The following is a 984,118-nucleotide window of genomic DNA, read 5'->3' as shown; positions in this document are numbered from 1 at the left end:
CTCTCTCTGAGGGTCCCCCTGTTCCCTCCTCCCTTGTATGGTAACGTTGTGCCCCACCGGCACACACCTAATTGGGTCTCTTCGAACACAAAGGTGTTCGGCAAGATTGACAGAAACTAAAACGATTGTAACTTACCATATTACTACCTCTCCTTTCTGCAAAACGATAGAACCCGAGTTGGTAATGAAAGAAAGGACAGGTAAGACGACTGATGTCCCCTAATCTGACCTTTTTATAGGGGGACTATAACGTCAATGGTCTTCTGTTTTTCAGTTCATTAGAAATGCAATTCCCAATGCCCAGATTGCCTCACCCCTCTGCACTTAAGTGCGAATGTCCAAAGCGTCCTCGCTTCTCCCGATTGACCCCAGCTCCCTGTCCAAAGCGTCCTCGCTTCTCCAGATTGACCCCAGCTCCCTGTCCAAAGCGTCCTCGCTTCCCCCGATTGACGCCAGCTCCATATCAGCTATCCCCGAAGCGTAATTGATGACCTTGATTAACCGTCGCTCCCCAAGAAGAGCATGTTTAACCGCTGCCCACCTCTCATGATGATAACCCCCCTGCTTGCAAGAGTTAGCCGACCCCGAAGGGAAATGTAAGATTGTCAGTACTTGGGTTAAAAAAAAGGGTCGAGTCTCTACCTAAGGACTCGATTCCGAGTTTGATATAATACACTGTCGATAGGAGTCCGATTTCTCTCCACGTACGTCACGAATGAACGCCAAATAGGCTTACGAATACAGTGGAAATGCCCTCCTACCTACTCCATAATTGATGACTTCTGACTGTGACCGATGAACCTATCCCCCACCTACTTAGGATTGGGGACGGAATTGAGATGTATAAATGTCTTCTCCTGCCAGTTTTTCTAAAACTTGTTTTGTACCCATTCAAAGATACAATCACTGGAGGAGAGGAGCTGGACGTGACGCACAGCCTGGCCACAGATCATGAAGCACGTGTGACCGCGACCAAAGGTGGAGTCGCAGAGCAACGAGACGCGGGACGAGGCACCACTCTCAAACTCGGCAGATGAAGGAATGAGGGGCTGCCTTGAAGCCCTCGATTTGCTGACCCACTCGTGCCTGAAGTCCCCGTCCCTTTTGAGCCCGACTGATGGGCCTGCCTGCTCGTCGTCCTTTGCTCCTTTGGTCCCTTGGTGTGTTCAAAGATCTGATCCCACTCCGCCCTCTCTTCCCTTGATTATTCAACAACATCACCCTTTTCGCATAACTTTTGACTATAGAATAAGGTTTTGCCACGGAAGAAGAAAGACACACAGGTGCCCAGCATGAGGCACCCCTAAGAAGATCAGTTAGGAAACAGGACTGTGATCTGACAGCAGAGGACTGATCGCACCCTGCAACGCGTAAGGATGAATCCGAGCTGGACCTATAGCTCCACCGCCGGTGCTCAACAGCGCCAACAAAAGAAGACGGACTCTGTTAAAAAGACATTGTGACGAAGACCCCCCCTTCCTGAACTTTCTACTCACCCCCTTGACTAATTGCTTGTATCGAACTGAATTCCTCCCTCAACCATTTTGTATTGCTTTCTAAGTTGTTTCATCTGTCACTCATGTATTTAGTTGTCCAAAAGTTTCTTATAGCACTGACAAGACCCGAAGGTATCAGAGTACTTTTACTGTATGTTGATGTCACCGGAGAGAAAGTCTGAACTTGATTCTATAATGTTTCGGAACATTTTTCTTGATTGACCCCGACTAAGTATTATGCCGATCTCTAGACTTGTATGAATAACCCAACAAATGTAAAATCATATGTACCGCATTCCGCCAATCGTATCGACTGTATAGAAATGAACTAGCTTATGTAAAAAAGCGGCGACTGTTGAAAATGGCAATGTATATGTACATAAGCGGCGTTCATTTGTGTTCACTGTACCCCTTGTTGTAAGCAGAACGGATATCGCTAAACCCTGACTGTATTATCCCGCCAGCATAGACCCATGCACACACGTACACGACAGCCATTTTAGGCACCATGGCCTCTCTGCCCATTTGTTCCCGACACCCCTCCCCGCACGCACTGCTCATGCATCGGCCACAAGACCCTCTCCCTCTGCGTGACCCTGCTCTAGAAGTAGCCCTCCTGCTTGACCCACACCCCCCATTTCCTCCCGAGAACACCCTTCCTCTCAGCTGACGACCCCCCCCCCCCCCGGCTGCACTTGGCCTCTCGACCCGGTCCCAAGTCCTAAGACCAATCCTCGTGAATGTACACCCCCCCTTTTCCTGCCCAGCATAACAAAACCGTGATACACCAGCCGAAGTGCCCGATCTTATCGCCTGCCCAACCCTTGATTTGATCATCCCCTCCTGCCCTCGTGTCCTGTAGGAATGTCCGGCTGAGAGATCACAATCTCTTGTTACATTCAGGAGGGGAGGATGACATCTGATCGACTGGTATGGGAATAGGCCTGAAGCTGGGATTCCAAGCATGTTTTTTCCTACTTCAAAGTGTCTTTATTGTAATAAGGAATGTTTGTGCATCATAAACATGTGTATAAAAGACGAAGCCTCAGAGAAAAGTTGATAGAGTGGGGTGGGTGGGAGGAGAGAGCACCTCCTGAAGACACTATGCGAGTGTCCGAAATGACAGGCTCTCCTCATGAGAAATAAAACTCTGTTCTTGTTTTCCTGCTTCCAGCGCCCGTCTCTTTATTTGGTAATTGTTCAAGATGGGAACTAAGAGGCGTCCTGCGCCAGCAGCCTGGGCATCAGGTGCGTTATGGGCTGACTTTTCCACAAAGCCTTATCAAAGGGCAAATTGTCAGGCAAATTCTAAGGCTCAGAAGCTCTGGGAACCACACTCTCCTGGTGCAAGCAAGATGAATTGAGCTTGGTCTATCCGGTTCTTCTTCAAACTCAAGGAAGGAGAGGAATCGATGAGAGGGCATACAGGAGCTCCTCCCACCATTCCAGCCGAAACGCGTCTCCTAACAAGCACCTTAGAAGAAACTCTAGCGCACAAAATTACTGACTCCTAAAAGTGGTGAATACCTCTAGCCAGGACTTCCCCTAGTTTTTGAAGGCACCCTACATCACCTCAAGATGGAGACGTAACTTGTGATTTGTCAGATACCCCTTGCTCAGTTCATCCGCTCTAGCATTCAGGGACCCTGCCAGTGGTTGCCAACCAGGAAGATGTTATGTTGTTTCACCCACCTCCAAAGGCACAGAGCCTTCTTGCACAAGGCCCAGGGCCCTACCTACCCTGCTGTAGTTCCACCTGGCTGTCATGCTGTCTTTGAGAACTTGTACCAGCCTCCGTTAGATGAATGGCAGGAAGGATGTGAGTGTCAAGCGGATCACCTGAAGAGCCAATAGGCTCATGTGGAGTAGGCTCTCAATCAGAGTTGAACCCTCTTATCTTCACCTCCCCAACCTGACCCTCCCAACCCAGCTACGATGCATTTGTCACTGCTGTGAGCTTTGGGGGAGGACGGAAGAGTGGCCTTCCACGGTTCAGATCAGTATCTGTCAGCCAGCATAGCAGATTATAAATCATCTCCCTTGAGATCAGAACAGAGTCCGAGAGCATGATGCTGAGCCCACTGGATTTGAGGTTCCATTGCAGGTCTCAATTGTGCTTCATGGTATTTTGAGCAAGAAGGATACATGAGGTCAATAGCCCATAAAGCCATCCTCACCGAGATCATGACTGATACAGAAACATTGGGACTATACTCTGAATTTCCAGGATTCATGGCAGCGAAGCATAGGTCTTGAATGGCACTGTGTCCAGAACTGACCTAAAAGATTGAGGGCTCGTTGTCTCTTAGTGGGCCCAGTTGGAATTCAGTTTGTTGATGGTGAGACCGAAAGATGTCAAGAGTTCACCTCTCAACTGGAGGTGGTCAAGCCTGACTGTGGTTCCACTCCTAGGGGTTCTTGGAATTTCCAGCCTCCCCTCCCTGGCTCTAGCTTGTCTGGGGACACAAAAGATTAGTATCAACCCCTTTATGAGTGTGTTCAGATAGAGGCTTTGTCATGACCAATTGTGGTAGGTGACAGCTCCGCCCCCTCTCAAGTCAGAGATGGCCTATGCTGTCAACACCTATTCAATCTTTGTCTCACTGTCTCGGGGCAATACACAAAGACCAACTGCCAGCTACAAATAGCTATGTGGCCCAGATACAGCCCTATGGGACCAAACGGTTAGGAGAAGAAAATGCCAAATTTCTAAAAGTGGTATTTTCAGAATTGTGGCCTAAAACCCAACTGCCATTAAAGAGAGCTTTAACGTACAATTCTTTAGACAGCAAATTCAAAGCCTGACAAAAGGTTTAATTTGCCAGGTTGAAATGGCAGTTTGAACTGCACACACAGGCTACAATGACAGACCTGAGACAAGTTTAAAGGGCTACTCAAGTGCCACAATAAGCGCTGTAGAGTCACTAGTAGTATTTAATTTGTGGGCCTTGGGTGCATGTGGTAGCATTTTACAATGGACTTAAAAGTAAATGAAATGTGCCAATTGGGTGTAAGCCAATTAAAAAGCAGGATCACTTGAGCACTGGCTAACAGCGATAAAGTGCGCAGAGTCCCAAAAGCCAACAAAAACAGGTGCAGAAAACAGGAGGGTGAAGGCAAAAAGTATGGCAGAAGGGCCATGTCCAACACTGTCCATCATACGTTATCTGAGCTAGAGAAGCACAGAGTCTGTGATCAACATCTTTTCTTCCAGTCTCAGCACGGTATGAAGCCTGTCCTTTTTGGAGGGGTTTAATTCCGTAGCACACAGTCTAATAGTTTTAGAAGTACTTGGAAGAAGGACAGAAGTTGTGAATGGAGCTCTGAATTTGCATCAGACGGTGTGAAACGAGAGGAACTGACATCAGCTCGCAGGGATGGTACTTACAAATGGCTCAGCTCTGTCACTTCCAGGGCAGTGAGGAGCCAATGGGGAAACGCATTATGCCACCTGCTGGTGTGCTGCAGTACTGCAGTTAAAGTCCTCCTGATCCAGTCTTGTACCTGGGGATGTTCTAAAGGTGAGGAATCTGTTGTTAGAAGTATCAATCTTAGACAGTGAAGCCTTAAGGATAGGTGGTAAAAAGGAGCAAAGAGTACAGGTAACTTAAAGAGAGCAATCAGCAAACAAATGCATAAAAACCTCTCACAAAAGCAAGTAAAGGAAAGCAAAAGAAACAGTTAAAAACGCAGCAACAGCAAAGTTACATAAGCAAAAATCAATATGTCATACCATAGGAATCACAGAAAAAGGGAGGGAAACAAGGGATAAAGGTGCAAAGAGGTAAATAATGCAACAAGGATGAATCCTTGAATACTGCACTGCAACGGGCAAATGGATACAGGGCCGGACTGGCAATTTCGGGCACCTGGATACAAACCCTTATATTACCACTAGTTCTGATGTCGTTGGTAAACCGGAAATGCTTCTCGGATGCTCTGGATTGATATAAAAATACTTCCTGTGGAGTCGTTTTGGGTGCGTTAGGGTCTTCTAAACAGTGTGAGTCATCTATGAGATGAGCTGAGTTTCGTTCACAACCTCTCCTGCAAGAAGAGTTGGGGCTATATTATATATAGGACGTGCTTACACTGTTCATGCCACAGCGCATCTTTAAGTAGGTGCGCCGTGAGCAAACAGGGAACGTGCGTCGTATTACAGTAAATGCCCTGCACCCAGAGAAGCCGTGACTCATACTGCACTGGGGGCAGCAAATTCTAGAGAAATAGAAAGCGGCTGCTTCAAAGCTGTTCCGTTATTCACTATTCAGGAGGCATGCCGCTTGCAATTTAAAGAGGAGGAGAGATTCCCTTGCAGGCGTGTGCAGTGAGTGACTGGACCTGCCTGCAAGGGGATGTCTAGGGGGCCATGGGACCCCCTTTCTTCCCTCTAGAGGGCAACCTTTAGAAGGTGCAATGAAAACGTGCCACATTTTTGCGGTGCACTTTTAGTGCACCTCCTAAATGCATGTTTGCCTCCGAGCTCGCATCCATAATATGGCACAGAGGCAGAGTGATTCCTTCATTTGCTTGGGGACACATCCACATGCACATGGGGGAACACCCTCTAATGATAGTGCTGGCGCTAAATGTACACCAGCCCTATCTGTATTACAGAAGTCGCCTTCCTTCTGTAATACCTAATTGTCCGGGGGCCCACAAAGTGGGCACACATGCCATTTGCGCCCTAGGGCCCTCTCTGTAATAAGCCCCTTGGTGTCTAAAATATGGGGAGAATCTCATCTATGCTACTTCCTCTTAAAAACTGTTGGTGAGGAGCTGATGTGGAGGTGAGGTAACTGCCATCACACCCTTCCTTCCTGTCTCCCTGTTGTGAGGGCCAGGAGCTGCAAACTGGAAGATGGGGTTGCTGCCACAGGAAAAGGATGCGACAGCCCATGGCATCACCATGAGGCCTTGAAGCTTCACTATATAAGGCATGGGTGCAGTCAACCTTCAAACCATGGCCTGAAACAGGGAGCGAAAGCAGTCTGGGGCAGAACTGCAAATGAGAGCAGGCTCACTGCTGCAAGCCTGAAGAGGGGGCAGTGGTGCAATATCCTGGCTCTGGGCAGATTCACTGCAGAGGTTCACATGCTTTCTTGTTAGCATAGAACAAGGTGCAAATAATCTTCTCATGCTGCATTTAGCAGCACACCTTAAACCTGGTCACTCTTGCATCTTAGCTCTCTTGTAACCAAACCCTGACTCATCAAGGCACTCTAAACAGCTGACGTTCACAGCGTGCTCGTCTACATGAGGAACATCTAGGCGGTCACACAAGGTAGCCTGCCTGCTGAGATGTGCAAAACCTCCCAATCTGTCTTTGTTTGACGGCTGTACAGGTCTGCCATGTGGAAAAGAGGTAAGGCCAGACCACAGAACTAGGAGAACTAGGAAGATGGGAGAGAGGTTGACTAGGAAGGCAGACAATCAATTGGAGGATCAGACTGAGGAGGATCAAAACAATCAGGATCAGAGGTATAGTGAGAGGATGCCCCTGATCAAGACAACCAGCAGGTATGACATGAAGTGACAGAGTTCTGAGAAGTTAGGCCTCTAGTGTGAGCTGTAATCAGAAGGGCTCAGAACATGAGTCAGTGGCAAAGACTTTGCTGTGTGTTCCTGAGAACCTAGAATCTGCACAGACGCAAGGAGAGTGGTATCAAACACTCCCAACTTTGGGGGTATACAGGTATCAGAGCAACAAGACTTCACTTGGTTGGAAATTGGAGAGGATAAAATGGCAGGGTTCAGTGCACCCTGAAGTATTTGTAGAGAGACAGATTATCTTAATGCTAAAGTACAATAGGATGCGGTACCTGCCATGATAGTACAACAGATAATCTGGATCTGTTGAGAGTTTAGCTCTTAGAGGGTAGTTCGCTCTTGAAGAACAAGTTACCTACCTTCGGTAAAGATATATCTGTAAGAAACATTAGTTAGTTACAGATTCCTTACCTTAGAATTACCCCCAAGAGTCAGACTGGATCCAGACGTTTTTCGTAAGCAGTATGTCTGCGCGTCGGAAGGTGGCGTCGGCTCCGCATCCGTCATTGGCGTTGTGTCACCGGGATACGGTCGTGGTAGCTGACGTCAGTTCGGTACACAACTTTCCGCACCAGAAACGCAGAGCCATGCAAGACACTGACCACTGGTGCACAAAACTAGGGCCCTGAAAGGATCATCCTAACCCTAAAAATCAGTTCGCAGAACGGGGAGGATGGGTGGGGCAGTAAGGAATCTATAACGAACTACTGTTTCTTACAGATATATCATTATCGAAGGTAAGTAACTTGTTCATCTGAAAGAAACACGTTAGTTATAGATTCCTTACCTTAGAATAGATTCCCCAGCAATACCAACCCCGGAGGTGGGTCTGCGAACCAATATTACACCAGAAAGTCCTAGTGAACAGAACAGCCAAAGAAGCCGTCTCTCCAGACTTGACTGTCCAGGCAGTAGTGTTTCGTAAAGGTGTGCAACGATGCCCACGTAGCAGCCTGACAGATGTCATTCGGAGCAACTCCTCGCCCTAAAGCAGTAGTGGCTGCCTTTGTCCTAGTGGAATGGGCGCGCAGCCCCACTGCCGCCGGTAGGGCGGCAGGATGGGGATGTGAAAATAAGCATCCTGCAAGTCCAACGCTACCATTCAGTCTTCTTGGTAGAGGGCAGAAAAGACCTGAGCAGGGGTCAACATCTTGAACTTCTCCTTCCGGATGAGCGATTGACGTCCCTGAGATCCAAGATAGGACGCAGGCCCTTGTCCTTTTTTGGGACCAGAAAGTAGTGGGAATAACAACCACAACCTACTTCTGGGACAGGAACGCGCTCAATGGCTCCCTCGGCCAAGAGAGCCATAACTTCCTGCTGGAGAAGGGCCAGATGATCCTCCGACATGCGGTGGTATCGCAGTGGCATAGCTAGAGGGGTAGCCTTGAAGGGGAGGGAGTAGCCCCTTCGAACTATTTGTAACACTCACCTGTCCGACTCGATAGTGTGCCAGTGGGGGAGGTGATGGCGGATCCTGCTGCCCACTGGCGTTTGATGGGCCTGAAAGGTCAAACTAGGAGGGTTTGGAGGGTGCGGCAGAGAGGGGGTTGGTGGAATGGCCCTCCTGCTGGCCGCCGGAACCACAACGGTTGTTCCCACGTCCCCGGCCGTGCGAACGTTGGGTAAATTGCTGCTGCCTGTGGCTCTGGGCGAGACGTAGGGGGTGACCCCTTTCAAAGCCACAAAAGGGGCAAAAAGCAGACTGTGCAGGGCGGGTGGAGAGGCCCAAGGACTTGGCCGTAGCCCCTGAATACTTGAACCACTCTCGAGCGTTGTCTGCTTTGTCGCCAAAAAGGCGACTGCCATCAAAGGGCATGTCAATCAAGATGTTCTGGACATCCTCCGAAAAGCCAGTCGACCTCATCCAGGCATAGAGACGCAGTGCTACTGACGTTGAAATGGTCCTGCCCAGAGAGTCGGCGGAGTCCGGCCCACAACGTATGGTAAACGTCGCTGCATCCCCCCCGGCGGCGACAGCCTGGGAGAGCACTGCCCAGGCCTTCTGTGGACACTGAGGCAGCACCTGTGCAATCGTATCCCACACAGAGTGCGAATAACGACCCAAGAGACATGCAGTGTTTACCAATCACATTCCTACAATGGCAGAAGAGAAAATCTTCTTCCCAAGATGGTCTAGCTTCTTGGATTCCCTTTCCTGTGGAGCGGTAGGGAAAGCACTCTTGGAAGTGGAGGCTTGGCCCACCAAGCCCTCCGGGGTGGGGTGTTGGGAAAGGAAAGTGGGGTCGCCCAGAGCCGGGCGGTGGCGTCGGGCAATCATCCTGTCCACGGGAGCCCCCGTGTTGGGCCTGGACCACGTGCCCAGAAGGACGTTGGTGAGGGCCTCATTAAAAGGCAGCAGGGGCTCCGAAGAGCTCACAGCCGCTGAAGCACCTCTGTCAGGAGGTTAGTCCTGAATGCCACGGTAGGAAGCTCGAGGTTGAGAGCCTCGGCCGCCCTACACAACACCACTGCGTACGACTCTCCCTTCTCCAAAGCCACGGTAGGAGGAAACAACATGCCACGGTCAGGAGAGGTGTGAAGACCACTGGCATCCCCCAGTTCCTCTCTCCAGTCCTGTTCAGATCTCATCTGATCAGTTAAATGGGTCACCTGACCCCTCGCAGTTCCCCTCATCTTCCTCAGGTTGCCAATCAGAGCAAAAAGGGACCTCAGGAGTTAACAGGAGCACAAAACCCCCTCTCCGTGCTGGATCCGGCATCAGGCGACCCAGGTCGGGCTCCAGGTCCACATCGGGATGGAGGCTGGGGTCAACGCCGGCCAGGGACACGACCGGTGTCGGTTGCGGTGCCGGAGGAAGCGGCGCCGGTGGAGGTGTAATGAGATCAACCGGCGCCGATCCGGATCCAGGGCTGCAGCAGACGTCAGAGTAGGCCTAGATCCCCCAACTGAGTCTGAGGGGCACGAAGGCGCGCAGGCGGGTTTGGGTCACCCAAAGATGCATGCATCGCTTCGTAGAATGTACACGTTTGGGTGGGAGTCGCTCCGGGTCCAGGGAAGGGAGGGAAACTGGAAGCTGACTACTCAGGCTCTGCACAGGGGAGGAGCACCGCCCGCATCCCTCGCCGCATCAGCCAACCGACGGGGAGAAGTCAAAGAGCGACGATGCTTCTTCGACTTCTTTTTGTGGTTCAACTTACCCGATCCCGAGTGCGTAGAATTCGATGACTTGGACGAGTGGTGGTGGCTCCGCGACCGGTCCCTCAACCTCCCTCGCGACCTCGAACGGCACAGAGCCGACTGCCGGCGCTCAAGCAGCTTTTGGGACCGCTCCCACAAACCCTTCGGCGCCATTGACCGGCAGTCGGAGCACGACTTGGGGTCATGGTCGAGATCCAGGCAGAAGAGACACACGCGATGCAGATCCGTAACCGACATCAGTCTTGAAACGGGTCATCCCTCGTACACCAGGTATTCCTGTTGTGGAAATGGTAGGATTTATCTACCAAAGGGAAATCCAGGTTTGGCCAGAACAAGCATCCCAACTGCTTCGATTTCCTCTGGTGAACTCAAGACAAAGGACAATGGAAGAATAGGACTCTCTAGAGCATATGGTGAAAGCAAATCACCAAAGAATAAATTCAAGTACCACCGGAGGATATGACTCTGTCCTGAGAGTGGATCACCAAAGGAACAACTGTAGTACCACCAGAGGATATGACAGGAGCGCTGGGATTTCTTGAAACTCCTGAACTGAGAACTACAAATGATTCCAGGAAGTGCCTCCAAATGTCAGGGGACAAAGAACTTGGTTATTAAAGAAGGTTACCCAAGTGCTGAGAAAAGTCTAGCAACTCATAGCTAGGCAACATGAGTCCACACTCAGTGATTATAGGGTTTACTGTGCATCACAATGTATAACACACCTTTATTCAATACAAACTCAACAATAACACGTCATTTCAAAAGTGATAAAATATAGATTTATTTGTGAGAAACAATACACATTTCTAACAAAAAACAACGCATAAACGTACACAAAGAACCAGGCCTGCAATTGTTTCTACCTGCGAAAATGCCATTATTCTTAACTCTAGAAGTCTCACCCTTTTTGATCGAGGAACTGGAGAATCTGACAGGGAGACGCCATGTGCTTACCTAAGCACTTTAATGTCTAAATATGTAAATAAAATCAGGCCCAATACAAAACAAAATTATAGAACTACCAGCCCCGCCTTGGTGGAATGATATTTTCACCCATAGTGGCAGAGTAAATAAATGTTTACCACTATAGCCCTATCAAGTTAAAACATGCTTTTTCGAACAGTTAATGTAAAGGCACTCTTCAATAATAGTCTTGTCAGACTTTGATTGTGTCAGATAGTACAGGGTCTAGGAACAGGCATGATGTCAGGCATCCATACACTTCAGCATTTAGGAAGACCTAAATCTTGTCCATCCGCCAGCCAAGTACAATACATCGAGAGCGTAAAGGAATTAACTATAGGTGGGACCCATCAGGCTGAACATGACATTATACAGGGAAACATGGAATAAATAAAACCACATTTGATCCTATTCTGAACATGCATTCTACGGGAAGAGTAGAGACAATACACAAAGAAGTAATCAGCAAGGGACTGACCTGTGAACACAATAGGAACCTCTGGCTGCCCTATTTTATTTACCAGCAGCATCCAAGGGGCCAAATGTCTTCCCGCCAAGGGCAGTATCCGAGCAAGAGGAGCGCTGAACTTATCCCATCATGATGTGCATGGAACTACACAGGGAGAGTAGGGAATTAAGTAAATGCCCACACCATCTGTGGTACCATACTTTGGGGAGAACAGGGGGAAGTGTACAGGTATGTCTCATCAAACTGGGAATGTGCTTTTCCCACCTGGAGAATATCACAATTAACTAAATCACATTCCATCTGATTGCAAACATGATGCATACTGCGAAAGAGAAGGAAGTCATGTCCCATAGTCTTTGAATACAGCTTCCACCGACAGTTGGCTGGAATTAATTACAGACATGAACTATCAGGCTCACCATGTGCCATATAGAAGTACAGGTCTGATCACAGCCACAACCCTCTGATGATTTGAAGGTACCTGTACTGGGGGAGTACAGATTTAAATCTGATAAATCGAAGACATCTCTCATCAGGGGATGTATGTGCTGTCTTACACAGAGGGGGAATAAGGAAACCGGGAGAGTACAGGAGTGCACTAAAGATTTGTCCCATCAAGCAGGGAATATGTCAGATTTTGGGACAGTGCCCAACATACAGTACTGAATATGTTACATTTTGGGACAGTACCAGAATTATTTAAAGGTACCATATGTTGAGACAATAATGAAATTAACAAAGGCGCAACCTGTTAGTCAGCGACTGCGCCTAGAAGTGTAGAGGTTTCAAGACACAGTCCACCAGGTTTTTAGTGTGACTTGAAGAGGGAGAATGAATTAAGATCTCCATCAGTGTATGAATATACCCAGGTTTGTAAAATAAGGAATAAAGTAAAGATGTATCCCACCAGGCTGTGAGGATGCCCTGAAATGAGAGTATACATGATTTACCTAAAACAAATTTTATTAACAAAATATACGCCGCATTAGGCTCTATATGTACCTAGTGACTTTCTGAATGAACTGAAGGAACATTACATTTAGCAATTCTTCTAACATTCCAAATTTTACCATCTTGTGTCATAAAACTATTGAAATATGTTTTAATAACTCTGATAGGTGGTCCAAATTTGTATGACTTCAGAATGAAAGTGAAAGAACCTTCTTTTGTTGTTGGTGACTGGGTAAAAATACGTAAACCAGGGTTCAATGTTAAAGGGTCATCTAAATTTGGACCACCTATCAGAGTTATTAAAACATATTTCAATAGTGTTATGACACAAGATGGTAAAATTTAGAATGTTAGAAGAATTGCTAAATGTAATGTTCCTTCAGTTCATTTTAACTCTTGTAAACCTAACATTTCCACGGATACGGATTCCATTTCTTCCAGAATTAAAACTGGTGGTAGAAATATCAGAGCTCCCATTAGAATGAAAGATTATGTTTAATTATTAAGGGAAGGGATGTGTTATATTTCCTGCATTGTATGTATGTTTCTTTAAATGCCTATAGAACTTTCTGTTAGCTTGGATTTTTATCTTTTGTCATGCATTCTAAATTCTAGTCAGATGACTACTAGCCACTGACTGGATGAGCTGTATTGCTCTTGCTCTCTAATTAAATCCCTAATTTTTATATATCAATATTTTCTGTGCCTTCTTGGAACTTTACATCGTTACTACAGTCTATGACTGGGAAAGACAGAATGAACCTGAGGTAGGCCGCCTCTGGCTTTCTACTTGCAGCAGCTGTGAATGTTCCCTACACGTTGAGGAAGGAAGGACACAGCCAAGCAGGAAGCATCTGCGTTGTACGCAAAGAGCAGAAACAACTCAAAGCGTACTTCATCAGGTTTTGAAAGTGTTTCTCACTTGGTGTCAATAGTAATGAACTAACGATTGATCCTATCAGACTCGTACATGCGCTGGAACAGTAGAGAATTAAGTAAGGGCACTTCCCATTAGTACATAAACATGTAGATTACGGAAATACATAATAACAGATGACCTCAAGCTGTGAATGGGCCATATATGGTGACTGTAAGCATCCCAAGTACTGGGAGCATGAAAGAAGAACTATAGACACATTCGGTCTCGCTACAGACATGCTGTATGGTGGGAGAGTAAACAAAATGCACGGAGACACGCCATATCAGGCAGTGACAATGCTGAAAACTAAGGGAAGATGGAATTAACTAGAAAAGCTGTAGGCTATAAATTTGCCACACACCAAAAAAGTAGAGAATTAACTAAAACATGTTGTATCCAGCTGTCGAACAGCCTAAACCTGGAGTACTAAAATGTAATACTGGCAAATCTCGTCCAGCTGTAAATCTGTTGACTGCTGGACGAATACTAGAAGAAATAATGACACATTCGATCAGAAAGTGAATGCCAACGAATGAATCTAAAAATGGCCCCCTCGAGCTTTGATTTTGCGGCATGTGATAATTACAGGAATGCCCTGGAGGTAACGTAGAGAGTAGGAATGGGACCTACAATGCAAGAGTGCAGGAGGGGTGTGAAAGGTACACAAAAGGCGCATTCCAATAGGCCTGTAATATCCCACACACTGGGAGAATGTAGAGTTAACTACAGCCAGGTGCAATTAACCTGTGACTCTACTATACTGTGTGAGAGAACAGGGATGAACTAAAACGAGACCCATGGTACTGAGAATGTGCTGCATCGCTCTGCAAACATGACTTACGCTGGGAGAGGACAAGAACAAGAGAGACGAAATGTGCCTCATTTAGTGAAAGCAAGCGAGGAAGGTAGGGAGCAACTCGTGAATAGGCTTTCCATGGACCATGGCAAAGAGAATGGAGACCTGAGCCTCAAGGCCGGCAGGTGAAGCTAGGGAGCAACGCGTGAACAGGCTTTCCAAGGACCATAGCAAAGAGAATGGAGACCTGAGCCTCAAGGCCGGCAGGTAAAGCTAGAGAGCAACTCGTGAACATGCTTTCCATGGACCATAGCAAAGAGAATGGAGACCTGAGAATCAAGGCCGGCAGGTAAAGCTAGAGAGCAACTCCTGAACATGCTTTCCATGGACCATAGCTAACAGAACGGAGACCTAAGCCTTAAGGCCAGCGTGAAGCTAGTGAGCAACTCGTGAACATGCTTTCCATGGACCATAGCTAACAGAACGGATACCTGAGCCTCAAGGCCGGCAGGTGAAGCTAGGGAGCAATGCATGAACAGGCTTTCCATGAACCATAGCAAAGAGAACGGAGACCTAAGCCTCAAGGCCGGCAGGTGAAGCTAGAGAGCAACGCGTGAACAGGCTTTCCATGGACCATGGCTAACAGAACGGAGACCTAAGCCTCAAGGCTGGCAGGTGAAGCTAGGGAGCAATGCATGAACAGGCTTTCCATGAACCATAGCAAAGAGAACGGAGACCTGAGCCTTAAGGCCGGCAGGTGAAGCTAGGGAGAAACTCATGAACAGGCTTTCCATGGACCATGGCTAACAGAACGGAGACCTGAGCCTCAAGGCCGGCAGGTGAAGCTAGGGAGAAACTCATGAACAGGCTTTCCATGGACCATGGCTAAGAGAACAGAGCCCTGAGCCTCAAGGCCAGCGTGAAGTTAGGGAGCAACGCGCGAACAGGCTTTCCATGGACCATGGCTAAGAGACGTAGACCTGACCCTCAATGCCGGCAGGTAAAGAAAGAGTCTTCCTGAGTCAGCTTCTTGATTTCCAGTTGCAGTTTTTCTATTTCCAGAAGCAGCTTCTTCTCCTCCAGCTGGAGATTGCGCGACTGCTGCATGAGGATAGACTTCAGGCAGACCTCCTCCTCACTCTGTGAAATCCCCTGGCACTGCAAACATGGACTTCCACTCGGCTCATCAGGAGCGTCACCTGAAACAAAGAAAGCATTTTATTAGAGCTCACACTGGTTCCATCAAGTCTCAGATCCTCCAGCTCCATCCCTTGGCTTCACAACAAGGAAACATCCTACTATCAGTTATTAACTCCACACATGAATATTTAAAAAGGTGCAACACCAAGGCTGGGGTCACACTGCACCCAGGTGCTCGTGCATGGAAAACAAAGAATCAGCACAAAGCCCAGCAGTTTGTAAATGCCCCCAAACCTTGAAGTTGCTTCTTTTTCAGTGTATCAATATTTCGACCTGAAATGATAATTGCACTGATTTAAGCCTACAATCCTGCATAGGAGATTATCTTTAATGCCATTAAAATACCCCTTAAGTCAATATTCCTTGCACACCTTCCGGATATGTTGGCCGAAGTCCTGATAGCTCAAAGTGCACCATCTGTACCCCTAACCTGACAGGGTAACAAATGGATTCTGCAACCTCCAAACAGGCCAACCCTAACTCCCGACAGAAATTGTGGTTACCGATCTAGTACCCTTTTGTTTAGTTACTTATGCATACCCCAAGAGATACACAAGAAATACACAGTAAAGTGTTTCAATACTTATTGAAGTATTGTGATTTTTGAGTAAAATCATTGTGCTGCAATAATCAATAGAAGGAAACATGTGATTAGCATTAGGAAAATGGTGAAAATGATGAACAGTATATGGTTGCATGAAAGTACTGTAATGTAGTGTACTCCTACTTAGTGCATCCTAAACCTATCAAGTCTAGGGTGAGTGAACCTGCCAAATCCCTGTAGGGAGATCTAACTCCCCGTTACCTGTGTGTTAGTGTCATCAAGCTGCCCGTCTTGGTATAGAGCTAGACAGCACCTCTTGCATGAGGTAAACAGGATTCAGCTGAGCTGGAATTCGAGCATGGATCAACCTCTCAGTGCCGCAAAATGCCCTTCTGTCTAAACAAAGGCTTGACGATATATATCTATATATGCTTGTTTCTATATATAACCAGTAGCCACAATAAAGCTTACCTTTGAAGCATACCTGAGTGTGCTAGAGCCTGATATATATATATATATATATATATATATATATATAACAGGTTCCAGCACACTCAAGTTTGCTTCAGAGGTAAGCTTTATTGTGGCTACTGGTTATATATAAAAACAATATCCTCTATATTACCATGCTGAAGCCCCAGTCAGGCCACTATTGTTTATTCAATTGAGTTAGCTCTGACGCAGAGCTGCCAAAAACAAATAACACAAATACAGAATATTCAAGGTGCTCTGAAGTTTTATTTGCTACAAACATATATATATATATATATATATATATCTTAGAACACTTCACTCGGAAATGAGGCCGCTCACCACCGCAGGTTGGTTTCCAAAACCTTTATTTGAGAAACATGCAGCTCACAGGTCCCGTGTTATCATCCTTGGCCTTACGCGTTTCGAAGCATTGCCGCTTCTCATCAGAGGCCGCCTCACACGAATCCAGTTCATTGCGGATACCTCCCCCACGTGCTTTTTTATAATTGCAATTGGCCTCAGCTGTGCCCAAATTTCAAAATATAGTGTTTGCTGGGAGATGTAGTCCTTTTACAACTTTTTTTACCCTCCAATGGGTTCGATTCATGTGCGCCAATTCAGGAACTTTTGTGCCCTCCAGTGTGCTCCGGGCTTGTCAGCGGCATGTTCAATTCTGCTACCTGCAGCGCCATTGCAGAGGAAGCTCGTTCTCTCCCCCGCGGTCCTTAACCCTTCTAGGCAGTGCGATCCCTCCACGGCCGGAGCCACCGTGATAAATCTTAGAACACTTCACTCGGAAATGAGGCCGCTCACCACCGCAGGTTGGTTTCCAAAACCTTTATTTGAGAAACATGCAGCTCACAGGTCCCGTGTTATCATCCTTGGCCTTACGCGTTTCGAAGCATTGCCGCTTCTCATCAGAGGCCGCCTCACACGAATCCAGTTCATTGCGGATACCTCCCCCACGTGCTTTTTTATAATTGCAATTGGCCTCAGCTGTGCCCAAATTTCAAAATATAGTGTTTGCTGGGAGATGTAGTCCTTTTACAACTTTTTTTACCCTCCAATGGGTTCGATTCATGTGCGCCAATTCAGGAACTTTTGTGCCCTCCAGTGTGCTCCGGGCTTGTCAGCGGCATGTTCAATTCTGCTACCTGCAGCGCCATTGCAGAGGAAGCTTGTTCTCTCCCCCGCGGTCCTTAACCCTTCTAGGCAGTGCGATCCCTCCACGGCCGGAGCCACCGTGATAAATCTTAGAACACTTCACTCGGAAATGAGGCCGCTCACCACCGCAGGTTGGTTTCCAAAACCTTTATTTGAGAAACATGCAGCTCACAGGTCCCGTGTTATCATCCTTGGCCTTACGCGTTTCGAAGCATTGCCGCTTCTCATCAGAGGCCGCCTCACACGAATCCAGTTCATTGCGGATACCTCCCCCACGTGCTTTTTTATAATTGCAATTGGCCTCAGCTGTGCCCAAATTTCAAAATATAGTGTTTGCTGGGAGATGTAGTCCTTTTACAACTTTTTTTACCCTCCAATGGGTTCGATTCATGTGCGCCAATTCAGGAACTTTTGTGCCCTCCAGTGTGCTCCGGGCTTGTCAGCGGCATGTTCAATTCTGCTACCTGCAGCGCCATTGCAGAGGAAGCTCGTTCTCTCCCCCGCGGTCCTTAACCCTTCTAGGCAGTGCGATCCCTCCACGGCCGGAGCCACCGTGATAAATCTTAGAACACTTCACTCGGAAATGAGGCCGCTCACCACCGCAGGTTGGTTTCCAAAACCTTTATTTGAGAAACATGCAGCTCACAGGTCCCGTGTTATCATCCTTGGCCTTACGCGTTTCGAAGCATTGCCGCTTCTCATCAGAGGCCGCCTCACACGAATCCAGTTCATTGCGGATACCTCCCCCACGTGCTTTTTTATAATTGCAATTGGCCTCAGCTGTGCCCAAATTTCAAAATATAGTGTTTGCTGGGAGATGTAGTCCTTTTACAACTTTTTTTACCCTCCAATGGGTTCGATTCATGTGCGCCAATTCAGGAACTTTTGTGCCCTCCAGTGTGCTCCGGGCTTGTCAGCGGCATGTTCAATTCTGCTACCTGCAGCGCCATTGCAGAGGAAGCTCGTTCTCTCCCCCGCGGTCCTTAACCCTTCTAGGCAGTGCGATCCCTCCACGGCCGGAGCCACCGTGATAAATCTTAGAACACTTCACTCGGAAATGAGGCCGCTCACCACCGCAGGTTGGTTTCCAAAACCTTTATTTGAGAAACATGCAGCTCACAGGTCCCGTGTTATCATCCTTGGCCTTACGCGTTTCGAAGCATTGCCGCTTCTCATCAGAGGCCGCCTCACACGAATCCAGTTCATTGCGGATACCTCCCCCACGTGCTTTTTTATAATTGCAATTGGCCTCAGCTGTGCCCAAATTTCAAAATATAGTGTTTGCTGGGAGATGTAGTCCTTTTACAACTTTTTTTACCCTCCAATGGGTTCGATTCATGTGCGCCAATTCAGGAACTTTTGTGCCCTCCAGTGTGCTCCGGGCTTGTCAGCGGCATGTTCAATTCTGCTACCTGCAGCGCCATTGCAGAGGAAGCTCGTTCTCTCCCCCGCGGTCCTTAACCCTTCTAGGCAGTGCGATCCCTCCACGGCCGGAGCCACCGTGATAAATCTTAGAACACTTCACTCGGAAATGAGGCCGCTCACCACCGCAGGTTGGTTTCCAAAACCTTTATTTGAGAAACATGCAGCTCACAGGTCCCGTGTTATCATCCTTGGCCTTACGCGTTTCGAAGCATTGCCGCTTCTCATCAGAGGCCGCCTCACACGAATCCAGTTCATTGCGGATACCTCCCCCACGTGCTTTTTTATAATTGCAATTGGCCTCAGCTGTGCCCAAATTTCAAAATATAGTGTTTGCTGGGAGATGTAGTCCTTTTACAACTTTTTTTACCCTCCAATGGGTTCGATTCATGTGCGCCAATTCAGGAACTTTTGTGCCCTCCAGTGTGCTCCGGGCTTGTCAGCGGCATGTTCAATTCTGCTACCTGCAGCGCCATTGCAGAGGAAGCTCGTTCTCTCCCCCGCGGTCCTTAACCCTTCTAGGCAGTGCGATCCCTCCACGGCCGGAGCCACCGTGATAAATCTTAGAACACTTCACTCGGAAATGAGGCCGCTCACCACCGCAGGTTGGTTTCCAAAACCTTTATTTGAGAAACATGCAGCTCACAGGTCCCGTGTTATCATCCTTGGCCTTACGCGTTTCGAAGCATTGCCGCTTCTCATCAGAGGCCGCCTCACACGAATCCAGTTCATTGCGGATACCTCCCCCACGTGCGTTTTTATAATTGCAATTGGCCTCAGCTGTGCCCAAATTTCAAAATATAGTGTTTGCTGGGAGATGTAGTCCTTTTACAACTTTTTTTACCCTCCAATGGGTTCGATTCATGTGCGCCAATTCAGGAACTTTTGTGCCCTCCAGTGTGCTCCGGGCTTGTCAGCGGCATGTTCAATTCTGCTACCTGCAGCGCCATTGCAGAGGAAGCTCGTTCTCTCCCCCGCGGTCCTTAACCCTTCTAGGCAGTGCGATCCCTCCACGGCCGGAGCCACCGTGATAAATCTTAGAACACTTCACTCGGAAATGAGGCCGCTCACCACCGCAGGTTGGTTTCCAAAACCTTTATTTGAGAAACATGCAGCTCACAGGTCCCGTGTTATCATCCTTGGCCTTACGCGTTTCGAAGCATTGCCGCTTCTCATCAGAGGCCGCCTCACACGAATCCAGTTCATTGCGGATACCTCCCCCACGTGCTTTTTTATAATTGCAATTGGCCTCAGCTGTGCCCAAATTTCAAAATATAGTGTTTGCTGGGAGATGTAGTCCTTTTACAACTTTTTTTACCCTCCAATGGGTTCGATTCATGTGCGCCAATTCAGGAACTTTTGTGCCCTCCAGTGTGCTCCGGGCTTGTCAGCGGCATGTTCAATTCTGCTACCTGCAGCGCCATTGCAGAGGAAGCTCGTTCTCTCCCCCGCGGTCCTTAACCCTTCTAGGCAGTGCGATCCCTCCACGGCCGGAGCCACCGTGATAAATCTTAGAACACTTCACTCGGAAATGAGGCCGCTCACCACCGCAGGTTGGTTTCCAAAACCTTTATTTGAGAAACATGCAGCTCACAGGTCCCGTGTTATCATCCTTGGCCTTACGCGTTTCGAAGCATTGCCGCTTCTCATCAGAGGCCGCCTCACACGAATCCAGTTCATTGCGGATACCTCCCCCACGTGCTTTTTTATAATTGCAATTGGCCTCAGCTGTGCCCAAATTTCAAAATATAGTGTTTGCTGGGAGATGTAGTCCTTTTACAACTTTTTTTACCCTCCAATGGGTTCGATTCATGTGCGCCAATTCAGGAACTTTTGTGCCCTCCAGTGTGCTCCGGGCTTGTCAGCGGCATGTTCAATTCTGCTACCTGCAGCGCCATTGCAGAGGAAGCTCGTTCTCTCCCCCGCGGTCCTTAACCCTTCTAGGCAGTGCGATCCCTCCACGGCCGGAGCCACCGTGATAAATCTTAGAACACTTCACTCGGAAATGAGGCCGCTCACCACCGCAGGTTGGTTTCCAAAACCTTTATTTGAGAAACATGCAGCTCACAGGTCCCGTGTTATCATCCTTGGCCTTACGCGTTTCGAAGCATTGCCGCTTCTCATCAGAGGCCGCCTCACACGAATCCAGTTCATTGCGGATACCTCCCCCACGTGCTTTTTTATAATTGCAATTGGCCTCAGCTGTGCCCAAATTTCAAAATATAGTGTTTGCTGGGAGATGTAGTCCTTTTACAACTTTTTTTACCCTCCAATGGGTTCGATTCATGTGCGCCAATTCAGGAACTTTTGTGCCCTCCAGTGTGCTCCGGGCTTGTCAGCGGCATGTTCAAGGTAGCAGAATTGAACATGCCGCTGACAAGCCCGGAGCACACTGGATTCGTGTGAGGCGGCCTCTGATGAGAAGCGGCAATGCTTCGAAACGCGTAAGGCCAAGGATGATAACACGGGACCTGTGAGCTGCATGTTTCTCAAATAAAGGTTTTGGAAACCAACCTGCGGTGGTGAGCGGCCTCATTTCCGAGTGAAGTGTTCTAATATATATATATATATATATATATATATATATATATATATGCGGTGGTCGACTCCGCATTATCCGACACGCCTCCCGTTCAGGTGCTCCGCTGATAGTCGACACTGGAGGTGGAGTTTGGTGTTAGGTGTTACGTGCTGGATGCACACAGCGGCGCCCCCCCTGCCCAGGATTTCTTTCGTGGATTGGGGAGGGAGCGGCATCTTGCTGGTGAAGGTTCCTCTGGGAGATGATTGCCGCCAATTGCTATGTCTCCCGTGGCAGAAAGTAGCGGACTCAAAAGCTGGCAATGCCGGGGCATAATCGTGTGTCCGGACCGGTCACTGAACCAGAGTCCGTGTTTTGAGACTGCCTGTGACATGCTGCGGGAACACGAAGGACAATGAGCATGCGTGGGAACTACAACTACCAGCTAGCATAGCGCACTGCAACAGGAGGTGGCAAGAGCGGTGCCTCTAATTGGATTAACCAAGCTCCAATGGGACTATAACTGGCAGGCTATGACCCGCGCACAAAACAACATTTGAAAAGCACGAAGCTGGCAATGAGGAAGGCAAACGCCGAAACGCGTCTGCCAGGTGTTTTATCAACTTTGCGTCCATGAGCTGGTGGTAATAAATCCTTACCTGGAGAAACCTTTATGCATGTGTCGGACCCGTTCTTTCTTGTGGAGGCGGGACTGGTGGCAGATGTTACATGCGGTGGTCGACTCCGCATTATCCGACACGCCTCCCGTTCAGGTGCTCCGCTGATAGTCGACACTGGAGGTGGAGTTTGGTGTTAGGTGTTACGTGCTGGATGCACACAGCGGCGCCCCCCCTGCCCAGGATTTCTTTCGTGGATTGGGGAGGGAGCGGCATCTTGCTGGTGAAGGTTCCTCTGGGAGATGATTGCCGCCAATTGCTATGTCTCCCGTGGCAGAAAGTAGCGGACTCAAAAGCTGGCAATGCCGGGGCATAATCGTGTGTCCGGACCGGTCACTGAACCAGAGTCCGTGTTTTGAGACTGCCTGTGACATGCTGCGGGAACACGAAGGACAATGAGCATGCGTGGGAACTACAACTACCAGCTAGCATAGCGCACTGCAACAGGAGGTGGCAAGAGCGGTGCCTCTAATTGGATTAACCAAGCTCCAATGGGACTATAACTGGCAGGCTATGACCCGCGCACAAAACAACATTTGAAAAGCACGAAGCTGGCAATGAGGAAGGCAAACGCCGCAACGCGTCTGCCAGGTGTTTTATCAACTTTGCGTCCATGAGCTGGTGGTAATAAATCCTTACCTGGAGAAACCTTTATGCATGTGTCGGACCCGTTCTTTCTTGTGGAGGCGGGACTGGTGGCAGATGTTACATGCGGTGGTCGACTCCGCATTATCCGACACGCCTCCCGTTCAGGTGCTCCGCTGATAGTCGACACTGGAGGTGGAGTTTGGTGTTAGGTGTTACGTGCTGGATGCACACAGCGGCGCCCCCCCTGCCCAGGATTTCTTTCGTGGATTGGGGAGGGAGCGGCATCTTGCTGGTGAAGGTTCCTCTGGGAGATGATTGCCGCCAATTGCTATGTCTCCCGTGGCAGAAAGTAGCGGACTCAAAAGCTGGCAATGCCGGGGCATAATCGTGTGTCCGGACCGGTCACTGAACCAGAGTCCGTGTTTTGAGACTGCCTGTGACATGCTGCGGGAACACGAAGGACAATGAGCATGCGTGGGAACTACAACTACCAGCTAGCATAGCGCACTGCAACAGGAGGTGGCAAGAGCGGTGCCTCTAATTGGATTAACCAAGCTCCAATGGGACTATAACTGGCAGGCTATGACCCGCGCACAAAACAACATTTGAAAAGCACGAAGCTGGCAATGAGGAAGGCAAACGCCGAAACGCGTCTGCCAGGTGTTTTATCAACTTTGCGTCCATGAGCTGGTGGTAATAAATCCTTACCTGGAGAAACCTTTATGCATGTGTCGGACCCGTTCTTTCTTGTGGAGGCGGGACTGGTGGCAGATGTTACATGCGGTGGTCGACTCCGCATTATCCGACACGCCTCCCGTTCAGGTGCTCCGCTCATAGTCGACACTGGAGGTGGAGTTTGGTGTTAGGTGTTACGTGCTGGATGCACACAGCGGCGCCCCCCCGGCCCCCCCTGCCCAGGATTTCTTTCGTGGATTGGGGAGGGAGCGGCATCTTGCTGGTGAAGGTTCCTCTGGGAGATGATTGCCGCCAATTGCTATGTCTCCCGTGGCAGAAAGTAGCGGACTCAAAAGCTGGCAATGCCGGGGCATAATCGTGTGTCCGGACCGGTCACTGAACCAGAGTCCGTGTTTTGAGACTGCCTGTGACATGCTGCGGGAACACGAAGGACAATGAGCATGCGTGGGAACTACAACTACCAGCTAGCATAGCGCACTGCAACAGGAGGTGGCAAGAGCGGTGCCTCTAATTGGATTAACCAAGCTCCAATGGGACTATAACTGGCAGGCTATGACCCGCGCACAAAACAACATTTGAAAAGCACGAAGCTGGCAATGAGGAAGGCAAACGCCGAAACGCGTCTGCCAGGTGTTTTATCAACTTTGCGTCCATGAGCTGGTGGTAATAAATCCTTACCTGGAGAAACCTTTATGCATGTGTCGGACCCGTTCTTTCTTGTGGAGGCGGGACTGGTGGCAGATATATATATATATATATATGCCGCTATTGTTTATTCAATTGTGATAGCTCTGACGCAGAGCTGCCAAAAACAAATAACACAAATACAGAATATTCAAGGTGCTCTGATTGAGTGCCCACGAAGTGGTATTGTAAGCAAAACTGATTTTGAAGAATATTATCTCAAATGTGCACGCAAACAAATGTGTGTCAAATGTCACTGTGTTTAGGGAGAGAAGGCAACTTAGGAACGTGAGCATGTAAAAATGGTGTTTCTTAACCAGGCCTAATACCTCCATGTGACATTGCTAGAAATAGTGGTACACAAAAATGTGCTTTCAACTAGGGAGGAACATTTTTGCACTAGTTCTAGGTGGTGGAAAGGCAGACTGAAGCAGAAAACAGGAAGCAAGAGAGGAAGTAGGTGAGAAACATGGGTGAAAGAGGGTAGAAGATGTAAGACGAACAAGTTACTTACCTTCGGTAACGATATATCTGTAAGAAACAGTAGTTAGTATTAGATTCCTTACCTTAGAATATCCCCAGGCGTCAGTCTGGATCCGGAAACTTTTGCGTAGCAGTACCCCTGCGCGTCGGTAGGCGTCGTCTGCAGGCGTCCCCTGCGGCTCCGCGTCCGTCGTCGGCGTCGTGCACCGTGATGACGTCGCTGGAGTATATAGACGCCGCCTCCGCGCGCTGACGTCAGTTCTTTGTACACAGCTTTTCCGCGCCAGAACACGCAGAGCCATGTGAGAAACAACACTGGTGCCATTTGAAACTAGGGCCCTGAAAGGGATGTCCTTAACCCTAGGTATCAGTTCGCAGAACGGGGAGGATGGGTGGGGCGGTAAGGAATCTAATAGTAACTACTGTTTCTTACAGATATATCGTTACCGAAGGTAAGTAACTTGTTCATCTGAAAGAAACAGGTTAGTATTAGATTCCTTACCTTAGAATAGATACCCCAGCAATACCAACCCCGGAGGTGGGTCTGCGAACCAATACAATCCTACACCAGAAAGTCCTGGAGGACCGAACGGCCAAAGAAGCCATCCCTCCGGACTTGACTGTCCAGGCAGTAGTGCCTCGCAAAGGGGTGCAGCGAGGCCCACGTAGCCGCCTGGCAAATGTCCTGCAAAGGGACTCCCCGGCCCAGGGCAGTAGTAGCCGCCGTGGCCCGAGTGGAATGGGCCCTCAGCCCAACAGGAGGCTCCTTCCGAGCCAAAGAGTAGCACGCTTTGATGCACAGAACGACCCACCGAGAGATGGTCCGTTTATGTACCGCCCGTCCCTTCTTCGCACCCACGTAGCCAACAAATAGTTGGTCATCCACCCGGAACTGGCGTGTGCGATCCATATAAAATGAAAGCGCACGTTTTGGGTCCAGGCGATGGAGCCGCTCTTCATCCTTTGAAGGATGCGGAGGCGGGAAGAAGGAGGGTAAGGTGATGGACTGCCCGATGTGAAAAGCAGAGACTACTTTGGGCAGGAAAGAAGGTCTAGTTCTCAGAACCACCTTGTCTGGATGAATGGACATGAAAGGAGGTTTGACAGAAAGAGCCTGGAGCTCACTCACCCTCCTGGCAGAGGTGATGGCAACCAGGAAGGCCGTCTTTAAAGTCAGGAGACGGAGAGGACAGGAATGAAGTGTCTCAAAGGGAGCGCACATCAAGAAGGTCAGAACCAGGTTCAAGTCCCACTGAGGCATCACGAACGGAGCAGGTGGGTACATGTGCGTGATGCCCTTCAAGAATCTCGTTACAATAGGGGACTTGAACAAAGAAGGTTGATCAGGCAGCCTTAGAAAGGCCGAAAAGGCAGAAAGGTAGCCCTTGATAGTGCCCAGAGCAGAACCCTGCTGGGCAAGAGAGAGAAGAAAGAGGAGAACCTCGGAAAGAGGGGCAGAGAGAGGGTCCACAGCCTTTGCTGTGCACCATGCCACAAATCTGTTCCACCGGCAGGCGTATACCGACTTTGTGGAGGGACGCCTGGCTGCCAGAATCACATCACAAACCTCAGGAGGCAAGTCAAATGGCCTCAACTGTCGCCGCTCAATCTCCACGCATGGAGGTGGAGACTGGACAGGTTCGGGTGGAGGACCGTCCCCTGCTGCTGCGACAGAAGGTCCTCCCGAAGGGGCAGGCGGATCGAGGGACCGACTGACATGCTGAGTAGCTCGGGATACCAGTACCTTCGAGCCCAGTCCGGAGCCACAAGGATAACTTGGGCCCGGTCGCGCCTGATCTTCTTCAGCACTCTGGGCAGAAGTGGTATAGGCGGAAAGGCGTACAACAGACCGCAGCTCCACTCGCGCCGAAAGGCGTCGCCGAGCGAGTGCCGTCTTGGAAACTCCAACGCGCAGAACTGATGACATTGCGCGTTCTCTTCTGTGGCGAATAGATCTAACCAAGGCTCTCCCCATTGCAGAAAGAGGCCTTTCGCCACGTCCGAGTTCAGACGCCATTCGTGATCCACCGAGCACCGACGGCTGAGTTCGTCCGCCCTGGCGTTCAGAGAACCTGCCAGGTGTTGAACCGTCAGAGTCACGCCCTGACGTTCCAGCCATTGCCAGAGACGCAGAGCCTCCTGGCAAAGGGTCCACGACCCCACTCCGCCCTGCTTGTTGCAGTACCACATGGCGGTGGTGTTGTCCGTGAACACCTGCACTACACTCCCGTTGACAAAGGGGAGGAATGCCTTCAGTGCTAGGCGAATCGCCCGCAGCTCCAACATGTTGATGTGGAGCCGGGACTCCGCCGGAGACCAGATGCCTCTGATCTCCGCCTCTCCCAAGTGGCCTCCCCAGCCCTGGAGGGACGCGTCCGTCACAACAACGTGCTCCGGTTGGGGAAGGGAGAGGGATCTGCCTCTGACCCAATCGCGGTCCGTAAGCCACCACTGCAACTGTCTCGCAGTGCCCTCCGAGATCAGGACATGGTCGGATAGGTTGCCTTGATGCTGGGCCCACTGAAACTTCAGGTCCCACTGCAGAGCCCGCATCCGCCACCGGGCGTGATGCACCAGAAGGATGCAGGAAGCCATCAGCCCCAGCAGCCGCAGCGTCAACCTGACCGAAACCCGGGAGAACGGCTGAAAGATCGGAATCAGAGCCTGTATATCCCGGACCCGCCGTTCCGGAGGATAAACCCGAAACTGCGCCGAGTCGAGAACCGCTCCGATGAAAAGGAGCTTTTGAGAGGGACACAGGTGTGATTTCGGCACATTGATGGAAAACCCCAGCTCGTGCAGGAGGTCTGCCGTCATCTGAAGGTGGTGGACGACTGTCTGGGGCGAGCCCGCCTTCAACAACCAGTCGTCGAGGTAGGGGAAGACTGAAACCCCTAACCGGCGCAGATGAGCTGCGACCACCGCCATCACTTTCGTGAACACCCGTGGGGCGCTGGTAAGGCCGAATGGGAGCACGATAAACTGAAAGTGCTCGTGGCCTACCGTGAACCGCAGGTAACGTCGGTGGGCCGGCAGGACGGGGATGTGAAAATACGCATCCTGCAAATCCAACGCCACCATCCAGTCTTGCGGGTCCAGAGCAGCCAAGACCTGAGCCAAAGTCAACATCTTGAACTTCTCCTTCCGGAGGAAGCCGTTGACGTTCCGTAGATCCAAGATAGGACGTAGGCCCCCCTTGTCCTTCTTGGGTACCAGAAAGTAGTGGGAATAGCAACCACACCCTACTTCTGGCCCAGGAACGCGCTCGATGGCCCCCTTGGCCAAGAGGGCCGTAACTTCCTCCTGCAGAAGTGTCAAGTGGTCCCCCGACACACGGTTGTTCTGCGGTGGCATGGCTGGAGGAGTGGTCTCGAAGGGGAGGGAGTAGCCCCTTCGGACGAGCTGCAGCACCCACCTGTCCGATGTGATAGTGCGCCAGCGGGAGTGGTGATGGCAAACCCTGCCACCCACTGGCGTCACATGGGCCTGAAAGCTCGGACTAGGAGGATTTGGAGGCTGATGCTGCGGGGGGAGGTGTGGTCTGACCTCGCCGTTGTCCCCGACCGCCTCCATGGCGGAATCCACGGCCGCCACCGCGTTGAGAAGTGTTCTGCGGTGCGTGGCTGGCAGCACGTGTGGGACCGCCCCTTCCTTGGCCACGAAAGGAGCGAAACGAACCCGTTTGCTGGCGCTGGGTCGAGAGACCCAAGGACTTGGCCGTGACCCTGGAGTCCTTGAAGCGCTCCAGCGCGTGGTCCGCTTTGTCGCCAAACAGGCAACTGCCATCGAACGGCATGTCCATCAAAGTATTTTGGACATCCGCCGAAAAGTTGGCGGACCTCAGCCAGGCGTGGCGACGAATCGCCACCGTCGTGGACATCGCTCTGCCCAGCGAGTCGGTCGTATCAAGACCACACCTGATGGAATATCGTGCTGCGTCTCGGCCTTCAATCATAGCCTTGCCGAGCCTTGCCCGTACCTCCTGCGGGCATTCTGGCAGACACTCCGCGACCGTATCCCACAGAGAGTGGGTGTAGCGGCCCAAGAGGCATGCGGTGTTGCAAGACCGCAATCCCAAACTCAGGGACGAGAAGACCTTTTTCCCATACTGGTCGTACCTCTTTGATTCCCGGTAGGGCGGGGCCGACGGGAATGTGGTCTGGGAAGTTGAGGCCTGGATCACCAGACTCTCAGGGGTGGGATGGGTGGACAGGAACTTGGGGTCGTCCAGACACGGACGGTGGCGTCTGGCCACGTTCCTATCAACAGGCGAACCTGAAGCGGGCCTGGACCACGTGCCCAAAAGAACGTCAGTCAAGGCTTCGTTGAACGGTGAAGTGGTGTGAAGTAGTGAAGTAGTGTGGCTCACTGGTTAGAGGCGGCAGACCCGAGAGCAGAGGACGGCCCGGGACCAGGGTTCGATTCCCGGCGCGGCAGGTTTCTGGACCAGGGTCAGCGGACTCGATAATTCTCTCGCCTCGGTGCCCACTCTGATCAGCGTTCACACTCGGCAACTCTGGGCATTAGCTTGCCTCATCTTCACTAACGGCCCCACCAGACCGCCAGGGATGCCTGGTCTCACCCTGGAGATACCCATTAAGGGACCATCTCTCAGGGAAGCCAGGAAGGGTTTCGCAGCGGTCGAAGCGCCTTGGGACCCTACGGGTAAGTAGTGCGCTATATAAATGCCTATACATTTACATTTACATTTACATTTACAACGGCAGCAGAGGCTCCTGTGGGCATGACTGCGGTTTGAAGACCTCAGTGAGGATGTTAGGCCTCACGACCGCGACGGGGAGCTCAAGGTGTAAAGCCTTGGCAGCCCTCATCAACACCACTGAATAAGCAGCCCCAGCCTCCGAAGCCACAGTAGGAGGCGAGACAAAGCCAGGGTTAGGAGAGTCGTCCAGACCACTGGCGTCACCCAAATCACCTGTCCAGTCCACGTCGTACTGACACTCGCATGACAGAGGGTCCTCAGACCCCTCCCAACCCTCTCCGTATTCTACATCATCCCCATATTCGGAGTCAACAATGTAGACCGGCTCCTCGGGGTTCATGGGCCCCATCGGCGTCGGACTCGGCGTCAGGCGACGCCGGTCCGACTCCGCGTCCGGAGTCGGAGAGGAAAGGGGGACGGCGCCGCCCGGAGCCGGCGCCGGAGCACCGGCGCCGCGCGGGGGCGGCGTCGGGGGCAACCCCGATGGAATCGGCGCCGGAGAGGCCGGTAGACCAGCCGGCGTCGACCCTGAAGGACCCTGCGGCGCCGGGGTCGGAGCCGCCGGCGGCGGCGTAGTCGGAGCACCCGACGGCGTCGGGGCAGGGACACCCGGACCGCTAGGGCCCCCGGACGGGAGCACAGGGCCCAAAGGCGCCGTAGGCCCCGTCGGAGGAGACAGTGCCCTCATGGCCATGAGGAACTCCTCTATCTCCTCACGCGCCGCGCCGTGCCCAGGGACCGGAGGGTATGGAGCAGGCCGTGCCGGCGACTCACGCGGAGCCGCGGGGTCACCCGAACCCCCGGCCGCATCGCGCGAGCGTTGGGGGGGAGTCGGGGGTACGATGACGACGCCCCGACTTCTTGTGTTTCCTACCTGAGGAACCAGAGGAATGGTGACGACTTCCGGAGCGTTCGTGATGGCTCCGCGACCGCTCCCTCGACCGCTCCCTCGACCTCCGGCCGGACCGGGACCGCTCTCGACGTGGGGCCGACACCCGCAGTTCGAGTAGCTTGCGGGACCGCTCCCGCCTAGCCTTACTCGTCAGGGCCCGGCAATCGACACAGTCGTCCACGGCGTGGTCGGGGCCTAGACACCGGAGGCAGAGTCGGTGATGATCCGTGACCGACATCGTGCGGTCACAGCCGTCACAGTTCTTAAAACCGGGCATCCTACCGGCACCGAAATAAGAATCAAAGATTCACAAAAAACTTTGGTCAAAAGACCGGAGTACTGCACTTCTCGGATCTGCGCTAACTGGCGCGGAAAAAAGAAGAACTGACGTCAGCGCGCGGAGGCGGCGTCTATATACTCCAGCGACGTCATCACGGCACACGACGCCGACGACGGACGCGGAGCCGCAGGGGATGCCTGCAGATGACGCCTACCGACGCGCAGGGGTACTGCTACGCAAAAGTTTCCGGATCCAGACTGACGCCTGGGGATATTCTAAGGTAAGGAATCTAATACTAACCTGTTTCTTTCAAATAGGTTGGGTTAGAATAAGGCATGTGGGTGAGGTGAACAAGTGTGAGGGATGTGAGGGTAAGAGAAGATGGTGAAAATAAGCAAGAAAGGGAAACAAGAAGAAAAAAAGAAGAGAGAATTTAAAGTTGAAAAGGTCACCAAGAGAAAAGGGGGGGATGGAAAGAGAGTAAGGGAAAGGGGGAGGAAGGGATAGAATAGAGACAGCAAATGGGTGAAGGCTGAAGAAAGAGATCAAGAGAGTGGAATATGGAGACTAGCTGACTGTTAAGGGGGAAGAATACAAGAGCAGCATAGAGTTCAGTTCTTTGTTTTTGCCATATTATCTTTATATGGTCATATTGGATACCTCACCCTCCATCCAACACCGTAGCATGAGTAGGAAGGTCTCTCTATAGGTATAGCAAAGGCATAGCCTGTTAGATTTTAGGTCCATTGGCTAATGAGCATGCAATTAGAAGCCTTAGAATTTACAGGATTTGAAGGCACTGGACTGCAGAATATGCCTACAAGAGGAGTTATATAAGTTACATCAGGACTCAGTGTGGAACTGTCATGATGAGACAGAACAGCAGTGAAAGCTTTGCGAGTGAATGCAGAAGGGATGAAAGAAAGCTGTCAATAAGTGTGCTGACATTGAATGTTACCAAGATTAGAGTGGTGGCAGCACTCACAGTCACTCAGTCATCCACCTATCACTATGGCAGAGCAGAAGAATAATAGAGGAGTCACTATAATGTTCGTGGAGTGCTACTGAGGAAAGCAATAAAGCTCATCTCTAAACAAAAAAAAGCATTGACAAAGCTGATAAGTCTTGCCTTCGCAAGATCTATTGCCTTTGCAATTTTGTTTTTAATTTCAACCATGTTGCACAGCAGTCACACTGCTGTGCAGCATGTCTTAAAAGACATTAACAAAGCCAAATAGTAGAGCTATTTGACCCTGCCAATTTTTTTTTGCTATGCTGGACAGCAGTGTGGCTTCTGTGCAGCACGACTGACAGTTTGAACCCCCCCCCCCCCAAAAAGCAATGCAATGGTCCGGCCAGCATTGAAGTCCTCATAGTGGGTTTGTTCTACTTTCAGCCATGCAGTACAGTAGCGCTGCTGTTGTACAACATAGCAGAAAAACATTGACAAAGCCAATAAATCTTGCATAGGCGAGACCTTTTGGCTTAGCCAATGGTTGTTTTAAGCAAACACCATACACCATGCACAGAGCTCGGGTTGCACGTCTTTATTCTTCAGCATGCAATTCTTAACTGAACACATTGCGTTACAAACCTTATTAACCACACCCAGCCACAAACATCAGATTACATAATACTTGTAAGGAGTCTGCCAATGACCACCTGAGTCTTAATGCACATAAACACAGGACACAACATCTCCCCTTTGTTAAATGAAAAGTACGATCAAAATATATAAACATTACAACTCCTCGATGAGTTATTGAGTTGGTCGCATTAGCCTTACCGATCTAGCTATACAAGATAAAGGAAAGGCGTATTTATCTGGCATCTCTGGAGAAGAGTCGGATGTTTGACTTGGACACTCAGGTGCACTTGACTCACTCACGAGGTCTGGAGCTAACAAACATCGAGTTAAAGGTTTAAATTGTGACAAGTCTCTGAATATGGATTTTCCAGGTCGTTGGCCAATTACCATATGTCCTTTGCTCACCACAACTCTTAGAGGTTCATTATCAAGTGGAGTGTCCGTCTTGCGAGTCCACTTTTGCTTAACAAGAAGTCGGTCTCCATTCTGTGTCTTGAGCGCATTGGTGTTCATCGGCGTCAGCCTTCATTTTGCATTGGCGAGATGTGTCAGTGACACGAATCTCGTCAGTGTTTATTGACCGGCTGGTGGTCCATTGTGGTATCTTCATTCCAAAAGGTCTCACAAACAGCAAGATGGCAGGACTTTCTCCTGATGTGAAATGAGGGCTGGAACAGTAGGCACAAAGGGCTGCGTGTAAAGCAGACTTGAGGTTGATGCCTTCCAGTGCAGCATGTTGAACCATCCTTTTCAAAGTGCTCATAAATCTTTCAGCGCCATTCGCCTGTGGCCAGAGAGGTGTACTTTTCTGATGTTTGATGTTCAAATGAATAAGAAAGTCTTTGAATTCTCTGCTATTGAATGGTGGACTGTTGTAATATTTGAAAATGGAGAGAACACCCCATGAATTGAAAATGTCATCTAGCCTCTTGATGTCTCTGTGAACGATGATAAATCTTCCACTAGAGGAAAACATGAGTACTCATCAACAACTACCATGAGATTGTGTCTGTTGATGGGGGATCCGAAGAAGTCAACCTAAATCCTCTCCCAAGCTTGCTTATGTAGATCCGACATGGTTAACGGGTGCTGAGTTATTTTAGGAAATACACAGTTGCACAGTTGACAATCTAAGCTCCCTTTCAACTAATTCTTCAAGACGCGAGAACCATATTCTATACAGGAAGGCTCTTAGTTGCGGCAATGCCACGATGTCCTTCATGTGCCAATAAGTTGTCTCAGGCTTTGAGGGATAACTTTTATTGCCCCAATTAGTATGGCACCATCATGTGTAACAGAAAGTTCTTCACAAACATTTTTGAATTTCTGGTATTCAACATCATCTGTAAAATGTTGAGTATACTTCCTCCAAGGTTGTGTTGTAATGATTTCCTTGAGCTTAAGCATGTCTTTATCATGATTAGTAGCTGCCAGAATCTGTTCAATAGAAATAAGACACAATGTGTCTCTGAGCATCGGGCTGGCCATTATGTTTTCACCCTCAACTCCACCGGGCTTGCCTCCACCCCAATTACTGTATGCAATTTCAGATCAAAGGAAGCCATTTCAGTTGCATTTTCAAATGTGTGTTTTATTTTCTTGAAACTTCCCTTCAGATTCGGATGACCATTCAAACAGAACATCTCGTTATTGCAGCATGGTCACAAATTCTGGAGTGCAAGTAGATGACAATGCTTGTACCTTTTAGAGGTCAGGAGTCATCCCCTTTTCAGAGAAAATATGCCCAGAGAATTTAAATCTGTTTTTGTGAAATTCACACTACTTAGCATTTAGTGTGAGACATGTATCAGCATGCAGATGGCATACTTGTGTGAGTGCTCTGTCATGTTCCTTTTGTGTAGCTCCAAACACCATTATATAATCACTGGCTAGTGTGCTTCTGGAACTTGCTGGCGTCCATCTTTTCGTCTCTTCATGATGCACTTAGTTTCTCTTTCGCTTTGCAAACTGTTATGAAATGGTTTTCCTTCTCTCAGCCATTGCATATTTATCCGACAGCAGGACATTTACCTTCATGTGGAAAGGAGAATCCAAAGCAGAAACACAATTTCTTTTCATCTGCAACGTCACTTGGTGGGCCTCTGCCTTGTGTTTCTGCTTACTTTTCATGCTCAATGCGGATTAATTTTGGGTTGTTCCAGCTTCCATATGCAAAGCTTGCTGATCAGCACATTGCTCCGCTATTGCAGCCATGAGCTCTTTCTCCAAAGTGAGTGTTTTTCTCAGCATGCATCTTTGGAATGAGCCAGCGAGACAAACATCAATAATTCTAAGACGCATGGCATCTTCATCACTGAATTAATTGAACTTGGAGTGATTTACACAGCAGCGGCTTATCCGCTTTGGTGGAGGATAGCAGGGCAAATGAAAAATAAAATGACAATCATTTTATTTTTCGTCCTGTAGCCAAGTCTTGGGGGGCAAGACCACAGCACTGCAGCATGGGGAGGAGTGGTGGGCACAACGGTTTGGATGTCTGTCTTAGGATGGCCAAACTGTTATGCGCACTGACATCTCTTCAACCCAGCTATGTTAAGGGGTGGAGGGACCAGCAGACATAGGCTCCAGCTCCTGATGTACCACAAAACAAGCCTGTTCCACCCAATCCCAACACTGTTCTCATGTGTATGAGAGCAGCATCTGAATTGGCCGTAGGGAAGTCTGGGAGCTTCAGCCTGGGCCCAGAGGAGCAGCAAGCAGAGCGGCAAGTAGAAGACCAGCAGGTACTATTTTTTAATTGTTTGTTTTATTACAGGCCCTTTTCACCCACATCCCTTGCGCAGCCCAACCATAATTCCCTTAAACCAACTGCTACTGGCTTTATAAGCGTATCTAGTCTCTCAACAAACTCATCCATCCTCTCACCAGGTTGTTGTCTTGCTGGGTTGAAAGTGTATCTTTCACAGTCGACATTTGGTATTGGATTGAACTTGGCCTCTAACATTTTCTTGATTTGACAGTATGATATTTCACCAGCTTGTGATATCTTCTTTATCACCATTTGGATTCCGTCACCTGCAAGGTTCTTTAAGTATTTGATTACCTTTTTATCATCTGCTTCTTCTATAGCATCTATGAAGTCATCGAACATTTCGATCCAGGCAGTCCATCAAGCACCAGTATTCTGATTTTGGCGGTATCGAATGGAGGTGATTGTTTCAGGAACACAGCGGCATTTTGTGCTGTTTCCTACTGACATCGAAAGTATGTGCTGTTCAGGCAGCGTTTGATCTTCAGCATCACTTGGCCCGGTGACACCTCTGCAAGCATCAGCCGGCTCACTGGTGCTTGGGTCGTCGCGCCCAAGCTGAGGTCGGTGGGGCCCATCTTCCTTCGTCACGGTGAGTAATGATTTCGCTTCTTGCATGTGTTCTTCATTGCTCTTGACTTTATGCATTATACCTGGCTGTCACTGCCTTTAGCACTTCTTTCTGCCTGGTTTTCACTGCCTTTTCCGTGTCTGCTATGCATCGATGCTGGCTCTGTGTTATGGTGTGGTGTAGAATCTCTTTGTTTGGCCTAACCAGTAGATTTTTGGCAGGTTTACTGACTGCTCCTCAGTAGGGCTTTCATATTATTCGAAGGCCTCTCAAAAGCTGGAGTTGCGCTTTGACTCCACATACGCCAACTGTAGACTGCGTCTTAAGGCACATGTGGCACGCACAAGCAGTTGGACCACGGCAAGAATGGGTTCTTTGGGCAGTGGGTTCCCTCTGTGGTTATGCTGGATAAGCAGCTACCTACATCATTATCATATGTAATCTCTTTATTGATGTCATAACTACACCTTCACAATTGATTTATTAACATTCCTGGTTTCTCAAATCTGCTTGAAAATGCACAACTTGCCCAAAAAAGAAACGGCTCGAGATCAGGATTGCCATTAATAATCAGAATTGATTTCTACTGGGGGGAACATGGCGGCCAGCTAGGAGCCGGTCGCGGGAGTAGCTTGCACTAACCTCTTCTTTTGGCTTGCTGTGCTCCTGGTGCTGTGATGTAGCGGTTTGCCAGCGGGGGCAGGCTGGCGTTTTCACGTCCGCTTTTCCGGGGCCTGTCGGATTGCCGCTGATTTGTGCTCGTTGAGGCCGCGTCTCCTCTGAACTTCGGAGCTGATTTGGTTGCGGTCCCGTCCTGCCCCGTCTGACTGTCTCGGGCCCCCAGTGGTGTTCTCGACGAGCCGGTTGTGGCGGCGGGTGGGAGCCGCGGGTGGGTGCAGGTGGCGAGCAGCGGTTTGGCTGCTTTGCAGTCCCCTTGGGCGCCTTCAGTGTCTGCCGGCCGGAGCTTGGGGCATTGGTTCTTTTCTTTTTTGGACTGGGAGTGGAGCCTACCGGAGGAGCCCGAGAGAACGGAGGTCAGGAGCCTTGAGTCTGGCGCGGTGGGGTTGGTTTTTTTTTGTTTTTTTTCTGGAATTGATGGTGCTAATCAGACTGGCATGCGTGCTTAGTATAGGTATGGGGGTTCTGAGAAGCAAACCGGGGATGTACCGGTGTAACTGCTGTGGCAAGGACTTTTCTGAGGAGACCATTTTTTTTTTCTGTGAACGAAATAAAACTTAGTTGGAACCTGGTATAAACCTGGTATAAATTTGGTATAAATCGATTTATGTCAGAGCCCCAGCAGTGTTTGGTTATTTTTCACTGGCACATAGCCATTGTTAGCTGCCACTATTACCATTACTGCTTCTGTTTTGTATCAGATTAGGGCGGCTAGGAATTGGAGGCTGGATGCTGGAGGGCGCTGCTACATATATGCAGTGCAGCGGTGAAGAGCAAGAGAAAGTTGAGCTTAAAGTCTAAAAACCTAAGGCTTAAACTTTTAGTTTATTATAATAAAAGGGAGCCTTAAGTCTAATACAAGCTGTTCTGCTCCGGGTTAGAGGCATTTTAGCAAGTTCGGGCATTGCAGTTCCCTTTCTTTATTTCTTTCAGTCATTCTCTCCACCCTCTCCCATTAACTTGATGTGTGGAGGGCCAGTCTTAGCCTGTCTTAGGGCTGCCAGAGTGCTTGGTGAGTCGCGTCGAGCTCGTCTCCGCTGCTCTGAGCCAACCAAGCTGATTCCCTGTTATCAGATATCTCAGGGAAAAGTCCATACACATTATGGGTGCTTTATTTCATTAAGTTCAGGGAGCACAATTTGGCCTCACACGGAGTGTTGTGCTGATCCTCTAGTTATCTGGAAACCTCGCTGCTTAGATATATGCAGCCATCCTATTGAGGTTAAGGAGGAAGAGCTTAGGCATGACCCAACTCATAGGAGAGGAACTAAATTCATGGAGTTAGCTCCCCAGCAGTGTGGAGGGAGGACTCAGTTATTTAATGAGGGTTGCTTAGGGCAACAGAATTGTAGTCCCTTTTCTTCGAGCAGTTCAGCCCTTACCAGTGAGACTCTTCAGGGGAAAATATATAAATGAAGTACCTTTTCAGGTAAAGAGGCTTTGCAGTGTCAGTCTCTACCCCCTGGTCGAGTTCTTAACAAGCCAAAACTTAGGAGTTAGCCCAACAAGCCTAGTAAGGACAGCAAACTGACTCCTATCAAGGTGAGGAAGAAGAAGGTTACTCAAGCCCCAGCTAGGGTGACCCCATCTTTAAGGTCTTATTTTAAACTGAACATGCAGGGCAACAAGGAAGGAGAGAGGCAGGGTGAGAAGCAGGGAGCAGCCCTGGTTCAGAATACCAAGTCACCAGAATCGGTCATTCTCCCAGCAAATAGGTATGCAGTTCTTTCGGAGACCAGCCTCCTGGCCGATCTCTCGGCGGGGGGAGATACTGATTTGAGCAGTACTGATAAGAGGAATGGAATTCCCGACAGTGGTCAGGAGACCACAATACCCAGCTCAGACTCTATACAGGAGATGCTGACACAGCTGTCCAGAGAGATAAAAGAGCGTTTTTCCATCTCTGAAGTAAATAAAACAAAGATTCAAGATACGTGTTCCAATTTAGAGGAAAGTATTGCTGCATTAGCACAACGTACCAAGGAGCTGGAGAAGAAGCTGGGAGAGCTCACGTTAGATGTAAAAGGGAACACTTTAGAACTTAGTAGGCTAAAGGAAAGAGAGAGAGACCTCTCAGAAAGACTGGAGAGACTTGAGAATAATTCCAGAAGGAACAACATCAGGGTTCTGGATGTAGCAGAAGGCCTGGAGGGGGATAACATTAAGGTTTTTGTTATTGGGATTTTTACTAAATCATTTCCCCAGGTCGTCTCACCATCTGTCTGGGAGGCAGAGATTCAAAGGGTCCACAGGGATCCATTTAAGCTTAATCCAGGTTGGAAGAAACTAAGGAAAATCTTGGTGTACATCCAATCGTATTCCCTGAAGGAACAACTACTTGGGGCTGCGTTGAAGTTTAAATCTATCCAGCTACAAGGTTCAACCTGTAGAATAAGATCAGATATTTGTCGCATTACAGAAGACAGAAGGTGGGAACTGGGTAAGCGGATAGACTCATTGAAAGAATTAGGAGTGAATGTCCAATTAAGATTTCCGGCTTTTTATGCTTGATAATAAGATGTACAATTTTAGATCCCCAGAAGAGGTGGACAACTTTTTGTTACACAAACAATCAGCAGCTAAATAAAAGTGAAGCACTGAGTTCAATGAAGGGAGCATAGCAGAAAAACATTTTCTTTACAATTTTCTTTTTCTTTGAGGTTAGTGGGCTAGGTCCCAAATTGGCAAAATGGATTTGCCAAGGAACAGACAGGGAGGGTTCCCTAGGGTAGAGTGGGTGGGTGATGGGCTGCCACATGTGTGTGGGTGGGGAGCATTGGGTAGAAAATACAAAAAAATATCCAAAATATGACCTCATATGACTTAATTTATATCCGTGATCTCAGTCTGGGTGAGAGTGAGGATTATGAAAGGTGATAGATCTGGGGTAGAGTCTCTTGAGATTTTAAGCTGGAATGTGAATGGTCTGAGAGTAAGGAGGAGACAGCGACTGGTTCTGCAACATCATAAAGATTACCCGGCTAGGATTCTTATGCTTCAAGAGACTCACCTGCTACAGTCAGAATGCAGAGGGTTGTTCGGGAATCTAAGATGGGTGGGGAAGGTAATTGCGTCTGATCAACAATGTTGTTCAAAGGGAGTAGTTATAATTATTAAATCAAATGCAGAAGTAGAGCTTATTAAGTCGTAAACAGATATTAGAGGAAGGTGGGCAATAGCGGAGGTGAGGGGACATGGTATTAAATAAACTTAAGCCAATTATTATGGTCCTAATGAGGATGATATCGACCCTTTGAGTAACTTGTGTTCAGCCTTGGTGGATTTTGATGCCCCCTTAATTTTAGGAGGTGATTTTATCATTCTGCCTAATAATAACTTAGATAGATCTTCTCCCAGAACACAAATTGCGGTACCCCGCCTAAAAGCGTATTTAGTGACGATGCTAAAATTTTTTAACCTCTGTGACATTTGGAGGGAAAAAAATGGGAGAGAAGAGAGAGTACTCCTTTTATAGTAAAAAGAACCACCATTATGCGAGCATTGATTACATGTTCATTGACCTTTCTGAGCTAGAGTTAGTAAGAATAATTAGATATCAACCAATCCATATCTCGGATCATGGTGCTATGATCTTAAATTTGGCCCTTCCTTTGGAGCCTTCCTGAGGAGATGGACCTTGAATAGAAAATTTCTTTTGCAACCGTCGACTCCTGAGTTTTTAAAGAAAGAGACAGCTACCTCTTTCCAAAACAACCTAGATTCAGCACCTCTGCATATAGTGTGGGACGCCTATAATGTTTGGCTTAGACGGACCTTAAAGGGGGCCGTCACCGGCTGGGCTAGAGTAGAAAAAAATGATATTGAAGAGTTAGAAAAGCAGCTAGCATCGGCTGAGACAGCCCTAAAAAGAGCGCAGATGCCCGCCCGGAGAAAAAAATCCCTCGAAGCCAGGGTAGAGGATCTACAGAGGAAATTTAGGCTTAAAACCGAAGCAATAATGCTTCAAAAGTGGGAGGCAAGCAAGATAAGCGACTTCGATCAGGGGGAGAACTGTGGTAAACTACTTGCTATGAAAAGTAGATCTGATAGGTCGCGTAATTTTATTAATAAGATCAAGATAGGAGCCAAAGTGGTAGAGGAAAAAAGGGATATTGAGAAAGCATTTGTGTGTTTCAAGGCTTGTATAGGGAAGAGTTATCGGTTGAGAATGAGGTCATCGATCAGTGGCTGGCTGGAAAACAACTACCAAAATTGGATTTAGCTAGCCAAGCAAATTTGACCCAGGATATAGAGGAGGGTGAATTACGTGCAATTTTAGACAAAACTAAGAAAGGGAAAGCAGCAGGCTCGATCCAATCCCAATCGAAGTCTATATGTTAATACTAGATGAAATAATCCGATCTGGTTGAGAGTGTATGACGAGATCAATTCACTGCCGGATTCCTGGAATGAGGCGGTCATTACGCTAATCTTGAATACGGGCAAAGATCCAATTCAGTGTAAATCTTACCGCCCTATTTCACTATTAAATTGTGATTATAAGGTTTTTGCGGGTGTGTAAATGCCCTTTTTAGCAAGATAGTGGGGTCAATCATCCACCAAGATCAAAAGGGTTTTTTACCGGGCAAGCAGATGCTGGATCTGGTGTATTCCTTAATTGGCTCGGTTGACCTGGCAACAACATTAGGGGCCTCACTTTCAATCATTACGGTTGATACTGCAAAAGCCTTTGACCAAGTTAACTGGCATTTTCTTAACAACACTCTAAAGGCTTTTGGGTTTGGAGTTAACTTTAGGGAAGTTCTTAATAAAATATATAATTCCCCCCCGGGCACAGATCTTGGTTAATGGTAATGTTTCCGCCGCAGTCTCGATTCAGCGCGGTACAAGACAAGGGTGCCCATTATCACCAATCCTCTTCGATTTATACATTGAGCCTTTAGCTCGGAGTCTAAAACAGCATGATAACATCTTACCTTTTAAAATCAACAGGTTTACCAGGAAGATTGCTCTGTATGCAGATGATCTTATTTTATTTTCCTCCAATGTTAACTAGACCCTATCTGAGCTAATGGCTGAAGTACAGTCATTTGGGGATGTGTCAGGTTATCAAGTTAATAGTGACAAAACCGAGATTATGGCTTGGAATACCTCTGCACAGGGGGTCAGGCTTTCTAAAGAATTAAACTATTTGGAAGTGATGGTAACCCAAGATATAGGAAAGATCCCCAAAACAAACTTGGATAAAGTCTCTAAGGAGGTGGAGCTTTTACTGAAGAGATGGCAGATTCTACTGTTATCTCACTATGGGAGAGTAAACCTGATCAAAATGTGTGTGCTCCCCAAATTTGCCTATCTGTTTAATAATATTCCCCTGGAATTTGATTAAACCGCTCTTTTGAAAATACAGGGTAACATCTCTTCGTTTGTATGGGCAAGTAAAGATATTGCGTTATCCTGGAAGCAGCTTAGGCGAAAGATGGTTAAGGGAGGCTTGCGTTTGCCGGACCTTCAGTTGTACTGTTGGGCATATCAATTAAAAAACTTCAGGATGCTACTATTAAAACCAGATAGCTCCTTGATTGGTAGTATGTTTAAAGCCATGCTCTCAGAAATGGATAAGGTAGGTTTTATGTACACATTTGGAGCCCCTAAATACTTTAAAAAGATTAGGCTTAAGACTTTATATATGGCGGCTAAACTATGGACTGAGTGTCGAGCTGTTTTAGGACTGCCACATTACAGTGATTGGGCTCCAGTGTGAGACTCCCCAGGAACGACGGAATGCCTTATAGACAAACTATATCAGCCAATAAAAAAGGCCGGAGTCCTATTTTGGAAGGACATAATGGTTGGGAACATCTGTCATCCTTGGGAAGTATGGTGGAACCTTACCAGTGGAGCCCTTTCTAGATTTAAATTTTACCAAATATCTTCCTGGTATAGAAGTTTAAACAGGTTATTGCCCAAGGACACCTCCATGGACGATGAGCTGCAAGACCCAAAGGTTAAAAAAAGGAAGTAGACTGTTGGTACCAGCATCTTCTTGAGGCAGCAAATAAGAAAATGGAAAGCCCATATCTGGTCTGGGAGAAGTGCTTGCCGAGTTAAGATCTGGAAAAGTTATAGCAAGTATCTTTGGAGATTTTATATTCACTAATTAAATCAGCTGCACTCAGGAAAAATCATTTCTTCACACTGCATAGGATATACTGGACGCCTTTGAAGCTTGCGAAAATAAGGGGAGGTGGAGAGGCTAATTTTACGAGATGTGGAGCCCCAAACGCAGATGATGTTCACATCTTCGCTCGTGCCCCCGGATCCAAGAGTTTTGGGGAGGCGTGGGTAAGACCTTGTCTGATCTATTGGGCATGGAGGTCGAGGTAAGCCCCTCTCTTATTATTTTTGGTATTATATTGAAGCCTGATGGTCTGTTGGAGTTCTCAGGCCTCGAGAGTAAATTGGTATTTTATCTCGTCCTGTTGGCAAGAAGGGAGATCTGTAAGCTTTGGCACCAGGACCTCCCACCAATTTGGAGAGCCTGGTGGAATGTGGTATGATATTTTAGAGACGTGGATCAAAAGGTTTATCAAAATAGAGGTAGGGGCAGATTTGGGGTTGTTTTGGAACCTGTTAGATGGTACTGTAGGTGTTTAATCTACCTGTGCTATCCGATAATTAGACCTCTCGGTCAGCTCCCGATGAGTAGTGTGGTCGGGTGCCACTTAAACACCATCAGCTGAGTCCACATCCCTTAGATAAAAACGGCAAGGGCGGTATAGGTTGAGAGGTCGTTATATCTATGGAGGTCATATGAGGAAAAAAGAAAAAAAAAAGGATGCTTCTACAAAGTTATTTAGTATTTCACCAAAGGGTAGAAACCACCACTATTCTCCAGGCTGGACTAAACCAACGGTTTATACCTAAATCTTTATGCCTTGATCAACATCAAATTGATCCCGTGGTTGGATGCCAACCAAGAGATTTCAAAGCTATAAAAATTCCGAAATGCAGCTGTCAGGCAACTACTCAAATTCAATATCAAGTCACTTGCGTCCTATTCTTTCCCAAACTACTTCATTGGCTACCTGTGGTCAGATGCATCACCTTCAAATCTATGTACATTGCTCATCACACCATGGATAGATCAGAACACTGCTTTCTATAGCATAAAGTATGTATTTCTCATCAAGTCAAAATATTTTGATTTAGACTGGCCCCACTGTTATCAATAAATTGTGCATTGCGAGAAACTCTTTCTCTGTCCAAATTGCTAACATATGGAACCCTCTTCTGGCAAGAATAACAGCTGTTGATAACTATCCTAGAATCCAGAGGGTTCTAAAAACCTGGCTCTTCCACGTATATAACAACTATCCTAAAAATTAACCCAATAATGGATAGGTATCAGTGTGTGTGTGAAGCATCTACTCTGACCCTGTTCCTTATCACTGAAAGATTCAGTGAAGTGCAGATGTACCTTTCATCCCCAAATGTCACTCACATCATCTAACACCGACCATATAGGAAATCCTACAAGCAATACATGGACTCCAATAAGGGCGCCCAAGAGGCCTAAGCTATTCGAAAAACATTGTGATTCTATCAGGGGGTATGAACTCTATGTAAATGCTATCTATACAATACATGTGGTGTGGTGAAAATAAGCTGTGTAGAATAAACCAAAATAAATAATTCTATTGCTAATCAGTTGAAGGTAATGCATGCAAAATGGAAAATGAGCAACTATTTACATGGTTCAGGGCGTATTAATGCAGGGCACAGTCCCCATCAGAAAGTGTCACAACTTGAATGCATTTGTTCTCCAAAGTTCTCCAAAGTTCTCCAAAGATGCACCTTTTGTCAGGTTCAATTATGAAATTGCAATAGTCTTAGTAGCCATAGGCTACAAAGCGATACCCAGGCAAGCACTGACACTGCAAGTTACTGCCTTTGCCATAAGCATTACATGGGTACTGGTTAAACAATCATCGTCAACAGTCAAATGGCAATAGATCAATTATTTGCTCTAGTCAGTAAATTAAATGTGTACAGCGTTGTAAACAAGGGGAAGAGAATGTAGCCTTACGGCTAGAGTAGTCGACTTCGAAGCTGAGGAACTGGGTTCGAGTCTTGGCAACCATACTCAATATCCTGTGATTCGCGGCAAATCACTTAATCTCCCCGTGCCTAACAAAAATGAATGTGTCTATCTGTAACGAAACTGGTGCTCATGTAAAGCGATGTCTCGGGTCTAGTTCGCGCAATATAAAACTCTAAAAAAAACAACTTTAAAAAAAGAATTAAATAAGATAGTGACTTGCACCGACAAAACGGCAGAAGATACACCATGGAGATGTATCGCTAGATTATATCATCAGTGAATGTAGTCTAAGTCAGACACTGGTACATGTACCATTAGCGGACATCTTTTGCACGTGAAACATTACACAAAAATGATCTCTTACTTTAGATATATTTAGATCAGCAGAATAAGCAATACTTGACTGACACATATATGTCTACCTGAAGATTAAATAAATGCGTAATAGATTCTAATACAATGTGTATTATTTGACAGTTAAAAAAATGCAGTGGAGAAGATGGTATAGAGAGTCATGTTCTGCAATACAAAGCCTGATTCGGAACCAGAGTGGATACAATTCCGTTAGTCCCTCCTATACAAGATACATGTCAGACAGAAATAGTATTATTTACATGAAAGAGCTACACTGTTAAACTGTATTCAAGCCTATTGATAGATTTAAGATGGTCTACCAGTTAAACTCCTGTATACCTAGATCTGTTGTCAAGTCACCAACTCACAGGCTGGTAACAACTTGTTCTATGACCTACCAACTATTTCGCATGCCATGTGTTGGTGTGCCGATAACTATTGCAGGAACACCAAATAGTCTAAATCCGTTTGTGGGTTGCAATTGAAGGAGTAGTTTCTGTCCTGTAACTCCAGTTCTGTAGTGGGGGTATCTCTGTTATAGTCATAATCTAGTGAATAGTCCCGCCCACGTGCGAGGACCCCGGCAATCAAAAATAATCTCTTAAGTTGTCACAAAATTGCAGAACTGCAAAGACACTTAAGAGAAAATTTAAAGGCAAATAATGCAGTCTATATCCACAGGCAACACTGTCCAGTACTTCAACTAGAAATTCCACCAAAAATCCCACAAATAGCACAGCCTGCCCAGTTTCTCCCATAGAGAAACTTGCCTCTACTAGTAAAAGCCTCTGGAATGATAGAGAGGTAGGCATGGACAGACAAGCCCCATAGGCTGCCATTATGTGGCTTAAATAGGATACTGTGCCTTTAAGAGAACTTTCCAGAACTTCTCCCAGTATCCCAGAATGCACAACAGGTCCCTCTTACTTTCAGTTCTTTTTGAAGGCGTAACACGCCAAGACCTGTAGCATTCCTTTCATAAACATCTCTCTACACCGGGGAGGCGGGCGGGCGCTTATGACTATAACAGAGATACCCCCACTACAGAACTGTAGTTACAGGACAGAAACTACTCCTTCTGTAGTAGGGGATCTCTGTGTATAGTCATAATCTAGTGAATAGTCCCGCCCATGTGCGAGGACCCCGGCGATCAAAAATAATCTCTTAAGTTGTCACAAAATTGCAGAACTGCAAAGACACTTAAGAGAAAATTTAAAGACAAATAATGCAGCCTATATCCACAGGCTACACAGGGGCTCCTCGAGGTCGAGGACCGCGAGAAAACGGTCGACGCAGAGGAGGAGTAGACGCTCTCCGTCGAGGACTGACCGTTCGTCGTCGAGGAAGAAGCACTCGACGTTGAGGAGGCGGTGTTCGACGCTGGAGTCGCGGGTTCGACGTTCGGCGTCGAGAAAGCGACGCTCGACGTCGAGGAGAAAGAGATCGGCGTCTCTGAGGTTTTCCGCCTCTCCTAAGCGGCGCAGAAGGAGTTCTGGCGCCAAAAGTCACGCTGGGTCTGGTGAAGGACGCCGGAGGCGTCGCTCACATACTGGAGGGTCTGGTTCACAGTCACCTCCCCCGAAGAAGTCACCGGGCTCGGTGTACTCGGTGGTTTATACACCGCCTCGGCCTAAGACGCCTCCTCCTCTACCTAAGGAGGATCCTCCCATCAACCCTCCACTACCTCCGCTTCCTCCAGCGGGACCACCTCTGCCACCGGTCCCACCTCATGGGCCCACTCCTCGGCCGAAGATACCTCCTGTCCTTCCACCGAGATTGGTGTCACTGCCTCCGCTCCCTACACCGCCTAAGGGGACTCCAAAACCTAAACCCCAGGATAGGCCACGGAAGACGCCTCCACGGAAACCTGCGAAGCGCCCACGTACTGGGAGATCGCGATCACGTTCCAGGCGGAGGGAATGATCGCGCAACAGGTCGTCCACACGGTCTAGACGGCGCCACAGGAGGCACAGGTCTCGTTCCCGGACAAGGTCTTCAGGGACCAGGGACTATTCTCCGACTTTGTCGGAATCACCGGAAACAAGGGTTTCACCGATTGATGATCTGGTGTCTTTCCATGACGTACTTTTACGAGGTGCAGCAAAATTGGGCATCTCTTTCACGGACTTTCCTGCCGCAAACCGCCGCATCATGCATCGGAACCAGTGCGGCTCCCGGTGAGAGCTTTCCGATGTTTAAACGCGACGCGCTTAATGATTTATTCTGCTTGTGCCGCCGCCTCACATATTTCCATGCGGCCGCCATTTTGAGAATGTGCATTTTAACACCTGTGCTCCTCTTATCTGCGATTGATGCCTCATGAATGACTTCTTTTACTTCATTTACAAGGAAACTTCTTCTATCTGCTACACATTTTACAATACCTGCTCCAGGATAATGGCTCACTGTCTCATTGCATTTTATATGCTTTTGCTCGACTGAACATTTTATATCTCATCAGTTTGTCTGCCATTTTAGATAGGAACTACCTGTTTCTTCCTATGGTGACAAATTTCTTCTTTAAGCTGCAACTTTTTTGACAAAATTTCCTCTTTGCATCCTACTGAAGAGTACACATTTTTATTTTTCTGTTGAACTTTGTTTATTTCAATGTTTTTCTGCAGCTTACCTTTTTCAGTTCTGTTACCTAAATATCTCTGGATGTTGCACTGACTAGAACTTTCACAGGGCTGTTGTTGGCATTTTCTTGGATATTGGCATATTTACTGCGCTTTCTACATCCTGAGGATTTGTCTATGGTCAAATTGTGCACTCCTAAGTTTGTTTTTGTTCCTTCCACGCCTATCCCTTCAACACAGTCTTCTTTGTCCTCAACGTCAAGTCTCTCTCCTCCTAAAGAACAAATGGCGAATGTTGCTCCTAATCGCTCCTCTGCGACACGTTCCACCTCAAATAAAACTTCTCCTTCTGCTACGTCTTCTAAACGTTTGAAGCATGATCCTCCTTCTCCTGATAAATCATCATCGCCTATATCTATGGAATTGATTTTAGAGGAGATTTGCGCCTTACAACCATTTGTTGAAGAAACAAACAGCAGATGCAACTTCTGGAGGAGAAGTGGACTACTATGGACAATAGAGTGTCGTCTATGGAGCAACAAGTTGCAGAAATACAAGATAATTCACGTCGCATCACTTCCTTGGAAAAGTCGGTACTTGCTCTTCAACAACATACTGAGGACTTAGAAAACAGGAATAGGAGGAACAATCTACGTATTTACGGATTACCAGAGTCTCTGGAAGGTGACAATCCTGTAACATTCTTCACTTCCTTTATTCCGAAACTCCTAGACATGCCAGTATCGACCTCTCTTAGCATCCAGAGAGCCCACAGACTTGGTCCTCGGTCATCTGGTTCCACCTCATCTAAACCACGAGGCGTCATCATTCTTTTCTTGAAATTTACGGATCTTCTCTCAGTGCTATCAAGGTCCTTAAGGACCTTATGACGAAGAGGGCCTCCGCAGCTGAAATTTGCACTAACTCCCACTGCGAAAGTTTGGCTGCCTTTTTTATTCAAAAGGTTCAGGCAATCTACCGCTCTTTTTCTACGGGGATGCAAAAGTCGGCCTTAGATGGCTGCCCGAGGGTTGACGATGTGACTCTGGACCTGCTGGCCCCCCTCTCTGAGGAGGGGTTTGAGTTACTGAGCCAAAAAATTAAATCTGGCTCCCCAATGGACCCGCTTAAGCCGGTCCAGTTCAAGAGCATGCAGGCCTTATGTCGCACACCTATGCTAGCCCTTATCAACTTATCTTTGTCATCAGGAACTGTGCCCACTAGTTGGAAGCATGCGGTAGTAACACCCATTCTAAAAAAGCCTTCTTTAGACCCGGTCAAACCAGAGAACTACTGCCCCATCTCACTGCTGCCGTGGGCCGCTAAAGTCACCGAGGCCCACGTGAATGGGATCCTGGCTGACCATCTTGCCAAAGCTAATATCCTGGATCCCACCCAAAACGGATTTCGTGCAGGTCACAGCACGGAGACTGCCTTGTTGTTTATGACCGAACATCTGCGTTCCGTGTTGGATAGCGGACGAACAGCGGCACTCTTGTTGTTAGACTTGAGTGCCGCGTTCGATACTGTATCCCACGATTACGGCGGTTAGAGGAAGTGGGCGTTAGGGGATCCGCTCTTCGCTGGTTCCATTCATTCCTCTCAGATAGATCTTTCCAGGTTGCTATCCCCCCCGGGAAATCCACCTCCTACCCGCTCACACTGGGGGTCCCACAGGGATCATCGTTGAGCCCCACTTTATTTAGTATCTACGTTAGACCGCTGGCTGATGTAGTCAAACGCTGGGGCCTGACAATGGTCTCCTATGCGGATGACACACAGCTGGCGGTCACGTTAAGTGGGGACTCAGCCGGGGAGGCCCTCAAGTTCTGTGAGGGGCTTCGTGCGGTAGCCAATTGGATGAATCAGAACTGTCTCCAATTGAACACTATGAAAACAGAGGTCATGGTGTTTGGTAAGCAACCTGGATGGTGGAATGACCTCTGGTGGCCTCCTGAGCTTGGAATGATCCCAACTCCTGCTACAGAGATAAAGAACCTTGGAGTCTGGCTGGATCCCTCCTTGAGCTTTATTTGTCATACTGAGAGGGTAGCCGCTACCTGTTTTGGTGTCATTAGAGGCATCAGGCCGGTATTGAAATTTTTTGATGCCCCCACCAGACAGCTCGTGGTTCAGGCCTCAGTGCTATCTAGGATAGACTACGCCAGTGCTCTGCTAGCAGGGACCAACCAGGCGGAACTAAAAAGGCTGCAGCGAGTACAAAGCGCTGCGGCTAGAGCGGTGGTCGGCCTGCCTAGGAGATGTTCGGTCTCAAGAACATTGCAGGCGCTCCACTGGCTTCCTGTAGCCAGGAGGATCGAGTTCAAGGTGCTTTGCCTGGCTTTTAAAATTTTAAAAGGTATAGCCCCACCCATACTGGTGAATCTTCTGACCCCATATGTTCCCTCCCGACCCTTGAGATCGATGGATCAGAATCTGTCTGTGGTCCCACGTTTTTTGCTGAGTAGGACTGGCGGCCGCTCTTTCCGAGTGGTAGCCGCAAAACTCTGGAATTCCCTCCCTGCGGAAATTCGAGCACTGGAAGATCTTCTCCAGTTCAGACGTGCGATTAAAACAGTACTTTTTAATAAAAACATCTGATTTGGCAGCTATATGCAATGTTGTGTTTACCTTTCTGGGCGCCAGGACGCCCCTTTGCTGGGGCAGCTGTGCGCGGTATAAAAGTAATTAACATAACATAACATAACATCTGCAGCTTGAGCTAAAAGTCAAGTATCCTGGTTAGGACAAAGAGTCTTTCTATCTCAGGATGTATCTAATATCACTGCTGCTAGATGGAACGAGTTTTTGAATCTTCGAGCGCCTTTACGATCTTTGGGAGCTAGATTCGGTTTATTTCATCCCTAATCTTCAAAGTCACTTATAACAACCAAACTTGGACCTTTCAAGATCCAGCAGAAATTAATAACTTTATTCACATTCACACCACTAATACTCCTGCAACTGGATGATTATTTAACATAATCACCTTCCACAAGATCTTTACAGTTGCTTGTACTGGCTTAATATAATGTTGTTTTGGTTTTCCTTTCTTAGAGGTTATACGATTTTTAGTCAGTCAATATTTGATATTGTGTTATTTCTGTTACTTCTCTCTGTTGTTACGCAGACTGTTGTCCAGTTTTATGTGTCCTAATGTGTTTCTTTGTTTTTATATTACAGATTCATTGACGTGTTTTCTCTCAGCCCATATGGCCGCTTTTCTTCATTCCTCGTCCTGACGCGGTTGGACTCCTGTTGTTGGGTAGTTCGTCTTGTTAAGTGTCACCACCCCCTGTTGTCTTCTTTTATGTTCACCTCCGGTATGTACCTTTCAGTCGTCCTCTTTGGATATGCACTGTCTCTTTTTTTGCTATCCTTCTTTCTCCCTCTCCCTCTTTTCCTTCTTTTTCCTTCTTCTTTACTGAATATACCTATCTCTCTACCAACTTTATCCTTCTCTCATGGCTTTCTCAATACAAACGTCCCTTCTTTCGTCCTATTTTCTTTCCACGCCTTTTCTGATGTTTTCTGCTCTCATTGCTTTTTTTGGTTTTTTCTCTCTCCTTATCTATCGGCAAAATTAGCAATTTTTGGCATTGCCTTATTTTATGTGTTATTGCTGTTTCTACTTATATCAGTTTTATACTGTTTAGTAATTCAGAGTTATTTTCTGGAATGTAAAAGGTTTTATTAGCCCAATGAAATGGCAGAGAGTCCTCTCTCATTTAGCCTCTTACAACCCTGATTTGGTTCTCCTACAAGAGACCCATCTTACAGAGGCTGAATCCCTTAAATTAAAAAGAAATTGGGTGGGTACTGTTTTGTTTTCGCCTTCCACTAATAAGAACAAGCATTTACAATGCAATGGTTTCGCCTTTGGAAAAGTTATAACTATTGGCATTGTAAATGACAAATAATTTTGTATTTATGTGTTGGTTTTGAAAACAGATAAATAAATGGCTTTGTCATTTACATTGACATTAGCTTAATCTCTCGCAAATGTGAGCCCTATTGAACCCTACGGACGAGCTTAGCAGACAGCAATTACTACCACACACACACACCCAGAGCCACACACACACACCCAGAGCAACACACACACACACCCAGAGCCAGCCACACACACCCAGAGCCACACACACACCCAGAGCCACACACACACACACACACACAGAGCCACACACACACACACACCCAGAGCCACACCCACCCACCCAGAGCCACACACACCCACCCAGAGCCCCCCCCACACACACCCACCCAGAGCCCCCCCACACACACACCCACCCAGAGCCACACACACACACCCACCCAGAGCCACACACACCCACCCAGAGCCACACACACACACACCCAACCAGAGCCACACACACACATCCAGAGCCACACACACACACACACACACACCCACCCAGAGCCACACACACACACACCCACCCAGAGCCACACACCCACCCACCCAGAGCCACACACCCACCCACCCAGAGCCACACACACACCCACCCAGAGCCACACACACCCACCCAGAGCCACGCACACACACTCAGGAGAGCAAGCACAGCGAGGGGGCAGGGAAGCAAGCACAGCGAGGGGGCAGGGAACTAAAAGTAAAATACTAAAAATAAAATATTCCGTGTCGCAATTAAAGTTACCATCACTGGTTAATGACTGTAAAAACATCATCATCACCTATGTACCGAAGGGAGGAGTAAAGAACCTCAGGATGCCCTTCAGTGTAAAAGTCTTCATTGGCTTAGGGTGCAGGTGGGCCTTACTTGTGTTTGAGCCCGCAGGCTCTAAAGCAACTATGCCCAGATGCGGGAGTCCCTCCTCGGGGGACTCGGTACCAACCATGCCCAGGTGGAGCCCTTGTGGGCTTTAAATCGGAAATGCCCCTGGGAGCCTCTCAGGCTCTCACTCAATTATGCCCCTTGAGCCTCTCATGGGCTCTCGCAACAAATGTGGGCCAGGAGCCTCATGGGCTCGGTAATAAAAATGCCCCCTGGGACCCTCGTGGGTCCGCTCGTTGCCAACCTCCACGAAGGAATGAAGGCCGTCGCCAGGTGGATGAAGGCTAGCCATCTGTAGATGAACTCGGACAAGAAGGAGGTCCTCATCCTCGTCTCCAACCCTTCAGCCTGGGACGACTCCTGGTGGCCGACGGCACTGGGGGCAGCCCCGACACCAACGGCTCCAGGTTCTGTGATGAACTCATTGCGTCACTGGTGCCACAATCAACCTATCACCTCTTCAGAGTACAGATACAAATTGAACTTTCCATGGAAGGCATGCATGAGCTGGGCCGCAGCAGTGAGAGGCCACAACCGTCAAACTCTTTCTCACTGAAGGCAAGTCACAGAAAATGTCTACTGGCCGCACTCACGAATATAAGCACACTCGTGACTAACTACCATCCTACCGCAGAAGATCTAGGAGTGTAACTTTATCCATAACTGCATACATAACCCATAATCAAGAATATTCACTAACTGTACCACAACTTGTATGCACAACAATTCGATAATGAAACTAGGTAACATAGTAGCAGTAGGAAAATCTAAGAAAAATAACCATAGATGGAATAAAACAAAGAAAAGACAAAGACAAGGGAGAGGAGAGGAGAGGAGAGGAGAGGGGAGGAGAGGAGAGGAGAGGGGAGGAGAGGAGAGGAGAGGAGAGGAGAGAGAGGAGAGAGAGGCGAGGAACAAAACTCCACTTTAACAGACCACTAAGATGCTGTGGGGTGTGTTTTTTCCTCATTGCTTCCCATCCAAAAAGCTGCCTCCGTGTGCCAAGCACTGTGAAACAGTGTACTACTGAATGCTGGTGGTACAGGAGCAACAAATAAAAGCAATTTGCACACTAGCTGGAATATTGAGAGTGGGGGTAGCCAATCATGTTCCCCAGACTGTAGTCAGTGGATGTCAGTCATGGCTCTAGGCCCCATCTGCCACAATAGACAAGTGCCTTTTTAGAAGGAATAACTATATTGTCAATAAAATGTTAAGTATTAACCTATACCCAGGGCCACTGGAATTATGTTACTATGCAGCTGCTGTGTCTTTCGCAAAATTGTGGATTTGGCACATTTGCCTCAAAATCCATCATCTGCTGCATCATTTGCAGATTTTAACAAAGAAAAGATTCTAGTACAAACAGACCAAAAGTTACTAAAAGTGTGGCAACAAGCTTCCGACATAGTGGTAAGCCTTTGCAGACTCGTCATTTATCAACTGCTTATTTCTGTATTTCTGGGTTAAATTGTTAGTAACCGGGTTAAATCTTTGCCCAAACAGTGTTACCATGAGCAAAAATTACAAACGAAGTAATACTATCACAAAAAGTGTTGCATTATTCTGCATAATTTGCATTTTTTCCCACATAATTTAACCAACCCTGCCACATAATTTGGCCCTACAGTGCCGCATAATTCCAATGTCCCTGCCTATACCTCCTTAGGAGCGCCCTGAGGTGCGGGTCCATTAGCCAGGCGAAGGCCAATAATTGGCTTCATTGACTGACTTTGTGTTCAGTAATTTTAAATTATATGGCTTGCCAAATGTTTCAATCTGAGACACTACATCCCACATTATTGACTAGTTTTCAGCAATATTTCTTCCACTTCTCTTTACTGATTTTTTCCCCCTTGTTTTGGATGCCTGAATATCCCGTATAGGATGAACATACGAAAACAACATGTTTTTTTCAGAAAAGAAGCCCATTTAGCTTTGCTAAGAATTGAATAAAGTACAAAACCTATTTTTTCATAAAACTTCCCAAAAGCCAGCAACGCGTGTGTCTTGCACATGAGTGCTTCGCTGTAGCAGTTACTGCATGAATTGCCACAGATATGTAAATGAAAAACAGACCAGGATTAATGCAGAACGCTTTCCCTCTCGGGAAAAGTGTTTGTCAAGAAGATGAGCGCGGAGTGTAAAGCGAAGCCACAACTCGCACGCGTTTTCATTTGTGTGCGGTTCGTTCTCTGCACCGAGTGTGAAAATAAAAAAAAAATCATTCTGTCAGCGCAGATGTGTTTTTGACACTTTCGCCATCACCTTTTCTGCAAATATGGTAATTTCGAAGCAGGGAAGCAAGTTGAAGAGCAAGCGCCTGAAGGCGGGCGAGCTTGAGGTAAGCAAAGCAGTCTACCCGTGGAATCCGTGCTGCGCCGATTCTTATGTGGGAGAAGGCTGTAGATTCACGGGCTCCTGCTCTCTTTTCACCTCAAGAGGTAATTCTACTTCATGGGGCCCCTCCTACAGGGGTCCTTTCAACAGCGGCTCCGCTTTATTTTGGGCCCCTGCATTATTCCGGATGGACCCGTTCTATTGAGACTCCTTCAAGGGTCCTTTCCTTAAGGATCCCTTTATTATGGATCACTTCTAAGAAGATCATTTAAAGAGCGGTACCTTGAATACACCCCCCCCCATTACAGAGGTTGCAATGGCCATACACAAAACATTGATGGCTTCCTAAGTGTTAAAAACGTTCAAGTCTTCACGCCTCCCTCCGCTTTCCCCTCAGGCCATCAAACTGACCATTCACTGGAGGACTTCCACAGGCCAGATATTTTCAATTCTATTCGTGAAGTGGACAACACATGAGCAGGGGGTCCAGCCGTCAATGTCATTTGCCTAATAACAGCTGTGTGTGGGTGCTTAGAAGCGACTGAGCTGCGGTATGTACCGCTAGATAAAGCCTTCACTATATACTATAGGAATTATTCGCTCTACACCATTTAACGTAAAAAAATAAATAAACACAGGGGCATATTAGCAAGAAGCTTGTTAAAATTATCGCCGTTTTAGCGGTAGGAAACTGCCGCTAAAACGGCGATAATTTTAACAAGCTTCTTGCTAATATGCCCCAAAGTATGTGAGTGGTGCTGAACCAATCCCAGACACTTGAAACACCAACCCGCTGCCGTCAATCACAGAGCCCGGGTGCCCCTCGTCTGTGGACGCCTCTTCCCAGCGCCATTAGTACCCCTGCGCCCCTTTAGTTGACACCGGGCCTGGCATCCCTGTGGGGTTCTTCCAGAGATCTTGAAGTAAGGAACCTTCCTCTGTAGTGTGAAGTTTCAATTGTGTTCACACACCGTGCCTCCGGTGACACGGCCTCGTGCTCTATTCCCCAGGCGCTACAGCTCTCGCAACAAATGTGGGCCAGGAGCCTCTTGGGCTCGGTAATAAAAATGCCCCCCGGGACCCTCGTCGGTCCGGCACAAATGCTTCCGCTCGTTGGAGTCCCGCTCGCGCTAGAGCCTGGGGACCCGAAGAAACATCTGCGGCGCTGAGCCTCTCGGGGCTCTAGAAACAAGAATGCCCCGCAACCGTGGGAGCGGCCCGCTATCAAGTGGGGCCGCTCGTGGTGAAGGCACCGGCGGAGTGCCACCTCACTCCCTTTCCCCCCCAGTCGGCTTCGACTCACCGGCTTCCGTGGGGGGGGGGGAATCCTCTCTCCTTGCTCCGGTCCCGCTCCGATCGGGTCACTCTGCTGCCGGCATGCGGGACTCTCTGGCTGCCAGTCTGCTTCCTTCACCGGGCTCTCGCTGGGGGAGCCTCGGGGAGAGACGCTGGCTACACTCCGGTGGTGGAGGAGCACGGGGTAGGCTCCCGTAGACTTCCTGCCTTTCTCTTGGCCAATAGCTTCCTCCCAACCGGGGGAAACGGAAATGGAGCCTGCGAGGCTCTTCTCTCTGTCCCGGCCGGCCCCGCCCACCGTCAGGCGCGGCGCCGGCTTCAGCTCTTTTCCTCTTCCTTCGTGGCAAGACGGGCGAGAAGGCATCGGACTGGGAGGGGGGTGGAAGAAACGGGGAGAAATGCCGCGGCTGCGTGATCAGCGAGAAGGCATCGGACTGGGAGGGGGGTGGAAGGAACGGGGAGAAATGCCGCGGCTGCGTGATCAGCGAGAAGGCATCGGACTGAGAGGGGGGTGGAAGGAACGGGGAGAAATGCCGCGGCTGCGTGATCAGCGAGAAGGCATCGGACTGGGAGGGGGGTGGAAGGAACGGGGAGAAATGCCGCGGCTGCGTGTACTCGGCTCTGGCAGGGCAGGGAGAGGCTGCAGGAGGTTCCTGATGAGAAAGGAGCATTACGTGAACCCACCCGCTCGCCCTAGCTCCTAGCAAAAAATGGCGGCCACAAACATCCTGTCGAAAAAAAAATAAGACTACAGCCACCGCTGCAATGACGGCAACAAAGGGGCGGGATGAGTAAAAATGGCCGGAATGCCCCCGAATCTGCTCCGCAATTGACGGACAGATCTCTGTCCCAATGGCTAGCCTCCATTTATGGAGCTAGCCAATGGAACAGAGGGTGGATTCCCAAGCCACTCTACTGTTAACATAAGGTTTTCGCCTGCGCCGAAAAGCTGCGCGGTGCGCAGCTTTCGCCAGGCGAAACCTAAAAATGGTGTTGCTATTTTATGTCCCAAGAAATTAAAAATGTAAAGTTTTGTCGCAGGAGAACGATGCTGAGGGGAGGTGGATTCTTGCTAAATTATTAGTTAACTCAGTTCCTTTAACTGTTTTTAATTATTATGGTTCCACACAACCTGATTGTTCCTTCTGACCTTCAATTACTAAGAAATGTATTCAACATAAAGATGACTCATTTATTTTAGGTGGCGATTGTAACCAGGTTGTAGATCCATTCATCGATCGTAAATCCACAGTTCGCTTTATTCCTCACAAACCTCACAAACAATTTCTCGACACCATATTGCAGTCACATCTTATTGATTCTTGGAGGCTCTCTCATCCTGATACTTTGGACTATTGTTTTTTTTCTCCTCCCCATGCATCTCTTTCCCGTCTTGACTACATTTTCCTCTCTCAATCTTTATCTCAAAACTTGCTCTCCTCCTCTATTGAACCCATAGTGATTTTGGACCATGCCCCTGTTGTAACAGACCTTGATCTACTCCCACCACACCTGAAGTCTCCCCGCTGGCGCTTTAACACTTCCCTTCTTACTGATCCACATTTCTCTTCTTCTTTTTGTACATTTGCTAATGATTTCTTTTTTATCAACTCCGCTCCTAATATTCCTCCTCATATTCTATGGGATTCCTTTAAAGCCACTGCAAGAGGTTTCATAATTGATTTTGTCACTAAGAAAAAGAAACACTTTCTCCAGAAACAAGACTCCTCATTAGCTCATATTAAAGCATTAGAACATACATTTTATACCTCCTCAGATAAGTCTGTACCACCTGATCTTTTACGAGCTAAATTGGAGTTTAATAAGTATACCACTAATAATGCTTCTTCAATACTTCTTCGAAGTAGAGCTCGTTACTATAGTGGTCGAAATAAGTCGGGGAAACTTTTAGCTAACTATCTCAAAGCTCGTAAAGAGCGTACTCTTATTGTTTCTATCTATTCTTCTGACAATACTCTTCTTCACAAGGATACGGACATTCTTGACCAATTTCGATAATTTTATCAACACCTATATACCCCAGAAACTCCTCCCACTTCTTCCCTTATTCAAACCTATCTTGAAGCACTTCCTAAACCCTCTACTTCTCATCTTAATTTTTCAAACCTTGAATCTGATCTCTCATTATCTGAACTTTCCACTGCCTTGTCTACCCTTACTAATGGAAAATCACCTGGCCCAGACGGTTTCCCCGTTGAATTTTATTTACATTTTTCTGATCTCTTACTTCCCAAACTTTTATCTCTTTTTCAATCTTTCTATTCATCCGGTAAGTCTGAGGGTACTTTTCAAGATGCCACTATTTGTCTTATTCCTAAAGATGGCTGTGACCCTCTATTCTGTAAAAATTATCGTCCGATATCATTAGTCAATGTGGATTATAAATTATTTGCCAAATTGCTTGCATTACGTTTAGACCCTTTTATGCCGCATCTAATTGGTAAGAAACAGTGTGGTTTTGTTAAGAGTAGACTTACTTCCGATAACTCTCGTCTTTTTCTTAATGTTCTAAATAAGGCTTCTTCTCTTTCTATTCCTTTAGCTGCTATTTCTGTTGATGCAGAAAAAGCTTTTGATAGAGTCGACTGGTCCTTTTTGTTTGCTTCCCATCATTGGTACGGTTTTGGGCCTAAATTAATTTCCCTTATTTCCCTGTTATACTCACCTAAAGCTTCAGTTCTTGTGAATGGCCAAGTTTCCTCATAGTTCACGGGGGGTTCGACAGGGTTGTCCCTTATGCCCTCTTCTTTTTGTTCTAGCTCTTGAGCCCTTTTTATCCTCTATCCGTAACAACAACTCCATTTCTGGTTTTCCTTACGGTGATAATCAGTTGAAACTTTCTGCTTATGCAGACGATATTCTTCTATTTATTTCTGATCCAGAAAATTCTATTTTTCCTTTATTGTCGGAGTTCGAATCCTTTTCACAGGTCTCAGGATATTAGATTAATTCAGATAAGACGGAAATCCTTCCCCTCACAAATTCTTGTCTTCCTCATCTCTTTTCATCTACCGGGTTTGCCTGGAGTAGTATGAAGATTAAATACTTAGGCATTTGGGGCCAGATGTAGGTAGCCAAATACCGGTCGGTAACGGCCCAAAATCGGTAAAATCGGCCGTTACCGACCGGTATTGAGAAAAAGAGATGTAGGTGTCAAAAGTATACCAAATCGGTAAATATGAATCGGTAAAATACCGATTCTGTATTTTCCGAATACATATTTACCGAATCGGTATTTACCGATACCTTATTTACCGAGTCCTTATTCACCGAATCGGTAAATAAGAAATCGGAAAAAAATGCCCATCGAGATGTAGGAAAGGCCAAAAATACAGAATTTCATGAAAATCGGTATTTAAGAGTCGTATTTACCATGGACTGAAAGCAGGTGGTAACCATGTGCAGGGTATAAATAAGGGCCCAAAATGCAACAGTGTTGCTAAAATGGCGGCACTCTATGTGATTGCGAGGAGGTGAAGGCTACAGGCTGCAGGTCTGAGGGTATGGCAAAGGGAGGAGCAGGTGTACAGGCAGAGGATCACTCTGTTCCAATTGACTGAGCCTGAGATACTCCAGAGGTACAGGCTGCACCCCAGAACCATCATGGACCTAATAAGGGACCTCCACCCATACCTGGATCACCCAACACCCAGGGCCCACGCCATCCCACCCCATGTCCAGGTGCTGTGTAGCTTACACCTGCTGGCCTCTGGGAGCTACCAGAGTGTGATAGCTGCAGTAGGAGGTGTATCCCAGAGCTGTCTGTCACGTTTTTTCAGGAAGTTCCTGGATGCCTTGACGCAGAGAATGGGACATTACATCCGGTTCCCTGACACACCTGCGGAACTTGCAAAAACCAAAACTGATTTTTATGGACTGGCACACTTCCCGCATGTGATGGGCTGCATAGATGGCACCCACATTCCCCTATGCCCACCTGCAGCCACCGAACACATATACAGAAATCGTAAGTCTACGCACTCCCTCAATGTGCAGGTGATATGCAATGCTGGCAACATCATCACCGACAGTGGCCAAATTTCCTGGGAGCATGCACGACTCCTACATTTTCCAGAACAGCGGAATTTACACACGACTAGTTGCTGGAGATTTTGGAGACGGATATCTGCTAGGTAAATAAGTGTAACATACCCTGTGATGAATGGCAGCTGAATGTGCAATGTGATTGTAACTCATGTACCTCTCATTCCCTCCCAGGTGATAGTGCATATGCCCTGCGTTCCTTTGTGCTCACACCGTACCTCAACCCAACCAACAGAGCCGAAAGGCGATACAATGTGGCACACAGGTCTACTCGCAACGTAGTGGAGCGAACATTTGGACTCCTCAAGAGCAGGTTCCGCTGCCTCCACAAGCGTGGAGGTGCTCGACAGTACACCCCCATCCTGTGTTGCAAGATAATAGTGACCTGTGCCATTTTGCACAATCTTGCTACCAAGGAAGGCACAGAGGTGGAGTTGACACATCACGAGAACATCGATGATGACCAAGAACATGCAGAGCCCCAGGCAACAGCCCCAGCAGCACTAGATGGTAGATTGAGATGGACAGAAATACACGTCGATATTTCTAGGTAATGTATGACACATAGACAGGTGTAGTGTTTGACAAGTGTAGTTTAATCTTCGCTACATCATCATAGTCACATCGGTAAAGGCTTAATTATTCTAAGTCAATGTCTCTGACTGCTCCTGCTCAGTTGCCGTCACTGTGTGCAGTTGAGTCAATCAGCATCATAGGTCAGTGCTTACGTCCACGCACCACATTGTACGATTGTTGAGCCTGGCTTCCAGATTCCCTGCTGGGGCCTGACTCTGCATGGCTGCGCCTGCCGCTCCTGCGCACCTCCGGAACTGGTGTGCTAGAGCCACTCCTGCTGCTTGACCCCTCTGTCTCCTCCACACCCGTGTCACCAGCATTGCCAGTGTTAGTGTTGAGCATCTGCTCCATCACAGAGGTCACTCTTCCCATGCCCCGTGTCAAGTCTGTGCAGCAGTGCACTACTGCATCCTGCATGGAAATAGAGCGTCTGCACAGTAGTGAGGTACTTGTTGCAAATCTGTTCATGGCCTTTGTTTGTTGGCGCATATACTGTCGATCACTGGCACGCTGCAGATGATCTCTGTCCAGCTTATCCGACAGTACTCCCATGTATGTGGAGATGTCTGTAATCCCCTTTGCAATGACATCCAGACTTGATGCAATGTGGCCTATGCCCTTGTCCATGTTGGACATTTTACTGTTTATGCAGCGAACCTGCCTATGCATGGCTAACAGTGCTTTGGCCTGCTGGCGCTGTACCTTCACCATTGTGCCCTCCAGGCCACAGAAGACGCTCTCCCCTTCCTGCCCCTCCCCACCCTCATGTGCCCTTCTGCCCAGAACACTGGTGCGCGCAGCGCCTGCTGCCATCGGTGGTCCAGCCCTGTCAGCCACAGGTGCATTCCTGTGGGGGATATCATCCTCATCCTCAGATTCAGAGGTTTGCAGGATCCTCTGAGGGGGCTCCTCATGCCTACTTGCCCCTCCCGGCATGGACACCCTGGACATTGCAATGGGTGTGTTTGACAGGTCTGGAGATCCAAACAACAGAGGTGAAAGTGGGACAGGTGTTGTGGGTCGGTCTGGTGATGAGGCTGCCTGGGTGGTGTTGTTGCCTCCTTCTACCGCGCTGTGACCAGATTTTCTCTTCTCTTTCTCCCCTCTCTTAGGTGCTGGTGCCCTCTCCTCCCTTGAACTGCGTGAGGACTCTCCTGTGGAATGAAATTGACATAGGGTCAATGTTGTTGTTCATCTGTGTGTAGTTCATAAATAAATAGTCTACACAACTTTGCCCAGTGCACAATGTGTGTTTGGTGATGTGTGTGGCATGCCTTGCAGAGTCATGTGGTGGATGCTTTGCATATATGTATTCATTACTACGTCTACAATGATGCATTGCTGCCATCAAGTCTGAGTTGTTATGCAGTATGATGAATCTACACAGTGGGGTACAGGGTCAGGTTGATGGTTGTGGATAAGGGTACATGCCTCTTACCTTGCTTCTTTGTAGCTTTTGCTGTGCTGTCCAGGTCTCCTATACCATGGATGCATTCTGGCTCCATGGTGGTTTCCACTAGCTCCTCAATCGCTGTCAGCTTAGGTGCTTTGCTCCTGCCACCTCCAGTCTCACCAGCATCCTTTTTCTGGGCTGCAATCTTTTTTTTTGTCACGATGCGCAGGTCATACCACCGCTTTTTTATGTCCTCAATCTCCCGGTGGGTCACACCAATGGCATTCACTTTGCCCTGTATGGATATCCAAATGTTCCTCTTCACAGTCTCTGCAACATGCAGTGACTGTCTCCCGAAAATTTGGCTGTAGTGGCTTACAATTTCCTCTACAGCCACCTGTAGTTCCTCTGGGCTGAACTTGATCTTCCTTTTTCTCTCCCCACCATTCTTTTGGCCTTCGTGTGACTCCATTCTGTAGCACTGCTTGCCTGTGGATGCTCTGCTCCTCTCACCTCTGCTAAAATGTTTGTTCTGTTGGTTTGCACCTGCATGGGTGTGGCCACTCCCAGGTACTGGGGTGGAGTGCTTCAATCTGATTGGTTGGATTCTCAGGGCCTTGGTTGTGGGATGTAGAGGGGGTCCCTGATTGGTTGGCAGGCTCACATGGCTTGTTTCAAACTCCCGATTCGGTATTTACTGATTCGGTAATTACCGAATCTGATTTATCCGATTCTGTAAATCCCATTCATTCCTATGGGCCAGGAGGCCCATAGGGATGCTTGGGTTTCACCGACTCGGAATTGTCCGATTCTGTATTTACCGATTTGGATTACCGAGTCATACCGAATCGGTAACAATTACCGATTTTTTTGCTACATACCATTTACCGATTCAGAAATACCGATTCGGTATGAGTCGGTATTTATGAATCGGTAAATGAAAATTACCTACATCTGGCCCTTGATTCTCTAATTCTATTCCTTCCTCAGTCAAGTTGAATATGTCCGCAGCCTTATCCCGTATTCAAGCGGCTATCACCTACTGGAATCCTCCTCTTTTCCTTTCATGGTGGGGACGTCTGGACTCCATCAAGATGATGATTGCCCCCATATTAATTTATGTTTTTTCCATGTTACCCATTCATATTCCGATTACCTATTTTAAACGTATTGATTCCTGCCTCTCGAAATTTTTTGGAAAAATAAAAAATCTAGAATTTCTTTAGTAGCTCTTCGGAAATCTAAATTTAATGGTGCTGTTAACTTTCCAGACTTCCGTCTTTACCATAAATCTTTTTCACTACGTCAGGCTTCGAGATGGGTTGCATCTGATCTCTCTCCCTTCGCTCCTCTTTGGCTCCTCATTGAACAAACATTATTGTTACCCTTTTCTTTTAAGGAAGTCATAGGTTTTACTGCCAAATCTCCATATACTTTATCTCCCCTTTTTAAACATACTTCTTCTCTTTTAAACCCTTGCTTCACCCTTCTTCCATCACACGTGAATCTTTTTTACTCACCCCTATTTGGTATAACTCTCTTATTCTTCTTAATTATAGCCCCATTTTCTGGTTTACCTGGCGATCAAAAGGTATTATGTGGGTCAATCAACTCTTTGATGGATTATCCCCTTGCTCCTTCCCTCAATGTTGTCTCTTATTCCATTGCCCTCGATCCTTTTTACAAAAATGTACTATTCTTATGGCTATTATTCTCGATCGTTATTACTCTCTTCCTTCTTCAGCGCCTCTAGTTCCTCTATCTCCCCTCCTTCCAATTCTTTCTGCCCTACCTAAGGCCTCTCTTATTTATAAATTTTTCTCTGCTCCTAATCCAGATTGTGTTAAATCTAAATTGGAACTCGCTTGGGAGGTGGATTTGGTATGTTCTTGGTCTGTTGCCCTTTGGGATAAAATCTGGTCCAGACTCTTAAAAATTTCTCGATCTGCTTCTCTCACTCAATCCTCAGCCTTTCTGATTCTCTCGACCTTCCACCACATTCACATGGTCTTTTCGATCTCATGCTTGCTCTTGCATTTCAACACATCTCTTCTAATTGGAAATCCCTTAAAAATATCTCCATACAAGCTTGGTGGAACTCCCTTTGCCACTTTCACAGACTTGATGTTGCCTTTGCTTCTTCCTGTAAGCCATCACGTAACATGGATCTATTCTGGTTGCCTCTCACTTCATATTTGGACCGTATGTCCCGGAAAACTCTTCCGCATTTCAACTCAGAAAATTTTAAACCACCTTGAAGCTCCTTGACTCTCTCCTTTTTACCACCTTTTACTAGTTGCTTCTTTATGTATGCATCATATTTCTGATTGATAGTATATATTGTTTATTTATACCTTATGTTTATAGGCCATAATTGATATTTATATATTGTAATGCTATCTATTATCCCTTCCCCCTTTCTTTCCTTCCTCTCTTTCCTCCTTTCCCTTTGTCTTAAAACCTCAGAAAATGCTTTTTGTTGCTTAAGCTCGATGTCAGCCTTGTTCCTGTTCTAGATGACTTGCAAAGGTATTTCCTGTTTTACGCTGATGTCTTTATATAATAACAGTTCTCTAACTAAAGCTTTCAAACTGGAGAATGTTATGGCAAAAATCAGTCTGTCTTAAATGGCATTCTATCTGGTCACCAACTACTCGAGCAGTACCATGCACATTTGCGGGCTTGGCTCATCAAGTTGTTGGACAGTGAGGTCAGTAATGTTTTGTTGAGAGTTTAGACACAAAATGTTGGCCAGTCCAAAGGGAGAAGCTGGGGTCAGGGTGGGCATATGTTGCAGCCTTGGCAGTTCACTAGAAATATTTGCAGTTACCCTGCAAAAATGTATACATTCACAAATAGCATTCAGAACATCAAGATTGTGAGAGGAAAAGAACAGTTCATTCGATGCATTAATTCAACTTTGAAAAACAGAAGTACATCAAATTGCACACACTAATTTGTGAAAACACTCCAACTTGATTGCGTAGCTTTAAACAGCGGCGGTTTCTTCATTGGAGCGTGGGGGCATCGCCCATCTGTAGTCATAAAACAAATTTAGCCGTGCATGCGCAAAATGCTCGAGCAAAGTTTACTTTTAGCAGTGCAGCAGACAAATGTGAGTGTAGAGGGCAGACTATGAGATTGGCAGGCACCTAGGGGAGAGGTGCGCATGTCGGGTTGGACAGGTGCCTTGCTCCGTCCAGCCCGACATGCACACTTAAACCCTTGCCTACCTAAACTATGTAGACGCCCAGGGGATTGCTGCAACAGCCCCCAAGTCTCCTAAGTAGCGTTAGCAGCGCCTGCCCTAGCCAATCATTGCGCTGCTCTAATGCTGTTTCCTAACGTAAACAGCAAGGGAGCAGTGCAATGATTGGCTCAGGAGCTGGGGGTAGGACTAACGGTCGGGCTGGTAGTCAGCAGTTCCGTGCAGCCTGGAGGGAAAATCACAAGACTAGTGTTCTCTCTGTGACGGCCACTCTTGCTTTGTGTCGTTGTCATCTGGGTACTTGCAAAGGGGAATTCACGAAGACAGTATGTTATTTTTTCGTTCCATTTATCTGTGTGCTCCCCTCTTTGCTTCTATCCCTCCAACTCCAGGTCAATACAAAGTCATTTTAGATAGCGGTCTGGTGAAATTGAAAACAGTTACTAAATATATGTATTACTTTACTACAGCTATGACGTAAAAGTGTGGTATGGTATAAGCTACATTTTGTAATTTTGATAACAATGGTCCTTTAATTGCACTTTTATGTGATATTTTGGTAACTTTCGAACAACAGAAATAAATAAACCCTGCAATAGTGGCGGTCAAAAAAGCCAGATTATTAGAATATGAAAATAGCTGCTGGGTTACACGAACAGCGTGCAATGGTGCAGAAGAGGCGTAAAAGTGAAAAGCTTCAATGTGAATAAATGCAATGGGGGCTTGGAATTTGTATAAACGTTTGAGCCAGCTGATGTGTGACCTGTAACTGGGCTGTGTGTGTGTACTGTATATGGGTTCTAAGTGCATCCAGGGCCTTTGGGATCTGAACACCAGCAGGAAAGGCAGGCAGGTTTCAAGCCGCAGCAGCACGAGGGTTCAGTGATGCACAAGATGTGTGTGTGAATAACTGTGCGTACACCCCACTGCCGCAACCCAGCAATGGGAATTTATATACAGAGAGGCCTAACCTTTGGAGCAGGAAGAGAGGGTCCTCACCAGCTAGAGGCAGTGAATGTGGGAACGGACTGCGATAAAAAAGAAGGGAAAGTAGGAAAGTAAGCTTGTGCGTGTGAGAGGCAGCAGAATGGGGAGGTGAATGATTGACAGAAAGAACTAGTGAAGGGGGAGTCGGTATAGAGAAAGATCTCAAGTCTGAGGAGCAAGAGAGGGAGAGATGGGGGAGAGACTAGAGGGCACGAGTGAGGGAGCCAGAGAGAGACATTGAGAAAGAGAGAGAGAGAGAGAGTATGGGGCACAAGTGAGGTAGGCAGACAGGGAGATTTGAGGATAGAGACAGAGAGAGAAAGAGAGCGAGGGAGATTATGGGAACGAGAGGGAAAGGAAAGAGATGTGGCAGAGACAGAGTGTAGAGGGCATGAGAGGCAGCCATAGAGAGAGATGGGGATGGAGACTGTGCCTCGTTAAATAACATTGGCACTAGTCTGGTGGCACATTGTTCAGAAGCTGTCCCGGAGGATTGCTGTTCCGCAATTATGTGTGTTGCAGCGGCCAAGGACGTGTGCAGATCGAGGTCGGCAGTGTAACTGAAAAGGCACTTTCTCCACTTGGTGTTTAGAGAATAACCTAGGACCCTATGTTTTGCTAACGATGTGCTTTAGCCGGGCTGAGAACACTATCAGTAAAAGCATGATTTTCATCGCCCTCCACTGGTTTCAAAGCGCAAGAATTGGGTCACGCATCAACCTTATACGAACGAAACCCAACAGACAGTGTGCACTGTACAAAAAGCATTCCCAATGCTTCCACACACACTTTTCTATAACCGGTCACTGCAGGATTGGATTGGGATCAAAAGTAGGCCCAGGCTAATGGGCCGGCCCAGTGAGAAACATAACACCTCCTCCCGGTTGGTAAAAGGGAGATAAGAACAGAGGCCCATCTGCCTCTGGGAAGGCTGCTCAGGCCCCCATGCCGGGTTGCTGGTGCCATCTGAAAAGCACAGACTCAGCCTAAGGTCAAATCGGCCAGCACAATTCTGGGCAAAAAAGTGGGCCACAGCTGCCTGCAATTCAGTTACTGGCCCATTACCCAAGTGCCCACATGACCATGTGTTTAATGAATTGTGATGACGACCGCAGGGCAGCATTGGACCAATAAAATCCTGCCGGTCGGCAGGGTAGGTCGGCAGGGTAGTATTGGTCCAATGCTGCCCTGCTGGTCATCATCACAATTCATTAAACACATTTCTGCAGTTCCAAGCTGATTACCAATCTGCTTTGACTTATTAGCACTCAGCAGAGAGGCCGAAGACTGGATGGGCATAGAGCCTGGGTTACATGTCTTGGGGGGCACAGCCTGAACGGATGAACAAAATAGTGTGAAAGAATGGGTTCTTTGGACAATGGGTTCCCTCTGTGGTTATGCTGAATAAGCAGCTACCTACATCATTATCATATGTAATCTCTTTATTGATGTCATAACTACACTTTCACAATTGATTTATTAACATTCCTGGTTTCTCAAATCTGCTTGAAAATGCACAACTTGCCCAAGAAAGAAATGGCTCGAGATCAGGATTGCCAGTACCTGGAGGGGAAAAAAATCGGTGGGTTTTATGATTACATCCTGGAAATCCGATCAACAGTTCCCGTATATAGATATACTACCCAACTGTTACATTAGAAATTAAGTTTTAGGATTACGAATAGGAACAAATCTTTGCTATATGAATGACGGGATAAAAGAGGTTATGATGGACTCGGAAGGAAATTGCACCTGCAACTTAGGCACGAAATGCGATATTTTGCACATATTATTAGATTGTCTCAAGGTCCTGAACACATGGAAACTGTTATTACGATCAGTATTTTTAAAATATGGTATAAAGAACAGTGCACAGGCAGCAGAATTGCTAACGGAAATGACACATTTGCACAGAGCATGTGCACTGGGGAGATTCATGCTTGCAGTTAAAAACGTTTTTAGTGTTTATAAACTTGGGATTTTATGAAGTTCATTTTAGGATAAGAAGTAGATTAGGAAATGAAATAACTATTATGGCATTGTAATTTTATTGTGTATATACGATTAATGATATTGTATTATGAAAAGATGGGAATGTTCTTTTTATTTTATGTTTGAAGACTGAAGGTCTAAATAAACATGACCTTTTACTTGACTTGACTTGCACCACTTGCCTACTCTTTTTAGAAACTTTCTCAGCAGGAGACCCACCCTGAACCTCCCTTATGGTGGTCTGGCACACTCACTCACCACCGGGCACTTATCCTGAACTTTTATGTCTCACCACTTTCAAAGGTCACCAGCTGCCACTGGCTTTAAATATGTAAATATATATATATATATGTATATATATATATATATATATATATATATACTGCACTGCGCTGTCATCCTGCAAAATAAAAACAATAATTTTTACCTTCCTGGATGCTGGCTCCTCAAAATGGGGTAACTCAGATGGTGGATTTGTAAACGGCCGATCCTGGTCGTGAAGAGCCCTGCCACATGGAAGTGGACCGAGCTGCAGTCACATGGCGAGCAGCGTAAAGGGCAGGAAGGTCGTGTTGCAGGTTTCACTTGCAGCGCAGAGACAGTGGCACAACTTCCAGGCCCACTGTGGTTTCAATTTTTGAACATTCAACACTGTGTGTAAGCAGCTCACTGAAGCAACACTAACGGGACTACAAGCACCAGCAGGCTCGGGCAGAGTCACGCCCACGGAGGCAGGTGTTAATGATTTAGGTTGCCGGTGCTTCACTCAGTGTGCAAAGGAGCCTCTGAAGAAATGCTGCAGAAGCATGAAACCCGTCAGGCTGCTAAATGAATTTGGACTTTGTTCTGACTGCACTGCGCTGTCATCCTGCAAAATAAAAACGATAATTTTTACCTTCCTGGATGCTGGCTCTTCAAAATGGGTTAACTCAGATGGTGGATTTGTAAACGGCCGATCCCGGTCGTGAAGAGCCCTGACACATGGAAGTGGACCGAGCTGCAGTCACATGGTGAGCAGCGTAAAGGGCAGGAAGGTCGTGTTGCAGGTTTCACTTGCAGCGCAGAGACAGTGGCACAACTTCCAGGCCCACTGTGGTTTTAATTTTTGAACATTCAACACTGTGTGTAAGCAGCTCACTGAAGCAACACTAACGGGACTACAAGCACCAGCAGGCTCAGGGAGAGGCACGCCCACAGAGGCAGGTGTTAATGATTTAAGTTGCCGGGTCTTCACTCAGTGTGCAAAGGAGCCTCTGAAGAAATGCTACAGAAGCATGAAACGCGTCAGGCTGCTAAATGAATTTGGACTTTGTTCTGACTGCACTGCGCTGTCATCCTGCAAAATAAAAACGATAATTTTTACCTTCCTGGATGCGGGCTCTTCAAAATGGGGTAACTCAGATGGTGGATATATATATATATATATATATATATATATATATATATATATATATATCAATGCTCGAAGGTGTCCACCTTTGAGTAGCACGCGAACAGCAGCTTGGTTTATGTATAGGTGAGGACGGGGATCCACTCGTAGACGCCGCTCCGTACGGGATCTGCCCGACGCGTTTCGAAGCTCCATTTGCTTCTCTTCAGGGGCTTTAACGGAAGCGGTGTGCGCAACGGCCGACCCACTTCCCCATTTTATATATAACACACCCACCGATGGGAGGCTCAAATGAGACTGTGCATTCTGGGAAGTGTGGTCCGGGAAGCACACAATCAAGTCCTGTATGGACTCCACAAGTGGGCCCGTCCTCGATTCCAAGTACGACTGCTGCTTCACTTTAGTGACCCCCAGGGTGCCAGGGTGGTGCATACTCCGCGGCTGGACGGCCGCGTATAAATCAATGCTCGAAGGTGTCCACCTTTGAGTAGCACGCGAACAGCAGCTTGGTTTATGTATAGGTGAGGACGGGGATCCACTCGTAGACGCCGCTCCGTACGGGATCTGCCCGACGCGTTTCGAAGCTCCATTTGCTTCTCTTCAGGGGCTTTAACGGAAGCGGTGTGCGCAACCGCCGACCCACTTCCCCATTTTATATATAACACACCCACCGATGGGAGGCTCAAATGAGACTGTGCATTCTGGGAAGTGTGGTTCGGGAAGCACACAATCAAGTCCTGTATGGACTCCACAAGTGGGCCCGTCCTCGATTCCAAGTACGACTGCTGCTTCACTTTAGTGACCCCCAGGGTGCCGGGGTGGTGCATACTCCGCGGCTGGACGGCCGCGTATAAATCAATGCTCGAAGGTGTCCTTTGAGTAGCACGCGAACAGCAGCTTGGTTTATGTATAGGTGAGGACGGGGATCCACTCGTAGACGCCGCTCCGTACGGGATCTGCCTGACGCGTTTCGAAGCTCCATTTGCTTCTCTTCAGGGGCTCCTCACCTATACATAAACCAAGCTGCTGTTCACGTGCTACTCAAAGGTGGACACCTTCGAGCATTGATTTATACGCGGCCGTCCAGCCGCGGAGTATGCACCACCCCGGTACCCTGGGGGTCACTTCCCAGGATGCACAGTCTCATTTGAGCCTCCCATCGGTGGGTGTGTTATATATAAAATGGGGAAGTGGGTTGGCGGTTGCGCACACCGCTTCCGTTAAAGCCCCTGAAGAGAAGCATATGGAGCTTCGAAACGCGTCGGGCAGATCCCGTACGGAGCGGCGTCTACGAGTGGATCCCCGTCCTCACCTATACATAAACCAAGCTGCTGTTCGCGTGCTACTCAAAGGTGGACACCTTCGAGCATTGATTTATACGCGGCCGTCCAGCCGCGGAGTATGCACCACCCCGGTACCCTGGGGGTCACGAAAGTGAAGCAGCAGTCGTACTTGGAATCGAGGACGGGCCCACTTGTGGAGTCCATACAGGACTTGGATGTTAAAAGTAAATTTTAAACCTACTTCATTGTTGTTCAGTATTCCAATATATTCAATCAATTTCTTTTTGGACCCTTTCCAGAGGACGAAGAGGTCGTCAATAAAGCGGAGCCATAACACCACATCCGTGGTGTATGGTTCGTTTTCTTCTCTCCAAGCTATGCTCTTCTCCCACCATCCCATGGTGAGATTCGCATAGCTCGGAGAGAAGGACACGCCCATGGCACATCCACAGATTTGTGCATATATTTTCTTGTTGAAAAGGAACACATTGTTCTCAAGACAGAACGTTATCATATCAATCAACATATTGGTGTGTCCTAGCTCCGACATCGGCCTTTGTTTGAGAAAATATCTGATTGCACTTAGACCAATATCATTTTGTATAGACGTATAGAGTGATACCACGCCTATTGTGGCTAACCAATATTCTTGTTGCCATTCTGTTTCCATGATATTTCTCAAAAAGTCCCCAGTATCTTTTATAAAGGAGCTTAGGGTTGGAACTATCGGTGCCAAGAAATGATCCACATAAAGTGCCACATTTTCACATAATGACCCACAACTTGAAATTATCGGCCGTGCCGGAGGTTTGTGTAGAGTCTTGTGAATTTTTGGCAAAAAGTAGATAGTTGGGACTATCGGATATTGTACTGTAAGGTAAGCTTTTTGTTCCTTGCTAATCAGTCCCTTGTCATGCCAGTTGCTCATGTGGTAGCTGTTTATAGTTGGTCATGTCATTTAATTGACGATATGCTTCTTCAATGTAATCCGTTTTGTTTTGGATCACAATGTTGCCCCCTTTGTCTGCTGGTTTGATTTCAATAGCAGCATTCGTTTGTAAAGCATTCTGGGCTCTATGTTCCTCCATTGTTAAGTTCCTTTTCTTGTAATTGTATTCTTCATAGTTTCCAAATCTGTCACCACGAGATCGTGAAATGTATCTATGCGGTTACCTGGATGCAGATTAGGACAAAACTTTGACTTGTTTTTCAAGTTCGTTCTCAGATGCGTACTTGATGGAATTCCCATCTCAGAAAGTAATTGAGTGTCTGTTAGTTCCGTTTCAGCAACTTCATGTATTAACTCATAGGCACTTCTCAAACCTCCTGCGTCAGCAACTGTGAAGTCTTCTTGTTCTTCATCCCGATTTGATTCAGCAGATGTTAAATTGTCGACTCTTCCAGTTCTGTCTTTAGGAAAAAAAAATGTACGTTTGAGTTTACGAACAAACTTATATAAATCTATCCGAGTTTCCACCGCATCTTGGTGTTTGTCCGGACAAAATGTTAGTCCTTTCCCTAGCAGTGCACACTCAGTTGCTGATAATTGATGGTCCGATAAGTTAACATTGAGTTTGGGATCATTTTTTGATCTATACTGTTTTCATGACTGTTCTGTTTCGTAGTCGGTATCCTTGATTTCCTACTTCTTCTGGTTTTCCGCCTTGGACTCGGCCTCCCGTCTGACCCCTTCCTCCTCCTCTCATTCTCGGGTTTCCCCGTCCTCTTCCTTTTACCTTTGGATTCTGTTGGTCTTTGTAGAGCATCTGCATTTCGTCTAAAAAAGACATCTTTTTGAAGCCCATAGATCTTTGTTCGTCGTCACTTAAATCAGATTCAGTCTCACGTAGTGAGATGTCTGGTTTATTATGTGCATTCTGAGGATGTGATTGTTGTTGTTGCTTTAATGCGTCAAAACGTTTGGCAAAAGAAAAGATAGTCCCATTTTCAAAATCGGACTGATTACGTATACATTTTCGTTGTTTTCTTTCTTGGATTTCGTTGTCATGTTCATCCAAGTTTTTATCCATGATTTGTCGCAAATTGTTAACAATATCCTCACTTTCTCCCAAGGCTGTTATTTGTACTTCTAGATCCTTGATTTTTATATGGAGCTCTTCAATATTTTTCTAGCATATTTAATGATGATGAGAATCATTCTATTTGAACAGGCCATGTTGTTTTGCCCCCACTCTTCCAGCATTTCTGGGCTAGTGTCGGGGTGATTGGGTAACGTAAAGATGCGTAAGCCTCTTGGTATTAGGCCCAACTCAATGTATTTTTCCAAGGTTATCACCTCCCAGCTGCGTGAGATCTCTTTTCGCAAAGCTTTTTCCAGTTTTTGAAATAATTGCTTTCTGGTGGGATTAGCACATTTCGTTACGTTGTCTTTAGAAGTCATAAGCGTTGCGCCTGTTACGGATTTATTAAATATACTTTCTGCCTTTTCTAGGCGTCTTGCCGCTCTTTTTTCCATTTTGCCTACACACAGGGTTCAGTCTTTAAAGCGAGTGAAGATTTGTATTCGTGTCTTAAAGATCATTAGACAGACAGAAATGCGTTTAGCTTTCTCAGCGTGACAACGTTGTTTCTTGTGGGGAACGATCACGTTCGTTTTCGAACGGGATTGCCAGGAACAGAATTGACTTTAAGTGAGTGTCTCCAAGTTTTATTTCACTCGAATAGGAGGCTAGGTACTTGACGCCAAGCTAGACTCTCGTAACACCCTGTAGTGTGTTTTATCTAGGTACCTGAATCAATATTCTATTCTTTGCCCTTGTCCGGTTATAAATCAATAATATCCCTGCAACGGCATAGAAACCCTTTTTCATAATTCGATCATAGCGCATGCTGTCACATTAAGCAAGCCTATTCCTCCAGCCCCCTAGAAAGCACACCGAGTTCTTAAACAAATCCAAGCCTCCAGCAACCTGGGAAATCCCCGCTGCTATTGTTTTGATTTCGTCCGATAACTCCTGTAAAGCACTGTAAGAACGACCAGTTCTTAGTGACATCTTTATTGACGTCTTATGTCCATCCTTACGTCAAACCCGGCACCTTTCAGGTATAAATATACCAACGTTGCCTTAAGCAAACACACGGTGGTAATCCTGGAGCAGAGCAGCTACTACTTCCGAAGAGCCCAGCTGATGCGAGAGCCCACGGACACTGCCCCTCCCTTTTGACGAGCTGAGAAAGACGCTGTCTTTTCTCTTGCCGAGAAATCTAGCCTCCGGCGTTTCCAGCCTACCCTTGCGGGTGACTGGGAGACCGAGTCCTGAGAGAGAGATACCAGCCCTCCTGCCTTCTAATACCCAGGTACTGAACTGACTAAACCCTTACAGAGAATTCTTGAGTCAGATTCTTGGCAAAACAAACTTAACTTAAACTGCTACTTACTTACTCCCTCCCATGTATTAGGGTTAGGTCAGGTACACCGGGGTAGGCGTAGTTAGAAGCACCAGTTGAGTACGATTAGTCAATGTATATATGTATGTATCTATTTTATCCATTTTAAAGTATCATATGGCTAAGAAACCATATGAATGCTTTTACAGTATTATTTTATAATCCTGCTTTTACTGTATGCACTTTACTTAACTATAAGTATTGCAATTGTAGCAATTCATTTCTCTTGTATGAGGAAAGAGACTGCTCAATAAATAACACCTTTTATTGAAAACGCCCGTCTCTCTTTTTCTCTGCAATCTGGTGAAACTAAGTACGCACCTTTGACTGAGTGAAATAGCTGTCTTTTGTTTTCACACGACTCTAGAGATATATACTCTTATTCAGGGAGAGCAAAGTTGTCATGTTTTATGGTTGTCAGAAACTAAATCCCTTCTTGTCTATCCAGGGAGGTTAAACTCCTCCTCGCTTATTCGAGAAAGTTTCTAGTGAACTCTGAGCTAGCTGGCAAAAACTTAAGTCTAATATAGTCAGTAAAGACCTAGATAACCTCAGTCATACGTCTACACTACTGAAGATATTATTCCAATGCGCAGAGCCTATTGGGACTATAGGAACTACACTACATGGCGCCCAACGTTTGGTAAGGCGATAAATCTAACGCAACACGTTAGAGTAACTCAGTCGTGCTTTTTCACACAGACCCTTTCTCCCGTAAATACTCCAAAGACGTCTGGAGTGGGTCAAAGGTTAAAATCCGCCGGAACTTAGTAGAAAGAGATTTCTATGTATAGTTTTTGGTTTATTCGACGTTGAAGGATACAGTGTTCCAAAATATTGTGCACCTAATCTTTGTTTACTTGAAAACTTAATCTGCAACAAAAAACCTTCTTGTCAGTAAAATGTCAGACAATGAAGAAGAAAGGGAGGCAGCTAGAATAGCAGCTCGTCTCCTAGAGGAAGACACAAGTCTCCTACAGCAAGACCCGGATGCACTACTCATCCCGGTCAGCATAAGAAAAACTATAACTCTTAAACTAATAGAAAATGGACTAACATTGAGAGGTGGTACAGTCATATTCGTAATAGAGGCACATGAATATCGGCAGACAGAGGTATTCTATTCATGGATAAACTTTCCAGCAGCAAACGCTGTCACACATGAATTCCACTATTACAAAATAGAGGAACCACCGGATATCCTCACCCCTTTCGAGGAGGTGGAAATCCCATTAAAATACCAAGAGCACCTGCTCTGGTTTAAAGGCGCCCTAAAACATAATATTCACATCACCAGGCTCGGTCCACTAGGTAGACCAGGAGCAACATGGCCGGTTCTAGCCAGCTACACACCACATCCCGACATTGAAAAAAAGTCAATACCAGAACTTTTGGTACAGTTAAAACAACTGATTAAAATACATAGACAATTAGTCCAATATGTAATGCGGACTTCAACAGTCCAACCAGCTATTAACATTCCACAGCTGACCCCTCATCAGGGGAACACAAACAAAATTACACCACAGAACATAGAGACATGTCTGGGTAAAGTACCCGCAAAACGGGAACAAATCCCATTCTGGTTAGCACAAAAAATCACTCAAATAGAAGCAGTATTTCCGGATACTACCCCTACTGAGAAACACAGAATTCTGACTATCTGTCTTCCAATGGGGATCGCACCACATGTGGAGGACTGTGACACTTGGGGCACAGTCTTTGCTTCCATTTACACAAAAACACATGGTGTTCCGTCCATGGCGGTAATACCCGATGTGCTAAGACAGATTCAAAATGAATACGGTCCAGAACCTGCTTTAACTCTGGGTATGAAATTACTGAAAGACTTCAAGCAGGTCTCAGCTTTATTATTATCTAACATAAAAGGAGAAGCAGCATCTGTGGCGATCCGCCAGAAATTGAAAGAAATAGATATAGCAGAACAACCATTTGAACTTGCCAGAATCATAGAAAAATCCTATGAAGAACTAGGAAGAGATAGTTTGGGTGGGAAACCAGTAAAACCCCAACTAACTGAAAATCCTGAAAAAAATATTTATTAAAAATAATTTAAACACTCCAAAAAAGAGCTGGGATGGAAATAAACAATCCACTCCCAAAGAAAAAAGATTCCAGTCCAGAGGAAAGTCTCCTCGGCGGAGAGAAAGATCTCCGGACCAAGGACACAGGTCTCCCCAGAGGGAGCCCTCTGAGAAAAGATACAACCTTAGAAATAGGGATAATTTGAAGAAACCTGATAGATATCAAGATATTGATACACGTCCCTCTCGATCTTTTCAGACTTCCTCGCAGAAATCGGAAAGAAGAGGACGGTCAGAACACAGGGAAGAGCACGTCAAGTCCAAAGACAAGGAAGCTGCTCATCAAAGTAACAAACTACAATTTCCAAAAAAGAAGGTAGCCAGCATTAAAATAGTCAAACATGCCGAGGATCCTGAGGACACAGCTGAAAAACGGAGAGTGGGCTCAGACAATTCTAGACAGCGCAGCAGAAGTGAGCATAGCTCGCAAGATCCTAATGAATCATCTGGAGACAGTGGACACGAATGAATACATTCAGGTGGAAACTGCAGATACCAGAGTTAGCAAACCTCATAAAATATACGAAATAACATTACGTATAGAGGGAGATAAGACTAGGAAAATAAGGGGTCTATTTTGGGATAACCTCTCCAAAGGCTATGACATCCTTTTAGCTGAAAAAGACTGGCCACCGGAGTTTGTCAGGGAGTGTCCTCATGGCGAAGAAATGATTATGCCTGCCTTCTCAAATCACATTCCAATTCATAAAAAATATACACTTGCAAGAAAGTGGGCAGTAGCCCAAGCACCTGCATTATATAAAAACCATGTTGGATGGGATGAGGACTCTCCTCCTCACAAAATCCAGTTAAAAAATCAACCAACTGCACAAAGGCAGTACCCAATTAAGCAAGAAGCTAAAAAACAGGTCAGGGAGATCTTATATCAACTTGAATACCAAGGGGTGATTGAAACATGCACCTCACAAATGAATAACCCTTTGTTTCCTGTCTCCAAGCCAGACGATTCATATCGTCTAGTTTTGGACTACAGACACCTTAACTCATGTTGCAAAACTTTTGGAGTACAAAACTCACATAGTGCAGCATTAATGAATAACATCGTGCGCAAAAAATACAAAACAACATTAGACATCTCTAATGGATTCTTTTGTCAAAATATAGCACCTGAAAGCAGGTATTTGACCGCTTTCTCAATAATGGGCTCGCAGAAAAATTCTGTCGACTCCCACAGGGGTTCAAGAACAGCCCAGGATTATTCTCAGCAAGAAATGTATGATGATGAGGCATTATCTTATGTCGATGACATCTATCTAACAGATGATGACTTGGATACTCACTTGAAAAGAGTGAACACCATAATACTTGGGTTCGCAGCAGAGGGTTACAAATTCACCTTTAAAAAGTCACAAATTGCCCATCTAACTGTCCTGTTTTTAGGATATGAATGATCAAGTGAAGGCAAAAGCCTGGCAGACAACTTCTTAGAGAAGTGCGCGGTAATCCAAGCACCAAGAACGCTGAAGAACTTACAATCAATTCTAGGTTTCCTGAATTTCGGAAGAACTTACATTCTAAATTATGCAGAGAGGGTTAAACCTCTATATGAACTAGTAAAACCTGATTTTAAAATAATCAATTGGACTCAAAAACACACAGAAATTTTGAGATCATTGCAAACAGACATGTTAGCTAAAACAAAATTGCAAACACGCGATAACACACGCAACCTTGTGATTCAAGTCATCCCAGGAAGATGCGGATTCACATACCTAACCTCTAATGAGGGAGAAAAGGTACCAATAGCATACAAATCACATTTGTACACAAAAGCTGAAATTAAATTTAGTTCAAGGGCAAAAATTCTAACTGCGGTTAAGACTGCGGTAGCAACAGAAAGAGCCCTAGCACAAGGTAAACGAATAATCATCGTTACACCAGTACCAGCTCTAGAAGCGGTAACAAAGGCAAGCATTCCAGATGCTAAAGCGCTACATCCTAGATGGATCCAATGGGTTAATTCTCTTGCTGCAACAGACGTGGTCTACGAATTTGATCCTAATTTAAAAACACAAGAATTTCTCCAATATGAATTTGAATGTCCTCTGCCGACCGAAATCCTGCCTCTTGAACATTACGGCTGTATAATATATACAGACGGATCAGCACAGCCCGCAGTTGGGGGTAAACAAGCTTACAGTGCTGCGTGCGCGATTGTTAAAGGTCGCTGGCACGAGGGAAAATTTAGACCACTGGTCACTAAAACACAATCTCTAGGGGATTGTACAGCTCAGCGAGCCGAACTACTGGCTTTTAAGATGGCTCTTGAAAATACTGATCGCGAATTCCCCACACTCATAGTGTGCGATTCATATTATTGCGTTCAATATTATAATGAATACTTGCAGAATTGGGTTCTAAATGGTTTCAAAGATGCGAAGGGTGGCACAATCAAGCATAAAACGCTTTCGGAACAAGTAGTTCTTTTACAAAAAGAACTACAAAAGACTCACGTGATACATACACTGAGTCATCAACGTGATGGCGTTCACGTTGCGGGGCACTCATTGCCTGATGAGGCCGCGAAGGCAGCTGTGCAAACGGCTTCTGTAGCTGCGATCACTCGGTCAAAAACAGAAATAGACAGCGACATATTACAAGCTGTCAGTGCTACAGTAAATAATGCGATAAAAACACTCCCGAAAGGCTTTCCAGTAAAGTACTCATAAATAACTGATGGGAATAACGTTCCATTTGCTCGAATCCCTGGAGTGGGGGATAGGGCAATTCCAAACATGGAACATAGGTTAGGACTAATTATAGCGGCACACGAAGGGCTCGCCTCTGCACACGCTGGTGTCTCGGCCACAGTATCATTATTAAAACAAAGATACTGGTGGCCACAAATGAGAAGACAAACTAGGAACTATGTTCTAGATTGTGAAATATGCCAAAAGATGAATGTTTCGACGGTAAAAAGACCAGCGCAGACGCCCCTTCTAATCTCAGATAAACCATTAGCGTGTGTTTACCTGGACCACTGTGGTCCCTTACAAAGGGATGGCAACTATAAATACATCATGGTTGCAGTGGACTCCTGCACGAGATTCATTTGGATGTGGCCCCAGCGCTCGGCTGACGCCAGAACTGTTATAAAAGATTTGCGAGTCTTTATCGGCACATACGCAATTGGTATGCTACACTCTGATCAGGGTCCTGCTTTTAGCTCTCGAGCTTATAAGGAGGCCATGACCAGCATTGCATTGCGGTATTCTTGTCCCTTCCATCCTGAGGGAAACGGGCTTGTGGAAAGAAAAAACCAAGACATAAAGCAATCTATAACGGCAAAGGTATTAGGTTCGGGTGTTGGGTGGGTCAAACATTTAACAAGTGTCCAACGTAGTCTTAATAATCTGCCAAGAAATTCTCTAAAAGGTTTCAGTCCGTACGAACTATTGTTCGGGACTAGAATGCATATCCAGGACCTCGATAGTCAAACTTCAGTGGTAGAAAGAAAATGCTTTGATATCAAGATCGTTTGGCTATTTTACAGGACTTAAATGAAACAAGAAAAGACCTGAGCAACATAAAGTTGAAACAACAGCCAACAGCCACTGAAGAGAAACCACCTGTCCCAGCAAGGCCTGTCTGGATTCCAAAGATTGGGGATCTGGTCGGAGAGAAAATCGCGGTGAAGAAGGAATTTGGGCCTTCTTACAGAAAAGCAGTACCTGTCTTAGCTGTCAACGGAACAAGATCAGTTGTACTAACGCCCCTTGCTGGTAAAAAGGAGAACCGAGTTGTATCCATCGACCTGGTTAAACCACAATCATGTGGCCAATAATAAGTAGTAGGCCAAGTGGACTCCCAAGAAGTAGCAGAACACCAAAGTTTGCTACAAATCAAGAGGTTCAAACTGAGAGACTAATCACATTTGATAAACCTACAGTGAATCAACAAGGACTATGCAACAAAGCCATGGAACTTATGCCTCTTGAAACCCAAATTGCAACAATTCGTCAAGAAACACCTGTCTACAACGATGTAGCCACAGACTATACTAATAAAACAAAGAAAAATCCAGAAGCAATTCCAATATTTGACAGAACTGCGTCAGGCTACTTCAACTTCGATGATTTTTCTGAGGATCTGAACGAACCTGAGGAACAGCCGACAAAAACAAAAACTCTTAAAGACAAAACTAAAGAACTCTTTCATCAACTAAAAGAAACCTATCTGATTTCTCCATGGATTGAATTTTGGGTGGTGCTAGGTGTACTTTTCCTCCTGCTTTGGCTCATCATGGTGCTATGCTTGGGACACTTCATTGAGGGAAAATATGTTACAATGGACACAGCAAGCCAGAACATCAACCTGGTCCTAGAGCCACACAAGTCTTCACACATCGAGAAAAGAGAACTTTCTTCAGTAAACTTCACAGCCAATCCATTACCCGGTGGGGTAGCATGGGACAAAACAGAGTACGATATATATGGCCCGGTCGAGCTCTTGAAGTATCCTCATCAATTTAAGGTTTCATTAAGTGACTTTGTAAAACTGAGTACATTCTCTGATGATTGGGACTTTGAAAGTATTAATGATATGATGTCAGACTTAGTTATGTCAGCAAAATTTACAGAACATGATTATTTACAGGGTTCATCAAATTATGATCAGATGTACTACTACAACCACTATGGTAACCATTATTTGCATAAATCTGCTCAGCCTAGAATTTTTTTAAATTATAATCAATGGGAACATTGTGCAACTCCACCAAAAGGTAGTTCAAAAACATTTTATGAGAAGTTCCCATACTTCTCAGGGTTTAACACAAGTGAAGCAGAAACGTTTTATTTCAAATTGTTAAATAAAACAGGAATGAAAACCATGCTGACAAATACAAAATTAATCTATTCAGAAACATTTTTTGAAAAAATGAATACATTTGGTTTTGATTTTTGGAATAATAACATTGAAACAAAAACGATCTGGGGTACTAAAGATTGGCAAGTCCAAGGTATAGAATCGTTATTCAGAGCCTGCATGATCCCAGAACAAATTATAATTTTGAATGACACAATTCAACAAACAACCTGTCTTGGCCTAGCCAAAATTAAAGACTTAAACAAACCGTCTATTCCAAAGCCAACACCTGACAGTAATAGCACTACAGATGTTGAGATAGACGTAGCCCATATTTGTAACCAAAACAGAACACATCCTGATTGGAAAAAATGGTTGATCTGGCCCACAGACACAAATAACTGTCAAGATAGATTCCTGAAAAAAATACAGGGGTTCAAATTGACCAGGCCAGACCCTAGATACTCCCAGCGACAACATCCAGGGATTGTAACAACATACAGTGTGGGTAAACTATGCCTCGAATGGCTACATACATCCACACTGGCAGAAATTAAGCAACACTTAACTTTACTTAAAGAAGGTGCTGACTTGCGTGATTTCCTTATGGGACCACGCAAACAGCGTCAAAAACGTTTCATAGCGGCCTCTATATATGCAGCTTATAACGAAGCTTGGAAAGTAACTCAAATTAAAACAGCAGAGAAAATACGGGAAATTGACTGTATTAATTTGGAAAAATCACTTTCTGTTGTGGACAAGCGGTTAATGACTCTGTCCTCCAGAATATATTCACTGGACAGTATTGTATCATCTGCAATCGATATAATAGAACAGGACATGCTAATGTTACAACATGGTCAGTCCCAATTGTGTTCTATTGTACAGCTTGGCTGGACGTTACAAAATCTGCGTTCAGGCTACGTGCCTTGGCGTTTAATCAACACAACGTCATTATTCTCTATCTTTAACCTTACTGATATACAAATCAGCTTGGCACAAAAGGGTGCAGAATATACAATTCTGAGCATTGAAAAACGTGAGAGATTACCATTGACAATGTCAGAACGACCTGTCATTGAATGGATAATACACGGGATAATAACTATTCCGATAACAACTTTCCAATTTCGATACTGCCAACAGTATATACAGGCAGGCCAGTATGAAAGGTTGGGTAAAGGATACATCAAGTCATCATGGAAATTACCTTACACACACACATGTTATAGTGAAAAAGGACAGAATGTATTTCTTAGTGGTGATAATTGTGAAAAATCACTAAGTGGTATACTTCTGTGTCAGGGCATAAATTTGCATGGGGCCTGTGAGGGGACTTCAAATAACCTTTCATGTCACCAGCTTGGCACACCCGCAACTCGAATAGAGCCATTCTTTAGACGGCTTTCTAACGGGAGCTACATTCTAATTGTGGACCACAGATGTTGTGGCCTGGTGCCAGGAAAAGCTTATCTCGTAAGTGTAACGTCCAGGGTCACTTGCTGTGAGCAAGTATTGTATCCCAACGACACTCCAGACAGGGAGGGAAAAATGTGGCCCAGCCTGAAAATCTCTTCTATTCGAATTGATACTTTAAGCAGAATGAAGTCTGTTCTTCTACAGACGCCAGTGCACTTGACGTCATCAAAAGAAACGTATGATCTCCAAGTTGCAAGGACAACGGCAGAGATTCATAACCTTTTATCAACAAATTGCCCCCTACACTTCGCAGAAATGCTACATGAAATCTTAAACATTTCTGATACGAATGGTATCGCGAGTGTATTTAAGACAATTTTTTCGGGAGTGTTGACACCTTTCAAAGCAGTCCTGGGCATCTTTCCTAATTTTGTCCATTCACTCTTTGGCGGCCTTCCACTCCTGTTGGGACTCGTAACAGGCATTTTATTTTTGACTCTCCTGCTTCGTTATGGCAAGCCATGTCACAGACAAGACTCCAGCAACAATGGAAGAAACGATCCTAGCTATACGCTATCGGGACCGCATAACTAAAGTCCTTGGATTAGCCCGGCCAAGAGATCTGAATATGACCTGGTTTCTTTCATTCAGACCCATCTGGCAGAACTGTATCTTACCTGTGTTAAGATGTATGCTGTTCGGAGAAGAATGTGTGTTAGACGTCTGTCTTACACTACAATCAGAAGTACCATTGGATACAGATACTTTGCTCAGTCCAGTAAAGACTCATACATCGTGTTGTCCCCAGCGGTTACCAATCCTGATGACGGCATTCGTTGAGACTTCCCCACTGCGATTGAAGGGTAGTGAAGTGCAAGATGAGAACAGCATCAACCAGGTACGACCCTCTGTGAGCACTGCTGATCATGTCATCGATGATAGCAATCATGCTCACGATTGCACAGTTGCGGCATTTTCCAACTTGGTCGAACTTTCACCTGAAGCGGTAAACTGCTTTTTTGAAAGTCTGTCTGAAATGATGTTCTCCCCCGAACAGAAAGAATAAACTCTTAAGCAAACGAGCACTCAGCGTTCCCTGAACTCTGAATTTGGCCTTCAGCTTTGAAAAACAAAAGCTTCTGAAAATATTTGGAACTGTTTTGACTTCTTCCCTTGAAAACGAAACAATTTTTCCCCGATTCCAAAATATTTACTTTTTTTTGGCACTCATCCTCTGCTTAAAGTAGAACTATTCTTAGAGAACAGAGCTTCTATTTTTAGGAACTCTAGAGACTATATATTAACTCAGCCTCTAGCATATTTACAAAAAAACTGTATTTAAATGTGATGGAATGGTCTCGCACTTTTCTTTTCTGTATTAAGAGCCATTTCATGTGTAATTTTCGCAAATCATTCGTGCTGATATATATGTGCATCCTTTTTAACGAATGATTACACTGCTTGAAGGCATACAGTACCTATACTCATTTTCGTGTATTTCGCATATACCATTTCAGATGCAAAATAATGTATTTTGGGGTGGATCGGTATACACATGCACCATTAGATATGTTTACTATTGCTTAGTTTAGTAATTATGGACATGAATTCGTGGAGTGGGTGTAGTGTGTTTTATCTAGGTACCTGAATCAATATTCTATTCTTTGCCCTTGTCCGGTTATAAATCAATAATATCCCTGCAACGGCATAGAAACCCTTTTTCATAATTCGATCATAGCGCATGCTGTCACATTAAGCAAGCCTATTCCTCCAGCCCTCTAGAAAGCACACCGAGTTCTTAAACAAATCCAAGCCTCCAGCAACCTGGGAAATCCCCGCTGCTATTGTTTTTATTTCGTCCGAGAACTCCTGTAAAGCACTGTAAGAACTACCAGTTCTTAGTGACATCTTTATTGACGTCTTATGTCCATCCTTACGTCAAACCCGGCACCTTTCAGGTATAAATATACCAACGTTGCCTTAAGCAAACACACGGTGGTAATCCTGGAGCAGAGCAGCTACTACTTCCGAAGAGCCCAGCTGATGCGAGAGCCCATGGACGCTGCCCCTCCCTTTTGACGCGCTGAGAAAGACGCTGTCTTTTCTCTTGCCGAGAAATCCAGCCTCCGGCGTTTCCAGCCTACCCTTGCGGGTGACTGGGATACCGAGTCCTGAGAGAGAGATACCAGCCCTCCTGCCTTCTAATACCAAGGTACTGAACTGACTAAACCCTTGCAGAGAATTCTTGAGTCAGATTCTTGGCAAAACAAACTTAACTTACACTGCTACTTACTTACTCCCTCCCATGTATTAGGCTTAGGTCAGGTACACCGGGGTAGGCGTAGTTAGAAGCACCAGTTGAGTACGATTAGTCAATGTATATATGTATGTATCTATTTTATCCATTTTAAAGTATCATATGGCTAAGAAACCATATGAATGCTTTTACAGTATTATTTTATAATCCTGCTTTTACTGTATGCACTTTACTTAACTATAAGTATTGCAATTGTAGCAATTCATTTCTCCTGTATGAGGAAAGAGACTGCTCAATAAATAACACCTTTTATTGAAAACGCCCGTCTCTCTTTTTCTCTGCAATCTGGTGAAACTAAGTACGCACCTTTGACTGAGTGAAATAGCTGTCTTTTGTTTTCACACGACTCTAGAGATATACTCTTATTCAGGGAGAGCAAAGTTGTCATGTTTTATGGTTGTCAGAAACTAAATCCCTTCTTGTCTATCCAGGGAGGTTAAACTCCTCCACGCTTATTCGAGAAAGTTTCTAGTGAACTCTGAGCTAGCTGGCAAAAACGTAAGTCTAATATAGTCAGTAAAGACCTAGATAACCTCAGTCCTACGTCTACACTACAGAAGATATTATTCCAATGCGCAGAGCCTATTGGGACTATAGGAACTACACTACAACTCGCTACAGCATATGCGGAGCGCAACACAGATAAGTATGGCGGATAAAGTATGTTGACTTACCCGGGAGACTCCCGTCGCTGTAAGTGTCCTCCGACACTCCCAGTCGGCGCTCTACCGGTATCCACCAACACTTATTGCGGGTTGCAATCCATATCGTTTCGTGATTAGTTCTCGTCCTGCTTGTTGGTCAGCGTCTATGGCAGCAAATAATGCATCCTAATCTGCTGCATGGAGTCTTTTGTATAAATAAGAGAAACAAATGATGGAAAATTGTTTGTTTACAGTGATCAGGGACAGTTTCTGTCCGAAACGCGTAGGTGGGGATCCTACAGAATTAATAAACCACAGAAGAACCTTTAAGTGGTGTGCGGCGTCTTCTTGACTGAAGTTTTATTTGCTACAAATATATATATATATATATATATATATATATATATATATATATATATATATATATATATGCCGCTATTGTTTATTCAATTGTGATAGCTCTGACGCAGAGCTGCCAAAAACAAATAACACAAATACAGAATATTCAAGGTGCTCTGATAGAGTGCCCACGAAGTGGTATTGTAAGCAAAACTGATTTTGAAGAATATTATCTCATATGTGCACGCAAACAAATGTGTGTCAAATGTCACTGTGTTTAGGGAGAGAAGGCAACTTAAGAACGTGAGCATGTAAAAATGGTGTTTATTAACCAGGCCTAATACCTTCATGTGACATTGCTAGAAATAGTGGTACACAAAAATGTGCTTTCAACTAGGGAGGAACATTCTTGCACTAGGTCTAGGCGGCGGAGAGGCAGACTGAAGCAGAAAACAGGAATTTGCAGCCCTCCTCCATAAAATAATAATATATAATTAGCCATGCCCCGGGGGCTGGAGACACATTGCTAGAAATAGTGGTACACAAAAATGTGCTTTCAACTAGGGAGGAACATTCTTGCACTAGTTCTAGGTGGTGGCGAGGCAGACTGAAGCAGAAAACAGGAATTTTCAGCCCTCCTCCATAAAATAATAATATATAATTAGCCATGTCCCGGGGGCCGGAGACCCCGTGCAAGGAATTGAGCACGGGAGGGGGGGCCACGCGGCCCACTTCCCATAAAAAAATTGAATATGTATACTCCGCTTATTGTCATCGTACCATAAGCACACCCTTCTGATAACGCGCTGAAGGCTAATTGGCTGTCAAGTGGTTGTCAACATTCGAAACTAGAAACTGTTGGCAGCCATTTTATGTGTCAGTACAAGGGAGGCTGAAGAAGCGTGTGAAATGTGTGTTTAAAACGTGAAAAGAGGAGAGTAGACACACCCTGATCCTCTAGGTCTCCTCAGGGAGTCCCACAAGGTCTCCCAGGGCCCCTATTTTTTGGGGAAAAATCGCAGGGTGCGCGTATGATCCGCGCATTCAAGCGATATTTTTTTTTTAAAAAAAGACGTGGGCTTCCGCGCGTCTTTTGTAATTTGTATTCTTTCAACTGCTTAGAGGAGATGCAGTTGTGCTGGATCAGTATTACAAGTATACAGTTATCCATACATCAAACATACAATCAGAGTATTATTATGACAATAACTGTCACATACACTGCTGTTTATATTTTTAGTTTGTTGGACATATATCATTGAGAAATATATTTACTCATCACCACACCCATAAAGAGATCCACTCACCCAAACAACTGTTTCCACATACAGTCTTAACCTCATATACTTACTAAATCAACTATTTACACATCTTTCCACAGTCACACACGTCCCACCCAACCACACACACATTCATTCACTATCCCATACAAATACTCATTTAACTAATAAATAACTAATGTAGACTTTCACATAGGTAGTAACCAACTTATGTAGTAGTTTACACAACAAGAGATAGAGTGATACAGGTATTCATACAGTTGAATCACTATGCCATATATTTAGTGAGACACTTAAAATTCCTCACTTAGACAGTCACTCACATTGGTACTAAATCCTCCATTCACACACTTATACATCCACTTGGTCTTCAAGGCAGATTGCTATATATATATATATACGCCCTGCCTTTACAACTACGCAGGGAACCCAATCTACTGTCCTTCAGGAAAGGCCAAAAAACTGAGCTTTTCAAAATCTAGCACTTGCTCCCTGCACCTTCCACGCGTCTGTTCACAGCGCTAGTACGCCTCCGGGTAACTACCGCGCTTTATAAATACGCATTCCATTCCATTCCTATATTTAATACATATTTAAATAACGAATCAAAACCACTTTCACTGGATGATGTCATTGATGAGGTCATCAGTGATGTCATTTAAGATGTCATCAGTGATGTCATCAGTGATGTCACTGACCATGTCATGAATGATGTAAATTGTGACATCATCAGCAGTGGATTGCGAGCGCGCGAGTCATAGTTAGTACAACTAACTATATTGGGGGAATTTCAATGGTTTTATACGAGTGAAATGTGTAGCTGACTATAACACCCCTAAAATCTATGGTTTTTTCAATGAATATATATATATATATATATATATATAGTCGCACAATCCACCAATTCTCGGTCGATTAACGGCAAGCACACGGATATCCGATTACAAAAAGTGTTTATTTCCAAGCCCCCTTCACCCTTGACAGACGCGTTTCGCTTTGAGCTTCGTCAGTGTCAGTTTGTGCCTTACAGGAATCGCCATTTTAAACCCCACCAGGCATTGCAAACATTCAACAACATAGATGATGGTCAACTCTAGTAAACATGGTGGCCATTTTGAAGTGTCTCATTTTCCATCTTTTACAGTGTTTAAAAAGGCGAATATAAAGTGCTTCAGTGCAAATTAAAAACAGTGACAGCAACAAACATATCATTATTCATGTGCAAGCTTCATTCTTTGTAATTTATCACATTATTTTTACATTGTCCCCTTGTTTCAACCTAAGGTTCTTTAGTTTTTTTAAAACCATTGTTTTACAAATCACGGGGTGTATCCCCTTATTTGTTCTTGTGAGGTCACATTTTCTCCATATCTGACTTTTTGGGACCCATTATTGTGCCCTGAATGGGCTAATTTTCAGCTGATGTGTGTGAGAGATTTGTCATAAACAATGCACAATGTCACAATCCTAAGGAGTTATGGTCGTACAGTCAAAATTAATGTTGTTATTCATATTCCAGTTTAGACAATGGGAGAGCAACTCATCGCTTTCTAGAGGTGTACCTACATCTCTTCATCATTGTTAAGACCCCATGTTGTCATAGTTTTGAGGTCGATGATATATCTAGATTCTGCGATGCGGAGTGCCTTTTCCCTGTCCCCCCCACGTTCTGAGCGACTAATTTGGTCTATGCAGTAAAAACTGAGAAGATCCCTGTCGCTGCCATGGAACTTCGCGAAATGCCGGGCTACCGGATAAGCTTTATCCTTATTCGCGATAGCCCTCATGTGCTCTAAGATCCTCAGTTTGGTGGGGTTAATAGTACTGCCTATATATCGCTTATGACTGGGGCACTCTAAGCAATAGATGGTATATTCTGAGTTGCAATTGAGATGTTTGATGATTTTTCTGTTTTGTTTCTCATCTCCTGTCCTTCCTGGATATTCTTTTACTTTTTTGCTGTACTTGCAGGCTTTGCAGCGCAAGCATGGATAGAACCCCTGTATACTGCTGGTGACCGGGGTTTTCGTCTGTGGGGAGAAATGGCTGTGAATTAAATGATCAGAAAGAGACTGGCACCGACGATATGTAATCATCGGTCTATCTGAAAGATGTTTCCTTAAGATGTTATCTGTATGCAGGATGTGCCAGTTCTTCTTAAATGAGTGGACCAGATCACCTGATTTGTTGTTATATGTGGTGATCATTCTTGCCTGATCACCTTCTGGTTTCGCCTCCTGCACCACTAGGAGATCCCTCCTATTAATAGCTGATGCCTTCACAGCTGCCTGTTGTAGAATGCCTTTCGAATAGCCCCTAGCCAGGAACCTACTCTTTGCATCTTGTTTGGCATTCTGGAAATCTTTCTCTGCTGTGCAATTTCTTTTGAGGCGCAAATATTCACCATAAGGTACGTTTTTTATTAGGCTCCTAGGGTGATAGCTTGCCGCGTGTAGCACGGCATTGCCCGCCGTAGGTTTTCTATACAGTCGGGTCTGGAGACTATTATTCTCTACAAATACCTCTAGGTCTAAATAACATACACTTTTTTCACTGATATTGCTGGTGAATCTCAGATTCAGGTCGTTATTGTTCAGGGAAGCGATGTATTCCTCCGCCGAGGTCCTATCGCCCCGCCAAACAATAAAAAGATCATCAATGTATCTAGTCCACATTAAGATCCTCTCACTCCACACCTCATTGGTCCCTCCCCAGGCCTCGTGCCTCTCCCACCAGCCCACGAACAGGTTCGCGTAGCTGGGGGAGAAGCACGAGCCCATAGAAGTACCCCGTATCTGTTTGTACAGTTGACCAGAAAAAAGGAAAAAATTGTTATACAAACAAAATCTAATCATGGACAGTATCATGCTGCTATGTGTCTGAAATTTGGCATGTTTTCTATCTAGGAACCATTTTGTTGCCTTTAGTCCGTTTTCATGATTTATACACGTGTATAAATTGACAACGTCCAATGTTATTATTGGCATGCTTGGTTCCCAAGAAATATTGTCCATGATCCGAAGGAAATCTTGTGTGTCCCTCACATAGGAGGGTAAGTCCTTCACAATGGGCGCTAGATATGAATCAATGAAGCGTGAAGTATTTTCCAACAAGCTCCCGATTGCAGAAACAATTGGTCTCCCTGGTGGTCTTCGGGCATTTTTGTGGACTTTGGGTAGGTGGTAAAAAGTGGGAAGTATCGGAAATTCACAGTGGAGAAAATTGAATTCATCTGTACTTAACATACCATCTTCTTTCCATCCATTTAATAGGGTTTGATATTCTATGGTACCTTTCACATATTGGTCTTTCTTTACAGTGATATAGCACTCTGTGTCTTGCAGTTGTCTTAGTGCTTCTAGTTCATAATTCTCCTTACTAAAGATGACGATATTCCCACCTTTGTCCGAGGGCTTTATCTCTATTGTTTTATCCTTTTTCAGAGCTTTTATTGCCTCCCACTCCCTCCTCGTGATGTTGGAAGTTCTCATATCCATTTTTTCTTTTCCCATTTTGTCCAGGTCTAACAATACAGCTTCATTGAAGACATCAATAGCATCATATATATATATATACATATACTTGCTCCAAACTTCCGCGGTGTGCCACCGCAAAAAGACAAGCACTCAGGGTGGCGAGCTCTAAAGTTTTATTTGTGAGCTCACGGTGTCCAGACACGTTTCGGCATTCGCCTTCGTCGATGGTAACATGGCGGTGCCGGAACGGCCGTTTTTTATGTTTACAACTCATTGACACTGTTAATGGACCACATAACCCAATTCATGGTCGCCATCTTTGAACATGCAATCAATCATTTACATAATGCATGGTGACGTTGCACATCAACATACTACATAACCATTATGACATGCTGGTTAATCGTGGCGTCATTATTTATAATCGGGACACATTTCATTATTATGTGCACAGTTTGCCAAACTCGCGCAAATATATTGCCCGAACATACTGCCCACAGATGGGCTGTCGGAAGTGTTCAATGCTCTTTGGCTGTCATTACTTGCTTCCAACGTCCCTATCATCATCTAGCCCTGGCATGCTCTAATACTCTAATCTTGGCCTGGTGTATAGTGCTCCCGACATTCTTCAACCCACACGGGCACTGTAGACAGTACACCGTGTAGGGAGTAGTACAAGTTAGGAATTTATTTATCACCTTAGGTTTCTCTATTCCTGGTACTTTGTAGGTTGCCACTTTCCTACTTCCCATACAGGCTTTACATTTTTTGCAGGGATGAAAACCCCTAACATCTTTGGCAAATCCTTCCGGCTCCTTTCTCTTGAAGCTGCACGTGAGGCTATCTCTAAGTGACCTGGCTTGACGGAACGTTAATAGGGGTCTTCTTGGAATATCCATTCCAATGATAGGGTCCATTTGTAGCAGGCCCCAATGCTTCCTAAATATCTGCCTGAGTCTCGTGGCATCTTTCGAGAAGGTAGTAATCATCCGAAAACCTGCCTTCCCATCTTTCTTTCCACTCTCCCCAGTGCGGATTTCTAGTAGTTTCTCCCTTTTCAGATGATCCACTCTAGTCTTAGCCCCCTCCAAAGTCTGTATACTGTACCCCCGTTTACGGAATCTACTAACACATTCTCCCGCATATTTCTCAAAGTCTGCATCACGTGTGTTATTCCTCTTTATACGGAGTAATTCTCCGTACGGGATGCTATTTATCAGTATGCGACGAAGGAGAATGCCGAAACGCGCCTGGACACCGTGAGCTCACAAATAAAACTTTAGAGCTCACCACCCTGAGTGCTTGTCTTTTTGCGGTGGCACACCACGGAAGTTTGGAGTGAGTATATTTGCGGAGGGGAACATCCGCTTGAAAGCACCCGCCCGTGAGTGCAAGGACTCAGTGCAATCTTGGAGCGAACATATATATATATATATATATATATCATCGAGTGCCTCTACTGACGTGGCTCTAGGCTGTCACCACAAAAAAAGTTCAAGAAGATCTTCAAGACCTGGGAAAATCGAGTGTACATTTACTGCTGTTATTCGAACCTGCTAAATCTTGTGTATCAATGAATATCTAGTTTCAAATAATCCCACATTTTACATTTTGGGTTGTTAAAAAGAGACACAAAAAATCCAACGGTCAGATTCACAAAGAACCTCCAGAGTCATGGAGGAGTCTCTGCTGTGACAATTCTCATGGCGTAGATTCCACCTCGGCTGCGGACCCTCCGCCACGACCATGGAAGCTCTTTGTGAAAGGGGCCCCAAGTGCAGAAATCAATATTCATGTTCATCATATTAAGTGCATTCATATTTCTGATTCCTGTTCCATATATCTAGTGTAACATTTCTTGTAAAGATTAACTTGTATACCACGGTTGTAAATTCGCCGAATTAACAGAATACAAAGCATCAAAGCAACCTTCCAACAACGCATGCCATCAATATATATGTTCACACACCACACATACTCATAACTTCTGAATGAAATATCAGGTTCATGTAAAGAACGAGTGTTAAATACAATGAGTTCGACTTCTTTTCCCAGCGTCCATGAAACAGACATTTTGAAAATGGTGCTCCTCGTGACACAGGACATTCTAACTTAACTGCCCTTCACAGAACAACGAAAATGCAAGTCTTTCCTCCATGTCCACAGTAACTGTTTAAAGACCGTCTGTTGAGCAGCCAAACATTACCGCCTTAACCATGGCATGTGACGTTGAAAGACATTGCTCAGGACCAAGGGCGGATAAAATTATTGTCATACTGCACCGCAGCGAGCGAGCGTAGCGAGCGAGCCCGAACAACTTAAGGGGGATTCGGGGGGGTTTCCCCCCATGAAAAGTTTTTAAAAAGAGTGGACAAATGGTGCATTTTGAAGCAAATTTGAGAAAGCAAGAAGGTTAATAAAGCAATTGTTGAAGTGCAGTTATTACCAGTACTGGTTATTACAATAATAAGGAGATGTCATATAACATAGGTAGCTGCTTATTCAGTATAACCACGGAGCTTCATAACAGACTCACAGATACAATGCATTGCTGAGTAATATCAAAGGAAGCATTTTGCTATTAGCCACAGTGCTGTACCAAGAGTCCAAGAGGCAATGTGGAAACATGAAAAAGGAATAAGGTGCTGAAAAATATCCTTATAAGCTTCCCAGCCCAGGACATGAGCTCAGCAGCACCCACAAGTTTAAGGGGCATACCTGCCTCGCCCAGGGAACTGGAAACCAAACACAGGGGAGTATTACATGTTTAACACGCCAGAACCCAGCTCCCCATCTTCAGTCTTCAGGTCACCGGTTTCAGACACTTTTGCCAAGACCCTCTGTGGGCGTGGGAGTAGGGACGACCGTGACACCAGGTAATGCAGGTAAAGAGGGTTTTATTTTTAGACTGCTTTTGTACACAAATGTCCTTCGCCTCCTCTGGGTCAGTCTGTCACGGGGGAAAGTGCTGGGATCCGTGGCGGTGTTCTTCTCACGTCTGTTGGTGAACTTCAGGGAGTCGTCTTGCGGGACAAACGCCGGCTCCGTGACATGAAAGGGACCAACAAAGAGGGAGGCCGTTAGTTCAGGTCCTCTTGGAGTATATGCACCTGGGTGCCCGGGGGATGTGAGGATAGACCGTGTGTACAGTGCTTTCTCTTTCTACAGTGCACGGTGAACGAGGGGTGGTGGGTAGGAGGTGAGGCACAGGGGAGGAAAAAGGAGTATAGAGGCAAGGAAAATAGACACAAGGGAGAACGACGTACAGGGGTTTGTACACTATTTATACACGAGCACTCCGGCTCCCCACCCAGGCTGCCCACGCCGCCGTACCTGTGACAGCCACACTCCTCCCTCGGGAGTGTGGCACGGCGGTTCACGGGGTCGTTGGCCTCCTGGCTCTCCTTCCCTCTCTCGCTCTCCGTCTTCTCCGCGATGTTCCTTCGGGTGTGGTATCTCTTCGTCTCCTCCGCTCTGCTCCGCTGTTCCTTCCGCCTTCCGCTCCTCCGGGGTGAACAGACACCTCGAGTACATTACTTCCCGGCTCTTAACCAATCCGGTCTCGCTGACGTCATCCTGGGGCGGTTTCTCCTCCTCGGTTAGGGACGCCCATTTAAAGGGGCCGCTGAGTTCGTCCTCTTCTTCCAGGTAGATCGGACCATCCGTCCATCTGTCTGTCTGGAAAGAAGGAGACGGGGTAGGGTCAGCAGGGCAAGGACTCCACCAGTCCCGAGGGGTACGCTTTCCTACCTCTACCCCGTTACACCCCTCCCCCCCAGGATTCGCCCGATTGGGTTGAATAAGCATCCTGGAAAGGAAGTCTGCGTTCCCGTTGTCTGTTCCTTTCCTATGTATCACCTTGAAGGCAAAAGGTTGAAGAAATAAAAACCATCGGAGGATCCTAGCATTCTGTGTACGGTTTCTATGCATCCACTGCAGTGGGGCATGATCTGAATGGAGGACGAAGGCTTTTCCCTCCAAGTAATACCGTAGTTTATCGACAGCCCAACGGATTGCCAGGCACTCCTTCTCAACCGTGGGATACTTCTGTTCCCTTGGGTGGAGTTTCCTGCTTACGTAAAGGACAGGGTGTTCGATTCCGTCTGCCCCTTCCTCGGACAGCACAGCCCCTATGCCAGTATCAGAGGCGTCCGTAGCCAGGGAAAAGGGTTTCTCAAAGTCCGGAGGGATTAGGACCGGGCTTACCGGGCTTGTAGTGATAGCATCCTTTAATACCTGGAAGGCTGTACTGGCTTCCTCAGTGGGTGGGCTCGGTAGGTTGTTTCGGACCTGTTTCTGCATGAGGTCAGTTAGGGGGGTGGAGAGGGCAGCGAAGTTCTTAATAAAGCGTCTATAATAACCTATAAGGCCCAGGAAAGCCCTCAGTTCTCTCTTGGTCGATGGGAATGGAGTCCTGGTTATGGCTCTGATCTTCTCCTCCTGTGGGGCTATAACGCCTTCCCCCAGCATAAACCCCAAGTACTTCACTTTGGGAAAAGCCGCCCTTGACTTCTTCGCATTGATATGCAGTCCTGCTGCCTGTAGGGCGGTTAGGACTCTGGTTATGTGACCCAGGTGTTCGTCCCATGAAGTGCTAAAGACGACTATATCGTCTAGGTACACTGAACTATACTTAGAATGGGGTGCCAGCACTGAGGTCATTAACCGCTGGAACGTAGCCGGGCCTCCATGTAACCCGAAAGGGAGTACGTTAAACTCAAAGAGCCGATCTTCCGTTGCGAATGCCGTTTTGTGTCGGTCCCCTTCCCTTAAGGGTACCTGCCAATACCCTTTGGTCAGGTCGAATGTCGTGATATATCGTGCTTCCCCTATCCGTTCTATCAATTCATCCACCCGTGGTATGGGAAATGCGTCGAAGGATGAGATAGAGTTCAGGGCCCGAAAGTCCATACAGAAACGGGTCGACCCGTCGGGTTTTGGGACCATAACTATGGGGGAGGCCCAGTTGCTCTTTGAGGGTCTTATCACTCCTAGTCTGAGCATGTCCTGTACCTCCTTCTTCACATCGGCCCTTTTGGCTGCTGGTATACGGTAGGCCTTCTGTTTGACTACCTGTCCTTCCTTTGTGTTTATTTGATGCTCTGCCATGTGGGTACACCCCGGGGAGTCTGAAAACAACGGGGAGAAAGGTTGTAGAGTTTTTAACAGTTCCTGTCTTTCAGTTGCAGTCAATTCAGTATTTACTGGGAGGTGTTACAAGGTGGACCGGGTGCTACTAGATGGGAGAGCTAGATTGGAATTCCTGGGTGGCTGTCCTAACCATCGTTTGAGGAGATTGATGTAGAAGGTCTGTCTCCTGTTAGGGGACATTTGCAACCTATATGTCGTCCGCCCAATGGTGTCTATGACCTTGTAGGGCCCCTTCCACTCGCTCCTGAACTTTTGGGCGGAAGAGGGAAGGAGCACCAGTGCCCAATCCCCTTTCTCTAGGGTGCTCCACTTTTTGCCTTTATCGTACAGCCGTCTTTGGTTGTTTTGTGCTTTGTCTAGGTTCGAATAGGCCAAGTCACGTAGCTTACCCAGGCGGGATAGCAACTGCTGGGTATATTCCAGCAGGGTTCTCTGTTCGGCGGCCTCTTCTCTCTCCCAGGCCTCCCTGGTGATCTCGAGCAGAGACCTGGGTTGGCGGCCGTATAGGAGCTCAAACGGTGAAAACCCCAAACTACTCTGTACTTGGGCTCTTACCACATATAGGGCCAGGGGCAACATCCGATCCCAATCCTTCGTCTCAGCGCTCAACAGTTTTTTTAGGGTTGTTTTTAACGTCCGGTTATACCTCTCTACGAGGCCATCCGTCTGAGGATGATATGCGGACGTACGGATGTGGCGGAGATCCAGTTATTTACAAACTTCTGCCATCATCCGGACACAAAGGGAGTCCCTTGATCCGTTAGGATCTCCCGTGGAAACCCCACCTGTGAAAACAGCTCCACCAGCTTGTCTGCCACGTTCTTTGTAGTAGGTGCGCTGAGGGCGAAGGCTTCCGGGAACCTTGTGTTATAGTCCACCACTACCAAGGCGTAGGTGTGTCCACGTGAGGTGCGGGGTAGGGAACCGATGAGATCCATCCCTACCCTTTCCCATGGGTTGCCTATGATTGGTAACGGTTGTAGGGGTACGGCCGGAGGTCTGGTGAGGTTTTTCTTCTGGCACACCTCACACTGTCTGCAGTAAGCCTCTGCTTCCTTGTAGATGCCTGGCCAATAAAAGAGCCTCAATATAGTCTGAGTCGTTTTCTCAGTTCCGCTATGCCCGGCCGTTAAGTAGGTGTGGGCATAGAACAGGATCTGTTCCCTACATTCCTTTGGCACCACTAGCTGGATGGGGTCCCCTGCCTTCCCTTCCTGTACAGAAAGTCTTTTTCTATCCTGAACCTAGGGTACCCTTGTGTCGGGGTAGTCTGTGCAATGTAGGCCGCCTCCCAAGCATTCATTAGGGATGAGTCCTTGGCCTGAGCGAATTTGAAGCCTCTATCTAGAGCCCAGGGTTCTATGGACAGATAAGCCCCGGCGGGGTGTTCCTTTAGTTCTCTTTTAAACAGGGATAGGAAATCGGGGTTGTCGACTCCTATGATCAACTCCTCCGGTAGGGTTCCCACCACTCCCACCTTTACCGAGCAGGGGTCCCTACCGATCGGGTGAAGGGTTATGCGGGCCATGGGGTAGGGCTTTACGTCGCCGTGCACACATCTAATAAGTACGATACCATCGTGTCCTATCTGGGAAGGGTGCAGCAGTCGTTCCTGGATGACTGATTCCCTGCATCCCGAATCTAGTAGGGCTTTCACTTGTTTGTGGTTTACTTGTATCCTTACATAGAACGAGGGGCCCATTTCAGCGGTGTACATCACGGCTTTGGGTATGTAGCCAACCTCCATGGGTTCTTCGGGGGGTCTTCGGTGGGGGCACATCCTGGCTATGTGGCCCCATTCACCACACTCAAAGCATTGAGGTCCCTTCGTTGAGGGCGCTTCCATTCGGTAAGGCCGCGGTTTGGGTGGCTCCGGGACCGTCTTCTTCCTGTCCGTTTTGGAGGGGGTTATGTTGGTCTTGCCGCTTCTGTCATTGTCCCATGGAAATGATCGAGGGGCGGCCCTGGCATAGTTTGCTGCCATCTCGATGGCCTGAGCCGCTGTCAGACCTGGATGCTGTCTTAACCACCTCTGGGTGCCATATGGCAAGGCCTCCATGAACTGTTCAAGTATGATACTGGTCATAACTTCTTCCTTACTCCTGCTTCCCGGTCTTAGCTATTTTTCTGCAGCCTGGTTGACTCTTAGGTACAGGGTCTTGGGATTCTCTCCCGTGTTTCCCTTCTCTTCCCTGAAGCGGAGTCTGTATGCCTCCGCATCCATCCCTAAGTGGTCCAGAATCACCTCCTTGACCTCGTAGTAGGAGGAGGTCCCGAAATGATTGGCTACCTGATAGGCCGTCTGGGCCTCTCCTGTCAGTAATGGCGCCAAAAAGAAGGGCCATTTGTCCTCGGGCCACCCGCATGCCCTTGCGGCCCGCTCAAAGTTCAGGAGAAACGCGTCGGGGTCTTCCCCGGCCACGTATTTCTGCAGAGCTACTCCTGATGGGTGTGGACCGAAAGGTCTCTTGTCCACGTGGGTTGCGGTGCTTGGGGCCTGGACCGCCTTTTGTATATTGTCCATTTGTAGAGTCATGGTTGTGCGAAAAAGTTCCCCGTCAGCATCCGCTGTGTTGATCTGTTGTCCAATAGCCCATTCTAGCTTCTGTTGTCCATCTATTAGAGTTTGTATAACCTGGTCCATCGCCATGGTCGGTTCTGAGGGGGCGGATCCCACTTCTGACACCAGTGTGGGCGTGGGAGTAGGGACGACCGTGACACCAGGTAATGCAGGTAAAGAGGGTTTTATTTTTAGACTGCTTTTGTACACAAATGTCCTTCGCCTCCTCTGGGTCAGTCTGTCACGGGGGAAAGTGCTGGGATCCGTGGCGGTGTTCTTCGCACGTTTGTTGGTGAACTTCAGTGAGTCGTCTTGCGGGACAAACGCCGGCTCCATGACATGAAAGAGACCAACAAAGAGGGAGGCCGTTAGTTCAGGTCCTCTTGGAGTATGTGCACCTGGGGGCCCGGGGGATGTGAGGATAGACCCTGTGTACAGTGCTTTCTCTTTCTACAGTGCACGGTGAACGAGGGGTAGTGAGTAGGAGGTGAGGCACAGGGGAGGAAAAAGGAGTATAGAGGCAAGGAAAATAGACACAAGGGAGAACGACGAACAGGGGTTTGTACACTATTTATACACGAGCACTCCAGCTCCCCACCCAGGCTGCCCAACGCCGCCGTACCTGTGACAGCCACACTCCTCCCTCGGGAGTGTGGCACGGCGGTTCACGGGGTCGTTGGCCTCCTGGCTCTCCTTCCCTCTCTCGCTCTCCATCTTCTCCGCGATGTTCCTTCGGGTGTGGTATCTCTTCGTCTCCTCCGCTCTGCTCCGCTGTTCCTTCCGCCTTCCGCTCCTCCGGGGTGAACACACACCTCGAGTACATTACTTCCCGGATCTTAACCAATCCGGTCTCGCTGACGTCATCCTGGGGCGGTTTCTCCTCCTCGGTTAGGGACGCCCATTTAAAGGGGCCGCTGAGTTCGTCCTCTTCTTCCGGGTAGATCGGACCATCCGTCCATCTGTCAGTCTGGAAAGAAGGAGGCGGGGTAGGGTCAGCAGGGCAAGGACTCCACCAGTCCCGAGGGGTACGCTTTCCTACCTCTACCCCGTTACACCCTCATCATTTACATTATTGACTCATGTGATTTCAGCGGAGAACCTATTCATTTTGTGTGTACCCAAAGACCATAATAGAGCCTCTTTCGTTCCCCAGCACACTGGCCTGAAATATATCATTGCATTGCCCTTTATTATCCACCTCACAGTAACCCAGAGTGATCAATAGTACAATATATCTTTTCAATTGATTGTTTATCTTCTTTTATCATTATTTGTCGAAATAAACCTTTTTTAAACTTAACTTAAAAAAAGAAATACCCCCGAGCGCCAGAGAGCCCCTCTATGCCCAAGGCGAGGCAAGATATTCCATGGAGGAGAAGGACAGGTGTTCTGGCAGGAGCCAAAGATCCAGAAGGAGCAAAGTTTGAATGACGATTGAGGGCATCATGATGGTAGTGAGGTGGGAGGGAGTGCCTAGAGGGAGCCAAAAGCATAAACCTCAACCCTGCACATCCAAATTGCCCTGCATGGTGGAAACAGAACACATGCAAAAACAAAAGCAGAGCGAGAAACGATGTACCACCAGGTAGGTTTGTCTTTGGCACTTGTCATGTATTTTTTCGTACAGCAGCAATACAAAGTTCTTGTGTCTTTTAAAACCTAACTTCCAGACCCATAATCTGTGCCCCCTTTCTTGATTGCCATCATACATTCATTAAACTACTCATACAGTAAAGCAAATTTCCTGAGGGAAATTATTAAAACTCCCTTCTCCTCCATCAGCCACCTGCCACCTATAGCGCTATTTCTTTGTGTATTTTGGGATGTGCGCAACTGTCTTTCCTTTTCTATAATCCTTACTCCTAAAATTGCAGTTTTGCAGCATTTAGTTTAAACCAACCTAACCCGCAACAAAAATGAACTGAACGTATAATCGGATAACATGAAAGTCGATGGGGATATGACTACCTAACAGTCGCGGCTCGCACTCCAAAACTCGCGGGGGGAAGTGGGGTGTTGTGCACGGGGGAGATTAAAAGAATTATTTATTAGGTAAACTAAACTTACCGGGTCCGCGCCGCCTCTGCGAGTCCTGGGACGGGGTTCGACTCCTGCGTTGGCGTCTTGCCAAGTACCGCCTGAGTCTTTCTCAGCCAATCCAGATGCTGCTCCAGCAGCGCCAGGATTGGCTTGAGCAGTAGTGCGCATGTTCTGTTTAGGGCTTAACATTTTTTGCGACCTGCCCGGACATGAGTACTAGGCTGCTCATTAGAAGAGCGGCATAGAACTACTCCTGTAGTGCTACCCCGCCCCCTTCTGAGCCGACTGCCTCCGGCTCCGGCGGCCTGGGATAGATTGCATTGTGTGAGTGAGACGAGAATCAGAGAGAGTGACTGACGGCAGCGCTCAGTTGGGGGGCAACGCCCAAGCGCCCTAATGGACGCACCGCCCTGCTCAGGACATGTAACAGTGAAGGGGACTGCTCCACATGCAGCCTCAACTAAAAAACACATTGCTATGCAGCGAGGATATTTAAACATTATCTGGCAACACATACCTGCACAATCCATGTCAAGCGTCGATGAGGGACCCCAATAACACTCTTCTTTGTTATTTTCAATGTCAAAGGAGGACTCCTCACCCTGTGAAAAAGGATACACAATGCTCCATTTACAACATTATCATGTCTAAAATGAGAAGGCTACCTGTCAACAAACATTTTAGCAAGCTCTAACTGGGGAAACGCCAATGTGCATTTATGGATTCCTGGCCCCTCAATGGTTTCATATTTGTGTCTCCTCTTATCTAGGCCAAAGAAACATGCAGATGCAGCTTCAAATGCCCATTTGTAAGGCAAATCGAAAAGTATTTATTTGTCAGAGAAAGAAAATTGTTCCTAAAGCAAAAGGCACCAAAAACTCCCTTAGCAGTCACTGTTGCTTCCCTCTTTGTAATTACCACTGAACGGAGGTCACTCACAAGGGAATTCATGCTGAAGGGAAGCAAGGACAGAGGCATTACCTAGAGAAAGAGGATCAATTATGAAACACTTTGTGATGGAGACACTACTAACTATTAATATCTGAGGTAGGGCCACTCAAAGTTTGATTGCTCACTGACAAGTTAATGCCAAGGAGCTGAGCCCCTGTACTGTTTTAGAGAGGGACAATGAAGGGCATAGCTAAAGATATGCGAAGGCAAATGGACACATTAACCCATGGCAGAAACAGTGCACAATTTAGTTTGCCCTGGCCACTGCACCAAAAGTATTTTAAGGACCAGGACCCATATTGAAGAAAGTGCCCCGTGGGTGAAACAGGCGGTAGCACCTACTCTGCGTGCCGGTTAGAACTGACAGCCTTAGGGTGGTCTTTCCCCCTAACATTTTGCCTTACTGGGATTGGGTGACAGCTGAGCGTTGTGTATTCCCCCTAGACTGCCACACACAATTGGGAGTTTATGTGAGACCTGATGGGTTACTCAGCCAGGATGGGAAGGAGGAGCTGTACTCAGCCTCACTTACACCTGACTAGGGTGTGTCCTTTCCCCACACATAGGGCTGCATACCCCCTTTTAGTGAGTCTGGAGCCAGGGCAGGTAGGGAGGACCTCTGTGCACTTCAAAGGCCTGTCTTTGAAGTTTCCCCCACTTCAAAGGAACAACTGGGCATAAGTACTGGACCTCAGACACCCACTTCAGTACCCTTCTGGACCTATGACTACTCTGTCAGGAAGAACAACAGCTGTGCTGCTCATGAACTGCCACTCTGCTGGACTCCACCTTGCAGTGCTGCCTGATTTTATCTTGCCTAGGTGAGAAGGACTGAACCTGAAGCACCTGAACCCAGAGTGACTCCAAGGGCTAGCTGGCTAGCCTCCTGATCTGAAGTCTCAGGGACATAAAAGACTTCCAATCACCCTGCTTCTGCACCTGCCCCTTCAACAGTATCCTTGACTTCAACGTATCCGGATTTTGCACTGCAGACTGGCCTTTGCTGCGTGATGCATCCTCAACCTGAATCGACCCAAAGCTTTGCAACCTCGGATTAAAGTACTTTGGTTTAGCAAGCCTAACTGGGCCCCTGTAGCTGGCCAGCGCTCCATTGCAGTCAGCCTGTCCTGGTCCGGCACGACCAGATATCCCACTTTAAAGCTTTGCACTTCTTAGGACTAGTTTTACTTAAAACCTTTAAAATTCGATATTACAAGTGCTACCTACTGGATTTTTGTTGTTTTGGTCTTGTTTATTTATTAAATTAAATTCTATTTTACTAACCTAGTGTGGAATCTGTTTGTGTGGTGTTTTCAGTTTTACTGTTTGAAGTGCTGCACAAATACTTTACACATTGCCTCTAGGTTAAGCCTGACTTCTCTGTGCCAAGCTACCAGAGGGTGAGCACATGCTAATGCTTCTTACCCTGACTAGGACTGTGGTTGCTACTTGACCAGGGCTCATACCCCTGTCAACCTACAACCCAATTTCTAACACAGCCCCTGAAGCGCTTTGGTGTTATAGAAGGGGCCAGAGATGCTTGTGCAGCCCCTTCTGTAGTACAGATAGGCTCTGGCGCACATGTAGCACTAGCACTATCGAGAGAGGGCGTTCCCTCATTTGCATGAGGGCGTGGTGCCAGACGGAATCACTTTGCCTCAGCACCCGCATGGAACATTCAGCAATGCTAGCCGCCGTGCACTCCACCTTTACGATCCTTGGGGATCTCAATATCCATTTCGACAAGGGTGAAGACGAACTAGCCGCTGAGTTAATATCAGACTTGGAAACCCTCCAGCTCAGACTGCAAAGTAGGCACCCCACCCATACAATGGGTCATCTCCTGGACCCTATCTTTTCTAGCATTACCGATCTTATGACTCTATGTCCTACCCCGCTACCATGGTCAGATCACTTTTTAATCTCATTAAACTGGCGGCTTCCCACCATCGCGCGCCCCAAACCTTCGGTTAGCAAACCTACTCGACCTTGGGCCACACTAGACCTAGAAAAATGGAAGTATAATTTGGAGCAATCCTCCCCATCTCTAGTCCCTGACCCTGATTTAGCCGATCTCCAGTTTTTCTAAATGGATTGAAGAGTCACTGGACAAGACTCTGCCAAAAAAATCCACCTGCAAACCTCGGGGCAAAATTACCTCGCCATGGTTCGCCCAGGAAATACGCCTCTTAAAAAAGATCTGCAAAAAAACCGAAAGAGAGTGGAGAAAAAACTTTGACCCTATGAAAAAACTAGAATATAAACTCACGATTCGCAATTATAAAAAGGCTCTCAAAACTGCTCAATCAAACTTCTTTGAGGAAAAAATCAAATCATCAACTAACTCATCTAGGGCAACCTTTCAAATTGCTAAAAAACTTCTCAAAACCCCGGATCCCCCTCCCCCCGTTGAACCTTCGGTCAGCCGGTGCAATGAACTAGCTGAATGTTTTTACTTAAAGATCAAGAACATCCTCAACTCCCTCCCATCACAAATACCAGACATACCCTCCCGTTCCAACCAGTCCAGCTCCATTCCACATACGGGCGAACCTCGTCTAACTTGGTTCACCCCCATGACTATAGATATTCTATCCTCTATACTTCACACAATTAAAAGTGGATCCCCATTAGACCCGGCACCTTTTAACATCTTAAAATCAGTTGCCCCAACCATCCTTTCGGGCATGGCAACACTGATTAACACCTCGCTGGCCCAGGGTATTGTCCCATGTACCTGGAAAAAAGCAACCATTAAAGCCCTAATTAAAAAACCGTACCTAGATCCTCTAGAGTTAAGCAACTTCCGTCCGATATCCCTGCTCCCAGGCATAAGCAAGATCGCTGAAAAATGTGTCAACCGTCAACTCTCGAACTTCCTTGAAATCAATGATCTCCTTAGGTCCTCACAAACTGGCTTTAGACCCGGCCAGAGTACGGAGACCGCGATGTTGGCGGTTGTCGAAGAGGCGAGAAAGATCATTGTCGCAGAAGGAACAGTGGCAGTGATCCTCCTGGAGCTAAGCGCAACCTTCGACACCGTCAACCACTCGATATTGGTTCATAGGCTCAGGGACCTCGGTATAGCTGAGACGGCCTTGCCATAGCTGGAATCCTTTTTAACGTTTATATGTCCCCCCTTGAGAAAATTGTCACCCCATTTGGAATGAAGCATTTAATATACGCTGATGACACCCAGCTGGTGGTCTCTCTCAGTCAACATAACCCCCCCACTAATCTTTACACCTGTCTCAGCGACATCACCGAATGGATGAACATGTCCCATCTCAAGCTCAATAGTGGAAAGACGGAGATCATGGTCTTGGGCAACCAATCTCACTTCCGCCCTGAAACTCTGTGGCCACCTTGCATGGGCACACCACCTAACCCTAAACATGAGATCAAGAGTTTAGGAATCTGGCTGGATGAAGATCTTAACTTCTCCACCCAAGCAAGGAAAACAGCCGGTATTTGTTATGGCCTCCTACGGACGGCTAGAAAAATCCTCCCCTTACTCCCGGCCCAATCTCAAAAACTATTGATCCAGGGTCTGGTGATGTCCCGTCTGGACTACGGCAATGCCTTATATTTAGGGGCTCCTAAAAAGGTATTGACAAAACTCCAAATGGTGCAAAATACTGATGCTCGGCTGCTTACAGGAACACACCGCCGCTGCTCAGCCAAGCCAGCCCTCAAGGCCCTGCACTGGCTGCCCATTCAGGAAAGAGTGCACTTTAAGGCTCTTTGCACTACCCATAAAATCTTGAAGGGAAAGGCCCCACCCATTCTAAAAGACCTTGTCACCCCCTACAGGACCAACCGAATTCTCCGCTCTTCACACGACAATCTGGCATCCGTACCCAGGATCAAAAAACCCGCTCTGGAGGCCGACTATTCGCATATAACGCCTCCAAGTTATGGAACTCACTACCTTCTGACATTCGGGCCCAGCCCAATCTTCTTCCATTCCGTAAGGCACTCAAGACCTGGCTGTTCCCATAACACTTCTTCCTCAATATCTTCTGTCATACGTATCACTAGCGCTGGGACGCTCACGGGCAGCCATGCGCTTTAAAAATCTGTAAAAAAAAAAAAAAAAAATATTACGGACGTGGGCATAGAGGCAAACATGCTCTTATGAGGCAGACTGATAAATGCACCAAGAAAAGGTGGCGCACTGTCAGTTTTCCTGAGGACAGCTCTCACAAGGGACCCCCTGGCATGAATCACAACCAGGATAAAGGAGTCTCATCAGGACTAAAATGATGGGGGAACATCTGGCTTACACAACAGTAATATGAATATTGTGGCTGAGTAATTCATGCCCAAAAATAACACCCTGGTAAAAGTGCCAACAATGACATAATTGCTCAAGGCGTGTAAAGTTCCCGAGTGAAACACCCGGAACAAAATAAGCGCAGTGTTCTGAGCGCGGTATGGCGAGGACGGCAACCCGTAGTTCCAAGAATCAAGGCCCGCCGGGGAGAACTCTTCCCCTACACCGCTAACCAGCTCGGCAGCGAAGACCATCGCTGTCTTCCCTCAATGAGTATAAATGAAGCAACACTACCCTCTAGAGGCTAAACGTAAATTCAATATTTAAATCAAATTCCCTGAGAAGGAAAACAAAATCAGCATCAAATTAATCGAAGGATAAACCCAAAAACAGTTAAAAACGTTGACCTAAAATAATCACACTGACATTATTTTCTCAAGATTGATCCCTATTATTCCAAATAGTTCTGAGATAAACCTATTGAGCACAGTCCTACAGCAGCAATACTAACACTATTCTTTACAATATTTGTGTGTGGAAGTGGGAAGGTAACTGGATAAAGGATGTCAGCCTGGGCTTTTGGTGTAAATGCGGATGCTACTCTGATGTACCCTCCCTTCACCTCGACAGGCACCCCAACACTGTTTCCACCAGGACACTGGCAGGCAGCACCAACATGAATGGCTTTAAAGATGCTTTGGTGCTGCGGGAGTTGAGGATAAGGAATGTTCTTGCACACCGCCTGAAACGTAAGAAGCACGCCTCTAGGACGCTGTGTGATGGCACTGCAGCACCAGTGGCCATTCACAATGCCACCATTGCCAAGTAGAGGCCTAAAGTTTGTTTTAAGACATCCACGACAACTACAAATAGGTCGGGCCTGTTGCTAGTCCTTCCACTACTCATCGTCCAAGAGAGTACAGCGAGGGCGGTAATTCTAAAGGCAAAATACCAGAGCAAAAACATTCCCACCCAGTCTAGCCCTCTTATTTGGCTTTCTGGGTGCGACGAAGTGCACGAGGCTTCATCCTTTCCATTACATCCGGCGCCTCAGGATCTTTGTGCCAGAAATGGCCGCCCTGCCCTGTCCCTCAGTCTGCCTATAAACTACTGGCACTACGTGGGCCGTTGCAATAGTGAGGTTCCACAGACCTTCTCTATAGGGTAGCAACAGCTCTGCTGTTAGCTCAGATGGCAACACCATTTCGGTGAGAAGCTCTGCATAGCTCAGGAGATATTCAGTATTTTCGAGAGTTTTAATATTGACTCCTGTAAAAGAACTGTATTCCTGTGTAGGCAAAACATAACCTTATTGGAAAGGAACCTCTCTGGTGACTAACTAGATCAACCATCAATAAATCCTTATTAGAATCCAAAGGGAGTTAGATCTGCCACTTAAGATAAGGGTGGAAGAATTAAAATGCGCCTCAAAACCGAACCCCTAACCTGGCAACCCCCTGTCATTAAGGCCCTTGATTCACTCTGGAGTCGTAAGGCAACAGGATTTTAGTGCATTCTCACATCTCAAATTCAGGTTGGTCACAGAAATCCTAAACCTACTGAAACATTCGCCTCTAGTGTCCCAGCCCCATCCTCCCACAGCATAGAGGATGGTCCGAAGCTTCCACTGTCGCACGGTAGGTACTGTGCTGAAGTCAGAGGACAGTGGGCTGCGGCAGTGAGAATTCATTTACTGCCTTGCGGCCACATTATTGAATATTATGTTCCATAGTGTTTTTCTTCATAACAGCGGCCATTTTGAGATCGCGGGTGCCAGTTTCTCACATGAATCATATTTGATCTCTTATCGTAATTACAACACTGATGAGCCATTTTCTGTCAACTTGAAGGGAATGCTTGAAACACTGTATTCACTTTTGCATATGTGCTATTATAATATTTATTCTTCAATGTTTGAGTTTCTCCTTTGAACATAATCCAGTTAGTACAATCCTATTGGTGAAAATTGATTGCAGGCCTTTTGTGGAAGTAATTACTAGATATAGGTTTTGACGTGTTATATTATGTGCTGGCTGTACACTATTGTGTATGGGCAGAACAAGAAAAAACTTTCTTTACAAAGGCATAGTGCTTCAAGCAATCATTTAAGGTGCTTTGGTAATGAGATGAATTTCCCTTCTCCTGGATTATCCTGAGGTTGATTCCAAACAGATGGATGTTCCTGTAGGGGCGTACCTATATCAAGAGCTCCTCCTACAAAGAAAGTTTCTGCGAATTCAACATCAACCATTAAAAGGGCATAACAGATTAGCCAGCTCTCATTAAGCCTTGTCCCAGCCCTACTATGGAAATTATTTTAGAGGACATTAGAGCCATCTAGTCCTTGAAGGAAGAAGCACATAAAAGATTAGGCAGATTTGAGGATAGGCACTTTTGGAGACTAGACTTTCCATTGTGGCTCTCACAGTAAGTGACGTTGATGATTTAACCAACACGAATTTAAAGATCGAAAGTAGGGAGCTTAAAAACATACCAAAGACCTCGAAAACATGAACCACTGAAATAGCCTATTGAGTGCCTGAGAATGCAGGCGACAACTTGATTACTTCACTGAATTATTGGTTTACAAGAACTTTGAAGGAATTGGAATTTTCCTCTTTCGATATTTAAAGGTGTGACCCACTCAGCAGAAAAGTGGCGAATATTACAATAACATCCAAACCAATTGGTATTCCTGTTCTTTTTGATGAATGTACAAATCTGTTAAAATTGCATCAGCTGCCAATAAAGGAACATCTCGCGTGGACAGGAAACACATATTTTATCCTGTAAGATGTGGCTAAATTAACACCAGTGAGAAGGAGATAATTGTTTGAATTATGGCCTGCTTTTAGATGAGGTTGATTCGTCCTTGCTCTTTTAAAGATACACAAAAAGCCAAAATTGTTACTTATACCGATCACACCAAAACATACATTATATTCAGAATGAAAAAATACACATGAAGATACAACTCAACATGACTGTTAATATTCACCTGACATACACCGTTGCTTCATTTAATTTTAATGCAACACAGTATTAAGTTCATGCGTTCTCATATTTTAATGTATTTCGATGTTTCTCTTTACTAGGTGGTTGTCCTCTATTATCTGTCAAATAATGTTGTTATCTCTTATTAGATATTTTAGCTAAATGGGTGGAAGCCTTTTTGTTGCAGTTGTCTTCCCACAGAGTTCATCATCCTTTATTCTCCTGTTTTCTTTACAGGTGTAGTTATCAGTCTCTTTTTTTATCTTTTGTGTTATCATATTTATTTTTTTCTTAGTTTTTGCAATCTTTTTCTACTGTCGTTCTTTCTTAGATGTATTAATATTTATCTTTAATAATGTATGGCATGTGTGCATGGCAGGGGTGCAAGCTATAATTTGCCCTGTAAACTGGTGAATTTCACTCATCATTTGGTTTTAAACATAAGATTTCATTTCATCACCAAAATATAATATCACTTATGTCACCTTTTCTTTTTTCACTTACTGCTTATGACCTCACATATTACATTACTCAGGACATGTTAAATTACATCACTGATGACATCTTAAATGATATCATTGAATACATCAGTGGTGACATTACTTATAATACCATAGCATAGAGTTACTGGGAGAACATGCTGGGTGCACTGCATGGAAATAGCAGATTGTGATTGTGCATGTTCAGTGGGATGGTGCATCTTTTGCAAACACTAAAGTTTAAGGTGCAATTAATAATCCATGTTAAACAGGGTAAACCTGAGCAAATGTGGGCGCTGGTGTAGTGTTTCAAAGCAGAATATTCTTTAATGCCAAAACCTATTGCAAAACAATCTGTGCGCAAGTCCAAAGCTTGTGATGACATTTTATTATCGACCAGTGTATATATGGGAATGTCAATACACACAAGATGATGGACGGAATGTTGCACAATGGCAAAACATTCACCTCCAGTCACAGATCTGGGTTTAATCCATCGTTATTTTGCTCACCAAGCCACCCCAGTTCAGACATGGGTATGCAAATCAGTCTTGACCCTGTGCCTCATGGGAACAGTCCAGACCGAACTGCCAAGCCATGTCTTCCCTGGAACGGAATCAAGCATCCTAGGACCGGTTTCTGGCTATCAGCCGTCTTCAGCCAGGATAGCTTGACTCCAGTGGCGTAGTGAGCACGGGACCCACGTCTGGGCATACCCCTCCCACATAGGGTGAACAGCAAAACACACAAGATGATGGACGGAATGTTGCACAATGGCAAAACATTCACCCCCAGTCACAGATCTGGGTTTAATCCATTGTTATTTTGCTCACCCAGCCACCCCAGTTCAGACATGGGTATGCAAATCAGTCTTGACCCTGTGCCTCATGGGAACAGTCCAGACCGAACTGCCAAGCCATGTCTTCCCTGGAACTGAATCAAGCATCCTAGGACCGGTTTCTGGCTATCAGCCGTCTTCAGCCAGGGTAGCTTGACTCCAGTGGCGTAGTGAGCACGGGACCCACGTCTGGGAATACCCTTCCCACATAGGGTGAACAGCAAAACACACAAGATGATGGACGGAATGTTGCACAATGGCAAAACATTCACCCCCAGTCACAGATCTGGGTTTAATCCATCGTTATTTTGCTCACCCAGCCACCCCAGTTCAGACATGGGTATGCAAATCAGTCTTGACCCTGTGCCTCATGGGAACAGTCCCGACCGAACTGCCAAGCCATGTCTTCCCTGGAACGGAATCAAGCATCCTAGGACCGGTTTCTGGCTATCAGCCGTCTTCAGCCAGGATAGCTTGACTCCAGTGGCGTAGTGAGCACGGGACCCACGTCTGGGCATACCCTTTCCACATAGGGTGAACAGCAAAACACACACGATGATGGACGGAATGTTGCACAATGGCAAAACATTCACCCCCAGTCACAGATCTGGGTTTAATCCATCGTCATTTTGCTCACCAAGCCACCCCAGTTCAGACATGGGTATGCAAATCAGTCTTGAACCTGTGCCTCATGGGAACAGTCCAGACCGAACTGCCAAGCCATGTCTTCCCTGGAACGGAATCAAGCATCCTAGGACCGGTTTCTGGCTATCAGCCGTCTTCAGCCAGGATAGCTTGACTCCAGTGGCGTAGTGAGCACGGGACCCACGTCTGGGCATACCCTTCCCAGATAGGGTGAACAGCAAAACACACAAGATGATGGACGGAATGTTGCACAATGGCAAAACATTCACCCCCAGTCACAGATCTTGGTTTAATCCATCGTTATTTTGCTCACCAAGCCACCCCAGTTCAGACATGGGTATGCAAATCAGTCTTGACCCTGTGCCTCATGGGAACAGTCCCGACCGAACTGCCAAGCCATGTCTTCCCTGGAACGGAATCAAGCATCCTAGGACCGGTTTCTGGCTATCAGCCGTCTTCAGCCAGGATAGCTTGACTCCAGTGGCGTAGTGAGCAAGGGACCCACGTCTGGGCATACCCTTTCCACATAGGGTGAACAGCAAAACACACAAGATGATGGACGGAATGTTGCACAATGGCAAAACATTCACCCCCAGTCACAGATCTGGGTTTAATCCATCGTTATTTTGCTCACCAAGCCACCCCAGTTCAGACATGGGTATGCAAATCAGTCTTGACCCTGTGCCTCATGGGAACAGTCCCGACCGAACTGCCAAGCCATGTCTTCCCTGGAACGGAATCCAGCATCCTAGGACCGGTTTCTGGCTATCAGATGTCTTCAGACAGGATAGCTTGACTCCAGTGGTGTAGTGAGAATCTGCATTGAGAACCTATTTAATGAACACAACACACACAGATATTTTTTCACATAACACACGCCTAGGTAAACTACACCCTAAACTCCAAGCCTACACGAACCAGTTTGACAATGGAGGATAAAAACGGCCTCACGTTCGGAGAAGAAGAGATTGACAGGATCTTGGCAGCAGTAAATCCCTTTGAAGGCTTGAGCAACACCGAACCAGGCCCTAGCGTAGCAGATTGGGAGGAGCTGACCAATCTCAGAAGAACCCAAATAAAAGCAGCACTCCATGGCTTACTGAAGACGGAATATCTGAGGGGCAAAGTGGCATCACAGGGCCTCATTGTTAAAAATGAGCCTTTCATTTTCCAAAATGATATGCAATTCAAAAAACACTGGTCACTCATATCGTGGCACTGCACGAGGGACTGGCTAGTATTCACTATAAAAACTGCCACCAGGATTGCCCAAGAACTTAAAATTAATATCCAAAAACTAGAGGTACTGCTCAAGTCATATCAATCACACAGTGTCCTCAAGAAACGCCTAGAGGAACTGAACCAACAGATGACAGATTTTGAACTCACTCTGAAACAGAGCAAATTCAATAAACTATTAAAAGACAAAGAGCGTTTCTCACATGAGAGAGCATATCCCTACATATGAGAGGGTTACCTCTCAAAAGACACAACGAGTTACCAGGATAGTGATGTATTGGATTGCAGCTCAAACGGGTCTAACTCTAGTGGGCACCAATCGTACAAATATCAAAGAGGGGGCCAGAGACAACAAAAACAGTTCTACCCTAGACAAAGGGGATGGAGAGGCTATCAGGGCCCTCCTTTATACCAACCATACCAAGGTCCACCTGCATTCCAACAATATCAGTATGGTCCTCCACCAACTGGACCCCACTATCAACAATGGGCCCCTGAATATGATGGAGGTTTCTACGGGCCTCAACCTTTTTTAAGGTCGCGCACGGGGCCCCTACGGGGCAGGAACAAGAGGGGGAATAATATTATGTGGCAAGGGGGACCAAGCGGACCCCCGTGTGGCAACCAGGAGCATGACAGGCGCCCTCCAAAACCAACCGTCCACCAACAAGAGGGGGACCTAGGGGTCAACATAACACCCTGGCCTAATGATGAAGCATGACACCAAGGGTCCTTTGGGTGTGTGAGGGTTTTTTAAAGAACACTGTGTGCTCCCCACCATTGTAGGGACCACCCGAACATAAACTTGATGTGGATTCTCTTTGTTTATTTAAATTTGAAAAGGGAGAACTAATCCACTTTATTTCTCTCCTTCCCCTTGTTGTCATATTTGTTTGTCCCAAGCTTCACATGCATGGTACAACAGCACCATGGAGGTGATGCTCGTGCTGGCTCACAGGAAAAAAATATTTGTTTGCCCTGAGGGTGCCCCCTCTGAAACCAATGAAGACGCACTGCCTGAAGCTCAACATTGATAAGACTGAAGTACTGATATTCAGAAACAACACCTTCTCGTGGAACAACACCTGGTGGCCCCCTGAACTCGGACCCACACCATCACCGACAGATCACAGTCACAACCTTGGCATAATTCTAGGCAGCACACTCACCATGAAACAATAGGTCAATGCAGTCACCTCGGCCTGCTTCCACACCCTTCACATACTCCGAAAGATCTACAGATGACTCCCCGCTGACCCCAGGAAAACCGTCATCCAGGCAATATCACCGGCCGACTCGACTATGGCAGTGCACTCTATATGCAGGAATCTCCACCCAACTCCTGAACTGCATACCATTCAGAACTCAATACCAAGACTCATCCTAGACAGCCACAAAAGGCCCCACATCAACGCCACCCCCCTTTCAGGAACCTCTACTGGCTCCCAGTCCACAAAAGACGACAGTTAAAGATGCTGACACATGCCTACAATGCCCTCCGTGATCAAGGATCTTCATACACCAAGCATTGCCTGAACTTTCACCAACCCTGCAGACACCTGCGTGTCGCCACCCTCGCCCTAGCACACACTCCTCGCATCCATCGAAGCCACTGCGGCGGTCACTCCTTCTCCTACCTCGTCGCCAAGTCTTAGAACGACCCCCCTACTCCTTCAAACACCATCCTAGCTCACGGATTCATAAAGGGACTCAAGACATGGCTCTTCCACTGACAGCAGCAGAATCCTTGCATCTGGATACCCTCGCCAGTGATTAGACTAATAGAAGCGACAGTGAGGGCCAAAAGACTGTGGCACAGAAAACAACCAAATTTATGAGTTAATTTCAAACGAAAATGTCTTATCTTGGTCCGTTGTCCACTCAAACCCGAAAAAAGATCCGCCGTCCAGAGATCCAAAAACTGACCAATGTTACTCCAATGATTCGAGGGAGTGGAATCCAATTCATGAAAATATCACAGGGTCAAAAATTGTTGATTCCCAATTTTTTTCTTTTTATTCAAGTATTAGTCACACATTGACGACAGTTTCAAAATTAATTCCAATGTTCCAAGCAAATCAAAGATGATCAAAATGACATCAGACAGCCGACGCGTTTCGTCCAATGACGGACATCATCAGGGCTTTCAAACACGTCTCTAAAGACACTTTTCTTTATCCAGTTCACATCAAATTAATAAGCAACAATGCTCGAAATCTATGTACTATGTCTATACAGCTGTACTACCTCTACTTCCCTTGTTCTTCCAATGTATCTGTAAAGATGAGTCCAAAGCAATTTGTAGGAGGAAGTAAGCTTTACTTAAATAGGCATACATAAGAAGACCTCCAGCTCCTTCACCAACCTCTTCTTACTGAGCTGCACTTCACAACATAACATTCTGAGCTCCTAGCAACACGCTCAGTATTCCATTAAGCATAGATCCTAACACATCTCCCCCATTACAAATACAAACAAAATACAAGGTAACCTATACAATATGATTTAACATGTTCAATAAAGATTACATTTAATGAAATAATAAACATTAGGGAGTAGGACATTTTGCAACAATACCACTACTCCAAGCAGACCCATCACTCAAAATAAGAATGTTTCTTTTGACACATTTCACTTGTTTAGGTTGTGAAAACTTACTCTCTCCTTTAATCACTATACCACCCTTCTTAGTCACAACCCAATCACCTACTTTTATGTCATTCTCACGCACCCTCATTCTCAAATTATATGATTGAGCAGAATCTCTTTGCCGTTTATCAACACTACATTTCACACCCATACGATCAACCCAAACACACTCTTTGTTCCTCAGCCAACCCGGAACCTCCTTTGTACCAGGTTCCCGTCCTTTAAGGGAAACAAAAGGCGAGACACCAGTAACTGAGTGTGGCGTGACTCTATAAGACCACACCATTTTCTTGAGTTCATCTGACCATGCTAAACCGTTAGCAAGAGATAATTGAATATTTTCCATCAACAATCTGTTAATCCTTTCCACAAGACCATTAGCCTGCGGTCTGAATAACGCAACTCTCTCATGACAGATTCCCATACCATCCAAAAATTCTTTAATTTCTCTAGAAACTAACTGCACCCCGTTGTCTGATACTAGAGTTTTTGGAATCCCTTCATTTAGAAATACTCCTTCCATAAAACCAATCACTCTCCTGGTATCAATATTCTCAGTAGACTCCACCACAAACCACTTCGAGTGATAATCCACCAGAACCATCAAAAACTTATTACGAACACCCAATTTGGAAATTGGACCAAGAAAATCAATAGCCAATTTTTCCCAGGGACGTGCCGGAAAATCAACACATGAAAGTGGAGGTTGCCTAACGATTTTAGTTTTATCGCTACCAGCACAGGCATAGCAATTTTTAACCAAATCATCTATTTCTCCATCCATGCCCGGCCACCAGTACGACTCACGAATCTTCCTCTTTGTCATGTTTCTCCCTAAATGACCTTCGTGTGCCAAAGTCATAACCTTAGACCTAAGATTGCATGGTGGCACCAACCTGTTTCTTCTCCACAACTTACTTTCTGAAACACTTAATTCACCCTCAACATGATGAAAACCTTTTAAACGAATGTCAGCACTAGACTCCATAGACCATCCCTGAGAAACATTTCTTATGACTATTGACATCACCTGATCTTCAGAAATGGCAGATTCCCATTCTGCTTTATCAAATGCCAAGATTTCATTACAACTAGCTACAAAGTCATCATTTTCTAAATCCTCACCTACTGACTCAATCGGCATTCTTGACAAATAGTCTGCAACTACATTTTTCTCACCTCTGACATATTCCATCTCAAAATTGTACTCTAGCACAGACAGAATCCACTTAGATATCCTGGGAGTTACATTTCCTTCCAAACCTCTTCCTCCCTTAAACAAATGTACAAGGGGTTTATGATCTGTTCTCACTTTGAAAGGCAAACCTCAAAGAAAATATCTGAAATACTTTATTCCCCAAGTGCAAGCGAGAGCTTCCCTCTCAATTACGGAATAAGAAACTTCAGCTCCCTGAAGTCTCCTTGAAGCAAATCCTATGATCTTCTCCACACCATTACAAATTTGGGACAAAACTGCACCAATCCCTACAGCACTAGCATCTGTGGTGACTAAAGTCTTAGCTTTCACATCAAAATGACCAAGAGTCGGTGCATGCACAGTTCCTTCTTTAACACACTTGAATGCTTCATCACAAACCTTACTCCATTTAAATGTAACTCCATTCTTCATCAACACCCTCAAAGGTTCTACAACATTGGAAAATCCCTTTATAAACTTTGAACAATATTCAGCTAAACCTAAAAAAGACCTAAGCTGATCTTTGTTGGACGGTATAGGAGCATTGTTAATCACAGAAATTATACTCTTCTTAGGCCTAATGCCAAGGCCAGATATCTCATGGCCCAGATAAGTCACGCTATCTCGTTTTAATTGACACTTTTCTTTCTTTATGGTCAAGCCATTATTTTCTATTCGTTCCAACACTTCTGTTAAGACCTTATCATGATGTTCACAACTCTTCCCAACAATCAACATGTCGTCTTGAAAACATAAAACATTCTGTAATCCAACCAAAACTTGTTGCATTACTCTCTGAAACACCGCCGAGGCGGACGCCAATCCAAAGGGCATCCTACGATACCTAAACGCACCCAGCGGAGTCACAAAAGAAGTGAGATATCGTGATTGTTCATCCAAGTCTATCTGGTGGTAAGCTGCAGACATGTCAATCACACTAAAAATCACACAACCACCCATAGCACTTAACATCTCATAAATGTTTGGTAATGGCTGCCTGTCCACCCAAATGTTCTTATTTAGATCTCGGAGGTCCACACAGACCCGAATTTTAGCCCCACCATCCTTAGGTGCGACGACAATGGGGGCGAGCCATTCAGAGGCCTCAATGGGCTCAATAATTTTCAATTTTAGCAGTTTATCTAATTCATCTTTAAGAGGGGCTCTCATTAAATGTGGAACATTTCTAACTCTATGAACTACTAGGACCGCATTCTTTTTTAGAATGATTTTGTGCGAAAACCCTTTTAATTTCCCCAAATTGTCAGAGAAAACATTGGGAAATCTTCTCATGATGTCAATCTCAAAACTGTCAATATTAAGGACAGAAAGTGAAGAAACTGGGACAGCAGCATTAGGATTCAACACAATACCTAAATTCTTCTGGTGATGCCATCCGAGCAAATTGGACCCTTGTTTTGTAAGGTAAACTCGTCCAAATACTTTCCTATTTGAAAAACGTATTACCATCCATTTAAGTCCAATGATGTCTATAGTCTTCCCACTATAACCTACTGCTTTAATATCTGGTGCCCCCCAAGAAGCAACATCACTATCATTTCTCCAAACTTCAATGTACATATCTTTAGATAACAATGTATAAAGGCTTCCAGAATCAACTAACATTTTAACATCTTTGGTCTGAGGATGTTTCTGATCCCTGCTATCAAAATTAATTAAACAATGTGGTTTTTCTAATTTATATGTACTCTCGGAAGGTATATCAACAATAGAGACATGGTCTTGGATACTTTCATTGTTAGGTAACCCTTCAACACATAACATTAATTCTTGAACATTCTCGCAACAATCATCAACCTCGTTGACATTTTGTGTTTTAGCATTACAAACTTTTGCTAAGTGCCCCCTACGACCACACGTTCTACAAATAGCATTTCTGGCCATACATCGCGTACTTGAAGCAATATGCCCTGGAGCCCCACACCTGTAACATTTGATTTGACGAAAGTTTCCTTGTTGTTCACTATTACTTGGACGATAAGTTGGAAATTTACTAGTAGATTTAAAATCAAATTTTGCAGTAGGCTTGACAATTTTAGTCTCATCAACATTAGATGAAATTTGAGAAACCTTTTCACTATGCTCAGACACCTTTACAGTATCTTTAGATGCAATCAAATTGGTACACTTGTCCATTTCTTTAATCCATAAGTCGGTATTTTCAAGCCCCTTAGCCATTTGTATTGCTTCTTCCAAAGTACAGTCTCTTATGAGTAATTTTTCTCTTACTTTCTTGTTATTGGTGCACCTAACGATTTGGTCTCTGATTAGAGAATCACCTAAATCTTTAAATTTACACTTTAAAGATAATCGCCTCAAAGCTGCAACATAACTAGAAATGTCTTCATCGCTTCTTTGTACACGACAAAATAATTTGTGTCTTTCTAAAACAGTGTTGATTTTAGCCACAAATCTTTTCTCTAACATCTGCATGCTCATTTCGTATACATTAGTAGGTTGACCATTACCAATACCCAAGGATATTTCTGGTAAATCTTCGTAAAGTCTCCTGCCTTCTACCCCTAAATTCTGAAGTAAAATTGCTTGTCTGCGAATCGGTCCAAATTTGTCTGCACCGGTAGCAAGAATGTACGTTAAAAACCGTTTTTTCCATTCTTTCCATGGGACATTAGGCTCACCAGGTGTAGGCAGAAAGGAAGGAGGAGCAGCAAATGATTGATCAGCCATGGCTGTAGTGGAAAAGTTGTAAGTTCCACACAATAGTTACTTTAGTGGTTGAACGCTAAATAACAAGAACAATGTACTTACAACTTTCTTCCCACAAAATATATACCAAGAACAATGTGCCCAATGAACAATGTAATGGTTACGACTGGTCAGCAAAATGTTGTTGCGATCGTTTTATGTTTTTGTCCGTTGTTTTATGCTTTGCGATGTTGTCCGTCGTTGTGTGCAAAATAAACAGTATATTAGACCAATTCAAGATGGCCGCCACGTTTCTTCTACGCTACGCAGCGTGATGACGATGGCATAGGTCAGGCGGTGATTGCGGAAGCAGCAGGAGAGGCGCGAGCAGGAGAAACGCTGGAGCTTGGCAACAGCAGTGCGAGGAGCTCTTGATGACGGCGTTAGGGACAGCGCGCTCAGGTAGGCAGTTTCAAGCAGTTCAAAAGATGCAGATCGGGATAAAATGAAGGTTTGAGAATTTTGCCAATTCCAAACAAATCCACAACTATCGGCAATCAAATCCAAGTAATTCCGCAATTATGGCAATCACCAGCAATTCTTCAATAATTGATAATGTTATGACGCTTAGGCAGACAAAATTAAACAGTTTGAAGTGGCACAAGTTTCTTGTAGGTTCTCGTAAGAATAGAAGAGGCAGCTTAAGATCTTTAAAATCCACAAGTTAGCAGGAAGATAAAAGTAGAAGATCCATATCCAGTAAAATAAAAATTGAAGGAGTAAATGTATACTACCAGCTCCAGGTAGTATCGTCCAGGGGTGGAGGTCAAAGGCAATCTGTCCCCTGCCAGAGTAGTTTCCCTTGTCGCCAGTGTAAAGATGAGTCCAAAGCAATTTGTAGGAGGAAGTAAGCTTTACTTAAATAGGCATACATAAGAAGACCTCCAGCTCCTTCACCAACCTCTTCTTACTGAGCTGCACTTCACAACATAACATTCTGAGCTCCTAGCAACACGCTCAGTATTCCATTAAGCATAGATCCTAACAGTATCCTATTATGTACTCACTATAACTATCCACCCTTCCCAACAAGTATTAACAAATCTCAAGGTGACTCAATATTTCCCTTTGTTTCTGTATCTGCTCCCAAAAAAAAAAAATTCTAATTCTTCCATCAAGGTTCTGAGTCAATCCTATTGAATCATCTACGGGAAGTCTCTGTCCGTGGCGACGGGCATCTCCTCTGGCACGAGACAGAGACAGAGACTTCCCGTAGATGATTCAATAGGATTGACTCAGAACCTTGATGGAAGAATTTGATTTTTTTGGTTATGATTTCTATGCCTAGGATATGGTGAGTTATACCTATATTAGGGCATGAATCGGGAAACTTACAATAGGGTCCTAAATAATACATAACACCCACTCCACGATATTATGTTCATCAAAGTTCAAGCACTAAATCATATAATCTAGAGCATGTGTTTACAACCCCCAAAGAAATCATATAAAATGCATTTGAAATGGTTGCACACGAAAAAATGAGCATTTTTGTATTGTACATATGTGAAGGAAATGACTTCACAGTAAGCATATGATATGGTATTAGTAATGTTAACCGAATGAATCACGAAAATTACATTTATGAAATGGCTCATAGTAACAGAAAAAAAAATCGAGACCATCCCATAGCCGAATATACAATTTTTTTTGGTTTAGATTAGGCTAATATTGCTTCTAGGAAGTGTTCAAGGAATTCCTATTCTCTAAGAATAGTTCTACTTTAAGCAGATCAATTTTATTATTTGGGAAAAAGTCAAATCAAATCTGTCATAAAAATAGAGTTCCAAACTTGGTAGCTTTTTGTTTTGAGAAAATGAAGGTCGAATTTCAGAGTTTGAAAGAATGCTGTGTGTCAATTTCAAAAGTCATTCTCGTTGTTGGAGAAAACATTAAGTCATCAAGGCTGGCAAAGACATCGTCTACCACAGTAGATGAAAGTTCAACCCTTCATTAAGAAGGTCAATTGGGCACATGTGTGAAGCATCGCCGTCAGCGTCAGTTGCCGCGTTAGCAATGTTCATACCACATGGTTCCTGTGTGCCTGTTGATCCACGTATCTCACCTCCAGTTGGATTAGTCGGTGAGACCTCAATGAATGCCGTCATCAGGATTGGTACCCGTTGGGGACAACACAACACATGAGCCGTTACCGGACCCAGTAACGTGTCTGCATCCGTTGGCGCAACCGATGGCTGTGTTAGACAGATATCTAACAAGCATTCCTCTCCACAAAGCAGGCATCGTAGAACAGGTATGATGCAATCTTGCCAGATTGGTCTGAATGACAGGAACCACGTGGTATTCAGATCTCTTAAACTAGCCAAGCCAAGGATCTGTGTTCTGTCACGGTACCTCATCGCCTACAGCGCATTTTCCATGCTGGCTTGGGTATCGCTGGTGGCTGGATTTGCCATAACGGAGCAGGAGGAATAAAAATAAGATCCCTGCTACGAGTCCCAAAATGAGAGGCAGGCCGCTGAACACAGAGTGGACGAAGTTAGGAAAAATGCCCAGGACTGCTTCATAGGGTGTTAACAGTCCCGAAAAAACCGTCTTAAATACATGTGCAATACGGCTGGTATCAGACATGTTAAAGATACGACCTAACATTTCTGCGAAACGTACTGGGCAGTTTGTTTATAATAATGCATGTATCTCTGCAGAGGACCTTCTAACTTGCAGATCATACGTCTCTCTGGACGAGGTCAGAGGCACAGTTTTTTGCAAAAGAATGGCTTTCATTCTGCTTAAAGTATCAATTCGTAAAGAAGAGATGTTCAGTGAAGGCCATAGTGGCGTCTCCCCGTCTGTCTTACTTTTAGGAAACAATACTTGCATACAACAAGTGACCCTGGCTGACACAGTGACGAGATAGCCTATTCCTGGCACCATGCCACAACACCTGTGATCATTGAGCATAATGTAGCTGCCATTGGAAAGCTGCCTGAAAATTGGATCTATCACCACAGTGGGCGAACCCTGCAGGTGGCAAGAAAGGTTATTGGAAGAACCTTTGCAGGCCCGTGTAAATTAATACCCATACACAATAGTGTACCGCTTAGTGAGTTTTCACAATTTTTACCACTAAGAAATACTTCCTTTCCCCACTCCAACATTTGTGTGTGTATGGTAAATCCCAGGTCAACTTAATGTATTCTTCACCCAACCTTTCATACAGGCCTGCTGGTTTATGTTTTAAGCAATACTGACACTGGAAAGTTGTCACTGGTATCGTGATGGAGCCATGTATTATCCATTCAACTGATGGTTTCTCAGAAACGGTCAATGGTAATCTCTCCAGTTTTTCAATGCTCAGCACCGTATAGTCTGCTCCCCTCTGTACCAACGAGATTTGTTTATCTGTAAGGTTAAATACGGTAAACAGTGACATAGTGTTGATTAGACGCCAAGGCACATAGCCAGAACAAAGGTTTTGCAACGTCCAGCCTAATAGCATTATAGAGCGTAATTGAGACTGGCCATGTTGTAACATAAGCAAGTCCTGTTCCATTATGTCTATGGCAGAGGATACAATGCTGTCCAAAGAATAAATTCTGGACGACAGAGTTGTTAACCCATTGACAACTACAGAGAGAGATTTCTCTAGATTAATACGATCAATTTCTCGTATTCTTTCAGCTGTTTCCATTTGCGTGACTTTCCAAGCTTCATTGTAAGAAGCGTATATACCGGCGTATATGAAACATTTATGACGTGGATTAGGAGGTCCTAGTAAGAAGTCTCGTAAATCAACGCCATCTTTAAGCAAAGATAAGTGTTGTTTTATTTCTGGAAGTGTGGATTTCTGCAGCCATTCAAGGCATAGTTTTCCTACACTATAAGTGGTTATTATCCCAGGATGTTGTCTCTGGATATATCTTGGATCTGGCCTAGTTACTGTGACCCCTTATGTCTTGTTCAGGAATCTATCTTGACAGTTATTCGTGTCTGTGGGCCAGATTAACAATTTTTTCCATTCAGGATGTGTTCTGTTTTGTTGTAAAATATAATTAACGTCTACCTCCTCATCTGAAGTCAAATTACTATCAGGTGCGGGTTTAGGTATGGACGGTTTATTTAAATCTTTTATCTTAGCTAGGCCAAGACAAGATGTCTGTTGAACAGTGTCATTTAAGAACATCATTTGTTCTGGGATGATGCAGGCTCTAAACAATGCTTCTAAACCTTGTACCTGCCAGTCTTTTGTGCCCCAAACAGTTTTTGTTTAAATGTTGTCTTTCCAATAGCCAAAACCTAAGGTGGACAATTGAGCAGAAAAGGCAGCAGAATATATTTGTTTAGTATTTGTCAACATACTTTTCATGCCTGTCCGATTCCCATTTTTAAAGTAAAAACTTTCTAAGTTTGTAACATTAAAACCTTTAAAATATGGAAATTTTCTAAGAAACGTTTTAGAACTACCTTTTGGAGGTGTTGGACAATGTTCCCATTGAATATATCTTAAAGCATTTCTAGGGATGGCAGATTTATGCAAGTAATGATGACCAAAATGATTAAAACAATACATTTCTTCATAATTTGATGAACCTTCTAAGTATTCATGTTTTGTAAATTTTGCTGACATTTCTGTCTCAAAGTCCCAATCATCAGAAAATGTACTAGGTGAGACGAAATCACTCAAGGAAACCTTAAATTGATGAGGATTCTTTAGCAGCTCAACAGGGCCATAAATGTAATAATCAGTTGTATCCCATGCTATTCGACCAGGTAGTGGGACCGCTGTGATGTTCACTGATGACAGGTCTTGTTGTTCACGATGAGATGATTTGTGTGGTTTCAGGAGCAAGTTGATGTTCTTACTTGCTGTGTCCTTTTTAATGTGCTTTCCATCTATCAGCTTTCCCAAACTTAAAACAAGAATGAGCAATAGCATGAGAAAAAGTACGCCTAACACAATCCAAAGTTCAACCCATGGTGAAATCAGATATGTATTTGTAAGCTCTTGACCAAGTTCCTTTACTTTTTCCTTGAAAGATTTGTTTTCTGGCATAGTTTCAGCTTCACTGGGATCCTCAGAAAAGTTATCGAAGTTGATAAAATAGCCAGAAGGCAGTTCTGTCAATAGTTGGTATTGCATCCGGATTATTTGAAATCGCTGGAGTCGCTTGTTCCCATGACATGTTTGTATAGTCAGATGCTACATCATTGTAGACGAGGGTTTCTTGACGAACTGTTATTTGGGTTTCAAGAGGCACAAGATCCATGACTTTGTTACATAGTCCTTCTTTTCTCACAGCAGGTTTATCAAAGGTGATAAGTCTTTCAGTTTGAACCTCTTGGATAGTAGCAAGATTTGGTAGTCTGTTACTTCTTGGGATTCCACTAGGCCTACTACTTATTAGCGGCCACATGATGTGGTTTTACCAGGTCAATTGACACAGACCGGTTCTCTTTTTTTCCAGCAAGGGGCGGCAGTAACACTGTTCATGATCCGAGGACTGATAGAACTGGTATTGGTTTTCTGTAAGAAGGCCCAAATTCCTTCTTGTCCGCTACTTTTTCCCTGACCAGATCCCCAATCTTTGGAATCCAGACAGGTCTTGCTGGCGCAGGTGGTTTTTCTTCAGTGGTAGTTTGTTTTTCGCTGGTATTGCTTAGACTTCTTCTTATTTAATTTAAGTCCTGTAAAACAGCCAAACGATCTTTGATATGAAAGGATTTTTGTTTCACCACTGAAGTATGATGGTCGAGGTCTTCAACCAACATTCTAGTACCAAAAAGGATTTCATATGGAGTGATTCCACCCAGAGAACTTCTTGGCTGGTTATTAAGACTACGTTGGACATTTATTAGATGTTTGACCCACCCATCACCCGAACCTAATACCCTAGCTGTTATAGATTCCTTTATGTCACGGTTTTTTCTCTCCACAACCGAATTTCCCTCATGATGGAATGGACTAGAAAATCGCAATGCAACGCCCAAGCTGGCCATGGCCTCCTTGTAAGCCCTAGAGCTAAACGCAGGACCCTGGTCAGAATGTAGCGTGCCGATTGCGTATGTGCCGATAAAGACTCACAAATCTTTTATAACAGTTAGAGCATCAGCTGAGCTCTGGGGCCACATCCAAATGAATCTCGAGCAAGAATCCACTGCGACCATGATATATTTATAGTTGCCATCCCTTTGTAGGGGAACAAAGTGGTCCAGGTAAACACACGCTAGTGGTTTATCTGAAATCAGAAGGGGCATCTGTGCCGGGCGTTTCACAGTTGAAACTTTCATTTTCTGGCAGATCTCACATTCCAAAACATAGTTTCTGGTTTGTTTCCTCATGTGCGGCCACCAGTATCGCTGTTTTAATAATGAAACTGTGGCAGAAACACCTGCATGTGCAAGTCCTTCATGTGCTGCTAAAATTAGTCCTAACCTGTGTTCCATGTTTGGGATTACTCTATCCCCTACTCCAGGGATTCGAGCAAAAGGAACATAATTCGCATCAGTTATATATGAGTACTTGAGTGGAAAGCCCTTCGGTAGTCTTTTACCGCTGTCTTTTATTGAAGCAGTGACTGCTTGCATTATTTTGCTGTCTATTTTCGTTTTTGAACGAGTAATAGCAGCTACGGAAGCCGTTTGCACAGCTGCCTTCGCGGCTTCATCAGCCAATGAATTCTCTTCAACTTGAACGCCATCACGCTGAAGACTCAGTGTATGAATCACGTGAGTCTTTTGTAGTTCTTTCTGCAAAATAACTACTTGTTCCCAAAGCATTTTATGCTTGATTGTGCCTCCTTTTGCGTCTTTAAAACTATTTTGAACCCAGGTCTGCAGATATTCATTGTAAGGCTAGACGCAGTAATACGAATCGCACACTATGAGTGTGGGGAATTCGCGATCGGTATTTTCAAGCGCCATCTTGAAAGCCTGTAGTTCAGCTCGCTGAGCTGTACAGTCTCCGAGAGATTGACTTTTTGTTACCATAGGTCTGAATTTACCATCGTGCCAGCGACCTTCAACAATCGCGCACGCAGCACTGTAAGCTTGTTTACCCCCAATTGCGGGCTGTGCTGATCCGTCTGTATATATTATACAGCCGTAATGTTCTAGAGGTAGAATTTTAGTAGGCAGAGGACATTCTTGTTCGTATTGGAGAAATTCTTGTGTCTTCAAGCTATTGGTACCTTTTCACCTTCATTAAAGGTTAGGTATGTGAATCCGCATCTCCCTGAGATGATTCAGATTACAAGGTCGCGTACATTGTCGCATGTTTGTAAGTGTTTTGTTGCTAACATGTCTGTTTGCACTGAACGCAAAATTTCTGTGTGTTTTTGAGTCCAATTAGTCGGTTTGAAATCTGGTTTGATTAATTCGTAGAGAGGTTTAACCTTTTCTGCGTAATTCAGAATGTAAGTTCTTCCGAAATTTAGGAATCCTAGAATTGACTGTAGGTTTTTCAGCGTCTTTGGAGCTTGGAGCAGCGCACATTTTTCTAAAAAGTTTGCTGCCCGGCTTTTGCCTTCACTTGAAAGTTTGTATCCCAAGAATAGGACTTTGAGGTGGGCAATTCTGGACTTTGTAAAGTTGAATTTATACCCCTCAGAGGCGAATCCAAGTATTATGGTGTTCACTCTGGTCAAGTGCTTGTCCAAATCATCATCTGTAAGATAGATGTCATCAACATAAGATAATGCCTCATCATCAAACATTTGTAGTAACTCTGTTACTCTGGCTAAAAATAACCCTGGACTGTTCTTGAATCCCTGGGGGAGACGACAAAAGTGTCTTTTTGTCCCCATTATTGAGAAAGCGGTTAAGTGCCTGCTTTCTGGTGCAATGTTTTGACAGAAGAAACCGTTTGAAATATCTAAGGTAGTTTTATATTTCTTCCGAACGATATTATTCATCAGTGCTGCACTGTGTAAATTTTGTACTGCAAAATTTTTGCAACAAGAGTTTAAATGTCTGTAATCCAAAACTAGACGATATGTATTGTCTGGTTTGGAGACAGGAAACAAAGGATTGTTCATTGATGAGGTGCATGTTTCAATCACCCCTTGGTATTCAAGTTGATCTAAGATCTCCCTGACTTGCTTTTTAGCTTCTTGCTTTACTGGATACTGCCTCTGAGCAGTAGGCTGATTTTTTTAACTGGATTTTATTGAGAGGAGAATCCTCGTCCCATCCCACATGATGTTTATATAATGCTTGAGCCTGGGCCACAGCCCATTTTCTGGCATAAGTGTATTTTTTATGAATAGGAATATGATTAGAGAAGGCTGGCACAATGATCTCTTCACCATGTGGGCACTCCCAGACAAATTCAGGCGGCCAGCCTTTTTCAGCTAGAAGGATGTCATAACCCTCTGATAGTTTTTCCGAAAAGAGTGCTTTTATTTTCCTAGTTATATCCCCCTCTATACGGAGTGTTACTTCATATAACTTGTGGGGTACACTAACCCTGGTGTCGGCAGTTTCAACCTGAATGTATTCATTCAGATAAACTGTCTCCAGATGATCCTTCAGGATCCTGCGAGCTATGGTGACCTCTGCTGCACTGTCCAGCATTGTCTGGGCCCACTCCCCGTTCTTGAGTTGTGTCCTCAAGATCCTCGGCATGTCTGATTTTAATACTTGCTACCTTCTTTTTGGAGAATTGAGCTTTCTTATTTTTTGGAACGTGTTAAACGTCTTTGGACTTCACGCATTCTTCTTTTTGTTCTGACCGTCCTCTTCTTTCTGATTTCTGAGAGGAAGTCTGAAACGTACAAGAGAATGTGTATCAGTATCTTGATATCTATCAGGTTTTCTTAAATTATCCCTATTTCTAAGGTTATATCTCTTTTCAGAGTGCTCCTTTTGAGGAGATCTACCTCTGGACGGAGAACGCTTCTTTTTAGGAAGTGACAGTTCAGTGTTCTCCCAATTCTTTTTAGGAGTAGTTAGATTGTTTTTGATAAAAACTTTTTCAGGATTTTCTGTTAGTTCAGGTTTTACTGGTTTCCCTCCCAAACTATCTCTTCCTAGTTCTTCATAGGATTTTTCAATAATTCTGGCACGCTCATAGGGTTGCTCAGTAATATCTGTTTCTTTTAGCTTTTGGCGGATTGCCACAGTTGCTGCTTCACCTTTAATGTTGGCTAATAGTATAGCCGAGACCTGTTTGAAATCTTTCAGTAATTTCATACCAAGATTTAAGGCCGGTTCTGGACCGTATTCATTTTGAATCTGTCTCAGAACGTCTGGTATTACAGCCATAGACGGTACTCCATGTGTTTTTGTGTAGATTGAAGCAAAGACTGTACCCCAAGTGTCACAGTCCTCTACGTGTTGTGCAATCCTCATGGGTAAAGAGATTGTTACAATCCTGTGTTTCGCATGAGGTGTACTATCGGGAAATACTGCCTCTATATGAGTAATTTTCTGGGCTAACCAGAATGGAATTTGTTCCCGTTTTGCGGGCAATTTACCAATTACTGACTGTATAGTCTGTGGTGTGATTTTGTTTGTGTTCCCCTGATGAGGGGTGTGCTGTGTAATTCTTACAGCTGGTTGGACTGTTAAGGTCCGCATGACATATTGTACCAATTGTCTATGTATTTTAATTAATTGTTTTAGCTGAGCTAACAATTCTATATCTGTCATTCTTTCGATGTTAGGATGTGGTGTATAGCTGGCTAGTACCGGCCATGTAGCTCCTGGTCTACCAAGTGGACCGAGCCTGGTAATGTGATTTTGATGTTGTAGGGTGCCATTAAACCAGAGCTGATGCTCTTGGTACGTTAGTGGAATTTCAACGTCCTCGAAAGGAACGTATTCCGCTGGATGTTCCTCCATTTTATATTAGTGGAACTCATGTGTTACTGGATTTGCTTGTGGAAAGACAATCCATGAATAGAATACCTCTGTCTGCCGATATTCATGTGCCTCTATTACAAATATTGCTTTACCACCTCTCGATGATACTTCATTATTTATGAGTTTGTAAGTGATAATCTTTCTTACATTTTCCGGGATGATTATAGCATCCGGGTCATTTTGTTGGAACCCTGTAACGTCAAAATTCGGTTGGGCTGCAGTTCTTGCAGCTTCACTTCCCCCGGGATTATCCTCGACGGACATTTTGTTAAGAAGTTTTGCAGAGCAAGTTCCAAGGAAATAAAGATAAGGTGCACAATATTTTGGAGCACTGTATCCTTCAACATTGAACAAACCAAAAACTAATACATAGGATTTTTCGTCCAACTCAGTTTAAGGCGGATATTTTATCCTTTAAACCACTCCAGACGTCTATTGGAGTATTTTACGGGAAAAAAGGAGTCTCTGTGAAAAGCACGACTGAGTTACTCTAGTATCTAGCGTTAAATTAGTGCCTTACCAAACGTTGGGTACCATGTAGTGTAGTTCCTATATTCCCAATAGGCTCTGCGCATTGGAATAGTATCTCCTGTAGATTAGACGTAGGACTGAGGTCGACTAGGTCTCTACCGAATATACTAAACTTAATTGTGTGTGCCAGCTAGCTCAGAGGCCACTAGAAACTTTCTCGAATTCACAAGAAGGAATTAGTCTCTGACAACTGCATAAACATGACAAATTTGTTTCCCCAAGATAAAACGTATCTTCAGAGTTGTGGAAACAATAGATAATCATTTCACTCAGTCAATCGTGCATGCTTCGTTTCACCAGAGGTGCATAGAAATAGATAGACGGGCGTTTTCAATAAAAAGGTTTGGGAGAAAGCCATTACAACGCGGGCTTTACACCGCGCTACCATTACGACACAGCCATCACAACGCAAGTCGTTACAACGACTTGCGCTGGATGGAGCTATATACTAAGGAATAGTATGGTTTACTATTCCAACACCTTACCTACTGTTACGTAGGCTGGAGTTGGAATAGTAAATCATACTATTCCTAAATCCAGCACCTCCAGCGCAAGCCGTTGTAACGACTTGCGTTGTGATGGCTGCGTCGTAATGGTAGTGCGGTGTAAAGCCCGCGTGGTAATGACATACAGCCAAAAGGTTTTAATGAACAGTCTTCTTTCTCAAGCATAAGAAATTAACTGCTACAATCGTAACAATGATTGTAAAATATAATGCATACAGTATAAATAGTAGAATAAAATAATACTGTAAGAGCATTGATTGGTTCCTAAACCATAGATAAATACATACATAAATAACAGAGGCTAAAAGTACTCAACTGGTGCATCTTAAATATGCCTACCCCGGTGTACCTAACCTAAGCTTAGTACGAGGGAAGAAGTAAGTGAGGTGTAGCATAAATGTAGTATTCTTTTTGCAAAGAATCTGCTCAAGATTTCTCTAAGGGTCTAATCAGCTCTGTACCTTAGTTTAGAATGAAGAAGGCTAGTCTTGGGACTCGATTTTCCGGAAACCCGCAAGGGCAGCTTGGAAACACTGGAGCTGGATTTCTCGGCAGGAAAAAAGACAGCGTCCCTCTCAGTGCGTCTGCTGGAGGGTCGGCTTCCTTCGGCACTTATTGTAGCAGGCTGCGTCGGACAACTAGATAGTCGAACTGCTCCAAACCACCTTGTGTTTGCTTGGGCAAATGTGGGCATATTTATACTTTGAAGGTGCCGGGTTTGACGTATGGTTGGACATAATAACATCATCAAAGAGTCTCAGTTCTTTGAAAACTCCATGATTTCTTGGATAAATCATTACTCAAGCGAGGGGAAGTCCCTGACTGCTGAAGGCGGGTTTTTCCAAGAAATCGTTGTGGATTTTCGGAACTAGGGGAGGTAGCCCTGCCGTATTTGGGCTGCATGAGTTATGCCTAAATATGGTTATGATTTCTAAGCTTATATAAGGATTTGGTGAGTTATACCTATATTAGGGCATGAATCGGAAAACTTACAATAGGGTCCTAAATAATACATACCAACACTGCTTCTCGATCTGCCAGATCGGTCGCCACTAGGAAGCTATATTTAGGTCTGAGTGACGAAGATCGTTATTTGGTTTGCTTATGAATTAACCGCGTTTCACGAATCTTCACAAAACTTTCCAAATAAAATATGAATCTACCTCAGCTCCTTCATGGAAAAGTCCGGGGTGATCCGTCAAGCGGGGTTTCAGAGAAAAAAGGAGGCTCCCAACACCAAATGTTCCAATGAATTTTCCATAGACTTGTTTAGGAAGCGATACTGCAAAAACTGCTGAACGGAATTACACCAAATTTGGCACGAAGCTAGATCTTGACCCAGAAAGTGAGCCTGACGCCTGTGGGAGCAAGTTAGACCAACTGGGGGGGAAAACACCCTAGGCCAACCAGAACACTCTGGCAGTGAATGGAAATTTCTCCCACTTGATAAAAACATTGCTGACATAATTATAGCACTTCAGCAGATTGCTTTGAACTGGAAGGATGATACGCAAAAATCATGTTACTTGGTGTAATAATGTATGTTTCGATCACAAAGTAGATAGCTTTAAGTTAAATAAATGGGTTCCTTCAGACAAGAGAGAAATTATGTGGTTTCCATTTACTATGCATGTCTGTATAACTCGATTAATGGTATTCAGAGAATGACTGAGGATGTCTAAGTTCAAGTATACTTCATTTTCTTAACATTTTTATATATTCCTTGATCATTATGTTAATAGCAGTTTTTTGTCTTTTGACACTTTCCCTGTTTCTTCTTCTGCATCTTTTTATGTCTTTGTTCATTTTCTCTTTACTTATTTGTGTCTGTCAGTATTTCATTGCTTTATATTGCTATCAAACTACACATTTTGATCATTTATGAATTGCTTATTGTAATTATCCTAATATTCTTATCATTGCTATGTTATGGATATTTTCTCTGATGGCATGTCTGTAAGTTAAATCCAATATAATAAACTAAAGCTGGTGACTCCAAAAGCTGAAGAATCACTCGTGCAGACAATATGGACATGTCTTGGGCCGAAGTCACTTTCAGAGCCATTACAAACATTGCTCCAGAGGGCGTGTCAGGGATGTGAGGCTAATTAATATTTGTTTGCAACATGGGGGTCGATTACAGGGCGTCGGTGGCGGTCCGACCCCCGACAGCCCTTTGGTCCGACCACCAGATTAAAATTTTCGGCGGTTGAACCCACTGCGGACGAAGGGTAGACCACTGCATGAAAGGATCTCTAATCCGACGGGCGCCAGTTGGAATCATATTCCCAAATGGCAGCGGTGCTGAAGCGACATCACTGTCAGGATTAGGATGTTCCTTTCCAACAGCCTTTTCATTTCTGGAAGCCTGCCATGAAAAGACTGTCAGAAATGGATTTGTGGGCCCCAAACAGGGCAGTCGTCAGTTGTAGGCCACTGTGCAGTGGTACTGGGGGCAAATGTATTGCCTGCACTCACCTCCATGCACCGTGTGCTATGCAGGATATGGTACATGGCACACGATCCATGGACGTGAAGGAGGTGCCCCTTTTCCTTGGCGGCAGCACAAACCGCTGTGATAAGGAGCACTTGTAATGCAGCGTTTGGATTGTCCTGATGCCCTGTGGCTATGGTGAGCGCCTATAGTGCCTTCAGTAGATACAAGCTTTGACCTTTGGGCACGTTACCAAATGCCCAAATCCCTTACTTTTCTAAGCTGTGTTTGTATCTCACAAACAAAATCTGTTTGCAATGACATAAAGCATTTCTTAAGGCAACCAAAGTGTGTAGGGTCCTGTAATTGCCATATTGATAGAGAACCCAGCAACATAGATCTGACTTTTTTTGGGGGAGGGCATAAAAGGGGATTTTTCACTCATTGTGGATGTGCCCTGTCTTTCCTGGCCTTGAGGTGTGCTCCCTTTGCCATTAGAGGCTACAGTGAGATTTTAACACAAAGCTTTGTGCACAGACCAATTTCAAAACTGCGAACTGGCTCCAAGAGCAACAATATGCAGTTTTTTATAGTAATTTGAAAATTTGGACGTAAATAACCTATATTTTCTGTACATTTTGTTCCTGTTAGTTTTGGGTTTCTTCTAAAACTACTTAACAGCGTGGCTTGAAGCCCATGGAAAATGGGGGCCCGAGTAGTCTTCCTTGGGTCGGCGCGGGACGCCAGCAGCATTACGGCGACTCCTTCACCGCAGGACCGTCTTGTTCAGAGGAGGATTCTGCGACCTCCGATGCAGCTTTTCTTTGACACGTGGCTTTCATTTTCACCGCGTAGCCTTCTTCCCGTCGAGCGGCGCAGCTCTCCTCACAGAGCCGAACGCCATTTGGTGCACATGATAAGGTGCAAAGCTGACGCTTTGAAGAATGCTTTTCTCCTTGGGAGGAGGAAGGCCTACGAGGAGCAGGCAAGTAGCTTCCTCATCGCAGTGTTATTTTGTATATGTGAAATTATTACACTTTTGGCCTGCCTCGAATCATCTGGTCCTGCCTCACTCCCATTTCCTCATTGGATTTATCTCTGCGTGACTTGCAGATTTGGAATGGTGGTGAATCCATTCTCATGCCTGTCTGTTGTATGAGCATTTACCTCCTTCTTCTTCACTTATAATGCTGGATTGCCTGTTTTTGCTCTGAGGTGCGCGCTTTAGCGGTGCAGGTGGTCTCCATTGACCCTATATTTTGCTGCCTCTATGGGACGTTTGAAAAAAGAGAAATAATCACTGACACCCTCTGCTCATAGTTAGAACTCTCCTATTTTATCTAAATTCTCAAAAATTTTTTGGTTTCTGTGCACAGAGGAAATTCCTCATCAAGCTCTAATGAGGCTCCTGTTTTACCTATTACTGGGCACGCTACTACTAAGCGTTTGAAAAAGGATGTCTGATTCACTACAAAATCTCCTCTGATTGCTTCTATGGATCTTTTATTGGAAGAAATACGTACTTTGAGGCCCTTTATGGAGGAAAACAATGTTAAACTGCAACATCTTACTGATAGATGGTCTCAGATGGAGGAAAGACTTAGTATGGCGGAGCAGAATATTGCATCCTTCGGATCCACTAATAGCAAATTAAATTCTCTTCAAACCCAGGTGTCATCTTTTCGACAAAAGATTGAAAATCTCAAAAGCAGAAGGAATAATCTCTGCCTATATGGTCTGCCCAATGTCTCGGAAGGTCCTGAGCCTATCACCTTCTTTAAATCCTTTCTTCCTAAACTTCTGAATATGCCAGAGGGTACTCATCTCAATATACAGCATGCTCATAGATTAGGCCATCAGTCAGTGGCTGCTTCCACCTCATGAAAGCCTAGAGGAGTTATTATGTACTTTCTTGAATATTCTGACCTTCTTAAAAGTCCTGGCAGCAGTCAAGTCATTGAAACATATTTCTTGGTTAGGTAACCCTTTATATTTTTCGACGTTGCAAAGGTCACTGCTGATAGGCGCAAAGAGTTTCTTAATATGAGATCAGATCTTCGTTCACTTGGCTTGTTTCACCCCTGCCAGTTCAAGGTTACTTATAAGAACAAGACCACTACGTATGAGTATCCTGTCAGATTAAAGAGTTTCATCAATACTTGCAAGATAGACAATATGGATGGATACATCAGGAAAGTCTGCATCGTGACTGGTTTTTCATGTATGCACTCTCTCTAAGATCTTTGGTTCAGTAGCAGGCCATACATATATTGTGTTTATCGTGTTTTAATCTATTTTCTTCTTCTTCATGTTGATAACTGAAGCATTTTCCCTTTTCAGATGTGTTACTAATAATATTAAATGTTAATTTATTTACTTTTCTTGCAGGTATTTTAGCCTAGTTTGTGATCGTCTTATGCAAAGTTCACTGTGCTCCTCTCATGCCTTTCCTGTGGACTCTCGACGTGCCATCTGTTCCATGTGGTCTCATCCCCCCCGTCCCCTTCTTGGAATTCTAGTTTCTATAGGTATGTTTTTCTCTTTTTTTACTCTCTTATTATTGTTCTCCCTTTACCCTAATGGATCTCTTTTCCTAATTTATTATCTCTTGCACTTATCTCACTGCTGCTTTTTCTCACTTCTTGATTATTTCAATTGCTTTTTCTCACTTCTTGATTATTTCAATTTCTTAGTCTCCCGTTCTTATTATATACAGTTATTTGGTCTATACTAGTCATTTCATGGTCTGCATTTTGTTTTTTCTTTGGTCTGAGATGTTTGGTTTTCTTGAATTTTGCTTATGTCTTTAAAAATAATTTCTTGGAATGTCAGAGGTTTAAACTCTCCTATTAAGAGACAGTGTGTCTTATCTCATTTAGCTCAGCTTTGTGCCAGTATAGCCTTAAGTCAAGAGTCACAAATACATAACATGAGTCCTTAAAACTGAAAAGAGGTTTGGTGGGTGATGCATTTTCTTCCCCAGGAGATGGTAAAAGGAATGGAGTTATTTCTCTATGTTATAAATCACTTTGTACTCAGTTGTTCTTCCTGGAATTTGATGATGTGGGTAGATGGCTTTTTACTAAGTTGTTGATTGGGAAGGTTCCAGTCTCTTTGTTAAATGTTTACGCTCCCATCGTTAAGGATTCCCATTTTTTGTATTGCCTGGCCAAGTTACTCGCAAAGTATCCTGGATAATTTTATCCTTGCTCGTCACTGTAACCAGATTGTAGATCGTTTTATTGATTGTAACTCAACCGTCTCCTTTACACCAAGTGAAGCTCACAAACTCTTTGTCTAGGCTATTAGGCAATGGAAATGGACAGATGCCTGGAGGCTTTGCAATCCTACCTTAAGGGAGTACCCTTATTTCTCCCCTGTACATCACACCCAGTCTTGAATTAACTATTTTTTGTATCACATAATGTTTCACAATCTCTATGCTGTGCTGATATTGGTTCAAATCTAATATCTGATCATGCCCCTATTTCCCTTCAGCTGGATTTTCCTATTCATTCCAAATTCCTTGAAGATGACGTTTTATAAATTCAGTCCTTTTAGACCCCACTATTGCCTCCTCCTTTGATTTGTTTTTTCATGAATATTTTCAACTTAATCAATCAGATAATATGTTGTCAGGACTCATTCATACTAAACTTCAATTCAATAAGGAAGCTACAGATAATGCTTCACTATATTTGTTAAAATCTAGTGCAAAACTTTTTGGTGGTCAGAATAAGTCAGGCAAAGGATTAGCGAACTATCTTAAAGTCAAAAAGAACAAGTTACTTACCTTCTGTAACGATATATCATTAAGAAAAATAGGTTAGTTATAGATTCCTTACCTTAGAAATAACCCCAGGTGTTACACGGGGCCCGGAAAGTTTTTCGTCAGCAGTACCCCTGTGCGTCGAAAGGTGGCGTCAGTCGGCTTAGCGTTCATCGTTGGTGTTGTGGTAGGCGAGATGGCATTGCGGTAGCTACTTAGACTCCGCCCTCGTGCTCTGACGTCAGTTCTGTACACGACTTTCCATGACAGATGCGCAGAGCCACACATGACACTGACCACTAGTGCACACAACTAGGGCCCTGAAAGGAAGTCCTTAACCCTAGAAGTTAGTTCGCAGAACAGGGAGGATGGGTGAGGCGGTAAGGAATCTATAAGTAAACTATGTTTCTTACTGATATATTGTTACAGAAAGTAAGTAACTTGTTCATCTGAAAGAAACAGTTAGTTATAGATTCCTTAACTTAGAATAAATACCCCAGCAATACCAACCCCGGAGGTGGGTCTGCGAACCAAGTTCACACTAGAAAGTCCTGGAGAATAGAACGGCCAAAGAAGCCATCTCTCCGGACTTGGCTGTCCAGGCACTAGTGTATCGTGAACGTGTGCAGCGAAGCCCACGTAGCTGCCTGCAAATGTCATTAAGGGGGACTCCACATCAGTAGTAGCTGCCGTCGCCCTGGTGGAATGGACGCGCTACCCCTTCTTTGCCAAGGAATAACAAGCTTTGATGTACAAAACCACCCATCTACAAATGGTCCGTTTGTGCAGGGCCCAACCTTTTTTGGCACCCATGTAGCCAACAAAGAGCAGGTCATCCACCCGGAATTGTTTTGTGCAATCCAAGTAAAAGGAAAGCGCACACTTTGGATCCAGACGGTGGAGCCTCTCTTCTTCTTTGGAAGGATGCGGAGGCGGAAAGAAGGTGGGCAAAGTGATGGTCTGCTCAAAATGGAAAGGAGTAACCACTTTGGGTAGAAAGGAAGGACGAGTTTTAAGGACAACCTTGTCCGGATTAACAGTCAGAAAAGGAGGTTTAGAAGAAAGAGCTTGGAGCTCACTCACCCTGCGCGCAGAGGTGATGGCCACCAGAAAGGCAGTTTTCAAAGTCAGAAGCCTGAGAGGACAGTTATGTAGCGGCTCAAAGGGAGCGCAGATAAGATATGTAAGAATCAAATTCAAGTCCCACCTAGGCATTACGAAGGGAACAGGAGGAAAAAGATGAGTTAATGCCCTTAAAGAAGTGATTTAAAACAGGGGACTTGAAAAGAGAAGGCTGATCAGGAAGCCTAAGAACGGCTGAAATGGCCAAGAGGTAGCCCTTTAGAGTGCCCAGAGCAGAGCCTTGCTGGGCCAAAGAAAGGAGGATCAAGAGTATCTCAGAAAAAGGGGTGGAAAGGGAATCCACAGCCTTTGCTGTGCACCATGCCACAAGTATGTTCCATCTGCAGGCGTATACCGTCTTAGTGGCAGTACCCCTGGCTGCCAAGATAACATCACAGACTTTGAGAGGCAGGTCAAACCACGTGAACTGCCGCCGCTCGATCTTCACGAAAGGAGGTGGAGGCTGGACAGGTTCAGGTGGAGGACCGTCCCCTGCTGCTGCGACAGAAGATCCTCCTGAAGAGGCAGTCTGATTTGAGGATCGATGGCCATGTGTAGCAGCTCGGGTAACCAGACTCTTCATGCCAAATCCGGAGACGCAAGAACGACTTTGGCCCTGTCGCGCCTGATCTTATTCAGCACTCTGGGCAGAAGAGGTCTAGGCGGAAAGGTGTATAGAAGACTGCAACTCCACTCGTGACGAAAAGTGCAGCCTAGCGAGTGCCGCCTTGGAAATTCCAACGCGCATAATTGCTGAAACTGCACATTATCTTTGGTGGCGAATAGATCTAACCAAGGCTCTCCCCACTGTTTAAAGAGCCCTTGCATCACCTCAGAGTGAAGACGGCATTTGTGATCCATCATGCACCTGCGGCTGAGTTCGTCCGCCCTGGTGTTCAGGGAACCTGCCAGGTATTGAACCACCAGGGATATGCCCTGATGTTCCAGCCATGTCTAGAGACAGAAGGCCTCTTGACATAGGGTCCATGACCCCACCCCGCTATGTTTGTTGCAGTACCCCATGCGGTGGTGTTGTCCGTAAACACCTGCACTACTCTTCCCCGGACAGAGGGAAGGAATGCTTTGATTTGATTTGATTGGGGGATTTATAAAGCACACGAATGCCCACGGGCGTCTTGGCGCTGATGATCTGAACTACAGAAGTGAAAAGAGCCTAGCGGTGCACAGTGGTGGTCTAAGCTGAGAAAAGCCAGGTTTTCAGGTTTTTCCGAAAGGCCATCAGTGAGGGGCTGTTTTTTAATTCCATCGGAAGCTTGTTCCATGTTTTTGCTGTATTTAGTAGGAAACTTCTTCCCCCCCAACGTAGTTGTTTAAATCTGGGGGTTATGAGAAGTTTAGTATTACTTGATCTTAGTGTCCTGGATGGTTCGTATGGTTTTAGATTTCTCTTTAGGAAGTGAGAGCCTGATCCATGCAGTGTTTTGTAGGCCAGGCACGCTGATTTAAACTAGCTCCTTTTTTCTATAGGGAGCCAGTGTAGACCTCTCATTTTTTGGGCCACTGGTTCAAACCTGGGAATGTTCAGTACCTGCCGCGTTCTGCATCCGCGGGAGTTTTGCTAATAGCTGTTTTTGTAAGCCTGCATAAAGTGTGTTTCCATAATCTAATTTTGAGAGGACCAGCAAGGTGACCAGGGTTTTGCATGTGTCCGGTGGAATGTATGGCAACAGCTTCCTGATTAGTTTTAGTGTGTACCATACAGGGGATGCGAGTTTGTTTATTTGGTTCTTAAAGGTGAGTTTGGAGTCGAATGTGACCCCAAGGTTCCTTACGTTTTCGACTGGCGATGGAAATCTTCCGAGGCTGTCGGGCCACCGGTTGCTAGCCCAGATGTTGGGTTCAGCCCCCAGGAGCATCACCTCCGATTTGTCGCCATTAAGTTTTAAGCAGTTAGCCTGCCTCCAATGACTGACCTGGCCCATGCAATGCCTAAATCTTTCCGCAGTCTCGGTAGTGTTACCTGAAATTGCCACCACTATTTGGGTGTCATCCGCGTAGGAGAGTGGGATGAACCCGCAATTTCTAATGATGTTGGCTAAGGGGGCAACATAAATATTGAACAGGGAAGGGCTCAGCGAGGAGCCCTGTGGTACCCCCCAAGGCAGACTGAAGGACCTTGAAGTGAATTCAACAAGCTGAACCGAGAAAGATCTTTCTCCCAGGAAGGAGGCCAGTAAGGCAATTGCTGATGAATGTAGGCCTATTTCCTCCAGCCGGGTTAGGAGAATCTTATGGTTAACAGTGTCGAAGGCCGCCGACAGATCTAACAAAATGAGGGCGGCCTTCCCCCCTGCGTCCAGTATGCTCCTAATTTCCGCCGCTGCCATCAATAAGGCAGTTTCTGTCCCATGTTCCTCTTTGAGCGCAAGACGAATCGCCCGAAGCTCCAAAAGGTTGATGTGGAGCCCGGACTCTGCCGGAGACCAGAGGCCTATGATCTCCGCCTCCCCCATGTGGCCGCCCCATCCCAGAAGTGATGCATTGGTCGCCACTGTGAGCTCTGGTTGTGGAAGGGGGAGGGATCTGGCGTTGACCCAATCCTGGTTTGTTAGCCACCACTGCCATTGGTGTGCAATGCCCTCCGAGATCTGGACGCAATCGGACAGGTTCTCCTGATGTTGTGCCCACTGGAACTTCAGATCCCACAGCAAAGCCCGCATATGCCATCTGGCATGGTCCACCAGCAAGATGCAGGAGGCCATCAGGCCCAGTAGCCGGAGGGTCATCCTGACCGGCACCCGGAATAGAGGCTGAAAGATCAGAATCATGGCTCAAATATCCTGGACTCGCTGTTTAGGAAGATAGACCCGAAACTGCGACGTGTCCATCACTGCCCTGATAAAGAGGAGCTTCTGAGAGGGAGTCAGGTGTGGCTTCGGCAAGTTGATGGAGAACCCCAGTGAATGCAGGAGGTCGGCAGTAGTCTGGAGGTGGGAGACGACAGCCTGGGGCAGTCAACAGTCAGTCGTCAAGATAGGGGAATACTGGAACCCCTGATCTGCGCAGATGAGCTGCAACCACCGCCAGCACCCGAGGGGCACTGGTAAGGCCAAAGGGGAGCACGGTAAACTGAAAATGCTTGTGGCCTACCGTGTACTGTAGGTAACGCCGGTGCGCAGGCAGGACGGGGATGTGAAAGTAAGCGTCCTGCAAGTCCAATGCTACCATGCAGTCTTCAGGGCGGACAGGACGGGAGCTAGCGTCAACATTTTGAATTACTCCTTCCGGAGGAAGCAGTGGACTTTCCTGAGATCCAAGATAGGACGCAGGCCTTTGTCCTTCTTGGGCACCAGAAAGTAGTGGGAATAACAACCTACTTCTGTGACAGGAACTTGCTCGATGGCTCCCTTGGCCAAGAGTGCCGAAACTTCCTGTTGGAGAAGAGCCAGATGATCCTCCGACATGCGATGGTACTGGGGTGGCATGGATGGAGGGGTAGTCTCAAAGGGGAGGGAGTAGCCCCATCGGACTATTTACAAAACCCAACTGTTCAACGTGATGGTGCACCAGTGGGGGAGGTGATGGCGAATCCTGCTGCCCATTAGCGATTGGTGGCCCTGAAGGGTCGGACTAGAATGGCTTGGAGGCTGTGGCAGAGGGGGCTGTGGTGGACTTGCCCACCCGCTGGCCCCCAGAACCACAGCGGTAGTTCCCATGTGCTTGCGCTGGCCTGTGGCTCTGGGCGGGACATGGCGGGCACACTTTCCGTAGTCACGAAAGGGGCAAAAAGCAGACTGCACAGGGGAGGTGGTGGAGAGGCCCAAGAACCTGGCCGTAGCCCGAGAGTCCTTAAAGCGCTCCAGCACCTTGTCTGTCTTGTCGCCGAAAAGGCGACGGCCATCACAGGGCATGACCATAAGAGTGGATTGGAAATCCCCCGAAATAACAGTTGACCTCAACCAGGCGTAGCGTCGAAGGGCTACCGACGTAGAAATCTTCCTGCCTAGTGAGACGGCGGTATCCAGACCACAGCGGATGGTAAACTTTGCTGCGTCTCTCCCTTCAGCAACTGCATGAGAGAGTACTGCCCGGGCCTCCTCCAGGTACTGGGGCAGCACTAGTGGTACCGTATCCCACACGGAGTGGGCATAAGGGCCCAACAGACATGCAATGTTTACTGACCGCAGTCCCAAGCTGGAGGAAGAAAACATATTCTTCCCAAGATGGTCCAGCTTTGTGGATTCCCTATCAGGTGGTGCAGTAGGGGATGCATCTTTGGAGGGGGAGGCTTAGACCACCAAGCTCTCAGGCGTGGGGTGTTGCGAGAGGAAAGTGGTGTCGCCCTGAGCCGGACGGTGGCTTCGGGCAATCATCCTTTCCACAGGTGCCCCTGTGTTGGGCCTGGACCAGGTGCCCAAAAGGATGTCAGTGAGGGCTTCATTAAACAGTAGCAGGGGCTCCAAAGAGCTTGCTGCCGATTGAAGTACCTCTGTCTGGATGTTAGTTCTGACTGCCAGCGTAAGTAGCTCGAGGTGAAGAGCCTTGGCTGCCCTATGCAACACCACCGCGTACGACGCTCCCTCCTCCATAGCCACAATAGTAGGATGCATTATGCCAAGGTCTGGCAAGGTATCCAGACCACTAGCTTCACTTAGTTTCTCTCTCCAGTCCAGTTCGTAGCACAACTGGACAGTTAAAGTGTCTCCAGGCCACTCCCAGTCCTCCTCACCTTCCACTGGCTGGCAATCTGGTCTAAAAGAGCCAGGGGAGAACAAGGGCACAAAAGTACCCGTAGGCACCGGATCCGGCGTCGGTCGACGACGGTCCGGCTCCGTGTCTACATGGAGGCGGAGGTCGATGTCAGCTGGGGACACAGCCGACGCCAGCTGCGGATGTGGTGCCGGTGGAATTGGCGTTTGATGGAGGTGTAACCAGGTCAACTGGTTCCGATCAGGATCCAGGCCTGGATCCAAGGGGACCTTGCGGCACCGGGGCCGAAGCCGCTGGTATCGAATGCCCATGGCCCCCAGCCGAGCCGACGGGACTCGAAGGTGCACCGGCGGAGACGGACTGCCCAAAGATGGCATGCATTGCTCCGTAAAATTGGCGGAGCTGTGCAGGGGTCGCTCAGGGCCCCAGGGAGGGAGGGAAACTCAGAGTCGACCCTTTGGGCTCCGCATGCGGGAGCGGCACCACCCGCATCCCTCGTCGCATCAGCCGACCGACGGGAGAAGTGGAAGAGCGACGATGCTTCTTCGACTTCTTCTTGTGCTTCGACTTACCTGAGGAGTGCGAAGACTTTGATGAAGACTGGTGGTGGTGGCTACGCGACTGGTCCTTCGACCTCCAATGCGACCGGGACCTTGAATGGCACAGAGCCGACTGCTGGGCCTCGAGAAGCCTTCGGGACCGCTCCCGCAAAGACTTCGGATTCATGGTCCGGAAGTCGTAGCATCGTCGCGCTCCACGCAAAACCGGCACATGCGGTGCGGATCTGTCACCAACATCAGGCAGCTACAGGAACCACAGGCCTTGAAACCAGGCATCCCTCGTGCACCAGGAGTCGAAGACTCAGCAAAAATGGTGTCGACAAAAGTTGAGAAAAAGTCAGTCAAAAAGTGACTGGAGGTACCGCTCTTTCTGGATCTGCGCTGGCTAGCGCGGAAAAAGAAAGAACTGACGTCAGCGCGCGAGGGCAGCGTCTAAGTAGGTACTGCGACATCATCCCGGCGGCCACAACGCCAACAACGAACGCAGAGCCGACCGACGCCACCTTTTGACGCACAGGGGTACTTGCTGATGGAAAACTTTCTGGATCCAGTCTGACGCCTGGGGGTAATTCTAAGGTAAGGAATCTATAACTAACTGTTTCTTTCAGATTAATAAATTTAGAATTGAATCAATTATGGATGCACATTAAACACCAAAATATATAGATTCCGAAATGGAGGAATTTGTACTGTTTTATAAATCTCTATATACACCAGATAACACAATGTCTGACTCAGACATTTCTCACTATCTCTCTACTATTCTCAAACCTGCTGATAATTGCACTGACCTTTCATCGTTGGAAATTGATATGTCACATACTGAATTACATACTGCATTGAACACACTCAAAAAAGATAAAGTCCCAGGCCCTGATAGGTTTTCTGCTGAATTTTATTCATATTTTGCTAAGTTAATTCTCCCCAAATTGCAAGCTCTCATAATTTCCTTTTCACATTCTTGTAGGTCTTCTAGTTCCTTTTTGGATGCTTTAATTTGCCTTATCCCTAGAGACGGAATGCAAAAATTGCAGGCCTATTTCACTAGTCAATGTTGATTAGAAAATATTTTCAAAAGCTTTAGCCTTGCAACTTGACTCATACCTTCCTCGCTTGCTCGGCAAAAAACAGTCAGGTTTTATCAAGGTACATTATATTTCTGATAATACTCGTTCATTTTATGATATTCTATCCAAGTCTTCCCATAAGTCTGAACCTATAGCAGCAATTGCCTTAGATGCAGAAAAAGCATTTGATCGGATTTATTGGCCCTTTATCTTTCATACTCTTAAATGGTTTGGTTTTGCCCAAAAATTATCTCCTTTATTTCTCTCCTTTGTATAAACCCAAATGTAGCTATTTGTGCTAATGACCTTACCTCTTCTCATTTCACTTTAGGTAGGGGTGTTAGTCAAGGTTGTCCTCACTCCCCTTCTTTTTAATTTAGCTTTGTTTCCTTTCCTTTCCAAGTTGAGACGGAATCAGGATGCCCATGGTTTCCCCTTAAATAATTTGCAGATTTTATAAGCAGCGTATGCTGATGATATTTTATTGTTTTTCTCCCAGTCTTTATCTTCACTCCCTACTTTTCTACAACAAGTTGCCTCATATAAAAGGGTCTCTGGATATACATTGAATGAGAAATGTGAAATACCACCCTTGACCAAATTTACTTTTAAAGATGACTCTGCTGTGTTCAACTTTATGAGGAGTCCTCATCATATTGAATATCTAGGGTTATGGTTTATCCAGTCTATTTCAACTTCAATGTCTTTACACTTGAAAAAATGCATACATTAGTTAACTACTCTGATTAGTAGATGGCATCCTTTATACCTCTCTTGGTGGGGTTTACTTGATACTATTAAAATTATACTGACTTCTATTATATTATATATTTTCTCTAATATCCTGATGTCCACACCCCCTAAATCCTTTAAAAGGATTAAATATATTCTTACTTCGTTCCTATGGAATTATAAAAAATCTTGCATGTTCTTGCTCAAATTGACTAATCCAAAGTCAGAAGGTGGAGTACATTTTCCAGATGTTCCAAAATATCACAAGGCATTCTTATTGTGTCAAACATGTAGGTGGTTCTGCTACCTCAACTGATTGCCCATTATGGGTTGAAGTTCAAAAATCCTTCCTTTCCCCCCTTCTCTTTTCAGGAATATCTATCTTTCACTCGCAAACCACAATTCCTCTCTATGCGGATTTTTAAACATTCCTGCAAATTACTAGATTCTATTCTTCAGTACACACCTACCGATTTTAATACTTTTATTAATTCTACTATTTGGCATAACAGGCCCATATTAGTTAATAACAAACCCATTTATTGGAAGACCTGGAGAAACAAAGGCTTGCTCTGGGTGCGTCAGCTTTCTGACCATAATATATTTTTATCCTTCTCTCAAGCTCATTGTCTCTTTAATTTTCCTCCTTCTTTTTAAAGTACATTTAGAGTATTACATAGGGCACTCTGCATTGCATATGAACAAACCCAGTTTCTCTTTCTTCTATCCCACCCCCTAACAGTCCCTCCATACTTATCCCCGGGTATCTACTATATACTTCTATCTACTTTCTTTTGTAACTGATAGGAACAAAACAAGTGTAGAACTATTTTGGGAGTCTGATTTGGGGGTAGACTGGTCAATTCCCCGTTGGACAAAAATTTGGATCAAGATCAAGAAATCCTCTAGAGTGGCAAACACCATGCAATCTTTTTTCTTTATATATAATAGACTCTTACTAAGACCTGTGGTCTTGCACAAAATTAATCCTGTTACTCCTGACACATGCTGGACATGTTCTTTAGCACATGTTGATTTAAAACCCCTGCTTTTTGCCTGCTCTTCTGTGTATCATTTTTGGAAACAAATTTGGTCCGAGATTAACTTAAATTTTCATGCTACATTTCACTTTTTTCCCCTAACATTTTTAAAGGAAGTCTATCTGGTGACTATCTGGTGACTGGGGTACTTCCTCACTTAGCACACGTATTCTGTCACCAAGAATTGGAAGGACTTTTCTAAATTATCTTTCCAAACACAGTGGTATGTAGTTTGCTATAATCACAGATTAGTTACATTCTGTGTTTATCCTCTGTCTTTGGCTTAAGTTAACGGTCTCCTGTTATACAATTTTTAGATGATAATGCAAAGCGTTACTTTGTACGTTCACCTGCTCAGCAAGAGGCTCTTCAACCTCACTGACTTTCCTTTTGTATTTATTAGATATAATTAAGCATGTTTCTTGTTCATATTGCTATGTGCATGCATATACTGTATTTGCTCCTTTTCTTTTTAATAACCAAACAAAGAAGGGAGAGGTGTGGCGCAGCGGCCAGGGCGGCAGACTCCAGAGCGCGGGGCTCACTGTTCGATTCCCAGCGCCGGTGGCAACTCATCCCAGCACCCTGTGACTCTGGGCAATAGCTGGCTTAATCTCTCTGTAGGCCCTCAGCGCCTTGAGACCCTTAGGGATGACTAGTTCTCGCTTTCCAAATACCGGGTTATTTTTTATTTCAGACCATGCATGGTTTTTTCCTCCCTTCAGACAAAATGTTTAGATATGTGTTATTGATTGTATGACTATTTCTTATTATATTGTATTATATTTTTGTGTTTTATTATATTTTCAATAAATTCACTTTTAAACTTTAAAACTGCTTAACAAAGTTGCTCTGAACCTAAAACATGATTTTACATTTCACAAGTCTTTTAGTGATTTTTACAGTGGTGGTGATAATCTGTGGAAGTTCGAAAGGAAAATTCAAGGTAACATCATTCATGACTAACACCTCCCTTGCCCTTCACTAACCTACTGGAATTCAACTGATAGTTATAGTAATCTGTAAAATGAGAAAGCACTTACTTGAATTTCTTCGGCTACGCATGAAAAATCTTTTGATGCAGAATTTCTCTTCATCTCACTGACAATCAAGCGCCGGCCTTCATACATGGTGTAGTTTAGTTCCCTGATGGCCAGCAGTACATTTTCCGCATCGCCGAGGTCCAAGAAAGCAAAGCTAAACAAACAGTTATTTCCAGAAAATTAATTATCCAGTGTGCGTATTAGTTACAAACACAGGAGAATCTTATCAAATAGGACCACAGAGAGAGTGACCAGCATCAAAGATCCCCACATGGTCCAGATTGTTAGCCGGTACCTAGAAACATGGAATTTGACCTCACTGTAGGTAAAATGTATTAATGTATGTTTACTACCAATAAGACCACAAATTATATAATTGATGACATCCCTCTCATTGTTAACAACAGTGTATGAACAAAGATAATGTGTGATGGAGAGTGCATGCACACACCCTCATATGGACATTAGCCTCTATGCACAGCTGTTGCCTCTAAGCAGAAGGCTGACTGCTGTGACAAGTATCCAGACCTAGTTTGAAGGTGTGAGTAGACTTTGGATCCATACTTTTGCAAGGACGAATCCACCTGAACTAGCGACACATAGCTTGGCACCTGAATGAGGACGGTGCTGCCCTCTGCTGGCTCCATTAACCCTGTAAACATAAAAAATCTCAGATTTTCAGGTAATGAAAGTAACGGGCACACTAGAGAAGAAAGAGATATATGTGTATGAACTTATAGAGGAACGAGGTGAAAAGCACCGTTCCTTTATAAGGTTATGGAAATCCGAGGTGACTGCAACATCCTTACCATGCATGAAAGGGAGTACAATATTCCTCATAATACATGGTTATACAATCACCTTTTCCACAAACTAACTAAATCTTTGGTTAGTCGTTTTTCAAATGGAATGTTTGCAAACAGGAAGAATACAAATACAATCTCTAGTGCAAAATGTAACACATCAAAAAAGGTGTTGGATATTTGTTGCAAAAAAATATTAGAATCAGTTAAATACAAGTTAGTTAAAAAAAATTGTGCAGTAAAAACATGCAAAAAGAGTCTAAATGTCCTATAATTACCTAAGGAGTGCAAAATATAAAGATGTTGCCACAGATATCTACTTCTGCTTTTTACTGTACAGCTTGAAAAACAGCATTAGAAGGAAAAGCAACATTCTGTTATATTCTATTCATACTTAGTTATATTGTGGAGATCTTTGGTGGCTCTATTGTTGGAATCTCACTGTCTCCTAGCAACTTGTTAAATGAACATTACAAAGAAAGCGGTTGATGTGGGAGGCTGTGTCCACTTCTTCTCATGTAGCTTTAATAAATCTGCAGTTAAACTCACCAACACCCTGCATGATTACTACAAAACTATTGGCGACGTCTTAAAGCTACATTCTCCCACGCGTATGATTTATTTCAACAAAAGAAGTACTATCAAGAGTTACTCCTCATCTCATTGAAACTTCAACTTTCAAGCTTCAAAACTCCGTTTCATCTCTGAAGACTACTCATTGTTGTAACTCTCTGAATCCTTCTACATTCTTGTGGTTCATGGGAAACACGGTAACCTAGGATTTCCTATTTTCACCTGGACACGGTAGGCAATTTTCTTCCTCACCCTTGTACTATTTTCGAGTGCCATAAGACAACAATTATTTCCTTTTATTTTATGACTGTTGCTGACGCTTGTAGAGGAAGGTGCTTGCTTGTTTAAATTTAAATTTTGCCAAGCTTTAATTTCCTTGCCTTATTTGGGAGAAGAGGACGGTACAACGTTCAATATAATTATTAACCTCTGGCATTTACTATTTGGAGAGGAAGGTGTATGCATATTTCACGAAGTTGCCAAGATTCAAGTGTGAATTTGCCAAGTTTCAAGGTGTCTCATTCACTTTATCGTAAAGGAAAGTCGGAGCATCTTTTAAATTTAACTTTACAACTGTTGGGATTCACTTATTTGGAGCGCGTTCCTCCGAACGTTCTTCTTTGTTGACAGACCTCTCATCTTCAGCCTCATTCTGGCTTCACCCAAGCCTCTTTCAGATGTTCTACGTCACCGCGTTAACGTAGAGGCCATCTTGGAACAGTCCTGTTTTTCTTACGCTCTGCTCTTTCAGTGCGAGCTGTCACTTCACGCTGTTTTAAAGGCGTGTTACTTCAGTGACACGCACACTATTTGGCAAAAGCGTGTTACTTCAGTGACACGCACACTATGTGTTTATTTCCGTGACGCGCACACTGTCTTCTAGACGCGTGTCATTTTCCTTGACACGAACACGAATGCTGTTTTATATGCACCAGTTGTTTTTATTGATATGCACACTGTGCATTTTCTTCTGTGAAACGCACACTGTTCTTTGAACGCGTTATTTCTGTGACACGCACACTGTCCTCTAAACGCGTGTCATTTCAGTGACATTTCTTTTTTTTTGCATTTAAGTATCTGACACTATATTGTTTATTTTAAATTCAATTACACGCACATTCTGTAATCTCGTGGCCTCTCACATTTCTTAGAAGGCTGGACATTTCGCAAAAGTTTGTTTAAAAAAAAATATTCCAAAAGAACAGCTGTTTGTTCCATTGATTCAGAAAAGGGGGTGGTGATGAACAGAGTGTCTGAATTAAGCAGACCACTATTACCCAGTCCAAAGATCAGGGCTTGATCCATCACCGTTATTTAGCTCACTGCCCCATCCCAGCTCAGAACCTGGCTATATGCAAATTAGTCTGTCCCTGGCCCAGTGCATCATGGGAACAGGGCAAACCAAACTACCAAGCCAATTCTTCACCAGAAAGGAGACAAGCTTCCGGGGACCGGTTTCTGCCATTCCAGGCGTCGTCGGCCCGGCTTGCTTGAATCCTGATGGAGCAGTGAGCAAGGGACTCATGTCTGAGTATACCCTTCCACGCTTATGGTGGACAAAATGATTCAGAAAAGGGGGTGGTGATGAACAGAGTGTCTGAATTAAGCAGACCACTCTTACCCAGTCCAAAGATCAGGGCTTGATCCATCACCGTTATTTAGCTCACTGCCCCATCCCAGCTCAGAACCTGGCTATATGCAAATTAGTCTGTCCCTGCCCCTGGTGCAGTGAGCTAAAAAACGGTGATGGATCAAGCCCTGATCTTTTGACTGGGTATGAGTGTTCTGCTTAATTCAGATGCTCTGTCCATCACCACCCCCTTTTCTGAATCGTTTTGGCCACCACTAGCGTGGAAGGGTATGCTCAGATGTGAGTCCCTTGCTCACTGCACCATCAGGATTCAAGCAAGCCGGGCCGAAGACGGCTGTAATGCCAGAAACCGGTCCCCGGAAGCTTGTTTCCTTTCCAGTAAAGAATTGGCTTGGTAGTTTGGTCTGCCCTGTTCCCATGATGCACTGGGCCAGGGACAGACTAATTTGCATGTAGCCAGGTTCTGAACTGGGATGGTGCAGTGAGCTAAAAAACGGTGATGGATCAAGCCCTGATCTTTTGACTGGGTATGAGTGTTCTGCTTAATTCAGATGCTCTGTCCATCACCACCCCCTTTTCTGAATCGTTTTGGCCACCACAAGCGTGGAAGGGTATGCTCAGATGTGAGTCCCTTGCTCACTGCACCATCAGGATTCAAGCAAGCCGGGCCGAAGACGGCTGTAATGCCAGAAACCGGTCCCCGGAAGCTTGTTTCCTTTCCAGTAAAGAATTGGCTTGGTAGTTTGGTCTGCCCTGTTCCCATGATGCACTGGGCCAGGGACAGACTAATTTGCATGTAGCCAGGTTCTGAACTGGGATGGTGCAGTGAGCTAAAAAACGGTGATGGATCAAGCCCTGATCTTTTGACTGTGTATGAGTGTTCTGCTTAATTCAGATGCTCTGTCCATCACCACCCCCTTTTCTGAATCGTTTTGGCCACCACAAGCGTGGAAGGGTATGCTCAGATGTGAGTCCCTTGCTCACTGCACCATCAGGATTCAAGCAAGCCGGGCCGAAGACGGCTGTAATGCCAGAAACCGGTCCCCGGAAGCTTGTTTCCTTTCCAGTAAAGAATTGGCTTGGTAGTTTGGTCTGCCCTGTTCCCATGATGCACTGGGCCAGGGACAGACTAATTTGCATGTAGCCAGGTTCTGAACTGGGATGGTGCAGTGAGCTAAAAAACGGTGATGGATCAAGCCCTGATCTTTTGACTGGGTATGAGTGTTCTGCTTAATTCAGATGCTCTGTCCATCACCACCCCCTTTTCTGAATCGTTTTGGCCACCACAAGCGTGGAAGGGTATGCTCAGATGTGAGTCCCTTGCTCACTGCACCATCAGGATTCAAGCAAGCCGGGCCGAAGACGGCTGTAATGCCAGAAACCGGTCCCCGGAAGCTTGTTTCCTTTCCAGTAAAGAATTGGCTTGGTAGTTTGGTCTGCCCTGTTCCCATGATGCACTGGGCCAGGGACAGACTAATTTGCATGTAGCCAGGTTCTGAACTGGGATGGTGCAGTGAGCTAAAAAACGGTGATGGATCAAGCCCTGATCTTTTGACTGGGTAAGAGTGTTCTGCTTAATTCAGATGCTCTGTCCATCACCACCCCCTTTTCTGAATCGTTTTGGCCACCACAAGCGTGGAAGGGTATGCTCAGATGTGAGTCCCTTGCTCACTGCACCATCAGGATTCAAGCAAGCCGGGCCGAAGACGGCTGTAATGCCAGAAACCGGTCCCCGGAAGCTTGTTTCCTTTCCAGTAAAGAATTGGCTTGGTAGTTTGGTCTGCCCTGTTCCCATGATGCACTGGGCCAGGGACAGACTAATTTGCATGTAGCCAGGTTCTGAACTGGGATGGTGCAGTGAGCTAAAAAACGGTGATGGATCAAGCCCTGATCTTTTGACTGGGTATGAGTGTTCTGCTTAATTCAGATGCTCTGTCCATCACCACCCCCTTTTCTGAATCGTTTTGGCCACCACAAGCGTGGAAGGGTATGCTCAGATGTGAGTCCCTTGCTCACTGCACCATCAGGATTCAAGCAAGCCGGGCCGAAGACGGCTGTAATGCCAGAAACCGGTCCCCGGAAGCTTGTTTCCTTTCCAGTAAAGAATTGGCTTGTAGTTTGGTCTGCCCTGTTCCCATGATGCACTGGGCCAGGGACAGACTAATTTGCATGTAGCCAGGTTCTGAACTGGGATGGTGCAGTGAGCTAAAAAACGGTGATGGATCAAGCCCTGATCTTTTGACTGGGTATGAGTGCTCTGCTTAATTCAGATGCTCTGTCCATCACCACCCCCTTTTCTGAATCGTTTGTTCCATTGAGTCAGATAGTTACTCTGACTCTGAAATTGTATCTGTTGTCACATGTGAGAACAATCTAGAAGGTAACAGTTCCAAAATTGTTGTTGAGGGTGATCCAGGTTCTTGTAGAGATCCCATTGTTAACATTACTATTGGTTCACACACTATCAAACTTCTTGTAATTTCTTGAGCTAAAATAACAATGATAACTCAGAGACTTTTCGAGGATGTTTGGGAAGGGTCACAATCATTATTACCTCCTGATAGATCACCTGTATCCTATGAAGGACGGAAAATTGACCTTTTGTTTTTTTTTTAAGACAAACTAGTCTTTAAAGATAGAACTATAAGAGGAAAAATGTATGTTGCAGTCAAAGGACTCAACATTCTAGGATGGTTTCATCAGGGCCTTTTTGGCATGATGCTTAAACCTGGGCCGGAAGAACAGGTTCTTGTTGTGAGTAATGATGATGAGTGTCAAAAATGGAAGGACACATTTCCTAAAGTTTTTGAACAAAAACTTGGTAAAATCAAAGGTTTTAAACAGAAGATTGTTGTTAAGGAAGGGGCTATTCCAGTCAAACACAAGCTCAGAGGAGTTCCTTTTCGTGTTAGAAAAGACTTAGAAAATGAACTACAAAATCTTTGTTCTAAGGGTATCATTGAACCCACTGAGTCCTCTCTCTGGTTGTCTCCCTTAGTGGTAGCTAGAAAGAGGAGTGGGGATCTTCATGTTTGTGTGGATCTCAGATCATTAAACAAGGAGATCTGGATAGATTTACATCCTTTACCCAAAATTAATGACCTTTTGGCTTCCACTAAGGGAGCGTGTTATTTCACTAAGTTGGATTTGGCCAGTGCATACCACCAGGTTGAATTAGATCCTGGATCTCGCCATTTGACCTCTTTTGTTTCTCATTTAGGTACATTCAGGTATTGTTGGATGCCTTTTGGACTTGCGTCTGCTGCCTCTGTTTTTCAGACAATCATGGGGAACATGCTTAAAGAGGAGGAGGATGTTTTGGTCTTCGAGGATGATGTATTAGTATTTGGGAGAGATTTGAACTCTCATAACATGACGTTGGACAAAGTTCTTTCTCTTTTTGAGACGAATGGTGTGTCTCTAAAAGAAGAAAAATGTGAATTTCTCAAATCTAGTGTGGAATATTTAGGCCATGTGGTTTCTAAGGATGGTGTGAGCCCTAAGTCAGGTTTGCTTTCAGCCATCATGGATGCCCCTTCCCCTAAGGACAAGGCTGGTGTCAAATCGCTTTTGGGTCTTTGCGAGTACTATTCCAGATTTATATCTAATTGTGCTACTATCGTTAGACCTATCAGCAATCTACTTAAAAAAATGTCAAGTTTCTTTGGTGTGAAGAATGTGAGGGTGCCATTAACAAGATCAAATCTTCTCTAAGTAAAGATTCGTTTCTTAAACCCTTTGATAGTAACCTTTCTTGTTGCATCACTGTTGATGCAAGTCAGGTGGGTTTGGGTAGCATGATAACTCAAATTGACAGAGATACTGAGAACACTGTCGGTTTTTCTTCCAGGGTTTTAAAATCAGCTAAACTTCAATACTCTGTTATAGAGAAGGAATTATTAGCCTGCACGTGGGCAATAGAGAAATTTTGTTATTTTGTATGGGGTAAGAGGTTTTTACTGCAGACTGACCATAAGCCCTTAGTGTCTATTTTGAGTGGTGGTTTGAGTAAGTGCTCTACTCCCAGAATTTTATGCTTGGTTTCGAAACTTCTTCAATACCAGTTCGATATTCAGTACGTACCAGGTGGGAAAAATGGTTGTGCTGACTTTTTGTCCAGGTTTCCAGTTAAGTCCACGATTTCTGATAGAGTCGATTTACGGGAGCTGTCAGAAGAAGATTGTGAAGACTGCTTAGTTGCAGCTTTAGAAGTTTTGAGTTTGAACTTATGTTCAGAATGTGAATGGTTAAAAGCCATTGAGTCTGATTGCATTCTCAAAGAAATTATATCTCATGTAGTTGGAGGTTGGCCTAGAGAGAAAGTTGTTAATGTTCTTCTTCAACCCTTCCTGAAAAGTTCAAGATGAACTTACCTTAGAAGATGGGTTACTTCTTAGGGGTGACAAGTTTGTTCCTCCTCATGTTTTTCGTCCTGAAATTATACGTAAAGCCCACGAAGAACATCTTGGGTCTACTCTTACAAAACATCGTGTGAGGGACACTTATTGGTGGCCCAGGATGGATGCTGAAATTCAAGATGTTGTGTCTAATTGTCATATTTGTGGTACTTCTGACAAAACTCTCAAAGTATCTGTGCCTCCTCTTTTACCTATAGAGTGTCCGGATAAGCCTTGGTCAAAATTAGGCATAGACGTTATGGGTCCTTATGACAATCTGCAGGATGGATTACGTTTTGTATTAGTTCTTACAGACAATACGTCTAGATGGCCTGAAGTAAAACTAGTCAGAGATGCTAATACTAAAACCATCATATCTTTTGTTAAAGAGATATGGTTGAAAGAAGGTTGTCCTGAAATGCTTATTTCAGATAATGGTACTCAATTTGTGAGTCATGAGTTTCAGGATTTTCTTTCTGAATCGGGAGTAAAACATTGCAAAACCTCGCTATATCACCCACAATCCAATGGATTGGTGGAAAGAATGAATAGGGTGATTGGAGAGTGCATAAGATGGGCTAGATCTGGTAACCATGATGTTCGGAATGCAATTAACAGTCTTATTTGGTCTTACAGGACCACACCTCATTCGTCCTCTAAAGTTAGTCCTTTTGAATTGCTTAGAAGAAGGAAAGCCAATAGTAACTTTAGACCTGCTTGGATGAGCACATGGATAAAGTGTGAATCTGATGTCAATAAATTGATGCCTGCTGTGTTAGAAAATGTAAGGGAATCACAAATCAAGCAAAAAAAGGTTTGATTTTAAGAAAGCTACCAAACTGGTTCCTCTTGTGATTGGCTACATGGTTAGAATTAAATCTCCTGTGTGCACAAAAAAAGGTGTTTCTAAATTTAGTGAACCTTTTCAGGTTCTCAAGATTGCAAAGAATGCTGTTAAGGTCTCGAGTGGACATTGGTGGAATCTTAATAGAGTTGTGAAGGTTCGTGACAATGTAAGACCTGTGAAGGTTCGTGACAGTGTTCATCTGAGTTCTAGTCAAGTCTCTGGAATTGTTAGACCTATTGGTTCAGAATCCAATTTTGTCAGACGAAGTCACAGGGAAATTATTAAGACTTGCAAAATATAGAGATTAGTTTTTTTAGTTTTGTTGGTTTTTCTGTTTGTTATTTATGTTCCTCCTAATTTACTTTTTATAGATTTGTACTACATTGTTTGGGAAAGAGGGAAGATATGTTATATTCTATTCATGCTTAGTTATATTGTGGAGATCTTTGGTGGTTCTATTGTTGGAATCTCACACAGCCAGATTCATCATTCTCCCGTTTTGCGAGCCCCTAATAGCGATTCATAAGGAATCGCTATTAAGGACTTGCAAAACGGGATTCATGTAGGAATTGCAAAAAATATTGCGATTCCTATATGTTCCTTATTTGCGATTAGCAAATTGCTAATCGCAAATAAGGAATAACTCCCTATGCATTCCTATGGGCCTACAGGCCCATAGGAATGAATGGGGAGTTATTCCTTATTTGCGATTAGCAATTAGCTAATCGCAAATAAGGATGCGATTTCAAGGGTGCAGGGGTGTCCAAAGGACACCCTGTAACACCCCTGAAATGTAATCTACATTGGTGTTGAGCACACACATGTCCAAAGGACATGTGTGTGTGTAACATGCAACTTAGAAAAATGCATTTAAATGCATTTTTCTAAGTTTTTGCTATTTACCACGAGGTCTGACCTCTCGGTAAATAGCGGCCCAAAATTGCAATTTCGCAATTTTAAAATGATTCATGAATTGCATTTAAGGAATCTCAAATAGAGATTCCTTAAATGCAATTCTTCGCAAATGTGCGAATTCTTTAATAGCGAATTTTGCATTTGGGATGATGAATCCCAAATGCAAAAATTGCACTCGCAAAAGGCAAGATTCTGAGAATCTTGCCCTTTGCAAGTGCAATTTAGCTTGATGAATCAGGCTGACTGTCTCCTAGCAACTTGTTAAATGAACATTACAAAGAAAGCGGTTGATGTGAGAGGCTGTGTCTACTTCTTCTCATGTAGCTTTAATAAATCTAGTTAAACTCACCAACACCCTGCGTGATTACTACACATTCTTTACAAATCTGCTTTAATATAGCCTTAGAGTCTGACGTAGCAGGCTCTACTGGCCATTAAAGGCCTGCTCCAGCATTAAAGGACCGAGCCGGAGGGATTAGGCCTTTAATGGTCTATAGAGCCAGCTAGGGAGGGCTCTAAAGCTATTAGAACATTCTGCCCTTGACGGGTGAATGTTCTAATTTGTAAAACGAAGGCCTCACATAGCCCGAGACGGTTAAAAACCCCTCGGGTTCCGAGAGTCCTTTGTTCACAGTTGTTGGTGAGATCAAACATTGTAATGTTGATGCTCTTGGCTTCTACCAGCCATTAAAAGCCTGGAGCACTCCCTTGTCTTAAATGGATCGCTCAACATTCCAATGTTCTAAATATTCTGAGTGACCTGACCTGCATTTCCTCTTTGATGTTGGAAGCAGGCATTGTGGCATCAGAACTGTAATAAGCTAATACATAATTTCTTTATAACAGGTGGCTGGGTGCTTCACATGTAGCCTAGTGTATGGAAACTAGGGATAGATTTTTATACAGGGACTGCAGAATCAAAATTAAATAAATATATATAGTCTAAAAAAACAAAGATTGAAGTGATGTTAGAATTAGGTTGTGAAGCCACACAAAATGTCAAATTAAAGAGTAAAAACAAAAGGTTTGTGAACTGCATTTTGGAGTAAGCAAGTAGTACTCCTGTAGCACTACTTTACACACTACAAAAGTTGTTTTTTAAACTGGTCAATAGAGTAAGTTGAGAAGCAGCAGCATTAGTGATGTCATTAATGATGTCATTTTACATGTCAGTCAGGGATGTTATCAATGTCATTTAACATGTCATGAGTGATGTCATATGTGCGGTTTTAAGCAGTGCACTGGGGCACAATTTACAGTTAGCTGAACTATACCTGAAAAATGTCAGTGTTTTATTTTTAGTTCTCAAACATTACTGTTTATGTGGCTTCACAACCTAACTATAATATTATTTAAGCCTTTGGTTTTTCAGTGAATTTCTAGTTTTTTTTTTAACAGAAGTTAAGATTGTATTTCCTTACCCAAATAGAAAATCTATGTAAATGGGGCATGCCTATTAGCAGTACAAGTTTGGCAGAACGCCTGATCTCTGACCAGAAGTTGTGCCCAACTCCGTAAATGCATCCAATCTAATCTAACCACATCTACACACAAGCTGTGTATATCTGTTGAAGAAATGGGATGCTTACTTTTTGGGGTGGCAGAAAAGGGAGGAGGTTTATGTGCTTTTTTGTCTATTTCAGACCTTTTTTGTTCAATTGTCTTTGTAGTTTATTGTTTTATTGCAGTTTAGAACTCCAGCTTTTAAAATAAAGTTTTTGTTGTTCAATGCTGTTTTTATTTATTTTTTATGTTTATACAAGTTTCTGTGATGCTCCTTCAACAGGCCCTTCAATGATTTTACAAACACTTATTTGTCTAGCCTGAACTGACAACTTGATGGCATTTTTTCCAGTTTGCTGCAAAATACTGCAGATCTTCGTCGCCTTCCTCCTCTTTTTCTTGTCGCAAGACATCAGCGGGAGCAGTGTCCAACTGTTAGACATGGCCTTCTTAGGGGTATATCCCCGAAACATTTAGCTTTTTTGTCATCCTAGTCGTAACCTACTCCCTGTTTATGACCCTAGAACTTGGGGCAAGTTCCCACTGTACTGCAGTGGGATGGTACGAGCATTCTCCCGACATCGGTTAGGAGCGGGGGTACCTGGGAGATTGGATTAAGTGTCTTGCACGGGAGAGCCCTATTAAAAGGTACACCAGATACCCAGGGCGACCCAAACACGCCTAACCAGAATGTCTCCTACTCAGGTTGGCATCTCCACGGGTGAACTGACCTGGAGAGGGTCTCCTCTAACGCAGGAGTGGCTCCAGGGTACGTCATGAGAAGGTGAAGCTCGGGGTAGGTGTTTGTCCGGGTGGGAGTCTGAGAGTGGCCGCTGCCCAACAGGGGAGAACACCTAGACGGGGTCCTCGAACCTCGGGGGTCAGGTTCCCTACATGGAACATCTCCCGGGGTTGCCGAGGCTCCTGTGTGGACGTACAGCCAGATCTCTTCCCCACTGGTGGTGTAGTGGAGAAGTGCGCGCACCCTTGCTACCTCTTGTGGGAACAGTTGCATAGTGGAGGGGGTGAAACGGATTGTCTGCCTGTCTAGACAAGTAGTGGGCACACTGGTAGCAAGGCTGTGCTGGACCCTAGTCCGGCCAGATGGTCTTGGTAGGCCTGAGCCCCGGCACCCGTGATGTTTCCAGGCCCCCGCTACCAGTCTGCCAGGACGGGCTAGTATGTGTGTTGGCACAAAGGAAGTGCTTTGAGCGGATCAGGACCACAATGGTCGGTCGTATTGCGCATGGACGGTGTCCATGGGTGTCCTGGAGACTGCAGGCTGAGGTGCGTACTGAGTCTCGCGTAGAGCCTTAAGGCTCTGGGCCCCTTCCCACTGTACTGCATAGTGAAAGTGCACGCACCCTTCCGACACATGTTGGGAAGTGGGGCAGACATGATATTTGTAAATGCAGGTCAGGCCTGCCATTGCGGCCTGGGTGCACACTTACACCTCAGGTGTGGGTAACTTAAGAGTCCGACCTGCTCTGCAGGCTGGTGTGCACACTCGCACGGACTGTGCATCTCAAATATGAATCTGACCAGCCATGGCAGGTCTGTGAGAGCGACTTTGCATGCATACTCTACTTATCCTATAATAAGCCCGCCGGAAGGGGCCCTTTCACCTCCACTTCGCTGGAAGTTGAAAGGCTGGACAGGCACCTAGGTGTTCACTGCCCAGGTAGAACGGAAGATTCACGAGGGTTCACCTACTAAGGAAGCTTGCTCTTCCCTTAGGTTAGCCTGGGGAGAGTTGCGCCTGTATTTCAAGCTGCATTAATGAATTGCAGTGGCACAGCCTTGGGATTGATTCGCTAGGCCAACCCCGTTCTAATGGTAACAGTGGCCTTGGCATATCTTGGGTGGAAATTCCACTTATAGAAAGTGGACATTTTGATGCATCAAACTCTGTGTACCATCGCATCTGCCGCCAGTCAAACCCAGAGGCTGGGGGAAGCCCATCTGGGCATTCCCCAGCGACAGCCATAAATCATTGGGCAAGCAACTGAGATAGCCGACCTCTGCCATTAGTGGGCTTGGTGGAGTTTATGGGGTGCAGAGATTGTGACACCTCGCCTCTGGGGCCAGGGCACGGTCCCTATAAAGATAGAGATCTGCATTCCGCAGCCTCTTGGAAGACAGGATGGAGAATTTACGGGACACATTTGAGGTTACACACCTCAATCCATGTGTGCCTAGTCTTTTATGGCCACTGTACACTTGCGATGAGCTGTGGAGCTGTGTGAGAGTCACCTCAACATGACTACAGGCCATCAAGCAAGCTCACTTGGTAAGACGCTGGATAAATCAGTGTAGAGAATATTCTGAAGCCCTCCAAGGTGCAGTGAACAGCGTCCGGCGAAATTGGCAGAGGAGATTGGAGTTGGTAGCAGTCAAGAAGTTCTGACAGTTTTGTTTTTTGGTCTGAACAGTGCATTTAACTCTGGTTCGAGTTTGTGTGGAGAAGGGGGATAAACCTTAGTGCGGAAAGGAAACGTGCACTTTAGAGCCATTGTTTAAGACCAGAGGGGGAGTATGTGCTGGAAAACCCACCGGAACTGGGTGATGATGAAAGTAAAGGGCTGAATAAAATTAACATGGTTATCAAGAAGTTGGATGGCCATTATCTACTCCGATTTAGTATATTCCCTTGGTAGGCGTGTACAGAAGTAAGAAGAAACTGTTGAGGCATATGTTACTGCCTTAAATAAAAGTAACAAAAGTAACAGCAACATGCACATTTGGAGCTTTGGACAAGGACAGGATTCATGAACAGTTTGTGCTCAGCTGTAATTCAGATGAACTAAGAGAAGTTGTATCTTAAAGACGAATCAAATTGCCTCTGCTATACATATGGAACATTTGTTATGTGGATGTGAGTGTGGTGGAAGTGAAAGGAGGAAGTAAAACATACAAGGTGTCTCAAGCTTTTAAAGGTAAATGTTTCCGTTGCGATTTGCCTGAGTACATGCAAAATAACAAAAAGTGCCCAGCTGTGAAAACTCGGTGTAATCGTTGTGGACCTAATGGACACTAAATTAGGGGCCAGATGTAGGTAAATGTCATTTACCGATTTTTAATTTCCGAATTTTACCGATTCGGTATTCAAAAATCGGTAAATGAGATGTAGGTAAAAAAATCGGTATTTTTTACCGAATCGGTAAAAGTCGGTATCGGACTTTCTGTAATTACCGAATCGGCAAATACCGAATCGGTAATTACCGAATCGGTATTGGCCATACAACCCTATGGGCCAAAAGGCCCATAGGAATGCATTGAAAATACCGAATCGGTAAATACCTAATCGGTAAATCCCGAATCGGCAAGCAAGTAAAAGTGAAAGCAATGGAAACAGCCAATCAGGTGCCACCACCCTCCCCCACCCTACCAGGGAGTGTCAACCCAGGCAGCTGCAACTCATTAGAAGGTTCTGGAGAGGCAGTCAGAGCTGAGCAGAGAGACAGAGCAGCAGGGAGAGATTTGTTTGCAGTGCAAGAGAGTAATAATGGCAAGCAGCACAGAGAGCCAGAAGGCTGAAAGAAAACGAAAATTAAAGTTCAGCAGCATGGAGCTGCAGGTACTGATGGAGGAAGTGGTGAGGGTCCACAAACAGCTTTTTGGCAGGCTGTCCCTCACAGTCAGTCAAAAGAAAACTGTGGCTTGCCATAGGGGAGAAGGTGAATGCTGTGGGTGTGAGCAGCAGGAGCCAAGAGGACCTGAAGAAAAGATTTTACGACCTCAGGAGCCTCACCAAAAAAAATGGCAGAGATCCACAAGCAGGCTGGTGTGACCGGTGGAGGCAGGAACCCAGCGCCCCCCCTGACTGACCTTGAGGAACTGGTGGCCTCAACCATCGAGCCTGACAGTGTTGTGGGAGTAGGAGATGTGGACAGCTCAGCCAGAGCTACTAGAAAAGGTAAGAGGCGTGCGCAGCATGACACCCCAAAGCAAACTGCTTCCCTTTAGCCTTTGTGTACAGGCCAACCCCAGTCCAGTACTGCTAGCACTATACATGAGCAATGCATTATGGGAAATGTAGTCAGCAAATGTAGGACCACATGTTAGTGCACACAAAACAGCAAGGCATTGAAAGCCAATCAGAGTAATGAAAGTGAAATGTGCAATGCATTTATTGTAGTGACTGTAAGACAATAGCGCTCAGTGTACATACGCTTCTTTATACCTAGGGCCAACATCAGGCAGTGGACCATCTGCATCACAAGGAACTGCACCAGCGAGGGAGGAGAGTGTTGAGGCAGGGCCAAGCCCCGCAGAAGCCTCGCAGGAGGACGAAGACGCCACTGCTATCTCCCATGAGGATGACACTGTTCGTCCCCTTGTGTTTGCCCACTCCCCACACCTTTCCCAATCCCCCCCATTGGTGTTCTCACCTGAGAACTCCCCATCACGGTCCCTGACAACACCTGCTACCTCACCAGCCAGGAGGAGAAATGTGGCCCCACTGAGAGTCATGGCGGGAGGTGAGGGTGAGGCTCCAGCAACCATACTAGTCACTCCTACTGCACAAGTGAGCACCCATCAGTCCAGCAGCACTCGCAGCCGCCAACGCACTCCCAGCAGTGCAGGTCCACCTGGAGAGGGCACTGTGTTCCGTGGCCTTGAGGGGAGCATGGTGCGCATCCAGCGCATGCAGGGGAAATCGATTCAGGCTTGCTACCGCCAATTTCGAATCCTAAATCAGCAAATGGGAGACATGGCCAAGGGCATCAGTGATTTAGTGGAAACCAACAGGGAGGTTGCAAAGACCAACAGTGACATTGCATCTGGAATGCTTCACATGACCACCGCCATCAACCAGCTGTGCGCAAAAATGGATACCCAGGAGCACACAAGGCGCAGGGATGCGCGTGTGCACAACAGGGCTATGAACCGGCCTGCCACGGCAACATCCCAGCTATGCCGTAGGGGCGCCAACATGCAGGAGAGCCTCACGCAGAACACCGCGGAGGTAACCAGGGGCATGGGCAGGATCACCAGTGCCCTGGAGGCCATAATCATCTCCCATACTGCTGTGAATCCTGCCCTGGACGTGGCTAAGGCAGACGACAGCAGCAGCCGCAGCAGCCCGGCTAGCGCAGTTGTTGAGCCACGCCGGAGCACCAGGCGCTCAGCTGAGCCTGCAGGCCACGCTGAAGGGAGTGAGCAACACCCCAGTGGCTCTGCGAAGCACGGCCGCAAATGACATTGACAGTGTGGGTGAGGCAACCTGGGACATTAGCAGTCCCCACGTTCCAATACTTATTTTTTGTTCCACATCAGTGCATGAACGTTGTAGCAACATTAAAAATTGTTTTTCACATTCACAACCTGTCTGTGTCTCTTTACTCACTCAGAAATAGTTGTCTGTAATCTCCTCACGTCTGTATCTGCCATCACTTGGTGTTGACACTCCAGCAGGTTGGGTTTCTGGCACAGCATTGTCGTCATCATGATCCTCGTAGTCTGACAACTCCACCTCAGTGCCCTTCTTCACAGCAAGGTTGTGCAACATGGCACAGGCAGCAATTATCTTACAGCAGGTGATGGGGGTATACTGCCTTGCACCTCCACTCTTGTGCTAGCATCTGAATCTGCTTTTCCATATGCCAAAGGTTCGTTCTACTACATTCCTTGTGCTTTTGTGGGCCCGGTTATACCTCCTCTGCCTGGGTGTTGAGGGGTTGAGGTAGGGGGTCAGTATGAATGAGCGGAGGGCATATGCACTGTCTCCTGGAATGAAAAGGGAATACATTACTCACATGCATGCATGTACTTCTTACTGCAATTGGTATGATGGGGGTCTGACACTGTGTCTCACCTAGGAGGTATCCTTCACCAAATTCCCCTGCAGCCAGCTGTGCATAGATGCCGCTGTTTTGAAATATGTAGGAGTCGTGGGTACTCCCAGGGTATTTTGCCACTAGGTCAGTGATGGCGCACTTTGCATTGCAAATCACCTGCACATTGATGGTGTGCGTTGACTTCCTATTCCTGTAGATGTATTCTGTGGCAGCAGGGGGACAAATGGGGATATGCGTGCCATCAATGCAGCCGATGATATGGGGAAATCTAGCCATCTGGTAGAAGTCAGATTTGGTTTGAACCAGTTCAGCATGGGTGGCAGGAAAAGAAATGTAATGCTCCATCCTCTGCAACATGGTGTCAAGGAATTTGTGAAAAAACCTTGAGAGGCTGCTCTGGGTCACCCCACCCGCCACAGCAACCACGCTCTGGTAGCTCCCAGACGCAAGCAGGTGGAGGCTGCACAGCACCTGTACATGGGGTGGAATTGCATGTGCCCTTGGGGTAGTGTGCTGCAACAGTGGTTGGAGGTCCCTGATTAGTTCCAAGATGGTGTCTGGATCCAACCTGTACCTCTGCAGTATCTCTGCCTCTGTGAGCATGAACAGGGTCACCCTCTGCCTGTAGACCTGCTCCTGTCTCAGCCATTCCCTCTCTCCTTCCTCCTGTAGCCGTAGCCGTCTTGCGATGACATAAAATGCCGCCATTGTGCAAACAGCATTGCATTTTGGGTCCATTTTTATAGGCTGCACCTGGTTACCACCTGATTTGAATCCATGGTAAATACCGACTCTTAAATACCGAATTTGAAGCAAATTCGGTATTTCAGAGCTTACCTACATCTCATTCTTCGATTTTTCCTATTTTATTTACCGAATCGGTATTTTACCGATTCGGTACTTTTACCGAATCAGTACATTTTCCGATTCGGTAAATATTCCGAATCAGTTTTTTTACCGATTCGGTAAATTTTCCAATTCGGTAAATTTTCCGATTCGGTACATTTTCCGATTCGGTACATTTACCGATTTGGCCCAATTTCTATCACCTACATACCGATCGCTCAATACCGCTCGGTAACGGACGAAAATACCGATTTTCGGCCGTTACCGACCGACCTACATCTGGCCCTAGGTGTTTTAAAAGTAAACTAATGAAAGTGTTAGATAAATAAAAAAACAGATAGTGTCTGTGGCAAATTGGCATGAAGACGCTAGGCAACCCTACTGATAAGGTCTTGATGGAGTGCTCGGAGGTTAAAAGCCATGTTTGATTTGTGCTCACTAATTAATATCATTTCACAAGGGTTATATAAGAAGTTATTTGAAGGGCATGTTAAGTTAAAGAGAACGGACACCAATTCAGAGGAGTATGTTAGACTATTGAAAAAAATGATTGGTTTTATTGAGACTCACATAAAATCAAAAGGGAGATTATCGCTTGGAAAATTATACATTGCCGTCAAAGGTGATAGTATACTTGGGCGGCCTCAAAAGAAAGAGTTGGGTGTTTACAGTCACCTTAATGAGAACCATCAAGTTTGTGTGAGTCAGGTGATAGATGGTTGCATGGATCTTCCTAAATTTAGTCTGATGTGTTTAGCTCAAATTTAGGTTCTTTAAAAGGGGACGATCATTGAATAAAGTCGAAGGAGGGAGCAATTCCTGTTGTGGTGAAGGCTAGGAGAATGCCATTAAATGTAGAGGAAGATGTAAAAAAAAAAAAAAGAGTTGGATAAACTTTGTGATCAAGGACTTATTGTACAATGTGGTTGGCACTAGTGGTTGTGTGGCACACAAGTCGAGTGGTAAGATAATGCTTTGCATTGACCTCAAGTGTCTTAATAAAGAGGTCATTGCTGGCACATTTTCCATTCCTAACTAGGCAGATATGTTGTTCACTGTGGATGGTGAAACATTTTTCACCAAAGGTGCCCTGGCATCGGCCTTTTACAAGGTTAAATTGCATGAAAGCTCCCAAGATTTCACTGCATTTTATTACAATATGAGCTCATGTAAGTTTGCGACCATTCCTTTTGGACTTGTGCCCATAGTGTTCATATTTCAGAGAGTGATGGCAAACATGCTTGCTGATTTTAGATGACATCTAGATTCATGGCGGATCATGGGTAGAAATACACTGAGAAGTCCACAACGTCTTAAGGAAGTTGGAAGAGTCAGGATTGACTCACTTATGAGAAATGTAAATTTGATAGAGAGGAAATTTCGTACTTGAGACATGCTATCTTTAAGGAGGGAGTTAAGGCCAGGAAAGAATTGGGCGAAACCATGTGCAACCTGGAGGCACCTGTGTGCAAAGAGGAAATAGTTTATTTCCTAAGAATGACTGAGTTTTATAGTAGAATTATTTCTAACATCTTAATTAAGTTGTTGGCGTTGAGAGGTGTGATCAAAAAGGGTTTTGAGTTTGTGTTGAGTGATAAATACACAATGGAATTTGAAGAACTAAAAAGGGAGTTAGTAAGAGCTCTGAATATACCACAGTTTATTCCTGGAAAGGAAACTGTCACAGATGCTAGTAGTAAGGCTTAGATGCGATGCTACTATAGGAGAGTGGGGGAAGAGCGTGTATCATCATATAGGATGTTATCCGATGCACAGTCTAACTACTCTGTTATAGAGAAAGAGACTTTTGCCGTCAACTGGTCAATCAAACATTTTAGGTGTTTCTTTTGGGCAATTGTGTTCACTGTGAAATTGGATCATAGGCGCTTTATGGCAAATCTTGTTTTAAAAATGGTATTGATTCTATTTCTCCATGCATACATAAGTTGGTGGTGGAATTCCAAAAATACACTTTCAATATTCATTATATCCCTGGAGCTGCCAATGGTGAGACTGATTGCTATTCTAGATTGCTCAAGATGCATGCACAGGAAGGAATAATGAGAAATGATAATGGAATGAAAAAGCGTTTGTGTTTTAGCACTCATTAAGTGGACACAGAAGAAGAGTGGGAGGGAGGCATTGATCAAGATGTGGTTCTTACAAAAATGTTGTGAGTGTTTGAGTAGGGGCTGGCCTGAGAAGAGATTGGTGCATTAGGAGTTGCACATGTATTTGGAAGTGAAAGATGAGTTGTCATTGTGAAATGATTTGCTGTTTAGGGCCAAAGATTAGTTGAAAATGCATTGATGAGGGAGCATGAGGGGCATCTTGCGATTGTCAAAAATAATGAACGTTTGTATGATGACTACATGTGGCCTGAGCAGGATGTGGAAGTGCAAAAGAGGATTTATCAATATGTGTTGGTTAAAAATAGTGATAAAATGCAGTGATAAAGTGCAGGTCACTTGGGCACCACCCTTGCTGTGCAGGGAGTACCCAATAAGGCATTGGGAGGAAATCTCAATAGACATTATTGGGCCAATGAAAGGAATGGTGGTGACTCCATATTTATGGGTAGCAATATCTCTATTTTCAAGCAACAAATTTCATGTGCCAGAAACACTTCTTCCAAGCCTGTGATAAAGTTTTTGCAAGGCCTATTTCTCCATGAAGTTTTTCCTTGTTCTTTTCTGGAGGACAGTGGTGTACAATTGTGCTTGAGGGAAGTTGAAACCTTTCTGAGACTTGTTGAAGATGACTGAAAGACAACAGAACATTGTATGATGGATGGCGGAAAGCTTTATTTTGACTGCAGAAAACATGTGATGAATGTGGGTGGTATTTTGAGAGTTTGTGCTCCGGTGGGGACTGAACATTGGTCTAAGTTCACCAATCCAAGGAAAGTTGTGAAATTGTATAATCATGTGGCCCAGACCAGTGATGGTCGCATATGGAATTTTAGTCATGTTTCCAAGATGCAAAAAAGACTTGTGTTGGAGGTGGGTGGAGGATGTTCTGAAGCTACAAGTTTCTGTGTACTAAATCGGACAAGTGTCACTGCTAAGAATCTCCAGGAGTATATTGAGTCCCCACAGAGAATCTTGAAAAAGTTAGACAATCACCACCTTAATTGAAACATTATATTGTGATATTTGCCTGCTTCTGTTTTACATTGTTATTTGATACGTTTGGTTGGCTGCTAAAGAGGAAGATGTGTAGTGCCTGTACTATTGCTATGTCATTCAAGAATTGAGTTTTTGCGGAGGTAAAATAAGCTATGCTCACCTCGTATGCCCATTCTTTTATGGCCACTTTACAGATAGACAATCTCTGCCCTCTTTTGATTAGAGCTTGATTTAATTGCACTACGCAATACTAACTTTTCATTTTAATCACAGAGAATCCTTAACACAGTTAGTGTTAGTGGCAAAATTACAAAACGATTGAGGGGAGTCGAAAGTTGTTTAATTTGCAAATTACATGGTATAGGAAATGACTGGACCACTGTCTGATCACTGACTGGACCAGTATCTGAACATCGTCAGTGCCACAATATTTATTTTTATGGAAGTATTAAACAAGTTACTTACCTTCGGTAACACCTAATCTGGAAGAGACTCATTCTAGAAGCAGATTTCCTACCTTAGAACTATCCCAAGGCGTCAAACTGGATAAAGACATTTTTCTTGAGCAGCACCCCTGCACGTTGGTGGGTGGCATAGCTCGGATTCGCGTGGCGTCATCTGTGCCAGAAGTGAAGTGGACTGTCCCATTAAGACGCCACCACAGCACGCTAACATCAGTTACTTTTCAAAAATTTCCATGACAGAAGCGTAGAGCCACTGACCACTGGTGTGGAATGGTTGTGTGATGGAACAAAACACGCCTCAACAACGCATGCCTGAACCACACCGTCTTAACCATGACCTCGTCTTTACAATGCATGCCTTTACCACACATGCCTTTATCACGCAATTTTGTGGTAAAGACATGATTGGTAAACGGACATGTGTGGTAAAGATCACAGTCCTGCCCCTCTGCCCTGAGCCCTAAAATTTTGCACCCCTGCAGTTTATTCTACCCACCCCAGCCCTATAAACTACCCTGACCCCCTATCCTGATCTTTAAAATCCAACCCCCTAGCCCTACTAAACGACTACGACCGCAGTCCCCCTACCTGAGCCCTAAATCCAGCCCCACCCCCTAAAACCTAGCCCCCCACCACCGCCCTCCCCGAGCCCAACTGCCTCCTCGACATAAAAACTGCCCCTTTCCTGTCCCCTGCTTTGAGCCCTTAAACTCAGCACCATAAAAATTACACCGACCCCAGCCCCCCTTCCTGAGCTAGGGCTCAGGGGGTACGTTTTAGGGGTGTGGCTGGTTTTAGGAACCAGCCCCCACCCCTAAAAAGTACCCGACCTCCCCCTCCCCCAGCACAACTACCCCTTAACCTGCAAACTGCCACTTTCTTGTCCCCTGCCCTGAGCCCTTAAACTCAGCCCCCTAAAAACCACTCTGACTCCAGACCCCCTTCCTGAGCCCTAAAACCAGCCCCCACTCCCTACACCCAAACACTCCTCCTCCCTGCTGCAGCCCAACTACCCCTTGTCCTGAAAATTGCCCCTTTCCTGGTCCCTGCCCTGCCCTGAGCCCTAAAACTCTCAACCCCGACAACCCTGAAAACTACCCCACAACCCATGCAAAATACCCCCATCCCTCAAAACCCAACTTACCTCACCACGTCGGGTCCTCTCCCAAACCTCCCTCTTCTGGCTCCGCCGGCCAGCTAGCAACTAGGCCACGCATATGCCTTAACGAGGCAAGTGCATGGGTAAGGCCCTAGAAATCAGTTTGCAAAGCGTGAAAGATGGGTGGGTTGGTAAGGAATCTATTGCTCGACACGGTTTCTATCAGATAAGGCATACCAAAGATAAGTAACTTGTTCATCTGATAGAGACTTCTAGCCGCTGATTCCTTACCTTAGAATAAATACCCAAGCAATGCCTCCCCAGAGGTGGATCTGTGGTGCAATTTGCCATGAGAAAGTACTGCAGAACTGAAAGGGCAAAATGCTCATCCATACAGACCTGACTGTCCAGGCAGTATTCTTGGTAAATGTGTGCAGGGAAGACCACATCGCCCCCTGGCACATATCCAGGATCGGAACTTCGTGTGCTAAAGCAACTATTGCAGCTTTAGCTCTGGTAGACTGAGCATGCAAACCATCAGGGAGTTGCTTCTAAGCCAATATGTAGCAGATTTTGATAGAAAGCATGATTCATTGTGAGATGGTCCTCTTCTGTACGGCCTGTCTTTTCTTTGCTCCGACATAACTCATGAAGAGTTTGTCTCCCACCCGGAACTCTTGTGTGCAATCAAGGTAGAACGACAACACTCTTTTTTGGGTCCAGGCGGTTGGCTCCTCTTCCTTGGAGGGATGAGGCGGAGAGTAAAAGGTAGGCAGAGTGTTAGATTGGCTCACGTGAAATGGAGTGACCTCATTCGGGAGAAAGGAAGCTCACGTACAAAGCACCAGCTTGTCTGGGCAGTTGTTCGGATAGAGTCTTGATGACAAGGCCTGACGGGGGGAGGTAAAAAACTGTTGGCTGTCATTGCTCAAGCTCCACGCACGAAAGCGGAGCATTGACAGGTTCAGTTGATGAACCTCCCCTGCTGCTGTGACAGAAGAGCCTCCTGAAGAGGCGGCCTGATCGGAAGACCAATGGCCATGCTCAACAGCTCGGAATACCAGACCCTCTGTGCCCAGTCCGGAGCCAAAAGGATTACTTGGGCCTGGTTGTTCTGATCTTCTTAAGAACTATGGGTAGGAGTGGTATGGGTGGAAAGACATACAGGAGGCCTGAGCTCCACTTGACACAAAAAGAATGTACGGATGAGAGCTGCCTTGGAAACTCCAGTGTGCAGAACTGCTGCATTTGCACGTTTTCAGTGGATGCAAACAGATCTAACCCAAGCTCTCCCCACTATTGAAAGAGACGTTGCACCACCTCTGGATGGAGATGCCATTTGTGATCAGTGAGACATCTGAGTTTAAGTTTGTCCGCTCTGGTGTTAAAAGAGCCTGCCAGATGTTGAACCAGATGCCAGATGTTGAACCACCATGGATATTCCCTGCTGTTCCAACCATGTCCAGAGACAAAGGGCCTCTTGACAAAGGGTCCATGACCCACCCACCAGTTTTGTTGCAGTACTACATGGCGGTGGTTTTGCCTGTGAAAATTTGCACCACACTTCCCTGGAAAGAGGGTAGAAAGGCTTTCAATGTCAATCGAAAGGCACAGAGCTCCAAAAGGCCAATGTGGAGTCCAGATTCCACCGGAGGCCAGAGTTCTCTGATCTCTACGACTCCCACATGGCTGCCCCATCCCAGCAGACAGGCATCTGTCATTACTGTCAGATCTGGTTGGGGAAGGGAGAGAGGTCTGCTGCTGACCCAATCGTGGTTCGTAAGCCACCCCTGCAGGTCTTCCGCAGTTCCCTCCGAGATCTGGACTATGTTGGAGAGATTCCCCATATGTCGCGCCCAGTGAAACTTCAGGTGCCACTGTAGAGCCCGCATAGGAAAATGGACATGACTCACAAGCAGGATGCAGCAGGCCATGAGGCCCAGTAGCCTCAGAATCAGTCTAACTGAAATCCAGGATATCATAGCCTGAATATCCTGGACTCGCCATTCGGGAGGATAGTCCAGAAACTGCACAATGTCCAGAACAGCTCAGATGAAAGCGAGCGTCTGAAAGGGAGTCAGGTGTAACTTCGGTACATTGATAGTGAACCCCAGTGAATCCAGGAGGCCCGCTGAGTTTGGAGACGGGAAAAAACAGATTGGAGCGAGCCCACCTTCAACAGCCAGTCGTCGAGATAGGGGAAGACTGGCACCCCTGATCGCCGCAGATGAGCTGCAACCACCGCCATCACCATGGTGAACTCCAGAGGGGCACTGGTGAACCCAAAAGGGAGAACAGCGAACTAAAAGAGCTCATGGCCCACCGTGAACTACAGGTAACGACTGTGGGCAGGCAGGACGGGAATGTGGAAATATATACCCTGTAAATTTAACACTACAATCTAGTCTCTTGGGTCAGGGCATACAGGACCTGAGCAAGAGTGAGCACCTTGAACTTCTTCTTGAGGAAGAAATTGACAGAGCACAGAACAAGGACAGGACAAAGGTCTCCATCCTTCTTGGGTACCAGAAAGTAGCGGGAATAGCTACCACAACCTACTTCTGGCACTAGCACTCCCTCTATGGCTCCTTTGGATAAAAGAGCTGTCACTTCCTGGCGGAAAAGGGATAGGTGATCCTCCGTCAGGCTGCCGTAAGGAGGTGGCATAGAGGAAGGGGTAGTCATAAAGGGGAGGGAGTAGCTCCTGCAGACAATCTGTAAAACCCACCTATACATTGTTTTGGACTGCAAGTGGGGCAGGTGATGACAAATCCTGTGGCCCATTAGGTGCCCTTGATGATATACGGGCAGATTAGTAGGGTTTGGAAGCTGCGGTTGCTAAAGGGGTGGTGCACTGACCCAACCACTGGCTACCCGACCCAGGGGGCAGGGAGGAACTGCTTCCAGGGCCACCCGAAGCTGGGAAGCTAGCGCATCATGGTGGTTGGACGGTTCAGGATGCAGCTGTATACCCCTTCCGTGGCCACATAAGGGGCGAAAGATGGATTGAGGGTGACGAGGAGCCACAGAAAGGCCCTGCGGCACCACACCTGGTTGAGGACTACCGGCTTTTCTGAGGATGTCTAGTCATCACTCACAGGCATTCACTTTGAAGGCTCCCGTCTCTTCGGAGACCAGGGACAAAGCAGGACATCATTAAGTGCTTAGTTGAATGGGAGAAGCAGTTCAGAAGGAGACACTCCCGGTTGAAGCACTTCTGCCAAGGCATTAGTATTCACTGCCGCTGAGGGCAAGCAAAAGTCCAAGATCTCAGCCACCCTCTGCATCACCACTGTGAGTCACTCTCCCTCCTCCATAGCCAGGGTAGGGAGAGAAAGCATGCCAGAGTCTACAGAAGTGTCCAATTCATTGGTTTCACCCAGATCCTCACAGAGTGCGGGGAACCCTCCCATTCTTTCCCGAGTTCTAGCCCACAGGAATAGGGATCAGGCCGTACTTTGACTACATGGCGGCAGAGTCAGCATCAGGTGATTCCCCTCCAGCTCAGCGATGGGAAATAAATGGGGTTGGCACCGCCAGTGGGCACCAAGAGCATAGGCCTCGGGACAGGCACTTGGGAAGGGCGACATGGCACAACAAGTGCCGATCCTGATCTATTTGTGGATCCTTGTGGCCCAACCGGCCTCGGAGGAGCGCATGGATACAGTAGGGCCCTCTCGAACCCAGAGGCCTGAAGGCACGCCGAAAGTAATGAGCTGCCTATATATGAGGTGCATAGGCTCATAAAACTTTTTTAGTTGGGAGGGGGTCACTCTGGCTCCTGGAAACTCGGAGCTGACCCAGGCATTGCCTCAACCAGGGAGCCAGGCCTCGAGTGATTCTCACTTCTGCAGACGGATGACGCGAAGTGGAAGCACATTTAGGCTTCTTCTAGTGTCGGGAATTACCCAAATAACTCAATGACTTTGAGTCCAACAATTTCTTGGACTGCACCTCCCTTCTTCTCGACCAGAATCTAAATCGTTGCAGCATCGCATGTCGAGCCGCCATGAGCTAAAGTGATCGCTCCCTCAAGGCCTTCGGGTGTATGGCGCAGCAATCTGAGCAGGCCTTTGAGTCATAGTCACGCTTGAGGCACCAGCCATTGAGTGGCGACAGGTGCCGCAATCAATCAATCAGTCAATCAATCAGGGGCTTGTATAGCGTGGGTACTCACCTGTGAGGGTGTCAAGGCGCTGGGGTGGGGGGCTGCTGGTCATTCTGGGTGTAGGATCTTTCGAAGAGCCAGGTCTTGAGGTCCTTCTTGAATTAGGTCAGCGACGCAGATTGCCTGAGGGGCAGGGTGTTCCAGGTCTTGGCGGTGAGGTAGGAGAAGGATCTTCCTCCGGTTCTGGTCTTGTGGATCCTGAGGACAGAGGCTAGGGCGAATTGGGTGGAACAGAGTTGTCTGTCGGGTACATGGAATGCGAGGCAGTGGTTCAGGTAAACTGGCCCTTTATCATGGAGAGTTTTGTAGGCATGTGTGAGGAGCTTGAAGGTGATTCTCTTATTGACTGGGACCCAGTGGAGTTGTCGGAGGTGTTGCGTGATGTGGCTGCAGCGGGGGATATCGAGAACCAGTCTGGCTGCGCCGTTTTGTAAGTTCTGTCGTTTCTTGAGCTGTTTCTGGGTGTTGCCGTTGTCGAGTCTGCTAGTGATGAGTGTGTGTGTGACAGTCTTACTGTATTCTTTGGGGATCCATCTGAATGTCTTTCGAAGCAGGCAGAAAGTGAGAAAGCAGGCTGAGGAAACTGCGTTGACTTTGGCGGTTCATTGTGAGCGATGAGTCCAGTATGATGCCGAGTTAGCCTGTGTGGTCTGTCGAAGAGGGAGGGGATCCCAGAGTGGCTGGCCACCAAGAGTCGTCCCATGCTGAAGGGGTGAGTCCCAGGATGAGTACTTGAGTCTTGCTAGAGTTGAGCTTGAGGCAGTTATCTTTCAGACAGGTAGCAAAGTCCTGCATTCCGCCGTGGAAGTTGGTTCTGGCGGTTTTGGGTTTGTTGGTGAGGGAGAGGATCAGATGGGTGTCATCAGCGTAGGAGATGATGTTGAGTCCGTGGCTTCTGACAATGGCTATAAGGGGGCCATGTAGACATTGTAGCGGGTGGTGCACAGGGAGGAACCCTAGGGCACTCTGCAGCTGATCTTTGTAGGTTCTGAGAGTTCTGAGAGGAATAGGGGTAGTCTGACTTTCTGAGTCTGGCTGGTCAGGAAGGAGTGGATCCACTCCTGTGCCTTGTCACGGATGCCGGCGTCGTGGAGTCTCGTGATTAGGGTGTGGTGCGAGGCGGTGTCGAAGGCGGCTGAGAGGTCCAGAAGGATGAGGGCTGCGGTCTAGCCCCGGTCAAGGAGGGAGCGGATTTCGTTGGTGGTGGCGAGGAGTGATGCCTCTGTACTGTGGTTGCTTCGGGAGCCGGATTGGGAGGTGTCCAGGATGTGGTTAACTTCGAGGAACGTGGAAAGTTGGGCATTGATGTCTTTCTCGATGACCTTGGCTGGGAGGTCATTTGGATCTGAGGACTGCTTCTTCAGCAGGGGGTTGATCTCGGAGTGCTTTCAGTCGTCAGGGAAGGGGGCAGTTTGGATGGAGCAGTTGATGGTGCGGCGAGGCTGGGGGTGATGGTGGCAGCTGCTCTGTGGAAGGATCCGACGGGACTCCTGAGTAGATGCTCTTTATGGTCTTGAGCATGTCCTCCGTTGTGAGTGGGGTCCAGGAGAGCAAGGTCTGTTTGGGTACGGAGTGGTTGCATGGGTGGTGGCGGGTAAAGTAGCAGCATGTTTTGGAGTCGAAGCTGTCGTAGATCTGCCTGATCTTGTCGTGGAAGAAGGTGCCAAGTTTGTTGCAGAGAATCTCCACCCACGCACACAACAGCAAGGAACTCTTCAGCATCATCAAGGAGTTCGCCCAACCCACCAGCGAGTCTACCGACATCCCTCCCTCACAAGACCTCTGCGACAAACTCAGCACCTTTTTCCACCACAAAATCAAGAGCATCTACGACAACTTCGACGAAGACAACCAACACACTGAACCCTCACCAACCACCCCCGACACCCGGAAACCAGCGATTGATGACTGGACAGCCCTCACCACCGAAGACACACTGAAGACAATGAAGTCAATCCACTCAGGGGCCCCCACGGACCCCTGCCCCCACCACATCTTCAACAGAGCCGCCGACACCATCGCACCCATGCTCCGCCACACCATCAACCGCTCCCTGGCGACTGCCTCGTTCCCCGACGACTGGAAACACGCCGAGGTGAACCCCCTCCTAAAGAAAACCTCAGCGGACCCCACCGACCTCAAAAACTACAGACCCATCTCCCTGCTCCCGTTCCCAGCGAAAGTCATCGAGAAAGCCATCAACAGCCAACTCGCCACATTCATTGAAGAACACAACATCCTCGACTACTCCCAATCCAGCTTCAGAAAAAACCACAGTACGGAAACCGCCCTCCTCGCCGCAACAGACGACATCCGCACCCTACTGGACAAAGGAGAAACATTAGCCCTCATCCTCCTCGACCTATCAGCGGCGTTCGACACAGTCTCCCACCGCACCCTAATACGCAGACTCTATGACGCAGGAATCCAGGACAAGGCCCTCGACTGGATCTGCACCTTCCTCTCCGGCAGGACGCAACGGGTCAGACTCCCCCCATTCCTCTCGGACCCCACACCTACCACCTGCGGAGTCCCCCAGGGCTCCTCCCTCAGCCCGACGCTCTTCAGCGTCTACATGGCTCCACTTGCCCCCATCGTCAGAACCTACGGACTCAACATCGTGTCATACGCAGACGACACCCAGCTCATCCTCTCCCTATCCAACGAGCCCAACATCGCCAGACGCAACTTTCGAGAAGGCATGGAAGCCGTCGCCAAATGGATGAAAAACAGCTGCCTACAACTAAACACCAACAAAACAGAAGTACTCATCATGGGCCCAAACCCCGACGCCTGGAGCGACACCTGGTGGCCCACCGCCCTCGGAAACCCGCCAACACCCACAGACCACGCACGCAACCTGGGAATCATCCTGGACTCCGAGCTCAAAATGGACCGCCAGATCAACTCTGTCTCATCTTCCTGCTTCCACACCCTCCGCCTCCTTCGTAAGACCTTCAAATGGATCCCCCTCAAACACCGAAAGACAATCACTCACGCCCTGGTCACCAGCAGACTCGACTACGGCAACGCACTCTACGCCGGAATAAACAAAAACCTCATCCGCAAGCTACAGAACATCCAGAACGCCGCCGCAAGACTGGTCCTCAACCTGCCAAAACACTGCCACATCTCCCAGCACCTGCGCACACTCCACTGGCTCCCCGTCGAGGCGAGAATCACCTTTAAGATGCTCACCCCCTATGCACACAAGGCCCTCCACGGCACCGGACCAGCATACCTGAATAGCCGACTCAAATTCCACGCACCCCAAAGGACCCTACGATCAGCTCAGCTCTCCTACGCCGTGGTCCCCCGCACCAGAAAGACCAGATCGGGAGGCCGCTCCTTCTCCTTCCTCGCTGGCAAAGCATGGAACGCCCTTCCGCTCCACCTCAGACAGACAACATCGCTCCCCATCTTCGCAAGAAACCTCAAAACCTGGCTCTTCGACAGACCCCCTCCTTGATGGAATGGAACCTGCACCCCCCCACCCCTAGCGCCTTGAGACCCTTACGGGTGAGTAGTCGCGCTTTAACAAACCCTTGATTGATTGATTGGTTGATTGAGGGAGGGATGTCTGTGGTCTCGTTGTTGGACCTGCAAACTCCTTGATGATGGTGGAGTTCTTTGCTGTTGAGTGCGTTGATTCTGATTCTGTCTTTGAGGGTCAGTTTCTTTGTGGGCTTGATGAGGAGGTGGTGTGCGTTGACAGCGAATTTGAAGGTAGAGTGGGTTTCCAGGGTTTCTCCATCTCTTCTCGAGTCATGTGCAGGTGTGTGTGGATTCGTGGAGGGTGGTAGTAAACCAGCTGGCTTTCTTGCAATGTTACTTGCCTCGTCTTTCCTTGAGGGGTGCCAGTGTGTCGGCGCAGTTAGAGATCCATCGGTGAAGGTTGCGTGCTGTGGTGTTGGTGTCCATTGCCATTGGCGGAGGGGTTGTGCTGAGGGAGTCGATGAGAAGTACTTTGATGGCCTTGATCCCGCTGCAACAAGGTGGGGAGGGGGGCGGTGAGGGAGGTGGTGTACGGTGGGTGTAGCGAAGGTGAGAAGTACACAGTGGTGGTTGGTCCAGGAGAATTTGGTAGTGTGGTTGTAACTGATGTACCTGCTGGTGGAGAAGACAGGGTCGAGTGTGTGTCCAGCTGTGTGGGTCGGTGTGGTGACTAGCTGCTTGAGTCTGATGTTGGTGAGGTTCTTCAGTAGGGAGGCGGTGTTATGGTCACTGGGCTTGACCATGTTTAGGTCTCCAAGTAGGAGGTAGTCGGTGGATGCGAGAGCCTGAGGTGCGATGAGGTCTACAAAGGCGTTTGAGAAGGGTGGTCGTAATCGGGGGGCCTGTAGACGAGGGTGCCGCGGAAGGTGATGTTGGTCTGGAACTGGAAGTGGAGGTGTTCCATGGTGTTTTCGGTGGGTCGTCAGTGTGCGTGGTCAGTCGGATGGTGTTCTTGTGGACGATGGCGATGCCTCCTCCTGGGCGATTGGGGCGGACTTTGCGGGTGATTTTGTATCTGTCGGGGATGGCCCTGGCGATGTCCGGTCCGACGCAGGGGTTAGTCCAGGTTTTCGTTAAGAAAGTGATTTCAGAAGAGATGAAGTTGATGAGGTCCCGGATTTCTGGTGCGTGTTTGAGGAGAGACCACACGTTGAGGAGGACACAGTTGAGCTCATCAGGTGCACTGTTGGTCTGCTGGGCAGGGAGAAGAGCTGGCGTATTGGCGTGGGTAAAAATGCGGCTGCAGTTCATGCAGGCGAAGGGTCCATGGGTCTACTTCAGTGATGCTAGATGACAGGCGGTGTGGTGTCAAGGATTGAGGGCGAGAGGGTGTTGATGTTGTGGAGGTGGAAAGTCTGGGAACCAGGGTCCCTGGCGCTGGGCTTCGACCGGGCGCAGACGGGCTTGCCTTTGTGCAGCAGCCATTAAGTAGTGATGTGGGGGAGGGACAGGACAGCTGGAAGGTGTAAAAATGCTGGAGCAAGAACGGACACAGGAGGGGAGGAGGGGCCGGGGGTGGGATCACGACGAGGTAGAATACAGGAAGAAAGGAAAAAGCTAAGCCAAAAGGCAGAATAAAAGAGAAAAGGAGACAGAGAGACAGAAAAAGCAAAAAGAGAGAAGGACACTGGAGGGTGGCAGACTGCGGGGGATCATGACGGCAGGTGCGATGAGGGAGAAAGCAGGAGTAAAAGGCAAAGCCAAAAGGCAGAATGAAAGAGAAAAACAGAAATAGAGATCGAAAAAAAAGAAAGAGAGAGACAGAAAGGCAGTCAAGCAGCAGAGCAGTGACTCTCTACCACTGGACCACCAGGGATGAGGTGCAGGCAGGAGCCTTTGGGTGGAGGAGGGCCTTGACCTCCTGACCTATGGGTCAGCAGAAGCAGCACACGGGAGACAGCAACAGCTACCAGACGGAGCTGCGCTGTGAAGGAGCAAATCTACTACAGGATAGTGGACTGCAGGGGTTGAAGCCGACCTTCTTCGATGACATTCCTACCAACCAGACTCTCAAGAAACTTTGATAAACGTTGGAAAAAGTTAGTCAAAAATTGACTAAGGTGTAGCTCTTCCCGGATCTGCACTGACTGGTGTGGAAAGAAAGGAACTGATGTCAGAGCGCTGGGATGGCGGCTATCTAGGCATTTGTGCACATCTCTTCCGGCTCGGACAACACACGGAGCCGAACAATGCCATCTACCGGCGCGCAGGGATAATGTTCAAGAAAAATTTCCAGGTGCAGTCTGACGCCAGGGGATAATTCTAAGGTGAGGAATCTGTGGCGAAAGGTCTATCAGATACATCTGACTTCCTCTTCTGAAGTACCGATCTACTGAGGCAATGATACGCAGCTTTAGCTCCAGGGTCGTGATATAACATTTACAATTTTTTCTCAATTGGTAACACTTGAGAAACTACCCAGGGAATGTAACTATATCCCATATGGGTACAATGTACAGAAAACCCTCTTTGACACCTCTGTAAGAGACTGTTCTTACCCAAACGTCCTTTGTCCTAAATGATGTGTTTGATCCTCCAAGAGAATGAATGAAACATGTCGACACGACAAAATATCAAGGGTTTACTTCGACACTCAGTCAGTTATTTTTAACGTTGAGGAAGGGGGAGGTCAAATGAAGTTCTAAAACTCAATCTCACACAGATTTGAAAAGGCTTTCAGGGTGACAATTTATGGGGCAGGTGTTCTTGGCGCATTAGATGGGGAACATAGAGAGGGCAGACTTCAGCAGCGAGAGAAAGCAGAATAGGGTTGAAAGCAGGATAGAATTCCAGATTATGAAGATCACTTTGACCCTCTCAGCACACATAAGCAAACCCAAATATGAAGCAAGCACCAAGGTGCGGTTGAGGGTTTGGAGTCCTTCATCCACTCTTTTTCTTTCCGTGGAACCACGTCCTCATTAATATAGTGTCCTTTCTACTCAGGTACCTACCATATAGACATCACGTAGAATTCATCTCAAGAGGCTTTTCCCTCTTTTTGAATGCCCATAAAATGACTGAGAGGGTAGTTACTGCCTCTTTAAAGTTTCCCTCACATACCCCATTTTTCAACCCTGATCTAACCCTGGTCCCTCGGATTAGTGCAGCATCAACAAACAGTTTTACCTGCTGAAACAGATTAAATGAATCCCGAGCGTATTTCCTTCCCTGCACCGGGTCTTCATAGTGAATCCGTTTTTTTCATCTAGCCTGGTGCATGTAGAGTTAACGTTCTAGCGAACGCACGTTGCGTCACCACGCGACGTGCCGGCAGCCATCTTTAGGATGCGCGCGCAGGAGGTGGAGAAAAGAGCGCGAGTCACGGAAGCAGGTTGCACCGGCTCGGCGCTCTCTGGAGTAGCGATTTAATAAACACAGCGTGCCACTCCACCACAGTGTCCTGTCATTACTTGGGGGGCAGAGCAACATTACAATGGCGACGAGGTCGGGATGACGTCCTGGAGAAAAATAATAAGGAAAATACCTGAGTGTAATGAAACGAGCAGGGCAGCAGTGGACCAAGGCCTGAAATCAAGAGCCAGACGCACCGCACGAGCCAACAGCCTGCGAGCACCATCAACCACAGGCGAGTGTACACCAGAGAGCGCGGCAGAGCCTGTATGCACAGAGGGAGAGTCAGTGGGAACATTGGTGCCACAAAGTGAGCGCGTGTGGAGGGGCGGACGACCTTAGACACCCCGCCACACCTACTGGAGAAGGGCAGGAGCACTGGCGACCTTTGGGAAGAGCGAAGGGGAGAAACAGTAGCCCCCCAGCACAAAATAGAGAAGCGAGGGCAAGACAGTGCACCAGGCAGCCCCAAAAGTCACGGCGACACCCCACCCACAGTGAAGCGCGAGAAGATGAGCGCACAGGCAGCATCAGCGACGGCCCCTGTGCAATTCTTACCCAAACCAGGAGAGCCACTCATGAAGTGGGAGGACTGGCGAGACTATATAGACAACTTCATTGAAGTGCTAGAAGACGAAAACGAGGAGAAGTTCTCAAGTCAAAGGAAGAGGCGAATATTATTACATAACCTAGGCCCAGAGGGGCTCAGGATCTTCAAGAACCTCATACCCAAACAACGAGGAAGTACGGATGACGATGTGTATGCCCACGCGATAGAGGAATTGAATGAACACTATAAACCGGTGGTTTGCGTTTCAATCGTCAGATACAACTTCCAACAAAGAAAGCAGAAACCGGGGGGGAGGAGCCAAGCTCGCGATCGTAATGGTCGCTCTGTAGCTCGGCTCCGTCAGCCTTCCGGCCTGACTCGCAAATCCTGCCATATATCCTGCCCCGGGACGATGCACTCGAGCAGAGATTGAAACGCAACGTGTTGCTCTTACTCACCGTCTGACCTGGAGGCTCCTACATGCCGCGACTCCGAAGTTGTGCCCCCTGAGGAACCAGGGCCTCCGCGGTGATGAAGCCGGGGCCTCGCCTATTGGACCCAGCCTGGCATTGTTGTACGCGTCGGCCCCGGCCGAGAGCGTGAGCCGCTGGCGGGAGACCGTTGTGCGAACATTCCGGTGGTCCTGATCCGGACTTGCCTTGGCGGCCGTGGAGCTGGTGTGGGGCACGGTGCACCGAGGGCTGCTCGTCTGGAGGGGGCCCCCCTGCCGCGGCTCCGTCCATCCATCCATCCTGGAGCTGCGCGCCCGGGATCTGCTCTTCGACCACGCCAAAGGTATTGCAGGCTGCAACCCGACTTTGGCGGCTCTCCTTTCGGCACCAAGGCTGCCATAGCGGGACCCCCTTGGTTTCTGTGGAGGTCCGCATCTGAGGCCCTGATCCGGGAGTCGTGGGAGGTGGTGACGAGCCTGACTCCACAAAATGGCGGCCATCGAGATAGACCGTGGATATCCTCCGGACTGCGGACCTGGATTATTGGACTGCACGGGGGCCTGGACATGTGTGCGCGAGCCTACAATCGGCGACGTTCTGGAAGCACTGCGGTCCTTGCATGCGGCCTTGACCCCCATTGCCTCTGGGGTATCGGTGCGGTCCGCCGCCATCTTAGAGGGCCGGTCTCTCACGGTCCCCTTTCGTCTCGGTGATGCTTCTGCCTCACCCCCCTCGGCCGCGCTGAGAACTACTGCCACTGGCCGTCGACAGGTATACGAACGATTGGCTTCTGAACCTCCTGCGCTTCACTGTTTGGAGTTTGGGGGCCCGGATGTCGTTCTGGGGTCGGATCCTACTCGAGTGTCCGAGAAACATGATGGCTTGCTACATCTATTTGCCTTGATGAGGTCGTGTTCCTGCTCTGCAGAGGAGCCCCCGCTTTCCCGAGCGGCGAGACTGAACTCCTGTCTTTTCCTGCCCCTGTTAACATTGTTGGGACACTTGCACTGTATACCCGGACTTTTGATCTTTTGCTTATGGATTGCCCTCCCTGGCCTACGTCTTCATCGGACTATTTTTTGTTCGTGTGATTGCCTTACACCGAGTTGTTCGCTTCTCGCTGTCGTATGGTGGGAGTTGCATGTAGCTAAGGAAGGCCTGGGGTGAGATACATTGCTTCCGGTGGATTGCTGGTATACATATCCATGGCGAGCTTTCCCGTGTGCATAGTGCGGTGGGTGACCCCCTTGTACGTTTTATGATGCTCGAGTTGTATCGCTTTCGTCTACGCGTATTACGATTGACTGGTTGGGCGGAGGGCTGAGGCCGTCCATTTTGTTTTTACTTCTTCACTCCTCCCTCACATCTTTTTTGTCTTCTTATTCTTCTTTTTGTCTCCTTATTCTTTTTCTCTTTCGTGTTTCCTACATTTCGGGTTCGGGATAAGGGCGACAGGCACGCTGCTGGGGGGGTTGGCCGTAGCCTTCTGCAGGGGTGCTGGGTGGGATGGGTGGGATGGGTTTTCTTTCCCGGTTTATTTTCCTTTGTTCTATGGCCCTTTTGTATCCCTTTATAGGAGCGCCGCGGCTGTCCCTGCCTCCCGGGGTATTATAGGGATGGGGTCTGGATTGCTGCTTCTCTCCTTTTGTGGCTATGCTGCGTTTCAGTGCCGACTTCCATCCCTTCCTTGTTGCTAATACTCCTGCTCTTTCTGTGTCCTTACTACGGGATGCTTGTCTCGGCGCGGCGCTCTTCTCTTTCAGTCTGTATTTTTTTCTTTTTCCCCCTTTTCTTTCCCCTCCCCTTCTCTTCCTCTCTCTCCCTAGGGTTAGTATGACGGGTTGGCTTTAGTGATGTTAGTGTTCCGGTTCCATCGTCCTATCTCTGCTGTGCTATTGGGTGGTAGAGGTGCACACGATGAGTCTACTTGTATGTTGATTTGAATTAACCGCATCTGCTTTCGTACTGATGTAGACTGTAGTGATAATTTTCCGCATTGCTGCCCCTTTAGTTTTCTTATGGCCAATAGTTTGCTCTGGGAACCTGGATTCATTTATACTGTATCCGAGCCTGTTATACTCCTTATTGTAATATTATAAAAATTAACCTTCCTTCTTCCTGTTTGTGGGCCGTCCAGATTCTCCCCCCCCTTCCTTTTTCGAACTGTATTGACTGCATATTATCCTGATTGTATCTGTATATTTTTCTTCTGTATTTTTTGGATTGCTCTATTGTATCGTGGCCGGCCGGTCTGGTTGTAGGCCCAGATTTGTATTTCCTTTTTGTACAAATAAAGGTTTACAAAAAAAAAAAAAAAAAAAAGAAAGCAGAAACCAGGGGAGTCAGTGGAAGAGTACGTGACAGCGCTAAGGAAGTTGGCATCCACGTGCAAGTACGACACTTTTCAGGATGAATTTATCAAGGATCAGATTGTGATGCACACCACGAGCACTGCGGTGCAAGACAAGCTGTGGGCCAGCGGAGAGCTCACGCTACAGGAAGTAATGGTGGTGGTCAAGAGAGCGGAAATGGCGCGAAGATGCGCAGAGGCGGCAAAAAGGGAGACCGCAGCGAATCCATTGGTGAACCGGATAGGGGAGGAGGAGCCCCGCAAAGACTACAGAAGCAAGGGGGCCATGCAGAAAGGACCAAACAAGTGGCAGGGAAACCCAGGACCACCGGGAAAACAGACGGGGAACAACAAGAAAACATGCTACAGATGTGGAAGTTGGGCACATGAAGCACACGACAGGAAGTGCCCGGCGTTTCGCGCCAAATGTATGTACTGTGGAATCGTAGGTCACTACGAGAAAGTGTGCCGCAGGAACGCTTCCAGAAGTGTGATCAAGTACATCGACCAAGGACAGGAGGGCACAGAGGAGAATGACCAGGAAGAAGTCGACACTGTGCTCTGCATCTACGACCAGGTATTGAGTGTAGACGGAAAAAGATCAACCAAACCAGTGCTGGACATGACGATTGGAGGAGTACCGATAAGCATAGTGGCAGACACGGGATCGCCCTACACCATAGTCCAGAAAGCGGTGTGGGAGGAAACCTTTGAACCACATTTGGGCCCAGACTTGGAGAGACTAGACATCAGGCCGGTCACGTACAATGGAGATCGCATACCCATGCTGGGATGCCGCCCGCTAAAGTTTGAGTTAAGGGGACGCACAGCCAACTGCAAATTGTACATTTCTGAAAGGGGACCATCAGTACTAGGATGGCTAGACCAGGGCGATCTGGGCATCAAACTGGACCCGGGTGGTAAGGAACAGATCCTCCTCACCGAGCCGGAGGTGTGGCCAAACCTGGAAAGGTGGAAGGAAGAGTACCCCAAGGTATTCTGAGGTACGGTGGGAAAGCTCGAGAAGTTTGCACACAGATTTGTCCTTAGAGCAGACGCCACTCCGGTGTCCCACAAGGTGAGGAATGTACCCCTGGCAGTGAGGGAGGCGGTACAAGAAGAATTACAAGGATTAGAAAAAAGAGGTATCATTGAACCAATCACGTGTGCTGAGTGGCTGGCGCCACTGGTCGTGGTCATGAAACCAAATGGAAAGGTCAGGCTATGCGCGGACCTACGCGAGCTAAATAAGAATATTGTGGTGGAGAAGTTTCCCTTGCCAAGGATTGAGGAGATGTTGGCCAAGACGAGAGGGGTCAAGTGGTACTCCACCATCGATTTGACATCAGCGTATCATCAGATTGCACTACACCCGGAGAGCAGGAGGTTAACTTCATTCATTACCCCCTTCGGGTGCTACCAATTCCGGCGCATGCCGTTTGGACTAGCTTCGGCGGCGGCGGTGTTTCAGAAGTTGATGCACCAACTGTTTAAGGATATGGATGGCATCCAATATTTCCAGGATGATATCCTGGTGATGGGACGAGACAAACTAGACCACAATGCCAAACTAACCAAAGTGCTAAAAGTGCTAGAAGAGAAAGGCCTCACAGCGGAGTGGGAGAAATGCCGCCTAGGCATGGAGACGGTGACGTACTTGGGGCATGAGATTGGAGTGCAAGGGATCACCCCCAAGGCAGACAATGTGAAGGCGATCAGCGTAGCGCCACCACCAGCCAGCAAGGAGGATGTTAGGTCCTTCTTAGGAATGGCTGAATACTATAGTAAATTCGCGCAGCACTTCGCAACAAAGACGCACCACATGAGGAGACTGACAAGTGAGAGCTCAGTGTTCAACTGGACAGAGGAAGCACAAAGAGAATTTGAGAGCATAAAGAAAGATGTGGCAGGAGCAATACCCTTGCAAGGATATGACCCTCATGGAAATACGGTGCTCACAACGGACGCCAGCGATAAAGGCTTGGGTGCAGTTTTGATGCAAGATAGGGGGCAAGGAGTGATAGACACACTAAGCTTCGCATCCTGCACCTTGAACGACACAGAAAGAAAGTACAGTGTCATCGAAAAAGAGATGCTCGCCGTAGTGTGGGCAATGACGAGATTTAGACAATTCTTGTGGGGCACTCGATTTCAGTTAAGGACAGATCACAAACCCTTAGTAAAGGTCTTAACCTCCAGTGGGCATGAGAATGCCACCCCCAGGATCTCAAAAATGACGTTGAAGTTACTGGAATTTCGATACGACGTGGAGTACATCCCTGGCAGTCGGAACAAAGTAGCAGATTATCTAAGCCGGTCGGCAGCCATGGAACCTGGAGAACGTGGCCAAGCTGGGGAAGAAGAGATGGTAGCCCTGACGGAGGACCAGGAGAAAGTCATCAGCAACCAGGAGTGGAAGGAAGCATACGATAAGGACCCGGCTATGCAGGAAGTAAAATTGTGCATAGTGCAAGGATGGCCGGAGAAGAAGCGCATCAAGGAAAATCTACATGCGTACTATGAGGTCAGGGAAGAACTATCGGTGGATGATCAAGGAGTGTTTGTTTATAGGGGGGACAAGGTCATTCCCCCAGCGGACATTGTTCCCAAACTGCTGGTGATACTTCATGAAGGCCATTTAGGTATAGGAAAAATGAAACTGAGAACCAAGCAAGGTTACTGGTGGCCAGGTATGGACATAAGAGCCGAAAGGTATGTCAGGGATTGCCTACAATGCCAGGGAGCCGACAAGACACTCAAGCCATTGCGACCGGCGCTGGGAAAATTTGAACCCCCACAGAACCCATGGGAGGAATTGTCTATCGACATATTGGGTCCCATCCTGGATGGGCAAGGCATTCAAAAATATGTGTGTGTTTTGGTAGATAGATACTCGAAATGGCCTGAGATGAAGGTGGAGGAAGTGAGGGACACAGAGACGATATTAAGATTCCTAAGTGACACATTCGTGAGAGAGGGCATCCCGAAATCTATCCTGAGTGACAATGGTCCTCAGTTCACCTCAGAAAAATGGATCAGCTTCATGGAGAGAAATGGGATCCTTTCCAAGCACACATCGATCTATCACCCGGCGGGGAATGGGCTCGTGGAACGGTTCAACCGTGTGGTGATGGGATCCGTACAAGCTGCGATATCCAACAACAAGGACTGGGAAAAAGAGATATGGCAAATGATATGGGCGTACAGGATTACTCCCACAGGAACTGGATATTGTCCCTTCCAAATCTTGAGGGGAAGTGACCCTTTCACGAGAGACAATCGAGTGTGGAAGGAGAAAACCATAACCAGCAAGTGGTCCCCTGCGGTGGTTCAGGCCAACTTGGAGAAGGCACAGGCGGTCTATGCAAAGCACTACAACAGGCGAAGAAACGTGAAGGATACTGGATTAGAGGAAGGTGAATGGGTGCGAGTCAAGTTGGCGACCATGCAAAGGAAGGGGGATAGCAAGTATAGTAAGCCCCTGCAGGTGAAGAAGGTGTACAACAGAGCGGCCCTGTTGAGTGATGGCAATGTATGGTCGCAGGACCGCATGGCAAGATGCAACAAAGTACTACAGTGGAACCGAGCTGGACAGGACCTAGACAGTGAAGAGGAGTCCAGGGTGAGAGACGAACAAATGGATGGAGAGATGGACTTGGGAAGTGAGGAAGCCAGTGAGGAGCAGGACAACGGAAGTAGCCCCGGAGCGGGAAGAGTATTGAACAGGAGTGGAGCGGGGGAAAGCCAGGCCGCGCTGGACAATGGAGAAGGTGGCGCAGAGACTTCTGAAGGAGAGGCCATGGCTACCCAGATAAGACTGACCCGCAGGGGAAGAGCAGTGGTGAGACCAGCCAGGTTTCGAGACTTTGAGATGAACGGCGGACAGTGAGTTACTTGTTTCTTTGTTGGGAAAAAAGGGAGATATGTAGAGTTAACGTTCTAGTGAACGCACGTTGCGTCACCACGCGACGTGCCGGCGGCCATCTTTAGGATGCGCGCGCAGGAGGTGGAGAAAAGAGCGCGAGTCACAGAAGCAGGTTGCACGGGCTCGGCGCTCTCTGGAGTAGCGATTTAATAAAAGCAGCGTGCCACTCCACCACAGCGTCCAGTCATTGCTTGGGGGGCAGAGCAACATTACAGTGCATGAAAACGGCATCTATCTAAGAATTCACGTATGATCCATAAAACGGATTCATAGTGCACAGAATTCCACTCCGAGGGGGCATAGCTGGAACTGAATACGTTTAACAACTTCAGTGGCCTATGGTCTGTTTTTCGCTTGTCCTGCAGAGCTTGTTCACTGTTTTTTGACATAAACCATGACCCCTTGCGCTCCTCATCTAACTCTCTTCTTACAGGATCAGCCTGGTGACATGCATGCTTCTGTGGTGACGCTTTTCATCTTACAATGGCTGGCCAAGTAGTTTGACTCTCATAAGGATAAGAGGCAACAAGTGCACGCATGGCATCAAAGTTAGTCAAACCTCTTGCACTCAGAGTTTCAACAGAAGCCTCCGTTCTTGTCCTCTGATCCCTGTGTGGAGTGAACAGGAGAGGAAAGCTGCGGCACTGGGTACCAAGGTTGCCGAAAGAAAAGGAAAAGAAGATTACACTTGCTTGCCTTTCTCAAAGCGTAAGACGGGACTCAACAAGCAAGTGCATCTTTACCAGATATTTGCGTCCTCCTACACAATACCCACGCAAGCAGGGTACAAATTTTCAGGTTAAACCAAGCCTTCGCAGCTGCGAACATATGAAACATAGAGGAATATTGAGCATATAACAATTCAGTGTTGAAAGGTTGGGAGATGTGCATTACCTCATCATCGAACTGTACTACTCTATTGTGTGCACTCCTTGGCCCTGAGGCAGCTGGGACTGAGTGGGACTTGGTTGAGTGGGGCAACAGACGTGGGCTTAGATTGCAAATACAATGTACATATGGCATGAGGAGTTTGTAATCTGCTCTGAGTTGACAGTGCCACTATGCCAATCCAAACTCTTTGGTGCTTGTGCTGCAATGGGCCATTCACCTTCTGGGTAGGAGGGATAACTTCAGGATCCAGGTGTATCTTCAAAGGATGAATCCTATTGGAAACTCTCTTATGCCTTCATTAGGTGGAGGGGAGGATAGAGGTATAAAGAAATCTATTTTCTTGAGTTTGAAAGTGGGAATACAGATAAACAGTGCATTCGAAGACAAAGAAAGCAGTTCTTTTCAAACGTACTTCATGAGAATAGGCGTAAGTTTCATACTTAAACAGTGTACTTAACTTCAGCGCCTTAAAATTCTCTGTCTCACTATAGGTTCAAGGTCATTCAATAGTAAGTAATTAAGTACTTTTTTTCTAAAGCGCATGAATGCGAAGGCGTATTAGTGCTAACAATGCTATCACTGACCGAGTAAAGGAGGAAGTTTACTTGACACTAGAGACAAAGAGGCAGGTCTTCAAGGATTTTCTGAAACACAGCCTATTTGTTTGAGACCTCAATGAGAAAGGCATGGAATGCCACAGCTTACCAACCAGATGGAAGAAACATCTAGCACTCAAATTTGTCTTCTTTACCTTGCACAAAGCCGCCTACCGGGCAATAGATGATCCTAAACCACGTCGAGGGAGGAGCTACGCTAGGAAACAAGATGGCCGCTTAAGCTCCCGGCTCCGCCGACCTCCGTCTTTAGCCGGATGATCCTGGCACATATCCTGATTTTACGCCCGACCTCCGTGTGGATGAATAGTTGCAGAGCTTGATGGTGCAATCCCGAGAATTTTACCGGCTTGATTCATAGTGCTCAGAATTCCACTCCGAGGGGGCATAGCTGGAACTGAATAAGTTTAACAACTTCAGTGACCTATGGTCTGTTTTTCTCTTGTCCTGCAGAGCTTGTTCACTGTTTTTTGAGAAAAAAAGACATAAACCACGACCCCTTGCGCTCCTCATCTAACTCTCTTCTTACAGGATCAGCCTGGTGACATGCATGCTTCTGTGGTGACGCTTTTCATCTTACAATGGCTGGCCAAGTAGTTTGACTCTCATAAGGATAAGAGGCAACAAGTGCACGCATGGCATCAAAGTTAGTCTAACCTCTTGCACTCAGAGTTTCAACAGAAGCCTCCGTTCTTGTCCTCTGATCCCTGTGTGGAGTGAACAGGAGAGGAAAGCTGCGGCACTGGGTACCAAGGTTGCCGAAAGAAATGGAAAAGAAGGATACATTTGCTTGCCTTTCTCAAAGCGTAAGACGGGACTCAACAAGCAAGTGCATCTTTACCAGATATTTGCGTCCTCTTACACAATACCCACGCAAGCAGGGTACACATTTTCAGGTTAAACCAAGCCTTCGCAGCTGCGAACATATGAAACATAGAGGAATATTGAGCATATAACAATTCAGTGTTGAAAGGTTGGGAGATGTGCATTCCCTCATCATCGAACTGTACTACCCTATTGTGTGCACTCCTTGGCCCTGAGGCAGCTGGGACTGAGTGGGACTTGGTTGAGTGGGGCAACAGACATGGGCTTAGATTGCAAATACAATGTACATATGGCATGAGGAGTTTGTAATCTGCTCTGAGCTGACAGTGCCACTATGCCAATCCAAACTCTTTGGTGCTTGTGCTGCAATGGGCCATTCACCTTCTGGGTAGGAGGGATAACTTCAGGATCCAGGTGTATCTTCAAAGGATGAATCCTATTGGAAACTTTCTTATGCCTCCATTAGGAGGAGGGGAGGATAGAGGTATAAAGAAATCTATTTTCTTGAGTTTGAAAGTGGGAATACAGATAAACAGTGCATTCGAAGACAAAGAAAGCAGTTCTTTTCAAACGTACTTCATGAGAATAGGCGTAAGTTTCATACTTAAACAGTGTACTTAACTTCAGCGCCTTAAAATTCTCTGTCTCACTATAGGTTCAAGGTCATTCAATAGTAAGTAATTAAGTAATTATTTTCTAAAGCGCGTGAATGCCAAGGCGTATTAGTGCTAACAATGCTATCACTGACCGAGTAAAGGAGGAAGTTTACTTGACACTAGAGACAAAGAGGCAGGTCTTCAAGGATTTTCTGAAACACAGCCTATTTGTTTGAGACCTCAATGAGAAAGGCATGGAATGCCACAGCTTACCAACTAGATGGAAGAAACGTCTGCCACTCAAATTTGTCTTCTTTACCTTGCACAAAGCCGCCTACCGGGCAATAGATGATCTTAAACCACGTCGAGGGAGGAGGGAGGAGCTACGCTAGCAAACAAGATGGCCGCTTAAGCTCCCTGCTCCGTCGACCTCCGTCTTTAGCCAGATGATCCTGGCACATATCCTGATTTTACGCCCGACCTCCGTGTGGATGAATAGTTGCAGAGCTTGATGGTGCAATCCCGAGAATTTTACCGGCTTGATTGACGGAGTTATACTGTGTTTTAATTCTCGGCCTAGTCCAGCTTGTGACCGGGGCCTCTAGTACTGGCCCAGCCGGGTTTCAGTTGAACAACATCGGCCGTGGGACTCGAGTTGGGTCCGGTCTCCCGCAGTGAAGGTTATCCATGCCCGATTCTGATGGCGGTCATTTGGTCTGGTTAACATCGAATGAGTGATGACAGGACACGTCGGAGGCTGTGAGCGGGGATCCCCGTCCTGGAGTTCCGGTTTGCCGCCGCCGGGGTTCGATGGGTTGGGGTCCTCGCTCGCGGTAGCGGAGTACAGATCGCTGTCGTGTAATCGTTAAGTTGCCCTCCACTGCCGTCCGCTCTGCTCTCGCTTGTTCCCCCGGAGAACCCAGCCCTCCGGGGAAAAGACCATGTTTGAAATTGAGCGAGCGGAGATGGGTCAGACGGAGTGTGAGCCGTCGCTGAGGACCATGCTGGCCGCCATCGGCGCACTACTCTCGCAAGTGGAAGCCATTGTCCGCAAAATGATCGTTGGTGCAGTTGATACAGGGCGAATGGGACTGGACTCAGATCCATTGCATGACCCGACATGAGCTGAGTTTTCCACGGAGTACATTGAGACGGAGGATGAGGGCCCCATGCAGAAAGACGTATTGACGCCCGTGGTCAGAGCGCGGCTAAATATTTGCGAACTTGGGACTTCGAAAGGATCGCTACAACCGATACTGCTGACGACTGAGGTGAAACCACTTGTTTCTCCATTCCTGGAGACTTTAAGAAGCGACCTGCGGTTTGCAACTCTGTCTTTTCCCTCCCTGGCAGTCTTATTACTTTCACGGAGGAAACAACATCGCGACTTGATGTCGGTGAGGGAGAGCCTATGTGTGGTTGGGGTTCTCAATGACTTAATATTTTTGACTTATTCCAGACTGAACTTCTTTGAACTCCTTTCATATTTTGATTCTCCTGTGAAGGCGGTGGTTCTACCGTACGGAGTTCACAAGAAAGATCGTAAGGGCCAAGGATGAGGTTGACTGATTAGACCTGATATCATGACTTCAATGGACACGGGATTTGCTACCATAATGCTTGTGGGAGGTTGGGCGGTATTTACAACTTCCCCTGTTTGTTTTGCCTGTATCTTCTGATGTTTTTTTTTCTTTTTCTATACTACAGGGGTTGTTTAGTTCTGGCGGGGGGGATGGGAGTCCGGGAGCCTGTATGACGATTTCCTCCTCCATTTTACTACTTTTAGTATTTAGTTACTTGGGGCGACAGGCACACTGCTAGTTGGGGTTAGGCGACAGCCATAAGCAGGGGTGCAGGGTGGGTGGAAGGGTATATTGTATTGTCTTTGTTTTCGTTCTTATGTTCTATATCCTATCCATATCCTGACAATGGATGCCTTCCTAATGGGTTATCCTGCTTGGTGGGCGGACGGGTCTTGGGGGTCATAGTGTTTGCACGGTTTCTTACAATGCGTCGCTTTTTATTGCTCCGAGCTGGGTGCGGTCGAGGTTCTGTCCACTGCTCTACCTTATTATGCTCTCCTGCCACTCGAAATTGCCTTACTCATGATAATCCTGTTCCTATGGGTGGTGGACTTATGAATAATGCCGATTGGACTGGATTTATTATTACTGTACTTTATACGGCCGCACTCCAGTACCATCTCATGATTCAGCTTCTGCCTTGGGGATAATCCGTCTATTTCTCACCATATGTTTGTATAATTGTTGCTCATTCCATGATGTAAGACACCTGCTGTTGATTTTTCCTAATTAATAAAAAGATTTATAAAAAAAAAAAACACGTCGAGGGACATGCTACCTAGGTAATTCTGGAAAATAGAAGGTCCAGATTCCATGCAGAGCATTATGTATGATGCATAAGGCTTTACACTTTACCCTATAGTGGACAGGCATCCAGTGTAGGTCCCTAATGCTCTTTGATATAGAACTAAACTTTGAATTTTTAAGAGTAAGCTGGCTGCCGCATTTTGCAAGGACTAAAGCTTTGACTGCAAACACTTCTGTGTTCCCAAATAGAGAACATTACAATAGTCTATCTTCGACAGAACCAAGGCAACTATTACCATTTTGTGTAAATCTGATGGAATGAATGGTAAAATATATTTTAGTATCTTCATACGATAAAAACATGAAGATGTAATATGATTGATCTCTTCTGAGAAACAAAGTTAGTCGTTAAGCAATAAATGCCAACATTTTTCACTTTTCGAACTGGAGATGGACACGGACCTGAATCGGCCGGCCACCAAGAATCATTTCTAAAAGAGGTGTTGTTTCTGAAGAGTATTACCTCTGTTTTCAACATGTCAGAGAGAAAAGCCTCAGAAGGTTAAACGCTTAACTAATACAAATTCAATGGTGTGGAATTCCTCACGAGTGGCAGACAAAGTACACTACATTATGCGGATTACAAAGATTAAAGGGAACTGGCACCTTCATTTGGATAAAAACAAAATGGATACTCCAAACAAGGTAGAATTAAGCTAGGAAAGCCTAATTTATGGTTTACTCCAAGGCCCTAAGACTGACAACAGTTAATATTAAAATCATGTAAGGATGCAAGACTCTTAGTGAGACAACGGAGACCTACCCATAACCACCACTCCAACATATCAAGAAAAGTGTGATTGAGATACCCAAATTCCAACTTCTCACTCACACAGCTCATGACTTCGCAAACACGTACACACACTCCCCCATCCTTGACGAGACACTGTTTTACCAAAAATCTACCACTCAGCACCCACATCCCCCCACCCGCAATTAAATGCATCATTAGCATGCCTTCCCCAGCAAGGGTCATTGGACTGCCCAATCAAAGTATCCTTTAAAAAACCCTTGAAATCTGTTCCCCACCGAATGCAGGACTAATGAGGAGAGGGAAGTTTCATCTGTATTGACCAAACAAAAATAACTTCATCATCTGTACCAAAGCGCATGAGGCTTACGGCAACATTTGGCAAATATTGAAATACAGAGCTGTGAGCATACCAATATTCTCTCTAGGTGAACATTCAGAGTTATGGAAGCGATAACAGTTTCTATGATACAAACTGCAATACAGTCTATCGTACAACATATAAACTGGGAAAATTGGCAAGTTACAATCTTAAATCGTTGATGGTGCCAATTATGCAGAAAAATCATCAGATTTAGGAAAGGAACAGATTACTTACCACTTCTTTCCACACTGCACTCTTTGAAGATCCCTTGGGCGGTATTTTGCAAACAGGCGTCGAATACAATCCTAAAATACACAGCAAAGACAAGTCACTCAAGGTGAGTCTCAGCAGGCAGGACCTCTCAGAAGATGCTCTCAAGAAATAAGGTCTGTGCTCTCTGACAGAAAACCTATGGTCAATGACATCAGTCTGGGAGCTGTTTGCAACCCCCAGCAAACACTGGCTGCATTCTATAAGATGTGAGGGACTGATCTACCAAGAACTGATCCACCAAGCGATGAATACAGGGCTAATCAGTTCTCTGTGACAATATTAGCCCCAAAAACTACACCCAGAGGTACCTCCGACAACTGGAGGTAAAGGTCAAAGCATGATGTCTGTGTACAGGAATTGACAGCAGGAGAAACGCCAAAAATGATGCTGAGTTCACCTTTCACCTATCACATCACGCTCTCAATGCACCCTTGCAGGAAAACCTGAGTTAAATCTCAGCACACCTTCTGTTTACTATTTACTCTTTTTATTTTATTTTTAAGATCTGGAGTTACAATATACTTACAGGGGGCTTTCAGACAGCCCTCTTCACCGATTGGTCTGTTATTATCATTCATCTTTTTCTTCTGCCCAATACCGGTACAAAAGGGGGTGGTGATGGAAGGAGCATCTGAACCAATCAAACACTCACACCCAGTCAACAGATCTGGGTTTAATCCATCACCGTTCTTTAGCCCACTCTACCACCCCAGTTCAGACACGGCCATATGCAAATCAGTCTGACCCTGTGCCTCATGGGAACAGTCCAGCCCGAACTGCCAAGCCATGCCTTCCCTGGACCGGAAACAAGCTACCTAGGACCGGTTTCTGGCATTACAGCCGTCTTCAGCCAGGCTTGCTTGAATCCAGTGGCAAAGTGAGCAAGGGACTCACGTCTGAGCATACCCTGCCAACTTATGGCGAACAAAGCGGTACAAAAGGGGGTGGTGATGGAAGGAGCATCTGAACCAATCAAACACTCACACCCAGTCAACAGATCTCGGTTTAATCCATCACCGTTCTTTACCCCACTCTGCCACCCCAATTCAGACATGGCCATATGCAAATCAGTCTGACCCTGTGCCTCATGGGAACAGTCCAGCCCGAACTGCCAAGCCATGCCTTCCCTGGACCGGAAACAAGCTACCTAGGACCTGTTTCTGGCCGTCTTCAGCCGTCTTCAGCCAGGCTTGCTTGAATCCAGTGGCAAAGTGAGCAAGGGACTCACGTCTGAGCATACCCTGCCAACTTATGGCGAACAAAGCGGTACAAAAGGGGGTGGTGATGGAGGGAGCATCTGAACCCATCAAACACTTACATCCAGTCAACAGATCTGGGCTTAATCCATCAACGTTCTTTAGCCCACTCTGCCACCCCAGTTCAGACATAGCCATTGGGGAAGTGAAGCATATACATCTAATTGCTGAATTGCACAATGTGAAACCAGGAAACCTGGGATCATTCCTGACTTTCCCCTTGACCAAACCATATGATCCTAGGCAATTCTTTTTAGGTCGAGCCTTTGCAGCGCATGCGCTGCAAAGGAAAACGACCTATTCCGAGGGCTTAGGCTTTTCAGCCAAGCACGTGCACACGTTGCCATTGCCTTCAATGGCAACGTGTGGCAGTCAGGAGATCCACTCGCGGGAGCACGCGGCCCATCTGGTCGCAATTATTGCTCCCGCGAGTGAATCCCTTTCCCCCTGCTGCCGCGCGAGCGCTGTTCTAGTTGACAATGGATACCTCACGGCATGTGTCGCAGAATTTTTATAGCGCTTGATACTGCTGACGAGGCTGCCCAGCTCTCCGGTTTGCATGTTTCCATAGCGCTCTTTAGTGTGTGGTTGGCAACATGTTGGATGGAAGTGGTGTTAATGAAGACGGGAGTAGGAGTTTCAAAGACACGTACGTGTCTGCAACTTCTTTACCTTCACTTGCCTATCTTTATAATATAACCCAACCAACGTTCTATTTATTCAACGTTTATTTGCATGGCGCGCGTTCTCTCATTTTTTTTGTCGTTGCAAATTTATATAGCGCGAACTCGACCTGGAGGTATTGGAGCGCTTTACATGAGCACCATATTTACATTACACATTCGGGCACAATGTTTCTAAATATCAATCATCTCTGATGCAAATACAGGTTCATATGACAAGTCTCTTCCTCACTTCAAACTAATCTATTCCATGCCCTCCATTCAGGTCAGTGTGGGTCTCCCCCTCTCCTCCCTTCACGTGCTAACCACGCTCCGTACCAACCTTCGCGTGCAGCCACTCTCCAAATCAGCTTGCCGGTGCGTCTGCACATTCCAGTCTGCCGCCCACAGAATGAAGCCCGGCTGCAGGTACGTGGACCTACCCAGCTCGGGGCACACCTTCCCCTCGTCACCACTGAAGGCCTCTTCTGAGAGGGCAGCTTGCGCGAGCCGCGCCAGGGGTGCCCGCCGCGAGACCCATCAGTGTAATGCACCCACGCACCGGGCCCCGAAACAATGCAGCTGCTGAGAGATGTATGAGGAGCTGAAGTTGCTGGCGCGAGCCCCCCTCAGGCCAGGGCGCAGCTCCTCCGCCGTGAGTGACAAGTGAAAGGCTGAATCACAGGGGAATGGGCGATGAGTTATTAATGGTGAGAGGTAACACTACCTGGGAGACAGGCTGAGAGGGGGAAGGAGATTATTCATACGCGAATAGTTAACAGCTGTACCTACTGCTAATCATTACACGCATGCCACGAACTGCAGCTGTTCGAGCTCGGCTCATCCAAGCACCAACAACTTGCCTGTCACCCAAATGCAAAGCATCACGGCAGATTAGGGCGGGAGAGGGCTGAGCAGCGTGAGGCACCACCAGAACTGCTCCTACAACTGGATGCAAGGGGGACAAGGGGGCACTCTGCCACCCCAGTTCAGACATGGCCATATGCTTCCATATAGCCATGTCTGAACTGGGGTGGCAGAGTGGGCTAAAGAACGGTGATGGATCATACCCAGATCTTTTGACTGGGTGTGAGTGTTTGATTGGTTCAGATGCTCCGTCCATCACCACCCCCTTTTGTACCCCGTTATTTTATATACAGGCACTGTGGTGTGGTTTGTGAGCATTGTTTTTTTTTCTAACTGCATTTGGGAGGTGCCTCTTTCTTATATTTGCATCCCTGGATTGAAGTTTCTCCATTGCAACTGTTTTCCTGGTGGACGTGGTCACGTTTGTTTACTGATACCCAGCTACAGTGGGATGGGTATGGGCACAGTGCTTCTTGATGAACTGGGATCAATATGTGGGTGTACTATTCTGCAATCCTGGTCTGCTGTGCTATTTTTTTGTTAGAATATTTGTATGTCTGTCCTTTATTATGTTTCTTCAGATCTTAGCGTGTGCTACATATGGACGTTACTGTCCGTCTATCTGGTTGGTGATATTGCGCTCTTGTACTATTTGCAAACTGTATTATTATGGCTCCTGTATAGTGTCGGACTCTATAACCTGCCTTTACTCAACAGGATCTTTACTATACCCAATAATATTACTTAATACTAAAATAATACAAAGGTTGCATCATTTGAACTTGCCATTCGAAGGTCGCACGTAACATCATGTAACATGCAATGGCTGCCTTAAGCAGCGGATCTGCTGCCAGTTCGTTTTATGTCTGCCCCACTGGACTGACTACCTAAACAAAATAAACCGCTAATGTTATTCATTTAAATAGAAAGGTCTGCATTACTGTTTAAAGCATGGTTATCAGGTCCAGTAAACGGGATGTGCGGATCACAACAGGTGAATACACCAGTGCACCCACATTGATATCTTCAAGATAAAGACCTTTTGAAATGAGCAAAGCTTTAGTTATAATGAAAAGATTCTTGTAAACTTGTGACTACGTTTCTGTACCAAGAAAACGATGGAAGAAAACACGAAAAGTGTGATATTTTGCGGTAGGAAGATTTCGGCTGGAAATGAAAGTTTTCAGTGCTCTGCCACTCTGGACATTTTCAGGAGTTGACCAGCATGATTAATCAGTCCTTTGGTGGTGTTTTTGATGCTCTTGAAAAGTTACTGTAGGGACCTAATGCCTTTGCTTGTGAGATTGTCTAGACACTGCAGCTCTTCCATCATTCTGAGAAACAGTAATGAACTGACCCGCTGTTCTGACATTCTAAGAGCGCGCACCGTCCCAGGCCTGCCAACACCTCCAACTGTTTTCAGCATCAACTGCCATCCGAATTGCCACTTCACTTCGGCGGCTGCCAGTGCCTCATCTCCCACCTTCTGCTTTCATTCCCTAATGCAAAGCAAGCATTGGAATAGCCAATAGGTCTCGCCTTTGGGACCTTATGAGTATTTAGTTATGCAGCACAATATCATTGGTGCAACAATATCAAGTCTTGCATGGCTAAACACTTATAAGGTCCAAAGGCGAGACCTATTGGCTATGCCAATGCTTGTTTCACTTTGCCTCCTTTTTAGGTCTCGACTACGCAGCGCGCAAGCGCCGCTCTGGAGTCACCATTTGGAATCGCTCCGGGCTTTTGTTCAAACTCGTGCATGTTTTGCACTTTTCCCTATTGGTACTTGTGCAAGTTGGGTGTTTCCCTTGCGGGAGCGAGCAGCAGCGCCATCTCTTTTCAATGATCTTGTTCACGCTTTCGAAACAGATGGCGCCGCTGCTCGGTCCCGCAAGGGGAATGCTGTGCGTGTCTTGCCCCCGTTTGAAGCATTATCTGTGTGCTTCGTCCCTCATGGCGGCCCTATTTATCTGCTCGATAGCAAGAGCTGACCATGCACCTTGCCTGTATTCGTGGATACTTTCACAGGTTGTGCATTTTATATTTTAGCAGTATTCCCTCGCCCAGCGCGAGGAGTTGGGTGATTTTTTTCCAGTGTGTCTTTGCATTAAACTTTGTTGAATTAAGAAAAAAACTAGGAGGCCGGAGACATGGTTCAAATGTAAATCCTAGAACGCTTTGGCCAGTGTTTCGGGCCTCATGTTTCTGCATCAGATATTTACCAAGAGCAAGCGAGGGAAAACCACAAAATTCAGAGCAAAGGAAGATAAAATCAGAAAAATAGTCTCAAAGAGAGAAAGCAGGAGTCTGCGATGTTTTAAATAAAGGGGCAGGGAGTTTCTGGTAGTGGATTAAAGAGGCTTGAAGCGGTTTAAGACTACAGCGGCCATGATTTTCGGCACACCGATATTTAATTGCACCAGCAGTTAGCTTCTGAGCAGAGCTTCGGGCATCGGCTCTCTTTCTTTTACAAATTAAGCACTGACTTTTGGCATGCGAGCAGACTCAGGGAACACACAGGTTTTTATGCTGGAAAGCCACAAGAGAGGAAACCTTCCAAGGCATTATTTGCACTTTATTAATTTATTTTCTAGAGCACAACTCCTACAAGGTGTTGTGGTGCTGAGAAGAATAGAAACCTATTCAACAACTAAAAATTGAGATTTAGATGAGAACTAAAAGCGTTTGAGTTCTTTTAGGCACTCATAGGTTTCAGCAGTTCTCAAAGCTAGAGGAAGATTGCTTCAAACCTCAGATGTCAAAGAGACATCCGAAAGCTTGAGTACCAGAGTCAGTTTTATGAAAACAAGAAATCGAGAAGAGGCAGGCCGAAGAACTGTCACTTTGGTTAAAGGACATTTCTAATCAATAATGACTACTTAGTGAAATGAACGATTTGCATAAGTAACCAACTTGCTGCTCACTACAAAACTGTGTATTGAATTGGCCAAATTCGGCCATGTTTTCATCCTCCACACAGAGCAAACTGTGCACAGAAATATTATCAAACAGTGTTTTGTGATTCTACCATCTCTCTTGAATGAGATGTTCTTGTTAAGCTCTGGAGGAAGCCTTCCTCTGTAATGTAACTGGTCAAGGTACTTCCTGCTCAATGCTCAGAGAGCCCATTCGTTTCATACATCTGACACTGTTATATGTGTAACTAGATTTGTACTGTCACATCCAATGACATTAGGGAAAACAGGGACTAATAGCTATTCATTTCGGGGGTTGTATTAGGTATTGCTGCATTTTATTTTGTAGTATGAGTTGCTGCACCTATGTATCATTCTGCTCCTCTCATGCTGATTGTATGATTTCTACTGTATATTATGCTATAAAAAAGGGCTTCTATTGGAAGTGGGCCCGATCTGCGTTCCTAATACTTTGAGAGCATACTATTATATCTCATGCTGTATTTGATTGAGCTTTATCCTAATTCTTTATGAATGACTACTATAATTTTGCCTTCTGTAATAATCTTAAATTTGTAAAAAATTGTTCATAGTTTCTAACTTATACCTGAATCAAGAAGGTTAATTTAACTGGCTATGCTATTTGATTTTTATAAAAACTTTTATTAACATTTTGCATCGTTACATTGTTGAGGAAAAAGGAGGGATATTTCATCTTAGTTGGTTTCACATACTTTGCAATTTTCAGAATTTGTACATAAAAACAGTTCTCAACACATAGTACGGTCAATTATCTGTGGTCTTAACAGGACCCTGTGGGATTCCCCCGTCACCCTCACTCCCACCCCCACTCAAGTCCCCACTCTTTGACGGAGTTCTCAAGTGCCCCTATGGTCTTTCCATGCCCCCCATACCTTTGTCCATTTCTGCGCGCATCCCTGGCTTTTGTATATCACCCGTTCAACATTTTGTCACCAATCTAAGTCTGACATCCCATTGCAGTATCCCCGAAGGATCCGCCCCCCCAATATCCTGGCTATGTTTCTCTTGGCGAGTCCCGGAGCAAGGGTCACACATATTTGATGATACTTTGGTCGGGGGGTTTCTCCGGATATATTCAATAATATTTCCTTTGGGTCGAGTGGAACTGTACCCGTTATAACCTGAGATATGGTGTCAGTGACTTCCTTCCACATGGCTTGAATGATTGGGCATTCCCCTAGTATGTGATAAAAGGTGGCTTCTTGACTGCAGCCTCTGAGGCTCAGGGGTGTGGGTGTTTTCCCTATTTGGGATTTATTGACAATATTAACCTATTTACGTGTACATCTTCTCATATTCTCGAGGACAACATTGCCCACAGGATGTAGGCACTTTATCTACAGATTATCAGATAGGATGGTGTTGACGCTTCAGCCCACATGCTTACCCCTTGAACGCCTTAATGACACATCTCAAGGGCCCAAAATCATGTGTGCACATATTACCGCAGAAGGATGTCAAATCAGAGTCCATGCCTGAGGGTATTGTTATGATGGCAGAGACTTGAATGGTCTGGGTGTAGGAACATCATATCAAATCATATCCATGTACAGTTAAACATAGGAGTCCCGGGCCTAAATCTGAACATAACTGGACCTCTTCCTAACTCTCCTCTGGCTAGGTGCTATATCATTTAGGTAACACGCTCATGTTTGTTTAGAATCAAGCATTGAAATGTAAGCAAAGTTTGCAAATCATTTATTCTCTAATTTTCTGATAATAAACAATCCTTTGTTGTTCGGCGAACAGACTGGCTGGTGAATAGACTTTTAAAAAAAGAATGTTCTTCTGTTCATGTTTGAAATATCTCTAAAGCCATGTTCTCCAGTTTCCTCGCCAGCCAATTAGAGAGGAACCCTACCACTTACAGACAGATTAGTAATGCTAACCACAATCAGATCAAATCAGAACATGCATGGATTTGCTTTCTTTTACTAAAAGTTCTACAGTTGTTTTGTTCACATATATGAGACTGGACTTATGGAATGGTGATCAGGCGACATATTCCCCTGCATTCTGAAATGCGAGGAAAATAAATATATGGGTCCCAACCGCCTCACAACCATATTACTTGCAAGTGATGGCCTAAAATAAACATCCTCCTTATAGAAATTCCATACAAAATAAAAAATGTAAAAACGACTTTGTCAGTGTGATCTTTTGGCCAACTGCTAAAGGGCAATTATTCGACTGTGGGTAGAAACAGAAAATATGGGCTGGTGACATATTTTCCTTTAATACTGGGTTTGTTTTTCAAATGAATACAACACTGGCACCTGCAGAGTATCCACAGGGGTTTTGGGAGGAGAGGTTAATGTGCAATAGGCGGTCAAATCCCTTAACCTTTTACCTGCATGCCTGGCAACAAGACACTCAGAAGATCAATAAGTTGGTCACCTTCCCCATTTTAATTTCATTAAAAATGCAAAGTGGCCCCTCAGCGAGATACACAGTCCAGCCAATTGGTTGGAGGCCACCTGCTACCTACATATAGATTCGATACTGTGTTTGTATTATGAAAACATATATTTAGCATGTATTCTCATGATCACTGGATTGGTCACTGCCAACAAATTAGACCCCAAACCAGTACTTGAGTAGAAGGAACGCACTGGTTGGGCAGTGCGAGGACTTAGCGGCATAGTCCAGAAAGAGAGTTGGGAGAAACACTCTGCAGGTGAGTGTGTGTGGGCGGAGGCTTGGGTGGGGACACAGAGTGAGCAGGGAGAGAAGCACCATATAGAAACTGTAGGAGAAACAGTGATTCCTGCGTTCCTTGGGCAATAGCTGTGCTGTGTTTTATCAAGGAATGCCAAGCCCCTCACTGGAGAGAACGGTCTGAGGTACAAGGAGTCTGCGTGCACTATTAAGTAACGTAAATTCAACTACTGCAGTCTCAGGCTGGCGACCAGTACACCGATCATCTGAAGTTTAGTATTGGAAACAAACATACGGCCTGCATGTCTGGTATACCCCAAGGAACAGCTGGAGGTCGAACGTTTAGGCCATCAATCAGCTCAGTGGGATACATAAGCCTGTGAGAATAATGTAAACAAACAAAAACCCAATTTGATATGCTCAGGCTGTGATGCAGGAAGTTGGTAGGCCAGACCAGGGAAGGTCACTCTTTCATGAGGTAGGAGGAAGTAAACGTCACACCTTGGGAGGGAGGGTGCAAAAAAAAGGAAATAGAAGTAGCAAAGTTACCTTTTTTATGTTATTTGGTAGATTCCCAACATATATTCGATGGGCGGTCCGTTTCAGTTCTGTAAAAAGAAAAAAGCTCACATGAAAACCTCAAAACCTTTCAACAGAGCTTGCTCACTGGTGCAAGTATCCAAGAGGTTCCATTTCTTCAGGCTTCCAGGCCTGGTTGTGTCTGAGTGCAAAGAAATGCCCCAAGCAGAGCAAGTGTTAAAATATGTTCAAAGAGGTAAGCATTGGTAAACTTTACACACTCACAACCCTCAGTGCTTTTACCTTCTAGAATCTAGGGGTCAACGACAACAAAAGGCAACAAGCATTGAAAAGCCATTAGGTGTGCTTTATTTAGATATGTTGCACAGCAGCACATGCTGTGCAACATGGCTTAAAAGTCAATAAAAACAGAACACCAGGCGCGGCCAGACTGACTGTGTCATAAGGCTTTTTTCTACTGTGCGACATCTCTAAAAAAAATTATGAAGTCTAATAGCTCTGTGAGAGTAGGAGGGGGAGTAGAGCGAGAAAGGAAAATAACACACGGGGTGTGGAGAGGGGTTGGTGGTAGACAAGTAGTAGGGGAGTGAGTTCACAAAGAAAATGGACAACTGGATGGGGAGGGTGGCAAGCAACATGAGAGGGGTGAGGAAGGGAGGTTTGGGCAAGATCACGAATGCGGGATCGAGTCAAGAGAAGCACTGGATGGGGGACAACGGACGGACTGCAGGCACTTATTGAGAGTGCGTGTCTAAAAGTAAAAAAAAAAAAGTACCTCAGGAAGTGGGCGTCTAGTGGAAGGATCCTGGCCACAGACCGGAAACTATAGTTGGTCCATACTACACTGCAGGCGTAGAAACTCAAAGCATAGGAGGAAGCAGGGAGCAGCTACCCAATAAGAAGCAAGAAAACAAGAGCAATGTGTAAGCCAATCAACGGTAAGAAATAGTTGGGCTCTAAGTCACCTTTATGCTTTTAGTCCACAAGAAGGAGAGCACAAGTGCTGCCTGCAGGCGAAACCTAAAATGTCCTGATGACTGCTGGAAATACGTGCCCAGAGACATTTTTAAGGCCTGTGCAATGTGGGCTCTGGCCCAGGGCCCCAGCCTTTCAGGGGCCCCCTGATAGAGCTTGACGCCTTTAACCAGGCCTCTGCCCTTCAGAACTTAACTTGATATCCTTCTCGAGCTGATGTGAGTGCTCCAAATGACATTCACAAAGGTTTGAGGGGGCGGCATCAACATAAAAATGCACATATACACCATTGCTACTCTAATGAATTGATCTTTTTGTTTTCTATTGGATAAGTAAATATGCCAATGTTGATATATACTGATGAATCAATATTGCAACTTAATAAATGTCTTGATTAATGTGGCGCACTAGTGAAGACCACCTAATATATGCAGGAACTAGCAGTCACTAAGTATGTGAAGTGCCTTTCACCCAAATTCTTAGCAAACTGTTTTTTGAGTGCTAATATACTTGTGTGGCAGTCAAATGATCACCGCCTTATACTATGGGCTCCGGTAGGAAGAAGCAAAATGCAAACCGAGAGAGAGAGCAAGAGCTCACGCACGCGCGCACACACACACACACACACACATACACACACATACACACACACATGCACAAACACACAGAACCTCTTTCAGAGGGTCAAAGTGCAATCAGGAGTTACAGGGCCCAACCATGGGTTTAACCCTTTTACTCATGAGTTCCTGGGGCCTGAACTACTATGGGCTATGAGTTACATGACCAAGTACCACCCCTTCAGCTCTTGACTCTCAGTGGTAGCGTGATATGAGCAGCCCAAGACACAAGACTCAAAACAGGCTCAGCAGCCCCAACAAATGACTGTCTAGCCAGATCCTTGCTTTTATGAAAAAAGTAGCATTTATATATAAACACAAAGTGAAATACACACACAACAAATAATATACACAGTTGTCATAAGGTCTGCACTCTAGTGAAGTCCAGATAAGATCCTGACTCCAACTTCCCGGTCTAAAGATTATGGCTATTCCCCATTTATGTGAGGCAACATTCAGGCTAAGCCCGCTAGTGAGTAAAATTCTTGAAATTTCCGAGATGGCTTTCTAAAAGTCCAAGTACCTCAGGGCCATTGGGCGTCAGTCAGAGCAAGTTATCCCAGCGGCCTGTTAATCATTCTTACCTGCTCTCTCTGGTGTTATGGAATGGAAAGCCAGGGCACATGTTTGTAGCTCAGGGGTGAGCACAAGTCTGGATGCTGTGGGCCAGTGGCAGTCATCCACAGTGCTTCTCCAGTTGTTCGGTAAGTCTTCCTGAGTCCGGTGGCAGGTCTCGGTGCTTCAAGGTTTGGGTGATGGACTCGATCCTCTGCTTAGGTAAGTCGTAACCCAGTATGCTTCACTGTCACACTTTGTTCATGAGTGAAGGCCCTCTTTCTTCACCACAGCCCCCACCTGGCATACAGGGGTCGCAAACTGAGGCACACATAGCGACGGCCCCTCCGATTCACAAGACTGTACAAGGGAGGGTCCTCTGGTTTCAGTGGTGAGACAGATGCTGGCGCTGCAGGGTACAAGGCAAGTGGTCGTGATTCTCCTGGGTGAAGTCCCCTCATCCAGCAGGGAGACTAGTAGGTGATAGCCCTCAGTCCTGGTCACAGCTGGCAGAAGTCTGAGCTTCTCCACTCTATAGTCATTCTTTTTTATGTCTGCCTTAGGGACAGCTTTAGCTGTTTTGCCAAAAATATCATACAAAACTGCATCTGTGCTGTAAGTCAACGTGCTTTCACTGTTGTCTTTCAAATTATGCTCCCACCGGCCACAGCGCAAAGTATTGATCAACAGAGTGACCCACAATGGCCATTAGATGCTTTTACTTTTAGAGACTGTATTTTGTCCTGGCACATGTACACATACAAAGAATGTGGGTGCGAGACACACTGTCACGACCTAGACTAAGTGCACTGCTGGGGTGAATCTATTTCAAACTTATTACATGAATATTTAAACACAAATTCAACTTCTTACATGCAAAATAATTACACATTGCAAATCATCATAAGTTTATCAATGCTTATATAAATTCAATGTTCATTGATAATAGTTATATCTTGTTTTTCATGTCTTTTGTATTTAAATACTATTCAATGAAAAAGTCATTCTCTTGGTGCAAAAACATGGACTTGGCGATGATCACTGAACAAACAGTATATGCAAACAGGGGCACCCCACGGAAATGGAATAAAATTTGGACTATGTGGAACACTTACCGGGGAGATATTTGTGACCCACTGCCAGAGTCAGAGGGGGATAGTTCAGAAGAGGAGGAGGAGGAGGAGGAAAGGTGAAGACGTAGTGGGTACACTAAAGGGGTGATGCGCTATGCACACAATTACCAGAGACAGCTGTTAATGCTTACTGTGATTATACTATGCTGGAAATTGTCTGATTTATGCGGTGATGTGTACTGTCACTTGCTTATTATTTCAATAAAAACAGTTAATAAAAAAGAAAAAAAAAGTAATTCCTTCATGACTAAATTCATTACTTTTTTCAAGGTTCATAAATTTGTTATAATGATTACATCAATTTAGTTAACATGAATATACTGATGACGGCGATTGATGGTTGTTGGCCTGTTGCATTTCGGGACGTGCTGTCCCTTCCTCAGGGGCCGCTGTAAATAAAGCAAAATAGAGACACAATATAATTGCACATTTTGTGAAATCATGATACCATATCTATATTTCTATCAGGTTCAGATGAGTAAAGCCATCTAAAAAATTTGAGTCACACAAGTTACAACATGCAACATATTTTAGATATAGCAATCCAAATCCAGTTTCCTATATCTGCCCTATTTAGTTATACAGAGTTAATCAACTCATTTACAGAAGAGTACTCTATTGTTGCAAGGATAAAGAAAGTAGAGGTAATCGTGTATGAAAGACACGGAGTGCAAGTTATCGCCTTCAATTACTACGTGCTGAGAACTACAATAAAAAGACAAAAGAGTAAGCACTACTCAGTGTGGAAGTGAGAGTGGAAACAATATGCTAGCGTGTCGCATGCGGCCAACCGGTAAGTGGGGGACACAACTACCTGCACATACGTAAGTCCAAGAATAAAAGTGCGGGTGAAAGTGAAGCCGAAGTGACGCTGCTTTCAATCATGCATGATAAAAGGAGGGAACTGACCGTCGTTTGAACACGAAACGTGGGGAAGCCACGTTGATATAAACCGTTGCGCCAAGTCGTCTGTAAAACAAATACACCAAGAGCTCAAAAAACGTGCTGTGCAAAGGTTTATAAGTAATGTGACCGCTGTGCGGTAAACTCGCGAGGTACATGTGCAGGTCTGCTCTCGAGTTAATGGGTCTACAAGAAATATAAAACTGAGTCATTACTGGATACAGTAATCAGAATTGGTATCGGAACAGTGAGGACATACAACAAAAAGACACTCAGCTTTGTAAAGGATGCTCGTATAGATAAACGGGATAATGCTCTGAAGCTCAAATGCTGTAATGGTTTGAATGCGGCTCGAAAGACCGCGTGCCATAAAACTGTTCCTGATCAAGTGAACGATACTAAACATAAACGACAGGAGTGCTAGGTGCTGAAATGTGCACGGCGGCCATCTTAGTGTGGTTAATGTGATGTGAATAAAGTTGTGTGAAACATTGCGAGCACAGCGAAACTAGTGTGAGAATCTGCACTAAGAAAATCTAAAAACAGTCCCCATAACAATAGTACTAAACAGGTTCTGGCTAAACAATATGCATAAAAACACTGGCGTTTACTGAGTTTCTGAAAAAGAGAATCCTCAGAGTATAATTACTTTGAAAGTTAACACTTTCTGTTTATCTCCAGTCGATGAACAATACATCTGATATTCAAGGTGAGGAAGTGTTCTTCTGATCGGCATCATTTGTACCGGGACTCCATTGCTTTTTCATTGCCATCTCGTGTCAAACACTTCCACACGACCCACCTGGTAATTTCTACTGATGCCTGAGGAAAATTCTAACTGACACGACAAAAACCATCTTGCAGCCTGCATTTCTGCCCAGGAACTGTCGCACATCCTCCCCTCCCCCCCCATTCTTTGCAGTTCAACTGAAAGCCACGAGACACTCACACCCTGAGTAGATGATTTATTTTCCATCTCCTGCTCCCAGCTTGGTAAACATCCTTGTCACCGTGATCTGGTTATCTGGATAATGGTCTGACTGCTGGCCCTTGATCAGGGTGATTAAACAATGACTTGAAAGTCCAGGCTTTGATCAAGGCAATTGAACAATGACCTAAAAGACTGAGCCTTGATCAAAGCCGAGTGAACAATGATTTGTGTACCAAGCCTTGACCAGGTCACTATCTACAAACATCGTCTGGATCTGGTTATCAACTGCAAACACTACCCTGATTAAACAATGAACTAACAGCCAAAAGACTGGAATGAAAAAGTATAAAAGGCTTGTAAGCTGCAGAGTGAAGCAGCAGCCTCCTCTGTCTGGTTTCTGACTAGTTTGAGATTCTGTTCCATAGCCCGGGCTTTTGAATAAATCTCGGTTCCTCCTGCAGACGAAGGCTCCTGTGTCTCCTTTTACTACGTATTAAGGGTATGGAAGATTTGGGCGGTTCCTCCGCCGCCGAGACCCAGTAAGAGGGTTATTCCGGTTCTTCAAATGGCGCCCGAACAGGCACTCCACGAGCACGAAGGTAAGGCCCGGTGGATGTGAGGGGGTGCACGGAGAGACTCCGACAGAGGTACCCTACCCGAGGGATTCTTGCAATCCGGTAAGCCGAATGACTCGCCCGCTGTTCCTCCCCACCCGGTCTAGGCCACTTGACCGTGTTCTCGCTGGAGTCCCCTAGCAAATAATTTCTGGAGCAGGACACAGCCCTACGTCTGCAGAAGAGAACCACCCCTGTAAGGTAAGGGTGGACTGATCACCCACTAAGTCTGTATGATTCTGTTATTGACTTTCGCAAAAGCCAAGCTGTTATTGACTTTTGCCAAAGCCAAGTAAGCAAGGTGAAAATGTTAAAAAAAAACGCTGGTGTCGGTTCTGTATGAATTCTGCTGTTATTGACTTTTGGAAAAGCCAAGCAAGCGAGGTGAGTTTTTAAAACCCACTGGTGTCTGTTATCCATTTTTAAGTATGCCAGTCAGTAGTAAGTTCAAGAAATTATGTTGTTGTATGTGTACGCAGGACTCCCAGCTGGAGGCGGCTTGTCCGCTTCCTCCAGAAGGGACCCCAGGCCATACGATGTATGTTAAACATGGCCCTTCTGCCATAATGTTTTCCTCATTCTGGGTGAAATATACAAAACAAAGTAATGCAGAATTACAGTGGCCACTTTATGGCTCCTTTAATTCCCAAGTTCTCGCAAACTTGGAGGAACAATTAATGAAAAGAAAAACGCGCCCGTCTATGTTTGAATCTGTCCGATTTTGGAGGAAATAGATAGAGCAGAGAGCTAGAAAGCAGAAGGCTCAAGAAAGGAAACAGGAACGTATGTCAATGGCCGATCATGTCAGAGAAAATTTACAAAATCAAATGACAAAGTCAGTAGAAATAGCCGATAGGGAGCATGGGGCCTGGGTACAAAAATGTTATCCAGCTCGTGAGGAGAAAGGAAAGGGCCATATGGAAGGGGGAGAAGAAGGTGATTCTTTGCTTGATTCCATGCTAGAAATCCCTCCTGCATATGCCCCAATGTACCCTGCCCTGACGCCTCACACCCCGCATGTCCCGTCGCCACCGCCCATTCTTGCCCCCATTGCCCCTCCTACTACTCTCCTTGTCACACCATCTCTCCGGATTTTCCTATGACACAGTCCTCGCTGCGGGAATGACAACAAGTCTACATCCGCTCAACCCCTGCGGCTTTACCCCTACACGCCCTTTTCCTGCTTCCCCGTGGTCTACAATTAAGCAGGATTTATATAAATTGTTGAATTCCCCCCGACTTGCCTCCTTGCGCTCTGCATAATTACAAAAAGGGGGTGGTGATGGACAGAGTATCTGAGTTAATCAGAACACTCCTACCCAGTCAACAGATCAGGGCTTGATCCATCACCGTTTTTTAGCTCACTGCACCATCCCAGTTCAGAACCTGGCTATATGCAAATTAGTCTGTCCCTGGCCCAGTGCATCATGGGAAGAGGGCAGACCAAACTACCAAGCCAATTCTTCACTGGAAAGGAAACAAGCTTCCGGGGACCGGTTTCTGGCATTACAGCCGTCTTCGGCCCGGCTTGCTTGAATCCTGATGGTGCAATGAGCAAGGGACTCATGTCTGAGCATACCCTTCCACACTCATGGTGGCCAAAATAATTACAAAAAGGGGGTGGTGATGGACAGAGTATCTGAGTTAATCAGAACACTCCTACCCAGTCAACAGATCAGGGCTTGATCCATCACCGTTTTTTAGCTCACTGCACCATCCCAGTTCAGAACCTGGCTATATGCAAATTAGTCTGTCCCTGGCCCAGTGCATCATGGGAACAGGGCAGACCAAACTACCAAGCCAATTCTTCACTGGAAAGGAAACAAGCTTCCGGGGACCGGTTTCTGGCATTACAGCCGTCTTCGGCCCGGCTTGCTTGAATCCTGATGGTGCAATGAGCAAGGGACTCATGTCTGAGCATACCCTTCCACACTCATGGTGGCCAAAATAATTACAAAAAGGGGGTGGTGATGGACAGAGTATCTGAGTTAATCAGAACACTCCTACCCAGTCAACAGATCAGGGCTTGATCCATCACCGTTTTTTAGCTCACTGCACCATCCCAGTTCAGAACCTGGCTATATGCAAATTAGTCTGTCCCTGGCCCAGTGCATCATGGGAACAGGGCAGACCAAACTACCAAGCCAATTCTTCACTGGAAAGGAAACAAGTTTCCGGGGACCGGTTTCTGGCATTACAGCCGTCTTCGGCCCGGCTTGCTTGAATCCTGATGGTGCAATGAGCAAGGGACTCATGTCTGAGCATACCCTTCCACACTCATGGTGGCCAAAATAATTACAAAAAGGGGGTGGTGATGGACAGAGTATCTGAGTTAATCAGAACACTCCTACCCAGTCAACAGATCAGGGCTTGATCCATCACCGTTTTTTAGCTCACTGCACCATCCCAGTTCAGAACCTGGCTATATGCAAATTAGTCTGTCCCTGGCCCAGTGCATCATGGGAACAGGGCAGACCAAACTACCAAGCCAATTCTTCACTGGAAAGGAAACAAGCTTCCGGGGACCGGTTTCTGGCATTACAGCCGTCTTCGGCCCGGCTTGCTTGAATCCTGATGGTGCAATGAGCAAGGGACTCATGTCTGAGCATACCCTTCCACACTCATGGTGGCCAAAATAATTACAAAAAGGGGGTGGTGATGGACAGAGTATCTGAGTTAATCAGAACACTCCTACCAAGTCAACAGATCAGGGCTTGATCCATCACCGTTTTTTAGCTCACTGCACCATCCCAGTTCAGAACCTGGCTATATGCAAATTAGTCTGTCCCTGGCCCAGTGCATCATGGGAACAGGGCAGACCAAACTACCAAGCCAATTCTTCACTGGAAAGGAAACAAGCTTCCGGGGACCGGTTTCTGGCATTACAGCCGTCTTCGGCCCGGCTTGCTTGAATCCTGATGGTGCAATGAGCAAGGGACTCATGTCTGAGCATACCCTTCCACACTCATGGTGGCCAAAATAATTACAAAAAGGGGGTGGTGATGGACAGAGTATCTGAGTTAATCAGAACACTCCTACCCAGTCAACAGATCAGGGCTTGATCCATCACCGTTTTTTAGCTCACTGCACCATCCCAGTTCAGAACCTGGCTATATGCAAATTAGTCTGTCCCTGGCCCAGTGCATCATGGGAACAGGGCAGACCAAACTACCAAGCCAATTCTTCACTGGAAAGGAAACAAGCTTCCGGGGACCGGTTTCTGGCATTACAGCCGTCTTCGGCCCGGCTTGCTTGAATCCTGATGGTGCAATGAGCAAGGGACTCATGTCTGAGCATACCCTTCCACACTCATGGTGGCCAAAATAATTACAAAAAGGGGGTGGTGATGGACAGAGTATCTGAGTTAATCAGAACACTCCTACCCAGTCAACAGATCAGGGCTTGATCCATCACCGTTTTTTAGCTCACTGCACCATCCCAGTTCAGAACCTGGCTATATGCAAATTAGTCTGTCCCTGGCCCAGTGCATCATGGGAACAGGGCAGACCAAACTACCAAGCCAATTCTTCACTGGAAAGGAAACAAGTTTCCGGGGACCGGTTTCTGGCATTACAGCCGTCTTCGGCCCGGCTTGCTTGAATCCTGATGGTGCAATGAGCAAGGGACTCATGTCTGAGCATACCCTTCCACACTCATGGTGGCCAAAATAATTACAAAAAGGGGGTGGTGATGGACAGAGTATCTGAGTTAATCAGAACACTCCTACCCAGTCAACAGATCAGGGCTTGATCCATCACCGTTTTTTAGCTCACTGCACCATCCCAGTTCAGAACCTGGCTATATGCAAATTAGTCTGTCCCTGGCCCAGTGCATCATGGGAACAGGGCAGACCAAACTACCAAGCCAATTCTTCACTGGAAAGGAAACAAGCTTCCGGGGACCGGTTTCTGGCATTACAGCCGTCTTCGGCCCGGCTTGCTTGAATCCTGATGGTGCAATGAGCAAGGGACTCATGTCTGAGCATACCCTTCCACACTCATGGTGGCCAAAATAATTACAAAAAGGGGGTGGTGATGGACAGAGTATCTGAGTTAATCAGAACACTCCTACCAAGTCAACAGATCAGGGCTTGATCCATCACCGTTTTTTAGCTCACTGCACCATCCCAGTTCAGAACCTGGCTATATGCAAATTAGTCTGTCCCTGGCCCAGTGCATCATGGGAACAGGGCAGACCAAACTACCAAGCCAATTCTTCACTGGAAAGGAAACAAGCTTCCGGGGACCGGTTTCTGGCATTACAGCCGTCTTCGGCCCGGCTTGCTTGAATCCTGATGGTGCAATGAGCAAGGGACTCATGTCTGAGCATACCCTTCCACACTCATGGTGGCCAAAATAATTACAAAAAGGGGGTGGTGATGGACAGAGTATCTGAGTTAATCAGAACACTCCTACCCAGTCAACAGATCAGGGCTTGATCCATCACCGTTTTTTAGCTCACTGCACCATCCCAGTTCAGAACCTGGCTATATGCAAATTAGTCTGTCCCTGGCCCAGTGCATCATGGGAACAGGGCAGACCAAACTACCAAGCCAATTCTTCACTGGAAAGGAAACAAGCTTCCGGGGACCGGTTTCTGGCATTACAGCCGTCTGTCATGCCAGAAACCGGTGAGTCCCTTGCTCACTGCACCATCAGGATTCAAGGAAGCCGGGCCGAAGACGGCTGTAATGCCAGAAACCGGTCCCCGGGAGCTTGTTTCCTTTCCAGTGAAAGAATTGGCTTGGTAGTTTGGTCTGCCCTGTTCCCATGATGCACTGGGCCAGGGACGGACTAATTTGCGTATAGCCAGGTTCTGAACTGGGATGGTGCAGTGAGCTAAAAAACGGTGATGGATCAAGCCCTGATCTGTTGACTGGGTAGGAGTGTTCTGCATTAATTCGGAATACTCTGTCCATCACCACCCCCTTTACTGTATCGTTTTGGCCACCATAAGCGTGGTAGGGTATACTCGGATGCGAGTCCCTTGCTCACTGCACCATCAGGATTCAAGCAAGCCGGGCCGAAGACGGCTGTAATGCCAGAAACCGGTCCCCGGGAGCTTGTTTCCTTTCCAGTGAAAGAATTGGCTTGGTAGTTTGGTCTGCCCTGTTCCCATGATGCACTGGGCCAGGGACGGACTAATTTGCGTATAGCCAGGTTCTGAACTGGGATGGTGCAGTGAGCTAAAAAACGGTGATGGATCAAGCCCTGATCTGTTGACTGGGTAGGAGTGTTCTGCATTAATTCGGAATACTCTGTCCATCACCACCCCCTTTACTGTATCCTTGCGCTCTGCAGTCAGCTTTTCGTCCCTTCGAGAAAATGACCTACAAAGGCAACAGTGTGAAGTTGGATAAATAACGGGAATATTTATGCCTTTAAAGAAATATGGTCCACCTTTTCCCAGTGGACGATTATGGAACAGACCACCTGGGCTGAATACATGTGTACCCTGGTCATGCAAAGATTTGAGAATGCGCTTATGCAGATACCAACCGGATTAATGGACCTTAGGGTGCAAATAAAAAGAGGCGATGTTCAGGGAGAGGGGATGCTTAGCACTATGTCTGGTTTAATGGTTTATCGTGATATGACCGATTTTCCCATCACCCCTCTAGAAACAGCTATGCCAATGAGAGAGGCGGCTACCGTCTTTGTTAACGCACTTACCGATGCCAAAATAGTGGCCGAGGGGCTGTTGAGGCACACTGCCGCAGGCTTTGGGTTCATGTTCCTTGGAAAAAGTCAGAAGTAATGCATTTAAAAGGACAATTACCAGATCCCCGGAAGAATCTGGCTGCCTTTTACAGAGAATTAGGTCAGATTATATCTGCAGGTACTCTCGTTCTTGAGGATATAGATTTATTTTTTGGTACAGTTGTCCCCACTGAAATTTGGGACAAAAGTCGACATACTGACCATGAAGTGGCATTGGGAGGTAAATGGGCTGACCTAGAGGCTATGGAGGAAGCAAGGGTAGGAGGGACTAAACCAGAAGCTGCCATCCTGACTTTGCCCGGTAAAATAATGACGTTTATGAAAACACTTTTGCCGGAAACTGTCATTAACTGGGATAAAATAAACGCCTGTAGGCAGCGAAAAATGAGAATGTGGCTGACTTCTTTACCCGTTTTGAGACAGACTACAAGGGACATAGTGGTTTGGATCCCTGGACCCCTGGTTCTGGCCCAGTGTTTGTCGATAAGTTTGTCAGCAACTTGCTTCCTGAGATCTCCGCCAGGCTCAAGAAAGTTGAAAGTACGTGGTCTGCCCAAACTATGACTGGTATTTTGGCTATTATAAAGAAGAAGAAGACCCGGTCACTCGTTTATTGGTTCTGCTCCATTTTTATTTAGGGCAGAATCTTGCACTCAGGTGTTTAATCCTTATGTGCAACCTATAAAAGTAAATGCAATGAGTTTTACAGATACTGTAACTGTCCGAAGAATTACTTGCTGTCCTGCACTAGAACACATATATTTACAAACTCAAATTACACATCACTTAGAAAGACAAAAAGAATTACACATTTAAATAACTGGTATCTTGGCTATGGCACAATATCACGAGAATAGGGAGAATGAGGATAGAGACAAGGAAAGTAAGAAGGTTAGGGATCTTACGACTAAGGAACTTCTGCAGCAGGCTTACCCTCCCCGAGGTCCCGATGCCCACGGGAATCTCAGACCTCAACCCCAACCCCCTCCGAGGGCTCTCCAGTCTATCCCCTCCAGCCCTCAAAGTATGGGAGCCCTCCAAACAGATCAGTGTGCTTATTGTAAGGGGTACGGCCATTGGATAGATGAGTGTCCTGTGTTAGCTAAAAACATCCGAACAGGGAAGACTCGGCCTCGCGCTCCCAGGGAGAAGCCGATTAGCCGACCATGGCCCGCCCCATTCACAGGATAAAGAATGTAGGCCCAGGGATGACGCCCCCATCCGGCTGCGCCCGGCCAATAGGTTTGATGGGTACGAAGCAACACGCACTTATTACAATGATGATTATGATGAAGTTGATGAGACAGGGTCCTACCAAGCATAGGACAGCCAGGAAAGGGGTATTACCAGAGTGCAAATTCCAGTGGATCAAAGGGGCCCGTATGTTCAAATGTCAGTTGTGGGGAACGATCAGAACTTTCTTTTGGATATTGGGGCCACCAGGTCTTCTATTGCACGTCTGTCAGTCCCGGAGGTACCCCTTTCTGGCAATTTGAATGTCTCCGTGGGTTTTGCAGGAACACCTGTGACGAGCCCTGTCTCCGAACCCCTTCCTCTCGATATTGGCCCTGCACATGTTGACGCTCCCTCGGTCCTTACTACAGGTTGCAGTGAAAACCTGTTAGGCATGGATTTACTGAAAGCTCTGTATGCGACCATATCATGTAGTCCCCAAGGTGTATCTGTAACTATTTCCCCCACCGCAGCTTCCTATATGTTTCTGTCTGGTCCCCTCCCACCAGAATTGCAGTCTTTACCTTCCTCCCTCTGGGCATCATCAGACACTGATGTAGGGTATCTCAACATATCCCCTCATGTGGTACGCATCCAGCCAAGTGCACTTCTCCCCCGCCTCCGGAAGTATCGACTGCCCGCGGAAGGAGAAATGGCCCTTTTAACAATAATATCTGAATTAAAGGACAATGGCGTAGTGGAGGAGACACGTGGCAATATCTGTAAAAGTCCCATTATTCCCGTTCTTAAAAAAGACCAATGGAGATGCTCTCTCCCCTAAAATATACAGATTTGGAATTGGCCTTAGAGCCCTTAACAAAATAACAATCTCCCAATATCCTGTTGTCCCCGACATTACAGCCCTCTTAACGATGGTCCCTTCTGATGCAACGCATTCTCTGTCATAGACCTGAAGAATGCTTTTTTCAGCATTCCTATACATCCTGACAGCAGACATTTTTTTGGTTTCTCCCTTGGTGGGCGGAGCTTTAGATTCTGCCGCGCCCCTCAAGGTTTCACCGAGAGCCCCAGTATCTATAGTCAAGCCCTAAAAAGTCAACTAGATTCCTTGGAACTCCCTGATAATTCCACACTATTACAATATGTAGATGAACTCCTCATTGCTGCAAATTCTGCCCCAGCATGTAAAGAAGCTACTCTCTGTTTGTTACGCTACCTTGCCCTCCATAATCACAAAGTCTCTTTGAAAAAGCTTCAGTCTTGTCAAGAGAAGGTGACCTGTTTAGGTCATCTCCTCTCGAAGGAGGAAAGGCAGCTCACCGCTGATCATGTAGCCATTATCAATGCTATGACGGCCCCACGAACAGAGAAGCAGGTGCGAGCCTTCATAGGCCTAACATCATACGTATGTAGACAGTGGATTTCCAATTTTTCGGCCATGGTCAAACCTCTCCTTGCCCTCACCACCAAAGACATATCAAGCAGTTCCTCTCCATGGACTAGAGAGCATGCACAGGCCTTCCAAGATTTAAAAAAGGCTCTGTGTACTGCTCCAGTCCTTGGTACTCCTGATTATAACAAAAAAAAAATTATTTTTGTACATGAGACAGATGGCTGAGCATGCACTGTCTTGACCCAGATGTTCGGAGGTCACCATCGACCATGTGCCTATTTTTCAGCCACCTTAGATCCTGTTGCAAGGACTCTCTCATTTAGCCAGCACCTGTTTAGTATTATTGTTATGGGGACTGTTTTTAGATTTTCTTAGTGCAGATTCTCACACTGGTTTCGCTTTGCTCGCAATGTTTCACACAACTTTATTCACATCACATTAACCACACTAAGATGGCCGCCGTGCACGTTTCAGCACCTAGCACTCCTGTAGTTTATGTTTAGTATCGTTCACGTGATCAGGAACTGTTTTATGGCCCGCGGTCTTTCGAGCTGCATTCAAACCATTGCAGCATTTGAGCTTCAGAGCATTATCCCATATATCTTTACGAGCACCCTTTACAAAGGTGAGCATCTTTTTGTTGTATGTCCTCACTGTTCCGATACGCATTCTGATTACTGTATCCTGTAATGACTCCGTTTTATATTTCTTGTAGACCCATTAACTTGAGAGCAGACCTGCACAGGTACCTCGCATTTTTACTGTACAGCGTTCACATTCCTTGTAAGCTTTGCACAGCACGTTTTTTTTTTTTTTTAGCTCTTGGTATATTTTATTTTACAGACGGGTTGGCGCAACGGTTTATATCAACGTGGCTTCCCCATGTTTCTGGTTCAAAAGAAGGTCAGCTTCCTCTTTTTATCATGCATGACTGAAAGCAGCGTCACTTCGGCTTCACTTTCACCCGCACTTTTATTCTTGAACTTACGTATGTGCCAGTAGTTGTGTCCCCCACTTACCGCTTTGCCACATGCGACACGCTAGCATGTTGTTTCCACTCTCACTTCCAAACTGAGAGGTGCTTACTCTTTTGTCTTTTTATTGTAGTCCTCAGCACCTAGTAATTGAAGGCGATAACTTGCACTCCGTGTCTTTCATACACGATTACCCCTACTTTCTTTATCCTTGCAACAATAGAGTACTCTTCTATAAATGAGTTGATTAACTCTGTATAACTAAATAGGGCAGATATAGTGTTGGACTTGGCCCTTTTGGCAGGTTCACCCCGAAACTTTTTGCATTTGCCTAGCCTGTTTCTGTAACCTGGTGTTGGTGATTTTAGGTTTCTGCACACTTTTCCCTGTGGCCTAGGTGTAAAGTGCGTGCGCTCTCTGTGTATGTGTGGTGAGAGTGGCCTGCCCTCCCAAAGGAATGCATGGGGAATATGTGTAACCATGGTAGTTCCTGATGTGAGAGGAGTGCAGGGTCAAGTTTGGTATGTGCGAACTCGTGAGATTAAATACTGCGCGATGATGTGCGCAGATTTATTGTGTCTACTGTGGAAGTGCCACTTCTAGAAGTTGGCATGTCTGTGTAGTAAATGTGAATTGACTGTCTGGCTTGTGATTGGCTGGAGCTGGCAGGTGTGCCTGGCTCCAGGAGTCAGGATGGGTCTGCCCCGGAGGTGAATGTAGAGGTCTGCATGTTGATGGCAGGGAGGAGTGCACCTGGGACCTGAATAGGGCTGTGTGTTCCCTACACAATGCTGGCTCCACCCCCTGTGGTGCGTCTGATGTCCCTAGCCTGGCCAGTGAAAGGGAGTGCCCCTAAACCAGGTGTAGCTGGTTCTCCCATTGCCTGCACCTGGGTAAACAAAGGATTTTTGTGTATAAAAGAGGGGTTGTGACCCCATGAAAGTGTTCTTGTTTTCCTACTTGAATCTACCAGGCGCGTGCTGCTGCTGGGGCCCAGGGGAAGGCTTGCCTCCCCGGGCCCTGCCCTGTCCCTGGATGCCTGCTGGAATTCCAGGACCTAGTTCCCTTTGGTGTTACTTTTGCCAAGGCTTGTTGCAGGCCTAGTGCCCTGGGAGCGCGTTATTTTGAATCGGACCAAGAAGAGGAGCATGTCTGCTCCGCTCCACGGCCGTGATCGAGTGCAGGTGCCCACCCTGCATTCTGGCCGTTTTTGGATTTAATACAGCAGGTGCCCACCCTGCGTCAGCATTTTTGGATGGAGGCACGGGTGCCCACCCCGCTCTCCTGCTGCTCATAGGGCGGGTGCCCACCCCGCGGTTTTCCCAGAGGAAAAAGCCTGCTCCTGGTCGCTACGGCACGACCAGGAAGTCAGGCACATGTGCGATGGACATGGGTGGGGCTTCCAGGACGAAAGGGAAGCCCAGCGAGAAAAAAAAATGATGGCGCCGGTGAGCAGGGTTCCCATATGCTGGGGAGAGCCCTGCCTGCGCCCCAGTGAAGCCCCTGGTCCCTGGAGGGGGGCCCGGGTGAAGGGAATGCTGCGGAAGGGCGGCTGCGTGTCCAGAGGAGGACGGGAGCCTACCCCGCCTCCATAAGCCCTGAGAGGAAGTCCCGGGTCCCATGAGGGGGCCCGTGTGAAGCCAGGAGGACCGAAGGGCTGAGGCAGGTTGGCGGGGCTCCCGTGGCCGAGGGGGAGACCCGTGTGCTGCCCGGGTACAGAGCGGCACCAGAGCAGAGTCCAATGCAAGGAGTGCTGCGGGGCTCCCGAGAGTGAGTGAGAGCCCATGCCTTAGCTCATTTTCAGCTGCCCAGCAAGCAGTGGGCAGCTGCACCGTTTAGGCGCAATCTTTGAATGAGAGTCCTGGAGAGGGACAGAAGTGGCACAGAGGTGCCAGGCCTTCCCCAGCTGCACAGCATTTAGTGCCAGCTGCAGCGTTTAAGCCCCAGTTGATTGTCCTCAACTGCCCAGCAAGTAGTGGGAAGCTGCAACATTTAGGTTTGCGCCGGTGGCGCATCCCTGACTGGCGCTGCGTTTTCAGCGCGCCCTGACATTCTGGACACAGGGCATTTGAGCCCCTTCTTGATGGCCAGTTGGCCAGGGGGACTGGTAGAGGAATAGGGCGCAAGGCCCTTATGTGAATGATATGTGCTTTAAATGTGGTGCCAGGAAATGTAATAAATCTAGTATGTTTTACGCACCCTGTGTTGATACCTCTAGAGATGGTTTTACCTATGGAGGTTTGTGTTAGTGAGAGTGTCCTTCACTGTGATTTACGCCCCTATATGTGAGTTATACTTAGGGGGTAGGGTCTAATGTGTTTAGACTAGTGATGAGATTGCCTACTGTATTTATACAGGGTAGGCCAAATGTGATTTATGCGTAATGTGCAATGCCTTTATGTCTGTGATACCTCTAACTGTGTTTCATACTTAGGAGGTTGTTATGCCTGGTCAATCAATCAATCAATCAGGTCATTTATAGAGCGCACTACTCACCCGTAGGGTCTCAAGGCGCTGGGTGGGAGGGGGGTGCCGTTATTGCTCGAACAGCCAGGTCTTGAGCTTCTTCCTGAAGGAGAGGTGGTCTTGGGTCAGGCGCAGGTCGGTCGGGAGTGAGTTCCAGGTCTTGGCGGCCAGGTAGGAGAAGGACCTTCCTCCTGTTGTCGCTCTTCGGATGCGGGGGACGGCGGCGAGGGCGTGGTTGGTTGATCTGAGGAGGCGCTTGGGAGTGTAGAAGTTGATCCGGTTGTTGAGGTAGCTCGGGCCTTGGTCGTGTAGGGCTTTGTGCGCGTGGGTGAGGAGACGGAAGGTGATTCTCTTGTTGATCGGGAGCCAGTGCAGATCTCTAAGGTGTCCGGAGATGTGGCTGCGTCGGGGGATGTCGAGGATGAGTCTGGCCGAGGCGTTCTGGATCCGCTGGAGTCTCTTCTGGAGCTTGGCGGTGGTTCCGGCGTAGAGGGCGTTGCCGTAGTCCAGTCGGCTGGTGACGAGGGCCTGGGTGACCGTCTGCCTCGTCTCGGTGGGGATCCACCGGAAGATCTTACGTAGCATGCGCAGGATGTTGAAGCAGGACGAGGAGACGGCGTTTACTTGTCTGGTCATGGAGAGGGAGGAGTCCAGGATGAAGCCCAGGTTGCGTGCGTGGTCCGTCGGTTTGGGTGCGGTGCCCAGGGCGGGGGGCCACCAGGAGTCGTCCCAGGCGGAGGGCGAGGAGCCCAGGATGAGGACCTCCGTCTTGTCCGAGTTCAGTTTCAGGCGGCTGGTCGTCATCCATTCGGCTACATCTCTCATCCCTTCGTGCAGGTTGGCTCTGGCGGTGGCGGGGTCGTTGGTCAGGGAGAGGATCAGCTGGGTGTCGTCGGCGTAGGAGATTATGTTGAGGTTGTGTTGGCGTGCGATGGCCGCGAGGGGGCTCATGTAGACGTTGAAGAGGGTGGGGCTCAGTGAGGATCCTTGAGGGACGCCGCAGATGACTTTGGTGGCCTCTGACTTGTACGGTGGTAGGCGGACTCTCTGTGTTCTTCCGTCAAGGAAGGAGGTGATCCATTCCAGTGCCTTGTCCTGGATTCCGATGTTGCCGAGGCGCTGTACTAGGGTGCGGTGGCAGACAGTGTCGAAAGCCGCGGAGAGGTCCAGGAGGATGAGGGCCGCTGTTTCTCCGTTGTCCATCAGAGTTCGAATGTCATCGGTGGCAGCGATGAGGGCGGTCTCGGTGCTGTGGTTCGCTCGGAAGCCCGACTGTGAGGGGTCGAGGGATCCATTCGTCTCGAGGAAGGCGGCCAGCTGTTTGTTGACGGTCTTCTCGATGACTTTGGCCGGGAACGGGAGGAGCGAGATGGGACGGTAGTTCTTGAGGTCGGTGGGGTCTGCTGTGGGTTTCTTGAGAAGAGCGCTGAGTTCGGCGTGCTTCCAGCTCTCAGGGAAGGTGGCGGTGTCGAAGGAGGTGTTGATGATGTCCCGCAGGTGGGGTGCGATGACAGCGTCGGCCTTGTTGAAGACGTGGTGAGGGCAGGGGTCAGTCGGAGATCCGGAATGGATGGAGTTCATTGTGCGGATGGTGTCTTCGGTGCTGATCGGAGTCCAGGTGCGGAGGGTGGTGGTGGGTGGCGTTGTTGCGGTTGTGGCTTGCGTTGGTTGGTTGCTGAAGCTGTTGTGTATGTCCGTGATCTTGTTGTGGAAGTAGGACGCGAGGGAGTTGCAGAGGTCTTGCGACGGGGTGATGTCATTGTTTCCGGCGTTGGGGTTGGAGAGCTCTTTCACGATGTTGAAGAGTTCCTTGCAGTTGTGTGCGTTGTTGTCCAGTCGGTCCTTGTATGTATTTTTCTTGGTGGCGCGGATCAGTTAGTGGTGTTTCCGGGTGGCGAGCTTGAGGGTGGTCAAGTTGTCCGTAGTTGGTTCCCTTCTCCAGACTTTCTCGAGGGCTCGACAGTTCTTCTTGGAGCTCTTGAGTTCGTCGGTGAACCATGGTGTTTTTCTGCTGCAGGGTCTGCTGGGTGGGGTTCTCAGAGGGGCGAGTTCGTCCGCGCAGTTGTTGATCCACTTCGTGAGGTTGTCGGCGGCCTGGCTGGGGTTCGCTGAGCTGGCGGGAGGGTGCTGGCTCAGGGAAGCGGTGAGCTGGTCGGCTGTGATCTTGTTCCAGCTTCTTCGGGCAACCTGTTGCTGGTGGTGGTGGATCGTCGTTCTTCTGAAGGTGAAGCGGACGCAGCTGTGGTCCGTCCAGTGGAGTCCTGTTGCGTGGCTGAAGGTGACGTCTTTGCTGGATGAGAAGACGGCGTCGAGTGTGTGTCCGGCGAGGTGGGTGGGGGTGGGCACCAGCTGCTTGAGTCCGAGGTTGGCGAGGTTGTCGAGCAGGCTGATGGTGTTGTGGTCGCTGTTGTTCTCCAGGTGGAAGTTGAGGTCTCCCAGGAGGATGTAGTCGGCGGAGGGGAGGGCATGCGGGCTGACGAAGTCGGCGATGTCCTCGCTGAATCGTGTGCGTGGCCCCGGGGGTCGGTAGATCAGGGTGCCTCTGAGGGTGGTGTTCGGGTTGGTGTGGATCTGGAAGTGCAGGTGTTCAGCGGTGGTTAGGGTGTCGTCGGTGTTGGTTGTGATGCGGATGGTGTCTCTGTGGATGATGGCGATGCCTCCTCCCGTCTGGTTGGCGTTGCGGTCCCTCCGGACGATCTTGTTGCCCTCTGGGATGGCGATGGCGATGTCGGGGGCTGAGGAGGCGTTCATCCAGGTCTCGGTGAGGAAGGCAACGTCAGGGGCGGTGGTGTCGAGGAGGTTCCAGAGTTCTACGGCGTGTCTGTGGACGGAGCGGGTGTTGAGCAGGATGCACTTGAGGTGGTTGCTGCTGGTGTTCGGCTTGGCTGGTGCAGGGAAGGTCCGGATGCAGGTGAACTTGCAGGCGTGGCAGCTGAAGGGTCCGTGGGTGTGCTTCGGGGCGGCTCGATGACATCCTGGGATGCGGCCGGTGTTGAGTGCGATGAGCTCGGCGGCGGTGTAGGTTCGTCTGGTCGGCTTCCGTCGGTGGGGGCCAGGGGTCCTGGCACTGGGCGCGGTCCAGGCGCGGACGGGCGCAGACGGGCTTACCTTTGGCGCGCCTTCGGCGCACAAATGGCGCGCCCGCTGCGCGTCAACACTGCGCGTTCGCACGGTCGCCATTTAAGGCGAAGTGCGCGGGTGGGCGGGGCAGCTGGGAGGCGGGAGCGGGGAGGGAACAGAAGGAAAAAAGGGGCGGGGTCGGCGGTGGTGGCGGGAAGCGGGGGGCGGCGAGGGAGGCGGGAAACAGGATGGAGGACGGCCAGAAACTAAGAAAAACAAGCACAAATTACAGTCAAAACGCTTAACACGGGCAAAGACTAAGAAAGATAAAAACAAGCACAAATGACACTCAAAGAACGCTTGACACGGGCAGAAACTAAGAAAAATAAAACAAGCACAAATGAATGGCAAAACAGAACAGAGCAAACGACAGCAGGGTCAGCCGGCACCTAGGCAGGCAGCGAGGCAGAGGGCACAGCACAGGGGCACACGCAGCAGCTGGTGGCCGTGCGGCGCGGGGGTGTCCCACAAGTGGGTCACACTCACCTGTGTCGCACGGTCGCCATTTAAGGCCAAGTGCGCGGGTGGGCGGGGCAGCTGGGAGGCGGGAGCGGGGAGGGAACAGAAGGAAAAAAGGGGCGGGGTCGGCGGTGGTGGCGGGAAGCGGGGGGCGGCGAGGGAGGCGGGAAACAGGACGGAGGACGGCCAGAAACTAAGAAAAACAAGCACAAATTACAGTCAAAACGCTTAACACGGGCAAAGACTAAGAAAGATAAAAACAAGCACAAATGACACTCAAAGAACGCTTGACACGGGCAGAAACTAAGAAAAATAAAACAAGCACAAATGAATGGCAAAACAGAACAGAGCAAACGACAGCAGGGTCAGCCAGCAGCTAGGCAGGCAGCGAGGCAGAGGGCACAGCACAGGGGCACACGCAGCAGCTGGTGGCCGTGCGGCGCGGGGGTGTCCCACAAGTGGGTCACACTCACCTGTGTCGCACGGTCGCCATTTAAGGCCAAGTGCGCGGGTGGACGGGGCAGCTGGGAGGCGGGAGCGGGGAGGGAACAGAAGGAAAAAGGGGCGGGGTCGGCGGTGGTCACAGGGGCACACGCAGCAGCTGGTGGCCGTGCGGCGCGGGGGTGTCCCACCTGGTATATTTTATATTAGTGAGGTTATGTGTCCCTGCATGATCTATGCTATGGTGATTAGTATTGCGTAGTGTGTACCTACCTTTTACCAGTGGTTACTGGTTGTGTTCTATAATTGTTATTTGGTGCTACAGTTACTCTAAGTGCTATTTCTAGTAAGTGCTGATCCTGACAGTGGCCCACATGGCCCTGTCCTGTGTAAATAATCCTGTGTGAATATTGCCCGTGCCAGGTGGCACAATGTATATTGTATGATTACTATCTGATGTGTTTTAAGAATACAAACGTTATTTTCCTATAACCTTGTGTGGAGTTCCTTTTGTAGTGTGCCTGGGATGTTGTTGCTGTGTGCGTGCGCAAATGCTTTACACATTGCCTCCGGGATAAGCCTGTCTGCTCTTGCCAAGCTACCAAGGGGGTGAGCAGGGGTTATCTTTGGCGTGTAACTCCCTTGCCCTGACTAGAGTGGTGGTTTCTGCCTGGCTTTGGCGCAAGCCTTAGCCAACCGGACATCCCAGTTCTAACATATAGGAAACTGGATTTAGATTGCTATATGTAAAACATGTTGTAACTTGTGTGACTTGAATTTTTTAGATGGCTTTACAAATCTGAACCTGATAGAAATATAGATATGGTATCATGATATCACGAAATGTGCAATTATATCATGTCTCTATATTGCTTTATTTACAGCGGCCCCTGAGGAAGGGACAGCACGTCCCGAAATGCATCGGGCCAACAACTATCAATCGCTGTCATCAGTATATTCATGTTAACTAAATTGATGTAATCATTATAACAAGTTTATGAACCTTGAAAACAGTAATACATTTATTCATGAAGGAATGACTTTTTCATTGAATAGTATGTAAATACAAAAGACATGAAAAACAAGCTATAACTATTATCAATGCATATTGAAAGTATATAAGCACTGATAAACTCAAGATGATTTGCAATGTGTAATTATTTTGCATGTAAGAAGTTGAATTTGTGTTTAAATATTCATGTAATCTTTAAAAAAAAATAAAAAAATATTCATGTAATAAATTTGAAATAGATTCACCCAAGCAGTGAGCTTGGTCTAGGTCGTGACAGTGTGTCTCGCACCGACATTCTTCGATTCAGATATCTTAGGCATATGCAGCCCTATGACACCTAGCAGCGCGCGACAGATAGAACACTACCTGCTTCACTTTAGCTAAAGTTAGACAAGCATTCCACAAATAGGTGTGCCAGTGACAATCCTTTTCTTTAAAATAATACATGTACACATACACCTACTAAATTGTTCAACTAGACTACAACTTTGAAGGCACTTACACTTTCCCGTTACTTTTATTCTGTCTGTTTTCTCAACTATTTCATTAACAAGTAGGACATTTATTGTAAATTGTAATGTTGACACCTCAATATCAAATAGCTTTGGTATATTTATTTAATCTACAAAAAATGGGCATAAGTCATTAGAGTAGCTAAAGTATATATGCAAATTTCTAGGTTGAAGTCACGCCTCCTCAGGTTTGTGACTGACATTACAAGCACTCGTATCTGACTTCAGAGGGACCTCTAGTAACGACCTGTGGAACTGCAATTTAACAGCGGAAAATAGATTTGTCAGAACTGCTGTAATGTTTGCAACTTCAGCCATCCTCTCATTAAATTGTCTTTTCTTTCCTTAGCACTTTTTCAGACTCTTATTATGTTGGCTCTTATGTATTGGATTATTTGCACTAAAATAAAGGAGGACCTTTACAGTTGAGATGAATTTGATTAACCAGCTGCCCATGTATGAAGAAATGAAGATACCTCGATGATGAAGAAAGGATTCTGCCACTGTCATGCAGGTCGAGATGATTTCAAGCTGATGTGCAAGATCTTAGAAACTAGTACTATGCTCTGCTGATATTGAAATATCGTCTGTGTTTCTAAGGTGTGTATGTGTTTTATAAGGTGCGATATCTGAATTTATCAGCCCTGTAAATGTATAACACCCATTCAATGCAAATGGTGTTGCCTGGAACATAAACCTCGAGGGAAACCATCATTCTGAACATCGCTACTGTGTTCCATAAACATGGTTTTCAAAATGGGTATAGGCCAGAACTGATACATTTGCCCCCTTTTTTTCCTAACAAACCCCTCCGTTCCTCTGTGTTTTCACACTTTCTCAACTGCTTCATTGGTGGTAAGCTCTGCATCTTCTGAACTAGTGGGTCCAACAGAAATGTTCTTGACAGCCTTGGGGGAACATTTGTGTTTGGAGAGTGAACGCTCAGTTTGCATCTGTTCCGAGCAAAGATCGATATCTAGTTGTCTTCTGATATATCCTGTCATGGTGGAGGAAAGACTGCAACTCTTCCTACTATCTGATTACTGAGTGATTTGGGTACAGAGTTTCAATCCGTGACGTTCTTGGCCAGTGTTGCGCAGTTGGTGGCTTTCCCCGTCACTGAAAGATGAGCTGTACCTGATGGTGCTTTTGAGGATGCCGGCCCTGGTGCTACATTTGACCCTAACATGTTTGAACCCACAGGTTTCTACATTCTGTGTGAAAGTTATACCTTTGGGAATTATGTTCTTTTCGTTTTCACTTGCATTTTATTCTTCTTATTTCTTTACCCACATTCGTGCCTTGAAATGCAGGACCAGCGACTTCTTTCCTCTGAATTTCTTAGAAGACTTTGCTACAATAACTTATGAAAATATCAGTAAGGTCAATTGTCATAGCCGATAATGGGGACATATCATAGCCGAAACAATCTAGTAACATTTATGAATGTGGCTGATGTTTAGGATGCTATTCTGCCCATAATGTTCATGTGTTTGCTCATCTCCTCTGGGAGCTCCCAACGTGTTAAAGGGAACACTGCACCTCCTCCAGCAGCAGACAGAAAATAAGACAGTGAACTGACTCTCTGGAACATCCGATCTTGGCCAAATGGGTTACATTTTCTTCCTGCCAGTGCCAGTGCTTTCCTAATCAACAGACTTAAAAAAAATCTCTGTTGGGGATTTACAAACCTTGGTACAAAAGGAACCAGAGGCCTATCAGATGTCTGCACTGGCAGAACTAAAGTGTTCATATTTGGCTTCCGAAGTCCTGTTTGATGCCCTGTGGAATAATAATATGTCTTCCATAAGGGAGATCCCTGACAGGACCATCCCCAAAGTCAAAGCAGAATACGACCCACAGTGACATCCAGCGCATGACTCTCAGGACTTTCATCTCTTCGCCATTGTCAGCTGACATGGTGGAGAGCTGATCTCGGTTGCCCTGGCGAGATGCCTAATTCTTAGGTCTAACAAGGAAGCCAGTGGGCACTCCTGAGAAGCAGACAATGCAACCAGCAATATGTTTTAAGCCATAGCTTACATAGGCTGTGGTTGCTGCTGCCGTTGGAACACGCATTGGTAAATGCACTAGGTTCTGCCTATGTGATTATTAATAAGCTGCTTTTTGTTGTAAGTTGTAGCTTGCTGAGCAGTTGTACAATATAAAATAAAGAAAGTCTGTTAAAGTGATATGACTTGTTTATGTATAAAAAGGCATTATACTGTGCTGTTACTAGTGGTATTGTGCGCATAAGTAATAGTAAAACTGTGAAAAATGAAATGAAAATGTGCGGGTAAGTAATAGCAAAAGTTTGGAAAATTAAATGAAAAAGGGAAATAATAGAATGAATTGATGTAACAGCAATATTGTCTATTTAGGAGAGTTCTGAAAAACCTGCTGCACCATTCAAATCACGCCTCTAGTGCCTGCAAGATAACTGCATTTGTGGCTGCCTGTTTAGTATTAACAATATAGAAATATTTGGTGTTTGGAGGAGTTATGACAACTTTTGGCCCCGGTGCCACTGCATCTGCTGCACCATTCAGATCATGGCCCTATTCCGTGTAAGGTAACTACACATGTGAATAGATCTCTAGTAGTAAAATATTGCAAAATCTGGTGTTTAGAGGGGCTCCTGGAGCCTTGGGCCTCGGTGTCACTGCACCTACTGCACCATTGAAATAATGACCATAGTGCCAGCAAAGTAATTGCACTTGTGACTGACTGTTTGTACTGAAATATAGCCAGGAAAACATAACTTTGAAAACCGGAGCCCTAAGAGGTGAGGTGAAGAGCAATAGTGTGTTTTGTAATTGAAATGTGGGTGACAACTTTGTGCATGTGAATATACGATGTTACATCGCGGTGTTCACACTGTGATACCTTTAAAACTCAGGCATTACAGCGCAAGTCGTTACAACGACTTGCGCTGGAGGGCGCTGGACTTAGGAATAGTATGATTTACTATTCCAACTTCAGCCTACGTTACAGTAGGGAAGGTGTTGGAATAGTAAATCATACTATTCCTTTGCTTAGAGCGCCATCCAGCGCAAGTCATTATCATTGTAATGACTTGCGTTGTAATGCCCGCGTTGTAAAGGTATTGCGGTGTGAACACCACGATGTAAACGATGTTTCCCTGTGCATGTATAGTGTAAGCCTTTAATCTATGTTAGTAAACCATACGGAGGCGTAACAAAAATGTGCTGAGTCCAACAGTTAAACATGCAGAATAGAGCAAGTGTATATTGGCCCAGTGGTGTATGTTTTTACTTTTGTTGTGTGTATGTTAGCATTTTCAATCGGGTGGTAGTTGTGGAAAAGAAAATTGACCAACAGTAAAAGGTAATTTTTTCACAATGCTGCAGTTAATGGCTTCGTTTTTAGGTCTCGCCTGTCAATGCGCATGCGCATTGAGCAGAACGAGACTATAGAGGCTTAAACAGAGCTTACCTACACTGGCGATTCACTGGCGATTTGATGAAGTGCATGTGCACTTTTAACTCAATGCGCAAGCGCAATTTGTTAAAATGCGTGTGCACAGCATCAAATCGTCAGCTTGGTGCCGCCAGCAGCTCTTCCCGCTCCGCCTCAGCCCAGCCATTCTCCTCCCCTAATTACCCCCTGCTGCATCAAAGGCTTTTTCACGGCCGGCCGGCCGTGTCTCCTTTTCTTTTTAGCCCATTTTCCACCATAAAATAAGTATTTTTTTGCTTGACACTTTTTTTTGTGGTGATGGCCGTGCAGTCATACGTTGCACTGGGCGGCTCTATGCAGGTAATAAGCGGACTGGGTTAATTTTCCTGATTGCCCATGGCTCGCCTTCCACCTCCGCCCGTGGCCACGGCAAATCCAGCGATTTCGAAAAACCTTAAGATATTTTTCATTCAATTTAGACATGTCTTCTCTAAATAATTATCGTTCCGTTTTCTTCTTGTTAATTTTGGCTTTCCCTCTTTCTGCTTTATGTTAGGAGCCCTCCTCCGACACTCCAAGCACAAACACAGTCCTTTGTTTTATTTGTTGCTTTCACCCTCCCACCTTTCGAGCACAAATGCATTGGTTCCCTTCCCCCACCTTTTCCGAGTGCATCAAGTTAGGCAGCAAGAGGCCCGGGCACCCACTCCGCCTCAGATCACATTCAAGGTGCTCAGTTGCCCACTGGGTTGCTTACCGACGGATGTGGGTTCTAATCTCCTACAGCACAGACATCGCCATGGGGCATCAGCGAGCGTATCTAAAAACATTTATAACTGTTGCAAGTACAAATAGTACGCATGCAACGTTTCCCTTCCGTCGCTGTTTCTTTTTAATTTGGTCTTTCCCTCTCTGCGCTGCACATTAGGAGCCCTCCACACGCAGCTTTGGGGTTCTCAGCACCCATGTACATGCTGATGTGACGCTGCTACAGCTGTATTACACTACGTTCTCCTCACCCTCCACTCTTGGTAGAGCTGCGCCTTGTGTGTAACAAGTGGTGTGTGTGCATCACAGGCAGAGCAAACGCAAGTGACAGCGACTTTAATTAACGAACACCCGTAAGCAATCTCATCAGTAGCCATGCTTCCCCAGTCTTGCTGTCTGTGTGTATCGCTGTGAGTCACTGTGTCTGTTTTAATGTATCTGTCAGTGCGCACTGGCTTTTACTTATATTGTCTGCTGTGTGCTTAAAGTATATCTCTGTGTCGCTGGGTCCGTTTGCAGCGTCATTTCTCTGTCACTCACACTTACCTGTTTGCCCATGTGTTGTGCGTGTCTCCATGTGCCTCTGTTTCCTTTTCACGTCTAGAGAATGGTCTGTTTATTGTGTCTGTTTCCGTGAGTCGCACCTTCACGCTGATTACCTGTCTTCATCTGTGTGTGTGTGTTCAGCTCTTTGAGGATCTAGCTTGTGCCGGTGGTGTGTCTGTCAACCCGTAAGCTCATCGGTTCATTCATGTGTGTGTCTTGGCGCGATCAACAAATCCAGACTTCTCTGCAGCAGCCTCGGCCTCACAGAATGAGCCGTGTTTACAGAATACACATCTGCAGGAATGAACACATCTCGGCAAGGACGCGCAACACCCTGTGATTCTGGGCAAATCACTTAATCTCCCCGCGCCTAATAAAAATGAATGTGCCTCTTGTAACGTTACTGGTGCTATGTAAAGCGCTCTGATACTCTATACCTTTGAGTCAAGTTTGCGCTATATAAAACGCTAAAAAAAACACCAACCTTTCCATGAGACCTGTCCCGGTGTGTGCATTATCGTGCAGTTAAAGTATAGAAGATGCATGCACAGTACCATGGTTTTCTCTTGTCCATCTTCCCGTTTTGACATCCGTACCACCTTCTTCATTGCGCTTTATGTACTTTCACCAGTGCAAAGATAATACGTCTCCTCTTTCACAATGTGTGTGCTGGTGTTAGGATATGCCACACTGACATTCCAGGCCTATGTTACCCAGTGTGCACGTTGGAGTGTAGGTGCACGTCTCAGCGCGCTTAGTATGGTTGCATACCGATATTTGCCCACTTGTGCTGCTGCATAGCAAAGATGTTTATGCTCATACATATATTGTAATCTGATCCCATCCTAGCCGTGCATTTTATTTAATTGACTTACTTTTGTTTTTTGTAAAATGAATAGTTATAATTCAACCAAATGTTAACTTTATAGCTTTAGGTAATTTACATGTTTAGTTTTGTACTTTTTTACATGTAAAAAGTTTTAGCATTAAAAATTAGAAACAACATTAGGTCATTATCCTTTATAACATTTTACACAACATTGTAAGTTTGCACATCAAATACATGTAAACAAGGACAAAACTAAACATGTAACTTTACTAATGCTATAAATTTAACATTTGGTAGATTTATAACTATTCACTTTACAAAAACCAAAATTAATACTTTTATCATTTGAAAAAATATAAACGAAAAAAAAAGTTTTACATTTGCAACACCAAAAGGTCAAACTCTTCTATTGCGAGACCTATTGCATTTTCAATGCTTGTTTTATTTGTTTGTAATTGTTAGTGGTTTGTGTTCTTTTGGCCTTTTGCGTCTGTATTTTTTTAATACCTATTTGTTTGAAAAGTGGTACAACTTTGTAAGTAAAGGAATATTTTGTAAGTTAATAAATGTTCGCAATACAATGTAATATTAATTACCTGGGGGCTGAATAATACTTGCCAAACATTTGTAATGCTTTAAGCATTTGTTGAGCTCTATAAAGTCATAAACAATGATTAAAGGCACAGGGTTAGAAGGTGGAAAGGGTTTCTGCGAGAAGAGATCTTATCACACAGTTTAACAATCCTTGAAGTCTAGACCATGATTTGTGGTCACACTGTGGCAGCAACATATGTGATGTTTATGGTGTAATGTGGAAAGTGAAAGCCGTGCAGCGTACCACAAGAAAATTAGTGCATCCAGAGAAAATAATCAAAATGTTCACTGAAACAATAATAATAATAATGTTGCCGTGCCGGATACATTTCAAAAGCTCGTTTCAATGCATGCAGCCAGGGAAAGTAAACACAATTCGAGACACAGTTTCAATACCTGCAGCCAGGGAAAGTAAACAAATAAAAGTTGCACACACAAGCAGATGATCACAGTACTTTGGCGACAGGAACTGATAAGAGCCCCCTTTTAAGATATATTAAATACAAGAGATTTCACTGTGCTGACTTATACTAGACACTCCGGTTCCTCACTCGTAATTAATGATGCTGCGCAGAGAGCATCACTCAGTCCAGGGCCTCTCTCCAAGGTGGGACCCAGCCCAAACCGGATGTGGGAGGCCCTAACAACATTCCAGTGGCTACTGTTGTTGGATAGGCCAGCAGAGAAACAACATAAAGATTGCCAGTCTTTGTGGTGGCCCTCCCTCCTTCCCAGCAAACTAAAGTCAGGAGATCATCAAGACACGGGCCACTCTCTGACATCATGTGAGTGACCCGGCCCAACAGGGAACCTAGGGAACCTATGTCAGAGGAGCCCCAACAACATAAAACACACTTCACGCGGCGCCAGTCTTGCAACCCATTTCACCGTTTTGAGTAACCCCGCAGGCGCTGCTTGATCCCGCGCTGCCATTTGTACCCAGGCTTAAAACTTAAACTTACTTGGGTTGTAACACACTCTGCCAAGGCTGGCCAGGCTGCAGGCACTGGCAGGCTCAGGCCGCGAGCCACTGGCAGGCTCAGGCCACGTGCCACTGGCAGGCTCAGGCCACGAGCCACTGCGTGCCCCTGCAATTCGGGTTTGCTGCTCAATCCGCACCTCCAGGCCATGTTGTGCAGGCTGTGCAATGTTCATATTTTGCAATCCACAGGGATTAAAAGAACAAAATTGGGGGGAAGAGCTTTCAGCATTGCAGCAGCGCGGCTTTGGAATGGTCTTCCCACTGATCTTAGACAGCTGGAAGATCTGCTGCAGTTTCGAAAGAAAATAAAGAACTCTCTTTATCCCAAAGCATAAGCATTTCGAATGAAGCATGGCTTCTTTTCAGCGCTTATGATGGCAGTGCACATGTATCTCAGCGCCAGGATGCCCGTAGGGTTAGAGTGCGCTTTTTAAGTGCTGATAACAATACATGGACTCTACAGATTCGATCCACTTGCCACCGATATAAATGGAATCTTGTATGAATGTTTTACTTCTTATTGCTTATATGTCTGACAATAAGATCTGTATTGTTCAAATAACAAAATGCCAATATGAATAAGTTTAAGTGCTGATAAATATAACAATAACACATTAAAGTGCTTTGGCCTTCGCCTGTAACCTTCATTGTATTTTTTTTTTTAATCAGTGAATAAAGGTTTTAAATCTGTTTCACATCTTGATGATAAAAATTACCTTTGCAACAATCACATGATTAGATGACTTAACTATGAAACCCACTATTGGTAAGCTTATCTTTGCAAACAATTTTCAACTTATAGGTGTGGGGGCACCCATCAGGCGACTCGAATCCACCTGGGTTTGAACCACTGGACAATAACAATAGCAGATTAATCAAATACAAGACTGAAACAACTTTGCACAATCTGTGCCTGAACAGAGGAACGGAGAAGCTTGCTTCGTGCCACATTTAATGTAAAGGGAATATGTACTTGTTGACATGCACACACTGAATACACAACTAAACATTACATTTAAAAATGTATGGTACAAGCAGAAAATAAGCGTGAAAAAAAATTACTTACTGACTCTACTTTATAAATGAAATTGTTACTAGCATAAGCATTGTGTCAGTAAAACCTCCCTGTTCTTAAACGCATCGGCTGACATTGATAGCTTTTTATTAGTTACAAGAATGTGTGCGTCGAGCCTTGTGTCAAACCACATACATCCACTCCACTGCAAACCAAAACACATAGGTTCTTGTATTTATGCTTATCCCGATTAAATTCATAGTGGATAAGTACCCACACAGTCAAAACTTTCATAATTACCAGCCCCGTACAGGAATCATAACTATGGGCCATACATTGTTACGCAGTCCCAATGCTCCCAATGCTCAATTTGAAAACATTTTGCTTTCTTTTTAGGGAACTATCAATTGCTTTTCAGATGCCCTGATTTCATGTTCACATCGTTTGTCTGCACCTTTTGAGTTCCTTGTATTAAAATACATAATAGTGGGTTATATTCACGAATTTGAAACTGCTATTAGCTAGACAAAGTGAAATACTTTTTCATAGTAAGTAATGTTATCAGCATTGCTGCCGATTCACCAAAATGCCTGGGGTAGTGAAAGTGAAATCATCCAAGCATTCAACCACGGATGACATCACAGGAATAGCATCACATTACTTTTTTGACCCTGAATAGAATATGTTGCCACATGACCTTTGACATAATGACATTAAGGTAATGAAACTGCTGAAATAAAAAAAACAACCATAAATGAAGGATTAAACATTAAGTGCAAGATTTAAAAAAAAAAAGGTTTTGAAAGCAGACACACATCAATTTTTGTACCAGACATATATATTAATATGTAGATGTGTATGTTGAAGCAGCTTTGTAAATAGTTTGCATTAGTTTATTAATCTATACATTAAAATATATACAAATATGTATATTCCCTGGAAAAAACAAAGTTGTAAGTAATGTTACAGGTAGGCGAATTTGAGAGCTAACTGTAACTTGTGCCCTCGCCATGCACTGCTTATGACCTCACATATGACAACACACATGACATGTTCTATGACATCATTTATGACATCTCAAATTACACAATCCAATGAGCGAGCTTGTTTGTTATATTGTTACATAGTGGTGGGTAACTACCATATTACCTTTCTACCTAATTCTAATTTTGTACAGCCTGTATCCAGCTAATCGGTATAAGTCTTTACAAAATGCACATGCTCGTTATACACCCTAGAGGTGTATAGGCATTGAACAAGTTTTAAATCTTTCTATTGAAAACTAACTCAGTGGGGAGGTGACAGAAGAATTGTGTTCATTATGTTTCACACAAGTTGTTTGGGACTGCAGAACAAGTTACCAGCAGGGCAAAGATACTACGTGCAACATACTCAGTATTGTAAGCACCCTTGAGTAATTAGACAGAATTGCTTCAGCATGACAATTTCTACTTAACAAAGAAGATTGTGTGCACCAGGTACTAACATATATACATGTGCTTGTTTTGCTTCAGAAGATTGGCTATCTGTAAGGTTTTTACCACAGTATGAAGGCTGAAGTATGATCTATAGCACCTTCAGACCTTGGTTATTTTTAAGTGAACAGCCGTTCTTTGACAAGTTTTGCATACAACATACCCAGTGCTTAGTAGATACTTTTTATTACTCTGTGGTGTATTTCCTGTGAGAGTTCCACTGTCAGCAAACAGTGTGGTACAGAGTAAATTCTCTCCATAGAGTAAACACTGTTAACAATACCCACTTTTCTACTACTATCTAATTACTTTCTCAATGTAGGTTCAGTGACTGTCAACAGTTTGATACAGGTTAAGAGTATCCATAGTAGGGCATTCATTATGTAACAGGGCTTGAGTATCTGGAGAACCTTGGTTTTCCCTGAACAACTGTATACAGATTGAGCACTGTGTGCAGGATAGGTTACCCTTTCATCTGTGGTTCATAGTCAACTTGAACTCGGCTATCGATGAAATGGATGGAACAGGGTCAATGTTGCAAATAGCACAAGCTGGTTTTAACCATGGGAGTTGTAAGTATAATAGCAGTAAGACACTTCATATTAGGCTGAGCTATGTTGAGCTTACTTTCATAGCTCTAATGGTATTCCTGTTCAAAGAGCAATGTGTACAAAAAAAGCTTATGTATTGTAATCAGTGGTGTCATCAATGATGTAATTTGAGATGTCATCAGTGACGTCATAAATTATCGAATAGAACGTTATGAGTGATGCCATATAAAAGGTCATAAGCAGTGTATGGGGGGGGTGCAAGTTATAGCTAGCTCTTCTAACTATAACTGGTGAATGTCTTCTTTTTTAAATTGAAAACGTTAATGTTGTCTTTGACAAATTCACCTAACTATAACCTTACTTTAACCTTTATTTTTTTTCTGTTAATTTCTATGGTTTAAAAGAAAATAATCTCTTTTCATCACGCTCAACTATAACATTACGTTAACCTTTGTTTTTTTGAGTGAATTTCGAAGGCTTTTTTTAACGTGAAGTAGTGTACAAGTTACTTACCTTCGGTAATAATGTATCTGGTAGAGACGATTCTAGCTGCAGATTCCTTAACGTAGGATTATCAGAGTCCTTCTTTTCCGCAAGCAACGGGGATCCGGATTGAGTTCCCTTGACCTGTTTTCAGGCCTTGTTTTAACGCCTTTGCGTTAGGAACAGTGTGCAAATGCCTTCGGGTTTCAAGACGTGTACTTGTATGCATCAGATGTCGGCGAGGGACCCTCACCCTATTTGTATGTGGTGTTTGGGCAGGCACCATGATTCTACGGACTGCTACGCTTGTCAGCATCTCAAGCCGAAGTTACGGCAGGAGAGCCAGATGAAATTGCTTTCGGCCGCTTGTCCAGATTGGTCTCGTCACCGCGTCCATCCCCTACCTCAGAAGGGTCCAGAAACTGCAGATTCCGACTGAGGCATCGTCCTTCACCGAGGCCCCATGGGCGTCGCTCGGCCGCCGGTAAGTCCTACAGCTTGTCACTGAGGCCTTGTCCTCGTTCTGCATAGGGTGCGGGTTCCTCTCGGGACATGCGCCTTCGGCCGTCGCCACCCTATCCGCCGTTTCCTGGCATTAGGTCGACTAGAGTCCAAATGGAGGCCTACGCTATGGCTCTGCAGGCTTCTTTGGGCCCCCCTGCTCTACCTGAGACGTCTGCGGATTCCTTGCCGTGCGTGGGGCCTTCCACGGACTCGCCAACAAGTTCAGCTTCATGTTTTGGAGGTGTGGTGTTGGCGAGGTGCAGCACTACCGGGTTCTCCTCTTCGACCCACGGCATCCCTGCCTCGCCGCAAAACCCTGCGGGTTCCCTGGGGTGTCGCAGGAGGTCGCCAGGACTCGCGGTTTGTCCCCAAGTCCCCCTCGGTCCTCTGGGCAGGCAGCTGTCTTACCGAAGGCCGAGCCAATGCCTTTCCGGCACAGATGGCTTTCCTCCCCGGCCCTGGCGGCGCCGCGGGTGTAGGCCGGGACCCTGGGCGCCTCCCCGAGTCCCAATCGGTCCTCGGCACAGGCGGCTGCCTTGGCGGAGGTTGAGCCAGTGCCTTTTTGGCGCTGTTCATTGGCCACTTCCGCTTCCACCCCACCCCTTTACCCTGTCAAGCACGTGGTGGTGGAGGTCGACTCGGCTCCCCTGGGGGCCACTTCGGCGCCGATAGAGAACACACTGGTGCCCATGGCAGACTCCACTGCGCTGTCCCGGCGTTGTGTCCTCGACTCCTCTCCGGATGTCCCTTCTTCTCCAGAGGTTTGTCATCTCCTTGTCTCCTCTTCTCCGGAGACTGGAAGCCGCGTCGTTGCCTTTTCCCCAGCGTCTTCCTGGGCGGGCTCTACGCCGTCTCTGCGGCCACAGCCCCCGGACCCTCTCTTCCGCACCTCGTGGTTGGTTGCCCCGCAGGCTTCTCTGCCTTCGCCGGAGACCCCTCACTCGTTCATGGGTCTTCCATCCTACAGGGGATGGCCGTTTCTTCCTCCAGCAGGGCTCGGGGACGGGCGGCTTAGTTTGCAGCCTTCGCCCACGGAAGAGTTGCTCTCTCCCCTGCGACGCCCTATGAAGGCGAGTGTAGCCTTGTTCGGGCCATTTCCATGGCTGCTGGCATTTTGCAAATGTGCACCCCGGTCAATCCATTCCCTCCGGACCATTTTTTGGAGGTTCTTCACCTGGTGGAAGGGAGCTGCTTCTTTCATTTGAAGCTTCGCTCCACAACTCTCTTCTGGGGGCCTGGGGGCATCCTGCTACAGGGGATCCGGTGCCTCAGCCGCTCCTCCACCGCCACTGTCCTGCCCCACATGATCCAGTCTGTCTTTTTTCCCACCCTTCGGCCCAGGGCCCTGTCCTGCACTCTGCTTTTCCTTCCTTGCCTTCAGTGTTGCTCCCTCTGTCGCAGGAGGGCTTGTGGTTGGACTCCTGGGGGCATAACATCTTCGCTTCCACTAGTGCTGCTTTGCGCGCGCTCAACACACTTTGTGTGTTGGCCAGGGCTACCTCCAGCTTTTGGGATTCCGCGGAGTCCCTTTTATCTCTCTCCTCCCATGAAGGTGTCTGCGCTGATCTGCGGCACCATGTGCTGGATGGTCGGGAGTTAGCTGCATTTAATCTCTCCTCGGCCTTGGATGTTTCTGATTCTCTCGGCAGAGCTATGGCGAATTCTGTGGCTCTCCGCCGCCATGCTTGGTTGTGGAATGGCATATTTCCGGAGAATATTAGGGAGCGTCTTGTTGATCTGCCTTTTGATGGGATTCTTTTATTTAACACCCACATGGCCTCCACCATTCGACGACTCTTTGCGGGGCTCCGTCCTTCTCCCCCTCCGTAAGCTTCGGCTTTTCGGTCCTCAGGTGCCTTATGGGAGGCGTTCATACCACCTTTATCTTTGGGCCTAGTGTTTTGGTTGGCCCCTTTGTGTGTTCTGTGTGACTTGGAATGCCTTCAAGGTCCTTAAGTTGGCTCCCCTGTACTGTTGGCTGGTGGTACAGCCCTTTAGCTTGTGTGTATTTGTTGGCTGTTAGTGAAGCTGTAAAGGTCCTAAGGTTGGACCATCTGTGTAATTTTTGGCTGATTGGTAAGCCGCCTGTGGTGCTACCCAAAGGTCCTTTATGTTCTTGACCTCTGCTGCAGGGTTTATTCCCTAAGAGGTGTTTTCCTTCTTTTGTTTTAGGACATGTCATACCCTAGGTGGGGTACTTGAGCTATTGTATAGCTCTGTCCTAAGCTGGGCGGGTGTGGATACCTTCTTGGGTTCCTCGTCTTTCCTGGCGTCACTGTATATCGCTTGGTGTGGTCTTTTTTTCTTCCATCTTAGCGTGTGATGTATTCCTATAGGTTCTGTATCGATCCCCCTATTCCTGACCCTATTCTGGTTAACAAGTTAACTAGCAGCCATCCCATGAGGCAGAAAACCCCCATGATGCAGGAACCGTTATCTGATAAAGCCACACTACGGCACAGGAACGTGTTATCTGATTAGGTCATAACGCTTGCCATCTAATTAGACAAGCGATATTCCTCCAGCCCCTGATAAGGCATACGGAGTTCTCAAAACAAATCAAACCTATGACAGACCTGGGAAAAACCCTGCGGCCATTGTTTTGATTTCACCGAGAACTTCAGCAAAAGAATGTGCTAACGACCAGGTCGTATGACATCCTTATTGACGTATCCATGTCCATCCTTACGTCAATCTCTGCACCTTAAAGGTATAAATATTACCGATATTGCCCTATGCAAACACACGCGGTGGTGACGAGATCGGAGCAGCCAGACTTGCCGAAGCCCAGAGCAGAGCAGACCCCGCTGGCGCAGCCCCGCCTTCCTGACGCGCTGAGAACGAGACGCTGCTTTCTCCTGCCGAGAAATCCAGCTCCGGCGCTTCCGGGTAGCCCTCGCAGGCAGCCTGGGATATCGAGACCAGAGACGAGAGATACCATCCCTCATTCATCCTAGATTCCAGGTACAGAACTGAATAACCCCTTGCAGAGAATTCTTTAGTCAGTCACTTGGCAAAACAAACTTAACTTAAACTGTAACTTTCTATTCCCGCCCACGTATTAGGCTTAGGTCAGGTACACGGGGTAGGCGTAGTTAGAAACACCAGTTGAGTACGATTAGTCAAATGTAAATGTGTATGTATTCATTTTATTCATTTTAAACCTTCATATGGCTTAGAAACCATATCAATGTTTTTACAGTATTATTTTATACTTCTGCTTTTATTGTATGCACTTTACTTAACCATAAGTATTGCAATAATATCGATCCATTTCTCTTGTATGAGAAAAGAGACTGATCAATAAATAACATCTTTTATTGAACACGCCCGTCTCTTCCTTTTCTCTACAATCTGGTGAGACTAAGAATGCACGTACTGACTGAGTAAAATAAGTCGTCTTTTGTTTTCACACGACTCTAGAGAAACACTCTTGATTAGGGGAGAGCAAAGTTGTCATGTTCTATGGTTGTCAGAAACTAAATCCCTTCTTGTCTATACAGGGAGGTTCAACTCCTCCTTGCCTATTCGAGAAAGTTTCTAGTGAACTCTGAGCTAGCTGGCAAAACCCAAAACTTTAAGTCTAATATCGACAGTAGTAGACCTAGTTAACGTCTGGTCTAGGCCTATACTATTGAAGGTATTATTCCAATGCGCAGAGCCTATTGGGATAATAGGAACTACACTACATGGCGCCCAACACGTTTGGAAGGGCGATAAAACTAACGTAAGACATTCAGAGTAACTCAGTCGTGCTTTTTCACTCAGACCCCTTTTTTCCCATAAATACTCCAAAGACGTCTGGAGTGGGTAAAAGGTAATATCCGCCAGACCTCGCAGGAGGAAACTCCTATGTATGGTTCTTGGTTTAGTCAATGTTGAAGGATACAATGTTCCAAAATATTGTGCATCTAATCTTTGTTTCCATAAGAAACCTGATCTGCAAACAAACTAAATAACCTTCCTGTCGGTAAAATGGTAGACAGTGATGAAGAAAGAGAGACAGTTAGGATAGCAACTGAACTCGCAGCAGCTGATAATGCACTGCAAGACACAGACCCGGATATAATACTCATCCCGGTCATCAAGAGGAAATCTATAACTTTAAAACTTATAGAAAATGGACTGACACCTAGAGGTGGCACAGTCATATTCGTGATTGAGGCACACGAATATCGGCAGACAGAGGTATATTATTCATGGATACATTTTCCAGCAGCAAATGCTGTAACAAAGTACTTCCACTATTACAAAACAGAGGACCCTCCTAATGAGTACACTCCTTTCGAGGAGGTGGAAGTACCACTTAAATTTCAAGAGCATCTGCTCTTATTTAATGGCGCCCTAAAACATAATAATCACATCACCAGGCTCGGTCCATTAGGTAGACCAGGAGCGACGTGGCCGGTTCTAGCCGGTTACACACCACATCCAGACATCGATGGGATGTCTGCAGCAGAGCTTTTAACACAGCTAAAACAATTAATAAAATTACATAGACAATTAGTCCAATATGTGATGCGGACTTCAACAATTCAACCAGCAATTAAAATTCCACAGCTGACCCCTCACCAGGGGAACACAAATAAAATTACACCACAGAACATACAATCCTGCCTAGGTAAAGTGCCAGCTAAACGGGAACAAATACCATTCTGGTTAGCACAAAAAATCACCCAAATAGAGGCGGTGTTTCTAGACACCACCCCGTTAGAAAAACACAGGATTCTGACTATCTGTCTTCCAATGGGAATCGCACCACACGTGGAGGACTGTGACACTTGGGGTACAGTCTTTGCTTCCATCTACACAAAAACGCACGGTGTTCCATCCATTTCGGTAATACCAGAAGTGCTAAAACAAATTCAAGACGAATACGGTCCAGAACCCGCTTTAACTCTTGGTATGAAATTACTAAAAGACTTCAAGCAGGTCTCGGCTATATTATTAGCCAACATAAAGGGAGAAGCAGCAAACGTGGCGATCCGCCAGAGGTTAAAGGAGACAGATATAGCAGACCAACCAGCTGAAATTGCCAGAATTATAGAAAAATCCTATGAGGAACTAGGTAGAGATAGTTTAGGTGGAATACCAGTAAAACCACAACTGATTGAAAGTCCTGAAAAAATATTTTTTAATAATAATTCAACATCACAAAAAAAGAGCTGGGATGGAAACAAACAATCCAATCCTAAAGAAAAGAAATTCCAGTCCAGAGGAAGGTCTCCTAGGCGGAGAGAAAAATCTCCGAACCAAAGACACAGGTCACCCCAAAGTGACCCCTCTGGGAAAAGATATAACCTTAGAAATAGGGATAATATAAAGAAGCCTGATAGATATCAAGATTTTGATACACGTCCCTCTCAATCTTTTCAGACTTCCTCGCAGAAATCGGAAAGAAGAGGACGATCAGAACAAAGAGAAGAGCACGCCAAGTCCAAAGACAAGGAACCTGCTCATCTAAAAAAGAAATTACAATTTCCAAAAAAGAAGGTAGCCAGTATCAAGGTAGTTAACAATGCCGAGAATACTGAGGACACAACTGAAAAACGGAGAATGGGCTCAGACAATGCTAGACAGCGCAGCAGAAGTGAGCATAGCTCGCAAAGTCCTTATGAATCTTCTGGAGACAGTGGACACGAATGAATATCTTCAAGTGGAAACTGCAGACACCAGAGTTAGCAAACCTCACAAAATATATGAAATAACTTTACGTATAGAAGGGGATAAGACTAGAAAAATAAGGGGACTATTTTGGGATAATCTCTCCAAGGGCTATGACATCCTTCTAGCTGAAAAAGACTGGCCACCAGAGTTTGTCAGGGAGTGCCCTCATGGCGAAGAAATAATTATGCCTGCCTTCTCAAATCATATCCCAATTCATAAAAAATACACACTTGCCAGAAAGTGGGCAGTAGCTCAAGCTCCTGCTTTATATAAAAATCATGTAGGATGGGATGAGGACTCTCCTCCTCACAAAATCCAGTTAAAATCACAACCTACTGCACAAAGACAGTACCCAATTAAGCAAGAAGCTAAAAAACAGGTAAAAGAAATCCTAGATCAACTAGAATACCAGGGGGTGATTGAAACTTGCACCTCACAAATGAACAACCCTTTGTTTCCGGTCTCCAAACCAGACAATTCATATCGTCTAGTTTTGGATTACCGACACCTTAACTCATGTTGCAAAACTTTTGCAGTGCAAAACTCGCATAGTGCTGCACTAATGAATAACATAGTGCGCAAAAAATACAAAACAACATTAGACATCTCTAATGGATTCTTTTGTCAAAACATAGCACCAGAGAGCAGATATTTGTCTGCATTCTCAATAAATGGCACTCAAAAACAATTCTGTCGGTTAGCCCAGGGGTACAAGAATAGCCCAGGGGTATTCTCAGCGAGAGTAACAGAATTACTACAAACATATGATGACGAAGCATTATCTTATGTCGACGACATATACTTAACAGATGATGACTTGGATACTCACTTGAAGAGAGTGAACACCATAATACTTGGGTTCGCAGCAGAGGGTTACAAATTCAACTTTAAAAAATCCAGAATTGCCCATCTAACAGTCCTGTTCTTAGGATACGAATTATCAAGTGAAGGCAAAAGCCTGGCTGACAATTTCCTAGAGAAATGTGCCGTACTCCAAGCACCTAGAACACTAAAAAACCTACAGTCAATTCTAGGCTTCCTAAATTTCGGAAGAACATACATTGCAAATTACGCAGAAAGGGTCAAACCCCTTTATGATCTAATAAAACCAGATTTTAAAAGAACCAATTGGACTCAAATACACACAGGAATTTTGAGATCCTTACAAACAGACATGTTAATTAAAACAAAATTAGAAACACGTGATAACACACGCAATCTTGTGATTCGAGTCATCCCAGGAAGATGCGGATTCACATACCTGACCTCTAATGAGGGAGAAAAGGTACCGATTGCATTCAAATCACACTTGTACACTAAGGCTGAAATGAAATTTAGCCCAACGGAAAAAATTCTTACTGCAACACAGACAGCTATAGCAAAAGAACGAGCCCTGGCACAAGGTAAACGAATAATAATCGTGACACCAATACCAGCCCTAGAGGCTGTAACAAAAGCAAGCATTCCAAATGCTAAAGCGCTCCATCCGAGATGGATACAATGGGCTAATTCTCTTGCTGCAACAGACGTGGCATACGAATTTGATCCTAACTTAAAAACACAAGAATTTCTCCAATATGAATTTGAATGTCCTCCGCCGACCGAAATTCTGCCTCTAGAACATTACGGCTGTATAATATATACAGACGGATCAGCACAACCCGCAGTAGGGGGTAAACAAGCTTACAGTGCTGCGTGCGCGATTGTTAAAGGTCGCTGGCACGAAGGAAAATTCAAACCAGCTATCACTAAGACACAATCTCTAGGCGATTGTACAGCTCAGCGAGCTGAACTACTGGCGTTTAAGATGGCGCTTGAAAATACCGATCGAGAATTCCCCACACTCATAGTGTGCGATTCGTATTACTGCGTTCAGTCTTACAATGAATACTTGCAGATCTGGATTCAGAATGGCTTTAAGGATGCAAAAGGAGGCACAATCAAGCATAAGATGCTCTGGGAACAAGTAGTTCTATTACAAAAAGAACTACCAAAGACTCACGTGATACATACACTGAGTCATCAACGTGATGGCGTTCACGTTGCAGGGAATTCATTGGCTGATGAGGCCGCGAAGGCAGCTGTGCAAACGGCTTCCGTAGCTGCCATCACACGGTCAAAAACAAAAATAGACAGCGAAATATTACAGGCTGTCAGCGCTACAGAAAAGGATTCGATAGAAACACTCCCGAAAGGCTTTCCAGTAAAATACTCATACATAACTGATACAAACAATGTTCCTTTTGCTCGAATCCCTGGAGTGGGGGATAGGGCAATTCCAAACATGGAACATAGGTTAGGACTGATAATAGCGGCACACGAAGGGCTTGCTTCTATACATGCTGGCGTCTCAGCCACAGTATCATTATTAAAACAGAGATACTGGTGGCCACAAATGAGAAGACAAACAAGGAACTATGTTTTAGAATGTGAAATATGTCAAAGAATGAAAGTATCAACGGTGAGACGTCCAGTGCAGACGTCCCTTCTAATCTCGGATAAACCATGAGCCTGTGTTTACCTAGACCACTGTGGTCCCTTACAAAGGGATGGTAACTATAAATACATCTTGGTTGCAGTGGAATCATGCACGAGATTCATATGGATGTGGCCCCAGCGAACGGCTGACGCCAGAACTGTTATAAAAGATTTGCGAGTCTTTATTGGCACATACGCAATTGGCATGCTGCATTCGGACCATGGTCCTGCTTTTAGCTCTAGAGCTTATAAGGAGGCCATGGTCAGCATGGGCGTTACATTGCGGTACTCTTGTCCATTTCACCCTGAGGGGAACGGAATTGTTGAAAGAAAAGACCGTGACATAAAGCAATCTATAACGGCAAAGGTATTAGGTTCGGGAGCTGGGTGGGTCAAACATCTAATAAGTGTCCTACGTAGTCTAAATAACTTGCCAAGAAATTCTCTGAAGGGATTCAGTCCGTACGAATTATTATTTGGAACTAGGATGTTAGTCTTAGATCTCGACAGTCAGACTTCAGTGGTGAAGGAAAATAGCTTTGATATCAAAAGATCGTTTGGCTGTTTTGCAGGACTTAAACGAAACAAGAAAAGACCTGAGCAACATAAAGTTGAAACAGCAGCCAACAACCACTGAAGAACCACCACCTGTCCCAGCAAGACCTGTCTGGATTCCAAAAGTCGGGGATCTAGTCAGAGAAAAGATCGCGGTGAAGAAGGAATTTGGGCCTTCTTACAGAAAAGCAGTTCCTGTCTTGTCTGTCAACGGGACAAGATCAGTTGTACTACCGCCGCTTGCTGGTAAAAAGGAGAACCGAGTTGTATCCATCGACCTGGTAAAACCACAACATGTGGCCGATAACAAATAGTAGGCCAAGTGGACTCCCGAGAAGTAGTAGAACACCAAGATTTGCTACTAACACAGAGGTTCAATCTAAGAGGCTAATCACATTCGAAACGCCTACAGAACTACAACAAGGACTATGCAACAATGCAATGGAACTTAGACCTCTGAAAACCCAAATAAAAACATTTAGCAGAGACACACCAATCTATAATGAAGTAACAAACGACTATGCAAGAAACAGTAATCCTGAAGCAATTGGAACAATTGACAGAACTGCATCCGGCTACTTCATAAACTTCGATGATTCCTCTGAAGGCTTCACTGAATCAAAAACACAGCCATCAACAAAAACCTTTAAAGATAAAGTTAAAGTACTTTTGAAACAACTGAAAGGAACATATCTAATTTCTCCATGGATTGAATTTTGGGTGGGTTTTGGTGCATTTATCCTCATACTTTGGCTCATCATGGTACTAACTTTGGGACGCATTATTGAGGGAAAATATGCTAAAATGGACACAGCAAGTCAGAAAATCAACTTGATCCTCAAACCACACACATCTTCACACGTCGAGAAAAGAGAACTTTCTTCAGTCAACTTCACAGCCAATCCTATACCGGGTGGGGTAGCATGGGACAAAACTGACTACGAAATTTATGGTCCGGTTGAAATCCTGAAATATCCACACCAAATTAAGATCTCGTTGAGTGACTTTGTAAAACCAAGCTCATTTGCTGATGATTGGGACTTTGAAAGTATAAATAATATGATGTCTGACTTAGTAATGTCTGCTAAATTTACCAAACATGATTATTTGCAGGGTTCTACAAATTATGATAGTATGTACTGTTATAACCACTATGGTAACCATTTTCTACATAGATCTGCACAACCTAGAAATGTTTTAAATTATAATCAATGGGAACATTGTGCAACCCCTCCAAAAGGAAGCTCAAGAACCGTTTATGACAAATATTCATACTTTTCAGGTTTTAACACAAGTAACGCCGAAACATTTTATTTCAAATTGTCAAATAAGACAGGGACAAAGACCATGATAACAAACACGAAATTGATATATTCAGACTCATTCTTTGAACAAATGAATACTTTTGGTTTTGATTATTGGGACAAAAACGTTGAAGTAAAGAGTGTTTGGGGTACAAAAGAATGGCAAGTGCAGGGTATAGAATCATTGTTTAGAGCCTGCATGATCCCAGAACAAATTATATTTTTAAATGACACTGTTCAACAAACTACCTGTCTTGGCTTAGCCAAAATCAAAGACTTAAATAAACCGTCTATTCCAAAACCAACAATGAACAGCAATAGCTCTACAGATGAAGAGATAGACGTAAATTATGTATTAAACCAAAACAGAACACATCCTGATTGGAAACAGTGGTTGATCTGGCCCACAGATACTAATAACTGTCAAAACAGATTCCTGAACAAAACACAGGGGTTCAAAATGACCAGGCCAGACCCTAGATATTCCCAAAGACACCACCTACAGTGTGGGTAAATTATGCCTTCAGTGGCTACAGACTTCCACACTGGCAGAAATTAAGCAACACCTAACTTTACTTACTGATGGTGCTTACTTGCGTGATTTCATTATGGGACCGCGCAAACAGCGTCAGAAACGTTTCATAGCAGCCTCTGTATATGCAGCATACAACGAGGCCTGGAAGGTGACTCAAATTGAGACAGCAGAAAGAATACGGGAAATTGACCGTATTAATTTGGAAAAATCACTTTCTGTAGTGGACAATGGGTTAATGACTCTGTCCTCCAGAATTTTTTCTCTGGACAGCATTGTGTCTTCAGCAATCGACATATTATCGCAAGACTTACTGTTGTTACAACACGGTCAGTCTAAATTGCGTTCTATTGTACAGCTTGGCTGGACGTTACAAAATCTGCGTTCAGGCTATGTGCCTTGGCGTTTAATCAACACAACGTCACTATTCAATATCTTTAACCTTACTGATAAACAAATCAGTATGGCACAAAAGGGTGCTGATTATACAATCCTGAGCATTGAGAAACTCGAGAGATTACCAGTGACAATGTCAGAACGACCTGTCAGTGAATGGATAATACATGGGATAATTAATATTCCAATATCAACCTTCAGGTTTCAATACTGCCAAAAATATATACAGGCTGGCATGTACGAAAAATTGGGAAAGGGGTACATTAAAACAACATGGAACTTGCCCTATTCACATGCATGTGTCAGTAATAAAGGACAGAAAGTGTTTCTTAGTGGCAATAATTGTGCAATGTCACTGAGCGGTACACTTCTGTGTAATGGAATTAGTTTGCATGGAGCCTGTGAAGGGAACTCAAATAACCTTTCATGTCACCAGCTAGGCGCACCTGCAACAGAGATAGAACCATTCTTTCAAAGACTCTATAATGGGAGTTACATTCTAATTGTAGATCGCAGATGCTGTAGTCTTATGCCCGGGACTCCTTATCTCGTAACTACGACTGCGAAGGTCAAGTGCTGTGGACGCTTATTGTTCCCCAGCTCCCTTCCAGACAGGGAGGCAAGGGCATGGCCCAACTTGAAAATTACTTCTATTCGAATAGATACTTTAAGCAGAATGAAAACAGTGCTTCTTCAGACGCCGACCAGACTCACGTCATCAAAAGAAACGTATGATCTCCTAGTCGCAAGGACGACTGCAGAGATTCACTCCTTATTATCAACTAATTCCCCCATACATTTCGCAGAAATCCTGAATGAAATCTTAAATATTTCTGATACCAGTGGAGTCTCAAAAGTATTTAAGACAGTATTTTCGATGGCATTAACACCATTCAAAGCCATACTGGGTATTTTTCCAGATTTCGTCCATTCGATTTTTGGCGGACTTCCCCTCATTTTAGGACTAATTGCAGGAATCCTATTCTTAGTCCTTATATTTCGTTATGGCAAACCATGTCACAGACAAAACACCTGCGACAAGGGAAGAAACAATCCTAGCCATTGGATACCGGGACCGGATATCAAAAATCCTGGGACTATCCCGGCTTAGAGACCTGAACATGACTTGGTTTCTTTCATTTCGACCAATGTGGCATCGATGTGTTTTACCTGTATTAAGGTGCTTGCTATGCGGAGAAGAATGCGTGTTAGACACCTGTCTGACTTACAATCAGATGCGCCAATGGATGCAGAAACATTGTTGAGTCCAATAAAGGCTCATGCTTTGTGCTGCCCTCAACGGCTACCAATCCTGATGACGGCATTCGTGGAAGCTTCACCACTACGATTAAGGGGTAGTGAAGTTCAAGATGAAAGCAGCATTGATCAGGTACGACCTTCTGTCAGCAATACTAATCAAAACGTCAATGGAAACAATCATGCGCACGAATGCACGGTTACATCTTTTTCCGAGTTAGTGGAACTCTCCCAGGAAGCTGTTGACAGCTTTTTCGACAGTCTAAATGATATGATGTTCTCACCAGAGCAGAAATAGAGACTTTTGAGCAAGCTCGCACACGGCGTTCCCTGAATTTGGCCTTCAACTAGAATAGCAAAATACCATGAACACTTTTCCCTCCAGTTCACGGACAGCAATTTTTTCAGCAGCCCCAAAAAAATTTTACGAATTTTTCGGGACACTTATTTTCTGCTTAAAGTAAGAACTATTCTTAGAGAACTAAAATTTCTATTTTTAGATCCTTTATAGACATTAGCTGCCCGCTGGTATGTTCATAATTATTTTATTCTGTGATGGAATGGTCTCGAAACTTTTTTCTGTATTAAGAGCCATTTCATGTGTCAATTCTCATATACAAATTAGTGATAATGTATAGATATGCGTGATTACTTTAGCATTATTCTACAGCTTGAGTGCATATATTACATGTGACTGTTTTTTCCGTATATTTGATAATTTCAAAATGCATTTATGTATTTTGGGGTGGTAAGGTATACACGATACTCTACAGTATGTTTTACTATGCATAGATTCGTAAATATGTCCATAGTTAGCGTGGAGTGGGTGTGATGTATTCCTATAGGTTCTGTATCGATCCCCCTATTCCTGACCCTATTCTGGTTAACAAGTTAACTAGCAGCCATCCCATGAGGCAGAAACCCCCCATGATGCAGGAACCGTTATCTGATAAAGCCACACTACGGCACAGGAACGTGTTATCTGATTAGGTCATAACGCTTGCCATCTAATTAGACAAGCGATATTCCTCCAGCCCCTGATAAGGCATACGGAGTTCTCAAAACAAATCAAACCTATGACAGACCTGGGAAAAACCCTGCGGCCATTGTTTTGATTTCACCGAGAACTTCAGCAAAAGAATGTGCTAACGACCAGGTCGTATGACATCCTTATTGACGTATCTATGTCCATCCTTACGTCAATCTCGGCACCTTAAAGGTATAAATATTACCGATATTGCCCTATGCAAACACACGCGGTGGTGACGAGATCGGAGCAGCCAGACTTGCCGAAGCCCAGAGCAGAGCAGACCCCGCTGGCGCAACCCCGCCTTCCTGACGCGCTGAGAACGAGACGCTGCTTTCTCCTGCCGAGAAATCCAGCTCCGGCGCTTCCGGGTAGCCCTCGCAGGCAGCCTGGGATATCGAGACCAGAGACGAGAGATACCATCCCTCATTCATCCTAGATTCCAGGTACAGAACTGAATAACCCCTTGCAGAGAATTCTTTAGTCAGTCACTTGGCAAAACAAACTTAACTTAAACTGTAACTTTCTATTCCCGCCCACGTATTAGGCTTAGGTCAGGTACACGGGGTAGGCGTAGTTAGAAACACCAGTTGAGTACGATTAGTCAAATGTAAATGTGTATGTATTCATTTTATTCATTTTAAACCTTCATATGGCTTAGAAACCATATCAATGTTTTTACAGTATTATTTTATACTTCTGCTTTTATTGTATGCACTTTACTTAACCATAAGTATTGCAATAATATCGATCCATTTCTCTTGTATGAGAAAAGAGACTGATCAATAAATAACATCTTTTATTGAACACGCCCGTCTCTTCCTTTTCTCTACAATCTGGTGAGACTAAGAATGCACGTACTGACTGAGTAAAATAAGTCGTCTTTTGTTTTCACACGACTCTAGAGATACACTCTTGATTAGGGGAGAGCAAAGTTGTCATGTTCTATGGTTGTCAGAAACTAAATCCCTTCTTGTCTATCCAGGGAGGTTCAACTCCTCCTTGCCTATTCGAGAAAGTTTCTAGTGAACTCTGAGCTAGCTGGCAAAACCCAAAACTTTAAGTCTAATATCGACAGTAGTAGACCTAGTTAACGTCTGGTCTAGGCCTATACTATTGAAGGTATTATTCCAATGCGCAGAGCCTATTGGGATAATAGGAACTACACTACAAGCGCAGCTTGCACTGCTCCAGGCTCTGTCCTGCTCTGTATCCGATGGTGTTCCTATCGTTTGTCTACAGGGCTTGCCTGACGTGCCTTTTGTCCCTCTTCAACCTCTGGATTGCCAGACTGACTTTTGTGATGCCATCTACGGCGTTGTCGTAATGTTTCCACCTTGTTATCCAGCGTTTCGGCCTGGTCCTTTGCCTTGTGTTCCAGGGGGGCTAGGATAATTCTGGTGTTCTCCTCTGTTCTGGTTGACGGCTTTAGGTCTATACTACAGATTTCTCCACTTTAGCTTCTGGCCGGTCCCACTTCTTTACGTGGGTCAGGTGGTGACTCTGGGGCAGTCCTTCTCTGGGGCTTGTTCAGGGGTTCCCTTGCCTCTGCCTTCATCTTGCGTTTGGCTGCTCTGGGCACACTACTTCATAGTATTTGCCAGCTGCCTGCTGCGCATGCCTGGTCGTTGCGGTCCACCTCCGTGGTCTTCAGAGTGTACCCATGTGCTCCTGTTCCTTACTCTGTCGGAGCTTTACGCGACTGTGTCTCCCTTCACCCGTCTGCGCTTCTCGGCTGTGGGGCCATTCCTGTCTTGTCCGCTGCCTCGGGCTGATGCCAGTTCAGCTGTCCCGTTCGCTGGGTGTGTTCTTCTGTAGCGAGCTCTGCCTCCGTTTCCACCTCTTCTCCTTGGATTTGCGGGTGGTTCTTTTCTTCCTTTGGTACGCTCTTGGTGCTGTTCGTCCCTCTGGGGTTTCTGGCAGACGCCCTTTGCCCCTTGGGTAGGCTTGTGGTGTCCTGGCCTTCCCTTCCCCTTGTTCTTGCTTACTTCTGCTTGGTGGCGGCTGGGCCGTACTCCCTGCCCCATGGCACAATCCCTGTTGGGGCCCTGTGTTCTTCCAAGCTGGTCAGGATCTCTCGCAGACCCTCCCTCCCTCTGGGTATGGCTTTTCTACGTTAAGGAATCCGCGGCTAGTAGTCTCTATCAGATGTACAAGTTACTTACCTTAACGATGTTTCTGGTAGAGACGATTCTAGCCGCAGATTCCTTCATGTCCCGCCCTTCCTCCCCGTTCTGCGAGGGCCTTCAGCTTGGTCTTCTGCACTCGCCTCCCTCCGGGTGGCTTGTCTTCTGCGAGTGTCCTCTTTCACTTCCTCCCTGGCAGGGTGCTTCGTTCTGTTTATTTGTTCCACCCCTTCCTTTCTGGTACTTGGACGGTAGGTTCATGTGTACTGCTGCATCCCTATACCCTGGTTATTACGGTGTGGGGCCTACTCATAATCTTCTCCCTTTTTCATTGCTTGGGGTCTCTGACTCCTCGGGTTGGGGTCTCAGCCCATAGCTCTTTACAGGGGATACACAACCTCCTTGATGGTGTTGTTTTGGGGTCGTTTGTCGTTTCTCATCTGTTCCGGATTTGTTCCCCTTCACTGGTTTAGAATGTGGGTGCAGACTTTCTGTCATCTGTTATGACATTTTTCACATGTTTTTCTGCTTCCATGGTGGATATCGCCTTCGCTTTGCAGGGTTGCTTCTCAGAGGAGGTGCTCTGCTCTTTCTCTTCCATGACTTTCAGTAACAGTGCCTGGCACCGTTCCTAATGGTGCTGTTCCTCACCATTCGCTTTTTCCTTTTCTGTTTCACTGATGATTTTTTCGCACACTGTTCCCATACTCTCACAGTTTTGTTTGTGATGGCTCCGCGTTGTGGTGCGGAAAAGTTCTCCGAAGAAAACTGATGTCAGCTCTACGGGGTGGGACTTATGTGACCTCGCTGACGTCATGTAAGCGGACAGCGTCAGTACGGAGTCACGTGGTGCCGTACCCCCGGCGCGTGGAGATGCTGTGGCAAAAGAATTTCCGGATCCAGTCTCACGCCTGGGGATAATTCCACATTAAGGAATCTGTGGCTAGTAGTCTCTATCAGATATTTAGGGCGAGATGTACTTAAAATCAAATGTGTGAGTCCTTAATAGCAAATTTTAACGATTCGCTATTAAGGACTCGCAAAACTGAATGTAGGTAGGAATCGCTAAAATATTAGCGATTCCCTAATATTCTTCAATAACGAATCGCAAATTGAGATTTGTTAATAAAGAATACCTACCCATTCATTCCTATGGGCTAGGAGGCCCATAGGAATGAATGGGAAGATTCACTATTTGCGATTCGGTATTAAAAAATCGCAAATAGCAGGAGCTATTTCAAGGGTGCCAGGGTGTCAAAAGAACACCCTGTTGGGTCTATTGATAGTACACCGGCACTGCCTTCAGCCGTCCAACACCAAAGGAAGACACTACCAGTCTCTCCGTCCCCACTTTCACAGACGCAGCGCATAGCCAGCAGGAACCCTAACACCTCGCAGGGAGGGAGAAGCGGCAAGAGGGACTCGCTGGCCCAGGAAGCAACAGCGCCAGCCAGCCCCGCCCCCTTCCTACCAGACAGACAGACAGACCGGGACAAGGGCGGGACTGTCTGTGGCCCTCCGAGGCTGGGCTGGGCCACCCCCCCAACATTTGTACTGCCATATCAAGGTACTGTCCTATCTGTTTCTGCTAAATGGGGAAAAGGAAAAGCATGGAAGGCGGCGCAGAGGGACCAAGCATGCATACAAAGAGGAGAAAGTCAAAAAAGCTTAAGAAAGCTGCCAAGCATGCCGGGGAAAATTGTGTAATGACCCGCATAGACAAACTGATAGAGGAGTGTGGTGTTCTACTAATTTCCAAACACCCCACCGATCAGAGTCTGGATGTGAGTAGTGGGGAAGACGTTGGTGAATCACTAAAGAAGTGCACCAAGCGGGGCTTGGTAGTTGTTCCTGAGGAAAAATCAAAGTGAGCGAAATCTTGATGAAGGACATGTTGATTTAGGAACCTTCGAGAATGCTAGTATAGAACCAGACACAGAAGCAACCTACCCTACCCGGGTTGACCCAATTTTACATTGTACAAATAGGTTCTCTGTTCTCGCTAATACAGATTGTTTAAACCTAGAGAGCGGGTACTCCTTAATTCACCCAAATATACCTGAGGCTTCACAAGGAACCAGGGAAGTACCGCAGGGGTGTTCTTCAAATTTGTATGTTTCCTCTTTTGCCAATGGGGGTGATAGTATTGCTCTGTGTATTGCTCTGTGTAGTGTGGTGAATCGATTATGTCATCTCGTTGAATGCATCCAACTTAAGATCGAAACTTTATCTACAAAATTGTATAATGTTATCTCCAACTCTAGCTTATGCCATAATTGTTGTCTAGCCAAAAAACAGCCGAGTCCTACATCTACTGATCAGCAAAAGGCAGCAGTACAGCATACTATGACCTATTATGGGAGGGGCAGCTTGCTGAGACAGGCTGAGACAGGCTGACACCTTATATAGTGAAGTGGCCGGAGTCAGAAAAGGGACTCCGAAAGCTCCGCTTATAAAAACTACCAAACATCCACATATTGAATCTAACAAAGTACTAGGGAATCCTAAGCCGAATAACAGATCTAGTAACAGTTCAAATATGTCAAAACATCCCTCTAGCAAGACGGCAGACAGAGGTCCTCCACCCTCTCGCACTGCCCCTGTTGATTTATCAAAAGTCTATATGGTGAATGTTCCAAAGCTGAGACCAGGGAAGGACACAGAAACACGTGACTCCCTGACAAATAAAGCCATTCATTGGATCAGACATACCAGAGGATATCGATCTGTAATCAGGGAAGATATATCCAGGGCAATAAGGCTCTCGCACCCAGGTGATTGCATTGAATTGTCTTTTAAACATGAAAACCTGGCACAAAACTTGATATTATTGGAATATAGATCCTACTCCTCTGATCACTCACTTATACAAATGAGATCTTCTCCCCCTCAACAATGGTTCAATGAAAGGGGCAAGCGACCATTGGGTGAAGGGCAGGGTGGTTCGTGCCTGGAGCTCAATGATTGACTGGCGCTGATAGTAATGGGTCCAGCTCACCTGGCCACATTACACTAGAGACCCCAACCATGAAAGGAGATATCACCCTCGGGATCCCACGTACAATGGTAGTTTCTGGGGTGACGGACGGGGAAGATAGTCTATTGCACCAGAGCTCAAATGCAAACGCCAATTTCCCCGAAGCCCTTGATAAATTTGGCTCAACTATGTCTTGGAATATTGCCGGGCTGAGCACTAAGTTCCAAAGCCCGGAGTGGGCCTCGTTCATTAGTTTGTTCACCATATGCATATTCCAAGAAACATGGCTACTTGATTCCCAACATTTTGTTGGGTTTTTAAACTATAACGTCCCCGCAGAAAAAAGTGAAAGAAGGCGACCCTCAGGAGGCCTAACAGTCTGGGTTAAGCAGGACCTAGAAACCATTGTAAAAGTGCTCCAGACGAACCATAAAGATATACAGATTGTAACACTTAAATTTAAACAGGCTGAACCTATAGACATTTACAATGTATGCCAGGAGCACAGGGGGGAAGAAATCAAGTACTTTCGCTGCCCTTGAAGATCTAATTGAGAAATACTCCGCTCAATCCCATATAATTGTTGCGGGAAATTTTAATAAAACATTCGAACCACTGACAAATGGGGAGTGTAACTTAACAGAGGAGGAGGAAAGGCAGTGGGGGGTGCCTGAGCTGGAGCCAGTGAAGAGCAGGACAGACCTGGTGATCCAGATTAACTCTATTTGCTTAAACAAAGGACTAAGAGCGGCCAATGGCAGGACCCTAAAGGATAAGGCAGGTGCTACCACCTTTAAGAGTGGTTCCAGAGAAAGCAGAATTGACTATATATTAGTCAATCTTGAAATGTGAAACCATCTAGAGGTTATGATGGTTATTGATCGTCATGAGAGCGATCATAATCCTCTATGTATGGTTCTGTCATACTGGAAAGCGCCCATGGCTCCTGAGGGTCTGAGTGACGATTCCCCCAAAATATTGTCCTCACTAATGACATGCGCCATCTAAAGTGGGCTAAAGTTGTCGAATGTCAGGCAAACATTGATTTTATTCGAAATAAGTTGGAACAAGCGACTAGGGAGTTGAGTGCCTGTACCATCACTCAAACCACAGTAGTAAACAGAGAAAATGGTATCAAAATACACGAAAACCTGTTCTCCCAACTAAAAAAGTTAATTTGTGAAACCGAGCACGCTAAATAAAGCCCTAATTAACAATTCTCCTTCTTGGTACACCAAGGAATGTAGAAAAGCACGTTCAAATCTAGGGCAGGCTATTAAATCAGAATCTAGTTCCAGTGTGCGCCTTGCAAGGGGTGTTTATAAAACAACTATACTAAAATCCAAGCGTGCTTGGGATGAAAATAAGTGGGGTGAGCTTAAGGAGGCTAGCTCAGCCAAGAACTCCAAGCAATTCTGGAATCTGCTAAGATGGGGACCTAAAGTCCGACCTGAAAAACCACAAAATTGGGTAGCTCAAGACGATTGGGTGGCCTATTTTAAGCCCCAATATGCTAAAGGCATGGAACCACGCCTAGAACACATAGGAGGGGTTATATACACTACTTGGAAGGAAGATGCGTTTACCAGTGGAGATATTGAAAGCGCTCTAGACTCTGTCATACCTGGGAGAGCGCCGGGAATAGACGGCGTCCCAGCAGACATCTTCTTATATGACAGAGAACCTTGGGGGAGGTATATATTATTACTGGCAAATATAATAGCAAAAGGAGCACCCATACCCGAATCCTGGAACGGGGCGGAAATTATCCCAGTTTTTAAAAAGGGCAACAAGTCACTGACCGGTAATTACCGCCCAATTAGCCTGATCGATACCATCCAGAAGATCTTTGGCAGACTGGTATTAAATAAGGTCCAGGAGTGGGAGTGCGAGATGAACATTCTATCCCACCTTCAAGCAGGATTTAGAGCCTGTATAAGTACAGTCGACCAAGTACTGCATTTTGCTATGCTCTACTGGAAGACTGTCCAATTAGGTAGGGGTAGCTTATATGCTGCTTTCATTGATTTAAGGGCAGCGTTTGATATTGTTCCGCGTTTAAACCTGTGGCTAGTTCTAAACAATATGGGTATGCCTCCTGCCCTCCTCTCCCTAATCATTAAACTCCACGAACGCAACTTTGCTCAGATAAGATGGGGCCCTCCTGGAAGTGTTACTAACCAGTTCCCAGTAGAGAGGGGGGTGCGCCAAGGCTGCCTGTTTTTTCTATATATCAATAATGTGGCAAAGGTCTTGATCGAAGCAAATATTGATGCTCCTACCCTAGCAGGCGCGAAGGTACCAATCCTAATGTTTGCTGACGATTGTCTTACCATTTCCAAGACGCCAAGTGGTCTACAAAAAGCACTACGGATTTTTGAAGCTTTTTGTATTAACCACGGACTGGAAATGAATGTTTTAAAATCAAAGTTCATGTCTTTTAACCAACACAAGTCATTCAGGGGAAAAATACTCATGAATGACTCACCCTTGGAGCAAGTCAAATCATTCAGCTATCTGGGTGTTACCATCCAGCATGACCTGCGATGGAACAAACAGATAGACTTAGCAACGCTCAAGCACCGGCAACTGGCTGGGGCACTGAATAAAGAACATGCTAAGTCTCTGACAAAGCCAGTGGCCCCGGCCATTACCGTTTACAACGCAAAGGCGGTGAGCGCTGCACTCTATGGTGTAGAGATCTGGGGGTTTGGGAACTTAAATAAGCTGACAGGCTCTGAAAATAGGTTTTTATGCAATCTTGTCAATCTACCGCAGAGCACCCCCATGGGCCCCATTTTTCAGGACCTGGGTATGAGACCAATTGAAATTATTGCTAACCTTCACCCAGTATTATACTGGAGGCGTTTATGGTCAACACCCAAACTACAAATATTCGCCATGGGGCTCATGGACATAATTAAAAGTGATGTCTTCCATCAGGTCAAATGGCTCTCTGGAATTAGAGCGATTCTCAGGGAGCTGGGCTTTCTGGAGATATGGGAGGATCCGATTAATGCCACATTTCCAACAAAAAAGGTAATTAAGAGTTTATATTGGGGATTGATATCCTCTAGAGCCTTTAGGACCACTGCTCCACTTTCACTCACAGGGGTTTTTATGGAGTTCAAGGATGAGACTCTATTTGAGCCATTCTGGGACGACATAACAAAGCCACTGGATAGGAAGCTCTATTTTCAATTGAGAATTGGTAGCTTTCCCGTTAGAGCATTTACATCTAGGTGGACAAGTGGAGGAAATGTCTCATGCCATTGTTGTTCGGATCCCCTGGAATCGATTGACCATCTACTTTTTGGGTGCCCTGCATACTCCGCTCCACGTAGTGTCTGGTTGTGACCAATGTGCAAATTGCTGGGCACAAGGAGTGGAGTAGCGGCCACCAGAATTATCCGACAAGTGCCAATCCTCTAGTGTATACAGCTGTGGCTAAATTTCTAGGTTGGTAATGGAATATTAGAAGCAAAAGGATAAAGGAATAAGTCATTGAAAGTCTATTTTTGACTACCTGATGTTTACAAGTGTAAGTGTATTGTAATTATTTTAACTGTCATGAATTTTTATTCTATTTTTATGTATTTTATTCCTATGTAATGAATGAATTTTATTGCTACGCTTTTATGACAATCCTCGAATAAAGCTTGTTTGACTGACTGACGAACACCCTGTTGCACACCTGAAATGTGCATGTGTGCACATGTGGCGCACATACATGCCCTAAGGACATGAATGTGTGCCACATGGCAAGGGGGCGTGGCTCCGGCAAAGATGGAGAAGGACGTGCCAGGGTAGAGCTCTGCCGGAGGCTCCCCCAAACAGGCCCTGTACTCTGTGTGAAGATTCCCTCGGGGGCCCCTGTCGGGTGCAGGCACAGCAGAAACGCGTCCCGGACCCTCGTTGCTGGTTTTTAGCTGGTTTGGATTCTGCCCCGTGGACATCGCCCTTATGGGTCGGCTGAGGCGCGATCCCTTTGGCGGGCATGACTCAGGCGAGCTGCAGAAAATGGCACAGGTGTAATGAACTGGTAATTACGAGCTATGGCCACTTGCCCTGCTGCCGTCAGTCGGAACGATTGTGGATGCGAGGTGCAGTGTGACCGGACCCCCACTGCATCCCCCACCCCTACCTTTGTCTACCATGACTCCTGGGTCGACTGCTGGCCGATGAATCGGGCGGAGGCGTGCCGTTTGTGGATGCGGTGCCCGGACTGCTCACTAAGCTGTTGGCCTTACGGTGCACTTGTACTTTGCGTGCCCCCACTGACGAGGGGCACTGGAGACTGTTTGCCCGGTTGCGGGTGACGCAGCTACTGACGGGCGACGTGGCGGGTCTGGGAACCCAGTTGAGCCATCTGTGCAATTTTGCGCAGCGCCTCCGGTGTCGGCTGCGCTTTGGTGAGGAGTGCGAGGAGGAGTGACTGGCAGGGTCACAGTTTAAGCGACTGAAGCTGCCTTGGCGCCCGATCAGCTGCGGGGGGGCCGCGGACGGGGGAGAGCTGTGGCTGCATGCCCTGCTGCTATCCTGAGCACATCGTTGTGTGCTGTGATGTGGATGTTCTTTCCGGACTACACTAGCCAGGTGCAGAGGCAAAGACACTCCTTTATGGCAGTAAAGAAGCGTCTTCGGCAACACAACCTGAAATATTCACTGCTCTTACCAGCGTGCTTGCGGGTAGTGGCAAGTGACAAAATGCATTTCTTCTCTACACCGGAGGAAGCAGAGGATTGGCTGGACACCTTCACCGCTATGGGACCTCGAGACGCCTCTGTGTCGGCCACCTTGCCAAAATTGAGGGGCCCCTTCCGCCGCCGTCGGAGAGAGAGAAAATAAACGGGAGCCCGGACGACGCCCTAACCAGTGATGGGACCACACACAGACTTAATTCTGAGTGGACAACGCGATGTCTTGCAGGCAGTAGCAGAGATCAGTGGTTCTTAGGGGGCTGAGGACGCATCAAATCCCAGCCAACGTGACCTGTCCATTGATGATGAGCAGGTATATGGTCTGAAAAACTCGCAGGACTCGACTGAGCAGCCGGACATCACTCCACAGACAGCTGACATCATCATATGAACATTGCAAGACTTTATCCTTGATTGGACTACAAACTGAGGTATTGTGATGTATATGTAGAAGTATCCAGTTGTTAATGATGTGTTCATGTGAGGAGGACACTGTTCAGTCTCCGAGTCGCATGTGGATCGGTGAGTGACATCATGTTCTTGGATGGGAGGGAAGGGGTTGATTTCATGCTTTGTCACAGCTGCGCAAGCACCAATATACATTGTTAGCCTAGAGGGGATCCCCGAGCTGGGGCACATAATTTGCTTACATTATATTGCACTATGCCTGAAGACGGGGAGCCTCTGGAACATTGGACACATATAATGTTAATCACCAGTACGTAATACGCAACGCACCCCCCCAGGTCGTTTTGACTCTTGCCTCTATTGAGGGTTTGGACGGTTGCTTGTTGCACCATCTCCCTTTTGGAATTTTTTATGTTTATGACATTGTATTGGTTCGTTATGAGATATCCTTTATTGTATACCTTTCTCACCCGACAAAAAAAGCCATGAGACATCATGTTGGGGAAGTTGTGCACTGCGGGTCATATATACTGTGTGAGTCTGCTGGGCTGCTAAAGACATATGGTCCGTTCGTGTTAGAAAACATGTCTGCAGTTACAATTTGGACATTAAATGTGCGAGGCATGCATATACGGTCACTTAGGTATCAGATATACTCATACCTCAAGAGACATCACATACAAATAACTCTCTTGCAAGAGGCGCACCTGGCCTAATCAGGAATCCAACGCTTGCACCGCCACTGGCGTGGCCAATTATATGGCACGGGGTATTTGGCATATGCACGAGGCGCGCTAATCTGGTTGCGACCAGGGGTCCCACTTAAAATCACACAATCGTTGACAGACGCAGAAGGCAGATACGTGGTGGTGAGGGGCACGCTGGATGGCAGACAGGTTGTGATTGCATCGCTGTATGCTCCCAACACCGACCAGGCAACCTTTTTTGATGATATGTCGCAAGTCCTAGCGCCATGGCATTATATACCTATGCTTCTGGGGGGAGACTACGACAGCGTACTTGACGCCACACTGGACCGCTCCTTTCCACCCCTTCTGGGCACAACCACACATACTGCCATGGAGGTGCTGACTAACTGGGTGGGGCAGTGGCGTCTCAGGGACATCTGGAGACACCGTAACCCCCATGATAGGGTGTACTCCTACTACTCCGGTGCTCACGGTCTACATGTACGATTAGACCGATACATACTTTTGGAGGAGCTACTTCCGCATGTGTCCGCAGTCTATTATTTAGGCAGGACACATTCAGATCATAACCCGCACATTTTGGAAGTATCGTGGGAGCACCCCCGGCCACGTTACTAGATGCACCCTTCAGGAACCTGTTGGCCACACATATAACACATTACTTTGAAGAGAATACTGGCACCGCCACGACGCCCAAAGTAGAATGGGTTGCATTTAAAGTAGTGGTTAGAGGTGAATGTCTTGGCATGCAGGCGGGTACACGAAGACAGCTAGAGACTGAACTCACACATCTTGAAAATGACTTGCTCCAAAGGGAGGGAGAGGCTGTAGAGAGCGATGGTGGGACATTTGGCGCGAATCAGGGGGGAGCATTCCAGATTACTTGACTGACTCCGCAATTTGAACTACGCAGCACACTCGGCGCGCATCCACCATATGTGAGACAAACCTGGCACGTTGTTGTCGTGGCTAATACGACAAGACACAGTTACCACACCTGTGACATCTATACAAAATGCACATGGCGACACGGTTCATACCCAGAGAGACATACACAATGCCTTTGTAGAGCATTGTTGTATAGGTGTTGCCATGATGTATAGGTCTTGCTTGCGAGCTACGGACACAGTCATACAGGAGTTTCTCTCTGCTCTGACACTGCCGCGGCTGACAGAGCATCAGCAGGAGGAACTGTGTCCTCCTTTACTGCCAGATGAACCGCGGGATAGTATTTTCTCTCTATCGAATGGCAAGCCTCTGGGTCCGGATGGACAACCGGCCGAATTTTTTAAAGCCTACTCCGATATATTAATACCAGAGTTGCAGCGGGTATACACAGTGGCCCTAGACGACTCGGCCCTTACGCTCACGCAAAATGAGGCAACGCTGATCTCCCTCCTGAAACCAGGCAGGGACCCTGAAAATCTTGTTTCCTATCGTCCACTGGCTTTGCTGAACAGACTATAAAATCCTTGCCTCCGCCCTAGCTAGGCGTATATTCCTGTTTGTAACAGCCCTGGTCCATAACGATCAAAATGGATTTGTCCCGATTAGGAGCACCTCTCTTAACATCCGTAGGTTATTTAGAGTTCAGAAAAATGCAACGGAGACATGGCCATGATCTGGATGCTTAGTACTAGACCTGGAGAAGGCCTTTGATTCGGTGGAGTGGCCCTATCTTGCAACGGTGCTGCGTAAATACGAGCTAGGAGACGGATACTTACAGATGGTGCAGTTATTGTACCAGCGACCCATAGTACGGGCCCGCACAGGCAAGCTCATGTCTGGTGCAATCAGGGTCAGACGTGTAACTAGGCAGGGATGCCCTTTGTCCCCATTGCTTTTTTCCCTTGCCATGGAACCTCTGGCGGCTCTGCTGCGAGAGATTGAAGCAGACTGAGGTATACCCCTGGAAGATGGTCTCCACACGATGTCCCTATATGCTGATGACCTGCTGCTGTACATGAGAGACTTGCATGTTATACCGCCAGCTATATCCGACATATTCCGTAGGTTTGAGGAAGTCTTAGGCCTTAAGGTAAACTGGGCCAAATCGGGCGCCTATTCTTTTCGCGAGAATATGGACGCGACTGATATAACAATAAATGGTACGGGGCTTGCCTGGTACCCGACAATGTTTAGATACCTGGGCATATACATCTACAGATCCCCAGCAGACATACTGGAGGGCAACCTGGTATGCGTCATCTCCACCATATGGGAGCAGATACAATCTTGGAAGACTCTGCCACTAAATGTGATGAGTCGCGTCACCCTAACTAAGATGATAGTATTACTCAGACTATTGTATTATTTTGCAAATCTTCCGGTATATGTCCCGGTGCGACTGTTTTGGGAGCTGGAAGGGTTAATCAGAGGTGTAATATGGAATGTGGGGCAGCCCAGAATAGCGCTGCAGAAATTATATGCACCACCGGAGTGTGGGGGTTTGGCAGTTCCTCACCTAGTATTGTATTACTTAGCTGCACAGCTACAATGGGTCGCAAAGTGGCTAAGCGGCAAGAACCAGGCAGATACTACCACTGAGTCGTATTCGTGGACACAGACACAAATCTATAGCTTATTTCACCCACTGGCGAAATTTACCCGCCCGACACAGATACATATAGAGTTTGCCCATAGATGCTACCGAAGGAGCCTCCAACTTACAAAAGACACTATTCCTTACACCCCAATTCTGCCGCTGGTCGGTATGCCCCGAGGCAGAGACTTTGTAACGGACGTAGCGCTGGCGCCCTGGACTGAGGCAGGAGTGGAGACACTGGGAGATCTATCCCCGGAGGTTGCCTTGCTGCTCTTTACAACCCTGACAGCGGATACTGCCTTGCCGGAGGGTCAGTTCCTTCTACATGCAGCCAACATGCAGACATTGACACTAACATGGGAGATTTGACAATTGAGCCACAAACACATCAGTTGCTGCAGTATTTGCATGTGATGGGGTAGGGGACACATGTGATTCATTGGCGAGTGCAGGCCCTGCTTACACACGAGTTAAAGCCGCCACAGAAACTCCGGGCGCGATGGGCTGAGGATAGAGGTCAACCCTAGACAGATAGGGACTGGGAACGTGTCTTGGCCAGTGCCACACACATACTGCGTAATTCACATCTCAAACTCATACAAACGTATATATTACACAGAGCGTATCTCTCGCCGGACAAGATCAATAAATACTTTAACATCACCGTCTCCGCTTGCCCAAGATGCCATCTACTAGATGCTGACCTACTACACATGCTGTGGTCCTGCCCCCTACTTCACTCCTTTTGGCACACAATAACGGAAACTCTCGCCAGCAGCACCAACACCGAGGTGCCGAACACATGGGAGGTTTGCATCCTGGGGTTTTACAAATGAACAAGAGCTAACAAAGTAAGCTCTAGATTCTGTGACTTAGGCTTAATCACTGCGAAATGGTTGATAACCAAGAGATGGAAGCACAAAGACCCTCGACAGCACCCCACTGGCTAAAATCCCAAGAAAATTGGGCACAGGCAGAGTGCACCATTCTTCATAGGGAAGAAACAGCTGGACTGCATAAGTTTCCTATCACACAGGCCTGGGATGACATTCTGAAAGCCTAATTCGGAATTGTGTGCTCCCCCCCGTGCAGCGGGTGGAAGATGATACCTGATGAGCTGCCTGGGTGGATCAGATAGGCCGCATATATAAGGCACCTTTAGCCATGACTGTTCGGTTGGACAATGACCCCGCATTCTGTTATGACACTACATGGACACGCCCTTGGAAGCATGACACCTTGGCATCCACGCAATCACATACTGAACAGGAAAAGCAACTCAAGTCTGCTAAAATGCACACGACCCTCGACATTATTCTACTCGACAGGCACATAACACACTAGATACATGTTTCTTTGTGTACTTGATATCTCCTTTTGTTTTGCATTTATTTTATGTTTATTAGTTATGATTCAAATGTTAGAAAATGAAGATATCTTGCAATCGGTGATATTGTTCACTTTCTATCACCCATGCTTTATAGTCTATTGTTATTCAACAATTGTATTGCACACAAGTCATACATAATTGTACTAACAGACATGTTTGCATCTGACTAATTATTGTTAGGAGAAGTTACATATGATAGACATGTCCTGCCCCTCAATTGGAGGTGACGGTGTACATGGGTTTCATATACCAATACAAATCTGCCAATGCACGTCACATTCTGCGATACAGAGGTAAATTACGCTGTGGTTACAAAGTGGTAATATCTGGAAATATATACATGATGACACAGCGATATTGATCTTGTATGTAAGTGCAATAGATATCTATGCTTGACTTTAGTCATCAATGGAGCGCACACCGCTTGCCCCTCCTCCGGATCGCCCCTCGGGACTCTGGTACGTGTAGTTCTGTAGTGGATCACCCAGGTGGGTGCAAGTCGGTACTTGTTGGACTGATGAATCTCTAGACCCGATACATGTCCCGGGTTTTAGGATATCGCCCGAGACATGTCTCGGGTTTCGGGATAACTTCCCTCATCAGTAGAGAAAGATCGTTAGGGGTGGAAGAGAAGGCCGCCACACAACCGTCAAAGGCCTCGATGCCAGAACCGGCACGCAGGTGCGTCGTCCAAGAGCCCGTCGGCCCAAAGCTCAAGGGAGCCATATTGTGTTCAGTCATCAATGGAGCGCACATCGCTTGCCCCTCCTCCATATCGCCCCTCGGGACTCTGGTACGTGTAGTTCTGTAGTGGATCACCCAGGTGGGTGCAAGTCGGTACTTGTTGGACTGATGAATCTCTAGACCCGATACATGACCCGGGTTTTAGGATATCGCCCGAGACATGTCTCGGGTTTCGGGATAACTTCCCTCATCAGTAGAGAAAGATCGTTAGGGGTGGAAGAGAAGGCCGCCACACAACGTCAAAGGCCTCGATGCCAGAACCGGCACTCAGGTGCGTCGTCCAAGAGCCCGTCGGCCCAAAGCTCAAGGGAGCCATATTGTGTTTAGTCATCAATGGAGCGCACACCGCTTGCCCCTCCTCCGGATTGCCCCTCGGGACTCTGGTACGTGTAGTTCTGTAGTGGATCACCCAGGTGGGTGCAAGCCGGTACTTGTTGGACTGATGAATCTCTAGACCCGATACATGTCCCGGGTTTTAGGATATCGCCCGAGACATGTCTCGGGTTTCGGGATAACTTCCCTCATCAGTAGAGAAAGATCGTTAGGGGTGGAAGAGAAGGCCGCCACACAACCGTCAAAGGCCTCGATGCCTGAACCGGCACGCAGGTGCGTCGTCCAAGAGCCCGTCGGCCCAAAGCTCAAGGGAGCGATATTGTGTTTTGTCATCAATGGAGCGCACACCGCTTGCCCCTCCTCCGGATCGCCCCTCGGGACTCTGGTACGTGTAGTTCTGTAGTGGATCACCCAGGTGGGTGCAAGTCGGTACTTGTTGACTGATGAATCTCTAGACCCGATACATGTCCCGGGTTTTAGGATATCGCCCGAGACATGTCTCGGGTTTCGGGATAACTTCCCTCATCAGTAGAGAAAGATCGTTAGGGGTGGAAGAGAAGGCCGCCACACAACCGTCAAAGGCCTCAATGCCAGAACCGGCACGCAGGTGCGTCGTCCAAGAGCCCGTCGGCCCAAAGCTCAAGGGAGCCATATTGTGTTTAGTCATCAATAGAGCGCTTGACTTGTTTGTATCGAGAAAATGATAAAAATGCAATAAAGATATTCAACAAAAAAGTGTGCTTTTTTAAAGGAAATTGCTAATTACCACCAACTTGAAGTTGGTGGTAAATAGCGATTCCTTAAGGCTAAAGTGTACTTTGTTTTGTGCTACTTACATTGCATTTAAGGAATCGCAATTTCCGATTCCTTAAATGCAAGAGCAAAATAAGGAATCGCAATTTTGCGATTCCTTATTTTGCTAGTAGGTTTACACTCACCTACATTGCTCTCAGCCAAATACCGATTGCAAATGCTGAAATTCTGCGATTTTCAGCGCTGGCGATTGGTATTTGGCCACCTTAATTACTATGCATGAATCCAACCCCTGCCCCACTCGGCCAGCGGCCAGGCCCTGCAGCCAGCCCCGCAAATGCAGGGCACGGCCGGCGGCCAGCCTCTGCACCCAACCCAACACATGCAGCCAACCCTGCACTGCGCACAGCCTTCAGCCATGTGTGCCCAGGGTTGGCCACAGGGCCTTGCCCCGGAGACCACATCTCCCAGTGCCTTTTTGTTAAAGGGGGGGGGTGGGGTCACCCTCCTAGACCCTCATTAGGCCCTGGGCCCCCCCTACATTAGCCTGGTTAGATACTGGGGATGCCATCCCCCAGGGCCACTCATTTACATACAGAGGTGGGAGGCATGTATGGCCCTCTGCCACAGGCCGATTCCAGCCTGGGGACCCATCTCCCGGGGCCTGGCATGATTCTCAAAGGGAGGGGAGTATGTGGCCCCCTCCCAGACCTTTTTTAGGCCCTGGGAAGCCCATCCCCCAGGGCACAGTGTGATTTTTGCGGGGAGGGAGCACGCGGCACCCCCAATGTCAATTTCGGCCCCAGGTACTACATCCCCATGGGTCTGGCATGCTTTTCAGGGGGATGGGGCATGTGGCACCCCCTCCCCCGGTCTATTGTGGACCCGGGGACCAAATCCCCTGACGCCTTGAAGCTTCAAGGTGGGTGCCCTGGTGCCCACCCAGGACACCCATCATACTCTTTTTGGGGTATGCAGCTGGAGACAGCATTGCTCCCACCCAAGGGAGCAGCTACAAATGCTACTGTCTCTGGGCGGGAGCAATATTTTGATCTGTTTGCCTGCCCGCATCAGATCATAAGTCTGCTCCCAGCAGGCAGGAGCTTTTTCAAAGCTCCCACTGCTGGATTCAGACTTGGTGTTTGCTCCCACTTGGTGGAAAATTTAAAACTGCTCCTGCCAAAGCGAGAGCAAACACAGGTATAGGAAAATGCAGTATTATGTCATGTGTGGTTTAGACCCCACCATGTAATACTATCACGATATCCCAAAGATGGTCCTTGGATTCACACAAAAAAATCATTAGCTCAATCTTGGTGGTGTGGCAAAGAGTAGTCAGGCTTCACTAGAGGAACATGTGTTAAGCATTTCACCAACATGATCGATATGTAATTGACACAACTTAAGAGAAATCCGATACCAATTTATAAAAATAGAATGTATTTTTATCTTAATTTAGACAGCAAAACGAGCAGAATAGCATAAATATAACCGGAGTAATAGAGTTTTGAAGCAATATATAATCAGTGCAGAATAATACAGTGAACCTTTATCATTGAGGTCAATGGGTAAACCACTAGTGACAATCGGTCACTTGCAGGTCGAGTTGCGTGGTACACTTGCAGGGTAAAAGTGATGTGGGTTACAGGACCAACAGGCAGTTCAATTTTACCAGGCCCGTGGAGCCCAGGTGAAGAGTTGTCCTGGCTGTCCCTGGTGCTAAAGGTGAGCAGTTGGGGGGCTGCTTTTACCATTGAAACGGTGCTGTATGGGAAAAAGATGCACAAACACAACAGGGAGGTTACTGACATAGGTCAAAGGTCGAATGGAGTTTCCTCTTGATGCAGCGTCGAGTAAAGGGGTCGGTTGCTGGACTGACAACCAACAACCTTTGGCAGCGGTAAGTAGAGCAGAAAGTAACTTCAACTTCCAGTGGTACCGGGGAATGTGGAAGGTCCCTGAATCTTCTTGGAAGGCAGGACTACAGTTCCCACAATGCACTAGACTATCGGGATTTGGACGATCCCTCCGAGGGCCTGATAGCCAGCAACTATTTGATCCAGAGCATTGTTTTACCTGCATTTTGCAGGGGACTTGTGGCACTAGTCTGAGGGTAGTTCAGGCTTCCACAGGGGTCTCTGTCCATGGGAACTGAGATATAGCCTGGCACAAGTCTCGATCGGCAGTTCCCAGAGCATTGCCACAGGTGTAGGGCATCCATCTTTTTCTTTGTGCAAGTCCTGTTGTAGCTGACACAGGTCTCTTCTTCTGTCCTCTTTGATGCAGGTTGTTCAGAACTGAGGTTCTGGGGTCAGCGATGTCCCTAAAATCCTAGATTTACGGAAGTTAGGGGTGTGGGAGCAAGTAGCCAATGGGTTGATAGTCTCTGCTGCTAGCCTGGCCCTGAGGTGACCACATCCAGGGTATGGATCACCTTTTCTCCCCAGAACCCTCTATACTGCCATTCCTAAAGATGGCAGCAATCTAATTTTAATGTAAAGATCAGGCTGCCCATCCTAGAGGTGTGGCTGGCCTCCTGGGGGTGTACACCTCCGTGACTAATTATTTTCCCATCTGTCCAGATGCAAATATGCCTGGGGCAATGGGAGGGCTGTTTGCTCCTATGTGAGTCAGTCCTGAAGCATATCAGAGGTTGTGCAGCCTTTCAAGAACACCGCCTTGATGGGCCACTTCACAAGCCTGCTTGGGAGGACCTCCTTCCTGCCTAAACCTTTGTTCCTGACTCCTGGGAGCATTCACACTGACTGACAGGAAGTCAGAATCCTACCTTGGTGGCAGCAAACACAGAAAACACACGCTTTCCAGTCAAGGGCACAGAGAAGCTGGGGCAACCAGGTGGGCAACCTCTAAGAAGTTGTACTTCAGTCATTTTATGCCCTGTGTTTACCGCTGATTATCTGTGTTCGTTTATTTTCCACTTAAATTGTTATTTGCCCCCAACATCTATACACATTTAGGAGCCATTTGGACATGTGACACGCAGTACTTTCCATTCAGTGCATGTCATGGGATCCATTACTCTTTTCTCATATCAGGTGTTTTTACTTGGTCCGTCTTTTATTTTCGCACTACTTGCTTCCTTAAACACTCCTCTCTTCCGCACACCTACGCTTTCCCGCTGAGACTCGTTGTTTGAGCGAGGCTACCTCACTGTTCGGGTAAGATTCACGCTCCCGTACTTTGTTTATCATTGGTTGTTTCACGCTTCTAAGCCACTAGAATAACGTGCACTAACCGGGTGTTGTCTAACGGCGATCCCCACTTGCACTATGGTTTAACTTTCGATATTGCTCTCTCTTAGGTTATACCGTATTTCTCACCCAGTGTTTTCTTCCACCACTTTCGGTTTTCATTTTTATTCGGCACATCTATTTTGCACCCACGTTTTTTCTGGTCTCCGATTGCACTTTGGTTTGCCCATGTATTTTATTGTTTACTCTATCTTCCAACTCCATTTAATTTAATTTAATCTAACTTGAGTCATTTTAGAGGTTAATGTTGTTCCCCCCCCGAAACAGTGTTTGGTTTCCTTACAGATTATCCACATTCCCCTGATGAAGGGACTTGTGTCCCGAAATGCATTGGGATTTGGGACCATGAAAAGTTTGTGGTGAATTACTTATTGAACACTATCTGAGTCTATATGATTGGAATATACGACCCCTTGGATTAAAATTATTCTTGAACTACTATTTGTTTTTTGAACTTGAATAAACTTTGCAAAATTAGAGGTTAAATACCTAATCAGGAGCACCGTCAGGATTCAGTGTGGGAATTTCCCACACTTCTCTAGTATTAGTCAACCTCTAAGAAAGCCATCTGGATGCATACTACAACGCCCCCAACAGGAGATTCGTGTCAGGAGGGAGGAGACACGTTGTTTTATACCAAACATGACACATTCAGGCGATACCATAATGGAATTTCCAACCTCAGGTTTTCCAGGTGCCAGTCCATGTTATCCTATGGACCGTCTACCACCTTGAGGGAAGGAAGGGAGGAAATATAGCTTTGGAGGCTTAGTAGTATATTAAATCTTGCCTTTTTATAAACTATTTACATAATAATGAAAGTACAAGACAGTGAAAACTTGTAGAAGGAATTAGAATCCCGGGTGGGGGCAAGGATGACATTATTTCCAGTGTTGACAGGCCCAGAATTAACTTCTTTCGATCTTTTCATCTTTCACAGCATCCTGAGGTGTGGGATCACCGCCACTAAGATACGAATAGTATGGTGAGAATGACAATATCCTTTCTATCTAATTACTTCTCCGTCCCCAGATCACCCGAGGTGTAGGAGTCTTATTTTCTCTATGCTTCTCTTTTCTTGGACGTTGTGCCAGAGCAGGTGCCCAGCTCATACTTTGAGTATTCAGGTAAGTAAATAAAATAAATAAATACCTTTAAAAAAACTGAGTGTGCACAAATAAAGAGTAGAAGAAAATAAGTAGCTTTTTCTTCTCTCAGCTTTTGTCTGTGAGGTTAAAAAGGGGCTTTCTTAGATCCCCACCATAATGGAGACTGTTTTGTCTATTGCCGGTCTCTCTAGTGCTCCCCATTATGTTTTAGACTTTTGGCTTCCCCAGCAGCTCCTCGCACTCACCGCACTAGCTGCTGCAGCATCTCTGGCGGCATCCATCAGGCGGCGGCGAACCACTCCTCTACTGGTTCCTCCTCTTCATTGGTATCCACGTAACTTTCTCCTTCCTCCTCCTCTTCAGGAATGTAGGTATTGGCATGCCTTTTTCTCTCTCTCCCCTCACGCTGTTGGTGTCAGCATTTTGATCTCCTCCTTCCTGCACCACCTCACTTCTTGCTTTTTCCTTGGTCATAGTGCTTCCCATCCTACCCCTCATTCCTTGCTGGGATAAGTTTGTCGTTAGTTTTAAAATATTATTGGTTTCTGCCCTCCCCTTTTGTAACAGTCCTTCTTTCTTTTGTAGGTCTTGCTGCCTTTGCCACCTGCCATGACTAGAAGATGGACGTCGCGCACCCGAAACAGGTAAGGAGACGGGTTGGGTTGGGGTTCTGTCACACACTTATAGTGTCCATTAATGGTAAATGGCAGTATAACATCATATAAGCTTGCACTTACATGTCCACACCTTTGATATAATTCACCCTGCCTCCTGGCCTTTATGAGGCCTTCCTCAGGGGTGACTGGCGTATATCACAGAGTCAAAGTGATTGACCCTTTCTGAACGGCAAACAGAAGGAATAAGATGATTAAAGGAACTCTCTAATATGAATTGCTCTTTACTGGGATTTTCACAATTAGGAAGAGGATCTGATCTTCTGTCAAAGGCCTGATCCTAGAGAACAAAAAACCCTGATGAAGTCCCTGTGGGACGAAACGCGTTAGCTGAGCTGAATGGACTACTTCTAAGATAAAGCATTGTTTAAATTAAATTGGATTCAAAGAGATACACAAGACTCCAGAGTTCCTACTTTGAGTTGGATCTATATGAACTATTGGAGAAGCAATATAATACTTAGATTTGATGATAGGACAATCACAGACTGATTTTTAACGCTCCTTTTTCTTTGCCGTATATCAGAGATAGTACACTAACTTTGCCACACAAGGTGAGGGTAAAGTCGAGTTTGAGCAGTTTACACTGCTACTGCAGTCTGCAATAGAAGACCTGCTGTCATTAGTTTATTTGGGTCACTCAGGGTGGCACAAACAGTGCTGCATGTCTTGGGGACCCCTTAACTACCCATGCCCTGGGTATCACTGATACCATATACTATGGACTTATATGGGGGGTAAAGTCCTTGTCAATTTGGATTGCAAATTCATACATACATTTTCAGAGACACAACACTGGAACTGGGGTCTGGGCAGCAGTCTCAATTGCACTACCAGAGTCATAACCATTAGCACTGGAGCAAAAAGTGTGTGTGTGTGTGTGGGGGGGGGGGGTGTGACATTACAAAATCGGCACTTTCCTACAACAGATTTACCTGCCGGGGTGGGCTCCCCAGGACACAGCTACTGAGCAGGCTTGGGGGGGATGGGATCTCCAAGGCCAATCATGGCTCAGGGAGGGGGGATGCATGCCCCCTCTTCCCATTTTTTTACATTTCGGCCCCACAACTGGGCACACCGGGTCTTTTGAGGATTGGGCAAAGGGCTCGCCTAGGAAACATGTGTTTGCTCCTGCCTGATGGGAGCATTTTTTAATCTCCTGCCAAGTGGGAGCGAACACAACGTCAGCTTCCAGCAAGTGGGAAGTTTAAAAATGCTTCTACCAGCTGAGAGCAGGCTTGTGATCTGTGTCTGTGCCCACACTGATGCGGGCTGGGAAACAGATCAAGAGATGACTCCCCCCGGGGGAGCAGCATATGTAGCTGCTACCCCCAGGCGGGAGCAATGCGGCCTCTCTCCCACGCTGGGAGCCAGCTAGGAACGCGAGGGACTTGGGGCTCCCCCACCCGCTGCCCACAAGTGTATGGTGGGCTCCCTACTATGGAGAAACTGTGCTTGACATAAAAAATGGGAGCCTGACCCACCCGATTTCACTGTGAAAAGGATGGAAATTTTTCCTAAATTGAAAACGAAGTTAAACAGTGGCAAGGGATGAGAGATGGAATACTTGCATTCCTCTTGCTGGTTCAGTTTTCTAAGAAATCTTACAAAATTAATAGGAAACTTTTTATTTTTTAAATGCATCCCGTTTTCCTTTAAGAAGAACGGGCTGCTTTCAGGGGTGTGGAATTTAATAAAATAGGTAGCTTCATAAATCTACCTGTCCTGTAACTAAATCCACTTGCCCCTTTAGTATCACGTAGTGCAGTGACAAATAATGGCACCAATCTCATTTTATAAGAACTCTGATAATAGCCTCTCTGATTATGCCAGGGCTCACACTGTAGAAGGGTTTGAATACTAGCAATTGCCTTATTTTGCCACCTTTCTGCTTATCTACATACTGGGGCTAGAGATAGTGGTAAGCAATGATTCCAAGGTTGGAATGTCTTTTTGAGTCTGTATAAACCTACTAACTTGCACGTTTTAGTGGTATTCACCGGCTCTTCTCTAATCTTTTCCCAAACTGAGAAAGGTTAGAAATTTACTACTGACAATGACAGAAGGAAAATGTCTTCCTGGGTGGGGAAAAATGTGGTTGGAGGAAAAGTGAACTTATAAATGCTCAACAGATTTTCGAAGGAGCAAAACTATGCATTCATATTTGGTAGTGCTAAAATGCAGCTCCTAATTAGGCCTGGCATTAAGCAAGACCTTTTGTTTTTATAAAAAATGTATCTATATATTAACTGGCTTTACTGTGAGTGACAGCATTCTTCTCTTTTACATGGAGCATATCGAACACATAGTTTTGTTCAGTGCCAGGAAATACTGTGGCTATGTGTGCTTTGAGACCAAAAACTTTTTTTCCAATAGTTGTTGTAATGGTTAGGACCCAGCATCTCCAACAACAGTAAAAGTTTACATAAGCCATGTCAAAACAAGACACGCATTGACAAAACCAAAAGGCAGACCAACAAAGTCAGACCTATTGGTGTTGCGAGTGCTTGTTTATTTTCATGTTTCCCATAATCTTGTTGAAACTGGTTACACTGATTTTATATTATGAATATTTTTTAGAAAAACTAGCATGTATCCACACATTTTAATAATTGATGCTTCACAGAAATGGTACCTAAAATTTCACAGTAGTTTAGCAAAAAGGAGGGTAGGGTTTTAGAGGTGGCTTGGGATGGTTACAGTCTTAAGAATAAGAGTTTCTACAGTGGGTACCTGCCTGATTTGTGCCGTAAAGAACATAGCACAGGACACTTTCAAATTGTTTCTACAGTGGTAACTTGTGCGATTTCTGCCATAAAGAACACCGCATCAGAACACTTTCACATTGTATTACTGTCTCTCCTGAGAAGTTTGCAATGTTAGCTGTTCCTGGGTTTAGTACCTTCCAGTGGTAACTTCCCCATGTATTCACTTGCTCTGCATGTGATTTCTTTCCAGCAGAAGAAAAACTGTCTACCCGACTATCTAGCAGTAAAATTCTCGGCTCTCTGCATTCATTTAAAGTTCAACCTTATAGCAAGGTGTAGAGGCTCCGGGAAAAGAAAACAAATCTAACACACAGAACAGACTCATGGGCCTCTACAAACATTTGCACCCTGAAAACAATACATCTTACTGAAGTCAAGGAGCGGGAAGCCCCATCAATCTATCCGTCCCAAACAGTAGGAGGATTTCTTTAGACCAATTTATCCTACAGTCTCAACTTCGTTTTTCTGTCAATTGTTAATGTGCCTATTTGTATACATTGCATATACACACACACACTGTCTAGCCACAGTAGCTCCTCTAACTAGTCACCTCTGCCAGTACATTGTAGGTAACCATTCCATATTTTTGCCTTGTATCAGCACACAATTCATCTGGTACTTGCGGGAATGTGGCTTAAAAATCATCTGCGAAACGAGGGTTCTGAACCTCCAACCATGACTCACTTTTAGTTAACAACATTGTGTGATCCTGGGCAAGTGTTTTATTTTCCTGGTCCTCTGTTTCTTAATCTACTAAAATTGGTAGTACTTAGTAGTAGTTACTAAACGCTACCTAAAACAACCGTATATTGCTAAACAGCACAAGAGCGTTGGGTTTAACCAAAAATTAAGTAATGTTTGCAGGGGCGATGAAGAGTTTAAGGCTTATATATGGCTGTAAATTAGAGGAAGGTGCAGGCAGCATATTGAGACACTCATGGGTGTTTGTGGGTGAGTTTGACGGTACATCCTTATTTAATGAGAACTGAGCTGGCCCTGCTGTAGCCCCTTTGTAGGCCTCAAGGCATGTAGACTTGTGCCCTGGCACTTCAAGAGATCACACTCCAGTTAGCAACCCATGTTTCCTCAAAGCCATGCTTGGCAGTGCACAAAAAAGCATTTGGATTTCCTCAGTTCAAAGGCAAGGCTTTGGTAAAATCAGGTAATTTAAATGAAGATGTACACTGAGTGTCTTTCGTACACATATCTTCACAGCACAAGTCGGGGGTGGAAGAGGGTGGGCTGAGTCCCCCCACTAATCAGAGGGGACACCATCATGTTTTGCCCAAGGCAGAAGGAAGCTCAGGTATGTCCCTTTTACAACTGTATGAAAACCCATGCAGCTACCTAGCATTTTCATTGCTTTTCCCAATGGCAAAACATATGCCTTTGTGTTTATTTGCAATGTGGCTCACGGTAATTTGTCACTAGACAACATCTTCCTACTCCAGAGGAGCCCATTATGGGGTTAACTCACGGGGGAATTGTCCACCATTGACACATTAATTTCTTTACAATGTTAGAAGTCTGGTGTTTTGCGGTGTTACAAATTACATCAGGATCGAAACACATAACACCTAAAAATTTGCTCTGTAAAAAATATACAAGAAACACCTTCTATATACTCATTGAAAACTGCAGTTTTTGACTGTAACAAGAAGGGTGTTTAAAAATGTCACTTTGCGTCCCCTTTTTTGTGTTTGGGAAACCAAATGATTTACAAGAAGTAAAACAAATACAAAACATAGTTTAGCATTTCACTGAATATTTATATTTGTTATTTTTGTAAATCTCATACAATCCGGCGACCATTTCGGAGGGCTGACAAAGCCTAACAATATTAAAAACTTTTTTTCAAAATGCTAACTTTTAATGCACCTCACAAGACTGTAACATTACTTGCTGTGACATCACTTCATGTGATGTCTCTGTGCCTTGCCTACGCTAATTAGTCCACGAGAGATTTTCTCTAGGACTTGTGCCTTGCATACCATCACAAACCTGTCTATAAAAGCAGACTGCTGAGCTCCTTCTGTTTTCTTTTTCCCTCTTCTCGTTCCTGGTGCTGGTGAAGGGACACATGCAGAGCACCTGGCTATCTAGAAGAACAAGCTGATGAACAGCACCACGCCCACCAAATAAGCCTCAGGTGGGTGAAAGGAGCATAGTGCAGGCACAAACAGAGACACGAGGGGCCCAGTGAAAGGACAGAAATGGGGGTAGGCCGGAGGCCTATATGAAAGCGAAAGCCCCATGGGTAAAGTAAGCAGCTTTAACCCCTTGGCTGCTGGGGCTATTCCCATGCTGTGCTGGGGGGCGGCGCGCACCGCGCCCCCATGCTCATGACGAGCTCAGCTCATCATGAGCTGAGCTCGTCACGACCACGCCCGTTTAATGGAACGCTCAGCACAGCAGGGGAATTAGCCCAGCGTGCGAGCGTTCCACGGGCCATGACGAGCTCAGCTCGTCATGAGCACCGGAGCACCGTGGCTCATAAAGAGCTGGGTTCGTCATGGGCATGGGAGGGGTTAATGTAAGCCAGCGAAAAGATAAGACATAAGAAGCCAAGAGGAGCGGGCCAGGGCTGTCCGAGAAGGGGTAGGAGGAGCAGGCACCATGTGAGACATAAGGTGCACAGGGAAGGCAAAGTATGAAGGGAGGGGCAAAGAGCAGCATGAGAAGGGAAAGCAAGGCACTTTACTGTAGGCCCAGGAGGCGAGGGTGAAGAGAGATCTTGGGGCCTTATGAGGCCCATAGGTGGAACAAAGAATAAAAGGCAGGGATCACGGGTTCAAGTCAGAGCAGGGACCTAGAAGCAGATAAGCCAGCCTCTTACATGCCTGTGCTGCAGGTGTTCTGGAGCTGCAGAAGCTCGATGTTTGCCTCATGATCGAAAAAAATGAAAGGACGACGGGAGGGCCTGGAAGCCACACAAGAGCCTCAGGGAGAAAGCAAAATGCCTGTTACCTGATAATGTTGTGGGTGTTCCACACGGAGCTGCAACTACGAGTTACACTCCATCCTGTTGGTCTTTTGCTCAGAGAAATGAAAGTGCAGGCCCCAGCTTTTGCACTGACCCTTTCACTGCCAATAAACTGCTCAAAGCCCAGCCTTGATCAGGAGCCACTGATAGAAAGGAAAGGTGAACCAGTGGAGCGAGCTAATCCCCCCTCATCCAAACCCAGTCGTGACTGCACTGCAGACCATTAGTGCAATCACAGGCCACAACATTTCAGCACGTAGTGGCATGTAGTTCATTCAGAATTATTGACTGGCTATGACCAACAGTGTTGAAGAGCTGTGTATCGGATTACAGCAAGTCTTTGTCTACTTGTCCTTGGGACAAAATAGGCATTAAAACTTCTTGCCCTTTGAAGTTCTACTTAATAAAATGTTTAAAAAAAACAACAAAAAAAACTTCTTGCCCTTGTGAGAAATCTAGATGTCTCTGGCGTCGGGAGATACAAATTCCCCACCACTGATTGCTTTATTTAAAAAGAAATCACAGACATGGTGGTCTGCAGTCCCCAGCAGGCCGCCATCTCCATGCTAACAGTCCATGCTTAATGAGTCGCAAATCGTGACCTACCCCATGAATATTAATGCAATAAGTCATCTGTGAACCAATTGGGAATTGCAAAATATCTCTGAGACACATTAGTACATTTCAATTTGAGATCCGCTAATTGTGAGTCGCTAAAAATCCCAATTTGTGAGTTGCAAAATAAAATGGTAGCACATGTGGCCCTCTATTGGTTTACCCTGACAGGGATTGTGCTAGTTGCTTGAACGGGGGTCACCCCCCATTTAACCAACAACCCAATTTCTCACATTTGGTAAAAGACATATAAGGTTGGTTGAGAGCTCTACAGAAAGGATAAAGCACCACTTTTGAGAATGATGAGAGACAATGTTGGTGACAGTGGGGTGTGAAGGAGTATGTGAGAGATAAACTGGAAGAAGAGGTATAGCTCTAATTCAGGATGAGAGCCACATAGGAATGTGTTTCAGTGTGACAGAATGAACAGATATTTGTGAATAATCAAGGGGGGAGGTTTTACAATGCAGAGGGTTGTATGATGAAAAACATGAAGGTTATACGTCTAGCTGAAGAGAATAAGAGCGGATGTGGGCTCAGGAAAGAGACCTTCTGTAATGGACAGACGGAGTGAACAACCAGATAAGTGGGTTCACATTTACACGTCGACAGTACGACCCTCAACAACAAGCACAATGTAAGCCTAAGGACTATCTCTGCTACCTGAGGCTCAGGGCTATGAACTCATTATTACTCCAACTGCACCTGTTGGACACTGTCAACATAGTAAATTTAACACACTGAGTAATATTATATTGCTGTTAAATATACAATAATAGAAATAAATAAATGGAAAGTGGTATACAAAAAATGTAATAAATGAAATCCAGATTCTTGACTTACCTGGCTGTTCATCTTCTTGCACTGCACAGCAATTATACACATCTTCATTGCCTTCAGCTTCCATTTTTAGTGTGGCTTCCTGGTAATGCAGACTGTCACACTGTAAACAGAAGATATGCTAATCATAAACATCTCTGGATGCCAGGTCAGATGCCTGGCGGTGTCTTGAAATTAATGTTTTGATCGCAATGCTAATAATGTAATGGTCTTGAGCCTCACTTTCTTTGCAGGCTGCTATGTACAAGTCACCGGGGTCAGTTCCTGTATCTCTCACATGGACAGAAGTCTATGTTAGAGTCATTAGGGGTTATGGAGTTAAAATGTACTCACTAGCCCTGAAAAGCACTAAAACCCCTGGGGGTACCTGGATTGCACATTCCATGAGCAACAGGATTTGAACTGTTTGGGGAAAGACACTCACTTTGTAGCCCACGAGGTTGCGTGGGGGAGAACCTGTAAACAATATGACCTTTATGTGATGTGTACACTTATAATATGTTTGAAGATCAAATGAAAAGAGTAGATACAAAATGTACAATCTAAACGAGCACAACAGTGTGCCAATTAGATACTGCACTTTTAAGGAACTCCAGAGGCTGCTGGCATTGCCAACACTCTGTGCAGTGCAAAGTCAGGTCAGTGAGGCAGTTCATTTTGAATTAAATAGAGTGAAAGTATTACTGCCTTTACCACCTTTTCATCTTGAAAACACAATGCTTACGGTTTGAGGAAGAACACCAAGAGAACCAGGTTTACAGGTAAGAAACTTTTCCATATCTGTCATGGTATTCTCTCTGATATTCATAAACAATAAAATGACGCAGCAAGCTAGCTATTGCTCAACCCTTCAGGAGGACTCTAAGGATGATGCAGAAGAGGTAAAACTATTCCTACACAAATAGAATACGCAAAGGCATGACCTACCAGAGTATCTCTTCTGGAGTAAGGGTCTATGCAGTAAGGCTCGCCAAAAGTATGTACCTATCTCCATTTCGCCTCTTTGTAAACACCTGGAATTGGCACATTCCACAAGGCAGTAGTAGTAGCTGTGTCACGTATAGAATGTGCATGTTGTCCCCAGAAGGTGTTGGTTAAGATTTTGGTATCAAGTGCTGGGGCGGGGATTTAGTTTAAAATAAAATAACGGTTACAACCATCCGGCCTAATTCCCGCTTTCTCTCGGATGGATCTTCGCCGTGTTTTCAGAGAAGAACAGCAGCTGTATATCACATAAATTATCATACAATCGAAAATTATTTTCAGTCAATTATGAGAGTTTGTTACGAGTTAAATGGTTTTATTATTCAAATATTTTAGTAGTTTATCTGTACTGCCAATCGCAGGCTAATTGGTATTAATCTAAATTATCAATATATGGCAGAATTCAAATTCAATATTAATCGGGTAATATTATAAATGCATTAAAGTGAGTTCCATAAAGGATTGGGAAGAAAATGGTGTCAATTAGAACCCATAAAGGGTTACAGATCGAGAGTGAGTGAGAGAAAAGCATAAAGCTTTAGCATTACAATTCAGCTATATAAATCAAAATATCAATAAAAGCAGAACTTCTCATAGCAAGAGGTTCAGAAAACTCAGTAGAGTGTCACAGCAAGTGGCATACGGTCTGGGTCTGGAAGGAGTGTGGGTTAAAGTGTTAACCTACTCTAGGATCCCACACTAATATAGACAACACATATTATCATTGCTTTAGCTTACGGCGTTCTTCCTTCTTCAGCCAGCCATTCGTCTTACAATGCTCTCATGGGAACAGGATCACTCATCGTCTTCTCACAGAAAATACAGTGACCCTACATAGTAGCTTACAATGTTGATCCCATGAGGGAATATTCATCTCTTTATCAAAATCTACATGTTAATTCTGCACATCTATGAAAACCTTTGTTATTTTCTCAATGTTATAAAAATGCTGCCCTAATTCCCCCCGCTGATGCTTTTCTCACCATCACCATTTCTTCACAAATTAATCTTTAGAGCTCACTCTCATTCTCAGTTGAGTCTTTTCTCTTTCTTTTCAAACTCTCAAATTCCTTTAACCTTTTGTATTCTCGCTTAATGTGATCATTTACTTCTAATTGCCTCTTTATTCTTTCATCTCTTTCTCTGACCATTCTTCTATAAAGATAATATCAATAGCCTTTTAAACAAGCATTGGCATAGCCAATAGGTCTCGCCATTGGGACCTTATAAGTGTTTAGCCATACAACAGTTAATGTTGTTGCAGTAAGGATATTGTGCTGCATAACTAAATACTTATAAGGTCCCAAAGGCGAGACCTATTGTCTATGCTAATGCTTGTTTCAAAAGGAGTTGAAAAAAAGGAACAAAAAAATATGCTAATATGTTTAGAGTGAACACTGACACTTTATGCCTCACTGATAGTGACTATACGTTTACTTATATACTGGCTAAATATTAGGTATTTTACTTAGTTTTTTACATGTAAGAGGAAGTTTCCATACTTAGAATTTACGTTTCCACATGTAATTTGTTTGGAAATGTAGTATATTATTAATTTTCTTCATTCAAGATGGCACTTCTAATTTGATTGAAAAGAACTTTTTTTTCTGTGTTTTAGTTTTTCAACCAGTTGAAAAATGGTGCTTACACAGGATGCCTGGTACACGCATAAGACTGAGATAATGTGATGGTGGGATAATATTAGAAGAAAGTAATAATTTTCCTTGCTCCTTTGGCAGTGGCCATGCGTCTATTGATAAAGTTGTTCACTATTATGCATGTTGTTATTTTAAATAAGACTCTGGGTATACTACGTGGCTCACCGTAGCTCGCACTCATTTAGTTATGAAGAATAATTTCTACATGCAGACAAGAACTTGTTGAACAGTAATATTGAAGAGTCTTGGCTTCGTTTTTTTTTTAAGTTAGGAGTATGATACGTTTTTGATCCACGGAATTTGGGTTCTTACACAAATATCATTATACGTAGATCTTAATACGTACATAGTGGAACTCCCCAGCTGTGATCATTTGCAATTATTAGCAGCTTGTGTCCAATTATGTGAGTACATACAGCCCCCTGGTCAGTTTTGATGTTAGGAGACTCTGTGGCTTCTTACACTTAGATACTTTAGATCATGTGGGACGAGAACGGATTCATATAGATTTTTTTTGTTGGATAACGAACAGCAATTGAAGGCATGTGTTCCGAAATGATGTGCTCAATGGGTGAGGTTCAATTTTCGCTGGGCTGTGGTGGTCACCATCATGGTTACACTCGGTGTATGGTAACATATGGGAAGCAAGAGGATATTGTTTTTTTGTCATATAAACTTTAATTAGCGTTGTCTTCTATATTGTGCTTTTGGTATTTTAGACATAGATACTCTTCTTGAACCATTAGTATACAGTGGCAGACTACAATACTCCGGTGGGTAATTCGTATTTTCGAAGACGTGACGAATGTCTCCCTTTGGCAGCACTACAAGTATTTATTTCTTACTTGTGCTCATCTAGGTTACTTACTCCAAATGCCTAGCCTCATCACTATATTTGTAACCTACACGCTGGGCGATGGATACGGGTAAGAAATAGTTCTAAATAGAGCATGAACCCTCTTACTTTGGAATGGAGCTTACAACTGGTATGAGCATGGACAGTAGATCTGGTCACAGGGTGGTGACACGGGCATACTTTAGTTTAGAGCCCAGCAGTTTATATTTTACATATCACATGTTGAGGATTCGTTATACTTGGGTGTAGGAATTGGGCTAATATATACTGCCATGCTAAGGGCAAAAAATCTGTGTATATTTTCTAGCCCTGAGGAAGTCTAGGTGATGAGGTTGAATGAAACACCTTGGCTAGAAGAGTTTTTACAGAGAAAAAGGAATAAAGAATACTACCTGGAAGAATGGTCTACAAATATTTGTCCATGTTCCTCTGTGTGCATTAAAGGATTGTAATTCACGTTTTGGGTTCTGCCTGAACTTGTGGGGTACAGTTGTGGCTGCTCCCCTTCTTGCTTTAGAACCTTGGGAACATTCTGAGATCCTTTAGGAAGTTGTTTGCGCTGACAATACTCTGCCACTTGTAAAACTGTTCAAAAATCTACTTTATACAGCCATTAGACCAGACACCTCAGATTCAACACCAACGAATGCACACAAAACACCACCAAAGCAAGTAATGCAAGGTGGCACCAATCCTGTACCTGGATCAGCACTATCCAATCGGTTACCAGACTCTACACTGATCACTCCTCAGAGTGACTCGAGTGCACAGACCAGTGGAGTAATGATCTTCACCCTCTTTACATGGCACCTTTCTCACTTGGCACCGGCAGAGAAATTAACTCTTGAAAAGCAAAGCCCAACTATTATGCCTACTGCAGACTCACGTTAGCATCAGCACTCTGTATAACAAACCCATACACACGTTCACTCATGCCTTGGTCAGGCAGCACATGACACTAAGACAAACCGTTCACAAGGGGATCATTGCACACCTGGCAATACAACAAAAATCAAGAAATTACCAGCAATATGCTGAATTTAGAAAAGTAAAAAGCATGGGAAAAGTAAATAGCTCTGGGGTTAATATGCTAAAGCTGTTAGTGTAAACAAATTAGAGTGAAACACAAAGGAGGAAGCCAGCAAGAGTAAACAGAGAGCTACATTTCTAAAGTAGTCCCACATGTAGTTCAATTTAAGCATGTGAGTGGCTGCAGATGGGATACACTCAAAGCACCAATAACATTAGGTGAGAGATAAACAATAATCCACTTGATTGAGCCAAGACGAGAATGGAAGTCTGAGGCGAATGAGAATGACAGTCTCTGGTCAATGAGAATGACAGTCTGAGGCCAATGAGAATGACAGTCTCAGGCCAATGGCTTATCATAAAAAGACAAATATTGATAAGGGTGGACCAAACGAACACTATATCTATAGTGTTACTAGTAGGTCTGCTTGTCAGCTGTGCTTTCAAACCCCAGGCCTAAAAAGTACCAGAATCATCAGGTTTCATAGCCTCCTGAGTAGACCCCCAAAGGTTGCGTGACTACACATCACAACTGTCATTGACATACCCATCAAAAATAAAGCTGCATCACAGGTCAGCCACTAATGAGCAAATTCTCAATGTGTGCACCTCTCAAAGTATCTTTAGGAAGAAATGAAAGCGACAACGTACCTCAGACACTTTGTTATACTATGATTTATATATCACTTGATGCCTCTCAAGAGGCACTGTAAGATCTTGGTTGATGGGTCGGACGCAACACCCTAGGTGAGCTTAGTTGGAAGCATGTGGAGTTGGAGTGTGGTCTGTGTGTGACGTGTATTTGTGCTGTGTTTGAAGATCAGATCATATTGAAATCTGCATATGAATACACACACATCATAAATATGCTTTCAACTTAATTACAAATATCCTCACAAATGAGAATATGCAGCAAGAGACGAGACACGAGAACCATTAACGGATTGCGATGTGACGTGTACAACAACAGATTATTGTAATGAGGGAGACCCTAAAGGATAACAGTGAGCGATAATAATGAAAACTCTCGCTTTAGAGCATACAAAACTCTTCTAACACTGCGATAGTTAACTTGACAGCTGCCTAACAGTCATCTTTCCTAATGCGGACGCCCACTGTACACAGAGTAGTACAATGCACTACTCCGAGAAGGTTACTAAACTGAAAGAGGCATTTTTCATTTACCACGAGTGTTCACGGTCGGAGACACACACACAAAAGTGCACAGAACATATTCTTAAAATAACCCTTACCAGAAATTAATCAGAAGTTAGAACTGTCTAGTAAGTACAGCACTATACCAGGATTCTTTGCCCTCTCTGAAAACAAGCACCTTTAGGTAACCCTCCAGACACCAACTGTTCGTGAAGACTGAGCCAAGCAGTTACACGTGGAACAAGTATACTGTAGTTCCAACGAAACCAAAAGTGTCCAGTGCACTCGCGTCCCACAGGGGCCGGATGTTGTCTATGGTTCAGTCTCCTGGTTACATACTTGTTCCACAACTGACACATGTACTGAACTTAATATCCCTTTACACGAGCATCAGAGGGCTAAGCTCAGCATGGATGCAGAGAAAAGGCTCAACACAAAGCCAAGGGGAATGTGCAAAGGTGTGAATCCGAGCAAAGATGAATCTTAGTAAACAAGCGTGCGCACCTTGCGCTCACAAGTGGGGGGAGTGCAGCCGAGAGCAGGGACGTGCAGCGTTTCCCTTGCGGGAGGGAGCGCAATAATTGATACCAGAAGGCACACTCACTCTCGCAAGGGAATCACCAAACGTGCACGCTTTGCCATTCAAAGCAATGCAATGGGTGCACGTTTTTGCCCGCAAAGCTGTGCCGATGGCTAAAGTTTTTTTTTCCTATGCAGCACATGCGAGACCTAAAAAAGAAACAAGGTCAGTATGCAGCACCCTATTATTAATATCGACCGTAATATAGCCCTACAAATTAATTTTCCAGCACTTGCAAACCAATTTCCAATAACAGAAATTTATTTCACCAAATATTCTAAAACCCCAGGAGTTTCTAATGATTCTAATTCAGGTTTCAGATTTGAAATGTTCTTTGTGAATTGTTTTACTCTCATCTGATATGTATGAGCAGCAATGCTAACCTTTCAGCATCTTGCAAATTCCGCCTTTCTCTGCAAGTAAAATGTCTAATGCTAAGCAATTTTGTAAAACCATTGATCTAATAGCCACTAATTCTGTATTTACAACTACTAATGCTCCAGATGTAATGGCTGCCAACTTGTCCACAACTGTTGAAAGCTTTCTAGTCTTCTCATCATTCAAAATATTGGTGGTATGATTGCTCAAAAAAATCCCCAACTAATTCTGTTCCGTCATGTAAGCTCTGAGTGTGTTTGTGTGATGGTGTCGCTGTTAAAGCAGCTGTACTATATACATGGTACATATTCGGAGTAAGCAAAGCTAAATAGCAAATACCCTCATAGTCAGTTGGTAATTGAAAATAAGCACCCGGTCCATGAACAAAATAGACTCCTGAAATTATTTTCTCTCCCTATAAAATTTGCCATGTTTTCCCCATAATTTTGAAAATGTGTTCACAACTACTAATACCCCCATGCCAATTTTCATTTTGGTTTCTTCTATTGTAAACACATATATTTCCCTTTTCTCTTCCGTCTAATTTTAAATTTGGATTGATCAACTTGTTTTTATATTCTTCTTCCTTGCTAGTAATTTTCAAAATGCCTTCCTCTCTGTTTTTACTACGTGAAATGTTTATGTTCCTTCCCTCTAATATGTCAACAAAAAAAGAGAGGTCTGTGGTAAAGCAGTAACCACTTGAAGGAGCAAAGAGATTGGGAGAAAAATCAGTACTTGACACAACTTAGGTAGGTAAGAAAGCGCTCACACACAGACCTGGTCGATGTCATGCTTCATCATCGGGCCCCACCAAAAAGGTCTAGTACCTTTTTGGTGTGCTGCGACGCCAGAATTACTGCGGAGCAGGTTTCGTGAAGTAGACGTGCAGTGAGGATACTTAAAAGTGTCTAATGAGTATCAAAAAAAGTTTTTTAATATTAGATCCCTCAGACACAGTTAAAAGTTATGTGATTGGAATGATAGCCAAGTGAAAAGGTTTGGTTAATTCCAATTATTCTTAATATCAGTCGACATGTTTCAGCCTATGAAACGGTGTTAATTTACCAGGCATTCTTCAGGACTCATGTTGTATAATAAACCCTGGTGGTATGAGCGCTCTAAGGCTCACCCTTACCTAGGGACGTGTGAGTGAAAAAAAATAGAAAAGGTGAAAAAAGTGCAAAAAAGGGAAGAACGGTTGCTCATTCCCAGTCACTCCTGATTTAGGAGGATTACCGCACCTAAGGAGAAAGAGGGGACAAACATACATAAAAGACAAAACACACAGTTAAGTTGTTGGTCTAAAATGTACATCGTTGGTGCTGCAAACAAGTGGGAGAATAGTGGATGGCGTATAAACATTATAGTTATCACCAACCTTCATACCCCTATAGGAGATGCCAGTTGTACGTAAGGGTGACGTGAACTAGAAGTGTATTAAAAACAACAGGAAGCTAAAGTAGTTTAAAAACACCGGAGTAATCTACTCCTATGGTAGGATCAATGGACCAAACGGTCGGTGACCCCACCCATCACCTAATGAACAGAAGTTGATATAAACGTCTCACTTTTCAATTAGATGCAAAATGCACCATGGGTCACAGGAGGGGTTGGAGGCTTACTTGGCACACCCTGTCGGATAAAAAACAAGTGCAATCCACGAAGTGGCAGGTTAGAGATTGGACTATCACCCAAGGTACTTATCTTGGAAACGTCGTAAAAATGCGTGGGTAGACGATGTAAACTCACGCCCTCAAAGCTCGGCACCCGTGTGGCACCTAGCTGTTCCTCAGACTGGACCCCGAAGACAGAGATCGGGCTGCTTGCAGTGTTTATGAAGAGGCGCCGCGTAACTCGGTCTGGTTCCGGGGTTGGGCGTGGTACGCAAGGAGAGTGGGCGTGGCCATGTCGCAAGAGGCGCCTGGCTCGCCCGTGTACCCAATGAGAAGATGGACTCAATGAGGGGTGTGTCATGACGTACGTAGCGGGTAATCCAATGTCAGTGCATCCAAAGGGATGATGACGCGCCGCCTTATAATCCTGGAGAAGGGTGCACTTTGAGGTTGTCATTGGTTACCATAAACAGAGTGCAGAGTATACTAAGCAATCATACCGAAATCACGTGGAGCGTGGTGTAAGTAACACCCTTTATTGCTGAATCTTAACATTGGGCAATAGCATAATTGAGCAAACACATCATTCTGGCTCTCACCCACTCCAACCAGTCAGGGTACATGCTACTCCTTGTCCTTTCCAACCACTTGAAAACCGAACAACGGTTTATTTAGTTACTAACATCTTACGATGTCATACGATGCACTGATAACGTCGTGATGGATACCACCGGCTTTTTCAGTTAACCGCACTGCCCAGCGCGATTCAGTCTCGCTGTGTACATACATGTTCCCCGTAATACAAAGTCTCTTCTATCCGTGTTACTTACACCACGCTCCACGTGATTTCGGTATGATTGTTTAGTATACTCTGCACTCTGTTTATGGTAACCAATGACAACCTCAAAGTGCACCCTTCTCCAGGATTATAAGGCGGCGCGTCATCATCCCTTTGGATGCACTGACATTGGATTACCCGCTACCTACGTCATGACACACCCCTCATTGAGTCCATCTTCTCATTGGGTACACTGGCGAGCCAGGTGCCTCTTGCGACATGGCCACGCCCACTCTCCTTGCGTACCACGCCCAACCCGGAACCAGACCGAGTTACGCGGCGCCTCTTCGTAAACACTGCAAGCAGCCCCATCTCTGTCTTTGGGGTCCAGTCTGAGGAACAGCTAGGTGCCACACTGGTGCCGAGCTTTGAGGGCGTGAGTTTACATCGTTTACCCACGCATTTTTACGACGTTTCCAAGATAAGTACCTTGGGTGATAGTCCAATCTCTAACCTGCCACTTCGTGGATTGCACTTGTTTTTTATCCGACAGGGTGTGCCAAGTAAGCCTCCACCCCCCTCTTGTGACCCATTGTGCATTTTGCATCTAATTGAAAAGTGAGACGTTTATATCAACTTCTGTTCATTAGGTGATGGGTGGGGTCACCAACCGTTTGGTCCATTGATCCTACCATAGGAGTAGATTACTCCGGTGTTTTTAAACTACTTTAGCTTCCTGTTGTTTTTAATACACTTCTAGTTCACGTCACCCTTACGTACAACTGGCATCTCCTATAGGGGTATGAAGGTTGGTGATAACTATAATGTTTATACGCCATCCACTATTCTCCCACTTGTTTGGAGCACCAACAATGTACATTTTAGACCAACAACTTAACTGTGTGTTTTGTCTTTTATGTATGTTTGTCCCCTCTTTCTCCTTAGGTGCGGTAATCCTCCTAAATCAGGAGTGACTGGGAATGAGCAACCGTTCTTCCCTTGTTTGCACTTTTTTCACCTTTTCTATTTTCTTTTCACTCGCACATCCCTAGGTAAGGGTGAGCCTTAGAGCGCTCAGACCACCAGGGTTTATTATACAACATGAGTCCTGAAGAATGCCTGGTAAATTAACACTGTTTCATAGGCTGAAACATGTCGACTGATATTAAGAATAATTGGAATTAACCAAACCTTTGCACTTGGCTATCATTCCAATCACATAACTTTTAACTGTGTCTGAGGGATCTAATATTAAAAAACTTTTTTTGATACTCATTAGACACTTAAGTATTCTCACTGCACGTCTACTTCACGAAACCTGCTCCGCAATAATTCTGCCGTCGCAGCACACCAAAAAGGTACTAGACCTTTTTGGTGGGGCCCGATGATGAAGCATGACACCGACCAGGTCGGTGTGTGAGGGTTTTCTTACCTACCTACGTTGTGTCAGGTACTGATTTTTCTCCCAATCTCTTTGCTCCTTCAAGTGGTTACTGCTTTACCACAGACCTCTCTTTTTTTGTTGACTTACTATAACTATAAGAGGGTGTCCTAACTCTCCCTGCCTCTCTTCTTGTTGGTACACCTTCCCTCTAATGTCATAATAAACAATTTCTCAACAGGTCTCAGTAAAAAGATGAAATTGTTTTCGTATGCCTTAACAGAATTTCTAAGCAAACACAGGGAGTTGATGGACGGAGCGCTGAAACTTCACAGCCAGTCACAGATATGGGCTGAATCTATCATCGTTCTTTAGCTCTCTTTACCACCTCAGTTCAGACTCAGCTATATGCAAATTAGTCTTGACTCTGTGCCTCATGGGAACAGTCCAGCCGGAACTGCCAAGCCAAGTTTTCCCTGAACTGGAAACAAGCATCCTGGAACCGGTTTCGGGGTAACACCACTCATCAGCCAGACTAGCTTGAATCTAGTGGCAAAGGGAGCAAGGGACCCACATCTGGGCATAGTCTGCCAACTTAGGGCTGTTAGAACTGGCACCATTGGCGTGGGTCTCCCTTTCTTTTTTGCTTTGGCCTCCTTTGTTTTTTGTTGTGGGTTGGACTCCGTCCTGTTCTAGATGCTTTGGGCACTTTGCCACTTTGTCACTGCAGTTCAGTACCAGAGTGCAAGTGCTTTCTTTGTAAATTACTGTTGGTGTTTCCATGATTGGCTATTTGATTTACTAGTCAGTCCCTAGTACAGTGCACCGTGTGTTCCCAGGGCCTGTAAATTAAATGCTGCTAGTGGGCTGCAGCACTGATTGTGCCACCCACAGAAGCAGGGTGTAATGTGTAACTCTGGCCTGCCATTGCAGAGCCTTTGTGCAGTCTGGGACTGCCATGTCGACTTAGCAGGTGCACACACTTGCCAATCGCTAATCCTTCCCTACATATTAGTCACCCCTAATGGAGACCCAGGGCACCCCTGTGGGCAGGATGCAATGTATGTTAAAGGTAGGACATGCCCTGATGTGCATGGCATGTCCTGATATTGAATTACTGCCAATTACGTTTTTCACTATTGCAAGGTTACCTGTTCCCATAGGACAGAATGGGGAGTTTTTTATAACATCTTAGAAACATAACTGGCCCTGGGAACAAGGTAGAAAAAGAAAGTTAATATGCCTGAACTCAGAATGTTAAAATGCATCTTTTAGTGAGGGTGATTTTTACATTCTGTGTTTTTAGAAAGTAGGTTTTTTTTGTCTAACCATCCAGTTTACCTCTCCTAGGTTGGTGTATTGCATGTCTAGCTTTTGGATAGCAGGGGCTGCAAAGGGGCTGTGGCTCCAGAAGTCTGACGAGTCAGGGCTGGGCTGAATAGACCTGGGCTGCATTTGGAGTATGGGGAGGATATTTCCTTTTCACCTAAATGGGCCTTGTCTGCCTTCAACAATGCTGTCTCCACCTCCTGCCAGGAAGCTGCACCAGTGAGGACAGAACTGCTTTTGGCTGGGTACAGACACTCTCTGCCTTCAGAGAACAAATGATTTGGGGGTATAAAAAGAGGGACCCAGACCCCAGACTTTTAGATCCCTTCTGGGCAGTCAAGAGGAACCTTTGCCAAGGAGAAGAGCTGGATAAGCTGAGGAGGAATACTGCCCCTGTGATGTTTGCTGTTTGGGGTTGGCCTGCAGTGGCTGCTTGCTGCCAAGTAAAAGAGAAAAGGGCTTTGTTGTTTGCTTTGTCATCTTGACGAAGATCTCCAAGGGCTTGAAACTGAGCTCGCCTCCTGTTCTGAAGTCTCAGGGAAACAAAGACTTCACCATCAGTTTCCCTGCATTTCCTTTCTGGGAATTCCAACCTGCAAAGAGGTGTCTGCTGCTGTTTAGGACCTCTGGAGACTGTTTGTCGCTGGGAGCTGGAAAAGGGAGACATCGTTTACGACGAATCCATTTCAACGTGGTACTATTACATCGTGGTTTTACTATGCAAGTTGTTACATTGGCTTGCACTGGAGGGTGCTATAGACTACGGAATAGTGTAAATTACTGTTTCCAACACCTTCCCTACTCTATGTAGACAGGAGTTGGAATAGTAATTCACACTATTCCTTAAGTCCAGCGCCCCTCCAGCGCAAGTGGATGTAACGACTTGCGTTATGAAAACCGAGATCTAACAGACCGCGTTGAAATGGCCCTCGTTGAATCGTCATACATCCCTGGAAAATCAACACTACAGCGAAGAAGCGCGATGCATCCGTACCGATTTCCAGCGCATCACCGAAATAATCATCGCAGCGCCTGCCGCGGCTCGAGAAATTGCCGCACGGCACATCAGGTGTAACGACCTTCGAAGTCTGAGATCGCCCCTGATTCCGACACAAGCCTGCTGTGCGGCTGCACAAAACCACGCAATGTACCGGATCAACGCACTGCATCAAGGCGCCATGACTGTTGCATCGTTGGGGGGCGCAATAAAAAAATGAGAAACAGACGCATCAACTCCCCACGCAGTAAGGATTTGACGCATCACCTCCCCTGCACTGCAGTAAGAAATAGACGCATCACCTCTCCTGAGTGTAAGGAACAGACGCATCACCTTTCCTGTGGCCGTTTTGTTTGTTTCGCGTGACTCATCTAAGGTACTTTGGAGATAAACGTTGCATTTACAACTTCCATTGAACTGAACTATTCTACCGTTTGGAAGCCTTATTTTTTAATACTGTATTGTGGATTTTTGTGGTTTGGTTTAGATAAAGATTACTTATTTTTCTAACCTGGTGTGGTGTCCATTTGTAGTGTTTTCACTGGATTACTGTATGTGTTCACAAATGCTTTACACACTGCATCTGAGATAAGCCTGTCTGCTCGTGCCAAGCTACCAAGGGGGTGAGCCGAGGTTATTTTAGGAGTATATCCCCCCCTTACCCTCACTAGAAGCCTCTGCCAACTAGAGACCCCCATTTCTAACAAGGGCGAACAAAGCAAACAAAAAGAGATGATGGATAGAGCGCTGAAACATTTCAGACAATCACCGCCAGTCACAGATCTGGGTTGAATCCATCATCGTTCTTTAGCTCACTTCGCCACCTCAGTTCAGACCCGGCTATATGCAAATCAGTCTTGACTCTGTGCCTCCTGAGAACCGTCCTGCCGGAGCTGCCAAGCCAAGTCTTCCCTGAACTGGAAACAAGCATCCTGGTACCGGTTTTGGGGTGATACCCCTCATCAGCCAGGCTAGCTTGAATCCAGTAGCAAAGCGAGCAAGGGACCCACGTCTGGGCATAACCTGCCAACTTAGGGCAAACAAAGCAAACCCAAAGAGATGATGGACGGAGCGCTGGCTTGGCAGTTCGGGCTGGACTGTTCCCATACGGCACAGGGTCAAAACTGATTTGCATAGGTCTAAACTGGGGTGGCATGGTGAGCAAAAGAATGGAGTAGTTTCTGTCCTGTAACTCCAGTTCTGTAGTAGGGGTATCTCTGTTATAGTCATAATCTAGTAAATAGTCCCGCCCATGTGCGCGGACCCCGGAGCAATCAAAAATAATCTCTTAAGTTGTCAAAACATGCAGAACTGCACAGACACTTAAGAGAGAATTTAAAGACAGATAATGCAGCCTATATCCACAGGCTACACTGTCCAGTACTTCAACTAGGAATTCCACCAAAATCCACAAACAGCACAGCCTGTCCAGGGTTTTCTACAGAGAAAACCTTGCCTTTAACAGCAAAACCCTCTGGAATGATAGAGAAGAAGAAGTGGACAGACAAGCCCCATAGGCTGCCATTATGTGGCTCAAAACAGGATACTGTGCCTTTAAGAGAACTTTCCAGAAGCCTCACAGTATCCCAGAATGCACTGCAGGTCCCTTTTACTTTCAGTTCTTTTTGAAGGTGTAACACGCCAGACCTGTAGCATTCCTTACATGAATATCTCTCTCCACCGGGGAGGAGGGCGGGCGCTTATGACTATAACAGAGATACCCCTACTACAGAACTGGAGTTACAGGACAGAAACTACTCCTTCTGTAGAAGGGGATCTCTGTGTATAGTCATAATCTAGTGAATAGAATGGCAAGCCCATCCCCACACCAAAGCGGCGGTGGAGAACAGAGAAATAACACCACTACCGTGCGAACAGATTTTGCAGCAAAGCCTGCCCAACCTGAGCATCTGCCCTGGCATCAGTGTCCAGACAGTAATGCTTAACAAAGGTATGGACCGACGTCCAAGTGGCCGCCTTGCAGATTTCTGCAATTGGAACATTACGGAGCAAAGCAGTCGTGGCAGCTTTGCCTCTGGTGGAATGAGCCTTAGGTTTACCCCCTAAGGTCTTATTAGCTTTTTGATAACACAATTGTATACAGGACACAATCCACCTCGAGATGGACTGTTTAGAGGTAGCGAGACTGGTCCTGACCGACCCCTAATTGATAAACAATTGGTCTGACCTACGCATATCCTTGGTTCTATCCAGATAAAATTTCAACACTCTCCTAACATCCAGGGAATGCAGAGATCTTTCCGCTGGAGATGAAGGATTCTGAGAAAAACGTAGGTAAAGTTAAAGTCTGGTTAACATGGAAATCAGATATAACCTTTGGTAGAAATTTAGGGCGAGTACGCATAACAACCTTATCAGCATGAAATACAGTATAAGGTGCTTGGCAACACAACGCCTGATTTTCCCTCACCCTGCAGGCCGATGTAATGGCCACGAGGAACGCCGCCTTCCAGGACAGGTGCTGCAACGAAGCCTTATGAAAAAGTTCAAAAGGCTCCTTCATCAATCTGGACAGCACCACGTTCAATTCCCATGAAGGCGAAGGAAGCCGGACAGGAGGGAACACTTTCTTCAAGCCTTCCAAAAAACCTTTGATCACAGGGATCTGAAAGAAGGAAGTCTGTGAAGGCCATTTCCTGTAGGCAGTCAGCGCAGCAAAATGAACCTTAATGGAATGGACATTAAGGCTAGACTGTGCCAGGTGTAGAAGATACAGAAGGATGACATCTTCCCTACACGTCGTTGGGTCATAATCCTTGGACTTGCACCAGATGCAAAACCCCTTCCACTTGTAAGCATAAGACTTCCTAGTGGAAGGTCGCTTAGCCTCCTCCAGTATGTCCATACAATCTTCTGGTAGATTCAAATGGCCATATTGCACTCTCCCAGGAGCCATGCCGCCAAACTCAAAGACGAGAAGTCGGGGGGCAACATCTGCCCCCCGAACTTCGTGAGAAGGTCCGGCCTGCACGGCAGCTGTATGTGAGGAAGGAGAGACCGGTGAAGCAGGTCCGTGAACCACCACTGCCTGGGCCATTCCGGGGCAATCAGGATCATCCGCGCCCTGGACTGGGACAGCTTGATGAGTACTGCCGGAATCAGGGGAATGGGTGGAGAAGCATACAGAAAGCTGTTCGCTAGTTAATCCGTAACGCATTCCCCAGCGTCCCCGGCTGGTAGTACCTGGAGGCGAAGTGTCGGCAATCGCTGTTTTCGGCGGTGGAGAACAGATCTACGTCTGGAGTCCCCCACCTTCCGAAGACTCCTCCTAGTACTTTGTCGTTTATGACCCATTTGTAGTTTTCCTGAATCAGTCTACCCAGTGCGTCTGCCTGAACATTCTGCATACCTGGCAGATGGGTAGCCGTTATCGTCAGTCCTCTGGCTAGAAGCCAGTGCCAGATCGCCTGCGCCTCCTGCGACAGAGTGCGCGATCTCGAACCCCCCTGCTTGTTGAGGTAATACATCGTGGTCGTATTGTCCGTCTGTACAAGCAGAGAGTTGGTGTGGAAGGACGGCAGAAACGCCTTCAGTGCCAAGTGAAAAACTCTGAGTTCCAGGAAATTGATGTGATACGTGGACTCCATCGGGGACCACGTTCCTTGTATCTGTCAGTGCTCCGGAATACGCCCCCCCAGCCGTGGAAAGACGCATCCGTCACGATAATCTGTGTGGGAATGTCCTTGTGAAAGGGAACCCCTCTGAGGAGATTCTCCGCTGAACACCACCACTTCAGAGACTGAAGAGCACGCAGAGACAGTTGTATCTTGTCGTCCCAAGATCCTTTCCTCTGATCCCACTGATCCTCCAAGCACCCCTGCAAAGGTCTCATGTGCAGCCGTGCGTGTGGCGTGAGGAAGATACAAGAGCCCATCGACCCCAGTAGAGAAGACACCGTCCACACTGTTGTAGATGGAGCGGTCATAAGAGCCTGAGCCTTCCGAAGGAGTGATAATCATCTCTCCTCTGAAGGAGACACGCTTGCTGACAGCGTATTGATGGAGGCTCCCAAGTACTGTATGCACTGGACCGGAATCGGGACAGACTTGGACATGGTGATGTGCAACCCCAGCTTGTTCAAGAGAACGCACGTCTTCTGGAAGTGTGTTTGAGCTTCCGAGAAGGAGGCCTTGATCAACCAATCGTCCAGGTACGGGTAGACAAACACCTCATTTTTCCTCAGGTGTGCAGCTACCACTGCCATGCACTTCGAGAATGTTCTGGGAGCAGATTTCAGCCCGACTGGCAATACTGTGTACTGATCATGATTGGCGCCGACTTGGAATCGCAGGAACGTCCTGTGTTTGTGTGCAATGGGCACATGGAAGTACGCATCCTGTAGATCTATGGCACAGAGCCAATCTCCCTGTTGCAGCGGAGGATAAACCTGATGCAACGACAGCATGCGAAATTCCTCTCTCTCTGCGAATCAATTTGTTTGCTTGTCGCAAATCCAGAATGGGCCTGAACTCTTTCTTGTCCTGCGTGCGAACCAGAAAGAACCGGGAGTACAGACCTCTTCCCCTTTGAGACAGAGGTACATCTTCTATCGCCCTTTTCCTTAACAGGATATCGCCCCCGCCTGGAGCTCGTGCAGCTGAAACCGCGAGCTGACCGGAGGAATTGCTGGCGGAGAGCTGATGAACCGAAGACTGACTCAGACACAGCCGGCCTTTGTTCGCCGAGGAGCATCAAGCTCTCCCGCGTATGCGCACAATATACTTGTGAAGCATTAAATGGCGGCCCGGGACCACAGACAAATCCTGGGGGGATAAACGCCGCTATAGAGGGCAAAAGGCCTCAAGCCGTTTTCGACGCCCCAAACCTACAGCCTTCCAAAAGTCTCCGATTCAGACTTCTTGCGGGCCACTCACTACCCTCATGGCAGCCCAAGGGTTGCCCAAAGAACGGGAGAGTAGAAGCACACTGCAGAGCAGCAGGCTGCAGAGACGCCCGACGAATACAAGTACGGCAACGTAGGACAAACCCACCATACCTGGGGGTCGGCAGGAGAGAAAACTCCGCTCCGACACCGATGCGTAAATCTGAAACTATCAGTCCCTTTAGACTATCTCTGGTAAGGCTTCCCTCCTGTCTCTCGGCAGGGGAACCATTCATTCGTGAAGAAAACACCCCCACACAGGGATCTTACCACAACGGCCCAGCAACAGCGGGCGACAGCATGATGTCTACATGCCACCACCCCTGCGACCAAGTCAGGAGTACGTTCAACGCCAGAACCTCCTGGCAGGTGGTAGTGAACGAAAGTTAAGTACAGCCAAACAGTTAAGAGTCGGAGAGAGACTCCCCGTACTCATGGAAGACACATCCCTGGCATCAAGGCACGGGGGTTCGCAGACTGAGGGGCCAAAGGCCCCCGGGGTGGTAGGTGGGAGAGGGAACCTAGAGAATTCCGAAACATCCCCGGTGATCTCACCAGTGGTGGCAGAGCAGGAGGCGACCTAGCCGATGAGTAGGTATGCAAATACTCAAAACTAAGCAAAAGGACCAACGTCCCTCGCTTACACGAGGTGAGTAGCCACGGACTCCCCATCAGAAGGGTTCCTCGACACTGATCAACTGCTCGGCGTCGTTTGTGGACGGTGCCGGGAACACAAAGTCCCTTCCTACGAAGAGAGGCTCACCACGGGGCGAGGCCTGGAACAAGACCCAGGCGTCAAGCGCCGGCCCATGACGTCGACCTCACTACGACGTCACCATCCCTAAGACAGTGACTGTCTCTACGACAACCAACACTCTGACATCAAAATGTCACTACGGTGTCAACCACCGAGACGCCGAGCCATCCATAACGGTGACGTCTGGACCCAACGGAAGATAGCGGAGCCCAAGCGATCAACGCCCCAAAAGGAGCATCACTGCTCCTCGACGTCGAGCGTCACCGCTCCTCGACGTCGAGCGTCACCGCTCCTCGACGTCGAGCGTCACCGCCCCTCGACGTCGAGCGTCACCGCTCCTCGACGTCGAGCGTCACCGCTCCTCGACGTCAAGCGTCACCGCTCCTCGACGAGGCACTCCATCGAGGTCGAGGCACTCCATCGACGTCGAGGCACTCCATCGACGTCGAGGCACTCCATCGACGTCGAGGCATCTCCATCGACGTCGAGGCACTCCATCGACGTCGAGGCACTCCATCGACGTCGAGGCACTCCATGACGTCGAGGCATCTCCATCGACGTCGAGGCATCTCCATCGACGTCGAGGCATCTCCATCGACGTCGAGGCATCTCCATCGACGTCGAGGCATCTCCATGACGTCGAGGCATCTCCATGACGTCGAGGCATCTCCATGACGTCGAGGCATCTCCATGACGTCGAGGCATCTCCATGACGTCGAGGCACTCCATGACGTCGAGGCACTCCATGACGTCGAGGCACTCCATGATGTCGAGGCACTCCACGTCCTCGAAGCTGACCGGAACCGCGTCTTAGCTCAGACGTGCCCTTACCGGGGAGAACCCCAGAGGTTACAGCATGGGACTCGGTAGAGGACCCACCCTCTCCTTACCCAGAGGCTGAAGATGCCTTCAAACTCCTCTGTTCTAAACCTGGGAGCCTAAGCTTCCCAGAAAAGAAGTCACAGAGAAGACAGGTGTCAAAAGACACAGGCAAACACAGAATACAAACCTGTGAGCTCCAGCTTTGGTCTTTAGTACAGCTGCAGACAAAGCACTTTTCAGACTAGAAGTAGTATAAGACAAGAATACTGCAGAAATTCTGCCAAAAAACACAGCAGAATGTAGATAAAGGCCAAAGACATCGAGTGAAGCTGTAAAAATCCAAATTTATCACAAAAATAATATAGAAAAAGCTCAAAAAAGAAGAGCTAATGCTCCAGAGTCCTGCTAGCAGGAGCCGGAAAAAAGAACTCAAAGTAAAAGGGACCTGCAGTGCATTCTGGGATACTGTGAGGCTTCTGGAAAGTTCTCTTAAAGGCACAGTATCCTGTTTTGAGCCACATAATGGCAGCCTATGGGGCTTGTCTGTCCACTTCTTCTTCTCTATCATTCCAGAGGGTTTTGCTGTTAAAGGCAAGGTTTTCTCTGTAGAAAACCCTGGACAGGCTGTGCTGTTTGTGGATTTTGGTGGAATTCCTAGTTGAAGTACTGGACAGTGTAGCCTGTGGATATAGGCTGCATTATCTGTCTTTAAATTCTCTCTTAAGTGTCTGTGCAGTTCTGCATGTTTTGACAACTTAAGAGATTATTTTTGATTGCTCCGGGGTCCGCGCACATGGGCGGGACTATTCACTAGATTATGACTATACACAGAGATCCCCTACTACAGAGATGGAGTTTACCCAATTCTCCTGACTGGGGGTGAATGTTTTGATTTGTTCTGCATTCCATCCATCAATTGTGTGTCTTTTGCTTTCTCACCCTAAGTATGCTGGGTATGCCCAGACGTGGGTCCCAGGCTCACTGTTTTTGAGATAATGTGGCGTATTTGCGCCCCAATCCGGCCGCACAGCATTGCTTGATGCATAACATTAATGCTATAATTAATCCACTTAGTCGAAAGAGTTATTCAAATTTCATCCACAACTTTTCATCAGTTCATCATTGTTCATCCGGTCACATGATAGACACTTATGGTCACATATTATCCTTAATGCTGTAGACATGCCTCCTGGCCTTATCTTAAAGCATGGAATGTTACATAAGTATTCCTCCGTAGATAATTTTTGTCACCCAATGCATTTCGAGCCTTTTTCAGCCCTTTGTCAGGGGTTATCTACACATACAACACTTCTGTTAAACTCTATATTACATTATTCATGCTAATAAACATTTACTCAAAATGAACAGAATGTGAAAAGTGCATGCCTCAGTTTGCCCCGTTCTCAATGTTTTGCCCGCTGAATTCAATGCATTTACCACTAAATTAAATGTTCGCTCTATCATTCCCTCAACCTTCTTTCGTTATTTTACCATCACTTTACACACACTCAACTCAATTCACATGTTTGAAACCATTGTTGTTAATCCAAATGTCTCTTTTAGCCAGACCTGCTAAAGCCAACCCTTACCTTGAGCAAATGTTTTGGTGACTGGTTTCATCCTGTTCTAAACCATTCTGAGTGCCCGGCTGTCTCACTCTATTTCACACACCTTTGTTATACCCCGCCCCTTTATGCTTTCCTCTACCTCTTGTGCTGAAAACTGCACAGCCCAAAGTGCACTACGAAAACTATTTAAGGGAACCCATTTATTTCCTGTTCTGCCCCTGTGCTTCAACTCGTATGTTATACATTCTCATGACTTTTATTTAATTTGTGTCATGCTGTTTTTAGTGAGACTCCTTTACTCCACATTCCTCCTTTGTGTTTATCACCACTATTAATCAAGTCCGTTCTCTGAATGCACTACATTCCCTATCCCCTGTACTTTCACTATAATGTATGCCTTCCATTCCTAAGCATGTGTCATCTAACACTGTTCATGTTAATTTTAAACATATCGTTTTGCAAACATTTTAACATTGAAATTCCCCACCCACCCGCTGGTATCATTTTAAACGTTGGTTACGTCGCATGTCATTTTATCGCTTAACCGCGGGCTCACTGTGCCACTGGATTCAAGCTATCCTGGGTGATGAGCGGTAAAATCCCGATACCGGTCCTAGGATGCTCGTTTCCGGTCCAGGGAGGACCTAGCTAGGCAGTTCGGGCTGGGCAGTTCCCATGAAGCACAGGGTCAAGACTGATTTGCATATGGCCAGGTCTAAACTAGAATTGCATGGTGAGTAAAAGAATGATGGATTTAACCCACATATCTTGACTGGGGGTAAATGTTTTGATTTGTTCTGCATTCCGTCCATCAATTGTGTGTCTTTTGCTTAACAGAATTTCGAGGCATGGATGGTCTAAAATAATTCCAAGCTGTATCTATTTCTTTTGCTGGTCGGTGTACGCTTATGCGCTTCAGTAATGGAACTCTTGAAAGAAGCAGGTCATAGTTTACATAAAAATATTCAAAGTGTTCTCGCCTATAAACAAAGCTAACCAAAATACTACATGTGGTTGCGTGTGACAAAGGTATGTGGTGGTATGTAACTTCTGTGCAGCTGATGAAGGTAAGCGGGCACAAATGTGACAGTTCTTTGCATCTAGTACCTGTGTGTATTCTTGTATTAACCTAGAATAAATGTTAGTGGGAAATTTATCTTTTGAATAACCTTGAAATGAAGCTTTAATTTAGTTTCATCTATTTTGTGAGTAGGTGTCATAGGAGCATATGTAGAATTAATTCTGTCAATCTCTAGTGTGAAATAAAACACTATTAGTATTGTTATGATTACTAACACTGTTACAAAAAATGTGATAACCATAACAATATTGCATCTTGCTCTATTTAGGAAACACACTAGTCTCCAGTCAGAATGTTACACAAAATATATCTGCAATAATTCAACAGTTCGATTTCAGCTTATTCTCTTACAGTTATTTCTTTTAGATTTGTTTTACAGTCGTCTTCATATAGTCATCCCCATCCCTAATCAGTCTTTTGTACTTTTTTATTCATTAGGGTCTCTAAATTCTCATTTATTTTCCAAAATCTTGTCAAAAAGTTTTTTTTGTTCCCCAATTTATTTCTAGTGTGATGTCATGGGGCCTCAATGAGTTCTGATCTCAAACGAAACAATTCTTTCACTGGCACATTTTATCACCTGATTTGTGTGGTAGGTCCATTCAGATGCAGAATACCCTTGATGAGGCACTCTAGCTCTTTTCAACCTTCTTAGGGTCTGCTGATCTTCTTCCATGCCACTTACACCTCTTGACTCTGTTTCTTCAGCAATCAGCGGTATGCGATCAACTGTCACACGGGTTCTCAATTTCCTTTGTCCAAACTTTTGTGGCAATTCAGCATTTTGGGTGATTCTTCTTCATCCAGCAGTTGTTCCTTCACCCACATCTTCTGCTTGTTCTGGTGTTGTCTCAATTGTCATCACTAGTTCAGATCTTGCCTCTTCTTCTCCTTCAGAGACTACAATGCCACTTTGTGAAATAACAGGAATCAGGGTTGATGCGACAGTCTGCACTTCTTTACCCCATTTTTCTTCATGTTGTTGTCTCTCTTGCTGTATTGCTCCTTGCATTATTCTGCCACTGGTGCTCTAGGTTCTCGCTCAAAGAACATTATCTCCTCATACGGACTCCTTACTGTCTGAGAGTGCAATGCATGCACCCAGTTTCGTACACCGGCAAATTTAACAGCAGCGTTTGTAAAGAGAATCACATTGGAATGGATCTTTCCATTTCAGTTCCAAGCAAGACTTTCGCATGTGCTTCTTGACTAACACCCAGCCGCCAGGACTGAGGTCATGTCACTGTTCCTGATGTGTGTTTAGAGTAGCTGCTTCAACCTGGATAGAGACAGAACGGACCACATTGGCCAGTCGTTTGCAGTAGTAGAGTATCATCCCATCTGTGATATTCAAAAGTGCATTTGCAGGTACAGCAGGCAATCAGTTTGCATACCCCTTCAGTATCTTGTGTGGAGATTACTCTCTCTTCCTGTCAGAAACACTTAATAGACACATCAACACCAAATGTAAAGCATCTGGCCATTTCAGTGATGTGGAAACGTCTTGCAACATCTTGATCTCTTCCAATGTGTCAGTAACTGACAAAATTGAGAAAAGTATCCTCTTCAGATTAATTTGTATAAGGCCCGTTAAATGTGCACACCATAAGTGTACAATAAAGTGCCACTTCATCTGCAAATCTGTTTCCAACTGTGACATATCCATTGCCACTTCTGTGTGCGGCACATCTAACAACCCTGATTCTGTAGGCATCTGCAGTGCCTCAAGCAGTTTTCCTACATGTACCTCTTTTCTAATTGGGGTACCAGATGAGGTCATGAAACATCTCTATGTCTCCAACTATCCAAAATCCTTGAACACACCATGCCATATTGGCTATCTGTAAATATAGTCATTCTCGATGGGATTTTAAACTACAGGTTCTTGTAAGGGCAATTCATTCTGCATTTGTGCTGACTTAACACTTTGAAGCTAGGACGCTTCTACAACTTCTTGGATTGTACAGACAGCGTAAGCTGGTCTCAGGGTGCCTTCATTGTTTCTCAGACATGAGTCATCCACAAAGATTAAAAAATCAGGCTCAATCAAACGTTGATCTTTTATGTCTGGCCTTGGCTTGGTGCATAAACCTTATGACATCTAGACAATCATGTTCATCTTTATATCCTTTGGTATCCATTGTCTAGAGTAGCCAACCACTCCCAGTAACTTTCTGACTGCTCTCTGTTTTCTGGGTGAGCTAATCTGTAGGGTAGTCTCCACTCTCTCTGGTGACACCTTGCTCCTTTCTCAAGTGCTGGACTTCTTTTTGACAGTATTGCAGTTTACTTGGAGACACTTTATGTCCATTCTCAGACAGGAGATGTAATGTAATTGTATCTGGTCTGTAAGCTTCTCATGTGTCTGAGGACAAGCAGGTCATGAATATATTGCATGGGAACTGATTTTTAAGGCATCTGCCGAGATTCAACAGTCTTTTTCAAGATCTGTTTAAAAATGGATGGGCTCTCTGTATAACCTTGTGGAGCTCTGTACCATGACAAAACGGTCTCTCTGAACACAAAAGAGAATAGAAATTGCCTGTCCTCATGCAATGGAACCGAGTAAAAGGCACGACACAAGTACACAATGGTAAATCATTTTGCAGTGCACAGAATTTGAGAAAGTATGGTGGTTGGATTAAGTACAACAGGATAACATGCAACAACAACACTGTTAATCTTTTGAAGGTCTTGCACAATCTGATATTTACCATTAGGGTATTGCAAACCCATGATCAGAGTTGCAAGGTTTTCTGACAGCTTTTTTAAAAATTCCCTTCTTCAGTATATCTTGAATTACTGATGTAATCCCCACAACTGTCTTTGGTGTTAAACTGTATTGTGGTATTCTCGGATGCACAGCATTAGGTTTCACTGAAATTTGGACCAGTTCTACACCTCTTATTAGTCCAATGGTTTTCCATGTAAAGTCCCATAGTTCTGGGTACACAGTATCTTTTAAATCAGGAGGCATGTCATCTACGGTCCACACTGGATACAATCTTACAGCTGTTTCTCCGCGGGCCATTTTAGATTCAACATCTTCATCATGAGTCTGAAACTCGACACCATCCGGTGAACAGTAAATGGTGCAATTTAACTTGCACAACATGTCTCTGCCTAACAAATTACAGGACTTGAATTGCAAACCACAAATTGATGGCTTTTCTCCTAGGAACCAATTTTTGCTGGACTTTTTCTGAAATTGATTTTGTTAGTTATCTGTTTATTTGAAACTCCTACAACTTGGATCTTCTTTCCTGAGAGGAGTAGGTCTGGGACTACCGCTGCTCCAACAAACTTCTCTTTCTACAAATGGTTAACTCTGTTCTACTTCTAAGACTGCGTCAAGCACGCAATCCCACCCCTCCACCCCCGGGCACCTTCACTGGGGATTATCGGAGCCGAAACTGTCACTTTCTAACATATGGTCCTGTTGAAATTGGTTCTGATTCTGGTTTTAAACTGGGTTTGGATTTCCTTTGGACATCTGATTATTATTAAATCTAGCATTTCCCATATTTTGCCGCACCATCAGGGCTTGTGTAAACTGCATCATTGGAACCTGTCTCTGCATTGGCACTTCCATTTGCTGAACTGGTATGTTCTGCATTTGCACTTGATTTCTTCCTTGCATTTGACAATTTCCACTCATTCTATCTGGATTTAATCTATACTCCCTCTCCCAATGCCTAATTTTGTTACCGAAATGACAAAAAGTCATTTTCTTTAGCGTTGTGACATCTCACACGAGAATTCAGATCAATCGGAACTCCTCTACCCTGTGAAACCCCAAGTCCTCCTTGAATACCTTGAGTCTGCAAACTAACACTTTGCATGCCAGTCTGATTTCCTACTAACGACTGATTCTGAAAACCTTTTGAGACAAATCTCGTCTGGGCAAGCATAAATATCTACTATAACCTTTTCTGTTTCAACTCTTGCTCATTGCTACAATATTTTGCATATCTCAGATTCTTATCTAATGGCTCTGTTTGCCAGCACATTACACTCTGTTGTATGTGCATACTAATCTCTGGTCTTAACCCAAGAATGAATTGAGACACAAAGAATTCCATATCACTCTGTTGGGATGTGCACATCCACTGTGTTGTTGAAACACCTGAAGCAATGGCTCATAGTAATCATGCACTGACTGTTTCGGCTCTTGTGAAGTTCTTTTCATCTTTACCCGGTCAGTATCTTTTGGAGGAACCTCACCTTTCAGAAATGTAATCACCTCATTGTATTTATCCATAACCACAGGAGATGGCGAATTAGTGTGCCGCGGTGCTCATGACGAGCTCGGCTCGTCATAAGCACAGCGCCACCGTGCTGCATGATGAGCCGAGCTTGTCATGAGCACTGCGGTGCCGCGCGCGGCCACCCTCCTCCCTGCGTCGCGGGGGAATTAGCCCTGCGGCGAAGGGATTAATGGAAAAGCTGAGACTTCTCCTTCGTTTGCAAGTGGCTTATTATTTTCTTCAACTGCCACTTATAGTTTCTTTTTCTTTGCATGTTTTTTGCCTATTTCCACTCTCATTTTTCACAGTCATTTCACCTATGTATGCATTTTACAAATCCAGTAATGTGTAACCGCATTCCTAAAAAACCCGTTGTCTCAATGACTTAATCGTTCAATTGTGTCCTGAAACTTCTCAGCAATGGGGCAATTTTGTAAGATTGACTTCATGTTTTCAGACTAATTCAGTTAATTTATCCGAGTAGCTGCTGCATACCTAGTAATTGCTTGGCTCAAATATATCAACTGCAAAAAACACAGTTGATGGACAGAATGTAGAACAATGTCATACATTCACCCCAGTACAAGGATCTGGGCCTAAATCCATCGTTTTTTTGCACTCCACACCACCCTGGGTTAGACACTGGCTATATGCAAATCAGCTCTGACCCTGTGCCCCATGGGAACAGTCCAGTCCGAACTACCAAGCCATGTCCCTCCCAGACCGGAATCAAGCATCCAAGGACCGGTTTCTGGCTATCAGCCTTCATTCAGCCTGGATAGCTTGACTCCAGTGGTGTGGAGAGCCTGGGACTCACGTCTGAGCATACCCAGCCCACTCGGGGTGAAAATTGCAAAAAACACAGTTGATGGACAGAATGTAGAACAATGTCATACATTCACCCCAGTACAAGGATCTGGGCCTAAATCCATCGTTTTTTTGCACTCCACACCACCCTGGGTTAGACAATGGCTATATGCAAATCAGCTCTGACCCTGTGCCCCATGGGAACAGTCCAGTCCGAACTACCAAGCCATGTCCCTCCCAGACCGGAATCAAGCATCCAAGGACCGGTTTCTGGCTATCAGCCTTCATTCAGCCTGGATAGCTTGACTCCAGTGGTGTGGAGAGCCTGGGACTCACGTCTGAGCATACCCAGCCCACTCGGGGTGAAAATTGCAAAAAACACAGTTGAAGGACAGAATGTAGAACAATGTCATACATTCACCCCAGTACAAGGATCTGGGCCTAAATCCATCGTTTTTTTGCACTCCACACCACCCTGGGTTAGACACTGGCTATATGCAAATCAGCTCTGACCCTGTGCCCCATGGGAACAGTCCAGTCCGAACTACCAAGCCATGTGCCTCCCAGGCCGGAATCAAGCATCCAAGGACCGGTTTCTGGCTATCAGCCTTCATTCAGCCTGGATAGCTTGACTCCAGTGGTGTGGAGAGCCTGGGACTCACGTCTGAGCATACCCAGCCCACTCGGGGTGAAAATTGCAAAAAACACAGTTGATGGACAGAATGTAGAACAATGTCATACATTCACCCCAGTACAAGGATCTGGGCCTAAATCCATCGTTTTTTTGCACTCCACACCACCCTGGGTTAGACACTGGCTATATACAAATCAGCTCTGACCCTGTGCCCCATGGGAACAGTCCAGTCCGAACTACCAAGTCATGTCCCTCCCAGACCGGAATCAAGCATCCAAGGACCGGTTTCTGGCTATCAGCCTTCATTCAGCCTGGATAGCTTGACTCCAGTGGTGTGGAGAGCCTGGGACTCACGTCTGAGCATACCCACCCCACTCGGGGTGAAAATTGCAAAAAACACAGTTGATGGACAGAATGTAGAACAATGTCATACATTCACCCCAGTACAAGGATCTGGGCCTAAATCCATCTTTTTTTGCACTCCACACCACCCTGGGTTAGACACTGGCTATATGCAAATTATCTCTGACCCTGTGCCCCATGGGAACAGTCCAGTCCGAACTACCAAGCCATGTCCCTCCCAGACCGGAATCAAGCATCCAAGGACCGGTTTCTGGCTATCAGCCTTCATTCAGCCTGGATAGCTTGACTCCAGTGGTGTGGAGAGCCTGGGACTCACGTCTGAGCATACCCAGCCCACTCGGGGTGAAAATTGCAAAAAACACAGTTGATGGACAGAATGTAGAACAATGTCATACATTCACCCCAGTACAAGGATCTGGGCCTAAATCCATCGTTTATTTGCACTCCACACCACCCTGGGTTAGACACTGGCTATATGCAAATCAGTTCTGACCCTGTGCCCCATGGGAACAGTCCAGTCCAGCCAGAAACCGGTCCTTGGATGCTTGATTCCGGTCTGGGAAAGACATGGCTTGGTAGTTCGGACTGGACTGTTCCCATGAGGCACAGGGTCAGAGCTGATTTGCATATAGCCAGTGTCTAACCCAGGGTGGTGTGGAGTGCAAAAAAACGATGGATTTCGGCCCAGATCCTTGTACTAGAGTGAATGTATGACATTGTTCTACATTCTGTCCATCAACTGTGTTTTTTGCAATTTTCACCCCAAGTGGGCTGGGTATGCTCAGACGTGAGTCCCAGGCTTTCCACACCACTGGAGTCAAGCTATCCAGGCTGATGAAGGCTGATAGCCAGAAACCAGTCCTTGGATGCTTGATTCGGGTCTGGGAAAGACATGGCTTGGTTGTTCGGACTGGACTGTTCCCATGAGGCACAGGGTCAGAGCTGATTTGCATATAGCCAGTGTCTAACCCAGGGTGGTGTGGAGTGCAAAAAAACGATGGATTTAGGCCCAGATCCTTGTACTGGGGTGAATGTATGACATTGTTCTACATTCTGTCCATCAACTGTGTTTTTTGCAATTTTCACCCTGAGTGGGCTGGGTATGCTCAGACGTGAGTCCCAGGCTCTCCACACCACTGGAGTCAAGCTATCCAGGCTGATGAAGGCTGATAGCCAGAAACCGGTCCTTGGATGCTTGATTCCGGTCTGGGAAAGACATGGCTTGGTAGTTCGGACTGGACTGTTCCCATGAGGCACAGGGTCAGAGCTGATTTGCATATAGCCAGTGTCTAACCCAGGGTGGTGTGGAGTGCAAAAAAACGATGGATTTAGGCCCAGATCCTTGTACTGGGGTGAATGTATGACATTGTTCTACATTCTGTCCATCAACTGTGTTTTTTGCAATTTTCACCCCAAGTGGGCTGGGTATGCTCAGACGTGAGTCCCAGGCTCTCCACACCACTGGAGTCAAGCTATCCAGGCTGATGAAGGCTGATAGCCAGAAACCGGTCCTTGGATGCTTGATTCCGGTCTGGGAAAGACATGGCTTGGTAGTTCGGATTGGACTGTTCCCATGAGGCACAGGGTCAGAGCTGATTTGCATATAGCCACTGTCTAACCCAGGGTGGTGTGGAGTCCAAAAAACGATGGATTTAGGCCCAGATCCTTGTACTGGGGTGAATGTATGACATTGTTCTACATTCTGTCCATCAACTGTGTTTTTTGCAATTTTCACCCCGAGTGGGCTGGGTATGCTCAGACGTGAGTCCCAGGCTCTCCACACCACTGGAGTCAAGCTATCCAGGCTGATAGCCAGAAACCGGTCCTTGGATGCTTGATTCCGGTCTGGGAAAGACATGGCTTGGTAGTTCGGACTGGACTGTTCCCATGACGCACAGGGTCAGAGCTGATTTGCATATAGGCAGTGTCTAACACAGGGTGGTGTGGAGTGCAAAAAAACGATGGATTTAGGCCCAGATCCTTGTACTGGGGTGAATGTATGACATTGTTCTACATTCTGTCCATCAACTGTGTTTTTTGCAATTTTCACCCCGAGTGGGCTGGGTATGCTCAGACGTGAGTCCCAGGCTCTCCACACCACTGGAGTCAAGCTATCCAGGCTGATAGCCAGAAACCGGTCCTTGGATGCTTGATTCCGGTCTGGGAAAGACATGGCTTGGTAGTTCGGACTGGACTGTTCCCATGACGCACAGGGTCAGAGCTGATTTGCATATAGGCAGTGTCTAACACAGGGTGGTGTGGAGTGCAAAAAAACGATGGATTTCGGCCCAGATCCTTGTACTAGAGTGAATGTATGACATTGTTCTACATTCTGTCCATCAACTGTGTTTTTTGCAATTTTCACCCCAAGTGGGCTGGGTATGCTCAGACGTGAGTCCCAGGCTTTCCACACCACTGGAGTCAAGCTATCCAGGCTGATGAAGGCTGATAGCCAGAAACCAGTCCTTGGATGCTTGATTCCGGTCTGGGAAAGACATGGCTTGGTTGTTCGGACTGGACTGTTCCCATGAGGCACAGGGTCAGAGCTGATTTGCATATAGCCAGTGTCTAACCCAGGGTGGTGTGGAGTGCAAAAAAACGATGGATTTAGGCCCAGATCCTTGTACTGGGGTGAATGTATGACATTGTTCTACATTCTGTCCATCAACTGTGTTTTTTGCAATTTTCACCCTGAGTGGGCTGGGTATGCTCAGACGTGAGTCCCAGGCTCTCCACACCACTGGAGTCAAGCTATCCAGGCTGATGAAGGCTGATAGCCAGAAACCGGTCCTTGGATGCTTGATTCCGGTCTGGGAAAGACATGGCTTGGTAGTTCGGACTGGACTGTTCCCATGAGGCACAGGGTCAGAGCTGATTTGCATATAGCCAGTGTCTAACCCAGGGTGGTGTGGAGTGCAAAAAAACGATGGATTTAGGCCCAGATCCTTGTACTGGGGTGAATGTATGACATTGTTCTACATTCTGTCCATCAACTGTGTTTTTTGCAATTTTCACCCCAAGTGGGCTGGGTATGCTCAGACGTGAGTCCCAGGCTCTCCACACCACTGGAGTCAAGCTATCCAGGCTGATGAAGGCTGATAGCCAGAAACCGGTCCTTGGATGCTTGATTCCGGTCTGGGAAAGACATGGCTTGGTAGTTCGGATTGGACTGTTCCCATGAGGCACAGGGTCAGAGCTGATTTGCATATAGCCACTGTCTAACCCAGGGTGGTGTGGAGTCCAAAAAACGATGGATTTAGGCCCAGATCCTTGTACTGGTGTGAATGTATGACATTGTTCTACATTCTGTCCATCAACTGTGTTTTTTGCAATTTTCACCCCGAGTGGGCTGGGTATGCTCAGACGTGAGTCCCAGGCTCTCCACACCACTGGAGTCAAGCTATCCAGGCTGATGAAGGCTGATAGCCAGAAACCGGTCCTTGGATGCTTGATTCCGGTCTGGGAAAGACATGGCTTGGTAGTTCGGACTGGACTGTTCCCATGAGGCACAGGGTCAGAGCTGATTTGCATATAGCCAGTGTCTAACCCAGGGTGGTGTGGAGTGCAAAAAAACGATGGATTTAGGCCCAGATCCTTGTACTGGGGTGAATGTATGACATTGTTCTACATTCTGTCCATCAACTGTGTTTTTTGCAATTTTCACCCCGAGTGGGCTGGGTATGCTCAGACGTGAGTCCCAGGCTCTCCACACCACTGGAGTCAAGCTATCCAGGCTGATAGCCAGAAACCGGTCCTTGGATGCTTGATTCCGGTCTGGGAAAGACATGGCTTGGTAGTTCGGACTGGACTGTTCCCATGACGCACAGGGTCAGAGCTGATTTGCATATAGGCAGTGTCTAACACAGGGTGGTGTGGAGTGCAAAAAAACGATGGATTTAGGCCCAGATCCTTGTACTGGGGTGAATGTATGACATTGTTCTACATTCTGTCCATCAACTGTGTTTTTTGCAATTTTCACCCCGAGTGGGCTGGGTATGCTCAGACGTGAGTCCCAGGCTCTCCACACCACTGGAGTCAAGCTATCCAGGCTGATGAAGGCTGATAGCCAGAAACCGGTCCTTGGATGCTTGATTCCGGTCTGGGAAAGACATGGCTTGGTAGTTCGGACTGGACTGTTCCCATGAGGCACAGGGTCAGAGCTGATTTGCTTATAGCCAGTGTCTAACCCAGGGTGGTGTGGAGTGCCAAAAAACAATGGATTTAGGCCCAGATCCTTGTACTGGGGTGAATGTATGACATTGTTCTACATTCTGTCCATCAACGGTGTTTTTTGCAATGGCTCAAATAAATCAGCACTTTTTCATGGTACTGAATCACATGTTCAAGATCTAAATGTCCTCTGATTATTTCTTCTAGTTCTATTTTTAACCTCGGGACATTTAACAGTCTTTCCTTTTCTGTCACCTGTATAATAAGAATCTGATTTTCTGCGCTTCCAGTCTTTTTATTATCTGTGGTTGCTTCAATCCATAGGCGAAAAATCCCATCTTCATACAGGTTAGTCTCACCATGTGCTAGTGGTGTCATAAAGACAATCCTTCTCCCTTCTTTCAATGAACTGTTTGTGGTGGTGTCCAGGCAACAATTTGTGATGTCGGAGTAAACCCTCCAACATGTGTTCTTCCAACAGTTCCTTGAACTACAGCATATAGAATAACATTAATCAGAGTAGTTGTGTGAATCTCCAAATGCTGTGCTTTTATGACCCTAGCAACAAGACCTGGTACAGATATAATGGAAGCAGAAGCACAAGGAGGTATTACTGTAGGAACATTATCAACTCGGGCAGGCATCACATTTGATCTAACAGGTTGTACAATAGGCTGTCATCTGTAATGGTCTTTCAATTTTTATTACATTCGGGTCAACAGGGGCTATAGCCACTGTCACATTAGATGTCAAAGTACCCTCAGTGTTTGTTACAGGGGTCACATAAGGTGGTGAATGCGCGGCTAACAAATACATCCAAAATTTCATTACTTGAATCCCGATGGATTTCTTTCCATCTTTTTCATCCTTTTTATCTTCATTTCTCTGTGCTTTATTCTTTTTCATCTTCTCAGGCTTTCCAGTAGTAATAAATGGGTACTGTCTAATTCCCTCAACTATGGCTTTCCTCCATCTCTGTTGTTCTTCATGCCATTGAGCATCTGTATAATTACACACTAGTCTCTTAGTTATATTCTGGTATTTCTCTTTCTTCTTAGCATGTGCTACTTTCTCCCAAGAAGGTAATGCTTTGTACTGTGTGGGGTTTGGTGGTGGCTTTATCTCACATAGGTTTTCTCTCAACATATCAATGATTCTTGAATCAAATGTACAGAATTTTGGAAAACCAAAGAACCCTTTTTTCAGTGATCTTGCACCATTGACAAAGCCACAAACAAGTATGCAAACCTACATTCGTTGACATATAATGTGCTGGTGTACCCTCAGTAGGTCCCTCTTCACCTTCCTGTACTGGAATAGTTACACAAAACCTATAAGCGTTTTAAACATGTCATGATTTCAGATTATTCAACAAATAGCAATGGCATATTTCAAGTCCCCAATGTCTCGATTCAGTTCCGTATATGTTACATTTCTTGTCTCCAATCCTGTTATAGCTTTAATACATGAAACCTCATTCCCAAATCTCAATGCTGCACTTACAGAACAATTGACCTATGCCAGAGATCACACCATGAAGTGTGATCTCAATCCATGCAGCAGCTCCTCCTCCTTTATAATTTTTTCTTGTACACACAATTATACTCATATAAACAAACGTAAATGAACAATCTTCATCTGCTCCTCTAAAGAAATACAAAAGGCAATTCAACAATCTGAATATTTAGGTTTTGACGCCCTCTGACTCTTCCACCCAGAAAATTTTTTAAGCACCTAAATGAAAAATAGAGGAGCAGGAAATCAGCCTAATAAATGTAGCTTCACCTTTGCGCATTAGGGTCTGCCAACACCAATCAATATTAGTAAATGCACAACAATTTATTATAATCCCTATGTTGCGGGGTTCAACAGGGCCTGTGAATAAATGCCTCCACTTTTTAATATGCATGTAAGCATCTTTTTAGACAGTAACTTTTTACATGCTTTGCACATACATGATAGCACATTCAGGAATTATTCTGCAGGCAGTACATTTCTTAGTAGGCATATTATCAGGTTGCTAAGTACACCCCTTCCAAGGCTAAGAACATTGTGCATGATGCCCTTTTTTTTAGGTATTGTGGCGTTAACCGCACGAAGCGTGGTCTCGCCAGAGACCTTTTGTTAGCGACTCTGCTTTCCAGGAGACAAGACTGGCCACACACATGTGAAAGAGTCGGAATTGAGCGGGCCACGCGCACGCGAACGCGCGTTCCATTGAGCAGCTTATGGTTCCCTTCCAATGCGTGCTTAGAGAGACAGTGCTTTCACTTTGTTTAAGTTTCGTTTTTACTGCTGTCCAGATGGCTCTGGGAGTGCGCGGTTCGAGCGACAGTGTTGCCAGTTTTCATTTTCTTTGCACACACGCAGAGACATACACATACGCACACACACTAGCGCACATACACGCACGCATACACACGAGCGCACAGAGACACCCCCCCCCGCTGCACACACACAAGAGCGCACGCCCACACACACACGAGTGCACACACACACACGAGCGCACAGAGACAAAACCCCCCCTCCCCCACCGCCACCCCCCACTTCAACTAAGCCCCACTCACCTCACTCCGGACTTCAGCCGCCACCGCGGGGCTCTCCCTCGGGCATGGGAGCCCCGCGTCACCACTGCTCCTCTGGCCGGGCACTCCACGGGCTTCCAGCAGAAACGGAAGTCCCGCCCCACGGCAGGCTTCGGCAGTGCACGCGCACGTCTATTCCTGCTTCCGCTCATTCCGCTCTCTCGCCCTGGGGTCGCATATCTGGTATGGGTTTTACCTTTTTTTTACAATAGCGATCGTTTTTTTGTTATTGTTATTTATGTAATGAGAATTTGTATAGCGCGAACTTTACCCGAAGGTGTTGCTGTCCAGTGGTTAGGCTCTTGCCTTCAGTTTCCAATTGAGAGGGAGCCAAGGTATAAGTGCTTGTGGTGATCCAGCTGTTAGGATTTTTGAAGGTTTTCATCAAGTTGCTCGTGTGCTTGGGCTGATGCTCGGAGAGGGTGGTAGCCCACTCCTCTTTTGAGATGCTTTTCCAGCTTCAGTGGGCGGTTCCTGGGGTGGAAGGTCTGTGATGGTGCCAGATGGGTATACTGAAACTGACAAGGGTGTAGTCTGTTCATGTTATAGTTGCTCGCTTATCAACTGTGATGTTGCTATCGAGGAGAAAATTGGGTCCAAAAGGGGTCCGGCAGTGTGGGTGGATTCATTAACGTACTGAGTGAGGACAAGGTTTGCAAGATTTTCTAGAAGGGCCACAGAGTTTGGGTTGGGATGTCTTCTAGGTGAAAGTTAAGGTCTGTATAGGTGGTGCAACTGATGGTATCTTTAAATAAGATGGCAACTCCTCCTTTCAGGCTTATGCTGATGGTCTTGCCTAACGATCTTATAGTCAGCAGGAATGGCAATAGTGACGTTCGGTGCAGAAGTTAGGTTTAGCCATGTTTCTCTGAGAAAGAGGAGGCCCAGAGCATGATTGTGCAGTAATTGGCATATCTCCGTGGCATGCTTAGGGAGCAGGCACGGGTGGAGGAGCATGCATGCAAGAATGACATGATGTTTAGATGGTGTTTCGTCTGTGTGAGCGAGAGGTGTGCTGTTGGTGCGTAAGTGGTGGGTCTAGGGTGTGGGAGAGTGCATGAGAACTTACAGGAGGTGCAGGTGAACGCTCCTTTTGTATTCTGTGGTGCTGTATGGCAACAGTTCAGTAAGCAGCAGCCAGTGTTAAGAGAATGGAGAAGTGCAGCAGAGTATTGGTATGCAGGGGGTGAATCAGGGTTCCAGACGCTGGGCCTGGTACAGGCGAGAACGTGCACAGATGGGCTTGCCTTTGGCGCGACCACTGCACGTCCGCACTGCAGCCGTCATTAAATAGGTCCTGGGAGTAGCACAGGATACAGTGGGTGAGAAGCCAGCAATGTCACTTCCACTACACATGGATGATGGAGAATCAAGTCCTCTTGTTTAGCTTCTTCATTTAAAAAGAGTTTTAGCAGTGATGTCACTTCCGAAGCAGATGAATAATAGGAAGTTCAGTGACGTCACTTCCTGTGCAGATGGATGAGGGAAATTAAATCCTCTTGCTTGGCTTCTTCTTTTAAGAGAGTTTTAGAGGGAAACAAGTGATATCAATTCCTGTGCTGCTGGATGATGTTAAGTCCAGTGATGCCATTTCCTCTGTAGTCATCAGGAAGTCATATGTCCATATTGTGGATGCTCAGAAGCCAGGCAAACAAGGCCAGCAAGTCCAGGCTGGGATGGGTAATCCTGCCTAACATTCTGGAGAGCAGGTCTGGTTTGTGCTGGAGTTTCTTGTGAGGTTGTTGCAGATACTGCTAATGCCTCAGCTAATCTAGGGCTAGAGCTATGAGGATCATCTTCATCTTACACCCATTACTTTAGGCAGCAAGAAGAATTGTGGAAAAGTGTAGGCACATTTTCTCATTCAGTCTATCAAAAGGGATTTACGCCTGGCCCTAAGTTTTGGGAACACGGATGCAAAGGCTTGGCATCTTCTTTTTTCTCCTGTACGGAATAAATAAGTCTATCTGAGAAGTGCCCCATGTTTTGTAGTATGCTATAGTGTAACACCCATACTTCTTGTTCTCAAAGATGTCTAGCAGATTTATTGCTCTAAGAGAAATATTATAGTGTCAGAGCAAGTGTGATTCCCTTGAAAGAAGTAGATCTTGTTCCCATGCTCACTGATATACTGAATGGCAGTTGTACTACTAGTTTGAAATAATATGACTGTTGCAGAGATGGAGGAGGGAAAGGCTTCAGAGCCAGCCTAACCCTTTCCATGCGTTGGACGGCCCCCGGCCGTCTGACGTCACAATGGGCTTGTGCGGAGGTCGGCCAGGGGCCGTCCGAACCCTGCCCACTCATTATTTTGCCCGCACCACAGCAGAATTCGCGCCGCGGTCAACGGGTTAAACAACCTCAATTCAAGCAAGCTGATTTGTTACAGCTTCATCTTTGGAGACTATACTCCGATGTGGGTACCCCCAGCCTTCCAGGGAGTCAACTGTGACAACAGAGACTGTGGTGTGAGGTTTCTGGAAAAGGGCTACCTTAGGCATGGTACCTCGCTTGCTTGCACCTCCACTTGATAGACTGATGGCAGGCTTGTTGAGTGGTATTGTCTTTTTCTAGTCCCTCGTCTTCTGACACCATTGATCTTCTAGGCATTCATGTAGTTGGCATTGGGAACTAGGAAAATGCATGAAGCTATGCTGAGCAGTAGACGCCCTTCAAAATTGGACGGGGGCCATATGGCCACCCCGGGCACTACGTCTTATCCAATTCAAATATCTCCACCGGGTCTACTTCACGAGGGTCTTGCTGTGGAGGGCAGGTATATTGGCTTTCCTGGTATGCCTTAGATGTGAACAAGAGGAAGGGACACTAATGCAAGACGCCATCTTATGTTATTGGGGTTCACATTGACAAAGAGAGATATCGCCAAGGCGTGGAAGGCGCCGGCGCCACCCTCGGTGACCATGTGGAAGAGGGGCCTGGACTTTTGTATGGGCTTAGAGCTCCCTATCTTTAGGTCAAGAGGGTGCCCGCAGAAACACTTTAGGATATGGAAGCGGTGTGCAGATTATCTGGGCTGCTGCTGAAGGCAGTTGCTGAGGGGGGTCCCCTTCATCCAGATTGATGTTGCCTCGTTGGTGCCAAGGGTATGGGACTTGTATATATGAGGGAGTGGGTGTAGGTGGTGTGGGGCAGTGTCGACTTTCAATTGGGGTTAGGAGGTTGTATGTGCGACTGTGGGTGGGGGGAATGGTTTTTTTTTTTTTTCTCTTCTTGTTCTTTAAAAAAGGTACTTTTCATCTGTATCGCTTTTCTACATCCTTGATTCATTTTCTTTCTTTCTAAAAAGTCAAAGTCATGATGTTGTATATTGATTGTGCAGAGGCCTCTGGGTTACAGAACCCTGCTATATATGTGTCATTTAATAAATAAAGCCTGGTTTAAAAAATAAAAAAAACACCTTAGAAATTTACAGAAAAAGCAAAGGTTTCAGGGACGTTATAGTTAGGAATTAGCATTTAACAAACCTTAGAAATTCACGGAAAAAACACAGGGACATTATAGTTAGGCTGACATTTCACTTGTACAAAACCTGTGAATTTCAGCCGTTATAGTTGGCTGAGCTAACTAGAACTTGTGCCCCGAAATGCACTGCTGATGACGTGACATATTTCATCACTGATGACATGGTCAGTAATATCACTGATGACATCTCAAATGACATAACTATTGACATCATCCACATAATCGCTGATGCACCTACTGACACCCCAATATAATCTTTCATACACCCACTCCAAATTTCAGACTGCCATTCTCGAAACCATAGGCACACTAATACCAGTAAGTACATACCCACTCACTGATTCATAGGTCTACACACATATCCACTCACTCACCCATACAGCCACTCATATAGTCACTCACCAATCCACTCAAACACTCGCACACCGCCACTCACTCATCGAGCTACTCCCACACCTAGTCACTCACCCAGAGTCAATCACACTGCCACTTACTGACCTATACAGTTATACACACATCACCTCACTTATTCTGACTGTATAAGTAACTGATTATACGTGTCTCAGTGAATGTATGGGTGAATGTCTTTATCGGCCTGTCAGTGTGTAAGTGGCTGTATGGGTTGTGAGTAGCTACGTGAGTGTGTACATGGGTCATTGATTGGTTGTCTGAGTACCTTTATGGGTGCCTGAGTGTCTGTGTGGGCGGGGAGGGGTGTGTGACTCCATGCATGGATGTGTGAGTGGGTGATTCACTGGTGGCTGTGTGGGTGATTGAGTGTACTTATGGCTGTGTAAGTGTGTGAATGCATGTCTCAGTGGTATATGGGTGAGTAGCTGAATATGTGAAAGGCAGTATATGTGAGTGTTGGAGTATATAAGTGACTGTATGTGTTAGTGAGTGAGAGTGGCTGTATGGCTGAGTGTGTGCTTGTGTCAGTGATTGTATAGGAGAGCAATTATGTGTTAATATCTGTATGAATAAGTGAGGTTCCCTGAAGGCCACCATCACTGTGTTTGCAGGCCATTCACAATGGGTCGCAATTTGCGACCCTACTCATGAATATTAATGAGGCAGGTCCCTTGTAACATATTTGAGAATCGCAAATAGTGTCTCAGACGCTGTTGTACATTCCAATTCGCGAGTCGCCAAACAATGTAATTTGCGACTCACAAAATCGAATTGTCGTACATCTAGCCCAGTGTCTCGAAATTTCAAGGTGAATATTAAGGTTTTTTAGACTAAGCAGAGCTGAAGGTTTCAGGAGCAACGGGAGATTTTGATGAGTGTTTCGGAGGCCAGGAACGAGAAAAATTTACTTTGCAATATGGGGTTTAAATTGTTGAGGCAGGTGGTTATCGGATTGATGGCTTTCGCTATGTTTTAATTCTTAACCCAGAGGTTCATATTAATGTAGTGCTAGGCATGCTACTTTGAAGCTGTTGTCCGTAAGTAAAGTTAAGAAAAAACAGTCCACACATCGGTCGCTACAGGAGATATACCTTTCCTTCATGAAAAAAAATCACATTAAAAAAAACCTTTGTCTTCTTTGGGAAGCCCCAGTTCCACTATTAAAGGACAGACAAAGTCCTGGATTTATGCAGCTAGATGATGCTGTTTCCTCCATCTGAACTAACAGATCAAACCAAGCACTGACAGGTCCGAATGTATTTCTGGCTAGTTTGAGAGACCAGACTGTCTCCTAGCTCTCTGTGGCTAGGACTGTAGGTACAGAGTCAGGCTGAAACATGAGTTTAAGCTAAGAGACCAGGCTGTCATGACTTCAGAAAGATGAGTAAGGCTGCAAGTGGCAGTAGAAAGGTTTTGGCATCTGCACTTAGTTATTTTAATACAACAAAGTTCTTACCAAAAAGTCTTTCATTCTGTTGGAATGCTTTAGCTTTGCTAAATGCTTCTTTGAACCACCAACAATCAAAGGCCTTCCTTCATATATGCTTTTGTTCAGATCTCGGATGGCAAGGGAAGCGTTTTCTGCATCCCCAAAGTCCACATAAGCAAAGCTAAGTGAATAAAGCAGAGTTCTGTCAGAGTGAGCAGTACTGTTCAGCAATAATTTTACCATCTAGTATGATTATTCAAATTGCAATCTCCACTTCTTGCCTTCCCCCAAACAGTGTCACAGTGACACTAAACAAATCTCATCATTCTCACGCCAGGATACCCGTAGGGTGACAGTATGCGCTATATAAGATCTAAAATCAATCAATCAATCACTGATCCAACCATCACCCAGACCTAGGCCAGAATGCACTGCTAGTCTATACACGCCCCTAAAGCTATCACTCTGTGAGTACACAACATCCGCCACATTCGAACATCAAGAACCACTGTTCGTGCACAACACCAAGTCTGTCACAGGAGAAGGTATCATGCGCCCACAAACCATTATGCAACACTGAAACCAAAACTCTAAACGTAGCCCTCTGAAAAGTGAGGCTATCATTCACATTCCTATGCAGGGAATAGCTCAAAGCCGCCTCAAATCTGACAATGCTAGAGTTGAGAGCATCATCCAAAGTGTGAAGTTTAGTGTTCAGTGAGGCAGACATGCACAAACGGAATTATTCTTCGACATGAGAGTAACTCCCTACTCTTTATATGTGCTTTTACAAGGTTTAAAAGTATTTTTGGAAATAGGAATTTCTCTTTGGAAAATAATTGATCAGGGATGTTGGAAGTAGAGTTATTCTATTTTGATGAATATTTACGAAGATCTCACGGTAGAGAACTAACCGTTATGGCTTTAATTAATATGTAGACCCAGATGGCAGAATAAAGCAATTTCTTTTGCTAAAGGAAGAATTTTCAACAAGTCTTAAGTGATATCAATGAAACTACCCTCAGAATGTCAATCTTATATATCTTTTTTTAAATTTTGTTTATTTTTATTGGCAGCAAGGAAACAACATCACAAATTATCTTTAAGGTATCTTATACCGTACCACCTACACAATATAAATAGGGAGAAAAGAAAAGAAAAAACAGAACCACATTAGAGGTACATCCCGATACATGTATAAACATTCCTGAGACAGTATATAATAATTATAATAAACTTGAATCTATATTCCTACTTCCGTGTGGTTTCTCTTCAGATTATATATTACGCATTTGATCCATCTGATCTATTGTCTTTATGTATTTAATGCCAAATGCCCCCATATAGTATTATATTGTATTGTATTTATTATTTGTATCGCGCAACTGTCACCCTACGGGTATCCCTACGGATATATAGCGTCCAATTTTGTCAACGAGCGAGCTCCTTGTGCCCTAGCTAAAGCTTTCTCCATTTATTAAGTTTCCCTCACTATGACCCACCATTCGCCTGTAGTAGGAGGTTTCGAGAAAATCCAAGCCCTGGCGATGGTAAGTCGGGCAGCAACTTGTAAAATTGCGATAAGCCTCTTCAAGCCTTGACTTCTTTGTAACTCAGCATAATTTCTATAACTGTGTGGGGGGAATCTACCCCTAGTCGTTTCCTCATTGCCTGACCTATCTTCTGCCAGAAAGGGTCTAGCTCCGGGCAAGTAGCAAACATATGTACTAAGCCAGCAGCATATATCCCACATTTTGGGGCATTTTTTCGGATCTCCTCTATGACCCTCCTGAGCCCAACTAGCAATCTTCTCTGGGGTGTGGTAAAGCATACAAATTGTGTGAAATTGCTCTAGTCTTAAGTTAACAGGGTGAATTGACCCTTCTATATTTCGTAATGCCTGAGTGATGGTTATGGGAGTAACATTTATGCCCAAAATCTTAGTCCATCATGCCACAAGCTGTTCACACCCATTCTGCCTAAAATTACTGAGACACTGATACATAGTACTAATTACTGAATTCGATGTTTCCGCCTGCAAACAGTCTCATGTTTCCGAACAAGACACTTGCGTTGAGGCTAAATATTTCACAAAGTAGTCCCTGATTTGAAGATACTTGAAAAACATTTGGCCAGGAAGATTGTAGAGAAGCTGCATGTTCTTAAAATTGCTAAGGCCCTTACAGTCATACAGCCCAAGTGTTGAATCCCATGCCTAGCCTAACGCCTACTAACAGTGTCTTAAAATACCGCCGGTAGCATGGGGTTACCCCATAGTGGGAGCATGTAATGAAAGAGCGACAGAGTACATTTAGCAGACATAGCACACCATATATACACACTATCTCCAATAGTCTTAAACCTAACCCTTTTGAAATAGTTAGGGTTTTTAGTTTTATATAGAAACATTCGACGTTCAGATCCCAACCGGTGAGAAAAGTTTTGATTTTTGCGATCTAGAAGGCTACGGAAACGTCCTGCAAATACTGCCCAAAAATAAATTTTAATATCCGGAAAACCAAGATCCCCCTGATTATACAGGAGTTTCAGTAAATCTATTGCCCGTCGAGCATTTTTGTACCCCCAAATAAAGCAGCCTAACAGTCAATCTTATATATCTAATACTATACTAGCAAAAGACCGCACTTGACTGCATTAAAGGTGTTCTACTACTAAATTTGTATAAAGTGCCACCTCAAAACTTACAAAATTGGTCTCTTCTTCAAATAGGATAGGCCATCACCATTGCAAACTTATTGTATCGGTTTTGTGCAGAGTCTAACCTTACTATACTTATTCCTCAAAAAGGCAAGTAACTCACCACTACCTCCCTTTCTATTTTTAATTACAATTTTCATCACCTCCATGGTCAAACTGTTAATCAAAAATGTTGGCATATTGTAAGACGAGCTTACTACTCCAATAATATAGCAACCTTGATAGCCTTAGCATAGTGCAGTCCAGCTCCTGACCTTAAATGTTAACTCCCAGATAGCTGCAACTGAGTTCTGTTCCTAGCATAAAGTCTTCTCTCAGCTGATGCTACAGAGCATCCTCAAAGTCCAAAACATGTACAACGCTTTGGCTTCAAAGCGACAAGTAATCAGCAGGAAGGAGGCACATGATGCATTGGGTGAGAGGAGGAGGGAGCATAAAAGAACTATAAGTAGTAAAGGAGGGAAGAGGTTACAGCAATATCAATTTCGTCTTGATTGTGGTCAACTTCAGGAAGGAAATACAATCTATGCCTGAGTGACAGGGAATTAAGTCTTTAAGGTGGTCAATGCCCTAGGCCACTGATATAATTTTGAAAGGTGAGCTTTCTCTATGTACTAGTGAACACTCGTGTCTTGCGAGCTAGGCGTATTTCCTTCTTTAAACTTGGCATCAGTGTCTAGGCACTACAGTTTGTAGGATACCTTTATGTGTAGGGGTATTAGATTAAGGAAAACATTTCCTATATCCCTTAAAGTTCTATCTCCATGTTTCCTGTTGACATCGTGTGGTTGCCAACAGGGCTTTAAGTATTGGAGGATGATTGGCAATGATCTTCCCAATGACCTGCTCCAGGAATACTAGGTAGTTATGGAACAGTTGTTTAGAAGGCGATCTGGGTTGAAGCTGGGCTGCTTCATGACAGGCTTGTTCGGGAAAACACATTTGGCTAGTGATTTGTTGACAACGTTTAGTAGCAGTGACAACGATTCGCAGAGACATCCATCACAAGCGATGATGTTGTCTGCATATGAGGCATCTTGCAACAATTGGTGCAATACAGCTAAATTGCCAGAGGAGAGAGAGAGGTGAAGGCAGTACATTGGTGATATTTGGGTTGGAATTATCAAGATGATGGCTGCTGAAGTACTGCTGATATTGAGGATTTGGACTAGAAGTTGTGATGGACTACTGTAAACTCTTCAGTCAAAAAAGATATTGGAACAACTTCATGAGTTTGGGCTTTCTGGCGTGAGGGGAGATTTTGGGAGTGCAAATGGTTAACGTGATGTGAACTGTGCATATCAAAGACCAACATCCCAAGTGCAGGTAAACTCTTGCAATGCACAGCACAGTGCGCTCAGCACACAAAACTCTTGACATTTTCTCTTGGTGATGCTTCAGCTCCAAAATCAGAGGAGAGTGAAGATGCTACGGGGACTCCACGTTGAAGGGCCAAGGGGCAACCTTAAGGCCAAGGAAAGTTAAGTGACCATAATCCAAATTAAAGGAACCACCATCTTTTACTACACTTGTTGCATTTCACGCGCCGTTTACAATCACATGGACTCCATATATGTGACACAATTGCACCACACAATTCTGGGGCAGGGAAGAAAGAGGGATGCAGTCTTTTTACTCAGCTGCGAAAGAGTAAATGACAATAAAGGAGTGCGCTGCCAGTCTGCTTTTCGTAGGTGTAAATTATAATAGATGTTTTTTTGACTACTGATTTCAACTCCACAGTGCAGACATCTGTAACCCCTAAAGGTGTCTACCCATCATTATAGTAAAATCTGTACGGTTCCCACCAACTCGAGGGGTCCTTCTCAGAATATATGTTGCATTATTTGTGCATGTATTGTGAATACATGAATACTGCAGGTTTAATAAATGGTGTGTTTGTGGGGATATGTAACATGTCAAACAAGATGGTGTTTCCATCTGGTAGGATTAAGCATCAATGTGAAGGACCTGCGCTGTACAGAGAAAGCACACCTGGGGTGGTCCTCCATTTAGGCTTAAGCAATCAGTCTAATTGCGCCACTAACGCCTGTATTGGGTGCTCCTAGATTTTGGGAAAACCCTGCAATATCTGCAAGGATGTGCATTAATTTGGAAAAGGTACCCATCTGTCTTCTGGTCTCGCCAGCATCTTTTGCCCACTGCTGCCTCCTCCCATGTACATTCAGAATTGACTCATTAAGAACAGCCTCCTGACAAAAGTTCATTCTGATACAGGAAAGCCTTGCTACGCTCCTTGTTCCCGTGTCTAGAAGGGGTTCTCTTACTGCTGGTGTCTCTAACCAACGGGGAGATCAATGTGTATAGAGTGAGTTCTGCAGTGCTGCGTATCATTGGATAGAACTGGTGGTAACTTTATTATATTGCTGCTAAGCTGCTTTATGCAGTCCTGTTCTCATGTTGCGGCCGATCTTTCCTATCAAAAACTCTTGGCATCTCCACAAAGGGGCTGGCCCTATGCCTTGCTGGGCAAATGGCAACTTGGTCTAACTTCAAAGACACTACCTACACCTCAATTCTCAATTGCTGCAGTCTTTCATATAAAGATCACCAACAAAATGCAGCTCCTGGAAGTACCAGGTTGCCTTTGGTACGCAATAGTGAGGCGAATCCCTAAGCATTAATATACGTGTTCCCATTGAGGGAGAAGAGCATGTACTCCAAGCACTTAAGGAGTCATATTCACAAACACAAGACAGTAGGATTCAATATACATCACAGTGGTACTGGAGGACATTGTTGACTCGATTTATACCACCAACTCATCTGGAGACAAACTTCCTGACAAATGCCTGATCTTCTAAGGCAATAAAACTGTGAGTGACAATAATGCTGCACTGAGCAACAATTTCTACATACGTCAAAGGGAGCTGTATAAGGGCCTGAGAGGTTGGAGTGTTTAGTGCTGAGGTAGAAAAACAATGTCATTAATTGAAGCCAGGCACTTAGAGAACACCTGAGTATGCTTGCCACAAAAATAAACTGCTATTCAATGCCCAAGGTGTAGCACAAGCGTCTACTTTATCCCCAACTCTTTTCAATTTGTACATAGGACCTTTAAAAACAGTCAACCTTCTCCTATTATCTCAATGCAGACGATACGTAGTTATATCTAAAAGTGTCATCTCAACACCAAATTCTCTTACAAAATCAAATTCTTAAGTGGCACATAAGGTTATTTGTCTTCAACCATTTTAAGCATCTTTGTTAGGATCAGTGGTGAGGATTATGCTTTCTTCCTTCCCTTTATTCAAACAACAGCCATTTTCAAAAGAATTATAACAAGCATTGGCATAGCCAATAGGTCTCGCCTTTGGGACCTTATAAGTGTTTAGCCATGCAACACTTGATGTTGTTGCACCAAGGATATTGTGCTGGATAACTACACACGTATAGTGTCCCAACCGCGAGACCTATTGGCTATGCCAATGCTTGTTAGTGCTAGGTGTGGAACCCATTAATGAAGCAAAACACACTAAGTAGGTAAGGCTTCATCGTCCTATAAAACTACATGAATGTATGTTTATTCCATAGGAGGCTTGGCTGTTTCTTCCAGGATTTCTTGCATGTCAATTGTCAGATTTTTAAAATGATAAATAAAAATGTTTTCGTGACTTTTTGCCACTTTTGCTTGTGGGCAATCAAGGGTTAAACATCAAAGTGGGTGACAGGGCAGAGACAGCCTTTCAAATGCAAATGCAAGCATGCCATTTCTAGTGAGCTAACATTAATTTTCCTGAAAAACACAAATGGGCTGGTAAAAAGCCAGACCTGAACTATGGAAGTAGCAGCAACTAAAGTGTGTGAAGAGACATGAAAAAAGAAATATAATGTACAAGCACCCCCTTCCTGAGCCCATTCTTTGCCTAAAGGATTGTGTTACTTAGGTGGAGCTCCTGAAACAGGCTCTTCTTTTAACAAGTGGAGCTCACGCTGCATGTGCTACCATTCGAGGGCCACCAAAAGTCCCCTGAGACACTTTGCTAGACCCACAACTGTGTTTGTCACTGAGACTGACTAGTCCCAGCTCACACGTCAAGTAGCCCTTATATATATATGTGACTTATGTCTGCATCCACAAGTCCTTTGATCTAAAACCCAAATCTGGCACTCATTATGCCTGAGGTGCAGTAGGAGATCTTAGTGGTGGTCCCAAGTGCTGGAGTAAGCAAGGAATCACACAGCTCTCCATGGGTGAGGTCAACTGTGAAAGAATTGTATGGGAGTATGACCGCTATTGCGCTGTGCGGTCATGACCGCTCAGCGCAATGGCGCATCCCCCAGTGTGGCTCATCTGAATCATTCTTTCAAATCAGACAAACTTTCGCATTGTAATTTAATTTGAGCCACATTGTTCTCTTGATTCACTGTATATATTCAAACTCTTTCACACCATGCGCCGTTCATGCTGATCACAATTGTCACTTGCGTCTCCACCCTTGTGTCACTTGCACATACCAAGCACCAAGTCCAATTCGGGTTGTTTTGTTATTCATTTATGTACAGTGCTGCTACAACTGTGTTTCTTACTTTTTTCGAATTATAAGATGCCATGAGCACGGTCCAAAATGAATCGAGTCTCCTTGTTTCTGTCCACGTAATGCTTTTCGCATACATGTCTAATTGTCTCTACAGTAATACCCCCTTTCTCATGTGAGGGCATACCTCGCCTAAAAAAGTTAGGAAGACATTCTCCTAGTGAAACAGCCTCCCGCGAGTGAATAATGTCATGTCATTCAAATTTTTCCAAAATTCTATCAATTTTTTTGGAACACGAATGTTGTGAATTACACAAATGTTGTGGTTAAATTTAAATTTTCGTCTGGGCCTAGAATTGACCTTCTATATAACCGACTCGAAGTACCATGCTTCCTAAACATAAACTTAGACACAGACATGTCGTCCTCAACCAGGCCTAGTAATAGCTTCATGAAATCACAAGGTCTATCAGGGACTCCACAGGCATCTCATATCTATCCCCTCTCGTGTTTTTTACAGGAAGATGGAAATCACGCCTGGCTTGTGCTGCTCTCACTGGTGCTGAGCACTGCCCTTTCACAGGAGGCTGAGGAACCTGACAGCTACACGGTAAGAATGCAGCCAAGTGCCCGCCAACAAACCAGGTGTCGGTTTTCGAAGGGCGGTGGCCCCACACCAGGGCCACATATTTATAGTTATTATATGGAGTGACGAGCATTTGTGGGGTATGCCTCCTACAACATGACATGGCACTTTACTTTTACGCACCAGCATCCTCTTCCTGACCTCGACACTTCGGAAGAATCTAACATTAAACAAATAGGGGTGCTACCTTTCTTAGAAAAATCTACCGCCCACTGGGTCATGTTTTGTCATTCTGAAAAGAAGCTGCTACTTTAAAAAGAGATTATGAGAAATCATCCTTTTTCTTTTTAACAGGGCCAAATCGCTCTTGTGAGCTCGAATAATCATTAGGGAATAGTTTTATTTATTTATTTATTTGAACGTTTTATAAGGGGCGAACAAGACCCTTGCGGGTATCAGATTGCTTTACAGTAGATGTGTATAGGCATAACAAACAATAAAATTAAGCAGGACCATAAGAATAACATCAGGAAGCTTAATAAAACAAAAGGATAAATCAAACATTAAGGATAAACAGGACCATAATAAATAGCAGCAAAGACAATCACAGATAGAAGGAAAAATCAGATAAGGTGCAGAACCGGACCGGTCGGTCTGAAGGGTGATGGTAATACATTGATGATAAAGACGTCAAATAAAAGGAACAGACTATACATATAAAAAGCAAAGCAGTGAGGTGCACAGCAAGGGCGAAACATGTGGATCATGGTAGTGGCAAAAATTGATTAGGTTGATAGGTAGGCTGAATGGAGTAGGGGTTCTCACAGTCATGTGAGGCTATGTTTACGTACATTTTGCCATACGGATGCCTTTTACTTCCAGTTTGAAGGAAGAGGTGGAGAGGTTCAGTCTTATTTCTGGTGGAAGGGCATTCCATATCCTGGGTGCCGTTCCTGAAAAGGAACCATTATGAGTGTTTTTCTTATTGAATTTTTGTGGCTTCAGAAGGAGGTTTTCTGCACTTCTTGTTGATCTTGACCCTCCAGATATTGTGAGTTTTTGTGTGAGATAGTTGGGTGCATTATGATGTAAGGCCTTGTGCGTCATGCAAGCTATTTTCAGGTGGATTCTGGCTTCAAATGGCAGCCAGTTTAAGGTTTTAAGATCCGGGGAGATGTGGGCCCTTCTTTTCGAGCCAGTGATGAGACTCGCTGCCGCGTTGGTGGAGGCTCTTAGAGGAGCTGTAGTGGCTTTGGGGAGACCGCGTAACGAGACACTTCCATAGTCCAGCCAAGGTAGAACTAGAGCCTGAACCGCTAACTTGAAGTCATTGGGAGGTAGGAAGGGCTTCAGCTTCCTTAGTGTGTTGATCTGAAAGTTTGCTCCCTTCGTTGCATTACTAATATGCTTCTGCATATCGAAGTTACAGTCCAGAGTTATACTCAGAGATTTCGCCGAATCCTCAATGGTTGGTTGAACATCGAGTGCTGTGAGGTGTTTGATCAAATTGTGCATTGTGGGGACTTTGGCGGGTGGGGCAATAAGGAGGAATTCAGTTTTTAACGCATTCAGTTTGAGGTGATTCACTGCCAGCCATGTTTGGGTGGTCTTAAGAGTATTGTTAAGCAAACTAATGTCGTCCAAGGTGTTAATCTTGAGGTAAAGTTGGGTATCGTCGGCATACATGTGAAATTGCATGTTGGATGTTTGTAGCAGATCGGTGAGTGGTTGCATGAATAGGTTGAAGAGTGTAGGGGATAACAAGGAACATTGTGGGACTCCTAGCGTAACAGGAACTGGTTTGGACAGGATGTTGTTGACCATGAAGTTTTGAGTCCGGTTATGCAGAAAAGAGGTAAACCATTTAAGCACTGATCCTGAGAGACCCATTCTGTGTTTCAACAGATCTATCAAGTGTGAGTGTTTGACTGTGTCGAACGCTGAGGAGAGGTCTAGTAGGAGCAGGAGGCATGCTTCGTTTTGATCAAGTAATTGAAGTGCATCATCAATGATGTGTGTCATGGCTGATTCCGTGCTGTGATTTGCACGGAAGCCGGATTGGTGTTTATTTAGGAGGTTGAAGTGATCGATATGTTTTGTCAGTTGGTGATGGACACATTTTTCCAGAAGTTTTGCCAGGGTGGGAATATTGGAGATAAGGTGGTAGTTGTTAAGGTCCATGGGGTCAGCTGTGGGTTTCTTAAGGATGGGAGACACCTGCCCCACCTTTAGGGAGTCAGGGATGCAGCCTTGTTGAAGTGAGCTGTTGATGATCTTGGTCCAGAGGGGTAGTAGCATAGGTGTAAGATCTTTAACAAAATCCAAACTAGACTAGCAGCTGTTCAAATGTATTGGCAACACCCCAGCCATAAAAAAACCAAGCAAACTAATCCCACTCATTAGGAAACATTTAGAAAACTCGGTGAGCTGTCAATTTAAGATGTCCTTAAAGAACAAACTGGTGCAAAAGTATGAAAGAAATCCACCTATAATCTTTAGCCCCAAAATCCCATAGACCAGGGTCAATGGCAACGTGTCGGAAGAGATAAGTCTGTAACAAACGCTCCCATATATCGGTACTAGCACTATATCCCGGAACTAGACAACAAAAGGAACTACATTCTATTAGTTAAAATATTCTTTTGTAAAAACCTTTCAACAGATATGTATAACTAATAACAGTGGGATGCAAACTCCCTCCGCTGCAGCTGACTTAAACATGCACACCCCTGCTTTAGGAGATATAGTCAACACTGGCCCAGCAAGTACAAACAAGCGCACGCGCCTCATGCTAAAAATGGGAGGGTTGAGGGGAGTGCAGCCGACAGTACACAAAGCATTTCCCTTGCGGGAGCGAGCCAGGAGCACAATGTGTTTGTGAGTTAATTACAAACATATGGTGTTAAGCTCTCTACCGTAAGGGAATTGCCAAACGTGTGACCGTTGCCATTGAAGGCAATGGAACGCATGCACGTTTTTGGGACAAAAACCAAAGCAATAGCTTAAGGTCTCTTCCCTTTGCAGCGCATGCGTGCTGCCTAGGCGAGACCTAAAAACTAACATTCCCATAAGCACTTGCTAATACAGCAAAAGTTATCAACGAATAATGGATCAACAGTCCAAACAAAGTCCCTTGTCTGTGTTGAAGCTCTCTCTTTCTTCGCTGTTCGCAGCCACAGATAAGTCCTGTGTTCTTAACTGCTCCCTGTGACAATGTCATTATTGTGCTGAATGGCTGTGGTGAAAGGGTTTTAATTAAATGATGTGGCCAGGGGAACGCTTTCCGATCCGTGTGTCTGCATTGTCATTTGGGGATGGAGCGTGCGGTGCAGTCCACCGCCCACTAGTCGGCACGGTGCACAGCATGGCTCTTGGCTCCATAGCGCACATTCTTCACATTCTGATGTGAAATTGACAGTGCCGCCACGGTAGCCAGCGAAGCCTTGTCCCCAGACTGGAGACAGACTCCAAGTGCATCAAGGTCTATATACAGCTTTGAGCAAATTTTGTTACGCCCTCATGGGTTCTGTTTTTCATTTCTTGAAGCCCAGCAGGTCTTATAAAATTTTCAGTGGCCACCAAGGCCTCTGTGGGAACATTGTTCCAGGACATTACCCCAGTAATCCTAAAGGGTTTGTGTCCCTAGACTTAGACCCTATAAACTGTACGGCTGTTCCCATCCAAACACTACTGGACCCCAGTACAATATCAGGCTGCACTGCGCCTATTAACCTATTAACCTTGGTGCCTATGTCATGCAGATGCCTGAGGGCACACTTGGGGAAGAGGATCACTTGGCTTACCTCCCCTGGAATGATGATTTCTACGAAGCTGGTGATGCCTCTATTTAAAGAGCAGTGGCGGAGGCTATGGCCCCTATGGAAGAGCGCCAGGCTTGGCAAATAGCCCAGGAGTGTGCTAGAGCCCCCAAGTCAGACTGGGAACCTGCGTACCCATGGGGCCACCATTCCCCCCTTAGGTGCCACAGGGTTCAGGGCCCTTCCCTCGTAAAAGAGGCCGGGAAGCTGGGGTGATCACAATGCAGTTGCATGCCTAAAGCAGGCATTTCAGGCCCACCCCCCCTCCACCTCCCAAAAGGCCCACTCTGAGCACCCAGAGCCAATGATAGGGCCCTCCTAGCCTGTTTCCACTGGATGACTCAGACGATGCAGCAGACCCTCTAAACCCTAGAGCCCCTCCCCTGACCCAGGCTCTGATATTGGACCTCCTACCTCTGAAATGGAGATGGACATGCTAGACCTTGGCGACATCCTGTATCCTAGATCCTCCGAATGATCCAGTGGCTAAATAAATGGTAGGGCAACTATGCAAGCCACTGAAGAAGGAGGCTGCCTCAGAAATAGAATTTAAAATTTAATAGCTGACATAGTGGAAAGTTTCAATTATATTTAGGATTCAGAGGCAAGGATTATACTAACATCGACCTTTCTTGTGACTAGTAAGTATACATTTTTTGTTGTACTTCTTTTAATGTATGTTTCTATGAGAGGCCAGACTTGGGTCAATGGTGTTAAAATGGTCAATGCTGATTTTGGATTATGCCTGATAGGATATCTATAGTCCCATTTGCTGATAATATTTGCTCATCTGCTAGGAATTGAAGTAACTAAACAAGGTGTCTTATAATCGTGCAGTGCCGTAACTCAAGCAGAAAGGGGGAACTGCAACACTGTCAAGCGACTTTTTTTGCACTGTTAGTTCATGATTGGTTGTGAGGTTTTGCTGTATTCACAAGTGCTTATGAGAATGCTAGTTTTTATAATACTGTGAAAATGGCTGCTGTTTGAATAAAGCGAAGGAAGAAAGCATAATCCTTGCCACTAATTCCTTGATACAATTGAAGCTTTCTGTTAAGTCAGCTAGGAAATTCTGCATTCCTCCTAATCTACTACTCATCATTCAACTCAGTCCAAGTTTAGCAGAGTTCATTAAACACCTCAAACTGCAAATCCAAAACCATTAAAAAATTAAATCTGCTATGATCGCCTTCAGCAAGAGTCTGAATCTTCAGGCGCACATTCATTACATAAACGGAGTGCACAACATCATCTCAACCTTCTTACAACTAGCACACTATTCATCCAAAATCAGATTTTCTAAATGTGGTGGAAATGCTCTTCACCTCTAGACTTGACTATTGTAATTTTCTACTCACCAGGGTCCCTCAAAGTGCACCCAGCCCCAATTAAGGCTATCCTCAAGCCTTCAAGTTTCAGCAAGACTGATCTCAAGAGTGGGACACTTTGATCACATTACTCCAGTGCTCATCGCTCTCAAATGGCTCCTGAATTAAGCTAGAAGCATCTTCACAATTGTCTACATTACAGACAAAGCCTTGCACCAAACATCTGGAGCAGAACCTTCTTCTTGAAACCTCCCAGTCTAGATTCCACAGCAATCACAGCACTGAGATCGCAGCCAGTGACGACATGCAAGCTCTCCTCAACCGAGGAGAGACAGCAGACCTGATCCTCCTCGACCTCGGCATACATGGGGATGCTCTCAAATGGACAGCCTCCTTCTTCAATGAAAAAACACCGAAAAACAGCATTTCATCTCCAAACCCACGGAAATCTTCTGTGGTGTACCCCAGGGCTCATACCTCAGCACCCTCTTCAACATCTACATGATAACCGTGGACAACATCGTCAGAGCGCACAAACTAAACATCATATGATATGATGACGACACTCTACTCATTCTCTCCCTCTCCTAGGACCCCACCACCAAACGACCCAGCTTCCACAGGTGCATGACGAGCATTGCCAACTGGATGAGAGATAACTGCCTGAAGCTCAACACTGACAAAACAGAAGTCATGATCTTCGGTAACACCACTCCCTTGAACACGTTCTTGTAGCCCTTGGAACTGGAACTGGCACCCACCCCGTCGACACACGTCAGAAACCTCGGAATCATCATGGGCAGCATGACCATGAAGTCCAATGCTTCTTGCCTCTCAGCACCCTATGAAAAATCTTCAAATGGTTTCCCCTGAGCACAATATGCACCGTCACACAAACCCTCATCACTGGCAAACTGGACTAAAGCAATGCTATCTACTCGGGGATCGCCACTCTCCTCCTACTGGGACTACAGACCATTCAGAATGCTGCAGTTATACTCTACCTTGACCTCCGATGGACCTACATCACCCCTCACCTCAAAGAACTTCACTGGAAGATATGCCATTTCAAGCTGCTCACCCATGCATGCATACAAAGCCTTACACAAAAAAGGACCCTCCTACATCAAGCACGCCTGAATTTTCACCAAACAGCCAGGAAACTACGCTCCATGTCCCTCTCGCTCTCCCATACTCACTGCATCAGCAGAAGCATGTACAGAGGGCGCTCCTTTTCCTACCTCACAGCAAAGACATCGAATGGCCTACCCTTGCAGCTCCAGGCCCACACTTCCGTACTGGAATTCCAAAAGGTGCTCCAGACCGAACTATTTGACTGAGTCACTCAGACCCTGCACATGCCTGGATACCCTCTCAGGTGATAAGCGGCCCTATACTAATCGACTGATTGCATTGTTGCAGCCCAAATTACCAGGCTCAAACACGCTCCCTGTCTGCTGATAGATACTTTTTGCATAGTGCTGAACTATTATTTCCATCTACACTCAATCAGGTTCAAGAAACAACAAACATTTCCCAGTCCCTCTCTCGAATTTCTTCCAGAATATGGAAATCGATTACTCTGGAGATATGCACAAAACTCTGGTATGAGGACTTCAAAAAGAGCTTAGAAATGTTACTGATTCAGAAATACCTACTCAGAAACTTCTTTAACACATCTATGAACATGTAAATAGATTTTCGCTTTGCTTCCCTCCGGTGACAGTAGTATTTGGTTTGTACCTGCTGAATAATAATCATTGGAAAGTGTTCTGACACCCTTGGGTCTCGTACTTGCTACAGAAAAATGCTAATATATAAAATTAGTAAATATATGAAGCTCCTTATAACGATCCAGGCAAGCCCCTGTCCACTCTAGTAGAACTGCAAGTTAGTAGAGGTGTATTACCTGGCAATAAGTTTGCAATGGAATCATGCACAGTGGCCACTGTCCAAACGATGTACAAAATATTAGCACAAGGGAGCCAGCATTACCCATTTTGGAAGCCAGTGCGGTAGTCTGAGCAAAAACTAAGTGCTGGCTTTCTCATAAATATAATGCTTTCTCCAATCCTGAAGAAGAGCATTTGCCTTTTTGTCCCCTTTGGTTTTCAAAGTGTAAAGATGTGACCATTGACTGCTCTCGGACAAAGATCAATAGAAAGCTGTTTTTACTCGGGGACTGCCAGACAGGAAGATGGTGAGGTGGGAATTTCAAAGGAGCAGGGGGAAGCATACTCTGAAACACAATGGCAACTTAACACTTCTCATCAGGCGAGACCCGTTTCAGGAAGTGGGCAGGGCAGCACAGATTTCCAAGCTCAGTGAAGAAGAACACTTAAGGATGCTCCTTTCATCAGATCGCACCAGTATTGTGTGTTTAGCAGCAGAACAGTGAGCATAACTAGCCCTAGGAACTAAACGAAGAGTGTCCATCTAGGTGGACATTGTCAAACTCTGAAAAGAAATTAAATGAACAGTATGACTGTTCAGTACCAACAACATGTTTTTACCCTGTGTACAGAAGTCTTGTGCTCTCTGCCTACTGCTGCAACCACACTCTATCTTCTAGGTAACGAGGGCTATAAACCTGCACTGCATTCCACAGAGGGAAATCAGTTTCTCCCTGAGACTCTAGCACACAGGCACAAATAGGCAACAGTATAGCTCCATCATATGCCACCCTTTGGGTGTTGGATATGGTAATCTGTTTATCATCCCACTGAGACTGCAGAGTTCTGTTAATAGGTTTCCATAATGCATCTCCCTTCAAATCCCTTCAAGCTGTAAAACAGTGCACTGAACCACTCACAGCATTCACAATACTCAAAGTTGGAGGGCAAAACAATCTAATTATTCTGAAAGGTAACAAAGTCCTCCGAATCGGTAAGATGTCTTTCAAAAAATCCAGTCTACTCCTCACTTTCGTTAATATCGAAGAGCGCCCCACTAAATGTGACAAGCACATCTAGAATCCTCACCACTTTACGCCAGACTGTATCCTCTGCACGTGTCTCGGAGAATACTTTGCAAACAGGAGCAGGATGTGTTCCTAAAAGATATAGCATACACAAGACATTGAATGGCCATTTGACAAGGAAAGTGTAGGAGTACATGTGATGTTGCCAGACTATAATTCGGGTGCACAACTTTGGTCAACTAGAGCTGGAGCCATGCCAGATTATCACGATAGCAGCATTAGAAACAAGTACATTTGATGAATGTAAATGGGAATCATTGGTTCATCGTGGACCTATGCTGGATACTGCATATCTGTGTGACGTTAGGGAAAGCTCTGCTGTGTAACATGTATCTCTGTCGTGTCTGTGTGACCAGAGGGAGATGTCTGCTAAAGACGTATCCAGTAAGAATTGACTGACATGACTGAGACACATACTGAGAGAAATCAAAAATGTGAAATCTAGATTACATAAATGTTAACTTTGCTATGGACTCAAATCATAATATCTGTAAGCAAGATGATAACTCCCTATTCTGGCCCAGACTTGTAATTTCTGCGTAACCTGAAAAGGCATGAGCCTATAAGACGTGGGTAACACTAGTTACAGCTCTGCAGCCCAACGTCTGTGCCTCGAAGAGCTGCTGAACTTGAGTTGTTACACTACCATCTAAAATCTGACCTAATTAGATCTGTGAAACTAAAGGGATAATTTTGCTAAACCTCAGCCAGCATCACCAGTGTTAGCTTGGAACAATTATGCTTGTAATATTTTGTTCAATACCTTAATGTCTAATACATGCAACCAGAGTCATAACACTATGATCTAAGGGCTACTCCTGTGAGGTTGATGTTGCCTGAGGGATAGCTCCTGCCTGTACCATCAGTTCAGTGATGCAATTAATCAGATATTGTCAGGCGTGCCTTTGGGCACTAACCGTCATTTACAGTTAATATTGAATTATTAATTAAACCTTTAAAGGAAATATGATCACACAAGAAGAAAAGGAGTAATAAATGTGCGGAGTAGAGGTAAACTAAAGTGAAAATATACTTATAACACAGAAAACAACCACAGGGAGTTAGGCACTGGGTGTACTGCAAAGGCACACAGTAAAACTTCCAGATGCAGCAAGCCCATGGGTATTCCAAATTCAAATAAAATATTCTGAGAAAAAAATAACTCACACTTTACCTTAGATATGTTGCTCGGCAGATTTCCAACAAAGACTATATTCTCCGGTCTCGATTCTGTGCAAAAGCATAACATCAGGTGGCATGCAGACAAAAAAGTTGGAACGGCTTACGGTTATATACAGGCAAAGCTCACTGTGTGGCAAAGACATCTGAATATTATTTGCAGGCATGTTTATATGATAGTCTTTCAAAGGAAGAGAAGCATATTGGATTTGAAAAGAGGCAAATCATATGACTGAGCAGGAAATTGTTAGCGTATTAGTGACTGCTGTATCTTGTCTGTAGGGTACGAACCCAACAGTCAAGATATAGCAGCCAATATAACATTCTAAACCTGAATGGATCCTGCCCCAACATGGCTGGAATGTATACTTCTTTTCAAATTAGTTAATTCTAAGTAGGGTATTCTGTTTTAGGTTAAAACCTATACTAACTGATAAAACCCCACCGAAAGGGAAACAGCCCAAATTAGTGTAAACAGATGAACACTGATAAACACCTGCACAACAACAAATTAAAATTCCATTTAAAGAAAGGAAAGTGAGGAAAAATGAGTAATTTGTACTGCTTCCTGAGAGGGCTATTGCGATATAACTTTGTTATACATAGTGGCAGCAAGAAAGACTGGTCTATGAATATTCAGCTTGTGTTTTGCTGTTTAGGTATGGCACTCAAATTTAGTTTCTTCAATTTGTTTCCTCCAGTTCTGTGCGCTTGGATTAAGAGTGCAGAGTCAAGCATGTTTTAGGTCTGATCTGATTATTATACACACTGAAGAGAATCTGGTAAAATTAAAATCATAATTGATCTATTGGTAGTGTTTAATTCTTTCACTGACAGGTTAAATAGCTGACTCATACAAATGTTGGTTATTATATACTAACACATTTATCAACATAGACAGATTGGGTAAAACCTTTTCAGCCCACTTTTCTATCACATCGCTAATGATAACAGGTCAACTGCCAAACACAGGCTTTAAAAATTAAATGCAAGGTATAATAAAAGGTACCTGTGAAAAGAGTGCTGTCATTTTGCACATGGGCTAGTGGTGAAAACATTACATAAAATTACCATTGTTATGTGTGACACAATCAGCTAATCCTGTTTTTTTACCCAACGGCACTTTAATAATGGAGTTTCTGAGCCTCCAGTTATAATGTTAACAGCTACATTTCAAGCCCAAGAGTACAATGTGATGTCTGTTAAAAGGTCAGGGCTGACCTAAAGTGAGACATATTCCACAGGGATACTTGGAAACTACAGTTATCCATACAACAGCATCATCACTTTAATGAATCAGGCAAAGAGGGCAGAAAAGCAGTGGTGGGCATGCTTAAGGCATAGCGTTTCAGGTGCCTACAATGCAAGGCTAAAAATCAATCTGGGGTAATTCAAAATCTTAAAGGTTTCACAAAGTACAAATACATAGGCATGGTTGCCCGCCACTACAATGTCATAATAGTCAGTAAGAATTTTTTATTAACACATTTGTATACCGCACTCTTCCTTTTTTAATCTGTTTTAGTCCTGTAAACAAGACAGAGTGAGAATGAGAAGCAATGAGACGTGAGAGACAGTAATGAGATGTAAGGGACAGTGCAATTCACAGACGTTCTATGCTGAAAACAGCCTAACAAGTCCATTGCACACACTGCCTATGGGAAGACACTACATACCCTGCATTATTATTTCTTTAAATTAAATATGTGAGGTATAACAATCACTTAAAAAAAGGTTTGTATACACTGGAAAAACATAGTTTTTATCTATTTTGGGCTTTAGGCAGCTGAATAAACAGTGATAAGCATGGATTACAAAAGGGTCAGAAAATATTGAGAAACCACTGAAATCCATAAAAAATAAACAATGAAAACAGGAGAACCTAATTGTAAGCAAGACACACACATGCTTGAGAAAGTTTATGTGGCCTTACTTCTACAATAGTAGGCCTAATTGGAAACAGAATCAGAATAAAAAGAAGCAGTGGCAAAGCAAACAGGTCTCACCTTTGTGGTCTTCTGGCTTTGCCTCTGACATTTAGTGATGCTTTACACCATGGGTAATCGCAAACATTTTCCCAGGGGTAACAAATTATGGTCTGTTGTGCAGTCAAAGGCTGCACTGATGCCAGAAGGGTGGGTGTCAGGGGTCAGGTGGATGCAAGGTGGGTGTGGGTGAAGTGCAGGATGTACATAATGTGGAGTCATGGAGTTTTTTTGAGGGTTTTATTCCACATCGCCCTCCAAATTACACCCCAGTCTCTAAAAGAGATACAGATTTGATGTTCTTTTCTTATCTTTAGAAGTGGGTACCATACCCAATGATTCCCTGACGCCTCTGGAATCGAGAAACAGCCTGCTCTCGCGAAGGCCATGCAATTAGGCTACAACATACAAAAGGTATGCAAGAGTCTAAAGGAAAGTTCTGTAAACATCAGCATACATTTTCTGAGTTTTATTATAGCACAATCTCTTTCGAAGGACATTGGAATGCTTTACATGAACAATGGTTACATTACAGAAGGCCAGGTTTGTTTTTTAAACACAGGGAGACTAAGTGACTTGCTCAAAATCACAAAATGTTGAACGTGCGCCAGGACCGGAACTTAGTTGGCAGCTTTGGCCGTTGGGCCATGTCTCCTTCAGTTACTGCGCTTACATTTCAAACTGATTAAAGACGTTTAGGTAAAAAAAAAAAAATGAAAAAAAGTAGCAGCCCTTCATATTAAATATAATTGGCGATAAATGTGTGTCATTGAAATAGTAACAATTGAACTATGCACACTTCTGCAGTCTATGGTTATTGGTAACAACCAAAAGAACTCCACATTGGCGGCAGGATCATGGCATTGCAGCACTCTCCAAAGTGTATACATATATGAACAGCCAAACAATTATCTCAGCTGACGTGATGTTGGTAAGCAAAAAGGAACTTTTAGTGGTCAAATTGTTAACAGATCACAGGAGAACAAAATGCTTTAGGCGCGAGCTCAAACTGTTCAGTTAAAAATAAATACATGTAATGTGGAATGTCCCGCTTTGGTTCCCTGCAATCCCATAACCCGCTTATTGTAATAATTTTTGGGCATTTAAAATGTGACTTACTTGCCTTCTACTCTAGATTGTTATGTTATGTTATGTTAAAACTGGTTTTATATACGCTCAGCTACTCCGAGGAGTGTCCCGGCGCTTCAAAAACCCAAAGCAAAAGTCAGGCACAGATAAAGAAACTATTGGACAAACAGCCAGGACTTCAGCTCCTTCCTGAAAGCTAGCAAATTAGCACTTTTTCTCAAGGAGGCTGGCAAGGAGTTCCAAAGATGAGGTGCCAGATGTCGAAAGGAGCGGCCTCCTATGCGAGCTCGTCTGATGACCGGAACGGATGCCAAGGCCAGCGAGGCTGACCTCAGCACCCTAGGTGGCAGATAGAAAGCCAACCGTTTCCTGATGTATTTGGCCCCCGAATCATGGAGCGCTTTAAAGGCAAGCGTGAGCGCCTTAAAAGCAATCCTTTTCCTGATCGGGAGCCAGTGAAGGGATTTCAGGAGCTCTGTGGCCCTGGCTCTCCGATGGAGGCCAAAGATGGCTCGTGCCGCAGAGTTTTGCACTATCTGCAAACGTGAGAGAAGATATTCCGGTAAGTCAAGGTAGAGCACGTTTGCATAGTCAAGACGGGAGCCTATTAGGGCCTGCACAGTAGTTTTCCTATGATAAAGCGAGAGCATCGGAAGGAATTTTCTGAGCATTTTGAGGAGGCCAAAGCACTTCCCTACCAGATCAAGAATCTGGGGCCTCAGCGTAAGGCCGTTGTCAATCTGGACCACCAGATTCTTGGCCTTGGATGACGTAGCAGCGGGAGGAAACATGGCTGAAGGCCACCAAGACTGCCACCAAGGGTCAGATGGGCAGCCAAAAAAGAGCACCTCGGATTTGTCAGAGTTGCACTTGAGGCTGTTATGTTCAAACCACTCAAATACAGCCCCAAGGCAGCCTCTGATCGTCACACCATCAAAGTCAGAGCCCTTCCTGCAGGTGAAAAGGAGCTGGGTGTCGTCCGCGTAGGAAACGATCTGGGCACCAAAAGACTCCGCCAGTGCCGCCAAGGGAGCCATAAAGATGTTAAACAGAGTAGGGCTCAGAATTGAGCCCTGAGGCACTCCGACCTCAAGAGGCAGCACCTTGGCAGAGAACGGAGGGGCCCAGACCGTTTGGCGGCGGCCCGCTAGAAAGGACTTAAACCAGCTGAACACCGCTCCCCGTAGCCCGATCTCTCTGAGTCTTAGTAGGAGACCGCTGTGGGGAACGGTGTCAAAGGCCGCCGACAGATCCAACATTACCAGCATAACCTTGCCACCCACATCAAGAACCTCTTTGATGGCCTCTGTAACTTCTAACAGCGCGGTCTCCGTGCTCATATTGGCACGGAAACCCGACTGAGTGTCATGCAGGATGTTATTGTTTTCCAAGAAGTTAGAGAGAGAGGAGTGGACGTGCTTCTCAACCACCTTAGCTAATGCCGGGAGGAGAGAAATGGGCCTGTAGTTGGCGTGTATGAGAGGGTCCAAAGTTGGTTTCTTTAGAAGTGGCAGAATTAGAGCCTGCTTCCAAGCCTGAGGGACCGCTCCAGTGCTCAGAGAAAGATTGAGCACCGGGTTAACTAGGGAGTTGATAACTGGAGCTATTTTTCTGAGTAATTTTGCTGGACAAGGGTCCCAGGGAGAACCAGATTTTAATTTAGAGAGAAGATCAAGCGAAGAGGTAAAAGTCAAAGGCGGAAAATTAGACAAAGTAGGGCCACCACCGGTCAAGGGCAGGGGCGAGGAGGCATTAATACCCGAAACCGTCACCACGCTAGGAGGCCGGAAAGAGTTCTGAATAGATTTAATTTTAGTAGCAAAAAAATCGGCAAGTTGGATAATCCAGGATTCAGAATGAGAGTGTGTGTGCACACTAGCAATGGGCGATGTGAATTCCTTAACAATAAGAAAAATTTCTTTGCTAGTGTTCACGGCAGCCTTGATTCTTTTTGAAAAATAAGCTTTTCTTTCAGACAAGATGTTGCTGTGGTACAGTTTGATGGAATCCCTATACACGATTTTGTCTGATAGGTCATAATGTCGGCGCCAGGCCCTTTCAGCTTTCTTACATATTCGCCGCATCTCAGAGAGAGCGGCAGTGAACCAAGGGGCCGAGGCCCGACTTGTAAGTTTACGGGATAAAGTCTCTGGGGCTAATTCACCGAGCCTCTCTACCAGCCATGTTTGCAGGAGGTCGAGATCAACCTCTAGACTACCTGACAGATGGCAAGGGTGCGAGGATAGTGCATGCGCCAGCATGTCTGGGGATACTCGATGAAAAGCTCGCGAGGCCTGACGGGGGCCTTCCTGCGGCCTAGGAGGAGGTTTGTCCACCAGAGGGATCTGAAAGTTAATGAAGTAATGGTCCGACCATAGGACAGGTGTCGGAGGGGACATGCCAATTGGGATGGTAGAGAACACTTGATTAAGGGTATGACCTTTATTATGTGTAGAAACGGCGAGATAGGGCAAGAGACCTAATGGTGATGTGATATCGAGGATCTTCATAGTATCGGCATCGGTTCTAGAATCCATGTGGATGTTAAAGTCCCCAAGAAGCATGCAGTGCCCCGTTTTCAGACAGAGTGCCGAGACCACTGCAAGGAGCTCTTCGAAAAAAGAGCCAGAGGGGGTCTATAAATTAATAGGCCAACGCAGGATTGGTGAGGGGACAGGGATAGGGAAAACCCAAGGGACTCACAACCCTCGATGTCATTCGTTGGAATGATGGAACAGGTGACGCGCTTGTCTACCACCAGAGCTATACCGCCTCCCCTTCCATTTTTCCTGTCCTTCCTGAGAATGATATAGTTAGCGGGAATGGCGGCCGCTATGTCCGGACCCGAGCCCTTGCCCAACCAAGCCTCCGTTAGGAAGAGACATAGTGGGTTTACCTCAGACAGAAGATTATAGATGTCCAAGGCATGCTTACTTAGGGATCTTGTATTAAGAAGTAAACAGGAGATGTGTTTAGACCGATTACCAGGAGTAGTGGCAGGGGTATGCCACGGCCGCCAGCCGCAGCCGGGACAACGCCTTTCATTATGAGGCCCGCCAGGAAAAACACTACCGCAATTAGCCATACTGCCCCTCAACAAAGTAAGCTCAGATGCCGAATATGTAAGCATGATGGCCGTAAGCGGGAGCAGAGGCAAACAGCACCGGCCGCACCCGTCCGCCTCCGGGACGCAGACGGGCGCAGATGGGCATACCTTAGGCGCACCTTCGGCGCGAAAGAGGCGCATCCGCTTTACGCGTCGGCTGCGCAGAGCAGAGGGCCTCTAATTTTATACCTTCGCAGGTAAAGTGAAGAGACCGCACCACTGGTCCGCCGACCAGCGTGCCAGACTCCCCTAAGATGGCCGCTAGCTGAGTAGGCAGCCTACTGATCCCAGAATGCCCTACGGCACCTCATCGGCCGTGCGGGTATGGGAACGGGAAAAGAAGCCCAACGCGATACAGCTGCGACCAGGCAGAGGGGTGAAACTAGGAAAGAGGCAAAGTTAAGCAAAGAGCGAGATGACACCCGGGTTTCCGCCTCAGGTGTTGAAAAAGGAAAATAAAAAGGAGTGAGGAGTGCACAGTCAAAAGGTAAAACACAAAGATAACACTTTAAAAGTGCTAGCAATCAGCGTGAGGTCACAATCATGCCGCACTAATGGTGAAACTAAAGGTGAAAACTTAGTGGTGCTAGCAGTTAGCGCGCAATCCAAGTAATGCAGCACTACTAGTGAGATTTTAAGAAGCGCTAGCAGTCAGCGCAGAACGGTGATGGATTAGACCCAGATCTTTTGACTGGGTGTGAGTGTTTGATTGGTTCAGAAGCTCCGTCCATCACCACCCCCTTTTGTACTGCGTTAATGTAATAAAAGGCGAGACCTATTGCATTTGTAATGCTTGTTTAAAAAACGTTTTCGGCAACATACTCAAAGGGGAAGGGGTCCCCTGGGGACTCCTCTGCATTTGCGAATGGCTTAACATCAATTCTGAATTGGTGGCTGAAAATAAATGTTTTGCGAGCCAGATTTCTGTCATAAACATTTATACATACTTTAAGGAGTCAGTATTTGAAAAAAGCCCTAACACACCCCTTCAAAAAAGTGATTCCTTTGTGTTTACATTACCCATTTAACAATACTGCAAACATTTCCGGCATCGGTATCTGGTTTATCACCATGCCTTTAAAGACCTGCTGGAAGGGAGGATGAAAACAGCCTTAAAGGCATTGCTTGTTAGAGGACACTGCGGGCAGAATCAGGAATTACATTCACGGAGACAGATCCGGCAAATGAGGGGCTGGGTTTGTATTTTAGATTTGTACTTTTATAGCATTTCTTAGTGACTTAACGTGCCACGGATCGGGGTAGAAGCCGTCTTCGCTAGGTAACCTTTTTAAAACCATTTAAATCAGTTTTTTTCTCCTGTGAAGTGTGAGGGCCAAACAATAAAGAATTTTGCATGCTCTCTGCGTATGCGGATATTGATTAGGGATGGGCGGACTTTGCCTAATCGCGTTACGCAAATCTCCGCAAAACGGTAATAAATCTCTGCGAACACGCAGCAATTCCACGAACATACGGAATTGCTTGTTCGCAATGCTTTTTTCCTGTTCGCAATTTCTGTTTGCGTGCTCGGGACAAAATATCTCGCGAACACGCATTTTGAGAACGCAAACAAGCAAAAAATTTCGCGAAGTGGCGAAACGCAGAATTTTGGGCAATTTCATGTTCTCCGCAGAACACAAAATTACCCAAATTCCGCGAGTGGAACGGAATTTACCACCCAGGCCTAGTATTGATGAGACAGACTCATACTAAGCATCAGCTGTTGCAGCAACATTAGATTGCCATCTAGTGGTGGCAGATAATTGTGCCGCTCCCGGGTATTATGAGGAATGCCAGCTTTAAGAAAATTAAATAAAATGGACGAATCAATAACTGTACTAGCGCTAAATCAAAACAAACTCTTTTGGGAGGGGCCGCTGAGGAAGCACGCTTTCAGAACCCATCTGTGGCCACTGTCGGTGCTGCAAAGAGAGAAACAAGAGTGTCTGAGAAGAACATTTTGGCAGTATCAATACATCGACGAAACATCAGGCAGTGAGTGCCCTTCGGACCACTCGCCACTACTACCAACCCTAACCCACTATAACAACAGAACTCTGGATCGAGCTAGAAATCTTTATGAAGTCGGGCTTCTGTAAACCGTGTATTCAGGAGAGCTGAAACACACACATAACTGCACAATATTGCAGCAATGACTGATAGCAGATAGACATGAAATGTGGCTCAAAATCAGAAATGTTTGCACCGGCTCCGGGATGAGCACCAAGCAAATTCTTTACAAAGAACAAAAGGAGTTTTGGAGCAGGAGCTTGGAATATATGGCTTTTGATACTTTAATGCCTTAAACAGCTGTCTTACAGTGTCACGTGTCCCCTACTACATGGGTGTTCCAGACGGTAAAGAATGGCCGGAAAATGATCTACCTACTAGTGGAAGGGACATGCCCAACCGACACAATACTAAGTTACTTTCCTTCGGTCACGATCTTTATGTCGCTTACCAGGGGACAAGTCCTAAACAAGACGGCTTAGCGAGTTAAACTCTAGCCACTGACATCGCCACTGATCTGCAGATCAGTATTAAAATCCCACTAACGGCACCCCAGCTCTCTATCCCTTTCTAGGTCGATTAAACAAATTGGGCACTAGTTACAGCGCTTCGAAACGAAAGCTGCAATGAATTAAGCGCTACACTGATTAAACCAGTCAGCCGCGGCACCCGTGCTCTAATTATACCAAATGTAAAGAAATAGATGTTTGTTTTTATTTCTTTACTTTTGATATAATCGCGGCACCCGCGCTTTACTTTTAATGTTCTAAGTAAAGCACAGGTGCCGCGACTATACAAAAAGTAAAGAACTAGAAACAAACATCTATTTCTTTACTTTTGGTATAATTGCAGCACCAGCACTTTACTTAGAACATTAAAAGTAAAGTGCAGGTGCCCCGATTATACCAAAAGTAAAGAAATAGAAAGAAACATCTATTTCTTTGCTTTTGGTATAATCGCGGCACCCACGCTTTACTCAGAACTTTAAAAGTAAAGCGCGGGTGCCGCGATCTTGCCATGACACATACTTTTCTATTTTTCTGCCGTCCCACTTGGATGGCCTCGACCTGACTTCCTTCAGCTGAGGCAGTCGGAGCGGAGGATCGATGGCCACGTGTAGGCTCGGGATACCAGACTCTTTGTGCGCAATCCGGAGCCAGAAGGATGACTTGGGCACGGTCGTGCCTGATCTTCTACGGTACTCTGGGCAGAAGTGGTATTGGCGGAAAGGTGTATAGAAGACCGCAACTCCACTCGTGACGAAAAGCGTCACCTAACCAGTGTCACCTTGGAAATTCCAACGTGCAGAATTGGTGACATTGTGCATTCTCTTTGGTGGCAAATAGATCTAACCAAGGCTCGGCCCACTGCTAAAAAAGACCTGTGCCACTCTGACTGAAGATGCCATTTGTGATCCATCATGCATCTAGGGCTGAGTTTGTCCGCCCTTTCTTTCAGTGAACCTGCCAGGTGTTGAACCACCAGGGATATGCCCTGTTGTTCCAGCCATGACCAGAGATGAGAGCCTCTTGGCATAGGGTCCACAATCCCACCCCGCCTTTTTGTTGCAGTACCACATGGCGGTGGTGTCGTTCGTGAATACCTGCACTACTCTTCCCCGGACAGAGGGAAGGAATGCATTTAGTGCAAGACGGACGTCCGAAGCTACAGAAGGTTGATATGGAGCCCAGACTCCGCCGGAGACCAGAGGCCTCTGATCTCCGCTTCTCCCAAGTGGCCGCCCCACCCCAGAAGTGATGCATCCGTCACCACTGTGTACTCCGGTTGGGGAAGGGAGAGGGATCTGCCGTTGACCCAATCCTGGCTCGTTAGCCATCACTGCAATTGCAATTGACGTGCAGTGCCCTCTGAGATATGAATGCAATCGGACAGATTCCCTGATTCTGTGCCCACTGGAACTTCCCACCTGGAACTTCAGGTCCCACTGCAGAGCCAGCATATGCCACCTGGCATGCTCTACCAGCAGGAGGCAATGAGGCCCAGCAGCCTCAGGGTCATTCTGACTGCAACCCGGGATAAAAGTCAACATTTTGAACTCCCTCCGGAGGAAGCGGTTGAACTCGCTCAACTGCACGGGAGAGCACGTCCGGGCCTCCTCCAGGCACCTGCGCTACCGTATCCCACACAGACTGGTGTACAGCCCAACAGACATGCGGTGTTTACCAACCGCAGTCTCAAGCTGGAGGAAGAAAACATCTTCTTCCCAAGATGGTCCAGCTTTTTGGATACCCTATCAGGTGGAGCATTAGGGAATGCGCCTTTGGACGTTGAGGCTTGGACCATCAAGCTCTCAGGGTGAGGTGTTGGGAGAGGAAAGTGGGTTCGCCCGGAGCCGGGCGGTGGCGTTGGGCAATCATCCCATCCAAAGGATGTCAGTGGTGCCAGTAATATCGGTGCCGGTGTTATGAGGTTGACCGGCGCCGATCCAGATCCAGGCCTAGATTCAAGGGGACCCTGCAGTGCCGGGGTCAGAACCATCGGCGTCGAAGGCCCAGGGTCCCCAGCTGAGTCCAGGAGGCCCGAAGGTGCACCAGCAGAGTCGGGCTGCCCAAAGATGGCATGCATTGCTTCGTAAAAGCTTTAAAGCTGGGCAGGGGTCCCGGAAAAGGGAGGGAAACTCGGAGCCGACCCTTAGGGATTCGCATGCGGAGCCGCGGGAGGGGCACCACCCGCATTCCTTGTTACGTCAGCCAACAACAGGGAGAAGTCAAGGAGCGCTGATGCTTCTTTGACTTCTTCTTGTGCTTCGACTTACCTGAGGAGTGCGAAGACTTCGAAGACGAGTGGTGGTGGCGGCTCTGCGACTGGTCCCTCAACCTCCTGCGCGACCAGGACCTTGAACGGCGTGGAGAGGACTGCCAGGCCTCCAGAAGCTTTCGGGACTGCTCCCGCAAAGACTTCGGATTCATGGTCCAGCTGTCGGAACACGACTTGGGATCGTCGTCGTGTTTCAGGCACCACAGGCACACGCGGAACGGATCCGTCATCAACATCAGTTATCGGCAGGAATCGCAAGCCTTGAAACCGGGCATCCCTATCGTGCACCAGGAGTTCAAAGACTCAATAACGGTGTTGACAAAAGTCGCCAAAAAAGTCAGTCAAAAAGTGACTGGAGGAACCGATCTCTCCGGATCTGCACTGGCTGGCGCGGAAAAAGAAAAGAACTGGCGTCTAAGTAGCTACCGCTACGTCATCCCGGCGGCCACGATACCAGCGATGTATGCAAACCGACCGACTCCATCTTTCGATGCACAGGGGTACTGCTGACGAAAAAATTCTCCGGATCCCATCTGACGCCTGGGGGTAATTCTACAGGTAAGGAATCTATAATTAATTGTCTCTTCCAGATCTAATATTCATTGTATTATTATGATTTAGATTTATAGTAAAGCAATAGCTGTTCGTTTTGAGGAACATGTTTTCCATAGTAAATTTGACAGCAATAGATAAGTTCACAGGCTATATCTTCTAATCTGACACTTTGCAAATACTAATGCTTGCAGAACTAGCATAAATCCAAAATAGTCGAGCTTGTACAATGCCAAGCAATCTCCTGCCCTCAGCTTTTGCATGTTGTGAAACAAGCAGCTCATGTTTGGTTTTGTTTTCCTAATAATGACGGATTCTGTACTTTGATAACAAAAAAAAGGAAGTCTCATTGAGAAGCCATATATAGTGCTCCCAAATGGCCTCACAGCGGACACAGCCTGCAGATTGAAAAGCAATTAGCATTCTGGCTTGTGATAATTAACCACAGTATGGAAGGCTCATGTTTAACGAAAATGTAGCTACCACTGTGCCCAGTAATAGGCTTCTTTAAGCAATTATATATTTGTGGTTCTACCAGCTCTCTGATTTCCCTCGCCACTTATCACAGATACTGTTGGAAAGAGAGGCATAAACATCCACACGCTTTCCCCCACAGCGTATCGAGGCTATGGTTATACTGAATAGGCAGCTCCCTACTTCATTATCATATGAAATCTCTTTATTGATGTCATAACTACACTTTCACAACTGCCTTATTATCCTTCTAGCTTACTCAAATTTGCTTGAAAATTTAACTTTTGACCACTCTTTTTTAAACGTTTTCTTGGGATGAGAAGCCCCCCAAGCCCCACTTATGACGGTCAGGCTCACTCGCCACAAGTCACTCATCCAGAATTTTACACCCCCACCACTTTCAAATGTTACCAGCTGCCACTGGATGTTAGTGAGAGTGCACAGATTTCTATTTCTACCATCTAACAGAAGTCCTTTGGACACACTGCCAATGGGAAGGCCTTACTCCTTCAAATGAAATGTGTGTGTTATAACAATCAATGCATAAATAACTTACTTGTAAACACTGGAAAAGATTTTGTCTATTTTGGTTGTTAGGCAGCTGAATAAACACTGATTAGCACTGATTTTAAAGGGGTTGGGAAAACACTGGAAAAAACAGCACTGAAATCCACAAACAAATAAGCACAGAAAACAGAAAAGTTTAAGTATGCTGTTTCACGTTATTTGAGCTTTTTCTATGAATAAAATCAATTCATAAGATCATGGGGAGTTAGGAGACAGGGTGTTTGGAAGATAGTCAGTGTGGAAGGGGGAAACAACATTTACAACGCAACTTTTACAACGAACTACCATTACAACGAAACTTTTACAACGCAAAAACTTTTACAACGCATACCATTACAACGCAGGATTTTACAACGCAAGTACTTTTACAACGCATACCATTACAACGTAAGTATTGGTAAGTATATAATTATTTTTAAAATATTATATGTTTGGGTTTTTGGGTAAAGGGGTATTTTTAGGGTTCAGGGTCAGTTTTCAGTTTTTGGGTAAAGGGGTATTTTTAGGGTTCAGGGTCAGTTTTCAGTTTTTGGGTAAAGGGGTATTTTTAGGGTTCAGGGTCAGTTTTCAGTTTTTGGGTAAAGGGGTATTTTTAGGGTTCAGGGTCAGTTTTCAGTTTTTGGGTAAAAGGGTATTTTTAGGGTTCAGGGTCAGTTTTCAGTTTTTGGGTAAAGGGGTATTTTAGGGTTCAGGGTCAGTTTTCAGTTTTTGGGTAAAAGGGTATTTTTAGGGTTCAGGGTCAGTTTTCAGTTTTTGGGTAAAGGGGTATTTTTAGGGTTCAGGGTCAGTTTTCAGTTTTTGGGTAAAGGGGTATTTTTAGGGTTCAGGGTCAGTTTTCAGTTTTTGGGGTACAGGGTTAATAAAATAAAATTATATTTAAATTAAATTAATTAAATGTAATTAAATAAAAATTATTTATATTTTAATAATTTAAATTAATTTAAATAAAAAAAAATATTTTTAGGGTTCAGGGTCAGTTTTGGGTTTTTGGGGTACAGGGTTAATTTGTAAAAATAAATTAAAATTATATTTAAATTATATTAATTAAATAAAATTACATAAAATTTAATTATATTTTAATAATTTAAAATAATTTAAATTAAAAAAATATTATATACTTACCAATATTTACGTTGTAATGGTATGCGTTGTAAAAGTACTTGCGTTGTAAAATCTTGCGTTGTAATGGTATGCGTTGTAAAAGTTTTTGCGTTGTAAAAAATTTGTTGTAATGGTAGTCGTTGTAAAAGTATGCGTTGTAACGTCATACATCCGTGGAAGGTGGAAGGACCAATGTGCGATCTATAGATTGTCCTCTGTTACTGGTTTCAAAGTTGTGGAATAAAAAACACAATTTACAGATACAGTCTATATGTTTAAAAGATACTGATTTCACAAGTATGGGTAGGACTTTGCTCAACTGCTCGTATACAAACTGAAATACATTATTCACCCATTATGAATGCTATCCTTCACTTTATTGCAACAATAACAGGGTAATGGATGGAATTCTTGAATTAATCAGCCTCAGGAAATTACTTTGTCTATTGTTTTTCACCCACTATTAAACTCTAGACAAAGGATGTGTATATGTATATATGTGAGTGTGTGTTTATATATATATATATATATATTCACTGAAAAAACCATAGGTTATAGACCATATATAGTTAGGAATTAGCATTTAAAAAACCTTATTTTACTCACACAAAACCATTGAAATTCCATATATAGTTAGTTGCACTAACTATATATCGCGCACCCGCAATCCACTGCTGATCATGTCACATATTACATCATTCATGACATGGTCAGTGACATCACTGATGACATCACTGATGACATCTCAAATGACATCACTGATGACATCACTGATGACAACATCCAGTGACTGTATGTTTCTGTAAAGTTAAAATATGTCTTACATATTGAAGAATGAGTGGATGTATAAGTGTCTGGATGAAGGATTTAGTAGGTGCGTGACTGACTGTATGAGTGAGTGATTAAATGTGTCTCACTGAATGCATGGGTTAGTGACTAAACTGTCTTAATTTGTGCATCATTATGTCTGTTGTGATGTAAACTGCTGCATGTGTTGATCATTAGCTATACGAGAGGCTATATGTGTTATTAATTGGTTGCCCAAGTATTTCTATGGGAGATTGAGTTTGTGTGGGGGTGGCTGGAAGGTGTGTGACTCTATGCATAGATGTGTGAGCAGTTTATTCACTAGGTGTATGAGTTCAAGACTGCATGTGGAAACAGCTACATGGGCAGTTGACTGTGTGCATGAGTGTATTGATGAGTGAATGGATATCTCAATGCTACATGTCATAGTAAGTACATATGTTAAACACAGTACATGTGAGAGTTGGCATATATAAATAACTGTGCATGAGAGCCACTGAATGAGTGAGTGGTTGTATCGATCATTGTGAACTTGTATCAGGGATTGTATAAGAGAGTAAATATGTGTTAGTATATGTTTCAATAAGTAAGGTGTGTTTAACTGTATAGTTGAAGAAATGGAGGTGAGATTGTTTCTTTGCATGACTGACTGGGTGTGTGAGTAACTCCATGGATGAGTGGCAGTGTGTGAGTGTCTGTATACACTGAGTGTATCTAAGGTTATATTAGAGTCTGAAGAGGTTTATCGTATTAGCACAAGAATGATGTCAAATGAGATGTCATCAGTGATGTCATCAGTGATGTCATTTGAGATGTCATCAGTGATGTCATCAGTGATGTCACTGACCATGTCATGAATGATGTAATATGTGACATGATCAGCAGTGGATTGCAGGTGCGCGATATATAGTTAGTGCAACTAACTATATATGGAATTTCAATGGTTTTGTGTGAGTAAAATAAGGTTTTTTAAATGCTAATTCCTAACTATATATGGTCTATAACCTATGGTTTTTTCAGTGAATTTCAATGGTTTTTTAATAGCAAATATCATAAGCTGTCGAATGTCAAGTACGTGGTAAGTAAAAACATTTTCGTGTTTATGCACACTGATCTGCTTTGAATGCTGCCCCCCACCCCTCATTTCTATTAGGAGTACTCTCTCTTTGCAGATAGTGAAGGGTAGTTAACGCAGGCCTTTGCCCCCGTTGCCCCCGTTGTAATCCGTCGTGCCTGCTTCTCTCTCCATTTGATTGATTGTTCTCTTTGGTTCATTCTCTATTTACAAACAAGCACAGAGTCGCAATACTCTGTTTAGTCTTTGCAGATAGCGAAAAATCGTGTAAAAAAACAAAAGGAATCGAGCAAAATCAGTAGGCCACTAATGGGATCTCTTTTTGACCTCCCTAAAATAGAAACATTAGGAACAACCTGTTGATAATACCAATGTGTATGTACATAAGCGGCGTTCATTTGTGTTCACAGTACCCCTTGTTGATTGTTTGAATCGAGCATTGAATTGTTCGAAGTTGATTCTCTTAAGAATCTTCTCTGCCTGCAAACGAGGAAGAATAGGAATATTTTCTCTCCCTTTGCAGATAGTGAAGGGTAGGTAACGCAAACCTTTAACACGTCGTGCCTATTTCGTTCCTCATTGATTGATTGTTTCCCCAAACATTGACTGTTTGGGAATTGGTTCTTTTTGGAGGTATTCCCTGTTTGCAAATATACGTAGGAAAATCTTTGCAAATAGTGAAAGGGTACGTAATGCGGACCTTTCTCCCCCGTTGTAATCTGTCATGCCTATCTACTCCCCACTGATTGATGCACCTGTTTCACCCGGACCATTTACTAGAGATACGTCATCTGGCCCGACCAGAGAGCACCCCTAGTGAAAAGGACATATGCAATAATAACGAAGTGATCACTGTATCCTGTTAACAGAAACTTTAGCATGAAACAACCTGGAAAGAAAAGAATAGGAAAACAAAAATCAGTAGGCCACTGATGAACATGAACTTTTATTAAACAACGAACAAAGAAACGATAACATAACGTAATGATAAAACCTATTAATGTCCTAGAAACAAGAAAACGTTAAAATATGCCAGTGGTGAGAGACCAGAAAAACAGTAAGAGAAACCAAATCACCCCTCGCTGTCCCACCGCCTGCCACGCCAAAAAAATCGATAGACTAGGGAAAATGCAAGTCAGTAGAACATCCGCCCCCACTCTGGAAACTTCCAAGGTGGGGCAGGGTTGCGGCTACGCCCAGCCGGGAGCAGCCCATATAAGGCGGGTCCTGCTGCCACGCCTCGGCCAGGAGATCCTAACGTAGGGTGTAGCCGGAGGAGAGGCCGAGGCCAGCGGGACCCGGCCAGGGGATTGCCTTTACAACGCTGAACAGTTGCAGGGGGGGGGAATGTCTCCTCGACCCTCCCCTCTCTCTCCCAGTCCGGCCGCGGTGGCCCTTGACAGTTTCAGGTAGTCCCGCCACATGCTCTTCCGGTCCGGCCACCAACGGTCGGGGGGCCGAGGCCGACGGGATCCGGCTGCAGCCGATAAACCAAGAAACCCGTTCATGGGGCCAGAGCCAGGGGCGTCCGGCCGACATCTACCGGAAGCCCGGCTCGAAGACGGACGGGACACTTCTTCTTTCTTGAATAATGGCTGCGACAACACTGGGGGGGGATGTCTTGCACATGCCTCCCACCCCCCCCCCCCCCTCGTCCTCATCGCCTGGTCCGGCCATAACAAATCTCAAGCGAGACGCCGTGGGGTGCACTGGGAGGGAGAGACGGTGCGAACAGGCCTCTCCCGCCTCCCCAGGTGGAGGCTTCCCAGCTGCACCCTCAGCGCTCCAGGCGCCCGGAAAAGGGTTCTTCTACTGTGGCCATGCTGCAACGTCTCGCCCGGCAGGGTGGAGCCCGTCCGCTCATTTGACCCCGCGATCGCCAGTAGCTACCGAACTCTCAAAATGGCGGTCGACCTGGCAAGAGCGGGCCCAGCATAAAGAAATGGCCCGGTCACTGGTTGACTCCACCACCGTAGTCCTCCACGACCTTGAAGATTCTAGAGGAGCCGCGGGAGTCTCCGACCCCCGATGGGGAATGACTGCCATGATCGCCCGTGGAGTGATGAAACTGTATCCGCGGGACGTCGGCGCTCCCATGCTGGCGCCAGCCTCACTTTGAATTACTAGAATCCTGCAGACCTCAGTTCCGGTGAAAGCACAGTGTGACCCGGTAGGAAAAATTGTTGCACCCCCTCCCCTTTTTGACTGATAGTTCAAACCACCGATCCTTTCCTTTGCCCTTTTAACGGAACTTTGGACTGCCTCCCCCTCTTTTACATTTTCTAGAGAAAACAAAACATTAACCACTACATTAGCATAGCAGTTGACACCAGAACTGTATTCAAATTGAAAACCAACAACATCTTCAACAGAATCCTTTTTGTTTCTGCTGTGACCCTGCTACAGCACAGGCATTGTCCCCAGCAGTAATTCTGCAATGCCGGTAAGAATAGCTGTGGTGCCTACTGGACTCACTCACCCCCGCGGCGCCCCACGCCGTTATTTGCTGGGCGGCAACTTACTAGACATCACTTTCGTGCCATCTAGATTTCAGCGCGTTCTGCTGCCTTGGAACTATTCGCACAACAGACTGCTACTGACGACCCACCCCCAGGCAACATCTTCTGAATTTTCATAATTTGAAAGAACTAGTAACATGTCCTCATCAGGAATTCAAAAGAAATTGCCACGGTCTCGTCTTTGTTTAAATGTTTTTACTGTTTTTGTTTTGTTGTATATATTTATATGTTATTAAAGTTTTATATTCCTACTACTTTGTTGGAGTGCTATATATTTTTAATGTGACACATAATTGTAAAAACTTTGATGTACAAAGAGTCATTCCTGGAATCTTCCGCTTCAGGCTCGGTCCCCTCCCCAATCACAATACAGGATGGTTTTCAGATAGTAGGAACACGTGTGGTGTGACGGATCTCATCGGGTGTGGGCCTTGATCTACTATAACTCCTTTGAAGAGGGGTGATTCTTTACAGCTGGGGCCATAAACTACATCTGCAGGGCTAGGTGATAGCCTGGACAATCGGACACAGAGGAAGAGGAGTGTCAGAGGGTGCGGTAGTGAATAGGGCGAAAGGGAGGTGTCGGGCGGGCACAGAGTGTGATTTTCAGGGAAGAGCAGCGCAGATGGGGGGAGGTTTATTGCCGATGCATAAGACAGAGAGCGGGGGTGACCAGTGCCTGGGGAAGATGCTTGCGAGGGTGGGGAGCCATGCTACGAATCGACAGCGTGCAGAGAGTGGGTCTGGTCAAGGCATCTAAAATGGCTGCCGTGCACGACAAAAGTGTGGCATTTCAAAAAAGGCAAGATGGCGCAGACAATGTTTTTCAACACTTCCTCATTTCCTTCGAATCGAACGTTAACAGACGTTGGTGCATATTACCAAAGTTAAGCGATATTTATCGCTAACGATGCTTACCAACGAATTTTTTACCGCTAAGCATCGTCAGAAATTATCGAAGATAAACCTTGCTATTATCAAGGTTTATCGCAAATGCGATAATAAACGGCCGCAATGCATGAATATCGCAAAAAAGTCAGCGATATTCATGCATTACCGAGCTAATGCTCTTAGCCATGTTATCCACCTCCCATTGGATAACATGGCTAAGAACTGCTCAGGGCAGGTGTTACTTTTTGGAGATATTCGCGCTTAGCGCGAATATCTCAAAGTTGGTAATAGGAGATAGATATCTTGCATGTTGTAATGCAAATTATTGTGGTATATGGAACTCATACCATAATCTCTCAGGAAAGCAGAAACTGATCCTTTTGGGACCGCCTAAAAAGGCCTAGGGGGTGAGGGGTACTCTACTTTGCCCCCTTTTCACGTTCCGAACTATTTTATTTTACTCTCTTCTGTAATTACACAAAATAGCAGCGATAAGATGCATCGGAGACACACAGTGAGAGAAAGGAGGCCGGAGATGAAGAAGAGATGTCAAATACACATTGGAGATAATATAGTGGCAGAAGGGAAGTAAATATGAGTAAACTTACCATGTAACATAAAAATGTTGCACTCTATACTATAAGTCTCATTTTATACTACAATCACTTCGCTACAACCTCATAAATTAAAAATAAAAATGAATAATGTCTCAAACAATTTTTGATTTCTAAATATAAATTTATTCTTCAGAATTTTCTAAATTTGAAAGAACTAGTAACATGTCCTCATCAGCAATTTCCTCATGAAAAGTCTGCAATGATGATTCTTGTAACTCTATGGTCTCCAAACATTCGATAAATTCGCCATCAACAGATTGATCAAAAAAATCATTCAAGTCATCTCCTCCTTGTGACAATATTTCATTATTGGTGCTGTCAATTTCAATCAATGTAGTGGAATCATTCAAGTCATCTCCTCGTGACAATATTTCATTATTGGTGCTCTCAATTTCAATCAATGTAGTGGAATCATTCAAGTCATCTCCTCCTTGTGACAATATTTCATTATTGGTGCTGTCCATTTCAATCAATCTAATGGAATCATACAAGCCATCTCCTCCTTGTGACAATATTTCATTATTGGTGCTCTCAATTTCAATCAATGTAGTGGAATCATTCAAGTCATCTCCTTGTGACAATATTTCATTATTGGTGCTGTCCATTTCAATCAATCTAATGGAATCATACAAGTCATCTCCTCCTTGTGACAATATTTCATTATTGGTGCTCTCAATTTCAATCAATGTAGTGGACAATTCAAAAGAAATTGCCACGGTCTCTTCATTGTGAGCCATTTTATTTTGAAATTGCTTGCTGTAAATTGCAGAAAAAAATAATCACTTTCATTTATCGTTTTTAGTAATACATAATATAAAACTAACTTTATCAAGTATTTAGTATAACAGAAGGACTGCAAATAAATAACAGAAAACATTTTTCAAATTATCTTCAAGTGTACAACATAGTTCCCCTTACAAATTAACAACTCACCTTTTTAAAAGTAGGAGAAGTGTTAGTACTGTGTAAATCAAACACCAGAAATTCACCACCAAAAATTCCTCACAAATGTACCTCAGAGAGTAGTATCACAAAATGGCTGTGGTTTCCTCTCATTTGACATATATACATAACCAATTAACTTTCATCACACACAAATACAAAACCAAAGTAACATTTTAATTGGTTCTAAATTTCAACACTTTCAAATGTGTTTTCCCCATGCAATTTTCCATAGGACATTTACATACGTCTACAGCCTGAATGGCTGAACGGAATTACACCAAACTTGGCAAAATGGTACATCAAACCTAAGAGGTCAGGAAGGATCTACTATGCCCCCTTATGGTCATTTCCCCCTTCGCTTTGGCCTCCTCTTGTCTCTCAATCCTACCGAGAGACAAGATGGCGGCCGCTACGGACTGTTTGGAATGTTGACAGACGCCGGAGAACCAATCAGCTTCGCAAAGCTCCGTAACGCGAAAAGTACGCGAAGCGGAGCGCTGTTACAGATATATATCTTTTTTTGAACGTTAATTTCTCAAAATCCACTGGAGCACACATATTGAGACCTAGCAAAGGCACATCGGGCTACCAGTCCCTAATATTTTACCAAGTTTCGTGCAAATCCATTCAGCCGTTCGATTATTATTATTATTTTTTTTTTTTGCCCCGCGGGGCCCTTATAAAACCTCCACATCAAACCTAGGGGGTCAGCGAGGATCTACTATGCCCCCTTATGGTCATTTGCCCCTTCGCTTTGGCCTCCTCTTGTCTCTCGATCCTACCGAGAGACAAGATGGCGGCCGCTACGGACTGTTTGGAATGTTTACAGACGCCGGAGAACCAATCAGCTTCGCTTCACAAAGCTCCGTTGCGCGAAAAGTACGCGTACTGGAGCGCTGCCCGGTCCGCTGTTACAGATATATATCTTTTTTTAAACGTTAATTTCTCAAAATCCACTGTAGCACATATATTGAGACCTACAAAAGGCACATCGGGCTACCAGTCCCTACAATTTTGCCAAGTTTCGTGCAAATCCATTCAGCCGTTCGGGCTAAAAGTGAGGCCAACCGCCCTATGGAAAACTCAATGTTAAAAACACGTTTTGGGACCCCCCTTTTTTCTCGACCCCCCCTGGACGAACCCCCCCCCCCAATTTTCAGGGGCTGCTCAGAAACAAAATGTGCCATTTTCCTGAAAATTTCAGCCAATTCCGTCCACAAACGCCAAAGTTATTTGACATAGAATTTTCAAAAATCCCATAGAGAAAAAATCCTAACTATATATACCTACTGGCGACCGCCAGTAGGTAATATATATATATATATATATATAAGACACCGCGTCTGAGCAGCAGGCAATTCTTTCTCACCTCACCCACAGCAAGCGTGGACACGGACCAGCAGGTAAGTGCAGTAATTTTATTTGCTATATGTCGCCATAACGTTTCGGCTCGTCCAAGCCTTGTTCACATGACAATGTGATATTGGCAAACTTTGAAATTTAAAGTGACAGTGCTTAATTCAAACTGAACCACGTGATAATGCTAACAACGGACATGGAAGAGTTACATCAGCCCTTAGGCACTTGGCAGCAGATTACCATAGTCAAATTTGATAATTTAATTACTTTACATCAAGTTGCATAAAACAGTAAAGTTAGATGCCATAAATAAACATATTGTTTGTCAAAATTCATTTTTCCTTCGATATCAGTGTATATACACACAGTGCAAATTCAGTCATATCGTGCAAAATGGCATCTGTGCAAAATACGCTATTGTCAATTTATTGGCCCGCATGAATGCAAACATTGATAACAAAGTCGGTACTTATCATGTGTATGACGTTTTCCTTAATGTACAATATTATGTATCAAATGGGTGATAGGCTAAATCCCAAAATCTATCGTCAATCACAATTAATCGTGCAAATAACTCTTAAAGTCTGTTGCGGAAAACTATGGACTTATGTAACTATGGTTCCAAATAACAATAGTTATTGTTCTTTTACCAACTTGTTACCTCTAGGCCTAATGTGCAAATATGCTCATATCGTGCAAAATAACACTTGTGCAAAATATGCTGTTTATCAACTGCCTTATTAAACTGAATGAGGGAAAATATTAAAATATCGCCGTTGTGTAACGGGCAGGCCATTATACACAGTGCAAATGAATATGGATCATTCAAATGAAGGGATGAATCTCAAAAAGCATCATTTCCTTTTCCGTTCGTGGCCGTCGCTACCTTCATTGTGCCTATACCTACTATCTGCGTGCAAATGGTGTGATGATAAACTATACGTGATGGTGTCAGTTAAAACATCAAACATTCGTTGATTCTTAGTTTACTTCAAAAATATGTTCATAAATATCTCACAGTATTCTTATATCTTTTAGTATATATATTATGATAGCCTATAGCTAAATTGGAAATTCGTGCTACGTTAGTTCACCAGCTAAGTTTGTGTCCCTTCAGAGTCTATCGTGTGCTGACTGATTTGGCTTTTTAAGGCATGATAAATATAGACAATTCTGCTTATAGACATACTCCAGAGTCTTCAGTTAGAATCATGTTCTGTGAGTACCTAGCCCCAGAATACCCCACTTAAATTTCCCAATCATGTATCTAATATAGCGTTATAGTGTCCATCAACAATTCCTACAGTGGTACGGTCCTGGTTAGCTATTATATAAATAAATAAGTATATAAATATAAATATGAACCCAGCATTATTTGGGTTAATAAATAAATGAATATTGTAAAAGATCCTCACGTTTCATCTATAAGTCACTAAAAAGCAGAATCTACCAGAGTAGATTAGCAGCTTGTTTCTGAATCAATCTAAGTATCCTTACAGGCATTGCCCTCTAATGATGGGAAATATACTGATTTAATGTAGGGCCAGATATTGTCCTAACTTAATCAGGGAACGGGGACTTAAATCAAGCATGTGTGCAAATCTTCATTGATGTTGAGGCCACCCGGGGTCTTGGAATCTAGCTGGAGAATGTATCTTGTCTCTAACTTTCGAAGCTTAGATTCTCTGTCACCACCCCTCCTGTTGGATGTGACCGCATCGATGACATAATATTTCAGGCCCTGGTTGTTACTGTGGTGTGCCTCCCTAAAATGCCTAGCCACCGGGTAGATGTTATCCTGGTTGGCTCTGGCTCGAAGATGCTGTAAAATGCGCTTGTGCACGGCATGCTTAGTACTCCCCACGTACTTAAGTCCACAAGGGCATCTAAGTACGTACACCGCATATTCAGTTTTACAGGTTACTACTTTACTGATTTTGTGTTCCCTGTTGCTGAACGCATCTGTATAGGTTTTCATGGTGACTCCGTGAGTACAGGACTTGCAGGTTTTTCATCTATAAAAGCCACTATTGGTCTGGAGCCACGTTGTTTTCTCAAGTGTTTCAGGACTGGTGTTGACTAGACTGTCTTTCATAGAGGGAGGCTTACTAAATGTAAGAGAGACTTTGCGAGATAGGGTTGGCCCTATGACTGGGTCACTTAAAACAGTCGGCCAGTTTCCATTAATGATCCTGTAAAGATCAGAATGTTGCCTACGGAAGCCTGTGATAATTCTGAACGGGTTAGGCTTGCTACCCCCTCGTACATCGCAAATATTGTTGGCTTGTGTTTCTGTTTGTTCTGTTGTCTCACGCATGCCAAGGAATACCTATCTGCTATGCCTCATAGATTTTGCTATAGCACTGTCGATGGAGTGCCCTCTCACGGAACCTGAGTTTGCTAGCAAGCTGAGCCTGCTTTAAGTCCTGATCATTGCTACACACCCTCCTGAGGCGGAGCATCTCTCCTGTACGGAATACTTGCGATTAAATGTGCAGGGTGAGCGCTGCCCGATGTAGGATCGTGTTACCAGAGGTGCTCTTTCTAAACAGTCTAGTTTCTATATTGTTGTTGTTAATCTACACCTCCGTATCCAGGAAAGTAATAGTATATATATATATATATATATTAAAAAAAAATGTTACAGGGACATTATAGTTCGGCTCAGACTTCACTCATAAAAAAAAGTGCATTTTGGCAGCTATAGTTAGCTGAGCTGACTATAACTTACACCCCCGCAATGCACTGCTTATGACCTCATATATTACATCATTCATAATATGGTCAGTGACATCACTGATGACATCACTGAAGACATCATCCAGTGTGTGTGAGTGTTTTCTAAAGTTTATGAGTGTTAAGCATATATACAAAGGTACTACAAAAGTTAAAGTAATACACTTTCCTTACTACTAATGAGTGATGATATTTGTAACATATATTATGTGAGTAGCTGTGTGACTGTGTGTATCCATGTCTGAGTGGCTGTATGAGTGTGTGAGTGGCTGTATGAGTATATATGTAGGTGTGTGAGTGAGTGGCTGTCTGAGTGACTGTACTGGTGAGATAGTGGGTGTGTCAGCGGCTGAATGGGTGGGTGAGTGGCTATATGGGTGTGTGAGTGTGGCTGTGTGGGTGGGTGAGTGTGTGTGTGTAAGTGACTGTAATGTCTTGGGTGTTGAGTGAGTGGGTGCCTGAACTGTCATGTCTTTTAGGCTAGTCCTGTCATGTATACCCCTATTACATACATTTGTCCCATCCACATGACAATAACGATTCTAAACAAGTGACCTTTTACCTAGTATCTTGCTTCTGTCTCTTCAACACCAGGCACTCAATACTCTATCATAATCCCTGTACCTGATGAACTTAAACATGTCCTCATGCACAGTATGATTATTCTGTATAAGGGTCACCACTTTTTTCATCCTTGGACAACAGCCAGCTGTGCATGATAGCGTTTATTTGGAAAAACATTTAAGATTGTTTTCAAAACATTTAAGATTGTTTCCAAAACATATCGATTCTAGAAGAAACCTTGGAGTGCCCACTCTAGCATATAAGACCCTGATTGTCAGGCTCCGCCTCTATCTCTTCGGAGCTGTGCTGAAAGACCCACACCTTCCCCCGAAGAACTACCCCAACGTCTGGGTTAAAACACAGACCATTAAGGCAGTTTCACCGGAGAGGGAAAGGAAGGGAACAGCGGGGAGGGAGATCTGGAATGACAAAGGAACACGCTATTAGAATAAATTCCCCCCGTACCCACTACTTTTCCCACACTTCTGCTGATCAAACACCAAGTAAATATCACACACTGTCCCTCATACCTGTGAAAGAAAATAACAAGGAATAATGCGAGGAGAAGAGACTTGAGGTGATACCAGGGACTCTGTTTCGCTGTATAAGAGACAAAAGAACCTGCATGAGCCCTGAAGCCAACAATTACTATGCTATTCACTCACAAAGTCCACACATACCATCTTAGGGATGCTCACCTAACAGCACAGGACCCCTTGTCTTTGATACCCCTCTCTCGTTTCTCCTGCGTGTAAGATAAAATAAACAAAATTGTGGAAGAAAACAAAAGACAGCAAACTGGGTTAATTCCTCCTTAACGTTGCTGCATCCTGGAATCACTTATGTTTCTATACTCGTGTTGCCAATCCTGTAAATCCAGACTTGAATAATGTACTTAGGCAACGTTGAGAAACTGCACCAGTGAATATGCTCACAAGAAGTCCTCACTGTACAAATGTGACCTCTCTCAGCCGAGAGAGTCACGTGGAAACCAACACACACGCTATCTGCGTGTCCATCACACACGCTATCTGCGTGTCCAGAACTGGAGCTCAATAAAGTTTCTTGAACTTCCGTAACACACCTGCCCGCGTGATTAAAACTGTGATCCACAAAAGGTTACTGCGGGTTACGAGGGCACCCATAAGGGAGAACAAAAGCTTACCGCTACCACTGCTTACCGCACATATACCTCCAGACTCAGCTGAATTATCGGCGCCGCCGCTGCCTTCTGATGCGGTCTTTATTTCCGGGTGTGCGCCTGATCCCGCGTCTCCTGCGTGACGCGCATGCTCGGCATGCCAGGAATTGTAGTCCCAACACCGGCCGACGCGAGACTCGGCGATGTTCGGTGCTGCTCCTCACGGGGAGGGTGAGTTCTGACAGTACATCCCCCCTCGCAAGGGCCACCAACCCTACACGGGCTTATCCGGACATGCTTTGTGGAAATTAGCCACCAGCCGGGGGGCGTGCAGAGCCCCAGCAGGTTCCCACGAGTTCTCTTCCGGACCGTAGCCCTTCCAGGATAGCAAGTAGTACAAACTTCCCCTCACCCTCCTGGAGTCCAAGATCTTTTGCACCTCATACTCTCTATCATGATGCACCCAGACGGGTACGGGCAACCGACGTTGCGGGCAATGGGAAGGCTTCAAAAGGGATACATGGAACACCGGATGTATCCTGAAAAGAGCAGGTAAGGGCAACTTCACCGCCACCGGGTTAATGTGTTTCACAACCTTGTAGGGCCCTATAAAACGTGGATTGAATAGGCTGTGCCTTCTGAATCTAATGTGCTTCGTGGACAACCACACCAAATCCCCACGCTTGTACACCGGACTCGGCCTATGATGTTTATCAGCCTGCCTCTTGTAACTAGCCTTAGCCCGTACCAGATTCTTGCGTGTGGCAAGGAGCACTTTGCGAACATGCAACAACCTCTCCCTGACTTCTGGCAGCTTATTGCACGTACTAGGCAATAACAGTGGGGTGAACCTGGGATGATGCCCATACATACAAAAGAAAGGAGTATGCTGTGTGGACGAATGTTGAGTGCTTTTATATGCGATCTCTGCCACCCACAACCAATCCATCTGAGTTGTCCTGAACATAACAACGCAAATACTGCTTCAGACTCTGGTTTAGCCTCTCAGTCTGCTCATCGGTTTGTGGATGGAAACTGGTGGACAAAGAGGGCGCTATGTGTAATTCTGCGCACCAGGTCTTCCAGAAGCGGGCCCCCCTATCAGACACTATAGCTCTAGGGAGGCCGTGTAGCCTTACAACGTGAACCAAAAGGAGGTGAGCCAGCTGACCAGCTGTAGGGACCTGCTTACATGCCACGAAGTGACCCATTTTAGTTAGGTAATCCACAACAACAATAATGGCGGTGTGCCCTTGATCTTTGGGGAGGCCGACTATGAAGTCCACTGAAAACCTCTCCCAAGGGTGTTCTGGCGTGGGCAATGGTTGCAGAAGTCCTTGTGGTTGTTGTCGATTAGATTTCGTCTGGGCACATGTCGTACACTCCATCACCCACTTCTGTACATCAGGCCGCACAGTGAGCCACCAAAATTGTCTCAACACCTTCTCCAACGTTTTCAAGTATGCCATGTGTCCCGCACAAGGGGTGTCATGACACCAAGAGTACACAAGTTTTCGCAGAATGATTGTTGGTACGAGTACTTGATTTCCTCTCATTGGTACCCCATGTTTCATCTTCCATTCGGGATGGTGCCTAATCCATGTACTCCACACACGTTTGTACACCATTTCTCACTCTTGAAAGGAAATCCATGGTTTGTGTTACCCCTACCACTCGAGAAGGATCGATGATCGCTCTATCTGGTTTCAAGGTATGCATCGTTGGATGTTCTTGGCGGGTCAATGCATCCGCTTTCTTGTTGTTGGTGCCAGGTCTGAAAGTGACGATAAACCGATATTCTTCAAAGAATAACATCCATCGCAATTGACGCGGTGTAAGATGTCTTGCGTCCCTCATGAATTGCAGGTTTCGATGGTCGGTATATACAGTGACCAATTGTTTTGCACCCAACAACCAATGTCTCCATTCCACGAAGGCATCCCGGATGGCCAACAGTTATTTTTCGGCAATCGTGTAATTACACTCTGCCGCACATAATTTCTGAGACATAAATGCGATGGAATGCAACACTCCAGTGGTCTCACTTTTCTGGGACAGTACGGCACCAATCGCAACTTCCGAGGCGTCCGCCTCCACAACAAATGGCAATTCGGGATTGGCATGGATCAATATCGGCGCCGTAGAGAAGGAGATCTTTAACTGCTCGAACGACCGCTGCGCTTCCTGATCCCAAACAAAGGGGACGTTTTTCCTTGTAAGGCGTGTTAGCGGGGTTACCAATCCAGAAAAATCACGAATGAATCTCCTGTAAAAGTTGGCGAACCCTAACAGGCTCTGTATATCCTTGATGTTACACGGACGCGGCCAGTCTTTCACAGCCTTGACCTTTCTTTCCGCCATCACCTGTCCCGATGGGGTAAACATCACTCCCAGAAATTCCACGGTGGTAACATGGAATTCACATTTTGTGATTTTACAGTACAGATGATGGGACATCAGGGCTTGTAACACCTGACTTACGTGTTCTTCGTGGTCTTCCAGGGAATCCGAGTAAATCAGGATGTCATCAATGTACACAACAACATGATGGTCCAGGAATTCCCGTAAAACTTCATTAATGAAGAATTGAAATGCGGCCGGGGCATTACACAATCCAAAGGGCATCACAAAATACTCATAAAGCCCATACCGCGTCTTAAATGCTGTTTTCCACTCATCACCATGACGTTTTCGGACAAGGTGATAAGCCCCCCTCAGGTCTAGCTTGGTGTACACGGTGGCTGATCGTACTTGCTCCAACAGGACCGGTATCAACGGCAATGGGTATTTGTTTTTTACCGTTATAGTATTCAAGGCTCTGTAGTCAATACAGCATCTTTTCTCGCCATTGGCTTTAGGGATGAAAAACAATGGTGATGCTGCTGGGGACCTGGAAGGCCTAATAATTCCAAGGGCCAAGTATTTATCTAGGTAGGCTCGTAGGATTTCGTTCTCTGGTATCGTGAGTGCGTATATTCTGCCATTGGGCACCACCGATCCTGGAAGTAGGTCAATCCGACAGTCATACGAGCGATGAGGAGGGAGTGTCTCGGCCTTCACATCGCTGAACACTTCTTCGTAAGCAGTATAACAAGGAGGAAGGGAGACTTCTTTTTCCACGGCAGTAGCAATTTGTAGTACTGAAGCCAAGGCCCCTGAAGGAGTTATCCTTTCGTGACGGCAGTGTTCTTGACAAAATTCGGATTGAAAATGCACCGTGCCTGAGGTCCAATGAATATGGGGTTCATGTTTCTTTACGTTTTTTACGTTTTTTAGAGTCAGGACGCACACCTGTTATATTCCAATCATAAACATAATTTTTGTCCAACCTTTATCTTTGCATGCGTGCGATTTGCTGTAGTGCCCCGCCCAATGTTGACACGGGCGAGAGAAGCATTTTTTTCAAATAATTCTTGAACCAATCAGGGACATGAGTTTGGGGTTGAAATATAGGGAGGGATTGTGGGATGCGACAAGTTTGGTGGTGGACGCAAAGATGATTCAGTGTGTTCGATTTTAAACGTTAATGGCAGGTATGTGATACTCGAGGGATCAGTATAAATGGAGGGCGGTGGTTGTAACGAATGTTCGGCACCACGGGAATAGTATGGAAGGTTTTAGACCGCCAGTAGAAAAACGAGTAAATTAAACGTACTACTGCATGGGGTTTCCGTGTAGACTACCAGGGGAATGGATTAATAGTTATTCGTGATTCTTGGGGCAGAATGTTGTTGTTGACGCATAGAATTTGAAAGCTACACGGTAACGCGATGGTAAAGAATATCAACGAACATGGGGTGGCATAGCACAATTCTTAGGTCGGGAAGAGTCGATCTTGAAAGGGAGAGTTAGTAGGAAGGGTATATTGGGTTGGTTCACTAGATAAATGACAACACGGTTATGTACTTTGAACAATGGACAAGATATGTTTTTTAAATAGTAGATTACATTGAGAAACGTGAAAGTTTTGTGTGTACAGTTTGGTAATTGTATTGTTCTATGATTATTTACAGTAACCCCCGAAGAAGGGCATGACAGCCCGAAATGCATTGGGTGATTTTATTTGAATAAACACTGCTTTGGAAGAATTCATGTGTCAATCATGTTCTTGGTTGAAGTCCTAAGGACACCATTTGAGCAGTAGAAAACTGAAAATTACATGTACACGGAGCGTGTGGTCCCGTCTTCAGAAAAGTGAAAAAATATGATAAAAATGGATAAAATGGATTGAGATGATAATAAGTTGGATAAAAGAAAAGCCAAATTTGGCTACAACGCTGTGCATTCCGCTGGGGACTGAATGCAGTCCCACTTCTGATGATGTTAGTACCCGGTGCCCTTGGGCGGGGCACTACAGCAAATCGCACGCATGCAAAGATAAAGGTTGGACAAAAATTATGTTTATGATTGGAATATAACAGGTGTGCGTCCTGACTCTAAAAAACGTATCTAAACTTTTGCCCAAAACCCAGGGCTGCACCCAAAAAAGAAAAGAAAACGAATTTGTAGGAATCATCGAGGCCACATGCAGGAAATATCAACGTGGTTCGGATGAAGGCAGGGAAACAAAAGAACATTGAAAGACTGTTTTTTATGACTTGATCACACAAGCACGTTGGATTTGTTTTTATGTTTATTGAGACATTGGGGTCAATTTCGGTGTGTCATTTCAGAGAGTTTTAGCGCGTTTGATTCCATGATAGTGCAGTATGGGAAATGGAGTTGTCGAGTGACATATAACAGGTGGAATCAATGTTGACACGGGCGAGAGAAGCATTTTTTTCAAATAATTCTTGAACCAATCAGGGACATGAGTTTGGGGTTGAAATATAGGGAGGGATTGTGGGATGCGACAAGTTTGGTGGTGGACGCAAAGATGATTCAGTGTGTTCGATTTTAAACGTTAATGGCAGGTATGTGATACTCGAGGGATCAGTATAAATGGAGGGCGGTGGTTGTAACGAATGTTCGGCACCACGGGAATAGTATGGAAGGTTTTAGACCGCCAGTAGAAAAACGAGTAAATTAAACGTACTACTGCATGGGGTTTCCGTGTAGACTACCAGGGGAATGGATTAATAGTTATTCGTGATTCTTGGGGCAGAATGTTGTTGTTGACGCATAGAATTTGAAAGCTACACGGTAACGCGATGGTAAAGAATATCAACGAACATGGGGTGGCATAGCACAATTCTTAGGTCGGGAAGAGTCGATCTTGAAAGGGAGAGTTAGTAGGAAGGGTATATTGGGTTGGTTCACTAGATAAATGACAACACGGTTATGTACTTTGAACAATGGACAAGATATGTTTTTTAAATAGTAGATTACATTGAGAAACGTGAAAGTTTTGTGTGTACAGTTTGGTAATTGTATTGTTCTATGATTATTTACAGTAACCCCCGAAGAAGGGCATGACAGCCCGAAATGCATTGGGTGATTTTATTTGAATAAACACTGCTTTGGAAGAATTCATGTGTCAATCATGTTCTTGGTTGAAGTCCTAAGGACACCATTTGAGCAGTAGAAAACTGAAAATTACATGTACACGGAGCGTGTGGTCCCGTCTTCAGAAAAGTGAAAAAATATGATAAAAATAGATAAAATGGATTGAGATGATAATAAGTTGGATAAAAGAAAAGCCAAATTTGGCTACAACGCTGTGCATTCCGCTGGGGACTGAATGCAGTCCCACTTCTGATGATGTTAGTACCCGGTGCCCTTGGGCGGGGCACTACAGCAAATCGCATGCATGCAAAGATAAAGGTTGGACAAAAATTATGTTTATGATTGGAATATAACAGGTGTGAGTCCTGACTCTAAAAAACGTATCTAAACTTTTGCCCAAAACCCAGGGCTGCACCCAAAAAAGAAAAGAAAACGAATTTGTAGGAATCATCGAGGCCACATGCAGGAAATATCAACGTGGTTCGGATGAAGGCAGTGAAACAAAAGAACATTGAAAGACTGTTTTTTATGACTTGATCACACAAGCACGTTGGATTTGTTTTTATGTTTATTGAGACATTGGGGTCAATTTCGGTGTGTCATTTCAGAGAGTTTTAGCGCGTTTGATTCCATGATAGTGCAGTATGGGAAATGGAGTTGTCGAGTGACATATAACAGGTGGAATCAATGTTGACACGGGCGAGAGAAGCATTTTTTTCAAATAATTCTTGAACCAATCAGGGACATGAGTTTGGGGTTGAAATATAGGGAGGGATTGTGGGATGCGACAAGTTTGGTGGTGGACGCAAAGATGATTCAGTGTGTTCGATTTTAAACGTTAATGGCAGGTATGTGATACTCGAGGGATCAGTATAAATGGAGGGCGGTGGTTGTAACGAATGTTCGGCACCACGGGAATAGTATGGAAGGTTTTAGACCGCCAGTAGAAAAACGAGTAAATTAAACGTACTACTGCATGGGGTTTCCGTGTAGACTACCAGGGGAATGGATTAATAGTTATTCGTGATTCTTGGGGCAGAATGTTGTTGTTGACGCATAGAATTTGAAAGCTACACGGTAACGCGATGGTAAAGAATATCAACGAACATGGGGTGGCATAGCACAATTCTTAGGTCGGGAAGAGTCGATCTTGAAAGGGAGAGTTAGTAGGAAGGGTATATTGGGTTGGTTCACTAGATAAATGACAACACGGTTATGTACTTTGAACAATGGACAAGATATGTTTTTTAAATAGTAGATTACATTGAGAAACGTGAAAGTTTTGTGTGTACAGTTTGGTAATTGTATTGTTCTATGATTATTTACAGTAACCCCCGAAGAAGGGCATGACAGCCCGAAATGCATTGGGTGATTTTATTTGAATAAACACTGCTTTGGAAGAATTCATGTGTCAATCATGTTCTTGGTTGAAGTCCTAAGGACACCATTTGAGCAGTAGAAAACTGAAAATTACATGTACACGGAGCGTGTGGTCCCGTCTTCAGAAAAGTGAAAAAATATGATAAAAATGGATAAAATGGATTGAGATGATAATAAGTTGGATAAAAGAAAAGCCAAATTTGGCTACAACGCTGTGCATTCCGCTGGGGACTGAATGCAGTCCCACTTCTGATGATGTTCATGTTTCTTTAACCACGGGAGTCCTAGAATGACCCCATACTGAGGTGCCTCTATAATATTGAATGATATTTCTTCATGGTGTATTCCTTCATAGGAAAGTACGTATTCCGGGGTATTATACAGTATGGGTCCTGCATTCAGCTCTTTACCGTCCACTGCATATACCGTTTCTGGATGTTCTTTGGCAATCAACAACACCCCTAGGCGCTCGCCTTCCGTAAAGTCCATAAAACAACCGGAGCGCCCGAGTCGACCATAGCTCTGATGTTCCTTTCCTTAGAAGCGATTACTAGAGACATGTGTAAAAACAGGTGAGTCTTCTCAGTTTCTTTTTCTGGTGTGATGGAAGGGATGGTTATTCTGCTTGATGATTCCCCTCCGCTCACCTTCAAGCTTTGTAGTTTTCCTGTTCCGTTTCAGTGAGTCCTGCGGCTACTTGTCCAATCCTGCCCCTACCAGGCTTGGGCTTTACCGGACATTCTCTCAAGAAATGTCCCTTCTTCCCACAATATAGACAAAGACCTTGTTTCCGACGGTAATTCTTGTCACTGAGCGTCAACGAGGCTCGAACCGCTCCGATATCCATTGCTTCCGGCACCGAGGAATTCTTTTCCCCATGCCCTGTGTGCTCATATGGTAGGACAGGTTTTTCCTTCGTCCGATGATCCCCTTTTCTTTCTTTCATCCTGTGATCTAGGCGTAAAGCGAGTTCAATGAGTGCAGAACAGGTACGAGGCTGCGGATCGATTTGAGCCAACACATCCTTTAGGTCATCATTCAGGCCTTGATAGAAAAGGGCAGATTGTTTGTCTTCAGGCCAGTTTGTTTCAGCCACCAAACGACGGAAACTATTCAAATACGTCACCAAATCTGAACCGCCTTGTCTTAATTTCAGCAGGTTCCTATCAGCCGAAAAGGTTTCAGCCCTCCTGTCAAAGGTTTTCTCAAAAGCAGCACGAAAGTCATCCCATGCATATAGTAAGGGGTCATCTCTCCTCACTACAGGGACTGCCCATTGGGCTGCTTCACCCCCTAAATGTGAGATTAGAAAAGCTACTCTCGCTTGATTTGTGGCAAACATCTTTGGTTCGCACATAAAGTGCAACAATACCTGTGTTATGAACACTTGGACCTTATTGTTATCACCATAAAAGCGTTCAGGTGGAGCTAGGGGTATTTGAGCGGGCATCTCCACTATCACTGAGGTAGAAGGAACCTGGCTCCCCCCTCCCAGGGCCTGGGGCGTTTGGGTTCTATCCATTCTGGCCTTTAATTGGGCATTCTCTGCCCTGGCAGCCGCCACTTCTTTATTTGAGGCTGCAAGCTCAACTTGAACCTGCGCCAAAGCTGCCATTACATTGTCTAACGTGGTCATGGCGTTTTCCAGCACAGCCGAGAAGAGGGAATATTCGTGGGCCGATAATTCTGTCAGGCTCAGCCTCTATCTCTTCGGAGCTGTGCTGAAAGACCCACACCTTCCCCCGAAGAACTACCCCAACGTCTGGGTTAAAACACAGACCATTAAGGCAGTTTCACCGGGGAGGGAAAGGAAGGGAACAGCGGGGAGGGAGATCTGGAATGACAAAGGAACACGCTATTAGATTAAATTCCCCCCGTACCCACTACTTTTCCCACACTTCTGCTGATCAAACACCAAGTAAATATCACACACTGTCCCTCATACCTGTGAAAGAAAATAACAAGGAATAATGCGAGGAGAAGAGACTTGAGGTGATACCAGGGACTCTGTTTCGCTGTATAAGAGACAAAAGAACCTGCATGAGCCCTGAAGCCAACAATTACTATGCTATTCACTCACAAAGTCCACACATACTATCTTAGGGATGCTCACCTAACAGCACAGGACCCCTTGTCTTAGATACCCCTCTCTCGTTTCTCCTGCGTGTAAGATAAAATAAACAAAATTGTGGAAGAAAACAAAAGACAGCAAACTGGGTTAATTCCTCCTTAACGTTGCTGCATCCTGGAATCACTTATGTTTCTATACTCGTGTTGCCAATCCTGTAAATCCAGACTTGAATAATGTACTTAGGCAACGTTGAGAAACTGCACCAGTGAATATGCTCACAAGAAGTCCTCACTGTACAAATGTGACCTCTCTCAGCCGAGAGAGTCACTGGGAAACCATCACACACGCTATCTGCGTGTCCATCACACACGCTATCTGCGTGTCCAGAACTGGAGCTCAATAAAGTTTCTTGAACTTCCGTAACACACGCTGCCCGCGTGATTAGAACTGTGATCCACAAAAGGTTACTGCGGGTTACGAGGGCACCCGTAAGGGAGAACAAAGGCTTACCGCTACCACTGCTTACCGCACATATACCTCCAGACTCAGCTGAATTATCGGCGCCGCCGCTGCCTTCTGATGCGGTCTTTATTTCCGGGTGTGCGCCTGATCCCGCGTCTCCTGCGTGACGTGCATGCTCGGCATGCCGGGAATTGTAGTCCCAACACCGGCCAACGCGAGACTCGGCGATGTTCGGTGCTACTCCTCACAGGGAGGTTGAGTTCTGACACTGATTTCCCCCTGCAAATTAGAGGAGAATTCCTTCCAAGCTGACACAGGTTCCTGCATGCTGAATGTTCGACACGCAGCCGTCTGACATCCCTTGCGGTCTGTCATCCTCGAAGATGAGATGGGGTTCTTCGTTTTCAACCATCAGGTGAGGGGGGAGCTTCCCTAGGGGTTTTTTGGCTACATATTTACATATAAATATCTAGATGCTACAAATATAGAACGAGACTAGGTACGTTTAGGCAAATTACTGAGGGCGCCCATTTTAGGAATATGCAAGTGCTATTGGTTTTATCTGAACTGCTTATGTTCATCTTATTAGCACTATAGTAGAAATGTGTCTACTATTTACTATATTGGTACTAGCAACCTCTTTCATACGCTTCTGTCTCCTGATTGTCGCAGCACATATGTTTTACACAAGACTGTCGCTTAAATACTTATTGAAAACGTCCCAATCGCCATGTTGTGTATTTCCTGAGAATAAGCAAGCCTGAGTGACTGAGCGGAAAATACTGTACTGTTTTCCACAATCCATGAGGAATCAGGGTTGTCATGTTCAGTGGTTGCCACAAACTACCTACACCACTGTAAGATACAGAGGGGGGAGGGGGTTAGTGGCACTGTAGAGCTAGCTGGTGTAACGATGACATATCCTGTGGGGGGTCCGGAAACGGTTGGGACACCAAGCCCTAAGTCATCCAATAAGTATAGGGCCTGGGGATTCCTTGAACTACATGACACGGTGGTTCTTTTTTTTAACTGTGAAAATCTGAGTAGTCCAGTTGTGCTTTTTCAGATAGCCCTACTCACACTTTTTCAGAGACGTCTGAAAGTGGGAAGGGAAGTCTGCCAGATATACCCTGTGTATTGGCTGAAGATTTAAACAAGCTTGTAAAGGATAAAAAAGTTTCCACATTGCGCAAAACATAGCTCCAATTTTTATTCTTCTCCTTTTAAGAATGCCTGACAACGCGAGTGGTTCAGGCTTGTGGAAGACGAATTTGTTAACGCTCTCAACATTACAGTGAACTGCAGACATGCAGTAACTACAAAATTGTTAGAATACGGCGTATCCCTTACAGGTGGCAGTGTTACCTTCTGATTGAGTCACACGAGGTGTTCAGATCAGGGGTATTCTATTCTTGGATTCAGTTCCCACCTGCAGATCCAAGGACTAAATTATTCCACACATACATTGTAGTTGAACCACAAGAAGAATACGTTCCATACAAAGACATTGAAGTCCTGTTAACTTACTAGCAACACAGAAACAGGTTTAAAGGTGCCCTCCCACACACAACATCTGTCATGAGACTCGATCCCCTCAGCATAGAAGGAGCAACCTGGCCGGTCTTAGCGACACACACTCCACATCCAGAGATAGATACACTACTTGAGGATGAACGTGCAATATACAAAGACATAGTAAAGCTATACAGACAGATTGTCCAGGTCGTCATGCGACCATTAACAGTCCAACCTGCAAGAAATGCTCCAGTTGGTCCTCTTCATACCACACCTACCATTAACCCACAGACACTAAAATCAGTGATAGGAACAATGCCTTCCAAACGGGAGCATATTCCGTTTTGGATAGCACAAAAAAATGCACAGCTGGAAGCAGTATTTCCCCATACAGGTCGGTCTGCAGGAAAAACATAGAAAGTTTACCATTTGCTTGCTAATGGGGATGGTTCAGATGATTGAGGATTGCACTACTTGGGGCACAATCTTTGCTGCCGTCTACATTAGAATACACAGTACCCCTACTATAGCATTAGTTTCAGAAGTACTGAAACAGATACAAAATAAGCATGGGGCAGGATCTGATGGGTAATTTTGCCCAAGTCTCTGCATATTGGTGAGCAACATAAAGGGGGAAGCAGCAGCTGTGGCCATACACAGCCGCCTAGGGGAAATAGCTCCTATAAATAAGGAGCGAGAATTTCCAAAAATTATCGAAGAAACCTATGCTGCATTAGGTAGAGATAATTTGGGAACCAAAGCTGGGAAGCCAAAATGGCAGGTAGGCCCGACAAGATCAACTCGAAGCAAGCACCCGCTTCTTCTAAAAAGAAATGGGAAAATACAAATTCTAAAAATAACAATTCAGAAAAGAATTCACAATCAAGGGGTGGGTCTTCCCAATGGGAATCCTCTGAAAATAGTTGTAACCTTAAGAATCGTGATAACATTAGGAAACCTGACAGGTATCAGGACACTGATACATGTTCCTTTTGTACCGTTCAGAATTCATCAAAAAGCTCGGAGAAGGGACGGGCGATCAGACAAAAAGCAAGAAGATCGACCAAAAACAAAAAGGGAATCATAACGGAATTCAGATTATATTATCAAACAGGAAGAGGAACGAAAACCGAAACCTCAATTCAAAAAGAAGATAGAAGCTGGATTAAAAATTTGACATGCCCAGGGTACTGAGGACTCAGCTTCTGAATAGGGAATGGGCTCTGACGATGCTAGACAGCGCGGCAGAAGTAACAATAGCTCGCCGGAACCTGAAGGATTTTCTGGCAACAGCAGTATTGATTGAACATATCATGGTGGAAACACCTGATACAAGAGTTAGTGTCCCACATAGAGTATATAAAATAACCCTCCAAATACAGGGTGACAACTAAGAAAGGTCCATGATCTCTTTGGGGAAAACGTAAGATATGGATATGACATGCTGCTAGCAGAAAAAGATTTGCCGCCTGAGTTTGTAATGGATTTCCCAAGAGGGGAAAGCGTAATTGTGCCTGCTTTCTCCGACCTTGTTCCAGAATCTTTAAAACATTCATAAGCGCAGGAGTGTGCGCTAGTGCTAGCTCCGGCATTATACCGCAGCCATGTAGGGTGGGATGTGGAGTCTACTCACCACGAAATCCAATTAAAATCTACTCCAAATCCACAGAGACAGTATCCTCTGAAAAAGATGCAAAAAGACAGGTCAAATAAATCTTAGACCAACTTGGATACCAAGGTGTGATTGAGACTTGCACCTCACCAATGAATAATCCTTTGTTCCCAGTAATGAAACCTGACAACTCATATAGTCTAGTTTTAGATCACCGACATTTGAACACATGCAGGGGAACATTTGCAGTTCAAAACGCACACAGTGCCGCATTAATGAATATCATTGTGCGAAAGAAATACAAAACGACATTAGATATCTCAAATGGATTCTTCTGCTAAAATATAGCTCCAGAAAGCAGATATTTGACAGCATTCTCTGCCCTAGGCACTCAGGGAAATGTTTGTTGTTTGCCTCAGGGGTATAAGAACAGCCCGGGGCTACTCTCAGCAAGAGTGTAAGAAATATTACAAACATGTGATGAGGAAGCAGTGTCCTGTGTAGATTACTTGAACACTTCTACAGGGTGAACAACATAATTGTGGGATTCGCCAATTTGGGCTACAAATTTAATTTCAAGAAATCGAAAATTACCCATCTCAATGTCCTATTGTTGGGATATGAGCTGTCAAGTGAAGGCAAGGTCCTGGCAGCCAACTTTTTAGAAAAGTGTGTGCTGCTCCAACTTCCAAAGACTCTCCAAAGTTTGCAATCCATTTTAGGATTTGTAAATTTTGGTATAACATATATTCTAGATTATGCAGAAAGAGTAAAACCTTTCTACGACCTAATCAGACCAGAGTTCACACCACATCAGTGGACACAGCAATACACAGATACTTCAGTTCAGGCTGACATGAAAAAATATTGACCACAGTAGAGACTGCTGTAGTGTTAGAGAGAGCACTAGCACAGGGGTAACGCATTATTGTTGTAACCATGGTACCAACTTTAGAAGCGAGCATACCAAATGCAAAAGCACTGCATCCGCAATGGATACAATGGGCTAATTCTCTCACTGCAACAGATGTAGATTATAAAGACGATCCTACATTGAAAACACAAGCGTTCCTTCAGTACGAACAAGAATACCCTCTCCCGAATTCAATTTTGCCTCTAGAGAAATATGAAATGCATCATTTATACTGATGGTTCTGCTCAGGCTGCCATAGAAAGTAAACAACAGTATAGCGCAACATGTGCTATAGTGAAGGGACGTATGCAGGACGGTAAATTCCTCCCAGCAATACGACTAAGCAACCTCTAGAAAAGTGTACAGTGCAGTTGGCAGAGCTGAAAGCCCTGATGCTAGCACAATATAAGGATCGGGAATTCCCCTCACTGATAGTGTGTAATTAATTTTACTGTATGCAAACGCGCCTCTTGGCACACCACAGGTAGGGGATAAAGTCCCCTGGGCTGCTGAGTGTCCTTTGGGGCCAACTACTCCTCGTATTACTCCCAGTAAGATCCAGAGAGCACGACTGGTGTGAGGACTTCAGAGGCCACACCCCCTATCTGCACCACTCTCCAAACACGCCTCCTGGCGCAATACTTGTTGAGGGATGAAGTCCTTTGGGATGCTAAGGGACCTTGAGGGACCAAGAAGCCCTCCTGTTACCTCCAGTAAGTCCCTTATAGCGGGATTCCTGAGAGCTAGTCGGAGGCCCCGCCCATTTCTCCACTACTCTGCAAACGCGACACCCAAATAAAAAGCCGATAACATTTCACTTTAAAAAAAACAAAGGTTATATGGACATTTTAGCTAGGAAATACATTATAAAAAACCTTAGAAATGCACTGGAAAAAACTAAACGTTACAGGAAAGGTACAGTTAGGAAATAGATTTTTTTTAAACTTAGAAATTCACTGAAAAAAACAAAGGTTATAGAGACATTATAGTTAGGCTCAGATTTCCCTCATAGAAAACCAGTGAAATTCAGCAGTTATAGTTACCTGAGCTAACTATAACTTATGCTATGCACTACTTATGACCTCACATATTACATAACTCATGACATGGTCAGTGACATCAATGATGACATCAGTGTTCCGTAACATTAGTTTTTTTTAGTGAATTTCAAAGGTTTTTAAAATCTATTTCCTAACTATAACGTCCATGTAACCGTAGATATTTAAGTGAATATATATATAAGATGGCCGCCACAGAATCAATGCATTATGTATGACTGACATTAACAAAGCCGGAATGTGAAAACGGGCCTGTCAGCGCTGAGGGGGGATACGCATAAATAAAGAAAGATCTTATCGCAAATTCTCGTGTAGGCTCCTGTTTGTGTCGGCGGACACAATTTTGGTCAAAGGCCGTACCTGCATGCAAACGTGGCTCACCACCGCAAGAGGAGGCACCCAGGGCGAGCGGCAGTGGTGACTCTTGGTACCATATATAAATATATATATATATATATATTGTTTGGTTCAGCTCGTAAATAAACTTGTGCCTGTATCAAAGCTGTATTGGATCTGCGTGATTTTCCTGGGTCGCTACAGTTGGAGCCTGGGAGGTTGCACTTGTTTGGATATATATATATATATATATATATATATATATATATATATATATATACACACACACACACACACAAATATGCTCACTTGCTAGGGGAAGGGCGTTGTTAGGGTTTAGGGTGGGTGTTGTTTTTGGAGATGGTAATTTTTAGGATTTAGGGTGGGTATGGGTTTTTGGGTGGTAAGTGATTTTGTAGGGTGTAGGGTGGGTATGGGTATTTTAGTGGTAAGAGATTGTTTAGGGTGGGTATAGGTTGTTGGCGTGGAAAGGGAAGGTTTAGTGTTTAGGGTGGGTATGGGTTTTTGTTTGGCAAGGGAGTTTTTAGGGTTTAGGGTAGGTATGGGTATTTCAGTGGCATGGGAATTTTTAAGGTTCAGGGTGGGTATTGATTTTTGGGTGGTAATAGATTATTTAGGGTTTAGGATGGGTATGGGATTTTGGGTGGCAAGGGAATTTTTAGGGTTCAGGGTGGTTATGTGTTTTTGAGTGGGAAGGGATTTCTGTAGGGTGTAGGGTTTAGGGTGGCTATGGTATTACGGTTTGAGGGTTGTTAAAGGTAAAAAAGATATATATATATTTTATAAAAACAATTAAATATAAATATATGCAATTATAACAAAAAGCATTTGTTTTACACACACATATCTACATGTATGTATATGTTAACATATATACACACATACATATGTGTGTATAAAAATACAATATATATTTTTTAAACTGCATGTTTTTACCCCGCATGCCTTTTCAAATAAAATTGAAGTCTTTTGCAGATAACTATAAAGCAATATATACACAGTTAGGGAGTAAACTGCAACAATTAATAAGGCGATGGATGAAATGTTAATATCAGACACTGGCAATTGCTTGGGCCGCATTCCAATCCTTCACTTTATGACCAGTAATACAATGGTTACATGATTTTAGCAAAGAGTATAACATCCTTTCACTATTGTAACCAGATATAAGATACTGAAAATATACCTTTTTTAAATAATTTTTTTATTTGAAGAGTATTATATAGCGCTGGCTAGACCCGGAGGTATCAGAGCGCTTTACATGAGAACAAGTGAGTTACAGTTACAGGGTTACACAGAACAACGACACATAAAAGACATTGTTAAGCGGTCGGAGGGAGGGAGAGGATGGGAGACACAGCAGAGAGAGGCGGAGAACAGTGCCCAATGTCCGGTTAGTTAGGTGACAGCTGAGGGGTGAACCTAAGCCTTTCTCCTCTATAGTTATCTATGCAGCTCCACCGGGCATCAGCCATATTGCTCGGTCTCGGGTGAAGGTAGGCGTAGAAAAGGGGTGCATCTCCAAGTCCAATAAGAAGAGAGAGGTGTCGTTGGCTCCAATGGAATTGGTGGAGGGTGCTGGTTGCTCCGGCTGCAACAGGGATCATGGGGACAGTTGCACACGCAACATGGAGGAACCAGGGAAACTGACTCAATGCACCCAAAGGCACTTTAAGATGCACTTGCTAGAACTTGAGGCATATGCAAGTTCATCTCATCATACACCTTCCATTTTCAAGAGAGTTACTACACTCATGCTAATTTGGTGGGGATTCAAATAAAACTTCAGGAAGGATGATAGGGTGTCTTAAGGAGAGGAGAACATTGGGGGGGGGGGGTAATACTCCATTGATTTGGATGTGGTTATTTTAACACTGCATGAGATACGGGTAGGGATAAGCCAAAATGTTTATCGAACACTATCTTTGTTGCCTGTAAGGGAATACAAATATCTGACTTTAATGGTCTGGATGATGTATGGCAATGTTTCAACCCCAGTAGGAGGGGCTGCACCCTTTACTTTTCAGTACATACCTCTTTTAGGATTAATGTCATGCTAAATAGCAACTTACTGCACCAACTTATGCAAGTAGTTGAGATCCTTCCAAGTACACTCTGTTATTACTCATCTGTGGTCGCCCTGTGAACCTGACACATTAATTATGAACATTGAAGATTGAAGCATGGTGCCCCAATTTGATTCTCACAGTTCCCTAATAGGAAAGATTTAGTTTTATTGGTAAGGTGAAGTGGCATGGACCTCTGTGGGATGAGTGTAAAGGATAATCTGAAATCTCTTAAATACATCTAGGGCAGAAAGGAACATGGCCTTTACTATAATATTCGAGCTGCAATTTGCAAACTTAAAAAGTTCTGACCATATCCGCAAACACGTAGATGAATAAACTTGGATTATGTAAAATGAACCCTGTAAAAATATTTTGTTCATGTTTTTATATACGATTGAACACACCCTGAATCCCATTTCAAAACAGTATGTAAAATGTCTGTTTCCCAATGGAGCCAAATGGCTACAATGGGAAAAGCATAGAAATTGCAGGTCACTACTCTCATTGGGTGGATGCAGAGTCTGTTTTGGCTACATAGTCCTCAGCATCATGGTGGCTGGTACAGCGCTGTCACTTTTGTAACTTAACTTGACTGCCAGGTCATGAAGGTATAGCAGCTTGAATTTGATTTGTTGAACAGGAAAACATGGGCAGACACAAGTGCAGGGAAATGTGTACCTTGCACTTAAATACCTGGTTTTGTGTTCTCTGAAGTTTAGTTATTGTTCTAGTGAGTGTTTCCAACAGAACTCCATCAACAGTGTAAGGAGATCAATGCAGATGCATTGAGGATCAATTGAAACAGGAGAGAATAGAATATGTTTGTATAACTTTATTCGATATACAATATCATAAAATAATAAAAGCAATTTATAAACAAGTTAAAAAGGGGATAGAGGAGAGAGACAGCCCTTAGTTATTACATTCACACAGTATGTACAAAAGATGTATAGCGTATCAATCCTCAGTATTTAAAATATACAGATAATCATGATAAAAAGTACGAAGCATGAATTTAAAAAGTGTTTCATCATATAAAACAGAGTACAGCCCAGTGGGAGATGACGGTCCACAGTCCACGGCCTGGCCCTGGGTCACCCTAGAAAGCTTCAATCTTGTCAACCAGGCACAGCCCAGGTACTTAGCTGTCCCACAGATCACACTAGGGATCGAGGTCTCAGATATTAGGATATGCAGTGCCTCCCTATGGTTTTTACATCCCAGGTTGGAACAAACGGGTTTCAGCCACTTTCTTCTCGCCTGACCATATGCTGGGCAGGCGAAGAGAAAGTGGGCAACAGATTCCGTAGGGGAGGCACAGCCCGGGCACCCTGTATCCCTCTCCTTCGACCTACTCCAGCCTGCTCTAAAATCATTCCATGGGAGGGTACCAAACCTAAACTTTAAATAAAGTGCCCTGTCTTTCGGGGACACAATGAGATCTAGGAAGGGTTCTAGTTTAGGTGCAGGCTTCATGTCCAAAAAAGTTTCCGTCAAGGTGCCATGACTCTGATTTCTTGATGCAGCTGCAGAGACCCAGTCCCAATAGGCCTTCTTTACAACCTGCTTGGACGGTGGGGTCTGGCTTGCCCAGGCCTCTCCCAATCCAATGTCCCCCACTAGCTGTTTCAGCTTGGATAGCCAAGCTATCTTATGTCCTACATCCAGTTGGATCAGCTCGGTCAGTGCAGAGGCATAATGACTTAGTTCCGGGGTCTTTCTGAGGCGTGTCCAAAACAGTAGGTGGCACAACCTTACCACCTCATTTATTGGGTGGCTCCCGAGATCATATCGAAGCGGGACTAATGGGGTCGATGGAGGAAGCGAGACCAGATCTCTGAGAAACTTGTTCTCTGACCTTAGTAAATCTGTAACATTCTCGAAACCCCACAGTTCCGCCCCGTATAGTGATGACGGCATGGCTTTTCCCTCGTAGACCTTAATAGCAGAAGCCACAGGCCGACTATGGGAAAGGCGCTGGTGTTTAGCAATGGCCCCCGACACGCGTTTGTGATTAAGCAGCATTTTTGCCAGATGGGAGGACCACTTCATCCGGCTGTTAATCCGCACTCCCAGGTAGTCAAAGGCTTCGACAAGTTCCAGAGAGGAATCGTTCAACTTAATGTTGTTTCTAAAACTTTTCGATGGTGCCAGTGCCATTAACTTTGTTTTAGATGTATTTATAGTCAGGCCTCTGGCATCACAGAACTGGGTGAAGCGGACGAGAAGTTTTTGTAGCCCCATGGGGCTTTTTGAAAACAAGAGGATGTCGTCCGCAAAGAGCAGCGTGTTTTTTTTTCCCCAGCCAGGGTTGGGGCATCGGCCGTGTCCTCCCTCAAATGGTCCACCACCCCATTAACAAATAGGGAGAACAGGGTCGGGGCCATCACACAACCCTGGCGGACCCCCCTCTCGACCGCTATCCTCTCGGTCAATTGGCCCTGGCTACCCCACCTCACTCTGGCATAGTTCCCCTCATGGAGACGTTTAATGAGGTCCAAGATCAAGGGGGGTACCTAGATCGAACAGTACCTGCCATAGCTTGGCGCGAGGGACCAGGTCAAAGGCCGTTCTTAAATCTATGAACACCAAGTAAAGGCTGCCTTTTTCGATGGTAACAGACTTCCAGAATAGTGCAAAAAATCTGAAGACCTGGTCCATCGTGCCAACCCCCTGTCTGAACCCAGCCTGGAAGTGTGACAGAATGCCAACCACATCAATCCACGTCCTCAGTCTCGTCAGGAGGACCCTGCCAACCACTTTCTGAGCTACGTTGATCAGACTGATCGGTCTGTAGTTGGCAGGATCCTCCCTGTCCCCCTTCTTGTAAATGGTCACCACCTCTGCACCCTTCCAGGAGTTTGGCACTGGATGGCCGCTCACAATGAGGTTGAGGATCCGCAGAATAAAGAGCGCCCATAGGTTTTTATCATAGAGCATTAGATCACCAGGGAGTCCATCAGGACCGGCAGCCTTCCCCGGCGCGATTGTTGCAATTGCCGATAAGACTTCTCTTAAACCAAACTGATCCCCCTGCTTATGGGATTTGGTAAAAGCCAACCCAGTTTCTTGCTCTGTGGGCACATTCCCTGCCCCACTGGAATACAGGCCATAGAAATGCTCCTACCATTGGCGCCCTACAATGTGATTTGGTACAGGGTCTACTCTTTTCCTTATATTAAACCTGATTAGCTCCCAGAATCTAGTTGAGTCTTTCAACTGGGCCGCGGATTTTAATTCTTGCCAATGCGTTTCTTCCCACAGACGCTTGGCTTTGTCAATGGTCCTGTAGAACAAGTTACTTACCTTCGGTAACGATATATCTGTAAGAAACAGTAGTTAGTATTAGATTCCTTACCTTAGAATATCCCCAGGCGTCAGTCTGGATCCGGAAACTTTTGCGTAGCAGTACCCCTGCGCGTCGGTAGGCGTCGTCTGCAGGCGTCCCCTGCGGCTCCGCGTCGTCGGCGTCGTGCGCCGTGATGACGTCGCTGGAGTATATAGACGCCGCCTCCGCGCGCTGACGTCAGTTCTTTGCACACAGCTTTTCCGCGCCAGAACACGCAGAGCCATGTGAGAACCAACACTGGTGCCATTTGAAACTAGGGCCCTGAAAGGGATGTCCCTAACCCTAGGTATCAGTTCGCAGAACGGGGAGGATGGGCGGGGCGGTAAGGAATCTAATACTAACTACTGTTTCTTACAGATATATCGTTACCGAAGGTAAGTAACTTGTTCATCTGAAAGAAACAGGTTAGTATTAGATTCCTTACCTTAGAATAGATACCCCAGCAATACCAACCCCGGTGGTGGGTCTGCGAACCAATACAACCTACACCAGAAAGTCCTGGAGGACCGAACGGCCAAAGAAGCCATCCCTCCGGACTTGACTGTCCAGGCAGTAGTGCCTCGCAAAGGTGTGCAGCGAGGCCCACGTGGCCGCCTGGCAAATGTCCTGCAAAGGGACTCCCCGGCCCAGGGCAGTAGTAGCCGCCGTGGCCCGAGTGGAATGGGCCCTCAGCCCAACAGGAGGCTCCTTCCGAGCCAAAGAGTAGCATGCTTTGATGCACAGGACGACCCACCGAGAGATGGTCCGTTTCTGTACCGCCCTTCCCTTCTTCTCACCCACGTAGCCAACAAACAGTTGGTCATCCACCCGGAACTGGCGTGTGCGATCCATATAGAATGAAAGCGCACGTTTTGGGTCCAGACGATGGAGCCGCTCTTCATCCTTTGAAGGATGCGGAGGCGGGAAGAAGGAGGGCAAGGTGATGGACTGCCCAATGTGAAAAGCAGAGACTACCTTGGGCAGGAAAGAAGGTCTGGTCCGAAGAACCACCTTATCAGGATGAACAGACAAGAAAGGAGGTTGAACAGAAAGAGCCTGGAGCTCACTCACTCTCCTGGCAGAGGTGATGGCTACCAGGAAGGCCGTCTTTAAGGTGAGAAGACGGAGAGGACAGGAATGAAGGGGCTCAAAGGGAGCGCACATCAGGAAAGTCAAAACCAGGTTCAAGTCCCACTGAGGCATCACGAACGGAGCTGGAGGATACATGTGCGTGATGCCCTTTAAGAATCTTAACACAATAGGGGACTTGAACAAAGATGGCTGATCAGGTAGCCTCAAGAAGGCGGAAAGGGCAGAAAGATAGCCCTTGATAGTGCCCAGAGCAGAGCCCTGCTGGGCAAGGGAAAGGAGGAAGAGGAGAACCTCAGATAGAGGGGCAGAAAGGGGATCCACAGCCTTCGCTGTGCACCATGCCACAAATCTGTTCCACCGGCAGGCGTATACCGACTTTGTGGAGGGACGCCTGGCTGCCAGAATGACATCACAGACTTCAGGAGGCAAGTCAAAGGGCCTCAACTGTCGCCGCTCAATCTCCACGCATGGAGGTGGAGACTGGACAGGTTCGGGTGGAGGACCGTCCCCTGCTGCTGCGACAGAAGGTCCTCCTGAAGGGGCAGGCGGATCGAGGGACCGACTGTCATGCTGAGTAGCTCGGGATACCAGTACCTTCGAGCCCAGTCCGGAGCCACAAGGATAACTTGGGCCCGGTCGCGCCTGATCTTCTTCAGCACTCTGGGCAGAAGTGGTATAGGCGGAAAGGCGTACAACAGACCGCAACTCCACTCGCGCCGAAAGGCGTCGCCGAGCGAGTGCCGTCTTGGAAACTCCAACGCGCAGAACTGATGACATTGCGCGTTCTCTTCTGTGGCGAATAGATCTAACCAAGGCTCTCCCCATTGCTGAAAGAGGCCTCTCGCCACATCCGAGTTCAGACGCCATTCGTGATCCACCGAGCACCGACGGCTGAGTTCGTCCGCCCTGGCGTTCAGAGAACCTGCCAGGTGTTGAACCGTCAGAGTCACGCCCTGACGCTCCAGCCATTGCCAGAGGCGCAGAGCCTCTTGGCAAAGGGTCCACGACCCCACACCGCCCTGTTTGTTGCAGTACCACATGGCGGTGGTGTTGTCCGTGAACACCTGCACTACACTCCCGTTGACAAAGGGGAGGAATGCCTTCAGTGCCAGGCGAATCGCCCGCAGCTCCAACATGTTGATATGGAGCCGGGACTCCGCCGGAGACCAGAGGCCTCTGATCTCCGCCTCTCCCAAGTGGCCACCCCAGCCTTGGAGGGACGCGTCCGTCACAACCACGTGCTCCGGCTGGGGAAGGGAGAGGGATCTGCCCCTGACCCAATCGCGGTCTGTAAGCCACCACTGCAACTGTCTCGCAGTGCCCTCCGAGATCAGGACATGGTCGGATAGGTTGCCCTGATGCTGGGCCCACTGAAACTTCAGGTCCCACTGCAGAGCCCGCATCCGCCATCTGGCGTGATGCACCAGAAGGATGCAGGAGGCCATCAGCCCCAGAAGCCGCAGCGTCAACCTGACCGAAACCCGGGATAACGGCTGAAAGATGGGAATCAGAGCCTGAATATCCCGGACCCGCCGTTCCGGGGGATAAACCCGAAACTGCGCCGAGTCGAGAACCGCTCCGATGAAAAGGAGCTTTTGAGAGGGACACAGGTGTGATTTCGGCACATTGATGGAAAACCCCAACTCGTGCAGGAGGTCTGCCGTCATCTGAAGGTGGTGGACGACTGTCTGGGGCGAGCCCGCCTTCAACAGCCAGTCGTCGAGGTAGGGGAAGACTGAAACCCCTAACCGGCGCAGATGAGCTGCGACCACCGCCATCACTTTCGTGAACACCCGTGGGGCGCTGGTAAGGCCGAATGGGAGCACGATAAACTGAAAATGCTCGTGGCCTACCGTGAACCGCAGGTAACGCCGGTGGGCCGGCAGGACGGGGATGTGAAAGTACGCATCCTGCAAGTCCAACGCTACCATCCAGTCTTGTGGGTCTAGAGCAGCCAAGACCTGAGCCAAAGTCAACATCTTGAACTTCTCCTTCCGGAGGAAGCCGTTGACGTTCCGTAGATCCAAGATAGGACGCAGGCCTCCCTTGTCCTTCTTGGGTACCAGAAAGTAGTGGGAGTAGCAACCACACCCTACTTCTGGCCCAGGAACGCGCTCGATGGCCCCCTTGGCCAAGAGGGCCGTAACCTCCTCCTGCAGAAGTGTCAAGTGGTCCCCCGACACACGGTGGTTCTGCGGTGGCATGGCTGGAGGAGTGGACTCGAAGGGGAGGGCATAGCCCCTTCGGACAAGCTGCAGCACCCACCTGTCCGATGTTATCGCGCGCCAGCGGGAGTGGTGATGGCGAACCCTGCCACCCACTGGCGTCACGTGAGCCCGAAAGCTCGGACTAGGAAGGCTTGGATGCCGCAGCGGAGGGAGGCGTGGACTGACCACGACGCTGGCCTCTACCGCCACCACGGCGGAAACCACGGGCGCCACCGCGCTGGGGAGCGCTCTGCGCCGCGTGGCTGGCAGCACGTGTGGGACCTCCTCTCCCTTGGCCACGAAAGGGCCGAAACGAACCCGTCTGCTGGCGCTGGGTCTGGGTCGAGAGACCCAAGGACTTGGCCGTGACCCTGGAGTCCTTGAAGCGCTCCAGCGCGTGGTCCGCTTTGTCACCAAATAGGCGACTGCCATCAAATGGCATGTCCATAAGCGTATTTTGGACGTCTGGTGAGAAGTTGGCAGATCTCAGCCAGGCATGGCGACGAATCGCCACCGTAGTGGACATGGCCCGTCCCAGGGAGTCCGTGGTGTCCAGACCACAACGGATCGAGTACCGCGCCGCATCCCGGCCCTCAACAAAGGCCCGGGTGAGCTTGTCCCGCACTTCCTGGGGGCATTGCGGCAAACACTCCTCGACCGTATCCCACAGGGAGTGGGTGTAGCGGCCCAAGAGGCACGCGGTGTTACAAGACCGCAGTCCAGCACTCAAAGAGGAAAACACTTTCTTTCCGAATTGGTCGTACCTCTTTGATTCCCGGTCGGGCGGAGCCGACGGAAATGCGGACTGCGAAGTGGAGGCCTGGATCACCAGACTCTCCGGGGAGGGATGGGTGGACAGGAAGGCAGGGTCGTCCACGCAGGGACGGTGACGCCTGGCAACGTTCCGGTCAACCGGCGCACCAGAGGCGGGCCTGGACCAGGTGCCCAGAAGGACATCCGTCAGGGCCTCATTAAACGGCAGCAGAGGCTCCTGGGGGCATGACTGCGGTTTAAAAACTTCCGTCAGGATATTCGGTTTGACCTTCGCGACGGGGAGCTCAAGGTGTAAGGCCTTGGCAGCCCTCATCAGGACCACCGAATAGGCAGCACCCGCCTCGGACGCCACAGGGGACGGAGAGACAAACCCAGGGTTGGGCGACTCGTCCAGGCCACTGGCATCACCCAGATCACCTACCCAGTCCACATCGTACTGGCAGGCACGGGATAGAGGGTCCTCAGACCCCTCCCAACCCTCACCATACTCCTCCTCGTCATACCCATATTCTGGGTCGACGATATAGACATCGGGGTCAACAGGCCCCATCGGCGTCGGGTCCGGCGTCGGCCGACGCCGGTCCGGCTCCGAGTCCGGAGTCGGGGAGGAAAGGGGGGTGGCGCCGCGCGGCGTCGGTGCCGGGGACCCGACGCCGGCCGGAGCCGACGGCGGAGTCGCTGCACCACGCGGGGGCGGTACCCTGGGCTGGCCCACAGGAACCGACGCCGGAGAGGCCGGGAGACCAGCCGGCGACGAACCAGAGGGAACCAGCGGCGCCGGGGCCGGAGCCACCGGCGGCGCCGGGGCAGGAGCACCCGAACCGCTCGGGCCCCCAGACGGGACCGACGGGCCCGCAGGCGCCGAAGGCCCCGCCGGAGAAGACCTCGCCCTCATAGCAATGAGGAAGGCCTCGATCTCCTCACGCGACGCGCCTTCCCCAGGGACCGACAGGTGTGGGGCAGACGGCGTCGGCGACCCATGCGGGATCGCGGGGGTGGGGTCACCCGAGCCCCCGGCCGCAGCACGCGGGCGTCGGGGGGAGTCGGGGGTGCGATGGCGACGCCCCGACTTCTTGTGCTTACCTGACGAGCCGGAGGAATGGTGGCGACTCCCGGAGCGCCCATGGCGGCTCCGCGACCGTTCCCTCGACCGCTCCCTCGACCTCCGACCGGACCGGGACCGCTCTCGACGCGGGGCCGACAACCGGAGCTCGAGAAGCTTGCGGGACCGCTCCCGCCTAGCTTTTCCAGTCAAGGCCCGACAGTCGACGCAGGACTCCACGTCGTGGTCCGCGCCCAGACACCGGAGGCAGAGTCGATGGTGGTCGGTGACCGACATCAGGCGGTCGCACTCGTCACAACTCTTGAAACCGGGCATCCTACCGGCACCGTAAAGAGCAATCAGTTAACAAAAAACTTGGTCAAAAGACCGGAGTACTGCTCTTCGGATCTGCGCTAACTGGCGCGGAAAAAAGAAGAACTGACGTCAGCGCGCGGAGGCGGCGTCTATATACTCCAGCGACGTCATCACGGCGCACGACGCCGACGACGCGGAGCCGCAGGGGACGCCTGCAGACGACGCCTACCGACGCGCAGGGGTACTGCTACGCAAAAGTTTCCGGATCCAGACTGACGCCTGGGGATATTCTAAGGTAAGGAATCTAATACTAACCTGTTTCTTTCAGATGTAGATCTTTCTCGCTACAGTTATACCAGGCTGATCTTTTGCTCTTAGGTTCATTGACAACTCCTGTCTCCTTACCCTACATATCTCTGAATACCACGGGTTTTCCGCCTTTGGGCGGGGGGCCTTACGGCCACCTTTTTCTTTAATCAAGAAAAACTCCCCTACCTTCCCCAGAGTCTCCTGGTAAACCTCTGTGAGCTTCGAGTCCTGTATGGCCACTAAAATGGGACTCAATATAGCATCAAGTTTTGCGTTGCTCTGTTCCATAACCTCCCTGATGGTTGCCAGTATTGCTTCCTGCTTTGCGACCTTAGGCCATCTCAAGCGACGGCTGCAATTGGAGGGCGTTATCTCCCTTGTCAACAGCCTCGTGGAACCAGCCAGCTCAATAGAGGCAGTAGCCCGTGCTCTCATCAACTGCATACATAAAGGGTTGTGGTCGCTGTCGCACCTGGGAATCACCACCATGTCAATAAGGTCAGCCCACAGCCCCACATCAAGTAGTATGTAATCGATGCGCGACGGGGAACTAGATCTATTGTAGGTGTATGCTCCCATGGGGTCAGATCGAGTTCTGCCGTTTACTGCTCGTAAATTGTGCTCCATCGTCGGAGCATTGATTTGTACAGCTCTTTGGGACCATCTTTTTATTGGGGCTAAACCAAGTTGAGGAATAGCCCACTTGGAGTCCTCGTCACCAGTGCCCAGGATATCTTCACTGCACAGGGGCTCAAAGGTTCAATTGAAATCGCCAGCAACAATGATCCTTGTATCAGTGGTGATGGCTGACAGTTCTGTATCAAGAGTTGATATAGTAGAGCTAACTTGGGCTCCTGGTGACCCTCTGGCATAGATGTTAAAAATTTCCAATTGCGCATTATTTCCATCCCCTCCAATAGATAAATGGAGGATGTCCCGGGAAAGGGTGTCATGGTTAGATACTAGCCAGTTCAGCTCGATGTTCACCCAGATCGTGAGTCCCCCCGATGGGCGTCTCCTTCCCAAGGTGGTCGCGGGGATATGGTATGTGGTAAACCCCGATTTATAAAGAGGAACCAGACTCCATGTCTCCCGGAAAAGAATGATATCATAGTTATCTATGAATTCATTCCATTCAGGGTCAACTAGGTTTATCTTTTCAGGTACATTTTTGATCTGGGGACCAATGAAAAGTTGGTGTTCAAGATGAATGCCAGACTGCATACTTTTTGGGATGGTACTAAAGGTGATTCAATGGAGGGCAAGGATAAGCTAAATAGTAGCATGCTAAGATTTCAAATTTACAAGTGGAGGACCTCTACTGTGCCAGCTTTCAATCAAAGCTGGTTCAGATGGAAGGGCTTTCAACAGGCAGGGTAAGCCATTGTTGCTTCGGCTCTTTGGACACTGATGTAAATACGAATCATTGGCATACAGGTGATATGGGGACGGAAGAAAGGGGTGAGAGTGGGGCTTGCAGGACAGAATACAGGGAAATCAGTGGAGTTGGGCAAGAGCAAAGATTTTAGTTACGAAAGAGTAATGAGAGAATCAACTTTTGATTAAGCATGAATGCATTGCACGTGCAATTGGAACCAGGCTCAAGAAAGAAAGCACAGATCACATGGAAAATATTGATCAAGTGAAGGAAGAGGAGCATAGAACAATTTGGGGAAAGAAGGGAGCACAAGGGGCGAGGATGAGGAGAAAAAAAAAAGGGGGGCGAGAGAAAGACATTGCCTGAGCCAACTAGGTTTTTGTCCTATGGATGTGGGATGTACAATAAAGTAAGGATATTAGAACAGGACATGTATCAGGCATACCAATCCGAAAGAGTGCAACTAAACGAGAGCAAGATTGCAACCAGAGGTAAACCAGATGCTAACAAAATCATGAGGTGCCACCCATGCAGCTGTGCTATAAAGAGTTTCAGTGAGTATATGTCTCTGAAAAACTGCCACTGCTGCCTTTGTTCTGGTGTAATGAGCATGAAACCTTCGAGTACGAAAGATTCATAAATACTAGAAACGATACCTCTGGTGACAGAATCATCTGCTGCATAGTTGTCTGGTTAAGTAGTCTAAAGTTCCAGAGGGGTTTGTTTTTTCTAGCTAAAATGTCAGTGATTTGGGATTTCGTCAGCTAAATATGGGCAAGACTAGGAAGAAGGACTAACTTTACAAATCATATATAATTCCACAATGAAGCGGCTGTTCAGAGAACAACCATATTTTGGTGAAGTCAGCAAAAGACTAAGTAGAAGGTAAAGGCTGAAACTCGGCAGTTTTAATGACTGAGGTAACTGCAACCTTCAAAGCCAGTAAATCGATTGTCACAATAAGACAAAAAGTTCCAAGAACTTCGGTAGAGGTGCCTAGGCCAAGTATCAAATTCTGCAGAAAAGCATCCTTTGTGGGCCCAGGAATAAACTTCAAGGGTGCCCAAAGCAGGGGTGTGGCATCTTGGTGCCTGTTGGTAGGAGCTATAGAATGCATTGTAGTGAAGATAAGAATGTTATGTTTATAGTTGAGTCAGTTAAAGCCTGGTAGATGTACTGAAGACATCTCTCCTGTGGATGAGATCCTTATTCCAGAATAAACCTGCTTTTCTATCTTATTCTGCTTCATTGATCTTCACAATTGGCGACAGAGGACGGGATGGATGAAAGGATCTCAACACTACTCCTGACTTAATCATCTTCAAATGAAAAAATAACTTTGAAACTCAATTTGGAAACAAATCGTTTGGAAGGTACTGTAGTTTTCAATTGCTGGGATTTCTCTAATGTTACTTGGAAGAAGCTCCACTCTTAATGACTTTGACGATAACCATACTGGTAAAATGAGAGTGCCACTTCAGATTTTTTTTTAAGGTGATATTAATTGGAGGATGTAATTTATCTGCAAGGAATCTTAGCAAGCTTACTCTAACTGTACCTTTTGTGACGATATATACCTTGGCTGTCTATGGAAATGCTTAAGTGAATTTAAAAGTAACATTTGCAGTTCGTTATTTCACCGGAAAATGGAGTCTTAATGTAAAGTAAGATAGCTCCATTAGGTGAAATTCAAGACTATCAAGCTACTGTTGTCACAGAAATATTGTATGAAATTGCCCATAGATTATTTTGTGACACAACTTCTCGTAAACACGTTAATGCGGAGAGGGCATTATTTAAACTTACCGCACTCGAGCGTTTACCTCGTGTGTGGTACAGAGGACATTTCTTCACATCAAAACGTTTTCTCTGGATTCCTAAAGGAGAAGCGTCATCCCCTACACGTCACAAGGAAGGAGTTGCATTGTGGGATTGCGCAGCGTAAAGCGTCATCACGTTTTGACGCTAGCATGGCAGCCATCTTAGGTGTGGATCATCTGATTTTTTTTCATAGTAAAGCAGCATTTTTTTTTCCAGACGATTCAACATATTTTTTTATTATTTCGAATCAACACATCTTTATTTCGGAGCATTGGAAACAAGACTGTCTTTTCGACGAACAAGAGGTACGTTTGTGGAAATTTTGAAGTATTTTCATTGCGTGTTGCAACAGTGACACGCACACTGGAGATGACATTATTGCGTGCAACAGTGACATGCACACTTTGAACACTTATTAGTATTTTGCGTGCAACAATGACACGCACAAATTAAATATATTTATTTTCATCATCTATATTTATGTGTTGCTATGGTGAGGTAAAGTGAAAGATACGCTGCAGGAAAACACAAGTTTTTTTATGTTCTATACATATATGTTAATAACACGAATGTGGATTTTAAAATCGTGGATTACTCTGTTATGTTAATGTTTTACTCATAGACTTGTCCTCACATATATTGGGTATCTACACTTACTTGCAAAATTGAGTGTGTATTATACTTAAATTTATATTGACAAAATATTATCTAGGCGTGTGCGTCGAAACTTGAAGTGTACATTTTTTACTTTTGTCAAAACAAAATGCAAAACAAAACAGCCCCTCTGTTCTTTCTGTCTTCCCCCGGAGACCCTCCCATCAGATGGCAGAAATGGCGTAAGGTCTTTGAAAGATAAGCAAGAGTTTGCGGATCTTCCTTAAGTGCGGAAAGGAAGACAGCGTTGTTGTTACATTGCTTAGGTTCAGGATAGGAAGTTTTTGACCATCTTCCTGACCTTGAAGACCGTGATTTAAATGAGTATGAGATCTGTATAGCAAAGCTGGACAAGCATTACCTTCCACAGTTTAGTACCATATTAGAAAGGTACCATTTTGGTCGGAGAACTCAATTGGAAGAGGAGAGCATTGAGAATTACGTAACATCCCTGAGAAAACTAGCGTCCACATGTAAATTTGGAGCATCTGTAGATGAAAGAATAAGGGATCAATTTATGCTGGGGTGCAACATTGAACGATTTAGGGAGGAATTATGGCAGAAGGATGAACCCTCTTTAGATGATGTCATTACGATTGCGAAAAGAATAGAACACTCTATGAAATGTGTAGAACTTTAAGAAAAAATGGTGAAAACAAAGAGAAAAGTTCAGTGCATGCTGTCAAAGTTATGCAAAAAGACAACGCTAGTGGTTAAGAATGAGGCTCCATCTAATAAAATTCCTTCTAGTGGAACGCCACAAAGTAAATTTGACTTTTTACAAGTAAAATGCTTTTGTTGTGGGAAGATGGGACACTTTGCCAATGACAGATAATGTCCGGGTTGGTAGGCGACTTGTAGTAAATGTAAAAGGAAGGGACATTTTTTAGTCGCTTGCAAAGGAGAAAACTACAAGGGAAAGGTTAGTGAAATATTTTATGATTTTGACGAGACTGTGATATTCTACTGTTCTCTACTTTCTATTGTTTGAGATGAGTTTCCATCTTATCTCTATGGTTGTGTGTCATGCATATTCTAGAACTTAAGTATATGAGAATGTTGAAGAGATCAGATGTCAGTTAGCTGTTATCCTGGTTGGATGGGATTCTTTGTGGAGATTAAACTTTATTTGAAGATCAACATCTCAAGTCTGAAGATATTTATTTCAAATCACTACACTGGCGTAGTCGGCAGCTCTTCATAAGGATCTCAACACAGGAGGACTTAAGTTATTTTGGTGAGAGATTTAATATACATTTTATTGATGAAGAGATTACTTCATAATTCAATTTGGAGGAAGATTACTATATGGGCTTATAGGCCAATCAGCACATGCTCATCACTATGTAAATTTAGAGATGAGTACTAATTTTTAATATAGCTGATAGGGAGCCCTCGATGTGCATGGCCGGGTAAACTTCACTTAAGCTCATCGGCAAATTGAAACTTTGCGTAATAATACCGCTACAGTAACGTGCCGTTTTTGAGCAGTACTGGTGTTTTACCCTCAATTTATCAGGATGTGGTAAAGTGTATACCCATACCTACGTTTAAAAAAAAAAACACAATACTTCGTTTTCTGATTGTGTTGTGCTTTCATTAGGACTATAATGGCGTCATTTATTTTTTAAGTATTGCCTTTGTACAGCGTTACAAGTTATTTTGTGACGATGTAAGCATCTCCATTCAAAATTGGAAAAATCCTCATTGTTCCGGTGAACAGTTTTTCAAGGACAACAATTCCGCCAAACGGCATCATTTAAATTTTTAAAAGATTCCTTACCTCAACTTGTCTGCGTGGTCTAGAACGGTGTCTTCATTCCGGCATTGTTGTCCAGGATTTTCAGCCTCGGAGACCTCTTCTGTGTTCATGTCATCGGGAACCGCATATGTACGTTAACGTGCTTGGTCATAGGACGCTCTATGCATCACGCAGCACGCACGACGTGGGAGCCATCTTGGAGTCGGAGATTGCCTTGTAAACTCTCGAGTGTGTTGCCTAGGTGACGGAAGCGCTTTTTTGGAAATTATGCACTGTGTAATTAATAGTTTTCATCCTGAATTTTGATGCAACGCCATGTTACTAAAGCGGTAACACCATTTTTTTTGCTTCATTATTTCCTGAACTTTGATGTGACGCTGTGTTACTAAAGCGGTAACACTATTTTCTTTTCTCCATTATTTAAAAAAAAAAAACTAGTCTAATGCGAGTTGTTCCTCGAATCGTTCAATTTAGCAAACTACAGCGACTTGCACGCTTGTGAGCTATTCCTCATTTACTGTATTTTCATTTTCATGTGTGTCGTGCATATTCTAGAACTTACGTATATGAGAATGTTGAAGAGATCTGATGTCAGTTAGCTGTTATCCTGGCCTGGTTGGATGGGATTCTTTGTGAAGATTAAACTTTAATTGAAGATCAACATCTCAAGTCTGAATATATTTATTTCAAATCACTACACTGGCGTAGTCGGCAGCTCTTCATAAGGATCTCAACACAGGAGGACTTAAGTTATTTTGGTGAGAGATTTAATATACATATTATTGATGAAGAGATTACTTCATAATTCAATTTGGAGGAAGATTACTATATGGGCTTATTGGCCAATCAGCACATGCTCATCACTATGTAAATTTGGAGATGCGTACTAATTTTTAATATAGCTGATTGGGAGCCCTCGATGTGCATGGCCGGGTAAACTTCACTTAAGCTCATTGGCAAATTGAAACTTTGCGTATTAATACCGCTCCAGTAACGTGCCGTTTTTGAGCAGTACTGGTGTTTTACCCTCAATTTATTAGGATGTGGTAAAGTGTATGCCCATACCTCCGTTTAAAAAACAAAAACGACAATACTTCGTTTTCTGATTGTGTTGTGCTTTCATTAAGACTATAATGGCCTCATTTCTTTTTTAAGTATTGCCTTTGTCCAGCATTACAAGTTATTTTGTGCCGATGTAAGCATCTCCATTCCAAATTGGAAAAATCCTCGTTGTTCCGGTGAACAGTTTTTCAAGGACAACAATTCGCCAAACTGCATCATTTAAATTTTTAAAATATTCCTTACCTGAACTTGTCTGCGTGGTCTAGAACGGTGTCTTTATTCCGGCATTGTTGTCCAGGATTTTCAGCCTCGGAGACCTCTTCTGTGTTCACGTCATCGGGAACCGCATATGTACGTGAACGTGCTTGGTCATAAGGACGCTCTACGTATCACGTAGCACGCACGACATGGGAGCCATCTTGGAGTCGGAGATTGCCTTGTAAACTCTCGAGTGCGTTGCCTAGATGACGGAAGCGCTTTTGTGGAAATTATGCGCTGTGTAATTAATAGTTTTCATCCTGAATTTTGATGCAACGCCATGTTACTAAAGCGGTAACACCATTTTTTTCGCTTCATTATTTCCTGAACTTTGATGTGACGCCGTGTTACTAAAGTGGTAACACTATTTTCTTTTCTCCATTTTTTTTTTTTTAAAACGAGTCTAATGCGAGTTGTTCTTTGAATCGCTTCAATTTAGCAAACTACAGCGACTTGCACGCTTGAGAGCTATTCCTCATTTACTGTATTTTCATTTTCATGTGTTTCATGCATATTCTAGAACTATATGAGAATGTTGAAGAGATCAGATGTCAGTTAGCTGTTATCCTGGTTGGATGGGATTCTTTGTGAAGATTAAACTTTATTTGAAAATCAACATCTCAAGTCTGAAGATATTTATTTCAAATCACTACAAAGACAAGTGGAAACTCTGATGAGGTTGATTGTGGTCAGAGTTTGGTACAAGCTATACAAAATCATGAAGGTAGAAACTGCCCCATAGATGAAATTTTAGTTGATGGAGATTATAGGCCTACGGGATTGCTCATTCTTTGATTGATGCTGCTGACATACGTACCTGCATAAGGTTATGCCAAGAGTTAATGCTTATGTCTTTCTCACATCCTTGGAACTAATGGACTTACCTTTTCCTTCCTTTTCCTTTGCCCTGTACATAATCCCCCATGTATATATTGCCCCGGCGCCAGTTGGCGCAGCATTTTGACTACTGTTTACTGTTGCATATTTGGCACAATACAAAGGTTATTCTTTTTCACCAAAACCGGTGTTGTGTCTCTCTTTGTGGTGTGCCTTGTGTGTCGTCTGTGTGTACTGCGTGGATGCTTCATACATGTCCTCAGGAGTTTGGCCTGAAAATATGTGTGGCCACCTGGAAGAAAAGACATGTGACACTTAAATACAGGGAAATGGAAACACATAGTGCCGCCTTCCAGATAAACCGTGAAAGTACCTCTCCATCCTGGATAAGTCTACTTTTTATAATGACCTGGTACATACTTTCCTCTACACACCTGACTATTTCTCGCACCACTCTATTTCCCCAGCACCTTTTTGCAACCACTAGCTAAGGGCCCTACATAATGCTGCTTTAATATTTTTAGATGGCAAATGCCTTCGTAAAGAAAGTAATCAGTATGGTTAAAAAACATAAAGTGCATGTCCAAGCCAAAAAATAACATCAGAGTGCATGTCTTCCATACAATATATTCATTTACCTGTTGCTGCAAGTTTACTTTTCACTCGGTTTTACCTGTTGCTGCAAGTTTACTTTTCACTCGGTTCGGTATGATAACTTTATTTCAGGTCAAGGAAAGGTGAGCCTGCGCCTGTGTTCACAAGTCAGAGACTACACCAATGACATCATCTTATGGCTTTAAAATGCTATCAGGTGTCCGAGCGCACAAGCATTTGCAAGCAATTTCAAATGGAGGAAGAGGCATTACTGGATATGAACAAGAAAAACACATCCAATCACTAAGTGCCTTCATAATGAAGCTGCGCTGTGACTGGAGAGACTATGGGTGGTCTGTCATTTCCTAATTGTGCACGTGTCTACAGTTTGATTTGCACCGAGGCAGGCCTCCCATCCAATCCTGAAGCCACTCTTCTCTTTACTACAATAAACAAGCATTTACAATGCAATGGTCTCGGCATCATTAAAGGTAGAACTATTGGCATTGCTCATGACATTTCTTTTTTTTTCTTTAAATCATAAATAAATGGCATTGTCATTTACATTGCCAATACACAGCACTCTGCACTCAACAGCACACAGCACTCTGCACTCAACAGCACACACCACTCTGCACCTGCACTCACTGCTCTGCACACTCACTCTGCATTCTGCACTCACTACTCTGCACTCACTTCTCTGCACTCACTACTCTGCACTCACTACTCTGCACTCACTACTCTGCACTCACTACTCTGCACTCACTACTCTGCACTCAATACTCTGCACTCAATACTCTGCACTCACTACTCTGCACTGAATAGTCTGCACTCAATACTCTGCACTCACTACTCTGCACTCTGCACTCACTACTCTGCACTCACTACTCTGCACTCACTACTCTGCACTCTGCACTCACTACTCTGCACTCACTACTCTGCACTCACTACCCTGCACTCTGCACTCACTACTCTGCACTCACTACTCTGCACTCACTACTCTGCACTCTGCACTCACTACTCTGCACTCACTACTCTGCACTCTGCACTCACTACTCTGCACTCACTACTCTGCACTCACTACTCTGCACTCTGCACTCTGCACTCACTACTCTGCACTCACAACTCTGCACTCACAACTCTGCACTCACTACTCTGCACTCACTACTCTGCACTCACTACTCTGCACTCACTAATCTACACACTCACTAATCTACACACTCACTAATCTACACACTCACTACTCTGCACACTCACTACTCTGCACACTCACTACTCTGCACTCACTACTCTGCACTCACTACTCTGCACTCACTACCCTGCACTCACTACCCTGCACTCACTACCCTGCACTCTGCACTCACTACTCTGCACTCACTACTCTGCACTCTGCACTCACTACTCTGCACTCACTACTCTGCACTCACTACTCTGCACTCTGCACTCACTACTCTGCACTCACTACTCTGCACTCACTACTCTGCACTCTGCACTCTGCACTCACTACTCTGCACTCACAACTCTGCACTCACAACTCTGCACTCACTACTCTGCACTCACTACTCTGCACTCACTACTCTGCACTCACTACTCTGCACTCACTACTCTGAACTCACTACTCTGCACTCTGCACTCACTACTCTGCACTCACTACTCTGCACTCACAACTCTGCACTCACTACTCTGCACTCACAACTCTGCACTCACTACTCTGCACTCACCACTCTGCACTCACCACTCTGCACTCACTACTCTGCACTCACTACTCTGCACTCTGCACTCACTACTCTGCACTCACTACTCTGCACTCACTACTCTGCACTCTGCACTCACTACTCGGCACTCTGCACTCACTACTCGGCACTCACTACTCTGCACTCACTACTCTGCACTCACTACTCTGAACTCACTACTCTGCACTCACTACTCTGCGCTCTGCACTCACTACTCTGCACTCTGCACTCACTACTCTGCACTCACTACTCTGCACTCTGCACTCACTACTCTGCACTCACTACTCTGCACTCACTACTCTGCACTCACTACTCTGCACTCACTACTCTGCACTCTGCACTCACTACCCTGCACTCTGCACTCACTACTCTGCACTCACTACTCTGCACTCACTACTCTGCACTCACTACTCTGCACTCTGCACTCACTACTCTAAACACTCACAACTCTGCACACACAACTCTGCACTCACTACTCTGCACTCACTACTCTGCACTCACTACTCTGCACTCTGCACTCACACTCTGCACTCACTACTCTGCACTCACTACTCTGCACTCACACTCTGCACTCACACTCTGCACTCACACTCTGCACTCACACTCTGCACTCACTACTCTGCACTCACTACTCTGCACTCCGCACTCACTACTCTGCACTCACAACTCTGCACTCTGCACTCACTACTCTGCACTCACTACTCTGCACTCACTACTCTGCACTCACTACTCTGCATTCTGCACTCACTACTCTGCACTCACTACTCTGCACTCACTAATCTGCACTCACTACTCTGCACTCTGCACTCACTACTCTGCACTCACTACTCTGCACTCTGCACTCACTACTCTGCACTCACTACTCTGCACTCTGCACTCACTACTCTGCACTCACTACTCTGCACTCTGCACTCACTACTCTGCACTCACTACTCTGCACTCTGCACTCACTACTCTGCACTCACTACTCTGCACTCACTACTCTACACACTCACAACTCTGCACTCACTACTCTGCACTCACTACTCTGCACTCACTACTCTGCACTCACACACTCTGCACTGACACCCTGCACTCACTACTCTGCACTCACTACTCTGCACTCACTACTCTGCACTCACTACTCGGCACGCACTACTCTGCACTCTGCACTCACTACTCTGCACTCACTACTCTGCACTCTGCACTCACTACTATGCACTCACTACTCTGCACTCACTACTCTGCACTCACCACTCTGCACTCACTACTCTGCACTCACTACTCTGCACTCACTACTCTGTACTCACTACTCTGCACTCACTACTCTGCACTCTGCACTCACTACTCTGCACTCTGCACTCACTACTCTGCACTCACTACTCTGCACTCACTACTCTGCACACTCACTCTGCACACTCACTCTGCACTCACTGCTCTGCACACTGTCTGCACTCACTACTCTGCACTCACTACTCTGCACTCACTACTCTGCACTCACTACTCTGCACACTCACTCTGCACACTCACTACTCTGCACACTCACTCTGCACTCACACTCTGCACTCACACTCTGCACTCACTAGTCTGCACACTCACTACTCTGCACTCACTACTCTGCACACTCACTACTCTGCACTCACTACTCTGCACTCACTACTCTGCACTCATTACTCTGCACTCACTACTCTGCACTCTGCACACTCACTCTGCACACTCACTCTGCACTCACTACTCTGCACTCTGCAAACTCACTCTGCACTCACACTCTGCACTCACAACTCTGCACTTAGCACTCACACTCTGCACACTCACTCTGCACTCACTACTTCACACTCTGCACTCTGCGCACTCTGCACTCACCTTCTGCCTCACAGAGGGATGAAGTGAGCGCCAATCTACTGGGCAGACCTGGGGTCGGGCGTGAGGGTTGCCAGGGGCGCGCACGTCGCCAGGGGCGTGCACACGTGCACAGCAGTGCACAGCCCCTGCCTGAGAGGACGAGGAGCCCCCGCGGTGTGGACCGGCCAGAGGCCGGATGCAGGCCGCAGTTACAGCGACCTCATGGATGGCGGACGCTTCGGATCTGCAGGGTGCTCCCAGAGTCGAGGGATCTCATCCAGTGTGCATTCTAATGCGAGAAGCCCCCGCGGTGGCAGCAGACATCAGGAGTGCCGGCTGAGGCCACTGATGCGGTAAGTGGGGCTTAATTGGGGGGGGGGGGCGGCGGTGTGTGTGTGTGTGGGGGTGTGTGTGTGTGTGTGTGTGTGCGTGGGGGGCAGCGGCGGTGTGTGTGTGTGTGTGCGCCTGTGTGTGTATGCTGTGTGTATGCGCGTTTGTGAGTGCCTTCGGCCTTCAGTAACGCTGTGTGTGTGCGCATGCGCGCAAAGCGCGTCCACATACCCTAAGCGGCTCGTGCCCCTGTCTGTCTCTCTTGGGAGGCATTTTAACAACAATAAGTCTCGCTGCCGAAACCTAAAAACTTTAAAGGGGCTTCTAGATTGGATGGGACACGTAATTCAAGCACTCCATCTCAGAAAAGGGAGCTGCTTTGTCTCTTTCCTCTGGCTCCTCTTAGACAGTGCAGCTGGGAGACCTCAAAGTGTGCAGAGAAAACGGTCAATCTGTCTTGCGCTGCTGTGCAGTTTAATCAACAGCAGCAACAGCCTTTTCACTCATGATGACTGGGAGTAGAAATGGGAATGTGCAGGGAATGTGCACCACAGGCAAGAAATAATTACTGGGCCCACCGCCGAGGGTTGAACATTTCTATAAACCCGGCCCTGGGAAATAAGTGCCAGAAAGCACCAGCACAAATTAAGCACTACGATAGTGGCCAGTCATAATTCAAGACGACAAGGCCATAAATCATTATTACGGTGCCATAAATAATTCTGAGTGGCACAATTCATTTTGACAGGATCACAAATCATAATTACGTGACAGGTCATAAATCATCAATGGTTAACAGGTCATAAATCATCTCTGCCATGCATAAACCATCCCTCTGAGGTGCCTCCATTATCAACCAACGTACCCCTTTTACCACTCGCCTGCCCTATCAGCCCTGCGACAATGTTGCTATTCTGTGAGGGCCCCGAATTTCCAGCATGTGGCACCTGCTCCACGAATGTATTTTCTGCAGGGGCAGCATCGTCCTTTTAATCCCACTGCCCCCAGCCGAGGTGCAGCGGTGTCCCCCATAGGGGGAGGGGGTTCTAAACATTTCCTAGGCCCCTATTGGCCTGTTTTTATCACACTGAAGTTGGCGCGTTTCTCCATTCTGGGGGGGAGCGGAACACCTCCCTCCTCATTGTTTGCCGCTGTGGTGACTTAAACCGGAAATTAAAGGTCCCGGTGGCTGTTATTGCGGCGGCTCTTGAGGCCCCTGTGGTATCTCCCACTCTAATTGCCCCCCGGCGGCTCCGCTTGTAATGGAGCTGCTCGCGGTGACATCACTTGGAATGTCACCGCGACCAGCGTTCCAAGGCGAGCGCCGGGAGGAGTGTGTGTGAAAGCTGGAAAGCGGAGGCTGTGGCTGAGGTCGCAGTGTATAACTTTATCTTGAATAAATCCTCTTGGTTAACCTACGTGACGTCTATTGACATCTTTGGCCGTCACTACACTGGCGACGAGGGAAAACTCTCCAGCGACCTCAACACGCCTGAAGAAAAAAAAAGAGCTGACGGAAAGAAACAAGGTGATTTTCAGTGCGGAAGAAGCAGACAGCGTCAGGAATATATCTTCACTTCGGGAAAGAAAAACGAAAGTGGAGCGGAGAGCAACTGCTGCTCGGATGTTAGCCGCATCAGTCTTGAATGAAGACGAAAGTAAGGTACTCTGGTGAGCGATCATTGACGCGGAGTAAGAAGATGGATGTTTGCGCGCATATAATCAGCTGAAAGTTTAGCGCGATTGTCTCACGATCTGTGTAATGGGTTTTGACAGCCGAGCGTGAAGGAACGTGGCGCTTGTGGGAAAGCTGACTAGGAATTTAGTGTTCGCTCCCAGCGGTTATCTTAAGCGTGTAGGCAGCGTGTGGGGCATTGTGCGATTCATCCACCATTCACTGTGACATTGCCTAATGCCTATTGCCGTGAAAACGAAGAATGACTAAAAGGCACAGCTGGTTTCAAGTAAAGCTGTGAGGCGCGTTTGACGAAGGCAGCTCTCCTTTCACCACAGAGAGCAATTTCCGAATAAACTTTGCCAGCTATCCAGTCGAAGTAACCGGAGCTTCAGGCATTCCCTGTCACACAGGAACATGGAGAGTGCCGGTATTTGAATATCGCATTGAGCAGAACTTGGCAAAACGTGGGTGCTAACTTTTAACTCTGTGAGGGGCGTGTTAAGAAGGAGGTTTTTTCAATCTTCAAGCAAGCGCTCCTGGACGAACTGTACTGGCAGTAAGGAAAATTGAACGCGCTGTAGAGCACACATTTTATGAAGTCATGACATTGTGAAGGGGGGAGGCCTCACGCTTGTGGTGTCAGCATTCTCCTACTTTCAGCTTAAAGAATAGTACAGTCTGCTCCATGAAGTGTGGGCCTTGCAGGCTGAAAATAGAAACTATCTGAAGGGCTTCCACTGCGGGCTGCTTAATGGACTGCGCAATTTATGGTTATTGAACCTGCCTTTAGCCCATTCAACTGGGGCACTTTCCAACTGTTCCTACTAGAGAGTTGTTTCCGAACTAATGTTAGAGGTAGAAATTGCACAAGAAAGTAGTTTATGCATGCTAACTTCATTGGGTGCAGGAAATTAGTACTCTGCCCTAATTTTTACGTTGTGCTTAGTAGAACTTGTACATTCTCATCTGGGGTGTAGATCTGCAATATCACACTGTGACACAGAACCATGCAAAGTGTGACCCCTCCACCGTTTTTCTTGACCAACCCAGGTGATCCCACTATCCAATGGAAAAAATGGAAAAAGGTGTTCTTGAATTACGCTACTGTATGTGGGCCCAACCTTGGCTTAGAAAGGAAGGTAGCATTGTTAGCTTATTACCTAGGGGCGGAAGGAGAGGAGGTTTTAGATCACCTCCCAGACTTAGGGACACAGGAAGCAAGGGGTCTCAATGAATTTGAAGTGAGTCTTAAGAAATTAGATTTGCACTACCTCCCCAAGACAAGCACAATTATGGAGAGGTACCACTTTGGGAAGAGAGCACAGAAGGAGGGAGAATCTATAGAAGATTTTGTTTCTGATTTGAGGAAACTAGCAGCTACTTGCAAGTTCGGTGGGGCAAGTGAGGAAAGGATTAGGGATCAATTTGTTTTGGCTTGCAGGATGGAGCGTGTGTGAGGAGAGTTATGGCTTAAGGATGACCCGCCGTTGAGGGAGGTTCTTATCATAGCCAAACAGGTGGAGCACATGTTACAGTGTGTCAAAGAGATAAAGCACGACACTGGGGAAAAGAGAAGCGATGACAAGACCAATGTCAGTGAAGTAGTGACCGAATGTGAGGCAGTATCTGTGGTCAAAGGGCAGAAGGTAGCGAGCAGAGAACAGAAGGAGAACAAAATAGGGGGGTCATTCAAGGGCACCTGCTATAGGTGTGGCAAGCAGGGACATCTAGCCAACGACAAAGAGTGCCCCGCCCTCAGATTTACATGTAACAAGTGCGGTAAGAAAGGTCACTTCAAGCAATACTGCAAAAGTGGGCAAGGGGTCAGCAGGCAGAGTAGAGACAGGACGAATGTAGTGTGCGACGAATTTGTGGTGCAGGTCAAAGAGTTGCAGGTCCCAAGCCTCAATGACACCACGTGCGAAGAAATAGTGGTGCAGGTTGATGAAGGTCAGGTCAACAGCCCTAAAGACACCATAAAAGTAGGGGGAATTGCCCTGGAGGCATTGTTCGATTCATGTTCTAGGATAACCATTATCAATGCTAAGGAATTCTCTCGGGTGTCCATGGGATAGATAATTTTGAGAAAAATGGATTTGAGGCCTGGGGGGTATGCTGGTCGCCCTATCTCTATGAAAGGCTATTTCTTAAGTAAAATTGAATACAGTAACAGGATAACTATGTCCAAGGTTTATGTGTCCACTGTAGGGGACAACATCTTGGGGTGGCAAGCACAGAAGTAGTTAGGGGTCTATCTCAATCCCAACAGTAATCCCCAGATCCTGATACAGGAAATACAAGAACACAAGACAGACATAGTGACAGAGTACAAAGGAGTGTTCAGAGAGGAACTAGGATGCCTGGAAAAATACTGCCACAAGATAAAATTGAAGGAGAACGCTAAACCAGTTGTGGCTAAAGTCAGAAAACTCCCCATTGCCATCCAAGAAGAGGTGAAATGTGAACTAGAAAATTGTGCAAGGCTGGAGTCATCGAACCCGTGGAAGCGACGGAATGGTTGGCGCCCATCGTGGCCGCAAAGAAGAAGGATGGGTCGGTCTGGCTCTGCATCGACCTGAGGGCGTTGAACAAGGAGGTCGTGGTCGACCGATACCCTCTACCGAACATCACCCAAATGATGAGCATGCTAGAGGGGGCAAAGGTGTTTTCCACTCTCGATCTCGCCTCGGCCTACTTCCAGATTAAACTACATGAAGAGTCACAGGAACTCACAGCTTTCGTGACACCGATGGGCGCGTACAAATTCAAAAGGATGCCTTTCGGGCTAGTCTCGGCGGCCGCTGTATTTCAGAGACTCATGGGCAGCATCTTGAAAGGCATCCCAGGCGTCATGTGTTACCAAGATGACGTGCTCATTTTTGCTAAGGACCATGAAGAGCATGATGAGAGACTGAAACGCGTGCTAGGAAGGTTCCAGTCACAAGGACTTACAGTGAAAAGAGACAAGTGTGTTTTTGGCTGTGCAGAGTTGGATTTCTTGGGGCACAAAGTAACGGCGGAAGGAATATGCCCCAAGGCCGAACTACAAAACACCATCGTGAATTTGGCACCTCCCACAAGCAAGGATGAAATCAAGTCATTCATGGGAATGTTGGAGTTCTACGGGAAATTCATAAGAAACTTGGCAGGAAGGACTTACGCCATCAGACAGCTGTTGAAGAAAGAGGCTGAATTCAACTGGAGTCAGGAGTGTCAGAGGGAGTTTGAAGATGTAAGGAGGGCACTTGCAGAAGCCCCCAGTTTAAAGTCATACATACCCAACCGGGCGACTGTAGTCACCACCGATGCTAGTGCCAAGGGGCTGGGAGCAGTCCTCACCCAAGTAGGAAAAGACGGAGAAGAAACCATAGTGTTTGCCTCGAGGTCACTCCAGAAGTCCGAGAACAACTACTCGGTAATAGAAAAAGAAGCCCTAGCAGTATCCTGGGCGTTGGGGAAATTCAGAGACTTCCTGTGGGGAACTCAGTTCACTCTTCGTACTGACCACAAGCCTTTGGTGGAAGTGTTCAGCAGAAAAGGCCTGGATGCCATCTCCAGCAGAATAAGGCGGTGGGTGGTCAGCCTCCAAGAATACACTTTCGGTGTTGAGTACGTCCCGGGAACAAGAAATTTTGCAGCCGACTGTCTGTCGAGACTCGTCAGCGAAAATGAGGCGAGGGAGAAGCAAAGGAATGTGGATGATGAAGAGGACGAACTTCAGATGGAGAATGTCTGCACCATCCAAAGAGCGTTGGGTGAAGAAACGTGGAAGAAGGCCATGGAAGGAGACAAGATCCTGGAGGAGGTGTGCGAAAGAATAAAAGACAGGTGGAAGAACGAAGATAAACGGAAAGAAAACCTGCGACCATACTGGGCTGTCAAAGATGAGCTGTCCATGGTAGATGAATGCCTGTTCAGGGGGGCGAGACTTGTACCGCCTGCGTCGGTGAGGGACAACCTGGTTGAGATAGCCCACGAAGGGCATCTGGGTATCACAAAAACTAAACAAAGACTCAGGGAGTACTATTGGTGGCCAAACATGGATCTGGCCACTGAAAGGAAAATTAGAGATTGTATTCCGTGCAGCAACAGTGACAAAGTCTTAAAGCAACTGACGCCCCCAATGGTATGCAGGCCGCCACCGTCAGGACCCTGGGAAGAGCTGGCGCTAGACATCGTGGGCCCATTGTCTGGAGAACTGCGGACGCCTTACGTCCAGGTGCTCATGGATTTGTATTCTAGGTGGCCTGAAATAAAATTGGTAAATGAAGTCACGACCAAGACAGTCATCAGGTTCCTGGAAGAGGTGTTCATCAGGGAAGGGCTACCCTGCAACATTCTCACGGATAATGGGGTGCAACTGTGTTCGAGAGAAATGGAAGCCTTCCTAGAGGAGAGAGGCATCAAACACAAGCGTTGCGCCTTGTACCACCCTGAAACTAATGGCATGGTCGAGCGATTTAACAAAACCCTCAAGGAGAGCATCCAGCTGGCCAAAGCCATTGGCATGAGCTGGAAAGAAGAAGCGTGGAGGCGGCTAGAAGCATACAGGTTCACACCGCACCAGACGACGGGAGTCGCCCCATTCGAGCTGCTCCGTGCAAGGATACCCAACACCAAACTATCCCCAGGGTGGATGGGGTGGCACAAAGGATGGTCAGACCACTCCAAAGGAGCGGAAAGCTTAGAGAGACAAGAGGAAGCCATGAAGAAAAGGAAAGAAAGATATGACCAGCTCAAGGCCACACGGGAGGCCGGATTCAAAGTAGGGGATAGCATCAAGATCAGAACCCCCACTGGAAGAGCAAATTGGTCAGAGTACAGTAATCCAACCAAAATCACCAAACTATTCAAGAATGCTGTCAAAACTCAAGAGGGGAAGATCTGGAACCTAGGGAGAGTAGTGTGATTCCACCCACCAGGGCATGACTCTAGTAGTGAAAGGGGGAGAGGGGGCGATGCCAGACAGAACAAAGATCCTAACACTAAGAAGCTGTTGTCTTTCTCTCACCCAGGTGGTAGGTCTAGCAGGAGAGTGACCAGACCCCCCAGATACTTTGATCAATATGTTATGATGTAACCCCTGCTATTCTGTTAGTTGTGTGTTATTCTTCCTAGCAGGACATTGACCAGACCCTCCAGAGCTTTTATCAGTATGTATTATGTTATCTTTGCTACACTGTTGTTCATGCGTTGTTCAATTATTTTCCTTCCGCAGGGGAGGGGGATGTGTGGTATCTCCCACTCTAATTGCCCCCCGGCGGCTCCGCTTGTAATGGAGCTGCTCGCGGTGACATCACTTGGAATGTCACCGCGACCAGCGTTCCAAGGCGAGCGCCGGGAGGAGTGTGTGTGAAAGCTGGAAAGCGGAGGCTGTGGCTGAGGTCGCAGTGTATAACTTTATCTTGAATAAATCCTCTTGGTTAACCTACGTGACGTCTATTGACATCTTTGGCCGTCACTACAGCCCCCTTTGAGCGCGGCATCTGCCATAGCCGCGCGCTTGGCCCACTCCAATTAGTACACATCCCACATATAAATTTGTGAATAAAATTACACCAGCCGTGTGTTTGTATCTTTTGTGGGAATTCTTGGCTGCAGTTTTATTACATGCATGGTTTCTATGTTATGTCATTGACCACATAAATCAAAGTGGCCAGTCGTAATTCAAGATGACAAGGCCATAAATAATTATTACGGTGTCATAAATCTTTCCGACTGTCGCAAATCATTTTGACAGGATCAGGAATCATAATTAGGTGACATTTCATAAATCATCAATGGTTGACAGGTCATAAATCATCTCATTATACATAAACCATTCCAACTGGATCATAAATCTTAATTATGTGACAGGTCTTAAATAATCAACAGTCGACAGGTCATAAATCATCCCTGCCATCTATCCATCAAGTCCAGTCATTTGCGTGACATAGTTATGACACCTTTTAGTTGTTGAGGCCATCAGTGACGGCGCTTTTCAGGCTGATAAAGTTTTGTTGTTTTTTTCCTTTGATCATGTACGGTGGGGTTTCTCTTACTGCTGTTAGGGTCAACTCTCTACCCTGTCCGGCCATTTTGTGCCCGGTCAACTGATGTTACGCTTACTCCATCTACCTGCAATGGACTAGAGGTAGAGTGCCAGTGAGAGCAGCATGCATCCTTTCCTGGCTGTCGGGGCACTGTAGTGTCTTAAAGAACAACACCAGCCGCCCTCCGCCTTAAACTGACTTTCCACCTCAAAAATGCTACAGTGTCCACATATCTCACTGTATGGAAGGACAAGGCGCTTGGGTCATACACGCAAACTGCTAGTATATAAGCGCTATACTGCTTTGACAATGACACATGCTGAGAGCAAGGGACAAGAGCTAGATCTGCACCATAGGATCAAGAGACTTGCCGCATATTATCTGGTACTAGATAAAGCTGGAGCAGAGTCTTGCCATTATGCGCAGCGTCGCATATGAGTGTGCGAGTAGACCCTCACCCCACACTAGAAGGAAGCAAACCACAAACAAAGCAGACGTAAACTGGGAATCTAAAGCTTTCATCAAACCAATCTGTGAGCATTCATAATGCTGCCCGAGCTTACCTCAACAAAATGACACCACTGCCCGAGCCTCTTGGTGTGCGAGACCTGACCGATCCAGCCTTCTTCATGAGAACTAGACGCCCCCAGGTTGCTCACAGGTTGCTCGGTGAGTGGTCTCTCGATGGCTGAGCTCCACACAGACTGCAAAGTCACGTCACTGGATGTACAGTGATCCTCCACTATTGCTGCTCTCTGGGGCGCAGAAGTGTTATGTACGGCAAATGCTCCTCAAACTTGCTGGAGAGTTGCGTTGCTGCATGCGCAGCTGTCCTTTCCTTAAGCTGGTCCTACAGGGTATGTTAAGAGTCATGACACTGAAAAACAGTGGCCCTCTGAGTGTGTTGGCCCCGGGCCGCAGCGGTGGCAGTCACCTTGATGCACAAGACAACGGTCCTTCGTCTGAGCAGTTCCCAGCCACTGGGTGAATATTACCTTACCCCAAAATTGTTGGACGTGCCCTGGGAATGTACAGAGTCACGTCACTGCTGAATGCAGGGATCCTCCATCGCTTCCGGGTGCCGCAGCGGCGATCCCGGGATGGAGATAGACATCAAGAGGCACAGTGAGTCTACCAGTGAAATCTTGACATCGTCTCAAATTTCCTGCGTGCTTCTCCAGCTCCACGAATGTACCTTATTCAGGGGCAGCATAGTACTTTGAACCCCCTGCCTCCAGCCGAGGTGCACTGCTATCCCCTGTAGGGGGGGTTCCAAACATTGCCTGGGCTCACACTGGCCCAGTGTTTTCGCGCCAACATTGGCACGCTTTTCCTTCCCCCTGGGGGAGGGGGACGCCTCCCCCTAGTTGTTTGCCGCTGTGGCAGCTTAAACTGGAATTTATGGGTGACCGGCGGCTGTTATTCAGGGTCAGCCTCTGCCATTAGCAAAATATATATGAAGCATTAAAATCCCAGAGCCCATTACAAGCACTCCATTCTATGATAGTAAAGAAAATAGATAGCACAAATAAATGTGTTGTTGTAAGATTGACAAATAACCCAATCAAAGAATATATAACGACCATAGGAAAACCGGTGATGCTGTTAATAAAATGCCTCTCCAGGGGATCAAAGTAAACTAGTAATCCAGGATTCAATTATATTGGAGAAAAGCAACAGCGACACAGGAAGTCTTAAAGGTTGTTGAAAAAATAAGAACTGATAAAGAACATTTGGAAAGGAATTGTTTGAAACCTTGTTTGGATTACCAGACTCTAAGACTGAAAAATAAATCTGATTTGGATGGAGAGAGACTTGTAGCTAAAGACTATAACCTACCTCAGGAAAAACTTTAAAAACAACTACAGTTGATGTGCAGTTGCAGGTACATCGTGCCAAGAATAGTGATTTGTCCTCGAATATAACTGTCTCACCTGTTCACTTGCCAAAGAGAAGTGAGGTAGGGTTGTCGTGAATTTGAAAAAGGTCTATGGCTGATACAGCAGAAGTCATTAGCAAATACAATGTTGTAAGCGACAAATCAATACTCATCAGCATGCACGAGAACAAGGATGTAATTGAACAATATGAAATGCCACTTTGTTCCATGCTATCGGATAATTTTCAACAATGTGAGAGATATTCTAGCTATAAAAATATGGGTGATTATTCCATCATGGTAAAAACTGCTAGACAAGGTAATCACAGAAGATTTTCCTTTCCTTTTTTTATTGGTTTGTCCTCTACGCAAGATGAGGGAGAGGATCTAGGGTTTGTGAGCAAATTAGAACAGGTCAAATATGTTGAAATACGTGAGGAAGATAACCCCATAGCGCATGCAAAAGAGCTGCAGGGGAGGGAAGCGCTAATAAATGTTAAATGACTATTCTCAATGAACAATACATTGGAATCCATCGCCCAATTGATGGCTAGACATGTTAATGTTACTAATTGTAATAGAGATATAAATGTGCTAATATTATAACACCTGACAGAACTGAATGCTTTTTGTCAGCTGTCAAATAATAATAAAGAGCTTGATACTAATGCCCAGCTTGTCATAAAGGAGTACAAACTACCAGAATGGAAGACGGGATTGTCTCCATCCTCCCTCAAAAACCCACTGTCCTGGCGAGTGGAGTGAGGATAGGGTTGGATAGATCCCTTCTCCTGGCCCAGACATGAGCCCCAATTGCTCTCACTAGAACAAATTGGAAAGGATTTTGAGGGCCCTACAGAAGTTCATAAAGCTGAGTCAAAGGAGGGGCTGGAACAAATGAAGGTCTTCTCAAACCTTCATAAGAATAGTGCACAAAAGAACTACCTAAAAAGACCAAAGGAAAGGAAAAATCTGAGAATTTACAAAGAAAGGTATGTGAACCCCTAGGTTTGCATGGTAACTTAAAAAATATAATGAAAGTCCCCTGGAAAATTCGAAACCTAAGGAAGAAAGCACCAACACTAATAAGAGGGCAATCCAAAAATCTAATAGAAGGAGAAAATGAGACACTATGCTCATCTCCAAATAAGCGGGAGAATGTAGTAACAATGGAGGATAAGTAAGAACATATACCGTTAAATCAAAAAGAAATGCCTCTAGTTTATGTGTCATCAACAAAACCCTGCTAATGTTTGTGGTACTGAGAAATTCAAATGAAGAGAGGTTAGGAGAAAAACCCAGACTCCAAGATGGTGGCCCATTAGAATGCTTGGAACAAATGAGGAAAAAAGATCAGCATGAAATAGATGACAGAGTAATGCTGTTAGTGGATATCTTCTCAGACGGGGGCATGAACCTTTTTTAAAATCCATCAAGGATTTTGACAATTTTTCATTTGCTTACAAGCCTCTCAAAAATACTGTCCAAGGACACAACTTTGGTCACATTGCCTTAACAAAATAACCCAAAGTACAAAGGCCCAATTGCGCTGATCATTTTCATTCAGGAAAAGTACCAGAATTGGTTCTAAGCTGTACTGATGATCTTAGACGCTCTATGAGATCGATGAAAATAATGATTATCTTTTTCAACTGAAAGGAAACCAGGAAAAAAGTCGACCTAGACCAAATCAGCCAGTTAGGCAATATATCAACTACGGTAAAAAAAAGGTCTAATGGGAGTCATGATCGAGGGGGCGTGGCCGAGAGCCGAGCATGGCGGACGCTTGCTGAATTAGCTCCGTCCTCTGCCCGGTAACACAAGCTTAATATCCTGCTACCCTGACGGCCCCGACGACCCGCCCGGGTCTGCATGAGACGGAGATACCGGTGGGCAGCCCGGTCGGGATCCAGCACCCGGCACAACAACTTACAAGGCGACGAAGCACCCGAGGCGGGAGAGGCCTGCTGCCAGTCCAGAAGCCGCGACCTCGAGCGAACTGTGTGGACGCAGAGTGAGCGACCTGCCGGAGGCACTGAGCGGACGATAGGCGGAGCTGGCGGTAAATCGGCGGCGGAGGTAGGGTGGTGCCACTGCTGTTCCCCCGGACCCTGTCGGAACACTTGGAGTGCACCCCCAGCGCAATCAGCCGGAGAGACACTTGCAGAGCGCGGAGCCGCCCTGCCGGGCAGAGCCTGGTGGAGACGGGGAGGCGTCGGCCTTGACTGCTGTGCAACGGAATGGGAAGTGCCTAGCCGGAGACGGCGAGCGGAGGAGAATCGGAGCATAGCGGAGGCCACAACTTCTGGGACCCGCGCTTTTCACAGCCCCCGACGGCTCACGGCGGTCCAGGAGGTGAGGACTGCGGGCCGATGCGGTGGTGCGCACTAACGCCTTAAACTGCACCGGCGCTGTCGGCGAACCATGATGGCGGCCTAGAGGAGCTGCCAGGGCAAGCAGAACACGACGTTCCTAGACGCACATAAGGGGCAGGTCTGCCATAGCGGAGAAGACACTACATCGTCAGAGGAGGGCCCGGTCCTTGCGGAGGTGTGGGGCGGCGAGGCGGCCATGCTGTTCTCTGCCTGGAGGCCAGCTTCGAGACGTAGCATTTGGTGGACCCCCCCTGGTGATACCAGCGGTGCCGGAGGCCGAGCGGCTGCGACCACTGACATGCATTGGGACTGGTGAGATAGAGGAGGCTTTCGTCGTGCCTGCGGAGCACTGCAGGGTCTGTGGGAGGAGAAGACACGCCGCCACGGGATCCCCCGGGGAGCTGGACGGAGGGACATTGGCTTTCCTGCCTGCAAGGGGTGGACCCCATTGAAGTGCGGAGGTCACGCACGGTTACGTGCATTGAGGTGCCGGTGGGGAGGCGCGTGGCCAGCCGATTTTGCCCCTACCGGCGCCAGGACAAGGGACCAGTACTTGTGTGCCGCTCTCGCCTGGGTGCGGTGCGACCAGCCACCACTGGGACACAGGCCAGGCCTCTTGTTATAGGCTTAATACCACCGTAGGCGCGCCGCGTGAGCGGCTTGTCGATACCACACCACTCCGCCAGCACACGGAATACAGGCGGTAGAAGAGTCGGGAACGGCGCAAGTAGGACACCTGAGGCACGACCTGCTGTCCACTGGAACGTTGACCCCCGGGGCGCACACGCCGCCCTCTAGTTGATGAGAAACATGGGCAGGAACAGGGCCAAGATGCCTGAAAGGGGCGCTGATCTGACGCAACAGTCTACTGGCTCAGAAGACCCACTGGCCTCTTCTAATGTAGAGATGGTGCCTCCAACGGGCCAGACCTCGCAGGAGGCCAAACTGGACCTCATCCTGACAGAGATACGGGCCTCCAGGGAAGCGATGGAAACGCGCATGGACCAAATGGCAACTGGTATGTCTCTACTACGCGCTGATCATACTAAGCTGGCGGAGAGGGTCACGGAACATAAACTGGCTCTGGACGATCTGATCCCGCAACAGACGGAGCAGTCCACGAAAATGGAAAACATGGAGAAGCAGCTGAAACTAATATGGGCGAGGATGGACGATGCGGAAGGGCGGGCGCGCCGCAACAATGTGCGAATATTAGGAATTCCGGAGCGGAGTGAGGGGAGGAACCTGACGCAGTTCGTAGAGGATTGGCTGAGGAACCTTGCAGGGCCGCAGGTGCTTACGCCACTATACAGCGTGGAGAGGGCACATAGGATACCAGGTAAACCGCCAAGGCCAGGTGTGGCACCTCGTCCTTTAATAGCTCGCCTGCTCAACTACAAGGATAGGGATATAGTCTTGCGAGTGGCAAGAGAGAAGGCGCTCATACGCTTTGAGGACAAGACTATCTCGATTTACCCAGACTTCACCCCCACGGTGCAAAGGGCCAGGTCTACGTTCCTGAATGTGAAGAGACGCTTGCGGGACAAGAACCTGAAATATGCCTTACTGTTCCCAGCCAGCCTGAAAATAATTCACAACGACAAATCACTTTTCTTTGACAGGGCTGAGGAGGCGGCGGAGTGGATGGAGGTGACGCTGACGCTGCCCAGCTCGCAAGACCCTCTTGCGGAGGGACAGCTGAGGAACGATCCGCCGCGCAGGGGGGAGGAGAGGCCTGCAGAGGGTGATGCACACAAGGTGGTGGAGATAACGAGCGGACCGGACGGCCTGACTAGACTGAGGGGGACACAGGAGAGGGCTCGGCTGACGGAGGCCGCACTGGCTGCACACAACGCGGGCGACGCGGTGGTCCTTGATAGCGCCTCTGATACCAGGACGGAGGTGTCTGGTTCTGCGGACAGCCTGCAACTTTTTCCGAAAATAACTGCACAAGAGGCGAATGACTTTTAACGGGACTTCGGAAGACTCCGCTTGGTAATGTACAGATTGCATGAAGGACCTTGGGCGGGCTAACCGGGGCCGGGGGTACGGACACTCGCTGGGGCACGCCGTAGGGACTCCGGCGAGGCCCAGGCGAGGGAGAGCGGGACCACACCCCCAGGGCGCAGCAATGGTACTGTTTGATTATCACCCCAGTTGGGTGCTAGTGTTTGGACCTCATAGTTCTTTGAATGGGGACCTTGATGTTTTGGGGTTGTTAGTAACTGGGGCACTCACGGCAGCAATTACTGGGAAGTTGGTAACATGGTGGGATACACCGGACCTAATTGTCGCAAACGGCCATGGGGTCACTTAGCGAATACAAAATGTGCACCAGGAATGTGAGAGGTATGAGCTCAATCCATAAAAGGCATAGGGTGCTTGCGCAACTGAATAGGAGACGTATTGCAGTGGCATACTTACAGGAAACGCATCTGAATGGGGATGAAGGTGCGAAACTGCTCAAGAAGTGGAAGGGGCAACTATTTGCTACTACTTATTCTGTGTTCTCCCGGGGGGCGGCGATATGGATTAGGAACTCAGTCCCCTTCAAGATGATAGAGGAGAGGTTAGACCCTGAGGGCCGGTATGTGCTTATCAGGGGATTGTTGGATGGCTCCCCTGTTGTGCTTGGCTGTGTGTATGCACCGAATGTGGGACAGGGGGGTTTCTTGACCTCGCTTAACAGAGTGATAGCTGACTGGTCGGAGAATGTGTGGATTGTTGGAGGGGACTTTAATGCAGTCCTGGACATATCACTGGACAGGTCACACCCGCCACTGCAGGCTACTGAAAGCAGGCGACAGGCAGAAGCACTTTCTCAGTGGGCGGCGGGTTGAGGGCTAGCAGATATTTGGGGATGCATGCACTTGACGGACAGAGAGTATACCTTCTTTCCACCCCCCCCCCCATGGCTTACACACGAGAATAGACCACATGTGTTGCAACATGATGTTACTGGGGGAGATGGTAGGCTCAGAACACATGGGTAAGACCTTCTCGGACCACAATCCAGTCGAAGTCACGCTGAGATGGGGCAAGATACCCACGCCGATACCGACATGGCGTATGTCCCCGGACCTGCTCGAGGACACCGTTTTTAGAGCTACCATGGCGGAACACATCGCACAACATTTCCACATAAATGATGGCTCGGCTAGTACACGCCAAATAGAGTGGGATGCCTTCAAAGTGTATATAAGAGGGGAGGCATTGAACACACAAACAGGTATGAGGCGTATGGTCATGGAGAAGCTTAGTGATGTGGAGGGCCGACTGGCCATGCTGGAGAGGGAGGCTGCGGGCACGAACTTGCCTTTTACGCCATTGCAGGAGGCACACATTCAACACGCCGAGCTGTTGGAGGAGCTGCGTGTCCTGGATTACAGGGAATATACATGTAGACAACATGCCCACGCAGACAAATCCGGACCCCTACTGGCCCAAATATTGCGAGATGCCCCGGCCCCTACTCCTGTGTTGGAGGTTATGGATCAATCTGGGAAGCTGGTGGCGACACAGTTCGATGTAAACGTTGCCTTTCGTGAATACTATGAGTCGTTGTACAGCCCACATCGAAGTATGTCTGATGAGGCATTTGAAGAGTTCATGTCGGGAATCGAGCTGCCGCGTCTAGGTAGGACCCAGAGTGACGACTTGGCACGACCCATATCGGTCGCGGAAATACGACAGGCAATAAAAGCACTCCCAAGGAACAAGACCCCAGGAACCGATGGCCTCCCGGCGGAGTTTTATGGGGCGTATGTAGATTTGCTGGACCCGCGACTACACGTGGTGTTCAACGAAGCGAGGAAAGCAGGTGGGTTACCGCAGTCTACGCTGCAGGCCCTGATTGTTTCATTGCCTAATCCGGGTAGGGACAGTTTACGTTTAGCTAACTATAGACCGTTGTCCTTGTTGAACACCGATCACAAGGTACTGAGCAAGGTGTTGGCGACAAGACTGGCGCAATATGTCCCGGGCCTGATCCACCCGGACCAATGTGGTTTCGTGCCTGGCAGAAGCACGGCGATGAATCTGCGGAGGCTTAGCCAACTCATGCTTCACGAGCATTCACCCGTGACAACTGAGGGCTGTATCTCGTTGGACCTGCGGCAGGCATTCGATTCCCTTCGTTGGGATTATATGTTCGCAGCGTTGGAACGGTTCCGGGTCCCGGCTGACTTCATTGCTTGGATCCGATTACTATACACCCGCCCCACTGCTAGGGTCCGCACGAACAGATGTATTTCACCTCAATTGGCTATAGCGAGGGGCACGAGGCAAGGTTGCCCGCTTTCCCCGCTGTTGTTTATTATAGCACTGGAACCGCTTCTGTGTAAACTCCGGCTTCAAGCGCGGCACAGAGGCATCAAGAGGGGAGGTATAACACATGTGGTGTCGGCGTACGCCGATGACATCATCCTTTACTTGAGGGACTTAAAGGGGGGACTGGATCCCATTCCCGAGCTTTTTGAAGACTTTAGTGCACTCTCGGGCCTTACGATCAGCGAGTCTAAATCCTATGGGTACTGTTTTACTGCTCTGGAGGCAAGTGCTCCCTTGTTTTTCCCACCTCATAGCTTCGAAATGGCGGAGACTACTTTCCGCTATCTGGGGATACAGATTTACAGAGGGGCGACAGATATGCTTGATGGCAATCTGGGTCGGGCTGTGGCAGCACTGAGGTCGCAGGTACAATTTTGGACCGCACTACCATTGTCAGTGGCGGGCAGGGTGGCCGTCTCTAAGATGGTAGTCCTCCCGAGGCTCATTTACTACTTTACGAACTTGCCCTTTATGGTCCCAGCTGCTGTATTTCGAACCTTGAATACCATGCTAACGGAGCTGGTCTGGGGACGGGGTAGACGCCGCATAAGTTTGGCGAAGCTACAGCTACCCACGGTGGCTGGTGGGATGGGAGTTCCAGACTTATTGGCGTATTACTATGCGTGCCAATTACAGTGGCTGGCCTATTGGCTAGCGGGACGCAACCTGCACGAAATAGGCATGTCTGAAGAAGACAGGGGAAGGGGCGCCATACACACACTGTTGCTGCCCAACGCGGCGATCCGTGGGCAAGCTCCTCCCTTGCTCAAGATGGCCATCACCTGCTGGAGGAGAGCTGTGAGATACACGTCCCCCACCTCTTCCTACGCTCCCACAATACCATTACTAGGGATCCCATTGGGGACGGGAATTTTGTCTACACGGGCGCTCACCACGTGGACGGATGCCGGGGTGTCGCAAGTGGGCGATTTTTTCAATGATGGACACATGATGACATTCGATGACTTTTGCACAGCACACCACACGCCTGGGGGGATGTTCTTACTCCACGGAGGGGTGTGCGGCTACATCACACGGAATTGGGCGCCGGCAGGCGACTAACCACTTGTCAACCCATTACACACGATGCTATACCTGATGGGTTCAGGGAGCCATTTAACGAAATGGATTGCGAGTGGTATTCATGCGGGGAGGGCGATTTCGCTGCAGCCGCTGCGGGAGGTGTGGGAGGGGGATGCAGGCCGAGCGTTTCGAGATAAGGAGTGGGAGCGTGTTCTTAAATTCCCCAAGAGAGTCTCGAGAAACCCGAAGTTTAAATTTATACAACTTATGATCATACACCGCGCGTACCTCACGCCTCACCGACTACATTTAATGTTTCCCACCGCGCCAGATTCCTGCCCTCTGTGTGGACTGGCGGATGCGAGGTTAATACACATGCTATGGGATTGCCCGAAATTGGGATATTTTTGGGCTACAATACACGCCGCACTACACAGAGTGTCCCCCACCAGACAGTACAACACTATATCCTTTAGCTTGCTGGGACTGGGGACCGCTGAACGTAAAAGAAGTGTGGTCACAAGGTTCATTGACCTCGCACTGCTAATGGCCAAGCGTGCTATTACCATGAGGTGGAAATCGAGCAGGCCACCTGACCCAGACGTGTGGAAAACGGAAGTAGTGAGTTGGGGTAAGGCTGAAGGTATGGCATTACAGACCGAAGAGCGGAAAGGCTTGAGAAGGGTTCCTATATCTCTTGAGTGGAATGCTGTGATGATATCCTTTGAAATGGCTGAGGTGGACTCTACCACCGGGAGCGCGTCTGTGGATGACTGAAATGGGTCGAACGCCATAGGGATAACGCTTACTTGGACTCCCTTGCGCTTCTGAATGGCAAGGGACAGTAGCTCATGCACAGACACAGGTGCACGGAAAAAGAAGACATTTGGCCATGGCTGCATTGTGGCTTATGGGACACAGAGGGCATTGCGACAAACATTTGGAGAAATTCAGAGACGGACACGGATTGTACCACCACGGATAGATGACACAATATGATTACATTGATGTGCCTGGGGAGGGATGCTGGGTGGGGGGAGTTGGGCGGGAAAACTTGGGGTTGTGTGGAATTTTGAAACTAAGAAAAGGTGATTGGAGCTAATACAGTATTACTGGTCTACGTCACTGGAACGTGTGCCTACTCGAGCTGAACTGTACTGTGATGTTTATGCAATGTTATCCTGCAAATAAAAAGAATTAAATTAAGGGAGATTTATCTACAGGAAAATTAATGACATTAGTTCACCGAAACTAGGTGATTGGAACCACCCCCTAGGGCGACACCAAAAATTTTCAGTGGACATAAAAAAAAAAATGAAAAGTACTAGGAGGCAAAAAGGGACAAAATAAATAAATAATAGGAGGGACTAACCAAAGGGCCTACAGGTCTAACACGCTTCCCCCCCCAGCTGAAAGTGGGGAGAGCTACCCAACCCCTTGGGAGTTCTCATCACTAAGGCGGAAATACCTAGAGAGACCGTCCGCATTGGCGTGGTCCACTCCAGGCCGATGTTCCACCCGGAAGTCCATTCCCTGTAGGGAGATAGACCATCTCAACAACTTGGGATTTTCTCCCTTCATTTGCATCAGCCAACGAAGGGGACGGTGGTCAGTCTGAACCAGGAAGTGCGAGCCAAATAGGTATGGCCGCAACTTCTTCAGAGCCCATACCACTGCAAAGGCTTCCCGCTCAATTGCACTCCACTTCTGTTCCCGGGGAAGCAGTCTCCTGAACAGGAAGACAACAGGTTGATCCAGACCCTCTTCATTGAGTTGCGATAACACTGCCCCAATGCCATGTTCTGATGCGTCTGTTTGGACAATGAATTCCATAGAAAAATCAGGAGCTCTTAGGACTGGATCCTCACACATTGCTTGTTTCAACTTTTCAAAGGCTTGCTGACAAGCCTCCGTACAGACTACCCATCGGGTTGCTTCTTGGAAGTAAGTTCAGTTAAGGGTGCCACAATTGTGCCACACCCTTTTACAAAGCGACGGTAGTAACCTGTGAGGCCCAGGAAAGCTCGGACCTCGGTTTGGGTCTTGGGGGGCTCCCAGGCCATGATAGCCTCAATCTTCGCCTGGAGGGGCTGCACCGTTCCCCTGCCCACCAAGTGGCCTAGGTATACCACCGACCCCTGCCCGATCTGACATTTACTGGCCTTGATTGTCAAGCCAGCCTGTTTCAGGGCCTGGAGAACAGCTTGCAGATGACACAAATGGTCCTCCCAGCTGCTGCTGAAGACGGCAATGTCATCCAGATAAGCAGCGGAGAAGGCCTCCATCCTGGAGAGGACCTGGTTCACCAGCCGCTGAAAGGTGGCAGGAGTATTCTTGAGCCCAAAGGGCATTACGCAGAACTGGTAGTGGCCCTCAGGCGTGGAGAAGGCTGACCTTTCCTTTGCTCCATCTGTAAGGGAGATCTGCCAGTACCCGGAAGTGAGGTCAAAGGTACTCAGGTATTGGGCAGCTCCCAGCCGGTCAATGAGTTCATCCGCCCTAGGGATCGGATGAGCATCAGTTTTGGTCACTGAATTCAGTCCCCGGTAATCCACACAGAACCTTAGTTCTGGAGTGGTGCCCGGTGGGGCAGCTTTTGGTACCAGAACCACCGGACTGGACCAGGGGCTACTCGAAGGTTCAATTACTCCTAGCTCAAGCATTTTAGTGACTTCACTGTGGATGCTGGCCTTCACCTTATCTGACAGCCGGTAGGTCTTAGACTTCACTGGTGGGCTGTCTCCTGTGTCCACATCATGGGTACACAGGTGGGTCCTTCCCGGGATAAGGGAGAACAGCGAGGAGTACTGCTCCAGGACCTGGTGGCAGTCCTCCCGCTGTTCAGGAGTTAGGGATGGGGAGAGAATCACTCCCTCCACCGACCCATCCTTTTCCTGAGACGAAAATAGATCAGGGAGAGGCTCACTCTCCTCTTCCTCTGCTCCGTCGGTTACCATCATTAAAATGACCTTGGGCCTCTCATGGTGGGGTTTGAGGCGATTAGCATGGAGTACCCGCAGGGGCTGCCGGGGGGTCTTCAGATCCACTAAGTAAGTGGCCTTACCCTTCTTTTCCAACACCTCAAAGGGGCCTGTCCAGCGATCCTGGAGGGCGCTAAGCTCTCCAGGTTCCATCACCCAAACTTTCTGGCCAGGCTCCAACTCCACAGGGTGAGCATTGTGGTCATACCACTCCTTCATCACTGCTTGGCTGGCTTCCAAGTTGTCAGAAGCTTGCTTCCACAACTTAGCCATTTGGCTCCGGAAGGCCAGCATGTAGCTCACCACATCCTGGGGAAGCTTCCTGGGAGTATTTTCCCATCCGTCTTTCACCAGGCTGAGAGGTCCACGCACAGGGTGCCCATACAGAAGTTCGAAGGGGCTGAAGCCCACTCCCTTCTGTGGCACTTCCCTGTAGGAAAACAATAGACAGGGTAGGAGGACGTCCCATTTCCTCGGCAGGCTCTCAGGCAGACTTCTGATCATGCCTTTCAAGGTTTTGTTGAACCTTTCCACTAGACCATTGGTCTGTGGGTGGTAAGGAGTGGTGAACCGATAGGTAACCCCACACTCCTTCCACATAGCCCGCATGTAAGCTGACATGAAGTTGGTCCCCCTGTCGGACACAACTTCCTTGGGGAAACCCACTCGGGTAAAGATCCCCATCAGGGCCCTAGCCACTGCAGGTGCAGTAATGATCCTCAGAGGAATTGCCTCTGGGTATCATGTGGCGTGATCCACCAGTACCAGGACGAACCTGTGACCAGCTGAAGTTGGAGATCCAATGGCCCCACATTGTCGATGCCCACCCTTTCAAAGGGGGTGCTAACGACAGGAAGTGGTTCCAGGGGAGCTTTCAGCTTCACCCCTGTTTTCCCACTGGCTTGGTAAGACACACATGTCCGGCAGTAAGTGTTGGACGCCACCTTCATCTGAGGCCAATAAAAGTGGGGGACAAGCCGGGCAAAGGTCTTGTCCTGACCCAAGTGTCCGGCCAAGGGTATCTCATGAGCCAGTTCTAAAAGAAAGGCTCAGTAACATTGAGGGACAACCAAGGCCCGTGACGAACCATGCACTGGTGCCTTGGGTTCACTGTAGAGGAGACCATCCTCCCAGTAAATATGGTAGTTCCCTGTAGTGTTACCCGCTGCCTGGGCTGCGGCCTGTCGCCTCAGTCCCTCAAGGGTAGGGTACTCCTTCTGGCCCTTACAAAACTCCTCCCTGGTAGGCCCTCCTTCCACATGCCACTCGGCAGGGATAGGTAGGTTCTCCAGGGAGACGTCATCCCCCTCCGCGGACTCCTGGTCCACCACCGCAGGTGGCCTATCCGTCTCACGGGGCGTGGATGCCGAGGCAGGCTTCTCCTGTCCCCGAATCTTTCCCTTTCTGGCAGCTGGCTGTGCCTTTGTTCCAGGCTCCAGCCCAAGCGAACTCCCCCTCCGGGTAGTCGCGGACCTTGTGCTGACACAGGCCCAGTCAGGTGTTCCCAGCATCTCAGAATGAGTCCGGTATTCCACCTCCTTCCAAGCATTGTGCTCCATATCATTTCCCAACAGACAATCTACTGGCACGGCAGGGCTTACGGCAACTCGAAGTAAACCTGCAACCCCTTCCCACTCAAATGGAACCTCGGCCACCGGGTAGTGACCCATTCTGCCGTCAGCCATCGCGGCGGGGTGGAGTACATGTGGAATCACCTGCTCTGGAGACACCAGATGACTTCTTACCATAGTCATACTGGCTCCTGTGTCTCTCAGAGCTTCCCCTCTTTGGCCATTGATGGTGACCCACTGGCCATACTTGGTAGTATTTGAGGGCACCTGGATCTTAGGAACCATCTCCCGATCTCCCAGGGACACTAAGGTGACTCCCGCCCACTCCCCTCCCTTATCTAAGGGCAACTCCTCCCCGAGCACTACACTAGCTACTCCCGGGGCTTTTCCTCCAGTGGGAGGGGGTGGTCTCTTTGGGCACTTGACATCACCTTCATAGTGCCCAACCCCACCACACTCATAGCAACGGACAACCCTTGGCTGCTGACTATGGTCAGGATGAGGGTTTCTTGGTGGGTTAGCCTTGGGAATGAATCCTGTTCCCTTTCCCTGGAAACTGTTTTGGGGGCCTCTTGAGAACTCCCTCTTTTTATCTCCCCCCTCTTTTTATCTCCCCCCTCTTTCTTCTGGGGAGTGCCCTGTACGGACCTTTGGGAATCCCCTCCAGTCCCCTTTGAGGACACCCGGGTACTAGCCCAGATGTCCGCCTCCTCAGCAAGCTTCCGGGGGGTGGTCAGCTTGCTGTCCACCAGGTGTTGTCGCAGCTCGGGAAAACATTTCTTGAGTAGGTGCTCCTTGAGGATAAGATCATACAACCCCTCATAGTCCCTCACTTCGCTGCCTTGCACCCACCCCTCCAGGGCCTTCTTTGAATAGTCCAGAAAATCCACCCAATTCTGTGTGCCCAATTTTTGGCTGTTCCTAAATTTCTGTCGGTATTTTTCTGGAGTCAGCCCAAACTTTTTTATCAGCGCCACTTTCATGGTGGGGTAGTGGGTCTGCTCTCCCTGCTCTAGGGCCAAAAGTGTATCCCTTCCTGCAGGAGGCATGTATTTATACAAGACACCCCCCCAGTGTCTTTCCAATATCCCATGGGCTCTTAAGGAGACCTCATAGGCAGCCAGCCACTTTGCAATGTCATCCCCTGTGCTGTAGCTGGCGACTACGTCCTTGGGCAAATAGGGTCTGGGTTCCCTGGTTAGGTCTTTGGATTCGCTGCCACCAACAGGAGTACTGGGAGTCCCTATTTGCAGGGCCTTGAGGTCTAACTCTCTGAGACTCAACTCATGAGCCATCCTCTTTTCCTCCCTCTCCTTTTCCAACCTAGCTAACTCCCACTTCAACTGCCTTTTCTCTCTTCGGTCAGCTAATTCGGCTTCGGTCAAACTTCTTACAGAGACACTGCTGCCCTCCCTTGAAAGTGTCCTAGGACCCGTTAGTAGGTACCCCACTTCAGGTTGGTACAGTCCATCCACTCCGATGACAGCGTCCCGATCCCCCTCTTCCTTCCCATCTGGGTGAGCTGCCACCCACGCTCTCAAGCTGGTTTGGAGTTCCCCCTTTTTAGCACCACGCATGAAAAACACCCCCTTACTTTGGCAAAATTCCCTGAGTTGGGCCGCAGTGTAGGTCTCCAACTCTTCCAATTCAAATTCCATTTTGCCAACAGGGTCTCTGACAGTCACTTGGAAGAAGTCAAGAAGGGTGATAATTAAAAGCTACCTCCACCCACCACCAGGAAAGAATTTGGAAAAGCAAAACGGTAATTAGGGAGTCCGCTAGGAGAAAACTCCAGGTGTAGGCCTGTGGTACACACTGCGTTACTATTAAGTGGATGCACGCACAAGCTCTAATCCCACCACTGAACACCAATTATGTTGGACCTGGGGTTACCAGACCACATAAGGTAGCCTGGCTCAGAGTAGGAACAGCTAAACTCCAAGGCAATTGTGTTGTGCTTTCATCACTCACTCACAGTAACCCAGCGTTCAACCACTGAAAATAAATGACACTACACTAGTCTAGAAAAATACGGTTCACATTTATAAAAGTTCTTTGAGCTTTCTTATTCCGTCAGACCGTTTAAAATTACTCACATTAAGTACCTCTCCCGCAGTTAATTCAACTATACATCGTTCTTTAAACTTTATGAATTCAACAAGTGCATTTCGTACTTTATATTTAAGGCAAATTCTTGGTTGTTCAGATATGGCACCCTAGGAGGAAAGAACCTTTTTCTTTCAGGGAAACAGGAAAGTAACCTCAAGGATTCAAACAGTTGGAAGAACACTTTCTACAACCTGCTTAATCAAATCAATTTAGGTGCTTGTCTAGTAGGTGCCAGAGTGATTTTTCCCCCTCCCCCTTTGTAAGGAAAAGAGCAGGCAACAATTCCAGACAGTATTGGAATTATAATGGATATGTTGACTCGCCATGCACTAGCACTCTATTTTACTTTTCTGTTCAGCGTTAGTTCTAGATCAGGTAGATTCCCAAAATCACAGTTTATTTATCTTGCCAGTTCGGCTCCTCTGGCCAGCACGACAGTGTTACTAGAATTCACATGGGGGTCTCGCCACCAGCCCCCAGATCCCTCCTTACTTGTGGCCAAAAGTGTTCATGTCCGATTCAGCCGTCTCCGTCAGTTGAAGGAGACCGGAGTTCTTAGTCAGCCTCTCTGCTCCCAGCGACGCCTTCCTCGCAGGTCAGGCCGATCTCCAACAGAGCCTACACCGAGGGGAGGTCGCGCTGGTACAGTGGTGCCGCGGTATTCACCTCGGCATAGCTTTTCCTCACACCGCTTCCATCGTCTTCTTTGCAAGCTGCGCCACTGGGCAGGCGCGGGAGATTAGCGGCTCGAAACTGAAGCCGCCCTCAGGCAGCCAGTGGCCTACCTCCGGTCCTGCGTGTACACCGCGTTTTTCCTGATGCCACCCCGCCCCCTTTTGGAGGATATTTGACACCCTACAGGCCTGCGCAGAACCGCGCCTTCCCAGCTTCCCCCGGCCACTTACTCCGCCTTTCCTTCAGAGCGGCCAGCGGCTTCCGGGCGTCTCCGTTACCAGTTCCTTCCCCACCTCCACAATCGGGCACCACCACCGTCCCTGGCTACACTACCAGAATTAGAGTTGCGGGACAGGCAGCTCACACCACAGCGGCCACGCTACCTTCCACCAGGTTATTACGAGTGGAAGACGACCACCCGGTAGCGCTTCTAAGCACAGGTGAGGAGAGGACAGTTGGGACTAGCGTGGGCAGGATATGGTTTGGAGAGGGGTGACCAGTTCTCTCTGTCCTTTCTCTACCCTTGCGGGGTTTCCAAAAGTTCTTTGTCAGTTCTCGCTCACTGGACAGTGGGGCAGAACTTTCACTCAGCTCAACTCCCCTATAGTCTCTCAAGTTCACCCCAGGCTAGGGGTTGGTCCTTCTTGACTTGTGAGGACCTTGTGTCCAGGGACATCAGAAGCGCAATCTAAGCAGGGCCAGGTCTGCAGGAAGGGGGAGCGGTGACAGCAGTTATTATTATTATTATTATTATTGAATCTTGTATAGCGCATGGTTACCCTTGGGCATCCCAGCGCTCGTCCAGAGTACGCACCAAAACAGCAGAGCACTAAGCAGGGAACAGATGAGTCTTTAAAAGTTTGCGAAATCGCAAGGTGCCAGTTTCAGAGCGAAGGGCATGCGGAAGAGAGTTCCATAACGCTGCCACGTTGACGGAAAATCTTCTGCCGCCAGTCCTGGCTTTTTTTACTTTCGCGACTTGCAAGAGATGTTGGTGGTCTGAGCGGAGGGCGCGAGAGGCCTTATAAGGTTGGACCATGCTCCGCAGGATAGGGGGCCCTTTTCCCTGCAAGAAGGAGGCTACCCTCAAAAAGAAGTCAACCCTCTGAGTGTCCTACCCCCCTGGCGCCACAGCCTGTACTCCAACTGGCTCTCTGTATGACAAAATGGCCGCCCTCAAGTTGGCCTTTTATAGCCCTAGTCCCCAGTGTCCAGAACAGGCCAGAAGGTTCTAGATCCCACATATAAGTCTATGGGCCAGTCCCTAAGGTAATCAGTTGTGGCAGTTACCAGCCACCATTTTGTGTGACTAGATTTTCATCTTTATGAGGGACACTTAGGCCTCGATAAAATTATGGGGATAAGGTAGCAACCACCCCCTAGGACGACACCAAAAATTTTCAGTGGACATAAAAAAAAATGAAAAGTACTAGGAGGCAAAAAGGGACAAAATAAATAAATAATAGGAGGGACCACCCAAAGGGCCTACAGGTCTAACAAGTACTATCAGAACAGTTATTCAGACGACTTGCCTATTTAACAATCTAAATATACACAAGAGGAAATCTCAACCAATAATGACCTGTATTTTGATTAATATGAATTTAGAAAACACATTACATCAAGAAAATGCTACTTGAACACATATACTCTTTATCGCAGATCTGAAATCCTCCAAAAATTCATGGTAATTGCAAGTTCCCTCAGTGTGGCCTGATTATTCATACTACTAAATACATTTATTGAATCAATAGGATGTTATTTCTCTCAAATTGGTGGTTCCTACAACACACCCACCCTCTGTACTTAAAAATGCTATTTAAACTTCTTATTCTATCTTAACTTCATTTAAAAAAAGGAAAGAATTATTATCTAACTGAAGACTGAAGTTTGAACTTCTCACCTTCAATATGTAAAATCCTTTATATCCTCATCCTATTTATCAGCGAACATCCTGTGTTACATTACTTCCGCCGTATACAAATCTGTCAAAAATCGATAGAACACCAATAAACACCTTTCAAAGAATTTACACCTTGTGACGATGAGCTGCCCAAGGACCCCTCTTCTGACACCTCAACTGACCAATTACCCCCTTACTTGTTGCCACTTCGTACTTTTCAGTTTCCCGCCAACACAAGCGAGATGCCATGGCCCTTTAAATTTCCAGCACCGGCTTCCGAGGGGAATATGTGATCTGGGTTGTTGGTCACTGCCACCTTCACATGAAGGATCGGCGTCCTGGAAGACCGAAAGAAGAGCTGAAACCTTCTTTGTTGCCCCGGGACTCGGAGGACCGAAGATCGCCAGCGGAGTCGAAGCGAGAGCACCACGATCCGAAGCGGGAGTGCAACAAGCCGAAAAGGAGCCAACCCGAGACGAAGAAAAGAGGGAGCCGGACCCCTTCCAGCAGCGAGCAAGAACCAGCCACAGCTCAGGAGAGTCGTGGCTTCTAAAAGTACGGGACCACTTGGGAACTGCCTGGAGCAGGGGGAGGGTGGGAGAGAGGGGTGTACTATCTGATTGAGTGTGCATACTTTGCTTGGGAGTAGCGCGGTTTTCACGGTGACGGTCGGGTGTTATTCCCCTCACTCCATGCCCTTTTTGACAACGATAATAGAAACGTCCTCCTTACCAGATTTTCTTTTGTTTATTTCTTTTGCATTTTTCATCGAGGAATGGAGAACCATGTGGACTGCATTTAAAGGAGCGGAGTCCCAGCAACCACACTCCCACTCTCTGAAGGGAAAGAGAGAAGATCTTTTTGAATAGACTTGATTCCTTTCATTTGCTGATTCTCTTATTTTGAACTCAACCACTGACTTTCTTACTGTTGAACTCAATCAATAAACCCTTCACTGCTTAAACTTAATTACGGTTTCCCTGACTCCTTCTCCACTGCGTCACACGTGGTGTCAGAAGTGGGACCACTCATAAAGGACATGGAAAATCTTATACAACAACTCATTCGCCGCCAGGAGAAACTAGAGTGGGCTGTTGAGAAACATATGACTAATGCCCATGCAGACAGGGAACTATTTAGGGATACCCTAGCTAACCAGGCTGAACAATTACAAAAAGTGGCCGATGACCGCCTGGAATTAACCACCCAACTCCAAACCCGTGCTGGAGTAGGCCCCAATGTCTACAGAAGTACGCATCAGAAGAAGATCCTGACGCATTTTTTCCTAATTTTGAAAGAGCAGCTCGTGCTTCAGGTTGGCCGGAAGTCAAGTGGCCGTTTTTTTGGGCTCCTGTCTTCACCGGAGAAGCACAGGCCGCCTATCAGGTGGCAAATGCCAATGGTCATACACCATACCTAGAAAAAAGCAAATAATCTTTGACCATCTAGGAATGGACGCCGAGGCATACAGGGTTAGATTTCGTAAGGAGAGGGGAGCAGCCACCGACAACCCAAAGACCCTTTATTTTAAATTGAAAGCAGACGCAGATAAGTGGCTAAGACCAGTACTAAAGAAGAGATTATGTCGCGCATCTATCTTGAGCAATACCTAGAGGCATTGCCCTACCCAATACAGCACTGTCTCAAGCAACATACTCACTTAACTGCTGAACAAGCAGTTGATATGGCAACTTCCTTTTACCGAGCACAACCACGCTTTCAATTGTAGGGCACCAAAAGAGCCAATCGTCCTTCCCCCACCACTAATAAACCAGAGAGAAAACCGGGAAAACTTCCACTAGAACCCCTGAAGACTGGGCAATACTGGCCTGACCCCATACCCACTAGAGGCCCTCAGTGTTTTGAGTGCAGTGATTGGGGCCATACTGCTAGAACATGCCCAAGAAAAAAAGCATCGGAAGAGCCCATGGATGTGAACTACATCCCGAAATCCATCTTATACACAGAAGGAATGGGACCAAGTTTTTATGTGAGTGTCAGGGTGGTGGGGTTACTGTAAAAGCCTTATTGGATGCTGGCTGTAAACAGTCTGTTATTCGTCAATCACTAGTACCCCTTCCTTTTACTCCTACCGAGTACGAAATACCCAGTTGTTGTGTAAATGGAGATATCAAACCGTATCCCCTGATCACCATACCCATCTCTTTCCCGGGCGGGGTGGTTCTTAGGGCAAGACTTGGGGTACTCCCTTCCCTTCCTGAAGAATTAATATTAGGACAGGACAACCCATCATTCCTAACTCTGTTACACAACACCCTTCTCTCTATCGAACAAGTTACAACACAGTCCTCTTTTCTTACTCAATCCCCCTAGCTCTCTGATAAAAGTTTCCGTTATAGCCAGTGCAATACTCCTACACTTCAATATGCCTGGGAGCAAGCAAGACAGACTCCCCTATCCCAGAAGCAGGTATATCTCCTGTTTCTTATAAAGAAAGAGCTCCTCTATAGAATTGCAAAGGATGGCGATAACCCTCAGCTTGTGGTTCCTAAAGCTTTCAGGGAACAGGTTCTCTTTTTTGCACATTCTCACCTGTTAGCTGGACATAGGGGTGCCCAGAAAACCACTGACATGATATTGCGCCACTTCTTTTGGCCAGGTATATTTGCCCATGTCACAAAGTTTTGTCAGGAATGTGAGATCTGTCAAAAAAGGAATCCCTATAAACCCCCACCAGTACCATTACAGCCTCTCCCTATCGTAGGGGTTCCTTTTGAAAGAATTGGTATGGACCTTATCGGTCCACTTCCTAGAACCAAAAGAGGGAACCTCTGCGCACTAGTAGTCGTTGACTATGCCACATGCTCTCCGGAGGCCTTTTCCCTACGTACTCTTAATATCCAAAACATCAGTGACCGACTCCTGGAATTGTTTTCTCGAGTCGGATTCCATCCTTACAGATCAAGGAACCCCTTTTGTTTCCAAAATAATGTGATAGGTCTGCAAGTCCCTTGACATCTCACACATTAAGACATCTGTATACCACCCTCAAACAGATGGTTTATCTGAACGGTATAATTCCACCCTTAAGCCAACACTTAAAAAATTACTAGATGTGGAAGGGAAAGACTGGGATAACCTCCTCCCATTGGCTCGCTATGTGATACGAAGCCAGATCCAAACCAGTCTGGGCTGTTTTCCTTTCCAGCTTTTGTATGGTAGAGAACCCCGAAGTTTACTGGAAAACACCAAGGAATTTTGGGAACAAGAGAAAGAAGAGGAAACCAGGTCCTTCTTAGAATATACACAAAGCCTACGCTCATGACTGAAAAAATTAGGGAAGTTTGCTTATGGGAATCTAGAGAAGGCCCAAACCAAACAACAAATCTTTTATAACAAAGGGAAAAAATGGAGACATCTTAAAGTAGGAGATTGGGTCCTTTTTCTTACACCCGCTAGTATTACAAAGATAAGGTCCAGTTGACAGGGTCCTTTTAAGATCATACAGAAGGTCGGGCTCACGTCCTACCGGATTCAGGTTACCCCTAAATGCACCCAGCTGTACCACATCAATCTCCTAAAAACAATTACTGGGTCCGCTTCCTAAGGACCTCCACGTAGCTGATCCTGTGACTAACCCCGAGAATACCTTGCCTTGCCTTGTTGTTAATCAAGAGCTAACAGAAAAGCTAAAAGAGGACTTGTACACCGCTCTGTCTCCATATGCCGAATTATTTTCTGACCTCCCCGGCCGTACCACCATGGCCGAACATGCCATCCCCACACAACCGGGAAAAATTGTCACAAAGAAGCCCTATCGTGTTCCAGCTGCTAGGAGACAGGCCATAGAACAGGAGGTTAAGAATATGATTGCCCTAGGAGTCATACGACCATTGCAAAGCGATTGGTGCTCCCCAAGCGTTTTGGTGCCAAAACCGGATTGTGCCTAGACTTTAGGGCTGTCAACGCTATTTCTAAGTGTGATTCCCATCCCCTTCCTCGAGTGGATGAATTAATAGAGCGATTGGGGGATGCACAATTTATTACGACACTCGACCTCACAAAAGGGTACTGGTATGTGCCCCTAAGACCTCAAGACCAGGAAAAAATAGCCTTCTGGCTTGTTTGAATTTACTGTCTTGCCTTTCGGGCTCCATGGGGCACCTGCTACATTTCAGCGGCTTATGAACAAGGTTCTATCTGACCATCAGGCCTATTCATCAGCGTATCTAGATGACATCAGGTGGTTTCTTTACACGTAATGATTTTCCATTTCGATTTAAAAAGCGAACACCTGATTGGGTAATCCGCACTTTAAACGTCCTCAGTCCGGCCCGATAAATCCGGAATGAGCCGAAGAACCCGTCAAACTCCTATTTTAAAGTGCAGATTACCCAATCAGGTGCTCGCTTTTGAAATTGAAATAGAAAAACCTTACATGTAAAGAAACCACCTGATTTTAGAATCCGCCAATCACAAACCAACGTGTTCCTATACTGCAAGTGTCTCCTCTCTGGTCCGCCGGCGACGTTCGCCAACTATCGCCACTGAACTATCTCCCAAAAAGTATCAGCATGAGGAAGTCCTCCAATCACACGCTGTGTAACAATATTTAGTTGCCAATTACAACACCAATAACTATAATTTCCTCAACTGTCCCTCCAATCGTACAGCCATAACCTAACCATTTCCGTATTTACTAACATTCTAGCGTCCTATGACCGGAAATGCTGTAAATGTGTTCCTTATCCAATCATTAAACGCCAGACTGGAATTCTAACCAATCTTTAAGCAGTATTCATACCGTTACCAATTTATACGCCGTCCACATCCTAATTACCATTTTATAATTCACTAATCCGCTAATAATGTTCCTGTTCAAAATGAATCAATATAATGACAAGTCCCAACTAATTTCAGAACAGCTTATGAAGTTGTTATTATATATTGATTCCTATGCACTATTTCCTTGGTATGTCTATCATACCACGGATCGGATATGCCGATCCCTTAAGGTTGCTAATGTCCATTACCATCACCGATTATAAAAAACAAAACAAATAGTCAACTATAGCTCATATGTAAGTGTATCTCTTATGACCACCGGCATATCAATATTAATGCACTGTTTCATCCTCAACTAATCTGCTGATTATTAGAAATATAGATCCATTTCAGAACTGCGTATGAAGTTGAATATAGACCAATTTGAATGCCGGGTCCAATGACAGTTACCCAACTCTTAAAATTATAAATTATTCAAGTAACTGTATCCCAGAGGGCATACTTACATCGAAACATTAGACTGACGGGTTCCAATGACAGCAACCTGCCTCTTAAAATCATAAATCATTCATGTAACTAAATCTCAGCGGGCACATTAGCATATAAAACCAAAAGTCTCTGTACCTAACATACATTCAGCTGCAAATCCTCACTACAAGATACCTTCCAGTCATATCTAGTGAGTAACAGAAATTACAAATGAGGTAAAAGCCTACCAATGTCTATCAGTCCAACCCTTTTCATGTATCATTGTAGTAAATAATGGAGTTCCGTATCAGTATTCACGCTTGGGAAACCGCTCTACACTCATTCCAGATTTATCGGGCCGGACTGAGGGCGTTTTGGATATGCTGGGAGAATAACTATTGTTACTTCATGAGGTACGGAATCGGGTATTATTTGGTGGCTCAGCACTATATAATTAGAGGATTATGATGTGTTACTAGTAATCATATTTCGATAGGGGGCATGAAATATAATTTGGTTTAAAAATATATATTTTTTTTCAACACAGATTTGATACTAAAAAGGACTGAGGATTTTACTTTGAAGGGAATTGGCTTTTTGAAATCGATTTATTTGAGAAAGGAAGATTTGGAGAAGAGATGAGCACAGTGTGGCTTAGATAAAGAGATACTATTTAATTGGGGTTAAAGGTGTAAATTCTTTGAAAGGTGTTTATTGGTGTTTTATTGATTTTTCACAGATTTGTGTACGGCGGAAGTAATGTAACACGGGATGTTCGCTAATGAATAGGATGAGGATATAAAGAATTTTACAGATTGAAGGTGAGAAATTCAAACTTCAGTCTTCAGTTAGATAAAAATTATTTCCTTTTTTTAAATGATAGAATAAGAAGTTTAAATAACATTTTTAAGTACAGAGGGTGGGTGTGTTGTAGGAACCACCAATTTGAGGGAAATAACATCCAATTGATTCAATAAATGTATTTAGTAGTATGAATAATCAGGCCACACTGAGGGAACTTGCAATTAGCATGAATTTGTGGAAGATTTCACATCTGCGATAAAGAGTATATGTGTTCAAGTCGCATTTTTTTGATGTAATGTGTTTGTTTTGGGCTTCAACATTTGAGTGTGGAATTTATGCATATATTGGCGCTCCTTTTCGAGTATTGAAACATTAGGGGGTGGGTTTGGAAATTAGAATCCTGTTCTGTGAATGAAGATCTCAATTGAGTAAGAGAAAATAAAACTAACAAAGAAAATGAATTACAGAAATACCCGGTTAATTGTCAGAGGAATATAAGTAGATGTAGTGAAAGGAATAACCTAACACGTCTATAAAAGAGGTCACAACCATAATAAAGAACTTAAAAAGCTCTTGTGCCCATGGCCTGTCAGCAGATATATTAAAAATGGAACCAGATATTTGGACACAGGCTCTAACACTTCGGATTACCAATGTAGTCTAAGGCAATCAAATGCCAGATTCCTGGAAGGGAAGTATTTGTGTCACAATTTTTTTAAATTGCAAAAAACACAGTTGATGGACAGAATGTAGAACAATGTCATACATTCACCCCAGTACAAGGATCTGGGCCTAAATCCATCGTTTTTTTTGCACTCCACACCACCCTGGGTTAGACACTGGTTATATGCAAATCAGCTCTGACCCTGTGCCTCATGGGAACAGTCCAGTCCGAACTACCAAGCCATGTCTTTCCCAGACCGGAATCAAGCATCCAAGGACCGGTTTCTGGCTATCAGCCTTCATCAGCCTGGATAGCTTGACTCCAGTGGTGTGGAGAGCCTGGGACTCACGTCTGAGCACACCCAGCCCACTCGGGGTGAAAATTGCAAAAAACACAGTTGATGGACAGAATGTAGAACAATGTCATACATTCACCCCAGTACAAGGATCTGGGCCTAAATCCATTGGTTTTTTTGCACTTCACACCACCCTGGGTTAGACACTGGCTATATGCAAATCAGCTCTGACCCTGTGCCTCATGGGAACAGTCCAGTCCGAACTACCAAGCCATGTCTTTCCCAGACCGGAATCAAGCATCCAAGGACCGGTTTCTGGCTATCAGCCTTCATCAGCCTGGATAGCTTGACTCCAGTGGTGTGGAGAGCCTGGGACTCACGTCTGAGCACACCCAGCCCACTCGGGGTGAAAATTGCAAAAACACAGTTGATGGACAGAATGTAGAACAATGTCATACATTCACCCCAGTACAAGGATCTGGGCCTCAATCGATCGTTTTTTTTGCACTCCACACCACCCTGGGTTAGACACTGGCTATATGCAAATCAGCTCTGACCCTGTGCCTCATGGGAACAGTCCAGTCCGAACTACCAAGCCATGTCTTTCCCAGACCGGAATCAAGCATCCAAGGACCGGTTTCTGGCTATCAGCCTTCATCAGCCTGGATAGCTTGACTCCACTGGTGTGGAGAGCCTGGTACTCACGTCTGAGCACACCCAGCCCACTCGGGGTGAAAATTGCAAAAAACACAGTTGATGGACAGAATGTAGAACAATGTCATACATTCACCCCAGTACAAGGATATGGGCCTAAATCCATCGGTTTTTTTGCACTCCACACCACCCTGGGTTAGACACTGGCTATATGCAAATCAGCTCTGACCCTGTGCCTCATGGGAACAGTCCAGTCCGAACTACCAAGCCATGTCTTTCCCAGACCGGAATCAAGCATCCAAGGACCGGTTTCTGGCTATCAGCCTTCATCAGCCTGGATAGCTTGACTCCAGTGGTGTGGAGAGCCTGGGACTCACGTCTGAGCACACCCAGCCCACTCGGGGTGAAAATTGCAAAAAACACAGTTGATGGACAGAATGTAGAACAATGTCATACATTCACCCCAGTACAAGGATCTGGGCCTAAATCCATCGGTTTTTTTGCACTCCACACCACCCTGGGTTAGACACTGGCTATATGCAAATCAGCTCTGACCCTGTGCCTCATGGGAACAGTCCAGTCCGAACTACCAAGCCATGTCTTTCCCAGACCGGAATCAAGCATCCAAGGACCGGTTTCTGGCAATTTTTTAAAAAGCGTCACAGGCAGCACCAAACAACTAGAGAATAATAACACCACTGGACATCCCAAGCACAATGTATGCAAAACACAAGTTAAAGGCCATAGAAAATTGGGTTGAAAAAGAAAAGATCCTGCCAAAAGTGTAGCTGAGGTACAAGAAGGGCTATTCAACTGTTGATGGGTTCTTTGCACTAAAATTAACGTTGATGGTGGAAGACTCAGGGCTGATTTAGATGTTGGCGGTACCACAACGGAGAGGTTTTTTTCGAGGTCTTCCCACCCGCCGCCCAATTTAGATGCTGGCTGGCAATGGGCGAGAAGACTACTGCGGTCCCGCCAACTCAACTATTTGGATGTGGGCTGTTTAGAAGGGAATTCCGTCGGAAATCCCTCCAACTTCAATTCGGCAGAATGGGACAAAAAGGATAGAAAACTCACCTTTTTTCTGGGTACACCCTTTGATTTTGTCCCCTACACCTTCTCCCGGGTCGCACCTTACCTGATTCACCTTGACCGCAACTGGCCGGCAACCTGTTTTGACTGACCCGAAGGTAGGTTTTTGTGGTGTATTCAGGTATACATTGCACGGTGTGCTTAGGCTGGTGGGGTGCAATGCATAATGTACAAAATATGCTCACTACACATAACTTACATACACATATGTACACATACACAACTTATATGTGTTTTATGTAATACATTTCCATAACTAACCTGTCTCCCCACCACCACAGTCGACCCCTGTTGGTACTCCGCTGACAGGACACCGCCAGTCCAACGGGAACATCCAAATCTATTCTGTGGAACCCCGTCTTTGAGGCGGAAACCGCGGGCAGTTCGCTAGCACAGAAGACCACCGCAGCGATGGTCTTCTGATTATCACGTATACATCTAAATACGGTGGGCAGAAGACCGCCAGCTTGGCGGGGTACACAGCCCCACCGCCGTGGCGGTACGGCAGTCAGACAGCCAAGATCTAAATCAGGCCCTACGTTTTTAAAAGGAGTCAACCAACTTAAGCAGCACTTGGAGATCTCTCTACTGCTATGGATATGAATAGTATATAACTAGAGTAGAATAGTGAAAAAAGCTTGTGAATTGGATTATAACCACAGAATAACTGAAGTTGATTCTACAAATTCATGATGGCACTTAGGCTCAAATGGAATATGGAAGCAATGAAGCCTTAACAAGGAGAATGTTTATACCAAGGTTGTATTTTGGCACCACTGCTAATATACATATATATGAGCAGTGGTGCCATTTGGTGAATGTGGTATCCTCCACATGGGGGAAGGATAGTCATTTCAGTTCACACCATTCCTTTTCTTCCCATTCGGAATGATTCATTCCCCACACCTTTTGTTGATACGATTAGAATGTTGTGGCTTGAGGGTTCTGTGTGAGGCTCCTGCGTGAGCGCTGACGAATTGACAGTTGAGCCGTGGCTGAGGCGCTAGCAATGATGTACTCTGAATAAAGCCTCTCTCTTCACCATACTTCGCCACTTGTGATTTACTATTTGATCTTCGATGTTACACTGGTGACTGAGGGCGGGATAAAAGAATCCCATTGGCGACAGCGGTACCAACGCCTCAACACGTGCGTTGAAATTTTAAGGAGTCAGTGATAAAGGACTTTTTTGGTGGTGTGGCAGCAGTGAGTACTAATTGACCTGGTGAATATTGTTCTAGGGACAGTTTTTACCTATATTAGTGTTACTTGCTCATCGGTTCTGCTGCAGTTCATTTCTGGTTTTAGAGCATCTACATCACTTTGGTTAGGGAGCTCTGTGGTGTCTAACATTTTCACTTATATGTTGGAGAGAACCTGTCTTTGCTGATCATCGCTTATGGAGTCTTGATGGAACCTGTCTGGCTGGTTGACGGAGGTTTGGTCGGCAGCACAGTGCTTTTGTCTGCCTCACTCCTGTCCGTTCTTCCGGCTGCATGAGAGAGTTTTAGTACTATAAGCTGTACTCGTGCTGGTTGCTGTCTGAAACCATATGCTGTGCGGTGTCCTGATTGTATCTACGGCACTGCCTATGCGTCTCAGCTCAAGTTTTTCCTGCTAGCCTGCTGCGCACAAGCATAGATTTGAATATCCGTGGTGGGGAAAGTACATTCTCTAATCAGAAGAGGGAGGTGAAAAGACTGATCCATTCAGTTTCCTGACTAAATATGCTAATCAAATGGAGAAGGATCACTTGTCCTGCACAACCTTTGGTACGCAGGAAGAATGTGGGGTGTCCCAAATAAAAGACCCTCATGCACGTGATGGGTATGGTGGTGTCTTAAGCGGTATATCTTGGTTTTCCGCATTTTTAGTCACGTGTGTGCATAATCATCAGGTCGATCAGGTTATGCAGCCTCCACCAGGAGGTTCTTACCCAAGGTTGATACAGTAGTGAGCCAGTGAGGGGGATATTTAAAAAGTCCCGGAAAGCCAGATGGAAATTTTATTAATTCTGGATTCGGGTCTAGTAACCTCTGAAATAGTGCATCTTAAGGACCTGCTATGGGTAGTAGATGTACTCAGAGTGTTGGGGTCATAAACAGTGAGTTAAAAAAGTGGTCGACATGTTTCTGCCTCAATGGCCTTAGTTAGGACTTACGGGCATTCATCAGGACCCTTAGGTGAATAAAGTGAGAAAGGTATAAATAAGGTGCTCTTGAAAGTAGTGATAAGAAATAGGGATTGCCAACCTGTTTCTCTGTTTTGGAGGTCTCAGTGTACCTGTAACAAAATAAACACAGTTGCGTATCGACAAACAAGGGGTGGGGTACATAGAGACACACACTGAGCAGAAATCTGCTTCATACGTCTATTCAATGATAGACTCCGTAACAACTAGAAAATGGCAATACTTCATAGACCGGTAAATATATGGCAATGTCAACTCTCTCATTACCACTCCAAACTCATGCATAGGACTATCGCATGCTTGAGATTGAAAATGCATGCATGTTTTATCAGTGTATCTCCAATTCTACGAAGGTTCGGAGAATTACGCAAATACCAGTGAACATGCGTCATGTCATGTGCGTAGTGTCTAACCACCGTCACTCATTCCGCAAGGTGGATGTCTCTAGGTGGTTCTGTTTTGGTGTCTAATCACGTCTATTTTATCATTAGTGAGACATCGTCTGATCTTAAACTGTAATCGAGGGAACTCAGTTACCTCGCGCGTTTTGCTAACACGCTCCAATCGGACGGCGGAGCTCCAGGCAGACTATGGGAGGAAAGAGTTTCGAATTAGGGTTTTGGCTAGCAAAATACTTGCGGTTTTTGGCTTTCATGTCTCTGCACGATCGGCACCTGTTGCGTCTTGCGCTGGCGGCCTCTGTGTGCGCTCTGCTCTCGCCGACCCGGAAACACTCATGTGAGTTTCCGGGTAGGGATAAAGAGGCGGTGATTGCGTCGAGAGAGCCCATTGGTCAATAGTTATGTTTCTATGGAAACCGAGAGTTTGCAGTGACTCTTTTTCACTTATGTGTGGGGTTGATGTAATACTTCAAAACCTTCGGGTAAATGGAAGAATGTTCGTTCATATAACGGCGCTCTGTCCGTAGGTGGACTGTAAAATGCCAAATAAATTAAGGAGGAGCGTTTCATACACCATTCTGTAGATTACAACTGTGGTTGTGTGAGATTGTCCTCATGTTTTCTATCACGGGGCAGTACTTCGTAGGGTTGAATAATTGTGGCTAAATGTCACATGATCATTTCCTTGCCAGGCTGTGCCAAGGGATATTATCATTCAAACCCTCACTGTCAGTTTTAAGCCTGTGCACCCACCTCTGCTCTTTTTCGAAGAGGATCTTTTCAGCATTCCTATCTCTATTGGCTAATGTCTCGAGGATGACCCAATGTAGATCTTCTGTGGTGTGGCCCATCTCTAAGTAGTGGTTCGCCATTTTTGTAGTGCTCTTTCTGCACTTCACGTTGCTGCGATCTTCGCACACTCTCTGCTTTATTTTCCTGCATGTCATTCCGATATATCTTAGGTGACATGGACAGGTGATCATGTAGACCACGTGGCTGGTGTTACAATTTGTGTGACTCCTAAGGTACCATTTGAAATCTGGTCGTAGTTGTAGTTCTTTTGTGGGTTTCGTTAAGCTGCAAACTGAGCAAGAACCACATGGGTAGTGTCCTATCACCTGTGGGTTCCCCCATAGATTCGTCATCTCTCTGGGGAAAGTACATTGTCACACAGAGAAGCAAGTCTTGTTAAAGGAGAAAGAGTCAAAGTGAATCTTGCCGGTCACGCTGACTGGCACAGCAACTTCAAGTTTGACCGCCTGTATTACCCCGTCATAGGGTGTGGGGAAAATACTTTATTTGCGATTACCTGTGGTGTTGAGTGTCCATATCGCTCCTGCTCTTTTTCCACTAACGAAGTATTGTCCGCTGGACACCTGCTGTAGGAACCCTGCCGGAAATCCCTTCTGTGCTGCACTCACGGCATTATATTCCCCTGTCTCTCTGAGAAGTTCCGTGTGAGGAAGTGACTGGGAGACTATGACCTGACAGAACAAGAGAGTAAACCTACCCTTTTAGCTTGGAAGTTGAAGTCAAACAGTGCCACCTGGTGAAAGCCCTTTCAAGTGGATAATATTTGTTATTTTCTGTTCTCCACTTGTAAAGACAAGTTTAGTTTCTTTTAAATGTATTTTCTTTGCTAATTTCTGTTGGGAAAGAAGATACAATCTGAAGTTTGAGACATATTTAGTTGTAAACCTCTTTACAGCTGTGGCTGAAGGGCGATCCACCACTAGGGGAAGTGTGAATTGTAGCCAAACAGATGGAGCGCATGATACAGTGTGTGAGCGAGATACAACAAGATTGTGAGAGGAATGAGATTGTTGATGATCTGAGCAATGTTCTGGTTGTGTAAAGGAGCCAAGAAAGAGCCAAAGGAGAGTAGAAATAGTTGGAGTTTCAGAGGAAATTGTTATAGATATGGGAAGGTGGGACACTTGGCTAACAGCAGAGAGTGCCCAACATTAAATGTGATGTGCATTAAGTGTGGGAAGAAAGGTCATTTTAGGAGTTGTTGTAAGAGCAACACGAATTACAAAAGTAACACTAGAGGAGAAACGACACAAGCGTGTGATGAGATTGGCTTGTAAGTAGAAGGAGGAGGTGTGTGAAACCCCAAAGTCTTCATAAGTATTGAGGAACAAAAGATTGAAGCAATGTTTGATTCATGCCTCAAAATTAACTATAATCTCATCAGAGGTATTTGACAAAGTGTTCCAGGGTAAGAAAAACCTACAAAACATGGATGTCAATCCAGGAGGATATGGGGGATAACCCATACAGATGAGAGGTTTCCTTTGGGGAACTGTAGAATACAAAGACAGGTATGCTGTTACGAAGATATAGGTATCTCACAGGGGAGACAATATTCTAGGGTAGCAAGCACAAAAAGACCTTGGATCCATCTCAACCCCAAAAAAGATACTCAAACTCCACTTCAGAGTGTGGGCAAAGTTTGAACGAAGATTAAAGAAGAATTCCCTCCAGTTTTTTCAGAACAGCTTAGGGGCCTTAAACACTATATTCATAGAAAAAAACTTGAAGAAAATTCGAACCCAGTCTCAGCCAAGTTGAAGAATTTGCCCATATCCATGCAGGAGGCAGTAAGAGAAGAGTTGGAGAAACTGTGTAGTTTGAAAGTGATCAAGCATGTGGAGGCCACAGAATGGTTGGTACCTATAGTAGTGTCCAAGAAAGGTGACTGGGCTGTACGATTGTGCATAGACCTCAGAGCACTGAACAGAGAGGTTAAAGTGGATAAATAGCCGCTGCTGAACATAACACAAATGATGAGTAGGATAGCTGGAGCTAAGGTGTTCTCAACTGTTGACTTAACCTCCGCATACTACCAAGTTAAACTGCACCCTGAGTCACTAGAACTGACAGCATTTATCACGCACATGGGGGCTTACAAGTTCAAACGCATGCCGTTTGGACTTGTGTCAGCGGCTGCAGTTCTTCAGAGGATTATGACCAATCTACTCCAAGAGATCCTTGGGGTACTCTGCTACCAGGTTGTACAGAGTTTTGGAGAGAATGGAGTACAACATGACAAAAGGCTCAAAAAGGTTCTGAAGAGGTTCCGGGAGCAGGGTCTGGTGGTAAAAAAAGAGAAGTGCAGAATAGGTTGCTCGGAAATAGTGTTTCTAGGACATAGAGTGATGGCAGAGGGCATACTACCTAAAGCAGACCTGCAAGACCCCATACTAAACCTTACAAGACCCAAAACCAAAGAGGAAGTGAAATATTTTATGGGGACGGTTGAGGTTTATAGAATTTGTTCAGAATTTTACTAGGCGAACATACCAGATGAGCAGTCTGTTGAAGAAAGGGGTGGTGTTTGACTGGAGTGAGGAGTGTCAGAAAGAGATTGAAGACACCAAAGTGGCTTTAGCAGGAGCTCCTAACCTGAAGGCGTTTTTACCATGCAGGTTATAACAATGAATGCTAGCTCTAAAGGCCTAGGAGCTGTCATGACCCAAGAGGGTGAGAAAGGTGAGGAGACAATAGCGTTTGCTTCTCGATCCCAACATTGGCAGAGTTTAACTACTCTGTGATTGAGAAGGAGGCTTTAGATGTAAATTTGGCCATCAACAAATTTAGAAATTTTGTATGGGGAACCAAGTTCGACTTGAGGACCAATCATAAGCCTCTATTTGACGTTATTACAAAAAAAGGTCTGGACTCTATCACGAGTAGGATCAGGAGCTGGGTGGTGAACCTACAAGAATATACGTCTGTGGAGGAGTATGTGCCAGGGGTGAGAAACTATGCCGCAGACTGTCTGTCATACCTTGTAGGTGACCCACAGGAGTAGGAAAACAATGTTAAAAAACAGGAGGATGAGGTTATGGGCCTACTTAACGAGAAAGTGTGCACCATAACTCACGGGGCAGTTGAAGAAGCACATTCTCTTGCAGAGGGTATGTGGAAGAACTAAGCGTGGATGGTAGGTCCAGGACAAACTTGAAGAGTCGCTCAGACCATTCTGGAAGGTTAGAGATGAACTATCCATAGTGGATGAGTGTCTTTGCCGTGGTTTGAAGCTAATTCCACACAGAGCTTTAAGAGATATACTGATCAATTTGGCCCCCGAGGGACATCTTGGTATTACCAACACTAAACAGAGGCTACGTTTGTATTTTTGGTGGCCAGAAATGAATTTGGACATAGAGAGGAAGGTACGTGGGTGTGTACAGTGCTCATCTGGTGATTAGATACTCAAGTTGAATACGCCACTCATGCACTGTATACCACCACCAGAGGGCCCATGGGTGGACGTAGCCCTAGACATAATTGTCCGCTTAACAGGAGAGAAGCGATCACCACATATTCTTGTGCTTGTAGACTTGTACTCCAGGTGGCCCGAGTTTAAGTTTGTTTCAGAGAGCACAACAAAGTCGGTCATTGAGTTCCTGTTGGAAGTGTAGCTCAGGGAGGGATTGCCCAGCACCATACAGACGGACAACGGGGTTCAATTCGGTTCCCAAAAAATGAAGGAGTTCCTAGAGTGCAATGGAAACAAACACAAATTATATGCTCAACATCACCCGGAGGCTAAAGGGATGGTGGAAAGACTGAACATAACATTTAAGGAGAGCCTCTAGTTAGGAATAGTCAGTGCATTGTGCTGGGGGGAAGAGGTATTGAAGCGGTTGTAGGCTTATAGGTTAACCGCACATCAAACTACCAACCTGACACCTTTTGAACTTCTGAAAGCCAGGAAGCCCAACTCTAGATTGGTTCTAGGGTAGAGGAAGTGGCACAAAGGGTGGGTGGGACACTCTAAGAATGTTTCTTTGTACGACAGGGAACAGAGCGCTACGGTTAGTAGAAAGGTGAGGTATTACAGAACACATGCAGTCAAAGACATGGATTTCAAGGGGAGTGATTTTGTCAGAGTCAAATCTCGCATGGGTAGAGCAATGTGGTCCGAATTTACAGGGCCAATGAGAATTATAAAACTATTCAGGAATGCAGTCAAAACTCAGGATGGGAGAATATGGAATCTAGGGAGGGTGGTGAAGAACACTGTCCCTGTCACTGAACTTGCTACAGCGGGAGGGGATGACGTTGAGACACCAGGGGTAGCACGTGCACCCACTTCTGAGGATGCTGGGAAAATCAATGTTCACCCCAGGTCAAGTGGAAGAATAATATATCGTCCCAGTTTCCTCAGGGATTATGTTACAAAGTAAATCTTCTTATCCCTGCCCACATTTGTTCTTGGTCTATTAATCGTTCCCTCTCACCGTACATTTACACTAACTTCCCCATGTCCTCGTCTTACCCGAGTGCCCCTGGCTCTTTTTTTTCTTTTGAACTTATTGTTTGTAAAATAGGGGATGTGTGATATCCTCTGAATATTTGGGAGGATAGTCATTACAGTTCACACCATGCCTTCTCTTCCCATTCGGAATGGTTTGTTTCCCACACCTTTTGTGTGAGCGCTGACGGATTGACAGTTAAGCAGTGGCTGAGGCGTTCACTATGATGTACTCTGAATTAAGCCTCTTTCTTCACCATACTTCACCTCTTGTGATCTACCATTTGATCTTCGATGTTACAGTGAACTTAAGCCCTGATTGTACCATTTCACCGAAACTAGGAGGAGAGTTGATTCCAGATATATTATATGTCAACAATACTATTTTGCTGGAACATATACCATTAGGTCTCCTAAAACAATTGCATACCTTTTCTGCCTATTGTTTAATTAATGACTTACTAGTTCAAAAACTAAAGTGATGATATTCTCAAAGGCAAGGACAAAGTGGTGGATTAAATTGGAGGTTATACATGTATATAAAAAGCTGGATATACTTTTTAAAGATAATCGTACTTTTAAGGCTCATATGGCTACCTAGGAGCAGAGCTCTAGGGCTGCTGCTTGCTCCTTAAAGAAGATGAATTCTGTCCAGGGGCACAAGTCTCTTGAAGTCCTTAGGGAAATTTATAATTTTAAAATTGTAAGTCTATGACTCTACAGCTGTGAAATGTTTGTGAAATTGTATAGAGTTAATTTGCAGTATTTGGAAAAACTAGCTGAATCTTCCACAGGGCTCCATAAATAGTGCACTTAGACAGGAAGTAGGACTTACGAATATTAAAGTAATTGGCAAATAATTTTAAATTATGGAGCAAAAGTATGGTCAGCTCATGGGATTACATTTAGGTACTTGCTAAAAGGCCAGTTACAGTTAAGAGATTTAGGGCCAGATGTAGGTAATTTTAATTTACCACCTCTTAAATACCGATTCATACCGAATCGGTATTTAAGAGGTGGTAAAATAGAGGGGGGGAGATGTAGGTATTTCAGATTCGGTAAATACCGAATCGTTAAGATTCGGTATTTACCGATTCTGTAAATACCGATCGGTATTGTCCATTGATTCGGGCAATACCGATTCTGTAATTACAGAATCGGTAAATACCGATTTAGCAAGGGTGCAGGGGGTGTCACTTTGACACCCTCTGGCACCCCAAAAATAGGCATGTGCGCCATGTGGCACACAGACATGCCCTAGGGGCATGTCTGTGTGTCACATGGCACAGGTGTGCATGCACACATGTGCATGCACACCTGGTTTCGGTATTTTACCACCCAATTGGATTGGGTGGTAAAATACCGATTCTTAAAGCCCTGTGGCACTCTGACATGTGCCAGCTACATCTGCATTTACAGAATCGGTATTTTACCAAGTCTGTATTTACCGATTCGGTAATTTTACCGAATCGGTAAATACAGAATCGGTAAAATACCGATTCTGTAAATGCATGCCCTACATCTCAAAATCCAATTAACGGTCGGTAACGGCCGAATTCGGCCGTTACCGACCGGTAATTGGCCACCTACATCTGGCCCTAAATCCCTTGGTTTAAGAAATTAGAAGATGATTTGCAGGCTTTGAATCTGTCCCCTGCCACAATTTTTAATGACCCTCAACATTGTGTTAGGAAAAATTAAGAAAAACAATTTGCTAAAAAAAATGCTCTGTCAATCTGACATAACTGATTACATGTAAAGGCCTCAGTTGGTCAATCTCTTATGTATGGAATACAAGGGTGCTTTACAGCAATACCTACAAGATATAAAGGCAAAAAATGTAAGACAATGGATTCTGAAGATGAGACTAGGCCAAGTCCCTATTTTATAAAGTGGAAATGTAGCATTTTGATCACAATAAAGGTGTCCCAGCTTGGGGGCGTGGCCAGCGGCTGAACATGGCGGACACTTGTTGAGAGAGCTCCGGACCCGAGCCCACATGATCCTGATATAAACCGGGTCTACGCTGTATGCAAACAGACAAGACTACAGCCCGTTGTGCCTGGAGCGGTAGTGAACACTCAACACCGCCCAAAGCTGAGCACCGACGCACAAATTGCGGGGAAATTACCGCAGAGTCCTTTCAGGCGACCGCGTAGACGGAGGGATCGCGTGGGCCCGCGGCCTCCAGGGGAGTCGTCCCTCATCACGGAGAGCTGTACTGGGCAGCAAACATCAGGCGGAAGGAGCGCTGTGCCCCGGTGCTGTGTTACGGCGGGAGTGATGAGTGCCGCACTGTAAGACGCACCGCCCGAGGGGAGGACCGGTGCACCTGCGGCCGGGGAGTGCTCCTACGCGAGCCCGGGGATGCAGGGCCTACTATTGTGGAGGCGGATGCATGCTGATGAGACCGAGAGCGGACTGCGGTGAACCTAGCTATCCCTGGACACAAGTGAGTGAAGGAGGGGCAGCTGGATGAGGATTTTTCTTCCGAGATTACTAGATTACAGCCGGCTAGAGTGTCGGGAACCGACCCAAAGGCCTAACCAAGGGGTCCACCGCAGTGAAAGACGTTTACCGATATAGGGATCATTGGGATGTGCTGGTAGGACAGCCTGAATGCCCCTCACAGCTGTAAGGACTTTTGCTGCCATATATAAATCCGGGGCGCTCCCCCTAAGGAACCCCCCCCTCGGGTCTCGGGACGGGGGAAGCATTGTGCGCTGTGCGTGGTTGGGGAATGGACAGCCTGATTGCCCCCCACAGCTGTAAGGACTTTTGCTGCCATATTTAAATCCGGGGTGCTCCCCCTAAGGAACCCCCCCCCCCTCGGTCTCGGGACGTGGGGAAGCACTGTGCACTGTGCGTGGTGGGGGAATGGACAGCACTGCCGCACCATGACATTAGTGACCTGCCGGTGGACTCGAGGCAACTCCCCACCCCCTCGCCACGCGGAGACAGAATATGTGCAGACCAACTGGTGATGTGGAGTGAGAAATATAAGAACGTGTGCCTTGCCTAATCGTGGGCCGGTCCCGGGGGGTATAACCTGTGATATCGCGTCACACTGGAATGAACAGGGAGTGGGGCTGCACCAACGGATGAGCAATGATATGCCTACCTCTCCGGATGGGGCTTCTTGCAGGCCACGGTGAGATCTACTGAACCGACATTTGATCACCCTACTGCCCTGTGGCATCGGCCGGGATTGACTGTGTACCACACCAACTGGGCCCCATGGGGCGCACCAAACCGAAGCAACAAGGACAAACTGGAGTCGATCTCACACAAGACGGTATGGACGGCGCACCCGCATCTAGTTGTGTCCCTCCCACAATGGTGACGGCCCAGGAAGACAAACTGGATCTTATCTTAAAAGAAGTGCGCGACTCCAGGAAGGCAATTGAACTACAGATAGGCACCCTGGCCACGGGCCTTAACCTGCTAAGGGCAGACCATGCGAAGACGGCGGACAAGGTGAAAGACCATGCGACGACACTAGCTGAGGTACTCCCACGGCAAAAGCAGTCAGAAACTGATGTGAAGCTACTACAAACGCAGGGGGCCACCTTAATGGACCGCGTGGAGGACGCGGAAGGAAGAGCGAGACGGAATAACATCCGGGTGATTGGCCTGCCGGAGAAAAGTGAAGGGTCCGACGTGTCTGGCTTTATGGAGCAGTGGTTCAGGGACCACGTCACGATGGAGGGACTTTCCTCACAATATTGCATCGAACAGGCACACCGAATACCCACTGGGAGGCCGAAGCTGGGTGCCCCACCGAGACCCCTCATAGTGAAACTACTGAATTTCCGAGATAGGGACACACTACTGCAAAAAGCTCGAGAGGCGGTGCCGATAACATTCGAGAACACAAGAGTCTCCCTATATCCGGACTATACGATGCTGGTCCAACAACAGTGGTCTTCCTTTGTGGCGGTGAAGCGACGTTTACGGGACTTGATCATACAGTATGCGTTACTATTCCCGGCACGTCTAAAAATATTGCATGAACAGAAAACCTACTTCTTTGAAAGTCCTGGAGATGTTGAGGACTGGCTCAAAGTGATGGAATTAACCAATGTCTCGGAAATCGCCACACGGATGGAAAGCAGGCAGGGGTCCCAAGATAATGCAGTGTCGAGCCGTAGAGGAGGTGAAACACGGCGCACTCTTGCGAGCGGGCGAGTCAACTCACAACAAATGAGACAAACCAATAAGCAGTCGATCATCGCTGCAGCAACCTTCGCGAACGCCCAGCGTACGGAGGCTAAATCTTCTACTGAGGATGAGGCGTCACAGGGATTGGACTCCGAGGGCAGTGTGGCCCTGTTCCCCTCCGCCACACCGCAGCTGATCACGGAACTGTTTGGCTGATGAACCTGTGCAAGTACACAATGTGTTTTTTTTGTTTTTTTTAATTTATTTTTACTCTAAGCTGTAGTTCATCTGCTTTAACCCTAGTTCTCATTAGATACCTTACAGAAGGCAATCAATACCTGGACTCGGGTACCGTAGTAGCTCCAGAGTGGTAGAACAAAGTACCAAATAACCGCATGCGAAGTGCAGGCGCCGCCCCCCATATGGCGAAGGCCCTTTGTATGTTCTCTCTGTTCTATTCACTTCAAAGTTATGTTGTGGTCTGGTATGGTTTCGAGACCAGACCGAGTATTGGGAATGTTGGGGGGTGGGATGGTCACTTTTTTAATGTAATTGCAGACACCTCTGTGTTCTTGCGAATCATGCTAGTGCCTCTGTGGATTCAACAAATGAAGCTATGACTGTGTTGGATAAATATACCGTAATCACCTGGAATGTACGAGGTATGGGCACAATACACAAAAGGCATAGGATACACGCACATCTGTTACACCGTAAAGCGCAGATAGTCTACTTGCAAGAAACACATATGGTGGACAGTGAGGAGGCAAAACTTAGAAAGAAATGGAGGGGTCAAATTTTCTCTACCTCTTACTCGAACTATGCAAGGGGATCCACGATTTGGGTACGACATGGAGTACCATTTATAGCACACAAACAGAAAATAGATAAATGGGGCAGATATGTCTTTGTGAGGGGGCCTTAGATGGGCAATTGGTGGTCTTGGGATTCATTTATGCCCCTAACTTTGACCAAGACAAATACTGGGACATGGTCAGCGGAGCGCTAGCGGGATGAGATACATGCCCATGGATACTTGGGGGAGATTGCAATACGGTTATGGATGTGTCCTTGGACAGATCACACCCACCGTTGCGTGGTGCGGGGGTGTTGAAACAGACTGAGGGGTTGGCAAGATGGGCTGAAGGGTGGAGATTGTGTGACGTATGGAGGATGCGACATCCCGGGCACCGGGAATACTCCTTCTACTCGGCAGTCGATGACCTGCATACTAGAATAGACAGGATTCTCTGTTCTGATAGCATAGCAATGCAAGTACTTCACTCTACATACCTACCCAAGACTTTCTCCGATCACAACCCACAAGAGATGTGCATTACATGGTGTAAAGTACCCTCCCCGGTCCCTACATGGCGTCTATGGCCACAGTTATTAGAAGACCCTGTGCTACGTAATGACCTTTCACATACTATAGATTGTTATTTTACAGAAAACACCAACACGGTAACGAGTAGACTGATTGAATGGGACGCCTTCAAGGCAGTAATACGGGGAAAGGCGATTAGTGCGACGGTAGGCGCAAGACAGGAACTCCATAGATCCCCAGTTGACATTGAAACTACACTGGGCAGACTAGAACAAAGGGCCGCAACTGACGACAAGCACAAAGGTTCCCTTCAAGAGGCGAGAATTAAACATGCTGAGCTCTTAGAATCCCTTAGTTATAGATTACCAGGAATATACCCGAAGAACGCATGTGGAAGCGGACAAAGCAGGGACTCTGCTAGCTAGATTACTCCGAGACACCCCTCCCACAATAGTGATCAATGAAATCAGGAAAGAGGATGGGACAAGGGTCACCACACAGGGCGAGATTAATGAGACTTTCAAGACATATTACGCTTCATTGTATAGTGCACCTGTAAGAGTACCCGCTGAGCCGACGGAAGCCTTCCTGTCTGCCTTGACATTCCCAGTGTTGGCGCCTTCGGCTCAGAAAGATCTAGCAGGGCCCATAACGTCACAAGAAATCAAAATTGCTATGAAAGGGCTCCCCTGCAATAAGACTCCTGGGATGGATGGGCTTCCCATCGAATTTTATGCTGCATATGCGGAATTGCTAGTACCCAGATTAACGGACCTGTATAATGCGAGCTAGGAGGAGGGCTCCCTGCCTCTCAACACCGCTCAGACGATGGTAATATCATTGCCAAAGCCTGGTAGAGATCATACGGATATGGCCAATTACGCCCGTTATCGTTGCTACCCACCGAGTACAAAATACTGAGTAAGGTACTGGCCAATAGGCTTCTGCCGTCCCTGTCACACTTGGTCCATATAGACCAGACCGGGTTCCTGCCGGCGCGTAGTACTTCCCTAAACATAAGGAAATTACATTATTTAATGACGGAGGCGCCAAAGCGGTTCCCCCACGCGGGTTGTATCTCTTTTGACCTCAGGCAAGCGTTTGACTCGATCAACTGGGAGTATATGTTCCAGACGCTACCTCACTTTTCGATACCGGAGGGATACATGGCATGGCTACGGTTACTCTACAAAGCCCCGACAGCACGCACGAGAACGGGTAAGCACATATCGGACGATTAAATGATATATAGAGGGACTCGACAGGGTTGTCCGCTATCGCCCCTGATCTTTATTCTGGCACTAGAACCCCTGGCAATAGCAATGAGACAGAACCTCCTGGGTTTGGGAATACCGATAGGACGTACGACCCACCTCATCTCGGCATATGCAGATGATATCATAGTATATCTGCGTGATCTTCGTCAGCCCTTAACGCCAATTTATGATCTGTACGAGCGATTCAAAAATGTATCTGGCCTTGCTGTGAACCCCGCAAAATCGCATGCCTTTTTCTTTACGGACCATGCTGAGGACACAAACATAGGGTTCGGGGGAAACTCTGCTTCAGATAGCACCAACTACATTTAAATACTTGGGCATTAAAATCTATAGAGCACACGCGGATATGCTAGAGGGTAACCTTGACAGAACAATACGCTCTTTACGGTCCAGTGTTGCCTTTTGGACCTCCTTGCCATTATTCGTTATGGGAAGAGAAGAGTCGCAATAGCAAAAATGGTGGTCCTGCCACGCCTAATATATTATTTCTCTAACTTGCCCTTGATCGTACCCTTATCCACCTTCAAAACACTGAAAACCCTGCTAATAGATCTTATCTGGGGTACGGGACGAAGGCGTATCAGTTTGAAAAGACTTCAAATGGGCACCCGTATGGGGGGACTGATAGTCCCAGACTTCCGTGCGTACTATTACGCTTGCCAGTTACAATGGTTATCTACTGGACGGCAGGCCGCAATCTCCAAGAAATAGAGTGCACCTGTGGTTCTGAAAAATCGTGGTTCTGAAAAATCTGGATTCATATTATAGTATTGGACTCGAGAATAAAAACTTCGTCGAAATAGGACGAATTTGGTATCAAAAGACCGAGAATGACGAGTACATCAAGTACATGTATTTTCGGCATATTCGAGTGACGATTTCACCTCGAAATCGTCATTTACCTTCTAAACCCTTAGCTGCATGTTGCCCTCTACATAGGCCTTAATCCAGTTGAATTTGATTCCACAAGGACACATACTCCTTAATCGACTTCTCCCTGACCCCAGTACAAGTTAGAACCATTGCCCCAGGCCGAACTCGTTAGGTCAGTTCCCTCCCAGTGGCCGAGCAAGATAGCATCTAGGCCCAACCGGCCATAAAGCCATTTCAGCGCGCACACCTGCCACATCTCGCTCACATCTTTCTCCACTCCTTTTCCTCACTTATTTTATGATGGGGAGGTGACCATTTTTATTAGGGGTCCAGCGATATCTGATGAAATGTTGGGCCTTGCCGGATGATTTGTTATGAGCAGCACGACGTGAAATATGTACATGTCATCATGACTCTGCTTTTCTTCTGTAATCAGTAACCATAAATGAAATACCGCGAATCCAAGGAATGTTTTGCCCAAGGGTGAAAATTGTGTATAAGAAGAGAAACCTAACTTTGTGAAAGTGTGCAGTCTCCTGAATATACTGGTATTGTACTTCTAGGACCCTGTCACCTTGGTTGCAGCCAATAAACGAATCTTTGACTTCACCTGGAAGACTCTGAAGTTTCTGTAGGTCTGACTCAGGAGAACCCGAGGTCTCTGGGTGTTGATCCCCTGGCACCGCTGGGTTACCGGTTCTGTAGGTTCGGTACCGGTTCTTAAAAACCCAGTACCTCACACCGACATAGACATTAGCAACGGCACTCTACATGCCCTACTACTATCGGGACATAAAACCTCGAGAGACCTGGCCCCACTACTGGACACTGCGATCGCATGTTGGAAATCGGTGTTAAGATATACAAACACAGCCTCTACATACAATGGCAATATACCATTGCTGGGTATCCCACTGCACGTTGGTACCCTAACCAAACGTACACTAACGCCCTGGACTGAGGTCGGTGTCTCCACGGTGGTGGACCTTTTTGGACAGGAGACGCTAATGGACCATGACACCTTTGTAAATGAGACGGGTGCCCCAGCACATCTATATTTAATACACGCTGCATTGGTACAATACATCAAAAAATACTGGGCAGGGGGGCGTGGCTAGCAGCCGAGCATGGCGGCCGCTTGAAGAGGGAGCTCCCTGAGGCAAATCGGCCTTCAGCATAATCCGGAACATTTATCCGACACACCGCCCGCCTGAAGCGGCGGATCCAGCACCGGGACCCGAGCGGTAGCGCTAGATCCAACTCCGGAGGGCATCGGTGGCCGGGTGCCGCGGTATCAGACGCCGGCGTCCCCGGGCCTGTGTCGGCGTGAGAGCACCGGCCTGGCGTGCTTGCTGCCCCCGACTGAGGTGCGCTCTGACCGGCTTGCCCTCGCACCTAGCAGTCGCTCCCCTGGAGGTCCGATTAAAACAAGTAAGGATTGCCTTCCCGGGGAACCTGAAGTGACGGGACTCAACAAGAGCACCCCCGGGGGCTATGGGACGGTGCTACGAGATCTTGGGTGGACTGCACTGATGCGACTAACTGAAAGCGAACTGCGCCAGAGTGGGACGTCATATTGACTGCACACTACCAGTGTTGCAAGCGCCCGGAGAAAGAGCCCAAGATCCTGGGAAGACTAGAACCCCCCTCGCTGGGACGACGCACACTGAGGGCAGTATGTGAGCCTGTCGCTTGCGAGTCGATTGCACGCACCAACAGCAACGCAAGTGGTACCATCAGAGGCACATGCCTCACCCGGGAGCGATATAACGACTGACGCTCTGGTCGGGCTCCAGGCTGCCTCCCATCACCCTCCCGGGACACAGTAGTGGCACGTAGCCGACACGGGGTACATACTCCGGTACAGAGGGTTTGTTTCAGAGCCTGTCAACGCGGGACCCACTGTCTGGTTACCTGCGCACCGATCTGATGGCGTTCGCCCCTCGCATTTGACCGACCTGTGGACCCAGCCGGCGCCATAACGTTCACTGGCACATATAACTGCTGCAAGACTACTGCTGCAAAACAACAGCCTCCTACGCGTGTCCCCCACTCAAAGTCGGGGCATCGACGTCCCCTTGCCGAATTTGGACATAACCCCTAGACCCAGGCGTCAGGTGCCCAGCGGTGCGCCCTGAAGTGGGTTACGCCTCCACTCATGGCGGGCAAAGGAACCAGGAGTACTTCGACGCAAGCCAAACTGGATAAGTTTGCCTATAGCCAACATGGGAACTCTCACAATACTGGAAGGAGCTCCGCAGGCTCCCCTCCTGACTCGGATGGAACCAAGAAGGTGACACTGGAGGACATTATGAAGACGCTCTCGGAAGTGAAGATGACGGTGGGTTCCATCTCGTCCGAGGTTACGCTACTACGTGCTGACTTCCAAAAAATGACCGAAAGAGTCTCTCAAGTTGAAGTGGTGACAAAATCATTGATAGAAGACACTTCGGAACTGCAGGTGGCGATGGAACGGATGGAAAAAATCACCAGGGTACTGCAGGACAAGTTGGACGACCAAGAAGGGCGTTCCCGGAGAAACAACATACGCATCCTTGGCCTGCCGGAGACGGAAGGGAAGAGAGCGATGGACCTATACGTCGAGGACCTCATAAAGAATAAACTGCAACCTAAGGGACTATCTCACTTCTTCTCAGTCGAAAGGGCTCACAGGGTTCCTGGTGGGACGCCCAAACCTGGGGCTACGCCACGGCCGGTGTTGGCAAGACTTTTTAATTTCAGGGACCGAGATGCAATCCTACAAGCTGCGAGGGTTTCGCCCCCTGTCAAGTTACAAAACGCAACGTTAGCCTTCTTTCCGGACTACACAGCAGACGTGGCCAGACGCCGGAAATCCTTTACTGACGTCAAAAAAGTACTCCGAGACAAGGGCCTGCCATACTCAATGTTATTCCCCGCTAAACTGAGGATTGTGGCGGACGGAAAGACCTGGTTTTTTGACAAGCCAGAAGTGGCACAAGACTGGATTGATGGCTGGAGACAGGTAGAGACACATCGACGCCCACACAGGGATCGGGCGGAACATCGTAACAACGGACATGCGGACGTGCCGACCTGCCCTCCGGCGAACCAAGATGGCGCTGCGGAGTTGGACTCTGATTTGGAACGGGACCCGCTTGGCTCCGGACAGCCGGCCCAGTTGGAGAGGCGGATTGTCTAAGAGTCTGAGCGGGGCAAACATGAGGGACCCTGGAGCTGGTGAAGCTGAGTTGGGTGGGCAGTAGCCGGTGCCTGTAGGGGACTCACCAACCCCACGAGCAAGTAAGGTGGTTAGGAATGGGGAAAAGCACTCTGCCAAGTTGGGGAAATGGGTAGGGATATGGACCATGGGGCAGGGAAGCAGGGAGGGGGGAGGGAGAGGGAGTTGTAATGTTAATGTTGTTGTTAATGGTCATCACTCATGTTCTGAGAAACGCACACACACCGTCTGCCGACCACTTCAGATACACACCCTAACAGCACCGTACCTGAAAGGGATTCAGCAGGTCACCTATGCACTGCTCATGCGAACCAATGTCACGTAGACTGAGTACCTCGCCAGGCGAGGTCCCCCCTAGCACAACCATGATACCCCCCCTGCGCATGCTTACTTGGAACGTCAGAGGCCTAGGGGATAAAATTAAGAGAGGGCTGGTACTGCAGGCTATTAAACGACAGGGGCCGGACCTTGTGCTGCTCCAAGAGACACATCTGGCGGGGACAACATGTAAAGCGCTAGATAGACGAGGATATGTGATGGTGGCACATGCAGCGTTCACGACGGGCTCCAGGGGCACTGGCATCCTTATGAAAAAAACGTCGCCCTTTCTGTTGGGAAGCTGCAAGACAGATGATCAGGGTCGCTTTGCCGCGATACATGGCCAATGGGAGGGGAGACCTCTTAATGTTGTTTCAGTATACGTCCCCCCAGCACTCCACTCTACAGCACTGCCAGCACTTGGTAATTTCCTCCTGGACCTCCCAGAAGGTGACACATTCATAGGGGGGGACTTTAACGCGATAATTGACCCCGCGCTGGACACTTTTCCCGTGAGAGAACGCCCCAGGGGGAATTCCACACTTCCGGCCTTTCTGGACGCAATGGGCATTTTAGACATATGGCGGAAACTACATCCAGAAGCGGCCCAGTACACATACTACTCCGCTACACATAATAGCCTTTCGCGAATAGACTATTTCTTGTTTGTGGGGAGGGACATGGGCTCCGTAGATAAGATGGAAATCCTGCCTAGAGGCGTATCTGACCATTCGCCAGTTTCCCTGTCACTCACTACCAGAGAGAAGAAGCGCGCTAGAATATATCCTGTCTACCCTAACTATCTGAAACTCCCCAAGATCAGGAAACAACTCAAATTAGTGACCACGCAATATTTTCAGGAAAACACTGGGTCGGTCGCTTCGCCCTCAATCCTGTGGGAGGCGTACAAAACGGTCCTCCGCGGTGCCGCGATAGCAACTATATCGGGGCACAAGAAGGAATCCCGACGGGAGCTTACTGCATTGGAACTGGCACTCCATGCTGCTAACACTGAGCACATGTCTGACCCCACTCCAAGCACCTTCAATTTGCTACAATTGCGACAGCAACAATACCAGGCACACCTTAAGTCGACAGAACAGGGCTACATAGCGGGCACAGCACATAGGATATATGATGTGGGTGACAAGGCAGGGAAAATGCTGGCGTGGCTGGATAGGAGAGGAGGGAGAACTAGAGGCATACAGAGGCTATACACGCAAGACGGGCTACTACAGACACACCCTGAACACATTGTACGCACCCTGGCACACCACTTCCAAAGTATATACACCCCAGAGCATGTCGTCACGGCGCGAGCAGCGGAGACCTCACTAGACACTATTGCCGTCCCCAGACTTTCGCAAGAGGCACTACTAGAGCTTGACCTTGACCTGTCGGAGGATGAAATTCAATTGGCCATACAGGCATTGCAGTCCGGCAAGGCGCTAGGACCCAACGGATTACCTGTAGAATGGTACAAAGCGATGGCCACGGAGCTAAGTAAACCACTGCTCAACATGTACACGGACAGCCTGCACAGGGGGGAACTGCCGCTCGACCAGCGCACGGCCACGATAGTGGCCATACCGAAACCACACAAGCCACCTGCCGAATGCACCTCATACCGCCCAATATCCCTGCTTAATGTGGAAGCCAAAATTCTGGCGAAACTACTGGCCACCGTCTGACGCAACATCTGCATACGCTAATACACCCTGACCAGTCGGGCTTTATGCCCCATAGGAGCACGGCGCTGAATCTCAGGAGGGTCCATGGAGTGTTGGCGCGTGCACACCTTCTTTCCGAACAGGCTGTGATCCTCTCCCTTGATGCCAGAATGGCATTCGATTTAGTAGAATGGGAATATCTGTTTGCAGTGCTTACACGTATGGGCTTCGGCCCGAAATTTACAGCTTGGGTTCGGCTTCTGTACACGTCACCAGTGGCACAAGTAACAGCAAATGGCCACATTTCACCGACATTCCTGTTGGGACGTGGAACGAGACAGGGGTGTCCATTATCGCCTCTGCTCTTTGCCCTGGTGCTAGAACCCTTGGCAATCCTGATTAGGACTACGCCACTGATTCGTGGCATCACATGGGAGACTGGCTGGGAGGATAGAGTCTCCCTGTATGCGGATGATATGCTCATATACATGGTTGACCCGAGCAATGGGATCCCTGCCTTGTTGCATCTCTGCAATACGCATGGGGAGCTGTCCGGTTATACCATAAACTGGTCCAAATCGGTGGTTTACGTCCTCAGGGGCCCGGGACCGCAGTTACGTGAGGACTGCCCCCTGACATTGACTACTACCTCCTTTAAATACTTAGGTATTGTTATCACAAATAATGCCGCTGACTTCTTTGACAGAAACTTACAGCCGCCAATGGATCGCCTGCGGGCAGATATCAGACACTGGGCAGCCCTGCCATTGACCCTTCTTGGACGGGCAGCCTTGTATAAAATGATGGCCCTCCCCAGATTCCTCTATGTGTTAGAAAATACCCCGTATATAGTGACTCCGCGATATTTCCAGCGTATTGCAGCATTGGTTACCAGCCTACTATGGAACAACGGCCCGGCGCGAATAGCGCATGATAAATTGGTCAAAAGTTGGTACGAGGGTGGAATTGCCCTGCCGAACGTTCAGCTCTATTACTGGGCGGCCCAACTTAAAATTATCAATCGATGGATCCACGCCCCGCGGGAGGATCCGGCCTACAAGGCGGACTGGTCTCAGCTGGGTACGGACGGCATGCTTTCCGTCCTGTACAATAAGTCACAGGTTAAGAACCTGATAGGTCCGACACAACATACGGCTACCCTGTGGCACATGGCACATGCGAAACTGGGTTGGAAGGGGAGACTCACCAAAATGACACCGCTGTGGGACACAAAATCATTGGGCAACCTCAGAACATGCAAGGGATTCACCCAATGGGACAACATAGGGATCTCCACGGTGGGGGACTTGTGGGACAAGGGCACGGTGATAGCATTCTCACAACTCCGACAACAATACAATCTCCACCCCAATGAGACATTCAGATACATGCAGATACGTCACGCCCTGCTGCGAGCAATACCGGCCGACACTGAAGTGCCAGAGTCCTCGCCATTAGAGGATAGGCTTTTGACAGACTTCATGTCACAGAGCGCCACTTCTCTCACATATAAAAAGCTGGTCAATAATCTGGAAGACCCCACACTGAAACTTAAGGAGAAATGGGTAGAAGAGATAGGGCAGATAGATGAGTCAGAGTGGAATGAAGCGCTTGCGTCTCCGAAAGAGGTAGGCATTTCGGCGAAATTCAGATTGGTGCAACTCAAAATCCTGCACCGCATTTATTACACTAGGACGCTTCTCCACAGGATTCATAGAGCACCACACCCCTTCTGTCTCCGGGGCTGTGGGGAGGAGGGGACGTTGTTTCATACGCTGTGGGACTGCCCAAAGATACAGGAGTTCTGGCGGCAAATTATGCGCACTATCTCCCAGGCCCTTAAGATCTCTGTTGTACCCGAACCCCGTAAATGCTTGTTGAACATCTGGGACCCTAATGACCTAGGCAGGAATGGCCTGCTCTGGGCTACACTAGCCATGACAGTGGCCAAACGGGACATTGCGCAGAAATGGGGTGCTATGGAACTGCCTACATTGGCTAGATGGACCAAAAACATGGACATGCTAATGGTGACAGAGAGGGCGGTGTATGTTCTCAGGGCCTGCCCCCGTAAATGGAACAAGGTCTGGATGCCATGGAACATCTATAGAGGGGACATCTGTGACCCACTGCCGGAAGATGATGACATAGATTCAGAGGGGGAGGACGATTGAAGAGATGATAGCTTGGTTGCTGGTTTGCCTGTACCAAAACGTGCTGTATTCCTATGGTGCGGTTGCAAACAACATGAACAACAAGCATTGTGACTGATGAGTGGTTCTAGATGTGTGCACAATGATGGGAATGTGATGACTAGAGTTGGGTTTACTGTTTTCTTTTGTTCCAATGTCTATTAAGATGAGTACCGCTTGCGATTGAGGGCTATATAGTTGGAATTGTAGAGAGTGAGGCACTAACACTGACCTCCAGACAATGTACACAGGTCCATTGCAGTCGATCATCCATGTGTTTTTTGAGCCTGCGCTGAACATATTTAGCTATGCAAACTGATACTACGGCTCTACATCTGCATGCCTGTACAACCTACAAAAATACATCTTCTGCGAGATACTGTATGTATGACATATGCCTTCATGTTAATAAAGATTTTCCAAAAAAAAATAAAAATACTGGGCACCACAAAGAAGAGAACCCGACCACAATGAATTGGTTAAGATGGTACACTATATGGGGAGAGGGAGACATTTGGTCCGCTGGATATATAATGGGATCAGTACACACACCCGAGTTTCCCTGGACACCTTGAAAACTATTTGGATGGAGGAGATAGGCAGGGAACTAACGGATAAGGAATGGCTGGTGGTATTGAAACACCCTTGGAGGGTGTCAAGGAATTCGAAATGTAAGTTCATCCAAACTATGATATTACACCGGGCCTATTTGACTCCAGGTAGGCTTAATAAAATGTTCCCGCAGACACAACACTCCTGCCCTAGATGTAAGTTGGAGGGGGCGGGCCTACTACACATGCTATGGACATGCCCAAAAATAAAAGAATATTGGATTAAGATTAGGGGACTTACCGGAGAGGCAGCACATCACACGATCCAAGACACAGTGGAAGAATGTCTATTAGGCCTCCACAAACATAGATCCAAGCACAAGGTACAATACCGATTCATAGATCTAGCCCTACTACTAGCTATCAGGAATGTCACTATGCGATGGAAATCGTGTAAATCACCAGGGGTGTCTAGCTGGCACGCGGAAATGTTGCGATGGGGCAGTGCAGAAGGTGCAGCATTGCGCAGTGACGAGGCAAGGGGACTACGTAAGACGCCAATAGCAATGGACTGGGAAGTTATGTTGGAAGAGCTCAAATCTGTGGATGTTAACATAGATGTTTAAATATGCCAAGTGTGTGTCAGTAATAAAATGCCACCTACGCCTTGTTATACAGTATAATGTGGAGATGCATTAAGATACAACACAAATGTTACCGGTAACGCTATGGAGTGCATGATTCGGTAATATTGATATGTAAGAAAAGTGACCTGGGTAGTTGAGGAGGGGGGACTTCTATTAGGGAATGTTTTCTGGTTCCTTATTCTTTCAGAGGAATGTGTACTTCTCCATATATATTCGATAAATGTAAATGATGTCTGTACATATACTACAAAGATGAAACTGCTAGAGCTTTCGGACACACTGCAACAATGTGTGAGAAAAGATCAACTGATATGTGCTCATGATGTTCTAGACTGATTCACGTTCGGTGTGTTAAGGGAGCTCGAATCTAAAACTAACACTGTATGAATATATATGGAAAAATGTAAAAATAATAATAAAATATGTTTTAAAAAAAAGGTGTCCCAGCTTGAGGCTGGTTGTCCAAGTTGTACACAATGCTCCTTGTCCTCGTGCCACATATTATTCTGCAGTTTTAATCATGAAAGAAAGTTTCACTTCCTGTTTTAAGAGAGCTTTAGATACAACATTTTCTGAATGTATTGTCTAACATATTGGCATGTAGTAAAGTCAAGCAATGTTATAGGGTTGGTAAATGTTTAGAACTAGTGAATGATACACTGAGCAAATATGTTAATATATATAAAGGATAATGTACCTCCTGGCGTATATTATATAGGTATTGCAAGTCACCGAAGAGTTCCATAACCATATAGAGAAACGAGGCCGAAAGCCAAGTTCCTTAATAAGTTAAGGAACTTAAAGGGTGCCTGCAATATCATTACCATGTACTCCAGGGGGTACTTTATCCCACATAATACATGGTCGCACCATAACCTTTCACACAAACCACTTAACCCTCGGTGCGTAGCTCTTTCATATGAAAGAGCGAGCTTGTTTGCAAGCAAGAAGAATAAAAATAAAACCTCTAGTAAAAAATTAAACACATCAAAAACTAGTTAGATATTTGCTGCAAACAGATATTAGAAAGAGTTCAATACAACTCAGTTAAAAAAAAAAGCTGCAGTAGCTGCTAATGTGCAGAAAGATTCTAGCTTTTCTCTAAGGAGTGCAAAAAGTAAACATTCTCTCTGCTTGTTACCATAAGCTATTAAAATAGAGCATAAGAAAGAATAGCAATGTTCCCTTTTTGCTGTTTTAAGCAACTGCTTCAATTAGGGTAGGTGATTTGACTTGCCTTTCACTTGGGCTGCTGGCTCTGGCAGCAGGCATTGTGAAGTCAGAGCTGTAATAACTTATAATAGTCGAGTTCTGACATATTTCCTTTTTAATCAGCGACTGTGAGCATCACATATTGCCAAAGAAATTAGAGACTGATGTTTGTACAGGGATTAGGGAATCCCAGGTATATATTATGAATTTGGTAAACATTGTGGCGGTGATTAAATAATTGCTTATTTATATAGCTGATTACACACTTTTTAAATCAACGGCACAATAATACTCTTGTACTACTTGAGAGAATGCATACTGACACTTCAACCATGATTTTAAGAAGATATCAGAAATACAAATCAGACTGATTATATTCACGTATGACATTACTATTTTTATGGAGTTTAACTGTACTGGGATTTATATATATAATTATCTTAAGTTGGGTGGGGTAAGGTATTAGTGAGGAGAAAGCTGCCATTGAAGGTTATTAGTTAAAGCTTAACTATTACCACATGACTAGTAAAAAAGGATGATTTATGACAAGGACATTTTAGGGAGGACGTTAAGTGATAGCTGGTTAGGGACAGGTATAACCAGTTTATATTTATGTGTGTAGTATTGTCTTTTCTTTGCTAATGTGAGTGAATTTGTAATGTTTGTGTCCATTTGTGGCTCATATCAAACAACAGAAATAAAGTGGAACTAGGTGGGAGTAAGGCCACAGTATTGATGTAAACCATGTATGAATTTCTACAATATGCACAAAAAGTTAACTGGTTTCTGTGATGAATCAATGGCTCATGCTTGGTAGGTTTTTCTCAGAGAAAATTCAAATGCTCTGCATGCAATAACTAGCCAAACAAAACTACAGTTAGGAAATAAAGACTATACAATAAAGAATGTTAAAATAGAAAAAAAACTCTTCCATTTAAAAAGATACAAATTTAATCAGAAAACATGACAAAAAGTAAAGAAACTTATTGGATGTGCAGATCAAATGTTGAAAAGAAAAAGCATTGATGTTACTTATCTGTAAATGCATAAAACTAAGAAATAAATGTGATTCACTGTAATCTAGGCAACCTCTAAGGTCGACCTGTTAGGAAATACAGTTGATTACAATTTGGTCCCGCTAAATATTTTTTACTTGCAGACATTTTTCTAGGGGAAAATACTTCAGCAGGGCAAACCCGATAGCTGAAGACGCCAATGTTTCCACAAGGCTGGATACGATTAACTATCGGTCAAGGGGTAGCCTTGATTGTTAAACAAAGAACTTTGAGCTATCAAGACTATGCCTCTTTCAGAGACAGCTTGCATATTGCTCTACTCTTCTAGTGGTTGTTTTTGATAAAGTTTAGTTTACAACAAATTCAGGTGGCAGAGTTGCCTTGAAGAAAATATATCAACCCTTCAGGACTGACTCCAGTCCCAAGTTCACTTCCTTAAGCCACAGGGAGCAAGCAGCAGAGTGCCCCAATACAGCTTTTAGGTCCGCAAGAAACATTGAATATAAACAGAGTAGATGTAATTCTCTCAGGCATGCAACAGCTTCCTCTGCTGCAGAACATTCTCCACTCTCCAGCTCTAGGGGGAAATTCAACAGCATCAAACTCAATTAGCCTCTTCAATAACTTGTTATGTTATGTTATTTAAATTTTTAAAGCGCAACGGTTACCCGGGAGTGTCCTGGCGCTGATAGCTAACTCTTCTGAGATCGAGATTTCTGGTGACATTTTCAGTGGGAATTTCTATAGGTTAAAAAGGCAAGTTTTCAGTTCTTTCCTAAAGACGTGGAGGTCAGTGGAGTTCCTCAGATTTCAAGGGAGGTCATTACAGGCCTTGGCCGTGCACATGGTAGAACTCCCCCCCCACCCCCCACGTAGCTTTCTTAGTGAGTGGTACGCTCACTAGCTCACAAGTTTGGCTCCTAGTGAGTGCAGAGTTCTTTGGGAGTGTACCATTGAAGCCGTCTTTTCAAATATTCAGGACCCAGGCCATGTAGCGCCTTGAAAACTGTGCATAAAGATTTGAAACATAGGTAGCCAGTGTAGTCTTTTGATTTCCTTGGCGGCCAATAAAATTTGGAAGTACCTATCACAAGTCTTGCTTCTGCGTTTTGCAGGATCTGCAGTTTGTTTAGGTGGCGCTCTTGAATATTCAAGTAGAGCCCATTGCAGTAATTCAGCCGTGATAAAATGAGGGATGAGACAACATTTTGTATACTCTCTTCTGGCAGGAATGGTTTAACCTTTTTTTATCAGTTTAAGAAAGTGAAAAGTGGCTGTAATTCTTGAGTACAGCAGCAGGAGTGTCCTCTCTTCAGTCCCAGGCAGGCTCTCTAGTAGCAGTGGGACAATCAGGGAAATTTAAAGGATAGACAAGTCAGCCATTGGTGGAGAGATCGGGTCAATCTTTTTAAAATTCCAGGGCTTCCTTCTCGTAGCAGCAAAGTGATGAATTTATTTCAGGGGTAAATGGGTTGTGACATCAAAATTATTCCAACGCTTTAAACATCCAAAAATTAAAATAGTGATTTTCTGGTCTCAGCAATGCGTCACTCTTCACTGCCTCCCAATCAATCAATCAATCAATCAATCAATCAATGCATTTATATAGCGCACTACTCACCCGGAGGGTCTCAAGGCGCTGGGGGGAGGGGGTCCGCTACTGCTCGAACAGCCAGGTCTTGAGCTGCTTCCTGAAGGCGAGGTGGTCCTGGGTCAGGCGGAGGTGGGTAGGAAGGGAGTTCCAAGTCTTGGCGGCAGGTAGGAGAAGGACCTTCCTCCTGTGGTGGCTCTTCGGATGCGGGGGACGGCGGCGAGGGCGTGGCTGGTCGATCGAAGCTGGCGTTTGGGAGCGTAGAAGTTGAGGCGGCTGTTGAGGTATCCTGGTCCTTGGTTGTGTAGGGCTTTGTGTGCGTGGGTGAGGAGCCGGAAGGTGATTCTCTTGTTGACCGGGAGCCAGTGCAGGTCTCTCAGGTGTCCGGTGATGTGGCTGCGGCGGGGGATGTCCAGGATGAGTCGTGCTGAGGTGTTCTGGATCCGCTGGAGTCTCTTCTGGAGTTTGGCGGTGGATCCGGCGTAGAGGGAGTTGCCATAGTCCAGACGGCTGGTGACGAGGGCCTGGGTGACCGTCTTCCTGGTCTCGGTGGGGATCCATCGGAAGATCTTACATAGCATGCGCAGGATGTTGAAGCACGACGAGGAGACGGCGTTGACTTGTCTGGTCATGGAGAGGGAGGAGTCCAGGATGAAGCCCAGGTTGCGTGCGTGGTCTGTTGGTTTGGGTGCGCTGTCCAGGGCGGGGGGCCACCAGGAGTCGTCCCAGGCGGAGGGTGAGGATCCCAGGATGAGGACTTCCGTCTTGTCCGAGTTCAGTTTCAGGCGGCTGTTCGACATCCATGTGGCTACGTCTGTCATCCCTTCGTGCAGGTTGGCTCTGGCGGTGGCGGGGTCGTTAGTGAGGAGAGGATCAGCTGGGTGTCGTCGGCGTAGGAGATGATGTTCAGGTTGTGCTGGCGTCCGATGGCTGCGAGGGGGCTCATGTATACGTTGAAGAGTGTTGGGCTGAGCGAGGAGCCTTGAGGAACGCCGCAGATGACTTCGGTGGCCTCCGATCTGAACGGGGGGAGGCGGACTCTCTGCGTCCTTCCGGCGAGGAAGGAGGTGATCCACTCCAGTGCCTTCTCCTGGATTCCGATTCAGAAAAGGGGGTGGTGATGAACAGAGTGTCTGAATTAAGCAGACCCCTCTTACCCAGTCCAAAGATCAGGGCTTGATCCATCACTGTTATTTAGCTCACTGCCCCATCCCAGCTCAGAACCTGGCTATATGCAAATTAGTCTGTCCCTGGCCCAGTGCATCATGGGAACAGGGCAGACCAAACTACCAAGCCAATTCTTCACCAGAAAGGATACAAGCTTCCGGGGACCGGTTTCTGGCATTTCAGCCTCGACGATTCCGACGTTGCTGAGGCGCTGTACTAGGGTACGGTGGCAGACAGCGTCGAAGGCCGCGGAGAGGTCCAGGAGGATGAGGGCCGCTGTTTCTCCGTTGTCAAGCAGGGCTCGGATGTCATCGGTAGCTGCGATCAGGGCGGTCTCGGAGCTGTGGTTGGCCCGGAAGCCAGACTGCGAGAGGTCGAGGGAGCCGTTCGTCTCGAGGAAGGCGGCCAGGTGCTTGTTGACGGTCTTCTCGATGACTTTTGCCGGAAACGGGAGCAGCGAGATGGGGCGGTAGTTCTTGAGGTCGGTTGGGTCTGCTGATGGTTTCTTGAGTAGAGCGCTGAGTTCGGCGTGCTTCCAGCTCTCCGGGAAGGTGGCGATGTCGAAGGAGGTGTTGATGATGTCCCGCAGGTGGGGTGCGATGACAGCGTCGGCCTTGTTGATGACGTGGTGAGGGCAGGGGTCTGTCGGGGATCCGGAGTGGATGGATTTCATCGTGCGGATGGTGTCTTCGGTGCTGATCGGGGTCCAGGCGCGGAGGGTGGTGGTGGGGGGCGGTGGTTCGGTCGTGGCGTGCGTCGGTTGAGTGCTGAAGCTGTTGTGTATGTCCGCGATCTTGTTGTGGAAGTAGGAGGCGAGGGAGTTGCAGAGGTCTTGCGAAGGGGTGATGTCGTTGTTTCCGGCGTTGGGGTTGGAGAGCTCTTTCACGATGTTGAAGAGTTCCTTGCTGTTGTGTGCGTTGTTGTCCAGTCGTTCCTTGAATGCGGTTTTCTTGGTGGCGTGGATCAGCTGGTGGTGTTTTCGGGTGGCGAGCTTGAGGGCAGTCATGTTGTCCGGTGTTGGGTCTCTGCGCCAGGTTTTCTCAAGTGCTCTGCAGTTCTTCTTTGAGCTCTTGAGTTCGTCGTTAAACCATGGGGCTTTCTTGCTGCCGGGTCGGCTCGGCGGGGTCTTCAGCGGGGCGAGGTCGTCTGCGCAGTCGCTGATCCATTTCGTGAGGTTGGTGGCTGCTTGGCTGGGGTTGGTTGTGCTGGTGGGAGGGTTCTTGCTCAGGGAAGTAGCGAGCTGGTCTGTAGTGATCTTGTTCCAGCTTCTGCGGGGAGCCTGTTGCTGGTGATGGTGGAGCGTGGTCCTTCTGAAGCTGAAGTGGACGCAGCTGTGGTCCATCCAGTGGAGTCCCGTGGCATGGCTGAAGGCGATGTCCTTGCTGGAAGAGAAGATCGGGTCGAGTGTGTGTCCGGCGTAGTGGGTGAGGGTGGTCACCAGTTGCTTGAGTCCGAGGTTGGCGAGGTTGTCCAGCAGGGTGGTGGTGTTGCGGTCGTTGTTGTTCTCCAGGTGGAAGTTGAGGTCCCCGAGAAGGATGTAGTCGGCGGAGGGGAGGGCGTGTGAGCTGATGAAGTCGGCGATGTCCTCGCTGAATTGTGTGCGTGGTCCCGGGGGTCTGTAGATGAGGGTGCCTCTGAGGGTGGTCTTGGGGTTGGCGTGGATCTGGAAGTGCAGGTGTTCGGCGGGTGGGAGGGTGTCGTCGGTGTTGGTTTGTCCCTCCCAGATCAATGACATGGCTCTACTAAATCATCTTGCGCTTACCATGCACCTTTAAATAGGATAACAGCTGTAATCAGTCATGAGCCTTAGGGTCTCTACCTTCTCATTCTGGACACTATGTGCCCAGACTTTTAAGTGGCAGTGGGAGAACAGGGTCAAAATGGGTGAGGTGAATTTAATACCAGTCAAGTATACATGCCACTTGATGCACATCGGCTGAACTGATGATTACTAGATTTCATGTCTCATGATTGCAGTAAATGCATTTGGTTACTGGGAAAAAACATTTGTCTTTTCATGATAGTTTACCAATGCATTGCACATTTGATTCCAATGGCATTTTCCAAGCAAAAGTCACAAATTAAATGAGATATTACATTTTATCCAGCTGGAAGCCTGTCCCTCAGCAGAGGCAGACAAAAAAATATGCAATCCAAAATTAGATATTGTTGGGACAAATCCTTCAATTCTAATTCACATATCTGTCCTCTATGCAGTTGCACAGGGTAGATGTAAAGGCAGACAGATGCCACATCGGAATGACAGTCCTGGCAATTTAGAAATATGAACACCCATCCATTATACAGAGAACATATGGCTGATCCTGTTATGGTGGCTGCACCCACTGCCGGGGTCAAAATACAAGATATTATTAGAATACAATGAAGTGGAGGGGGCATGGGAACATTATGAATCACCTTATACCAATTCTTATTGAATCTGTTCAAGCAGCATACAATAGTAATATTCTCAGGGAAAATGACCAGATGATAAATCATTATTGCAAAATCCTGCTGTTCAGTAAAGTGACAACAGGAGTGGTAACACCCACTTTTGTGGAATAATAGAACAGATACCAGAGGAAAGTCAGACTTGTGGTAGAGACAGGTAGGTGTGAAAAACTGTTATAATGAGGAGAGAATTGGGCAATTATTTCAATACTTGAACTGCTAGACTTTTGGGGTCAGGTGTAAGACCGTTTTTAGCAGTCTCAAAAGTGAAATTGGCCCGTTTGTGACCGCTAAAAAGGGTTACCAACTTACAAAATAGATTTTGCTAGTCGCTATCACGAAGGGGAATGCCAAGATTGTTTGCCGACCGCAAATGCAGTTACCACCAATTTGAAATTGGTGGTAAACCAGTCGCAAACCGGTCCCCAGGGGACCCCTTCCCCTTTGTGATTGGCAGCGAAAATGTTTATTAAGACCACTGCCTGCTTTTAAACAATGAAACTGAAACGTTTCATTTTTATTTTTTTAATGCCTCCCATTTTCCTTTACAGAAAAGGGGCTTCATTAAAAAAAAACTGCTTTATTGAAAAAGCAGTCACAGGCGTGGTAGTCTGCTGACCATAGCAGGCCACCATCCCTGTGAGTGTAGGCCATTTCCAATGGGTCGCAAAATGCGACCTGCCTCATGAACATTAATGAGGCAGGTCCTTTGCGACCCATTTGGGAACAGCAAACAGTGTCTCAGACACTGTTGTACATCAGTATTGACCTGCTGTACCATAAAGTAGGCCTGAGCCTACGGGCAACACTGCCCTACAGACACCTGTTGAGGGCTGTTCTGCGGCAGGGGTGGGGTGCATCACCCTGAGTGCGCAAGGTCGAAAAAGCAATGTTGCCGTGCGAAATAATGTGATCTATGACCTCATTCAGTCACATCGGTCTAATTTTAAGGACCTGCTGGACCGTACTGTAGGCCTGAGCCAGCGGGCAGCGCTGCCCTACAAACATGTAGCGCTGGCTTTTAGGGCACTGTAGTGAGCTGGTAACTAAGTGTACATGCACACAGGCTTCAGCCACTGCATTAGACGCGCACATCATGCTTGTAGCATGAGCTCTGTTCCTCATTTATGTCAACCTTGGTATAACATATTATTTAACCTTGTGTATTCTCGTGCATTTCAACTCCTCTTTGAACCACGATTACCACTAACAGTTGGTAGATCATACTTCAAAAACGAAGGATGCACTCAACTCCTATTTTCTATCAAGCTTGAAATAAACCTTCATTTACCCCCAGACGTTTCCACGAATAAATTATTTCTCCCTTTTCAGACATTCCATTGATTGCCACAAGAAGGGCGGAGCGGGAGCTGACCCCGCAATGATGCCCTGGCATTCTGACACCTTCCATCGTGGTATGAAGACACCGTCCCCGACCGGAGAACTGGTCTACTGTACAAACATACCCCGGACTAGGAGTTTGCACCAACATGTCGTGGGACACACCAGTGGTGGCAGGAGAGCAGTGAAGCCTCGGTTCGCAAGACCTACAATTGAGCACAGTGAGGGGGAAGGGGTTGGGTGCAGCACACTGGGTGCACAGGTGCATGCAAGCGATTGTCCGGTAGCTAATAATGTAGGACTATAATATCAAAGAACAACGATACCATTATCACCACTTTAGAGACAGGAAACTGCAGCTAAAACGACGATAAGGGATTGATAATATGCCCTTGTGAATTCCCATAAAAGCCCAGGTTCACACCAGAACCTGAGCTTCTTAGGGAATTCACATGTGCATATTATCAAGCCCTTATCGCCGCTTTAGCTGCAGTTTCCTGGCGCTATAGCAATGATAATGTTATCTCCCTTCCTTTATAATATGGCCCATAATCTCTGGCCTCATGTATTTAATTTTAAGGACTTGCTGAACCACACTCTTTCTCGCAGACCCCAGTGTCCTAGTCAAACGGGTGATGGAGGGTAAACACTAAGGGCTGGGTGCAATAGGCCGACGCTCTGTTTCCTCCTTCCTCTCTTCTTTTGACTCTCCCTCCCCTTCTCCCTTCCACCCACTCCCCCTCCCTTCCATTCTCACTATGGTCCTTTCATTCGGACTACCATTCTTTACCTCTTCCACATAGCACACATACTTATGTTTCATTTTTGTCTTGCAGGTTTCCTAGGCAGCTTCCACTGGAGTCCAGCCCATGTTTTTTTTATTATACTCTTCTATTAAAGTTATGTTTCTATTTATTTCTGTTTTAATAAAGGTTACTTTTTTTTCAAATAAATAACTGAGTGTATAGGTCTTCTTTTTCTGACTATTATTTATTCTGAAAATCATCTGTTTATAGGGGATTTTAAGGACAACATTATTTAATAGAGTGCACCTACCAAACATAATCTAACTGACTATTAGACAAATGAAGCCTGGGTAATTGTACAACTACAAGAGTTCTATGAGTGTATCACTTTATAACACCATAAGTACTGCCCGTGTGATTACAGAACAAATAAGGCACTGCCTAGGAACACCGAGGCTTGAGGGACTGCCGAGGCCCACCCTGCATATTTAAATAAAGACCCGGAGTGTGGCGATCCCCGGACTTCAATTGTCCTCAAACCCCCCGAACAATTAGTAAACAATACCCGGGAAGGTGGCGCTCCCCTAGGCTGCAAAACGTCTCTGTGCCCTTCCGCGCCTAATTTACATGTGACATTAAGATCCCCAGTCCTACAGAGACCCCGCAATATAATAATTGGATTGGCCACGGAACATTACCCACCCACCAGGGGCCTCATTTAAAAGAACGGGTGAGACCCTGCTTTTATTTTTCTTTTCTCTCCATTTTTACCATCCGCATCCCCTCTATTACACGAGGTTTTTCTCCTCTCACTTCAAGTAGTCGAACAACTATTTGCTATCACAGGTTGGAAGCCATGCACCACCCTCTAATAGCAAACACAAATGTCCAGCCAATGCACACCCCGGGACACTTTATGAGCTGCGCCTGAGAGGTCGCCCTCCCTACAACCATGATGCATTTGTTAGTATAAACGCATACTAACACTACTTACACACACGTGTAGTACAGCAACCGGGATGTAGTGAAGAAGCAGAGGAAGTGCAAAATCTAAAAATATAAATCCTACCAGAAGTTGGATGACATAGTTCAATGAGCCGACGACCCTGGCATGAGTGGAAACAGCTACACGAAGAAAACGGGTTCTTCAGCACAATGCAAGCAATTTTGAAATATTGGTGAGTGGTGCCTTCTTTTTGCCTTCTCCCGCACGTCGACAAATTTATGTAGTGAAGAGGCAGACAGCAGTGGATCCAATAAGTAGATTTATTACAAGAAAACGACACCTAAAACAACCACCAACAGGAGCAGAGAGCAAAGCAACCGTCTAATCCAGCACCGTGTACAAACTCAGCAAGGTTCCCCTCATGACAGCCCTACATTCTAACATTACATACTGAGGGCCATATTATCAAGAAACAGCGTTAAAATTATCTCCGCTTTAGTGGCAGGAAATGGGCTTCTATTGGAATTCTCTACGACATATTATCAAGCCCATTATTTCCGTATTAGCGGCAGTTTCCTGCCGCTAGACCAGCGATAATTTTAACGCCATTCCTTGGAATATGCCCCTCAGATTCTAGTAGAATTACACACTAACATTCTACTATGACTTACAATGGAATACTACAAGGAGCACATGACTTTACAGCAATGAGCTCGTGGTTTCATCCACGAGTCTTGAGACCGGTAGGGGTAAGACTTTCACTTCCCACTCCCTATATTGTATAAACGTAAACTAACATTTCTTCAGCAGCCAGAGCACATCACTTTACAGCAATGAGCTCACAATTTAGACTCACGGTTTAATCCCCGCGTCTTCACACCAGGAGGGATGAATAGTTCGCTTCCCACTCCCTATATACTATAAACGCATACTAACACTACTTACACACATACTACAGCGGCTAGTATCCTACAGCGCCTAGAGCCCATCCCTTTACAGCAATCAGCTCGGTTTCATCCCCAAGTCTTCACACCGGTAGGCATAACTACTTCGCTTCCCCCTTCCGGCATACTATCAACACACAGTAGCGGTCAGTAGTTCACTTCCCATTCCCTGTATGGTATAAACGCCTACTAACACTACTTTCACACGTATGCTACAAACATCAGACCACATCACTTTACAGCACTGACCTCTCGGTTTCATACCCGAGTGTAGCACCATATCATATCGACACCTTGCCACTCTAAGCAACACCACACTTTCAGACCGGTAACAGTGATAACTACCTACTGGTGACCGTCAGTAGGTAATCAAGAACAAATTACAATAGTTCCTTGATTCTTTTAGCTTTCAAAAATTCTCTCTATTACTGTCTTTCTACTTTTCCATATAAACAGTTTTTTTAATATTCAAGTACACATCAAAGTCAGAAATGCTATGTATTCTATCAACACACTTTCTACAACATTCTACAACACGTAGAGGTTAAAAGTTCATCAATTTTTTTAAACCTAACAATTTTTTTTTTGCAACATTTTCTCGAACATTTAATGGCACATGCAGGGTAAAAGTTCATGATTGTTTTAAGTTTGAACAGTGCCTTCCAAATGCAAGTAGCAGGTGTGGTTGAGTTGAGCAAATTGTATCCTATAATATGTACTCCACGTGCAAACTGCTTTTTCCTAACCAATCCCCAACATACTTCCCACAAAACGAATGTGCACCCTACTATTAAAAAACAATGCTTTTCATCTCCCAATCAGGTACCGTTTTATATGCGAAAAGATACTAGTTCCCTATCTTTAAACATATCTCTTATTCTACGAAGGAACTGCATGAGCTACAGACATCTTTCCATACCTTCCAGCCATACCTTCAAAATGCTAGTGTGGATCGTAGGACAAAGCTATGTGTTCTGATGCAAGAGGTATGCAGAACAGAGATGTATTGACTTAGACCTAGGTTTACAAAATGTGGACATTAAATGGTTTGGACACAGAGGATTGAAGTGGCACCAATTGTTGCCTTTGGTTAAAACCTGTTTGCATCTCTAACACCCTGAACTCATGATTGTGCACTGTGGTGGAAACAACCTAGGCACATTGACTGTGGTAGGTTTGGAAATGCTTATGAAGGACACCTTTGGACAATTGATCTTACTTTTGCCTCAAACTGTTTTTGTATATTCGAATATATATCAAAGACAGAAGTGGAAATGGTCCAAACAATTTTGTCCTCAGATTGAAAAATCTCGGGAAAATAGTCAACAAAGCTGTCTCTGCATACCTCAGAGACCACAAAATGGGGTCCATATACAACAACAACATACATTTTGATATGGCGGATATATACAGAAGTGTGGGGGAACATTACACAGATCAGGGAAACTGAGTTTTACTGAATAACTTAAAGCTGTGCATCAGCACTTATATGTAGCTCCAACTAATGAACAGAAGGGCTCTTTTTAGAGCCAACCTATAACTTACAACTTGGGCCCGCTATTTTAGGGTCATATAACGCCAACTCCTGCACCCTCGCCAAAATGTATTCTCCACACAGCTGTGGTGCAATGGCCAGACCATCTCACTTTGCAGCACAGACCTCTTGCTTTGATCCCCAGCTCTACTCACCCATAGGGTTGAGTAGTTTGAGCTTTACAAATACCATATTGATTTACCTTCGCACTCCCTACACAACACCACCTAAGCACCACACACAAGCTACAATGTTCTAAACAAAAGTTCATCCAAGTAGCTATAACTACATGCTGACACTACTTGTACAGATGTGGCACAGCAGCCAGAGCACATGACTTCACAGCATATGACACACAGTTTAGGCTCACGCTTTATTCCCCAACTCCGGCAGCAGCTCAGCTTAGCAACATGAGACTCTAGACACTACCTCACATATTTTCTGTACCCCAGGACTTTCAGACCAGTACGGGTCAGTAGTTCGTCCTAGTAGTTATAAACACATCCGGACACTACTTCCACAACTGTAGTGTAGCGGCCACGGCACATGACTTCACAGCATAAGACACACAATTTGGGCTCAGGCTTTAATCCCCGAGTCCCGCACCAGCTCACCTTACCCGCATCAGACTCTACGCAATACCTCACTTAATTTCCGTAGCCCACCACTTACACACCGGTAGCGGTAAATACTTCACTTTGCACCACCTCTATAGCACACCCTAAACACCCCACAGAGGTTACTGTGCTCCTACCCTCCTATTTCCCACTTTCCCCCCCTTTTTTCACCTTACTCGCTTCAACAGAATCACAAAATGGTGGCCAACACTTCCTAGTTGCAACCCCTCATACCGGTCGCAGCCAAACAGCAACAAGTTCGTGCTAGTAACACCTCAGCCAATCAGATGGCAGAATTCCCAAATATCGATATCTGTAAATTTCGATATTTCTCAAAAACTACTGAACGAATTCACACCAAATAAACAAAAGCGTGCTTTCTAGACTAAGACCCTTCTCCCTGCCAAATTTGGGGTAATTTCATTCACCCGTTCGACCTGTAGCCTTGTCTAAAATTTCCTGTGAAAATTAACATGGAGAAAACACGTTTTGGGACCCCCCCTTTTTTCTCGGCCCCCCCCTTCAGGAATCACCCCAAAACTGTCAACATAGGAGCTGATCTCAACAAAGAATTTGTTTCAAAAATTTCGTGAAGATTCATCAATCGACGCCAAAGTTATTGGGAATAGAATGTTGCCACTTTCCTATGGTAACTAGGTCCTAACTATAACTACCTACAGGCGAGCGCCAGTAAAAAAATATATATATATATATTTGGACTGCATGAGCTTTGCCTAAATATGGTTATCATTTCAATGCCTTTATAAGAATATGGTGATTTAGACCTATATAAGGGCATGAATCGGGAAACTTACAATAGGGTCCTAAAATAATACATAACAGTATATCTGTGACTAACTACATATGTTTTAAGCCACTATATGTGAGTGTTGGAGTATATAAATGAGTATACATGAGACTAAGTTATTTCAAAAGTGGGTGTATAAATAAGTGTCTGCTTCTATCAGTGATTGTATAAGACAGTAAATATGTGTTAGTATCTGTATAAATAAGTGAAGTGGTATGTCTAAAAATAACGAAGTTGGTGTGTATAACTGTATACATGATTAAATGGGTATGTGATTCAATCTTTGCATTACTGACTAGGCGTGTGAGTAACAATATGGATGAGTGGCAGCAAGTGACTGCATGTATAGATGTATGAGTGCATATTATAGTCCTCTATTGATGAGTAATTACATGTATAAGTGACTGGATGTGTGTGTAGACCTAGGAAATAGTGAGTGCTATGTAGTATATGGCATTCTTCTGTGTATGGTTTCAAAAATAGTAGTCAGCATTTTAGAATGGGTGTATCAAAGTTTATATTAGAGCATCAGTATGTGCATCAGATTGTCACGTGAATTATGTCATGAGTGATGTCATTTGAGATGTCATCAGTGATGTCACTGACCATGTCATGAGTGATGTAATATGTGACATCATCAGCAGTGCATTGCAGGGGCGCGAGTTATATGTAGCTCAACATAACTATAAGAGGCAAATTACTCTGGTTTTATATGAGTCAAATGTTCAACTAACTATAACGTCCCTGAAACCTATGGTTTTTTTTGGGTGAATATCTAAGGATTTTTAAATGCTAATTCCGAACTATGACGTTTGTAAAACCTATGGTTTTTCAGTGAATTTCAAAGGTTTTTTAAATGTTAATTTCATATTTTAATGTTTATAAAACCTCTATTTTTTCTATTATATTTTTTAATATTTTGGAACTCTATACTACTTTTTTTAACTTTAAAAATCATGTAATGTTTTATATCTTCCCCCAAAAATATGTATTCTTTTTTTGGGGGGAGAAAACTGCACTCCCATACCGGTAGCGTACCAAGCTCCATCACCACACGAATCCTATCCGCCATAGTGCTAAACTTGTAAATGATGCGCATCTCGTATCTGACGAGTTTGTGGCCCTGCGTCCCGTGTAACATCATTATATACGCATGAAGTCACCCCAGGTACTACTTTGGTATCCGACGGGTACGCAGTACCAAGCCACACGTTACGTCATGTACGTATGGGGTCGCGCCTGCTGCGCGTTGCATATTCGCCGAGTAGACGCTGCCAGGCCCTGTGTTACGCCACAGACGTATAGTATTGCGCCGTGTACGCCATTCCCTTTTTTATGTCCCAAAAGTATATCTAAATAACTTAGGAAGCTTTTTTGAAAAGTGTTTTCCTGTATACACATATCTTATACAACACACAACATGCAACGATCATCTTGATCAATATTCATGCTCTGTACATTAGCCTTCCACGTGTGATTGGCATGCATCTCAAACGTTCCATCAAAAAATAAATATGTGTTACACGATGCCCCTGGTGTGTGTGTTTGTGCACATTATTGTGCCGCCTTTCGGCCAAGGTATTGGTGGCTCTAAGGAGCATCATCAGCCACGGGCAGACTGCACATCCTAGATCACATGCCATCTCATTAACAATAGTTTCCGCCCCCCAGACACATGCTACACTAATCTAAATTAAACACTCTGCAAGGTCAAAACTACAAAAGAAAAAAACATAAGTAAACTTCCTGGCCAGGCAGGAAGTGAACAAAGCCCAAGTCCCCGCAATAATTATTCACACCCCTACGCTGGTTTGGCGTACGCAAGCCCAGCCCAGCGTACGAATAAATAGGATAACCACGAAGCCACACGTCTCTCTTCTTCCATACTACCTCAAATGATATGCGGCATCCACCGCACATATCACAATGCGCAATACAAAAAAGAAATGGGGTGTACACCATTCTGGCAATCAACACAGGCTCTAAATTGTGAGCCCTACAGTCCGTCGTCTCGAATCGGATCCATGAGGTGTACACTCTCCTGCTATCAACACTCCATCTGAATTGTGAGCACTGCTGCACGTAGTGTTTGCTCACACAACAGTGACAGCAGGTAAGCAGAGCGGCTGGGTGCACAGGGCCTCCAATTGAGCGCGTTGCGGCGAGAGGGGTCGGGTGCTTCAGCCTGGCTGCGCAGGTGCGAACAAACGATGTTGCCGTGCGTAATGATGTGATCTCTGACCTCATTCAGTCTCATCTCTGTCTCATTTTAAAGACCTGCTGGACCGTACTGTAAACCTGAGCCAGCGGGCAGCGCTGCCCGATAGATACCTCTTCAGCGCGGTGCTGCGGGAGGGGTGGGATGCATCAGCCAGACTGCGCACGTGCGAATAAGCGATATTGCCATGTGTTATGATGTCAACATTGACCTGATTAAGTCACATCTCTGTCTCATTTTAAAGACCTGCTGTACCATAAAGTAGGCCTGAGCCTACGGGCAACACTGCCCTACAGACACCTGTTGAGGGCTGTTCTGCGGCAGGGGTGGGGTACATCACCCTGAGTGCGCAAGGTCGAAAAAGCAATGTTGCCGTGCGAAATAATGTGATCTATGACCTCATTCAGTCACATCGGTCTAATTTTAAGGACCTGCTGGACCGTACTGTAGGCCTGAGCCACGGGCAGCGCTGCCCTACAAACATGTAGCGCTGGCTTTTAGGGCACTGTAGTGAGCTGGTAACTAAGTGTACATGCACACAGGCTTCAGCCACTGCATTAGACGCGCACATCATGCTTGTAGCATGAGCTCTGTTCCTCATTTATGTCAATCTTGGTATAACATATTATTTAACCTTGTGTATTCTCGTGCATTTCAACTCCTCTTTGAACCACGATTACCACTAACAGTTGGTAGATCATACTTCAAAAACGAAGGATGCACTCAACTCCTATTTTCTATCAAGCTTGAAATAAACCTTCATTTACCTCCAGACGTTTCCACGATTAAATTATTTCTCCCTTTTCAGACATTCCATTTATTGCCACAAGAAGGGCGGAGCGGGAGCTGACCCCGCAATGATGCCCTGGCATTCTGACACCTTCCATCGTGGTATGAAGACACCGTCCCCGACCGGAGAACTGGTCTACTGTACAAACATACCCCGGACTAGGAGTTTGCACCAACATATCGTGGGACACACCAGTGGTGGTAGGAGAGCAGTGAAGCCTCGGTTCGCAAGACCTACAATTGAGCACAGTGAGGGGGAAGGGGTTGGGTGCAGCACCCTGGGTGCACAGGTGCATGCAAGCGATTTTCCGGTAGCTAATAATGTAGGACTATAATATCAAAGAATAACGATACCATGATCACCACTTTAGAGACAGGAAACTGCCGCTAAAGCGACGATAAGGGGTTGATAATATGCCCTTGTGAATTCCCATAAAAGCCCAGGTTCACACCAGAACCTGAGCTTCTTAGGGAATTCACATGTGCATATTATCAAGCCCTTATCGCCGCTTTAGCGGCAGTTTCCTGGCGCTATAGCGATGATAATGTTATCTCCCTTCCTTTATAATATGGCCCATAATCTCTGGCCTCATGTATTTAATTTTAAGGACTTGCTGAACCACACTCTTTCTCGCAGACCCCAGTGTCCTAGTCAAACGGGTGATGGAGGGTAAACACTAAGGGCTGGGTGCAATAGGCCGACGCTCTGTTTCCTCCTTCCTCTCTTCTTTTGACTCTCCCTCCCCTTCTCCCTTCCACCCACTCCCCGTCCCTTCCATTCTCACTACGGTCCTTTCATTCGGACTACCATTCTTTACCTCTTCCACATAGCACACATACTTATGTTTCAATTTTGTCTTGCAGGTTTCCTAGGCAGCTTCCACTGGAGTCCAACCCATGTTTTTTTTTATTATACTCTTCTATTAAAGTTATGTTTCTATTTATTTCTGTTTTAATAAAGGTTACTTTTTTTTCAAATAAATAACTGAGTGTATAGGTCTTCTTTTTCTGACTATTATATATTCTGAAAATCATCTGTTTATAGGGGATTTAAGGACAACATTATTTAATAGAGTGCACCTACCAAACATAATCTAACTGACTATTAGACAAATGAAGCCTGGGTAATTGTACAACTTCAAGAGTTCTATGAGTGTATCACTTTATAACACCATAAGTACTGCCCGTGTGATTACAGAACAAATAAGGCACTGCCTAGGACCACCGAGGCTTGAGGGACTGCCGAGGCCCACCCTGCATATTTAAATAAAGACCCGGAGTGTGCCGATCCCCGGACTTCAATTGTCCTCAAACCCCCCGAACAATTAGTAAACAATACCCGGAAAGGTGGCGCTCCCCTAGGCTGCAAAACGTGTCTGTGCCCTTCCGCGCCTAATTTACATGTGACATTAAGATCCCCAGTCCTACAGAGACCCCGCAATATAATAATTGGATTGGCCACGGAACATTACCCACCCACCAGGGGCCTCATTTAAAAGAACGGGTGAGACCCCGCTTTTATTTTTCTTTTCTCTCCATTTTTACCATCCGCATCCCCTCTATTACAGCGATACGAGGTTTTTCTCCTCTCACTTCAAGTAGTCGAACAACTATTTGCTATCACAGGTTGGAAGCCATGCACCACCCTCTAATAGCAAACACAAATGTCCAGCCAATGCACACCCCGGGACACTTTATGAGCTGCGCCTGAGAGGTCGCCCTCCCTACAACCATGATGCATTTGTTAGTATAAACGCATACTAACACTACTTACACACACGTGTAGTACAGCAACCGGGATGTAGTGAAGAAGTAGAGGAAGTGCAAAATCTAAAAATATAAATCCTACCAGAAGTTGGATGACATAGTTCAATGAGCCTACGACCCTGGCATGAGTGGAAACATCTACACGAAGAAAACGGGTTCTTCAGCACAATGCAAGCAATTTTGAAGTGGTGCCTTCTTTTTGCCTTCTCCCGCTCGTCGACAAATTTATTTAGTGAAGAGGCAGACAGCAGTGGATCCAATAAGTAGATTTATTACAAGAAAACGACACCTAAAACAACCACCAACAGGAGCAGAGAGCAAAGCAACCGTCTAATCCAGCACCGTGTACAAACTCAGCAAGGTTCCCCTCATGACAGCCCTACATTCTAACATTACATACTGAGGGCCATATTATCAAGAAACAGCGTTAAAATTATCTCCGCTTTAGTGGCAGGAAATGGGCTTCTATTGGAATTCTCTACGGCATATTATCAAGCCCATTATTTCCGTGTTAGCGGCAGTTTCCTGCCGCTAAACCGGCGATAATTTTAACGCCGTTCCTTGAAATATGCCCCTCAGATTCTAGTAGAATTACACACTAACATTCTACTATGACTTACAATGGAATACTACAAGGAGCACATGACTTTACAGCAACGAGCTCGTGGTTTCATCCACGAGTCTTGAGACCGGTAGGGGTAAGACTTTCACTTCCCACTCCCTATATTGTATAAACGTAAACTAACATTTCTTCAGCACCCAGAGCACATCACTTTACAGCAATGAGCTCACAATTTAGACTCACGGTTTAATCCCCGAGTCTTCACACCAGGAGGGATGAATAGTTCGCTTCCCACTCCCTATATACTATAAACGCATACTAACACTACTTACACACATACTACAGCGGCTAGTATCCTACAGCGCCTAGAGCCCATCCCTTTACAGCAATCAGCTCGGTTTCATCCCCAAGTCTTCACACCGGTAGGCATAACTACTTCGCTTCCCCCTTCCGGCATACTATCAACACACAGTAGCGGTCAGTAGTTCGCTTCCCATTCCCTGTATGGTATAAACGCCTACCAACACTACTTTCACACGTATGCTACAAACATCAGACCACATCACTTTACAGCAATGACCTCTCGGTTTCATACCCGAGTGTAGCACCATATCATATCGACACCTTGCCACTCTAAGCAACACCACACTTTCAGACCGGTAACAGTGATAACTACCTACTGGCGACCGTCAGTAGGTAATCAAGAACAAATTACAATAGTTCCTTGATTCTTTTAGCTTTCAAAAATTCTCTCTATTACTGTCTTTCTACTTTTCCATATAAACAGTTTTTTTAATATTCAAGTACACATCGAAGTCAGAAATGCTATGTATTCTATCAACACACTTTCTACAACATTCTACAACACGTGGAGGTTAAAAGTTCATCAATTTTTTTAAACCTAACAATTTTTTTTTGCAACATTTTCTCGAACATTTAATGGCACATGCAGGTTAAAAGTTCATGATTGTTTTAAGTTTGAACAGTGCCTTCCAAATGCAAGTAGCAGGTGTGGTTGAGTTGAGCAAATTGTATCCTATAATATGTACTACACGTGCAAACTGCTTTTTCCTAACCAATCCCCAACATACTTCCCACAAAACGAATGTGCACCCTACTATTAAAAAACAATGCTTTTCATCTCCCAATCAGGTACCGTTTTGTATGCGAAAAGATACTAGTTCCCTATCTTTAAACATATCTCTTATTCTACGAAGGAACTGCATGAGCTACAGACATCTTTCCATACCTTCCAGCCATACCTTCAAAATGCTAGTGTGGATCTTAGGACAAAGCTATGTGTTATGATGTCAACATTGACCTGATTAAGTCACATCTCTGTCTCATTTTAAAGACCTGCTGTACCATAAAGTAGGCCTGAGCCTACGGGCAACACTGCCCTACAGACACCTGTTGAGGGCTGTTCTGCGGCAGGGGTGGGGTACATCACCCTGAGTGCGCAAGGTCGAAAAAGCAATGTTGCCGTGCGAAATAATGTGATCTATGACCTCATTCAGTCACATCGGTCTAATTTTAAGGACCTGCTGGACCGTACTGTAGGCCTGAGCCACGGGCAGCGCTGCCCTACAAACATGTAGCGCTAGCTTTTAGGGCACTGTAGTGAGCTGGTAACTAAGTGTACATGCACACAGGCTTCAGCCACTGCATTAGACGCGCACATCATGCTTGTAGCATGAGCTCTGTTCCTCATTTATGTCAATCTTGGTATAACATATTATTTAACCTTGTGTATTCTCGTGCATTTCAACTCCTCTTTGAACCACGATTACCACTAACAGTTGGTAGATCATACTTCAAAAACGAAGGATGCACTCAACTCCTATTTTCTATCAAGCTTGAAATAAACCTTCATTTACCTCCAGACGTTTCCACGATTAAATTATTTCTCCCTTTTCAGACATTCCATTGATTGCCACAAGAAGGGCGGAGCAGGAGCTGACCCCGCAATGATGCCCTGGCATTCTGACACCTTCCATCGTGGTATGAAGACACCGTCCCCGACCGGAGAACTGGTCTACTGTACAAACATACCCCGGACTAGGAGTTTGCACCAACATGTCGTGGGACACACCAGTGGTGGTAGGAGAGCAGTGAAGCCTCGGTTCGCAAGACCTACAATTGAGCACAGTGAGGGGGAAGGGGTTGGGTGCAGCACCCTGGGTGCACAGGTGCATGCAAGCGATTTTCCGGTAGCTAATAATGTAGGACTATAATATCAAAGAATAACGATACCATGATCACCACTTTAGAGACAGGAAACTGCCGCTAAAGCGACGATAAGGGGTTGATAATATGCCCTTGTGAATTCCCATAAAAGCCCAGGTTCACACCAGAACCTGAGCTTCTTAGGGAATTCACATGTGCATATTATCAAGCCCTTATCGCCGCTTTAGCGGCAGTTTCCTGGCGCTATAGCGATGATAATGTTATCTCCCTTCCTTTATAATATGGCCCATAATCTCTGGCCTCATGTATTTAATTTTAAGGACTTGCTGAACCACACTCTTTCTCGCAGACCCCAGTGTCCTAGTCAAACGGGTGATGGAGGGTAAACACTAAGGGCTGGGTGCAATAGGCCGACGCTCTGTTTCCTCCTTCCTCTCTTCTTTTGACTCTCCCTCCCCTTCTCCCTTCCACCCACTCCCCGTCCCTTCCATTCTCACTACGGTCCTTTCATTCGGACTACCATTCTTTACCTCTTCCACATAGCACACATACTTATGTTTCATTTTTGTCTTGCAGGTTTCCTAGGCAGCTTCCACTGGAGTCCAACCCATGTTTTTTTTTATTATACTCTTCTATTAAAGTTATGTTTCTATTTATTTCTGTTTTAATAAAGGTTACTTTTTTTTCAAATAAATAACTGAGTGTATAGGTCTTCTTTTTCTGACTATTATATATTCTGAAAATCATCTGTTTATAGGGGATTTAAGGACAACATTATTTAATAGAGTGCACCTACAAAACATAATCTAACTGACTATTAGACAAATGAAGCCTGGGTAATTGTACAACTTCAAGAGTTCTATGAGTGTATCACTTTATAACACCATAAGTACTGCCCGTGTGATTACAGAACAAATAAGGCACTGCCTAGGACCACCGAGGCTTGAGGGACTGCCGAGGCCCACCCTGCATATTTAAATAAAGACCCGGAGTGTGCCGATCCCCGGACTTCAATTGTCCTCAAACCCCCCGAACAATTAGTAAACAATACCCGGAAAGGTGGCGCTCCCCTAGGCTGCAAAACGTGTCTGTGCCCTTCCGCGCCTAATTTACATGTGACATTAAGATCCCCAGTCCTACAGAGACCCCGCAATATAATAATTGGATTGGCCACGGAACATTACCCACCCACCAGGGGCCTCATTTAAAAGAACGGGTGAGACCCCGCTTTTATTTTTCTTTTCTCTCCATTTTTACCATCCGCATCCCCTCTATTACAGCGATACGAGGTTTTTCTCCTCTCACTTCAAGTAGTCGAACAACTATTTGCTATCACAGGTTGGAAGCCATGCACCACCCTCTAATAGCAAACACAAATGTCCAGCCAATGCACACCCCGGGACACTTTATGAGCTGCGCCTGAGAGGTCGCCCTCCCTACAACCATGATGCATTTGTTAGTATAAACGCATACTAACACTACTTACACACACGTGTAGTACAGCAACCGGGATGTAGTGAAGAAGCAGAGGAAGTGCAAAATCTAAAAATATAAATCCTACCAGAAGTTGGATGACATAGTTCAATGAGCCGACGACCCTGGCATGAGTGGAAACATCTACACGAAGAAAACGGGTTCTTCAGCACAATGCAAGCAATTTTGAAGTGGTGCCTTCTTTTTGCCTTCTCCCGCTCGTCGACAAATTTATGTAGTGAAGAGGCAGACAGCAGTGGATCCAATAAGTAGATTTATTACAAGAAAACGACACCTAAAACAACCACCAACAGGAGCAGAGAGCAAAGCAACCGTCTAATCCAGCACCGTGTACAAACTCAGCAAGGTTCCCCTCATGACAGCCCTACATTCTAACATTACATACTGAGGGCCATATTATCAAGAAACAGCGTTAAAATTTTCTCCGCTTTAGTGGCAGGAAATGGGCTTCTATTGGAATTCTCTACGGCATATTATCAAGCCCATTATTTCCGTGTTAGCGGCAGTTTCCTGCCGCTAAACCGGCGATAATTTTAACGCCGTTCCTTGAAATATGCCCCTCAGATTCTAGTAGAATTACACACTAACATTCTACTATGACTTACAATGGAATACTACAAGGAGCACATGACTTTACAGCAACGAGCTCGTGGTTTCATCCACGAGTCTTGAGACCGGTAGGGGTAAGACTTTCACTTCCCACTCCCTATATTGTATAAACGTAAACTAACATTTCTTCAGCACCCAGAGCACATCACTTTACAGCAATGAGCTCACAATTTAGACTCACGGTTTAATCCCCGAGTCTTCACACCAGGAGGGATGAATAGTTCGCTTCCCACTCCCTATATACTATAAACGCATACTAACACTACTTACACACATACTACAGCGGCTAGTATCCTACAGCGCCTAGAGCCCATCCCTTTACAGCAATCAGCTCGGTTTCATCCCCAAGTCTTCACACCGGTAGGCATAACTACTTCGCTTCCCCCTTCCGGCATACTATCAACACACAGTAGCGGTCAGTAGTTCGCTTCCCATTCCCTGTATGGTATAAACGCCTACTAACACTACTTTCACACGTATGCTACAAACATCAGACCACATCACTTTACAGCAATGACCTCTCGGTTTCATACCCGAGTGTAGCACCATATCATATCGACACCTTGCCACTCTAAGCAACACCACACTTTCAGACCGGTAACAGTGATAACTACCTACTGGCGACCGTCAGTAGGTAATCAAGAACAAATTACAATAGTTCCTTGATTCTTTTAGCTTTCAAAAATTCTCTCTATTACTGTCTTTCTACTTTTCCATATAAACAGTTTTTTTAATATTCAAGTACACATCGAAGTCAGAAATGCTATGTATTCTATCAACACACTTTCTACAACATTCTACAACACGTGGAGGTTAAAAGTTCATCAATTTTTTTAAACCTAACAATTTTTTTTTGCAACATTTTCTCGAACATTTAATGGCACATGCAGGTTAAAAGTTCATGATTGTTTTAAGTTTGAACAGTGCCTTCCAAATGCAAGTAGCAGGTGTGGTTGAGTTGAGCAAATTGTATCCTATAATATGTACTACACGTGCAAACTGCTTTTTCCTAACCAATCCCCAACATACTTCCCACAAAACGAATGTGCACCCTACTATTAAAAAACAATGCTTTTCATCTCCCAATCAGGTACCGTTTTGTATGCGAAAAGATACTAGTTCCCTATCTTTAAACATATCTCTTATTCTACGAAGGAACTGCATGAGCTACAGACATCTTTCCATACCTTCCAGCCATACCTTCAAAATGCTAGTGTGGATCGTAGGACAAAGCTATGTGTTCTGATGCAAGAGGTATGCAGAACAGAGATGTATTGACTTAGACCTAGGTTTACAAAATGTGGACATTAAATGGTTTGGACAGAGAGGATTGAAGTGGCACCAATTGTTGCCTTTGGTTAAAACCTGTTTGCATCTCCAACACCCTGACCTCATGATTGTGCACTGTGGTGGAAACAACCTAGGCACATTGACTGTGGTAGGTTTGGAAATGCTTATGAAGGACACCTTTGGACAATTGATCTTACTTTTGCCTCAAACTGTTTTTGTATATTCGAATATATATCAAACACAGAAGTGGAAATGGTCCAAACAATTTTGTCCTCAGATTGAAAAATCTCGGGAAAAAAGTCAACAAAGCTGTCTCTGCATACCTCAGAGACCACAAAATGGGGTCCATATACAACAACAACATACATTTTGATATGGCGGATATATACAGAAGTGTGGGGGAACATTACACAGATCAGGGAAACTGAGTTTTACTGAATAACTTAAAGCTGTGCATCAGCACTTATATGTAGCTCCAACTAATGAACAGAAGGGCTCTTTTTAGAGCCAACCTATAACTTACAACTTGGGCCCGCTATTTTAGGGTCATATAACGCCAACTCCTGCACCCTCGCCAAAATGTATTCTCCACACAGCTGTGGCGCAATGGCCAGACCATCTCACTTTGCAGCACAGACCTCTTGCTTTGATCCCCAGCTCTACTCACCTATAGGGTTGAGTAGTTTGAGCTTTACAAATACCATATTGATTTACCTTCGCACTCCCTACACAACACCACCTAAGCACCATACACAAGCTACAATGTTCTAAACAAAAGTTCATCCAAGTAGCTATAACTACATGCTGACACTACTTGTACAGATGTGGCACAGCAGCCAGAGCACATGACTTCACAGCATATGACACACAGTTTAGGCTCACGCTTTATTCCCCAACTCCGGCAGCAGCTCAGCTTAGCAACATGAGACTCTAGACACTACCTCACATATTTTCTGTACCCCAGGACTTTCAGACCAGTACGGGTCAGTAGTTCGTCCTAGTAGTTATAAACACATCCGGACACTACTTCCACAACTGTAGTGTAGCGGCCACGGCACATGACTTCACAGCATAAGACACACAATTTGGGCTCAGGCTTTAATCCCCGAGTCCCGCACCAGCTCACCTTACCCGCATCAGACTCTATGCAATACCTCACTTAATTTCCGTAGCCCACCACTTACACACCGGTAGGGGTAAATACTTCACTTTGCACCCCCTCTATAGCACACCCTAAACACCCCACAGAGGTTACTGTGCTCCTACCCTCCTATTTCCCACTTTTTCCCCCGTTTTTTCACCTTACTCGCTTCAACAGAATCACAAAATGGTGGCCAACACTTCCTAGTTGCAACCCCTCATACCGGTCGCAGCCAAACAGCAACAAGTTCGTGCTAGTAACACCTCAGCCAATCAGATGACAGAATTCCCAAATATCGATATCTGTAAATTTCGATATTTCTCAAAAACTACTGAACGAATTCACACCAAATAAACAAAAGCGTGCTTTCTAGACTAAGACCCTTCTCCCTGCCAAATTTGGGGTAATTCCATTCACCCGTTCGACCTGTAGCCTTGTCTAAAATTTCCTGTGAAAATTAACATGGAGAAAACACGTTTTGGGACCCCCCCTTTTTTCTCGGCCCCCCCCCCCTTCAGGAATCACCCCAAAACTGTCAACATATGAGCTGATCTCAACAAAGAATTTGTTTCAAAAATTTCGTGAAGATTCATCAATCGACGCCAAAGTTATTGGGAATAGAATGTTGCCACTTTCCTATGGTAACTAGGTCCTAACTATAACTACCTACAGGCGAGCGCCAGTAAAAAAAAAATATATATATATATAAAAGAAGAAACAAATAGCTTGTCAATTAATATCACTATTTTTCACTCTCCTGTATGACTTAAATCAACCAGCGTCTGGCTCAAAACCTTTCTCAAATGAACACCTCTTCATCAAAACCCCGGGGTCGCATGCATGGGGGGGGCATCACAGGTCTTAACAAACTACTATAAGCTTTTCCAAGTTTTTAACACCATTGTTTTTGCAAACTTTTTTTAAAAAGTAGCATGCAACTTATCAATAAGATTAAGTTCTTTGTCATGAAGGTACTGTACACTTCATATTCTGAGGAACAGATTCAGGTTCACCGCTTAATAATTTCCAAATACACATAAAGGTTAACAAACCTTCCAGAGCTCCGTCATCGCTTAAGTTTGTTGCAAATTCCATTGGCCTCGAGTTGCAGGCGACCCGAAGAAACCTTCAACCTGCAAGAGTCAAAAGCACAAAGGTAAAAACGGCAGGTGACTGATCTCACTCAGCATTTTATGACCTGACGAGTGCGTATTGCAAACTCAGATGCTGCTCAAACACTTAACTTCACAACCCGGTAACTCATCACCTTCTGAGATGCCATTTTTGTCAGTGGTGGAGAGGTGCAAAAGGTCCCTAGTTCCCTCTGACAAACACATGTGAAGCAGGACCATTTTAAAAAGCATTGGTAAATGCATTAGATTTCCCCTATGTCATAAATAATACGCTGTTTTTTGTACCAAGCTGTAGCTTGCAGAGTAGTTCTACAATATAAATTAAGAGAGTCTGTTAAAGTGTTATGACTTGTTTATGTACAAAAAGGCTAAATATTGTGCTGTTACTAGTGGTATGGTGGGGGTAAGTAATAGCAACAATTTGAATCATGAAATGAAGGAGGGAAATAATAGTATTCATTGATATAATAGTTATATTATGTGTTTGGAGGAGTTCTAACAACTTTTGGCCCCTGTGCCACTGCACCTGCTGCACCATTAAAATCATGACCCTATTGGCTGTAAGGTAACTGCACTTGTGACAGCCTGTTTAGTAGTAAAATATTGCAAAATTCGGTGTTTAGAGGCGTTCTCAGAGATTTAGCCCCTGGTGCCTGCAAGGTAACAGGACGTGTGACTGCGTATTTAGTAGTAACATATAGCAATTTTAGGTGTTTAGAGGAGTTCTGAAAACTTTCGGGCCCGGTGCCAGTGCACCTGCTGCACAATTCAAGTCATGACCCTGTTGTCTCCAAGGTAACTGCACTTATGACTGTATGTTTATTTGTAAAATATAGCAATAATCGGTGTTTAGTGGGGTGCCTGTAGCTTTTGGTCTTGGTGCTGCTGCACCTCCTGCACCATTCAAATCATGACCCTATTGCCTGGAAGATAAATGCACTTGTGGCTGTCTTGTTTAGTATTAAAATTTCCCAATAATCTGGGTTTAATGGGGTCTTCAGAGCTTTTGGGTCAAATGCCACTGCACCTGCTGCACCATTCAAATCAAGTCCTTTTTAACTGCAAGGTAACTGCAATTGTGACTGCCTGTTTAGTAGTCAAATATAGCAATATTGTGTGTTTAAAGGAGTTTTGACAACTTTTGGGCCCAATGTTACTGCGCCTGCTGCACCATTCAAATCATGACCCTGTTATCTGCAAGGTAACTGCACTTGTGGTTATCTGTTTAGGAAAAAAATATAGCAATATTAGGTGCTTAGTGGAGTGCCTTGAGGTTGTGGTCCCGGTGCCACTGCACCTGCTGCACCATGAAATCATGACCCTGTTATCTGAAAGGTAACTGCACTTGTGACTACCTGCTTAGTCTAAAATGTTAGCAATAATCTGGGCTTAGTGGTGTCCCTAGAGCTTTTGGTCCCAGTGCCACTGCACCTGCAGCACCATTCAAACCAAGTCCCTTTTAACTGCAAGATAACTGCAATTGTGACTGTATGTTTAGCAGTCCAATATAGAAATATTATGTGTGTAGAGGAGTTCTGATAGCTTGTGGGCCCGGTGCTACTGCAAGTGCTAATCCATTCAAATCATGACCCTTCTTGCCTGCAAGGAAACTGCGCTTGTGGCTGCTTGTTTAGTAGTAAAATGTAGCATTTTCTATATTAACTTTATTTTTAATGTGCAATGTTTACTAATGCATTTAGAATTTGATTATAATGACTAAATAAAATAAGTTGAAAATAATCAATCTGATCATGCCTATGAAGTGCAAAGAAAGGTACTGAGGCATGAATAAGAAATTACACAAATGTTCTAAGGCTAAAGCATCTGCTTTACATAACCTAAGTAATAACAAGCATTTACAATGCAACGGTCTTGCCTTTGCAAAGTTAGAGCTATTGGCATTGTAAATGCCAAACTTTTTATTTATGTGTTGGTTTTGAAAACAGATAAATAAATGGCATTGTCATTTACAATGCCAATAGCTTAATCTCTCACAAATGCGAGACCGATTGCATTTTCAATGCAATAGGTCGCGTATTTACACGAGTTTGAGCTATTGACATTGCAAATAGCAATGCGTTTTATTTATGTTTCAAAAACCAAAACATATATAAAAGGTCTCACACTGCTGTCTCTCTCACACACACTGTTGTTTCTCACACACTGCTGTCTTTCTTACACACAATGCTGTCTCTCACACTGCTGTCTCTCATACACACTGCTGTCTCACACTGCAAGGTGTGGGTTGTGGGTTTCCAGCTCATATCACACACACACACACACACACAGAGCCACAGCCACACACACACACACAGCCACACACACACACAGAGCCACACACAGAGCCACACACACACAGAGCCACACACACACAGACACACACACACAGACAGACACTGTTAGAACCGGGGTCTCTAGTTGGCAGGGGTATGCACACTAGTCCAAGTAGGGACCACCGCTTCCGACCTGGTAGCCTGGCACAGAGCAGCAAAGGCGTAACTTCAGAGGCAATGTGTAAAGTATTTGTGCAACACGCAACAACAAGGACGCAGTAAAAACACTCACAAAAGAAACACCACACCAATTTTATATAAAAATAAGAATCTCTTTATCTAAAAACCATGCAGGGTCCAAAAGCAGGTAAATCCAGCTCCAGGCCAGATCAATAATACAATAAGTCCAGTTTCCAAACAAGATCCACAATCAGGCAAATCCAGTGACGTGTAAAGAGATTAAGGTTGTCCTCATCTGGAAATTGCGCAGTGTTCAAAACTAATAAGACTCTCCAGGTAGAATTCCCAGGTATCAGTCAAATGTCTTGGGGACAGTTGTCCCTCAGGTGTAAAACATTAGGGCCAGAACAAGTCCCCCAGCACAGGCGGTGATGCGCCCAGTTCGAAGGGTAAAGACTGCCAGTCCCTTCCACCTTGATTGTCTCGGTGGACGGATGTGTTGGACTATGGGGGGGCAAAAGGATGCGCAGTTAATGGGCCCCGATACGGGCGTGTCACCAGGAGCGGGGCTCACAGTCACCAGAATGTCCCATTCGTTCGCTTGCAGAAGGGCACAATCAATCCCCTTATCGGTTTGCCCAGTCCCCGGCTCACAAAGAGGTAGTTACTGGTCAGCCGCTACCGGCGGTACTTTTAAAATGCCCCCAAAGCCAGTCACATTCACCTGAGAGACTCACCGGGACGGCGGGGATCCGCTTGCAAGGCGATCCTCTCGGCCGATGCTCCCTGTTGCTGGACAACTGCTCGGCTGGAGCCAATCCGTGCGCGGCTCTCCTGGTGACGCTGCAGACTCTGGGCGGCTGGGACCAATCGCAGCGCGGCCCTCTGATGACGCTGAGGGAATCATTGAGAGCCGGGGCCAATCCCAGCCCGGCACGGCGGTGACGTCAGCGGCCTCACCGGCGGTGGTCCCGGGGGTCTGTTTCAAAGGCAGCCAGTGGGAAGAAGCAGGCAACAGCTTCCCGAGGCTCCCGGGGATGCAGAAGTGATTCTGGTGCACTTTACCTCGGGCCCACGGTGGTGAAGTGGGGGCCAATTTTTTAAGGCACGGTTCACAACAGTCCCAGCGCCTTCTCTTCACCGCGCTCGGGTTAGAGGCACACAGCGCGTCTTGACTGCAGCGCTTCTCAGCGCATTCCTGTCCCGGGTGGCGGCGGTGATTTCCCACAGCGCTCCTTCTGGCATAGAGCTCCACAGTGCCTTCGGGTCCCAAGGTGGACTTAGCCCCATGCACCCCGCGCAGTAACGTTGTTAATCCTCAAGTCCTTCTTTGGCCAAGCGGGCCTTCAAGGGAGGTGCAGTTCCAGGCGGTCAGTGATGCAGAAGCAGTCCTGGAGGCAACGTGGTTGTCTCAGTGCCACAGGGGTAGTTTTACCAGCTCGGTAATCCCGATGAGGCAGTACAAAAGCGCTGGGGCAGTTTGAAGGATGTTGGTGTCCCCAAAGAAAAAGGCTGGTTTCATGTATGTTGTGGAGACACTCTGGAGGTGTTTCTTCAGTCTCCTCGTGCAGGGCAGGATCAACAGGCAGTGAGACAGCTCAGTAGGTGGGGCAGCAGTTCCTTGGAGCAGTCAGCCTCCTTCAGTCTGGCAATCCTTCCTGGCGCAGCAGTCCTTACTCCAGCAGGGATTCTTCTTAGTCCAGGGTGTAACAAAGAAGTGAGGCCAGGACCCTCCCTTATATATCTTTCAGTCTAAGGGCTAGAAAGTGGTAGAAGTCTCTGAAAGGGTCTGGGGGGCAGGGGCTTCTGGAAGAGTCCAGGGAGTTCTGGTATGTTCCCTGCCTTCCCTGACCTAGCTGTCACAGTGACGAGAGACAGGCCGTTAAGGCTACAGTGGGCAGCCCATCACAGCTCGTCCCAGGGAAGAAGGTGTGAATCACCACTCCCACCTCCCAACCCAGGCAGGCTATCAGTATGCAGAGGGGAGGGGGAGTCTGCAGCCTAATCTAAGTGTAGGCAGGAAAAGGTACCCTTTATAAAAGTGGGATCCCTAGCGTAGTAATGGCCAAACCCTATATATCATTGGAAAGGGTTCCCCGCCCCGAGTCAACAAGACCAAACATGATAGACTTATTAGGTCCCTGTCAGAAGTTATTCCATAAGGGGAGGTTCCCAATGTTAGCCTATGGAGGATTAAACCTTACTGCGGTAGCAGTGGCTTGTGGCAGATATGCCAGCCTCACAAGGTTTTAGGGAAGAGCACCTGCACCTCAGCACTGTTTAGCAGTGGTGAGGCGCCCAGAGTCCTAAGTCCAACAAAAGGTAAGGTAAAAATGGGAGGCAAAAAGGGCAAAAATGTAGGGGAGACCACCCTAAGGCTGACAGGTCTAACAGACACATACATAGACACACACACACACACTTCAGTGATCTGTCAAAAGCGTGGTTTGCAGCACCCACCTTATCTCTCAAGGGAGCCAAGCCCAGTACCGGCAGTGTGCAGTGACCCTGTCAAAACAGGTCTGTGCTCTCAAAGGGGACAAAGCCACTCACTTCTAGTAGGTCTCATCAGATGACCATTTTCTAAATTACATCTTTACGTGCCTGAGATTTACGGTTAGGCAGCCTTATCTCACAATATTCCAGAATTAAACTCTGGGGTGGAAGAGTCAACGCCTATCATAAACTGTGCCGCTGCAATCATATTGGAAGGAAGGGTAAGCCACAAAAAGCAAAGCATAGGATATTTACTAAAAAAAAAAATACTAAAATTATACACCCCGCGACGCACCTTTCCATCAGTTTCTGAAAATGAAAAAGCATTTATCTACATAAAATTAAAGAAAAGTTAGAAGGTCGAACCAAGACCCTTTATGCAACTATGTAAAAATCCTATGAGCACGAAACGTGAAAACAGCAAGGAAGAGCCACTAAAAGCCACGTAGAGCGGAACGGCGCTGCTCACGTTTCACTGAGTACAATCCACGATACACTTTTCGTGTGCAGTCCCAAATCGAAGTTTGCAAGGGGTTTCCGGGTTGCAGTGCACACTCCGAGAGTCCCACTCCCCAAAACTTTCAGCAGAGGCAGACGATGCCTGTCGCAGTCTGTAAACACCAACCCCACTAGTGACAGGAAAAAAGTAAAATGCACACTCAGAATCCCCCTCAGAGACTGTCAATCCAAAATTCACACAAAATGCTCCTCGCAGATCACCAATCCAAAATCGTCCTACTGCCAGTCTATTAGCGACTCTAAACCACTTGGTATGCAAACAGGCTTCTCCGAGGGTGCCTGCTCTACACTAGGGTCAGGGGGGCACAAACAAATACACAAGTGCCCAGATCGGCCTGCACTCACCGATTCGTTCTTGGCACTCCTGCGGCTGGGACAGAATGGAGATAGAAGTCTGGCCCATCTCCGCAACAAAGTTTCCCGGCAGCTCCCAGGCTCATGGTGTGGTTCTGCCGGACTCCGAGTCGGGCAGCCCTTCCGGCACCACCATTTCCCGAGAGTGGGAGGTGCGGGTCTGGTCCCCCTCGCCTAGCGCTGGGTTTGAAATTCGGGGGTGGCTGTGGCGGCTCCTCCCCTCTTCCCTCCTGTAGGCGCAACAGGCAGTTCCTGCTCGGGTCTGCTGCCGCTACATGCCTGTGCGCCTCTGCTGGGTCAGAGGGCGGGAGAGGATGGGCGGGAGGGTGGCAGCGGCAGACCCTAATCGCGCACAGGAAGCCTGGCTCTGGTCGCAAATGTTAGTAAAAGAGCTGGCGCCGCCCCGGAGTCCGGGGGAAAGGGCGGGGGAGCCTTCCCTTTTCACTTGCATTACATTGCGTCAAGCTTTTTGAAACTCTGCCTCTTAAGGCCCTGTGCAAATGGGAGTCTCATTCACAATTTTTACATGAAAAATCTGAAATCTATTGGTACAGAGTGCCCCATATCAGCGCCGCAATTCTGTACAGAGTATAAAGTTGCAGTTTAGTACACAGCGACAGCAGTTTGTTGTTTCGCAGTCCGTTCCTTAACTCTGGAACCATTTGTTTAGACGGGAGTAGAAATTTTAAAAAATGTGTTCCCCCACCACTGTTTGTGTGATTTTCACTCTTCACTGAGCACTTTCTACTTCTACCCACACTCAGAATCACTTTATGCTTCTTTCAGAGCCGTCTCACTTGGACGGGCTCTGCCTGACTTACTGCTGTGGTAAAAGGTTCATTATTCTTCTTTATGGGGCCATCTGTTTCGCCCCATAAAGAAGATAAGAAAACTTTTACCACAGCAATAAGTCAAGTAAGCTAGTCTGAAAAAGACGGGGGTTAAAGAGAAAGAAGTACGTCACTGGGACCTCTTTTCCAATGGCTGGCCACCGTTCGTGATGCCAGCCTATGGAAAAGAGGGGCGGGGCTTAACCTCGCTAGTGAAACTCACTCTAAGTCATTAAGTCTCGCCAGCTCGACTGCGCGTGTGCGCAGTCTTAGGCTAGCCGAGACCTAAAAAGTGATTGGTGGAGCACTTGAACTAATCTCTGCTTCTTACCTCAGAGAGGTAACAGTCATGCGCAAATCAGCCCTGGTCCTGCGAACAGGCACAGTGTCCCAGAGCTGCTAGGCCAGGGACCCTCTGAACAGGAACGCAAGCACCCCCAGAGGTCCAGGACTCGTTAGACTCTGCCAGTGGGGCATTGCTTCCATCCTACGGCACAGCATGCATGGCACCCACATCTGGACATACCCATCGCAATTAGGGCGTCGCATGGAGCAAATGATGGGTGGAATGCTTGAATTATTCTCAGCCACTGTCAATTTACTCTCTTTCCAGGCAGTCTTTACATCACTCAATGTGATGCCCTCGAGGACACATCTTAAGAGTTTTTCAACATTGAAAAGTCTGCAGTTAGCAAAACTGCGGCTTTTCGAGAGCGAATCACAAATTTCCACTGTATCGAAATAACAGTGTGAACCACAAATATTTTTTGCAACTCACAATATCAACAATGCAGTTCCTTGTTAATGTCCAGGGCGTAAATGGGCAGCAGTGGCAAGGCATTGAAAGGTTGTTTAATGGACATTCCCTCGGCAGCCATTTGCACAATAAATGCTTTCCACGAGGGAGGAGTTTCAGCTGTCAGAGTGAAAGCTTTGGACATCTGGGGGCGGAAACAGGACCCCTCCCATGTCCCTTTAACAACTTGCCACCTTTGTCATTGTGAAAGCTGCTCTTCCTGCGAACAATAGACGTAATATTGGCAGTTTACAAATGCAGAGGTGGCAGTCTGCTGTCTCGCGTTGACATCACCTCTACCTTGACAGCTAGTGCCAAGAACTCGCAGAAGGCACTGTACCTCGTGAATATTGATGAGGCGTGCTTCCTTGGCACACCGCCTTCCTGCCATGTGCCATTTCGGATGGGTAGACTGGCACAGGGCATAGAATAGGCCAGGCTCCACCACAAATGTTGTTCAAATGCGGGCTGACCGAGGGTGCAGCCAGGGCCATGCGCTTTAACGCCTGGGTCTCCCTCCTGGGTTTTAGCGCACGGCGCGTGCATTAATGTGAAACGCTCGCGCCGCTGCCCTGCTCGGGCGCACGTGCAGCACGTGCACAGTGATGGGAGCCAGCTGGTGCCGCTCCAACGCCTGCCTGCCACTGTCACTGTCACAACCATTTGCAGCCTACATAAACATTTGTTCCTGCCCCCGCTTTGCAATTTACAGTGCGTTTAGCACGTCCCCCACCCCTCTCCCCCTTCCGCCTGCTCGGAGAGGATGAACGCTGAATTTTAAAACTCGGAGGGTTTTGAAAAGGTGTGAATATTATGGCAGTTCTGTTCCCGTTTAAAATTGTATCAACATTTCACGCCTGCTGATTGCCATTTTAGAAAAAAACCATGTTATATTCTTGGCGCCCTTCACTCAAAGTGGGTGAACATTCCAGTTTTTCTTGGCACCAGTGTTTCCTTCCTTTAGCGTGAATATTCGTCCTGCAGTGGACACGCGCTTGCATGACAATATTTGTTCAGTAGCAAAGTGTGAGTGTGAGCTTTTGCAGTCAATATTATTGTGTATAGACCTTCACCCACCTTGCCAAGAGAGAAGAAGTGGCGAAACAAAGGGAGGCCAGGTTTAGACGTGGGGCGCCAGATTCGAATCCCGGCGTCGGCTCCACACGCTGTGATTGTGGACAAATTACTTGATCTCTCCGTGTCTACAAATGTTTTACAAGAAAAAAAACAAATCTGACCTCGTGTTACGTGATCTGGGACTCTTAAAGCGCTCCAATGCCTGTTCTAAATGTACCAACAAACAAGTAAGCATTCCTACACCCTCGTGCGAGAGACTGGAGGGAGACGGGCACCATCTTTGTAATCATCTAGAAGCGACAGAGAACAGAGAGCTTGTAAAACGTAGACTGAATTTGCACGTCCTTGCCTTGTGTACTCATAACATTTACAAATAACATACAACGCTATTGAGGAAACGTTTTGCCTTACCGTCACGATCATGCCGCTTCTTTAATACTTAAATAAGCATTGGGTAGGCTCACGCCTAAACAGCTGACACGCGGGCAGCAGGAATCTGTAAGCCCCGGCCTTTTCACACTGGGGGCGTGTTTTTATTTCTCCCCTCTTCTCCGTTGGCTGGAGGAGAGGAGAGAAAGAAACGAAAAAAACACGCCCCTCAACCCAAAAAGGACGGGGCTTACAGCGAAAAGAGAAAGTCACAGAGACCTCTTCTCCAATGGCTGGCCGCCGTTTAGGAGGCTAGCCAATGGAGATGAGGGGCGGGGTTTACCCTCGCTACTCTGAGACATTAAGTCTCGCTGGCGAGACTGTGCATGTGCGCAGCCTACGCCAGTCTCGACCTAAAAAGCAAGCATACCAGCATACTGCTAGAAGCTGTCCTCCTTTTCTGTGGGCAGAGATTTTATCATGCTCCAGAAGCAGGAAATAAGAAGGAGAGGTTCATCGATTGCTCTGACGATGAAAAATCTGGCAACTCAATTGATGGGTCCGACTCTGACTCCGTTCCTGAAAGTAATCAGGGCAAAGCGGGCTTCCCTCGATTACCTATGGCAGCGTGGCTATACGGGGAAGAGACTCCAAAGACCTGGACAGCACACAGGTTAAAGCTTATAGAACAATGTTCTCGCTCCCGCCTTATACATCTATGGCTCAAATAAGACTGGAATTTGGCCTCCAAAAGCAAGATCTAGCCAGGAAAGGGGCATACATCATTTGCTTGCACAAACTCAGAAGCGCCTCCTCAGATACACTAAACTCTCTGCTATGGCAAGATATACAAAGCAGGGATGCTTCTGAGGCAAGAACTTATCTTCAAGCAGCATTGAAAGCCACCAAACTCTCAGAGGTCTGGGACACACAACTTGGCCATAGCACTTTCAAAAAACTAGTCTGGAAAAATGTCAAATCACTCTCCTTACCTGAGGATAAGGCACTATTTTCAAAAAGATCGCATGCATGGATGAACCTAAACTCTTACAAATCATCAACATCACAAACATACTTCAATCAGGGTTATCCGAAAGCCACAAAATATGAACTTCTTAAAATACAGACTAGGGATTTTGCCAAGTACAGAGCATCAACCGCCATGGCTCAGGAAAGACAGGAAAGAAACCTGCACGCTATGCAACTTAAAGAATGGTGACATCCTTCATGTAATCTGCTCATGTGCAGAACTGCAACAAGCACACCAACTGCTCCTTAAAGACCAATTCAAGCAAAAAGCGATCAGCACTAGAAGGCAAGCGGTGCTCGCCTGCCTTAATACGTCAAACACTAAACTAAACTGCAGACTGGTGAAATTTTTGGGAACGGCCGAGCAAAGAGCGCTAAGTCAGTCGAAACTGGGGGACAACACTACAGACTCATGTTGTTAAGCAACCGGTCATCAGCATCCAAAGGGCACATCTAGTGCACATGTCCGTCCAGCACCAGAGGGTCATTCTTGAGAAACGCAAAAATGCTAGGGGCAAAAACAGCACATGAGCGAACATGATGGGAACAATCCGAAATATGAGGACCTGTACTGCTTACCACTCAGTGTAATAAGTGTGCTGAATAGTCTCATTGAGTTACTTCTGTGTATATTTCCTAATTGTATGATCTATTTTAATGGTTTTAAATAATGATGTTTTAAGAATTTTGTAATACGCACTGCAAAGGTTTTAATTAACTATGCATAATAAACTAAACTTCAAACTTCAAACTTGACAGTGAATGGGGCTTTAGTAGAAGTATCGTAAATGTGTGCATTCAGGGGAAGTTAACAAAAAAAGGTCCACACAAAAACGAATGAAAACAGTAATTTTCAGATGGAACTGATAGGAGCCACCTTTTAAGATAAATTAGTAAAAGAGATTTCACAAGCACTGCGGAAGTGATCTGCAGGCAAAACCTAAAAATGAACATGTTAACATGTCTGGGTCAGTAGAAATAAAGAGCAAAACCATGCAATGCACCACTCAATCAGCAACATCTATGCATCAACCACTATACCAAAAGTAAGAATATTATGATTTCTAACCTAAGCAACAAGTCTCACCCTCACAGTGCTCCAAAACTAAGGCAGCGAGCAGTTATCTAATATGTTACATTACTGTAGAACAGGAAAATCAGCGGACATCTATGTGTGTAATATAAATATAAAATATCGACGGGAACCCTAAATGTTCTAGACTGCATTTCAGGATTAATAAATTGCTCCAGAGAGAATTTAAGCATTTGTACCCTTTTCACTGACAGTACCACCTAAAAGCAAGGTACTTTTCACTATGTGGTGAGAAAACACCCAGAGCATTCTTGGAACTGTAAATAATCCTGATTCACACTGCGGATGAACCAATGGAATAAAGTACCACATGCCTATAAATAGATGACACGTCCTCTCCCAGATCTCTGACCAATTCTGCTTTTCTTTTGAAAGACACATTTTCATTCCCATCCACCAGATTCATTATTTCTCAGACTTTCTTCTGTGCTGTTCGAGTTAACCTTGAACAAAGATTAGTAGGATTATACAACTCCACATCACAAGGGCAGCTGTTTTCAAGTCCTAGGCCTTCATTTACCACATTTTGCTATTGTGACAAATGTAACCTTGGTTAGCTCATTTGAACATGTTGGACTGCCACACATGAAAACAATGATCTTTCACAGGTAAGCCCAGGACTGGACTCAAAGTGCCCTCGCGGTGTGGTTTGATATGATAACCCTAGCAGTAACCTACGCTTGATTCTCCAGGAGTCTTTAAACTGGGAGTGCATGTCTAAAATAGGCTACACTCACCAGGCAAATGAAACTAGTGACTGGAATAGTATATGACGGATTGCAAAACTGTACTCAATACTCCACAGTATTCTTTATAAAGGGTGTCAGTCTTCATATCACAATATGCTAAGGAGGACTATGCTCAGGACCCTACTAAAGCTCAAGCTCCTTTCAATATATCCAAGCTTTGACATCCAGCATGCTATATCAGAGTCTGAGAATGCCATCAGTATATAGTGTTGACTTAAGCACATATGACAAAGTGTGACACCTGCAGCTCATGGACTCCAATCCCAATGAGACAGCTCACTTGGTTAAGTTTCTGCGGCATATCTGTGCTCTATCACAGATCGCAGTTTCCATTTCTGTGCAGTAAGATAGTGTTGACAGCATATTCCATATGCTATAGAGAGTGAAACAGAGAGATAAATGTTGTCCCTTTTGACTAAGCTCAATCTACATCGCTGTGTGGAAACATTTTTTAGTGCCCAATAAATCTGTGACAACTACCTTTCTAAAGCTTTAGCGGCTTTATCAGTGCCACATAATAAGCATAACTTCCAGCAATGCCCCTTTCGGCCTTACCACTTCCTTTTTTCTTTTTTTTACTCCTCATCTCACCGTGTCAAGTCTTTGTGGAACATTTACAGCCATACTCTCTCACTGTGCGCTACCAAGCTGACCACGCTTTACTTGGGTCACCAGACCTCCTCCCCCTTAGTATCGGGGACATGGTGTAATCATTGGAGTGACCGGATCATTCTTAAGTTTCTACCCCACCTCATTAGAGGGTGCCAGATGTTAGACAACTTCTCCTCTGCCCTTTCGTATTCCAGCCGAGCCATACTGAATGATGCTTTTAGCCAGTCCTCACTGCTCAGGGGAAGGCGATCTTTCCATCTTTTACATATTTCCCTCCTTGCCAACAGTATCAAATATAGGAGAAGCCCTTTTTCCTGACATGTAGCTTGCTGGTAGAAGCGTTCATCATCTCCAAAAATAGCGAGTGAGGAGTTTACTTTAATTGTGGTACTGAAAAGTCCCGACAAAACCTGTCCTATCTCCTTCCAGTATTGATCCAGCTCTTTGCAATTAATAAACATGTGGATGTCATTACCCATCAGTTCCTGACATCTTGGGCATTTTGGTGGGGGAATAGGGGCAAATTTCCCGATTTTATAGGGGGTGTAGTAAAGCCTATTAATCACAAAAAAGTGATTCTTCTTCAGACAGGCAGGCTTTATATATTTATATAAGAGCTTCAAAGATAGTTCAAGCATGTCCTCTGCCTGCAATGCCAATACAGTGTTGTTCCAAATCCCCTCTGCCGGTGGTATCCCCATGTCTTCTCCCTCTACTAAATGTTTATACCATATTGAGATTTCTTTTGGTATCAATGTGGGGGATTGGCTAAGCCTTTCAACTACCTCGTTGCTCCCCATCTCCTCCCATTCAGCTGTATGCCAGGACACTAATTGGAGATATTTGAACCTTGATAGATCGTTCCCTACCTTTGCCCTCAGATATTCCCATGGGTGTAGCCCCTCCTCATCCATTAACTCATTCCACCTCAAAATTCCGGCTTTTTTTTTTATGGGCATGGCCAGAACATCATTTAGACAGTCGGGGGTGCCAGGCGAGTCCCAGATTGGAGAAGAAGCTGAAAAGTATCCAATCCCACAGACTACCCTTACTCTGTATCATACCTCCAAAGCTGTTTTTAATATCTTCAGGCGGACCCTTTTGAAGTATTTTGGAGAGCCAAACTTATACATAAATTCATTACCACTTCCAGAGATGTCACTTCCAATGTCATCCCAAAGGTCAAAGTTTGTGCCTTACAACTCAAACCCCTCTGTAGTGTCGTGAGACAATTTGCGCTGGGACCCTTGGAGTTCTCCACAGGGGAATTACATAACTTGCTGCGAGGTGCTAAGGTGTGGTTAATAACATTTATGACATAATCAGAGTGCACTGTGTGATCGCATGCTGAGGAATAAAGATGTCTGTTGCACAGCTCCATGTGTGAAGTATTAATTTGCATGCCCCCAGGCTGGGGAGGATGCAACAACTGGCAACGTGCCCCGAAGAAACAAGACGGCTCTCCCTGATAGTTTGCAATGACACCGCAGACTGCTTGTGCATGCCACATGCGCCTAAATAGATGAGAAGCAGTTCAAAGTTGGTGTGTGTGGAGTGCAAGCCAATGCCCCGTCACGCCATAACAGAGAGCGATTATCCATGCAATGCAAACGCTAAAGGCAGTGATAACCAGGTACATGACCTCAAATCGAGCGCAATGACCCAGGCCCTGTTGAGAGGCCGATGCATACACAGTGATAAGTGGCATCCGGTGCAACAAAAGCCATCGGAATACTCAATAGCTGCAGAAGGGAGCACGAAGTACAATGCATTTGTGTTTCTGAAACCACCACCACCATTCGACACCGCCAAGAAGCAGAATATTGGCGTCAGGTGGCCTGCGTGGAACGAAACGTTCAATGAGTTCATAGATGCCGTAGAAAAAGTAGATGATAAAAGAATTATTAAATATTTAAACAACCTTGCTGGTGACAGAGTAAAAAGTGCTGAAGAAAATCTCGCAGACTGATGCAATATTGTGCCATCAGATCAAAGAAGCACTGGGAACCGAGTCCAATCCGATGTCGAATGTTGACCATAGAAGGCACATTTTCAAACAAATGAGACAGCAAGTTGGTGAAACGATGGATGAATTTGTTGAGAGAATTGTTGTGCTTATCAAACACTGTAAGCTTAGTGAATTTATTGAAGAAGTAGCCGTGTGCCTCAGAGCCATCGATGGCTGTCCTTCAGACTCTTTCAGAAAATGCATTTCGAGAGATACACTCACATTTGAGAAAGGACTAATACCTGCAAGGGCCGATAAAAAAGCAGATCGACAAGCTTCTGATATGGAAGCTGGAACAGTGAAAAATTACTCAGCCTTAGTCATGAAAAGCAAGCACAAGGTAGATGCATGCAACTCAACATCTCTAAACAAAAAGTAGCGTTTCCAATGTGGGTTTTCATTTCTCCTTGAAGGCAACTGTCCAGCCGCAGAACAGACGTGCAAAGGTTGCTGGAAAGAAAATCACTTGATGACGGTTTGCAAAGCGAATGAGAAACCAAATGTCTCATCGAGAAGAGAAAATGGACGCCAGAAGGTTCCAGAAGCATTCTCGCCATGCCCTCAAGGCCAAAAAAGCTACATTATTCACAACAAATAGAAACCAAAGTCAACCTTCGTCAAGTTCATCCTACAATAGCTCATCAACCTCATTATCAAACGCCAGTGAAGAAAATAGATGTGCGATGATGGTATCAACCAAGGAACGACAAGCACATGTGGGTTTGGTTGCTTGCAAAGAAGAACAAAAGACAAAGGGAAAACACCAAACGAAACAACCAAATTTATTTGGACACTGCCCCAACATTACATCAAAGATCAACGGTCGCCCCATATCCTTTATCACAGACAATGGTGCATTCATTAACATCTTGCGATACGAAAAGTTCGATAGCCTGTCTCCTGTGCCACTCCACAACCTGTCAAACACAAAGGTATATACGTGGGCTGCTTCTTGAACATTGCAGAGTCAAGGGTCATTAACAGCGACAATGCGACATAAAGCAGTATCAGTGCAAGCGCCAATTCACATTCTTCAAGGAACTTCTTCCAGTGTATGCCTACTTAGTTTTAGCCGCTGTTACTGAAATGGGACTAATATCTCTCAATTACAACCTCCACACTCAATCTGAAATTGCGAGTCAGTTTTCACCGTTGTTTCATGGCTAAAGGAGGATCAAGCCAATGTGACTTCATTTTAATGAGGACAAATGCCTTGTTTACCAGTAGAGCGGCAAAGTTGCTTTTCACTTGAAAGAAGCCGTTGAGAAAGAACTAGAAACACTGTTGGAAGCAGGACATCATTAAGAGCTCCACCAGTCCTATGCCATGGATTTTGCCCATAGTGGCGGTGCCACAAAAGGACAGTGGAAGTGCAGTGTGCCTCTGTGTTGATATGCGCCAGGCCATCAAAGCAATCAAGAGTGAAAAACATCCTGGTCCTCACACACTGACATCATGCAACTGAACAGTATCAGAGTCTTCTACCGTCTTGACCTGAAGAAGGGATCCCATCAACTCGAGTTGGAAGAGAACTGCAGGTACAGCACTACTTTTTTGACTCATTTTTGTTTGTTCAGATATAAAAGGTTGAGGTTTGGAGTGCCGTCAGCTGCAAAAAAAAACATCAGGATGCAATACATCAAATAAATGAACCTGTCACGCATGCCTTTAATTACAGTGATGACATATTGGTATTTGGAGCAAGGCAAAAGAAGCATGACAAGGCTCGTACACAAGTGTACTAGTTATTTGCAGATGCAGGTCTCACTCTAAATGCAGCAACGTGTGAGTTTCACATGACCAAACCTATATTATTTAGGCACATATTCTCTGGTGGGGGAATAACTACTGACCCAGATAAAGTGCAAACACTGTCAGCTACTTACCCGCTCACAAGACGTCACCATGCTGCGATGCCTTAGGCATGACCAGTTATTGCTCAAGGTACATTAGGGAGTTTGCTACTGTGAGCGCCCCACTGAGAGACTTGACAAAAAGAAATATCCGTTTCTAGTGGTCTGCTGAATGCGATCAAAGCTTAAAAAAACCCAATTGTAATTGAGAATGCAACCCCGATGGCCTATTTTCACCCCCCAAGTTACATCTGAGATCACAGTAGATGAGAGCCTAGTGGGGCTGGGGACAATCTTTTCTCAACATAATGGTCATCCTAATGCTCAGAGACAATCTTGGCCTATGCCAGTCGAAGCCTGTCTGACACAGAACAGGCCTATTCTCAGTCGGAAGAAGGAGAGTCTGGCTGTCCTGTGGGCCTGCAAACATTTTCATGTGTTTCTATCGGAAACCATGTCACTATCATTACAGACCACCAAACGCTGCTCACAATTTTTGGAAACCTAAAAGCCAAGATGCCCCTCGCATTGAGAGGTGGGGGTTGCGACTGCAAGAGTATGACTATGCAATTGTACACAAACTGGGTAAAGATCAGAACCCTGCTGAGTACCGCTACATTATCACAGTTTGCCATCCTAAATGGCAGAGTAGTACATTATCTTAATTGTGAGGTCCAGCAAGCTAACAGCCCAATCCATTGAACAGATTATTGCTATTACTAATGCTGATAAGAACATGCTTATCCTCAAAGACATCATTTCAACTCAATCGTGGAAGAAGAATGCTTGATCTTTTGCTGACGAGGTTGAATTTCAAAAATTCAAACAAAGTACAGGATAAACTATCCATGACCAGGGAAGGTGTGGTATTAAGAGGCTTGAGAATTGTCATGCCTGAGAGCCTATGACAGCAAGTCACTGAACAAGTCCATGACAGACATACTGGCATTGTAGCTACCAAAAGAGTCCTAAGTAGTTCCCCGCATAGATGAGCGAGTTGAGAGGGAACTGCAAGAGTGCCATCTTTGCAAATACCTGTCCCCAAAAGTTGCGACGTTCCTGCACACACTTGTGAAAGAGTTGCAGTTGATTTCTTTAGGCCCTTAGGAAACGGACATCATCTCACGGTAGTCATTGATGAGGTAGGTGCTTAAAGTGTGACACGTTCCGTATGATGGACTTTCCATGATGATGTGCTGTCACCATGTGTACTTTGCACATCACAACCCTTAGAGGATTGACATCAAACAGACTGTCTGTTTTCGGCTTTCGTTTCTGCTTGACCAGGACCCAGGACCCAGTCACCTTCCTTTCTAGAAGTATTTGTGACATGAACCTTATCAGTATTCAAGGATCGGCCTACTCTCCACTTTGGCAGTGTGGTACACATGTCTCTCCCAAAAAGCTAGGTGGCAGGGCTCTCACCAGTTGCGGAGTGAGGAGTTGAATAAGCACAGAAGACTTGACATAGGGCCTGGTCTAACTCAATCACCTCCATCGATGCTCGCTGAATTAACCTTTTGAGGGTTCCCATGAGTCGTTCCACAGCACCATTGGGGTGGGGCCACAGAGGTGTTACTCTTTTGATGCCTGACATTTAGTCTAACTTGAAACTCCTTGAATTCTTTGCTATTGAATGGCAGACCATTGGCAGATTTGAGAATGGCGGGGATACCCCACACTGCAAAGATGTCATCCAGTCCCTCGATTACCTTGTCATGGGTTGTTGATGATGACTCCTCTTCATCGCACTGTGTTGCAAGAAGTATGTTCTTTGTAATCTTCACAATACGGCCACTCCAACATAGAGCATTCAGAAGCAAACTGCAACATCAAAGCTAGAGCACAATGGAGATTGTTTAAGTCCCAAACACCTACTCTCTTCATCTGAATGACGTGTTCCTGGGATCCTTTGACAGTGGTTGGGCCACTAAAACTTTGCATTAACTCTCTCCCTATTTTCAAATCTATGCATCCTTCCAAGATGGCTGGTTAATACTTGGATACGCACAACTATTATGAACTGTACTGCTTTAAAAATATGTGGACTGGTGTTTTCTTGTATTTGACACTACATGGGAAATTATTTGTGAACACTATGCTACTCAGTATGCCGACAGCACAGTATCCTTTCTGGTAAAGTGTCTATATTTTTATACAAATCTACATTGTAATTCCATAGTTGTTTTCTATTTACTGGAACCTGTAAATATGGCTTAGTCTGAGCTAACACACGACAGAGATATGGACTCTTCATTATTTCTTGGTCTCCATAAAATGACATGCTGTTCTTCCACCCATATGATCTGAATTTTCCATGAGATTTCATTATCCACAGAGTATTCATTAGTCTGTACAACAAATGGAACTAAAGCCCCACCAAGTCTTATGACACACCTCAATTGTCATGGTTAATTTGCGGCATTTAATTTCCAGGTACTGGATATTGTTTTTAAAGGTGCTCAACAATAACATCTTTGGGGCAATTTGTGCGTCTAACTCATATGATTATGCATTATCGACAAACCACCCCATACACATATCATTTGTCTTCCAAATACCAAACCCATATTCTCAGTATGGTTTTGATCCAGCAGAAGCGTTATAATAATTTACATTTTTACTTTGTTTGTTCTATTTACTCATTTATTCCTCTGATTTGTACTAGGCTCTTTACAGTTAGACGGATCACAGCATTATCCTTACTATAGAGGTTAACTGTCCTCCAATGGATCTTTCTCTGCCCGTAGCAGGTGTGGGAATTAGGTTGTCCAAAACCACAAAGTTAGCCACCCAAGTAGAACCATAAATTGCTGACTAACTCACAAATTCAAGAGAAGGTTCAAATACACCACTCTCAGAACCATACTGTAGAAATAAAGTATTGTAATAGGAAGACCCAACCTCCTAAAGAAGTTAAGTCTGACCAGAATTATGCACACAAGGAGCTCCACCACACAAAATAAAAGCAGCAGAAATTGATATTCTGTAAAGATTACCTGATTTCCCCTACAACGCATTTACACTGAATCGAAATATAGCACAGTTCAATGAAAGATCATCAGGGCACAATAATTGACATAAGCAATTTATAGATAGTTTGGTTATTGTATTAATGATCCAAAATCATACAAATAAGCAATCTTTTGAGCATTTAAGTCAAGGATATTAAAGCATGTAGTACAAGACTACGCATTTAGGTGAAGTTTGATCTCAAAGAGGATGGTTATAAAATAAACATCAATCACAAGTTATAGATTTGTGCCACCAATAAAGACAGAAAGTTCATAACTCTAACAGCATCAAAAGGTTCTAAGGCAAGAAGGATAAAAAGGAATCAAAGTAAAGTCCTCTAAGAGCAAGTACATAAGAATGAGCATAAAGGGGAAATAAGCTAAATCAAATAGTTTGTCAAAAAAAAGAGTTCCAGATTACCTGCTTAAAGGCTGCAATATTGGCATACAGGCAGTCCAGAAATAGGTATTAAGAATAGTTTATAAAATCATAGGAAAAGTAAGCATATGTCTGTGACTCCGGCAAATATAGAAAAAGCATTTTGGTCCACTTGCAGAGAGAGAACAAGTAGTGGTGTTGCCCCACCCTTGTGGTTTCTTCTTTTATAATCTTTAGGATGCTTTTGGTGATGTATCACCCCACTGTGGTCAGTCCATCACAAGATTAGTTTACATACGAAATTACCAAATACATTTTGCTTTTCCTGCATGCTTTTCCATGCTAATCAGGGGAAAGAACTGGCTTTCCGGGCCTCACTGGTTTGTCAACCGTAAAAGTCTAAAATGTAGCTGTCCGTGGTATTGGATTATAGGTCATCTTCCCACAGAACTATTTCACTGTGAACTCTAATGGAATTTTCTTTAAACGTAAGATGGTACAGAACAAATAAAGCAGCATTTGTTGAAATGCCAAAGGACCATTGTACTTCTCTAGGGGGAAAAATGCAGTTTAGAAAAGAACATGATCAAAAGGTCTAAAGCTAGATCGGTGTCACCCACTTAATCCTGAGAAGTGATGGCTGGCGGGCAAATCTTCCTTACTTGTCATCACTTCTGGTCCACAGGAACAAAATATCTCTTTTGGTGGCAATCTCAGTATCAATAAAAGTGCCTGACTCATTGCTGTCCTTCTCCACTTTGGCCTGTGGCTCTGGCCAAAATTAACCTGTCCCCTCTACCTTCTGCAACAGAACACCCCCATCACGGCTATCCCTCCCTCCAATCATAGGATGTTTTTCACATCTGGATCATCTGTGTTGCCAAATACTCTGCTAGACCTGTTCATCGCAGTAGCTGCTGCTCCACGTTCATCCGTCCTTAAGATGTCAACCTATGAAGCCAACCACATGCAATTGTTTTTATAATTGAATCTTTATCAGTGCCCCATGGTGTGTTTCAACAACCACAGGGGCATTATTAACCCTTTCCGTGCGTCAGACGGCCCCCGGCCGTCCAACGTCACGGTGGGCGTGTGCGGAGGACGGCCGGGGGACGTCCTGACCACGCCCAGTCATAAATCACCCGCACCGCGGCAGAATTGCAGCCGCGGTCAACGGGTTAATCATTCTGTAACACCACAGCCTTCAGTCTGTCATCAGTTTTCTTCATTTGTTCCTTCTACCATTTGTGCAATTCATCAATCAGTGTTTTGGTGGCATCAGTACATGCAACACCACTAGCAGCCCATTCTCCTACCATTGCATCTGTGCTTTTTTTACAACCTTTGGCTGCGCTTAAGAGCTGACCATAATTGGCTCAGTACAGCAGAAGGATTTCACTTGCACTGTCCAGCTCACTGAGCAATACTGCTCGACATTTCTAGTCCATGGGGGCCCTCTGGCAACATATGCTCCGCATAAAACACCTACCATATTAGGCACTGCATACCCTCCTAAAACGGAATATCAAAAAGCTGGAAACAGGCCAGCAAAGGGAGATATCACATCTGCTGACTCCACTGCCCTAGAATTCTTTTCCTGTTTCACTACTGTCTAGGGATTGATATAGTTACAAAAAGGGGGTCTTGATGGACAGAGTATCTGAGTTAATCAGAACACTCCTACCCAGTCAACAGATCAGGGCTTGATCCATCACCGTTTTTTAGCTCACTGCACCATCCCAGTTCAGAACCTGGCTATATGCAAATTAGTCTGTCCCTGGCCCAGTGCATCATGGGAACAGGGCAGACCAAACTACCAAGCCAATTCTTCACTGGAAAGGAAACAAGCTTCCGGGGACCGGTTTCTGGCATTACAGCCGTCTTCGGCCCGGCTTGCTTGAATCCTGATGGTGCAATGAGCAAGGGACTCATGTCTGAGCATACCCTTCCACACTCATGGTGGCCAAAATAATTACAAAAAGGGGGTGGTGATGGACAGAGTATCTGAGTTAATCAGAACACTCCTACCCAGTCAACAGATCAGGGCTTGATCCATCACCGTTTTTTAGCTCACTGCACCATCCCAGTTCAGAACCTGGCTATATGCAAATTAGTCTGTCCCTGGCCCAGTGCATCATGGGAACAGGGCAGACCAAACTACCAAGCCAATTCTTCACTGAAAAGGAAACAAGCTTCCGGGGACCGGTTTCTGGCATTACAGCCGTCTTCGGCCCGGCTTGCTTGAATCCTGATGGTGCAATGAGCAAGGGACTCATGTCTGAGCATACCCTTCCACACTCATGGTGGCCAAAATAATTACAAAAAGGGGGTGGTGATGGACAGAGTATCTGAGTTAATCAGAACACTCCTACCCAGTCAACAGATCAGGGCTTGATCCATCACCGTTTTTTAGCTCACTGCACCATCCCAGTTCAGAACCTGGCTATATGCAAATTAGTCTGTCCCTGGCCCAGTGCATCATGGGAACAGGGCAGACCAAACTACCAAGCCAATTCTTCACTGGAAAGGAAACAAGCTTCCGGGGACCGGTTTCTGGCATTACAGCCGTCTTCGGCCCGGCTTGCTTGAATCCTGATGGTGCAATGAGCAAGGGACTCATGTCTGAGCATACCCTTCCACACTCATGGTGGCCAAAATAATTACAACAAGCATTGGAAATGCAATCGGGCTCGGATTTATTTGAGTTTGAGCTAATGGCATTGTAAATGCCAATGTATTGTTGCTATGTGTTATGGAGTGTGTTCATGTGGTGTGTACTGCCAGTGATCTCCTTGTGAGTGTGAGAATATTGCACCGTTACTGCCTGTGATGTCCTTCTTGTGAGTGTGAGAAGCTTGCACCTCTGCTGCCTGTGGTCTCCTTGTGAGTGTAAGAAGCTTGCACTGCTGCTGCCTGTGATGTCCTTCTTGTGAGTGTAAGAAGCTTGCACTGCTGCTGCCTGTGATGTCGTTCTTGTGAGTGTGAGAAGCTTGCACTGCTGCTGCTTGTGATGTCCTTCTTGTGAGTGGGAGAAGCTTGCACCGCTGCTGTTTGTGATGTCCTTCTTGTGAGTGGGAGAAGCTTGCAACTCAGCTGCCTGTGGTCTCCTTGTGAGTGTAAGAAGCTTGCACAGCTGCTGCCTGTGATGTCCTACTCACTACTCTACTCTACTCACTACTCTGCACTCGCTACTCACTACTCTACTCACTATACTTACTACTCTGCACTCACTACTCTACTCACTACTCACTACTCTACTCACTACTCACTACTCACTACTCTGCACTCTCTACTCACTACTCTACTCACTACTCTACTCACTACTCTACTCACTACTCACTACTCTACTCACTACTCACAACTCTACTCTACTCACTACTCTACTACTCTACTCACTACTCTACTCACTACTCTACTACTCTACTCACTACTCACTACTCACTACTCTACTTACTACTCAACTCACTACTCTACTCACTACTCTACTCACTACTCACTACTCTACTCACTCTACTCACTACTCTACTCACTACTCTACTCACTACTCACTACTACACTCACTACTCACTACTCTACTCACTACTCTACTCACTATACTCACTACTCTGCACTCACTGCTCACTACTCTACTCACTACTCTGCACTCTCTACTCACTACTCTACTCACTACTCTACTCACTACTCACTACTCTGCACTCACTACTCACCACTCTACTCACTACTCACTACTCTATTCACTACTCTACTCACTACTCACTACTCTGCACTCACTACTCTACTCACTACTCTACTCACTACTCTACTCTACTCACTACTCTACTCACTACTCACTACTCTACTCACTACTCTACTCACTACTCTACTCACTACTCTACTCACTACTCACTACTCTACTCACTACTCTACTCACTACTACACTCACTACTCACTACTACACTCAGTACTCTACTCACTATACTCACTACTCTGTACTCACTACTCTACTCTACTCACTACTCACTACTCTACTCACTACTCACTACTCTGCACTCTCTACTCACTACTCTACTCACTACTCACTACTCTACTCACTACTCTGCACTCACTACTCACCACTCTACTCACTACTCTACTCACTACTCTACTCACTACTGTGCACTCACTACTCTACTCACTACTCTACTCACTACTCTACTCACTACTCACTACTCTACTCACTACTCACTACTCTACGCACTACTCAATACTCTACTCACTATACTCACTACTCTGCACTCAATACTCACTACTCTACTCACTACTCTACTCACTACTCACTACTAACTACTCTACTCACTACTCTACTCACTAATCTACTCACTACTCTACTCACTACTCTACCCACTACTCACTACTCACTATTACACTCACTACTCACTACACTACTCACTACTCTACTCACTACTCTACTCACTACTCACTACTCTACTCACTACTTTACTCACTACTCTGCACTCACTACTCACCACTCTACTCACTACTCTACTCACTACTCTGCACTCACTACTCTACTCACTACTCTACTCACTACTCTACTCACTACTCACTACTCTGCACTCACTACTCTGTCTTGGTTAAGGGAGACCCTCGAGGCCCTGGTGTCACTGCACCTGCTGCACCCCTGGACACCCACAGCCACTGGTAGTAAAATACAGCACTGTCGGGGTTAAGGGAGACCCTTGAGGCCCCGGTGTCACTGCACCTGCTGCACCCCTGGACACACACAGCCACTGGTAGTAAAATACAGCACTGTCGGCGTTAAGGGAGACGCTCGAGGCCCCGGTGTCACTGCACCTGCTGCACCCTCACAGCCACTGGTAGTAAAATACAGCACTGTCTGGGTTAAGAGAGACCCTCGAGGCCCTGGTGTCACTGCACCTGCTGCACCCTCACAGCCACTGGTAGTAAAATACAGCACTGTCTGGGTTAAAGGAGACCCTTGAGGCCCCGGTGTCACTGCACCTGCTGCACCCTCACAGCCACTGGTAGTAAAATACAGCACTGTCAGGGTTAAGTGAGGCCCTCGAGGCCCCGGTGTCACTGCACCTGCTGCACCCCTGGACACCCACAGCCACTGGTAGTAAAATACAGCACTGTCAGGGTTAAGGGAGACCCTCGAGGCCCCGGTGTCACTGCACCTGCTGCACCCTCACAGCCACTGGTAGTACAATACAGCACTGTCAGGGTTAAGTGAGGCCCTCGAGGCCCCGGTGTCACTGCACCTGCTGCACCCCTGGACACCCACAGCCACTGGTAGTAAAATACAGCACTGTCAGGGTTAAGGGAGACGCTCGAGGCCCCGGTGTCACTGCACCTGCTGCACCCTCACAGCCACTGGTAGTAAAATACAGCACTGTCTGGGTTAAGGGAGACCCTCGAGGCCCTGGTGTCACTGCACCTGCTGCACCCTCACAGCCACTGGTAGTAAAATACAGGACTGTCTGGGTTAAGGGAGACCCTCGAGGCACCGGTGTCACTGCACCTGCTGCACCCCTGGACACCCACAGCCACTGGTAGTAAAATACAGCACTGTCGGGGTTAAGGGAGACCCTTGAGGCCCCGGTGTCACTGCACCTGCTGCACCCTCACAGCCACTGGTAGTAAAATACAGCACTGTCTGGATTAAGTGAGACCCTCGAGGCCCCGGTGTCACTGCACCTGCTGCACCCCTGGACATCTCTGTTAAACTCTAACATATTGAAGGGAGGAGAAAACAGCAACGGAAATCACTCCTCGCAGAGAAGAGGCAAATGCGCACTTTTATTTTAGAAGACACGCGGATTGGCGAGGCAAGGGTGCTTGTCTTAGCTTGAAGAATATGCGAGGTATCTTAACAAGCATTTGCAATGCAATAGGTCTCGCATTAGAAAAGTTTGAGCTATTGGTATTGTAAATGACAAATTTTGTATTTATGTGTTAGTTTTGAAAATAGCGAAATTAATAGCTTTGTCATTTACAATGCTAATAGGTATAGCTTTCGCAAATGTGACACCTATAGCATTTGTAATGCAATATGTGTTTTATTTACGTGACTTACATGTATTGATATTACAAATAAATGGCTTTTATTTATTTTTTAATAATTAATACTTAAATAAAAGTTATTGTAATTTATAATGGCAATAGCTTAAAGTTTTGTAAATAACTTTTGTGAAGATTATGTTCAGTGTATTTTATTGTGATGAAAATCCAAGAATAGATGTGAAATATTAACATATTTTTTGTGACATTTATAATAAAGCTTGAAACATTGAGAGAACATATTTGAACTAGTTGTTGTTGAATGGTTGCACAGATTGATGCTGTGGTGGCGCGGAGTGATGTTGTGGTGCCCCTGAGTGATGCTGTGGTGGTGCGGAGTGATGTTGTGGTGATGTGATATATAGAGTGAGGGCGATAGATAGATAGAGAAAGGGCGATAGAGTGGGGGTGATGGATAGAGTGGGGGCGATAGATAAATAGAGTGAGGGTGATAGATAGATAGATAGATTGATAGAGTGAGGGCGATAGATAGAGTGAGGGCGATAGATAGATATAATTATGTGGCACTGAGTGGTATTGTGTGGAGTGTGTGTGTTGCATTCAGTAAAGTGTAATTATAGGGCGTGAAATTATGTAGCACTGAGTGGTATTTGGATTGTATGTTGCATTGAGTGCAGTGTAATTATGTGGCGTGTAATTATGTGGCACTGAGTTGTATTTGGAGTGTATGTTGCATTGCGTGCAGTGTAATTATGTGGCGTGTAATTATGTGGCACTGAGTGGTATTTGGAGTGTATGTTGCATTGAGTGCAGTGTAATTATGTGGCGTGTAACTATGTTGCACTGAGTGGTATTTGGAGTGTATTGTTGCATCGAGTGCAGTGTAATTATGTGGCGTGTAATTATGTGGCACTGAGTGATATTTGGAGTGTATGTTGCATTGCGTGCAGTGTAATTATGTGGCGTGTAATTATGTGGCACTGAGTGGTATTTGGAGTGTATGTTGCATTGAGTGCAGTGTAATTATGTGGCGTGTAATTATGTGGCACTGAGTGGTATTCGGAGTGTATTGTTGCATTGAGTGCAGTGTAATTATGTGGTGTGTAATTATGTGGCACTGAGTGATATTTGGAGTGTATGTTGCATTGCATGCAGTGTAATTATGTGCCAGGTAAAGGGTTCAATCTGTAACATGCAGGATGCTGTGAGAAGGTACTGGTGGTCTATGAAGGTGATGGGGAATAGGAAGGGACGGTTGTCTATGGAGACGAACAACAATGCAGGATGATGATGCATTATCTCTGATGGCATAGAGTACAGTAACTCAATCAATGATTGCTGCCCTTAAGTGAAGTGTATGAGGTGCAGTTTGGTCAGTGCGCCCTGATACACGGCGATGCCGGTTTGGTGTTGTATTCTGTTGCCAGTGATTGATGCCTGCTGCATTGTGTGGTCTGTGGGGGCTGGATACAGGGTGCTGTCAATGATGATACAGCATGTAGTTTCTGTGAGTCGAAAGTGGGAATGGGCAATGTCTGGAGTGTTGGGTAGCAAATGGAGCGAGGACAGTAGTTTCTCGATAGAGGGTGACTGTGTAGTGGGCAGTTGGTGCTGGGAGCGAGAAGCTCTGAGGCAGGATGCGTTGGATGCTGGAAGTTGTCAGTGACTGACGCCTGTATCTAAAATGTGAAGCAAAGTTTGCGAGCAGGATGGTGGATGACACTTGCGAGGTTGTGCTGGCTTTGGCAGTTGGGCGAAGTCCGTGGGTTTGTTTGTAATAGTTGGTGACACATGTTTTTTGGTGGGTGGAAGCTAAAGGCTGGTGTTGCCAGGGTCGGACCTCAGTAGAAAGGGAGGGGTTCAGCGCACTCACCCGGGCTGGTAGCCCCCGCAGGAGCCCCCGTGGGCTGACCGTGGCCCGCACTGTCTCTTCCTCGCCCTCCACCAGCTCTATGGCGGTCCGCAGGCTGCGTTGCTTGCTAGAGCGCCGGTGCTTCTGATGAAGCAAAGCTTCGCATATTTTGCGGCTTGCCGAAGTCAAGAACCTCGTTTATGTATAACAAGGTAATCAATGTACGTCTTACTAACGTTTATATTTAGTTTAAGTAAAGTTTATGACGCTTGCCTATGTGTATTCCTAACTATTTTAATCCGTGTTTATAAAATGGCCGCCGCTTGTATTTAGTTACTGCGCATGCGTCAGCCACACTCATGTGTCCTGACGCATCTGCAGAAGTGGAGGGAAATTTATGCGCATGCGTAATTCATAGCTGTGCTTATCATGTGGTACTGCTCGTGCCACTGCTCTTGTACCCGTATCAGTGTAGCTAACATTTAAACGCATAAGTTTATTTCTTGATGATGAGTTAAAAGTACAAACCCTGTGATGTGTTTTCATAATGACATTACTATGTATTAATTTGTTTTCGCTTACTTTTCATGTACCGCGGGAAATGGGGTTCTGTTTGTACCGAGAACCATCTTGGAGGTCCCTTCTGCGCCTGCGCGACTTGCCGAGGCACAGCGGACCTTGACTGATGGAACACAGCCAGTTGGCAGTGATGAGCAAGATGCTCCTGAGAAACGACCTGAAAACTCGGCTGAACCAATCACATGTTCTCGCAGTGCAACATTGTTAAAACTGCCATTGTATTTCTGCACAGCTTCTCATGGGAACCCCAATCTAGTTAGGCGGTACCCTACTATGCAAATGTAGGCTTAAATTGCTATGTTGTGATTGGTGTGCTACCCAAATCCTACCTTAGGACCAATCCAAATTGAGGGATTCTGACACTTTGCAACATTGGGGGGTGGTACACTGTCCCCAAACTGTATATCTACCCTGGGTTCACCTAGGGAGCCGTCCGACTTGTCTGGTTTAGCTGACCTGTCACTGACCCAACGCACTCAATAGGTGACTGAAGATACAGAGAGCTGCGGAGCACTCTGTCCGAATTTGACCATAGACTAAGGTTCTACTGAACCTTAAAGTGCTGGCGAAGCACTTTGCTGGGAGTTCGCTGACCCAATCGGGGTCTTGATCGATAACTGCAGAGCGGGTGGAGCGCAGGCGTTGCTTCCAAACTGTGGGTGCCTTCCTTGAGGGTTTCCTGTCCTTAACTGACCCGTGGCCAGGGTTTGGTTATCACACCTTTCTAGGTAAATATTGCTCTGAAACTCTTAAAATCTTGCACCTTCTGAATTTCTAACTTTTGCTTTAATAAAGTTCATCATTGCATATGTTATATTTTCCATGCCTTTCCGCAACTATTGAAAGTCAATTACATATTTTTCCATAAGTTTGTTCCTATGTCTTCTCACTTGTTAGAAATTATATTTTGCATTGCAGTTTGTCATTTTCTGATATGGTCTAGAACTTCATTGCCTAGATTGTTCAAAGGCCCATTCACCTTAAGTGAAGCGTGTTACTCTTTATAGGCCCTCCTATAGTTATCTTTGCATAAAAACTGTCCATGCTTAAATATTATTGAATAGCATAGTATCTTCCCGTTACATTTTATCAGTACTTCAATGATTACTCTGTCATTATTTCTTTATGCCTATATAATTTACGTTATCTTGGTTATTGATTGCCTTACTTTACTGTACCTCATGCAAGAAAATAATGAACTTTAGATAAACATTTTAAAACTTCCAGTTGTCCGTGGTCATTTCAACAGTATTTTGAATATTATTGGTTGGGTTTGTATTTTGCTGCCTTTCTTTACAGCTAGCTCCCTGATTCATTGTGGTCATTAGGTACCCGCATCGGTGGATGGTAAGTCGGGTGCACTGAGAAATATTAGCAGGGAACACACACAAATTGGTAGAGCTCGTGAAGTCACCTGATCGATGTATATGGTGATTTGAAAGTATATGGGCCCTGAAGCCGGAAACGGCGAAAACTATTGGTCGGGTGGCCTCGCGCGCTCTATCACTTCCAGCACAGATAGCCCAGCAGGCCGCTTAGGACCACAACCAGGCTGATGTTGTAGTAGCCAGCCATGTAAACGGGTGCCAGCAGTGCCAACAAAGCTCTGCGCAGCTGCAGGAAGTACGGGTGGAAGGAAGCAGGGGGGGCATGGCAGTCTGAGGACAAGGGGGGGAGGGGGGCATTGTGGAGAGACTGGGAGAAGAGACACGGGGGCGCGGTGTGGGATTCAGAGCCGCCGGGGCAGCTGGTGAGACAGGAAGTATGAGACAAGGGGGCCCCGGGCTGCAGGGGAGGGGGGGCTTGAGGGAGCGTGATATCTCACCCACAGCACGGACATTACCCAGAGGCCTTAGAGCGCTTTACAGGACAAACAACTGCAAACAAGAGCTATAAGCGACAGACAGGGCGCCGCTCGCAGCCAGGGGGCCCCTCAAGAGTTGATCGTTTTTCAGTATTGATCAATTTCCCCCTCTCTCTGGGCCTGATCGCCGCATCTGCGTGAAGAACGCAGCGATCAGACAGGTAATCAAGGAGCCCTCCCCTGTGGAGTGCGCCCGACCCTGTGAGAATGAAGAGCAGAGTCACCCGCAGGGCGCAGGACAAAAGAGAGAATGAGGGCTCAGATCACCCAGGGTGAGGGGAAGGCACCAAGGTGAATGAAAGGGGTACGAGAGCGGCAGGTGTGAGCACAGCAGCCAAACACGTGGTGCACGAAGAGGAGCACAGCTTATTTATTTATTAATTTTATGCGTTTTTATACAGCGCGGACTTTACCCGAAGGTGTCAGAGGCTTCACAATAGGAACAGGAATGAAACATGAGGAGAAAATTACAAGTGAGCAAATTACAAAAGCAAACGTTAAGTTACATGAGGCAAAAGTGACAATTAAGAGCAAAAAAAATACACGAGGTAGCAAACAGTGGATTACAGGAGGAAAAAGTGACGTGTGCATGTTACAGAAGCGAACAAAGTACAATTAGAGGTAATATACTGCAATTTTCTGTGGAGGAGAGTGGCTTTAGTGGAGAGACGTCTATAATAGCAACATTGGTGTAAACGTGGACATGATTATTCCGTGAGGGGAGATTAATCACGGACTTCAAAACCTGTACCGGACACTCAAGAAGGAGAATGTGCCTAGAAGCAAAGATGTCAAAGCCAAAGCAAAGCTTTTCATGGAGACAGAGATAACCATAATGGATCCAAAAGGCTCACCAGAGCCTGTAGTTGCAAACACTGTGAGCCTGTCATTTTGAAGCAGCTGGATAAACCGAGCGGGCTGCTTAAGCAAAAAAAACGGAAGTCAGGCACTTTTGCCTGAGACGGGGGCGGGGCCTGCAATCCGGCAGGAAGTCCCGCCCGCCGCCGCCGAGGAAGAAGTGGAGCCGGCCGACTGATGGCCTCTCCGCAGCCTGGGCTCCTAGGTGCTGGAGGGAGCCCCGGAAGTGAAGTCCTGCCCCCTGGTACCAGCCCTGCCGTAGATGAGACACTGAACACGCCGAAAGAGCCCGGTAAGTGGTGGGGGTGGGGGTGGGTGGACGCGCGTGTGTCTGTGTGTGTTCGAATGTGTCTGTGCGTGTGTCTGTGTGTGTGCGCGTGGGTTTGCGTGTGTGTATGCAGTGTGTGTGTGCCTGTGTATGGCTGTGTATGTGCGCATGCGTGAGTGTAGAGTGTTTGCGCAAGGGAATGAGGCAGGAGAGGGGCACGGCGCCGTGCGCGCTCACGAGGTCCAAACTGAGCAGATCTGCGCTCGTGCACCCTCTCCTGTCCACATTCCCAAAAACGGGTGACATTAGTTGTCGAAGCAGACTGCAATCAATGCTTACGCATTGAATGCAGTTCGTGCTTCGACCTAAAAAGTACTGTGACTGCCCTTGAAGCTACAGGAAACTTCTTTCAATTATCTCCGCCGTGAACACGGCACTCTGACAGCTCCTAATTAAAATGAATGGACTGCCGTGCGCGAAAGGTACATGTTACACGCGCGCATGATACATGCAATGCAATGGTGAACGCGCTCCCACCATCTGCATTGCATTACACGGGCACTCTGACAGCTCCTAATTAAGATTAATAAGTCTGCCGTGCACGTAACCACACACAATATGCCATGAAACTGAAATAAATGACGGACGAAAAGTAAATATAGCCTATCACGTCAAAGCTACTAAATATACAGCACAGCGAAGACGAATCACTAGGCAGATGCCATAAAAAACGCGGCGCGCACTAAGGAATGTGGCAGCCCGGACCCCTAAAGAATTATTTTTTTTCTAATGCATAAGAGCTCGGAAGCTCCGCCCCACTTCGTGGTGACATAGGCCCGAGCCCTAAAAAGGGGGTGGTGATGGACAGAGTATCTGAGTTAATCAGAACACTCCTACCCAGTAAACAGATCAGGGCTTGATCCATCACCGTTTTTTTAGCTCACTGCACCATCCCAGTTCAGAACCTGGCTATATGCAAATTAGTCTGTCCCTGGCCCAGTGCATCATGGGAACAGGGCAGACCAAACTACCAAGCCAATTCTTCACTGTACTGCCAGAAACCGGTCCCCAGAAGCTTGTTTCCTTTCCAGTGAAGAATTGGCTTGGTAGTTTGGTCTGCCCTGTTCCCATGATGCACTGGGCCAGGGACAGACTAATTTGAATGTAGCCAGGTTCTGAACTGGGATGGTGCAGTGAGCTAAAAAACGGTGATGGATCAAGCCCTGATCTTTTGACTGGGTAGGAGTGTTCTGCTTTATTCAGATACTCTGTCCATCACCACCTCCTTTATGAATCGTTTTGGCCACCATAAGCGTGGAAGGGTATTCTCAGATGTGAGTCCCTTGCTCACTGCACCATCAGGATTCAAGCAAGCCGGGCCGAAGACGGCTGTAATGCCAGAAACCGGTCCCCGGAAGCTTGTTTCCTTTCCAGTAAAGAATTGGCTTGGTAGTTTGGTCTGCCCTGTTCCCATGATGCACTGGGCCAGGGACAGACTAATTTGCATGTAGCCAGGTTCTGAACTGGGATGGTGCAGTGAGCTAAAAAACAGTGATGGATCAAGCCCTGATCTTTTGACTGGGTAGGAGTGTTCTGCTTAATTCAGATACTCTGTCCATCACCACCTCCTTTATGAATCGTTAGGGATTGATATAGGGCGTCAAAAAGTTAGAAAACTAAACTAGCATTTAAGCTTGTTTCTGCTGTAAATGCATGACTAACAATATATGATTTGGCCTGCAGGAGAGACCAGAAATCACCACCATAAATACTATTTTGTACTGGATTCCATTATAGCTGTACTCAAATAAAGACTGGTTTCTCAAACTTCTACTAGAGACAAAAAAACGTGATTTTACGAACCCTTACTAGACCTACAAAAACAATTCCTCGGGGGTCTGATATATGGAATTCATTGACATTTGGCTCTGGATCACTTTGAAAGAAAAGAGATCATCTTATCGAATCACATTTTCTTTATCTAAGACAGTTGAGTTTGATGTAATTGCTGTTTGTGGGAGTCCTATGACACCGATATATTTTGAACACATTCATACTGTCTGTTAAACAGATCCCCTCTCCCCCAAGATACAGCAATTTCACGATTTGCAACACAATTTCAAAATTATAACTTTTGTAACAATACCGCAATTCTTTTTTACAAAAATGTCTGCATAATTTGTGTAAAAAAAAAAACATCATAGGATTGACCCTCTCTTTACTGGCTATGTGCTGCCACTGGGCCAGTAAAGGGAGGGCAACAAGCTAGCAGGCAGCAGAAGTGTTAACTTCCTCTGTTGCCTGCCTTTCAAATGCACAGAGCTCCCTCCTGTGGAAATGGCCTGCAGCCCTCCTCACACCTTTGTGTGCCCCCAGCAGACTCTGCAGGCTCTCACCCAACTACCTTCCACTGCACTCCCTCAGCCCACCTCTAGTCTCCTATTAACCCAAACCCACTGTTGCTTTTTTTATGGCCCTGCTGCTGCCTCCCCTCCCCTCCAGCCACTGTTGCCCTGCATACAGCCAGTAACACAGGTTGTCTGCTGGCAGAAAGAGCACGTTTCATATTGTAATCTGCTCTCTTCGGAATCAGACATCCTCCAATTTGATGCGCTGTACTGCTGGAGACTCTGCTAGGTTACAGATTGTGACATAGCACAGTCTCAAGCAGTGGAAGAGCACAGGTGTTGAAATATTTTTATGGTATGTGCATTTTTGGCCACCTCAAAAATTCTGTACATTTGTTGGCTTTGGGCTGCAAATGTTGTTGGGTTTTTTTGCCTCAAAATTTGCCATCCACAGCCGCAAAATCTTGGGGGGGGGGGTCTGATTAAGAAAAGAATGACCTTCAATTATTTGTCTTTGTGGCTAGTGTTTGAATTCTGTGACTCTTTCATTGTATTTGCTCTTTATATAGTCATTTAAGAAAGAAAAGCCTTCTTCCACTAATATATTCTGTGTTGAAAAAAAAGTCTGAGATGAAATGCTGCTTTGAAGAACTATCTAGTCAAATTTCCGACTAGGGTCTCAACAGAGGATGTTTTTTGTCTCCCATATACCAGGGCCGGTCCTACTATAGCTCTGCAAACTGCCCTAATATAATCCCTTATGCATGTGGAAGAGATGGCGTGCAGTTGTTAAAATAAAAATGTTTCTGCTTGTGCATTATCCTAAGTAAATTAGCATTCGCTGGACCATTTTCTGTTTAGAAGCCATTTAAAATCATGATCGAAACAAATCCTTCGCTATTTCTGAGAAAAAGGCTTCTGCTAGGTTTAATTTCTCCAAAGTTGAGTTTTGCTTCACTAATGAATAGACTGATCTCATTAGAGCATACCTTACTCACTAGATAGAGGCCTTCTCCCGCTTGTCTGGTGACGGGCCGACTGGAACGACCTTGGACTTTGTAACTTTGTGTAAGACATGAGCACTGACATTATTTTCCACTCAAATGTCATTGCTTTGCAGCACCTGCCTGGAAATTTCCACTATGGGCGTGTCCTAGCCCAGTTACGAAATGTACATAATGTACCTTCATGCTTGTCGATTTCAGTCCCTCTGCAGCACTCCTAGTGACTGGGCTCCACTCTGAGTGTACCTGAATAAACAGCTATTGGTTTCTATTCACTATGGCTGACCGACTCTTCATTTGGTATGGAAGGCTGAGAGGTGGTCATTAGTGACCCAAATCAGGCCACTTCCTTCACAGTCACAGGCTGATCAAGTAGGTCGTGTGTGGTTCTTCTTGAGCTCAAGACCCAATAATAGTGTAATAACTGATTGTTCAACCCTTTGCTTTACGGGCAGAAAGAAAAGTACTTTAATGCACACTAGAAATACATACTACAAACACAATACTGGCAAGATGCAATTCAGTGTCCTGGAACTGTATTCCCACCCTCTACCTTCTGCCGATGGGACTCTCTTATTGCCTAGGCAGTTCAATGTCAGAAACAAATGTGATAGCATAATTCACGCTCAGGTGCAGACTACCTCCTTTTTGTATAACAGTGTGCTCAGTCTCTCACAGTTCCAAAAGTCTGATCTCACTGAGTGTGGCTGCTCCGTGGTGCTCAGTGGCTGCCAAACTAAGTAAACTCCCAGCCCAGAGCACTCACAACAGAGGTACAATGATGTGATCTTTCTGTACATGGCTTACATCAACCACTGAAGAGTGATAAGGGGAGAGAGAAAAGGTTGGCCTCGCTTAAGTGGTTCTTTCATCTTGAACAACAGAGGCAGCAGCCCCTCCCTTCAACCCCACCACATACCAAATGATGAGGTTAGCTTTTCTTAGCAAAAAGCCTAATTGAATTTCTACAGGAGCCTTCTCTCATCTCCCTCACTTCAGTATCTAGATCTTCTCCCTCTATATTGAGGAATGAGAGCAATACACTTCCACTGTCTTGCGAAACAACTTCACATCCATCTCTTACAAAAAGTCATACAAGGGGCATGCAAAATTGATCCCTTAGGCCTCCCAAACTGTGTATCACTCATACATGTAAAGCATGTGCCATGCAGGCAACATACCTACACACATACAAAATATACATTTGGGATATTAGTCCTAGGATCCAAGTTACCACATGGAAGCAGAACTTTACATTAGTGGGCCTGAATGCCCCCGTTAGAATGGCACAGAGAGAAATGTATGGTCACAACTATGGATTCACAAAAAACAACGTACAATACCACTACCGCTCTATGTACCAAACCCATGATAGGAACAGTAGTCCACTGTCAGTAAAATTAGGATGAGCATGGTGTGCCGCTAAAAGTCAGTTAGGATGAGCATGGTGTGCCGCTAAAAGTCACAGTAGAGGTCCGGGACCTCGCTTATATCAAAGGGGTAGGACCAAGCCTCTGCATGCGCTAGATTAGTGTGAAGCTAGAGCCCAAAAACAGTGTACTACATACAATCGGGCACTCAGGGCATGGGAAATACAAAACCAAACCATGTAGGTACATTTCTATCCAACCACAATGACACGCTTCTAGCAGTCTCTTCCATGTATCCCTCATTGTTCTCTCACCTCAATAATATGACGTTTCTGGTTATAAGTTATTATTAATGTCGGTCCCTTCATTAAATAGTCCAAGTAAATAAATGCACGGTCGGTTGGGTCATTATCCTCCTACTCCTAAATCAAAAAAGCACACATAATTGCCGCTATTTATAAAACGCTTACAAAAACGCAATTAAACTACTATGCCTGTATAAGAGGTCGTCAGAATTATTCTCACACTGCGCAAAGCACACATACACACAGCATTGATGAGACTCACTTGGACTCCAGGCTCACGATAACAAGGCAATCCTCACAAAGGGTTCAGGCTGCAAAAAGCACACACACACACACAGCGTCGCTGATCCTTGCTTAGACTCCAGGTGGCCACGATCACAGGGCACACCTTACGAGGGTCTCAGGCTGCAACAAGCATACACACACAGCATCGCCGAGACTCTCCTGGAAACTTTTGTGTTCCTGTATTTCCGCAACAGGGAGCCAGCTCACCTCGGGCCCTTGGGGATAAGTTACTCTAGGACACAGCACAGCAAAGTCCTTTCAAGCAGGGGGGACACAGCACACAGCAAAGTCCCTTTAGCTTTTTCTTGGTTAAAACAGCAAACTGCAGGCCAGCCCCAGAACACACACAAAGGGTCAGTCCTTTCCTTCAGTCTCTTCAGTTGTTTCTACCTTGGCAAAGGTTCCTCTTGACCACGAAGTAGCTCCAGTCTTATTCAATCTTGATGAAGCCATTCGCCAACGTTCATGGGCTTCAGCTCTCATAGTTATACCCCTCAATGGCTTTGAAGTCTTTGTGTTCAGGGGGCACTACCCCTGTTCAACCCAGTTCTGGGTGCCTCCCTGCCAGTGACACCTTCTTCCTTTGATTAGTGGGGGTCTGGATTCTCAATCACTCAGCAGGAGATGGGACAATTGTTTTATAGCAGCAACCCAGGCCTCTTCACCTCTAGGGGCTACACCTCCCCCTACACTTCAGATGCAGGTCATCCTGTTGCTGTCTCACCTCCTCCCCTGGGTCAAGAAATTCCCCAGATCCTATTGCTTTTAAATTCTGACAGACAATCCACAGCCAGGCAGAGACACACAGAAATGTTAGAGCACAAAAAACCCAGCCACTTCTAAAAGAGTGGCTTCTAAACACACAATGCAACAAGCATTTACAATGCAACGGTCTCGCCTTTGCAAAAGTTAGAGCTATTGGCATTGTAAATGACAATAAATGTTTTTATGTGTTGGTTTTGAAAACAGATAAATAAATGGCATTGTCATTTACAATGCCAAAGACTTATTGCATTTTCACCCACACGCACAGAGAGCCACACACACAGAGCCACACACACACACAGAGCCACACACACACACAGAGCCACGCACACAGAGCCACACACACACAGAGCCCCACACACACACAGAGCCACACACACACAGCCACACACACAGAGCCACACACAGAGCCACACACACACACACACACACAGAGCCACACACACGCATACAGAGTCACGCACAGAGCCACACACACACATACAGAGCCACACACACACAGAGCCAAACACACACAAACACAGAGCCACACACACACACAGAGCCACACGCACACATACAGCCACACACACACAGCCACACAGAGAGCCACATACACAGAGCCCCAGAGTTGCTGTAAATTCCTGGCGCAAACTTCCACAAAACCTCAAAATCCTTAATAGGATTTAGAAAAGCACTACTTTTGATTGAAATTTGTAGCGCTATACAGCTCGATGATGATGCTGGTGATCAAATAGAACCCTCATCTGACTATCTTCAAGAGGGGACGAGGAGCAAAACCAAGGCCCAAGTGATTGGTTCTTTCTGAAATGATAGTGATGAGCTAAAACGATAGCATGGAATGCACTGCTAGTGATTTAGAGTAATTCAAGCATTTCCACGTGTCACTTCTGTTCTCTCCCAGGAATGTGCTGCCATCATTCTCACCTAAGATCCCATTACTTGTTAGACAGGTGGGCTGATAATCGACAAAACAGGTGTAAGAGCTCATATGTTGAGTAGTTATTCTGTTCTGGCCACTCCCCAACCCTCTCCCATCATATATTGTTATGGTGGGCGAGAGGGTTTAGTATTGAACTGACAAGGTAAACCTTTTTTAGCAGATGCCATTAGAGTCAAAGTAGATGCAATGCCCCCATGACTCTTTAGGCGCATTCTGGGACTGCATACCTTTGCCTCGCCCTCTCGGGCGACCTCATAGACAGTGGCCATTAGTAACAATATACTGTTTGCCAGAAATATCATGACCAAATTATCATTTATAAAGGAACTGTCTAATGGGAGTTAGAATCTACACTATTAACTACAATGGGTCGATTTGTTTTGTAAACTATATTTAGGACATAATATTTCCGCCAGACAATAATTTGGCTATGTTATCCGGTACCATACCTTTAGGATGTTGAGCTTTACAACTAGTGGGCCCAATTCCAAAATAATGTTCAGAGACCATGTGTATCTTACTTTAGACTTCACTGTGAATTATGAAGTTCCCAGGAAATGGCTCAATACTTGGGTCTGAATTCACTTTATCCTTCTGGGACCTCACAAGTGGACCCACCTGTATCAATGAGGGGTGGTCCTAAATCTCTGTACAACTTGCCACATGAAAGGATCCCTCCCCACACACACACAAACACACAGAACAGGCTGCCAAAAGGGCCGCATGATGTGAGACCAGTGGCTACAGCCCCATGCCCTAAACCGGTAAACTGTGTGCCTAGGCCCCCAACTCGGTGTGAAGGTCCTTTCAAGATAAGGCTTGCAGCCCATCACCTCAGTGCTGTCCTGAAAAGTAATGGATGGAGAGCAACTCTGTCATTGAAATCATTTATTGTGTTATGCTATTACCCCCGCTCCACCGTGGGAAACTTAACAACCCCAAATCCCCCAAGGTTAAGGGTTTGTGTGTGTGGGTGTGATTGTTTGATTTCAATCTAGAGTGATGGTGCCTCACCCCGGACCCCATGCCGCGATGGTCACTCGAAAAGAGGGAACACTAGTCGCTGCCTACCCTAAGTGGCCTCTGGTCATCACAACATAGGGAGCGGAAGTGACGGGTCAATCGCATTCCTAGGCTTTCTGGCTCCTGCCCGTGACTTACAACACAAGGCCAAAAAGTCCCCCCTGTGCTGCCCACAGCCTCCCCTTCTTTGCACCAGAGTCACTAAGTAAGAGAACGCGAATGGGCCTCATTGCTTAGCGCTCTGCTCTTGACAGCCAGGGTGTCAAAAGGAGTGTTTTGAAAATGTCCTTACTAGTGCATACGAATAAAAAATGCAATGGGAAAAGCAAACGGCAAGAACAATAGGCATGAATGTGTCATGGTTCCTGACAGGCAGCACTTATCGAACATTTGGCAAGGTATTCAACGGGTTACACTGTAAATGTCTGCAGTGACTGTCCTGTACGGGAATGTGAACTGCCTTGCCTATTCACTGACGGACATAGACCAGTCAAACGCAGAGCTTCCAGGGTTCGTTTGAAAACGTGTCAACTGGGAGATAGGTTACTGCGCCCACTCCCGAAATCATTGTGTAATTTGTAGATCACAGGATCAAAGTCAAGCAGGGCTGGCTCCACCTGTCACCCATTTCAGGTGGATAAGATAGATGTGATTTCCAAGTGGGAATTATAAAAGTGTACAAAATGTTCTCACCCTAAATTATGAAATATAAACCCTTGCTGCTCATTTTTAGTACTTCCTAGCTTCCCAAATAAAGGCAACTCATTAGTATCCCAAATAGTTCAACCCCATCTTACCCCATCCTAATGAAGGCACACCTTTAAATTTACCAATTAGGGTGAGCCCCACTTCGACATTTAACCCAAAACAACCACAAACCAACAGCCAACACACTGAATTAAACACAACAACCAAAGTACAGCAGCGGACTCGTCGTTTCCAGCACTCTACAGCGGACACTAAAGGTGACACAATTAAAAATCCAACCATCAAATTGAACATCCTGCAGCTGAGGTGCTAGAGTGTGTGCCCTACACCCCCAACACAACAGCAAAATACTTCACCTGCCACACTCGTCCACACTCCACACTTTAGACACTACCATTTACACACTACAGACTGAAACTACAGCCAGTTAACACTCTCACTGCCACACTACAGATCATATCCTACAACTAACACATTATACAGTATATGCGACACAGTATATCTGTCACAGAATACACGCCACACTACAGCCGACACACTACATCCCACACACTACAACTGACACACAATATCAGATAGACACTACAGGCGACACACTGCAGTCAAGAAGGGGTCTCTGACTGCCTAAAATCTGACCTACTACAGACAACAGATGACAGACCGACCCTTCAGGGGACACACCACTCCCAGCCCCCTAAGCACCGCCAGCAGGCATGGCACAGCCTGTGGACTCCACAGCAGCCGCCTTTGCACCCCCCACGGCCCCTACACCCACCTACTGCACGAGGGGCTTCAGAACCTACGAGCGGCACCAAGACCGGGGACCTCTGCCCTGAGACCCCGCGTGCCGCAGCGGCCACCAAGGATGAAGAACAGGGTCAGACATAACCATAAAGCCATATTTTTAAAATTCCTTCAACCAACCAACACAATTTTCTTTCAATAATCTCTTTTTCAGGACATACGATGTCCTCAAAGTATATATGAATGGAGTCGATGTTTTCTCACAAGGGTGAGAGTCAATAATTCGGGCCACGACACACCCAGAAGGCTTTGTCATTTATGAAGTTGAAGGATGCGTCGTGAACCGTGAAGAAGCGATTAATTACGAAATATGGATTTGTGAGGCTGGCTCCATTCATAGCAAACGGGAATCTAAAGTCGGGAACTGGATGGCTTGAACAAACTGAATTTTAATAAACATTAAAGAAGAAATTAAAATTAATATAAAAGACTCAACTTGAGAGACCCTATGGGCCATTTTTTAATTTTTCGAGCATACATAAATTTAACACTCCTTGAAGCGGGCAGTGTCACACATGTCGGGGCCTCAGTTTTCATTCCGCATCGATACATATTACCACTGACGTCAGGAAGCTGATGGGGGAAAAGAGGACAAGTTCCCGCTCAACTCACTTTAAACTCTTTTTCTACTAAGAGTATGACCAAAGCACTCGAGGGGTTATTCCAAGAGATCCCTCTCATTGGTCCATATGGGGCTTGTTTTTCTGAAAATACGCGCTTCGCCCATTGAAGGGCCTTTTCAAGGATTTCCAGCATTCGTTCTGTCGACAGGCGTCGATCTAAGCCCCGTCCTTTTGCGATTGGGGGGCGTGTTTTGGACTGAGGACATCACAGAGAAAGATACGCAAAAAACACGCCCCCCCAATTCTTCAATGGCTGGCCAGCATTTAGGAGGCCAGCCAATGGAGAAGAGGGGCGGGGGTAACCTCGCCACTAAAAGACATTAAGTCTCCCTGGCTAGACAGCGCATGCGCGCAGACAACGTCAGTCTCGACCTAAAAACCACCTTCATAAAAAGATGTTATTGCATTGTGAGTTCAGGCACTTTAAACTTCACCTCTCCATCTTAAGCCTTGCGGAAGATAGGCTGGAAAACATATTACACAGCCATCCCATTCTATCCTATGGGCAAGATGGACAATTAAAAGTGAAAAATGAAATGAAGATTATTTCACTGTCAGGACATGGTACACACTTTGGTACATGTCCTATCTTTCACATGCACAGCAACCCCAGGGGGCACCCTGGACCTACCACAGGGGTGTCTGATGTGCATAGAAAGGGAAGGGTAAGGTCTGGCAAGTGGGTGCACTTGTCAGAACAACATTGCACTTTAACAAAATGCGAGCAGGCACTGCAATGCCAGGCCGGAGTTCCCTTGTTAAAGCTACTTGTGTGGGTGACACAATTATTGCTGCAGCCCCACTAGTAGCATTTGCATTACCAGCCCTGGCACACATAGTGACTTTACTAGGGACTTTACTAGTGAGGCAAACATACCAATCATGGACAACAAATTACCATTACACTTTATACATGGAACATTTGCACTTTGACACTGTTTAGCAGTGGCAAAGTGTCAAGCATCTAGGTTGGCAACAGCATGTCTGAAAAAAAGGTCTAGGGGGAAAGCAAAAAGTTTAGGGAACTTTACCCAAAAAGGGCAAAGTCCTACACTACTCGTCCCAGTCAACACATTCCCACCCATTCCCCGTTTTAGGCCTTTAACTTTGGCTTGGTAATACAAAAGAGCTCAGTCTTTATAGCTAGCAGCTAACAGTGGTTGGGGGCTGGCTATGGAACTTCGTGTTTATTGTTTCCTGTCGTGTTTAAATGGGCTTAAAACCTCAACGCGGCGAGTGTGATGAAGATGAGAAACGTAGGCGTATTTAATTGTAGCTAAAGTAAAACATTTGTGGGCAGGGAGCAGCAGTCTAAATGTGAGGGCTGGGAGGAATTATGTCTTTAATATCGGGTGCTAGAGATTATAACATGGCAAGACCCAATAACCCCCTATTAATAAATTTTTTTAAAGCCCTCCTGATTTAATTTCGTGTGTTTTATTTACCTGTTCTCTTTTGATGAACTCCCTAACACTCTGTGCTTTTTCGCTCAGATAATTAAGCGGCTCCGAACAGTCATCACAATTACTCCGCGTTCTAATACTGCAATAACCTAAGAAACGCGCAGGGATCCCGCCCCTGCACATGTACAGCGGCTAGCCTGGCCTTCGCGCTTGCGTATCACCCACCCCTACACTAGAAATATGTATTTTTAACCCCTGCGTAATTTCCACACCCATCAGTCTGAACACAGACATAGGAAACAGAAATAGCGCCGGGGCGGTCCCTTTCGTATGTTCTTTCTCGCTCCCATTGGTGAGCTGTCGCCTTCTTGTGTTACTCTACTCCAGCCTGCCTTGGGATAAGCCCGCCCCCAGTTCAACCATGCCTGGCCGTTGCCGTGGACACAAAAAAAGGACAAAATAGCTTCTCCATTAAATATGTTATAGCCCTTAAAACCCCTTTCTCCGTAATTACTCTTATTTTATTAAGCAGGAGCGCACAGAAGCCGTCGTTTTTTTGGGCGGATACGAAAATCTCTCGCAGTGAACCTTTATATCTAATGTATCAGTCTGTCCCAACATTTCCTTATATGTAAAGTTTCACTATGGCAAAAAAGGAAACCACAACTGAAAGATAGTCAAATTTGCCATAGTTTGAAAAATTAACAATTTTTATTGGACTAGTTTGGATTTTGAAGTAATTTGGCTCGTCAATCTAAATAGAACAGGACATGCACAAGATGGCGCTGAAATTATTCCGAAACGGATTAATGACCTAGACGTCTGCTCTGCGCTACCAGGGTTGTGTTTCTGGTCTGTGTGTCACTAAGAGTTTTGTCCGTCCCGAAACCCGTTGCCGCTGCTACTAGTTCCGGATTCCGCATTGACTGCCGATGGAGTCCGGGATGCCGGTTACAGTTTCGGTGAGCTGCGGCTCCCCCTGGACTTGTGTTTCTGCACTAAGTTCAGTACTGCGGGTGCGACGGGGGCCGGAGGAGGTGGGGTGCGAGAGGTAAGTACTCAGGGTGGGGAGAACTGTTCTCAATGCTGGTCAAGGGAGTTCTCCACCTGAGCAGGGAGTTCATGTCAAAGGTTTTCTCCACAATGTTATCAGGCGGAGCGTGATGAGCTCGAGCCGTAAAACACGGAAAAAGATATCGATGCCGCAGAGGCCAGAGTTATAATATAGCACTACTGGGCATCTACTTATCCAAGAGCGTGGGCGACACAGAATTTCCGGGGAAAGGGTAGTGTTGTCTTGCTGTTGAGAGTATGTTGTTTAACACACAGCTTTTAAAATACTCCCGATACCTTCCGACGTTGCTAGAAGTTACCCAGAATGTGATTGTCTGTAATGTTCACTTTTTATGTAGCCTATATTGTTATAACATTTGAAGAAGTATTTAATATTTGTAATCCAATTGTAAATGTACATAGGTAGCACTTATAATACTTTAGTAAGGTTATTGTACAGTGCAGGTCATGTACTGAATTACTTACATGTGTTCGCAGACTGGTTGGCTAATGGAAATGATTTATTATGAAGGGATGGTTCGTGAGATACACAATTTGGTTAAGAGGGGAAGTCGAATTTTGAGCCCAGGATTCCTGGTTACAAGCTGTGCAGGTCTAAGACTAGGGGGGGTCACATCCTCCTTCTCTTCCGTTTAACACCAAAGAGCAGTGCTTTGAGTTATCCACTTAGTGTTAGGGTATGGAGCTGACCCGTTCTAGAGGGTGGGACAGATGGGCCAGGCCCACCCAAGGAAAATCCTGGCCCACCCTAGGCCATCCAGAAGTGGAAAAGCAGGTCCACATACCGGGGCAGACTTTCTTGCTGGGGCACACAACTCAAAAGGCTGCTACAGCTTGAGTGTGACTCAGCAAGCCTCAGAGTCTGGCCTGTCCATTGTCATGGGCAGAATGACCATGGGCCGGCTGAGGAGGCACAGCATTGTGCATCTCCTCCCATCCCAGGCTTCAGGAGCTGCTTATGCTTTAGAGCACCACAATTAACAAGTCTTAGGTGGGGTTCATTGGCTTGCAGCAGGCCGCAAAATTCGGATAGTAAAGCTGGGGGGGAGATGGGGAATTCGATTTCGACAAAGTTGCAAATATGACAAAGATGCAGTAAAATAAATAATGCACCCTCTATGTTAGGGCAAAGGGAGAGGTGAGAGCAGTGCAGAGATTAAGAAAGAGACAGATACAATCGAAAATAAGAGACAGCATGGGGAGTAGGGACAAACAGTGGGGGAGAGGAAAGAGAGAGAAATGATTGAGAAGAGAGGAAAGAGGCTAGAGCAGAGGGAAATAATTATAATAAGCACATTGAGGGAGTCTCTGGTGATTAATGATCCTGCTGAAGAGCAATCTTTTATCTGTTTGTAGTTTTGAAATGCAGATAAACTGTAGTTCATGTGGGTAGCTCCGTGGGTTACTGCCTTTTTTACAGAGTTCAATTTGTTACTTGCAGTTCAGAGTTTACAGTCCTAACATAGGACAGTGACCTATGAACTGTCATCAAAGAGCTGCATACAAACCTGAATGGTATAATTAGAATTTCTTTTTTTGGTGTGTGTGTTGTGATACAGTTTGAATTTCCACAGTCTTTCATTATTCTAATGTTGCTATAAAGAGTTTGTTTGGGTAGATATACATTTTAATCAGTAAAGCCAACCCCCAACCACTGGGGTATCCTTTAAATCTTGTGTTTGTGCTTCTCCAGACCTAACCCTCTTAAAACATACTGCCCACCAGTATGAATGACATGTGATTCCTACACCGGGTAATCCTCATTGGCTTATGTGACATTCCCTAATGGCTGATTTACATACTTGTATGATTCATTGTCTCTGCATAATGTGTGTGTGATACAAAGTACCATGAAACCCTATACTACGAGTAGCGATATACAACAAATGAAATGCATATGAGAGAAGGGCTATAGAGAGATGAGGGGCACTGTTGGAGGTTGGCAGTGAGGGAATCTGAGAAGGAGGTCATGGGGGGATACGGAGAGAGGAGGGGCACTGTTGGAGGTTGGCAGTGAGGGAATACAAGGAGGAGGTCATGGGGGGGTGCTACGGAGAGATGGCACTGTTGGAGGGTGGCACTGAGGGAATATGATGAGGGGGCCATGGGAGAGGGGCTATGGAGCGATGAGGGGCACTGGTGGAGGGTGTCAATCCCTTAACCTGAGGAGGTGGTCATGGGGTGTAGGGAGGGCCACCGAGAGATGAGGGGCACTGGTGGAGGGTGGTAGTGAGAGAGTCTGAGGAGGAGGTCATGTGGGGGAGAGGCTACGGAGAGATGAGAGGCACTGGTGGAGGGTGGTAGTGCCATAGTCTGAGGAGGAGGTCATGGGGGAGGGGCTTTGGAGAGATGAGGGGCACTGGTGGAGGGTGGTAGTAAAGATATCTATGGAGAAAGAGGTCAGTGGGTGGCACACCAATAAAGACTTTTGCACCAGTGCTAAAGCCAGCCCTTTCATGGCCTTTCTGTTTTTATTTATTTAATTAGTAGTCGGGTCATTAGGGCCACTGTGGAACATATTCTAAATTGTGTGCTAATTATATTTACCATTATCTTCAATGTTTTAAGTTTGAGGGTGATTTTTTTTTTTTTTTTTTTTTTACCGGGAATAGTGAAAAAGGAGACGAATGGTGAGTGATATGGGGCTGGGGGCCAAGGTCAGATGTGAAATAAGGTGCACAAGAGATGAATGGCAGAAAATGGATAATCAGGCCTTGAAGGGAGTGCCCTGCAGAGTCCGGGGTCAGGTACAGGTAGTAATGAAAAGAGAGTCTCTCTGAAGCCTGTCAACGAGGGAGGCTGAGTAGTGTTACTTGCCTGATACTCCCACCTCAGAAACCTCCTCTTCCCATCAAATGGACCTTACATGGGATGCATTTAAAAAAGAAAAATGAAACTTTTCAGTTTCATTTTTTAAGAGTAGGCAGTGGTCTGTGGGACCACTGCCTGCTCTTAAATAATATTTTCGCATCCATTCACAAACGGGAAAGGGTCCCCTGGCGACCCCTTCCTCTTTCAGAGTGGATGACCACCTACTTGAAGTAGGTGGTAAATTGCGAGTGTTTTGCGATTGCGGTCGCAAAACAATGATACATACAAATGTAGCTCAGTATTAGGAAGGGACGCCCTTGGAATGCCACTTCCTAATACCGTCTTACACAATAGCGATTGTACATGTGGGCAGGGCTGGGCAGGACCGGTGTGCCCACTCCTAAGTGCGCAAAGACTGTTTAGCCACATAAACCCCTGGCTAGGCAGCGTCCTGACCAATCATAGCCCTGCTGCAGCTTTACGATTGGCTAAGGGGAGGGAGCCTGGCTGCCTGCTTCCCGTTCCTTTTGAATAAATATTATTAAATTAAACTCTCCGCCCGACCTACCCACGTGACCCCCTGCCCAACCCACCACTCCTCCCCTCACGCGAGTCATGCCAGCTGTGACTGCCGCAGTGGCCCACCCGAATGCACCCTTGGCCCACCCAAATAAAAATTCCTGGAGCCGGGCCTGGTATGGAGACCTATATATAAATACTTACTACATAGTAAATTAAATTAAACTGATTCTATACACACATATATATCCATGTGTGTAGTCATAAGATTTAAAGGTGTTCTTTTCTATTTGGAATGTTTCCACAGACATTGAAGATCAAACTGAGTGACAAACCATGCCTGTTTGAAATCATGCTGCACTTCTCAAACATTAAGAGCTGTTACTTTAAGAGAAAACTTTGTAGAGGCTCTGAAACCTCTTCAGTGTTAGTAATCATTTAATTGGGGTCATTGGGGAGCTGAACCTCTCCTAAAATCGTTTTTTGTTTTCTCAATTCAGCTGAGCCAACACTATCATTAACATAAAATATCTTCTCCTGTCTTCCCTTATTCTGGTGGCTCTCCTGACTTGACACACACAACAATTATAGCAGAGTCTCAATATCTCTATGCCTGATATTAACTAATTGACAAAACAAACTGGCCTTAGAACCCCACCCTCACAGGGTTCGTTCTTCATGTTTTAACCCTTCAAGGAAACTTTAGTTGTGTTTATCATGACTTAAAAGCGATTTGTGCTGTTTAATGTTAATTTTCCACGTCAAAGTCAGGGTGGGAGGATTTGTCCCCTGAACCCCCCCACTCTAAAGTCTGGGGGCCATAAATACCCATCCCCAGTTCCTATGCCCTTGGTTGTATTGCTGATAGGTGGGGTGATCCAAGCACTCCTTATAATTAATTTTTAACCTTGTTTAATCCTTTATTTCGATTTGTGTGCTGCGCCTGATAAAGCGTACCTAAACAGTCCTGACTATTGGGTAAGGGAAGGCTAGCTTGCAGGATTGCCTGCTAGACTCCGTTGCGCACTACTAGAAAAAATTCTAAACAAAGGGATCAATTTTGTTCGCACATATGTAGGTTCCAATTTTGAAAATGATATCTCTTTTTATCGATTCATGAGGAATTTAAGATTGAGGAATTTTTTTGAGAACGTCATTCCAGTTGAAGAACCCACAAGACCTAAAGCTGAGATGTTTAAACCAAAAAGCACATTTGAAGCGCCCACTTCACATAAGACACTGGATTTATTCGAAGCCTTGGTCTTAAAGGATCTCAACAAACTTAACTACAAGAGAAGCTATAGAATGCCCAACAATTTAAGTAGATCAGAAAAAAGCATTATCATCATGTTAGGCAAGAGACCGGAACTAACCTTTCGAGGAGCTGACAAGGGCGGAGCACTAGTTCTTATGGATACAGATTTTTACAACTCTAAAGTGAATGCACATGTGGAAGACGCCGACACTTACTTACTGTTAGCACAAGATCCCACGACAGAGATTTTAAAGACACTTCAACAATTGATCAGTAAAGCACGTGATATAGACTGGATCACAGAGAACATGGCAACATTTCTCATGACGAAGTTCCCAAGAAGACCAAATCTGTATATGCTGCCTAAAGTACACAAATGTCTGGAAAATCCCCCATTCCGACCGATCGTGTCGGGATGTGGTTCACTCTTCGAACCAGCAGGAAGAATAATTTGATCATTTTCTACAACCACTAATTCAACAATGGCATACCTATATACAGGATACAGCAGATTTCATACTCAAACTGGAGAAGATTGTGTTGTCAACAGAAGAAAATAACATACTATGTATTATCGATGTAGTATCGTTGTATACGTCAATCGCCCATTCAGAAGGACTGAAAGCACAGGAATGGATGTTGTTACGACACCCAGAAATAGAACTCAACCCTATCTTTTTACTAGAACTCACTTACTTCTGCTTACATCACAGCTATTTTAGATGGACAAATAAATTCTACATGCAATGAAACGGTACGTAAATGGGCTTCGCCGGAGCACTGGCGTATGCCAATAATATGGCTAAGTACGAGGAGGAACATATATTTGAGACAAACAACTGGACGAACAATCTTAAATTCTATTGTCGATATATCGACGATATTTTCATAGTCTGGTCTGGCACTGAAACCCAATTGAAGAACAACATTTAGATTCTGAACACTAAAAATCCTAGGATACATTTTACCCATACTCGAAGTACACATAAAATTGCATTCCTGGACGTTTGGGTCCAAATTAATGGACAACAACTTGTCACAAAATTACATCAGAAAGCAACAGACAAAAATAGCCTGTTACATTATCAAAGTTTCCATCCTCAAAGCTTACTTAACAACTTACCATACTCCCAATTTTTAAGAGTCAGAAGGATTGTTTCTAGCAATGATGATTGCATAGAAAACATCACGAAGTTCAAAGACAAATATGAAAAACGAGGGTATATTGCGAAAATACTAGATGATGCAGAAAAACGTGCACTAGAACAAAACCGACCTACACTGTTGACCAAAAAAGAAAAAGTGAAAACTAAAAGGAACGTCTTCGTCTCAAAATTTTCCATGGACTCACAAAAAATGAGGAGCATAATCAATAAACGATGGGAACGTTTGCAATCTGAAACGGACTTTCAGAATATTTATTCTGAACGACCATTATTTGCCTATACACAATCAAGGAATTTAAAGGAACTGTTAAGCCAGGACAAAAGTAAAGTGAAAGAAAGCAGCGGTATGCGCAAATGTGCTAGCTGTGTACATTGCAATAACGTTATTCTAGGCAACATTATTTCACACCCCCATACTGGTGAAAGGATCAAACTACAATATGACGGAGATTGTAATACCAGTCATGTGGTTTACGCCGTAAAATGCCCATGCGGCCTCCTGCATGTGGGTAAAACTGAAAGGAAAATTAAAACAAGAATAACAGAACATAAAAGTAGAATACGCAATAAAGGCACTACTTCTGCGTTAGTGACACATTGGCTTGAAAAACACCACACTATAGCACACATTAGATTCCAGATCATAGAGGCAGTGTTGCAAAAAGAGGACCAAGACATGAATAAAAAATGACTCCAAAGTGAGACATTCTGGATTAAGAAATTAGGTACACTGACCCCAGGGGGTCTAAATGACCGAATTGAATTTAGCTGCTTCTTGTAAATTACTTTCATACACACCTGTAGATAAATTGTATCATATATTATATGTAATGTTCCACTATTCATGCATATTCCTTCTTATCTCTTCTTTTTTTAATTTCTATTCTGCTTTCTTTCATAACACTTTCGTTCTTCTTAAAGCTATCTTTAGCTGGTTAATTAGCTCCTTGACAGCTGTAAATAAGATGGATCGCTCCCGGTATGCTATACATAATCAGGCGTTTACCGTAAACAGCAATGGAACGTCTTTTATTAAAAGAGTAAACCAGTGTTTTAAGACACACAAGCGAGGACTTATTAACTCGGTATAAGATAACAATTAAGATGCTAAGTTGTTTGATACTGAGGATGTAAGTGAAGCATACACTTAAGGTCTGCCGACTACTGATTGTTTAGGCTTATATAGTTTATGGTGATGTCATCGTTAACACGGAATTGCCATATAAAGATAAAGCGGTGTTCGCTAAAACGCGGATGATTCGTGATAGTATTAATAAAGTTTTACGGTCAAAATAGATGCTTTTGGCTTCACCTAGTAGTCAAGGTAAAGATGTTGTCATGATGACTAAGACCAATTAGAACTATCAGCAGTCGAACGCGAATACGCTCATAATCACGTTACGTTCATGGTCACATGATCCAATTGAACGCGAAGGAAGGGAAGGACAGACACGGTCGATTTAACCTCGGTAAGCGATATATCGGTTAACGTGAACATGGTTTTAATTTAAGGTTCAAATAATGGATAGTTAGCTGACAGTCAGTGTATTTATTTAACCTACAGGGACCTGGTAGTGACGGTTGTCTAGAAGAGTTCCAATAAGCCCCTATGGTTAATCGCTTAATTCGCTTACGGTATGTAACAAGACCACATTGTGATATTAGAGTTGAAACTAATGTCAAATAGAGTGTATCTTATATAGCTTCTTGTTGTCTTCGCAGATTGTGTTCATTTCGATCCATTAAGGATTGTAAGTATTAACTAACAGTGTTTTCTATCCTTTTAAACACCAAGGATTATAATGATGAAAGTTTTTGATGGCTTTATTTTATATTGCTTTAGGATCTTCGTAGGATAACGATAGTTCCGCTTTTTACCCAGAGGGGTGAAGACCATTACCGATTGGAGTGAGTGATTCAGTATTTTCTTTGACTTACTTTCTCACATGGAGAAACTTACTTAGGTGGTGGCTTTCTCTACATACCTTTTCACGTCAACTGCTTGGCTATTTTCTAAACTTAGAAAAGTGGACTTCAAAACATGAAATAATTAGATGTCAATTACATATAATTATGTGTATGGGATTTTCTATTTTTTTTTTAAATTGATTTTTGATTAGTATTACTCAATTTGATGTTAACTGAATATGACTTGATTTATGGATTTCGATTCATCTGCTTGAAATTTGTTTTTTATAGTGTTGCCCTTGACGAAGGGACATTGTCTACGTCCTGAAAAGCATTGGGCCATCAACATCCACAGTTAAAAATGCTGTTGTATTTTATTTTGTTACCATATATTGTACTAGAAATTTGATTTAGACCACATTACTGTGTAAACACGTGTTGGAATCGGAACATTTGATTGATTGAAACTTTTTTGGAGAATAAATTGCATGATAAAAGTGTTGAAAATATTGTTTAACCGCATGCGTGCGGGCGGAATTCCGCTCGCACGCTGAGATTTGCGGTATCGCATGTTACGTGACGAGCTGGGCTCGTCATGAGCGTAGCAGGAGGCTACCTCATGACGAGCCCAGCTCGTCATGAGCGTCGAAGGGGTTAAAGTGTTGAAAAATATAAACTTATTAAAGTAGTGCGCAACTGAGTCTAGCAGGCAATCCTGCAAGCTAGCCTTCCCTTACCTAACCACTTGGTTGTATTGCAGCATTTGTATAACACTTAAAATTACAATGTGGGGCACTTAAATGATTACCAACGTGGTTAGCAATTTACAGCATGTATGCTCTGTGGTTAGATGGATGTTATCTTTGATTTTTAGCCTACTTGGAAAATGTTAACATGTCAGTCGTGAGGAGGTGCGATTATTATGTTAAAGTGCTAAGTACTGTGGTTGAGGAAGATGTGTGAGTGACATACATCCATTTTATGGGTTTCAATGAGGACATGCAGAGCTATCCGCAGCTCTGCAGGTCCCTTTATGCAGGAGTGTAGAATTTATTTAAGTCTCTAATTGTCAATTGGACAGGTTACTTCATAAATCTACTTGTCCTATAACAAAATCCTCCTGTCCCTTTTTGTGCCATGTTTACGGCGACAAATTATGGCAGAAATATCATTATAAAAGATCTATGATAATAGCCTCTCTAATTATGGGTGAGCTCATACCATAGTAGGGTTTGAAGAATAGTAATTCCCTTATTTTGCCACATTTCTGCAGATCTACATACTGGGGCTGGAGGTAGCAGTAAGCAATAGATCCCAATGGTTGGAATGCTTTTTTGAGTCTGTGTAAACCTACTAACTTGCATGTTTTATGGGGTTTCATCAGCTCGTCTCTAATATTTTCCCATACAGAGAAAGAGTGGAAATTTACTCCTAACCAGGGCAGAAGTAAAATTCTTCCAGAGGTTGGGGGAAAAAGTGGTTGGTGGGAATGTGAAGTTGAAACCACGCAACAGATTTTCACATGAGTAAATCTACACATGCCACATTTATTGTGTTAAAATGCAGTTCACAAATATTTTCTAGCCGCAGGATTTCCTGATCTACTTATGTAAATTCTTGTGAATTCATTCAAGCCACAAATATGCACTAATGCAAGGGCATATGCCATAGGTGCACTTCTATGACTTCTTGAGCCAATACTTGGGTAACCAAGACCATATCATTTTTATTACATTTCAGTGTCTCACACTTTCTGTATCTACCGGCTGGCTTAACTGTGAGCAACAGTATTCTGCCCTTTCACAATGAGCATATCGGCATGCAAAGTAGTTTTGTTCATTTCCAGGGATTACTGTGGCAATGTATGGTTTATGTGACCAAAATAGTTTTGCTTTTGCCAATGTTGTTATTATGTGGGCCCGCAGCTCCCACAACAATGAAGTTTTACAAAAACCATGTCAAAACAAGACCGGCATTGACAAATCCAAAAGGCGGGCCATCAATGTCATATATTATTTGCTTTGTCATTGCCTGTTTATTTTCATGTTTCCTATAATCTCGTTGCTACTGGTTACACTGGCTTACCATTATGAATATTTTTGGGAAATTCTAACATGCATCACCACATGTCGCTAAATGGTGCTTCACAGAAATTGTACCTAAAATTTCACAGCAGTTTAGCAAAATGTTTTTTTTGTGAATATTTTATTTTGAAAGCAAAGAATCATCAATCTTGCTTTCATGCATATATATGCATCTAATCAGAGAGCATCCTGGAAGCATAATATGTACCTTGATATTGTTAAACTTTGCAAACATGTACACTTTCTTGTATTGAAACCAGTGTCAGTAGTGCAGTCTGAACTTAAATTTCCTTAGAGTGGTCACCCTTATAATTAAGGCTTTGTATTAATGAACCATACATACAAGTTAGAACAACATTCCAGATGTAAGTTGCATAACCTAATTTCAGCACACCCAAATGTCATGGCTCTAAATTCATTTGATCAAGGTAACCATGTATGGGTGATGTTCCATGTGCCCTGCCCGTGCTCCACCTTGGGAACCTCCACAACAAACCCACTAGTGCCCAGAGAGTATGGACAACTATTGACCTAAATGTTCTGGTTGATATTTATCAGTGGACATCTGTTAGTCGGAAATAAAGGTGTGGAAGTAATTATCCCCAGCATTGCAGGAGTGTCCCCACTATTAAAGGGCCATTGGTACCACGCCCTACCTAAAATATATTTTATACTTTTAAGAGTATTGTGTGTCTGAGTTTCATTGTCCTCTATCATAGAGAGCAACAAGCATTTACAATGCAACGGTTTCGCCTTTGGAGAAGTTAGAGCTATTGGCATTGTAAATGACAAAATTTGTATTTGTGTTGGTTTTGAAAACAGATAAATAAATGGCATTGTCATTTACATTGCCAATAGCTTAATATCTCGCAAATGTGAGAACTATTGTACCCTACGGACGAGCTCAGCAGACCGCAATTACTACCACACACACACCCAGACCCACACACCCAGACCCACACACCCAGAGCCAGCCACACCCAGAGCCCCCCCCCCCACACACACACACTGGAGCAGTCACACACACGCACACACACTGGAGCAGTCACACACACACACACACACACACTGGGGCACTCACACACACACACACACACACACTGGAGCAGTCACACACACACACACACACTGGAGCAGTCACACACACACACACATTAGAGCAGTCACATATACACACACACACACTCTGGAGCAGTCACATACACACACACACACACACTCAGGAGCAGTCACATACACACACACCCAGGAGAAGTCACACACACACACACACCCAAGAGCAGTCACACACACACACACACCCAGGAGCAGTCACACACACCCAGGAGCAGTCACACACACACACACACACACAGGAGCAGTCACACACACACACACACCCAGGAGCAGTCACACACACACACAGTAGAAAATTGTCAAGACCACAGGAAGCAACACAGAGGACTAAAAACGCAGGTAACTGTTTAGGTAACACTGTGTCAAACTGCACAGCATTTGTTACCTTATTTTCTGATCTCAGCTCTCTAAAACTGTGGTTGTGTACCGAGCAGCCTGCTCGAGGCCCTCCTTCTGCTCCTGTCTTGATAAATGATCATATAGCTGATTTAGTTTCCTTTTAACTAATATTGGACGGGTTACCGCCACTATAGAAAGCAATTTAGAAAACACCTGCCCATGAAGTCAGATGGCAAACAACAAAAAAATCGAAAGCTTCTGGTCGAATCTCTGACCTCGGAGGCTGACACGGTTTGATGGGAAATTTAATGTAATAGGCAGCGAAAGCCAAAAGGCCTGTTGTCAGCAATGAAGGCTGAAAGTTAGCAGAATTAATATAACTGTACAATGGAAGGGCCCTCCAGGGACACGCCTGGAGAGCGAGGGTAGTGATGGGAGTGGGAAAAAACAGGACTGCGGAAATCGTTTGGCCCTGACATTCTGTCACCTTTGCTAAACGGGGAATAAACAAAGGAAAAGAAACCTAGTCTAAAATCGCTAAGCGTTCCTTAATGTCAGCGCTTGAAGCGGGGACAAAAGAAAGGGCCGCTTCCTTCAGGGGAGTGCCCGCGCGCTCTTGCCACTTAAAAGTATGGCCACCGGGCTGAGGGGCGACAAAGGGCTGTCTTAAAAAATATAAATAAGACGTGTGGGTAGTCTAGGCCTGACAGGGCCTGCTTGTAAAAACACTGCTAACCTGCCCTCACCGAAGCCAATATAAAGCAATAACTGACATCCCACACTTCAGCCTAGGACTGCAGGGGACGTCCCCGTGGGACAGCGGAGCCGCCATTTTGAATCAATCCACACAAAATGAAGGAGTGGGAATCTGCTTAAGCAGCTAAAGATGCCTGGGTCTGTGGCCCATCAAAGCACAATAAATCTCTGAAGATGGAAGTGCTTATCTCCTGCAAGCAGAGCCAGGGTGAAATCTCCTCAGAGCCAAAGGATGCGTATAAATATATATTTTTCTCTTTTTTGGAGATGATTTATGTCGGGGAAGGGCAGTTATTTAACAAACTGGCTGATCATGATGAATCGGATGTGAAGGAGAAAGAGCAGCCGGGGAGTCCTGGGCTCCGTGGCAGCGCTCAGATAAACAAAACACTTCTAGAAGGCGCATGCCATCCCGGGTTGCAATTAGTCTAACGCTGTCAAAGGCACATGTAGCAAGAAGTACATCCTAAATTATCACACATAATTTATTGAGCAACTGCTACACTCCGATTTGTGAACTCCAGTGCAGGCGAATTTAATTTAATTGCACCCCCTGACTCAGGGATGGCATATTCATTAGGGAGCCCCCTGACACAGACAGCAACTTATTTAGCTTTCAGATTGTGTGTTTTGTGCGCATTGCTCATGTTCCATAATCAAACAATTAAAAACAAAAAAAATATTGAAGTTAATCATTATCTCCTACGGCCGTTTCCCTTCCCGCTTTCATGTCGCCGTCGATCATACTTACATTTGCAGTTTGAGCGGGAGAAGTACGAGACAAAAAACATTATTCGCGGTCTCTGGTGATGGCAGTAAAAAAATCAAGTTAAAATAAGCAGAAAAGAACAGCTTTCCCCAACTCCTGCATAAAAGATAACATGTCACATCGGCGCGTGAGGATTTCTCCCCCCCTCCTCGACATGAAAAAAACCTCTAATTGCAGTTTTAAATGCCTAAAATGCCATGTCCACCCAAGGCCCGATGCTCATTAGTACCAGTAATTAACTTTACAACTGTCAACACAAACACCGCGCAGCCTGACAGATAGATAGCGGCTCGGAGGATGCTAATAAATCCGAAACAACAACTTGACACACAGATGCACAAAAGGATGCAGGTGATAAAGAAATGTTGACATCAAATCTAATTATCGTGGAAGCGGCCTACCCCGGCATGAGGCGCGGTAGTGCTCAGTTACTGCCAGCAGTGAGCCCCACCGGAAGGCGGTTCAACCAGAGCGTATGACTGATGGCGCCCCCCCTCCCGTCGACTGACTGAGCGCTTCCACCCGCCCCCCAATCATATCAGGCGAGGACAGTATCAACAAGTCAGGTCCCGGGCCGTGCTGTGATTGGCTGACGTCACGGGGGTGTCCCGGGCCGGCAGCCAATCACAGCGTGGCCCGGGAAATGACGTCACTGGGGTGTCCCGGGCCTGCAGCCAATCACAGCGCGGCCCGGGACACACGGCAACAAGGGGCGGGGCTTAAAAAAAGCCAGAGAAACGCCCCCGAATCGCGTTTTCCCCGAGAAAGCGTGATTGACAGCCTCTGTCTCCCAATGGCTAGCCTCCATTTATGGAGCTAGCCAATGAGAGACAGAGGCGGGTCATCGATCCCACATACAACTCAAAAGGTTTTTTAGCGCATGCGCACTACGTGCGCACTTGCAGGCAAAACCTAAAAAGGCATCTATTGTTGGAAAAAAGGCCCTCATATCTCATCAAATTGCTGCAGTTGGGCATTCAGTCTGCATATTGTTTTCTCGTAGGAAGCCATTGTGTGCATGTCTTAGAGCCATGTGTGAAAGGAGGGCAGTATAGTGGTTTTTCGGTGGTGCAATATCCCAACCTTGGCCACCACCATGGCAGTTGAAATCCACTCTTGGGCACAGTGTGGCATGGATGGCAGTCTCGAAGTGTCATGGAACAATGACAGTTTCCCAGTCCATGGCATTGTCACCCCAAGTTCTGTCTTTAGCAGGGCCAAGATAGATCACCAGTAATGCGAAAGTGCCGTACAATCACATAGGATGGACACAGTATCACAGTCCTTGGTAGCGCACCTGCAATACATAAAGTCCATATGCATGTGGGCCTTATGAAGCCTATTTGGTGACTATTGCCATTGGTGAAGGATCTTTAAAAAAACTGAATTTTAGTCATGCTTCAGTCAACTGGTTGTTGTGTTCTTCTAAAAGGTAATGTCAGTCATCATCTGGGATTTCAAAGGCAGGTCTAGCCTCTCACCAGTGGTGAAGATGCTGCATTGTAGGTTGGGAAAAGAGTATGTCTGTCAGCGTGATGTAGAATCCCTTGCAGTGTTCCCTTGGGGTCCTTCCTTTTTTACAAGATATTACAGCAGGAGATCGACCTTTAACGCATATGGCGGGGCACCTAGAACTTCCTATAGGAAAGTTGGAGATAGAGCCTGCGTTGTGATGAAGGTATAGCATAGTGATGTACCAGGGATTCAAATGGGTATATTTTGTCCCTTCACATTAAGTTGCCTAGGCACTATATTCCTTTGGTCTTCCAGAGGGACCAATCTATTTCTGCACCTCGCTGCCCCCCACTTTTTTAATAGCTCGGTTTCTCCACATGGGAGCATATAGGTGGATAGTGGTGGATGTCTGTAGCAGTAGGTGTGGCTATCCCCATACATCTATGAAGAGTGAAGGATGGGGTTACTCATACAGACATTCTGGTCATGTTCAGTGTATATTACCTTCATATCTCCCGTTGTATGAAGGATATATGTCTTTTCATTAGGACTCATGGGGGATTTTCCCTGTGTATTTTAAGCATGTAGATGGTATGTGATAACTGAACAGCCAACTAATAGGACACAGCTTCAATTGTCAGGTTGTCTAGTATGCCCATCGACGGTATCCATGCAGGATTTGAAGAACAAAGGAGCATTGCTGGTAAATTGTGCCGCAGGTATAACACAACAAGGCGCTGCAACCGACAACCAGAGAATTGCGAAAAGAAAACGAAAAATGAGAGCCTTGCAGTATGCTTTAACTTTCTGGTGGTTACCTTGATTTATCTCTCTCGAGCCAAATGTCTTGGTCATGAATTTCTCCTTGGATAACCACTTTTAGTGACCTTGTCAAATGTATGACATTCTTCCTGTTCGGCTCTCTATAGAGCTTTCTGTCCATAGACGGCTATCCACTGTGTATATGTTCAAAGCATTCAGGACATACCAGAACTGTTACAGTGCCTCCAGGTCACATTCACTCTAGTCTGCGTCAAGGCTGGTTCCAGGCAGACTATAGCGGATCTTAAAGTTTCGGAGGCAAGTCCTGAAAGGTAAGAATTTTATCTTCAGATTGGTATTGTGCGAAAAGTCAGCAGAGAGAAATATTTGGTGATTGTCATACATGTATACGCCAGGATTAATAATCTGGCAGGCCTGTTATTGCCGCAAAAGACAAGTCAGGATAGGTTTCAGTGTTGACTCTGTTGGCCCTCTGAAACTCCAGTTGTGCAGTAAATGTTGTTTCAAGGAGGGATGGCAGAATTTCACAGAGGAAAGTGATCATATTCATTCCTTAAGCTTTTTCAAGAGCTCCCAGTAATACGCGTTTTGTCCCACCTGCTTCTATCCTCCAGATCCGTCGCCATTCTGTCACGGAACCCAGCCTGGATTATAAATCTTGCAGTTTTGCAACCATAGAGTCGAGATTTTGATGAAAAGAGGCAATGTCAGTACTAAAGGATCAGACATCAAATGCCAATTTCGATATTGATGCATGGATGGATTTTACGGAGGTTTTAAAATCCGAGAGCGCACAATTAATAGTGGCCATAGTGGATGGAGGAGGAGATGGAACCGATTCCACCGTACCTCTAGAGTGCCATGCAACACGTTTATTTATGTTGAATACAGCTTCATAGAAAATAAATTGATGGTTGGCCTTTGGCTTAGACATTGACAATGGGGACAGATGGAAATTAATTGCTCGGAATGACTAATGGTAGAGATATTTTAAGTCACTAGTGGGGAAAAACTAGAAAACTGTCAGATATGAGAGAGCCTCAACCCTCATCAGGTGGTTATCTTGGGACGCCAGGCGTGGAAAAGACAGAAAGAGAGCTGCAGATATTAAGTCTTTGCAGGCTTTTAACAGGTGGCCAGCCATAGGAGACCGCTCAGTGTCCGTCTCAAGTGAAAAATGTGCCCGTCCACTACTAAGATGGCCGCCACAGCCAGGAGTGAACACATTCTGTTTCTATGGCCACAGATGATTAGCTCAGGTACAGGAGCCGGTTTGGAAGCGAGGGATTTCCCACTGTAAATGATGTGCTGGCTGATGAGCAAAGATATTATGTGAGCGGGCGCTTCTCAGAAGCTACTTGTTGCTCGGCTATTTAGAAGTCTGTCCAGGGGAGCCCTCAGCGGTTGCAACCGACTGCAAGGACAATAGTTACGATGGAAGTGGGGTCTGCTGCCATCCCCAGTTTTTAGGTGAATAGATTAGACGGGTGGGCTCCAGCCTACTGTGCGTTCCGATTAGTGCCGCCCCTCACAGGCCGCTAGCCACAAAGGTCAGAGCTGTAGGCTAGGGGAGCAGAACTGCTTCAAAATGTCACTAGTGGCTGTCCATCGGTCATCACAGTGGTCGACCGAACGTTCCCATATTGTGAGCAGGTCACAGGGTGGTAAGTATAACTAAGCATGGGCGTAAAATCCGTTCCGCTCGCGGATGTTGCGGATTTTCGGTAAATTCGCAATCCGCGAACTTACCGAAAATTCGTAAATCCGTGCGAAGCGGATTTTTTTGCTTGGTCGCACTTGCCAACTAGAATACTATACAATTTCGCGGGAGTAAACACTTGCGAAAACGTAGATGCGGCGGGCAGCGACAATCTCGCAATTGCGAGATTGCAAAATTTGCAATTTCGCACAAGAAATCCACCAGCAGGCAGCATAAACCTTAAAAATTTGGATTTTTATCTGAATAACTCCTCAGGTTGACATTTGCCTGCACTTTTTTCTGCAAGGAGTCCATTTGGGGGGGGGGGGGAGGAAGTGCCCCACAGTCTCCAACTTCCTGTTCCTGTCCAGCAGGCTCCTCTCAGTGCTTTCTTCATGTGCTGGTCACTTTGATTTGGATCTTGACCTGGAAGCACTCAGCAAGTGCAAAAGTTCAATCTTATCATTAGTAACCATTCCCTGTACTGCCTGGAAGGATTACTTTTTGTGGATGCTGCTGGATATTTGGATTTTTGCAAAACTGGAAGCACTCAGCAGGTGCAAAAGTTCAATCTTATCATTAGTAACCATTCCCTGTAGTGCTTCCTGAGGGGCCCCTTCAGAGTCCAGTTGCCTACTTGCAACTATTCTATGACCCTGCTCTGACCCTCACAGCAGGCTCAGAGAAAGCAATTACAGATAAGGAAGCAGGTTGCAGCCAGGAAGTTCAAATTCAGTAACACATTAATCAGCCCCTAATTCATTTATGTCAGTTGAGGCAGGGCAGGTGTGCTTTTCAACCCATAATCTACAGTGATGAAGTAGAGGGTGGCATGGGTGAGCCAGAGGGTGGCAGTGGTGAAACAGAGGGTGCTGTGATGAACCAGATGTAGAAACAACATGTTCGCGACCGTTGCTACCCGAAAAGTAAGTTCGCGTTTGCGAACTGGTACAAAATCCTCGCGAACTGGCAGAAATCCTTGCGAACACAAAAAAAATTAAAAATTCGCGAGAGTTCGCGGATTTTGCGGATTGCGAATCCGTAAATACGCAATTTCGCAGATTGCCAATTCGCAAAATCCGCCCATGCTTAAGTATAACCAATTCGGGCCTAACGCACCTGGGAGCTGTAGCAACATGTGACCAATTCTCCACTGCGTTCAGCACTACCAGCACTGTATGGCTCTTTGTCGCTAGAGTTCTTCTCTCTGCCCTACTGTCTGTTGTTTTTGTCCGTGTGCTTCTCCCGATGCCCGCTGTGTTACTTCCCACCACCCCCGTCCTACTCCTCTCCACCTATTGTCCCTTGCCCAACCTGCACCCTACGTGTTGCTTTTCCCCAATCCTTGTGCTGCTTCCCCATAAGTGTGTTGCTTGTGCGTTTCGCCCATCTGCCTTTTTTATTTCAGAAGCATTGACTTCACACAAAAAAGCACTTCTAAGTGAGTAGGTCTTCAGTCTGCAGTTTATACAACCGTTTGTTTGATACCACAGGCGTTGTTAGCTGGATGTGCACCAGAATACATTGCTGTAGAATCAATTATGCTTATGTCCCATTGACACTCCTTCCTTCTACATCATTAAAGTCTTGTTTAAAGCCGTCCTTCCTTCAAAATGATTACTGTTTTGCAAAGTTTGGAACAGACAGCGCCATGAGGTAGTGGAAACGATAGCTGCTGCGCGGGACAACAAACATTCTCACAAAACAGAACTACTATACACCAGCTTAACTTGGTTCATTCTTAATCTATCTTTGAAATATAGAAGGCCAAGTCCTGGACATAAACCTATGATTGTCAGGTGACACCAAAATATCTGCAGCAGGCACTTTAAACCCCTACGCTACCTCACACACTGGTGAATGACTTTACTTACACAAAAAAATTAAAAAAACAAGCCGATCACAAAGATTTCTTTTCATTGAAACGCACAGCTCCAAAGAGTGTCTAGCTGTAAAGTAATTGTAATTTAATGTAACCACGCCCTGCCTCAGAAGTGGGCCTAAAACCTCTAACTGGCAGAAAACCTCTAGCACAGCTCACTGAAATCAGTGCCTAATGTGAAATATCAGGACTTCCCACAGGTTTAAATCCCTATCCTAGGCAACGGAACTACTCTACATTTCATTATTCCACAATTGACAGTATGAGTACATACCTGCCAACTCACATGGTGCCACCACATCACATGATTTTGGCTCCCTTTACACGGTCACCTGGTAAGGAGCCAAAATCTCACTGTGGCAGAGAAAACAAGCTAAAACCACTGTAAACAGTGGGTTTTCAGCTTGTTAGGTCTAGCCTAGCATTGCAGCTCGGATGCACTGTTCACTCTGCGAGACATATTGTGAGAGAGAAGATTTCTGAAGGGGACTTGACCCTAATTGGGTCGAGTCAGCGTTTACGCTAAACACTGGCTTCCCATTGAAAAGGATGCTTCTTGGTTACTGCCCTGTCTCCCTTTTAGACAGCCAATTCGGACTGGGTTGTTAGTTTCACAGCTGTTGTGATGCTTTCGTATCTCAAGGGGGCGTGTAAGTATGAACACATCTGTTTCACTCAGCCGCGTGTTTATTTTTGCAAGTCCCAACCACTCCACACTGTCTGCGTCTGTCCCTTGTCAGCCCTGCCCTTCGTACTCACTGTTATTTCACTCTTGACTGCCCACTCACTGCAAATAAATTTTACCAAGTCGAGCCCGCACTTTGCAGCCCTTTACGCTGTGCCTCTGGCCCCACCCCGAGTCCCCTTGTCACTCACTCTCTCTGCCTCATTCCACAGTTCACTTCTGCTCCCTCCTCATTCCCTCCTAGCCTCTGCCTTCATGTTCTATCCACTCCGACCTCCTTGCTGAGCCTTTGCGCTCTCTCCGCAGCCTCTGCTGACGCCCAGCCCACGCTGTCTCCCTCCCTCCTTCGCCCTCCCTCCCCCTCACTCCCTCCCTAGTCATGTGCTGTCTTTTTGGTTGCTGTGGAAACAATTTCTCTCGTTCTGTAGCCCAGGCAACTGAAACGCTAATGCACTGCAACCCTCTCATCTTTGTATGATCTTGGTGTGCATGTTAGAAGCAACAATTGATACCCAGAGTGTATCTTTTTTTTAGATCTCGCCTACGCGGCGTGCATGCGCTGCATAGGAGGGCCGTTAGCCGTCGCTCTGCTCATTTTCAAGCACACACTCATGCTTGTGGCGACATCCACCTTGCTGGAGCGAGCAGCGGCGCGCCACAAGCATGAGTGCAATGCTTAAAAATGAGAATACTGTTCTCCCAAGCGCGCGCACCACTCGCGGGCTCAGCTCCTCCTCCCCCTCACTCTCACAAGCGAGGTTTTGAATTAGCGTGGTCGCTTTCACCACTCTAATTCAAAACAGATGTTAATTAGCGCTTTCGCCGCGTTCGGGGTGCTGGGTTCGGCATGTGACCAGTGCTTGTTTTACCAGCCAACGCTCTCCCTTGCCTTTGATATTCCTCATGTTATTACTTCAATTTTCTTCTTTCTTCTCTGTTGATCATTCCCCTAATAGAGGGGAATGATCAACAGAGAAGAAAGAAGAAAATGGAAGTAAGAGTCTTGCCTCTACTACTTCCTTCGTTTTCGCTCGCTTTCATGCTTTATTTCTTTAGTGTTTATTCTGTCACTCCTTTTCTGTTCTCCCTCTAAACCCCTTCCTCCTTTTTTCCCCTCTTGTCGCCCCACCTCCTTTCTTCTCATCTTTTCTTCCTCCTCTCCTTTCTTCCCCTCTCTTCCTTGCTTCCTCGGTTCCTCTCCGTGTACAGCCCCCTCTCCCTGGCACCTTTGACCTTTCCCCCTGCCTCCCGACCGCCCTGACAGTTGGGAGCCGGCGCAGAGTCGGGCTCACCGTTATTTATGCCGTCGGATATTTGACGTGCAGCATTAAAGTATTCGAACTGCAAAACTTTAAAGGGGTGAATGTGGGACTTTTCTGTTGCCCACGTTAACACATTTGAGCGATTTAATATTGATGTAGATGGTGGACTCCTAATTGGCATGCCAGTAATTAGTGCTAATTTTCTGAATTTTACTTCTCAGGGTGGCGGAGATTTTTAATAGCCTAGCAGGCAGGCTTTGATTACACACATTAATCCCTTAATTCGAACGTGGGCCTGCTTGCTTCAACCGCTTAGGTAGTCTCTGGAAAGCCCTGCTGAACGTGGCCCGTTCCAGTGCTTCACTCGCTTTGCTAAATAAATGAAGAGCAGGAGCCGAGCTCAGTACTTGGAACTCGTTTATCTGTGGCTGCGATCATCCTTTCTCTGTTCACAGAAATTTTAAAGTTTGGCACAGCCAATAGGTCTCTCCCTTGGGACCTTATAAGTGTTTAGTTATTCAGCACTTATAAGGTCCCAAAGGCGAGACCTATTCTCTGTGCCAATGCTTGTTACGTTTTATCTGCAGTGATAGTGATATCACACCTATATGTGCAGTGATGGTTATCTCACACCTGTAACTGCAGTCATAGTAATCTCGGACCTATCTGAAGAAATGGCGATCCCGCACCTATATCTGCAGTAAGTGATCTCACACCTATATGTGCAGTAATAGTCATCTCACACCCATATGTGCAGAAATAGTGATCTCACAGCAATTTCTGCAGTAATGGTGATCTCACACCAATATCTACAGTAACTGAAATCTAATATCCAGAGTCCTTGTTACAGAATGGGTGAGTATATGTAATATCCACTCAAAATACTTATTACACAATGCATAGAGTATATGTATTATCCACTCAGTCCTTATTCCAAATTGGGTGGGTATCAACTTTTTTAAGGCATTATATTTATGTTGTAAAAAAAAATAGCACATTAATAAAAGGCAGTACCATTTACAATACCGATCACTCACACTAGTACAAATGCAATGCAATAGATTTAGCAGTTACAAAAAAGTTAGCTATTGCCATTTTGCATTACAGCATTTGCTTATTTACAATGTCAATAGCTCAAAATAATGTAATTGCAAGACCTATTACATTGTAAATGCTTGTTTTTCCAGGCTGTAAGCAGGCGATGTCCATTAAGAGGTGCTAAAGCATCCCAGGACATCGGCGAAAGCCTCCATGACCCTTGATTCTTATTTTTCTGGGAGAGGCGCTTGTGGGGGGAGGGGCGTGGTAAGGGGCAGAGAGTGCATCTTAGGTAGCTCTCAGCACAAGGCCCTGCCCCATCTCACACAGTGGCATTAATGTGTACATTGGCAAGTATGCGAGTATAGTTACAAATTCAAATGGTGTCTCATTTGCAGCGCCACAAACACGACAACTTTAAGTGCTATAAAGGAATACATCTTTTAAAATATATTTAACATTTTGTATTTAAAACTGGCATTTGAGAAAGCAGGTCCACTTACATTACAGTACAGTAATTTGGGCACTTGGGCAGACATGCCGGAATATGGACAATTAGTCGGTCCTTCCACGTATATTTATAGTTCTTTGTGAGGACGACGACCTCGGGGCGAACGTGGGAGACAGCTGGGCCGATTCGACCTGTGACTGAAGCAGGCAGCAGTCTAGCTGCTGCTCGGACCAGTGGGGAGGAGCTGCCGACGAAAGCGGAAGAGGACCACACAAGACGTGGAGGCGGCAGAGACAGCGCGCGATGTCAGGAGACGGAGACCGGTGGACTTAAAGGACATCAACTGAGTGAAGACAAGCAAGAACAGAGCAGAGAAAGACGAGAGCGGAGAGAAGCAGACAAGACTGAGGCAGGAGAGTGCATACTTTATCGCGTCCAAACCCGGCGGGCCGTAGGGAGGAGAAGACGCCCCGGGTCCTAGTGCCACGGACCAGGGAATGGACCGTGGCCTAAGGCGAGTACTCCTTGGGGGATCGTTCTGGTGGTGGAGGAGAGAGAGAGAAGGGCACTTGAGCAATGAGGAGTTATGTTAAAAAAGACCCTGACAACCCCTCCCACACGTAGAAGAGGTGACGGTAGAACTAACAAACCCTAACCCACCAGTCCTGTTACTGACCACCTTTTTGTTCTTTTTGTTTTCCACATCCTCCCTTTTTCCCGCCTGTCAAGTGCATCAAGGACAATATAAGACAGAGAGAAACCCGGAGCACCCTGGCCTACCTATTTTCCCGGAACCAGGAAAACCAGAAGAGAGACTGTTTTTCTATTTATTTATTTTTTTGTGCCACCATCCTATTAGTAAACTAAGTTGACCCCACGTCCTTTGATCCTATAACCTAATAAAAGAAGTCACGTACTCCCTAAGTTGTCTTGTGGTCCATCACACCCCGGTGGCACTAAGTATCCCCTACAATCTTTTATATAACGCTTGTTGCGTCAGCCTTGCAGTTTTGGTGACTGTATAAAATATCATGCCTTGCTGTCTTCTAATTTCACAGTGTTCCTTTTTAGGTCGAGCCTAGTTGACAGCATATGCGTTTTAGTTGTGAGGCATTGTGTAGTTTATATAAAGCATAGAGGGTCTTGGAGTCACCCGTTGCTTACCATAGGTTGGCTTTTCTGTAGCTCTCATTTGCCAGCATGTCGTAAATCTTGTTTGTCCCTCCCATTGGCATTGCACCTTTACAGTCTCTTTGATTGACTGGCATCTCTGCTTCCTGTGCGTGTGTTAAGCATGAGTACCTGTCTTCCTCGTGTACTTTTCTCCCCCTGCACTGTCTGTTGCTTGGTCTTTTGTGTGCTTCTCTCCTTCCACCACTGTTGTACTCACCTTTGTGGTTCTCCCTATTGCCTCCTTGTGCCCTCCATATTGTTTTCCTCCATCCTTCCTCTCTCTTCCTGTTGATCTTTCACCACCTGTCCCTACATGTTGTTTCCCTCAAACCCTGTCTTGCTTCCCCGGCCTCCCTGGTATTGATTTCGCGAGTCTCCCACCCTCAGCTGTGTTGATTCGGGGTCCCCACACCCTCCCTTGTGTTGTTTTGATATCCTCTCTCCCCCCGCTTAGTGCTTCCACCCCCAAATTGCGTCCCTCACCCCCAACACATGCTTGAAAATAAGTATTGCATATTTTGGTTTCCTTTCAGTTGTGCAACACAATTTGGTAACTAAAAAGAAGAAGCATTGGCATAGCCAATAGGTCTCGTTTAGTTATCCAGCACAATACCCTTAGTGCAACAACATCAACAGTTAACAACTTGCGTGATAAAGGAATGTGTTGCAAAGACGCATTCGTTGTTCGGACCGCATTAAGACCGGCACGATTCTGACATAAAACCATGAAATCTAGATCGAGTAGTAGAAAGAGTGTGTTAGAAAGAGAGAATGAAGGGCAGAGAATTTTATAGACTCATAAAGAGACTACGCTTGTTACGCAGAAGACATCGAAAGAAGTAGAGGAGAGCGTGTTTTTGAGATTTGGATTTTTTGAAAAGTTATAGTAAAGAAACTGCTGAAAGACCTAAATTGAATCAATATGAGAAATGCTTGATCAGAGTATTTATGTGCAATGGAATTGTGAATAGTAATTATGTGGTACTGAGTGCAGTGGACTTTTGTTGTGCATTGTGAAGTGGTATGTATTGAGTGGAATAATGTGGTGTGGTGTTGAATTATTTGTAATTGTGTGCAGTGGATTGGATGTATGTGTTGTGAAGTGGAATTTTGTACTTTGGAATGGATTTGTGTGGAGTTGAAAAGTGTTGCATGGAATTTTGTGGCACTGAGTAAAATTATGTTGAGCAGAATCATGTTGACGGTGTAGATTGTATTTAAGTGGAGTGTTGCTATGTGGCATGCAGTAGATTTATGTGTAGTGGTATTATGTGGTATGGCGTGGATTGTATTTATGTTGAGTGATATGGTATTCATGGCGTTGAATTGTGTAGTGTGGCATTGTGTGACATAGTGTGGAATTATGTAGAGTGTAAATATACGGCACGTTGCAGGGTTGAATTTTATTGAGTGTAATGTGTCTGAGCTATGTTGATATATATGCTTTAATAATGGTGCGTGAAGTGTAACTATGTAGATTGAAGTGTAATTATGTGTAGTGGAATTATCTGGAGTTAAATTGTCTTGCGTGGAGTTTGATGGTGCATGCAGTTGTATTATGAGAAGTCGTATTATGTGTCAAGAAGCGGAGTGGAAATTTATAGAGTCGAATTTGATGTATTGTAATTATGTGGCATGTAGCGCACCAAAATTTTTGTACATGCCATTAAAAAAAATCATCATTTTGCCACCCTTATGCAGTAGGACTTAAGAGGATTTGCTAAGAGACCTAATTTGCGAACATATAAAAATGGCTAAGTTAGAGCTGAGTGTTTGAGACACTTTACGCTACTTAGGCTGTGCTGAAGGACGACCTATTTGACTTTGACGCTTAATTCCCTACATTGCTGACACACTCTTTCCCTTACCGAATCTCTTCAGACCTGTCGAATATAAAAACGAATGAAATAAGACAAAATGGAATCACTGTCCAGTCTGCTCTTCACGCGTCACGTGGGGTTGTTAGCATTGTGTTTGTGCCCAACAAGACGGAGCAGCTAGTAAATTATACAAAATAAATAAAGACTAGTAAAAAACTAAAATGTAGGGTGATTTCCTTCTGCAGTGTGTAGGTGTAGTAATAAATCAAAGTACCACACTTTGGGTAAACAACAGAATAAAATGTGCTTCTCCGCGTGCCTGATGTTTGCAGTTAAAAGGGATGGCCACTTAATATCCCTCTTACACTGTGCGAGACTGCTCCATTTTGCCAGTGTTGTCATTTAAAGCACACTTCCAACCCGTGGCCGCAGCAAAAAGAGGCCGGCTTGTTTCCTGTAAGTGAAATACCCAGACTCAAGCAGGGAAGGTGTTTCAATCGGAGCAAGTGAAAACGCACACCGAAAACATTGGGGCGAAGGTGTGGGGAGCTAACTTCAAGCGAGACGCGCTAGCGACGGCAGAAGTGAAAGCAGGCTGGCGAGTGGTGTGCGATGTGCGCGCACCATGATGAGAGAGGAAATCCAGATGGCGCCTCTGCTCGTGCCTGTGCGCTTAACCGCACGCGCTATGCGAGACTAAAAGCTGTGGTCGGCTTTTTAAAGCACACACACTAAATGTCTCGCCAGACAGCGCATGCGCTGGCTCAGGCGAGAACTAAAAAAGAGGCTCGGCATAGACACTGTTAAAAGCAAAAACGACAATCATGAACATTATCTGCGCCATCTTGTCTGATGGAAGTTCCTCCGCGTCCTTAGACTGCAGTCATTCTGACCACCGCAGCCATTTTGTATTCTGTTGGTCACCTTTTGTTTCACCCTGCCCTTACTAACATCCCTCTGACCAACCTGGTATGTGAGCTGGGGTCTACAAACTATTGCCACGACAAACATCAACTTGCTTCCACAAACTCATTATTACTCTCATCTCTGTTTACAGGCAAACCCATGGATACCCTTACACAAACAGTTTCCAAATACCAAACAGACTCTTGCAAGCATGGCTTATTGTACTGCACACAGCAAGACTTATTTTTGCCAACAATGGGACCTGTTTTTATCAACAGAACGGACTCTTAGATCTGGCCGGTCTCACATGTTTTAGACCCTGAAGCAAGGTCCAGCTGCAAGATAAAATTGTCTGTTTGGCCTGGGTGGGAGGAGAATAACTGTTGGGCTTGTGCAACCATGTTGATGAAACAATGTTTGGCTTGGTGACAACCTGTCCGGGGCGGGGATAGCAAGCTTACATGACACTGATCATAAAGATTACTTTGTCCTGATACTGTATAAAAGTGACCTGCAGGAGAGCTGTTGTTAGAACACCTCAGCAGATTACCACGGTGTCTGTTGACAGGTTCTCCTCATGAGAAATAAACTTGTTTCTTGTCTTCCAGTTTCCAGCGCCTGCCTCATTATTTTTATAGTAAATCCAGTGAATTAAAGGTGACCCTGCGACGGGTAGCTTTGGGTGTCTTAGGAGATTCGCTGCTTTTCATAATTGGCGTCCCAACGCAGGGTCCATCAGCGACACGTGGGTCCGGGGAGAGAGGTCCTAACGACGGAGTGAACATCTAACGATTGGAGTGCACCTGCCTGAAAGAGACCCTGGTCTGGCTGCCGATCAACTGAACTTCACCGGTTCCGAACGGACCTCTCAAGTGACCTGCGGTCCTGACTGGGACCTTAGAGGAGTGCCGTATTGATATTGGAGTGAGAGGACAAACAGGCACTGGAAGGGGAAGATGAAGAACTGTACATACGGACCGGGTAAGGTCGTGAAAAAGCGACACAATTGATTGATTGATTGATTGATTGAATAGTTTGATCAAATACTAGTATTCCTTTTTGAGTTATTTGAGACATTCCCTGCTTGCAAACAGAGAATAGGAATATTCTCTCTTTGCAGACAGCGAAGGACAAGTAGTGCAGGCTTTTTGTCTAAACTGTTTGATTGAGATATTCATGTTGACCGGTAAATACGTCATGCCTGTTTTCTCTAGATTGTTTTGGACATGACCGCTTGTTAGAGGTCAGTCATCCGGCACTGCCGAAAGGCACCCCTAACAAAGACATGTACGTTAAAAATGAATTAGCCTCGTGAATATTGATTGATTGATTGATTGTTTGAACAGAAGCTACTATTTGCAAATAGTAAAGGGCAAGTAATGCAGACTTCTTGTCTGAATTTAGGATTAATTGAGAGATTTATTTGAACCGATAGCCCTCTTTTCTAAAGTTGTTGGAAAATGGTTGTTTAAGCTTGGATCGTTTGTTGGGTATAAAGTACGGTATTTGTCCCATAATGTATGGCTCATTGTGGAACAAATACACAAAGAAGAAACTTGATTTTCAGTGGCCAGTAGAATGAGTAATTCAATTCTAAAAAGTTAAAAAGATACAGTACGCAGAAACAACGCTAAAAGAACAGTCCAGATATGTTTTATTTATTTGCACTTCTACAACATAAGCAATTTGTAAGATCCTGGCGTTTAGATATGTCGGACGATCTTCTTTACTGCTGCCCTACCCACTACCTGTTGTTGTAAGCTGCTACTGGGGGTGTTCAAACTCTGCCATAGGACCGTGGAGTTCTGCTGAATTGCTGCCACCTCTGTTACCTCTGCCGCCTGTGGGGACCGGGAACTACATTCCCCAGCGTGCCTAGGGGTCGCGCACAGCAACCCGTCACAGCAAGTGCCCGGAGGCGCTTAAATCATAGTGGCGCGGGACGCGCGAGGGCGAAGCCCGGGCCAAGGGGTCCGCCGGAGCCTGAAGGAGGCTGGGCTGGCCCCATCCCTTGACATCTTACCCCAGAACTGGTATTGTACTGTTTACACATTTTTTGCAATTTTGTGGGGTTTGGTTTAACTATGCGATTACTGGTCACATTGGGAAGCTATTGCACGGGACATAACTATGAGCAAAACAAAAAAGAAAATAATGGAGGAGTAGCGCACAGCCTATTGATCAGTGGTACAGTTTTTCTGTTAAATTCAAAACGTTGAAGGGTGCTGCCTAGGTAACGTCTCTTGTCATAGGCGTCCTCGATAATGTTTCACAAGTCGTGCTTCTAATAGTCCATTAGAAAACATCCCTTGACGCACACCTATTTATCTCCTGAGGTTCAACTCAGAATTCCATACTGTGGTGAATGATGAAAAGACTCTTGTTTGTTTTGAGTTATTGAGTTCTTATTTATTTTGTTTCATATATTCATTGAATTCATGAAATTATGTATTCATTTCATTGTTGAATATCACATACTTCTTTTGTTGACATCATCATTTGAAATAAGTCCAATGCATTTCGGGCTTGAACGCCCTTCATCAGAGACCATGAGCTAGAAGATAAACAGTAACGATATATTCAATACCATGTGAATTCTAAACATGACACAAATGTTAATTGTTCTGTTGTAAAGTGCAAACATGCGGTCATGGCGACGTGATATTGTGCTTAGTGATGCGAGTGAAACCCCTTAGTGTTCAAAACACGTGAAAGTGGAAAAAATGCAAACAGTAAAAAATGGGCCGTCACACTTACATGTCTTATGGCGATTCGAAAGAACGAGTAATACGTAGGAATTTGTTCAATAAACTGCGAAAAAAGAACGTGGGTTAGAATGATGACTGTGGTTAGCTTACTTGATAAGCGTAACCCATATAAAATCTAGCTTACTGTGAGGACGCGACGCGTCTCTTCTCGATAAGGCTTTCGAGTAGAATTCCAACGTTCGCGGGTTACACTGGTCAAAGTTGGTAGCAACCAGTAATCTAACATGTGAGTTGTATAAGCGGCAATGGCGTGTGACGCGTGTCGTGATTGGTGAGGAGTCCGATCATGTGACATACAAAAATAAGGAAGTGGCGATGTTCGAGTGAAGGCTTTTATGTGTCAAAATATGTACAATAAAGTTTCACTTAGCAAAAAAAGTGTGTGCGGAGTTGTATGATGGAAGAATGTCATGTTCATCGTGGGAATGACCTTACATCGTGAAACATCAAGAGCCAAGGTGAAAGAAGGCCATAGCCTAACAATTCAATACCATTGTACATAACAATATATGCAAGTCAAAGTCTTATAAATAGCATGAAAATTCAATCCAGTCATTAAGACCAAACGGTTTACTTGAATTCAATAAATGGATCCAACAGTTCTCTCTTTGTAACAATTGTTTGTTATTGTCCCGACCTTTTTTTTCTAGGGTTTCTAAGATCAAGAATTGTAGTTGTGACACATTATGGTGTTCTTCTGTAAAGTGTACGGCTACAGATGATTTCATATTTTGAGTCCTAATGTTCGATTTGTGCTCATTGATTCTTGTCTTGATCTTACGTTCCGTTTTGCCGATATATACCTTTCCACACGGGCACTTTAACATATATATTACATTTGCAGTGTCACACGTGGCGTTTGCTCGCAGTCTGATGTTATGTCCTTTAATCGGGTGGGTTATACTGTTGCCTCTAATGATGTTATTGCAATTTCCGCAATGTAGACATGGTCTAGTTCCACGGTGTGTCATAGGTGATTCTGTTTTTAATTTTAGTAATTCTCCTACATTTTTCGCCCTGGTATAAGCAAAAATAGGGGGATTGTCGAAAATCGAGTGGAAGTCTGGTTCTGCCTTCAGGATTCCCCAATGGTTCCTAATAATGTTCTTGAAACTTATGCTCGCAGTCGAAAATTTCGATACAATGGTTGTTCTGTTGTCTTGTCTTTTCTTGCGGAGTTTAAATAGATCACATCTCTGTATCTGGTCAACTTTTTGTTTTGCTTGATTGATTATTACATCGGGGTAGCCTCTGTCAGCAAATTTGTCACCCATTTCTATGATCTTTAGAGTGGCTTTCTCAGGGTCTGAGGTAATTCTCTTGGCTCTCATCATTTGAGAGAAAGGTAAGTGTCGCTTTAGAGCAACAAATGTCTACTTGCATTAGAGACCCGACTGATTTTTTAACCAGATTGAACATGATCATAATTGAACAAAATGAACAGCTAATCCTCTGCACAGCAGACATAAAATCCCTATACACATCAATTCCTCATGGCTCTGGACTCGAAGCCATGGAAGAAGCCATATTATCAACCAACTATGAATTACCACTGCAAACCTTCCTGATGGAACTTATGGTTTTTACTCTTTACCACAGCTACTTCAAACATGACAATACATTGTACCAACAATTGGTAGGTACTTCTATGGGCAATTGTGCAGCCCCCGTATATGCTAACATCTTTATGAAAGCATACGAAGAAAACAACATCCTGAACAATCCGTCATGGACATCAAACTTGAAAATGTTTGTGCGATATATCAACGACATTTTCATTCTTTGGACCAACACGAGAAACAAACTAGAAGAAGCACTGATCCACCTCAACTTGGTAGACTAGAGAATACAACTCACATGGGAGATTTCTGATAGAACCATCACTTTCTTGGATGTTCGGATCAACTTATCCAACAAGGGCATAGAGACTGAAATGTACCGGAAATCCACTGACAGAAATAACACCCTACACTACCATAGTTTTCACCAAGAGTCTCTAAAGCGACACTTACCTTTCTCTCAAATGATGAGAGCCAAGAGAATTACCTTCGACCCCGAGAAAGCCACTCTAAAGATCATAGAAATGGGTGACAGATTTGCTGACAGAGGCTACCCCGATGTAATAATCAATCAAGCAAAACAAAAAGTTGACCAGATACAAAGATGTGATCTATTTAAACTCCGCAAGAAAAGACAAGACAACAGAACAACCATTGTATCGAAATTTTCGACTGCAAGCATAAGTTTCAAGAAGATTATTAGGAATCATTGGGGAATCCTGAAGACAGAACCAGACTTCCACTCGATTTTCGACAATCCCCCTATTTTTGCTTATACCAGGGCGAAAAATGTAGGAGAATTACTAAAATTAAAAACAGAATCACCTATGACACACCGTGGAACTAGACCATGTCTACATTGCGGAAATTGCAATAACATCATTAGAGGCAACAGTATAACCCACCCGAGGAAAGGACATAACATCAGACTGCGAGTAAACACCACGTGTGACACTGCAAATGTAATATATATGTTAAAGTGCCCGTGTGGAAAGGTATATATTCGGCAAAACGGAATGGAAGATCAAGACAAGAATCAATGAGCACAAATCGAACATTAGGACTCAAAATATGAAATCATCCGTAGCCGTACACTTCACAGAAGAACACCATAATGTGTCACAACTACAATTCTTGATCTTAGAAACCATTGAAAAAAAGAAGGTCGGGACAATAACAAACAATTGTTACAAAGAGAGAACTGTTGGATCCATTTATTGAATTCAAGTAAACCGTTTGGTCTTAATGACCGGATTGAATTTTCATGCTATTTATAAGACTTTGACTTGCATATATCGTTATGTACAATGGTATTGAACTGTTAGGCTACGGCCTTCTTTCACCTTGGCTCTTGATGTTTCACGATGTAAGGTCATTCCCACGATGAACATTACATTCTTCCATCATACAACTCCGCACACACTTTTTTTGCTAAGTGAAACTTTATTGTACATATTTCGGCACATACAAGCCTTCACTCGAACATCGCCACTTCCTTATTTTTGTATGTCACATGATCGGACTCCTCACCAATCACGACACGCGTCACACGCCATTGCCGCTTTTACAACTCACACGTTAGATTACTGGTTGCTACCAACTTTGACCAGTGTAACCCGCGAACGTTGGAATTCTACTCGAAAGCCTTATCGAGAAGAGACGCGTCGCGTCCTCACAGTAAGCTAGATTTTATATGGGTTACGCTTATCAAGTAAGCTAACCAGTCATCATTCTAACCCACGTTCTTTTTTCGCAGTTTATTGAACAAATTCCTACGTATTACTCGTTCTTTCGAATCGCCATAAGACATGTAAGTGTGACGGCCCATTTTTTACTGTTTGCATTTTTTCCACTTTCACGTGTTTTGAACACTAAAGGGTTTCACTCGCATCACTAAGCACAATATCACGTCGCCATGACCGCATGTTTGCACTTTACAACAGAACAATTAACATTTGTGTCATGTTTAGAATTCACATGGTATTGAATATATCGTTACTGTTTATCTTCTAGCTCATGGTCTCTGATGAAGGGCGTTCACGCCCGAAATGCATTGGACTTATTTCAAATGATGATGTCAACAAAAGAAGTATGTGATATTCAACAATGAAATGAATACATAATTTCATGAATTCAATGAATATATGAAACAAAATAAATAAGAACTCTAACTCAAAACAAACGAGTCTTTTCATCATTCACCACAGTATGGAAGACTGAGTTGAACCTCAGGAGATAAATAGGTGTGCGTCAAGGGATGTTTTCTAATGGACTATTAGAAGCACAAATTGTGAAACAAAAGAAAGAAGACCCATGCCGATATCAAGGGTCCACAAGACTTACAAACTGGGGGACAGTCTTCATTGCTATTATATTTGGTGGGAGCTATGGGTGTGTTAGAAAAACAGATCACCAATGTGGAAGAGACCCTGGGGAAAGAGTCGGGTAACCTTGATGTAGAACCCATAGCACCCATACAATCCCAGGATGCACCCCCGAGAGAAAATCACACGCAGGATAGAGCAACAAATGGTTGTGTACAACAACTACTAGTGGATATTGAAGCATGATCTTCAGACGAAGAAGCAGAGGTGCAACCCCTGAATAAACGCTCCAAGAACCCCGTAAGCATGGTGGGGGGCAATAATAATCCAATCACAGATACTAGCATTATCCACATAAGCCCTCCCAAGGAGCCTCCCAACAGAAAAAGGCCCAAGGCGAAACAATCTGCTGCCCAAATGGCTTCCCGTAGCATTAATAAAAACCCTGGTAAAATCAATTTTTCTACCCAAACAGAGCGCAACATCACTGCGATTGAAAACCTCACGAAGGGTATAGATAGCCTCCGTAGTACCCTGGTCGAGGCCCTACAGTCCCTGGCCAATAGAATGACAAACTTGGAGGCAATGGTCAAAGAGAAACAACATATAACTAGAATAGACAACGAAAGTCGGCCAAGGCCGGGCACTCAAGGGAAAGTTACACATGACTCCGACCCCATCGCTGATCGACCCACGGTAAATCTAACATCTCCTTCTGGGGACCACATGCAAACTAATTCTAGATCCAAGACCTGTAGAAATACATGTTCACTACATTCTGACCCAATAAACCCAATAATTATGGCACCCGTTTCCAATGAAATCGAAAGACTTGCCCCCATTCCTAATGCCCAATTAATCAGAATAAGCTGGCCACGAGGGATCGTTTAGATCTACCCCCCCCGTCTCCACTCCATATGTGGTGGTACTGGCAAATGTTCCCATATTAGTACAAGCAAAGCACGAAACCTGGAGGGAACTCAGGAACAAATCCCTACATTGGCTGAGAAATCAAACCTGGCTAAATAATGAATTGTTCAACTGTTTTAAAATGGCAAGAAGGGTAGCGTGGGTGGGAAGGGAAAATAAGACCTCTCCCGGAGACTGCATTGTCCTGACCTTCAGCGATCCTAGACTCGTCCATGACATCCTATTGAGCACCAGACATACTTTCATACACCAGAATTCTATAAGTATCAATCCACTGGGGGATTTTTAACCCCCACATCCACCCATAGGCAGGACTTCTATATACCATCAGGGCAGAATACCACAAGTCACATATACACCAAGGTGGAGCATTCCCTTACAAAATCATTACGAGGTTCTATCAGGCATGACAGGGGAAGAATAAAAAGGGGGAGAAAATTCATGAGATGACCAATCCGCCACCGATAGAACAAAATGGGCATCAGGTGCAGGGATATGTTGTAACTTTAGAGACTAACATCAAGGATGATGTTTCATTAGATATAACTGAAAATACTGACCGAAATAGGACACTCTTAGATAATAAATCTAAAGCACAAAGGCACCAAGCAGAACCCCCAGTGATAACAGGACCAGTATTCACCGAGGGCATAAAAGATGGTGCTATCATAGTGAATGGTGAAAGGGTCCCCGCAAAAGAGAGAAAATCCAATGACAATATGTTATGCTGGAATGTTGCGGGGCTGTTAGATAAAATAACCCACCCCCCATGGTTGGACATAGTAACTAAGTATAGCATACTCTTCCTTCAGGAACCGTGGTTCCATAAACGATCTACATATCATGGGGTACCAAACTTTTAACACACCGGCAATCGCTAGCACACAAGGCAGAAATAAGGGGGGGTGTGCACATATATTTCGATCTCGGGGGCGGGGGGGATTAAAGTAGCCAAATTTACGGCAACGGAGTATTACCAACTCATATTAACCACCTGGGGAGACCTAAAAAATATGACAATAGTAAACTTTTACAATAACATCCCAACATCATTATTGGAAAACGTCATAAATCAACTCATGAGCAATCTACATAATTTGGAGGAACAGGTGGTTGGAGACATGGTTCTGCTATGGGTGGGCGATTTCAACTGTACCCTATGTCCCCGTGGTGCCGCTGGTATTTGCGGACTAGGTGACAATAGGGAGGATGCCCCCACCCATTTCACCCACTCCAAATTATGGGATTTGCTAAACAACCTGATTTTCCATTTCAATCTGTCATATGTTAATGAACTTTGTTCACCAATCATACCTTTTCGGCCCACCTTTTACGGGAGAGGGTGCAATTCGATCATCGATTTCGCCCTCTTACCCTCGAGGTACTCAGGGCTAGTATCAGCTTGGGGAACACTCGATACCACGCTCAGTGATCATTATCCTATCTCGATTGGTATAAAACAAGAGGGCGCTGAGCAAAAACCAATGGAAAACCCCCCATGTAACCCACCGATAAGTTTGGCTAGCAGAAACGGATATTCCATCAAATCTGACAAAGTGGAGCGTGTGGTTTTTCTTCAAAACCTAGTTAAAAATACCTACGAATACATGTTAATCTGCCTCTCTCAAAAAGAGGAACCCCACATAGTCATTGATTCCTTTATTAAAATCATAGCGGAATCAAAAAAATTATTAACTATGGAATACCGCCAAGGCGCGAACAAAGCCCATAGCTGGTTCGATGAAGGCTGCACTAAGGCATTCACTACCTTGAAAAACGCCCTACACGATTCCCCGAGATCCACCAAATTAATTCGGAGAGCCATAAAATCTTACCACACTGCCATAACTTCTGGGAAAAAACAACTAAAGAAGGAGACATGGCTGGCACTCCAAGAAGGATCCCAAAGAAAAGATAACACAGCTTTCTGGAAAGCGGTTAACGCCCCATTCCTACAAAGTAAGAAGGCTGATGTAATTGATCTCGCTATTACAGGTGAAACCTCGGTGACGCATTTTAAAGGCCTCTACGATAAGGCCAATTCAGTGGAACCTGGAGTAATTGATGAGTATAATCTACCTAGTGCGTTCCCTTTTGGCATTGCATTTGAATGCGAGGAGGTTATAAGGGCAATAAAGGAAAGCCCTTCAGGAAAAGCATCCGGCCCGGACTGTGTCCCTATAGACGTCTATAAATCTGAGATCGACTTATGGGCACCTTTGCTTACCAACGGGCTAAATTGTTCAAATAGCTCTGGATTCATTCCAACCTGGCCAGATGCATCGTGGTCCTGATTTTTAAAAAAAGGAACAGGAACGACCCCACCTGTTACCGCCCGATATCGCTACTTGACGCATTGATGAAGGTGGCCGGGCGGATAATTTTAAACAGGATTCATGAGTGCGTGGAGGAGAACGATGTCATCTCTAATCTACGATACGGTTTCCAGGCGGGTAAAGGCACAATAGAACAGGGCCTTAACCTGGCATTAGTAATAGCAAAATACACGCAGGCTAAGAAGGGAAACCGCTTTGTCATCTTTGTGGACCTAAGCTCCGCTTTTAAATGTGTGGACCACGAGATGTTATGGTTGATACTTAGCGATATTGGTATAGACAGACAAATTCTTTCATTTATAAAAAGAATTGTACAGGGGGGCAGGTGCCAGGGTACGATATGGCAGGAAGGGCGAGTGCTCAGAGAAGTTGGAGAGGCGTGAGACAGGGGTGCATTCTAGCACCCCTGCTTTTTACCCTGTACATTAATTCTATTGGCCAACACATCAGTGAATTTCAGCATGATTATCCAATTATAAGGGGAATTCCGGTACCAATTTCTTTGTGTGCGGATGACGCCGCTATAATGTCTCGGACCAGGGTTGGCCTGCAAAGGGCAGTAGCTAAATTTACTGACTATATGAGAGGCAGAGGCCTAAAAGTAAATGCTTCCAAAACCTACACTATGTCTTGTGGAACTGGGACTAGAAGGACACCATGCCCAATTTTCCTGGATGGGAAAAAAATCGAGAGTACCGATAGATTTTCCTATCTAGAATTACCTTCGGTAGAAAGGGCACTTGGCAGGCAGCTGTGACTGCAAGGTACTTGGCTTTCTCCAGGGCCACAGGTGCGCTGACCAACTTTGCTGAAAAATTGGGAGGAAGACCGGTTGGAGAACTTCTACAGATTTATAAATCAAAATGTGTATCCACCGTTACTTGCGGAGAAGGCCTCTGGGGGATAGAACACGCAGAACAGATCCAACTCCGTGAGAACCATTATATTCGCTATCTACTAGCAGCCCCCAAATCCTTAGCTAATTATATTTCTCATAACAAACTGGGTCTACCATACATCTCTGACACTATTAAAATCTCCCCCTACCTACCTACCTTGTCCAGGAATGACCATGCTGGGACCAATTCCATAAGACAACTGGGTGAACTCACTCTTAGCCGTTCACTTCACAGAATGCTGTGAATACGCTTTTGAATAAATTAAGACACTGTACCTCACAAGTACACGTCTAATTGGCTTTAACACAACAGTGTTTTGAACAAATTGACTGGAACAAAATACCATATTATGCCATGTCACTGCCCCTCCTTTCTGTAAAATGATGGAATTTAATTGGCTGAAAATGAAAGGGCGGGTAAGACGACTGATGTCTCCTAATTTGACCATTAAAAGGGAGCTATATGTCGGTGGCTTTCATTTTAATGCCTTAGTGGCACCACCATAATCGTTCATGTTACCACAAACATTGCATATAAGTTGTTGGGACATCGCAAGTCCTTCATTAACTAATGAAGTAGCTAGGTTGTAAAGGATAATGTAGAAATAAGAATAATGTTTATAAGAAAATTATTTGAACTAAACTGAAAGGAATGTTGTAGTAAGGCCTGGTGAGTGGGTACTGAGGTCAAGATGTTTAGTTAAAAGTAAGCAACATTGACAGGATGGGACAGTGCTCAGCCTGTGTACTACTATGGTGCACAATACTAGGAAGGGTACCTGTATGCCCATGATAATAGCGCATCACACTTTTTATTGTGATTAGCAGATCTTGCAGAAAATATAGCCCTGCAGGAATTTGTTTGTAACAACGGGTTTTTGCTGGAGAAGTCAGTTTAAATTTGACAGGCTATATGATTAATAATTTTAGATTTCTTGCCACAGCCATAAACGTAAAAGGAATGGACACAAGAGATAATATATATGCTGGAAATTCCTATAGGTGTTTGTAGACCTGCACAACAGTGAAGGTTCATGAGTGAATAATATACACAGATGTGAAGATTCAGAGTATCCATATTATCTTCCTTTTAAGTAAATGATACATATTACCCCAGCTGCTTGGGGTTGGGAGAGAAAACTAAATTGTGGAACGTCTTCCCCTGCCAGTTCTCTGAAAATTCGTTTTATACTCACTGCTAGATTCAAGACGCCCTCCAGTCATTGGAAGAGAGAGGTCGGACGCGATGCACAGCCTGGCTGCCTGTCATGAAACACCTATGACCACGACCAAGGTGGAGCCGCAGAGCAAAGATATGCTGGACGAGGCACTATCACGGACAAGAAGAATGAAAGAGAGAAGGGCTGTCCATAAGCCCCCAGCCTGTTGGTCTACTTGTGCCTAAAGTCTCAGCCCATTGGGCCTAATTGGTGGGCACACTTGTGCGGAGTCTCTGCCCCCCTTGGTCCATCTCCAGTTTGACCCCACTCCACCCTCTCTTCCTTTGGCTCCCCCATCCCCCTTTTTCACATAGGGTTTTAATCCACTTGATGAAGTAAGAGTGCACAAAGATAGAATAGGGTTAGTAGGGATGGACTTCACGGATCAAGAATAAGGTGCGTGTACCTTGTCTAAGGTACCAGCGATAGATTAGTTCTGTAGTAGGGAATCTCTGTGTATAGTCATAATCTAGTGAATAGTCCCACCCATGTGCGTGGATCCCGGAGCAATCAAAAATAATCTCTTACGGTGTCGAAAAATGCAGACCTGCACAGACACTTAAGAGAGAAATAAAGACAGATACTACAGCCTATATCCACAGGGTACACTGTCCAGTACTTCAACTAGAAATTCCACCAAAAATCCACAAACAGCAAAGCCTGTCCAGATTTCCCTTGCTTTAACAGCAAAACCCCTCTGGAATGATAGAGAGGAAGACATGGACAGACAAGCCCCATAGGCTGCCATTATGTGGCTCAGAACAGGATACTGTGCCTTTAAGAGAACGTTCCAAAACTTCACAGTATCCCAGAATGCACTGCAGGTCCCTTTTACTTTCAGTTCTTTTTTCCGGCTCCTGCAAGCAGGACCCTGGAGCATTGAGCTCTCCCTTTTCATGGGTTTAGTGGTGATTTTTTCACTTTTTTCAAGTTGTTTGAGTGCTTTTCTGAAGTACTTTGGTGTTTCTTCCTGTTTGTCTTTTGGGGCACTCTTTAATTGTCATTATGCCTGCATTATTCGACAAATGCCCGGAGTGCTCCAGGAAGAAGGCCAAGTCCGATCCACACGAGGTGTGTATCATCTGCCTTCCTTCATCTCATGTCCCAGAAGAGTGTGACATCTGGCAGGGTTTCTCTAGCAGGACCCTGAGGGATAGGATGAAGATCAGGTGTCAGGGCCTTGAAAACAGAAGACTGAAGGCACAAGGTGGGTCTGGTGGAGCTTCCTCTGCCCATGCTGAGGCCTCTGGGGGGCTCACCAGGGGCAGGAAGACCAGCAAGCGTCCCCATTCTCCGTCTGTGTCGGTTGCGCCGACTACGGCGTCGAGAGGGATGACTGCAGTCTGTTCCCAGTCTCCCCAGGGCTCTGGGTCGAAGCGGCGTTGACGGTCGGCGTCGAAGGAACTGAACAGACCGCCGTCGAGATCTCCTTTGACGATTTCGTCGTCGTCATGGTCGAGTTATCGACGTCGAGAGGCCCGGCGTCGGCGCTCGCCGTTGAGGCGACTTCGCCGTCGGCGAAGAGGAGAAGGTCGTCACCGAGGGGATCCTTGACGTCGAGGAGACGGTCGCCGTCGAGGCGAAGGTCGCCGTCGAGGCGTAGGAGTTCGCCGTCGAGGCGAAGGAGGTCGCCGTCGAGGGACAGGCACTCTCAGTCGAGGAGACGAAGCTTGCCGTCGAGGGGCCGCCGCTCGCCGTTCTTCGACGCCGAAGAGGCTCAGAAGGAGTTCTGGCGCTAGGAGTCAGTCGGGAAGGCGTCAAGTGACTGTGGAAGACTCTCCAAAGTCCCAGCCTAGTCAGGAGGGCGGGTCTCCGGGCTCGGTGTACTCTGTTGTGTATATCCCTGCTAGGCCAAAGCCAGTTACGCCTCCTCCTCCTCCATTACAGAGAGGACCTCCTCCGCGGGCTCCCACCCCTCCTCCACTTCCTCCACCTCCTCCTCAGCCTAACCCTTAACTGCAGCTGCCGGCTAACAAGCCTCCTCCGATTCCTCCGAGGACAGTTTCGCTGCTGCGATATCTGACTACTCCTAAGGGGACCCCTCGGCCGAGGGCCCCAGCCAAACCAAAGTCGCCCGCCCCGGTGGAACCGGCGGGACGGCCGAAGCCAAGGAGGTCGCGATCCCGCTCCGGACGGAGGGGGAGATCGCGCAGTCGTCGCAGATCCTCCACAAGGTCCAGACGGCGCCACAGGAGGTGTGGGTCACGGTCTCTCACTCCAGGACCAGGACCTACTCCCCGACGTTGTCGGAATCCCCGGGGACGAGAGTGTCTCCCATGGATGATATCAGCACGTTCCAGGATGTTCTCCTGAGGGGTGCAGCAAAATTGGGAATCACGGTGACTGCTCCAACACCTACGACGTCCGTGATTTTTGAGACACTTCATAAGAAACATTTGTCTCGTCCTTTACTGCCGCTCGTACCAGGCTTGGTAGAGCCCGCGGAGGAGCTGTTCCTCACGCCTGCAGTGATGAAAGCCGCTCCATCCCGGCTTCTTAAGAAGTACAGGGCTCCGGATTCCGACCCTGCTTTTCTACGGATTGACCCGATTCCGGACTCCGTGATCGTAACGGCTGCCAGGAAACAACATTCTACCTCCCCATCTTCTACCGTGCCTCCTGATAAGGAGAGCCGATGGATCGATTCTGCGGGCAGGAAGGCCTGTGGGACGGCATCAATGGCCATGAAGGCCTCTAGCGATGCGGCTCTGCTAGGGAGATATGATCGTGCCCTGTGGGAATCCCTCCAGCAGTTCGCGGAACTCCTCCCAAGAGATGAGAAGGAAGATTTCCTGGAGATCTTGAAGGAAGGGATGCTAGTTTCGAACCAGGTCATCAGCGCGGCAGCTGATATCTCTCTTTTAGCGGCCCATGGGTACTGTCATGGGATCAACCAGCGACGCCATGCTTGGCTCAGGCTTACATCACTCAAGCCGGAAGCCCAGCAGCGGGTGGCCAATCTGCCCTTCTCGGGGGAAACCCTTTTCGGCAAACATGCGGACGATGAGATGGCCCGCATGAAAGTGTAAGCTGAGACCCTGACAGCTGTGGGCTTGGAGAAGCCGAAAGAAAAGAAGGCCTACCGCTGTTCCAGAGACGGTTCGGGGCACAGGGCAGAGGGCGAGGACAGGCTTCGGGACAGCAGCAGCAGCAACAACAGCAGCAGTTCTGAAGGCCCTTCCAGAAGCGCCAGAAGGGTAGAGGAGGTCAGCAGTCCTCTACAGCGAACAAAGCCCCGGCTGGGTCTCAACCCTGAGCGGTTACTTCCCCTACATCCGTTACCCGCTCCAGTGGGGGGAAGCGTTCAATTTTTTCTGGCAGAGTGGAGAAAAATTACTCAGGACAAGTGGGTGCTGAATATTGTTTGCAATGGATACAGTCTTCGGTTCACCAGCCCGCCTCCATCTCCATCAGTTTCAGCTGCGCGAGCTCCAGGCGGAGGCCAATATCCTGCTAAGGAAAAGGGCGATAGAAGACGTACCTCTGTCTCAAAGAGGAAGAGGTCTGTACTCCCGGTTCTTCCTGGTTCGCAAGAAGGACAAGAACGAGTTCAGGCCCATTCTGGATTTGCGACAAGCAAACAAGTGGATTCGCAGAGAGAAGTTTAGCATGCTGTCGTTGCATCAGATTTATCCTCAGCTGCAACAGGGAGACTGGCTGTGTGCCATAGACCTACAGTATGCGTACTTCCATGTGCCCATTGCACACAAACACAGGAAGTTCCTGCGATTCCAAGTCGGCGCCAATCATTATCAGTACACAGTACTGCCATTCGGGCTGAAGTCTGCGCCCAGAACATTCTCGAAGTGCATGACAGTGGTATCTGCACACCTAAGGAAGAACAGGGTGTTTGTCTACCCGTACCTGGACGATTGGTTGATCAAGGCCTCCTCCTTCTCGGAAGCTCAAGCGCACTTCAAGAAGACGTGCGTTCTTTTGAACAAGCTGGGGTTGCACATCAACACTTCCAAGTCTGTCCCGACTCCGGTCCAGTGCATACAGTACTTGGAAGCCTCCATCAATACGCTGTCAGCAAGCGTGTCTCCTTCGGAGGACAGACGATTATCACTCCTTCGGAAGGCTCAGGCTCTTATGACAGCTCCATCTACAACAGTGAGGACGGTGTCTTCTCTACTGGGGTCGATGGCCTCTTGTATCTTCCTCACGCCACACGCACGGCTGCACATGAGACCATTGCAGGAGTGCTTGGAGGATCAGTGGGATCAGAGGAAAGGATCTTGGGACGACAAGATACGACTGTCTCTGCAGTCTCTGAAGTGGTGGTGTTCAGCGGAGAATCTCCTCAGAGGGGTTCCCTTTCACAAGGACATTCCCACGCAGACTATCGTGATGGATGCGTCACTCCACGGCTGGGGGGCGCACTCCGGAGACTTACAGATTCAAGGGACGTGGTCCCCGACGGAGTCCACGTACCACATCAATTTCCTGGAACTCAGAGCTGTTCACTTGGCACTGAAGGCCTTTCTTTCGTCCTTCCGGACCAACTCTCTACTTGTTCAGACGGATAATATGACCACGATGTATTACCTCAACAAGCAGGGGGGGTCGAGATCGCGCACTCTGTCGCAGGAGGCGCAGGTGATCTGGCACTGGCTTCTGGCCAGAGGACTGACGATCACGGCTACCCATCTACCAGGTGTGCAGAATGTTCAGGCAGACGCACTGAGCAGACTGATTCAGGAAAACCACGAATGGGTCATAAACGACGAAGTACTAGGAGAAGTCTTCGCAAGGTGGGGGACTCCAGGCGTAGATCTGTTCGCCACTGTCAAACAGCAAATGCCGAGACTTCGCCTCCAGGTACTACCAGCTGGGGAATGCGTTATGGATAAACTGGTTGAACAGCTTTCTGTACGCTTTTCCACCCATTGCCCTGATTCCGACGGTGCTCATCAAGCTGTCCCTGTCCAGGGCGCGGATGATACTGATTGCCCGTAATGGCCCAGACAGTGGTGGTTCACGGACCTGCTTCACCGGTCTCCTTCCTCACATACGGCTGCCATGCAGGCCAGACCTTCTCACGAAGTTCGGGGGGCAGATGTTGCACCCCAACCTCTCGTCTTTGAGTTTGGCGGCATAGCTCCTGAGATAGTGCAATATGGCCATCTGAATCTACCAGAAGATTGCATGGACATACTGAAGGAGGCTAAGCGACCTCCCACTAGGACTTCTTATGCTTACAAGTGGAAGAGGTTTTGCATCTGGTGCAAGTCCAAGAACTATGACCCGACGACATGTAAGGAAGAGGTCATCCTTCCATATCTTCTACATCTGGCGCAGTCTGGCCTTAATGTCCATTCCATTAAGGTGCATCTGGCTGCGCTGACTGCCTACAGGAAATGCCCTTCACAGACTTTCTTCTTTCAGATCCCTGTGATCAAAGATTTTTTGGAAGGCTTGAAGAAAGTGTTCCCTCCTGTCCGGCTTCCTTCGCCTTCATGGGAATTGAATGTGGTGCTGTCCAGATTGATGAAGGAGCCTTTTGAACCTATTCATAAGGCTTTGTTGCATCACCTGTCCTGGAAGGCGGCGTTCCTCGTGGCCATTACATCGGCCCGCAGGGTGAATGAAATTCAGGCGTTGTGTTGCCAAGAACCCTATACTGTATTTCATGCTGCTAAGGTTGTTATGCGTACTCACCCTAAATTTCTTCCTAAAGTTATATCTGACTTTCATGTTAACCAGACCATAACTTGACCTACGTTTTTCCAGAATCCTTTCTCTCCAGCGGAAAGGTCCCTGCATTCCCTGGATGTCAGGAGGGTGTTGAAATTTTATCTGGATAAATCCAAGGATATTCGTAGGTCAGACCAATTGTTTATCAATTATGGATCAGTCAGGACAGGTCATGCTACCTCTAAACAGTCCATTTCTAGGTGGATTGTGTCCTGTATACAGTTGTGTTACCAAAAAGCTGGTAAGACTTCAGGGGGTAAACCTAAGGCTCATTCCACTAGGGGCAAGGCTGCTACGACTGCCTTGCTCCGTAATGTTCCAATTGCAGAAATCTGCAAGGCGGCCACTTGGAAGTCGGTCCATACCTTTGCTAAGCCAGGGCAGACGCTCAGGTTGGGCAGGCTTCGCTGCGAAATCTGTTCGCACAGTAGTGGTGTTATTTTCTCTTTTCTCCACTGCCGCCTTGGTGTGGGGATGGGCTTGCCATTCTATTCACTAGATTATGACTATACACAGAGATCCCCTACTACAGAAGGAGTAGTTTCTGTCCTGTAACTCCAGTTCTGTAGTAGGGGTATCTCTGTTATAGTCATAAGCGCCCGCCCTCCTCCCCGGTGGAGAGAGATATTCATGTAAGGAATGCTACAGGTCTGGCGTGTTACGCCTTCAAAAAGAACTGAAAGTAAAAGGGACCTGCAGTGCATTCTGGGATACTGTGAAGTTCTGGAAAGTTCTCTTAAAGGCACAGTATCCTGTTCTGAGCCACATAATGGCAGCCTATGGGGCTTGTCTGTCCATGTCTTCCTCTCTATCATTCCAGAGGGGTTTTGCTGTTAAAGCAAGGGAAATCTGGACAGGCTTTGCTGTTTGTGGATTTTTGGTGGAATTTCTAGTTGAAGTACTGGACAGTGTAGCCTGTGGATATAGGCTGCATTATCTGTCTTTAATTCTCTCTTAAGTGTCTGTGCAGTTCTGCATTTTTCGACACCTTAAGAGATTATTTTTGATTGCTCCGGGGTCCACGCACATGGGCGGGACTATTCACTAGATTATGACTATAACAGAGATACCCCACCAACAGAACTGGAGTTACAGGACAGAAACTACTCCTTAGTGAACAGGGCAAAGGGATTGTGATCCCAGAGAAAGAACAACCTCGCCCTGCAATGTGGAATCTGGATCCGAGCTGGACGCATAGCTCCATCGCCGGTGCTCAACAGCGCCAACGCTAGATGAACAATGGGAGCCTACCAGTGATGGCTCACTGTAAGGGACACTGGAAAGAAGAGCTTTAACAAAACTAATGCCCATACCATCTATTATATTAGGTTAAATTTCTCTTTCAATCACCTTGTATTCATTATGCCCCAAATGGACAAGAAAAAGGTTTTTCTTTGAAATTCCACATCAATTGCATCCATAGTGTCATTGTATTAATAATAGCATAGGAATATCATACCCAGTAACTGTGTATCACAAGGATTATACAACGCCAGTTGCCCTCATGAATATACTTATTAGTTTGCCCCCCCCCCCCCCCCCCCCAGTCCAGTTCTCAATAATGCACGTAATGGTCCTTATCCTACAAAACAATGAGTGATAAACTCGTTCTTGTGTTACAATAATTTAGTGCATCATCTAGGAATTATGCTTATCACCAACTGTGGTACAGCAAATTACCTTTTGTATACACTATCTCCCAGTTTGTTATATTCACTGCATAGGTTATTGACAATGCTGTTTGTAGTGATAGCGATCTTCTTCTCCTACTGTCTGTGCATTTGCCTGTACAACCTGTATGCCACCAAAGACTAAAATGATCAGCCCAACTACATGTTTAGCTATGGGGCATCTTGAAAGACTGGGGTTGGAAAATATCAATGTTTCTCTTGGTCCCAGTACTGACAATAGGTGGTTGTTGTTTGGGTGTACACTGCATACCACCTTTGTGTTCTCTTTGTATAAGTACCTTGCGCCCTAAGACTATGGACACTCAGCTAATAAAAATGAGAGTAATATATGAACAAGAGATACAGGACATTATGGAGATCGAAATAGACTGACAAGCTGGCTAGTTATGTTCAAAGGGGCGACTGTTAAAAGCAAAAACGACAATCATGAACATTATCTGCGCCATCTTGTCTGATGGAAGTTCCTCCGGGTCCATAGACTGCAGTCATTCTGACCACCGCAGCCATTTTGTATTCCGTTGGTCACCTTTTGTTTCACCCTGCCCTTACTAGCATCCCTCTGAGCAACCTGGTATGTGAGCTTGGGGCTACAAACTATTGCCATGACAAACGTCAACTTGCTGCCACAAACTCGTTTTTCCTCTCATCTCTGTTTACTGGCAAACCCATGGACATCATTACACAAACAGTTTCCAAATACCAAACAGACTCTTGCAAGCATGGTTTATTGCACTGCACACAGCAAGACTTGTTTTTGCCAACAATGGGACCTGTTTTTATCAACAGAACGGACTCTTAGATCTGGCCGGCCTCACACGTTTTAGACCCTGAAGTAAGGTCCAGCTGCAAGATAAAATTGTCTGTTTGGCCTGGTTGGGAGGAGATAACTGTTGGGCTTGTGCAACCATGTTGATGAAACAATGTTTGGCTTGTGTGACAACCTGTCCGGGTCGGGGATACCAAGCTTACATGACACTGATCATAAAGATTACTTTGTCCTGATACTGTATAAAAGTGACCTGCAGGAGAGCTGTTGTTAGAACACCTCAGCAGATTACCACGGTGTCTGTTGACCGGTTCTCCTCATGAGAAATAAACGTGTTTCTTGGCTTCCAGTTTCCAGCGCCTGCCTCATTATTTTGAAAGTAAATCCAGTGAATTAAAGGTGACCCTGCGCCGGGCAGCATTGGGGATCTTAGGAGATTCGCTGCTTTTCACAATGTGGGCAAGCCACTAAAAGCTCAAGCCAGGCTCGAGCCTGAGGCCTGGCTCTGCTGGGGGTCACATTTTAACCTCAACCCCATAAAGAGCCGGGCTTTCATGTGTCTTCTGCCTACCTCCCTCCCACTACCCAGGATGTGGTGTTACAGTCAGAGCTGCAGACTTTTGGAACTGGGGAACCAAGCTCGAGTCTCGGCGTCAGCTCAACATCCTGTGATTCTGAAAAAATAACTTTCTCGTCCTGTACCTATAAAAAATAATGTGACATTATGTAATGTAACTGGTGCTACTGTAAAGCTCTTCAATACCTTCTGGCCCAGTTCCCTCTCTATAAAAGCTGCACACGGAGGAAAAACACTAAGAGGTAACATTACAAATGGAACTAGAAATCATTGACACACATATGCAGCAATGGTCTGGCCTGTAATAAAAATAAAAAAAGCCAGTGACTGTTAAAGGCTAATCGGCTGGGGTGGGAAGTCTGTTGTGTGGCAGGATCCATTTAAAAGATGCACTCCTTGTATTCCACAAAACACCAATAAGGCCTTCAAGTCAGGCCTTCTATAGAATGAACAGATGTCTCCATCTCATATCCGAATAGAGTCCAGTAGGTGACAAACCTAATGCGAAGGAGAGAATGGTGATCAGGCCTACGACTTGGAAAGATTTGCTTAGCAGTAGCCAATATGTGTGTGTTTTTTTTTACCATATAATGATAAGTGAAATCAGTATTCCTGGATAAACTGTGGCTTCCCCGCTTAAATTGTGTGATCTTAGTCAGATATTTTATTTCATCAAAATTCCTTTTTATTCACTTTTCAGCATGATAGCACTTTCAAATATGTGAGTTCAGAATATCAGGTGTACAAAAACCTATTGTGTTTTCTTTAATATACTTTAATGTTGCTCTAGGATAATCCGGGCCACCTACAGGTTTTACATAACAACTGTGTTGGCTCTTAGTTCACTCTTGGTTTTAATAAGTATTTCCCAGTTAAGTCCAATAATGTACCGTATTAAAGTCAAAACTTCCACTTGTTAAGGAATACATTGTTTTCTACTGTTGAAGCGATCGCATCATATTTTGCATGATGTTTGCTGTGTGATTTACATTGCAAACATTTTCAGAGGTCGGTGTGCACCGGCTAATACAGCAAAGCTGAACCCTCGGCTCGACTGTCCCTGTTAATTTGTTTGTTCGCCCACCTCCACTCAGTGAAATAAAGTATTTGACTAGGATCACACAATTTCATCAAGCCAGGGAAGCTGGGATTGAGCCCCTTACCAGTTTGATGCTGTGCATTTCAGCAACTAGGCGGTATTGCCAACATCAAAGTGTAACGCTTTTCTTAATTTTGCCCACAGACGAGCCCAAGATGACATCTGGGTCTCATAATGATTGTAGCTACATGTAGTATAGCACAACCTTCTCTCTTGGAGATAATAACAGGCGTTACTATTTGCCAGTTTAGGGGAATTACTCATTCTGACAGAACGATTTGTGGCTTAGAGAACATGCTTGGGTGGACCACAGACTGCTAAAACAGGTGCATTAGCCCACTTGGGGATGTATGACGTTACAACGCAGGCTATTACAACGCCTGCCTTTACAACGCGGTTTTTACATCGCAAACCTTTACAACGCATAGTGCTTTTAGGCGCTGGATAGTGATTTATTTAATTTACTATTCCAACTCCAGTCCCCGTGGATAGTAGGGAAGGTGTTGGATAGTAAATTAAATATATTCCCTATCCTAGAGCGCCCCCCAGCGCAATGCGTTGTAATGGTTTGCGTTGTAATGACCGCGTTGTAATGGTAGTGCGTTGTAAAAGTTTCGTTGTAAGTGATGTTTACCCCCACTTGGCTATCATATCAAGCTCCGTCACTCTCGGCTGCATGATATCTCAACAGCAGAGAAGGACCTCGCTCGTCAAATCACATATTTGTAAACAGGAACTCGCCAGGAAACCGCGAGAAAACCAAAAAGGTTAGCCGGCTACCACAAAACACTGCATCGTTCTCAAGTTCTGACTTTGAACCTAGAGGCATCTTCTGAGTGCCTGAAACTAAGCCCCGGGCGAGCTCATGAGGATGCAGGGGAAAGGAGAGCCGGGAGGCGCGTGCAGTGCCGCCCATGGTAGGCCCAGCTGGTGCAATAGGCAGCGGAGAAGGGGGAGGTGTGAGGAGGGAGAGTGGCATGCCACTGCTAGGACCACACAGGAAGCCGGGCACTGAATTGGTCTCGCGGGAGGTGGCACGTTCCCAGTTGTGCTAAAATGAAGGAGCGACAAAGTTGCACCGAGACCTACATAACAAGCGCACGCCCCTCAAAGGCAGCAGGGAGCGAGGAGGGGGCCTGCGCCGGTTTCCCTTGTGGGAGCGAGCAGGAACCATTTGTTAAAGCTCGCTCGCGCAAGGGAATCGCCCAACGTGCACACGTTGCCATTGAAGGCGATGAACTCGTGCAAGTTTTTGGCTGAAAAGCCGAAACGATTGCTAAAGGTCTTTTGCCTATACAGCGCATGTGCGCTGCATAGGTGAGCCCTAAAAAAAGCACCAGCGCCCCTGGGAGAGGTGTGGCGCCGCGGCCAGGGCGACTGACGTTGGAATCTGGGGATCAGGGTTCGATCCCCGGCTCCGGCGGCAGATTAGCCCAGCACCATGCGACTCTGGGCAATAGCTTGCTTAATCTTCCCGACGGCCCCCAGCGCCTAGAGACCCTACTGGGTGATTGTGCGCTGTACAAATGTGGATTATTATTATTATTTTAACCAATTTCTAAAAACTATTGGCAAAGCAAATAGGTCAGACGAGTCCTGGCCTGTTGGCTTTACCAGTGCTTCTTTTGGACATGGTTCAAGGTTCCCCCTAAGTTTTCAGAAGGATCTGCTGACAATTGCAGCTTCAGTCAGATTGATCATAACAGGTCCTGTTTTAATCTTTCTCATCCTTCATTTATATCCTGAATGTGCTTCTTTATTTTTAATGTAGCTTGGTTATTTAGAGTATGGTGAGTGTGGGACTTCACCAGAAACCGGCAACTGGCCTGCCTGCCCTATTTGGAGTACATGTGCTCCAAATAGGGCAGACAGGACATCCACCATTTTTTGGCGGTGTCAGACATCTGCCAAACTGCCCTTTTTAGAATCTATACACTCTAAATAAGGCAGACGACTGTCTGCCAATTTTTGGCATATGTCCTGCATGCGCCCAAACTGAAATTCCTTCGTGTTAATGGAGTATGTGCGTTTTTTTTGGTTTTAGGTCTTGGGACGCGCAGTCGAGCTCACGAGATTTAATGATTTAGAGGGGGTTTAAGTTACGGGCTTTAAGCCCTGCCCCTCTTTCCCATTGTTCGGCATCACCGTTCATGATAAACGGTGGCCGGCCATTGGGAAAGAGCTTTTCCCTACGTTGACGTTTCTATTTTACAGACGGCCCACTTGGACTGGCTCGCCTGCATTATGTTCGTCGTAAAAGTTTGTTATCTTTATGAGGCCATGTGTTTCGCGATCTCCCCCTTCCCTTCTTTGCCTCTTCCACGCTCTCCTCTGTCCCGTGTCCTCTCCCCCCACAGCCTCCTCCTCCCCCCTTCCCCACCAAGGGCACGTCCACACTGCCCGGGCACATTCACACTGCCCTCCCTCTTGGCATGCCCCTTGCCACAACAATGCAGACATGCAGGGTGTTTGTTTCCACAAGGGCAGACACTGGAGCATTGGAGCTCAGATAGCGCGCATAATACGAGCTTTAAATCATCAAACCCAGATCCCTTAATTGAAAACACGCCGTCAGTTGGCTGGGGAGGAAGGCTGCCGGGATCCAGGGGCCGAGAACCCAACACCTGAACAGTTGCTGAATAGGGAACCCACCCCTGCAGATCTCCTGTGACAGAGAGCGCACCAATTACACAGCTCCTGGGGCAGACAATTTAAGCATAACACCCGGGGCATAGAACCAGCACGGCTCCTACCACAGAGATCTCGACCCACCGGAGTCACAGAACCTGGGCATTTGCATTCATCTGCAGAGCACGGCGCACAGGACCTGAAGCAAAAGGGCATCCCGGCTCCCTCACATGCGCTGGCCCCACATGTGGAAACCTTAAGCAGTGCGCCCATAATCCGTGCACCCCCAACCCACTGAACGGCTCTCGGGGAAGCCCGTGCACACCTCCATGTGACGAGGTTTGAACTACAGTGTTACAGCAAAATCATGTAGTAGAGCCGGTTCTTGCAGCCTTAGCCTCCCTTCACAGCTCCTTGAAGCCAGGAGCACGGCACATGCCGAAGAGAGTAGGCGCTCTCATTCAGCGCCAACAGCTCAAACCTTCTCGCGCAGCTCTCGGACCAAGACGACACCCTCCCTACAAATGACTGCACGGCACTGTGGTGGTGGCTGCACCTACTGACATTTGCCCCTGAACAGCACTGGAGAACTCCGAGCAGGCAGTGCCAAGGTGTGAGCAAGCAGTGTTTACTGATAAGTTACAGCGTCCCGGGGTAACGTGGAAGCCCCAGTGCAGTGCCCGAGACCTATGCTTGTGCCAGCACAGAAATGCTTAGCAATTTTTCCACCACTATGGAGTTTGCACCTCATTGATGAGAATTACAGTTTGGAACTTCAGTCAAGTTTTTGACATCACTACGGAGACAGTGAAAGTTTGGAGTGGACTCTGCACAGTTTCAACAGCGCATGATGTACTTTAAGGAACAGTGACTGACTTATGAATAGTTGATATTTGTGGAATATATTTTCCATAATAATATTTGTTACTTTTTTCACGGGGATTGCACGTTCGGAATAAAGCAAAAAGGTTTTGAATTGCTGTGATTATATAATGTTGTTTATTTTACTTTTATATACTATGAAGTTTTCTTTGCCATGAATGGGTGCTGGCGTAGGGTGGGGAGAGTAAGGGAGATGTGGGTTTTGTCGCGGATAATGGTTACTTATTTTGCATGTGCTAGTTCACTCGTGGGTTTAGTTTGGTTTAACCATGGATTGATTTTGCTGAGTGCATTATGGGAGCTGATGTTTTAGTTATCGTACTGGTCACCGAGGCACAGCTGAGGAGTGTTGAGCCACGGGTGGGAGGATTGAGAATGTTTGGTTAAACGGAGGTGAGAGCTCAGTTTAAAATACGGGACCGGAATCCGGCAGCCTTGGCATTCCAGATCTCCAAAAGTACTTTCAGGCAGCGCAATTACGGTATTTCGTGGAGTGGAGTAAATGGGAATCTGACAGACATTGGCTGTTTCAGGACCAGGCGGTGGCGGGCAGGACCTTACAGGAGATACCCTTCATGCGCAGAGCTCATCGCCCCCCCAACCTTTACGCGTCTTTTGTCACGCAAGTTCCGCTCAGCGTGTGGGATGCCGTGAATGCTATACAGGAACTTACCACCTTCCCGTCGCCGCTTACGCCGTTGGTCGGGAACCCTGACTTTCAGCCCGGGATGGAACCTGGCGCGTTCTCGCTCTGGCGGGCTGCCAGATGCTGCGCTTTGTTTTACATGTATGGTTCGGAAGGGGTCGTGTCGTTCCAGGACCTCAGACGTGATTACCATCTGCCTGAGACTGAACGTATGCGATATCTACAGGTTCGCCACTGGGCGCTGCAGCCGCAGGTAAGGGACCTGGCCGACCGGAAACTTACACCCTATGAGATGTGGCTGGCGACACGCTCCTCGGATGCCAAGCTCGTCTCGGACCTGTACAAACTTTTGCAGCCCCCCACCTTCCACATCCATAACCCCGGACGGGTGCGCTGGGAGCGGGAACTGGGGAGGGAATTAAGCCACAAAGAATGGGACGACATTTCCTACCGCGCGCGTCACTCGGCTTACCACACTGGGCTCACTGAGACTTTCACTAAACTAACTACGTACTGGTACTACACGCGTCAACGAATGCATGAAATGAACCATATCCTCCCGGACACCTCTTGGCGCGAGTGCGGACAGACTGGCACACTCACACACATTCTGTGGGACTGTCCGTTGCTGGGTTCCTACTGGAAGGAGGTCTTAGATGAGGTTGACCAGTGTTTTGACATTGAGCTGCCTCGCTTCCCCGCCTATGTCCTATTAGGGTTACCTAACGGGTTGATGTATCCTCTGAGGTCCAGGAGGGGTAGACAGATAGCAATTGCATTAGGTTCAGCGATACAGAACATACTCATCTATTGGCGCACCACCACCACTCCCAACACATTAGGCTGGCTACACAGGTTATGGCACGTTCTAGGTATGGAGAAACTGTCCCTCACGGTGGCGGGCGAGGTAGATAAGTTTGAGGGATTATGGCAGCCTTTTCTCACCTTACTGCAGTCGGAATTCAAGGAAATTACTTGTCCCCGATACCTCAGGCTCATGCGACTGACATCCCTGACTACCCCGCAGGCTTAGTTGCCCTGAAAGATATCTGTGAAGAGAGGTGCGGTCCCGCCGCAGAGGTGTAGAGGGCACGTGACATTCGCTCAGCACAACCCGGGGGGGGGGGGGGGGGGGGGAGGGCAGTTGAGGGGGGGGTTGTTGGTTTTGGGGTCAGTCGTCATCGCCCTTACGCCTAGCATGTGGCTCTATAACATGTTCTGAGTGTAATGCCTGAAATTCTGATGGCGCTCATGGTATGGAGACTCTGAATAGCACCTCTTCGAGGACAAGTGTACACTGTATGTATTGTTTCCCTCGTTTATAACTTTGCAATAAAATGCTTTAAACCTAAAATACCGGACCGAACAGCAGCATGACAGTATGATTACCAAAATTACTGAAAGAGGTGAACGCGGAAGTCAGGCTGCTGGCAGTGGCTTTAACATGGTAACACACTTTAAATTGTTGGACGTGGGGGAAGATGAGATTTTGTTTGGTTGATGTTTGGAGATACACATGAGGTTTTGATGTTTAGAGAAGGGAGTGATTTTGAAAGGATGTAGTGGTTTATGAGCATTCACAGTTTTTTTGTTTCCTATTGGGTTTTGACAAACGCGTGCATTATAGCATTATGCGGCGGGAGGCAGGGTGTATATATATTTCGCAAATTCGATATGCAAGTCTATTGCTGTGCGCAAGCTGAGCTCATATAATTCTCTATTGTAGTGCAGAATTGCAGTCGATGTGTATTAAGATGTAAGCATGCAGTGTAGGTTGAAATGTTCCAGTGCAGCTGACATGTATGCGATGCAAGCAGGTAGTATAAAAGGCAGGCCCCCGTACAGTGGACATATACTGTGCTGTAAGCTGACAGTGTAAGATGCACTGCCCGTGTTCAGTCGGGAAATCTCCAGTTGTGAACAGCGTGTTCACTATTAAGATGCGGAGCTTCGGTGCATGTCTCATGATGCAAGAAGTACCACGCTGCATCAAGACTTTGGAAGATGCAGTGCAGTACCCCAGCGCAGTGTCCGGGTCTCAGTCCATGACCACGCAGCGTACAAAGCAGCGCTCTCTTTCAGTGTGCACGTGTTGTTCTGCTCACAAGTATGTGCTGAATCCGGCGTTTTCACGACAGTGTTTGTCTCATGCTGTGCCCTGGCAGCGTGTTTATTGACAATATTTAGCACTTTCCGCGTCACAAGCTGGTCTCCTGTTGTGAGCAAGAAGTGGCTTCGTGCAGTGACCCAGTGTAGTGCTATTGACGTTGTTTGTTATGTATTTAAACGATATAGCTCCCAAACGGCCATTAATTGGTAAGTGAGCGTCCTATGCAGTACGTAGGCAGTGGAAGGTGCACACCCTGCCTGGTGAGACAGTGGGTTGAGCGCACAACTAGTGAATGACATCATAGACTGTCATCTTAACGTGCGAGGCTTGCACAGCTGTGGGCGCTGCATCTTACACTGCATGTGCACTCTATTACTCCACCTTGCGCAGCCTCCAGTGCAGTGCGCATAACTGATGCCGTCACCAGAGAGTAGGTTAAATGACGAGTTGCAGTGACCATCTCAAGCATGTGATCTGGCATCTAAAAATGCAGTGCCATGTGCAGTTTGCACGTCTGTTCTCGCGATGCCTCTTCAGAAGTATGCTGTTAGTTTGCACTGTAAGATGCAGTGGCTGTGTCCAAGGGATTGCACAGCTTTCTAGTGGTGAGCACGCACAGCAAGATACAGTGCCAACAGTGCAATTTTCTCCTCTTGTGCGCTAAGCATGCAGTGTAAGATGCTGCCTTTGCACCCCTCATTCACTGTGAGCAGGGCAGGCAGTGCAAGTTGCAGCGAAATCACCCCTCCATGTGAGCAGGAAGTGTTAGAGGCAGTGCCTATTACCTATCCTATGAGTAGGCAGCGTAAAACGAGCATTTGCAATGCAATAGGTTTGCATTTTCGCGAGTTTGACCTATTGGCATTGTAAATGACAATGGCTTTTATTTATGTTTCAAAATCCAAAACATAAATAAAAGGCAATGTCATTTACAATAAAAATAGCTCAAACTCTCACCAATGCGAGACCTATTGCATTACAAATGCTTGTTTGTTTTTGAACACCTTCTTAAGTTTTTGCTTTCGGTCCGTGAAATCTTTTTCAAACATTTAATCCAATTGGTTATTTCCGTTTTCATTTTTTCCCCCGTGTGGTATCTCTAGTGATTTATTGTGGCTCTCGTAATGGTTTAGTTCATTTCTATGACAGCTTTGTTTATGTGAGCCGTGGGAATGATTATTCGTCTTATTAGAAAGCCATGCTCATGGGTATGAAGAATATGCCCTCATCTGTCCTCCTCCCACCCATGTCTAGACAGTCGTACAAGTTTGATTGTAATAGTTTTATTGAATGGTTGTTTTGTTTGACTGTTCTTGGGCTATTTTAATTGAAAAAACAGTCAACATTGGTTTGATTGTGGTAATTACTGTACAAGAATTATAATGTTAATGTCAGAGATTGCTACATCAGTGATGGCATTGTAGTGTAATTCCTATATTCCCAATAGGCTCTGCGGATTGGAATAATATATCCTATAGATTAGACGTAGGACTGAAGTCTACTAGGTCTGTATCGAATATATTAGACTTAATTGTGAGTACCAGCTAGCTCCGAGGTCCCTAGAAACTTTCTTGAATAAACAAGAAGGGATTAGTTTATGACAACCGCATAAACATGACAACTTTGTTTCCCCAAGATAAAACTGATCATCAGAGTCGTGGAAACAATAGATAGTTATTTTACTCAGTCAATCGTGCATGCTTCGTTTCACCAGAGGTGCAGAGAAAATAGAAAGACGGGCTTTTCCAATAAAAGGATTTATTGAACAGTCTTCTTTCTCAAGCATAAGAAATGAACTGCTACAATCGTAAAACTGGTTACAAAATATAATGCATACAGTAGAAAGAGTAGAATAAAATAATACTGTAAGAGCATTGTATGGTTCCTAAACCATAGATAAATACATACATACATAAATAACAGAGGCTACAAGTACTCAACTGGTGCTTCTAAAATACGCCTACCCCGATGTACCTAACCTAAGCTTAGTACAATTGAAGAAGTAAGTGAGGTGTAGCATAAATGTAGTATTCTTTTGCCAAGCATCTGTCCAAGATTTCTCTTAGGGGCTGATCAGCTCCGTACCTTAGCTTAGAATGAAGAAGGTCAGTCTCAGGACTCTATTTCCCAGCAACCCGCGAGGGTAGCCTGGATACACTGGAGCTGGATTTCTCGGCAGGAGAAAAGACAGTGTCTCTCTCAGTGCGTCTGCTGGAGGGTCGGCTTCCTTCGGCACTTGCTGTAGCAGGATGCGTCGGGCAAGTAGATAGTCGAACTGCTCCAAAACACCGTGTGTTTGCTAAGGCTAGTGTGGGCATATTTATACCTTGAAGTTGCCGAGTTTGACGTAAAGGTGGACATAATAACGTCATTAAAGACTCTCCGTTCTTTGAAAACTCCATGAGTTCTTGGACAAGTCAGTTCTCGAGCAAGGGAAAGTCGCTAGCTGCTGAAGCAGAGTTTTCCAAGAAATCGTTGTAGACTTTCGGAACTAGTGGAAGTAGCCCTGCCATATTTGGACTGCATGAGCTATGTCTAAATATAGTTCTGTTTCTTATGCCTGTGTAAGGACATAGTGATTTATACCTATATAAGGGCATGAATCGTGAAATTTACAATAATGTCCTAAAATGGTTCACAACAGCATAGTCCAGGATACCGCTGTCATGAGCTGAATGTAAATGTTCATAAGGAATAATCGTTCATCCCCCTGATAAAGTATACAGAGGCTTAGACATTTGCGTGCATTCAATACACAAAACAAACAAAAACAACTTGCTTTCAGCCACTCCTGGTATATGGTGGAGCATGCTACTCATGTAAGCAAGCTCTTCAGCACCCCATATAGGAGTAGTAAATGCTGTATAAATGCTACAATATAATAAAATAGCTTTTTAGGTCTTGTGGCGTTAACCGCGCCTTAAGCGCGGTCTCGCCAGAGACCTATAGTCAGCGACACAGCTCTCCGGGAGACAGGACCTGGCCACGCGCATGGCGATCGGAGCGCGCTCGCTGTGGCCATCTTCTGTCTCCTGGGAAGCGCAAACACACACGCATGCGCAGACACACACACGCGCGCCCATACACGCACGCCCATAAATGCACACATACAGAGACTTTCCCGCCCGCACACACACACACACACACACACACAAACACACACGAGCGCACCGAGACCCCCCCCCCCCCCCCCAGCCTAGAAATGTGAGCACCAACCAAAAAGGTCTCCCATGCTCTAGCCGTCTTGTGCCCTGATGGCTCTCTCGCTCTGGGCCCCCACCGCTCCTCACCTGCTTCACCAGTTCTCCAAATTGTGTTCTACTCTCTGTAGCAGAGAGAGGTCAAAATGTCACCGCCGGCCGCTCGATGTCTAGCGCGGCTCAGAGGCCGCGAGCGGCTCATCGGTGCCCAACAGCTCCTGCATACAATTGTTGCGGTGGACAATGCTTCCGCGCTCAGCTGCGGCCCCGGCAGCAACCAGGAAAACCACGGAGGCACGGACCTGGGGCACTCTCTTTGCTAAGCAGAGTTAGCGGTCATCGACAGGTCAGGGCTGGGGTCCGGGCACCCGCACAACTCCGGGTCCATGCCACACTCTGGCACCAGCTCACAACGGCAGTCGCAGGTTGGGCCGCGCGCAACACTCCGATGTTGGGTGGCTGGGGCTCCGCGGTCCACTGCAGCTCCAGAGGTCGCACATTGCAGCCCAGGTTATGTGGTGACCGGGACGACAGGTAGGATATCGCGGATTTAGGATTTACAGCAGGATTGTGTAGGATTACTACAGGGCTACGTGAGCCGGGCTAAGACACGCCCCCGTGCTGGTTGGCATTGCACAAGCACGTCTTGTTTTTCAAGTGATCGCAAAAGTGAAAGCGATCGCTTAGTCTGCCCTGCCTCCCGGGCTTGCTGCGAGAGGGAGCTGTGAATAACTGCCGGCAGCCCCGTGCTGAGGTGCATCATCAGAGCTGTGTGAATAATAACAGCTGTGAGCCCCGTGCTGAGGTGCATCATCAGAGCTGTGTGAATAATAACTACGTCAGCCCAGTGCTGAGGTGCATCATCAGAGCTTTGTGAATAATAACTACGTCAGCCCCGTGCTGAGGTGCATCATCAGAGCTGTGTGAATAATAACTGTATCAGCGCCGTGCGTGAGGTGCATCATCAGAGCTGTGTGAATAATAACTGCGTCAGCCCCGTGCTGAGGTGCATCATCAGAGCTGTGTGAATAATAACTGCGTCAGCCCCGTGCTGAGGTGCATCATCAGAGCTGTGTGAATAATAACAGCTGTGAGCCTGTGCCTGAGGTGCATCATCAGAGCTGTGTGAATAATAACTGCTGTGAGCGCTTGCCTGAGGTGCATCATCAGAGCTGTGTGAATAATAACTGCGTCAGCCCCGTGCGTGAGGTGCATCATCAGAGCTGTGTGAATAACAGCTGTGAGCAACAGCATACTCTTGCACACACTCTCACTGCTCACCAATTCAAAGTTTGCTAAACATTTTATGCAACGTATTGTCATACACAATGCCAATAACTCAAACTTTAATGCTGCGAGACCTATTGCATTGTAAATGCTTGTTGTTTTTTGAATTGGTAATGTTGTATATATTCCTCTGTGGAAATGAAGTGGGAATATATATTTTTGCTCCTGGTTTACAAGTGCGTCTGTGGAATCCCACTTTTTAATTCATTCATATCTCCTAACTAGGTGATTTTTCAGTGTGAAAACATGACACTTTATTTATTTATTTATTCAAAGTTTTATATAGCGCGAACAAGATCCTTACAGATATCAGAGCGCTTCACAAAGACAGGGAAGGGGCAACAGAGTAAACAGAGATAATGGGAACAGTATAATAATCAGTGACAAGGTAATAACATGGATGATAAAAACAGACATAAAACCGATCCATATATGATCAGGTAGGTAACATGGTAACAACATGGTAATAACATGGTAAGTAACATGGTAATAACATGGATGAAAAAAAACAACATAAAACCACTCCATATATGATCAGGTAAGGGAGTAGTATATAGCAGCACAGGTCATTGATCCGACTACCATGGCGTACAGGTGGATCAGTAAACTAACGTGTATCATATCTTGGTCGGTAGTAATAGAGTAGCGTAATAGTGAGCATGTCCCTTTTACAAGGCTTGCGAGAAGTTGGATTAGATCAGAAAGAGCACACTGATTACACAGAGGAACAGATCGGATTGGATTTTCATTGCATGTTTATTTGAATTGATCCAGACGTATAGACCTTTATTTATTGGTATGGTGAATTATGTTCCTTACCAAGACTGATATGCCCCTAGGTGGCTCCCTCCTTTGTTTATGGCCAGTTGTAACCATTTGACAGTCATTGGCAGTGTATTTCTGTCCAGGTTTCTAGTAGGTTGAGGATAGCATCACCTATTATACTCTGAAAAAATCTGTAGTTTTGTGTCTGATCAAATTTTTTTTAAAGCATAACGCTGTTTATTAAGAGAGATCATGGTTAAGGATGATGGGTAAACTAAGGCAGGGTCCTTGAAACTGGATTCTTGAGCCAGTGGTCCGGTGTCTGTCCCTTGCAAAACAGTACTAAGGTATTTTATCCTTTGAAGTAATCCGCAGTGTTCAAAATCGGCACTGCCTAGCAAGTTTCAGCCTCTCTGAAGAGCTTTAGTGAAAGCAACACCTTATGACCTTAGGATTCTCCATTTCAATGTATTGTATAAACTGGTTAATTGAAAAAAACATTGTGATTGAAAATGGATGTGTATATAACTGCTAAAATGATGGAAAATAAACTAAACATTAAATAGCATCTTACACCACAGTGGTGTGGGTCCTTTCTGGAGGCAGCGCTACTGAAGAGAGACACCGGTGATAAGTTTGGCTGTCCGTCATTAGAGTGCTGCTACGGTCTGTTTTGATGTCTGTTATGTGTGATATGTATAAGCAGTGTAAATGTTTCACAGAGTGGTAGTACGCTTCCACCTCACCTGGTAAGAGGGGGTAATTCCCCCATATCACTTAAACATTGTTGATAAATGCCTACTTGCTCTTTGTATTTTAAGTGATGACTTGGTTCTGTTGGCGAGGGCTGCTGATGAAGAAGATGAGAATTCCTGTTGCCTCTTCATAGAGTGTGACCCTCGGTCTGGTGAAGAAATCATCTCTCTGCTACTCGAAAGCCAGGCAAGAACCATTGAAGTGTATGCAGAGGAAGAGTACTTGGGGACCAGTCGTGGTGAAGTGGTTTGCACTGTGCCAAGTAGCAGGTGTGTCTTTGTTTCCCATTCTGCAGAGCTTTTCAGTATAGAAAGTACATTTTTACTGCATCAGTAAGTCTATAACAATTTATAATTTGAACATAATGTTATTTCAATATTATGTACTTCTCAGGGTTTTAGGTACTGTTTGCAGACTGACCTGATTTGCCTAAGCAGTGAGCCATCATTCCATTGCAAACATACATATGTCAATGTGACCTAAAATGATGTCCTTAATTGGCACCCCTGTCTCCCTTCTTTGGGTGATTCATTTAAAGAAGAGATGTCTGTGTATTTGTAAGTCAGAACTTGAATGACAGTGAACCCTGCAATAAGAACAGCACCTAGTCTACTATCCCAAACGATGAATAAATATGGTGAAAATCAACCACCATTAACGTGTGCACACTGTTTATGCAACCACTGTCCTGGTGCCATCCAATACAGGATAATAACAATTATTAGAAAACAAACACAAAGGTGCACCGCTCAATACAACAAAAGATGGACGTCTAACAAACAAATGAGAAGGACACCAGTCTCGCCAAGATAAGCAAGCTGGAACTATCGTGTAGGATTCACCATCGCAAACCTCCAGTATGATCGAGTAGAGTCCCGACAGTCACGGGCAGAGTAACAATATATCCTTATTTGTTCAGTTCAGAAGGTTTACTGTCATTTTAAAATAAAATATATTGTGAGTGAGCGTAGAAAGTCTGCAGATTTCTAGGAATCCATAATATTCAGGAGGATGATTGACTTTTTGAAGAAAAAAAAGCATTTACTTTTTCAGACCTTTTTAATTTCATGGAATTTTCAAATCTAAAGTTTGAAGATCCAGCGCTAAAAGACATCTAAATGTATCCTAAATTATTACTATTGAGCCGTGTACAGTGCATGGCTGCCTAACCAAGAGGTTCCTAGTGCTCCGCTACAATATAGCTACCCAGAAACAATGGTGTTAAACTTAAAAACAGCCATTTTTAAGCTTCTTGCGGAAGCCTGAAAGTGAGCGGTAGGCTCTCAGGTAAGGGGGAAGAGAGTTTGTCAACTTTAGACCTAAAAAGAAAAAGACTCGGCCTCCTTGCATGGATCTCCCAACTCTAGGAATTACAGCGAGATCCAGGTTACTTGGTGGTTTTGGCAGCACCAAAAATCTTAGATAGGAGAAGCCAGAGTTCAAAAGACGTTTGTGCACATAGCACAGCACCTTGAATTGGACGCGCTGCTCAACTGGGAGCCAGTGTAGATCACGGAGCAGGCTGGCAGAGGGATCGAATTGGGGGAGGGGAGGTAGGGTGAAGTAGAAGTCTTGCCGCTGCGTTCTGCACTATCTGGAGCCGACTGAGAAGATACTTTGTGATACTTAGCGACAAGTAAGCAGATAGGCAAGCCACATTGCTACGCTGCACCAAGCATTTTTGGGGGTATTTTCAAAACATTTAAATTGATTTTTAATTAGTTGTTCTACTTGCTATTGCACGGTACCTTTTAGGAAGGTTCCTGGCTCGCGCTCACTCCCCAGTCCACCATGGAACTTCCTGTTGTGTGGAGGGAGGTGGCAAGAGGAGGCGGGGCATATTGCAGACAAGCCGAGTCACCAAGACTATCTAGTTGCATGGCAGCGCGGATGCGCCAAAGGCAATCACGTCTTTGCCGTCCGCGCCCATCAGGGACCAGAGGCCAGAATCTCTGGCCCTTCCGCCGTAGATACTTTGAAATACTCCTCCTCCCAACTCCATCTACTGCGAACACCCTATAAAGATGCATGCTTGCACTCCATTAGTCTAACAAATGGCCCGCACCTTGTACTTACTGCTCTTTCGAACCCTCACAATGCTTCAAAACCGCTTCTTATAACGAAGACCCTAAGGGGTTACAAAATGTTTCTTCTTAATTGCAGGTCTCTACCGAAACACGTTCCTGAAATTAATATCTTCCTTGATGGAGACAACCCGAAGTCCTGTTTTTAACACAAACCTGGCTCCACAAAGAATCTGACCCTGATCTGCTGCAAGCATTGCCTCCTGGTTATTATATTCTGAGGAAAGACAGGAAACTGAGAAATGGGGGAGGTATCACCATCATTCTGACGGATCATTTGAAGGGGGATATTGAGACGGACATTATTCAAGATTGCGAAAATATGCTCTTCACAAATTTTTTTCACCTACCCATCCCCTATCAGGAATCCTTATCTATCGTCCCCTGGCCCCTGTGGGCAATTTCCAAAATCCCTCACAGATACCGCTGCTACGCTAGCAAGTACCGCAAGGACCATAGCCCTGACGAATACTAAACGTCTATGGGACTCCAATCCTAACATAGCTACTGACAAGCCTAGTCATTGGATTGAATCAACCTTGGATGCCACCATACCGTTTAAATAGAGCCGAAAAAGGCCTAGGGAGAAAACAACACCCTGGTACTCACTTAAACTTCGGGAACTTAAACAAAATTGCAAAAGACTGGAGAGAGCTTGGAGGAAAGAATACAGTACCTTACAAAAACAGAAATATAGAGAGTCCATCAAAACGTACCACACAGAAATAAAGAGAGCACAAGCACAGTATTTTGAGGAAAAAATTACATCCGCTGTCAATGCTCCCAGGGAAATCTTCCAAATAGTAAAAAACACTTTCCCCCAGGCCCGCTGTTCTGATCACACAGCCCTGGAAGCAGATAGCCCATTGGGCAAGTATTCCACAACTGGAGGAACTTCCAATTATGAACCTGTCTACCTAATCGCAACTCTTTGCCTAAGTCAATTCTGGTTCCCCTCGAGACCCGGCACCTATTCATATGCTTCGTAAGGTTGAGGAAACCATACTTCCAGTTTTACTAGAAGTTTTAACTTCATCGATTATCTACCTGTCAAGTTCCCTCGTCATGGAAACATGCCACGATAAGCGCACTGTTAAAGAAACCTAATCTTAACCCTGAGGTATGGGATAATTATCATTCAGTCTCTCTTCACCCCGGGAACAGAATTCTCTCTGAGTTCTTAGAAACCCACTCCCTTCTGCACACTTTGCAGACAGGATTCCGACCCCAACATGGTACAGAAACCGCTCTTTTAGTAGTAGTAGAGGAATTGAGGAATATCCTCCACCAGGGAGGCACAATGACCTTCATCCTACTTGACCTGAGCTCCGCATGCAACACTGTTAACTATAACATTTTTTTTGACAGACTTAGAATGGTTGGAGTTTCAGGTTATGTCTTGGCCTGGATTAAGTCCTTTCTACTGGATACATCACTGGACAACTACGCAGCCCACAAGGATGCCACCCGCAGACACCATCAACTCATCAGAACCGCCAAGAGGGCCCCCTTCAAAAACCGCCTGGATAACAACCCACACAACAGCAAAGAGCTCTTCAATATCGTGAAGGAACTCTCCAACCCCAGCTCCACCACCAACGACTTTCCGCCTTCGCAAGACCTGTGCTATTCACTGGCCACCTTCTTCCACCGCAAGATCACCCACATCCACGACAGCTTCAACGCCACGATCACCCCGACAACCACCGCCCCACGACCACCACCTGCACCAACCGCCTGCTCTCCTGGTCCAACGTCAATGACGAGGAAACCAGCAAGACCATGAACACCATCCACTCCGGATCACCACTGGACCCATGCCCCCACCACATCTTCAACAAAGCCAGCACAGCCATCGCACCCCATCTTCGGAAAACAATCAAATCAAATATCACTTTATTCGATTTTGTCATAAAACCATAAAAGCACAAGTTAAAAACATCATAAAACATTTGCATTACATACACACTGCTTCTATTTCATCACTAACCATAATAAGAGGATGGGACACGCTTTCATATTTACAGGAAAAACATATTTTGTCACCTTATAATATGATTAGTTTAAGCTAGGCCATTACAATTCATATCCTGTAGTTTATGCTGTTAACTGCATCCACAGAGTTTGATATCACACCTTACTTAAATCAAAAGATGTTGTTTTCCCTACATTGAGCTTCTGAATCTTATTACATTTTTCAAATAGGAAACCATCACACTGATACATAATTCACTATCCATTCGTTGTAAAAACATAAGGGCATCATTGCACTGTCTCAGGCCTTTCTTTTTTATAAATGGTATTAAAAATCTTTTCCTCGGGTTAACATAAAATTTACAGAAAAAGGTGACGTGGATAGTTGATTGTCTTGATACATCGTCACATGGGCAGGGTTTCAGATCGTGCGACCAGTCATTAGTTTCAGGAAATGTAACTAGTCTAAACACTATACCCAATCGGAACCGAGTCAGCAGCATACGATCGTAGCTCCCCCAGAGTTGGGTTAGGTAAGGGTGCATTCCTGGGCCTATTTGTAGCACATAATTCATCATGACTATTTGTTTCCGTCTCTCTAGAGACCATCTTTTATCTTCCAGGTATAACATGTATTCCTTTTTTATTTGTTTTCTGGAGATAGAATAAATACTCTCGGGATCCTCAAAATATTTCGGATGCCCAATCTCACTTGTGACAGCCCTAATGTGGCTCAGCCATGGGATGTGTGCAGCCCTCTCCATTTTCATTCAGTCCATAATAACACTGCGGTTAAAAATCGCTTCATCTGTCACCCAGAGCTTGTGCCACAATAAAAGTGGATAAGTCCTGATAATATCTTCTATATGTGACAAACCCAATTCAAGGTGGCAGGCGAAGTTGGCAGTGGAGCTAGGTATCGCCAAAAGATATTTTAGAAACGCGTTCTCACATTGTTGTAGACTCTTAGCGTTTGCTAGGCCCCAAATGCCAGCCCCGTACACTGCCGTCGAAATGCATTTAGCTTTATATATAGAGATCATCTCTGGGATTGGCTAAAGACCAATTTACCTGCAAAACTTGTAACCCCCCCCAGTTGCTCTCAGCATCATTTGTTTTCTAACCTAAATGGCCTTCCTCCATTTTCCTGTACTCGCAAAGACTATACCCAAGTACGAGAAACTATTAACGCACTCGATTTTCTGTTTGTTAATAAAAACACTACATTTCTTTTTAAAAGGTGCCTTCCCACATATACTAAAAGTTTTCTTAATATTAACCCTAAAACCACTTTCCTGCATGTATTCCACGAACTGTGTGAGTGTTCTTTGTAGACCATTTTGTGTCCTGGACATTAAAACTGCGTCATCCGCATATAATAAAATGGGTATGGGACAGCCATCAATTACTGGGTGGTCATTTGGGTGCTCTGCCAGATGTTTACCAACACTATTTATATAAAGAGTAAAAAGAAATGGGGCGAGTCCGCACCCCTGTCTCACTCCTTTGCTTATTTTAAATCTATTGGAGCATTCCCCCTGTTTCCCTTACCTTACTCTTGCACCTGCATCCCTATACAACTCTTTTAGGAACAACAAAATGTTTGATTCAACACCCATATCCAGTAAAATGGCCCACAATTTTTCATGTACTACGCAATCAAATGCTGAACTAAGGTCAACAAATGTCAGAAATATATTACCACTTTTTGCTATGGTGTACTTGTCAATGATCAGGCTCAAATTCAGACTTGTTCCACTGTCCCAAGGCCTGCTCGAAAGCCATATTGTAATTTTGTTAATACACCAATTTCATTGGCCCAGAGTTGCTTCATTATAAAGACAACTAAAATACTGTACCCACCTATCCTCTTCAATTGCCACATGAATTATATCTGTTTCTCTCGTGGATAAAAAAGGTGCATTAACTATATTCCAGAACCCTGTATTATCTTTATTTTCACTAGCCTTGCGCAGGTTTTGCCATGCCTCTGTTCTTAATTCCAATTTTCTCCTATTTTGCGCTTGTTTATACATATGCCTAGCCTGTTTAATGTCTACCATCACTTTTGGTTTGCATTTCAACGCTCTCTTAAGGTTTTTATGGGCCTTGCTACATTCCTTGTCGAACCATACTTTTCCCATCCTATTATGTTCTTTGCCCTTAAGGGTCACAAATAACATCCGCCTGATTTTATTTGATATGTTTAGGAAAGCCTCTATAACATCTTCGCCCTCCTTATCCAATTGTAGTCAGGTGGAAAAATCCATTACCTGTTCCTTAATAAGTTGAACCAAGAAAGGCGGAGGTTCAACCTTGCTCCATTTTAGCGCGTATCCATTAAGGCTAGCAAGAGTTATATCAGTACCATATTTATCCCCTGCACTGCTGGTCCTGGGTATACCAACCACAGCATTGAGATTAATACTTAAAGGGTAATGGTCACTATGTAGTATACTATGTGTCTTAAACATAGATACCTTACCGTCTAGTTTGCTGGACGTCAAGATAAAATCAATTGTTGAATTGCAGCCCCTCCCGTTATAAGTGGGCTCAAATTCCACCATCGGGGTGCACATATCATTAGAGTACCCTAAATCAAATTGTAATATAATTTCATTCAATTTCTCCCCTAATGCGGTATGAGCAAAATGTGGTGTTATTTCCCCTTTCTTTTCACCCATGCCACAGATGTTACTTTTATAAAACTGACATAGGGTGCAATTGAAGTCCCCACCCCAAATAAAATACACTTCTCCTTTTAATGTTTCCAGTTTTTTACTTAATTCCCTCTGTAATTTCACTAAGACGCACAGCGTCTTATTCCGAGGAATATTATTGTAAAAGTTAATCAACACCAGACATCTACCCGTAGTTATATAAAGTTCTATTATCTGATAGTATTCCATTTTACAATCTGATTTTATTTTTTGTATTCCGAGGGTATTTGAGATATAAGTGCACAATCCGCCCTTATTACGTCCGTGCTCCCTCTAAACTGCCGGGGTATGGAAGGTCCGATTGCTTGTCAAGTGCGTTTCAGCAACCACCCAGGTTTCCTGAGAACAAACAGTAGGATAGTCTGCTATGAACTGTAGCCAGTATTTGTCTGCCATTTTGCTAGTTAATCCTGTAATGTTCCAGAACATTATACCCAACTTTGAACAATTAGGTGTTGGCTGACTATCTTCCTCCAGAAGCATAATATTTTCCATTATTGCGGGTTGTATATTCTCTGGATCAACTTCTTTTAACACGAAACCTGGGCCTATTTCCTGATCTCCTATATAATTTGAATTAATCCTACTGGTGGAATTACCAGAGTGCACATATTCCGTATATGATCTATTGGAACACACCGTCCCCCATTTGGGAGCCCCGTACAGTCAGTCAATATCTTCCAAGTTTGTCAGGCGTTCAAATCTGTTAAACACCCATCTCTTTCCTTAATCTCAAGAGCTCATTTTTCTGATCTCCTGTAAGATTTTGGCATGGCGTTTTTCTTATTACAGCAGCCATTTTACCATCCGATTTTTTTTTTTTTCCGCCCCCCTAACTATAGCCTTCTTCTTTCTGGTAGGTGGGGTGCTGTTAATCACCGGGCTGTCTACAGGGTTTTTCTGTTGCTTAGTGGGTGGCTGGTTTTCAAGGTCTAAATTGCACACCTCTATATCCTCTATATCCTCTGAGATGGATAGTACACACACATTTGCATTTAATGTGGGGTCAGACACTTCATTATTTATTGTCACCATTTTTGTGTGTATTTCGGGCTCTTCAATGTTAACTACAAGCGTGCTTAGCCGCCCTTGCGTAATACTTTCCTCCACTGAGCTTATTTGCTCATCGATCTCCCCCATTGCTCTAGTGAGATAAGTTTTCAGCGACTGCTGCCCACCCGCGCCCGCACTCGTTTTGCTAATAGATTCAGCCTTTCTTTTTCCCATTTTCCTGCCAGTTAATCCTCCTACTTTATTTTCATACTAGCAGCCTGTCCCGACGTTGTCCGGGTATGAATTGCTGCCGGCCAGTAGTATATTGTTTTGTAGGATTTTGTTTAGATAGCATTTCTTATCTGTGACAGGCCTGTGAAACGCTCCGATTCACAGTGCACGGCTGATGCACTTAAGAGTGCGCGTTCAGTAGTGTGTGAACTCAAGTTTCCCTACTTTATTTTTCCTTGCAATATTATATAGCGCGAACTCGACAACATGGCATGAGCACAATTTACATTACAGAAGAACACATTCATTTGTGGTAGGCACGGGGACACACAGGATGTTGAGCTCATGCCGAGATTCAAACGTAGCTCCCCAGCTCTAAAGTTTGCAATTCTAGAACTTGTGGCGGGAGGTGTGTCTGAAAGTGTATGTCGGTGATGGCCATCAATTAGAGAGACCTGTGCATTTTTCAAATGGGTGGTGAAAAAATATGAGTATGTTGCTGGAGATGTGGGCCGCCGTGCCACCAATGTACTTACCGGGGGAGGGTAAACACCCATTATTCCGCAACTTTCTTTCCGCATACCATCCCTCCGCATACTTTCATTACAAAAGTACCATGACTCCGCAATGCCATTATAACGCATGGCATTACATTTTATATGCTTCTACCACGCATACATTTACAACGAAATTGGTTGTAAATGCATGAATGGTAAAAGCATGTTTTTTTTAATGTTTGGAAAAGGTAAGTATGGGTATAGGGGTATATGATTTGGGGTACTGAGGTATATGTTTTGGGGTGTTTGGGTATTTTAAGGGTTCAGATATAGTTTTGGGTTATGGGGTACAGGGGTAGTTTTAGGGTTTAGGGATAGGTATGGGTTTTGGGGTACAGGGGTATTTTTAGGGTTCAGGGCTAGGTTTGGGTTTTGGGGTATAGGGGTATTTTTAGGGTTCAGGGGTAGGTTTGGGTTTTGGGGTACAGGGGTATTTTAAGGGTTCAGGGCTAGGTTTGGGTTTTGGGGTACAGGGGTATTTTAGGGTTCAGGGGTAGGTTTGGGTTTTGGGGTACAGGGTTATTTTTAGGGTCCAGGGCTAGGTTTGGGTTTTGGGGTACAGGGGTATTTTTAGGGTTCAGGGGTAGGTTTGGGGGTACAGGGGTATTTTAAGGGTTCAGGGCTAGGTTTGGGTTTTGAGGTACAGGGGTATTTTAGGGTTCAGGGGTAAGTTTGTGTTTTGGGGTACAGTGGTATTTTTAAGGTTCAGGGCTGGGTTTGGGGTACAGGGGTATTTTTAGGGTTCAGGGGTAGATTTGGGTTTTGAGGTACAGGGGTATTTATAGGGTTCAGGGCTAGGTTTGGATTTTGGGGTACAGGGGTATTTTTAGGGTTTAGGGATAGGTTTGGGTTTTGGGTAACCCTGGGCGCCCGATTCGGCTACGCCCACGGAGTAGGCGTAGTGTTGCCTTCTACGCATTTTGCGTAGACAGCGTAGCCGGCAACACTACGCCCACTCCGTGTGCGTAGCCAAGTCGGCCGCCACCCGCCTCCCTCCCGCCCTCCCCTAGATACATTATTTGAGCAATTAGCCTTATTAAAACAATATTAAAGCACTTACCTTGTCCGGGGCTCGTCCGGGGCTCCCTCTTGAATAGCGTCCTTTTCCTGGATACCAATGCGCATGCGCGGGCGGCCGCGCATGCGCATTTCTCGGGAGAAATGCGCATGCGCGGCCGCCCGCGCATGCGCATTGGTATCCAGGAAAAGGAGGCTATTCAAGAGGGAGCCCCGGACGAGCCCCGGACAAGGTAGGTGCTTTAATATTGTTTTAATAAGGCTAATTGCTTAAATAATGTATGCGGGGGAGAGCGGGAGGGAGGTGCGTAGTGGGGCTACGCGGAGTGCGGGAGCGGGCGTAGCTTCTCGCCCTCTCCGCGTAGCTCCGCGGAGCCCCACTACGCCCACTACGCCCACCCTTAGTTTTGGGGTACAGGGTATATTTATAGGGTTAAGATCGGTTAGTGTTTAAGGGTGTTGGGGTATTTTAAGGAGTAAGGGTGGGTTATGATTATGGGGTGCAGGGGTATTTAAAGGGAGCAGGGTGGGATTAGCACACGATATGAGATATGGCATGAAGGGCGGAACGTACCACACGCCCCCAGCGTTTGTCACGCCCACAGCACAACGCAGACACGCCCACAAGGGACTACTTTGCTGGCACGGTTCTTTTACCTTTTAAATGTATATGGTGGGCGTCTGCATAGCCTATGTCCTTCTGCTGCAACTGCCCTTTCCAACGCTGTATTGGGTGTTGTGATTGGTGCTGTGGTTCCTGAGATTACCCGCCTCAAAGGTTTGGGCTCTCTCTTTATTATATTAATATAGATCTATACTGTACTTTATTCTTTATTCTAAGGGAAGATAGGCTTACAAATAAGTGAATGTGCTAACCTTTCTATAGTCCAATGAGCGGTGTATTAAACCCAATATCCCTAAGAATAAAACAAGGGCACAAAAAATACAAATACCAAATAAAATTTTACAATACAATATTAAATACAAGATACATATAAGTCCAATATAGTCCAATTGGAGTATAATGCCCGGTTATCAAGTGTTGCAGACTGCAGGTGTCCTAAATGTCACTCTACCAAAGGTTTTTCCCTTTTTATCCCAGCCTTTTGTCACTCCCAGTCAATCGCAATTTATAAAAATGGAATGAGGGCAGGTTACACAGTACCTTGTAGAATACCAGGGTCTTATCCGTCAGGGCACTCAGCACGAAAGGGGAATGGCCCAGCCCAGCCTCCTCCGGGCGATGACGGGCAAGGACGGACCCGCCCTTGGCCAAGGCAAGCGCGCGCCAGCGCCGCGGTATCCCTGGTTGGCTCTTATCCTCCTGTGTGGTCTAGAGTTCCTCCTCTCCTCTCGCGAGACTGCGCTGCCCTCTAGTTGTTGTGGTGCTGGGCAGTGCGCGGTTCGCTATCCTGGAGGAGAAGAGGTGTTATGGGGTAGAGCTACACCTGTAGTGGATGTCCCTCTGGTGCTGGGTTTACAGGAAGGGAGATCAAGAAGCCCCTCCGGAAAGTGCGATGTGCAGATTAAAAAGCGCGTCCCGCGCCATGGTATCCCTGGTTGGCTCTTATCCTACTGTGTAGTCTAGAGCTCCTCCTCTCCTCTTGCGAGACCGCGCTGCCCTCTGGATGTTGTAGTGCTGGGCAGTGCGCTGTTCGCGTCCCAGGAGGACAAGAGGTGTTCAGGGGTAGAGCTACAGCCGCAGTGGATGTCCCTCTGGTGCTGGGTTTACAGAAGGCAGATCAAGAAGCCCCTCCGGAAAGTGTGATGTGCAGATTAAAAAGCGCGTCGGAAAACAAATAAACACCTCCTTCAAGATAGCAACCTTCCCAGAAAACTGGAAGCATGCCGAGATCAACGCCATACTCAAGAAACCCAAGGCGGACCCCAAGGACCTCAAGAACTTTTGACCCATCTCCCTGCTCCCATTCCCGGCTAAGGTCACAGAGAAAATCGTCAATAAACAATTGACCCGCTTCCTCAAGGATAACCACGTCCTGGACCCATCCCAGTCCGGGTTCCCAGCAACCACAGCACCGAGACCGCCCTCATCGCCGCCACGGACAACATCAGGACCCTGCTTGACAACGGAGAACAGCAGCCCTCATCCTCTCAGCCGCCTTCAACGCGGTCTGCCACTACGCACACGCCTACACGACGCCGGGATCCAAGAGAAGGCCCTGGACTGGACAACATCCTTCCTCTCTGGCAGAACTTAGACCGTCCGCCTCCCCCCCACCCCTTCCGCTTCACGGCCAACAAAATAATCTGTGGCGTACCCCAAGTCTCCTCCCTCAGCCCGACGCTGTTCAACATCTACATGGCACCCCTCACCCACGTCGCCCGACAGCATGACCTCAACATCGTCTCCTACACTGACGACATCCAGCTGATCATATCCCTCACCAAAGACCCTCAAACCGCCAAGGCCAACCTCCACGAAGGAATGAAGGCCGTCGCCGAATGGATGAGGAACACCAGACTGAAGCTGAACTCATCCTCGGCTCCACCCCCTCAGCCTGGGATGAGTCCTGGTGACCTGCAACCCTAGGAACAGCCCCGACACCCACCGCCCACGCACGCAACCTAGGGGTCATCCTGGACTCCACCCTCTCCATGGCCAAACAGGTCCACGCCTTCTCCTCGTCCTGCTTCAACACCCTCCGAGTGCTCCACAGGATCTTCAAGTGTATCCCAACCGAGACAACAAGATCAGTCACCCAGGCCCTCGTCACCAGCAGGCTGGACTACGGAAACGCCCTCTACGCAGGAACGTCGGCCAAGCTCCTGAGACGATTGCAAGGCATCCAGAACGCGTCAGTGCGTCTGATCCTCGACATCCCCCGCCGCAGCCACATCACACCACACCTGAGAGACCTGCACTGGCTCCCTGTCAACAAGAGGATAACCTTCAAGCTCCTCATTCACGCACACAAAGCTCTCCACACGACCGGCCCAGCATACCTCAACTCTCGACTCAACTTCTACACCCCCACCCGCCAGCTCAGCTCCGCCAGCCTCGCCCTCGCTACAGTCCCCCGCATCCGAAGAGCAACCACCAGCGGCAGATCCTACTCCCACCTCGCCGCCAAGACCTGGAACACCCTCCCCACCAACCTACGGCAGACCCAGGACCTACTGCCATTCAGGAGACTCCTCAAGACCTGGCTCTTCAATCACTAACAGTGTTATGATTGATTGATTGATACATCGTTTCAGGTATTCAAAGGCAACAAGACTACCAAACGTGTGCCACTAACGTGGAGTCCACCAGGGCTTTTCGCTAAGCACCACCCTGTTTAATGTCTACCTAAAAACTCTTGACTTGTTAGTCCTGTCATATGGGATCCATATCGTCACTTACACTGAAGATACACAGCTAGTGGTAGCCTTAAAACACCAGAAGAACCTGCCAGCTAACTTAGAAGTCTGTCTGGAAACGGTGGCCACATAGATGGACCAGTTGTGCCACAAGCTGAACGGAGACAAGACCGAGTTAATGATCTTGGGTAATTACTATGTCTCCACATCTGAATTGAGCTGGCCCAACTGCCTTGGCCCCCCACTTGCCCTAAAACCAAGATCAAAAGCTTGGGAGTCTGGCTGGGGAGAGCTCTTATATTTGATCACCAAGCAGTGAAGCTAGCAGCCTCCTGCTTTGGTATATTCAGACTGATTCGGAAAATTCTTCCACTTCTTCCGATACCCGCTTGAAGAGTCCTGGTCCAGGCGTTGGTTCTCTTACGCCTAGACTATGGGAACTCCCGCCACTATAAGCCTGGCTGCTACACAATATTCCCAAAACACACTCTGCCAAGCCTGCCCTAAAACACTGCACTAGCTGCCAATAAATGAACGCATAATGTTCAAATCATTATGTATAGCTCATAAAACCCTTTGGGGTATCGGTCCCAAAATCAGTCACTCCCTTATTACATTCTACCGCCCCTTAAGATGCTTCCATTCAGCTAATGTGTTTCTGGCATCTGTACCTAAAATTGAGAGAGCCTGCTCCCGGAGCCGTACTTTCTCTTAGAATGTCGCTAGATTATGGAACACCCTTCCTATTCATCTTCGCTCAACTGCCCTCTGCCTTTCTATTCGGAAGCAACTGAAGACCTTTTCCAGAATGTCTTAATTCCCCTACTCCATCTGCTCGCTGTCACTAGTGCTGGGATGCCTCCGGGTAGCTACGCTCTTAATAAATGTTAATTATAATAATCCATAGATAATGAATATTTCTGTAGTAGAGTCTTGAAATAACCAAGGCCTGGATGGCTTTTCGTTGGGCCGAGGGTGGGAGTGTAAGAAAGTGCCCCCCTTTGCATGGTTACCCCCCCATTTTTTGCTTGACATTTGATGCAACTCGACTTGATGAGCTCTGGGTCCCAGCCAATCAAGTTCCCAGGGCCTCTGTCCTCTCGCAAAACTGTACCTTTGTACCTACAAGGGCACATCCCTGGCCACAGGTAAGCCCCTTGTAAAATGTACCATGGGTACCAAGGGCACTGTGACCAGGGAAGGCCTCCAAGGGCTGCAGCACCTATTGTGCTACCCTTAGAGATGATGCAACTTGACACCCACACACTGCCATTGTAGGCTGCGTGTTTTGGTGCAGAGAAAAATGAAGAGTCAACGTGACACACATCCCTGTGTGCCATGCCTATAGCCCACTTCCTGTGGCATAGGTAAGTCACCCCTCTAGCAGGGTGCACTAGACCACAGGTGAGGGTACAGTTTCTTAATTCATTCTCAGTGCAATAAAGCCATAAAGACTATATGATCTGGGAGTTGGTCATTACGAACTCCACAGCACCATAATGGCTTTACTGAAAACTGGAAGTTTGGTAGCAAACCTCTTACCACATTAAACCCACACTCATCCCATTGTGGGATTTAATGTAAAATGCACTCAGAGGGAATCTTAGAGATGCCCTCTGAAAAACGACCACACCTGGTGTGGTTCCTAAATGACTGACCACCATTTGCCACCCCCAGACAGGTTACTGGACCCCTGGGTAGAAGGCCTCCGTTCTCTGGGTCCAAAAACAAAGCCCATCCTGGGCAGAGGAGTCATGTCTCCTCCCCCCAGTATGGGCTTGGTAAACAAAGGGGAAGCTTCAAAGGCCTGCCGCATTTGTAAGCTGTCACTGCCTTTTGCTGCTGCCCCCCTAGCAACTGGCTCCCACCTGTTTTGACCCCCTCATACAAGTCTGGTCCTGGATGAACACTAACTCTTTGAAGTTAAATGAAGAAAATACTGAGGTCTTACTATTCGGCAACCGCTGTCCCCACTTGTGGGACACACAAATCTGTGGTCTGAGGTAATTGGCACCATAACCACACCTGCTCCAGGAGTCAAGAATCTAGGAGGATGAGAATTTATCCAAATGTCATCAAATCACCATAGTGGTTGCTACCCGTTTCAGCATCTTGAAATGGCAAACAAAATAAAGTCTAGGATGTCTCCCTATAGGAAATGGCTCTGTTTATACTATACCTTAGTAAGGTATAGTGTGCACAGGGTCCAGTGGATGCCCAGAGGCTAAATTAGAAAATCACCAACAGCTCTCTTTGAAGTAGTGTGGTCAAGCAGTTAGGCTTATCAGGAGGTTGTGTTAAGAATTTCTTGTATTCACTCAATAAAGATTGAAGGCACAAACTCAGAGACAGAATCTAAACCAAATTAGATAAGTATAAGTTCTAGAACCAAGCAGAACTTGCCACAGGTAAGTAGGGTATTTTTTCAAATGCAAACCTTTCAAGAAAATGCAATTGGGGTTGAGATGGAATTTGTTACATGTTTGTATTTACTGTTAAAACAGTTTAAAAACATAGACATTACTTTTGATTACTTTTTAGTTACTTTTACCACCGAGGTGATATGCCTAAATATCACACCGTGGGTCTTACAAAACACAGGTAAGTACGACAGTATTTAGGTCACATACAGTTATTTTGGTTTCTCATTCAAAAAGTCTTAAAACATGTTTTCACCAGTGGCACTAGGGAGGCAGGGTGCAGAGGCCCAATGTTAACCAAAGGGGCTAAGGGGGCCATCGGGTGGGGACTGATTACGAGCAGGCCACTTGGATATGGGAGCAAAGCTCCTGGGGTTAGGATCAGTACTGCAGGGCCAAACATTCAGCACAGGGGCTGAACCACCAGCTGTACGGAGGCAGAGAATAGAGATATCTGGATTTAAGAAAATGCTGCAGGCTCAGGCATGGAGGTTTCCTGATGGCGAACACCGGCAGGTAAGGTGGGTTCTTGGGGGAATGGCTGGACACCATCGGCTGGGCCACCCAAGGCCGGGGACGTCGGGTGCAGGGCTGACCTGAGGCGTTGGTTCTCCTTACCAGCTCTGGTCGCGGTCGGGGGTAGCCTTCAGGTTGAGGCTGCAGGTGTCGGCTTGAAGCTCGAGGTAGGTCGGGGGTTACCAGATCCCAGGTCAGGGTCGCTGGGGAGACCTCCTTGTGGTGCTGGGCACTCGGGCCGTGGGTGTCGGATGCAGAGTGGTGCAGAACCAGCGAGCCACCTCGGATCAGGGTTCAGTGCTGGAGTCTTTGGTTGAGCAAATCCGGTGCTCACAGGAGACAGTCAGTGAAATGAGTGCAGGGCAGGTCCTCCAGGTTCTGGGGGCTGCTGGACACACCAGGGTTTCCGCTGTAGGCACGTCGGAGTCAGGCTTAGGCCGGTAGGGCTGGGGCCAAAGCAGTTGGTGTACTGTTCTTCCTGGGGCAGCACAGCTCTTCGGCCCTTCTTTTTTCTTCCTCCAATCTGATTGACTGGGTCCCCTCATTTTCAAGATGGAGGAGACTGAGATGTGCGCTTCACCTCGCCTCCCCAACCTGAGGGGTGGGGTTGGCAAAGGTGGGTACACCTCTCCTCCTAACTTAGGTTTCCTACTGATTCTCCCGTACAAAGTGGGGGTCAAACACATTTACCCTGCTCCGAGAATTCGGTGAAGACCAAAGGAGGGCTGCTGGATTATAGCGGAGTGTCTAAATTAATACTACATTTTGTACATTATATACATCTGCAGGTTATATCTATTACCATGGTTTGATTTTAAGAAAACATTTAAACGCATCACCGTTATTTGTCAATGGATCTGCTTGTAAAAGTTCACTAAAGGACTATAAGACCAGCTTAATTCTCCATTTATTTAATCTTTATTTAGAGATTGAATCTCCTAGCATGACCTCTATTTTATTAACTCTAATTAATAGTCATTTAAACATCAATAACCTACAATAAAAATGTTTAAATTCAAAACATTTAAATTTATTAGCATAGTAATTCAGAAAATAAACGAAAATTCATATTACCAATATTTCAGAACACGGACATCAGCATAGGGACAGAATAGTTTCCAAAAAAAAACACCTCTCTATCTCCCTCGATGTTCATCTCCCATAGGACTCGGCACCCATTCAAAAGTTAAAGTTCAGAAAATGTCAAAGTCCTTGCGCCATAGAAAAAGATTTAGCAGTCCAGCAGCATGTCGGGGTGCAAAGATAAAATCGAAAAGCAAGCTTTTTTTCATACTTCTAAACGTCCTTTTTTTTATACCCTTTTTCACTAACTTATCTATCTAAAAGTTGTAACTTTTGCGGTCTTAGTCTGTCCGGATTGGTCAATTCAAGGGGTGGATGAGCATAACCTCATCACCTTATTGTTCATTTTCCGCAGAGTAATCGTTATTTATTTTATTTATTTATTTAGGCAGTTTTGTATAGCGCGAACAAGACCCTTGCGGGTATCAGAGCGCTTTACAGATCAAATATAGGCAGACCCTCCAGGATTTTGCGATTTCGCGATTTGCCGCGAAATCGGCACTTTTGTAAAAATGCCACGATTTTTACACAAGTGCCCGCGAAATCGGCACTTTTGTAGCAATCGCGGCATTTTTACAAAAGCCGCTATATCCTGGGGGGTCTGTCCAGCTACCAGCAGGGCTCCTCCCGTTCCGGTGCCCTCGCGTGGACACTAGCCTTGTATTCCAACGGCACGTCATAATGTGGCATCTCAACATGTCAACGTACGTCACCACTACGGGCAGTACCACGTTTTCCACATTTACTAGGGATCGGACAAGGCCACGGTCCGATTATTTGACCCTTTTCGCTTTCCTTTGCAGACATGCCAAATAAGTAAAACATATTTTCTAACTTCATTGTGCTGACGAGCTACTTATCTGATGGGAAAACACAGCCAGTGAAAGTTCACATAAAAAGCCAAGGCCACGCCTTCTGAACCTTTGTTTGGAATGTCCCATGGAGTCCGCTATTTCAGCGTGCTAAAATGACAACAATCTGTTCCACTTGGCTATTCGTCTTGCCGTGTGCTCGATACAGACAGTTATGGTACAGCAACGCTTCCCTGCAGCAGAGGACGAATTATTTAACTGAGGAAAAGTACGTCATTCTGGCCGGACGACCATAAGGCACCTCGAAACACCGGCTTCAACGTGGAAAAGAACACTTCCATAAGCAACACAAGAAAACAACTGGCTACACGGGATTCAATTAACCATCAACGTGATAACTAAAGGACAACTAAAGTAACTCACAAAACTGACTGACCTGACTACAGATTAAAATACAAATGAAAACCAACAACTCTCCAGCTGCACCATACTGTGGTAATAGCATATAAACACATGTAAATAGAAATACAGTGGATTATATGAATAGAGTACTGGGAACAATTAAAGATTAGCACATAGCTGCAAATGCTTGTTCCTCTTCTAACCTTTGCTCTACACACATGTAAACATGCATAATTTAGAAAATAAAGTTGCTATTGTCCTTAGCAGTCCCCTTTGGCTTGTGTCCTTTAAATTGATATTCGGGCTAACTTTCCCATGTTCACGATGCTGACATTCAAAAAAGTTGGCACACATTCTGGTAGCCCGGCCACACTGTCTTTGACTCATTCTGCACAGGCTGCTCGCGCTCTCCTCGATTTCTGTCACGCATGCATACATCATCGCAAACTCGGAGTCGCAGACATCTTCCATTTATGATGGGCCACATAGGCCACAATTGGGAACTATTATAGAAGCAAACACAAAAAAACGTTAATTTTGGAAATATAGCCCTTCTGTTTACCTCCCCCCATTCTAAGATATTCAATTAGTTATACCTAGCAATTTAAGCAACACATAAGCATGATTTACTCACCATTCTCCATCATGTATGCCACAATAAGACAGACAAAAAGCATATTCATGCCAATTTCGATTAGATTATGACAATTGCGCAAAGATTAACAAGACAACATTACTTAATTAGTAGATTATGGTCCGCAAAACATGCAAATTAAAATCCCACATGTGTTTGTGTATGTGAATTCTATACTAAGTTGGTTAGTTTCAAAACCACACGATTAATTCATGTTACTGTTATGGAGAAGCAATTTCACGAGGGGTATACAAACTTTTGGTTTCCAACCTCGCTCCATTAGCATTTTAACCGCTACCGCGTTTTCCCGCGGTACGCGGGAATTTCAAAAATGGCTTGATCGGGACAAAGCCAGCTCGTCATCCGCGCACCGCAGGTAACGTTGATGACGAGCTGGCTTTGTCATCAGCATCGAAGGGGTTAACAGGGCAGCATAAGTGTGCAATAGACTCAGAAGGCTGCCTATTTCATATGGATGAGAAACACTGGTGAGGAGTGAACCGGTGAAGCAGGGAGCATTTGATCTGCGGGGAGCCTGTACCTGAACTTCGCGTTGGAACAACCCTGGTATGAAAGGCGTTTTGCAACTGTTCAACTTAATTTGTGCTAATAGCGCTGGCAAGGTTGGGGTTTACAGTTGACAGCACGTGTCTCAAGGTACTGATGACTAAGCTTGATTTGTGATGATGCCTTTTTTATATGCCATTTGGACTATTTGGAACACTTTATTATTTTTTCTTTACTTGCCATTAGCCAAACGGAGTTGTGCAGCATTTGAATACTGGAGTGTGACCGGCGTGTGTTGAGCTCGACCGCAGCAGCATTCTGGAGCATGTCAGCAGCGTTGTTGCGGAGCATGAGAACTGCATCTCTCCGCGCAAAGCTAAAGCTTGGCCTCCGGAGGCCAAGTGCATGACGGGAGTCTTTGAGCATACATCATATTGAAAACTAGTGCTCCTCTGCTGACTGACGGTCTTGTGTGGAAAGACCTATGTGGGAGCACTTGTCGTTTCTGGCATTTCATGGACATTCTACAGAGGGTACATGCGTTGCACTGGCACACTGTTATATTTTGTGTTTTTAAAGAGATGCAGAGCAGGGTGGGTGCGCTACATGTTTGTGACATCCTCCTGTCACGTGGTCACTTCCAGAGGGAAGATAGAATGCGCTTGGTTAAATTTAGAGCGCTAACTGCAGTTGTTTGGCAGTCTCTTTATTATGAAACCTGGGCATTGCATGCTGACTTCATCCACGCAGTGCAGCAGGTTCGCAAAAGGCTTTGTGGAAGTGCCTGGAACTGCGGGTCAATTGGTAATGGTTGTGAAGCTTATGCAACATGCCTTGAGAAGCCTAGCATGCCAGCACTGAGCACACAGGGTTGAATTAAGTATTGGGGCAATGACGCTTTCAAGATAAAATACCTAGTGAATTACACAGTGAAATGTACCAAGTACAGGGAGAGACTCACCATTGACATGGAGTTTGGATTCAAGTGAGGAGTCGCTCACTGGAAAGGTGGTTTTAAAACTACCTGTCAGTTAATAATATTTACTGCTATGTTTGTGTGTAGTGTGTTGAATCTTCAATATCGTGCTGAATCTTACGAATGTTTTTATGGGGTTGAATGTTATAGTCACGTGCGGAGTTGCATGTTAGGCTCTTTTGACTAGTTTCACCTATCCTAAGGGATTAAGGGTGTAGGGGCAGTGCATAAGCCTGAGATTCCACCTTTCCTAGGGGGTTAAGGAGTAGGGGCACGTGTTTAGCCCAAGTTTGTACAGGTGTATGTTTTCTCTGTCCTGTTTACTATTCAGGAGGAGGAGAGTGTGTTGAGTGACAGTGTGATGAAGTGGGATTTTGACCATCCTTCCTAAGGGGTTTAGGATGTAGGGTCAATGTGCTAAGCCCGGTGGTTAGTTTCCATCTTTCCTACGGGTTAGGATGATGATGCAGTTTTTTAGACCAATGTTAAGGGTGTACACCCCTATGAAGTAGAGGGTAGATGAAACCCTGGTCCTATTTAGGTGAATGGGGATGCGGGTACGCATTTACACTCTTATGCAGTAGTGTGTGGAAGACACCCTGGACCGATTTCAGTGTTGTGTTATGGAGGGTAACGGGATGGCCCTCTTAGAGTGTGTTGTGAGGGGAACGGGTAGTTGTTACGTTTTTGAGTTATTTGCACTCTTGCATTGGGAATTTGTGGGACAAATTGATTGTGTATTTTACTATTTTACATCCCGTTGGAGCATTGAAGTTATTTCAGAGGGTGGTGTTTGACCTTTTCTGTTTGTTTCGGTGGCGTGGTCTTATTGATGTTCCCTGCTGCTTAGCAGAGTGAGGTCATTGGATGGTTGGAATGTTAAGTGTTTGTGCTTGGATGAAAAGACAATTGGCTTGAGAATGGCTGAGCAGCAGGATGCTGCTCCTGGTTGGGCTTTTCATGATTTACCTGTAACTTGATCTAAACCGAATAAATCTACTTCATTTGTAACCTACGAGACTATATCCTTGATTGTAACAGAAGTCAGTCAGGACAAAGGTGTGTCCTGCACCCCTACGGCCTCCAAACGTTGGAGTACAATGTTGTAGTTCACCGTGTTAAACGCTGCACTGAGATCTAACATGGTCAGTCAATCAATCAATCAAGGAATTTGTAAAGCGCACTACATACCCGTGAAGGTCTCAAGGCGCTGGGGAAGGGGGGACGCCGCTACTGATCGAAGAGCCAGGTCTTGAGAAGTCTTCTGAAGGTCAGCAGGTCTTGGGTTTGTCGAAGGTTGGTGGGGAGGGTGTTCCAGGTCTTGGCAGCGAGGTGGGAGAAGGATCTGCCGGCGGCGGTCGTTTTCCGGATGCGTGGGACCGTGGCGAGGGCGTGGCTGGCTGAGCGGAGGCTGCGGGTGGGGGTGTAGAAGCTGAGTCATTCGCTGAGGTATACTGGTCCGGCGTTGTGTAGGGCTTTGTGTGGGTGGATGAGGAGTTTGAAGGTTATCCTCTTATTGATGGGTAGCCAGTGTAGGTCTCTCAGGTGGGGGGTGATGTGGCTGTGTCGGGGGATGTCGAGGACCAGTCGTGCCGAGGCGTTCTGGATGCATTGCAGCCGTCTCAGGAGCTTGGTTGTTGTTCCTGCGTAGAGGGCGTTTCCGTAGTCCAGCCTGCTGGTGACGAGGGCCTGGGTGACTGTTTTTCTCGTTTCGGAGGGGATCCACTTGGAGATCCTACATAGCATTCGGAGGGTGTTGAAGCAGGATGCGGAAACGGCGTTGACCTGCTTGGTCACGGAGAGGGTGGAGTCGAGGATGACCCCCAGGTTGCGTGCTTGGTTGGTGGCTGCTGGGGCTGTTCCCAGCGAGGTAGGCCACCAGGAGTTGTCCCATGCTGAGGGGGTGGATCCGAGGATGAGGACCTCAGCCTTGTCAGAATTCAGCTTCAGCCTGCTGTCCTTCATCCATTCGGCGATGGCCTTCATTCCCCTGTGGACGTTGGCTTTGGCGGTGAGAGGGTCTTTGGTGAGGGAGATGATCAGTTGGGTGTCGGCGTAGGAGATGATGTTGAGGCTGTGCTGGCGTTCGACGTGGGCGAGTGGAGCCATGTAGATATTGAACAGCGTTGGGCTGAGAGAGGATCCTTGCGGTACACCGCAGATGATCTCCGTGGTCTTGGAGCGGAAGGGTGGGAGGCGGACGCTCTGTGTTCTGCCGGATAGGAAGGATGTGGTCCAGACCAGGGCCTCCTCTTGGATTCCGGCGTCGTGTAGGCGCGCTGTTAGGGCGTGGTGGCAGACCGTGTCGAAGGCGGCTGAGAGGTCCAGGAGGATGAGGGCGGCTGTTAGGGTCCTGATGTCGTCGATGGCAGTTTCGGTGCTGTGGTTGCTGCGGAAGCCTGACTGGGATGGGTCCAGGATGTTGTTGTCTTCGAGGTATCGGGTCAGTTGTCTGTTGACAATTTTCTCTATGACTTTCGCCGGGAACGGGAGCAGGGAGATGGGCCGGAAATTCTTGAGGTCCTTGGGGTCCGCCTTGGGTTTCTTCAGTAAGGCATTGATCTCGGCATGCTTCCAGCTTTCGGGGAAGGTTGCTGTCTTGAAGGAGATGTTGATCGTTTTCCGGAAATGGGGGGCGATGGCTGTGCTGGCTTTGTTGAAAAACTGATGTGGGCATGGGTCAGATGGGGATCCGGAGTAGTTGGAGTTCATGGTCTTGATGGTGTCTTCATCGCTGATGTTGGACCAGGCGGTCAGGCGGCTGGTGCGCATGGTGGTCACAGGGTTGGTGGGCTCGGCGGTGGATGTGGGGGTCCTGGCGGTGAAGCTGCTGTGGATGTCGGCGATCTTCCGGTGGAAGAAGTTGGCCAGTGTGTCGCACAGGTCTTGAGAGGAAGGAAAGTCGTTAGTGTTGGAGCTGGGGTTGGAGAGTTCTTTCACGATGTTGAAGAGCTCTTTGCTGTTGTGTGCGTTGTTGTCTAGGCGGTCCTTTAAAGCTGTTCTCTTAGCGGTTCTGATGAGCTGGTGGTGTCTGCGGGAGGCGTTCTTGTGGGCCGTGTAGCTGTTTGGTGTTCATTCGCGGAGCCAGTTCTTTTCCAGTTTTTGTCAGGTGCGCTTGGAGGTCTTCGGTGTACCATGTAGCTTTCTTGCTGGAGTGGTTGGTGGCGGGGGTCCTGTGTGGAGCGAGGGTGTCGACGCAGTCGTTGATCCATTGTTTGAGGTTGAGAGCGGTGGTGTCGGGGTCGGTGGGGTCAGGGGGTGGTCTCAGGGCGAGGGTGGTGGTCAGTTATTCTTCAGTGACCTTGCCCCAGCAGCGGCGTGGCATGTGTTGGGTGCGGTGATGCGTGGTGGGTATCCTGAAGGTGAAGTGGACGCATCTGTGGTCGGTCCAGTGGGGTTTGGTGGTGTGGTTGAAGGAGAAGTGGGGACTTGCGGAGAAGATGAGGTCAAGTGTGTGTCCCGCGGCCTGGGTGGGTGATGTTATGAGCTGTCTGAGTCCGAGGTTGTCGATTAGGGCGGTGGTGTTGAAATCGTTGTTGTTCTCGAGGTGGAAGTTCAGGTCCCCTAGGAGGATGTAGTCCGTAGAGGCGAGGGCGTGGGTGCTGATGAGGTTGTCGATGGAGTCGCTGAACTGTGGTCTGGGTCCGGGTGGTCTGTAGACTAGGGTTCCTCTGAGGGTGGTGGTGGGGTCGGTGTGTATCTGGAAGTGCAGGTGCTCGGCGGTGTTGAGGGTGTCGTCGGTGTTGGTCGAGAGACTGATGGTGTTCTTGTGGACAATGGCGATTCCCACTCGGTTTGTGCGTTCTCTGCGGGAAATCTTGTAGCCTTCTGGGATGGCGATGTCTGGTGCTGAGGTGGTGTTCAGTCAGGTCTCCTTCAGGAAGGCGACGTCGGGGGCGGTTGAGTGGAGGAGGTCCCAGAGTTTGATGGTGTGTTTGTGAGCGGAGCGGGTGTTGAGGAGGATGCATTGGAGGTCGTTGGGATCTTTGCTTGACGGTTTGGCGGGCTGGATGCTGGTGAGGCTGCAGTTCCGGCAGGAGAAGGGTCCATGGGTGCGCTTCGGTGTGGCCCGGTAGCAGGCGTGTTGTTGTCCGGGGTTGAGTGCGTGGAGGGTGCTGCCGTCGTAGTGCAGTCTGGTGCAGGGGTGCCTCCGGTGGCCAGAGGTTCTGGCACTGGGTGTGGTCCAGGCGCAGGAGGGATTGCCTTTGGTGTGCCAGAGGTGTGCGCAGCGGCCACCATAAGAAGCGGAGGTTGGAGGGAGGAGCAGCTGGGTGGGGGTAGAGGGCCAATAGGGGCGGGGGGCGGGGGGGCGGGGAGCGGGATCGGCAGGGAGCGGGCATGGAGCGGGTACGGAGGGGGAACAAGCACAGGCAAAAGCAGGGAACAAGGCAGAAGCAAATACAGGCAATACCAAAAACCGGTAGAATAAGGTCACAAAACAATATCACACAGTGCAGAAACAGCGGTCACAGGCAGAAAAGCGAGCAGGCACAAGCAAACCTAAGGCCTACCACTGGCCACCAGGGATGAGGCGCAGGTGGTAGCCTGCGGGTGGAGGCGGGCCTCGAACACCCTCAGGAGCAGCGGCTGGTCACAGGAGCAAGGGTGCAGTCCGGTGGAGCTGCGCAGCGTGGGGAGCGACCTGCCTGGAAAACTGGGTCAGTGCTGCGGTTCCACCATTTTTTAGTTGTTGCCTTGGATATTCTGTTACGGCCAATAAAGTTGATTCAGTGCTGTGGCCTGCTCTAAAACCCACTTGTGAGAAGACATGCTACTTGCTTATATAGCAGATAGGACACATGGGCTTTCCTAAAAGAGTAAAAACAATTCTATTGTTCCACTCTGGTAGAAATTTACAATGTTATCCTTTACCTCCCCTGAGGAAGGAATTCCATTAGCTTACAGTAACGTTTCTATACTTGAATCCACCACCAGTAGGCAGAGCAAAGCCTTGCAGAGCGCAAAAGGCAGGATGATGCCTTGGGGAGAATGCTGTTGATTAGTAAATGTAAGCAACTTTCGCAATGGAAACTTTTCAGTCTGGCTGGCCTGTTGTCTCAGGGGCTCTACATGAAAGATTGCCTGTTTGTATGACAAACATGTGAGAAATGTATGGAAAACTGTAGTTCCAGTTTAGATTTTTTATTCATTTAGGCAGAACTTTTGTCAGTTCAGTTACTCCTACAACATATACATTTGATACCAGACGTCCTTGTGGGATATGGATTGTTGAAAAGTAAATCCCACAAAACATTATTGATCTTGTAATTTAGTGATGTTACTGTGTTTTTGTTTGGGTAATTATTTTCTATTGGCTTGATACAATAGAGTAGGAAATTTGTTTTGCTTGATAAGACCTTGCACTGTATTTCCTTACTCTTTAATAATGACATGGAGCACCTGTATTTGGGTGTGAAATAGTTGATTAGCAGCTCATACAGCTACATGGTTTCATCTGCAGGAAAAGACATGCTCCAGGATTGAATTTTGTCACTCTCTTGAACTAGTGTTGAGAGAAGCAGTAAGCATGAGCCTGCTTGCAAAGTTTTTTTCCTTTTGGAGTACTTTATGAACATTGAATCTATAATTTTTGAAGTATCGTGTGCCTAAAGGCTCAATGCTAAATTTCACACTAATTGGAGCTCTGGAAAAATGAAGTGTACTGTAAATTGTTGACTGGTGAGGGCTCATCTGGTGAGTTCCTGGTAGGGAACACCACAGCAAATATGTTTTGTAACTGGACATGGTCATCGGAGATCTATCCTGGAGATTTTAGCAATGTCTGAAAGAAACGGTTTAGCCATTTTTAAAATTGTGATACCAGATGTCCATTGATGCTTACTGTCTTCCAAATTGTGTCCCATATCCCTGCAGCTGACATAACCAGGCTGGTCTCCCGTGAAGGTTTGAAGCTTGGTAGCAGATCATGTTGATACCAGATGTCCATAATACTATGGAGCAGAAGATCCATAGTATTGTTCCATTGATTCATGGATCACTTCTTGGGTTTGCTTGAGAGTCTCTTTATTTGTGACCCCAGATACTACTAGAGCTGTCAGCTCTTCTGTTACTCAACACGTGTCCTTTTCAGAAAGCTGCAGGTCTACTTGAATACAGTGAATCTTTACTTTGTCATTGTTTTTCCTTTTTCACCTTGGATAATTAATATACTATATTTTCAAGTGAGGATTGTAGAATAATCTTTTGACATAGAACCTGAAAGTGTTATCTTTCCCATTATTTCTTTATTCTCGGCCATTTTAATTCACCTTTAACTGCTAAACATGAAAAAAATATTGTTTGCTTATTTTATTTTGTATGTTCATTCATTTTGAGACTTCTTTTGTGATGCTCTGATCATTTTGTGTTTTGTTTTGCAGCTCAGATGAGGTGGTGACGTTATACAGGACTTCCCTAAAGTTGGAATCTTCGGAGCCAGTCTGCAAAGTCAAGGTGAAATATCCATGTTCTATCTCCTTAGCTCCAGAAAATAGGTTTAGGCACCTTAATGCCAATACTAGACAAGAGCTTCAAGAGTCTTAAGAGGGCAGACCGCTGATGTGCATTACATTCCTCACCTAGAGTACTCCAGGTGTTTCATTACTGGGTGTCACATACACCTCTACAAGTGCTCCTCATTCCTAAGTTGTTGAAGCCAGACTGTTTCAATACTTGATGTACATGTCCCTCATTTAAACCGTGCCCATCCTGTTATTCCATTTTTTTTCTAATTTGCATAGCTCTATAAGTCCACATTAATTGTAACATGCTGCATGATGCACTCACTGCCAGTCTGGGCTGGAATGCACGCACTCCTCTGAAGCAGTAACTAGCTTAGTAGAACAAAAGCATTTTTTGTTGAACCGGAAGACCGATTCATTGTGCCTTAAGTTTGGGCTCCTTGGTAGCCAATTCTTCAAGATCTCAAACACAAATCTTTCAAAATAAGTAGGTTTCCTGCAGCACTATTTAGTTTATTCACTAGAATAAATGAATCTCTTTAGTTTAAGAATACAATTCCCTTTCAGCAGAGCCATTGGGAATAGCGGGAAGGCTTCCAGTAGAAGGAAAATGTTTCGCTGCAGCATTCGTCTACATTGATATTCTTTACCTACTCTTCTCTTTATGTCAAAAACAGCATATTAACGATATTCATGGCACTTCATTTTCGTATTCATTTTTAGGTCTATTTTTTCCATTTTTAACATCTCCCTACAAGGATACTGCATGAACAGTAAAGTAAATAAAAGTAAATTGGTGGAAGAGTTATCCGAGTGGGATGTAGGTGTTGTGATTATTGTTTACTGTTGACTTGTGAACAGTATGAATAATGAAATGGTGTGCAAGCATAATGGATGCAGTACCCTGTACATCAAATTGAGAGACCAGTTCAGCATTGTGTACAAACATACCAAGCATTTACAATGCAATGGTCTCGTCTTTGATAAAGTTAGAGCTATTGTCATTGCAATTGTCATTTTTTTCATTTATTGGTTTTTGTTTAAACCGATAAATATATGGTATTGTCATTTACAATGGCAATAGGTAAGCATTAGAGAGTAGTAGAGTATTAGCAGTGATTAATAGTTAGTATAGAGCCACACACACAGAGCCACCCACACACACACACACACACACACACACACACACGCACGCACACACACACACACACACACACACACACACAGAGGCACACACACACACAGAGCCACACAGACACACACACACACACACAGACACACACACACACACACACACACACACACACACACACACAGACACACACACACACACACACACCCACACACACACACAGACACACACAGAGCCACACACACAGAGCCACACACACAGAGCCACACACACAGAGCCACACACACAGAGCCACACACACAGAGCCACACACACAGAGCCACACACACAGAGCCACACACACACAGCCACACACACACACAGCCACACACACACAGCCACACACACACAGCCACACACACACAGCCACACACACAGCCACACACACAGCCACACACACACAGCCACACACACACAGCCACACACACACAGCCACACACACACAGCCACACACACACAGCCACACACACAGCTACACACACAGCTACACACACACACACTGATCCACACACAGATCCACACACACACACTGATCCACACACACACACACACTGATCCACACACACACACACACTGATCCACACACACACTGATCCACACACACACTGATCCACACACACACACTGATCCACACACACACACTGATCCACACACACACACTGATCCACACACACACACAGAGAGCCACACACACTGAGCCACACCCACACACAGAGCCACACACAGAGCCACACACACAGCCACACATACACACACACAGAGCCACACACATACACAGCCACACACATACACACATCCACACACACACACATCCACACACACACACATCCACACACACACACACCCACACACACACACAGCCACACACACACACACAGCCACACACACACACAGCCACACACACACATCCACACACACACACACACACACACAGCCACACACACACACACATCCACACACACACATCCACACACACACACACACACAGCCACACACAGCCACACACACAGCCACACACACAGCCACACACACAGCCCCACACACACACACACACACACACACAGAGCACACACAACACAAGAACAGAACCGGCCCCACAGGACTGTGGAGCACTCCAGGAACTGCCCAACAACGGTGGAGCGGCCCGCTGCCAGACGGGGTCGCTCTGACTCTTCCTCCCCAACACGGACTATGTTGAGCCCCACTCACCGGCTCTCCTCAGGCTGCTCCTCCGGTGGGGGTTCAATCGCTGTCTGGGCTCTTGGGCGGCTGCACGCGGAGCTGACATGCGGCGGGGGTAGGCCCCGACAATGTGCCTCGTGCCCCCTCTGCGTTACCTCTCCACCGGCTGCTGCACTTGCGGGGCAGTATTTTATGACTTAATATTCGTACATCTGCCCCCTAATTCCTTGAACTGCATTTCTAGAGGGGTCACTGCACCCCCTTCTATTCACCTACCTCAGAGTAAAATGTTTCACTTGGGCCATCCAACTCGGGTGTGACTGGATCACCACTAGCTTCATTCAGGCAAAGTTTCCCTAGATCCCTTGTTACTACCACGTTTCACTTTCTCCCTGTCTGGACTGACTAATGATGGGGCAATACTAAAAGTCTTTTCAAATGTAGTCAGTGGTACCCAGATTATTTTCCAGCAGAAGAATGTTTGAAACCGACTCATATGTCACCAAATGTCTTCGACATCATCTGCTATTGGATGAATGAGAATCCCTCTACCTAAGCTAAACAAAAACACATGAGAAATTAATGCTAAGGGCACCCCTTATCCATAGCCTTTCTGTTTTATTGTGCTGTCACTCAAGACCAAGAGTAACCTAGAAGCATCTCAAGGAAAGTAAACAAAAAAAACTCAATCAGATTCGACGTGAACCTTTTATTTGCTCCCCAGATAAATGCATAGTTTAAGGCACAAATTACAAGCTGTTTGGGCTTCAGAAAACCCTGAAGATCTATAAGGGCCAAATAAAGGCAGAAGTACTTATTCTACAGATATGTAAGGAGCAGGTGTGAAAATCTGTCTATAAGAGACAGGCGTCTTTGTCGAGACACAAGATAGCCAGCGGGGATACAGTCCAGTTTTGACAGGACAGGTATATAGGAATGCTTCAGCAGCTTTCATATGTTGAAGGGCCATACACAATGCTAATACAGGAGTGTTTGGATGTAGGCGTCAAATATTTAGGTCATACCTACCTACAGAACGGGTGACAGGCAAGTCTACAGTAGTCCATTAACATGTCCATATGGGTCAGAAGCATGTCAATCTGAGTCGCAAGCACGACACTAGCCCCTAGGGTGTCAAAAGCACCTAAATACTAGAAAAGTAAGTGTCAAATATTGATCTTAGGTCCCCCAGAGTTAACAGGCAGCAATCGCGAGCCGGACAAAAAAAGAGTTCCACATAAGTAGGTCACCCTCATTACCAGTGAATCTAGAGCGATTAAAAACAAGTCTATGTCAGACTCATGCAGGTTTAGGGCCAGACACAGATGTGCTAATTGTACTGACGTCTTAAGTGAGTAATTTAGAGAAAGGTAGTGCTAAAAGTGCCGTAGACATGTATTTACATGGCATGGGCTGGTATACATATTCAAAAAATACAATAGGTATGTTTCCGGTCTATGGGCGGTCCCAGGTTAGTGTGTGTTAAAAGCAAGATAATATGATCGCTAACGTATGCAAGTGTCAAGCACACATTTACTTCGCACTCATGTTTGTAGTCCACCACACATTTCTCAAGGAAATATAGCTAGTTGGTATCATTGTCACAGATGAGTCGGCAGAGATGCTCTCCCTTCATAATGACCCTGGCCAGGACAGAGACAGCGGCAGCACCTACCACTGAGCCCGGATCACTGCGATCAGAGTTGGGCTAGCCCGCTGCACCTCCTCTGGCCCTCCGTGTTCCATGAGGGCTTCAGAGGAGCGATGTCGTTATCCCACCCCACCCTCCACAGCTCCTCAATACTCTGTCTGCACCCAAAAACCACGATATTGCATTGTCCTCGTTCCGCCGCCAGAGTGCAGCAAGGAAATGTCGCACGACAGGAGCGGGACTTGCCACCTCCCCGTCCAGCCCCCTGTTCCGCCTACCCTTCAAGCGCCCAACGCCCTGCTTTGTGATGAATAATGCAATTGGTGCACGTATTAAAACGCTCCAGTACCTCCAAATCGAGTTTGTGCTATATAATAAAAACGCACCCAACCCGCATTTGGGGGCAGTATTGGTTGCTAGACCCTGACTAGCGTGAGGTTTCACTGCACCCTCTGAACTCTATCTGTGCAGTGGATGTTTTCCTAGGGTGACCGCAATGGTGTCCTCGCCCTGATGGAGTTTGGTATCGGGGTGACTCCAGAGCTCGGCCTGCACAGTCCGAGCGCCACAGCCATGGGCGCCCAGCCCTGCCTGCCCCCAGCGTGACCCTGACTGGAGCGGCGTGCCCGCGCTGCCTCTCGGTTCCCGCATATGACGGCCACGCGCTGCGGATGCTGCATCGCTGGCTGAGCGCCGCGGTCTCTCTGCGCTCTTGGCAGAGGATGCTTTTCTCCCAGTCAGTGACGTGCGAGGAATGTCCTGCAATTGAAGTCAAAAATAGGATGGCGCCTCTTAGTGCTCTTCCTTTCTGTGCATTCACCGGCGACCTACAAATAAGCGCATCCCCAGTTTAGCCATATTAAAGCCAGTCTAACACAAACTGCATATATTGCAACTGAATTAAACTTTTTTTGACTATCCACAATGAAGAACAGGAGAGATTGGTTGCCCTCATTAATTTGGTAGAATCATAAACTCCTTTAGCAGCTAATTTTAAGTCTGATAAAGTACGTAAGATCGTGGAACCATTAGTAGCTCTGTGGGTCAGGCTGTCCAATGTTCAAGAGGGCGTTAAACCAAGTCCACGAGCGCAATGTCATCCAATGTATACGTAAATCGCTTTCAATAGAAATGGGCGCTACCAACTTTTCTGATCTAAACTTGCAGAACGTGGCTGGGTAGTGTCTTGTGCAAAACCAATAAAGGTAGAAGGAACAAATTTATAATGATGGATGCTCTAGGGAACACGAAGGCGATAACCACTAACGTGCCCAAAACAATCTCCAGTGAGAACAGAAGAAATAGCTAACAACAAACTTTGTTCCCGAGCAATCAAATACAGTATTGGAGAGCAATTTCAGTCCAAAAGAATCCTCCAGATTGTGCTGTTCAAAAGTAAATTCTTTAGTTTCTTTATGTAGAGATTTGAAGTGACAAGTTTTGAGAGATGATCCTATGTAGTTGGTATCATCCAATGTAGCCAAACAGTCAAAACGGCCAACAGCCGACACGTGTTTCGTCTTGGGGACAAATCACCCAATGACTTCCTCAGGGTAAACAGTTCTATGGTAGTCTCATCGTCATGACTTAAGTATATCTGTGTACGGTGCCATATTATAATGGTCTAAAAGCAATTAGATTCCGTCGTGTTTATAGTGTTCCAAATTCAGCTTAATCAAAAGCAACGAAAATTTCTTAAAATGGACTCATTTTTCCAGGTGCAATCAGTTTATCAAATCGAAGTTCTTTGATCTTAGGTGGACTGGGAATACAGGTCCAAAATTTAAAGTAGTGTAGTAAATCCTAGATCAGGTCCCGGAGAGTACTCCCGCCATCATTCGAACGCCGCTTACTGACGGCGTAGTAAATCCTAGATCAGGTCCCGGAGAGTACTCCCGCCATCATTCGAACGCCGTCAGTAAGCGTTCTCTCAGAACTTGTCACTTCAAATCTCTACATAAAGAAAATAAAGAATTTACTTTTGAATGGGACAATCTGGAGGATTCTTTTGGACTGAAATTGCTCTCCATACTGTATTTGATTGCTCGGGAACAAAGTTTTTTGTTACTTTTCTGATCTGTTCTCTTTTCACTGTAAGCCCCGTCCTTTTCAGACTAGGGGGCGTGTTTTTCTTTAGAGAAAGAAACGGAAAAAACACGCCCCTCAATCCGAAAAGGACGGGGCTTAGGGCGAAAAGAGATAGTCACAGAGACCTCTTCTCCTATGGCTGGTCGCCGTTTAGGAGGCCAACCAATGGAGAAGAGGGGCGGATTTAAGCCTCGCTACTCTGAGACATAAGATCTCGCCAGCGAGACTGCGCATGCGCAGCCTACGCTAGCCGAGACCTAAAAATGTCTACTTTCCATCATCATTACACTGTGTCCTTTGCTTTCTCCGCCTCATGTTTAACACCAAAATGAAATTCTTGTGTGAGTGTGGATCACATGGGCACCCAGACCAAATTCTGTGAACTCCATGAACATAAGCAGGGTCAATATGTCAGTGGGCGAGCGGCAGGGGGTAGAACTTGAAAAAGGAAGAGCATGTCACAGTGTAATGAATGAAGATTATCAGTAATAAGGGCCTTTCCACTGTATTTCCCATTTTAATCCCAATCATTAATCATGAGGAACTCTTGAGCAGTATATTCCTTAATCACAAAGACAAAAGACTAGCTAGTCATACACACACATTCACACCCATGTGGATTTTACTGAAGGCACATCAGACAAACAGAGCCATCAGTTATCGGCAGCATGCAACAAGGCATTTCCAAAGACAGTCTCTGAGGATTTGCGCCAAGCTGATACTGCCTAATAAATGTGTCAGGTGAGGTCCTGAGAGCAAGAATATCAACATCGACCATTGAAATCCCTTTACTCTCAGCCCAGGAGGCATCTAGCTCTTAGTGTACATATAGTGAATCAAAGAAAGCAGAGAAACTTAACAGAAAAATACAGCATGGAAATTACCAATAGAAGCTATGAGCTTAGAATAAAATGGGATGGCTCATGACGCATACAAGCAGCTCCATAAGTCACAAAGAGGGAGGTTCTGAAATGAGACCAGCGATTTCAGTAAATCCTTATAGGCAACAAAGGAAATCCAACGACTGGAGGGAGATTCCTAGGAGAAAGGACCAGATCATCTGGTCTTTCTCCTAGGAATCTCCCTCCAGTAGCACATAGCTTGGAGCATATTAACATCCAACAGGACATTAGAACAGAATAAAAGCAAGGAATAAAGTGCCATTGCTGCGGGAGAAGCCTCCAGTAAGGACTCTTGACATGAAAGAGTGCACTGAGCTCTTAGTTCATTGATCAAAGGTGGAGAAGTACAGGAATAATGCTGTAACCACTTTAAAATTTACTAACACATGAAGGCAAAAAGGCCTCCCCCCTTTGAAAGGACATAAAATAAACACAGTTCCCAAGAGGGGACCCTAGACATAAATCTTGAGACAGGCTAAATAAAACCACCAATGAAGGTAAGAGGCAAACTTTCATGAACATCATACCGGGAATGGAAAATACTCCAAAGGTGAGTGTTCAAAATACTTTATTGTTTTAGTTTGCTAAAATCATAACAATATGCTGTAGATAATTATAATACATTTTAAAGAATTATACAAAAGAGAATTCCTTTCTTTTTAAAACATCAGTTAATTCACAATACATTGGTTACACAGCTCATTTAAACGTAAAAGGTAACAAAATACAATAAAATTAAGACACAGTAATCTGTTATGTGAAACACAGTCTCCAAGGGGGCCTGATATGGTTACCGCCTCAATTAAGTGCGCTTTTTAAGTGCGGGGGCATACGTGTGACCTAGATACAGTGCAGGTTTCAATTTGGTATATGATTGCAGGACCATCCAAGTTGGGATCGCTTACTCAGACTTGTTTTGTCCTCCATTAGCGAGTGCTTTAAAGCCGCTTTCTTTAGCGTTAGCTGAAAGGAAGAAAATGTGAGATTCAATTGCCAGAGACTTATAGTATTAGAAAAGTTTTAATGATGATCGTAAGTACTTAGTGTAGGCGGATTCAGGATCTTCATCTAGGGCCCTCCACAGCGCATTAATGATTGGATTATGCCTGTTGGTCCAAATTTTGTTCCATGTTTTTATAGTTGTATATCGCCTTTGCAGGTGCTGCTTCTGCAACCCAAACTCTAACCTCACGTGGGCCGGGGAAGCGTTGCGGGGTAGAGAGAATACTATCTTGTAAGCTTTTGTTTGTAAGGCATCCAGAGTTGCAGCATCTTTCCCATGCTGAATTTCACTTGTGAATGTCACTGTTGGCAAGAGTTTAGCTTTAATAACTGCTAGCAGTGGTGTAAATGATGGATCTTTCAGGTTCTTTGCCATTGAGCAGAAGGCAAATATTAGCCCATTTCCTTTTTTCGTTTGGATCTCATTGTGGTTTCAAAAAGTAACGATTATCCCTGAGCACTCCCAGATACTCCCAGATACTTGTAGGTGCTAACCACTTCAAGTCTGTATTGCTGATTTGGAGTGGCAGGTGTTACTGAGCCCGACACCTTATAATCATAGCTTTTGTTTTTGAAGTATTGATTTCCATCAGATTTCCCTTGGCTAATTGTGCCAGTTCATTGATTTCCCTTTGTAGGCCTATTTGTGTCTGGCTTAGTAGCACTATATCATCTTCATAAGATAGATGGGTGATGGGCAGAATGCCTAGGCGTGGAGGATGTGAGTTCACCTTATCTAGCTTTGGGGAGAGGTCGGCCATGAACAGATTAAACCGATGTGGGGCCAAGACACACCCTTGTTTTAAACTGGCGTTTATGTAGATCTTCCTGGTGAGCTTATTGCCGTCGGCAAATTTGACTTGGATACAGGTGTTTGTGTAAAGTAGCTCTATGACTCTTACTTTTGTTTCCGGGAGCCCCCAGTGTACTAATTTATGCCATAGTAAACCTCTGTTTCTTCGGTCAAATGCCGCTTTAAAGTCTATAAAGCATAGGTATAAGCTATTTTGTTGTCGTACTCTCTTATCTGCCATTAAGCCTAGGGCAAGAAGGTTTTTAGTGGTACCTACGCCTTTATGGAATACCACCTGGTTAGGAGGGATTTTGTTATTAGACTCTGACCAGTCTAGCAGGTCTGATAAAATAAAGGATGCCTAGTATTTAGCTTCCGATTCCAGTAAGGCAATCATTCGATAGTTGTTTGGATCGGTTTGGTCCCCTCCTCTATATACCGGGTTAATTATTGATCCTCTCCAACTCTCTGGCAGGCTATTTAATTTCCCTACCTCGTGAAAGAGTCGAGACAGCTGAACAGCCCAAAAGTTAGGGTCCTGTTTGTAGATTGCTTGAGGGATCCCATTTGGGCCTTACCCGCCTTAATCACTGAAGCTATTTGTTCTACAGTGTATTGAGGTGATTGCAAGCCCATTGCCATCTTAAAGTTTGTAGTGCTTGTTGTGATTTTCGGTTTCCCGACTGTTTGTAATGGTTCTAAATGCTGTTTTTGCCTTGCAGCTGATACAGCCGGTATAATCAAATTTGCTGATAATGGGTGAATTGATGAATGACAGGCCTTAGTAAAGGAGTGGTTGAATGGTTCCACATCTTCAACCCTTTTAACAGGTGCGACGAAGAGGGTTGAGGTTATGTGTCTTTTCCAGGCTAGATCAGTTACACAGGTGTTATTTATTGCCAGCTTTGATCTCGTGAGGCCGTTCACTAGTTCCCAGAAAGCTCTTGTGTTTGATGTTTTAACATTGGATAAGATTTTTGACCATACTTTATCTGTTCTACTTTTCTTGTCTTCCCAGACTCATTTCTTATATTGCCTGTTCAGTTTTTAGGTCTCGCACTGCAAACCGATCGCAAAGCGATCGTCGCTGCAAGACTCTATTGCAATCATTTCTGCTTTCAAGGAGTCAAGGGAGACAGGCGACAAGTGATGTGCCCGCGCGCGTAAACGGATCAGGTCACACGCGCTTCCTGTCTCCCATGGCTCCTTGGAAGCAGACACACGCACGCACACACACACATACAGACCCTCCCGCCGAGCATACACACACTCACACACACACACACACACATACACATACATAGAGAACCCCCCTCCCCCGCCGCCGTGCATACACACACGCATGCACACACATAGAGACCCCCCCGCCGCCGCCGCGCATACACACACGCACACACACACAGAGAACCTCCCCCCCCGCTGCCGCGCATACACACACGCACGCACATACACACAGAACACTCTGCCCCCCCCCCCCCCCCCCTGGCGCTTACACACACACACATCCCCTACCTCGTCCCGGCATGTCTTATCATCACAGCTTGCGCAGGGACAGCCAACGTGCACTGCGACGGCGCCTCCTGCACTACAACCGTGGTTTCGGTTTCGCGGCCTAACCTTGCCATTGGCTGTACTGCTGTAATAATAGCAATAACACCACCTATATCAAGTATCGTCACAGTCAATAGCTCCATCTTTGAACTGCTGAGGAATAAAAACGTATGTTCTGCATGCCTGTGTTGTCACATTAAACCCCAAGCTACTAGCTTACCCAAAGCTTGTTCTAAAACCTGTGGGATCTCACTAGAATGACAACAGTGTGAAGCCGAGGAAAGAAACGTAGACTTAGGTACGTACGCGAGCATGCTAGGAGGGCTGTGGGCAACACAAGTTCATGAGGGGATTTGTGTTGAATGGGGCAGTCACGCTGAAGCACCAGTGAACGGCGTTTGGTACCCTGCTCTCTTTCGTGGGTTTACAGTTCAGGCGATTATAGCATTGAGTATCATGCAGTCTTAGAGCCGGGGGGAATCCTCCATAAGGAAACAACTTAGTTGGGGAGGAGCTCTTTTCAGAATTGGGGAACTTCAGAGATCTCTTAGTAGAATTAGATTTAGAACAGGGGGGTTCAACTTTTATAGCGCTGTTTCCCCCAGCTGGGGTGTAGAGTGTTTCACATCCTAGACTCGTGGTGGTGGATCAACCCCCTGTTGTACGCCGGAAACACTGCTGTGGCCAGCTGACCCTGCAGTGCCCGGGGGTCAGATGGATAATCACTTAAATTAATCGCTTCATCAGCCCCGTGCAGCCAGTACCCGAGGTTCCCCGCGGGCGCTGGATGCCTATCAGCAACAGCGGTCAGTTCACCACTTACCTGCCGGAGAAGGTAGGTCTCCTACTAGCAGAGGAGGCTGGGCGCGGAGTGTATACAGTTTGACTGCTCGCAGTTTTCCCGCGCGCGCTGTCCGACTCACTCTTCTCTCACCATAGAGTCGGGAGTGAGCAGAGAGGAGAGAGCGCCCCTTCCGGGCAGCTGAGAGCATGGTCTTGGACGTGACAGCCGTGCTCTGTGGCTTACCTCCAGCTCGGTGAGGTATAAAGCGGCTTGCGGTGTTTCTTGGTCCCAGCAAGTCTGTAAGCAACACGATGATTGACTCGCCAACTCTAGTGACCACAGTTTGATACAGTTATTAGAGCTCTTTCAGAAACACATGGCGATTTGAAAGACCCCCAGGGTTGCACAAATACAATGTAACGTAAAAAGAACTATAAGCCCTTAAAGTACCTTTTCGAATTCTGCTCCTTTTATGTCATACGTGCTGACGTACAGGTTTCCTGTTCATAATTGCTTTTCAACATATGCGAACAAAAAGGTAAGAGGCACTCAAATCAGTAAGTTAGTCATTAGGTCTCGTGGCGTTTACAGTGCGAAGCGCTTTCGCCAGAGACCTATTGTCAGCGACTCAGCTTTCCAGGAGACGGGAGCTGGCCACGCGCATCTTCCAAAAGGCGATCGGAGCGGGTAACGTGCGCGAGAACGCGCTCGCTGTGGCCATATCCTGTCTCCAAGCAAGAACACACACGCACACACACACACACGCACACGCGCACACACGCCCCCCCCCCTCTCTCTACAACTAAGGCCCACTTACCGCCACACCGGACATCTGCAGCCTCCACGGGGCTCTCCCTCGGGCATGGGAGCCCCGCTGCTCCTCTGGCTAGGCACTCCGTGGACGCGGGCTTCACAAGACGGAAGTCTTGCCCCATGATAGGTTTCGTTTTTGTCTGCGCACGTCTTGTTTTTTTTTTGTAATAAGCTTTCACTTTTGTTCGCGAGGCAGGCTCAGGGACCATCTATGTAATGTGCTTACTGCCTTCCCTGCTTCTCTCGTGGGACGGTGTTAAAAGCAACCTTTGTTACATGTCGACTCAGCCCTGCGGGAATGCACGTTTTCTTTACTCCGGCACCGCGCTCCCAGCGCCAGTGCAAGCTGGCTGTGTGTTCTGCTGGAACTGAGGATTGGGGGACCTGTCCCAGAGGGTCGCTCGCCTTGGTTCATTTGGTTTGTAGGGTGCACCCTCTTCCTGACATGGCCCTCATGTTATATAGACTTGCATCTTGCGCATAGTACCCTGGAGATAAAAGCATGGGTGCCGGTAACACGGGAGCCCCTTGCCCGACGAAGCAAGCATGTTTGCTTATGCTAAATGGCTCCGCCAGGTAGGTGCATCCATCTACAGTTAAAAGAGAGTGGTTTTATCATAGCAAGATGCAGAAGCTAACCGGGTAAGTAAACACATTGAGTAATAATAAATAATAGTTACATTGGTGGTTAGATGGGCAGCACAGATAGTCAAAAAAAGATAGCTAGATCGGTGGAGGGTGTGATGGCAGATAGACACAGAAGCAGATTTGCAGGAGTTCTAAATGAATAAATATATGCAATGATACATTGATTGACAACTGTGTACATACCATGGTGCTGCAGCTAAAAAAGGAAGCACACAAACTGATGGAAGGATTTGTGTACGGTTCTATATGTACCCCATCTATTTAGCTTCTTGATATACCCTCCATATGAGTGGGAGAGAGGTGCACAGTTGAGCCCACCCTCTTCGAGAGCAGAGACTTTGAATTGAACTATTGAACTTCTTTTTCTTCACTCCAGCCCCTCTGGCCTACATTCCCCGACAGTAAGCTCCCTTTGCCACTGCCGGCAGCACCTCTCGGGGCCCAGCCAGCCTGGCAGAGGAGCGCGAAGGGGCTCTGCCCGTCCGTGCTGTCGGCAATGACTCGTGGTGTGGCATCGGCCGATGCTTGTTTTTTTTGGGTGTATTTTCTTTGCTCTTGTTTAGGTAGCCTTTTAACCACTTAAAGGGACATTTCTGAGACAGTGAAACGAACTAAACATGCAGCTGAGGCAGCAAAGTCTTTACATTGAGAAACTTCGCTGCATTTATCCAGCCAGGTTGCCCCCAGTAAAAAGAAGGAAGCACTGTAACAGCTGTAAGCCCGTGCGTGAGGTGCATCATCAGAGCTGTGTGAATAATAACAGCTGTGAGCCCGTGCCTCAGGTGCATCATCAGAGCTGATCAGAGCTGTGTGAATAATAACAGCTGTGAGCCCGTGCCGGAGGTGCATCATCAGAGCTGTGTGAATAATAACAGCTGTGAGCCCGTGCCTAAGGTGCATCAGAGCTGTGTGAATGATAACTGCGTCAGCCCCGTGCCTGAGGTGCATCATCAGAGCTGTGTGAATAATAACAAATGTGAGCCCGTGCCTAAGGTGCATCATCAGAGCTGTGTGAATAATAACAGCTGTGAGCCCGTGCCTAAGGTGCATCATCAGAGCTGTGTGAATAATAACAGCTGTGAGCAGCAGCATACTCTTGCACACACTCACTGCTCACCAATTCAAAGTTTGCTAAAAATGTTATGCAATGCATTGTCATACACAATGCCAATAACTCAAACTTTAATGGTGCGAGACCTATTGCATTGTAAATGCTTGTTTTTAATTGATCCCAAGTTGCTTCAGGCACTGGTGTTCCCCTTATCCTTTTGATTCTTCTTCTTATTCCAGCTTTAAGATTTAATGCTGTTTTACTCAATTGCTTGTCTTGGTTGCAACCTGTGGTACTGAAATTGCAGGTTTGCGAAAATTCCTTCAATAGTGTTGTTACTAGTACCAACTAACTTTCCTGCGCTCTGAAGGTTATGATCAGTTCCTTTGCCCTTGAGGATATTTTTGGAAGAGAATTGTTTGTCCATTTTAGTTGTTTTAAATTGAGCGATGTTACGGTACCTAGTTCAGGTGTCACTATTGAAAGAGGTTGTGTAAAACCAGAGACTAGAGAGGATCTACGTTTGCTGGATGGGCATACCCTCCAGTACAGGTAGACCATACCATTTGGAAGTTTTGCCGTTCAACCTTGAGACCATTAGTATAAGGCAGAGGAGGGTTTTTAGTGGGGGGCGGAGAGTAAAAGTATTCAAAAGGGCCAAACAGCAGCAAATTAATAGGGACCAAGATTTCCTCTGCCCAATGGGAACAGTTTGGAACTCCTGTTCTCATTCCACTAATAAGGGGACTGTGTAAACCAGGGGGAAAGAAGTGAAACATAAAACAGTTCCAAAGTCAAGATGTGTAGAAGGGACCTATCTTCCTGGCCCAGGGACCCATGGTCTGGAGCAGAGGGGCATCAGGAGCATGACCTAGAAAAGCCATGTTTCATGTATATCTAAGGGAAATCCTCGGAAGCAAGAGATGGACTGTTTGTCCGCCTTGAACTCCAGACTGTTTAGGGTGCACAAAAACATCCCAAGCAGCTTTTGAGGATAGATTTCCTCTTCATAACTAATTCTGCCCAAGGCTTTTACTTTCTTCTGGTTGTCTTGCAGCACTGCATCTTGAAACGTTTGTTGTTCTTGAATGAAGAAGAGAAACACAGAGGTAATAACAGTAGCTGGAAATAGCACTTTCTCTAAAGCAGTGCAGTATAGCCTATGTTAAAATGACAAAATCTGCTTATCTTGTTTTTCTCGAGAACTACACAGAACCATAGATCCGTTAACCATGAGCTGCATTTAATTCTGATTCAAGACGCAATGTTTTGCATACACATTTCAACTGTTTCTCCTCAAAATACTTCTTTTCACTGTAACGTTGAATTAATGACATCAGGCCAACCGCTCCATCCCACACACAAAAATTGATATGTACAAGCATCAGTGACATGGGGCAGCCCATAAATCAACCTTTCATTACTCGCATAATACTGGATTCTACAGATGTTATAGATGAAAAATCTTAGCCAAAGTCCTCTCACCTCACACCTCAAATGTATCATGACATAAAGCAGTCAGAATCGCCTACCTTGACTCTTTCCAAAAATATAATTCAAGAATATCGCACTGTCTCAGTGGTAGACACCTGTGAACTTTCATTGCTAGACACAAAGGTCAGTTACAGTTCCGCTTGCTTATACAATAAACTTTATATCAGGAAAATAATACTGTTTTCTGGACTGGTTCTGGAGGTCAGTCCACCTTTCTTTAACTCATCCAAACCCATATCGGAGTATCCTCCAACAACTGACATACTAGAAAGACATGGAATGTAGGAATATTCTATGCTGATATATTCTGCAAACTACAGAATGCACTACCTTCAGTTAGAATTCATTCTCATGAAAGCCTTCCCTCCCTAATATTATTCTGGCCCCCAGTCTACCATGGGATCTATATACAAAGCCGCCAACATGAAATCCTTCACTCTGAATAATCCGTTCAAGAATGCACCAAATTCTTCAGGGAATCTTAATAATACCAAAAGGAGGGGAGATAGCATATGTTGTAGGCCTGATTTTATAAATGAAGGGTGATCTTGCTACTGCAAAAAGGCCAACAAATCTGAAAGATACCCTTTATCGGTGCCAAAAGCAAAGCCTTGCCAGGCAAGGGACAAAACAGATCACTATACCTGGAGGGGGTCTATCTGTAGTGTACAGCAGAAAGCTACAAACGTGTCTCAATGACCGGCATATACAGCATTTGTCGGTTATATTTAGCTGCAAAGATGACATAAACCAACTCCGGAGGAGAGTAAGGTCAAAGGAGATTAGCTGTTGCCGCTCAATCTCGAAGCATGAAAGTGGAGGTTGGGAAGGCCTGGGTGCAGAACCTTGCCCCATTGCTGTGACTGCAGATCCTACCAACGGGTCTGCCTGATCAGAGACCAGATGCTCACACCCATGACTTCACGATACCATACTCTCTGCTTCCAATGTGGGCCAGCTGGGATGACTTGGGAACAGATGATCCTGATCTTCTTCAGAACTTTGGACAGAAGAGTCATCTTCGAAAGGGCATACAGCAGTCCCAAGCTTTACACTAGAAGGAAAGCATCTCCTAGCAAGAGATGCCCTGGAATCTCCAGCGCGCAGAACTACTGACATTTAGCATTCACAGTAGTGGCGAATAGATCGAGGAAAGGTTCTCCTCATTTGTGGAACAGACCTCGTGCCATCCCTGGGTGCATTTGGCATCAGTGATCCCGTAGTTGTCAGCGGCTTAGCTCCTCTGTTATGGCATTCAAAGATCCTGCCAGGTGGTTCATAACCTGGAAAGTTCCTTGATGGTCCACCCGTTTCCAGAAGCACAATGCTTCCTAGCATAGAGTCTATGACCCCACTCCTCCTGTTTGCTGGAATCCACAAGGCAGTGGTGCTGTCCTTAGGAACCTTCACCAAATGCCCCTTAATAAATGGAAGGAAGGCCTTCTCTGCCTAACAAATGACCCTCAGTTCCAGAAAGTTGATATGGAGATGTGCCTCTGCCAGAGACCGGACCTCTCCCACATGGCCGCTTTAACCCTGGAATGATGCATCTTTCACATCTGGGTGGGGGTAGGCAGAGGGGTCTGCCACAGACTGTGGCAGTCCAGTAGCCTCCAATGCTGATCTCTTGCAGTGTCATCCGAAATTTGGACTTGGTCGGAGTGATCTCCTTGATGTTCTGCTCACTAAGACTTCAGATCCTACTGCAGAGTCTGTACAAGGAGGATGCAGTAGGCCATCATTTACAGCAGCCTCAGAGTTGAACGCTATGAGATTCAAGACTGAGGCTGAAAGATCGGGATTATAGCCTGAATGTCCTGGACTCGAAGGCACAAAACTAGACTATGTTCAGAATGGCTCCAGTGAAGGTAACAATCATTGCCCACCTCTGTTGCTGGCACCCTCTCAAAAGCCCACTTGGCAAAAAGCTTGTACTTCCTTCCACAAGATGGAAAGATGGTTCTCCATCAGTTAATCCAGGGACAGCAGAAGGTGCGGCCGAGTGGATATGAAGGGCAAGGTGTAACCGTTTCAAATAATCTGCTGGGCCTGTCTGATATTATGGCCTGCCTGTCTGCTCAACTGGTTTAACAGACGGGACTGCCTCCTAAGAGTGGAGTGGGGGTGCAGTAGGATAATTCGCTCTCTGATCCTGACCACGGGGGTTGTGGCTGCCACAGCCTTGGCCACAAAATGGCTGGGCACCTTGCTGGGGCTGAAATGGCTGACAGTAAGGGGTACCTCTGCCAAAACTACGAAAGGAACAATAGGGCTGTTGTGGCTGGTGAGGTGAGGCAGATTAGTCCAAGGATCATGCTGTGGCCCTACTCCCTCTTAATTGGTCCAGCACGAAATCTGTCTTGTTCCAAAAGAGGTGAGCACTGTCAAAGAGCATGTTTATAAGGGATGCCCGACCGTCGCCTGAGAATCCCCGTCAATCATAGGCAGGCATGGCATTGAATGGCAACACTGGTTCTAGTGGCTCCTCCGATGGAACCATTGATATCCAAGCCACAGAAATTGTGAACTTCGCTGCATCATGACTGTCCTTATTGTTTAGGTCAGAACATGTTGAAGATCTTCTGGGACACCTGGGAGGACGTGAACCAATGAATCCCAAAGAGCGTGGCACTGGCGGCCCTACAGGCAACTGGCATTCACAGACCTGAGGAGTTAGCTGGTGGAAGAAAATACCCTCTTCCCAAAGGCCTCTAATTGTTGGACTCCCTATCGGTGGGAGTAGTCAGAAAGTTATTCGGGTTTGTGAAACTGGTACACGTTTGGACGACCAAGCTTTCAGAGGAGGGATGCTGAGATAGAAATGCAAGGGTACACAGGGCAGTTCAGTGGCGTCTCACAATTTGGCAATTGACTTGAGGACCACAGCAAGGTTTGGCCCAAGCCTCGTAGAGAGTATCAAGATGTGCCTCATTGAAGGGTACTAGGGGCTCACTAGATGTTTGCCCGGCTGGAGCACTTCGGCAAGACATTTGGTTTGACCTCTGAGGTGGAAAACTGGCAGTTGATGATTTCAGCAGCGGCAAGACCATTGGCAAAGATGCACTCTCCTCAGTGGCAGGGCCGGGATGCTGAGAGGAGTCTGGGAAGTCTTAAGGCAACTGGCTTCTTTAAGGTCATCATATTAATTTTCATTGTTAAATGGTTGACCCATCTCATCACCCGCGTCATAGTTATTGTCAGAATCTGTACCAAGTAAGAAAAGTGTTCTTCCTTTTGGAGATGGTAAGTAAAGCGGGGGAGTCTGCACTTTGACAGAAATCAAGTGAAGCCTTGGTTGGTATAGTAGCTGCGCCAACTGAGTCAGAGAGCACTATGGTCACCATGTCCATGTCCACCATGTCCTCTGTCATCAATGAAGTCAGCATGGGTGTCGATGCTCCCGAAAATGAAGTGAAGGGTGGCGCCAAAGGCAGAGTCTGTGCAGCAAATGAGGTGCATTCGCGGGACCCAGCTGGCTCTGAGGGCGAACCCGCCTTCGGTTATCCCAGATGGAGGGCCTCTCGGCTCCTTGGGTCCTGTAGGTGCAGCAAAAGGAGTCTAATGAAGATCCGAAGAATTGGAGCGTGACCGTGCGGAACTGTTCGATCTACCTTGGTGTTGCAGACTGCCCCAGAAATTCAGGTTGTGCAGGGACAAGCTGCAGGATGGGCTGGGATGCCATCCAACTTCGGGAGGGAGTTCGAGATGTATGGTGACACCATCTCGCCTTCTCATGAGTATGTTTATGGCAGAAATAGACCGAGTTCTGATTGGATTTTCTTATGTCTTGTTTTCGACTTACCTGATGGCTTGGAGCACAACACCGATCGCCCTCGGGATGGACTCTTGCGACTTCTTGAGCAGGGCCAGGACTGAGCTTTTGACTTGGCCCGGTCTCGCCGTCTACACTTCCTGTGCTTGAAAACATAGTTACACCTCGCGATCTGGAGTGGCCTTCAGGTTCGTCAACGCTGCAGTCCCTGCCGACCTTAGAGTCATGGCTTGACCACAGGCAAACCTGATGAGGATCTGTCACAGACATTTATTTGCAGCAGTGCTTACAGGGCTTGCAACATTCCATTTTTGGGAGGGACCGTTTCCTTGAACATAGAAAATATTTGGAGGTAAATTGTAGACGAGAGGTAGCTCCGGATCCGCATCAGGTGGCAAGGAAAGAAAGTAACTGATGCGAGCACTCATATAGGCTCTGCATGTCATTTCCAGAGTGAAACGGCTTCGGGGTAGAGCCTCATGGTGCCACCGTTTGGCACACTGAGGTACATAAGGAATATAAAAAAGGTGTGGAATCTGCGGTTGGAAGTCTCCATCAGAAGTTCCATATTCAATAAGCAAAAAACTCACTAACAGTCCTTTTCAGTTTTTACTTGGTACTTCACTCAGCAGTAATGGGAACATTATTGCAATATGATCTCATCCTTGCAGGATAAGGATTCTATGTTTGCTGTTGGTGTTCAAAGGAGCTAGTCCAATAACACTGACACTTTGATTGCATCATTACACTTTTCACCATTTCATGCCACCACAATTATATCCACCACATTGTTTACTTATTGATGCTCAATGTATGTTTTTTGTAGATCCCTCATTTGAACCTACATCATCTTTGTTACTGTATACAATAATGTTCTATGTGTATATTTATGCATACTCATCGTTATTATATAATGACCCACACCTATTTTTCTTTAACAAAACTCTCTGTATGCTCTTCCTTCATCAATCTAAAGTGCTCCTTTCATCGACAAATATGTCTGTATTCTAGAAAGTTCAAAATAAACGTTCACCAGGGTTTCCTACCTCTTTTTGTTACTCTTCCCAACCAATTGCTGTGAGATCAAGATACATTTCTTATGACACTTCATGTTGCCTAGCTAGTGCTGCCATTAGAGCCTTCATTCACTGTCTATCCACAAACCCTTCAGCCTGGCTATCACATAAGGAATGTATTTATTCTATCCACATATTCATCTGTAATTCCAATCTTCCTGCTCCGTTTCATTCATACATCCTTCTATCCTCATACTTCATCCTCATGCATGAAGGAAATGGGGCTGTGTGGGTGTCCCATGCAGCAGATGTTACTGCCTGCAGCGAGAGCTGGAGTCTGATTCCCATGGGCTTGTTTAAGGACCCCAAGGGGGCTTGTCGGACTGTACACAGCTATTAAATTCCAAACTTGACCTGCAGCATTGCTTGATCTTCAGCTGCAAAATCCATGCTCTATTCTTCAAATACACCTCAACCCTACCCTGTTGCAATTCCTCTGACTCCCGTTATGGGGTTTTTACCCAGCTCTGCAAATACAGCCAATTATTTACCTGGAGCAATCACTCTAATTCCAAGTCACTCACAGCTATCCTTGTGTTTCAACTGTATATTAAAAGAACTGTAGCTCTTTCAACACCACATGCTGTCCTCTAGAAACATTTGCTATTTTGTTACTGTACTCCACAATCACCTTTGTTCAAAATGTCTTCAATTAATTTCTTATCTTCCTTCAAGGACCAAACCTTTACTGTCACAAGTGGAAAAAATTGGAACTCCTGATTAATCCTGTATTTCTCCCCCAGCTCCTCTCGCTTGGTGGACGGTTGCAGGTGCTCATCAAGGCGATTTCCGTTGGTGTGACAGCAGCACGCCCCAGGCGTCTCCAGAACTTTCCAACACCAGATATCGATCTAGAATGTGTGCGATCATTAGTGGAGGGCTCACAGCTGTCTTCTGGAGCTCAGCAGCTGATGAGCATGGTGCAGAACCAGCAGAGGGTAGGTGGCCTGGAGCGGAATGTACTGGAGGAGGGAAGACATGAACAATGCAAATGAAACTGGTGAGGGCGGCATGGGAATGAGGGGGGATGTGCACCATTTGCATTCTTTGGTGAATGGATCACTTTGAGCTTCTAGAACTTAAGAGAAGATAGGCATGTGCAGCTCCATTAGAAGTTCAGTGACTAGAGAGATGTACCCTTAGATGAAGAGGTGATCTTTACTTACGTGCTTGCAGGTGGGGAGAATTAATGAGGACAGCAACTGATTAGTACACCCCTTCCCCTTATTATTTTAGCTGAAAATCTCTGTATCCAAACTGTGGAGACTTCTTAAACCATTTGGTGCAACCAGTACGCAAATTGTGTCCTTACTACACTTTTTATCGATATAGATATACATAGAAATAGGGAGATATACTGGGGTTTCATTTTTTACCAAATTTAGCATCGCAGTGAAGCAGCTCACTGGAGTATTAATGAAGGCACTACAAAGACCATCAGGCTCTGGGAGAGCCGACGCCCACTGAGGCAGGTGGTGGGAGTTACAAGTAGTGCTGATGCTTCGTGCCTTGCTGGATTAAAGCCTCTGAAGAAATGCTCAAGGGAGCATGAAACGCGTCAGGCTGGCAGATTCATGGACAGTTTTCCTTCCACTGTGCTGTCACTTGCACGAAATAAACGGTGTTTAACCTTCCTGATTTGTGGCTCTTCTTAATGGGGTAACTCAAGATTTTTGTATATGTGTATATATATATATATATATATGTGTGTATATATATATATATATATATATATATCATAGGATTCTGTAATCCCTGCATAAAACCCATCTCTAATTTCTTTATAATCGTTGACTTGTTACACACCCATCTGGCAATTATAAAGAAGACATCAGAAATCCACTGCAATAACTTATTACAGTTAAGTTCTTATGTCACAATGCCTGCTGCCAGCAGCCTAGGGTAGGGCTGGTCAATTTATGGCAACATGTTTATTTTTTGCACTCCTTAGGTAATAATATAAAAGTTTGCATCTATCGGCATGTTTCTACACATTCCAGGCTACTGCACCTTTTTTTGTTTGTTTTTGTAATAAGAAACTGTCTTGCTTTAAACAGATTCTCATACCTTTTTGCAACAGAGATTCTAGTTTTATTCTTCGTGTTTGCAAACATTCCCTCTCTTTTATATGAAAAATCTACATACCAAGGACTTTAGTGGTTTGTGAGAAATCTGATAATTTGACTATAGATTATAAGGGATAAAGTACCCCCTGCCATACATGGATTTCCATAGCCTTATATATGAACTCTGATTTCGCCTCGGCGCTGTATATGGTTATGGAATTCCTTGATGACTTGCAGCATCGTTATAATGTATGGCAGCAGTACTTTATCCCTTTTATAAATAGTTAAATAGTGAGTTATGTTTGATGATCAAACATGCAAAACCACTGAAATTCACCAGTTACGTTTAGAAATAGATACAACTTCGCTTTCCTTCAACTGCCAGGTTGCTCTCTTATTAACTATTTTTCTTTTATCTTCCGTCACCAAGTATATGTTTTGTTTGTGCTGGTCAACCCTGAGTCATGTTGTGTGTGTTCCTAAATATAACTGGCTAATTTCAGTGGTTTTGCTTGTTTGAGCCTCAAACTTAACACACTTTTCAACTTAGTATTTTTCTGTGAATTTAATTTATTTGTCTGTACTATACTTATTTTTTTATCCCGCGTCTGTGGCCAGGCCCTTGGCTGTACAAAGCTGGGGTTGGCTGGAGGGCCTGGGCTGTGTCCATGCCCTACATGAAACTCTCTGTGGCAATAAGTTCCATCTATGCACAGTGTTCGGCCTTGTGCTGTGGTGGTTGGCCACGGTGCGTGGCCAGCTCTTTGCCAACCACTCATGGATGCCCAACCCACATTGCCACTTCCGTGTAATCCTGGTAGACTGCCTAGCACTCCAGTGTGCACAGTTTGCTCAGTGGGGGTTGGACACAAGTACACAACCTGGCAGAGGCCCCTCTCACAGGGAGTTGGCGGTTACATTTACCCCATAGTTTTTACTATGCAGGACATTACATTGCAGGTCAGCGCAATACCGATGAGTATCGCGCAGGCCACTTTTTACTTGTTTACAATGTGGTACTTTACCATGTAGGTAAGTATTTTTTCTTAAAGAACATTTTTGATGTCTAAAAAAAAAAGGGTATTTAAGGGTTAAGAGATGGGATTTTTAGGATTCTGGATAGGTACACGTAAAGGAAGGTGAGGGTTTTTAGTGATCAATGGCGGGTTAATGGGAAAGGGAGGTAAAAGGTTTTTGGGATCCGGGGGCAGGTAGAGCTAAAATGAGGTAAGTGTTTTTTAGGGTTCTGGAATGGGTAGCCATAATGGGGTAAATAGTTTTTAGGGTTCAGGGATGGGTAGAGGTAAAGCGAAGTAAGATGTTTTTCCATGTTTTTTGCGTGTGTGTGCGTGCGTATAAATGTATAAACCATAGGTTTCACACCAGTTATAGTTAGGAATTAGCATTTAAAAAACCTATTAAATTCACTGAAAAAACCATAGGTTTGACACCAGTTATTGTTAGCTGGAAATTTTACTGACATAAAACCATTGAAATTCCCACGTTATAGTTCGTTGGACTCACTATAACTTGCGCGCCTTCAATGCACTGCTGATGACGTCACATATTACATCACTCATGACATGGTCAGTGACATCACTCATGACATCACTGATGACACCATCCAGTGAATGTGTGTCTTTCTGAAAAATAAATATGTTTTATATATGTATATGTAAAGGTCGATGGAAGAATAAATGTTTAAATAAGTGTCTTAATGGATGTTTTTTTTTTTTAAATTGATTGGTTAACTGGCTTATTAAGTGTATCTTAGTGAATACATATATTAGCGAGTATTGTTTAAATATTTAAATGTTTGTATCAGTGTTTCACTTTGTGTATAAGTGGCTGCATGGGTTGGTGAGTAGCTACATGTGTGTGTATATGGGTTATTAGATGTTTTTTTAGTATCAGTATGAGTGTCTGTATGGTTTGGTGGGTGTGTTACTTAGCACATAGATGCATCAATGACTGACTCACTGTTTGTATGTGTTTTGAAGACGGCATATGTGCAGGACTGTATGGGTGGATGAGTGTGTATATGTGTGTGTTAGTGAGTGAATGACTGTCTCACTAGTGTCTATCAGTAACTACATATGTTTTAATCTAGTATATGTGAGTATTGATGTATATAAGTGAGTATATGTGAGAGTGAGAGATTGAAAGAGTTCTTGTTTAAATAATTATGTGTTTCTATAAGTGATTGTTTAAGAGAGTAAGTATGTGTAAGTTTCCTTAGAAGTAAGGTGGTAGTGTGTGTATAGCTGTATATGCAAATAAATGGATGTTCAATAGTTTATTTGCATGTGTGATTATGTGTGTGAGTAACTTTTGGATGACCGTCGGTGTGTAACAGGATGTATAGGTGTTTCACTACATATGATGAGTGAATATATGTATGAGTGACTATATAGAACTGTTGGTGAATGAGTGGATGTGTATATAGATGGTGGTATTACTGAATTGGTTGTTGTAACTGGTATGGGTATCTCTATTTTTTTGAAAATTTTAGTTTCTATTTTTGAATATGTGTTTCAAGGGTTACATTGCACTGAAAGGAGGTCTGTCACTCTGTCACAAGGATGGTGTAATCAGTGATGTCATGAGTGATGTCACTGACCATATCATGAGTGATGTAATATGTGACGTCATCAGCAGTGCATTGCAGGCGCGCAAGTTATAGTGAGTCCAACTAACTATAACGTGGGAATTTCAATGTTTTTATGTCAGTAAAATTTCCAGCTAACTATAACTGGTGTCAAACCTATGGTTTTTTCAGTGAATTTAATAGGTTTTTTAAATGCTAATTCCTAACTATAACTGGTGTGAAACCTATGGTTTTATCAGTGAATTTCATAGGTTTTTTAAATGCTAATTCCTAACTATATAAGGCCTGAAACCTATGTTTTTTTCAGTGAATTTCAAAGGTTTTTTTAATGCTAAATCCTAACTATATAAGACCTGAAAGCCCACCAGGAATCTCCAGTATGCGCCAGGGGACTGCATTGCAGAGAGGTGTAATGAAGCCACGCCCCTTTTTACACCTCTCTGCAACGCAGCCCCCGTGCATGTTTGAAGAGGGGGAACTAATTCCCCTTGCATACTGGGGGCCAACTAGCCCACCTGGAACCTCCTGTATGCGCCAGGGGGCTGCATTGCAGAGGTATAATGAGGCTATGCCCCTTGTTACACCTCTCTGCAATGCAGCCCCCTGCCGCGTTTGCAGAGGGGGAACTAATTCCCCTTGCATACTGGGGGTCCCTGGGGGCCAACTAGCCCACCAGGAGCCTCCAGTATGCGCCAGGGGGCTGCATTGCAGAGAGGTGTAATGAGGCCACACCCTTTTTTACACCTCTCTGCAACGCAGCCCCCGTGCATGTTTGAAGAGGGGGAACTAATTCCCCTTGCATACTAGGGTTCCCTGGGGGCCAACTAGCCCACCTGGAACCTCCAGTATGCGCCAGGGGGCTGCACTGCACAGAGGTGTAATGAGGCTATGCCCCTTTTTACACCTCTCTGCAACGCAGGCCACTGGCGCGTTTGCAGAGGGGGGACTAATTCCCCTTGCATACTGGGGGTCCCTGGGTCATATCTGCCCAAACACCGATATTCCGAACGATTGAAAATGACTTTTCTTGAGAAACATTTGGATTTGGATTATCATGTCCTATACTTTGGAATTTTTGAAAGACTGACTTTGAGGATGCTATAAATTACTCAAGTCTGCCCGAATTGTGTGGGTAAAATTGATACCTAGTCACTTTGAATAAGAATGTACTTATGTCTCGTCTAACATTTGAAAGGAATAGCTAGTTATATGACAACAGGATACCGCATAACTTGAAGGAAATAAGAACGCCCTGAAGAAGTTCTGTTGTACAGAACGAAACGTTTCGGCTGGCTGTGGTACATAAACTTAAGGAAAATAAAAGCATTTGAATATACACCAAGATTCAGCGCTTCAATAAGGACTCTAAGTGATATGATTTGATTGGACTTATTTTGCAAGTGGTGCTGTGCCAAACTTTGGAATATTCTCCACTACTCTCTACTACTTACTCTCTCCTACTCCACTACTCTCAAATACTCACTCTCTACTACTCATTCTCTACTCCTCTCTCTCTACTACTCTCTCTATACTACTCACTCCCTACTACTCTCTACTACTCACTCTCTACTACTCTCTCTCTACTACTCTCTCTCTACTACTCACTCTTTACTACTCGCTCTCTACTACTCTCTACTACTCACTCTCTACTTCTCACTCTCTACTACTCTCTACTACTCACTCTCTACTACTCTCTACTACTCACTCTCTTCTACTCTCTCTTCACTAGTCTCTACTACTCACTCTCTACTACTCTCTACTATTCTCTCTCTCACACTCTACTACTCACTCTCTACTACTCTCTACTACTCACTCTTTACTACTCTCTACTACTCACTCGCTACTGCTCTCTACTACTCACTCTACTACTTACTCTCTACTACTCACTCTCTACTACTCACTCTCTACTCACTCTCTACTACTCACTCTCTACTTCTCACTCTCTACTACTCACTCTCTACTACTCACTCTCTACTACTCTCTACTACTCACTCTCTTCTACTCTCTCTTCACTAGTCTCTACTACTCACTCTCTACTACTCTCTACTATTCTCTCTCTCACACTCTACTACTCACTCTCTACTACTCACTCTCTACTACTCACTCTTTACTACTCTCTACTACTCACTCGCTACTGCTCTCTACTACTCACTCTACTACTTACTCTCTACTACTCACTCTCTACTACTCACTCTCGACTACTCTCTACTACTCACTCTACTATCCACTCTACTACTCTCTACTACTCACTCTCTGCTACTCTCTCTACTGCTCTCTACTACTCTCTACTACTCACTCTCTACTCTCTATTACTCACTCTCTACTGTCTACCTCTCTACCTCTCTCTACTTCCCTCTCTACTAGTCTCTACCTCTCTATCGCTACCTCTCTACCTCTACACCTCTACCTCTCTCTACACGCACACATATACACACACATATATATATATATATATATATATATATATATATATATGCATTTATATATATGTATGTGTATGTATATTCATACATACATAAACATATATAATCTGTATATCTATATAAATACAAATATAAATGCATGCATACATATACATACATGCATACAGATGCATGTTATTTACATGAAAGTTTAAAAAACACTAATAAAAGCAAAGCTAAAAAGCCACCTCATTACAAACAGAATGGCTTTAACTTAAACGAGGGCGAGATCTATTGCATTTTCAATGCTTGTTTACTTTGGTTCCATCAAGAAGGCATTCAGACGTGTCACACATTTGCCATAAATTCTGAATGTTGGCACTCTAGTTGCTCTTTAGATCACTGTAGTAAAGCTACTGCTCACCAGGGAAGTCTGCTGCTGGTATTCAAAGTGCATGTTTCAGTCTGCATGTCAGAATCTCTTTAATGAAATTGAAGAGGATTTGAGAAGTCACTCAAAATGTGCCCTAATTTTTCTTTCTGCAGCACTAATCATACTTTCTATGGCAAAAAATACCCCCTCATTTTGTTCCTTTTTAAATTAAATGTTTTAAGAGTTACCACTTTATTCCAATCAAGATGGCTTCAGGTGTGCTATACCTTTGTAATAAGTAGGACTGTTAGCGCTCTAGTTGTTCTTTAGAACAATCTGGGACATTCTGTCATTGGGCTATACTTGGGCTACATCTGGGTGATATTTGGGCTACATTTGGGCTCTTTTGTCTCTGGTGGCCATCTTGGGAGACTGTATGTCAGAATTTTTTAATGAAATAGAAGAGGATTTGAGAAGTCACTCAAAATGTGCCCTAATTTTTCTTTTTGCAGCACTAATAATACTTTCTATTGCATAATATACCCCCTCATTTTGTTCCTTTTTAAATTAAATGTTTTAAGAGTTACCACTTTATTCCCATCACGATGGCTTCAGGTGTGCTATACCTTTGTAATAAGTAGGACTGTTAGCGCTCTAGTTGTTCTTTAGAACACTCTAGGAGGCTGCAGTAGAACACAAAGGACAGTCTCTGTCCTTGTTGGATGTACATGTTTTACTGAGAATGTCAGACTTCATTCTCACATGACTGAGAAAGATAATGTGAATTTACAGAAAATATGCTTTCAGTTTAGCTTCTAGATCCCCTTCCAAACCACTGTGGGAAAATCATGAGATATTAGTTTTCTTTCAAACATGATTCATGATATCACAGCAGAAGGCTTTTTCACATGGTAAAATAACCTTAGAACACACCACAATTCCTAAAATTAGTATGGTACCATCAACAAATGATTTATAATGTAACTAAAGTCCTAAAACCCTCTATTAACTACAATGCTTTTTAATGAGGTGCTATCATGTATATTGGTCCCAAGATGGCTGCCAACACTTCTTGGATGAAGTGCTGACAGCCAATCAGATGTGTGGTTAGGCTCCGCCCAGATATATATTTTTTTGAACCTAAATTACTCAAAATCCACTGGAGCACATATCTTGAGACATAGCAAAGGCACATCGGGCTACCAGTCCCTACAATTTTGCCAAGTTTTGTGGAAATCCATTCAGCCGTTCGGGCTAAAATTGAGTCCAACCGCCCTATGGAAATTAACGTGGGGAAAACACGTTTTGGAACCACCCTTTTATCTCGCCCCCCGCTTGACGAATCCCCCCCCCCCCCCCCCCCCCAAACTTTCAGGGAAGGAGCAGAGCGGAGCGGGCCATCTTCTTTCAGAAATTTGCGAAGATTCGTCCACCGGCGCCAAAGTTATTCCCAATAGAATGTTGCGGATTTCCTATGGAAATCAATCCTAACTATAACTACCTACTAGGTAATATATATATATATATATCCAAAAACGCCCAGAAGCTTGAGGCCGCACAGCACTGCAGGTGAGTAACAACTCTATTTAAACCAAGCAGGCAGCTTAACATCCCTTTGAAATCCATGGCCTGACTCGTTTCGATGCCGCTGTTTGCATCTCCTCTGAGGCCGTGTCAGCGGAGGTGATTTGTGGCTACCACATCTCCCCTGTGTGTCTCAGTAATAGGGGGCTTCAGTGCTCCTCCTTTGGTGGCAGTTCATTTTTAAATGCACGCCTGGATTTGAGGTTTCATTTTGCCAATGAACGCCCTCTACTGGGTTACCTCCACTGCAGCTAATTATGGACAATTTTTCTCGGCCCTCCATTGATCCTTGGATGAGACTCTGCCGGCTTCATTAAAGGTGCCCTGCAGCTTCGGAAAGAGGAAATTTCCTCTCTCCTAATGCCCATTAGTTTCAGGCAGTGCGATCCCTCTGCGGCCTGGAACCGCCGAATAATATGTAATTAAAAACGCCCAGAAGCTTGAGGCCGCACAGCACTGCAGGTGAGTGACAACTCTATTTAAACCAAGCAGGCAGCTTAAAATCCCTTTGAAGTCCATAGCCTGATGCGTTTCGATGCTGCTGTTTGCATCTCCTCAGAGGTCGTGTCAGCGGAGGTGATTTGTGGCTACCGCATCTCCCCTGCGTGTTTCCGTAATAGGGGGCTTCAGTGCTCCTTCTTTGGTGGCAGTTCATTTTTAAATGCACGCTGGGATTTGAGGTCTAATTTTGCCAATTAGCGCCCTCTAGTGGGCCGAGAAAAATTGTCCATAATTAGCTGCAGCGGAGGTAACCCACTAGAGGGCGTTAATTGGCAAAATGAGACCTCAAATCCCAGCATGCATTTAAAAATGAACTGCCACCAAAGGAGGAGCACTGAAGCCCCCTATTACGGAAACATGCAGGGGAGATGGGGTAGCCACAAATCACCTCCGCTGAAACGTGTCAGGCCATGGACTTCAAAGGGATGTTAAACTGCCTGCTTGGTTTAAATAGAGTTGTTACTCACCTGCAGTGCTGTGCGGCCTCAAGCTTCTGGGCGTTTTTGGTTATTTATATATATATATATATATATATATATATATATATATATATATATCAATCAAAACAAAACCCTTTCAGGCATAGAGTGACGCATAAATTATGCAAAAAAGGAGGAGAGAACTCTGGGTAGTTCTCAAGTTTAGGTGGAAAGTAGCTCCTGTTAGCACTCTCAACACCAGCGACACTCTAGATCTGCTCACCTCAAATGTCTGTTTTTCTATCAAAGTCTTTAAGCATAGGATTAGCAAAGTGCCCTCCACGCCGAGATAGAAAAGGACAAAGTCTTTTGCCATTTCTACAGCAAAGTCTTTAAGCATAGGACTAGAACAGTGCTGTCCTTGCTGAGCTGTAAAATGACAAAAGCCATTTTTTACTCCAGGCACAGTATCACAGCTTTGAATTGGTAAAATACCAACTCAAGCCAACCTGAAATGAGTAAAAGCAACCCCTGACAAAGTGTTTCGCTCTAATTAGAGCTCTTCAGAGCGGTATAGCTTTGTCCAGACACAAGGAAGCACCTAGTATAAGTCAAAACAAAACCCTTTCAGGCATAGAGTGATGCATAAATTATGCAAAAAAGGAGAGAACTCTGGGTAGTTCTCAAGTTTAGATGGAAACCAGCTCCTGTTAGAGCACTCAACACCAACGACAACCCAAGCCAACCTGAAACTATATATTGCAAAACATAGGTTTCAAGCATGTTATAGTTGGGAATTAGCATTTGAAAAACCTTAGAAATTCACTGAAAAAACCATAGGTTTCAGGGGCGTTATAGTTAGCTGGACATTTCACTCATACATAACCATTGAAATTCCCCCTTTATAGTTAGTTCAGCTAACTATAACTCACGCGCCCACAATGCTCTGCTGACGTCTCATATTACATCACTCATGACATGGTCAGTGACATCACTCATAATATCACTGATGACATCATCCTTGTGCGAGAGTAGTACAGTGAATTTTAAACGTTTTTTTAAATGCCAATTCCTAACTATAACATGTCTGAAACCTATGGTTTTTTCAGTGAATTCCGAAGGTTCGGTAAATGACAATTTTTAAATGTATTAATTATTTTTATTTTATTTTTATACTGATTTTCTACATTTTTTATACAATGTATTTTGGGATATTTTATTTTTGTAAATTACATTATAATTACATTATACATTACAAAACATACTTTCTCAGAATGAATTACTTTAAATACTTTGCAAATAGGCAATAGTCTTCTAAGTACAGTAGTTACAGTTGCTGTAATGCGCAACACAATTTCAGAGACAATGCAACATTGAGGTCAATGTGAATTTCTAGTTAAATGCAATTAGTTATACTTTTTGGATTACTTTTCTAACCACAGGACTGGATCCTAAATTCAGTCCTGGGACATCCCTGTAAACAGTTGAGTAAAAGCGTTTTGGTTACATAAATGCATTTTAAGGAATATTATTGTATTATAAAAGTTGACAATTAGAAACTTTTTCACATAGAATCACCAATGTTATCCTATGGGAGAAAACTAGCCCACTAGCTACCTCCAGTAAGCACCACAGAGCTGCGTTGCAGAGAGTGTAAAAAGGGGCATGGCCTCAGAACACCTCTCTGAAGTGGAGCTCCCTGGGGCATACTGGAGGTACTTGGTGGGCTAGTCGGCCACCAGGGACCCCCAGTATTCCAGTTGAATACCAGGGGGTGCGTTTGCAGAGTGGGGCAATGATGGGGCGGGGCCTCCGTCCGCGATCCCGTTTTTTTAAGTAGGGGGGCTGTGTAGCCCCCCTTCTTTTCCTAATTTTTTTAGCTATGGGGACCCCATCCCCCAGGGCCTGCCCCCAATTTTAATTAAAAAAAAAAAAATCGGGAAGGGGCCGCATGGTCCCCCTCCCAAGGCCATAGTCTGCCCCGGGGCATGGGAGGTCCCCAAATCCCCGCGGTCCCCCATCCTGCGGGAGCCGGCATTGCTTTTCTACATGGGGAGCAGCTAACATGCTGCTCTCCATGTAGAAAAGCAATAGTCTTTGGTATTTGGAAGAACCATAGCAAACCACAGTGTCCCGTGGGGGGGTACCCCGGGACACTGCAGGGGTGGCGATCCCCAGGGCCACCACAAGGCTCCAGGAGGGGGGGGGGCGCGCGGCCCCCTCCCAACATTTAAGGCTCCAGGAGGTGGTCCCCGTAGCTGGGGGGTCCGTCACGGACCCCTAATTAAAAAAATTTAGTGCCCCTGGGAGGTGGCCGCCAACCCGGGACTGCGGGGGGCCGTGAGTCCCCCCCTGCATACATAATGTTAAAGCCTCGGAGGGGTGGCTGTCCCCAGGGCTGGGTGGCCCCTCTGGGCCCCCCATTATTATATAAAAAAGAAGCCCCGTTGGGTGGCGGTCCCCGGGGCTGTGTGGGGGCCGTGAGCCCCGCATACGTAATGTTAAAGCCCCGGGGGTGGCGGTTCCTAGGGCTGGGGGGGCCCCTCTGGTCCCCCATTATAATTAACTACATTTGCACCCCCCCCCCCGGGGGCTATTTACAAATAAAGCAGGCTTCATTTTTTTCTCTCCATGGGATACGTGTATCCTACGCGCATCCCGCGATTTAAAAAAAAAATATATATTTTTTTGTGGGCCTTTGGGGTCCTTGTGGAACCCCTGAGCAGGCCTAGGGGGTCAGGGGGTTTCTACCCTGCCCCCTTTGCATCTTTTGCGCACTTGTTTTTCAGTTTTCATGTGCCTCGGTGCTACCGAGACACAAGATGGCTGCCAACACTTCCTGGTTTGAAGTGTTGACAGACAGTTGACAGCCAATTAGCATGCAGCTCCTGCTCGTAAAGCTATGCGCATGATCTTTGGAGGATACATGTACCCTACTTCGTCCATAGATATATCTATGATTTTATATATATATATATATATATATATCCAAAGGCTACAGCGACGTTATAGTTAGGCTCACATTTCCCTCGTACAAAACCTGTGAAATTCAGCAGTTGTAGTTACCTGAGCCAACTATAACTTATGCCCCCTCAATGTACTTCTTACAAACTCACATATTACATCGCTCATAACCTGGTCAGTGGCATCACTGATGTCTAAGGGTTTTTTTTAAATTTTATTTCATAACTACAATGTCTCTGTAACCTTTGCATTTTTTTTCCACACCTGGGCGTAAAATTCTTCTCCACTCATAAAGTTTGCAGAAATCAGCAAGTCTGCGTTCCGCGGAAAAGGTAGAGTTACCAATAAACTTAGCAGCAGAGCAGAATTCTTTTTCTGTTACTCACTTCATTTAGACTGCGCAAGCAGAGCGATTAGACTTGACGGGCGCTCGCCAGCAGCCGGACAACCCTCAGCAGCCAAGGAGAGTCCATCCCCCAACCTGCAGTTCGCCAGGATGTCCCTTTGCAGAGTGGTTGAGAAAGGAGGCGGGGCTTCTGACGAGGTCTAAGCAAACTGGCCGTGGGGGATTTACTTGTCGCAACAATAGAGGTTCTTGGCCCCCTACAACACTCAGCAGCCAAGTGGAGTTTTTCCCCCAGCCAGTAAAGCGCAGCCTGTGGATCCCATCCCCTGGGGCCCAACATGGTTTCTTGGATGCCCCCGGGGCACCTTGTCTTCACTGACCCCGCAGGGGGAGCCCGAATGCCCCAGCAGTCCCTTCTAGCTCCCTGACTCCTGCAGGAGCTGGCATTGCTTTCACTATCGGGGAGCTGCCAATCATGCAGCCCCCTGTGTGTCAAAGCAATTTGTCTGTTTTCCTGCGCTCTTGACAGCGGGCAGGCTAACAGACAAGTGCTCCACTTCCAGTAAGTGAGAGCATTTCTCCGCTCTGGCTGGCTGGAAGCAAAGTTTTTGCTGTGGCCTGCCCCGGGGGAGGGGGCACACAAGGCCCCCCCCCTCCCCAATTTAAAAATTCTATTTGCCCCCCAGGGCACGGGGGACGGGGTTCACTACGACCCCCTGATTATTATCAATGAATCCCGGGGAGGTGGTGGTCCCTGAGGCATACAAATGTCAAAGGAGGGGGAGCATGCTACCCATCCTTTAATTTCGTTAGCCCACATGTCCCCGGGACCTCGGCCACCCGGGGACTAATTCCCAGGAAACAATCTGCCAGGAAGGGACTGGAGCTCCTGCACTGGCTCCCCATTGAACGACACATTAGCTTCAAATCACTCTGTATGGTCCATAAATCGTTGCATGCTTCCTACCCGTCTAGGTTGAAGACTATGTTCAAGTGGCATTCTTCTAGCAGACCTATTCCAGCAGTGTTCAACTTTAAACTACCTTTCCCATCAAACCTACAAAAAAGCAATCCATATCCTCGATTACGTCCTGGTCAACCTCCTTTTTCTTTCCTGCTTCCAGGAGAGAGAAGTACCTTCAAATTTACTCCTGTAGTTCATGCTATATTCGCGTTAAGATTACCTTTTGAGTATGTTTTATCTCTTACTTTTGCTTTCATACCGATTTCCACTGTGGGAGTACGAGTCGGCTCTCCATTCGCAGCTTCCTTTTTCATTAATTACGGGTCCGGCTGATGTGGTGAGGCATTCAGCCAGTTTGAGGGCATGCAACATCTCGTCGCTCCAGGGGGGTCGCACTCGTTCAGTTGAAATGCAACTGACGAGCCGACCGCCAGCAGAGCTCTCTGACCACCCGTACCATTCTGGAAGTCTCTGGCGCTCCTGCAAGGCGAAAGAGGGTAGGGGCGGGTGGTAGTGTCTGTATATTTCAGCTCATGCGCTGCATGTTAATGAACGGCTGACATCCGGCTGATCTGGGTTTGTATTTGCATAGGCAAATATGCTGACAGCTCGATCGCGAGTATTTACCGCTCGTGGGCTGGGGCCCAGACAGTATTTTTTCATTTTACCTACATAAGCTTGAGGGAGTATTGGTCACGGGGAGTGGTTGCCACAGTGTGCATCTACAAGCAAATAAATATACTGGTGCCATCCATAGCCGAATTGTAAGCCCTCTGGGCAGCCAAGTTAGAGCGTGCATTACTTAGGTGCCCTAAATCTTGCAACGCCCATTAACACTGAGATACCTGTTACTTGCCATTCACCATGCAGGAGTACCAAGAGGAAAAGTCTATCTCAGTACTACCCGTGGATGATGAATTTCGTGAAGTAGTAGACTCCTCTATACACGAGGCAGTGGCAGCAGCTATGGGCCCCTTTGAAAGGTGCCAAATTCACATGGCGCATTCTTTGCCAGCATGTTAGACCTCTCCTATACTTAGGCTAATTCTTCAGAGGCACTACCAAACGTGCAACATACTGGGCTCCGCCCCCTCAAAGTCAAAGGGGACTCATCATTGGAGGATATGTCAGATAGGCTTGATCCGGATAATCTTTTGCACCCATGCTCAGCAGAATGGTTTCCATCTGCTAAGGTGGGAAATTAAGTTACAGCTAGACTTAGGAAGCCCCTTGATAAGGAAGCCCGCCTTCAGGCAGAATATCTGCGCCCCACCTTTGCCGGCAAGGTAGCCTGAACACCGGAATTCGACACTAGAATGGCCACCTTCCTTCAAAAATATATCCAGGATACCAAGAAAGGGATTGACAGATCATGGAAGTCCTGTCACGACAAACTATTAGGTGTAATTGGGCCCCTTACAAAAATTTGGAATATTATTATTATTATTATTAAGCTTTCTTATATAGTGCTCGATTACCCGTAGGCATCTCGACGCTTGCCTTGGGAACCCGTCCTGGTTTTTCCCTGTGAGATACCCGTACTGGGCATCCCCAAGGTGAAAGCCAGGCATCCCGCCGCATGGGGGGCCGTCGTGGAGATTAAGCAAGCTAATGCCCAGAGCTGCAGAGTGTGAACCTGTGACTCGAGTAGGCACCGAAACGAGAATTATCGAGCCCGTGGATATTTGAGCTCAAGACCCTGCCGCATCGGGAATTGAACCCTGGTCCCGGGTCAGACCTCTGCTTCAGGGTCTGCCGCCTCTAACCAGTGAGCCACACTTCTCCACTTCAGGCAGAATATCTGCGCCCCACCTTTGCCGGCAAGGTAGCCTTGACACCGGAATCGACACTAGAATGGCCACCTTCCTTCAAAAATATATCCAGGATACCAAGAAAGGGATTGACAGATCATGGAAGTCCTGTCACGACAAACTATTAGGTGTAATTGGGCCCCTTACAAAAATTTGGAATATGCGGAGGAGGCCAAGGGTTCTGGTTCTGCAATCTCCCAGAGTCCCTTTCCAGTCATTTTTCTAGGAAATGGTAAATGCGCCCGATCACCTGAGAGGCGCTGCTCCTTGCTAATCAAGGTGGACTCCAAATTGGGAGATTTGGACTCGAAAGAGGCAGGGGCTGTGGCACAGGGAAGGCTTTTCAGGGAGCCCTTCATAAAGGAGTTAGGCAAATCTGTTGCTACCTTTACTTCCCTCGATAAGGCACAAGCCTTCATTAAGAAAACTTTCCACCCTCAAATGTTTGCGGGGGCTGGCCATAGCTGAGGGCACCCAGCGATCCTCCTAACCCAGGGCTTCTGCAAAGGACAGGAACAGACTCGCTCCAGGGAGTTCTTCCCCACCAGGAAAGGATACAGAGGCCATGACCATAGAGGAACCTCCAGGGGACAATTCAAGTCATCCTAAGCAGGTGAGTGTTCTCCATTCTTCAGAGTTAATGGTGGGAGATTGTTTGGCACTTTTCTTGCACAACTGGGATGCTCTTACCTCTGACGCTTGGGTTCTGCAAACTGTACAAGGTTCCCAAATAGAGTTTTACAGTTCCCCCATTCAAGTCTCACATCCATGCTCTTCTCAAAAACCTCAAACCGCTTTTATAGACCAAGAGATGACAGATCTGCTCCGGAAAGGGTCAATTTCTCCTGCCTCTCCTTACACGTGCAGCTTTCTCAGCAACCTTTTTTGCTGGAGAAACGTGATGGGCCAGCTTCCTGTGATCAGACTCCGGGAATTCAACAGATGGCTAGTGTATCGCCACTTCAGGATGGAGGGCATACATCTTCTGCGTGATCTCCTGAATCCAGACGCTTGGGTTCTGCAAACTGTACAAGGTTCCCAAATAGAGTTTTACAGTTCCCCCATTCAAGTCTCACATCCATGCTCTTCTCAAAAACCTCAAACCACTTTTATAGACCAAGAGATGACAGATCTGCTCCGGAAAGGGTCAATTTCTCCTGCCTCTCCTTATACGTGCAGCTTTCTCAGCAACCTTTTTTTGCTGGAGAAACGTGATGGGCCAGCTTCCTGTGATTAGACTCGGGGAATTCAACAGATGGCTAGTGTATCGCCACTTCAGGATGGAGGGCATACATCTTCTGCGCGATCTCCTGAATCCAGACTACTGGATGGGGCCCCTCGATCTCAAGGACGCATATTTAACAGTTCCCACTTTTTCCCTGCTTTGCAGATTCCTCCAATTCAAATGGTGAAACATTACGAGTTCAAGACACTAGGATTCTGACTTTCCTCAGACCCTTCGTGTTCTCCAAGGTATTGAAGCCGTCATAGAGAATCTAAGGGCCCAGGGTTATCATTTGATTATCTATCTGGATGATCTTCTTTGGATGGATTAGTGTGCAATTACCATGTCCCAACAATTGCAGACAATAATTCATCTGTTGGAGAGTTTGAGGGTTGTCATCAACAGGAAGTTGTTGCAGATGACCCCCTCAAAGCAGACCACCTTTTTGGTGATCAGAGGAGAGGACCCGAAGTGTCCCATCTCAGAAGATTTTCAAAATCTGACGGAGCTGCGTAAGAAATTGTCCGAACCTGCAACTTCATTACAACAGATCCCAAGGATGGTAGACCTTCTCTCTTAGATTCAGGTGATCTTTTCAGGTCCACGGAAGTACAGGGCCCTGCAGCAGCTTAAAGCCTCACACCTAGCGCGGAGGCCTCCAGTATTCAGAATAGGTCCAATGACGAAAGAAGTCTAGGACGAAATGTGATGGTGGCTGGCACACATGGAGGCATGGAATGGGCATGCCATTTTTGGTTTGAATCTGGATCGGATTAAAGAATCTGACGTCAGCAAGTTCAAATAGAATTCTCGCTGTGGGGAGTCATATGCAGGCGGAAAGTTGTATACCGAAGAGCAGTCACTACACATAAATTGTCTGGAGCTCATGGCCGGCTCCTTCGCAGTCCAATGTTGGGCCAAAGACGACATTTCTTGCTATGTTCTTTTCAAGAGGGACAATCGGTTGTCCCCCTTCTACATCCACCATCGGGGGGACTCCATATCGAAACACCTGACCGACCTAGCCAAGTACTTCAAGGGCTTTTGCCTGGCCAGCAGTGTGTCAGTGATGGTGGAGTACCTCCTGGGCACATCCAACAGGATGGCGCATTGGTGCTTGAGAGAATGGTCAACTTGAGTCTATGGCAATTAGAACCTAGGATCTTCAAGAGGTCTGAAGAACGCTCAGACCATTCACAGTGAACCTATTGGTGTCCTGGCCGGACCACCCGAGTGGCCAGATATTTCAGCTGGAAGCCAGAACTGCTAGCAGTGGTGACATACTCTTTCCTTCAGGACTGGTCGAATGAACAGTGGTGCCTTTTTCCCCCTTCGCAATGATCATGCGCCTCTCAACGCTGCCACGTCATCAACAGGCATCCATGGTTTTGATCACACCATATTGGAGAACCCAAGTATGGTTTCCAGTTTTTCTGTAGCTTTCCTGAGATTTTCCCATCCTTCTACCCCACGCTGCGGATCTCCTCTTGGCAATTATCACCCACGCATACTGCAGCACAGAATGCCTCTCATGGTTTGGCGGATTACAGGGAACGATGGCAAGTCCCAGGCCTTTCACAAGAAGCTGAGAACTTGTTGGCCACCACATGGGGAGAGGGCACCACGAAGAGATACAAATCCGCATAGTCCACATGGGTTCGTTGGTGTCTTCAGTTCAGTGAGGATCCGGGGTGTGATGTTGTTCCAGTGATGAGCTTATTGGCCTTCTTGGGCTCTAAGCGACTGGAATACTGCACGATCAATTCATACAAATCAGCTATTTCAGCGTTCCACATACCGATCCAAGGTCTGAATGTAGGCAAACACCCGTTGGTGTGTAAGTTGGAATCAGGGGCATTGATCTGGCTCTTCCCCCGGAACTGCACTACTCAACCTTGTGGGATGTCAACAAGGTGTTACAACGGTTTAAATCTCTGCAACTTTATGACTTTCTGTCACGGAAGGAATTTTCCACAAAATTGGTGGTGCTGCTGTGCTTAATCTCTTGTCACCGGGTTTCTAATTGGGAGAGCGCTCTATATTACCGGATGTGCGTTTACCCCTCATGGAGTTACCTTCAACATTTGTGGAGAACAAAATCCAACTTGCGAGTGATTCCTTACCCAGCATTTGATAAATCTGCCACGGTATATGTGGCTCGATACTTGAAGGCTTATGAAAGTATTAGGGAGGAACTCCATCCTCCGGGGAAACGACAACTGTTAATAATTATTTATTTATTTATTTAATTTCCATAGCGCTCTATCACCTGACAGGCATCTTGGCGCTCGAAAACTCAGTTGGCCATTGCAGCGAAAGATTCCCTATGCTCAAATTAATTCTTGGGGAATAACCATGTTTTTAAATTTCTGAACGGAAGGAGTTCATTAATTTGACTTAGTTCAAAAGGCAGAGTGTTCCAGAGCCTGGCAGCAGCAACCTCAAATGATCTGCCTCCTGCTCTGACTTTTTTAAAACGGGGAACTTTTATAAGTTGTGCCCCAGAGGAGCGCAGGCTTCTACCGGGGACATACCACTCGAATTTGCGTTGAAGGAAACTAGGACCCTTCCCATGCAGAGCTTTAAAAACTAGGCACAAAGATTTAAACGTAATTCTTTGAGTCACAGGGAGCCAATGCAACTCTGCCAGGGCCCCCGAGGCGGAAGACCGTCTCGGCCAGCCAAGTACCAGTTTTGCTGCAGTGGATTGTATCCTCTGCAGTCTGTCCAATAAAAATTTAGGAGACTCAAGAAGCAGGGCATTACAATAGTCAGCCCGACTGAGTATCGTGCTTTGTGCTATCAGGGAGCGAGCCTGATGAGGTAATAGGGGAAAGATCTTCCTGAGAGAGCGAATGATGGCCAAGCAACAGCCCACCACTTTCGTAATATGTGCCTCAAGAGTGAGGTTACAGTCAAGTGTCACACCTAAGTTACGAACTGTCTTAACTGGTTAGCCAAGGTTAGAGGACTCTGGGGGCCAACAAATGCTGGCCAACTCAGAGGGATTCCTACCTACAACACAGTGCAGCAGCTCTGTTTTAGCTATATTAAATTGTAATGAGCTTTCCCTCAGCCACTGCGACATGTCTTGCAAGCAGCTATGAAAACCCTCTAGCGAGGTAGACTGCTCTCTCTCAAGAGAGGGGTTTAGTTGGGTGTCATCAGCATAGTTGATAACCCTGATGTTGTAACGCTTGATGACCTCTGTCAGGGGTTTCAAATAAACATTGAAAAGAATAGGGCTGATGGCCTACACCGTATAAGACAGGTGTAGAAGCGGATTGGTAGGGGGGGAGGGACACTGCCTGCTGCCTCCCTGATAAAAAAGAATGAAACACCTGAAAATCCCACCTCTCTTAACCGCCTCAGAAGAATATTATGGTTGACCGTATCGAAGGCGGCAGACAGGTTGAGCCGAATCAGTACTGCTGCCTGACCCCTGTCTGCCCGCCCCCGAAGCTCATCCAACACGGGTCACCAGGGCCGTCTCGGTGCCATGAGCCTGTCAAAATCCAAACTGCTCCTCCTCCAGATGTTTAGCTTGTTCTAGATGTGCGGACAGCATACCACTCACCACCCGTTCTACTATTTTAGCAGGGAAGGGGAGGAGGGATATAGGTCTAAAATATTTCAGACATTCTGGGTCAAGGGAGGGTTTCTTAAGCAGTGGCGTCACTAGAGCCTGCTTCCATTGACTTGGCACCACCCCATCAACGAGAGACTGATTGCAAATCATGCGGAGTGAGGGAAAAAGCTCAGTCCCGAACTCCTTCCAGATTTTACATGGCAGCGGATCCAGGGTAGAGCCTGATACAATACTATCCACTATCTTGCAAAAATCCTCAGACTGCAAGTGGGGGAATTCAGAGAGTGACCTAGAGGCAGCGTCCTCCGTGCTACCACTAGCTGCCATCATTCTGGAGTCCCCAGCAACAGATGACGGAGCATTCTTCCCCTCAGAGGGGTAGGACACCCTCCCCAACTCCTCAATAATATTGGCCACTTTATTATTAAAGAAGCCAGCCCGGTTATCACAAAGTGCCGGAGATGGACGGAACTCATTTTTACAGCAGTCTGGTTTAGTTAAGCTGTTAAGGATACTGAAGATGCTATGAGAGCTATTTGGAGCTCTAAGTATCAGTGCGGCGAAGAAGTTGGCCTTCGACCTCTTAATAACTTTCCTGTATTCTATGATTTTTGCTCTCCATGTCCTTTTGTCCTCGTCAAGATATTCACGCCTTCATCTCCTCTCAGCCCGATTACAGTCAAGTTTCAAGTTTTTCAGTTCCTCCCCAAACCAGGGGGCAGAAGGTCTCCCCCTGCTCTGTCGGGATTTACAGGGTGCAAGAGTGTCCAGGGCCAGGGTGATCTTCCTACAGAGGGCAGTATAATTCTCCTCTACTTGAGCTTCCTGGGAAAAACAGCCTTCCACTGAGAACACCTTCTCAGGACCTCTCTTTCGCGTCAGAGACGTCCAGTCCCTGCCCACAAAGTTAATCCTCTGATTTTCTTCCCGCTTGTCCAAGTTAGCCATATTCAGATAAAATTTGACTAGAGAATGGTCAGTCCAGTCCATGGGGAGAAAATTACCCATATACACCTGTTCATCCTCTGCAAATATAAGATCCAGCTTATGTCCCCCCGAGTGAGTAGCTGCCGAGACTTGTTGGCGCAGTCCCAGCCCCTCACATGATTGAGTGATATTGACCAGGCCTGCGTCAAGGGACCTATTCATCCAAAGGTTAAAGTCGCCCAATAGCATTGAAGAAACCTTACAAAGCTGTCTCTTCACCCACTATTGCCCGGTGGTACCGTTGGGTCATGCAGGAGGCGGGCATTGTTGTGTCTCATTTCGGAGCTCATTCCTTAAGAGGGGCAATGACCTCAAAGCATTTACTCTAGGGGCTCGACTAGTGAATGTTCTTAATGCATCTGATTGGACTTCAGACTCCATGTTCAAATGGTTTTGCTTTGAACCGGTTATTGATCTGGCATCTCTGGTGGTTGACCAGCTTTGAACGAGCATAATCCTCGCCTCCGGTCCTGAAAAATTTCCTAGCCGTCGTAACAGAAAGTTTCAATTCTATTAGTCAAAAATACTTTATTTCGTAGAACAATAAATACAATCTTAGAGAAATATGCACACAATTCTATTAAGGACACAGAGGCGAGGATTATTCCCGCCCAGATTTCTACAAACTTCCCACCCTGAAGCAATGACGGTTAATCATGATCTATAGTCCGAGTGATCTTAAGGTCAAAGTATGATGTTTCATTCACGATTAGAAGTACAGAGTCTTATTCGATTTGTGCTTAAACTGTCCAAATGCACTGTTAGACCTTGTGATGATGTTGCCTGGTGTCCTACCTTGGATAGCTGAGTGACAGTTGTTATTTTTTGCAGGTCCATAGTCCTCTAAAGGGGAGTACATTTCGGTTCTGGAGCATCTTTGGTCCCACTCAAGAAAGAGGAGGTTGACATCACCTTTGTTGTGATTGGTTGATCTTTGCTTTTTTTGTAGTCCTTTCCCAGGGTTTGATGGGAAAGGTAGTTTAAAGTTGAATACTGCTGGAATAAGTAAAGGAAGAAAAGTTAGATCATAATCCTCGCCTCCGTGTCCTTAAATGAATTAAAATGTTATGTTACTACTGCTAGGACATTTTCCATTCATAGGTACTCTTAATGTTACAATCAAGCTAAACTAAAAATTTGCTGAGTTCCACCAGTAGAGAGAACTTATTAGGAATGCACTTACAGCAAAACATAAGCTGATTGAGATAACGTTTGTAAAAAAATAAATGCCAGCCGGTGTTGGTGCAAACCTCCGTTTCGCAGAATAGGTTTCAAATGCTTAAGACACACTGTCGCATAATAAATACAAAAAAAGTTAAATGCTCAAGCAACTCAAGGGAGATCACGTCACACAGACAGGGCTGCATAAGGGAGAGTCCATATTGGCCGACTGAAAGACAAAGATAACTTCTAATAGAGCCTATTCGGAGTTTCACTAACCAGGATTTTTCCCAAGGGTTCCTTATCAGTGGCCGGTAAGGCTTGAGCCCAAAATTAGTTTTAATAATCAAATACCTCCCTTTCTCTGGATTCTTTTGTGCTTAGAACAAAAAGCTCCCTTATCTTCACACACTCTCCCTTGCTGTACATCTGGGGGGAGCCATACAGTTCAGGTCTGCCCATTTGGTCAGTCAGACATCTGACGTGACCCAGCCACGGAATCTTGTGGCCATGCTCCCAATTTAAACAATCCTCTATCACTTCAGGATTAAGGGGCGTAAACTAGTTGCTGACCGCCATCCATTAGAGCATGAGGGCTAATCTGATGGTGTCCTCCACGTAGGCTAAAGTCAGTTCTTCGTGCATAATGAAATTTGAAGTAGCAGGGGCTAGTCCTAATAGCCTTCCACAAAATCGATTCTCTTCTTGATGCAATTTTCTGCAATCCCAGTAGCCCTATAACCAAGCCCCATAGGTCAAAACAGGGAGGCACTTCAGCTTATACACTTCTAATAAGGGTATAATAGGATTACTACTGGAAACAAGCTTAAGTAGGGCACCACAAAATTGGTTAAAATGTAAACAGCGATTAGAAAGACAAGGTGCCCAACCGTTACTTGCATGAAATGTTATTCCTAAACAGGGAAACCCACTAACCGTGGCGATCGCTTTACCTTGAATAGAGATCGGCCTAATTTATTAGTCTGCTTACCACACACCATATAGTGGGTCTTAGAAAAGTTTGTGTCAAGATCTAGACCATCCATAATCCTGACAAAGGAATCAACAAGTCCCCTAAGGCTGTTGGGAGTACGGGAAAGCAGGACAGGATCATCTGCATAAATAGGGGGCAAGAATAAATGCAGATTTTACTTTAGGCATATCCTTGTCATTGGTGTTTAAAAAATAATTAAGATCCTTGGTATACAATAAAAATAGGATGGGAGCCAAGACTTATCCTTGCCGGATGCCTCAAAAATGTCAAAGAATTCTGTACATTCACCTTAATCACCAAATCTAACAGAAGCTCTGGCCCTCGTATACAGTGCTGGTAAAAAAGCGACCAGATGAGGGGGCATACCAATAAGAGTTAAAATGTTCCACAATTTGGACCGGTTGACTCGTGAAAAGCGCTGCTGAAATCCATAAAGGCCATGTAGAGTGTTCCTTACTTGGCTACAACATACTTCCCTATAATGAAGTTAAGGCCTAGGTATTGTTCTAAAGTCCGCAAACCTTCCCCGAAGCCACATTGTACCGGACAGAGAGCATTGTTATCCTGCATCCAGCCTCTATTTGGTTAAGGATAACCTGTTCTATAATTTTAACTGTGGAATCCAACAGAGATATTGGCCTGTAGCAGCAGGGCTCCTGCTTATTACTCTTTTTAAAAACTGGGAATATTATAGCACTTTTCCTTGACTCCAGCATGTTATCTCAGGCAGCGGCATTTAAAACAATTGCCCACATTGACCACACTTGCCAGCCCCCCACCTTCCCTTTTCTTACATGTTCGTCACCCCTAAGGTAGGCCCACGGTACCCAGGTGGGCCTGGTGCGATGTATTTGAAGGGTAGGACATGCCCTGGTATGTGTGGCATGTCCTGGTAGCGAATTACGGCTCATTTTGTTTCTCGCTACTGCAAGGCTACCTGTTCCCCATAGGACAGAATGGGAAGTTTGTTTATTACATCTTTTAAACATAACTGGCCCGGGGAATTAGTTAAGAAAATAAAGTGTAGTATGCCTGAACTCAGAATCTAAAGATGCATCTTTTAGAGAGGGTGATTTTTACGTTCTGTGTTTCAAAATACCACATTTAGAAAGTAGGTATTTTCTTGCTCAGTCATCCCGTGGGCATCTGTTGGAATGTGGATTGCCTGTCTGGGTTTTGGGTGATAGAAGGCTGGGGAGCGGAAGTGGCTTCAGATAGTCTAGGTGGGTCAGGAAAGTGCTGAATAGACCTGGGCTGCAATGGGGGAAGAGGAAGGAGATTTCCTTGCAACTTGAAGGAACTGGTCTGCCTCTGACCATGCCGTCTCCACCACCTGCCAGGAAGTCATACCAGAGAAGGCAGAACTGGTTCCGGCGGAGCACCGACACACTCTACCTAATAGATCAAAGGATTTTGGGATATAAATATTGAGGCCCAGACCCCTGAACTTTAGAACTCTTTTGGATCAGGAAGACTGCCAAGAAGAAGAGCTGGAGAAGTTGTGAGGAGGAACTACCACTTTGCTCTGTGCTTTGCTGTGTTGGCCTGCAGTGGCTGCTTCTGTCTTACGCAGTGAAAGGACTGGACTGAACTTTCAGCAAACTAATTTTGTGAGTTTCTCCAAGGGCTTGAGGTAGAGCTTGCTCCCTGTTCAAGAAGTCTCAGGAATAGCAAAGACTACAAGCTCTTCTGCCCTCAGCACTGGGAACTGTGTGTTTAGTGCTGCAACAGAGGAAAAAGCACCCCGGCGCCGCTGCCAACTCCATGTCCTGAAGACACTGCAGAGGGCACCACCGCACCGCGACCCTGGTCTCATCAAAACGACACCTGCTGATGCTGCCACCGAGCCACTGCTCGTACCGTGCCCTGTGGACACCGCACTGCCTCACGGCGACACCTTGGTATCCCCGACGACGCTGCTCCACACCGAAATCTACGCCGCTGCTTGCACCGTGATTCGAGGGCACTGCTCATAAAGTTAGACGACGCACTGCCCTCATCTCGCACTGCAGCCTTGGCCTACTGACGCCAACACCATCGACTCCAGTTCATCAGCCGAAGACAGCGCTTCAACAAAGATGACACCGCTGCTTGCACCGCGACCTGCCAGCACCGCGACCTGCCAGCACCGCGACGAGCACCGCATTTACTTCGAACCGCGACCCTGGTCTCACCGACGACTCCTGCACCGACCTCCGGTCCCGATGCCTGCAGACGCCGTGCTTGCGGAAGCTCAACGAGAGGTCGCCGATGCCCTGCATTTCAAAAAGGTACTGTTTGCGGGTCTTCCCGACACCGTAGCTGGCCCGTGACGCCGCGGTCAGCCAGAACTGTTTGGATTTGTTTGCTCATGGCGCTGTGATAGCCCCGGACAGAGCTATCGACATCAAAGCACTATTTTTCAAGCATATTTTGATAACCGAACATTTTTAAGTACTGTATTGTGGATTGTTATCGATTTTGGTCTTGTCTTAAGTGTATAAAAATATTGGATATTTTTCTAAACTGGTGTGGTGTCCTTTTGTAGCGCTTACCATGTATTACTGTTGGTTATGTGCAAATGCTTTACACACTGCCTCTAAGATAAGCCTGACTGCTCGTGCCAAGCCTCCAAGGGGGTGAGTAGGGGTTATTTCAGGAGTGTAACTCCCTTATCTGACTAGAGTGGTGGTTTCTGCCTGGCTTTGGCGCATGCCCTAGCCTACCAAAAATCCGATTTCAAACACCCAATCTTTCCTTATTTTTCAACCATCACTAAAGGTTTAGGCTGGAGATGCACGCTAGCCTTCACAACGCTTAACATTGCCAAGAGACTATGGCTGAGAGCTTTTTTTAAAGCTTCTTTTATTTAAGCTTTTATTTTTTGGGGGAAAAATCGGCAGCGTATTTAAAAACTTCTGTAAATATAGGCATTTCTAGCATGTCTGCTTACAGCAATTTGAGGTTACACACTTCGTATAAATATATATATATATGTGTTTGTGTGTGTGTGTGTGTGTGTATATATATATATATATATATATATATATATATATATTTTCAGTAAACAAACAAATGTTACATGGCGTTATAGTTGTGAATTAGCATTTAAAAACCCTTAGAACTTCACTGAAAAAAACAAAGGTTACAGGGACGTTCTAGTTGGGCTTAAATACTCCTACAAAACCAGTGAAATTCAGCAGTTTTAGTAAGCTGAATTAACTATAACCTGCGCCCCTCGCAATGCACTGCTTATGACATCACATATTACATCGCTCATGACCTGGTCAGTGACATCACTGATGACATCACTGTTGACATCACTCAGTGACTGAGTGTTTTTACAAAGCTTGAGTGTTAAATATATATGTCAAGGTGTATTGGTGAGTCAGTGGGTGTATGAGTCACTGTATGGATGAATCAGTGGGTGCGTGACTAACTGTATAAGTGAGTGCTGAGGTGTCTCAGTGAATGTATGGGTGAGTGACTGGTTGTGTAAATTTCTGTATCAGTCTGTCAGTTGCTGTCCAAGTGTCTGCATATGTGTGTGAGTGGGTACATGAGTGGCTGTATTGGTGAGTGAGTGGTTGTCTGAGTTTCCTGTATGGTTGTCTGTGTGGGTGGGTCAGAGGGTGTGTGACTGCCTGTATGGATGAGTGAGTGGGGGATCCAGTGGCCGTATGGGTTAGTGAGTGCGTGTGTGAGGGGCTGTATGAATGTGTGTGTGTGTATGGCTGTGTGGGTGAGTAAGTGTATGTCTGTGGTATATGGGTATGTGAAAGGCAGTATAGGTGAGTGATGGGGATATATGAGAAACTATGGGTGAGTGGGTTAATGTGAGTGACTGTATGGTTGAGTGTGCTTGTGTCCGTGACTGTAGGTGAGTGAGTATGTGTTAGTATCTGTATGAGGCGTGGCCTCTGACACACTTCTCAGCAGTCTTGCTGTCTGGGACTTACTGGAGGTAACAGAAGGGGTAGTAAGCCCCCAAGGACCCTCCAGAGCTGAGGGGATTGGATCCCCCAACTAGTAGTGCGCCAGTAGGAGTGTGTGCAGAGTGGTGGAGAATGGGGGCATGACCACTGAAAACCTCTCAGCAAACCCACTGTGTGGGACTTACTGGAGGTAACAGGTGGGGTAGTTGGCCCGAATCAATAGCCAAGGGGACTTCATCCCCCTACTAGTAGTGCGCCAGGAGTCGTGGTGAAGGGGGTATGGCCTCCGGTGACTTGCAGTAGTTTTTTTTTCTTTCTATTTTATTTTATTTTTTTAATGGAGGAGGGTGTGTGGCCTCCCTTACTTGGGCCATTTTCGCCCCGGGAACTCAATCACCTGTGGCTCAGCTTTTTTTCTTTTTATATAATTTAAAAAGAGGGGTCCTGCGTGGCCCCCCTCCCGGGCCATTTTCAGCCCTGGGAACCCCATCCCCCGGGGCCTGCCTCTTTTTTTTATTCCTTATTCATCTTATTTTTTATAAAAGGGAGGGGGTGGCATGGCCACCATCCAAGACAGATTTCTGCCCCAGAGACCCCATCCCCCATGGCCCGGCCTGTAGTACTGGTGCCCTGGTCACATCCAGGGCACACACCTACATTTGTTGGGGAGCCTGGAGGCTCCCGTGGTCCCTGCTTGCTCCCAATCTCCTGCGAGGAGAGGCATTACTTTTACACATAGGGAGCTGCTATCATGCAGCTCCCTATGCGTAAAAACAATTTTGCCCCACTTCTAGTAAGTGAGAGCATTTTATGCTCTTGCTTTCTAGCAGTGCTCCCGCCAAGCCATAGCAAACTGTAATGTCCCGGGGATTGATACCCGGGGACATTGCTGGAACCGGCCATCTATGGCTCACGAATGGGGGCAGCACGGCCTCCCTCCTTTCTTTCATGTAGCCCTAGGGTGGTGGTTGTCCCCAGGGAAGGGACTCCGCAACGGTTCTCCATAATTATTGTGTTGTGCCCGAGGGAGATGGCAGTCCCTGGGGCTGCGGAGGAGGCCATACGGCCTCACCAGCATTTTTTTTTTAAAACAATGTATGTGCCCTGGAGAGGTGGCGGTTCCTGGATCAGCGGAACGAGGGTCAGGGGGGCCCTGCATTCTTAGTGCACTGTAAATTGGCAGTCCCCTGGGCTGCAGGGGAGCTGGGTGGCCCCTGCATTCCTATTGTTAAGGGCCCTGGTGCTGTGCCAGTCCCCAAGGCAGCGGGGGAGGCCCTAGGGTCTCCACGCGTTTCTTTTTTTAAAAAAATCTGTGTGCCCCAGGGTTGTGGCGGTACCTGGGGCATCAAGGGGAGCTGAGCGGGCCCTTGCATTTCCAGTGTTCCATGGAGCCAGGGCCCATAAGCCCCCTCCTTCATTTCCTTCATGCCCCCAGGATTTGGCCGACTCGGGGGGCTTTAAAAAAAAAAAGACGTTTGGGAGCCCATGCGTCTTTTTTAAATTTTTCCAACGATCAGAATTTTACAAATTGGGGGAGAGTGTCGGGGTATTCCTTCTCTGCCAACCCCCCCCCCCCCTCCTTCCCTTTTTAAAAAAAAATATTTTTGTGGGACTCTACTTTAAGCCGCGTCCCAAGGTGGCTGCCAGCACTTCCTGGTTGAAGTTTTTGCAGCCATTCAAATTTTTGTAGGATCCGCAAGTCCACTGCAAGGACTCGTGTCCCCAGATATCTATTTATTTAAAACTTTAAAATCTTTGAAACTACTGAACGTATTTACACCAAATCACAAAAAAACATGCTTTCTGGACCAACATCTAGCTTTCTGCCAAATTTTATGGCTGTAGTCTTGTTCAAAAAAATGAAAAATCCCCATAGATTTGACATAAGGAAACCTCTTATTGGGACCCCACCTTTTTTCTCACCCCACCCCCAAGCATGACAGATCTCCCCAAAACTTTCAACACAGCAGCTGAGCCACAAATGGGAGGTTTTTTGAAAATGTCTTGAAGAATCGTGAAGCAGTGTTAAGGTTATGTGCAAAACAGAATTTGTACACCTCTTAGTATGCATCTCCACTGCCCGAGGGTCGGCCATGTTTGGGCTTGCCTGTCCATCATAGTGTAATGTCTCTTTTTCTTAGGGAAAAACTTGAGTTTCAATATGGCAAAATGCATATTTTTGGTCCTTAGCCAGCTAATCACATTGTCTGAAAATTTGAAAAGGTGATGTACAGTATTGACTTGCGAGTTTACAGAGTATAGATCAATAAAACAGTTAACACTTTAAAGTCCCCTCAGCAGTCTTTTTAAACGTAAATATTTTTAAAAAACTACTGAACGGATTTAAACCAAAATAGAACTCTGTCTCAGTAAAGTTCTACTTTCTTATATGTCAATATGTTAAAGCACGATTAGTTTACTTTTCACAACTCACTGATGTCAGTCATGTGTTTGCCCACCCTCTAGCGTAACCAGGCCCATCTATGCTACGAAAAAAGTTCCATCCTCTGACCGTAATGACAGCACTCTAGGTAACTTTTAGAAAAAGTTATTCTTTATTTAGATTCAAAAAGCATGAAAGAGTAAAAATACTCAGATGAGTTTTGGCCTGTGTTGGTCTTAATCACACCACGTGTATCTTTGCTCCTTATTTCCTTATAGTCCCATTGTCCACATACTTGTGTATCTCAAGCAGTGTATTATGTGATTTGTTGTCCATCAATCAGTGATAATTAAAAATTAGGAATAGTACTTCTGATTGCATCATTATATTTTTTTATTTATAATTATGATCTCATTGGGGCAATTGAGCGAGTCCTTTCCTATACATCATCAAGTTTATTGTTCTCTAATGGGCAATAATTTTAATAGTTTGGCCATGATTCATTATTATTTTTGTTTGTGCAGTCATTCCATTCATATTTCCCTGTAGTGGGTTGTGGAAAACTTGTTAACTCTAATTTATTTCTTCATTGTATAGATTTGATGCATCCCCAATTATTTTGTTTGTTTGTCCTACGAAAACAATTGAGGATGATATAACATCTCAAAAATATATCTCAAGCCAATCGCGTCCCATGTAAACCATTTTAAGAACTCATAATTTGCTCACCGTTATTTAAGAAATCAATGTGGGTAATTGACTGCATAGGTCCCTCACAGGAAGTCTAAAGAGTAGATGAAAATGGCCATCTAGGTCACTTCACAGCTCATAAATCTGTGGTGTTTTGGGTGTACCTCATGGATCCTAAATCTCTCCCCATTTGTTTAACATCTATATCATACCACTTGCTAAGACCGTAATGGAGTGGGGTGTTTGAGCACTTGTGCATGCAGATGTCACCCAGATCCTTTACCGTTTAGATGGCAATCAATCATCACACAAAGCATTTTAGCAGACTATGGGCCAGTTGTAGGTAGCCCAATACCGGTCGGTAATGGCCAAAATTACCGAATTTCGGCCATTACCGACTGGTATTTAGGGTTTGAGATGTAGGAGGCAGGTTTAAGGATTCGGTAATTTACCAGACGGTAATTTAAGGAATCGGTAAATTACCGAATTCTTTAATACCGATTCGGTAAATTACCGAATGCTTAATGTAGGGAGCACTCAAGTGAGTGCATCTTTCATTTCAAGATTCGTTATTTACCACCAAAAGTTGGTGGTAAATACCGAATAACTTTAAAAAAGCAATTATTTTAAAAGTGCCATGTGGCAGACATACATGCCCTTAGGCATGTATGTCTGCCACATGTGCACCCATGCACTATTCAGGGGTGCAACAGGGTGTTAATGTGACACCCTGCCACCCTTGAAAATGTTCCCCCTATTACTGATTCGGTATTTACTGAATCGGTAATAGTGAATGGCTTCCCATTCATTACTAGGGCCCTACAGGCCCATAGGAATGAATGGAAATGACCGAATCGGTAAATACCGAATCAGTAATACCAAATATTACTGTTTCGGTAACATTTACCGAATTTTTATCTACATACCATTTACCGATTCTGAAATACCTAATCGGTAAAATTCGGCATTTTAGAATCGGTAAATAGGAATTACCTACATCTGGCCCTATATGTTATATCTGGCAGTGGATGGGTAGTAGCAAACCTCAACTAAAAGCAGGACAGAAAGAGGAACTCTCAGTTAATGGGCGAAATTACCTGTGGTTAGACACCCACTGGGCTCCATACCTCCACCAGCTAAAAAAATAAAACGTCTGGGTATTAAGTTTGATGCTTTGCTTTTACTGTCAACCTAAGCCTCTGCAGTGGGTCTTCCTGCATGCACTACATTGCAATATTGAGGAAATATGTACCATTGAAGTTAGTTACTTGGCAGTAGATGTGTTTGCAGAGTCATGTCTAGTGTTGCAAATGGGTTCCGCCCAATCAGCACACCATGATTTTCTGCTTTGGATTATCTGGTTTGTAGACCTTTTATTGTGAGTGAGTTCCACTATGTGAGTCTCACTCACGATATATAATTGCATGGTTATTGGACTGTGCGTGATTATCACCAGTGCCCACCTTTTAAGATATGCCTGTTGCAACTCAGCTAAGGTAAGAGGCCCTGAGCTAGTTAAACATTAGCACACCTCTGTGCGCACTAGTGCAGGCTGCACGTGAGAGTCTACAGTCATGAGCAACCTAGTAGCTGCACACAAGTAAACTGCAAATTCGACCTGTCAAAATACTCTGTTTAACATGCTAAACCTAATAAGTCACCCATATGTAGTCGTTATTGCCCATAAAGTCAGGGTGCATGATATTGAAATGTAGGACAGGTAGAATATTAATGTTGAACACGTCCTTACAGTGAAATATTCCCAAAAACGATTTGTAGCAAGGATGGCTATTGCTGTAAGGAATTATTGGGTTACATTTATGAATTGCTAAGTTCAGATTGGTAGCAGGTAAAGAAATACTTCCTATAATTTTAATTGTGGCTGAGTAGAAGCTGTTCCCTGCCCTGGTTACACTTCAAAGAACCTACCTCCTACACACTTGGTGGAACCTGACACAAGGCCTTCTCCTAACTTTACTTTTACCAGCTATGCTGGAGCCAAACCCAGGAGAAAGGGAAGGAACTGACCAGACCCATGCTTAGGGTTAGACAAAGGGATGCCCCCCCTTCCCAACAGGCTGTTACTGGGAAGGGGCATGCATCGCTCCCACTTCCCAGACTTGTTTTCAGCCTGTGAATTATAATTTTGGCAGGGGTCTCTATGCCCTGGGACTGTAGACCACTCCGGCGTGCTGCCCAACATCCATGACTGTGGAACTGATGAAGCAGACTGCCAAGTAGGAACAGCATTCAGAGAAGGTCTTGCCATGTGCTGCGGGGAATCCATGCTGGCTCCCGCACCTGAGGTACACTGCATGTGGGGAGCCAGCTTTGGTCGCAGGTGTGTTGGGGCTTTCCCCAGAGCCCCCAATGAGTTTCCACAGCTGAGCGTGCCCCAGGTGGGACGGGGCTCCCATTGCAATCTAAAAGAAAAAAAACTAAAAAAGAAACGCATGCAGCGAGGCCGGGCTACGGAACTAAACAAAGCAGCTAGAGCCACAAATAAATTATTGCCCTGTGGTGCTTATTTACATATACATTTCTTCCTCTGTATGCCCCAAGGAAGGGCAGCTACACACCCCCAGAGGCCTTAAAAAAGGGTTTCGGGGACTTCAGGAGCGCAGCAGTCACCAGGTTAGTTTTAAAACTCTAACATCCTACTCTAACCCTACGTCTTCCATGTCCCAAGATGCATGATTCATATTTAAGCGCTGGTCTACGACTTGGGAGTGAAGGAACCTCTAACTGTTGGTTCTATGGCAGCATTGTTTATGTCCTAAATATGTAAAAGAAAGACTCAGACATGTTATGTTGATTTCTAATGCTTTATCTAAAGTATATTTCTGAAAGTTTTTTTTGCTAAACATTGCAAAACTTTGACAATGATTTCATTCGAACACTTTTATTGATTTCAGTGATTATCATGGTGACTTTTTAACATGTGATTATTGGTCTTAATATATGTAGTGGCCACTTGACAAAGCAGAGAGGTTTGCTTTATAATATAATGTACTGACCCCTTGACAAAACCAGTTGGCCTGCTTTATCTAAATACCAACCATATCTGTCTGGTATAAGTGAGATACTGTGATTTGGGGGCAAGGACCCAGTAGGGGATCAAATGTGAGTTCACAATGTCAGCAAAGTTAATTCTATCTGCTTGGTATATATTTGTAAAATAATGTGTAGTATTTAGTAGTGGGTTCTTGTGTATATAATGTACTTCTCATTTTTCAAAGAAAAAGCACCAACTAGACAATCATTATTGAGGGTTATTATTGCATGCCAACAATGGTGGTTACTAGTACACACCACCTCCCCTGATTAGGCCTCAGACTGCTCTGCTTCGCTACCCTGAAAGAGTCAAGTGCTACAGTGTGGTGCTTCGTTCCCAGAAAAGAGAAAAGTGAGGTTCTATTACTTTCACCGGCCTCACAGCCTTCCCAACTGATAACCCAATTTCTTACACCTAGGCTATGCCCGTGCTCTTTATTTGGAGCTTTCTATGTCCTTGCTGAAGGCACTTCAGATTATTCCGGATATGATAAAATGGTTGGTAACCTCTGATCTGCACTTTGCTTATGTAAAACCTATCCTTCACAAGCTGAACTGGCTCCCTACAAGAAAAGAAATACATTTTAAAACTCTATGGATTGTGTTTAAATCTTGAACCTGCGCTCCGAACTTCATTCAAAAACATTTTGAGAATATATATACCTAAAAGAAGCTTGAGATCTTTTGCTAACCTTTGGGTTCTCCTTAGATTTTGTAAATCGAGATTGGATATGCTCCTTTCATATCAATGGAGGTAAATTCTGAAACTTCCTGTTCGAGGCATGTGGGCTGCTGAATTTATATCTTTGCATAGATCGCCGCCTAGTGTTGGGTCCGGATGAGCGCACATTGTTGTCCTGGAAGAGTCTTCTAAGTATCACGAGATAGGTGGCTCCTCCCTTGGACTACAGTGCGCATGGGCATCCTCTCCATCCTCAGATTATTTTTTTCCGCCATTGGGTTCGGATGTACTTTCTTAACTCACGTCGGAATATATGTAAAAACTTTTTCACAAGGCCAAAAGGCCTTCGGGTGTTGGTATTGTCTTTCATTCGGTGCCTCTTACTTGTTCCAGTTCTTCGAGCAGGACGTCGAAGGCCGCTTGCCTTTTCGACACCAAAGGCCCCATCCACGATCGACGATCGAACGGAGTCCATTCAAACGATGTCCCGTTTGCAACTCCAAATACCCTCACATCGATGTGCACCTGGTGTGCAATAAATGCCTATCACCGGACCACGACGAGGCCAGTTGCATGGCCTGTTCTCGATTCAGATCGAAGAAAACGCTTCGGCGCGCCGCACGACAGTCGGCACGGGAGTCGGCGCCCGAACCGGAGGACATCTTCCAAGCTGACGACTCAGGGGGTGTAGTAGAAGAAGATCCTGATCAACAGTCGCATCCCACGTCGGAGCAGAACTCGAACTATGATGAGGACGAAGAGGAAATCTACGTCCATGATGAAGACATCGTAGAGATAGGAGACGACGCACAAGCCATCGGAGCCGTCGGCGACGACTCAAGCGATGAGCAAGGCCCAACCGCAGTAGCGGGGCCCATTAAAGACTCTGTACCTTCCAAGGCTCAGGTCGAGGCATCGCCGGAAGGCCTTAGCCAAGATCTTCATCCACTTTCTATAGCCCCACTTCCAGGCCCGGCTAAGAACATTTCAGAGGAGCCATCGGTCAATCAACCACAATCAGTGGGAAAATCGAAACCGAAACCTACAGACACTAAATCGAAACCGAAACTGGTGAAAACAGTCATCGGCTCGACTACTTCGGAACCGATCAAGTCCAAAAGTGTCATCGACCCCTTGCAAGGAGGTGTCAACACAAAGAACGGAGCGACTAAGCCCGTCTCTACAGTCAAGCACGTCACGCTCACGTCTTCGACGTCCGGGTCCAAAGATGGCGACGCTACCAAAGGACTTAAAGGCTCAAAAGACCCTCGATCGGACGCTTCGGAAGCCACTAATGGTCAAGGCCTTCGAGTCAAAAACAAAACTCGACCCCAAAGAACATATCACATCGAAGCAAAGGAGCGTACCTGCTGCGCACCAACAGCTCGAGTCGACGCCTGGCCATAAGCAACATGCTGAACACTCGAAGTCGGTCGGGTCGAAAACAACGCCTCCCTCAAAAAAGGTCAGTCCGTCTTCAACGCTTACGGCGCCCATAAAGTACGTACGGCCCCCAACCGCACGGCCTAAGGCGGTGCAGCTCCAAAAGTGCACCGACACATCCAAATCATTGTCGGTAGCCTCAACAAATCAGCCCATGGAGGAGGACGTTCTGTTCCAGTCGCCATCCTATGATAATCAGTTGAAACTATTCATCGACTCCGAAACAGGGAGACTCACAATTTATAAACGGAAAATCATTCCAGAATATCCTATGGAGTCATACAACATACCACTCAAAAAGAAGAGGGACTCTGCCACCTCACCTGCTCTTTTTGGACCTATACAGTCCTTTGGACAAGACTGTGCCTATTCTCCCACACATGCCACTGAGGATGTAGAGGAAGGGTACAATGAGGAACAATTTAATTATCCTATTGACACGGATCAAGAGGAGTCCCAACCATGGACCGATTCTGTTGACCCTGATAACCCACACACCGCGCCTGACGCTCAGTCCTATGCGGTCAAGACATCACCTACTGAAGATACTGCTGCGTTTAACGCAATAATTGAGAGGGCAGCCCTTAACCATGATGTGGCTATGCACGCTGACCCAGTAGAGGAAGACTTTCTGTTTGATACCTTCTCAACTTCAGAAAGATCAGTGAAGACGTTGCCTATGCTTAAAGGTGTGCGCAAACACGCTAGTGACATCTTTAAAGAACCAACAAGGGCAAGGGTTGTAAACCCCAGAATTGAAAAGAAGTACCGGCCTGCGGTTGTAGACCCTACGTATATCAAGGGCCAAATCCCGTTGGACTCCTTGGTGGTGGCTAATGCTCGTAAGAGAGCGAACTCTCAGACAAGTGGTGATGCTCCACCTCCGGACAAAGAATCCAAGATCTTGGAAGCTTCTGGCAAACGTGTGGTAGCACAAGCGGCTAATATTTGGAGAATCTCAAATACACAGGCCCTATTAGCCAGATATGATAGGGCTCATTACAACACGTTAGAGCAGCTACTGCAACACATGCCTGATGCTTATAAGGAGGGACCAGAAATGCTGATACAGGAGGGGAAGCTAATCTCGAACACATCCATTAAATGTGCGTTAGATGCAGCTGACACAGCAGCTAGGGCCATCAACACTAGTGTGATGCTCAGAAGGCATGCCTGGCTACGCATATCTGGTTTCAAGTCAGAAATCCAAACAACTCTGCTTAATCAGCCAGTTAACCCTAACTTTCTATTTGGTCCTGATGTAGACACGACCCTAGAAAAAATTAAAAAGGACACGGAAACTGCCAAGTTCATGGGAGCTCTACAGTCACAACAGTTCAGGGGCGGTTCCTTTCATCGCTCCGGTAACAGGGGAGCTTCTAGGGGACAAGCATCGCAGCAAGCCCAATACAATAAAGGCGGCACACAAACCACCTATAACAAGAGCAATAGGGGTGGATACCGTGGAAACAGCACCAAAGGCAGAGGATGGGGAAATAATAATGCCAGATCCTCCGCCACCAATAAACAGTGACGTCTTGTCACTGCCCCCGGACCATGTAACACCGGTCGGGGGAAGACTTCAGCAGTTCTTGCCAGTCTGGGAAGGCATTACCACAGACAGGTGGGTGAGACAGCTTATACAATACTGATATTGTCTAGAACTAACCTCCACTCCACCCAACATACCCCCAAGGCACCGTCCTATGTCCGCAGAGCACATGCACTTATTGCAGCAAGAAGTCATCTGCATGCTGCAAAAAGGGGCCATAGAACTCGTGCCTTTAGAACAACAGGGTACAGGGGTGTACTCTCTGTACTTCTTAATCCCTAAAAAGGACGGCTCTCTCAGGCCCATTCTAGACCTCAGACCCCTGAACCAATACATCTTGTCAGAACATTTTCACATGCTCACTTTGCAGCAGGTTCTACCATTGCTCGCTCAGGGGGATTTCCTGGCCACCCTAGATCTGAAGGATGCACATTTCCACATTCCCATTCACCCCAGTCACAGGAAATATCTCAGGTTCACCATAAACAACCAGCATTATCAGCTCAAGGTCCTGCCTTTCGGGATCACTACAGTCCCCAGAGTGTTTACCAAGTGCTTGGCGACAGTAGCTGCGCACCTTCGGAGACAACACATCCATGTCTATCTTTATCTGGACGACTGGCTTATCCAAGCAAAGTCGGCCCAGCAATGTGCCAGCCACATATCCCGCACAATTCACCTCCTGCACAGTCTGGGATTTTCACTAAATTACCAAAAATCTCATCTTCAACCCGCACATCTACAACAGTACTTGGGCGCAGAAATGAACACTCTGACAGCAACAGCACGCCCAAACTCAGCAAGAGTCAACAGCATGCAAGTGCTGATCCAAAAATTCAGGCCCCAACACTCACTCCCAGCGCAAGTGTTTATGCAGCTGATAGGCATGATGACCTCCTGCATCTTTATAGTCCCACACGCGAGGCTGCACATGCGTCCGCTTCAGGAATGCTTGGCGCGACAGTGGAACCAGGCTCAAGGACAACTAAAAGACCTAGTGTTGGTGACCGGTCGTGCATACAACTCTCTGCATTGGTGGAATACACAAAACCTTTGCAGGGGAGGACCGTTACAAGAGCCTGTGCCACAAATAGTGCTGACAGCGGACGCATCTCTCCAGGGCTGGGGAGCGCATGTCCTCCATTACACAGTGCAGGGCCTATGGACAATGCAGCAGCAGAAGATGCACATCAACCTACTGGAACTGATGGCAATCTTCATGGCACTGAAGGCGATCAAATTGCATTTGTGCAACAAAGTTGTGCAGATCCGGACGGACAACATGACTGCAATGTATTACATCCAAAAGCAAGGAGGGACACACTCTCCACAATTGTCACACCTAGCACAGAGCATGTGGAAGTGGGCCATTCAAAGGAACATGTTCCTCATGGCGGAACACCTCCCAGGCAAGGACAACCAGATGGCGGACCGGCTCAGCAGGCACAGCCATCAAATGCACGAGTGGGAGCTCAATCCCTCAGTGCTACAACCGTATTTCCAGCAGTGGGGCCATCCAGAGATAGACCTATTCGCCACACAAGAAAACGCAAAATGCCACACCTTCGCCGCCAGGTTCCCACACCCGCAGTCTCAGGGCAATGCGATATGGATGAACTGGTCAAACAGATTTGCGTACGCTTTTCCTCCAGCACCGCTCCTACCGCTGGTAGCGCGCAAACTGCGCCAGCACTCCATGACGCTCATCCTAGTTGCTCCAACGTGGGCAAGGCAAGTATGGTACACCACGTTCCTAGAACTTTCAGTGGTGCCCCACCAGCGGCTGCAACTCACATCCAGTCTCCTCACTCAGAGCCATGGAGACATTCAGCACCCAGATCCGCAACAGTTGAGCCTTGCAATATGGCTCCTGAGGTCATAGAGTTTGGCTACCTAAACCTGCCCCCTGACTGTATGGACATCATCAAGGAGGCTAGGCGGCCTACAACCAGGGCGTGCTATGCGGCAAAATGGAAGCGTTTTGTCATTTATTGTTCTAATAATAACATAAATCCACTAGATGCATCAACCCAAAACATCATAGGTTATTTATTGCACATATACAGATGCAATCTGGCCTATAGTTCCATCAGGATACATTTAGCTGCAATGGCAGCTTATCTTCAGAACAGACAGCACCTTTCCCTTTTCAAAGTGCCTGCCATTAAAGCTTTTATGGAAGGACTCAAAAGGGTAATTCCTCCAAGACACCCACCTTCGCCTGTCTGGAATCTAAACATAGTTCTCACCAGACTAATGGGTCCACCCTTTCAACCTCTTCACTCTTGTGAAATACAATTTCTGACATGGAAAGTGGCCTTTCTAGTGGCAATCACATCGCTGAGAAGGGTTAGTGAGCTGCAAGCCCTCACTATTCAGGAGCCTTTCATTCAGACTCATGCTAATAGGGTAGTGCTGCGTACCAACCCTAAATTTCTGCCTAAAGTGGAGTCACAGTTCCACATTAACCAAACAATTGAACTGCCAGTATTCTTCTCGAATCCTGATTCAGTGTCAGACAGAGCACTGCACACACTTGATGTTAAAAGAGCTCTCCTGTATTACATAGACAGGACTAAAGATTTCAGGAAAACTAAGCAACTGTTTGTTGCATTCTCTCCACAGCACAAAGGCAACCCGATTTCAAAATCAGGTATAGCCAGATTGATTGTTAAATGCATACAGATCTGTTATCAAAAGGCTAAACGCACATTAACAGTTCCCCCACAAGCACATTCCACACGCAAGTTAGGGGCATCCATGGCTTTCCTAGGTAACATTCCTCTAGAGGATATATGTAGAGCAGCCACATGGACCACCATACACACATTCAACAAACACTACTGCGTGGATGTACACTCAAAACAGCAAGCTGCTGTAGGTCAGGCTGTTCTCAAAACTATTTTTCAGACTGCTGCAGCTGGCACGGGCAACCGCCGCTAAGGAGGATACTGCTATTTATTCTATGCAAAGGTATAAATTCAGCAGCCCACATGCCTCGAACGGAATATGCTACTTACCAGTATGCATCTGTTCTTGGCATGTAGGGCTGCTGACATTTATATCGCCCGCCCTCCTCCCCGGTGCCTGTCACAGCTGTAGCACTCAGAATTAATCTCTAGCATGGACATCACTTACTGTATCATACTCCATCCCTGCCACAATGGCGAAAAACAATCTGAGGATGGAGAGGATGCCCATGCGCACTGTAGTCCAAGGGAGGAGCCACCTATCTCGTGATACTTCGAAGACTCTTCCAGGACAACAATGTGCAATCATCCGGACCCAACACTAGGCAGCGATCTATGCAAAGATATAAATGTCAGCAGCCCTACATGCAAAGAACAGATGCATACTGGTAAGTAGCATATTCCTTCCACAAATTTACTTTCTAAAACTTCTCTTCTCCAGTTTCAGTGTCCTCTTAAAATCTTGTCTTCCAGCAAACCACTTGATACTCTTAAGGTATTGTAACCAATTTTCTCCTGCTTGCATTCTGAAAAGTGCCTAGGATCCATTGGTAGTATAGCGCTTTACAAATGCTGTTAACGTGAAAATGTTACTTCATTTCGCAAGCAAAATCAGCAACTGAGGTTTGCATAATGACAATGTCCTTCTTTTTAATTGGCATCTTCCACCCCTGTAGTGTGCGTCCTAATCAGCACGGCGGTGAGGTATTCTTCGGTAACCCCATTATAGGTATTTATTTTACTGACAAAAGCGATCATGGATAAACACAAGCCCATGCATCATGAAAATGACTGTTGCTACAGAAATGTTTCCAGCCAGTCGGATTGTTTAAATCCAAGGCAGATCCTGCAGGGGAAGCAACTCTCTTGGACAATTATTCTATTTTTGTTTAACCCTCGGATTAATCTGTGATATGGATCTAAAGATAATTCAAGAACATTTAGTCAAGGAATACTTACCGAAAGCCCTATAATGCTTGATGCACACCTTTGTGTAAATCCAATATCCCCCAAAAAACTATAGAGGGTAGGACGCTTTTGCGATCCTAATACCACTAAAAACAGCAAAACAGGATACAATAAAACAAGCACCTTGGATGAATGCAGAGCAAAAAAAGATAAAACAACAAATTGCAAAGTTACAACGCACCCGAGTCAAAACAAATAACAACCAAGACAAGCTTCTCCTCAACAAACTTAACAGAGTATACAAGTCAATCAAAAAAGTTGTACTATTCAAATAGAATTAAAAACTCTGAATGTGCAAAAAAATAATTAATAAAATTCTCATCTAATTTTGTAAACGTAAATGCACAGAAGAAATACATGGCATTTCTTAAGAATTAGTGACAAACGAGCAAATCATTATACAACCTAAGCAACCACGATGGACTCCTATTTAAAACAAAGGAAAAACTGCCAGTGCCAACCCATTTCTAAAAAACTCCAATAGTAAGCTAACCCAGCCTCTACTTTCCAATTATCAGAAAGGGAATTTATGGATATTGTCAAAGTAAGCAGGCCAGCCGGCTGCCCTTCTGACCCTTGTCCACCGCAAACCTTCTTTAAACTACCTCTGCTGAAACACCAGTCAGAATAGTCATCAATAATTCTTTAACTGCAAAGGTTTTTCGAGCAGACTTAAAAAAAGACATATGTTAGAAATGGGGGTCTCTGGTTGGCAGAGGTAGGTACCTCCGTCCAAATAGGGTCTCCTTCTTATAAGTCATGTCAAGTGGGATACACACTTTAAATAACCTCTGCTCACCCCGTGGGTAGCTTGGCACGAGCAGACACTGATCCCAAAAGCAATGTGTAAAGTATTTGTACTCAAAACACACAGTAATACAGTGATAACACCACAAATGGACACCACACCAGTTTAGAAAAATAAAGTATATTTAGCTAAAACTTCAGCAAGACCAAAACTACAAAAATTCAACATACATGCAATAAGAATATGACTTTAAAAAGGTTTCAAGCAACTGGGTCCATAGAAAACTATGGATGCCTGATTTTTCACAAAGTACCTGTAGATGTGTGAACATTCACAAGGCCTAACAGCCTGAGACCATGGGGAGGAAATGTGTCGAATACGGTCTGTAGGGGAAGTGATACGTTCATTCCAAGATGGTTCTGGTCTGCAGGTGATGCGTCGGGAAACCGCACCACACAGGTACGATGCGTGGAAATCCTGGATGTGACAGCGATCAATGTGGCATCGCCAAGCAGCTCTGTCAGTTTCTTCAGCCGCAGTACCTTGATGCATTGGTTCTTGCAGCTGTGACAGGAGTGGCGTCTGTTCGGCAGCGGCGCAGCTATATCTGGAGATTCTTCTCGCACACCGGTGCTGTCGGAAAAACAGCCGCAAGAGGGGCGATGTGTTGATTGGTTTAGTTCTTCTTTTCTTCCAGCTCCCATCATCAGGAACAAACTCCAGAGGCCCAGAACTGGAACAGGCACCACCTGGCATTTCATAACTCACAGCAACAGAGTTCAGGGGAGCTGGGGGTGAAGTCTTTGTGTCCCTCAGACTTCAGAACAGGAGGCCAGCACACACAGGCCCTTGGAGATCTTCTTCAAGCAGGTTCACAGCAAAGTTCCAGTGTTTGTCCTTTCCTTGACAGAAACAGCAGCTGGAGGCCAGCTCCCACACAGCAAAGGGGCAGTACTCCTTCTCACAGCTCTTCTCCTGGGCAAAGGTTCCTCTTGAGTCCAGAAGTGGCCTAAAGTTCTGGGGTTTAATGTCTACTACTTATGCCCCATTGTTTCTTAGTTCTCTTTCTGAAAGGGTCTCTGACCCCATTCCAAACCAGTTATGTCCTCAATGGTGCAGTATGACCACAGCGGGTGGAGACCGCATTGTGAATGGAAATCTCCTCCCACTACTTTAAATGCAGCCACGCCCCATTCAGCTCAGCTCTGAGTTATCTTGGAAAGGCCAGGCACACCTTAACCCTCCAGTGGCTGTCTACAGTGAATGCACATCCACAGCCCCTTTCAATCCAAAACCAGACAGTTCAGACACAAACGGGCAGAGGCACACAAAATGGTTAAACAAAAAATACCTACTTTCTAAAAGTGGCATTTTCAAACAAACAATTTAAAAATCATCTTTACTAAAAGATGTGTTATTAAATTCTGAGTTCAGAGAGCCTAAACTTTATTTTTCGTTCTTATCCTAATGGAAATTTATACTTGTAAGGATTTTCTATTCTGTCCTATGGGGAAGCTCAGCCTTTCAATAGTGAAAAACGAAATTGGCAGTATTTCGCTATTAGAACATGTCACACACCAGTACATATCCTACTTCTTATATACCCTGCCCATGGGGGTACCTTGGGCCCACCATAGGGGTGTCTTACATGTAAGAAATGGGAAGGTTAGGGCCTGGCAAGTGGGTGCACTTGCCAGGTCGACATAGCAGTTCAAAACTGCACACAGACACTGCTTTGGTAGTTCTGAGATACCTTTTCAGGGCTACTCATGTGGGTGGCCCAATCAGTGCTGCAGGCCCACTAGAAGCATTTAATTTACAGGCCCTGGCACACTCCATGTGCTTTACTAGGGACTTACCAGTCAATCAAAATATGCCAACCATTGATAACCAATCATGTTTACAATTTACACAGAGCATATGGTCCCTTTAGCACTGATTAGCAGTGGTAAAGTGCCCAGAGTCCTATAGCCAACAACAACAGGTCAGGAAAAAATAAGAGGAAGAAGCAAAAAGTTTGGGGCTAACAGTGCTAAAAGGGCCAAGTCCAACAGCATACATATGCCCATTATTAAAGAAAACAAACCTGGACCCATGTGACCCAAACAACTAGAGACTAATTACAAATGGACCATTCCTGGGAAAACTGATAGAAAGAGCAGAATTCTCCCAGAGGTCACAATTAATTGAAGATAATTACATACTTTCTGACATACAAACAGAATTCCGTTCCAGAAGAGGCATAGAATCTGCCCTCATCGCCATCTGGGGTGACTTTAAAAACACAGTGGACTGTAACAGGGTCGCTGCTCTACTTCTCTTGGACCTTTCAGCTGCCTTTGACACAGTTTATCATGACACTAATTAAAAAAACTCTATGAAGCCGGCATAGAGGGGCCTGCTCTCGACTGGATCACATCTTCCTTCAAAACAGAAAAAATATTATCCATAATCCCCCTTTCTCACTTCACAAAAGCAGGGATCCCTCAAGGCTCCATAATCTCATCCATGCTTGTCAACATCTACATGAAGTTTTATTAGCAGCATGATCAGTGAATCTCAGCTCACATGCTACAACTACGCAGATGACACGCAAAGACATTTGAAACTCAAAATCTTCAGTTGCCTCCAAGCCGTTGATCAGTGGATCACATGGAGCCATCTGAAATTGAATACATCAAAGACTGAAATTCATGTGGTGTAATAAAAAAATTATAACCCACTCTGAGCCTGGCCTGATGATTTGAGACCCCCTTCTAAAGTATCCAAGGAAGTAAGAACCTGTGGAAATATCATACACTCCAAGCTATTACTGAATGCCCAAGTGTTTAAATTGGTAAGATCAAGCTTCATCATTATGAACACTCTGCAGCGCATCTTCCCCCACCTTGGATTTCCACAGAAAGTCCAATCAGCTATTTCTCTTGCTCTGTCTAAACTAGATTACGCCAATGGCCTCTATCACGGATCATCTTTATTAACTATGAAAAGGCTGCAATTAATTCAGAACTCTGCTGTTAGATTGCTCTTACATGTAAAGCCACAAGCTCACATCTAGACTGCCTTGAGGGCCCTACATTGGTTATCGGTTACCAGATGATCCACCTTCAAGCTGCTTTGTATCACCCACAAAGCAATACATGAAACAGGACCACTTTTAATCCAGAATAAAATCACCAAATACATACAACAAAGGAAGCTTCGCTCCAGATGGGCAGCTCGCCTCCAAACCCCTGCATATGAAAAAAAAACATTGGTGGTACATTTCTTTGTTGAAGCAGCCAAACTATGTAATTCACTCCCCCAAACATAAACTCCAAGGATAATTATCTTATCTTCAGAAGGCTATTCAAGAGTTGGCTCTTTCCTTCATGACCACCTTGCTCAAAACACAAATGTACAGCATATGCCTGTGTATGTAAACATGTATAATTTGATTATATGTATATATTTTGATATGTACATCGCTTTGTACAAATATAAATACTACATATGGTTTAAAAATATATAGATATTCTTACATGTCTGCTTAACAAATGTATATATTGCTTATGATTAAAACAATTATCTATATATATTTATGCTTCACATGTACATAGGTCACCACATACATTGCGTATAAGTTATTTAATTACATGTTTATGTGTATCTGTTATATTGTATCTTTCGCAATCGTTGATGAGCTGTATCAGTTATTTGATCATATGCTTATTGGTCACTTTTATTTTAATTTATATATCAGTGTTAATTTGATCGTAACAATTCTAACTATAGGTGCTTCACCATTAATATTTGGGTAAATATAAAATAATAACAAATTATATACATAAATAAAAAAAGATATGAATAAAATATACATAAATACATTAGTTTTATGTGCAGAAACACTTTAAAGTCTGTGTTTTTAACTGTTTACCCATACATGTACATATGGGACTTTATCTAAATCAATTTTATATCTCTCGCTTAATTATTTTCCATATGCAGGTATGGCTTTCTATGTAGTTATGTATCTTTATTACTTTACTCCTACTGTAGAAAAAAAATTAAAACCTCTCCAAATCACTGCTCTCTCTCGTCCTATACCTTTTTCAATATACACCCACTCTTTGACTTATCCCAAACCTCATTTTACTACCATGAGCTCCCTAATGACCCTTTTTAGACTCTTCCCTCCTCTATTCTAATGAATTCAACTAACAGACTGCTTGTTAGACCCGTCATACTTGGGGTGGTCTTCACCTGGACTGTTTGCCTTTTGCCTCCACGTTTTGCTGATTCTGTTTGTTGGCCTTAGGAGTACTTTACCACTACTAACCATTACAAAAGTGCATGTGCTTCTCCTCTAATTATGATAACAGTACATCAAATATGCCAATTGGGTATACACCAATGTTAAATCCCTTGTAAAGTGGTATTCCATGTACCAAGGACCTGTACTTCAAACGCTTCTAGTGGACTGTGCACTGATTGTGCCACCAACAGAAGTAGCCTTTAAAACCTTTTTTCACTGCTGTGAGGCCTACTCCTCACATAGGCCAGCATTGAGAATTATTTATTACACTTTAAAGCTCTAATTCCTGATCAGAGAGAAGTAGCTTTTTCATGTTTCATATGTTTGGAATTGTAATGATAATCCCTCCTCACTGGTCAAGTTGGATTTAACATTATTGTTTTAGAAATGCCACTTTTAGAAAGTGGATATTTCTCTGTCCTTACTGTTCTTTGTTTATCTCCCATCTCCAATACACGTCTGGGTTGGGTGACAGCTACACTTTGTGCTTTCCCTCTAGACCACCACAAACACAGGAAGGTGAGGCTCATCTGCATTCTGATGGGGCTTCCTTGACAGGGATGCACAGAAGGGCTGACACTTGCACGTCAATAGATAGTATTTTGTCCACACACAAAGCACTGATTTACCCCCCACAGATAGCCTGGTAGACAGGGCTGGGTTGAAAGGGATCCTTGTGCACTTCATAGAGATACTGTGAAGTCACCCCCTACATCAGAGGCACTTTTGTTTATAAGTACGGGGTCTCTGACCCCTAAAATCAGACACTTCTGGATCTTGAACTGAACCTCTGTCAGAAGGACTGTTGTGCTGCTTAAAGGACTCAGCTGGACTGCCTTTCTTGAAGGACTTCTTTTCTGCTTGTTGCCCTGCTGCTCCCTGATTCTGCTGAAGGAGAGCTGGACCTTTTCTCCTCCCTCCAAGTGATCTACAAGGGTTTGCAGGCTTGCATCCCGTTTTCTGTAGTCTTAGGGACACAAAAGACTTCCTGAAATTCTCTTGGCACTGCTGGACTTTTGGGAGTCCTACCCTTGCCTGAGGTGCCCTCTCTTAGTTCTTGGCTTCAGAAGTGGGTTCTGCAGCACATAACTACTGCACCAGTTGGGAACTAATGCATCACCCTTCGACGCCAATTCAGAGGCTGCTCGACAGTGATTTCCACAGCTTGTGCGGCCCGACGACAACCCTGTGCTTGGCTTGCCGATTATGCCTTGCCTTCACTTCTGCGATCCTCCATGACGCAGGGACCTAACTGCTTGGAAAAGATAGACACATTGTGCCCTCAGCGCATACGCTTTACAACATCCAAGGTACTTTCTCAACGGGCAATTCGTGGATCCTGTAGGCAACCTGCCCTCCATCGCGGTCAGCCTGAACTTTAGATTTGCACCAGTCTCTTGCGACCTCAAGGAACCCTTTGACCGCTAGTGACTTCTAAGCAGTGTTTTTGCATTTAATCAATTCAAAATTTATAGTTCAACATCTACTGATTGGAATGTTGTTGTTTTACTCTTATTTTGCTCAGATACATATTCTCTATTTTTTTTAATCTGTGTCGAATCTTTTTGGGGTGTATTCATTGTGGTATAGTGTATGTGTGTGTGTATTTCACAAATACTTTGCACATTGCCTCTTTAGACAAGCCTGACTGTTCTGTGGCTGCCAGCTAACAGAGGGTGAGCTCAGTTTATTTTTAGTGTGTATCTAGATTACCCTGACTAGAGTACCTCTACAGCAAGGGACCCTTAATTGTGAAGATAATAGACGAGATACATCAGGTGCAGAAGTGTTAGGGGCTATCAGTATCATAATACTTTCCTCCTTTCTGTCATGAAGGACACAACATCAGTTTTTGCATGGTGCACTTTATGAATGTAATTTTCATGACTGCCTATAAAATAATTCAGAAGTAGAGAGCCTGGAAAGTTTTGATTTTTTAGATGAACATGCAATAGTGTTGGTGAATGACCATCTGAAACTAAAACACTTGTGTGTGGTATTTTCTGCAAGTGTGTTCATAAGTAGTAGTGTTGTGATCAGCGTTCTGCTTTCGTCATCTATTATTTATCAGATTGTATTCACACTTTTCTTTTGCTTCTCACCAGAACCACTTTCCCTTTGGAGAGCAACTTCTGTGTTTTCTCAGAAAACCAGATATGCCTGCACCAGGAGGTCTGCGCCAAGTGGATGGATTGAACATTCCTTCTGACTTTGGGTCTTCCCATCGATCCTTTGCTTGTAAATCAGGTCTTACTGGGAGCCAGTTGTACCAAGATTCTGGGACTGCGTCTAGCGCATCCGAACCTGGTGCGAAGACTCTGATTCATGGAGATTCTCTTACTCCAAGAGGTGACTTCAAAGAAATTGTGTCTTCTTTTATACAAAGGTCAGCTGCAAAAGATACAGACATGTCGAGCCACAACCTGCTTCCCTTTCTGCACAGCCTGTGTGGTGAAATGAATCACCTAAGGATTGAAGAACAGGGCCAGGAGTCCCAAAGAAGCCAGAGTGAGAAGAGTGCTACGAGAGTTGAGTACGTTTTTGTTATTATCCTATTTAGAAAACAAAATAAAATGTGGACCATCTTAACTTCAAGTATGTATATCTACATAATAATCTTATGCCGTTAACATGGATGACGTATGTGCCAACAAGGCAACCCAAAACACCTAATTGGAATCTGGGTCAATTAGCTCTAGTAAGTCACTGCAGTTCCCTCAGGACTCAAACAGTGAAACGTATGGTTTAGTTCAGCAGAATTAATCTGCAAACAGGTATTGTTTCGAAACAGCCAATTATTCATTTGAAATGTTTTTTTATTGCAAATAATTAGACTAAAGCTTGCTGTCATATGGTTCCTACTTTCTCAGTAAGACTGGCGTATAGGCAACATAAGCTTCAGAACTGTGGAATTGAGTCCACTCATACCATCAGAATATGACTTACTTCCTGGCTAACTCATAGTGTGCCTCCTGCCTCCCTAACCCGCAGGGCACCGATGGTGTCTGCCAACTCAGAACATGACAACCCTAATTTCCCCAAAGAAATCATGGAAACAGATTCAACACTTTAGTTAGTAACTTAGGGAGACACAAGAAGTACACAAATTGGCATTTCAAACATTCATTGAAAGAATTGTCCTGTTATGTAAAATACGTTTGCTGCAATGATTAATGTACTGAAGCAAAGCAGTGTTACCAACATTACAAGAATGGTGAACAGAATGAATAGTTGAACCATCGTCCCTTTACATTAGAATATATACACACATATAATTGCACTCCTATCCTATAAAGCATAGGGTGTGTGGATCTGCCAGAATACCTCAACGCGATCTAACTCCTAAATTACCTGCAGGCGTGTGTCATTTGGCAACAAGTCTTGGCGTATAATAGGCCGCCATCCTCTTCAGGATGGTTTTGGAATTCAGCTGGGCTAGAATTCAGTCATAGGGTGACCTTCGACAATCCATCAAGATGCTCCTTTGCCTAAAGAGGGGCTTATTGTTGTTTATATAATAAACTGCACTCATTCGTTCCATGCCTAAGTCCTGGCCGAACGGCCAACAACAAACAACATTATTTTGCTCAGTGTACTAAGTCGTTATACAGAATGTTCTAAGGTCTGATATTGTGCCTACGCAGACGTGTAACTGTGAGTAAAACCATGTCTGAGTACTTTATCGCATGAGGTCGCGGAAGTAAATGTGTGTTATAAGTCATCGTCTAAAAAGAGGTCAACTGACAATGTGAGCATGTGAAATGGAAGTGTGTGTTCCCGGGGCCTGTATAACCACACAGCTGTGCTCTATGTTCAAAGTGATCAAAAGAGTGGAGAATAGTGAAGGAGTTGTGTAAGTGACCGTGGAATAATGATATGAATGGAACCCCAAATAGGCAGGTACAGTGTTATAAATGCAATTTCTTTCCCTCTATCCACCTCCCCATTAAAAACGCACACACAGGCTTCAGCAGTGCAAACTTCCCTCCCACAGCATAGGTAGAGCAGTACAGTAGTAGTGCCAGCTTAATAGGCATTGTTACCTTGTGGCTTCAGATTGACTTAAAAGGAGGAGGAAGAGCCAGAGGCACTTTGAGATTCCACGTTGACTTATTCTCAGGACTGCCTCCTCAATTGGACACCAGGGAAGCTTTTTGGTAGAGGTTCATGGGGGTCTAGAGCTTACCCCCTAAAAATACAAGAACAGCTTTTCTGGCCACTGGCAGTTATTGGTGCAGGCCTGCTCCCGGGATGTGGAGTCGGGGGTGGGGGGCAGGGAGGTACGTATTTCTGCGACCCTTGGGCCTAGAGCACTGGTTCTTAGCCTGCGGTCTGGGGCCCCCTGGGAGTCCGCGATAACTTAGAACATTTAAATTCACATATCAATAAAGAGTGTATAAATCAAGAAGTAAAATGTAAAGATTAGATTTTTTTTTATATTTCTTTTTATTAACAGCAGGCATTTCAATCAGTGTACAGTACAGAGAGTGAACCTTTCCACAATCGTTACAGCATGTCGACAATACTTTTGGGGGTATAAAAAAAGGAGGGGGGGTCGTAAACTTTCACATACACAAGTTACGGGGATGCGAGTATATCTGTTATTAAATTAACTGGAGGCACACAGATCTCACCCCTGTACCGATTCCATTGGCCCCAGCCAGTTTCCCATTTGCGAGGTCTACCTCTGGCCAGATAAACAGTTTTCTCCCGAAACATGCACCACCAGTCCATACTTTCTTTCCAGTCTTCTAGCTTAGGTGGTGTCTTGGATCCCCACTGCTGGGCTATATTTCTTTTCGCTATCATAGCCCCTAGAGTAGCCCACCTCGTCTGTGCTGTATTGAAATCTGTAGGTTCCCAAATGTTAAGGAGGCATCTCCAAGATTACATTTTTAAATGTTCTGTAAATGTGAAAGAATTTGAAATTGGAGGCAAAAAGTTAAGTATCCTCAGATTGATTCGTGGGAGCAGTGCATGTGCATTAAACATAATATAGTATGGACGATGAGTGCCCTCAGTTGAATTTTTAAAAGCTCCAACCTTCCCACTAAGATGTTCCCCTGCTCCCACTAATGACTCAGTGGAGGTTCCTGGATTTCAATAATGATTCATTGGTGGGAGGGGGGGGTGGGGGGGGGTCTCCGGGCTCAGTAATGAATACATGGTGGAGGCACAAGTGTCAAAAGGTTGAGAATCTATGGCCTAGGGCATTCTCATGGTAAATGAGAGGAAAGTTTTTTTCTTTGCGACTTAGATTTGAAATATGGGCTGGCAGAGAGGAGCCAAATCCTAATCTCTCCGCATTTGCCATGGTAAATGGCTACAGAATTTGGGCTTTGGGTGAGGGCAACCAAGGAACCCTACAAACTCTGGGCATTTCTGAAATCTGTAGAGACCGATAAATCCAGGATGGAGTGGTTTTCATGCATCCTCCTATGTTTTGTTACTCCGAATGCCCCACAAAAACATTACCTTCATCAGATTCTGGATTCCGGAACTTTCCCTCAGAAATGTGATGAAAAGATGTGATTTTAGCCAAAGTTTGAGGTTTTCAGGGCATTCTGTGCAAGAAGACCTCAAGAAATTTACACAAGTCATACCGCCCTGGACTCGTGCCTGTCTGTTTTTTAGACACACCTAAGTTGGGTGGGCTTCCCTGAGTTCCGGCCCAGCCTTGGCCTAAATACTGCAGCTACCCACCTGGCCAAAATGGGTCAATGCTCATGGCAAATATATGATGTCTCTGTATTATGTTTTAAGGCCTATTGTGTCGCAGACGATAACCCCAGCCACAGAAATGCAGTATTATTTTATCAGAAGCACTGTGGAAACATAGCTTAGTATAACATTTGTTATTATTGAAAGTCTCCCCTTTATTGGCTTCCAAATATAGGGCAGTGTACAAGAGAGTGCACATTTTTCAAAATGCCCTCTGAATCACATGATAGTATAGGTAATCCCAATTCAGAGTTGTACCAATAACCACAATTCCTAAACTCAATCTCCTGGTTAAATTTCTGACTTTAATTATTTTTTTATTTCAACTAATCGTTTCTTTGGACAGATAGATCTATGGCTTTTCAGTGGCTACCCATGGGTTTCACATCTGTTTCCACCACAAAATTAACACCAGTGAAACCACAAAAATAACAAAAATGGACACTGCTCAGAAAAATGCAAAAATGTTTTTATTTTATTTCTTCTTTTTCAACAGCGTGCTTCTTTTTGAGAGATGGGAACATGGGCACAGCAAACGTTTTGTTGATCTCATTTAAAAAAAAAAAAAAATCTCAAAAAATCTTTCTTGCACAGCACCTTTTTCCATTTTTCCAACAAAAAAACCCTCAAAATATTGCTATATATTGGCTATAATTGTGGGTGCCTACAGAATAACCAACTAACCCTCCGTAGCTTTAGAGTCCCCATCATGTGGGAAAAGGATGCGAATGTGGCCTGGATACTTTTCTGTGAAATAAAACGTTACAAAGGTTTAAGTGTAAAATGCCCTAAAAACATCAAAAAAGAGGGCTCATCACTGGGGTGGAAAAACCTCTACAGTTTTAAGGCCAAATATGCACATCTTAGCAGCATTGCTGTGCCCTCATTGGAACACTTCAAGCGCTTCCCAACAGGAGTCTCTATTTTATTAAGACCGTTTCGGAGCTTCCAAGCACCCAGCTATTCTTTTAATAGGGCATTGCCAACACTACTCAAAAGTGTTGATATAGTTTGAATGGGACTTTACTGGCACTTTTCAAAGTGTATGCTATGCATGTAAGAAGACACTAGCAGAACTTCTAACATGGATCGTACGCTTTGAAGCTGAGAGTGTCAGAATATCTCCTCAGAGTATATATTCTCAGTGGAATTGTACCCGAACAACATCAGGACTGTTCCTTTTTAATTCTGCAGCAATAAAGCATCTAATAAGGATTGCAGTATTTTTAATAATGCAATATTGACAGCTGGTTGCAGTATTGGAAAAGAACTATATTTAAATGTGCAAAACCTGTGGACATCCTTTGTGTGCTTTTTCGAAAGTATGATCATTAATGGTATGGTCTGCACGAGATCTCATCAGTGCTTGTTTTTTTAATGCACAAAACTGTTACAGCTTAGCGATGGTTAGTGCTAGTATTTTTCAGGAACAAAGAAAGTGCACCAGTGGCTACTGCAGTGCAAACTTGTCTCATACACGAAACTGGGACATCAGAGACCTCACAGATGCAGTCTCTTCTGACACACACATACACCGAACAGTGACAATACTGGAAACAGCAATTTCCAGTATTCAGAGCTGAAATGCAGAGAAAAGACATCAGCTGGACAGGTAGTTCTTAAAATAGTCTCCTTTTGATTTCATTCTTCAATTTTAGTTCTGCTTTTTTAGTAATTGGTACCAGAACCCACATCAGAGGTGCCATGCCTGACATTAGGTGTCTTGAGATCTCTGTAGCATTTATATGCCTTAGTGCCGATAACGTAAATAAAACATGGTGTAGTTGAGCCATGGCTGTAGTTGATCTTGTTTCCAGTGTCAGTAGTGCAATTAAAGAATGCATTAAAAAAAGTCTTCTTGCCATGTCTAAACCTAATGCTATTGGCAAAGCTTGATTGTATGCTGCGTTACATTCATATATTAAGAATTAGCAACACCAGTAGATTTGACATTTGTATGGTGTGCACTCTTAATGTAATCATCAAATCGAATAGTTTTGCCATTAATTGTGTGGCCCGCAGCACTGGTTAAGAACGTGCAGGCCTGTACATTCCAGCTCTAGATTTCACCTGGCTACTCGCATTTTGATTTTCTGGCATCTCTTAGTTAACTGCGTTGCTGTGAAAGCGATCCTTTTTTCTGCCAGGTGTTCCGATCTACCGCCATATAGCTATTGCCCAATAAGTGGTAAGAAGAGGCATTGCCCTGTCATTCCTGGGCTCTGAGGCCGCCGATTATCTTCTGAGCCATTGTCGTTATCTCCCCAGACAAATATGTATTGCAGCACTTGCACTCTTGAGTGGCAGAACTGTTTTTATTCTATTTCTGGCTCAGGCAACCTAAAGTACATTTTTCTGAAGTTGGTTTTCCACTCAAGTCACCAAAAATCTTCATCATTAAATCAGACTTTGAAAATTAGGTAGGAAATCACTTTGAATGGCTTAGCTAGTGTTTTCCCACGTGCAGATATGAAATGTAATGTCTTAATCACATTTCGACCTACCCTAGTAAAAATGTACCTGAGCCTACACATTGAAATAGTTTTTAGCCCTCAGTCACTGTGGGGGCAAACTTTTTACATATATCAGGTACCACTTATATATACCCAGCATATGTTCGATTGTCCATGTTCCTTTGCCTCCTCCAGGATACCAGCAGCACTCAACAAATGTTGGGCAATTACAACTCAATAAAGCAACCGGAAATCCTTATGCAATATGAATACCTCCTTTATTTCTCCATACAATATCGCGGGTAGCCAACACGTTTCAGCAAACTCTTTCAACTGGACTAACTCTGCAAGTGACATTAAAAGTGTTTTTATATACAGTCCTTTCTCCTGGTTTATTTCTCACCTAGAACGGCAACCCTGTAATCATTATTCATCCATTCTTAGGTACCATTTTAGGTACCATTCTTGGGTACATTATCAGAATATTGTTTCATTTATATTGTGGCTATTTCAACAGGTTGTAACATGCTTGCAATACATTGCAATTCTTGTCGTACATATTTTATTCCAGTGATCTCACAATATTTCATAATATATCTGCCCATATTTTACTTGACTCAGTTTCTTGTAATCTAGATCATCACTTCTCTTTGTGAGAAAAATATTAATTTCATTCATAAATGCATGATCATCATTATGCGATCAGCCTACACTGAGGTAGCTTCCACAAACAAACGCTAGATGATAATCTTTGTCATTATCCTCATGGAGAATAAATCAATATGGTGTCAATTTAGCAGAGCAAAACACTTTTAAAGTGTGTGCTAAAATGTGCAAGTGCCTTTAAAGTGCTTTATGTAAGACTTAAATTGATTGTGATACATAGCATATATGTGTGTGTATCTTGTGTGCATGATATCCCCTCTTAAATATCCGGTCAGTAATGCATATCTAGCTCTCTGTTAAGAGCAAATCTTTGACCCATTTTTAGGTCGAGGACCGTAGGCTGCGCTTGCGCTGTCTTGGTCAAAGATTTAATGATTCTTAGTACGGGGCTTGAACCCGCCCCTCTTCTCCATTGGCTGGCCTCGTAAATGCTGGCCAGCCATTGGAGGAGAGGGGCGTCACTCTGATCAAGCCCCGTCTTTTTGCGATTCGGGGGGGTGTTTTTTGCCTTCTTTCTACCCGTGACGGCATCCGTCACTCAGAAAAATACACGTCCCCGAATCGCAAAAATTTCTGAGCTTTGTGGCAGCCATTTGAGGCTGACCGCCGCCGGAAGAAGTCGTCCTCAGGTGAGTGCGTGTTGGGATGTGTGTCCTGGTTACCGTCCTCAGGTGAGTGCTTGTTAGGACGTGTGTCCTGGTTACTTTCTAACAATTTAAAAATAACACGCACGTCACCTGCCGCCATTTTAAAACAACTGTGGGTCACAGCTCCTAACTGTCCAATAGATGCCTGGAAAGCAGAGAAAGTATTGAGTATGTGCATTTGCTATGAAGATATTTCACTCCTGCTGTACCAGTAGACACATGGGTGGAGACCCGAGTTCTCGTGGGATGCATCGGCAGTCTCCGGTGCTGTGTCCGTGGGCCAAGTTTGCCCTGTGTTGCTGGCGGGTGCTCTCCTTGTGCTGGGTTGCAATGGTAGTCTGGTTGGTATCGCGGACGAGTCATGGAACTGAGCACTCGGACAAAGAGCATTGAAATGTCACACGCAATGCATTATGAGCTCGTGGGGCATTCTGAGTCAGGGTTTGCGGAGTTTTGCGACCCCAGATGAAACCCACAGCCGGTCGAGTCCCGCGCCTGGATTACTTCCGCCCTTCATCTCCGAGCGACAAACCTGGAAACCCCTGACCTATATTTCACTTCTCAAGGCTGAGCTAGGCGCAGCTCCCCGGGCTATAGGGCACACTGTCAGTTCACAGACTTTCACACAGAGCTTTGTTTCCTTAAATTCAAAAGACAGTATGCTTCAGCAGTCTATTTTTATTTTTACATGGAACACATCTGCTACTGTGCATAGGTTTCGTATACTGGTCTGACATTGCACTACTGTCCTCCTGAACGGCAGCATCCTTCCGTTCCAGTAAAGAAGGTCCACTCCTTAAACACCTAGAAGACACCTCAAAGGTTCTTATGCAGCAGTATACCATGACCGTGCCCTGCAGCTCCCCACTATTATACCATAGACGACACTCACACTGCTCAGCTCTGCCAATGCATGCTGGTGTCCAGTAACTTGGTAGTAGAGTACTGAGGGGCCTTACACAGCTCGGACACAGTACCGGTATCGTAGCCGACAGTATCCTGCTGTTTTACACAACTCAGTCAATGCACTATTTATTTATCACGGTCTACAGCACCGTGCTGTCACAGCACAGAAGCCTTTACATAAAAGTAAAATTGCACTGCAGATCCGGGCATCCTAAGAACTCTTTGGTGTATTTTGGTCCTGACGTGTGTCTCCTCTTGGAGGTGTGGCGCAGTCCTGCTGCTACTAACACACAGGTCTAACACTATTCTGCATATCTGGCCTACTGCACCATGGGAGTTCTGGGATTATTCACTACATGCAGCCACGTATATCACAACTCAGAGTCCCCTACGGGAGCCACGATGTGCAGCAATACATTCTTAGCTTAGTGAAAACCAGCCACTGACTTTAACCATGCTCTCCGCACTGACAAGCACTCCCAGCTTTACCACTGCACCTCATGCCCAACTTTCATCATGTTTTAAACCCTTACTGGGGACTAATTCTAGATTCAGATCTAGCTGTAAAGTTACCATAGGAGGAGGGCTCCTGTGCAGGCACACATCAACTTACACATGAGCCTGCTGAGAGTGAGACCCGAGCACCTCTGTTCCCTTTATTTATCCCCTTGGCCACTCCCAGCCATCGGGTGTGTGCTACATGTGTCCTCATGGACTTTGGGCCCAGGTGGTTCCCTACATCCCTCTGAATTTTAGTTAAGCCCCTACAAGCTCAAGTGCAAAGCCCTGCAGGAAGAGAACCGCGACCTGCGCAAGGCCAGCATCACCATTGTGAGTACAGGGGGCGCGGGGTCGGCGTCACCGTTATGAGTCAGTGCTTGCGGGGGCTGTATGTGCCTGTGTCTTCCCTCTTAGTGTCTCTGGTGTTTTCTGTGCCTCTGTTCCCTGCTTTTTTATTTTTTGACAATAGGGAGATAGGTCCTGGGACGTTAAGTCAGCTGGACCATATATAATATTATAAGAAGACAAGTGCTGACCATACAAGAAACTTCTAATTTCTCCTCATTTGGAGTGACAAATCTACTTGAGATTAATGCCCTTTTCACTCTCGCGGGTCAGAAACCCGCCCAAGACTTTTTGACAATAGGGAGATAGGTCCTGGGACGTAAGGTCAGCTGGACCATATATAATATTATAAGAAGACAAGTGCTGACCATAGAAGAAACTTCTAATTTCTCCTCATTTGGAGTGACAAATCTACTTGAGTTTAATGCCCTTTTCACTCTCGCGGGTCAGAAACCCGCCTTAGACTTTTTGACAATAGGGAGATAGGTCCTGGGACGTAAGGTCAGCTGGACCCTGCTTGTCAACCCGGTTTTCCTGTGCCTGTGTGTTGGCTCTGTGTGTGTGTGTGTGTGTGTGTGTGTGTGTGTGTGTGCGTGGCTCTGTGTGTGTGTGTGCGTGGCTCTGTGTGTGTGTGTGCGTGGCTCTGTCTGTGTGTGTGCGTGGCTCTGTCTGTGTGTGTGCTTGGCTCTGTCTGTGTGTGTGCGTGGCTCTGTCTGTGTGTGTGCGTGGCTCTGTCTGTGTGTATGCGTGGCTCTGTCTGTGTGTGTGCGTGGCTCTGTCTGTGTGTTTGTGCGTGGCTCTGTCTGTGTGTGTGTGTGCGTGGCTCTGTGTGTGTGTGTGCGTGGCTCTGTGTGTGCGTGGCTCTGTGTGTGTGTGTGTGTGGCTCTGTCTGTGTGTGTGTGTGTGCGTGGCTCTGTGTGTGTGTGTGCGTGGCTCTGTGTGTGTGCGTGGCTCTGTCTGTGTGTGTGTGTGTGTGTGTGTGCGTGGCTCTGTCTGTGTGTGTGCGTGGCTCTGTCTGTGTGTTTGCGTGGCTCTGTCTGTGTGTTTGCGTGGCTCTGTCTGTGTGTGCGTGGCTCTGTCTGTGTGTGCGTGGCTCTGTGTGTGCGTGGCTCTGTCTGTGTGTGTGGCTCTGTCTGTGTGTGTGCGTGGCTCTGTGTGTGTGTGTGTGTGTGTGCGTGGCTCTGTCTGTGTGCGTGGCTCTGTCTGTGTGTGTGCCTGGCTCTGTCTGTGTGTGTGCCTGGCTCTGTCTGTGTGTGTGCGAGGCTCTGTCTGTGTGTGCGAGGCTCTGTCTGTGTGTGCGAGGCTCTGTCTGTGTGTGCGAGGCTCTGTCTGTGTGTGTGCGAGGCTCTGTCTGTGTGTGTGCGAGGCTCTGTCTGTGTGTTTGTGCGTGGCTCTGTCTGTGTGTTTGTGCGTGGCTCTGTCTGTGTGTTTGTGCGTGGCTCTGTCTGTGTGTTTGTGCGTGGCTCTGTCTGTGTGTTTGTGCGTGGCTCTGTCTGTGTGTTTGTGCGTGGCTCTGTCTGTATGTGTGGCTCTGTCTGTGTGTAGCTCTGTCTGTGTGTAGCTCTGTCTGTGTGTAGCTCTGTCTGTGTGTAGCTCTGTCTGTGTGTAGCTCTGTCTGTGTGTAGCTCTGCCTGTGTGTAGCTCTGTCTGTGTGTAGCTCTGTCTGTGTGTGGCTCTGTCTGTGTGGCTCTGTCTGTGTGTGTGGCTCTGTATGTGTGTGTGTGTGTGTGGCTCTGTGTGTGTATGGCTCTGTCTGTGTGTGTGGCTCTGTGTGTGTGTGGCTCTGTGTGTGTATAGCTCTGTGTGTATGTGGCTCTGTGTGTATATGTGTGTGTTGCTCTGTGTGTGTGTATGTGTGTGGCTCTGTGTGTGTGGATGTGTATGTGCCTCTGTGTGTGTGTGGCTCTGTGTGTGTGTGTGGCTCTGTGTAGATAGCTTTTTTTGTAGGTGGCTCTGTGTTGGTGGCTCTGTCTGTGTGAGGGTGGCTCTGTGTGTCTGTGTGTCTCTATGTAACTGACTCTGTGTGGGTGGCTCTGTATATGTGTGTGGGTGGCTCTGTAGATGTGTGTGTGGGTGTAAATGCAATAGGTCATGCATATGCGAACGATTAAGCTATTGGCATTGTAAATGAGAATGCCATTTATTTAATGATTAAGCTATTGGCAATGTAAATGACAATGCTATTTATTTATGATTTAAAAAAGAAAAAAAGTAATAAGCAATGCCAATAGCTCTACCTTTAATAATGCCGAGACCATTGCATTGTAAATGCTTGTTTTATACTGTAGGTCTATTCTAGTATACCTTTATATCTCTCCACTATGTCATATGATCCTGTACCAGAGTATGCCCATATTGTTACAACTCGAAGTAGACTGATGTAATATCATTTATTTTTAAAATGTTATCAATACAATGTTAATATGTGGGATGGATAATGTTTTCCATGTAATGGTTTTCTGGTATTTTATCCTTTAGCTGACTCTTATCATATTACTGTTTGTACCCATTCATTCTCTTTGAATAATAATTCCTCTCTCACAATAAATCATATGGATGGGCATACATAAAGCGCCACGGGCAATCAACACACATTACAGTTAAAGCAAATCTAATTAGTTATTCCATTATTTAATTCATCAGATTCTAGAGTTGTTCCAATCAATCTATATTTGAAACATATTGATTAATTACTATCCTAAGTATGCATAAGTATTTCTTAAAGTATCCCTATGCTAATTAGGGAGGGAAGTAATCGATTTGATATATTTAAGATGTCATATATTCAGTCATGTCACAATGAAATCCACCCCATGTTTCAATAGTTTCTCATTAATAGTGGTGTCTTATCTAGGAACAAACTAATCGCATTTCAGTTAGAACATAAATATAAAATGTTGGTCCATTATGTAATTCATTGAGGGAGTCTTCAGTTCTACAATCAATCTATCGTTGAAACATATTGATGTTTTTCAGGTAGAGTAAATGTTCATTTGTATATTAGACAGGAAAGTGATTGATTTTATGTACCTACATATATGCTCAGTCATGTCACCATGAAATCTAATCCCATGATTCAAAATCCTTTATAGGCTGACATTGTGTTATCGAAGAATAGCTAATAACTGGAAGTTAGAAATGAACAAGTAGTTCAGCATCCAAATTATGCCCTCAAGATCTTTCCAGGCCCAGTAGGAGGCTCATCTTTGATTCATTACTTTTCAACTCCAATTCACGGTTCCCACCTTGTTGATGTGGTCTAGTTTGTTTTATTTCATAAAACCCAAGCAAAGATGCCAATTATGTACTTGCCAAAAATATTTTGCCGTATGAGTGGTTATATCTTGGTTTCGAATTTCTCTCAGATGTTGTGAATCCTTGTTTTGACACTCTATGGTACTTCCTACATATCATTTTCGTCACTTTCATTTTAGTACATATGCAACATATTCAGAGTTGCATGTGCTGGTTTCATTAATGGCCCTTTTTTACCTTCAAATGTTAGATACTCCTTCATATCGGTACCAGAGGAACATGCTTTAAATTTTCCGCATTTCCAAAATCCATTATTTCTGTTATTCTGTCAGTTTTTATCTTAACATGGTTGCAGAAAACACCTAGTGAGTATTTGACTTAAAGACCTTGCTTTGCGATATATAATTTTAGGGTGGGGCCCAACCTTAATCCAGGAGGTCCTCTTGTTGGAGAATATGCAAGTTTCTTCTAAGAATTCATTTTATATTTGTGTTTTCATGGTTATATTTTAAGTATAGACAGAAAAAAAAATCATTCCCCTCCCACCCCCTTCACCCCGTCCCGCCCCAATAGCAACAATGCCATCACTGAATTAGGAGGCTTGTCAGTTTTCATGTACACCCTATATTTGACCTACATTTTTGCATGTAGCAACATTGTATTCTATTTAAGTAAGACAGAAATAGGTGCTTGAATAGCATAGCTGCCAAGGCTTTAGATTGCCATGTGTGACATTTTCATACATTCAGTATAATAATGTGTAATTTCAACAACTATGAGTGACACTTTCATGCAACCAAAATCAAGCAGTGAAACCAGAAAAACCTATAAATATCAGCAATTACACCAATTTGAACAACAAGACATTCTAAGAGGATGTTAAAACGGCTGGAAAGCACCAGAAACAAAACGAGGACTCATCTGCACTACTCATCGACAGTGTGCGTCTTGCCACTGCAAACTACAGAATGCTTCTGTACATTTTTAGAAAAGTCTTTTATTGTAATTGGGTTAGATTATTTGTTGCAAAAACCGGTGCAGTACAGAGAATAACATAATGACTGCTATAGTGGGGGATCAATAGAGAAGGAGGCGGCTGAGGACTGTTTTCTAGTTTGGGTGTCCTCACTTGAAAGCACACATCATCGTTCGCTGGGGTACGGAATGTAGCCAAGGTGCATGCTCCACTACCGACATTTTGAGCAGGTGTTTTTTAATTTCTTCTGCTCGGACAAAAGTAAAATAACAAGCTGCTTTACCTAATTGCTTTCTTGACTGCTCAGCTGCTATAAATCTGGCCAATCAAATGAGCAAAGGGACATCAGTTTTATTAAAGAGCACTGATAGCTTTATGAGCTTAGAGTTTAAAAGTTCACTTACTTTGAATCGAAGCAGGCAACGAGCGAAGACGGCGCCTTGGCAACAGGTGCCTCCCCCGGGCTGGTACATACTCTCACAGCTGCATGCAGCAGCCTGCCAGCAAGGGCCGGTTGGGCCCAAGTTTGTTGACCTCTAGTCCACGGGACCATGATTCTACCACTCCACACACTGCACAGAGCATGCAAAAGCTATAAGTGGCGAGCAGCACCCATCTCTGCTACAGGGAGGCAGCAGGCTCACAAGAGTCCGCAGCCGCCAATGCTGGTGGGGCCAGGTGAGCCGCAGAGAGGCCGAAGCAAGCCTGCGGTGGCAGGAGCGGTCACAGTGGCATGCGCATAACCCCAGCTGCCTCTGCCAAGACTCAGCGACCCATCTCACTGTCCAGTGAACGCCGGTGCTCGTTATAAAGAATGCACCAAAATAATTATTGCGGTATGGCGGGCAGCGGAAAATAAAAAAAGATAACTGCTGCTCGCCCTTCCGCACACTCAGAGTTATGGATACACTATTGCAATCACGTGACCACGCCATGTGAATGTCATTCCCCGGACTGTCCCGCAGCAGCTGTGCTATAATGAATGCTCATTCAGGGCTCGACAAATCCACTCGACCGCTCGCATTTGCGAGGTAAATTTTGAGGTCGAGCTATTTTTAGGTCCTACTCGCCTTTTCTGGCGAGTAGGAAAACATACTAACTTTTGTACTCTGCCTTTGAAAACGGAGCAAATGTGACCAGTTAACAAGATTTAAGGGCCTTTTTATTGCTCACAAAGCAAATGAGCAATAAAGATGCCTTTAAATCTTGTTATCTTGTCACATTTGCTCTGCTTTCAGAGACGGAGGTCAAGTAGGTTACTGTTAGGTCGAGGAGTTTTTTCTAAAGTACTAGACCTACAGGACTAGTAGCATTTTTCAGATTTCTCGAGCCCTGTCATTGGTGCAGCACACACAGCAGTGAGCCACCGGGTCGGCGCGGTACTCAGACCTGCCGTTCACATCTAAATTTAACACACTTAAATATTGCAAGACACTCTGAGAGAGCAGCAAGCTGTATGCGCTGCGTCCTAATCAGGAGTGTTTAGCCGGGGCGGCAATTTCGGTCCTGCTTGTATCTTACTCTTCACCGGTGGTGCTATCAAGGAGGCACTACAAATGTGTGACCTGGCCTTTTAATGTGGTGATACGGATCACTGCACAAAAATGCGTTAGTATCACGCCTGATGCTGGCACTTGACAGGGCTGGAATAGCATGCAACTTGAACTTAAGTTTTTTTTAAAGTACTCTCAAAAGCAATAAGTAAAGCAAGCATTGGCAAAGCCAATAGGTCATGTCAATGCAAGAGCTATTGGCATTGTAAATGTCTTTTAGCCATGTTATATAGAAGCACAGCTGCTGTTCAGCATGACTGAAAGTGCTTTAAAAATTCTGCGAAACAGCAAGAAATCTCTGTGAAAACTATGGGTGGGTGGAATTTGAGGAGTTGCCTTCCGTAAAATTCTGCGAAACAGCAAGAAATCTCTGCGAACACGCGGAATTTCGCATGCTCGCGGAGATTTTGCTGCACCCGTTGTAATCTATGCATGGTCACTCTCAGGGAGTCGGGGGCAGACGAGCATCGTGCCAGGATGAATCCTGGTCTGCATATTTATCAAAGAAAATACCACGGTTTTGTGCAATTCCTCTACCTCGTTGGGAACATGTATAATGCTTTTTCCTACAGTACAGCTGCGTAAAGGGACAGAAGAGTTGTCTCCAGTGACCATGTGTCTGTAACTTTGTCACCGCACCGAATGGCGCCGAGGTCCCTTGATTGAGCTGTTCATCAAAGTGGGGAAATGCCGGGAAGACGTTGCATACCGGACCGCTAGTGTGTGTGGGGCTTTTTCAAACAGGCGGGGCTTCAATGCGAGTTCACATGCCTCTTGTTTATAAAGGGTCAGAGGCCGATCAGAGCAGCAGATGAGGAGAAAGCAGCCTCCTGCACACAGGAACTACATGGGGATTGCGCTTGAGAAACTCATGGATACAAAGACCTCCATTAAGGCTCACAGCTAATTTTCGACGGTAGATATGTGGAGAATGCACACCTGCCCAGCCTCGATCGAACTCACGATTTTTTTGGGCTGATTAATGCGTTACTGAGTTTGAGCTTCAACTCGGGCACCTGCTTTATTTATATCTGTAAGTGCTTCCTGTTGAGGTTGAATTTTTGTGACAGGAGCATCGTGCCAGAATGAATCCTGCCCTGCATATCATCCAAGAAGATGCCACCGTTTTGTGCAATACCTCTACTCAGCTGGAGTACTTTCTACTTGCTAGTCAGTAAGTGCTACCTTTTTGGGTAAATGTATAGTGCTTTTCCTCCACTACAGCGGCGTAAAGGGACAGAAGAGTTGTCTCCAGTGACCATGTGTCTGTAACTGCGCATGCTTGGGGAGATTTTGCTGCGCCCGCTGTAATCTATGCAGGGTCACTCTCAGGGAGTCGGGGGCAGACTAGCATCGTGCCAGGATGAATCCTGGCCTGCATATTTATCAAAGAAGATACCACCATTTTGTGTAATTCTTCTACCTCGTTGGGTAAATGTATAATGTTTTTTCCTACTGTACAGCTGCGTAAAGGGTTGTCTCCAGTGACCATGTGTCTGTAACTTTGTCACCGCACTGAATGGCGCTGAGGTCCCTTGATTGCGCTGTCCATCATAGTGGAGAAATGCCGGGAAGACATTGCATACCGCTAGTGTGTGTGGGGCGGTGCTTCAATGCAAGTTCACATGCCTCTTGTTAATAAAGGGTCAGAGGCCAATCAGAGCAGCAGATGAGGAGAAAGCAGCCTCCTGGTCACAGGAACTTCACTGGGATTGCCCTCAAGAAACTCATGGATGCAAAGACCTCCATCAAAGCTTGCAGCTAATTTTCGACAGTAAATATGTGGAGAACCTGCCCAGCCTCGACCGAGCTCACAATGTTTTGGGGCTGATTAATGTGTTACTGAATTTGAGTTTCTACTGATCGCGGAAGTTTCGACATTTTCGCGTTGTGCGTGGAAATGCCGAAATTTCCTTTTCATTCCTTCTTTATTTTTCCCTCCTTATTTCTTTCTTTATTTCTCTTTTCTTTTTTCTTTCCCTCATTCCTTCTTTCTTTCCTTCTTCTTTCTCTCTTGCTTTCTGTCTTTCATTCTTTCCTTCCTTCTTACACTTTCCTCCCTTCCAGGCTCCATTTCTCTTTCCCTCTTTCCTTCTCTTTCCTTCCCTCTTTCCTCTTGTTTTTGTTTTGTTCGCTTGCTTTCTTTCCCTTTCCTTCTTATCCTTTCCTTCCTTTCCTACTTGCTTTCCTCTTTCCTTCCTTCCTTCCTTCTTTCTTTTATTCTTTTTTCCTTCCTCTTTCTCTCATTCTCTCCTTCTTCCCTTCTTTCACTTCTTTCATCCGAAAGAGACTGTTAGTTATAGATTCCTTACCTTAGAATTACCCCCTAGGCGTCAGACTGAATCCAAATCATTTTTTGTCAGTAGTCCCCCTGCTCGTCGGTAGGTGACATTGGTTGACTCTGCATCAGTCGTCTGCGTCGTGGACTTCGTGGTCTTTATAGACCCCTCCCCTGCTTGCTGACGTCCGTTCTTTCTTTTTCCGCTCCAGCCTAGCGCAGATCCAGAGATAACTACCACTGTAGTCACTTTTTTACTACCTTTTTTTCAACTTTTATCGACTTCTTTTTCTTGGTCTTCAACTGCTTGTGCACGAGAGATGCCCCATCGACGAACCGGCTTCAAGCTTTGCGAAGCCTGTCACAAAATGATGGCTGTGACGGACCTGCACCTCCTCTGCCTTTGGTGCATGGAGCACGCGCGACCACGACCCGAAGTCGTGCTCCTACTGTTGGGCCATGAATCCCAAATCTTTGCAGGAGCAGTTCTGAAAGCTGTTTGAGGCCCGGCAGTCGACTACACGTCGTTCCCGGTCCCGCACAAGAGGAAGGTCTCGAGACTGGTCGCGGAGGCCCCACACCTCGTCGCACTCCTTGTCGTCCAGGTTGTCGGGTAAGTCCCAACACAAGAGGAAGACGAAAAAGCACCGTCGCTCTTCGCCTTCTCCCCGTCAGTTGGCTGACGTGACGCTGGATCCGGAGCATCGTTGCTCATAGGCTCAGACTTTGGTGCCTCCTTCTGGGACGACTCCGCGCCTCGCTCCCTCTCCGGGACCTGGAGCGTCCCCTGCCCAGCATCGTGCATTTTTTTTATGAAGCCATCCCCTCCATCTTTGGACACCCTGACTTCACGGGCACGCGTTCGGGCCCAACCGGACCGGAATCAAGGGCCCTCATGGTTCCAGATCTGGATCAACACCGTTCGACCTCACTCGAACTGGAGGGTACGTTTGTTCCCCTGTGCATCCTTGGTGTTCCCTATCGCCCAGAAGGTGGTGATGAGGATTTGGAGGGGTCTTCTGACCCTTTAGCAGACCAAGTTAAGTATCAATGGGGTAACCCAGTATCCCTAAGAACCTGGGCAGTAAAGCAAATTATAAACAGTTGGTTCTTTCGGGTGCACTATATTTCTTTTCCCTTTTTTTTCCTAGCATTTTACACAACATATTCATTCATTGGAAGATGAGTAAATCAAAGTGGACACAATTACAGATGAGAAAAGGAATCCAAACCTTCTGTAGTATTGCAAAATACTTTATAAATTGTATTCATTTATAAGTACTCCCATTTTATACATTTACAAGGCTGTTATCTTTATACGGTGGCGCACAAAGTAAAAATTTGTGACAATTGGTGCTCGGTGAAATTTCGTGCAAGTGTAATATACAATATGTACGATGGCGATTTCAGGTAACAGGGAGGGGAATGGGAAGGGGAGCATGGCCAGTATTGCAAACTCACTGAGTGTTCTGTAGACCACACTACTCAGTCTCAAATACAGAATCCTTAGAAAGATGTTCCACAGATTTTGTTTGTCGACGTTTCAACCCTGGTGTAGCGCTCTTGAAGCGTCTCTGAGGGTCTTCATCAGGACTGAGTGAAGGTAGGGGAGGTAGGGCTATGTGTAGCAGCCTCAAAGTAGGCCCAGCCGGGCTCTCCTTTGGTGATCAAGAGTCGCAGCTAGGCGATCAATGGCTAAAAAACTCCCTTACTGTCGAGTTCTCAATTTAATTAGTAGAATCCCAATGTGTCTTCGGGATCTCTTCACTAAGCTTGTGACGTCATGTGTTTTTCGCTGATAAGGATATCAGCAGTTGCTTAATTCATAAACCGAACCATTCGGTTACTTCAATTATTCGATGTCTGGTCCAAAAGGATCCGAAGCTGCTCAGCCCGGCGGCGAGAAGTGCTCTGTCCGGGTTCACAGCGTTTTCACTTTGTGCACCACCGTATAAAGATGACAGCCTATTAACTGTATAAAATGAGAGTACTTATAAATGAATACAATTTATAAAGTATTTTGCAATACTACAGAAGGTTTGGATTCCTTTTCTCATCTGTAATTGTGTCCACTTTGATTTACTGATCTTCCAATAAATGAATATGTTGTGTAAAATGCTACGAAAAAGGGAAGAAATATAGTGCACCCAAAAGAACCAACTGTTTATAATTTCCTTTAGCAGACCACCTAGATGAGCCGGACTGAAGAGAGGACCTTGGTGATGCCCGTGGTCTGGACACTTCTACTGACCTTGGCATGCTTTCTCCCCCTGCCGTGGCTATGGAGGATGGAGCATCCTATGCCGTGGTAGTGAGCAGGGCAGCTGAGGCCCTGGGCCTTCAGCTCCCTTCAGTGGTAGTCGGGACTAATCTCCTGACAGAGGTGCTTCAACCGGCAGCGTCTTCATCTGACCCCCTTTTGGCATTCAATGAAGCCCTCACTAATGTCCTTCTGGGCACCTGGTCCAAGCAAAGCACAGGGGCTCTTGTGGAACGTACGATCGCCCGCTGCTACCCCCAGGCTCCGGACGACCCAGTTTTCCTCACCCAACACCCATCCCCAGGGAACTTGGTGGTCCAAGCCTCTTCATCTAAGGGCGCATTGCCTTCTGCTCCCCCAGATAGGGAATCCAAGAAACTGGATCATCTTGGGAAGCGCATGTTCACCTCCTCCAGCTTGGCATTGCGGTCCGTGAATACCGCATGCCTCTTGGGGCAATACTCCCATACAATCTGGGATACGGTTGCGCAGGTGCTGCCTCAGTGCCTGGAGGAGGTTCAGACCGTTCTCTCCCAAGCAGTAGCAGACAAATTCATGATTCGTTGTGGACTGGATACCACTTACTCACTGGGCAGAACGATTGCCACATCCGTAGCCCTTCGGCGCTACGCCTGGTTGAGGACAACTGGCTTTTCGGGGGATGTCCGGTCAACCCTACAGGACATACCCTTTGATGGCCGTCGCCTTTTTGGTGACAAGGCCGATTCGGCACTGGAGCACTTTAAGGATTCTCGAGCTACGGCCAGATCAATGGGCCTCACAGCAACGACCTTCCACGTCAGTCTGCTTTTCGCCCCATTCGTGGCTACGGAAGGGGTACCCCAACATGTCCAGCCCAGACCAGCCACTGGTTCACTCAAGATATTCCGTCTCATTGTGGTCGTGGGACCCAGCAAAGTGGTTCTGGGGGACAGCGGGCGGGCCAGTCCACCCTTCCTACCCCTGCAGCTGCCTCCAAACCTTCCTAGTCCAACCTTCCAGGGCCACCAGAAGCCAGTGGGCGGCAGGATTCACCATCACCTCCCCCACTGGCAAACCACCACGTCGGACATGTGGGTTTTGCAAATGGTTCGAAGGGGCTATTCCCTCCCCTTCGAGACTACCCCCTCCCTCCATGCCACCGTCTTTCGAGCGCATGTTGGATGATCATTTGGCACTTCTCCGCCAGGCAGTTTCGGCTCTCTTGGCCAAGGGTGCCATTGCGAGGGTTCCTATTCCAGAAGTAGGTTGTGGTGCCCAAGAAGGACAAGGGCCTGCGTCCTAGTCAAGATCTTCAGGGCCCTCAACCGCTTCCTCTGGCAGGAGAAGTTCAAAATGCTGGCCTTGCCTCAGGTCATGTCTGCTCTCGACCCTGGAGACTGGATGGTGGCGTTGAAGTTGCAGGACACCTATTTTTACAATCCCCGTCCTGCCAGCCCACTGGCGTTACCTGCAATTCACGGTAGGCCACAAGCAATTTCAATTCACCGTGCTGCCCTGCCCTTTGGCCTTACCAGCGCCCCTTGGGTGTTCCTGAAAAAATGATGGCGGTGGTCTCAGCTCATCTGCGCAGATGGGATCCTGTCTTCCCCTTTTGCAACGGCTGGCTGTTGAAGGTGGGCTCGCCCCAGGCTCCCACTTTCAGACTACGACGGACCACCTGCGCTTGCTGGGGTTCCCTATCAACATGCCAATGTCCCACCTGACCCCCTCTCAAATTCTCCCTTTCATTGGGCGGTTCTGGACACAATGCATTTTCGGCCCTATTCGGGCTACGGTATGGATGTTTCAGCCTCTATCCTGGATTTCGGGGAGATTGACCAAGGCTGCTGGCCCTCATGTCCTCTTGCATCCTGCTGGTGGATCATGCCAGATGGCATGTGTGGGCTCTGCAGTGGGACCTGAAGTTCCAGTGGGCGCAGCACCAGAGTAATCTTTCAGACTATATCCATCTCTCGGAGGGGACTGCACAACAACTGCAGCGGTGGCTAACGAACCACGCTTAGGTCCGAGGCAGATCCCTCTCCCTTACCCAACCAGACCTCACAGTAATGACCGATAAGTCACTCCTGGGATGGAGCGGCCATCTGGGAGAGGTTGAGTTCGGAGGCGTCTGGTCTCTGGCTGAATCCGGGCTCCATATCAACCTGCTGGAACTCCAGGTGATTCAGCTGGCACTATAGCCATTTCTTCCCTCTCAAGGGAAAGTGGTGCAGGTGTTCACAGACAACACCACCACCATGTGGTACTGTAACAAGCAGGGCCGGGTGTGGTCGTGGACCCTATGCCAAGAGGCTTTTCGTCTCTGGACATGGCTAGACATCAGGGCATGGCCCTGGTGGTTCAGCACCTGGCAGGTTCTCTGAACGCCAGGGCGGACAAACAGCCGACGGTGCCTGGTGGGTCACGAATGGTGTCTTCACTCAGAGGTGGTGCAATGTCTCTTTCAACAGTGGGGAGATCCTTGGTTAGATCCGTTCGCCACTGAAGTGAACGCGCAATGTCAGCAATTCTGCGCGTTGGAATTTCCAAGGCGACACTCGCACTGCAACACTTCATCACAAGTAGACCTGTGACTGTTAGACCTGTCAGCCCTTTGGGTGGTCCCTCATAATTTTTATCCCCTTTTTGCCTTCTATTTTTTTGTGTCCTCTACATTTTTTATTGGTGTTGACTTTCTAAACCTCCGGGCGTCTCCTCACTGCTAATCAGTGCTGAGGCGCAGGTGTGCTTTCTTCAAGAGTTACCTCAGAGCCATGGTCCATAGGTTAGCATTAGGGGGATCTAGAACCTTCTGGTCCCTTCTAGTGACCTGGGCCTAGGTTATATAAGTGAGCTCACTGGTCGGCCATTTTGTCCACACTAAAGAACTGACTGGAGTGCAGACTGCTGTAATGAGGAAGGGTGATCCTGACCAGGTTGATGGTTCTGAAGAGCTGCTGCCAGGTGTGGTGAATCTGCCTCCCTACCTGCTGAACTGACCCAGCTGTGAGAGGGACCGAGGGGTCCAGAACCAGGAGTGGTTAAAGATCTCCATTCCTCCCCCCTCTTGAACGTGAGATCGCCAGGTTACAGAAGGACATCATTTCACCTGAGTAAAAGGTGGTGAGTGTAAAACCCGAGGGGACCTGCTCTGCTGCTGTTCTTCTTAAAGGAGAGATGTCAGACTGTGGGGTTCCTACGACCTTCTTAGAAACTAGCCCCACGTCATTAGAGTACTGGGGGAGCCGTCGGACTAGCAGCTGTCTGAAGAGAGACCCCCCCTCCCCCCAGATATCTGCACAGTTGAAGTAAGAGTGAGGAGGGGGTAGGGAGACACCTTCAATAAACGTAGCGATATGCGTCCTACCCCCTGCTGCCGCAGATAAGAAGGAAGAGGAAGGGGGAGAATTCTATTGATACCTTGATTTCCCCGGAATTCCTCTAGTGAGAGCCTTTGCTTTTCTGTGGTACCGCTAAGCTCCTGTCAAGCGGAGTTGCCGGTCCTGTTCCCCCTGCGAAAAGCGTGGAAGCTGATCAGGGCGGGTCCGGCATAGGAAGAGAACCACCCCGTTGAACTCTGCCTGGGCTGGTGGGCGTCTTCAGCTCTGCCTACCTGAAAGATCGGGGCCGGCGCTGGAGTTGGGAGGCGGCTGGCTCAGTTGACGCGGTGACGCGTTGGAGGGGCGCCGGACGCTTTCTTCAGAATCGTGAGGGAAGGTGAGGGGGAACAGGCCTTGAGATTTGTCCTGTGATTCTCACCGCATTTGCCTTCCGTTCCCGGCCCCAAGTAGAGACAGAAGATTGGGCCTGGGCTGGAAGGGATTGCCGTCTCCGTCTGACTGAAGAGCCGGTAAGAGCCACGAGTGAGGCAACAGTTCCAACTGTTGTTTTAAGGTTCCCCCTCTGTTGTACACTTATGAGGGCTAAATTGAGGTGCTAAAGCTGGAGTCCGGATTATTCAGACAAAATAGGGAGCGGTCTAGAGACACAGGGAGTAGGGGAAAGAAAGGAAAGACTGATCGCCTCAGCCCCTTTGAAGTGGGGCCTGTGGGGGTATTCAGACTCATATCCTCACATGGTTTGTGCTCCAGGACTTGAGGGAAAACTTGAAGACAAAGAGGCAGATGAATAACTGTGGAATAAAAAGAATAATTCTCCACTGGGGTAGTTATGCCAATAACCCTAATTGATATGATCTGGATTGCTGCCGAGTCGGAATACAAAATCTGCTCATCAACCCCCTGGTATATGTGACACTTCTTTGGCAAACCTATGAGATTATCTGCTCTTCTTATTTATAAAGTGTATCTTGCTGCTGGATGTATTAACGTTGTAAAGTAACTGCCTGAGATAAGGAGCTGCATAACTCATTAAATTTGTTGGTGATTGAATTGCAAACCAAAGGAATGTGATGCTTTAATGTGGAATTAATCATACATGGAAATGCTTGTGATGTAAGTGTTTCACTGCTAAGAACTGAAGTTGAACTATTAACAAGAGATAAAGCTTTTCCATATTTTTCTAAAGATGGTGTGGTGTCATTTTTAAGGGGGAAATACTTTGGGTTACTGTTTGGGTGTGAAGCAAGCACAACATATTGCTTTGGAGTTAGGCCTTATCACTTGTGCCAAGCTACCCTATGTGGACCTGAGACCCCGGGTCCAACAGTGGCCTCCTGTACACTTTTCTGCCTGTACAACTTCTGCCCAGAGTGTTGAAGAAGATCGAGCGCGACCGGGCCCACGTCATTCTTGTGGCTCGGGACTGGGCACGAAGAGTCTGGTACGCAGAGCTACTGAGCATGGCCATCGATCATCCACTCAGATTGCCTCTTCGGGAGGATCTTCTATCGGAGCAGCAGGGGAGGGTTCTTCCCCCAAACCTGCCAAGCCTCCACCTCTTTGCGTTGAGATTGAGCGTGACAGTTGACAGCTTTTGACCTTCCTCCCGAAGTCTGTAACATTATCTTGGCAGCCAGGCGTCCCTTCACTAAGACAGTATACACCTGTCGATTTGAATACATTTGTGGCATGGTGCACAGCAAAGGCTGTGGATCCCCTTACTACTGCTCTTTCTGAGATCCTATTGTACATACTTTCTTTGGCCCAGCAGGGATCTGCCCTGGGCACTCGTAAGGACTATCTTTCGTCCATCTCTGCGTTCCTTCAGCTTTCAGATCTTTGTTCAAGTCCCCTATTGTACAGAGATTCCTCAAGGGCATTACTCATCTCTTTCCTCCTTCTCCTTTCGTAATGCCCCAGTGGGACTTAAACCTGGTCTTAACCTACCTAATGTGTGCTCCCTTCGAGCCTCTCCACAACTGTCCTCTCAGGCTCCTCACTCTGAAGACAGCCCTCTTCCTTGTTGCCATCACCTCTGCTCGCAGAGTGAGTGAGCTCCAAGCTCTTTCTTCTAAGCCCTCTTTCTCTCTGTGCATCGGTACAGAGTGGTGCTTAGGACACAGCCTTCGTTCCTTCCCAAAGTGGTACGGCCCTTTCACATTGGACAAACCTTTACTTTACCCACGTTTTTCCCACCTCCGCACCCTTCCAAGGAGGAGGAGAGACTCTACTGTCTGGACCCCAAGCGTGCACTATCTTTCTACCTTGATCACACAAAAGATTTCCGGGTGGATAATCAACTCTTTGTTGGCTATGAGGGTGACAAGAAAAGTCGGACCGTTCAAAAGCAGACCATCTCTAGATGGGTTGTCCTTTGTGTAAAAATGTAATACGCTTTGGCAAAGAAGGAACCTCCAGCGGGGCTCCGTGCTCATTCTACCAGAGCTACGGCAGCCACCACTGCTCTTGCTCACGGAGTTCCACTCCTTCACATCTGTCAGGCAGCCACGTGGGCATCCTTGCACATGTTCACTAGACATACTGCCTGGACAGCCAAGTCTGGAGGGACGGCTATTTTGTCCAATCTGTCCTCCAGGACTTTCTGGTGTCAACTGAGTTCACAGACCCTTCTCCGGAGTTGGTATTGCTGGGGTATCTGTTTTTTTTAATTTTGTTTATTTATTTGAGGAGTTTTATATAGCGCTGGTTAGACCCGGAGGTATCAGAGTGCTTTACATGAGAACAAGTGAGTTACAAATTACATCAGCTACAGGGTTACACAGTATAACAACATATAAAAAACAATGTTACATGATCGGAGGGGAAGGGGGTAGGAGAGACAGCAGAGAGATGAGGAAAACAATGTCCAATGTCCGGCGGAGTAGGTGACAGCCGAGGGGTGAACAAAAGCCGATCTCCTCTATAGCTGTCTGGGCAGCTCCACCCGGCTTCAGCTATATTGCTCGGTCTGTTCTAAGGTAAGGAATCTATAACCAACAGTCTTTTTCAGATGAACAAGTTACTTACCTTCAGAAACAATAATATCTGTAAGAGACATACGTTAGTTATAGATTCCTTACTGCCCCACCAATCCTCCACATTTGCAAACTGACTTCTGGGGACTGGGACTACCTAACAGGGCCCACGTTTAGAGCACCAGTGGTCAGTGTCTTCCTTGGCTCTGCGCTTCTGGCATAGAAAGTCAAAATCAGAACTGACATCAGCGCACAGGGGCGGTGTCTATATAGACACCGTGACGTCATTTTGGCGAACACGATGCCGACGACGGACGAGGAGTCGACTGAGGCCACCTACCGACGCGCAGGGGTACTGCTGAGTAAATCTCCAGATCCAGTCTGATGCCAGGGGGTAATTCTAAGGTAAGGACTCTCTAACTAACATATGTCTCTTACAGACACATTGTTACCCAAGGTAAGTAACGTGTTCTTTACTTCTTATCTTTCACTCTTGCTTTCCTTTTTTCTCTGTCTCTCATGCTTTCCTTCATTCCTTCTTAACTCTTCTATCTTTCCTTCTTTCTCTCTTGCTCATCCCACTTTCATTCCCTCTCTCCTTCTTCCCTTCCTTTCTTTTTTCTTTCATTCGTTCTTTTTCTCTATTGTGCTTTTTTCTTTCCTTCTTTCCATTTCCTTTCCTTCCTTCTATTTTCTTTCGCTTGCTTTCCTTCCTTCTTTCTTTCCCTCTTTCATTCCCCCTCTCCTCCTTTCCCTTTTTTCTTCATTCTTTACTTATATTTCCTTATCTTTTTTTCTTGCCTTTCTTTTTTTCCTTCCTTTGTTTTTTTCTCAAATATAGAAGGCCTGCATCCAATGCTAGACTCGTTGACTTTTTAAGTTTGTGTTAGCCAAGACCTTTTGATTTTAGTAAAATTATGTATATAACATAGTTATTTGTATGGGGTTCCAGCCAGTCATCCATTATTCTGCATTAAGGGGCAATGAACCCAGCCCACTTCAGCCATTGGCAGACATAACAAGTTAGGGCATGCTTCCCTTTCACAAGGCGTTATGAAAGACAGGGTTAACCCATATGCGTCACTGGGACCTGGGTGATTAAACGTTATAGATAGAGGGGTCCCAGACTGGGAGGAGTAAGGAAAAGGATTACAACAAATAATAAGGACAGATTGTACATACATACAAGAAACAAGACAAATCTGATGTACAATGTTTTTAATTCACAATGTACCGAAAACCATGTTAAATGGCTACACATTAAAACAGATATCTTTATCAATTTGTTATAAATAATTGCCCATAAGTAAAGGGGGGGGGGGAGGGGGGTGATAGTGCTGTGAGAGTTTGTAGTGGGGATATACAGACAATCTTGAATGAAAAAAGGACAATAAATGCAATTATTTATTTGTTGTAATCCTTTTCCTTACTCCTCCCTTTCACAAGGGTCACATCCACACAGAAAGTAGTTCCCTTTAGTGCCAGGGAGTGCCTAAGAAGTAATTCTTTGTGTGTTTTTTTAAGACCCCCATAAACTTTTTTGCTGGCCCTTTTAGACTGATAAGGGCCCGGTGTATTCCTAACAACGTTTTGCAAAAACCATAACAAGAATTGCCAGAAGTCTGGTGGACGATACCATGCCTATTGGCTTTCCCAATCCTTGTTTGCTTATGATGCTTTGTAGAAAAGTTATCCATTCTGCTGATTTGTTTTAAAAATAATGTTTTTGTGTTTTTTTTTGTAGACGAGATTATTCTGGAACATGCTTATTTTTAGAGGACTTAATTACAAAACAAATGGGTGCAATGGAGAAGCGGCTGCTGGACCACATCGACAATCGCATAAATAGACTCCAGGAGCAAATGGATGCCAGAATGGGGCTGCTGGTGAATTTACTACAGAACTCGCACATTACCTCAGGAGAAAGAAAAACCAATGGAGAAGTTCACATCCTCAGTGATATGTAACCTCTACATAGCACTTCCTGCTACCTCAAGGAGTCTCGTAACTGTCCTTCCTGGCCATTCAGAAGCAAGAGTTGTGGACACTAAGCCTCTTTGTGATATTTTCACATTTTCTTTGGGCCTTTGCACTCGCATGAAAAAGATATTAGGAAAAATAACTTATTTTTAAAATGTAGATTTGTCCTACTCCCATCTGACCTACAGGCAGCAGTGAAATGCCACAAACCACATAGATATCAATGTGTTGGTTTGCTTAAACTAGGCATGACGCAACTAAGTCTAGATCTTTTGCAGGCCAGTCAAGGTACAGTCCTGTGTGGGTGCTCTTGGTAGAAATCTGACTCGAGCTGGCATTAGATTCCCTTTAGAAAGGAATGGTCAAGAATGGAAGGTACTGAAAAAGCTACTGTGTCTTCTCTTAACATGTGCTGCGCTCCTCTGTGTACAGACGTGACCTATCTGCTCCAGCACTGAGGACTACCCTGAACAGAAATCTTAAGACCAGAGATTTAAGAATGTAAAAAAACTTTTTAATATTTATAGTCTGTTGCTGTGGCAGTGGGTGAGAGGATGAAGGTTCGCTGTGGCATTGTAATGCAACCCAAGCTTCAGAGACACCCAGTTATGAGGGCTCTCGGTCGTAGCATGCATGGCACAGAGCCGTCATTGTAGCAGTTACCGGTTATCGTAACTACACAGGGCCCAACACAACTCTAGCGGGCACTCTTCATGAACGCGTACCAGCTGCTCTGCAAAGCTGCACCATACAGCTGGAGTACAAGGGTCTCGAGGTGCGAGACAGAGACGAGAATATGTACAACTTGTTGAAACGGTTCACATTTGTGTCTGGGAGGCAGCTGTACTAACGGTTCATTTCCAGTATTGTCGGGACAGACAGTGTTGTGTTGCCAGTAGCGACTGAGGATTACAACCAAGTAACAGTTTTAATGTAGGCAATTTTGTCCTATGATAACTTTTATATACAAAGTATTGTTAAAGAGTATTTCTACAAATATCAATGTGTAGATCGTAATTTAAAGAGTAAATCTCACTTTTTATTACTGTAAAAACTGTTGGGGCTGCAGTTTCATTAGAGCTGCTCATAGATTAACTATTTATATTGGTAATAAAGCCCTTACTCAGTTTTCCATTCATTTTCCGTGCTCCCATTTAGAATGCACATCATCTGTGCTTCCAGACTGGTTTGTCAGTGTGCTGCCCTTTACAACACAATATTGCAGAATCATTCACTATGCGTAACTTTCGCTCAGTCCTCTTATTTTGCATGTTGTAATTCTTATCCAAATGTCTCCCCCATTTCCCAGTTGAATCCCCGTGCCTACCACAAAGATCCCTTCCTCAGGGTGCAGCTTGCTTCTCTGTTGTTTATCTTCTGCTCCCTCAAAGCTCCAGGCCTTAATGAAAATCTCTTTTCTGCACCCGAATATGTATTTTTCTTAAGCTGCTGAGCTCTGTCTTAATCTCTAAATTTACCTTCTCTCCTTGCCTCCACATCACAAATAATTCCCTACTATGTGAACACTATTTTAATTTTCCCCCGAAGCCTCTCCCTAAGCACTTATCGTACAGCTCCATCCCTCCTCTCCCGTCTAAATCTTTCACCCCATACTTTCATATTTCTCGTAGCTTCTTTCTTCTCACCCCTTCCGTTGCTTGACCTACCTCAGTTTCTCTGCAGCAGCTTTAAATTTGTTTAGGTTTTATGTGGAAAAGCAGTCACCATGTAATCATAAAAATATTGCTGCTAGTATTGAGTTCAACATCTCGATTGGTACTGTTCGCGCTTAAAATTGGGTGTGTTCCTCTTAATGAGAGCTCTGTCTTAGCCTTGTCCAAAATTCGACCCTTCTCCATTTTGATGAGTTTGAATAATTGTATATATTTAGACGTGAATTCCTCTTTTCTGAAATGAATACGTAGCAATGTTTCTAGCATACTCCACTGCACTATACCTTTGGTTTCTCCTGCCTGCTCCTTTACCTTTCCCACGTACACTCCAGCTTCATATTTGCCTGTCAGAGGTCTGTTGTTGGGTTCCCCATTTCAGTGAAGCTTGGGTTAAATTATTCATTTCACAAGGCTTATTCATTATTTCCTCTCTTATTCCATACTGTCTGCTATCCTGTCACAGTTAGTGCTTTGAAATGGCCTATGAACACCTGAAGGTGTCTTTTGGCCCATGCGTATCAGTGACTGCCTCTGATGATCACACCATGTATGGGTATCTCTTTGCCTCTGTGTATGTGTGTGTATATTGGCCTGTGTGCATGGAAGTTTGCAGGTATGTTACAATGTCTCCATATGTCTACTCTGTCATTGTATGCTTGGATATTGTCTATGTTTATATTTGTGTGTGTGGAGCCTCTGCTGATCATTGTGTTAACAGTCGGAGTATAACTGCAAGTGTGAACACCACTCTATTATTGAAGTGGCACTGGAGAGGTTATCCATAAGAAAGCAACTGACAAGAATGCTATTGTATTTATTTTTATTACATTTGTGTACAGCACTCCCCACACCTTCTCTGCCACTTCTTGTGGCTCTTCTGTGGATCTTATTTCTTCCCATCTCCAGGAATGATCAGTTAGATACACCAAGGATCAGGAGAGACATTGGGTGTCATCACTTGCTGTTGGAGTGCCCTCTTGCTGCAGGTACCAAGGCAGGCCCTTAGAGGCCAGGCACCTTCTGGTACCTGTACCCGGAGTGGGTGTTCCTATAGGACCTCAGAGCCCCCAGCACCAGGATCACTGCGTTAACGGCCAGTACCACCACAGCGACGAGGAAGATGCCAGTGGTGCCCTGCGACCCTGCAGTAGCATCAGACTGGGCTCTGTTGATAGCATCTGGGCATGGGAAGAAAATAATTCATGAGTCAATTAAATATATTCCAGTCCTAAATCTTTTTCTTTAAGCACCCAAAACGCTATTCTCACCGAGCCGGAACAAAGACAGATAGTGCCATCCTTGACCAATTGAGGCAGTAACTGCTAAGCTTGATAACGGGTATGAAATTGGTGTAGCACACATCACAAATGCTATTGTCAATACATGTTATTCTTGTACATCTTGGCGACAGTCATCTGTAAGACTTACTGGTATAAAGTTGAATTGCTGAGTCAATCTGCTAGAATCGGAATTTGTGAAATATTGCTACAACCAGATTTTTACAGTAGTTGCACACTCTACTATATAGGTGTTACATTATGACACTACAGTCCCTTCTCAGGAGGACTGCTGTACTTGAAGTTCCTCCCCTGACTAACAGCTGTTTAACGTTGTATCCCTGTGATCTACCTGAGGTGCTATTTCGGATATTATCTGGCCTTGCAGACTCGGAATTTGAACATGTTTTGCACAAAAGGCTCAGTCTGAAAGTTTAAGAACCGATTCTAAATTACATTTATATTGAACAAAACTTGTTGTAGGAAATATTAAAGATTAGCACACTGCAAAAAATATAAAACACAAACATGTAGCATGATAAAAAGCCTGAACAGAAACCGTACCGCTGCGTGTGGTTAAAAACCTGTTTAGGCCCAAATCCCTTATTGAAACAAGTAAGGTGAAAAGGTCACATAAGGATACAAACAAATAAGGAAACTTAAGAGGATTTTCAGTTATAGGCCAACTCATGCTTAAAAGGACTAAAAGCATATACAATTCTAAAACAAGTCCATCTGCACGTACCCCATGCCTTCATATCGATCACGCCCTGATTAAACCATGGGGACAGGTATTCAAATTAGCCCAGTACACATAGAGATCTAAGTTGCCTGATTCGACAATGGATGCTGGGAAGTAAATTAGTTCTGAGCACACGGAAGTCTTGGGTGCACAATACTGGAAGCATACACTTTACTTAAATTACATTTACCATACAGCACATATGGATTCGCAAGCAGATGAATGCTCACTTTACAAGCATTTTTTGAGAGTATAATAATGTGTAATGGATGGGGTCGGATATCGGGGTTATAATGTCTCATGTCTTCAAGTGTTTTTCCATCTTAAATCTGTAAGCTGCAAGTCAGCCATTAGTTGCTGTCTATAATAAACCTTTGTAAAATCATGTATAAAATGGCCTGCCTTAGAGTAGGAAATTGAGAAAGCCTTTAGTAGAACTGAGATGCAGACTGTGCTGTATGCTGAAGGTTTTTCTCCCCGTCGTGACAGTTAGTAAGCACTGTCTTTGCATTGCCACAAGGAATCCATGAGGTTATTCCATTGTGGAGGTTCCAAAGACACCCCACAACAGTTGGCGAGCCAGATAGGAGATCCATTTTGCTCCCACCTGACTGCTACCATCGGAAGACTGCCTAGCTCCGATGCAGAGATCAATCCAGACTGTTTGATGAGGTAAGCAGACATCGTGTTTCAACTGAAGTTCTGCCTGTGCGCGGCGTTTGGGGAGGATCTGGGGACTGCCGGAGAGGCCGGATCATGATCTTAGTGCATTAAACTTGCCTTTCTTGTCAATGCTAAACACGGGTGTAAATATGTTGTAAATATAAGATACAAGGCTGAAAGAGACGTAAGGGTACTGCATGCAAGATCTCACAAAAAAAGTTAAGACTCCTACGTAACTAGTAAACATGTGATTCCCACCGGCGACTTGGAAGTGGTCAGTTTAGGTACTTTGAAATTAGAAAGTGCCAATATGTGTTTCCAATTGACAGAGAGGGACAGCTGAAAGGCTGGTGTCGCTAAACTTTACCACCAGTTAAAATTTGAACCATCAGATTACCGATCCTGGACCTAATGTCCAGAAATCACTCCATGGTCTCTAAGATGCATGGTTTGAAAGGAATCTCCTCTAGGGCTTGGAGGAAAGCGGCCAGGGGTTGCTAGTTGCATTTACCAAAATGTAGAATAGAGATGTGATTATCTCCCTGGAATAGAAGTCATTTTGTATATTGCTTTGCTGAAGATGAGCACGTGCGTGTCTTCCAGTGAAAAATGGCCATAGTATGATGAGGTCATGTAGTATCGAATAGTATGAGCATTATTGTTTGGAATATACATTGCATATGCGAAAAGTTTGTATTGCAATGTTCCCCATATAATTGGTGAAACGAAATGTTTAAAGTTGCATGTATATTGCAAAAGCAATAAGTTACACAACTACACAAAATGTTCCTATTTTTAAGATGCGTCCAAGCCTATTATAAATAAAGTAATATCTAAACAGATAGGAATACAGGTTAAAGTAATACAATATTAAATATAGCTCATAATGGAGACTCCCTTACAGCGTATTCAGAAGGTTTACCCAAATAATAATAAGAAACTGCAAAAGTATAGCCTGGAGTGGTTTAAAGTCACCCAAAAGCAGATATTTATCTGGCCTAAAGAAGGAAACTTTGATGATAATATAATTAAACATGTTGTCACATACCTCTGAAGTAAATATGCAGGAGCCAAATTTCAGAAAAGGGAAGCCACAGTAGCATTGTGAAGAATCTTTTGTGAAAAGGCAAAATACTCCTCACCTGAAAATACCCCATCGGTTCCCCTACCACCATATAATCCTATTAGCCCCCCCTCCCATGGTACCTAGCATCTACCCACTATTGCAGCTACAAGAAGCCGCTGTGGGTTTTTAAACCCTGAGATTGCAAACCCTCCACCTTCCCGTAAGCCACCCCAAGTTCACCCAGCAAGGGTAGGAGACTCCCAAGTTTCAGGGCAACTAGAAGTGTAGTTCGTACTGCACCAAGACGCATCCTTTCTCTAGCAGGACAAAAGCAAGAACAGTATCCATGGGATAGTGATGACCCCACAGCGAAGGGGTGATGCAGGGTGGAGTAACCACGTGTATAGGACTATAGGCATAGCATAGTGACCAGTAGCTCAAGGAGGAAAACAGGAGAATAGAAGCACTGCAGATAGTTCAATCCCTTGGCAAAGGAGAAGGGGAGTGTAATAGTCTCACCCGAGAGTGTACAGGACTGACTAGAACAAAGTGAGAGTAGGAGAGACACAAGTGAGGTGAGAGGAGTATAAGGATGACTTGCCAGAACAAACTGAGAATTTTTGGGAGAATAACGGATAGGATGAAATCTATACACTGGCATGTGGAGCGCATGGGAAGCTGCTTAAAACCCCAGTAGCAAGTCACTCCACTTATGATATCCAAGAGAGACCCTTTATTGACTTGGACTACACAAGGGGTGCATGTAGTGCGCCAAAACCGGCTGACACGAGGGAAAGCAAGAATGTTGTGCTTCCGAGAACTAGGAAACCTTGAGCAGCAGAGCTTGAGTGATTGCAATTCCAAGGTACCCATGGCCTGTCAGACCCCAGGTCATTTGACCCCCATGATATGGCGAATGGGAAACAACATTTACAACGCAACTTTTACAACGAACTACCATTACAACGAATTTTTTACAACGCAAAAACTTTTACAACGCATACCATTACAACGCAGGATTTTACAACGCAAGTACCTTTACAACGCATACCATTACAACGTAAGTATTGGTAAGTATATAATTATTTTTAAAATATTATATGTTTGGGTTTTTGGGTAAAGGGGTATTTTTAGGGTTCAGGGTCAGTTTTCAGTTTTTGGGTAAAGGGGTATTTTTAGGGTTCAGGGTCAGTTTTCAGTTTTTGGGTAAAGGGGTATTTTTAGGGTTCAGGGTCAGTTTTCAGTTTTTGGGTAAAGGGGTATTTTTAGGGTTCAGGGTCAGTTTTTAGTTTTTGGGTAAAGGGGTATTTTTAGGGTTCAGGGTCAGTTTTCAGTTTTTGGGTAAAGGGGTATTTTTAGGGTTCAGGGTCAGTTTTCAGTTTTTGGGTAAAGGGGTATTTTTAGGGTTCAGGGTCAGTTTTCAGTTTTTGGGTAAAGGGGTATTTTTAGGGTTCAGGGTCAGTTTTCAGTTTTTGGGTAAAGGGGTATTTTTAGGGTTCAGGGTCAGTTTTTGGGTAAAGGGGTATTTTTAGGGTTCAGGGTCAGTTTTGGGTTTTTGGGTAAAGGGGTATTTTTAGGGTTCAGGGACAGTTTTGGGTTTTTGGGGTACAGGGTTAATTTGTAAAAATAAAATTATATTTAAATTAAATTAATTAAATGTAATTAAATAAATTAATTATATTTTAATAATTTAAATTAATTTAAATTAAAAAAAATATTTTTAGGGTTCAGGGTCAGTTTTGGGTTTTTGGGGTACAGGGTTAATTTGTAAAAATAAATTAAAATTATATTTAAATTAATTAAAATTTAATTATATTTGAATAATTTAAAATAATTTATATTAAAAAAAATATTATATACTTACCAATATTTATGTTGTAATGGTATGCGTTGTAAAGGTACTTGCATTGTAAAATCTTGCGTTGTAATGGTATGCGTTGTAAAAGTTTTTGCGTTGTAAAAAATTTGTTGTAATGGTAGTCGTTGTAAAAGTATGCGTTGTAACGTCATACATCCATGGTGAATGCTGAAGAGTGCATTTTGCATGGTGAGGGTGATCCAGATTGGGATTACTGCACATGAGAAAATGTCTGTATATGGCAGAAGTATCCCAGACAACACCATCCCCAGCATGCCACCACCCATTTGCATCAGATGCACCTGATACATAAGGGACGTGGGGCACCACATTATGTTCCTTGGCCACAGAAGGATAAGAAAAACCTCAGAAAACAATTGACACTGCTTACAGAAAGAGCAGGGAAATGGATCATGGCATTTGAAAAACAAACCGCAGGTATCACCCTGGCACTATGTGATGTAAAGAGCCTGCTTAGTTCCCTCATAGGGCATGAGACAGACACCGTGTTTCAAAAGGCTGGAGTAAGGAATGTTACCCTCACTGAAACCAGATGTGATCGATCTCCATTGAATTTGGTTAGAACTGTAGTATGGGATCAGACTAAGGAAAATGTACCCCAACAGGCCAGACATCAGATCTCTCATGAGTCAGTCTATGGAGCCAAATGAGGATCCTGCACAATACACCAATAAGATGAAAGAACAAGCATTGGCATAGGCAGTAGGTCTCGCCTTTGGGACCTTATAAGTGTTTAGCATGCAACAGTTGATGTTGTTGCACCAAGGATATTGTGCTGCATAACTAAATACTTATAAGGTCCCAAAAGCAAGACCTATTGGCTATGCCAATGCTTGTTTAAACTTCGAGCGTTGCTTCCTTCTCTCAGTTCGATAGAATCTTGCAAGGAGCATTGTGTCCTGCAACTGTTCTCATTGTTAAATATGCGAAAAATTTACTTCACGCCCGTTCCATCCTCCTGTAAAAGAACTCGCGCAATCTAAGCAGATGTAGCAAAGTTTGGTATCTGAAGCCCACATCAGCGATGTCCTGTGCTGTCAGAAGTTTGGGCATTTTATTAAAGACTGCAAAACTAAATGATAGGATATACAAAATGGAAGAGTAGGAATTAGGAAGAGTAGAAATTGTACAGTAGAGCCACAACCAAGTACGCAAATTATATATGTGTCCCAGACACCCTTGCAAAATTTGCAGCCACCAGCGATGCCCCAAGCACAGCAGACACTGCCTCCGCAAATCTCCCGGCCCCTCGATGGGGACTCCACTTTAAAGTGGACAGGGAGGTGTAGTTGGTGTCAAATTATTCAGCTTTGCTGACTGCAGCAGTAGATAAATTAGATAACCAGCTAAATGTAAAACATCAAGGAGAAGTAAACCCTCAGCCCCCTAGTTTAGTGAGGCGCTTAGCGCTGCCAAGAAGGTGTGCCATTGACAGGAATGGATTTGGAGGAAAAGCTATGATACAATTGAAAAAGAAAGATATATAGCTTTGCTTCCAGAATATAAAAACTCATAATTAAGGAAAAGTCTGACTTTTATATTAAATCTATAGTCACCCTGCTGCTCTACTAAAGCTTATTCCAAGCGGTTACAAAACCTTCCTGTCCTGCCAGTAAGAACAGGAAGGGTGCGATTAGGACTTTTGCGACACTTTCAGAATAAAGTTGAAGTTATTTTTAACAGATTTCCCCTAACATGTCTATGCTTCAGACCTTCAAGGATATTCACGCCAGGAACAAAAAAAGTATTTTTATGGAATTTAAATCTCTCTCAGAGGACCAAGTTACACAGACTATTCTTACTACCAAGTAAGGCTCTCCCATGGATCCCTGAACTTCAAAGATTATGCAGTTTATTCCTGAATTGGTAGCCTCACAATTGACAACTATTTTCAATGCAATTTTCAGGGCAGGTCTTTTTCCTAAGGTGTGGAAATCTTCATCTTTTCTGCCATTGCTCAAGAAACACAACTTGAACATTTTGGACCCTAATGGCTCTAGACCTAGCTCTAGGCTTCCGTTTCCAGTTAAGTTGATTGAGAAGGAAAGGAACTCTGTTATCAACATTATTGGATGACAACCATCTGTTGGATGAATCCCAATTTGGGTTCCATAAAGGACACTCTACGGAATCAGCCCTTATTGTTGCCACCAAGATGATTAGTGCAAAAAATACAATTGAGGGACAGCATGCAGAACAATGTCATACATTCGCCCCAGTACAGAGGTCTGTGCCTAAATCCATCTGTTTTTGCTCCCCATGCCATTCCAATTTGAACCCAGCCATATGCAAATCAGTCTTAACCCTGCACCCAATGAGAACAGTCCAACCAGGTCCTCCCTGGACTCGAAACAAGCATCCTAGGACCTGTTTCGGGGTGCCTCCTCTCATCAACCAGGATAGCTTGACTCCAGTGGCATGCAGAGCACTGGACCTACGTCTGGACATACCCGTCCCACTTGGGGTGACAAATGCTAAAAGAACAATTGATGGACAGAATGCAGAACAATGTCATACATTCACCCCAGTACAGAGATCTAGGGCTAAATCCATAGTTTTTTTTGCTACCCATGCCATTCCAGTTTGAACCCATGCATATGCAAATCAGTCTTGACCATGTGCCCATAGTCCAGGCCGAACTGCCAGGCCAGGTCCTCCCTGGACTGGAAACAAGCATCCTAGGACCAGTTTCAAGATTTCACCCCTCATCAGCCAGGATAGCTTGATTGCAGTGGCGTGGTGAGCATAGGATCCAAGTCTGGGCATACCCGTCCCAATCAGGGTGACAAATACAAAAAGAACAATTGATGGACAGAATGCAGAACAAGGTCATACATTCACCCCAGTACAGAGATCTGGGCCTAAATCCATCGGGCTCACTGTGTTACTGGGTTCAAGCTAGCCTGGCTGATGAGGAATGACGCCCCGAAACTGGTCCCAGGATGCTTGTTTCCAGTCCAGGGAGGTCCTGGCTTGGCAGTTCGGGATGGACTGTTCCCATGAGGCACAGGGTCAAGACTGATTTGCATATGGCTGGGTTCAAACTGGGGTGGCATGGTGAGCAAAAGAACAGTGGATTTAAACAAGATCTCTTGACTGAGGTAAATGTTTGATTTGGTCTGCATTCCGTCCACCATCTCTCTCTTCTGCTTTCTTGCACTAAGTGTGCCAGGTATGTCCAGACATGGGTCCCAGGCTCACTGTGTGACTGGATTCAAACTAGTCTGGGTGATGAGGGTTGATGCCCCAAAACCAGTCCCAGAATGCCTGTTTCTGGTCCAGGGAGGGCCTGGCTTGGCAGTTTGGGCTGGACTGTTCCCATGAGGCACAGGGTCAAGACTGATTTGCATATGGCTGGGTTCTAACTAGGGTGGCATGGTGAGCGAAAGAACAATGGATTTAACCCAGATCTCTTGACTTGTTGGTGAATGTTTGATTTGCTTTGCATTCCGTCCATCATCTGTGAGTCTTTTACCAAAATGATTAGGGCTACAGAAGATAGAGGGTACAATGCAGCCCTTATCCTGCTCGACTTGACTGTAGCCTTTGACACGGTCCACCATGACCTTCAGATTGACCGTTTAGAATGTCTGGGTATAGATGAGGTGGCTCTGTCTTTCTCTAGATCTTTTTTGACAGATCGAATGTAAACAATGACCCTGAGGGAATTTTCATCCCAACCCTTCTTGTTACCTTGTGGTGTTCCCCATGGTTAATCATTAAGTCCAACCATCTTTAACATCTATGTCACCCCTTTGGCAGCTCTTGTACAATCTTTCAGGTTGTCACTAGTATCATATGCCAATGACACTCTGATCGTGGTTTCACTTTCCAGTAAATGGCTAGACCTGAATGAAACCTTCCTTAACTGTATGAGGGTTGTTGGCATGTGGATATACAACAACTGTCTTAAGTTGAATTCCTCAAAAGCAGAAGTTATCCTTTTCGGAAGTATCTCTTTCTGGTACCTATCTCGGTGGCCAGATGAACTGGGTCTGCTTCCAGTACCAGTAGAAAAATCTGGGAATACTGATTGATGCAGACTCACTTACTAGGATCAAGTATATAATGTGATTTCCACCTCTTTTTATTTGTTCCATGGTATCAGGAAGATAGCGGTTTCTTCCTCCTAATTCGCTGAAAACAGTAAGGGCCAGAATGGACTATTGTAATGGCCTATATCAAAATCTCCAAATGTTGCCCAGAACACACTTCAGATTCTCTAAAATTCAGCAGCTAGGATGTTGATGAAAATTCCGAGACTCCAGTCTGCCGAGAGAGTATTTCTGTGTGTCCAGTTTTGTCAGTAACGCACAGGCCAGATGAGGAAGCCACTGTTACAGTGGCCATCAATGACACGATGTATACATTCCTCATAGATACAGGAGCAACAAAATCCTGCATTAGAGAAGGAGGCCTTTCGATCTCCAACAGATCAATGGACACGGGGATTCTCTTGGGAAGGTATAAGGGTTCCTTTTACCAAACCATTGGAGATGGAAGTAAGAGGGAGGCACATGGATGGATGTCTACTACTCTCTCCAGCTGCCCCAGCTAATTTGTTAGGAAGAGATTTGATGGCCAAATTAAATGTGCCCATTAATTTTTAATCTGATGATACCATGATTTGTTCCACCTTCCAGAATCATGGCATTGACTGTAGATTCCTCCACCAGAGACCAGATTGGGGCACGACCTGCTGATTAGGAGGCGTTTGCTACAGCGATATATAGCATTATAGCAGAGTATTTGGCATCATAGATCAAACAAGACTGGTTTGTTCCCAATTTGCACAACACAATTACCATGTGTCTGCATGAATATCATTTGCCAACAGTTTTCCCTAAGCACACACTTGAAGTGATACATTCCGCAACCAGAAGGTCCCTTTAAAACCCTTCATCTAGACTTTGTGGATATGATAGATCAGTGCAGTAACTAAAGGTACTTTATTGTGATGGTCTCCCTTTTCTCCTGATGGATTGAAGCAGGATCATGCGTCCATTGTGATGCCAAATCAGCAGGTGCATCCCTAATTCATGAAGTAATTCCACAATGGGGAATCCCAGAAGAGATAAGGTCCGACATTGTCTCTCATTTTTCAACTGCAAAATTTGAGCATATTTCTACACAGTTAGGAATAGAGCATAAATTGTTCTCCGAGTACCACCATCAGAGAAATGGTATTTTTGAGCACCTGAATGACCCCATGAAGAGTAAGAGCAGTAAGTTATGTGCTACACTGATCAAGAAATGGTTATACTGTTTGCCAATATCACTGTTTTCTCTTAGGAGTACACCCAGTTCAGACCCTCACTTGAAACCCCATCAAATAGTGACAGGGAGGTCTATAAATATTCAAGTCCATTCCACTAGGAGTAAAATACAGGGAGAAAACTCATCAGAAGTCTCGAATGCTGAGATGCACATGTGTGAACAGATGAAGTGTGCAAGATTCTTGTCCAAACCATTAGCCAAGGAAAAGGAGAAGCCCACCACTGCCGAGGTCAACCTAGCAGCTATACACGTGGTGGATCAAGTGTTCATCAGGAATTTTATCTGAAAATGGCCAGACAAATGCTTCGATGGCCTCTACATAGTAACCACGGTCACCCCCCACTGCCTTCAAGGAGGATGACAGGAAGCCCTGGTTTTTTCGCATCCACATTTTTCTCAACCCAGCATCTCACGAAGCAACATGAACCGTGCAAATGGAACAAGAGTGGGGATGAATATTGTCTCAAAGTTATTTTTTGAAAGAACACAAAAGAGATGTATTTTTGTTTTTGTTTCTTTTTTCTATTAATTCTATCCTTTGTGTTCTTTGCGAGCAACATATCCTCTAGTTCTAGTGTTTCTCATATCCGAAGAGAGCGCTCTAATAGAACTCTGACCCGTAATGCCCACACTCTGCTGTCAGATATGTGATATCCGCATATGGCATAAACACTATACTACCTCGGGTCTCTATATTTTTAGCACGTGGATGCTGTGTGGTGAAAAAGGTTATGTTCCCTCTGCAAGAAAAGTGTAAACAATGGGGGGATTATCCCTGGAGTACTAGAACCCTCACTCACCCGTAGGTGACACGCTTCATCATATGGGTTCCTCCTCCCAGCAGGAAATCCTAGTTCTGCTGAGGGCTACAACTCCCTCACTGTGAGGGAGGAGCTCAGGGATATTTTCAAATGGTGTTCCCTAGTGTAACTAGGATGCTAAAATCCCATATGTGAAAGTGTAGTGTGGTGAGGGCACAGCGCAAAAAAGTAAGTGAAAAAGGACTGATGGTGATCTAAAACTGCCTAGGAAGATGCAAAAATAATTTCTTTTTATTGAGTTGCTCTCACTGGCAGGATTAAAAATACAGTGCGTGGAACAGTATGGATTTAAAACTGTTCATTTAATGCGGTCAACATGTGTCAGCCAAATGATCAAAATTCTATGTATCGAAGGCTTTCTTCTGGACCAAATAGATATTGAAAAAGCGCTGCTGCTATTTATGAACTAGCGCTCAAAATATATAAACAAAATTAATAAATGAAAATTATATACAGCACCAGTAATCCTGCGAGGCTGTATCCGGATTTACTGGGATTATCCTCAATTGTAGGATAAGTTACCTCACCTTAACCTGGCTACAGCTAAGGGAAGGAGGCCCCGCTCTGTCTGTCGGTACCTCTTCTCGGTACTGAGCTGCCCCCAGAGGTAGCGCTTTAATAGCACTGTGACCCGTAATGCCCACGCTCAGCTGTCAGATATGTGGTATTCGCATATGGCAGACATAAGGTCAGAGAACACTAACGACTCTTGTTTTGCGTGCTCTCTAATTCCTCGTGCTACTGGATCCGATAGACTGCACTTTGTTAAAGAGGTACCCGCAGATACAACTCAGTGTATATTGCATCTCTACTTGTGTAGGATTAAGGCCCAAATGCAATTAACACATGTCAAAGTTGTATGTTTCCTAGTTAATGCCACAAAATATGATGCATTACCAGAAGTGCTGTATATTCTAACAGATAGTCACAGTATCCATGAAGAAATATCATGCATGAGAAAGACCGTCCGTCCCACCACAGTACATAGGACTGAGATGGTCCTAGATTTATAATTTCTGAGAGTAATGCGCCTGCAAACAAAGTGTAACCACTATTTTGTAAACCCCTTACCCTCAGATTGTGTTCAAAGGCCAGAACTAAGTCATAGGGTCAGTCTTTGCCCATGACTAATGGCATCCCAACATGAATTTTCCTGTAGGGCTATGTCTTTATAGAATTGCACTAATGTCAATAGGAAAATGTACATCTGGATTGAAAACATTTCATGTTACACTTGGGTAGATAGCACTGTAAGTACCCAGACTGTCATGAAACAAACTTTTGTTTCCTTATGTTTCAGGGGAAATAGTGCTAAAAATATGGGCCAGAATATTGGTTGTAGGACCATTGTTTTCCACGCTGACATGCAGGAGAGCACCTCCAGCGTCATGGATTTTTACTGGCAGTGCGGAGAACTGCTGTATGCCCAGTTACCACCAAACTGGGGAGGAAAGTGTTCCATCGTCACCTTGCATGCTCCAGTTTTAGTAATTCCCTGAATCAATATATTGGCTTTCTATAAACACCCCATGAGCTGTTCAATGACCTTGCTACACCATAACCGAAGGAAAAGAACTGCAGAGTTTGATGGCACACACTCTTGGAATGATGTTCCCCAGGAATGTCACCTGTTTAACATTGCTCAATTGCTTTTTGGGATCATCCAGCCATTCGTTCAAGCTAAAGCAGCAGTTTGCTGGCTCCAAATCACAAAGTGGGAGCTCCTCAAGATCATCAACACTACCAACAACGGCTTCAATGCAATAAAGGAAGAACTGCGTGCTATAAAAATGATGGTACTGTAGCACCGCTATGTACTTGATCTCATGATGGCAATGCAAGGAGGGGTATGCAAGAAAATAGGGACTGCTTTTTGAATGTTTATTCCAGCAAACAATGCAGACAGAGGCAATGCAGACACTGCATCACCTACAAATGAAAATGATAGATGAAGGAGGCACCCAATGTAGTTGGTTCAGTTTTATGGTTTTATCACTGCCGTCCTGGATGTCAGACTGTTGGGGGCTTTGTTACCAAAAATTGGGGTCCTATTGCTAATATATTTTGTGATGCAATTGATTCTGGCATGTTGCAGGAGAGTAGGCGCCAAGGCGGGAGGGTGTTTTTAGTTAGGGGACCAACACAGGAAGTGGATTCCCAGGGCTACCTGTACCACCTAGTGCCAAGTCCAGGACAGGATCAGAAGGAATTAGTTGAAATATCAACTAGAGGGGTGAAGGTTGTAGGAAATTTGAAAGATAAACACACTGCAGAAAATGTAAAATACAAACATATAGCGTGACAACAAGCCCAAGCAGAAACCGCACCGCATTTCATGATTAAACAAGTTTAGACCCAAACCCCCCCATTGACACGAGTAAGGTGAAAAGGTCACATAAGGATACAATGGAATAAGGGAACTTAAAAGAATTTTCAGTGAATGGCCAACTCATGTTTAAAAGGCCTAAAAGCATTGGCGTTTCTAACAAGTCCACTGGCACGCACCCTGTTCCTTCAAACAGATCATGGCCTGATTAAATAATAGGAACAGGTAATCAAATAAGTGCAGAACACACAGAGATCTAAGGGGCCTGATTAGACAGTGGGTGCAGGGAAGTAAATTAGTTCTGAGCACATGGAGGTCTTAGCAGCACAATACTGGAAGGATACACTTCACTTAAACTACATTTACCATAAAGTGCACATGCATTCACAAGCAGAAGAATGCTTGTTTGCCAAGCATTGTTGGAAGAGTAAAAATGTGTAATGGATTGGGTCGGAATTCGGGGTTATGAGGTTACATGTCTTCAAGCGGTTTTCCATCTTAAATCTGTAACTTGCAAGTCAACCATTATTTACTGTCTGTAATAAACCTTTGTAATATCATATATAAAAAGGCCTGCCTGTCAGCAGGAAATTAGGAAAGCCTGAGTAGGACTGAGGTGCAGTCCGTGTTGTATGCTGAAGGTCATTCTCCTTGTCGTGAAAGTTAGTAAATACTGTTTGTGCATTGCCAAGAGCAGTCTGTGTGGTTATTCCATTTTGGAGGGTCCAAAGTCACCCCGCAACATTCTCATTAGGACTATTTACTTTTTTGGTCTGGAGGACCTTCTGTCATCAAAAAATAATGAATATTATTGCAGACAAAAGGTAGGCTTTGGATCACATGCTTGCAGCCTTTGACTTTCATGTTTTTTTCATATTTTAACATTGCTTGGATGGGCTGTCCATCAGGCCCATTTTAAGGATAGTTAAATCAAGTATTCCTTTTGTTAGTTTGTAGTGAGACACGAGACCTAGAATTTGATCAGTTACTTTGTTGACATGTCAACACCCTTAATTGTTAATTGGTGATTTAAGGCTTTTTTATAAGAAGCTCCAGCTTTAGTCTGTAATAAACACACATTGCTATTTACTAGTTGCTCGTCGACTTTAGTTTGTTTTACTTCGCTGCCACAATAACATGCGGTTTGATATGTCTTTTTTTTATTTTTGTTCACAAAGAAGTGTTCTCTCATAGGCTTTCTTAAAGGCTTAATGAAAATAATTCCCCTTAATTAAAATTATTCACTATGCAATATTTTGCTGTGCATGACACTTAAGTGGGTTGAGTGACCACAGAAAGAGAAGGTGCCCATTTCCCTTACCGCACTTCTAGGATGGGCACAGGAGGTGTGCAGAGGGGAAGAAAGGTTCTTCTATGGTGGATTTAGGTAGAGAGGAGCACTGAAGGATAGTTCACTACCACACTGAGCCATCTGCCCCTAAATCTTCAGCAACTCTTTCCTATTTATAAACCTCTAAAACATATCTTGTCAAATTATGAGTCACTGTTTTGTACAGCACCAAGAGGAGAGTGATTCCTTTTTGAGCGCTACAATAGTGTAGTAAAATGACCCTTTATGCGTGGCCTTCCTGATTTTAAAAAAAAAGTTTTATCCATTTTATTGTTGTTTTTTTGGACTATGCGGTCCAGTGCCCAGTGCATGTGGTCTGACCCCAAAACATGTCAAAATCGGTGTATACCTAACTAGCAGCCCATCCCGACGTTGTCCGGGTATGAAATAGAATGTGTGTATTTGGCAAGGGCAATTTATTTTAAAATCTTGCGGTAGACAACATTTTTTGTTTCATTAGAATAGGGACGGAGAAGGCCCAGCTGCAGCCCTGGTTGATGTTAGCAGGCGCGTGTAATTGGTGTAGTGATCCGCCGCCTGAGCCCGGCTACAGCCCTGGTTGATGTTGGCAGGCGCGTGTAATGTCGTTGAATGAGAGAGTGATCAGCCGCGGGTAAATCCGTTTAATGAGAGAGTTGAGTGACAGCGAGTAGGAGAGGCTGCAGTAATTGTCCCCGCAGACACGCTTATTTGCGTGTTCCCCCGCTTGAGGCCCAGATGCAGGCCTGTTTGATGTTAGCAGGTGCGTGTTGCTCCGCTTGAGGCCCAGCTGCAGCTCTGGTTGATGTTATCAGGCGCGTGTAATTAGTGTACAGATCCGCCGCCTGAGCCCTGCTAGAGCCCTGGTTGATGGTAGCAGGCGCGTGTAATTTCGTTGAATGAGAGAGTTCAGTAACAGCGCGCAGGAGAGGCTGCAGTAATGTCACCTCTTCCAGGGGATACTCATCAATAGTCATAAGCACTGAATAGTCCCGCCCACGTGCGGGACCCCGGAGCAATAGTCAATAGTATGCATATATCTACATATATATATATAAATACATATAAATACACATAAACTACCCATATATATATAGATAATATGCATATACATATACATATGCAGCCTGAAAAACACCATACTAGGCTCAAAACTGCCATTATTGCATGTAAAACATTTATATTTGCTAAATAAAGACATATACATTACATTATAAGATAATGTAAAGAAGAAGCACTACCCTGGGTTTCTTTGAAACACACAACCTTTATTTTCAAAGGTTAAAAACAGGCAGGATCATAGAGGCAGATTTAGCCTTAATAGGCTGCATAGTAACAACTGAAAAACTTGGTGCCATGCCTTTAAGACCTCCATGAGCCTTCAGGCTCCCATCATGCACCACAGGTGACAGTTAGGTCAGTTCTTTTTTCCGGCTCCTTCTGTGAGGATGCTGGAGCATTGAGCTCGCCAGTTTGTGATATTTTATCACTTTCTTCTGGTATTTCTCTAATTTTTTGCGTCTTTAGTCATTGTTTGACTAATTCAACAATATTTTCCTGTTTTTTGACTATTTTTCCAGTCATAATGCCGGCCTTATTTGTTAAGTGCCGGGCCTTTGGTAAAAAAATGGCCAAGACAGACCCTCATTCGGTCTGTGTAGCTTGTCTACCATCTTCTCACAAGCCAGAACTTTGCTACCACTGCAGTAAGCTGTCTAACAGTGTTGTGAATCTATCTAGGACCCTAATTAGATATCCCCGATTCATGCCCTTATGTGGTTATAACAAAACATACCCTTATAAAGGCATAAGAATCATGTCTATATTTAGGCATAGCCAATGCAGTCCAAATACGGCAAGGTTACTCCCATAGACTCCTAGAAAGCACAACCTGTTCTTTAAACAAACCAAGCCTCCAGCAGCCTGGGAATTCCCCCTGCTTTTGTTTTTGCACAAGAACTCCTGGAGTCCAGAAAGAACTGTTAGTTCTTAGTGACGTCTTATGTCCAACCTTACGTCAAACCCGGCACCTTTCAGGTATAAATATACCAACGTTGCCTTAAGCAAACACACGGTGGTTTGGAGCAGATCGGCTATCTACTTGCCCGACGCCCAGCTGATGCGAGTGCTGAAGGAAGCCGACCCTCCCATTTGACGCACTGAGAGAGACGCTGTCTTTTCTCCTGCCAAGAAATCCAGCTCCGGTGTTTCCAGTCACCCTTACGGGTTGCTGGTAGATCGAGTCCTGAGAGAGAGAGATACAAGAACTCCTTCATTCTATAAACCAAGGTACGGAGCTGATTAAAACCTTAAGAGAATTCTTGATTCAGATTCTTGGCAAAAAACCAACTTAACTTAAACTGCAACTTACTTACTCCTTCCCACGTATTAGGTTTAGGTCAGGTATACCGGGGTAGGTGTATATTAGAAGCACCAGTTGAGTACGTTAGTCAATGTTTTTATGTATGTATATATTTTATCCGTTTTAAAGTATCATATGGCTAAGAAACCATATCAATGCTTTTACAGTATTATTTCATAATACTACTTTTACTGTACGCACTTTACTTCATGATAAGTATTGCAATTGTGGCAATTCATTTCTCTTGCATGAGAAAGAAGACTGCTCAATCAATAACAACTTTTATTGAAAACGCCTGTCTCTCTATTTCTCTGCACTGCTGGTGAAATTAAGCATGCACGATTGACTGAGTGAAATAGCTGTCTATTGTTTTCACACGACTCTGGAGATATACTCTTTATTCTGAGGGAGCAAAGTTGTCATGTTTATGCGGTTGTCAGAAACTAATCCCTTCTTGTCTAATCAGGAAAGTTAACTCCTTCCTGAACATTCGAGAAAGTTTCTAGTGGCCTCTGAGCTAGCTGGCGAACCTAATTAAGTCTAATATAGTCAGTAGAGACCTAGATGACCTCAGTCCTACGTCTAAACTGCTGTTTATATTATTCCAATGCACAGAGCCTATTGGGAATATAGGAACTACACTACATGGCGCCCATAGTTTGGGAAGGCGATTATCTAACGCAAGACTCTAGAGTAACTCAGTCGTGCTTTTCACACAGACCCCTTTTTCCGTAAATACTCCAAAAGACGTATGGAGTGGGTAAAAGGTTAATATCCACCGGAACTTAGTAGGAAGAGATTTCTATGTATTAGTTTTTGGTTTAGTCAACGTTGAAGGATACAGTGTTCCAAAATATTGTGCACCTAATCTTTGTTTCCCTTGAAACTTGCTCTGCAACAAAACTTTCTGTCAGTAAAAATGACGGACAGTGACGAAAGGGAAAGAGCTAGAATAGCAGCTCAACTCCTAGCGGATGACACAAGTCTCCGAGAAGAAGATCCGAATGCTATAATCATTCCGGTAAACGTAAGAAGAACTATAACTCTTAAACTTATAGAAAATGGACTATCACCAAGAGGTGGTACGGTCATATTTGTGGTAGAGGCCCATGAATATCGGCAGACAGAGGTATTCTATTCTTGGATACATTTTCCAGCAGCACACGCTGTGACACAAGATTTCCACTATTACAAAATAGAGGAACCTCCGGATGAATATGCTCCTTTCGAGGACGTTGAAATCCCACTAACATACCAAGAGCACCTGCTCTGGTTTAATGGCGCCCTAAAACATCAAAATCACATCACCAGGCTCGGTCCACTAGGTAGACCAGGAGCCACATGGCCGGTTCTAGCCAGCTACACACCACACCCTGACATTGAAAAGATGTCAAGTGAAGAACTTTTAGTTAAACTAAAAAAATAACAAAGGCATATAGAGAATTAGTTCAATTGGCAATGGACGATATAACATACCTCCAGAAATTGAGAGAAACAGATATAGCAGAACAACCTTTTGAACTTGCCAGAATCATAGAAAAATCCTATGAAGAACTAGGTAGAGATAGTTTGGGTGGGAAACCACTAAAACCCCAACTAATTGAAAATCCTGAAAAAACCTTTATTAAAATAATCTCAACACTCCAAAAAAGAGTTGGGAGGGTAATAAACAAACTATTCCCAGAAAAAAACGGTTTCAGTCCAGAGAAAGGTCTCCTCAAAGGAGAGATAGATCTTCAGAACAAGGAGGCAAGTCTCCCCAGAGGGAGCCCTCTGAGAAAAGATACAACCTTAGAGATAGGGATAAATTGAGAAAACCTGACAGATATCAAGATATTGATACACGTCCCTCTCGATCTTTTCAGACTTCCTCACAGAAATCGGAAAGAAGAGGACGATCAGAACACAAGGAAGAGCACGTCAAGTCCAAAGACAAGGAACCTGCTCATCAAAGTAAAAAATTACAATTTCCAAAGAAGAAGGTAGCTAGCATTAAAATAAAACATGCCGAGGATTCTGAGGACACAACTGAAAAACGGAGAGTGGGCCCAAACAGTGCTAGACAGCGCAGCAGAAGTGACCATAGCTCGCAAGATCCTGATGAATCTTCTGGAGACAGTGGACACAAATGAATACATTCAAGTGGAAACTGCAGACACCAGAGTTAGCAAACCCCATAAATTATACGAAATAACATTGCGTATAGAGGGGGACAAAACTAGGAAAATAAGAGGTCTCTTTTGGGAGAACCTATCAAAAGGCTATGATATCCTTCTAGCAGAAAAAGACTGGCCACCAGAGTTTGTCAGGGAGTGCCCTCATGGCGAAGAAATGATTATAAAACTGGGGTACTGGTGGTGCACAGCCTCTTTTTTATCCAAAATGTTGAATCTTTACCGTGCTCCTAGGTATCGCTTCCCGCCTGGAGCGTGTTCAATAATTAGTAAGTAGCAGTGACACTCACCGGTGTAACTGTCACCTTGGGCACTGGTATTTTGCTGACCAAAACATTCAGCTGTTTCAAAATAATATAGTTCCTCGTGGTTGATTATGAATATTCAATTTTATTTCATTGACTTGATAAATGTTGCCTTATTCACATTATTCAGCTTTCATCCCAGAAAAATAATATATATCCAATGCATTTCGGTGGATAACCACCTTCATCAGGGATCCATCTACAAATAACAAACATAACATTATGAGCATACTAATTAGCTTAATTGTTAATGTTACATAAACACTTCTTATGTGCGATTCTAACATTACTTACAATCACTCGGTGTCTTATGGTGTCTGTTCACTACATACCATATTGTATAACCTAACATGGAAGTCCTGTCACTTTGCAAAATCAAACAGTCGATGTTTACAGAGTTCCAAATCTTTATGGTAATCTCTGTTCTACATTACCCACTAGCTGTTGTACACACTGTCTAACATGTCGCTCGTTCACTAATAACGTACTGCGTGCATTTGCGGACTATGCGACCCATCGGTCAACGTTGTGTAATACTGTGCGCCGTTACACTAAACATTTGCCAGCTTCTAAAACCTATAAGCGGGACTTCATTAATGAATTTCCCAACATTTTATTAGCTCGTCTTGGGTATTTACCTGCTGGTTCTTCGTTCGCGTCTCTGCACTAACGGCTCTGAGTATGCTTGTTTCGCATTTCCGGGTAGAAGTAATGGGTATCTCCTACGCATGCGTGTGACGTAAAAGCGTTACGCGCTGTTCATTTAACTTAAAGGGGTATGTAAACTTTGAAACTTTATAGACTAACATATTATACACAAAATGTAAACTGGAAAAACCAATACATCAAACTATGGTATTGGGCGATGTGTTACTACATCGCTCTAGCGAAAGTGTATAAAACCAAAGTCGCTGCATGTACTGAACATGGGCCTGGACACCTAAAAAGGTGTTTCGAAATTAATGTGGCTGTTTAAAAAACATAAGTTTCAATAAACGCTACAATGTTGATAATCCTTATAAATAACACTGAAATTCAGTCCTTTCATTTAACCCATTGGGTTTTAAACTGTTCAGATGGAAAATCCAATGATTATGCCTGCCTTCTCAAATCACATTCCAATTCATAAAAAATACACATTTGCTAGAAAATGGGCAGTAGCCCAAGCTCCTGCATTATATAAAAATCATGTAGGATAGGATGAGAATTCTCCTCACCATAAAATCCAGTTAAAAAATCAACCTACTGCACAAAGGCAGTATCCTGTTAAGCAAGAAGCTAAAAAACAAGTCAGGGAGATCTTAGATCAACTTGAATATCAGGGGGTGATTGAAACATGCACCTCACAAATGAACAATCCTTTTCCTGTCTCCAAGCCAGACGATACATATCTTCTAGTTTTGGACTACAGACACCTAAACTCCTGCTGCAAAACTTTTGCAGTACAAAACTCACACAGTGCAGCACTAATGAATAACATCGTGCGCAAAAAAATATAAAACGACATTAGATATCTCAAATGGCTTCTTTTGTCAAAACATTGCACCTGAAAGCAGGTATTTGACCGCTTTCTCAACAACAATGGGAGTGCAAAAACAATTCTGTCGTCTCCCAAAGGGATTCAAGAATAGCCCAGGATTATTCTCAGCAAGGGTAACAGAGTTACTACAAATGTGTGATGATGAGGCATTATCATATGTCGATGACATCTATCTTACCGACGACGACCTGGAGACACACTTGAAAAGAGGGAACACCATAATACTTGGGTTCGCAGCTGAAGGGTATAAATTCAACTTTAAGAAGTCACGAATTGCCCATCTAACTGTCCTGTTTTTAGGATATGAATTATCAAGTGAAGGCAAATGTGCAGTACTCCAAGCTCCAAAAACGCTGAAGAACTTACAATCAATACTAGGTTTCCTGAATTTCGGAAGAACATACATTCTAAATTATGCAGAGAGGGTTAAACCTCTCTATGAATTAATAAAACCTGATTTCCAACCAATTAATTGGACTCAGAAACACACAGAAATGTTAAGATCATTACAAACAGACATGTTAACTAAAACAAAACTGCAAACACGCGCAAATGAACGCAACCTTGTAATCCGAGTCATCCCAGGAAGATGCGGATTCACGTACCTGACCTCTAATGAGGGAGAAACTGTACCAATAGCTTATAAATCCCACTTGTACACACAAGCTGAAATGAAATTCAGTTCAACTGAAAAAATTCTAACTGTGGTTCAAACTGCTGTAGCAAAAGAAAGAGCCCTCGCACAAGGTAAACGTATAATAATCGTTACACCGGTACCTGCCCTAGAAGCAGTAACAAGAGCAAGCATTCCCAATGCTAAAGCTCTACATCCGAGATGGATACAATGGGTTAATTCTCTTGCTGCATCAGACGTAGTATACGAATTTGATCCTAATTTAAAAACACAAGAATTTCTCCAATATAAATATGAATGTCACTGCAGACCGAAATCCTGCCTCTGGAACACTACGGCTGTATAATATATACGGACGGTTCAGCACAACCCGCAGTTGGGGGTAAACAAGCATACAGTGCTGCGTGCGTGATTGTTAAAGGTCGTTGGCACGACGGAAAATTTAGACCACTGGTCACTAAAACTCAATCTCTAGGAGATTGTACAGATCAGCGAGCTGAACTACTGGCTTTTAAGATGGCGCTTGAAAATACCGATCGCGAATTCCCCACACTAATAGTGTCCGATTCATATTACTGGGTTCAGTCTTACAATGAATACTTGCAGAACTGTGTTCAAAACGGCTTCAAAGGTGCAAAAGGTGGCACAATCAAGCATAAAACGCTTTGGGAACAAGTAGTTCTTTTACAGAAAGAACTACAAAAGACTCACGTGATACATACACTGAGTCATCAACATGATGGCGTTCACGTTGCGGGGAATTCATTGGCTGATGAGGCCGCGAAGGCAGCTGTGCAAACGGCTTCCGTAGCTGCTATCACCCGGTCAAAAACAAAAATAGACAGCGATATAATGCAAGCTGTCAGTGCTTCTGTAAAAGATGATAGAAAAACACTCCTGAAAGGCTTTCCAGTAAAGTACTCATACATAACTGATGCAAATAATGTTCCTTTTGCTCGAATCCCTGGAGTGGGGGATAGGGCGATTCCAAACATGGAACACAGGTTAGGACTAATTTTAGCGGCACACGAAGGGCTCGCCTCTGCACATGCTGGTGTTTCCGCCACAATATCATTATTTAACAGAGATATTGGTGGCCGCGCATGAGAAAACAAACTAGAAACTATGTTTAAGAATGTGAAATATGCCAAAAAATGAAAGTATCAACGGTGAAACGACCAGCACAGACGCCCTTCTAATCTCAGATAAACCATTAGCGTGTGTTTACCTGGACCACTGTGGTCCCTTACAAAGGGATGGCAACTATAAATATATCATGGTCGCAGTGGATTCCTGCACGAGATTCATTTGGATGTGGCCCCAGCGCTCGGCTGACGCCAGAACTGTTATAAAAGATTTGCGAGTCTTTATCGGCACATAAGCAATTGGCATGCTACATTCTGACCAGGGTCCTGCGTTTAGCTCTCGAGCTTACAAAGAGGCCATGACCAGCATGGGCATTGCATTGCGGTATTCTTCTCCATTCCATCCTGAGGGAAATGCGGTAGTGGAAAGAAAAAACCGTGACATAAAGCAATCTATAACGGCGAGGGTATTAGGTTTGGGTGATGGGTGGGTCAAACATCTAACAAGTGTCCAACGTAGTCTTAACAATCTGCCAAGAAATTCTCTAAAAGGTATCACTCCTTACGAACTATTGTTCGGCACTAGAATGAAAATCTAGGACTTAGATTGTCAGACTTCAGTGGTAAAAGAAAAAGCCTTTGATATCAAAGATCATTTGGCTGTTTTACAGGACTTAAATGAAACAAGAAGAAGTCTGAGTAACATAAAGTTAAAGCCAACAGCCACTGAAGAAAAACCACCTGTCCCGGCAAGACCTGTCTGGATTGCAAAGATTAGGGATCTAGTCAGAGAGAAGATTGTGGTGAAGAAGGAATTTAGGCCTTCTTACAGAAAAGCAGTACCTGTCTTAGCTGTCAGCGGAACAAGATCAGTAGTACTACCGACCCTTGCTGGTAAAAAGGAGAACAGAGTTGTATCCATCGACCTGGTAAAAACACAATCATGTGGCCAATAAGAAGTAGTAGGCCCAGTGGACTCCCAAGAAATAGCAGAAGACCAATTCTTGCTACAATCCAAGAGGTTCAAACTGAGAGACTAATCACATTTGATAAACCTGCAGTGAATAAAAAAGGACTATGCAACAAAGCCATGGAACTTGTGCCTCTTGAAACCCAAATTGCAACAGTTCGTCAAGAAATGCCAGTCTACAACGATATAGCTTCAGACTATGCTAATGAATCAAAGAAAAATGCAAAGACTAATGAGAATCCGGAAGCAATTCCAACAATTGACAGAACTGCATCTGGCTACTTCATCAATTTCGATGACTTTTCTGATGATCCAAGTGAGTATGAAGAAACGCCAGTAACAAAAACTTTTAAAGAAAAAATGACTGAACTCTTTCATCAACTAAAAGAAACATATCTGATTTCACCATGGATTGAATTTTGGATTGTGTTAGGTGTACTTTTCCTCCTGCTTTGGCTCATCATGGTTTTATGTTTGGGTAGATTTATTGATGGAAAATATAGTACAATGGACACAGCAAGTCAGAAAATCAACTTGGTCCTAAAGCCTCACACATCCTCTCACATCAAGAAAAGAGAACTGTCATCAGTGAACATCACAGCCAATCCTATACCCGGTGGGGTAGCATGGACAAAACGGATTATGAAATCTATGGCCCGATTGAGCTCTTGAAACTTTGTGACACCAAGTACTTTCTCTGATGATTGGGACTTTCAAAATATTATTAATATGATGTCAGATTTAGTAATGTCAGCAAAAGTTACAGAACATGATTATTTACAGGGTTCGTCGAACTATGAAGAAATGTACTGTTTTAACCACTATGGTCATCACTATTTGCAATAATCTGCTCAACCTAGAAATGTTTTAAATTATAATCAATGGGAACATTGTCCACCACCACCAAAAGGCAGCTCGAAAACATTTTATGAGAAATTCACATACTTCTCAGGGTTTAACAACAGTGATCCAGAAACGTTTTATTTTAAAATGTTAAATAAGACAGGAATGAAAACAATGTTGACAAATACTAAATTAATTTATTCTGAAAAATTTTATGATAAAATGTCTACATTTGGTTTTGAATTTTGGAAAAACAACATTGAAACAAAAACCATCTGGGGTTCAAAAGACTGGCAGATACAAGGTTTAGAAGCATTATTTAGAGCCTGCATGATCCCAGAACAGATAATATTCCTGAATGACACCATTCAACAGACAACCTGTCTTGGTTTAGCCAAGATAAAAGACTTAAACAAACCGTCTATTCCGAAGCCCATACCTGATCGTAATAGCACCACAGATGTGGAGATAGACGTATCCCATATTTTACACCAAAACAGAACAAATCCTGATTGGAAAAAATGGTTGATCTGGCCCACAGACACAAATAACTGTCAAGATAGATTCCTGAACAAAACACAGGGGTTCAAACAGACCAGGCCAGACCCAAGATATTCCCAGAGACAACATCCAGGGATAGTTACAACATACAGTGTAGGGAAACTATGCCTCGAATGGCTACAGAAATCCACACTGGCTGAAATTAAGCAACACTTAACTTTACTTAACCCCTTCGATGCTGATGACGGAACCGTTCCGTCATCAGTCACAGCTGAGCTGTGCTGATGACGGAACGGTTCCGTCACGACCGCGCCCTGTTCTGGAATGTCCAGCACAGGGCGCGGCTACGGCGTCGCAGTCAAGGTGTTAAAGACGGTGCTGACTTGCGAGATTTCATATTGGGACCTCGCAAACAGCGTCAAAAACGTTTCATATACGCCAGTATATACGCTACTTACAATGAAGCTTGGAAAGTAACGCAAATTGAAACTGCTGAAAAAAATACGAGAAATTGATCGTATACATTTGGAAAAATCACTGTCTGTAGTGGACAATGGGTTAACGACTCCGTCCTCCAGAATTTATTCACTGGACAGCATTGTATCATCTGCTATTGATATAATAGAGCAGGACTTGCTAATGTTACAACATGGTCAGTCCCAATTACGGTTTATTGTACAGCTAGGCTGGACTTTGCAAAACCTGCGTTCAGGCTACGTGCCATGGCGTCTAATCAACACAACGTCATTATTTTCTATCTTTAACCTTACTGATAAACAAATCAGTTTGGCACAAAAAGGAGTAGACTATATGATTCTGAGCATTGAAAAACTTGAGAGATTAGCATTGACAATGTCAGGGAGACCTGTCATTGAATGGATAATACATGGAACGATTACAATCCCAATAACAACTTTTCAGTTTAAATATTGCCAAAAGTATATACCAACCTGGAATTTACCTTATAAACACAAATGTGAAGGGAAAAAAGAGCTATTGCTTAGTGGTAACAATTGTAAAAAATCACTAAGCGGTACACTTCTGTGTCAAGGTATTAACTTGCATGGAGCCTGCAAAGGTTCATCAAATAACCTTTCATGTCACCTGCACGGCACTCCTGCAACACACATAGAGCCTTTTTTCAGACATCTTTCCAACGGCAGTTATGTTCTAATAAGTGACCACAGCTGTTGTGGCATGGTGCCAGGAAAAGCCTATCTCGTAACCGTTACTTCCAGGGTCATTTGCTGAATGCAAGTATTGTATCCAAACAGCAATCCAGACATGGAGGCGGCAATATCGCCTTCTTTGAATATCTCTTCTATTCAAATTGATACTTTAAGCAGAATGAAGTCTATTCTTTTACAGAAAACTGTGCCTTTAACCTCGTCCAAAGAGACATATGATCTGCAAGTTGCAAGGACAGCGGCAGAGATACATACCCTATTATCAACAAATTGCCCCGTACATTTCGTGGAAATGTTAAGTCAAATTTTAAACATGTCTGATACCAGTGGCTTCGCACATGTATTTAAGACAATTTTTTCGGGACTGTTAGCACCCTTTGAAACAGTTCTGGGCATTTTCCCGAATTTTGTGCATTCGTTATTTGGCGGCCTGCCTCTTCTTTTGGGACTCGTAGCAGGAATTTTATTTTTGATCCTTCTGCTCCGATATGGCAAGCCAAGCCACAGACAAAACTCCAGCTACAATGGAAGAAACGATCCTAGCAATACGCTACCGAGACCGAATCACTAGAGTCCCCAGATTGGCCCGGCTAAGAGATCTGAGTGCAACCTGGTTGTTTTCATTCAGACCAATCTGGCAAGATTGCATCTTACCTATGCTTCGATGTCTGCTATGCGGAGAAGAATGCGTGTTGGACATCTGTCTTACACTACCATCAGCAGTACCTATGGATATCGATACTTTGCTTGGTCCGGTAACGGCTCATGCAACGTGTTGTCCCAGCGGCTACCTATTCTGATGACTACATTCGTTGAGACTTCACCATTACGACTAGGTGGTGATGAAGTACGAGATGAAAGCTGCACCACACAGGTACAACCTTCTGTGAGCATTGCTGATCCTCGACGAGGACTACAAATTCGAAGAGAGGCTATTCACCGACACTGTCATCAACTCTTCCGAGTAGAATATCACCGATTGATGATGTGATTACCTTTAATGAGGTTCTCTGTCGTGGAGCGGCTAAGCTTAATATCGAAATGCCGGTCTCTACCACCAAGACAACGGTCATTTTCGAAATGTTGCATCAAAAGCTAACGTCAAGCCCCTTACTTCCTCTGGTACCAGGTCTGTTGGAGCCTGCGCAGCACAAGTTCTTGACTCCAGCAGCTTTGGGAGCGGTTCCTTCTCGGATCGCTAAGAAGCATAAAGCACCGGACAATGATCCGTTCTTTCTGAGGGCTGAGCCAAAACCGGATTCTGTGATTGTCTCAGTGGCACGGAAAAATCAAACAGGAGCGGCGTCATCTTCTGTGCAGCCGGATAAGGACAGTAAGGCTATGGACTCAGTAGGGTCTACATGCTTCCTACATGAAAGTCGGCAGCCCGTCTGCTTTGCTGGGTCGCTATGACCGCGCACTATGGGACTCCATGTCTCGTTTTGCAGAAAAGCTTCCTAAAGAAGACAAACACGATTTTCTTGAGATCTTACACGAAGGTGGGCTAGTGGCTAACCAGGTGATTAGTGCAGCCGCTGATGCTTCTGATTTATCTACGCATGGCTACGCACATGGACTCTGCGCCAGGCGCTCAGCTTGGTTGAGGCTTACAGGCCTTAAGCCTGAGGCACAACACCGGATTCTTAATCTGCCTTTTAATGGAATATCGCTCTTCGGATCTCATGCTGACGATGAGATGTCGCGAATGAAGACAGAGCTTGATACAGTGAGAGCTGTTGGTCTTGAGAAAAGGAAGGATTTTAAGAAAAAATATCGTCCGTACGACAGGAGACAGAACCAGCAGAGGGTTCAAACCCCTCAATGGTCGTCTCAGCAGAATCAGGGAAGATCTCAGTTCTCCCAGCGTGGTCCTGATAGAGGAAGAGGTGGCATTTCCAGACAGTCTGCACCTGGATACAAGCAACAGCAACAAAAGCAGTGAGTTTTTGCTTCCCCTGAGCCCACTACGGTGGGGGGAAGTGTTCGTTTTTGCTTGGAAGAGTGGACAAACATCACACTGGACAAATGGGTTCCATCAGATTCAAGTCCCCTCCACCTTCCATTCCTCCTAAAAAGACTGTGACCCATCGAATTCATCTTTTGAGACAAAAGGTGTCTGCCTTAATCCTAAAGAATGCCATCGAGGAGGTCCCAAAGACACAGTGTCGACAAGGCATTTACTCCCGATACTTTCTAGTTCCAAAGAAAGGTCCAAACAAGGAGTTCAGGCCCATACTAGATCTCAGGCGTCTCAACCTATTCCTTCGGCGAGAAAAGTTCAGAATGCTGGCGTTACATCAAATAATTCCACTTCTGCATTAAGGGGACTGGATGTGCTCCATAGATCTTCAAGATGCTTATTTCCACATCCCCATCGCCCCAAAGCATCGGAAGTTTCTAAGGTTTTGCATCCAAACCAGCCATTTCCAATTCACCGTTTTGCCCTTCGGGCTAAAGTCCGGTCCTCGCACCTTTTCAAAGTGCATGGCAGTCATAGCTGCTTTCCTGAGGAAGAGGCACATTTACGTCTACCCCTACCTAGACGATTGGCTGCTAAAGAGTGCGTCTCCGATTCTGCTTCAGCAACATCTCACATTCTGCATACATCAGCTGCGGAGACTTGGCCTACACGTAAACTTCAAAAAGTCTATCCTCAATCCCACGCAGAGGATACACTATCTGGGCACACTTCTGGATTCAAAGGACGCAAAAGCGTATCCTTCGGAGGAGAGACTATCCTCCATTCTCCTCAAGTGTCAAACTCTACTGAATACTCCTCGACCCACAGCCAGACAGATCTCGTCTCTTCTAGGGTCCATGGCTTCTAGTATTTTCCTCGTTCCAAATGCCAGGCTGCTCATGAGACCTCTGCAGCAGTCTCTGGAGGATCAGTGGTCCCAGTTTTCAAATCGTTGGGAGGACAAACTGTCACTACCCTGGTCAGCACGGATCTCCATTCGATGGTTGATTCAGCGGAGTCATCTGGTAGTGGGAGTGCCTTTCCAAGAGGACATGCCCAGACAATCGCTGGTGACAGATGCGTCCCTTCAGGGATGGGGCGCTCATCTGGGATCGCTTCAAGTTCAAGGAGTGTGGTCAGAAAAAGAAAGACTGTATCATATACACATGTTGGAACTCAGAGCTGTCCACCTAGCTCTCAAGGCTTTCTTTCCCGCGATCAAGACATCCTCCCTGCTTGTTCAAATGGACAACACAACAACGATGTACTATCTGAACAAGCAGGGCGGAACGAGATCCAGATCTCTGTCGCTCGAAGCGCAAGCAATCTGGAAATGGCTTCTGGCTCGGGGTATGAAAATATCGGCGGTCCATCTGACGGGTGTCCTCAACATCCAAGCAGACGACCTAAGCAGACACTTCACAGAAGCGCACAACTGGGTCTTAAAGGAAGAAGTGGTAAGAGATGTCTTCCAGGCCTGGTGGACACCAGAAATCGATCTCTTTGCGGATGCCGAAAACGCAAAATGCTGCGTCTTCGCGTCCAGATACCCACAACGAGGATACAAGGGGAATGCTCTATGGATGGACTGGTCAGAGACATTACTCTACGCTTTTCCACCGATTCAACTCATTCCCTTGGTGATCAAGAAACTGTACAAGTCCAAGACAGAGATGATCCTGGTGGCTCCGGATTGGCCTCGCCAATGGTGGTACCCAGATCTCCTGTATCTGGCCAAAGTACCGCACAGGAGGCTCCCATGCTGTCCGAATCTGTTGATCAGAGAGAACGGCAGGGTGTTCCACCCCAACCTGCCGTCCCTGAAGCTGGCAGTGTGGCTCCTGAGTTCGTACAATATGGACATTTAGGCCTCTCGCAGGATTGTATGCACATTTTGAGAGAGGCGAGGAGAGCTTCTACAAGAAAGTCGTATGCTTTCAAGTGGAAGCGATTTTTCATGTGGTGTGCTGCTGAAGGTCATGACCCTATTCGAGGTCAAGAACAGGTACTGTTACCATACTTACTTTCTTTGGCCAAAGCAGGTTTACAGTATTCCTCTATAAAGGTCCATCTGGCAGCAATTACAGCGTATCGAAAGTCCCCCACTCAGGTTTCTTTATTTCAAATGCCAATTGTGAAGGATTTTCTGGAGGGTCTCAAGAAAGTGTATCCTCCGGTGAGGGCTCCCTCTCCTCCTTGGGAGCTTAATGTGGTTTTATCCAAATTGATGGGCCCTCCATTCGAACCTATTCATAAGGCGTCCCTTCAACATCTGTCATGGAAGGTGGCCTTCCTAGTAGCTATCACTTCTACGCGCAGGGTGAGCGAGATACAGGCTTTTTGTTCTACAGAACCTTATCTCGTTTTCCATGCGAATAGAGTGGTGCTTCGGACTCATCCGAGATTCCTTCCTAAGGTAGTCTCGGACTTTCACATTAACCAGTCAGTTACACTGCCTACGTTTTTTGCTAATCCGAACACTCCAGCTGAGAAAGCTTTACACTCTTTGGACTTAAAAAGAGTTTTGAAATTTTATCTTGATAAAAACCAAGAGTGTTCGACAGTCTGATCATTTGTTTGTGAACTACGGCCCTCTGAATACAGGCTTGTCTGCATCTAAGAGGTCCATTTCTAGATGGATTGTGTCATGTATTATGTTATCTTACCAGTTGGCACGGAAACAGCTCCCGGGAAAGCAGAGAGCGCATTCCACTAGAGGAAAAGCTGCTTCGATAGCAATACTTAAAAATGTTCCTATTCATGAAATTTGTAAGGCAGCTACATGGCGTTCGGTTCATACCTTTGCATGCCATTACTGCCTTGATTCTGATACTCAGGCGGATGCTCAAGTTGGTCAAGCATCCCTGAGAAATTTGTTTGGGTAATATATATTAGTATACTGTTTAGAGAGTCTGGTATTCGTCCGCAGGGTATGGGATGGGCTTGCTATTCTATTCAGTGCTTATGACTATTGATTAGTATCCCCTGGAAGAGAAGGATATGTTACTTACCTGTAATCCTAGTTCTCTTCCATGAGTATACTCATCAAAGTCATAAGCAACCCACCCTCCTCCCCGGGTGAATACCAGAACTGTCTATTTTACATTTTATCACTAAGCAACAAAGGAGTGACTCAACAATAATTAGTCAAAAGAGTGAAACTAAAAAATAATAATAAAGAGGGGAAAAAAGTGAGTGCCAAGTAAAAATATACAAAACATTTTTTTGTTTTTTTGTAAAACCCTCACTCACCCGTCTATTGGGTGACATGCTTCATCATTGGTTTTTTTTCACCGGGGGAGCCGAATGCCTACCCGGTGTGCTACTACACCTGCAACTGCAGTGGAGCTGGTTTGATGATTAAAAACAGTGTGAAAAGTGATAGTGAAAAAAGGTTTGAAATTAAAAGAGTGCGAGCTCCAACCTAAACCAAACTTTAATAAAGGTTAGTGCAGGCACACTATTAAAAATGTTTAATGGACAGGCTTGACTATAAATTTGAGTCAAAATGTCCCATTAAGTGCAACAAGTGGTCGACATGTTTCTGCTCATTATGGCCTTTTTGGCCGAGCTTTCATCAGGACCAATCACAGACACTGGGCGGTGTACGCACGCTAAGGCGCACCCTAACCTCAGTGTGATTACAAAACGGTTTCAAACTCACGGTTGTTAATACCGGATCACCCTGGTATGTCCAGGTATTTTAATCTGTGGAAAGAAAAACAAAGAGGCACATACAAGCAGTCATATTTATGAAAATAGTAAGTGCGTTCCTTTATATACCACGATTACGTTGTAAGACACCCTGGGAATAAGTGCACTCCACTGATTACCCTCTTAACTAACCAAATGAGAATTCATATTATGGATAGTCTTGTGACCAAAAATATTTGGATTTTAATTGTACGGGGCTGTAGGTGATGGTCCATTCTGCCCTTCAAAACAAACCCCATGGGCCCAAGCATGGGCCGAACTGTGTCTTGACAATTAGCAAGACACAACCCAAATTTAATAATTATCACTGCTTTAAACTAAAGATCAAATAGAAATGTGCAATTCAAAACGAAAACGACTTGTCAATGCCAGGTCGTGTACTTAAAAACAGTTAAAGTAAAAACAACCCGCATTGTGGATCTGAAGGCACTATGTACATCGAGAAAGAACGTATGAATTTGTAATTACGTGAAGGTTAAGTACGCTTTACTTCATGGGTCGGTGGCAGGGGTTTTCTTCACATCGGAACCAACTGATGGGTAAACATAGAGAGAGGGCATCATTACAACCCGCTCTGAAATATCGAGAAATCTGTATGGCATGTAAAGGAACTCCACACAGTGTCACCCACCTTCATTCCGATGGCTCCCCACGTTGTGACCTACATAGTGCACATCCACCGCCCGAATAGTGGTGGACGCGTAACGCCAAGCGGAAGATGTAGCGTCGCGCCTGACTCGTGATGGTCTAAGCGAATCCCGTTTCACGTAGTACTAGCGTCAGACGTAACGTTTGTTGTTACTGGGTCTTAAAGTGACAGTGTTGTTATTTAGAGCTCAAGGTAACTTTATTGGTAAGGAAAAGCTGAACAATATTCCTTTTTGAATTAACTCCTCAGGTTCTACACTCTTGCATGAACAGGGAATATGTGGTCCTAAACGGATGTGTTAGAATCGGACCTCAATATAGTAGAGTGGTGTGGCTCACTGGTTAGAGGCGGCAGACCCAGAAGCAGAGGTTGACTCGGGACCAGGGTTCGATTCCCGACGCGGCAGGGTCTTGGGCCATGGTCAGTGGACTCGATAATTCTCGCCTCGGTGCCTACTGCAACCATGGGTCCCACTCAGCAACTCTGGGCAATAGCTTGCTTAATCTCTACTAACGGCCCCATCAGCGCCGGGGATGCTTGTCTTCACCTTGGAGATGCCCAGGAGGGACCATCTCACAGGGAAAGCCAGGATGGGTTCCCCAGCGGTATACAGCGCCGGGACGCCCCTTTGCTGGGGCAGCTGTGCGCTTTACAAGTATACAACATTTAACATTTAACATATGGTTGATTTGTTCACGGTAATAATCCGAACTGGCAGTCATAGTAGAACTGCATGTTGTCTGGGCTTATCATATTTAATGGGTACAATCAGGAGTCATTTGCTGTAAAACAGAGAGAATTATCGGCGCATTACAGTACCCCACGGGATGTTGTCATTTAAACCCCGTAGGTGGGTAGACAGACGGTACACCCAACGTTGTTCTTTTTCGAATAGCGATTCCTGTGTTTTTACGCTGGTGTGTACCTGCTCCACTACTGTCCATCTGATGTCCTCTGGGGTGTGATTTTTTTCAATGTACTGTGCAGTAAGTTTTGTCGTGTTCTTATTACATCTGATATTATGTTATGTTATGTTATGTTATAAAGCCTTTTATTGCGCGCTCTATTACTCAGGAGTATCGTGGCGCGGTGAGTAAGTGAGAAAAAGCGGGGCAGCCAACATAACAAATAGAGAAATTACAAAGTGATATTAAACAAATGTGTTTTGAGTCCCTTCTTAAACTGAGAAAGTGAGGAAACAGTGCGAAGGGCCAAGGGAAGAGCATTCCATGCTCTGGCTGCCTTAACAGAGATGGATTTGCCTCCTGTTCTTGCAAGCTTAAACTTAGGCTGGACCATCTGGCACCAGTTGGCGGAGCGAAGAGCCCGTTTTGGAGCATAAAGAACAAATCTATTCCGCAGATATACTGGACCCAACTGGTGGATAGCACGATAGGCCAGGACCAGAATTTTAAACAGAATTCTATTGGCAATAGGTAACCAATGGAGACTACGCAGATGTCCACGAACACTGGATCTCCTGGGTAATTGGAACATCAGTCTGACTGCCGAGTTTTGAATCACCTGGAGTCGATGGACCATATAGTCTGGTAGGCCACTAAAGAGTGCATTTGCATAGTCTAAGCGTGACAAAATCAACGCTCTTAGCACAGTCTCTCTAGCCTCGCCAGGAATGAGGGGGAAAAACCTTCTGAGGGCCTTTAGAGTGGCATAGCAGGTCCGGTTAGTTTCTTAATATGCTCCCCGAACTTTAAATCCTGCCCGAACCAGACACCTAGGTTCTTTACAGGGTCACCTGTTGAGTTCGGACAGGGTAGATTGGAGGGCCAGATTTGTTCCCTGAAATTATCCGGGAAAGATCCATAGAGGAGGATCTCCGTCTTCTCCTCATTACATTTAAGTTGGGCCAATGCCAACCAACGAAAAACTCGCGACAAGCAGCTCTGGACGGTCAAGGGGTCTAAGTGGTTTTTTGGCCAGGTGAAGAGCAGCTGGGTATCGTCAGCATAAGCCATTATTTTGGCACCCAGCTGCTCAGCTAGATAGACCAGAGGGGTCACATAAACATTAAAAAGTAAAGGGCTTAAGGTGGACCCCTGCGGAACTCCTGTGGTTAGTTCCTTAACCTTGGATGCATAGGGGGGCATCCACACTTGCTGTGATCTATCTTTCAAAAAAGAGGTCACCCAGTCCAGAGCACAGCCTGAAATACCAATAGCACCCAATCTGGCCAGAAGCATCGAATGGGGCACCGTATCGAAGGCGGCAGAGAGGTCTAGTAAAATCAGAACCGCCCTGCCACCTCCATCCAGGCACTCCCGAATAGCCTCTGAAACCTCAATTAATGCCGTTTCGGTGCTGTAGGCCGCTCTAAACCCCGATTGGTCAGGGTGGAGCGCGTGAGAAGACTCAATGAACCCTTCAAGTTGTCTAAAGACAATCTTTTCACATGTTTTAGCCAAGGCTGGCAGAAGAGATATGGGCCGATAGCTGGAGGGCACAGCCGGATCCAGGCCGGACTTTTTCAATAACGGGAGGAGCTTGGCTTGCTTCCAACTCAGAGGCACAGAAGCCGAACAAAGCGATAAATTAACAATCCTAGTTACCTCCTGGCAGACTATAGACGACACCCCTCCCAAAACTCTAGCAGGGCAGGGGTCGGAGGGCGATCCAGATTTAAGGGCAGACAGGATTGGCAGAACATCCAATTCAGAAGCTGGGGAGAAGGAAGTAAACAAACCCTCCGTCGGAGCAGCTGTCAATATAGGCAGTGAAGTGGATGTCTGGGACTTGTTCAAGGCAGTTTGGAGATCCTGCTGGATCTTCAGAATCTTTTCGGAGAAGAAATTTGAGAGTTCCTCACACCATTGATTGGAAGAAGGTAGAGTGGGTAGCGCGGCTCTAGGAGAAAGAAAGCTCTGGACTATAGCGAAAATTTCTTTGCTATTATTGCTGGCTTTTTCAATACGTCCAGCATAATAGGTGCTTTTAGCCGCCTTAATTTCCTTGTAGTATTCCTTTTGGGAGCAGCGCAGCCGCTTCTTCGCCTCAGGCGAATAGTCAAGCCTCCATGTCCTCTCCAGTTTCTTACACTTCAGCTTCTGCTCCCGTAGCCCATGGGTGAACCAGGGCTGGGAAGGCAAGAAGCGAGGTCGGCAGATACGATTATTCTGCAAGGAAACTGCTGAACCGCTAGCCATCCAGGTGTTAAAAGCGTCAACCGCTGCATTGATTTCAATAGTCGGCGTCGGCTGGCAGCCAGAGAGAAATTCGGAAAGGGATGCAACATTAATACGTTGCTGATGGGCCTGGGGATGAGTTGACATTAACCCAGAGTCAGTAGCCAATGTCCAGGAAAATCTAATCAGTTCATGGTCGGTCCAGGTCATAGGTTCTGGCCGCTCCATGATGATGTCAAAATTGGAACAGACTAGATCAAGGACATGGCCACCCACATGCGTTGGGGTCTCCACCCATTGTTTAAGATGGGCCATTGATAGGGTTTCACCAAATCTAATTGCCTCACTGCAATCCGAAATATCCATGTGGATATTAAAATCCCCCAAAAGGAGATATTTTGCAAACTGAAGAGTGCGGGGTATGATGGCATCTTCAAGATCACCTATGAAGTTGCCAACGTAGCCTGGAGGGCGATAAACTAGCGAGCCACCTAATGTCCAGTGTGAGTTAAAAGCAAGGCTGAAGTGCAGGAGCTCTGCTTCATGAAAGCCTTGCAGGGGTTCGCATACAAGGGTCCAATGCTCTCTGTAGATCACTGCGATCCCTCCCCCTCTACCACTGGGGCGGTCTGCTCTAGTGATCTTAAACCCTCGTGGAACAGCAAGTTCCACGACCGGGGCGCATGAATCGTTCATCCAGGTCTCCGTAATGAAGAATAGATCCAGCCTATTCTCCCCGAGGATGTCAAAGATAGCCGCTGCGTGTCTCACTAGAGATCTGGCATTAATAAGGGCTGCTCGGATCCTGAGGGTATCCAGACTGGTTTGTCCAGGATGGACCTCAGGCTTGGGAAGGCGGTAGCTACAAGCCGGGCACACTCTGGCCTGGCTGTCGCTTACCGGCCAAGTATGACTCTCCGCGCAACCACGGGATCTAAGAGCCATCAGGTCTGCATGAGTGTAACGCAGTGCAGATATTACTGCGATGCTCGGTGATCCTGAGCTTAATGCGTCTTGTCGTCATTCCGACATAACGTAGTCCACAAGGACAGGTGATTAAGTAGACTACGTTAATGGAATTACAATTTGTATGTTGTCGTAAGTACCATGTTTTATTTGGTTCTAAGGCCAAAGTTTTTGATGCAGACGTCAGGTGGCAGACACTGCAACCACCACAAGGGTGGTGACCTAGAACTGGTGGGAGCCCCCACGCATTGAGTACTGTGTTTTCAAATTGTCCTGTTGTTAATGCTGGACGTGTGTGAACTAATGAATCTCTCAAGCTTCTCGCTCTCCGATAGGAGAAGAGTGGTTTATTCCAATTGTGGTTATTGCTTGTGAGGATCGACCAGTGTTTGTTTATGCATCGGCTAACTGTATTGGACAAACAGTTATAGGTTGTTACGCAAGTAAGAGGGATCTCATTATCAGAAGTCTTCGGATAATCCTCTAGTAGGGCCTCTCTCTGTTGATTTCTTGCCCGTTTACAGCTTTTGTTCAGAATTTTTTGAGGGTATCCACGTACTCTGAGTTTTTTTGTGAGTTCTGCAGACTGATCTTTGAAATCTCCAATCTCACTGCAATTACGTCTCAGACGTAAGTACTGTCCGTACGGGAGATTCTCCCTGAGAGGACGGGGGTGGAAACTGGTAAAATGTAAGAGGTTATTCTTTGATGTAGGTTTTTGGTAATTTTTTGTTTTTAGCCGGTTGCCTGTTCTTGTAATTGTAACATCTAGGAAAACCATATCATTTTGGTTATAGTTGTATGTAAATCTGAGATGAGCATTGCAGGTATTAATCCATGTTAGGAACTCTTGGAGAAGTAGTTCAGTGCCACTCCAAATAACCAGCACGTCGTCAATATAGCAACGCCAGAATGCCACACTGGTTAGGAAGGGATTAGATGCATGGAAAATGTGTTTACTCTCAAATTCGTACACGTAAAGCCCTGCCACACTGATTATGAAAACTTCATTAAGACTTTCAGAAGCATTGGTAATAGAAATCCAACAAACAGAAACTCACTTTAGGACTACCCTAACTGGATATAAGAAAAAACTAGATGAATTAAATAAAGAGGTGACGGAATATAAAGAGAACCTTGCCCAATCAAAAACACAAAAACTTCAAAAAGATCTGAAACGTTGGTCGTATGCCAAAGTATACCCCTACTCATGTGCGGAATACACACCACCTAATCGCAACAGTGATGACCTAGATCAGGGGTACTCATAGTACGGCCCGCGGGCCGGATGCGGCCCGGCAAGCCTTCCTTGGCGGCCCGCAGACCTTCGAGACAATCGTACCTGTGCTTAAAAAAATAATGTATTAGTGTTGGCAAACACCACCGCAGCAGTGCTTGACTCGGAGACTTTGATATTCACCGCTACCGGCCCCCACAGAGCAGAGGCTTTGTTGTATTTCACCTCTTAGCCCCTGCATCTCCACTCTGACAATCACTGCTCCCCCAGCCCCCACAGAGCAGAGTGGAGATGCAGAGGCGCTAAGAGGTGAAATACGACAAAGCCTCTGCTCTGTGGGGCCGGGTAGCGGTAATTGTCAGAGTGGAGATGCAGGGGCGCTACAACAAAGCCTCAATAATATGTAAATGGTCTTTTAAAGACCTGCTAAGTACCGACTGATGGACGGCTGTCTCTCCGCCCCCCCCCTTTAATGACCCTGATGCGGTGTCCATTCACTCACAGTCGCATGGACACTCCTGTAATTATCAGAAGGGTGCGTGCAAACTGCATTTTAGTCATGAGAAACTTCTTGCCAGATAGGGATCTTTCTGTGTGTGCGCGCTGAGGAAGCTGTCTCAGCCCGGGCTGAAGGCTGACACAGACAGACACACAGACAGTGAGATGACAGAGGGGGAAGGAGAGGGAGGGCTGGATGGAAAGAGAGATGGAGAGGGAGGGCAGGAGAGAGAGGGAGGGAGGGAGAGGGAAGGAGGGCAGGGGGGAGAGGGAGGGCAGGAGGGAGAGGGCGGGAGAGAGAGGGCAGGAGGGACAGAGAGGGCAGGAAGGAGAGGGAGGGAGAGAGAGGGCAGGAGGGAGGGCTGGAGGGAGAGAGAGGGCTGGAGGGAGAGAGAGGGCAGGAGGGAGGTCAGGAGGGAGGGAGAGGGAGGGAGGGCAGGAAGGAGAGGGAGGGAGAGAGAAGGCATGAGGGAGGGCAGGAGGGAGAGAGAGGGCAGGAGGGAGAGGGAGGGCAGGAGGGAGAAGGAGGGAGAGAGAGGGCAGGAGGGAGGGCAAGAGGGAGAGAGAGGGAGGGCAGGAGGGAGGGAGAGGGAGGGCAGGAGGGAGAGGGAGAGAGAGGGCAGGAGAGAGGGCAGGAGGGCAGGAGGGAGAGAGAGGGCAGGAGGGAGAGGGAGGGCAGGAGGGAGAGAGAGAGAGAGGGCAGGAGGGAGAGGTAGGGCAGGAGGGAGAGGGAGGGCAGGAGGGAGAGGTAGGGCAGGAGGGAGAGGGAGGGCAGGAGGGAGATAGAGAGGGCAGGAGGGAGAGGGAGGGCAGGAGGGAAGGAGAGGGAGGGCAGGAGGGAGAGGGAGAGAGAGGGCAGGAGGCAGGGCAGGAGGGACAGAGAGGGCAGGAGGGAGAGGGAGGGCAGGAGGGAGAGGGAGGGAGAGAGGGCAGGAGGGAGAGAGAGGGCAGGATGGAGAGGGAGGGCAGGAGGGAGAGGGAGGGAGAGAGAGGGCAGGAGGGAGGGCTGGAGGGAGAGAGAGGGCTGGAGGGAGAGAGAGGGTAGGAGGGAGGTCGGGCAGGAGGGAGGTCGGGCAGGAGGGAGAGGGAGGGCATGAGGGAGGGCAGGAGGGAGAGGGCAGGCGGGAGAGGGAGAGGGAGGGCAGGAGGGAGAGGGCAGGAGGAAGAGGGAGGGAGAGAGAGGGCAGGAGGGAGGGCAGGAGGGAGAGAGAGGGAGGGCAGGAGGGAGAGAGAGGGCAGGAGGGAGAGGGAGGGCAGGAGGGAGAGGGAGGGCAGGAGGGAGAGGGAGGGCAGGAGGGAGAGAGAGGGCAGGAGGGAGGGCAGGAGGGACAGAGAGGGCAGGAGGGAGAGGGAGGGCAGGAGGGAGGGCAGGAGGGACAGAGAGGGCAAGAGGGAGAGGGAGGGCAGGAGGGAGAGGGCAGGAGAGAGGGCTGGAGAGAGAGGGCAGGGGGGAGAGGGAGGGAAGGAGGGTGAGGGAGGGAGAGAGAGGGCAGGAGGGAGGGCTGGAGGGAGAGAGAGGGCAGGAGGGAGAGAGAGGGCAGGAGGGAGGGAGAGGGAGAGCAGGAGGGAGAGGGAGAGGGAGGGCAGGAGGGAGATGGTGGGAGAGAGAGGGCAGGAGAGAGGGTAGGGGGGAGAGAGAGGGCAGGAGGGAGAGGGAGGGCAGGAGGGAGAGGGAGGACAGGAGGGAGAGAGAGAGGGCAGGAGGGAGAGAGGAGGGCAGGAGGGAGAGAGAGAGGGCAGGAGGGAGAGGGAGGGCAGGAGGGAAGGAGAGGGAGGGCAGGAGGGAGAGGGAGGGAGAGAGAGGGCAGGAGGGAGGGAGAGGGAGGGCAGGAGGGAGAGGGAGGGAGAGAGAGGGCAGGAGGGAGGGCAGGAGGGAGAGAGAGGGCAGGAGGGAGAGGGAGGGAAAGGGAGGGAGAGAGAGGGCAGGAGGGAGAGGGAGGGACAGAGGGCAGGAGAGAGGGCAGGAGGGAGAGAGAGGGCAGGAGGGAGAGGGAGGGCAGGAGGGAGGGAGAGAGGGCAGGAGGGAGGGCTGGAGGGAGAGAGAGGTCAGGAGGGAGGGCAGGAGGGAGGTCAGGAGGGAGGGAGAAGGAGGGAGGGCAAGAGGGAGGGAGAGAGAGGGCATGAGGGAGGGCAGGACGGAGGGCAGGAGGGAGAGAGAGGGCAGGAGGGAGAGGGAGGGCAGGAGGGAGAGGGAGAGAGAGGGCAGGAGGGAGGGCAGGAGGGAGATAGAGGGAGGGCAGGAGGGACAGAGAGGGCAGGAGGGAGTGAGAGGGAGAGCAGGAGGGAGAGGGAGGGCAGGAGGGAGAGGGAGGGCAGGAGGGAGAGGGAGGGAGAGAGAGGGCAGGAGGGAGGGCAGGAGGGACAGAGAGGGCAGGAGGGAGAGGGAGGGAGAGGGAGGGCAGGAGAGAGAGGGAGGGAGGGAGAGAGAGGGCAGGAGAGAGGGCAGGAGGGAGAGGGAGGGAGAGAGAGGGCAGGAGGGTGATGGAGAGAGAGGGCAGGAGGGAGGGCTGAAGGGAGAGAGAGGGCAGGAGGGAGAGAGAGGGTGGGCAGGAGGGAGAGGGAGGGCAGGAAGGAGAGGGATAGAGAGGGCAGGAGAGAGGGCAGGGGGAGAGAGAGGGCAGGAGGGAGAGGGAGGGCAGGAGGGAGAGGGAGGGCCGAAGGGAGAGGGAGGGCTGGATGGAAAGAGAGATGGAGAGGGAGGGCAGGAGGGAGAGAGAGAGGGAAGTCAGGAGGGAGGGAGAGGGAGGGCAGGAGGGAGAGGGAGGGCAGGAGGGAGGGAGAGAGGGCAGGAGAGAGAGAGGGCAGGAGGGAGAGAGAGAGGGCAGGAGGGAGAGAGAGAGGGCAGGAGGGAGAGAGGGCAGGAGGGAGCGGGAGGGAGGGAGAGGGAAGGAGGGCAGGGGGGAGAGGGAGGGCAGGAGGGAGAGGGCGGGAGAGAGAGGGCAGGAGGGACAGAGAGGGCAGGAAGGAGAGGGGAGGGAGAGAGAGGGCAGGAGGGAGGGCTGGAGGGAGAGAGAGGGCTGGAGGGGAAGAGAGGGCAGGAGGGAGGGCAGGAGGGAGGTCAGGAGGGAGGGAGAGGGAGGGAGGGCAGGAAGGAGAGGGAGGGAGGGCAGGAAGGAGAGGGAGGGAGAGAGAAGGCATGAGGGAGGGCAGGAGGGAGAGAGAGGGCAGGAGGGAGAGGGAGGGCAGGAGGGAGAGGAGAGTAGAGAGAGGGCAGGAGGGAGGGCAAGAGGGAGAGAGAGGGAGGGCAGGAGGGAGAGGGAGGGCAGGAGGGAGAGGGAGAGAGAGGGCAGGAGAGAGGGCAGGAGGGAGAGAGAGGGCAGGGGGGAGAGAGAGGGCAGGAGGGAGAGAGAGGGCAGGAGGGAGAGGGAGGGCAGGAGGTAGAGAGAGAGAGAGGGCAGGAGGGAGAGGGAGGGCAGGAGGGAGATAGAGAGGGCAGGAGGGAGAGGGAGGGCAGGAGGGAAGGAGAGGGAGGGCAGGAGGGAGAGGGAGGGAGAGAGAGGGCAGGAGGCAGGGCAGGAGGGACAGAGAGGGCAGGAGGGAGAGGGAGGGCAGGAGGGAGAGGGAGGGCAGGAGGGAGAGGGAGGGAGAGAGGGCAGGAGGGAGAGAGAGGGCAGGATGGAGAGGGAGGGCAGGAGGGAGAGGGAGGGAGAGAGAGGGCAGGAGGGAAGGCTGGAGGGAGAGAGAGGGCTGGAGGGAGAGAGAGGGTAGGAGGGAGGGCAGGAGGGAGGTCGGGCAGGAGGGAGGTCGGGCAGGAGGGAGAGGGAGGGCATGAGGGAGGGCAGGAGGGAGAGGGCAGGCGGGAGAGGGAGAGGGAGGGCAGGAGGGAGAGGGCAGGAGGAAGAGGAAGGGAGAGAGAGGGCAGGAGGGAGGGCAGGAGGGAGAGAGAGGGAGGGCAGGAGGGAGAGAGAGGGCAGGAGGGAGAGGGAGGGCAGGAGGGAGAGGGAGGGCAGGAGGGAGAGAGAGGGCAGGAGGGAGGGCAGGAGGGACAGAGAGGGCAGGAGGGAGAGGGAGGGCAGGAGGGAGGGCAGGAGGGACAGAGAGGGCAAGAGGGAGGGCAGGAGGGAGAGGGAGGGAGAGGGCAGGAGAGAGGGCTGGAGAGAGAGGGCAGGGGGGAGAGGGAGGGAAGGAGGGTGAGGGAGGGAGAGAGAGGGCAGGAGGGAGGGCTGGAGGAGAGAGAGGGCAGGAGGGAGAGAGAGGGCAGGAGGGAGAGAGAGGGCAGGAGGGAGGGAGAGGGAGAGCAGGAGGGAGAGGGAGGGCAGGAGGGAGATGGTGGGAGAGAGAGGGCAGGAGAGAGGGTAGGGGGGAGAGAGAGGGCAGGAGGGAGAGGGAGGGCAGGAGGGAGAGGGAGGGCAGGAGGGAGAGAGAGAGGGCAGGAGGGAGAGAGGAGGGCAGGAGGGAGAGAGAGAGGGCAGGAGGGAGAGGGAGGGCAGGAGGGAAGGAGAGGGAGGGCAGGAGGGAGAGAGAGGGTAGGAGGGAGGTCGGGCAGGAGGGAGGTCGGGCAGGAGGGAGAGGGAGGGCATGAGGGAGGGCAGGAGGGAGAGGGCAGGCGGGAGAGGGAGAGGGAGGGCAGGAGGGAGAGGGCAGGAGGAAGAGGGAGGGAGAGAGAGGGCAGGAGGGAGGGCAGGAGGGAGAGAGAGGGAGGGCAGGAGGGAGAGAGAGGGCAGGAGGGAGAGGGAGGGCAGGAGGGAGAGGGAGGGCAGGAGGGAGAGGGAGGGCAGGAGGGAGAGAGAGGGCAGGAGGGAGGGCAGGAGGGACAGAGAGGGCAGGAGGGAGAGGGAGGGCAGGAGGGAGGGCAGGAGGGACAGAGAGGGCAAGAGGGAGAGGGAGGGCAGGAGGGAGAGGGCAGGAGAGAGGGCTGGAGAGAGAGGGCAGGGGGGAGAGGGAGGGAAGGAGGGTGAGGGAGGGAGAGAGAGGGCAGGAGGGAGGGCTGGAGGGAGAGAGAGGGCAGGAGGGAGAGAGAGGGCAGGAGGGAGGGAGAGGGAGAGCAGGAGGGAGAGGGAGAGGGAGGGCAGGAGGGAGATGGTGGGAGAGAGAGGGCAGGAGAGAGGGTAGGGGGGAGAGAGAGGGCAGGAGGGAGAGGGAGGGCAGGAGGGAGAGGGAGGACAGGAGGGAGAGAGAGAGGGCAGGAGGGAGAGAGGAGGGCAGGAGGGAGAGAGAGAGGGCAGGAGGGAGAGGGAGGGCAGGAGGGAAGGAGAGGGAGGGCAGGAGGGAGAGGGAGGGAGAGAGAGGGCAGGAGGGAGGGAGAGGGAGGGCAGGAGGGAGAGGGAGGGAGAGAGAGGGCAGGAGGGAGGGCAGGAGGGAGAGAGAGGGCAGGAGGGAGAGGGAGGGAAAGGGAGGGAGAGAGAGGGCAGGAGGGGAGAGGGAGGGACAGAGGGCAGGAGAGAGGGCAGGAGGGAGAGAGAGGGCAGGAGGGAGAGGGAGGGCAGGAGGGAGGGAGAGAGGGCAGGAGGGAGGGCTGGAGGGAGAGAGAGGTCAGGAGGGAGGGCAGGAGGGAGGTCAGGAGGGAGGGAGAAGGAGGGAGGGCAAGAGGGAGGGAGAGAGAGGGCATGAGGGAGGGCAGGACGGAGGGCAGGAGGGAGAGAGAGGGCAGGAGGGAGAGGGAGGGCAGGAGGGAGAGGGAGAGAGAGGGCAGGAGGGAGGGCAGGAGGGAGATAGAGGAGGGCAGGAGGGACAGAGAGGGCAGGAGGGAGTGAGAGGGAGAGCAGGAGGGAGAGGGAGGGCAGGAGGGAGAGGGAGGGCAGGAGGGAGAGGGAGGGAGAGAGAGGGCAGGAGGGAGGGCAGGAGGGACAGAGAGGGCAGGAGGGAGAGGGAGGGAGAGGGAGGGCAGGAGAGAGAGGGAGGGAGGGAGAGAGAGGGCAGGAGAGAGGGCAGGAGGGAGAGGGAGGGAGAGAGAGGGCAGGAGGGTGATGGAGAGAGAGGGCAGGAGGGAGGGCTGAAGGGAGAGAGAGGGCAGGAGGGAGAGAGAGGGTGGGCAGGAGGGAGAGGGAGGGCAGGAAGGAGAGGGATAGAGAGGGCAGGAGAGAGGGCAGGGGGAGAGAGAGGGCAGGAGGGAGAGGGAGGGCAGGAGGGAGAGGGAGGGCCGAAGGGAGAGGGAGGGCTGGATGGAAAGAGAGATGGAGAGGGAGGGCAGGAGGGAGAGAGAGAGGGAAGTCAGGAGGGAGGGAGAGGGAGGGCAGGAGGGAGAGGGAGGGCAGGAGGGAGGGAGAGAGGGCAGGAGAGAGAGAGGGCAGGAGGGAGAGAGAGAGGGCAGGAGGGAGAGAGAGAGGGCAGGAGGGAGAGAGGGCAGGAGGGAGCGGGAGGGAGGGAGAGGGAAGGAGGGCAGGGGGGAGAGGGAGGGCAGGAGGGAGAGGGCGGGAGAGAGAGGGCAGGAGGGACAGAGAGGGCAGGAAGGAGAGGGAGGGAGAGAGAGGGCAGGAAGGAGAGGGAGGGAGAGAGAGGGCAGGAGGGAGGGCTGGAGGGAGAGAGAGGGCTGGAGGGGAAGAGAGGGCAGGAGGGAGGGCAGGAGGGAGGTCAGGAGGGAGGGAGAGGGAGGGAGGGCAGGAAGGAGAGGGAGGGAGGGCAGGAAGGAGAGGGAGGGAGAGAGAAGGCATGAGGGAGGGCAGGAGGGAGAGAGAGGGCAGGAGGGAGAGGGAGGGCAGGAGGGAGAGGGAGAGTAGAGAGAGGGCAGGAGGAGGGCAAGAGGGAGAGAGAGGGAGGGCAGGAGGGAGAGGGAGGGCAGGAGGGAGAGGGAGAGAGAGGGCAGGAGAGAGGGCAGGGGGGAGAGAGAGGGCAGGAGGGAGAGAGAGGGCAGGAGGGAGAGGGAGGGCAGGAGGTAGAGAGAGAGAGAGGGCAGGAGGGAGAGGGAGGGGAGGAGGGAGATAGAGAGGGCAGGAGGGAGAGGGAGGGCAGGAGGGAAGGAGAGGGAGGGCAGGAGGGAGAGGGAGGGAGAGAGAGGGCAGGAGGCAGGGCAGGAGGGACAGAGAGGGCAGGAGGGAGAGGGAGGGCAGGAGGGAGAGGGAGGGCAGGAGGGAGAGGGAGGGAGAGAGGGCAGGAGGGAGAGAGAGGGCAGGATGGAGAGGGAGGGCAGGAGGGAGAGGGAGGGAGAGAGAGGGCAGGAGGGAAGGCTGGAGGGAGAGAGAGGGCTGGAGGGAGAGAGAGGGTAGGAGGGAGGGCAGGAGGGAGGTCGGGCAGGAGGGAGGTCGGGCAGGAGGGAGAGGGAGGGCATGAGGGAGGGCAGGAGGGAGAGGGCAGGCGGGAGAGGGAGAGGGAGGGCAGGAGGGAGAGGGCAGGAGGAAGAGGAAGGGAGAGAGAGGGCAGGAGGGAGGGCAGGAGGGAGAGAGAGGGAGGGCAGGAGGGAGAGAGAGGGCAGGAGGGAGAGGGAGGGCAGGAGGGAGAGGGAGGGCAGGAGGGAGAGAGAGGGCAGGAGGGAGGGCAGGAGGGACAGAGAGGGCAGGAGGGAGAGGGAGGGCAGGAGGGAGGGCAGGAGGGACAGAGAGGGCAAGAGGGAGGGCAGGAGGGAGAGGGAGGGAGAGGGCAGGAGAGAGGGCTGGAGAGAGAGGGCAGGGGGGAGAGGGAGGGAAGGAGGGTGAGGGAGGGAGAGAGAGGGCAGGAGGGAGGGCTGGAGGGAGAGAGAGGGCAGGAGGGAGAGAGAGGGCAGGAGGGAGAGAGAGGGCAGGAGGGAGGGAGAGGGAGAGCAGGAGGGAGAGGGAGGGCAGGAGGGAGATGGTGGGAGAGAGAGGGCAGGAGAGAGGGTAGGGGGAGAGAGAGGGCAGGAGGGAGAGGGAGGGCAGGAGGGAGAGGGAGGGCAGGAGGGAGAGAGAGAGGGCAGGAGGGAGAGAGGAGGGCAGGAGGGAGAGAGAGAGGGCAGGAGGGAGAGGGAGGGCAGGAGGGAAGGAGAGGGAGGGCAGGAGGGAGAGGGAGGGAGAGAGAGGGCAGGAGGGAGGGAGAGGGAGGGCAGGAGGGAGGGAGAGGGAGGGCAGGAGGGAGAGAGAGGGCAGGAGGGAGGGCAGGAGGGACAGAGAGGGCAGGAGGAAGAGGGAGGGAAAGGGAGGGAGAGAGAGGGCAGGAGGGAGAGGGAGGGACAGAGGGCAGGAGAGAGGGCAGGAGGGAGAGAGAGGGCAGGAGGGAGAGGGAGGGCAGGAGGGAGGGAGAGAGGGCAGGAGGGAGGGCTGGAGGGAGAGAGAGGTCATGAGGGAGGGCAGGAGGGAGGTCAGGAGGGAGGGAGAAGGAGGGAGGGCAAGAGGGAGGGAGAGAGAGGGCATGAGGGAGGGCAGGAGGGAGGGCAGGAGGGAGAGAGAGGGCAGGAGGGAGAGGGAGGGCAGGAGGGAGAGGGAGAGAGAGGGCAGGAGGGAGGGCAGGAGGGAGAGAGAGGGAGGGCAGGAGGGACAGAGAGGGCAGGAGGGATTGAGAGGGAGAGCGGGAGGGAGAGGGAGGGCAGGAGGGAGAGGGAGGGCAGGAGGGAGAGGAGGGAGAGAGAGGGCAGGTGGGAGGGCAGGAGGGACAGAGAGGGCAGGAGGGAGAGGGAGGGAGAGGGAGGGCAGGAGGGAGAGGGAGGGAGGGAGAGAGAGGGCAGGAGAGAGGGCAGGAGGGAGAGGGAGGGAGAGAGAGGGCAGGAGGGTGAGGGAGAGAGAGGGCAGGAGGGAGGGCTGAAGGGAGAGAGAGGGCAGGAGGGAGAGAGAGGGTGGGCAGGAGGGGGAGAGAGGGCAGGAGGGAGGGAGAGGGAGGGCAGGAGGGAGAGGGAGGGCAGGAAGGAGAGGGAGGGAGAGAGAGGGCAGGAGAGAGGGCAGGGGGGAGAGAGAGGGCAGGAGGGAGAGGGAGGGCAGGAAGGAGAGGGAGGGCAGAAGGGAGAGGGAGGGCTGGATGGAAAGAGAGATGGAGAGGGAGGGCAGGAGGGAGAGGGAGGGCAGGAGGGAGAGAGAGAGGGAAGTCAGGAGGGAGGGAGAGGGAGGGCAGGAGGGAGAGGGAGGGCAGGAGGGAGAGAGAGAGGGAAGTCAGGGAGGGAGGGAGAGGGAGGGCAGGAGGGAGAGGGAGGGCAGGAGGGAGGGAGAGAGGGCAGGAGAGAGAGAGGGCAGGAGGGAGAGAGAGAGGGCAGGAGGAGAGAGAGAGGGCAGGAGGGAGAGAGAGGGCAGGAGGGAGCGGGAGGGCAGGAGTGAGGGAGAGGGAGGGCAGGAGGGAGAGGGAGGGAGAGAGAGGGCAGGAGGGAGGGAGAGAGAGGGCAGGAGGGAGGGAGAGGGAGGGCACGGGGGAGAGGGAGGGAGAGGGAGGGCAGGAGGGAGAGTGAGAAGGCAGGAGGGAGAGAGAGAGGCAGGAGGGAGAGGGAGGGCAGGAGTGAGGGAGAGGGAGGGCAGGAGGGAGAGGGAGGGAGAGAGAGGGCAGGAGGGAGGGAGAGGGAGGGCACGGGGGAGGGGGAGGGAGAGGGAGGGCAGGAGGGAGAGTGAGAAGGCAGGAGGGAGAGTGAGAAGGCAGGAGGGAGAGAGAGAGGCAGGAGGGAGAGAGAGAGGGCAGGAGGGAGAGAGAGGGCAGGAGGGAGGGCAGGAGGGAGAGGGAGGGCAGGAGGGAGAGAGAGGGCAGAAGGAACGGCAGGAGGGAGAGGCAGAGGGAGGGCAGGAGGGAGAGAGAGATGTATGTATGCTGGGTCTGGTGGCTCAGTAGATGAAGGTATCTGCTGCAGGGACCTGTGTGCAACCTCATGGTCACAAGTTTTCTTTTTGTTTTAGCCCCGCCCCTCCCCCTCTGACCCCACCCCCAGCGGTGCGGCCCTCGGCCACAAACCACACTGTAAATTTGGCCCCCGAGAGAAAGTTTGTGAGTACCCATGACCTAGATACATCTGGGGATAATGATTCCAACAGTAGTGGCTCCAGTAATGGGAGTCAAAACAATAGACAAAGGGGAAGAGGAAGAGCCAGAAGGGCTCATGCACCTCAACCATGGTATCCTTTTCCATAACAAGGAGGATACCCTCTACCTTTTCAACCACCTTTCCCACCAATGATGGGATGGAACCCACCAAATATGGCATACCCCCAATACCCACAAAATATGCATCAACAGCCTTTTTTAGGGCAGGGCCGAAGGAACAGGGGCAGAAGAAGAGGTGGCAACCAGGTCCATTGGGCCCCGAACGAGGCAGTGGGGGACAACACTCGCAGCAAGACAACGGAACAGCGGGCGGGCCCAAGCAACCTGAGAGCCTGATCACCAATCTTTCCACGGTAGTCCTCAAACCTGATGAAACAGCAGTTTTGGAAAAAGGGTTGGGTTTTATTCCAACAGCGCGATTGGATCGCTTTAGACTACATTGCAAATTGTCTGAGTTCTTTCGCAAATTACGCCAATTTTTTGGGGGGGAAAACAAAACTGAAGTAGAATCTCAACTTGCCAAAGATGACACCGGGCTACGTACAAAATCTAATTTTGTTCCTCCCCCGCATACTGTACCACCTGAACTGATTGCCTTTGAGCAAGCGGTATTCAATGAAGTTGAACAGTTGCAAGAACCAACTCCCTTCAAAAATATGAAAGCTACCGAATACCAGGCTCTGCAGACGATACAAAGAAAAACCAACATCGTAATAAAACCTGCGGATAAGGGGGGAGGCATAGTAATACTCGACACGGTGGCATATGAAACAGAGTGCAGACGTCTCCTGAATGATAGAACGAATTATGTACTCCTAAACATAGACCCCACAGAGGCCCTTAGGGATGAGATCATCGAATTAGTGTCTGAGGCAGAACACAATGATTGGATCTCACAACATGAGGCGAACTTCCTGACAAAATCTGACGGTAGAATACCATACTTCTACATCTTACCGAAAACCCATAAAAATAGGTTCCCCCCCCTGGACGACCGATAGTCTCCGGGATTGGTTCTTTGTTAGAGCCCTTATCCCAATACTGTGATTTCTTTTTAAAACCTATAATTCAACAGACGGCTACCTACCTAAAGGACACAAAGAGTTTACTGGCAATGCTCAACGGAATTGTTCTTCCTGAGGGCCCTATATTCTTAGTCTCTCTAGATATAGAGAGCCTTTACACCTGCATCCCACAGGATGAAACCCTCACAGTACTTGCGAATGCTTTGAATAACTCAGAATGGAGGTATAGGAGTCCACCCTCTTTTGCGGTGGATTGTGCTACTTTAGCATTAAAAAATATTTATTTTCAATACCAAAATGATCTCTTCCTTCAAGCCACGGGGACCTCAATGGGCAGCACCTTCGCCCCCAGTGTGGCAGGGCTTTACGTGTATGAATTTGAGAGTAAACACATTTTCCATGCATCTAATCCCTTCCTAACCAGTGTGACATTCTGGCGTCGCTATATTGACGACGTGCTGGTTATTTGGAGTGGCACTGAACTACTTCTCCAAGAGTTCCTAACATGGATTAATACCTGCAATGCTCATCTCAGATTTACATACAACTATAACCAAAATGATATGGTTTTCCTAGATGTTACAATTACAAGAACAGGCAACCAGCTAAAAACAAAAAATTACCAAAAACCTACATCAAAGAATAACCTCTTACATTTTACCAGTTTCCACCCCCGTCCTCTCAGGGAGAATCTCCCGTACGGACAGTACTTACGTCTGAGACGTAATTGCAGTGAGATTGGAGATTTTAAAGATCAGTCTGCAGAACTCACAAAAAAACTCAGAGTACGTGGATACCCTCAAAAAATTCTGAACAAAAGCTGTAAACGGGCAAGAAATCAACAGAGAGAGGCCCTACTAGAGGATTATCCGAAGACTTCTGATAACGAGATCCCTCTTAGATGCGTCACAACCTATAACTGTTTGTCCAATACAGTTAGCCGATGCATAAACAAACACTGGTCGATCCTCACAAGCAATAACCACAATTGGAACAAACCACTCTTCTCCCATCGGAGAGCGAGAAGCTTGAGAGATTCATTAGTTCACACACGTCCAGCATTAACAACAGGACAATTTGAAAACACAGTACTCAATACGTGGGGGCTCCCACCAGTTCTAGGTCACCACCCTTGTGGTGGTTGCAGTGTCTGCCACCTGACGTCTGCATCAAAAACTTTGGCCTTAGAACCAAATAAAACATGGTACTTACGACAACATACAAATTGTAATTCCATTAACGTAGTCTACTTAATCACCTGTCCTTGTGGACTACGTTATGTCGGAATGACGACAAGACGCATTAAGCTCAGGATCACCGACAAAACTTACTGCACACTACATTGAAAAAAATCACACCCCAGAGGACATCAGATGGACAGTAGTGAAGCAGGTACACACCAGCGTAAAAACACAGGAATCGCTATTCGAAAAAGAACAACGTTGGGTGTACCGTCTGTCTACCCACCTACGGGGTTTAAATGACAACATCCCATGGGGTAGTGTAATGCGACGATAATTCTCTCTGTTTTACAGCAAATGACTCCTGATTGTACCCATTAAATATGATAAGCCCAGACAACATGCGGTTCTACTATGACTGCCAGTTCGGATTATTACCGTGAACAAATCAACCATATTGAGGTCCGATTCTAACACATCCGTTTAGGACCACATATTCCCTGTTCACGCAAGAGTGTAGAACCTGAGGAGTTAATTCATAAAGGAATATTGTTCAGCTTTTCCTTACCAATAAAGTTACCTTGAGCTCTAAATAACAACACTGTCACTTTAAGACCCAGTAACAACAAACGTTACGTCTGACGCTAGTACTACGTGAAACGGGATTCGCTTAGACCATCACGTGTCAGGCGCGACGCTACATCTTCTGCTTGGCGTTACGCGTCCACCACTATTCGGGGGTGGATGTGCACTACGTAGGTCACAACGTGGGGAGCCATCGGAATGAAGGTGGGTGAAGGTGGGTGATACTGTGTGGAGTTCCTTTACATGCCATACAGATTTCTCGATATTTCAGAGCGGGTTGTAATGATGCCCTCTCTCTATGTTTACCCATCAGTTGGTTCCGATGTGAAGAAAACCCCTGCCACCGACCCATGAAGTAAAGCGCACTTAACCTTCACGTAATTACAAATTCATACGTTCTTTCTCGATGTACATAGTGCCTTCAGGTCCACAATGCGGGTTGTTTTTACTTTAACTGTTTTTAAGTACACGACCTGGCATTGACAAGTCGTTTTCGTTTTGAATTGCACATTTCTATTTGATCTTTAGTTTAAAGCAGTGATAATTATTAAATTTGGGTTGTGTCTTGCTAATTGTCAAGACACAGTTCGGCCCATGCTTGGGCCCATGGGGTTTGTTTTGAAGGGCAGAATGGACCATCACCTACAGCCCCGTACAATTACAATCCAAATATTTTTGGTCACAAGACTATCCATAATATGAATTCTCATTTGGTTAGTTAAGAGGGTAATCAGTGGAGTGCACTTATTCCCAGGGTGTCGTACAACGTAATCGTGGTATATAAAGGAACGCACTTACTATTTTCATTCATATGACTGCTTGTATGTGCCTCTTTGTTTTTCTTTCCACAGATTTAAATACCTGGACATACCAGGGTGATCCGGTACTAACAACCGTGAGTTTGAAACCGTTTTGTAATCACACTGAGGTTAGTGTGCGCCTTAGCGTGCGTACACCGCCCAGTGTCTGTGATTAGTCCTGATGAAAGCTCGGCCAAAAAGGCCATAATGAGCAGAAACATGTCGACCACTTGTTGCACTTAATGGGACATTTTGACTCAAATTTATAGTCAAGCCTGTCCATTAAACATTTTTAATAGTGTGCCTGCACTAACCTTTATTAAAGTTTGGTTTAGGTTGGAGCTCGCACTCTTTTAATTTCAAACCTTTTTTCACTATCACTTTTCACACTGTTTTTAATCATCAAACCAGCTCCACTGCAGTTGCAGGTGTAGTAGCACACCGGGTAGGCATTCGGCTCGCCCGGTGAAAAAAACCCAATGATGAAGCATGTCACCCAATAGACGGGTGAGTGAGGGTTTTACAAAAAAACAAAACAATTTTTTGTATATTTTCACTTGGCACTCACTTTTTTCCCCTCTTTATTATTATTTTTTAGTTTCACTCTTTTGACTAATTATTGTTGAGTCACTCCTTTGTTGCTTAGTGATATTTAGATTGGGGCAGAGGAGTGTCCCTTGAGCCCTTTCTCTCTTGTTGTTCTTATATATTTTACATTTTACCCATGCTGTTATCACACTGTTATACACCGTCCAAAAGAACTGACCTAACTGTCACTTGTGGTGCATGATGGGAGCCTGGAGGCTCATGGAGGTCTTAAAGGCACGGCGCCAAGTTTTTCAGTTGTTACTATGCAGCCTATCTAGGCTAAATCTGCCTCTATGATCCTGCCTGTTTTTACCATTGAAAATAAAGGTTGTGTGTTTCAAAGAAACCCAGGGCAGTGTTTCTTCTTTACATTATCTTATAATGTAATGTATATGTCTTTATTTAGCAAATGTAAATGTTTTACATGCAATAATGGCAGTTTTGAGCCTAGTATGGTGTTTTTCAGGCTACATATGTATATGTATATGCATATTATCTATATATATATGGGTAGTTTATGTGTATTTATATGTATTTATATATATATGTAGATATATGCATATTATTGGCTATTGCTCCGGGGTCCCGCACGTGGGCGGGACTATTCAGTGCTTATGACTTTTTTTTTTCTTTTTTTTTTTTTTTTTTTTAAAAACCTTTATTTGAGTATGCAATAAAATACAAGGATGGGCCTACAACCACACGGGCCGGCCGCTAAAGAGGAGAAAATACACAATATACACTCCCGTAGCGGTAACGATCAATCGTCAATGCAATACTCCATATAATAGACAGAACAAAAACAGATTTTGTTTTATAAAAAGGAACAGACACACAAAAAAGGCGAAAGTGTATTACTGAAGGTCAGCCCAAAGGACGGGAGGGGACAGCAACAAAAATGGAATCAAAGCTATAAGCTCCAAAGAGCCCGGATGGGGGGGGGACGGGGCACGAAGGAGAAAAAGAAGAGGGGGGGGAGAGCCGGAAAACCAGCACAACCCCTATATGCAAGGTTCCAAGAACGCTCGCCTAAGGAGACCGGGAAAGCTCAATGTCATCCACAAGGGGAGGAGTACAGATGGCACCACGATATTCATTCCATTGACCCCACACCCTAGTCCATGCCCTGGGTCTGCCCCTAGCCACGTAGACAGTCTTCTCACGGAACATAGACCAATCCATGTCGTCTTCCCATTTCGATAGTTCAGGGGGCTTGGAGGCCCCCCAAAGTTGAGCAATATCTCGCTTCGCAACCATATAACCCAGGGTGGCCCACCTAGTCTGGGCCACCGAGCAGTCAGTGGGCTCCCAAACATTCAAAAGACAACGACGAGGTTCCGGACACAAGGACACCCCTGTCACCACAGCCATAACCTCAAGCACAGCCGTCCAGTAAGCAACCACCATCGGGCATTCCCAAAGAATATGTAGGAAAGTCGCACTCAAACCACATCCACGCTTACACAACCCATCGGAAGAAAAACCCATCACAAGCAAACGAGGTCCCGTAACATACACCCGATGAAGGATCTTCAATTGGACCAAACGGAGACGAGCCGGGATAGCCACCTCTTTAGGAGAAGAGAGGGCCGACTGCCAATCCTCGTCATCAAGCTCCAAACCATCACGAACCCATGCCTCCCGGAGTCGAACCAACAGATCAGTCCGATTATTAATCAGTTTCTTGTAAATCAGGGAGATAGTGCTGTCAGGAAGATGTCCGTCAAGGACACGGTCTTCAAGGGGGGAAGAATCAGGCGGAATCTCACCAGGAGCAAATACAGCGGTCAAGGCGTGCCTAACCTGTAGGTATCGAAAGAATTCCCGACCACTCAAGCCATATTCAGCCTGGAGGGCCTGAAATGTTCGCACAGAGCCCTTGGAATACACATCTCCCACTTTAGAAATTCCAATCATGTCCCAGCGATCGAAACCCTTGGTAGACCAAAGACCGCCCAGACGTTCGGAAGCATAAAGCGGCGTGGCTAACGTCAAGCGATCCTCCCAGCCCAGGCCACGAGTCGCGGCCCGCCACACCGCCAAAGCAATCGACGTAGGACCCACAAGATGGCGCCCAGCAGGGCGAGAGTAAAGCACTCTGTTAAAGTCACCTCCCGGAAGTTGAAGTCTATCCATCTCAAACGCCGGATTACTACCCGGCGAGAACACAATGTGGTTGATAGCGGACAAGTGTGAGGCCCAATAATACCTCTTAATATCGGGGAGTGCAATGCCACCGTCATACCAAGGAATGGAAAGCTTAGCAAGAGCAATACGCGGGCGTCCATCCCAGACAAGTTGTCTCTGAAGGGTCTCAATCTCCCGAAAATAGGACTGAGGAACAGGATCATAATAATTCTGGAGAGCGTAAAGAAACCTCGGTAACGACATCATCTTAAACAGGGCAGCCCGACCAAGGGGAGACAAGGGAAGCCTGCGCCAACGAGCAACGTCCAAACGCAGTCGAAGCAACGGAGGAAGGAGATTACGATCAAAGCGAAGAGACGAGTCCAGAGTAACGAAAACTCCCAAGTATTTGAAACCATCCCGGGCCACCTGAAGAGGGAGCCTGCTCGGTAACGGAGGCAAGACACCAGACAAAACATACACACAGGACTTGGTCCAATTGATTACGAGGCCCGAGTTAGCACCAAAGGACACAAGAACGTCAAATAAAACAGATAAAGACTTACGAGGGGAGGTAAGATACAAGAGGATATCGTCCGCATAGAGCGAGACTCGGTCCTCGAAGTCCGGGGCCCAGCGGATCCCTTTAAGGGACGGTTCCCAGCGGAGCCAGGCCGCCAACAGCTCAAGGGCGAGCGCAAACAGTAGCGGGGACAAGGGGCAACCTTGGCGGGTGCCCCTGCCCAGGGGGAAGGGAGCAGACACCCTACCATTCACAACAACCTGCGCCAAAGGTTCCGCATACAATAACTTAATCCAGCTAATAAACTCGCACCCGAAACCGAATTTCTCAAGAGTCGCCCATAAATAAGGCCACTCCACAGTATCAAAGGCCATGGAGGCATCCAAGGACGCCAAAATGGCCGGTTCAGTCAGTAGCCCCGCCCTCGCTATCACGCCGTGAAGACGACGTAGATTCAAAGCAGTGTTGCGATGCGGGATAAAACCAGATTGATCCGGATGAACTAAGTCCCCAAGAACCGATAGGAGTCGGGTCGCCAAAAGTTTCGCCAGAACCTTGGGTTCAACATTTAGCAGGGAGATGGGTCTATATGAGGAACAAAGGTCGCGAGGTTTACCGTCTTTAGGGATGACGACTATCGTCGCCAAACGCTGATCATAGGGAAGGAGGTTACGCTCACGTGATTCCAAAAACATATCGCGGAGATATGGCGCCATTTTATCGGGTCGCAACTTGTACAACTCAATAGGCAAACCATTTGGACCCAACGCCTTGCCCGAACGGAGCGAACGAATGGCAGTAGCTATTTCATCAACCGTAAAGGGGGAGTCCAAAGCGATACGGTCCAAATCAGAGACACAGGGCAATGCAATATCACGCAAAAGGAGGCGAGAGTCAGCCACATCCCTCACAGACACAGGAGCATACACAATACGGAAATGTTCCGCAAAACGATCTACAATGGCGATCGGATCAATCACATTTGCACCACTCGCAGACTGAATCACAGGCACCACACGATTAGCTCTTTCTTTCTTGTCCAACCACGCCAGGAGTTTACCCGCCTTATCACCAACATCATACAATCTGCCTTGTTGCTCACGAAACATCACTTTTGCAGCGTCAGTAACTAGGGATTTATATGCAAACTGTTTTAGACCCAGGGCATGAAGTTTCTCAGGCGTGACACCAGATCCCAACTCGTCCTCCAAGGAAGAAATTTCCCCCTCGAGGTCCACTACCTCCCTCTTCCCGGCTTTCTTAGCTTCAACAATCAAAGAAAGGGCCTGTCCACGAATCACAGTTTTGAAGGCTTCCCACAGGGACACCGCCGAAGGGACCGACCCCTCGTTTTCCAGGAAATAAGCATCTATGGACTTGAGCAAGAGGGCACGAGTCTCAGGGGAGGAGAGATACCATGGGTTAATGGGAGCCACTCGGCCCACTGCCTCTATCCCAACCTCAAAACGAAGCCAGAGCGGCGAGTGGTCAGAGATGCCCCTTGGCAAATGTATAATCTCACGGACCGCCGACGACTGGGCAGCGGGCATCAGGAAATAATCTAGCCGAGATAGGCTACCATGGGCACCAGAGTGAAAAGTGTATTGAAGCTGAGTAGGGTGTAACAACCGCCAGCAGTCCACAAGGCCAAAAGTATCCAAAAACCCACCCAACCAACGCTGGGCATGCGGGGTATCCCTGGGGGGATGGCGATCGTGAAGGCCAGAAAGCACTGAATTAAAGTCACCGGCAAGAAAGAGTACACTATCAGGAAGGCCCAACAAGACACGGCCTAAATCAGTGAAAGTAGCAGTTTGCAAGCCTGGGGGGACATAAACATTAAAGAGGGACAGGGTGCGGCCCTCATATCTACCCACCAGAACAATATATCTCCCACGGTCATCCCGAATCACCTCATCTATCGCCAGAGGGAGGGAGTTACGAACAAGGATACCCACACCCCTGGATCCTGAAGTAAACCCCGAGTGTGCCACAAGGCTGTAGCCCCATCTATTCATTGCGTTACATACATTCCCAATCAAATGGGTCTCTTGCAGGAAAACAATGTCCGGTGACAAACGTCTTATATATTTCAACACCACACTGCGCTTGATGCGATCTCCCAGGCCATTAACGTTCCAGGAAACAAATTTCAACCCCCTACCCCCCATCCCACCCACCCGAGCCAGGACCCCCCATCCAAGAGCTAGACATCAGAAACATCAGTAAAGACAGAAGCAATTCGCCTTGAAAACAACACACAAAAAAATAAGAACTTCCCATCCCCCCTCCCCCAAGCTGAAAGGAAACACCCCCCACCCTGCACCCCTGCAAAAAGCTAAAGAGCCACCCCAACCTGCAGTGTGCCTGTCGCCCCATAACCCCTAGTCCACACAAAGACCCCGGAGGAGGAAAGGTCTCCGTTCCACCCGCCCCCAGACTACAGTAAGAGCAAGAAACAACACACAAAAAATAAATAATCACATTGCAGAGGTACGCCGGCCACCACTCCTGGGAACGTATTCAAAACGAGACATCAGAGTCAAACAATCAGATCTCCACACCACCTTCGGCACCACCAGGGTGAGCGGCAGATTCAGTCTCAGGAGGACGGTCAGGCAAGGAGTCCAGCCAGTCATTAACAGCATCCGGTCTATCAAAGAACAGAGTACGCTCATTATACTCGACACGAAGTCTGGTGGGGAAAAGCATAGCATAGCGTAGACCCCGATCTCGAAGACGTTTCTTAGCACCACGAAACTCCATCCGTTGTCTTTGAACCTGTTGGGAGAAGTCCGGGTAGAAGTTCACTGTGGCATTCTCGAAGGCCACCGGGCCCGTCACCCGTGAGGCCTGCAGGATAGCGTCCCGATCTCTATAATGAAACATTTTAGCCACAATAGGCCTTGGCGGAGCACCCGGTTTAACTTTGCCCCCCGGGACACGATGTGCACGTTCAACCGTGAAAAATTTGGTAAGCCCGGAAGGGGCAAGATGGTTTAAAATCAGACCCTCAACCAGGAGATCAACAGAGTGGGGTTCAGGGTTTTCCGGTACACCAACCAGGCGAACATTGCAGCGACGTGCCCTGTTTTCAAAATCCTCCAGGCGTCGGGTCATGAAGTCGTTCACCCGACGAAGATTCCCAACCTCTGTCTGGAGCTCCGAGACGTCCTTCGTGAGGCTAGACGATTTAATATCCAATGACTGCACCCTCTCATTCGTCTTGCCGAGATCAGCACGAATCAGGTTCACCTCGATGGCCACGGTGTCAAGTTTGTGGGCCAAGGCCTCGTACTGAAGGCCGGTGGATTCCCTCACTCCCGAGATGGCGCCCATGATATCCTGTAGGGAAGGCTCCGCCGACTCTTCCAAAATTCGTTCAGACGCCGTACTGTGGCCAGGTAGGGCAGCTCCGGGGGACCCCTTAGATTGAGTATAACGGTCCATGACATTCGTCTGAACCGGCGCTCCGCGCAGAGGTGTTTTCGTCTTGCGCGTTTCTCTGTCCCCTCTGCCCGCCATTTTGAAGATGCGTCACGGGACAAGCCACCAGGGTCGACGGGCCAAATACCCAAAACTCAGGATCAAAAGTACAGCCAAAAGAAGGGCTCAACTCGGGAGGAGGCCACCAAACCAGCAAGTAGACAAGAGGAAGGCCCCGTGTCCGAACTGTCTCCAAGTCTCAGCCAAGCGCGATACGCACACTCGTGGCACAGGTCGAGACAGAATCGAAACCGAAACTCAGGAAGGGGGTCTCACAAGGCCAGATCTCCTGCCGTTGTTGTTCAATTCCAGGACGGCCACAGATCTGAACCCCGTCCCGGGCGCACCTCAAGGGCGGAGCCCAAAAGTTCAGACCACCGTAGCTCAGGAGTACGAGATCCAAAGCAAATTCCGAAAAGTGCCAGGGTAATCAGCCAAACGTCCTCTACTTGAATTCTTACAAGAAATCAGGATCTAGTCAGGATAAATCGCCGGGAGCGGCGAGGGTCCGGAGAGCGCTGTGCTCAAGCGGCCATCACGGATGCCCGCCAAGCTCCTCCTCCAGTGCTTATGACTTTGATGAGTATACCCCTGGAAGAGAACTAGGATTACAGGTAAGTAACTTATCCTTACCAGGCCTCTAGGTGAACGCGTTTGTCACGCCCCCAGCACACGGCCACAACAGACGATCTTCTAATTAATGTACGACCCACATGGCATGAAGGGCGGAACGTAGCACACGCCCCCAGCGTTTCTCACGCCCCCAGCGTGCCCCTTGATGCGGCGCAATTGCGTTTACATGGCATGAAGGCCGGACACACGCCCCCAGCGTTTCTCACGCCCCCAGCGTGCCCCTTGATGCTGGGCAGCAACGAAATTGGCGCTTGTATGTACGACTCACATGGCATGAAGGGCGGACACACGCCCCCAGCGTTTGTCACGCCCCCAGCGTTCGCCACGCCCCCAGCACACGCCCACAACCCACGATGTGATGGCCGTACCACACGCCCTCAGTGTTAGTCACGCCCCCAGCCCACGCCCACAGCAGAATGCAGACACGCCCACAAGAGACTACTTTGCTGGCACGGTTCTTTTACCTTTTAAATGTATAGAGGAGTTGGCCTAACGGCTAAGGCGCTCGACCTCGGACCTGGGGATCTGGGTTCGAGTCTTGGTAACCACGCCAAACATCCTGTGATTCTGGGCAAATCACTTAATCTCCCCGTGCCTAACAAAAATTAATGTTTGTCCTCATGTAACGTAACTGGTGCTATGTAAAGCGCTCTGATACCTGATTCAGTTCGGGTCAAGTTCGCCCTATATAAAACTCTGCAAAAAAAAAAATATATATATGGTGGCCGTCTGTATAGCCTATGTCCTTCTGCTGCAACTGCCCTTTCCAACGCTGTATTGGGTGTTGTGATTTGTGCTGTGCTTACTGAGATTACCCGCCTCAAAGGTTAGGGCTCTCTCTTTATAATATTAGTATGGATTGGCATATTTACCTTACCTGTAAATCGCTAGTATATGGTAGAAAGTGTATGCAAATCCAGGGTCTGAGAGTTAAATATCACTAGTGGACTACAGGACACATTAAGTCACCGCTACAGTGACAGTGCAAAACATGACTGCAGGCCTACTACTGCAGCCTGTTAGTGCAGTTTTAAATCTGCAAATTCGACCTGTCAAAATAACCTATTTTGATTGACCTAAACTCTCCTTTTGAATATGAATAAGTCACCCTTACGTTCGACCAATAAGCAAGGATGCATGCTATATAAGAGTAGGGCATGTAAATGTTTAATATAAAATGTTCTTACAGTGACAAGGACCCAAAAGCTATTTTCAGTGTAACAGGTTTAGTTGCTAGTTGTACAATAATTGAATTGATTGGTTAAAACCAACCCGATTGGTTAAAACTAATAAGCGCGCAGGATATCCTTCTGTTCCAAGAAACTTCGGCTACTCAAGACTTATTTATTGATGATTTTGAATGCCACAATATTCTAGCAACATCCCCTAAACATGGTCGACCATTTGGGGGACTATTGATCTGGATTAATATCACTGCTGGTGGCAGCACTAAAACTATGTACGAATAATAACAATTTTCAGGCGATATTGTTTAATAGGGGGTTTCTTTTTTCCTAATTAATTTTTATAATAATGACTTCCGTTCCATACCAAATGGAAATTTTTATAAATCTATTCAATTTTATCACATCTCTTCAAAAATCCAAAGACTGTTTTAAGTCAACCGGAATCTGCCTAGGCGGCGATTTCAAAGCCAAATTACCCCAACTGTGGCCAGGAAAACAACCATATAGCAACAGACAAAAATGTCACAGGGGCAATGAATTAGTGGGTCATTTGAATAATCATCATTTAACTAATATAATGGAGATTGCTGCTATAACAAAAGATAAAGCTTCCCCGGAGCTGCATTTAGAAGAAGGGGATTTCTATCCACAATTGATTATGTCTTTATTTCTCCTGTCTTCGAGATCAGCCTGTTGAAAGTGGAAAATATGGCCAAAGCCTTTGGGGATCATAATCCAATCCAATAGTACTAAGACTGTCCACTGTCCCAACACCTACTAGAATGTGGTACCAGGAGTATATCCATGTCTATGGCGGGGCACTAATAATGCTGAGTTATTTAGTACAATGGTTAGGAAAAACCTGAGCCTTATTAATCTCTGTTTGGAGGCTCAGGACCCACACCCGAGGTAATTATTGCCTTTACCAAACTTTGTGGAGCCATTAAATCCCTACTGCCAAACCCATCACCACAGCGCAACGTGAACCTAAATGGTTCAATCATGAGTGCTCAGTGGCCAACAGGCAGCTACGAAAGTTCCTGTCACACAGCCCAAGGAGTAACTCATTGGTCAAGCTATCAAGGTAGACGTATAAGTGGGCTATCGCCAACAGCAAGCAAGAACTATTAAGTGAGCACTGAGACGCACTTGTTAATGCTGCTAGCTTCAAAAATGTGATTATATTCTGGACTACTGTTAGAGACCTAAGAAAAATGGGGCAGTTGTTAACCCCCATAAGCTACAACATAACAAGTGCAACCTGGGAAAGTTATTTTTTCACAATTTACTTAGCGCCTGAATTTGAACTCGACCCCTTTAAGCACAGGGCTCCATCTGTGGTCCCAATATCGATAACAGAGGTTGAGGAGGCCATACGCCAGATCGTGGGCAATAAAGCCCCTAGCCCTGATGGGTTACCCACTGATCTCATCAAATATAAACTTGATTTTTGGGCCCCGTTGTTGTAAAATGTTTTTAATAACTTATCAATGCTCCTCTCCCAAAGACATGGACCACTAGCATCATTGTTCCTACTTTTAAAAAGGGCGATCGCTCGCAACCGAGTTGTTATAGGCCGATCTCCTTAATAGGCAACACCCTTAAAATTTTGGGAAGAGTCTTACATAATAAAATTGTTACTTGAGCTGAGGATGATCACATTTTAGAACAATGCCAATTGTGTTTTAGGAGCAAAGTTGGCACAAATGAGCAGTGTTTAAACCTTAATTTGATCATTTGGAAGTACACTATAGCACAGCACTCGCCACTTTATTTAGCTCTTATGGACCTGACCTCTGCCTTCGACTTTGTTAATAGGTCCGGTTTATGGTCTATTCTCCTAGCTTATGGCTTGGCCCTTATCCACTTTCTGGCCTACCTACACACTGACCTGAAAGCGCATGTCAGGATTGGTGGTGGGGTGAAGTGTCCAATGATATCAATGTTGGTAGAGGGGTTAGGCAAGGTGTGCATCCTAGCCCCCTCCTTTGTATTATCTATATTAATAATCTGCACAAATCCCTGATCACACTCACTGATGACGGGCCCAGAGTCAAAGACAAGCCCCTTCTGGTGCTTTTATATGCAGATGATGCAGTTTTAATTGGACGCACACCCAATGTACTATGGATTTCATGACTGGTTTAGACTTATGCACAAATTTTAGGAAATCATTTATAAAGTCATGTGGGCCAAGGAAATATCCCCTAAGTTCTATCGCTGTGGGAGACCAAAAACTAACTTGCAATGCCACTTTTCCTTACTAGGGGATGGTCTTTGCTGCGAACGGCACCTGGTCTGAACATATGTTTTTCTGCCAGCACAATTTCTCAAAGGCCACTAACTCCATCCTTAGTCTCCCCCGCCCAAAAAGATCATGAGCAATTCGAGCGATCTTAAATTTTTTTTAAATCACAGTGCATACCAATAGTAACCTATGGTGCAGAGGTTTGGGGGCATTGCTAAAAGCTCTAGTGTCCAATTAGAGGAACATTGTGCAGATAGCTTTTGGGTGCATCAATCCCTACTCCTCAGTACATATGCCATAGTGAACTAAAACTAAGCTATATCAAAGATTCTATAAGGGCACATCCTGCATTGTTTTGGCTTGCTATAATGAAAAACCCTGTAGCATCTCTCACTAGGGAGATAATAGATTACTGTACTGGTCTTGAAAAAGGGATTGACATCCAATGGCTTGTTGGGGTTAACAAGAGCTTCAAAAGTATTAATTTCGAAGGACTGTTTTAAACCCAAACACAGCTGTGACTATAGATAAAAAAATCCCTGAGTCTGCACTGTATGCGCTTTATAGCACGGAAAGATCATAGAGGGAATCAAAGAAACAAACCGTCGCTAAATTTATCCCCATTGAGCTAACCGAACACTGCTTGCCCAGCTACATTACATTACAGATGTCGCATTGGGAGAGAGGACTTATTTTTCGTTTAAGAGCTGTGACTAAAATATTTGCTCTGTTTTCCCTTGGGTATAATGCAAACCTTGATTCCATGTCATGGCTATGCGATGGACAGAGCGGACAAACACTTTTACACTTTTTATTCTTTTGTAAATTTTATACAAAATATGCACAATGGCTGCTAATTCAGTTTTTTTAGACTGTTACCTATCCAATTAACTGATTCCCTCAGCTGCAGACTCAAACTGGAAAATGATTAATTGATTCTGCATGTTGGCACTTAAATCAATGAGTGACCCATAAAGCACACTTGCACTTTGTTTTTAACACTGTATTTTTAATACTGTCACTGTAATTGTTTACTATTTTGCCCATTTGTTAACTGTTCACTGTACTATGAATTGTAATCATGCTATTTAACTGCTCTATTGTGTGATTTTAATCCTTGTACATTCTCTACTTTTATGGATACGGTGTTATTGGAATAAAGTCTAATGGATTGGATAATAATTAAATTAAGTACTGTTATCTCTGCCTAGAAACCAGCTAAAAAGGCAACTCTTGGACTCTTTAAAATAATGTGGTATAAGCCCAATTCCTTGGTAGTCAGGCTTTTATAAATATTTTACAAAAGGTAGTTTAAATAGTCCCATTTTGCTTGCTTAAAGCCTCTAGAAACCCATTTATATGATGTTCCAGCTGTCATCCTGGAGCTGAAAAGCTCCTTGATGAGGTGTGAACTTGCTCCCATTGCTAAGACAAAGGTCTTGGGTGGGAGGAGGTGTTCTGTTCCTCTGACATGGTGACCATCTGGGTATGCCAACACCTTAATTAACTCAGAGGCCTACACTGTCAACTATCACAGGCAGATGTAACTAATATCTTGACCTGCCCCTCTAGCCAGCCAGGCACTAATTCCAATAGGAGAGAGCCTGCCCCCCAAAACGGTTTTGATTAACACAGAGGAGGGTGGCCAGAGGGCATAGGAGTTATGCAGAGGGGAACATTTTTGTCATGTTGGATTTGGATAGAGAGGAGGGACTGTGGGATTGTGTGCAGTAGAGCACACATAACCCGCTGCAAATCTGGGTAGGGTTACCCCTGTGAACCTTTTCTCTTTTACTTAGGAAGGGGTCAGGAGCCTCCTCCCCCTGGCTGGGACAAAAGTGTGGAAAACTCTTGGAAACACTGTGGGACCTGTGGAAGACAGCAAAAGGTATGCACCTGCTGTTGAGACCTGTGAGGAGAACCCCAAGGGCTGGAACTACTCCCATGTGTACCTAGGATCAAGAAGTGGTCTCCAAGTGTTAGTTGGCTGGCCTCCTTTCTTTTAAGCTACAGGGACACAAAATCTGCAAGAATCCTACCTTCTTTGAAGAGACCAGCTGATCAGTTTCCACTGGACCACCCTGGATCATGCCAGAGACTTTTGTGTGGTGAGTCCTGACTCCCAAGTAGTCTTCCAGAGGTCCTGGAACCCTTGGCTAATGTCCGTGTTCTCCTCTTGCCTAACCCTAAATACTTGCTGGTTAGAAACGTTTTGCAATTTGTTACTAGAGAACCGTCACAGGTCTAGGGCCAACCTGCTAGCTGAGCCACTGAGAGTGCATCACCTGTGGGCCTGACTTTACTGTAGCTCCTATTCTTTTCTCTTAGCACTGGAATCCATTGACGCCCTCTTGAATTCCTGTCCACAGTTTCATTGGCACTGCCGTCATGGATTATGCAATGAAACCAGAGACCTCTGGGGAGAAAAAACTTGAACTTCTGCCACTGGAACTTTTCATGCCTAAACCAACAGTTGCGAGAGGCTCCATCTAGACTAACAAATCTGTTGACGCTGAGCCCTCTTCTCTCAGTCCATTTTCTGCTTCCACGTTGGGAGGTAACTTTAACACCTCAAACTTGGTCCTTGTATCTGACCCGTGCTCAATTACAGTTGGCCTTAAACCATACCCTTATTCTGGTTCAGCTCAACCAAATGACAGCAGTTTGTGCTTTTTAGCGCTATTTTTATTTTTAAAAATGAAAAATCATATCCCTGGTTCCTTTTATTGGATGCTTGTTGTTTTGGTGTAATTCCTATCATTAATCATTAATTAATCCTCTATATAAATCGGGGCTGGATTTGTATTGTGTTCTGTTTTAAACTTTGTAACTGTTTTAGTACTTTCTAAAGCTTTACAAATGTTCTTAAGTTAAGTCTGCCTGTTTTGTGCCACAGCTACCTGGGGTTAAGCTCAGGTTTAAATTACTGAAATATTTATTGGACCTAAGAAGAATAGTGACATTATTATTTGTAGCGGACTACTATCCACCCCAACTAACAATCCGCTTTTTCACCAGTAGTTACCGCCATTAGAAGTTGATAGGTAGGCAATTCATATTCCTCTCCCAATATAAGCTTCTTCCTATCTGCTATCCATCTCACTTTTTTTTATCTTTCGCATTGAATTAGCTCTGTTGAAGACCCTTTTGACAATGTGCAGAGATCAGGAGTACTAAACATTTTTTGTAAACCACACAGCCACCTTCATCTAATGTTGCAATTGCTCTAGATAATGACACTTGCGAACCACAAAATGTGCTACCTACAATTCCATTCCTTTAGATCCACTAAGTAATGTATTTATAAAGTATTCATGCTACACCATGAACATATTAGCGTATATCATACCACCCATTGAACACCTAGCTGTCCATCACTTTCAGCTCAGTTCATGCATTTTTCCTGCTTCCACAATTGGCTGGATTCCGGTCTTCAGAAGTACAGAAATACTACCCTTCACCTGATCATCCAGTGGTATGATTATTGAAAACCACATCTGATATTTTTACCTTATCATACCACACACCCCTCTGTTGCTCACTTGCTTGTTCTTTTAGGTCAAATGATGTGTACTGTGATCAAGGACCACGCAGCCCACTTTCTCGGCCAACCAGTAGCGATTTCAGCACAGACCATTGGTTATCTGATCAGTCTGTGACACTTAATATATGCCACACAGCACTTTCACCACCCATTGTCCCATTAATTCAAAGCACTTTTCACAGGTGTGAGGGCCTTGTGGCACTGTCACCTCCGGCATTGTGATCTGCTCACCTGATTGGTCCAAGGCACCGTGATTTGCTTTGAGGCGAATTGGCCCCACCACAGCATTGACTGTTCGACGGTGGGAACTCAGATCTCTCTTGTGTCGAGGCAAGCACCCTTGAGTACAGCGTGAGTTAGTATCATTTCTGTCACACACCACCACTTTGCACTGTAGGTAGATAGATGGCTGCTGTTTCAGGAACTTGAAGGCACTGAACTGGAATCTTCCATAACTTTCATGGAGCGAGTTGATATGACAGGTTTCATCCTTCTCACATCTGCAAGATAATGAGATTAAAGCTGGATGTTGAACTCTGCAGCTGAACAAGTTGTTTCTGCCATTGTAGAGTCAGAATACCACAATCTAAATACACCCTATTGTAGTTTTGTGAGGATGACCATTATCTATACATTTGAATTATCAACATTCTTGTCCTTGGAAGAACATCAGACGTTTCTAGAGTGACCATTTCACACCATGATAGTAGGGGCATTTGAATGATGAATTATGAGATCTGTTAGACTCAATGACCTCAGCCTACGTAGAAGGGAGTATTACACAAGTTGTATCAACAGTGTGCCACAGTTGCATATTCCCTCTGTAGAGATGTCATTGAGAGGACAAGAGATTTTGCTAGTGACATGTCTGGCTCAAAATAAAGACCCTTGGAGTTTGGTGGGTGGTAGTCGGTCAGTCAGGGTGGTGGAGGACATTGTTTGCTGCCATGATGGACTACCACTTGCCAGATTTAGAGATCACAGCTGGCCCGGTGGTGTACCTTCAGAGGAACCATAGTCATGGTTAAAAATGTCCCTGCCTATTTTTACATAGCACCCTTCCCTTGGGGCACCAGGATAAACCTTTTGGGTGACTTATATGTAAAAAGAATGTAGTTTTATTCTTTGGAAGTACCTTTAAATCTAACGTCGAATTTGCATGTACTTTATTTTTAAAAGCAGCTTACAAAGCAGGGCTAACCTTTAAACTGACTGCAGGCAATACAGCAGTGCACACGTAAGTGCCTCAAAGCTGCTGAGCCTCTAAACCTACATGCCCTACTATAAGCTAGGGACTTAAAGGTAGGTTGTCCGCACCAATTGTAATTACAGCTAGTTACTATATATCTTTTTATTCAGAGCATTGGCCCTGGGGCTGGCAAGCAGATCCCAGGGCGCAGACCAAGTCAGCTGCCACCAGTATCAGTCAAAAAAATGGAGGTGATCAGGGAAAAAGGATGACTTTCTCTTACTTTAACTCCAGTTTCAGCTTTCTGTTTGAGGGAAAATAGTGTTCTATTGTTAAATCCAACTGGCCTAAAATGTATCCTAGGTTTTTATTAAATTGCAGTTTAGGAAGCCTATCACTTTCTAGCTGACTCCAAGTACATTTTAGAAGTAATAGGAAGAGTGAACCAATATCGAAGAATATTAGTCTGTGTGTGAACCCATATTTCTTATGCCAAAACACTCCTTGGCTGATGAAACAGATCCTTGCAGCTTGCTATGTTTTCTTTGGACATTCTTCTCTGTGAGATAATCTTTCATTAGCATAATTCTTCATAGAAATCACTGTTTTTCCCTGATCGGTGAGCGGAGTGGATGTCTTTTCTAAAGCGTACGTTTAATTTCAATCCTCAAATGCTTCACTGAAGTACATGTGCACAAGACAGTTGCTGCCTTTTAGAGACACACAACATATATTGTTGTGTGCTTCACTCATACTCCTATTTATAGATATGTGCTCATACTGTTCCTTTGGAATAAAATGTTTCCTTTATCTGTTTCCATTGCTTAAGTCTGGAGGTGTGATAATACGAATTGTGGGATGTGCTACTGCAAACATATACTCTGGCTGGCCTGACAAAGAAGGTCACACTACAAGGCAGGATTTTATTTTCTATTGCTCTGCAACTTTCACATGCCCTAAATGAATAGATCTGTGTTCATTTCAAACGTCCAGAAGCCATCATTTGTACTCCTTCCTCACAGGAACTTTTCGTAATTTCCTGTCATGCACCCTTGATATGTTCTTGCTTCTCGAATCAGTCATTCAGTTCATGCTATATCATCTTATGTTATTTTCCATCTTTCATAACCCGTCGTATCAACTGTGTTCTTAACCTTGAGGGAGGTTAATTCCCTAAGGAAATTCTTCACGCTCTGGTTCTCTAGCACTCTCGACCCCTCACTGACATAATTTTCCTTGGGAGTTTCTCATCCCATGCTGCTAACCTGGGGGAATAGTTCCACATGTAAGTACCATGGAGACAACAATCCATGGTACTTAGATGTGGAACTATTCCATTTCCACACTCATTATCCTTCAACCCCTCAAGATAATTCTAGAATGTAATCAATAGGGTTCCCTCATTTTTCACATCCTATCCTGTTCTCTCTATTCCTGCCTTCTCCGCATAGGAGGGACTGTCACTAAACCCCATTGTGAGAAGTTACTCCCTGTAGCTTCTGTGCATCGGTAGCACAACCCATCTGGAGGCAATACTATAAAGCAGAACACTTAGTGTGTGGATTTTGTCTGAATATGTTTTTTAGTTGTATTTGAGGGTGGATCTTTCTAGTTAGCACCACTTAGTAACGCTGGCCTTCTGCTATAACTGTGACCTTGGAATCTAGCTTTCACCTTCACTCTCCATCGAAAATCAGGGCATCTGCATCGCTGTAAAACTCCACCTAATCCCTTAAGTCTAAATGGTGGTTAAATCTTGCACGTTTTATATCCATACTCTTGAATGGACCATCATATTAAACAGACTTAACTAAGGGAAGATCATATATACACAACATTCCCTATTTTCTCATGCAAGTTCAAAGGGCTTAGAATGCAGCAGGTTGCATCTTGCTTTGTCTAAAGAGAACTAGCCATATTACAACAGCTGTGTGTGTCCTGCCTTGGTGGCTGCTGGCCAAGTGGATCCAGTGCCAGTCTCTTTGCATACTTTACTGGGCTTTGTTTCTATTCAAGGTCCTTTGATTTCCTCCCTGATAGCACAACTACAAACTTTTGGTCTCCTTCGGAGTGCCTTGTCTTTATCTCATGCTCTGGGAGATCATGTGTTGGTGAATATGCTGTCGTTGTTTATATATCAAAATTATGAAACGTGTTTCACTGGTTGCAGAATGCTCCTGACCATTGTTCCTCCCATATGTCTCTTCCAACCCTATTTCCCTCGGCTCTGATCGGTTTATTGTACAGTCCACCACCTTGTCCTAGCCCTAGAGACCACATTGATGGGATGCATTGTTCTTATGTCAGGAAGAAATACATTCAATTACCAGACTGACTGCACAATACTGCATGCATCTAACGTTTGGTATGCTACCAGGAATATTTGTGGCCTGGCTTCTTCCTCCCTACCTATATCAACTCTAATACGCCAGTCATAGTTCACAATTTGGGCCCCACCATTTGAATGCCCTTCTGTAAGAGCTCTAAAACCCACCTTTTTCCATCAAAAACTTCTTACCAGACAAGTAGGATCCACTTTGGTTTCTAGTAGACTCCCATTTTGGGGAAGAGCAATCCCACTTGGTGGGATTGCTCCCACCAAGTGGGGTGCATCAGTCCACCAGCAGTGTTCTATGTTGCCTGTTTGAATGTCCGACGTCTGGCATAGTTTTCAAGCATTGGGTTATAATGTTTTGAACATTTAAATATCCATCATCCCAAACATACAGCTTCTGCATTGCTAAAATTCAAATCAGGTCACTTTAGTAGAAGCAAAAACAACAGCTGACTTGTTACACTCTCATTTGGAATAACTGTTGTCAAACCTGCTTGCAACTGGTGCATTACTTAGAACAGTCAGTCAGTTAATCATTTATGCATCTCAAATGACCTACCCTTGGACAATCTCCTGGTATTCAACTGTAGCTTTTAACAATCATTAACTGTGACAACCCTCATATGGTGTTTTGTATTCCAAGCAGCCCTATCCTTTTGACCTTGGATTGAGTATTACTACTCTGCCAAGACATGTTGATGAAATCTACAAAATCTGAGAGCCAGTAGAGGAAACATTCTTTTATTACTGCTTCCTTTAGGGGACAGCCCTTACTAGCACATTCACTGGGAACCCTTTCCAGCTTCCCATCTTCCTTGGGCCTCCCATCTGACAACTGCAACAATAATACGCTGCATATGTGAAAGGCACTTGTTAGCCCATTCATCGGTTCTCAAGCTTCTTACCCATATTGGATTAAGTCATAGTTTGGAGGGCCAAAGTTTGACTTTGGAGATGCAATGCATGATTCGATGAACACCTCAAGATTGGAGTCAGATGAGTGGAGCGCAATTTCTGTGTAGAGTGTCTGGTTCAGTTCCACGTAGTATGGCGATTCATTCACAGGTTCGTCAAATGCAGCAGACTTGAAGAAATTAATGCTGATGTCATAGTGGTTATTGCTGCTCTCCATCTGAATGATGTCATTCTCTGTCGTGTACATGATTTCCACAATGGTCTTACTGCTCATCTCACACCTGGCAATGATTTGCAACATCTTCTGTCGTGTTACTACTGCCCCACCGGGGGAAGCAGTGATGACATTTGTGTAAATTACTGTGTGGTTTTCTACAACCTAAAACAAAAATACAAAAAAATAACATTCTCAGTTTTGCCATTGGGGACCATTAGACACTTATATAGAACATTGAACAAAAGAACATTGATCTCAGTATGTGAATCCGTAATGATTTAGACGTGAGAAGGACTATCAAAACCTAACATGTTTGATAACCTCAAAGGGTGCCATCCACATATTGGCATCTTAGCCCTATCCCAATCATTATAGAAGGTCAACCCTGGGATCCCTGAAATTACATTTTCAATATTTATTGTCATCATTTGACGTGGAGAAGTTTTAATGCCAGTCTTTTAGGCGAACCACTGACGATAAACCCCAGTTCCATGTGGAAAATTACATGTAAATATATATTTTTTGGATGTCCTCGAAGACTGGCATAAATCCAGCCCTTAATCGGACATCTGTGGTTTACAGGTTGGAGCCGGAAGTGAAAAGAGATCCCAGTGAATGAATGTATACCAAGTGTTTGCACTATTGGAGAACAAAACGAGATGAGTGACATTGCTTTATAAAGTTGGAGGGGAGAATGTACAGACACTTTTAGATTGGCCACAGGTGTACGTACGTCTGGGGTGTGTTCTAGCACCAATCTTGTTTCTCCAATATATATAAATGGCTGGAACTCATTCCTCTCAGCAACAGGAAAGATCTACCTTTGGTAAACTCAATGAAAATGTGTACGCAGAAGATGCGGTTTTGTTAGCCCGCACGCCTGGTGGTTTACGGGACCATATTGAGAATTTTGTGCTCTTTATGGATAATTTGGACCTTGAAGTTAATATAACTAAAACCAACTACATGATGTGTGGGAGGAGAAATGTTAAAGTTAGACCCACTGCCATTAGAGGTGAACATAATTTAAGAGTCTCTGAATTCCCTTACCTTGGAGTGACCTGTGATTCCTGCAGCAGTTTTCAGCCCTGCATTGCCAATCGCTACGTTCGTTTTATTCAGTCCATAGACAACTGATTAAAACAAAGTTTTTTTTAAACAGACCTTGCGGAATCAACCAGGCTTCACTTGTGGGATGTGGTACACCACCTGCAAATCTGGAATCTTCACACTGGCTGCTGGACTGCCCCCCATTGTGGATGCGTATTTGGTGGTCCTGCTTTGGCATGGTGCCCAGTGATCAGCAGTTGTTGAGCAGGCTTAGTGGCAATGCTAGGTGAATGTTTGCTTTTTATTGAGTTTTACGATAAACATACAAAGGAAGAGATTTTTTTTTTTAAACCCAATGATCACAGCATTACAGTGTAGCAATACAGAGAGTGGCATATAATACCATCCTATACAACAGTGTATTCTGTACAGATATATCAAGAAATACACGGTCCATACAATACCAGATAGAGACGCAGTCATAGTCTACCTTGCAAGCAAGAACCAGTTGTTGATTTGGGATGCCGGAATGGTTCTTAGCGGTTGTTAGGCTGTTGTACACACTATCTCAGGCTCGCATCCGTCTAAATAGTACATTGACCAAGGCGTTTCCTCTTATGCGTGGAATGCTGCAGGGATCTTTCTTGTTAATTTTTTTTGCCACAACTGATGCCACAATAGCATCATCACTTGTTTTTTTCAGTGCAAAGAAAGTTCTCATAAATGGGCTCTAAAAATATGTTAACTGTAGTTTCGACCATTTTTCTGAATAGGTGCACTTAAGCATATTTCAGGACAGTCTTTATATTTTCTGCTGTTTCTTAAATGCCTCTAATTTGTTCTCATTCTAACTTTCGAGCCATATAATATTAAAAAAGAGAAGGATCTTTTCCTCATAAGTAATTCAAGGCCGAGTTAGTGTGTGATATTTAGTCCATTAAAACAGGTTGTTGGACTGGGCGCTTTCTGCAGGGTCATCCCAAATTATTGCCTTCCTTTGCTGAACCGCTTTTGTTGACTTTTAGGACTCTGTGCACTTTACACATGATAACCAGTCGTAAAGTACTTGTGCTCTCGCTTCCAAACATGATATAATTGGAATATACATGATTATTTCATTTAATTCACTTATAAATCCCTAATAAAGGTACTACATGTACCCAGGGCCTGTAAATTAAATGCTTCTAGTGCGCTTCTGCACTCGTGCCACCCGCTAAAGTAGCACTGTAACACATGTCTCAAGTCTGCCACTGCAGCCTGAAGGGCTGGTTTGAATTGTAATTTCGACCTAGCACAATAAACCTTTTACCATGCCTAACTTTTCCTTTTCAGTACTTGTAAGTCACCCCTAAAGTAGGCGCTATAGGCTCATAAGGCAGGGTGAATGCTATTTAAAAAGTATGATATATATGTGTTTGAGTTTTACATGTACCGACAGCAATACATTCCTAAAGTTATGTTTCACTGTAACAAGACTCTCTCTCCCATTAGCTATCTGTGAGTTACCTTATTACACTAAATACATGATAACTTCAGTTTAGAGACGGACAAAAAAATGCTTTTTCCATTCATTTGAATTGTAATTTAAAATCCTCTTTAATGTTAATATTGGATTTTAAGTTACTATTCTGAAGATGCCACTTTTAGAAAGTTGCTATTTCGTTCCCAAACCAATGTGGCTTTCTTCCAGTGTCTGGGGTCACATGACTGTGAATGGTTGTCCTGAGGTGTGTTGTGAATTCTTTCCAGACATGGGGACAGGAGGGGCTGGGTGTAGAGGAAGTTGATCCTTCTGAAAGGATGGCAGGAGAGGAGTTGTGCCCTGTCCCGGATATCACTTCAAAGACCCTGCCTGCCGCACACACAAAGGAACCTGACACCAAGCTTGACTTTGCCTTTGTCAACGTAGATAGTTTGAGCCAAACTCAGGGGAAAGAAAATTACTGACCAGAACCTGTTTGGGAGTAGGCCAGAAATTGTACCTCACACAAAGGCTGGCACTATATATAAATGTGGCACATTTGAATCCTTTCATCAGGACACATCTGGACCTGTGGAAGATTCAGAAAAAGGACTGCCCTGCTGTCTGAAGAAGGAAGACTAGACCAGCTTGCCGTGAACCCAGGGTCATCAGAAGTGACTCCAAAGGTCAATTGGCTGACCTCCTGTTTTAGGTACAGGAACACAACAATCGCCAATGTGCAGTCCTGATGGCGACCTGCTCTTTGTGCCAAACAGTAACTGCCTGCATTTCCTGCAAGTATGAAGCTCCAATGATGACTGCCTCTTGCGCCGCTAACGGACTCCTCCGGCCTCCGCCAACACGAAGCTCTGCTGAGGCTCTCTGCGTGGACTTGGACTCCGAGAAGGTATATTCTTCAAAGGGACGAACCTGATCCTGTATCTGAACCGTGCATCATGGCGGTCAGCCTGAACTTGTGATTCGGACATGGTCCAGCGGGACCAGAAATCTGTGAGTGGCATTTCGTGCTTTTTGGCTCTAAATTTAAAAATTCATAACAAAAATTCTACTGATTGCGTATTTGTTCATGCAGTGTCATTTTATTTATTAAATTCCACCATTTTTTTTTATTGTTTTGTCTTGGGTTGTGTTTTCACTTTATTCCAGTTTGAATGCTGCATAAAGACTTTACAAATTGCTGTCAGTTAAGCCTGACTACTTTTGCACCAAGCTACAGGTTTTTTAGTGTCTTTAGTGGCTCACACTAACAAGGATTTGCTATTTGAGTGGGGCTTCTAACCCTCTCTAACTAATGACTCAGTTTATAATACAAGTCTTCAGTCAATCTGGAGACAGGATACTAGATTGGTAAAGTATGGGGAGAGTGACTTTCCTGTGCTTATGCGCTGTGCTGACCTCCGACAAAATAAAAAATGCTTAATACCTAATAAGTTAAACATTTTCTATGAGGGATCCCTAGCTTACCTTTGGTAGCTTGGCACAAGTCCTTCCACAAACCAAAATAAATGTGGTATGTGAACTGCAAAATACTACACTATAATTAAGAAATGAGTTACTTTTCCAAATTATTCTAGTGGAAATTAAAATAATGTTATGTTTAAAACGACACCAAAATAATAAAAATTAGATATAAAGATCAGGTGATCCATATTAATCGATAGTAATCCATAGTAAACAATAGAAACAATAAACCAATGCAATCCATTACAGACTCTCATTGGAGCCAGGTCAGATACAGACTGCTGGTTTGCTCTGGTCAATATTTATGGAGGACCCAGAAGTAGGCATTTTTGCAGAAGGCTAGTAAGTGGAGGTAGGCTAGTTCTGACAAGGGCTTGTGACTCAACAATATAAAACAATTTACCTTCAGACGTTATCACTTTTTTGGAAGGTGAACATACTGAGCGAGGCAAGGCACTTTGTTGTATCTAAGCAATAACACACATGGTCGACTGTCATTTTCACTGTTTGTTGGTAATTCAAGATTTAATGGCAAAACGCCTCAAACAGAGCAACCCAGGAAAGTATAGCTGCAGAGGTTGCATCTTCATCAGACACACTTTGGTGCCTTTTCCTGCTCTCAATATTTACATTTGGCCTTTGAAATAATTCTAAAGGGCACAAAATCATCCACAGGGTAAGTCTGGAAGGGACAGGGAGGGATTAAGAAAGTCAATTACCTATTTTTCGTAGTCCTACTAGATCCTTGAAGTTTGCGGAAGAATTCTCAGAGCTGATCATACAAGCAAGGAAACTGCAGAGGCTGCCTCTTTGTCTGGTAGGCTTGACATTAGTCCTTTTCCTACAGAGGTGTCAAATTTCAAAGTTCCTACTGGTTTCTATCTGGAAGATGCAGCTAATTCTGTCCTCAAGAACTTCCACACTTTCCCAGATTCAATTAAGAACGTCCTAGACTTCTTCTAATCAGGATATGAGTCCCCCTCTTTCCTTCTGGAGTCAGTAGGAGGATAGCTCCCTTACCCCTCAAAAAAGCTTCTAGGCCCAGAGATGGAAGGTAAAGCTGCACATTCTTATTTACTTTCTTTCATTTGGTACATGGGAACTCTTCCAAATGGTCTTCTCTTTCTCATTCCTTTTCAGCTCACTCCTTTGGGAATTTGGTTGTAGCAATTCTTAGACAGTGAACTCCGCTGTAATTGGTGACATTCCGAGTGAATCTAGCTAAACTTCCCAGACCCTACCTTTCTGTTATGGAAGTGTGACCCAGTCCCTGACTCCTAGAGACTGATGTATAGTCAAAGTAGTTCCCAGTGCCTTGTACTGTAGTTATTCAAAATGGTAAAACGAAGCTTGCCAATGTTATATCTAGACTAGGTCCTCTGATAAGGTGCAGTCTTCTTTAATTACACTTTCCAAGCAGCACAATGCTGTAGAAATTCAAACGTTGTAACATTTTTAACCCCCTGGAATGCAGCCTCTTTTAATGCTGCGTCTCAAGGATAAATCACTTTTCGAATTGTCCTCCTATTTTGAGTGTTTATTTGAGACTGTGTTTGAGTCGAGATTCACAAACCTTTGTATAGTGTTTATAGGTGTCGACTAGCTTGGAAAGTATGTGTGGACTGGTAAACGAGAATTTTTTCATTGAGCAATTTTTATTCGAATGAGTGTTTGTTTGTTTGTTTGTTTAGGCGGAGCATTTTATGATGATGGATAGAGCCAGATGAAAGTACTTTAATTTTGAATGGCAGATTAGGGAGGAGGCCCTGCGGATTATGGTAGGTGGCCGGTGTTCGTATCATACCCAACAATATTTGTTGATTGCTGTTCTGTGTTGTAAGTGAAGTTCACTACAAGGTTACTCATGCGCTTGTTTTACCTTGTGACAGCAAGTGGGGTCAATAGTCCTTCAGTTCCAAGATGTGTAAGCAGGGGGAGCAGCGTTTCATCTTTTCACGCACATTTGTGGTGGCAGTTTGGGACAAAGAAATAGAAATGGGACTAATGCACAGAGACAGCCATTTTACTGTCGAGGTGCTACTACTATAATGGTGTATTGACGAAATAAGGTGGCTATTTTAGAGATGGTTAGGCCTGGTTGTTTTCTTTACATCGAATGGGAGTGACAGGCTTTAGAGGCTGTGTAGGTGGAGATATTTTTAGAAGTCTTTACTATATGATCTATTCTGTTCTGTTGGCTAGTGAGCTGACCAAGAATGTAAATGTAAATGTATTTGAGCTTGTAAAGCGCACTGCTACCCGTCCGTAGGTTTCCTGGCGCTGTATAACTCTGGGGAACCCGTCCTGGCTTTCCCTGTGGGATGGTCCCTGCTGGGAGTCCCCAAGGTGGAGCCAGGCATCCCTGGAATTGATGGGGCCGTTGTGGAGATTGGGCAAGCTAATGCCCAGAGTTGCCGAGTGGAACCCCTGATTAGAGTAAGCACCGAAGCGAGAATTATCGAGTCCGCTGACCCAAGTCCACGACCCTGCCGCGTCGGGAATTGAACCCTGGTCCCAGGCCAACTTTTGCTCCCGGGTCTGCCGCCTCTAACCAGTGAGCCACACTACTCCACGTTGAGGAGGTTGATTGCCAAGGACATGAGACCGATAGTAGCTCAGGAGGTAAGTGCAGCTTTTAAGGATAGATGTTCACAGAAAACGACAAGAAAGACTGATTTGGATGGTTGTGAGGAAGTTTTTTCCCTGATTGGACTCGGATGAAGAGGATGGTAAAAGGAGAAATAAATATAGGTTAACTGTTAGAAAATTCAACAATGCAAGCCTTTTCTAGAAAATACTATTTGCTGATTAAAAAGCAGGGAGAGTTTTCTACTAAATATGGCTCCTTTGCAATGCAATTTCAGCCTGCATGGTGAGGAACAATGACAGGAGAAATTGCCTTCTAGATAAAGAAAGAATGGCCAAAAAAAAGAGATTCTCCAGAGATGTGGTTGCTGGTTTCTACAAGATGTATTAGTTTTGCAGGATGCTGACCGTATGTAAGTAGATTTCTTTTGTGATAATACAGGTGAAAGTAGGCCAGGTAAGCAACTAATTAGGGATCCCCTAAGAGGAGAGATGTTTGAGCCTGGGAGACGTCAACATCCCTGATCTGGGAATTGATAGCCCATGGATTATGTAGCCAAGTACTTGCATGCAAAGTTGAGAAAGTCTTTGGAGCCAGACGGTGTAACTTCTTGAAGTCAAAATTCTGAAGACCAGTGGCTGCTCATAAAAGTATTTGCCTCACTAAAGAGCAAGACCTCAAGATAGCAAAGGTCACAATGAAATTGGGTAAGGACACGAAAACGTACTGACAATCTTAAAAGATTTGCCAAGATAAATTGTTAGTTGCTGTTGACGACGTGGCACATATCTTTGATATGCCTGAATAGTCCCCCGCTGAAGGCACTGGTACAGATAATGACTGCTGAAGACTGTGAATAGAGAAGACAGTATGTTTGGTTGGAAATATGAACTAAGCTATTGCAGTAGTGAGGAGGAACAATATTCTCATGAGAATGGAGTCTAAGTTGTTTTCTATGGATATAACGGAGGACCCTAAAGCACAAGGCCTTATATTCTCACATCTAGACATACTACAGAGCTCCATGATAAAAACATTTTTGGGCGGTGTTTTTGATAGGTACAGCAGAGGACAAGTCACATTTCCAGTCGTGTCTTCTTTAGACCGCAGACCTTTTTCCAAGGACAACAGAATTATAGAATAGGAAGGGATATGTTTGGATGATTCAGGCAGCAACATACTTCTACCCTCAGTAAGGGAGAGGAGGCAGGGCTAGGGACATTTGTGGAAGAGGAAAGCCTACAGACAATTCATCAGGTGAGTGTAGTTTTCCTTTCCAATAATTCCCCTCCAACGGTGGGAGGGAGGATAAGGTTTAACTGAGACAAGTGGAAGAAAATAACTTCAGATGCTCTGTGTTGGGTTATACAGAGGAATGTCTGGGATTTCTAGCTCAGAAGCATCTTCCACGTCAGATATGTTTTTCAGAGAAGGAAAAACATGGTGGACGGAGAGGTTGATGAAGTGCGAAAGCTAGGAGCTACAGAATAACTCAGTTTGACAGAAGCAGCATTTGTAAGCACGTTATTTCTAGTGAGGAAGATTAAGAAGGGTATACAGAACCTAGGGATGAGTATGGTTATACATTTGAGAGAGTTAAATCAATAAGTCATATCAACACTTCAAGTTGGAAGAGATACATCTCTTAGGAGATATTCTCAGTCCTTAAAAACAGATGGTAAGGCTGATTCTCAAAGATTATTATTTTATGAATCTGATTCACAAGAACCATCATAGATTTTCAATTGTTGGATGGAGCATCAGATGGTGGCAAATGTTCTTGTTTATCTTTCGGCCTATTTTAAGCACCATAATATTTTTTCACAATTATTGACATCTGTTATGGGTTCTTTGAGACAAAGAGGTGGTAGGTTAATTGTGTATCTCAGTAATATCCTCTTGATGGCTCAGGATCATTTAGTGCTCACAATGGCTTGCTGGGTTATATAGTGAACAGACAGAAGCCAGCAAAGATAATGGAGCTCTTATGTTTCATGGTCTCCCATTGGGGAAGGTTCAACAGGTGAGGAAAGAGTTGAGGAAGTTACTGAGCTAGGAGAGTTTTAAGTTAAAGGAGCATGTCGGAGTCAGAGGTCTATAATCCTTGTGCATGTATATATGTGTATGTATATATGTGTATGTATATATATATTCACTGAAAAAACCATAGGTTATAGACCATATATAGTTAGGAATTTGCATTTACAAAACCTTGAAAATTCACTGAAAAAACCATAGGTTAGAGACCATATATAGTTAGCTGGACATTTTATTGACATAAAACCAATGAAATTCCATATATAGTTAGTTGCACTAACTATATATCGCGCACCCGCAATCCACTGCTGATGATGTCACATATTACATCATTCATGACATGGTCAGTGACATCACTGATGACATCACTGATGACATCTCAAATGACATCACTGATGACATCTCAAATGACATCACTGATGACATCATCTAGTGTCTGTGTGTTTTTATAAAGTTTAAATATGTTTTACATATTGAAGAATGAGTGGATGTATGGAAGACTGAGTGTGTGTGTGGCTGGCTGGGAGGTGTGTGACTCTGTGCATATCAATGTGTACTTGTATCAGTGATTGTATAAGAGAGTAAGTATGTGTTAGTATATGTGTGAAAAGTATGGTGTTCTGTGTTTAACTGTATAGATGAGGAAATCAAAGTGTGATTGATTCTTCACAGGACTGACTAGGTGTATGAGTGCATATGATAGTGTTGTAATAATGAGTGACTGTATGTATGAGTGATTGTATGGGTGAATGAGTGAATGTGTGTGTAGACGTAGGAATCAGTGAGTGCGTATGTAGTAACTGGTATTGGTGTGTCATGATGTCATCAGTGATGTCATTTGAGATGTCATCAGTGATGTCATTTGAGATGTCATCAGTGATGTCATCAGTGATGTCACTGAAGTATGGTGTTCTGTGTTTAACTGTATAGATGAGGAAATGGAAGTGTGATTGATTCTTTACAGGACTGACTAGGTGTGTGAGTAACTCCATGGATGAGTGGCAGTGTGTGAGTGTCTGCATAGGTGTATGAGTGCATATGATAGTGTTGTAATAATGAGTGACTGTATGTATGAGTGATTGTATGGGTGAATGAGTGAATGTGTGTGTAGACGTAGGAATCAGTGAGTGCGTATGTAGTAACTGGTATTGGTGTGTCATGATGTCATCAGTGATGTCATTTGAGATGTCATTTGAGATGTCATCAGTGATGTCATCAGTGATGTCACTGACCATGTCATGAATGATGTAATATGTGACATCATCAGCAGTGGATTGCGGGTGCGCGATATATAGTTAGTGCAACTAACTATATATGGAATTTCATTGGTTTTATGTCAATAAAATGTCCAGCTAACTATATATGGTCTCTAACCTATGGTTTTTTCAGTGAATTTTCAAGGTTTTGTAAATGCAAATTCCTAACTATATATGGTCTATAACCTATGGTTTTTTCAGTGAATTTCATTGTTTTTTTAAAAGCTAATATCTATAGCTGTAAAATATATTCTTTATTACGTGACGTATCACGTAGCCACGTGAGACGCCTCATGACGCGTCGCATAACCGTGACGTATCGGCTCTGCAGCGCAAACAAAACCCGTAACGTAAGCGTGCCGGAGCACGCTTACAGATATATATATTTGTTTTAACCTTAATTAGACAAAATCCACACGTGCACATATCTTGAGGCCTTGCAAAGGCACATCAAACAAACAGTCCCTACAATTTTGCCAAGTTTGCTGGAAATCTATTCCCTTAATTTTTTTTTTACTGTTTCTCTTGGTTTTCCCCTTGTTACGCTTACCGGGACGCTACCCGGTACGCGAACCGGACGCTCCAAAAACACAAGATGGCGGACTCCCGCTACGCTGCCGGTTAGCTGCCCGGTTCGCGTACCGGGAAGCGCCTCTACCGCGAAAAATCGCGGGGGACTTTAATATCCCCCTCATCAATCCTAGGGGGTCAGGAGGGGTTTACCTTGCCCCCTTTCCTTCATTTCCCCCTTCTTTTTTCACCACATCTTGTCTCTCGAACCTACCGAGAGACAAGATGGCAGCCGCTCCGGACTGTTTACAATGTTGACAGCTACGCTGCCGGTTAGCTGCCCGGTTAGCTGCCCGGTTCGCTGCCCGGTTCGCGTACCGGGATGCGCCTCTACAGCGTAAAATCGCAAACAAATTTTTTTTTTTTTTTTTGCCCCGCGGGGCACTTTAAAATCCCCCTCATCAATCCTAGGGGGTCAGGAGTGGTCTACCTTGCCCCCTTTCCTTCATTTCCCCCTTCGTTTTTCACCACATCTTGTCTCTCGATCGTACCGAGAGACAAGATGGCGGCCGCTCTGGACTGTTTAGAATGTTGACAGACACCGGAGAGCCAATCAGCTTCGCTTCGCGAAGTTCCGTTACGCGTCAGGTACGCGAACCGGGGCGCTAACCGGAGGGCTGTCACAGATATATATATTTATTTAAACGTTAATTTCTCAAAATCCACTGGAGCACATATATTGAGACATAGCAAAGGCACGTCGGGCAAACCATATCTACAATTTTGCCAAGTTTCATGTAAATCTATTCAGCCGTTCGAGCTAAAAGTGAGTCCAACCGCCCTATGGAAAAATGAATGGGAAAAATGCGTTTTGGGACCCCCCTTTTTTCTCAGCCCCCCCTTGACGAAACCCCCCCAAATTTTCAGGGGCTGCTCAGAAACAATATGTGCCATTTTCCTGAAAATTTCAGCCAATTCCGTCCACAAACGCCAAAGTTATTAGACATAGAATTTTCAGAAATCCCATAGAGAAAAAATCCTAACTATATATACCCACTGGCTATCGCCAGTAGGTAATATACATATATAAACATATATAATCTGCATATCTATATAAATATAAATGCATGCATACATATACATATATGCATACATATGCATGTTATTTACATGAAAGTTTTAAAAACACTAATAAAAGCAAAGCTAAAAAGCCACCTCATTACAAACAGAATGGCTTTAACTTAAACGAGGGCGAGATCTATTGCATTTTCAATGCTTGTTTACTTTGGTTCTATCAAGAAGGCATTCAGATGTGTCACACATTTGCCATAAATTCTGAATGTTAGCACTCTAGTTGCTCATTAGATCACTGTAGTAAAGCTAGTGCTCACCAGGGAAGTCTGCTGCTAATCATGGTTTGCAGCCATTTTCCCGCATTTTTTATCCCGCAGACTTTCAGTCCGCATACCATTATCCCGCAAGGTCATTGACCTCGCATACCATTATCCCGCATTTTTTCAAAACGCATGTGCATTTATCGCGCATGCCTTTACAAAGAATTACGTTTTAAAGGCATGTATGGTAAATGCATTTGCGTTGTGAAAACCACGATGACGAGAGAGGTAAGTGGGTTTGTGTTAATTTTTTCGTGGGTTAGTGATTGTGTAGTGTAGTGTAGTGTTGTGTAGTGTAGTGTTGTGTTAGTGTAGTGTAGAGTTGTGGTGGTTGTTTAGTGTAGGGTCAGGCTGGGGGTAATGTTTTAGGGTTTAGGGTTGTGTTGTAGTGTTTGTGTAGTGTAGGGTCATGCTGGGGGTAGTGTTTTAGGGTTTAGGGTAGTGTTGTAGTGTTTGCGTAGTATAGGGTCGTGCTGGGGGTAGTGGTTTAGGGTTTAGGGTTGTGTTGTAGTGTTTGTGTAGTGTAGGGTCATGCTGGGGCTAGTGTTTTAGGGTTTAGGGTAGTGTTGTAGTGTTTGCGTAGTGTAGGGTCATGCTGGGGGTAGTGGTTTAGGGTTTAGGGTTGTGTTGTAGTGTTTGTGTAGTGTAGGGTCATGCTGGGGCTAGTGTTTTAGGGTTTAGGGTAGTGTTGTAGTGTTTGCGTAGTGTAGGGTCATGCTGGGGGGTAGTGTTTTAGGGTTTTGGGTAGTGTTGTAGTGTTTGCGTAGTGTAGGGTCATGCTGGGGTGTAGTGTTTTAGGGTTTTGGGTAGTGTTGTAGTGTTTGCGTAGTGTAGGGTCATGCTGAGGTGTAGTGTTTTAGGGTTTTGGGTAGTGTTGTAGTGTTTGCGTAGTGTAGGGTCATGCTGGGGGTAGTGTTTTAGGGTTTTGGGTAGTGTTGTAGTGTTTGCGTAGTGTAGGGTCATGCTGGGGGTAGTGTTTTAGGGTTTTGGGTAGTGTTGTAGTGTTTGCGTAGTGTAGGGTCATGCTGGGGGTAGTGTTTTAGGGTTTTGGGTAGTGTTGTAGTGTTTGCGTAGTGTAGGGTCATGCTGGGGGTAGTCTTTTAGGGTTTAGGGTAGTGTTGTAGTGTTTGCGTAGTGTAGGGTCATGCTGGGGGTAGTCTTTTAGGGTTTAGGGTAGTGTTGTAGTGTTTGCGTAGTGTAGGGTCATGCTGGGGGTAGTCTTTTAGGGTTTAGGGTAGTGTTGTAGCGTTTGCGTAGTGTAGGGTCATGCTGGGGCTAGTGTTTTAGGGTTTAGGGTAGTGTTGTAGTGTTTGCGTAGTGTAGGGTCATGCTGGGCGTAGTGTTTTAGGGTTTAGGATAGTGTTGTAGTGTTTGCGTAGTGTAGGGTCATGCTGGGGGTAGTGTTTTAGGGTTTTGGGTAGTGTTGTAGTGTTTGCGTAGTGTAGGGTCATGCTGGGGTGTAGTATTTTAGGGTTTAGGGTAGTGTTGTAGTGTTTGCGTAGTGTAGGGTCATGCTGGGGGTAGTGTTTTAGGGTTTAGGGTAGTGTTGTAGTGTTTGCGTAGTGTAGGGTCATGCTGGGGTGTAGTGTTTTAGGGTTTTGGGTAGTGTTGTAGTGTTTGCGTAGTGTAGGGTAATGCTGGGGTGTAGTGTTTTAGGGTTTTGGGTAGTGTTGTAGTGTTTGCGTAGTGTAGGGTCATGCTGGGGGTAGTGTTTTAGGGTTTTGGGTAGTGTTGTAGTGTTTGCGTAGTGTAGGGTCATGCTGGGGGTAGTGTTTTAGGGTTTTGGGTAGTGTTGTAGTGTTTGCGTAGTGTAGGGTCATGCTGGGGGGTAGTGTTTTAGGGTTTTGGGTAGTGTTGTAGTGTTTGCGTAGTGTAGGGTCATGCTGGGGGTAGTGTTTTAGGGTTTTGGGTAGTGTTGTAGTGTTTGCGTAGTGTAGGGTCATGCTGGGGGTAGTGTTTTAGGGTTTAGGGTAGTGTTGTAGTGTTTGCGTAGTGTAGGGTCATGCTGGGGGGTAGTGTTTTAGGGTTTAAGGTAGTGTTGTAGTGTTTGCGTAGTGTAGGGTCATGCTGGGGGTAGTGTTTTAGGGTTTTGGGTAGTGTTGTAGTGTTTGCGTAGTGTAGGGTCATGCTGGGGGTAGTGTTTTAGGGTTTTGGGTAGTGTTGTAGTGTTTGCGTAGTGTAGGGTCATGCTGGGGGTAGTGTTTTAGGGTTTAGGGTAGTGTTGTAGTGTTTGCGTAGTGTAGGGTCATGCTGGGGGTAGTGTTTTAGGGTTTAGGGTAGTGTTGTAGTGTTTGCGTAGTGTAGGGTCATGCTGGGGGTAGTGTTTTAGGGTTTAGGGTAGTGTTGTAGTGTTTGCGTAGTGTAGGGTCATGATGGGGGTAGTGTTTTAGGGTTTAGGGTAGTGTTGTAGTGTTTGCGTAGTGTAGGGTCATGCTGGGGCTAGTGTTTTAGGGTTTAGGGTAGTGTTGTAGTGTTTGCGTAGTGTAGGGTCATGCTGGGGCTAGTGTTTTAGGGTTTAGGGTAGTGTTATAGTGTTTGCGTAGTGTAGGGTCATGCTGGGCGTAGTGTTTTAGGGTTTAGGATAGTGTTGTAGTGTTTGCGTAGTGTAGGGTCATGCTGGGGGTAGTGTTTTAGGGTTTTGGGTAGTGTTGTAGTGTTTGCGTAGTGTAGGGTCATGCTGGGGTGTAGTATTTTAGGGTTTAGGGTAGTGTTGTAGTGTTTGCGTAGTGTAGGGTCATGCTGGGGGTAGTGTTTTAGGGTTTTGGGTAGTGTTGTAGTGTTTGCGTAGTGTAGGGTCATGCTGGGGTGTAGTGTTTTAGGGTTTTGGGTAGTGTTGTAGTGTTTGCGTAGTGTAGGGTCATGCTGGGGGTAGTGTTTTAGGGTTTTGGGTAGTGTTGTAGTGTTTGCGTAGTGTAGGGTCATGCTGGGGGTAGTGTTTTAGGGTTTTGGGTAGTGTTGCAGTGTTTGCGTAGTGTAGGGTCATGCTGGGGGGTAGTGTTTTAGGGTTTTGGGTAGTGTTGTAGTGTTTGCGTAGTGTAGGGTCATGCTGGGGGTAGTGTTTTAGGGTTTTGGGTAGTGTTGTAGTGTTTGCGTAGTGTAGGGTCATGCTGGGGGTAGTGTTTTAGGGTTTAGGGTAGTGTTGTAGTGTTTGCGTAGTGTAGGGTCATGCTGGGTGTAGTGTTTTAGGGTTTAGGGTAGTGTTGTAGTGTTTGCGTAGTGTAGGGTCATGCTGGGGGTAGTGTTTTAGGGTTTAGGGTAGTGTTGTAGTGTTTGCGTAGTGTAGGGTCATGCTGGGGGTAGTGTTTTAGGGTTTAGGGTAGTGTTGTAGTGTTTGCGTAGTGTAGGGTCATGCTGGGGTGTAGTGTTTTAGGGTTTTGGGTAGTGTTGTAGTGTTTGCGTAGTGTAGGGTCATGCTGGGGGTAGTGTTTTAGGGTTTAGGGTAGTGTTGTAGTGTTTGCGTAGTGTAGGGTCATGCTGGGGGTAGTGTTTTAGGGTTGTGTTGTAGTGTTTGCGTAGTGTAGGGTCATGCTGGGGGTAGTGTTTTAGGGTTTAGGGTTGTGTTGTAGTGTTTGTGTAGTGTAGGGTCATGCTGGGGGTAGTGTTTTAGGGTTTTAGGGTAGTGTTGTAGTGTTTGCGTAGTGTAGGGTCATGCTGGGGTGTAGTGTTTTAGGGTTTTGGGTAGTGTTGTAGTGTTTGCGTAGTGTAGGGTCATGCTGGGGGTAGTGTTTTAGGGTTTAGGGTAGTGTTGTAGTGTTTGTGTAGTGTAGGGTCATGCTGGGGGTAGTGTTTTAGGGTTTAGGGTAGTGTTGTACTGTTTGTGTAGTGTAGGGTCATGCTGGGGGTAGTGTTTTAGGGTTTAGGGTAGTTTAGTTGTTTAGTGTATGCTAAAGGCATATTCGTTCTAAAAGTTTTCGTTATTTTAATTTGCGGCCTAATAGTACATGCGGGATTATTTTTGCGGACTGATGGTATGCGGGATTTCGTCATATATTCGCTAATCATACTTTCTATGGCAAAATGAACCCCCTCATTTTGTTCATTTTTAAATTAAATGTTTTAAGAGTTACCACTTTATTCCAATCAAGATGGCTTCAGGTGTGCCATACCTTTGTAATAAGTAGGACTGTTAGCACTCTAGTTGTTCTTTAGAACACTCTGGGACATTCTGTCATTGGGCTATAGTTGGGCTACATCTGGCTGATATTTGGGCTACATTTGTTTTTTTTGTCTCTGGTGGCCATCTTTGGGCTACATTGGGCTACATTGGGCTACATTGGGCTACATTTGGGCTCCAACATATATATAGCCCAATGTAGCCCAATATATATTTTTCAAAGTTAATTTTCGTAAAAACCACTGGAGCCTATATCTTGAGACATAGCAAAGGCACATCGGGCTACCAGTCCCTACAATTTTGCCAAGTTTGGTGTAAATCCATTCAGCCGTTCAGGCTAAAAGTGAGGCCAACCGCCCTATGGAAAATTGCATGGGAAAAACACGTTTTGGGACCCCCTTTTTTCTCGGCCCCCCCTTGACGAAACCCCCCCAAATTTTCAGGGGCTGCTCAGAAACAAAATGTTCCATTTTCCTGAAAATTTCAGCCAATTCTGTCCTCAAACGCCAAAGTTATTCGACATAGAATTTTCAAAAATCCCATAGGAAAAAAATCCTAACTATATATACCTACTGGCTATCGCCAGTAGGTAATATATATATATATATATATATATATATATATACACACACACATATATATATACACACAAACACATATTACCTACTGGCGGTCGCCAGTAGGTATATATAGTTAGGATTTTTTCTCTATGGGTTTTTTGAAAATTCTATGTCTAATAACTTTGGCGTTTGTGGACGGAATTGGCTGAAATTTTCAGGAAAATGGCACATTTTGTTTCTGAGCAGCCCTTGAAAATTTGGGGGGGGTTCGTCCAGTGGGGGCCGAGAAAAAAGGGGGGTCCCAAAACGTGTTTTTAACATTGAGTTTTCCATAGGGCGGTTGGCCTCACTTTTAGCCCGAACGGCTGAATGGATTTGCACGAAACTTGGCAAAATTGTAGGGACTGGTAGCCCGATGTGCCTTTTGTAGGTCTCAATATATGTGCTCCAGTGGATTTTGAGAAATTAACGTTTAAAAAAAGATATATATCTGTAACAGCGGACCGGGCAGCGCACTGGTTCGCGGACTTTTCGCGCAACGGAGCTTTGTGAAGCGAAGCTGATTGGTTCTCCGGCGTCTGTCAACATTCCAAACAGTCCGTAGCGGCCGCCATCTTGTCTCTCGGTAGGATCGAGAGACAAGAGGAGGTCAAAACAAAGGGGGAAATAACTATAAGGGGGCATAGTAGATCCTCGCTGACCACCTAGGTTTGATGTGGAGGTTTTAAAAGGGCCCCGCGGGGCAAAAAAAAATATTAATAATAATAATCGAACGGCTGAATGGATTTGCACGAAACTTGACAAAATTGTAGGGACTGGTAGCCCGATGTGCCTTTGCTAGGTCTCAATATATGTGCTTCAGTGGATTTTGAGAAATTAACGTTCAAAAAAAGATATATATCTGTAACAGCGCACCGCTTCGCGTACTTTTCGCGTTACGGAGCTTTGCGAAGCGAAGCTGATTGGCTCTCCGGTGTCTGTAAACATTCCAAACAGTACGTAGCGGCCGCCATCTTGTCTCTCGGTAGGATCGAGAGACAAGAGGAGGCCAAAGCGAAGGGGCAAATGACCATAAGGGGGCATAGTAGATCCTCGCTGACCCCCTAGGTTTGATGTGGAGGTTTTAAAAGGGCCCCGCGGGGCAAAAAAAAAAAATAATAATAATAATCGAACGGCTGAATGGATTTGCACGAAACTTGGTAAAATATTAGGGACTGGTAGCCCGATGTGCCTTTGCTATGTCTCAATATATGTGCTTCAGTGCATTTTGAGAAATTAACGTTCAAAAACAAGATATATATCTGTAACAGCGCTCCGCTTCGCGGAGATAAAATTATATCTGTATTACCTAGCTGTTGCTAACACCAGTTAGCGACGGCTAGTAGGAGATAGCGACCATCTTGGGTCCCACTTTGCATGTGAGTGATATTTATCACTAATGACATGCAAAGTGGGCATGCCAAGATGTTAGCGACTGGAAACAGTCGCTAACATCGCTATCTCCTATTATCAACTTTTGGAAATATTCGAGATAAGCGCGAATATCTCCAAAAAGTAACAGCTGCCCTGAGCAGTTCTTAGCCATGTTATCCAATGGGAGGTGGATAACATGGCTAAGAGCATTAGCTCGGTAATGCATGAATATCGCGGAGTTTTCAGCGATATTAATGCATTGCGCTCGTTTTTTATCGTATTTGCGATAAACCTTGATAATAGCAAGGTTTATCTGCGATAATTTCTGACGGTAAAAAAATCTTTGCAATGCATCGTTAGGGATAAATATCGCTTAACTTTGGTAATATGCCCCAACGTCTGTTAACGTTCGATTCGAAGGAAATCAGGAATTGTTGAAAAACATTGTGTGCGCCATCTTGTCTTTTTTCAAATGCCACACTTTTGTCGTGCACGGCAGCCATTTTAGATGCCTTGACCAGACCCACTCTGTGCACGCTGTCGATCCTTAGCATGGCTCCCCACCCTCGCAAGCATCTCACCCAGGCAGTGGTCACCCCCGCTCTCTGTCTTATGCATGGGTAATAAACCTCCCCCCATCTGCGCTGCTCTTCCCTGAGAATCACACCCTGTGCCCGCCCGACACCTCCCTTTCGCCCTATTCACTACCGCACCCTCTGACACTCCTTTTCCTCTGTGTCCGATTGTCCAGGCCGGTCCTAGGCTATCAGCTAGCCCTGCAGATGTAGTTTATGGCCACAGCTGTAAAGAATCACCCCTCTTCAAAGGAGTTATAGTAGATCAAGGCCCATACTCGATGAGATCCGTCACAGCAGAAGCGTTGCTATTATCTGAAAACCATCCTGTATTGTGATTGGGGAGGGGACCGAGCGTGAAGCGGAAGATTCCAGGGATGACTCTTTGTACATCAAAGTTTTTACAATTATGTGTCACATTAAAAATATATAGCACTCCGACAAAGTAGTAAGATTATAAAACTTTAATAATTTATAAATATATACAAGAAAACAAAAATAGTAATAACATATAAACATTTTTAGAGAAAAACAACGAAGTAGCGGTCGGCTGTGCGAATAGTCCCAACGCAGCACAACGTCCAGATTTCCGGCGTGGGGCGTCGTGGGGGGTGGGTCATCAGTAGCAAACTGTTGTGCGAATAGTTCCAAGGCAGCAGAACGCGCCGAAATCTAGATGACACGAAAGTGATGTCTAGTAAGTTGCCACCCAGCAAATAACGGCGTGGGGCGTCGCGGGGGGTGGGTCATCAGTAGCAAACTGTTGTGCGAATAGTTCCAAGGCAGCAGAACGATGGCACCAAGGTGATGTCCAGTAAGTTGCCGCACTGGTTTTGGTATCCTACAATGCTGCTCCGAATAACGGCGTGGAGCGCCCCGGGGGAGGCGGCGTGAACGGGCCTCTCCAGGTGGAGTCTCATCTGTTTTAGTGGGGCGCCCCTTTACCGTTTCAGTTGCCATTCCGTCCGCTTTTGGTCCACTGTGTCAAAATCCGCCATTCAGCTGAGTTGCGCCCACTCTTGCGGTGCAGCGATAGGCGGCTGCCACAGGACTCTCAAAATGGCGGCAGGCTCTTTCCTTTTTGGGCGTGGTCCACTGAAATGGCCCTGGGACACCTTGGAAATCGGACGCTTGTCTGCTAGGTCTTGGACCCCATTCTCGAAAGCGTCCCCTCCGCCTTGAGAATTCATCAAAAGTTTTGGGGGCCCCGACTCCTGCAGGCTTCTGGTGGGGAGCGGCTGCCATGATTGCTCGCGGAATGACCACGACGGAGCTACGAGATGGTGGTGCTCTCATGCTGACGCCAGTTTAGTCTGAAACATCCAGAAACAAGGTGGGGCTTTCATCGTTTGGGGGAAAAAAAAAGTTTTCATCCAATGAAAAGTGTTGTTTTTAGGTCATATGATCAAGCCTTCCATCATTAGGAAACCAAAAGTAAAATGAACCAATGAAAAGTTTTATAAACAAGTCACATGACCTGTTATGCGGCATAGGGTATAAAATGCGGAGAAAATACGTTGGCACGTGAGGCGGCGTCAGTAGCGGACCGATGTGCGAATAGGCCGAAGGCAATACAACGCGCCAAGATCCGGATGGCACCGAGGTGGTGTCATAGTTGAGAGTTCTGAGCAGCGGTTGTAACACTGTCTGAAGCTTATTTGCAGCTGCTGCAGCTTCACTACGCGCCAAGATCCGGATGGCACCGAGGTGGTGTGTAGCAAGTTGCCGCACTGGTGTGGCCATCCTACAATGCTGAAAGTCGGCGTGGGGCGCCCCGTTGGCCTGTGAGTTTGCGTCAGTAGCGGACCGATGTGCGAATAGGCCGAAGGCAGCACAACGCGCCAAGATCCGGATGGCACCGAGGTGGTGTCTAGTAAGTTGTCGCACTTCTGTGGCCATCCTACAATGTTGAAAGTCGGCGTGGGGCGCCCCGTTGGCCTGTGAGATGGCGTCAGTAGCGGACCGATGTGCGAATAGGCCGAAGGCAGCACAACAATATTTTCTGACTGACACCACAAGGCGCTGAGATGCCAAGATCCGGATGGCACCGAGGTGATGTCTAAGTTGCGGACTGATGTGCGAATGGGGCCAAAGGCAGCGTAACAATATTTTTTGTATGGAAGATACCACTAGGCGTTGAGATGCCAAGATTCGGATGGCACTGAGGTGATGTCTAGCAAGTTGGTGTGGTCATCCTACAATGCTGAAACTCGGCGTGGGTCGCCCCATTAGCCTGTGAGATGGCGTCAGTAGCGGACCGATGTGCGAATAGGCCGAAGGCAGCACAACGCGCCAAGATCCGGATGTCACCGTGGTGGTTTCATAGTTGAGAGGCACTTCATCTGCAGTGGGGCGCCGAGATCCGGATGGCACCGAGGTGATGTCTAGCAAGTTGCTGTACTGGTGTGGTCATCCTACAATGCTGAAACTCGGCGTGGGTCGCCCCATTAGCCTGTGAGATGGCGTCAGTAGCGGACCGATGTGCGAATAGGCCGAAGGCAGCACAACGCGCCAAGATCCGGATGTCACCGTGGTGGTTTCATAGTTGAGAGGCACTTCATCTGCAGTGGGGCGCCGAGATCCGGATGGCACCGAGGTGATGTCTAGCAAGTTGCTGTACTGGTGTGGTCATCCTACAATGCTGAAACTCGGCGTGGGTCGCCCCATTAGCCTGTGAGATGGCGTCAGTAGCGGACCGATGTGCGAATAGGCCGAAGGCAGCACAACGCGCCAAGATCCGGATGTCACCGTGGTGGTTTCATAGTTGAGAGGCACTTCATCTGCAGTGGGGCGCCGAGATCCGGATGGCACCGAGGTGATGTCTAGCAAGTTGCTGTACTTGTGTGGTCATCCTACAATGCTGAAACTCGGCGTGGGTCGCCCCATTAGCCTGTGAGATGGCTGTTCTTTGGATTTGGGCCTGGTCCACCAAAATGGCCCTGGGACACCTTAGAACTCGGACGCTCGATTTTTTTTTCCTTTCCTGTACATGCAAAAAAAGGTAAATGCCCGGTACGTTACACGCTTCATCTGCCACGATGAACTCTCCAGAGGAACCGAAAAAAAATATAGTTGTGGTAACTATACCATGCATCGTCATATGGAGAGGTGGCACCAATTAATTATAGTGCTGCATAAAAGAGAGATTTGGAGGAGAACCCCTGACCTGCTAGTACATTCATCAAAGAAGTGGCACTGAGAGCTTCAGAGGCAAGGGAAACGGTCCCAAATATTTAGAAGAACTTTGGAAAGATTAAAATGACATGTTTAGATTGTGGCAAATTAATTTCATGTGGACAGATGAGTGTTACTCTAATAAATACAGCATATGAACATCATCATAGTCGATGGTTGGTAGAGACATTTTGACTATATCCTGGACCTGCCCGTCCTCGCCCAAAATGGCGCCAGAATAAATGGGACTCGTAACTCCTTGTTGTGTACTGGTTGCAGAACCTTGAAATCACGAGATACGTATGCAGTTTTGAAGCACATGGCGGGCGGGGACGAGAATTGATTGAATATTTCGACATCCCTATTGATATTAAGTTCTGATGTGTTATTGATTACTGTACTGTTGAAAGTTCGAATTAACGTCACCCATGGTACTTGCCCGCAAATGTATATCTAGATAATTTTATTGTAACTGGCCCTGTCGTATTTTAATTATAAAATGTACGTCCACCGATTCCGTAACTGTTAGACACCTTAGTTCTTGCAACCTAATGGCCCGCCCGTTACGTTCCTCTACAGTGTAAATGTCTATTCATCATATACGATTACAGTTTGCTCTGTGGCAGGCCCACGTGGTTATAGGCTCGTATTTGTATAATGAAATTTTCTCAATAAAGGTTTTTAAAAGAAAACATGGTAGTAGTATATACATTGGTAAAGTTTTTAATAATAGTGACTGTTTTAGAATCATTAAAAGGCAAGTGAAATAAAGCAGACCAATTACATGAAGGGTAAAAGGTATAATACGAAGGAACGCAGTAAAGATAAATGGTCAAGGGCTGTTGTGTTTTCTATTCCTGCAACATAAAGTGATCGATAAGAATCTCATATTCAGGCGTATCGGCGACTAAGACAGCAGGTCGACCCTCTTTTGCTCAACGGCTCCGTCATGGGACGAAGAAACGCTCTTTTTCTCGAAAAAAGAATATATTTTACTTGCAGGACAGTTGTAAAATTTCCGGGAAAGTACATTAGCCTGGAACATTATAACATATATTTAAGAAAAAATAATGTTCGGAAGTAATGAAAAGCGTAATTTTTAGGTCATATGACCAAGCCTTTCATCATTACAATAAGAAAAGTAAAATGAACCAATGAAAAGTTTTATTAACAAGTCACATGACTTGTTATGCTTACGTTACGCGCTGCGCGCCCCGGATGACTTCCGGATGCGCTAACGCGGCGCGTCATATGACGCATTACGCGACAACGCAGGTACAGAATATAGTCAAAATGTCTCCACCAACCAGCGGTCGGAACACAACCCCTTTCAGCAGGCTAAATAGTTCTGTTAAATGACAACAGAAGGGACAGGCAACAAGAACCATCAGTCAAAGAGGGGAGAGCTAGTTCTTCTCTACCGGGTTACATTGGGGCGCTACCGGAACTGATCGAATTGGTAGTCTACAGTGTTTCTGGATGTTTCAGACTGAAGCTGGGGTTAGCATGAGAGCAGCACCATTTCGTAGCTCCGTCGTGGTCATTCCGCAACCAATCATGGCAGCCGTTCTTTATCGTTATTTTGGGCGGGGTGGGTGGCGGAGCCGAGCTGTTTTGCAGCCATCATTGTGTGGAGTTCAGTTCATCTCACTAGTTTTGTATTTGTCATGAGGGGTTGTTCCTAATGTTTCTATTTTAGCGAGGTCAAAAAGAGATCCCATTAGTGGCCTACTGATTTTGCTCGATTCCTTTTCTTTTTTTTTTACACGATTTTTCGTTATCTGCAAAGACTAAGCAGAGTATTGCGACTCTGTGTTTGTTTGTAAATAGAGAATGAACCAAAGAGAACTAATTCTAAAACAGTAAATACTTGGATAACAATCAATCAAATGGAGAGAGAAGCAGGCACGACGGATTACAATGGGGGCAAAGACCTGCGTTAACTACCTTTCACTATCTGCAAAGAGAGAGTACTCCTAATAGAAATGAGGGGGGGGGCACCATTCAAAGCAGATCAGTGTGCATAAACACGAAAATGTTTTCACTTACCACGTACTTGACATTCGACAGCTTATGATATTTGCTATTAAAAAACCATTGAAATTCACTGAAAAAACCATAGGTTATAGACCATATATAGTTAGGAATTAGCATTTACAAAACCTTGAAAATTCACTGAAAAAACCATAGGTTATAGACCATATATAGTTAGGAATTAGCATTTAAAAAACCTTATTTTACTCACAAAAAACCATTGAAATTCCATATATAGTTAGTTGCACTAACTATATATCGCGCACCTGCAATCCACTGCTGATCATGTCACATATTACATCATTCATGACATGGTCAGTGACATCACTGATGACATCACTGATGACATCTCAAATGACATCACTGATGACATCACTGATGACATCTCATTTGACATCATTCTTGTGCTAATACGATAAACCTCTTCAGACTCTAATATAACCTTAGATACACTCAGTGTATACAGACACTCACACACTTCCACTCATCCATGGAGTTACTCACACACCCAGTCAGTCATGCAAAGAAACAATCTCATCTCCATTTCTTCAACTATACAGTTAAACACACCTTACTTATTGAAACATATACTAACACATATTTACTCTCTTATACAATCCCTGATACAAGTTCACAATGATCGATACAACCACTCACTCATTCGGTGGCTCTCATGCACAGTTATTTATATATGCCAACTCTCACATGTACTGTGTTTTACATATGTACTTACTATGACATGTAGCATTGAGATATCCATTCACTCATCAATACACTCATGCACACAGTCAACTGCCCATGTAGCTGTTTCCACATGCACTCTTGAACTCATACACCTAGTGAATAAACTGTTCACACATCTATGCATAGAGTCACACACCTTCCAGCCACCCCCACACAAACTCAATCTCCCATAGAAATACTTGGGCAAGCAATTAATAACACATATAGCCTCTCGTATAGCTAATGATCAACACATGCAGCAGTTTACAGAACAACAGACATAATGATGCACAAATTAAGACAGTTTAGTCACTAACCCATGCATTCAGTGAGACACATTTAATCACTCACTCATACAGTCAGTCACGCACCTACTAAATCCTTCATCCAGACACTTATACATCCACTCATTCTTCAATATGTAAGATATATTTTAACTTTACAGAAACATACAGTCACTGGATGTTGTCATCAGTGATGTCATCAGTGATGTCATTTGAGATGTCATCAGTGATGTCATCAGTGATGTCACTGACCATGTCATGAATGATGTAATATGTGACATGATCAGCAGTGGATTGCAGGTGCGCGATATATAGTTAGTGCAACTAACTATATATGGAATTTCAATGGTTTTGTGTGAGTAAAATAAGGTTTTTTAAATGCTAATTCCTAACTATATATGGTCTATAACCTATGGTTTTTTCAGTGAATATATATATACACACACACATATATATATATATATATATATATATATATATATATACACACACACATATATATACACACACACACATATATATATACATATATATATAAATATATATATATATATATATATATATATATATATATATATATATATGTATATATATATATATGATTATATTTATTTGTTGAAGCAAATAGCCCTTGAGCTTGGAAAGGCACACGACGCTCTCTCGTGCCATCAGGCTGTGTGTGCCTCGCTGTTTCATGCCTTCTGTCTTCCTTTGTTAAAAGTGAAAATCCGACGCGTTTCGAGGCAGAACGCCCCGTAATCATGGATGGGTGGGGGGGAATGATATCTCCATGCTAGTGATTCATGTCAGTTAATGAATATATACCGCCCTAAGTGGGTGTGGGCTTCTAGTTGCACGCTACGCATGCTGGTTATGGAAGTCCATTTGCACGGAGTAGAATCACCTACTCAAGGATATTAACGGAAGAAATAAAGGAAGGGGGGACTGAGCCTACTCAAGGTTTGATTCTACTCCGTGCAAATGGACTTCCATAACCAGCATGAGTCCAAGTACTTTATCAGACTCAACTGCAGACTCCCGTGGGGGGCTCAACCAAGATGAGGAGCTTTATGTCCATTTGGGCTACGTTTTTGTGTATATTTATTCTAGTAGTTCTCTTTGCTTTTCTTGATAATGTTCATTTACACTCAGCAAACAATACTTTAAATTGTATAATATCCAGGCAATTTGCCACTTACTTCTAATAGTTTTATTTGCATGTTTTGTAGTGTTATATTTTCGCCTTTTTCACCTTTGTGTTTTGTATTGTCTTTTTTATGCATTATCTGTAATATTTAATGCATAGTGGTGTTGTTTCAGGCTTGTATATATTGTTGTCTGACCATATGTACGTATTTCACAGCCACTGGGCTATTGTGTTTTTCATTTTGTATTTTTCCATATTCTAATATGTGGGGAATATATTTAGAATTATTTGTTGCCAGCCACTGGGCGATAGCACTTTCATTTATTAATGTTATGAAAATTCAAATGACAACTGTTCATGCAACAAGCATGTCTTGATTTATTAATATCCTTGGCACGAGCAGTCCGAGGCATTGGCACTTTATATTTGCTTGTTACCCGTTTACATTTGGAATGCCAGTGGTCGAGTCGGGGTACCACGCGGGTGGACGGCGTCCCCCCACTTATTCAACCGGGTGGACGTCGTTCCCCCCCTACCCAAAAGCTAGACTTTCAATGATGGCGTTACTGCCCCGCACGGCCGCCCCGTCATCTCCCAAGTACAGGGCTGGCTGTCAGTCTTGTGTAGCGTGCGTTCAGAGCGACCCTGCCCCCATCGCCTTGTAACCTTTGTTATGTTGAACCTGGGCAGGAGCGCGTTGACACCTGATCCGTCAGCCACTGTTATGCAACATGTAACTCATGCCAGCTGCTCTCTTAAAGCAATATGTACCTCTCTTGGTAAAATTAAAGTCACAATACAACTGTTGCTGGCTCTCTGTTGCTGGCCTAACATGTTTACTTGGTTAGATTAAGGCTAGTTTGAAGATAAACAATGGCGATACATTGCCCGAGGGCTACTGACAGCGGGGACTCCTCTCACACAAATAAACACTCAGTCTCCTGTTGTCTCCAAGAGAGAACCCACCTGTGTGTCCCACACATTTCAAGGGCCTGCGCCGCACTGTCAGCTGTCCCCCTGGCCCGAATCAGCCCTAGCACCCCGGTATCGGGCGGATTACTTGTAAAGTTTCCTCATGTCAACCCACTCCACTTTTGGTGTAAATCGGAGCGTAAGATTTATTTACTGATGCAGCAAAACAATTATTTAAAATAAGTTTAGGGGACAAATTCCTACATTTATTTATTTATTTATTTTTGAGATATATCAAGCACGCAAATACCCATGGGTGTCTCGGCGCTGAGGACCGTGGACTTGTGCCATATAGCAGGGAGCTACTGGTTGAATTACCAGGTTTTTGTCTTTCTTCCAAAGACCAATAGAGACTGGCTGGGTCTAATCTCAGCTGGAAGAGTGTTCCAGAGTTTTGCCATGGCCACGGTAAAACGCCTATCACCCCAAGAAACAGTTCTTGTACGGGGAACCATGAGGAGATTTGCCGTAGAGGAACAGAGGTCTCTAGAGGGAGCATGTGCTTCTAAGGCATTGTTGAGGAAGAGAGGTCCAGATTTGCGAGATGCCTTATAGGCAATGCACAGAGCCTTAAACTTTATGCGGTTTCTCACAGGAAGCCAATGATAACGTCGAATAACGTGAGAGATGGATTTTTGTTTCAGGGTTCCAGATAACATTCTGGCTGTGGAATTTTGAACAAGTTGAACTCTTGAAATTGGAAATAAGTGCGTGCAAGCCTTCTGCCAGAGTCTTGTAAATGTCTTTCCTCCATAAAAGGCTGACAGCACTACAGGGGATCCCTGGGAAACTGGGGCGGCAGCAGGGTCTCACGAGGACTCCCTGTAATAAGAGGGGACTACCTTTCCTGACATCACTTCCTGTTGTCTGTTGTGATGTCACTTCCGGTGACGCCACCTAACTTGGAGCGTCCCCGCACTTCTTTTTTAGGACTTGTGCCCTGTGGAATGCTATGCTATATTTGGTTACACATATTGATATTTACTAGTGAGGCAGTTTTCTGCCTTTTTATTATGTGTTGCAGTCAACGTCACTAATGTGACCCAATACGCGCCATGCCACTGGGTGTGATTTTGCGGCTGGGTGTACTTGGAAGATTACCTGTTCTGGGCATTTTCATATCTGCAAAAACCTAATTTGCGTTCTCGTAGTAGGGTATAAATATGTTTGATATTTTTGCTTTATATTTTACGTTTATGAAAAGTGAATTACCTTGCTTGAATTACATCATGCATTTAAGTACATAGTACTAAATGAATGAAGTATGTCTTTTCTTGTTATGATGACGTGGGGTTTATAGGTTACACTCACACCAATCATATTTATGGCTTTTGACAAACACCGTTCTGGTTGAAACGTGTCAAGCTAAATAAACTTTGCACGGCATGAACCTTCTGGAGCTCAACATTCTTTTCCTGTGCGGACCGTTGCATGCAGGGGACTACTGTTTTTGTAATTTCAGCAAAAGTGTCTCCAAACGGTCAATAGGAGCACGTATGATGACACAAATGTAATGCTGGGTGGGCTGCCATGTCATGACAGCAAAGTCAGTTGTTGCATAGAAACAAGCTAGCTATGGCACCAAGAATTTTCACCCAGCGAGTGGGTGGGTCATTGATTATTTTCTTCTGGCCACGATTGCCCCAGGCATGAAAAATTGACATCAAATCCTCTCGTTAACCAGGGTGGTGCTTCTTATTTGCCAAAGTTGAGAGATCTGTGAGAAAATCGTTGGCTAGCTAACCCTGTTCCACGGTTAAACTGGCTGGGGCTTCATTGTCAGAAACAGTGTGGTTCTTCCATCTTAACTGAATGGGGTGGTGGGGACCGCAACTGTGGTGAATGTGGGACCGACGGTGGTTTAAGGCAGATAACCCACAGTCACTGAACCCTAATGGACCCCCTTAAGTGTCTTTCAATTCCAGCCAGATTCCAGGTAATGAAATAGATACTTATCTCTGTCATTTGTACCGGGGATTAGTGTTATATGTTTTGCAGTATTGCTGGTAGCCAAGCTAACTTTTTGTGTTCCAGTTTTAGAATACATAGCAAAGATTTGGTGGCATTACGTTAAAAACATGTTTCACACTTAATTTGATTACACCAAGGATCAAATTGGTTAATTTCTTCCTCTGTAGTTTTCTGAGGATGTTCATATGCCAGCTTATTTTTTCCACTTTTTGTTATGTTTAACAAAATTCATACCTCTTTTTTAATGTGATGTATTCTGTTCATAGATTTCATAAATAAAGGTTTGTCAGAAAACAGTTTCATTGATTTAATTATGATTTTTATTGACGTTCTCACCTGGAGGCACCTTTAGTTTGGGAGGAAAAATAAAAATTCCACATATTCTTAATGGTTGTTTCTTTGCTCTTGTACGAATAAGTTTTGCCTTTCTGTTTTATGTAATTTCAGATTGCTAAACGAAAGATTTGGCTTCCTGGCGAACCTAGATAGGAAGCATTGGGCATTCTTGAATTAACTGAGCCCTGAAGCAGCACTGCAGCTGTATCAAAGATGTGAACAAATGGATTAGCTAGCTCCCTCTGACTATTTGCGGTGGGCATTAATACCATGATTGGCCCCGGCTAGCTGGGTCTGCATGACCAGGCCCCTATCAAAACTACCCTCTCAGCGTTTTCCTTGATTTGGCTGTTGTGTGTCCAGCTCTTACCTGTTTCAAGGTACCACAGCTGTTGAATGGGATGTTGAACTCCACCGGGTTTGATGTGTTGGTCCCACAGGTTGGATCGAGTAGGCTCAGGTCCTTTTCAGTGTAGCCGAGCCACTGCAGATACGACTGTTTGATGACCACGGTCATGATATCAGGTGCACATGTCAGAGTGACTATAGCCAGGGAGAGAATGCAGGGGCTGTAGGTTATTTTCCAGACGTCGGAAGATGTACCTTGAAGTACCCGCCCCCAACATTCACACTCACACACAGCGCATCCGAGGTCTTTACTTGAAACACTGCTCACGACTGAGAAATTTGAAAACAAATGGCTAGGTGGTGCAAGTCATTTAGATCAAGAAGAGGTGGAAAATATGAGGGGATTTGGGGAGGACAAGAATTAAAGGCTAAACGAAAAAGGATAGAGGAAACAGGGTGGAAAGTCGAAGAGAAGAAAGGGGAAATGGAAGGGATAACAGTAAAGGGGAGGAAAGAGAGAAGTAATAAGGAAAGAGGAGGACAGAAAGTATAAGTTGGGTCACACGGTAGGAAAACAATGGCATAAGAGGTAGAAAAAGCGGAACGAAAAATTGAACAAAAAACGATATGGTAAGTAAGCAAATGGGTGAATAAAGTGAACAGGCAAAGATAGTTAGAGGGGGGAAAGCTGATAAAAAAATAATACACCTAAATGGAAGGAATACAGCCGGGATAGAGGGGAATTGAAGGCTTTAATAAGCGGAAGAGTTGAAGAAATTTAAATGTCATATAAGGGGGAGGAAAGGGAATGAAATAAATAAGTCAGGAATTCGCTGAAGTGATGAGTGGAAAAAATAGAAAAAAATAACTGTTAAAAGATACCAAAAGTAAAAAAACGTCATAAAAAAGAGCAGAATTTTACTCATAAGACACAGTGAGAGTGAAAGAGAGCGCAGAAACGAGAGTGAGAAAAGCACACACCAGAGCTTTCCTCTCCTATGGAGAGCAGAGAGAGGCATGTTAATTTCCTCTTCTTTTTTCTTGGATCTGTTTATTGTCATTTTTAACAGAGATACAGGATTCAATGCTAAATGCTACCAGCTACTTGATACACGTGCATAAGGCATCGATACCCAAGGATGATAGTAAGACTTATTCCAACAATTAAATACATTCAGTGAACTTATTATCCTTCATATTCCTATCAAGTTCGCATTGTATTCTGTTCTTCTCACAGCTTTCCTAGGGATCTTAACGTTGCAGTTTTAAGATCATTATCTATACTATGTTAACAACCTAAACATCCTCAGGATACAACAAGGCTCAAGACAGCTCCCCCTTTGCAGAGATTGTGTATAACCCTAAAGTCCTGTACCTTTTACTTCCCCAATCAAAACCATGTCTCGTATATATGTTCTGTCACAAGGGTCACTGCAGCCAACCCATCGCTTTGCAGGCTATTTCCCATTCCTAGACTTAACTAAATTCAGGCTCTGTGTTATTTTCCCTCTTCTTTTTTGTTGGTTCAAACTGTGGTTGTATGCCTCTAGCTGTCCACTACCGAAGAGGGCACCCGTAGAGAGAAGAAACAGAAAGATTAAATGCCACATACATCTTTACGAGAATCATTAGCCGGTAGCATTTTGAACATCTAGCAGTAGGCTTGTTTAACTGCTTCTCCTTCATAGGTTGAGTGAGAGAATGATGTAATGGAACACACTTAGTTTAAGCTACCGACGAGTACATTAACATGGGCCTGGTTTCAAATACTGACTGAGGCCTATTCACACAGCTATATTCGGTCGCAATCATGTGTTTGCAATCATATTTACCTAACACACGTCGGCCAGGAATGCCAAGGGCTGGCGTAACTCCCTTGCAGAGTGTTTAGAGGTTAAAAGAAGCGGATCATTCCCAGATTCGATGCGGGTCTATGGAAAGAGGTTTCTCCATGTGAAAAAAGTTTTTCCTGTGGGGAAAATAAATGCGCGTTTGCCCAAGAAATCCTATTCCCTCCGTGCTCAGATTTTCACTATGGAGAACTTCACACAGCAGAAATAGGTTCCCACAGGGAATGTCGTACGACCTTACCGGGAATATATATGGAAACCTGAGGTTGAACTTCTCAAGCGCACTCCTGGAAATGTTTTGGAATTCCATAAAATCGGGGTGCAAGTGTAAATGTGTGAGCGCAGATTTATGACCTCCTTTGTGAATCCGGCTCTAGGATCTTTTCTAGACAGATGGGACACAGAGGTGAAAGGTAATGACATATTTGCCATAACCGTGGGATGTGGTTAGAGTCTCTAGAAAGGACGGTTTTCACAGCACCAAAAGGTTAAAGGAATTTTTTTGTAGAATAACTGAACTTTCACTTCCTACAAGCATCTGAGCCTCGTGTGGATATGTGAAAAATAACAACTGTACCTGAAGCAAATGCTTCAGTCCACAGACACCACCTCGGGAAGACATGGAGGGGAGATGCTTGACAACGCCGTTGACTAAAGCCAGAACTAAATTAATAGCGATAAATATATAATCAGTGTAAAATGATAAAGTGGCGGTGTTGCTTGGTAGTCAAAAGAAAGTTTGATGATTTGCTGTGGATGGGAAGGATTCTCAATGTTCACAAGAAAACAGACAGTAAAAGCTCATCTCAGAGGTGCATGTTGGGATGTGAAGTCACTAGACGTGTCGCAATAATATAAATGAGAGAACTTTGCTCTGGGAATGCGTCTCATGGCTCTTAGGTAATGGAACTAGGCGAGGACAGCCTAATATCGACCAGGCGAACGCCTTGCAAGCTGCCAAAGTGATTGGTCCATCGAGTTCAAAGTGTTTATAGCAGAGATGGGCAAATGAATGGCTAGTTCAATCCAGTCCGCCAGGTGGGGGGTGATGTAGAGGATGTTGGTTAACGCATGGTTGCCTAAGTAAAGTGGTTTGACTTCGGTTTTCTGGGACTGCCCTCAAAAAGGAGACATGATTTTGGTTCATGCTTTCATTGGTTCTGGTTAATATTGTACCATGTAATGCGAAAGTCTGATTATTTACAGCTGCTGAGTTTCGAAGTGGCCTCCTACAGTCTTACTTTTGATTTCCAACAAGTCTTTCAGTGCATGCGGCTGTAAACATTTCAATCTATTTTCAAACTCCTTCGTTTTACCCCCCAGTGCCTGAATATTAAATATCAGAAATGGACAGGATGGACAAAGGATAAGGGGCGCTTATGGCTATAGATGCAAAGCTTACCGCTCTTCAGTGGAATGCTTCATACTTACTGTTACTCTCTGCAGTGTATGTAGCAGAAAAGCCTCTGTAGGAGTTGGCATAGTCAGCACTCAGTAACACGGTTAGAGAGTTAGAGGAGGAGTCATACTGGCGTTTTGTGCGGCCACACACTTCTTCTATTAGAGGGGAACTGGTGTTGGGGCCGTCGTACAAGGCCAGAAAATCAAAGCGGCACGTGGGGTCAATCTCCAGGCTGAGCACATGGAAGAGAAGAACATATAGTTAGATAATAGTATACAAATGTAGATAGTTTATCCTGGGAATCCGAAGGGACTGGCCTAAACTCTACATCACCCCAAGATGAAGTTAATATTCTTTACTGTGACCAGTGTCCCTAGGAGCTGGCAAAAAGCTTCCTATGATGTAAGAGTGAAGCTACACCTCACTGATTAATTCCAATAAGGTTGAAACATGTTTGTGGTTGGATGTATTCCTGCACAGACCTGACCTTGCAGGTCGGGCTGGACTGTCTCTTTTGGGGCATGGACAAGACTAATTTGAATATGGTTGGTCCCTGAATGTGCTCACACAATTGACCAAAAAAGCAATGGCCTTGAGTGCGTCCAGGGTAATTTTGTTAGTGACTTAATTCAAACATTCCATCCATTACTACATTTTCTACTTCTCAAAGAAGGAACAAACACACTTGTAATCAAATTCCCATAATTCCTGTAGGGTTAAGCTCTTAATGAAGGACAGATGTCATACCAAACCAAATATGCGAAGCAGATTTCGGGGTGTTCTAAGTTTAAGAGGCAGATAGTATGTTGATGATAACTACTTTTGTGACAAACATCTCAGCCAGTCTTGGTCCGTTTGCTATGTTCTAGTGCATGGGTACTCACAAACTTTCTCTCGGGGGCCAAATTTACAGTGTGGTTTGTGGCCGAGGGCCGCACCGGTGGGGGCGGGGTCACTGGGGGAGGGGGCGGGGCTAGAAAGAAAAAAACTGTGACCATGAAGTTGGACACAGGCACCTGCAGCTGACGCGTTCATCCACTGAGCCAACAGACCAGCATACACACACATCTCTCTTTCTCTCTCTCTCTCTCTCTCTCTCTCTCTCTCTCTCTCTCTCTCCCTATCTCTCCCTATCTCTCCCTCCCTCCTATCTCTCTCTCCCTCTGTCTCTCTGTCTTACCTCTCTTTTTCTCTCTGTCTCCCTCCCTCTCTTTCCTTCCCTCTGTCCGTCTCCCTCCATCTGTCTCCCTCTGTGTCCCACTGTCCATCTCCCTCTGTCTCCATCCCTCCGTCTGCCCTCTGTTAGTCTCCCTCCCTCCCTCCCTCTGTCTCCCTCCCTCCCTCTGTCTCCCTCCCTCCCTCTGTCTGTCTCCCTCTGTCTTTCTGTCACACTCCCTCTGTCTGTATCCCTCCCTCTGTCTGTCTGTCTCTGTCTGTCTGTCTGTCTCCCTCTGTCTGTCTCCCTCTGTCTCCCTCCCTCTGTCCCTCTGTCTCCCTCCCTCTGTCTATCTCCCTCTGTCTGTCTCCCTCTATCACTCTGCCTCCCTCTGTCTCCCTCCCTCTGTCTCCCTCCCTCCCTCTGTCTCCCTCCCTTCATCTGTCTTTCTGTCTCCCTCCCTCTCTCTGTCTCCCTCCCTCTGTCTGTCTCCCTCTGTCTCCCTCTCTGTCTCCATCCCTCCCTCTGTCTCCCTCCCTCTGTCTGTCTCCCTCCCTTTGTCTGTCTCCCTCCCTCTGTCTGTCTCCCTCCCTTTGTCTGTCTCCCTCCCTTTGTCTGTCTCCCTCCCTTTGTCTGTCTCCCTCCCTTTGTCTGTCTCCCTCCCTCTGTCTGTCTCCCTCCCTTTGTCTGTCTCCCTCCCTCTGTCTGTCTCTCTCTCTCCCTCTCTCCCTCTGTCTCCCTCTCCCTCTGTCTGTCTCCCTCTGTCTGTCTCCCTCTGTCTGTCTCCCTCTCTCCCTCTGTCTCCCTCTGTCTGTCTCCCTCTCTCCCTCTGTCTCCCTCCCTCTGTTTGTCTCCCTCCCTCTGTCTGTCTCCCTCCCTCTGTCTGTCTCCCTCCCTTTGTCTGTCTCCCTCCCTCTGTCTGTCTCCCTCCCTCTGTCTGTCTCCCTCCCTTTGTCTGTCTCCCTCTGTCTGTCTCCCTCTGTCTGTCTCCCTCCCTTTGTCTGTCTCCCTCCCTTTGTCTGTCTCCCTCCCTTTGTCTGTCTCCCTCCCTTTGTCTGTCTGTCTCCCTCTGTCTGTCTCCCTCTGTCTGTCTCCCTCTGTCTGTCTCCCTCTGTCTGTCTCTCTCAGTCTGTCTCTATCCCTTCCTGTCTGTCTCCCTCTCTCCCTCTGTCTCTCTCTGTCTCTCTCTCTCTGTCTCTGTCTGTCTCTGTCTCTGTCTGTCTCTATCGCTGTCTGTCTCTATCGCTGTCTGTCTCTATCGCTGTCTGTCTCCGTCTGTCCCTGTCTCTGACCCTATCTAGCTCCGTCTGTCCCTGTCTCTGCCTCTATCTGCCTCTATCTGTCTCTATCTCTATCTGTCTCACCTCACCCGGCTCTCACTCCCTGCTGCCCTCCACCTCCCTCACCCAGGCTCTCACTCCCTGCTGCCCTCCACCTCCCTCACCCAGGCTCTCACTCCCTCCTTTGCCCTCCACCTCCCTCACCCGGGCTCTCACTCCTCCCTGCTCTGCCCTCCACCTCTCTCACCCGGGCTCTCACTCCTCCCTGCTCTGCCCTCCACCTCCCTCACCTGGGCTCTCACTCCCTGCTCTACCCTCCACCTCCCTCACCCGGGCTCTCACTCCCTGCTCTGCCCTCTACCTCCCTCACCCGGGCTCTCACTCCCTGCTGCCCTCCACCTCCCTCACCCAGGCTCTCACTCCCTGCTGCCCTCCACCTCCCTCACCCAGGCTCTCACTCCCTGCTGCCCTCCACCTCCCTCACCCAGGCTCTCACTCCCTGCTCTGCCCTCCACCGTCCTCACCCGGGCTCTCACTCCTCCCTGCTCTGCCCTCCACCTCCCTCACCCGGGCTCTCACTCCTCCCTGCTCTGCCCTCCACCTCCCTCACCCGGGCTCTCACTCCCTGCTCTGCCCTCCACCTCCCTCACCCAGGCTCTCACTCCCTGCTGCCTTCCACCTCCCTCACCCAGGCCTCACTCCCTGCTGCCCTCCACCTCCCTCACCCAGGCTCTCACTCCCTGCTGCCCTCCACCTCCCTCACCCGGGCTCTCACTCCCTGCTCTGCCCTCCACCTCCCTCACCCGGGCTCTCTCTCCTCCCTGCTCTGCCCTCCACCTCCCTCACCCGGGCTCTCACTCCTCCCTGCTCTGCCCTCCACCTCCCTCACCCAGGCTCTCACTCCTCTGCCCTCCACCTCCCTCACCCGGGCTCTCACTCTCTGCTCTGCCCTCCACCTCCCTCACCCGGGCTCTCACTCCCTGCTCTGCCCTCCACCTCCCTCACCCGGGCTCTCACTCCTCCCTGCTCTGCCCTCCACCTCCCTCACCCAGGCTCTCACTCCCTGCGCTGCCCTCCCACCTCACCCAGCTCTCAGTTCCTGCTGTCCTCTCACCTCCCCCCTCCCACCCCCCACCCCCTCTCCCCTGTGCGTCAGCCTGGCTGACACAGCCTCCCGGGCACCCCAGTATTTAACACGTCTTTAAAAAACCATTTGTTTGTTAATGAGGCTTTGTTCACCTCTTAGCGCCCCTGCAGCTCCACTCTTGACTGTGGCTGGCATCGCCCGGGCCCCCACAGAGCAGTGTCTCTGACTCGCACTGCTGCTCAGCGAGGTGTTTGCTGAAGTAAAAAAAAAAAACACACACAGCACACACAGGTGCGATGTGTCTCAAGCTCCGCGGGCCGCCAGGGAAGGCTTGCCGGGCCGCTACTGGCCCGCGGGCCGTACTTTGAGTACCCCTGTTCTAGTGGAAGAGCTCACCATTTCTCCACTTGACAGCAAGAGTCTAGGCTGCTAGTAATCCAGCCCTTGACATGAAAAAACTCCCAATATCACACAACATACTTTACTTATGAACCTACCTAAGATACACTCCTCCGTGGATGTACGACGTTACAACGCGTACTTTTAAAACGCGTGCCGTTACTACGCAAGTCGTTACAACGACTTGCGTTGGGGGGCGCTGGATAGAAAATATTTTAATTTACTATTCCAACTCCAGTCCCCGTGGATAGTAGGGAAGGAGTTGGATAGTAAATTAAACTATTTACTATCCTGGAGCGCCCCCAGCGCAAGTCGTTGTAACGACTTGCGTTGTAAAAGTTGGGTGGTAACAGTACCGCGTTGTAAAACCTTCGTTGTAAAGGTTGTTCCCCCTCCTCCGTTGGTTCCAGGGGCTCCTCCGTCTACAGTTCCAGGAGACTGTCAGAAATACTGTTCCAACCAGGTGCCTATGAAGGCATGGCTTGAACCTCACCTCTTGTAAATCTGCAATATTGTGTTTAGCGCTGAAGTAGTTTTCTTTGCTGCACTTTTTTTCTGTGCACGGCTATGCTGGCAAATCCATTGCCATCCTAAGGACTTCTGGGTTCCTGGGCAAGAACATACTTGGGGCTCCCTTGTTCAGAACAGTTGTGAGTTTATGATCCAATAACATTGCCACCGGTAACCTAAGAAAAGCTCATACCTTACATAGGATGGCACACTCTATGGTCAAATTGTATTGCCGAATGAATGTATGGTTTGTATGGTCTAAGCTGTAATCTTCTTTTCTCCAGAATACAGTATAATACGTTCCGAGAGCCCTAAAGACGACAGATGTCTTCTGCCGAGGGCAATTTCTTTAACCTTTGGACTATAGTTAGCTTTCAAATGTAACTTCTAAAAACTGGTGCCAAAATCCCTAAATGCAAAATATCTTGCAGGTTATTATGAAAGTTTTATCGGAGTGTCACTAATTCATAGAATAAACAATACCTTGCTGTAATTTTTAATACAATTATGGCCATTGAGTATGGAGCTTGCAGATCTCGTGCTGGTACTGAGGGGATATCTTTTACTCTGTGTTCCATTCTAGCCTTAGACAAATTGTACACCTTCAATCCCACCCTTAACACCACAAAAGAGAAATCCCTAAATCCTAGTAGTCACGCAATGTGTGGCCAAGCCAGCTTTGATTTTTGAAGTAAACATCATCCTGTCCATTAGAGAAGATTCACATTCAAATTTTCAACTTAACTGTATAGAAATTCTGTTGAAATAACATTTGTGTAATATTTTCAAGGCCCATAGGAAGAAAAACATAGGAACAGCATTACTCACAAAATTTCGCTGAACACCACATGGATCGTTTTCTTGGGTTTCACTTCAATGTGCCAGACACAAAAGGTGAAATGTGGGTGGAAGGCGGGGTAGTTTGGGCTGGTGAAAGTTCCCGATGGATCGGTCAGCTTTCCTCCACACTGCTGCGAGACTGAAAGAGTCAGTGGAATAAACTGATTCAATACGAGAAGCTGGACGGAGGGCAAGGGTCACAGTGGTACTATGTCAATGTCAGCAATGATGGCATGGGTGAAGCGAGTGTGAACAGAGGTACTGCAGAGTGCCCGGCGCAAAGTTCTGTTTAGTCATCTCTACATGTTAGAAATGCTATGTTTATAGGCTGTTTCACGGCATCACATATACATCAATGACTTGAATTATGCAAACATTAAAAACTAGGAATTAGGAGTAGTCACATGAGACAAAAGTGAGATCCTTATTAAAGGGAAATCTTGTGAGTGGCTGGCGGTTGGTAGATCAAGTGTTGTCATGTTCTACTTTACAACCCTCATGGAATTATCATAGCATCTTACAAAATGTTATTGATGAGTACAGAACTTTGGTACTAGATTTTTGTGCATTCAATTTTATAAATTACTTTAGCCCCGTTCTTCCTTCCTGTTTTTTCTGCTCTTTTGTTTTACCTATATTATTTTTAAATCGTTTTTGTCCTTTAAAAAATACATACAGCAATACAATATCTGTGTTTATATTAATATGCAAGTTATAACTACATCACTGTTTCTTTGCTTTCAGATAATTTGCCAGATAACTAATGCTGGATTTCTATATGGCACTTGTTTTCTATAGTTGTCTCTTGCAAGATCTAATGTCATCAATACATCATAACGGGCATAAAGAAGTATCTAGGCAGTGTGGGCTTTTGGTCATCCTCCTTCAGCCATTACCTCTCATGTAGCTTTCACAGTTTGCTGTTGGATGGATGGGATGCCATTCAAGCCTATGGCATTTGAAGATGAATACATTATGTCATTGACTTTCCATTACAGTTTTGGTGATGTGCCTAAGTAGTTTTTTGGTCTGACTTGCAGTTCTCGAGCTCCTTAACGCACTTTAGTATGCATTCACAACATAATGGCTATACCCACCATCCTTCAAGAGAGGAGCCCATTCAATGCACTGAAAGCCTCAGTCATTTATAAATACACTAATAGTACCAACAACAACACTCCATCTACATGCTAGCAACAGAATTTGCTTACCTTTCCTTAACCGAAAACCCTCCCAGAAACTAGTTTGAAAAAAAAAACTGTGCATTCTCCAAATCAGCTTCAATCACACAGTCAATCTACTTCAAGCTACATAAGGCTTGTGGCCCCCCAGCAAACTCTACAATGATGGTCTTACGCATATTGTCTCTTACTGGGGCTTTCACAAGAGGAATGCTAATATTAAACATATGCTTTTCTTTTGTCCTAAACTTGGCAAGTACTGGGTTAAGATTCCAAATGATATCATCAGCATAATCTCAACACGGAATAATTTAACACTTAAGGGGCTTTTTTTGTTGCTTTTAACCGTTGAGATTTGAAACAACCACGACTAAATAGGAAACAGTACTACTCGATGTAGTGATAGAGACAGCACTTCAAGCTGGAAGCCTCTGAAGTGTCCATCTTTCTCACAACGATAGAACGTAATAGGCCACATCCAAATACTTTGAGTTCACAGATAATGGGTTGTCCAATGCTGCCCTGAAGAAGGGCTTCCTGAATAAGACTTTCTTGGTACATGTGGAAAGAACAACTCATCACACCAAGGAAGAATCACAAAGGGCTTCCTTGATACAGAAGGAGAACTCATACCATCCCTGGGTCCAGACTTATCGTCCCTGTCTCTAACCAACCCTATGACATTCTATTAATTTTCTAGGCAATAAATACTTATGTATGTCAACATTAGACCTGGTACAGCACAAGCAACCTACTCATCTATGGATTTATTGAAAGGTTTCTCTCCGTCTGTTTCTCTCCCTCACCTATGTCTTTACTGTCATGACATTCTGTTCTTTTTGGTTTTTATCATTAAAGCGATTTAAATGAACAAACAATATGTGAAGTATGCCAGTAATGTGCTATGTTAGTAAGACAACTTTAGTCCAATGTGGAAACACATTTATAATTCACCCTTCACTCATGCTTAATGTCAGTGTAAGTTTTTCACAACTCACACAGTGCTGAAAAGTCCCAGTGACCTAATTCACACCAACCACCTCCAGGTGATGTGATCTTTAGGCTAAAATTGGGGAACGTCTTTCTTCTGCTGTGGGTGTGTTTTTCACATTTTCTTTCCCTGGGATACTGTCGGAGTTGCTCAGTTGTAAGGCACGCTGTAAAGATGTGCTTTTGATTCCTCAACTTTAGGTTTCCATTTGTAGCACACAAGAGAAATACTTCACTTATTTTCTACTGGTCGCAAAACTGCCTGCAGGTTACTATTCATTTGGTAAACAAGATATGTTATTTTTTTTGTGACATTTTTTATTAACAACATTAGGGATACATTCAAATCATATATGTAACCGGGTTAAAAAAGGAAAGGGAAAGCAAGTAGAACATCAGAACAAATAATTGGTTTTTCCAAACAAGATCAGTCAATTGCAAATCAGAAGTAGCAGATACAAAAAATGCAGAGATAAATTCTTAAATAAAAGTACCCCAGATTTCATCCAATTTCGTTAGTGAACGTGCTCCTCCTATTTTAGCTAATGAGGATTCCATAGCATATGTTTCTCTGACCAGAGACCACCATTCCATTGCGTGGGATGGGTTCCGTTATATCTACACCCGAGCAACAGTCAATCTAGCACATGCATGTAAGATAGTTATAAGGTCTTTCTGTGAACTGTTCAGAGTCTGTACACCTAGCAGTACCATTGATACATTGAGAGAAAGAGGTCTAGCAAGTTTTTGATTCAGAACCTGTTCAACTCTTAACCAGAATTCGGCCAATTAAGGGCATGAGAATAGCATATGTTCTAGATCGGCCGCTATTAAATCGCATTTGGGGCATTTAGACCGATCACTGATTGGGCTGTTTAGGGACCATTTTGATATTCTAGCTGGTGTATAATACAGACAGCATATTGTTTTGTATTGTTGTAGCCGTAGACTAGAAGACTGTACTAATCTATTGATACTGCAAAAAGCTACAGAGATCTGATTAGCAGGTATGTTTGTACCCAGTCTTATACTCCATTTCTCTGCCAGTTTCACACAGTTTTATGGAAATTGAGACATCTGTAGCCCTCACTAATTAATGATTTGATCTTAGCCGAGGAAAAACAATTCCAAATATCTGAATCTGAGATCTTCCTCAAATTCATACTGCGTATAAAATAATCTCGAATTTGTAAATATTTAAACCGCATAGCTTCAGTCAAATTATAAAGGATCTTTAATATCTCAAAATAAATAAAATCATTGTTAACATAAAGGTCCCCCAAGGTTTTTATTACAGACATAGCCAAAATATTGCAAGCCCCATCGTGAAAAATTTCAGGAAGTCCTGGATTGCCTCACAAAGGAAGTTTAGGATGAAAAAGCGTGGTCCTACATATAGTGAGAATTGAAAAACAAATTTTAACACTCTCTCTTGCGGTCTTGGATTTGACCCTTTTAAAGTAATTGGGGTCATTCACTTTAGCTCAGAACATATTGGAGTCCTCTCCTAACATAAATTTGTAAAAATAATACTGGTTATTTGAATTAAGTAAGCTACGGAGACGACCAAGGAAAGCTGCAAAAAAAATAACCTAAAATCAGGAAAGTTAAGCCCCCCCTACTTTAACGTAAGCTTGAGCAGACCAATTGATCGACTGGCTTTTTTATACCCCCAAATATAGCTACTAAAGATCCCGTCTAGCTTTTTAAAAAAAGGACTGTTAACACGTAATGGGATTAATCTGAATAAATAAAGAAGTTTAGAGAGTACCTTCATTTTAATTAGATTAATCCGTCCAATAATATTAAGCGGCACCTTATGCCATTTTTTTAGTATAATGACTGTTTCTTCAAGTAAGATCTCATAATTGAGTGCAACTTTTTCACTTATTTTAGGAGAAATATTAACACCTAAGTATGTAGCCGTTCTACATATCCCTTGTACTGGGGCCTGGGATTTATAATTCATTAATATCTGTGTTTTATTGATGTTTAATTTGTATCCGGACACCGCCCCAAACCTGTTGGATTCCTCGGTTATTCCATGTAGAGCTTCTACCACGGCCGTAGAATATTTCCCAATATCATCAGCATAAGCTGTGATTTTTAAAGAGTTCAGGCCAAAATCAAAAGGGGCTATTCGAGATTGAGTCTGTAAGGCAAAAAGAAACGGTTCCATAGACAGTGCAAACAGCAAGGGTGACAGAGGGCACCCTTGCCGAGTACCCCGAGAAATAATAAAACTAGAAGATGTCATCCCTGCATAGCTAATTGTAGCAGTTGGATGACCATATAGAGCTTGTATCCAACTTAAATATTGGCCTTTAAAACCAAGGGCTGTCAATGTTGCTCAGAGATAATCCCACCCCACTCGGTCAAAAGCTTTTTCAGCATCCAACAATATCATACCGAGTGGGGTGGAATTTACCTCCGCAGCGTCGAATGCTGTTATAGCCATATTTACATGAGCTGTTGTGTCTCTGCCCATGACAAAGCCGTGCTGTTGAGGGTTTACCAAATGTGGGATAAATGGCGCCAGCCGTGTGGCTAAAACTTTGGCAAACACTTTTGCGTCAGTATTTACGAGTGAGATGGGTCTATATGACCCACACTCGTCAGCTGGCTTATTTTTTTTTAGAAAAAATACAATCTTTGTAGTGTTTCACAAATTAGGGGCTTTTCCGCCTATGCCAATCGAGCTAATTACTTGACTAAAAAGTGGAAGTAATTAGTCAGTACAAAGTTTGTATAGTTCTAATGGTAGCGTGTCTTCCCCAGCAGCTTTGCCCGATGGCAATGCAGCAATTGCAGATCTCATCTCAGCCGTGGTTATATTCTCTGTCAGAAAGTCAAATCCCTCTATTTCTCTATTCTTTATTATATTAGCATCCAAATATCTTTGTATGTTGTTTATACTAGGATGGCTTTCTGGAGTATACAGGGCGCTTTAATAATTGACAAATTGCTCCAATATCTGTATAGGTTGACTATATACCAGATTAATAGGTCCCTTAATTTTCTTTATCAGTGTTTTAGCATTGTCGTCTGCGACTTTATATGCAAAAATTTTACCAATTTTATCCCCGCTCTCGTACTGAGATAGATGATATTTATGCAATTTTATACTGCTTTTTTCTCTACATATGGCTGTCAGAGCAGATTTAGAATTCACCAACTTATAACCCAATTCAATTGCATTTTCTAGACCCTGACATAAAGCCTCCGATAATTGATTTTCCAGTGACAATATATTAGTGATAATTATTTTGGTTGCTTTCTTACGTTCTAGATTTTTACTCCAGACAAACTGTTGCGTAAACCCCCTCATACTGGCCTTACAGGCGTCCCAAACCATGGTAGGTAGAGCAGAATTGATATTTATTTCGATGAACTCTATCAGATGTTTCTTAAGTTGTAAGATAAACTCTTGGTTTGATAATAGATATCTAAGGAATAAAAATAGCCTTGGGCCCTGCCTTTTTGTGAGATGTTAAAGGAGATAAGAATTGGGTTGTGGTCAGAAGTGACCCGTGGGCATATCTCCATGCTGCTGGTTTCTAAGATCTTATCTGAAACCCAAGCCATTTCGATGCGTATACACAGCTTATGTGGTGCAGAATTAGGATGTATTAGGATGTATTATGCACCAAGCATTTTGTATGTTATGTATGCTTCCCAATTCTATAATGGTGGCTTGTGTCCTGCGCATCTGTTGAAAAGCTCCCCGTCTAGTGGTATCTATGTCATAATTCATTATGCAATCAAAATCCCCCATAATTATGCGCTCTCCTTCCCATTCCAACAATTCCATGTTCAACCGGTCAATAATAGAAGGATCATCTGTATTTGGTCCATAAATGACACAAAATACATAGTTACGATTTTCCAAAACTAGTTGAGAGATAGCCTATCTTCCTGCGTTATCAACTGCAGTTTTGACAACTTCTGCTCTAAATAGTTTCTGTTTCAAAAAAGCAACCCCTCGTATTGAGACATTCAGTGCTGAGCAAACTATTACATCATAGCCTAATTGCCCCAGTAGCTTTCGGTCTTTATGGGAAATGTGAGTCTCAGATAGTAGAGCTATTTGAGGGATATACATTCTTAGCTCCTCATAGACTAGTCGTCTCTTATTTCTACTATTAAGACCTGCAACATTCCATGCCAGACATCTCAATCGATACATCCAATTGATGTGTTGTCCCCTTCCATTCTAACCATACATATAACTGTCTCCCTATTACCAAGTTTTACAAATCTTATTCTCATGCTGTTAGTTTTAAAAAAAAATTCCCCCCTCGGAAATCCAACTCACCCTGCACCCATCCACCCCATACCCCACCCCCTTGTCCCTTGGGGGAGGATACCCCTCTATACCCTGCTGCCGCTGACTAGGCAGCACTGCAGAGTAACAGCATCGGAGGTCACCCCTGCATCCCGACATAAATTGCAAGAAGGAAGAAGAGAAAAGAAAGAAAAAAAGGAGAGAAAAAGAACTTGTCTGAGTATTAATCATTTAATTTATAGTTTATTGTAATTATACACAGCTAAAAAAGAAATACCATATTAACTACGAAAGAACCTGACCTAAAGGTCTCAGAGTAGTAGAAAAAAAGGGTAAGATTAGAACAAATCAGATCCTATTAGATAAGCCCTTCATAAAGTTGCCTGTATTAACATTGAGTTGCGAAGTACTTGATCTCAAACAAGCTGAGCAGATATCTTTACCACCCCACCATGACTTCAAGATGTTAATTTAGAGAGTACCTGTTCCGCTTCCTTGTCACCCGTAAGAAAATATGTATGACCGCCTTTTATTACTTTTAGACGAGCGGGTTCTTGAAGGAAGGCTTGCCCCCCCAAAGACTTAAACGGATCTATAAGCTGACGCAGCTTCCAACGTCTTTCCATCGTTGCGTTACCTAAATCGGATCGCACAAAAAAAGGAGACAGATTCTATTGTAACCGGGGAATTAGGTCTAGCTTTCAGTGAGACTGCCTGTCTCAATAAAGAATTCCCAAAATAAATCAAAAACGGGCGAGGAAATTGGCCCCCCTTGTTTCTCTGATTAATCGGTAGTTTATGGACCCTTTGGAGTTGTGAGTCCCAGTCCCAATCAGACAAATCCGGGAAGGCCTTTTGGAACAGTTGGACTACATATGCCCTAGTATCTGCCCCGTCAGAACCTTCTGGTATTCCAAAGAGTCTAAGGTTTTGTCTCCTTTGCCGGTTCTCCATGTCCTCCAGCTTAATTTGTAAGCTCCCAATCTGTGCCTGATGTGTATTGGCCAAAGTCTCAGTGCGGGCAGATGCCTCCTCAACCCCTACCACCCTTTGTTGCAGTTCTTCAATCTCCTGGGTTATTCCACCCAGCTTGCCAGCCATCTCCTGTAAGGATTTTTGCATTTTACTATTATCTTTCCTCAGCTGCAACAAGTGTTGTTGCACTTCTTGTCGGTGGTCAGTCAGTGTCTGTAATATCAGACTAAGTGGGGAATGGGTATCTACTAAATCATCGGGAGCAACAGCACTGGTTGTACTGGTTGTAGGTGAGATTATAAGCGGGGTGGCCACTTGGGTTGAATCAGAGGTTGAGCTATGGTTGTTTACCCCTAGTGTAGTTGCAGCTGCTACTATTACTGCTGTTGTAGTCCTAGATGCGATTCCCCTCTGACAAAACTGGTTTTGTACCTACATGCGCGGTAGGTGGAGAAGGTACAGAAGGTAGACGAGGTATGTTAGAGCCATTAGGTAAGGGGAGGCCTTTCAAATAGTCTCCCTCCGTAGGGCTAGTGCCGGAGAGGCGTAGTGCCATGTTCTTGACCCCGCCTTTTGCTTGGATCCATTTACGGAGAGGACTTTTATCAACAATAAGTTTCCTTCGTAATGTTGAGGTAGAGATAGAGTTATTAACAATTTTGAGATATTTCCCTTCGTTCAATATGCTCTTCGCTTTGATCTTCCCCTTCTTACAGCCGGAGGACCTAGCTGCATCTCCCAGGGAGCTAGCCAAATCTTCCACTTCTTCAGTAAATTCCTCATAATCGTCATTAGAACATACCTCGCCCCCTTCACCAGTAGCATCGATCATCTCACCTGTAGCCGGGGTTACTCTCTCTGCCGTTGAATGCACTCCTGACTTATCACCCTCAGCCTCAGTGAGGGATAGCACAGAGCCCAGATTAAATGTTTTTAAAGTCTTGGTCTGATCTGTTTCCAGAAGAGATTCCGATAGTGACTTATTTGACTTGTCTAATGGCTCTGTATACGTTTCTGTCAGTTCAGTGACTCCCAAGTCAGTAATATTAATTTTTTCAGAAATTTCTGAGTTTCCGGGTTCTTTCTGACCCCTCAAACTAACATCCCCCATTTTGGTTGTTTTATCCCCTATGGTGAACTTCAAAGTATTGGGCGCTTCTGAATGCTTAGCTAATGGAGTACTAGGATTAGGGCGATTACCTGTAAGCTGAGCCGGGGTAGCAACACTGTTGCAAATCTTCACATGGGTGATGACTAAATTTACAGAATCATCAAAGTGTTTATTACCGGCAACATTGTTTCCTGCAGGAACTTTCCACCATTGGCAGCCAAAGAGTCATTCGAAGCAAGAAATAACAAAGCGCGGATCAGCTGCTTACCTGCTGGTCGGTTTTCCCCAGAGGTGGTGGTACCATTCCTGCCTTTACCGTCGTTGCCATGATGTCCGCTCCTTCAATAGCAGACGCGGGCTCAGCTGTAATGGCATTTCTCCCCGCTCGAGTCCCCCTGGATGCGTTCTTGGGCGCCATCCTAGTTCGTGGTGCTGGAGACAGTGGGGTCGTGTCAGAAAACTTTGCCAGCGTTGCCAAAGCTGTTGGAGCTGCTGGGGCGACCGACAGTGCAAGACCCGGCCAGCCAAGCCCCATCCAACCGAGCAGCCGCGGGATCGACAAACGAGCAGTCTGCAGCAGCCACTCGAGTCGACCTCCACGGAAGTGCAGCATCCGCCGTAAGAGCACAGACACACAAGGCGAAAATAAGTATTTCTGTTTTCTTCCTCTTTTTCCTTTGACAGTTTAAATTGCGGTTATGAATGTAGAGCCGTCGCTAGAAAATCCTGTCTCCACATCTCTCAAGGGAGCGGGGGACCTCCGACCAGCTGCAGCTCTGCGGTGGCTCAACCAGCCATCTTGCTCCTCCCCTCCGCCAACACAAGATATGTTCTTTATCGATAAATAAATGTAATAAACGCACTGGCGTCCAGGTGTGAAAGGTTGACTGATAGCACAAACGATTCTAAATGAGTTTCATCTCCATTCCAGGCATTCGTTCCATTGATGGGTACTGATATAAGTCTGTGAGACCTCTAGTAATGACAACAACTAGGTATGTATGTATGTATTGCGATTTATATAGCGCACGTATCACCCGAAGGCATCAAGGCGCTTGCTTTGGGAACCCGTCCTGGCTTTTCCCTGTGAGATAACCCCTACTGGGTATCCCCAGGGTGAAAGCCAGGCATCCCGCCACGGGTGGGCCGCCGTAGTGGAGATTAAGCAACTATTGCCCAGAGTTGCAGCGTAGGACCCCATGATTAGAATAGGCACCCAGGCGAGAATTATCGAGTCCGTGGACATTTTGGGCTCAGTACCCTGCCGCGTCGGGAATTGAACCCTGGTCCCGGGCCAGACCTCTGCATCATGGTCTGCCGCTCTTATCAGTGAGCCACACTCCTCCACTGTAAGGGTTTGTGTTTGACTCAATGGACCTCTAGTAACAGGCTAATTTACTGCAGTACGCACCGCCAACATGCTAAATACAGCTTCTCAAAACTCGCAGGGCATGAAAATGTAGATGCCTATGATTCTTTAAATCAAACATCACAAATCCAAGAGTTCTGACTTGCATCTTCAGTTGTAAGCCAAACCTATTTGCTTTTCTGTGGAAGATGCACAAACTGAAATATAATAGATTGCCAATAATTGTTCCAGCCTTTGTTTTCATCTCCATTTTAATTGATCATTTGGAATAGAGAAGCGTTGATGGCTGTACTTCTCCGTGAATTCTTGGATTAATTAGAAGGGGTGCAGTGGGTGGCCAGGTTTACCTTGTACTTCACCAGTGAGAGCAAGCTAAAGACACATAAAGAGGGAGCTTCTGTGTACGCAGAAGACACTTTAAGAAGAAAAGAAGAGTGTGGATTTGTGGTATGTAAATCTTGAAAAGGCACGGGAAAGAAACTGTACTCCAAGTCCTGAACTGAACCATATGAGATAGGTGGGAAGAGAGTGTGAGAGGTGTGAGAGAGAGAGAGAAAGATAGCGAAAGAGAGACGGATGAGTGGGAGGGGAACCCGGGGGGTGGAGGTGAGAGGTGGACTAGTGCACAGCACAAGGAGGTATAGGAAGGTAGTATGTGTGAGCAGGCAGTATAGAGAGGAGACGAGGAATGTGAGGGAGGGATGAGAAGGCCGCTGTGGAATTTCAAGATAAGAGTGGTAGTGTGAGGGAGAGATGAGAGTGGCAGTGTGTGATATTGGACAGATGACAGCGTTGTTGGAAGTGAGAGGTAGAGATGGGGTATTTTTGAATTACGTGGATAGTAATTAAATGGCATTTACTGTCATGAAAATATGTAGAGTGAGATTGTGTGTTTTGGACTTAATTATGTGGAATGGTTTTGTAGAGTGGTGCAGGGTTGAGAGGAGAGGTGCAAGGTGGAAAGGAGTACTACAGAGGTGTAGAATGCAGTGGGGTGGTGGGCGGTGATGCCGAATAAATTTGAGTGGCGTAGAATGCGGTGATGCAGAGTAGGCATAGAGTTGACTGCAGTGGCGCAGAATGCATCGGCACAGAGTACAGTGGTGCAGTGGCACAGAGTATAGTGATGTAAGTCACACAGAGTGCAGTTGAGGGTATACAGGTGCTGAGATGGTCTGATTAACCAGAAAAGGAGGTTTCCTTCTGGCTTGACTTCTGGGGACTGCCTATTGACTTATCAAGGTGCAGTCAGCAGTAGGTCAAAAGCTCAAAAACTTCTCTTTTTTCTCCCTCCTTTGATGAAGATTCTGTCAGGCTTGGAGGAGCTCTGTGTGAGGTGCTCCCTCTGAGTCACGCCTTGCGTCACGCCTACACCTATTGTTTGTTTAACTCTCTATGGAGCACTTGTATGACTCATAAAGTATTTGTAGTTTAGTTTTAGTTTCACATTTACAGCCATTTCTTGTCAGCTGAAAGTAAGCTAAAAGGCCACTGGATATGAATTTCAGAGAGAGTTACTTTAAGTCTGAGGGAAGCCCCGGATGGGCGTTGCTGACACACTTGCACAGTGATATACCTTTGTCTGAGCACACGAGGTTCTGAAAATAATTCAGTAATAAACCTCTGGGGTCCTTCTAATTAAATATAAAATATATGTAAGAGTACCTTTGATTCTATTACCTAAATGGGCCCGTGCACTACTTAGTTGGAGAAATGCCCCATTGTAAAGCAAATTGCTTAACTAGAAATAAATGAACTGTTTATATTTCAACTTTAAAATGTGTCTTTGGACTGTCAATTTTCTTCAATAGTTTGAAGTTAGCGTCAACATGACAGGATGCATATTAGACCAATCACATACTCCACACTCACTGTTGTGTACATTGGTAAATATCCAATGGCAGGCACTAATGTATGCTTAGGAATAAAATGCTCTGTATAAAATATGTGAAAGTGTACGCAAAAAAACCAAATGCAAATTTAATGTTCCAATACACATGCTTACAGAAAGACTGCTATATATGGTGAAACACAAGTGTCGGACTGGGACAGAGAATAATATGCTCATGCACCAAAATAAGAATGGAACATGTTAGTGAAATAAATACCTAAAAAAAGGCACATGTTTTCAAATTCTGGCAGTGTTGAACTTATATAGAAACTCTGTACAAATGTTTTGCAATGTATGGAAGAAAGCATGGATTTGTGCTTAGTGCAGACATCGTTTATTTTACTATTGGAGAAATCAACAGAAAAAACTTGCCCCAGGCAGGCCGCAAAACAGGCTGACAAACAGCCAAAAAACGGCCCGAAACATTTGTGTAAACAACAACCCAAGCATGGTTACAGAAAAAGAATAAAGTGCACAAGAAAAAAGAAACACCGGCGGTGGCAGGGAGCAGTGTGTGTGTTTGGGTTTGTAAGTAAATAAATAGGTGTCGACGTAATAGCACTTCTAAGATGATAGATGTGACACTGGTGTGCTTGTGTACAGGAGTCGAAATCTGTCTACAGAATCAATGGCACATCTGCACATTAGAGTAAGCACTTGTTACAGCTGGATTTTTATCTAGATTTTCACAAATCTTAGAATCCGTGGTCGACTGGATCTTTGTTGCCTGCTAAGAAGTGTAAAGGGAAGATTTCCAAATTCATAACTTGTGACAGCCTTGTAAATAATCAATTAAAGCAATGTAAAGGACCACTGACTAAAAAATAAAGTTAAAAAATGTATTACAAAGCCAAGAACAACTGGACGTACCAGCACCTCAGCAAGAGGTTCAGAAAATAAACCGGCACTAATACAAACATAATCCTATGCAAAAGTCTCAGACGCCTCAATATGAAAATCAATGTAAGTTCAAGAAGCATCAGGCAAACTATGACAGCTCCTGCTTGAAGCCGTGACTGCATTTACACAAAAGGAAAGAAAAGGTTAGTCTGTCCCTTCAGTAACTCTAAAGTGACATCCTTACTTAGCATCCCTCCCAGGGAAGAGAAAAGGTGTCAGCAGTGAAGACTTCCTAAAAAGTACACACACTCTCTATAGGTGAGTAGCCTAAGCTATAGAGCTCATTCTAAGATGCTCCTTTCAAAACCCTCTCCTGCCTATGTCCGCCCAATGTATCGTTTATAAATTCCATTGCACTCCCTCGATACTCGACTCTGCCATCCTACATAACAAGCTATGCAATGGCGTAGCTAGGGGGGTGGGGCTAGGTGTGGCCGTCCGCCCCAGGTGGCACAATTTTAGGGGCGGCGGCATTTACAAGGTGTGCTTGCTCTTCACACGGGGGCCGCACGGTACTGGTGGAGGCCTTTATAATTTATTTGGAGACACTCAAATTCTATATTAAAATAAATTATAAAGGCCGCCACCAGTGCCGCACGGCCCCCGTGTGAAGAACAAATGCAGCTTGTAAACGCTGTCTGCAGTGCAGCATGCGCATCTTACCCAGGCCGTTTGGGTTTGGGAGTGGATCGGATCCCGTCCCAGGGCCATCATTGATAGCGCGCCAGTCCTCGCGCGAGTCACACGCTCCACCACCACGCACGCGCTCACCTCTCATGCGTGGCCGCCAGCACGCCTATCACTGGAGGCGGGCCGGACCCGCGTGGCATACTCAAATTGCTGCAGCCGGGGCCCGCTTTCACTCACGGCCTGAACCTGCCTGCAGCCAGCCTTGTTTGCACCTCTGCAGAGTGCAGACCGGAGTCGATGGATGTCTTTAATTACAACAGCATGCAGTAGGGGCCTAATTAGGTATGTATTGAATTTCTAACATTGGGCCAAGTATCAAATACTGGACCCCTACCACAAAAATAAGTAGCTCGCTAGCTTTGGATCCTATTTGATGGAGCTCTTAACTCACCAGACCATGTTATGAATGCTTTTAAAAGTAGGTTTTTCAGTTTAAGTCATCCATGTAAATAGTTATTTGGGCTTAATAGAGACATTAGTTCGATGGGCTTAGATACAGTGTTCTTCTACATTCTTGGACCTGGTCTCTGCAGGGTCAGATATGAGTTTTGTGTGGTGAAGTAACTCTTTTTTTTATCAAGCAAATGACAAAGGTGTCATCATTTATCTAGCACATGTATGCTGTTAATTTGGCCTCACATATTTGAGTTTTCCCCATAGTTCAGTGTTCTCTTTGAAAAATAATCTGAATTGTCAGATGATGGTGTGTTTTGGGTATTGAGTATTGGTCCTTCCCCAAGTTTGTGGTGTGTTCACTCAGCAATGTGGAGGCACATTTTTGGGTTCATTTGTAGGGGTTCTGTGCGGTTGTGGTAGATGGTTGACTGGTATTGTCTCGGTCATTGACTTGAAAAGTGTGGTTATATTGTGGGTGTGATGCAGCCCATGGGGTTTCATTGCCCTGTGGTTAGCATGTACATGTTATTATCTGTATGTGCCAGGTGTGAGTAGTGTTGAACCTGTGTGGTGTTTCCCTTTTGTTTTTGTGTATATCATCTCATGGCGCATAGTGCGTCTAGGAGCAATACGATTACTGAATTCACCCTATACCTATGCTGTGCAAGATGTATGTGGGAAATCCTGCCTTATGTGATTTGTTGCTCATAGAAGTCTAACATGCAGTTAATGAAAGATGGTTAACAAGCATTCAAAAATTAAGCAAGGCAATTGCCATTTCCACAGATCACAGCTTCTCCCAAGATGATTTGGGGCATGTAATGCTAAAACCCATACTTTTTGCGGTTACACTTCTACAGAGTTTCTCAATACAATTGAATGGAAGTGGGAACGTGAAAGAAGTGTAACTTGTAGATAGTCGCTAATGAGCAAGTGCCAGTGTCTCCTTGTGGGAAGGCATGTGAGAAGACCTTGGAATTCAGATACAAGTAAATTCTAACAGGAGCAGATTCTACTATTTTCTATAAACCTTCCTTTGTTGTGCCAACCTCAGAACAAGACTGCTTTGCTGGAGTGGTTTAGCAGAAATAAGTAGGGTACAACATGAAACAGAACAATAGTTAATTAAAAATGCATGTAAATACCGCCACCGATACGAAGCTTTAGTGGTCTTCAAGCAGGTGCTAAAACAACATCGTAATTGATGTGTAATTGCACATTAAGGCACATATGAGTATGAGTTTTCATATTGAACATATACGCATTATGGGACATATGTGAGTGAATTAACGCTCTTGAGTTGTATTTGGCTCGATACTGCTTTGTATTTCTTGTTTTTGTTTCCATTTAGTAAAATTGAGTACTTGTAAAGCGTGAACTAATCACCCCTACAGGTCTCAAGGCGCTGGGGGCCGTCGGGGGGATTAAGTGAGCTATTATGTTTCATCGACTAGCCCATTCTTCACTTACCCGAGGTTTGTAAACGGTCTGTTATGTGAGGGGGGACTAACCAAGTTGTGAAGTCAGCAAATTACATCATGACACGTAGCATCCATAGCTGCCTAGGTTTCAGATTGCTATGTGTGACATGTACATAATTTCAGTGTGGTTATGAGTGACATTTGACACTTTCTTGTGAGCAAAAATCAAGCAATAAAGATGAGGAAACGTAAATATCAGAAATTAGACCCATTTGAGCAACGAGAAACTCTCAGAAGATCTAAAACTGCTGCAAACGCCTGCTGCAGCTGACTATAATTAAAAGGACAGCTATGGACATCTAAAAAGCAGGTCACATGGCTCCACTAAGAATGAACACCAAAAAGAGCAAGGACCTGCGGTTAGGCTGTAGAACCTCTGGAGCAAAGCTGTGCCTCTGACAATAGAAGACAACAGTTTAGTAGAGAACACAGATCTTTACTGGACCCCACCAATGTAGAAGGGGTATTGCTGGGTGCACATGAGGCATTCAGAGTAGTAGTGGCATGAGCATCACCAGAGCCTGCCCTGATGACCTGGCATAAATATCTCTAGATCTCTAGTGTCGCACAGCGACTGACAAGTTACACACAAAGTGTAAATACACCAGACGGCACTTCAAACAAAGATTGACATTTTGTTTTCTGCTCGTGGCACAGAAGCAGCTTGGTCTACAGTCGGGTATTCAGTCCATACATTTTGCTGTTTAAAGCCTACAGCACAGCAAGTGTCGAAAGACCCCTAAATCCAACACCCTACCTTCAGATCCAGGTGAGTGCAAAAGCAATCTGTCTCGAGTGAGTCACAACGCACGCTGGTGAGAGCACCGGTCTGTGAACATGTGGCATTGCGGCTGTTTGAAGAGAGCTCAAATAATAAACCAGGAGAGAAGAATCACTAAACTCCATGCTGATCTCTCTGTCCCACATGGGGCTGGGCCCAGACTATAACAGGGTGTGAGAGGCCCTAACACAAATCTCAATTGCCTCAGGCCTATACCATAAATTCATTAGAGTCAGCTGACTTAAGGATCCCGCAGCCATAGTGAGCATGTATGTAATAGCATGATTGCTGGGCAAGCCTCGGGAGAGCCTGTGCAACACACATAGGTCACAGTCAGGCAGGGTGACAAATATTTTTTAAAGTATTAAAAAAAATCACACCAGTATAATTAAGCGAGTGGCCCCGGGTGCTGTGCGCAGCCCTCTACAACTGCGAGTTCAGATAGCTAACACTTACTTGCACTAGTTAATAGACCAATGTAAAACTAGCATTCAAATGATACATGTGAGAAATATTTGTGCCCGAAATTTGACAGTGAGGTGAGATTCAAAATTCGAGTCCGAGACTTAAGCTCACACAATCACAGGGCTGCGGATGCCATGGGCGGCAACCTGAGGGATAGCCCCGGGCGCCACAAGCTCTAGCTAAGCCTCTGAAGCTATGTGTCCTTGCACCTGCAACAGAAACATGTGAAAAAGCAGCATTGCACGCACACTAAGTTACAATTCGAAATTCAACTGAGAAAAGGAACCTTCAAAAGGAAAATACATTTCAGGTCTACAACGTGTAGTCAAGCTAAGAAATTACAGTTATGCCTCTGCTGGCATTTTTATGTCCCAGGCCTTTACTCTTTTAAATGCATTTCTAATACTACAACATAAGCATTACTTTCAAAGTCATTCAAAAACATTACTCTTTCTCATGTTAGAGCATTACTTTGTTCATTAATAGACAACCACTACACGGGCAATCTTTAGCATGGCACGTTCAATCCTAATGCAACATTTTACACATGAAGCAACATTTTCAACATTACCTAGGGCATATTCTCGGTTAAAGCACTACATTAGTCTTCAAATAACATGAGCACACTTGTACATATTGCAATATCCTCGGTCTAGTATTACATTCCTTTTTTTTATAAATCTTTTTATTAAACAGTCTCGACATAAAAGGTACAATTTCACCATGATCCATAAAGGATGTACAGTGCAGGCAGATATGCATACAAATACAGTAATTCAACTCGTCGGAATTTACAGAGAGGGGGAGACATCACTATCAGCATTACGGGGAGGGGTACAAAGAAATTATCGCCACAATATGCATTCCAGGGGGCCCAAATCTTGAACCATTTTCTGGGGCAGCCCCGAGCCACATAGACTGTCTTTTCTCTCAGCATACACCAGTCCATGTCTCTCCCCCAGTCTGCCACCGTGGGTGCATGTGGGGCTCCCCAGAGATGTGCAATATTTCTCTTGGCTATCATGCTGCCAAGTGTGACCCATTGCATGGTGTAATTATTGAGGTCAGTGGGTTCTCAGATGTTAAAAAGGCACCTGGGCGCTTCAGGTTTGACCTCTACCTCCAGGATTTCGCTCATAATTGTGTGTATGTTTCGCCAATATTCCTGGATTGGCTCACAGTGCCATAGTATGTGCATGAACGTGCCCAACTGTGTGCATCCCCGCCTACAAGATCCGTCCATCTGCCCTCCCATGTGTAGAAATTGGGGACCGGTCATGTAAATTCTATGTAGGATCTTTAGTTGTACCAGTCTGAGTCGTGCCGGGATCGCAACAGTTTTGGGGGAGGAGACCGCTGCCTGCCAACTTTCATTGTCTAGTTAGAGTCCGTCCTCAGTCCACTTGTCTCGTAGCGCCTGCAGGGGGTCCTCCATATTATTGATAAGCTTTCGATAGGTCAGGGAAATGGCTTTTTCTGGAAGGTGGCCGTCTAGCAGCCTTTCCTCCAGTGGGGAGGCATCCGGCGGAGTTGATGCGCTGGGCCGTACTGTTTGCAGTGAGTGTTGTATTTGTGAGTATCGAAAAATCTCAGAGTCCGCTAGTGCGTATTGTGTTTGGAGGGTTGCAAAGGGCTTCAATCCCTCTGCACACCAAAGGTCTCTAATGCGGGATATGCCGATTAGGTCCCATTTATCAAAGCCCTTGGTGTTTCCCAAGTGTCCAAGTTCCTGCGAGTCCCACAGAGTTGTGGCAAGAGTCAATCGGTTCTGCCAACCGAGAGATGAGTGCCAAATTTTGACTGTGTGGCTGTTTGGGCCAGTAAGCGGGTATCTGCCTGGCTTATAGTATAGTGCCCGGGAATAGGTCCCATTTGGAAGGAGCCAGCGATCCATAAGGAACCCCGGATTGTCGGGGCAACCATACGTACCATGATTTATTGCCGCTAGGTGTTCCGCCAAGTAGTACTTTTTGATGTCAGGTAAACCTATCCCGCCGTCATACCTGCTGAGTGTGAGCTTCTTCAAAGCAATACGCGGCCTCCCTCCCCAAAGAAGATCTCGCTGGAGCCCTTCAACCTCTTTAAAATACGAGTTTGGGACAGGATCAGCCGAGTTCTGCAGGGCATATAGGAAACGGGGTAAGGACATCATTTTAAATAAGGTCGCTTTGCCCAATAACGAGGGCGGGAGTGATTTCCAGTGTGCTATATCGCTTCTAAGCCTCTGCGGGGGAGGGGGGGGCAGGTTACAAGCATATCTTATGGAGGAGTCAAGGGAAATGATTATACCCAGGTATTTGAATCCGTCTGAGACTATTGGTATAGGACAGTTTTTAGGTAGGAGAGGGGGGCCCCACCAAAGGACATATAGGAGTGATTTTTGCCAATTTATTCAAAACCCAGAGTATCAGCCAAAGACATCAAGGATATCAAACACTGCTATTAGGTGTCATGGTTGCGGCGGTTGCCGCCCGACGTTCCTCTTAGCACATACAGAGGACCGCGATCCTCACTTCCGTGCGGAAGTTGAGACGCGGTCTAGCCTTCCTTGGTACCGCCTTCTCTGCAGCAGCGTTTCCGGGGGAATCCGCTTAACCACTGCGGTTTCCGCCGGCTCGGCGCTTCGAATTCCTTCCACAGTACTAGCTCAAGCTGCTGCTCTGAGTCTCCCCGTCAAGCAGGTATTCTGAGGACGCGTTGCTGCCCGCAGCGTCCTCAATGTTCATTCTTCTTGCCTTCCAGGGCGCCCTGCCTTTCCCTGTGTAGGAGCGCTTTCTCTGACTGTTCTGTTTTACGACTAACGAGCCGAAGGATTGCCTTGCCTGGTTCTCTCTCGTGCTGGGCATCTCGCTTAAGCTCTTCTTTGTTATAGACACCTCGCACTGGTGCGCAAACATTGGGGGGCATTTGTTCATACTTTTCCTTGATTCTCCCATACCGCACAGGAGTGCTTTCTTATGTTTTCTGTCATCGCGCTGGAAGCGCTTTACTTTGGGTTTTTGGTCACCGCGCTGGAGCGCATTTATTTTGAGCCCTGACACCATGCTGGAGCGCATTACTTTGGGGTCCTGTCACCGCGCTGGAGTACATTACTTTCCTCTAACCACGCTGGAGCGCATTTCCTTTGGGCCCTGACACCACGCTGGAGCACATTACTTTGGGGTCCTGTCACCACACTGGAGCACATTACTGTGGGCTCCTGACACCCCGCTGCAGCGTATTCTTTTTCATTTGCTTCATAGTGCATAGGAGCGCTTGCATTGTATGGTGCTGATCATGCTGGAGCACCAGTTCCTAATTAAAGAAGACTTCCAGGGTCTTGGTGTTTCTGCTGTCAGGGAGCTATCCATCTGTATGTGCGTAGAGGTGTACGTAGGATTGGGTGGTGTGGGTCTCATCCAAAATGGGTCTTCCTTTCTCTCCCTGCCAGAAGGAGTCCACGGGTCTACCCCAGACCAGAGACGTACCTTACTTAAAAGCAAGGGCTCCTTTCCATCGCCTTTAGCTTCCCTCCCTGGTTCCACCTCATCCCAGCTGAGTACATCTTATCTCCACAGGGGTCAGGTGGGTACCGGGGGTGATTGCTCTTGTCGTCTCTGCGGGACTACTTCACAAGCAAAGATAAGCCTTCTGGGGTACCTGACATCAGGGATCTTTTTGGGGACGTGAGATATAGAAGAATATCGTCTACGTAAATACGGTCCTCTTAGTCAGCCGACCAACGCATTCCATGTATCATTTCATCCCCACGAATCCACGCCGTGAGAGATTCAAGGGCCAGAGCGAATAATAAAGGAGAAAGGGAGCACCCCTGGCGGGTCCCCCGGCTGAGAGTGAAGGGATCTGATTTCTTATTGTTCACCACTACTTGGGCCAGCGGCTCACTGTATATTAGGTGCACCCAGCTGCAGAAAGTGGGTCCAAACCCCAATTTAGCAAGGAGGGCTAATAGATAAGGCCATTCCAGTGTGTTGAATGCCATAGTGGCATCAAGGAAGACTATAATTGCATTCTCACGTATTGTCGGCACCCTGCCCAGGACCCCATGCAATCTACGTAAGTTTAAAGCAGTGTTTCTTCTAGGCATAAACCCCCGATTGATCTGGGTGCAATAGGACCCCTATAACTTTAATCAGGCTGTTGGCGAGTACTTTGGCTAAAATGTTAGGTTCTGCGTTTAATATGGATATGGGCCGATAGGAGGCGCAGTCAGTTTTGGGTTTCCCTTGTTTGTGGATTTTAACAATGTTAGCTATTCTCTGATCGTACGGCAGTGATCCCTGTTTGAGGCTATCTTCGAACATGGACTTTAGGGTGAACAGACATAATATCGACCTCAAAAATATCGACTGGACATAATATCGAGGTAAAAATATAGACTAGACAAAATATCGACCAGACATAATATAGACTACAAAAATATCGAATATTATCGATATTAATAGCCAAAATATCGAATCAAAAATATACACTAGACATAATATCGACTAGATAGAATATAGACAACAAAAATATCGAAAATAAGGTAAGTGTTTTATAATTTGTAATAATTGTGTAATATAAATCTGTAGCGGGTTGTGGGTTTATAGGGGAATAGGGTGGGAAGTAATTTAAATATAATTAATTAAATCTGTAATATAATAGTAATTGTTAATTAATTATTAATTGTTAATTAATTAAAATATAATTGGTAATTAATAATAATTGATTAATTGATCAATAATTACATTTTCGTAAAATATTTTCTGTAGCGGGTTGTGGGTTTATAGGGGAATAGGGTGGGAAGTAATTTAAATATAATTAATTAAATCTGTAATATAATAGTAATTGTTAATTAATTATTAATTGTTAATTATTAAAATATAATTGGTAATTAATAATAATTTATTAATTGATCAATAATTACATTTTCGTAAAATATTTTCTGTAGCGGGTTGTGGGTTTATAGGGGAATAGGGTGGGAAGTAATTTAAATATAATTAATTAAATCTGTAATATAATAGTAATTGTTAATTAATTATTAATTGTTAATTAATTAAAATATAATTGGTAATTAATAATAATTGATTAATTGATCAATAATTACATTTTCGTAAAATATTTTCTGTAGCGGGTTGTGGGTTTATAGGGGAATAGGGTGGGAAGTAATTTAAATATAATTAATTAAATCTGTAATATAATAGTAATTGTTAATTAATTATTAATTGTTAAATAATTAAAATATAATTGGTAATTAATAATAATTGATTAATTGATCAATAATTACATTTCCGAAAAATATTTTCTGTAGCGGGTTGTGGGTTTATAGGGGAATAGGGTGGGAAGTAATTAAAATATAATTAATTAAATCTGTAATATAATAGTAATTGTTATTTAATTATTAATTGTTAATTAATTAAAATATAATTGGTAATTAATAATAATTGATTAATTGATCAATAATTACATTTTCGTAAAATATTTTCTGTAGCGGGTTGTGGGTTTATAGGGGAATAGGGTGGGAAGTAATTTAAATATAATTAATTAAATCTGTAATATAATAGTAATTGTTAATTAATTATTAATTGTTAATTAATTAAAATATAATTGGTAATTAATAATAATTGATTAATTGATCAATAATTACATTTTCGTAAAATATTTTCTGTAGCGGGTTGTGGGTTTATAGGGGAATAGGGTGGGAAGTAATTTAAATTTAATTAATTAAATATGTAAATTAATAATAATTGTTAATTAATTATTATTTGGTAAATAATTAAAATATAATTGGTAATTATAAATATTTAAAGAATAAATCAATAATAATTAGTAAATTAATTTCTGTAGTGGGTTGTGAGTTTATAGGGGGATAGGGTGGGGAGTAATTTAATAATAACTAATTAAATATGTTAATTAATTAAATTTGTTAATTGATTAATAATTGACCATTAAATAAAATTTACTTTGTAAATAAAAGTAATTGGTTTTGGAAATTAAATTTAAGTTTTGGGTTTTTGGGTAAAGGGGTATTTTTAGGGTTCAGGGTCAGTTTTGGGTTTTTGGGTAAAGGGGTATTTTTTGGGTTCAGGGTCAGTTTTCAGTTTTTGTGGTAAAGGGGTATTTTTAGGGTTCAGGGTCAGTTTTCAGTTTTTGGGGTAAAGGGGTATTTTTAGGGTTCAGGGTCAGTTTTCAGTTTTTAGAGTAAAGGGGTATTTTTAGGGTTCAGGGTCAGTTTTCAGTTTTTGGGTAAAGGGGTATTTTTAGGGTTCAGGGTTAGTTTTCAGTTTTTGGGGTAAAGGGGTATTTTTAGGGTTCAGGGTCAGTTTTCAGTTTTTGGGTAAAGGGGTATTTTTAGGGTTCAGGGTCAGTTTTCAGTTTTTGGGTAAAGGGGTATTTTTAGGGTTCAGGGTCAGTTTTCAGTTTTTGGGGTAAAGGGGTATTTTTAGGGTTCAGGGTCAGTTTTCAGTTTTTGAGTAAAGGGGTATTTTTAGGGTTCAGGGTCAGTTTTCAGTTTTTGGGTAAAGGGGTATTTTTAGGGTTCAGGGTCAGTTTTGGGTTTTTGGGGTACAGGGGTACTTTGTAAAAATAAAGTAAAATAAAGTAAAATTACATTTAAATTAAATTAATTAAATAAAATTAAATAAAATTAAATTATATTATAATAATTTTCATTAATTTATATTAAAAAGATTATTATATACTTACCAATACTTACGTTGTAATGGTATGCGTTGTGAAGGTATACGCTAAATTTTTTATATATGTTTATTTAATAATATGTTTATATATATATATATATATATATATATATATGTTTTCTTTTTGGTGATATAATTTTTTTAATTATATTAATTATTTATTAATACTACATTTATTTAATAATTATTTCTACGTTTATATTAAATATATTTATTACTATATTAGTTTTAACTTAATTTTAAAACATTTTAAAAAATCGATATTTTGACTGTCTATATTTTTGTAAGTCGATATTTTGGAGTCGATATTTTGGTACTTACCTGTTTGAAGATAGGGAGTCGATATTTTGTCTCTCGATATTTTTGACTCGATATTTATGTATCTCGATTTTTGTGAGGTCGATATTATGTCAGTGATCCGGACTTTAGATGAGGAGCCAGTTTATCCGGACGAAGCTTGTAAAGTTCGATTGGGATACCGGTGGGGCCCAGAGCTTTTCCTGAGTGCAACGCTCTTATTGCAGTTGCTATTACGTCGGTGGTTAGGGCACTATCCATAAACGTTTGGTCAGCATCTGTGAGCGTAGGAAGAGAAATTTCCTTGATAAAGTTGGAGAATTCTGTCTCGGGGTATGGTGCAACCGAGCCATATACTGTGTGAAAGTGTGCTGCAAAGTGATTGGCAATATCTTGGGGTTCCGTAACATGGGACCCGTCAGCGTCTCTGAGTTCTGGCACAAGCCTGCTTGCTTGTTCCTTTTTATCTAACCAGGCAATTAATTTGCTAGCTTTGTCACCCCAGTCATATATACGGCCCAATCTTTCTTGTCCCATTAATTTGGCACGGTTAGTTAATAGTGCCTGGTATTTGTCTATTGTGTTTTTATCCAGGAGCCTAAATCGATATTACTATTTTATGCCCTTGTTCGGTTATAATCAATAATATCCCTATAACGGCATAGAAATCATATCCATATTCAGTTGTAGCACATGCTGTCACATTAAGCAAGGCTACTTCCCCGGCCCCCTAGAAAGCACAACAAGTTCTCTAAACAAATCCAAACCTCCAGCAACCTGGGAAATCCCCCTTGCTTTTGTTTTGATTTCATCCGAGAACTCCTGTAAAGCACTGTAAGAACGGCCAGTTCTTAGTGACATCTTTATTGACGTCTTATGTCCAACCTTACATGAAACCCGGCACCTTTCAGGTATAAATATACCAACGTTGCCTTAAGCAAATACACGGTGGTGGTTTTGGAGCAGAGCAGCTATCTACTTGCCCGAGAGCCCAGCTGATGCGAGAGCCCACGGACGCTGCCCCACCTCTTTGACGCACTGAGAGAGATGCTGTCTTTTCTCCTGCCGAGAAATCCAGCTCCGGTGTTTCCAGATACCTTTGCGGGTTACTGGGATATCGAGTCCTGAGAGAGAGATACAAGACCTCCTGCTTTCTAATACCCAGGTACTGAGCTGACTAAAACCTTAGAGAGAATTCTTGATTCAGATTCTTGGCAAAACCAACTTAACTTAAACTGCTACTTACTTACTCCTTCCCACGTATTAGGATTAGGTCAGGTACACCGGGGTAGGCGTATTTAGATCCACCAGTTGAGTACGTTAGTCAATGTATATAAGTATGTATATATTTTATCTATTTTAAAGTATCTTATGGCTAAGAAACCATATCAATGCTTTTACAGTATTATTTCTTAATCCTCCTTTTACTGTACGCACTTTACTTTACTATGAGTATTGCAATTGTGGCAATTGATTTCTCTTGTATGAGAAAGAAGACTGCTCAATAAATAACAACCTTTTATTGAAAACGCCCGTCTTTCTTTTCTCTGCATTCTGGTGAAACTAAGTATGGACACCTGACTGAGTGAAATAGCTGTCTATTGTTTTCACACGACTCTAGAGATACACGCTTATTCTGAGGGAGCAAAGTTGTCATGTTATATGGTTGTCAGAAGCTAATCCCTTCTTGTCTATCCAGGTAGGTTAAACTCCTCCTCGCTTATTCGAGAACGTTTCTAGTGACCTCTGAGCTAGCTGGCAAAAACTTAAGTCTAATATAGTCAGTAAAGACCTAGTCGACCTCAGTCCTACGTCTACCCTGCTGAATATATTATTCCAATGCGCAGAGCCTATTGGGACTATAGGAACTACACTACATGGCGCCCAACGTTTGGTAAGGCGATAAATCTAACGCAAGACGTTAGAGTAACTCAGTCGTGCTTTTTCACACAGACCCTTTTTCCCGTAAATACTCCAAAAGACGTCTGGAGTGGGTAAAAGGTTAAAATCCGCCGGAACTTAGTAGAAAGAGATTTCTATGTATAGTTTTTAGGTCGAGCGACCTATCTCAATGCGCATGCGCATTGAGCGGGAGCGAGATATATAGGGGCTTATCGAGAGATTACCGAACTGGCGATTCCACTGGCGATTCTATGCAGTGCATGTGCTTTTTAGGTCATTGCGCAAGCGCAAGCCCTAAAAAGCACGTGCACAATGCCACCAGCCGCCTGCCTGCCTGCCTCGCATTACCACATCAAAGGCAGCCCTCCCAGCGCATTTCTCACCCCCTAATTATTCACGGCCGGTCGGCCGTACTTTCAGTTTCACGGCCGCGTCTCCTCTTAAAACTTGCTTTTAAACTTGTTTAACTTGTTTTTTTATCTTGCCTCCCGCAGCGACGCAACTTAAGATCCCACGCCCCTTCATGAGAGACCAATCAGAGTTCTTAAATGTACACCAAGCAGGGTTAGGCTCTGGGGTCGTGCACTCCTCATCGCCTGGGCGTCGTGCTTCATGTTTGAGAAAAGCACAGCACATACAAACAATGGCGGGCGAGGCTTTTTTTCCTCACATCAGGCTCCCTTAAATTTCAATTACTCATGGTTTTTTAACCAGCTCCGCACTTGTGCTTCAGCAGTAGTGCCGCTGCATATGTTTATTTTCAGCACCTTTCACTTTCAACAAGGCGGCGCACGCCTTTCTTTCAGTATGGCGCTTTTTTTAAATCTTGCCTCCCAAAGCAACACGACTTAAGATACCACGCCCCCTCATGTGAGACCATCACACCCTCATCGCCGCTCTCTCCGCTCCGCCCCCTCCCCTGCCCGCCGTGTCGCATTTCTCCTCCCCCCTCCCCACAGCAATGCCCTCCGTCTTGTTCTCCGTCGGCTGTTCCTTACCTCAGTTTCCCTTCCTCCTCGCCTCTCCTATTTCTTTATCTAAGCCCCTCGTATTCACTATAATACAGTCCACGTTGATTGAGCACAGGGTCAAAGAAAGGATTATTGTCATTATAATGGAAATGAAAACAAGGCATGCGCAACCCACCATCTACAACCCTTACATTAACATCGGTCAGTGATTGGTACAAAATAAGTACCCCTCTGTATATAATAAAAATGTCATGCCACATCCACCACCACATCCACCACCACATCCACCACCACATCCACCACCACATCCACCATCACCACCACATCCACCACCACATCCACCACCACATCCACTGCCACATCCACCGCATCCACCACCACCACATCCACCACATCCACCGCATCCACCACCGCATCCACCACCGCATCCACCACCACATCCACCACCACATCCACCATAACCACCACATCCACCACCACATCCACCATCACCTCCACATCCACCATGACATCCACCGCCACATCCACCACCCCATCCACCACCACCACCACCGCATCCACCACCACCACCGCATCCACCACCAGATCCACCGCATTCACCACCACCACATCCACCGCATCCACCACCGCATCCACCACCGCATCCACCACCAAATCCACCACCACATCCACCATCACCACCACATCCACCACCACATCCACCATCACCTCCACATCCACCATGACATCCACCGCCACATCCACCGCCACATCCACCACCACATCCAGCACACCCACAACCACCACATCCACCACCACATCCACCACCACATCCACCACCACATCCACCACCACATCCACCACATCCACCACACCCACATCCACCACATCCACCACCACATCCACCACCACATCCATCACCACATCCACCACCACATCCACCACCACATCCACCACCACATCCACCACCACTTCCACCACCACTGCATCCACCACCACCACCGCATCCACCACCACATCCACCATCACCTCCATATCCACCATGACATCCACCACCACATCCACCACATGCACCACCACATCCACCACATCCACCACCACCACATCCACCACATCCACCACCACATCCACCACCACATCCACCGCATCCACCACCACCACCGCATCCACCACCACATCCACCACATCCACCATCACCTCCACATCCACCATGACATTCACCGCCACATCCACCACCACATCCACCACCACCACATCCACCACATGCACCACCACCGCATCCACCACCACATTCACCCCACATCCACCACATCCACCACCACCACATCCACCACACTCACATCCACCACATCCACCACCACATCCACCACCACATCCACCACCACATCCACCGCCACATCCACCACCACATCGAACACATCCACCACCACTTCCACCACCACCGCATCCACCACCACCACCGCATTCACCACCACATCCACCATCACCTCCACATCCACCATGACATCCACCACCACATCCACCACATGCACCACCACATCCACCGCATCCACCACCACCACATCCACCACCACATCCACCGCATCCACCACCACCACCGCATCCACCACCACATCCACCATCACCTCCACATCCACCATGACATCCACCGCCACATCCACCACCACATCCACCACCACCACATCCACCACATGCACCACCAACGCATCCACCACCACATCCACCACCACATCCACCACACCCACCACCACCACATCCACCGCATCCACCACCACCACATCCACCACATCCACCACCACCACATCCACCACCACCGCATCCACCACCACCACTGCATCCACCACCACCGCATCCACCACCACCACATCCGCCACCGCATCCACCACCACCATCACTTCCACCACCATCACTTCCACCACCACATCCACCACCACATCCACCACCACATCCACCACCACTTTCACCACATCCACCACCACATCCACCACCACCACATCCACCACCACCACATTCACCACCTCCACCACCACCTCCACTACCACCTCGACCACCACATCCACCACCACATCCACCACCACATCCACCACCACATCCACCCCCACATCCACCCCCACATCCACCACCACATCCACCACCATCACCACCACATCCACCACCACCACCACCACATCCACCACCACCATATCCCCCAGATCCACCACCACCACATCTATGTGTGTGTGTGTGTGTGTGTGTGTGTGTGGCTGTGTGTTTGTGTAGGTGCAAATGCAATGTTCTTAGATTTTCATCACAATAAAATACACTGAACATAATCTTCACAAAAGTTATTTACAAACGTTTAAGCTATTGCCATTATAAATTACAATACATTTTATTTAAGTATTAATTATTTACAAAATTAAAAGCCATTGTTATTTGCAATATCAATACATCTAAGTCACGTAAATACAACACACATTGCATTACAAATGCTATAGGTGTCACATTTGCGAAAGTTAAAACTATTGACATTGTAACTGACAAAGCTATTACTTTTGCTATTTTCAAAACCAACACATTAATAAAAAAAGTGTCATTTACAATACCAATTGCTCAAACTTTCCTAATGCGAGACCTATTGCATTTCCAATGCTTGTTGGTATAGTCAACGTTGAAGGATACAGTGTTCCAAAATATTGTGCACCTAATCTTTGTTTCCTTGAAACCTGATCTGCAACTAAAAAACGTTCTGTCAGTAAAATGCCTGACGGAGACGAAGAAAGAGATGCTACAGCGTCTCAACTGTTGTTGGAAGACACAACTCTCCAACAGAATGACCCGAATGCTATACTCATTCTGGTCAACATAAGAAGAACTATAACTCTTAAACTTATAGAAAATGGACTAACACCGAGAGGTGGAATAGTCGTATTCGTAATTGAGGCCCATGAATATCGGCAGACAGAGGTATTCTATTCATGGATAAACTTTCCAGCAGCAAACGCTGTCACACACGACTTCCACTATTACAAAATAGAGGAACCTCCGGAAGAGTACACCCCTTTCGAGGAGGTGGAAATCCCATTAAAATACCAAGAGCACCTGCTCAGGTTTAAAGGCGCCCTAAAACATAATAATCACATCACCAGGCTCGGTCCACTAGGTAGACCAGGAGCAACATGGGCGGTTCTAGCCAGCTACACACCACATCCAGACATTGAAAAAATGTCAGTACCAGACCTTTTAGCACAGCTAAAACAACTAATTAAAATTCATAGACAATTAGTCCAATATGTAATGCGGACTTCAACAGTCCAACCAGCTATTAACATTGCACAGCTGACCCCTCATCAGGGGAACACAAACAAAATTACACCACAGAATATTCAATCATATCTTGGTAAAACACCCGCAAAACGGGAACAAATTCTATTCTGGTTTGCACAAAAAAATCACTCAAATAGAGGCAGTATTTCCGGATACTACCCCTACTGAGAAACACAGAATTCTGACTATCTGTCTTCCAATGGGGATCGCACCACATGTGGAGGACTGTGACACTTGGGGCACAGTCTTTGCTTCCATTTACACAAAAACACATGGTGTTCCGTCCATGGCTGTAATACCAGATGTACTAAGACAGATTCAAAATGAATACGGTCCAGAACCTGCTTTAACTCTGGGTATGAAATTACTGAAAGACTTCAAGCAGGTCTCGGCTATATTATTAGCCAACATAAAAGGAGAAGCAGCATCTGTGGCGATCCGCCAGAAATTGAAAGAAACAGACATAGCAGACCAACCAATTGAACTTGCCAGAATCATAGAAAAATCCTATGAAGAACTAAGAAGAGATAGTTTGGGTGGGAAACCAGTAAAACCCCAACTAACTGAAAATCCTGAAAATCCTGAAAAGATATTTATTAAAAATAATCTAAATACTCCAAAAAAGAGTTGGGATGGAAATAAACAATCCACTCCCAAAGAAAAAAGATTCCAGTCCAGAGGAAGGTCTCCTCGGCGGAGAGAAAGATCTCCGGACCAAGGACACAAGTCTCCCCAGAGGGAGCCCTCTGAGAAAAGATACAACCTTAGAAATAGGGATAATCTGAAGAAACCTGATAGATATCAAGATATTGATACACGTCCCTCTCGATCTTTTCAGACTTCCTCGCAGAAATCGGAAAGAAGAGGACGGTCAGAACTCAGGGAAGAGCACGTCAAGTCCAAAGACAAGGAACCTGCTCAACAAAGTAAAAAATTACAATTTCCAAGAAAGAAGGTAGCCAGTATTAAAGTAATCAAACATGCCGAGGATACTGAGAACACAACTGAAAAACGGAGAGTGGGCCCAGACAATGCTAGACAGCGCAGCAGAAGTGACAATAGCTCGCAAGATCCTGATGAATCATCTGGAGACAGTGGACACGAATGAATACATCCAGGTGGAAACTGCAGATACCAGAGTTAGCAAACCTCATAAAATATATGAAATAACATTACGTATAGAGGGAGATAAGACTAGGAAAGTAAGGGGTCTATTTTGGGATAACCTTTCCAAAGGCTATGACATCCTTTTAGCTGAGAAAGACTGGCCACCAGAGTTTGTCGGGGAGTGCCCTCATGGCGAAGAAATGATTATGCCTGCCTTCTCAAATAATATTCCAATACATAAAAAGTATACATATGCAAGAAAATGGGCAGTAGCCCAAGCTCCTGCATTATACAAAAATCATGTTGGATGGGATGAGGACTCTCCTCCTCACAAAATCCAGTTAAAATGTCAACCAACTGCACAGAGGCAGTACCCAATTAAGCAAGGACTTAAATGAAACAAGAAAAGACCTGAGCAGCGTAAAGCTAAAACAGCAGCCAACAGCCACTGAAGATAAACCACCTGTCCCAGCAAGGCCTCTCTGGATTCCAAAAATTGGGGATCTGGTCAGAGAGAAGATCGCGGTGAAGAAGGAATTTGGGCCTTCTTACAGAAAAGCAGTACCTGTCTTAGCTGTCAGCGGAACAAGATCAGTTGTACTACCGCCCCTTGCTGGTAAAAAGGAGAACCGAGTTGTATCAATCGACCTGGTAAAACCACAATCATGTGGCCAATAATAAGTAGTAGGCCCAGTGGACTCCCAAGATGTAGCAGAGCACCAAAACTTGCTACAATACAAGAGGTTCAAACTGAGAGACTAATCACATTTGATAAACCTGCAGTGAATAAAAAAGGACTATGCAACAATGCCATGGAACTTGTGCCTCTTGAAACCCAAAATGCAACAGTTCGTCAAGAAACACCTGTCTACAACGATGTAGCCTCAGACTATGCTATTGAAACAAAGACAATTCCAAAAGCAAATGAAAATCCAGAAGCGATTCCAACAATTGACAGAACTGCATCTGGCTACTTCATCAATTTCGATGACTTTTCTGAGGATCCAAGCGAACCTGAAGAAACGCCAACAACAAAAACTTTTAAAGACAAAGTTACAGAACTCTTTCATCAACTCAAAGAATTCTATCTGATTTCTACATTGATTGAATTTTGGATTGTGTTAGGTGTACTTTTCCTCCTGCTTTGGTTCATCATGGTTCTTTGTTTGGGAAAATTCATTGAGGGAAAATACAGTACAATGGACACAGCAAGTCAGAACATCAACTTGGTCCTAAAGCCACACAAGTCATCTCACATCGAGAAAAGAGAACTATCATCAGTGAATGTCACAGCCAATCCGAAACCCGGTGGGGTAGCTTGGGACAAAACAGATTACGAAATCTATGGCCCGGTCCAGCTTTTGAAATATCCACACCAATTTAAGGTTTCATTAAGTGACTTTGTAAAACCGAGTACATTCTCTGATGATTGGGACTTTGAAAGTATTAATAACATGATGTCAGATTTGGTTATGTCAGCAAAATTTACAGAACATGATTACTTACAGGGTTCATCAAATTATGAAGAAATGTACTGCTACAATCACTTTGCACACCATTACTTGCATAAATCTGCTCAACCTAGAAATCTTTTTTATTATAATCAATGGGAACATTGTGCAACTCCACCAAAAGGTAGTTCGAAAACATTTTATGAGAAATTCCCATACTTCTCAGGGTTTAACACAAGTGATGCAGAAACATTTTATTTCAAACTGTTAAATAAGACAGGGATGAAAACAATGCTGACAAACACTAAATTGATCTATTCGGAAACATTTTTTGAAAAATTAACTACATTTGGTTTTGATTTCTGGAAAAACAACATTGAAACAAAAACCATCTGGGGTACAAAAGATTGGCAGGTACAAGGTCTAGAAGCATTATTTAGAGCCTGCATGATCCCAGAACAAATTATATTCTTGAATGACACCATTCAACAGACAACTTGCCTTGGCCTAGCCAAAATTAAAGACTTAAACAAACCGTCTATTTCAAAGCCAACACCTGACAGTAATAGCACTACAGATGCGGAGAAAGACGTATCACAAATTTTAAACCAAAACAGAACACATCCTGATTGGAAAAAATGGTTGATCTGGCCCACAGACACAAATAACTGTCAAGATAGATTCCTGAATAAAATACAGGGGTTCAAGTTGACCAGGCCAGACCCTAGATACTCCCAGAGACAACATCCAGGGATAGTTACAACATACAGTGTAGGAAAACTCTGCATCGAATGGTTACAGAAATCCACACTGGCAGAAATTAAGCAACACTTGACTTTACTTAAAGACGGTGCTGACTTGCGTGATTTCATAATGGGACCACCTAAACAGCGTAAAAAATGTTTCATAGCGGCCGGTATATACACGCAGCTTACAATGAAGCTTGGAAAGAAACGCAAATTGAAACAGCAGAAAAAATACGGGAAATTGACCGTATTAATTTGGAAAAATCACTTTCTGTTGTGGACAATGGGTTAATGACTCTGTCCTCCAGAATATATTCACTGGACAGTATTGTATCCTCTGCTATTGATATCATAGAACAAGACCTACTAATGTTACAACACGGTCAGTCCCAATTACGTTCTATTGTCCAGCTTGGCTGGACGTTGCAAAATCTGCGTTCAGGCTACGTGCCCTGGCGTTTAATCAACACAACGTCATTATTCTCTATCTTTAACCTTACTGATACACAAATCAGTTTGGCACAGAAAGGAGCAGAATATTCGATTCAGAGCATTGAAAAACTTGAGAGATTACCATTGACAATGTCAGAAAGACCTGTCATTGAATGGATAATACATGGAATAATAACAATTCCGATAACAACTTTCCAATTTAAATACTGTCAAGAGTATATACCAGCGGGCCAGTATGAAAGGTTGGGTAAAGGTTACATTAAGTCATCATGGAAATTACCTTACACACACACATGTTATAGTGAAAAGAAACAGATGTATTTCTTAGTGGAAAAAATTGTAAACAATCACTAAGCGGTATACTTCTGTGTCAAAGTATTAACCTGCATGGGGCCTGTGAGGGGAATTCAAATAACCTTTCATGTCACCAGCATGGCACACCTGCAACACAAATGGAGCCATTCTTTAGACGGCTTTCTAGCGGGAGCTATATTCTAATAGTGGACCACAGCTGTGGTGGCATGGTGCCAGGAAAAGCTTATCTTGTGAGCGTTAGTTCCATGGTCACTTGCTGTATGCAAGTATTGTATCCAAACAGCACTCCAGACATGGAGGCGAAAATTTGGCATTTTTTGAATATCTCTTCTATTCGAATTGATACTTTAAGCAGAATGAAGTCTGTTCTTTTACAGACAACTGTGTCCTTGACGTCATCAAAAGAAACGTATGATCTACAAGTTGCAAGGACAACGGCAGAGATACAAAGCCTTTTATCAACAAACTGCCCCGTGCATTTCGTAGAAATGCTAAGCCAAATCCTAAATATGTCTGATACCAGTGGTATCCCACATATATTTAAGACTGTTAACACCCTTCGAAACAGTTCTGGGCATTTTTCCTAATTTTGTCCATTCTGTCTTTGGCGGCCTACCACTTCTGTTGGGACCCATAGCAGGCATTTTATTTTTGATACTTCTGCTTCGATATGGCAAGCCAAGTCGCAGACAAGACTCCAGCAACAATGGAAGAAACGATCCTAGCTATACGCTATCGGGACCACATAACTAGATCCTTGGATTAGCCCGGCTAAGAGATCTGAATATGACCTGGTTTCTTTCATTCAGACCCATCTGGCAGAATTGCATCTTACCTGTGCTTCGATGTATGCTATGCGGAGAAGAATGCGTGTTGGACGTCTGTCTTACACTACCATCAGCAGTACCAATGGATATAGATACTTTGCTAAGTCCGATAACGGCTCATGCATCGTGTTGTCCCCAGCGGTTACCCATCCTGATGACGGCATTCGTTGAGACTTCGCCACTACGATTAGGTGGTAGTGAAGTACGAGAGGAGAGCAACATCACCCAGGTACGACCTTCTGTGAGCATTGCTGATCCTGACATCGACGATAGAAATCATGCTCGAGACTGCTGAGTTGCGGCATTTTCGAACTTAATCGAGCTTTCACCTGAAGCCGTAGACACCTTTTTTGCGAGTCTGTCTGAAATGATGTTCTCCCCTGAACAAAAAGAATAACTTTTGAGCAAACGAGCACACAGCGTTCCCTGAACTCTGAATTCGGCCTTCAGCTTTGATAAACAAAAGCTACTGAAAATATTTGGAACTATTTTTTTCCCACTGAAAGCAAAATTATTTTTTACTTCGATTCCAAAATATTTACCTTTTTTCCTGGCACTTGTACTCTGCTTAAAGTAGAACTATTCTTAGAGAACAGAGCTTCTATTTTTAGGGACTCTAAGACAATATTTTACCTCAGCCTCTAGCATAGGTACAGAATTTGTATTTATATGTGATGGAATGGTCTCGACCTTCTTTTCTGTATTAAGAGCCATTTCATGTGTAAATTTCGCAAATCGTTCAGCTAATCATATATATGCATCGTTTTAACTGAATGATTACACTGCTTGAAAAACGTACAGTACCAATATCATTTTCATGTTTTTCGCATACACCATTTCAAATGCAAAAAATGTATTTTGGGGTGGGTTAGAATACACATGCACCTTTAAATGTTTACTATTGCTTAGTTTTAGTAATGATGGACATTAGATCGTGGAGTGGGTCTTGTGTTTTTATCCAGGAGCCTAAATCGATATTACTATTTTATGCCCTTGTTCGGTTATAATCAATAATATCCCTATAACGGCATAGAAATCATATCCATATTCAGTCGTAGCACATGCTGTCACATTAAGCAAGGCTACTTCCCCGGCCCCCCAGAAAGCACAACGAGTTCTCTAAACAAATCCAAACCTCCAGCAACCTGGGAAATCCCCCTTGCTTTTGTTTTGATGTCATCCGAGAACTCCTGTAAAGCACTGTAAGAACGGCCAGTTCTTAGTGACATCTTTATTGACGTTTTATGTCCAACCTTATGTCAAACCCGGCACCTTTCAGGTATAAATATACCAACGTTGCCTTAAGCAAATACACGGTGGTGGTTTTGGAGCAGAGCAGCTATCTACTTGCCCAAGAGCCCAGCTGATGCGAGAGCCCACGGACGCTGCCCCTCCTCTTTGACGCACTGAGAGAGACGCTGTCTTTTCTCCTGCCGAGAAATCCAGCTCCGGTGTTTCCAGATACCTTCGCGGGTTACTGGGATATCGAGTCCTGAGAGAGAGATACAAGACCTCCTGCTTTCTAATACCCAGATACTGAGCTGACTAAAACCTTAGAGAGAATTCTTGATTCAGATTCTTGGCAAAACCAACTTAACTTAAACTACTACTTACTTACTCCTTCCCACGTATTAGGCTCAGGTCAGGTACACCGGGGTAGGCGTATTTAGAAGCACCTGTTGAGTACGTTAGTCAATATATATGTATATATTTTATCTATTTTAAAGTATCTTATGGCTAAGAAACCATATCAATGCTTTTACAGTATTATTTCTTAATCCTCCTTTTACTGTACGCACTTTACTTTACTATGAGTATTGCAATTGTGACAATTCATTTCTCTTGTATGAGAAAGAAGACTGCTCAATAAATAACAACCTTTTATTGAAAACGCCCGTCTTTCTTTTCTCTGCATTCTGGTGAAACTAAGTATGCACACTTGACTGAGTGAAATAGCTGTCTATTGTTTTCACACGACTCTAGAGATACACTCTTATTCTGAGGGAGCAAAGTTGTCATGTTATATGGTTGTCAGAAGCTAATCCCTTCTTGTCTATCCAGGGAGGTTAAACTCCTCCTCGCTTATTCGAGAAAGTTTCTAGTGACCTCTGAGCTAGCTGGCAAAAACGTAAGTCTAATATAGTCAGTAAAGACCTAGTCGACCTCAGTCCTACGTCTACACTGCTGAATATATTATTCCAATGCGCAGAGCCTATTGGGACTATAGGAACTACACTACAGTCCTGATGCAAACGGAGTGTGTTAAGGGCCTCAGGTGTAGCATCTGTGTTGACGTCCTGCTCAAGATGGTAAAGCTCTTGTTCCATGTCAGAGATGTCTATTACACTGGTTTTTTTGGCTCCCACAATTAGGGAAAGGGCCTGTCCCCGGACCACTCTTTTAAAGGCTTCCCAAAGAACTTGTGTGTTTGTTCTCCAAGAAGTAGTCATCATTAGATTTATTTAGGTCTTTCCACATTTTGGGGGTTTTAGGTACCAGGGATTGATAGGGGCAACATGTCCAACTTGTGTGCGATCTAAAACTATGTGGACCCATAGGGGGGAGTGATCAGAAATACCTCTGGCCATGTGTCGGATCTCATGAATGTCTGCTATTTGTGGAGCTGGAACGACTATGTAGTCAAGGCGGGAGAGACTGTTGTGCACCCCGGAGTGAAAAGTATGTTGCATTTTGTCCGGATTGTACGTCCTCCACCCGTCAACTAGCCCCATAGCCTCCAAAAAGCTGGAGACGGTGCGTGCGGTTTGGGGGGTTTCGCGAGGAGGGTGTCTGTCCAATAAACCCGATGGTATGGAATTGAAATCGCCGCCCAGTACTAGGTACCCTTCAGGCAAAGTGAGCAGTACAGCGCTGAGGTAAGTGAATGTCACAGTTTGTATGGAGGTACGTATATTGACATAAAAGTGATAGTGCCGCCCTCCCAAGTTCCCGTGACCCCGGTATATCTGCCCTGATCATCCACACAGGTAGAGGTGATTGCTTGGGGGAATGACTTCTTTTACATTATGCCTACCCCTCTGGAGCTAGATGTAAAGCCTGCATGCGCTACCATTGAGTAACCCCATCTGTGCATTGCTTTGCACGTGCTGCCTATGAGGTGGGTTTCTTGGAGAAGCACTATGTCAGTTGATAGTCTCTTAATATATTGCAAGACAACACTTCTCTCAGTTTTATCCCCAGTCCATTAACATTCCAACTTAAGATTTTAACTTCTTTGTTACACTATACTCCCATTGACAAATAGGTTGATCACTATTTTTATCATCACATTTGTGCATTGCACCGTCGAGATAACTCCAAAAACGACAAACCAAAAATCAACCCCTCCGAACTGCCCCCCACCCTGCTCCCCTGCACTCGTAGCCTAAAACTGCCCATGGTCCTTTAAATGCAGAGTGCCTGTCGCCCAACGATACAACTAAAAGAAGAACGAGGGGAGGCTCTAGCGCCCCGTTAATTCCCCTTCTCCCGTTACAGAGTTCAGGTGCAGTACATGGTATCGCTTTATTCGCCCTAAGTTGGCAGGGTATGCCTAGACGTGGGTCCCTTGCTCACTTTGTCACTGGATTCAAGATAGCCTGGCTGATGAGGGTTATGAACCCAAAACCAGTCCCAGGATGCTTGTTTCCAGTCCAGGGAAGAGAGTGCTTGGCAGTTCGGGCTGGACTGTTCCCATGAGGCACAGGGTCAGACTGATTTGCATATGGCCATGTCTGAACTGGGGTGGTGGAGTGAGCTAAAGAATGATGATGGATTAAACCCAGATCAGTTGACTGGGGGTGAGTGTTTGATTTGCTCAAACCCTCCATCCATCATCCCCTTTGGTATCACTTTTTTCGCCCTTAGTTGGCAGGGTATGCCCAGACGTGGGTCCTTTGCTCACTTTGCCACTGGATTCAAGATAGCCTGGCTGATGAGGGTTATGTACCCGAAACCGGTCCCAGGATGCTTGTTTCCGGTCCAGGGAAGACATGGCTTGGCAGTTCAGGCTGGACTGTTCCCATGAGGCACAGGGTCAGACTGATTTGCATATGGCCAAGTCTGAACTGGGTGGGGGAGTGAGCTAAAGAATGATGATGGATTAAACCCAGATCAGTTGACTGGGGGTGAGTGTTTGATTTGCTCAAGCGCTCCGTCCATCATCCCCTTTGGTATTGATTTGTTCGCCCTAAGTTGGCAGGGTATGCCCAGACGTGGGTCCCTTGTTCACTTTACCACTGGATTCGAGAAAGCCTGGCTGGTGAGGGTTATGAACCCAAAACCAGTCCCAGGATGCTTGTTTCCGGTCCAGGGAAGACATGGCTTGACAGTTCGGGCTGGACTGTTTCCATGAGGCACAGGGTCAGACTGATTTGCATATGGCCATGTCTGAACTGGGGTGGTGGAGTGAGCTAAAGAATGATGATGGATTAAACTCAAATCAGTTGACTGGTGGTGAGTGTTTAATTTGCTCAAATGCTCCGTCCATCATCCCCTTTGGTACCGCAAATACAATAAAACAAGCCGATCCTCGAGCAAAGATAGCTTTTCAGCTACAACTTATCAACACAGCTGTCCCCGGTTCTGGTTTTCACATCCTGTTTGCGAGCGTCACATTTAAATGCTACACATCGATCCCCGCAGCATGGCTCAATAAAGAAAAAGTTAATGTACTGGGTAACAAGCAAGTAAAGGGGCCATTAGCCATGAGAGGATACAAATGACAACATTGCCCTAATAAGGAGGGACTAACAAGCCTGTTAAGGAATCAGACGGCACCATTTACGAAGGACAAACACACAAGTCAATGAAAGATATGGGCGGGGGAGTGGGCGGGGCTTCTCTCCCGTACTGAACTACCACAGATCATTGCCAGAGCAGTGCTGATTCTAGCCTTGACATAAAAAGTAAGAGCTTTTGGCTTTGTCAGTGCTTGATTGATGGGCTCATGTGCCCCCAAAAATTCTTTGGGGGGTTTTGTGCACATGACGCAGATATAGCTCCTTAACTACTCTATAGGTGCTGAAATATTAACAAGGTTGACAATTGGAAATCTGATTAATTTCAACTGAAGGTCTGCTGTAGGTATGCACTACTGTGCTGTGATTGAATTCCAACAGAAACTGTAGCAATTGGCTTTAATTAAGTGTTTGTATTTTACAGTGGTCATTATCGCACTTCCACGGTGCTCTTGTAAGCACTGGATGGCCCTCACCAAGGAACTTACCATCATCAGGGGAGTAGTAGTAGTAAAAAGCAAAGAAACTTCGCTCGAATTCGGCGGAGTCAGTAAGTATGCGGAATGTCAATGTGCTGGAGGAAGATTCGAAGATAGCGGACGCACGTGAATCCTTACAGAGCCCGCCCAGTGAAGTAGCGTTGCTGGAGTCCCCATCATACACGGTAACGTTCTCCTGGGAGCAGTCAGAGCTAGGGTTGAACCTGGGAAGATACAGGAAAGCCTTTTTGGTCAACAGATATTTTCCACATAAGTAACATCTGAGGCCAAATTGAAATGCTATAAAAAGTAAGAGTCAGAGATGCATATAGAAAGGCCAGGCGCACCTTCTCCTCCCCAGTATCTGCATAAATACTTTTTTCAAAGGACCATGATAATATTCTGGAATATTGGCCAATCATCAGCAGAGAACAGGATTTCAATGGTATCTTTTGTGAACAACCACTATTCGCATACAAACGAGGCAATAATCTTAAGTAAATCATTAAAAATCCCAAACATCCCCCTGATACTACGTACAAAGGCAACCAACCTTGCTTAAACTGCAAAAACTGCAACAATATGATCAAAGGCCCTATGATTAAGCATCCCCGGAAGGGTACCGACATAAAATTGAGGCTTAATGCAACATGCGACACTGAGAACGTGATATATATCATCAAATGTCCCTGCGGACTGGTATATACTGGAAAGACCTCTCGAAAACTGAAATTGAGAATAAATGAACATAAAAGCAACATAAGAACTGTGAATTTAAAATCTAACCTCGCTATGCACTTTAAAGACAGCAGACATAACATCAGTCAACTCAGGTTCGCTGCTGTGGAAGTGGTTAATAAACGGGACGGCAGAGACAATAACGATTTTTTATTACAGCGTGAAAATCACTGGATAAAATTTCTTCAATCTATGAAACCGTCCGGTCTTAATGACAGGATGGAATTTACGTGCTATCTGTAGAGCATCTCGTGAATAATGACATTCTCTGATATTCTGATTTTATCATCCTTAATAATGTATTTACACATGTTTCTTTTGTTTGATGCAGGCACGTTCACATTATGTATATATTTGCCACTATGCGTTGCAGGATTGGCCCTTTACAACATCGACAAACGATATGTTTTATTCACTTAAGCTGTGTCACGTTTATTTTGTTACTCGACACCTCTACAAGATGGCCGCCACTTGGGTAGTCCGCTTTTTATGTTGCTGGTTTCACCTGATACACTTCCGCATTCACGCATCACGCCGTATGCATTTACCGGCGAAGGGCACACGAGTGAGACGCGAGTTCTTGCTCCACTCTTTCCGTAAGTTTCAATACCCACGAGGTTTGCATGATGGTAGTAGTTCTTGGGCATGAATCTTTGGTAACGTTACGCACAGGGCTGTAATGTGGTACAACGGTGATTTGTTAGAGTATTTTTTGATTGGCACTGGGCTTGTTAAACTTGTCGGATTAACTGCGAAGTCGTTAGGCAATTCACATATTAACGTGAACACACGCATTTGATGACCACATAGCTTTTTTTCACGTTTTGCATTTTTTCTCACGTTTCACTATTTTCCAGTTAACTCACCAATGGATGTACCTGCACATACATGTTTTGATTTGACCTCGGTGGACCACACTTAGATTGAATTATTGTTTTTCAGGATTCCCCTGATGAAGGACCGCTGTGTCCGAAATGCATTGGGAAATGATGATGTTATGTACATATTGAAGTGGATTTAAAATATGAAGCATTGGAATGAGACCATGCAATCAATGAATGATACAAAAACCATGTGAATTAAACATGAGTGAAATTTGATACAACTTTGGTTCAAACCTTTATTTTGAAATTACATACATTTAATACAGAAACGAATCCCGTTTCAAAGAGGTTGTGCTCAAGGAGTTGGCACTTACCCTAAGTGCCACTGACCAAATATTCTGGAATAGCCACATCCTGGCACATACTTATGCACCAGACCTTTGAATGCTGGCTGTAGACCTTCAGCTCTTTACCCCATCCTCCGTTTATGTGTACAGGAAAGCTTTTAGTTTACAAATGTCCTTACAATTAAACGTTTAAATGGCTGCTTTCTCTGCGCCATGTTGAATTATCCTATAAGTGTACATGGAAGGAGCCTAAACTCTAAACATAATGGGAATATGTATTTATTTGACTATTTTATAGAGCGTAACACAGCTGGGAGTGTGCGACACATCATAACAACAAATGACCTCACACACAGTAATACAGAGAACAACAACAGGGCCGGTTCTAGGATTTGCGAGGCCCTGGGCCAAAAGGGAATGTGCGAGGCCCCTCTAACTTACTTAAATGACCCCTTGCAAGGAGACAATTCAGAGACACTCGGGAGGCCCATAGTCCAGCATTTTAGCGACCCCACAGTTTTAACTTTCAGTCCACAAGAAATTCTCACACCTTTAACCAGATAGGTGTGAGAATTGCTTGTGGGCTAAAAGTTAAAACTGCGGGGGCGCTAAAATGCTGGGCAATGGGCATCCCACAGTGTCTCTGAATTGTCTCCTTGCAATTGGGACAAGAGAAAGCGTCTCCCTCCCCTAGGCCTCCAGACACCATCCCTGAGAGGCCTGGGGAGGGGGCCCCTCCCATGGACCCTAATTGCAAGGAGACAAGTTTCTTTTAGTGTTTCAACAGGGAAACAACAGGACATGCCTCAGTGCAGGGCCCCATGCTGGTAGGCTGAGTGCGAGGCCCTGGGCAGCTGCCCACGCTGTCAATGCCTAGCACTGGCCCTGAACAATAATGTAGCTATGGTAAACGGAAAGTCGTACAGCAATGGATGTTTAATTCGGTGAAAAACTTTGCATAAATAAAGTTAATGCTTACGACAAGTCATGTTGTCGATTCCTCTGCTGTAGTACAAGATTTTTTTAATGTAATGTTCCCTACATTCAAGGTCTGGATGGAGATTGGCTCTTTTCATTAATGCATGATAAAGCATAAATTAGCACCCATGTAAAATGGGCCTTGGGGGCAAACGACCGAAGGGAAGTGTGCCCCCTGGAGAATTCGGACGATGGGTCAGACCAGGCAACATTTGGGCTAGACATATTGAGCTGTAGATATAACTTATAAGGGGGCATTTTTCATGTTTAGCCACCATTTTGTTGGTGACACAGTGATTGTACAAAAGCTAGTGTTGCAGGGATTCTACTCAGTCACAGAACTGTGCACAGAGACTCAGGACCTCAGTGAATTAGGGTGTACCAAAAACTCACCTTAGTACCCAAAATCCTCTACCAGACTAGCATCAGTGTCTCATTAGCTCTTTGTCCTATAGCACAGTCACCAATGATTAGACAACCCAGAACATGCGACTTAGGATACCTCAGGTAAGGTGGGAAACATGAGCACTCTTTCGTTATACTCTCATGCCAGTCCAGAACAGGGAGTAAAGGGAGACACGAGCAAGTTTCAAGTGTTTATTTTAATGCTGTGATCTCAGGTGCAGCATCTTAGCTAATACAAGCAGACATATGATAAGAAATAAGATTGTCAGCATAGTTACTATTCCATAAAATACAAAGGGAGAAAGCATATTATAATGCTAACTGGAAACAGTTTAAATATATATATATATTTCACCCTCCCTTGCTAGTAGGTAATTTTATGACTAAAGAAGGTCTCTTAGCCTTGCATAGGCGACCCCATACCCCAGAGATTAGCAGGAGTGAATCACATCGAGTTCAGCACAAGCTCTCACCGTACGAATGTTCTCCAAGTGTGTTCAATCATGCCTTCACAGTGTATTATTAAAGGCGCCAGTATCTGAGCTGTCCACAGCTGCATATATGTCTAGAACGTGCACTGATCAGTTCGAACAACAGCAACAGTGTTGATATAACCTTGAAGGCCTCGGCACTCACTCTTCAGACTAAGCTTACAAAGCAAGTCTAGCAATGTAGAAAAACAAGTTATTCTCATGTGAAGCAAAACTCTCAGTCTAACTCGAAACAATATCTAACGTGTGTGTTGTGTGCAAAAGAAAGCAAAAGGTAAAATGGCGTTTAAACTTCTAATAGGCTCATGCTAACTTAACACTGTATAAATGCAAGGCTCAGCCCCACTACACTGGCTAGTTTGTGGCTGTTAGGTTCTATATCTTTCAACATGGCAATTGACGATGAGCGAGTTTAGGAAGCCTTACACCTGCTATTCAAGTCAGGGCGCATGGACCAACTGATGCTGGAAGAGTGCGTGTTGGCATGTCCGGAGTGACAGCGGTGATCCTCGCCTGGTCACCTCCTCATCGTGGTGGTGGGATGCCCCAGAATCAACAGGTGAGGTCCAGGGGCCGCTCAGTAGGTAAGAGAGCGGCTCCAGGGTAGGGTACTGGATAAAGCCCAGCTCTTCGGCCCGCACTAGAATTTACAGCAGGGAAGGAGACTGGGGCTTCAGTGCGGTTAGCCGCTACAGCGGAAACGGCGTGTCTGAGCTCAGGATTGTTCTGTTTCTTTTTCTTTATTTTTTTGCTGTCTCCCCTTTTTTAGATACAGTACCTAATCTCTCTGTGTTGCAGTCCGTGCCTTACCCTCCTATGAAATTCACAATACTAGTACAACAGAAGTATCATTGTGATTAAAGCTGTGAGCAGTATATAAGTTGCATCTCTTTCATGAAGCAGTGGATCCAGAGCACGGCCTTGTCTACCTTGTTTCCGATATCTCACTCGTGCCTTCCTCCAACTGTCTATCTTTTTGGGTTACTTTACCACTTTCCGTTCCTTGTTCCGGAGTGAGGCGTTCGAGTCGGCTGACTCTGTGATGCTCCTTGACTTTGTACTATGAGACGGTTATTTCTTTCCGTTATCTTCGCTTGGTTTGCGGAGTGTTCAAATACTGCTGAACCAAGAATCTTCAGTCCCTTCGACCCCTCTTACTCCTGTCATGAAGGGAATATAAACGTACTCGCAATACTGAGCTATTTCAGCTGCCAGCAACACCGGAAAGGTCAGTGCACTGATGAAGAAGTGCTTCATTGTTGTATCCTATTCTCTTTTTTTATTTGGCAGCAAGGATACTCTCCCTTTCATTTTCTATTTTCTTATTGACTTTGGATGGATTACTCACTGGTGCATTTTTGTTTCTTGGAGAGAAGGAAACAACTAATTTTATAAGACAAGTGATTCCAACTCATCATTTCTATTTGCCTTACTTTGGGAGTTTTTTTTGGTAAGTGGGCATGTGAGTTTGGCACAGAGAATCTCACCATGAGAAAAGGGGTTATTAACATCATTGATTGTAGAATGCTAATACGTGTCCCTTTCTTTTTGTTTTTTTTCTTCTAGAACCTTAACCCGGGGTTTGTTCAGGGAAACCTGTGCTGCCTTGACTGATGAATACCTACCTCTGTGGTTCAAGTGGTGTGGTCTTTCAGTTCTCTATCCTCCTGTCCCACTTAGAGAAATCATTTGCCATTGTGTTTTTCCTTGTTCAGAGGTGCACACTCCCCCATTGGAGATTGTAGGGCCATCTTCGCTTCTGCAGGTTCAGAGTTTCAGGTTAGTGAGAATCCCCCGACTTGACAGAAAGCCAAGCCCACATTTTTTTATAACCACCTAAGCAAAGATGGAGGGGGCGCTTATGCCCCAATGAATGTAGAAACTACTCCTCCTCAAGCAGGACAGAAGTTGGCTACCACATTACTAGAAATACAAGTAGAGGTGCGAAATCTTAGAACAGAAAATCAACATTTGAAAGTGCAAATATTACAAATTACAACACTTAAAGACACTGATTCTAGGGTACCTAGGACTTTACCCAAGTGCTGTAAAACTTATATTCAGCCAGCACACTTCACAATGCTGGTACCGGACCCTACGGCCTCAGCTTCTAGTATAAATGGTACTCAGCTCATTAGTCTCACAGTAGTTACACCTAGTCCTGTCCCATTAGCAGTACCTGAAGGGTTTAGTCGGAATAGCACAAAATATAGTGTCTTTATGAATCAATGCCATCTCCAATTTCTCTGTCGGGCTGCTTCTTTTCCAGATGATGCGGCCAAGGTGGCCGTTATAATTTCCTGCTTGGTAGCAATGCTGCTACTTGAGCAGTTCCACCGGTTGAGAATGACGAACCAATTTTGTAAGACTTTGGTCAATTCAAGGAGAAATGTGTTGTTTGATAGCAAAACATACGTTTATGCAAGCTAGCGATAATGAGTTACTGGGCTTGACACAATAGTCAAGAGATCTATGTACTTACATGACTAATTTCAATAGATTAGTTACGGAAACTAATTTGCCAGAGGATAAGAGAACATCACTTGTTTATCGAGGGCTATGAGATGAGCTTAAGAACATATTACCACAGATCGTAGACCACCCTGAGGATTGTCCCTCATTTATTTGACCACAGTTTGGGTGAAAGAAAAGGGGAAAAAATCACAAAATGATATGCAGAGGGTTCTGGTGTTCTGTGGTGATAACAAATAATCTATAGATAGAAAAGAGAGCAGGAAACCTCTGCTGATAGGGGGTATTCACAGTCTTGTTTCTTTGGACGAAAAAGAAAAAAAGAAGGAGATTGAATTTGTGTTTATAGTGTGGAAAAGGGGGACATTGTGCCCCACATCATAGGAACAGCATAGCTCTTCTCCCTGGAAAGGTCCCTCTCCAAGTGTCTGTTAAAACAACATGCATCCCCATAATATCAAAGCACGAGTTTCCAGCAATAGCAGCTGTGTTAGCATGTTTTGTCTAGGTGCTAGAGACTGACCAGAACAGAATAACAAGGGGTGTTTTTTATCAACCTTGCACCCGTGTTCAGACTGAACTCCAGGAACAGGCAAAGAACGCAGAAAGCAGATGGTTGTCATGTGAAAGGCACAGAGTCTTGCAAAATAATGTCATGTAGTAACGTGCGTAAAGCAGAATCATGGCAGCAGAGCTCATGCTAACTTAGCAATGTGAGCAATTACCCTAACGGCCATATGACAGCAGCATTGGAGTGGAGTGAGGGGGAGGGGCAGGAGGAGGAGGAAGAGGGAATGGGGGTTTGAAGAGTGGGAAAGGATGATTAGTGGCATGAGGCCTCTGGTGAAGATGTACTTGTGACACGGTGGAGATCGGGGGCCATGCTGATGAGGAGGCCATTCAGTGGGAGGGGTGGGACTGCGTGCAGTTCGTGGGGGGAGTTGGTGCTGGGTTCCAGAGCAGGAGGAAGAGCAGGTAGATAGGGACACTAACTACGTGTCGCGTTGCGTCATTTTCGCCGTTCCGAAACGGCCACTACACACATGCAGCACCAAGATCCTCACTTCCGGGCGGAAGTGAGGTCCCGGTCTAGTTTTTCTGGTTGCGAAGCACTACCGGCGGGAAACGCTTAAACGCTGCGCTTCCCGCCAGCTCTGTGCTTCAGATCCTGTCCGGAGCCTGTATGGAACCCGGAAGACGCTGCGGACTGCTCCCTGTCTTCTGCCCTTGCCGCACCGAAGCGCTTGCCTCGGATGCTACCTACGGACGGTTCCGCGCTGGAGCGCTGCTGCTAGACTTTGTTGTAGCCGCATGTCAGCGCTGCTGTGCCCCGTCTTTCTGAGAGTACCGCGCGTGAAGTGCTGCTATCTGTGCACCCTTCAGCGCTGGAGCTGGAGCGCTATAGAGACTTTGTTTTGGGCCGCGCTACAGCGCTTACCCAGGAGTTTTTCATTTGTGCCAGCATCGCGCAGGAGCGCTACCCTGGCGTATTGCAGTACTGTACATCGCGCTGGAGCGATGTCTTCTTATCTGTTTTTCACCGCGCAGAAGCGCATTGTTGCTTTGCCTTTTGTGTGCGCAGGAGCGCTCACCAGTTGAAGGCTATATTTTGTTTTCACGTTCTCCACACAGGAGCCTATTACTATCATTGTTGAGCACTATCCACGCGGGAGCGCTTGTACTCGGAGGTTATTCTTGTTTGCCCTAACACTGCGCTGGAGCGCTTTCCCTCCTTTGGTTACTGCAGCACATGGATGCTTACCTTGGGTCGCTTTCCTTTCCATGGATTACCAAGATCACAGGAGCCATGGTGAGTCTCTGGAGCTGGTGCTCATCCCTGCATGTGTCTAGTGTTCTACCCTGAAGTGGGAGGTGTGGTATATCCTAATCGGGTCCTTCTTGTTTCCCCAGTTATTGCCCGAATCCTCCTCTACTCCACGACCTCCAAGACCTCGTCCTTTCTTGATTTGGCTCCTTTCCCTAGTTCCATCCTATCCCTGCTGGGTACCACTCTCCGCACGGGTCAGGTGGGCATAGGGACGGTGGCTCTTGTCGTCTCTGCGGAATCGCTTCACAAGCAAAGGTGAGTCTTGTGGGGCATCTGACAGAATCTGAAGCCCACGTAACTTATTCCGCCAGACGACATGGGTGACCCGGAGGTTACCCTGCAAGACATTGCAGCCTTGCTGGCTGCCATGCAGGTAGAGAACCTCAGTCTACGCCATGACCTAACAGCTATCCAGGGCCAGTTGGCGGCCGGTATCACGAATCCTTGGGGAACCACTCCTAGCCCCAGAGTTAGACAAGAGGGGTTGTTAAGCGACCCAACTTTCACCTTTGGGGGGTCCTCTACTGCCGCCACACAAGACACGGCTATACAAGTCGTCACACCCCACCCAGTGCAGCTGGCTCCACCCGAACGCTTCTATGGCGACAGCACCAAATACGGCATCTTCATCCATCAGTGCCATCTGCACTTCATGGCCAGATCATCAGCCTTTCCCAACGACACATCGAAGGTAGCGTTCATTCTATCATACATGGGCGGGGACGCCGTGCAGTGGTCCATAGCGCTGGTAGAAAACGATGACCCCATGCTTAACAGCCTACCAATGTTTAAGGAAGCCATGCAGCGGATGTTCGCCCGTCACACCTTTGTGCAAGCCGCAGACAACGAGTTAGTCAACCTAAAGCAGGGTAACAACGACCTGCTTCACTATATCACGGTGTTCAGTAGACTCGTCATCGAGGCCCACTGGCCTGAGTCCAAGAAGGTGTCGGTTCTACCGGGGACTACGTGATGACCTTAAGGATCTCATCTCACAGTTACTCAATCCGCCTGACGAAATAGGCCCTTTCATTGATCTGGTGGTCAAAATGAATTTCAGTTTACAAGAACGAAGAACCGAAAAAGGGAAAAGCAGCGACAACCGCTTCCTGTCTTTTGGGGAAAAGGGCACGGAAAAAGGCAAAGACGAATCGGCTTCTTTGGGTGATGCCCTAGAACCTATGCAGATAGGAGGCATCAGAGGGCCCCTAACTAGCCAAGAGAGAGAAAAAAGGAGGAAGCAAAACCAGCGCCTGTATTGCGGCAAAAGCGGACACTTTGTCCGGGAGTGCCCGGTGAAACCCACACGCCCAAGGAGCAGAAGGCCTTTCGCGTTACCCGTTGACAAGAGAAACAAGACGGGAAACGAGGTCACCCAGTAGACAAAGGGGTCCGTCCTCTGGGTTTTACTTCCTGCAACACAGCGATCCCTGCTGTCTTCGGCCGTAATCACCACATAGGCGTGGAAGCTTCATCGACACCGCCTATTCGCAGACCTTGGGCATGAGCACGGTGCCCAAAGCACAACCAGAAACGGTCAAGGCAGTGGATGGAACGGATGTGACTTCCGGCCTTATCAGGTATCAAACCGAAGACATGACCATGACCTTCACGAACCACCACGCCGAAACCATCTGCTTTGACGTAATCGACTGGGTGTCTAGGGTTATATGCTTAGAGTCAGAACACTGCTGCAGGGACTGTTACACGAAAAACGACCTACCAGAAACCCGTGCCATACAAGCACGCTCATTACCTGTGCAAGGCATGGGGACGGTTTCCCAGTCAGAAATACCAGAGGACTACCAGGACCTGGCGGAAGTGTTTTATAAGAAAGGAGCCAACACCCTACCACCACACCGCTCCTTCGATTGCAGGATAGACCTGATACCCGGCTCCACCTTACCATGCAGCAGGTTTTCTCTCACGGAAAAGGAGAACATCCACCTACGCTCCTATCTGGATGAGTATTTGGACAACGGGTTTATTCGCCATTCCAGATCTCCGGTGTCCTCTCCCCTTTTCTTCGTGTCGAAGAAGGAAGGCGATCTGAGGACATGTATCGACTTCAGTGCGATGAACACCATCATGGTAAAAAAACGGTACCCGCTACCTTTGATCTCCAACCTCCTGGATCAGGTAAAGAACGCCTCAGTTTACACCAAATTGGACCTGCGGGGAGCTTACCACCTGGTTAGGGTCCGGAAGGGCGACGAGTGGAAGACCGCCTTCCGGACTAAATTCGGTCTGTTCGAGTACCAGGTCATGCCTTTCAGACTCTGCAATGCCCCCGCAGCGTTCCAGTTCTTCATCGATGAGGTGTTACGGGAATTCATCGATGTCTTTTGCATCGTCTATATAGACGACATCCTGATATATTCTCAGTCCATCCCCGAACATGTACAGCACGTGCGCTCTGTCCTCCAACAGCTGGGAAAGAATCGGTTGTATGTGAAATTGGAGAAGAGCGTTTTTCACGTCACCGCTGTTGAGTTCCTGGGTCATATCATCACTCCTGCTGGTATCCACATGGACGACAAAAAGGTAGAGGCCATCCTGTTATGGCCCACTCCGGAGAGGGTAAAAGGGGTCCAGCGGTTCCTGGGATTTTCCAACTACTACCGTCGGTTCATCACGGGTTTCTCCGGGATCGTAGCCCCTATCACGCGTTTGCTACGGAAAGGAGTACGCTTTTGTTGGGACCAGAAAGCAGACAACGCGTTTCAGGAATTGAAGAGGTGTTTCACCACCGCTCCTGTTCTTGTGCATCCAGACACCGAACAGCCCTTCATAGTGGAGGCGGATGCCTCAAAGGACGCGTTAGGGGGCGTGTTGTCGCAAAGGAATGCCAGCACAGGACAGCTACACCCGGTGGCTTTCTACTCCAGAAAGCTCCAACCCGCAGAGCGTAACTACACGGTGTCGTACCGGGAGCTCCTGGCGATTAAGACGGCGTTCGAGGAATGGCGTCACTACCTGAAGGACGCAAAACACACCGTGACTATCTACACCGACCATAGGAACCTCCAGTTCCTACGTTCCGCATGTGCCCTTACAGCCCGTCAGCTCCGATGGACCCTATTCTTTAACGAGTATGATTTTACAATCACGTTCCGCCCCAGAAAAGAACGGACGCTCTGTCGCGACTGGAGGAAACAGATGAAGCCACAGATACCACCGAGCCTACTCCCATCATAGTGGAACAACACTTCCAGGGCGTCGTGGTTTCCTCTGAGTTCATGACACAGCTGCACAAAGACTCGGCCCTAACCGATCCGAATGTCCTAGCAGGAGAACACAAGGGAGTGGCTCGTGTCAACGGTTTCCTGTTCAGGGGTAACAAACTGTACCTACCTGGAGCACCGTGTCAACAACAAGCGATACGCATGTGTCACGATCACGTCCTCTCGGGCCACCCCGGTTACCACAAGACTCTCGACCTCCTACAAAGACAGTTCTGGTGGCCGGCCATGGCGGCTGACACAAGAAGACACGTATCTAGCTGTGCCATATGCCTACAAGGCAAGAACAATTCAGAACCCCCTGCAGGACTTCTACGCCCCATTCCGATTCCGCCTTACCCGTGGCATACCATCTCCATGGACTTCCTGGTCGAGCTCCCTGTTACCAAGACCGGCCACACCACGGTGCTCACTGTGGTGGACCATCTCTGCAAGATGGCTCATTTTGTGCCCTTGCTGCAGCTACCCACGGCAGCCGAACTGGCCGTGATCTTCATGGACAACGTGGTTCGCCTCCACGGCATCCCCTCTGTTGTGATAACTGACCGAGGGTCGCAATTCGTGTCCCGCTTCTGGAAGGAAGTCTGCAGGATTCTGGAAATGGATGTGCGTCTCTCCTCCGCGTATCACCCCCAGACAGATGGGCAAGCAGAAAGAACGAACCACACCATGGAGCAGTACCTTCGCTGCCTGTTGCTCATGGTTGAGAAGGAATGGTCTGAAGTGCTGTGGATGGCGGAATACGCATACAACAACAGCAGGCATTCGGCCATCGGTATGTCGCCTTTCTTCTGCCTACAGTGATGACACCCTCATACTTCAGCTTGGGAGGAACCTCTGGACAGTCCTTTGCCTACGGTGCGGGCTTATCATCATGCTCTGCGTGGCCTCTGGCAACAAGCCCGGTTTGAACTGGCCAAAGCGAAGGACTCCTACAAGGCACACGCCGACGCCCATAGACAGAAAGAGCCCGAATACCACAAGGGCGACAGGGTGTGGCTCTCTATTCGGCACCTCAACGTGCATGGCCCCAAGAAACTGTTGCCTCGTTTTGTGGGTCCTTTTGTCATCGAGAAGGTGGTAAACCCCTTGGCTATGAGACTCTCCCTTCCTGTACACATGAGGGAGGGTACACCCGGTCTTCCACGTCTCCCTTCTGCATGCAGTCCACCCTGGTAGCACCGTTCCCTCTCCGCCTTCTCCGGTGGTGGTGGAAGACCATGTAGAGTACGAGGTCAAGGCCATCCTGGGTTCTCGCCGTACTAGAGGGAAGCTTTACTACCTGGTGGACTGGAAGGGGTATGGTCCCGATGAACGTTCTTGGGAGCCCTTGTCCCATGTACGTAATGCTCCTGTTCTGATCCGTGCTTTCCATCTGAGCCACCCACTTAGCCCTCGCCGTGCTTCCCCTTTCTGACTCCGGGGGGGGGGGTTCTGTCTTGGGGGGTACTGTCGCGTTGCGGCATTTTCGCCGTTCCGAAACGGCCACTACACACATGCAGGCACCGAGATCCTCGCTTCCGGGCGGAAGTGAGGTCCCGGTCTAGTTCTTCTGGTTGCGAAGCACTACCGGTGGGAAACGCTTAAACGCTGCGCTTCCCGCCGAATCTGTGCTTCAGATCCTGTCCGTAGCCTGTATGTAACCCGGAAGACGCTGCGGACAGCTCCCTGTGTTCTGCCCTTGCCGCACCGAAGCGCTTGCCTCGGATGCTACCTACGGACGGTTCCGCGCTGGAGCGCTGCTGCTAGACTTTGTTGTAGCCGCATGTCAGCGCTGCCGTGCCCCGTATTTCTGTGAGTACCGCGCGTGAAGCGCTGATATCTGTGCACCCTTCAGCGTTGGAGCTGGAGCGCTATAGAGACTTTGTTTTGGGCCGTGCTACAGCGCTTACCCAGGAGTTTTTCATTTGTGCCAGTATCGTGCAGGAGCGTATTGCAGTACTGTACATCGCGCTGGAGCGATGTCTTCTTATCTGTTTTTCACCGCGCTGAAGCGCATTGTTGCTTTACCTTTTGTGTGCGCAGGAGCGCTCGCCAGTTGAAGGCTATATTTTGTTTTCACGTTCTCCACACAGGAGCCTATTACTTTCATTGTTGAGCACTATCCGCGCGGGAGCGCTTGTACTTGGAGGTTATTCTTGTTTGCCCTAACACTGCGCTGGAGCGCTTTCCCTCCTTTGGTTACTGCAGCACATGGATGCTTACCTTGGGTGGCTTTCCTTTCCTTGGATTACCAAGATGACAGGAGCTATGGTGAGTCTCTGGAGCTCGTGCTCATCCCTGCATGTGTCTAGTGTTCTACCCTGAAGTGGGAGGTGTGGTATATCCTAATCGGGTCCTTCTTGTTTCCCCAGTTATTGCCCGAATCCTCCTCTACTCCACGACCTCCAAGACCTCGTCCTTTCTTGATTTGGCTCCTTTCCCTAGTTCCATCCTATCCCTGTTGGGTACCACTCTCCGCACGGGTCAGGTGGGCATAGGGACGGTGGCTCTTGTCGTCTCTGCGGAATCGCTTCACAAGCAAAGGTGAGTCTTGTGGGGCATCTGACACTACGGCACACTGGACCTACCTTTTATTTTTCAGAGACAGGTTCACTGGGGTCATGCAGGCTCAGGAGAGTCTTATGCGGCTCATACACCCGGGGGAAGAGATGGCAGGGTCTTGGGCGGCCATTCAGAGGTCGGTGTGGGATGGCTACAACACAGACACAGGAAGGTCTAGGGAGGCTCAGAAATGTATTAACTAGGACGGTATAATGTCGGCCGAGGGGTGGTGGAAGGATGTGCAAAGCGTCAACAGGAGGGAGCACAGACGGAACGAGTAATACTGTGCCCTGAACTCCCTCAGGTAGCGCAATAGGTTCCGCAGGGAAGGATGACCCGGGTATGGATGCACTGGGTTGGGGGCCCACAGTGCTGGTGGATGTCAAAGCAGATCAGGCACAGTTGGACTACGAATATAGGAGTTTGGAAGACGGTGAACTGGTGATTGATGAGGTGCATGAAGAGCCTAGGTGGTGGTCAAAACATACAGGGGATACGGATACTGTCACTGTTGCTAGTGTATCATAGGAGCGTCATGGTGCCAAGGGAAGTTGGCTGAGCACAGCGGGTGGCAGCACCCATTCACAACTATTTGTGTGGCTGGATCAAGAGCGACGGCTTACTTTGATGCCAGGTAAGGGTGTTGGAGGCACTGGGCAAAGCACAATACACACACGCAAGGTGTCTGTGGGGGTCAGCACAGGGGGGAGGGGGTAGTGAAGATAGGCGCTTAGGGTGGGGTTTGTAGGTGAAGGATGTCGGAGTAAGTACAGAGGCAGCAACAAAGGAGAAGAAATCTGGGGTGGGGCAAGTGAAGATGGAAGGGTTAGGGGAACAGACACAGAAACCAGGGACCCCACAAACTGGGGCGAAAGATGAACAGAGCATGCTGCAGGAAAAAGGGAAGGAGAAGGGGTGCATGACAAGACGGGCAGAGGACATGAGAGTGAAGAAGAGCAAAGAAATACAATATAACAACTTTCCCTCCATGGGGTGTCCATGCCCCTTGGAGACCATTTAATGTTGGTAACCAAGGAGAAAACAAAATATGGAAAGGAGAGTATGTCGAGATGCTTAAGCTTTTCCACAGGGAACCTAGGGCAAAGGAGGGGTCAATAGAGGAGGAATTTGAATTGTCCAAATGGACTAGGGTGCCTACGACATTTGACAACTGGATGGTGGCATTTTTTGATTTCGCAAGGGTGTACTGTGAAAAGTATCTGGACCTGTGCGTGTTGCTATTCAAATATATGGATGTGATACGCAGAGCCCATATCACATAAGCGGGTTTGCATGGGCGCTTTATGGCGAGGAGTTATGAACATGCCTAGCATGGGATCTGGAGGCAAAATGGGGGAAATTGAATCCGACTTATACCAACAGACCATGGGCTCTTTAGAGTTTGGTAAGACTACATTCACGGCAAGTGGCTTATTGTTAGTTTAAGACTACATTCATGGCAAGTAGCTTACCATTTCGTTTAACAACCGTTTAAGGCCCACCCCAGCTGAGGAGGGTGGGTGTGGGGGCCAAGACACAAGGAGGAGCCATTGGCTCATGTTGGGATTTCAACAAAGTCTTGTGTACTAGAGAATACTGCAAATTCCCGCACAAATGTTCCAAGTGCGCTGGTAGGCATCCCCTTGTGCAGTGCTATGGAGTGGGGAATAGTGGACAGGGCAAACAGGGGGGACAATGAAGCCAACACCAAGGGCAGTATGCTGGGCAGCAGGGGAACCAGGCAGCAGACAACAGAGGAGGTCCGGGAGCACATCTCAATAAGGGGAATGGCTCATACACCAATTAAAGTAGCATGATTGGAGTTTTGGCTGGCACTTTATCATAACATAGAGGACGCGAGGTTGTTGAAAGAGAAATTTCAGGAGTAGTTCAGGCTGGGGGACAACGGCTAAGGGGAAACTAGATGGGTGGAGAACTTGAAATTGGCATGGTCACATACACAAGTAGTGAGGGAGAAACGGTGTGTGGTCCATTGCGATGGTTTCTACAAATTGGCTCCCTTGAGCTTTGAGCCGGCGGGCTCCTGGACGACGCACCTGCGTGCCGGTTCAGGCCTCGAGGCCATTGACGGTTGTTTGGCGGCCTTCTCTTCCACCCCTAACAATTTTCTCTACTGATGAGGGAAGTTATCCCGAAACCCGAGCCATGTCTCGGGCGATATTCAAAAACCCGGGACGTGTATCGGGTATAGAGATCATCAGTTCGACAAGTACCTACTTGCACCCACATGGGTGAACCACTCAAGAACTCCATGTACCAGAGTCCCTAGGGGCGATCCGGAGGAGGGGCTAGCGGTGTGCGGTCCATTGCGATGGTTTCTACAAATTGGCTCCCTTGAGCTTTGAGCCGACGGGCTCCTGGACGACGCACCTGCGTGCAGGGTCGGGCATCGAGGCCATTGACGGTTGTTTGGCGGCCTTCTCTTCCACCCCTAACAATTTTCTCTACTGATGAGGGAAGTTATCCCGAAACCCGAGCCATGTCTCGGGCGATATCCAAAAACCCGGGACATGTATCGGGTCTAGAGATCATCAGTTCAACAAGTACCTACTTGCACCCACATGGGTGAACCACTCAAGAACTCCATGTACCAGAGTCCCTAGGGGTGATCCAGAGGAGGGGCTAGCGGTGTGCGGTCCATTGCGATGGTTTCTACAAATTGGCTCCCTTGAGCTTTGAGCCGGCGGGCTCCTAGACGACGCACCTGCGTGCCGGTTCGGGCCTCGAGGCCATTGACGGTTGTTTGGCGGCCTTCTCTTCCACCCCTAACAATTTTCTCTACTGATGAGGGAAGTTATCCCGAAACCCGAGCCATGTCTCGGGCGATATCCAAAAACCCGGGACGTGTATCGGGTATAGAGATCATCAGTTCAACAAGTACCTACTTGCACCCACATGGGTGAACCACTCAAGAACTCCATGTACCAGAGTCCCTAGGGGCGATCCGGAGGAGGGGCTAGCGGTGTGCGGTCCATTGCGATGGTTTCTACAAATTGTCTCCCTTGAGCTTTGAGCCGGCGGGCTCCTGGACGACGCACCTGCGTGCCGGTTCGGGCATCGAGGCCATTGACGGTTGTTTGGCGGCCTTCTCTTCCACCCCTAACAATTTTCTCTACTGATGAGGGAAGTTATCCCGAAACTCGAGCCATGTCTCGGGCGATATCCAAAAACCCGGGACATGTATGGGGTCTAGAGATCATCAGTTCAACAAGTACCTACTTGCACCCACATGGGTGAACCACTCAAGAACTCCATGTACCAGAGTCCCTAGGGGCGATCCGGAGGAGGGGCTAGCGGTGTGCGGTCCATTGCGATGGTTTCTACAAATTGGTTCCCTTGAGCTTTGAGCCAGCGGGCTCCTGGACGACGCACCTGCGTGCCGGTTCGGGCCTCGAGGCCATTGACGGTTGTTTGGCGGCCTTCTCTTCCACCCCCAACAATTTTCTCTACTGATGAGGGAAGTTATCCCGAAACCCGAGCCATGTCTCGGGCGATATCCAAAAACCCGGGACATGTATCGGGTCTAGAGATCATCAGTTCAACAAGTACCTACTTGCACCCACATGGGTGAACCACTCAAGAACTCCATGTACCTGAGTCCCTAGGGGCGATCCGGAGGAGGGGCTAGCGGTGTGCGGTCCATTGCGATGGTTTCTACAAATTGGCTCCCTTGAGCTTTGAGCCGACGGGCTCCTGGACGACGCACCTGCGGGCCGGTTCGGGCATCGAGGCCATTGACGGTTGTTTGGCGGCCTTCTCTTCCACCCCTAACAATTTTCTCTACTGATGAGGGAAGTTATCCCGAAACCCGAGCCATGTCTCGGGCGATATCCCAAAACCCGGGACATGTATCGGGTCTAGAGATCATCAGTTCAACAAGTACCTACTTGCACCCACATGGGTGAACCACTCAAGAACTCCATGTACCAGAGTCCCTAGGGGCAATCCGGAGGAGGGGCTAGCGGTGTGCGGTCCATTGCGATGGTTTCTACAAATTGGCTCCCTTGAGCTTTGAGCCGACGGGCTCCTGGACGACGCACCTGCGTGCCGGTTCGGGCATCGAGGCCATTGACGGTAGTTTGGCAGCCTTCTCTTCCACCCCTAACAATTTTCTCTACTGATGAGGGAAGTTATCCCGAAACACGAGCCATGTCTCGGGCGATATCCAAAAACCCGGGAGATGTATCGGGTCTAGAGATCATCAGTTCAACAAGTACCTACTTGCACCCACATGGGTGAACCACTCAAGAACTCCATGTACCAGAGTCCCTAGGGGCAATCCGAAGGAGGGGCTAGCGGTGTGCGGTCCATTGCGATGGTTTCTACAAATTGGCTCCCTTGAGCTTTGAGCCGACGGGCACCTGGACGACGCACCTGCGTGCCGGTTTGGGCATCCAGGTCATTGACGGTTGTTTGGTGGCCTTCTCTTCCACCCCTAACAATTTTCTCTACTGATGAGGGAAGTTATCCCGAAACCCGAGCCATGTCTCGGGCGATATCCAAAAACCCGGGACATGTATCGGGTCTAGAGATCATCAGTTCAACAAGTACCTACTTGCACCCACATGGGTAAACCACTCAAGAACTCCATGTACCAGAGTCCCTAGGGGCAATCCGGAGGAGGGGATAGCGGTGTGCGGTCCATTGCGATGGTTTCTACAAATTGGCTCCCTTGAGCTTTGAGCCGACGGGCTCCTGGATGACGCACCTGCGTGCCGGTTCGGGCATCAAGGCCATTGACGGTTGTTTGGCGGCCTTCTCTTCCACCCCTAACAATTTTCTCTACTGATGAGGGAAGTTATCCCGAAACCAGAGCCATGTCTCGGGCGATATCCCAAAACCCGGGACATGTATCGGGTCTAGAGATCATCAGTTCAACAAGTACCTACTTGCACCCACATGGGTGAACCACTCAAGAACTCCATGTATCAGAGTCCCTAGGGGCGATCCGGAGGAGGGGCTAGCGGTGTGCGGTCCATTGCGATGGTTTCTACAAATTGGCTCCCTTGAGCTTTGAGCCGACGGGCTCCTGGACGACGTACCTGCGTGCCGGTTCCGGCATCGAGGCCATTGACAGTTGTTTGGCGGCCTTCTCTTCCACCCCTAACTATTTTCTCTACTGATGAGGGAAGTTATCCCGAAACCCGAGCCATGTCTCGGGCGATATCCCAAAACCCGGGACATGTATCGGGTCTAGAGATCATCAGTTCAACAAGTACATACTTGCACCCACATGGGTGAACCACTCAAGAACTCCATGTACCAGAGTCCCTAGGGGCGATCCGGAGGAGGGGCTAGCGGTGTGCGGTCCATTGCGATGGTTTCTACAAATTGGCTCCCTTGAGCTTTGAGCCGACGGGCTCCTGGACGACGCACCTGCGTGCCGGTTCGGACATCGAGGCCATTGACGGTTGTTTGCGGCCTTCTCTTCCACCCCTAACAATTTTCTCTACTGATGAGGGAAGTTATCCAGAAACCCAAGCCATGTCTCGGGCGATATCCAAAAACCCGGGACATGTATCCGGTCTAGAGATCATCAGTTCAACAAGTACCTATTTGCACCCACATGGGTGAACCACTCAAGAACTCCATGTACCAGAGTCCCTAAGGGCGATCCGGAGGAGGGGCTAGCGGTGTGCAGTCCATTGCGATGGTTTCTACAAATTGGCTCCTTTGAGCCGACGGGCTCCTGGACGACGCACCTGCGTGCCGGTTCGGGCATCGAGGCCATTGACGGTTGTTTGGCGGCCTTCTCTTCCACCCCTTCAATTTTCTATACTGATGAGGGAAGTTATCCCGAAACCCGAGCCATGTCTCGGGCGATATCCAAAAACCCGGGACATGTATCGGGTCTAGAGATCATCAGTTCAACAAGTACCTACTTGCACCCACATGGGTGAACCACTCAAGAACTCCATGTACCAGAGTCCCTAGGGGCGATCCGAGGGAGGGGCTAGCGGTGTGCGGTCCATTGCGATAGTTTCTACAATTTGGCTCCCGTGAGCTTTGAGCCGACGGGCTCCTGGACGACGCACCTGCGTGCCGGTTTGGGCATCGAGGCCATTGACGGTTGTTTGGCGGCCTTCTCTTCCACACCTAACAATTTTCTCTACTGATGAGGGAAGTTATCCCGAAACCCGAGCCATGTCTCGGGCGATATCCAAAAACCCGGAACATGTATCGGGTCTAGAGATCATCAGTTCACCAAGTACCTACTTGCACCCACATGGGTGAACCACTCAAGAACTCCATGTACCAGAGTCCCTAGGGGCGATCCGGAGGAGGGGCTAGCGGTGTGCGGTCCATTGCGATGGTTTCTACAATATGGTGTGCACTGTTTGAGCGGTTCAGTTCCTTCCTACAGTGGATTGTTACATCTCACATGAGGAAGAGGACGGTGACACACTGCCTTGATTACTTCTTTTTCATCAGTCTATCTGGTTCTGCGCACTGTCACCAACAGTTTGTTCGTTTTCAAGAGCTCATGGGTGACAACGGGGTGTTGTTGCCTCACGAGACGATGATGAGGTGACAGTAGTCCTCTCTTTGTTGGGCACTGAATTGGACTTGGTGTCCATGGAGGCATGCCTCCCGGTGGTAAATTGGATACACATGCAGCTGCTGATAACCGCTAGATGTTGGGGGAACCCAATGTGACTGTCGAGGTGGTGCCATTTCTGTTAAGTATTTTGAACTTTGCGTGTAGAGTAGTCAGAACAGGTAGGATGTTTTGTAGGCAACCAGGCATGGGGCGCAAATTCTTGGAGGAGTTTCAACGGCATCCCAATGGTAATTCAATGGGAATCTGAATGGGATGTGCAGATATACTCGGAAGCTTGAGGTGGAGGCAGTTTTGATGTATATTGGCAGGGTAGGTGGTGCGCGGAAGAATGGCCCATGGGATGAAAACACGGGGGAGTAGCATTGCGTTCCTTGAGTTTTTTCCACTAGTGTTGGCAGTTACACTTTGGGGGCAGGACTTAGCTCCCATAAGAGTGTTGTTCTGAGTAGACAAAAAGTACATGTAGTAAACAGGAAGTCAGCAAGGGATGTTATGTTATGTTATGTTATGTTATTTGTATACTTCTATAGCGCACGGCCACTCTACTGGAGTATCCCGGCGCTTTAACGAAGGCACCCTACCGAAGAAGGGAGAGACATAACACTAAGAGGGCGTGCAAACACAGAAACAGCATCAAATTAAGGGAAAAGCCAAGTCTTAAGGGCCTTACGGAAGGACAGAAGACTAGAGGTCTGTCTTAAAGAGATTGGAAGATCATTCCAAGCATGAGGAGCCAAGTAGCGAAAAGACCGTCCTCCTGTCCTTGCCCGTTTGATGATGGGAACACTCATTTTTGATAAGGACGAGGATCTGAGAGATCTGGGGGGGTTATACCAAGACAGTCGTTTGGAAATATATTTGGGGCCTATGCCATGTAGGGCCTTGAAAGTCGTGGTCAAAGTTTTGAATAGAATCCTTTTAGCAATTGGGAGCCAATGCAGTGTGGAAAGAAGATCAGTGGCTCTGGCTTTTTTCGGAAGATCAAAGATGGCTCGGGCTGCAGAATTCTGGGCGATTTGCAGACGCCTGACCAGATATTTGGGAAGTCCCAGAAACAAAATATTTGCATAATCCAGCCTAGAGCCAATCAGTGCCTGGACAATAATTTTTCTGTGCTGGATAGAGACTAGAGGGAGAAATTTACGAAGCATCCGCAGGATGCCGAAACATTTCCCAGTGAGAGATGAGATATGTGGTCCGAAAGATAGCTTGTTGTCAATCACCACTCCCAAATTTTTAGCTTTCACAGACGAGCTAGTGGGAGGAAACATATCTTGCGGCCACCAGGTTTTCCAATCAGGCTCAGATGTGCAGCCAAAGAAGAGCAACTCCGACTTGTCGGAGTTGCACTTCAGCCCATGACGTCCAAACCACTCAAAAACAGCACTCAAACAGCTCTTGACCTGGGCACCATCAAACTGGCCATCCTTGTTACTTACAAAGAGGAGCTGGGTGTCGTCAGCATAGCTGACAATCCGGGCGCCGAAAGACTCCGCTGTCACCGCCATGGGGGCCATAAAGATGTTAAAGAGGAGGGGGCTCAGGATGGAACCTTGAGGGACCCCCACTTCAAGCGGTGACATTTCGGCGGAGAAGGGAGGCGCCCAGATTTTCTGTCGGCGGTCGGCTAAGAAGGATTTGAGCCAATTCCACACCGTTTCCCGCAGACCAAATTCCCATAGTCTGGAAAGAAGAAGTGCGTGGGGAACGGTGTCGAAAGCCGCCGACAGATCCAGCATAATCAGTACCACTTTTTTTCCAGCATCCAACTCCTCCCTGATGGCATCTGTGACTTCAAGGAGCGCGGACTCCGTGCTGAAATTTGCACGGAAGCCAGATTGATGAACAAGTATTTACATTGCTATATGTTTTGCGATGGGTTGTTTGAAAAATTATGTAACTTTTAAGACAAAGCATGTACCAGGGGTAAACAATGACATTGCAGATGCTTTGTCTCGTTCACAGTGGGAAAGGTTCCATGGGCTGGCCACAGAGGCTGACAAAGACAGGACACCTGTACCGGAGGACATGTGGAACATAGGAGAGAGAGGATGCTTCAGTTGGTGGTAGGGTCCACTAGGAAATAATATTTGTAGGCATGGCAGAGTTTATAGCAGGGTGGCAACATGGAGGTCTGTACTGTGGAACAGGGAGAATGATGTATTGCAGAACATCCTAACCTTGGTTGAAAAAGGTTTGAAAAAGGTTTGTCTAAGGTAACAGTATCAGGAAAACTAGTTGGGATTGCATTCATGGGCTAACTGTTCAGACAATATATTTGCCATTGGCTGAGGAACTGGGAAGGAGTTTTTTCTAGAGGGGTGGGCAAGAGAGTAAGGTCACAGGCCAAGAATGAGGGGCCCTGCTAACGTTTTGGCAGAATGGGGGGGAGACGGTTTTGTTTCCGACACTTATGCTGAGGATGTTTTTCAGGATCTTCAGGGTCTTTGAAATACTGGGGCAAAGGTGATACACAGGGCTAGAGTGGGCAGACATAAGGGTGATGACAGCCAGGATCGATTTGTTCATTTGGCATTTCAAAACAGATCAGAAAGCAAGGGGGAAGAGGGTTGTTATGAGCATTCCCAAGCAGATATGTATGCCCGGTTTGGTGAGGAACACAGTGGCAAGAGGTTATTGGAACGGCAGCAAGAGTATTTTTTTGTTATGTGATGGGGCACGGGTGACACTGCACCATTTGCTGTGGGTATTGCCGAGGACGTTGTCAGACCTGGGAGAAGTGCCAGGGGAATATGGGACAACATTTTTTAGGATCAGTGTGGCCACGGAGGCAGCGCAGCAAGGGTGGGATAGGGAGAGGAATATGCAGATTGTCATCTGAGTGTTTTAAGCGATAAGTGCGGATGGAGAAATAGAGAAATGAATACATTCCTTGGCGGTATCTCATATGTGTTGTTCTTTTCAGGTGCAGTAGCAGGGCCAGAGGCGATTTAATTATCTGTATGATTGTAGGCCAATCATTTATAATATGGGTGGTAAGGCATGAATTCCAGACGGGAGAGGGTCCTAACCTCGTGCTTGATGAACTCCTATTTAAAGTGACGTGGCATGGATAAGGTGGTATGAAATAGCGGGAGTTGTTGGGATGTTTGAAAAATTAGTGAGGAGACACATATGTCCGGATATTCTGATTTTGCACCTGGGTGAAAATAATTTGGTAGTATGCAAGGAAGTGAAATGAACCCTGATTTTTGCACGGATTAGGTGTTTGATCACAGAGGTGGTTATGTACCGTGGGGCAGTCTGGCTGAGGTCCTTCATCATATCATGATGAACTTTGCCTTTCCTGACCCAGTCTCTACATTTGGTGAGGATGAATTTTCAGTGTTAGAGAAGGGAACGTGAGAATCCTCAAATGCATTGGGTGGCCCACTGAGTCCCCACATAGGAATGACAATAAGTAGAATGTCCAGATATTGCTACAAGATTATCTTCTGTCCAATTGGGGGAAGTATCTCCTTATGTCTGTCCTCAGGGGGTCATTGTGGAAGCTGCTTCCTCTATGAATGTTACATTATGTTATGTTATGCTGATTTGCAGAGTGTACTGCCACATTGTAGGGTATCCTGGCTCTGAAATGCATGCAGTAGATACAAAAGTGGACACTTGTGTAAAGAAGCCAACCATGCATGCCACATATACTGCTCAATCTTTCTTGAGCAATTCTCAGGTTTTGCCAGAAGATATGTGGCAGGAACAGATTTTATGACCCCCCTCCCTATAATGGAACAGCAGGTCTTCTTCTTGTCAGATATATCTATAATGTCTGTAATGTCTGACACCTCTCTGTGGATTTTTGATTGCTTACCGCTGTCACATTTGGATGAGAGCCGGCGGGATTGGGCAATTCCGAAAAGTCTTTTCTTTGAAATCTGCATTTTACAGGAACCAACATTTTTTTGTAGAGTCTTATCGAAGCATTCAGAAAGAGGGAGGGAGCAGTGATAGTCTTTGGGTTTTCACCCTTCCTGGTACAGCCAGTACTGTGTATCTCTAGACGTGTTTCAAGATAGTTGTCCTTCTTCAGTAGGGAGAAACACATAGTTTTGGGGGTGCTGGAAACACAGCCCATAGTCTTTCGGGTCTCTACCACTCACTGGGTGTAGACCCCTCAACCAGGGATGTGTAGCTCATTAGCTCCAGCGAGCTTTTAAAAAAAAAAAAAAAAAAAAGCATTCAGCCATTGATGGTATCACAATGGTTCGGGAGATGGTACATTTTTTAATGACATTTTTTGTCCTCAATTCTCTTCTGAGAGAGGGTCCGGTTTTACCATATAACAAATGCCCTGGGACATCCTCATCACTCAGCCAGCATGAACCCCTACGTAGGCCCTGCCGTCTCTATGTAGGCCCTTCTGTTTAATTTGTAGGCCTTTTGTCAAATTGACCATAGTTCTGCCATTTTTCTGTACAGCAGGCTCTAGGCATGTCTGACCCAAAATCTCATCCAGCTCCTCTTCTGTGAGGCACTTCTGCTCCAAACTGGATAGCCCTCACCCCACCCATGTGCAAAGTTTACTGTCTCACAGTTCACCATCCCTCTCTTCTGTCGACATATAGCAGACCACATCCTGGGCCAGTACATGAGAATAGGGAAGTTCCCACCGCAGCCACGTCAAGCTGGGGTGATGGATGTACCAACCAGGACATACAGTGACATAGGTAGAAGTGGCATGAGATGACGTGTAGACACTTCTCACTGCCTTAAAAAGTATAAACTACCTCCCTGTCTGTATTAGTAGGTGACAGACTGTGTAGGTTTTCCCCAAGAGCTCTTGACCTATTTTACTTTAAGTGTACTGTTCTATTTTATATTCTACCATATGAAATGCCGTATCTGCTATGTTACTAAACTATTGTTTTCTCCCTTTTTACATTTAAAATGTTTATATTGTAATTGCAGGACTGCTCACTAATAGGTAGACGTGAGTATTCCCAGAATTTCAGATCAAATGTGTTGTGCATTATGAGAACATTTTCCTTGAATTATATCGTTGTCATAGTACATTTGAGGTTTAGTGTCTCTCTCTCAAACAGTTCAATGCGTTCATGCAGAAATGCATTTTGGTTCATGTGACTATCAGGGAATGCAAAGTCACAATGTCCTGTATTTTGCATTAATAATAGTAAAAAAATCTGTAAACCTTTTGGCTTGGTTTTCATGACTTACATATCTGTTTCCTTCATCTTTAGTGCGAGCGTTCCCAGGCACCCCGCCTCAAGTTAAGGTGCCCCTTTTGTCCCAAAATCACTCCTTCGATCACCCAGTGGAGTGCCCCTATGCCCCCCTGCCCCCTAGAAAAAGGCTCCCTAAAACTCCCACGAACATTTGGTGCCGTGACTCGGATTTGCAGCTGCGGCTGACAGGACACAGCTGGGACCGGGCGAGGACGCAGACTAAACACTTGTGCCTCTTTTCTGACTGAACCACGGAGAACAGCGCTAGGGTAAGTTAATGATGACTTGCTGATGTGCTTGTGCCTTTTTTGGGAACTGTTTTGGAGGAGCGCTTGTGAGACATCTTTGTCCTTCACAGTCCTCTTCCCTGCCTAGCCGGTCTCGCTCATTTAAAAGAACATTCCCTAGCTGAGGAAACTTGTGTGCAAAGTGGAGCTCTAAGCCAAGAAGTTGTGTTTGAATTTTCTGTTTATCTTTTTATAAAGAGACATACATTATTACTGTGCCTTTCGTAGAGTCAGAGGAAAGACTGCGTCGGGCATCTTTCAGTAGTCATTTTTGCTTTGTTGATTATAAGTGGTTATCGTGCCTCTCTGAACCAAGGAGGACCTCTGTCTGATGTAAAGGGTTGACAGGGAAGGGAAGATTGCGTCTGGCATCTTTCAGTGTTCAATTGTGGATTTTGACTGTAAATATTCATAAGGTATACCTCTGTCCAGGGAAGAAAGGATTCCTTTCAGTCAATATTTCTGAAAAAGTTGGAAAGGTGGGCTTGAATGGCTAACAAATTACGATTTTCACTTGAGTAACGGTTCCTTCCTGTATAAGAAGAGGAGGAAGGTGGTTCCCCCGGGATGTTTATTAATTATATGCATTTTTGTGTTTTCCTTTTTTTTGCACCATTAATAAAGGAGGCGCTTTATCGCCCTCAAGTGTCCAAAGTATGCACTTTTTGTTTAAAAAGTACCAAGCACTAAAAAAAAACATGTATTGTTTTCTTTTTAAAGCACATGTATAAAATGTTCATCAATTATTATGTACCTTCAGGATTGTATGTTATTGGTTAGTGTTTATTTACGTATATACAGGTTTTTATTAGGTGTTGCAGCAAAACCTTTTTGTGATTATTATGGTTTATGGTTATTGTATTAAAAGTCGCTGGCTGGTACAGAGGCTGACCTTAGTGAGAACATAATATCTAGGTGCGTATTGACTGTACTGTTGATTCTTTGTTTGATTAAATGCATATATATTGACGGTTGAAGAACATTTTGTCAATTTGAAGTTGCCTGGCCTGATACCAATACTATCATTATAGGGTAAGGGCCCGCTAGGTAAGGTGTTGCTGGGATCTGTATCACACCTGACAATAGCCTTACAGACTCCCCTCTAGTTATTAATGCTGTGGTCTGCAGTAGTACACAAGCCCCCCCGCTAGCACTACAGACCCCGCTCGGAAAAAAACCAGTGACCATTTCCAGTGCCACTTAAAATAACTAGATGTCACGCAGTTACTCAGAACATTTGTTTTGTGCTACAGGGTTGTCAAACAAATGAATAGAATACATGGTTACAGGACTTATAAAACTGCAGACACCATATATGTGCAAGTTTCCATGGTAACACCAGGATTAGAATTACACACAGTAGTGACCACTTCTTGACCCCGTAATCCCTTGTGAAGCAAGGTCCATGTTGCTTGCTTTGAGCGAACACCCTAGTGCCTTACAATTCCCTGACTTCTTTCCAGAATGTGTTTATAACGACCCAGATAAAAAGGAGATTAAAGAGGCATTTCATTTAGTCATCAAAGAGGCGCTAGGGGACGTGCTTGTGCTCGATAACCTGACCTCCTTGACCGCTGATACATAAGGAGAGCACTATAAATATATATATCACTAGGAGGCACAGATGAGCCACTACGAGCAGCAACCAGTTGAGATAGTTCTACACATACTAAACAGCAGAATAATAGTAGTGCACAATACAAGCACACGGACATTAACTACATTAGAGGAGTACCAACGTATCATACTATTGCTAGCGTGGAACCTGCTGGGAGTCACACTTGCACAGGGCACTGAGGTAAGAGTATCTGCACTGCACCTTGTGCAACTGCGCCTCCCAGTGCCAGCCTATTGACCTACTACACGGAGCCCACACCTTACACTTGAGGGGCCACAATATTTACAAAGCTCCCCCTCTGAGGGGGACACTCAAGACATACCACTGCCACCGGTTTCCCCACCAATATCATATACTATTGAAGACTCCTCCACAGAATCCAACCAGTCAGCAGGGAGTGTGGTAAGCAACGAGAGCCCTGATCTCACCCACCAGCACTCACTGACATCATCTCCTTCAAACACCAAGTGCCTAGGACAGCAGGGAGGTTCACAAGATACTCATGCCCCATTAGGCTGTGAACATCCCACATCATTGCTACAGGCACTCCACGAACCTAACTTGCCCCTGGTTTGTGAGCATTACGCCCAGCAACTGCATGAGCAGTTGCAGCAACAGCCCTCGCCAAGTATCATAGAGCAATTACAAAGACACCCCTCCCCAACACTCTACCCATTATTGTGGGCATATTTACAAAACCGCCATTTAAGAGGAGAATAATATTGTCAATCCACTGCCACTAATTACCCACCTCAAAGACAGCTCTAGGAAATGAGCGAACCACCCACACAATACCCAAGAACACAGATCACAGTACATATAGAAAACAGCTGTGTTTTTCCCCTTTTATTTATTTATTTTATTTTTAGAGTTTTCTATAGCGCTAGCCAGACCCAAGGTAGGGTATCAGAGCACTTTGCATAATGAACAAAATATCCACAATGATCAACACAGCATAACTTAGTTCAAAGAAAAAGCAGAGAAGAAAGTAATTCTGAGCGATAAAAGTCAATTTGATACTATGTGAGTCTTAGCTTCTAAATATCTGTGGATGACGAGTGTAGTCAAGTTTTGAGGTTGTGAGTTAGAGTGGTGATTGTCCAGATTTAAGTGAGGAATTTGTTCATCAAGAATAGTTTTGCTTCCTTTTTGAAGAGAGGTATTGGGACGCTGTTTCTGATGTATGGTGGAAGCGAGTTCCAGATTCTTGGTGCCGCTCCCAAAAATGCTCTGTTGGAGGTTTTAATCTTGTTGAACCGCGAGGGTTTCAGGAGTAGATTGTCTGCACTCCTAGAGTGTCTGTTTCCCCCAGATAAGGTAAGTTTCTGAGCTAGGTATTGTGGGGTGTTGTGGAGTTATGCCTTGTGAGTGATGCAAGCCATCTTTAAGTGAATACGAGCTTCGTAAGGTAGCCAATTGAGTGCCTTTTGGTGTGGTGATATGTGGTCAAGATTCTTAGATCTGTTATAAGTCTTGCTGCAGCGTTGAGACAGGCTTTTAGAGGGGTGGTTGAGATTTTAGGTAGCCCTCAGAGGGTAGAACATCCGTATTCCAGCCTTGGTATGACTAAGGACTGGACTGTAGTTTTGAGGTCTGGGATTTCGTTGAATGGCTTCATTTTTCTGAGATAGCTGAGGTGAAAGCGAGCATTTTTAGCCATCAGGTTGATGTGAGTTTGCATGTTAAGGTTCTTATTGAGTGTGATTCCAAGCGATATTGTCTAGTCCACCAATGTTGGTGTACAGTTCAGAGCAGTGATCATTTTGGTACATTCCTTTGTTTTCTGGGAGTTGTTGGGGGGCGAGATTAAAAGGAATTCAGTTTTTTGTGAGTTTAGCTTGAGGAAGTTGGTTGCTAACCATTGGACTGTTTTTTCGAGAGCTAGATTAATTGTCTTTATCTCTTCGATGGAGGTGATCTTGATGTAAAGTTGAGTATCATCCGCGTACATGTGGTAGGAGATGTTTGCCTGCTGTAGTAGATCGGTAAGTGGTTCGACATATAAGTTGAATAGAGTAGGGGATAGGGTGGAGCCGTGTGGTACTCCTAGTAGGTTAGGTGAGGAGAGTGAAAGAATCTTGTTGGACATGAATGTTTGCGTTCTGTTTCCCAAAAAAGATTTGAACCAAAGAAGGACTGTGCCAGATAGACCCATCCTGTTTTCAAGTCTTCTTAGGAGTTTGTCATGTTTGACCGTTTCGAAGGCTGAGGAGAGGTCGAGCAGGGCTAATAAATAGGCAGGTTTTATTACTATCAAGGGCTAAGAGGGCGTCATCTACTATATGCAGGATGGCTGTTTCAGTGCTATGACCTGGTCTGAAACCTGACTGGTGGATGTTCAGTAGATTGAAATTTGTGATGTGTTGGTTCAGTTGATGCTGCACACATTTTTCCAAGACCTTAGCTAGCATGGGAATGTTGGTTATTGGATGGAAGTTGTTGGGGTCTGAGGTATTAGCTGACGTTTTTTGATGATAGGGGTGACTTGTCCGGTTGTGAGGCAGTCCGGGATGTGACCTTGTGTTAACGAGGCATTGATGATTTTGGTCCATAGAGGTGTGATAATGTGGTAGATGTGGGGTAGGCAATTTGACGGGACAGGGTTGTTGAAGTGGTTGTTGAGTTTGGTAGTCATTAGAATTTTGGTGATGTCATGGAGATCATAAAGTTTGAAAGTAGATCAGTGAGAGTTATTCTTGGGTAGGGTTAGCTCATGTTGTACCGGGTTGACGGCTAGGGTGATCTTTTGGGGAGGCTGAGTTGTTTGCCGCTGTACTGAGTTCGAGTAGGAGGGAATTTGTTTTTGCTGTGAAGAATGAGGAAAATTCTTCGCTACTTGGCTGTGAGGTTGATGTTACGAGTGAGGATTTAGCCAACTTGTTCGATTGTTGTTTCAGAATTTCGAGGAGTTTTTTTGGTCTATTTTTGGCATTCTCTAGTTCTGATTTGAAGAAGTCTCTTTTTGAATGTAGAATACTTTTATTGTATGAGTTTCTGGCTTCCATTTTTGTTTCATTGATCTGAGTTTGCGTCTCTCTTCATTTAGGGCTCCGCTGAACCATGGATCTTTATCTTTGTCCCTAATTCTTTGAGTTTTGGCGGAGCGGCTTGGTTGAATACTTTTGTCATCGTGGAGTTATAGAGAGAAGTGAGGGCATTAAAGTCTGACATGTTATTGGGGGGGGGGTAAGAGCCTCCTCACAGTGGGAGGCAAGATTGTTCCAGTCGATGTTCTTTGTGTCTCTTATTAATTTTTTTTTCGGCTTGATTTGCTGCGATCAAGTTTTCGTGTTGTTGGAGGGAATTTGGAAAGTGATAATGTGATGATCTGACCAGACACAAGGGATGATCGAGATCGATTCAATTGTATTTTGTTTAGTGATAAGCCAGTCGAGAGTGGCACCCTTTATACGAGTAGGATCTAAGATAGCTTGGATCAGGGAGTGGTCTGCAAGGAAGTTTTTGAGAGCATTAACCTGCTTGTCCCATGGGTTCTCCCAGTGGAGATTGAAATCTCTGAGGAATATGTCATTGGAATCAGGGGAAGAGTTAGCAGTGTTAATTTCCATGAGTTGTTCTGTGAAAATTGTGTTCAAGCCTGGCGGATGGTAGAGTATATGTAGTTTGTGAGAGTGGTTACTTGAAGATTTCACAGAGATTCCAAGGTATTCACAGTATTCCATGTGTTGTATGCAGGCTTGGCCTCCGCCTATTTTGTGTGGTCTGTCTAGTCTAATGATGAGGTAGTCTGGAGGGACAAGTAGGTCTAGGCAAGGTGAGGAAGAATCCTTGAGCCAAGTTTCTGTGAGGATGATAATGTCCATTTTTATGTTAAGGAAGAGTTCAGCGATGTCAGATGCGTGTTTGGTGGCTGATCGGCAGTTAAGTAGAAGGCAAGAGATCTGATTTGAGGAATCTTTTGAAGTGGGCTCCTGACTATCGTGGTTCGGGGTTATAGAATGAAGATTATTCCTGTTTATTCCTCTATGGATTTGATGGGATATTCTGCATGGGTTGATGGGGATTGGGAGAATCGCGTATTCCTCCTTCTCTATGATCGGGCAGGAAGGAGCTTCGTATAGCAATAGAAGTGATTGAATTTCCTGATCTGATAAGTAGTTGGAGAGTTTGCTTGTTCACAAGAGTTGATTGGTTAGTGGCCGTGGGACAGTTATTGTCTCGTTGTCTGCTGCTAGTGAGTTTTGAAGATGCTTTAGTTTAGCAAGAGATTTTTCCGCGATTTGTAGACAGGTTCTGATTTCTAGGATAACGTTTTGTAGGTTCCTGGAGGTGAGGTAAGACTGCGTTTTTGGTGATTCTTGTCTCTGCTGCTGTGGATGTTGAGACCGTAAGTTGGTTGTTGCGGGAGTCGTGTAGTTATTTGTTCTCATGTTATTCCTAGGTGAGGGTGTTAGAGTAGTGTGTGTTAACTTTTATAGAGTTAGTGTTGCTTTTACCATCGATTTTGGATGATGGAATGGGTCGGTGTTCATCAAAAAATGGGGGAGAGGGGGGGTAGTAAGGTCCTGAGGGGCGCTGTGTGGGGTGGCAGAGGGTGTCCGTGTAGTTCGTGGCAGGTGAGGAGAGTTGGTGATGGTTCTTTCACCAGATCTGGCTGAGGGAGGGGGTCGCTGTGAGGCGCTGCGTAGGTTAAGTAAAGGTGTTGGTGCAATGGTTGATATAGAAGAGGTGTTGATGATGCTTCTTTCATCGGATCTGGGTGGGGGATGTGGTCGTTGATTTTCATGCGCGGAACGGAAAATGGGTGTAGTAGGGTCCTGAGAAACGTTGTGTGAGGTGGTGGTGTCGGTTTTCAATGTGATGAAGTATTTGTCAAATAGTTCTAAGTCCTTGTTAGCAGCTTGAATAAGCACAGTGCCATTTTTGTAGGACGTTATATTCAAGGTGGCTTTGCAGTTCTATGTGGGTATCGTTGTAATCCTGGTTCCGTATGGAATGTTTTTGTGGTCTTGGATGGTTAGTAGCTTGTGGAAGTCCGATCGCCATTTGGCTATTTTTCTTGTGAAAAATATGAGGTTGTTAATTATAATGCCTTTTTTAGCATTAAAGGCGGGATCAAGGAACAGGGTATCCGGGTTTTTTTCTGAGGAGTTTTTGTTTGAAGTATTTGGAGGCACTTTTTGATAGCTTATGGGGGCATTGAATAGAGTATGCGCTGTTTCCTCCGGGAATCATGTTTGGTCCTTGATGTGCCACGGGGTACTAATCCTTTGGACAGGGAGGGATCGATATCTAGAAGATTGCTATCTTAACGGGTGTTAATAATTATCCTTCGACTTGGATCGTTTTATTGGTGGTTGAGAGTCTATATGGTCTAGCCGTTGCAGGATGGCTGCCGGATAGTTGGGGGCCGTTGTAAGGAGGTTGCTTTTTAGTTGTTGCTTATAAAGATTTTGCCGTTACAAGATGGCTGCTGTGATAGTTGGGAGTCTATATAGAATGGTTGTAGAATTGTAAAGTAAGTTGCCGTTACAAGATGGCTGCCTTTTTAGATTGGGGCCGTTACAAGATGGCCGCTGTTGTAAAGGACTTAGCCGTTACAAGATGGCTGTAAAGTAATTTGCCGTTACAAGATTGCTGCCTTTTTAGATGAGGGCCGTTACAAGATGGCCACTGTTAAATATGAATTAGCCATTACAAGATGGCTGCCATTTTAGAGGGGGTCCGTTACAAGATGGCAACCTTTTTAGATGGGGGCCGTTACACGAAGGCCAATGATTTTACATGGGGACCGTTACAAGATGACTGCTGTTAATGTGGTAGCTGTTACAGGATGGCTGCCAGATTTGGAGAGTTTTCCAAGGTAGTCAGTATGTAACTGGGTAGTCCCTCTTTACTTATATGGATCTCAGGACTTCAGCCATTTTAACTTCTGGAGAATACAGAGGGGTAGTGGATTGTAAGAAAATGGTTTCCCTCGAGGTGGTATCCCTTTGCATGACATTTCACTGATTTACACTTAATCTAATGGCAGAACACCTTCTAGAACCCATAAAGAACAGTCTGGCAATCGTATCACAGTCGGCACAGATGTGGGCTAAATTAGTGATCTTTGTGCCCCTATTGTTATGCGTGCCTGTACTCACGTTTAGCTTCAGTCGGGTCTGGCGCCGAGTTAGATGAGATGCTGAGCGCATTCAGCTCCTGAGCGTCACTAGCTCAGCTGAGTTTACTGGTGGTGCAAATTACACGCTGTGAGGCCTGAGCGCGTTTGCTGGTCGAGGGCAGAGGAAATTGATACCGGTGGTGTCATCAAGGTCGCACCGCCTCCCGTGCTGTTGTGGGCTCCCAGTGCCTAGGTTTGCCGCTGGGAGCTTCGGGCTTGCTGTGAGGCAGGAGGACATTGAGCCTGGTGGTGTTATCAGGCTGTGTCAGTTTCAGCGTGCTTTGGTTGTTTTGCGTGCTCTTCTCGCCGAGCGCAGGGCACATCCATATGTTATGACTCTTCAAAGAGTACCGCTTCGTGGAATCCCTCACATCAGTGGTGGCGGTCATAGAAATCCCTTTCCGCTTTTCCTGGGTGATGAAGCAGGGGTCTGTAGTCCTGGTTATATGAGCACAGACGGCGTTCACGAGGATTCCGCTAGGATAGCAAGGGCATTTTCAATCGTGCCGGGTCTTGAAACGGGGTAACTGCCCGTGGAGCCTTTGGGTCGCCAGTTAGGGGCTATCCAGTGGGCAAGCTCAGCTGGGGGCCAGTCCGATGCGATGTGGCTGTCTCTTTGAGGAGAGAGGGGGGTCCCCGTGAAGGCTCACGCTCGCCGACACAAGGGATTGTGGGCCCAACCCGGTCGCCGGTTTTAATGCAGAGTGCTTCCGTCGATGAGTTCGATGCCAGGGTGAAGCCTCCACTTGCAGTGCCTCGAGGACTTAGCAGGCGCATACGGGGATTCCTAGAGATGTCGGTGTCAGAGGACGTTGCATCTAGCGCTTCTTTGCGCTGAGAAGGTAAAAAGTCATTAAATGCCTCCTTAATCACATTTGCTCATTGCCTAGTTTCTTCTTCTGTTGCTTGTTTCTTTTGTTGGGGACGATGGTCTAGGTTTCCAGGGATTAAAGCTGATGGCTATCCCTTACCTCAGGAGCTCGTAAGGAGAGCTCCTTCTCCGTCGGCCATTTGCAGAGCCATACAGAGGATACATCAACATCCTCTGTTCAGGTCTCACCCCTAACGTGTACAGTCCTCTTGACACTGCTCTCAGCCCTGGGAATTGACACAACACATCTGCAGCAGGTGAGGCTGATAATACCACCCAGTGGCGCTTCACTGTTACTCCTTTCTACCCACAAGGCTAAGGAATAATGGCAACACCACTGTAACATGTGATAAAGAACTTCACAGCTCAGGAGAAGCGTATAGTGAAACATTGTAGAGAGCTGCACAAATTCACACAAAATACACTACACCCTTGGCCAAGAGAAGGTACATTCGATAGGGCAGTACTGGATCACGCTGCAACATTCCTGGAGAGAAAGTACTTCGGAAGCAAACTCAAAAAACACAAGGACACGCTGGCTATGTGGAATGTCTTTAAGGACAATGACAAACCCCCCCCAGCACCTACTACGCCAACACCAGCCTATGACGCAGGTGGCATGTATACCGAACGGATTATCAAGGCTCACTGAGAACCTTTATCAAATGACCAGTCAGCCATAGGCCGTGCCGATATTTCTGTCCCAGACCTCTCAGATGATTCACGGGACAACAGACTAGAGAGTACGCAGGACCAGATATCCCTAAACTCCCAAAGCCCAGTAATGCAGTAATGCAGGGTGCAACATCAGGAATGCCAGGTCAAATTGACGCGTTATTTACAATAAAACTTACACCAGCATCCAATTCTGCAGCTCACCAGCAGAAAGAGGACCCAGAGAGCGATGGGGCCTCTAGTGGTTCACATCACAGCTCCCACATGCCACTTCCCAGGCCTAACCCCTCAGCCCCCACATTCTTCACTGAGGATCACAAACCCTTAGACACAGGAACTAGACATTACGGCCCATTCCTCACCCTTGACCAGCAGCATTCCAATCCACAGACAAACTATAAAGGGTGGCTGCCCCTTAACACTGGTCACAAGCGAGAGGAAGAGCACCTGCTACAATTCAATGATGCAAACAGGGATAGCAAACTATACCCCTCTGAGGTAGTCACTGAGGCAGATATTAGCAGATGGAGGACAGAGCACGACTCATATCGAAGGACAAGTAGAGAGACAGGGGACATGTCACACGAACAGCACTCAACAAACCCCACTGGCAATACCACGACCTTCCAGTGGTTGTCAGTACAAGTAGGCAGGGTAGAGGATCAACTCACTGAACTACTGGATGGTATGGGCCAATTTAGTAAAGAGCACCGACCGACATTCAATGAATTAGCTAGTGCTGCAGGCCTAGCAGGGTTACATAGTGGTGGGGTCCCAACAATCCCTCCACAGCAGGTGCCATTGATAGACTTACATTAGGAAGCCCAAAGTGTTCCCCCCACCACAGAGCAACACAGCAGCTTCTCTGACAGCCAAGTAAGTATACCCCAAGCTCTGCCAACAGTTAGTAACATAGCTCCCAGATGACACCACCACCTATGCTCATACCTCAGGCATCACCGCCAGTAGTTGCACCACCTAGGCCAGCGATGCCACAGCTAGAAATAGACAATTTGGATCTGCCAAGCATGCTTGAACGGGCAGAATACAGGAGGAGAAGGCAGAGAAGAACAGACAGAGATAGAAAGACTTGCAGTGTTGGGTAACCATGGGCGCCCTGATGACATCCCATATGAATATAATGTGTCAGGTACAGCACGTCTGCACACCATCAGATCTAGATCAACGCACCGCATGGCCCTTAACAGGCCAACACCGTCATTGACCAACGGTCTGACGCCAAATGAGATCGTAATACTTGGAGAAGGGTCTGACTACTATGTCAATCCATTCTCAGATAACTTGGCAGGTTGGACAGAAGCTAATGCACCTCAAATGAATGTCTGGCCTCGAGAAGGGCCAGAAGCCAGAAGAAATGGCCACTGCTAACGCATTATTAGAGAACATGTGGTATAGGGACACGAGGGAAGTTGGAAGAAAGGTTACAAATGAGTCCTGCTTTGTGGCTCACACATTCCCCACACTGTAGGTGCAGATAAATTGATCTTTCTCAGAGAAGTCCCACCATCCACCGCCAAATGCCTTCTCCACCTGTTTCTTTGCCGCATTCATGGTCAGATACAGCTTCAGTCGGCTGAAATAGATGTTGCATTTGTAAACGCTACAGAGTGGGATTACAATTATGTTAGATTCACAGTTGTTACTGATCCATTGGAGTTTGAAAGGGGAATAGTGGTTTACTATGGTATGAAAGTGCCTACCAACAAAATGCAGGTTTGGGAATATCACTTTAAGAGACTAGGGTACTTCACCTTCCCCACGCCCCCATCAAAATGCCACTCAACTGACCACCGCAAAGCCAACCATACCAATGCCAAATGCCCTTGTCAGTGGTAACCAATACTGAGCCTGAAGGCCAATATTTATTTTAACAGCAAGTGGAATGGCCCACATGACTTGATATGCAAGACAGCCTCCTTAGGACGCCCCATTGTAGGAGCAAAGCACAAACATTATATTGATCAGGGTATTGGGAGGGAGTGCGCTGAGATATGGGCAGAGGAAACTAGAAGATACACTTTCAATGAGGGCACAACATACAAACCAAAAAAAGCATACAAGCTAAAATCACCTCTTCTTTGCTTCCTAGGTAAGGGTACAGTTCCTGTGGGTCGGACCACTAATTGCAGCAACACAATTTTCACTTTGGACCTTACCAGTACGGCACCTCCGGCCTCATGGACATCTATTGGGCCGGCGGAGAACATATATATCTGCAGCTGCCTCCCCTCTGGAAAGGACTTTGCACCATCGTAACGATGCATGAACCGCGTCTGGTAGTTCCAGTAGCAAACATTTCCCACATTCATACCCACCTGATGACAGGTGATGTCACCCTGCTCCACCACCAAAGAAGGGGCATCAAGAACTATTTCTCAGATTGCCCCTTTCACGAGATTCCACAAGAATTCCACCTTTTCAACAATGCAGAACTTTTCTTCGGGTCACTATCCCCCTGTTCCAGACCAAAGCAAATGCCCGTTGGCTCCAAGTGACCAGATACTAACTCATGCAACTGGTCAACAACACCCATGATGGGTTCAACGTCGTGAAAGAAGAACTACAACCTTTGTGACTTATGGTTCTAGAGCACCGATATGTTCTAGATCACTTAACGGCAATGACTGGTGGTGTATGCGCCAGAGTTGGGAAATCCTGCTGCACGTTCATCTTGGCCAATGATGCAGACAATTGAACACTTAGGACTTGGACAATCTGGGGAAACAGATGCATGAGGAGGAAGGTGCTGAGGCAGACGTTTTTTTTCTAATTGGTTCTACTTGGACTGGATGCCTTTATGGCTGTCTGCTGTACTAAAATTTCTAATGCCTATTTTTTTGTGTTTTGATGCTGTTGTGTTGCGGTGCACAGATTCTAATCCATTGTGTAAAGATATTCAGCTCTAAGGTAGTTGGGATGAACTACGCAGACACAGGAGTATACACGGGAATACGCAAGGGACAAGGGGATGGGGAAGAAATAGCTATGTTAAATATAGTAGAGCTCTCCTTCCCTGACTCCAACACATCGCAGGTTCCTCGTGATTGCCACTACCAAGCGCCTAGTAGTCCCCCACTTCCCTTGGGGAGAGACTTGGTGCATCCATATGAGACACTGACTGTACAATCAGGAGAACCACTTGGAGACTTAGGAGCTGACCTGAATAGGAGCCCCGAACAGCCGTTTCCTCAAGACACACCCTGGCCACTGCCCCCACCGCCAGCTAAATATGTTGTACGAATGGTGTTCAAAAATGAACAAGAAGAGGGATATGAGAGAGGGTCCGGTTTTACCATATAACAAATGCCCTGGGACATCCTTATCTCTCAGCCAGCATGAACCCCTACGTAGGCCCTGCTGTCTCTATATAGGCCCTTCTGTTTAATTTGTAGGCCTTTTGTTAAACTGAGAATAGTTCTGCCATTTTTCTGTACAGCAGGCTCTAGGCATGTCTGACCCAAAATCTCATCCAGCTCCTCTTCTGCGAGACACTTCTGCTCCAGAGTGGATAGCCCCCACCCCATCTATGTACAAAGTTCACTGTTTCACAGTTCACCATCCCTCTGTTCCGTTGACATATAGCAGACCACATCCTGGGCCAGTACATGAGTATAGGGAAGTTCCCACCGCAGCCACTGAGAATATAACCTTTCACCTAGTCTATGTTCTGAATTTAGTACAATGGACCCGACGCTCCTGACAAATGTGCGAACCATGGTAGAAGTGACGTAGGTAGAAGTGGCGTGAGATGACGTGTAGGCACTTCTCACTGCCTTAAAAAGTATAACAAGCATTTGCAATGCAATTGGTCTCGCATTAATTAAGTTTGAGCTACTGGCATTGCTAAATATTGCATCACCAATTGCAACAAAAGTCTATAAATTGTAGCCCCAAAAAATGTGTATTTATTTTTGTAGCAATGGTGGCATGCTGCGCTTTAGATGAATATGTTTAAAAGTAAAGTGTGCCATACTGCGATTGCTACAATAATTAATTGTGGATGCGTTAATAATTGCTGTGTGCACTGATGGCTGGTGGTGTGTGTGCCTGTAGAAATTGTGCACTGATGGCTGGTGGTGTGTGTGCCTGGTGGAAGCATACACTGACTGCTGGTGATGTATGTGCCTGGTGAAAGCGTGCACTGATGGCTGGTGGTGTGTGCCTGGTGAAAGCATGCACTGATTGCTGGTTATGTGTGTGTGCCTGGTGAAAGTGTGCTCTGACGGCTGGTTGTGTGCATGTGCCTGGTGAAAGTGTGCACTGATGTCTTGTGGTGTGTGCCTGGTGGAAGGGTGCACTGACCGCTGGTGGTTTTTGTGCCCGGTGAAAGCATGCACTGACGGCTGGTGGTGTTTGTGCCTAGTGAAAGCGTGCACTGACGACTGATGGTGTCTGTGCCTGGTGAAAGTGGGCACTGACGGGGTGGTTGTGTGTGTGGTTGTGTGTGGTTGTGTGTGTGGTTGTATGTGTGGTTGTATGTGTGGTTGTGTGTGTGGTTGTGTGTGTGGTTGTGTCTGTGTAGTTGTGTGTGGTTGTGTCTGTGTGGTTGTGTGTGTGGTTGTGTGTGTGGTTGTATGTGTGGTTGTGTGTGTGGTTGTATGTGTGGTGTTGTGTGTGGTTGTGTGTGGTTGTGTTTGGTTGTGTGTGGTTGTGTGTGTGATCCATGCTGTGCCATATAGTTATAAATGAAATGAAGAAATAGAATAATTCGGCATTGTAACGAGTGCAGGACAGCACTTTAAGGGGAATGGACAACTATGCTAAGTTGCAGTCCTTTTGAGGGCGAGGGTGCGTTATTCAACTAGGTTACATGCAGTACCAGGCAGAGTAACAAGATCTTCAGTAGTGGAATGCCTGTGCAGTTGTGGTATGAATTGCGAAAGGGTGCCTTCAGATGTACTGCTTTAGTGCCCTTTGTCAATTTGACACAGAGTGGATTTTATTTTCTGATGTGTTTAAAGTTCTCCTACTTAACAGCTGCATGGGAATGGATTACATCTTGCTACACTATATTAAAGTAGATAAACTGATTTGAATATATGCGATCAAAATGCCAAGTAACAATGTCTGTGTTGGCAAATAAAATTATGTGCACATCGTAAAAATGCAAAATTCAACCTATAAACTTTTAAAAACGTTTCTATGTAATATTATCAAATTTTTTGTGCCGAGTGTGGACAAAGATGTGGGGGGCCTGTGGCAAAAAGAACAGCTTGGCATCTATAGATAAAGTGGAAACAGTAGAAAAAAATCAATGCAATGATGATTTCAAAATTAATTTGATATTTAATCGGGAAACTGGGGAAAATGAAAGCTTGGCACGATATACAAAATCCTGGAGTTCGTGTTACTTATTTGGTTTTCCACTTATCGAGACGTTGCCCTTACCTAGCAGGTCATTGTTAATTAAAGTAGTCCCTGTGCTGCACCTGTGCAATATGTCCAGGGTCACACGGGATTCAACGCATCAGATAGGGCAAGCTGAGAGCGTGTGTGAGGGAGGAGAATCCGAGCGAAAGAGAGAGTGGGAGGGTGAAACAGTGTCTGACTGTGGGAGAAGTGAGCACCTCTGAAAGAATGTGTGAAAGAGAAATGTGTTTTAGAGAAATGTGTTAGAGAGAAATGCGTGTGTTGGAGAACTTGGCTGCCTGTGTTTGAGAGAATGTGTGCGTGATAGACAACTTGAGAAAAATTTCAGATATATGTGTGTGTGTGATAAAGTGTGTGCGCAGCCCATGCAGGAACTGTGGAATCGCCCCACCACGAGCATATAACACAACACGCTACTAAGTCACCCCCCGACCCCACAACCCACCAGACACAAGGGAGTTGTAAACTCTGCTCCTTGGTTTACAATGGGTGGCAGGTACGGGTCGTTGGCACCGTTCCTTGGGTCTCAGCCGAGGTGCCCAGTCTCCCGTATGTAAGTAATGCCACCCCTACGGGCTGATCCTGAGCGCCCCCTGTAGAGCGCCTCCATCACCACTTCGCGAGACGGGGGTGGGGGGATGCCGACGCAGGCAGCAATGACCTACGTGTACGGACAGAACAACTAAGGGGCCGGGAAGAAAAGAAACACGGAGGAGCGCTGATCTGATAAGTATTAAAAACAAGTAGAAAGCTTAGGGTTTTTGAGTGAAAAATAGAGGAAACCCATAGAAAAATGTAGGGAACAATTAGAAATTGGAAGAAATGGCGAGATCTAGTTCGGGACGTGCAGCCCAGTGTTCCCTGCTTTGAACGGCAAACATTGAGAGTCGCATGTTCCTTTTATTTAAAGATCATTTCTTGATCTAAAAAAAATAAATCTTAGACTTTTGTTGATTGAGCCTATATGACGAATTTCGATATTGTTAGCTTAAGACTAATGTCAAAAGCTGAAACAGGTTGAAGTAAACCGGGAATGGATGAGAGGTCTTGAAATTGACTTAAGACATGGACACAATCAAAAGTCGAAGTGCATTAAAAACAAGTAACCGGAGACTGGAATGCAGCCTCCATCTGGCACACTGCGCGCTGAGGCTGATAAGCAGGAAGTGGGATAAGGTAGGGGGTGGCAAATGGTGAGGACTTTCGCGGCCGCTTTGTTGTTCTCAGTGGCCGCGTAGCTCACTGAGAACATCAAAGCGGCAGCGAAAGTCCTCCCAAAGGCTGCAGGCGGACAGATGGTGCCTGCGCCCGGCGCACATGCACTGTGCCCGATCCACCTGCAGACTTTGGGAGCATTTTTGAAACCCCCAACTTAACTCTCGCAGAGCAACGCATGCGCGTTGGCTCAGCGAGACCTACAAAGGGGGCCCCCGAGGTCCTCGTCGGACCACCTCCCTGTCAGTATTAGTAGGTGACAGACTGTGTAGGTTTTCCCCAAGAGCTCTTGACCTATTTTACTTTGTGTACTGTTCTATTTTATATTCTACCATATGAAATGCCGTATCTGCTATGTTATATTTAACTATTGTTTTCTCCCTTTTTACATTTAAAATGTTAATATTGTAATTGTAGGACTGCTCACTTATAGGTAGACATGAGTATTCCCAGAATTTCAGATCAAATGTGTTGTGCATTTTGAGAACATTTTCCTTGAATTATATCGTTTTCTTAGTTCATTTGTAATGTGTCTTTGAGGTTTAGTGTCTCTCTCTCAAACAGTTCAATGCATTCATGCAGAAATGCATTTTGGTTCATGTGACTATGGTTGTATGTCATTACAATGCGGGCTTTTACCCCGCATGCCATTACAACGCGGGGATTACAACAAAAGTCGTTACAACGACTTTCGCTGGAGGGCGCTGGATAGTCGAATAGTTTAATTTTCTATTACAACTCCAGCCCACGTTGACAGTAGGGAAGGTGTTGGATAGAAAATTAAACTATTCCCTATCCAACAGCGCCCTCCAGCGAACGACTTTCGTTGTAATCCCTGCGTTGTAATGGCAGTGCGGGGAAATCCCCGCGTTGTAATGGCTGTTCACCGTGACTATCAGTGAATGCGAAGTCACAATGTCCAGTATTTTGCATTAATAATGCCTTTTTCACGACACTGTGCCTCTTAAATAAATCTTTTGGCTTTGTTTCCATGACTCACATATCTGTTTCCTTCATTTTTAATGCGAGCGTTCCCAGGCACCCCGCCTCAAGTTAAGGTGCCCCTTTTGTCCCAAAATCACTCCTTCAATCACCCAGTGGATTGCCCCTGTGCCCCCCTGCCCCCTAGAAAAACGCTCCCTCAACTCCCTCGAACACTTCTAGAGTAACAAGCTAGCCCTGTTTAATTTGTTCATTTTCTTTCTCCAAGGGCACAACACATGTTTAGCTGGTTTACAATGTCCCACATTTGCAGGGATTTCAGCTAAACTTTATTAAGTCCTACATGGTACCGTCACAGTTCCCAGAATTTAAAAGGCAGTGTTTTGAAAGGATCTCGGGTAGGTGTTCCTTTTTCCTCTATGAAAATTCAAACTAGTTTCACACCTTCTAGATTTATTAGAGCGCCTAAGAGCATTGGCTCAGGAATGGCTAGAGGTTCAGGAAGAGATGGCAGCCTGCCTGCTGGCATTCCCCTTGGATTACATTCACCATCAGTTATTTTGCCATCATCCTTTGAATCACTGGAGCCCAAGCTGAGATCACTAACAGTTACCCCAATGATTTGATAGGCCCTTCATTAGTGATTGATTCTGAGCCACTTGGCCAGTTAAGGGCAGATTTTCAAAGAAGTCAAGCAACACAGTGCAGCAGCCAAAAGTGCTGCACTGTGTTGGGTGACAGAAAGGGAGCAGGAGATCACCATATTTACAGGGATTTGGCTCTCTCCTCCCCTTTCCTAGTGCCGGCACAGATTTCAGCTGCCGTACGCCAGGCACACACCTTAGTGCAATAACGCTAAGGTGCATGCCTGAGTCTAGTATAGGTTTAGTACAGTAAGTCATCTTTCCTGTACACAATACTATGCCTAGACAAGTTCAAACACTTTTCTCACTTTGTAAGTGTGGTGTGCTGGACAGTGCAGCACGCATGCAAAGTAGGAAAAGAAAGGAGAAATAAAAACATTTCGCCTCTTAACGCCTCCTTTCACATGGTATTAACTTTTGCCGCTAAACCCTGCCTACAGATAGGATTTTCCATCAAAACACATGGTTGTTTGCATGGGAACCCACATGTACCACCCATGTAACGCCCCCTTGGCGCTAAGCTTTGTGCAGCTTTGCGTTACTTGTAGGGTACTTTCCAACGCAAAACAAGTTTTGCACTGGAAAGTAAATTGGTAAAAAACATTTTGTTTTGGTTAGTGTCACTTTTGTGACACTTACTCAGCGCAAAATTTTTGAATTTCTACCCCTTACTGTGCATACCAGGCAACAAGGATGTTTTTCTGAGGCCAATCCTGCGTAGATTCAATGAAGGGGCGTCCACCCCAGGGCAGCCTTCAAAGTTGAATCACTATAGGATTTTTTTTATTGCCACTACCCCAGCTTTCCCACAGACTTTTATTCCCCACCATCATTTGCAGATGTGCACGTAATGACCTGTTTACTTATGTATTAGTGTTCTTCATTACTCTGAGTCCTAGACTTTCTTGTTGCCTCACATAATTTGCTGACAAGGAGAAGTTCTATTGCACAAATAAACCACCTTGCCTCAGGGAGACATTGCAAAGAGGTGAAGTGATGTCATCTGAGTAGGGGGGTAATCTTAAAACTTGAAAATCAGTTTCAATTTTCAGATTTAAGGGGCTACTCCGATTAATTTATAGCTAAAGACTCTACAGTTTCTGCTGAATCTTTTGAAACCAAGATGGTTGAGCGCCTTAACAATCATCGAGTGACCAGATTAAAAAAAAAAAAACTGAGACACATCATAGATGTAAAGTTAGGGTGCGCTTTAATACTTTTTAATTGCATTAAACACATGCAATGGTTTTTGAAGGAAATCAGTTCTTTAAAATATATTTGTAATTTATTTAGAATCATGGTAACAATGAAGAGGTCTTGAAAACATACCACATATCTAGCATGGGCAGCATGCTAAGATTAAATGGACATACTTTTGTCCTTGCTTGCTATGATTTTTATTTCATTTCATGATTCTGCTCACAAAAATATCCTTTACTGAAGCACTGATATAACTTACCTACATTTTCCACCTATTTTTCCAAAAGTTATTAAAAATGTTGGTAATTTTTTTATTTGACTTTCACATTACCATGCAAATGTCAGTGAAAGTCTACACAACGTCAATTAATCTTTGATTTAGAGATATAATATCCCAGAAAAAAATATGTGTCATAGTATATGAAGTATTGGACATATGCACTTATCTTTTCTTTTATTTTGTACTCATTTTTTTTTAACAGATAGAGCTGGCCAAGGGGCATCACAAGAGGACGTGGGGCAACCATTCTGATCCTCAACTGCAAGGTGGGATCAACAGCTTTCCATCACAAGAGAAGAGGAGGAATCTGAGATCAGTAGGGAAAATGTGCCAGCCTGGAGACAAAGATACTCCATCAAAACAATACTCTGGGCGGAGGCTCTTGAGTCAACTGTGGGGGTGGAAGAGTTGGGCCCCACAAGACAGTAAAAGAAAAAAATCGTACAGGCTTCCAGGGGTGTCCGTAAAGCACGTCTCACCAACATCCAGGCTTGATCCCGCTCCCTATTTAACTCAAGAAGCCCCCATACCATCAGGGTCTCTCGTTACAACCCCTGCTCAACCTTCTTCTGCTCCTGTGCCAAGTGCCTGTCCTAAACAAGCCCTGCAATTGCATGACACTTTCATTCCTGACGCCTCTGAGCTCTTGAGTGTTGCCCACTGCCTTGCGCAGGATTATATAACTCTGACTTCTCTCAAGTAGGCCCCGAGGCCTATTTATGAGGTTCAGGTATCCATCTCTCTGGATGTCTGGGGGTAAGTAGGAGAACAAAGGTTAGTGATGGACTTTATGTACACTCTTGACCTCCTTGATAGCAGGCATAATGCCTCGTCTGCCTCCCCAACCCAACTTACTTCCTGTAGCCCAGTTTACCATTTCTTCCGCCATACTTGTTTACCCCACCTCCCCTGCAAATCATATTTGCCAAAGGGTACGATCCTGTAATGACCAGCCAGCCTTTGAGGTGAATCTAAATCTTGTTGTGTTGAAAAACAAACCAGATGATGCCCAGAAGCGTTTGCCCCAAGCCAGGAACATGACTCTCACTCCCCTGCTAGCTTGGGATACTGACTTTATTCTTAACTTAGACATTGGCTTTAGTCCTTCTTTGCATTATTAGACTTTTTTTAGGATGTTTTACTAAAATGTAGGGACTGATTATGTGGGACCTTGTTTTCTCAATATATTTTTGTACTTTATGCCACTGTGTATACAGATTTGGTCCCTGACATTTCCTGGTCTGCTTTTATTATTTACCCAACCCTGTCCAAGTTGATATTTCCCAACTGAAGAAACACACTATTTATTTTAGTTTTGCCTGATCCCTATGACAATGTAGCATTATAGCCCACTGTAGCTGGCTTTACCGGCCATTAAAATCCTGCTCCAGCATTTAACAAGCAGGCAGGCCTTTAATTATCGGTATAGCCTGCTATGGAGGGCTATAAGGCTATTAGAACATTCGCCCCTGGAGGGCAGAATGTCTTAATTTGTAAATCCCCTTGGGTTCGGTGAGGCCTTTGTTCCCGGCAACAGCTGTGAAAGACAAATATTGGAATGTTGCTGCTCCTGGCTTCTAACAGCCATTAGAAGCCTGGAGCACACCATTGTCTTCAATAGAGCTTTCAACATTCCAATGTTCTAATATAGCATTATATCCTACCTGAGCAGGATATACCAGCCATTAAAGGCCTGCTCCAGTGTTAAAGGCCTGAGCCAAAGGCAAGGGCCTTTAAAAAGCGAGCAGCCCTCTAATGGCCCGCATGGCCCAGCTACGGTGGGCTTTAAGGCTATTAGAACATTCCGCCACTAGAGGACAAAATGTTCTACCAAATAAAAAAAAAGGCCTCAGTGAGCCTGATGGGATTTAAATCCCCTTCGGCTCCATGGGACTTTTGTTCACAGCAACAGCTGTGAACAACAAATATTGGAATATTGGAGCTCCGGGCTTTTACCAGTCATAAGAAGCCCAGAGCACTCAATTGCCTTCAGTGGAGTTCCCAACATTCTAATGTTCTAATTCTTTGGGGTTTAGTCTATAACTCAGCCTATGCAGTACTGGTTGTAAGACTAGTAGTGAGTCTGCATGTGATGGTGCTTGTATCGGTGGTGGTTGAGTTGATGCTGGTGGAGGTGGTTGAGTTGGTGCTGGTAGAGGTGTTGGAAGTGATGGTGCTGGATGTGTTTGTGGCAGAGGTGGTAGTTTTGTGATTGTTGCAAGGTGACTGACAACAGGGTTTGGGGTGGTGTTGGCCTCAGAGGTTGTGGTGCATCTCTAGAATCTTGTGAGTGACTTGGCCTTGAACCTTGAAATTGGTCTTTTTGTAACTGCCTCTAAATTCGTCATGTTAATCTTGCAATCTCTTTCCTCAAACTATGAAGATATTGCTATCATCTCAGAGAGTCCTTTAAAGTTGTCTGCTATCCCAGGGAGAACTGCCCACATTGCATAAATATTCCCCCTCACAGTGGACTAATGTTGAATTCATTTTTCCTCCTAGAGAATTGAATTTGTCCAAGGCAGGCCCCCCCCCACCTGCATGCTTGACTATCTGACTTAGCCATCACGGGGAAGGTATACATCTGGAGCTTGTCTGAGGGAAGAGTTAATGAAGGTAGTAGAGCTGTTCCTCACAAGTGGTCTTCTATTGCAGGTGCATCTATGCAGGTGCAGAAATGCACCCGCATTGGAGGAATATGTAGATGACTCTGCAGAGGTACCTGTCATTTAAGGACTGTGTGACGGTGAGTCTTGCATAGGTAAAACAAGCATCTGTGGCAGATTGATTAGTAGCTAGGGACTGGCAATTGTCAGCGGTGTCGAGTCCCAACAAGGTCTTGTCGCGTTGTATCTTGTGTAGACTTACACCTAGTTGTGTATCAGTAAATTTACACACGAGTAAATCTGCACTTGTAATTTTACCTTGTGACTACAGTCCATAGTATGTAATCTCTGGGTTAGGAGTACAAATCCCAATAGTGCAAACTCAGCTTTGAATTCTTTTGAGGTTGGTAAATTGAGTACATTTGTGGTAATAGTTAAACCTGTAAATTGCGTGAATCAGTGTAGTAAGAAAATCTTGAACTTCACTCACCTTGGCTTGCACTTTCTATGAATCTGGTAATGTGCACTGTCTGGTACATATGTACACATAGGCCTCAACACTGTACAACTATTTTATGAATAGGACCTGTAGTTTTCAACTAGCGAGTTCTATAATAGGAATCTCTTCCAAATACTCCAGAATTTTCTGAAAGTCGAGGACTACAATTGACTCCTTTAAATATACAGCTTCATCCTTCACAGAAGTTTAAGGAGCTGTTAGCGGAAGTGTATCAGACATTGAAATTGAACTAGATGTCAATTTAAACATGCACCCAAAGACAGGCATGCAACTGTACCTGCACTACTACATAAGCGATTGCATAACTTCCCCATTGCTTCAACATGCAACATTGATAACGTCAGCGTTGTTTGGTTTTGGTCTCCAGGTGGCGCTAGTCGACTGCTACTGAATTAAATGGTGTTGAGCTTGATAGAAGGGCTCAGTAATGACTAGTTGAACTATAGCAACGACGCAGGGCAGATACACATCAAGTAACACCGGGGAGGCACAGGGCGTTGCTATGAAGGTTGCAGAAGGAGAGGGAACAATCCTGTGTGTGCAAGGAGCAGGTACCTTGGCCCAGCCCCCACTTACCTGTGACTGGCCCTCCGACAAGTCAAGGCCCTTGCGTTCGAGCTTTCGCGTCTCCCTTGCCTCGAGGCTGCCACCTTTCTCCTTCTGATCTCTCTCTCTTCTGCTGTCCACTTTTGACTAGCTTTTTTCTCCTTTCTCTTTCACCCGATCCTTGGCCTCTGCCAAGTTTTTTAACCCTTCGGTGACTATTACTCTTTCACTTCACATTTTTGTCAATCTTTCACTCTTTTTTTCTGTCTGCTTTTTCTCTCAGTCCTTGTGCCTATGTGCTCTTTTCACTTGTTTTTGTTATACTTTTTTCACTTCTGTTTTTGTCTGCTTTCTCTATTCTCTTTTTCCCCCTGCTCTTTTCACTCGTTTTTGTCAATCTTCCACTTGTTTTTCTATTTGCTTTCTCTTTCACTCCTCGTGCCTCTCTGCTCTTTTCACTCGTTTTTGTCAATCTTTTCACCTGTTTTTGTGCCTATCATTCCACTCGTTTGTCTGATTGCTTTCGCTTTCACCCCTTGAGTCTTTTTAACCAGAAGTAGGCACTAAAGATTTCCCCTGGCCTCGCACCTTTTGGGAGCTTGGTAACTCATCACTCCCACACCTGCCCTCTCCTGATAGAAACGAAGATGTACTCACTTGTAGTCTGAGAAGATGAGTCTAATGGTTCTGTTGTCTTCCTTCGTGATAGTCCAGGTGCAATCTGCATTGGATTCCAATATTAAAGGTAACGTTTTCCAGGGGTCCTGCAAATTTGCTCCACACTTAGCTGGAAGAAAACACAAAATACGAATCAATTCTTACACAGTGCATGCTGCTGCTGTCAACCCATACCTGCCACATAGACATCATCTCCACTTGTCTTACGGCAGCGCCACCATCTGGCAACTGGGGGGTGATATGAGCAGAGAAAGGCTCTACCAGTACCAATGGAGCCTCAGTTGTGGGAGGCCATTGTCAGCGAGCCATACTGAGCAGGACTTAAGCTTCCTCAAGCTGAGACCCTGAATCTGAGGCTGCCAACCCGCCATTGGTATCCCATGCCAAGCATCATGGATACCCCCAGGTCAGAGGACTCCCTACTTGACAGCTTCACTTTCTGATAGAGTGAGGGGTCTCAATGCAGAGAGTTGAGATTTATGAATTGATAAGACAAGCTGGGGATGCTCGAACATCTTATGAAGGGAGAACAATGTAGGTGTTGTTGGCTTAGTGGTGGACCTAGGCCCTTGAGGTCTAACAAAGTCCTGAAGTTATCAGGTTAGGTGGTGTGTGGTTGGAGCCACCAGGCTCATTGAGGGGCCGACTCGAGTGTCAGGGAGTCCCTCTTATCATGTAAATAAACTCTACACCCTTGAGAATCTGGTTGTAGGGTGCACTAAGCAGTACGGAGACCCTGGATTGAGCAGCAAATCGACATTTCTAGAAAGGGCCAGGTTCGGGGACATGTAAACTGTCATCATGGGCCACACTGAGAACCTCACATCACGGGCCCTCCGAGCAGCGAGGAGGGCCCGCGATGCCCTCCGAGCAGCGAGGAGACCTTCCCACCAAGCACCCACCCAGCAGCAGGTAATCCTTCACTCTCCAAGTGCACAGTCCTCAATTGTTGGTATGGGATATAGGGAAACCTCGAAGTATGCAGGAAGCGAGTTCCTGGTGTATGGGCTAAACAGGCCTCTGCTTCTGGTGTTGTGAATTTAGCCCTCATGAAGCTGCAGACAATTCACAAATACCCATACTGATTTGCTGCTGTAGAGATATACTACTGGGGGATGTATGACGTTACAACGCGAGATATTACAACGCACTCTGTTGCAACGCATTTTTTACAACGCAGGATCCATTACATCGCATGGCATTACAACGCATGACATTACATAGCAGATGCTATTACAACGCATGCCATTACAATGTAAGTATAGGTAAGTATATGTTTTAAAAAAAATTGTAATTAATCTAATTTAATTAATGTAATTTAATTTATTTAAATTAACTAATTTTAAAATTGTAATTAATTAAATTAAATTAATTTAATTTAATTAATTTTAAAATTATTATTAATTTAATTTAATTATTTGAATTTAATTATTTTAATTTAATTATTTTAATTTAATTAATTTAAAATCGTTTAAAAAAAAAAAAAAACAAAATACCCCTGTACCTCAAAACCCAAACCTAGCCCTGAACCCTTAAAATACCCCTGTACCCCAAAAACCAAACCCAGCCCTGAGACCTAAAAATACCCCTGTATCCCAAAACCCAAACCCAGCCCTAAAACCTAAAAATACCCCTATACCCCAAAAACCAAACCCAGCCCTGAAACCTAAAAATACCCCTGTACCCCAAAACCCAAACCCAGCCCTAAAACCTAAAAATACCCCTGTACCCCAAAACCCAAACCCAGACCTAAAACCTAAAAATACCCCTGTACCCCAAAAACCAAACCCAGCCCTAAAACTTAAAAATACCCCTGTACCCCAAAACCCAAACCCAGCCCTGAATCCTAAAAATACCCCTGTACCCCAAAACCCAAACCCAGTCCTAAAACCTAAAAATACCCCTGTACCCCAAAACCCAAACCCAGCCCTGAAACCTAAAAATACCCCTGTACCCCAAAACCCAAACCCAGCCCTAAAACCTAAAAATACCCCTGTACCCCAAAAACCAAACCCAGCTCTGAAACCTAAAAATACCCCTGTACCCCAAAACCCAAACCCAGCCCTGAAACCTAAAAATACCCCTGTACCCCAAAAACCAAACCCAACCCTGAAACCTAAAAATACCCCTGTACCCCGAAACCCAAACCCATCCCTAAAACCTAAAAATACCCCTGTATCCCAAAACCCAAACCCAGCCCTAAAACCTAAAAATACCCCTGTACCCCAAAAACCAAACCCAGCCCTGAAACCTAAAAATACCCCTGTACCCCAAAACCCAAACCCAGTCCTAAAACCTAAAAATACCCCTGTACCCCAAAACCCAAACCCAGCCCTGAAACCTAAAAATACCCCTGTACCCCAAAACCCCAAACCCTGTCCTAAAACCTAAAAATACCCCTGAACCCCAAAACCCAAACCCAGCCCTGAAACCTAAAAATACCCAAACACCCCAAAACGTATACCTCAGTACCCCAAAACATATACTCTTATACTCATACTTATTTTTAAAAATTACTTAAATTAATATATTTAATTTATAATATAAAAAAACATAAATTAATATTTTTTTATTCATAATATTATTTAAATTAATTTAATAATATTAAATAAAATTATATACTTACTTATACTTACGTTGTAATAACATGCGTTGTAATAGCATCTGCTATGTAATGTCATGCGTTGTAAAGACATGCGATGTAATGGATCCAGCGTTGTAAAAGCTGCGTTGTAATATAAGTGCGTTGTAAAAGTTGCGATGTAACGGTTGTTTCCCACTACTGGGTGTTGTACTAGGCCATGAAGAAATGAATGAAAGATCGTATGAGTTTCTATTCAGAACAGACTAAAGTCTGCAGCCTTTTGTCCAATACATGTGGAAAAATGTGCTGTACCGATATCTTTGTTGGCTCCACTTTTTAAAAGAATTTTCTTTTGGAACCCTTAAACATCGAGATGCCCATCACCAGAGAAGGAGGGGCTTGCTCACAGCAACAGAGAACTTGTTTAAATGCATTTTATTTGCGCAGTGCTTCATTCAAAGTCCATCCCTCTCTCCCCACACCAAAAATGGGCTATGATTCCGCCAGGTTTCATAATGGGGCACTTGAAGCAGACTATGGACCCTTTAGTAATGTAGCACTTTGTAGGCAGTACTCAAAACAACATGGCCCTTGTCAGGAGGAATTGCAGCTTGCATCACCCACTGCCCCGACTAGTGCTGCCGATGACATACCAAACACTCATTCAAGTTTGACTATTCAGGCATTAAATATACATTAAAAACGACTAATACATGTTGCCCAAGCTTTTCTTATTGCTTTGGATGGCAGGTATTACTGATTTTAATGTATATTTAATTATTAAACAACTGTTGTTGTGCTTCTCACAAAATTAGACAAACAACGCCACCATGTGCCAGCTGCTATAAGAGCCAGTGCTGACAATAAAGTGTGGGTGCTGAGCACCGGAAACCATCGGCTCAAAATATGCACTGATTGTGGGTCATCTTGACTCAGGTCCTTATGAGGGACTCCCGCGTGGGTGCTGCTGCAGCATATAGCTTCTTGGCAAAGAGAGCTGAGATGGAGTACTTTTCTATCCTTGTGGATTTAATGCCAAAAGTGAAGCAGAGATGTATTTGACCCGCTATGTGCCAGTCTTTGATTGTGTGTACTTCTGGGAATGAAGGTGCAGGGGGCCAGAGAGCCAAAAACCCCTCTTGTAAAGTAGGTACAAGTATACCAGACTGAACAACTTAACCACTGACACCTCAGGTCTTTGTGTTGTGTTACCTACATACTGTTAACTCATCAAAGATATTTGATGACACCGCTAATGCTCTAAGACACTGTATTGCAGTTTCCCAATATGTCAAGTTTATTTGTTGCCTGAGGCTGAATCCCTAATACCTAAACTCTTTATAGTTTGTGGCATCCATGCAACCTTTTGTCTCGGCACCATGTCACTCCAATAGATGAGTTCTGTCTGTAATGTTACCCTTAATACTTCAGCCTTCTACAGTTTTCAGACTCCAACATATCAAATCGCTTCCCGCTTTTACCACTTTGTTCATGTGAGGCTATACCAATGACATATAAATTGGTATTAAATGCATTTAACTAATATTTAACCTCTCTCAGGTGTGTATCTCCCTAATCAGGGCAATTAGAATTCAAGGATTCTGTAGCCACTGCATTTTCTGCATAGTTATGGATTTACTGCACTACGCATTCCACCACCTTCAGCATTAATTATACATTTCAAAAAAACAAATTCTGTGTTGCTCAAACACATTACAAGTTAGTAAAAGAATCCCTCAGAAATATGGCACAATACAGATGGAGCTTCTCGGCAAACAATTTATTGATTACTTTTCAGGTACTTTATTCAAGTATTAAAACAGTACTAATGCCATGATGCATTTGCCTACACAGTTTTAATGTCTCTACTTTGTGAACTTAGGAGTTATTTTTAAGTGCAGCATGTAAAATCCTTACATATTTGAATGCAATTCGATTGAAACAGGGCGAGAATATTAATTTCTTCAATGTCATTGTTAGAAATGGGGGTATCTAGTTGGCAGAGGTAGGTAACACTCTCCAAATACGCACCCTTGCTTCTAGTCAGGGTACGAAAGATACACTCTTTAGATAACCCCTGCTCACCCCCTTGGTAGCTTGGCACGAGCAGTCAGGCTTATCAAAGGCAATGTGCTAAGTATTTTTACCAACACTCACAGTAACACAGTGAAAACACCACAAACTGACTCCACAACAGTTTAGAAAAATAAAGGTATTTTACTCTAAACTACACAAGACTAAAACGACAAAAATCCTACATACACAGTTCAAGAATATGGTTTCAATAGAGTGCTTAAGGTTGCGTTAAAATAATCCACAGTTGTGTCACGTTTTAGCCAACAGTACCTTTAGATGCGACAAAAGTTCCAAATTAAAGCTGTAGCGGTGAAAAGTAAGCGGTGCGTCACTCCTGAGACCCTGGGGAGGCGATGGGACAACCCCGCTGGACGCAGCGGGCATGTTGCGATGACTCCGGTCTGTATGGGGAGGGATGCGATACCTTGTGTGGATTCCGGTGCACAGGTTTCGGTGGAAGCGGCTCGCAATAGGTACGATGCGACGATCTTCGGGGCGGCGACGATCTCCGGTCCGGCGATGATGCGTGGCTCAGCGTCGATCTTCTCTTCTCACGGCCCCTCGCGATGGCTCTGTGATGACTCTCGCAGCAATGTGATGCGGTCCGCAAGCAAGCGGTGCAACAATCTCACACAGTGACGACAGGCTCTGCGATGATACTCGCAGCGATGGTAATCTTCCCTCCCCGGACTGGTGCGTCCCGCAAGCGACGGATGCAATGACTCTGGCAGTGGCAAAAGGCGCTGCGATGATCTCGGCATTCGCGGCAGCAGGAATTTCCTCACACTGTTGGGGATGAGCTCCGCAAGCGAGCGATGCGTTACAACTTGCAGAAAGTCTTTACAATCTTGGTTTCCTGCTTCCCAACACAGATACAACTTCCAGAGGCACCACAACTGGCCCAAGCACTCTAGGAAGGACAGAACTCTCTTAGCAGAGTTCAGGGAAGCTGGGAGTTAAGTCCTTTTGTTCCTGGGACTTCTTAACAGTGAGCCACTCTTCTTTAGGCCCTTGGAGATTCCTTCAAGCAAGGGGACACAGCACAACGCAAAGTCCTTCCCCTTTCCTTGGCAGCAAAGCAACTGCAGGTCAATCCACAAGCACACAGCAGGACAGTCTTCCTTATTCAGTCTCCCAGCTTTCTCATGGGCAGAGGTTCCTTCTTGATTCCAGGATGATCTAATTTTCTGTAGTCTGGGGTCCTGCACTTATACCCCTAACAGTCTTTGATCCCTTTGTGCAGGAGGACTCTGAGCCCGGTCTGAACCAGTTCTGGGTGTTCCTTGAGCACTTTGTTTTCCTGGCCTCTCCTTTCCTTTCAGAGAGAGGGGCAGGGTCGTAAGCCACCCAGCAGCAGGTGGAGCCAGCATTGTGGAAGGCAGGCACAGCCCTATTCAGGCCCAGGTGCTACCCCCTCCCACCACTCTAGATGCAGATGGAGCTATTCAGCCCAGGGATGGCCCACTCAGCCTCTTGGAGCCACCCTGCCACTCACAAACCAGACAGTCAATTCACAAACAGGCCAAGGCACACAGAAAGGTCAGACAAGAGAACAGCAACTTTTCTAAAAGTGCTGTTCTCAAACACAGGATTTATAAACCACCTTTCCTAAAAGATGTGTTATTAAAACCTGAGTTCAGGGATACTAGACTGTTATGTCCTATCTTACTCCTATGGGAAGATATGCAGGTAGCCACTGTAGCCAGCATTCCTGATGATAGCCTATGGGCAAGATAGCCTTACAATAGTGAACAATGAAAATTGCTGTAATTCACTACCAGAGCAGGTCACCTGCACTAGTACATGCTCTACCTTTCACATACACTGCGCCCTGCCCAGGGGTTTACCTTGGGCCTTCTATAGGGGTGACCAATGTGTAAAGAAAGGGAAGGGTTAGGCCTGGTCAGTGGGGACACTGACCAGGAGGACATGGCAGTTCACAGACTACACACAGGCCCTGCGGTGGCAGGCCTGAGACACCATTTTAAGGCTACTCATGTGGGTGGCACAATCAGTGCTGCAGGCCCACTAGTAGCCTTTGTATCACCAGCCCTGGCACACTCAGTGCACTTTACTAGGGACTTCTTGGTGATACAAATCTGCCAATCATGGATAACCAATTACAATAACAATTTACACAGGGAGCACTTGCACTTTGACACTGATCTACAATGGCAAAGTGCCCAAAGCATCTAAACCAGCAAAACCGAAATCCAGCCCAGTGTCAAAAATACAGGAGGCAGAAGCAAAAAGACAGGGAAAACCACGCCAAAGATGCCAGGTCTAACAGTCATTAAATGTTAAGTTTCAATATTTCTGCAAATTCACACTGCTCGACACTCTACTCATGGCAACATTTATTGGAAGGGAGCATGCAGAGTACTAAAAAGCCACATTTATATCTACTTTTAAGGTCTGATGTATTGAGTCTTGAAATGTCTCTTAGCGAGATGCTATGCATATGTAATGTACACTCTGTTCATCAGTTCTGTTTGTGAATGCACAAGGTATGGACACAGAATAAAGCCAAACATGGAGACCAGTTCTAAAACGTACTCGATTACGCAGAATAAAAGAAGCACACATTTTATTACCACAGGTACGCTCATATAGACTAGTTTTCTACTGAGTGCAACTTTACATGTTTTACACAAACAATTTGGGAGTTATACAGGATGGTGTTAAAAATGCTGTGCCTTTGCTTTTATGCAAGATAACATCACTGCTTTTGGTAAATGCATTTTTTTTCAGATTCTGTTGCATTTTTGGTCAATTTGTCTTAAAATGACAACATACCAAGGTAGTACTGCCACAATATTTGGACATTTAGCTTTTCTTGCTTTATAATTTATTTGGAACTTAGAGACCCTGACACTTATCACACAAAATAAACGTTTAGGCAAATGTATTAATATATCTACTAAGACATGGTGCTGCTGCTCTCTTCCAAGGTGCTGGCACACAATTAGGTTGCTTCGCACCTACCACACACTTTTACGCCATAGTACAAAGGTGTGTATTGTCTACCATAGCGTTATTTACTTGAATGGTACCCTTACAGTACAAACTATGATGCTTTGTCTTACTTTAAATGTTGCCCACTTTTTTACTTGCACCGTACAGTACAACACTCATGCAAAGTTAGAAAATTTTGGAGAAAAGAAATTAGCCTTTTATCTTGCTTCGAAGAGGTGTACTTTTTTTGGCGCAGAACCTGTTTAGAAATAAGGGATAGAGGGGCATATTATCAAGGACTGGTGTTAAAATTATCGTCGTTTTATTGGAAGGAAATTGCCGATAAAACGGCGATGATGGGCTTGATAATACGCCCTTGTTAATTCCCATAGAAGCCCATGTTAACACCAAAAGATGGGCTTCTATGGGAATTTACAAGGGCGTATTATCAAGCCCATTATCGCCATTTTATCGGCAGTTTCCTGCCGATAAAACAGCGATAATTTTAACACCGGTCCTTGATAACATGCCCCATAGGGTTTTGCATCAAAACAAGGTGAGATTGTCAGGGCAAGCCCAAGAATCAGCTAAGGAATGCCCCCTTTAAGTTTTGTTTTTTTTAGAATTCTTTTTATTGATGTTTCTATCAAAGAAACAGATGAAGAGTGAAAACAAGGTACAACGTATAAACTGTGCCGCTCACACTCTGTAATCGTACCATTACATTTTTGTTCATCATGTTATCTGCATACACTCAGTACAACCCATGAGCCTTCTATTTCTTTTCCGGTTCCTCGATCCATTGGACCCTCCCCACCCGCCCTACACCATCTTCCACCATGGGGACCACATTTTCTTGTATTTAGCTCGGCACCCCCCTATTCAGGTAAATCCGTTCCTCAGCTGCGGCACTGAAGCCCATGTCCCTGGTACAGATGGGCCAGGGCCAGGGTCAGATGATGATCTCCCATTAAGTGCTAGCTCTCTCTTGCCATTACCCAGTGCAACTTTCTGGTCCAGTTTCCATTCTTGGAGCGAACATCGCGCTATACAAAAACCCCAATCATTCATCATTCCTACTCCGAAATTACTCCCAGTGGTGTCATCTGGGGAGTAGCATCGATCAGTGTACCAAACGCCCAAATCAGGTTTGCCCGTACTTTGTAGGATCAGGCATGTTCACTATCATTAATTTGTATGTCTGCAAAATTGCTCTTTTCCCCTGCCTTTACATGGTCAGACGGCCCTCCAATGGGTTAAATTCTGGTACCTCGTACAATTCAGTCATTGCATGTCAAAGTTGGAGGTAACAAAATAATTGCATTCTGTGAAGCTGAAAGTCCTCTTGCATCTGAACAAAGGACTTAATATGAGGTAATGCCTACGTCTCCTATATTTGATATTCCAATGGCATCCCATTACAAGAAGCCGCCCAGTTGTAGGACCCCTGGTAGCCATGTTCCATACCAGTGGGGGATGATTCTCTTGTGAGCCTCCCATGCCATTTAACATTGTGCTCATGGTGCCTGCCATTAATCTTAATTTGATTCACCTGTCAGGAGGTCCCGCTTGTTTTATTACTATAGAATTGCAACAGTAGTATGAGGATACCTAAGTAGAGCCCTTCCAGTTTATTGAAAGAGTCTGCCCTATCAGCATAGAGTCAGTCATTTATGGGCAGAAGTGGGAGGCCTGGTAGTGCCTACTTATATCTGCCATTCTCAGCTCCGTCATAGGGGAATTGTATGCACTCATTGAAGGCTACCCTGGGTTGTTTCCCGGCCCAAACCAAGCTAGTAACTGGGAGCTGTAGAGATGGAAAAACCCCATCTGGAGGATGAGAAATGTTCCCTTGACATAAAATATTAATTACGTTGGTTTACTTTCAGGCAACGTCTTGTGCAAAACAGGTTTCCACTGATCTGCTGAATGTTCAGCTAATAGAACAGGACACAGTGAACTGGAAGCGGGGCTCGACCACTGTCAATGCTTAGGGGGAGCCAATTGCTTTCTTTGAGCTCTGTAAAAACACAGACATACTGGGCATGCAAGAAGATGGAAATGATCAACTTTTGCAAGATATTCCCCCTAATATTTCACCTTTACTACCTCTATTTACCTGAGCTTGTTTTTATTGGCCGTAGGACTTGGTGCACTTTAATCCTGTGCTTGTGCTCTGCCTTTTAAACATGGTAAAATTGTCATCCACCTCATTAGCACATTTAATTTACTTATACATCCGTATTATATGGTACTATATGTACTGAGGGCCTGTAAATTAAATGCTACAAGTGGGCTGCAGCATCCATTGTGTCACCCAGTAAGTACACCTGGAAAACATGTCTCAGACATCATTTCAGCCAGTGAGGCAGTTTTAAACTGCCATTTGGCCTAAACCTTCCTTTTTAATACTTTCAAGTCACCCTGAGGGAAGGCCCCACTTCCCATAGGGCAAGGCTGACTCTCCCATTGAAAAGCGTTGGGCTATATCATAACTTCTTATAATGTATAACTTTAGTTTGGGACTAGCTAGAAAAATGATTCAAGTTCTCATTGAAATAGGAATATAAAATTCAACCCATTGGCCAAGTCTGATATTAAATTACTATTTTGAAAATGCCACTTTTAGAAAGTTCCTGCCTAAGCCAAATGTGTTTTCTGGCAAAATCCAGGATCACCTGACTGAAAATGGCTCTCCTGTGGTGTGATGTGTTTTCCTCCCTGACAATGGACAAAGGGCCTGGGTGAGGAGAGGCAATGGGTTTCTTTGTCAGGGTAGCATAGGAAGAGCTGTGCTCCTGCCCTTATTGCACTTCAAAGGGTAGCCTTGGGGCTGTACTTATCTCTTTGTGACATAAAAAGCAGCCTACCCTGTCACTGGCAGATGTAGCTCAAACCTGGTCTACTTTGCCATTTGTTTCAGTAGCCAGACTGGTGCCAAACCCAGGGGAAAAGTAAGGCCTGACCAGAACCAATATTTGAGTTAGACACAGGAGTGTACCCACTCACAGACGTGCACTAGGCATGAAAGTGACCAGAACCTGTAATCAGAACTTGCATAGGCTTGTGAAAACTCAGAAGAAGGACTGCCCTGAGGTCTGAGACATAAAGGAAGACTCAACCTGACTGAATAGAACCCAGGACAATAGGTGTCACTCCAAGGGCCAGTTGGCTCACCTCCTGTGCGAAATATAGGGATACAAGTTCTTTTTATTTACTCTATTTTTCAAAATAGGTTTGGGATTTTTCTTGTGTTTTGTTTTCACTTATTTACTGTTTTATTACTGCATACATACTTTACACATTTCCTCTAAGTAGAGCCTGACTGCTTTTTTTGCGTAGCTATCAGAGGAATACGCACTTTTGTGGTTCACGCTGACAAGGATTTAGACTTTTATACATAGTGGGTTCTCATCCAATTCAACCAATAATCCAATTTCTTACTGTCAGGAGTTAACCTGCTCACACTTGCATGTCTGGTGCATGTTTGTGTACTGTTCTACTGCATTGCTATTCTGAGGCTTAGCATGGGAATAGTGCAAGAGCAGACTACCAGTCCAGAGCATCAGTCCAGACCAGTCCTGTCATATTGAGGCACTACACCAAACATCCTTGTGGAGACATCGCTTCTTATTGCCATACAACAATTGGTAGATTTCTTCTTGGCCAAAGGAAACATTTCCAAAGCCATTGTGCTTAGTTTATTTTAAATAGGACTACTAGGTTCCTAGTGGTTGATGAAAGCGAGAAACAGAAAATAGTTCAGTCTTGAAACTGGTCATTATTAAATATTCTGCCAGTTAATTATGATGTGATTGAGCTCACCACCCACAATGGTCTCTGTGCTGGTGTTTCAAATTCAGGAGTCCTAATTTAGTAAATTGTTTGTGGTCAGCACCAAATGTTCAAATTACATGTAGGCTAGAAAGTGAGAGAGAAAGTGCTGTTTTGTAGTTTAATCAGTGGGAACTGCATGTGTGTGGATGACATACACCTTAGGATTGTGCCAGACCGATTCGGTGCACCCCTGCAGGATATATTGTCCCATAGACCAGCTAGCTCACAGTGCCACCATATGCCCCCCCCCCCCAACCTAAACAGGGAGCTAACAGTTCTGGCAGACTCTGAACATACAAGCATGTTCCCTAACGCACCATGTGGACAGACTTCAGACTTTTTGCACATACACTTGTGCCTTCTTTTGCTCAGTGAAATATACAAAGAACACACAGATGGGCGTTTTCAATATTTACTGAACCAAAGTGATTCTTGAATCGTATATATGTGCTGCAATATTCAAGAAACAGAAGCAGATGAAAGTTATAATAAGCGTCAGGACAGTAAACAGAACAAAAAGATCCACCATTGTGCTTAAACAACGCATACATGCAAGCATGTAAAATAATATATTAATCCTGCATACTCCTACTATGCAGACCCTAACCTACTTGTCTATGGTGTGTGTGTTTATTGTGCCAAGAATCCTCTTATTGTATGATCCAACCCTATTACCTGGTGGGTAAGAATGTAGGACCCCGCCTTGGCCAAGAGCCGGTCACCTCTCATGGAGATGTCAGTCAGCTGCTGGGTGAAAGCTTTAGCATGTAGAGACCTCTCGACATCAACAGACGTGCCTTCTCTGACTATACCTGGAAATAGGTGTTTATTTATAGAAAAGGGCACCCTTGCCTTGGTCCAAGACTGTGATCATGCTGCTATTGTTTGTATGTTACAGATAGCTATATCACCATATGGACATAAATAACAAACATATTTGCACAACATACATGTAGGTCTTGGACATAATGCCAAGGCACTATAATAGTGTTCTTGCAAAGTTAATTTATGTAAGCAAGGTCAGTGTTTCTAGGAAATTATCCCAAAGTATCACAAATGCCAATGCGTGTCAAAAGTCGATGTGAAAAGTGAAGCCAATTTTAGAAAGATGTGTGATCATGTAAATATGGCAGCATTTCCTACCAGGCCTTACTGGGACACATGACAGGGCAAACTTCCTAGGAAGAGTCTGTCCTCTTTCCAGACAGCTCTAAGTATGGCACAAAGAGAGAAGCCACAGATGCCAATGATTATGTTTTTAGAAGGGATAGCTGAGACATGTCGAGCAGGTGTTAGCTCTTGCTGGTCAGATCTGGCAGAGCTGTGAAGGCAACCAAACTGGCTTTGGTCAGTTTGTTCTCAAAGTTGGCTGTGGCTTGGCACGATGCTGATGTGCATTCCCCCAATCCTTCCAGATTTGCTACATTCAAGCAGTCAAGTCCATAAAGACTGCCATTTGGTGCAAGAATTGATGTGTTCTAACAGAGGACATAATTAAAAAGCACCTGCAGCCTCATGTCATACACAAACCCAACAGGCAGAGTGCAAATGAGTACCCACATAATACACACAAAGGGAAGTAAAAGACACAAGGCATGTAAGATTGAGTCCATTGTCTATTAAGGGTTATGCAGTACAATTGAGAGGCTTCATCCCAATCACATGAAAGTAGGAATACAATCCATGGGCCTGATTTAAAGTTTGGGGGAGTGAGTTAACTCTCAGGATTGTGGTGGACAATACCTCTGCCACCCTGAGGAATCTCCACTGTCTGCGGTCAATTTGATTCCTGTCTATACAGGACACGTTTGATAGACAATATCATCAAAAATTATGACGGGCCAGCAAACCTTTCAAAAGTTTTTTGTTTTTCCAAAACCACATCCACAAAGTGGGAGTTTGGTTTTGAAACACTAACTAATAGCCTGCACATGTTGGAAATTGTCTACCTGAGTGCTGGGTGTAGGGGTCATTATTGTTTTTCCTGTCCCATACAGTACCAATTACCCTAAATAGGACTGACAGTGTAAAGTCTTTCCTCCGAGGGTCTCTACACTGTCAGTCTGTCAGAGGAAGCATTCCATTGATGAAGCCAACAATCAAAGGAATAGGACTCTAATTATTTGAAGTGAATGTCACTAGAATATGAATGCATATTCTGAGTAAATCAGAGAATAGCAGATAGGCATCAAAGCACAGACATAAGAAAATGCTGGTGATATTTTACTAATTGATCATATAACAAATATTGTAGGAACTAAAACATAGAATAAACAGATATGTTTTTACATCCATTCTAGTGACCTATGGATGGATCATATCACAGTTCTATTTTTATACTCATTTTCTAGACAGCGGATGTGAATCCACTGTTGAGATTTCAGAACTGATTTGGGGTGAATCTCTTTCAAATGTCATTTTGTGGCAGTTGCTCAGACACAGCCTCTGTACTGGGTGATGTCTCTCAAAGCAGTGGCAATAGTGCCGCCTTCAAGCAAAGGTATTCAAAACAAGGATACAATGAAGCATGAGATCTTGGCACCTGGTTACCATCAGCCTTCCTGAGCAGTCGTTAGGCACAGATAAAAGAGTAGGTCGTGCTTAGAAACTTTGCTGCCTTTAACAAGAGAAATCTCTGACCTACCTCTCCCTCCTATCATCTATCCTATTTCATCAATCAGGAAGAACTAATCACCAGCATTTTTCCAACAAGGGCACCAAAACATTCTGTGGGTAACCTTTTCTTAATACTCCTTCACTTCAGTTCTGGTTATCCATCCTCCTGTCACAGGGATTCAGGCAATACATTTTCAGTGTCTAAGGAAGATGCATCTTCTCTCCATCACATGCCATGCTAAACTAGGGGCTGTCCAAAATGCATCCCTCTGAACCCATCACTTGGAATATCAGCACACATGGAGTCTTGCTACATACACCGCAGGTGACACGTACATAAAATGTCAGTTCAAATGTCTGGGAGTCTCACAGATTACTCTATCAATCTTGACATATAGGCTCAGATTTTCTTACAAGTCACGCAACTCATCACAACAAGTAAAGTTTCTGCCCTGCATTGTGTGAAATGGAGAGACCAGACCAGTGCCAATGTTACTAAGATTTGGTGCTCTTATGCTCTCTTCCTGCATTGGCACACTTTTAGCGACCATGTACCCTTGTGCAAGGGTGCCTGTTTTGTGGTAAACATAGTTTTTGTGCAGTAAGGGGTCCCTTCAAGTACACAACTATGCTTTTGAGAAGTGTACTGCTTTGTATGTGCATTGTTGAGTGCTTTAGACAGCTGTAGAATGCTGCACAAATGCAAAGAGCGGAAACATATCTCCTTGTTTAGCAGACCATTCATCTCGTGCCAAAGATATTGATGCTATCCTTGGTTTCTAGTGCTATAACAGATGGCAACCAGAGCCCTTTGTTACTCAGAATCCCTCTGTGGAACATCTAAGAAATACATCTGGAGGCTTCCTCATCCCGTCTTCTGCTTATCAGAGCCTTTTTATGATCATGAGCTTCCCTTTGCTGATTGCAATAGTCCTTTGACCCCCCCTATGTTAGCCATTTCTGTTTTTGCTGGCCTCATTCATCAGCGTTTCTCAAACCCTTGGCTTCAATCCTTTACAGGCCACACTCGTTTCTTCCTATTCACCTTTAGACTCCTCTGTCAAGTCTTCCCTCTGATTCACCCTCAATTTGCTGTGACAGACTGCATTTGCCATCACTCAGAGTGTAATAGTCTTGGCTAATTAGTCACCTTGCTCTCTGATATTTTGGAAATACTTATCAGTTCTATAAGTGGGCTGAAAAAGGTTGGGGTTCTAGGGGTAGGCAGCATGAATAAGAAGTTTTTACAAAAGTATATCTGTAAGAAAAATGGGTTTTTGGTTGAGGGAGGTAAATCCACACTTCGACACCAAGCACAATCCTTGTCCAGGTGAATCACAAAAACCACTAAACTAATCTGTGCTTAACCCTCTGGTATCTTGGCAGAAAACATTCAGGTTTAAATTAGGTGCAAAGTGCAAAGTATTTATGCAGCACACAATCAGGAATAAAGTGAAAAACAGAACACAGGAAAAATCCCAAACCAATTTAGTAAAATAAAGTACATTTTAATATGGCACAAATCCAATCAGTAGAACAGGAGATATGCAGTTTCAGAGTTTTAAGTTAGTATAGTGTCAAAAGGCACAAAGTGCCATTCGTTGTCATTCTGGTCGTGCTAGACTGGGGAAAGTATAAAATTCTTGCCAGCCATGGTGGAGTGCAGGCTGGATACTGGGACTGGGTTAGTCCCGCCGAAAAAGGTACTGTTTGAAATGGGAGTCGCTAATTTGCAGAAGTAAGCACCTTTGTCCAAGTAGGGACCCTTGCTTCTAGTCTCAGTAAGGGGGATACACACTTTAGATAACCCCTGCGCACCCCCTGGGTAGCTTGGGAAAGGCAAAAGCAATTTGTAAAGTATTTGTACTCAAACACACTGTAACACAGTGAAAACAGCCAAGTGTACACCACACCAGTTTAGAAAAATTAAGTATCTTTATCTAAACCAAACAAGACCATAAATCCAACATACATAGAGCAAACTTGCACTTAAAAACAGTTTTTTCAAAAATAGCACCTGTAGAAACAAATAGCTCACTACGCCACTGGAGTCAAGCTATTCTGGCTGAAGACGGCTGATAGCCAGAAACTGGTCCTAGGATGCTTGATTCTGGTCCAGGGAAGGCATGGCTTGGCAGTTCGGGCTGGACTGTTCCCATGAGGTACAGGGTCAAGACTGATTTGCATATGGCCATGTCTGAACTGGGGTGACTTGGTGAGCAAAATAACGATGGATTAAATCCAGATCTGTGACTGGGGCTGAATGTTTTGCCATTGTGCAACTTTCCGTCTATCATTTTGTGTGTTTTGCTGTTAACCCTATGTGGGAAGGGTATGCCCAGACGTGGGTCCCGTGCTCACTATGCCACTGGAGTCAAGCTATCCTGGCTGAAGACGGCTGATAGCCAGAAACTGGTCCTAGGATGCTTGATTCCGGTCCAGGGAAGACATGGCTTGGCAGTTCGGGCTGGACTGTTCCCATGAGGCACAGGGTCAAGACTGATTTCCATATGGCCATGTCTGAACTGGGGTGGCTTGGTGAGCAAAATAACAATGGATTAAACTCAGATCTGTGACTGGGGGTGAATGTTTTGCCATTGTGCAACATTCCGTCCATCATTTTGTGTGTTTTGCTGTTCGACTGCGAGGTGTGCGGCATCGGGCACAGTGTCACACGGAACCCCAGACAACAGTTCCTTTGGAAAACTAAGTCTTTGGGCGATGCACGGTGTCATGGAGGTGAGGTGTTGGTGCCGAGATCAAGGCTGGTTCCCTGGTTTCAACGGGGCAGCTAGGCATTCTGTCCATGAGGAGGCGATGCGTCGAGTCCAGGATACGGGATGTCGGTGCCATCAGCAGTGAGGCATTGGTTCCGTTGAGGGGATGCGAAGTCAAAGAGTTTGTGAAGTCACCCTCGTCGGTTATCTGCTCCTTGATAACGGGATGATGGTGCTGGCGCCGGTGCGAGCGCTGGCATCAGGAAGTCAGATAACTGCAGGCATCAGCAGGTGTCAAAGGGTGTCGGAGCAGGCGGTGCAGATGGGGCGGTGCGTCATGCACTTCCTGTGCTGTGCCCCTGGCCTTGCTGCAGATGGCGGCATCACTGGTGGCATCGCTGACGGTATCGGAGTTGTTTTTCTCTCTTTTGCCCTCTTGAATGCAGGAGTCCATACAGGAGTCCAGGTGCTGGTGAGTATGTTGCAGGTGAAGTCATGGTGTCCCTGAGACTTCAGAAGAGGAGTTCGGCACACACAAGCCCTTTGAGATTTTTCTTCAAGCAGGTCCACAGCAAAGTTCCAGTATTTGCCCTCTCCTTGGCAGAAGCAGTAGTTGCAGGCCAAACCAGCAAAGCACACAGCAAAGGGGCCGTACTCCTCCTTACTGCTCTTCAGGTCTTTTCCTTGGCAAAGGTTCCTCTTGAGTCTAGAAGCAATCTAATTCTCTGGGGTTTAAGGCCCACTGCTTATACCCTATTTTCTCTTTGTTCTCATTGTGGCAAGGGTCTCTGGGTCAAGTCTATACCAGTTCTGTGCTCTCAGGTGCAACATGACCACAGGGGGTGGTGACAGCATTGTGCATTGGAGACACAGCCTATTCAGGTACAAGTGAAACTCCTCCCATCACTCTAAATGCAGTCAAGGTCTATTCAACCCAGATATGAGTCAAACGAAAGGCAGGATACACCTGAACCCCCCCCTTGTGAATGTCTACAGTGAATGCACATCCCTAGCCCCTGACACTCTAAAACCAGACGTTCAATACACAAACAGCGAGGAATGCAGAATGGTTAAACAAGAAAATGCCTACTTTCTAAAAGTACTAGAACAGAGCCACCCAATAATCCCCCCGGGACTGGGTATATAAACAATAAGAGCACAATGTCCGGGAAGGAATCATTATAAGAATTTTTTTTTTTTAGTATTATATTTGTCACGGACGTGAACACTTAATTACAGTGACCATAGGGATTCACAAGCAACACTCCAAATGTATCACAAAAATAGATTATTTTTAATATACAGGGAATAGATAACCTTTTGACAATAAAAGTCTGGCAACAAAATTACTACCAAAATAATTATACCATGTAAAGTGGTAGTACAAGAACACCTTTCGCTAATACTGTGGGTAAACAATAGAGCCACATATAAGTAATGTAAACACAATAAAGTCCACAACTTATATTTTGGTGAATTGAAAGTATTTTGCAAAAAAGGCATTGTGCGTCGACGTTTCGGTCCTCGTTGGTCATAACGATCCGTAGGACCATCTTCAGGACAGAAGAGTTGCACAGAAATATCTAATATGAACAAAATGACATAGGCATAAATGAAACCCTAGGGTACAAGGAGAATTATATATAGTCAGCTCAACACAAAGAACCATTATAGGGACAGCATGACCAATGGCATGCAAAACACCAATCACCAAGTGAAACAAACAAGGATACAAATACCAACTAAAAAACTACCACGTGCCAATTGTCCAGACCCCAATAGATAGGAAGTGCCAATAAATCTCAAAAATGTGTAAATGCTCCAAAAACATCAACTCACGTGTCCAATTACTAGGACCAACGGCTAATCTAGTGAAAGGAAATGTATCAAAAACTAACGTCATACTTAGTCAAAAGGAAAAGAAAAAAGTACTAAATTAACTATGCGCTTGTTAACAAGTTACTCACGGTAGTTGTACGCCAGACTGGACGCTCTAAATCACAATAAGAAGGAGTCAAATTAGCGTGAAAAGCCATACGGTCTACGACCCCATTTACAAATTCACCCAACTGTGAGGAAAGAGTTTCATGAACAACTTACGTATTTGAAAACCACCTTATGACCTGCGAAAAAGTACGAGTCTACATCAGTTTCAAAACAGGCATACAAAGTGTATAGTATAGAGGACAGTCATTTAACATGTACTCACTTGGGCAGCAAACGACAACCGGCTAAGCTCAGTCCGTGTTGATCCCGGTAAACAAATCGCGGAATCACTTACTCGATGGACACAGCGTGATTAAAACGCCGTGTATAGATGACGTCACACCATCAAAAAACGTGGCGGCCATCTTGGAATGGGGCACAAAAGAAGTATAGCCTATCTAAATGTATACGACTCTACATGCAGGTCCGAAAAAGAGGTGACGAAATAGTCATGCATTCATTAAATATCAACAGCAAATGGCACAAAGTGACAAAAATGTGAATGAAAAATACATCCAAATCTAAAAGATAAAAGATAATGGTGGGAGCACACAGCCGTGTGCCCAATTGAATAAGTCGCAAAAAACAGACAACCACAGTTGTCAATACAGTTCAGCCCAAGGGAAGAACCCACCAGGCATACTCTTGTGGAGAAGTGTGGCTCACTGGTTAGAGGAGGCAGACCTGGAAGCAGAGGTCAGCCCTGGACCAGGGTTCAATTCCCGGCTCGGCTGGGTCTTGAGTCCTAAAATGTCCATGGACTCGACAATTCTCGCTCCGGTGCCTACTCGATTCACGGGTTCACACTCTGCGACTCTGGGCAATAGCTTGCTTAATCTCCACAACGGCCCCTCGCGGCGGGATGCCTGGCTTTCACCTTGCGGATACCCTGCCGGGGCTATCTCACAGGGAATACCAGGACGGGTTCCCTAAGCAAGCGCTTAGAAACCGCTCGGTGATTTGCGCTATATAAATTCCTGTACATTTACATTTACTCTGTGGTTCTTATATCAGCACGGGGGAACACATAGTGAATACACGAAGTTACTGAAGAGTAGCCAGAGTATGCCATTCAATAAAGGCATTTAACCCATTGTCGACAGTATTGCACAGCCAAATCCATTTATTCTCTCTTTGAGTTAACAGCTTGTCCACATTGGGTCTTCTCCTTGTACCCTTTACAACCTCAATAACAAACCACTTCATATCAGAAGGGCCATGTGACATGTTATTATAATGTTCCACAAGCGGAGCAGTACTAACATTGCACCTGATGCGAGATTGGTGTTGTGTGATGCGTTTCCTTATTTCTTGTGTTGTCTTGCCAATGTAGTTAAGGGCACAAGGGCACTGAATACAATAGACTATGTTTCTGGTCATGCAATTTGAATGCTGTTTCAACGTTATTTGTCTACCATTTATGCAACAAGTCTTAGTGACCTGAGTAGTAACACAAGCCATACATCCACCCCAAGGAAAATGTCCCACAATAGGTGCTAAGCCCCAGAGATTAGTCAAGGTGTTAATCTTGGGCTCAACATAAGCTTTTACAAGGTGGTCGCGAAGGTTTCGTCCTCTCTTAAATGCAAACCGCGGAATGGCTAGTTGGGGTTCTACTTTTCTAATCAAATGCCAATTCTGTCTGATAATTTTAGTAATTTGCGTGGATTCTGTACCATAAATCATGACACATGTGATGGGTTGTGAATTATCAGTGTTACTGCTAATAGATTTGTTTTTTTCCAATAGGGCTTGTCGATCGTAAAACCAAGCACGCTTCATGGCGTGCTTGACCAGTCGATAAGGGTATGCTCGCATTACCAGTTTTGCTTGCAGTATCTTAGCTTCTCTAAAGTAATCATCCCTTTTGGTACAGTTCCTCCGGATACGGAGAAACTGACCAAAAGGGAGATTATCCCATAGATTACGTGGGTGGTGGCTACTATATTTTAAAAGGGTATTCCTTGCCGTGGATCTGGTATACAGATTCACGGCAAGAACCCCTTCGACATGTGTGATCTTTAAATCCAAGAAATTGACGACATCAGGGCTGCTTTCCAGAGTAAATTGCAAATTGGCAAATTGTTGATTCAGCCAAGAGTGAAACTCTTCCAGTTTATCCTGTGTACCTTCCCATACCATGCATACATCGTCGATGTAGCGGAGGTATTTGTAAAGATTTGGAAGGAAAGGGTTGTTGTTGTAAATTACTTTTTCCTCGAAATCTGCTACAAACAGGTTTGCTATATTGGGGACAAAAATTGCCCACATTGCCACGCCCTTCAGTTGCACAAAAAAGTCATTATTGAAGAGAAAATAATTCTCTTCCAAAGCACTTTTGGCACATTCTGTGATGAACCATGTGGGGACTTGATGAGGACGTATTCGGGTCTCAAGTGTGTTAAAGATCATTTGTAAAGCTTCTCCTTGATGAATATTTGTATAGAGACTTTCGATGTCCATCGTAGCCAAAATGTTGCAAGATGGGCTATAATGGACACCTTCCAACTTTATAATTAAGTCTCTACTGTCTTGAGTAAATGACATAGTTTCACACACAAATGGTTTTAAAAAATAGTCGACATACTCTGCCAGTGGTTGGAGAACCGACTGGCAGCCTGCCACAATAGGTCTTCCCGGAGGTTGCTGACTGTCCTTGTGTATCTTTGGTAGCGTGTAAAATGATGGGATACTAAAGTCATCTTTATTTAAGTATTCGTATTCTTTTTTACTAAGCCATTGTCCCTCATAGCCTACAGTCGTCAGTGTCAAGATCATTTTTCGGATTCTAGGAGTTGGATCACAGGGTAACTTCTTATAATGAACAGGGTTACTGAGTTGTCTCAAGGCATCCTGATCATATGCAGTCTTGTCCTGTAGGGTAATGCCTCCGCCCTTGTCGGCGAGTTTTATTATCAAATCATCCCGCTCAGACAATGATTTGATAATAGACATGTCGTCCTTGGACAGATTGAACCTAGCGAATTTTCTATTCTGGAAGAGTTGCTCAGTTTCAGTAAGAACCACATTTTCAAATGTAATAAGTTCCTTAGGAATCAGACTATTGGCTGGAAAGAATGTTGAGGAACATTTTAGACCACTGATATTGATCGGTTCACTAGTAGGTGTTTTGTGAAAGAAGTGTTTAAGCCTTAGGGTTCTAAAAAATGTATGTGTCTCAACCAATGTTGAAAAGATGTCGTTTCTGTTGGTAGGGACAAACGATAACCCATGACTAAGAACCTCAATCTCTCTAGTATTAAGCTGATGGGAGGACAAATTGAAAATGGGAACGACTTCCATGTTAGAATGATGAGTATCAGTACTAACACCAGTATCTGTTGGTTGTGCCATTACCACTCGTAGTAGTTGTTGCGTGTCTGTCTGAATCCCGGGGTGTACTGGTTCCGATACCAGCCCCGTCTGGGATTCCGTGATCGTCCTCTTTGTGGAGTTTGGCTCCTTCCTAAAAAAGGTGATGAATTAGTCCCTCTATTAGGTCTGTAAGCAGATGTTGCTCGGTTAGAATTGTCGTCAGAGCTGGAGGAACCAGAATCTGAAAAGGTAGTGTGTTTAGGTGCCCAATTCCCCTGATTTCCTGATTGCTGAAAGAAATCTTTTTTCAAGAAGGGATAAGTACGTTCTCGGCTGTAGTTTTTTGGGTCTTTTTGTAATTTTTCTGTTTTCTTCAGGATATTAATACGTTGAAACTCAGCTATAGTGAGGTCGAGTTTGGTAAGAAAATCGTTCGCATCAGTCACCGCTGGATCTTCACGAATTTGCTTTTCCAAATCGGCAATTTCATCCTTGAGTTTATCTATCAAACATAAAGCCGTCTCTATACTAAGCACCATCCAGCTTTTGGAGCATTTATTGGATACAAAGCTGAATCCAGTTTTATATTCCTCGTCTTCTACAAAGATGCAAGGTATATTTCGCACTTGGAGACCTATGGGAATAATATTGTTTGAAAGGCAATCCCTTAGAAATTTCGCATGTAGTTCAGTTCTGATCAGTTTCTTGTGTAACCTTTCCAAATTATTGCGTAGTGTACTTTGAGGAGATATAATACCGCCAGTACTCGACTGAGGACCTAATAAAGAGGGTCCTCCTGGAATCGTATTGATGTAGTCATCAGTATATGTGATGGTTTCTCGTTCAGACATTTAGGTAAATCAACAGAACAATTTCATACAAAAACAATACAGATAATCACATGAAAACAGGAATGAAACAACAGAACATATATAAGAGCTGACACATAAAATCCAATACAACAAACAAACCACTTTTGAAAAGGGCCCTTGCAGACCGCATCTGCACTTATAATAGTACTAGAACAGAGCCACCCAATAATCCCCCCGGTACTGGGTATCATAAACAATAAGAGCACAATGTCCGGGAAGGAATCATTATAAGAATTTTTTTTTAGTATTATATGTGTCACGGACGTGAACACTTAATTACAGTGACCATAGGGATTCACAAGCAACACTCCAAATGTATCACAAAAATAGATTATTTTTAATATACAGTGAATAGATAACCTTTTGACAATAAAAGTCTGGCAACAAAATTACTACCAAAATAATTATACCATGTAAAGTGGTAGTACAAGAACACCTTTCGCTAATACAGTGGGTAAACAATAGAGCCACATATAAGTAAAGTAAACACAATAAAGTCCACAACTTATATTTTGGTGAATTGAAAGTATTTTGCATAAAAGGCATTGTGCGGCGACGTTTCGGTCCTCGTTGGTCATAACGATCCGTAGGACCATCTTCAGGACAGAAGAGTTGCACAGAAATATCTAATATGAACAAAATGACATAGGCATAAATGAAACCCTAGGGTACAAGGTGAATTATATATAGTCAGCTCAACACAAAGAAACAATATAGGGACAGCATGACCAATGGCATGCAAAACACCAATCACCAAGTGAAACAAACAAGGATACAAATACCAACTAAAAAACTACCACGTGCCAATTGTCCAGACCCCAATAGATAGGAAGTGCCAATAAATCTCAAAAATGTGTAAATGCTCCAAAAACATCAACTCACGAGTCCAATTACTAGGACCAACGGCTAATCTAGTGAAAGGAAATGTATCAAAAACTAACGTCATACTTAGTCAAAAGGAAAAGAAAAAAGTACTAAATTAACTATGCGCTTGTTAACAAGTTACTCACGGTAGTTGTACGCCAGACTGGACGCTCTAAATCACAATAAGAAGGAGTCAAATTAGCGTGAAAATCCATATGGTCTAACGACCCCATTTACAAATTCACCCAACTGTGAGGAAAGAGTTTCATGAACAACTTACGTATTTGAAAACCACCTTATGACCTGCGAAAAAGTACGAGTCTACATCAGTTTCAAACAGGCATACAAAGTGTACAGTATAGAGGACAGTCACTTAACATGTACTCACTTGGGCAGCAAACGACAACCGGCTAAGCTCAGTCCGTGTTGATCCCGGTAAACAAATCGCGGAATCACTTACTCGATGGACACAGCGTGATTAAAACGCCGTGTATAGATGACGTCACACCATCAAAAAACGTGGCGGCCATCTTGGAATGGGGCACAAAAGAAGTATAGCCTATCTAAATGTATAGGACTCTACATGCAGGTCCGAAAAAGAGGTGACGAAATAGTCATGCATTCATTAAATATCAACAGCAAATGGCACAAAGTGACAAAAATGTGAACGAAAAATACATCCAAATCTAAAAGATAAAAGATAATGGTGGGAGCACACAGCCGTGTGCCCAATTGAATAAGTCGCAAAAAACAGACAACCACAGTTGTCAATACAGTTCAGCCCAAGGGAAGAACCCACCAGGCATACTCTGTGGTTCTTACATCAGCACGGGGGAACACATAGTGAATACACGAAGTTACTGAAGAGTAGCCAGAGTATGCCATTCAATAAAGGCATTTAACCCATTGTCGACAGTATTGCACAGCCAAATCCATTTATTCTCTCTTTGAGTTAACAGCTTGTCCACATTGGGTCTTCTCCTTGTACCCTTTACAACCTCAATAACAAACCACTTCATATCAGAAGGGCCATGTGACATGTTATTATAATGTTCCACAAGCGGAGCAGTACTAACATTGCGCCTGATGCGAGATTGGTGTTGTGTGATGCGTTTCCTTATTTCTTGTGTTGTCTTGCCAATGTAGTTAAGGGCACAAGGGCACTGAATACAATAGACTATGTTTCTGGTCATGCAATTTGAATGCTGTTTCAACGTTATTTGTCTACCATTTATGCAACAAGTCTTAGTGACCTGAGTAGTAACACAAGCCATACATCCACCGCAAGGAAAATGTCCCACAATAGGTGCTAAGCACCAGAGATTAGTCAAGGTGTTAATCTTGGGCTCAACATAAGCTAGGTGATCGCGAAGGTTTCGTCCTCTCTTAAATGCAAACCGCGGAATGGCTAGTTGGGGTTCTACTTTTCTAATCAAATGCCAATTCCGTCTGATAATTTTAGTAATTTGCGTGGATTCTGTACCATAAGTCATGACACATGTGATGGGTTGTGAATTATCAGTGTTACTGCTAATAGATTTGTTTTTTTCCAATAGGGCTTGTCGATCGTAAAACCAAGCACGCTTCATGGCGTGCTTGACCAGTCGATAAGGGTATGCTCGCATTACCAGTTTTGCTTGCAGTATCTTAGCTTCTCTAAAGTAATCATCCCTTTTGGTACAGTTCCTCCGGATACGGAGAAACTGATCAAAAGGGAGATTATCCCGTAGATTACGTGGGTGGTGGCTACTATATTTTAAAAGGGTATTCCTTGCCGTGGATCTGGTATACAGATTCACGGCAAGAACCCCTTCGACATGTGTGATCTTTAAATCCAAGAAATTGACGACATCAGGGCTGCTTTCCAGAGTAAATTGCAAATTGGCATCTTGTTGATTCAGCCAAGAGTGAAACTCTTCCAGTTTATCCTGTGTACCTTCCCATACCATGCATACATCGTCGATGTAGCGGAGGTGTTTGTAAAGATTTGGAAGGAAAGGGTTGTTGTTGTAAATTACTTTTTCCTCGAAATCTGCTACAAACAGGTTTGCTATATTGGGGGCAAAAATGGCTTAGTAAAAACAGAATTCGAATACTTAAATAAAGATGACTTTAGTATCCCAGCGTTTTACACGCTACCAAAGATACTCAAGGACAGTCAGCAACCTCCGGGAAGACCTATTGTGGCAGGCTGCCAGTCGGTTCTCCAACCACTGGCAGAGTATGTCGACTATTTTTTAAAATCATTTGTGTGTGAATCTAAGTCATTTACTCAAGACAGTAGAGACGTAATTATAAAGCTGGAAGGTGTCCATTATAGCCCATCTTGTAACATCTTGGCTACGATGGACATCGAAAGTCTCTATACAAATATTCATCAAGGAGAAGCTTTACAAATGATCTTTAACACACTTGAGACCCGAATACGTCCTCATCAAGTCCCCACATGGTTCATCACAGAATGTGCCAAAATTGCTTTGGAAGAGAATTATTTTCTCTTCAATAATGACTTTTTTGTGCAACTGAAGGGCGTGGCAATGGGGGCAATTTTTGTCCCCAATATAGCAAACCTGTTTGTAGCAGATTTCGAGGAAAAACTAATTTACAACAACAACCCTTTCCTTCCAAATCTTTACAAATACCTCCGCTACATCGACGATGTATGCATGGTATGGGAAGGTACACAGGATAAACTGGAAGAGTTTCACTCTTGGCTGAATCAACAAGATGCCAATTTGCAATTTACTCTGGAAAGCAGCCCTGATGTCGTCAATTTCTTGGATTTAAAGATCACACATGTCGAAGGGGTTCTTGCCGTGAATCTGTATACCAGATCCACGGCAAGGAATACCCTTTTAAAATATAGTAGCCACCACCCACGTAATCTACGGGATAATCTCCCTTTTGGTCAGTTTCTCCGTATCCGGAGGAACTGTACCAAAAGGGATGATTACTTTAGAGAAGCTAAGATACTGCAAGCAAAACTGGTATGCGAGCATACCCTTATCGACTGGTCAAGCACGCCATGAAGCGTGCTTGGTTTTACGATCGACAAGCCCTATTGGAAAAAAACAAATCTATTAGCAGTAACACTGATAATTCACAACCCATCACATGTGTCATGACTTATGGTACAGAATCCACGCAAATTACTAAAATTATCAGACGGAATTGGCATTTGATTAGAAAAGTAGAACCCCAACTAGCCATTCCGCGGTTTGCATTTAAGAGAGGACGAAACCTTCGCGACCACCTTGTAAAAGCTTATGTTGAGCCCAAGATTAACACCTTGACTAATCTCTGGGGCTTAGCACCTATTGTGGGACATTTTCCTTGCGGTGGATGTATGGCTTGTGTTACTACTTAGGTCACTAAGACTTGTTGCATAAATGGTAGACAAATAACGTTGAAACAGCATTCAAATTGCATGACCAGAAACATAGTCTATTGTATTCAGTGCCCTTGTGCCCTTAACTACATTGGCAAGACAACACAAGAAATAAGGAAACGCATCACACAACACCAATCTCGCATCAGGTGCAATGTTAGTACTGCTCCGCTTGTGGAACATTATAATAACATGTCACATGGCCCTTCTGATATGAAGTGGTTTGTTATTGAGGTTGTAAGGGGTACAAGGAGAAGACCCAATGTGGACAAGCTGTTAACTCAAAGAGAGAATAAATGGATTTGGCTGTGCAATACTGTCGACAATGGGTTAAATGCCTTTATTGAATGGCATACTCTGGCTACTCTTCAGTAACTTCGTGTATTCACTATGTGTTCCCCCGTGCTGATGTAAGAGCCACAGAGTATGCCTGGTGCGTTCTTCCCTTGGGCTGAACTGTATTGACAACTGTGGTTGTCTGTTTTTTGCGACTTATACAATTGGGCACACGGCTGTGTGCTCCCACCATTATCTTTTATCTTTTAGATTTGGATGTATTTTTCGTTCACATTTTTGTCACTTTGTGCCATTTGTTGTTGATATTTAATGAATGCATGACTATTTCGTCACCTCTTTTTCGGACCTGCATGTAGAGTCGTATACATTTAGATAGGCTATACTTCTTTTGTGCCCCATTCCAAGATGGCCGCCACGTTTTTTGATGGTGTGACGTCATCTATACACGGCGTTTTAATCACGCTGTGTCCATCGAGTAAGTGATTCCGCGATTTGTTTACCGGGATCAACACGGACTGAGCTTAGCCGGTTGTCGTTTGCTGCCCAAGTGAGTACATGTTAAGTGACTGTCCTCTATACTATACACTTTGTATGCCTGTTTTGAAACTGATGTAGACTCGTACTTTTTCGCAGGTCATAAGGTGGTTTTCAAATACGTAAGTTGTTCATGAAACTCTTTCCTCACAGTTGGGTGAATTTGTAAATGGGGTCGTTAGACCGTATGGCTTTTCACGCTAATTTGACTCCTTCTTATTGTGATTTAGAGCGTCCAGTCTGGCGTACAACTACCGTGAGTAACTTGTTAACAAGCGCATAGTTAATTTAGTACTTTTTTCTTTTCCTTTTGACTAAGTATGACGTTAGTTTTTGATACATTTCCTTTCACTAGATTAGCCGTTGATCCTAGTAATTGGACACGTGAGTTGATGTTTTTGGAGCATTTACACATTTTTGAGATTTATTGGCACTTCCTATCTATTGGGGTCTGGACAATTGGCACGTGGTAGTTTTTTAGTTGGTATTTGTATCCTTGTTTGTTTCACTTGGTGAATGGTGTTTTGCATGCCAATGGTCATGCTGTCCCTATATTGTTTCTTTGTGTTGAGCTGACTATATATAATTCTCCTTGTACCCTAGGGTTTCATTTATGCCTATGTCATTTTGTTCATATTAGATATTTCTGTGCAACTCTTCTGTCCTGAAGATGGTCCTATGGATCGTTATGACCAACGAGGACCGAAACGTCGCCGCACAACGCCTTTTTTGCAAAATACTTTAAATTCACCAAAATATAAGTTGTGGACTTTATTGTGTTTACATTACTTATATATGGCTCTATTGTTTACCCACAGTATTAGCGAAAGGTGTTCTTGTACTACCACTTTACATGGTATAATTATTTTGGTAGTAATTTTGTTGCCAGACTTTTATTGTCAAAAGGTTATCTATTCACTGTATATTAAAAATAATCTATTTTTGTGATACATTTGGAGTGTTGCTTGTGAATCCCTATGGTCACTGTAATTAAGTGTTCACGTCCGTGACACATATAATACTAAAAAAAAATTCTTATAATGATTCCTTCCCGGACATTGTGCTCTTATTAATTTCTAAAAGTGGCATTTTCAAACATACAATTAGAAAAACATCTCCCAAAAAAGATGTGTTATTAAATTCAGATTTCAGAGAGCCTAAACTTAACTTGTCTGTCTTGTCCCAATGGAAAGTTATACTTGTAAGATGTTACAAAGCAACTCCCATGTTAGTCTATAGGACAGATAGCCTTTCAATAGTGAAAAACGAAATTGGCAGTATTTTACTATCAGGACATGTAAAACACACCAGGACATGTCCTATCTTTTACATGTACTGCACCCTGCCCATGGGGTACCTTGGGCCTAATTGAGGGGTGCCTTCCATATAAGTAAAGGGAAGGTTACGGCCTGGCAAGTGGGTGCAAATGCCAGATCAACATGGCATTTTAAAACTGCATGCGCAGACACTGCAGTGGCAGGTCCGAGATTTATTCACAGGGCCACACATGTGGGTGGCACAACCAGTGCTGTAGGCCCACTATTAGCATTTGATATAAAGGCCCTGGCACACTCAGTGCACTTTTCTAGGGACTTACCAGTAAATCAAATATGGATATCTTGGATAACCAACTATAATAACAATTTACACAGAAAGCATATGTACTTTAGCACTGATCAGCAGTGGTAAAGTGCCCAGAGTCCTAAAGCCAACAACATAGGTGAGGAAAAATAGGAGGAAGAAGCTAAACAACCTGGGAATAACCCTGCAATCAGACCATTTCCAACAGTTACCATCTCAACATCTAGAGCCAAGAGTTCAGTTTGCGGTGGAGGAGGCTCAGAGGAGAGTGTTACATACGCCTCCAAGCCTACAATTCATATTTTATTTCGGGCTTCCCGATTTCTTTTGCTGAGACAACACTGTCAAGAGCAGAAAAGATGACTCAAGAGACGGACCCTTGACTATTTAAAACACTGATTACCATGTTAAAAAATACACTACCATTCCCAAAATAAATTGGTCACCTGACTAAAATGTCTGTGTTGCTGAAGGTGCCACTCATGACATGGGAGCAATAGGCATCTATGCCTGAAACCCACTCCATTGGGTGAATAGTATGAAAAAGTGACTTTATTCAGCAGGCAACCTAGAGAATAGATACTCCTTCTGTGGATTACCCAGATTCATTGCTTACCTATGTTCTGCTTTGAATTTTCTGTTCAGCAGAAGCCCCATAACTGTGTCCCACTCAGTTGAACTCCTCTGAGTGTACCAAAGCACTGTGCCTCCCAGCACCAATCCCCCACTATGCGTTTACCTCCTTCTGTGGCCCAGATACCACCTATCTGTCTATCTGTGTTGCCAGGTCTGAACTATTAAGCAAGTACAATCCTCCTTAGAAATAAGCCTAAAACTGGCACACAGCCTTCCTCAAGAAGCCCAAATGAGTCGAACCCTCAAAAAACATCAAAAGGAAGATTGTCAACATTAAAAAACTCATTGTATTATCATAAGTAAAAAAAAGTATGTAACGTGCTTTAACCCCTTGCGCGCTAGCAGTTTTCCCGCTGTGCGCTGGATTTTTCGAAAACCCGCGTTACATGACGAGCTCAGCTCGTCATCAGCACAGGAGCGCCGTAGCTGATGACGAGCTGTGCTCGTCATCAGCATCGAAGGGGTTAATACCATACTCATTATTCTTTGAAAAGAGCTAAATACTCTTAGACTGCAGCAAAACATATCAGTGTGCCATATCATAAAGCTTCTGAAACAGAAGTTTGATTCCATCATTTATTTTAATGTGAAAATAACATATGTTTTTATTCAAAATTGCATTTACTGTTTTTCCTCTGTTATCAACTTAATTCATGCACTTACCTTTGTCCATACTATTGTACATTTGTATATGCACTTACTTGCAAACGCTTTACTCCTGCAGCATCCCCATTACAAGATGGCCACCACCCTACCATTGGCCGAAGTCCCTTTTTCTTCATGCCTGATTTAATAAATACATCCTTCATGCAATTTATCTGTCCACTGGTCACATTGCCTCATCAACCCTACTATTAAGCCTGTAGCCAGCTGAATAGGGAAGTTTCATATATTTAGCTGGCCGCTGGCTAAATAGCAGGGATTATGCAGTATTTGGCTGGCGGCCAAGTAAATGCCCAATCCTCCTCTTTCAACAGGAAATTCTAACTTTGTACATGGGAGGCAAACTACCTTTTACCTCAGGACTTGCTTTTCTGTTGTGGAATTAGGAAGGTTTAGAGGGATTATAGGCTGAGGTTCATGATATAATGACAAAGTCTTCTTCAGGTAAGAATTCTTCTTTATTCCCAACTCCTCTCTCCACCAGTAGTCAGTAATCCCAGTGAGAAGCAACTGCCTCTCTCAACATTCTAAGCTAGCCTCCAGGGAACAACGGAGTGTACCAAATGAAACAGGGGAGGGCAAGAAGGGACATACCATAAAGTAACTTACATATTAGAATTGGTAATGCTAACTTTTACAAAAGGAGAAAAATATACATTAGAGAAAATACACATTGTAACAGTTCGCTTTCTATCTACTGACAGTCACTGTTTAATTAAGAGCTTTCCTGCTTTAGAACGGAAGCAGACAGTATTATGTGGAAATCTGAAGAATTCCAGGCTGCAGATTGGCCCTTCCAAGATCTCAGAAAGTCTCAGGAGAGGCCGTCACATGCCAATCTCACCTTGTGAGCGGCATTGTCTTTATCAATATGACTGACTCTAGCACAGCCTTGCCAGCTTTTCCGCAAAGACATGATGGAAAATGTTTGATTTATTTTACAGGCTATGGGCTGACGTGCCAATGTCGGATGTCTAGATCCCATGCGAAGAGTGAGCCCTAGACTTAAAGGAGCAGCGTATTTGAGAGGGCAGTGACGACCAGGGCATGAGCTGGAATAACAGCGGCCACAGCAGCTTGTGGGAAAGGAGCAGATGAGAAGCCCACGTTCTGAAAGTGCCAGTACATTTGCACAGAGTACTTTATCTCAAACAGATTAGATTAGAGAGTGGATGATAAGTTCCAGGGAAGTGAAGGGGGGTGTCTCACTGGGCGGGGCAGACGGTGGCTCTGGTCCAGTGTGGGAAGGTATGAACAGTAGGCTAAAAACGAATCTGTACATTTCAAGAGAACATCAGCGTCCTTGGAACTTTTAGAGATAGCCACATTTTAAAGCTAGTCAGCAGTTTTTCTATACTATCCCATCTTTTCCTTTTAGAACACCCCTTGACACTTTATTATCAAATGCTGAAAATCCAACCAATGTAATACCGTTCAATCAATCAACCCACCAATAAATTAACCCCTCAACCGGTCAACAAGTAATCCATCAATAAACAATCTATTAATCAATTAATGAATCAACTCACAGGCTAAATAAATATTACTTTGTTCACAAATGGAGCAATACAAATGCAGTAAGTTGCATTTGATTGCTGCAAGAGTGTGAGATAGACATCCAAAAGCTGTTCAGGCTATGAGCAATCTACGGACGTGTTTAATTCTTCTGGACTGAACCAAGGATCTTGAAGATTCGATGTACAAAAAAGTCCGGCTTCTAATTTCCCCACAGAGAGTAATACCCTAGTTTGCATTCCCAATGGCATTCAGTTCAATATTTTGTAGGTTAATTGCATTTTTGAGCAGACTGGAAACAACCTTAGCGGAGGGGGTCCTAAAAGGCAAAATCCCTGGCAAGCCAATCGCAGATTTGAGTTTCTCACACCTAAATTAGGCATGTTATAATTTCAGGAGCTAATAAAAGCATTACTTCAAACTCCATGAGGAATTCCTGAAGATTTAGGAGGCAGTGAGGTGGAAAATGCGCTGATCCCTTAATAACAAACTAAAGCTAGGCCCTCCTCAATCTATGCTATGCAGTGGTCCGCCCCTCTAAAGCGCTAGCCTACATCGTTTGACTGTTGCCACACAGATGCAAATACAGGCTTAGAGGATTGGAGGAATGCAATGCTTTGATGTTAGTTCATAGTGGAGTGGGAGGCAGGACTCTGGGTGAGCTGCTTTTGTGGGGGAAACAGCCTGTACAACACAGGCATTACCAGGCAATGCATTTACAACAACTCATTTACCAGACATTGTCTTTATAATGCAAGTTATGTATATATGTAAGGTAAGTATGAGTAAATATATGTATGTGTGTAAATATGGATAGATAGATTGATATATAGATAGATTGGGGTAGGTAAGGTTATAGGGTGGTAAGAGTGTTTCAAGGGTTTTGGGGTGGGTAGAGATATAGGGTGGTAAGGGTACTTTTTGAGTTTAGGGTTGGTAGTGGTATAAGGTAAGCAGGTATTTATGTTTTAGGGGTGGGTAGGGGTATAGGGTGGTAAGGGTATTTTTTAGGGCTTAGGGTGGGTAGAGATATAGATTGGTAAGGTTAAACAAGCATTGGAAATGCAATAGGTCTCGCACCATTAGAGTTAGTGCTTTTAGAATTGTTTATGGGGTTTTTTTGTCAATGTTTAGCATTTTTGTTTCCTGTAGCCAATGCTAAAGTATTACAAATAAAAAAAGCCATAAACATTTCTAAAAGCTCTAACTGAAATGGTCTGAGAACTATTGCACTGTGTGAGGGTGAGTGAGGGTGAGTGAGGGTGAGGGGTTGAGGGTGAGTGAGAGTGAGGGTGAGTGAGGGTGAGTGAGGGTGAGTGAGGGGGAGTGAGGGTGAGTGAGGGTGAGGGGTTGAGGTTGAGGGTGAGGTGTTGAGGGTGAGTGAGGGTGAGGGTGGGTGAGGGTGAGGGTGAGTGAGGTGTTGAGGGTGAGGGTGAGTGAGGGTGAGGGGTTTTGGGTGAGTGAGGGGGAGTAGTTGAGGCTGAGTGAGGGTGAGTGAGAGTGAGGGTGAGTGAGGGGGTGAGGGGTTGAGTGTGAGTGAGTGAGGGTGAGGGGTTGAGGGTGAGTGAGGGTGAGGGGTTGAGGGTGAGTGAGGGTTTGAGGGTGAGGGGTTGAGGGTGAGTGAGGGTGAGGGGTTTTGGGTGAGTGAGGGGGAGTAGTTGAGGCTGAGTGAGGGTGAGTGAGAGTGAGGGTGAGTGAGGGGTTGAGGGTGAGGGGTTGAGGGTGAGTGAGGATGAGTGAGAGTGAGGGTGAGTGAGGGGTTGAGGGTGAGGGGTTGAGGGTGAGTGAGGGTTTGAGGGTGAGGGGTTGAGGGTGAGTGAGGGTGAGGGTGAGGGGTTGAGGGGGAGGGGTCGAGGGGGAGGGGTTGAGGGTGAGTGAGGGTGAATGAGTGAGGGTGAGGGGTTGAGGGTGAGTGAGGGTGAGGGTGAGTGAGGGTGAGGGTGAGTGAGGGTGAGGGGTTGAGGGTGAGTGAGGGTGAGGGTGAGGCTGAGGGGTTGAGGGTGAGTGAGAGTGAGTGTTGTGAGAGAGGGGTGATGAGGCCTGGTTGTTGTGAGAGAGGGGTGATGAGTCCTGGTTGTTTTGAGGTACAGCTGATGAGGCCTGGTTGTTGTGCGCTCTGTGTATTTTCACATGGCGTTCTACATTCTTAATGGAGTGCCTGTAACTGTATATTCCACTCAGTTATCTCCAGTTGCATCTGGAGATCAACCTGGCCGGACGCCTTAGCTGTGCTGCAATAAACCTGCTTGTCTTCTTATCGTGGATTTGGCATCATTGTAATAAAGTCGTTCACTAAAAGAATTACATGAAATTACATTGGGAGATGAGGGTTGGAGGCGAGCTAGTGAGAGAAAGAAGAGGGCCGGCTTTCTGTGTGGAAATGAACACAGAACTGCAGCGGCTCCACTGTGGCGTCTGATAACAAATATTAAACATTATTTATCAGCATTGGGAGCCATTGAGAATGTAACCAGTGATTAGTGCTTATCTACTTCCATCGGATTTCCATTGTCTGCTGCGCAGCGCTCCTAGAGCAATGTTTTGTGCAGCAGGCGCTTAACAACCCCCTTCCCCATGTGTAAATGCACACGCACTATAACTCACTGCAAAGCGTTAAATGTCGCTTCGCCCAACAAATATTCATGACTTGCTGATTGTAGCGAATAAAGCAGATATAAGGCTGGAGACATTGTAGGCGGTGTGAAAAAGCTATGCTGCTTTCTGCCACGCCTATTCCTAATGCTAACATGACATTTTTCGATTACGGCCCCAGGAACGTTTTGGAACTTTGTTTCCTGTGACCGCAAAAACGCAACAGGCTGTTGAACAGCGGCCACCACTGACAGCTTCTGAATGACAGCAAAGTAAATAAAGAGATGGGCGAGCCGCGCAGAACAAAAGAAAGGCATGCTACCGCCATTATTAAAGATGAATAAAGGCACGCGCCGCCATTGTTAATGATGAAGCTACCCAACAAAAAAAAAAATGCAGTAAAACTTTCATTGAATAATTAAAATGTATCAACACATAAAAATGATCATCACTCCCCTAATTGTGCTACTAGATTGCATTAACCAGTTTCGCTGTCGGTGCCCCTCAGCTGAGATTTCAGGGAGAGTGTGTACCCACTGAAAGAACCTCCAGTAACCTCTTTCTTGTTCGTTCTCTGAGGTTCACGGCACAGGAGGACGTTAGTTACGAAGAAGCTGTGGCATGCAGTTACTGTGATTGGAACCTCTGTGCGGAGGAGCATGCGTGGGCTACTAAAGGGGGCTGGTGGTGTGAAGGTGGCTTAATAGTCTGAAGCAGTAAGGTTAGGAACACGGATGTAAAGGGTACAGCTACAGGAACGTGAAAGCCAGCAGCATGCTTGCCTGAGCCAGAGAAACACTCACAAAGGGAGGAGAGCAAGCATCTGTATACATTAAAGTAAGGCACCCATGAATTGGGTGCCGCTCTAAGCCAGGGAAACGCTCATTCAAATAAACAAGCGAAAGGATCGGAGACACGGCGGGTAAAATAAACAAAAAAAAAAACGAAGCCGGAGGGAAGAGAGGGGAGGGGGGAGGAGAAATGCGACACGGTGGGAAGGGGAGGGGGCGGAGCGGGTCAAATCAACAAACAAGCCGAAGGGAAGAGAGGGGAGGGGGGAGGAGAAATGCGATACTAGATTGCATTAACCAGTTTCGCTGTCGGTGCCCCTCAGCTGAGATTTCAGGGAGAGTGTGTACCCACTGAAAGAACCTCCAGTAACCTCTTTCTTGTTCGTTCTCTGAGGTTCACGGCACAGGAGGACGTTAGTTACGAAGAAGCTGTGGCATGCAGTTACTGTGATTGGAACCTCTGTGCGGAGGAGCATGCGTGGGCTGCTAAAGGGGGCTGGTGGTGTGAAGGTGGCTTAATAGTCTGAAGCAGTAAGGTTAGGAACACGGATGTAAAGGGTACAGCTACAGGAACGTGAAAGCCAGCAGCATGCTTGCCTGAGCCAGAGAAACACTCACAAAGGGAGGAGAGCAAGCATCTGTATACATTAAAGTAAGGCACCCATGAATTGGGTGCCGCTCTAAGCCAGGGAAACGCTCATTCAAATAAACAAGCGAAAGGATCGGAGACACGGCGGGTAAAATAAACAAAAAAAAAAACGAAGCCGGAGGGAAGAGAGGGGCGGGGGGAGGAGAAATGCGACACGGTGGGAAGGGGAGGGGGCGGAGCGGGTCAAATCAACAAACAAGCCGAAGGGAAGAGAGGGGAGGGGGGAGGAGAAATGCGACACGGTAAACAAAGACGGACATGCACGCGCCCGTGACTTTTAAGGTCAATGCGCATGCGCATAAGCTTAATGCGCATGCGCATTGACCTTAAAAGTCACGGGCACTGCAAGGAATCGCCACGATTCCTTGCAGTGTGGATAAAGAGTGGATAACTCGCAATACTCTCGCCTTGCTCGATGCGCATGCGCATCGACAGGCGAGACCTAAAAAAGGGGGGAATAGAAGTAATTTTAAAAAGGGGAGTCTGTACTTTTAAAATTAATTAAAATAAATCCTCCTACAAAAAAAGTAATACATTTAAATTGCAATCTATCTATCTATCAATCTATCTATCTATCTATCTATCTATCTATCTATCTATCTATCTATCTATCTATCTATCTATCTATCTATCTATCTATCTATCTATCTATCTATCCTTCCTGCTGGCAGTCGCTAGTAAGTAGTTATAGTCAGGACCATGTTTCCACAGGAAAAGCATTTTTTTACTTGCCTATAAATTTGATAACTTTGTCGACAGTTGACTAACCTTCACAACATTTTCCTAAAAAGTGCTGTTGCACAATGAAACTTTTAGGGCGATCCGTCAAGTGGGGGCCAAGGAAAAGGGGGGGACAAAAAAAGGTGCGTTTCCCATGTTAATTACCATAGGAACTTTAGTCGAAGCTGCCCCTGAAGCACTGGCTGGAATTACACAACGTTTGGCAGAAAGGAAGATTTGGTTATGCAGATCTTGCTTTCAGCTATTTGGTATGAATCTGTTTAGTAGTCATTGGCAAATTTATGAAAATAAAGTTTGTGATATCTGCGACCGTGGAAATATTGTGACAGTTTCGGGATTAATCACAAATGTGTATGCTAAGATAAATTTTGTGATTGTCTGGCTGCAACCTGATGAGAGAGTTGTGACTGCCATTGTCTGTAATGAGAGACGGCCCCCAGGCTGAAATTGAAAGCTGAAGGAGGTGTAACGGGTCACGTTAGAGGTACCTTGACCCCATGTTTCCGATATAGGGGAGTTAAAGTGACAAGCTATTTACTGAAAATCCGTTTATTCTCACACATGATATTCGTGAAGTCGCTGCAACCATCTGCGTGGGGCCCCCGTGTAACATCAGGATGAATTCATGAATATCAGTGAGAATTCTTTTTCTGTGATTGATACAAACACTAATGCAATCACTAACTAATGCACTGAGAGATTTATGCACCCACTAACAAACCCACTCAGACTCTGATGCAACCACTCACATACCCACTCAAAGACTTAGATACCCAGTCACAGACCCAGAGATTCATGTACCTACTCACACACCCACTCGGAGACTTACACACCCTCTTACAGATCCACTCAGACACTAATGCACCCAGTCAGATTCACTCAAACACCGATGCACTCACTCAGACACTCACTCACACACTCACAGACTCATTCAGATACTTACACACTCACTCTCAGACCCACACAGACACTGAGGCACCCACTGACATACCCACTTAGAGACTCATGCACCACTCACAGACCCACTCAGATGCTAACACACCCACTGAGAGAGTCATGCAGCCACTCCGCGATCCACTCAGAGAATGACACACCCACTCAGATACCCACTCACACACTGATGCACCCATTCACACACTGATGCACACAATCACAGACCCACTTAGAGACTCAGATACCCACTTGCAGACCAAGTCAGAGACTCATGCACCCACTTACACACTCACCCAGAAACTCATACACCTAGTCACAGACCCACTCAGAGACTTATACATCCACTCATAGACCTACTCTGAGAGGCATGCACCCACTCACAGACCCAGTCAGAGACTCAAGCATCTGCTCACAGACCATGCACCCACTCACAGACCCACTCTGAGACTCACACATCCATTCACAGACCTACTCAGACTCATTCACCCACTCACAGGCTCACTCAAAGACTGAGACACTCACTGACAGATCCACTCAAGCACTGATGCATCCACTCACAGACCCATTCATAGAGTCAGACACCCACTTAGATACCTACTAGGAGGCTCATGCACCCATTGACATGCTCACTCAGACACAAATGTACCCAGTCCAAGACCCAGTCAAAGACTGGGACACCCACTGACAGACCCACTCAGACAGGGATGCACCCACCGAGAGATACTCTCAGAGACTCAGACACCCACTTGCAGTTCCTTACCCAGACTAACACACCCACCCACGACACTGTCAGAGACTCAGACATCTACTCATTGACCAACTTAGACACTGAAGCAGCCACTGACAGAGCCATGCAGCGACTCAGACAGCCACTCACAAACTCATTTAGAGACTCATGCACCCTCTTAAACAGCCATTCAGACACTCACACACCAACTCACAGACCTATTCAAATACTCATGCACCCACTCAGACACCCACACACCAACTCAAAGACCCACTCAGACACTAACACACCCACTCAAACACCCAGACCCACTCTCACACACACTGAGAGACCCACTCAGACATTCACACCCACTCAGAGATCCACTGAGACACTGCACTCACTCTCAAAGGTTACAGGTTACAGTTCGGAAAACACTTTTAAAAAGCTTAGACATTCACTAAAAGAAACAAACGTTAGAGGGACATTATAGTTAAGAAATACAGTATTTTTTAAAGCATAAAAATGTACTGAAAAATAAAAGTTACAGAGACATCATAGTTAGGAAATAGAATTTAAAAAACGTAGAAATTTCCTGAAAAAAACAAAAGTTCCATGGACGTTATAGTTAGGCTCGGATTCCACTCATATAAAACTAGAGAAATTCAGCAGTTATAGATAACTTAGCTAACTATAACTTACGCCCCGCAATGCATTGCTTATGACCTCAAAAGGCTCAAAATGCAATTCTTTTAAAAAATTTAATTGAATTACAATTGTGTTTTGAAGAAAGGCAATGCATTTTCCCGCGGTTTTAACTCCCCATGATTGCCTTTTGGTCTCTTTTTCTTTGCAACAACAAGTCCTATCATGAGAGATCTCACAAGCTCAATGAACAAAAACACAGATGCTTCAGAGTCCAATCACCCAGTTTATGGAAATAATTCCTAATAACAATCCCCACTGAGACTAACCATCTTGATTTCCAAAAAAGGACTAAACTCTACTTTACTTTACCTGAAGTTGAGGTGCCCTCACTATTCCTTTCCAGAAAGCCTATTCTGTTTGTTTTGTTTTGTTTGTTTAAAACTTTATTGTTCAGTTAATTAAAACCATAACAAAATTTCCTTTGCACTTGTGACACAATGTTAAAATTTAAAATTAATTAAAATACATCTTCAAAATTTACATCAAGATAAAATTCAAATAATCATTTTAAAAGGACAAAGAAAATGGAGTTTCAGAAAATCACAGTACATTGTTAGAGGTATTAGTTATTTAACAAGCGTTTTTCAAAGGCAAGCAGAAACTTTACAATCTTACAGTTAATTTGTGTGTCCGTAGAGTCCAAACAGCCTATAATAGCTGACCTGCAGGTGCGTAATCCCTTAATCAGAAAATGATTCTTTAAAAGAAGCATTCGCTCCTGTTTCAACTTTATACAGTGACAAATAATGTGGATTATATCCTCTTTGGTGTAATCGCAGAGCCGACAGGCAATAGATCCCGTGTGTTTCCAGGCTGGTGCATCAGCCAGTGTTGGGTATTTTCCGAATCTTAGAGCCATCAACCTTTTTTTAGTAAACACTGAGTATGTAGAGTCCAAATAGAGCGCCGGAGTAAGTAGTTTGTAGCTATTAATTATAGCCCAAGAATGTGAGCGATGGGAGAAGATTTCCTTATCAATAAGTAGAGAATGTAATTTAGTGGCTTTGTTTATTACCTGTTTAAATGTTTTAAACGGCAAATTTTTATCCCATAGCTGGGCGGTACGTGTTAATTCCAGTGCTTTAATCAGGAATTTGGTTGCCTCTGATCTTGTTCCCATTTCGACTTCTTGCCACAAGAATTTGTTTAAGTTATTATCAGTGGCGTTCATTTTGATACGGTACCAGGTTTTAATGCACGTGTATAGTCTTCCCACAGACTCATTCATGAGACCAAATTCTAAGCGCGTTTGCGCTGGTGAAGCATCGCGAGGAAGTTGAAAGGCTTTCTTATAAATTTTGGTAATCAGGCTATTCAACAAGGCACCATCCTTACCGTGCATTGCTGCGCTTGCGTATGTTAGGGTGGGAAGGGCTTTAACTGCAATTACCGTTAGTAGTGGTTTGAGCGAGGGGCCCTCTAGTTTTTTGTACAAGGAGCTAAATGCGAAGATCAAGGCTCCAGTTCGTTGCGTAAGGTAATGTTTCTGGGCTTTTAGAGTCATCTTATCATCAATAAAATATCCCAGATATTTATAATTTGAGACCCTTTTGCCTTCTATGCAGATATTGTAATCTATTGAGCGCCGACTGGAAATTAACATTATTTTGGTTTTAGATAAATTCAAAGTCAGTTTGTTAGCAGACAAGAAAAGCGAAAGTTCCGTTAGTAATCTAGCCATGCCGACTTTTGTTAGGCTCATGAGTACAATGTCATCTGCGTATGCAAGATGTGAGAGTTGCAGGTTACCTAGTCTCGGAGGGTGAGCATTACAGGTGTTTAGTTTGCCGGAGAGGTCCGAAAGAAATAGGTTGAACAAGTGAGGCGCCAGGACGCATCCTTGCTTTAATCCGGTTTCTATGGACACTTTTCTGGACAGTCGCGTGCCATCGCCTAGTTTAACTTGTGTCCATGTATCAGTATAAAATAGCAACAGGCCCCTTAGTAAGCTCTCTGGTATGTCCCATGATCTTAATTTAGCCCATAGTAGGTCCCGATCCACGCTATCGAATGCCGCTTGCAGGTCAATAAAACATAAGTTCAGCTACTGTTTGTTACGCTGGCATTTATCAGCTATCAGGCTTATTGATAGAATATTTGAAATAGTTCCGATGCCAGCTCTGAACCCCGTTTGATTGAGTGGGATCAAATCTCTGTCGCTTGACCAGTTAACCAGGTCTGTTAATAAAAGAGATGCAAAATATTTTGCTTCCACGTCCTGCAGTGTTATTAGTCGATAGTTAAGTGGGTTGGATCTGTCGCCTCCTTTGTATTTTGTATATAGGTGTTATTATGGAACCGTGCCAGCTTCTAGGTACTTGGCTGAATGTTTGAACGTCAGAAAAGAGGGTCTCTAAAGAAAAGCTCCAGTATTCAGGTGCGTGTTTGAATACCGCTTGAGGAATACCGTTTGGCCCCGGGGCCCCGTTACTCTTGCCCTTACTAATTACTTTTGTAATTTCCTCCGAAGAATAGGTCCCAGCTGATGTTTTCGAAGTTGATACTTTGCTTGGGTTGATTGACGACTGTTGGGTACTATTTTTCACCTCACTTGTCTTTTTGTTTTTAATTTTGCTCATAGGATTGGTTACCTGGAATGTTTAATATATTTCCTTTAAATTTTAACTGGAGGAAAGTAACCCATTCAGTTTCCTGCACGTTTGATGTAAGAATGTTCAGCGGTCTGGTTAGTTGGTTTATAATTCTCCAGAATGTAATTGCGTTAGAGGTTTTAGCGCTGTGGATCAACTTGGTCCAGAATTTTTCCTTGGTAGCTTTTTTGTGCTCCCAGACGTTCTTTTTATAGCGCTTCCGTAGGGCCAGAAAAACGTCCATTTGACTAGAGTCTTTATTATACGTTTGCAGCTTTTTATGTGTTTTTCTCAATTCCTTCCTCAAGTCTCTCAATTCTTTCGGCAGTGTGTTGTTTGGATACGTTCCTTTGACCTTCGTGGCTGGAGATTTCATTTTCAGTTTTAGGCTCTCTAAAAAGAGAGACCATGCTTCTATGGCATTATTTGGAGTATCACCTAAATTGTTCATCGTGTCCACTATTGTTGAAAACCATTCGAGTTTGTTTGAATTATACCAGAAAGCCTATTCAGTTTGAAGAGCGGTTCATTACAGTTGGCCATGCATCCATCCGTTGAAAGCCAAGGCAACAACAATAAACTGAACCCCTCTAAAGGATTCCCACAATTTGTCCCTGTGAGAAAATTACATGGTTTACTCCATTGTTTCTGGACTGATGCTGCTAGTTGTTTGACTCTGAGCACTGGAACACTGGTAACCAGGCCCCAGTGCATGTGCTATAACCCATACAGCATGAATTGGTTAATGCCTAATTGGCATATTTACCTTCCTTATAAATTCATAATATATGGTGTCCAGAGTACACCCATGGCATAGAAAGTTAAATGTCACGTATGGAATACAGCACTACAATGCCATCCACCGGTGTGACCAGGCATACATGACTCCAGGCCTGCCACTGCAGCCTATCTGCTGAAGTTTAAATTTGCAACCTGACTTGTCAAACAAAATGGTTTTTGACAGGAGAAAACCTCCCTTTTAAATAATAGAAGGTCACCCATATGTAGTCCTTGTAGCCCACAAGGCAGAGTGCATGGTATGTAAAAGTAGGACATATAGAAATGTAATTAGGCTAAAATATCCTTACAATGACTATCACCCAAAATCTTTTTTCACCGCATGACAGCTGGCTGGTCCATGGAAAAACACGGGAAAGCAATCTTAAATATTAATTTTGCTATCTCGGGCTAGGCATTAGCCAGAAACATAATTCAATCACTATTTTGATATTTATTAAAAGCCCAACTCAATGATGAAAACAGATTGTTTGTTAAATATTTAGGAAAGTTACATTTTCCCTGTCTTAAGCTTTTGGAGACTAACTGTCTTCCAGTTTGTGAATATCCCAGAATAGGTGTGTAAACTTCTCCCACAGCAGAAACAAGTGCCTTGGGGAGGTGTTTTGTTCCTCTGTTAGTAATATCAGTTGTGCAGTGATGAGAACCCCTTCATGGTCCTCCCCTTTCACAAGCTGATGTCAGATGATACCTGCACAGGCCTACTCTCTGGCCTCCCAGGCAGGCGGACACCAAACCCAGTTGGGGTGAGAGCTGCCCTAGAACTGGTCTGGAGTCACCAAAGAGGAGGGAAGTGCTCATTACCCTGGCCACAACTCTGAGTAGGCACACAGGCTCTGCACAAGGGGAACATTATTTCTCCTACTTGGGTTTGGTGAGTGAGGGCCACTTTGAGAGTGTATTTTACAGGGTTTTATATAGCGCAAACTTGACCCAAAGGTATCGGGTATCAGAGCGCTTTACATAGCACCAATCACGTTACATGAGGACACAATAATTTTTGTTAGGCACGGGGAGATTAAGTGATTTGCCCAGAATCACAGGGTGTTCAGCGTCTTTGCCGAGACTTGAACCCATTTCCCCAGATTCGAGGTCGACCGTCCTAGCCCTTAGGCCAACTCCTCTCCCCAATTATGGGATTGCTTGCAGTAGGACACAGGCGAGCTGCAAAAAAGGGATAGGAATACCCCTGGGAAGGTTTTCCCAACAAGCTGGTGCAAGCATAAATGTGGTATCCTCTGGCACCCCTTGGCACCCTCCACAGAACATTCTCAGAATAGAATAAGGACTGCACCTTCTGTTTGAGACCTGGGATGAGACCTGAAGGGCTGAACTTGTTTACGTTTGCACCCAGGACAAAGAAGTGGACAACAAGGGTCAGTTGGCTGAACTCCTGTGTAAGCTACAGTGCCAAACAAGCTGCAAGTGGATTTTTCCCTGAAGAGCCCAACTGACCTGTACCAACTAGATCTGACCTGGACCCTTTTGGGGACCTATGCGTAAGTCAGTCTTTACCCCCAATCATCCCAATCAATAATTAACTTTCTCACATTCCTGTAAAATTTCATTAGCCAGAAGACTGAATAGTGTTTTGCCCCAGATACAGACCCTCATTTTATGTTTTACTTATATGTAGAAAGTGCAAACATTAAATAGGCAACCTGCTGTTGATATAATTTTAATGCATAATTGAAATCCATACAGGCTCAAGGGGAGGGCAGGAATTCCCAGACAGGTGGGTGCAGAATGTGGCTTCATGCACTTGAGGGGGGATGCCCAGAGAGGTTCCCCGCTACCACTTTTTCCACTCCTCAAGGGACAACACTTGACAAGAGGGGACACACTGACTGTGACAACCCCTTATGTGGTGCAGTGTCAGTGTCACTACTGACAGGTATCTTGACTCTGAGTCTGCACTGGTAATACGAGGCAGTTGTAAAGGCTCCTCTTATTTGCCACGCACTCATGCAGGTGAGGAAATGTCTCTGTGGTAGATCCCTCCTTTTGCCCAGGAGGGATCCATATTTAAACAAACATTGGCAAAGTCCAATACTTCTAGTGTTGGCCACCAGCCTTCTGACATCCCTTGATTTGTTTTATCACAATTTTTGACAATGCGCTACCCCAAGCACCCTTATGCTGTAGTACAAGGTCAGCATAGTTTTTGTGTTAGAAGGCGTCTGTTCCTGTACATTAACTATGCCTTAATGAGCTTTCCTCTCTTTAGGTGTGCTGTAGAATGCAGCACACATGCAAAGAAGAAAAACTATGAGAAATGAAAACATTTCTCCTCATTAAGCCTACCTCGGGTAGGTGAAGGATTTTGGTGTGAATCCCAGCCTATAATTCTCAGTAGATAGGGAGATGGTTAAAACACATGAATAGTGAAAGTCTACCTAACTTGGCATCGTTAAAGATGAGAACCTGATTCGAGGTTCAACTAATCTTAAATAAATGCAGGGGCTCCTGGAACAGAGCTAGTGCCAGTGCTTAATTTGTGTACGAAAAAGTCCAGAGCAGAGCTATTTATCAGGTGGCCAGTGCAGCTTGCACCACCCAGTGTCCATGCTGGTGCTTCAAAATGCCTGTACTAAAAGCACCTGCTAACCGTCACACTCCTACAAATATGAGATTTTTTACTACTTCTGGTCACCCAAAGCTTTAAGAATGGCCTAGGTGCGCTTGTAATATTTGTTCAATGTATATTGAATTGTTAAACATGCTGGTGATGTGCTGTGTTTGAAAATAGACAGACAGCTCTACCGTGTGGTAGAATAAAAAAATGTGTCGATGTTCGTCTAGTGCCAACAACTTAATTAAATGCGCCTGTGCAAAAAATGCTTTCCGTACTTCTTTTTACACACCTTACACCATGCTTCTTCGATTTGTGCGCATAATCACCAGTTTGGGCACATTACTTTTGTGATTAGCACTGATGTGCATACTACATTTTTCATCAGCTACTGCGCATTTTATGGATTTGCCCCATGCTGAGATTAATTTACCAAAACATGTTTTGCAATAATTTAAAACTGTATTTTACATTTGCTAAAATAATGAATGTTACAGTGTTCAGGTACCTATTTTTAAGATTAAAGTTAGCATTTAAGGCATGTATTTTACATATTAAAATTACTCTCACCACTGCTACCCTCACAGTGTTACCTTATTGTGAGCTACCACTGAAATGTAGTCGAATTAACCGATTTTTCCACATTAGCATCTAGGAACAACTTTATTAAAGGTGCCCTGACGGTAAAAAAAAAAAAGGTTAAATAAGCGCTTTTCACAGCAGAAGGCATTTGTGCAAACTGGCGAATCGTCGAAATGTGGCTGCACATTAAACAGAGACACAGACACCATGGGGCATATTAGAAACAAATAGTGATAATTATCGCTAGATGTGCTTAGCGCATTTTTTTTAACGCCGGCTATCGCGGATATTATCGCAGAGATAACGTGCTATTAGCAACGTTTGTCTCCAAAGCAATAAAATATCCGGCGATAGCGGCTCAATGCGTGAGTATCGCTGGAAATCCATCGATATTCAGGCATCATCGCTAATGGGGACTTAACCTGAATATCCACCTGCCATTGGATATACAGGTTAAGAAGTGGTCTGAGCAGGAGTTACGTTTTGGTGATAATCGTGCTTAGCGCAAGTTCTTTTTATCGCTTCGCCTGCCTTGCTAATAGGCGATAGCTGTGTTAGCGACTGCTTTCAGTCGCTAACAGGTTGGGTAGGCCCACTTTGCATGTCATTAGAGATAAATATCGCTGACATGCAAAGCGGGCACCAAACCTGTAGCTATCGCCGACAAGCTGTCGCTAACTGCTGTTAGCGACAGGTTGCTAATAGGGCGATAAGAATATCTCTGCTTTCGCTGGAAAAAGTCCCCTTAAAGCGGCAATATCGCCCTTGCTAATATGCCCCCATGTTCTGCATTTTTTTTAAATGAGCAAACACTGTTTAAGACATGGCCCTAAAGACTGTATCTAAGAAAGTCTGCCCTAATGCAAAAAATAATATTAAACAGGGCAAATCCGTGTGCAGTATTATTGCTGCTTCTATTATAAGAAATTAAGCACACGGTATTTCCTACAAGCTACACTTTTTCTACGTGGAGGAGAGTGATTCCATACTATTGCCACAGGTTTTTAACCAAACATCACTTGGAGAAACACACGCTATCCACTTCTCAAGTACACTCAAAAGCCTGAGTGTTTATTAAGCACAGATTCCCTGCCAAAGTGGTATCTGGATACGGATAACAGACGTTTATTGCTACCCAGCTCAACAATAATTATTTTATTAACCCTGGAAGGAGGAAGGCTGAGCAGAACTGCCAGGGATCCAACTTTTAACCAAGTAGTCAAACAAAGGCCTGAGCTACAAGGCCTGCTCTGAGCTACACTCACTGTTCACTGAGCTACAAGGCCAATCCTGAGCTAAACTCACTTTGTTCACTGAGCTGCAAGGACAACTCTAAGCTGCACTCACTGTGTTCACTAAGCTGCAAGACCAACTCTGAGCTACAGTCACTGTGTTCACTGAGCTACAAGGCCTGTTCTGAGCTAGATTCACTGTGTTCACTGAGCTACAAGGCCTGCTCTGTGCTACACTCGCTGTGTTCACTGAGCTACAAGGCTTACTCTGAGCTACACTCACTGTGTTCACTGAGCTACAAGGCCTGCTCTGAGCTTCACTCACTGTGTTCACTGAAATGCAAGGCCAGCTCTGAGCTACAGTCACTGTGTTCACTGCGCTATAGAGCCTCCTCTGAGCTAAACTCACTGTATTCACTGAGCTGCAAGACCAACTCTGAGTTACACTCACTGTGTTCACTGCGCTACAAGGCCAGCTCTGAGCTACACTCACTGTGTTCACTGAGCTACAAGGCCAGCTCTGAGCTACACTCACTGTGTTCACTGAGCTACAAGGCCTGCTCTGAGCTTCACTCACTGTGTTCACTGAAATGCAAGGCCAGCTCTGAGCTACAGTCACTGTGTTCACTGCGCTATAGAGCCTCCTCTGAGCTAAACTCACTGTATTCACTGAGCTGCAAGACCAACTCTGAGTTACACTCACTGTGTTCACTGCGCTACAAGGCCAGCTCTGAGCTACACTCACTGTGTTCACTGAGCTACAAGGCCAGCTCTGAGCTATACTCACTGTGTTCACTGAGCTACAAGGCCAGCTCTGAGCTACACTCACTGTGTTCACTGAGCTACAAGGCCAGCTCTGAGCTACACTCAATGTGTGAGTGAGCTACAAGGCCAGCTCTGAGCTACAGTCACTGTGTTCACTGAGATGCAAGACCAACTCTGAGCTACACTCACTTTATTCACTGAGCTATGAGGCCAGGTCTGAGCTACACTCATTGTGTTCACTGAGCTACAAGGCTTACTCTGAGCTACACTCACTGTGTTCACTGAGCTACAAGGCCAGCTCTGAGCTACAGTCACTGTGTTCACTGAGATGCAAGACCAACTCTGAGCTACACTTACTGTGTTCACTGAGCTACAAGGCCAGCTCTGAGCTACACTCACTGTGTTCTCTGAGCTACAAGGCCAGCTCTGAGCTACACTCACTGTGTTCACTGAGCTACGAAGCCAATCCTGAGCTACACTCGCTGTGTTCACTGAGCTACAAGGCCAGATCTGAGCTACACTGACTGTGTTCACTGAGCTGCAAGACCAACTCTGAGCTACACTCACTGTGTTCTCTGAGCTACAAGGCCAGCTCTGAGCTACACTCATTGTGTTCACTGAGCTACGAAGCCAACCCTGAGCTACACTCACTGTGTTCACTGAGCTACAAGGCCAGATCTGAAATACACTGAATGTATGAGTGAGCTACAAGATCAGCTCTGAGCTACAGTCACTGTGTTCACTGCGCTACAGAGCCTGCTCTGAGCCACACTCACTGTATTCACTGAGCTACGAGGCCAGCTCTGAGCTACACTCACTGTGTTCGCTGAGCTACAAGGCCAGCTCTGAGCTCAACTCACTGGCTTCACTGAGCTACAAGGCCAGCTCTGAGCTACATTCACTGTGTTCACTGTGCTACAGAGCCTGCTCTGAGCTACACTCACTGTGTTCACTGAAATGCAAGACCAACTCTGAGTTACACTCACTGTGTTCACTGCGCTACAAGGCCAGCTCTGAGCTACACTCACTGTGTTCACTGAGCTACAAGGCCAGCTCTGAGCTATACTCACTGTGTTCACTGAGCTACAAGGCCAGCTCTGAGCTACACTCACTGTGTTCACTGAGCTACAAGGCCAGCTCTGAGCTACACTCAATGTGTGAGTGAGCTACAAGGCCAGCTCTGAGCTACAGTCACTGTGTTCACTGAGATGCAAGACCAACTCTGAGCTACACTCACTTTATTCACTGAGCTATGAGGCCAGGTCTGAGCTACACTCATTGTGTTCACTGAGCTACAAGGCTTACTCTGAGCTACACTCACTGTGTTCACTGAGCTACAAGGCCAGCTCTGAGCTACAGTCACTGTGTTCACTGAGATGCAAGACCAACTCTGAGCTACACTTACTGTGTTCACTGAGCTACAAGGCCAGCTCTGAGCTACACTCACTGTGTTCTCTGAGCTACAAGGCCAGCTCTGAGCTACACTCACTGTGTTCACTGAGCTACGAAGCCAATCCTGAGCTACACTCGCTGTGTTCACTGAGCTACAAGGCCAGATCTGAGCTACACTGACTGTGTTCACTGAGCTGCAAGACCAACTCTGAGCTACACTCACTGTGTTCTCTGAGCTACAAGGCCAGCTCTGAGCTACACTCACTGTGTTCACTGAGCTACGAAGCCAACCCTGAGCTACACTCACTGTGTTCACTGAGCTACAAGGCCAGATCTGAAATACACTGAATGTATGAGTGAGCTACAAGATCAGCTCTGAGCTACAGTCACTGTGTTCACTGCGCTACAGAGCCTGCTCTGAGCCACACTCACTGTATTCACTGAGCTACGAGGCCAGCTCTGAGCTACACTCACTGTGTTCGCTGAGCTACAAGGCCAGCTCTGAGCTCAACTCACTGGCTTCACTGAGCTACAAGGCCAGCTCTGAGCTACATTCACTGTGTTCACTGTGCTACAGAGCCTGCTCTGAGTTACACTCACTGTATTCACTGAGCTATGAGGCCTGCTCTGAGCTACACTCACTGTGTTCACTGAGCTACAAGGCCAGCTCTGAGCTACACTCACTGTGTTCGCTGAGCTACAAGGCCAGATCTGAGCTACAGTCACTGTGTTAACTGCGCTACAGAGCCTGCTCTGAGCTACACTCACTGTATTCACTGAGCTATGAGGCCTGCTCTGAGCTACACTCACTGTTCACTGAGCTACAAGGCCAATCCTGAGCTAAACTCACTTTGTTCACTGAGCTGCAAGGCCAACTCTAAGCTGCACTCACTGTGTTCACTAAGCTGCAAGATCAACTCTGAGCTACAGTCACTGTGTTCACTGAGCTACAAGGCCTGTTCTGAGCTAGATTCACTGTGTTCACTGAGCTACAAGGCCTGCTCTGTGCTACACTCGCTGTGTTCACTGAGCTACAAGGCTTACTCTGAGCTACACTCACTGTGTTCACTGAGCTACAAGGCCTGCTCTGAGCTACACTCACTGTGTTCACTGAAATGCAAGGCCAGCTCTGAGCTACAGTCACTGTGTTCACTGCGCTCTAGAGCCTGCTCTGAGCTACACTCACTGTATTCACTGAGCTGCAAGACCAACTCTGAGCTACACTCACTGTGTTCACTGCGCTACAAGGCCAGCTCTGAGCTACACTCACTGTGTTCACTGAGCTACAAGGCCAGCTCTGAGCTACACTCACTGTGTTCACTGAGCTACAAGGCCAGCTCTGAGCTACACTCACTGTGTTCACTGAGCTACAAGGCCAGCTCTGAGCTACACTCAATGTGTGAGTGAGCTAAAAGGCCAGCTCTGAGCTACAGTCACTGTGTTCACTGAGATGCAAGACCAACTCTGAGCTACACTTACTGTGTTCACTGAGCTACAAGGCCAGCTCTGAGCTACACTCACTGTGTTCTCTGAGCTACAAGGCCAGCTCTGAGCTACACTCACTGTGTTCACTGAGCTACGAAGCCAATCCTGAGCTACACTCGCTGTGTTCACTGAGCTACAAGGCCAGATCTGAAATACACTGAATGTATGAGTGAGCTACAAGATCAGCTCTGAGCTGCAGTCACTGTGTTCACTGCGCTACAGAGCCTGCTCTGAGCCACACTCACTGTATTCACTGAGCTACGAGGCTAGCTCTGAGCTACACTCACTGTGTTCGCTGAGCTACAAGGCCAGCTCTGAGCTACAGTCAATGTATGAGTGAGCTACAAGGCCAGCTCTGAGCTACAGTCACTGTGTTCACTGCGCTACAGAGCCTGCTCTGAGCCACACTCACTGTATTCACTGAGCTACGAGGCCAGCTCTGAGCTACACTCACCGTGTTCGCCAAGCTACAAGGCCAGCTCTGAGCTACACTCACTGTGTTCACTGAGCTACAAGGCCAGCTCTGAGCTACACTCAATGTGTTCACTGAGCTACAAGGCCAGCTCTGAGCTACACTCACTGGGTTCACTGAGCTACAAGGCCAGCTCTGAGCTACACTCAATGTGTTCACTGAGCTACAAAGCCGCTCTGAGCTACACTCAATGTGTTCACTGAGCTACAAGGCCAGCTCTGAGCTACACTCACTTTATTCACTGAGCTATGAGGCCAGGTCTGAGCTACACTCATTGTGTTCGCTGAGCTACAAGGCCAGCTCTGAGCTACACTCACTGTATTCACTGAGCTACGAGGCCAGCTCTGAGCTACACTCACTGTGTTCACTGAGCTAAAAGGCCAGCTCTGAGCTACACTCACTGTGTTCACTGAGCTACAAGGCCAGCTCTGAGCTACAGTCACTGTGTTCACTGAGCTGCAAGACCAACTCTGAGCTACACTCACTGTGTTCACTGAGCTACAATGCCAGCTCTGAGCTACACTCACTGGGTTCACTGAGCTACAAGGCCAGCTCTGAGCTACACTCAATGTGTTCACTGAGCTACAAAGCCGCTCTGAGTTACACTCAATGTGTTCACTGAGATACAAGGCCAGCTCTGAGCTACAGTCACTGTGTTCACTGCGCTACAGAGCCTGCTCTAAGCTACACTCACTGTATTCACTGAGCTACAAGGCCAGCTCTGACCTAAAGTCACTGTGTTCACTGCGCGACAGAGCCTGCTTTGAGCTACACTCACTGTATTCAGTGAGCTATGAGGCCAGCTCTGAGCTACACTCACTGTGTTCGCTGAGCTACACGGCCAGCTCTGAGCTACAGTCACTGTGTTCACTGAGCTACAGAGCCTGCTCTGAGCTACACTCACTGTATTCACTGAGCTACAAGGCCAGCTCTGAGCTACACCTCCTGTGTTCACTGAGCTACGAAGCCAATCCTGAGCTACACTCACTGTGTTCACTGAGCTACAGTCACTGTGTTCACTGAGCTACAAGGCCATCTCTGAGCTACAGTCACTGTGTTCACTGAGCTACCAGGCCAGCTCTGAGCTACACTCACTGTGTTCACTGCGCTACCAGGCCAGCTCTGAGCTACACTCACTGTGTTCACTGAGCTACAAGGCCAGCTCTGAGCTACAGTCTCTGTGTTCACTGCGCTACAGAGCCTGCTCTGAGCTACACTCACTGTATTCACTGAGCTGCAAGACCAACTCTGAGCTACACTCACTGTGTTCACTGCGCTAGAGAGATTGCTCTGGGTTACACTCACTGTGTTCACTGAGCTACAAGGCCAGCTCTGAGCTGTACTCACTGTGTTCACTGAGCCGCAAGAAATACTCTGAGCTGCACTCACTGTGTTCACTGAGCTAGGAGGCCTGCTCTGAGCTACACTCACTGTGTTCACTGAGCTACAATGCCAGCTCCGAGCTACACCTGCTGTGTTCGCTGAGCGACAAGGCCAGCTCTGAGCTACACTCACTGTGTTCACTGAGCCGCAAGAAAAACTCTGAGCTGCACTCACTGTGTTCACTGAGCTAGTAGGCCAATCCTGAGCTACGTTCACTGTGTTCACTGAGCTACAAGACCAACTCTGAGCTACACTCACTGTGTTCACTGAGCCGCAAGAAAAACTCTGAGCTGCACTCACTGTGTTCACTGAGCTAGTAGGCCAATCCTGAGCTACATTCACTGTGTTCAATGAGCTGCAATACCAACTCTAAGCTGCACGCACTGTGTTCACTGAGCTACAAGACCAATTCTGAGCTACACTCATTGTGTTTTCGGAGCTTCAAAACCAGCTCTAGGAAGGATGCTTGAAGTATAAAAATGAAAATATGTTTGGAGCAAATTCAGTTTGATTCACATAAGTGGCAATTTCAGCATTTTTTAAAAGAAGATTAATTAAGGACTAAGATTTTAATCTCTATTGAGCATTTACATTTTTTATAACCAATGCATGTGCTATACATTTTTCACAATCATTTCCTCAATTTTGGTCTTGTCACAAACATCTTGATGTGGTCTTGAGGTAAATCTTTTACTGTCATTGTGTATCACACAACCAACAAAAAGGTGAAACCGGAATTGCTCTGTTTTTTGTACCAGTGCAGGTTTTCTTTGATACAGCCCCATCTCTGACCCAAAGGTTCACATCTGTGGCCCAGTGTTTGCATCGCGAGCTTCCATTGGCTCTGCAAACTGCTGGCCACACTGTAAGGAGCGCTAGGGCCTGCTTTTATTTCTGTTGTCCAGTGAACAAAACAGTAATGCAGTCTGGCCTCCAATCGTGTATGAATACAAAGATAAATAAGTAGCTGTTAGTACTCCATCATATCCTCTTGCTTAAGTCTTAGGATTGACAATTATGACATCTTAAGAATGTATGTAAGCATATGGTATTTCTATAGAGCGAACCAAGCATAAAGGCAGCGGAGCACCAGGCATGGTCATTGACAAGCATAAAGTCAGTGAGAGTTAGAAGAGGAAGCTGGGCTTTGGGCGGTTAATGCATTGTGATGTAGTGGTTTTTAGAGAGGCGAGTCTTCAACTCTTTCCTACATTGGAGCACCATAGTGGCAGTCTGATAGATGCTGGGACGGAGTTCTGGATCCTAGGCTCCTAAATGAAAAAGGCCTCGTGCCTTGGTTTTTCTTTTTACATTTCGTAGTCTGGAGTCTGATGGTGTCCTGGCTGCTATGATATCCTGCTCTCCACAGCGTGTATACATGTATGGTCGAAGGTTCATCTATGTGTGTGGATGTGATGTCATGCAGTTTCATGCCCAAATACCTGCTCTACGTAGTCAATACCATGCATTTGTAAGTGTAATTGCATTTATATAGAGCTTACTGCCTCTTTCGAGGCACTGTAGCACTTTATGCCGGGCTGCAAGGTGCTCCAGAACCCAATGTTACTGTTTGTTTCTGGGATTTGTCTCATGAGCTCAAGCAAACCAGTCCATGCATTCACTTGAGATTCTTTGTGGTAGATTACATTAATAGGAGCTAGGTGTTATTATTTGGGATTTGGTGATGGGGTAGTGCAGATGTTTAGCAGTGTGAATAAATGAGCTAGACGAGGTTAGGTGTTGTTAGGTTGCAGGGTATGACTTTAAAAATGGGAGCAATTATGATCCTTGAAATGAGTTGTGGGTAAATTGCAGAACAACATACTTGCAAGAGACGAAGACTGTTGTACCCTGAGAGAAAAGACATGCAGAGGATGCAAAGGGAGAAGAAGGGGATTTAAAGGAAAAAGGAGACGACAATTCAAAATGTTAAGTGAAAGTAAAATATAGCAATCGATTAGAGGATGCAAAATTCTAGAGAAATTCAACATAATTTCCACAGGAAGACAGTGCTATATTCAGTACTTTAGATAGGCACCAGAATCTGAACTGGACAAATCAGACACGGGGGCTTATTTACATGCCCACTGCACCGCTGTAGAGTCACTTTTTTGGATCCACCAGTGTCACAGTGTGCCTACCCATATTTACAAGAGCGTGTAAAGCCACCCTGTATGGCTTTTCTTGGCCTTGTAAATATGGCTCCATTTCACACCTTACTCTGCATGAAAGGGGTGCTTCATCGGTGTTGCTGTGGGTGTTACAATGCAACATCCATGGAACCTGACACATTCCCTGATTTACAAGGTTTTGTAAACGTGACAATGCGTCAGATTCCTAAGCCTCCCCAGGGCTGGCGTAAGGGAGGAACAATAGGAGAAACCCCTTTATTTCTTCTCGTTTTTCCTTTTTCTATGCGTGCTGCATTCTGCAGCACACACAGAGGAAAACCCCTCTTGTGATTGTTTTTGTGCAGGAAGCTGTAACTTCCTGCGCAGAACAATCAGGCATACAACACAGACACAAGGGTGACAGCGTTGGTGCATGGCTGCCCTTTGTGTGAAAGTGCAGGCAAAAAAAACAACAGGAATGCCCCGTATCTTGCAGAAACGGCACATTCCTGCCCTTTTCTTTTGACGCACGATAGCGCAGCAGGAGGGCTCCCTGCACTGCTTCAAAACATGAATGAGGCCCTAGATGTGCACCTTGGAAGTGGATACAATTACAGATGTGCACCGCACACTTGAGCACAATACTTAGTGGCCCTCCAGAGCCGGGTGCAATATTCAACATGAGGACCTAAAGATGACAGCACTGTTTTTCCGAAGCGGATATTGCTGACACGTCTGCCTTGAACAGCAACGCCCTTTGCGCTTGCCTGATGGTTTTGGCAAGCGTGGACGTCAGCTCATGCCTGGCGGTATGATACACTGCACGCTTATTTCGGTTGCTGTCAAGTGATAATAGTCCACGCATATAGTGCACACAATAAACTGAAGCACCTCTAACCTCTGCAACACCGTATGTTACCATATTTATCTCAGTAATTTTCTTTTTTCCCTTCTCCGAAGGTAGAGAGGCTCAGTTGCAGGGGCACTCTGTATCAATGATTTAAGTCTGCTGCATGGAGAAAAAGCGTGCCAGCTTTTGCATCGGTACCAGGCGTTACCTTTTTAGGAAGAAAAAGCCCCTCCTTGTGGCATGGTTTATTGCCCTGGCCTGGGGATAGGAGGGCATTTGTTTAGGATTACTGGTGACTCAAAGGGGCATCAAAGGTGATGGACGGATCTGGTCTCTCTGTTCCTACCTTGGACTTCGAGGGGGTCCTTTTCTGCGAGAGCCAAGCCGAGGGACAGGAGCAGGAGGGAAACTCCCCATCTGATTGTCCACATCTTGGGGAGATAGAGATATGCAGGTGCGGCGCCCCTCCCGGGTGCCTTTTATAAAGTCTTGTCCAGATGTGGTTCCCTCCTTCTACGACATCCGGCCCCAGGTGACGTTCAGTGCCCCTATCTTCAGTCCTGGGAAGTTCCAGATAAGGTGGGACCTAAAACAGCTGCTCGCCGCACTCCCGGACCAATCTTTCTTCTCTGTCATGATCAGCAATCCATGCCAAGGCGCTCAGGGTCGAGTGGCGCTCGCCTCTTCGTGGCCCGGGAGCTCCCTGTGGCAAGGAGTAGGTCTGACCTTGGTCAGAACGTCGTACCGCACAGTGACGCTACTTCCGGTGCACCCTCTTTCATTTGTCTTCAAGAATCTTGCTTTCTCATGCTTGATCAGTAGACTTTGGGAAATGAGTTGGTGTTCTCAGCCCAGCTCCAATGCGACAGGATTATCAAGCATTGGCAAAGCCAATAGGTCTTCACTGTGGGCGAGCTATTGGCTTTGAGAATCAGATGGGGGTGGGTAACGGAGAGGAGGCGAGTAACGGGATGATGTTTAGAATAAGCGCTATGAAGCTCTAACTCTGACGCTTCATAGAGCTTTCTTTTTCCTTATATTGGGTGGATGGGGAGAAAAACAGTGATTTAGAAGAAACAGGGACGGGAGGACACGTGGGAGAAGAAACAGAGCTAAAGTAGTTTTTTTTTTACAGTGCTATGACATGGCCAGCGCTGATCGCAACAGATCACTTTTTTTTCATTAGAAATAGTACCTGAATCACAGCACGAGCAGCTAATGGGCAGTGGAAGGACAGTAATCAAGCATAATTACATGGTCAGCGACTAGCTGCCGCCTCCCCCCCAAACCGGCACCCAACACCCAGAAACGTGGACACGAGACTTCTTTACTTTTTGGAAGGCGGGCGCTAGTCGCCCGGCCGTATTTATTAAGATATGAAATTAAAAAAGGTTTTAATTGCATGATCAACAATTTATACAAAAATCAGCAGGACATTAGATACAAGTTTTCCAACAAGTTTGAGAGCCTGACCTTAACAAAAACTCTAATACATGTTGTTTCCTAACCGAGTCTAACATCCTCATCTTGATTTTTGTACATTTCTGGCCATATGGCAAGGTCACTACCGGTGTCAGGTCCTACAAGCTGCGCCTCCCCTCGAGACGTGCGCATGCGCAGTGTTACCCCGGGAATTGCCCGGTCTACGCCCTGAACTCCATTTACCCACTAAAGGAGGGCCCTTACTCTGCGCCATCCGGTGACGTCATGAGTCCACGCGCGCGGGGTGGCTACCAGCCTAAGGAAAGCGTGAACTACTCCTACCCGCGCTCCTTTGCAGCATGAATTACCTTGCCCCTGGAGTTCTAGGAGTGGCCCGCAGGCCCCTCCCCCTGGGCGGGAACCTCCATAGGATGATGCCCGCCCCCTCAGACCTCAAATATGTGCTCACCGATAATGACCGTACCGCCACAGGCCAGCATTGTTAACCGACGATCTGGCCTCCCCCCTCTAGCCCCTACCTAAGGAACCCTCCTACTTGCAAATCCCTCTAACCAGGCCCAGATATTGTCAGACCACAAGACCTTCCCTTCCTCATTTAAGTGAACTCCGTCCCTTAAGTAATACCTGTCGCCCCAGATACACCCATGAGGTATTGACTGTAACAGGGGGGCTCGAAACAACCTATCCAACCGTGTGTTGATCCTCTTTACCGAGTGATTCAACGCCCTGACCGAATCCCCCCCCCGCCACTGTAATCGGGGTATGAGTTGCGACCATACTAGTGTGCAACCCGGGCAAGTCCTGGCCATCCACCCCGCCGTTGAGATAATCTCCTCGATCAGAATGCGCCTTCCCAGTGTGGCCAAATCATTCTCCCCCAGGTGAAGTATCACCACTGACGGGGGAGATTGCCGGCGCGCTAAAAGCCCCTGGAAGAAGCCCCTAAACTGGTTGAGACACAACCCCCCTCTCCTGAAGAACGTGATGTCCAACCCCAGTTGCGCCGCCCTTTTCCCCCTGTCATCTGACATAAATACGCATTCTGCTCGTCTTACATAGGAGTGACCCACAATCCAAACACTTTTCTTCATTGTTTCCTGGCTGCAGCTCCGTGCTGATGTATGTTGTTGGTGCCCGACGACAAATTCCTCCCCTGCGTAACAGGTCTGAGAAACTGTAAGAGAGCGGAAACAAACCAAGCGTGAGTGCCATGTAATCACAGCATGTCAATTCGTACATAACGTTTGTAGCATTCTGAGGACCATCTCCCAATTGTCTTCACTCTCTCCACTGGGAGGCCCCCCGCCACCGCCTCAGTTGCTGCCCCAATCCTAAAGGAATGAGAGCCAAACTCTTTTGGGTCAAGACCTGCTTTCCTGACCACCATCTCCAATACCCTCCTGAATTGATACCTGGTCAAGGGGTTACCGTCAGCATGACAGAGCAGTGCCCTGCCCGCTGTGCCCACCAGCAGCCCGTGCAATAATTCCACGTGCCTCACTGGGCAGCAAGGGTTGGCGGGGGCCCGTTGGAGGACTATGGTGTGGCCCCTAGACTCCTGGTCGGTCTTTGACTTCTGAATAGTCACCCACATGGTGTCATCCCTTATCCTCACACTAGCCCTTTGCAAGCCACCCAGTAGGTCTGACTTGGAACCTGCCACAAGTTCGCTAATTCTCAACGCCCCATAGAATGCCAAGGAGAATGCTGCCTTAAAAAGAAGCACCTCCCACTCCGAGCTACAAACAGTGTCCAGCGCGCCCAGTAAAGCTGTCAGCCGCGCTAATCCTATGGGCTTTCTCTTATCTTTATGATGGGCCTGAATACGGCGCCAACCCCTCAAAGCCTTACGCACCAAAAAGGTATTAGTGGGATCACGCAAGCCCCTAGCTTGAGCGTAGAATGACACCGCTGCCCTATGTCTGTTTGCCGCTGCCACCGAGCGCCCCTCCTTATGCATCCATTCTAAATAGGCCGCAAAGCCATCCTCCTGCGCCCATAGCGCCTCCCATTGTTGCCCCAAAAAGGAACAGTAAGACAAAAACGCCCCTTCGTAAGCCGTCTTGGTCCTGGGGGCTAGGCTAGCGACCACGAGGTCCTGTAATCTGGGGCACCAATCTGCCAAAGTACTGCTGGGAAGTGCGCTGGCGAGGGGTCTGCTGTAGGAAGATGCTCCCTGAAAACCTGCATTTTGAAGCGAGAGAGGGAGTCAGCTGCATTGTTCAGAACACCAGGGACATGTTTGGCCTTAAAAACGACATTCCATTTAAGGCACTGCAAAACAATTTCTTTGATCAAACGAAGTATGAAAGGACACCGTGCTCCCTGCTGGTTGATACATTCCACAACCGTCATGTTGTCTGACCAAAACACCACTGATTGATTACATAGGTGTTCGGGCCAGACCATCAATGCCACCCATATTGGGAAGAGTTCCAGGAAGCCAATATTGGTGGTCAGACCCCATGTTCTCCATACCTCCGGCCACTGTTGAGCGACCCACCTGTTCCCTAGGATGGCGCCAAAGCCCACACTACCGGCAGCATCAGTCCACAGGCCCAACTCTGCTGATGTTGTGAGCGGGCCGGGCCAGACCACCCTGCCGTTAAAATCCTCCAGGAATGCCATCCATATAAGCATATCCTGGCGAATTTCAGACGATAGCCGAGTGCGGTGGTGCTTCTCCCTCAGCCCCTTCATTGCTTGAGCAATGGAGCGAGAGAAAGGGCGAGCCATGGGGATGATCCTCAGTGCGAAGTTCAATTGCCCTACCACCTCCTGTAATTGCTGCAGGGTGACCTTATCTTTCCGTAGGCATAAATGTAGCGCTGTTTTGAATTTGTCCACCTTGTCCCTAGGCAATCTAAAGCATCCCTCCACTGAATCAATCTCAATGCCGAGGAATTCTAAGCAGGTGGTCGGGCCAACAGTCTTCCCGGGCGCAAGCGGGACACCAAAAGCCCGCATGAGCACGCAAAATTCCTGCAATGCCAGTGCACACTCCTGAGATCCCGCTGTACCCAGGAAGAGGAAATCATCCAAATAATGCATGACCTGCTGATGGCCCGTCACTTGTCTCATGGCCCATTCAAGAAAAGAGCTAAACATCTCAAAGTAAGCACAAGATATAGAACAACCCATGGGCATGCATTTATCCATGTAGAACATATCCCCAAAGGTGAAGCCCAAGAGATGTTGATCCGCTGGGTGTACCGGGAGGAGGCGAAAGGCTGATTCTATGTCTGATTTCGCCATTAGCGCCCCGGGCCCCGTGGCCTGTAATAAGTTAACAGCCTGATCAAAAGAGGCGTACTTAACGCTACAGATACCCTCGTCAATGGCATCATTCAGTGACGCCCCCCTAGGTGCTGACAGGTTGTGGATCAATCTGAATTGCCCTTTCTCCTTTTTGGGGACAACTCCTAATGGGGAACACACAAAATTAGGTACCGGCACTTCAGTGAAAGGGCCAGCTATCCTGCCTAACGATAGCTCCTTGTCAATCTTGGCGGCCACCACAGCTGGATTGTGTTTTACCGACAACTGGTTTTTACAGTGCGCGCTGCCTGTGTATCCCGCTGCCGGGATCCTAAAGCCTTTAGAAAAACCTTCTTGGAGTAGGGTGGCCGATGTGTGGTCCGGGTATCTGTTCAACCATGGAATCATTGCCACCACATCCACTGGGGTGGGGGGGCCTAACCGGTTTGTCTTACAATGGCTTTCCCCTACCCCTCTGTCCCGTGTTTCCCTGCTTGGACCTACAGGCAGTTTCTGGATGAGAGGGGTGACCACAGGAGGAACATGCATGTCTAAACTTACACGCGCCCCTTGTGCAGGTGCGCCTATTAAAATCCCAGCACACCCCTTTTTTCTCTGCCCCACTAGCCCTAAACTTCCCAGGCACCTCACTCGTTTGCGGGGGCCGAAAGGGCTGTTGAGGTCTAGCAGAGAACACCTTGACTGAACCGGAGAACTGAGGGGGGGGTGCATTATCCGAGAACTGTTTATGCCAAGACATGGAGTCCACCGTGTCCCATGCCAATGTTCTATTAAATTCCAGTGCTTTCCTGAAATTCACATCATACCCTTTCCATGCCTCCCCAGAATACTGTTCACTCCACCCCACAATCCTGCTCGAGTAGCATGCCAATGGCGCCTGTAAATCTGGAGGTCGTTCAGCTTTAATAGCAGTGAATACAGCCCAAGCCTTCATCCAGTTGATCAGAGTTTCCTCAACCCTAAATCTAGCACACTGCACCCTCCATTCGCTTGGGTGCATCCACTTGGGTGTTTTCGCATGCTCCATTTCCCTATTATCTAACAACAAAGAATAAATATATACATATTTATCTGCCCAAACCATCTCCCTCACAGCTAACGACACATGTTGAGCCAAATTCTCACTCCTGGAAGGTAGAACACCGTCCCCCAAGAGCGGCAATGCCACTTCCTTACCAAGTGCGGGCACCGGGGCCGGCTGCCCATTAGCTCCGTCCGGCTGGGGAAGACTTGGACCTGCAAGGGGAGAAGATACTGGCAATGCAACACTGTCGGCGACCGCTGCCGATTTGATTTTTTCTACAAACCTCGCCGCCTCTGCTGCATGATCTGCAGAATTTGGGAAAGCTCCCCCTTTTTGGAGCCATGGCATCAAGGCCGTTATCTGGGACAACAATTCAGGGGGCATTGAATCCAAATTCCCACCCGGGACAACAGGTACCACTGGGGTTATGCCCAGTGGTACCGGCGCAGTAGGCAAGGCGGGTGCCGGGTGTGGCAAGCCTGTAGCCGGGATTGTGGGCACCGGTGGGGGAGCAGACGCTGCGTCTCCTGGTGGACCTACAGGCACCGGCACCACGGGGGCAGGGGGTGTAGGCATAGGTATATGCGGGGGTGGGACGACCACCAGCGGCACGGCAGGTACCGGCTCTACTGGCCCTGGGGCGGGTGCAGCATACCTGGGTCTCTTGGACTTAGACTTCCTAGGTGGGGTAACAAAATCCCCCCTTGGCAATGGTGCCACCCTCTGGCGGATAGGCCTACCCGATGGGCCAGGGGCATCACCATGCCTCTCATTCAACCGCGCTTCCAGCTCATCTACCTTCCCTAGCCGCTGTTTAATTTCGCCCATCTCCCGCATCATGGCCCGCATCATAGCCTCCATGTTGGACCCACCTTTACCACCCCGCGGCCCTGGCATGATAAAAAACCCAACAACCAGCTGCCTACTCTCCTAATATCACTACAGGCCAACTTATGTACCTTTTAGATGGAGGGTCACCAGGGGGCTTTCAGCACCATGCAACGGCGACCGCAACACTAGCGGCTTGTCCGCTTATGTAGGGGGTGAGTAAACCTAATGTAGACCCACCCGGCGGCCACCAGGAGCGATGAATGCCAGCCCCCCGTACCCCTCTTACCGACCCCTCCTGTGTCCTCGCCGGCGATGATGGTCTGCGGTCACAGCCCCCACCACGTTGCGTGCCCTGTCTGCGAGTGAAATGTGCCAATAATGTTGTTAAGGTTGCCTGGAATTGAAAAAAGTATTAATACCGTGTAATAAAAGCAGGAACAGGTTTTAGGAAACCCAACTTAAATACAGAGGACGGTTGAACCCTCCCTGTTAACCTCACAGGTCACAATCGCAAAAACAATGGCCGTTTTAACACAATTCTAAAAACCTCACTTCACTATAATCCGGGTACCACTTAGTCTCGAACAGTCCTGAATAATATTTATCACGGGGCACTTTGTTTTATCCCTTAAACACTGATGAAAAGAAAACAGGACAAAAACGGCTTAAGAAATAATCAACTCGCTTTTACACGAGGGGTCTCCCCTCCAGGCGCTGCCCTGGTCGACCCTGCTTCGCGCCCCTCAGCGAATTGTGCTAGTGAGCGCTAAACAATTGCTTTATATTGAGCTTCAATATACAGCGCTAGTAATAATGATCCCCTTTGCACGTTTGCCAAACTGCTTTTTTAACATGAGCATCAACATTCGTCGCTTATATTAATAATCCCCCTTTTCAAAGCGCACACTCAGCCGTAGGACCGTCCGGAAGCGAGCTCTTGTCCCGCCGCCCACAGTTACAATTCAGCCGGTTGTTCCACAATATTAGGCAGCTCCGACAAACCCCCCCCCGCCCCGCACAATACCTCACGAGGCCTCAAGCGGCCTCTACCACGCTCCGAAAACAGCCTCTCGCCCTTGTTGCTCCGCGACAGGTCCCGGCTGCTCTCAGCTCCCACGATGCGGTGCGGCTTGCTCAGCGCGGCTCGGGTAGTCAACACCGGACGTCCCAGGCCTAAAAAGAAAGTGATATTCACAGCGTTCCCACGCTGAATCTTGATCCGCAGACGAGGATCGCACCAAACCGCTCTCTCCCGCCGATAGACCGCGGTCCTGTAAAACAAAGCAAGAAACGTTAAAAAACAAAGAAGCCCCGAGCGCGGGGCGCACCGTACTGCGAGGGAGCGTCCAGGGACAAGGGGGTCTCCTGGGCGCTCCCCACCTCTTTTTTCCCGAGGGGCCAGGCGGGGGGGGCACGCCCCCCCGGCCCGCCCCTCATGTAGCCCGCCCCCCCTGACCCGGACCTTTTTCCTTGTATCCGGGTCAGGGAGGCCTCCAGCCAATCGGTGGTGGGTCGCGCCCCCAAGGGCCCGCCCCCACCACCGAGAGACACCATCAGGGGAAAGGGGGGGCGACGGTCGCCGCGCCGCCATGCGTGCGGGGGGGCCGAGGGCCCCCCCTTTTCAATCTGTGCTTGGTGCTTGCGCCACAGAAAGAAAAGGAAGAGACACACTGCAAGGCTGTCCAATTAGAAGACAGCAAAGAAAAGTAACGATGCGAACGAATGGTAAGCAATGGGTAAGTTCCCAGCCCATTACTAAGCACAAGAGTTCCGCAAGTAAGAGTGCATGCACCAGCACATGCTCACGCACGCAAGACCTAACAAGCATTTGCAATGATGTACTTACGGGGATCTAAATTCTGGAAGGTGAGTGCTTAGGGATTACGAGCCATGCTTCTGTGAGAGAAAGAGAGCGTGCATGTGTGCGTGAGAGAGGGAGAGAGAGAGCTTGTGTGCGTGAAAGAGAGAGAGAGTTGAGGCTGCATGGCAGAGCATGTTGGGGATCCCACAGCAACCCTCGAACCCCTGTAGGCATGTGTTTCGTGGAAAACATGAATATGAGTCCAACTCGAGGTTTGTAGGCATGTGTAGGGCACCCTGCCATAAACAAGGAGAGACAGATGGCAGACTGAGAGTGAGTAACCGAGAACGAGGAGGCAGAGGCCATGAGACAAGGCAGCGCTGGGAGGGGGGCTGGGCAGAAATGCGAGTCACAGCCTGGCGGCCGTGAAGTGTGAAACAGTGGGCGGGGAGGCAGGAGCAAATGGTAAGGGGAGCCTTTGAAGAGCAAGGCAGGGGGATAGAAGCGCGTTCACGAGCACGTGCACTTCTACAAATCTGGATCGTAAAAGTCAGCTTTGTGGTTTGGTTGCAATAGGTCTCTCTGTGAGACCTAAAAAGGAAGGGGTTGCATGCGCTTCATCATAGTATCTGAACAAAAATATCAATTGGAGGAACATTTACTTTGCTTGTGGACATAACTGCAGTTAAAATGTGTCGTTATGAAAAGGGGGCATCCCTCTGTTTTTGCTTGCAGCATTGCCAGCCTTGGACTATGTAGTCATTCCAGTCATTGAAGACGCCTTGACCCCTAAGGACAAAGGCATCTGAAGAAGCAGTCAGCATTTGTCCGGTTTGCCTGGAAATCAACTCACTTTCACCTACTTGACCATTTTCTTTTCAAAATACGGTTTCGGATACAGAGCGTGTTTGTCTGAGCACAGCATCTGGTTGCTATTTAGTGGTAAAACCGAAAAATTAACCAAAGAATCTCTTGTCACTCTGAGTGAAAATGCAAAAGGCTGATGGCCAGTGGAGGGTCACTAATCAAGCATAATTAATCTGTGCTTAGCCCCTGGCCACAGGACGTGACACAGTGCAAGCGCTGACAAATTAGAAAGCAGCAAAGAAGAACTAAAAAGATGCAATCAATTGGCAAGCAATATAGGGAAGTTCGAAGCCCATTACTAAACACAGAAGGCTTGCAAGTGAGAACGCATACGCTGAAACATGCGCATGCAGGTGAGACCTAAAACCAGGACACAAGTCCTAAAAAAAAAGAAGGGGGGGGGATGCTGTCCCCGGAAGTGACGTCATGACAGGAAGTGACGTCACGAAAGGTGGCTTGCACGATGGGGCTCATGCCTCCCCTCGCTCACCCCTTAGATGCGATTGCATCTGAGAAGTCAGCGCATGAGCAGCGTGCTGTGAGCTCCGAGCTCCTCGTCCCAGAGAGTGAAGTCCAGCTATTTGGCAGGGGGACAGCGTCCACCCAGTAAAATAAGTGGGTGGACAATGTCCACCCGCATGGTACCCCGACTTTAGCCCTGCCTAAAACCTATGGGTGCGAAGGAAACTTGCTCTGCTTCTACCTGCTTCGTTTTTTGTGTCAGAAGCCTGCACCTCGCCTGAAGTGCTGTATGGTTTTAATCTCTATAAAGGAAGCACGAGCAACATCTACCCATACTATACTTGTTCGAAGTGTTTTGGAAAATGTTGCCTGCTGCTGGCCATCCTGTGCTTGCCGATCGATTGATTTATTTATAGACTGTTTTAACCCCCAGAGGCTTCTTGGAGCTAGGGAAGAACAATACAACAAAGATGAAACAAACACAACACCCTTGTGTGTACAATGGTAATTCACGCAGCTGCTGACACTTTTCTTTCTGTGTGATGGAAGTGGTACTGCTTCGGAGAATTGTTCAGTGCATGAAGGATGTTTTCATGGTTTGATTCTTGTATTGCACACGTTTTGTGTGTCATTCGAATTTGCAGTTATGCAAACCATGAACCACTACAGGGTTTTAGGTGGGCTGGGTCCTGAAAGGTCTGAGTACTAGCAGTGATTAAGAAAGGCAAGTGAAACAGGTCTCTTTCGTGCTCTATATTTAGCCCCTTAGTCTAGTCTACCCAGCCAAAAAAACGGGAACAATCGCAGACTGCAGCAGGTGGGACAAACACAACTTTTCCCTGAGCCACTTGCAGCAGTTTTGTGGCTTACTGTTGCACTTCCCCGGCCTGCACCAAAGACAAGTAATAGAAGTGAGAAGGCCTGGTGTGGGGCTGGCCCTCTACCCATGGCCATCCCCAAACGTTGCCTTCACCCCTCTTGTTTTCTGAAACTGTTATTGTTGACTTTTAGGACTCTGCACACTTTACCTCTGCTAACCAGTGCTGAACAGTTTGTACTCTCTCCTTTAAACATGGTAAAATTTGCTTACAACCAATTGAGACATTTAATTTGCTTGTAAATCCCATGCAAAGTGGTACTACATGTACACAGGGCCTGTGAATTAAATCTTACTAGTGGGGCTGCAACACTTTTTGTGCTCCCCCACTTAAGTAGCCATTTTAAACATGTCTCGGGTCTGCCACTGCAGCCTGTATGTGCAGTTTTAAACTGCCATTTTGATCGGACAAAATAAACCTTTTGCCAGGCCTAAACCTTCTTTTCTAACAATATAGTTCACCCAGAGGTTAGGCCCTAAATAGCCCATAGGGCAGGGTGCAGTGTATTTAAAAAAATGGACATGTACTTTTAATTTTTTCATGTCCTAGTAGTGAAAAACTCTCACATTTGTATTTCACTACTGCATGGCCCACCTATCCCATAGGATAAAATTAGGTTTCCTTATTACATTTAATAAGTGAACTTTCAATTCGCAGTTGGTGAACAGTTCAAGTTTGGTGTCTAAAGAATTGTAATTTAAAGCCCTAATTAATTTTCACATTCTGAAAATAGCGTTCCCCTCCTGGGGAAACGTCCACTGAATGCACTGTCTAGATCCCCAAAGGAGAATAATTCAATCCCCAATTCAAAAAGTTAGTTGATTCTCAATTGTTCAGGCTGTCTTTATTTATTCATCAATGTCTCCGTTAAGCTTTCACTGATCAATCAACATTATATCATTCTGTGTTCGGTTTCATCGATGTCTCTATTCATTTGAGCAATTCATTCTAGTGATATGGATAATCCCAATGCATTTTGAGCTAGGGTTGCCCTTCATCAGGGGATAGCATTTCTAAAAGGAAATGTAACGAAGTGAAAATGAATCCACCTGTGTAGAAATCAATATTACAGTCACCCTGTGAATCCTGAGTTAAATATAAATCGTGTGACTGTGTAAAAATGAAAGACTAGATAAAAATTACCCATCTCCATAACATGGTTGGTGCCTCATCACATGTTCATAATCAAGAGTGTCAACCCCCGTAGATGCAACAGTGGATGTGCAACCACCTGGTCCTGAAGAAAGCCTAATGACCCACCCTGGTGACAAAGGGCTGAAACATGTCGACCGCTCACGCATTTTAAACTGGTGCAATAGAACAGTAATTCCTCTATTAAAGCACCACCTTCTTTTTAAACCTTACCCCATCATAATCAGAAAAAACAAAGCTCTGATAGATGAGAAGATATTTTATCAACACTTCACACTAACCCTCACTATCTCTGATCACTACTGCGAATACCATTTGGTGTCCCTCCAGGCAGAGGAAAGCACAATTAAAGTCCCAATGATGATGCTTTTCACATAATATCCACTACAGAAAATCAAGATATATACCACACTTACTAGTTCCACGTAAATGAGTTTTTTTTAAGACTGAAACAACCCTAGACCCTGGTTTAAACAGAATGAGTGATTCATTCTCTCTTGAATATTTGCCATTAATGTCAGTCCTCATAAACAAACTTAAAACTTGTGGTGGAATAATCACGTATTGACGTACAACCATTAGCTCAACAACATAATCCATGTGTTTAAAAAGTGACTCAAAGAGGAGTGTAAACCTTGCTGACAGTAACCCATGAGTGCGATAGAAGAGTAAACGGAAACATGTGAAACATGCAAAATGCATAATTCAAGTGTGCTGTAAAAACGTCTGGCATAGAAATTAACACAACCATGAGTGCCAGGGTTGTGTTAATTTTACTCTTGAATTGCTCTCCCTGCTCCTTATGGCCACCTCCACTGTAAATGGAAATCTTCTCACTGGAATTTAGAAGGTAACTTTTCCTAGACTAATCTGGTCCCTGTATCTAGCTCATGTTTGATCTTGGTTGTACTGCTTCAGACTTGAAGCAATAGGACACACTTAAACTCAGCACTATCAAAATGAGGCAAATGTATTTATCACAGTACCTTTACATGACACACAAAAAAAATCTCAGAACTCTCAAAATGAGACAAATAAACGTATCAAGGTGCTTTCAAAATAAAACACGTGTAGATATTAATACAGCACTTTTAAAAGGATGACAAAATATACTTGGTAATTCACGTTTCCAGATGTCAAATGAATATAGGGAGTAAAAATACAAAGCAGATAAGCACATTCTGGTGAACATTCTGGCCAGCATGACTGGGGTGCCCTCACAGCCAGGCAGAAGTCTCGATGAGGATCACCAAGGTTTCCTGTGGCAACACGTCCATTCCACGGTGAGCTCCTGTCTTAGAGCCAAGATTCCCTGTCTTTAATACCTTTTACTCAACTCAAGGAGAGATTTCTGAAAACCTCCCCCCTTCTTTCTGTTGTGAAAGCCATGCTGACCGTACCTGTCTACATCCCGGTCAATCACAGAAGCTTGGCAGACCCCCATGTTTGCTTCCAGGCAGAGCCGTACAGTCCACACATTTTTCTGGCTAAAACAATCTTAACCCTGTGAATGTTACCAAGCTTACTCTGCACAGTGAAGGAATAAAACAGGTAAAGAGCAAAAACATCCTCTCCTTACCCTGTAACTGCGTGAGAGCACAGAAAATGTGTCAGTTATACAAAATAGAGTCGATGGCCAATGTATCATTCCTCGTAGTATTACAGCGGACGGCCTGACTTGTGACTTTTACCTCAGGTAAACTACCATTACAACACGTCCCTTTACCATGCATCTTTTACTTTGCAGGTCCCATTACAATTCATGGTTTAACAATGCATGCTTCTACAACGCAAATACCGTTTCTACGAAAATACCGTTACAACGCAAAGCAGGTAAGTAATACATCTTATTAAAAAAAATACCAGAGTATTAATTGTGAGTATTAATTACATAGTGACTTTTGCAAGTAATATTAACATATATGTATAAAAAGAGGAAAAAATAATCTGAATTATTAATTAAAAAGTGCAGTGAAAGCAGAAAGAATCATTAAAATAAAAAAAGTGGATACAAAAATGACTAACTAAAATAAATAATGAAATATTATGTTTTGCCTAATAAAGTTTATGTGTAAAAAAAGGATGTTTTGAAAAGGTTTGACAATGGTTAAAAATGCCTAAAATTGTCAGTTTTCAGTTTTTAATTAAAAACAGAACATAAACGCAAAATTTAAAAACGTCATACGGAAGATCGACTCGCTAAGGAGAAGAAGCTTGGTAGACAGGGGTACAGATAAGACGATTATAAATTATAATTTAAGAGTTATGAAATGTATAGCTAATGGAAGGAGAATGGAGGGAGGTTAGTTGGATTAATGTTGAGTCAAAAAGTAACGTATTATTAAGTGAAAAAGAAATCATAACAAAAGAAAGGAAGGTACAAGAAGGAGTAGTTCGAGACTTTTGCTTTATTAACAAATTCAAAAATAATATAAATGATAAATGTAGGCATTATTTTACGATGTGATAGAGGATATTCATAGAACAAGAGTACAGGATGAAGGAAAGGGGAAGAGAAAGGAAGCATGTAAGATATCTGTCAAGGTAAGTGGAAAAAGAAAAAGGGAAAGAGGAAGACTAATAATACAAGAAAGGAGACAGTAAGGTGGTATATAGAAGATGTGTCTACGTACTTAGAGTCGAAAAAGAAAAAGAAAGATAAAAAAATGCAGTTGGCACACATGGTTTGTAAAAAACTGTACAGACTCAAAAGGATGAAAAAGAAGAAAAAAGTGTAAAGGGAGAAAATAAATTATTATTATGTTTAGATATTTTAAAAAGAAGGTTATCAGCGTGGTCCCATGGTTGATACGCAACAAATAGGTTCTTGCTCCCCCTCAGCCAGATGGGGAGATAGTCAGCAGTCTCTTTTATACAGGGCCTCCGACAGCCATGTGCTCACAACGGACTTAGGCCACCAACAGTATCCGTCCATCACTCTGCTCCTCACCTTGAATAAATCAGGGTACAAACATGTCGGGTGCAACGTCCCTGCATTCGAGACCAAGTATCAGGCATCAGGCAGTCGGAGCGTATCGGCAGCAGCACCAACTGCCTCACCGGGTCAGTACCTGGTACCTCACAGGGAGCGGACAGGGCCTCTGGGACAGGTGCTGCAGTTTTGATGTAGGGTAGTAAACTACCATTACAACAATAAATAAATAATACAAGAAT

The 984,118-nt window shown here is 45.7% G+C and overlaps 3 protein-coding genes across 5 annotated transcripts; 1 reads left to right on the top strand and 2 right to left on the bottom strand.

The window, feature by feature from the left end:
• Window positions 1-12,916: 12,916 nt before the first annotated feature.
• Window positions 12,917-529,099, bottom strand: LOC144753560 (uncharacterized). Of its 3 annotated transcripts, XM_078641209.1 has the most exons (8): window positions 528,942-529,029; window positions 486,186-486,266; window positions 277,705-277,804; window positions 201,362-201,420; window positions 192,371-192,441; window positions 145,445-145,598; window positions 100,669-100,753; window positions 12,917-15,508 (listed from the first exon to the last, which is right to left on the bottom strand). In XM_078641209.1, the coding sequence occupies exons 2-8, from the start codon at window positions 486,201-486,203 to the stop codon at window positions 15,297-15,299; spliced, it is 699 nt and encodes a 232-aa protein (XP_078497335.1). In that variant the 5' UTR covers window positions 486,204-486,266; window positions 528,942-529,029; the 3' UTR covers window positions 12,917-15,296. The 3 variants fall into 3 exon arrangements, with proteins under 3 accessions (XP_078497335.1, XP_078497334.1, XP_078497336.1); XM_078641208.1 differs by lacking the exon at window positions 486,186-486,266 and having other exon boundaries at window positions 528,942-529,099; XM_078641210.1 differs by lacking the exon at window positions 277,705-277,804.
• A 345-nt stretch (window positions 529,100-529,444) lies between these two features.
• Window positions 529,445-714,335, top strand: C5_1H10orf88 (chromosome 5_1 C10orf88 homolog). Its single transcript, XM_078643993.1, has 6 exons — window positions 529,445-529,950; window positions 590,055-590,258; window positions 616,617-616,689; window positions 637,419-637,613; window positions 685,473-685,900; window positions 712,971-714,335. The coding sequence occupies exons 1-6, from the start codon at window positions 529,832-529,834 to the stop codon at window positions 713,191-713,193; spliced, it is 1,242 nt and encodes a 413-aa protein (XP_078500119.1). The 5' UTR covers window positions 529,445-529,831; the 3' UTR covers window positions 713,194-714,335.
• Window positions 714,336-715,685: 1,350 nt separating this feature from the next.
• On the bottom strand, window positions 715,686-969,679 carry CUZD1 (CUB and zona pellucida like domains 1). The gene is made up of 9 exons (XM_078643992.1): window positions 969,554-969,679; window positions 913,398-913,527; window positions 864,175-864,389; window positions 824,390-824,540; window positions 819,159-819,361; window positions 815,900-816,072; window positions 786,222-786,610; window positions 782,024-782,292; window positions 715,686-716,057 (listed from the first exon to the last, which is right to left on the bottom strand). Exons 1-9 carry the CDS (start codon window positions 969,636-969,638, stop codon window positions 715,882-715,884), a joined length of 1,791 nt encoding a protein of 596 aa, XP_078500118.1. The 5' UTR covers window positions 969,639-969,679; the 3' UTR covers window positions 715,686-715,881.
• Between the last annotated feature and the right edge of the window lie 14,439 nt (window positions 969,680-984,118).

Source organism: Lissotriton helveticus, chromosome 5_1 (assembly GCF_964261635.1).
Source record: "Lissotriton helveticus chromosome 5_1, aLisHel1.1, whole genome shotgun sequence".
Lineage (NCBI taxonomy): Eukaryota > Metazoa > Chordata > Amphibia > Caudata > Salamandridae > Lissotriton > Lissotriton helveticus.
Note: the sequence above shows the minus strand (reverse complement) of the source record. Positions and strands in the feature narration are given on the sequence as shown.

Excerpts from the sequence above, each read along its gene's own strand:
- LOC144753560 (XM_078641208.1), bottom strand. The coding sequence starts at position 529,082 with ATGTGCAGGGGCGGGATCCCTGCGCGTTTCTTAGGTTATTGCAGTATT. Across the intron at positions 277,805-528,941 it reads AGTTCATCAAAAGAGAACAG|TGTGACAGTCTGCATTACCA; the intron begins GTAAATAAAACA and ends TTCTGTTTACAG. Across the intron at positions 201,421-277,704 it reads GCAAGAAGATGAACAGCCAG|AACTGAAACGGACCGCCCAT; the intron begins GTAAGTCAAGAA and ends TTCTTTTTACAG.
- CUZD1 (XM_078643992.1), bottom strand. The coding sequence starts at position 969,638 with ATGTGGACAATCAGATGGGGAGTTTCCCTCCTGCTCCTGTCCCTCGGC. Across the intron at positions 816,073-819,158 it reads ATACACTGCAGAGAGTAACA|TCACTCTGACATGTGCACCT; the intron begins GTAAGTATGAAG and ends CCCTGGCTATAG. Across the intron at positions 782,293-786,221 it reads TATGACTTAATCCAATATGG|ATGTGAGAAGGATGAAACCT; the intron begins GTAAGAAGCTTG and ends ATTATCTTGCAG.
- C5_1H10orf88 (XM_078643993.1), top strand. The coding sequence starts at position 529,832 with ATGGAGTCCGGGATGCCGGTTACAGTTTCGGTGAGCTGCGGCTCCCCC. Across the intron at positions 529,951-590,054 it reads GAGGAGGTGGGGTGCGAGAG|TGATGACTTGGTTCTGTTGG; the intron begins GTAAGTACTCAG and ends TTGTATTTTAAG. Across the intron at positions 685,901-712,970 it reads AAGAGTGCTACGAGAGTTGA|ACGAGATTATTCTGGAACAT; the intron begins GTACGTTTTTGT and ends TTTTTTTTGTAG.